The 1,153,433-nt window shown below is 38.9% G+C and overlaps 11 protein-coding genes, 2 non-coding genes and 4 pseudogenes across 22 annotated transcripts; 8 read left to right on the forward strand and 9 right to left on the reverse strand.

Annotated features, from left to right (window-relative positions):
* Positions 1–4,265: 4,265 nt before the first annotated feature.
* Positions 4,266–24,044, reverse strand: ETNPPL (ethanolamine-phosphate phospho-lyase). Its single transcript, XM_020905839.2, has 13 exons — positions 23,850–24,044; positions 21,087–21,205; positions 20,662–20,821; positions 18,422–18,496; positions 14,449–14,539; positions 13,282–13,398; positions 11,568–11,650; positions 10,551–10,776; positions 9,487–9,641; positions 8,778–8,867; positions 8,424–8,554; positions 7,079–7,146; positions 4,266–5,660 (listed from the first exon to the last, which is right to left on the reverse strand). Exons 1-13 carry the CDS (start codon positions 23,903–23,905, stop codon positions 5,538–5,540), a joined length of 1,494 nt encoding a protein of 497 aa, XP_020761498.1. The 5' UTR covers positions 23,906–24,044; the 3' UTR covers positions 4,266–5,537.
* Positions 24,045–32,212: 8,168 nt separating this feature from the next.
* On the reverse strand, positions 32,213–32,308 carry LOC139030302 (U6 spliceosomal RNA; annotated as a pseudogene).
* An 18,071-nt stretch (positions 32,309–50,379) lies between these two features.
* Positions 50,380–50,514, reverse strand: LOC139030308 (small nucleolar RNA SNORA70). The gene has a single exon (XR_011482608.1). It is a non-coding gene; the product is annotated as a small nucleolar RNA SNORA70 (small nucleolar RNA).
* Positions 50,515–52,939: 2,425 nt separating this feature from the next.
* On the reverse strand, positions 52,940–556,455 carry COL25A1 (collagen type XXV alpha 1 chain). The gene is made up of 37 exons (XM_070452267.1): positions 554,842–556,455; positions 553,682–553,751; positions 296,762–296,806; positions 294,598–294,605; positions 263,485–263,502; positions 226,690–226,716; positions 226,518–226,544; positions 185,185–185,244; positions 183,521–183,628; positions 181,983–182,018; positions 165,735–165,761; positions 163,669–163,713; positions 141,482–141,535; positions 139,553–139,579; positions 136,863–136,907; positions 129,678–129,710; positions 129,217–129,252; positions 124,424–124,468; positions 110,679–110,741; positions 105,364–105,432; positions 102,762–102,806; positions 101,737–101,814; positions 96,014–96,037; positions 95,339–95,383; positions 91,248–91,292; positions 88,997–89,077; positions 88,091–88,153; positions 87,401–87,451; positions 84,972–84,998; positions 80,461–80,541; positions 77,782–77,817; positions 75,601–75,654; positions 70,822–70,875; positions 68,389–68,442; positions 64,325–64,402; positions 62,483–62,521; positions 52,940–58,102 (listed from the first exon to the last, which is right to left on the reverse strand). Exons 1-37 carry the CDS (start codon positions 555,136–555,138, stop codon positions 58,100–58,102), a joined length of 1,998 nt encoding a protein of 665 aa, XP_070308368.1. The 5' UTR covers positions 555,139–556,455; the 3' UTR covers positions 52,940–58,099.
* On the forward strand, positions 530,987–531,217 carry LOC139030182 (small ribosomal subunit protein eS1-like; annotated as a pseudogene).
* Positions 556,456–613,181: 56,726 nt separating the features above from the next.
* Positions 613,182–613,254, forward strand: TRNAG-UCC (transfer RNA glycine (anticodon UCC)). Its single transcript has one exon. It is a non-coding gene; the product is annotated as a tRNA-Gly (tRNA).
* A 35,231-nt stretch (positions 613,255–648,485) lies between these two features.
* On the reverse strand, positions 648,486–652,762 carry LOC110133777 (elongin-C pseudogene; annotated as a pseudogene).
* Positions 652,763–655,135: 2,373 nt separating this feature from the next.
* On the forward strand, positions 655,136–732,487 carry SEC24B (SEC24 homolog B, COPII coat complex component). Of its 4 annotated transcripts, none has more exons than XM_020887907.2 (24): positions 655,136–655,279; positions 669,287–670,030; positions 679,419–679,592; positions 687,864–687,968; positions 701,007–701,087; positions 703,864–704,081; positions 710,640–710,824; positions 713,749–713,851; positions 715,528–715,654; positions 716,571–716,680; positions 717,510–717,622; positions 720,388–720,506; positions 720,863–720,918; positions 721,162–721,368; positions 723,326–723,449; positions 723,882–724,040; positions 724,535–724,708; positions 725,301–725,411; positions 726,052–726,227; positions 726,842–726,979; positions 727,932–728,036; positions 728,796–728,888; positions 731,246–731,349; positions 731,590–732,487. In XM_020887907.2, exons 1-24 carry the CDS (start codon positions 655,153–655,155, stop codon positions 731,702–731,704), a joined length of 3,768 nt encoding a protein of 1,255 aa, XP_020743566.2. In that variant the 5' UTR covers positions 655,136–655,152; the 3' UTR covers positions 731,705–732,487. The 4 variants fall into 4 exon arrangements, with proteins under 4 accessions (XP_020743566.2, XP_020743567.2, XP_020743569.2 ...); XM_020887908.2 differs by having other exon boundaries at positions 710,643–710,824; XM_020887910.2 differs by lacking the exon at positions 687,864–687,968.
* A 3,201-nt stretch (positions 732,488–735,688) lies between these two features.
* Positions 735,689–840,335, forward strand: MCUB (mitochondrial calcium uniporter dominant negative subunit beta). 2 transcript variants are annotated; one of them, XM_070452268.1, is made up of 8 exons: positions 735,689–735,766; positions 819,422–819,497; positions 820,018–820,188; positions 824,048–824,152; positions 833,601–833,761; positions 835,903–836,106; positions 836,693–836,809; positions 838,173–840,335. In XM_070452268.1, the coding sequence occupies exons 1-8, from the start codon at positions 735,737–735,739 to the stop codon at positions 838,248–838,250; spliced, it is 942 nt and encodes a 313-aa protein (XP_070308369.1). In that variant the 5' UTR covers positions 735,689–735,736; the 3' UTR covers positions 838,251–840,335. The 2 variants fall into 2 exon arrangements, with proteins under 2 accessions (XP_070308369.1, XP_020743571.2); XM_020887912.2 differs by lacking the exon at positions 735,689–735,766 and adding an exon at positions 745,612–746,392.
* A 918-nt stretch (positions 840,336–841,253) lies between these two features.
* Positions 841,254–859,721, reverse strand: CASP6 (caspase 6). 2 transcript variants are annotated; one of them, XM_020887914.2, is made up of 7 exons: positions 859,226–859,598; positions 848,702–848,744; positions 848,028–848,174; positions 847,529–847,605; positions 845,299–845,474; positions 842,541–842,700; positions 841,254–841,830 (listed from the first exon to the last, which is right to left on the reverse strand). In XM_020887914.2, exons 1-7 carry the CDS (start codon positions 859,263–859,265, stop codon positions 841,592–841,594), a joined length of 882 nt encoding a protein of 293 aa, XP_020743573.1. In that variant the 5' UTR covers positions 859,266–859,598; the 3' UTR covers positions 841,254–841,591. The 2 variants fall into 2 exon arrangements, with proteins under 2 accessions (XP_020743573.1, XP_070308370.1); XM_070452269.1 differs by lacking the exon at positions 848,702–848,744 and having other exon boundaries at positions 859,226–859,721.
* A 3,094-nt stretch (positions 859,722–862,815) lies between these two features.
* On the reverse strand, positions 862,816–876,015 carry PLA2G12A (phospholipase A2 group XIIA). Of its 2 annotated transcripts, none has more exons than XM_020887915.2 (4): positions 875,601–876,009; positions 869,236–869,312; positions 868,091–868,256; positions 862,816–865,801 (listed from the first exon to the last, which is right to left on the reverse strand). In XM_020887915.2, exons 1-4 carry the CDS (start codon positions 875,794–875,796, stop codon positions 865,683–865,685), a joined length of 558 nt encoding a protein of 185 aa, XP_020743574.1. In that variant the 5' UTR covers positions 875,797–876,009; the 3' UTR covers positions 862,816–865,682. The 2 variants fall into 2 exon arrangements, with proteins under 2 accessions (XP_020743574.1, XP_070308372.1); XM_070452271.1 differs by lacking the exon at positions 862,816–865,801 and adding an exon at positions 866,220–866,384 and having other exon boundaries at positions 875,601–876,015.
* An 11,421-nt stretch (positions 876,016–887,436) lies between these two features.
* Positions 887,437–934,018, reverse strand: CFI (complement factor I). 2 transcript variants are annotated; one of them, XM_070452272.1, is made up of 15 exons: positions 933,905–934,018; positions 925,571–925,615; positions 918,559–918,618; positions 915,351–915,630; positions 913,363–913,516; positions 910,347–910,513; positions 909,385–909,498; positions 909,130–909,240; positions 904,489–904,512; positions 901,895–901,930; positions 899,943–900,046; positions 899,669–899,772; positions 895,716–895,993; positions 889,988–890,092; positions 887,437–887,853 (listed from the first exon to the last, which is right to left on the reverse strand). In XM_070452272.1, the coding sequence occupies exons 1-15, from the start codon at positions 933,959–933,961 to the stop codon at positions 887,636–887,638; spliced, it is 1,857 nt and encodes a 618-aa protein (XP_070308373.1). In that variant the 5' UTR covers positions 933,962–934,018; the 3' UTR covers positions 887,437–887,635. The 2 variants fall into 2 exon arrangements, with proteins under 2 accessions (XP_070308373.1, XP_070308374.1); XM_070452273.1 differs by lacking the exon at positions 918,559–918,618.
* A 14,161-nt stretch (positions 934,019–948,179) lies between these two features.
* Positions 948,180–955,559, forward strand: GAR1 (GAR1 ribonucleoprotein). 2 transcript variants are annotated; one of them, XM_020887916.2, is made up of 7 exons: positions 948,180–948,476; positions 948,734–948,947; positions 950,163–950,317; positions 950,773–950,832; positions 951,051–951,189; positions 954,810–954,875; positions 955,238–955,559. In XM_020887916.2, the coding sequence occupies exons 2-7, from the start codon at positions 948,746–948,748 to the stop codon at positions 955,249–955,251; spliced, it is 636 nt and encodes a 211-aa protein (XP_020743575.2). In that variant the 5' UTR covers positions 948,180–948,476; positions 948,734–948,745; the 3' UTR covers positions 955,252–955,559. The 2 variants fall into 2 exon arrangements, with proteins under 2 accessions (XP_020743575.2, XP_020743577.2); XM_020887918.2 differs by lacking the exon at positions 948,180–948,476 and adding an exon at positions 948,528–948,623.
* A 102-nt stretch (positions 955,560–955,661) lies between these two features.
* Positions 955,662–976,715, forward strand: RRH (retinal pigment epithelium-derived rhodopsin homolog). 2 transcript variants are annotated; one of them, XM_020887919.2, is made up of 7 exons: positions 955,662–961,388; positions 966,560–966,750; positions 968,768–968,867; positions 969,400–969,553; positions 970,455–970,623; positions 972,674–972,852; positions 974,322–976,715. In XM_020887919.2, exons 1-7 carry the CDS (start codon positions 961,259–961,261, stop codon positions 974,434–974,436), a joined length of 1,038 nt encoding a protein of 345 aa, XP_020743578.2. In that variant the 5' UTR covers positions 955,662–961,258; the 3' UTR covers positions 974,437–976,715. The 2 variants fall into 2 exon arrangements, with proteins under 2 accessions (XP_020743578.2, XP_070308375.1); XM_070452274.1 differs by lacking the exon at positions 955,662–961,388 and adding an exon at positions 961,438–962,836.
* Positions 976,716–982,252: 5,537 nt separating this feature from the next.
* Positions 982,253–1,002,916, forward strand: LRIT3 (leucine rich repeat, Ig-like and transmembrane domains 3). Its single transcript, XM_020887920.2, has 4 exons — positions 982,253–985,282; positions 996,738–997,043; positions 997,952–1,001,086; positions 1,002,664–1,002,916. The coding sequence occupies exons 1-3, from the start codon at positions 984,835–984,837 to the stop codon at positions 999,058–999,060; spliced, it is 1,863 nt and encodes a 620-aa protein (XP_020743579.2). The 5' UTR covers positions 982,253–984,834; the 3' UTR covers positions 999,061–1,001,086; positions 1,002,664–1,002,916.
* Positions 1,002,917–1,022,508: 19,592 nt separating this feature from the next.
* On the reverse strand, positions 1,022,509–1,022,887 carry LOC110133772 (small ribosomal subunit protein eS26 pseudogene; annotated as a pseudogene).
* A 6,979-nt stretch (positions 1,022,888–1,029,866) lies between these two features.
* Positions 1,029,867–1,126,343, forward strand: EGF (epidermal growth factor). The gene is given in 35 exon segments (XM_070452276.1): positions 1,029,867–1,030,320; positions 1,030,322–1,030,419; positions 1,050,696–1,050,830; positions 1,050,833–1,050,891; positions 1,052,896–1,053,077; positions 1,053,488–1,053,715; positions 1,056,203–1,056,405; positions 1,067,291–1,067,414; positions 1,068,457–1,068,539; positions 1,068,542–1,068,580; positions 1,076,363–1,076,493; positions 1,077,458–1,077,596; positions 1,078,690–1,078,783; positions 1,078,923–1,078,968; positions 1,082,372–1,082,494; positions 1,082,496–1,082,521; positions 1,089,155–1,089,218; positions 1,089,221–1,089,261; positions 1,090,462–1,090,681; positions 1,093,808–1,093,811; positions 1,094,885–1,095,052; positions 1,095,755–1,095,889; positions 1,095,892–1,095,918; positions 1,099,156–1,099,231; positions 1,099,233–1,099,273; positions 1,106,428–1,106,544; positions 1,107,558–1,107,683; positions 1,109,661–1,109,702; positions 1,109,705–1,109,782; positions 1,111,108–1,111,252; positions 1,116,162–1,116,258; positions 1,116,260–1,116,320; positions 1,119,251–1,119,396; positions 1,122,963–1,123,068; positions 1,125,043–1,126,343. Coding segments are annotated over 35 exon segments (3,672 nt in total). The 5' UTR covers positions 1,029,867–1,030,294; the 3' UTR covers positions 1,125,285–1,126,343.
* The last annotated feature ends 27,090 nt before the right edge of the window (positions 1,126,344–1,153,433 follow it).

Here is a 1,153,433-nt window from a genome sequence, read left to right on the forward strand (position 1 = left end):
ATTTTCCAGGCAAGAATACTGGAGAGAGTTACCATTTCCTCCTCCAGGGGATCTTCCTGACCCAGGGACGGAGCCTGTGTCTCCTGCTTTGCAGGTGGATTCTTTACCACTGAGCCACGGGGGAAGCCCTTTGCGTTGATCAGGAAGAGGATAAAAACCCCAGGCAATGTTGCATATGTGTTTTCTATGTATTTTAATATGTTTATTTATTTTTGGCTGTGCTGAGTCTTCACTGCTGCTCGAAGTTTCCTCTAGTTGTGGCGGGCAGGGGCTGCCCTTCCTTGCAGCGGCTTCTCTCGTTGCAGAGGAGGGCTCTAGGGCACGCAGGCTGCATTAATTGCAGAGCACGGGCTCAGAGTTGCAGCTCCCAGGGGCCAGAGCACAGGCTCAACAGTTGTGGCACGTGGACTCTGTTGCTCCACCGCATGTGGGATCTTTCCTGACTGGGGATCGAACCCAATGTCTCCTGCATTGGCTCACAAATTCTTTACAACTGAGCCACCAGGGGAGTCCTGCATGTTGGCTCTTAATGAGTATGGGTTTAGTCTGCTAGAATTTTGTTTAGGATTTTTGCATACACACACACACACACACACACACACTATATATATATAGAATAGATTATTCTATATGTAATCTATATATATATAAAATAATGGATTATGACCAAATTGGGTTAATTTCAGTTTAGTTTCACATTTGAAAATTAATCTATATATATCACCTATGTAACTTTTTTTTTTTTGGCCAAAAATGTTTAACCTGAGTTTAATCATGAGGAATATTATATAAATTCAAACTGAGAGACATTCTTCTAAATGTCTAACTGGTTGAAGTATTCTAGGTGAAAAGAGACTAAACAGAAGTGATAACTAAATGCTTTGAAGACTCTTTGATAGAATTCTGAATTTGGGGGACTTCTCTGATGGTCTAGTAGTGAAGACTCTGTGCTTCCACCACAGGCGGAGGGGATTTGATCCCTGGTTGGGGAACTAAGATCCCACATCTTGTGTGCTGCACATCTCAGTCAAAAAGAATTCTGAATTTAAAAAAAAAAAGCTACAAAGGACATTATTGACATAATTAAATATGTGAATATCAATTATATATTAAATATATTAATAATATTAATATATTAAATAAACTAATATTAAATGCCCCTAATGTAGTAATTGATTTGTAGCAGAATGCCCTTGTTTTGGGGAAAGATAAAGTGAAATATTCAGGATAATTGCCTTGATGCCAGCAATTAAATTCCCAACGGCCCAAATGGCTTAGTCAAAAAGTACATGTATAGGTACACAGATAGGAAAGTAGATGGAGCAAAATATGAACAACTGATGGATCCAAGTGAAGGCTACATGAAACATATGAAACTTCCTGAAAGTTTAAAATTTTTCAAAATAAAAACTTGGGGAAAATGTATAGAAAAAATTAAAATATAATAACAATAATATAACAAAACAAATGGCTATTGATGTGAAGGAAATTAACAATGAAATCCAACTGATAATATAAAGTGGTTTTAAGAAAATACATAGTTATCCTTCAATTAAAAAAATTAACTAATTAAAAAAATACATAGTAAAAGTAGTTCCTTAAAGATAGGACTGGATAAAGTTGCAGGATATAAAATTAACACACAGAAATCTCTTGCATTCCTATACACTAACAATGAGAAAACAGAAAGAGAAATTAAGTAAACAATACCATTCACCATTGCAACAAAAAGAATAAAATACTTAGGAGTATATCTACCTAAAGAAACAAAAGACGTATACATAGAAAACTATAAAACACTGATGAAAGAAATCAAAGAGGACACAAACAGATGGACAAATATACCATGTTCATGGATTGGAAGAATCAATATTGTCAAAATGGCTATACTACCCAAAGCAATCTATAGATTCAATGCAATCCCTATCAAACTACCAACGGTATTTTTCACAGAACTAGAACAAATAATTTCACAATTTGTATGGAAATACAAAAAACCTCGAATAGCTAAAGTAATCCTGAGAAAGAAGAATGGAACTGGAGGAATCAACCTGCCTGACTTCAGACTATACTACAAAGCCACAGTCATCAAGACAGTATGGTACTGGCACAAAGACAGAAATATAGATCAATGGAACAGAATAGAAAGCACGAACCTATGGTCACCTTATCTTCGACAAAGGAAGCAAGGATATACAATGGAAAAAAGATAACCTCTTTAACAAGTGGTGCTGGGAAAACTGGTCAACCACCCGTAAAAGAATGAAACTAGAACACTTTCTAACACCATACACAAAAATAAACTCAAAATGGATTAAAGATCTAAATGTAAGACCAGAAACTATCAAACTCCTAGAGGAGAACATAGGCAAAACACTCTCCGACATAAATCACAGCAGGATCCTCTATGACCCACATCCCAGAATTTTAGAAATAAAAGCAAAAATAAACAAATGGGACCTAATGAAACTTAAAAGCTTTTGCACAACAAAAGAAACTATAAGCAAGGTGAAAAGACAGCCCTCAGATTGGGAGAAAATAATAGCAAACGAAGCAACAGACAAAGGATTAATCTCAAAAATATACAAGCAACTCCTCCAGCTCAACTCCAGAAAAATAAATGACCCAATCCAAAAATGGGCCAAAGAACTCAACAGACATTTCTCCAAGGAAGACATACAGATGGCTAACAAACACATGAAAAGATGCTCAACATCACTCATTATCAGAGAAATGCAAATCAAAACCACAATGAGCTACCATTACACGCCAGTCAGGATGGCTGCTATCCAAAAGTCTACAAGCAATAAATGCTGGAGAGGGTGTGGAGAAAAGGGAACCCTCTTACACTGTTGGTGGGAATGCAAATTAGTACAGCCACTATGGAAAACAGTGTGGAGGTTTCTTAAAAAGCTGGAAATAGAACTGCCATATGACCCAGCAATCCCACTTCTGGGCATACACACCAAGGAAACCAGATCTGAAAGAGACACGTGCACCCCAATGTTCATCGCAGCACTGTTTATAATAGCCAGGACATGGAAGCAACCCAGATGCCCATCAGCAGACGAATGGATGAGGAAGCTGTGGTACATATACACCATGGAATATTACTCAGCCATTAAAAAGAATTCATTTGAATCAGTTCTAATGAGATGGATGAAACCGGAGCCCATTATACAGAGCGAAGTAAGCCAGAAAGATAAAGACCATTACAGTATACTAACACATATATATGGAATTTAGAAAGATGGTAACGATAACCCTATATGCAAAACAGAAAAAGAGGCTCAGATGTATAGAACAGACTTGTGGACTCTGGGAGAAGGCGAGGGTGGGATGTTTCAAGAGAACAGCATTGAAACATGTATATTATCTAGGGTGAAACAGATCACCAGCCCAGGTTGGGTGCATGAGACAAGTGCTCGGGCCTGTGACTGGACTTTCTGATGAGCAATTAGTAAGAAGGGATCATCCTGTATAAAGAGAGGCAGCTGATCTGCTGGAAGCCTCAGTAAGACACGTTTGCTCAAGATGGTGGGGGATAAACCCTATGAAGAATCAGGGGTCTATCACTTCAGCAAAGCACAAGATGGTCCTGTGACAGGCACACTCAGTGCTGGCCTTGAAAAGCAGTGGCAAGGGAAAATCTTCCCAGTGCTAGACCTTTGAAAGGCGCACCTGGTCTTCCATGGTGTGTGGAGAAAGAAAAGCGAGCATATATATGAAATCCTGAGCAGTGGGGAGTGGGTGCATGGCTGGTCAGGAGCCTGAAAGAGTTAGAAAGTTTGTGGCAAAAGGAGGTGTTGGGAAGAGGCATGTGAATGACTATATGGAATACATAGCACAGGTTAAGATCTGTATCACATGTTCACGTCCACCACAAAGCATCCACTAACAGAAGAAGGCGCTAAGCCACCAAGGAGACAGGACGACTTGGCCGGCTGGCAGCAGCCGCTGTGACTTTAGCCACCACCCCCCCAATAGGCACAGCGGCACGTGGGCAGGGTGGCCACGGTGGCGGAGACGGGAACGGTTCATTTCAAGGAGACAAGCGCTTTCTCACACAAGGAGCGCCCCCAGGAGTGCTGACCTGTGCTGTAAAAGGTCTGACTGTCTTGGAATTAACCTCGGTTTCGTAGAAGCAAACCACAGAGACCTTCAGGCTCTCTCCTCTCCACCTGGGGATCAATCTCAGGGCAATCCAGCTCAGACCCATAGTCAACTATACATTTAGGAGACAAAACTATTTTAACAACAAGACCTTGCATTTTCACAGCATTTTATTATGGTGAACTCATAAAGGAAGCTTTTTGCATTTAATTTCCCCCCCAACATCTTTCTCAGCTATCATGAAACAGCCATAGCCAAATTATTTAACTCATCTTTATACAACAAAAACCAACAAAAACCAATGCACAGGGAATTCTCTGGTGGTCCAGTGGTTAGTACGCTGTGTTTTCACTACCACGCTACCAGGGCCCAAGTTCAATTCCTGGGTGGGCAATTAAGATCCCGCAAGCCATGAGGCACAGTACATGAGGTCCCCAAAACGAACAACGCTTCCCCCCAGAAAACCCAACACACAAAGCTTAGTAACTGTTAGGAGGGCAATTGAGAAATAATGAGAAGTCAAGGCTAAAAGTCAAATTTCTTCCAGGTCAGTACTCACACAAGCCTCCAAGTCTCATGGCACCTGCACATTTAAGGAAGAGATTCTTGAAGTTATCTCTGTGTGTCAGGGTGTGTGCATAGATGATAAGACAGATGAGAAGAGGATTGCTTGAAAAGTCAATTTCTCATCTAGCAGGTAAGTGACTTGCCAAGATGACAGTCTGATTAGCCACAGCCGAGGTGAATGTAGTGCTTTGGATACTGCTCCAGCTCCATGCTTAGGAGTGTTTCTGGGTCTACTTCTTGTCTGGCCTCTGCACCTGTGCCCTCATCCCCAGAGGATCACAATTAACCTCGTTCCCCAACAGGAGTCCAGATTATTCATTCCCTTCTTCAGAGTTGCTATGTGATTTTCCCCCAAATGGCTTTGCTTTTACCACCAATGCTACGATTCTCCGAGAAAGAACACCACATACTTCTCTAGTCAACATTTTTTTTTCATGTCATCTTTTATTATAGCCATAAATATTTATAAATTAAATCACTAAAGAATTCAATATTTTAAGGGACTAAGTCTCCAAAGTTCAGGAACCTACTGTACTTTCCTCTGTCATGTCAAAGATGAAAATATGAGAAGTAAAACTGTCAACTTCATAAATATTTCATTTGAAGCTTAAACTGAGTAGCATAAACAAAGTACTTGCAGAAATCTCAAGTAAGGAATTAATAGGCTAAATGCTGAACTAATAGTCTTGACACAGTTTGATTATCATTTGGATTAATCTTATGACTCATCAACTTTATTTATACCTCTGAGTAAATGCGAACACTTCTTTCAGAAGGTACAACAGAGCTTTAACAGAAGGGACACCTGCATTCATTCTCTATAACTCCGGACATTTATCTTGTAAAATGCTCATCTCTCATGTCCTGAACCTCTTGCTGAGCAGTGAATCTGTGCACAATCCATTTCTCTTTCGGCTGGGATTTTCTCTGGGGTCCAGGCTGCTGTCTCTGAGCAATTCTGACTGTGCTTCCTTGGGCATCTGTAAGACAAGCGCACAAACTCGAGGGCAGCCCAGTGCTAACGCACCCAGCCTCCAGCCTCCAGCCTCCGCAGGGCTGAGTCAATAGGAACCGGGCATGTGGAACACAAAAACACAGCCCAACACAGCCCAACACTGGAATGCTGTGTTAGGGAGCTGTTCTTCCTCAACCCTGATGACTACCTTCCATAGACACCGGAGATGTGATGGCAACCTAAAACTTGGGAGTCCAAGCCAAACTCAGAAAGCTGTGCTAACTTTGCTAACTCCACAGAGGCATTTCTGGTGGGGGAACTCTTGTTTTTGAGTCCCTTTTCAATAAGCTCCTTTTCAATGCTTATATGCTTCCCAGGTGGCGCTAGTGGTAAAGAATCCGCCAGCCGATGAAGGAGACAAAGAGACACTGGTTCAATTTCTGGGTTGGTAAGATCCCCTGGAGGAGGCCATGCAATCCACTAGTGTTCTTGCCAGAAGAACTCGATGGACAGAGGAGCCTGGCGGACTGCAGTCCATGGGGTCGCAAAGAGTTGGACACGACTGAGGGTCTGAGCACTTTCCAATACTTGCTCGGCCCAGACAGCCGTGATTCTGCCCCAGACTCTCTATGCGACTCTCACACAGCAGAGAGGGACTGATGCCTAGCATTGGTTTGTGGTGCACCAAGAGACAGAAGCACCCTGTTAGCCAGTCACTTGCTCTCATTCAAAGGGCGTCGTGGTTTTCACTCACGGAAAGGACTTTTCTGACTACACTGGGTGTGTACCGAGAGTTCCTTTATGCGTCAAGGTCATAAACAAATAACAAATTATGCAACAGAGCCTCCCAAGTTCTTGTCTTTCTGCTTCCCGACCCGGGGAGCCCTTTCTTGCAGCCTGGGGAGCTTGGGGAGAGAATGGGGAAGCCCGCTGCTGGCAGCACATCAAATGCAGAAACTAGGCCACTCAGCACCAGATGGTTCCCAGGCCCTGCTGCCATTCGAAGCTTCTACTTTAATTCACCCGAGGATGGAACTCTGGCATTTTGAAGTCACACTGCCAAAGCTTTTGTTGATTAAGAAGTGGGATGTGGGACTTCAAAGCAGTGTCAAACCTCACTCAGAAAAACAGGAAGGAGCTCAGGACATTTGCTATCCTCTCTCTATATATTTTGAAGGCCCTCTCTGCAAGCCTGAGGGTTATTATTATTTTCAGCATGGGAATGACCCTGTAAAAATGGTTCTTTGCTTTTATAGATGTCAAGTGGAATGACACTTGCCTTGGAATTTAATTGTGCACTCAGAATTGCAGCAGTAAGCCAACTCTAGCAAAGGTGGGTTTATTCTAAAGGTCATTGTATGATTTTAAAACATTCACATTCCTTTTTCTTAAATTTCTCCAATTTTAAACTTTTCCCTTAAATATTACGCAAGTGACTTTTACCTTGGTTTTGCAAGGAGTATTCTTAGAGATCACACTGTCAGTTTCAGTTCCAATGGCTTCTTCTAAACCTTCATCAAGGAAGATACAGTAGATAAGATGGAAAAAAAAACATAAAACATAAAGAAAACATAAACATAAAACATTAAAAAAATCCTTAAGAAAAACAAAAAGTCCATTTTGGTAACTATAGGGATACTCTTACTAGAGAAAAATAGAGAGGTCCATGTGTTTTAAAACAGCTCCTCTTCAACTTTTTTTGCAGCATTTCACCATTACGCGTGGCACTCGGCCTGCATTAGCTCTGCCTCATTCACGTTGTTAAAAGGATTGTCCAGCCCCACAGCTAAAAATGTTGAGGCTCTGAGCTGAATTTTAAGCAATAGTGACATTTGTCCCAACCTGTACTCTGTTCCACCTGGCCTTCAAGGGACCAGAGGAAACAGGTATGTGAGGACTGCTGGCCAGGTTTGGGCATCTCTTAGTCCAAAGACAGTGACCATATTACAAATAACTTGGGGCTAACTCTCAACTTTCCAATATTAATGATTTATTTTGTATACTGCACTGTCCTGGCTTATCAGCCTTATCCCAACCCCAAGAGGCTGAGAGGGAGCAGAGAAGTAAAATCTTAAAAATATAACTAAAAGCTCCAACATTTGACAGTACTTCATGTTTTTCAGTATGGCTTTACACAGCTCCTTACTTAGCTAATCTCAATTTATGAAAAATAAATTAACCTAATTATTTAATGTGTATGCTCAGGCACTCAATCTTGTCCAACTCTTTGTGATCCCATGGACGGTAGCCCACCAGGCTCCTCTGTCCATGGGGATTCTCCAGGCAAGAATACTGGAGTAATTGCCATTTCCTAATTCAGGGCATCTTCCCAACCCAGGGATTGAACCCACATCTCTCGGGTCTCCCACATTGGCAGGTGGATTCTTAACCACTAGCACCACCGGGGAAGCCCAACCTCATTATTTAATAGGGGTCAACAAAAGATTAATTCCTATGACAGGCTATAATTCTGAATGATGAACAAATCCTCAAAAATGGAATTGCAATAAGTGAAGCACAAAGTCAAATGAGTCAGGGTGTAGCAAATAACTGTTCACCTATAGCCTATACGTTTTATTAGCAACATTTCAAGCATTTTCAGACTCTTATGCTGCAGCATCTGTGGTTTGTGCAATTATTTTTTAAAAGTGAAAGTAAATGATAATGTAAATTTATTTACAGTCATTTCCACCCTCCTTCACTTCTACCATGGACAGCAAGATGCACTATAATGTATGACCAGGATGGAGGTGTGGGGGGCATCTTATTTAAAGATCTGTGGACAGACCTGTTAGAATACCATCAAGCTGTTCCACCATAAACTTGGCATCTTCCTCAGTGAAGCACATAGGTGGTTTTATTTTAAGCACGTTTCTATGAGGTCCGTCGGCACTGAGAAGCACTCGCTTTTCTTTCATCCTAATTAGTGCAGGAAATACATGTGAGTGCATACAAGCAATAACTAAGATGATTTCAGAATGATATGAACAGACAGCAATTTAGCATATGCATGTAAGAAGTCACGTTTGTAATTGCATGAGTCTTAAACTTTCCTTATTTAGGGAGAAGAGAGAAAGTAAAAACATTCAAGTGGGTGGACATCTTTTAAGCTGAGATACCAAACAGGTGAGAGGTGGTTTACTTGTAGATGACGTGCTGAGCTTCTGCTGTGGCGGGGGTCCTTTGCTGATGGTCCTTCACTAAGTCAATCCCAATAAAAAGGCCAACGCCCCTGAGGGAGACAGAAAGGAAATCTGACATACACTCTATCAAGCACCACATTGTCACAAAAAATTAACACAGTCGTCAAACTTCAGTTTGATTTGAGGCTGAATGTGAGTCTCTTTAGAGGTAGTTGTAACTAGTTCTGATTAATCCATGATACCAATCCAGGGTCCACAGGACTCCTTAGTTTCTGAAGTTAGTTTTTGTAATCCAGTTTTTTTTTCTCACCACATAATTGCAAAAAAAAAAAAAAAGGCTTAAAAACAACCTTATACTATTTAGTTTCATATGACATCAATGATGATAAATACATATATGAAAAATAGTGATTTTCTTAGATGTCATTTAAATTTTTTTTAATAGATCATATAGAGTTACTTTAAGTTTCTTCTTTTCATCATCTAGCTGTTGAAATTATCCTGGCTTAATTTTTTTTTTTTTTAAAGTGTAAGTCAGGAAAGATATATACCCAAAAGTTAATAGTGATACATCTGGTTCTGAATGAAAAAAGTTTTTTCAGTGTTTTCTAGATTTGATTTTGTGTAATTTATTTTAAATTTATAAGATAAAATATAACCAATATTCATTTGGACATATGGATAACTACAATTTCTTGATAAATATACCTGATATCTCCTATCAAAGTGTGTTTAGTCTTCTGCTTATTCAGTAACTCAGTAAGATAATTCCCTACTCTTGTGGCATTTCCTTGAAGGTCTTCATTTTTTATTACATCCAGGACGGCCAAACCAACAGCAGAAGATACTGGATTTCCTCCATACTGCAGAAAAAAAATAAATGAGAAAACAGACTAGTTGAATTCATGCTGTTGCTTCACCTATGAGAAATTTGGCTAATATTTAAGTAAAGATATAATTTCAATAAAATTTTCCCTTGTGATATTAGCTTTTTAAGTTTAGAATATAGTGTGATTCTATTCATTTAGGATTGAGAATACAATTCTAAATTATATATATGCTACGTAACTGGTATGAAGGACTACTGGGGAATCTATAAATTCATCCAAACCAAACACAGATATTGTGTTGGGAATTAAGGATTTCAGAGTGTGGTTTAGTTACAGGGATGTGAATTGCAGCACTTGAATATACGTGTGAAAAAAAAGCCAAAAAATGACATTTTCTCCAAGTAATTTGTGTTCCTGGATTTTGATTCTGACTTTTAGCTGCAACAAGTCTTATTACACATATTGCACAAACTATAACAGTCTTTCCAAACCTGAGAATCTTACAACTTTTGGGGGCAAAATCAAGGAAGTAAAATTTCCCAAAGATAGAAATTTAATTAGTATCTCCTATGACAGCCATATAATATTTATAGTATTGAATCATCTATACACTTCAGACATGTTTTGGGAATTTAAATGTGATACAAAACAAAAAAAGATCATATCATCTATTAATGAAATATCATAACCTCTAGAGTTTACCAGGGCAGACATCTATCACTGAAACAATCAATAGGAACACTTTAGGAAAGGGAAAGATACAAGAAAAAATACAAGGAGGATTGTGCCAAACAGAATGAAATATGGTTAGATCAAAGTCTGGCTTTCGTTCTGGGGTCATTATCTGGCAACAGTGAGATTTATTCTTTATTATATTGGAAAGAAATGTAAGAACAGCAGTATTTTTCCCTCTTAGCATTAAAGTGATAGGTCAAAATTTACCGTGTTGAAATACTCCATCCCAGAGGCACTGAAGGCTTCTGCAATTTCTTCGGTTGTTACCACGCATGCCATTGGGTGCCCATTGCCCATTGGTTTTCCCATTGTGACTATGTCTGGAACGAAGTCTTCACCAAACATTTGGAAACTCCAGAAATGTTTCCCAACTCGGCCAAAGCCTACTTGAACTTCATCAGCTATAAACACACCTCCTGCTCCACGGACATATCTGAAAAGCAAAAGAGCAGCATGATGCCTTCAGGTCACTGAAAGCCCCCATATCCTCCCTTCAAGATACGGATTATTGAGGACTTCAAAAGAATGGTGTTAACCTGAAGTCTGTAATCTTTGCTAAAAACATTTCAGTGCTCAAATCCCCAATGACATCTATGGGATGTCATTGACTTTGAAATATAATCACGTCATTTCCAGATAAGATATAGTCTATGTTGTTTGGGTGTGTGCTGCTTAAAGTAAGCTCTACTGCAGTATTTTAAGTGGCAAGAGAAAAAAGTGAACAAAAAGTAACATTAGCAGAGTTAATCTTATCAGTAAACCTTGGACACCAATCAATCAGAGAGGATGCCAGGTGGGTAAAGTGGGGCATAGCCCTCAAGGACCCCCGGCTAGACTGTGTGCAAACCCTTTATTAGCTGGGATCTTGGAAGGTGAGGAGTTCCAGGAGTCCTGGGAGGCAGGCACTCCCAAGTAGCTATTTACCAGCTCGTCCCTGGTGGCTCAGCAGTAAAGAATCTGCTTGCCAGTGGAGGAGACTTGAGTTCAATCCCTGGGTTGGGAAGATCCCCTAGAGAAGGAAATGACAACCCACTCCAGGATTCTTGTCTGGGAAATCCCATGGACAGAGGAGCTTGGTGGGCTACAGTTGGTCGCAAAAAAAGTCTGACATGACTCAGCTACTAAACATCAATGGGAAGTACTTCCATACTTCGCCAACAACCAGATGACCCTGCGGAACTGTCATGGTTCCTTCAGTCTGACCAAAGATGCCCAAGTACATACTCTGCCACTTTCTGGAAGTAGCCTGCTGGAGGAATTATTTGTCCGCCACAACTCTGCATGGATTCAGCAATAAAGGCAGCAATCTATACAAGAGAAGATGGGGTCAAAGTCCATTCGGTCCCCCTCCCATACCCCCTAAAAAAAGAGGACTTCTTATAGAGCGACTGATTTAAACATGGTTGAGAATGGACCCCTGGCAAGAGGCAAATTGGCTATTTGATTAAAAAGAAAAGATGTTCACGCTGGAAAAGCAAGTGATCTGAAGCATTAGTTTCTGAAATTTTAGGTTTCTTATGAAACTACCACTAGAAATGGTGGAAAAGGTGCTTTCCATCTCTCCATAATTAATTTAAATGCAGGATTTGCATTAGGATCAACTGAGTAAGACTGATATCTTGATCAGTCTTTGATATGAGCCTCTACAAAATTACGCAGGTTCCAAACATATCACTGTAATTCCTATTTACTCAACTTGTTGAATTAGGACTGCCTGAGTCTGGAATTTGCACCAGGAAGGTGAGAAGGTGACTTGTGGTCACAGACCTTAGTGACTGTGCTCTCTTTCTGGTTCTTGCCCTGAACCAGGCTTACAACTTAACCAACGTAGGCAATTCACAATAAAACTGCAAAGGAAATGTTCTAGAGGCTAAGAAAGGAGAAGAAAAAAATCACTAAATTAAGAGAAAGCATGGAAATAGTATGAGATAAGAAGTTAAGCCATCAACTATACTTCAATTAAAAACAAACAAGGGAACCAAGTCATTAAGATAAAAATACTTGAATGGGAAAACACAAAGGTTTCATTTTTCTCTCAATTAAGAAGTTTTAAAAATTGCCATAAATCAATTTAAAGGCAAAACATATGTCAAATCACATTAAAACTCCATGTAAGTAACCCCTGCAGTGGTTGAGAATTTAACATTAAGCTGAAGGTGGAAGACAGTAGGGTGAAGACTGAGAAAATGAAAGCTCTTCCTACTCAGTAGGATTCTGGTTTGTTTTAGAAGTGCAGACCCAGGATGTCCTTGGCAGTCCAGTGGTTGGGACTTCCAATACAGGGAGTGAGGGTTCGATCCCCAGGGAGGGAGCTAAGATTCCACACGCTTTTCAGCCAAACAAAACAAAATAAAACACCAAAACATGAAACAGAAGAAATAGTGTAATAAATTCAATGAATATTTTTTTTAAAAAGGTGCAGAAACAGACTGGAAGAGCCTTTTCCTGCCTGGTCTTACCCAGGCTCAGCACCTTCAGGAAAGCTGAACCAATTCTAAGGAAAGCCAAGGCTCCCAAGGTCCAGGAGCCTGCATTGATCCTGAGGCCCTGGGGCTCCCCTGCCTCTTCCCCTCCGTTCACCTTCTGTCAGCCCCTCATGTTACTCTCATTTGGAATGTTCTGTCCATGGGCTATCACCTTTCTTAATTCTCTCCTCCTAACCCTTTGCGCCAGAGTCTGCATCCCACTGGGAAGGTTAGAACTAGACCACCAGTTCTGAAACAGGTACAGTAATTACATTTCCAGGATAAATAAAAATAGTCTTAGAGGCATGACTATAATAATGCATTTTTTGATATATGAACTAAGTGAAAATATAACTGGAGAAGAACAGAAAGGATTTGCTGTCTAATCCTTTCCCACCTCTCTAGTGTATCATGATGATTTCAATCTATTTTATGAAAGATGTTAACGTGTTTCCAAAGCTGTAAATACAAACCTTCCTTCCGCTGTTATGAGCTTCGTCAATAATTTTCTTCACTTCATCTGCATAAGCACTGGCTGGGTCTTCATGGTCTTCTCTGTATTTTCCTCTATAAGTATCTGGAGCTGGTGCCTGAAAACATCAAGAGATAACAGTTTCTCATGATTTTTGTCCTGGACAAATGAGCTTTTAAGAAAGGGTATTTCCCCACAAGAGCATAATAGAAAGGTGACCTATGGATTTACGTGACTCTAGGTTCTTCTGCTCTTTTTCCTTAACATTTCTGAATTCTGTGACACTTGAAATCCTTGCATTGTGAACAGGAGCTTGGATTTACTTCTAGGCTTCTTGGAAGTCAAAATTGCATCCCTGATCACATAAGGGGTGAATTCAAACAACAAATGTGATTATGTTATTTGAAAATCTCAATGAATGGAAACTGTATTAACTATTCTATGTCAAAAATAGGGACCTCCCTGGTGGTCCAGTGTTTAAGACTCTGAGCTTCCAAAGCAGGCGGTGTGGGTTCGATCTCTGGTAGGGGAACTAAGATCCCATGTGCTGTCTGGTGAGGGCAAGAAATATTTTTAAAAAAGAAGAAGGAAATAAACTAGTACTTACCAACTATATAGCAAATTGTAATCATTCAGAAAGCCAGAGTATTTTAGCAGTACTTTCAGATCTTAAAATTTTGAAAGAATGTATTCATGACTCTCTTAAAAAATGTCCACTGATCCTTAATTAAGCCAAATGAGTTTTACTGCTTCAACAACTTGGTTTCTTTATTTTCTTTTATTTAACATTTATTTGACTTAATAAATTTACCTAATAATTAAGCATAGAGTAATTTTAAGACAGTCATACACACCTGATACAACTTTGAGTTTCAAGTCGGCTTCAGTGACAGAAAAAGTAATTGAAGATCCAGGGGCAAGAAAAATAAAGTAAGAGCTGTGAATAACAGCTGTCACTACCACTATACTGATTTGTATGGTACTTATCAATGGATTTTAACACACATCTTGTCATTAACTAGCTCTTTGACTTTTAGCAAGTCATATAGCAGCTCTATATCTTAGTTTCCTTTCTCATGGTTTCATTTCAATGCAAAGATTGGTCTGGATTATCACTGGGCACTCTTCCAGTAGTAACATTCTGATTCTTGAATTCCAAGATACTTACCACATGCACAAATTCTTTCTTGACATCTTTGCCCTTTTGAAATTTATATGGACTGATCTCAATTAAAGATGATAGGTGACCATGGTAAGCACTGAAACAAAAAGAAATGGTAACCAACATCATTCAAAAAAGGATGCTCTTCCAGGATATGAAAAATAGTATTGCGTATCATCCAGGGAGAATCTCAACACTGGTGCCAGATTTAACTACATGGAATCCAATTTTTCATAGTAGGACCAGCCATTAATTTGTCCAGCTTTCCTGATTCAGGCAATAAAACACATACAAAGCCAAGTATGTATCCTTGCAGGCAGTTTTCAGCCAGAAAAAACTCAATTTCTTTGGATTGTATTAGCTCTGCTAAATTAGATTAAGTGTAAAATATTATTTTCTAAAGTTTCATGAGAAATATCAGATGTATGTATTCTTTAAATGTATTTTATAGTTATATTCTAGTAAATTTTAAAAACAAATTTATATTATAAAATGGGCTGTATTTCTGTTTAGGATGGTTTCTAAAGGATGCCCAATAGCACATCTTGAACAAATGCAAGCTGGTAAGGAATAGGAGGTTTTTTCAAAAAGAACTAAGGATGAGAGGTGATCAACCTTAGTTCTTCCTAAGGTTATGAAATTCCTTTCTTTCACTTAAAATACAGGTGGCTATGATATTCCCCTTAATGTTTTTTGCTTCCCAGATATATATAATCAGGAGGCTGGAAATTGTAAGGGCTTCCCAGGTGGTGCTAGTGGTAAAGAATCTGCCTGTTAATGTGGGAGATGTAAGAGACAGGGGTTTGATCCCTGGGTTGGGAAGATCCCCTGGAGGAGGAAATGGGAACCCACTCCAGTATTCTTGTCTGGAGAAGCCCCATGACTAAGTGTCTGAGCACATGCACACACACAGTAGATCAAATGCTGATATCTCTCTTTCTGTACCAGCACATAACAGGCTCTGTCTCTCTCTGGAAATTATAAAAGGCCTATGAATAGATAAAGCAAAGAAGGAGTACTTCCTCTACCATAGATTAAAACATCCTACAAAGCAATAGCAATGAAATTAGCATGGTATTGGAATAAGAACAAAGTTAAAATGACTGGGACAGAAGCAAGCTCAGCCATTCGTAAATGGTAACACAGTGGCCTCTAGATGGAGTTAATTGAGTGAGGAGCAGTTACAGACATGGTAGAAGAAAATGAAGAGCATCTTTGTGATCTGAGGGATGGTGATGGGTATGTATAAGGGTAAAGACTTTAACAAAACTTAGAAAACCAAACCACAGGATGAAAATGCAAACTATTTGATTCAATCAAAATTTTTTTGGTAGATGGATGCCATGGACAAAGTTAAGAGGCAGGTTTTAGATTGGAAAAAAATATTTGTAATGTCTCAAATAAAAGAGGCTAACTTCCAAAATGGTCTGTTTGCATATAAGAATCACTTGGGAAACTTGGTTTCCTGGACTCTACCTCTAGAGACTCTCTTTAACTGGTCTGGGATGGGGCCTGGGCATTGGCACTCTAAAAAGAACATTTCCCCACTGCAGTATTCGTGCCCAGAGAACCCCATGGACCAAAGGGCCTGGGGGTCTATGATCTATGTGGTTACAACTTAGCGACTACACCACAACAACCATAACAACAAACCCACAATCAGGCAGATTATGATTCAGGGAAATACCTTTTCATGAAAATGTGGCATAAAATGGAGAATGAAGATACCTAGCAACGTGGAATGTAGAGTTTTGTAAGAAATTAAAATGTGAGTATAGAATAATAGGTGTTAATATTCAAACAATAAAGTCCATGGCTAAAGGAAAAAAAAATAAAAAGAACATTTCCTCAGGTATTTCTAAAACACAGTCTAGGCTGAGATCCTCTCATCCAGTCTACGCATGCAAGCACAAAAACAAGGATGGGAATCTCAACAGAAAAACTGGGTAAAGAATATAAGCAGACAATTCTCAGAAAAAAAGTGAGTCAGTCGCTTAGTTGTGTCTGACTCTTTGCAACCCCATGGACTGTAGCCCGCCAGGCTCCTCTGTCCAGGGGATTCTCCAGGCAAGAATACTGGAGTGGGTTGCCATTTCTTTCTCCAAGGGATCTTCCTAATCCAGGGATAGAACCTGGGCCTCCCTCATTGCAGGCATATTCTTTACCATCTGAGCCACCAGTGAAGCTAATTCTCAGAAAGCAGTCACAAATGTATAATAAGTATATGAAGAGAAACTCAATCTCATAATTAGAAAATTGCAAATAAAAACAACATTGATATTATTTTATACTTATTAGACCAGCAACTATTAAAGGAAAACAAGGCACAGTACTCTAAGGTTTTGCCCAGGATATGGGGAAATGGAACATTTCATGCACTGGGTAGAGAGTTTCAACCACTCTGGAGACCGACCTGGCAGCATGTAGTCAAATCAATAATGTTTACAGCACTCCTATGGCCTAGCAATCCTGTTTCTGGGTGCTTATTCCTAAGCGATCTTCAGAAAGGTCCACAAAGGCACATGTCTGAGGGTGCTTACTGCAGTGCTGCCTGTGGTAACTGGGCATAGTGTCCATTCTGTGATAGGCAGCTTCATGCCTGCTCTCCCCAAAGATGCCCACGTTCTAATCCTCAGAACCTGAGAATATGCTACATGGCAAAGGGAACCTTGCAAATGTGATTAAGCATCCTGAAATGGAGTGGTAATCCTGGAGGGTCCAACGTTATTACAAGAGTCTTTAAAAGTGAAAGAAGGCGGCAGGGGGATGGTGGTCAGAGAAAGGGATGTGACGGAAGCAGAGGCTGGAGTGATGGCATGACTGGCTCTGAGGGTGAATGAAGGGACCCAAAGCCAAGGAAGGCAGGCAGCCTCTAGAAGCTGGAGGCAAAGCAACACATTTTCCCCTAGGGTCTCTAGGATTGCAGCCCTATTGCCACCTAACCTTTAGCCCAGTGAAGCCCAGTTTGGACATCCAACCTCCAGAACTATAAGAGAATAAATTCATGTTGCTTAAACCACTATGTTTGTGATAATTTGCTACAGTAACAATAGAGAATGAATACATCAACCAGCACACAAAACAAGACAAGCCTATAGATGGGCAAGAAATAAGGTGCATGTTCAGTTCAACCTTCTGTGTGTGAGATTAGTGGGGTGGGGAGGCAGAAACAATTTTAAAAAATCTCAGTTAAACTAGAAGTTGTCAAATTTCTTCTTCAAATTGTAATGAATTTAGGATTTATCTGGTGGTACAGTGGGTAAGACTTCTGCTCCCAATGAAGGGCTGGGTTTGATTTCTGGTGGGGGAACTAAGATCCTGCATGCTGTACAATGTGGCAAAAAAAAACAACTTTTTTTTTTTTTTTGAACTTGGCTGCTTGTAGTCATTAAAATTTGCTCTAAATCACACTCTTTTAAATTAATTACAGTGGATAATCACATTGCAGTGGCTCAATAAATAGTTAATGTGTGAAAGTAAATTCTAATTCATACAAAGGCCATGAGACCATGACTACAGGACCCAAAAGAGCCTCCAGGTGCTTGGAAAGAATTAAGTGTTCTCTAGGCCTGAGTTGGCCTTGAAATCTTAAACATAATAAAAAAAAAATCCTTGTGGCATCCATCCAGCCTCCTCTGTACATACTTCTGGTATCAGTGTAGATAGGATCAATGTGTTTTCATCTCTGAAGGACTTTCCTGCTGAGAAGTTTCGTGTCTAAGACTTACTGGAAACATGTATATTATCAAGTGTGAAACAGATCTCCAGTCCTGGTTTGATGAATGAGACAAGTGCTCAGGGCTGGTGCTCTAGGACGACCCAGAGGGATGGGATGGGGAGGGAGGTGGGAAGGGTTTTAGGATGGGGAACATATGTAAATCCATGGCTGATTCATATCAATGTATGGCCAAAACCACTACAATATTGTAAAGTAATTAGCTTCCAACTAATATAAATAAATGAAAAAAAAAAGACTTACTGGTCAAGAGTGATCACATCTTGGTGGCCTCTGAACTGCCGAGCCAGGCGTAAGGCTAAGTCATTGGCTTCCGATCTATTAAGACAGCAGAGAGAAAGGAACAATGTGACAATGTGTTTTAAAACAATGTGTTTTAAGCTCTTTTAAAATCTTTTGAAATCTATTTTCAAAGTTGAGGATTTCAACTACAGAGAACTGTATAAATAAATAAGTTGAGGTCCTCTCTTTCCCCTCAGTCTTGCCCAACCAGCCATCTCACGTCATCCTCCTAAGTTCCCCAGATGTCTTCAAAAAAGAATGAGACGCACGAGGAAACTCAGCACAAATTAAGGATATTCTGCTTGTTTCAAACTCTGGCCCAGTTCAGCCACATCATAGGTGACTAACTTTGAGGAGCCCAAGAAACCTGTATTAAATGTGATCTCAGTGGGAGGAATCGGAGTCTAAGGTCCCACTAACTGGCGGGCCACTGAACTGTGTTGTGCTGACCTAATACTTGATTAGTTTCTTATCTGTAAAATGAAGATTAGGGCTTCCCTGGTGGTTCAATGGTAAAGAATCCTCCTGCCAATGAAAGAGACAGGGGTTCAACCCCTGGCCTGGGAAGATCCCACATGCTAAAGAGCAGCTAAGCCCATGGGCCAGTACTACTGAGCCCACTTGCTGAAACTACTGAAGTCTGGGTACCGAGAGCTCATGCTGTGCAACAGGAGAAGCCACTACAATGAGAAGCCTGCATACCACAACTAGAGAGTAGCCCCTGCTCGCTTCAACTAGAGAAAAGTCCAAGCGGCAACGAAGGCCCAGCACAGCCAAAAATAAATAGATCAATAGATAAACGAGACTTTAAAAAATGAAGATCGTAATCCTTCTATCTGGTGTAGAGAGTCTAGATATACTACTCAGACACAGGTGGAAAAGTAATCATTTGTGGAATGTTTATAATGTGCCAAGTATTATATTGTTTTACTTATATTGATCCTCATAACTACTCTTCAAGGCAAGTATTGTCATCTTTTTATGGATGAAGCCTCAGAGAGGTTAAGTAACAAGAATAAGTTCTCACAGCTAAGAGGTAGAGCCAGTGTTGACTGAAGCCTGTTTAACTTCAAGATTATTCTTTGTATTAATGCTATTCCAGGCTCTGTCACGTCCAGTCTTTGGTGACACTGCTCTTTAGGACTAATCATTCTTTGACAGCATAGGATTCTTTGGAAGGGAAAGTCGAATACTGTACCATTTAATTCGCTGAAGGCAAGAATGCTTTAAGACAACAAATTAGATCCTAAAATGCCTTAATTCTTTACAAAGAAAAAAAAAAAGAACAAATTTCTGCTTATAAATTGGGTTTTAAAATACCTCATTGAAAAAAGAAGTGTGGAATTCCCCTGGCTGTCCAATGGTTAGGGCTCCGAGTTTCTACTGCAGGGGGCTGGGTTCAATCCCTGGTGGGGAACTAAGATTCCACAAGCCTCAGGCATGGCCAAAAAGAAGAAAAGGAATCACAGACTTTCTTATAGTTCTAGTATATATGTACATGTATATCATTTTAAAAATAAGAGTTTGTGCTGTATAGACAGCTTTCCTCCCAATAGGCGAGCTTTTCACCTGTCTTTAAACATGTACTTACTTTCAAAAGCATACTTTTTTTTTTTTTGCTGCACTTCCCAGCTTGTGGGATCTTAGTTCCCTGACCAGGAATCAAACCCAGGCTCTCTGAAGTGGAAGCTTGAAGTCCTAACCACCGGGCTGCCAGGGAGTTCCCCCCAAAACTTTTTAATGTCTGCATAATTTTCAACAGAATGGGACATAACCATTTGAATTTACGGAATTTAAAAGTTGTGACATATCTTTTCACTTGAATTTATCCCTCCCTCCTTTGTGTTTGTGCTGGGGAAATGTTCAGGGATCCCTACTGGGGCAGCTTTCCCATCTTTCCCCAAAGTAGCGTGGTAGTGAAAAGTCTTGAGTGACACGCACATGTTCATCATGAGACTGCGATTACAGGCTGCATCAAGAGCCTTAGAACACAATGTCAGGTATCTTATCTACAAGGAGCTGGTGGGCCCAAGTGAAAGAACCAGGAGGTCAGGTCCCCCACCAAGGTCAATAGTAAGAGTCTCAGGAAGCCTGTTTACATATTACTACTCCACCAGCAATAAAAAAAAGAAAAGATGAGTGAGAGAGGAAACAAAGAGATTCATGGGAATGCGGATAGCTGGAAAAACCTTGACACCTACCCTGAATTTGTAAAATAGCAAACAGAGAGTCTGTCCGGCAGGGTTGCTGAGAGGCGCTTGGCATATTCAACAATGTTGTCGTGGAGGAATCGAGAATTTGTATTTAGTAGTTCCATCTGTTTCTGGGCAGCTTTGACCACTTCTGGGTGGCAGTGTCCCACTAAAATTTAGGAGACAAAAGTCCTCAAAATGAGTTACAATTCGAAATGCCTGGGAAGTGAGGCAGATTCTGAATCAAAAAAAAAAGAAAAGTTGATCCTGTTCCTCTCCCACATTTTGTTCTAGCTTTTCCCAGCCTAGGACTAAGGGCCCTGTTCAGCCGAGGAACTGCGGCCACTGCAAATCCTGGGGCAAATATTAATGGTGCCAAGGCTGCCTTAATCCATAAACGTATCCTTCAAGGCACAACAAAGACAACACATTACCATGGGCAACGTTGTTGATGCAATCCAAGTACTGGTCGCCTTTCTCGTCAAACATGTACTGCCGCTGCGCTCGCACTATTTTGATGGGATCCGCAGCAAAGAAAACTTTGCATGAAGGCCTAGAAGTAAGGAAAGGAAACACTTTGGTCTGGTAGGACTGCTCAGCATTTGCCCTTCTCAATCAAGGTCACGATGAGTGGAAAATTACAATTACATAAAAGAAAGGGAAAACACAACCTAGGTGACATACTGTTTTTTTCATTTCACATTAGCCTGGAAACTTTGACCTTGATCCTCCATCCATGACACTGCTCACATTTCTTATGCTTGTTATATTAAATTTGCCACGATCTGACAATGCTACTTACAGGTACATGGATCAACTCTGACAGCTCTAATTACACAAACCAATAACTAATTTTCCTTTAGGAAATTTTGTTCAACTAGGGGAAAAAAAAATCAATTTTTTGAGTCTTCCTATATATTAAAAACTGATAGCTATAACAAATATTATCTCATTTAATCCTTCCAACAATATAATAGGAGTTATTATCATTCTCACTTTTATAGGTGAGAAAACAGGCACAGAAAAATTAAGAAGCTTGGTTCAAGCCAATAAAAGAGAAAACCAGAATTTGAAAGTAGATTTTTGTCTTGATTGTAACTAGATTTACCACGGTGACCATTTTGAAATGCTTGGAAATATTGAATCATTATGTTGCATAGTAGGAATTAACATAGTGTTGTAGGTGAATTATACTTCAAAAATAAACTCATAGAAAAAAAGAGGTTACACTTCTTGGGAAGAGCTGGGAGGCAGGGAAATCAGATGAATATAGTCAAAAGGTGCAAACTCCCAGTTATAAGGTAAATAAGTACTATGGATATAATTCATATGTACAACATGATAAGGGCATCCTACCTTTTAACATGATTAATTATAACACTGCTGTATGTTTTATATGAAAGTTGTTAAGAAAGCAAATCCTAGGGTATCTTCTATTTCTTAAATTTTGTATTAATGGAATGATGGATGTTCACCAAACTTAACTGTGATAGTCATTTCATGATGTAAGTCAAATAGTTATGCTGCAAAACTCAAACTTAATACAGTGCTGTATGTCAATTACATACCAATAAAATTGGAAGAAAAAAAAGAAGACTGTCTTATGCCATTGCCCAAAATAGAGCTTGTTTGTCATGTAATCTCTCCCTCAAACCTACTTGTAAAGCTACTACAAATAACTTAGTGTTAAATAGTGTGCAAGAGATTTTACAGATCATTTTCATGTCTTTTAACTGGTTCCTGTTCTACAGCAAATGGATTTTCCATTCTTAAACAGTATGATCCAATTATTATTCTAACTCTTAAACCCACTCTTTCGAGTCTAATAAAATGTCATCCCTATTTATGGTTATTTGGATGGCTGTCTGGAGTACAAGTTTTAGCAACATGAAAACATTACAAACGTTTCTGATCTTGGATCCATGGATGTTTAGAAACTAAACAAAATATATTATTATTATTTACATTTATTTATTTATTTTATTTTTGACACGCCATGAGGAAATGTGCGATCCTAGTTCCCCAACCAGGGATTGAACCCAAGCTCCCTGCATTTGAAGCAAGGAGTCCTAATTACTGGACCACCAGAAAAGCTCCCAAAATATAGTTTTATTTGGGTGGCTTTGCGTACACAGAAAACATGTTCCCAGGTGCATTGGAGGTAGTTTAGAGGGAAAATAGTTACATATTATATTGATACACAATAGTTTAGAAAGTACTGTAATTATTGTGAATAAGTAATGAAATGTTAAAAATGCCTAAAATTAAGTCATCAGCTAAAATGAAACTAATAATGAGAATTTCTTCTTGGTTCAAATTCAGTTGTTAAGTTTATTAACTACAAGTTAAAATCCAGAAAAATTCTTCCTTATGAATGTGGGCTGAAAACTGTGGACTTGACCTTGCCTCTTTGTTAATGTACTTCCCACCTTGCCACTCAGATTTTCATAGAAGAGGAATTTAATGTGACAGAGATCACAAGGTAACTTGACACTCTACTAGGACTAGAGCCCAGGTCTGACTTCAGTATGGGTCCTGTACACTCACTCACCAAGTTGTTTATACTATTGATGTGAGCAAAACGAAAATAGACCCGAGAGAACCCTGCATCTTTACGTTGTAGTGCGGGCACATCTGGGGAGACCAAGGTGAGTAAGGGCATCTTACCCTTTAAAAAAGTGTCTACGATTCCCGCCCCCCGCCCCGCCCCGGACTCCACTGGCTAGATTAACCTTTTACTTCTTAACCAAGCGTGCAAGAAGGAAGAGTTCGCTTTCAACAAAAGTTGTCAGAATGAGTTTTCATAGCCATCGTCAAAAATATTTCAGAGTTCACAGTTAATGGAAAACCTTCGAGTAGGTGGGAGTGGAGGAGAACTGCCCTTCTCCCTTCCAGAGCCCATCCCTGGAACGGTGTTCTTCAGTGGCTATCGACCCCCACGGTCAAGGCCCCCAGCCGGCCCGCAGCCCTCATCCTCTCCGCGGGCTGCAGAGCGCGGGGATCACCCGGGACCCCCTGCAAGGGAGCCCCCTCGGGCGCGGCGGGGCGCTCGGGGCGCGCGGCGGCGCGTGCACGCAGGTGCGGCGGGCCAGGGGCAGGTCCCGCTCCCCGCGGGACCCCAGCTAGCCGGCTGCCTGCGCTGGTGACCTGGCGATTCCCACTCTCTGCGCCTCCCGTCTGGGCTGGGGAGCCCTTACCCGATGTGCCTTCTCCTCAGCGCCAGCGTCTCTTGCTTGCTGTACAGTTCGCACATGGTGGCGGGGTGCCGGGCGCCCCCAGGGTCTCCCCTCTCTAGCCCCTGCGCCCGCGTCCGGAGCCCGCGGGCTGCCCCCGCGGCGGCCCTGCCCGGTTTCCCCGCGTTGGATCCCCTGGTCCCGGGCGTCGGAGGTCGCGGTCGGTGTCAGCCAGTAGGGTCATCTCCCTTTTAAGCCTTGCCCCCGCCTTTGCCCTTCGCCAAGCCCCACCCTCCTCCGCCCCTCCTCCGCCGGGTGCCCGCCTGGCGAGAGCCTGCGCTCGCCACTCAGTCGCCACCCCCACCCGCCCCCGCTCTTGCCCCGGGGTAACTCGCTCCCTTCCTGCCCTGCTGCCCGCTTCCCCTTCCCACTCTTGTTACTTCTTCTAACTCGCCTTTTATTTTTCTAAGTTTGCCTTGCCATGGCCTTTCCTCCTCCTCTGCCCATGAATTCCGTCCTTCCCACTCTCTTTTTAAAATATTTATTTATTTATTTGGCTGCACTGGGTCTTAGTTGTGGCATGCACGATCTGGGCCGGTTGCATTGAGAGCAGGGAGTCTTAGCCACTGGACCACCAGGGAAGACCTCCTCTCTTTTTTTTCCTTTCTTCTCTTTCTTCCCTCCCTTCTTCTTTGCTTTCTCCCTTTATTTGTACGCATTCAAAGATAGGCACTCTCTGGAGATAACAGGACTTTTGTCTCCATTCTCCTTTTGAGCAAGTTCCAATACCAATATCTGCTTAACAAGAGTAACAAGTCACCCGCCCAAAGGATAAATCACAGGAACTCAGCCTGTTATTTGTTGGGAGGGATAAACTATACCCCTGTTTCAAACACCTGCCTTAGAGATAATTGCACTTGTAGTTTCTCTGAAATGGTACAGATTATAAAACATTCACTTGATTTATCGGGTTCAGTTATAACAACCCTGAGGTAAGCCTGAGAGTTACCACCTTATTTAACATATGGGAACAGTTATTACAGGTCTACCTGATGGTGAACCTGAATTCATTCCTAGGTTTCTTGACTTCCTTTAGGATTCTCTTCTCTCACTGATCAAATTTAAAGTTAAATATGTGGACAGAAGGAAACCTAATTAACTATAACATTAAACCATAAACTATTTGAAGAAGTAGAGATCATCTGATTTATCCCCTGTGTTTTGTAGATAAGGACACCTAGGTACAGGAAAGGTAAAGTCTGATTATTCAAGGTCACACAACTGCTTAGCCATAGAGTTTAGATGAGATCATTTCATTCTTTGTGTTTCGAAAGACAGCAGAGAAAGCATATTTTACCAGTAAGAACATGCTTGATAAATGTTTGTAACCGACCTTTCTCTTGAATAAAGTTATTAATTAATATTAATGTCCTGCAGGATTAGTAGAGTTATTTCATTGCCTAAGATAGGTTGAGAAACGGAGTTCTATGCGGAAAAACGTGTTAAGAATTCTAGGTGTTATCAATGAAGGGGAGAAGACACTTAGGAAACTTGCAAGAAATCCCAGTCATGTCATCTTGGTCTTGTTCCACTCTTGACAGATATTGCCATGTGTACATCTACTCTTAAACCAGCTGGTGAAGCCACATACAGGCATGCTCCCTCCATAAACCTCCAGTTATTTCCAGTGCTTTAACGTATGTTCTTTAAATAAACAATCAAGGTCTTGAGTTCTTTTTTATTATTTATTTTGGCTGCCCTGCTGTAATGTGGGGGTCTTAGTTCCCCAACCAGGGATTAAACGCATGCACCCTGCAGTGGAAGCTTGGAGTCTTAACCACTGGACAGCCAAGGAAGTCCCTAGGGTCTTGGGTTCTTGAACTAGTTCTTGCATAAACTAGCTGGGTTTCTTGACCTCTTGGAGACCAAATTTCTTTAAAATGTTCAAATTTTGTATTAAAGGAAAAAACCCTCAATCATTCTTTAACAAAAAGCATTACAAGGAGGGCTAAAAAGAGATCATGATTGTGAAATATATGTTGGGATTAATTGTTAAGGTCTCAATGCTCTTGTATTCTTCGTTTTTTATTTTCTGTTTTTTTTTTAACCAGAACTTTCAGCAGGGTTGGCTACTCCTTTCTTCTTGAAACTCTTAATTTTTTGATTTCTTAACATGACCACATATTCCTGATTTTCTTCTCTTGCTCAACATTCTCAACATTTAAATGTTGGTATCTCTGGGGATAGGGTCCTAGGCTTCCTCTTTGCTCTGCACTCTTTCCTCAGGTAATCCAGAAATGATTCCCTTGGATTTAGAAATCATTAAATACCAAAATTACATCTTCACTCAGGTTTCTCTCAGTCCCAGATTCTCATCTCCTCTTTCTTTCTTCCTTCCTGCCTCTCTCTCTTTCTCGTTCTTTTACCACTGAGTCCCATCCACTTCCTTTCTTGACATCTCCATTGTGAGTTCTCTTAGATACCTCTGACCAACTTGTCTGGACCAAGATGAATCCAAGATGGAAACTTTGAACCCATCCCCGAAACTATGGCCTCCAATAAACCCCCCATCACTAAGCATTTGTTCATTCATCTGCGATATATCAAATACTCTCTATGTGCCACTGAATGTTTGGCACAGAGAAACAGTGAACTAGACTGAACATTTCTGCCTTCTGTGCCTCCTAGCCTCCTAGTGCAGATTGGCAGTGTCCGTCCAGTACAGAGCCACTAACCACAGGCGATTATTAAGGACTTGAACTGTGGCTAGTCTAACTTGAGATGTGTTGTTAGTGTAAAAGACACACCATAGTTTGAAGACTCAATATAAAAAGAATAGTAAAATCTCTCCTTATTTCTGATTTTGTTTGCTTATTGAAATAATATTTTGGATTTATGGGATTAAGTAAAATGTATCATGAAAATATGTAGTGGTTAAGACTCAGTACTTCCATCACAGGGGACATGGGTTCAATCCGAGGTTGGGGAATTAAGATCCTGCATGGTGCATGGACATATATATATATATATATATATATAATTTAAATTAAATATATATAATTTCACATCTTTTTAATGTGACTATTAGCAAATTAAAAATTTTAAATTACCTATGTGCTTTGCATTACTTTTATTTTTTTGATTTTTTAAAAATTGAAGTATAGTTGATTTACAATACTGTTATTTTCAGTTGTACAGAAAAGTGATTCAGTGATATGTATGTATATGCTTTATATATAAATATATTCTTTTTGGGATTCTTTTCCGTTACAGGTTATTACAAAATATTGACTGTAGTTCCCTGTTTCCCAGTTGGTCCTTGCTGGTTATCTATTTTACATATATGCTGTTGTTGCCAAGTCATGTCCGACTCTTTGCCACCCCATGGACTGGAGCCCATCAGGCTCCTCTGTCCATGGAATTTCCAGGCAAGAATACTGGAGTGGGTTGCCATTTCCTTCTCCAAATTTATACATACAATAATGTATATATGTTAATCCCAAACTCCTAATTTATCCCTCTTCTCCCTTTTCCCTTTGATAACCATAATTTTTTTTTTTCTGTCTGTGGGCCTGCCTCTTTCTGTTTTGTATACAAGTTCCTTTGTATCTTTTTAACATATAAGCAACATCACATGATATTTGTCTTTCTCTCTCTGGCTCACTTCACTCAGTATGATAATCTCTAGGTCCATCCATGTTGCTGCAGATGGCATTATTTCATTCTTTTTATGGCTGAGTTATATTCCATTGTATATATGTACTGCACCTTCTTTATCCATTCATTGATCAGGGGACATTGAGGTGCTTCCTTGTCTTGATTATTGTAAACAGTGCTGCTCTAAGCATTGGAGTGCATATATCTCTTTATGGTATATGCCCTGGAGTGGGATTGCTGGATAATGCATTACTTTTCACCTGGACAGTGTTATTCTTCCTGGACTCAGTAAGAAAGTAAACAAATCAAAAAGATAATGGCTTAAGAAGCTTTAATTGTGGTAAATGCTCTGAAGGAAATAAACTGAAGGAAATGATCCTAAGCCAGAAGACTAGGAGTCCTGGATAATCTTATCTTTTTCTCAACTCTGCCCTCCTGTCGAGTTATTTTTAGGTCCTGCTGCCTCCACTTTAAAATATAGCTTTACTGGAAATAGAACTGCCATATGACCCAGCAATCCCACTTCTGGGCATACACACCAAGGAAACCAGATCTGAAAGAGACACGTGCACCCCAATGTTCATCGCAGCACTGTTTATAATAGCCAGGACATGGAAGCAACCCAGATGCCCATCAGCAGATGAATGGATGAGGAAGCTGTGGTACATATACACCATGGAATATTACTCAGCCATTAAAAAGAATTCATTTTAATCAGTTCTAATGAGATGGATGAAACTGGAGCCCATTATACAGAGCGAAGTAAGCCAGAAAGATAAAGACCATTACAGTATACTAACACATATATATGGACTTTAGAAAGATGGTAACGATAACCCTATATGCAAAACAGAAAAAGAGACTCAGATGTATAGAACAGACTTGTGGACTCTGGGAGAAGGCGAGGGTGGGATGTTTCAAGAGAACAGCATTGAAACATGTATATTATCTAGGGTGAAACAGATCACCAGCCCAGGTTGGGTGCATGAGACAAGTGATCGGGCCTGGTGCACTGGAAAGACCCAGAGGAATCTGGTGGAGAGGGAGGTGGGAGGGGGGACCAGGATGGGGAATACATGTAAATCCATGGCTAATTCATTTCAATGTATGACAAAAACTACTGTAATGATGTAAAGTAATTAGCCTCCATCTAATAAAAATAAATGGAAAATAAATAAATAAATAAATAAAAATAAAATTAAAAAAAATAAATAAAATATAGCTTTAAATCTATGTGCTATCACCCGATCTACTACCAACCTGTGTAAGCCTTCTGCGTTTTGCCAACACTCTGTAAATACACTCTATTAACTCATTTCCTTGCTTCCCCTTCCAACCCTATGCAGTGTCCCTTCCCTCCTTAAAACCCATCAGTGACTTCCAGCTTTCTTCTCCAGGCTCATTCTCCATCCCACCCCTACCACCCAGCACACACACACCACACATATCTCCCTTGTCTTTAAACACTTCATGTACTATATTTGTTTCAGTTTCAGTTTATATTCCATAGTCAGCCTCAGAGGTGTCATTCTTGACTATTCTGTTTCAAATAGTTCTTAATGAATATAAAAAACTAATGTCTCTCCTGCTCCTCTGCCTTAATTCCCTCTTTGTTGGGTTTTTATTTGTTGGGTCTTTATCTTTATCTTTTTATTCATCAATGTACCCCAGCTCTAATCCAACCCTTGGCGTATGGTGGTAGCGGTTTAGTTGCTAAGTAGTGTCCAATTCTTTCGACCCCAAGGACTGTAGCCTGCTAGGTTCCTCTGTCTCTGGGATTCTCCAGGCACGAATACTGGAATGGGTTGCCTTTTCCTTCTCCAGGGGATATTCCCAACCCAAGAATCAAACGGGTCTCCTGCATTGCAGGCAGATTCTTTACCAACTGAGCTTTGAGGGTGTATGGCAGACTGATAAATATTTGTTGACATATTGAAAGGAAAACCCATTTAAAGACTTACTAATCTTGTTTTGAAAATGAAAGTTCTTACCATCATTTAGCTCTTGGCTGTTGACTGCCAGCTTACCTCTTAACCATTTTTTTTAGGCAAGAAATAATTAGACTCATTATCTTTAAAGGGAAAGCAAGTTAACATAAAACATCATTTCCCCAAATTGTTTAATTTATTTCACACTGTGGGATATATAATATTAACTAAGTACCACAAATGGTCGTTAAATAAAAGACAGACACATAATAGCACCAAAACAAAGATGAATAAAGTCAACAGATTGCCCTATGCATTACTTTGTCAAATAAGAGAGGTATTTTTGATATATTTTCTCTTGTGCTTCTCCATCCTAGGACTGTTTGGTTAGGGGTGGGTACAGAAGTGCCTTCCTCCCCACAGCTTGAGGTTCACTCAGCTTGGGTCCTGACCCTATTGATTGGCTCACCCTGCTGAGTGGGTTCTGACCTGAACATCACTCATTTCTTGACCATCTAGGCCTCATCAAACAAACCACACTGATACATACATGGCTGAAAGGAGAAGGCACAGCCCACACGAGTTTGGGACGTAAAGAATTCCACTCAGTAGTTTGCTGAGAAGCGTTTGGACAGCAGGTTTTAATGTTTTGGTCAGTGAGAAATATGCAAAGGTGAGTGCAGTGTATGTCCCCAGCAAGAGGTTCTCCAGCTGTTGCCAGACCCAAGTTTTTGTGTCTGATGCACAGCGAGGCCAAACAAACTGAAATGTCAGAGTTAGGAACAGAGAAAGATTTACAGCAGAGCCAAACAAGGAGAATGGCTCCTCAAAAACCTTGAAGTCGCTGATGCTTTTCAGGGAAGGGTTTTTAATAGACAAAATTTGGGGTTACTGCTGCAGGGTATGTGGCTTTCTAATGACTGGTTAGTGGTGAGGTAATAGGAGTCTTATGCTCAGACTGAAGTTACCATCTTCCACCAAGGGGAGGAAGAGGTTTAGTTCTTGCAGAAGAACTCAGAAATATATTGTTATGGATATTCCCTGAGAAGGAATCAGGACCCTAACCCACTGGGTTTCTTGACTTCTTCTTGTTCAGTCGCCAAGTCATGTCTGACTCTCTGCGATCCCATGGACTGCAGCACGCCAGGTTTCTCTGTCCTTCACCTTCTCCTGGAGTCTGCTCAGTCTCCTGTCCATTGAGTCAGTGATGCTATCCAACCATGACATCCTCTGTCGCCCCCTTCTCCTCTTGCCCTTAACGTTTCCCAGCATCAGGGTTTTTTTACCCAATGAGTTGGCTCTTCGCATCAGGTGGCCAAAGTATTGGAGCTTCAGCTTCAGCATCAGTCCTTCCAGTGAATATTCAGGGTTGATTTCCTTTAGGATGGACTGGTTTGATCTCCTTGCTTGACTGCTCCTCCCCTGTTTCTGCATTCCTTTCCTCCCCTGATTAGCACCTGTTTAATCTGCTCTTTGGAACTCAGGGAAGGTCAAGGAGGCTGAATGAACTCTATTTCCTACAAACAAGAAATGGGAGGGAGGGCCAGCATATTAAAAGGATTTGTACTTGGGGGGCCCCCCCACAGAGTCCTGCTTGGTCTCAAGATGAGGACACAGACATACACATATACAGAGGGAAAACCATGGTAAGACACAGGGAGAAGATGACCATCTGCAAGCCAAGGAGCAAGGCCTCCGAAGAAACCAACCCTGTCGACAGCTTGATCTTAGACTTCCAGCCTACAGAATTGTGAGAAAAGTAAATTTCTGTTGTCTCGGTATAAGCTTTCCTGGTGGCCCAGTGGTAAAGAATCTGCCTGCAAGGCAGGAGTCTTGAGTTCGACCCCTGGTTTGGGAAGATCCCCTGGAGAAGGAAATGGCAACCCACTCCAGTATTCTTGCCTGGAGAATTCCATAGACAGTGGAGCCTGGTGGGCTACAGTCAATGGGGTTGCAAAGAGTTGGACACAACTGAGCGACTAGACAGCAACAACAACCATGCCATTCTATTGCAGGAGAATGGGACATGAAAGAATGGTCACATTCCAGGTTGTGGGCAAATCCCTGGGACAGGCCACTAAGTGAGGGTTCTTGGCTTCATGCAGGAAAGAATTCACGCGTGAGCCACAGTAAAGGGAAAGTGAGTTTATCTAAACCCACATCATATAGGCAAAATGTAGTCTGTGTCAGATGCTGAAGATGAAGCTCTGATACTTTGGCCACCTGGTGTGAAGAGCCGACTTATTGGAAAAGACCCTGATGCTGGGAAAGACTGGGGGCGCAGGGAGGGGGTGACTGCAGAGAATGAGGTGGTTGGATGGCATCTCTCACTCAATGGACATGAGTTTGAGCAAACTCAGGGAGAGAGTGAAGGACCGGGAAGCCTGGCGTGCTGGAGTCCACAGGGTGGGAAAGAATTGGACTTGTCTTAGGGACTGAACAACAGTCTGTTTCAGAAGGTGAGAGTGGCCCCAGGGGATGGGGTGGTTTAGTTTTTACGGGTTGGGTAATTTTATATGCTAACAAAAAGAGGAATATTTGTTATGCAAACTATTTTGTTATGCTAATAGTTATGCTAACTAGTGTGAAGAAACGGCAGGAAATCTCCAAGAATTGGGCCACCACCCACTCTTTGACCTTTTATGGTCAGTCTGGGAACTGTCATGGCACCTGTGGGTGAGTCTTTCAGCAGATGCTAATATTACAGTGAGAGTACAGTGAAATTCAAGGTCTACTGGAAGTGGAATCGTCTGCCATCTTGGGCCTAATTGGTTGTAACCAGTTTTTTTTCCCCCCCTTAATAAAAATATGGAATGTTTCATTCATTCATCCTTGCTCAGGGACCATACTTATCTTCTCTGTATCATTCCAGTTTCAGTATATGTGCTGCCAAAGTGAGTGTTTTTTTTCCTTTGAAGTAATCATATGATTTTTATTATTTGATTTATTAACAGTGGCAGATTACACTGATAGTTTTCCAATAGTGGCCCATCCTTGAATCCTTTTTTCCCTTTTTAACTTTTATTTCATGTTGGCGTATAGCTGATGAATAATGCTGCCGTAGTTTCAGGTGCACGGGAAGTGGCTCAGCTATACCTATATACACGTGTGTGTCCATTCTCCCCCAAACACTCTTCCCTTTCAAGTTACTACATGATACTGAGCAGAGTTCCCTGTGGTGAGCACATTTTGTTACCAGTTTTTGTGGTATCCTCAGAGGCTATTTTAAAGGTTCTGCCCTTGGGACTTGCCTCATAGTCCATTGGTTAAGACACTGTGCTTCCAATGGGGGCATGGGTTCAGTCCCTAGTTGGGGAAGTTCTGCATGCAGTGCTTAGTCAAATAAATAAATAAATAATGGGGGACTTCCTTGGTGGTCCAGGGGTTAGGACTCCACCCTTCCAATGCAGGGGCCGTGAGTTTGATCCGTGGTTGAGGAACGAAGATTCCACATGCCTGGTGGCACAACAACAAAAAGTCCTCCCCCCACCCCCCCACCCCCGCCTTGCCTCTTGTCTCAATTCAGTCTGTGGTAGTTTGTTATTACAGCCTGAACAAAGTAGTATACCATAATCATTTTGTTTTTCATGTGCAAAAACTGAAGGGTGAAGAGATTAAGTAACTTCTCCAATTAATAACTGAAAGGACTTAACTTTGGTAGACTGATTCGTAAACTTTTCCTTCTACCGACTGTGCTATGCTCTCTGTGTAGATAAACTGATAGAGGATAACTGGATAGAGTGCAAAAAATTCCTTCTTACTCCACCTGGATCATATGCAACTAAGACAATATTGGAAAGCATTTTCCAAGGACGTAATCCATGTAAGGTCTTGATGTTTTCCTCTGTAGGAGCTGGTAGAGGTTGGGGGCAAGTAAAACGTCCCCAGGTCAGCAGCTGATGGTCAGGGGAGGTGGGCTGAGTTCTGCAGGATGTTAATAGAACGAAGATAGAGCTAGACTCTAGCTCCATCTATTGTTCTACAATCCTGCTGTTCCTGGTAGTTTTTGCAGAAGTACCTCCTTTTTTTTGCCTCTCTTGACAGCTGTACGTAAATTAATACTACAAGAAACAAACAAACAAAAAAAACCAAGACTTTCCTGGTGGTACAATGGATAGGAATCCCCCTCCTGCCAATGCAGGGGACATGGGTTCAATCCCTGGTCCTAGAAGATTCCACATGCCACAGAGCAACTGAGCCCTTGAGCCGCTACTACTGAGCCTGTGTGCCACAGCTACTGAAGCCCAAGCTCCTAGGTCTTGTTCTCCACCACTAAAGAAGCCACTGCAATGAGAAGCCCGTGCCCCGTAACTAGAGACTAGCCCCTGCTCTCTGCAAGCAGAGAAAGCCCGCGTGCAGCAGCTAAGATCCAGCACAACTAACAATAAAACAGATACATTATTTAAGAAAAAACCCAAATCAAAAATAAAAAGGCTCATATGTGAAGAAACACACCTAAAAACCACAAATGTAGGTAAGCTAAACGTCGGGTCTGTGTTACAGCGGAAGTGCGAAGGAGGGAAGGCATTCTGTGAACTGCGGGCTCTCTCCTGCGCCCTCTGCTGGTTGAGGTCATGAAAGGCACCATCTCTAGAAACTGAACTGTTTTGCAGGGGAAAGGAAGGTCTATTTCTCAGTGTACACTGCAGGGTAACGTGGGACAAGTTTGTCTACTGAAAGGAACTCCTCAGGAAGTTTGTTTAAAGTACAGAATCCCAAACCTCACCCGGTTGCAGTATGGGACTCTGGGAACCTGTATTTTTAATGAACGTCACAGATTCTTATCAGGCAAGTGTGAGGAACATTTCAGTAAGAGAGAGGCTAGAGCCACAGGGCCATTTCAACATAGCTGTTATTCCTAGTCTGAGATCGCATCATCTCTTGCCTGAATTATACCAGCAGCCTCTTAATTACCGCTCCAGGTTTCCTCATGGGTCCCTTCCAGTGCCTCATCCTCAGAGCAGCCAGAGAGACACATTCAGCACGAGAGCTGGGTCATTCCACGTCCCTGCTTCATGATTTCACATTCATCTTCGGAACACAATCCACAGTCCCAAGCAAGGGCTGCCTTCCCCGTGTCCCACAGCCTTGCTTCTTGCTTGTTCCCTCTTTTCAGCTCACCTCCAGGCGCAGTGGCCCTGCTTGGAGCTGCTCTCATGATGCCCACCCTACCCTCATCTCTGCACACTGCACTCAGACAACAGCTTCAACCATGCTCAATCCTGCTGTCTTCAACCTCCATCACCCTTGCTGCTCCCCACTTAGGAAGCCAATGCGGCTGCAGGTCAGCCTATCTTTGTCCAGTATTTTCACAGCATCTCATCCTTTCCCTTTGGAGCACTTGTTATGATTGTGATTAATAAATGAGCTGTGTTTAAAGACTAATTTTTCCTCTCAAGAATTAAAGGCCCATGGGCCCGAGACAGGGTCTGACCTTTCCCCACTGCATCCCTAGTGTTTTGTCCACAGCCTGGCATATAGTAGGTACTCAAAAATATTCTAGGAATAAATGTAAATTTAGGGACTTCCCACTGGCATGCTGCAACTACTGAGGCCCATGTGCCCATGAACCGCAGTGAGGAGTGACCCCTGCTTGTCACAGTTAGAGAAAGCCCACATGCAACAACGAAGACCCAGTGCATCCAAAAATAAATTTTAAAAAAAGTACACAGGGGAGATGGGAGATGGGAGTGCCAGGGGCCCCAAGCCAGCCACCAGCATGCAGCTTCCCAGAAACTGGCAGGCCTTAGGAGCCAAGTGGCTGCCAAAGACTTGGTCAACGAGATTCCTTTCTTCCCCACTTGCTGCTGGGATTGAGGGATATTGAGATGCAGGCCAGGGCAGCCAAGGTTATGTAATATATATGTTTTATTTTTTAAAAGGGCAGTAAATTGGTGTCTAGTTTGGAACTATAAACTTAAAAAAAAATATGCTGAGGTTTTCTTGACGTTCAGCTTTGGTTGCCTTGAAATTCCTCCCCAGCCCAGGTTCACCTGATGGGAAGATTCGTGGTGGGTCATGCCTCCTCTGGGAGGGAGAGCTACTGTGACGAGGAAAATGCCTGAGGAGCTTTCTGGATATGAGACTGTAGGCGTCAGGGAGGGTCTTGTGTCAGAGGGGTCATGAGACTGAACTGCGCTGTCTGGGAAAGTGGAGGGGTTCTTGTTCCGGAGATTTGGGGTTCAAGGCGAAGAGAGCAGGGGGATGGAGAGAGAGAGGAGGGTCATCAGCGGAAGCTGAGGCTCGGGTGTAGGAGAAAAAAGTCAAGGAAACAGTTTTTAAAGAGCAGGGTTGTCTAGTACACACACCGTGGGGACTGCTGTGGAAATCAAGGGACTGGGGTTGAATTCCATCATGGGGTCCACAGTGGAGAGTGGGAACCAGGACTCAGCACACGGTGGAAACTGGAAGCAGAGCTGGCCAGGAGAAAACAACACTTCGACTCTTCCTGGGACTTCTCCCAACATGTACAAAAGACTTCATAGACACTGTTTCCTAGATTTCAAGGGGGCAGGGGAGACCCCAGCTGACATCTGGTTTGCGTCTGCGGAGAGTTCCTTTCCCAGACCTGTCGCTCATCTTCATCTCTGGCATCTCTTTTCCTTTTAGGGAAACCATGGCAGAAGGAACAGGAGTTTTGGAGACAGACTGACCTGAATTTGAGCTCTGTTTCAACTGCTTAACCCATTTGAGCCACGATTTTGTGAGCTGTAAAAAGCATCTCCCAGGACAGGATTATGAGTAGGCTTAAATTAAATGACATATCACACATACATGGGTTAAGAGTTTAGGTCTTGGAGTCAGATTGCTTGATACAAATCCTGGCTTTGCTGTTTGCTGGCTGTCTAATTTTTGGGTAAGTGATTCAATTTCCTTTTATGAAGAATAAGGCAAAAATTAGGTTGTTGGGAAGATCAAAAGAGATAAAACAGTAAAGCAGTTAGAATTATGCCTGGCATTACAGCTAATGTTTAATGAGTGTTAGCCATTACTGCTGTTGTTACTATTATTACATATGTACGATGTCTGGTTTTGATAGGACATTAATTAATGACTTCTGCCCTTTAATTTGTAGGAATACAAGACCCGAGAATTCCCATGTTACAGACATCTCATTTTCCCAGAGGAATTAACTAAACGAGAATCAATTGATCACATACATCAGTTATGAAGGTTCACAGAAGCTTTAATCATTTCTTTCCTCACTTTATCCTTCATAAAGATCTGTCGCTAAGGGGTTTAAGATGCTATTGATACAGAAGTATTTTTATTTGGAAAAAAATGATGCTGTCAGTTTTAAGAAATATACCCCATGTTTTTCTTTGCTCTTCAACAAATCTTATAATTTAAATCTCCAGGCCTTATGCTCTCCCCTTGGAGAGTCTGCTCTGCCTTTGATGCCCTTTGACTTTCTTACATTTAAATTCCTGCTATTGGGATTTCCCTGGTGATCAGTGGTTATGGAACGCAGGAGACATGGGTTCAATCCCTGGTCGGGGAACTAAGGTCACACGTGTTGCAGAGTACCTAAGCTCACACGGTGCAGTTACTGAGCCTGTGTGTTCCGGGGCCCACGTGCCACAACCTGAGAGTCTGTGTACCCCAACGAAAGATCCTGCCTGATGCTAAGATCCCGAGTGCCGCAACTAAGACCTGTCACAGCCAGATAAATAAATATTAAAAAAAAATCCTATTATTGCTTTAGGTTGATTGTTATCAGCTTCCTTTATTTTAAATATAATTTTATTTATTTAGGGCTGTGCTGGGTCTTCCCTGGTGCTCAAGGGCTTTCTCTGGTTGCAGAGAGTGCGGGCTACTCTTCGTCGCAGACTCTAGAGCATGCGGATTTCAGTAGTTGTGGCACACGGGCTTAGCTGTTCCACGGCACGTGGAATCTTCCTGGACCGGGGACTGAATCCGTGTCCTCAGCATTGGCAGGCAGATTCTTATCCACTGCGCCACCTGGGAAGTCCAGTTGTTACTAAAACTGCAACATTCACAGGCCAAGATTGTGAGAGCCGGTCTCCAGTTTTATTCATTTGATTGTTTCTGGCTGTGCTGGGTCTCTGTTGCTGTGTGGGCTTTTCCCTGGTTGCGGTGAGCAGGGCTCCTTTCCCGAGCAGTGTGAGGGCTTCTCGTGGCTCTGGCTTCTCCTGTGGAGCACAGGCTCCAGGGCTCTCGGGCTTCGGTGACTGAGCTGTGTGGGCTCCGTCGTTGGGGTTCCTGAGCTTAGCTGCCCCACGGCATGTGGGATGTTCCTGGACCAGGGATTGAACCTGTGGCTCCTGCATTGGCAGGCAGACTCTTTACCACTGAGCCACCAGGAAAGCCCTGTGACGGCCGTTCTAAATAAAGGGTTTTTACAAGCGAGCCTTCCAGGCCCTGTCGCTGTGGAGCCGCACTCTTAAGTGCCCTGGTTGTGGTGGTCCCTCCTGGGGTAAGCATAACTAGGTGGGCAGAGGGCCTGAGTTCAGGGCCTGGCTCTGAGCTTGGGTGTGTGATCTTGGCCAAAACGTGATCTTACATTTTCTCTTCTTCAGCTTCCTCAGGTAAAGTAAGATAAGCTGATGCTGGAGGGAGGGAGAGGAAATAGAGATCTGTATAGTCCTGAGATGTGGTTAATGCCCTACAAGTGTCGGTTCTTGCAGTTAATGGCTAGGATACTTTAGTAAATTATTTCGGGCACCAAACCAGACTCTTTCCCACCCCTGGCTCAGGAAGTCATGAGACCTAGCAGTGCTGGAAGCCAGGAAAGGCTCCCAGTTGGTGGTTAGTCTTATTCCCCAGCCCTGAAAAGGGACCGTCCTACTCTATGTCGCTGTCTTAATTTTGTATAAAATGGGTCTGAGCCTCCCTCCTCATTACCTGCAGTGCAGAGACCTTCTCAGACCAGTGTACTTTCTCCTGCCTGGGGTGGGATTCAGTCCTCTCTCCTGTGGCGGACTTACAGCTAGGTCATTTCACTTTCCCCAACTGATTTTTATAGATTCTATAAGATTCTGATGATAAAATCAATGTGAAATTATTTTTAAATTGGAAAATGTTAGAAAAATACATTATCTTATAATAAGTTGGTAATAATGCTGATAGTAATAAATACCCAGGCTTATCTGAGCTTGTTTTTGCTTGTAGTTCATAATGCTGGTGCTCTAAGGCATATAATTCCCTTCCTTTTGCAACAGTGGTCACACTGAGCAAGGTTCTATATCAAAGAAAGTTTGTGAAATACGTGTTAGTCAATTTTTCTGATTATTAGCCACAGTATATGATTTGAAGCAGGAAGACAGAGATTTTAGGGGGGATAATTATGTGGTATTAAACTATCCATGTGTTTTAAATTTGGATAACCTTGAAGAGTGTGAAAGGGGTTTATTTTCAGGCATTATGTTATAGATAGTTGATTTCAAGCTCCGAAGTGAGTGAAAATTTCTTTATTTCCAAATGTCTGTTCTTTTTTGGAACACTCGATCTGCTTTCTCATTTGCAGCTCAGTGAGCGGCTAGTCATTAGAAGAGATTGTGGGAGAAAGTCCATGCTGTTCTCCTCAGTCTAGCTGCACTTTTTACTGGAATGTTTATGAGTCTGAGCAGGACTACCAGTCTCCATGTTTGGTGGGAAACCCCATTTCAAATTCCTCTAACCTCGAGGGTCATCACTGCCCAAAGTCACCCCTTGTTTCAGGGACAAGCCCCAGGACAGGCTTCTGTTCTGCCTGTACAGTGTCCATCAGTAATGTGAGTTTTTCTACACTTCCTTGTATGAAAGATTTTTATATAAAAGGTCCATACACAGATACAAACTCATCTGCCAATGAGGCAGAACCTCTGTTCCTCTCCAGTCAGAATGTCTTCATTTGCTAAGAAAAATCTGATTCAGGGCTTGAAAATCATGACCATAAAGATTGAAGGCAGGAGGAGAAGGGGCCGACAGAGGATGAGATGGTTGGATGGCATCACTGACTCAATGGGCTTGAGTTTGAGCAAGCTCCGGGAGATGGTGAAGGACGGGGAGGCCTGGCGTGCTGCAGTCCACGGGGTCGCAAAGAGTTGGACATGACTGAGCGACTGAACTGAACTGAATATGAAAGCACCTTTCTTCTGTTTAAGAACCATGAGTTCAAGAACTATTTAACATTTCTCTTGATTTCCCCCACAACATTTTCTTCGTGTTACCATTATTGAATTTATTGTATGAGCCCAGGGCTTTCCAGTGGTTGATGGTGTCTGTGTAGACTGCACATACCTTGAGGACAAGAACTTCCCTTTGCTCATATTTGGGAGCTTTATATGTGTTGCGTGCTGAAGTGTTTTTGACTGGAATAAAGTGTGGGGTTGGGGAAGGTAGCTTGAGAAATACTGAAAGACAGCCACTAGACAACTTTCACTTTTTGAACAATCAAATGATTTTATATTAGTTACAATTTCAGAAATTGCTATCAAATCAGTCATGGTAATTTTATAAAAGACAAGGTTATTGGTTATTATTTTTAAAAGCACATTTTTCATCTGATTTTTAAAAATCAAGAATTTATTAGTGGGAAGACCCTACATTCCATGAGGCAACTAAGCTAATGTGTCACAACTACCCAGCCTGGGATCCAGAGCCCGTGATCCAGAACAAGGGACGTCACCCCACGGGAAGCCCGAACGCTGCAACTGGAGAATAGTCTGCATGCGGCAGTGAAGACCCAGTGAAGCCAGAGATAAATCATAAATAAAACAAAACAAGAAAAGAATTTATGAGCACTAAGGCAAGGTTTTTTCCTGCCAGTTTTCAAGTAGGTGGGCCTTTCTAGGGCAAATAATTTATAGTTATAGGCAAATTATTTATAGTTTATTTATTTTAACTGATCTTTGCCAGTTAGCCCTCAGATTGCTGAGTTTTATCAAATACACATCTGTCCTTAGGTTTGCTGGGAAAGCCTGCTAATGGTATATGTAAGTTTTGTTCTAATCCTTGCAGTATTGGGATTGGGAACTTATAGAAACGTGTAGTTTGTTTTGAGACTGTTCTCTTAAAAATAAGACCTTATTTCAAATAAATGAAAGAAATTTGGGGTCACTAATATAACCAGAAACTGGTAGCTATAACTCTTTATTGAATGTGAGCTTTTAAGGAGACTGGGTCCAGGGGCATACAGTTTTTCTGGGCATTCAGGGTCTGCCCCCTAATGGTGAGATACACTATTTAAGAAGCCTTTACCCCTCAGAATTCTGTGATGGGAAGACAGAAAACCTTTTTAGCAAGTAGTGTGATTCCTAATTCTGGTTCTGGTCTTAGAAAGAAGGGGATGATCACCCTTCCAGTTCCCTGTTGTTAGAAGCATACATTTGGAGTGTTTTAGGGTTTGTAGCTTCCTTCCTTGAATCCAGCCATAATTCTTTCCAGCATTCTTGAAATGCAGAGTGAGAAATGAAGGTGGTTTTGCCAAAATGTCCCTTTGTTCCACACTGTGTACCCTGAACACACCTCTAACTTTAAATTGACTACAAGACTATTAGTTTTAGCCTCGTGGTGAGCGTGGAGAATCAGCTTCGTTTCAGATTCTGGCTCTGCTATTTTCTAGTTGTGTGAGCTTGGAGGAAATCACTTAAGATGTCTTTCAGTTTCGTAACGTGTAAACTGAGACCAATAGTTTCTATTGTCGGTCCCTGGTGGTCCAGGGGATAAGAATCTTCTTGCCAATGCAGGAGACACGGGTTCTATCTCTGGTCCGGGAACTAAGCCCCGCTGCGCTGTGACCACTAAAGCCCTCTCACCCTAGAATCTCTGTTCTTCAACAGGAGAAGCCACAGCAGTAAGTCTGTGTACCACAACTAGAGAGTAGCCCCTGTTTGCCACAACTAGAGAAAGCCCAGAATGCAAAGTCAAGCAGTGAAGACCCAGCACAGCCAAAAATAAATAAATAAAATTTTAAAAATCATACGAAATCCCAGGGTGATATGAATGAGATAATGTTTGTGATAACTTAGCATGCTGGTATGCAGTGAACACTCATGAAATGACAGCTATTACTATTATCTCTGTACTTGTAGAATCCCTTTGTGTCTTATTTTTACAGACCTCGATAGCAACTTCTGTGACTATTTGTTGAGCTGAACTGATGGAGTAGAGTTTGGTCACAGTGCCCATGTGATATTGAGCTAAGAATCCAGTTAGTTTTTGGATGGGTTGACAGATCCCTTAGATTCAAGCTGTTGGCCTCAAAGGACCTCGAACAAGAGTGTTTTCTTGGTTTGTTGTGAACCTATTGCTAGTGTTAGAAAATAGCTCAAGTGCTTGTGAGTGAGGGGCATGGACTCTGCAGAGGAAACATCATTAGAGTCACTTACTGACCTCTTGCTAAGCTTCAGTGCTGGCTGGCTTTTAGATAAAATGCAAATGTCCTTAAGAGAACACAAGAGTGCACTAAACTGCTATATGATAGAAGAGTTTATGAGTTAACCTTTATTGAGTATCAGTAAAATTTTGCACTATTAACTTAAACAGGAAGACTATTTTATGAAAGTTTCAGTACCCTAAGCTTGGTGTTAATCTCTTTGTGTTTGTTACTATTACAGTACATCGTGTAGTGCCAGCCTTGGAACACAAAAGTTCAGAATGTTCTGGCATGTGGAACTGCTCAAGAAAGACACTGGAATTCTAGCTTGTCCAGCTTGGATTAGACTGTGCAAACCACACTGGTGAAAATGTACCAGAATGCCTCTAACTCCAGTGGTTCTTAATGCAGCTGTCTTTTGACTGTCTCTCCTCTTATTGTGCATTCCTGAGGAGTCCCATATATTTCTCCTGTCAATAATAAACTATCTTTAGTGGTGACATTCATTATTTTTGAACTCAAGTTGTAGAGGAAAACTACAGTGTTATTTACAATAGTCAAGATATGGAGGGGCTTCCCTGGTGGCTCAGTGGTAGGAAACACAGGTTTGATCCCTGATCTGGAAAGATCCCACAGGCCTGGAGTAACTAAGCCCTTCCACTACAACTCTTAAGCCTGGGCTTTGGACCCTGGGAACCACAACTACTGAGCCCATGTGCCCTAGAGCTCATACTCTGAAACAGGAGAAGCTGCTGGAGTGAGAGGCCCCTGCACCACCAGAGAGCAGCCCCCGCTCGATGCAACTAGAGAAAAGCCTGTGCAGCAGCGAAGACCCAGCACAGCCGCAAATAAATAAATACAGTTTTAAGAAAAGGTCTGGAAACACTCTAAGTGTCTATCAACAGATGAATGAATAAAGAAGATGTGATATATATAAGAAAGAAAAATATTGTGTGATCTCACTTATATGTGGACTCTAAAGTTGAACTTATTAAAGTAGAGAGTAGAATGGTAGTTTCGAGGGGCTAAAGAGGAGGCAAAATGGGTGCAAAAAGTCCAAAGTTTCAGTTATGTAAGATGAATAAATTCTGGAGGTCTAATGTACAGTTTCATGTAGAGTCTAATGATTATAGTTAATAATTCTGTATTCTCATCATGCACACACACCAATGGTAACCATGTAAGGTGATGAATATGATAATTAGCTTGATTTTGGAAGTCATTTCACAATGTATACATATATCAAAACATCATATTATATATTTTAAATATATACAATTTTTATTTGTCAATTATATTTCAATAAAGCTGGGTTGAGGGGAGAAGAAAACTACTTATCTGTCTCATTAGCTCGCCTATCAGAGTTGGTGCTTAGGTTATACAGATGCTTTTGTGACAGTAAGCTCATCACTGAAATGCAAGAGAAAGCATTTAGCTTTTAACAATGAATATAGATTGGAACCTTTAATCACTGTAATCTTTCCACTAAGATAATAGATATGCAAGGCTTCTGCTCTGGAGAGAGTAATAGCTAGTGCTTACTGAGTACTGACCCTGGGCCAGGCTCTGACTTAAGGCAGTGTACGTATTAAGTCACTTGTCTAGTCTAGAGTTAGTCGCTCAGTCACATCCGACTCTTTGCGACTCCAGAGACTGTAGCCCGCCAGTCTTCTCTGCCCATGGAATTCTCCAGGCAATTCTCCAGTATTGGAGAGGGTTGCCATGCCCTCCTGCAGGGGATCTTCCCAACCCAGGGATCTAACCCAGGTCTTTTTACACTGCAGGCAGATTCTTTACCTTCTGAGTCACCAGGTAAGCCTGTGTTAACTCACTACCTCGAGGGAGTGAAATGATTCCCATTTTACATACTAGAAAACTGAATCCCACTGAAATGAGATAAATCGCCATGGTAAGGAGTCAAACCGGGATTCAAATACAGGCCTTTTGACTCCAGCAACTGAGTTCTTAAACACGAAATGACTTGCTTTTTGAATGCCAAGAAAGACTTCAAACATCAATTAAAAACCTAGAAATAATTTACTCCTAATATTACCCCCTGAAAAGAAACTCAGAAGAAAATGATGAGACTTTAGAATAGATTATTTCCTGCCCCCAAACATCTCATGGGAATACATGTCAAAAAGGCTTTTGGAACATTGTGTGTTTTGCGGGTTTTATTTCTTGGTGTAAAACAGTGTTCTAGAAGTTAGGAGATTCCAGTTCTATGGTCTGCTAGGAAAAGCTGTGTCATCTGGGCCAGTCTTCCTCTTTGAATCCTTTTCTCACACAAAATATTAACATACTGTTATTCATCTTGTATGTCGTGAGAATCAGATGTAATTGATATGACAATGATTTAAGTATGCAAAATGCTATGTAAATTTAAAGTGATACTATTGTTGTTTACTGTCACTAGTCACGTATGGAAGCGTGTCATTTCAGGGTGCAAGAAGTGGTAGCGGCAGCAGTTACCTCCGAGAGGGCAGAGAGATGGAACTGTTCAGCGGTGAGACTTTCCAGAGCTGCGATGTTTGTCTTGCATTAAGATACTCATGTGGTCACTTATTTCTGGATAACCAGTGATCCAACTTCTCTGAGTCTCAGCTTTTTTATTTGTAAAAGAGACAGAATAATATTTACTTCTCAGCATTATGAGGATTCAATGTGGCAGTATGTAAAATAGCAGCCTGTCACATGCTCTTTCAGGAAATCCTCAAATAGCTTAATATTTTGAAGACAAATAGAAGTCAATAAATATTTAAGTATTACCATATTGAGAAGAGTTTCAAGTATCTTTACTAGTATAGCATTAGAAATGTATGAGATATAGATAGCATCTTTATTTTACAAAAAATATTGGTGCTATAACTACTTAAAACTTTTAGCAAATGACAATACTACAAAATCTGATAATTTGTAGTTCCTTTAAATTTATTTATATACATAATCAAATAATTCAAATAATCAGTGAATAATGGCAGGGTTGTGAGCAGAATAATGACCCCCCCCCAAAGATGTCTGTGTCCTAAATCTCTGGAAAATATGAATATGTTATGCTATACACCAAAGGAGAATTAAGATGCAGAAAAATTAAGTTTGCTAATCAGCTGACTTTACAATAGGGTGAATCCTAGATTATACGGGTAGATGCCTGTAATCAAAAGATCCTTCAAAGAGGAAGAGGGAGGCAGAGAAAGAAGAACCAGAGAGATGGCAGCCTCAAGAGTTGGCCTGCTGTTGGCTTTAAGGACACAGGAAGGATGCCATGAGCCAAGGGCTGCGGACAGCCAGTAGAAGCTGGGCAATCCAAGGATACGTCTTTCTCTTCCTCTGGAGCCACCAACAAGGGATGCTGACCTGCTAACACCGTGGCTTTATCACAGTGAGACCCATTGTGGGTTCCAAACTATGGAACTGTAAGATAATACATTTGTGTTGTTTCAATCCACTAAATTTTGCTAATTTATTACAGCAGCCAGAGACAAGGAACACAGGCAGTTTTGTTTCTTTCTTTCTAATACTTTTGCTTCACTAGTTTTTTCCTGATTGCATTGACTGAGACTTTCAATACAATGTTTAATAGCAGTCAGTCAGTCAGTCAGTCAGTCAGTCCAGTCGCTCAGTCGTGTCCAACTCTTTGTGGCCCCATGAATCGCAGCACACCAGGCTTCCCTGTCCATCACCAACTCCCGGAGCTTACCCAAACTCATGTCCATCAAGTCGGTGATGCCATCCAGCCATCTCATCCTCTATTGTCCCCTTCTCCTCCTGCCCCCAACCCCTCCCAGCATCAGGGTGTTTTCCAGTGAGTCAACTCTTTGCATGAGGTGGCCAAAGTATTGGAGTTTCAGCTTCAGCATCAGTCCTTCCAATGAACACCCAGGACTGATCTCCTTCAGGATGGACTGGTTGGATCTCCTTGCAGTCCAAGGGACTCTCAAGAGTCTTCTCAAACACCACAGTTCAAAAGCATCAATTCTTTGGTGCTCAGCTTTCTTCACTGTCCAACTCTCATATCCATACATGACCACTGGAAATGCCATAGCCTTGACTAGACGGACCTTTGTTGGCAAAGTAATGTCTTTGCTTTTTAATATGCTATCTAGGTTGGTCATAACTTTCCTTCCAAGGAGTAAGAATCTTTTAATTTCATGGCTGCACTCACCATCTGCAGTGATTTTGGAGCCCAAAAAAATAAAGTCTGACACTGTTTCCACTGTTTCTACATCTATTTCCCATGAAATGATGGGACCAGATGCAATGATTTTAGTTTTCTGCATGTTGAGCTTTAAGGTAAATTTTTCACTCTCCTCTTTCACTTTCATCAAGAGGCTTTTTAGTTCCTCTTCACTTTCTGCCATAAGGGTGATGTCATCTGCATATCTGAATTTATTGAAATTTCTCCTGGCAATCCTGATTCCAGCTTGTGCTTCATCCAACTCAGCATTTTTCATGATATACTCTGCATATAAGTTAAATATGCAGGGTGACAATATACAGCCTTGACGTACTCCTTTTCCTATTTGGAACCAGTCTGTTGTTCCATGTCCAGTTCTAACTGTTGCTTCCTGACCTGCATATAGGTTTCTCAAGAGGCAGGTCAGGTGGTCTGGTATTCCCATCTCTTTCAGAATTTTCCACAGTTTATTGTGATCCACACAGTCAAAGGCTTTGGCATAGTCAATAAAGCAGAAATAGCAGTAGTGATATTAAATATCCTTTTCTTGTTTTTGATTTTAAAGGAAATGTTTTTAACATTTTGCTATTAAGAAACATGTTTGTAGATTGTGGTGGTTCTTTTTTTTTTTTTGGTCACTGGGCATGGCTTACAGGATCTTAATTCCCCAACCAGGGATCGAACCTGGGTCCCTTCTAGTGAAGGTGCAGAGGCCTAACCATTGGACTGCCAGGCAATTCCCAAGAAAGTGTTCCTGTTTTGTTTTTTTTTTTAAAGAAATATGTAGACTTCCATGGTTGTCCAGTGGTTAAGACTCTGCCCTTCCAATGCAGGGAGTGCAGTTTCCATCCTTGGTTGAGGAACTGAGATCCTATTAACTGTGTGCCATGGCCAAAAAAAAAAGTAAAAAAGAAAGATATTTGCTCTAGGTTTCTAATATAGTCATCCCTATATCATGTTAAGGAAACTCAATTCTTTTCATTTTTTATCAGGAATAGCTATTGAATTTTATCAAAAACTATATTTCAGTCTCCCCATTCTTTTGTTATGTATTTCCTCTCCCTCCCTCTTTTTTGGTATCAAGAGCATAACATAATTAGATTTTTTTCCCCTATCTTATATTTTTGGGAGGGGTGATGAGTCAGGGAGGAAAGTACTCTTTTAAAATCAATGAGTCCTTTGGCCCTTAAAGTAGAAAAGGTATCTTTACTGTTGTGGAACTCTCTGTAGATCACTGCTAAAATGGTTAGATGAATTAAAAAAGAGAAGTGAGAGCTAATTATGACAGTATATTGTGGATAGTAAATTATGGACAGTAAATTTAAAGCAGCCAATAGTGCAAAATACGTCACTGAAAGCTTTAAAGATAAATTCTCTCATCCAACATTTTAAACCAATTTTTCCTTTATCCCTTGCATTTGTTTATGTTTGTTTTTACTGATATTTTATGAAAGGGAGGCTGAACAGGAAACTCCACAGTTATTCAACACCATGTGGCTCAGATAGTTGATATTTTGTTTATCTACCCATCATTTCAGCCACAGATGGAGTCAACAGCTCTTTCTTCCACAGTCTGACAACATCAATGTGCCTATCTGTTCAGTCTGTGACTTGATATACAGGTTCAATATAAACGTGGCTCACCTGCTTTTTTTGTTCTCATATTGCAACCTCCCCTTCCACTTGTAAGTACAAACTCATAAATTAGATAGAAACGTTTGTGTCTGGTTGGCTGCCTATTATGTGCTCTGCTGAAACACATTTTCCACATGGGACTTTATTACTCTTAGATCTTGTCATTGCCTTGAATGATAGATTTGAGTCGACACTCAAATGAAGTTCCAATTCAAGCGAATCCCGGTACATTTTAGAGTAGAGATGTGAGCGAGGATCGAGGATAGCAATGAAGATGAAAAGGTGGAATGGAAAAGCATGCCAAAGAATGAGGTGTTATGGACGAGGACAGCTTTGAATAGAGTCGCTTCTTGGAGCAGCCCCTGTGATAGAAATACTGACTGAGCTACAAGACAAGACACGAGGCATGCGGACTGCCTGCATGTCTGAGCCGTGGCAGGTGTTGATTTAGATCAAATACTATTGTAGAGCAGCATTTTCCAAACTGTTCACTGGAGACTGTATCCTTTATCCTTTTCATGGACATTACAGTACATATTCTTATATTTAATTTTTTTTGTGTGTGTGTGGAATACCCATTACTAGTTCACAGGATATTTCTAGAGAACACAACTTGGTCCAAAAGAAATAAGGAATAGGTCCCTTAAGTCCTTTTTGCTTTCACTATTTGACGTTGATATTGATTCGATATTGATGTAAGAGAACAGAAAAGAACAGGCCTATAGAGCTATGTTATCATGTCCGAGTTAATGGAATGATCATGCAATTTTTGGCAAGATTGTATTCTCACTATTTCATAGTTTCACACTCAGTTGCTCATAATATCCTTGGATGGTTTGTTCTGTATCCCTTTGGGTTATTGCTTTCTCCCACTTATTTATTCAACAGATATTTATTGAGTGCCAACTCCCTCCCAGGCATTGTGCTGGATATTGAGGACTAATGAGTAAACAACACAGACTCTGTGGAACAGTACCATGAGAGTACTGTGAGAAATCAAACCCAAAATGCAAAGGAAGCACAGAGGGAAGAATGTGTAAATTGAGACACGAAGGGTAGATAAGAGTTGGGGAGCTGAAGTGGGGTTTTAGGTGAAGAAGGGATGAAAAAGTGACAGACCGGGGCTCTGGAAGTGACAGAGAAGAGCTTGGTTGAAGAACTGAAACATAAGGGCAGGTTGTAAAACTACAGGAGAGAGAATGATGAGAGGTAAGGCCAGAGAATTTTTTTAAAAAAGTTTACTTACTGTTTATTAATTGACTATAAAAGGATATAGATGAAGAGCCAGGTGGAAGAGATGCATAGGAAAAGGTATGTGGGAAGGGCATAGAGCTTCCATGCCCTTTTAGGGTCCAGCAGTCTCCCCAAACCTCCATGCATTCACCAACCTAGAGGCTCTCTGAACCCCATACTATTAGAATTTTATGGTGGTTCATCAAAGACATTAACTCCATTTCCGGCCCGTCTCATTTCTTGTAAGAATGGGGGTTAGACCTGAAAATTCCAAGGTGTCTAATCATGATTTGGTCTTTCTGATGATCAGTCCCCATCCAGGAGCCCACCCAGAGTCACCTCATTGAACAGAAACATTTCTATCACCCAGGAAAGATGGGTGCTTTATCCATTATGTGCATTAATAAAATAGGCAAGTCTGAGTGAGATTGTTGTTTTTGTAACTTTTGTCTCTCATCTATTCATTTAAAAATATTTACGGAAAATCTATAAAAATTGGGTTCATCTTCAGTACACCATCTAGTAGAGGAGAGAGATAAACATGTAATTATCAACAACTTGATAAGTGTTTCAGCAATGACAAATAAAAGTAATTATTGGAGCATAGAAGATGGAGAATTTAAAGTTGGCAGGAAGGAGTGTTTAGGATGTTGACACATGGATTGGGTCTTGAACGAGCAAGAATTCTTTGACAGAAAAGTAGGATTTACTGGTGGGTATGCTTAAGGACAGGGAGGCCTGGCGTGCTGCGATTCATGGGGTCACAAAGAGTCGGACACGACTGAGCAACTGAACTGACTGATGTTTAAGGATGCTGCGAGGGGTTGGGGGCAGGAGGAGAAGGGGACGACAGAGGATGAGATGGCTGGATGGCATCACCGACTCGATGGACATGGGTTTGGGTCAACTCCGGGAGTTGGTGATGGACAGGGAGGCCTGGCGTGCTGTGATTCATGGGGTCACAAAGAGTCGGACACGACTGAGCGACTGAACTGAACTGAACTGATGCTTAAGGAGGGGGCTTCCCAGGTGGTTCATCGGTAAAGAATCTGCCTGCCAATGCAGGAGACACAGGAGGTGTGGGTTCAATCCCTGGGTCAGGAAGAGCCTCTGGAGTAGGAAATGGCAACCCACTCCAATATTGTTGCCTGGAAAATTCCATGGACAGAGGCACTTGGCAGGCTGCAGTCCATGGGGTCACAAAGAGCCGGACATGACTGAGCGCACAACAAAAACTCTGAGTAAGGAAGGGACGGCACCTGGGCTCTCCTGCCTGCGGAGACTGTCATCGGTCCAGGGGTCGTGATTAGGGATGTATCTGGCCTGTAGCCGTCTGCTTATCTGCCACCATGTTTTCAAATTCACCCACGTGAAACTCAGTAAATCCCCATTTCTTGGAGATGTGGATCTTTTGGTAGCCAGGGAACTTGAACTTGGTTCTGCAGAGGGCCTCAACCACGCGCTCCTTGTTCTGCAGCTTAATGTGGATGGACATAATGTTTTGGTTAATGGCTACTGTGCCCTGGGGCTTTCCAAAGGCACCACGCATACCTGTCTGGAGCCTAGACTGGAGATAGCATGCCGACTATAAATGTCCACCAGAAGGGTTGTCTCCAAGGTCCCTTAGGGCAGCCCATGCAGGCCACTGGCTGCGTACACCACCAAGGAGGCTGCTGTTTGTGACTATTGCACAGTGGGCCCCCATGGAGAAAAGAGGAAGGTCAGCTTACCTGGCTGCAAAAAATTAAAAAAAGAGCAAGAATTCTTCAGATGGATGGTGAGGATGGGATGGAGACTGTTTTCAGGCCTAGGAAGCAGGCAAAGGGATCCTCATATAGTTTAACATGGGGTGAGGGTTGCTGACCAGCAGGAAATGATGCTAGGTAGAGTGGGATCACAAAGGGCTTGGTACTTTATCTCCAAGTAAATATCTGCATGATAATGGGGGGGCCACAGAGGATTTTAAGCAAGGGAATGGTGTGGGTAGTTTTCTAAATCACTGTTTTCGTTGATGGTTTTGGCACATGCACTTGATGTATAATGAAGAATATTACAAAAATCTGCTGTTATGTTCATTGTAGTTGTGCCCTAAACAATAGCACCCTCCATGAGAAATCTCACATAAGGTATTTCTTGTCAATCAGCTTTGATTCTTCTGAGAAAGTAGTATTTTCCCTTTACAGATGATGTAAATATATTATTGACATACTTCTTTTTTTTTTGTTATGGACACCAGGAAGCTCACAGTCACACAGTTTTAACTCATATCTTTTCATTACAACTTCCTTTGTGACCTCGAACTTTGTTTAAGTCTGGTTTCCTTGGTTATTTTTAAATGTATTTATTTAATTTCTTTATAAGTGTTTGTTTAATTTACTTCAAATTCTATAGGAAATGAAATAGAAAGATAAATTCATAAATAAGACATGGCCATATTTCCTTTCTTTAAGTCTATCATCACTCTCAGAGTGACATGGAATATGAGGTGGAGGGGAGTTGGTTATTAGAGGCAGGGAGGCCATTTAGAAGGTTCTTCTAAAAGTCCCCCCAAAAGAACCGGGGGGAGTCTAGACTGGATTTAATGGTAACGGGGATGAGGAAAAAGGAGGTGGATCTCGGAAGATATTAGGGAGATAGAATTGAAGGGATTTGGTAATGAGATGCTGCCTGTGCACAGCAGTGGGTGGGTAATGAGAGGCAGGTGGTATCTAGAAGGATTCTGACGCTTCCATCATGTTTGCTTAGATGGCAGGTAGGGGACAGTACATTCACTATGCTATGGAAGCTTGGAAGAGAATCAGGTGTGAAGATGTGCGTGGCCTGTGGGACATCCAGGTAGACTTGTCTGTAATAGTTGGTTTGGAAGTCAGAAGAAAATCTGCATTGCTGACAATAACTTGATCTTTGCAGGAGTAAATGAGCTTTCCTGGAGAAAAAAATATGGTGGAGAAGAGAAAAAGAAGCATGGAGGTCAGAATCCTGAGGATTATTATTTACTGGTCAGGTAGAGGGGAAAGATCTGGCAAAAGAAAATGAGAAAGAAAAGCAGGAAATACACTGTTGGTGGGAATGTAAACTGGTGCAACCACTATGGAGAGCAGTATGGAGGTTCCTCAGAAAACTAAAAACAGCTACCATGTGATTCAGGAAGCCCACCCCTGGGCATGTGTCTGCTTAGTTGCTCAGTTGTGTCCGATTCTCTGTGACCCCATGGACTGTAGCCCACCAGGCTCTTCTGTCCATGGGGATTCTCCAGGCAAGAATACTGGAGCGGACTGCCATGCCCTCATCCAGGGGGTCTTCCCAACCCAGGGATCAAACCAGGGTCTCCCACATTGCAGGTGGATGTTTTTACCATTTGAGCCACCAGGGAAGCCCCCACACAAAATTATAATTCAAAAAGATACATGCAACACTAGGTTCATAGCAGCACTATTCATAAAAACCAAGACATAGAAGCAACCTAAATGTCCATTGGCAGGTGATATAGAGCTTGTGGTATATATACATATAATGGATATAGAGCATAAGTAGCAGAATATCACTCAGTCATAAAAAAGAATGAAAAAATGCCATTGGCAGTGACATTGGATGACCTAGAGATTATCAGCCTAAGCAAAGTAAGTCAGGAAAAGACAATGTCATATGATATCACTTATATGTGGAATTTAAAATATGACACAAATGAAGATAATGATGAAACAGACTCACAGACACAGAGAATGGACTTGTGGTTTCCAAGGGGGAGGGGATGGGGAAAAGAAGGATTGGCAGTTTGGGATTAGCAGATGCAAACTATTACTTATAGAATGGATAAACAACAATGTCCTACTGTATAGCACAAAGAATTATATTCAATATCCTGTAATAAACCATAATGGAAAAGGTACTACATTCTAATCCCTGATTTGATGTGGTACAGATAAGAGTCAACTGAATATAAGGGAGTTTAATTCAAGATGGATAATTCTGGAAGAAAAGGGAATTTGGAGGAGAAGCTCAGTATAGTTTTCACTATCTAATTAACAGAAAGTATGTCTTTTTTTCTTGGTAGAAAATCACTGTAGCCAAGCACTAAGTTGAATGGTAGTGTTACAATACTGTAGAAAAGTAGAATAAAATTCTTCATGGACTGTGTTTAAATCAGAGAAGACAGACCAAGGTGTTCGTGAACATCAATAAAGCTTTATAACAATACAATTCATGACCATGTTTGGATTAATATTGTAATAATTACACACTTTTTACATTATGAAAATAAGTCATAAATAGTGTAAAAATAATTATGAAGATCAACTTCTCACAAACTAGGAACCCTGAAAACAAGTTAAAAAAGCAAATAAAAACAAATTAGAAACTGAACACAAGGCAGTTATCTCCAGGCTGCAAATCAAAAACCATTTGTGTCTTTTGATTCAGTAATCTCAGCTGGAGAAATGATAGTGAAATGAAACAAGAAATCAAACAGGGAGAATTCAATCTTTCAATTATTTACACTATCAAGAAAAACAGGTTTGTGCCATATTTACAGTGGTAAGACACAACACATTCTTAGAATAATCAATTATATGAGACTGGCCCACAAAACATTAAGAAAAATATGCAGTGTAATGCTTGCCAAAATATTTTTTTTTTTGCATTTTCTCTCATTTTGTATTTATGTGATTTTTTTTTTGGCAATATAAAAATAGCTGCACATAGAGATGAACTTTAAAATGTAAAAAATACAAATAAAAATATATTTTCTAAAGGAAAATCAGATACATACATCTTTTAAAAATGTTATTAAATTGCATGAAACATTTACAACAGTATAAAGAATATTCACATAAATGTCAATAATATGTAAGACATTCTTTTGTGAATCCAATTTATTAATATTTCTGATATATATGAGAATATCCACTGCATTTTGAGAAATGTTGGTACTTTGTTATCAGTAAATCAAATGTAATAGGTCAGGTTGAAAAAGTCTTCTTATTCCCCAAAGGACAATTTTGTCAATAAGCAGCATGGGGTAACTTCTGCATTTAAATACATTAAAAAATGAGAAATGCCATTAAAATATTTCAGTATTGAATTAGCAAAAACAAAATCCACTTAAAATTTAAGTTGTAAGGGTATATCTGCTATGGCATATAGTATATCCAGCTGATATGAAGCTATTTCAACAAAAATGGAAAAGATTAGGGATTGAAGGTCTTTATATTCTAAAATAACTTAGCAGAATCATAACTGGTCAAGTATGTTAATTCCACTAGGAATGAATTGTTTTAACAGCCAGAATCACAGGTGACTGTTCTTAGTCATTATTTTTGAGAATATAAGGTTAAATTGTTGTAGTCCTGACTTTTTAGAGATAGCAAGGTTTTTGTTTGTTTTGGTAAAAAATTTTAAAGTTTATTTTTGGTAATAGTAACTATTAATATAAACTCATTATCAAGAAGTAGAGAAAAACAAGATTTCAAATATCAATATCTGCATGTTCCTATGATCATTTATTAGGAGACATAAAAATATCACCCACCTTAAGCATTGTTTATTTCTGGGCAAGATTATATATAATGGTAAAAAAAAAAAAAGAATGAAATATTGTGTTAACTTTTTATGCTACAATAGAAACATTAAAAATAAAACTTTGGAAAATTAAGCATGTTTTCTAAGTGATAAAGATATGATGCCAGTTAATTTTTCCATTAATTTGATCATGCTGATTTGATCATTTCCAAACTAGCAGAGAGGTGTATATATATATGTTGTAGACAAAGCATATATAGATTGAACTACTGGGTGAATCGGAGTTCTTACTGTCCCATCAGAACATCATGCACAGGGTTTAAGAACAGATAATTTTTGGTAGAAATTAAAGATATTCTCATGTTTTCTATGAAATCAAATAAGAAAGAAAAACCTTTCATGACTGCTTTTCATAATGAAAACGAAAACTAGAAGAAAAATTTCAGCATATTTATGTGTCAGGTACTCTATGAATGTATGCAGACTTGTCTAATGTTGGTTCTGTCACTCGATCAAATTATATAAGCTAAAAGATGAAAGTTGATAAAGGCATATGGTACATGAAATGAACATTAAATAAGAGGATCCACAATCCAAATAAACACGCATCATCTAAGGGTACGCTGTTTTGTTTTCTTTTACATTAAGAAAGACTGGTCATTGAACCATAATTATAGTAAATCCATAAACTTTAAAGTTAAAATCACACACTAACAGTTTAGGAATGCTATTAAACAGAGAAATGAAATTATCCATAGTAGAATTGCATTTTCCATCAAGAAAAAGAAATACATTAGCACCAACATAAATGGAAAACAACTTAAAAGCTAAAACACATACCAATTTGACATTCTTTAAAGATGCTTATCAGAAATAGAACCTGATCTTGACTTATTTCCAATGTGTCTTTCATGTATTTTTTCTTAATCTTCTATCCAATGAAAAATTAAAAGAAAGAAAACTTAAAGAAAGACATGTATCTGCCAACACATATATCAGCGGACACATTCATGAGTTCATTAGGCAATTACTTGAGGATTTTCTACGTTGATAACAAAATGGATGATTTAAAATATTTTAATAACAAAAGCTGACCATTATGCATGGTGGTTAAGACCTAGTAATTCCATGGAACAAAGAGGAGGACCACAGTCCTTTGGTTTTCCCCAAAGAAATAAATATATTGAAAGTTTACAGCTTCCTTTAATCATGGAATAAAAATCAATTTTGTCAAATCAGTTATGGAGCAAAACCTCAATTTACATATAGGATAGAACAGTATTCTAAAGGGCTGTGTTTAAAAAATGTATATATTTTTTGTACGTGAAATGTTTATCTTTTGATGTTGAGGTATTCTCTTTTGAAGCTGTGCAAGTTTTAAGTAGTGATCCATCTCGATTCCTCTTTCTGCTAGAGGAGTAGAAAGAAAGATAGATAGGAAGAAATATAGCCACCAGATTTTTCTCAAGACACTACTGTTTGTTTTCCTGAAGAGATTGTAGCTTTACCCGCTTTAGTTCATTTTTCCAAACCATTTAAGACAAATTTTTTCAGACATTGAAAAAACACCATATCCTAGCCAGCTCATACAAGAGATGGGTAGAAAATGCCCTCTTCTGTTTGAAAAAAAGCTAAATTGGTTTCGGAGTGTGGAATGTTACTAGAAATGTTACCAACTTGATTGATAGATTCGTTCAAACATTTTTCAATTCTCCAAAACGTAATCAAAACAAAAAGAAGGCATTTTGTTAACTGAGCATTTGGTTAAATAATTTGAAAGAGATCATAAGGATCTTAGGATCCCTGTCTTACAATCATATCCTAACTGTTGTCACCAGAAGCCAATGGTGAGGTAATTTCCCCTCTGCTGGTGAAAACCTATACATGAAACCAGAAAATTTCCAACAAAATGGCCTGAAATGAGAAATTATATTGTCCAATGGGTTGAAAGAGTGACTGTTCATTGATGATGTTCCTCCTAATGTAACCCTTCCACTAGAACAAGTCATTTCAAAACACGCTAGCAACTCTTTACTGTGCAAAGAAATGCTCAGTCTAATACAGTTAGGTAACTTTTGAGCAAGTAGTTGAAAAAATACTCTTAATGGCAACTATATTTCACAGCTTTCTGAGATCTCAGATTTGGTCTGTGCATAAGACAAACATTTAGAAATATAAAAAAGATAAAAGAAATCTAAATATAGATACAACTTAGATCTCAACAGAACTACAAGAAATAGAAATGAGTTAATACTATCAAATGTGACCAAATCTTGACTTTATCTTAACTGATAATCACTATGTATGTTATATTCATCCTACAAAAAAAGTCAAAAAGTCCTGAAAAATGGCTTAACTTTGATGCTTTACAACGATTGAACTGAAAGTGGAGCTTCTTTTATATTCTACTCAATTATTTAGAACAAGAGAGAAGTTAGCAAAAGCTCATCTGGACCATTGGTATACCAAGTTGCAAGGCTTTGAAGGAAAAAAAAAAAAAAAACAATTGTTCAAAATAAATGTGACAAAGGCTGAAAAAGAAAAGTTTCCTGAATATTCCTGGGACTAAAAGAGAAAAGTATTAAAAAGAATGGAAAATATCTGTTTCTAGAAGTTTGTAGAAAATGTTCAGCATGGATTGGATCTTGGATGGGAGGGAAGCTCACATCAGCTTCTGTAGGTAATGCAGGGTGAACTCCCCTACATCTTCAGGAAAGGTTGTCTCATCCACCCCTTTCCTGGGATTTGTTATTTCTTCAGCAACCCAAGCTTTGGTGAGATGTACACACATGTTTTTTCTTCAGGAACAGGGACTGCCATTACAAGAACCTCCTACCCCAAAGAAGTGCTGTATGCTTCTGTCATTTTCCAAATGCACCCATTTTAACACTTGCTGGAATTTGGTTTATTTAAAAAATAAAAGTCCACTATTCTGGGTGCCTGCCTTTTTGTAAACCTCTTTTCTACTTGGTCACACGAGAGACAGCGCAGGAGGCTGAACCAATCCTCTCTCCTTGTCTTCACTGCCAAGGGGAGCCCAAGGAAAACTGGTGTCAGCAGCCAGCTCAGCCCCTGGACGTTTTAACCAAGGAGGCCACGTGAGCCCACAATACTGGAAGCTGAAGATCCGTAGTTGGGACCGCAGCGCCCGTAAAATACAAGACCATTTGTGTGTGTGCTCTCCGCCACCTTATCACTTTTTGGCAATAAGCCACGGTGTAACCCCCTTGAGATGACAAAAGAAATAAAAGCTCCGTTGTGATCAAATGACTCATCACGCGGCATGCTAGCATCTGAAGGTGCACAGCAAGCAGGCTTGGCACACGATCATGCTTTCTTAGTCAGTTTCAATGGGTGGTGTGGGTATGAACAGCAAAGGTGAGCAGGGCTGTGATGACGAACTCTAAAATCAGTCAGTATGGTATGTTTTCATAGCTTTGAGTTCATATTTGGTCACAATTTCATGTAAACTATCTCATGGCGCTTTTTGCCCATGCAATTAACAAGCCCAAGGTAAGAAAATAGCAAGAACAATCAATTCCTATCACTGGGTCCATATAAATACATATCTTCGCATAAGATAAAGAGATACTGATCTATATTTTCTGCAGGCTTCTTACTGGTTTCACATCTTGCCCGATTTTAGATGTAAGGGAAGAAAAGATGGATATGTGTACTATAGCAAACAGGAAGAAGCAGCTACATGTAAACATATCTCAGACTTGTACAATCTGCAATCCAATTTCAACTATAAATATAAAAAGTGGACCATTATATACACAACGTCATGCTCGGAAGGTTAGATTCATCACTGCAGGAAAACAACAAAAAAGAGAAATATAGAGAATTAGTAGTTTAGGATAAAAACTCAATTGGCTTTTACTTTAAGAAAACTGGTAGAACCCTGAATAGAAGTTTTTTTTTTTTTTTTAAATCAATGAGTCAATTGATATGTCATATACATTACTTCTCTAAAACTCATCAAACATTTTATCCTAGGTTCAACCCACATTTTTATTTTGCTACTGAGAAGTCTGTGGGAAGTGTTTGTCTCAGTAACTATTCTGGGAAAGCAGAAAATTAGAATTTTATCACAGACACACCATAATTAAAATATATGTTCTAGGTATGGCTTATGTAATCATCTCCAAGCATTAAAACACAAGTGCAATGACACTGCTTCTTTCACTGACACTCAACTATAATAGTCTACTGTCCTTGGGTTCTTATCTCCTCTTTCCGGCCCTGCCCTGCTGTGAAGAGTGTGCAGGACCGACCTCTGTTGTCAAGCCTTCAAGCTGTATGACAGGTTCTATTGTGATCTCAAGATCTAGAAAAGTCCAGTTCCTCGTTCTGGGCAGCCATGATTACTAAGGTTGCCCTGGAGCTGAAGTTTTAAGTCTGAGAGAACAGAAGAACAAAAGTCTTTGAGGTATAACTTATAGAGCAGATCTTGGTGACATGCTTGACTTTCTCTCAAAGAAAAATGAGTGAGAAAAGTAGAATGTCCAGAGAAGGACAATGATAAAGATCTCTCATCTCCCCATCACAATGGTGGCTCATCCTCAGAGTCATCTTTCATTTCACTAATTAAAAATATTTGCTTTTTTCTCTCCAGTAAAAATAGACGCTATATTAAGTATGCTTAAGAGGCTGGGTCCTCTGTGATCCTTAGCAATGAAGTTCACTTAGTGTTCCTCACATCATGCTAAGGTCAGAGAATGTGTACAGGAAATATTATTCTTTTTTCCACACTCCCACTCATCTCAAATTTCAAACAAATACATTTTTTGAGAAACCAATGTTTTGTAAATAGTTTCCAGAATTTTAAAGATTCTTTTTTCCCACCAGATTTTAAAACTTAATTTAAAAAATCTGTCTTACTTTAGGAAGATTCTATTGCAAGCCTGCACTATCTGAAAAAACAAAATTTCACGAAACATTTAAAACTGTGAAGGCTACAGGTATTTTTCCTATTAAGTGGTTTTTAATCTCTGGATAAGGACAGATGATAACTTAAATAGCTTTTCAGGATTTTCTGAACCATGAGTTCTGCCTTTTACTCACTGTATGAATTACAATGTGAATTGATACATCATTATTCTCCAAATACAGATAACTGAACTATATCTATATCTAACTATAACTGAACTAGAAAGAAAAGTAATTTAAATAAAGATCAAACAGTTTTACATGAAAAAAATTATTATTGAGAGTAGCATGAAAACAATAGGACTTGTTCATTAATCACAGTGCTTTCTACTGTGGTTACAATCTGAATTTTCAGTCAAACATTTATCACTGTGCTCTCAAGACTGTGTGTGCCTGCTCAGTCATATCTGACACTTTGTGACCCCACGGACTGTAGCCTACCAGGCTCCTCTGCCTGGGATTTTCCAGGCAAGAATACTGGAGCAGGTTGCCATTTCCTGATCCAGGAGATCTTCCCAACTCAGGGTTTGGACTTGCATCACTCTAGAGACTACTAAACTTAATATTCAAAAAAGTGGTCCACTAAAACAGGACTAAGTAATCTACCGGCCTTCTTTTAATAATATCACTTAAAAACTAATTTGATTTGACCAACAGCATATTTGAGATGGCTAAGTTGACCACAGGAGAAATTTTAGAACATTTCACTTTTCTAATTTTTTTTTAACTGAAGTATTGTTGGTTTACAATTTGTGCCAACTTCTGCTGTAGAGCAAAGTGACTCACTTTTACCCACGCATGCACTTTAAAAAAATATCCTTTTCCATTACGGCTTATCCCAGGAGATTGGATATAGTTCTTGTGTTACATAGTAGGACCTTGCTTATCCATTCTAAATTTAATAGTTTGCCTCTATCAACCCCGTCTAATTGTTTCCTTTCTCTCTTTTTGGTGCGTGCAGGAAGATGTTGGGAGAGGATGATTGCAATGGTTTGCATTTGACTGGGTTGGGGAATGTAGTAAGCAATATTGAAGCTTTATCACTGAGTTATTCTCTTTTTTACCATTTAAAAATTTTATTGAAGTCTAAATGATTTAAATGTGTATATTCTTTATATAAAGAAAGGCTAGATTTAGGAGAGCCTTAATCTTATATAGGGCATAGTATATATTCTGTGGAAAAATAAGTACCTAAAAGGGAAATTTCTGATTTTCTGAGCAACTCACATTAGCTCATATTACTAGATTTGGCCATTTTATGAACCAACAAGATGATGAATCCTTTGCTTGTTGCCATTATTTTTATGCCTCACAAAAGGGACATGGTTTCGAAGTGGCTGAAAATGACATGAACCCCAGTTCTGAGTAGAGTCAGAGGCTGAATAAGATAGGCCTTTCACATCTCCCTCCATGTAAAGTGTTCGGATGACTGGATTAAAAAATCATGACAGGATCAGATTACAGGGCCAAGGTTAAAGAGCAGATGGTAATTCCAGCTCAGGATGGTATTAAAAATTCTGAAAACAGGGGTTATGAAAGGATAGTGAAAGGATAGTTTTCTCAGGTGAAGAAGACTGATCATCTTCCCAAGAACCAGTTGACCTCTGATGTGACGGAGCTAATGGTCTGACAGGCTGAAAGTGGAGTATGGGAAGCTACTGAATAAATGACGCTACTGGGAGAGAAGGCTTTTCTTTCCCTGGCCAAGGGGGTGTGAAAGTATTAAGCAAGAGAGTGAGTGTCACAGGATCTCCTCACCAACAGAGTTGATGAGATGAGAGGTGAATAAGAGTCCTGTCTCTCCACGTCTCTCTGCCGTCCTACAGTTTTGCCTGTGAAGCCTGCCTGTCAAAAATGTCTGATAAACGATAAACAACAGGTCCTACAGTATAGCACAGGGAACTATATTCAATATTTTGCAATACACCACAGTGGGAAAGAATATGAAAAAGAATGTGTATGTGTATATCTGAATCAATGCAATACAGAAGGAAAGAACACAATAGTATACACTAAATTAACTATACTTCAATAAATTTTTTAAAAAAATGCCTGAATAAGCCGCACGTGTTAGAGGAAAAAATTCAGAATGACGAAAGAGCGTGCACACTTCCCTCAGCTCATTTTCACCTCAGTGGAATCCCTTTAACCTTAGGTAGCACACACAGTGCCTTATGCTGAGGTTTGCACCGACACAGTGTAAAGGTTTCGTATTCTCTGGACGGCACAGCACACCGATCTCTTCCCTCCTTCAAGTTCTGCCACTGCTTTCCACTGTCTGCTTCTAGCTCTGTTACACACTAGCTCTGTGCCCTTGGAAGTGTTAACCTTCCTGAATTTCATCTCCTTCATCAGCGTCATTGAGGCTAATAACACCCTGTGGTGTGTGCCCAGCTGTATCACCAAGCTCCTCTGTCCATGGGGTTTCCCAGCAAGAATCCTGGAGTCGGGTGCCATTTCCTCCCCCAGGGGATCTTCCTGACCCCAGGATCGAACCTGCATCTCCTGCCAATATTGGCAGGCGGATTCTTTCCCCCTGAGTCACATGGAAAGCCCAGTGATACCCTATAGGATTATGATGAGGATTAAATAAAGTGATGTCACCTATATGAAAGGGCTTATCACACAGCCTTTGTACACAGGTTCTCTATGAGGAATAAGTTCCCTTCTCTACTGAATACACACACAGTGACTATGGGTGGCCAGATGTAGAGTCTAGAGCAAACTGCTATCATAAAGTACATCCACTTAAATATAACCATACTCTCCTAAATAAATCAAGGCATCTTTGAATAAAAAATCATTCTTACATTTTCTGCTTTCTCAGCTTTGTGACTAATATTGATTGACAGGGTTCTACCATGTATTTGCATATTTTATCTAAGTAACTGAGTGTAAATAGAAAAGGAATCACAATTAAGAACAATTTTAAACAGTATGAGGAAAAGAATTTTGACACAAGCAAACCATTGTCAAGATGCACTGCCCCTTTCCATCCTGAAGAAAAGATTAAATGTGGAGAGGTACAAATTACAGCGTTTGCTAGGTACTATTTGCACTCATCCATTTAGAAATAAATCAGCAGTAAACACCATCAGAAGGTACTCCAGAGATGGAATATTTTCCTTTTTAATACCCATACACATTTCAGGAATGTCAAATTAAAAAAAAAAAAATAATCTGTTCTAAATGGAAAGGGCTAGGCCAGGTGAAGAGAAAGGGAGAGTGATTCTTTTAGAAATAACTCTGTAATGCCTACCTTTTGCCAACAGCCAGGCATGGGTAATCCATCTGGCCCCTATTTCAAAAAGAAGAATAAAAATTCCTCAGCTTCCACAAAAGTGATCATACTTCATAATTAATAAGCTCAGAGGCTTAAAAATGGATTTATAGCTGTTAGGTGGCTTTAGTCATAGGCATCTTTTATCCACCCCCAATAGACTACCCAACACTAGTTAAAATGAAGAAAATTCAAATGTTTTCCAAAGTGAGTACACATTTTACAAATAAATAAAATGTAAAAATATTCATCCTTAATGTTGAACAATGATTTGTAAAACTTAGTGGTTTACTTAGTTATATCTTTAGATAATAAATCTGTATTATTTCTCTTAATTTCATTAAGATGCATTTTATAATTATCTTTATTCAATAAATGAAAATAACTTCTCTTCCTGGTCACTATGTTTTACAGCTAAATGCATGATAATGATGAGTAATCAGTGATGAACCATTTCTATCTGAAGTTTATAGCTCTTCACATGGAGTATTTTTCAACTTTTCTAGATTGAAAGCAGAAAAAGTAGAACATTAAATTGATTGGATTAAAAGATAAGTATTGTCTATATCTTTACAGCAAAATGTTATCCAAAGTCTTTGTCAGTTTTTTAATTGAAATTCTTCAGAAGCCAATTAACAAGTAATAAACAAAAGATTCTTATATGTTGCAAAATTTATTTTCACTTAAGGTATAAGCACTCTTCAGATACAAATGATATAAATAAGATAAGAACTGACATACTATGAAGCATGCTTGTGTTTTCTCCCAGCAAAATGATTGTAAAATATTATTTATTGTCAATATCAAGCAAACAAAATAAAAGACTAGGCACATCATATTGAAATCTACTAACTGCAATTACGGACTGAATAAAAATTTCTTCTATTATGCAATCTCTTAAAAGACTTGAGAAGCATAAATTTATCTTAAAAGAATCATGCTTAGTACTTAAGAATAATATAAGAACATGCAGACCAAATATAACCATCAACACAATAATAAAATGTTTCTTTACACCTCAGAAAGTCAGAATATACTTTCTTTTTAATTGCTAAAAAAAAAAAAAAAAAAAAAAACACCTTAAAATGACTTTATATTTGGGAAAAAATTGGTAATGCCAGATTGGTACAAGGAGAAGGATCACCCAGTAGAATTTTAGATTTTAGTGTAAGAAGGATTTTGAGTTCATGCCAAATGGAGGTAGGGAAGATCTTTCTACTTTAGGAAAGTGAGTTTCAAAAGGAGAGGCCATTAAATTGAAAAGGTTATGTGACAAAGAAGAGGGTATGGGCTACAGACTATTACCACCTTTAGAAGCTTCAAGAAGTTTGGTTTTCGTCTCTATGGTCTCTTAACAACATTCCCTCGAACTGGTTAAATCTTGACCACAGAAGCTTAACTCTGTAGGTTTGGCCTTATTTACAGCCTGACAGAAATTTAGTGGAAGTGGCAAAAATGCCTTTATTTCTTTTAAAGAAAAAAAGCTAACTTTAAGGGAAAAACCCGAAGTTAAAGCCTAGCTGTATCTTTACTTTTTTTAATGTCCTTTTAATGTCATCTTGAAATAGTTACTGGATAAATGGACATTCCCCAGAACACAGACATGGCGGCCATGTCAGCTGTGAGAACCCTGCCAGGAGGTTAGTTTGCAGTCACTGACTGAAACGCGTGCATGCCCTCTTCACCCTGCAGAGTCACTGAAGGAGCGATTCATGCACATGCACGTGGTGTGTCTGGAAGTGCCACTTTACACTGAGAGGGATGAATACGTAATAAACAAAGGAATGGCATGCAGGGTGGTAGGAAAGAGAAATACTGTACCAATTGGCAAGGGGCATCCAGCCCATCCAGGCCAGGCTGGCCTGGCTCCCCTTTTTCCCCCTTAACGCCACGGAATCCCTGTTTGTAAAGATTAACTCATAACGTTACTGAACAGAAGAAATCACTTGAGCACAAATTCTGCTAAAGAAATAACCACCATAACAAAAGACTGGGAGAGGAGCAACTCTGAAGGGAAAGGTAACAGCCAGCGAGGCTGGACAAAAGAAAACAGGGCTTGATGTGGTCCTACAAGCAGGGCTTGTCTGGGCACCTGGACCTGCTCTGGGGAGCGGGAGGGAGGAGTCCTGGTTCCTCCTCTGATCCTGCGTTCACGCCCTGGATGCACATCAATCCTTTATTGCTGAGAAACCCAAGAAGAGCTGGTGGCCAGAGGCAAGGGGTGGCATACCCCAGGACAACCTGAGGGATCTTAAGAGTCTATGTTAAAAGACCCCAACCAGGAGAGTGGATACATGTATGTGTATGGGTGGGTCCCTTTGCTGTCCACCTCAAAGTATCACAGCATTGGTGATCAGCTCTGCTCCCATAACAAAATCAAATGCTTTTTGTCTTTTGAAAATAGACCCAAGTCAGAACTACGCTGGTACGGCCCCTCCAGCTTGCTCCTCTCCCAGCTCAGCCTCCAGATGGGACACCTGGAGACGGCTGCACAGGTCAGACATACCAACGGGCACGGTGCATCTAATCCAGGAGCACCCTGTTCTCCTTTCTCCCCTTTAGGCCCCTTTTTGCCTTTCTTTCCCTTTTCCCCCTGTGGATACAAGGGTTTAAATAAAAGACAGTTTTTATTTGGGGTGGGGGGAAGTAATGGTGATTCAAAAGATGGTTTAGCCAATGGAAGTCTGGAAGGGCATTTACCACCATTTTCTGGTTTAGATAAGGCATGACATTATGAAAAAAACAGACTTTCAGCGTGGCGATGGATTCTGGGGAGTGAAATACAAGATTTCATTAAAAAGACTCAACAAGATGAAAGAACTTAAAAGCTGACACATCAGAAAGGAGGATCAGGGATGACTTAGACCCAATGCCAGGGTCCTTGTGAATGAGGTGTTCCCGCCACCGCTCCGGTGAAGATGGCAGATATCAACCGTACTGAAGTCAGCCAGTGGCAGGGGAAGTTGAGAGGAAGAATGGAGACTTTCACGGCCAATTTTCAGTACCTGCCAACTTTTTTTCCCCCTAATCCTATCAGAGATGAAAGCTACATGAGCCAGAGGAAAAGGAAAAAATATTAACAGCTTGTATCTTTTTGAAATGTATCCAACTTTCTGACATCATTTTTTGTAGTTCTCATTTAAACATAGTGTGTTAAAAAGATACTTCTCTTTCTTTTAAGATTCTTTTTAAGGAAACTAAAAACAAATACTTCCCTTATTGAGTCAGGTAAATAAATTTTAAAAGTGCTAAGATTTCTTAGCAATGTCAGTTGGAGAAACTTATTTATAAACCAAGAGATGTTTTTTAATTCATGCTTATTGATGTCATGCCAGGTATTCACAATGGTAAATGGGTTTCCAGCTTACTCACAAGGTAACAAAAGCAAAGAAAAAAAGTTCTGTTCTAGAGGGGAAAAGCGGTTTGGATTCAGTTGAGCTAACACTAAAAATGAGGTAGGCAGGATAATTACATACTGGGAATTTAGCCATGGGAATTAGTATTTAGGAATCAAGGTAAAGGTTGTGGAAGTCTGCATGGATCATAGGGATGGAGGAATTAAGGAAAGGAGGCAAAAGGAGGAGAAGGAAGGAATGTACCTCAGCTGTTTCACATTAACATAAATATCTCTGCATATTTATAGACAAGAAGCTGGTGCAGTGCAGAATACAAAATACTATGCAATACATATTTAAATGAGTGTATTCATTCTGCAATCAGGATGACAGATACAATAAATCTGAATAATTTCAGAAGCAAAACAGCATCAATATTCAAACACATAAACATAACAGATATAGATGAGATATGCATTCAAATTAATGCATTCATTCTGACTGTGTGAGTGAAACTCCACATTGATCTCCTGTGTGCCAAAAAGATTGCATCAGAAGGCTCAGAATCAAAACCAGTTGGGTTTCTCTAAAATCGGGAAAAGAGAAATTCTGTGTGGTTTAGTTGATCACGATCAAAAACAAAGACTTGAGATGCCAGGGTGAAATGAAATGAAAGCAGGTGTGAAAGGAAGTACAATGGGAGGAGCTTGGGGAGTAAACTGCTCATTCATGCAAGATGAATCAACACACTTCTTCAGCAAATAACATCAGTTCTGTGACATACAATTGATTTAGACTTATTTGGGAGGCAGTGGACTCCTCTTCACATAGGTGTGACTGACACCACCTGTGCTGGGTGTTATTAATTTAGGACTCCACTCCTTCTTTGATTGGTTAATCAACTCAGATTAATCATTCAGTGAAAAAGCGTTGTCATATGAATGCTGACTTTAACAGGCTCAGGGGATCGTTTTCAACAATATTTTAGTGAACCTCAAGCTTTATGGAAAACAGATACTATTGTAGAGAATAATGTGTCAGTGTTATTATTAATCAGCATAGTTTTGCAACTATGTCTTTGTGGGTATTAATATATAAGGGCTCTTGCTAATTTTTATGTCCCATGTCAAACAATGATATACATAAAGTGCTCACATTTGGATCTAATTTCCTAAGTATAAAACTTCTAATAATGGAACCTGAAGTACAGAAATACTTTTGTATTGAGTGATTAACATTATTCTGAGGATTAAATTTGTAGCTTTAGGTTTTCACAAGTTATAATACTGGTAATCTCTTCTTTGTTTAAAAGATCATTACAATGAATATCTTCATAATGCTAACATTATTTTGAGTGGATGAAGTTTTAGACTCATAAAATCTGTTGGGTAAGTATAAAATAAATGCCTGTAATCTTGAAGGCACACACACACACACACCTTGGGCCCAAAGCTTTTATCTCAAAACATGTGTATTTTATAGTTACAATTTACAGTTCAGAATAAAAGAACTTTTTTATGCCTCAGTTTCCTTGCCTATGAAATGGGGACAATGATAACACCAGCCTTAGGGGGTTGTTATGAAGATTAAAAGACTCTCATATGTAAAGCTCTAGGAAAAACATAAAGACACATCAATAAATGTGATGATATTGACAATGATGATGGTGATGTTTTATATAACCACTCACATGAGCTTTCCTAGCAGTGGGAAGCTAAGTACTGTTTATATTAGCTAAGTATTGTTTATATTGTGTGTATATATATATATAAGATTATATATATATATACATACATATATATACATACATACATACATACACACACATATATATATATATATATATATATATAAAACTATTCTTCAAAGAAGAAAAAGTGGTTTAAAATAGCCATAATCCAAACTTTTCTTCTAGACATAAAACCATTTTGCCTGGTATTGGCTCCTTATTTATCTTGAGACAGAACCTAAAAACCAATCTCATAAAATACACTAATATCTTCATTTAAAACGTCTGCAGTGTTTGAAGGTAACAAGTCCTGGTCTCTGTGTAAGGGTCTTAGAAACAATGCTTGTCTTCCATTTTCCAATTAAAAAAATCAAGATAAAGGACATATCCTGTCTCTACTGGGAATGTTGTGGAGATAAATGAGGTGCTGGCTTTATATGCTTAGGTGAGCTCTGCCAGAAGACTGTTGCAGATTTGTGCTATTTAATATTATTGATGTAATAGATGCCTGCCCCTCTCATTTTTTACACCTCCTGGAAACTTCAGTTTTTCAACTAATTGGTGTCAGGTAGTCCAAAAATTGTAGCCTGGTTTTCTGGGGATTATAATTCTTTTCTTCTACACTGACAGTGCCCTTATTTCTTTCAGTGTAGCCTTCTTTATTCCTCTGTAGAGACCTGGTTCATTAGATCAGACATCAGTGTGTTTTTGGAGCACAGGATGGAGAAAGATGAGATGTATGAAAGAATCACACAGCATGAGCAGCAAAGCAGACAGAAGCAGAAAAATCAAACAGGCACATGCTAGGTGGGAGAGGTCACCTTTTCCCCCTTTTCTCCCAGGTCACCCTTCTCGCCTCGTGGACCAGGGAAACCCTACAGGATAAAAAGCAAACCAAAAAGATCTATTGATGTAACTGTGGCAAAACCATATTGAAAGAAACAAGATTTCATGTTTCCAAATGCAAATATAAAGACACATGGCATGGCCCCAAATCTCAAAACTTAGATGGGTAAAGTAGTACTTGGAAATAACAGCTTCCTAACATCTCAAGTATCTATAAACAAAGGGTTTCTTGCTGCTTCTCCAAAGAAATGCATAGTGGAGAGAATATTAGACGCTAGTTTGAATCCTGGCAAGCTCTTGGATTTGTGTGGCTGTGGGCAAATCACTCACCGCAGCATTTTAGTCCTTTGATCATAAAATGAGGTTAATGTTACTACACAACTGCCAATGTGAGCATTAAACTCGAAGATGTATATAAGGTACCAGAATGATGTCTGTACATAACAGGTGTCTGATACACACTTACTACGATCACTTTTGCTACTGCTATTGTTCACATAATACAGGATGAGCAGTAGACATTTTAAGAGGGATTGACTTTAACATTATTTTTAGAGAATTATGTTACTATAAGACATATAGAGACTTTAATGCTAAAAAGAAAAATACTGTATAAAAGCTTTGAAAATAAACATACCATTTCCCTAAGAGTAGCACATAAAAAATGTTTCAATTTTATGCATATTTTAAAATAAGTGGTTCAGCCACAGATGTTGAGTGTGTCTAATTTGGGAAAGTATTTTGTATATCAACTGTCAGTTATTAATTTTGTACCAAAATAATTATGGTCTTTGCCTCCATGTCTATCTCATGCAGACACGTGGTAGATTTCATATTGCCGTCTACATGCACAGCAATATATGCTGTATGTGTAACTATGTGCATAGAAAAAAATTAGAACTATTCTTGCTGTGATTGATGATGGAGACCATCAGCATCTATTATAATGGGAAGATGTTTATTGCATGTTTTACTTACATCAAGACCAGGCTCTCCATCTTTTCCCTGCCAAAGAACCATAGTAGCTACATTAGTGTTCCTAAGTTTCATGAATAGGTTATTGTTCTATTTAAGGCTGCCTGGACATGCAACACTAGTATTAAAACAACTAATTCAGAAAAGTGAAAAAATCCTGTATTGATTAGTAATGCAAATTTCTTTCACTAAATCAAGTGAAGTGATTGTTAATGTTGCAGTTAAGGGTTATGAACATGTTTTATTATGTATCAGGTTAAATAGTGTGATATTTTGCTGAAGTCTAATTGTTGGTATCCAATTTATTTATCTAGGAGTAAGTCAAAAGCAAAAATACTGTTTAGTTGATTTAAAAACACACAAGCACTTGTAGAATATGCAAATCGAAACTACTTTACTTTGACAGCTTAATAAATTATAAGTGAGCAAAGAATGTGAGAACTGTTAAATACAGTTTTAATTTGTCTAGATGTGCACCTTGTCTATAAATATTGAGGGTGTGAAGCTCACAATTTAAAAACTGTTTGTAGATGAATGGTCCCCTATCCATTCACCCCTGTGGAGCAGATTTTCAGGGCAATGACTAGGGTCACAGAATGGATCCACCCAAGAGTTGCTGAGAAGATGCTTGATTCCATCATTTAGATTTTGAAATCTATTTCAAAATCGGCATCTCTTTTAGCACTCAAATAATCATGGCTGACGCTTTTATTTCAGTTTATAAAACCTAGAATGTGCAAGTTGTGTGAAAGCGACACAGGGGTTAGAAACCTTGAGATGACAGTAAGTATATGCTTCTACTGAAGTCCTATCTTACCCCACTGCATCATTCACAATTACCCTAAAAAGGATATTCTGAAGCAGACCCCAGGCTCTCAATGTGAAGTGGGGGTGATTGAGAATTTTCAGAAGATAGAACACTATCAACATTGCTGTTTTGAAGATCATTTGTCATCACAGTGATTTAGAAAGGTCAGAAACAGCAACATAATTGTAAATATCAATTTAGAAACAACTTTGATTAGCAAGAACAGTTTTTGTAAGTTATCTATGAGAATGGATAAAGTCTAAAGAGGGTTGTTTTAAATAAAGCTTCCACACCCACTTCTGGTACAATGACCTCCCAAGAGAGGGCCAGTTATGGGTCCAGTCAGATGGCCCCAGATCCTGCTTTCAGCTTAGCCCTGTCCATCTCATGGACAGCCTCTGATCCTCTCAGTCTTGTGAAGCGCGTGGATGAGTGTACCTGAGTGTGAGGATACGGCACAAATATGACCTATCTCTGAAACACACGGTTACACTGGTGTTGAAGGGAATTAGTGGATTGCACTTTGCTCCTCTAATGGGATTAGCCTGCCCATGAGGGAGAGTTAACTGCGCCAATAACAGATCGTCTACACATGCTGGGGGAAACCACGAGACACAGAACTCACGGGCAGACCGTACGGCCCTCGGGGTCCCGGCTCTCCCATAGCTCCTTTTTCACCCTGGAATAAAAGATGAGAGTTCCAATCATACACAAATGTCTATATTCATACACTTGCTCTAATGCCTTGTGTCCAGAGCCTCTATGTGAATCATCATTCTATCAAAACTCTAAAAAGACAAGCTCTTCTGGGTCGCTGCCAGTGATACAGCAAAAGAAAGTATTAGTGCATTTTACAGAATCACCTTTGAAAGGGCTGTAGGTCAGACTGACGCCGTCCAGCTGTGCAAAAAGACTTGGCTGTCTAGTGTGCTGTGCTTGGCTTTCTTTGGCATTCATGTGAAATGTTTATTCATTACTAATTATTTTAAGTTACTACTCTTTCAAAAATGTAAGGATAAAATGTTTTTTTTTCCTCCTATCAAATGTCTCATCTTTAGCAAGCCTTTCCTCCTTGACTCCCCTCCCCTCCATCCTACTTAAATTGAGTTGTATTTTACTTGAGGGTGCTCATATACTGGGAGATATACCCATGTAATAAATTGTCTATTCTTTGCTGAGTCCCTCCTTAGAATATGTACATCAGAGTATCCGGATCCTGGCTTTGTTCCCTACTGCATGCCCACAGCTTACAATAGTGTCTGGCACATCAGTAAATATCTGTAGAATTAATGAATCAAGTCAAATCAATACAGTCATCCACGTTTTGCTTCCTTTATGAAAAAGAGGGTTTAAAAACTTTTATGCCTTCTCCTCAATGCTTGATAATGTAGGAATTTACTGCCTTCATTGCTCTCTCCATGTACCTATTTAAGGAGAATAGTTTGCCTTGGCTTAGACAATAATCTGAATGCTTATAAAAAATAAGTGCAATTGGAGGTGGTCCCAGGAATATGATATAATTGTGATAATAAAGAAATAAATATTCTGCATTTCAAGTAGTATTTTCTTCTACTGCCATCTCCAAAGTTTGACTGTCAATGCCTAGTATGAAAACTTCAGGAGGAACGGTGATGTTTACATGAAGGCCAAACAGAAAATGTTACCTTCTTTTATCACCACCCTTAAAGGAGGTTTAAAGGTGCTAAATCTTTTTCAAGGGTAAAATGACAAATTCAGCTGATAACTGCGCATACAGATCCAAGGATTATTCTGTGTTTCTCTACACTCTAGATTCCATGGGGGCAAATTTCAAGTCACTAACAATCTCCTTTAAATTTAGGAGTTGTTGGTGCTAATTAACACGGTCGCTTAGAGGCACACATAGTATCAGGAGATTACTGGGAATAAACACAATAAAATCTTGTTGAACTTTTACTGATTATTACTGAAAGAACAGGAGTTGCATTCAGTGAAGTAGCCAGGCTTTGAAGTGAAACAGATTTAAATGTGGATGCCAGTTCTGGCACTTACTGGTCCTGTGGCCTTGAGTAACTTTCTTAACCTTTCTGTGTCTGTTTCATCGGCTGTAAAATCAGAAGAAGACGTATTCTGCAGTACTTTTTCTAAAGATTAAATGTTATTATAAAATATGAAATTATATTTTGCCAAATACTATGTCCATAAATAGGAACTATCATTGTTATTGGACAGTTAGAGGTCTTGTTTTTAATGAAAAGGGCTTGGCAACCCAAAGAGTACTTATTTAAAATAAGTGCTGCCATCTGGCAGTGTTATTTATGATTTTTTTACAAGGTAGTGGTGCTGGTGGTGACAATGTGTGTGTGTGTGTGTGTGTGTGGAGCAGGAGGTGGGGATTTAGAAGGAGAATCCACATAACTTGGAGTCTGTCTAATTTGAAAAAACTCAGTGGATTAGAGTAGATCTAGTTTGAAATATCTCCATAGATTATTAAGATATACCTAGTCCCTCCTTCCTCCTCTGATGAAATACCTCAGCTTTATTGTTTTTAAGATTAATACACTGTGACTGATTTGAATGAAGCTGTCATGAAGCATTTGTCTATAGAAAACTCCTTTTATAGAACTGCTCATCCCAAATAATTACTTTAAGCTAGTAATGACAATTGCATCTCCCTCGCCAGTGACTGTTCCAGAAATGGACATATGACCCAACTCTGGTCAATGAGGTGTCGGGGGAAGTCGCTGGGAAGCTTGGGTAGAGGTTTCCTTGATGCTAAGGAGGATAACGGAGAAGAGGGTCCGTATGTTTGTTCTTTGCTGATGCCTCTCCAGAGGGGAGGTTTGGAACCACTGTAAACAGCTTGCCTGTGGGTCAAAAGGCAAAGCCAGCTCATGGAAAGGGCACAGAAGCAAAGACTAGACTTCCTCCTTCGGATATTTTGCTACACAAAACTATCAATTTCTTTACTGTTTAAAGCCATTTTGAGTTGGGATTCTGTCACTTAGAACCAAAAGCATCCTAATGGTCCTAGTTTGAAAACTTATAGGAATGAAATATTAACACATGGTTTTGAATGTGCCACTTCTTTTCCTGGATTCATTCATTCCGAAAGAATGCTGAACCTCTCAAATGTAACACATTTTACAGAGTTTCTAAGTAGTTACAAGGCCAAGATGAAGAAATCAGCTGAAGGCAGGACCATCAGGTGCTCTGAGGAGCTGTACACTGCGGGTTGCGTGTACTCACACTGCTGGTCACGTGTACTCACACTGCGGGTCGCGTGTACTCACACTGCGGGTCGCGTGTACTCACACTGCGGGTCACGTGTACTCACACTGCGGGTCGCGTGTACTCACACTGCGGGTCACGTGTACTCATACTGCTAGTCATGAGTACTAACACTGCTAGTCATGTATTTGACAATTCTCAAACAATACTGTCTATCAAACGCCTCGTTTCTTTTAGGCTGGTCTCGTTTCATTCAGGATTATTAATTTGCCTGTCTACACTGAGGGGTTAATCTAGAATAGGCCCCCTTTCTTGATTCCTGCCTCTTTAAAATTTGAAACTTTTTCAAGAGAGTCCAGATGGCACCTCAACCAATTAACTTTGAAAATCACACTCCAGTGTAGCACTCAGGGTGAGGGACACTTGGAGAGGGCTGCTATCTGATCCAGTTACGATAGTTAACACGCCGAGTAAATATAAGCATAATACTTTACACTGCACACCATTTGACTTAAACTATGCCTGCACAAATTCTTAGTCATTTCATTTGCTCCCCTGGTGCATTCCACTCCAGCGCTGAGACCTGATACTCTTGTGACACTGCAGAGCTCTCGGAAGTAACAGCTGATTTACCAAACGGTAAACCCTCTTGAGTCCCAGGGCCTTCTGCCAATAGACTACTTGAAATTTGGTGCTCCATTTTTAGTCCACGTGCTGGATCTCTTGATACAATGCTTTAATGCATCAGCAGCGTGAGACTCTTGGCTTTTAAATATTTCTAAGTAAGATGATCTTCATAAGTCATTGGTTTGAACTTAGGAATAAGATAGTGATAATCAGGTTCATATGATTTCTTCCTTTAGGAGTCACTTCTTTCTAGAAGCATTCTTGAGTAATGCCAGCTTTCCTCATCGCTGAATGCACAGTCTGCACTATTTGTATTCATTTTGACATCATTATCAAGTTATTCCTTGCAGATATTTTTTCCCCTCTACAATTAGATTATAAACTCTTTTAGATCATAGAATATAGCTGATTCTTTTACTGTACTGAGTAAATATATAGTGTATTAATAAAAGGTTATAGGATCATGAATCAATTATAATGGTATTATGCAATTCACTAGAACAATTAGCAAAACAGACTTCACAAATGGGGGGAGAGCATTTCCATTTCACACTAGAGTACACTGTGTTTTGTATATTGTAATGTGATAAATATTTACTAAGTGAATTCACTTTATAGGACATGATATTATGGGATTGGAATGTATGCCAAAGAAATCTCTATATGGCTCTCTGCTTTAAAGCAAATTACCCCAGAATGATGAAACTCTCATCTAGTTTTAGAAGACCACAAACATGCACAGTAAATCATCCCAACATTTTGAAGACTTCACTATTAGGATACTTTCTTTATATCCACCCTGGATGGTGGGGAAATTGATGACACAGTTCTACTCAGACACAAAAAAAACCTAAGTTTTTCAAGGTGAGGAAAATAAAAAGAGGGAGAAAAACAGAAAAAAAAAAAAGGGAGAGAAGTTCCAGAAAGATAACTAGCTGCTGATGCTTTAGTACATTTCTTTTTTGTGTCAGATATTTATCTTCTACTCTGACTGTCTTTTTCCCCACAAAGATATAGAGAGGTTGTAAAAGGTTTTTGTTTTATAAAGCACTAAAATTATTTCCTTATGTTAAAGAAAGGCTATTCTTTTGCTTAAAATAAAAGAAGCATGTGTAATGTGCAGAGAATACTTAGGTTTTGTAATTTCCTTTTAAAAAGGGCTATAACTTATTCTGAATGAATACAGGAGCTTTATATAAAAGATTATCAACCAGATTATATAGTTCCAGAAATTTTAGCCCCATTGACTTCAACTTTCTGGATAAAGGCCAAATGAAAATATCTTCCGTATGGGTTAAGAAGCAATGGTCTGAGCTGTTTATTTTAGATACGAAAATACATGCATTGTTTTTGGCTTTTTTTTTATTAAAGCAGTCATATTCTAGTACTCTGTCATTATCCCCATGTGAGGACTCTGAGTAGAACTTAAGATGGTATCTATTTCCGTTTACTATTAGATGGTCTTTTATTTCTTCTGGGAAATGAACGTGTCAGATCAGCTAAAAAGGAAAAGCCACACTTTGTGTTTTCTTTAGACCACGGCTCTATAACCTCAGGAGTGACTTACTCTTTCTCCTTTGGGACCTGCAGGGCCATGGGGTCCCATAGGGCCATCTGAACCCTAAAAAAAGATAAAATAAGAAGATATGAGACATATCCCAAGGGCTGTAAGAAATGAAGTTATAATTTACCCTGGACTTTTCCTGGGTGAATAAAGCCTTAGAAAATAAGACAACACATCTCCTTTCAAACTGCTTTGTTCTTGATTCTTTCAGGCCAGTAGTTTTCAAGAAACTCATGCAAAAGGAATGATTTATATAACTGCATATTTCAATGAAAGGCACACACACAGGACTGTGCATCAACTTTAATTATCTATTTCCTCCCTGGCTAAATGGAACATCTTCACTTTGCCCCTAAAACCATCTGAAGAAAAATGTAATTGTTCTTGCTTCACATCACCTCTTCTTCACATCCATTCTCTGGCCCCACAGTTACCCCCCACTCCTCTTGGCCACAAATGCTCTGAAGTCTTGTCTTCAGCTGCTTAAGAGGCTCGAACAGTTATACAAGTAAAAAAAAAATGAAATAAATGAGAACAGTGTTTTAACTGTTCAAACTTTCTTCAGCTCTGTTGCAAGGAGCAGGGGGCTTAGAAGGAAGGAATTCCTCTCATGGGTTCTGCTGCACTGGCTCAGGTCTGTGGGCTTGCAAGGCACAAAGCAGGCAGCCAGGTGATGTAATGGCATAACTGCCCTCTGGCCTTTTGATTCAGGACTAGGATTTTTGTGGCCGACTAGGTGATATTTGAATGAACAAAAGAACACAGAGGTCCAGTGAAAATAATAACGTCCTGAAACAGGTTTTTAGAATTGAAGAGCTTGGGAATTCCCTGGTGGTCCAGTGGTTAGGACTTCGCTATTCCATTGCAGGGGCCATTGGTTCTGGCCCTAGTCAGGAAATCTCAATGATCCTGCAGCTGTGTGGTGTGGCAAAAATATAAAATAAAATAAAAATAAGTAAATAAAATGAGGAGTTTGGAATTCCCTTTTGAGGCTTAAAAATGTAGTAAGGGGCTTCCCTGGTGGCTCAGTGGTAAAGATTTCACCTGCCAATGCAGAAGACATGGGTTCAATCCCTGGGTTGGGAAGACCCCCCACATGCCGCGGAGCAGCTAAGCCCTTGCATCGCAACTATTGAGCCTGCGCCCCAGAGGCCAGGGGCCTTAACTACTGAGCTGATGTGCCGCAACTACTGAAGCCCAGGCACCCTGGAGCCCGTGCGCAGGGGCAAGACAAGCCTCTGCAATCAGAAGACAGAGCTCTGCAACCAGAGAGCAGCCCCCACTCCCTGCCACTAGAGAAAAGCCTGGGCAGCAGCAAAGACCCAGCACAGCCGAAAATAAAAATAAAATAAATAAAATTATTTAAAAATATCTCGCAAGGACCTCAGATGTATTTGTTCATTTTCAGGAAGACTATATGCTTAGATTTGCAATGAATTTGCTATGGCATTTACAAACATAGGAACTATTCCAGCACAATTTTTAAAACAGTATTCTTATTTCTCTTTTACTCTTCTTGTTTATAATATTAGAGACTTGTGACATGAAATAATTCAGGGTTTTAAACTCATTCTAGTGTTGCTGGATTATCATCAAGTTTGATCTCTTTCTTACTGCCTGAACTCCAAGCTCATCTTCAGAAAACTTCTAAATATTGAAGACCTGAAGCTGAACTTTAAGAGAGGGAGCTCTGAAGAACCATAGAAAAGAGACAAAATGACAGAAGACAGATGAATCATTTTGATGAACAGAGATCTGAAAGTTAGTTTCAAGGAAGAAGTTACATTTCTAATACAGACTTGAACATAAAAGAGGAAAGCAAGTTAAAATGATTTCACGTGATTTTGACCCCTTCTAAGGACCTCTCACATGGAATTGCAGGATGTGTTCATTGGTTATGAAAAAAATCTGTCTGGGATTGTAAGACAATGAAGTCAATCAGACTGATCATTCTTCCCGTGTTGCAAGTTATCCGGACCTGAACCCAGGCATCAGAAGATGTTCTGGAGTGTAGGCTGTGTATCCTATGCCCTCTCTGTTTCTCCCTTTCTTTGCCACTCTCTTTGTCCACCTTCTCCTTCCGCTCCAGTCCCGTGGACTCCTCATCATGTGATGGGAGTCTGTCCTAAAGCATAACATTCACAGCCACAAAGCATGTTGGAGCAAGTTGAGGTGTTGACTCACCCGGGCTCCTGGCTTTCCGTCTAAGCCAGATGCTCCCTGTGTGTAGCAGGGTTGGTGGGTGTGACACAAATGACAAGAACAGAGATTAGTATGAGGTACTGATGAACAAATGTAACACTTCAAACAACATAATACGCAGTCACAGGGTTCTGAGATGAAAATCACATTGCTACAAATTGTTAGTGAAAAAAAAAAAACACGTGACAATAAACACCCCACCGATGATGACATTTTAATGACATTTCCATTCAGCAAATTCTTATTTGGAAATCAAGTGAATGAGGTTTATAAAGTGGGCTTTGACATAGTTACCAGTAACAGTCTGGGTAGCTAATTTCCATATGAAATTAAATTTTCTAAAGACTGTGCTATTCACAATATATTTCTTTAGGTTCTGGAAAAAAGATAATAGCCAGTCTCTTAGGTAAGGGCTCATTATAATAATCAAGTTAGAATTTCAGAGAAGAAAAGAGCTCTAGTTTTACTTGTTAAAATAGCATTTATGAAAAACAAATGCAGAATTTTAACATGTCAGAGTGACTCGGATTTTACACAAACAGCAATTGTTTCTGCGTTGTTCTTACTGTGTTTACATTAGTCACCACTAGAGGGACTTCTAGGAATGGGAAAAGGCAGAAAAATTTCTTAAGTCCAGACAAAAAATAACTGCCTCAAACATTGTTCCTCATCTCACTACAAATAATCAAGCATCAGAGTCTGAGTGGGAAATGCTTTAAAAATCTAATGCTGTGTTCAGGCAATGCATGCTTTTGTTTCCTTCATCTCTAGGCTATGTATAACGTATGACCAAAAGATGACATTTTCAATGCTTGTTTCAAGAGTAAGCACAATTACTCTTTAAATATGGCTTTTGTATCTCAAAACTCAAATGTTTATTTATAGGCTTTGAAAATGTTGGTTTGATCAAGGAGTATTTAAGAAAGACAATGCACTAGTTCTATAAATTCTCTTGGCAAGGTTGCAGAACTGTTTCCCCATTTTATGCTTCAGATGTAGTTAATAATACAAAATGGAAGGGAAAAAATCTATTCCAGCTGCAAACTCTACCAATGATGCTACATCATACATTTGAGGGGTACTTTTAGTTTTTTATTTTACAATTCCTTCTGTACAATCCTATTGTGAGTCAGATTATAACTGCAAAATTTAATTTAGCTAGAAATGATTAAAATTTTAAAAAATATGTGTGTTATTGTTTGTTTAGAGCTAGAAGATGTAGAGCTTTTGGCTAAATGTTGCATAAAAATGGTCCACCATCCTAGATTTGAAATTAGGGCAAACTTCAAAGAAATCAGATTGAGGGTTTAGGTAAAATAGAAATCCAAAGTTTCACTTTGCCTTTTTGATACTTTCTTCAGAGCCACCACTATTATAGCATTTAAAAATAAATAGGGGGATGATAAATAACATTATATTAATTATATATATATTATATATTATATTAATATTTACCTGGAATGGGAATTCCTGACTCACAGTTGTTATAGAGGTTTTGGATTTCACACTTGTGGCATGATTTAATTGGTGTGAGTTAGCCTATATTCTAATGTAAGACTTACATCATTCATTCAATTAATGAATGCATATTAAGCATCTACTATATGCCCGAAATTATGTAAGGCATTGACTATCAAGAGGAATACTTTAGTACTTAGAATACAGTACCTGTGGAAAAAGTAAAATAAGTAGTCACCAATTTTTTCTGCATAAAATATGTATATGAAATATTTTCTATTACCATTTTTATGTCATATTTTAATAATGTAATCTATAATGTCCTCTACTGACTTTATCTGCATTCACTGAATAGGATGAATATTAAAAAGCCTGAAACTAAAGCTCACATTTAGGAATTCCCTGGCAGTTCAATTATTAGGACTCTGCGTGTCCACTGCAGGGGGGACAGTTCAATCCCTAGTCAGGAAGCTAAGATCCTATATGCCACACAGTGTGGCCCCCCAAACAAAAAACCCTCATATTTAATGATCATTTAACAATATCTTTTTAGTCACTGCAGAAAGAAGGCTAGCATAAAGTGCATGAAAGATGCAATCTTTCCATTCAAAATAAAAATCTCTAAATGGCTGCAAAATACTTCTTCCATACTGTTCATAATTGCCACAAGAACCTCATAAGAGGGCATTTCCAACACAAACGACACACAACATTTAGACCACGAGATGACTGATTAACGTAAGGAGCCACAGCACTGAACTCACGCCTTCAACAATGGCCGATTGCATACCTGCCACCGACAAGGGGCTGTGCTTTCTAGTATTGAAGAAGAAAAAGTAAAAATTGAGGGAGGATCTTACACTACACTAAACTCTAAAGGCATTTGGGAAGAATTACGAAACAATCCATATAATATTTTTTTTAAGGGGAGGGTGACGGGGTAAGAATTCTCAGCTGTAAAAGAGGAAGGCTGGCACGGATGTAATTGAACACTGATGGTGTTGTTTGTTATGGGGTCTTTCTCTGACATATGAGCAGACATCAGAGGAAATAAGACTGGGCTGAGCTCTGCTTGAACACAATATGTTTTCTAATTAGAGAAATCTCAACTGTGTGATAGTCACCGAGTAAACCAGAGTTGTTACTTAGGGTAGAAAGAATAGTCTGAGATTTGCACTGAAATGGAAAGTTTTCTTTACTTACTGGAAGACCAAGGGGTCCTCTGTCACCCTTTTGACCTGCTTCACCCTTCAATCCTTTAACACCATTTAACCCTGGTTCACCCTAAATGCAAAAGCAAATGCCAATTTTGGTTGCTATCATGGGTGTTTCAACTGTGAGAGAAGAGAGCCAGTCTCTGACATGGTTGCAGATTCCAGTTTTAGGGAACAGCAGAGTCAGGCTAGATTTGTCTTGCACCAGTTCAAAACAAATTTTGAAAATGCAAAAAGTTGACAAGCTGGAATTAAATAATTTTCTAGGAAGCAAAGCTCCTTAGAAAATGTGCTCCTTATGACCAAAAAAGTATATGGCTGAGCTCCAGTATTTTCGGTTTTAGTTCAAGGAAATTGGTGTTACGCTACATTGTTCTGACCAAGCAAATCAAAACAGTCAGAGTGGAGGATGTGCAAGGATGTTCAGCAGGAAAGAGCCACTCTGCTGGAATAGAAAACTGGAATATGCAGGACAGTGTTATAAACGAATATTTTAAGCCTTTAAGCATTTTGTCCAGGGGAATGTGATAAATGTAGCGGCCAATGTTTGAAGTAATGCCATTTGGTGACTCCTCATTCATGGACATTGCCAAGTCAGGTCCCTGTGAGGATTAATCGATAGGATAGACAGCAAAGAGCCAACCCTGGAAGAGAATGTGAAGATCACAGAACTTTATTGGTTTTACTAGCCATGCACCTGCCCAATGGTAGAATAAAGGAGGTTTGAAGTTAACTTAATGTGACGTTATAAAAGTCATGAAAAGTGATAAATTCTCAACTCTTGTTTTCAAAAATCTAAAAATGCAATACACTATTTTCTATCAGCAGCAGCATGTTAGAAATAGAACGGTGACTCGTCCACTTTTCACCTTTTAAGTATAGATACTAATTTCATCAATAAGATCTTGAAAGATTTGAGGAAGAAAGACAGTTTCATTTTCAAATGCCTTACGCAATCTTGAGTGGTGGGGTTGGGAGAGGGGAGAGATTATGCCTGCATGGCAGGAAGGATTATTAACCTGGGCAGTATTTCTCCCCTATTTGCCTGAAGATGAAAGTCAGTGCAGTGTTTGGTAAAGAGTCCAGGGCCTCACCTAGGCCACAGCAACACAGGAACGATATTGTTAATATCCCCCAGGTGATTCTCCTCATCAGGAAATTCTAGGGAACAGTGAGCCAGACTCATCCATGGAACCGTGCTCTGTATTTGAACTTTCAAAATAATATACACACTGGCATGATCTAGTGGATTTAGGCAGTTCTGAGACATGAAGTCTGCAATACTGCCACTATAGGAAATCCAAACGTGCTATGGTTAGTGAAGTATGATCCTGTTACTGTCACACAGCTAGAGTCAATGTGAGATTAAAGCCAAGGCTCAGCAATCAACTTCCGTTAACTGATTTAAACTCGAGATTCATGGCTTTGCATGTGTGTGGACTTTGATTTAGCAAGTGATCTTGAGATGCCAAGGGCAGCCTTTGCAAGCTATGAATTTCTTTGGTGAGGAATCACTCATTGATAGCAGTGAGCATTAATTGAGAAGTTAGCATATTGTTCAGTCGCTCAGTCATGTTTGACTCTATGTGACCCCATGGACTGCAGCATGCCAGGCTTCCCTGTCCTTCACTATCCCCCAGAGTTTGCTCAGATTCATGTTGGTTGAGTCGGTGATGCCATCTAACCATCTCGTCCTCTGTCAACCCTTTCTCCCCTTGCCCTCAATCTTTCCCAGCATCAGGGTCTTTCCCAGTGGGTCAACTCTTTGCATCACATGGCCAAACTATTGGAGCTTCAGCTTCATCAGTCCTTTCAATGAATATTCAGGGCTGATTTCCTTTTGGATTGACTGGTTTGATCTCCTTGCAGTCCAAGGGACTCTCAAGAGTCTTCTCCAGCACCACAATTTGAAAGCATAAATTCTTTGGTGTTCAGTCTTTTTTATGGTCTAACCCTCACATCCGTACATGATTACTGGGAAAACCATATCTTTGACTATTTGGACTTCTGTCAGCAAAGTGATGTCTCTCCTTTTTAATGTACTGTCTACGTTTGTCATAGCTTTCCTTCCAAGGAGCAAAAGTCTTTGAATGTTATGGCTGTAGTCACTGTCTGCAGTGATTTTGGAGCCCAAGAAAATAAAATCTGTCACTGCTTCCACTTTTTCCACTTTTATTTGCCATGAAGTGATGAGACCGGATGTCATGATTTTAGTTTTCTGAATGGTGAGTTTCAAGCCAGCTTTTTCACTCTCCTATTTCACCCTCATCAAGAGGCTCTTTAGTTCCTCTTCACTTTCTGCCATTAGAATTGTATCATCTGCATATCTGAGGTTCTTGATATTTCTCCTGGCAATCTTGATTCCAGCTTGTGATTTATCTAACCTGGCATTTTGCATAATATACTCTGCATGTAAGTTAAGTAACATACAGGCTTGTCATACTCCTTTCCCAATTTGGGGGCAAAAATTTCAAATTTCAACTCTGAACCTAAATTATGGTCCCAGATCTTTCATATACTTACTGTAATTTAGGGAAAATAACCTAAATCTCCTGAGCCTATAGTTTAATATTTACAAAATCAAGGGGTTAGCACAGGTAATCTATGTGGGGCTTTCTACTTTTTATTTCTCTGAAATCTATGATTTAAGTAACAATTGAAGTTAAGTGTAAGCAAAGTAAATCACTGCATTGTAAATATAAAAAGGATCTTGGGCATCTATTAATTTAATGGTGATGGGGTAACTGAATCACTCATAGAATTAAAAATGATCTTGGTGGCTTTAGCCTGAGTCATTACAATTAATCTGGTCCTTAGCAGTACCTTAAAATCCAAAGAGAAGCCAAGAGAAGGAAATAGTATTTAGTCCAGTGTGGGAAGAGAGGTCCAAGGAAGTTAGATAATATTAAGACCACAAAGCTGATAGATAAGCTCTCTCTTTTGACCCCTACAACAGCGCCCTTATCTTAAACTATAATTCATGCCACTGAGACACTGTCACTCATTGGCCTTACCAGAAGGAAAAGTATTCTAAGAAGAATAAAGAGGCATGAACTTTTCCCTTTCTTGGCTGAGTCACCTGCTTTACCTTGAAAAGGGAACTCAGGTTTCTGGAGTCAGACCAATCACTGTACCGCCCCCAAAGCTGGGTGGGCCAGAGGGAGTTCTCAGAAGAGAGAGTGGGAGGCCTATGGGCTTTTCGACTCTTAGTACCAATGTTGCATTTATGTGTTCCCCCAACCCATCTCCACTAAATGCATTAACACTACTGAGGAGCTGTCAAGAGTTGTGAATCTTCTCTCAAGCAGCCTTGCATGCCTGCATGTATGCTAAATCGCTTCAGTCATGTCCAACTCTTGGTGGCCCTAATGGACTATAGCCCGCCAGGCTCCTCTGTCCACAGGCTTCTCCAGGCAAGAATACTGGAGTGGGTTGCCATTCTCTTCTCCAGGGGATCTTCCCGACCCAGGGATTGAACCCAGGTCTCCTGCATTGCAGGTGGATTCTGTACTGTCTGAGCCACCAGCAAAGCCCCCAAGCAGCCTTGAGGACTAGCTAAATTTTTCTGTTCAGAACAAAGCATCAAAACAGAAGATTGCCAGAACAGCTGACATTTAGTGGGTGTTTATCAACAGCTGCACCAGACCTTCTGCTAAGTGTTCTATAATCTTACCTCATCCAATCATCACAACACCCTGAGGCAAGTTAACTCCTCGAGTAAAGGAAGGATTAGAGAGGGGAAATAATCTGCCCAAGGGACACATGCCCTGTCAGTGACAAAGCTGAGATTAGAACATGGGTCCTTATCACAGACACTCGCAGGAAGGAGTCTGTCTCATATTAATCCTCCAAGGTGTCTTCTTGGTCTACACAAAGGCAAAGAACACATCTTCATCCATCTTCACAATTTGAACTGCACTAATTCTGACAAGGAAGGGCTATCCTCCATTGTCCTCTTGTTAGTTCAAATGTGGAATACATGTATGTGATGTAATCTTCTTCTCAGTATAGCACATTCTACCTCATTCTACACTAGTGACCTACAGGGAAATACAAAAGTAAGATGCTGGACAATCAAAGCATTTAGATGCAGTACTGCTATATGAAAAACAAGATGTATCAACCAATAACATCTGAATATATAACTAGAGACATTATACTAGGAAAGAGCATCTGGACTAGTCTCAGAAACTCATCAGATTCACTTTTTTTTTCTTTTGGAATGTTGCTTTTGAGTATAATATTGTGATTAGTAACTTAAGAAATTGACATAGTGACAAGGAAAAAGGCAAAGTGAGGACTAATTAATCTCCAGGTGATATCACTTAAATTTGTGGTAAGTCTTTCCTCGTGAAATTTAAACATCTGGATACTTAAAGGCTTAAAGATTATCAACATTACTTGACAAATAAATAAGACAGGACAGGCATGCATCCGTCATGCTTCTCCATGATTAACAATGAAATAGAAATCAAACAAACAAGGGATTTGTTGGATTACCTTTGGTCCAGGAAGTCCATGGGGTCCCTGAAAATGGAAAACACAGCTTTTTAATTAAGAATTGAATCACTGTTTCTCAGCAGAAGTGACTATTATATGTAGTAACAAAAGAGATGTAAAACAAGAATCTTGTTTGATCTACAGCTAGAGGCAGGCCAGTGGGTATTAACACTCAGTGAAAGTTCCTTCCAGCTCTTGGATGGCTCTGTAATAGGAAATTCATTAATAGCAATTCTTTCTGCTGAGCATCTCTGACAGGGAGAGGGGAATCTGCCAGGGTTACAAGGGAGGGAAAAAAAAAAAAAACAACACAGAAAAAAGTGTTTGTGAACCCGTACTACTTATATTTCTCAAATTCCCATTAAAAAAAAATCTAGGTGGACTATGTGAGCTACATTATGAATTTATATGAAGTAGAGGTCAACCTTAAAAGACAGAAATTTGCTAAAAATAAGTTTGGAACTCTAAGTACCAGTAGAGGAGATCTTTTCAGTTATTAACTCCTCTAACCCCAAGCTTTTGAAAAATCTAGAGGAGGAAGAAAGTGAGGAGACGACAGTCAAGTCTGGAACCCTGTTGGATCATTTCTTTAATTTAAGGCTAAGAAAAGGATTCCAGGAGAGGAGTGCTAAACATTATTATTTAGAATGCATTTATTTTTACAGAGATGAATTATTCAAGGCTCAAATGTAATAACTGTTTACCAATGGAAGTCATAACATATCCATGAGTCAGGGCTTTTCCCATTTATTGTGTGGAAAATCTAAATATAGAGACTAATTAGCTAAGCTAAATTAACTAAATAAAGGTTACTGTGGATTGCATTAAATTTCTAGTCATTTAAATGAACAATTTGGAGATAGGAGTATTTAAATACTTGTCAGCAAAATCACACAAGAGGAAAAAGTTTTGTTTTTTTTTTAAATCAAGCAATAGATAGATTTGTTATACATGTCTACTTTGGAATAACACTTTCCCTTTGAATAAGTTGTGGATAAACATTTTCAGGAAGTGGTCATTTTATCAAGTATTATTTCATTTTAGAAGTGGTTTTAAATTCCTTTAAACTAATTAATTTTGTAATATGAATGGATATAGCATTTTAAATTTAATTTTCTAACAAAGGGGTGGGAGTACAGAAAAGCCAAAAGTATGCCATTTTCTTGATTCTTAAGGAAATGTTTAGTTTTTAAAAAATATGGTTAATTATAACTGTTCTGTGGTATGAAATAGAAACCCAGTAGATGAGTGGGATCTGGTGCTATGCTCTGTGGTTTAGACCATTCCAATGAAGCTCTTTCTTGGAGCACAACTGGAGGCAAGAGTGACTGACCTACTGTTTAATCTCTGGGATCGAAGACATATGGTTTATTGAGACACCTTTGAGACGAATGTGACCTAAGAGGCTGCCTGACTTGCTCCCCAACCTGTCCCAGTCAAAAGCACTTGAAGCACTCTGCCTTCTAGTTCCAGCCTTCATACAGTGGTCATTAGGTAGACATTTGGAGAATTATGCTGGTTTAACGACTACCTTCTTCACCGAACATGAATTCTACGAGGACATAGTCATTTCTCCACTGGTCACTGAAAGATGTCTGCAGTGAACACTGTATTTGCCAAAGTATGTAAAAGGGAAAAGAAAAAGATCCAACAATATATTACCATGTCATGTGTACAAGTGAATTCTGTTATCATATTGTTTTATAAACGTTCTTAATGGATGTTTCATTAAAGTGTCACAACCCTCAAAGTTGGTTAGAAACATGGAATTCCCTGGTGGTCCAGTGGTTGGGACTCTGAGCTCTCACTACTGAGGACCCAGGTTGAGTTCTTGGTCAGAGAATGAAAATCTCGAAAGTCACGCAGGGCTCAGACCCCTCTCTCCCACTGAAGTTTGTTAAAAAACATTCATTAATAGCTACAATTATTAATCTTCTTGTATTAAAGGCCTAGAACAGTGACTGGTTAAAATGATTTTTCAGTGTTCATACTATGTGAAAGTGAAGTGGTAGTTGGTCCGTCATGTCCAACTCTTTGCGACCCTACAGACTATAGCTGCCAGGATCCTCTGTCCATGTAATTCTCTAGGCAAGAATACTGGAGATCCCTTCTCCAGGGGATCTCCTGATCCAAGGATCGAATGGGGGTCTCCCACATTGCAGATTCTTTATGGTGTTAGTCACCAGAGGGGTACAGTAAACTTGCCGAACCCATTTCTTCAAATCTCCTATCACAAAACTACCCTATTGCTTTCCAACATATATGTTTGGGAGAGTGAAAGACAACGCTGTAAAATCAGAAAAGCACCTCCTATTTTCTGCCTGGGAAGCACCAGATACAAGCTGGCTGCTTTGAGGGATGAGTTCATGTTTTCTCTGGAGGTATGCTCTTAAACAAATGATTCCATTTTGGAGAGAAGGGAAACTTACCATGGGGCCTGGTGGGCCATGGGGACCTGGTGGGCCTGGTGGGCCTATGACCTGCATGTCAGGAAAATAAACATGGATTTGGTCACTTCATTTAGATAAGGCAGTTAGGCTTGAGTCTCAAGCTAGGGTTCTGCTAAGGCCATTAATGGTTGCAGACGAGGGATACTGGAAGAAGTAATGTGCTTGATTCTCTACATTTGGAAATTCATTTGTGAGAGAAAAAAAAAACCCTAAAAAAAAAATAGTTGTTCTACAAAAGCCAGAATAAATCAAAAGCACATTAAAAGAAAAGGAAGCAACTGATTAGCAAGAAATGCTATAATGCTACAACCACGATCAAACTCTCAAATATTTCACTAAGCAACAACAGGGGCTCTGGAGAAAAAAAACAAGAAAAAACATAGGTTCTACATTCACAGAGCTCGACCCACAAGCATCGTGGGAAAACCATTGATTTTCTCCTCAGGATTAGACAGTCCTCTGAAAAACTGCTTCTAACTCAGACCTCTGAGACACTTTTGTCTCTTCCTGTACGAGGCTGACAGATATTTCTTCTATAGTTTGACAGACCAAGAGGATCATCGTCTTGATACTGTTGATAAGCCATCTGGCATGGGCTGAAGTTGGTGAATAATTGGCCCATTTCAGGGTTTTTTGGGAACCATGAACGTTGAACCACCACGGACTTACGGAAGGGCCCTGTGGACCTGGCAATCCTGAGTCTCCTTTTTCTCCTTTCATTCCATTGGCACCCTACAAATAACCATTAAGAGTGGAGCTGGTCAAGTTACTTGCAAAGTATAAGGAACGGCTGAATTTTCTCCCCAAATCCATCATCCTCTTGAAATTTTTATAATATCATGCACATGATATATAAGACAAGGATTTATCTTCTTGCATTTTAGTTTCAAGCTAAGTAGCAAAGGATTAGCTAGGATTGTGGATGATTTGTGAAATAAACTATAAGGTAAATAAAAACTAAGTTATGCTTGATGGGTTATATTATACATTGCTAAATATGTCCTATTATAACTATTATATTTTAATGGTGGTGCTGACTTTAAATAGTAGTCTTTTAGTTTTAACTGACATTTATGCATTTCCTTGTTTTAAAAAAATGATCTAGGGCAGTGAGGTTTTCTATATTTTTTTCCTATATTTTTCTAAATTTACCTCTCCAAATTCTCAGTAAAAATTATGGGGAAAGCCATAAAAACATCCCCATAATACTGCACACATAAAGAGAATACTTTCAATTGTAATTTGTTTTTAATTATTCTGTATTTTTTGGTTTTAAAATTATGATTTATTTAAAAATGATCAGTTACACCTTATGTTAATGACCAACACTATTTTACTATCTTCTAGTGAAAATAATTCAAGAAAACATAAAGGTTTATTTTGTAATTCATTTGGTTAGATGCTTTAAAACTTCTTCCAGTGCCTTAGTTGTAGTTATTAACCAAAAATACTTCAAATATTTAAAAATAAAAGCATTATATAAATCATTGGATGAGGCTGCAGCTAATAATACAACTATTTTCTGATTATTTAATATATCTCAATATGAACACATCTTTAAAAGTATAAACATACCGGTAGTCCAGGAAGTCCAATTCCTCCTTTTTCACCTGGCATACCTGGGTCCCCCATGTCTCCCTTTGAGCCTTTGAGTCCCTACAAATGACATGATTTGCACTTAAGAATCATACTGACCATTGATGGTGACATAGTAGGGAAAATAGAATTCCAGGTCAATTTTGTCAACAAATGGATCCTATGCTGAGATGACTATGATTTTCATTTTTAGGTAGAGTTATCTCTTATAGCAACCTTCTACATTAATCACTACAATCTCCACTTGTAATGGAAGAGATTAAATTCTATTACTTAGGCCATTTAAGTATGAAAAGCATAAGCGTAAGTGTTGATGTCACTTCTTCTGATTCCACATTTTTACCTGGTAGCTAATTCTATGTCATCAGTTCTGAAAACAACTTAATGGATTTAATGCATAACAGAACAGTACACATTTTGAACCAGGACCTAGTGTTACAGTAACAAAGGTACAAATAAATTTCTCCCATCTCCATTCATTATACATTCCCTACCCTTTCTTAAGTGTAGGCAGAAGTTCCTGTCACCAGTTTTCAATGGTTAAGTCTACAGACTGGGAGGTCATTCATTACACACTCATGTTCAATTAATGCTTAGAAATACTGCCACTTTGTATTCTCATTTTGTTCTCATGACATCTCTATGAGGTCATCCAGGATGTGATTTTTATTCTTGTTTTACAGTAAGGAAATAGATATATGTGGATTCTGAAGGCAAACATAGGAATTTTGCAATACTAATACTGAAATTAATGTACATCATTAAGCATTTTCACCCAAGGAGGCTTACCACACTATGACCAGATGGCCCACTCTTCAGTAGAGATGATCATAGCTATTTTAGTTATGATTATAGTGCTTCCGGGTTGCAGTAACCTGTTCAACTTTCCTGTACTAAAAACTACTTAAGGACAGGAAGGTTCTTTTCTTGTTAGTTACATCTATTTCATAGCACCTACTTCAGAGTCATCTATTAGGAGGACGGGTGGGTACCTAAATAGATAGATGGATCTCAAAGCTAATCAGATCCTGGTTGGTTTTAGGAATCTAGTAATAGCAGCAGGATAGCCAACCCAATGGACCTAGTATAAAAGATTTTGTAAAGCCTATAGAAAAAAATTCAGCTATTGTATGTGTAGGGATGTCTATGTAGTATGTTATAATGTATATCAAATTATTTATAATGATTAACTGGGGAAAAACCACTGGGTTTTTAAATGCTAATGTGATCTCTGATGGATACAGCAGATCATCTAAAGTCTTTTTTTAGCTACCACATGTTAACTTAGTGTGACATTATATGATTTCAATATACAACTCCGATATTAAAATAACTCTTCTCTTAATTTACTGATCTAATACAAACTTCTGAGGAGTTTATTCCACAAGCTGTATAAATAATGTCCTTGGTTTCTTATGATCTTGATTTTAGTCATTTCTTGGGTAAATTATGGAAGCCCAGGAAACATCAGATATCTTGAAACTAATTCTTGTGATTAGACTCTCTGAATATTGGATATTGTCTACATTCGCCTGGTCAGATTCATTTCTTTCAGGGGTGAGCAAACCATGGCGCAGGGCCAAATTCAGCTCAGGAATTGTTTTTGTACAGGCCGGATGTTTAAAATAAATTTTAAAAATTTGATAGAGAATGTATATGGTCTGTAAAGCCTAAAACATTTGCTCTCTGGTCCTTCACAGAGAATGTTTGCCAATCTCTGTGTTAGGGGGAAACCCTCAGAGATACTGTTCATATTCTACAAAGCTACAAGTGTCCTGCTTGTTTCTGTCTTTTCTAATGATCTAGAAAATTAGCTGTAATCTTTATTTGGGAAAATAAAACAATATCGAAATAACATGTGTAAGCAATATCTAGTTTTGTAGAAACTATGGTCACAGATTTAAATCTTAATTTGTATTCACTGATAAGAATTAGATAATTCTTACTAAATTGGTAATGATCTTACAAGTCTAATAAAAATTCATGGATATGTCATTGGTAGACTGATCAGAGTTATTAAGACAAATCTAAGGTATCCTATAACCGGTATGTCTCTACAAAGAAAAGCAATGTCTACTTTAAAACTAATTGCTTTTTAAAGCTAATGTAGTCTCTAGAACAGAAGGTAAAAAAAAAAGAGAATATTATATATCAACAGTGTCTTCAAACCTATAATAAAAGGTAATTAATAATGATGCTTTAAATGACAGTATATAGCTTGGAAAATTACCTGCTCTCCATCAACTCCTGGGACTCCCGGGGATCCTGGCTCTCCCTGTTAAGATAAAAATTAATGGCTAGCTTCTTATTTATTATTGGTAGCATACTACACTAAAAATGATGCAAAAAAATGATGCTAGTTGGTAACAGTACAATTTACCTTTCAGCAAATGCATCCTAACTTGAATATGTTATTACATCATACCACATCATTACACAAAGTGAAATAACATTTTTTTACTATTATGTATAATAATATTTATCCATAGCTAATTAAGATCCAGCATTTAAAAAAAAATTTTATACCCTCATGTGAGATTCAGGCTAAAAAAATTGCTATCATTTGATGGCAGAGCATATCCTATAGCAACAACCTATATGCCTCAATTAGTTAATTTTTTTCTCCTTAAACAATCTGTATAATGTCTCTTATTTTCAAATTTGAGAAAAGAGCAAAAACATAGCAGTTAACTTAAGAAAAAATAACATGCAAGGGCACATACATTTATAATATTTTACCTGGCATTGTTTGAACAGTGAATACAAATTCATAATGATTGTGAATGTGCTATTTCCAGATAAGCCTCATTGAAGGACATAATAAATCAGATAATATCTTAATCTGAATAAAATTACTTTGGGATCAATTCAATTTCCTATACTATGCTAGGAATGAACTAAAGTTACTATTCATAGTATGATTTATTAGAACCCTTGACAAACCTCAGATATATGAATTTATTTTTCTTAACTGAAGATGTTCCATTAAAAACAAATTTAAACAATGTGCTAGAGATTTACTCAAACAACAAATGTCCAGTCACCTTTCAATCAGAAACATACTGAACAACCAAATTCTTTGAAAATACAAGATATTATATCAATGGGTCATTTAGGTGGATCTCATTATAAATATCTCTGATTTCCACACCATGGAAACTTTGTAAAACCAGTTCTTCGGAGTGAGTGAATGGCTTGCCTCACAGACAGATTTCCAAGGGAGTTGACTTGAGGCTGTTTTTCTAGAAAGGCTTGTTTGGTGATGTTATAAACCACAATATTGAAATGGTTAGAGCTTCTTTCCCTGGTAAAAACTTTAAGAGCTGTTTGGCCATAGTGTGAAATTTGATCCTTCCAAATGTTAAAGGAAGGCATGACAAACAAATGAAAAAAGAAAAAAACTTTTTTTTTTCCTTTAAATTCTAGATTCCCTGCTCTTTGTGGCAGTGGCAAAGTTTATTCTGCCACAATCAAGTCTGCTGAGGTTGGATGCAACTGGTTAAGCCCTAGTTTCATGCAATCTGAATATCTGTCAGCACTCTGGGTTGGATAATGGTTGCTACACTTTTCCTTTCAAAATGTGACTCACAAATGTTTAAAAGAAAAATACAATTCATGAATTATTTATCCTTCACCCACCAAATGTAGTTTGTAAAGTAATTTGATGTATAGGTCTTCCCAGGTGGCGCTAGTGGTAAAGAACCCACCTGCCAATGCAGGAGACATAGAGATTCCCTGGGTTGGGAAGATCCCCTGGAGGTGGGCATGGCAACCCACTCCAGTATTCTTGCCTGGAGAATCCCATGAACAGAGGAACCAGGCGGGCCACAGTCCACAGGGTTGCAGAGAGTCAGACACTACTGAAGCAACTTAGCTTGCACATTTGATATATAAGAAGTCAAACAGCCCTTGTTTGATAAAGAAAGGAGAAATACTAATTGACTTGGTTCACATTCAGTCTGAGGCTCTGAGTCCTGAGCCGGAATGAGTTTTATATTTGACTCACACTGCATTTGCTGACTCCAGGTCATAGGCACATCTCACTCCAATTATCCCAGCTTTCTCAAGGGGAACTCATGGAAAGCATCAAAGACTGTATCAGCTAACCCAGGATCCCAATTACAAGATCATTGTCAGGTCTATGAGGTGGGCCAGAGTGCCAGCAAGGTGGGAAGGGTAGCAGGTAAGAGGTAAAGGCGGATGACTAACCCCATCCCCACCCCACTTGTCTAGACATTCATTTGACAATTTCTGTTGCCTTTCACTTTCAGTTCAAAGTCATTCTTGACCCCAAGGCAGAGAGCACACTTCCTATATGCTTCTTACCCCAGGCACTTACTCTATTTACTAATAACTGTGCCTTTACTTTCCTTTCTCCATCTTTGAACTGAGAGCTCCTTGTTGAAACCCCTTATCATATCCTCCTATCTTTACTAGGTATTAGTACTTATCATGGAATAGAGGTCCACCAATTAATTATTGATTGATATGATTAATAAATCAATAGTTGAATTATAAAGCACAGGGGATGTACATTTTAACAACATAGATTTCTTGACTAGGTAGTCCTTCTTGCCTCTTTTGGGTCAAGTCCTTTTGGGCTTCAGCAGGCCTCAGCTATAAAGAAGAGTCAAGTCTCAAGTTTTTTGAAGTTTGTACAGAATAAGGCACACATTTAGCATTGAGGACACTTTTGCTTCTGGAGACTTAGTCAAGTGAGGGGATAAAGCAAAAACTCAGACCTTGGTTGACTCTACAAAGAGAAAAAAGGAATCTGCAGATTTTCTTTTAGATTTTCTAGTCTAGCTCACCAAGATATTAAAGAACAGGGATCCAACGACTTTTGCATAGCACATCAAATACTGCAATGGGACTACAGTTCATTAATTTATTTTATCAAAGAAGAGATAGACTATTTTAATTTAATGACACAAACTACTCTGTATGTCATGATTGTCATCATCTCTTTAAGGAACCTCTAGATGCACATACTATTTAAGTTCTATTTCTTTAAAAAATCTTTCTTGTCTCTAAAATAACTGAAATAATCTATATTACAAAAATTACAATCTATACTATTAATATTTTAAATAAATTATGTAATTTAAACCAGAAAGTTTAATTTTTTGTGTGTGTAAATTTAGTGAATTATGTTAAATGTTCAAATCTAGAAAAAAAATAAAGAATAGGGATCCAGGCAAACTTGTTTACCAGGAACATAGGCTGTATATTATTGGGTCATTTTTTTGTGTTATATCTCTTAGGGACCAGAATGTGGTGGAGAAATAAAAAGTAAAAAATCCCCAAACTTACATTAATGTTATACATGAAATCTGTTTGAAATTAGAGTCTATGTTCTAAATATATCCCACATAGGCAAGGATCTTAGTAATATTTTACTCCGTGTTCCTTTTTCTAATAGAAAAGTAATTGTTTCTATGTGCTAGCTTTCTGTTTTTAAGTATCTTGAAAGAGAAAAGTACAAAAACTGATGTGTGCATTTGTGTGTGTGTGATAGATTTTGCAAATAAACTGCCTTAAGAGGCACAAACAAAAGATGGATTTTGACACCACTTGAATCACCTACAAAAAACCCAATGACAAAGTCATATTTCAACATATGTAGTTCAGTCCTGAAAAGACAGAATTGCTGGCCATGTGTTAACTGATTGAGCATGGTTGAATAAGCTTTAGTTTGGAGAGGAAAAGCTAATGCTATTAACAAATTTTTGATATAATCAAGTAATTTTGTTCCTTCTGTTTATAGTTGGTATGTTTTATTAGATGAAGTTTAGATGGCAGAACAATTGAATATATATACAGTATACAGTGTTGTAAACATGACTGAAAATGGTTTCTAAAATAATCATTTGTGAATGTGTCATGCTGAAGCTTTTCTTGTTCTTTTTATTACAAAAGAATTGAAGATAAAGATCTTTTTTAATGTCAGAGCAAATCTTCCTTCAATCCTTCTCTATTTAAACATTTGCCTTTTTTCCATATACCACATTAGGTATTTCTCTACACTTACCATTTCTGTAAAACTTATTTCTCTTTTGCTTAATACTCTGTTTTTCTGAGTGTTCTCCTTCTAAATTTAATGCCATTTCTATTTATTTCACGTCTTTCCTAATTTTTATTTTTTTCTGATTCCTCTTCCTTCAGTCCAGAACTCAGTTTCTATTTTCACCTCTCTTAAGCAATATTGCTGATCTCAGCTCCTCCAGTATTTCGTAAGACTGATTTTCAAAGACACATATATTTAATATGGATTCTCTGCACCATATGTAGTAAATGGAAACAAATAAAACAAAGAATAACCTTTGGCCCTTGCAGTCCTTGAGGTCCAGGTGGTCCAGGGGGACCCTAAATCCAGAAAAGACAAAGTTTTAAAAGATAGCAACTATCTGTATTAAAATGTATGCTTTAAATAATAAGCACATGATACACTTCCCTAATTTCTATCATAATCACATATCCTCCAGTATTGATTTGAAAAGAGGAAACATTTCACTGGTTAGAGAATTATAAAAACTACCTACATATATGCAAAAAAAACCCCCACAAAACCCACCATATTTGGGTTAAAATAATGCTCTCAAGCTGATTTGTAAAACAATATAAAATCATTGCTGCCCTGTTCCACATTCATCTTTCAGGGTTGAATTAACATCCTAATGTTTCCTCTGTTTCTAGAAACACTTCTCCCACCCGCCACAAATGCTTTAATTTTCCAAACACTAAAGAACAAAGCTGTATTATTGAGATAAGGCCAAAGACTTTTAAGAAAAATAGCAATAAATTTTTTCTTGACTTTTTTTTTAACTAAGCAGACAAAGTGATTCAACTGGGGCAAATGTTGTAAGAGGTTATTGACATAAGAAAACATATTAACTATCAGATAAAAACAGTGGCTACATTAGTACCATTATGACCGGCATGCATCAACATTGAATACAAAGTCACAAACCACAGAAATCATGCAATAGGAGTTACCGTGACTGTTAACGTGGTAATCCTCTGTTGGGAAAATGTATTGATAAAGACAGTTACCTAATTGTGTGCCAAAGTACAGTAATACATTTCCGAAATAAGCAACTTTTGGATTATGTTTTGGTAAGAACTGACAAGAAACTGAGAACATATCCTATTTTTGAACGAATATCATAGATTGTAAAGGTTCTTTTTACAAATTATTTTTAGAATTTTATTTAAAACCCTGTGGATAAAGGAGAAAGAAAATGTCAAAATTTTAATTCACTTGACTTAAATTATGAAGTAAAATAGTATGCACCTGTGGTTTGTCAGCATAACTGTGAGCTAAGAAACTTTGCTATTCATAAAAGCTCTATTTCTAGGGCACCTTGATTAGAGAAAATGAAATATCTAACTGTATAAGTCATGCTTTTGTCTTTTAGATTGTATCTTGTTTGTTGCATTATAATTAGCTTAAGTGTGTGTGTGTGTGTTTGTGACATGACTAAGATAGGAACTGACATGGGATTCACCTTGTTTCTGAAAGCAAAGGGCTTGACTACTGGGTCAAAATATGTTCTCTCAAAGTGTGAATCTCTAAAACAGCCAATTCCTAATCCACAAAATGTTTTTGCATTAAGATTTTCTAGTCTAAGTGTTATACAAAAACTTCTGTAAGGCCTTTTCTTCTTTTCTTTTTTGATGATTTAAAAAAGCTTTTTTTCTTAAGAATTCTTTATTTTTGACTGAGCTTGGTCTCCATTGTGGTGCACAGGCTCTCCCTAGTTGCAGCAACCAGAGGCTACTTGCTAGTTGAGGCTTCTCACTGCGGAGGCTTCTCTCGTTGCGGAGCACGGACAGTATTAGTGATGCTCGGGTTTAGCTGCCCCCGAAGCCCTGTGCCACTTTTACGGGATTTTAGAGGGGAGAACATTTTCTATTAGGAGCTCTGGTCCTAGAAAAAAACACTGTCCAATTACATGTGAACTTGTGAATATCAGTCAGAATATCCATCCCTTTGTCTTCCACTACTCCATCAGTTCAGTTCAGTTAAGTGGCTCAGTTGTGTCCGACTCTTTGTGACCCATGGACTGCACCATGCCAGGCTTCCCTGTCCATCACCAACCGTTACTCCATTCCATGATCTAATTCAAGGTGCTGTTTTTATTGTGTTGTAAAAAATAATTTTAACATTATCCATCTATCTCACTTCAGACACTTGAGTTTTTAGTGATATAGTGTCATCATTTCTTAGAAACAATGTATTTATGGACATGTAGAGATGGTTCAAGTTTGTATTCTATGGTAAAATCAGTCATAGTCATTACAGCTTCAGAGAGAACAGGGTAGGAAAAAACAACCCAGCGCTTTTAAGGTAAAAGGCAAAATGGCCACAAACTGGGGGCAAGGTTATAAAAAAATCAAGGTCCAGATTTTTATACCATCATATATATGTAACATAAGATACCACTTATTTTATACTTAAAGGATTCACCTGGAGCAAGAGTTTAGTTTATGGTTATGGGAAAGCTACTTCTCAGCTCCTGTATATAGATGAGTCATTTTTTAAAGGCTATTAGAAAATTACTGAGCAGAAATAATTTACTTGCCATAGCCTTCCAACTAAAAATTCTTTCTTTTTTTTTTTAAACTAGAAAGTGAATCCCGAAAAGCTTAGAAAGGGGGGTAGTTTAAAATTTGAACTCTCAGAAGTTTTCCAATCTGTGCCATATATGCTTCATTTTCCACCTAAATGCAAAACTAGTTTGTCTTCTTTTTAAATTTAAGGATAACAACATGTTTTATAATGAATTGCATAAATGAAAGAATATTATTATTGGAAACTGAACTATTGAACAGATGGGGCTTAAATGACTTTGTTAAATAACTATATCTGTGAGACCTAAAAATCATACAGGGTAGTTTCCACTCAGTTAACAGAAGAACAAATGACAGGAAACTAAGCTAACTTCTCAAAAACATAATTTTTACTGCCATCCTGAAGAACCAGTATGTAGACACTCAAGGACTTCGCAAATATGTTGGCTCACTTTGGATTTCTTGTATGTGGTTCCTCTAAGTTAACACGACATAAACTCAGCAGGGCTCTCTGCTGAACTTCAGTAATGATTTGAAAACCAGAATTTTGGGTAGTGATGGAGAAAGTCATGTCATTCTCTACTGAGCTGCGATGTGAAATGGAAGGCATGAGATAGAAAAGCTGTAAATTGGTTGAAAGCTAGCAAGATGCTGGGTGATTTATTCTCTGAGATGCTAATGTGAATCTCTTTAGGATTAATGGTTATTTTCTTTCAAGTCTTATAATGAAGCAAGCTTAAAATCACCTCTGATTTACCCTAGAGAACAGGTTCAGTTTATATGGTGTTGAGAAATTTTAAAAGCTTGAGTTAGAGCTTTTAAGAGCTTTTAAATGAAAAGGTTTTGCTGCTAATTGTGGAAACATAATCACCTTAAAAAAAATAAATGACTTATGACAAATGTCCATGTAAATACAGGCATACCTTGGAGATATTGTGGGTTAGGGTTTCAGACCACCGAAATAAAGTGAATATTGCAATAAAGCAAGTCATACAAATTTTTGATTTACCAGTGTAAGTAAAAGTTATGTTTAAACTGTAATGTGGTCTATTAAGTGTGCAATAGCATTATGTCTAAAGAACAATATACATACCCTAATTGAAAAATACTTTATAGCTCAAGGATATATTGTACAATAACCAATATTTTATAATAACTATAACCTTTGAAAATGACAAATCAGTATATTGCTCACCTGTAACTTATGTAACATTGTACATTAACTATACTTTAATAAAAATACTTTAACACTAAAAAATGCTAACTATCATCTGAATGTTCAGAGAGTCATAATCTTTTTGCAACCGTAACATCAAAGATCACTGATCACAAGGAGTTCCCTGGTGGTCCAGTGGGCTGGGGTTTGATCCTTGGTCAGGGAACTAAGATCCTGCAAGCCACGTGGTGGGCCAGGGAAAAAAAAATCACAGATCACCATAACAAATATAATCAAAATCAACAAATTTGCAATATTGTGAGAATTACCAAAATGTGGCAGAAAAACATGTAGTGAGTAAATGCTACTGGAAAAAAGGAGCCAATAGACTTGCTTGGCACAGGGTTGCCATAAACTTTCAATTTGTAAAAAAAAAAAAGAAAAAGTGCAGTATCTTCAAATTGCATTCAAGTGAAGCACAATAAAAGGAGGTATGCCTGTAACAATTTTCAATAGAGGTAACAATAAACAGTCCTAAATATTCATTGAAAAGACTGATGCTAAAGTTGAAGCTCCAATACTTTGTCCACCTGATGTGAAGAACTGACTCATTGGAAAAGACCCTGATGCTGGGAAAGATTGAAGGCAAGAGAAGAATGGGGCAACACAGGATGAGAGGGTTGGATGGCATCACTGACTCGATGGCCATGAGTTTGAGAAAGCTCCATGAGTTGGTGATGGACAGGAAAGCCTGGTGTGCTGCAGTCCATGGGGTCACAAAGAGTCGGACACGACTGAGAGACTGAACTGACTGACTGAGGATTGAGATATAAACTGAACTAGTTGGTTGTGATGGATACTGACTGGCTTACAGTCATATAGAACTCAAGGTGAAAAAAGAAAGTGAGTGCACATCTCTTCTTTCATATTAAGATGTAGGTATTAGATTTTTTTAAAAAGTACAGTGTATTCAGGCACATCAACAAAGTATATTCAGCTCCTAAAAAAAAAAAAACTCTACGCATAATATAGATTTTATGGATCTCAAAAAAGATCCATTTAGAAACATTTTTATTTTATAGATCAGATCAATGAAATAGAGACATTTTGCGATTTCCCCAAAGGGACACACCCAGTTAATAACAGAGGGCAAATCAAAGCAGATTTTGGTTTTAGACTAAGGGTAGTCTGCTTCATGCCAAGCTCTGTTCATGGAAAGGCTTTAAAACTCTTCCACAATTTTTCCATAAAATGGCCATGGTCAAAAATATTGGAGCATATCTTGGAAGATAAGAGAATGGATACCTCTTAAAGGTAGTTAAAATAGTTGTGGTGCCACTGGAAGCAGTTCAAGGGAAACTGACAATATTGTTCAGAAAGTTGAAAATGAGTCCTTACATTTTATAAGTAAGAACTCTTGACAACATAGTAGGTAACCAAAACTTCCTGTTCTTTTCTTTCTTTATACACGCAGATAGCAACTTCTGGGGAACAGGGGGCAATTTTAGAAAGCAGGTTCTAGAACTTGACAGGAGCCCAGAATCTACTGCTTGAGTTTAATCCACTTGTGGTGAGAAACACCACAAGCTGTTGACTGAACACACTGCCCAAGGGATGTTTCTCCAAGCAGTAAGCATGCTTTTCTTTGTGCTTTACCAGAAGAAGAAAAAGAAATGAAAAATAGGCTTAGCTGAAGATAGCTTCTGTAAAAACTATGTAATAAATGCTTTACTGGTTAAAAATGACAGTTGTAACAAAGGACACATAAAAGTGTAGTAGATCTACCATAATTTGATAATGCTAGTGAAATCATATAGATGGGAAAAAATTCAAGCAAGTACAAAATGGAAAATATTTAAAACAGCTAATTTGACTTTCAAGCAGAGAAATAGATTGTGCTTATGAACTAAGTATAATCACTAATTCAACCAATAACTTTATTTAATATTTACATCCCTAGACCTGGGTTGGACACATTGTGGGAGTCAAAATAACCACACAACAAGGTTTCCATCAACAAGTAATTTACAATTTGGTAAGAGGCAGGACTAAAGTAAATTAGGGGATTTTGGAGAAGAGTTAAATGTTAAACTACTGGGTCCTGACTGCTAATATTTCAAAGGATTCAGAGGAGGAACTCGTCTGGGTGGCAGCAGCGAACAGTTGAAGGGGATTTAGATGGATGAATGAAAGGAAAAAGAGAACCAGGAAAAGAGCGATTTTTATAGATATGATAACTATGTTGTGGAGAAATAAAAACATCTGTATAGAAAAGACAGGGTTATAGGGCCTTAAACATCAGATGGAGACGCTTAGACTTGATAGAGTAGGCAAGGGGTCACTGAGGGTTCTGAACAAACTGGGGTCACCAAAATAGTGATAATTTAGGAAAATCAGAAGAGTAACCCTCTTGACTACCATCTATGTGTTTTTACTTGATGAAAGAAAAAGAACTGCAAAGTAGCAGTATTAAGAAGCAACCATAGGGGACTCATGTGCCAGGCACGTTTCCAAGTATTTAGTCATCTACTTCTCACAACAACCCTATTTATGTTTTGAGGCAGATACTATTATTGTCCTCATTTCATGGAGAACTAAATAACTTGCTCTAGCTCATGCACTTAATAAGCAAGAGACCTGAACCCAGGCAGCTCCAACTCCAGAGCCACAGGGCTCTTAATGGTTTTGCTAAGTTCACTTTTCAAGAAAGGAGACAAAGATAGACAAAACCAATATAAGTTAAACCAGGTAAAACTAAATATGTCTGGTGGTATAAGAAAAATAAAAAGGAAGGATTGAAAAACACTAGGAAATAAAGAGGATAAACTGGGCCAAGGAGAAGAAGCTGGGTTCAAGAGATGAGGGAGAAGGTGTGCTTTGAGTGGTAGAACCCTCTGAGATCTGAGGCAGGTGGAAGGTGATGTTTCCATACATTACACGGGTCTCATCGGTGTCCCTGTCTGTGTCAGGATGGGGAGCAGTCACTTGCCTGCAAGGCTTCGTGGAGGTTGCCATTGTAGTCTATGATTTCGGTGGCTCCTGGATCTCCCTTCTGACCAGGTGGACCCTATGTAAAAATAAACCAAGAGAACATTAGGCTAGGATGGAGAAGGGACTGTGGCAGAAACAGGAATAGTAACACGCATGCTCTCTCTGACCATCAATTCTCGATTGAGGCCCAAATACATGTTAAAATAAATAAATCATGTTCAAAGTTTGTCCTTATTTCAAAGCAGGCAAACTACTTCTATGGTATATTAAAGATATTAAATCAGATAAAAAAGAAAAAAGATTCAATATCAAAAACTGCTCCCTGAAAATTATTATATGTAGGCTAATCTGATTTGACTGATAGAATTTTGCTGGCTTTATCTATATTTATTAAAGCAACCCCTGACATCTTTCTCATCCACACCACAAAGACTGCTTCCTAATTCTTTAAGAAGATAGAACATTATACTATAGGAAACGCTTGCTTTTCCAACAGGAATAGAACTCCATTAAAATTGAATCAAACAGGGAATAAATACATGTGCATATATATATTTTAATATATATATATGGAGGGAATAAATATTTTTAAGATGTCTACCCTACTCAGTAGCTCTGCCACTGAATTTCCATTAGTTATGTCCTAATTCTTTGTGTTTTAAAAAGGTTCTGAAAATTTGGATGATTTCTTTCTTTATAATTGAGTTAATTGAAAAGTGGAAAGTTCTATTGTTAGATGGCTGTGGGTTTGCTACTGGTCATTTAGCAGAGGGAAAGTAGACAGAGTTCTTTACAACTTCTTGCGGAGCTTATCTCATGTGTCCAAATTTACAAACTCAGTGCTCCTAGTGACTACAATAAAAAATAGGGAGAAAGGGAGGGGTAGCAGGAATAATCACAGTAGTCTACCTGCTGTGCTATTATTGGGTATTAGTAATCCAAGTGCCTTGTGAAAAGCCACATAGACACACACTTCAAATCTAGACTTGTTGGAGGCTGAAGCTGTAGATGAGACACACTCACCCTTGGTCCCAGGGCTCCAGAGTCCCCTTTGTCTCCACGATCGCCCTTTCCCCAGTGAAAAGAGAAAAAGAACCTTGTTAGTTAGTAGTGAGGCCAACAGTCCCCAAATATCTCAAATCCAAGGATTTGATATCCAAGTATTTAATCCAAGGATTTAAATCCAAGTATTTACTGTCATTCAGTGCCATCTTTAATATGAACTTTTGAAATGTCAAATAGCAACATGAAATACAATAACCCCTGACATGGCAAACGCTTCTTTAAGATGCCCCTTAAAGTGAATTAAATTTCCCCCTTCAGATGGCAGAGTATCTTGAAACAGCAATACATACAGTACTAATTGTTTACTAGGGACCTTCAAAGGCAAAGCAAGTGGCTTCTAAGACACCTAAAGTTAAGCTTTAATCTCTAGATTGAGCCATGTTCTTGCTTTTATGTGAAGAGATTTGGTGCAAGGGGGAAAAGAGCCAACCAGTTAATGGGTTATCTGTTCTCTAAGAAGAAAAAGTGTGGATAATCAGGACAAGGAAGAGAGAGAGATCAACCAGGAGCCCAGTGTTGGGAGATTTAGGAGGGAAAGGTCCCCCGTGGGTCTCCCTCTGATGATAAGTATCTAAGGAAAACTTGTCTACTTAGGAAGTGCTGAAGAGGGCAGCAGCCTGATAGACTAGGGTGGCTAGGCTGAAGGTCAAGAGCTGGGCAAACCTAGCTCTCTCTCTTTTTTCCAGTGTACTAAGAAAAGTCTTTAAATGTCCATTTATAGTGTTTTTGCCACCTCACCCCTACCCCTGGACAGACACCAGGAATCACCTAAGCCTCAAATTGCAGAATACATCACTAAGAACACTTCAGAAAGTCTCGGAAATCTCAACAGAAAATTTGGAGGAGATATTTGAACCTGTGTAGAACTGAGGGTTCTTTGAAATAGCCTAAAATTTACAGAGCTCTTTTACTAAACAGGATTCAAAGCATTTTTCTGTATCTTTCTACATATCCTTATAAACTGGAATAAGGACCAGTGAAGATAAGCAGTAAAAAGGATTATGATTTTTTTCTATCCACAATATGCTAGTAACACTGACCATAATAATTAAATTTGCTTGAATGGAGAATTATATCTGTTTTCTGCTTTCCCCATTTCCCATGCTACTCATTAATAATAATATGATTCTGCTAATAGTATACAGATTATTTGATAAAGGAGAGAATTTCCATTGGTGGTGAAATTTTAATGCAATGAAGGGAGTCAACTGACTTAAAAGCAAACTATATTTGAACATTTATCACAAAGATAGCCAGGAGATAAAAAATAATATTATATTGCACATAATGTAAACTAAGTAAAGTACTTAATTTTTTCCAAACAAGCTATATTTATGAAACAGGAAGTACATTTTCTCTTAAAGAATGGTCTGAAGCACAGGAACACAAAAACAAGATGAAACAAACCAACTGTCCTGAGATATCATCATAAGGATGAAATTACGGCAATCCCAGTGTACGAAAGAGTTCAATCCAAAATATGACTTTCCTGCGGAAAAGGCAAGAAGCACAGCTCTTGGTGGCCTCATGTTATGTTAAAATGGTTACCCGGTTACTGACCTTTGACCCTTTTGGGCCTCTAGTTCCTGATTCACCTTGTTTCCCCTATTATAGAAGAATATGAAGATGGAAAAGAGAAAATGATAGAGGGAGATAAGAATAGAAAAAAGAAATTAGCAGTGACTCAGAATAATGAAGAAAAATGGAAACACTTTATTTTAACTGCCTTAATTCTATATAAAGTAAACTGTTGCAACACTGAACATAAGTATTATCAGCACACCATTAGTTCACCCCTGGTCTCTTCACCAACCTTCATGTCATCATAATTCTAAAGACTGACCACCCATTGGTGGATGGGAAGAGTTCTCTAGATAATTCTCAGTAGTCTCAAAAGTGTTTGCTTATAAATTTCTTTTCATCAAAGAGGAGGTCATTTCCCAATGTCTCTAGGATGGGTTATTAAAATAAAGTGTTACCACATAGTTTGCAGGAAGTTTAGAGGAATAGATTGAATAGTCAAATAAACCCTTAGTTCTCATATTTTCAAGGTGTTACACACCATCAAGTTACCATGGAAACTAACACAGTCTGGACCCATATTTCCCTCAGTAGGTTTTTGTTTGCTTGTTTATTTTTGTTTTACATATATATTTTTAAATGCAGGGATTTTTTTGTTTTTGGCCATGTCTCTCAGCCTGTGGGATCTTAGCTCCCTGACTAGGGGTTGAACCTGTGCCCTCTGCAGAGTCCTAATCACTGGACTCAGTAGGTTTCAATATGCCTAGAGTGGTAATGTGTTAATGTGATAGTCCCTCCCCATTGACATTTGGATGTGTTATTAAATTTATTGACTGAATAGAACAGAGTAAACTGGAAAAGTTGAACTGTAAAACCCCTTTTAGAAAATAACAAATTGGTATGCATTTCAATGAATTATTTGTGATTTGGGGTTGTTTTGATACCCCTTGAATAATTTTATTTTACTTGCATGTTCTAAAAGTAAGTGGTATACATTTCCAAACTGAGAATGTTGTTTTCCAGTGTGAGAATAACTGACCTTTGGTCCAGGGGCTCCAGGCTCCCCTCGGTCCCCTCGTCCAGGAGGCCCTGCCTCCCCACGTTCGCCCTGCCGCAAATCACAAAATAAGTAAATGGTGACCCATCTTCCCCCAACTGGTCCCTGTAGATCAATGAGTGAGGTGAATAAAACCAAAAAGTAGAAAGTTACTATTTATTTACTACATACTTAGCACTGTATTTTTTTGGAGACCCCCAAAATAAAGTCTGACACTGTTTCCACTGTTTCCCCATCTATTTCCCATGAAGTGATGGGACCAGATGCCATGATCTTAGTTTTCTAAATGTTGAGCTTTAAGCCAACTTTTTCACTCTCCTCTTTCACTTTCATCAAGAGGCTTTTTAGTTCCTCTTCACTTTCTACCATAAGGGTGGTGTCATCTGCATATCTGAGGTTATTGATATTTCTCCTGGCAATCTTGATTCCAGCTTGTGCTTCTTCCAGCCCAGCGTTTCTCATGATGTACTCTTCATATAACTTAAATAAGCAGGTGACAATATACAACCTTGACGTACTCCTTTTCCTATTTGGAACCAGTCTGTTGTTCCATGTCCAGTTCTAACTGTTGCTTACTGACCTGCATATAGGTTTCTCAAGAGGCAGGTCAGGTGGTCTGGTATTCCCATCTCTTGAAGAATTTTCCACAGTTTATTGTGATCCACACAGTCAAAGGCTTTGGCGTAGTCAATAAAGCAGAAATAGATGTTTTTCTGGTACTCTTTTGCTTTTTCAATGATCCAGCAGATGTTGGCAATTTGATCTCTGGTTCCTCGGCCTTTTCGAAAACCAGCTTGAAATTTGGAAGTTCACGGTTCACATATTGCTGAAGCCTGGCTTGGAGAATTTTGAGCATTACTTTACTAGTGTGTGAGATGAGTGCAATTGTGCGGTAGTTTGAGCATTCTTTGGCATTGCCTTTCTTAGGGATTGGAATGAAAACTGACCTTTTCCAGTCCTGTGGCCACTGCTGAGTTTTCCAAATTTTTGGGGCTCCAAAATCACTACAGATGGTGATTGCAGCCATGAAATTAAAAGACGCTTACTCCTTGGAAGGAAAGTTATGACCAACCTAGATAGCATTTTAAAAAGCAGAGACATTACTTTGCCAACAAAGGTCCATCTAGTCAAGGCTATGGTTTTTCCAGTGGTCATGTATGGATGTGAGAGTTGGACTGTGGAGAAAGCTGAGTGCTGAAGAATTGATGCTTTTGAACTGTGGTGTTGGAGAAGACCCTTGAGAGTCCCTTGGACTGCAAGGAGATCCAACCAGTCCATCCTAAAGGAGATCAGTACTGGGTGTTCATCAGAAGGACTGATGCTGAAGCTGAAACTCCAATACTTTGGCCACCTCATGCGAAGTGCTGACTCATTGGAAAAGACCCTGATGCTGGGAGGGGTTGGGGCCAGGAGGAGAAGGGGACGACAGAGGATGGGATGGCTGGATGGCATCACCGACTCGACGGACACGAGTTTGAGTAAACTCCGGGAGTTTGTGATGGACAGGGAGGCCTGGCGTGCTGCGATTGATGGGGTTGCAAAGAGTCGGACATGACTGAACGACTGAACTGAACTGAACTAGCATTGTATTAACCTCAACATGGACCATCTCATTTAAAAATCAAAACAACTATATAGTGCTTGCATTTTCGTCCACATTTTTACAGACGAGGAAATGGTTTGGTAGATGCCTGTCAGACACCTACGTTGGTAAATACAAAGACCTTTAAAGGGAATTGATAAGGGCCATCATTAAGCCTCGCCATAGGCACTAACATAGTCTTCATTCAGCAGTGACTTTTTAAGATCTACTAGGAAGAAGCATGGCAAAATGACTAAGCACCAGGTTTTGTAATTTGACATTCTCTGCTTTAATCCTGGCTCTGTTACTTACCAGGTCTGCGTTTTGGGGGAAATTAGTTAAGTTCTGAAAGCCTCAGTTTCCCCTACAAACTGGAGAAAATTATAGTACTGGTTTCACAACTTAAAATAAAAAGTCCTTGTCACAGAACGAGACATTTAGGTATTACAGTTTTTGCTATATTTATAGAGCTGGGATGGATGATCATGGTCACCGCCCTCAGGGGCCAGTGCTCCAGTAAGATAACAGCCACATGAACAAAATAGTTTAGAGTTAAGGAATAATGTAAAGTCATATGTGAGAGAAGAAGAAACTCCACAGGGTTTTCAACCGGACTGACTTCTTTTGGCTGAGACCTGGGTCAAGTCCTGAAGGATGGGTAGGGTACATTTTACAATTATTGCTATGACTGTGCTTTTGATGAGTGCACACAACACTTTACATGCATTATCCTATTGAGTTCTCAAGACAAATGAGAAAGGTGTTAGTATCCACAGTCTACAGATGAGGAAACTGAAGCTCAGAAAGGTTAAGTAATTTTCCCAAAGCCTTTAATATGGGAGAGCTGTAATTTAGAATGGATTGTACTCAATCTTCAATTTTTGCATAGATGTTTTGGTGTGTAAATATTTTACACACCTCTGGTCATTTTCTTAGGATAAATTCCTAGTGGGGAAATGTCTGTGTCAAAAATAAAAACATTTTAAAATGTTGCCAAATCACGCTCTAGGAAGATGGTTATGTTTCACTGTCTGAACACAGAGTTGAGAGTATTTGGCTTCCTATGTGATGGGTAGAATTTCAATAATCAAACAAGTTTTGACTTCTGGTGATGGCATGTTTACAGATGAGGGATGCACCCTCCTCACTAAAGGATGGATTCATCTTGGAAAGGAAAAGAAAATAGGGTTGGATCTGTTCTGGGTGATGGAGGGCTTTGAATCCCAAGATCTTTATCTGTATCATGCCCCCTTTGGGAAGACTTTGTGGTTTTGCAGGGGAGGTGGGATAGATTAGGGCCAGGACTATGGAAGACTCAGTAAATTTCTCAGTATGAACCAAAAGGAAGTAGGAAAATGGAGAGGCTGGAAGAAGAACAAGGGACTTGACTGGATGTAGGAGATGGAAAAGATGCTCCAGAAGGAATTTTCCAGGGATTAGAAACTGAAGTGCTTCAACTGGTATATAGAATTTACATATATAAATGCTTGGTTATCTGCCTAATATATTACAGATGAATTCTAAAATGGTAACTATAATCTTATTTTAGGGAAGAGCAAAAATCTTAGAAAATCATTTCTCTATAGTATATAAAGTCTATATATGTTTACCTAGATTCACTTATTAACATCATGCCCTTAATTAATTGCTTATTATTCTCTGGAATTACATGGAATTACATGTTTTTTTTTCCTTGCATCCCTTTCTCACACATATTGCAGTGTAAGCTTCAACAGAAACTATTTTTGTTGCATTTAATCTCCATTCTCAAATAGTAGAAAAATGTCTGGCAAAAAATGTGTTGAATTAATGAATAAACAATATTATTCAAAGTTTTCTAAATTATTCATGATAAAGTCCTATTTCTTTAGACTGATGTAGTTTTCTTGCAGGCACTGATACAGATGCTAAGAATACAGCAGCACATAAAACAGGTTTTTAGATACCATTATACATCTTCTTCATTATGCTCTCTCTTCACTGTGTTGGGGATAAAATATGCACTGTTAGTTTTTTTTAAAATCTGAATTTATTGGTACAAATCCAGGCTCTCTACACAACTGGAAAAAGACTAGTATTTGGCTGAAAGAGATTTTTAAATAATCATGATTTTTCCATTATGATACCAATTTCATGTTAGGCAATTTAGCCAAAAATTAACTTCAAAATATTCTTAAATGAATTTCTTATTCACATCCTTTCTTGTGGAACTATAAAGCAATTACAGTACAGTCTTTACTTTTATTGGGAGTGCAAAGTAATATTTGTTATAAAAGTATGGGATCTGTAGAATCAGCCCAGGTTCTTCATGAACAGTAATTAATGTTGACTTTATAGCTCTCCATCTGGAATTTTTTTGACTATGGAACAGTTTAAAACAAATGAACAAAAGAAAGGATATTTAGGGATGAAGTCTACTCTCCAGGGGTCTGTCTGTGTTTCTTCTATTTTTCCTTGTTTTGCAAACAAAATGCCACAAACACTTAGAGATCACATTCACGCCTGGTCCTCTCTGGCAGTGAGCAAGTTTCCCACTTCTTTGCACTCATCCACAAAGCCACCTCTTCTCTGCCTGACTCTGAGGCTGCAAGCCGTACAACAGTTCTGCCGTGAGCACCGGATGCCCGTTATCCTCTTGATCTAGCTCTCTTTATGCCAGAAAGTGCATTTTGTGTGTAAATCTGTTCAGGCTAAAGCAGGCAGTCCTCATATTTTGTTAATAAACTTGTCAGCTCATTATGTGAAGAAGAACTTGCTGAGAAAAGAGCAATTCTGCGTAAATTCGATCGATTTCAGTCTCCCCTAGGCCACGCATAGTTTCCATTTACTAGGGTTAGAGTTATTTTCTCTTGACCAGCGGAAATGAGGACTCCTCTGTCAGAGCAGACCAGGAACATATTTCTTGAGCTCTTGGAAATCATCCTGGCTTATTTCTGGTGAAAGGAATACACACTGAGGCGAAGACTGCTATGGTTTAAAAATAAAAGAATGTAGTTTGATCTAATTTTGCTCTTTCTTTGATTCATGAGTCTGTCATGAATAAAGTTCCATCCTCAGAACGGTACCTTTTTATGTCTTTCCGGGTAGATAAAAAGGGAACCATGGCTCTGACTGTATCCACAGCAACATAATTTTTTATATGGCGGCATACAGATTTTGCTTTCAGGGCCCTCTCTTGGGTTGCCATGTGGAAGATCACAAGATGGTTTTCATTACAGAATTTTTCTGCAGACGTTTTTCAGGATGGATCCTTTCAGGATGAAGCACTAGGAATCTATATGACATCAGTACTTGCCTTTGAAATCTAGGGAGTGATGGGGGAATAGTAATAATGTTTGATTTGTAAGTATGTCTTAAAATGGGTACTGAGGAGCTGGAGTTAATGAGGTCTACCTCTCCTTCTCAGAATTGCCTCACTTTTCCATACAGCCAGAAGACTAACAGCACCACATCAATTTAGGTGCAACTGGGGGACAACTGGAACAACGAATGTATTCCACCATCCTGTTGCCTTGCCTAAGGCTTTCTGGAATTAATTTCCTAGTACTCTAATTTTAATAATATGCTATTTCTATTGGAAGTGTTGGGAATGGGTGCAAAGCTGATTTAGTTCTCTATTAGGCAAAACTATCTGGTCACCTGAGTAACAAAATGGACTAAAAATATGTCACAAAAATTTTTCAGAAAGAAAGGAAGGGGAAAACACTCCACTTACCTTTATTCCTGGTAAGCCTGGTAAGCCTGGTTCTCCTTGAGGACCAATGAAACCTGGTTCTCCCTTTTAAAAAAAAGTGGACAGACGAGATCACCACATGTTTGACAGTAAATATGTGAACTATTGTTCGTCCCCGGTGGCTCAGCTGATAAAGAATCTGCCTGCAATGTGGGAGACCTGGGTTCGATCCCTGGGTTCTATCCCTGGGTTGGGAAGATCCCCTGGAGAAAGGAACGGCTACCCACTCTACTATTCTGGCCTGGAGAATTTCATGGACTGCATAGTCCATGGGGTCGCAGAGTCAGACAAGACTGAGCGACTCCACTGGGATTTTACTTCTTTGATTGTACATAGCTTTTGCTGAGATCCAGAAACTAACTATAAAATTAATTAGAATTGGTTTTGATCAGTGACAACACTTTGAGCAAAACTTTGGAGAAGCTCTGAAAAGTAAAAGTGACAAAGAAACCAGATAAATGTCTTCACAATTTTCTTTCTCATCTATTGTCTTGTGCTTCTTATCATTTGCCAAATCAGGTCCATTATGTTGGGGTGGATGTGGTAAGCAGCCTCTAAGATGGGCCTCAATGATACCACTTGCTGGTATTCAATTCCCTTGCAAAATCCTTCTGCTTGAGTGTGCACAGGATTTACTGACTCATATCTAATGAGCAGAATATGAAAGAAGCAATAGGATATCATTTCTGAGACTAAGTTATAAAAAGACTGTAGCTTCCGTCTTGAGGGCTCTTTCCTGTTCTCTCTCACTTGAGTCAATTTACTTTGGAGAAAACAAGCTGCCATGCTGTGAGTAGCCTTACGGCCAGGTCCCCAAGGTGAGGACCAAGGTCGGCCAATGGCCATATGTGTGAACTTGGGAGCAGGTACTCCATCCCATTAGAGTCTTCAGATGAGATCACAGCCCTGGCTGACAGCTGGATTGCATCTTCCTGGGAGACACTGAGCTAGAGGCACCCAGTTGAGCTACACTCAGATGCTTATTCCTCCAAAAATGTAAGCTGACTGTAGTGTTAAGTCACAGCAGTTTGGGACACTTGTATGGTAGGCAGCAATGCATGACTGATTCAGTGGGTGTGGCTGAATCAGTGTTAAGAGATTCAAGAATGTTCAGCATAAAAAGCAAAAAAAAAAAAATCTCTCCTTGCCACACCTCCAAAATCTCTTCTCTATTACCTGGAGGAAACCCAGGTGTGGTATAATAAAAAAATATATTTGGCCTTGTTCCTAGTTTCTAAAATCTTTGGAATTTCCTGAATAGTAAGAGTAATAGTCCCTTGGACTGCAAGGAGATCAAATCAGTCAATCCTAAAGGAAATCAGTCCTGAATATTTATTGGAAGAACTGATGCTGAAGCTGAAGCTCCAATACTTTGGCCACCTGATGTGAAGAACCGACTCGAAAAAACCCTGATGCTGGGAAAGATTGAGGGCAGGAGGAGAAGGAGGACAGAGGATGAGATGGTTGGATGGCATCACCAATTTGATGGACATGAGTTTGAACAAGCTCCGGGAGATGGTGATGAACAGGGAAGCCTGGGGTGCAGCAGTCATGGGGTTGAAAAGAGTGGGACACGACTGAGTGGCTGAACTGAAGAGTATATAGGAGCATCTTATGTTATTCACAACAAGCTCCTTTTAAAAATACCTGTTGCTAATGGGGTGACTGTTGTGGGCCCCTAGAGAGCTTAGGATCAGGCTGTGATAAGAAGGTTGGAACTCTCAACCTCTCCCCTCCTCTTACCATCTCCAGAGGGGGGAGAGGGCTGGAGACTGAGTTAACTCACCAGTGGCCAAGGCTTTAATCAATCATGCCAATGTAACACAGCCTCCATAAGATGACCTAGGCAATGGGGACTGGAGAGCTTCTGCGCTGGTGAACATATCCATGTGCTAGCAGGATGGCACAACCCAACTCCACAGGGACACAGGCTCCTGCACTCAGGACCCTTTTAACTTCACCCTCTGTATCTCTTCATTCGGCTGTTCACTCTCACCTTTTATCCTATACTGCAATGGTAAGTATGCATTTTCCTGAGTTTTGTAAGTTATTGTAGCAAATTATCGAACTTGAATAGGGGTGGGAGCGAGTGGCTGTGAGTACCCTGGAATTTGTAACCAAGTCAGATGGAAGTGCAGGTAAGGAGGGCGTGAGGTGGGTGTTACTTGGACCAGGATCTGAAGTAAGGGCAGTCTTGTGGGACTGAACCCTTAAACCTATGGAATCTGATGCTAACTCTGAGCAGAGACTGTCACAATAGGACCTGAATTGGTGTCAGAGAATCAGAGCTGGAGAACCAGTGTTGGAAAAACACCATATGTTTGGCACCAGTAAACACCCGAGACTAGTGCTCACATATAAACTGTAAAGCTTTATTTTCTTCTTAACAACATGAGCTCAAATGTAAAATTCTAACTTCTTGAAATCTGTAATGATGTTTTAAAGCAAAACAAAACAAAAACATAATGACTCTGTTCCCATATTTCCTGGGATTTGTTTGCTTATTTGTCTTTCCCCACTGGATTATTTCTGCTAATGTTGTTTGATAAATTTGATTTTCTTTTAAAGTAGCTATATTGCAACATTTGTTTTCTTAGCGCTGAGCAAAAAGATGCAGAGAGGATGTTTTATATGAAGTGTTAGAATGCCATCAAATATTTTTGAAATACTGAGTTTTTAAAAAATATATGCCATATAAAACCTTGGTATTGGGTAGGGAACAAAAGGATATCAGTACTGCAAAATGTATCACATTGCTGAATAACTCAAATGGATTTATTTCTGGCTCTGATGCTCATGGTACTAGTTTAAGGAAAAAAATGTAGGGGAACTAATGCTCTAGGTTTATTGTTTGTGAAATTTCTATAACTCTATTCTACCTGTCTCCATACCCTTACACATAATGGAGAGGAAAAGCTGAACAAACAACCTTGGATGGATCTCGTGATGGCCTAAAATGAAAATCAACTATATTCAGAAAAATCGTGACAACCATTCTACTTCTTGTAAAAAACGTTTAACTTACTTGAAACAACAACAAAAAAAGTTAGGAAACATTTATTTACATGTAAGATATTTCTCTCAATAAAATGATATACACAAGTACAAAAATTTTCCCTTTCCACCCTCAAGAAAAAAGGCTGTATTAAAGTCAATGTATATTATTAGTAACCACTTTCTGTCATGAAAATATAATGCAAGTTAACAGGTGGAAAGTTTAAAGGTAAACAAGACTCATATATCTTCAAGTGGAAATAAAGATTTCACTGCTAGCAAAGCAAATGGAAGCGCCATTGAAGCATACTAATAAAAGAGAAGAGAAAAGAGTAAATGCTGCAAAAATGTTTTTCTTATTCAGGCAAGTGTTTAGTTTATAAAAAGACAAAGCATGCAATTTCATAATTCACAAATAAACAAGGCTTTGCGATCTCAGTGGCTGAAGTGTTTTTTCTTCCTTTTTAAAAACAGAACCTAAGTTCTCCTGAGTAAAATAGATAGAAATTTCCTTCAAGAAGAATGTTCAGGGTGAGAATTTTTATTTCAAGATATAAAATTAGCAAAGGACTGGACTCTCAACAATTTTAGCACTATTAATACTGGCTAGTATTAAAGACTTTGAGTATGATTAGTTATACTTTTTCATGCCACTCTAAGAAAGCATCCACTATCTCAATATATTCATTTCTTCCTTCAATTTACTCAAGGGAAACAATAGCATACTTAACTTTAGGACCACAGTTTTATGATTGTTTAACTCTAGAACTCTCAATTACTTTAGAGACATTGTGTCCATCTAGTCTATATGTTGGCAGGATGGGGAGGAAATAATCATTGGTCCCTTTCCTGTCTCAGGCTTGAAAGAATTATTGAAGTAAATAAGGCATAAATAAGTCTACTCATGGTCTTAAGCTGGTTGGGCTGCTTCTTACTTTCCTAGACTTATACCCGAGGTCTCAGAGTGCCTATTCACTTACCCTTACTGGTGTACAGAGTAGGATAGTTTCATTGACATGGTTTCAGATTTCACACTACACCTAACCTTTGAGTTGAAACTACCACTTGTAGAGTTTGGGGTAGTATTAAAAAAGAATATCCATTAGCCTCCAACTAATAAAAATAAATGGAAAAAAAAAAGAACATCCATGCTTTTATAGAAAGGTTATTAAAATAATCTTCCTTTGTCCATGTACATATCTATACGAGACTGGTTTCCCTTCATGTGCTTCAACCAAGACAAATCGCAGCAGAATGAAAGCTGAAGCAGATAAGAGAATCAAGCTGCCTTTGATTAAGCCAAATGTTGAAGAGATTTGGAAAAAACAAAATAAAAAGATGATAATGTCACTATTCCTGCTAATTTTTTGTTTGTTTTGTAAAACTCAGCTGTATTTCATAAAATGTTATTTAATTAACATATAATGACCTGTTTAAATTTCTCTATTTTAATTTCTAATACAGACACATCAATAGATATAAACAAAAACTCTTGAAAACTTAATTTTTGGGTGTGTAAAAGGGTTTTGAAGTTAAATCTTTGAGAACTGTTGGTACAAAGGTACAGAATTGAGTTAAAGCTTGACTTTGCAAGCTGGAATCCTGAGGTGCCAAATAATGTAAGATTGTGGTGTCATTTGGGGGTGGCTTAGTCAAGACATATTAGGTAATGTGAGCAAAGCAATCAGCACCAACTCTAGAACAAAGTAAGTGAGTGATAAATGTTATTGTTGCTCTTATCTCACAGGCTTAAAAATTGCCAGCTACCATTATTATTATTAATATTAGTAGTATTATTACAACATCTCCATAGCTAGTTAGTAATATACACAGTGACTTCTTGATTCTTTACAACCTGTATGGGGTTATATTCAGTACTTCTTCAACTCCCTTCAAGAAGTAACCCTAAATTTTCTCATGTGACTATGCAATCATTTTATGAGTCAATATCCATCTGCCAGAACATTTATGATTGAAAAGTCAAACACATGTAAGGTAGAGAAATGACAGGTTTACTAAGAATGAGTTTTCTTCCTATAAGAAAAGAAAAGGATAAAATGGTCATACCTGTTAAATTTCCCTAAATAATATAATCCTTAAAAAAAAATCTTGCCTCTGCAAGGATTGATATAGAGTTTAAAGGTCCTAGACGCTCCTAAAATGTCTAGCAGAAAGTTTATGACAACCTATGACTCTATAAATATTTGATGCGAATAAAAAAATAAGCAACTGGTTATTCTACTCTAGCTATAATTCTAGTTATCCAGGAAAAGGAAGGAGACTGAGTCAAAGGAAGGTAGGAGAAAGCAGCTAAAATATGACTCAAACACAAAATGCTTTTGCAAAACCATCTTTGAAGTAAATCAGATTACACAAAAATGAGTTTTCATAACTTTTCAGGACAACATGCAGGAGAAGTAACTATTTCTATTGAACTGTATGATGATTCATAGAGCTGTTTTCACATATCTAATCTCATATAATCAACAGGAAATAGAATATTGCTAAATTAAAAGTTATTCACACAGATTGCCTGAATAGACAAAGTGTGGGAGAGATGCAATAGAGGAAATTGGCACCATAATGGAATTAAGCTCCTATCATACTTTTAATTAAGAAACAATTACATCCAGAGTTTTTTCCCTTTACTTTTCTACAAGGCAATTACCTGAATTAGAAAACCCAATTATAATTTCAGTGGGCCACTGTTGGAATAACATGAAAACATGAGGCAGTGATCCTTTGAAAAGGGCAGATGTTGGCTGTCCTTATCAGAGAAATGTGGATTTATACAGGGAAACAGCAACTAAAATAGCTCTACCATTCAAGTGAAAACAGTAAAATATGACCTTTTCTGAAACAATATTAATCTTTTCAGTTTATGATGTTAATGCTTTTTTAAAAAAAGCTTTTTTTTTTTTTTTTTAAAAAAGCACTAACAACCAAAAAATGTATAAGAAAATGAGGGAAAGTCAGAGGCATCAAACACTGGTTTGTTATGAACACCAGGACATCAATGAATAGCATAGGAATAAGTTAAGAGCATGATTATTTCAGAGCCACTTTAATCTGCTTTACTCATATATATATATATATATATATACACACACATATATATCTCATTTATATATATACATATATATATATTAAAATTTCCTTCATCTCTCTACCTATTCACTCACTATCTCAAGTGTGATAACATTTTAGGTTTTTACTTTTGTTATTATTGAGAATAAGATTACAAAGTAAAACAGAGCTCCATTCATATTGGAGTTGTTGATTTCATTGGAAGTGAATCAAAAGAGTGAAGGCAATCAACTAGTGGTGAGAAAGATGCAGGAAGAGAAGAGGGGAAGAATGCAGAGGAACAAGCATCTTAAAATGTTCTGTTCCTCTACCATGTCCATAACGATTAAACCCAGGATAATCTGCTGTTTTTGTTATTGCTTTGTCTTCACTGGTCCTGGCAATGTCCAATGAGATCTACCCTCTTGGCAAACAGAAAAATATAAACAATGTAATAGCTAACTCTTAAAATAAATACAGAGCTGTGATTAAACCAAAGCCTGGAAATAAAAAAAAATACAACACTATTAATCAGAACCCTTAATACAATCCAACCTTTTAATTGCTAAAACACAAGTAATAGCTGGCCACCAAATTCTGCTACCAAACCACATGCCTGTCAGTGATCAAATGGTTGTCAGAGAAACAGAAATAGCTACATACATGGTATTGGAAATGGCATTAATGCAGCATCAAATTTCAAATGAAACAAAACTGGTTTAACTTTCCTGTCTTATCTTAGATGTTGATTTTTAGTTGTTTCATGAGTTTTGTCCTTTGTTTCACCTTAACATCATTTAATTAGCTCACTACCAATGAGTTTGAAAACTAGGTCTCAATACCAATATGGTAACACATCTTCCTGTGTTGAGCTGGTAGAAAAGGTGAATAATGGGGTGACTGTGGTTTTGGCAAGTAAACTGGGATTTGGGCTGGGCAGAATAAATGCTATTAATTTGGGATACAGCACAATGGGTAGGTCTAGAAATAAACTGGGAGCATTAGTAGCAGCAAACAGATCTCTCTGAAAATCTGACACAGGCTGCTAATTTGAATGAGAACTTTAAACAGCGGGAGTACTTTTAAGATGCAGAACCAAATCTATGAAGAATAACTACAGCTGAAATCAAAGGTGTACTTATACATAACCAAATTTGGAGGGCCTCGGGATCTCACACTGAGCTTTCTAATTGTAGCTAACCCTTTCAGCAGCCACAGCGCTGATCTTGTAATATAAAGCTCAATGAGCATATGTCATAGTAACTAATATGGGCTATATTTGAAAAATTATCTTCTCTTTGTATCCAACAAAATGTTCCCCTGTTGACTGGTGTCAATATTAGAATTCCTATCTCTGTTTTCTTCTATAAATTGGCAGTATGTACAGAGAAATAAAGTAAAGCAAAAGATAATTAAGTTATGGGAAGGTGGGATCTATTCACTCCGCAAGATAAAAGAAGATGATGCAAAGATAAGATTTCTGACTGAAGCCACTTTGATCAACTCATTCACCATCACTTTAAAAAAATTTAAACAATCTATTGAGATAGCCTAAGTTCCATGTATTCTGGCTAAAAAGTCCTGAAAAACAAAACAAAAAACCCCTAAACAAAGCAAACAAAAATTGTTACCAACTAAGAAGGCAACAAAATCTGGCTTTATTACAAAAAGGTAAGAAAAAGCTAGGAAGTCCCTTAAAAACATGATCTTTCTGAAATCTAACAATTTACCATTAAGTCATTAAGTCCTGGAATTCCATAATAAAATCTTGACCGATTTTTCTTCAAACTCACATTTGATACATGGCAAGAAAGTAGGGTCAGTGGGTAAAGAATCTGCCTGCAATGCAGGAGACACAGGAGACACCGGTTTGATTCCTGGGTCGGGAAGATCCCCTGGAGGAGGGCATGGCAACCCACTCCAGTATTCTTGCCTGGAAAATCCCGTGGACAGAGGAGCCTTGTGGGCTGCAGTCGAAAGGGTCACAAGGAGTCAGATACGACTGATGACTAAGCATAGCACGTGTACATATACATGTGATAGAGAGTATTTTTACCCTTCAAATGACTATTCGGGACAGTTCATTTAATACCTTTTTTTGGTCAAATACAAAAAGGGTGTCCTCCATATAGGTGAGAAGAGTAAAAAATATGTTGATGGAATTACTAGTCAAGGTAAGAATGTAGAGACAGCTTCATTCATACAGAAATGGTTCAGCAGTTGTTTCCCTATAAACTTCTAGAACCTACCATCTGTTAAATGGAATGGTGGCCAGAAAGTCCTAACTGATTAGTTCTTGCCCATAGAGAATTCTCTGGTTTTTCATTTATTACCATTTGTTTTATTTTTATGTCATCATCAATTAAGGAGTAAAAGATATTATTTTTTTAACCTGTCTAACATACCAGCTTAAACCAAGTCACGCTTTCCATGATATTTATCACCCCGAACACATCCAATTTTCATTGCCCAAAAAATAGTACAACAGGGTTTGGAAAATATGTACTGATTTGCCTGGGTGCTAACTGCATCACCAATAATTTTGATTAATGTGTCTTGACACTGAATGCATTAACCATACAATATTCTTCTAGCTTAAAGGCTAATTAGAATTCAAGTCAGCATGATACCTACTTTTGAGGATAACAGCAAGAACATTTGTTGTAATAAGAACCTTCAGGAAGTCAGTTTTGGTAATGATTGATTTGTAAAACTATTGAGGGGGGAAAAAAAGAATGAGAAAGTGAAATCTGTCCCCAAAACACTTACTTCCCTGAAGGATCATATTTGAGTACAAATTAAACATTTTGGTGGCTATGATGGAAATGAAATACAATAGCAAGTTTATTCAAAACCCAGAAAACATAACTTTCCTTTTTTTTAAAAAACATAACTTTCTGATATTGTTTTTTCTTAATGGGATTGCAACATGAAAGCGTACTTGTGTTTATTTGAGGTTTCATTATGGCTGTGAAAAACTCTCTGATTTCTGGTTGTATGAGTTTCCTAATTGAATTCTTAAACTACTTAACTGCTCAGACACACTTTGTGCAAGCAGGAAATAATAATAAGTAACAACACCACAATGTTATCCTTTCAACCAGTATTTATTCCTTTTCTTTTAGGAATTCATTACATATATACTATGTTACTTTCAAGAACTTTGTTCTTTTGTTTTTAAAATGTGATTTGGTATTTCTGAGGAAGGAACATCATCTCCAGTGGATTTAGAAGATAAGTTTCTATAGGTTAGTGAGCACTTCTTTTAATCCTAAGAATGACAAAGCAACATTTCTGCTACCAGTAAAAGTTAGTCCATATATGATTTACTGTCAAGGATGATTTTACATAACGAGTTAGTTACTGTCTCCCAATCCTCAAGTTCTTGATCTGAATGTCAGATTTTCACTAATGTGGAAGCCAGAACAAAAATATCAAGCTTTGAGGGAAAACACTGTAAAAATTTCTTTGCCACCTAAATGATTTGTTTCTCTGATTTGTTGTAATTTTTATTATATTATGTCTCCCTACTGCATTCCTTTTATTGTACCAGCTATATTTTTTTCTGAATTTACTTCCTGAATATGATGAGATAAACTGGTAGTCAATGTTGAAAGGAGAAAAGCAAGCATTGAAAATCCATATCTGTAAAAAATGTCTGGGGTTAGGCAACGCTATGAATGGGGCCTAGAGTATTTCATTATTACAGGTCAGGTTTTCCTTTTGCTTTTCCTGTGAATAGTGTTGGGAAGGAGAACTTAACACCATGTCTTATGCCCAGAATGCTGTGCTCCTTTATTCTTTGTTCTTGGAATGTTCTTAGGGAAAAAGATGAATGGTATAATGTAAGAAAGTAGGTTATCTTCTGCTCTTAAAGGTAACAGTCAACCATCACTACAGAGGAGTTTTCAGTTACATCTATGAACCTGTAGGGTATAAATGGCCTTATGATCTCTAGGTTGAAATGACTCACAGGAGGAAAGACTCTATAGAACAGGTGCATAAACAACGTTTCCAATATTCTGAGCTGCTCCAAGAGAAAGAAATAACAATGGCTAAAATTTATATCTAATTTACTATACGTTTGGCACTATTTTAGGAGCTGCACATATATTAATTCACTTAATCCTCACAACAACCCCTTGAGTTATATACAATAATAATTTCCATTTTATAAGGAAATCCAGTACACAGAGATTAGGTAACTTGCCCAGTATCATGCTACAGCTTCACAAACTAGTGAGGGGTAGAACCAGCATCTACCTGGTTCAGATCTAACTGGCAGTCTGGTTCTAAAGTCAAGGCTCTTGATCACTGCCCATCGTGACTTAATGACTAGGGTAACATAACCATGAAAAGGGTAAATAATGTTTCAAAATGTATGGAAAGGAAAAAAAATGTTTAAAAATAGGAACTTTGAAATCTTCCCCATTTAAGTGATATTGGAAAAGCTGGTCACAATAAGCTTTACCCATGAAAAATGTATTTAAAGGTTTGTTTATAAAAAATAATATTCTAAGCTCAATTCTTAATCCAGAAGACCGATGTTTGCATGGTACATTGTGCATAATTTAATTTTCCCAGTTGAACATCTTAACACTCTATGAACCATGAATGCATGAAATAGGAATTCCAAATGTCTTCCACATGGTGAGTGCACTTTCCAATACTTGTGCAGGAAGCTTGAGAGTAGTTTGAAATTAAACGATGACTGTTCTTAGTGACTTTTATGTATGCCAAAGGTATTAGCACTTTTCTCTGAGTGGGACTCTGAGGTGATAGATAGATGAGTCTGCTGTCTGTACTTAGGCACTTTGCTCACTTCCTGAGAGCCGTGTGCAAAGGCATGTGAATGCTCATTAAGTTTCCAACCATTCCCGGAGAGCAACAGGTGGCAATCAAAGCTTCCCTGGTATGTCATGGCTGGTTTCCTCAATGTCTTGGAAATAATGGATGGCATTTGCATGCTCTCTGGAGTACCAGCAGATAAGGAGATGAATAGCAACAGGAAGTACTTCCAAAGGGTAAACAAAAACACAGGTCTAGGAAGGTTACGACTAATGCTCTCGCTCCCACGCATTCTAAATCCATATATGATGGTTTCATCTTCTAAATATTATTACTCATTAACTGTGAAATCAAGGTTAACTGTCCTGTGGTTAGCTACCTAGTAGAAGCAAGAGATATGAAAGGAATAAAGAATATCCCAAGTTAATGAAGCTATATCATAAATTTATAAACTTTTAACTCTACATTTAAAAATATCCAATGACTACTACTGACTATGATGTGTTTTTAAATTGTCTCGTTTACAAAGTTACTCATTTATATTGAGCACGTACTACACTATAAGGCAAGCATATCACTCACATTCTGAACAAGAGAAGATAGAGCTATTAATCCAAAAATAGAACCGGTGATTTAAATTGAATACTGGCAAGTTACCCAACAGCCAACAGTTACCCACTTGATAATTACCTAGAAAAGTATCTCTAGTGAATGATAGAAAGGTTTTTGTCAATCAATAGCTTCTTTTCACCATAGTCACCAGTCAGCTTAGAAAAACAATAGAAAATGTCAGCTATAAGATTTCAACAAAATTTGTCTGGCAACTTCCCATGACCCTAGGAATAAAAACATTAACTAGAGGTGGCAGATCACCATCTTTCCCAATTTGAAAAAGCTAAAAACCTTTGGACTGGTCCACTGATGACTAGGGAAATGCACTGGTATATTTTTCATGATGGAGGACAGAAATCAAAGGTAATGAGAAAAAAATAGTAGCTTTGTTTGTTTGTTTTGGAGGAAAAACCCAATACCTTCACCCTTATGTACTCTCTCTCAACAAGAAAGCTCATGCTCAGGAGAAAGGACAGCAGGATTTCCACACAGCACTGAGATTCCTGGCACGTGACTGATGGTGGCAGAGCCCAGCTGACCTACAAGCAAGTACTGCAGGAAATCCTGTCCTGGTCTTTCCAAATACTCCTCCTTTTAAATATACCCCTCCCCCTCTTATTTAAAATGCTACCAGGCTTTTTTAAATTAGTGCTGAATACAATTTTCTTAAATTTGTTTAAAAAAATCTATGATTTTCCAAATATTAGTAAAAAGTTTTTTTGTTTTTGTTTTTTTAACATGTGGGATTCCTAAAGATGTGTAATGTGGTATTACTAATCCCATATTTACAGTATGAGATCACATACAATTTATTAAGTTATTTTTGCTAAATATCAAAAGATAAGGAAATTATTTCAACTCTTTAGTAAACTATTGTCATAGAGTGTTCTTATCAATGGAGAAGACAAAAGACTAAAATATACATTAAAAGGACCTATCCGAACATCTATGATACTAATCTGGAAACATCAAACAAAAAGCAGAACCAAAATTTCTGAGTGCCAACCTGGAATTCATAGCTTTCATATCTGTTAATTATAACAAATATCCTCATAAAATACTACATATTATATCATATGATGTCTGGGAACTCAGTAATTTATTTATTCTAAAATCATATGATGCATGTAAGACATTTCAAATACAATCTTCATAAAGCAGTATATACAACTCTTTTACTGAAATTAGGAACTTTAATTTTAGAATCATCTAAAGCACTCTTGAGATTAATTTAAAATCCTATAAGATAAGAACGATATAAAGAAAAATCTACTTGCATTCTGTTATCATATCAAACAGTTAGAATTTAAAAAGAACCTTAAAATAAGAAGCTGATTTTAAGGGAGTGACTACTTTTAAGACTTGTCAGTTGCCACATGAAAAATTTTAAACAAAAAACCCATTTCTTAACATCTTTAGATGATGTAAAAATGTGTAAAACAATGTTTTCGAACTAAGCTTTAGGCAGTTATTTAAAAAGACACATACAAATTTTATGGGAATAGTATATGGGTCAATAAAACTTAGTAATATGATTTGTAGTTTGCAGTGAGAACTATTGACAGGAAGTGGAAGAACAGAACACTTTGGAGGGATTAATATAATGGGTGAATCACAAAAACAGCTGCCTGGATGTTAGATTTACAGGGATGTTAAGACTCTAATTCTGGTCAAAATCTGATAGGATTTTAAGAGTAAAATTTAAATGTGAAGGGAGACATTCTAGACTCGAAAGAACTCCTATGACTTCAAATGAAATGATTTTTACATTTATTTAAGGGGCATAGTAGGTTATAAGTGGAACATATAGCCAAATAGCCATGACAAACTCAGAAATACCTGCGCTTCATTTTCTTTTTTAATTGAAGTATAGTTGATTTACAATGTTGTCTTAGTTTCAGGTATACAGCAAAGTGATTCAGTTAATATATATATAAAATAAAATATTGAGTATTGCTTCCTGTGTTACATAGTAGGATTTGTTGGTTATCCGTTGTACATGCAGTAGTGTGTGTCTATTAATCCCAAACTCCTAATCTATCCCCTCTTCGTTTTCCCCTTTGGTAACTATAAATTTGTTTTCTGTCTGTAATTCTATTTCTGCTACTTGTGTTTTGTTTTTAACTAAAAAATTTTATTGGTTGAAATGGCTGGTGAGTATTTAAAGAACAGCAGTATACTTTTAGCTTTCTTTCTTTTTTTTTTTTCATTTTTGTGACTCCCGCAATTACATTTCTACGAAGCCAAGACTGTCAGTGCGTATTTACCTTTATCCCCGGAAGTCCAGGAAGCCCAGGAAGCCCTGGTTCACCCTACATAGATAGGAAAATCACACAGCATTATAGAACAGTATCACTCAAGCATAGTATCTGAGAAAAACATGGCAAATGCTCCCAGTCGAATTCTTGCCATAGGTATATACATATATATATATATCTAATATATATACTGTCTAGCTTCAAGACATTTGGTGAGATTATACAGTTCAGTCAACTCTTGATTCAGGGATGGGTTGACCCTTATGCAGGTTTTTCAGGAGTTTCCCTTTCCCTGTCAGTTCCTTGCTCATTGTCATTGCTACCAGAAGGTGAGAGAGAGAAAAGGAGAAGGAACCCCTATGGTTTATTGCTGTCTGGTAAATGACTTGCTGCGGAAGCTGAGGCCATCAGCTGAAGTGAGGATCACTTGCATTTGAACAATGCACCCTACTCCAGAGGTCTCTTACCTCAGATAATCAAGAGTTGGCTGTATGAACACATGGTCACATCAAAACAATACACATGAAAAGTCTTCCTCACTTAAAAGTATAACAGAATTTCTTTTCCATTCCTGAATGATAAGAAGATAGATGCATGGTTAGGATTATCCTGAACTCCAGCCCATGTAGCTGACAATTGTTGAGTTGGGGTGGTCCTGCTTAGTCACTGGGAGCTAATAGTTCCATGCAGCTGTTTCTGAATACAGGTTTGAGATTAAGCGGTGCATTTTGGGTGAGCATACTGGAGTCAAGCTAAATCTCCTGATTTTCACACGACTGTCTACATTATTTTAAGCACAAAGTATAGCGACAGGAAGTTCTATTGCTTAGAAAATCTCCTGAATTCCACTAAAAAAGCATAACAAAATTGCTAGAGAAAATGAAAGCCCATCCCGTATTGGGCTGAGGTGACCAAATATTGTGGAAATAACATTTGAAGGTAAAAGGGTCACACTGTTTCAGGATTGCAAGCCAGTGCTATGACAGCTATACCAAAAGAGACAGAAGCATCCAACTCCTTCTACTTTAAATGCTTGAACAATCCTTATTCCAAGGAAAGTCTACTAACAGCAACCAGACATTTAATCTTGAATATTATTACCTTCAAACAATGGAGAACTATAATTTGCTCTGGTATGATCACAAAATGACTTCAGATACTGTTTATATGAGGCTGTATGGTTAGACACAGAAAGAACAATGACTTTCCTAAGTTTAGGTCAAAGGTGCTTCAGGAATGCAAAAGAAAAGCTATTCTTTTTGAAACTACATGAATGAAAGTTTGCCTTGTGAACAAAAGAGTAAGAAGAGATTGAGCCAGAGAAGAAAGAATAATTATTAAGAATTTGACATTCCATTCAAAGAATACTTAGGCAAGTAGATTAAACTTTACACAGATACAACATTATACCTTTGATTTTCTTTTTTCTTTCCCTTTTCCCCCCTCAATAAATAGCTTTAGAAAGGTCTAGTAAAATGATCTTATCCATATTTCACTGAAGATTCTCTTTTACGAAAAAAAGGATAAGACCCTTGAAAATACAGTAAGCTGCAGTATAATAAGCAACCAATAAAAATAAGCATCTTGCTGACAAGTCGATAGTTTTGTTTTTTTTTAGAAAAGCCCTGCCCCCAAACTCAAGACATCCTATTTAAGACCTGTGGAAACATATGGGTTGTAACACTGTTTCTCTAAAAGCTTTCTCACTAAACTCTTCCCTCCCACCAAAATAAAAAGATCAATGACTAAAGTGAGATATTTACATACACATGCATACACAGACACACACCCATGTTTCTCACAATGAGAAAGATGTATAAGACATTATGGAATATTTTATAATATAGATTGAATACTTACAGAGTTTGAGTATTTAGCTGTTCCTTTCATCATATGCATATGTATGTAGGTATACAGGTTATAAATGTACTATTTAATGAACAAATATTTCAGTAATTCATATTTCATAGTCTTGGATTTTTATAAATTTGACCTTTCCAAATTTGTGTTTACTTAAAAGTTCACATTATAAAATATAAAACATTTAATTTGACCCTCGAGAAACATCTCAACACTTTTAGGAAGATGTTTCTTCTTATATAAATTCTCTATCTTTATACCATGAAGGTTTATCTTTTAATTAAGAGACAGTTTTTCAGTTAATGTCTCCATTCTTGCCTATTTCTTAACTAAGAGCTTCTCTGAGCTGAGTTCTTGGGCATGTACAGCCCAAAGTCAGGTCTGGGTCATAACTAAGAATTGGTTTGTTATTCCACTCAAAGACTACTTGTCCAAGTAGATTATACTTTATACTGATACATTATACTTCTGGTTTTCTTTTTCTCTCCCTTTCATTCTTTATTCTCCATTATTGGAAACCTAGTCTACTGTTAAAGTCAGTTCTCTGCTTTCACCCCATGTCCCTGTCACAATGCCCAGTGTTTTCAGATATACTTCTACTGTGCTGGTCCCTTTCAACAGAGCAACAAGCATTTTCACTCCTTTAAAACTAAAAAAATGTATATTTCAAAAAAATGTGGAGAAGTTAGGTAGGCAGTAGGCTCACCACCTTACCATCAATGCCATCTCATGTGGAGAAGTTAGGAAGGAAAAAAATCATAGGATGAAACACAATGCCTATTTCATAAATCTACACACTCACCTTATAAATATAATCACCCTAACTCACATATCAATCACAGACTCTCCTGTTGAGTTTATAAAAGAAAAAAACAAACAAACTGAAATCATTCCTCCATTATGAACGTTACTAAAAAACAAATTTTCATACTGCCAAATACCAGAAAGTGGAGAACTAATCAACGCACTTCAATTCTGTCAGGATATCCTCTACTTTCTGAAAACATCCCTAATGCCGAAGCTTAAATATCAAAGAACCCACAACACAGTTCTACAGTGGTGAGACAAATGTTGTTGAAGATTCCTTGAATGGCTTCTGTCCTCAGTTCTGTTTGTCATGTTCCAATCTAAGCAACCAGCAAACACGGGAACACTCTACTTTTAAATCAATGTTGGAGTAAGTATTGCCAAATCCAGATATTAAACAAAGGAAGTCATAAATATTGTGGGAAACTGATATTGCATCAAAGGGTAGAATCTAGCCTAAATATTAATGAAAAAGATACCGCTCATTTCAGGGCACATTTTCATTCAGATGAGTTGTAATATTCGTTCACATATTCATTCACACACATATTCATTCAGAGATAATCTAATTCTCTCAATATAATTTAAAACAGGTTTTAAATGAAATGCAAAGAAAAGCCAATGTTTCCATAAGTAAACCTACAAACTTCCAAAAATGAATCTAAAATGTATTTTTAAGTAATTATAATAAGGCACTCTTTCATTAACTAACTGAAAATCAATTTGGATCTTCTACTCTGAAAATAGTGAAACCTATATGAAATTATAGCAAATTTGTTTTGTGTTTTAAAAAGACATACCAGTTTTGCAGATATTTCTTTTACTTTATCACAGATTTGGAGAGCAGTTTAAATTTAGCCTTCAATTTTTTAAGACTAAGGAATTTAAAATCAGTTCATTAGAGAAAATCAGATGCTGTCTCACACCAAAACAAGTCATGGATCTCTGTGACATCACTAATTTCTAATTTCTTACATAAAGAATCAGTGGGAAATTTTAGGCATTGAACAGAAAAATTTGCAGCATTCTGGGCTCTTCAGAAAAGTCTCAACTTTACCTAAAACTAGGCTTAATGAATTATTTCTCTCAGATTCTTAATTTCAAGAGAAAAATCTATTTTTAAATTAGGGAAACTTTAAAAGATATGAAAGACCTTCTCAAAAAATACTTTAATCCTAAGTGTTTAAACAAAGCAATGATTCTCTCAATAACTTCAAGAATGTGGGAATAGTTTTTAATGTTATGTTTTAAGATTTCAAACTACTACAATGGGATTTATTCTTTCTATTTATACTAATGAGGTATATTCTATGTCTCTATTCATGTTTTTTCTCTATAACATCAGTTACTGCTAGACAAAGGCAGAGTCATGATCTTAGGAGATTTAACCTAGTGTGGAATTCACATTTACTTGTTAGCTACATCTGTTATCTAAAATCTGCACTGGGCATTAATATCCAGATGCTTAGATGATAAACTACTAACAGTTGTTTCCAGCTTCAGACTCAAATGAGAATAAACATATTCACTGCATGTCCTCTAATTTATCACTAAAGTAAAGCACAAATGATAAAAAAAATTAATGTATGTAACTACAGATTGGTTAAAGTGGTTTGGCTAGTGTCTACAACTAAAATTTAGTTCATGAACAAATCTCTTTGTACAACGTAACATTGATTGCTTAGGTAGATATTATTCACATAAAAAACTATCAGCTGGGACGTATTTGAAATGAGAGGAAGGGAATATAATCTTAAAAGAACTGTCCATCATCCCCTACTGAGACAGTTTAGTAAGTATTCATTTCTTCTTGTGAAAGATAGAAACATGCAGAGTATCTTTAAACATGCAAGATAAATTGTTGGCATTCCAACCCAGATGATCCTTGTTAGTCTTAAACAGTTCAGTACATGCAGACTTTAGTTCATAAAACTTCCTTTCACATGTACAGAATGTGTTTGTATTTTTGCTATGGTCAGCATCAACACTTTTAAAATGAAAAACAATAACACTGCATACAAAGCATGAAAACAGCATCATTTTCAATAATTGTTCTCATATTACACAGTGGATAGTAGACATGGTAAAATGGTGAATATAAAAGTACTAAAACCACACTAGAATAGGGATATTACCTTTTGCCCTGGACGACCAGATTCTCCGGGTTCTCCCTGGCCAAAGAAAACCAAAGATGGAAAAGGCAGTCTTAAAAGAACTCTCCAGAACCCTTAGACCCCTGGACACTTTCAGCCTCCCTGATGGATGACACACGCATTTCATTCACTCTATTACTTTATATATTACTCGACATAGGAACCTTTTTTTTTTTTCCTGCTTTGACTATGTCTAAAGCTTACATACAAATCCACATTTCCATTAAAACCAATCAGAAAGGGAAGAGGAGTGAAAACCTCTCGTTTAAGCCTTTATTAGACTTCCAACAGATACTCCCTGTTGTGTTTGGAAGCCAATTATTGCAGGAGAATAGAAACAGAGTTAGAACCATCCAAATTGGTAAAAGAGAAGAGAAAGAAGAGACATACAAAAGTCAAATCTGTAACTCTTGGGGTACAAACACTTGCAAGCATATAGTTACCTTAATTCCTGCAGCAGATGATCCAGGGTCACCCTAAAATGAAACCCAGGAGAGATTATTCTACAAGCTGTGAGAAGAGGAAACACACAAACACACAGCCTTTATTGACAGGAGCGCCCAAGGGAAAGTGCCATGACTAATGGGTCGAACTCTGCTCCATAAGAATTTGTATCCATATGGCTGTGAAGATGTCAATAATTTCCAAGATCAACAATATACTTTCTAAAACTACTTTGAATGCAAAATACATGAGGACTACATTCCTTGAAATAAATAGAAATATATGAATATGAATCTCTTCCCTTGATAGAGTGCTACAGTTATATTCTAAAGCAACACATTAGCCGATCTGGAATTTTCGTTTTCTCCATTTCTGGAATTTATTAATGTCACGGGCTATCATTTGCTAGGAGTTCCCTAACTCTTTCGGTCTTTAGAAAGTCAGGGTTCAACAGATGAAGTCAAAGGGTTAATGATGTTGAGCTGGAAAAAGCCACGTAGCTGCTCAGTGTGCTTCCCTCGTGAAGCACACCACAGTTAGGACCAGCACGTTTTTTCTAGCCCTACACTTATTTCATTGTGACACGGTCCCCGGAAAGTTACAGGATGATGGATGACTTGTGGGTGACAGGGACACAGAAGATCTGAGAGAAACTCTTGAGATAGAATCTGGTTTCCTAAAAGGCATTGTATTCCATCTGGATTTCATGGAGGGTGGCTACATTCCTAAGGCAAATCTGCTCTCCATGGGAAGATTGACACCACTGGGAGAGAATTCAGGAGGTGCTTGGGAGGTTGCTTATTTCTGAGGTGATGCCAGGCAAAGGCTTAAGATTTCCAAGCTCCTCCTGAACACGCTACAAGGACAACAAAAGGGAGAAAATGTAGATGATGACTGTCAAGAAAACAGAAACAGCCACAAGGAGAAAGACACCTACTGGGGTCTCCTCGGCTGTTCTCTACGTGAAAGTGCTCACAGAATCCAGGGTCTACCTCCTGGTTCTAGAGCTGCGCATCCATCCCTTCTAGAGAAGAGGTAAACGTCAGGCCTCCGGACACGAGGCACCTGCTCCCTCCCTCAACCGCTGTCTTCTTTTCCCACGGCTGGCAGCTTGCCTGTTCAGGTCTTAAGTGACTTCACCTCAACTCCTCACCGACCAACCTAGACACCCGCCCCTCATATGCACATCTCACTCCGCAGCATCTCTGCATGTCCTGCACGCTCACTGCCTATAGATTATGCATGTATGTTTTCTGCCGAGTCTTTCTTTGTCCCTCCATTAGATGATCAGCCACATGTGGGCAGGCTCAGTACCTATTTTTATTCAGTGTCTAAATAAAGTGCACTGGATACATATAGAGTGAATGAATGAACACATCTCAGAAAGAATGTTTTCCAGCAGGTCAATAGTCAGGAATCAAAATGGAAAACACAAAAACCTTGAGGAAGAAAGAAAAGAGCTTAGGAAGGAGAAGGAAATAATAAATTAGCTTATTTGAGGAAATATATGAGTTTCTTTGACATTTGTAGTTCCTATTACTCAAGGAAAAATTAAAACATGACAAAACATACAGAACAGGAGCCCAAACACTGTCTTACTGTAAAATGATACTGGTGTCTTTTCCCCAACATTAACACTGAATTGAGCTCTGAATGGGAGGTGAAATAAATGTGGTTAATAAAATAGTATTTATTTCTATTTCTACTAAAACAAAATCTGAGAGCCATCAACACCAGTGAGTCAGGGCCATAATAGTTTGCACAATAAGACCTTTGCAGTCATAAAAGCAAGTTTGACTTTCCTAAGTCCCTTTTTTCGTCTCATTTCTACCTCACAACACTCCCAAGAGATAGGACAGATATTCCAGTCTCGATAGATGAGGATATTGAAGCAACTTGAGGCTAAGTGAATTTTGGACTTCTTAAATGCTATTGCCATGTGCTTTTTTTTATTAGAATAAGAGAAGAATTACTGGTTTATCTCATTTTGACAACAAGGCATAATGGTTGTAGTAAACTTGTAAATAAAAGGAAGTTGCTTGTATTAACTGTAGATAAAAACTTTTTCATTCCAATGTTTTAATAGAAAGTGAAAGTGAAAGCCCCTCAGCCGTGTCCGACTCTTTGCGACTCCATGGACTATATAGTCCATAGAATTTTCCAGGCCAGAACACTGGAGTGGGTAGCCTTTCCCTTCTCCAGGGGATCTTCCCAACCCAGGGATGGAACCCAGGTCTCCAGCATTGAAGGCAGAACGTGACTGGATAATCCACTAATGAGAATAAGGGCTAGATTTAGTTCTCAGAGAAAGAGAATGTGAAGAAAAGGTCAGTTTCCTGGAAGGCTGATTTATTTACGGACATTGGAGTAGTTTTGTTTGATGGACAACTATAAGTGATATTTCAATTTTCTTTTCAAAAATTAGCACTGTGAAATCTCAAGGAGTTTTTATAACTTTTAGAAAGTGGCAAGGCAACTGCTGGAAGACATTTCTAAGTTAAACACTTTAAAGGATGATGCTGTAAGTAGTGAAAATAAAAGTGTTTATAATCCTCTTTCCCTAAAAGTAAAAATGAACATGGGATTAAAGTAGGAAAAACACCCAACTGTGTCTCTCTAAGTATACTCTTAGCTTCATAAATCCGTTGGTTTTGAAATGAAAGGGTAAATCTACACAGTAAATCATAAAACAAAATATACTTTTAGAAGATACTTGAGGTAAACGAATTTGATTTTGCTATTGATCATTACAAGACCCTGATGGAAAAGACCTTGATGCTGGGAAAGATTGAAGGCAAAAGGAAAAGGGGCTGGAAGAGGATGAGATGGTTAGATAGCATCACTGTCTCAGTGGACATGAATCTGAGCAAACTCGGGAGACAGGGGAGCCTGGCGTGTTACAGTCCATGGAGTCACAGTTGGACACTACCTAGGGACTGAAGAACAACAAATCAATCATTCAAGTATAGAAAGTTTCTGTTTTGGGTTGTGATTATTTTTAAACACAACATTTGATATGTAGATAAATGAAGTGAATGTGGGGACATTTCTGTCACTCATTAATTCATTCAATAAGTATTTATGGAGCATTGGTTTTGTGCCAGCCATATTCTAGATACAGGGATACTAGGAGAGAGGGAGACAATGTTTCAAACCCTGTCCTTGTTCTGTGCTTACAATACAGTTGCCCCTCCACATCCCTGGGTTCTGCATCTGTGGATTCACCCAATCTCAGATCAAAAATATTTTGGGAAAAAAAAATTATGGGAAATTCCATAAAGCAAAACTTGAATTCCTGGATCCCTGGCAACTATTTACATAGTTTTAGGTATTATAAGTGATCTAGAGATGCTTTTTACAACACAGTTGACCTTTGAACAACGAGTTTAAATTGCAAAGGTCCATTTGTATGTGGATTTTTTTTTTCAAAAACATCTACAGTAAATATTGTAGTACCACATGATCTGCAGTTGGTTGAATTTGGCAGATGAAGAACCACAATATGGAGGAATGGGGATATGAAGGAACCACATAGAAGGAGGGCCTTTTATAAATTATATCCTAATTTTCAAACGTGGCAGTCTCAGTACCCCTAAGGCCCACATTGTTAAAGGGTCAACTGAATATGGGAGGAAGTTCATTGATTATAGGAAAATTCTACCCCACTTTATATAAGGGACATCCTAGGATTTTGATATCTTTGAGGATCCTGGAATCAATCTCCTGGGATACCGATGGACTGTGGTAATCACTGGTATATATATACAGAACCTGCCTGCCAATGCAGGAGACCCAGGAGATGCAGGTTTGATCCCTGTTTGGAAGATCCCCTGGCGGAGGGCATACCACCCCACTTCAGTATTCTTGCCTGGAGAATCCCATGGACAGAAGAGTCTGGTGGGCTACAGTCCATAGGGTTGTAAACAGTCAGAGATGACTGAAGTGACTTAAATGCACCAACATTTACTTTCAAGTGTGGGAATAAAAGATAAGAAATCCATCTCTACGTTAGTCAGTGAGGTTAACACTCCAAGAGCAGAACCTAACCTTCCCACAGTAACTCCATGTATGATTAAAATCAGTCATTGGCAGGTCATTCTTAAGTCCAGAGCGCATCATAGCTGCTGGCCACAGAGAAAACCCAGTCCAGAGGGTTTTAACAGTCCCACAGCATTTCCAGATGACCAGTCTGGAAAGGTTTAGATTGCTTTACCATCCAAAGGCACAGAGTTGGATCAAAGGGAAAAAAAATCCTATTAAAGTGAATCAGCCGATGACGTAATTTACTGCATCAATGGCAGAAAAGAAGCATTTTTTTATTTTACATCTCAAACTTGGTAAATGATGAATGAGCTTCACATACTGAACCCAAAGGCTGTGAGAAGAGTGTTTCTAACATGCTGGAAACAAATTATACGACAGAAGCAGGAAATGTTTAAAAAACACATCAAAAATTACATTCCAATTACAGCATTCTTGGGAATGAATGCTACAGGTCAGATTACATATTATATGCTACATATTCCTATTTACAACCCTCTGTTTAGACTCATTGAAAGTTTATAGAAATGATTTCCATTTTAACTGAAGCATTTCTTATACCTAATTTCAGTTGACTAATAAAACTTTTTGATAAAAAAGAAAAATAACCAATCTAGTTGATTTCCATTTCCATGTGGTAAGAAAGCTAACATTTATTGAGAGTTTACTATGTATGAGTCAGTATGGTAAATGATTTGCATTAACATAAAAAATAAGAATAGGATTCTTTTGAGATGAATTTAGCCTTTACAAAGTAAAAAAGTTGCTTTAGTATTACAATGTTAAACTTTAAAAATGTGTGATTAAAGAAATAATTATTGGCCTACATTCAAAATATGAAGCTCTAAAAATACATCTTCTAAAGCTTAAACCTCTCTACATATATCCACATAGGCATAGCTCAGACTTGGCATAGATTGTTTTCACTTGAAGAAACTGCTTTCTGTTTAGAAGATTTCCTTTCTTTAAGCAGAGGTTGGCAACTATGGCCTGAGGGCCAAATGCAGCTGGCCACCTGTTTTTGTGTGGCTCAAGAGCTAAGAATGGTTTTTGCATTTTTAATGGTTAAAAAAAGTCAAAAGAATAATATTTTGTGACATGTGAAAAGCACATGAAATTAAAATTTCAGTGTCCAGAAATAAAGTTTTATTGGAACAGAGCCACTCTCATCAGTATACATGTTGTCTACAATTGCTCTCATGCCACGATGAGAGAGTTGAGTAGTTGTAACAGACACCATATGGCCCACAAAAACTAAAGGATTCATTTTCTGGCCCTTCACAGGGCAAGTTTGCTGACCGCTGCTTTGAAGCAAAACAAGAAAGTCAAATGTAATATCCATGTTTATATATCTGGGGTTTGAAATTTTTACTTCAAAAAGTCATAGAGGTATATCATTGACCTCATTAGTATTAAAACCTACTCATCTTGTGGTGGATTGCAGTGTGATACTTGAATCTGACAGATAATAAAATGGGTTATAGCAGTGGTTCTCAACGTGGGATAATTTTGTTCCCCAGGGGACAATTGGCAAGCTCCGGAGACAAGGTTGGTTGTCACAACTTGGGAATGCTATCGGCATCTAGTAGGAGAGGCTAGGAACGATGCTAGACATCCAACATTTACCCCATGGAGGATTATCCAGCCCTGAATGTCAGTAGTGCTGAGGTTAAGAAATCCTAGTCTGCAAGAAACTGAGAGTCTATCTTAACAACTAGACTGTGTGTGTGTTCAGTTGCGTCCGACTCTTTGCAATGCCATGGACTGTAGCCCACCAGATTCTTCTGCCCATGGAATTTCCCAGGCAAGAATATGGAGCAGGTTGCCATTTCCTACTCAAGAGGAACTTCCCAACCCAGGGATCAAACCCGTGTCTCCTGCGTCTCCTGCTTTGGCAGGCAGGTTCTTCACCACTGAGCCATCTGGTGCCAGGGAACTTCTAGACTACCCCTTGAATACAAACACAATTGCTACTCAGTGACACTATCATTAATCTATCCCTACCACCCATGCCATATTTATATTAATATTTATAAGAATAAGAAAGACAAATTTCTCTTTATTTTATGGGTATGGTTTTATGACTAACAATTATCCATCTGTACAGTAATAATTTTCAAATTAGACCCATTCTTATTCTCAACTACAAGCCTAAATGAATTGTTCTTTGTTTCATCAATTAGCCTGATTTAAATTAAATCTGACTATTCCATTTTCATCTGGGCTTTCCAGGTGGTGTTTATGGTAAAGAACCCGCCTGCCAATGCAGGAGATGCAAGAGATTTGGGTTTGATCCCTGGGTTGGGAAGATGCCTGGAGTAGGAAATGGCAACCTGCTCTAGTATTTTTGCCTGGGAAATCCCATGGACAGAGGAGCATGGTCAGCTACAGTTCTTGAGGTCACAGAGTCAGACACGACAGAGTGACTGAGCACACATGTTCCACAATTCTTAACATATACCACAAATGAAGTGAAAATTTCCTTTCTATGTCAGAGATGTCTGTGAAGTAAGAAGCCAAGCAAAAGCTGTGATGGTCTGCGGAAAAAAACCACGAGGTAGGAAGATGAACCAAAGATCACTGCAATGCAAATGCTAGTCACGGTTTCAAATTTTTAAAAAAGGACAATATGAAAGTTGACAAAATATTTGGATTTAATACATTTTAAGTCAAGGCAAATTTTCAAGACTGCATTAGAGGCTCTAATCAAGGGACACTAACTTCTATCAAACTCTTACATCTCATCCCAGTCCTGCAATCTTCTGTCCTAAAACTGGGACAAATGGAATCACTTTAGAAACTCTCTTTTTACATCTCTGTGTATAAAGGGAGTGCTCCATTTACACATAAAGAGTGCAGTGTTTTTGTCTTCAGTCATATTACTAGAAACCCAACTACACATTTTCTAGAATTTTTGAAGTACCGTTTTACTTTTAAAATATTTAAATTTGTAGCTAGGAAGTTGTAGAATAATCACCTCTTATCAATTAAATATTTAAATGCTTTCTAATCTCGTAAAATTATCTCTGATCTTGTCATATTAAGCTATGATCTCTCAACTTCCTCAAAATCTCCCATTTCATGTACATGAAATAATATTCTTGCTCATATGCATGCTCTCATGTTTTTTAAAAACACTGTACCTTTTCGCCTGTGTCACCTTTGGGGCCATTCTCTCCAGCATCTCCCTAAGGGGGGAGAAAAGAAATATATGAAAACATAGTGATGATACTCAGCAATGAGCACTTTTCCTTATTTTAAGTTTCCTTTCAGAGGCACTATATATTAATAGCTGTTCTAAATGTTCAACAGAGCTAATGTACCTTACTTGACCAACTGCCTGATATCAACCCGTCCAAATAAACATTAGTACAATGAAGATGACTGAATAGTTTTAAACTACCCCATGATATTAACAGAAAGTAATTTCTCTGACTTTTAATAGCATATTCTGGCACTTAGAGCTGCTTTAACCCTTTCTGTTTTCTCTGCTCAAAGAGTCACTCTAACAAAGACTTTCTCCTGATTCCCTCCATATGCTTTCTGCTTTACCCCTTCTGTCTCCTTTGTTCCATTCCTGATTCCTGGACTCCTGCCCTCTCCTTTCTCTTCCATCTGTATAAATTCTGCTCTGTCTTCGAGCCCATCTCAAATCTCTAGGCTCTCAAAGTGCATGACACAGCCCTCAAAACTGTGCAGTGAATATTAACTTACCTAGGCATACATGTTTTGCACTGAGAAATAAGTGCTTTAATAAAGTAAATAAATAAAAATTTTACCTTATTAGAAAGTCTTCAAAAATCACAGCAAAATAATCTGAGGAGTTTATGCTTCCTTTGTTAGTTTTGAGAGCTCCTATGCCTATTTTGTCACTGATATCTCCTTTCTACCCACAAAGCAATGCAGTAGAAAACAAGTCATTTGTGTATTATCCATGTTTTGTGTCCTAAATTCTGAATTTTTTAAGTCATACAGCAAGTTCTAGTGGAAACATCAGACTTAGGAGCCAGAGACCTAGCCCAGCTCTAGTACCTACTGAGCAAGCGAAAACCTATTTGCATCAAATTTCTCATGTGCAACATAAGGACAAGAATATTTTATGGGGTTATAAGAAATAATTCCTGTGTCTAAGGCAACTAGGGCCATATCTGACACAACATAAGCTGTTAATGGTGGCCATTAGCAATAACAATGCATTATTGTTCTTGTATTCCATAAGAATACCCTTCTGTCTCCCATGGGAGGTCCCGTTTCTATCATTTAACATTTTCCATAAAACAAGAGAGGAGTTGTTGATAATAATTTCCCTGAGAGAAGGAGGGGTGTTAAAAGAGGGAGATTTTAACTTTTTCTCTTCAGTTTCTCTTCCCGTTTCAAATAAGCACGAGGCTAACATGCTTGGGAACTCTTTCATGGAGACGGGTACACCACAGCGCCCGGGGGTCTGAGTCACTTTATCCCATGAGCCCCTGGAACCGTGCTGACACTGTTGCTTTCCCCTCCTTACTTTCTACACAAAAGAGTCATCTGATGACTAATTAATTTCACATTAATTACCATGAACTGGTTGGATGCCAAATAAATATACTGGTCATCAGTTATGAAGGACTTTTGATAGGCAGCCAATTAGCATGCTGTAAAATATTGCTTGGAAATCCCTTTGTTAAAAAACAAAACAAATAAAACAAACTTTCTTATTAGGAAAACTGGTTCAGACTGGTCAGGAGGCAAAGGGTTTGACTGAGAAGAGCCACCCTTCTGCTTTGCTCACCTTCTGTTTAAATCAATGTCTTTTGTTTTTGTTTTACAGTGGTCAAAAATACAGTTAAATTCACAAAGCTCGCTGGATCTGTAGATGTATTTCTTTTGGGATTAGTGGTGATGATACTGATTTTTCAGAAAGGTCATATCACTTATGAAGAGCATTATGTGATATCTTGGTAACTGCCTACACAGACAACCCATGTTTAAACACTGGCAAAGTATATAGCATGAGAACATTCCCCAAAGTGGGAAGAAGGATGTCTGTCTGAGAGAAATTTAACATACACACTCTGCTTCTCCTTTTGCTTCTCTTTTTAGTTTTTTATGGGAATTCTTTGTGGGACAACTTTCAGTATATTTGCTGCAGGTAAACATCTGTATCCCTTTAACCTAGTGACCTAAGAAGTAATAGAGGTATAGATGCATAGAACAGTACTGGAATGGCATCAGCAAATAGGCAGAACAGAAATTTTGCAGGCCTAGAGGTTTTTGAAAGACATTTTAAAGCCTGACATAGATTGTTTAAATTTGCTCATTTCTCATCCATTTCTTTAAATCCTTTTACCCAAACTTCTGAACATACATAAGAATTACACTACTTTCTCCTTCCATTAATTAGCAGTTTGAAAGAAACAGTGGCCAGTATATCTATCCACATCTATATCTAGGCATAGCTTGTTTATTGTGCTTTGCTTTATTGCACTTCAAAGACACTGCATTTTTTACAAATTGAAGATTTGTGGCAACCATGTGTCAGGCAAGACAAAAGGCACCATTATTCTAACAGCATCACTTTCCAATTAAGATATGCATACTGTTTTTGAGTTATAATGCTATTGAACTCTTAGAGGATTACAGTATAGCATAACTTACATGCTCTGAGAAACCAAAAATTCATGTGATTCATTTTATTGCAATATACATTTTATCACAGTGATGTGGAATGCAACCTGCAATATCGCCAAGATATACTTGTATACCCGTACTTATCTATCCATCTACATATAAACACAGTTTAGTTTGGTCCTTCTTGAGGGGAGGAGATTAAAAACAGGCAGAATCATCTCACCTTTAATCCTTGTTCTCCAGGTTCTCCCTGCACAAAAGAACAAAGTGAGTGACACATTAAATTATAAAACACCTAATTAAGCAACATTAAACAAAATCAAATACTGAGCATACTAGTTAAATTACATGCGATATTTATTTTGCCAATATACAGTTGCTTTCTAAAATCAAATGCTGAATTTCCTGGAAAATTGAATATGGATATCAATAGCAAATATCACCTTAATTCTTTTCTTTTGAGGACTAAAGAGAGATATTTAAGATCAGAAAAGCCTGGCTTTTAGGGCACTAAGGGGAGCAATGTTGAGGCAACTCTGAGATTATGACATCTTATTTCGACCAGACTCTAACTCAGTAAGGTGAGCTAGCATGTCCGTCCGTGAAATCTTTCATTCAAAGCACCCGCTGGTGCATGGATTATTTCTGGGGTCTGGAGTGTAGTTCACCAGAATATCTTGCCCTGACATGACTAAGGCCTGAACTTGGACCCTTTCACAATGTCATGAATGCTCTTCAATCTGTTGTTAATTACTGTGTTCTAAATCAGTTGTACTTTAGGAGTCATTAGTTTTTTCAGAAAAAATACTAGATTGAGGCAGAATCTAAGTGAGTTTAGGAGAGATGTCTTTATGCAAAAATGATTATCATGGCAGTATAAAGACTAAAACGCAAAATTGTGTGCTGAAAAGAATCTCATTGTCATTTTACCCAGGAAGAGACAGGGGACAGAATCAGAGAGTAAATCGACAGCAAATCACACACATTACGGTAATACCCTTCTTAAGAAAAGCTTGAGAAGGTATTGCAATAAGGTCACACTGCTTTAAAAATTATTTTTAAGGTGGTTATTGCATTTTAAAAAAATCCTAATGTACTCTTGAAGTCAGTTTGAAGGCAGCACTCTTTTCACTCCCTTAAACTCGGCCGGACCCTTTGGCTTTTTGGATTTCTGGTTACCTTTCACTGCTTAACAGCCATCCTGATGGTTGCTAGGCAACAGAAGAAGAGTACTGAGAACAAGCATTAAGCATTAGCTCCTATCATTTGACTTTTTAGCACGGAGCTAGAGAGGGAAGAAGACAGGAAAATGGCTGTAGTCCCAGAAGGAATATTTTCTTTCCTCTCCTGCAGGACAAAGGACAGGTCTATAAATTTTAGGTCTGTTCTAGGCGCCTGTCGATAGCAATGTGATCTGTAAAATCAGCTGACGGGCATCTGTGGGTATGGATACACAGCAGCACAGCTGATGGGATTAGACATTAGTTCTGTACTTCAAGGGATGGTCACTCATCAAAGGATTTGGGATTTGTCTGCCTATCTGGTTTAAACTAAACTGTCACCAATCTTTTTATATTTAACAGATTCATTTGTTCTTCAGAAACAAAGGAAATTTGGAATCACCCCTCAAATCTCCATTACATTTTTTCCCTATTTAGTAATGTAGACTACATCCATTTTTAAATTTCAAACATGCTACATTATGCTTTTCATTTGATTAACTTGTTGGGTTATGTAAGTTCTAGAGGTGGCCAAATCTTGAGGAAAAGTCACAGTGGCACTGTAAACATTTTCTTTAGTATGTCTTATAAAAATTATGTAAACGTTGGTAGTGTGGACATGACCTATGTTTTAATACACTCATCAAATGGTAAAATGATAATAGTCATATTTGAAATACAGGTTTTCTCATGTTAAGTATCCCAGAAGTCAAAGTTTAGACAATCATATCCTACACTCTGTGTTTTTAATGTAATGAGAATCATGAACACCATTTATTCTTTAGTCACAATGTTTTATACTATAACATATTTTACTATTGACAAAAGATTCCATCCAAGTAAAACCAGTGGGATATAAAAAATTGTAACAGCTTAAAATCTCATGAAAAATCATGCCTCAAATGATTCTGCTTGGTTTTCTTTGTACCAACCTTTAGCCCTGGTATTCCATTCTGTCCTACTGCTCCAGGTAACCCGGGTTCACCCTCAAAATTAAAAAAAAAAAAAAGATACTACTAAGTAAAACACACAAAATCAACACATTATACAGACTGTTAGCGGATATAACCAACCATCCAATAATACTCGAGAGGTACATAGTATGTTAAACTAGTTATACAAGTTAGCTTGTTTGGGCCAAACTTTTATGTGCTATGGACTAGGGATACAAGAGCGCTAATTTTCTTGCATTCAGTCTTTTCTTCACTAAGAAAGCAAAAGCAAATTACCAGGGGAAATGAATATCTAGCATGGTGCTAGGTACACCAAGTAAGTATTTGATGAATGAGTAAAAGACGTCTGAAAATTTAATAAGACTTGATGGAGAATTTTCAAGTGATTTCTCAGCTCAGGAAAACAGAGACTAAATCATTGTATTTATTAGAATTAAGGAAAATGAGCATCTCCAAACCTAAATCTTGAAGCATACATGCATCTGCTGTTGCTGCTACTAAGTTGCGTCAGTCGTGTCTGACTCTGTGCGACCCCATAGACGGCAGCCCACCAAGCTGCTCTGTCCCTGGGATTCTCCAGGCAAGACTACTGGAGTGTGTTGCCGTTTCCATCTCCAGTGCATGAAAGTGAAAAGTGAAAGTGAAGTCGCTCAGTCGTGTCTGACTCTTTGCGACTCCATGGACTGCAGCCCACCAGGTCCTTCTGTCCATGGGATTTTCCAGGCAAGAGTACTGGAGTGGGCTGCCATGTCCTCCTCCATACACTCATCTACTTAATTCATTTAGACATATCTGACACAAGAATAAAAATGGCTTTGATTTCTCTTCCCAGTTTCACTGTAAAGATGATAAAAATAAACATTCAGGGTTGCAGTTTTCATTGTCATATTGAGTGACAGGTATCTGAGAAAATGATAATGGCTACTAGCTAGAAAGATTACACATTTCAGAAAGATAATGAGGTATCTCAGTCTTTCGAGACTCTGAACCAACAATTGTTTTCCAAAGAGGAAAAGGAAAAATCTTTTCAAGTGTTCAGAAGCAAAGAAAAAATATTCTGTATGATGACTGCAGTTAACAATACTCTATGGTATATTTTAAAGCTGTTAAGAGAGTAGGTCTTAAAAGCTCTCATCACAAGGAAAAAAAATGTAACTATGTGAGATGATGGATGTTAACCAAACTTATTGTGGTAATCATTACACAACATATACACAACATATCAAATCATTATGGTATACACTTAAAACTAATTCAATGTCATATGTCAATTGTAACTCAATAAAACTGGGAGAAGACAGAAAGCAGTGTGGCTTTTGTTATTTCCATGAAGCTTAAACTTACAGCAACTAGAATTTCATTTAAAAACATTCCCAAGTCATTTATTACATGCTTCAACTACTGGGCAAGTTTCTTTCCACTGAGGGTTAAAAAGTTGCTCCTTAGTTGATTTTTTTTTTTTTAAGTTGACTATTTTTTAGAGCAGTTTTAGGTTCATAGCAAATTTAGTTGATTTTTTAAGCTGCCTGACTTAGGACTTTTCTGATAGCTTAGTTGGTAAAGAACCCGCCTGCAATGCAGGAGACCCTGGTTAAATACCTGGGTCAGGAAGATCCCCTGGAGGAGGGATAGGCTACCCGCTCCAGTATACTTAGGCTTCCCTGTGGCTCAGCTGGTAGAGAATCTGCCTGCAATGCGGGACACCTGGCTTTGATCCCTGGGTTGGGAAGATCCCCTGGAGAAGGGAAAGGCTACCCACTTGAGTATTCTGGCCTGGAGAATTCCATGGACTGTATGGTCCATGCGGTCACAAAGAGTCAAGACACGACTGAATGACTTTCACTTTCACTTCTAAGCTGCCTGAAGGGCAGAAATTGTGACATTTTAATATCTGTGCTGTTACCTTCAAAAACACATAACTTAGTAAAATGGTAACATTTTTTAAGTGCCAGGAATTTTACATTCATTAACTCACTTCAGTTCAGTTCAGTTCAGTTCAGTCACTCAGTCGTGTCTGACTCTTTGCGACCCCATGAATCACAGCACGCCAGGCCTCCTGTCCATCACCAACTCCTGGAGTTTACCCAAACTCATGTCCATCGAGTTGGTGATGCCATCCAGCCACCTCATCCTCTGCCGTCCCCTTCTCCTCCTGCCCCCAATCCCTCCCAGCATCAGGGTCTTTTCCAATGAGTCAACTCTTCGCATGAGGTGGCCAATGTACTGGAGTTTCAGCTTCAGCATCAGTCCTTCCAATGAACACCAGGACTGATCTCCTTTAGGATGGACTGGTTGGATCTCCTTGCAGTCCAAGGGACTCTCAAGAGTCTTCTCCAACACCACAGTTCAAAAGCATCAATTCTTCGGCGCTCAGCTTTCTTCACAGTCCAACTCTCACATTCTCACAAATTTCTATGAGATAAGTACTATCTTTATTTCTCTTTAATAGATGAAGAAACTAAGGCACAGAAAGGTAAAGTAATTTTCCCAGATTTACACAACTCTGCCTTAAGAGGTGTGCTCTTAATACAATTATGCATTGGTGAATGAATGCATCTAGAAATTGGGAGGGCTGGTGATGAATATTTCTATCCTCATTATCATTTGGTTATTAAATGACCTCCAGAATGTATACAAATCTGGACTAAATGTAACTTATTTAAAGATGATTTTGTACACCGACCAGATAAACCAGGCAATGTGAAGCTTATAGTGTCTTTCTAAAAGGGCAAAAAATGTTTTACGATTATACTGGGTTATTGTACTGTAACTGCTAAAATCTTAACTCATAGAAGAAATTCTGCTTCCTCTATAAAGTTACGCTGCAATCATTTGCATTTTCCTTGATAAAATGGCAAAAATATTGACTTAGAATAACGATGGCCATTATAAGAAAATTTTGATATGCCCTTTGTACATAACCAAGGGTAAGTATAGAAGATCCCCTAGAGGAGGAGATGGCAACTTGCTTCAGTATTCTTGCCTGGAAAATTCCATGGACAGAGGAGTCTGGCAGATCACAGTCCATGGGGTCACAAAGAGTCAGACACAACTGAGTGAGCACACACAAGGGTAGAAGTCCATCGGAAATTGAATACACCCCTAAAGAGGACTCTCATTTACCATGTAACCATAAAAAGAGCTATGGAGTCTGCTTCTTCAAAGAACCTACAACAGGATGCACTAATATCATAACTCATGGTTTAATGCAAACAAGAAATGCTGCCAGGGAACAATACAAACTCTGTTTAGACTTTCAAAGAATAACTATGGTAGCCAGAATTATTATTTTTTTAAATGGTTAAGCCCCTGGAACCAGACGAAATACATGCTGAGATTTTGAAGCAAGGGAGACAAACGCTGCTTAGGTATCTGCATAACATCCTTCTTAAAATATGAACATCGAGGGACTAAAACTTGATCCTTTTTTCCCTTTGATTTTATGTTTTGTTAAAATAATCTTTTAACGTAAAAGGAAACAAAACATTGCATCCATAATCCCATCACTCTATAACTGTTTTCATTTTGTCCTGTTTCCTTCTAGCCTCTTAAATTTATGCTTACATATTTCAAGCAATCATAAGCTTATTACATAGTTTGACGTGCTGATTTTTTATTATTTTATAGTGCATGTTTGGTTTTACACAGTATTTGTGTCTTATAAATTGTTTATCATCTATCAAAAACAGGTCTGATCATTTGTTTAATCTGCCCCAAACTGTTGAATACTTAACGTTGTTTCCAATTTTTGCTATTAAAGATAAATTAAACATCTATGTAAATATTTCTAAGTTGCTTTCCAAACAGGATCTGAGCTTTATCTGCTTTTCCAGGCACCCGCTCTGTTACTTTTTCCCAACTTCATCAGCACTGTATGTCATAATTTTAATTACTTTTGTGGCTATTTTAATGAGTACAAATAAGAACTTCCTGAAGTTCAATTCTACATTTATCCCTTGTAAGGTTAAATAGGTATCCAGCAAGATTTTAAAGCTAACAAGTGAATAAGGCTGTTTCCTGAATGAAGCAAGGCAAGACAAAAAGAAGGAAAAGTGACTCATAGCATCTTACCTTTCTAAAAAGTTATAATAAAAATACACTCAAATTCAGATTAGGAGGTTATGAAACATTCTATTATTGTTCAAATTTAGTTTCCCAAGTTGTGGTAAAGTAATGTTACAGATGAAACATTGTAGAACTTTGAGTACCAAGGCCAAGCGGTGTGATTCTGGAAGTCATCAATTCATCCAGTTAACATTTAGTGAAGATTTACTACATGTTTTACCCTGAGCAGAGTGTTTCCTGGGATATAAGGATGAAATAGACATGACAGGTGCCTGTGCCCAGAGAGCTTATTTTTGAGTGAGAAAAGAGACCTCTACATAAATAACTTAAAAGGATATCTAAATGAGATGGAACTTTTTTCTTTGAGCAAGGTTTTTCTCATAAAGAGGCACAATGAATAGAAATCAAAGGAAAGTCCTAATGAAGAATAAAGCATACATCATATAGTGTATTGGTATGTTCTAGCATATGAGGACAGAATATTATTAATCTCATGGGGTCTCCTCAAATAGTTACAGTTATATTACTTGACTGTTTTACATAATACAGAAAAAAAAGGACATATACAGAGAAATCTATCAGAAAAGTATAGACCAAATAAATAGAAATTAGGTTTTATGTGTATGTGTGTGTGTGTGCATGTGGAGAAATATGTTCATGTTTATTGGATAATCTATTCATCTGTTTCTGAATGCATCTCATATTCACAAGTACTAAGGACATTATAAAGATAGTAATAAACAAAAATAGCAGCTAACATCTTAACTACAGGCAGATTGATGGATTTTTCTTTATTATACTTAAAATTCCCAGTGCATTACTCCCAAATGACAATTTGTGCATTTAAGCTAAAAATAAGTTGAACTGACTTTTGAGAAGGATGACACTACTTTCTTTCTTTTTAAACCAGACACTCTAACATCACTCAAGGCTTTTACAATTATTTCAGGTACAGCTATTCAGGGACAATTTGAAAGAATATTTGAAGGTAGAAAGGAATGTAGTTTCCTTACAAAACTGAGTGCTAAAGAGAAACAGGTCATTTAGCAGTAATACTGCTGCCTGTCACTTCAATCACAATTGGAATTTAAAATGAGTTATAGCTTTAAGTTTTTAGCACAGTATAATTTTACATTCACCTTGTCAATATATATTCGTTTCCTTTAAGCACTACATTTTCAGAAAGAGCTCATCTAAACAGAAGACGAGAGTAACTGCAATTGCCCCCGTTATCCTTAGGTTCGTTTTCTTTAGTTTCAGTTGTTTAGTCACTAAGTCGTGTCCAACTCTTTGCAACCCCATGGACTGCAGCCTTCCAGGCTCCCCTGCCCATGGGATTTTTCAAGCAAGAATACTGGAGTGGATTGTCATTTCCTTCTTCAAGGGATCTTCCTGACCCAGGGATTGAACCCATGTCTCTTATGCCTGCATTTGCAGGCGGGTTCTTTACCACCGAGCTACCCAAGGTCTCAGTTATCCATGGTCAACTAAGGTCTGAAAATATCAAAAGGAAAATTCTAGAAACAAACAGTAAGTTCTAAACTGGGTGCTGTTCAGGTAGCATGCTAAACTCTGATGTCAGCTGCTCCATCCCACCCAGGACATCAATGATCCCTTTGTCCAACATATCCTGCCGGCTAGTCACTTAGTAGCCAGGCTAGGTGATCAGATCGACTGTCAGGGCGTCACAGTGCTTGTGTTCGAGTAATCCTTACTCTACTTAATATTCGCTCTGCCGTGCCCAACTCTTTGCAACCCCATGGACTGTAGTCTGACAGTCTCCTCTGCCCATAGATTTTCCAGGCAAGAATTCTGGAGAGGGTAGCCATCCCCTTCTCCAGAGGATCTTCCTGACCCAGGGACTGATCCTGGGTTTCCCACATTGCAGGCAGATTCTTACTCTCTGAGCTACAAGGAAAGCCCATTTTACTTAATAATGGCCACAAAAGTGAGCAGTTCAAATAGTCTCTTGTACCTAATTTCTACATTAAACTTCATCACAGGCATGCAAATATAGGGCAAAAACTAGTATACGCAGCACTGAGTGCCCTCCTCCGTTTCCGGCATCCACTTGGGTCTTGGAACACACTCCTTGCAGAGAAGGAGGCGAGGCTGCTGCACAGAAGATGCCCCGGCAGCAAATGAAATGAGCGATATTGAGCAAAACACAGTGTCAGTCTTAAGGTTGTTCTCCCACCTCTGGAGTTGGTGTGGTTGGTGCATATGTGGAATAAAGACTAAAATTGGACAGCATTGGTCACTGATACCTCTTTAAAACACTGGATGGACTGGGTCTTTCCTCCTGACAGTGACAGTTCACAGAAGGATCTCAGTGGCCACTGGATTTTCCTCTCCTGCAGGCAGTCATGGTGGGCAGGGGGGCAACCTTTTGCGAGGCTTCAGGGCTTGAGAAGCTTTGGCAGCTATTGGGTAGATAACCCTTGGTAGAGGAGGATTCTCTGAAGGCAGTGAAGTGCCCACGGGGACTTCCAGCTAGAACTATCTGGGAAAGAGCCAGGAAAATGGGGTTTCTGTTCTCCATTCCTATTTATTCTCTTTCTCTAGAGGTTTCCCTGATGGTTCAGTGGTAAAGAATCTGCCTGCAATGCAAGAGGTGCATGAGATGTGGGTTGATCCTTGGGTTGGAAAGAGTCCCCGGGGGAGGAAATGGCAACCCACTTCAGTATTCTTGCTTGGAAAAAATTCCATGGAGAGGGGAGCTGGGAGCGCATGGAGTGGCAAAGAGTTGGGCATGACTAAGTAGGCAAGTAATTCAGTTTAGTTTAGTCTTCCACACTAGTCTTTAATGAAAGTGAGAATGAACACAAACTTGGGTGAACATAGGAGGTAGAAAATGACCAACATATTTTATCTTGAAATTTCTAGAAATGTATCATTTTACCACACAAAAATAAAAGACTCCTACCCCTAACTTTAAAGTGTCATTCATGCTCTAAATAAATCCTTTACAGAAACTTTAAAAAATGTGGCTACTAGAAAATTCACATTTACATTTATGGCTTATATTTGGAGTTTGTTTTATGTTTCTATCAAACAGCATTGGTTTAAACTATAAAAACCTGTAATTATTATAAGGCATGATAAACAAAATGCCTTTAAAAGCAGAGAATGAGCACATCCGTATTCAAGCAAGTCAATGTACAGCGAGACTTCAGAATGGAGATGCCCACTGTGGTGTTAAACTCCATCACCGGACTCTGCCAAGGTGGGTAGTGTGTGAGGGGTCGAGAGCAGAGGGCGGATCCGAAGCAGAGGCTGCCTGCCAAGGGGCTGGGAGAGCCACAGCCAGGGCGGGGGTAGAGACTGACTAGCAAACTCCTAAGCCACCTCCTTGCCACCCACCCACCTCCAACAGTCTCCGAAAAACAAGGCAAGCTTATAAATTCCGTCCCTTCATTCTTGCCAAGGCTGTCCCATCGCACTCAGAGTGAGGGTCCCAGCCAAGGTCTGGCTCCGCTGTTTCTCCGACCTCCCCTTCTGCCACCCCAGCCACACTGAACTCTCTGTTCCCAGATACTAAGCAGGAGCCGCCCAGGGTCTTTGCATTTGGGCTTCTCTCCTGTGGCCCATCTTCCCTCTGATATCCAGGGATTGAGTCTCACCTCCTTATCCTTGGGACAACTGTCCTCTTATTACAGGGGTTGTCCAGAATTCCAGCCCCGCCCCCACCACTCCCGATGTCCACCTTTATCTGACTTTGCTTCCTCTATTACACTAATTACTACCTAAGATAAATTTTTTTTTCTTTTCTGTTTCCCCCACTAGAATTGCCAGATTTGGGAAATAAAAATATAAGATACCCAGTTAAATTTTAATTCTGGATAAACAACAAAGAGAAGAGTTTTTAATTAAATGTATCTTAAATATCGAATAGACATAAACATGAAAAATGATGGGCTGTTTATATGAAATTCAAATTTGGTTGGGCATTTTATATTTTATCTGGTGCCCTGATTTCCCACCCCCTCTCCAGCACCAGAATATGAACTTGGTTTCTCTTGCTTACTCCTCTTTCCACATTGCCTAGGAACTGTACCTTACACATAATAATTGTTCAGTACATCTACATTGGAGGAATGAATGAATATAGGAGAAGCAAATAACATATATTAAGTTGATATGGAAATGTGAAGCCCGTACAGGCCTGGTGAGAGCTAGAGACAGCAAATCTTCTCTGCTGGGAAACTGGAAAAGACCAATAACTCTGGTGCAAGAGACAGCTCTTTGTCTCAGCTTTGGCAAAAGGTAGCCGTGGGAAAAGAGACGGGGACCCAGGAAGAAGATGGCAGAGACACTGACCCAGCAGTCACACGTCCACGTTCAGCAGGTCAGCCTAAAATAGAAGTGAAAAATAGAGGGATAGCCTGGGGTCAGTGAAGGCGGGAGGAGTCCCCTGAAAGTCAGGATGCTGAGAATGAGCAGAACGTCCACGGCTGCCAAGGAAAAGCACTGAGCCAGGACTCTGTCAGAGGGAGAGTGGTTGCCTGGAGGACGGGAGGCTCCAACAGTTGTGCCTGTGAGTATGGGGGCCCAGTCATTATAAATGTTTCCACCTATTCGGTTATCACCCCTCTTTCATCTGCTCCTTCTGTCACCCCGTGTGCCTCAGTGAAGGGTGAGGAGCAGCTGGGACAATGCCAGTTGTGTAATTTATCATGTCATCTCAAGTTCCTCCAAGACCCTTTCAGAACCTATGTGTGTTATCATTTACCTTATGGACTCACTCTAACATCTGCTTTTCCCTAAGCAGAAGCACTCACAGAATAGGACAACATATACATATATGGTGGTGGTTTAGTTGCTAAGTCGTGTCTGACTCTTTGCAACCCCATGGACTGTAGCCCACCAGGCTCCTCTGTCCACGGGATTCTCCAGGCAAGGATACTGGAGTGGGGTGCCATTTCCTTCTCCAGGGGATCTTCCTGATCCAGGAATTGAACCCCGTCTCCCACATTACAGGTGGATTCTTTACCAACTGAGCTACCAGGGAAGCACATTCTGTCAAATGTTTTTTATGCATAAATTGATATGATCATATGGTTTTCCTTTTTTAATCTGCTGATGTGGAAAATTGCATTGATTGACTCTCTAATACTAAACTAAGCCTGAATTCCTGGTATAAAGGCCATCTGGTTATGATTAGCTACTGTTTTTACATAAAATTGTTGCTAGGTATCTACAGGGGATTGATTCCAGGACTCCCAGGGATACCAAAATCCGGAGATGCTCAAGTTCCATGTAGTCAGTCCTCTGTATCTGAGGGTTCCACATTGGCAGAGTTAACCAACTGCACATAAAAACTATTATTAGATTTGATTTGCTAACATTTTGCTTAGAAATTTTGCATCTATGATCATGAAAGATATAGATTCACAGTACTTTGGGGGGGAGGGGCGGGTAATGTCTTGTCTACTTTTTAAATAATAACAATGCTGACCTTACAGAGAAATGCTGACAAATAACATTTTGCCTACAAGATTATTATCACTAGTTGAGTTTATGCTAAGTTGTTTTATTCTTGTTTGACTCTTTGCAACCCTATGAACTGTAGCCTCCAGGCTCCTCTGTCCATAGGATTCTCCAGGCGTGAATACTGGATTGGGTTGCCATGTCTTCCTCCAAGGGATCTTCCTGACCCAGGGATTGAACCTCTCTTAAGTGTCCTGCATTGGCAGGTGGGTTCTTTTCCACTAGCACCACCTATTGATTTCAGACAAAGTAGGTTTCAAAGCAAAGATCATTACCAGGAATATGGAAGATCACTTCATAATGACAATGGGGTCAGCTCATCAAGAGGACATAGAAATTCTAAATTTTGATGTATCTAATAATAGAGCTTCAAAATATGTAAACAAAAATTGATAGAACTGCAAAGAGAAACAGACAAATCCACAATTATGGCTGGAGATTTCAATACCCCTCATTCAGTAATTAATAGAGCAAGTTAAATATAAAATCAATAGGACTCAGTCAACTTGAACGATATTACCATTGATAATATGGGGGATCTTATTTATTATTATCTTATATGGGGGATCTTATTTCTCTGACCATGGATCAAACCTATGCCCCCTGCAGCGAGGAAGCACAGAGTCTTAACCACTGGACGGCAGGGGAAGTCCCAAGGGCGATGTTTTAGTCGAAAGCAGCCAAGCGAGCCATTCTTGATAGATGAAGAAACACACTCAGAGAGGGAAAGTACATTTTTCAGAAACAAAATGCTGCAAAGAGGCAGATGTGAGATTAGAACCCAGGTCTTCCAATTCCCTATCTTGTGTTCCTTCTATTTGAATAACTTGTGTCTAAAGAATTCATTCGTATTTATTGGGTTTCTTTTGTCTTTAATGATTGTATAAAATAAGAAAGTGGCTTATTAGGAAGCCTCCAATCTAATCTTAAATTTTCTACTTCTGGTCATGGGACACAGAGCAAATTTCTTGAGTTTCCATGGGGTTTAGCTTTTATTCTATGCAGTGTTTAGGGGCAGATTAAATGCTTACCCTCTCTCAGGTTTAAAGAATTAAGATTTAGTTGTTCTTTTATTATTATTAGTTGTTTTGTTGGACTAAAGATGTTGGTGGTGGCTCCGTGTTCCTCAGACATCTAATTAAACTTGCTTCAAGTCCCAATTTCAACCACTATGCAAGCCCAGGACCTGCTCTTGGGCCCTGTGCTCAAGTTCTTGCATCTGTGTCTTCTCTGTTTTGCTCCAGACCAGTGGTTCTTCACCAGCTGCCTCAGGAAATTCCCTCTTCTCAGGCCTTTTGTGAGGGGGGATTGAATAGCTGGTGATCTGAAAGCTGTGCCATCACAAAGCACTCAGACTTTGCTCATTTCGCTGCCTTCCCTTCTCTTCCGCTTCCACCTCACCTTCCTCTTTCCTTCCTTCCCACCTTCCTCAGCCATACTGGGAATTCAGCTTCACGCCCTCTTATGTGGAGCAATTCAGTAGTTTGTAGCTCCTACTTGCATACTCAGCACCTAATGCTTCTTTTGTTTGTTTTCCGGAGGCAGAGGCTTTGTTACTCATGGAAGAGAAACAGAAAACTCTGACCTGTTGGGTTTGGTCATACATCATGGAACTGACATCCCTGTAGGAGAGTGTTGTCTCATTTATCCAATCAGCAAACTCCCTCCCTAAAATTAAAATCTCTTTGTCCTCCTTGGTAATATGAATAACAGTAGAAAAGTAGATGGTTCTATCAGTCAGAAACAATGAAAATATCTTATTTCAGATAATCTACTGAAATGGGTTTAACTGCTTGACATAATACTTAACCTAAACCTAATAACCAAACATTCATTATATTCTGAAAAAGTACAAATATCTAAAAATGTAAATAAGAAAACTTGATAGTTGTCTTATTGTCAATAATACTACAGTAAGGACTATTTCAGAAATAAGTTTGTGGTTAACACTTTTTATTCTAGTTTTTGTACTGCTAATGCAGACAGAAATGTACAAAATATAATTTGAACAAAAAAATTCAAATGCAAAGGTATAGCTAAGAATTTAGGGGTCACAGAAAACAGTTAAATTGAGTTTATTTGGGTGAAATTTACACAAAGGAGAAGAATGATCTGCCTTGAGCATACCCCTAAAAGGTCTAGGGAGAAGTAGACACGGATGACCACCTCCATCCCAATCCTGCCTGCTAACATCCTTCCTCCCGTCTCTTCCAGTTCTCTTATTCTTCAGGAAGAGTCTTGGGAGTCGCGTATGGACACCACGGCCCGCAAGCTCTGCCCACAGCTCCCCACCCTTAGCTGCTCCAGGCCACTCACAAGTATATGGGGGCACACGCCAGCTGGTGGTTGACCCTTGGGAAAATGGACCCGAGGAAGAGGCCACTACAGACGACGGAAGCAGACTCAGCACAGAGAAGGCAGAACTCTAGGCCCTGTGGACTCCCCACCCTGCGGTGGGGGACACACCATTAGAGGGACAAAGGAGAGCAAGGAGGAACGCTGCCTGGGTCTAAGGAAAACACTGTCCAGTGTTCCCTCTTAAGTAACTTATAAAAGGTATAACAGTTGCCAAAACCCAGCCTGGGAGCATGGTGTCACAGTGTGGGGTGGGGTTCTCCTTTCTGTGTATGAGAGAAATTGTTCTCTGTGAGTACTCTGATGGAGAAAAACAGATTAAGAACAATGTCTTATGTTTCAGGAAGACAAAATATCAAAATGGATGAAGAGGGTAGTGATGCGGAGGAGTTTGTTAGGGCTGGGATAAGTCAGAAACAACACACTTGCTCAGCTTGGGCGTCTTACAGGAATCTCTCCTAAGTTAGATAATTAGTGTTTACTGCAACTTTCCACATGACTGGGGTTGCTAGAAAAGGAACTGCAGCGGTAATAGCTAATCAGCATTTGGCATTCCCCTAGCTGGGAAATGAGGAGGAGGAGGGGACCTATGTGTATCCAATAATAAGGAAACTCAAAAGTGGTGTTGGATGTTTGGGGAAAGACACTCACTCTCTGGATGTAGATAGGAAAGAATGAAGCCCCAGGAATGATTAGCAGCTGCCTTTGAAGCAGGAGAGAGGGAGTTAGGGTGACAGCAGCAATATGAAAGACAGACTGACAAAATGGAAGAAATGGGTTCTTAGTGATGAAGCTTAGGTGTCAAGGCTGAAGGCTGCCTTAGTGCTGGACTTCCACATTGTGAACTGAAAGTCGCTCAGTCATGTCCGACTCTTTGTGACCCCATGGACTGTATAGTCCATGGGATTCCTCAGGCCAGAATACTGGAGTGGGTAGCCTTTCTCTTCTCCAGGGGATCTTCCCAACCCAGGGATCAAACCCAGGTCTCTCGCATTGCAGGCGGATTCTATACCAGCTGAGCCACAGGGAAGCCCAAAAAAACTGGAGTGGGCAGCCTATCCCTCCTCCAGGGGATCTTCCTGACCCAGGAATCAAACTGAGGTCTCCTGCATTGCAGGCGGATTCTTTACCAACTGAGCTATGAGGGGAGCCCTGGAATTCCACGTTACAGACCAATAAATACCTTTATTTTAAAAACTGGCTCTGTTAAGTATTCTATGACTTGCCATATAACATGCCTTTGATAATATACCCACTTTTAAAGTTCAAAATCCCAGCTAATTTCTTCTTTTCTAAGTATAATTCCTAATAGTAAGTCGATGTATTATTCTTTTCACTCGGGAAAAGATGTGCTTAAGTATTCATGGAAATGATAAATGGTTATGTCTAATGGGAAAAATTAGACATAATTTTCAAAAAAGATCAGTGAAGAGTAGTAGAAAGAGACAACAGCTCTTACAAACATTCACTTACATACTCTGGAGGTTTCTGAGTCGTGGAGTTCCTAACGCTCCCAATTCAAAGTAGAAAATAGTTGTTTCTTATTTAATAGTGTTTTAAATTAAACAGTTACATTCATTGCTTCTTTTATTTTGTCCAATTAAACTTTGCAGTAAACATGACAATCCTCATTTGACAAATGAGGAAACTAAATTCAGAGAAGGAAAGTAACTTGTCTAAGTATACAAATACTGAACAACAGACCTGGGATTCCCTGAATTTAAAATCTATATTCTTGACAGCTGTTAGCAGACTGACTGACTTTGAAGTCGAAATCTACTACAAACACCTTGGTGACCATAGGCAACATATCCTTTCTGTGCCGTGGTTTCCTCATTAATGCAGTGAAGATAATAATAGTATCCACTTCACGGGATTGCTGTGAGGAGTAAGTGGGGTAAACTTAGGAAGAACTTGAACACATTAAGTGCTGAACACATTAGTAAGTATTACACACTGCAGTCCTCTATCCTCTGTGTTGGGCAGAGAAGACACAGAAGGTCCAGAAGGAAATTTGATCTCTTCTAAATTAACCCCACTGAGGCTGCTTCATGGTTCCTCTGTGGCTCGGACGGCAAAGAATCTGCTTGCAATGTGGGAGACCCAGATTCGAGCCCTAGGTCAGGAAGACTGCCTGGAGAAGGGAAAAGCCACCCACTCCAGTATTCTTGTCTGGAGAATCCCATGGACAGAGAAGCCCGTGTGGGCTACACTCCACAGGGTTGCAAAGAGTTGGACACAACTGAGCTACTAGCACACACACGCGCGCACACACACACACACACACACACACACATGCTGTTTCACATTTGGATATGGTTCCTATCCCCTTGGCAATGTGGCCTGGTATGGGACAGGTGTGTGTGTGTGTGTGTGTGTGTGTGTGTGTAAGCTCGGTCATGTCCGACTCTTTGCAGTCCCGTGGACTGTAGCCTACCAGGCTCCTTGGTCCATGGGATTCTCCAGGCAAGAATACTGGAGTGGGTTACCATTTCCTCTTCCAGGGGATCATCCTGACCCAGAGGACAAACTCACATCTCAGTGTCTCCTGCATTGGCAGGCAGATTTTTTATCGCTGAGCCACTTGGGAGCTAGGTAAAAATTAAGCTACTATAATTGTCAAAATAAGTTATTTCATTGAAGCCTTATTTTTAATGCAAACCTCAAAATCAAGAGTGTCATTCAGAGATCAGATCTAATGATAAAACAACAGGGTTTGTGATTTATATCAACTAACTATTTTAGTGGTAAGAAATTTGCAAAAAAAAAAAAAGTAGCCTAGGTCCTATAGTGGTTAATAATATGGTGTTTTAGAAAAAAATTCTAAGACCAAGGTTGTCTAACTTGATCTAGAAGTATTGCAATGTGGTTATATTTTCCCTTCCCTTTGCCAACTGCGGTTCACTATTTAAGCTGCACCTAAAGTTGCCTATTCAGAGAAGCATTCCTTGCCTTTTTGCACCAGGACAGGCTGCCCTGTGCCTCTCAGCTGCAGTACTTAACAGTATTGTCATTTAACAGATTTTTAGTGTAACTGTTTATATCATGTCCCTATCCCCCTCTTGGCTGAAATTTCATGAGGGCAGAGACTGCTTTAATGTCAGTGCTCAGATGTGCCTTGCACTTACTAGTAAGGACTGAAAAAAGATTTGTTGAATGGAAGATAGAAGAAACTGGCAAATAATCAACGAATACATTTAACATAAGTTTTTTTTCCCCCAAATCATCAGGTTATATACGTAATTTAATTAGATTTAATAAATAATATTTTGGTTATCCTATCTATAAAATACAGTATTTAAAATGGAATATAAGTGGACTTGAAGTCATAATTCAGTCCAAGATATTTGCCTTCTTGTTGCTTGATTTCGCAACATCCTGTGATCAGCTTTCCTTCCTCTCATACCCAGTCCTATTGGATTTCCCCAACAATCCCATTTCCTCAACTATTTATTCTTATCTATCCCAATATCTTCATTTAGTAGGATGGTAACGAGTATTAAAATTTATAGCAACATGCCTAAATGAAGTCAAGGGAAAGTGTATTTTTTTTTTAAATTACCATCATTTTTAAAATTTCAAATCAGGAAGCATTACTTCCTTCAACCAACTTTTTATTCCCTTCTAAAGGAACTTAAATTTAATTATATAAAGGATAGAAATATCTTTTGTTTCACTCAATAGGTAAAATTAAGTGAAAAGTTTCTTTAAGAGTAAGTTTACATATAAAAATGCCTCTGAGTATTTGCATAGAACTCAGAGATGATGTAATTTTACTATATGAAATATTCTGCAGATGAATGGCCCATAGGCAGATGAAAAGATGCTCAACATCACTAATCATCAGGGAAATACAAATCAAAACCACAAGGAGATATCTCACGGTACCTGTCAGAACAGCTATCATCAAAAAGTCACAAAATAACAAATGCTGGTGAGGATGTGGAGAAAAAGGAATCTTGTGCACTATTGGTGAGACTGTAAATTGGTATAGCCACTATGGAAAACAGGATGGAGGATCCTCAAAAATTTAAAAATAGAACTACCACATGATCTAGGAATTCCACTTCAGGGAATATATCCAAAGGAAATGAAAACGCTTAAGAAAACACTTAAGAAGACACCTACATCCCATGTTCACAGCAAAATTATTTCAATAGCCAAAACACGGAAACAAGCGTAGGGTCCATTGACGCTGAGTGGATAAATAAGTTATGGTGTAGGTAAATATACAATGGAAGATTATTTAGCTGTAATAAGCAAGGAAACCCTGCCATTTGTGACAACGTGGATGAACCTTGAGGGCGTTATGCTAAGTGAAGTAAGTCAGACAGAGAAAGATGAAAAGATGATCTCACCTTTATGTGGAATCTAAAAAAAAAACAGAAAAACAACAAAAAAACCAAACTCATAGAATGAGATAAGATCTGCAGTTCTCAGAGGTTGGGGTTGGAGGTTTTGGGGAAGGAGGAATTGAAGGAAGGTGACACATCTGGGAAAGGTGACCTTCACCAAAGGTACAAACTTCCAATTTATAAGATACTGGAGATGCAAGGCACAAGACGATGACTATAGTCACCACTGTTGTACGATGTATATGAAAGTTGTTAAGAGAGTAATCCTGAGTTATCACTCTAAGGAGAAACTTTTTTTTCCGTTTCTTTTTATTGTAGCTACATGAGATGATGGATGTAAACTAAATTTATTGTGGTAATCATTTCATTATATATGGAAGTCAAACCTTTATGCTGTATACCTTATCTCAATAAAACTAGGAAAAAGAGAAATATCCTATAATAGGAAAGCAATGATGCAGCTTCAAGAAGAAAGCAAGCATCCTATTTTCATAGTTATCAGAGAAAACCCACAATCTGTATTATTAGAACTATAATGTACACAGTCACCAACTTTCAAAGATAGAAAAACTAATAAAAATAATTTAATTCTCCACTTTAACCAGCAAAGTATTAAACTGCTGTAACACACTTTCCCCAAGCTATTAATTAATCTGGAATAAAAAAATCAGTCACTTTATTTACACTATATATCTTTTCTTAGAGTGTAAAATTGGAAAGTTATAAATACATTGGGTAATAGATCACTGGGTAAATTTAAGCTAACTAGATAGGAAATAAACAGAACTATAATATATCCAAATCCTTCAGGAATTTAACTCAGACATTTTAATGATAAAGTCAAGGCTGCAAAAGAGAAGAGTTTTATTTAGTGGTTGCAGAAAATGAATCAGGAATAAAAAAGTATTGAGTTCATTGTATGCAGCTTACTGTATAGACTTGAATAAACAGCTTGACCTTTGAAAGTCTGAGGGCTTCCATTTATCTGCTCTCTAAATATACTTACAATAAAAATGTCATTAGAAGTATGCTGTGAGGATTAATGTCAGTGAAAAACTGTGAGACTCATGGATAAGAGATGAAAAGGAACTCTAAATACCATAGTCATAAACTAATTAAATTTTAATGTTACTTAAAAAAATCACATAGTTATCTGGGATAGATTCATGGATGATACATTAACATCAATATTTTATTTATATTGTATTTAAAGTTTTAGATATAATAAACCCTAGCAAGCATTTGAAAAATACATGAAACAAGATCATCCAATACTTATCTTTTGCTTTGGAAACAATCCCTATGATTCTGGGTCCTCAGAAAAATTCTAGCCTGCTTAGACAAAATAATTTGTTCCTAATCCTGAAACTCTTTAATGTTAATTTTATGGTAACAGAGATAAGGATGTGAACTAAGGGTTGCACAAAGTAGACCTGCAATGTTCCCTCATTATCCCTAGTTCTCTTCTCCTGTGGCATTTGCACAGTGCTGGGCACTGCTTGCTATTCAAATACGTTGTTATTATGATGATTTATTTCTAATGTGAGAACGTGGAAACAGTAGAAAAATTCAGGGTTCTAATAACATGTTAAGAGTTGAGATTTTTAAAGTTCTGAGATATACATATGTGTGTATATATATATGTGTGTGTGTGTGTGTGTGTGTGTGTGTGTGTGTATACATACAAAAAAATACAACCAGCCATTTATTGTGTCGAGCATTATTTAGTCTAAAAAAAATTTTACCACAAAATTATTTTGAAGCCCACTTTCAATATATCTGAGAAGCAGAGTTTAGTTGACAAACATTCAGTTATATGGGCTTCCCAGGTGGCACAGTGGTAAAGAAGTTGTCTGCCAATGCTGGAGATGCTGGAGATGCAAGAGGTGCAGGTTCAATCCCTGGGTCTGGAAGATCCCCTGGAGTAGGAAATGGCAACCCACTCCAGTATTCTTGCCTGCAAAACTCCATGGGCAGAGAGCCTGGTAGGGTTATAGTCTATGTGGTCACACAGAGTTGAGCACGATTGAGCATGCACACATGCAGTTACGTATCTTTACATGTATGTATTATGTGCCTGAGTGTGTGTGTTTGTGTGTGTGTGAGAGAGAGAGGGGGAATGAACCCAATAGCATAAATAAAATTTTTATAATATATTTTAACCAACAAGATCTATTTGTGAGAATTACAAAAGTTTCTGTGCTAAATAAATTAGCCAGAGGCAAAGAAGGCAACATTTATTTCTTTTTAGGTAAGACCTAGCATTAAATTTTCCCTAACTATTTTGGCTATTGGAAACAAGTTCAAATTATGGAAACAACTGCTTTTAGAATTGGGAACAGAGCATGGAAAAGAGACACCTGTGACTTTTTGTGGATGCACAGTATGTCTTAGAGACTTAGATATAAATTAGAACAGCACCTTCTCTCACTCTATAATGAAGCCACCCTGAGCCCATATAGGAAGAAGTTTCACAGGCTGCACATGAGGCAGAAGAGCGCAGAGTGTCTGACTCCAGACAGCACTCCTACAGGAACCCACACCGGTGAGTGAGCTTTCAAAGCAGCGTGAGAAATGTCTTTCTCCTTTCTATGGTACTTGTATTCCCACTATTGGGAATGGGTGCATTACGACTGGAGACATAGCAGGTAGCAGAGAAGTATTTTACCTTCCTGTGTGAGTTTACACCTTCATCTTTTTCCTGGCTTCTTGTCCTGTTAGAGGGTAAGCCTAGGGCTCATTTGTTGAAATTCTTCAAGTGTTATACTATTAATACTACAGACAGTTGATAATATTTATTGAGCACCTATTACATTATGTTCACTTTAGACATATAAGGTAGTTAATATTGCAAAGTCTATATTAATATTTTGCACTGGAGCCTTAGAAACATTAAGTAACTCACACAAAGGAGGAGAAAGACTTGACGCCTCCTCTCTCAGACTGCAGAGACCACATACTACAGTCTCCCACTTTTCACAGAAGGGTGTTTAGTAGCCCTTGATGGATTATTAGGCTAGAAGGGGCTAAACTGGAGTTTAATGCCATGGTACTGCTTCTGTAAGTCTGTTTTCCTAATATGATCTGAAGAATTGGAGGACCATTACTAAAATAAGAAATACTCAGATTAACAATCGAGTTGCCAAAACTGAAAGGAAAATAATGTAAAAAAAAAAAATCACCATCAAGCTACTGGCCAAAATCAATCACCTCAATCTGAATGGATGGAAAATATTTTAGTGGAAGACAAGTAAAGTATTTGCTCAATATAGTCATTTTCTTTCTCTCTTATAATAGAGAAGTTTCTAAAAATTTTCTAGTTATTTGCCATGTTTCTGATAGCTTAGAAATAATATCCTTTCTTGAAGGATATCCTTGGAGGATATCCAGTACTTGAAAATGATCTAGGCATCAAAAGTACTTCTCTGGGAAAAAATGAAATTGTATCATGCAAAGAAGATATTTTCTCTGAAGCTTAAGAACATCAAGGTGCTTAAAAAATTATTAATGTGATTCCAGGCTCTCCTTCTAGAAACATAAATTTTAGAGAACCAAGGCAAAGTTCATAGTTTTAAGTGTAAAATATCAGTATTACTCTATTTTCCACTCTGTTTTTACTGTCAAATGTCCTGTTACTTCAGTGATGTAGAGTTAGGTTTTTTTGTATTTTATTGTCCTAAAGATGATATAGCAAATATTACAGGTGTTAGATAATAGCTATCATTAAAAGAAATTCTATAAACAAAGTTTTAGTTAAGTTATATGAATTTTAAAAAAATCTTGAACTACATTTTGCTGATACCTTTTCATAAAAGTATGAAATCATTTAGCTTTCCTAGATTTTACAGAAAACCCTTTAAAATGCCACAAAGATGTATAACAAAATATAAAACTACAAATATTAGCTATTTCCTTGAAATATAATTTAAACTTGATGACTAGGACAAGAAAATGTCACATTCCTTTCTCTTGCTAAGGAAATTGCATACTTCTTTTGGAAAAAGAAAGAATATGCAGTCTTCATAAGCATATATATGACAGTTTTAAACTTGTGGACTTGTTTTGTTTCAGGGTAAAGTTTTCTATAAATTTTCATGATTATCTCAAAGTTGAAAAAGAAACAAAGAAGTAAAAGCAAAACATTAGCCTTATGTGTACAAATATTAAAAACAACATTTACGTTATATCTATATTTTGTCCTTTCTAAATATTATCCTGTTATGTAATTTTCAAATTCATCATAGAATGAATGCTGCTGCTGCTAAGTTGCTTCAGTCGTGTCCAACTCTGTGCGACCCCATAGACGGCAGCTCACCAGGTTTCCCCGTCCCTGGGACTCTCCAGGCAAGAACACTAGAGTGGGTTGCCATTTCCTTCTCCAATGCATGAAAGTGAAAAGTGAAAGTGAGGTCCCTCAGTCGTGTCTGATTCTTCGTGACCCCATGGACTGCAGCCCACCAGGCTCCTCCGTCCATGGGATTGACCAGGCAAGAGTACTGGAGTGGGGTGCCATTGCCTTCTCCACATAGAATGAATATGCTCTCAAATTTTTACTTCTGTTTCCCTCCATGATCTACAATATTCTAAATGGAATATTAATCCTCTGTCTTTATCAGGATCTGTGAAGCAAACAGGTATGCATTTTACTAAGGGGAAAACAGGGCAGTAACACAGGCATTGAACTGCTGATGAGTGCCCAGTGCTGGATTTATGGACCACAGGCTGCCGTAAGATTTAGTTAAGAACATTAATTTTACTTGGGAATCAAGGAATTCTGGAAACAGAGAGTCTCTTACAACAGAGGTCAATCAAATATCCAGGATTCACTAAAATGAGCTGAAGAAAAAGTTTAATAGCAATATCAGACATGGACATAAGGGCGTTATGCCTATTTCCTCATTTAATCCTCACAGTAACCTTATGAGGTAGGAATTGTTTGTCTCCTTTTTAAAGATGAAGAAATTGAGGCCAGAGGATTCAAGGACTCTGTCAAAATTTACAGTCTCTGAGCTGAAGATCCAGGTTCTTAGCCACTTCGTAGGTTTTAGATTGTTATTGTCTATGTCTCATTGGAGAAAAAAGATGGACGAGCTAGAGGAGGTCAGGAGGAGGTCTATTCTGTCCATAAGGGCTGGGCCCTTTATGATTTCAATTCAGAATGCCTGGATTTCAAGTCCTCTGGGAAGACAAGGAGGGTCGCAGGATCGCAAAGGGCCAGCTCAGAAGTTCTGAGGGAGACAGGAAAGTCCCTGGCTCAGCTCTCCGGCCCCTGGCAGACTGGCCGGCAGTGACTTTGGTAATTGCTTTGTCTCACTGGCAAGTATGTTGCAGGAAAAAGTGCACACAGGCAATAGATATGTCTGTTTAGAGCTGTGGGTTGTTTTCTTTTACTTTTTTTTCCCCTTCATTATTAATAGTACAATAAAAGCATGCTACCAGAGCTTAGCAAATCTATTTAATTCTTAATTTTGCTTAGCTGTAAAAAAAGCTTGCATGTGAATTCATGATTCCAATAGCATCTCTTTGTAGGAATAACTTTCGTTAATGCAAGAAATAATACATATTAGTCTGCCATAACAAGAATAAACCAGAGTGCACTTTATCACAATCAATGTTAAGTACTATATTTTTCCTACTCCAAATATATTTATGAGAAAGATACCACTGTATCTCATATATATCAAATAAAATAAAAAATTGTCTAAGAGTTTTTCGCTATTTAATGCATTCATTTAAAAATTAAAATAATTTGATCATTTGCAACATAATTTTCCTACATTTCAAAAGTATATATAAAATTTTTATAAGCATATAAACTTATTACCAACATTACTGATTAGAACAACTTTGTGATTTAATCCTCCCCAAATGATCAAAAGCAGTATATTCTATGGAACTCACTTTTTGTCCATTCATCCCCGGAATTCCAGGTACTCCAACAGAACCCTAAGGAGACGTATGATTAAAATAAGTTGACATCATAAGCACAAAATAATTCAATTCTAAATTTATGTCATATTAATTATGTCAGTTACAACTTTATCTTACTAAAACATATCTGACAGGCTATGTTTTTCAGATCTCATCCACTGTGCTCTAACACACAATAATGTAAACAGACTCATCAAGCTTTTCCAGAAGCCATGAAAATCTCACCATGTTTGTAAATATTTACTTAACCCTAATAAGATTTTAAAGAATTTCACATCATAAATTGAGATCCAAAGCTATCAGAAGGCCTCATGGCTCCAAATTTGGGTGCTTTTGAGAATTAAATAGGCTTAGTTTCATCTCAAAAAAAGGTTAGCTGTACCAGTAACTCTTGAATTTCATGAAATTAAATACCATAAAATAAAAGGTAATTAAAATAACAACCACTATTAGGAACCCATGTTGTAAAGTGAAATTTGTTGTATTTGAAGCATTTCCCTCAGACTCAGGGAGTATGTTTAAACCATGTGAGGGTGAATATATCTTCCAAAGTGGACTAGGCAGGATGCCGCAAATGGTGTGCATAGACTAGGAACGATACCAGTTCTATACTTTGAATATTATGTCGTCTGTGTGTGTATGCACATACACTTGGATGTGTGCATACATGAGCACTGGGGTGATGAGAATGACTGGGCATCAGAAAAGAAAAGTAGTCACTACCTGAGAAAGTCTGACATTTAACTAGATACAGAAACAGTAACAAATGTTTTCAAATAGTGATGTCATTTTCCTCCACACACCTTCTGGTGAGGCTCTGGAGAAATAATTTTTCAAATAGAATGTGCTTATTTTTTGTTTAGCACTATAAAACAGATTTTTCTTAGTAGATATGTGATATTAAAATTTTTAAAGAATAATGGAAAAGATTAAAATAGTAATTAGAAATCTAAAACTTCTCTAAAAAATAAAGTCTATTAAAAATATAGTCATTTCATGCAAAAAAAAATTGAGATGGCAAGTTTCTTAGTCTTTCTTGGTGATTGTATTGAGTGGGTCATTAAAGGACTTCCCAAAGCCTGAGGCAGTAATTTTATCCTGGTAGCATGTGGATTAGGGTAGCTTTACAATTTCACACCATACTTAATAGAGACATTATTGCGAAGGACAAAGTGTTCCTATACACAAGTAGTCTCACTACACACTGGCTTTTACTTGGTTTGTGGGATCATCTTTCAACAGATGCCACATGCACAAGCTTGGAGGATAAACGTCTCTATCTTTGATGGATTCCAAAGATAAAGAATAATCACTTTTCCACCTGTTGTAATGCAATTATTATTATTATTATTATTTTTGGTTTTCTGCAGGTTAAATATCCTTTTATGTCCTCCTTGTAGCATGGGAGGTGGATGGGGAGTGGGAGTTTAGTGATGTTTTGTTTGCAAAGGGCTATCTACCTGCTATTGATGCATTTACTACTGTAGAATTGAGGTAATTTTAGAAGTGTTAGACTCTCTTCTCCAAAATGCAAAGGGTCAAGTCTGATGGCTCTGGATAATGTTGAAATAACAATTGGGGAGCCATTTTTTTGGGTTGCTTCAGCAAAGGGAGATACTAGTGGGCCACTTGAATATAGCCACCAAGCAACAAATACATTCTTTGTTCTAGTTTGTTTAATGGTCCTTTGACAATCATATATTTGTGCAAGACCATGCATTTAATTTGCAATGTCTTATGACCCTTCAGATTCTAAGTTTTGTCACGATGTTTTACTAGCACTGGAATTAAAAACTCAATAACCTACAAATTTGGCAGACAGCTTAAAAAAAGTCTGCTCTGGATTTATTGGACTTTCTATAATGGAGTCAATTAGAAATCTAATGGCTCACATTATATGATTGTATTTTAAGAAAGCAGAATGCACAAACCAGACTACTTTGGTATGGCTCACAGTAGCTAATTCCGTTCCCTTCTCAGGCCAGTCATTAGGCGATGGGGATATAATTACTTTCACAATATTGTTTATACTCTACCTTTTGTCCTGGAGGCCCCAGAGGACCCTAAAAAAGAAAAACAATTCAATTAACATAATATTGCAACCATTTTAAACTTAAATGACCGATTAAAGTTGTCCTATTCTATAAGGTTCTCTTTGCTGAAATATGCCGATGTTGTGTACATCAAGGAAAATGAGAATTTTTGGTTGGAAATACACAATGGGTCTTTTCTTCTCTCTTGCTCTCTTTTGAAAAATGTTATGCAGTAAGATCCTGATTTTTGCTTTTAAAAAAAGAATCACAACATTGTAAATCAACTATAAATTAATTTATAAAAGTAACCTTTGCCCTTCCAGCACATCTGTTTCTTCAAATACCTGCAAATCCATCACTTCACTCTCATTTAAAAGGCTGGAGATGTTGCTTCTAGAAGCACTAAAAATGCAATGCAGTTCCCAGCCCACCGACTTGTTCTATGACTTCTGCATCTGCAAAACTTCAGGAAGCAGATTTGCAAAGAAAATCATTGAATGGCATTATGAAGAAACATTTTTTGTTCTGTTCTTCCTCTTATGAAATCTGGCCAATCGACCTGCACAAAAACTTGTTTCCAAGCTAGGGGATGCCAAAGTCAATTGTGGCAACTAGTGTGCACCACAAAAGGGAACAAAAGATGCTGTCAGCTGTTGCATAAACTATGACACTGGGGTGGGAGGAAGGGGGGGAGAAGAAATATAATATTTAGGAAGATGAATGGGAATATTTACATTTAAAATGGAAATGTGGCAGTTCTGAGATTTAGAGTTCTTTGACCGCCAAGTCAATGTTCGGGATCTGTTGGCTTTATTTAGAGCAAGGCATTCTTTGAGATGGTAGAAAAGAGCACAATGAGAGCTATAATTCTGACTACTGAGGTCTATTTTTAAATGAAAATATTAAGCACTTTTCTTCCAATTCTTTCAAAAATGCTTTTAACGTCAGTGTATTTTAACAAAGTTACAGATCCTCCATCATTCCATGTATTAATAAAAAGCCCTTTATTCCGTTACACTTAATGGCTAACTTATTTTCAATGTGTGACATTTCAGTTAATCAGCATCTTACATTTGGACTCTAACATAAAGCAAGAGAATGGTAACTAGAGGGAGAATTGGTCATGCATAATTTTTTAATTAAAAATACACAATGTTTAAGAACATTCAGAGACTCTGTTCCTCGTAAATTATTTTGCAATCCTCAGGAAGACTAACAATTTCCTCATATAATAAGGCTTAGGTTATTGAAAGTGCACTGTGCAATATCACCTTTATATATTCCTTTTTAAAAAAATGTAGGATGTAGCTTTATTGACTCAGAATAGAGGCAAGGAGATGGAATGTTCAGACATATGAAAAATTAATACCGGCCTACCAGCTTAGGAACTGAAAGAAAGTGAAATTTTTTTCTTTTTCCCTTTTTATTATAAAAAGTTTAAAGCATGATAAAGGGTAGGAAAAGTAATATAATCTACACCTATGTATTCATCACTTACATGTTACACTTATATGTAACAATGAACATTTTGCCATATATCTTCCTTTTTTGATTTACTCAACCAACCATTTTCTTAATGAACTTGTTATCTCATATATCCACATGGTCTGACTTTCTCTTCACTTATCTTACTCCTTCAATTTAAAATTCTCTGTTTTAGATTTTGCAGAGAAAACGAAGTCTCTAGGAATAAATTTCCCAACATCATGTCTCTCATCAACTCAGATCCATGTGGCTCTCCTTACTATATCAGTGGGGAAAGATGCTCTCCTCCCACAGGGCAGAGGCATCCATAGACTCTGGGATCCATCCTTGCCTCCATCCTCAGGGATCTTTCTCAATCAATTATCTCTGTAACCATATCAGAGCCTCCTGCTCTGCATGGGTTCCTTCCGCTTAGCACAGAAACATGTGTAATCATTTCCTCACTTGGGTAAATTGTTTGGGAAGTGAATGTTAATGCTAAGTAAAGGCAGAATCTGGAAGTTGCAGTGATAGGAGATTTGAGAGTGAAGAAAAGACTTGGGTTTCATCATTGTCTAGGATTCCATTTCTCCAAGTGTCTCCAGAGTATTTCACTTGTTAAAATGTTGATGTTGAAAAGGAAATCATATAACAAAAAGTACATTAATTCAATGTTTAGACTGAGAATGTATATGTTCAATTCAAAAAGGTTTGTTTCCCCTTTTAAACCTAACTGCCACTTGAAAGAATACTGTTCATTAAATTGGACATTTGGTACATTGACATATAACCCTGGAAAGGAAATTTTCAGATGAAAATAAGAGCAAATTTTAAATCAGATGTTTTAACTAGATATGAACATATCTGGTATTTTCTAATTTTGTCTTTGTTGCATGATCACAGTAAGTCAGAGATTTAGAAAAACTGCTCACAGCTCTGAAATCTGTGAAATCTTACTAGTTGCATATTTTAATACAATACTTAATAAAAGTCAAAGGAGGTTATAAAAATCATGTTTTCTCACTGTTAGAAAACTACTGCCATTTGTGCTAAACTCCAAAAGTAAAAGCGGTTTTAAGATGTAGCATTAATTTTGAATTGTAAATAAATATCTTATAGATTTTCATAACTATGCTGCCAAGGATATATCCTCAGCTACCAAAAGTATGCATATACTCCTGTGATCGTGCTGGCAGGAAAAATGGTTGCAAGCCAAAGATAGTGTCATTTATTATTAGAAGGGAACTAGGAAAAAGCAGTGTTGAATATAAGACACAGACATGCATTCAAGTAAGTACAGACACACACACACACACCCAGGTAGCTATTTTGATCAGTATTTTGCATACGTATATATTTTTTGAGTATGCACCATTATATATCTGTGGCACTGTGGTTATTAAATTTAAGCTTACCAATCAATGAAAGCTTCATTGATCAAAAATTGACTTTGAAATTAGGGTATATTGCTACCAGTTGGTTAAGATGCCTGCATCTGAGTAGTTTTGTGGCCTCTGGTATAAATACAAATTTATAAAACAGTGAGCAAATGCCATAGAACCACTGACTGACTAATCTACTTTTTCGTAAACTTACTTATATTCTTAGCCTGAATAATGACTTGGATGAAGACTCATAAATTTATTATTCACCAGTCAAGCTAGTGTTTCCTATTATTCCTAAAATTAAAACTGTTCTCATATTCTAAGGTTTCTAAAATAAATCCATTATCGTCATCCCATGTCTTAAAAGCTTGAATCAAATAGTTTTCAAAACTGAGTCAATCTTTTAGTTCATTTTTATCAATCAATGAGTTGTTCCTTTCTTAAGTATTTTCTTGGCGGGCACTTTTATGTTTGCATTTACTTTGTAAACAATCAATTAATATGAGAATAATCTAGTCTCTTTTATTTTCTGTTATCATTTCTTTACCCTTATCTAAAGACTGAAAATTGTGTAACATTCAGAATCTTAATATGATAAATTATATTTAAGTTCAATTCTAGAAGTGTTAAACTATATCCTAAAATATACTCACTTTGACATAAGCTTTTGGTCAGAATGTATGAGCTTTTTTCACTAAAGGATCTTGCATAGTGAACATAACTATTCAAAACATAAGAATCAAATGAGCCACTGAAAACTTCTAAGTGTGGAGTAATAGCATCACTCATCTGCATATAAATGTTGGCACCTAAGTTTTCATGTTCCTTCAGAAAAGACTATAGAGAGTGATGACAAGTTAAGCGAAAAGTTATAAACAAGCAAATTATACAGTGCACTGATTCTCTTTCCTTTTCCCGCCCCACTAGATTCCATTTTTAAAGATTATATATAAAATATTATGTGTAAAAATGGCAGTCAAGTAAGTTAAAGGAATACTGTGGTTTCCATTTAGTGATTGCCTTTACCAAATGGTGGGTTAGTCGGGCTTCAGGGTGATCTTTTACTCCTCCAGATACTTAACCTGAAAACATTCTCCAGTTCACCCTCTTCTTCAGCAGCATTGCTCTGCTCTTGTTCAACCCTCATCTCTCTTAGCTAAGCTAATGTCACACCCAGCTAAAAGCCACCGTGCAGTTAGTCTTCTTCAACCCTTTCTGCATAGTGATGCCTGAGGGGCCTTTCTTAAAAGGCTTTCAGGTTCATACCTTTCCTCAGTTGAAAAAGCCATGCTTTCTCATCTCTACACCTCTGCTCTCTGGCTGTCTGTTCCTTTAATGGCCTTTTTCTCTCCGGTCTTCCCTCCTCCACCCATTACATAATTCAGAACTCAGGGCCGCCCCTCTCAGGGCTAGGTCCCCTTCTTTTGTTTTCCAAAGTACCCTTATGACTGCACTTCTTCCCAGAATTTACCAACAGAGCTGTGATTGTTGGGTTACTTCTTTCTTTACTCTAAACATCTCTTATCACGCAAATAGTTGGCATAGTAAATGCTCAGTTCTTTTGGGTTCATTCATGAATTCATCCACTTAGCAGTTTTTTAAATACCCATTGTCAGGCAATGCTCTAGGCCCTGGGGATACAGTAGTGAACAAACTAAAAGAAAATGCAAGCCCTCTTGGGCTTCATAGTCTTGTTAATGGAGAAAGATAGCAAAAAATAAAATAAAATAAACTAGTAAAATATAAAGTTGTGTCAGGTGGTAAGCGTTACAGCAAATTGGGGGTTTGGAACTGGGAGAAGTATATGTGGTGACACTTTAAATTGGGGATTTGATGAGGGCCTGGGGATAGAGTGACACTTGGATAGAACTCTAGAAGAGGCCAGCAGGACAGTCATGCTCGTAGAAGGAGCAAGAATATTCCAGGCAAGGGATGAGGAAGTGCAAAGGTCAAGAGGTAGGCACATGCTCAGAGCGTTCAAAGAACACCAAGGAGGCAGTAGGTGGGTGGTAGAAGACAGGGCTGTGGAGAGGGAAGGGAGCTCGCATGTGTATGGCCTACAGGTGATTGTCAGCAAAATGGTGCTTACTCATCACTTCTTGGCATATAGATGGAGAAATAATGGAAACAGTGAAGGCTTTAATTTCTTGGGCTCCAAAATCTCTGCAGATGGTGACTACAGCCATGAAATTAAAAGACGCTTGCCACTTGGAAAAAAAGCTATGATCAACCTGGACAGCATATTAAAAAGTAGAGATATTACTTTGCCAACAAAGGTCCATCTAGTCAAGACTATGTTTTTTTCAGTAATCATGTATGGATGTGAGAGTTGGACCATAAAGAGCTGAGTGCCAAAGAATTGATGCTTCTGAACTGTGGTGTTGGAGAAGACTCTTGAGAGTCCCCTGGACTGCAAGGAGGTCAAACCAGTCAACCCTAAAGGAAATCAGTCCTGAATATTCATTGGAAGGATGGATGCTGAAGCTGAAGCTCCACTACTTTGGCCACCTGATGCAAAGAATTGACTCATTGGAAAAAACCCTGATGCTGGCAAAGATTGAAGGCTAAAGGAGAAGGGGGTGACAGAGGATGAGACGGTTGGATGGCATCACCAACTCGATGGACATGAGTTTGAGCAAGCTCTGGGAGTTGGTGATGGGCAGGGAAGCCTGGTGTGCTGCAGTCCATGGGGTCACAAAGAATTGGACATAACTGAGCAACTGAAGTGAACTGAGTTTGATAAAAATTATAGGAATGAATAATGAATACATGGAGTAAACCAAGTTTCCCCTTATATCTTAGACAACAGTAGCTCAAGATAAGAATGACAACACAGACTCAGAGAATGAACTTACGGTTGCCAGGGTGAAGGGACAGTTAGGGAGTCTGGGATGGACATGTACACACTAATATGTTTAAAGTGGTAACTAACAAGGGCTCACTGTACAGCATGTGGGACTCTGCTCCGTGTTATGTGGCAGCCTGGATGGGTGGGTGGCTTGGGGGAGAATGGATACGTTGTACATGTACAGCTGAGTCCCCCTCACCTGAAACTATCCCAGCATTGTTAATTGGCTCTACCCCAATACAAAATAAAAAGCTTAAAATAAAAAGAACATAAAAACAAACAACAGAAAAAAAATAACAATGACAAGATTTTTCACTCTTGTTCACCCAAGTCGTTCTAATGCTACAAGCCTAATTTCATAACCTCTAGATTACCTCTAAGTGCAAGAGTGAGTGAAGTGATTCAATCCATAGTTTCTACATTAAAACCGCAAAGCGAAGATCATTTTGACTACGTGGTCTCATTTGCTCAGAGACTGTCATGGATGTGAATGTAGGTCTAAGGTCTCTAATGCACTTCAGAAAGCCATCATGCAAAGAATAGGTAGAATTATCAACTCATGGTAATCTTCAAAGCAGGCAGTTAAGAAATGGATATTTCTATAGCTATTATGCATTGGCTGTACTTTCCAGCTTGTAAAAATATCATTTTTTTAATTAAAAAGTCTTTTGTTTGAAAGACCATGGAACAGAAAAGAATTAATGAATTTTTCTGACACTACTGATGCTAGCACAAATTTGATTGAGGTACTAATTACTTAAACAGGATGTGGAGTTTCTAAACGATGTGCTTTAGGATGCCTCTTGGGAGGTGTTTTAAGGCAACTTCTGGTTGCCTGCTATTAGGAAACGATGTTCTGTGTGAGCAGGGGGCGGACATAGTTCCTGTTCTGTCCCTGATGGCTAATGGTAAAACTGAAGCTCTGAGACCTGCTGGTCATTCCTGGATGGAAGAATATACAACCAGCTTCTGTAATAAAAAACAAAGGGAACAGAAGAGAGCTGGCCCATCTGTGAAGGAGAGAATAAAAGCCCCAATCTATTAAGCCACTTAAAATTCTTTCCTTTTTAGGTTAAGAATTGTTCCATGATTTAATAAAAGTTAGGCAGAATGAAGAAAATACTTTTTAAAGTCTGTTTCTATGGGAAAAGTGATAACATATAATCTAACTTATTGGAGTCATAAAATGTTAATATCAGACTTTCTCAAGAGTTTGGTGCAATAGACTTTAATTATAGCTATTAACCTGTGAAAGCTATTAACCTGGTCACAAGATCAGAAAATACAAAAAATTGGTTATAAAGAGTAAGAGGAAATTTGAAATAAATAATAGAAGCTTGTCTTACTTAAGAAGGATTCATTTAAGATGTACTTTTATAACATTCCGTGTTCCGCTTGGATGTCTGATGAGAGAGGGTCAAGAAACATAAAGTCTAGCCACTAGTGTATGGGAGTCTGGAGTATAATTCAAGTGATGTTTTACAAGATTCAGATTTCATGGCTTAAGTGTGTGGAAATGCCAAACTAGGAACTTCGGGGAAATGTTTAGAATATAACATGTGCTGCTACGTTTTCAGTACAGAAGCCAATAATTCAGATGAACCAGGTAAGAAGGAACACAGCATAAACAAAAAAAGAGCGGGACTGAGCTGAGCTGAGAGAGCCTCATTTTTGTTTTGAGTCCTCCATGGATTCTCTCTTCAGTCACACTGAGCCATCCATACACGAAGACTTCATGTAAAGGTCTTCATCATTCTTTGAGGCTCAGCAACCTTCACTCACTTCCACTGTGAACCTTCTCCAGTTCACCCAGACAGAGCAAGTTTTTGTCCTCCATGTTTCGCAAGCACATTTTAACTGGCTGAATTTTAATATATTTGCATATTTATAAAATCTACTTGACTAGCAGGCAAATTCTTCAGGTCATATATTTTACATCCTCAGCACCTAGGTCAGTTCCTAGCAAATAAATCATTATTGACTGCATTGAAACAATGAATTAGTAAATATGAAAATTATTAAATTCCATTTACCAAACTTCCTCCACTGTTTTACAACTCTTAACTATCTTCCTTTTTATTACTGGAAAGAGCTCAGTGGTTTTTTTTTTTTTTAATAGATGGCTGTCTAAAACTTTTAGTCAAATTAAAAAAGCAAAAATCTTCCAGTATATATAAACAATATCTTGAAATAAAAATGGTTGCCTTACAGTAGTACTTAATAGAATCAAAACACTAGGGTGATTCATCCATCATTATCCATTTAGAAAATGCATGGACAAGCTCCAATACTTTGGCCAACTGATGTGAAGAACTGACTCATTAGAAAAGACTCTGATGTTGGGAAAGATTGAAGTCAGGAGTGGAAGGGGACGACAGAGGATGAGATGGTTGGATGGCATCACCGACGCTATGGACATGAGTTTGAGCAAGCTCCGGGAGTTGGTTATGGACAGTAAAGCCTGGTGTGCTGCAGTCCATAGGGTCACAAAGAGTTGGACATGACTGAGCAACTGAATTGAACTGAAGCTCTTCTTATGGGAAGTTAGACATCATTCTATTTTTCTCCTTAAAGTCCTCAGTTTTGAGGCAGTTGTTTCTGTCCAAGTATCTGGGATTTTTTCATTTCAATAATATCACTCCATAATTTCTATTATTTGAAGAAGTTTCTCTAAAATAGATCTCCTTTAGAGCCTATCTATAAGATGACATGTTACTATATTTTAATTCATGAATATTTGATGAAAAAAGTTTTAAATGCAGTAATTAATTTTTTAAAAGAATAAATTCTTTTTGACTTCTCTATCTCATGTGCTGACTTTTGGGGAAAAATATTAAACCCAGATGATTCATTTGTTGGTGTTTCTCAAACTATTGAAGCTCCAACCTCTTTAAGGGATGTCTCTTAACACTCAGGAAATTAAAGAAGCTATACATTTTTCTTACCACTTGATGAAACCAGGACCCAAGACTAAAAATTGAACATTAACTATGGCTAATAGATTTAAGACAGATCTAGGTATTTGAGAATCTGTACTCTGATTAGATCCCCAAACAGAGACTCTATCACCTCCCACCAGATATCCAGGGCCGAAATTAACTCACTTTATCCTTTCTAAATATTTAATAAATTGTTTCTCAGTGCTACATCCAAAATGGAAATGATCTGGAAAGAAAGAAAAATTAACAGGCTTCCTCTGCCCTCTGTGATTAAGCATACTTCCCTAGTGTACCATAAAGGCAGCAAATTTATAGTTTATGAAGGCCTATCACCCGATACTATGCTCAGGAAAAAATATTTCTAAGGAGTAATGTGTAAGTGCTTTTCCCATGTTAAATCAACAATGCTAAAAAAACACTAATTGTTAAAATTTAAATATCCCACAACCAGCAGAAGGAAGACTTAAATTTAGGACCCTAATATATACTCGTCTACTGTTCAGATCTGTTTTCTATCTAGACCAGTCCTGTCCAACAGAACTTTCTGGAATAATAGAAATAGTCTCTATTGCTCAACCCAGTATGGTAGCTAGTAACCACATGTGGTACCTGAACACTTGACATGTGGCTAGTACAACTGTTAGGAACTGAACTTTAAATTTAATTTTGTTTAATTGCAGTTTAAATGGCCACATGTGGCTAGTGGCTACTATATTAGAAAGTGTAGATCTAGCAGATCTAGGGTGTAAAATGCATAAGACTGCAATCAAGTGAACTGGATTCGACCCTGGTTCTGCCATGGACTACTCTGTGAGCTTGATCATGTTATTATTCATTCTGATGCTGTTTCTTTATCTTTAAAGTGATTAACTAGATGATTCCTAAGATTTCTTCTAAATTATTTATGCTCTACTTAAAAAATTCTTATGGAGTGTGATTAAAAGTTGCAAGTTATTATTTCACTGTCCTCATGAAAATCAGTCTTTTAGTTACACAATGCCTATTCATGAACATACATATTTCAAATTATCTATAATACAAGAATGAATACACAATGATGCAGAAAAAAAGTAGTTTTGTAGTTGTATTTATCCTGCCTAATCCTACTCCTGGTGTGCTATGACACTGGATAAAAGAAAAATCTAAACAGGATTTCCTTGCATTGGTACTTGATTTATTGATTCATCAATTCACATTATTCAGTCACTCAGTTTATTGAATACACTAAGCTCCAAATACAATTAATATTATATGTGATGTGATAAACGTGGAGGAGGGGAGAAGACAGTTTCTAACTTAGCTTAGAGGAATGTGAATATCTTTGTGTGTGTGTGAAGTTTTCTCAAAGGAAGTGACCCACCAAAGCAGAAGTCTATTTTTTTAAGAGTCCATTCAGACACACGGCCGTGATACTGCCCTTACCCTGGGCAAGAAGGCTCTTGCATGGGGCCCACGCTTTAGAGATCTCTTTCCTGGCTGCACTCCCCTCCTTTGGCAGGCCGCTCCTTGACCTTAGACTGTGCTCTGCGTACCTGTGACCCTGGAATTCTCCCCCCCCGATGACTGCAGCTCACTTCATGGACTGCGAGTTGCCTTCGTCCCAGGTCTGTTCTGAGAGTGAGCCATACCACCGGTGTGCACTGTAACAATGGGGCAAAGACGTGGGTATTTTGAAGCACGTGGGTGGAGTTTGACCCTGTGAGCATTCCGAATATCTACATGTGAGAGCTGGAGTCTCATAGAGATTTGGATATTAGGTACATGTGAGGGAGCAAGGGGGGCAGGCCTTGGCCCATTCAGAAAACCAAGTATTACCAACTCTAGAAAAAAACATCGTAAGTCAGAAGAGTTCTGTTGGTGTGGCATTTACATGTATTTCATGGGCAGTTAAATTAACTGAAGATAATAATGCATTAGAATGGTTGCTAAGGCATCCCAGCAGGCAGTGTGCATAACTGAAGTAACACAGTTTTACAAAAAAAAAAAAAAAAATTTCACTGCTAAATCTAATAACTAAATACCCTAAGATGACTTAGGTCATTTTGGTTATTTGTGATTTGAAGGCTTGTTTGTTCCACCAGGGGCTTCCCTGGTGGCTCAGATGGTAAAGAATCTGCCTGCAATGTGGGAGACCCCAGTTTGATCCCTGGGTTGGGAAGATCCCCTGGAGAAGGGAAAGACTACCCACTCTAGTATTCTTGCCTGGGGAACTCCATAGACAGAGGAACTTGGTGGGCTACAGTCCATAGGGTCGCAAAGAGATGGACATGACTGGGTGCCTATCACTTTCACACTTTCACTTACTACACCAGATTAAAATCATGAAGGGAAGCCTGCTGCTGGCTCTGATGTCTATCATCCTGCAGATTAATAAAGCTGAGAGAGCAAAGTACAATTAAGTAATATGATATGTTTTATCAAATCTGTGGGATAGCAGTACATTATAACTAAATATGTTTAAAGTAAATCTTCACATATTGGTTGATTCAATTTTATCTTAAATGAAGCAGAAGCAATTATTTATGCTTATGTTATTAGCTACTATGAAATGCATTGTATTCACTTGACCCAAATGTACTAAACATGTTTGCAGACAAATCCAAAATAAACTAAAAAATATCTATAAATTTTTGGATACAATACAAGTTTCACTTTAAGAAACAATAACAGAAAAAAAATTTCTGAGTTTTAAACTCTCATACACCACCAGGGCCCAATGAATGACACTGTAAGTACTCTTATAATTCAGAAAGAGATGAATGGATACATTATGGAGTTTGCGTTTACGTAGGGAGAGAGAGAGGAAGAAAAAGTTCAGTGTAGGAAAAGGGATGTGGTCTAGGAAACCTTGGTTATAGATACTTTGGATGAAAAAATAATTTCCAAGTACTTCCCTGGTGGCCCAATGGCTAAGACTCTGACCTCCCAATGCAGGGGTCTCAGGTTTGATTCCTGGTCAGGGAACTAGATCCCACATGTTGCAACTAAGAGTTTACATGCTGAAACTAAGACCCAGTGCAGCCAAATAAATAAATATTTTTAAAAAATGAAAATTTCCAGGAAACTGGGACAAGTTGGCACATTGAATATACATCATTTATCTTTTATGTTATTGAGAACTTCTACTTTTGCTAAAGAAAGAAACTGTAAGAATATCAAAAGGAAAGACACTTTCAAAAATACTATTTTAATACTATTCAAAGTTCTAGAGAACTGAAAAATAAAGATAACTTGTCCTGGGGTTCAGAAATTTAGCATTTCCAGCTGTGGTCAGTTCTTGGTTTGATTCTTGAGTCTAGTTTTACAAGCCAGAGTGATTTTCTCCTTATTTAAATGGGGTCCAGTTTAAAGATTCTGCCTTTTAAAATCTCCTCCAGAACTTCTCAGAAAACCCAAATGCCTTGTTTATGGAATAGACACACAGCAGGGCTAAATAAATGTGGAACTGCTTGACAGGCAGGACTTCTCTTTTATTTTATCGGAGTTGCTGTTAATCTTCAGATGATTATTTTTGCAATATAAAATATATAGCCTGGATTACAAAAATGAATTCCCCACCTGACACACTCATAAACAGTTTTATAAGAGCTAATTTTAGATCATTCCTAGTTTTTTTCCATTTCATCATTAGAGATACTTACACTTTTAAGAAATTCTATAGTGCCTCTCAAGATCCTCATGTAAGCAAACACTCTCCCATGATAGAACCCAACAGATGTAGTGGGTTTAGCATACTATGGAAAAGATGGGAGCAGTGGCATTTATTATCTTCCCTTGGTTGAACTGGTGGTGTGTTATGAAAAGCTGATGATGTAAGAAGATGTGATGCATAAGAGGAGGCCAAAAACAATGACAGCAACAAGTAAGACAAAAGGAATAAGGGGCATTATCAATCTCAGTATTTGACACACTCTAATTGATAGCTATAATCACACTATTGTTAGCCCTTAGGGCGCATCGAGTGGGCTTTCTGCAAGCAAAGTTATGGCATCTGACATTTTTGTCTTAACAGCAATTCTTCTCACTTATGCAAGTCTTTGTTCCATAAAGCATTTTCATATTTTTTATTATTTCACTTGCTTCTTACCATATCCCAGTGAGAGGAGTAAAATAGAAATCATTGCCTATATTTTATGGATCAGTAAAAATGGTCACAGACTACAGTCATACACTCTTTAAGTTGTTCTGAGGTCAGAATTACTGGCATGATGTACTTTTCTTTCTACCAGACTTTGAGTCAAAACACACCCACTGCTCCCCATCCCCTACATGTAATATTTGAAGGAAAAAGAAAATTTCTAAGGAAATTTTTCTCCTCATGAAAGCTGCTATTATATTTCTAGTATCTCTTCTTTGAGATAGGTTAAAATAACCAAGTGCTATTTAACTTAACAAACATAAATAGCGATTTCTTTAAAAATAGAAATATTTCTCTTTAAGCAAATAATATATAAAAATTTGGTTTTCTGGGAAGAGGAATTAGGGGATTATGTTCCTTTACAAAAAGACTCTGAATAGGATTGCCTTAAATAGCAAAATTTCCCAGTACATTTAAGCTATGTTGATTTATGAAAATCTGATTCATATAGAACTTTACAGGAATACATCTGTTATATAAATCCATGCTCACCTGTAATTTACTCTAGAGGGAACAATTGAGTGATAATAATAATAACATACTCATACAATTCTTCATTATATATTTTAAAGTGCTTTCTCCTAATTTATTGCATTTGTCTTTGGCAACCTTATAAGGGAGGTAGAGAGGGTATTATTATTATCCTTTCTTTACAGATGAAAAATTGAGAGGTTAAGTGACTTGCCCAGGGTCAGACAGACTATTCATTCATTTACTGCTATTTGAGTGATGTAGTTTTAACAGTGAAGTCAAGGAAGTAAGGTTCTTCCTCTTAATTTTTTTTTTTTTTTTGGTAACCAGCTGTGAAGGCTATTAAAATAGAGGTGGATGATCTCACAAATATAAAGCTGGATGAAAGAATCCAGACACAAAAGTTACATATTGTAGGATTCTATTACTGTAAAATTCAAATGCAGGCAAAATTAATCTATGTTGGCAGAAGGCAGAAGAGGGGGATGGTGAGGGAAGCAGGGCAGAGTTTCTAGGATATGAGACATTCTATTTCTTGATCTGGTTTGTGGTTAGACAGTTATGTACACTGTGAAGATTCATTGAGATGTATACTTATCTACTTTTAAAAATATATATTATACAAGTTTTCTTTAAAAGAAGAATTTTACATTGTTAAGAACTGTGCAATGCACTTTATAAGATCACTATATTATACACATCCTTCAAACATTTGTGATTTCAACTGAATTTCTTAGCTGCATTTTTAAAAATGAGAGTATGGACTAAGTCTGAAGAGTTTAAAGAGAAAAAAAAGTTGAGAAAAAATATCCCAGGATCACCTTTATCTGAAAAGTAGCTATATGAAATGGGAAACTGGGGCAAATTAAGACAATGATATAATTCATTTAGGACTAGATGGGACATTTATACTTAATGACATTAAGCTAGGAAGAGTAGGGAATTGGGATTAAGTTGTTCTTCCCAAAGTGTATCATAGAGCACATATATGAATTTAGAGAAGATAAGATTATAATTTTAAAAACAGCCATTTTTATTTTAGAACTTTATATATTACAGTGCTGCTTTGGACACTGGGGTACAAAACCATTTATCACTGGCAATTATAAAAATCTGAGTTGACTCTGCATACCTGGGCTCCTGAGAATCCCAAGTAACCTTGGATGTAAGAGTGTATGGGAGTAAAATGTTTTGACCATTATCCATTATAAAAATTACAGGTGCGTTCAAATGCTTAAAGATTTCCAAAGATCCTACACCTTCTGTGATCCTATAATCCCGAGAGCTAATGCTGCACTTGTATGCAAAGTTACCACAGATGGCAGATGTTTTGTTTAATTTTCACATACGCTCTTTTGCTGTTGCTTTTCTTTCATTTTACTTGTTTTTAAAAAGGAATCCACAATGGCACCCTCTGCCTGATCATCCACATCAAATATCTATCTTGACACTATAGGTCAGGAACAGAGAATTTCCAGGCAGTGGGTCAGGTGTGGTCCCAGGATGCTTCCACTTCATCAGTGACGTTCTGAAGACAGCTCCACGACGGCTAGGACTACAGCTTGCTGAGTGTCTTCCCAGGAGGGCTGCTAAAGGCATCCTGTGCAGGGAGAAGCCTTTGACCTTTAGCCTATGCACACATTTGTTTTAATTACTGGCCAACTAGTGTGTTTCTGTGCATTCACTACAACCCAGCTAACTATTTTTTTTTTAATACATTTTACATCCTGAACACCTGCAGGCTGCATGCCACACATCGCGTGGAATGGACATGATCAAGTTGATTGTCATCACTGCATCCAGGGCGAGTGTGAGACATTGTCGTCCTCTGGAATTTGGGTTATTAGTCCATAACCCTGTGTTCCCCAATATTGCTTATGTCACAAAGTAGATCAGAAAGGTGACTCCAGAGAGAGACAGGCAGGAAGAGACAGGAAGAGGCAAGTTGAAGGAATTCTACTCTTTGGGGCTCAGCAAGCTGCCCCAAATTCTTTATCTCTGGCAAAGGATAAACAAACCTGAGAAGCTGGGACCCACGTGTCTATAGGCAAGTCCAAGAGGAATCATTTCATGATCTTTTTTAATGTCATAAATTAGGAAGGCACCACTGTTTCTGGGTGGAAGCACAAATGATATTCACACCATAACTGCTGATGTTTTAACCATTAACTCTACTGTTTTATTACCAATTTGCAGGGTCAAAAAGGCACAACTGCTTTCTCCCTTCAACAAAAGAAAACCCCCTTGAATCACTGTGGGAGGTTTACTCTACTAATTCATGGAAAGTCACACCTGGTTCTTTTGACGTCTCATTTCTGTTTAACAGGCGTGTCCCTGAATTTCATCTTTCTTATAGAAGTCTTCCTCAGTGTTCTTTGTCACTTGCTTCACCTGGAATCTCCCTCTTTTTTTCCTCCTGTATCAGTTTTGCAGATGTGTTTTCATGCTATCCTTACCATGTGATGAACAGAGTCTATCACTTTTTTTGCTTGTTTATTTTAAAGGAGTTCAGGGCTTCCCCAATGACTCAGTGGGGAAAGATTCCGCCTGCAATGCAGGAGACACAGGAGATGCAAGTTTGATTCCTGGGTCAGGAAGATCTCCTGGAGGAGGAAATGGCAACCCACTGCAGTATTGCTTCCTGAGAAATACCATGGACAGAGGAGCCTGGTGGGTTACAGTCCATGGGGTTGCAAACAGTCAAACATAACTAAGCATGCGTGTGCATGCATGCGTGTGCGTGCATGTGCGCACACACACACACACACACACACATTTACCATTTTAAAAAATTGAAGTATAGTTATCTTACGATGCTTTGTTAGCTTCAGGTGTATAGCAAAGTGGTTCAGTTATCATCAGTGTTTTAGCTTTTACTAATTCTCACTTCTTTTTGTTATAGGTTACACAATAGATACATTTGTTACACACAGTATTGACCACAGCTTTGAGTAACTTGTCTTTCCATTCTTTTCAACACAGAAAAAGATAAATTCAGATACTTGCCATCAAGCCTTGTTCTCCTGGTTTCCCTGGTTCACCCTTAAAAAAGAATAATGATAATTTTATTGATGCCGTAAACAGTACAAACCAATTTCAATCTTTTTTTTTTCTTTTTCACAATATCCACTGGGGATTGAGAATGTAAATATATACTTCTCAGGCTAAAGAGAGGAATGCAAACATAATGAAATATAAAGGGTACTGATGTTCTTTCTTCAAATGCATTTGTAAACATTTTAAGATTTAATATGATGACTCTGTGTTACTTACTGCAGAAATTTAAGAACTATGCCAAGAAGGTTTTCTAAATAAAACTAGTAGGAGTGATTATATTGTAAAGCAGCTAAGGCTTTCTCTATCTTTGGGGTTTCATCCTGAGAAAAAGTGAGACCTTAGAAGACAGTTTTAAGATGAAACCTCTACCTCTGATGGTCCAGTGAAAGCAGTCCTAACAACCAGAAAATTATGCTGAGAGTCAACTTCATTCATAAATTTACTGCAGCTTTTGGAGCGGAGGTTGTCTCAGAAAAGGTTTAAGGTACCCTATATTCTTTAAAGAAAAGAGTCACTTAACACATACATAAATATGTGAATATAAAAATTAAATATGCCAAACATTAATGACTATGGCAGACTTTTTTCTTTTTTGGTTACTTTTATTTTCAAATTTTTCTACTTTGTGGATTAATATTTTATTATTACCTTTGTACTGTGAAAACACTAATGAAAATAAGTTAAAGTAATATATTAAATAAATAATTTAATTCAGCAATAAACCTGAACTTCTGGTCCAAAAGTCATAAGTGTACAAATTTTTGACCTTTTCCATGTATTTCTTTAAATCGCTGACTTGCCTCTACAAAACTAAATCATTTATCTGATGTCTTGTGTTACTTTATTATTGACATTTCACCAATCTAAGTAACTAAGTACTTAGTAAATTAGTACTTAGATCAAAGTGTTGAGATGGCTAAGTCATTTCTATTCATAAGCTTCACATACAAAGGACAAATGATATTCAGATTGTAAATGCTGTTGTTTTAACCATTAATTTCACTGTTTTATTAGCGATTACTTGCAAGGGATTAAATATTAGGATAATTTACCTCTTTTACTTTCTGTAAATTGCATAGGACTTTATTGTCTCTGTTTTGGTCCTTTGGGAAATGTTACCAATCTCCCATCTAGTTTTTCATGCCAGTCTTCCATTTAAACCAAAGGTTGTGAGGTCCTCTATGGCACTCAGGACACATGTGATCAGGCATCTCTACCCGCAGGTTTCTTCAGGCTTACCTGAACACCAGATCAGTCGCTGTTTCCAGGCCTCTCCTGTGGTTTGCATGGGTGCCCGGTGGGTTGAGTGGAGAGCAGACTCCTGTGGGCAGTCTCCTCTGACCGGTGACTTTCCTATCATTCCAGTTCCCTCAGCCCACTCCACTCATCTGACCTCCACCACCCCATCGGCCCAACTCCATCCCAATTCTCAGCGCTTCAAAGGAAACAAAACCAGTGAGAACAACTGAACCAAAAAAGCAACTCACGGGCACGCCTGGCATTCCGCGGGGGCCATCCTTCCCTGTGTCCCCAGGCGGCCCTCTTGGGCCCGGGGGGCCTGGCGGGCCTGGCGGCCCAGCCTGACCTTGGTCACCCTGTAGTAGAGGAGGGGACAGACCAACAATAACTGTGAGCGATAAAGACCCAGGTCTCCTTTTCAACACTTGAAATTTGTATTGTCTAATCCCCGTTTATACTATAAAAAGAACCCGAACAACCAGGAACCTAAAGCCTGAAGGCAATTTGCCTGCCAGCAGGAAGCAAATAAATATTCATGCTGGGTGAGCTGAGTAGACACTGTTTGAAATCAAAGCTCGGAACCGGCACTCTCAGCTCTTGGAAGGAGTGTGCATGTTATTATAACAGAGCTGGCAGAAAACTTCTGCATAACTTTATCCATGACAATGCTGCATCGGTTATATTCACCTTGCTTAATAAAATGGTTGCATTTATAATCGGACAAATATCTACTTTTTCATAACTTACAAAATTAGACATACAAGGCTCTAGTCATGCTGAGAAATAATTTATACATTACCAAAGCTAGAGAGCTTAGAAACGGGATCTGTCGCTGGATATAATTTTTAAGCTGTTTTCCTTTTTCTTCATTTAAGAAAAAATTAGATAGGCTTTCTATACCTTTTGCTTTGGGTATTTTCATATACATTTCAAACAAATGCAGCTCATGAAACATAATTTCGCTTTAGTATATTTTAAAATAAATACCCACCACCCACACCCCATCCATGAAAGATAAATGGTTAAGCAACCGTATACAGAGTAAAAATCGAATCTAAAGGAGAAATCCAACTTGAGCAAGAATAAGCACTACCTTAATCAGGCGGCGTTTAATGAGCTGCTGATCAGCAGAGAGAAACCCATGATTGATTTTAGGAAACACCATCTGATCAGTCAGGTGAGGTCAAAGGTTGGAGTTCAGAGGTGAGAGAGTTGAAGAATAGGCATCAGAAGACCCCAAGAAAGAAATAAAGATACACACATTAGACTTATAATAACCATCCAGCAAAACAGAACTGGTACTTGTGTCTGACATCAGACTCTCTGGCTCTTCTTGAAAGAACCGTAACCCTGAAATGGGATGGTGAAACCAGATTTTTAGTTAGAAATGAATCTTCATTTTTTTGCTGTGGGTGTTGGGTCTTTTTAAACATTGTACATAGAGAGGCGGGTAACCTCGAGTCACCTGTACTCTGAGCAGAAAGTCCAGAGACAAAGCGCCAGTTCAATTTTCGTCAGATTCATCAACCAGCATAATGTGGCATGAACGCAACTGTCATGTTATTGATGCCCAAAGTCCAGAGCATTTAGGATTATCTGATGTACTGAAAACTATCACAGAGCATGGTGATGCTGATAGTCTGATGTCAATCAGACTACCAAGGCATGGCACAGCCTATGAGAGCTTGCCTGCCTTTCTTCGACTTCAGTATCCTCCCCTCTTTCAGGCTCAAGGTTCCCCTTTTTAATATGCATTTGGTCCCGCTGATGGAGGTGAGGTCCTGGATGCCCAATGACCTGCTGTGTGGGATGAAAGGCGTGACTGGACTCGGCAAGCCAGTTGAGCGGTTCTTGCTCACTCTTATGCTGGTTGCAGGCTCTGACTGAGCAGGCATGGGTGCCAACCACAAACCTTGACGGTGAGGATCTGGTTACTGTGCAGAGCAGCAACTGTGGGGAAGCCTGGCAGACCCTATGGACAGGGCACAGCACCAAAACAACACGACACAAAACGTCACACAGACATTCCACCGGTGGACGGACAGAACAAGCACGCACCTAAAGCCACCCCATCCCGGCTCTAAGTCTTGCCTTATTTGACACACCCTGGACAAAATCAGATATGTGAGGTCCCCAAGCCAAGCATTCCTTCAAGGGAATGGTCGACTAGAGAACTCAGGTCCACTGGGATTTCACGTATATCCTCAAGATTTCTGGACTCTTACATATAAAATGTTAGTACAGAATGGAGATAACTATAGACTCTGTTATGAACACAACACTGTAATTTCCTTCTACTGGAATTCTGTTTACAACTCAGGATGTACATGTATTAAATCTTTTTTTTGGACAACAGTGAACAGAATTTTGCAGTCAGATCAGACGTATTCCTCCGAATAACTGCAGTATGCCTCGCAGAATATAGTCTTACCACCCACATATCAAAATTTCTCTCTCCGATCATATGATGACTCTCAGGTCTTTCCTGTCTCAGGAATTCCTGCAGAGGTGGTGGATGGAAATCTGTCTCTTATAACATGCAGATTTCATGTCAGGGGGATTTATGGTCACACTCTGCAGTAATCGCTTCTGTCACGTAACTTTTCCAAGAGAACTTGACAGTTCACACACCCCCCTGAAGCAGAAAAGTGGTTTTGAATTCCTTAACAGAGGAGAAGGAGGGAGAGATGTTTTAAAGGGCCTGAACTTTACTTAGCTTGTACTAATTTGTCCTCACAGGCTTTATCAATTGGGTAGGTCTGAGAGAGAAATTTTGCCTGTGTTCTATTTCTTTTTCAATGACATATGATACCAGAGGCTTGAATTCCAAATTTTTTTCCCACGCAGAATCCGTTTACTATACAAAAAGTGAACAACAACCACGACAATATATGGCCTTGAGTGCCTGCAAGATTCCTTCCTGTGTTTACTCCTCACTCTTCCCACTACCCACCCAAATCTATTTTAAGGATATTTTTGGAAAAAGCCAGAAATTTTCTAGTTTTTAAATTTTATTAGTTTTGGTATATTTTCTCCCCTATTTCCCCTTATTAGGAATCTTTTTTTCTTATGAGAGCCAATGAAATTATGTTTGTAGTCTGAGACAGCTCTTCAGCCCTAATGCCTTTGGTTCTCCTTCTTTAAGAGCTGGGACTTCTGAGGAAGCAAAGTCGAGGCCATCTTATCGCTTTTGCCAAATCCTTTCCGATAAGGCTATTAGGTGGCTGGGTAGTTTCAAGGTGACCCGTAGCCTCTTTTTCTTCTCCTCAAGTAAAAGTCCTTTAAACATAGACTCTCCACAAATTCAGCAATGCTACAAGTTGGAAAACAGATGTGTACAATTTGCCTTTGTTTTACTATGGAATATGAGTTTAAAATGTTATTAGATGGTTACATGCCAGCATCTTTCCATCTGTGACTCATTAGCCCTATATTACACAGTCAGAATTTTATATATAAACCTCATATTTATGTAACAAAGAACAAAAACAGATACAAACAAGAAGTCTATGAGGGATCGGAACCTTGATTAGTGGCGATAAATCATAGTGTCACTTGAAACGGGATTATTTAACAAAAATAATTTAAAATTAAAAAACCTTTTTAACAGCACACATGGTAGATCTTACAAATGTTTTGAAATTTGCATGTATAAATAAGTCACTTTTTTTTACTCATATCTGAGCATGACCAGCTTGCTGTTTGATCTTATTTTCTAAATGCTTACCAAAAAGCATTAAATTTTAGAACTTAGTTTGGTTTCCAGTTGCCATTAAGATCTAAAGAGAGAAGTGGATAGGTGATTCCTATCTCAGACAGACCCTTTTTCTCAAACAGAACATCTCTGTTTGAGGAAGCTGATTTATATTCCTCAATCATCTTAATTGTGGACATGCTGCCAATTAGGTGCTTAGAACAACATTTAAAAGATTTCATTAGCAAGCTAGCCAAAAGGACTTCAGGAGCTTACATGCAGTGAAGTAGAAAGGAAACAGGTGGACAATTCTCATGAATTCTAACAAAAAACTCACGGCCTGGGCTACAATATCGTAGACTCCATGCTTTTCAAACTGGGATAATGCTTAAAAAGAGCATGATGAGAGTGTCCTGTGGAGAGCTTAAAGATAATAATAAATGTGGTGCCTCATCCTTGAGAGTAAATTTTAATGAATAGTAATTTTTTTTTTTTTTTGGTTGTGGAGCTCGCAGGATCTTAGTTCCCTGACCAGGGATTGAACCCGTGCCTCCTGCAGTGGAACTATGGAGTCCCAACCACTGGGTTGCCAGGGAATCCCAATGGGAAGTAACTTGAAACATTTTTAAATAAAGCAAATGCTGACATAATTTGGGGTAAAATATAAACCTGGCACAAAACTTAAAAAAATGTTACCATTGGATAGTGGTAGAGAAACTGACCTTACGGGGGATACCCCCAGGTCACACACACACCCTGGGCTGACCCTGCTTCCTGCAGGAGGTCTTTGGAGGGCGAGTCTGAAATCACTGGTGCTGAGCGCTTGTCTGCACATCCAGGCTTTGTGTGACCAGAACTGTGAGGCCGCCCTCGCTGTTCACACAGAGAGGGCACTTTAGCATTACACACGCCGTTCTTCCACAGGATCATTAGTTACAGTTCTTTCTAAATAAATGGAATGGACATATTTCACTTGGGTTTGCATCTCAGAAAATTTGCCTGGTACACAGATGGTTTGAGTGGGTGTGAAAAAAAAAAAATCTGTCTCCAGAAAAACATAGAGAAAGAGCCCAGGAATCAGCTGAAATACTGAAATAATTTGTATTCATTTTCACTCCCAAAGATTTTGAGTGCTTAAGAGATTGGACATACAAGAGTATAAAACTACTTTTTATAACCCATTTTCCTGGGCATAAAGACTTAGACAACTTCATGAATCTTCCTCACATTCTGTGAAGAAGGTAACCAACCAGGACTAGGGTTCGGATTCCATTACAGGAGGAACTCTCTCCCCCTTCATTGCCTTCTAGAAGGAAAGATGCTGGTCTGCCCCAGAGGGATGGAGGACAAATACATAATTCATAAGAAATGTTGCTAACTACTTGGAAGCCATTAAATATAAGACGCTATTGTCGTTTTTATTGCGTACTCAGTAATGATGAGTGTTATATGATTACATTATAGTGAGAAAATTTTGTGTTTTGTCAAAAGTATGCAATAAGGCAATGATAGAGCCAGAAACTTAATCTAGGAATTCTGATTCAGACTTTGTCATCATGAAATTTACATGTTTATAATTTCTCTCTACTGGTTTTATAGTTTAAACACCAGAAAGCTGAAAAACTGACTAACATACAGCAATATTTAAGAAGCATTTACTGAGTGCCTTCTGCATAGTCTTCACTGTGCTAGACCCTGGAGATTACATGGTGAGTAAGACCCCAAGCTCACTAGGTTTAATGTGTGGTGGGGAAATAGGGAAAAATAAGTGGGCAGTAAAAGATAAGACGTGATAACCATTATGATGGAGAAATGGAGAGACTGCAAAGGAAATAAAATGTGCGCCTAACACTCAGTTGGCGGAGTCATGGAAGACTCCCCAGTCTGGTGAATGAGGCATCAGGGGTTGGCAGAGCCATAATAAAATCAAAGATAGGATGATCATTTGGGAAAATGTTACAGGCTTCCCTGGTGGCTCCAATGGGTAAAGAATCCACCTGCAATTCAGGAAACCTGGATTTGATCTCTGGGTTGGGAAGATCCTCTAGAGAAGAGAATGGCAACCTACTCCAGTATTCTTGCCTGGAGAATCCTATGGACAGAGGAGCCTGGCCGGCTACAGTCCACAGGGTCGCAAAGAGTCGGACATGACTGAGTGACTAGGTATGTACAGTAGTCTAGTTGAGGGACTATGTTCTAGAACTAGAGGAGGACAAATTCATAGTTTCATGTGATTTATGGAGGTAAGATTCACAAAACTTGTAGCTTCACTGAGAACATGCAGGAGATAGAGAAGCAGCCCTATGTCGCTACCTTGAGCAACAGGAGGATGGTAGAGGGAATACTAGAAGGAAGCAGGCAATTGGTTTTGAACGATGAATTCAGTTAGATGGCTTAATTTGAGGTGTTTGTGGACAGCCAAGCGGCAGCAGTTGGATATGCATATAAAATAGTCAGGAGAGAGGTAGGAATTCCAAGTCACGGAGCTATGTGAAGTTGCTTAGGGAGGTGGTAGAGAGAATAGATCTAAGAAGGAACCCTTGGAAAGACTTCAGTTCAAGGGAGGAAAAGGCAACTGCAAATAGAATTAATAAAAAGTGGTTGTAGAAACAGGAAGAATAGGAACTCTTCTAACAAAAATTCTAAACAGGCAGATGACTCAAAATGGTAGACACATATACTTGACTTCAGTTTACTGCATCATTAATTGTACTGAATACATGCACATAAATGACCCACAGCAAGAACAGGCTAACAATGGACAATATCACTAATGATGAATGCTCAGTAATAAGCACAAGGGAGTGTCTGTGAGGTTGTAGATGTCTGGAGGAAAATATTAACAATTATGTTAATTATAAAGGTGGTCAAGGGGGCCTCATAGCAAATATTTAGGAACAGATGATAAATGTTATACTGAAAAATGAGAAAACCTGAGTATCTCCATAATGTAAATAGTATCATAATTGTTTATCCAAAGCATATCATGCATTGCAGCATAACCATTATAATGGGTATGTGTGCAGCATAAATAAAGACAAATATTCCTATAAGTTGATAAAATGATTTCTAGCTAAGAGAGACCAGATGGGGAAATATTATAATAGAGTGCAAAAATATTTAGGTAAAGGAATTACTTTAGTTTAACAGCAGGAACTCTTAGAAGGCTAAATAAGGGAAAAATTAAAAGAAAGAAATTTGCTGGTAAATCATTCCATATTGTTGTACATGGTATAATCTGTCTGAATAAAAAATTAGCTGTATGAGGCTAAATAGCTACAAGAATTCTTTGAACAACCAAATAAAATGAGCATCAGAGCCTGTGAAAATCAGTATTTATAGCTGGCTGAAAAAGACTGTCTTATGATAATTATGCAAAGAACTAGCTTTCTGTAGTTAAATCAAATATTTGGCTCAGAATGTTAATATTTGTTTTTTATAGGTACTCTAAGTTCCATGCTATTGTGTTCTATCATAAATGTTAACCTTAGTTACTCCAGGAATTATCTTTTCATATGTAAATAATAAATGTGAGTTTATAAATTATTTAGAAGAGAATAATGCAATCTCTACATTGACAAAGTCATGTCATTAAGTATTATAGCTACTGAAATGTCAAGTAGGCAAAGACAAACTGCAAAGGATCTTGTAACTAGCAGAAAGAGGGTGGATAAATGTCAACACTGGAGGGTGTAAAGGATGAGAAAAACACCTGAACTATACATACTGAGACAGTATTTCCTTGGTACATATGATCTGAGACAGGGCTTTGGGAGGTGTTGTGTTTACTAAGGACATACAAATAAGAAATACCAACAAAAGACCAGACCCTCATGAAAACAGGTAGGATTCCTAAAGAATGACTGCCTGAGCCTGAGGAAATCAGAGCTGCATAGATGAGAAGAAAACAAAATAGCCTCACATAATATGGGAAATAGTGCAAAGTTAAAATTATGTCAATTTTTAAATAAATATTTTGCTATCATTGGATGATAGCATCATTACCTCAATGAACATGAATTCGAGCAAACTCCGGGAGATACTGAAGAACAGGAGAGTCTGGTATACAGAGTCGGACACGCCTTAGCGACTGAACAATAACAAAGTCATTGGGTCAATCCTGTACAGGGGTTTCTTAATAATAATGAGACAATAAATAAGGATAATGATGGTAATGATAGTGGTCAACACTCATATGATACTATGTGCCAGCCATTAGTTCTAAGAGCTTTATCAATTCAGGATCTTAGTTCCCCAATCTAACTTGTGCTCCCAGCAATGGAAGCATAGAGTCTTAACCAATGGACCACCAGGGAATTTCAATGTTAGCTCTTTTAATCCTCAGAACAACCATCTGACTGATGAGGAATTGGAGGTTCAGACAGGCTATGTGTTTTGCCCAACTAGCAATAAGTAGCAGAGCCAAGATTCACACACTGGCCATCTGCCCCAGAATCTACCCTCTAAGCCACCATACTTTCCATAAACTCTTCACAGTGTCTGAATTTTGTTCCCATCTATTCATTCATTTATTCAAGAAGAATTTATACTATTACAAGAATTTATGCTTACTATAAAAAGGCAATATTTGGGTATTGAGATTAGAAAGCCTTATCCCAGGCTTCATGGAGCTTAGAGTATAATGAAGAAAGGTAGACATTAAACAGGCAATTATAAATGTGGTTGGGGTCTCTTTTCACATACATGTTTATGCTCTTTTTCTCTTATATTCCTGCATTTCTTTTAATCCCTCAATAAAGCTTTTGGTTGGCCATCTGCTGCTGCATCAGGAGAGGTACAAGGAGAGAGTGGAAAACAAAACCTGTTTGCCAACATTGCTAGAAACCAAAAATATCCAGGAAGATACTCCCCAAACTGGAAGAGAGGAAGGAGAACTGTGGTCCCCAAGAGCAGAGGGGGCCTAAGGTTGGCTTTCCCACAGCACTTCCAACAAGGCAGTAATACCGTAAAGAAGAAATGGCTATGTGACATGCCTAGATGCACAGGCCCGTGGGAAGCCCTGCAAAAGATTTCTGTGTCTGAAATGTGGCACAGGGACAACAGAGTCCCCCATGATGCCCTGGTGATGCAGTGACAGACGGTGTCCGAAGGCCATGCAGTTTAGCTGGCTCATGCTGCCTTCTCAGCAGCAGACTGTGTGGACCGACGGTGGAAGACCAGGTGCCTCTCAATTCCCATCCCTAGGCTTTTTGCTGCTATAAGACCCTAGAACAACTGTGAATTGGTCCAAAAAGAGGAACAAAAGTGTAAAAATCCCAAGAAGACTGATCTTGATTGTTTTGTTGGCACAGGCAAATGGAGGTTTATTTTTTTTTTCCATTTATTTTTTTAGTTGGAGGCTAATTACTTTACAATATTGTAGTGGTTTTTGTCATACATTGACATGAATCAGCCATGGATTTACATGTATTCCCCATCCCAATCCCCCCTCCCACCTCCCTCTCCACCCGATCCCTCTGGGTCTTCCCAGTGCACCAGGCCCGAACATTTGTCTCATGCATCCAACCTGGGCTGGTGATCTGTTTCACCCTAGATAATATACATGTTTCGATGCTGTTCTCTCGAAACATTCCACCCTCGCCTTCTCCCACAGAGTCCAAAAGTCTGTTCTGTACATCTGTTGTCTCTTTTTCTGTTTTGCATATAGGGTTGTTGTTACCATCTTTCTAAATTCCATATATATGCATTAGTATACTGTATTGGTCTTTATCTTTCTGGCTTACTTCACTCTGTATAATGGGCTCCAGTTTCATCCATCTCCTTAGAACTAATTCAAATGAGTTCTTTTTAATGGCTGAGTAATATTCCATGGTGTATATGTACCACAGCTTCCTCATCCATTCATTTGCTGATGGGCATCTAAGTTGCTTCCATGTCCTGGCTATTATAAACAGTGCTGTGATGAACATTGGGGTGCACGTGTCTCTTTCAGATCTGGTTTCCTCGGTGGGTATGCCCAGAAGTGGGATTGCTGGGTCATATGGCAGTTCTATTTCCAGTTTTTTAAGAAATCTCCACACTGTTCTCCATAGCAGCTGTACTAGTTTGCATTCCCACCAACAGTGTAAGAGGGTTCTCTTTTCTCCACACCCTCTCCAGCATTTATTGCTTGTAGACTTTTGGATAGCAGCCATCCTGACTGGCATGTAATGGTACCTCATTGTGGTTTTGATTTGCATTTCTCTGATAATGAGTGACGTTGAGCATCTTTTCATATGTTTGTTAGCCATCTGCATGTCTTCTTTGGAGAAATGTCTGTTTAGTTCTTTGGCCCATTTTTTGATTGGGTCATTTATTTTTCTGGAATTGAGCTTCAGGAGTTGCTTGTATATTTTTGAGATTAATCCTTTGTCTGTTGCATCGTTTGCTATTACTTTCTCCCATTCTGAGGGCTGTCTTTTCACCTTGCTTATAGTTTCCTTTGTTGTGCAAAAGCTTTTAAGTTTCATTAGGTCCCATTTGTTTATTTTTGCTTTTATTTCCAATACTCTGGGAGGTGGGTCATAGGGGATCCTGCTGTGATTTATGTCAGAGAGTGTTTTGCCTATGTTCTCCTCTAGGAGTTTTATAGTTTCTGGTCTTACATTTAGATCTTTAATCCATTTTGAGTTTATTTTTGGGTATGGTGTTAGAAAGTGTTCTAGTTTCATTCTTTTACAAGTGGTTGACCAGTTTTCCCAGCACCACTTGTTAAAGAGGTTGTCTTTTTTCCATTGTATATCCTTGCCTCCTTTGTCGAAGATAAGGTGTCCATAGGTTCGTGGATTTATCTCTGGGCTTTCTATTCTGTTCCATTGATCTCTATTTCTGTCTTTGTGCCAATACCATACTGTCTTGATAACTGTGGCTTTGTAGTATAGTCTGAAGTCAAGCAGGTTGATTCCTCCAGTTCCATTCTTCTTTCTCAAGATCACTTTGGCTATTTGAGGTTTTTTGTACTTCCATACAAATTGAGAAATTATTTGTTCTAGTTCTGTGAAAAATACTGTTGGTAGCTTGATAGGGATTACATTGAATCTATAGATTGCTTTGGGTAGTATAGCCATTTTGATAAAATTGATTCTTCCAATCTATGAACACGGTATAGTTCTCCATCTGTCTGTGTCCTCTTTGATTTCTTCCATCAGTGTTTTATAGTTTTCTATGTATAGGTCTTTTGTTTCTTTAGGTAGATATAATTCAAAAAAGTTGAAATCATTCCAGTCATCTTTTCTGACCACAGTGCAGTAAGATTAGATCTCAATTACAGGAAAAAAATTATTAAAAATTCAAACATATGGAGGCAAAATAACATGCTTCTGAATAACCAACAAATCATAGAAGAAATCAAAAAAGAAATCAAAATATGCATAGAAATGAATGAAAATGAAAACACAACAACCCAAAACCTATGGGATACTGTAAATGCAGTGCTAAGGGGAAGGTTCATAGCATTACAGGCTTACCTCAAGAAACAAGAAAAAAGTTAAATAAATAACCTAACTCTACACCTAAAGCAACTAGAGAAGGAAGAAATGAAGAACCCCAGGGCTAGTAGAAGGAAAGAAATCTTAAAAATTAGGGCAGAAATAAATGCAAAAGAAACTAAAGAGACCATAGCAAAAGTCAACAAAGCTAAAAGCTGGTTTTTTGAAAAAATAAACAAAATTGACAAACCATTAGCAAGACTCATTAAGAAACAAAGGGAGAAGAACCAAATTAACAAAATTAGAAATGAAAATGGAGAGATCACGACAGAGAACACTGAAATACAAAGGATCATAAGAGACTACTACCAGCAGCTCTATGCCAATAAAATGGACAACTTGGAAGAAATGGACAAGTTCTTAGAAAAGTATAACTTTCCAAAACTGAACCAGAAAGAAATAGAATATCTTAACAGACCCATCACAAGCATGGAAATCGAAACTGTAATCAGAAATCTTCCAGCAAACAAAAGCCCAGGACCAGATGGCTTCACAGCTGAATTCTACCAAAAATTTAGAGAAGAGCTAACACCTATCTTACTCAAACTCTTCCAGAAAATTGCAGAAGAAGGTAAACTTCCAAACTCATTCTATGAGGCCACCATCACCCTAATTCCAAAACCAGACAAAGATGCCACAAAAAAAGAAAACTACAGGCCAATATCACTGATGAACATAGATGCAAAAATCCTTAACAAAATTCTAGCAAACAGAATCCAACAACATATTAAAAAAATCATACATCATGACCAAGTGGGCTTTATCCCAGGAATGCAAGGATTCTTTAATACCCACAAATCAATCAATGTAATACACCACATTAACAAATTGAAAGATAACAACCATATGATTATCTCAATAGATGCAGAAAAAGCCTTTGACAGAATTCAACATCCTTTTGTGATTAAAATTCTCCAGAAAGCAGGAATAGAAGGAACATACCTCAACATAATAAAAGCTATATATGACAAACCCACAGCAAGCATTACCCTCAGTGGTGAAAAATTGAAAGCATTTCCCCTGAAATCAGGAACAAGACAAGGGTGCCCACTCTCACCATTATTATTCAACACAGTTTTGGAAGTTTTGGCCACAGCAATCAGAGAAGTAAAAGGAATCCAGATAGAAAAAGAAGAAATGAAACTCTTGATGTTTGCAGATGACATGATCCTCTACATAGAAAACCCTAAAGACTCTACCAGAAAATTACTAGAGCTAATCAACGAATATAGTGAAGTTGCAGGATATAAAATTAACATAAGAAATCCCTTGCATTCCTATACACTAACAATGAGAAAACAGAAAGAGAAATTAAGGAAACAATACCATTCACCACTGCAACAAAAAGAATAAAATACTTAGGAGTATATCTACCCAAATGGAGGTTTAGATTCAGAAATCAAGTTGTTATAGAAAATGGAATCATATTTCTCGCTCATTGAGAGTTTGGATTGAGAATCACACCCCCGAAGTGAATATAATGACTGTTGGCAAAACAAAAGCCACGAGAATCCACAGAAAGGGGACCGAAACCGAGGTGAGAAGGTCAGGGAGGACTTCCTAGGGAAGCGATGTTTAAGGTGAGACCTGCAGAACCAAGTACCCTGTGGTCACTCTCCAAGGGCTCTGACCCTCTCCTTCTTCACAGTATCATCAGGATGAACATTGGAGCCAGACAGAAAGCATATTTTTCTTTTCCAAAGAAATGCTGAATCTACAGTTGGATTACAAAGATTAGGTAATGTTCTAGGCATTCCCTTGAGACCTAGACCTTGTTCTCCACTTGGGGAAGGTTAGGATAAGGGGAATAGCAATGACCATAGGGTGTGGGATTGCTAGGGGAAGTCAGATTGATAAACTGAAAGAGATTAACTGAAATGTCCATTCCTTCATCTAACAAACAATATGTAAAATATAGTGACATAAGCTGTCGGGGCTTAAATCTAGTGGGGAGGAGAGGTTATCACATGCTTATCAATTCAAATAGAAAATATACTGAATTATTGCTGATTGCTTTGGCTACCTGATGCAAAGAGCCAACTCACTGGAAAAGACTCTGATGCTGTGAAAGATTGAGGGCAGGAGGAGAAGGGGGTAACAGAGGATGAGACAGTTTGATGTAATCACTAACAAAATGGAGATGAGTTTGAGCTCTGGGAGATAGTGAAGGACAGGGAAGCCTGGCACGCTGCAGCCCATGGGGCTGCAAAGAGTCGGACTTGACATGACTGAGTGATTGAATAACAACAAAAGTGCTGATTAGAGGAGCAAGCAGTATGCTTTCTAAGCATGTTCTGACTTGGGGATGGAGTGGTGCTTGCGTAAAGTTGGGATTTGAGATGGGCAAAGAAGAATGAAAAGGAAAAGGTATTCGAGGAGGTGGGTGTGGACTTGGGGCCTCTGGAAGAAGGCACTCAGGTCTGAAGTATAGTGAGCAAAAAGGTAGAAGGTATACTTGGAAACTGCTGGTGAGTTGCGTTTAGATGGGGTGAAGCATACAGTTTTTAGGAAAAAAACCTAGAAAAGCTGATATGGTATAGAAGTGGGAGGTCTTCAAAGAAGCATTAAAGGGGGACATGGTGGGAAACCATGAAGGTGTTTATACAGTGAAGATGCCATGCCATATATGCATTTGAGGAGGACATGCTAAGTCACTTCAGTCATGTCTGACTCTGTGACCCCATGGACTGCAATCTTCCAGACTTTGTCAATGGGCTTCTCCAGGCAAAAATACTGGAGTGGATTGCCATTTCCTTCTCCAGGGGATCTTCCTGACCCGGGGATGGAACCCATGTCTCTTATGTCTCCTGCATTGGCAGGTGAGTTCTTTACCACCAGCGCCACCTGGGAAGCCAACCCTGGCCAAATTACAAAAAACAGATTAAGAATTAAGTTGTAGTCCATGATCCTTTCTCTGCAATTCCAAAATCCAAGGTTCCTGAAAGCAAAAGGTTTCTTAAGTTTAGCTAAAGATTCTTTGTAGCAAACTCATTTGGTGACAAGAACTTATTTGAGCAGATGTGAGGCTATGTTTGGTCACTAATAATCCTACTTAGCATGAACATGCATGTGCTTCACTACAGAAACTGATGGCTTGATCACACGTGCCTCAGGCCTTGCTAATGGTGTCAGACAATACGTGGTGGATGAAAAATAATGACTTTCTAGTGCCTAAAAGCTCTAAATTCTGAAACACATTTGACTCTGAGGGTTTCAAGAAAGGACTGTAAGTTTGTTCCCAAGTTGATGACAAAGATACTTTGAGCAGAATTAAAGATTGTAGGAAGAGTAGTAAGTTGTGAAGTTAAGGCAATGCATTTAGTTTTGAACAGTACAACTTGTTAATATAGGCTAGATTGGCAAATGTCCTATTTAAATACATGGTAATCTGAATTATATATTATAATTAATACAAGTTTACAGTTATTAGAAATAAATTTTCCTTTATGATTGCAGTTTTATATATTAATCAGGACTAGCCTGATCATTTGTTACCTAGTGTCTTTTAACAAATTGCTTTAATGAATAATGAATGAATAAATAGCCTCATTATGGTTAGCATACATGTTTTGCAAGTAAATGCAAAAACAGACCAGAAAAAAATTTTGATCTGTTAGGAAATTTTTTAAAAAATCCAGAGATTTTGTTTAAAGTGTTAATCATGGGAAGACCGAGAGGGATCGGGTGGAGAGGGAGGTGGGAGGGGGGACTGGGATGGGGAATACATGTAAATCCATGGCTAATTCATTTCAATGTATGACAAAAACTACTGTAATGATGTAAAGTAATTAGCCTCCAACTAATAAAAATAAATGGAAAAAAAAATAAATAAAATAAAGTGTTAATCAGATTACAAAGCAGTACATAATAATTTGCTTAACAACCTCCCCCCTTTAAAAAAGGAAACCATGCTAAAGCAAGGTTTAATTCAACCATCTGATTTGCATGAAATTTGCAATTGAAATACAAATTATGAATTATTTAATAAAAGACTAATAATCTTTTAATTCTCCAGGAATCTTCCCTCAAAGATAGTACAGTATCACAATAATGTACAATACAATAATGTGCTGCACGATGGACAGGGAGGCCTGGCGTGCTGCGGTTCATGGGGTCACAAAGAGTCAGACACGACTGAGTGAACTGACTGACTGATACTTCTACAGGGCTTCCCTTGTGGCTCAGATAGTAAAGCGTCTGCCTACAATGCGGGAGACCTGGGTTCGATCCCTGGGTTGGGAAGATCCTCTGAGGAAGGAAATGGCAATCCACTCCAGTACTCTTGCCTGGAAAATCCCATGGATGGAGGAGCCCAGTAGGCTACAGTCCATGGGGTCGCAAAGAGTCAGACACGACTGAGCGACTTCACTTCACTTCCTATACTTCTATAAAACCAAGTGTGCTTTTCACTTGTAGTTGCCAGGTCAAGGGCTTACCTCATATTGAATATGCCCTATCCACTTTCTGGAAGGAAACAGTCTATATTTGGGAGAGGAGGCACAGTAGGATTAGGAAAGAGCAGTGCCAGGCAAGTAGGGGGTTCATTTGCTGATGGTACACTGAAAGGAAAATCAGCATTTGTCCTGTAAGAAAAACTCAACCTTTTTGCATTCTTCATTGTGGGAGAAAAGCAGAAAGAAGTGTCCTGTCATTCCCTAGAGACTCCGTTTATCGTCTGACTTAGCGGGTGTTTGCTAAACGTCCTTTGTATGATATTAGATTGGCTGGACTCTAAAATTCCTTGGGCATGCTTCCTGGATGGCAGAGTCTTTTCTTCTTTCTGCCGATGGGGCAGGTGGCTGGAAGCTTGCCTATAAAAGAGCTGGCGAGCGTCCCATAGGGCTCAGTTATACTGAGAGGACAGTCATCCTCGTATTTCCCAATCCAGCTCTGAAGTTCACCCTCTTGCATAAATAAATGTGATCCCACAGCCAACACCTGATAGCCCCCTGGGATGATGGAACTCTTCAAAACTGACCTTATCAACAAAAGATCATGGAGTACTTGGAAGAGTTCACCAGGGAAAACTGTTACTTGGAGTAATACCACTCTAGGTACGTTCTTCTACTATTTAAAACTGGTCCTGTTCTCCCTTTAGTCCACATCCTAAATTTTAGTGTGTTCCCAGTCTGTTCAACTACTCAAAACGAAAATAGTCTGTGTCTTGAAAGCATCCTTTAAATTTGCAAGTTTCCATATGGACCTCAAGTACTGGATGCAACTTAGGACATTTGAATGCCCTACACAGAATATTAATCAAGGAATTGAGAAAGGAATAGGTCAAGGCTGTATATTGTCACCCTGCTTATTTAACTTATATCCAATGGCCACAATGGGAGAAGCAATATTTATATTTGATGCTATCTGTTGCACATGGGGTAAATGCAAATGGCTATAAGTACCAGGCAGATAACATAAATAAGCGAGCAAGTTTAAGGCAAGAGGAAGTGGGGAGACTTGGCTGAATAGGAGTCAAGCTGAGACTAAAAGGAAATGAGGAGGACTCAATTGATTTTGCCTCAGGGGAAGGTCTACATAGTGCTGCTATATCTTTACATGCTTCAGGAGAGGCCAGAAATCTCAGGTGTTGTTTGTGTGGTTTTGTGTGTGTGTGTGTGTGTGTGTGTAATGAATGCTTCATATTTCAAACATTTGCTACCAATTCAAAGGCCATGCCAAAGAATGTTCAAACTACCATGCAACTGTGCTCATTTCACACACTAGCAAGGTAATGTTCAAAATCTTTCAAGTTAGGCTTCAATAGTATGTGAACCAAGAACTTCCAGATGTACAAGCTGGATTTAGAAAAAGCATAGGAACCAGAGATCAAACTGCCAACATCCATTGAATCATAGAAAAAGCAAAGAAATTCCAGAAAAACATCTACTTCTGCTTCACTTACTACGCAAAAGCCTTTGACTGTGTGGATCACAATAAACGGTGGAAAATTCTTAAGGACATGGGAGTACCAAACCACCTTACCTGCCTCCTGAGAAATCTGTGTGCAGGTAAAGAAGCAACAGTTAGAACTGAGCATGGGACAGCAGACTGGTTCAAAATTGAGAAAGGAATATATCAAGGCTGTATATTGTCACCCTGCTTATTTTAACGTATCCAGAGTACATCATGGGAAATGCTGGGCTGGATGAATCACAAGCTGGGATCAAGGTTGCTAGGAGAAATATCAACAACCTTGGATATGCAGAGGATACCAGTCTAATGGCTGAAAGCAAAGAGGAACTAAAGAGCCTCTTGATGAGAGTGAAAGAGGAGAGTGAAAAAGCTGGCCTAAAACTCAACATTCAAAAAACGAAGATCATGGCATTTGGTCCCATCACTTCATGACAAATAGATGGAGAAACAATGGAAACAGTGAAAGACATAATTTTCTTGGGCTCCAAAATTACTGCAGATGGTGACTGCAGCCCCCAAATTAATAGATGCTTGCTCCTTGGAAAAAAAGCTATGACAAAACTAGACAGCATATTGAAAAGCAGAGATACCACTTGGTTGACAAAGGTCTGTATAGTCAAAGCTATTGGTTTTTCCAGTAGTCATGTATGGATGTGAAAGTTGGACCATAAAGAAGGCCGAGTGCTGAAGAATTGATGCTTTTGAACTATGGTGCTGGAGAAGACTCTTGAGAGTCCCTTGGACTGGAAAGAGATTAAACCAGTCAATTCTAAAGGAAATCAACCCTGAATATTCCTTTGAAGGATAAAGCTGAAGCTGAAGCTCCAATACTTTGGCCACTTGATGCAGAGTTGACTCACTGGAAAAGATTGAGGGCAGAGGATAAGGGCAGAGGACGAGATGGTTATATGCTATCACCGACTCAGTGGAGATGAATTTGAGTGAACTCTGGGAGATAGTGGAGGGCAGAGGAGCTTGGCATGTTGCAGTCCATGGGGTCACAAAGAGTCAGACACAACTTAGTGACTGAAAAACAACAACAATAATCAATTCAAATTTACTTTAAAACACTTTATAGCCCAAACAAAAATATATTTGAGAGGTGATTTGGGCCACAGGGAACCAGCTAAAGGTCTTTCATCTAAGCTTCTGAATGATGAAACATTCATGAAACAAGGCAAGTGTGTGAGGGCTTTGCTTCAGAAAGGAAGTGATTTGGTTAATCTCTTGCAGGAACTTTATTTATAACATTTGTGGCATGAAGAAAGGGCTACAGGTTCTCACTGTAACAACTACATTCTGCAATCCAGACCACTGGTTCTTATATTGTAAAACATTCAGAATATGACTGTTATCCAGGACTTCCAGGAAAAAGAAGAAAACAAGGTATAATTCCTTTCTGGAAACCAAGTGCTGCTCCCTACAGTGATGGATCCAGTTGGGAGGAGTTCCATGATTTAAGCTCCTCATGAAAGAGGCTGCTGTAATCTAGGTGAGAGCTATGGTTTCTCTGGGAATCTCAGAATGGAATTCCCTGACTTCTGTGAAATTAAGTCCAAACTTTATAATGATATGGCTATAGAAATCATAATATGAACTTTCTACTTTTTAGTTTTCATTTCCTGGCTATGTTGGTGATGTTATTTCATGAAGTTCTATACATTTTAAATACTAAGTTGTAACATACTATGATGCTTATTATATCTACTTTTAAAAGTCATATTTATGTGCAGGTGTAACTGAATTAAGTACATTGATAATATTCAAAGTCTTTTTTTTAACCTCAAATTTCCTTTTATACCTTCAAGTTTCAAATGTTTAGATGATAATAAGCCAGTCAAAAATGTTAAAAATAAAGATTAACTTGTCTTTGAAAGGCACTGAAAATGAGAGCTCAAAATAAGCTGTAGTTGCAATTTCTTATGGGGGCAATTTTCTCTTTATTTAGAAGTACTTGATATGCCATGTATCAAAGGAATTTGCCATATGTAACAGGAGCAAGTTTTTTTTCCTCCCTATGATTATAGGAATTAATTCAAAGTGTAATATTGTCTTTTAATTTAATAAGCATTAAATGAAATATTTGCCTTATTTGTGGGCTTCCCTGGTGGCTTAGATGTTAAATAACCTGAGTGCAACGTAGGAGACCTGAGTTTGGCCCCTGGGTCAGGAAGACCCACTGGAAAAGGAAATGGCAACCCACTCCAGTATTCTTGTCTGGAGAATTCCCTGGACAGAGGAGCTTGGTGGGCTATACAGTCCACGGTTCGCAAAAGGTCAGACACAACTGAGCCACTAACACTTTCACTCCTTGCCTTATTTACTGGTAAATAACAATAAAAAGAATGAATGGTGAATAACTGTATTCTGTATATGAAATGAGGGAATTATACATAAGTAAAATGGAGGACAAATATTTCTCTGTTGTCTTTAAAGATAAGATTTAATAGCTCAGTTTCCAAAATAAAAACATATTTCATAGGGCTTATTTTTAACTCAATGCATTTCCAATTCCAGTACCCATAAAGAACAAAGTTTACATTTCAAAAACCAAATGGCATCTGGTATACTCAGATAAGTAACCAGTTCTACCACCTCATCAGCTGCAACTTTTATGATTACCATATGTGGCTAAAAAATTACAGATATATGCCTATCATATTATTGAAACTGAATTACTTATTTACACATAAGGCACTGTCAGTTTTTCTCCTTGAGTGCTGTGGAATATTAACAATTATGGTCACAAAGTAAAAAAGAATAATTTACCATTTTCCAGTTCTGGGATGAAGCTTCATAACATTACCAACAGTTGAGATGAAGCTTCATAAACATTTACCCATTTGTACAATTGTCCATGCTTCTTGACTTGTGAAATGTTGGGAAAATTATTAAATATTGGGAAAATGGCGTGAAACAAACATGAATAAAAAAAAATAATTTTCAAAGGCATTGCTAGAGTCAACTTCTGTACAAGAGATCATCAACCAATTTGTGAACTATTAGGCTCTTCATTTCCCTTCTGGGCTTCCCTGATGGCTCAGATGGTGAAGAATCTGCCTGCAGTGCAGAAGACCTGGGTTCCATCTCTGGGTTGGGAAGATCTTTAGCAGAAGGGAATGGCTACCCACTTCTTGCCTGGAGAATTCCATGGACAGAGGATCCTGGTGGGTTACAGCCTATGGAGTCCATGAAGAGTCGGACATGACTGAATGACTAACACTTTTTTTCATCTCCCTTCCACTCTTCAAATCTTTGTTGGATTTCCTTTATAATGACTGTCTTACTAGATGGAAGGGACAGGAAAAAAAAAGAAGTGAAAGTCAAACTAAGGATTAATAGAGAAGAGTGGCATGGAATAGTGAAGGTCAGGAGCACTAAGGGCCCACACGATCTGGGGGAAAATAATAAGGGTAAGAAGAGCATTTACCATTAGAATTGGAACCAGAAGAAAAATACAAGAATGGGCTTTTTTCTGGGCCTTTGGTCAACTGAGAGTAAATTGTTAATAATGAAATCAACAGCATCACTTTCCTATTTAGCTTCTAATTCTGTCAAACAGAAAAAAATACAGATATTTGTATTAAAAATGATAAATACTGGTAGTATAAAATGCTACGAAAAGTAAAGAAACTATAAATGAAAACTTTGGGAACCTAAATGACAAAATGACTTTTAAAATACTGAGCATTTGACAAAACAATTATCAAGCCATTCAGATTATTTTTCAGGAAGTATAGAAAGTAAGAGCAGTAACAACAGAAAACAAGGAAGATGGTAAATCCTGCAAAATATAGATAGATTGGTAGAATTTATTGACTTAAGACTAGAATAGATTATTATAAGGATTGTTGGTAAAAATCTGGAAAAGAAGTTCAGTTTAAAAACATGATCTTTTCTGCCCTTCTAGAAAAAGGTTATTAGGTGGAGGTATATGTATAGATGGATTACAGCAAGAGGTATGTTATATTATTCTCATGTATTAATTGAGAAATATGAACTAAAAGCAAACCAACAAGCAGATTTATAACTGGCTGAACACTTTACCTTGGTAACAAAGCTGAACTCATCCCACAGTTCTTGTTTTCAGTCTTTACTCCATTCAATAGTTATATCATGGATTAGGTGAGTCTTCTTAAAATTTAGATCTAGGAATGATTTCTCTCTCTGTGTATCTGTCTCTATAGGCTTCCCTGGTGGCTCAGATGGTAAAGAATCTGCCTGCAATGCAGGAGATGCAAGAGATGCAGGTTCTATCTCTGGGTTGGGAAGATCCCTGGAAAAGAGAATGGCTCCAGTATTCTTGCCTGGAGAATTCCATGGACAGAGGAGCCTGTTGGGCTACAGTTTGTGGGGTCACAAAGAGTTGGACACGACTGACAGACTAACACTTTCACTTTTGGGGTGTTCCCTGGTGGTTCAGATGGTAAAGAATCTGCCTGCAATGCAGGAGATCTGGGCTCAATCCCTAGGCTGGGAAGATCCCCTGAAGAAGGGAATATCTCAAATTTCCAGAAAATGGAACCACAGAGAGATGTAATATTTGCTGGATGGCAGAGTCAGACTTTAAGAGAGGATCTCAGCAGGATGGAATATAAAACAATGTGGGGGTAAAAGTAAAGAATTGTGTTTGGGTCCAATAAACAAGCCATATTGATACACAGTGGAGGAGTTAAGGGCTAATAGCAGTGGAAAAAAAACTGACTTTAGAATTTAAGCTGATAATAAATGTATGTATTCATCAATACATGATATGATTGCCAATGTGTTTTAAAGCTAATTGAATTCCAGGCATACTAATATAAACAGAGGTATAAGCAAGTAGGTTCTACCCAGCTTAGGCCAGGTTACATCTGAATTAATGTGTTTAATTTTGGAGTGTTACCTTTAACGGCAGACAGAAGCACATACAGAGAACAACCAGGAGAGAAACGTATAAAGGTGTCATGTGAGGAATGGATGAAGGAACTGGGATGTTGGAACAGAAGAAGGTGATCTGGGAAAAGAAGGCTGTTTTGAATCGGCTCAGAACTGCCTGGGGCGCATCACAGGGAGGAGTCGGGCTGATGCGCTCTTCTTGTTGAGAGAAGCACATCTAAACCAACAGGGCTTTAGGAGTCATTGCAACCCTGAACTTCATTCGGTGTTTCTATAAAATCCCTGATGGTTGTCACGTGGAAAAAACTAGTTTAGAAGGCAGGATGAAAACTAAATGATAGGAAGCAGAGAATAGCCGATGTTAATCCAAAAGAAGGAACAATAAATATTTGTTGAATGAATGAATGATTAAGTTACATTGTAATATTTAGAACTGTCTAGAATTAGAACAGTCTGCTTCTCAAGAGAGTGAGTTCCTTGCCACTAAAGGTGTTTGAACAAAACTCAGGAATCATGAGCTTAGGGTACCCTATGTGAATTTTTAGTCAGTTGATTGGCAGTGAAATAAGTTTATTTTGCAGTTATAAGAGAAAATTTAATAGAGCAGCAAGTGAATTTCTCTTACTCATATTATCTGCCCTCTCACCACTCTTTTAGAACAAGACAATCAAGATTTACCTGGAAATCCTTTCTGACATTACTAAAATATAAAAGTCAGTTTTTAGTTTCTATACTATCCAGCAGTTAAACATACTATAAGAAAAAATGTTTCAAATGCATGAAACTCTTTTTCATAAAGGGAAGTATGATCTACTTTATAGGATCCTCTTCATGCCATCTTTTTAAAGTCATTTTAACCACACCCTCAGATTCTGTATTTGTTATACTCAGAGAAATCAGGTTTCAATTTATTTTTACATCAAGGAGAATATAGAGAAAAGATAGTCAAATAATAATGACTCGAATTAGCTCTGTATCTTAGGATTTGTCAGTATAGCTACAGAGAGCAATTGCAAACAATTTATTAACTTATTTTTTATTGGTGCTCCATAAAGGCAATTTATTCAGAAATGTTTATAAGGGGAGATTTTTCCATTAATCTAACTAAACAACCAGAACAACAAAAATCCAGAAGAAATATACAATGCCTTAAAATATGGATGTCTCTAGAAGTATACTGACTAATAAAAAGGAAATTATTTGGGTCCAATAAAAACATATGGAACTAAACTTACATTATGATTTTAAATATCTGTGAACTTTAGCTACAATATACTATTATCTTAAGTAATATATCTTAAGTAATAAACCTACACACTATATACTGATAAGAAAAACCTAGAGGAAATTCTGTAATTAGAGGCTGCATTTTTCCATCAAAGGAATGACTTTGAAGAGCAAGCCTTCAATGTCTATACTGTTTCTAATTTTAAATATATATAATTAAAGGACTAAAATATATCTTTTACTATTATTGCATGTCATTTAATTACTATTCTATATATAAAGGGGTAGCTTAATAAAAATTCTGTTATTTACAATTTATATTTCAACAAAATTTTGAAAGATAGCATAAATTATATTTCCATCTTGGTATAAAACTATCAACTTGAACTATTCCTAATTTAGACTTTTGAACAGACTTGGTATATTAATTAAAAAATTCTTTAATACCATAGGTTGACAATTACCAATGTAAGAAGAACTCTATGTAATTTAAAAACAAATTACATGTAAATTAAATCAAAGGCAATCATGTATTCTTATTCCTAGAAGACAGATGATTTGTCATTGGATGTTTTGTCACCTGTGTCTATTTTGACGGGATTGAAACTGTCTCTTACGTCTCCTGTAGGTTCGATCCCTGCGTCAGGAAGATCCCCTAGAGGAGGGTAAGGCAGCCCTCTCTGGTATTCTGCCTGGCAAATCCTCATGGACAGAGGAGCCAGGCGGTCTGCAGTCCATCGGGTCACAAAGTTGGACACGACTGAAGCGACTTAGCACACACGCACGACATTATAATATCAGAAGCAAAATCATCTTCATCTCTAATTTGAGTATTACAAACTCCGGTGCCAACAGGGGCTATGCATACATGTAAATAACTGAAGTGAGCAGAATGCATGCCCTATCTAAAGCAGAGAGATTCCATCCAGCTTCAGCCAACTGATATTATAAAAGAATATGTACCCAGTGGTGTCAGATTCTCTAATTTTCCAAGAGGAGTTTTAAAATAAGATTTTGTGTGAAACTGCCCAACAGTAAAATATTAGCAAGTAATTTGAGTAAGCCAAATAAAATGTATCTACTATTGGAATCTGTACATAGTTTGTAGCTTCTAATCTGTCTCATGAGAATTATTGATTCAAAATAAAACATAGAGGGAAGATGGTACAAAATAATATAGCACATTTCAAAAACAAGGAAAAAAAAAGACATTGCACTCCTCTCCACCACTACAACCAAAGCGGTTACTCTCCACCCTAAAAGGAAATCCCATATAAGCTGTGACAATTTCTCAAATTACAACCTTATTGGCATGTGCCATTTCATTTGACACATTCTGAAAATCTTGAGTTATTATAAAAGTTACTTTTAAAAATTCTAGGTAGATACCATGACTCAAACTCTGCATTCTTCTCTGAAACATTTTAATAGAACTATAGGATCCCAAGTGGAAGTAATACCAAAGAGTAGGATAGAGTTACAGCATTAATGTTCAACATTGTACTGGTGACATAGAAAGCTTTTTCTATGTCAATTTTGTTTGACTTTTCTGCCTCAGAGTGTAAAATGAAAGATGAAGTTGTAAATCTCTGCATTAATTTTCTGAACAGATCCAAAATGTCCAAATATTCCTTTCTTCCTGTTATTCCTCAAAGTTCATTTCCTTTTACAATATTATTGACTAATTATGAATGACTACAAAACAAAAGGTTGTAAGGCTGAAAAGTAACTTTGTACTGAGCAAAAAAGGCAACAAAAATGGCTTTATAAAGTTGTACTCTAGAATTTCCCAACACTGAAAATTCTTTAGAAACTTTGCTTTGTCAAAGTAGAAGTAATTTATATTTATCTATACCAAAAAATAAAAGTGGTGTATGTAAGGGATGAAGTTTTTAATTTAAACATAGCAGTTATCTAGTTGGTGGATAAGAAATAACAATATAAAGGTAAAATATATTTCTTATTATTGTTTTAATTACCAAAATTATTGCAATTGTCATATAGACTATAAATCCTTTAAACAAGACATAATATCAAAGAAATGTAAATAATTAATAAAAAAGGCTAATTTGTAGGTAGGGGCTTTTTGCCATATGATGTATCATGCTGTGCTTAGTCACTAAGTTGTGTCCAACTCTTTCTGATCCCATGGATGGTAGCCTGCCAGTCTACTCTGTCTGTGGGATTTCCCTGGCAAGAATACAGGAGTGGGTTGCAATTTCCTTCTCCAGGGGATCTTTCCAACCCAGGGATCGAGCCCGGGTCTCCTGCATTGCAGGCAGATTCTTTACCATCTGAGCCACCAGGGAAGCCCATGATGTATCATATGTCATGCTCATCATCAGTCATGCTGATTAAGACAAAATAGCTTCCGATTTTCAAAACATCTGATAAAACTATATTAATGATTTACAATCTTTCCAATGTTTACCTTCTCAAAGAACAGCTCTTCAGGTTAAAATAAATTAAAAGTAAGGAAGAGCCAAGACTGAAAAATTAAAAGGTGCTTCCATAACTTATGTTAAATGCAAGGAACATGTTAGAATCCATTCTAGAAAATTCTGATGTCCTCAACCATTAAGAAATATAAAGAAATAAGGTAGCTAAGAAACAGCCTGAAGAACTAAGGACAGAGGTTAGTAATGTACAGAAGACGGTGATCAAAACCAGCCCCAAGAAAAAGAAATGCAAAAAGGCAAAATGGCTATCTGAGGAGGCCTTACAAACAGCTGAGAAAAAGAAGAGAAATAAAGGCAAAGGACAAAAGGAACGATATACCCATCTGAATGCAGAGTTCCAAAGAATAGCAAAGAGACACAAGAAAGCCTTCCTAAGTGAACAATGCAAAGAAATAAAGGAAAACAATAGAATGGGAAAGACTAGAGATCTCTTCAAGAAAATTGGAGATACCAAGGGAACATGTCATGCAAAGATGGGCTCAATAAAGGACAGAAATGGTAGGGACCCAACAGAAGCAGAAGATATTAAGAAGAGATGGCAAGAATACACAGGAAAACTGTACAAACAAGATCTTCATGACCCAGATAACCATGATGGTGTGATCACTCTCCTAGAGCCAGACATCCTAGAATGTGAAGTCAAGTGGGCCTTAGGAAGCATCACTACGAACAAAGTTAGTGGAGGTGATGGAATTCCAGTTGAGCTATTTCAAATCCTAAAAGATGATGCTGTGAAAGTGCTGCACCCAATATACCAGCAAATTTGGAAAACTCAGCAGTGGCTACAGGACTGGAAAGGTCAGTTTTCATTCCAGTCCCAAAGAAAGGCAATGCCAAAGAATGTTCACATTACCACACAATTGCACTCATCTCTCACGCTAACAAAGTAATGCTCAAAATTCTCCAATCCAGGCTTCAACAGTATGTGAATTGAGAACTTCCAGATGTTTGAGCTGGATTCAGAAAAGGCAGAGGAACCAGAGATCAAATAGCCAACATCTGTTGGATCATATAAAAAGGAAGAGAATTCCAGAAAAACTTCTACTTCTGCTTCATTAACTATGCTAAAGTCTTTGTGTGGATCATAACAAACTGTGGGAAATTCTTAAAGAGATGGGAATACCAGACCACCTTACCTGCCTCCTGAGATCACTGTATGCAGGTCAGGAAGTAACAGTTAGAACTGGACATGGAAGAATGGACTGGTTCCAAATTAGGAAAGGAGTACATCAAGACTGTATATTGTCACCCTGCTTATTTAACTTACATGCTGAGTACATCATGTGAAATGCCAGGCTGAATGAAGCACAAGCTGGAATCAAGATTGCTGGGAGAAATATCAATAACCTCAGATATGCAGATGACACCACGATTATGGCAGAAAGCAAAGAGGAACTGAAGAGTCTCTTGATGAAAGTGAGAAAGGAGAGTGAAAAAGCTGACTTAAAACTCAACATTCAAAAAACAAAGATCATGGCTTCTGGTCCCATCACTTCATGGCAAATAGATGGGGAAACAGTGAAAACAGTGACAGACTTTATTTTCTTGGGCTCCAAAATCACTGCAGATGGTGACTGCAGCCATAAAATTAAAAGATGTTTGCTCCTTGAAAGAAAAGTTATGACCAACCTAGACAGCATATTAAAGAGCAGAGACATTACTTTGCTAACAAAGGCCCGTATAGTCAAGGCTATGGTTTTTCCAGTAGTCACGTAAGGATGTAGGAGTTGAACCATAAAGAAAGCTAAGCACCAAAGAATTGATGCTTTTGAACTGAGGTGTTGGAGAAGACTCTTGAGAGTCCTTTGGACTGCAGTGAGATCCAATCAGTCAATCCTAGAGGAAATCAATCCTGAATATTCATTGGGAGGACTAATAATGAAGCTGAAGCTCCAATACTTTAGCCACCCTGATGTGAAGAGCCGACTCATTAGAATAGACCCTGATGCTAGGGAAGACTGAAGGCAAGAGGAGAAGGGGACGACAGAGGACGAGATGGTTGGATGGGGTCACTGACTCAATGGGCATGAGTTTGAGCAAACTCCTGGAGATGGTCAAGGAATGGGAAGCCTATAAATCCATGGCTGATTCATGTCAATGTATGGCAAAAACCACTACAATACTGTAAAGTAATTAGCCTCCAACTAATAAAAATAAATAGAAAAAAAAAAAAAAGGAGTGGGAAGCCTGGCATGCTGCAGTCTATGGGGTTGCAAAGAGTCGGATATGATTGAGCTACTGAACAACTACAACAAAGAAATAGCAACGGAGTTCTGAATTAGATCTCGAACGTTCCTCTGATATTCAAGTCAAGGAAAGTCTTTGTTCCTCAGAGATGATCATGATAAGCTCAGTCAGTAGGCCACTGCAGAGTCAGAGCCATGTTGATGTGATTGCCAAGGACTGTCACTGTGATCTTTCCATCTAACTTTGCAAAGGAACATTGAGAACGGTCTTCCTTGTAGGCTAAGACATGCACAAAGAAAAATTAAGCATGAAATTATTAAAGTTATTTTATAATCTCTTTAGATCATTCTAAAATGCCACACTGAACACAAAAATGCCGTTTTAAAAAGCAGTTAAGGAAGAAATATCATTTACTTCCAAAAGAACTTAACTATTTGCTTTCAATATTTACCTGCCTTTTCTTAATAGGAATCAGAATATGAACAAGCATGGGTTGGTTCACATTTCTATGTGTTTATAACTTGTATATATGAATAATAATCTATGCTTATGGAGAACTCTTTTCATTAAGACAGTATAGGCAGTGTAATTGTAAGTAAATATCCACATACATATATGTGTATATATCTATCTCTATAAGTAGAATACTTCCTATTAGTGAGAATGATATCCGTCTTAACACCTACATACAGAATAACAGGTATTATAATATTTTAAGCCATTGTTGCACAAAAGCAAGTGTTTGATTTGAGAATCCACTTGTACACCTTGGAATAAACAAAATACCACAACACATGTAACGTGTTTTAGAAGATTCTCTGGCGTGTTCTGTGTCTGGGCGCAGCGCCTCAGTCACATCCTTTATTCCACACTTCCTACTTCACCCGTGGAAGACTCTTCCTTCAGCCATCCTGGAAATGTCACATGCTGATGGTCTCCTTTTATGATGCAGTCAAGAGCTGGGTGCAATCTTTCAAAGCTGGGCCACAATTTTAATAATCTAGATAAACAGATTGACTCAGTTTCTAAAAATAAACTGATGAAAGACCCAAGCAGTCACACTATTTTTAAAAACCACTGAATGTATTCTTAATTAAAAATCTGGTGGTGTCTCTGGGTAGCTTTTTTTCTCACCTGCCAATAAACTCGGAATGTTCAGGCTGACATGTCCTTTTGAAGACATGGTGAATGAGGCAGGAATTACCACCTGTTTCCCCTTTGTACTTCCTAGGGTTATAGTTAGTTCCTGTTATTTCACATCACATCACACAGGCTTCAAGCCAGAAGAGCAGTGACTTTCTGCCATGCCGATTTCTCTTAGTTACTCACCACCATTTCCCTATCTTAATTCTAATGAATTCCTTTAGGACTGGAGTTAACTATACTTCCTGTCCTGGAAAGACAATCTGACGCTCCTAGTTCTTTGATATTTTAATGCCATATCAGAGGATATGGATGCCACCTTATTCATCACTTAGACTTCTTCATTAACAGATTTATTCTAAACTTACAAGGTCATAAAGTATGACAAGAAGGTCCAGAAGTTTTCATGGTAGGTGAAATATAAAAACAATAGTGTGGCATTAATTATTATTTTTTATATGTAAGTCATTTAAAAGTTTACTTGTGATAATAAAAATAATAGTGGTCAACAAAGGTTCATCTGAATACCAACATTTTTCAAATAAAATTTAACCGACTTCTAAGGAAGGACAATCAAATCTTCCTGACTCCCTCCAGTCACTTTAGAATTGTATGTGAAGTAGGACCTTACAACTGACATCTTTTTCCTACAAAGCCAGTCTTGTTTGCCACTTGTGATTTACAGTCTGTGTCTGCTACTAGGAGCTGTGGACACATTAGTGGAGGTTTGCTTATGAAAGAATGCTGCTGTCTGGCATTGAATGACTTTCCAGAGACCCCTCTCATTCAGACCTACAGGAGCTCTTCTCCCTGAGCATGATCTGTCAATAAATAAGCCATTTTCCCACCCATTCTGAAGGGATGAGTCAAAAATATAGTCTTTCATTCTAGTCCCTTCTGCAAATCCTGATGCACCATTAAAAATCTGCTGTTTCATAATTTCATGATTTCTATTTGGTTAATTCACCTCATTAACATTTTGTTGCAACTATAATTTTGCATTTAGGAGTGAAAGAAAAAGAAAGGTGGTAATTGTGTTGGATTTTGTTTTTGTAAATTGCTGTACTTCCTATTTGCAATATGCCCATTATTTATAGATATTACCAACTGTAGTATGTTAGGTTTCTTTTTTTGTCCATTTCAAATACAGATTTTATTTACCTAAAGGCTTACTTTATCTTTCTTATATAATACTGAAAGTCATCAACCCCAAATCTATCTTTCCTCCACATTTTACTATATGCTTCAGTGGCTGACATTAATGCAAATCATAGCTACATATTATATGGATTAATAAATCTAATTAATTAACTAATCACTTGAATTCTTGTGAATTCAGGTGAAAACTATCTTGCTTAAATATAAGACAAGAGAATAAAATCAACTGTCTAGCTTCGCATTTCAGAAAAGATCAATTTTCTATCAAGGAATTCTTTAAATTATTTAAAAAATATTTCACAGAAAGCAGCACTTGCAAAATTCCAACAAAAGAAGTATAAATGGAATAATATTAAATATATATATACATCTAAAATCTTTCATCCCACTCATTTTCAAGAAAAATATGAAATGAAGCATATTAGCCTGAAGAGACTATAATGTATAATTCAAGATATATAAATCACAAAAAAGTAAAATAACTTAAAAAAAAAGGATATTGCATTTGATATAAGCAATGAGTACAAGTGTAGACAAATGAAATCTTTCCCTTACTTCATAAAACATAATGAGTAGCTATTTTAGTATGAAGGTCACTGCATTAAAAAAGACTAAAAGGAAATCCAACAGTTATTTAAACCAGCTGGCATTATTCTCCAGAATTCCTTGTCAAAGGATATACTTAGGAATGAATTTGGTTTTAATACATGTATGGTCTTTGATAATTCTACTGTCAATTATTAATTAAAGCCCTTAATTTTCAGTGAAGGACTCAAACCTCAGACTGTTTCAACTACTCTGTGTGTGTGTGTGTATTGTTTAAATACAAGAGTTTTGTGAAATGTTCACTTTTACTTCCAAATAGTTTGTATAAAAGCTTATCCCACTGGATGACTGTATGTACTATACTTCACATTAAACAAAAATATCAAGACTTAAAGTGATGTAAAATAGAGTCTCTTCCTCAACATCTCATAACACCTCTCTTTCTTCTCCTTAATGGGCGCAGCTATAAAATCAATAACTGAGGTGTAATTTGCAACACTGAATTCCAAGGGAAATATTGTCTACTTATCAATAATTGTTTGTAAAGATAATTTATTCCTTAAATTAACCCACATTAGGACAAATTTACAAATGCTCCTGGGCTCTTAGTGGTTTGAAGTATGACAGAATACTTAAAAAAGAACTCTGATTATAAAACATAACAAGACCGTTTGCAAATTTTAATGAGCTTGCAGTTTCCATGCCAACTTCTCCTGAATCTGGAAATCATTAAAATAATTTTCTCACAATTTATTTCTTTCCATTGTGTTATATCCATTCCCTTTTCACAGGCAATACATTCAGTACCAAATGAGTAGTGTATTCATTAGGGCTAAAGAGAAAGGCAAGGGTTAAGTAAATAAGAACATCAAATTAATATCCAGGCCTAAATGCTTTAGCAGAGCCAAAGAATCTGTTTAATCATTCAAGTCAACAAAGGTTAAGATAATAAAATAAACTTCTAAATGCTTTCCTTTTCTGGAACTTAATCTGTCTTGCTGAAGATGTTTTTAAGATGCTATCAGTTTTTCATAGTCCCAGCTGTTATGAAAATTTATTTGAATACACTGGGAAGAGAAAAGAATTTGATGAAAATAGTTAGGCAGTGCTCCTGGGTGGCTTATTGAAACTGTGAGGGCTCAGGACTCATTTAAAACCAGCTGTTGGCTGATGATATTGAGACCAATAACCACTAAATCTTTTTTTTTATCAGGTCTTTGTGTTATTTGGCAAGGGGATGGTAGCCAACTGATTAGAAGATTAATTTGTAGCCAAAAGATCACTTCATCATGTCTGTTCATTTTACTGCCTAAGTTTGACTAACAAATGTACCACAATTTCAGAACAACATAATACCCTAATTTAAAAAGACAGTATGAAACATTAAAATAGTTTCACTTATTTTTAAGGCTGTTTTTAAGTCACGAAGACAGAGAAATGAAATTTGAGTCATTAACATCAAAGCCCAGGGCTGTGGTTCATGATGAGGGCAGAAGTCCGCATGACCCGGGCAAAAGTCCTTTTTTGATAATGAAGGAGAGAGAGGTCGGTAGTAACAGTGGGTACAGACAACAAAGTGGAAATGCTGAAAAGTTTCGAGTCTTTTACACTTGACATTCAGGTTCAGCTTCTAATCTAGAAGTATAACTCAACCTCTTTTACAGAGAAGTTTTGCAACAAAATACCTGGTAGAACATGTAAGCACAGCATTACGAACTACAGAAAACACTTCATTGATTTGGCTATCCTGAAGAAAAAAAAATCACTAACAGCAAATACACCAGGGTCTTGCTATTATACAATTTCCAAATTGGTGCCCCTGAGCTGAGAAGTGAAATCGTATCACAACAAGCTAATTGGATATTCTGACGTGCTTTGGATGGAAGTCAGCATTGCCCTGCCTCTCTAAGCTCCATGACGAGAGGTTCCAGGGTTTACTAAGTGGCACTCAGCCATACCTTTGTTTTCTGGAGGGTTGACAGTGCATGAATTGTAAAGACTGTGACTATCATGATTGCAAAGAAAAAAGACGTACTTATTTTCATTTGCGCTCCTCAACTTTTTCAAGCTGATTCATAGAGAAATGGATCCTAAAGTTGAAAAAGGTCCTAGAAGTGATCTGGAGAGAGCCTAGCAATATGGAAAGAGGGCAGAACTTGATTTTCATGTTTGAGTTCCAGCATTGTCTTTTGGTAGATGTGTGTGCAAGAACTAGAATCAGTCACTTAACCTGTGTGAGCAAATCTACATCAGAAAAAAAAAAATGATCATATTAAAATCGGTGCTACTGGGACTTCTCTGGCAGTCCAATGGTTGGGACTTTGTCTCCCAGTGCAGGGGGTGCAGGTTCAATCCTTGGTCGGGGAGCTGGGATCCCACATGTCTTGAGGCCAGAAAGTCAGGGCATAGAACAGAAGCAATGTTGTAACAGGTTCAATGGGAACTTTGAAGGTGACCCACATCAAAGAAAAAAACAAAAAACAAAAAAATTTGTGCTACTAACTCAACTTTGAGAATAAATGATGGAGTACATGGAAAATGCAGTTTGTGAGTAGGTAAAATTAGTCGCTCAGCCATGTCTGACTCTTGAGACCCCATGGACTGCAGCCCACCAGGCTCACAGGTAAGAATACTAGAGTGGGTTGCCATTTCCTTCTCCAGGGGCTCTTTCCACCCAGAGATAGAACCTGCATCTCCTGTATCAGCAGGTGACTCTTTGCCGCTGAGTCACCAGGGAAGCCCCCAGAATTGTCGAAATACATGTCTTCATAGAGTGGCCGGCATATTTTAAGAACTCAATAAATAAATAATCAAGTTTTGGATATTTTGGTAACCCCAACTTTTTCATATTGAGGTTGATGGTCATACCATCCACTTGATTGATAGGGAATAGCATGATCCACTAGGAGACACACAAACCAGAGGTCGAGAGAGTTGGGTTTGAATCCCACTTCTGTCACTTACAAATTGTGTGAACTGGACACGTTACTCTACCCTAGATTCTTCATGTGAAACTTTAGGAGAATAATCAGCTATGACCTGTTGAGGGCTTATTACAGATTCTTCATACATTATTTTATTTAATCCATCTCATAACCATGAAGACAGATAGTGGCAGAATTAGAACTGATCCCTATCCAGCCTGACCCCAGCCCATGTGGATATAATCATCTCTCTCTATTGCATTCACTTTCCCTATTTTTCTTTGCTGATAATGTACTTTGCTGAACTGTAGTAAGGCTTAGAGATGATATGTATAACTTACCTAGAAAGATGTTCTGCAAGTTGTACAACTCTAAGTGATGAGCAATTATAACTGTTTCATGAGGTATTATTTCTCAGTCCAACTTTCGTTCGGCTTAGGAAACCCCCTACGACTCCCTTATGGTGGGTTTCCAATTTCTACTTGAACACAAAGTAAAGGCTTAGCCTCAACAGTCTGTAACACAGACCCCTGAGGATGAAATGAAGAAGCCTGTGTGTGAATACGGTAACTGACAGCATGGAAAAGCACCCTCCTGACCACACAGCCTAAAGGCCTAACTGCTGCAGTGCAATGTTTGACTGCAAAAACAAAGATTAATAGCAAATCTGTAATGACATCTCCCCAAGAATGAAGGAGGGAAGTGCGGTTCCAATGTCAGGATGCATTCATCTGTGGAAGTCTAACTCTCAGCTTCTTATAGAAGAAAACCAAATGATATCTATGGCTGTTATATTATACCTACAACTGTAGGCTTGAAATTGGTTCAGGGTATACTGACAGAAAGCTCATGCCAAAAAGGCTAGTCAGTTCTTCTGCATTAAATCATATGCCATCAACAGCATTCAAAGATAGTCATCTTTCCTACCATTTACTTTTAACTTCTTGCAATCTGACTTTCACTCTCACCACTGAACAAAATGCACCTCCTTACTACCCCAGGACTCCAGAACACCAAGTCCAAAAGCTTTTTTTTTTTAATTTATTTTTTCATTGAAGGTAATTGCTTTACAGAATTTTGTTATTTTCTGCTAAATATCAACATGAATCAACCACAGGTATACATATGTCCCCTCCCTCTGAATCTCCAGCCCACCTCCCTCCCCATCCTACCCCTCTAGATTGTTACAGGGCTTCTGGTTTTTGTTTTTTTTTTTTAAATAGCTCTCATCCCTGTGGCTTTATTATTATTATTATTATTATTACAGTCTGTTGGCCACCTGCACTTTTTTCTTTTTTTAAATCAGTTCGGCCTTATTGTTCAAACATTGCAGTGTCCTGGTTCTTCCTTTGAATGCTCACTGTTTCCTGAGTCTCCTTTTCATCCCACTCACTCAATGTGGATATTTCTAAAGTGGTTCTATCTTTCTTCTGTCACTCTTCATTTTTCTACTCCTATGGTTTCAATTGTTACTTTGTGACAGTTTTGCTATGTAACTGTTCTTTCCAGTTGCGACATCACTTCAGAATTCTAGTCTCATATTTCCAACTGTTTGCTACTCCAATGGAGTAATTCATCAAGATCTCAAATTCAACATAACTAAGATTCAGCTTATCATTTATTCCCCTGACTCTCTTCTGGCCTATTTTATCAAGGAATCAAGCTGGAAACCTCAGCTCTATCTTTATCTTCATCACCTTCAGCTCCAACATCCAGTTAGCTAGAAGACTGCTATTAAATTTTCATCTCAATATTTTTAATTTTACTCCCTGATTACTTCTCTCCTTCTTTTTTAGAAAACTCAACATGGTCACAACTTTACCCATGATCACCAATTTTGGATGTAAATCCAGTGTGGGTCAAAATTTTCTCTCACTTTCTGCTTTAAGACTTTACTTTTGTCAAATTCTTCTCTACTAGTAACAATCCTGGTTTTCCCTTTCTGTCTGCCCAGGTTTATGCTTGGTGCTTGTGGCAGACACTATTGATGAGATGATGCAACTTTCCTTTTGAATTCCACTGCAAACATAGAGCTCTCTCCCATATTCTGGTCCCTCTTTTGGAATTTCTGCCTTGGCTCACCAACTTAGCCACACTCCACTGCTCATTCTGATACTGAGCTTTCTGCTCAGTGTGGTCCTGTGCTTTCCAATCATACCTGATGTTCCAGACTAAGCCAGTCCATGCCCTTGACTCAATTCTCCACTGAGGACTGGACATTATCCTTATAGCCCAGACTTCTGTGACCTTGTCCAGATGACTGACATCATTTCCTGGTCTACTTGGTCTCTTTCCTTTCAATCTTTTCCAATTCCTTTCCATACTGGATACTATTACCATATAGATTTTCATAAGAAATATTTGGTAATGATACTAAATAGTCTAGTGGTAATATACAATCAATGTTATACTCAAAAATCTTCAATGGTTCCTTATTGCCCACCACACAAGACATTAAAAATGTTCTATAATGTAACTCTAATAAAGGTTTTGCAAACTTATATGGGTACAATTTTTCTATATTTAACTTATTTCCTTGGCAAATGGAATTTTTTTTTTTCCTAAAGTGAATCCTGTCATTTCCTCCTTGTGTAATATTATTTGGACTATTTCTTCTTCCTGGAAAGTTTAATGTCTTTCTCTTCATCTAATCTTTTAATGATTACCCATTTATCAAGTCCTAGTTCAAATGCCATCTTTTCTATAGTCTCCAGCGATTATTTAAAATGAAAGATGCTCCACTTATCTAGCATGGTTTAGTATAGCTATTCAAGGCATATAATCTACAACCACACAGTTTTCTTATTCAGGCACCCATGAGATCACCAGCTCCTTGAAGGCAGTAATGATGAAATAATATTTTCTTTTAACATTCAACAAATATTCATTTAGTTCTTATTGTCCTAAGTGATGGAGGTATGAACAAATCCTTATTCTTATGGAGTTTTTGTTTTAAAGAAGGGCAAGGACTGATGCTAAAGCTGAAGCTCCAATACCTTGGTCACTTGATGCAAAGAGCTGACTCATTGGAAAAGACCCTGATGCTGGGAAGGATTGAGGGCAGGAGGAAAAGAGGACAATAGAGGATGAGATGAGGATGGCAGCATTGATTCAATGGACATGAGTTTGAGAAAACTGTGGGAATGAAGGACAGGGAAGTCTGGTGTGTTACAGTCCACAGGGTCACAATGAGTCAGACAGAACTGAGTGACTGAACAGCAGCAATGTTTTGCAGATGCCTTTCCTTAAAAAGAAGAAAGTAAATAAATAAACAAAATAGGATAATCTCAGATTTATTGAGTAGCTGGGAAGTTCTCCCCAAGGAGATATTTGAGAGAAAATCTCAATGATAAGAAAAACCCAATCACGAGAAGACCACTAAAGAACAAATGGAAAGTCATCAAGTTGAGAGTGTGTTGTGTTTAAAGAATATGTGGAGGACAAAGTGGATGGAGCATAGTGGGTGGAGATCAAGACCAGTCCAAGATGAGGTTATAGAGTAGGCAAGGGCAAGAGCAAAAAGGAGCCAAAGCAAAAGTAACACCCAGTTGTAGATGTGACTGGTGATAGAAGTAAAGTCCAATGTTGTAAAGAGCAATACTGCATAGGAACCTGGAATGTTAAGTCCATGAATCAAGGCAATTTGGAAGTGGTCCAACAGGAGATGGCAAGAGTGAACATCGACATTTTAGGAATCAGTGAGCTAAAATGGACTGGAATGGGAGAATTTAACTCAGATGACCATTATATCTACTACTGTGGGCAAGAATCTCAGGAGAAATGAGGTAGCCATCATAATCAACAAAAGAGTCAAATGCAATACTTGGATGCAATCTCAAAAATGACAGAACCATTTCTGCTCATTTCCAAGGCAAACCATTTAATATCATGGTAATCCAAGTCTATGCCCCGACCAGTAACACTGAAGAAGCTGAAGTTGAATGGTTCTATGAAGACTAACAAGACCTTCTAGACCTAAAAACCAAAAAAGATGTCCTTTTCATTATAGGTGACTGGAATGCAAAAGTAGGAAGTCAAGAAATACCTGGAGTATGGAGAAGGCAATGGCAACCCACTCCTGTATTCTTGCCTGGGAAATCCATGGACAGAGGGACCTGGCAGGCTACAGTCCATGAGGTCACAAAGAGTCAGACACAACTGAGTGACTAACACATACACAGGATGATTAAAGGCACCAGGTTCTTCAATATATTCAATATATTCAATATATTCGTGTGGACGATAAATTCAATGGCCATCCTAACTTATAATGACTTGGTCCCTTACTTACTTAATAAAAACATCTTCTTTAAAAAAAAAAAATACCTGGAGTAACAGGCAAATTTGGCCTTGGAGCACAGAATGAAGTAGGGCAAAGGCTAGTAGAGTTTTGCTAAGAGAATGCACTGGTCATAGCAAACACCCTCTTCCAACAACACAAGAGAAGACTCTACACATGGACTCACCATATGGTTAATATCAAAATCAGATTGATTATATGCTTTGCAACCAAAGATGGAGAAGATCTATACAGTCAGCAAAAACAATACGGGGAGCTGACTGTGGCTCAGATCACGAACTCCTTACTGCCAAATTCAGACTTAAATTGAAGAAAATAGGGAAAACCACTAGATTTTTCAGGTATGAGCTAAATCAAATCCCTTATGGTTATACACTGGAAGTGAGAAAGAGATTTAAGGGACTAGATAGGATAGACAGTGCCTGATGAACTATGGATGGAGGTTTGTCACATTGTACAGGAGGGAGGGATCAAGACAACCCCCAAGGAAAAGAAATGCAAAAGGCAAAATGGCTGTCTGAGGAGGGCTTACAAATAGCTGTGAATAGAAGAGAAGCGAAAAGCAAAAGAGAAAAATAAAGATATACCTATTTGAATGCAGAGTTCCAAAGAATAGCAGGAGAGATAAGAAAGCATTCCTGAATGATCAGTGCAAAGAAATAGAGAAAAACAATAGAATGGGAAAGACTAGAGATCTCTTCAAGAAAATTAGAGATACCAAGGGAACATTTCATGCAAAGATGGGCTCAATAAAGGACAGAAATTGTATGGACCTAACAGAAGCAGAAGATATTAAGAAGAGGTGGCAAGACTACACAGAAGAACTGTACAAAAAAAATCTTCTTGACCCAGATAAGCACAATGGTGTGATCACTCACCTAGAGCCAGACATCCTGGAATGTGAAGGCAAGTGGGCCTAAGGAAACATCACTACAAACAGAGCTAGTGGAGGTGATGGAATTCCAGTTGAGCTATTTCAAATCCTGAAAGATGATGCTGTGAAAGTGCTACACTCAATATGCCAGCAAATTTGGAAAACTCAGCAGCGGTCACAGGACTGGAAAAGGACAGTTTTCACTCCAATCCCAAAGAAAGGCAATGCCAAAGAATGCTCAAACTACCACACAATTGCACTCATCTCATACGATAGCAAAGAAATGCTCAAAATTCTCCACATCCACCTTCAACAGTACATGAACCGTGAACCTCCAGATGTTCAAGGTGGTTTTAGAAAAGGCAGAGGAACCAGAGATCAAATTGTCAACATCTGCTGGATCATTGAAAAAGCAACAGAGTTCCAGAGAAACATGTACTACTGTTTTATTGACCATGCCAAAGCCTCTGACTGTGTGGATCATAACAAACTGTGGAAAATTCTGAGAGAGATGGGAATACCAGACCACCTGACCTGCCTCCTGAGAAATGTGTATGCAGGTCAAGATGCAACAGTTAGAACCGGACATGGAACAAAGACTGGTTCCAAATAGGAAAAGGAGTTCGTCAAGGCTATATATTGCCACCCTGCTTATTTAACTTATATGAAGAGTACATCATGAGAAATCGTGGTCTGGAAGAAGCACAAGCTGGACTCAAGATTGCAGGGAGAAATATCAATAACCTCAGATATGCAGATAACACCACACTTATGGCAGAAAGTGATGAAGAACTAAAGAGCCTCTTGATGAAAGTGAAAGAGGAGAGTGAAAAAGTTGGCTTAAAGCTCAGCATTCAGAAAACAAAGATCATGGCATCTGGTCCCATCACTTCATGGCAAGTAGATGGGGAAACAGTGGAAACAGACACAGACTTTATTTTTGGGGGCTCCAAAATCACTGCAGATGGTTACTGCAGCCATAAAATTAAAAGATGCTTGCTCCTTGGAAGAAAAGTTATGACCAAACTAGACATGTTAAAAAGCAGAGATATTACTTTATCAACAAAGGTCCATCTAGTCAAAGCTATGGTTTTTCCAGTAGTCATGTATGGATGTGAGTTGGACTATAAAGAAAGCTGAGCACCAAAGAATTGATGCTTTTGAACTGTGGTGTTGGAGAAGCCTCTTGAGAGTCCCTTGGACTGCATGAGATCCAACCAGTCCATACTAAAGGAGATCAGTCCGGGGTGTTCACTGGAAGGACTGATGTTGAAGCTGAAACTCCAATACTTTGGCCACCTGATGCAAAAAGCTGACTCATTGGAAAAGACCCTGATGCTGGGAAAGATTGAGGGCAGGAGGAAAAGGGGACGACAGAGGATGAGATGGTTGGATGGCATCACTGACTCAATGGACATGAGTTTGAGTAAACTTCCACGAGTTGGTGATGGACAGGGAGGCCTGGCGTGCTGCAGTCCATGGGATCGCAATGAGTTGGACACAAATGAATGACTGAACTGAAGTGAACTGAAGGGCAAGATCTTGAAGGTCCATGGAGGCCAAGCAAAGTGGTTTGGATTTCATTCTATGTTTTAAAACAAGGAGTAACACAACTTAATTTAAAGCATAAAATGGTTCAGGTTACTGTTTAGGAAATGTATTGTGCAGGGTAAGAGAAGAAACAAAATCATTTGGAATACTAGAGTGGTGATCAAGAACTGAGAATAGGCTGAGATGAGAATAGGCTGAATTTGCTGATATTAGAAGAGAGAGAAGTGGATACCTTTGTAGTCTCTCTAGTGTTAAGCATGGTACTTTGGACATAGTAGACACTCAATATATATTGATAAATAAGTGTCTAAGTATTTCAAGATAGTTCTACTTTCTTAATATCTATTTCATCTTCAAATTTTTCCTTCTTTGATTCACATATTATGACCTATTATACTCCTGTCTGGCATTTGGGGAGTCAAGAAAATAAAAAGAGGACTTCACTTTCAGGAAAATAGCATACATCCCAATGGAAAGTCAGTTAACAAAGAATTAAATAATGGAAGATCATAGAGTTAATTATGGAAAGAAATAAATTACTTGGAATGACATTTGCTCAAAATTCAAAATTCTATGATAGGATGAAAGTGGACTGCTACTGCAAAATCACTTCAGTCGTGTCCAACTCTGTGCGACCCCATCCCTGGGATTCTCCAGGCAAGAACACTGGAGTGGGTTGCCATTTCCTTTTCCAATGCATAAAAGTGAAAAGTGAAAGTGAAGTCGCTCAGCCATGTCTGACTCTTCGCAACCCCATGGACTGCAGCCTACCAGGCTCCTCCGTCCACGGGATTTTCCAGGCAAGAGTACTGGAGGAAGGAGTATTTAAATACAAAGATCTACATTTTAAAAAAGAGAGCCTCTGTCAGCATCAGCTGGAATAGTGTGTGCTCATAGAGAATATGGGAAATGTTGGTTTTCATTACAATTAAAGACATTTCCAGTTCTAACTAACTTTTGATTTTTCTGGAAATGTAAAATCTTCATTTTGCCATATTGATAAGTGAATTTTCTAATAAGTAGCTGGCATTACTTATATTATAAATCTAAGATTGCTGAATGGGTCCTGCCTTGTTTCTAAATTAGGAATCTGAGAAAAGCCAGGCAATTCCATAAGTTCTCATGTGCACATTCCCATATAATTCCCAGGACATTTAAATTTTTATCCATAAAGATTCATCTTGCATCATGAATTCAATCGAAATTGTTTCAACCCAAAGCAAAATCCAGATGCAAATGGGATCAATTTTTGCCACTTTCCAGCTAAAATGCTAAGTGGCCCCCGAACTGTGTGAAACTTGGCCCCAGTCAGTGTGAAAACTGGCTGAAATCTGTATGAAAGGCAGTCTGGGTTCGTCAAAGTAGTTCATGAACTTTGGCCACACTTGCAAGGAAGCTGGTCCAAGTCTTAGTTTGCAATGCAACATGAAACCAGGTGAATTTCACATGGTTTCGGGTTTCATCCTGAAAATTTGGCTTCGCTTTATAATCAATCATCACGTTTTGGAACGATGAAAGCCAACACACCTTTTTGAAAATGAGGACTGTGCACTCTGATGACAGCCAAGCTGTGAACCACCCTCTCACGTCCTTTGCCAAAAGATTTCTTAGAATAGAAACAGTTCCTCTCTTACCTGGACAGGGCAAGTTGAGTGATTTTGATATTGCATGTAGAAAGAAATGATACTCAGTGTATGGGGACATGCCACGAGAAATAACTGCCACATACAGAGCAAGTGGTTACATTCTAATCATTGAAGGTTATGAGAATTTTATTCCATTCACATCCATGCCACTCATGATGTTTAATCCTTGACCATTAAGAGGAACTTTCAACTGGACATCAGACAGAAAAACTGCCATGAGAAACAGAATGCTCTGAAGCATAGTCATTATTTCTACATGACGAAATGGCAGAAAAATAGAAAGTAAATCATACCATAATTTTCATCTAGGTTACTAAACAGGAGGAGTAAGACTACAAACTTTTCAAGTTTTCATTGACTGCATCTTTCATGATGCTGCAGTGTAAGTGAATTCCATAATTAATGTCACAGAGTGAATTTTACAAAAAAATCTACACAGTGTCTGTTTTCAACCTGAAAGTTTTAAAAGTGCTTTTCCTCTGTAAAAAAATGACTCTCTTCAACCAAATACTTGCGTTTGTGCATAGTGACATGAGAAAATTGAGAGGTATGTCTGCACAGAGCCACTACATCATTGGAACAGTATGTCTGAACATTTGGGTAATAAGGCGCAGATGTGAGGCAAAGGACTTGGCACTACCAAGGTAAAAACAAAGCATTCACCACTGCGTTATGATGGGTTAAAAAGCCACATTGGAGACAAATAAAAGAAGGCCCCTCCTCCATGGAATGCTACATGATATTATACCTTTTATCTGTTTAAAATTCTATAAAGAATAAGAAATTCAAATAACTATTTTTCAAACTTATGAACAAAATATATAAAATGCATTAATATTTTCATCTATAATACAACATATTTATGCAATGGCACATAAAGTTTAACTGCAAAAAAAGCAAACTCAATAGGAATCCACATGGCCTCTATGTTACAAAACAATGCATACTAATCTGAAGGACCCAATAGCCAATGGAACGGTGGTTGTTGTTGACTTTTAGTTGTGATTCTGGCCCTTAATCAGAAGGGATCATTAATATTGTAGAGTGTCCTATTTACAGGCATCAAGTTAAGATAATGCAACAAGATATAAACATTAGTTATAATTAAGGCTATTTCAGTTATAAGTGATATGGTATTTTTGTTAGCCATTACTAAACCACATGACACAGCATAGTTATGGATCCAGGACTACTTTAATTCAATGAATTTGGAACTAAAAGCTAATTTTCTGCCCAGGAAAGGAAGAGAACAACTTACCCGAGGTCCCTGATCACCCTGTTCTCCCTGTAGAGCAGGAAAATGAGAAGATAGATAGTTTTTAGAATAAAGTCTGTAGATGATGTTCATTAAAAAGATCTAAATGTAACATAGTATAAGTCAGGCCAGTATGGATTCTCACTAAATTTGTTTCTGCTATATATTTTCTTACCTTGTCACCTTTTGGACCAGGAGGGCCCTGAAATAAGGAAAAAACAAAGAGAAAAAAAATCTTTAAATAAATTTTAAAATATAGCTTGAATAGATCACCTAGGGTTAGTCACAAGATTCATGCAAAGGACACAGATTTGTATCTGCCAATGAGGTCTCTCAAGGAATTTTAGGTTCTAAATTATATATAATTATATATATAATATATGTAACTATAAATATATAATTTATATAGCTATAATATATATAATTATATATATAACTATAAATATATAATTATATAACTATAATTATAATATGATTAGAATGAAAAAATGGTATTATATATATATAAACAGGAAAGCATACATGCCTTAAGTATATAGAATGCTGAGTAAATTTTCACAGGGTAAACATATCTAATGCACATAGAATGTAGCTAAAGAAACCCCAAAGCTCCTGTTGCGATGTTTCCTTGTTACTTCTCACCACCAATAGTAATCACTATTCTGAGCTTTGATAGAACAGTTTGCCTGTTTTTGTACTCTATATAGTGTATTCATATAAATGGAATCATCCATTCAGTGTTTTAGCCTCTTTTGCTTAGCATGTGTGAAATGCATGCAAAATTTTGTGTGTAGTTGTAGATCATTCTCACTACTTTATAATATCACTCTGTGTGAATAAACTATTTTTTATTTATTTGTCCTACTATTGACATCCATTTGTTTCCAGAAGTTTTTAGGTCTTGGTTATTACAAATATGCTGCTATAAACGTCCTAGTGTATGCCTTTTGCTGAAAAACTATGCATTTCTATTGGGTGTATATCTAGGAGTGGAATTTTTACATTACAGAGAATACATATGTTCAGGTTATTAGTTAGTAGATACTATTAAATAGTTTTCCAATATGGCTCTAACAATTATACTTCCATCAGCAATATATGAGAATTTTCAGTTCCCCTATATCATCACCAATACTTGGTATTTTTCATCTTTTTCATTTTAGACATTCTGGTGGGAGGTGTAGTAATTTTACATAGTGTTTTAATTTTTGTATTTATCCAGTGATTAAGCTGAATTCTTTAGTAAATGTATTGGCCATTTAGTATCTTTGTATCTTCTTCCATACAGTATTTGTTCATACCAATTTCTATTGAGTTGTCCTATTATTTGCTAGAGTTCATTATATATTATATATTGGATAGATTAGATAGATAAGAGCTCTTTACATATCTGAATATGAGTCTTTTGTCAGAAAAGAATATATTTATTACAAATATATTCTCCCACACTGCATATTGAGTTTACATTCTCTTAAAGGAGTTTGTGATGAATAGAAGCTCTTAAACTCAATTTAACATTTTTTCTGTTTACAGTTATCTCTTTTAGTGTTTCACTTAAGAAATTTTTGCCTCTTCCAAGGTCGTTTATATGATGTGAGGTCAAAGTCAAGATGGTTTTCTCCCCCATATGGCTGTCAAATTAACCAAAAAACATTCACTGAAAAATGCCTCCTTTCCCCATCAAAGTACAGTGTTATCTTTGTCATAAGTCAGATGATGGGTGGGTCTTCTGGGTATTTTTATTTTGTTGGACAGTGGTCTATTATTCAGCCACACTGAGATTTTTTTTTTTTAACCTTTGAACAAAAATACTAGCAGGAAACATGAATTCTAGAGGCATAGATTTTTTTTTTCCTAGCTCTCAAGTTGTAAGAGCTAAAGATGCAGAGAGCCGATCATTGGAAAAGACCCTGATGCTGGGAAAGATTTAGGACAGGAGGAGAAGGGGATGACAAAGGATTAGATGGTTGGATACCATCACCGACTCAATGGACATGAAGTCTGAGCAAGCTTTAGGAGACAGTGAAGGACAAGGAAGCCTGGTGTGCTGCAGTCCATGGGGTTGCAAAGCATCGAACAGGACTGAGCGACTGAACAAAAACAAAGATGAAGTCATGTCTCAGGACTCAGCCTACCAGAGGAGGTGGAGCATTTCAGCTACCTTCAATCTCTCACCGTCCTCTTTAGCAGGGCTGGGAGACAAACACAAGTTAAGACGGGGGTAAAGCCAAAGTCCTAGCAAAGTGTCCCTAGGTGGGAATGTAAGAATGCTCTACCTACCAAAAGATATACTGCTAAACACGAGTTACAGAGGAGCTGTGGTACTGGAGAAGACTCTTGAGAGTCCCTTGGACCGCAAGGAGATCCAACCAGTCCATCCTAAAGGAGATCAGTCCTGGGTGTTCATTGGAAGGACTGATGCTGAAGCTGAAACTCCAATACTTTGGCCACCTGATGCGAAGAGCTGACTCATTGGAAAAGACCCTGATGCTGGGAAAGATTGAGGGCAGGAGGAGAAGGTGACAACAGAGGATGAGATGGTTGGATGGCATTACCGACTCAATGGACATGGGTTTGGGTGGACTCTGGGAGTTGGTGATGGACAGGGAGGCCTGGCGTGCTGCGGTTCATGGGGTCGCAAAGAGTCGGACACAACTGAGCGACTGAACTGAACTGAACTGTGTCAAATACCCACTCTGCAGCACTTCTGGTAACAGCTGTAAGGTTAGCATGACATTAACAAGAACATCATGTCTTCTATTTTGTACATTTTGCCATCAACAAAGGACTTCCACATGTTACAACATTTACTCTTCTCCCAATCTAATGAGGAAAGTATCATGATATCCCTGTTACAGATTCCAGGAATAAAACTTGAAGATTATCAAGGTTAGGTCTCTTGTAAGTGAGGTGGCCAGGACTGTAAGCTAGTCTTGTGTGACTTTAAAAGCAGTGGATTAGGGTGCTAAGTGTTGGGATGCAGCTCTAGAACTCGATTGTGAGAAAACCTAATGGGTGCCTGCTTTCACTAGTTGCTGTCTTGAATGCCTCCCAATTGCCTTTCATAGTGTCAAGGACAGCAGCCTCAAGATCTCAAGTTCAAAATGTGGAAAAGAGGAATTTTAGAGCATCTGGGAGAGTGAGATGGGCTAAGATAATGGAAGCAACTTGACAAACCCTTTTCTTTCTTATGCCCTGATAATTTTGCCATTAAAATGGGAACCTAAGAAAAGTATGTTTCTTAACATTTTTCTTAATATTTTCAGTGAATCAGGTAGCATGTAATGAGAACAGTTTGTCTGGTATCTTTTAAAATTAAGTTTAAGAAATATATTGGTCATTCTTGACACACACAGAATGCTCACTAATGCTCTACAAGTAGGATTTTGTTTTTGGTGGAGCAGAGGAAACCCAAAGAAAAGAATAAGAGGATACCTAGCATCAAATTTTAGAATTACAATGGAATTTCTGGTCTTATTTGATGAAGTAGCATGTTGTTTAACTAACTGGTTTTTTATATACATTCAGTGAATGCCTATAAAGTGTTTGGTGATGTTCTAAACACTGGTGGAGGAGATAGTGGGACACGCTGATTTAGAAAAGCTAAACAGACTCTTCTGGAAAAGCTAAATAGCCTATTGCCAAAGTCAAACACTTCTCTATATACTGGTATTAAGAAAAACGACCCCTAAAACAGCCAGCTACTGTAAGGTCACTTACAATCACTGCGAACTCGTCTCAGTCTCTCCCTCCCACTGCCACCAAAAGATTCTTTAAAATTTAGTTTTCTTTCGTGTGCAAGATTTCAGAGGCCAAGCTTCTCATTGTTTCCACCCCCCCAAATTCACTTTGTTAGCTTATATGGCAGGTCTGAGGTCAAAGCTTTCATGAAATTATTTTACAGTGGGCAACAGAGATGACTCTTTTCCCCAAAGTCCAATTACTAATGCCAAAGCCACATGTGTCCACTAGAGTCCTTTAGACAACTTGCCGTGAGCAGGGATGCTTAATTCATGAACACATGAAAATTTGCATTCACAATTGAGCAATAAATACTGCTGCTTCAAAAGGGAGTGTTTCTGAGCAGACAGAATGGCGTCCTGGCACCTGCCAGCTCAAGACAGAGCTGAAGCAGAGGTCAGCCTCCATCCACAGCTGCGGTAGCTGCTCTGGACACTCCAGACCCCATTTGTGCTCCTGGGATTAACGCAGGTGTTTTCTTCTGCTCTGAATGAAATCCCACCCTTCTTTCTAAACTGGATCCTTTACACTGCAAATATGAGTTAAATGTGCAGAAAAACGTGAGCTACCTTAGCAACATAGGTAGTATTTCAAAGTTTTGTAGCCATGATCCTTTTAAATTAAAATATTAGAATTGAAAGAATGGTTACTCTGATTATTAACTTTTAAAATTAAAGCTGGGTCATGATTTAAGTTTTGTGTTTTGTTTTGTTTTTGTCTTTAGAGCAAAACAAAACAAAATCCTATGGTGTAAACTAAAGGATAGGCAGCAATACAAATCAATGAATTATTTGAATCAGACGATTTTATAATGGCTTTTTGCTGCTCCCACCTACACTGAGCTAACAATCTAATATTTAGTGGACAAATATATTGTCCAGGTATCAGTATCAATGGCTGGTGGTAACTACTTGAAGGTAAAAGCTTGTTGATAAAACAAGGTTGAAGTCAATGGGAAGGAAATATGGTAAAATTACTCATCATAAATAGGTGAATAGAGTCACAGCTTTATATGAGGCTTTTTTTAGGATTCCTGTCCTTCTGATCTTGTCTACTATGTTGAAGTCAGATTTTTAATAATGTTTATTTTAATAAATAAATAGAAATATTTGAAATAATCTTTATAAGTAGTTTTACATAATTAGCTCTAATTACATAAATTTGAAGGAGCTAACAAAATCTTTATTATTAGTGTTGTTACCTAATAGCTGGTACATTTCTTTTAGAGCATTGTTAGTGTTCTTAACTTACCACCAACTATTTATAAATTTCAGTGGCAAATTTCAAATTAGTTCATATTCAAATGACTTCAAATACAGAACTTAGAGCAACAAACCTATTTGTAACAAGACTTTAATGTGGGCCTATAATAATTTTATTCTCTTAAATTCTATTTCTATCCAAACAACTAAGGTTTCAGCTCTTCTATCACAGTCTATTATCTACGTCAATTAAATGACAAAACCAAACTAAAAGCACAAGAATAAGAGGCACAATAAATGAAATTCAGGAATATATGAATTTCAATCTACATAAAACTAATCCAAATATATCTGGAAAAGACAGATATATTCACAGGGGTTGAATGGCCTAATAAAGGCTTTTCACTCACAAGAACTGTAAATTTTGTCTACTTTGAACTGACAATAGCTAAAGAGGGAATGATTTTTATGAGATGGCAGGCATGAAAAAAAAAAAAAATAAATTCTGCTAGAGGTATAAAAATGGAAAAGGAGCAAACCCTGGAAATTCTTGGCAGCCAGAACTGCTGAAATAAGAATGATGGAGTAAGAATCACAGAAAAGTGTAAATCATTTGTATTTTTGATATAAAACAATCCTTTTTCTGATGAATCTTTGCATTACTGCAGAATTGGGAGGACAAACAATTTCATTTTCTAAGCATTTATGGCCAACTGTAGTGGTTCAGATGGTAAAGAATCTTCCCGCAATGCAGACCTGGGTTCAATCCCTGGGTTGGTAAGATCCCCTGGAGGAGGACATGACTATGCATTCCAGCATTCTTGCTTGGAGAATTCCATGGACAGAGGAGCCTAGTGGGGCTACAGCAGGGGGTCGTAAAGAGTCAGACATGGCTGAGCGACTAACACTTTCACCTTTCACTTTCACTTTTTCATCAGTCAGGCAATGTGCTCTGAGTCTAGACTTGTAAATATAATTATAACTAGTAAAATAGATGCTGTGTTGTCAGAGTACAGAAAGGAATTAAGGTAGGAGAGCTGGAATTTAAAAGATGATATTGGAATTGGCTCTGGAAAGTTGGCTGGGATAAGGGAGCCTGGGGCGGGTGGTGGGGGGAGTGGGGCTGTTCAGGCAGAAGGGATGAACATGCAGATGTGTGAGAGGCTATCTGGCCATCAGAGATAGATGAGGAGTTCAGAGTGGTAAGTACATTTGTGGTGTGGGGAGTAGAGATAGGGAATAGCAGGAAAGAGATTTGGGAAAACTGGTTAACAATACCCAGGTCCCTGGGCTGATTCGGTCATCAATTTAACAAGAGAATGGCAAGATCAAGTATGCTTCATGGAACTTTGATGAGAGCATGGCATGCTTTTCTTCTTAGGAAGTTGTTGCCTTGGTCCAAGAGAGACACGGCAAAGATCTGAATTAAAATTATGACAATGAGGACACAGGGAAAGTTCTAGATTTAGGAGACATTTCTGAGGTAGAATTAACAAGCCCAGTTAACTCTTTGGACTTGGGGGCCACTGACAGATCATCATAGTTGAAGAAGTCCTACCCATTTGAAGTTTGAAATTTAGTGCATTTGAAGAAAAGCACTGACCTAAGCTGGATTAGGGCTTCCTGGGTGGCTCAGATGGTAAGAAATTTGCCTGCAATGTGGGAGACCCAGGTTCGATCCTTAGATTGGGAAGATCCCCTGGAGAACGAAAGGCTACCCACTCCAGTATTCTTGCCTGGAAAATTCCAAAGACAGAGAAGCCTGTTGAGCTATAGTCCAAGTGGTTGTAAAGAGCTGGACATGACTGAGTAGTTAAAACTTTCACTTTTCAAGCTGGTTCAACCCTGATAAACACAGCAGCTCCAGAGTCAAGTGAACTATATAAAGTGTAAAATCTTGTTTTAGGGATGTATTTCAAATCCAAAGAGAGTGTTGGCAGATTTGGCTGACCTAATCAAAAATAGCTGAGAGAGAGAGAGAGAGAGTTCTCTACCATACCACTGGGTAAAAAGAATACAGATGATATATGGTAGTCATACTGTGCTGCCACCATACCGAAACCATCCTTCTTCTAGGCTAACTTAAAAAGTATATTTCCCATAAACTGAACATGGAATTACTATATTTTAAAAGCCATCATTTCTGTAGTCTTTTAAGGATAAAGAAGACAGAGTCTGCTGCACGGCCATTCTCTGCAAGCACAACACAACCTCAGTGGCCACTGCATGGTTGATGTCTGTGTACTCAGGCACCCTTGAAAACATTTCTTGATCAATATCCACAGTCTCTCAGGGATGAAGGAAACATGAAGTATCCGGTGTTCTCTTGTTCAAGTAGGAAGGAAGCTCATTTCTATTCATTGCAAGATTTCCATTTTCTCCCTGACTATATCATTCACTTGGTCCATTGTACCAATGAGATAAGGTACTCAAATCCATATAGGCATGAAGAAACTGAATTTGGGACCATGGTTCTCAGCATGCATCTGAAACTATACAAAATCATACTGCAGATATCATTAACAATGATAAAATCTACCATTTACCTGAAAAATAGGGACCCTAGCTATTTGCATGTGGATAAATCTACCTTGCTTATGAATAAAGTACACTTCGCATAGGTTTACCTCTAACTAAAATGTGAACATGAGTTCTTCCAAGGATATACCTCAACCTTGAACTAATATGTATATATCATCTTCTGCTTTACCACCATAATATATTTTTAGGAACATTTCTTTAGCAAATCACCAATTATTTTTGGTTCACAGAATTCCAACTTTGCAAATAACTTCAGCTAATAATGTGCAAACATAAAGCTTTTTGTGGAAAACCTGATGTGAAAATGTAGGAGCTCCTATGTATAAGTATAGATCAGTGTATGGTTGTATGTGTGCTTATGTATAATTTCTTTTTAAATGTTTCAGAAAAAAGTAAAAAAGAAAAAGAAAATAAGTATAATTTGGGGGAATTATTTTTAAATAAAATACATAAAATAAATTATCTTTGTGATTAAAAGCTCAAGGTTTAGAGTCAAACAGATCCAGACTCAAATCCTGGTTGTCATCACCTGTGTGAACTTGCAGATTAAATACTCTCTTTGAGCCTCAGTTTCTTCATCTGAAGAATGGGGTAAGCAATGCTTACTGTTTGCTTAAATAAAACATTGTCCATGAAGGAACTTGCAGAATACCTGATCTACTAATGGTAATAATTATGATTCACACACTCAACATTAAAAACATTTTAACCATTCTAAACATAAAAGTAAATTTCTTTTTCAGATACTTGACCTGAGGATGAAGAAAGTAAACATATTGATTTCCTAAAACCAATAAGCAATGCAGTGAGAAATGTATTAGGTAGAAGGTTGAAAATATTTGAAGAATATGCAGGTTTAATATAGTTTACTTCAATGTTCAGGAATTATCACCAAATACAAAACAAAACACTTAATTGTCATTTTAACCACATTACTTTAATGACTAAATAAGATCAAACTTTAGGCCCTAGGACTACCTAGTCATCTTAGTATACAGTAGGTGCTCAATCAACTCTTGTGAATTGAACACACAGACAGATAAGAATGCCTCAAAACACTCTGTGTTCAAAGAAACAACATACAAAAGAATTATCCAAGAAGCAGATTCAATGTTTCTGCAGAAGAACTGTGTTTATTATAGTGTCGAACTCTGCTAAGCCAGGGAAGGGAGTTATAGCTATAAACAGATTTATAGCTTCAGACTTTACACCTTTCATTTTGCATTGAAGATTAAAAGAGATGAAGCAGAAAAAGGGGATCAGTATATACAGAAATTTAAAATATCAAAACCAGCTCCCCTTATTAAGAAACTAATCTTTAACAGCTCTTATTTTCTGGGCCTTTTCTGTAGTAAGATTGTCACTGTAAGTTCTTTTGTGATGTCAGCTTGAGCCTTGAACGAGGGACTATATGTACCCATGATCAGTTTTAAATCATGAGTAGCTGCCATAAGGAAACAATTAGTGAGGTCTAGCACTAAAAGAAAATTTAGAAAAACCAAACATTAAAAAAAGGACTCTCAAAAGCAAGGTTGATGTAGCTCAATGGAGTTAAGGGCTTATAAAACAGCAGGAACCAGGGAAGCTCACTCTGGCTTTCTTTCCTAACACAATACAAATTAAATACAGTCAAATTACTGCTCCTGCCAATCAAAACCAAGAGGTCCCTTCTTTCTAGAATCATCCCTTACATCCAAATATTGTAAGAGATTGTCAAAACTTTTTTTGTTTAACTTAGCTTTTTTTTTTTTAAACTCATTTTTAAGAGGTCAAATAAAATGAACTCCATGGTGAAAGACTTGGAATCCTAAACATTGCTTTTGCCGAAAGAAACTGTCAACTTGCTCTCTAAATGCCCACAGTAGCCCCTGTGATTTTACAGCTAAAGGTGTAAACTACCTTCAATACTCTCAGTGTCCTCAATATAACTAAAATGTACTCAGAAGTAGATCCATCTTTAAACCTTGTGTTTAATTTACAATAGTCTATTTTTGCATGGTTCCTAATATACTGTCTCCAAATCATTTTGCCTAGGCTATTTAAGAAATACTGGTTTGAAGGTCACTTTGATTCTTTGCTCCACTTGTAGTATCTCACAGAGCAATATTGATTTTGTGAAGGGCACCTAAACAGAACCCAGGGATGGGAGTATCATGTTCCCTTTGAGTCTAAGGAGATTCAGAGATGGGATGGAAAAAAGAACTGTCAGATGAGGCTGGGAGAGCCTAAATGTGGTTCCTCTATGATCCCTGAACTTCCTATATAAATCAGAAGCCCAATCTCCCTCATTCTCAGCTGATGACTAAATAGAGCAAAAACATTTAATGGAAACTTCTGCAACTACCATGCTCTCCGTCTCCATATTTCCCTGTATCTTCACCTCCTCTCTCCTGGGTGTGAAGGTAATATTGTATTTATTCCCTCCACCCTCATGCTGCTCTTCACTGTTGCTCTCACTTGTCTTTTCAGCCATTACCATTAATTTCCAAAATATACAAACAGTTCATACAACTCAACAACAAATGCAAACAACCCAAAGATGGGTATAAGTCCTAAAGAGGCATTTCCCCAAAGATACATTAATACAAATTATACAAATTAATTATACAAATTAACACAAAGATACAATAAATACAAATTGCCAATAGGCACATGAAAAGATGTTCAACATCACTAATTATTGGAGAAATGCAAATCAAAACTATAGTAAGGTATCACCTCACACTGGCCAAAATGGCCATCATTAAAAACTACAAATAACAAATGCCAGAGAGGATGTGGAGAAAAGGGAACCTTCCTATACTGTCGGTGTGAATCTAACTTGGGGCAGTCACTATGGAGAATAGTATGGAGGTTCTTCAGAAAACTAGAAACAGAATTACCATATGATCCAGCAATCCCACTACCGAGCATATACTTGGACAAAATCATAATTGAAAAAGATACATGCACTCCTATCTTCATTGCAGCACTATTCACAATAGCCAAGGCCTGGAAACAACCAAGATGTTCATCAACAGAGGAATGGATAAAGAAGATGTTACATATATACAATGGAATACTACTCAGCTATAAAAAAGAACAAATTAATGCCATTTGCAGCCAAATGAATGCAACCAGAGATTGTCATACTGAGTGAAGTAAGTCAGAAAGACAAATACCACATGATATCACTTATATGTAGAATATAAAATATGACCCAAGTGAACTTATCTATGAAACAATCACAGATACAAAGCACAGGCTGGTGGCTCCAAAGGGGAGAGGACTGAGGGATAAGTGGGGTTAGAGATTCAAGCTATTACACACAGAATGGACAAACAACAAGGTCCTACTGAATAGCCCAGAGAACTATGTCGGTATCCTATGAAAAACCATAATGGAAAAGAATATTTAAAAACAATTGTGTGTGTTTACATATATGTATATATATATAACTGAATCATTTTGCTGTATAGCTGAATTAATACAATATTGTAACTCAACTATACTTCAATAAAAAATAAAAATAAAAAAATAAAATGTAAAAACCCATTATAGTTCCCTTGGATTCTTCTCCTCGGTCTTCAAACACATTTCTGCCCCCCTTCTCCTAAAGTCAAAGGGAAGAAAAGTTGCCTTTGCCCTCTATTTCACCATTCTACGGTCCTAACTTCATACCATCTCCATCAAACTTCCCTAAATAATAGACTGGTCATAGAAAGAAAGGAAATTGAATTTGAGGGAAGAGAAAGGAGGTCGCAGAGTATAAGTCATATTTTTACATTCTGGCCTTGGGAAAAATAAAGTAACATGAGTTGAAATACATATTGGCCTTGAGGGCATTTCTTTCCATCAGAAAGAAGAAAGCTGAGCTATGGGAAGGGAAACTGCTGAGCCAGTCATTGGAGGCCTGGAAATGAGTTACCCTGGGCTAAACCAAAACTAAATAAACCAGAGCTTTAAGAAGGAGGGTTGACAAAGCCCATAAATGTCAAGATTGCCCACATTTGTATCTAAACCTTTTGTCTTTTCATTTTACTTCCTTCATCAGCTATCAAATATACTGTTTGGCTTTAAGTATTACCTGACTTATGTCCTAAATTCTTTTCCAAGCTGCAATCCTGCATTCGCAACTGCTCACCAGATGTCTAAGCCAAGATATGCCATCATCAGCTCAACATTCCCAAACCAAACTTCTCAGTTTCCACTGCAAGCCAGTCATGACTTCTGACTTACCTGTTTTTGTTGAACACATTGCTACTCTGCAAGCCTAAAAACTCAAGTGTTATGTCTGATTCAGTAAATGGACTCTATTAATAAGTTCTATATTCATTCTCCCCCAAATCCTTTGAGTCTAGCTTTACATTTCCTTGTTCCATGAAAACAAGAATTTAGTCTGTAAGCATCTTTAGACTTCCTTTATTCTACTTCACCCTACATTCTTTTGTCAGGCTCTGTTTTCTAAGGCACATTTCTGAACATATCATTTCTCAGCTCAAAAAACATCCAGGGCTCATTTGTAATCCACAATGAAAAAGCTGTTACAGGCAATGGGCCTCCAAGGATGCAAAAGCTATTAGGTGACAGGTTGTGGAAAGCAGGCCAATACCACTGGCCTGTCAATCAACCAAACATTTTATGCCTCTTGACATGATGAAGTAAGAAGTATATTATGCCTTTATAAGAGACTCTTCCTGAAAATCAAACCAGAACCTAATCAACCCTCTAAATAGAACTTACAGAAGATATTTAAAAGAAATACAGAAGGTAAGAGAATAAGTCAAACAGCACCATAAGAAAATCAGATCAATCCAGAATGTGGGGCATTATATGTATAGGACAAACATTCTGGAAAAATTGATGACGTGAACAAATAAAATGAGAAGAAAGGCAACTGTAGAATAAAAGAGATTGAAGAGCTATAGCAATTAAATTCCAAGTGTGGGTTTTGGATCTTGATTCAAACCATCTATAAAGGGATGTTTTTGAGACAACTGAGGTAGTTTGAATACGAACTGGGTATGATGACATTTAAATAATTATTATTTTTATTAGAGTCAATAATGAAATGATGGTTATGTTACAGAAAGGTTATCAATTAGAGATTAATATTTCAGCATTTATACATGTAGTGATATGATATCCAGGTTTTAGTTTTAAATACACCATCAGAAAACAAAAAATAAATGAGAGGGAGAGATTCATGAAACAAGATTAGCCTTGGATAATTCTTTTTTTAAATTTCTTTTTTTATTGAAGGATAATTGCTTTACAGATTTTTTTTTGTTTTATGTCAAACCTCAACATGAATCAGCCATAGGTATACATATATCCCCTCCCTTTTGAACGTCCCTCCCATCTCCCGCCTCATCCCACCCCTCTAGGTTGATGCAGAGCCCCTGTTTGAGTTTCCTGAGACATACAGCAAATTCCCATTGGCTATCTATTTTACACATGGTAATGTGAGTTTCCATGTTACTCTTTCCATACATCTCACCCTCCCCTCTCCTCTCCCCATGTCCATAAATCTATTCTCTATGTCTGTTTCTCCACTGCTGCCCTGTAAATAAATTCTTCAGTACCATTTTTCTAGACTCTGCACATATGTGTTAGAATATGATATTTATGTTTCTCTTTCTGACTCACTTCACTCTGTATAATAGGTTCTAGGTTCATCCACCTCATTAGAACTGACTCAAATGTGTTCCTTTTATGGCTGAGTAATATTCCATTGTGTATATGTACCACAACTTCTTTATCCATTCATCTGTCGATGGACATCTAGGTTGCTTCCATGTTCTAGCTATTGTAAATAGTGCTGCAATGAACAATGGGATACATGTATCTTTTTCAGTTTTGGTTTCCTCAGGGTATATGCGTAGGAGTGGGATTGCTAGGTCATATATGGTTTTAATCCTACTTTTTTTAAAGGAATCTCCATACTGTCTTCCATAGTGGGTGTATCAATTTACACTCCCACCAACAGTGCAAGAGTGTTCCCTTTTCTCCACACCCTCTCCAGCATTTACTGTTTGTAAACTTTTTGATGATGGCCATTCTGACTGGTGTGAGGTGATACCTCACTGTAGTTTTGATTTGCATTTCTCTAATAACTAGTGATGTTGAGCATCTTCTCATGTGTTTGTTAGCCATCTGTATGTCTTCTTTGGAGAATCTGTTTAAGTTTTTTTCCCACTTTTTGATTGGGTTGTTTGTTTTTCTGGCATTGAGTTGTATGAGCTGCTTGTATATTTTGGAAATTAATCCTTTGTCAGTTGTTTCATTTGCTATTATTTTCTCCCATTCTGAAGGTTTTCTTTTCACCTTGCTTATAGTTTCCTTTGCTGTGCAAAAGCTTTTAAGTTTAATCAGGTCCCACTTGTTTACTTTTGTTTTTATTTCTGTTACTCTAGGAAGTGTGTCATAGAGGATCTTGCTTTGATTTCTGTCAACGAGTGTTCTGCTTATGTTTTCCTCTAAGAGTTTTACAGTTTCTGGTCTGTTTAGATCTTTAATCCATTTTGAGTTTATCTTTGTGTATAGTGTTAGGAAGTCTTCTAATTTCATTCTTTTACACGTAGCTGTTCAGTTTTCCCAGCACCATTTATTGAAGAGACTGTCTTTGCCCCACTGAATACTCTTGCCTCCTTTGTCAAAAATAAGGTACCCATAGGCACATGGGTTTATTCTGGACTATCTTGTTCCGTGGTCTATATTTCTGTTTTTGTGCCAGGACCATACTGTCCTGATGATTATAGCTTTGTAGTATAGTCTGAAGTCAGGAAGGTTGATTCCTCCACCTCCATTCTTCTTTCTCAGCATTGTTTTGGCTATTTGGGGTCTTTTGTGTTTCATATGAATTGTGAAATTTTTTGTTCTAGTTCTGTGAAAAATGCCATTGGTAATTTGATAGGGGTCACACTGAATCTGTAGATTGCATTTGGTAGTATAGTCATTCTCACAATATTGATTCTTCCCACCCAGGAACATAGAATCTCTCTCCATCTGTTTATGTCATCTTTGATTTCTTTCATTAGTGTCTTATAATTTTCTGTGTACAGTTCTTTTGTCTCCTTAGGTAATTTTAGTCCTATTTAATTTTTTTTGTTGCAATGGTGAATGGGATTGGTGCCTTAATTTCTCTTTCTGATTATTCTTTGTTAATATATAGAAATGCAAGTGATTTCTGTGTATTGGTTTTGTATTCGGCAATTTTGCTAAGTTCACTGATTAGCTCTAGTAATTTTCTGATACTATCTTTAGAGTTTTCTATGTACAGTATCATGTCATCTGCAAACAGTGAGAGCTTTACTTTTTCTTTTCTGATCTGGATTCCTTTTATTTCTTTTTCTTTTCTGATTGCTTTAGCTAGGGCTTCCAGGACTATGTTGAATAATAGTGGTGAAAGTGGACATCCTTGTCTTGTTCCTGATCTTAGGGGGAATGCTTTCAGGTTTTCAGTATTGAGAATAATGTTTGCTGTAGGCTTATCTCATATGGCCTTTCCTATATTGAGGTAGGTTCCTTCTAAGTTCATTTTTTGAAGAATTTTAATCATAAATTGGTGCTGAATTTTGTCAAAGACTTTTTCTGCATCTATTGAGATTATCGTGATTTTTATCTTTCAATTTGTTAGTATGGTATATCACATTGATTTATTTGCATATATTGAAGAATTCTTGCATTCCTGGAATAAACCCAACTTGATAATGGTGTATGAGCTTTTTGACATATTGCTGAATTCTGTTTATAAAATTTTTCTGAGGATTTTTGCATCTATGTTCATCAGTGATATTGACCTGTAGTTTTCTTTTTGTGTGTTGTCTTTGTCTGGTTTTCGTATCGGGTGGCCTTGTAGAGTGAGTCTGGAAGTGTTTCTTCCTCTGCAATTTTTTGAAAGAGTTTTAGAAGGATAGGCATTAGCTCTTCTCTAAATGGTTGATAGAATTCTCCCATGAAGCTATCTGGTCCTGGGCTTTTTTTTTTTTTTTTTTTTGGTGGGGGGAAATTTTTTATCACAGCTTCAATTTCAGTGCTTGTAATTGGGTTGTTCATAATTTCTATTTCTTCCTGGTTCAGTCTTGGAAGATTGAACTTTTCTAAGAATCTGTCCATTTCTTTCTTTATCCATTTTATTGCCATATAGTTGTTCATAATAGTTTCTTATAATCCTTTCTATTTCAGCATTATCTGTTGTAGCCTCTCCTTTCTCATTTCTAGTTTTGTTCATCTGATTCTTCTCTCTCTTTTTCTTGATGATTTTGGCTAAAGGTTTGTCAATTTTGCTTACCTTCTCAAAGAACCAGCTTTTAGTCTTATTAATCTTTACAATTGTTTCTTTCATTTCTTTTTCATTTATTTCTGCTTGGATCTTTATGATTTCTTTCCTTCTACTAATTTTAGGTGTTTTTTTTTGTTGTTGTTGCTGTTGTTGTTCTTTTTCCAGTTGTTTTAGGTATAAAGTTAGGCTGTCTATTCTATGTTTTTCTTGTTTCTTGAGGTAGGATTGTATTGCTATAAACTTACCTCTTAGAACTGCTTTTGTTGCATCCCATAGGTTTGGAGCTGTGTTTTCATTGCCATTTGTTTCTAGAAATTTTTTTATTTCCCTTTTGATTTCTTCAGTAACCTGTTGGTTACTTAGAAATGTGTTGTTTAATCTCCATGTGTTTGTGTTTCTTACAGTTTGTTTTCCTTGTAATTGATATCTAGTCTCATAGCATTGTGGCTGGAGAAGATGCTTGATACGATTTCAATTTTCTTAAATTTACTGAGGTTTGATTTGTGACCTAAGATGTGTTCTATCCTGGAAAATGTTCCATGTGCACTTGATGTATTCTTCTGCATTTGGATGGAATGTCCTGAAGATACCAATGAGATCCACCTCATCTAATGTATCATTTAATACTGTTTCCTTATTAATTTTCTGTTTTGATGATCTGTCCATTGGTGTGAGCGGGGTGTTAAAGTCTCCTACTATTATCGTGGTACTGTCAATTTCTCCATTTATGTCTGTAAGTGTTTGTCTTATGTATTGAGGTGTTCCTACGTTGGGTGCATAGATATCTACAATTGTTATGTCTTCCTCTTGGCTTGATTCCTTGATCATTATGTAGTGTCCTTCCTTATCTCTTGTAGTCTTCTTCATTTAAGGTCTATTTTGTCTTATGTGAGGATTGCTACTCCAGCTTTCTTTTGCTTCCCATTTGCTTGGAATATATTTTTCCATCCCCTCACTTTCAGTCTATATGTGTCTTTAAGTATGAAGTGGGTTTATTGTAGACAGCATATATATGGGTCTTGTTTTTGTGTCCATTCAGCCAGTCTGTGTCTTTTGGTTGGAGCATTTAAACCATTGTACATTTAAAGTAATTATTGATATATATGTTCCTATTGTCATTTTCTTAATTGTTTGGGGTTGATTTTGTAGATCTTTTTTCTTCTCTTGTATTTCTTGACTATATAAGTCCCTTTAACATTTGTTGTAAAGCTAGTTTGGTGGTACTGAATTCTCTTAACTTTTGCTTGTCTGAAAAGCTTTTTATTTCTCCATCAATTTTGAATGAGATCCTTGCTGTGTACTGTAATCTTGGTTGTAGATTTTTCCCTTTCAGTACTTTAAATATACCCTGTCATTCCTTTCTGGCCTGCAGAGTTTCTACTGGAAGATCAGCTGTTAAGTGTATGGGGCTTCCCTTGTATGTTACTTGTTGCTTCTCCCTTGCTGTTTTTAATATTCTTTCTTTGTGTTTAGTCTTTGTTAGTTTGATTAGTATGTGTCTTGGCTTGTTTCTCCTTGGGTTTATCCTGTATGGGACTCTTTCTGCCTCTTGGACTGATTGACTATTTCCTTTTCCATGTTGGAGAAAATTTCAACCATAATCTCTTCAAAAATTTTCTCACACCATTTCTTTTTCTCTTCTTCTTCTGGGATCGCTATAATTTGAATGTTGATGTGTTTGATATTGTCCCAGAGGTCTCTGAGACTATCCTCAGTTATTTTCATCCTTTTTACTTTATTCTGCTCTTCAGAAGTTATTTCCACCATTTTATCTTCCAGCTCATTGATTCATTCTTCTGCTTCAGATATTCTGCTATTGATTCCTTCTAAAGTATTTTTAATTTCAGTAATGGTGTTGTTTGTCTCTATATGTATATTCCTTAATTCTTCTAGGTCTTTGTTAATTGATTCTTGCATTTTCTTCATTTTGTTTTCAAGGTTTTTGATCATCTTTACTATCATTATTCTGAATTCTTTTCCAGGTAGTTTGCCTACTTCCTCTTCATTTATTTGGACATCTGTGTTTCTAGTTTGTTCCTTCATTTGTGTAGTATTTCGCTGCCTTTTCATTATTTGTTTTTAACTTATTGTGTTTGAGGTCTCCTTTTCCCAGGCTTCAAGGTTGAATTCTTTCTTCCTTTTGGTTTCTGCCCTCCTAAAGCTGGCTACCCCACCGCCAAGGAGCGGCTGCTGTGCGGGCGCAGGAGGGCTGAGAGGAGCTACTCCACGTTCAAGGTCAGGAGGGGTGGCCGTGAGAAGATATCCCTCGTCCAAGGTAAGGAGCAGTGGCTGGGCTTTGCTGGAGCACCCATGAAGAGATACCCCACGTCTAAGGTAAGAGAAACCCAAGTAAGATGGTAGGTGTTGCGAGAGGGCATCAGAGGGCAGACACACTAAAACCATAATCACAGAAAACTAGCCAATCCGATCACAGGACCACAGCCTTGTCTAACTCAGTGAAGCTAAGCCATGCCGTGTGGGGCCACCCAAGACAGACGGGTCATGGTGGAGAGGTCTGACAGAATGTGGTCCACTGGAGAAGGGAATGGCAAACCACTTCAGTATTGCCTTGAGAACCCCATGAACAGTATGAGAAAGCAAAATAATAGGATACTGAAAGAGGAACTCCCCAGGTCGGGAGGTGCCCAATATGCTACTGGAGATCAGTGGAGAAATAACTCCAGAAAGAATGAAGGGATGGAGCCAAAGCAAAAACAATATCTAGTTGTGGATGGGACTGGCGATACAAGCACGGTCCGATGCTGTAAGAGCAATATTGCATAGGATCCTGGAATGTTAGGTCCATGAATCAAGGCAAATTGGAGAAAGTGGTGGTTTTGAACTGTGGTGTTGGAGAAGACTCTTGAGAGCCCCTTGGACCGCAAGGAGATCCAACCAGTCCATCCTAAAGGAGATCAGTCCTGGGTGTTCATTGGAAGGACTGATGCTGAAGCTGAAACTCCAATACTTTGGCCACCTCATGCGAACAGTTGACTCGTTGGGAAAGACCCTGATGCTGGGAGGAATTAGCGGCAGGAGGAGAAGGGGACGACAGAAGATGAGATGGCTGGATGGCATCACCGACTCGATGGGCATGAGTTTGAGCAAACTCTGGGAGTTTGTGATGGACAGGGAGGCCTGGCGTGCTGCAATTCATGGGGCCGCAAAGAGTCAGACACAACTGAGTGACTGAACTGAACTGAACTGAAGGCTGGTCCAATAGTTTGTGTAAGCTTTGTATAGGGTGAGATTTGTGCTGAGTTTTTGTTTGTTTGTTTGTTTGTTTGATTTTCCTCTGATGGGCAAGGCTGAGTGAGGTGATAATCCTGTCTCCTAATGACTGGGTTTGTATTTTTCTTCTGTTTGTTGTTTAGACGAGGTGTCCTGCACAGGGGGCTACTGGTGGTTGGATGTTGCCAGGTCTTGTATTCAAGTGGTTTCCTTTGTGTGAGTTCTCACTATTTGATACCCCCTAGGATTTAGACTTAGATAATTCTTGAAGCTGGGTGATGGGCCTTGGGCAGTTTATGTTTGAGAATTCCCCAAAGAAGTAGTTTGAATATGATTGAGAATTCCTTTTAAATATGTTTGAGCATTCCCCAAAGAAGTAGTTACATAATTAAAATTCATTTGAGATGACCCTTCTGATGCCTACCAAATAAAGTGTTAACTCTGTGCCCAAAGTTCTCTATTATCTGCTGCTAACTTTCCTTTTTCCCCTCATCCCTCATTCTACCCCTGCCTCCATTTCCATAAGAATTCTCCCCACCAGTCAGCCTTGAATACCAGCTGTGGTCAGAATGCCCCTCACTCTCCTCACTTTCTGTATCTTTGCTTATGCCATTCTTTCTGCTGAATAAACACCATCCATTTTCATTTTGCTTGGAATAACTACAACACATCTTTCTTGAAACCTCTTACCTGGCAACCTTCATGGCAAATAGATGGAGAAACAGTGAAAACAATGACAGACTTTATTTTGGGGGGCTCCAAAATCACTGCAGATGGTGACTGCAGCCATGAAATTAAAAGATGCTTACTCCTTGGGAGAAAAGTTATGACCAACATAGACATCATATTAAAAAGCAGAGACATTACTTTGCCAACAAAGGTCCATCTAGTCAAAGTTATGGTTTTTCCAGTAGTCATGTATGGATGTGAGAGTTGGACTATAAAGGAATCTAAGTGCTGAAGAGTTGATGTTTTTGAACTGTGGTGTTGGAGAAGACTCTTGAGAGTCCCTTGGACTGCAAGGAGATCCAACCAGTCCATACTAAAGGAAATTAATCCTGAATATTCATTGGAAGGACTGATGTTGAAGCTGAAACTCCAATACTTTGGTCACCTGATGCAAATAACTGAACTCATTTGAAAAGACCCTGATGCTGGGAAAGATTGAGGGCAGGAGGAGAAGGGGACGACAGAGGATGAGATGGTTGGATGGCATAACCAACTCAATGGACATAAGTTCGAATAAACTCTGGGAGTCGGTGATGGACAGGGAGGCCTGGTGTGCTGCAGTCCATGGGGTTGCAAAGAGTCAGACTTGACTGAGCAACTGAACTGAACTGAACTGAACTGGCAACCTCAGCTATGGAGCTACTTGGGGGATAACACAGTAGGAATTTGACGGACTTCCCTGGTAGTCCAGTGTTTAAGACTCCCTGATTCCAATGCAGGGAGCCTGGGTTTGATCCCTGGTCAGAGAACTAGATCCTGCATGCTGCAACTGAAGACCCTGCTGCTACTGCTGCTAAGTCGCTTCAGTCGTGTCTGACCCTGCATGCTGAAACAAAGATCAAAGATCCCATGTGCTGCAACTAAGACCCAGTGCAACCAAACCAAACTTTAAAAAAAAAAAGAAAAAACACAGTAGGAATTTGAGTTTCTAAAAGAAATATTAGTCCTTGCAGTAAAAGTCCCATTTCTGCCTCCTCTATGATTCCACTATCATTATTGTTGGTCATTGATGGCTCATCTTGACCGTCTTTTGGATATGCTCTTTCCTTATTTTTGAACTCCTAAAGTACTTGTAACTTTTTTTTTATAAAAGTTAGCTCATGCTAGCTAGGTATAAGATGTATGCCCCCCACTAAACTACCAAGACCCTTGAGGGCTGGAGGAGAGGTATATGTAACAGAGGGAAACATGACAAACACTGACTTTGGAGGGTTTTATATATCCCAGCACATAACCTTTGGCAGGTCACTTAATCTCTCTGAGTCTCAGTTTCCACATCTGTAAGATGGAACAAACAATAGTTATCTTATATGGGAATAATGGGAAGTGACCAAAAGAATATATGGTCTTCTGTAAACAGTATTTCCCTTCCCCTACTCTCTTAATGGGCATTTCAGGTGGCACAGTGGTAAAGAATTGCCTGCCAGGACATAAAATTAACACACAGAAATCCCTTGCATTCCTATACACTAACAATGAGAAAACAGAAAGAGAAATTAAAGAAACAATACCATTCACCATTGCAACAAAAAGAGTAAAATACTTAGGAGCATATCTACCTAAAGAAGCAAAAGACCTATATATAGAAAACTATAAAATCCTGATGAAAGAAATCAAAGAGGACACAAATAGATGGAGAAATATACCATGTTCATGGATTGGAAGAATCAATATTATGAAAATGATTATACTACCCAAAGCAATCTATAGATTCAATGCAATCTCTATTGAGCTACCAATGGTATTTTTCACAGAACTAGAACAAATAATTTCACAATTTGTATGGAAATACAAAAAAACCTCAAATAGCCAAAGCAATCTTGAGAAAGAAGAATGGAACTGGAGGAATCAACCTGCCTGACTTCAGACTATACTACAAAGCCACAGTCATCAAGACAGTATGGCACTGGCACAAAGAGAGAAATATAGATCAATGGAACATAATAGAAAGCCCAGAGACAAATCCACGAACCTATGGACACATTATCTTCGACAAAGGAGACAAGGATATACAATGGAAAAAAAGACAACCTCTTTAACAAGTGGTGCTGGGAAAACTGGTCAACCACTTGTAAAAGAATGAAACTAGAACACTTTCTAACACCATACACAAAAATAAACTCAAAATGGATTAAAGATCTAAATATAAGACCAGAAACTATAAAACTCCTAGAGGAGAAGAACATAGGCAAAACACTCTCTGACATAAATCACAGCAGGATCCTCTATGACCCACCTCCCAGAATATTGGAAATAAAAGCAAAAATAAACAAATGGGACCTAATGAAACTTAAAAGCTTTTGCACAACAAAGGAAACTATAAGCAAGGTGAAAAGACAGCCCTCAGATTGGGAGAAAATAATAGCAAACAAAGAAACAGACAAAGGATTAATCTCAAAAACATACAAGCAACTCCTGAAGCTCAATTCCAGAAAAAATAAATGACCCAATCAAAAAATGGGCCAAAGATCTAAACAGACATTTCTCCAAAGAAGACATACAGATGGCTAACAAACACATGAAAAGATGCTCAACATCACTCATCATCAGAGAAATGCAAATCAAAACCACAATGAGGTACCAGTACATGCCAGTCAGAGTGGCTGCTATCCAAAAGTCTACAAGCAATAAATGCTGGAGAGGGTGTGGAGAAAAGGGAACCCTCTTACACTGTTGGTGGGAATGCAAACTAGTACAGCCACTATGGAGAACAGTGTGGAGATTTCTTAAAAAACTGGAAATAGAACTGCCATATGACCCAGCAATCCCACTTCTGGGCATACACACCGAGGAAACCAGATCTGAAAGAGACACGTGCACCCCAGTGTTCATCACAGCACTGTTTATAATAGCCAGGACATGGAAGCAACCTAGATGCCCATCAGCAGACGAATGGATAAGGAAGCTGTGGTACATATACACCATGGAATATTACTCAGCCATTAAAAAGAATTCATTTGAATCAGTTCTAAGGAGATGGATGAAACTGGAGCCCATTATACAGAGTGAAGTAAGCCAGAAAGATAAAGACCAATACAGTATACTAACACATACATATGGAATTTAGAAAGATGGTAACGATAACCCTGTATGCAAAACAGAAAAAGAGACACAGATGTACAGAACAGACTTTTGGACTCTGTGGGAGAAGGCGAGGGTTGGATGTTCTGAGATAACAGCATTGAAACAAGTATACTATCAAGGGTGAAACAGACCACCAGCCCAAGTTGGATGCATGAGACAAGTGCTCAGGGCTGGTGCACTGGGAAGACCCAGAGGGATGGGATGGGGAGGGAGGCGGGAGGGGGGATGGATATGGGGAACACATGTAAACCTATGGCTAATTCATGTCAATGTATGGCAAAAACCACTACAATATTGTAATTAGCCTCCAACTAATAAAAATAAATGGGGAAAAAAAAAAAACCGAATCTCCTGCCAATGCAGGAGAGCCAAGAGAGGCACATTTGATAGTGGGTCGGGAAGATTCCCTGGAGAAGGAAATGGCACCCCACTCTAGTATTCTTCCCTGGAAAATTCAATGGACAGAGGAGGTTGGCAGGTTACAGTCCATGGGGTTGCAAAGAGTCGGACATGACTGAGCACACACACACGCGCCTATCTTACTAATTCAAATGTGTTGTCTCATCCCTTATGTGCAGTAAGTATCCAATAAATATATTAGCAGATGTCCTGCAATGAAAATTTCTAACAAGACATCAGGGCCAAAATTAATATTCTTTTAATACTCTGCTGACAATCAAAAAGTCACAGATCTATATGTTCAATGTGCTCTCAATGAATGCTTATGAGGATATATTTGACTTTTGCTAGAAACTATGCCTTTCAAGGTCACTACCATTTCTCATTTGTAGACTCATGACTCTAGTTCAGATGAGCTAAAACTAACAGTAAAAGGAACAAACAACTTCACACAGTCTCTTGAAGATAAAATGAACTCTATTCAATGAAAGATTTTTTTTCTCACATCTCAACATGGGTAGATATTTTTAGCTCCTTTCTCCCTCCTGCCTGTGACTCCAAATTTTAGAAAGAGTTTATTCTATTTTCACTCTCCCTACATTTTCAATACTGAGTCACTCCTAAAACCATGGCATTACTGCTTTGAAAAACCACAGATGAATAAAGTTACTAACTGACCTCCTAATTGTAAACCTGGTAACAAAGTTCACATGGCTGAATTCTTCAGTTTCTTGGCAAAGTTTTCTGGGACTTCCACTGTCTGATGGGGCTTCCCTTTCCTCGTCCTCTTCTGTACTTCTGAGCTAACCCTCCCCCACACCCCTGCCTTCTTCTCCTCCCCTCTATACACAGTCCCTGAGCATCTCACTCATTTCCATAGTTTCAGCTACTGATTGTCTATCTCCTTTACACCCAGCAATGGCTTTTCTCCAGGATGATGCCTATTGCCCACCACAGATTTCCTTTTTTTTTTCCCAATAATTTTATTTATTTGTGGGCTTCACAGGTGGCACTAGTGGTAAAGAGCCGGCCTCCCAATGCAGGAGACATAAGAGACTCAGGTTCCATCTCTGAGTTGGGAAGATGCCCTGGAGGAGGAAGTGGTGACCCACTCCAATATTCTTGCCTGGAGAATCCCATGGTCTTCATTGCTGTGTGGGCTTTTCCCCAGGTGTGGCAAGAAGGGGAGCCTCTCTAGTTGCAGTGTGCAGGCTTTTCATTGCAAGGGTTTCCATTGTTTCACAGCATGGGCGCTAGGGTGTGAGGGTTTCAGTAGTTGCCGCACATGGTTCAGTAGTTGGAGCACATGGGTTCAGTAGTTGGAGCACATGGGTTCAGTAGTTGCAACTCCTGGGCTCTAGCACAGGCTCAATAGTTGTGACACACAGCTGAGCTGCTCTGAGGCACATAGGATCTTCTCAGATCAGGGACAGAACCCATGTCTCCTGCGTTGGCAGGCAGATTCTTTACCACTGAGCCACCAGAGAAGCCTCGCACATTTCCTCCTGGATGCACTCTTCTCATCTCAGACCCTGATACCCCCAGTAAGACTCCAACAGTTTTCCTCAGTGTACTCCCCATGCACTTCATTCAGAGTCCTGATGACTCAAGTTGAGATTTGCATTAATTCGATAAAGAGGCTTTCCTCGCGGCAGGTTTGGCCCCCACCACCCTGGCAAATGAAACATGAGCTGGGCAGCCTTGTGCAGTGCACAACTTGGACAAATGTCAGCTGTGGCCCTGGTGTTTACTGCAAGGAGTAACATTTCTTTCAGGAACTCAAAACCTCACTAGGCTTATTTACTTTCACAAGTAGGACCATAGCTCAGGTTGCCAGGTAAGAGGTTGCAAAGAATCTGTGCCATAACTATTCTAAGCAAAATGCTAATTGGTGATATTTACTCAACACTATCAACTGAGGATGTATCGCCATTGATTTATTTTTAATTCCATGTATTTTTTTATAAAAATGATATTTGCTGAATGTGAATTACTGTGATAGATTCGCCTGATCTAAGATCTTAAATAATTAATACTGAATAAATTGATCACTTGAAAAAACTAAACCTGAAATGTAAAGGTTCACATTAGCTTAGCAAGGTAATGGAATCTTCTTCAGTCATTGTTTAAACTAGGTTTAAATGTGGTCCAGTAAAAAGAAAGAAGATAAGATGCTTCTTGAGTTATTTTTCTACCTACTATCTTACAACATTCTTCCATTTTAATCTCTACACAATTCACAATTTATATTTTGTTTAAAAATGTGATATCAATTGAAATATGACTGGAGATACATAGAAAATAAATTTAGCTATTAAGAATTCTCATAGGATATCAAAATTATCAAAGAAATTCATGAAGACATGAGAAATTATATATGCATGTATAATAAACTTGAGAACATTTATAAAATTCATAAAGTTTGAAACACTTCAAGCTAAATTAGTTTTAATTCACTAAGAACAATATTTCTTTTAAAAGTTTTTTAAAGTTTTTATTTAATTTACAATATTATATTAGTTTCAGGTATACAGCATATCAATTTGATGTTTATGGATTATTGTTATTGTTGTTTAGGCACTAAGTTGCGTCTGACTCTTTGCGACCCCGTGGACTGTAGCCCACCAGGCTCCTCCATCCATGGGATTTTCCAGGCAAGGATACTGGAGTGGGCTGCCATTTCCTTCTCCAGGGGATCTTCCTGACCCAGGGATCGAACCCGGGTCTCCTGCATTGGCAGGCAGATTCTTTATCACTGAGCCACCAGGGAAGCCCTACTCTCCTTAAAATTGCTACAAAATAATGGCAATAGAGAAATAAATAAGCCACCCAGCAACCAAGCTGAGACACACATGTACTGGTGAGTTGAGCTCCCAGCGGGGACTCTCCACATGTCTTCTGAGCTCTTCCCATGTGGCTGTTTGCTCTCTAGCCTGACCCAGAAATTCCAGCTGCCTTAACCTACTCCAAGGTCAGAGACCACTCGGCTTAGGTGCTCCCTCCTGTGCTGCAGCTGAGACATCCTCTCCAGGCAGGATGCTCAAGCAATCATAAGGTTCACCTTGTTTGTCTTCCTTTTCTGTGCTGCCTGTTGTCCACGCCTTAAAACTATTATTTTACGTATCTTTGCTAGTGATTTAGTTGTCTAGGAGGAGGCTAAATCAGGACCCAGTCGTTTCATCGTGAACAGGAGCAGAAGTCTTACAGTGCGTTGCAAACTAAGTCTACACGGTAGACTCAGGGCTCCAATATCTACAGGGAAAGCTGTCCCACATTTTTTCATTTCAAAACATTTGTGGTCACTGGGGTCTCTTTCTTTTTCAAATGAATTGTAGAACTAGCTTGCTAAATTCTCTTAAAAAGCCCTCTTGGGTCTTGGACTGGGACTGAATTAAATTTATACAGCAATATGAGATATAACTAATATCTGTACATTTTATATACCTTGCCCTTGTTTGGGGTAAGTTAATATTATAAAATACTATGAAGAATGGTATTTCTAACTAAAGCTTTTTGATATCTTTAGAAAGAATTAGATATACAAATGTGCACATAAATGTTTATTTCAGATAGAGAATCTATACAATAAGTATACGTCTAACAGTGATAATCATTTTTCATGAATTACTTAAGATTAAACTACTATCCTAAACCTCTACCTTTGGAGGCCATTATTCTACTGGATATATATCCGTCATAAGAAGTATCAAGGGTAACATATCTCCCTGGCTCTGTCTCAGTGTGAATGCTTATATAAGAAGGTATGTATGAAGGTGTCTGTGTGTGTGTTAGTCACTCAGGCAAGCTCGAGTCTGAGACTTCATGGACTGTAGCCCACCAGGCTCCTCTGTCCATGGAATTCTCTACGCAAGAATACTGGAGTGGGTTGCCATTCCCTTCTCCAGGAGATCTTCCTGACCCAGGGATTGAACCTGGGTCTCCTGCATTGCAGAAAGATTCTTTTTTTTTTTCCTTTTTAAAAATTAATTTATTTTAATCAGAGGCTAATTACTTTACAATATTATGGTGGTTTTTGCCAGACGCTGCATGAATCAGCCACGGGTGCACATGTGTCCCTCATCCTGAACCCCCTCCCACCGCCCTCCCCACCCCAAGCCTCTGGGTTGTCCCAGGGCACTGGTTTGAGTGCCCTGCTTCATGCACTGAACTTGCCCTGGTCATCTATTTTACGTATGGTAATATATGCGTTTCAATGCTACTCTCTCAAATCATCCCACCCTCACCTTCTCCCACACAGTCCAAAAGTCTGTTCTTTACATCTGTGTCTCTTTGGCTGTCTTGCGCATAGTGTCATCATTACCATCTTTCTAAATTCCATATATATGTGTTAATATACTGTACTGGTGTTTCTCTTTCTGACTTAACTTCACTCAGCATAATAGGCTCCAGTTTCATCTACCTCATTAGATCTGACTGAAATGCACTCTTTTTTATGGCTGAGTAATATGCCATTGTGTATATGTACCACAACCTCCTTATCCATTCATCTGTGCATGGACATCTAGGTTGCTTCCATGTCCTAGCTATTGTAAAACAGTGCTACAATGAACACTGGGTTACACGTGCCTCTTTCAATTCTGATTTCCTCAGTGTGTATGCCCAGCACTGGGATTGCTGGGTTGAATGGCCATTCTATTTCCAGTGTTTTAAGGAATCTCCACACTGTTTTAGTGACTGTACTAGTTTGCATAGTAAGAGGGTTCCCGTTTCTCCACACATTCTCCAGCATTTATTGTTTGTAGACTTTTTGATGGCAGTGCAGGCAGATTCTTTACTGTCTGAGCCACCCAGGAAGCCCATGAAGGTGTTTAAATTTAATAATAATACTCATGAAAGTGTTTAGATTTAATAATAACATTTATGTGTGCCTACTCCAGTATTCTTGTCTGGAGAAAGATTTGTCCCACGGACAAAGGAGCCTGGTGGGCTACAGTCCATTGGGTTGCAGAGAGTCAGACACAACTGAGCAACTAACACACACACACACACACACACACACACACACACACACTCTGTTTTAAGTGTTTCATCAAATCGTGTATTAAGTCAAACCAATCACCCTTGTATTACATTGGAAAACTTGAGGAAAAAAAAATAACTTGGCCAAAGTCATGCAGCTGGTAAGTGGTAGACCAAGGTGTAAACCCAGGTGTCTTCCCATGGAGCCCATCCCCCAACCTATTCAATGTATTCCATGTGCTGCTTTTAAAATGGGACTGTTAAAGCTGAAATTTGCAGTTCTTTTAGCCACATCATCATCAAGTGAATATAAAATTAGTTTTAAATCTAAATTGTTAAATAAATACATTTATTCAACAAAACTTTATTGTACATTTTCTGTATATCAACATTGTATTAAAAATTGAGATGCAAAAATGAGTAAGTTTGGAAAATGATAACAGTTTCTACATATGCAAATCTGTGTTGGATTAATTATTTGTGAAATATTATGTGTTATTCACCTTTATGCAGGTAGAATTAAAAGAAATATGTTCAGTAGAAAACAAAACACAAAGTTGGCAGTAAATTTCCTTCAACTAATTTAAGTAGGAAAGAATCCAAAGGTAACATTAAACTTTGAGGTAATGTTACCTCAATTCAACACACAAATGACCATGCAAAAATAAAGAAATATAGTTATAGTAAAATAAATAAGCTGTTGTATTGTGTGTACTCTTAATGGTATAAGCTATTTGGAGTACAATGGGTTCTTTCATGTCATGTTAACCATTTACTTAATAAAACACCTGAAAAGTCTTAATCTTAAGACTTCTATAATCATTCTCTTTATCACAGAATCACCACATAACGTGCAGATAATGGGGCATGATAATACTTTATCAGGTCTAACATGGTTTATTCAGAATAGGATATGTCACTAATTTGACAGTTGTATAGTGAGTAAAAGACTCTCTGTACGCACTAAAAGACTTTCCGTACACATGTACACACACATATGCATACATACATGCAGGCACAGACGCATGCATTTCAGATTTCTTGGAGAATGTATACGTCCTCCCCCTGCCCCCAAGTCAGACTATATGGGTCTGACTAAGGCTGGACTAAAACACAAACATGAAATATAGGAATTGCTAGAGTGTTAGGTTAGAAGGAGCTTAAAGTATAATTAAAAACATATGAGCAAAAAGTTAAATACTGTCCCCAAAGATAGTACTTTTTTTTTTTTTCCAGGAATAATTCCTTACAAGGCACATGCAGCTTTATTTTTGTAAAGCTTAGTAAAATGTTGTGAAATGGCAATGACAATGTCAAAGCAAAAAAAAAAAATAAATAAATAAAAGGGGCAAAAGGCAAAAGGCAAAGTGACATCTTCCATTTCTTTTCAAGCGCATCTGAACCAGTACAAACGGAAGGCACACGCCTCCATGTGCAGTTGTCTAACGGTATTTGCTTGTGGTTTTTCCTCTTGCATTTTTTTCTCAGTGAGTAATACAGAATTAAACCATGCACGCAGCTTTAGTCTTCCAAATTCCTAAGGGAACTGTATCTACTTTATGTTCACATGCAACTCCAAAGGGAAGTTATAAGAAGGACTTTATAATTCTACAAAGTTTATGAAAAGAAATGCCCTTGTCATAGAAGGGGTACCTTTCATTAATATAATTATATATTTCATTAATATAATGATTCCACTGTTTCATTATCCTCTACTGATTATGCTGATGGAGTTATTCAGGGTGAAGAAAAGGTCAATATATTTTATAAAGTGTGCAAGATAGAATCCTGAGAAGGTTTTTGTTTTTAGAGAAACAACTAGTTCCTACAATTTGTATTCATTGTTATTAATGGGAGGATATTATTGCTTAATATTGCAACCACCATGAACTACTTTCTATAACTGTCCTGATTGTTAAAAATTAAATCCAGGCTTTGAACCCTACAAATAAATGGCTACAAAATATAATTACACATCATAAGTATAGCCCTGGGCTAGTGTTATTTGTTTATTTTCACCAAAAATTAAATATCAACATGAATAAATGACTATAATGAAAGGAAAAAAAGGCATCCAAACCCTCCCAACCACGTGTATGTTAGATATTAACAATAATAAATGTTCAGAAAGATCTCAGAGCTTAGAAACCTCAAACCAGTTTTACATGGTACAATTGATAACAGATGGTATTACTGCCTGGTGCATTTAGAATTATGAAAAGCGATAGTTTTCTCTCCTTTTCAGCTTCCTTTTCCTTAAGCTCTTGTATATACCATTTGTGACTCAATAAGATTTGTTGAACTTCTACTACATACAAGGAACCGAGTTAGATGTTATAGAGGACACTAAAGACTGAAGAAAGCATAGATTCCACTCTTGAGAATCATAAAAGCTAGCAATAAAGAAAGAAAAGATGTTTATAAATGACTATGATAAAATAGAAAGAGGAAAAGGGAGGGAGGGAATTAACGTATACTGAGTGCCTGGCATGTAGTAGACACTGTGTTAAAAGTTGATGTTTGGCAGAAACCAACAAAATTCTGTAAAGCAGTTATCCTTCAATTAAAAATAAATACATTAAAAAAAGCAAGAAGTTATATACGTGTTATCTTATTTTAACTCTCACACCCTCCATTGAGATAAGATTTCATCATCTCTGCTTTACAGATGGGGGAAATGAGACTCTCTCCCAAGATCACAGAGCTTGTAAGTGGTAGAGCTAGGATTTGACTTACGATCTGTCTGGATTCACTGTCTATAGTCTCTCTGTTTTAAACATAAAGTAATATAAAAAGTTGTACAGGATAAAATGCTGTGTGGAATCAGCAAAAGGGAGAAATTACAATAAGCTAGGGGAAGTAACAACATCTTGATGGAAGAAGGAACATGTAAGTATGAAGGGTTATCCTATTTGGATGTGCAGAAACAGTGTATCTAGGCACTGAGAGAGAAGTACTTCTGGAGAAAATCCTGGTTAAGAAAAGACTTAAGAAAAGACTTGAAGAGAAAAGAATGAATGGTTTGATTCAGTTTGGATGAAGCATCATGCCCAGGAAGAAAATTAATTAAGAATCAGTGGGATAGGGGCGTCCCTGGTGGCTCAGTGGTAAAGAATCCACCTGCCAACGCAGGAGACATAGGTTTAATCCCTGATCCAGGAAGATCCCACATGCTATGGAGCAACTAAGCCTGTGCACAACTGCTGAGCCTGTGCTCTAGAGGCTAGGGGTCACAACTACCGAGCCCATGCACCCCAGAGCCCGTTCTCCCAACAAGAAGAGCCACTGAAGTGGAAAGCCCGTGCACCGCAGCTAGAGAGGAGTCACCGCTCAGCGCAACTCGAGAAGAGCAATGAAGACCCAGCACAGCCAACATAAATAAATAAATAAAATTATTATTATTTTTTTAAATCAGTAGGATATAGTGCTGGAAAAACAGGTCAAGTCAAAGAAATTGAATGTCAGGCAAGGAACTAGATTTTACCGCAGTCTAAATGGTAATCATACTGAGATTCAAAGTTTGTGAGTCGGAAGAATGACATAATAAGAACCATGATAGAAAAACTTTGTCTGGAAAACATATATAAGTTGATACTGGTTGATGCTACACTTAATTCCCACTTGATGACTCCACTACAGGGATAGGAAAACCTAAATGTCCACTTTTTGGACTCAGCTCGTTTGCAGCAGTGACAGGCCAGGCAACAGGCATGTCTGCACAGTGCGCAGAATGGCAAGAGGGATTCAGGGTCAAGAGAAATAGAAATGGAGAGTCTTGTCAAGCAGGCAGTGAGCTCGAGGCATTGACCTGTTCAGTCAGCCATCAGCAAGGCTGCGGAGAGTATACACACCATGACTCTTAACACCCAGGGTATGTGGGGGCTAAGTTGCTTCCATCATATCTGACTCTTTGCAACTCTATGGACTGTAGCCCACCAGGCTCCCTGTCCATGGGATTCTCCAGGCAAGAATATTGGAGTGGGTTGCCATTTCCAACCCAGGGTTCAAACCCATATCTCCTTCCTCTTCTGTACTGCAGGTGGATTCTTTACCGCTGAGCCACCAGGGCAACCCAGCAGTGGAGAGGAAAGGAAAAGGAGGACCTTGGATGAAGATGGTAATGGAAAAACAGTGTAGACACGTGGAACTGGGAAAGGACTCAAGTCATCAGAATGGGGTGCCTGGATCTGGGCAGAATTCCATTATTAAGACTAAGGCATGGCACGAAGACCACACTTAGAGCAATGGCATTGATGTTGGTTCACCTGTGTGTGTAGGAAAAAGGCTTTCTCAAATGCCTCATGTCAAAGTCCCAACAGAACCTGGGGATTAACCAGATGTTATATAAGCACAGAGTAGGATGGTGGGTCTGCAGAACTGACAGCACTTTGACACTATGCTGCTGCTGCTAAGTCACTTCAGTCATGTCCGACTCTTAGCGACCCCATGGACTGCAGCCCACCAGGCTCCTCCGTCCATGGGATTTTCCAGGCAAGAGCACTGGAGTGGGGTGCCATTGCCTTCTCTGTTTGACACTTTACTTGACTACTATTATTAAAAGAACTATCAAAGGAACAGAGACTGTCTTGTTCACTACAACTTCACATCCTTGTACCTAATAGAGGCAAAATAGACATGAGTTATTGAACTGAATTATGTTAATATGGATTAATAAAAAACATCAGGGTGACTTTCATTTCAACAGATTAACTTTGCGCCACCCCTGAATAACTCCCATCATGTCTAGTCTGAAATACAAATGTTCATCTGTCTGTTTTCTCATTTCTTCCCCTTCTTTCTTCCTTCACTTTCTGTTGTCACTTTTTTTTCTTTTTCTACCCAATTGTTTTTTTCAAGTCCTGTGACTATTTACACTAACTCATCCCTTTTTCTCTCCAAGAATTTGATTTCCTCTGATTCAGTGGATTCACAGCAATATCCTCTCCATCCATTCCTCTTTTCCCATTGTAACCACAGCTGCTAGAACTGCCTTTTTTTTTTTTTTTCTAATATCCTTTCACCATCTCATTTCCCTTGTCAAGAACCATTTTCTCACCCATTTAGGTAAATGCATAGATTCACCTCTCTTCCCTCAGGCCTATTTTCATATTCAATTTCATACTGTCATAACAGAGTTCACTGCTATTTAGCTTTCTAGTCTTTGCAATCTTTTAACAATCTAAGTCCATCCGAGCCATTTTCAATTTTAGGAAGATGATCAGAACTCCCTGATGATAAGATATTTTCCCTTTTTACCACTGGTCTGCAAAATAAAACTCTATTAATCTGGAAGTTCTTACTCAATAAGTGTGATATCAAAGAAAGAGTACTGAGTTTTTCTAAGAGTTTTACGTCATACAGCAATGTGAATAAGATGATGTGGCAGTGTTGAATCTCTGCAAGAAAATACTAATTGACATAAACATTTGCATATGAGTAACAAGCAGTTAATAATCATCTAGTACTAAGTGAAAACTTCATTAATAATTCTCTAATTCAAAATCTGAAATTGCAAGTTTCTTTTGAAAAATACTATAATGATGTAGGAATAAGAAGTAGGTCAGACCTTTCCTTGGGGACATAGCAACAAAACTCTTTTGCCTATGGTGTAGAAAGACAATGTGGGGGTATCTCTTGGCTTCTTAAAGTGCCGTGATACACTTTCAACTTTCAGCTACCCTGATCCATCCATAGATGTTCCTGGTTCGGACTGTTCTTGGCTTCCTGTGCTGGTTTATCATCCTTCATCTGCTCATTCACTGTGGCTGTGCATTCAAAATTTGTTATGACCATGTTCTTTTTTCCCCATGCTCTTCTTTTATAGTTATCCTCTTTAATGTCTCATTATGCTTTTCATGCTGTCTTTTTGTCCAGTTTTCTAAGTTCTTATAGCCCTATCTGAGTTTTCCACTCTGTTTCGTCTACAGGACACTCGCACTTGAAAGTTGTAGCAGATGTAGATGCCTCTCTCCAAGACTGTGCTAGAATACAGGTCCCATATGTTGTTACGGCTTCCCGCATTCCTTGAACAGCTGGAGTGTGTTATACCTTCTAGGGTAGGCCAGAAGTGCCAGGGAGTTAACACCCAGGTACAACTCTCACCAATGAAGAAGGGGAAATTAGTGATTAAATGCATCAGTTTTCCTGCCCTGCAGTAGGGCAATTCTAAGGCAAGCTCTGCACTGTTTCTCATAGGCTCTCATAGGTTCTGTGTGTATAAGTTCTCATAGGTTCTCATAGGTTCACAGACACAGATACATATATAGATAAGGATATATACAGAATGTGTGTATGTGCTCAGTCTTTGCGATCCCAAGGACTGTAGCCCACTAAGCTCTTCTGTCCATGGAATTTTTCAGGCACAATTACTGGGGTGGGTTGCCAGTTTCTACTCCAGGGGGATCCTCCCGACTCAGGGATTAAACCTGCATCTCTAGCATCTTCTGCATTGACAGACAAATTCTTTACCACTGCACCACCTGGGAAACCCAGTTTATATACAGTTTATATGCATATATATATATATATATATATATATATATATGCAGTTTATATACAGAATAAGAAGAGATCAAAAATATATATCTCTTAGATCTAGATCTAGGATAATATTACTTTCAGGGCTGTTGTAAGCATTAAATAAAATAAAGCATGCAAAGCAAATTTTACTTTGTTTTCATCTCATTATAATGTAGCAGTTTCAAATTTAGGGAAGAAACTATGACTTTCTTTCATGGGTTTTTTCCCTCCAGTAATTAGCTTGAGATTTAGAACATAAGAGTGAAAATTAAAAACAAAATAATGCCATTTGCAGCAACACAGATGGACCCAGAGGTTGTAATACTGAGTGAAATAAGACAGACATAGAAAGACAAACGTCATATAATGTCACTTACATGTGGGATCTAAAAAAGAAGGGTAAAAATGAACTTATTTACAAAACAGGAGTCACAGACATGGAAAACAAACTTATGTTTACCAAGGGGTAAAGGACGGAGGGATAAACTGGGAGGCTGGAACTGACATATACATTATGTTGCTCAGTCACTCAGTCATGTCCAACTCTGCAACCCCAGGACTGCAGTCTGCCAGGCTTCCCTGTCCTTCACCATCTCCCAGAGTTTGCTCAAACCCATGCCCATTGAGTCGATGATGCCATTCAACCATCTCATCCTCTGTTGCCCCCTTGTCCTGTCCTCAATCTTTCCTAACATCACAGTCTTTTCCAATGAGTCAGCTCCTTGCATCAAGTGGCCAAAGTACTGGAGCTTCAGCATCAGTCCTTTCAATGAATATTCAGGGTTGATTTCCTTTAGGATGGACTGGTTTGATCTCAGATCAAGGGCATACTACTGTACTACATAATACTATCTATAAAACATATAACTAATAAGGATCTAGCATATAGCACTGGGAACCCTGCTCAGTACACTGTCATGGTATATGTGGGAATATAATCTAAAAAAGAGTGGATATGTGTATATGTACAACTGACTCACTTTGTTGTACACCTGAAACTAACACGATATTGTAAATCAACTAAACTCCAATAAATATTTTTAACTCCAATAAATATTTATTAAAAATAAATATTTTTAATATTTATAATTTTAAATTATAAGCAATGAGAGTATTCATTATTGTGAATAATGAGTGAATATAAATGAATTACTTCTCAAGCTATTTCTCATGAATAGTGTGAAAAGGAATATTCTACTGGGGGGGGTTGTTTGTTTTGTTAGATATCCTTATATTCAGAGCTCATAAAATATAAATATATTATCATGGTCTAGTAGGAGAATCAGCACATAATAGACAGTTTGTGGCATTGGCTACACTTATTTAGGAAAAAATCTAGGACAGAAATAGTATTCAGCATATCGAGGGGAAAGAGACGAAAAGGGGACTCAATAAATAACTATTTTATTTACAGGTATTATGGTGTTAGAGGTAAAACATTAATAATGGCATTTCCTTCTCTCTGATTTCCTACTAACTATAATAATTGCTAATATTGAGGGTTTTTTATTGACTGTTCATTTCTGACAACTCTCTTCTGTGTGTTTCATCTTTATACACATTCCTCCCCTTCCTAATATTTCCTCATTTTCTTCACAATGATTTAGGGCTCAAAAGATTGTCTGTTGACTGCATTCACGATGATAAGTCATGTCTTCAGCAGTTAGTTTATACTGAAAATATAGGAAGGGGAGGGAGTTAATATATATTTAATTATGGCTTATTTGCACAGCTGTATGGCAGAAACCAATACAACATTAAAGTAATTTTCCTCCAATTAAAAATAAGCTTTTAGAAAAGATTGAAAAAAGGAAATGTAGAACAAATTAAATATGTATCTATAATAAATCAAAATTAGTTGATAGAAAAAAAAAATTAGTTGATAGGATGGCAATCTAAATAATCAGTCTGTGGGGATTGACGACAACGTATTAGCAATGATGACTCAGTTCCTAATGCCAATGAGTTCCTACCGCACATCTACTGCTAAGTCATTTTATCTTACATTAAGGCCCTGTGGCACTGTCTCAGAGCTATTAAAGAGTCTTGCTTTGTACATAGTACATTGTTAAACTTGCCATCTGGCCCAAGAGCTGATAGGACTCACTCGATCCTGAAGAGGCCCCAGAGATTTACTCCTGGGAAATATCTGGTCTACTGTGTGGTGTCATGATTACTGGCTCATAGCTTTTTTATGTGCTTTGAAAAGAACTGCAAATCCTCTAGGCTGGAAAAATCCTAAACTGAAATTAACTTGTGAGAAGAAAAAGGGTTCACTTACCTGAGGACCGGGCTGACCCTGAAATTGAAAAGGAGAAAGAAAGGAAAACAGTTACAAAATTGCTTCCTAAGTGAGTATTTTCAGTATCAAAACTTAAACTAGTTCTGAACATGTTTTCAAAATATTTCTGAAAATAATAATACCTAACTACTGACAATTCCACTTTGTGTTTTAATAAAGTTATTTCTTAATATTTTTACTCTATGCTAGTTATCAAAAATTTTGATGTTATGATATGTTATATGTAACTCCAAAATGACTCAAGAGTTTTACTATGCTCTGGAATTAAAATGGAGAAAGAAAAGGCAAAGGGTGAAATACATCTCACATGATAATAATGAATGGGTTACATAAAGGGAGGATCTTTGAGCACATTATTATTATGAGTTACATATTCAGAGATGGCACAGAGAAAAGAGAAAAGAGGCAGCTGTTTAATTTTAGAATTCACCAACTCTTTACATTTCTCATTGTTTCAATAATATTTTAAGTCTGTTAAAAAATAAACATCTATCTTTTACTCTGGATAATCCAAACTAAGGGCATTTTAAAAGAATATGAGAGGTCTTTGGCTCAATTAAAGTGCATCATAACTCCTCATACAAACAAGATTATGTAACCTCTGGTCAATCAGATTTATTTTGAATGTCACTTTCTTGTTGTTTAAACTAATAAAAATTTTAAAACAGCATAATTGCAAGTGTTTCTTACTAAAGGAAAATCACCTGTGAATAAAAGTATTGATTACACATCACCTTCCTCAAATCTCCAATTGGATTTTGCATAGATGAGATGAAAGAAAAAGTTCACACTGAATTAGGGAATCTTAAAAAGTAAATTATGTATAATCTCATGATATCACCTGTATGCCACTGAGTATTACACAAAAAAGCAAGAAGCTAATACAACTGCCAGAGAAGACTCTTTCTTTCTCTTTCAGCTTCTCTCCAGACTTGGAATTTCTCTAGGTACATGTTCGTTGACTGACTGGTAATAGAACAGATCCAAGAGCTCTGTCTGAATTTTATCTAATCAGACCAGGAAGGGCAGTTATACCAGCTACTATGGATATAACTCACCCCACCCCGGACTCTTCAGTGATGCAGATGGATAAGAGAAAACCATTCACTCATTCCTTACAGTCCCAAGCCTATTTGGATGTATTATGCCATTTATTATAACTGTCCCGAATTTTATAAATGAAAAAACAGACTCACAGAAAAGTGAAGTCGCTCAGTCGCATCCGACTCTTTGTGACCCCATGGACTGTAGGCCACCAGGCTCCTTCATCCATGGAATTTTCTAGGCAAGAGTACTGGAGTGGGTTGCCATTCCCTTCTCCAGGGGATCTTCCTGACCCAGGGATTGAACCCGAGTTTCCCACATTGCAGGCAGATGCTTTACCGTCTGACCCACCAGGAGATCACTGAGACTCATAGAAATAAGCCAAAAATCACACAGCCTATAGGCAAAAAGGGAAAACTTTAAATCCAAACTGATTCCAAAGCTCAAACATTTTGCCTTTCACTCTGGAAGTTTAAACTCTAAGCTGTATGCAGACTTAACTGAGATCAGCATGGTCCCAGAGCACTCTTAACTTGAGTGGACACTAACCCTCCCAGGTACTCCCAGGCTGCGACCGCTCGAATCTCTGCTTCCAGATGAAGACCGAGGGCCAGAGGGCACCCAGCCTCTGAACTGATACCTGTACAGAAACCAGGTCAGCAAAGGTTCGTGAGGGTAGCAAACAGCTCTAACATCAGCTCTAAACATGGAGAACCTGTAAGTACAGGGCTGTTCATCTACATGTAAATGTGGATCTTCCAGATCCACATAATGGATGAAATCACAGTGCGTGCTCACTGGCTCTTGCATTACCAGTCTTTCTCTGGATGCTTTACGCTTTCAACCTTTCCGAACTTTTAACCTAATGCACAGTCTGAAATGTGACTATGAACCTTTTATAGAACCCCAGAATAAATTACCTCTCTTATGTGTTTTTTTTTTGTAAAGATTAAAATGTAGACATCTCTAAAATCAGAAAGAATTTCTTCAAAGGAATATATTTTAGTATCATTGCTGAGATTTTTTTATTCCTATGGTTGTTTTACAAATTACAGGGTTTTCTAGTCTATCAAAACTAGCATTTCTGCCATTACATTTAACAAATGACTTTTAGCACAATGTTTGTATAAACTGCACAAATATACATTGCATTATGAATTTTTTATCAGTGATAATGAGAACAAATAGTAAATGATGGTAAAGATAAGAAGTGGACTTTTATATAGGCGATGGAACATATACAGCACCAGGGAACTCAGATTACCCTAACGTCAGATATGAATGTGAGGTGTGTGTACATGTATATGTGCAGGGTGGGGAATGTGAAAAAGAGAGATGGAAGTGCATTGACACAGAGGATTCCCAGAAAAACAATGCAAACTAAACGGCAAATTTGGCAACCTCCTTAAAACATGGCTTACACAATGTACGTCTTACAAATCATACACAAGATTCCAGGACTGCCTACACCAAGTCTCCTACTCAATGTGATGTCACAAGCTATCCACTGGGAGACACCTAGAATGCCAGGTGTCTCCTAGGGAACACCTGTAAGAAAGCAGTCTAGCAGCTGGTATGTGGCAATCAGGGTAGTAAAGCCATCTGGCTAAGTGAGCGAAGTGATGGAGGAGAGGCTCCCACCCCGTGGAGAGCAGGGCATAGAGAACAGACAGGAGCCCGAGAAGAGCATCTCAGAAATGCCTTGGGGACCCAAGACGCTATGTGACGAAGACTCCTTCACAGACAAATCATCCAAAGACGTATCTCAGAATTTCCTTGCTGCCCCTGAGTAATTCACTGAGTAGGACAAGTGTCTTCATATACTAGCCATCATTTTCAAGTCTATTCTAACTTACAGGTAGTGAATACTATTAGCAATCAAAAGTGAAAGGGAATTTCTTTTGGTTTTCTAAAATGCACTCTGAGGAGTTAAAAATTATGATGAAGGCTAGCAAATAAAACTTTTAAGTTGAATCTTTAAAAACGACTGAAAAGGACCTTTTCCTCCCCCAATCCAATCATCAAAATGTTTCTATAAATAAAAACCCAAAGAGTACAATCTAGCATAATCAAGAGCTATGCCAAGAGAAGTAGTTAAGTCACAGAAATACTTAAGTTCAGGCCAGACATGTAAAGATGGAGAATGGAGTTGCTGATTTACTGTACGTCAACAGCTCAGTACAATGCCCTCAAGGCAGCGAAGGCACCAGCGTGAAGAAAAAGAAACAGCAGGAAAGGCTGACTTGAAAACGTGGTAATCAGAACAGCATGGTGGAAAACAATCAGCCAGTAGCTGATGCTTGACAGAAAAGTGTTCAAAGCAAGTTAAAAGTTTCGTGAGGCGAGTAAACCAAGATGGAACATGATAAATGAGAAGACGTATCACTGGAGTATGTATTGTTACTTTAGGCAAATCAAAGAGCAGTATTAACCAGTTTTTGCCAGGCTGTTATCACAACTATGGTTGCCAGAAAGTACTAACACTCTTTTCTAAATCAACCAAGTCACTTAGATTTTTGACTGAGGCAATTAGTTTCACCACATGATACTTTTTTATGGCTGGCAATTCTGTGTCATTCTTCTTCAGATGGGACAAATGCCATTTTTCCATTAGCTGCTGCTAAGTCACTTCAGTCGTGTCCGACTCTGTGCGACCCCACAGACGGCAGCCCACCAGGCTCCCCTTTCCCTGGTAAGAATACTGGACTGGGTCGCCATTTCCTTCTTCAATGCATTATGCATGCCAAGTCGCTTCAGTCGTGTCTGACTCTGTGCGACCCCATGGACAGCAGCCCTCCAGGCTCCACTGTCCACAGGATTCTCCAGGCAAGAATACTGGAGTAGGTTGCCATTTCCTTCTCCTTTCCATTAGCACATGCACAAAAAGGTACACAAAATTTGTACTTTCACATACCATCTTATTTTGAAATACTGATTAGGATATCAGACCTACAAACATTTTACAGTGATAAGTTTTAAACAAAATTACTTTCAGTTACAAAAACTTGAGGATGATTGTTCATGAGCCTCTAAAAGGTGTTCCCTCTGCTTCAAGGTAATTAGAAAGCACTTAACTTAGAATCTCAGCATTAAGAAACCTAAGCTTGACTATCACTGTTAGTGTACTCAGATTCAGTTTATTTCACTGTCTTGAACTGAAAAAAAAAAACAAAAAAACCTTAAAATAATCATTTCTGGCCTTTTGCACTTTCAAACCTTTACAGTCTAAAAAGATCATTTGAAGATGATCATCATAACTTCATTACCTCTTTCAAATCCACATATTCAGATGTCAAGTTTATTTTTCTTTTCAGGAGAAAAGAGCAGAGGAAGCAAGCATGCAGGTGAAGCTTCAGACTGTTTCATTTGGCAACAGGATTATTCTGGTGGCAGCGGTTCTGAGGACCAACTGGAATCCTATCAGAGGAACTATCAGACTTCCCAGGTGGCCCTAGTGGTTAAGAACCTGCCTGCCAGTGCAGGCAGACCTAAGAGACGCGAATTCAATATCTGGGTCGGGAAGATCCCCTGGAGCTGGGCACGGCAACCCACGCCCGTATTCTTGCCTGGAGTATACCATGGACAGAGGAGCCTGGCAGGCTGCAGTCCACAGGGTCGCATAGAGTCGGACACGACTGAAGCGACTGCATGCACACGTGTGCACTCATGTAGAACCATCTCAGTGGGATCCCTTAACCTTTCCTGAGTCGCAGTTTGACCTAAAGTCTGTGCCAGTAAGCAGAACATGTGTACTCTACATTTGTAGCACCAGGAAGCAGGAATCTTGCTCATCCTGTGACTCTCTTCACATTTAATCCCTGACACCCCAGTGCCCAAGTTACAAGGTGCTTTGGAAACAATCACTGAATTGCTGAAAGGTGAGAATATTTTGACTGGTCCTCAAATTGGTTACAGTACTTTTAGAGAACCATTAGAAAGTCGGCTATCCTTACATTTCAAAGTTGTATTTTCAAAATATAACTTAATCTCTTGGTTTCTGCTCATGCAAATAAACATATTTATGTTGAAGAGGAAGTCTCCTCCCTCACTGGAATCTTCTTCAGATGCCAGAGATGGAGCTAAGGCAGAAGCCTGCAAGGCTGTCAGGGGAAGTTTAGACATCTACCTACGTGCCTTAGGACAAAAAGCATGATACTGATATCTTGAAGAAAAATCACTCCCTAGTTTGAGTAAGCCTTTGCATCTAATTAATGTGAGAATATTATATCAAATGACTTTGCAAATTATAAAATGCTACACCATTGTAGCATGGCAATTCAAACTAGGCTATAAAACCAGCACCAACAATTTATTGGACTAGTTCAAATATAGATAGAAAGCATCTATTAATTTTAAAAACAAATTAACATGGGAATGATGAACTACAGAGAAAAACAATTGAAGAAATAAAGCAATAGAGATTATGTGCATTAAGAAATGGCTTTGCAAAGACTGCCTAATCTCTCAGTGTCTGTAAGCTACTCATGCTTCCAAGGACTCTTACATGCTTGGCTGACAAACATTATTCATAATTTATACTGCCTGTTGTGTTACCCTGCAGGATAGATATTAATAATTCTTAGTCACAGTCACATAGTATTACTTAGATAAGAGTATTTCAATTTAAGCTTTTCTTTTGAAAAATACTTAATCTTCCATGGTTTTAATTCCGGGAAGGAAAAGTCATATTCTACGCAAGAGGAAAATAAATGGCTATAGTCTCAAGCCTGGTGGATATGTCTGTCTTGTTCATTTGAAAGAGAAAAGAGAGAAAGTGAGAGTGAACATGGAGATGGTTTTATTGGGTTCAGTGTAAAGGAAACAAAAATTCACTCACAACTTGGAAGATTTCTTCCATGATGTTTACCTTTTATAAATAAGTAACATGATTTATTTAAAGATTTACTCATACTTAAGCAGATTAAGTCCCTCCCACAATAATTTTTAAACATTATTATTTTTCTAACACCATGCTATGTTTATCTTATAATTAAATGGTCATAGTGGAAGCATAAGTAAAGAATTTTATCAGGTGCATTTTTGTCATTAAAAGTTTCACATACAGAGCATAAGAAAGATAAGGATTCTATTTATGAATTAATTTACAATATTTAAATGTGTTGAATGCTTAATATTCCACCGAGGTTGATTCAGATTTTTGCTACTATAAACAGTGTCTACTTATTTCTATACAAATATTTAACTATATATGATTATTTCTTAGGACTTCCCAGGAGGTGCTGGTGGTAAAGAACCTGCGGCAGTGCATTAGACATAAGAGATGAGGGTTCCATCCCTGGGTGGGGAAGTTCCCCTGGAGGAGGGCATGGCAAACCACTCCAGTATTCTTGCCTGGAGAATCCCATGGATAGAGGAGCTGGGTTGGCTACAGTCCATAGGCTCCACAAAGAGACGGACATGTCTGAAGCGACTTAACATGCACACTGTTACTTCCTTGCGATACAATAACGATAATGCAGTGTTATTCCAATTATACAATTTATATATTTATTTATTCATGTTGCATTATATAAAATGCAGATTATATCTTTTTCTGGGGTATAATTCTACATGTATATACATATATGTATTTATTCAGACATATATTTGTAAATATATCTATATGAAGAAAGAGGGAAGGAAATAAAGAAAGAGAAAATGAAGGAAACAAGGAAGAAGGGAGGGAGGAGAAGGCAGGAAGGGAGAGAGGAAGGAAGAGAGAAAAAATATATGAAAATGGTAGTTATTTCTTGGTGGTGAAATTATGAGTAACTATTTCTATCCTGAGAGTTTTCTGTACTTCCCAACATTTTTCTAGCCCCATGTCTTGATCATAAAAATATTTAGTATGATACCTAATTAACTACAGAAATTTGTAAACACAACCAGATTTTTTCCATAGTATATTCACTCACTCAAAGATCTAGGTCAATGATTTGAGTTCCATTTTCCAACTTTTTCAATTCAGGGTGTTTTTAATTACTTGGAAGAATTTGAAAAATTCTTAAAACTATTCTTTAAAATTCAATAAGCAAGGGTTTTTAATTCACCTTCTATGTAAGCCCCACCTCATTTCTAGGAATGGAGCTGTCATAGACACAGGGGCAGGAGAGTTCTAGAGTCAAGAACCAGCTATAGAAGGCCATGGTTCACGTAGACTGGAGATCCCTGCTCAGTTGAGTTGGTTGGGAAACTGCAATTTTGCAGACCAAAATATTTGGGCTTGGGGATTTAGCTGTATTATTTTATAAAGCCATTTAAAGGATATGTGATTTTGGATATAAATATGCATCAAACTTCTAAAACAAACTCCAAGTTTTTTCACCAACTGGCATGGAATCTGGAAGGTGTAAATAAATGACAAGTTTACAAACATACGTTTAATAGGATACAATAAACACATAGAATATATGTGAGTAGAGACACCTGCTCAGCTTCCACTGTTTTGAAAATACATGCTTTTTAAAGAATACAAAAGCAATTTTTACTGCCTAACAAATTTTTCTTAAATTGTATACAATGAATAATTTGGCTTCTTCCAATTTTATTACATCTTTAAAAGTGTGCTATTTTGATTGTGCCAGATAATATGAGAAGCCAATTTGTAAACATCTCTCAGTCTGATTAAATTTATGTAAATGCCCAATTTTCTAAATATTGTGCAAAAAACAGACTTCCTGCTCTCTGCAGCTGCCTTACATGTTTGCGTTAATAAATGAATTAAAGCAGAGTCAACTAATTGATAATACATGAGTCACATAATGCTTTTTGCTCCAGTGAGACAGAGCCCTAAAAATGAAAACTTATTTCAAAATTCAGGCAGAGAGGCTCTGCAAGCCCAGAAGCTTGTGTACTTTAGGGACCAAGGTGTTTGGGGCTGTATTATAACAGCTATAACTTACTGACTCCCACAAGACACCAAGAGCTCCACGAATGACATTTCCATTACAATAAGCCTACAAGTTAGGGGTCATTTCCATCATTTGTAGTTGAACAAACCAAGTTTCAGAGAGGCTGGGTAACATTCCCAGTCACACAACTTCAAAAAAGCTACGACAAACCTAGAGCGTATTCAAAAGCAGAGACACCACTTTACTGACAAAGGTCCATACAGTCAAAACTATGGTTTTTCCAGTAGTCATATACGAATGTGAGAGTTGGACTATACAGAAGGCTGAGCACTGAAGAAATGATGCTTTTGAACTGTGGTGCTAGAGAAGACTCTTGAGAATCCCTTGGACTGCAAGGAGATCAAACCAGTCAATCCTAAAGAAAATCAACCCTGAATTTTCACTGGAAGGACTGGTGGTGAAGCTGAGTTCCAATACTTTGGCCACCTGATGTGAAGATCTGACTTACTGGAAAAAACCCTGATACTGGAAATGATTGAGGGCAAGAGGAGAAGAGGGCAACAGAGGAGAAGATGGCTGGATGGCATCACTGACTCAATAGATATGAGTTTAGCAAACTGTAGGAGACAGCGAAGGACAGGAAAGCCTGGTGTGGCCACAGGATCGCAAAAGTGTCAGACACAACTGAGCGATTGAACATCAATCCAGAGGGAGCAAGTAGCAGTCATTCTTAACTCTGCTTTGAACTGGATAAAAGATATAGCTGCTCTAGCTAGACATGTCCACACACCAAACACTTAATATTCTGCACACACGAAACACACACCTTAAGTACATCCATGGATTCGCTAGCAAATCTTTCATCCCAGGTTAAGAATCCTTGGGTAGACAAAAATAAACATTTTATGGGGAAGAGAATAACAGAGTCCCCAGGAGGTAACTGAAGAGGAAGAGAATGAAAAACAATACCAACAAACATGAGTTTGATAAAGCCAACGTTGGAGAGAATTTCAAAAAGAGAATTAAATGGAGATTGCAAAGAGTCCATTGCATTTAGCCCATAGGAAGTAAGAATATGAAATGTAATTGAGCAGCGAGGTGAGAAAGTTAAGACAAGGATAAGCTCCAGAAGTGGCAAACAGGTGTCATCCCAAGTAGCAACTCTGGTTGTGAATGGCCACCTGGAATAATGTGTTAAGAGAAGACTTTGAGGCTGGGTTATAGGCTTTGAAAATGGCCCTGGAATTAATCAGCAATGTCTATAAAAGGCAAAAAGTGGAAAGCATGTGTACCAACTCTTCACCAATCTCAGTCGACAATTCTTTTGAGTGGTTGTGTATAAAGGGAAGAAAAGAAACAGGATAGATGCTAAAAGGGCTGTAGATTAGAAGTTTTTTCTTTATTTGTTTTTGCAGTAGAAGGACGGATCTGACAATGTTTGCAAACTGACAGAAAACTCTTAGCTGAGAGGAAAGAAAAGGCTTTTTAGAGCACAATCAATATATCAATATAAAAGAACACAAAAAGAGGTGGTGTCAGAGAATCAGGGCAAGAAGAGACATCACTCTGTCTGAGAAGAGGAGAAAGGAAGTGAGGCTAGACACAAATAATACATTTGGGTGTACAGTGGCAGAAAATGGAGGTGTGCTAAGCCCTAAATCTCAAAGCACTCTGAGGTAGAAGTTTTCTGGGTGTGGGATAAAAGGTGGGGAAACTGTGGATGATAGCTCATTTATTCAATCAATCAATACTTGTTAAGCCACTCCTGTGTGTTAGGCATTTTTCAAGTACTACGAATATAGTAAATATGAGAAATAAAGCCTATGCCAACGAAGACTCAGCTGCTTGTAGGGGGAGACAGACTGTAGAAGAATGTTTATAAATAATCCACCCAGTAGTGATAATGGTTGAGAAGAAAAATATATGAGAATAGGGAGGACAGAGTAGAAGGGCCCTGTTGTATGGGGTCATCATGGAAGGAACAGAGGCAGAGGGAAATGAGCAAGAGGAGTGCCCGCTAAGGAGATAGGATCTTCCAGTCCAGGGTCTGGATGCAAGGGAGCGATAGGAAACAGGCAGGGATGCAGTTATAGAGGTGGAAGAGCCAGGCCATGTAGAACTTTGCATGTTATGATAAGAACTTGGCTTTTAATTGGGGTGAGATAGAAAGCCACTGAGAGCAGGTTTTGTAAAGAGAAGTGACATAACCTGAATTATATTTGAAAGGGATTGCATTTACTGTGGGGAAAAGAGTGTAAGGAGGCAAGAGCATAAGCATGGAAGGAAGTTACAATCCAAGTGAAAGGTAAGTGATAGGATGGGCCAGGAGAGCAGTGGAGGAGACAAAATGATTAGCTACTGCATATACTGTGAAATAGCCATCATAGGCAACAAAAGAGCCTGAAATGCAGTACTTGGATGCAATCTCAAAAATGAAAGAACCATTTCTGTTAGTTTTCAAAGCAAACCATTCAATATCACAGTAATCCAAGTCTAGGCCCCGACCAGTAATGCTGAAGAAACTGAAGCTGAATGGCTCTATGAAGAACTACAAGAGATTCTAGAACTAAAAACCAAAAAAGATGTCCTTTTCATTATAGGGCACTGGAATGCAAAAGTAGGAAGTCAAGAAATACCTGGAGTAACATGCAAATTTGACCTTGGAGTACAGAACGAAGCAGGGCAAAGGAAAATAGAGTTTTGCCAAAAGAACGCACTGATCATAGCAAACACCCTCTTCCAATAACACAAGAGAGGACTCTACACATGGACATTACCAGAGGGTCAATACTGAAATCAGATTGATTATAAACTTTGCAGACAAAGATGGAGAAGCTTAAACAGTCAGCAAAAATAAGACTGGGAGCTGACTGTGGCTCAGATCATGAACTCCTTATTGCCAAATTCAGACTTAAAGTAGGGAAGAAAGTATGGAAAACCACTAGACTGTTCAGGTATGACCTAAATCAAATCCCTTATGACTATGCAGTGGAAGTGAGAAATAGATTTAAGGGATCTGATAGAGAGCCTGATGAACTATGGACAGAAGTTCGTGACATTGTACAGGAGACAGGGATCAAGACCAACCCCTGGAAAAGAAATGCAAAAAGGCAAAATGGTTGTCTGAGGAGGCCTTACAAATAGCTGTGAAAAGAAGAGAAGCAAAAGGCAAAGGAGAAAGGGAAAGATATTCCCATCTGAATGCAGAGTTCCAAAGAATAGCCAGAAGAGATAAGAAAGCCTTCCTCAGTGATCAATGCAAAGAAATAGAGGAAAACAACAGAATGGGAAAGACTAGAGATCTCTTCAAGAAAATTAGAGATATCAAGGGAACATTTCACACAAAGATGGGTTCGATAAAGGACAGAGATGGTATGGACCTAACAGAAGCAGAAGATATTAAGAAGAGGTGGCAAGAATACACAGAAGAAATGTACAAAAAAGATCTTCATGACCCAGATAATCACGATGGTGTGATCACTCACCTAGAGCTAGACATCCTGGAATGTGAAGTCACATGGGTCTTAGAAAGCATCGCTATGAACAAAGCTAATGGATGTGATGGAATTCCAGTTGAGCTATTTCAAATCCTGAAAGATGATGCTGTGAAAGTGCTGCACTCAATATGCCAGCAAATTTGGAAAACTCAGCAGTGGCCACAGGACTGGAAAAAGGCAGTTTTCATTCCAATTCCTAAGAAAGGCAATCCCAAAGAATGCTCAAACTACCACACAATTGCACTCATCGCACATGCTAGTAAAGTAATGCTCAAAATTCTCCAAGCCAGGCTTCAGCAATAGGTGAACCAGGAACTTCCAGATGTTCAAGCTCGTTTTAGAAAAGGCAGAGGAACCAGAGATCAAATTGCCAATATCCACTGGATCATCAAAAAAGCAAGAGAGTTGCAGAAAAAAATCTATTTCTGCTTCACTGACTACACCAAAGCCTTCAACCATGTGGATCACAATAAACTGGAAAATTCTGAAAGAGATGGGAATACTAGACCACCTGACCTGCCTGTTGAGAAACCTGTATACAGGTCAGGAAGCAACAGTTAGAACTGGACATGGAACAACAGACTGGTTCCAAATAGGAAAAGGAGTACGTCAAGGCTGTATATTGTCACCCTGCTTATTTAACTTATATGCAGAGTACATCATGAGAAACGCTGGGCTGGAAGAAGCACAAGCTGGAATCAAGATTTCAGGGAGAAATATCAATAACCTCAGATATGCAGATGACACCACCCTTATGGCAGAAAATGAAGAACTAAAAAGCCTCTTGATGAAAATGAAAGAGAAGAGTGAAAAAGTTGGCTTAAAGCTTAACACTCAGAAAACTAAGATCATGGCATCTGGTCTCATCACTTCATGGGAAATAGATGGGGAGACAGTGGAAACAGTGTCAGACTTTATTTTTTTTTGGGCTCCAAAATCACTGCAGATGGTGATTGCAGCCAAGAAATTAAAAGACGCTTACTCCTTGGAAGGAAAGTTATGACCAACCTAGATAACATGTTAAAAAGCAGAGACATTACTTTGCCAACAAAAGTCCGTCTAGTCAAAGGTATGGTTATTCCAGTAGTCATGTATGAATGTGACAGTTGGTCTATAAAGAAAGTTGAGCAGCAAAGAATTGACAGTTTTGAACTGTGGTGTTGGAGAAGACTCTTGAGAGTCCCTTGGACTGCCTGGAAATCCAACCAGTCCATCCTAAAGGAAATCAATCCTGAATATTCATTGGAAGGACTGATGCTGAAACTGAAACTCCAATACTTTGGCCACCTCATGGAAAGAACTGACTCATTTGAAAAGACCCTGATGCTGGGATGGATTGAAGGCAGGAGGAGAAGGGGATGACAGAGGATGAGATGGTTGGATGGCATCACCGACTCAATGGACATGAGTTTGAGTAAACTCCAGGAGCTGGCAATGGACCAGGAGGCTTGGTGTGCTACAGTCCATGGGGTCGCCAAGAGTTGGATGTGAATGAATGAACTGAACTGAATATTGTGAAGAAAGTGATATAAGATTTGTAGATAGATTGAATTCAAGGTGTGAAAAAAAAGGCATCAGGAATGACTCCAATATTTGCCTGGGGCAACTAAAGGAATGGCGATGTCATTTACTGTTGTGGAGAAGACTAAAGAGGAGCAGGGTTGGAGAATTTGGTTTTGGCCATGTGGTTTGGGATATCTGTGAAACAGCCATGTAGGGATCTTGAGTAGATAGTTAGATATACAAGTCCAGAGTTTAAAGGAGAAGTCTAGGCTACAGATACGAATCTGGGAACTTTTGACATATAGATCATATTAAGACCATGAGATTACATGCAATATCCTAGCAAGTGAATGTAAATAAGGAAGAATAAAGGTCCAAGGACTGAGCCTTCAAGCACAACATTTAGAGACCAAGAAGAAGCCAAAGAACTAGCCAGGCTGAGGAGTGGCCAGTGAGATTGGAAGAGCACCTTGAAAGAGAGATACCCACCAAAGAGATAAGCAATAAAAGTGTTTCAACAAGAAGAGAGCAACAAGCTCTGTTAAATATGGTCTAGTAACATTTGAACAGAACCCTGATCCCTGAATTTGTCATAGTGAAGGTAATCAGTGACCCTAACAAGAAGGATTCAGTGGAGTGGTAGATATTAACATCTTGTTAGCATCAAGAGATAGTTTTCATGGACAACTCTTCCTAGGAGTTTTGCTGTGAAGGGCAGTGGAAGCAAAATGCAACAGTGTCCAGAGAAAGATATGGGGTCAAGGAAATTTTTTTCCCCTAAGATGGATGATATTATGGCTTCATTTGTATTAACAGAATTATTTAATAGAGAGGAAAAATTGATGATATAGAAGAGAAACAACAACTGAAGAGCAATGATCTTGAGCAAGGCAGAGGGGATTGGTTCAACTGCACAAGGAAGGAACAGTTCATTTCTTGTAGCAGGAGGAAAGGAGGGTACAGATCTGAGTAAACTATCATATTTGGTGGTGGGAGTGCATAGAATTCTATTCTGATGGTTTCTGTTTTCTCAGAGAAACAACAAACAATACTTTCAACAACATTAAGTGTGAAGGAGATGCTAGAGAACTGAGCAAGGAAACAATCTGAAACAGCTAAGAAAGTTGGACATGGTTTGCAGACGTGGACAGCACTGTGCATCCTCAGGATTAGTGGCTATGAGTTTAAAATGAGACCTGTTAGCAGGGTCGTTTTCCTCCATCTACCTTCAGCTGGGCAGGTGCAGGCGCAGAGTGGAGGGTGACTTAAATTTAAGTAGGTTTGTGGTCTCCCCAGGGCAAGACAGAGGGAAAGAGGGAGTTAGAGGTGTATACATACAAGAGCAGGAGTATAATGATCGAACAAGACATCTAATCTGTTCAGGAGGAAAGTGAGGATACAAGAGGGCCACAGAACAGTGTTTTCCATTTCTTTGTCAGATGAATTTTTTATTCTTTCCACATTACATTTGTGATATACCCAGCAGACTATCTTCATAAGTTCAATTAGTGGAATGTCTGCTGTGATCTTAATCTATCATTATAGTTTTTAACCGGTGATGTTTTAACAGCTTTTAAAACCATACTTCTAACTTTATTTTAGTTATGTTCCTACCTCCTTAGGCTTAATTGCAGGAATACAGTTTCAATAACATGTACTATAACAATAATAAAAATAATATTATCTGTATTCAATAGAGACTCAAAAGTTATTAGAAGTATAGAGCAATTATGCAAAGTATGTTGCCTAGTGAGTGGACACTCAGTCGTATCTGACTCGTTGAGACCCCATGGACTGTAACCCGCCAGGCCCCTCCGTCCATAGGATTTCCCAGGCAAGAATAGTGAAGTGAGTTGCCATTTCCTCCTCCAGGGGATCTTCCTGATCCAGGGATCGAACCGCCATTTCCTGTGTCTCCTACAGTGCAGGCAGATTCTTTACCCCTTGAACCATCGGGGAAGACCGTATGTTGCCTAAAAGGCTATGGATTGCCTATAATTCGCCTTTCCAGACATTGTTCATGATAAGCTACCACAGAATTCCATGAATCACCATTTCCTACATTTTCTGTAACAAGGCCAAAGAAACTTTACCAATCAAGTCACAAAACTTTAAGGATTACAGTGGCTATGTAAACAAAGTGCTGCTGAAATGCCAGAGGAAGAAATAGGGCACTTGGAGGACTCAGGCAGTCCCAGCAGGATCTGACCCAGCTTCAAAACTTCAATTTTGCTCCACCAAAGGTAATGACATCTCATCTTGGCCAAATCCAGGCTCAGGTAGACGTGGGAGTCAAGCCCTTGGCCCAGCCGCTGGAGGGGTCCATGGCCCGTGTGTGCATGCGTGTGGGTTCAGTCGTGTCCGACTCTCTGTGAGTCCATGGATTCTGGCCCTCCAGGGTCCTCCGTCCATGGAACTTTTCAGGCAAGAATATTGGAGTGGGTGCCATTTCCTCCAGGAGAATCTTCCTGACCCGGGTAACGAACCTGCGTCTTCTGGGTCTCCTGCATTGCAGGCGGATTCTTTACCGACTGAACGACCTGGGAAGCCATGGGACCTCCCTCCTACTGCCTCAGGCTCCTGACCTCCTCAGAGACTCTTGTTCCTGCTATCCACCCAGTCTGGCTGCCCTCCTATCCACTGCATTTGCTGAAATCCCATCCAGGCTTTTAGAGCTTTCATTTCTTTCAAAGATATGCCGCTCCTCTCACAGCAGATAGGAACTTTATTTCTTCTGAAGAGCCACAGATCATTTCCTCAATTATTTTATGACATTATATTCTGCCTTAAACTATGGCTCTTGGTACCTTACTTCTATTAAAGGCATGCTCTTTGAACGGCTAACACTTATGGTGCTGCTCCAGTTAGACAGCACTGTGCCTTTTATTTTGTGAGCATTAATAGGTACCATTGTTAGCCCCATTAGACAGCTGTGGAAACTGAGACAGACAGAGTGAGTGACTTGCCCAAGATCACACAGCTAGAAAGTGGGAGTACTGAAATATAAATTCAGGTCTTTCAGAGTCCAGAACCTAAATTTTTAGCTATTATTCTAAACTCCATCCTGGACAGTAGAAGGCATATAATATTTGATTTTAAAAGTTTATCTTTATATGAATTTTTATTCAGTCAATCAATCCACTAAATGCCAAGCACTATGGTAGTGTTAGAGGAACAGGGAAAATAAGGCACAGACCCTTCAGTGGGGGAATTTGCAGTTACAAGTGACATAGAGAAATTTGTACATTGTCAGATTTCCATGTTTTATTGGATTTTTTTCTTCCCAAGCAACTGGAAGACCTTTTGACATAGGTTTAAATTGTGGAAACTAGTTAATACTCTCTTCTTGCTGTGACCAAAATGATTGAAAAATAAGCTATCTTAATTTATTTTAATAGATACCATTATGAAGTTAATAATATTGGGACTAAATTAGAGATTGTAACATCATCAAGAGTACACTGAATACATTTCAGTTCTCCTATAACATAAATGTTCTCAGTTGAGACTGGGACTGTAACTTAGCATTTTTAGAGCCACTGGCTAAATTACCTCTATTGATGAAGCTTAGCAGGTTCTTTCTGAATGATTCTAAATAGGCACTGAGGGCTAAAAGATAGTCTTCCCTGGGCTGTGGCCACAGCATGCCAGGAGCCTCCTGGGGAGAGAATAAAGCTCGAGTTCCCATGCATGAATGATTCTATGTCCTGCCGGGAGCATGCTGACTGGCCAGCCTTGAAATTGTATAAATGAAAGGAAGTAGGCGCAGGTAGAGGCTTGTATTAATAATTGGTGTGCATGAAGCAAATTAGGCTAACCCACCAGGTCCTTCCGAAAGGGGTGGAGGGGCGGTACAAGCCTCCAGAAATAAAGTCTGCTAAAGCCATCTCTTCAAAGCTTTTGACAAACTGCAAACCTTAGCCATTTATTTCTTTTTCCCATGGCAAGGGGAGTTCGGGGAGAAGTTTTAGTCCACGCACACCCACATGCACACACACCGTATAGGTGTATGAAGCAGGAACTAGGACATGAGAGTTATGCAGCACTGTCCTTATTCACAAAGGAAGTCGAGGGACCTGGTTCTGCCATTAAGTCGAGGTAGGATTTTTCAGCGATGTCAGAGGCCAGGTGTGGGGCAGTTCTGGGTTCCTTGAGCTCCTGCATCTATTCCCACAGGCACCATCGGTACTACAGTGGAATCTGGCCTCCTTATTTGTACAGTCACGTTGTGACTGCAGGCAGGCACAGTGAAGGGCAGTCCCCATCAGAAGAGAGAGCTCAAGTATTTCAACCAAACCTTGATTCATTTTCAAGTTTATGAAGGAAACAATATGTTTGAAACCGCTTTCCTTTATGATCCTAGATAATAGAATTTTCACCTGTTTTCTGTATAGACATCTCCCAGGTCTCTAAATTCTTTTCAGCATCACCCTTTCATGAAGAGCCCATAGTAGTTAAGGATAATGAGAAATATCAAACCTAACAATGTGGTGGAATCACGTTTTCTTCTAACCCTTGTAGGAAAAGAAAATAAGTTGTTTTTGCAGCAATATCTTTTGCAACAGACATACATCTCATTCAGTCTTATGTCATTCTGTAATAAATGTTTATCCTTTCATTTGCATAATAATTAACTTTGTCTAAATAAGATTTGAATCCAAAAACCAAAAAAAAAAAAAAAAAGTTTATAAATAATGTCAATAATTCAAATTCTTCAATAGCAAATAGATTCTCAAGCTTTCTCTTAACCCTATTTTTCACTTAAGATAAAAACAAGCAATTAGAGATCAACAAAATTTTGAGGTTTAATTCAGGTCATTAGAAACCAATATTATTTAAAAGTAGGAAATATTTCCTTCATGGTGCTATTCTATCTTAACCACACAAATATTTTTAAAATGTCCATGTAAAAAAAACTTATGGCTGATTGAAACTGAAAGGCATTTTTACCTAAAAGTCCTTGCTTCTTTTAAGAAACCAAAACCTCCATGTGCAGAAATAGAATGCACATGGCTACTTCATCTTGAACAGCACTCAAGAAACACATTTGATGTTGGTTTGTGTCATTATGATAAGAACACAATGAACTGTGAGAAGGGTCATTTCTGGATAATTAGTTGGCTATAGATCAACAAGAGATGGATCTTTGTAACAGATGTGACATAAGGACTTTGATGAACTGCACTTCTCAAAATAAGGAGATTTTAAAAGACATCCTCTTAGAAATAAATTACTCTAGATAGAAAATACTGTATGCCACTATTCATAAGCCCATTTTCGTCACTGCAGAATAGTTCTATGTCAGTGTGACAATGTCTTTCTTTGTGTTTGGGATCCACTTTTAGTTAATTAATTTAAAAAGGGAAAACTTGAACTCTATCTCTGAGGTTCTCATCAACTCAAATTCTAAATATAGTATTTTATGCACTCTGAAACTTTCCTTAATTTGAAGATAAAAATCTCAGGAGAAGATCCCTTTCTTAAAAATTTTTTCTACTTAACAGAAAAGTTAAGAGTCAATACTTTGGTCAATTGCTACAGATGAACTATTTCTAAATTTGTTAGAAGTTAAAAGCCAATAAATGCCAAATATTGGAACTTTAATATTTCATTATGGAGGTTTTAGTATCCCATTACATATACATTTGGATGTTAGATGAGGAGCTAGTTTTACATAAGCACACACATTCATTTACTCGGCTTTATATGATGCCCTTATTAAATAAAACCAAACATTTAACTAGCTTTGGTTATAGTTTAAAAGTAAGAAGTTTGAAGATCTGCAATTTAGGATGCTAGTTAGAAACCATTCTTGATATGCTAAGGTATTTATTCAATAAAAGGATAGCCAGCACAAAGTGAGACAAAGTGGGAACAAATACACAACAAAAGAGATGTCATTTCCTAAGAGACTTACAATAATTATTTTAATAGTAAGCCACCTGTGGCAGCTACCATTAACAAGCAAAGGAGGAAACATTTCACACCTGAAATGATGCTGACTTCTCACCCCAAACAAGAAACACTCTAATATAAACCATGCCCTTTGACTGCTATCAGAACTCTTCCCCAAAGAAATTTTTATATTGTCTGTGGAGTGTAATCTACTACAATATAATAAAGATATTATAAATCACTGAAAATACTAAAGTAGGTCCCATTTTTGTAATCATTGTACTTTATGGCAATAGATTCAGTTCCTACTACTACAGAGAGAAGATTCAGGTCAATTTCCAGAAATAATTTACATAAATGAAAACTTTCTATTTAATTTACTTTAAACAGAACACAAACTTAGAAAATGATACAGGTGCTCTATATTATAGCTTTTAGAAAGTATCAGAAGTTACAGAAATGAATAGGAATGAAAGAAATTGCCTTGTCTTTAATGCTACTTTTTAATGATAAAATAAAAACTTCTCACTATGATAAATGGGAGGAGTTTCCCAATCTAAATTCATTTGCCTTGTGGTTTTGAATAAATATATGCATATAGGAAATTTCATATTATAGGAAATATATAATTTCTGTAGAGAGTTTCTTATGAATTATGATATTTGGTACAAGGTCAAGCAATTTTTCATTTTGTTCAAAATGTTCCAACGATCTGAAATCGCCATCCATTTGTTTATGCCCTTCAAAGTCTCTCCTCCTAAACACCATGAACATTACCAAACTAAAGCTAAAATAAGGAATTTTTTTCTCCTCTAAACATGGGAGCTAATGCCTATGGGAAAATAGCATTCTTAACAAAAAAAGCCCAGGGGATCCAGTCAGGCGGAGGAATAAATCCTCATCTTTCACACAACTTTCAAACTGGTAAACAATACAAGAATTCAAAAATAGTTTCTTTTCAGGTCACACCATATAAGGTACAAAGTAAGTTTGTATGAAATGGTGATGCTATATCAACTTTCCAGACATGAAGATCCAATGATTAGAGGCTTAACTTTAATATGCAAAGCGGAGGGTTGGATGGAGATGTTGGGGGGGGGGGGGGCATCTGGATAAATAATCCTGCACAACTGGAAGTGGGAATTTAGGTCATTTCCTATGTGAGGACATAGAGGACATACTGGATAATGGTCAGACTACCTGAAGGGAAACCACAAGCTGATTAGTTCCACTCCAAGGGATGGTTTTTAAAAACCAGTTCTTATTCTTTACCATTGATTAGAAGTCTAAATGAAAGGCTACATATGGTGAAAGATATATCCATCCAGCCATTACAACAGAAGCGCGATAAATTATCCAGAGTGCCTGCAGAGAACCCTCTAATCCACTCTTTCGATTTTCAGTCTCGCCTACGAATAAGTCTGAAACTGTATGCCAATTGGTTGTTAATAATGCACTCTGGGAGGGAGCAAGTTGAAACTGTTCCCCAAACTGCAAATCAAGAGACAAAGCATGTGCGTCTACTACCGTGGAATGAAACGATATATCAGAACAAAAGATGGTGTCTGCACTACAGGATGAAAGTATGCTTTTACGTGTCCTCTAAAATCCATGACTCTGGGCAGCAAAGCTCTCGAGCACTTATATTTCTACTCCCAGAAGAGTATGCTAACATAGATGTAGCTAACGGAAGCCTCCAAAAGGAAGCTTGTGATATGAAATTTAAAATAATTGTTTTAAATTTGTAGTTTCCAGATTGGGTTTCTGCTGCGCCTGCCAAACATTCTTCCTTTTCTGTGGGTTAGCTACACAAATATGGATCTCATTTGTTTATTGATAGGAAGACGTGGTGACTCAGCCTCTTTGTAAAGACACATCAGTTTTCCTATTTCTACTCTCCTTCCACAGCACACTGTAAAATGGGACCAGTCCGAAGCTGGGGGAAAGGGAGAGCACCGCGGGGCTGGGGCTAGGAAGAGCAAGCCCCTCGCCTCTCTGGTTGGTCTGCACCCAGGCTTCTCCCCGGGGGCTCCTGGCTCCTGCTCACTTCAGGCCCAGGCCAGCTCAGGCAGCTCCATTCCTGTCCTTTTCTCAGTCTGGATGTGGGCTCCAATCAGACTTCAGCGTCATCTTCCCCAATCTGCTCTTCTTTAGTTTCTGTCCTGTGGTCTGCACTATTATTCTCCAGAACAAAGCCTGAGAATCACCCCTACTTCTCTTTCCTCCTCATCCCTTCACCTAGTCAGACATCTTGCCATTTCTACCTCATCAATATACCCTGAATCTATCCCCTTCTCTACATCTCTCCAGGCCCTTTTATTTTTCATCTGAATAATTGCAACTCTATCTTAACTCTCTCTCTCCCCATTTGTCTTCCTCCCATCCTTTAGCAAGAGTGATCTTTCTAAAATGACTGTCTGATCATGCTACCCAACTTCTTAAATCCTTCAGATTCTATCCTTTTAGGATAATTACTTAGCACAGCATGCAAGCTGCTTTCTGTTTACTTCCTCATCTTCTCCTTGACCTTTACATTTCAACCTTATTTAATATGCAGTTTCCCCAAATGCCTTTCCTTCTTGTATCGCAAGAAAGGCTTTGAACATGCAACCTCCATGAAAACCCTGCTGCTGCTGCTGCTAAGTCACTTCAGTCGTGTCCGACTCTGTGCAACCCCATAGACAGCAGTCCACCAGGCTCCCCTGTCCCTGGGATTCTCCAGACAAGAACACTGGAGTGGGTTGCCATTTCCTTCTCCAATGCATGAAAGTGAAAAGTGAAAGTGAAGTCGCTCAGTCTTGTCCAACTCTTAGCGACCCCATGGACTGTAGCCCACCAGGCTCCTCCGTCCATGGGATTGTCCAGGCAAGAATACTGGAGTGGGTTGCCATTGCCTTCTTTGGAAAATACTGCATTATTTATTAATAAGATTTTTCATATTGACAACACTGTGACTTAGATTTAGAGGCATCCTGATCTCTTCCCCACCCAGATTTGGATGATTTACCCCTCTATGATTCTCTCATTGTACCTCGACATATCCTGAGCATATTTTTCACATAATATTGCTATGTTTTTGTTTTGTTTTGTTACCACTAGACTCTAAGATCTTTGAAGGCAGTGGGTATGTTTACTTGCTATTGTATCCCCATCATATACAGCAGAGAGCATGGCAAACATTAGGTACGCAAAATGAGTTTGATGAATGAATCGGTGAATGAATGGACACTAAATTTTCAATAACTTTATGAACTAATTATTAATAACCCTTTAAAGCCCCTCTTGCCTCTATATCCCATGATTCCATCCTTTATTCATTTCTTATCTCACAGAAATAATTTCTATTAACACATTCTGCAGAAATACAAGCATGTGACATATATATGTATTTTTGAGACTGAAAACATTAATGCATAAAGAAATAAGAAAAAGTTTTATTTTACTCAACCCTAAGTAAATCTTAGGGTTAAATCTTAGGATCTTCCCTGTAGCTCAGACGGTAAAGAATCTGCCTGCAATGGAGGAGCCCGGGGTTTGATCCCTGGATCGGGAGGATCATCTGGAGAAGGGAATGGTAATCCACTTCAGTATTCTTGCCTGGACAATCCCATTGACAGAGGAGCCTGGCGGGCTACAGTTCACGGGATCGCAAAGAGTCCGACACGACTGAGCGACTAACACTACTACACTAAGGACATCTTGGGAAAGTATGAGGGCTGTGAAGATAAAAAGTGCCTCAAAAAGAATCATTCATAATGACTTCAAAAAAAAGCCCCATAAGAACATTTAGGTAACCGGGGGTACTTTAGATTCCAAGGTTTGATGTCTTTTTAATTCCACCAAAACAAGAACCAAAGTTTATTTCATAACTAAAGGAGGGAATTCTTTCTGTGTTATAGTTTAGGACTCAATTCACATCAAACAAGCCACTTAGTAAACTTGGGCCAAATGTAGGTCAGTATCACAGTATATGATCAGAGATTAGGCAGGAGCCACTCTTTGTATAAGAAGAAATCACAGCATTTTATGCAGCCAGTTTGGAAGAATGGAGACATTGAGGTCTTCTCTGCATTAATATGCTGCCAAAGAGTACTAAATGCTTAGCCATTCATAATGAAATAATAATGTAGTCTTAAGTCACCCATTTGACCGTGTTCAAAATATCATATATGAATGCATATATGTGGAATCTACAAAAATGGCATCTTATTGACGATCTTACTTGCAAAACAGTAATAGAGACACAGACATAGAGAACAAACGTAGGGACACCAAGGGGAGGAGAGAGAGAGTGGGATGAACGAGGAGATTGGGATGGCCATACATACACTACTGAAACTATGATAAAATAGATAACTAATGAAAACCTACTGCAGATCTCAGGGAAACCTACGCAGTGCTCTGTGGTGACCTATGGGAAGGAAATCCAAAAAAGAGGGAATATATGCATACATACAGCTCACTTACTTGGCTATACAGTAGAAACGAATACAACATTGTAAAGCAACTATACTCTCATAGAAATTAATTTTTTTAAATGTTCATTCAAAAATGTGTCCAAGCTGCTTCTCTCACAGCACTTTATTTTAGAGTGGCTTTCTTGACTATGGCTAGTTATTGCCTCATAAACCCATAGAAGTCAGATAATTACTTCCTGTAATTTGTTCTATTCATCATTACTGGTCTGTATAAACAGACAGCCTTAGGAATTTAGCCACGCAACTAAGTATTTGGATAAGACAGTCAAATAGGAAGAAGTGACATGCGACCCCATTTGTTTGTAGACTGGATATTAGAAAAAATATGCAGGTGCCCAATCAGCAACTAAAAGCAAAGACTTCAAAGCTGAATGGTTCACTTTTAAGAGTTCTGCTGCCTTGTGCCACCTCTTTCTTGTTTTCATTTTTTATTTTTTAGCCTAAAAAGAAACACTCTTCTAGCTCTTCATTATTTCATCCTCCAAGAATCTTTGGAAGAGAAAAGATTCATCCCTAAACACTCACGCTTTTGTTTTAATTTGGGCTTCCCAGGTGGTGGTGGTGGTAAAGGCTTGCCTGTCAATGCAGGAGAAGAGACTCAGGTTCGGTCCTGGGTTGGGAAGATCCCCTGGAGGAGGGCACGGCAACCGACTCCAGTATCCTTGCCTGGAGAATCCCACGGACAGGGGAGCCTGGCGGGTTATGGTCCACAGAGTTGCAAAGAGTCAGACACGACTGAAGTGACTTAGCATAGCAGCATGTTTCCCACCACAAGAATGGCAGTTGCTCACTCTTAAAACCTTATAAAAGTGACTTTAAAAGTATATCATTTTCTCATAGAAGCACTGTAAACATTAAACTTGGATGTGAAACAGTCGGGAATATCAAACAAGATAGATAACAGAACAGTTCCTAGTTGAGAAGGTCACCTTGGATCTACTACAAAGTAATAAAGTTGGTCAGTGGGATGGGAAACAGTAAGAAGAAAGGCTGGGCTTTCCTGGTATCTCACCAGTAAAGAATCTGCCTGCCAATGAAGAAGACACAGGTTCAATCCTTGGGTTGGGAAGATTCCCCGGAGAAGGAAATGGCAACCCATTCCAGTATTCTTGGCTCTGGGAAATCCCATGGGCAGAGGAGCCTGATGGGCTGTAGTCCATGGGGTCACAAAGAGCTGGACACGACTAAGCAACTAAACAACAACGATGCTTTCAAATCATGGTGTTGGAGAAGACTCTTTAGAGTCCCTTGGACTTCAAGGAGACCAAATCAGTCAATTCTAAAGGAAATCAACCCTGAATGTTAATTGGGAGCACTGATGTTAAAGCTGACGCCCCAATACTTTGGCCACCTGAGGTGATGGAAAAGGTCCCCATGTTAGGAGGCAGTGAAGGCAACAGGCGAAGGGGATGGCAGAGGATGCGATGGCTGAATAGCATCACTGACTCAATGGACATGAATTTGAACAAACTTTGGGAGATAGTGGAGGACAGAGGAGTCTGGCGTGCTGCAGTCCTTGTGGTCGCAAAGAGTGAGACAGGACTTAGCGATTGAATAGCAACAGGGAGAAGAAAGAGGAGAAAGAGAAAACCATAACAGTGTCAGTTGGTGCTTGAAGATTCTGTAAGTGCTTAGAGATAATAAGTCTTCATGATCAATGACAGTATGAAGTAACTTGGGGAAGCTGGGGATCCTAACATGGTGTTCATACCCCGTTTTTACAAACCACACCCTAAACTGTTATTTTGCTCTTTTTAAAAAAAAATATATATTTTCTCTTTCCTGTTTCTGTTCAAAGTTTCTGGTGATAATAGTTTTGAGAAAATTTTTCTTTCTAAAATTTTTACAAAGACAGAGATGACATTATTCCCCAAGTGATGTACCTATCTATATACATCTTTCTGGACATTTCTGGTTCTTTCAGTTTCTTCAGGAATTATTTCCAGACAAGGCAGCAGAGACTGGCTATTCACCAACTTTGTTTAGCTTTTTGTCTGGGCCCACAGCTATATTTCTCTTGCTCCCTTGCAGTTAGGTGTGAAAATGTGACTTGACACTTGCCAAAGAAATGTGGTCAGAAATGATATAAACCATAAAATCTTGTACTTCTAGTGCTGGCCAAGAAAATCCTCCCACCTGATCATCCAATCTCTTTCTTTATTTCTCTTATCCAATGACTTCATGCCTATGTGCAGGGTAACATGAGAACACACATGTGAAAGATGGTAGAGTCTTTGTGAGTCTAGATTCCTGCAAGAAGCCATGCTCTTTATCATGAGTAAGAAATCAATGTCTATTGTGGTAAGCCACTAACATCTCCGAGTTTGTCTGTTAAAGCTGCTAAAGTTATTCTAAAACAGATGGTATCCAGAAATAGACCAAAAGAAAGAATAATCTTGCAAAAACATATTGTCAATATTTTTATATGCATTTTTCTCCTCCTTCTCCTCCTCCTCTTTCTCTTTTTACTTTAACGCCTTTATTTATCTCAGTTTTGGGATTTCTTTATCTATTATCTCTGCTCCTTCCAGAATTTCAAAGTTCTGCTTAAGTTCGTTCGGCACTACGTCTATGTAAACAATATCAGAGGAAGCACTGAAACAAATTGCCACTGAACTCATGTTCCCTCTTCAAACATGGCAGCTTGAACCACTCAAAACAGAAGACATGAAAAACACTGGGGAAATCTATTATATGTAGAATTACAGTTGTGTCTCTTTTTCTACCTTTTGTTCCAGGAGACAAGGTCCGAAAATGAACTACCCATCTGTGATAGCCTATGGTCATTCTATTATAACTCTGTTTTCTACTAAAACTATATTTTTCCATTAAAAAATTAATTCTCCAGGTTTGATTTGATTGCTTATCTGGTTTGTTACGGTGACTACATCTGAATTTACCAAGACATCCCGGTATTTTGTAGGGATATTGTTCCTACAAAATAAGTGCTTTGCTTCCCTCCAACACTAGTGGCATCTTATTATTACAGAAAAAGTAACAGCAACCACACAGTCAAAAGCACACTATTTGAGCCCAAATAGAAATAAAAATACTTTGATAGTTAATCAAGAACACAGCAAAAGCAATTAAAGGAACATTTGCTGAAAAACTCCATTACAATTTTATATTAAGTTTTCTCAACTCAAGAGCCAAAGTTCATGTCTTCACTAATTTACTTCTGTTAGATGAGAATTAGATGATTTATAAGTGTGTTTTGAGTCAAGAGCAGTATGAAAGATCACATAACAAGATGTAAGATCTACAGGTAGCTAAGAAAAGCTTAAAATGAAACTTAGATAATAGAAGGTAGGATAAGATAAAACAAAGAAGATACTTGCAAAGAAGGTAGTAACACTTAAAGTTTACTTGCTAAAAACAACCTGTAGAAATATGGGGGTGAGGGGATGTGGGCTTTGAAGAGAAATAAACCTGGGTTCAAATTCTGCTTCTGCTTCTTACTAGATGTCTGTCCTTGGACTAGATATACTTGACATGCTTTACCCTCTGTTTCCTCCTCCATAAAATGGGTGGGTATAAGTGACACATATTAGGCAGTTATTATAAATTGTAGTTATGGATGTATCTGGGAAAAATTTACTGTTGACCTAAAAGTCACATTGGTTTCTTTCCAATGTGAAGTAAAGATATCAGAGTTTCTCATCTAAAAGTTCTACAGAGATTTCTTTTCCTAATTCATCTACCACATTGGCAGAAATAGCATCGTAAGCTTAACTTGGCTAAAGTTTGCTTCATTCATCTGTCAACAAGATTCCGGGCTTCAAATCAATTGTTGACAATTGTTGAAGGTGGACAGAACAGGCTGCACCCTGGTGTTGTATTTCACACCTCGGAGGGTTCTACTCTACTAACAATAACATCATATCTTTGCCAGTCAGGCACAATTATAGCACTCGATAGACTGATACAAATAAAAAAGCCAGTTAAAACAGATCTCCTGACTCTGTTCTGGCCACCATTATAGGACTTGTTTGATTCTGTTACATGTGAAGCAGAATGGCACCTCCTCTGGGGACAAAAGGACAGAGAGAGGGCATCTCCCACTGACTCTAAAAAGGTCAAAACCAGCGCACAATTTGCTACACTTATTATATTCTGTACATTTTGATCATACTCTTTACTTCTTATTGAAACATAAATGTGTTTTTGAGATATCCAAAATAGAAGGTATAATTTCATGCCATCTGGAATCAGGTAACACAGTGGTCAGGCAAATCATTCTAGCAAATACATTTGTAAAATCCAAGCTAGGTACTCCAAGTACTTGCATGGATTTCTTTAGAGCAGTGTTTTAACACATATTACTTTTATAAGAAAGAAAATAGAAAAAAAGCACCCGATATTCTCATAAAAATAAATTATATACATTATCATAAAATCATTCCATTGCAGCTGTTTATAGCAAAGATTCCTGTGGTAGCAACATCTTTTTGTCAAAATGGATAAGGCTGAGTAAAAAGCTGAACAACTTCCTAAAGAGTATATCGACATGTGGAATCTATTTCAAGTTTTATTTTAAGTTTTAAATTATAAATGATCTCATTATGCAAGATACAGAAACTGACAGAAGTAACACTCCAGCCACAAATAATTCTACTGTGATATTGCCAAGTTTTCCAAATATATCAAATAAAGATGTTAATGTAAGGTTTCTAAATTAAATTTTATTATCAAGTGTTTTTCCCTCCTCAATCTTATTTGAGAGTATTACTGCAGGAGGGTGATAAAAAAGGTGACTCTCAGTGACAAAAGAGATCTATCTGCTATTGTCTGTTGGGGAAAACCAATCTTCCATTTATTTGTTTGTTTTGATGAGGGCCCCAATGCTGTCTTTTGCACCAGTGATCACATATAACAAAGTGAATGACAAGAAAATATACATCAGGACACAAAGTTACACTTCAGTCTTTCTGTACATGTGAAATTACAGGACCACAGAAGTTCACTGTTAGACGGAAGTTGGAAGGATTTATTGGATACTTGGTACAGATTCTATGACATGAATTGTTCGTCAGAAACAAGGTTATTTGATTTTTCAGACTACCTTTGTGTGTTACATTTAATTTACAGAGTGGAGGTATGGCAATTATCATTGAAATTGCTGCATAAACCTTGGTATTTTATCCATTTTGCATTTGTTGAGATAAATATTTGTGTTAAACACAATTAGGGAAATAAATAAAATTTTTTAAAAATAAAATTACAGAAACTTTAAAATTTCACTTTATCAAAAAGAAATGGAAGGAAAAATACACATAAAATTAAAATGCAAAAAATAGGAGGAGTATGGTCACTGCAAGTTCCAATTGTCAATAATTGGATACTGCACCTAAAAAAATATAAAACTGATCATTCTGTTTAATCATAATAACGTCACTGTTCATCCATTTTCATTCACATGCAAGAAATATAATAGAAATATTTTACAAAGCCACCTAAAGCAAAATTTGATAAAAAGCAAATACTTCTTAAAAAATCATATATGGGAGTTTGGAGACTTGAGGATTTCACCCATAAGGGCTCTAGGAGTATGGGGTCCCAAGTACTTACTACAGTATAAGTACTGTACTTGCTTCTACAGTAAGACTCCATCCTATTAGGAAAGGTAGCACAATGAATATACATTTTTTTCTCTTTTTCATAAGCAATGGTTTTTTTAATCTTAAATGTAAGCAACTTGAACTAGTTTTTAGTCAGCATAAGAACTCACAATTATACCTTATTTCTTTGATTTGATGCAATTTGCTAAACACATTATAGACATTATAAGTTCTTTAAAATGCAGCTGAGAAGCCATATTATTAATGCATGTTATGTTGATTAGCCATTTTACATTTTTATCATGCTTTTATTACATGTAATTATTTATATCAAGAAATATGATTTGGTATTGAAATATGATTTGGTATTATGTTGTATCCCTAAAACTAATAATATTGCAAATTAACTATACTTCAATAAAAAAAGAATTATGATTTGATCATAGCCTGCCAAAGCTATGCAACAATGACCCATGTTATAATATACTCATGATTTTGAGGAAGAAAGATAATGTGGTAAGCAGAAAGTATTTAGAATCGGACATATCTAACTGAATTCAAACTTTGCAAATCCTCTTTAGCGTGCCTGCTAAGTCACTTCACTCGTGTCCTACTCTTTGCGACTCCATGGACTGTAGGCCACCAGGCTCCTCTTACATGGGATTCTCCAGGCAAGAACACTGGAGTGGATTGCCACGCCCTCCTCCAGGGAATCTTCCCCACCCAGGGATCCAACTTGCATCTCTTATGGTTTGTGTGTTGGCCGGCAGGTTCTTTACCACCAGACCCACCTGGGAGGCCCAGTTGATAATTAACCTCTATGAGCCTGAGTTTCTTTATTGAAAAATGGTAATATTTAGGGATATTAATGATAATGGGAATGATGACATCAGAGACAAAATAAATGTTATGTAAAGTGCCTAGAATGTTGCCTGCCATATACAGGGGCTTAAAACACACTAGTCCTCTTTTTAAATATATAATTTAAAAAAGTAAAATCAATTGAAATCTTTTAGAGTGGAAAGCCTGCACTGATAGAAAGCCCCCCAAAAAGCAGGAGCCACATGGCTGTCTAAATTTGTGAAGGACCAAAGAGGAAATTCTAGCTTCCTGAATGTCATTGTAAGGCAGAGATGAAATAGAACTACCTCTGGCCTACCTAATACATACATCCACAAAAAGAAGCCTTGAACACTCTATTCTGGATGTAATCTCCAAGGTCTCCTTTGAGTGGTAGTGGTTTGTTTCTAGTTTAAAAGACAGAGGTTTAAATATGAAGCCAAAGACCTGGGGTATGCCATCTGCCTAGCATTAAGCAAGAGCTGAAAGTCAGTTACAGAAAAAAAAAAGTCATTTCTAAGATGATTTATGTTCCATCCTTGAACATGGCAGGAAGACTGCAAAAGATATTTGGAAGCCAATGCTTCCTCTGAATCAAGTAAACGAGTATATGCTAAGCCCCTCTCCCTGGACCAAGCTGGCCTGTTAGGGAAGCTGCCAACGCAGTCTGTGAACCCTGGAGCACGCTGGCTGCTCGGGATGAGAAAACAACTCAAGGCCAATGATCACTGCTACCGTAAACGTCCAGCACTGGGGTCAGACGACAGAAATCCAGGATATTACTCAAAAACACATCTAGCTCAAAGCTGACAAGATAATCTGTTCCTGTGAGTGCAAAGCAGACTGGAATGCTGCGGCTATGCCCTTACTCAAGGAAAGAAACAAGAAAGTGCAACTCCCCAGGGCCCCAGCTCAAGCTCTTTATGCAGGCAAAACTCCAAAGGACTTCAAAGGCAGTGTTGCCTATGGCGTGAGCCTGGACCAAGCACTCTGGGGGTATCACTTCCGTGATCATGTTGCCATCTACATTTCGTGTACTGGCAAATGTAAATATTTCAGATACAGGCTTAAATGAATGAAAGAAGTGTGAAAGAGCTTGGGGGTTTGCTCGCAGAGAAACCTCAGGATTCCAGGAAAAACATTTAATATCAGGAGATTCATAAGCTATTCCAAAATTGCCAAGAGAATATTGGTTTGTGATTATATTAAAAATAAAGTTTTTTTTTAATTGACACATACTGCACTCTAACACATCATATGATCACAAAATATTAAACTTAAAAAAATAATTTCCCAAAGTTAAATACTAAAGGTCAGCAACATTTTTCTAATTGACATGCAGACTATACTTGGATATTTTAGCAAAGTTTTAACATACGTGGTCCTGATTAACGCAGAAGAGCCAAAATTCAGCAAATATACTTACAGGAGGACCTATGGTTGGAGGAGAGTGGAGAGAATAAGAAAAAGAGGAGAAGTAAATTAGTGAATATGCCAAATAGTAAGATGAAATAAAACATTAGAGATCATCATAATCATCAACATAATCCAAGAGACACAGAAGTCACTTAAAAATGCAGTGATTCTCAGTCATTTTTTGATCATGGACCTATAAGACCACATCAGAAAAATACATTTACATCTATGTACACACAAAATTTTAAGTAAAATTTCAAGGAATATTCAGATTCCCTGAGGCCTGTTTATGAATTACTGAGAGGTTCATGTATTTTAAGCAAACATTGTGCAATTTATATATCCAAAACTTAGATAATATGAATCAGGAGAGTCTTTAGTCTTCATGATTGACCAATTGTAAACAATTGATGGACAATTTTCTTGAGTTTGGTAAAAATGGCTAAATCAGAAATGTACCATTATTTTTTTTAAGAATATTTACCATTCAGTAGTATTTTCAGTCTATAAAAGACTAAGTCCTGATGTTTATATGTTTCTTTAAAACTGTGTATTTTCATCAAAATACAGGCAAAGTCTAAGAAAATTTCAATATTTCACACACCATATGCTCAATTAAAGCACCAGTTCTCAGGAGTCAGAAAGTTGGGAACTGATTTTTATATTTTCTGTAAAATTGCCTAAGTACAACTTTTCACTCCCCCCACCCCAATCATCTTTCTTTCTTTTGACACAAAGATCAATTCAATGATTATTTGGGTCCACCAATGTTTTATCATTTTTTTCCTTCAAAACAAATTTATAAAGCATCCTCTTATTACAAACCTTCGCAATTCATGAAGGAGATATCTATATAGCTTTCCAATTATTTAGAGTGAATGAGGTTTAAAGATAACTTTTGATAATTTCTTTAAAGGAATTAAGCAGATACTTTTTCTTTTTCTTTTTTCATTTATTTTTATTAGGTTGGAGGCTAATTACTTTACAATATTGTAGTGGGTTTTGCCATACATTGACATGAATCAGCCATGGATCGGGATGGGGAATACATGTAAATCCAAGCAGATGCTTTTTCATAAAACCTTTTTACTTTGACAGAATTTTTCCAAGAGGGAGCAGATGAGACAAAAACCCAGTCTGCTGTCTTATCTTTCTGAATGTGTTAGTATTTCCACCATTTTAACCCTGAGTGGCTTGTTTTTAATGCTAATAAATACTTGTAGGTAGAAAATACTGAAAAATAACATTTCTTACTAAAATCATACCTTTAATTACCTTCCTCTTATCTTTCAAGAAAGAACTGATACCCTGTTAAGACTTCACATTTACATTTACATTTTTGAAGTCTTAGACTTTATAAAAGTATTAGTAATACTGTAACTGAACACACTCATTTGAATAACTTGGTTTCAAAAAATAGTTTTTATTTGATTTTGCATATAGGGATTTGGCCTGGAAGCAAAAAAAAAAAAAAAAGAAAGAAAGAAAGAAAGAAAAATACTGAAAAGGGTATCAGGACAATTGGTTGTGCTTCAAATTCTGCTCATTAAAAAAACTGCATGGGCTTTGCTAAACCACCTGATCGCTCTGGGCCACCATTTCCTCAACTAGAAAATGAAAACTCTGGATTGATTACTAAGGCTCCTGTCATCACTAAAATGCTATGGCTATACAAGAGGAATAAAAATTCTCAAGTTTTGAAAAGAATGAGAGTTGAAGCATGACAAAACTTTACCAGTTGGATAAAATAATAATAGTCTTTCCAAGACATACACCCTGGTGTCCCAAGGCGGATGTTTCTGCAGAGAACTTGCCCTGACTAACCACCTGTGTAGATGGAGAGCAGGTGATGCAGCCACACTATGTGCAGCTAAGAAATTCCCCGCTGTACACTGAAAGGGCAGATTTAACCTGACACAGTAAACAAGCCAAAATAGGGTGCCAGGGGCTATTAAACTGAAATTAATAACATTTTGCAAACTTCTCCTTCCTACAGCTTGATGGAAATAAGATTAAAAAAAAGAATTCTAGATGTAGCAGAGAAGATTTAAACACCACACACACACGCATGGACACAACACCCAACAAAACAATATAATCACTAATTAGGAGGAACAGATGTGGGAACCTAATCAGGATATGAATGACACAGGGCAGCTGAAAGAGAGACTTACCAGATTCTCCTCTTCGGCCCCTCTTACCTCGTTTCCCTGGAGGACCTGAAAGACAAAGAACAAGTTTTGGAATTCTTTATTCCAAAACGGCTAGTAAAGGATTTCTATATATTTTATCACTATTTTAACTAACATGAAAAGGACTAGAAATTTGTAAAGGCTAATTTTGTCTCTGGTATTCCAGCATAACTATTTAGCTTCATTTAACTATAAAAGCTGTCCTAGATCTCTAACCAGTGACGTGTTACTTAGAAACACTAAAGATTCAGAATTTTTGTTCATCTTGCCTAGATATCATCAGTAAGAAAGTGTTTGTAAGAAAATTGGTGGTGTTGAGATTTCATGTCTCTTAGGAAACTTCTTTTCTGAAGATTTCAGTATATTAATAATTAAAAGCACTAAGTAAAAGTGATTACAGTTTCTCTTCAGTCACACTCATCAGACTTCTTTTGAAAATATTTAGTTGGCAGTTAGTTAAATGTATGTACTAGTAATGTAAACAATTTTTACAAATATTTCTATTTTATTAAACATTATTATTTTATTTTGTTTATTATTAAATGTGAATTTTTATATATCAGAATTTCTCTAATAACCTACTTACTTAAAATCAGAATGCTTTTAATTAGAAAGCATTTAAGGAGTAACTATTGGTCTCATTTTTCTAAGGGGCTAGCTCATTATTGTCATTCAATAAGTGTTTAGTCTATATGATGATCTCATTTTAAAAGTGGAGAAAAACTTTTTTTCAGTGAGTTGCCTATGAAGACCACCAAGCTAGTAAGTGTCAGACTTGCACATGTTTCTAGACATTCCTGGATTTCAAGCCCATTATTCTCAATTATATAATTTCTGCCCTCATTTCCTTGGTTAGGAACAGCTCCCACTGAATTATGATCCCGGCAGATAGAAGAGAATAATCAGCTCACAATGAGAATTGAGATAGTATTATATTTGCTGGGAGAAAGAAGCCAAGGAAAATACAGAACTGCCCGGTTTTGAAGAACAAGTGGCAAAGATGGCTCGATGACTTCTAAACTCTAAGTTCAAGGCACAAAAGCACAGGCCTTATTCTTACTGTAATCTTGAACCACTGACTTCCACGCAGAGACACCATCACAGGAAATAAAGACATCAGTGGGCCAGATTAATTTCCCAGCAAGCCCTTAGACAGAGTAAGTCTGGCCATCTGTGTTTTCTAAAAGGTTTAAAAACCAATCAAACAATAAAATCATTGAAAATATTAGGAGAAGCAGAGTTCAAAACTGTCATTTGAAATTTCAGATTTCTTTCTGTATTCTGGTCAAAGAGAGATTTTCATCAGACTCAAGCTGTCTTTGGCCAGATGGGGAGCATAAGGAAAAATACAGAAATAGGTAAATAAACCCAGGGAATCCTAATAGGTATGAAAAATATACATTTATATGCACTCAAAAACACACATATTCATATATATATTGACAAATTCTGATATATAATATACAATGTCCTTTGGATTAGGAATCAGAATTTTTATATTACAAAATTACTTTAAGTAAGAAATGTTTAGAAACTACCTGATACTTATGTTGTCTGTGATCTGCATAGTTAGGATTATAGGTCCTCATGTATTAGATGTATACTTGCTCTGAAGAAGCAAAGAAGTTGAAAAGATTAAAATAACATGCATGAAAAATTCATTAGTAGTATGTTGTAAAGATGGCACTTGTTTATGCTCTGATTTGTTCCTTCTACTCTAAACATAGTCAATTATAAAAAGCAGAAAACATTTAGAAGTATTTGTATCTGAAAAAGACAGGCATGAAATAGACCAGAAATGCAAAGTGGAGAGCAGAGATAAAGCATGAACCTGCCTGGCCCTAGTTCTACGGGTAGAAATGGTACCCATGGGTTCTATCCCTGAAGATGTAAATGCTCAAAATTTCTCTCATCAGAGCCAGACTCACTTTTTGAAGCTGGGGGCTTATAAATACTGAAGAGAAGCTGAAAAAAACCTAGATCTCTGGAATATAGATGTAATCTCTCAATCAGAAAATGAAGTAAGCCTCTGTTGGTTTGATGCCTAATTCTGTGATATTCCCAACAGAAATCTGGGACAGTAGTCCTGAAATGCCATTTTAAGACAAATCTGGTCTAGAAAGCTGGGAGGTCAGGTAAAGGCAAACATAAAATGATTAGGTAAGAAAGGGTGAATACAGAGAAAAGAAAGGCAGACACACATACAGAGAAAACTATATACCCACAGATACACTCAAAACCTCCTACTTACAAAGAGTATAGAAATCAAAGTTCCAAAACATAAGAAATCTAATGCTAAGAAAGGTGGCACTCAATAATAAGATCAAGGATTTGTTTCAGGTAAAATTAATTAATTTTAAGAAAGCATCAGATAAAGATTTGTATGTTAATTGTGCTTTAAGAGATAAATGAAATAACATCCATTAAAGAGCAAGGGATTTTAAACATAAACAAGGAAAAAAGAAACAAGTGGATTTGAAAGAAAATCCTTTAGAAACCTTGAAAACGGTCATTGAAATTAAAAAAAAAAGATAAGTCTATTAAATGCTAGTCTGGATATGGTTGAGGAAGGAATAGATTTGGAAGATGTAGAATGCGGCCCAGAGACCAATCCAGTATCTATCTATGTATTTAACTATCCACTGTGGTCTGAATGTAAGTGTATCATGCAAATTCACAGGTTGAGATTCTAACCCCCAAAGATGGTGATATTAGGAGTGAGGTCTTTTGGAGGTGTTTAAATCATGAAGCTGGAGCCCTCATGAATGGAACTTATAAAAAGACCCCACAGAGATCCCTAGTCCCTTCCACTATGTGAGGACACAGTGAAAAGTCACCAGCTATGAACCAGGAAAAGGTTCCTCATCCGAAGGTGACCATGCTGGCACCTTGATCTTAGACATCCCAGCCTCCAAAACATGAGAAATAAATTTCTGTTGTTTATAAGCTACCCATCTGTGGTATTTTATGACAGTAGCCCAAACAGAATAAGACTCTGTCATCTATCTATCTAGCTAGCTATCTACTTACCTATCTATCCATCCATTCATCCATCCATCTATTGCTGTTGCTGTTGTTTAGTCACTAAGTCTTGTCTGACTCTTTCATGACCCCATGGACTGTAGCCTGCCAGGCTCCTCTGTCCATGGCATTTCCCAGGCAAGAATACTAGAGTGGATTGCCATTTCCTTCTCCAGAAGAATCTTCCTGATCCAGGGATCAAACCCGTGTCTCCTGCATTGGCAGGCAGGTTCTTTACCATTGACTCACCAGGGAAGCCTCATCTATCTATGCTAAGAGGAAAAATTTTACTTATAAGAGAACTCAAAAGAAGTGACAGGGAAGCCTTTGTTTAAGAGATAATATTTGAGACTATTCCAGAATTGAAAACAGGAGATCTAAGATAGAACTTATACTCAAGTGTCAAGTAAAATAAATCACACAAACACAAAGGAGAAACTTAGAAATATTCTAGGATAAAGAAAAAAATGTTAAGAACTACCAGAGAGAAGATTACCATGGAAGATACTAAAACTGACTGCTGTCTTATCCATAACAAAGGTGCCAGAAGGGCCTAGACCTGATTTTTATGAAAAGTTTTGGAGCCTATAGTTATATCTGTTTATTGGAATTACTTTATCACTTTCTTCTTAAATATTCCTTTTAAATATTAATAGTAGAATTTATAAAGTAAAAACAATAGATTATATAAATGTCTGATAATAATTTGAAACAAACTTTAAAAAATATTTTTAAAATATCAGACTATAAAAGAATGATCAAAGAAGCAATATATTTGAAGAAATCAAGTAACAAAGTTAAGAGGACTCCTTGGCAGTCCAGTGGTTAGGACTCAGTGTTTCCATAGTCGTGGGCCTGGGTTCTATCCTGGGTGGAGAGCTAAGATATCACAATCCATGTCAGGAAAAAAAAGAACATGTTTGCCTCAAATACTTAATTTGAATTCTTACAGAAATGAACCAAATACTGTGGGAAAGTTGTTTATTATTTTGAGAGCTGAGAAAAAAATAAAGTCTAAGGAAACTGAAAAGATACTTGGTAGTATAGATACCTATTGACTATGACAAGGTTTTCCAAAGAGTTTCATAATATTTGAGAGAAAAAAATGAAGCTAAACTAAGTTATGAGAAATGAGAATCTAAACCCTATTGGATTTACAAAGAAAATACTAGATTTGAGAAGAGCATGTTATAATCGCTATAAGAAACAGAAGACTGGAATGAGCACTATACTGATCTTGTGAACTAATAAATTATACAAAACACACAGTGACACATAAAGATCTTGCGTGCAAAGAAAATAAACAGAAGTTTTTAAGAAATCTACTGTCCAGATAATTTGATGTCACTTTTGAATTTAAAGCAAAATTAATTAAAAATGATATGCATGGAATGAATCTGACAATGGACAGCTGGCAGATTACCAGAGTGAAAAAATTAGAAAAGATAAATGATAGATGCTTCCCAGACCAGACCGATGTTAACAATAGTTAACATTAGTTGAAAAAGATAATGACCATTCCTATTCCAAACTGAGTGATGAAGTGTCAGCCAGGCATGAGCTGTAAGAACAAATTTAGAAACTGGAACCTGACTCTTATTTACTGAATTTAGCTAGATCCTTGCAGCACAAATTCTGAGTGAATTTTCTCAGTAGAAAAACATGACTCTACAAAAGAAACTGGTTCAAGAACATGAATGAGAAGAGGAAAAGCAGAAGCTATCAGCAACAGAGGAAGTAAAAACCTACAAACAGACAATTCATGGAATAAAGAATAAATTATAGAAAACAGAGGGAGGTGATAAAACCAGACTGCTCTTCATAGTAAGAAAATCCATGGCAACTGATACTGTTCATGCTTCAGAAAGAGTTTTTGCTTGAAAGATGGTATGAAGACTGTCAGCCTGAGACAGAAATCAGTAAAAATGAGCCATAATCACAATGTTTTACAGACCAGTGTTGACAACTTCAACTGCAGATACATCAAGGTCATCAAATCACATCATAGCAAGGTGTCTTAAGCCAACCCAGTTCTTTGGCCCACAACTAATATTGTTGGAACTCTCTACTCCTCAGTAATGATGTACCTACCTGTGATAAGGCTATTCTCAAAGGTTAGAGATGTATCTAGAAATAAACATATGCCTGTATATGGGTTTTCCAATAGTCTTTGAGGGTGGGTAGTTATTACAGGTATCTAGAATACCATTTTCTGGTTTATCAGATAAATTAACAAACCCTGTCAATTCTCTTATGACTTGGGTTGTTTATTCTTCTCCACTCCTAGTAGTATTTTAAGAATCTCAAAAAGATACCTGTACTCCCACATTTATTGCAACATTTTCCACAATAGTCAAGATATGGAAACAAATGTCTACTGACAGATGAATGATGGATAAAGAAAATGTGTTGTATATATCATACACACACACACACACACACACACACACACACACATATGCAATGGAAAATTAAAGAAGGAAATTCTGGCATTTGCGGCAACCTGGATAGATCTGAAGTATATAATGCTAAGTGAATTAAGCCAGAAACAGAAAAACAAACACTGTAGAATCTCATTTATGTGTAGAATCAAAAACAGTCAAACTCATAGAAGCAGAGAGTAGTGGCTGTGGCCAGGGGATAGAGAAAAGGAGAGATTATGGTTAAGGAGTATAAAGTTTTAATTATGCCAGATAAATAAATTCTGGAGATCTACCATACAACACAGTGCCTATAGCTAATAATTCATTGCTAAAATTTGCTAAGAGGGTACATCTTATGTTATATCCTTACCACAAAATAATAATAATAATAATGGTGAAGGGTATGGGAGATGATGGATTGTCTATGCCTTTATGATGGTGATGGTTTCCCAGATGTATACCTATTCCAAGCTCATGAACTTCTTCACATTATATGTACAGCTTTTTACATATCACTTATACTTCAGTAAAAGTTCTTTCTTTAAAAAAAGAAACAAGGCGAAGGCTCATGCTTTTGGTGAATGTGCTTAGGTCTATTGTCATCAAAAGCTGAGGATGGGGAGAATAGTAGTCATCTCATTATAAAAATGACCCAATGGTCACTAATGGCCTGAGTCATTAGGGAATTAATTCTTGACTAAATTTCCATGCAGGTGGGTAATACATGCACAAACTAATGGCTCAATAAATACTACCTCCCTCTTTTGCTTTATTTGTATTCTCTTTTTATATTTAATCATAAAGTGATCATAATATACTTGAATATTTGATAAGAAATATTTGATTATATGTGTGAATGAAATTGTGACAGATTAACATTTCCTTCCATATGTGGTAGGTATATTGTCAAAGTGGCAATTTAGTACAATAAAAAGAATATGAAACAGAGTTAAAAGACATAGGTTTTCAGTAATGTGTAAATTGAGCTAACTTCCTATTAACCTCTTTGATTTTGGTGTGCCAAAAAAATTTGGTAAATGGCATTAACTTCACTATGTTTATATGATTATCTTGAGGGTGAAAACTAAATGGCTTTCTACATTATGTTAACTATCTCCTTTATTTTTCATTATTGCAGCAAAACTTATAAGCTATTTCTGTGCTAATATTGTCACACTGTCTATAAAAATAGCAAGACTTCTAAACAATTCTGCCTATTTAATAAAAACCTAAAACTTCTTAGAAGAAGTTTTATCTCTAGAAACATGGAGATTCTTTAAGGACATCAGAGAAAGTACCATGAAGTACTTCACGGCTGTCCCTTGATATCCACAGGGGAATCAGTTCCAGGACCCCCCGGGATACCAAAGTCTTCAAATGCTCAATGTCTTACGTGAAACAGTGTAGCGTTTGCATATAACCCATGCACATTCTCCTGCATAATGTAAATCATCTCTAGATCACTTTCAGTACATAATAAATACAATTAAAGGCTATGTAAATAGTCACTGGTGTGCACCAACTTCAAGTTCTGCTTTGGGGAACTTTCTAGAAATTTTTTCCCTCATCTTTTCCATCCACAGTTGGTTGAATCCACAGAACCCAGACACAAAGGGCCAACTCTACCCTTATCCATAATTCTGAAGACAAAAAAAATAGAAATGTAAGGCAAAGGAAAGAGCAGGCGCCAGGGCTTGTGGGTAAGCAGGCAAAGATTGAGTAAGAAGCAATTAGCAGATGGAGAAGCCCTAGGGGCAGATAAATGCTGGGGTAAGGAGGCCTAGAGAAGAATCAGTGCAAAGCTAGGATGCCCCTCCATCCCAGTCAGTCCCAGGAATTGGCCTCCAACAGCTGCAAATGCCCCCAGGGAGGGAGGAACCTGTCCAGGCACAGAAGAGACTGCAGATCATCCTTTCTGCATGGTCCATCCTCCCCCATCATCCAGCTACTTTCAGAAGTCTACACTAGGTTTACCTTCAGATCTTCCGGATCAGCCTCATAAGGGGGCACAGTTGAATTTCAGGACTTCCCCAAAGTCTTCTCACCTGCTCACTTGTTTAATGCTTGAGATTTTTTCAACATAGACCAAAGCTCTGCATTCCACAATTAGAAGTAAAGGCTTAAACAGCAAATGCCTAGTAGAAGTGGAATATTAGCTAAAATGTATTTTCTCCATACTTGTAGAATGTCTGTCCTAAAATAACCCCAGGAGGTGATTCAGCCCAAAAGTTTTCACCCTGTGCTTCATACTGACTACCAGAGTAGCTCCAATTTGCATATTAACCTGCAACCATTTGCAGTGAAAGCTTGTTGGCTAAATGGGTTTATAAATCAGAATCCTGCAAACGAAAATGAAGCCCAAGAGAGGTAGGTGAAAGCAACCTGCAGAAGGTCCCACACAGCTTCCTAATGGCAAACTCTGCGCTCTTTGACTCACCACATCGTGTCTCCTTTTTGAACTCACACTGCATTCGAGTTCCTGAGAGACGGGACACAACCAGGGCAAACGTTCCAAGCTGCTTCATTTGACCAATGCAAGTGTTAGTCGCTCAGCCGTGTCGGACTCTTTGCGACCCCATGGACTGTAGCTCGCCAGGCTCCTCTGTCCATGGAATTCTTCAGACAAGAATACCAGAGTGGATCGCCATACCTTTCTCCAGAGGATCTGTCCGACCCAGATCGAACCTAGTTCTTCTGTATTGCAGGCAGATTCTTAACCATTTGAGCTACCAGGGAAGACACACATCTGATCAAGAGCCTGCTTCATATTCTTATAACAGGGCTACTTAGGCAGATGTGTTATTACATGTTACTGCCTCACGAGACTGTGGGCTCTGGAGGGTTGGGATTCCCTTGTACATCCTTACATCTACAGCAACTGGCACAACACTTATCCAACTTGACAAACCTTTAAAGAAATTCAGCCCAAGGGCTACTTGATTCATGCCAATGCTATTTCACACCACATTAATTTTTCAAAGAAATAATTTTTCTTATTCAGGAGATTTACTTCCCAAAGTATTTTAAATCAGCCTGTACTTCACTGTACATAACACAGGCTTGTTCACTTTAAATATATTTATGCGTGTTTTTATTACAAATTTCCTCGTTTCTTATTTCTGTGGAATGTCAGCTTATAAAAGAAAGTTAATCATAATAAATAATAGGTAATAATTTAGGTTTACAATAGCCAAGCTCCATAACTCTCACTACAGAGTATTTTCTAGATATACAGTATTTATTTTAAAAGCAATACATTTAATTGAAAAGTTGTAGAAGTATTTCCTCTGTTTTTAAACAACACAGGAGACACACTATCAAATGTTTCAGGGATTCTATTCTTACAAGTTATCAGAGTAATAAAAAAATGAATAGATTCTTAGCAAAACTAGTTCATTGGTATTTTAGTTATAAACAGTAAGTATGAAGTTGCAAAATTTTAATTTCATACCCTTACCAGGCCAAATCACAATTTTAATAGACTGTGGTGGTGGTTTAGTCACTGTCGTATCCAACTCTTCGAGATCCCCATGGACTGTAGCTCACCAGACTCCTCTGTCCATGGGATTTCTCAGGCAAGAATACTGGAGTGGGTTGCCATTTCCTTCTCCAGGATATCCTCCTGACTCGGGGATAGAATCGGAGTCTCCTACTTGGCAGGCAGATTCTTTACCCCTGAGCCGCCTGGGAAGCCCTTTAATGGACTATGAGTATCTAAAATGTATTAGCACCCTAAGATTAGTTAGTAAGGTTGTTTTGCCAAAATTTATAGGGGATTTAAACAAATCAAATAAAAACACCAAATCTTTAATTTTGTGAATATTCCTTTCATAAACATACTTACTTTCTAGCTTTCATACCAAGAACTTTTTGTCAATTCCAAGCGAAACTTATGAAATAGAAAGTGTATGGCAAAAATGTCTCCAATTAATGAGGATAAAACTGTATGACACATGGAAGGTACAAAAAGAGAAAAATGGCTAGTAGGTTTCAGTACATTAATAGTGTACACATTCGGCCACCTAAAGACAACTGGGTGAATATGTATGTGTGCACTGGTTTAAATGTAAAATGCAATAGGTGCACACCTTGTTTTATTCTGCTTCATTTTGTTCTTCCCAAATACTATGTCTTTTGTTTTGTTTTTACAAATTAAAGGTTTTTCGCAACCCTGTGTCCAGAAAGTCTATCAGAGTTATTTCTTTTCAAAAACATTTGCTCACTTCGTGTCTCTGTGTCACATTTTGGCAATTCTTATAACATTCATACTTTTTCATCATTATTATTATGTTTCCTATGGTGCTCTGTGATCAGTGATTTTTGATGTTACTACTGTGGCTCATTTTTTGAAGGCTCATATAATGGTTATCAGCTTTTAGCAATAAAATATTTTAAAATTAAAGTATACACTTTTTAAAAGCATAATGCTATTGCACCCTTAATAGACTACAGTACAATATAAACACTACTTTTATATGCACTGGGAAGCCAACAAATTTGTGTGACTGGCTTTATGTGATATTCGCTTTATTCTGGTGGTCTGGAACTGAACCTATAATATCTCTGCGATATGCCTGTACTTCTTTGGGGCAGTAGTCAAAACTGAATAGCTGCTAGTTTAGAAGAAAATGGGCCAGTTACTCCAGAATATACTGCTCACTAGAGGAGCCCTTAAGTAGTAAGGCATAGCTTTCTGGCACAGTCCAGTCTTAAATAAAGGAAAATTTTAACAATTGTAATTAAATAAATTTAATTACAAATAAAATAAATTTAACTTAAATTAACTTATTTACTTTAAACAAGTCAATATGACTTACATCAGAATTGTGGTGAATCTAATTCTTGACATTATTTGATCATCAGGATTGTTTTTAAAGTGGCTGAGTTTCTACTCCTTGTGGAGATAGACCAATGGCCTTCTGAAACTTCTCCTTGTTCCCAGTTATCTCACTGTAAGTTCAGTTCTTGCTTAGACTAGGCTTAAATGAAGCATTTCATGTTTACCCAAGAATTAACTGATATTTATAAATTTTATAAGGAGAAATGAGCATATTTATGAGATAAATGGAAACTCTCACAAGAACATACTAGAAAACTACTGCACATAAATAGATTTCTAAATCTAGTACAATGAAATGTTTTCTGAGCTTTGTGTAGATGCTTTGTTTCCAGAAGCAGAATTCTAGCAATTGAGGAGCTATCCTTATTGCTGTTTTCAATATTTAAATAATAAATATAGTAGAATATTGAATAGAAACTGTTCAAGACTACAAATAACCGGTGTTGCAGTTCATTGACTTTAATGAGGTCTGATGTGGCACAGTTGTTATTTCTATCATTCTCCCACACATAAAGTGTTTCATTATTATGGTACTAGAATGTTTTACCCCGTGATCCGACAGGGGATTTGTCATGACAGCTTTTCAAAAAATCTCTACTTGCAGGGGAGAGGGGCTGTAAGATGTCAGAGAATAGAGGTTGGGAAATAGGAAAGATGGGTTTCTTTGTGAGATTATATGCTACATAATGAATGCCTGTTACCTATACAACATCATATATTAACATGAAAAAAAAGTTCACTTCCCAAGCTTGCAAAAAAATTTAAATGAGGTCTCTAGATTCCATATTTGTAATGGAATGTGGGGTAGTAAACAGATCTTTTAAAGATTAAGGGACCAAGGGTTGAATATAGCTTGTCATACACTCAATGAATTAAATAACAGTAATTCTTAACTTATCAAAGATTGAAACAATCTTCCTTATGGGAAATGGAAAAAAGAAAGTGGGCTAATGGAAACTGGGACTTGTTTTCACTGATGACTTTGCAATTGCATAAACTTTTGCCAAATAGCAATGGATAATGAATATCGTAGCAGCACATACACCAATGCTGCTGCTGCTGCTGCTAAGTCGCTTCAGTCGTGTCCGACTCTGTGCGACCCCATAGACGGCAGCCCACCAGGCTCCCCCGTCCCTGGGAGTCTCCAGGCAAGAACACTGGAGTGGGCTGCCATTGCCTTCTCCAATGCATGAATGTGAAAACTGAAAGTGAAGTCGCTCAGTCGTGTCCGACTCTTAGCGACCCCAGGGACTGCAGCCCACCAGGCTCCCCCGTCCAGGGGATTTTCCAGGCAAGAGCACTGGAGTGGGGTGCCATCGCCTTCTCCAACATACACCAATACACACATGTAAATGGCCCACAAGTCTTTAAGCTAATGCTAAATTAATTATCCATGCCTTTGCCAAAATCAGTTATAATAGGAAAAGTAATCATAACAGAACTGGCTTAACTCTGATAATTAGTGATAGAGAATGAGTAAACAAAAAGTCAAGATGAAGCCAGCAAGGCAGGAATAGGAGCACACCATAGGAAAAGGGCAACACTGGGGTCTGGACCTGATGAAACAAGCGTCAAGTCACAGAGCACTAGAGCAAGGAGAACAGGAAAGAGAGAATAAGAGCCTGTCCCTGGAAGTCAGCAAACATGATGACCACATGGTGCCATGGGAAAAGAAATCCACAAAATACTTGAACACAATAAAAAGGGAAATGATGATGGTTCATATTTATGAGTGTTCATCACCCATCTGGCACTGACCATGCATTGTAAGCACTGATCATGTATTGTTCCATTTATTTATACTAATTGTATGATCACAATGCAATTTTGGAAGGCGAGGATACAGAGGGACTAAGTGAATTGCATAACGTCACATATCTAATAAGTGGCAGGTTAGGAATTTATACCCAGAGAGTCTGACTCCCAAATTGTGAATTCTAAAACTAAAAGATGGGCTCGTTTACCAAGTACAATACAGATCCCTCTTTTTTTCTGATACAAACAGAGAGTTGCTGTTAAGGAAAACAGGAGCTTTAAATAAACTCAGAAAGAACAAGTTCATGAGTATTCTCAGTATTTCAGAAAGCCTGTGTTTACAGTCTCAGTTTATAGGCTTATTTTTTGGCTTCTTATTTTAAATGTAAAATAGTCATGAGAAATCACTGGCCAAAAACTGATAACCTTTTATTTTATAAAACTAAAAAGGAACTGTTCTCTCTCCACACACTGAAAACATTTATAGTTAACCTATTGGGGTGTGATAGCACATATTTATGTATATGCTCAGTTAATATACCCTTACACAATGCACGCAATTTTTAAAAAAATTATTGATGGTAAGAACACTTAGCACGAAATCCATCTTTTTAACAAAATTTTAAATGTATCATACAATACTGTTAACTATAGCATGCACATCAGTTTTAACAAGTATTTTACATGTAAGTATTTGGAATGAGATAAATAAGAAAAATATTGATTTTATAAAAATAAGGGATAGTGTCTGTCTTATTCACTATTTTGTTCTCAGAACCTGGACATAATTAAATGTTAGTTAAATGGATGACTGTGTTTTTTATTTATTTATTTTTTGACTGTGTTTTTTAAAAGATGAAATAACAATAGCATTTTTGTAACATTTCTTCTGGTTAAAAACAGCACAGTACAATTAAAAAAAAAAATAAACCTGTTATAAATAAAACAACAGGCCCAAAGTGGAGTTACTTATGCTAGACCTCACATCACTGAATCAAGACTTGGTTACAGTTTTGGTCTCTCCCAGAAATGAATTCCTTAACCAATCGATCAGGAATAGCTTGATTAGCACCAGTTAGGTTCTGCCTGATACACCCCTGTCATTTGCTAAAGGAAAGTAAGCCTGCAAAACCAAACCACATTTTGCCTAGTATAACTCACTTAATCCTTCTCCCTTCTGCCTATAAAGGTTTCCATTTTGTGCAGTTCCTCAGAGCCCCTTTCTATCTACTAGATGAGATGTTGCCCAATTTACAAATTATTGAATAAAGCCAATAAAGCTCTTTGAAATGTACTAGGTTGGATTTTGTTTTTTAACAAGCCATAGAGACATATGTTTGAACTAGACTCTGCCACATACTAGTTGTGTGACTTTAGACAGATTAGCCTTTTACATCCTGCTTCTTTATCTACAAAACATAGAGAATATCTACCTCAGATGTTTTGGGTTTTTGCTCTTCAGCTCTGAATTCTTATTGATCTCTCTCAAATCTATCTGCATATAAGTGCTGGGGTGATTATTTTAATACATTTTAATTGTGCAATTCTCCTGATCAATAAGCTTCCATATATGTGGAGGAAAATATACTGGCCCAAAAGATAAGGTTTTCCCGCCAGTGAAACTGAGTAAGACCCTGCAGGGCCTTCCTGGCTACAAAAGCCCTTCTGTGGTCCACACTTCTCACTTGCAGAAAAAAGACTTTAGTCTCCTAGCCCTTTCCTGAGTTCCAAAGAACACACCCAGTTAGTAATTAGGGAAATAGGGAATGAAGAAAAAAAGGAAAAGCAAACAGTTCAGTGATAAAACAGTCTTGAGTTCCTTCTCAAGGGATATACATAACAATCTGACATGTATCTTTGAGTTGCTCTGTAGAAACCAAGACCCCCTACCCCGTGGAAGATGGTGGCAGCACAAGCACTAGACCCCAGACTGGTTGGAACCAAGTTGATGATAAAGATTCCCAAAGCATCACCCTGATACCTCACCACCCACCAACCAGAAGAAAGTCCACAAGCTACAACTCTCATGCAAAATGTTCTTTAAAAACCTTCCCTAAGGGTATACCCATGGTCGATTCATGTTGATATATGGCAGAAACCAACACAATATTGTAAAGCAATTATCCTCCAATTAAAAATAATAAATTTTTTAAACCTGCAAAAAACAAAAGAAAGAAGGAGGAAAAGAAAACACTCGGAGATTATATTCAAACATAAAAAAGAAAAAAGGTCCAGAGTCTAGGTCTTTTGAGCATGAACTGCCCATTCTCCTTGCTTGGCGGTCTGCAATAAATGCTATACTTTCCTTCACCGCCACCCAGTGTCAGTAGAGCAGCTTTGCTGAGTGGTGAGTGAGTGAATTCAAGTTTCTGTTTGGTAACACTGGGAAAACCTAACCCCACTATTACTCAACCCACGTCTCCACCCTATGTAAGAGTCTCTTTTGCCTAGACCCTGGTTTTTCATCATTCCTGTTATCCTCTTAAACTTTTTTCCCTATCATATATTTTGGTCGGCCCATTGCTCTCCTCCAATCTTTTTTCCCAATACGCTGCTCAGTTGCTCAGTCGTATCATGAACTGTAGCCCACCAGGCTCCTCTGTCCATTGAATTTTCCAGGCAAGAATACTGGAATGCGTTGCCACTCATGTCTCTTATGTCTCTGGCATTGACAGGTGGATTCTTTAGAACAGGCCCCTCAGGCACAGTCATGAATTTATTCTGTTGTGATATAAATTCTGCCTTCTTACAACATCACCATCATAATCATTTTAACAGAGTTGTTAAGTAAACACACACAATTCTTTTTATCATTATTCTTGGTTTCCTAAATAACAATAGGAATGGCATTTCATACTTCATACCATAGTTTAAGGAGAAACTGCCATTTGCCTATACAAGGAATTAACGTACTCAATGCTATGAGGTATTTGAAATGTCATGCATATGAAATGTACTCTACAGAATGTCCAATTACCTTGTTAAACTAACTGAGAACAAAATGCAGTGCAGGTTAGGATAATGATTGGCCTCTCATAGAAATGCTAATATAGGTGATCTTCACCAGAAAATCAAGTCCCACTTGGCCTTTAAAAAAGATACTTGAAATCTCCCAACCACCCCATAGAGTTTCATTGCCTCCTTCAAAATAAACAGAGTTGTTTCCTTACAGTTAAATCTCAGATTCATCCTGACAGGCAAATTCCCTAGAATACAAAAACATTATGAACAGATGATTATGTACAAAACGTTTCCCCATATGATTTCATAATAATTCTGGCACTTTAATGCTGCTATTTCCATCACATGGCAAGCAAACATTTTCCAATCTGTGGAAGGGCCAGTCCAAGACATACGATTTTAACTTTGGAAAGCTGAGTTTCTTTTCTATGCTGTACATGAACCAAAATAAATTTTTTTAAAAAAATAGCAAGTCTTTTATCTTGGTACACACACACTCTTACAGCCTTAAATAACAAAGAAAACATATACCAAAATTGTATTGGCTTTCTACTTGACATCCTTTGTTCTAATCAAGATAGAACCCTCAAGGCACACCAAGGTTTGGATGTGTGTCAGAGGCCAGTAAGTAATATGTTTAAGACCAACTACAAATGCCAGTTATCCTTGACAGACTTATGAGAGAGCCCTGATAAAGTAGACCAGGAACTTAGGAACTAACTATCAAGGGAGAAAGTTCAAGAGTTACAACTTTAGGTTTTAAAGAAGAGGGTAATTTCAAAGTAAAATTTGAGTTCTTTTATTTTGCAACTTGCTCTCACAAGAGTTTTTCATAAAATAGAACAATTTTAAAATATGGCATTTTATAATGAAACCAGGTAACATTAGAGGGGAAACCTTCAAGGAAAAGACCGACTGCAGTGAATATAGAAGGAAGCATCATGCTCAGAATGGAATTGGTACTATAAAACCTGTTTTATGCTCTTTAGTAAAATGACTCACATTTTTAACATGCCAGTAAATGAGTACATTGGGTGTCTTTCAAAACAGAAAAGAAGGTATCCTGAATAAGACAACTGTACACAATGATTTAAATGAATTTCTTACACAAAGAGCTTTATGTAAAATCTTCAATAGCATAAATTTTCATTTACAGTGGTTCTCTATATCTATATCTATATCTATATATATAGATATAGATGTGAACAAAAATGAGGATATTATGATTTTAATCAGTTTTGTCATTTATATTCCATCTACATGCATATTTGTGAAAATGTATGACTTGATCAGGTCATACATCATTAATCATTCTCCATATTCAGTCTCTTTATTACACAATCATCATTAAGAAATTCATAAGTTCTACCAGGAAGCTTTGAAGTTAGTTGTTAATATTCAAGGTATAAAAGGAATTCTATAAATAAAATAAATCCCTTAGATACTTGATTGAGTTTGAGTTTGATTGAATATCTCTGAATATCTCCTGCTGAGATAAAAGTGGGCATTATCTAAAACAGTTGCTGACTTTTAAAATACTTGAACTCAAAGAATAGGCAAGAATGCCTCATGTTATTAGCAGCATGTATGTATGGATTCTTCCTGAAAAGATCTTGTGATCTTGTTACACATACAAGGCCTAAAACAAAAACAAGACAATAAGAATGAGAGAGTAATATTAGCCAGCATATAATACTGTGTTGTATTGTACATGGCATTGTTATAACACAAAAGCTCAGAGAAGAGAATTGAGAGATGCTTTTCAAAGAGATGAAACTTTAGCTTGATTTAAAAGAGGAGTCAAAAAAATGACAAGGCAGGATATTAGAGAAAGACATGAATTAATACAGCTAACCATGTGCACTGAAGCTAACCATGAGACCACCTTCATGGGAATATGAATTTTTGTTTGAAACGAGGTTGGATAAGTAAGGTGAGTCTAGAATACGGAAACTCTCAAATGACTGGAGAAGAAGTTAGGAAATTCTCCAACAGATAATAGGAAGTCATTATAGATTGAATAACAAGATAATGACATGAAGAAAGTGGTACATACTTCGGGGAAACTAACGCGGCAGGAGTTATCAAAGTCAATTTTGAATCTCTCATAAAAGTTATAGAGTATAGTGGCAATAAAGACAAAAATAAGATATGAAAGTAATTTGATAAGAAAAATCAAACAAGGAGACTTAACTAGATACCAGATACCAGATACCAGATACTAGATACTAGTAGGAAACATTGAAAGTCAAAACTGGCTCTTAGGATCTAAGCCTTATAGAATAAAAACCTGATGGTACTATTTACATATGCTGGATAGATAAAACAAAATGTCCTTTTATTATTAACACAGTAATCAAATGTCAGTCTTGTGCCTTAGACACAGTATCAGAACCCTGACATGTTAATATGAAAGAGATTCTCTGCAGAGTCTGTATTTTTTTCTTTTAAGATGTAACACATATGCCTTTACAATTGAAGGTGCAAGCCTCCAAACTTGGAGAACATTGCTCTTGTATTTAGACATCGATAGCATTCAAGGTCACCTTCAGAGACATAATTACAAAATTCCACCCAAGCAAAATAGGTAATTATTTGATGATGATATTACACAATCTATAACAAGTCACAAAACAGAGCCCAAACATATTAGGGTTATTTGTATCTTTCTATTGGTTTCATTTAGAATCTTTGAAATCATTTCCAATATTTCTACTCACATAAAGTGAATTAATTCAGGATTTCCATCAGCAATTATTGATTTGAATTATCACTGAAATAAGCATATAGCAGGATAAGTGGTTTGAGAACCAGAGACCGCTTCTGCTCTGTTGTCATGAAGTTTTGCAGAATCTTAGACTTTTTATTCTGACACCAAAACATTGTACTAAAGCACCTTTCAGCAATATGCTTCTCTAGGAAACAAAATAATTTATTTCCTAATATCCACTCTCAAAAGTAGCAACTCTAGGTCCAACAAAGTAAAGACAAGAATGCCAGTCAACTGATTCCACATCAAATAGGCAGGCATACCATTAAGCAGGTATCCTAACAGCTGCCATCTTTTTCTGCCTTGAGGTGGTAGAAGGTAGAGATAGAGTGAGACAGTAATTAGCCTCCAACTAATAAAAATAAATGGGAAAAAATAAATAAATAAATAAATAAAAACAAAAACTTTCAAATGAAATGCAAGGGAGGTCAGCCAGGGCCCACGATTCTTTGGTTCTTCAGAACTGTGGCAAGAACAAGGCAGTGGTAATGAATGAGAGCAACGTGGTCTGTTTCTTTCAGGCTCATCTAACCCCTAGGACTGATGGCTGCAGCTGAGAAATTCCACAGGGATTGTGGAGGGGAAGTGCCCAGGGCATGATGTAGGCACACAAATCCCCCTGGAGTCCTAGCCATTCTGCCTGAGTACACACAATCATGAAGCACAGTTGTTTGATCTTGCTACACACTCTGGCTCCCTCATGAAGAAATATTCGGAAGTAAGACCATGTCCATTCAATTGGATCACAAGTTGTAATAAATCAACGGCCAGTCTTTGTTCAGCTTTGTGAATTACAATCTAACCAGATGAGTTCTACATTCCAGAATAAAGTAGAAACCCATCTTCTGCAGTTACCTGACAGAAACACTTTGCTGTGATGTAAAACGTTGATGCAGTAACCCAAATAACGCCAAAAGACTTGTAAATACCTCTTTTTGTATTTTATAGATGTGAGTATGTGTGTTTAAAGAATAAGTTTCTTTTCAACTTTATTTCTTACTTTTTTCTTTTTTCTTTCTTAGTTTTGGATGAAGACCAAAAATATTAATTTAGAAGAACACATACAAAGATAACTACTGAATAGCTATATTTTTACTTAAAGACTATCACCAGTTTGGTCACTAGCTTATATTTCCTGAGCCAACATTGACAAGGCCTTCTTTATGATGACAGATTAAAGTATTCACTGTATGGCAAGGTTTTTCATTTCATGGCAGCAACCAATGATGAAATGCAATATGGTCAGATTAAAGGTAGTAACATAGCTACCCTTTTGTAATAGTAATATCTTTGGTGAACCCACACATGCTATCAGTCATTTAAATCCAGAACCTCAAGCTGAGCAGAATCCCATCAAAGTATTTACATGGCCCACCTGCCCTAGGGTGATACATACATCATTTGAAACAAAGCTTAGTGACAGCTGCAGAAATGTACTCAATGAATCTAAAATAGACAGCAATCTAGAATAATCGTGCTGGCACTATCTGAACATTCATATTTAAATGAATTGTAACATTCCAAATCCAGAGCTGTTTTGCAGCTGGTATACATAAGCCCTACCTCACTGGTAGTTAGCCAGTTTTGAAGTCATCCCCACCCATCAACTCCCTGCCAAGTACCTCTCCTCTTAATACCCTGGCCATCCTGGTTCCTTGTTGGAAGCCTCCAGGATCTCCATGCAAAAAAAAAAAAAAAAAGACCTAGCCCAGCAGGATATCTCTCAAACTCTGTTCCAGAATGAATGCTGGTGTTTATTCTGATTCAAAGATAGATGGCAAAATGAGAAGGGGGCAGCAGAGGATGAGGTGGTTAGATAGCATCACCAGCTCAAGGGACATGAATCTGAGCAAACTCTGGGAGATAGTGGAGGACAGAGGAGCCTGGTGTGCTGCAGTCTATGGGGTCTCAAAGCATCAGACACAACTAACAACTGAACAATAACACAACAACAACTATTCTGATTCATGGTGCCTGAACCACACTGTTGATTGATATTTTGAATATCATCTTGCCTACCTCCTTCACCTTTATAGCACCTATTAAAGTTGTACTGTGATTATTCCTATAAAAGTTGCATCCACCTTTCTCAAGTACTTGAGGACAAGTACTCAAGACTGATTCATCTTTGAGCTTTAGTGCCTAAGAGAATGATTCTGTATTAATAGATGTTTGGTGAATCTATGAATGAACAAACTACAAAAGCAAAAAAATATATTTCATCATGTCACTTTAAGAGTATAACATTTATGGATAATGTATTCTCATACTTACACAGTATTTGTGACTGCTTGCAAGGATTTTCCTTTAGACACTATGACCTTCAAATTTTCTTTGACTTTCATGTAGAGAGGTAATAATAATGAACTGAAAATCCCAAGAGAGAAACCTTTTGAGTTAGTTGTGCTTTTTATGTTATTCCTGCAACTTTCCAGGAGGTCTGATAAGGTTTATAAGAGATATCCAATAAATACAAAAACATGAAAAAAATTAAAAACCTCTTTTATCTGACTCAACATAGAAATCATTTTTAGAGCTGGCATTTTTCAGATCTCCATACTTTTTCATTCCCGAGTGACTCCATCATGCCCTCAGCAACCCCTTTTCCGTGCTTTAATGGGTAGCTCATCATCTAAAATCAGTGTAACTCTTTGACCTTCAGGGGGAAAGTACTGAAAAAATATTTTTATCTTCACAACACTCTAAAACACAAGTCACAGAATGTTTTTAATGCCTTGGTGCCAGATGAGAACCCACATTTTGATTCATCACAATGGGGAACATTTAGAATATCAGGGCACACAGTGGGAAAAAAAAAATCTCTTCATAAAGAATATATTCTATAACTCCTGCTGAACAATTTTTGTTTTCTTTTCCAGGGAGTAGTTTATGTGCTATGTTTAGGCCACACATGAAAGTAATATATCCCTCATGAGACTGCCTTTGGCTTATGCTGATTTTTTGAGGCCAAGATTATGGTAATGATTTCAGGCAGAAAGAAGCAAAAATGAATAGAAGGAAAAGATGGAAGACAAGGGATTAGAGAGGTGAAAAAAATTTCCCAGTCTACTTCTATGTAATTAAAGATTGTCTTAGGACACTGAGAGGAGAGTCTGATCGCAAATAAAACCAAGACACTGGGATAATTCTTCAAGTAAACACCACCGTGTATTCTCTAGCCTGATGCACCAAGGAAAGATCAGAGTCCAACGATAACCTAAAACTGGAAACCTGTCTTTTAAGTGTAGGTGCTTGTATGAAATACCCAGAAGTCTCCTGGGACACGTGCCATGGCTTTCAGAGGCTCCTCCAAGGCCAGCTGCACATATCTTCAGCAGCTTGGACACTGGCCAGGGCAGTAAGCCCTGTGCTGGACTTGGGAAACTAATCCCCTCCATTATTGCTTTTTCACAGGTGAGACACCTGCCCTTTTCCTTCGTCAAGGTCTTCCTAATGGCACATTAAAGGCTCCCCACACTCAACACCGCATCTATATCATTATACTTGAAGGAAAAGATGAATTCTATGAAGAAACACTAGCAATGGGTAAATAGGATATTTAGTCTAGGGCCTAGTGCCCATGCAACAGATTTATCCTTTTTGACAGTCAGACCAAATGGAAGGGAGGTAGGAAGGGAGGAGGAAGGAAGAGAGAACTCAGTGCAAATCACAACACGTGCACTTTAAGGGTGCTATGAAACATGAAATACTCCTATCTATCTCTGGCTCAACTTTCTGGGGGAGAAACAAGAGAACTGGAATTGCTTAGGAGATATGGAAGCCTCTAGCGTCTAACAATTTGAAAACTCATTGTATTTATTCATTTCTAAAATAGGCATAATGTTGCATACCTTAAATAGCTAATTTTTTAAAGATGCAATTTTTAAAAAATGAAAGCAAGATAACTATATAACAGGCAATTTAGAAATTTTTCTTTTTTTTATTTTAATTTTTTGTTGTTGGCCATGCCACAAGGCATGGAGGATCTTAGCTCCCCAAGCAAGGATCAAATCCATATTCCCTGCACTAGATGCACGGTCTTAATCACCAAACCTCCAGAGAAGTCCCCAGTTTAGAAAGTTTTAAAAAACAATTTAAAATAACTCTCAAGTCCCCAACAGAACTACTGTTTTACTACAGTATATCTCCATGTCTATATATTTGATATGCTTGTTTCACATACATAGAATTTTTAATTCTTTAATTTCTTCCTTTTTAAACTTAATCTCACATAATAAGCATTTCCCATATTTTATCAGTCTTCATAATCATTATCTTTAATCATGTTTGTTAGGTAAATTTTTCCTTTTACAGTAATCTTTGATCCTGTCAAACATTTTGGTTGCCCACACATATTGTCTATTATTAACAACAAATCATGATGAACCTATTTGTGCATATGGTTAGTGATGACTTGAATGTTTGTGTCCTAAAAATTCATATGTTGAAATCCTAACCTGCAAGGTGATGGTATTTGGGAGGTAGTGCCTTCATGAATAGGACCAGTGCCTTTATAAAAGAGGCTCCACAGAGACCCCTTACCCCTTTCACCCTGTGGGGATGGCAAGACATTTGCAATCTGCATTTGGAGGGAAGGCCTTTGCCAGAACCCACCAATGCTAATGCTGTGTCCTTGGACTACCAGTCTCCATAATTGTGAAAGATAAATTTCAGTTGTTTATAAGCTACTCAATCTATGGTGTTTTGTTACAGCAACCTGGATAGACAATGACAAGCTGGGTTGTTGTTTTTTTTTTTTCCTTCATAGGAATTATTTCCTTGGGAAGTAGTCTCAGAAATACAACCACTGAGCTAAGAAGTCAGAGATCCTTCTTGTGGAAATTGACTAGAAATATATGATACTTGAGGTCTTCATATCTGTGCCAGCACTATATAATGCCATTAATCTTGAAATTTCTAAGTTAATAGATGAAAGATGCTATTTTGAATTAACTAACATTTCTTTCTTTACTAATTGGGGTAAACACTTTTTATTTACTAGTTGTAAATCTCATTGATAAACTCAGTTTACATCTTTTGTACGGGTGAATTTGGAGAGAGAGTGAAACAATGAGAATCCCTTGTGTTAATTTCAAAATAGGTATTTGAGGTCACTATTGTCACTGAAGTATTTTTTCCAGTCTAAAGCATAACTCATATTACAAGGATCCCAGATTTTGGAACTTTGTTCTTCCAGCAACTATAAGATCAATATGGATCTCTCACATCTAGTGGTTGATAGTGATTTTATCATTCCTCTCCTTCCTGAAGTCTGTAATATAGATTCACCCACATTCTCAGCTTGCAAACCCCTCTACAAGTTTTCCCTTTTCTTTCCAAAGCCTTCTGATTACTCTGAAATGACATAACCATGACCGCCACAGGTTCCCAACCTCACCAAGATGTCTTATTTCTCAACAGTAAGTGTTGCAATCAGTGCTACAGTTGCCAAGCTATTCCTTGCCCAGATGTGCTAAATAACTGACATAACTCTATAGGGGGCCCACATAGAAGTTTACACTCCTCCACACCACCTGACTCCAACTCCCAACAAGAGCTGCCCAAAGTTTACTATACAATGTAGGGTTTAATGGTTTATTCTCCTTCTCCACTGTGTTCTGGGCTGAGGCCGATACCTGTAATCTGGTTTAACAGCTTGGGGCTTTTCTCTGAGGACAGATTTACCATTATTCCCGGTGTTTCCAGATGGGATCACTCTACCGTTATACACACAATCTGGGCTATCTCAGAGAATCTCTGATAAATTCCGTTTGTGTGTGTGTGTGTGTGCGTGCACGCACGCACGTGTGTGGGTGGGTGTCAGACGGCAGAAAGTCGGGAGTGGTTTAGGAAGAGAAACCAAGACCTGGACCTCTCACCTCAGAATAAACAAACCGTATATACTTTCTGAACTCCTGAACATAATTTCTGCTGCCAATTTTCTTTGTTTTTAATTTTTAAAAAAAATATTGGAGTTAACAATGTTGTGTTACTTTCAGGTGTATGGCAAAGTAATTCAGTTATACAAATACATACATCTATTCTTTTTCAAATTCTTTTCCCATGTAGCTTGTTACATAATATTTAGCAGAGTTCCCCATGTTACACAGCAGGTCCGTATTGGTTATCCATTTTAAATATAGCAATATGGACATGCCAAGCCGAAACTCCCAATCTATTCCTCCCACCATCCTTCCCCTTGGTAACCATAAGTTCATTCTCTAACTCTGTGAGTCTGTCCCTGCTTTGTAAATAAGTTCATTTGTATAATTTCTTCTTAGATTTTGCACAGAAGTGATTTCACGCAGTATTTGTCTTTGTCTGACTTCTCTCACTCAGGATGACAATCTCCAGGCTCAGCCGTGTTGCTGTAAATCATCTTCTATCAACAACTCTCTAGGGTTTGGAAATGAGCCTAGAGATAACCTCCATGAAGTGCATCAAGAGACTATTGAAACCAATCAGACCAAAGATTGTGTAATGACAAAACCCACTTTCATCCTTTGGGCAGGCTCCTCCACCTACTGTGTATTTGCTCTAAAAGAATAACACAGTTGCAGCAGATCTTCTTTAGGAAGTATTCCTTGGAATTTTAGCTTCAAACATAGCATTTCATTGTTAATGCTAGCTACTTATGGTTTAGCTATGCATCACAGCAAAATATTGCAGCTTTACCTGTTTCTGGGGTCTACTGATAATCAACTTTCTTTTATTTATTCTAGCATTCTTTACTTTATATAATTTAAGATGCTGTCATATCTTTCTTGGTTTTTTCCATCAAGGCTGAAAACACTCAATTCTTTAATATCTTCTAATAGATCATATCTTCAAGCCCCTTTTATTTTGCTGTTTACCCTTGGATCCTACTAATTTTATTTTTTTTACTGTTGTTTCCATGACACAATAGCCACAATTAAGAACAGTGGTTAACATACAAAAAGAAAAACAAAACAATGCCCTTCTGCTGAGACACTAATCATTTGACTCACATAAAAAGATGTAATAGATTATTCAATCAGAGTCAATAGTCAGTATTTACATAGCACTTTGAACTAGTTGAAAAATGAGTCAGAAGGGCTCCAGAGACTATGACCAACTCTAGCCACCATACCCCATATCCCTGCTTCATACACACAGTATTACTGTTTTTTTGCTTCAAAGGAGAAACAACTACTCTTGAAATTTTCTATTGCTATCATATAGCAAAACATAAAACATGCATGTACCAAAGGACACAAAATATTAAACTGGGTTAGCTAGTGTATAAAATTCAAAGTGTCCTCTCAAGCTAGTTAAACTGCATCCAAATCTAATTTACAGGCAGATGGATTCCTGATGATGTGACTTATGAGAGTAATGAAATTAACATAAGATTCAAAGGGAGCTCTGTGTATTATTCTCATTAATTATGAGGGTATGATTAAATGATTTATACCACAATAGTGCCTTCATTTAGGCATTCAGTGGAATATTATAGTTGAAGAAAATCACAGCTCTTTCATTTAAGAAAACCATGTTTGTTTTATTTTTATAAATTTTTATAAAATTACTAGAGTGACATTGACACTACTAAGGCCCTAGTAAAATACAAAGTTCTTTCTTAATAAGACTGAACGGGGTATGCACATCACTAAAATACTGGTGATCCCAACTCATACTTATCTACCCAAGAAATTTTCTACCCACAATAGCTCCCCTCAGAAAACACTCAAGTAAGGTGAGCATTTTACTATATGTATCCCTAGCAAAAAAACAAAAAAGGCAAAAAAGTCAAGGAAAATGTAATTTCCCACCCAAATAGTGATTGATTTTCTCAGTAACAGATACAGATAGAGCCTGTAAAGGCTGGTAACATTCCTCAGATGGCAACATCATCTTACAGTTTTATGATGGGAAAATAATTGTCAATATCAATTTAAAACCCAGAAAACACCAACATTTACTGACTTTTAGTGTCTATGATGGCGGTCCTAATAACCAGAACAGAATATCATTATTAATCTTATTATTTTGTTCTTTGAAATTTAATTTTCAAGTGATTTATAAACACTTTCTATCCTATTGCTATTAAATAATAAATTAGTAGATTAGTCATCTATATATACATTAAAATGGGAAATATTTTAGATGTACATCCTAGATGCACATATAGTTAGGTGTACATACTAACAAATAAGGAAGAATTTTAAGTTATTCCATAAATTTTGGAGTAAAGTCAAGACATGACCAGAATCATGTTTGAAGGGGAAAACAGTCATAAGAGCTAATATTTTGTGATCTGAAAAAGAATGAAAAAATTGACAAAAGATAAAAATCTCATTTTGTATGCATTAGATTTTCTCCATAAAATTGTGGGAGAGTATACATACTTTTATATTTTATATTTTCCCTCAAAAATTTTCATTAACATTGAAAAGTAAATATATATATATTTTATATTAACACTGAAAATATATATAGCCCAAAGGAAAAATAGCTAACACAATCTGTAATAAAAATATATTAAGAATTTTAATGTGTTTACATTTTTAATCTATTTACATTTTCTGTGTATATTTTACCTTCCACCTAATCCACTTAGATTCAGGCAAATCACCAATCTGTATAATTTATGTGTTCACTTGAAAGTTCATTTAAATGTACACATCATGTGCTTCCTGGGGTTCTGAATGACAATGTAAAACCTGAAGGTTTAAACATTCACAATGTTTATGAAATGCTATATTCTTAGCATTTAGCAGAATTTCCCAAATGGAAGAGTCAAGTATACATGATTTTTCAGGTGTTTTAAACCATGTAACTAATACCTGCTTTATACTTCACAGTAAAATTATAACTTTCTCTTTAAGTAGAACTTAGTCTCTTGTCCCACTCACTGTCCACCTTTATTGACCTTAGTAATTATTCATTTATTAATCAATGACCATTTATTGAGTGCTTATTATGTGCCTAACCTTGGTGTTCTAGAGACTCCTAATTGAGAAAGTGACCAAAAGTTTGCATATCATTCCTAATGAGAATATCTATTACATTAGTAAGTAGGGCTGAGCTTCCTGGTGAGTCAGTGGTAAAGAATCTACCTGCCAGTGTAGGGGAGGCATCTGGGTCGGGAAGATCCCCTGGAGAAGGAAATGGCAACCCACTCCAGTATTCTTGCCTGGGAAACCCTATAGACAGAGGAGCTTGATGGGCTATAGTCCATGGGGTCGCAAAATAGTCAGACACAACTAAGCGACTGAACAACAACAATTAAGTAGAGTCAGAGGATCCCGCAATGATGCTAATGCTCTGTTTAAAGTAAATCATGAGCTAAGCTAATTGCCACATACTAAGTGAACAGTTTGATAAGTGAACAAGGGCTAAATGAAAATGGAAAACCAAAATCAGGAAGCATTAAAATCATGTAAAGGAAAAACTTTAAACCAATAAATTTTTAGAACAGAAATGTAGTAAAGATGTAGCAAAAGATGGTGGAATAGCTACATACCACAATATTTCAGCACAAGGCCAAGTCGCTGCTCCAGAGAACATAGGACAGACTGTCAGTTTGTGTAATTTCTTTCCAGATTTATAATTTCATAATTCCATTAAAAACAAAGCCAGCCTCCCACTTCTTCCTTCTTCTCCACCGGCCACCAGGGGACAAAGGAAGCAACACCCTTAAACAGCTCAGCTAACGCCGCCACTGCATCTAACAGTCACAGGGCCTAAAGGCAGCCTGTGGGGCCATATTAGTATTAGACCCCACTGAACACCAGCCTCAAGAACTCCAGCCCCAGAACAAGGAGCAGCCATTGATACATGATGTCAACTGTCTGAAGGGTAAGAATAAAACCATTCCAAACTGGAAACCAACAAAAAGGCATACTCCCCTCAAGCATTTTCAAACTAGATCATAATCAATGGTGTTGAAAGTGGTACTGAGATCAAGTGTGGAAGGATAAGACTGGAGGAGAAAGCAAAGTCTGCCATGGAAGGAAGTAATTTGTTGCTCTGACAAGGGTAGTCTCCCCGACATTGTGGTAGGTGACTGAAATCTTCACATTTAGAGTAGTCTGGTAGATATACATTCCACTCTTTGGCTGTCACCCATAGAGGGTCATTCTGGATCACCCATAGAGGAAGGGCATGGTTTGGTTGTGGCACATGGTGGTGAGCTGCTTTCTTGTCTTTTGCTCTTGGCTGATCCTGGAATATCAGCATTTCCAGGGTCTGTCCAGAGAGCCTCTTAATTAGTCTGTTTCTTAAGCTTTTTGCTATGTTTGAGTTTCTTGATTAAATTAATTTTTCTAAACCCTCCAGAACTCAAAGAAACATTGGAATAATATCATGCATGATTCATTTCCTAGAACATGCTGGAAGTTTTTGTTTTAACTTTAAAACAAGAATCAATGGTTGTAGTACTATTTAAAAGTAGCTTGATATTTATGATTCTCCTTTGGAGGGTTGCTGCTGCTGCTGCTGCTGCTAAGTCGATTCAGTCGTGTCCAACTCTGTGCGACCCCATAGACGGCAGCCCCCCAGGCTCCCCCGTCCCTGGGATTCTCCAGACAAGAACACTGGAGTGGGTTGCCATTTCCTTCTCCAATGCATGAAAGTGAAAAGTGAAAGTGAAGTCGCTCAGTCGTGTCCAACTCTTAGCGACCCCATGGACTGCAGCCCACCAGGCTCCTCCGTCTATGGGATATTCCAGGTGAGAGTACTGGAGTGGGGTGCCCTTGCCTTCTCCATTGGAGGGTTATTACAGTCTAATTAAATTAATTGTACTACTTTGAGGCATTTAAGCATAATTTAAGCAATTTTTGAGATTATCTACTCCTCATATATTGCCAGACACTCTCAAATCTGTATTTTTCTTTAACTGAATAAAATGAAAGACATGAAGCATTTGCATCATCAGAACTGTTAAGCAGGCTTTTGTAAAAAACCCAAAAAAAATAATGCTTTTAAAAAGTATTTATCATAAAGCTGCTTTTCAATGCTTTCTAGCGTCAGATTAAAAATATACATTTATTGAAACAGATCAAGATTCAAGTGGATTCTGGCAAAAAAAAAAGGCACCATTTAATCATAACCCCATTCAAATATGTAAGTAGGGCTTATAACATGTAGAAGAATTATTTCTAGGTGAAATGCTAAAATTTATAGAGGGAAAAACTTCACTAGCAGAATCACAAGGCAGGAGTGCAGTGTGGACTGTGTTGTGATGGGAGTGGGAACATCGCAGCGTGTCTGCAACTCAGCATCACAGGCCACCTTGTGTGGAGCCCCATGCTGACATCCTGGGGGGTGTTCTTCCTGTGGGCCCTTGTCTTAAAGTCCGGCACCTCGCTGGTGTGTCCAACAGCTGCAGCTGGCTCCCAAGAACGGTTCCGAAGGTGAGGGTTGGCGGAAACTCAGCCCATAGAACTTGTGAAACTTGATTTTTGTTTCTCCTACTGCATGGTGCACCAAATGCAAAAGGCAAAAAGAAAAACATGCATGTTTTCACTGGCAAGCTTACAGAGCTTCGTGGTCAGAGGGATCTTACAATTTCTGCTGATGTTCTTGGAAACAGATTGATGATCTAGGTTACTGCGCCTTTTTTTTTTTTCCAGGAGGCAAATGAAAGAATGGTGTTAAATAAGACAGATCACTCTGAAATATAGTTTCATAATAATCTTGAGCCTCAGACTGAACTAAAGCAAAACCTCACAATCTCTTAGATGGATTTTCTTCTACCTAAGATTTTCATTTGTTTTCATTTTTTCTTGATGTCTAGACAGATTCTCCTGCTAGTCAGTTGAATGCTTTCATTGTTCTATTGGGGAATATTCCCCATTATTCACTATTAATCCACTTGAACTGTATAGGATTGTATTTAATATACACTAACTTTATAATAATTTAAGCAATCCTTTTGAATTGACTAATACATTCATTCAACAACAGCAAAAATGTTGGCGCTTTCTGGGCTAGAAACAGTGCTAAACTGATAGGGGGTGAAAAGCTGAAAAATAACACATCCTCTTATCTACAGGAGGACATCAGTATGTAAGGAGAGACACACAAACAATTAATACCATGAAATTATGATAAAAGTCATAAACCTTCCTTGGTGGCTCAGCTGGTAAAGAATCTGCCTGCAATGCAGAACCTGGGTTCTATCCCTGGGTTGGAAAGATCCCCTGGAGAAGGGAATGGCTACCCACTCCAGTATTCTGGCCTGGAGAATTCCATGGACTGTATAGTTCTTGGGGTCACAAAGAGTCAGACACGACCGAGCAACTTTTACTTTCACAAGCTATAAAAATTCAAGTTCAGAAAGCTAAAATTTTTCCACAACAAAAGAAGCTAATTCTATCTTACTGTGGTGGTGGCTGAGAAAAGTCTGTCTTTCCACTGCAAAAAATAAGAAGACAAAGATTTTTATTTACTCAGAGCATTTTCCTCATTTTGGAGCTGACACACCAATTTTTGTGTCACAGGCTTCCAGTCTTCCTGAAAAAGTTTTATTTTACATTTCCAAGAGTTGAAGTGAGTCAAAGCTAGTAGTTCTGAAATCACTTCAAATCTACTGAAATAACTAAAGTTGACAGTAGCAATGTGGAATAGGAATCAATGATATGGAATTCAAACTCAGATCACGAAAGGGATAGAAATGGGAAGTGACTCAAATGACTTGCTTTCCAGTCAGAATAAAGCTGTTTATATTCACGGAAGGTGCCTGCCTGCTTTACTCAAGAAAATCGGACTGTGCCAAGTTCGATTTGCACATAACCATCACAAAATTGTGTTGTCATCACCACTACCATCACCACCACCATATATAACAACCAACACATTTTCAGCACAAGCCACTCCAAAAGGCACTGTCCTATTACAAACATTAACTCACTTGATCCTCATCTTAACTTTATATGATAGATACTATTATCCCCATTTTACAGATCAGAAAATGGAGGCATAGGGAAGTTAAGTAACTTCTTCAGCACTTAGTAAGTAGCAGAGCTGGGAAATGAACCCTGGCAGTCTGGCTGCATAGTGTTAGCTATTAACCACTATACTAAACTGTTTCCTTGGAGATTTTTTTGAGTATAGTAAAATAAATACACTAATATAGTTTTTAACCTAAGAGATTTAATCCTAATAGGAAAAAAAAATGTATGTTTATACACAAGAAGCAAGGAATAAATTACCTCCAGGACTCCATAAGTCTATGATACTCTTATACAAATGTATCACACTGAAAAAAAAAAAGATTAATTCTTCCCCCAAAAGTTCCTTTATATTTCTCACCTAATTAAACACAATTTGGGGAATTAATTTTAAATATGTTATTCATTAAACTTACCTTAAAGACAGTGATGAGCAGTCATATTTTTTATGTAACTATCAAAAGATGTTAAACCCAGAGTTCCAGTGAGTAGCAGATGGGATTCCTACATGTTTTATGTTCTTTGGACATCTCATACTCAAACTCCCTCCTATTTATTACTATTCTTTCACAACAGTACTATTAAATTAAATCTCTCAAATTTTATGAATATTTCCTAAATATATCCCTCCCTTCTCATTCTCAATGAAAGTGTCCTCTTTTTAGCTTTTATCTCTCACATGAATTATTGAAATAAACTCCCTTAAATTATTGAGTTATTATTATATGCTATAAATTGTGATAGAAGCATAATATATTAATCTCACTTGTTCCTCATAAAAGTTCTGAACAGAGTTGTAGTATCCACATTGAACAGGTAAGGAAAAGTTTCAGAGAGATTAAGTCACTTGCCTAAGTGACTTAAGTCACACTACTGTTAAGTGATACAGCTGGGAGAATTCGAGACCATTTTGTGTATGTTTCACATTTTTCCCAAGATTCCATCCATTTTATGGGCAACTCCTCTGCCTCACACATATGAATGATTAAGACCTGCTTGATGCATAATAGGAAAAATGTAAAAAGCCCTTTCAGTCTACTATTCCGTAATGACTTAGCTTTCAATACTCTATTACCCACTGTAATTTTTTGCTTCATATCAAATAAGTGTGCTTTGGATCATCTCTTCAGAAAAAAGAAAGGAAAATTTTGAGTAAATGTCCTTAGATCTGAAAGATAGAAATTAATTCCATTTTTTAAATTTTTTACTGTTAAAAATTTTTAGTATTAGTGATGAATCTATAAATATCTACATGTACTGTATTTTCAGGATTGATATTTTAAACAAAACAATATTGTTTCCTTAAGAAATAATCCCTCCCAGAATGTTATTGGATGAGAAATACAATACGATGAGAGAAGGAAATCTATAAAAATGGTAGTATATAAAACAAATTTTATAAAACAGCCATTTCCTAAAATAAAACTTTCTAGAGGAGAGATTTGGCTTAAAAAATCTGATATTGTAATGAAAATTTAATAAGACTTCCAAACAAAGAAGCATTCATCTGTTTCAGGACTTTTTGAGAAACAAATCCAAGTATTTGCCTAAGAAATCTAGCCTAAATTTTCTGATATTGTTAACTGTAAAATAAAAAATAAAAAAATATATATATTTATTTGACTTCCTGATATACATTTATTTGATTAATTAATGCTTCTGAAAGTCAAAAAAGTGATTGTGACAAGCTAAAAAGTGAAAAACAACTTCTCAAGGGAAGTATAGCAATTTGCATTACTCCATATATTCCAGACTGCTCTATTTCTTAATTACATATTCATTATGACCAAAACATAGCAATGCCAATAGTTATACTAAATTAAAATAGTTTTATGCAGTACTTTTAAGAATAGGCAGGTTTCTATAATGAGCTTCCAGAAAGATACAGAATAAAAGGACCAAAAAAAAAAAAAAAACCCTACCTTTCATCTCCCCAGTTTTTAAAGTCGGTTTCCCTTCCATCTTTTCTCTTTTCCCTCTCATCTATTCTTTTAAATTCAGCAATAGAAAAACAACTTAAATTGAAGGGAGAAAAATTACATGTATTCTTTTCTAAGAGGCAAGAACAATCCACCTACCCATATTTCAAGACTTAAGTGTCATAAAATTTCCAAAACTTGTTCCTAATGACCCTGCCCACAAGTAGAACAGAGTTCCCTTGTTTTGTGCCCTCTGAAATCATGTATATTGTCTTAGAGGCAACAACACATTACTGCATTAATTTGCTTAATCTGTTTCCACTAGAGGATTAGAAGTTTCTTGAGGGTAAAGGACATATTTTCTTCATCTTTGATTCCTTGGCACCTGGTACAGATTTTGGAAAGGACTTAATTAACTAATATTTGTTGAAAGAATAAAAGATATGAAAGAAAAAAAGGAATACAGAATGCAGAGTTCCAAAGAATAGCAAGCAGACATAAGAAAGCCTTTCTCTGTGATCAGTGCAAAGAAATAGAGAAAAACAATAGAATGAGAAAGACTAGAGATTTCTTCAAGAAAATTAGACATACCAAGGGAACATTTCATGCAAACATGGCCTCAATAAAAGACATAAATGGTAGGGACCTAACAGAAGCAGAAGATATTAAGAAGAGGAAGAAACAATACACAGAAGAACTATACAAAAAGATCTTCATGACCCAGATAACCATGATGGTGTGATCACTCACCTAGAACCAGACATCCTGGAATGTGAAGTCAAATGGGCCTTAGGAAGCGTCCCTATGAACAAAGATAGTGGAGGTGATGGAATTCCAGTTGAGCTATTTCAAATCCTGAAAGATGATGCTGTGAAAGTGCTATACTCAATATGCCAGCAAAATTTGGAAAATTCAACAGTGGCCACAGGACTGGAAAAGGTCAGTTTTCATTCCAGTCCCAAAGAAAGGCAATGCTAAAGATACGCTCAAACTACTGCACAATTGCACTCATCTCACATGCTAGTAAAGTAAAGCTCAAAATTCTCCAAGCCAGGCTTCAACAGTACGTGAACCACAAACTTTCAGATGTTCAAGCTGGATTTAGAAAAGGCAGAGGAACCAGAGATCAAATTGCCAACATCTGTTGGATCATAAAAAAACCAAGAGAATTCCAGAAAAACAATCTACTTCTGCTTTATTGACTATGCCAAAGACTTAGACTGTGTGGATCACAATAAACTCTGGAAAATTCTGAAAGAGATAGGAATACCAGACCACCTGACCTGCCTCCTGAGAAATCTGTATGCAGGTCAAGAAGCAACAGTTAGAACTGGACATGGAACAACAGACTGGTTGCAAATCAGGAAAGGAGTACTTCAAGGCTTTACATTGTCACCCTGAATGTTTTACTTATATGCAGAGTACATCATGAGAAATGCTGGACTGGATGAAGCACAAGCTGGAATCAGGATTGCCAGGAGAAATATCAATAACCTCAGATATGCAGATGACACCACCCTTATGGCAGAAAGTGAAGCCCTAAAGAGTCTCTTGATGAAAGTGAAAGAGGAGAGTGAAAAAGTTGGCTTAAAGCTCAACATTCAGAAAACAAAGATCATGGCATCCAGTCCCATCACTTCATGACAAATAGATGGGGAGACAATGGAAACAGTGACAGACTTTATTTTGGGGGGCTCCAAAATCACTGTAGATGGTGACTGCAGCCATGAAATTAAAAGACTCTTACTCCTTGAAAGACAAATTATGACCAACCTAGACAGCATATTAAAAAGCAGAGACATTACTTAGCCAACAAAGGTCTGTCTAGTCAAAGCTATGGTTTTTCCAGTGGTCATGTTTGGATGTGAGAGTTGGCCTGTAAAGAAAGCTGAGTGCCAAAGAACTGATGCTTTTTTTTTCCCATTTATTTTTATTAGTTGGAGGCTAATTACTTTACAATATTGTAGTGGTTTTTGTCATGCAATGACATGAATCAGCCATGGATTTACATGTATTGATGCTTTTGAACTGTGGTGTTGGAGAAGACTCTTGAGAGTCCCTTGGAAAGCAAAGAGATCCAACCAGATCATCCTAAAGGAAATCAGTCCTGAATATTCATTGAAAGGACTGATGCTAAAGCTCAAACTCCAATACTTTGGCCACCTGATGCGAAGAACTGACTCATTTGAAAAGACCCTGATGCTGGGATGGATTGAAGGCAGGAGGAGAAGGGGATGACAGAGAATGAGACGGTTAGATGGCATCACCGACTCAATGGACATGAGTTTGAGTAAGCTCCGGGAGTTGGTGATGGACAGGGAGGCCTGACGTGCTGCAGTCCATGGGGTCGCAAAGAGATGGACAGGACTGAGTGACTTAACTGAAATGAACTGATGCTTTTCCCTAATTAAGTCCACAGTAGTAATTATTTGCAAAGTTGAAATTTAAAAACCAAAACTATAATGAAGGAAACTGCTTAAAATTACCTCTTAAAAATCAGCAATAAAAAGTATCAAAAAATCTATTTTCCACTGAAAATTCTGAAGATATGATCATTTTTGGTGACTGAGATGATGAAACATGTTTATTTTCACATCACATACTTAATCTCTCTAACACTACAGGGGAGCCTAAACTACTTTTTACATTATATTGAATTTCTTGAGAATTTATTCTGGTATGATATTATGTAAGCAAAACCATATCAAGAACCACATACCAGATTTTTATGCCCAGGGTTCAAGCTCATGTTCCATTATGTCCTGTGGGCCCAGTATGACTTATTTATAATGTAATACCAATCTCTCTGTATAAATCAGTGGTTTTCACATCTGAGCACTATCTAATTCATCTCTAGATTGTTTTATTTCATTTCATTTTGTTTTCTGGGACATATGCTTATCGCTCCTCTGTTTTCTCAAATAGTGATCCTAATTAACATTTTTATATATGCCTATCCTTTCTTTCATTTTGATTTTTATCATACAATTCCAAAAGAGCTCTCTCAATATTCACCAATAACTTTCCAAATGGAATGACCTTTTTCTTTTTTCAGTCCCTGTCCTTAGACTTCACAGTGGCATTTGAAGCATTTGATCATTCTCCTTTGGCTTCTGGGGCATCAGTTATTCTCTTCTCATTCCACTTCTGACCTTTGCTTCTCAGGCACCCTTAATATCTGTGTGCCTGTTCTCTACATTTCGGTTCTTCCTTGTCTCACTGCCTTCTCTGTACCTTCTCTCATCTTCTGTATCTTGGGCTCTGTCACCTCGTTTAAAGTGCCAGCCTTAGGACCCATACAAGATATAAGCCTGCATTCCTAATAGTCTTATGAGTCTATATAGATAACTTTCAAATTTCTCAAACACAAAATTTTCAAAACATAACTTATCTTCCCCTCAGATGTACTCCTTGGGTTTCATTTCTCTTAAGTGTCATACTTTCCTTCAGGTTCTCACCTTACAAGCTTTGACTACTTGCTTTCTTTCTTGCCCATTCTGCAATATATCTTGCATCAATTATTTCTTCTGATTCCACTTGTTTTGCCTCAATTTAGGTCTTCAATTCTGTCTACCCAGATAATGATAAAATTCTGAGCCTAGTGATGATAAATGATATGATAAATGATATGATAAATGATAATGATAAAATTCTGAGCGGCCTAGCTCCCGCTCTCCAACGTAATAAGCATATTGCTCTTAATCCTCCTTGCGGACACCTCTGGCTACATACTTCCACTGCACAAAATGCCATCAGGGGAGAGAATGCAAAAACTTCAGTCTAGCATTCAGAATTCTCTGCAACATCTACCACTTCTCCAATCTTATCTTCCTCTGTTCCCTCCAGGTATTCAGCATTTCAGCAGAACCAACTTACTAATCCTTCTTAGTGCATGCTCCAGGTGAATATGTTCCTCTTTGCACAGCTAGCACCAGGGACATCGCCTAGCACGTAAAAACGCTCAATACAAAATTGTTAGGAAAATAAATGAGAACACAGAAGAGTTTCCAACCCTAAAAGTAGTCCCGGTATATTTTGAAAGGATAAAGTAGAAGCTACCATAATGTTTGTTAAATGCAGAGAGTAGAGGAAGCTGAAAGGGTAATAGATGGGGAAGCTACTAAGGAAGCTCCAGGAGGACCCTCCCCTAAAAATATTATTAACTCTGTTGGAAAGCACATGAGTTTTCTAGACTTTAAGTAAAAGGGCAAATGATAACTTGCTAACGAAGCTCCCAGTACTACACATTTTTTTAAGAAGAAATTCTGCTCTTGCTGTTCTTTATTTACTTAAAAATGGGTGTGACCTATCAGAGTCACTTGTCAAGGACTGAACAGTTGCAGCATAACAAATTTGAACCTTTCACTACGAGTAATGCGTAATTAACATACTAGCCGAAGGATACTGAATGTTCAACTCAGCAACATTCGGGTACCAAAAGGAAAATAAAGAGTTTTACTTGGTAAATTAAGACATATGTTGTATGTTTGACTCTCAACATCCAAAAAACTGAAGGAATAGATGCCAATTTGCCTAATAATGATGATAAAGTTGAAGAACGAGAGGGGGGAGGGAAATTAGCCTTTAAATGACTATATTCCAGGTAACACCTCTCCTATCTATGCTTTGAGATATGTTTTGTGATGGAATCTTTGTAATAGGATTTGAACCATATAACATTGAAAATATTAAAAAATAAATAGAGGAGCTGTGTGGGCTCTTCTCTAGTTAAATAGCAATCTTGATTCTGTTTTTTACGTTTAAAAATAGAGCTCTTAATATTTCTAAAAAAGAAAGCACTGTTATATCTTGCCCTATGCTTGACCATTGGAATTATTTCTGGACTACTAATAATGATTCATCACCCACACCTGACTATTTTAGTTAACTCTTTTAAGAAGAGTCCCCTCTAACTCATTAGGAACCTAGGAAAACTCATTTTCAAAACATCAGAATCCGTTAGCTAACACGTTTGTGTTAGTTGAAAGTTTCTTGAAAGTACCCAAAGAATTACTGTGATTAGTCACTCAGTCCTGTTTGACTCTTTGCAACCATGTGGACTGCAGCCTGCCAGGCTTCTCTGCCATGGGGATTTCCCAGGCAAGAATACTGGAGCGAGTTGCCCTTTCCTTCTCCAGGGGATCTTCCCAACCCAGGTTTCCCACACAGGCTTACTGTCTCAACCAAAGTACTGCAAATATGGAGAATCCAATCAGTGATTTAGCCACATGATTAAGGTCAACAATAGTCATAAATCCTGTAGAGAGTAGCTACTTTTGATATGATGTGATGAAAATGGTACTTTATCTCTGTGGTCTTCCTCCCCAAAATCCATAGCCCCAATCTAATTATTAAAAACATCTGAAATATCCCAACTGAAAGACAGTCTACAAAATACCTGATGAGTAAGTAATCTTCAAAACAGTCAAGGTCGTTAAAAACAAGGAAAGTCTGAGAAAATGTCAAACTTAAAAGGAGTCTAAAGAAAGAGCATGATGACTAAATGTGATGTGGTATCACAGATGAGATCTGCAATAGGAAAATGACATTAGGTAAGAAGTAAAGAAATGTGAGTAATACGTGGACTTCAGTTAATATTACTGTTGTCAATGTTGTACATTAATTGTAATGAATGAACCGTGCTAATGTAAGATGTTACTAATAGAGAAAATTGTGAAGCAGAGGTGGGGTGTATGGAAACTCTCTGAACTATAAGTTAATTGTTTGTAAATCTAAAATCATTCTAAAAATATTCATTCCCCCCAAAATAAAACCTATTAATTTAAAAGTGTCACACCAAGTTCACTGATCAGACCTTTGACACAGGGGGGCTATATGGCATGGTTCACCTGGGAGAGGTGGTGGGGAGACAGGGCAAGAAAAGGGGCTGGCAGATAGTGAACAACAGGACACCTGCTATCACCTAGCTGGTGGGGAAATGTGGCTATGAGTATGATGAGGGATGATGATGGACCTGCCTAACAATCACTCAGAGGGCGGGCAGGGTGTTCCAGGGAGCTAGTAGAGACACGACGTTCAAGTAATCCAAGACCCGTGGCTTAATCCCAGCCTTTAGTGATGCTACTGTTAGTACTCATTTTGGCATCATTTCTTATTTTAGTAAAAAAGAAAACCCAAAACTCTTTGAGAGAAATAGCATAGATAGGATGACTAAGGTCAACATCAACAGTCGTCAATTATGTAGACAGCAAATACCCTAGGTTTCATAAAGTCTTTCAACTGGACAGAGCAAATAAGAGGTTCAGCACCAATAACACAAATTCAACCATACTCCTCATCCCCTATCCTTCCCTCCTAACACCAAAATGGCAACAAAACCACCTAACCTACTCCCTGAAGTCTCACAACCTTCTCTGAAGTGATCCATGCAGCACACTTTCCTGAAGATACAAGTGGAGTCTAACTCATCTGCGCACACGAAATAGACTCTTCTACAACATGCAAGGTCCCTGTTTCACACTGGGTGGCTCCCTGCTCTTTCTGACCATTTCAGGTTTAAGATCATTTAATCTGTTACTTGAGAAACCTGTATGCAGGTCAGGAAGCAACAGTTAGAACTGGACATGGAACAACAGACTGGTTTCAAATAGGGAAAGGAGTACATCAAAGCTGTATATTGTCACTGGGCTTATTTAACTTTTATGCAGAGTACATCATGAGAAACACTGGGCTGGAGGAAGCACAAGCTGGAATCAAGATTGCTGGGAGAATTATCAATAACCTCAGGTATGCAGATGGCACCACCCTTATGGCAGAGAGTGAAGAGGAACTGAAAAGCCTCTTGATGAAAGTGAAAGAGGAGTGTGAAAAAGTTGGCTTAAAGCTTAACATTTAGAAAACTAAGATCATGGCATCTGGTCCCATCACCTCATAGGAAATAGATGGGGAGACAGAGGAAACAGTGGCTGACTTTATTTTGGGGGGCTCCAAAATCACTGCAGATGGTGACTGCAGCCATGAAATTAAAAGACACTTACTCCTTGGAAGGAAAATGATGACCAATCTAGATAGCATATTAAAAAGCAGAGACATTACTTTGCCAACAAAGGTCCATTTGGTCAAGGCTATGGTTTTTCCAGTGGTCATGTTTGGATGTGAGAGTTGGACTGTGAAGAAAGCTGAGCACTGAAAAATTGATGTTTTTGAACTGTGGTGTTGGAGAAGACTCTTGAGAGTCCCTTGGACTGCAAGGAGATCCAAATAGTCCATCCTGAAGGAGATCTTGGGTGTTCATTGGAAGGACTGATGCTGAAGCTGAAACTCTAGTACTTTGGCCACCTCATGCGAAAAGTTGACTCACTGGAAAAGACCCTGATGCTGGGAGGGACTGGGGGCAGGAGGAGAAGAGGACAACAGAGGATGAGATGGCTGGATGGCATCACCGACTCGATGGGCATGAGTTTGAGTAAACTCCAGAGTTGGTGATGGACAGGGAGGCCTGGCGTGCTGCGGTTCATGGGGTCGCAAAGAGTCGGACACGACTGAGCAACTGAACTAGTCTGTTACTGACTGAGCTGGTGGCTATACCTCTAGGAATATATGTTACTTTTATTCTGCCTTCTTTATTCTAAAAAGCTCTCTTATTAAATACTGATACTCGATCATGAACATTAGAATTTATATTCCTCAAAAATTTATTGCCTCCTTCATACTATGTCTTACCTGTATTTTTTCTTGAATAATTAGAATTCCCATAATAGTTATATATTGGGTCAAATAGCTGTAGTGTACTCAGATATACACTGTTCTCTGATTATTATTTAAGTCTTATTCTATATACTATTCATATCATTATATTTTAAAAATAACACACAACTTGACTGGCATCCAAAAAGTTAGTACAGGAGTTATTTAATACTCTGAAGTTTCTGGGAGGTAATGAATAGACTCTTAAGTTTCTTTTCTTAATTGAAAATACTTTTATAAGAAACTTATTTAAATTTGAAATAATATTAAAAAAATAATCAACATGCATGAAAAGGCATAGTTTATGCTGCATCTTAGTATTAGATAAGTGCTTTGCAAGCTTTAATCTTACCAATTTTTCCTGATACTTGAGGATGTTCATTTACACAGCTCAAGGCCTGTCTCAGTTGAGTTTAATTTTTGAAAAGTATCTTACACAGTGTTCTGCACAAGTGTTCACCAAAACACTATTCTGCAGATACAAAGAGAAGATGATTTATAAACCAGAGGAAAAACCTTCAAAAAAATTTTAATCTTAGATACTATACTAATCATAAAAATACCTATTCAAAAGGAATATGGGACAATGAGATACATCATGCAATTTAGGTAAAATATCAGAGGTATTTTATGTAATCCACAATTATCAAAGTTAGTGCTAGTATCTGTGATTCTATTTTATAAATTTTGTAACCTCGTCATTCTCTAAGTTGCAAAAACAAGAAATATGTATGCAACATTAAAAATATTTTTTCTCTAATCTGCTGATATATAAAAGTTAAGTTGAAAGTCACAAATGAGAGTGAAATGAAAACAAAAGTAAACTGAAGACTTTCTCAGCTTCCTGAGTCTACATTTCTAATATCTAATATCAGTAGATGACAAAAATAATTCTGAATTTAAGAACTGGAGTAATTGTGGCTTTACAATGAGGGACAGGCATAAAGGCACAGGCACGGCTTAAGGTTCTGGTGCCAGCCGTGGCCAAATAGAACTGAGGTTCAAGTCAGGGATTCTGAGATCTCGGCCAACACAAGTTGCAAAAACCAGTTCAAACGTTAAAAGTTCACATGAAACCATAAATTCTTAAATCTTTCTAGTAGTAAGAGGACTAAGTTGTTTTCAATTCATAAATAAAAGAAAATTCCTAGCCTGCTAATAAATATTTCACCATGAATATGTTCATAATGGAGAAATTATTAAACCAGACCAAAGTTTACTTTTCCAATTTTATTGATCCAAAAATACGACATTCAAACTACATAAATGAGAAAGCTTTGTATTGTCAAGTTCTGTTGCGAAGATCAAGATGAAAGTCATCAATAGTAAATAATTTTGCTATTTCATGAAAACACCACTATTTTTAGTAAATTTTGTAATAGCTTATATTTATTGTTTGTAATGTTCCAGGTACTATGCTAAGTTCCATGCTCATTACCTACAAAGGTTACAAAACATATGCCAATTCAGTCTTCCCTACCCACTAGAAACAGAAGTAAAGATGAATCCAATGATAAGAAAGTCTTAAGGTACATTTTAAGAGAATTATTCAATTTTTAAAGTACCTTATTTTAACTTGCTATAATCCCACAAATTAGGACCAAGTATCTTTTCCCTATACTATAGATGGGTAACTACTTCTAGATAAATTCCTCACTAGAACCTAGGATTGGATCCAGGACTAGAATCCAATTCTCTATTATCTAAATTGCACTAAAGGCATTAAAATTAAATCTACTATAAACGCAGTATGCATGCGTGCGTGCTAAGTCACTTTAGTTCTGTCCAACTCTTTGCGACCCTATGGACTGTAGCCCACAAGGCTGCTTTGTCCATGGGATTCTCCAGGCAAGAACACTGGAGTGGGTTGCCATGCCCTCCTGCAGGGGATCTTCCTGACTCTAAGATCAAACCAGTATCTCTCAAGACTCTCGCATTGGCAGATGGGTTCTTTACCAGTAATGTCAGCGGGGACATTTTTTTTTTAAAGGTTTTTTTTTTTAAAGTTCTCAGAATATTCAAGGTATAGATTTGAGATATTTGTTCTTTCATGAACTTAGTGGGTACCACTATTATCATAAGCATAATAAATGTACTAAACTGGTTGACTATCTGTCTGTCTGCCCCATAAATCTGTAAACTTCTAGACAGCAGGGACTTTGTTCCATTCAACTTGGTCTCATGAAACTTAACAATTCTTTATCAATAAAAAGTTTGAGAGGACTAAAAAGAGAGCTGTGCCTTACACCTGAAGAAGACAGCTGGATAAGCACAATGGGAAACTCAGAAAAAGCAGTTCAAGAAATCCAGAACAAAGGGAGACATAAACTACTTCCAGGAAAACTAACACAGGGCAATCAAACTGGAGACATAAAATTTACAAATAAAGGGTCATGTAATCATCCTGACAGTAATGATCAGGTCATTACTAAGAGAGAGAGAAAAACAAACTGACCCCCACCTTCCCCATGAGAAAACTCAATAATAAAAGATAAGAGAGTCATGCCTATAAAAAACCCAGGAAATAAGTGTTCTTCCAATGAAACAACCGCAATCCATTTTGAGCAGGTCAGTTTTAATTCTGATCATCAGTTTATTCATTAGAATGTCTACCTCACAGAATGTAGGGAAGGTACATGGCATCACCTCTTATTAATAAATCTTAGGTTCTCTTCTTTTCTACAAAGTGGAGAATTCAAAAGTGCTTAGAAGTAATTTCTCATATGTAATTGTACTGATTTTATTTACTCTGTTCTTCCATTAAAAATGCAAAGGTAAACTTCACCTCCTTTCTTGTATGAGTGATCATAAACAATGAGGTCAGATCTGCTTGAGACATTTAGCACAGTTATACCTACTATGTGACTTATTTGAATATATTTTACAATTATAATTGCTGAATAGGTAATATTTTCTATAGATTCAATTGAACTAACAAAAATATGAAGCACTATATTCTGCATGAAGTTTCAGTTTACAAAATTCATTATATATAAATATAAAATGCTTTTATCTCAGAATAAAGTTACTCTTAAAGCAAATTTCTTTTTCTCTAGAATTTAAGTTCAGATTAGTACATTTGAGCTACAAAAGTATAAGGAGCTGATTATTCTACATAATCCCTTCTGTAACAAGCCTTTGATATTTTTTATCTATGAAAGTCTAATCTGAGTCTTTATCTTCCAGTGTTTCCTTGTTAACAGGTTTCTTTATTTTTCTTCTACACTCTATCTTCACATAATAATTTTTTTCCTTTGGCAAATGACTTTGCATCTTAAACACAGAGGAAGATATCTATCATCGGTCATTTCATTACATTTATCAAAAATTCAAGAAGCTGTTAGGAAACCCTGAATGTGTTTTCAGAAAGTAAATTAAAAATGTATAGTTCTAGAATTTATAGCAACCAGAAATAAACAAATTGCTTCCAAGTGCTGAAATGTAGTTATGTTATGTCTAAATGTCTTATTAAAGATAATATAAGTAAGTGTTATTTTTTAAAAAACAAAACATTCTTTACTCCTTAGGTTTCATATATTAGTACTTACTCTTGGTCAGAACGCCAAGAAGAACATATCCATTTTAAATTCCACTTGAAAGTTTATTTTCTGAATTAACATCACTGAGAACTGTACTGAGTCAGATGACATGATGTAACAATGAAGGAAACTGTCTTTTGGACTCAGCCTTAGGGATTGACATTTTTTAAAGATGAATGCATATCACCAAATTGAAGTCAAGGTTGCTAATAATTACAGCCGGGATTGAACACAGAGATAATTTTTGTGAAAAAGATCTGGGGAAAGTCTTCTCTTCAGCAAAGCTTGTATTTTTTATGTACAGGAATAGATTCTAAATTTGCTGAGTTTCTTCTCTTTCCCCCTCTGTAAAGGGCAAAATATTAATACAAATTTGGCAACAGCCCCTAGAAGACAAAGTATTATATAAATAGTTGAATAGGAAGTTGGTGAAAGCTGTTTTGAAATGCTTCAGGGTAAAGTTGGATCCATCTAAGGGCTTCTGTAATCTGACCTACAGTCTTTCTTCTTGTTCTTAGTATTTATTTACTTACTTGGCTGTACCAGGTCTTGGTTGTCACTCGAGGGATTGTCCATCTTCCTTGCAACATGCAGCATCTGTAGTAGTTTCATGGGAGCTCTTAATCGTGGCATGTGGGATCTAGTTCCCCTACTAGGGATTGAACCCAGGCTCCTGAATTGGGAGCTTGGAGGCTTAGCCACTGGACCACCAAGGAAGAACCTGGACCACAGGCTTAATTTCTACTTTGTTTGCTTCGATTCTCCTTCCTGTAAACTCTTAACTACAGGTAGATTCATTTCCCTACTCTTTTAAAAGACTTTCACTTTTTCTATTATTTTGCTCATGAATACTCTCCTTTTTGTTCCTTCAAATCCCATCACTCTTTAAAATGCAACTCAAACGTATTTCACTAAGGAAGTCTTCCTCAGTGCAAAGTACACTCTAGAGCCATTATCTAAACAATTCTCACGCGTTTCTGAGTTGTCCAATATTTTTGCTTAAAAGTTATTTTCATTTGAAGTGTCTTTGTGTGTGTGCCCATCCTATACTTTAAAACATATCCACAATACTTAACAGAGTTCACAGTAGAGTGCTCAAGAGCATGTATCACTTCCTGAGAGCTCTTTTAGAAGTCAGCCAAAGCATTTCCAGGACAATTCTCCCCTTTCCTGCATAATGGCTCATATGTCTGACTAATAACTCTTTGGGTGAAAAAAAGCCCTGTGCAATACTGTTGTCCTTAACACTAGACTCACAGGGAATCCATTTTAATCTGAAATAGGCCAGGACACATCACCACTTATTTTGAAGAGTCTGCCTGCTCTGCATGAACACACAAGTGCAGGACCAAGATTTCCAAGATTCATTGAGATGTGAGCCCAAGCTGTAGACCTCAGATTAGAACCACGCTGAAAGAGCTGCAGAGTCTTAAAACATTTATGACATGTTGGTCAGAGGCAATGGATGACAGCCCAAGGAAACAGTAATGCGATACTGAGCTTTTCACCTTAAGGTGACTGGTTAAAACTCAGCTTGGGATCAGGAAAAATTTATGGCCCTCTAATGCAATAAAGAAAGCTATTTGTGACCCAGGGCAAGTGACCATAAGACAAGAGCCACGACCACTGGTCCACAGTGAGATCTGAGACCAAGGCATGCAGCCCGAAGAGAAGTTAAAACATATATTTATATGTTTTAAGCACACAAGCTTGCAAACAAATACCCACACACACACTGAGGGGAATAAATACTGCTTTCAGCATAGAATAGGGGCTTCCCAGGTATTTCAGTGGTAAAGAATCCACCTGCCAAAGCAGGAGACTCTGGTTCAATCCCTGGGTCAGGAAATCCCCTGGAGGAGGGCATGGCAACCCTCTCCAGTATTCTTGCCTGGAGAATCCCATGGACAGAGGAGCCTAGGAGGCTACAGTTCATAGGGTCATAGAATCAGACATAACCGAGCGCACCCGCACAAGATTTATTCCCTTACCCTCTTACTCTTTTAGAAGTTACCTTGAATTTTAAGGTATTAAATCATGGGCAAAATGAAACTTCAAAAACTTGTTTCCCTTGAAAGTGAAAATGTTACTCACTCATTTATATCCAACCCATATTTTGCGACCCCATGAACTATAGCCCAGCGGGCTCCTCTGTTTATGGAATTCTCCAGGCAAGAATACTGAAGTGGGTTGCCATTTCCTTCTCCAGAAGATCTTCCTGATCCTGGGATCAAACCCAGGTCTCCTGCATTGCAGGCAGACTCTTTACCATCTAGGACACCAGGGAATGTCAAGTAAAAAAAACCATATATATATGAATTTCTAACTTCATAGGTAAATAATAGCTTCCCTGGAGGCTTAGATGGTAAAGAATTTGCCTGCAATGCAGCAGACCTGGGTTTGATCCCTGGGTAGGGCAGATCTCCAGGAGAAGGAAAAGGAAACCCACTCCAGTATTCTTGCCTGGAGAATTCCATGGACAGAAGAACCTGACAGGCTATAGTCCTTGAGGTCACAAAGAGTAGGACACAAGTGAGTGACTAACACTTTCTTTCATTTCAGATAAATAACAATGTTTACAAAACATGCTAGTTTCTCCTACATGCATAGCATTTTTTACTAATCCCCAAGATTTCTTGGAGATTCCTAAGTTGTAATGAAAGAGCATATATCTTGGCATGAGAAGATTTAGCTTGAGTCTCCGCCCAGCTGAAGTTGGAGAACCTTGAGGACCCCAGACTGCTTATCTACAGAACAGAGATAACAATCAACTATGATCTCAAGAGGTTCAGAAAGTTGAAGGTTAAATTAAAACACATTAATAGAAAAAAAATTTAACTCTGACTACCACTTTGCAAACTAATACAAAACCATAGTCACTTTTTTGTCTTTACTGATGAAAGTTACACCAAACACTGGTCAAATTTACTACTCTGGGTCTGAACAAAGCAAGAAACCTTGGACTTAGCTGATCTTCTAAGCACATGCAGAGCTTGGATTTTAAATTAAAAGGGGACTATTGGACACAACTTTAATAACGCTTTGAAAAAGACAAACTGAAACTAAAAATCACAACCCCATACCCTCCATTAGTGTAAAATGGACTTTTCAGCCCTTTTGTGGATTACAACTAAAAATTCTCTGGCATATTAATTAATTTAATCCCTCTTCTTAAAAAGTACATACAGCCAGACATACACATACACAAATACATAGTTGTTTCCTAAGAGTCACGTTCTAAGAAAAATTGCCAGAACTAACAACTTGTTAAATAATATCTGAGGCAAAGCATATTGGGACCAAAAATATTAATATTGCATGTTTTTGCATCAATTAGTCATGTAATCTGGATGATAATATTTTGGTTATTTCAAAATTATCATCAAAAGACTTTAGCTTTTTCTGAGTCCATTGTAAATTTTAACTGATTTCTTTTAGTATTTCTCACTGAAAAAGTGTTTTTAACTTTTTAAGGGAATTTAGTTGGAAAACATCCATGACAAATCAAAGAAGCCATAAGTTTAAAAGCCCAGTTCTTTAATATTATGTGTTTATTCAAATTCAGCACACTGCTTTGAAGTGCTTCAATAAATGTTTGTTGAATAAATGAAAAGATAAATGAATGAAGTAATTTGCCTTGCAGAGTTTTCTAAATCTTTCTCCTTTTGTATAATATCCTTCTAGTGGGGGTCAGTGAGCTCTTCCTTTCTTCATTGACAGTTGCATAAAAATACAAAGGAAATCCATCCAAGTCACAGGCACATGTTGGATAAGAGATAATATCTAAGGTTGACTAGTCAAACAAGTCCTCATTCAGATCCTGCCAGAAGAACTGAGGTTTCATAAAGCAAACTCTTGAATTTAATTTTCCTCATTTCCATTACATTTGCTTGGCACAGACACTGAAACTCCATCAGAAGAGAACCATTAAATACATCACCATAATCCTCTTGAATATTCAAGTTCACTTTATGCCATGATTTTTTTTTAAACTTTCCTTCCTTTAAAAAAAAAAGTTTTAAAAATGATTCCTCAAAAATACTGTGTGGCTTTATATTTATTAAGTTAGGAATTTCGATTCTTTTACTTGTCACTGTGACTTTCTTTTGGACTTAGTTTGATTCATATTCATACCTAGTACTTGACATAAGGTTCTTATGTTTGGTAGTTGACTGTCAACTTAATCAAATCATTTACATCACACAGCATTAAGATACTGCATTTTGGCACTACACTTCATGCCACATGTCTGAAAACTTTAGGATTTCAGACATTCATCAGTGGAAATGTGGACTGTTGATGATTAGTTTGAAAATCCTCCCCTGGAAGTCAAAATAAGCCTTCTTTTAAGTCATCTGATGAGTAAAAAAGACTATAGTTGAAAACAGGTTTTTCAACAACTACAGAAGGTAAAGCAAAGACTTCTAATGATTAGGCAAGAACAAGTAGCCTAAATATATGCCAGTCTTGCTTTTGAATGACCAGCTCACCTTTCTTGCCTATTTTGTCCAGATTTTTAAAAGAAAATCATTTGCTTTATTCTCAGCCCATATAATCAGCCATTGTTTGAAGTTCATATGGAAAAACATTGTCCCAAATAAAACAGTTTTTAGCTTGAATATTTTTGCAACACCTGGAAATTTCAAGTAGCTGTAACAAACGGTTATTCAAACATTCAAAGTGATGAATTAAAATTTTTGATATTCAGCAAATCCTAATTCTTTAAATGATAATGAATAAATATATACTAACACTACACTAACTCAGAAATGACTCCATGACTCAGTTGTAAAGAATCCATCTGCCAATGCAGGAGACCTGGGTTCAATTCCTGGGTCAGGAAAATCCCCTAGAGAAGGAAATGACAAACCATTCCAGTACTCTTGCCTGAGAAATCCCATGGACAAAGAAGCTTGGCGGGCTACAGTCCATGGGGCCGGATACAACTTAGTGACTAAACAACAACACACACTGATAATTCATTCCATTTCACGACTATCAAAATGCCAACTAAGTACTTTCTAAAGACTCAGCATCCATTAGAACAAAATGAATGAATAATGGATACAACAATGCTGTATATTGTCATCCTGCTTATTCAACTTCTATGCGGAGCACATCAGGCAGAAGTCTGGGCTGGGTGAATCACAAGCTGGAATCAAGATTGCCAGGAAAAATATAAAAAACCTCAAATATGCAGATGATACCACTCTAACGGCAGAAAGTGAAGAGGAACTCAAAAGCTTCTTGAGGAGGGAAAAAGAGGAGAGTGAAAAACCTGGCTTAAAACTCAACATAACAAAACTAAGATAGTGGCATCCAGTCCCATCACTTCATGGCAAATAGAAGGGGAAAAAGTGGAAACAGTGACAGATTTTATTTTCCTGGGTTCCAAAATCACTGCAGAAGGTGATCACAGCCCTGAAATTAAAAGACTCTTGCTCCTGGGAAGGAAAACTATGTCAAACCTAGACAGCATATTAAAAAGTAGAGATATCACTTTGCTGACAAACATCCATATAGTCAAAACTATGGCTTTTCCAGGAGTCAAGTATAGATGTGAGAGTTGAACCATAATGAAGACTGAGACTGAAGAATTGATGCTTTCAAACTGTGGTGCTGGAGAAGACTCTTGAGAGTCCCTTGGACAGCAAGAAGATCAAACCAGTCGAAAGGACGTCAACCTAGAATATTCATTGGAAAGACTAATGCTGAAGCTCCAATGCTTTGGCCACCTGATACAAAGAGATAACTCATTGAGGAAAAGACCTCAATGCTGCAGTCCACGAGGTGGCAAAGAGTCAGACATGATTTAGTGATTGAAAAACAACTAAAGACCCAGCTTCCATTAGAACAAAACATTAGAACAAAATGAATGATGCATTTTTCTTTTAAAAATACACTAGTGGGTTTTATTAAAACCCAGAAAGTGTGAAATCTGGCAGCTGAATCATGCTTTCTGGAACAAAAGAAACTCATCCCATTATTCTTCATTGGAACAGGGCATAACAATGCAAGACCAAAATGCCAGGAAACAGATATAGACTGTGGATTCTCTCTGACTTATCTTCTCAAGAGCATACTACTGGACTGCAGCACATGTGCAGCCAATATGTCCAGGCCCAAAGGCTTCATACCAAGAGATCATACAGAGACAATGCATGAGCAGCTCATGCTTCTCTTGGGGAAGCTTGAAGGATCCTAAGCCAAAGCTCCCCAGACTGTGAAAATCAGCTGCTCTTCTGAAAAGCCTTTGAAGTAAGTTTCTGAATAAGACAACAGCAAAATGAACCAAGATGGGGTTGGAGGCCAGGGTATTTGTAAAACAAGGCCTAGCTGGACTTAATAAGGTGACTTTCATACTTACCTAAGGCTTTTATCTAGAAAATGCAAATGGAAATCAAGTTATCATATTATTCTTGGCAACTCCTGATGGGCATGTCCACATGCACAGAACTAATCACATGAAGACTGCAATAGAGAAAGGTAGACATAGCTCTTTGCCTTGCAGTTACTGTTTAGTCACTAAGTCGTATCTGACTCTTTTGTGACCCCATGGACTGTAGTCCACCAGACTCCTCTGTCGGTGGGATGTCCCAGGCAAGAATACTGGAGTGAGTTTCCATTTCCTTCTCCAGGGGACCTTCCCAACCCAGGGATTGAACCCACAGCTCCTGCATTGCAAGCAAATGCTTTACCTCTGAGCCACCAGAGAAGTGTAGTTCTTTGTATACCCAAAGATTTACATTTATCCAGAAGTTGAAGATGAATTCATTAACTGAGCAAAGATTTAGGGAATGAAAAATGGAGTAAAAGTGTTTGGAATTGGAATGAAGAGTTAGACAGCTATAGAAAACAGCTGATTGGTGACACGAGAACAAATAGACACTGTCATTATCATGTAACATTTAATGCACAGCAAAATAGAGTATTAAAAAAAAATTGCCTTATTATTTTCTCAGCAGAGAATAGTTTGTTCTTCAAGCCCACTATTAAGATACCTGCTTTATTTTTGTTATTCTTATTAAGTTCTGCTGCTGCTGCTGCTAAGTCGCTTCAGTCGTGTCCGACTCTGTGCGACCCCATAGACGGCAGCCCACCAGGCTCCCCCGTCCCTGGGATTCTCCAGGCAAGGATACTGGAGTGGGTTGCCGTTTCCTTCACCAATGCAGGGAAAGTGAAAAGTGAAAGTGAAGTCGCTCAGTCGTGTCCGACTCTTAGCGACCCCATGGACTGCAGCCAACCAGGCTCCTCCATCCATGGGATTTTCCAGGCTAGAGTACTGGAGTGGGGTGCCATTGCCTTCTCTGATTATTAAGTTCTATATATTTATAATTCCATTTGCCAACTAGTTAACCAAGTTCAGCTACTCCTATTTTTAATTTTATATAAACACACCAACCAAAAAGCATGCCTGTCACAGAATGTCACTCGACAGCACAGCTCCCAGCCAAGAGCTCTTTCCACTATCTGATTGTGGCAGAAGAGGCTGACTGGTGAACCCCGATCACTGAAAGTATATTATCTCATATAAACAACAAACTTCACTTCTTAAAATGTAAATAACACTCATTTGGATGATGGAAGAATAACATTTACCAGGCACAGAAAGTATATCAATTTTGTAGAAAAAAATAAAAATTTCGTAGAAGTCTCTGCTTCAGTAAACTCCTTCCATTGCTCTCTGAATGCACATACATGGAGGCCCTTCCATTGTTCTAGACAGCATTTTGAGCTCCTTTATTTATACCATATACTTCCTGAAAATTCTCGATTTATGGTGTGCTATGGCGTGCTATTTTTCTTTAAGCAGAAAAAGAAGTGTTAAGTTGCTTAAGGTGATACCTAGTTTCTAAGACCCAAGCTGTCCTGCAGATAAGCAACTATGAGCCAGAGGAAGGCCCCAGGTAATCTGATGCAGAACCTGATGGTTGAGCAAAGATGTTCTAAAATACAGGGAGACTGGGGACAAAGAGAATATATCTCTGGACAAGTGCATGTTTCTGCTTGTGATACCAGCACTTGCTTCAAAGGAGAAGCCCCATAATCCATGTGCAGGTATAACATTTTTTTATAAGATGATCAAGGAAACTGTCCTATTTAGGTAAGTAAAGATTTTTCTGTGTGGTAGAGGCAATTTAAGTATAATTCAAACATCTTTGATATTATGAACCATTTTCATTTTCTGAGTAATAATTAAAACTCTTATTCTCAAAAAAAAAAAACAAAACAAAACTTTGATCTTTGATTGTTAAGGTTTTCATCACTCTTTTTTATTTACATTTGCTTTCTTTACAAATTTAAATATCTGTACTGTCTGTGTCAGGTAATTTCAACTCAAAATAAGAAATATAACTCATCAAGAAGTTAAAAACCAAAAGGACATATACTTCCCAAGCTACTTTAAGAATAGGACATTTATATAATCACTGTTAATCACAAAATTTGAGAGACTAGAAAACCATATGAAGTAATGTAGAGGTCATATTAACTACTGATTAAAAGTATAGAGTTTGGAATCATACTGTCTTGATTCATTTCTGGCTCTGGTACTTATTAGTTTTGTGATATTGGATAGGTTACTCAACCTGTGAAAACTCAGTCTCCTTATCTGTAAAATGGGTACTTTAACATAAACTACTTCAAAGCATGTGGTCCTTGTAAAGCATTCAGGGCATACAGGACTCACAACACATGCAGGAGGAATGTTAACTATTATTATTTCACACAATTTTCTATGTATCTATATATCTTTAAAAGATGCTCTCCTTTAAGAGATTTTATATACAGTAATAAAAATATAGTCAAGTCAAAACTTCTAAACTGAATCTTTTGCAGACTTGTATAGAAAGAGAATATTGCTTTTTTGGGAAAGAAAGATTTCACAATAAATATGGAACTATTAATAGAAATCTATGTTAACATAAAGATTGTGTTAAGCTGACTTGGAAAAGCCAAAATTAATCCAATATCCATCTGAAGTATTTGAATTTCTAGATAAGAGGAAAACATATTTAATGTTATATATAGCTTTTTTTATATAAAAGAGAAGATATGTCAAAAATATAGCATTCTATTTTTACCAAAAGTTCTGTTTAACTTCCATTAAAGTGATGCTTTGGCTATATTATGAATAGAATATTTATATATAATGTTGCAAACAAATGTTGAGAAAAAATTCAAGAAATTATGAGAACATAAAAGAAACATTCAAGATAATAAAGGAATCTTTAGAGGGGGAGGCAGAAATACAGAATATATAAGCACATCTATGAGGGCAAAAACTATTTACAACAAAATTTAAGTTTAAATTAGATTTAAATTATATTCAGTCACCTTAAAGTTGATTAGGAAACTTTAAAACAGTATTGCAAGATGAGGATGCCTGCTTATTGCCCCTCTAGCATTTCTAAAACAAAAGAATGAAAATGTTTATAAAAAATCTCCTTAATACCTTTACCATCAAGTTTATCTTCTCCAGAGAAAAATGTTAACCTCTAATAATTACAGCTAGTCATAAATTTCCACACAAATAACTCTGAGAAAGTGTGTTTCAGAGCGTGCAGAGTTTCAGATGTGACACTGAAAAAGGATGTCACATGCTATATACTGTATAGGTATTTCTGGTCTCTGAATTCTAGAATCAGCATTGCAGGAAAGTTAAAGTGACTACTTCAGAGGAGCTTTAAATGAAAATCTAAGTGGACTATAAGGGGACTGGGAGACAATTCATAATCTCCTTTTCAAAGTATGATGAGACTGTGTTGTTTACATCATGAAATTCCTCTGGACAATTTGAAAATACTTCAAAGTAAAATCCAAAAAGAGTCAGAAAAACCATAAATATTCAATGTATTTTGTCAAACCCTATGAGTCTTACCCACAATCATGAAAGGTAGAGGCTGAGGAGGAACGCACAGGTAAAGTCAAACTCAATGATTAACAAAGTGAATAAAAATGCAGTAAGCAGAAGTTTGCTAAAAAAAAAAAAAAAAGCTAAAGTAAATAGTTTTTGATGCTCCAAGCCTAAGTTTAACTGACCTATTGAAAGACAAAGTTGAAAAGAAATTGTTTGTAAAAGAATAACGTGATTCGGGGTGGGGGTAGGGTGGGGCATAAGCTTTAAAATAGAGATTGAAGATACACAAAAATGTAAAAAGTATACAAAGGGAGAAAAAATCTTTCTCAAGGTAACAATCAGTCATTTTGTTTGCGGAAGTTAATACAACTCTCCTGCTTTCCTAGACTCATCAATCTGTTTTCTCCAAAAACAAGTCTAGGTGTTTCTTAAATTCACCTATGCTCTCCTCCAATTGCCTTTCCCAGTAATTTATTCCATACGTTTATCATCTCGTCCATGACATACTCTCCCCATCATGGAAAGCAGACAAAGGCTACTCTTCAGGCTGACATCTGGCTCTTTCACAAAGCTGAGACCCTTTCAATGCTTTTCTTAGGTTTCCCTTTCACACACTCTGAACTGACTGAGCTACTGAAATGTTCTTCCTTATCCCCTGTGAAAACTCAAAACTCACAACCAAGAGTTCAGCGAACTTCATTCTATAAATAAATAACCCATTACACATATCCAGGCTATCATTTTTATAAAAAAAAAGCTTAAAGAGTAACATTAAATGCTCTGCATTTTTATTTTTGTGACATTTTGTTCCCTTTGGGAATTAATATCTTTACAAGAAGCATTTTCCATCATACAGAGTTGCAGCATGATTATCATGTTTGCCCTATAGAAATCTATCAGTCACATTTAATTATTCTAACTCCATTTATTTCAAATAAGTTCAAATATGTATGAAACTTCCAACTTTAAATGCATGCATGCACATATATTTATATTTAAGTGTAACATACAAAACCATAAATGTATAAAAACCACTTACACAGGTGGAGAAACATGTATTTAATTATCTTGTGTTTTTTTTCTTAAACTTTGTACAGACATAGAGAACAAACTTACGGTTGCCAAAGGGGAAAGGGAGAGGGAGAGGAGCAAATAGGAGCTTGGGATCAGCAGACACAAACTACTAAATATAAAATAGATAAATAACAAGTTTCTACGGGATAGCTTGGGAAACTGGAATCAATACCCTATAATAAACCATGATGGAAAAGAATATGAAAAAGAATATATATATTCCTGAATCACTTTGCTGTGCACCAGAAACTAACACAAGTTGTAAATCAACCATACATCATTAAAAAATAAAATCTATTTTGTCTAATGTTAAAATAGCCACTCCAACTTTCTTTAATTTCTACTGAATTTCTGAAAACATATACGGTTGAGTCTTGCGATTTATCCAAAATAATACTACTGCCTTTTAATTGGGGAGGTGTTTAGACCATTTATACTTAATGTAATTATCATTATGCTTAGGTTTAAAATCTATCCTTTTGCAAAGTAAATACTTACAGGTCACATAAACACTGAACTCTCACAGTGGCTTGGTAATAGCACTACCACTCAAGGAAAAAAAAAATGTTCTTTAACACAAAAAACTTTAAGAACCACAGACACAAACTAATGTTCTGAAACTTTCATTCTTGTCCCCAGAGAGTGCTACAAAGAGATCTAATTTCATTAACTTCAATCAACTATGTAAAATACATAAGAGACCATTATCAAATTATTTGTTTTCATAGCAACTTCATTCTATTTCTTAGCACCCAGTTATACTTTTTAAGTGATGGTTTCACAATCAAATCTGCATGACAAAGTGTTAACTACAGACAAATTCAGCAGGACTTTCAAACTACATTCCTTTCAGCAGCATTACCAAATACTTTTATTTTCTGCCTTACATTATGCACTCAAAGTCTGTGCTAGTCAACAGTTCCATTATTAAAATAAAAATTAATTTATCATCTATGTTTTAGGATCACATCTAAAGTCATGCAATCAAGCCTATAAAGTACTAATATATTATTTGCATCCATTGCCATGTATCTACTTTCTTTAAAGTAGCAAACAAATTTCAAAGTAACAGTTCTTTCAAAAACCAAAAAACCCAGAATGTTGATATTAAAATACCACTTGCCATGGAAAGGAGCGAGAATTCCTTGGAGAAATGTCTAAGTTCAGGCCTGGGATAGCAAATAATCAATAGGAACCTGTAGTATTTTGTCAAGTTATCAAGACCACCAGAGTTTTGTGAAAGGGCTCAGAAGCCAATTTGGATAAAAGATGGGGCAATTTAAGTACTAATAAAGATAATAACTACAAAGTATTAACACATTAAGTTCATGAGTTTTTAATGATATTAAAACACAGAGGCAGACATTGGTCAGTTTGGGCAGATGCTAGGAAACCAATTCATTATTCTGAACAGTGATAAATGAAGGGAAAGAATTAGGTATGACTCCCTCCTTTTCTATAGAAATTGTATCTCAGAGTAACTCGAATAGATGATGATAAGAAGTTTCTCTTTCAAAAATATTTCAACTAATAAGTGAAAAAGGAATACTAAATTAGAAAATCACTTTTTTTTTTTTTGCATTCCTTAATGCATAGACAGTTCCAATGAGTGTTCATCTAAGTCAGATTAGAGAGAACAAAAATTAGATATTATTTTTCTTCCAGCAGAAGCCCCAAATCCCTATTGTGGTAGTTTTGCCAAAACATAAACTTAAGTCTGATTAAGCCTCAAACTCTACCAATTTGAAGGAAATACTGGGAACAGAGGGACACATTAAAAGACACCTTTGGGAATGCAATAACAAAATCCAGACTGTGGGAAACTACAGGACAATTACCTAACTTCTTCACCAACAGTAATGAAGAAAATGAGATAGAAGGCAACCCACAGATGAAAAAAAATTTATGAGACATATCAACCAATTTTGAAAAGTTTGGATTCTGATTCAAACAAGAGAAACACTAAAAGTTTATATAAAATCAAGGAAATGAAAATACTTGTGAATCTTTGGCGATATTCAGTAATTATTGCTAAGTATTAGGTGTGATAACAGGATTGCGATCACAACCAAGAGTCCTAAACTCTTAGAGATAAATAATGAAATATCTGCATATAAAAGAATATTTTATTTTGAAACTTTTCAAAACAATCTTAGCATTGGGAGGAAAAGATAGGAATACAGACCATATATGGATCATTATTCAGGCTGGTTGAGGAAAAATTAATTTCATTAAGCTAGTCTCTATGCTTTTGCATTTGTTTGTAATTATCTGTGAACAAAAAAATATATTAAGAAACTCTGGTCATTTTATTCAAACTAAATGACAAAGAAATTGGAGAAACACATAAATAATTTTATATTTGATAATCTCATACTGCATAACAAAAAGAAAAATGGAGAGATATGAAAAGATGAAATGAAGAACTATGAAAATGTCTCCAACTACTTGGAAATAGGCCATTTTCCTTCTTTTAAAGAGTGTAAAATACCCTAGGAAGAGTTCTGGTGCTTGTCCTGAAGGCTGCTTTTCTCAAGGAAACAGACGGTAAAGATATTAAATAAAACTCCAAAACTTCTTCAGCAAACTTTAATGTACCAAGCAGCAGCTTTTCGTTTTAAATACACTTCAGTTTCCCCCATAAAATCTATCAATTATATTTCCATTTATTGAATATGGTTCATTCTAGAAGAAACTTCTAGAAAAATATTTCTGTCAAAACGATCTTACTCTATAACAATCCTAAGTACCACTTTTATTCAGGAATATATTATTATATATTATAATTATTATATATTATTTCCTTGGAGAAGGCAAATGGCAACCCACTCCAGTGTTCTTGCCTGGAGAATCCCAGGGACGGGGGAGCCTGGTGGGCTGCCGTCTACGGGGTCGCACAGAGTCGGACACGACTGAAGTGACTTAGCAGCAGCAGCAGCATATTATTTTCTAGGATGTCAGACATGATCCCCAGATGCATTTAATGAACGAACTGTTGGGGCCTTCTACATTTTAGTGTGAGTGATACTGCGCATACAGTCAAGATGAGAACGCAGGGAAAGGGGCAATCTTAATCTCTTTACTAAAAGAAAACAAATTTTAAAGACAACATGAGTTATATAACATTGTCTATCTTCTCTGTCTCCCCAGTTCCATTCCAGAATATCCTGTTACAGATTATTGTTACAGTGACCTATGACATATTTTTTAAATCTTGAGAAAGATGAGCAGTGATTTTCTACTTCAAGTCTTCATGGCTCATCTTTTGCACAAACTACACCTACTTAAAACAAAACATTGACATTTATATTTATTTTGTGAGTGCAAGGGTGTTTTCTTTACTTTAAAATTTGCCCTCCCCAAAACGAGATCTACAAAATTCTGAAACTATATATTTTATGAGAGGCTGGCCAAAAAGACTGACATGCTTTTTCATCACAGCTACTTTATAGTATTATTCATGACACATGAATACCTTGAAGAAGCATTCAGCTATTTCAGAAGCCATAGAAAATGAATAAATAAAATTCCTACACAGGAAGAATACAAATAAAAGCATTTGTCCCTATGTCTTATCAACAATGGACAGAATATATTAAAGAATAGAAATTAAAGTTCTCATTCAAATGGAGCAATATTTCATTTTGCATGTATAATTCTATGCATGTATAATTCTCGATATCCTTTCAGAATGTAATAAGTGCTCCAATAAAAGGTTTCTTAACTTAGTTTAGCTTTTATAAAATCTAATGATAGATACAGTACTTACCATAAGTCCCAATGAAACAATTTAGACAAAAAGTGATATTAAAGAAAATGAGGCTGTTACTAAAAACACTTTTCCCCCACCTCCACGAAATTCCCAGGGAAAGATTTTTTTCCTAGGTTTCTTATCTTAATGAGGTCTCCAAGAGGTATTTTCCGCAAAGTTTATTATTTACAGATTTCACCCCCATTTCATCCTCAAAGATGACCAGACATTTTAATGTTTAGACCTCAACATAACAGTTCAGAAGTGGGTAATATGTATTATAGTTCCCCTTGAGCTAATATAAAATTTTTCATCTATTTTCATCAGGAGAAGACAACTAACCAATATAGCAAGACAACATTTTTCACTGTTGACAAGAGAAACATGGAAATGTCTGGAGTGGGGAAGAGGAAAACAGGGGAGATTAAAGTCAGTTTCCCTCTCCCCCTCCCCACCTTCAACATGCAACTTCACCCAAAATAAACAGAGAGCAATACCATCCCCTATACAGAGAATACTGCTGACACTTCTAAAGTCACAGTAACAAGTATCAGAAACGGATGGGCTTTACCCAAAACCGGGTCACCAGTATGACTACTAATGACTTCTCAAAACAAAGACATACTTTAAAATAAATCCAAACTCTTTGTTCTTTTTCTCATTGTGTGTGTCTCATGGGTACACAGCATACCTTTGAGTAGAGAAAGGGATTGATGGATAACATTTTTTCTTTAAATTCCTTTAACTTTGAATTCCATGTGATCAACTCGTCGCATCCTTTTGTTTTTAAAATACAAACCTAAAAAGTATCAGCATAAATGTTCAACAAACCTTATAAGCCTATTTATGTACATGTCCAAGTTACATGAAATCTATATCTTGTGTGAGAATACAGATAATTATTTAGAGCATTTGGTAGGAAACATTTTTAAAAATTTTACCCTTTAGGTTAAAAAAAATGCCTATTTTTGTCCTTGGACATAGAAATGAAATATTGTGTTTAGTTTATATTTATTTCTGTGCAGACTCTGAAACATGAAATATATACATATGCATACATTTATAAACATTAAAATATATGCATGTGAAAGTGAAAGTCACTCAGTCATGTCTGACTCTTTGCAACCCCATGGACTATACAGACCATGGAATTCTCCAGGCCAGAATACTGGAGTATTCTGTTCCCTTCTCCAGGGATCATCCCAACCCAAGGATCAAACCCAGATCTCCCACATTGCAGGTGGATTCTTTACCAGCTAAGCCACCAGCGAAGCCCAAGAATACTGGAGTGGGGAGCCTATGCCTTCTCCAGGGGATCTTCCCAACCCAGGAATCGAACCAGGGTCTCCTGCATGGCAGGCAGATTTTTTACCAGCTGAGCTACCAAGGAAGCCAAATATATGCAAAGAGTATTTAAAAATTCGAATAATTATTTCTGATGTAGGTACACCTTGAATAACATGAGAAGATTCAGAGAGACTGAGTGTGTGCTATAGAGTCAAAGAACAAATAATTGCTGGGAAGAGCTTTTCTTTTAAAGTTCTGCATTAAGTCCTCATCATTCAGGGTAGAAGAAAGTAGTAGCCATGGATCACCGGAAGTGTCCAAGATCACCATCTACTCACGTCTTCTGTATTTCTTGTCCTTCCGGCCACACCACATTGTCTCCCTTAAGGCATGGGTCCCCAACCCCGGGGCCACAGACCTCTACCCATCTGTGGCCTGTTAGCAACTGGGCCTCAGAGCAGAAGGTGAGTGGTAAGCAAGCAAAGCTTCATCTGTATTTATAGTCACTCCCCATCCCTCGCATTACCACCTGAGCTCAGGAAAACAAGTTCAAGGCTCCCACTGATTCTGTATTATGGTAAGCTGTATAATTATTTCATTCTCTATCACAATGTAACAATGATAGAAATAAAGTGCACAATAAATGTAATGCTCTTGAGCCATCCCCAAACTATCCCCCTTGCCCCTCCCCCATCCACAGAACTGTCTTCCATGAAACCAGTCCCTTGTGCAAACAGGTTGTTGTGGACTGCTGTTTTAAGGTACAAATTTAAGGAAATCCCTGGTTCTGTCATTCAGTCGTGAGCAAGTGCTACTGAGAATGCTGAGGACACCCACCACAAAGGACAAGGGAGCTGCGAACGCTGTTTCAGAAGCATTCGAGAGATTCGAGTGAGCACCCACTCCATGGCTCCCCTTCTCTATTCTTGCCAACCTAAAGCTACTTGTTACTTGCTGTCTATTGACCAAAAACTATCAGTACCACCCTACTTTGGACCTTTCTGTTATATTATAAATAACTCTCCATTAGTCCTCTATCCTCCACTAAGATGATGTCAAGTAAAACAGTAAAAGAGCTTCCATTGTCCTTTCTTCCGACATTACCTTACCTTACCCAATGGCCGTGTTTCCTAACACTCTTGAATCACAAGGCTGGAGGAACCAGGTACATCTAAAAAGGGACCACATCGCTGATTTGAAATCAGTTGGTATTTATCCAGGAAGCCTTATTACTTCCTGGATAAATTCTCTATCATGTTTATCATGTTTATGTCTTTGCAATCACTTTGAAATTTCTTTACTCTTGTTTTCCATAATCCCATTTTTTGATTTACAGACTCACTCCACTTTTTCTCACTGTCCTTGGAATGTTAATGTTTTCCAAAATTCATATCCTTTACACTCTTCTCTGTTAGCTCTTTTTCTTTTAGGAGTTTACCTACCTCTATGGCTCAATCTAAATATTTATACCTCTCAAGTATGTAGCTTTAAGTCACATATCACTCCTAATCTCTAGGTAAATACTACCAGTTTCACATGGGCAAAGTCTCCAAATGCTTTATTTACAATTTGCACAAAACTGAATTTTTCAGGTTATTCCTTCAGTCCTCCCCATTCCTAGCCTCAAACTCATGCTTTACACTCCCTCAGTTTATCCTGTTCCTATTTATCCTCTAATTTCAATCAAGAGTAACGGCATCACTACCTACCAAGAAATTGGAGATTTAGCCTGGACTCTTAGAGTCACCACATCTAATAGGTTTTCAACATCTATAGAGACTAGATAACAGATATACATTTCCCTTCCCCCTTTCCATATCTACTACCACTGTTTCAGCTTGGCCCTTCGTCTGCTCTTGTCTGCACTATTGCAACTGCATCCCACCTGGTCTCCATGACTTCAGTTACAACCCCATTTCCCTGAAAGGTATTTCCAAATCAGCTCCAGAGTGATCTTTCTAAAATTTTAAGCAGGTAACATTTAGCCTTCAAGAATTCCTCATGGATAGGACCAGTTCAAAATGTCTACATGGCATACTAGGCCCTTCGCTATCTTTTCATGGTCATTGCTTCATATTTTTATTCAGCTTCTCCTTGTACATCTACACAGAGAATCTTTATTCAGCCACAATTGTGTTCCTAAATGTACTATGGTATATTTTTACAACTACTATTCATTCTATGTGGAGTCTCTTTCCTTCCACTTCTCTGCATACAGCAGGAATTAACTGCTTTACGCTTATGCTTTCTGGTTCAGTAACAAGCCAGTATGTGCCCTCTGTCTTGGTTTTGGAATCCTACCCCTGGAACTTCCCTGATGGACACTGGTGGGTACCATCCAGTGCTTCCGGTCTAGATTTGGCCTTGGCCAATGGGTAATGGCTAGATCACCTGGCAAATCCTTTTTATTCTTTAAGCCTCAGCCCAAGCATCATACTCCTTTGTGAAGCTATCCCTGATCTTCCCCTGATCTTCTTGGACTTTAAATACGTTCCATTACACAGCTTTCGTAATGTTGTAGACAAGTGCTTGCTTTTCTCCTTCATTAGTTTATCAGCTCTTTAAAGGAAGAATGTAGTATTTATTTTAAATCAATGATACCAAATAATGTCAGGAATATAGTAGATGTTTAATGCTTAACACATAATGATTGAAAATATATATTTTTCAATGTCATTTTTCTACAGTGAATATTACCCTAAGACTAAAGAAATTCATGCATGTATACACTGGAAGAATCTCATATTTAGTCTTTGAGACTGAGGTTATGGTTTCCCCAGATTTCTATGTATTCTCTCTAGTTTCTGTTTGTCTGTTTCTGTCTTAACTCACTTTAACTTAATCTTTTTTTTGTTTGCACTAAATAAATATTTACTGAGTAAAGAAACAGTAAATAAATGAATTGATTTAGTAGTATAAATGAAATCACATCACTATATTTCCATCTTCTTATAAATAAATATGGGCAATAATCTTTGTTGGATGTTATAGAAGATCCTCCAGATATTTAAATGAAGTCTGAGACTCCTTCTCATTCTGTAGTGATTTACTTCTTCTCATGGGAAGTAGATGGGATTAATGATAATGACTGCTGTCTACTCTTCTTAAGATACATTAAGGTATCATATATATATCCTTTTAAGATACATATATCCTTTACAGGCTAAAGCTGATCTATCCATAGTAAATATGGTGAATTGTGGAGTAGAAATCTCCTTCACCCCAAATTCCTGTTCGAAAAATATGCTTCTTTGATCTTTCAGTTCAGTCACTCAGTCGTGTCCGACTCTTTGAGATCCCATGGACTGCAGCATGCCAGGCTTCCCTGTCCACCAGCAACTCTCGGAGCTTACTCAAACTCATTTCTATCAAGTCAGTGATGCCATTCAACCATCTCATCCTCTGTTGTCCCCTTCACCTTCTGTCTTCAATCTTTTCCAGCATCAGGGTCTTCTCCAATGAGTCAATTTTTCGCATCAGGTGGCCAGTGTATTGGAGTTTCAGCTTGAGCGTCAGTCCTTCCAATGAATATTCAGGACTGATTTCCTTTGGGATGAACTGGTTGGATCTCCTTGCAGTCCAAGGGACTCTCAAGAGTCTTCTCCAACATCACACTTTACTCAACTTTGCTCTTTAGAATATGTGATTATTACAAAAGATTAGAGAAAACTGCTTTAGAATCTAGTATTAAACTTTTCATAGTCTGTGGTTAAGAGCATAGGCTAAGAAGCAGCAGCCTGCTTGGGTTTGGACTTCAGCCCACACCTTGTTAGTATACACGAGATGTTGTTGGCCACCTCTCCAGCAACCATAGTCCCCTGCCCACTAATCTTCCTTGCTAACAAAACCCCATTTTGTTCACTTTCCTCTGAGGGTCTATTATAATTTCTATTTCACTGGAGGTAAAATAGAAGGCAAAGGTGAAAAGGCTAAAAGACAGGAACTTAAAGAGGAACTCCCCAGGTTGGTAGGTGCCCAAATGCTACTGGAGATCAGTGGAGAAATAACTCCAGAAAGAATGAAGGGATGGAGCCAAAGCAAAAACAACACCCAGTTGTGGATGTGACTGGTGATAGAAGCAAGGTCCAATGCTGCAAGGAGCAAAACTGCACGTGAATCTGGAATGTTAGGTTCATGAATCAAGGCAAATTGGAAGTGGTCAACCAGGAGATGGCAAGAGTGAACATTGATTTTCTAGGAATCAGTGAACTAAAATGGACTGGAATGGGTGAATTTAACTCAGATGAACATTATATCTACTACTGTGGGCAGGAATCCCTTAGAAGAAATGGAGTAGCCAGCATAGTCAACAAAAGAGTCCAAAATGCAGTACTTGATGCAATCTCAAAAATGACAGAATGATCTCTGTTCGTTTCCAAGGCAAACCATTCAATATCATGGTAATCCAAGTCTATGCCCCGACCAGTAACACTGAAGAAGCTGAAGTTGAATGGTTCTATGAAGACCTAAAGACCTTTTAGAACTAACACCCAAAAAAGATGTCCTTTTCATTATAGGGGACTAGAATGCAAAAATAGGAAGTCAAGAAACACCTGGAGTAACAGGCAAATTTGGCCTTGGAGTACAGAATGAAGAAGGGCAAAGGCTAAAAGAGTTTTGCCAAGAGAATGCGCTGGTCATAGCACACACCCTCCTCCAACAACACAAGAGAAGACTCTACATATGGACATCACCAGATGGTCAACACTGAAATCAGTCTGATTATATTCTTTGCAGCCAAAGATGGAGAAGCTCTATACAGTCAGCAAAAACAAGACCAGGAGATGACTGTGGCTCAGATCATGAGCTCCTTATTGCAAAATTCAGACTTAAATTGAAGAAATTGGGGAAAACCACCAGACCATTCAGGCATGACCTAAATCAAATCCCTTATGATTATACAGTGGAAGTGAGAAATAGATTTAAGGGACTAGATCTGATACACAGAATGCCTGATGAACTATGAACGGAGGTCCGTGACATTGTACAGGAGACAGGGAGTAAGACCATCCCCAAGGAAAAGAAATTCTAAAAAGCAAAATGGCTGTCTGAGGAGGCCTTACAAATAGCTGTGAAAAGAAAAGAAGCAAAAAGTAAAGGAGAAAAGGAAAGATATTCCCATTTGAATGCAGAGTTCCAAAGAATAGCCAAGAGAGATAAGAAAGCCTTCCTCACCGATCAATGCAAAGAAATAGAGGAAAACAATACAATGGGAAAGACTAGAGATCTCTTCAAGAAAATTAGAGATACCAAGGGAACATTTCATGCAAAAATGGGTTCGATAAAGGACCGAAATGGTATGGACCTAGCAGAAGCAGAAGATATTAAGAAGAGGTGGCAAGAATACACAGAAGAACTGTACAAAAAGTATCTTCACAACCCAGATAATCACGATGATGTGATCACTCACCTAGAGCCAGACATCCTAGAATGTGAAGTCAAATGGGCCTTAGGAAGCATCACTAGGAACAAAGCTAGTGGAGGTGATGGAACTCCAGTTGAGCTATTTCAAATCCTGAAAGATGATGCTGTTAAAGTGCTGCACTCAATATGCCAGCAAATTTGGAAAACTCAACAGTGGCCACAGGACTGGAAAGGGGCAGTTTTCATTCCAATGCCTAAGAAAGGCAATGCCAAAGAATTTTCATTACCGCAAAATTGCACTCATCTCACACGCTAGCAAAGAAATGCTCAAAATTTTCCAAGCCAGGCTTCAGCAATATGAGAACCATGAAATTACAGATGTTCAAGTTGGTTTTAGAAAAGGTAGAGGAAACAGAGATCAAATTGCCAACATCCTCTGGATCATCAAAAAAGCAAGCAAGAGAATTCCAGAAAAACATCTATTTCTGCTTTATTGACTATGCGACTGTGTGGATCACAATAAACTGTGGAAAATTCTGAAAGAGATGGGAATACCAGACCACCTGACCTGCCTCCTGAGAAACCTGTATGCAGGTCAGGAAGCAACAGTTAGGACTGGATATGGAATAACAGACTGATTCCAAATAGGAAAAGGAGTACGTCAAGGCTGTATATTGTCACTCTGCTTATTATGCAGAGTACATCATAAGAAAGGCTGGGCCAGATGAAGCACAAGCTGAAATCAAGATTGCCGGGAGAAATATCAATAACCTCAGATATGCAGATGATACCACCCTTATGGCAGAAAATGAAGAAGAACTAAAGAGCCTCTTGATGAATGTGAAAGAGGAGAGTGAAATGTTGGTTTAAAGCTCAACATTCAGACAACTAAGATCATGGCATCTGATCCCATCACTTCATGGCAAATAGATAGGGAAACAGTGGAAACAGTGGCTGACTTTATTTTTCTGGGCTCCAAAATCACTGCAGATGGTGATTGCACCCATGAAATTAAAAGATGCTTACTCCTTGGAAGGAAAGTTATGACCAACCTAGATAGCATATTAAAAAGCAGAGACGTTACTTTGCCAACAAAGGTCCATCTAGTCAAGGCTATGGTTTTTCCAGTGGTCATGTTTGGATGTGACAGTTGGACTATAACGAAGGCTGAGCACTGAAGAATTGATGCTTTTGAACAGTGGTGTTGGAGAAGACTCTTGACAGTCCCTTGGACTGCAAGGAAATCCAACCAGTCCATCCTAAAGGAGATCAGTCCTGGGTGTTCATTGCGGGGACTGATGTTGAAGCTGAAACTCCAATACTTTGGGCACTTCATGCAAAGAGCTGACTCATTTGAAAAGACCCTGATACTGGGAAAGATTGAGGGCACGAGGAGAAGGGGACAACAGAGGATGAGATGGCTGGATGGCATCACTGACTCTATGAACATGGGTTTGGGAGGACTCCGGGAGTAGGTGATGGACAGGGAGACCTGGCGTGCTGTGGTTCATGGGGTCGCAAAGAGTCAGACACGACTGAGCAACTGAACTGAACTGGGGTGAATCTTTCCTGGGATAGGCCAATTCTGTGGGAATTGTCTCCTTTCTTGGGTGATTGGTTTAAACTTGAGCATATAATGTGATTCCAGCCAATGATATGACAGTACAAGACTGCCTATAGAATATCTGGGAAGGTACTCCTCTTTCTTAAAAAGAGAGCTGAGAAAAATGCTTCTTCCTTTTTCTTTCTGTCTGGTGACAAAGTTTTCTGCCTATGATGTCTGAAAATACAGTAGCCATCTTAAAGGGTAGCTAGACAGGACAATTTGCTAAGGACAGTAAAGTAGAAAGATGTGGAGAAAACAGGTCTCTGATGATGTCACTGACTTAACCCTGAAGTAGCTCTAACTCTGGACTGATAGTTAGGTCAGATAGTAAATGTTCCTACTGTTTTATTTTCTCCTCTTGTCATCAAAAGCATATTAACTGAAATACTGTCTGGCCTTGGGAAATTTTCTTAACTTCTCTCTACTTCATTTTCCTCTTTTAGAGAAAGCAAATAAGTCAATTAATCCTCATAAGATTCTTGTGACAATTAAATAAAATGATATATGTAAAACACTGGTGAAAGTTCCTATTTACAAAAATTAAATAAGTGCTCAATAAATGATCATTATTTTTGCCATTCTTACTATTAATGAATTTAATTAAGAAACTCTTCCCTGATGCCTTCAAAGGTTATCTAAACAGTTGAATAAATGATAAAATCCAACATTTCTATTTTGCTATGCTATTAAAAAAGCAAATTTTTTCTCCAATATCTCTTCTCAGTCTATATTAAAATTTTAAGTAAAGTGAATATACAAATATTTCCTTATTAAAAAATTCTCAAAAAATAAAAATTAGAGTAGTTCCAAAGAAAGTAAATTTTACATTTGATAAAGCATGAAAAATTGATATCATTACAGAGCACAGAAAAATGAGGAAGCACATGATATAAACTACTCTATCACATTCCCACAAAGGTTTTTTTTATTCTCTATGTAGTGTTATTCCTATTCTTATCCCAGATATCTTAGAGATGGAATCTTGCCAAGAATGCAAAAGTCTGTTGAACTCTGTAGTAGTTTTACAAAATTGGCAAATGTCCACAAAGACTTCAAGAAGGACCACCAAATTCAGCTGAGCTTTGAACTAAAGATCCCTATACAGCCAAGTTAAAATCTGATTGATAAGGGGGAAACCAAAGAACTGAAACAGCAGTGGTGGCATAAGAGCACTTACTCAATTTCTTTGATAAGTGAAGAATAGGAAAGGCTTCTACACAGGAGAGACAAAAAACAACCGTTTTAGCAGCACTGGGGCAAATGTGAGTAATCTTCTCTTCTGATGTATTTCCCTGATCTCTTAGGGAAAAAAAAGTCTCTCAACAGCACAGGAAGAAAACTGCTTCTTTAACCCCCTGATGACAGAAACAAATTGTTTTGCAGCTCTGGGAAGAGATTTGTCACAAATGTGCAAACCAGATCCTGTATCCTGGATGCTGTGCAGAGACATAATATCATATTTTTAGAGAATTCCAAAGTGATCCCTTAATATCACAAGAGATTGTTTTCTAAAGCAAAGCTCTATCTTGACGGCTTAACATGTATGGATTTTTGAGTGTGTGATAGCAAATGTAACTTTTAGTTTAAGTGTTGTTATTAATTTTCTGTAATTCTCAAAGAGTCCAGGGGACTTTATTTTTATAGCAGTATAGTTTCTGAAAATGCTCACTGTGGTTGTTTAATGGACATGTTTAAGGCCAAATATATTTAAAACTGAATAGCTACTTATGCTAAGTTGGGGAATATAAGGGCATGATGACTGAGCTAACCATTCTATGAATCAGTCCTTTAATACTATTTCCATACATAAAGATCTTCTTCCAGGAACCTTTCATGAGCACTTTCTATGCATCAAAATAAATACAACATGCATAGTGCAAAAAGGAGGAGCTCTAAATAATTGATAGACTTAAAATACAGATTCTAGCTCTGCCATTTAGCAGATATGAAATTGAAAAAATTACTTAGCGTTTCTTAGTGTCTAGGTCCTTGATTATAAAATGAGGACAATAAAAAAGCCAATCTTAAAGGGTCATCATAAGCATTAAATGAGAAAATATACTAATCTAGAAGATCTACCAATCACAGATGATCAATAATTGTCAATGTCCATCTCTCACACACATACAGTAAGAACAATAATGATAATAGCTCCAGGATAAGGTCCAAATATTTTAAGAAATAAAAAGTCTTCTCTATAGAATACGTGGATGACTTAGTGGATTGGTGAGCTTCACATACATCATCCAGGTACAATAGAAAAACCAGAATGAATACTTTGATAAGTACCCACAAGCAATATTTCCTTCAGTTCATTAAATATTAACTGGTCATCTACTATGTGCTGACAATACAGACATAAGTGGCATAAGAGCCCTAAGATCATCGGGCTCTCCAATTAGGAGAGAGATTTATAAAGCTATAACCATGTAAAGGCAGATAATTTTGTGAAAGTATAACTGCAGGATTGATATTCTATCCAGGCTTGAAGGAGAGGGCAGAATTGAAAAGCTTTCCAAAGGATATGATATCCGAGCTGAGTTTTGAAGGATAAGGAGTTATGCAGGTGTAGAAGGTGATGGAGAGTGGGGCTGAGAGGTGGAATGTGACTTCTAGACTAAGGGAACAGTGTGTGGAAGTCATGAAAACATAAGAAACCAGTTTATATCGTGGGAATTCAAAGTGCTTCAGTAAGTCTGGAGCATAAGATTCAAACACATTTACGAAGAATAGCAATGTGAAGCAGAGTAATTTCATTTTTGGCAGGTAGTAGAGTGTGAGGTTGCCAAAGATAGGTATTTGGGTCTTTTCTTTATGCAAGGCATGGTAGCACTGGTAGCATATAAGTGGCAATCTGAGTGCTAAAATTGCTCTTGAATTTAAATGTGTTAGTACTACATCTTCAAGACCACCCAATTTTTTGGTCTTCTGAAGGAAGGAATGATTATATATTTAAGGCATAAGAAAACTGCCAGACAGTAAAGAACAACTTCAGTTGTTCAGCTGAATCAAACTTCAATCAAGTTAGACAGCTAGACCAGTAATTCTTAGAACACTAAGAAGTTATTAAAAATTTGTGACTATAGCTAGCCAATGAAATACCTGTAAGATGGAAACAAAATGCATCCATCCAAAAATCAAATTCCCACATTTAAATAAGATTCAAAATAAGGTATAACATTTCTGTAGTGCTTAGAATCATAAAATGATACATCAGAAGTTTTCTTTAAAATTATCCAGTAGATTTTAAGTGGCAACTGAAATACCTACACCCTGACTTCCGGGGGATTGGCTTGAACAGAAACAAAATGGATCTCTTTATTTTTCTCCTTTCCATGTCCAAAGATTATTGTAAGTGACATGTTAGCTAAGAATTTGAGTTGGCATGAGCTACAGGAAAGTATAACTTTTAAGACCATGTCAAGACAGCTAGGGAGCAGTCATCAATTGGCAGGTAACCCATAAGCCTGGTAATGGACTATTACTTATGTTAATGGACTATTCCTTATGTAATATTGACCTCTGAGTATGAAATGGTAGTAGAATGGTTACAGGCATAGGAATCTGCAAGTTAGGTTATATTTAGGAAAATATATTTAGCTAGTATGAATCTCTACTGTTCTTTAACAAAAATTACTTTTATATTTGTCTGTGTGTAGATGTGTATGGGCACATGAGTGTGTTTGATCCTATAGTTGGCCACTCTGCAATCATAAAAATGAAGGCAAGCAATAGTTTGTATGATCAGGGAGACTTCAAAAGGATATAGAATTAATGTAGAAAAGCCCACCCAGACGGTTCTGCTGGAGCTTTGCCACTTCACATAGCTTTCTTTTTCCATGCTAAACAGTATTTCAGACTGTGGGAACTGCTGTAGGATTCATGCTCTCAAAGACTCTCTTGTGTAGGAAGAAAGATAAATCCTAAGGACATCAAACTCTATGGGGTGGGATTGGGTAGAGGCAGACAGAAAGTCAAAAGGTAGGTTTATGAAGAGTTCTGTCAAAAGCCAAACAGTGGGTTTCAAGTCACGGAGCAAAACTAGAAAATGAAGTGTGCAGGGTTTAATATTTTTAGTTTTTTACATTTGAACTAGATGGACAGTCATAACATCAATTTTATATCTATTTTTCTTTCTGTTATACTTTCCGTCATTCATTTTCATTCCTTGAGTAATGTTGATGAAAACTGTAGAAAGGAGTATGGAGATGTGATGGGGGTTCCAGTGGGGAGAAGGGTGAGATATTAGGCAATTAAAAGAATTGTAGCTTTTCTTACAAAACCTGTCTCCTGAAGCTAGGGTAGAACAGATGCATCAAAGAGTCAGAAGTTCCAGGATTCCAGCTCCTGATGCATCAATGTGAGAAGCAGCACCAGCAGTGCTTAGATCTGTGAAAGGAGCATGAGATCTAGAGAAGTTGCTGCCAAGATGATGTCTCAACAGTACACAAGAAACCCTCTCTGCTTAATATGTATCTTACAGAAGGTGACCTTTGACCATATGATTGAAGTTGGGACAAATTCCAGTTACATATTTCAATTGTAGATTCACTGTCCAGACTTACAACAGTGGAGATGCCACATTTTAGGACAGATGAGTAAAAAGCAAAATGAAACAGAATCTCAACTGTAAAAAGGGATCACAAAAAAATTTATGACAGTGTAGACACATATCTAGTCATTCATTTGGTCATTCATTTGAGAGGACTGAGAACCAACTACATGGGACGCACTATGATAACTACATTGAGGGGATGTATAAAGTTGACCTAGACATAAACAGTGCTTTCAAGGAACAGAAGTAACTTTAAGTTTCCAGTCCCACATATAAAGAAGCTTAAAAGTTACCATTCTTTCCTAACAACAGGTAACAAAGCTTTAAACAAACTGAAAAATCAACAACTCTTTAAAGATCTTTCAGAGAAGTTAGGTGACGTGGCACACAGCAAGCCCAAATTAGAGGGAAAGACTGGCAGAAAAAGAGAATCACAACTTTCACAACTTGAAAGCAGAAACCCACAAGCAAAAACCACCACCAGAACTAGGGCCAGGGTAGGGAAATCTAAAATATCATTGATGAATTGCTGGAGGCTCAGTGCAAACAAGTTTGAGAGTTAAAAATTCCACAAGGTCTTAATTACAAGGACACCCACATACTTCTGTTTTAACTCTAGGAGTTCAAACATGTCCTCACAGGAATACTGAAGAAAAATCCTCTCAAAGTTCTGGAACCATTCTGAAATACGGAAGAAGTATTCTGTTCTTCTTTAAAAGGCCCACCCTCGGGAGAAACAATTTGACCACTGCAAAACCTGCTGGGGTTATAGCAGAACCTAACTAACACAGAGGGAGGAAAACACCATTCTGTCCCACCTAAGAGGAGAAAAAAAACAATAAGCACTGCTGAAATTGACAGTCCATGATCAGAGGCTCACTAAAGACTAAGATCTAATCATAGAACTATAGACATTTCCTCTCTCCCAGCACTCTCTATCACATTACTAAACACCTAAATACCACATTCTTCTTTTCTAATACACCATGTCCATTTTCCAACAAAAAAGCATAAGACATACTGAAAGGTTAAAATATATATATAAACAGTTTGAAGACAATAAACAAGCACTAGAGTCAGAAATGGCAGAGATGTTGCCATTATCAGACCAGGGTTTTTCTTTCTCCTTTTAAACTATGACTAACATGCTAAAGACATTAATGGAAAAGGACACAACATGAAAGAACAGATATAATAGAAAATGTCAGCAGAGAGACGAAAATTCTAAGAATCAAAAAGAAATGCTAGAGATCAAAATCACTATAACAGAAATGATGAATGCCTTTGATGGGCTGGCTCATTAGTAGATTGGACATGACGAGGAAAAAAATCTCTGAACTTAAGAATATGACAATAGAAATTTCCAAAACTAAAAAATAAATCAAGAAAAGACTTTTTAAAAAGAACAAAATATTCAAGAACTATGTGACAATTGTAAGAAGTGTACCATATGCCTAATGAGAATACTAGAAGGAAAAGAAAGAGAAAAAGGAAAGAGGCAATATTTAAAATAATGTGCTTAGTCGCAACTCTTTTGCGACCCCATGGAATGTAGCCCACCAGGCTCAGTATTGTTTTCCAGGCAAGATACTGAAGTAGGTTGCCATTTTCTACTCAAGGTTATCTTCCCTGCCTAGGGACTGAACTCCTGTCTCTTGCATTTCCTGCACTGGCAGGTGAGCTCTACCACTGTGTCACCTGGGAAGCCCATTTAGCTCAGTTCAGTTGCTCAGTCGTGTCCGACTCTTTGCGACCCCATCAATCACAGCACACCAGGCCTACCTATCCATCACCAACTCCAGGAGTTTACTCAAACTCATGTCCATTGAGTCGGTGATGCCATCCAGCCATCTCATCCTCTGTCGTCCCCTCCTCCTGCCCCCAATCCCTCCCAGCATCAGGGTCTTTTCTAATGAGTCAACTCTTCACATGAGGTGGCCAAAGTACTGGAGTTTCAGCTTCAACATCAGTCCTTCCAATGAACACCCAGGACTGATCTCCTTCAGGATGGACTGGTTGGATCTCCTTGCAGTCCAAGGGACTCTCAAGAGTCTTCTCCAACACCACAGTTCAAAAGCACCAATGTTTCAGCCCTCAGCTTTCTTCACAGTCCAACTCTCACATCCATACATGACCACTGGAAAAACCATAGCCTTGAGTAGACGGATCTTTTTTGGCAAAGTAATGTCTCTGCTTTTCAACATGCTATCCAGGTTGGTCATAACTTTCCTTCCAAGGAGTAAGCATCTTTTAATTTCATGGCTGCACTCACCATCTGCAGTGATTCTGGAGCCCAAAAAAATAGTCTGACACTGTTTCCACTGTTTCTCCATCTATTTCCCATGAAGAATTTCCTCAAGTTAATGTCAGACATCAAACCACAGGTCCAGGAAGCTCAGAGAACATCAAACAATAATTGGGGGGGGAGGGGAGGACACTTTTTTTTTTTTAATATCATCTTCAAATTTCAGAAAATCACAGATTTCCTTTTTTTTTTTTAATCTTGAAAAAGTCAAAGGGTGGGAGTGAGGAAAACACCATACCTATTGAGGAGCAATGATAAGAATTACATTCAACTTCTTAAAAAACACTTTAAATACTTAAAGTGCTGAAAATTCTGTACCCTTTGAAACTATGCTTTAAAAATGAAACCACTAACTTAGAATTCTATACTCTGTGAAACTATCCTTCAAAAGTGATGAAGAAATAAAGACTATTTTAGAAAAAGAAATTGAGGAAATTTGTTGGCAGTAGACTATTCATGCAAGAAATGATAAAACAACTTCCACATAGAAAAGAAAAATGAAATAGTTCAGAAACTGGGATCTACATAAAAAAGGGAGCATCAGAGAAGGAATAAGTGCAGGTAAAATAAAAACTTTTATTTTTCTTCTGCTTAACTGATCTAGCAGCTAACAGCTTGTTTAAATTAATAATGACAATAATATATTCAATTATGTACAAGTACATACAAATGTACATTATATATACTTATGTATTTAACTTATATCAGAGTACATCATGAGAAATGCTGGGCTGGAAGAAGCACAAGCTGGAATCAAGATTACTGGGAGAAATATCAATAACCTCAGATATGCAGATGACACCACCCTTACGGCAGAGAGTGAAGAGGAACTGAAAAGCCTCTTGATGAAAGTGAAAGAGAAGAGTGAAAAAGTTGGCTTAAAGCTTAACATTCAGAAAACTAAGATCATGGCATCTGGTCCCATCACCTCATGACAAATAGATGGGGAGACAGTGGAAACAGTGGCTGACTTTATTTTTGGGGGCTCCAAAATCACTGCAGATGGTGAGTGCAGCCATGAAATTAAAAGATGTTTACTCCTTGGAAGGAAAGCTATGACCAACCTAGACAGCATATTAAAAAGCAGAGACATTACTTTGCCAACAAAGGTCCATCTAGTGAAGGCTATGGTTTTTCCAGTGGTCATGTATGGATGTGAGAGTTGGACTATGAAGAAAGCTGAGGGCTGAAACATTGATGCTTTTGAACAGTGGTGTTAGAGAAGACTCTTGAGAGTCCCTTGGACTGCAAGGAGATCCAACCAGTCCATCCTAAAGGAGATCAGTCCTGGGTGTTCATTGGAAGGACTGATGCTGAAGCTGAAACTCCAGTACTTTGGCCACCTCATGTGAAGAGTTGACTCATTAGAAAAGACCCTGATGCTGGGAAGGATTGGGGGCAGGAGGAGAAGGGGACGACAGAGGATGAGATGGCTGGATGGCATCACCAACTTGATGGGCATGAGTTTGAGTAAACTCCGGGAGTTTGTGATGGACAGGGAGGCCTGGCTTGCTGCGATTCATGGGGTCGCAGAGTCGGACATGACTGAGAGACTGAACTGAACTGAACTGATGCTTTGAATTGAATGACAACAAAGAGACAAGGTATGAAAGAAAGGAATTAAGATTATTTTGTAAACATAAGATATTTGCACTATCCATGATGTGGTATAGTGTTCTTTGAAAGACGACTAAGATAAGTTGCAAATGTATATTGTGAACTCTAGGGGGACCATCAAAGAAAAGTGAAAAGAGAAGTGTAACTGATATGTTAAGAAAAAACAGAAAATAGAATCATATAAAAAGCTCAATTCAAACATAAAGAGCAGAAAAATTACAGAAGACAAAAATAAGAACAAAAACAAGGGCAACAAAATAAAAAACAGTAATAAATATGGTAGATGTGAATCCAGCTATATCAGTACCCAATTTAAATTTCAATGATATAATCACACCAATGATCATATTATAAAACAAGGCTCAACTGTACATTATCTATAAGAAGCCCACTTTTAATAAAAAGACACATAAATTAAAAGTAAATGAATGAAGAAATAGATCTAGATCTAGACATACCTTGTTAATGCTAATCAAAAGAAAGCTGGAATACCTATATTAATATCAGACAGAGCAGACTCCAGAGCAAGGAAAGTTATCAGGGACAAGGAGGGGCATTACACAATTATAAAGGGCAAATACTCCAATAAGACATAACAACCCTTGGGTGTAGGCACCTAACAAAAAAGTATCAAATCACATGAGGCAAAAACTGATATTGCAACAAGGAGAAATAGATGAATCTACTATGGTAATTGGAACATCAACTCCCCTCTATCAGAAATGATCAGTAAGGATGTAGTTGAATTTAACAGAGCCATCAATCAGCTTAATAACAATTGATATCTATGGATGTCTACTTTATCCAACAATAGCACATTGTGTAGCTCATCGCTACTCATATTCATTACACTCAAGATATGAAGTAAGTTATCTGCAGTGAATACTGCGGACCCTCTAAGGCTGTGCAAGAGGAATCAAATATTCTTATACTTAAGCCCACTATTTAGAGGCTGTAAGACTTCTTCTCAAAGATTCCAATGATATTTATTTGACACCTTTCACGTGCAGAGCAGATTATAATGACTGACGTGTGGGGAGTTTAATTTTTCTCTGTTAACAAAAACTTTAATAAGGAAGTCTCCCCTTCTCAAAAAATAATCAGGAGCTAGAAAAATAAGAAACCAATGTTAATGATGCCAGATTTACTGCCCCAAACCACAAACTTTTTGGTTTAATTTAAATCTAGAGATCTCTGCTTAACACAGCAAAATCATATCATTCCATTAATTGTGTCCTTCTAAACGAAAACTCATTTTTCATTATTTTCACAATCTGATCAATAAAACCAATAAATATGTTCCTAGCTTATAGTAATAACATTTGTTGAATGGATGAGTAAATGATTAAGATACAATGATTAAATTATGGCAAAACCAGGGCTTGGGTAAATCAATAAGTACATGGAAATATAGTTAAGTATATTGAACTTCTCCCTAACAAAATATGTATGTAGTAATATGTTTATTTGGGGGCCAAAGGTTAAGAAATAAGGCATCTCACAATTACAAAGAAAAAACACTCTATTGATACTGAAATTGAAAACTGAAATTATTTCCACATTTGTGTAAAGAACCATAATATATTCATAATTATTTTAAAGTATTTGATGGGACCAGCTGTTGTTCTTGGACCTGGGCCTGGGCCCTAAAGCCACCGTGGATTACTTCTGTCTCCCTAGGATTTCAACTTCATCTTGAGATTCTGCATCTCCTGATGGTTCCTCATGGCCTCTGACACACAAATGCAAACAAACAGCAAGGTAAGTTTATACAAGTTGAGGGACAGATACATAAAATCTTTGTGCTGTTTCAATCCACTCTCCCGAGGCCCAGAATGTGCACTGATGACCTCACATTAAAAGTTCAGAGTATATTTGATTCATGAAGAAACAGAAATTCACAAAATGCAAGTCTAGACACACAAGAGGTAAAATACTACATTCTCTGATCATCTTTATCACAGTATTCCAGATGTCAACATGAACTTTAAACATATCAAATTAGCATTTTACTTTGTGCAAGATGGTGTGGTTTTTTTGCAGTCTCTGCTCCCTATTTAATCAGTGTTTAATTTAATACAGTTAAGACAGTTATTCAGCTTCTACTCCCACTCCCATAGCCCATGTATTTCTCAGAATTTTATCCTGACTTAAATTGAAGGTTTTAATTAACATCCTAAAATGTAATGGTAAATTATACCATGTAATTATGTGGGCAAAGTACTCAGTGGAGGCTAGACATTATTAGCTATAATTATTCTCTAAAATAAAAAGTCTAAAATTATGATTTTGTGAAACTTTCCATTCTGGCTACAATCTTTCCTTAATGATACACAAATTTTTTATTTTTCTGTTCTACAAACAATTTTTAAGGGAATATCACATAAACTCACAAAGATAAATGTGAAAAGAGAAACTGTAAAAATTGAAATGTTTTCTTTATTTTCCTTCCAGAGTTTAATCTTTTACTGCTAGTGGAAAATGAATAGTTGCTATACTTTTTTTTTTTAAAGGTGTATTAATAGTTGAAAACCAATAAAGTTTTCCTTCTATGGCAAACACTCAACAATATCTGAATTATTCTAATTTCTAAAGAGAAACAATTGTATCCAAAAATCAAACAAGCAAAACACAGATTTAAATACCCAAATAGTTCAGTTCTACTAATTCATTATCTATTTTGGATAGAGAAACATTCTCTATTCTCTTCTTTGGATAGAGCAAAAGCTTAAAAATACTTATTTTATTCTCCCTTTATTATAACTGAGAATTTCTCAATAAATACATTAACTATGTTTGATACTTGGCTGAGTGTCCTAAAACTGTGAAGTAGCCTATTTGTTTATCATGTTTGCTTAATACTTACAGAATTTTTTAAAACAAAGAAAACCCTCATTTTTCCCCTTAGAATAACAACATCAACAAATCAAGGAGAGGATTCTGACATGGAATTCTACCTAACAGACCTCTACTCTGCAATTGAACCAATGTCAACAGATAGGATACTGGTCCCTTAGAGCTATCTAAGAGATGTTTAAGCTTTTGTACTCAGTCGCTAAGTCATGTCTAACTTTTTGTGACCCCATGGACTATAGGCTACCAGGCTCCTCGGTCAATGGGATTTCCCAGGCAAGAATACTGGAGTGGGTTGCCATTTCCTTCTCCCAGGGATCTTCCTGACTCAGGGATCAAAACCTGCCTCTCCTGCCTGCATCTCCTGCATTGGCAAGAGGATTCTTTACCACTTTAGCTACCTGGGAAGCTGTTAAACATCAGCTTTTAATCCTACATGAACGTGTGGAAGAAAGTCAGGTAGCAGATTGCTTTCCCTTAGGGAAAAAAATCATGATGATATGACATTACTAATGGTTACAAGGATTTTTTTCAAGGCAATTTGCTATAATCTAGGTAGTCCACACAATACACAGATTTATCCCCAGTGAAAGAGAACTCCCTACCTTGGTGAGCTGACAAGATGAAAATTGCAACTGATAGTAGATATAAACATAGAAAGAATGGCTAACGGAACATGATTTCAATATCAGATAAAAACAACTTTTGCCATTTTTCTGGTAAGGTTATTAGGAAAGCAGTATTTTGTGACTTTAGAACTACTGTAGACAACAGAACATTGCCTGCTATCAAGTCATATGCCACTGCAGCAGCTCCTGGATGGTTTGCCTGGAGAGGAATACAAGATGGAGAAAAAGAGGATACTGGCCCTAGATAGTTGAGTATCAAAGGAATAATTTCAATAGTCCAGACTCTTACATCTTCCCAAACATAGAAAGGCACTAAAATCATTTACTTGAGATGTCTGCTTTTTGTGGTTAGCAGTAATTTTTTTATGTTTGTCTGTGTCTTTTTTTCCTTCCCAGCATAAACTCCTATATATTCTGGCTCCTCGCTTACCTCTTTGGAAAAGTCCCTCAAAGCTATCTGAGAAGCTTTATCCCAGGTTGTAGTCCTCAGTAAGGTTCCTGAATAAAACATAATTCTCAAATTTTAGGTTGTGATTTTTTTTTTTCCTTCAGTCAATGCTGCCTGTTAATGGTTCCTTTTTTGAAGAAAGCAAAACGGTGGGAAGAGAGATACAGAGTAATTTCAGTTCCTATTCCAACACCAAGTCTTGTTCTCATTCATCAAGCTCTATAATTAACTTCTATGTACTTTGTTGTGCTGTAGCCTTCTTCTTCTTAAGGAAGAAAGTGTGTATGTGGGAAAGTTTCATCATTTTGCTAATTTAAATGAAAAGAAGATTTAAAAGTCTAGAATTTTTTCATACATCTCGTGATAAAAAAGTAGAGTACACAAATGAAAAACACACTTTCTTAATAAATATTGAAGTTCTTTCTTTTTTTTTCCCAGGGAGAATCTTTATTTTTTTTTTTTTTACATTTTTAAAATAAATTTATTCATTTTAATTGAGGCTAATTACTTTACAATATTGCAGTGGTTTTGCCATACATTGCCTTGAAGCAGCCTATAGATCTTGAGAAGTATAAACTGAAATTCTTTCTAAAACAAGACAAACTAACTCATTAGAAACCAATTTACTTCATTTTGTATGTACTTTTAAATCAAGGCTTTTAGGAATCAGAACATTTGCAAGTGGTGAAATTCACATCTTAAATTTATTTCTGGAAACCGGAAGGTAGAACAATATTTCCTAACCTGACATGCTCTGATTTGAGAATAGAATTCAAGCATATGTCATTATCATATCACCATGTCCTGTACTAAGAATAAAAATAAAACATAATAATGAAATTTGATAGTAATATAAACACAGATTAGTGCACATTTTAATGATATTCCAAAATATAGCAAATCTTCTTGTTTCAAGGACAAAGGAACTAAATTATACCAGATATCTGTTACAGTCTAACACAAAGTCTATTGCATTTATTCCAAATATTAGATAAGGGGTGACCTGATAGCTTTCACTTTAAAAGCAATGGGATTCTAGAACTTCCCTGGAGGTGCAGTGGTTAAGAATCTGCCTTGCACAGGAATAAGAGACATGGGCCTAGAGAACAGACTTGAGGACACAGTTGGGAAAGGAGAGGATGAGATGAATTGAGAGAGTAGCATTGAAATATATACATTATACATTATAATAGATAGCTAGTGGGAAGTTGCTTTATAACACAAGGAGCTCCACCCAGTGCTCTGTGACAACCTAGAGGGGTGAGATGGGGTGGAGGCTGGGAAACAGGTTCAACAGGGAGGGGACATATATATACTTATAGCTGAGTCACGATGTACCAACACAACAGTGTAAAGCAATTATCCTCCAATTTAAAAAAAAAAAAGAAGATTATCTTAAAAAAAAGAATCCACCTCAATACTGGGGACGTGGATTTGACCCCTGGTCAGGGAACTCAGTCTGTGAGCTGCAACTGCTGAGCCCACGCACCACAACTAGAGAGTCGGCTCCGCAACAATGCTGCATGATGCAACTAAGACCCGATACAGACAAATATGTCAGTGTATGGCAAAAACCACTAGAGTATTGTAAAGTAATTAGCCTCCAACTAATAAAAATAAATGAAAAAAAAGAATAAAAAATAAATAATAAAAATAAATAAAAGCTATAGGATTATGTTTCATAGGATACTTCCCTCCTCAATTTACATTCTCACTTTCAGAACTCATGTTTTCATTCATTAAAGAATTAGATAAGTGTGATAAGAGAAAGGGAGGAAAAGCTTCAAAATATTGAATAAGAATCACTCATGACCAGGCAGAACATTACATTGGAACAGCATATTCTATCCTAGCCATAAAACATTCTACAGTGCTTTGACCCATTTGAGTATTAGGACCAGTCCTTCATTCCTAAGTATGTGCTGCTTGAATCAAACATTTATAAGGTGTAATGGAACCTCAACATGGCTGAGTTACAGTTAGTCCATTATGCTTTCTAGTACCCAAAGAGAGGATGAGTTATTGATGCAGAAATAAGCTCTAGTTGAAATGGTATGCTAAAGTAGGAAAGTCATTGATTTTGGATCCAGATGTATGAGGCATGGAAACACAGCTCTATCATTTATTAGTTGAGTGATCTCAGGTAAGTTACTCTTTAAACCTTAGATTCCTCATCGGTTAAAAGGGAAAAAAAAAAAGGACAGTAAAACCAATCTTGGAGGGCTGGTATGAGGATTAACTGAACTAAACACCACTTAGTAAACAGCCAATGTTAGTTCCTTTTGAGATATGGTTTGTCTATGTTATGTACCTATATACAACACATATCTAGTTAGCAAAGAAATATTCTTGATGGATATTCCTGTGATGATGGAGTGGTGGCCATCAACATTTGAGTGGGGAACAGTGCATATTGATCCGTACACACCCCAAATGTAAACACAATACCTTGACACCTGTATGAACAAAGGCAACACTCATCCTGTATGTTAGTAGTGAAGGACAGGGAAGCCTGGCGTGCTACAGTCCATGGTGTTACAAAGAGTCAGACATAACTGAGTGACTGAACAACAACAACCAAACTTTGTACAAAAGAAACTTAAATAGAATTGAAATAGTCAAAAACAATGAGAAATGACAAATTTACTCTCTGAAGCCTCCTCTGGGCTTCCCCAGTGGCTCAGCAATGAGGAATCTGCCTGCAATGCAGGAGACGTTGGTTCGATCCCTGGGTGAGGAAGATCCTCTGGAGGAGGGCATGACAACACACTCCAGTAATTCTTGCCTGGAGAATCTCATGGACAGAGGAACCTGGCAGGCTATAGTTCATAGGGCCGCAAAGAGTTGGACATGACTGAAGCAACATAGCATGCATGCAAGCATGCTTCCTCTAGTATCTGAAGAGATGCTATATTCAGTTCTATAGCTACTGAGCCCCCACCTCTCCAAGGAATATTTCAGCCAATAAATCATGGTAGGGATTTGACTTTGCAGTCAGCTCCATACCAAAGTGTGTTTGGCTTTTCTGTGCCTGAAAACGCCTGAATAGATATCTAGGGTTAAGAGTTTAGCCTTGGCCAGGGAACACCCACTATAGCTTGAGAGTTAACCTGGCCCTAAGCAATGAGCATGATGAAGCTGTTATCCTGCAGTGCATCCCAGAGTAGGGCAGGGACTGCCTTTATGCTAGAGTAGGATTAAAACAACAACCCATGGCACACAGGAAGAAACCTCACAATGGGGCTTTTGGGGGACTGTCTGCTGTCTAATCTCCAAAGACTCATGTAGAGAATCAGAAAAGTTAATACCCAGGTTCTTCTCCAGTTCATCTGCCTGGAATTAGTACTCATGGGTTTAAGAAGTTTAAGCCCATGGGAAGAAGCACATTGTATGATAACTAATGTGAAACTGATAAGGACAGCAAAGGATCCCCAAACTAGAGAGAGTATAAAGCAGATTCCAAGGCCAAGGGAGCTTGGATCATCACCACCATCCACCTCCAAAACTCTTTTCATCTTGTAAAACTGAAACTCTGTACCCATTAAACAATAACTTCCCTTTCCCTTATTTAGTTGTACATACCTTATTTTGTCAAATAATTTCTAACATTTTTGTATAATTCTCACTCAAATCCCATTTGCTGTGCTCAAATATAACAAACCTTATAAAATAACTTCTCATTTTATTCAAAACTAAAGTGATAACACAAAAATGTTTAGACAGGGCAATGTACCACTAACATAGATGAAATATGAGTTAAATGGTGATTATATGATATGATAACACTGAAACCCGGGCCAAGCTGGGGTTTGATTTGTGAAATTTGTCCCATTCCTTTGACAGACGTCAAATGTTATCTTCTCACCTACATCATGTGACAACATTTCTGCTAATAAACCACCCCATATTTCCATTCCTGCTAGATTGTCACAAGTTATGGGAGATTATATAGAGTTAGCCAAGTTTACTTAGCCTTTCAGGGAAAGTCTCTAAATTATCCTTATCTCTTACAAAGACAAAGCTGTTTAAGGATAAAAACCATGGAGTCCTGAGATAACAGGAAATTTCTTGGCTTCACAAAGCAATTATTTATTAAACCCATATTTCCATAGAACATACACATTTATCAATAAAATCCCTCTGCATCATAGAGAGTAAGACAGGCCATCATGATGAGGATGATTAAGGTTAAAAACAGGAGTATTTAAGTCTTAATTTTGTTTCAGCCTAGTGTTAATTTATACAATGTTATGAAGCTCTGTGCACTATAATATGTGCTAAAAGGTCAACAAAAGACACACAATATCCCTGCTTTAAAATACTTAAAATCTACTTGAGAAAACAGAATATATACATAAAAAAAGGTAAACAATAATAAAAGATAGTCTATAGATGGATATCAAAATAAATGGCACCAAAAAAAAAAAAAATACAAGAATTCGAGTCAAAAAGATAGTAACACGGGATGGAGTAACTGTTCAAGTATGATTTCCAGGAAGTGGAAAGTGTGCTGAATCCTGAAAGAAAAGATTATTTTTTAGGTAAAAAGATGAAAGAGAAGCAAATAAGAACATAAGCTTGAGAAAAATCACAGATACAAGAAATAAAATGTTGGGTTAAAGCACACAAATTAAGGAGAATCAGGCTTTCTTTGGTGGTCTTAACTTAGAGGAAACATGGGGGAAAGCACTTGTAGTTTCAATGGCGTTAATATGTGGGTAAAGTGAAAGGACTTTAAAAATGAATTGAAATATTTGGACTTTATCCTGTATACCAGTGGTCATCAAATATTTTTGAACATATACCCCTTTCTATTTGAAACTGCATTTATAACGTATTTATATTTATTTATAATGTATTTATATTTATTTATAAATTATACTAGTCAGCCACTAGTTTATAACTCATATATAAAAATAGAGATTTTTAAAGAACAATATAAAAAAAGAAAAATAATTTTAAATACCTTGCTCATCACAATAGTTCCATACCATCACTACTTAATATCTCAAGGCACAGTAGCTACTGGGGATGCATTGCAGCATAACAGTAGTAAATGAAAGCTCTTAATTCACTTGATCTTAGCCCAAAGGCTGAGAAGAGATGAAAGTTCATATTTCTAAAAAGCTTTTGGCTTGCTTCAGATTTTTTTGGCAATAGTATCAGATTAGACAATTACATTTAACCTTATAAGACAAAGAGCTCTTAAGAGGAGATATAGAAGTTTAGTACAGCAAAGGATTCCCAAAGGACAGCAAGGGATTCCCAAACTGGAGAGAGTATAAAATGGCTGTGCCATTTTTGAAGACTTAGAATGGAAAAAAAAAAAGAATGAGGAAATCTCAGTAATGTTTTTGTCGATTGTTTGTTGAAAAGATATTTTGGATACACTGGGTTAAATAAAATATATTATTAAAATTAGTTTCACCTGTTTATTTTTACTTTATTAAATGTAACTATGAGAAAATTTTAAATTGTGCAAGTGGATAGCACTGTATTTTTATTGTACTGTTCTAGATACCAAAGTGACTGAAACATGAAAGATGACTGAAAGCAAGATTATTCTGAATAAAGTTTTAAATATACTGTTGCATTCACTACCTGATTTAATCAGATTATCATTTCTAGGCCATATATTTTGCTTTGTTAATATCATATTTCATTAATATTCAGTGACAATATACAAGCAAAAAAGATGAGGGGAGTCTGAGATGTACAGGGAGTTGAAAGATACAACCAACCAAGACAGTAAAATCCTTCATCTTATCCATCGTGACCCAGATATAACCTGTATTTGGGAGATGAAGAGTGGGGTGCTCATGGAAAAGCAAGACAGCACATACAGGGCAAATCCATCGCAGAAGCCAGCCCTCCTCAACTCCACCTTCATCAGGAACCCAGCCAGTACACATGCATACTGACAGTGTAAGACCAGGTATGCTGTAGAACCTGATGACAAGCATGGGCCACTGCTGGACCATGTCAGCACACTTGTCAATGACATCATTGAAAGGAGGACAGCGGGGCAGAGGGTGCCTCCAGCTCTTCCCCAGTACCCAGCTGCCATGGAGCCAGACAGGGAGGAGCACTAGCCTTTGAAACAGATAAAGGTCACTAAGTAAGTTCATTAGAACTAGACTTGGAGACCCATGGTGCTGAAAAGTGTCAGTGAAGTTTTAAGATTAAAAATATTAGATCTGAAAAAGAAAAAAGAATGGGGGTAGAGGAACAGGGTAAGGGCTTCCCTGGTAACTCAACTGGTAAAGAATCCACCTGCAATGCAGGAGACCCTGGTTTGATTCCTGGGTTGGGAAGATCCCCCGGAGAAGGGATAGGCTACCCACTCCAGTATTCTTGGGCCTCTCTGATGGCTCAGCTGGTAAAGAACCCACTTGCAATGCAGGAGACCCAGGTTTGATTCCTGGGTAGGGAAGATCCCCTGGAGAAGGAAACAGCTACCCGTTCCAGTATTCTGGTCTGGAGAATTCCATAGACTGTACAGTCCATGGGGTCACAAAGAGTTGGACACGACTGAATGACTTTCACTTTCAGAGGAGTGGTTAGTTCCCAAATGCATCAATAAATAGTGGGAGTGAGACAAACAATGGTTGGTGCTCATTCAAACAGCAGTAAATCAGGGAGGAAAAGCCAACAGATTTTAATTAAAGTCTCTCTCTATATAGTTTTAGTTTCTTATTGAAATTCTGCTCCCAGATTCTCAAGAAAATTTTCAATAAGGCTACTTCCAACACCCTTTGAAGAGCTAATTTTTTGGAATCTAATACTGCTAGATAGGCTAATGATTGGTAGGTAAAGGGTAAGGGTCTTATCTCAGACTTGCAGTTACCCACTCTCATTCCCCGACCCAACCAGGGATGGAACCTTGATCCTGGCAGTGGAAGAGCTGAGTCCTAACCACTGGACTGGCAGGCAGTTCCCACTTTCATCCTTGACAATACGTTAAAAAGTTTTAATTTAAATAAAACTACAAAAAGTTTAGTAATTTGATTCAATAACCACATTTTGAATAAATTAAATTACAATTTAATTTAATCATAGAATTAATTTTTTTTTAAGTAAAAGAAGAAATTTTGACCAGTTATTAGGAAAACTTATTGAGCCAAAATAAAGGTTTTGATATATTGGAGTGTGCTTTGGGGAGTTATGCATTATCCTCTGAAAATAAGGAATTAATGGTACAGGTGTTTTTGTTTTTGTTTTCCATTTTTAGGAGACATAAGGGTGGAAATGATAATTTTCAAGTTCTCTTCTAACAACATAATTCTTTAAATCTTCCAGAATCTACCATTATTTGTGGAAATATATAAACAGCCCATTTGTGGAAATATATTCTATTTTCATTTTCCAAATGAAAACACTAAATAGTAGTATTTAGGCCATAAGGATTGATTCATGGTGATATGTAGTGCCATAAAAAGTAGTAGTATTCATGTTACATGTTCATTTACATTTTTCCTAATGAAATACTTGATTTGTGAACCTGACATTTTCCTCCTGAAAATGACTATATTCATTATGGTTTAGAAAGACAACTATTAATAAACAGCCCATTTATAATATTAGTTAGTAAAGCATTCACTACCACTAGACTAGAGCTATAGACCTTTTTTATACACTCCTAGTTTCAAAGATAAGACATAATTCCTCTCTTTCTTGACATGATATATAGTAAGAAATATCTGTAGTGAAACTAATTATACAATTTCAATTTGTCCAAGTATTAGAGAAATAACATATTCTGCAATAAATATGATATTAAAGAAACGCTTAGTGTTGTGGGCCAAGTAACAGAAGTTAAAATTTAACTGAAACACTAGATCCTATTTTATTTATTTATTTTTTGCTTTTCTTTCTTTTTTTTTTTTTAAATTTATTTTTATTAGTTGGAGGCTAACCACTTTACAATATTGTAGTGGCTTTTGTCATACATTGACATGAATCAGCCATGGATTTACATGTATTCCCCATCCCGATTCCCCCTCCCACCTCCCTCTCTACTCGATCCCTCTGGGTCGTCCCCATGCACCAGACCCGGGCACTTGTCTCATGCATCCAACCTGGGCTGGTGATCTCTTTCACCATAGATAATATACATGTTTCGATGCTGTTCTCTCGAAACATCCCACCCTCGCCTTCTCCCACAGAATCCAAAAGTCTGTTCTATTCATCTGTGTCTCTTTTTCTGTTTTGCATATAGGGTTATTGTTACCATCTTTCTAAATTCCATATATATGTGTTAGTATGCTGTAATGTTCTTTATCTTTCTGGCTTACTTCACTCTGTATAATGGGCTCCAGTTTCATCCATCTCATTAGAACTGATTCAAATGAATTCTTTTTAATGGCTGAGTAATATTCCATGGTGTATATGTACCACAGCTTCCTTATCCATTCGTCTGCTGATGGGCATCTAGGTTGCTTCCATGTCCTGGCTATTATAAACAGTGCTGCAATGAACATTGGGGTGCATGTATCTCTTTCAGATCTGGTTTCCTCGGTGTGTATGCCCAGAAGTGGTATTGCTGGGTCATACGGAAGTTCTATTTCCAGTTTTTTAAGAAATCTCCACACTGTTCTCCATAGCAGCTGTACCAGTTTGCATTCCCACCAACAGTGTAAGAGGGTTCCCTTTTCTCCACACCCTCTCCAGCAATTATTGCTTGTAGACACCACTCTGTCTGGTGTGTACTGGTACCTCATTGTGGTTTTGATTTGCATTTCTCTGATAATGAGTGATGTTGAGCATCTTTTCATGTGTTTGTTAGCCATCTGTATGTCTTCTTTGGAGAAATGTCTGTTTAGTTCTTTGGCCCATTTTGTGATTGGGTCATTTATTTTTCTGGAATTGAGCTGCAGGAGTTGCTTGTATATTTTTAAGATTAATCCTTTGTCTGTTGCTTCGTTTGCTATTATTTTCTCCCAATCTGAGGGCTGTCTTTTCACCTTGTTTATCATTTCCTTTGTTATGCAAAAGCTTTTAAGTTTCACTAGGTCCCATTTGTTTATTTTTGCTTTTATTTCCAATATTCTGGGAGGTGGGTCATAGAGGATCCTGCTGTGATTTATGTCGGAGAGGGTTTTGCCTATGTTCTCCTCTAGAAGTTTTATAGTTTCTGGCCTTACATTTAGATCTTTAATCCATTTTGAGTTTATTTTTGTGTATGGTGTTAGAAAGTGTTCTAGTTTCATTCTTTTACAAGTGGTTGACCAGTTTTCCCAGCACCACTTATTAAAGAGGTTGTCTTTTTTCCATTGTATATCCTTGTCTCCTTTGTCGAAGATAAGGTGTCCATAGGTTCATGGATTTATCTCTGGGCTTTCTATTCTGTTCCATTGATCTATATTTCTGTCTTTGTGCCAGTACCATACTGTCTTGATGACTGTGGCTTTGTAGTAGAGTCTGAAGTCAGGTAGGTTGATTCCTCCAGTTCCATTCTTCTTTCTCAAGATTACTTTGGCTATTCGAGGTTTCTTGTATTTCCATACAAATTGAGAAATTATTTGTTCTAGTTCTGTGAAAAATACCGTCGGTAGCTTAATAGGGATTGCATTGAATCTATAGATTGCTTTGGGTAGAATAGCCATTTTGACAAAATTGATTCTTCCAATCCATGAACACGGTATGTTTCTCCATCTGTTTGTGTCCTCTTTGATTTCTTTCATCAGTGTTTTATAGTTTTCTATGTATAGGTCTTTTGTTTCTTTAGGTAGATATACTCCTAAGTATTTTATTCTTTTTGTTACAATGATGAATGTTATTGTTTCCTTAATTTCTCTGTTTTCTCATTGTTAGTGTATAGGAATGCAAGGGATTTCTGTGTGTTAATTTTATATCCTGCAACTTTACTATATTCGTTGATTAGCTCTAGTAATTTTCTGGTAGAGTCTTTAGGGTTTTCTATGTAGAGGATCATGTCATCTGCAAACAGAGAGAGTTTCACTTCTTTTCCTATCTGGATTCCTTTTACTTCTTTTTCTGCTCTGATTGCTGTGGCCAAAACTTCCAAAACTATGTTGAGTAGTAGTGGTGAGAGTGGGCACCCTTGTCTTGTTCCTGATTTTAGGGGAAATGCTTTCAATTTTTCACCACTGAGGGTAATGCTTGCTGTGGGTTTGTCATATATAGCTTTTATTATGTTGAGGTATATTCATTCTATTCCTGCTTTCTGGAGAGTTTTAATCATAAATGGGTGTTGAATTTTGTCAAAGGCTTTTTCTGCATCTATTGAGATAATCATATGGTTGTTATCTTTCAATTTGTTAATGTGGTGTATTACATTGATTGATTTGCAGATATTAAAGAATCCTTGCATTCCTGGGATAAAGCCCACTTGGTCATGGTGTCTGATTTTTTTAATATGTTGTTGGATTCTGTTTGCTAGAATTTTGTTAAGGATTTTTGCATCTATGTTCATCAGTGATATTGGCCTGTAGTTTTCTTTTTTTGTGGCATCTTTGTCTGGTTTTGGAATTAGGGTGATGGTGGCCTCATAGAATGAGTTTGGAAGTTTAACTTCTGCAATTTTCTGGAAGAGTTTGAGTAAGATAGGTGTTAGCTCTTCTCTAAATTTTTGGTAGAATTCAGCTGTGAAGCTATCTGGTCCTGGGCTTTTGTTTGCTGGAAGATTTCTGATTACAGTTTCGATTTCCTTGCTCGTGATGGGTCTGTTAAGATCTTTTTTTTCCTGGTTCAGTTTTGGAAAGTTATACTTTTCTAAGAATTTGTCCATTTCTTCCAAGTTGTCCATTTTATTAGCATAGAGCTGCTGGTAGTAGTCTCTTATGATCCTTTGTATTTCATTGTTGTCTGTTTTGTAGATCCTATTTTAATATTATTTTCTACTATTGTCCAATACTAAAGGCCATGGTTTTTCCAGTGGTCATGTATGGATGTGAGAGTTGGACTGTGAAGAAAGCTGAGTGCTGAAAAATTGATGCTTTTGAACAGTGGTGTTGGAGAAGACTCTTGAGAGTCCCTTGGACTGCAAGGAGATCCAACCAGTCCATCCTAAAGGAGATCAGTCCTGGGTGTTCATTGGAAGGACTGATGCTGAAGCTGAAACTCTAGTACTCTGGCCACCTCATGCAAAGGGTTGACTCATTGGAAAAGACCCTGATGCTGGGAGGGATTGGGGGCAGGAGAAGGGGACGACAGAGGATGAGATGGCTGTATGGCATCACCGACTCGATGGACATGAGTTTGAGAAAACTCTGGGAGTTGGTGATGGACAGGGAGGCCTGGCATGCTGCAATTCATGGGGTCGCAAAGAGTCGGACATGACTGAGCGACTGAACTGAACTGATGGTTTATTTGTGATTTATAGGTTTTTTCATAACTCTACCTAATAAATTTTTGCCCAGGAGGAAATGTTGGAGGAAGAAATATCCAAAGTATAAATTTAAAAAACACTTATCAGAGACTCATTTATTCATCAAGAAAAAGTCTAACTTGTTTAATGTTTATCAAAATGTTCATGTAACTATCAATAGCTATTATATCAACCCATATTAGCAAAATAATGCAAGAAAAATGGGGGGGGCAGGGATTTTTTAACTTTTATAAAAAATTTTCACTACAGTAATCTGTGTACAGAGTGATGACTGTCACACAGTAGGTATGCAATAAAAATGTTTAAGTGAAAGAATGGATAAACTGCTTAAATCTATTAGTTCACCTTTTTCTTCCACAAACATTTATAAACATAAAAAAAACCATATGCACATTAGAGACAAAGATGAATGAGATATAGTCCTCAACGTCAAAATATTCTCAGTAAATGAAAAGAATATAAAAACACATAATAACAGTAAACATGTGCACGTGCAATTATTTCAATTTTCACAAAATTCTACGTGCACATGTAGAACACCGAGAACATACTGATCTGGGGAGGACTGTGGGGTAAGGGATGGGCGTCAGGAAACGCTTCTTGGAAGAAGAGAATATTGAATAATGGACAACCGTCAGTCAAATAAAAAACAAAGAAAAATAATACCTCAGACAGAGGAAGGGGATAGTCAGAAAGGATGAGCTCCATGGAGCTGTGAACTAAACAAAAGGCAGAGAACTGGGAAGGAAGACAGAGGCCAGACTATAGAACTTATTTTTTAACCTTTACGTATGAGTAATGGTGAACCTTTAAAAGTCTCAAGTGGAGATAGTAGGTTTTTATATTAGATAATTGCTCAGGTAATTATGTAAAAGATAGATTAGACTGAAGGTGAAACAATATTCCAGTCATCAAGGAGAGAACTGATAAGGGCTTCAACTATATCAGAAGCATCTACTAGCTAGGGAGCATCTGATTCTCACAGCAGTTAGGAAAGCAATTCTCAATCTCTGAAGGCTATAAGAACCATGTAGAGGCTTGTTTCAGACTACCCATGGCCCCTCCACTCTGTCTAAGGATTTCCCCTAAGGAGTGCACCCCTATTTCCAATTAAGAATCACTGACATTGTGACCAATTATTAATGACATCTATAAGTCTATCATAGCTCTCAGGTGTTTAGAGGAGAAAAAGGTTGAAAACCATATGTTTAGAAGGTATTAATAAAATCACCTGGACTTAGTAATTAAATCATTGCTTGGGAGAGTGGACAATAAAATCTAGAATCATTGTGTGAACCGGATGCATATGACAGAGCCATCAACTGAGATGCACAAGAGGGTACAAAGAAGAAACAAGTTTCAGAGTCTGAAGTGCTTGCAGAACATTTTGGTAAAAAGGTTAAAAGTGAAAGAAAAATGAAGTTGCTCAGCTGTGTCCAACTCTTCGCAACCCCATGGACTGTAGCCCACCAGGCTCCTCCATCCATGAAATTTTCCAGGCAAGAGTAATGGAGTGGGTTGCCATTTTCTTCTTCGGGATATCTTCCTGACCCAAGGATCAAACTCTGGTCTCCTGCATTGCAGGCAGATGCTTTACCATCTGAGCCACCAGGGAAGCCCCAAAAAGGTTAACAGAGGGAAATAAAAGTCTGAGGCCTGGGGAAGAAGTTTGAGCTGGAAACTCGAAGTCATCATGATATAAATGACAGATAAAATACAAGTAAAGGAATTTCTTGTAGACCAAGAAGAACTGGAGGGTCCAAATAGAACCTGCAAAACCCTCCTTAGGGAGTGGCAAAATAGGGGCTCCAGAAGACAGCTGAGAAGAAACAGCAAGAGGGAAAAAAAAAGTGAGAAAGAAAAAGGAATAGAAGAAAGAGGAGAACCACCACTGCCACCAGGAGAGTCCTATTCTGAAACCTCCAAGTGAGAAGAGTTTCAAAAAGGAGGTAGTGATCAAGAGGGCAATGCAGTAGAAAAGTTCTACTAGATAAATGCCGGGGACTGACTGACTGCTTTGGGCAGTAAGTCAGTATCGTAAGCTTTGCCAGAAGAAATTCCATGAAGGCTCGGAGATAGGAGACAGGTTATATGGGACTGAGGAGTTGGAATTGTGGAAATGACTAAGACACAAAGAGTCTACTCTTTGAAGAAGTTAAAATACATTATTTCTCTCCGCTCTGCTTCATTTTTGAGTTTACTCACTAAAAAGGATTTGTTCTCATTTTTTTTAACTGAAAAGAAATGCATAATCACATAAAGTTGCCCCTACTGTGAAGCCAGAAAATACAAACTATTATGTCCACATTTTCAATGCAAAAATGTTAAAACCACTTATGACTCCACCTAGCCTGAAAGTAAATATGCTCAAACTAAATTCTTTTTGATTCTTGGCATTGCCTGCTATCAACTTTGAAAAAAAGTGAGGACAGTTTAAGTCAAAACAAGGACTGGTTTCTGCCAAACAATTGAAGCTTTGCTTAAATAGAGCTTAAACAGAGGTTTTTTCTTTTTTTTCCCTTACTCTTACTCTCTTAACTCCAAACTCAATCTGTAGCATAGTTATAAAACTGAGAGGAGAAAATAGAGAACATTATATAAAATAGAAATTGGTTTTTTTAAAGCAACAAACTTGGGATGTAGGTCAATAAAATGTATTCAGAGGATGTTACACGTAGTGGCTCCATATTTATGGCACTATAAGCTTGTTGGAATTCTGTATTCAGAGGGTATATCTTTCCTTATCTCCTTTGCCTTTTGCTTCTCTTCTTTTCTCAGCTATTTGTAAGGCCTCCTCAGACAACCATTTTGCCTTTTTGCATTTCTTTTTCATTGGAAAAGATCCTGATGCTGGGAAAGATTGAGGGCAGGAGGGGAAGGTGGCAACAGAAGATGAGATGGTTGAATAGCATCATTGACTCAATGGACATGCATTTGAGCAAACTCCAGAGACAGTGAAGGGCAGGTTAGCCTGGTGTGCTGAAGTCCAAAATCCACGGAATCACAAAGAGCCAGACACGACTGAGCAACTGAACAACAACAAGACCAAAATAAGCTTGTTGATCACACTGACCATATCTTATGGTATTCATTCAGCTATTCATTCAACAAATATTAATAAGTATCTAGTATTGTGCCAGGCAGAAGCCCTAGTGTTAAGGATATAGCTTACGGTTGGTAGAAAAGGCACACTATTAAAAAAGCAATAATCTTAAATCTGACACGTGGTAAAATTGAAGAAGGAACGAGAGCTTTTAGTAAATTGAGGGGACTGGGGAAACAGTGAGGAAATGCTTCCTGAGGAAGGGAACTTGAGCTGGAATCTACGGGACATGTGTGAGTTAGCCAAGCGAAGCGGGAAAAGTCTGCAAGCAAGCGACAGCATGGAGCATTTCAGGAGCTGAAGGAAGTTTGACTTGGCTGGAGTCTAGTGTGAATGGAAACCTGGCAAGGCATGAAACTGGAGAGTTGGGTAGTTAGGGTCCAGATGATGTCAGCCACGTGTGGTAGGCGGCCTCTGAGAAAGCCACAGGGATCCCTGGCTTGTGAAGCCTTTAGTTCTGGAGTGTGGGCTGAATTATTGCCTCACTCCTAATTAATAGCTTACAGGCATAGTTCAAAGATACTGCATGTTCGGTTCCAGAACACCTCAATAAAGCAAATATGCAATAAAGCAAGTCACACAAAATTTTGGTTTCTCAACATATGTAAAGGTTATGTTTATACTACACTGTAGTGCATTACGTGTGCAAGAGCATTACATCTAAAAAAACAACGTACATATCTTTACTTAAAAATACTTTATTTCTTAAAAAAAAAAACCACTAACCATCACCTGAGCTTTCAGTGAGTTGTAATCTTGCTGCCGGTGGGGGGTTTGAAATATTGTGAGAATTACTAAAATATGACCCAGAGACACAAAGTGAGCAAATGTTATTGGGAAAATGACATTGATAGACTTGCTTGTTGCAGGGTTGCCATAAACGTTCAATTTGTAAAAAAATAAAAGATCTTGAAACAATACAATGAGATATGCCTGTACAGCAAAAGGGATGGGCTGTCACTTCCACGATTAGGTTATTCAGACTACGGCTTCTGGAGTAGGTGTCGCCTCTCCTCATTCATCTCTCACTCTGGGAAAAGCCAAGTGACATGTCATGAGGCAGTCCTTTGGAGCCCACATGTCCTCTGAGGTTCACATGAGTAAGCCTGGAAGCAAATTCTTTCCAAGTTGTACCTTGAGATGACTGCAGTTCTGGCTGACACCTTAACTGCAGCTTTGTGAGAGACCATGAAGTTAGCACTATATATGTGTGTGTGCTCAGTCATTAAGTCACAACTGACTCTCTGTGACACCATGGACTTGTAGCGCGCCAGGCTCCTCTGTCCATGGAATTTCCCAGGCAAGAATACTGGAGCGGGTTACATCATCTTCTCCAAGGTATCTTCCCAACCCAGGGATTGAATTCCATGTCTCCTGCGTTGGCAGGTGGATTCCTTACTGCTGAGACACCAGGAAGTCAGTACTACCCACTCCTTAACACCTGACCCAGAGAAACTGTGAGATAATAAATGTGTGTTGTTTCCAGCCACTATGTTTTGGAGTAGTTCGCTAATACAGCAGAAGATAGCTAATATACTATGTTTAAAAATTGGGTTGAGCATTAACCTAATGGAATGAGAATATGTTAAAGGATTTTAAGCAGGAGAAAATACTAAATATATCTCTACTTGCAATTTTAGATATTCTATAAAACTGCCACAATAATCCTGAAAAAATAACCCAGATTCGTCCAGCAAAATAAACATTTAAACAAATACCAATTTCTTTTTTTTTTTTGTCAAAGTGATGTTTATTAATATTAAACTTTTTTGAGGCAAAAAATGAGCATTGCATGTTATACAAACAAAAAGACTTTGGTGCATTTTATGTGTTCTTATATTAGATTGCTATACATTGTAAGGGATTTTTACAGATTCTTAGAATAGGATCTCCTTTGTATGGAAGATGGGGGGAGAGGGCGGGAGAGAAAATGTATTGATACAAGAATAGGTCAAGTATGTCTTTGGCTGACCAAGGAGAACAATGTAAATTCCTTACTTCACTTATAAGTCCTGACTCTGTTATTCAGAAGCACTTGGGAGCTACTGATAATCTGCTCAGTGGAGGGGAGGGGCAGTTCCCAATAAACAAATAACAATTTCTGCTACAAAATTCTAAAGTTCAATATCCTGTGTAAAACTTCCACCTCACTAATCACATTAATCAGTCAACAATCAAGCTGATCAATTTCTTAAAACTCCTCCTTCTGGTTCACTGCTTTGATTTAGGCCTCTATCATCTCCAGTCTAGACCACTGACTTATGTGCATGCTCATCACTCAGTCGTGTCTGACTCTTGGCGACCCCATGGACTATAGCCCGCCAGGCTCCTCTGTCCATGGAATTTTCCAGGCAAGAATACTGGAGTGGGTTGCCATTGCCTACTCCAGGGGATCTTCCTGACCCAGGGACTGAACTCAAGTCTCCTGCACCTCCTGCATTGACAGGCAGATCCTTTACCACTGAGCCACTTAGGAAGCTCCAAGGCAATGACCTATTTATTTCCCCACCGAGAGTCCGTTGCCTTCCAACCAATTCTCAGACTGTTAACCCCCAAAAAAGGTAGTCTAAAGGAATTACAAAAGGGAAGTCTAATCACATTATATGCCATCAGATTATGGGGAGAAAGTTGATCTGCTCTGCCAGTCATACACACATATTAATGACACGGTGCCTGCCTCCTCTGCATCATCAGCTCCCAAATCACAACTTGTTACACTACTCCAAATTCAATGGGCTCTCAAAATAATCTGTAGAGTGCTTAGTATAACTTTTCATCAAAGGAAAAGAGTTGAACCCCTTAATCAAGAAATTTGTCCTCTGTGCATCTCAAAGATGGAGCATTTTCAATTGCTTTCACAACTTCCAAATATAAGTTCCAATTTAGAAAAATTTTATAAAACACTGGAAAGAAAAAAAAAAGCAATTTCATTCTGTTTGACCAGTGAAGACAAACTCGTTAGGAAAGAAGTTTCAGACGCACATCTCATCAGAAAACTATTCCATTTAACAGCTTGACACCTCAGTGTAGCTCTTCACAACATAGGATAAGTCCCTGACCCACTCAGGGAGACACAATTCTATAAGAATTCAGAAACACGGCAAGATTAGTACCTGAGGAACCATTAGCATTTCCAAAAGCATTATATGAATTGTTCCTGTGTGAGACATTTAATTGTAAAAAGGAAACTGGTAATTAATTCACAGTCATTTCAACTGCATGATTGTTTCAAGTAACATTGATGTCATAAAATCCTTTAGCCAAGTAACAAACTATTAAGAGAGGATAGAAAATTCCAATAATCAAGAAGGATAGGTCTCTTTCTCCTTTAAAATCCAACAATATTAAAATTTAAAATCCAAGCAATAAAAGTAAACAGAAGTGTTCAACTAAAATCTTAGTTGTTATTTATCTAAATGATGTGGCCATCTTCTGAAGATTAATGAAAAATTACACATAATCATTTATTCTTAAAATTGCATTCATTGAGCAAAACTCAAATCTTTTTCATCATTCCTTTTATAACTTCTGACAAGGTCAAATATTGAAGTTCAGAGGTACCATCAAAGTAGAAAATGAAAAAATTCTTTTTAACCACTATGATATACTTTCAAATATGAAATAATCCTTCATTCTAGAGTAATGCTAATTAGTCTATGAGGTAATTCTGCATATTGAAACCCATTTTTTAAAAAAGTTTGTGTGTAAGTCAAAATTAATGTCAAAAAAGCTTCTGTAACTTATTAAGTAAACAATCAAATTATTCATTAACATTCAGAAATATTAGCATTAAAAGGAAATGTTCAACTTGCTATAAGGTCAGTTTAGAATGACTCTGAAGAAATCTTTAGAGGTTTTTTTTTTTTTTAGTTCTAATCAGGATTAGAATAACTATGATGAAGAAGTTAAGATAACTAACTGTTAGGTAAACATATATTTTCTAACATTTTTGAGAAACTGTCATTAAGTAATATCACCCCTATAAATACTACATAGCAAGAAAAATCCATTTATGTCTTCTTTGCAATTTACACTTCACTTAGATGGTTCAGAATCATAAAAGCATCTATGAAGAGAGATTTAAAAATCATTATATGACAATGTTTGTTTAATAGAAAGTGATGGCTTAAATGCTACAATATGTTTCTTGAATATCTTCACATTAAATAGTAATTGAACAAAAAGCCCCCTGGTTCTCCTCAAGGGCAAGTCCCACAAAGCTCCTCATTATTGGAATTTCCAACTTGGAAGCCAAACTAAATAACAAGGAGTAATTTGCCAATTAGAACTTCCTGCTCTTTTCTCTTTATTCCTTAAACACCATTCAGGGGCTGAACCGGTCAAACACTTTTAGCTTCAAAACAGCAACTGAAAGGATTTAATTTGTGTCTCTCCAAGGTGAAGCTGTCAAGAGGCAGCCGTGATGCAGTCCATGTCCCACGCAGCAATTTCCCTTCAGGACAGAGAAGCAGGTTTCCACTCTTACAGAATACGGAGTTTCCTTTTCTCATTTCCCATTATTTCATTTCAATTAATGACCTCCAAATTTTATACTTGTATAACTACTGGGCTTGAGAAACTTGAGGCAATGCGTCTCTGGAACCTGCTAATGTCTTCAGACCAAACCTGTGTTTATACCGGAAATAAAGAACTTCACAGGGGCCTGACATGGACTGGAATGAGGACCATGAAAACTGTGTTAAATCCCAAACTGTGTGGGATTTAAGGATCACATTATTCTCTTATTAGTGTAGGTCATGGCAAGAGAAGGAGTAAAATAACTTAGAAATCCTTCACAACATTTGCATGTCTTCGCAGTATTTGCATTTCTCATCTGCATTTTCTTAATTTTAATCCCAGTCGACATCCCAGCTTGTTATTCAGTTTTAAATGCCCCATGATGAACAGAATTTAGATGCAGACTTCTAAATTGCAAACATACTTCAGATTAACACTATATCATGAAATCTGGTCCTCTTTTTCTACCTAAGGAGTCCTGACTTGAGCTCAAGGCTTCTCCATCATAGACTCGCTAGCACTAGAAAAAGAGGTTTCACTTTCCTCACTCTGAGCCTGCACACGACCCCAAGGGACTGCTCACTCCTCTGAACCCTGGGCCAGGAAAATCAGTTCAGGAGAAACTACTTCTCAAATGTCTACTTGCAGAAAACATTGATATTTGTAATCAGGGTGTTTCCCCCCTCCCCTTTATACTACTTTGGATCTGTACTGATAATCAACTGGACATACAGTAGAGTATTTCTATTTGTATATCTAAAACTCAGTCTTAAAATGAGAATGTGTTACCTCTATTAATGAACTGCTTCCAAGATTACCCAGGTTAAGAGAAGTTATTTTTATCATAGTAGACAGCAGACGGTCAAGATCTCTGAGCTAAGATATGACAAACATTCTCTTCATGGCCAAACTTAAGTCAGGCTCCTCCGATCTCTTTTTCAACTAGTCCTCAACTTCTGGGCTTCCATGTTCTTCTCTGTATTGTCCAATATTAGTGAAAATCTTGCTAAGTTGGTTTAACCAGAAGCCCCCATCCTCTATGATCACCAACAATATCTGATTGACCAGGTGATGTATGATCACTCAGGCCCACTTTCAGCAAGAATCCTGTTAGTTCACTGTAGCCAGAACTAGTCTTAAGCCTGAGGTTTCCTCTTAGTAATTTTCATCTGCTGATCCCCAGCCTGCTCTTCGGCTACAAGTCCCCACTTTTCCTTGTTGTATTTGGAGTTGACTCCAATTTCTCTCCCCACCGCCCACACTGCAAAACTCCATCACAGTGGTTCTTACACCTGTCCTAAAAGTCCCCTGGAAAAAATTTGCCTTACTGTTCTTTCACAGTATCGTGAATGATTTTTTTCTTTAGCAGAGGCCAGGACAGATTAATCCTTTTTAAACTAATTGTTAGGACAAATTTCCTCACTTCCTACTCGGTTTTAAAAGGATCTAGGCAGTGTAAATTAAAGTGAAAATAAATACTGTAGAGATAAGGTATCAGGAAATATAAAGAACTTGAACTTCATACAGTGTCTTCCCATCATTGTACTACTATGGGAAAGTTTCAGTTCAAAAAAACTAGATCAACAGAAATTTATAGTCACAGAATTTAGAACTTAAGGAAATCTTAATGATTAATTAATTAATGATAATTTAATTCTTAACCTAAGCCACACAATTTTCCAGATAAAGAATTAAACTTACAGAAATAAGACCTAATAACAATATTTTAAAATTATAACAGAGGTTGCTTTTACTTATACATATTTTGCAATCAATTTTAAGTATCACTTAACATGGGAAAGAGTAGCCTATTCTTACCTTCATAAAAGAACTTCAAAATTCATTTATTCAAAGGAAATAAATTCCTTTGAATTTATTCTAGGATCTTGCCTAGATCTACCATCTAGGTAGATTCTACCATCTTGCCACGTGCCCAAATTAGAAAAAAATGAAACTTTCACTGATGCCTGTTCATCTATCACCACTCAGATGTGTCCTGAGTCTGCAACTTGGTCTCCTTCTCTTCACAGGATATCATCACATATTTCCCTGTGTCAGTCTTGCTCGGTTCCAAGGCATCCTCCATACCGTTGTAATAATTATTTCTCATCCACAGTTTTGTCTTGCCATTCTCTCCCTCTTCAAGTTCTGGTGGTGGCTTATCACCCTCCTCCGCCCCAACCATGGCATGGTAGCCAATGACTTTTTACACTCTTGCTTTCATTTCTGACCAGTTCCTCTGCAGTCCTTCCTCCACTCACATTTTAGGGTGCAGCTGCATCCGCCTTCAACCTTTCACAAATATTCACACCTCTGTGACTTAACTTCTGCTTCTCACTCTTTTGGAGTCTTCTTCCCACACACTTCTATTCTCTCCTTTCTCTATCTTGCTTATTTTCATATATCTTCTCTTTGAAGTCTTTCTCCAAAAACACCAGATTTCCCTGGCAGCTTGAAGGGTAAAGAATCTGCCTGCAGTGCAGGAGACCTGGGTTCGATCCCTGGATCAGGAAGATATAACGGAGAAGGGAACAGCAACCCACTCCAGGATTCTTGTTTGGAGAATCCCATGGGTAGAAGAGCCTGGCAGGCTATACAATCCATGGGGTCACAAAGAGTCAGACATGACTGAGAGACTTTCACTTTCCAAAAACACACAATATATCAATTGATTACTCCCCCACAACAGTTTCTTACCACAGCACATTTATTTGTATTATTATATCCATGTCTTTGAAATAAATTCAATCTCAACTTTCACATACACTCCAAAATTGAGAGCTGCCTATTTTTGAAGCCCTGTTTTCCTTACCACACAGTGCTTGTATACAGGGGTGGGGGGGGGGGGGGGAGTGAAAGTATCAGTCACTCAGTCATGTCCAACTCAACTCTTTGCAACCCCATGAACTGTAGTCCACCAGGCTCCTCTGTCCATGGAATTCACCAGGCAAGAATATTGGAGTGGGTTGCCATTCCCTTCTCCAGGGGATGTTCAGGACCCAGGGGTCGAAACCCGGTCTCTCACATTGCAGACAGATTCTTTACCATTTGAGTCACCACGGAAGGCTGGTATACAGAAAGAAAGTATCCTGTAAATGTGGAATAGAATCACTTTGGCAATGAATCCAAATTGTCAATTGTCAATGGTCAAGAGTCATTTCAAAATGATTTCCTATTGGATCACTTGCCATCATTAAAGACAGTTGAAAATTATTGAATAATTTAATATATATTAAATTTCAGCAATCAAGTAATGAAATATATGGAAGGCTACACTACTCTTAGATGTTCACTGATTAATATTAATTGAACCTATTGAAGTACATGTCAGTGCTATGCCCTGAGGTGATTTTAAATAGCATTAATAAAATATAATCTCTGCCCATGGGAATTTAGAATCTAAAAATATGACACTGGCAACATATACAGTTCTGACTATAAGCCATAAGAATAACATATGTCACTGAGGTTGGGAGTTGCTAAATATAAATGAGTCTACAAAACACAGAAGAGCAGACATCAATACGGACATTGAATTGAGATCATTGGGAAATACTTGGCTCAGAACTATATATTTTATTTACAGCTTCTTTCTTAAATAGTTAGGATTTTTAAAAATGGATGTAATATATATATTAATGAAAAATGATGTGAAGCATATAATAGCTGGCTGCTCTATGGGATTAGATGGATGATAGTGTGGAAATACACAAATGATCAAGAGGCCATTTCTGGTTTTCACACTTAATGAATGTTTCTGGATTGACTGTTCCTGAGAATAATTTTATATGAATGCCTAATGAACACGTAATGTAAATACACACAGTCTCTAATTTACCTAAGCTACTTCCCAAAATTGGTTATTATTACTTTGAGATAAAGAAAGTAAAGCCATACAGAGGCCATTGCAATATTATGAATGATCACACTTTGATCTATTTTTTCTGTGATTTTTCTAAAAGTTGTCTAGCCCCACTGTGATTCTTAAAATGAGAAACTATTAGGCTTCTTAAGTTTCTAAGGTCTTTGGCTGTTCTCTCCTGTCTAGTTAATCAAGTAATACCTCCTAAGGGTACTTAGGAGATGAGTAAAAACTGGTCATAATTTCTAAACTGTCAAGAAAATGGGAATTTATACTTTGGCTAAACCCCAGGGATGTTACATAGCAAGCAGTTCTATTTCAGTCTAGGGGGTAAGAAAGAAAAGGAGAAATATAGAGATGTGGTGAAAAGTTTCTTACAGCTATCCAATTTATTTTAACAGCATGTTTCTAAAATAATTATCATTAATAGAATCAACAGTTATGTAAGACAGGAAAATTGCATCCAGAGTGAAAGTGAGAGAAACAACTGCTCTATGAGAATTAAACTTGACACTGGGATCTTTATGTCTAGTGACAAATTTCAATGCTGAAATATATTATATGTACATTTAGATTCTTCATTATTCTGCTATCTGAATAGTTTTAGATCTGAAGATGATCTAAACATCAAAATGTCACTGAACTTGTGAAACTGTTTACCTTTTTGAAAAAACTGAAGTATAATTGACTTACAATAGGATACTAGTTTCAGGTGTATAACATAGTGATTCAATACTTTTATACATTACAAATGATCATCACAATAAGGCTAGTTAAAATGTGTCACCACATGAAGTTATTATGATATTATTGACTAAATTTTCTATGCTGTATATTACATCCCCATGACTTATTTACTTTATAACTCTAAGTTTGTACCTCTCAATCCCCTTTACCCATTTTTCTTTCCTCTCCACTCTGGCAACTACCAAGTTGCTCTCTGTATCTATGAGTCTATTTCTGCTTTGTTACTTTTTATATTTGTTCTGTTTTTCAGATTTCACATGTAAGTGAAATCATGCAACTGTTTACCCTTAATATTAAATTCCTTGACTGAAGCTTTGAAATTGCAAATTAAGTTCTTTATTCATTTATAAATTTAATAGTTCCAATTGAATCAGCTTTGCAAATGCAGGGAAAACAATTATTAGATATCAAACCCTGTATTCCTGACTTCTCTTTTGGTTGGTTGAAAATTAATTAGGTATGATCTGCAAAGAGACAAATTTCAAACCTTTTAAAAAGGCTCTTAACTTGGCATAAGCAATTTCTAAGAATGCCACAGATATTATTATTTAGCATTTAGTAAAAAAAATATTGTTTTTACAACATTGTAAATGTACATAATACCACTGAATTATATGTATGAAAGTGATTAACTTTTTCTTATGTAAATTTCACCCCAGTAAAAGAAATGTGAATGTTAATAGAGGTAATTTCTATCCCACTGAGATTTACCTACAAATTAACAAATGTCCTAATGAATGATGTCTCCTTAAATGCAAAGAACCTTCTAGAATTACTGACGATTTCACGTCTCTTCTAGGACACACTAGACTTAGCTGGCATTCACTTCATCAACTCTCCCATAATAATATAACTGACACTAACTACTGAGTAATCATGGGAAAGTATTTTATATCCTTTAGAGTTTTAGCATTACTGTTTTACTAAAATTTGCGTGTGGAGTAGTAATTTACGTAAGATAGATATAAATTTTTTCCCTCTACTAAACTGATTTTTTAAAAATTCTTAATTGTCCTGAAAAAAAGAAATGAGTGACATCAAAAATTCTTTAATTAGAATCAGTTGGTTTCAAGAAGTCCTCCAGGTTATCCCTAGGATCCTAGAAATAATTGGAAATAAAATTTCACACTCTTGAAATACACAAACTATCATTATCTGACTGACCTTTCACTTACTCCAAAGTTGGTTCATCTCTCATTGATTCTTAGAAATAGAACCTTTTGTTTCAAAAGATGCTCTGGCTATATGACTAATCTTTTTATCTGATATAATTATATCAAGCAATATAAACTAAGACTAAAGAAATTGTTGTTGTTGTTCAGCTACCTAGTCATGTCCTACTCTTTGTGACCCCATGGACTGCAGCATGTCAGGCCTCCCTATCTCTCACCATCTCCCAGAGTTTGCCCAAGTTCATGTTCATTGCATTGGTGATGCCATCCAGTCATCTCATCCTCTGATGTCCTCTTCTCCTTCTGTCCTCAATCTTTCCCAGTATCAGGGACTTTTCCAATGAGTTGTCTGTTCATATCAGATGACCAAAATACTGGAGCTTCAGCATCAGTCCTTCCAGTGAATATTCAGGGTTGATCTCCCTTAGGATTGACTGGTTTGATCTCCTTGTTGGCCAAGGGACTTTTAGGAGTATTCGCCAGCACCATAGTTTGAAGGCATCAATTCTTTGGCATTCTGCCTTTTTTATGGTCCAACTCTCAAAACCATACAGATCACTGGGAAGACCATAGCCTTGACTATACAGACCTTTGTCAACAGAGAAATGTCTCTGCTTTTCAACACACTGGCTAGGTTATTATCCTGCATATAATGTGAATTTGGCCAACATAAAAAAGTAATTATTACACTGAACTGTCCATGCTGAAAATTCTAAAACTTCTAGACTAGTTGCTAAACTTCTACTTAATTGGAAGCTTAACTCAGTTCAGATCAGTCACTCAGTCCTGTCCAACTCTTTGCGACCCCATGGACTTCAGCACGCCAGGCTTTCCTGTCCATCATCAACTCTCGGAGCCCACCCAAACTCATGTCCATCGAGTTGGTGATGCCATCCAACCATCTCATCCTCTGTTGTCCCCTTCTCCTCCTGCCTTCACTCTTTCCCAGCATCAGGGTCTTTTCCAATGAGTCAGTTCTTCACATCAGTTGGCCAAAGTATTGGAGTTTCAGCTTCAGCATCAGTCCTTCCAATGAATATTCAGGACTGATTTCCTTTAGGATGGACTGGTTGGATCTCCTTGCAGTCCAAGGGACTCTCAAGAGTATTCTCCAACACCACAGTTCAAAAACATCAATACTTCAGTGCTCTCCTTTCTTTATAGTCCAACTCTCACATCCATTCATGACTACTGGAGAAACCATAGCTTTGACTAGATGGACTTTACTTTATTTGTAAAATAATAAAGTAAATCCTTTGTCAGCAAAGTAATGTCTCTGCTTTTTAATATGCTGTCTAGGTTGGTCATAGCTTTCCTTCCAGGGAGCAAGCGTCTTTTAATTTCATGGCTGCAGTCACCATCTGCAGTGATTTTGGAGCCCAAGAAAATAAAGTCTCTCCAAGTGCTCGGGGCTGGTGCACTCGGATGACCCAGAGGGATGGGATGGGGAGGGAGGTGGAAGGGGAGTTCAGGATGGGGAACACATGTAGATCCATGGCTGATTCATGTCAATGTATGGCAAAAACCACTACAATATTGTAGAGTAATTAGCCTCCAACTAATAAAAATAAATGGAAAAAAGAAAATAAAGTCTATCACTGTTTCCATTGTTTCTCCTTCTATTTGCTATGAAGTGATGATACTGGATGTCATGATCTTAGCTTTTTGAATGTTGAGTTTTAAGCCAGCTTTTTTACTCTCCTCTTTTGCTTTCCATGAAAGGGGATGCTTGACTTGATCTAGCCAAATATTCCCTAATGGTGTTCTTAGATGAAGCATAAATGTTTAGAAGAACTGCAGTTTCAAGTTTACCAATTCTCTATATGAACAGGTAATTTCAAGAGAAAGCATGTCTTTTTAATCAAAAGATTTTTTTGATTTTTAATTAAAAGTGACAAATTAAAATCCCAAAGTGTGTAAAGTGAAGCAAAACATACAGGAAGTTTCTCTTTTAATTTAATTTCCCTATTCTTGAGATTTCGATCATGAAATCTAAGTGTTTTCTAACACTTAGAGACTGTCTTTCTTTAGTGGACATGAAGCAGGGCCTGGCAAATACATTATTAACGAGTAAAGAGGAAAAAGATGATCCTATTATACTTTCTCCATATACTTAGACCTTTCAGACTACAAAGGAAGCTCTCATATTAGTCAAAGTATATAAAGCAAGGCAGGAATGGCCAATAAACACATGAAAAGATGCTCTACATTGCTCATTATTAGAGAAATATAAATCAAAACCACAATGAGCTATCACTTCACACCCATCAGAATGGCCATCACCAAAAAATCTATAAACAATAAATGCTGGAGAGGATGTGGAGAAAAGGGAAGCCTCTGCATTCTTGCTGTGAATGCAAACTGATACAGTCATTATGGAGAACAGTATGGAAATTCCTTAACAATCTAGGAATAAATCTACCATATGACCCAGCAATCCCACTACTAGGCCATATACCCTGAGAAAACCACACTTCTAAAAGACACATGTACCCCAAAGTTCATTGCAACACTATTTACAATAGCCAAGACGTGGGAGCAACCTGGATGCCCACTGACAGATGAATGGATAAAGATGCAGTACATATATACAATGGGCTGTTCCTCAGGTATTAAAAGGAGTGCAGTAGAGTCAGTGATAGAGAGGTGGACAAATCCAGAGCCTGTTATACAGAGTGAAGTAAGTCAGAAAGAGAAAACAAATATCACATATTAACGTCTATATATGGAATCTAGAAAAATGATACTGATGAACCTATTTGCCAGAAAGGAATGGAGATACAGATGTAGAGAATGACTTGTGGACAGAGCGGGGGAAGGAGAGAGTGAGATGAATTGAGAGAGTAAAATTGACATATATACACCACTCTGTGTAAAACAGATAGCTAGTGGGAAGTTGTCCTATAACTCAGGGAGCCCAGCGTGGCGCTCTGTGATGACCTAGAGGGGTGGGATGGGAGAGGGGAGGGAGACTCAAGAGGGAGGGTATATGTGTACAAAATTTTGACTGATTCGTGTTGTTGTAAAGCACACTGTAAAACAATTTTCCTCCAGTTAAAAAATAAATTTAAAAAAGAATATACTAAAATGATAAATTACTATTTACAAAAATAAAACAAGGCAGGAAAGATGTTCATGTTAAGTATATTCATAATATTAAATTTTCCCTTTAAAAAAAAAACTATAAATGGAAAAAAAAAACCATTTATTTATAGGCTGCTTCATCACTGCACAGGCTTTCACTAGTTGTGAGCGGAGGCTAGGATACACAGGCTTCTCACTGTGGGGGCCTCTTGTTACAGAGCAAGGGCTCTCGGGTCTGCAGGCTTCAGTAGTTGGGACACATGGGCTTAGCTGCTCTGAGGCACATGGGATCTTCCCAGACCAGGGATCAAACCGATTTCCCCTGCATTGCAAGATGAACTCCCAACAACTGGACCAGCAGGAGGCCCCAAATTTTCCCATTTTAAGCAATTCTGGTCAAGGGAGCATAAAACTAACCAAACTTCACAGTATTTAAAGATAGGAATCACTTGGCACTCTTATCTCCACTTTTCAGAAACAATACCTCTCCTTCTTCTGTAAGAACATGACAGAACCAAAGAAAGAGAAACAGACTTAAGTTGTCTGACCTCCACTGTTATCCCTCAGGCTGTTGGGGAAAAGCAACACACACCTCGGTCTTCAATTTATCCCTTCTATTTTCACAGTCATAAATTACTCCTCAGGCTTTAAAACAACAGGATTCTAAAAGGATACTGTAAGGTACTTAAATTCTAGTACCTGAACTTAGATATATGAGGCAATTAAAAATCTTTATAAAAACTTCCTGTTTCAAAATTACCCAAAATGGAATCCTAGAAAATCTGTGTGCCAAAATGCAACAGAAGGTTAACATGAATGCACTAAAGTCTTGGTCCCTAATTGAAAAATCTATGAATCTTTAGCAGGTGTCTTCAGTTCTATCCTGTCTGTGCTAAACAATTAATTTTGGTTGTGATAATGCTGAATGTTATTACCACCTAATCTATCATGCATTATCTTCATCATCAGACCAACAGAACAGTCTAAGTGTTCAAAGTTTTGTTTCATTCAATCAAGCAGAATGAATTTTCCTAAGAGATTAATACATCCAAAAGGCTGATTAAGCCAGTCACCCTTACGTCAGTATGCTAGATAACCATACATAAACAAGAAAACTTGCAAATGCTTTTGAACAAACTGAACCACGGCAAACAAAAGGCAAAAGCAAAGAGAACAAAGCATAAATAAAGTGCTTAAGGAAACACGATGGTTTTGGCACTGCTCCAGAAGAAAAACAAAAAATGTCTATTAGGTACACAGTCAGAGTGGGGCCATTTGTCAAAAGCCTGTAGGAACAAACGCTAAGTGGCTGTCTTACATATCTCAAGAGGGGGAACTGAGCTGATGCTGTCAACTGCCAATGCTGGAGTTCCAGTCTCAGGAGCTCTAATTTGACCCTCCTGAGCAAGAATCCCAATTAGAAACACATAAAGGAAGCCTTTGAGACATGGTGCTTTGGGACAAGTCTGACCCACTGTGTCAATGTCAACTGAAACAAAAGAACGAAAGGAACTTTCCCAAGTGCGTTGTCTGTTCTAGATAAAAGCTAAGGATCTTTGAGACCCAGTTTTGAAGTCGGCCTCCCTGGACGAGAATGAGGACAACTAACACACTGAAAGCTGGCTTGCTTTTTTATTTCCATGTCTACTGGTACGCTAAATTAAAAAAGCAGAAGAACCAAAGCAAGTTGTATGTCATATTCTAGCAAAATTAGCTAGTTAAAAATGTTTAATTCTAAATGGTCAAGAAGCAAGCTCCGAAGAGTATTCATCTGTAAGTGATTTTATATCTGGCTTTCCATCTAAATCTGCCACTCCTGACTATTCCTTTTGGAATTGCCTCAAATCTATACTACATTGGTGCTACCTCAACTACAAAGCAAACTGATGTGTAGAGATACAAAATCTAGGGCCTGTTTGGGGATTTAAGTGGATAAGGGCTGTGGGGAAAAAAAGAATAGTTTAGGATTTCAACTGTAAATCACACAGAAACAAGAAAAGAGCACAAACAAAACAAATATTCACTCTATTTCCTCCAGTTCTTATTATCAGTGAACCACAGATCAAGGGTTCTTACTCTCACTTCAGCAAGTCTTTGATCCTCTTAAGATTACAAGCAAAAAGTTTCACATGAGTACTTTTTTCTGTGTATGGCTAGATTCTCAAAGGAGTCTGCAATCCAATAAGTCAGGAACCACTGCTGTAAATCTATGTGATTTTGCATGTGAATTCTAGCTACCCAGAATAACATCTGGAGACCTTTTTCATTTTCAACCTAAGCTTGACGAAAGCAAAGGCATCTAGCAGACAAGTATATAAGATCTAGTGCAAGATCCTACACTTAAATTCAAGTTTTCAACTGATAGTCAATTGCCTTACATATAGCTCCTGAATTTGAAGAAACTGAGATGAAAGTTCACAAAATGAATTTTGACTCAACAAAAATTACTGGGATTCTAGAAAGCTATGTCTTCAAGATCAAGTCTCAATTGAAAAACATGAGTTAAGACAACTAAAATCCAAAGAGCATACTCCAGTAAGATCATAACCATTTTCAATTAACTCGCCTTAGGAAACTCTCCTTGGCAGATGACCTCCAGAGTACAGTGCAGAGTCAAGTGGTTCCATAATTTAGTCCACAAAATAACTTCTGGTGTTTCCTGTGGGGCTTCCCCAATACATTTACCTGTACTATTTCATAACTCCTCAAGGGAACCTTGAAGACAGTATGTACAATGTGTTTTAGCTCCTTAAAGAAAGACGGCAATAAATTCAAAAGCATTTCAATACTCTTGCTTCTGATATATATGCTTAGCTATAACCAACTGAAGCAAAATAAAACCACTGCTGCAACTTTATTTCATATTTATTTTAAAATCACAATCTTGTAAGAATTTTGAAGGCTATTGGTAACAAGACAACCATGTAGTGTATAAAAAATACATCTTTTGCAAGTACAGCTGCTTGTTCCTGCCCAGGAGGAGCAGTCGCTGACTGCTGTTGGCACTGAGAAGCCAGCCTGTTGGCTCTGAGCACACAGGCCCACAGCCATGGCCATAGAGCGGCGTGGAGTGCCGTGCTATGCCCGACACCAAAGCGCACACGGGATCAAAGGCATGCACATAACTGGCATGCCAGCATCTACAGCCTAAAGCCTCTGAATACTCCTATATAAAATTACATGGATGTTGACAAACCACCTGTTGGACTAAAGAAAAAAATAAATGGTGCATCACTTTTCCCTATATGCTCCTATAAAATTTGTTCTTTGATTTATTTTTCAATGCAAATACTCTATTTTAAATGTATTGCAGTATCTAGCCTATGGAAAGTCATGACAATTTAAAATAAGAAAGAAAAGAAAACAGAAAAATAGTTTTCAGTTTCAGCTTATCAAAATGCTCTAAAGCTGGCAGGGTTAGGTGGAGGAGAGGCAGGGGAATTATCCTTGATATTTACCAATCTGCATGCCTTCCTATTGTTGGAAATCTTTTAAAGTTAATGAAAAGAAACAGATAAGGCATTTTTTTCAGTGACACTTCTAACTCTCCCCACTAAAAGTTTCTAGGAATGCTATCAAGAAGCTGCATTATGCTATTCTGTATAGTCTTTTATTCAAAACATGTAGAATATACAGCACAATGGAAATAAGGCAAGGTAGAAACAAACACAAAACCCATCAAACAAGATGTTTATTCAATCATTAAATTCCTATTTAAGTAAGCATAATATTCTAGTAGCAAATCTGGGCTCTAGATAAAAAGAAGAATGAGTCATGGCCCTACCATTAAAGTTATCTGTAAAGGAGACAGAGAGATGGACAATTGCTGGAATTAAATATAATCAGTGGATTCATAGAGGTATGTACATAGTATTGTGCTTCAGTGATTTATGGAAGGTTTTACAGGTTTTAAAATTTTTCAGAATTTTAAAGAGAATACCTTAAGTGTTAAAGATTTAACATGATTTTTTAATAGGTAGTATCATCACCTGGTTCAAAATTCAAAAGAAACAAATGGCTATACCATGGAAAACTTTCCTTGCCACACCTAGTTGCTCTCCCTATAAACATCCAATATTAACATGAGAGTTTCTTATAACACCAAATTCTGTTCCTCTGCTTGTAAAGACTTTGGCTATACTCATAAGTTTATAATAACACTCTCATAAGTCTATTGCATTTTATTACATATTGATGTAATATAAATTTAATTATATGATTAAAAGCAATCCTGTAGTTGCAATCATTAACTAGATGGGAGGAAACCTGTTCAGAATGAGATAAATGGATATCACATCATCACAATGTACACTTTTAAACATCTTACAATTTTATTTGTTGACTATACCTCAACAGAGCTGAAAGAGAAAAAAGCAACTCTAGTAAATGGAAAAACCCATATAAACAGACTCTCAATGTTACAAAATATCAAGTAAAAATATTTATCATATGCTAAAATTTCTTATAGCATTCCAAAATAGAAATAATGAACAGAAACAAACTAAAGGAAAATATGATACATTCTACATGAAAAAAGAAAATGGCAGGAATGTTGTGAAAGTATTCTCTAGCATAACAGGCTTTACTCAGTCATTAAAAAGAATGAAATAATGCATCCAGCAACATGGATGGACCCAGAGATTGTCATGCTGAGTGAAGTGAGTCAGACAGAGAAAGACAAATATCGAATGATATTGCTTATATGTGGAATCTAAGAAGAAATGACACAGATGAACTTATTCACAAAACAGAAACAGACTCACAGACTACAGAGAATGACCTTGTGGGGAAAGGATGGGGAAAGGGATAAATAGGGAGTTTGAGATTAATTTCTACACACTGGTTTATTTAAAAATGGATAACTAACAAGGACCTACTGTATAGCACAGGAAATGCTCCTCAATATTATGTAACAATCTAAAAGAGAAGAGAATTTGAAAAAGAATAGATATATATATATATGCAAAAAAATAAGTAAGTAAATAAAACAAAGAACAAATAGCTATGAAAAAAATAAAGACACTGTCACAAGTTCAGTAGAATATACTACTCAATGGTCTCTTACTACAATCTAAATGTCTCTAATGCTAATAGTAGTGGTTTTGGTGACAGTTTTTCAAGGAAATAAAAATATAATTTATGAGAGAGTTGTCACCTTTCTTCATAACGAAGACATCATGAGAACACTGAAGCATGATGGAGAACCATCTGCTCCTACCTCTCTCTCCATCAGCACCATCCTCCTCTGCTGGGTCCGTCCCCCCACTGCACAAACTCCCCACAGGCTTTCTTCCAAAATCACAGTGGCCAGCAGTTAAGTAACTGGACGGTAAGAAGCAGGATGTGCAGCACACAACAGGTGACTAAAAAAGAATGAGCTATGGAAAGCATTCATTGTGAGGAAAAGGATCAAAAGAAGACCTCAATCTTGGGTTCTCCAAACTCACAAGACAGGTTTCAGGGTTTGGGGTTGGAATGGCTGCAGGTCTGGTGTATTATCAACATTGGGAATCAGTGTGGCATTTTGAAAGTGAGGAGTAGAATCCGTAGGAACAGAAGAAATATTGGTAGGCTAACTGAGAAGGTCAAAAGTATGAAAGGCTGTTCTCTATGTCTGCTTCTCCACTGCTGCCCTGCAAATAAATTCTTCAGTACCATCCTTCTAGATTCTGTATATATGCCTTAGTAGACAATATTTATCTTTCTTTTTCTGACTTACTTCACTCTATATAATAGGCTCTAGGTTCATACACCTTGACAAGATTTATGGACACAGGGAGAGGGGAGGAGAGGGTAAGATGTATGCAAAGAGTAACATGGAAACTTCCATTCCCATATGTAAAATAGATAGCAAATGGGAATTTGCAGTATGACTCAGGAAACTCTAACACGGGCTCTGTATCAACCTAGATGGGTGGGATGGGGATGGAGATGGGAGGGAGGTTCAAGAGGGAGGAGACATATGTATACCTATGGCTGATTCATGTTGAGGTTTAACAGAAAAACAACAAAATTCTGTAAAGCAATTATCCTTCAATTAAAAAAATAAATAAATTTTTTCAAAAATAAATTAATTAAAACAAAACAAAAAGTATGAAAGGAAGGCATTAGAAACAAATAGAATAATCTACATAAAAAACAAGGCAATCAGAACAAAGAGATTAGTAGCACAATAGGAAATAAAATTGATTACCAAAGAATAAACAGAAAATAAAGTAAGTACTGAATACCACACACTTTTGAAGAGGTCAGAGGGTAAAATAACAAAAAATTATAACTGACTAAACCAATGTCTCTTAGAATATATAAATAAAAAAACCAAAAGGCATCATGCTTAGGTAGGAATAGTATAATAAAATTATGACTACAGTTTAAACACAAGGGCCAAGATCCATGTTGCTTTTTCCAAATTATGTTCTAGTATATAAATTTACATTTTTTTCTTAACTTAGAGTCAAGATGTACCCATGAATAAGTAAATGTCTAAGTAAAAATATAATTCCATTACTCATATAAGAGCTCCCTGAAAACTGAGCATATGTAAAAAGTTGAAGAGAAGAAAATAACAGCTCTTTGGTTCATTTTTAGAGATGTTGAATTAGTAATGTGAAGTTAAACAAAAATTTTATTATGTTTATAAATAGAGTAAACTGTTAGAAAATAAAACTGCCTTGGAAATTGGCCATAATTAACCCAAAGTAATAAATATTATCATCAGTTTGTTACTCAGTTTTAAGGATGTAGAATCCAAACCAAATTTAAATTAAAGGCAAAGAAAAGCTGAGGAGACTTTCACTTATTTTATGTTTTCATCACTAAGTTTGCTTTGTTTCAATTGATCGTAGATAAGCAGCCACCACCTAAAGGCTCTCTTGTGACCAGGCTCTGTCCATCTGCACAATTTAACACATTTGCTCTAATTACTGCAAGAGTGGCTTATTGTTGCTCCAACAGACAGCCAGGGAGCCAGAGGTCAGCAGGAAGAGCTCTGTGACCCAACAACTGACCCCAAGGCATTGCCAGTGACCTGTTGGCCTAACCTGTAAGTGAGGAAAGAACTAAAAATTCTCATTAGGATTCACTGTTTTTCAAATTAAAAAAATAAAGTTTTAAAATAAAGGTAACCCCAAATCCTTTTAACATCCTACATACTAAATAATTGAATTATTTCCCTTCATTATAATAAATCATTTCATAAATTTGTATACTGTTAGACTCTGGATATTTTATGCAATCAATACAAGAAATACTTATAATACTTTACATATTTCAACTCCTTTATATGGATTTCAACATGTTCTAATTCAGTGATTCTCAACCAGGGCGATTCTGCCCCCAGTGGCATTTGATAAATTCTGAAAATATTGATTCTCATGAGTGGAGGGTGGTACTGGCTTCCAGTGGGTAAAGACCACAGAATCCTGCTGAACATTTTATCATGCAAAGGACAAGCCCTTCAAAACAAAGAATGTCAAGAGAGTCTACCTTGTTCTCAAAGATTGAAAATCACATTAGTTCTTTTAACTTGATTTGCTTTATGATGTAATAGATCAATTCTTCTTTTCTTTATCTCAAACTATCTACATCAAGTAATATTATATCATACCTATAAAAGAATACCTGGATTGACTGTTTAAGCCTCCTGAACCCTTGACACTGAGTCTGAGTTGTGAGGGAAGGGATAAGATGATTTACATTTATACCGAGACCCTGTTGCTTTTCCAGCACTCTAAATTTTTAAACCCAAATATTATCTTCATTTTACATAAAAAAGTGTTTCTTTTCCACACTTATATTCCAGAATGTATGGTCTATTTCCTTACACAATTCAGAAAATATATATTACTCCAGTACTACATTAATATTTTAGAGTTATACTGAGGTTAGAAAAGATGTTGCAGTTCATTTATAAGACTCAGTTTTAGATGTGAAAAGTCAGATAAGATCACAGAACCAGTCAGTGACATAACGAGGGATCTTATGTGAACTAACATAAAGTATGAAGAAGTGGTTCACATCCAACCTCAGGCAATGGGCACTACGTACTGAACCTCTCTCTACATAGCCCTGAATCTCCTAAGTGGTATCTGCCAGTCATTCCAACACTTATGCCCAAGGCTCTGCATGTGGGGCCAGGAAAGCAATGCTGCATAAAGAACTCTGAAAGGGACTTAAGAATGTGTTTAAGATACTATAGAAATCAGTTCAAATTTAACATAAGGCAGCTGACATAAATACAGGCAACTGAAGATATAACATGGGGAAAGCATATCAGGAAAGGCTTCCTATAGCAGGTGAGCTTTTAACCAGATTTTGAAGGATGAACAGGAGAAAAATTAATTGGGAAAAATGGAGGGCATTTTTCATTCAAGTACGGATACAAGTAAAAACCCCAAAATAAAATTAGCAAGTCAAACGTGGAGGACTGCAAATAGTTTCCAGTTTCTGGATCAGGAAGACCATGTTGGAGAGGAATCCAAGATGAATTTGTTGAAGTTAGCAAGGCAATGGAGAGAGGGGAGCAAAATGGTAAAAGCCTCCGAACACCAAGGTGTATGGATTCTCAGGGCACCTGCAATGACTATACGTCACCCTGCTTTCCTTCCTACATGACTTACTACTCCATCAAATTATCACATTGATTGTTTTACCTGACTTTTCTCAGTCTCCCTAACTACAGTGTAAGTTCAATACACTAAGAGTTTAGATTGCAGTCAGGAATGTCTAGAGTCAAGGAGATCACTTTAATATGAACTGGGCTAATATGACAGTTATGGAAACCAGAATGGGTGTGGCTAAAAAGAATGAGATGCAAGAACCCCAGTTTACTGCACTCAGTTTACACGCCCTCATCCTTTCCTCCTACTCCCCTCCCCCAGTCTGAACATCGCTTTGGGGCCTCAGAGTCTCAGCAGTCCTGATTCCTGAGGTCCTGCAGACAGCGGCTGCCACAGCAGATGCACTGGCTCAGATGCAGTGGCCCTGGGAAGCCCTGCCTGACAGAGACGAGCAGGACCAGAATCATGGGCAACTAAATGGTACAACCTGAAGGGCTGAGAGTTAGTACCCCTCTCTCTTGGGGAGGGAACTTTACCTAATTTTAACAGGAGGAAGCCTGTGGATAAGTTCTCTCTTCCACGTCCTCAGAGACTACTCTGACAGGCAGTAGCTCCTATGTCCTCTCCGATGATGTCATATGAAAATCGGCAATCTTCAGGGAGCTTGTGTGAAGCTGTGGCCCGGTTGGAAACGCACTCCTTGTACCTTCCACCCTCCCTGCCTTGCTCTACTTTTCTCCTCAGTCCCCAATAAAGTGCCAACGAGTAAACTTCTTAGACTCTGCTTCCTTGGCATCCCAGGCTAAGACAAAAGTTACCCTATCTGGTAAGTGAAATACAACCCAAGCACTTAGCTGCACTGATTTCCAGCCTGTTTGAGTAAATCCGGCAAGGTGTAGAGGTATGTAAAAGGTTAAACTGGTGGCATCAACTTTAAGCTGCCAGTTCATCAGCCCCAAATTGTTTCCACCAGACACTGTGGTCTTCGCTGCAGCCATGTAGCAATCAATACTTCAGAGAGCACTGTTCATGTGACTAGAGGATATGCAAGATAGGGTATGAAAGAATTGAGGGTGAGAGAGAGGTGGGCTAGAAACACGCCGAAGGGAAGCAGTGGGAAAACTGAAGCAGACTAATTGCAGAAGATCAACCATTTCCCCAAAGCAGGAAATTCTGCTGTGAGTGTTGCATGGCAGCCTTTGGAAGCCTAAGCAGCATAAATGGCTAAAGGTGTTTTTTGATGAATAGGCTTTACTTCCTTGGCAGGTAACCCAAGTCTGACTTTGGGAACAGGAACACCTGGAAGCCAGCTCAGCTCTTGAACTGCTCCAAATTCCTCATATCGGGTTCATTATGCGAAGCCACCTGTGTCTCTGCTCATCAAATCCTACCAGTTTCTGGTTCTGATCTGTTGCAATACACCAAAGAGTCATTTCTAATTATAAAAGTAAAACAAATAATTCAGGGGGATTTCCTGACCCCTTCAGCTTAGAACCAATGTAAAACTGGTCTATGTTGATGATCACAGAACTGCAAATTGCTTCAACACTTTTGCTAAGTAATTACCTAGCCCAAGTTGTAAAACCTAAGTAATGTGGATGTACGAGTGGTATGGTCAGTCTTAATTAGTGAAAATTATGAATTGCAAAATGTTTCTTCAGGAAATGCTTGTGGAAGAGAATTCTGTGTATTCACCAAACTGTTTCCTTTTGTGCTTGGGCACATAATGCAATGTGAACGGAAATCATATGGACCACTCTTAGCCCTACTGTTAGTCGCCAATCCTTTCCAATTCTTTGCTACCCCGTGGACTGTAGCCTGTCAGGCTCCTCTGTCCATGGAATTCTCCAAGCAAGAATACTAGAGTGGGTTGCCATTCCCTTCTCCAGGGGACCTTCCCATCCTGGGATCGAACCTGCCTCTCCTGCTTTGCAGGCAAGATTCTTTACCGTTGAGCCACCAGCTAAGTCCTTTTAGCCCTGGCTTATGCAAAAAGCCCTCTATGCAAATCATCCAAGATTTTCCTCTTAGCCACTGTGGAAGACAAGGCCTTGAATGGATGTTAGCACAGAGATACAATGAAAGGATCCTGGGACACTGAATGAATGCAAGAGCAGAGACAATCCTTCCATCTCACACCTCCACACTGCCCCCACACACTGGAGTGGACCTGAGCAAGAAACACACATTTTTATACTAAGAGACTGGATTTAGGGAGAATTGCTAGTTAAAATAGTGTGTCTCCCCTGACTATTTCAAGATAATTTTAATTTCGTAATCCAGACTAAGTTACAGCATTCATTTAATCATTTACTTAACAAGGGTTACTCTTCTTATTCATTCAACAGGTCTATGGGAATCACATGTTAATGAATAATCATGCTGATCAACTTCTCTAAATCTGTTAGTGTCTGTTAGTCACTGAGTTGTGTTCAACTTTTTTTGACTTTTTGTCCATGGAATTCTCCAGGCAAGAATACTAGAGTAGGAAGCCATTCTCTTCTCCAGGGGATCTTCCTGACGCAGGATCAAATCTGGATCTCCTGCATTGCAAGCGAATTCTTTACCATTTGAGGCACCAGGGAAACCCAATTCTCTCACACGTGGAAGCTTTTTGTTCTCTTAAATATTTGAAGCATTTCCACAACTTGGTTTATGATATTATCAATATGAACTTTCAGCCCAGGTTCTATCTGAATAATCACAATTAAGCCTACTTTGATATATGACTATCTTCTTGCTGTTTTAATAATTCCTTTCTTACCAAGTCTGATTGGATGGCTTGGAGAAATGTGATCCCTGAACTCTTATTTAGGTTCCAGACCTGAACTCAGAGAGGCATCTTTCAAATGTATTACCTCCAACATACAATGACAGCCAACTAACACCATAGAACTAGATTCTCTAAGTTAACAAAATAAGAATTCAAGTAGATAAATTAGCTCAAGTTTAGGCTTTAACTTCAATAGTTAATAAATTTTAAAATGGCAATTTTTTAAATATTTAAATAAAGTTCATAACTTTCAAGCAGAATATGTAGAGTGGTCACAAAGTCCCTGTGCATTAGGTTGAGTCAGAAAAAACTTCTCAACTCTAACGATACCAAGGACCCCATATCAGATATCAGTGTCATCTCTAATAATTTTCAACCATCAACAGAAAAAAGAAAACCAAGAAAAATGGATATAAATTAAAATTAGTACATACATATTCATTTTAAAGGTTTTTAAAGGGAATTTGGGGCTTCCCAGGTGGTAGAGTGGTAAAGAATCCACCTGCTAATGCAGGAGACATCAGAGACATAGGTTCAACCCCTGGGTCCGGAAGATCCCCTGGAGGAGGAAATGGCAACCCACTCCAGTATTTTCACCTGGAAAATTCCAAGGACAAAGGAGCCTGGCGGGCAACAGTCCATGGGGTTGCAAAGAGTTGGACATGACTGAGCATGCACACACCACAAAGGCCATTTTAGACATTCTACATTATTAAAAAATAAAAATAAAGGTTAATAGTCATGCTGGTGTACCTGGTAGGAAATTACAATTCATATCAAGCATGTGCTATTTCAGTATTATTGCGTGCTAAGTCACTTCAGTCATGTCTGACTCTGAGATCCTATGGACTGAAGCCTGCGAGGCTCTGCAGTCAGTGAGATTCTCCAGGCAAGAATACTGGGAGAACAGCATCGAAACATGTATATTATCTATAGTGAAACAGATCACCAGCCCAGGCTGGATGCATGAGACAAGTGCTCGGGCCTGGTGCACTGGGAAGATCCAAAGGAACTGGGTGGAGAGGGAGGTGGGAGGGGGATCGGGATGGGGAATACATGTAAGTCCATGGCTGATTCATGTCAATGTATGACAAAACCCACCTCAATATTGTAAAGTAATTAGCCTCCAACTAATAAAAATAAATGGAAAAAAAAAAGAAATCTTCTAAGCGATTTGGCATCATGATGATAATAAGAATAATCACAATGTATTGTTGAAATTGTGATGGAAGGAATTAAAGAAGCTAAGCCCTTTTAGCCTCAAAAAAAAAAAAAAAAAGAAAGAAAGAGAAAAGAATACTGGGGTGGGTTTCCATGCCCTCCTCCAGGGGATCTCTGACCCAGGGATCGAACCCGTGTCCCTTATATCTCCTGCATTTGCCAATAGTTTCTTTACCATTAGTGCCACCTGAATGTAATGTAAATTTGTTAATATAGGATTTATTTTTAGGATAAGGCTTGTACATAAACAGGTGTTCAAATAAATGTTTCCTGGGACCAAAGCATCTTCAGCATCTGAAAGCACCTGGAATTTCAACATTAAAAAATTCTGATTTCTTGAGCCCTTGCTTTAAAAAGATGACATTAAGTTTAGATTTCCATTTTTATTTTTTAAAAACCATGGAAAATGAATAAAATTAGTTCAAATTTTCTATTTAATAAGAGTGATGCCCATAGTACTTGAATTTCAAATCAGTGCAGTTCAAATCAATGTGAGTTATCTACGAGTATGTGAAAGTATGTGTATTTTTCGTTACAACGTATAAGATGAGCTAAAGGTATTCAGTGGCATAGTCCAGAGCCCCCACTGATCAACAAATGGATTTCATTTGCCGTGTCTGTTAGATCAATTATCCCAATCTCCTTCCTTCCATGACTGCTCATACTTTAAAAACCTTACAGCTTCTCTTTTAAATACAGCTGGGACTCATTAGCTTCTTTCTGCCAATCTAACTATCATTCTGTCACTTTTCCTTCTTTCTCTTTATGTCCTCAATCAAATAAGTGTCATTTTCCTGCTTTCATTTTGGCTGGAAATTCAACTGAATCTGCTTTCCAACAAATCTGGTGTATAAAATTCCAATCTTCCCTATTACTTTTGGCTCACAAATAAAAACAATGAAGCCAACTTCTTGTGGTGCTCTGACTCTGCTGTTTATTTGGGTTCTGCATTCAGAGTTGGAACAGGTGCCATTTTTTCCTGGGGCCTAAACATCAAAATATTTGTGAAATGGGCTTTGCACTCTGCTGATCTGTATCAAGTCGGTTACAGTGAAGCATATTTCCAATGAAAAGATTTCCTGGAGCTGTGAAAAGAACACAAGTCTTATTAAGATTCTGATTGTTGCACTATGCCATTGCTTTTGTCTTTGGAAATTAGTGCCAAATAATGCACTCACTAATATAAACCAAATACGTAAATTATAGTCTTTTTTCAAGATTTCAATTATATAGCTTTTTTCAAGAACTCTGAATTCCTTTCTTTTTTATTGCTGAGTGATATTAGAATCTTTACTGAATTCGATATATCTTGACAGTTTTCATTCTAGTTAGGATTGGGAAATCTGCAAGAAGAAATTTATTTACAGGCAGTGGAAAAGAATCATGTAAATAATGTGCCACTGAAATTGGAACATGAATTTTAATCAAATTTCTAGAAAATGGAATGCTCAATGAAGCCTTTGTTAGGAATTTTTTAACAAGTATGCTCTTCTTCAATCTCATGAAATGGAAGGAAAATGGAAACTTTGTCCTTTAGACAAAAGTTTGTAAGAGGGAACAAAAACCCTATAGGAATTTCTATAACATCTTAAGTAGATTTAAATAATCCCTGAAATTGAACCAGAAGTCCATTTTATAAAACTCATCTTTCTCTCTCAAGAGTCCCATTCAAGATAACATGTGTGCAAATCCTAGGCAATATATGGCTGCAAGGTGAGGCAAGGGACACATCAGGAATTGAGCCAAGTTCTTCCTGAGTTATGCCCCATAACTCCTCTATATTTTCTATCACTAATTCCACCTATGTAGCACAAAGTAAAGTCTTTTGCCCACAGCTTATTCAATGGATGAAGAACAAGTTTGAGAACATTCAAGAAAAACAAATATTCATTGTTTCAGGGACTGCTCTTGAAATGTATCATCATCATGTTTTTAGCATTTTAAGAAAAGGGTCAGTATAATTACATTTGTAACAATGATTAAAGTGGTGAGATTTTGTCTCGTCTTCTACTTTCTGAGACTAGCTTCCCTTTGTCTCTCTCTTCCTCCAAGCTTCCCTCTCTCTTTCTTTTGAGACATACTTAATGTGCATTAGCTCAGGGCCAGGCACCCCATTGACAGCATGGATATATAAGCTCTTGGTCTAGTGGAAAAGACCACCACTGAAAAAGCAAAAGAACCAAAGATATTCTGGAGCAAATAACAGAAGGAGCTATCTATAGTCACAAAACTTATAAACAATTTTGGATAGATAGAGGTGGAAGGTTGATGGATTCCTGATTTCTAGAACTAGAGAAACAATTTAGTAAAAACTGTTCATCTTGCCCTCCATTCATATATTAATATACCCTTAAATTCTTACACCAATAAATTTGGGCAGAGAGAACATGGGTAAAAGCAACTAGTTGAACCTTTAGATTGCCATTTCTGAGGATCCTAAGAAAGAAAGATGAACTAAGAATCGAGCATCCAACTCTCCTATAATGGCCCATTAGCTCTTCTGAAGGAGGCTTTGCACCTTCTTGAAAAATTAAATGAATCATGACAGTCCCTTGACCAGGACTATTTTCAAGGTGAAGTGAAATTTAAGCAATATCTCTCTGAACTCTTCCTACACATTCTTGCTTTCTTTTCTGGCTTTAAAATGCTGAAGATATTAAGTGAATTTACTACAGAACTCTCACCATCACAGATGCAAGAAATACTACCAAATAAATAATGAAGATCAAAAGCAAGTACCAGCAAGAGAGGGGAAGTTTTTGCTAGATCACTTTGCAAATGCAATGTAGTTTTCTTGCTTTGCAGTTTCTCTGTGAGTTAAATTTCTTTAACTTACAAATAGGAAGAGATAATTATTATATCATTCCAATGCATTCTACCACATGCATCTCACACAAACATGCATATAAACAATGCTCAGTCATAAGATTCACAAATTTGTATTATTATTATCACTATTATTTATAGTATGTCCTTTGCTAAACTCAAAATGTACCTATGAAGTTCCAGTTCCTGTTGACATATATGACTCTCAGGAGCTGTTATATATCATATTAACGTTTCCTCGCAGGGGATGCTATTTCAAGGCTGTGCCAAAAATTTAATCTGGAACCAGACGAAACTAAACCAAGCTATGATTCAAACTACGCCAAAATTTGACTCAGAAAGTATTACAAGCTTTTAAGACAAATGAAATATTAACCATAGGAGAGAGAATCAAATATTTCTAAATTAAATTTCCTTGCATCTCTTTAGAAACTCATGATAAGAATTCATCAAACGGTTCCAAGTTTGCCCTTCTTCATCCCCATGTCCAGGGGCTCAGCCCCTCTCACCTGCGCTATTGCATGTGTCTTGGGCTACTCTTCCCAAATTCTCCCTGCTCACACCATTCTGAAAATCATCTGGCCAAAAATCTAATAATGTCTTTAAAATCCTCTACATGCCCCCCACTCTCTCCAGGATACATTTTCGTTCCCTTTACATGGCCTAAATGTCCTTATTCAAGCTCATTCCCACGGTACCTCTCCAGCCTCCGCTACTATTGCACTCCACTCACTGGCTGTGTCCAGCTACACGCGAAACCTCACATCTGTCTGTGTGGGCTCTTCAGTAAATCTTGTCCTGTACATACTACTTCGCTTAAATTTTCTTTCCCTCTGTTCTCAGCCTTGTCTAATTTAGCCAGGAATGATTAGCAACACTGTCACAGGAATCTTGTTCACCTCTGTTATGACACTCACTCATATCTGTCTATATTTTCTTGCTGTATAAGACCATGTCTCAATTACCTTAGTGTGTGTACATATACATCTATAGCTATCTATCTATCACCTACCTGATGCTTAATATAAGCACTCAATGACAGCTAAATAAACAAATTTTCTAAATGCATATTTAGCCTGAGTTGGATCATTTTGGTTAGGTTGATCAGATTCCACCCAGTTCTAGGGATTTTGATGAAGACTAAATAGTCCAAATTAATATATGTTAACAACTTATTTCTATCCTAATATAATGAAACATAGCTTTCCGTTATCTAATTTGTTTGGATTTATATTTAAAAGCTTATCTAAAGTCAAATGAATATTTTTTCCTCCCAAAATGGCAAGGAACAAAAGAGAAAGACTAAAACACTTTATATTTTCATATCACAGAGCATGTCTCCTGGTAGTATATTGTTACACTGATACTGTCAAATTAGCCCCAAGAGTTCCAGAATTCAATATTTTCAACTCCATAATTTATTTTTAAAAACAATGTAATTTCATATATTCATTTATATAAAAGTGTATTACATAATACATGAATTAACCTCCATTTTAATTGTACAAATCAATGAAATAATTTGTAAAATAAAGGATTTGGTGTTTCCAGCTATGAACATTAGTTCAAAGGAAAATAAATGTCACAGAACTAATCTGAACAGAGAAGGTACTCCATAGCATTTTCTAAATCAATACTTTATTTTCCATTGGGAAAAAATGCAAGTAAGGAGGAAATTAAACAATGTCTTATATTTTTTTCTGACATTTTATTCATTAGGGAGGAGAAACAATTCCTTAATAAGAAAGATGAAAATCAGAGATAAAATTTACTTACATGCTAAAAACATATTGTTCTTGAAATAGGAAATCCATAGCAGGTCCTTCTAAAAATACTCTTGATAAGCAGTTTTCAAAAGCTCTTTTGTTTAGTTCAAGTGGAGAAATGAATTTACTATAGTTCAATGCAGGCTATGCAATTCACACCTTTTCTTAGGTCTTTCAATGCCCATAACCAGTGAGAGCTTTTGCTGTTGCCAAAGGCTGAGGTAAGGGGGTATGGGGTGATGTTGGCAAAAAGGTACAAAGTTTTGGTTGTGAAAATGAATAATTTCTGGAACTCTAATGTATAGGCTGGTGACAACAGTAAACAATACTGTATTGTTTACTTGTAATTTGCTAAGAGGATAGATCTTAAAATTAAACCTTTTCAACACACACACAAGTATGCAGAGGTAATGAAAATAAAGAGTTTCTCCTCAAGGGATCAGAACCTGACAAAATAGCTCCAGGCATTTGAAGGCCTAATTTGTTCTGCAGGGTGACCTGAACCACCAGTGCTGGAAGCCTGAGACAATGCAAGGACTAAGCCATTTGCTTATTGCTCACTGAGAACATTTCCTGGTACTTAAACCTCCTTTTGTTTTCTCCCTGTACTCACTGTTCAGCAAATATTTATTCTGTGAGGCATGTGCTAAGGGATGGAGATTAAAAACCGTAAACAACATAGTTACAGTCTTTGCCATCATTAAGTTTATAGTCTAGCAGGGGAAACATATTTCAGGAAGAAAATACAATCAAATGTGATAGAATAGAATAGAGGAAGAATAAAAAGATACTTGGCAAGGACAGAATCCCAAGGGGTGGCAGGAGGGAATAGAAAGGCATCCCTGAGGTCATAATGCCCAAGTTGGGACCTGAAGATGAATTTGGCTGATTTTAGCCTTCCTACAAATCCATGTCCTGACCACAGTCGGATCCTGCTTGCCTCCTGTGGGTCTAAGTGTCCTGCCTGCAAGACCATAATCCATCTTGATTATAATCCATCTTGATTATACCACTTCGCCACAAGCCATTTCAATTCTCCAACTAATGACTGGACTCCTTTTGGTACTATTAGAACACTAAAATTCAGAATCCCTCTTTGAGACCAACATTTAAAAGCTTTTTTAAAATGCAATTCAGTTAAGTAAACAGCATCCTACAATCTCTAAGGCTGAGAGTAGCGCTGTAATCTCTTGTGGGCCTTTAAATCAGTCACCCTCCCCTTCTGTCAAGCACTCACTATACCTACGCTAAATGGGAAAATAAATCAAACTTACATCATGGAAAAGATCATGGTGGGATAAACACTAAACATCATTGACTAGTCAACTATAAATATAAGATACCATGAAAATACTCAAAATAAAATATCATACTTAAGCACTTACGATGCCTTAGAGTAAATGAACATTCTAAATAGTAGCTTTCAATCTAGAAGAGCTTGATCCTTAAGAAGGTACTGCCAGGAGATACTGGAGTTCTTAAAATTGAACATGGTAAAAACCAGGCAGTGAGATGTGAGAAAATGTTTGATAAAATAAATGTCCTTCATTTAGAGTCTTATGTATCTGATACAAAACAGGGAATATTATTTTAAGTGTATCAATAAATTGCATTAAAGAAATATATAATTTTACTGTATTGAAGGACATGCAAAGTTATATTTTTTTTTAGTATGAAATCTACAGTGATTGTTTCTCTCTGAACCTGTTTTATGAGACAACGGCAAGCCTGAACTGGCAAAAATACTAGTGTAAAAAAAATCAATTATAGATCTTCCTCAACATATGATGATGAGGTCACGTCCTGATAAAACCATGTTAAATTGAAAATATCGGAAGTGCAATCACCTAAGAGATTATAGCTTAGACGCATTATAGCTTAGCGTCACCTACCTTAAACATGCTCAGAACATTTACAGTTGGGAAAAATAATCTAACACAATGCCTATTCTATAATCAAGTGTGAATCCTGTACTGGTAGCAAAAATGAAAACGGTTGTGTGGGGATAGAATGATTCTACATTTATCAAAAGTTTACCCTATTGATTACACGCCTGATTGGGAGCTGCAGCTTCTGCCACTGCCCGACATCTCAAGAGAGTATCATACTGCACATCACCAGACCAGAAAAAGATGTCAAAATTCAAAAGTCCAGTTTCTACGGAATGTCCCTTGCCTTTGCACCATCATAAAGTTGAAAAATTGTAAGTTGAACCATGATTAAGTCAGGGATCATCTCTATAAAAATTCTCATAGAGTAAGAACTCTGTTACAAAAGCAACAAAACAATAATTACAGTCTGTTTAAAATCAATCATTCATAAACTCAAAAGATAATTGTCAGATATAATTCTCACATATACTGAATATGCTATATTGTCAAATTTAAAAGCTAAGTGTTGAGAGAGGTGCTAGAACTTGTAAAACATAAACCTTAGCCCACCTTCTCAGTCCTGTCCATAGACTCCAAGTAAAAATTGATCACCCCTAAATCCTTGATGTCTATGAGAAATGAATATAATTCTGTGCCTAAAAATATTAAAACCCTGTGAATCACAAGTCACAAGTGAGGCCTAAGGACTAAAGTTAAGACCCAATATTATGTGCTCTCTTGACATTTGGTAAAACTGGGGGGGCCTCAAATGGCCTAAGCGCCTCTCCCATCTTGCTCCCACAGGTCCTCTAGCCAAACAACCCTTATTGTCTAGGCGACTGGGTACAGTTCTCGCTAATCCTGAGCAGTGAACTTCAGTTCCTTGTCAATTGGTAGAATTTTTCAAGCAAGCCAATTGCATCCTCCCATGAGAACCAGGGCCACCCCACCCTCTTTATACTCGGAAGCCTGCCTCTCACAGCCTTTGGTTTTGCAAACCCTGTGTGACCCTGCATGACATGCGGTGTCCTCCTCCCCCAGCTATGAGAACATGTGTGACCAGTAAACTGCTGTCCATCTCATCTGTCCAATGTCAGGTGCTGTGAGCTCAGGCATCCCTATAACTCTTGGGCAGGAATCCTTCCTCCACCAGTAGAGTGAAAAGAAGGCAATTAAAATAGCAACTTTATTGGTTGTTCTAAAGCAAAACCACAGACTTGCCTTTTTTTATACATACAAATCATCATTTTAGTTGCATGTTAAGCTTTATTACCAAAAAAGGATATGGAAACTTCCATAGGCTTCTACTCAGGGTCAAGGTCATGAAAAATGACATTAGGTTTCTAGTACTACAAAACATATGGTTTGTGCCATTTCCAAAGCTTGTTTTTGCACAGCTAACATATTTTATTTGAAAGTTGGGATCCTGAGAATGAATCTTTACCACTCATTGATTATTCCATAAAGTAACCATTATTAGGCTTCCCTGGTGGCTCAGATGTAGCCAGCCTGAAATGCAGGAGACCCGAGTTTGATCCCTGAGTCAGGAAGATCCCCTGGAGAAGGAAATGGCAAGCCACTCCAGTATTCTTGCCTGGAAAATCCCAAGAACAGAGGAACCTGGCAGCTACAGTCCATGGAGTCACAAAGAGTCGGACACAACTGAGCAACTAACACACACAGTCATTATTAACTAACTTTCATTTATACTGGTGATAGGTTAGGGAAATCTTGTCTAATTGAGGCACAAGATTGGTGAATATACATTACTCCAATAAAGTTACTCATACAAAATACACAATTGTGATTGTATCTTAAAAACATAATTTTTTTTTTCTCTTCATACATTTTAAGATTAAATACTTCCCTGCTGGTACATAAAGTCAATCTACCCAAGTATTCAAAAATTTTACTTATTTATTTATCCCAAGATATTTACAAAACAAAAAGTCAATCTGAGAATAAAGTGCTTCAACATCTATTGAATTTGTAGTCATTCAACAGGTAGATCTAAAACTACACAAAATACCAAAGCAGAGCTAAAAATTCAGATCAAATACTGTCTAATGAAGACCTACAGACGTACACGTGTGCTGAGTTGCTTTAGCTGTGTCCAACTCTTCTGTGACCCTATGGACTACAGCCTGTCAGGTTCCTCTATCTGTGGGATTCTCCAGGCAAGAATTCTGGGGTGGGTTGTCATGCCCTCCTCCAGGGGATCTTCCCAACTTGGGGACCGAACACACCTCTCTTAGGTCTCCTGCACTGTCAGGCAGGTTCTTTACCACTAGCACCACCTGGGAAGGATTTGCATCTACTAAGTTTTTCAGTTCAGTTCAGTAGCTCAGTTGTGTCCGACTCTTTGTGACCCCATAGACTGCAGCACGCCAGGCTTCCCTGTCCATCACCAACTCCCGCAGCTTATTCAAACTACATCTTTATAGAGGGCCCATGGTACCAGCATTTTCTCACTTTAAATTATTTTTAAACTACATTTCATGACCTACCAAATGTCTTTTCCAATAAGCATCAATCTCTATATTAAAAATGTTGTTTGACAGAACTGCATTAGAGAATAATATAATGGATGATGAACATTTGAAAGGTTCTACTACTTGTTATACAACCATTCATCTATTCAACACTTAGCAAACACATACCAGGGCCACCCACTGTAGCTACAAAGATAAAATACACAGCCTCTTTCCCCAAGGAATTGACAGAGCATCTAGAGAGGGGACTTGACTCATCAGAATAGAGGGTCCATTAATGATAGAGAAAACATTAATGTTGTTTCTCTCAGAGACTAAAAAGGGTCAGTAAACACAGGTTGCAATAGGGAAAAAAAGTTAAAAATGAGAAAGTTCCTATAAACAGAGGGTTGAGTGAATTAAGGCAGCATGAAAATGGCACAGTGGGTTGAATTATGTCCCCCTCCCTGAAAAAGATATGTCTAAATCCTAACCCCAGTGTCCATGAATGAGACTTGTTTGGAAAAGGGGGTTTTGCAGCTATAATTAAAGAAGGGTCTTGAGATCATCCTGTATTAACCAGGTGGGCTCTAAACTCAATGACAAATGTCCTCGTGGTAAGAGGAGAAGACAGAGAGGAGGAGAAACACAGAGAAAGCCACGTGAAGACAGAGGCAGAGATTTGAGTTATGCTGCCATAAGCCAAGAGATGCCTGGAAATGCTGGAAAAGAAAAGGTAGGATTTCCCCCCAGAGTTCAGAGGAAGAATGGCCCTGCAGACATCTCGATTTTAGACTGCTGGCCTCCAGAACCACAAGAGAATAAATTTCTGTTTTCAGCTACCAAGTTGGTGGTAGTTTGTTACAACAGCCGTAAGAAATTAACACAGGTTGAGTATCTGTATATTGATTTCCTGTCTGGGGACAAATAGCACAAACAAATACACAAACAAAATCAAGTTTCCAAATTGGGAAATAACATTCTCCCGTACAATGACAAGAGATGGAAGGGAGAGAGGCCTGTATCGGCCTGAATTAGGAGCCCCCATCTGTCACTGCATCACTGTGTCACTTGGCCACATTCCTCTCAGGGTTTCAGTCTCATTGCCTATAGAGTGAGATGGAGGAAGAAAAGTTTAAAGGTAAAGATATACAGTGTAAACAAAACTTGAACAACAGCCTAGAGAACCACCCACCCATCCTAGCGCTTGTGCGTTGCTGGTAGAAATCTAAACTCAAAAACAAAACAGAGGATCCAGGGACCAAAATGAGAATCCAAAACTTTATTCCCACAGGTTTCTTCCTAGGACTTGCCCCCATCTCCAGACCCTATTCCTTCATTTTTTTAAACTGAACCTTTTAGGCCAAATGGAGTGGGTACCATCTGCTATCAATACAGCCGGCACTCTTCCCAGCCAAGATGAGTCCCAGGCCAAGTTTATCTTGTGAGTTAACAGGAGGTGACAAGGCTGGCAGGACACGAATTCTCCCTGCATGATTGATTCAGCCTGGCTGACTAGCTCCATGCTAATGAGGATGTGCCAGAGTTCACAACAAAAACATTTTTGAATAATTTAAAACTTTAGAGCCCGACTTGCCACATCATGTGACTCACTGTGTAATTACGGCCCGAGTTAAATCTGCTTCTGTGGGTGCCTCTATAGCAAACATCAGTGACTACAAGCTGCCCGCTATCAAAATTAACTACATAAATAATGCAAAAGAGCAGAGATATGTTAAGCTTGTGAGGAAGACAGCATAGGTAACACTGACCTAAGCTGTCACAACCTGCTACTTCATGAAGAACTGAGTAGTGTTTTGAACGTAGTACTCTAAAATGGATCAGTGACTTAAACACAAGCAAAATATCTATTTTCATCTCATATAGTAGGCTTAATATAGACTGATCTTACAATTTCTGGGGAATTGACTTTAATTTATTGCTCTAATTCAGTTATCTACTTGAGTAAGTTTCTTTTTACTATTTTGATTGATATTCCCTCCTTTATACATCCCCAAGCCAGTGATTCAAATACAATATAACAAATTCAAATATCTGAAACATTCCTGAAAAGAGGGAATTGTCAAGCACCTTTCTTCTGAGGAAAAGAAACTCCAAAACGTTCTTAACTATGTTAGGTCAGAGTTTATTAACTATGGACCCACAAGGTATTTTTTAAAAACATGGCCCGTTAGCCTAAACATGAAATTAAGGGGAAAATAACAATAATTAGGGGACTTTGCTGGTGGCTCAGTGGTAAAGAATCTGCCTGCCAATGCAGAAGATGTGGGTTCAATCCCTGGCTTGGGAAGATCCCCTGGAGAAGGAAATGGCAATCTATTCCAGTACTCTTGCCTGGTAAGTCCCATGGACAGAGGAGGCTGGCTGGCTATGGTCCATGGGGTGGCAAAAGAGTCAGACGTGACTTAGCAAGTGAACAACAACAGACAACAACTAGAACGCTCCATTTAGATGGAGCATTGTATTGTAGAAAGAGCCCTTAAACTAAATGTGAAGCCAATCAATTTAGACTGACACTTCACCTTGCATTTGTTGGCTATGGTGTGCCTGTGACAAACTAATCTAAGTTTCAGTTTCTTCATCTGAAAAATAGATTTCATAATACCTAGCCAACATTTGAGCTTCAAATCTAACGGAAGAGTTCACAGTTTTTCTGTAACAACAGGCCTTAAATAGGACAGTAAGATATCACGCAAGCAGGCAACATCAAGGAATATACTCATGGGAGCAATATCAGACTTCCATTTTTAAACATAGGGGGAAACAATGGTCTAAAAATGTTTTTCCAAGCTTCGCCTGTCACCGAGGACAAGCCTTCGGGAAATTATACCCTCACTTCCTAATCTGAAGGCACAGCAAATCATCTGCCACTAATGGCAGGAAGACCAAGGTGACAGTCACCACCTGTGTCCCACTCTATGAAATCGACATCTCTGAGATTCCTCTGAGCTGGCACACCACGCATGTCCTCTTCTGAGTCGCCGGCAGCCTTCCAAGCAACCTGCCCGGACCAGCCTCACCTCCCCCCACCCCGCACCTGGCACAGCAACTGTTTGAGCAGCTCCCGCAAGGGCTGAGGATTTCAAAGCCTGCCCATCCGGCTCTGCATGTCCACCCCGTCCCGTGACCCCAGTCATCCGAGACCCCAGATATGCATTCCTGATCCCAAACATTTGCTCCTCACTTCAATTTCTCTGAATTTCAGAAACCAGACTCCCTGTCAGAAACCTGGCAGGCTAGGGAAGAGAAAGGTAGTGTCCACGTGAGTATTTAGTCTCAATGTGTTTCACAAATCTCTTGATTTCAGACAACCAGTCACAGAAGCACTTAACCAACACCTGTCACTGATTACTTCCTGGGTTATAAACCTATATATACTTTTTCAGATCATCTGCAAAACCAAGTTTGAAGATTTTATGTTGTGTTTTTGTTAGTGCAGTCTTCTCTAGAATTTGAACTCTTGGAGATGTACTAGAAAAGTTTATCAGGACGCTGCTTTATTTTTAAATAGAGGATTGGAGAGTACTGCATATGTTTCTTATTATTTAATCAACAATTAAAACTTAATAACAAAATGCTTCACATCTGAAATCAATTGGGATTTTCTATGAGCAATGACTGTAAAATCAGGCCATTATGAAGAGATTTGCATACTTTAATTATTGTGTTCCAAGGCTTTTGTCAAACAGATGCTGCAATGCAGTAAGCACCATGCGGTTTTGGTAAAAAGTGAACTTTCTGCTCTTAGAATATGTTGTTAAAAGGATAAGTACATTAAGACAGGAATATGCTTGGTTAGAGTGACGTCTTCACTTTAGTGCAAATGTTTAATATCTTGCTCTCAAATTTTATTTAGAGAATGGGAAATTTAGGAAGACTAAAATGTTGGCAAATTGCTTGTAGATCTCAAGTTAATTAGTAAATATATGCAAATGAACATAATATAAGATCTTTGGCAACACTGCAAAAGTGGCTTCAAAACTCAAAGCTAAATTCTGAAATAAATTTGATTTTGAAGCCCAGATAATGAGTCAAACAGATGTGTTCAGTCTTTTAATACCCCAGCTCTGATGACCAGATATAAAGAAAAACCAGGATAGTGAAATTTAACCATATATTTTTTTCACACATTTAAATTACAGGGAGAAAGTATGCTGAGCAAGTTATTTAACTTCTTTTTGTTTCAGTTTTCTTATCGTATAATGGGGCTAATAGTACTTTCTGCATAGGATTATTATAATTACATGAATTAATACATGAAAAGTACTTACAACAGCCTGGCACAGATGGCGATGGTGATGATTATCTACAGGACTTTCAGAATTCAGAAATATTTTCTAAAACCTCTTATATCAAGAAGGTCTCCACTAAGAAATTTGTAAAGCACACTTCAAATTTGTATTTTTGAAATTTAAAAGCCCTTTGAAATAATGTCATAAGGGCTGAAATTCTAGAAAATAAAATCAGTTATTACAAATTACTTACATTTTCAAAGAAAGAAATTGGTTATTTTTTTAGAATTTGTAAAATACACTACTATAATAATACTTTGATACACATTTATAACATTTCTAGAGTTTTCTGTTTTCAGAAGGGAAAAGAATTGAACATATAATATCCTAATTCCTAACACTAATGTCATCTATGCAGTGAAGGTCCTCGGAAGTTCTGTACCAAAGGAAGACAGTTCTATACAACAGGAAGCACTTGAAGCAGTCTTGGAAATAAATCCTTAAAATCTTTTCACCAGCTCACCAAGTTTTTGCTAGTCCCTCCTACTTTATATTAATCCTCTGATTCTTGAATATGGTATGTGTTTGAGGGTGTCGGTGAGGGACAGAATCTCTATGAGAATGACAAAAATTATGGACCTTCTCCCCAAAAGGTTCACATACATGAATGATTTTACATTCAATTTCAGGGGCTTCACAGACCAGAGTTCCATCCAGAAAACTCCCTACTTCGAATGGTGACTACTTGATTTGAAATTAAATAAATTTAATATTAATAATTCATAAAACTTACCCAAATGAAGATCAAATTAATTAAAAGAAATTTAATTTCTATGGGAAAAGATTATATTATTACCTATATTAAAGATATTACTCTTTTGAAAATAGAGACCAATTGCTAATTGTCCAAATAGGATACAATATATTCCTTCAAAGTAGTTTGTTATTATTTTAAATTATTTGTATAAAGCACAGAGCAGGGGATATGGGCAGAGGGTAGGTTTCATTCAATATCAAGTAAAAGTAATCCAAAAGGGTGAGCTATGGCATGATTATATTGATCCCAACAGCTATATATAATAATGTTTGAATAAGACAGACAACAGTTTAAAAAAAAATCAATATAACTATTTGAAAGTAAAACATTTGATAAACAAGGTAAAAGTTCGGGCAATGTTTCTGGTTCACAGGTGCTATGGCATTTCCCAACTGTTCGACAGAGTGTCATAAAGCACTAAGGATGCCCAGGTAAGAGCTGAAAACAAAATTCATTTAGATAGCTCTACACACAATTCATAAAAACGCTCCTATTAAACAAAGCTTAGAGACTTATACAGCTTAGAGGCTATAGAGACTTTAAGTTCCCTCACTGTATGAGCAAGGAACTGAAATGACACACACCATAAGACCCCTGGAATTAGAGGCAGACTCAGAACCTGGGGCCTACCACAGCAGGTGTTAGGATAAACTGTAAACTTGCAGCCTGAGAACTTTTGTACTATAATATAGAAAAGGTTTCCTATTAGCCCTTCAAGCTTCAAGCTGCTTTTCTGAGAACAACAGAGGTCACAACATGAAAAAAGAAAAAGAAAAAGTGGAACCAGCCTAACTTTATCAGAATCCTTTTTGTTCCCACTTCACTGTTCATTATACTGCAACATTTTTACCTGGTGTCAGGAATATTTAAAACAAGGGCTGACCGAGTTACTTTCATTATATGCAACTATTAAATCTAGCAAGTTAAAAAAGAATGAAATAATGCCATTTGCAGCAACACAGGTAGACCGAGAGATTGTCATACGGAGTGAAGTAAGTCAGACAGAGAAAAAGAAATATCGCTTACATACGGAATCTTAAAAAATTTTACAAACAAACTTATTTACAAACCAGAAACAGACTCACAGACTTAAGGAACAAACTTATAGTTACCTGGTATAGGGAGACATAGTTAGGGAGTTAGGGATTGATACGTACACACTGCTATATTTAAATAACCAAATAGAAAAAAAAAACTATCATATATTAATCTTATAGGACCATTAACCTAAGTGATAGGGTGACTGAGAGAAGCCCCTCTCCCCTCCCATACCTATTATCATATTTCAGGATACCTTAAAATAAACTGAAATAAAACAACCAGATTGTTCACCAATCCCCAGCATCCTGATTGTACAATGTCAAGTCCTTTGCTCCTATACCCACCTGCCACAAATTCAGAAAGGAGAAAAAGAGAAGAGAATGTAAAGCAAGAGTGAGGCAGAAAAACTGATGATGAAGTTTATACTCATACCAAATGGTGAACAAAAATCAAGTTCATAGGTTTCCATTCATCAACCGCATCTCAAGTCCCAGAAGCAAAGAACAGACATTTGTTTGGTAACTGGTGGGAAAAAATGCAAAAACTTTAATTTCATTTTACAAACACCACTTTTCTGTGCTTTTTTCTTTCTTTTTCTCCTACCCTCAAACGATTTCAAATATAAAAGGTCATTTTAAGGACAACTCAGAGATACAGCAAGCACACTTTTCATCTGTACACTGATCAACTATATGATGCATTTCAGGTTCTCTAGAGCATCTCAAAAACATTTGAAACTCTAAGGTGAAAAAATGCTGTGCACTTTAAAGCATTCTTTGTCTTTAGAAATAAATGCTGAACTTAAAAGCACAAAATTTCAAGGCAGGCACAACACACAGGCCGGTATGTACATTTCCCTTGCTGGATTTTAAGAAGACAGCTAGAATATTCAGAATGGCATTGTGATTTACAGTGTCCAAGCCTAAATGGTAAAGACTAAATTGATTTTTAAACTTAAAGTATTCATGAAGCCTATATTACTAATACCTTTAAAACACACAGCCGCTTTTAAAAAATGACTGAGCTCCTCCTTTAAAGGTTCTTTCACAAGTTTCCTTTGAAGCTCCCTTCATGAAAATGCTGCTGTCAACAATTCCTCAGTTTGGAGAATACAATGTTGTTATTGTCTTGCCTTCAGAGCTAGGGAAAGTATATATTAGTCTTTCTGGCTCTAGGTTTCCATGACTGAGCAAGCATATGGCTTTGTTCCAGATTGAAGTTTTCAAGGAATTTTGCTTACAAGGAAGTGCTAAACCCCACATTTTAATTAATATTCATATTTACTTTGTTGCTAAATGAAGCTACAGATTCTATTGGCATGGATTAACTCTCACTCCCATAAACCCAAACCCTCTAGAGAATTCTACTCTGGGAAGAGAGTAAGATGCATTAACACTCCATTAATATCTTCCTTGGAAACATTCTTCTTAACATTTATCTCTTCATCATTTCCTGAATCTGTAATGAAATGCTTGTGCTGGCATCTAACAAAAGGATCATGTCCAGAGCCTAATGAAGTGTTAGACACCAAGGTAAAAAGGAAGTCTGCTGCACTGGCTTAGAGTGACTGGATACACAATGGTACTTTCTAGGCTATATTTAGCTCCAAAGTCATCATCAGTAGCCCTAAGACATAAAGGAACAACCTGAAAGAACTTCAAGTTCCAGGGCTGCCTGAACAGACCAATCAGAGTTCTATTTTCTAAGTCATAAGCCAGACACTGAGGTAACCGCCATTTGTACATCCTTTCCTAAAGTGAGAGACTTCCTGAAAATGACATTCTATAATCACAGAATCTTAAAGCAGAAGAAGTCTCTAGCGTCCTGGAGCAGCTTCCTGTCCTCTTCTTGAAACCCTACAATATTCCTGCCAAGTGGTCCTTGTTCAGTTTTGATAAGGAACTCACCACCTCAGAGGAAACTCACCCCTTATTCAAACACCTCAGACTGTTCCGCAGTTCTTTCTTTAGTTGAAATTAAACCTTTCTTCCACAAAAGTTCATCACTTGGTCCTGATTCTGCCCTCTGGGGTCCCCAGAAGAAGGTGAGTCAGTGATAACGCTTCACTGGTATAAAACGATTTAAAAATTCAAAGATTTGTAGAGAAAAAGTGTAGAGAAACAGTCAAGAATCTTAAGGCCAAAGAAAATAATTTTAAAGCCATTTTTTAAGGTATATATAGCTTTGCTTCTTCCCTAACTACACACATAATTATAGCTTTACTTCTCCTAAGATTATTCATATCATAAAATAGCTTAAAGACTAGGGAATATTTGCTTACAATAGTTTTTCTTGGATAAGGCAAATTGAGTCCTTGCTCTATACTAAACCTATGAGGTAATAACAATGATCATTTTCATATATTGAGCACTTAACCACATCAACAGCACTGTGCGAAATGCATTCTACAGTAATCGTGAAGCGTTATCACTCCCATTTTACACATGAGAAAACCAAGACTCAGAAAGATTAAATAATCATCCATGGTCATATAGGTACTAAATAAAGGAGCCACAAGATCAAATCCAGATGTGTCCCATACAAGATCTAAGTTTCCTCCCTCTTGCTTATGATTCAGATAAAATTAAATGTGTTCCCTGCTACGATTAGGAAACACTACAGTTTTGTCATGCATTGAGTATTTGCATCCCCCCCCTTAGAATTCATATGAACCCCCTAACCCCCAGTGTGGCTGTATTTGGGGCTAGGGCCTCTAAGGCTAATTAAGGTAAAATGAGATCTTTAGGGTGGGGCCCTAATCTAATAGTATCAGTGTCCTTATAAGAAAAAGACATCAGAGAACTCATTCTCTCTCTGTTGTCATGTGATAATACAGCAAGAAGGTCATCATCTTTGAGTCAGGAAGAAAGTTCTCAGCAGAAACCAACCCCACCAGACCTTGATCTGAGACTTCTAGACTCTATAATGGTGAGAAAATCAATTGCTGTTGTTTAAGCCACCCAGACTATAGTATTTTGTTACGGCAGCTGAAGCAAACTAAGGTAGTTTGCTCTTTCTGCTATTTGTCATAATCTACTAAATATCTGAGAGAAGAACAGCAATGAGGCATCTTTCTCACCAGAACTTTCGTTATTTTCCCAACCTTCAAGCGACTGTGACCTGGTGGAATGAAAGTGAACCACACTGAAGTCTCTTTCCCATGGCCCAATTGTTGACCGTGTCATTTCAGAGAAATCAGTTCTTTGTGATTCAGTCTTCTTAGTAAACTGAAAGACCTCAGTTCTAACACTCCATCATCTTATATGTCTGAATCAAACTTTTTAAAAATATCTATTCATTTATTGCATGCTTCTTTCACTGTCCTCTTTTCTTAGATATTTCTTACATCTTTGGATTTTTAAAGTAAAAAAACTGAAGAAATACTTGGGAGAACTATAAATGGTAGAAATGTTCAGGGGGGAAAAGGACCTTTGGTTTTAAAGTTAGTTTTGTTTGCGAATGCATGCCATACCTCATCTTTTATATTATTGCATGATGCCTACCAAAACAACCCAAAACATTTTTTAAAGCATCCCAAGAATGTTCTAGTAGATTCAGGAATTCTTGAAAATGAAAAACAAAAAAACAAACAAACTCACCAAAGACATTGAAGGCCCCTCTGGGGTAGCCCTTTCAAATGGTCCTCTCCAGAAGGGTAGCTCATTCCACTGTATGTCAAATGCCACATGGTTGCTACACCCAGGAGACAATAAAATGTAGACTTCTCCACCTGGGGATAATTCTGAGTCCCTCTAAACAAACATGGGAAGGAGAAGCATTTACATAATATGTGCCTTCCAGATGTAAATCATCTGTTCCCAGGAGCTGATTTGATTAGAGAATCTTTCTGAAAAGATCCAAGCCATGAATTTAACATTACTGTATGATTTGCTCTCTTTCATGGCCAAAACCTAGACTCAAAACTGTGTTTATCCATCTCACAAATTCAAACTATCGATGGTCTATGGAAAGTGGTATGAGAAAATAAAGAATCATCAGCCAATGCAATTTTTTCATTCTTATAACAGAAAACTCTTATGAGTATGATACTGGGAAATCACTGGTGTTATTTCTATATACCAAAGAAGGCAAAGTTATAAAAAATACTTTCAAAATCCTTGGAAGAAAAGAGAAACAACAGGAGGAGATGATTGTGCTAGAGTAGTGCCCTTTCCAATATTAACACACAGTGGACTTCCCTGGTGGGGCATGTACGCTCGGCCACTCAGTCGTGTATGACTCTGCGACCCCATGGACTGTAGCCCACCAGGCTCTTCTGTCCATGGGATCTCCCAGACAAGAATATTGACGTAGGTAGCCATTTCATTCTCCAGGTGGTGCAGTGGATAGGAACCCACCTGCCAACACAGAGGACATGGATTCAAACTCTGGTCCAGGAAGATTTCATATGCCACAGAGCAGCTAAGCCCAAATGCCACACCACTGAAACGAAGCTCCAGAGCCCACAAGCCACAACTACTGAGCCTGTGTGCCACAACTCCTGAAGCCCATGCCTCCAAGAGCCTGTGTTCCACAAGAGAAGCCGCACACACCACAAGGAAGAGAAGACCCCACTTACGCAACTAGAGAAAGCACTTACAAAATGATGAAGACCCAATGCAGACATAAATAAATAAAACAGTTTTAATTACATATAAAGTTCTGTGTTTGTGTTTCTGTGTATTATAGATGTACCTAGATGACAGTCAACAAACTTTTCCATCCTTCTTCTCAAACACTTCTCCAGGTTTCTTTACTTAGATTAATGAAATTAATTAGAAATTAACTAGAAATTCATTAGACTAATGAAATTCAAAAAAAATCCTGAATTTGGGATTTTAGGAGAAAAAATTTAGAATGCTCTTCTATTTTTTTTTTTTTTAAATCATGCTGCAAAGCCCATGACCTCAGCAATGAAAGTGCAGAGTCCTAACCACTGGACCACCAGGAAATTCCCTAGAATGCTACCTCTGACACTTAACCAGCTATAACACTTAGGGCAAGTTACTTGACTTCTTCATACCTCAGTTTCCTCATCTGTAAGACTCTGAGGAGAATACTTACGTCATAGAGTTAATGGGAGAATTAAATGAGCTAATAAATACAAATGTTCAAAACAGTACGTGGCACATTATAAGAGCTACAGTAGTTAGCATTATGAATTCATACCTTGACATCATGGCATAGCTTCAACATGAAGCTACTGTATAATTCCATATAATTACGTTTTTTTCTACTCTCTGTGATTAGCAGCTTCATTTGATTACAATGACATAATGCGGCAAACCCAAGTGCAATGGCAAAATGTGATCATTTTGCTAAAATAAGCTGTACTGTTTGCACGAACTACAGAGATATGCCATCTTCTCTCTCATACTAGAGCAAGTAAAGAACGCTAACTGGAGAAGAATGGTTTAAGGATTAAAAACATCTTTTTCTCCTTCTTCCTACTTAAAATTGTATTCCATTAAGCAGCCCCTGAAGCAGTCTTTTCCAACTTCATAATAAAGTTTCCAACTTTATAAGTATGAAGATAGCCTCTCAACATGAGAAAAGTCACATTATAAAAAAACGAGAGTAACGGGAGACCTACGAATCTAGAATAACATGCCACTAATGACAAAGCCAATGAGACAAATCAGGAAATTACAATCGATAGGTAGTAAGCGCAGTGTCAACGCTAATGTGGGCCTACAGAGCCCATGTTCCTCCCCTACCATTTCTTCTCTGGTTCACAAACACAAACGTGACCACAAACAAAACTGACCAGCTATTCTTTTTCCTGCTTGCTTCTCAAGCCAGCTGCCCTATCCTGTTCTCTCCTCACTAACAGAAACCAAGCTAGAAATAATTGGGCATCGAGATTGGGAACAACTGGTAATACATGTCTCTAAACACAATCCCTCCATGTAAGTTTCTCATGATTCCATTTGTTCCCAGTGTCAGGGAAAATGTGCAGTGAGGGGGAAACACAAGAGAAACCACCATTTCAGCCCAGCTGAGCTGTACAAGATGAAAGTCAGTCAGACAGGAAACACTGGGTAAGATGTATGAATCAAACTTCTAGGGCACTGTAGAACTTAAGAGTGGGATTTCACTCAAGTGGTCCAAGGATGAGGCCAACGTAACTCACTGGCCATCATCAATCATAGGCTGATCTCTCATCTCAAGGCTGCATAAAGAAAAATCCAACACATAACCTAAGTAGACAGGTACTACAAACACAGTAAAGAGACATCTAAACATATTTATGGTAGGAAATTTTCCATAGGATGCAAGATGGCATGCCTTCCATGAAAAAGGAGAAGTTCAGAAGAGAATGGGCTATGGTTAAAAGATCAAAGGATGAACTAAAGAGTCATAATAGTAAATGAAGAGTGTGTGTGTGTGTGTGTGTGTGTGTGTGTGTGCGCGTGTGTGCACACATGTGTATGTAGACAGAAAACAACAGGTTATTTAGTTAATGAGAATCATACACAATTTTTATCCTTTTTTTCCATTAACATTCAAATGCTTTTCCCACATCAATAAATTCTCTTTTAAAACAGATTTTTTAAAAGATGCATATTACACCATGTATGTATTCTATCATGTATGATTCTCTTGAATTGGATATTTAACTTTTTTATTTTCTAATTTTTTTAATTTATTTATTTTAATTGGAGGCTAATTACAATTTTAAAGCATAACAAGCATCCCTTGTACTTATAATTTTCATAAGACCTTTGATAACTTCTTTACAATAACTTCCCACAAGTAAGATTGCTGGATCAATGGATTCTTTTTTCCTTTGTAAGCTTCTTGACATATATCAATAACTTGGTTTCAAGAAGTTTATTAAAGTTTGCTCTGCTGTAAGCAAGCTTTGTGATTATCCCTTAAGCAAATCTACTTCAGCATTGTATCTACTGTTTAATCTCAAAATTTTATATTTAAAAAGTATTATGTTGGTTAAAATTTTTACTGATTAGGTTTAGTACTTGTCCTGAATTTGTCTATTTGTCACCTTCCATCAATTGCTTGCAATTACCTCTGTTAGCTTCTCTCTTACAGTACTGTGAAAATATAGAAAAAGATATATGTGTGTGTGTGTATATATATATATATATAAAATATATATTGGTCTCTGCCTCCAGGCCATAGCACACACCCCTAAAGTCTCTGTGATATCCTAAGTGATAAGAGTATAGAAGCAACTTTTGTTCTCATATTTGGTGTTTGACCCCAGTTCCTGACACAGGGCTCCTGAAACACTTTCAATTTCCTGGTTAATAGGAGTGTGTTTGTTCCAAAGAGGCAACTCTGGGTGGGCTCCAGGATGGGAGCTTGTCACCACAAAGAACAAGACATGATTAGGAGTTTGGAATTTTCACCCTCGCCCCCATTCTCTTGAGAAAGGAGGACTGAAAATGGAGTTAATGATTGCTCATGCCTAAAGGAGGAAGCCTCCATAAACATTTTAATCACACAGGGTTCAGAAAGATTCCAGAATGGTAAATCCAGATACCAGAAAGGTAATGCACTCCGACTCCAGGACTGAAGCTGTGCTTGGGACCCTCCCAGACCTCACCCTACGTACCTCTTCACCTGGCCGTTCATCTGCATCCTTAACCCTGCATGTGTGCGTGCTCAGTCACTCAGTCATGTCCAACTCTTTGCAACCCCATGGACTGTAGCCCACCAGGCTCCTCTGTCCATGGCATTCTCCAGGCAAGAATACTGGAGTGAGTTGCCATACCCTCCTCCAGGGACTCTTCCCGACCCAGGGATCAAACCCACGTCTCCCGCACCTCCTGCATTGCAGGTGGATTCTTTATCCAATGAGCCACTTGGGAAGCCCATCCTTTATCATATCCTTTAATCAACTGGTAAACATAAGTAAGTGTTTCTCTGAGTTTTGCGAACTGCTCCAGCAAATTAATCAAACCTAAGGAAGGGGTCATGGGAACCTCAGAAGTAACAAGTGATCAGAAGCACTGAAGCACAGGCGACAACCTGGACTCGTGACTGGCCTCTGAAGTGGGGGACAGTTTCAGGAGACTGAGTCCTCAGCCTCAGGTGGATACTGGCAGAATTACGTTGCAGGAAAATCAGCTGGTGTTGCAGAGAATTACTTGGTGGTTTGAGGAAAAGCTCCTGACATTTGGTGACCAGAAGTGTCAGAAGTGAACTGTTTTGTGTGATAATGAAAGAGACACACAGGAGAGAAGGGCTGCAGGTTCTTTCAAACAGGTGTGGACATTTTTCTCAGTTGAAAGAGCTTTTTTCATTAAGCTTATAAACCTCAATACCAGGGGTCGGTTTCTTCCTCCACCAAATATTTGTCCTTTGCCTTTCATTTCATTTGTGGTATTTAAAAAATAAGTGATGTTTCAAAATTTCATGTTTAAAAAACAATCTAACAAGGCAGGGATAAAATAAATTGAGCAGAAAGGCAATAAAGAGCAAAATTTACACTTCATAAAATACAACCAGTGATGTGAAGGGAAAACTTCAGATGTTCTCTATTAATGCAAATGAAAACAAACAAAAAAAATGAGAGCGAAGATGACATGTTTGTAGACAAAAAAATGGAGAGACAGCCAATTATTTTGGTATTTTACTAAATCAATTGGAACAGAAACAATAATAAAAGACAAATCAAAGAAAAACTTCTTAGACTGAAACAAACCACAGGTATTCAAACGAATGGACTCATCATGTTTCTAGCAAAATCTATGGGGGAAAAAACCAATGCTAAGAAACATATTGACAAATATTTTAATCATAAAAGTAAGGAAAATGTCCACTAAGCATTCAAATAGAGAAGGAAGTAAGGCAGCAAGGAAGGGAGGAAGAAAGATACATATTCACAGAAGAAATACATATCCACACCCTTGTAATCTAGTCAGTCCCAATGTGGAGCTCACCTAATTCTGCACCATAAGCAATGCACTCTGGCAGATGCATGTGAGAGACTGAAGTTGTCAGCAGAACAGTAGGTTGGTCAGTGTCTTAGGGAAAGCCATGTGTGATATTAACAAACTTAATGAGTGGATACGATGGAAATATTTTTTTTTAAATGGATCTTGAAATTATCTGATCAGCTGACTCAATTTCTTCTTGCAGAAAATATGAAAGAGATGGATATAATAGGAATTGATTAGTTATTTTGTAGAGCCTATACATTCTAAACACTGCCATTTCATGACTGTTTCATAATCTGTATCTTTTTTTATTATTCCATAGATTTTAATGCTAACTAATAAAATCAGGCACACACATCAAACCTAACATTTAGAGCTGCTGAAAGGCATCTTTCATGCACTGCGACACATAAGGAAGCAAAATGGTGATCCAAAATAAGACTTGGAGCATAGCCTTAATTTATGAGTTCAGAAATTACTTTATATCTGCTGCATAAAGCATATCACCCTTCTGGGCTAGAATAGTGTTATTTTTAAGAGAAGATGGCAAATTGCTTTAGCATTTTCCCGCAAGGTTACTAATACATACCAGATCGTTATCCCAAAGAAGAAAGTTTGCAGGAATAATATACAAAAAGCAGTATTTTAAATAAGCCACAAGCCATGCTTCTTGGTTTTGTTTACATTGATTCCACACACTAGGAAAACAGTTGGTTTCATAGTAAATTCAGTGATGAAGTAAATTATGCATTTGCCCATCAGGTTGGGGAAAATATCACATTCTTGTAGGAAGCCGAGAAGGCCCACGCTAAAGGGAGAAGAGAATTTGTGCTATTTGAGCAGGGTGACAAATTCAAACAGCTGAGGCCATGAACCCCAAACTCTCATTTTCATACCCTTGCGTGCCTTAGAGATTTGGTACTTGTCACCCACAAGAAAGGGGCACACAAAATACAGAAAGCTCAGCAGCTGCTCAGAAAGATCGAGGGCTTAGTAGGCTGCTTGCATTTAGCCACGTTACTGAAAGCCACTCCCTGGGACCAACCACCTTTGGCTTTGAGGTCTCCCCTGCACTCCACAAGGAATGCATTCTGCCTTAAGAGTATCCACTACATTTTGGGTTAACAGATCCAATATCTACCATCCAAACAAAAGGGGGGGATATTACAGCTTGAATCATTTATTGAGTGTTGATAGCAATAAGAACTATGAAAAGCACTTACACATGCAGCAATATTCTGACTTCTAAAACATCATGCCCCAAATTGCTGAATCTCTGAATAAGATAGCACACTCAGCATCTGAGAGCCCTCTAAGAGTGAGTTTCTATTTCACTGACTGTGGAAAGCACTGGAGGAGACACAAGATTCAGTCTCTGCTCTAAAGGAATTTACACCCTGGTACCAAAGAGAAGCATCCTATAAATCACTACGATCAAAGGAGAAGTGGCAACTTTTCTAAGAAAAAAAAAAAAAATGAAGTGCAACAGGAACAGTGCTGAGGGAGAAATCAATTCCAAAAAGAGTGACAGTAAGAGCTATATAAGTTAAGTAACCATTTAAGCTGATTCTTAAAGTTGGATTAGAACTAGAGAGGGACAGCCTAGGGAAACACAGAATCTGCCTGGGAGGCAGCAGTCAGTAATTTTACTCAACTAGAACAGAGGGTATGTTGAGGAACTGTAGCACCCAATCCTGGAAAGGCAGACGTGGCCATGTGGGGGATGACCAAGTATTTCAGGCCATCAGACATCAGTCAGAGCTGGTCAGAGAAACAGCAATGCCAACAAAGTGAGGATGAGAGCTCTGCAGGCCCCCAGCAGAGGGAAGGGTGGTGCTGGTGAGGTTTGGACCCAGCACCATCCAAAAATGAAGAAGTGGGATGAGAGGTGAAAAGCGGATGGATAGCACCCACCCTCTCTCAGCAAGAAAAGCTGAGAAAAGCAGATGGATAGCACTCACCCTCTCTCAGCAAGTCCTGAGACAAGCTGGTTAAGTCAGCCACAGGCAGAGGAGAGGACAGAAGATTTAAGTCAAGTTTGAGATTAAAGTTCTGACCTGGATTGAATTTTCAATCAATGAAAATGACCAGAAAATTATATCATTTAAGATATCATTAAGAAATGGAAAGAGAGAATTCAACTGAAAATTAAAGGCAGTGACTGGAAACATTTCCAAAGTTTCATGGTGGGACTCCTATAAAGTTGTGACTCTTCAATAAACTAGTTGTTCATGCAAATCTTTGTATGCCAAGCACTGTGTTTTATGCATCTGTTTATTTCAGGAAGCCTACATAGTGTTGAGAACAGAAATGGTTAATCCTTTAAATGCAAAATGAAAAAAGGCCCAAGGATTAGTTAGTTTTCAGCTACCACTATAGAGAGGCAAAGGATGAGACACCTTAAGAAAAAATGTGTCATCTGTGTTGAAAACCCTCCTGAAGTAAAACAGCCCCTTATTAGCTTAATGTTTGGGTTCACAAAGTGAAACTGAAATTCCATCCTGAAATCTCTAGAAGTGATTCCTGGATATTTTGCCAATGAACTCTTTATATAGGCCATTTTGGAAACATTTAGTATATGCTACAAAGAGTCCTTAAACAAAACATAAATTCTTTTTTTTAAAAAAAGGAAAAAAGCTTAGGATTAGGAACTTGATCCTCAGTAAGCAGAAGCAGAAGTGGGCTCAGTCTGGAATATGGCAGATAAGAGAGGAGGTAGAAGCCAAGGAACTGGAACCAGCTCATGAAATATACATAATCCCTTCAAGAAATTTGACAGTGGAAAGAAGAGAGATGGTATGGTAGCTTTAAGAAGTCAAATCAAAGTTTTAGGATATAATCAACTTGATCCTTTTATACATCAAGAGGAAGAAACCACTGAAGAGGGAGAGAGGAATCAAGATATTAATTGATAAAACTAATCTTAACTAATACCTTTCTCTTTCCTTAAAAATTAGACCATCTTTTGTCAAACAAGCAATTTCCTTTAAGCACTAACTGTTGAAGTATTTCAACTATATCCAGTTAATTATCAGGCTCAATGACAAGATCTCAGACATTTGAGCAAGGCAGGATAAGTCTGTTAGCTCAAAAAGATATGATAAGTAAGTAAATACTTTTTAAAAGATATCTGCACCCCCACATCCACTGAAGCATTATTCACAATAGCCAAGATATGGAAACGACCTGGGTATCCACCAGTCGAATAAAGAAAATGTGGGGTGTGTATTCAATACAATGGAGTATTATTTAGCCATAAAAAGAAGGAAATTCTGCCATTTGAGACCACATGGATGCTTCTTGAAAGCACCTTATGCTAAGTGAAATAAGTCATCAGAGAAAGACAAATATTCTATGGTCTCACTTATGTAGTGAATCTTTAAAAACAAACAAACATAAATCCAGAGAGCAGACTGCTAGTTCCAAGAAGCAGAGTGCAGGTGAAATGGGTGAAGATCGTCAAAAAGTACAAACTCTCCATTGTAAATAATTCCTGGGGATATAATGTAGAGCATGGTGAGTATAGTTAACAAAACTGTACTGTGCATTTGAAAGATGCTAAGACAGTAGATCTTATTAGCCTTAATCACAAGAAAAAAAATTGCAACAATGTGTGATAATGGATGTTAACTAAATTTATTTGTTATCTATCCATATAATTATGTTGTATGCCTAAAACTAACAAAATGGTATGTGTCAGTTATATCTCAGTTAAAAAAATCAATGAGTCTGTTATCCTAACTGATCCTGGGAGAAGCCTAGCTTTAAAGTTCACTAATTCATTGAACTAATGTATGCCTTGCTTTCATGCCAACAACTATTCTAGATCCTGGGCATAATATAACAAATAAAGAAGATGTCATTACTCTGGGCTTCCCTGATAGCTCAGTTGGTAAAGAATCCACCTGCAATGCAGGAGACCCAGGTTCAATTCCTGGGTCGGGAAGATCTGCTGGAGAAGGGATAGGCTACCCACTCCAATATTCTTGGGCTTCCCTTGTGGCTTAGCTGATAAAGAATCCACCTGCAATGTGGGAGATCTGGGTTCGATCCCTGGGTTGGGAAGAACTCCTGAAGAAGGGAAAGGCTACTCACTCCAATATTCTGGCCTGGAGAATTCCATTGTCTATATAGTCCATGGGGTCGCAAAGAGTCAGACACGACTGAGTGACTTTTTCTCTTTTTTCTCATCATTACTCCATAGGGCATAATAGAGGCAGGAGAAAAGCGTATAATTAGGCAACTATATATTTAATCAAGCAATAGACAAAGATTATTACTTTGTAAACTTCTTCCTTTGATTCCTTCTATTTGAATGTTCTGTTCTTAGCAAGAGTATGAGAAAAAGCAATAACCCTTATGGTAAGCTGTGTTAATGGCCTCAGTTCTTTACCACTCCCTACAACCAGGTACTTTGGAATTCCTCCAGTAGAGAGGATGAAAATATTTCTCTGCTTCTTGACTTTGAATTTATCCATGTACCAAGCTTTGACCAATAGAACACTAATGGATATAATGTGACACCTCCCCTTTAAAACACTGATCTGCACATGTATGATTGAGCTTGCCCTCTTATACTTCCACTGCTGCTGCAAGAAAAGCAAGGCAGGTGTAGCCCTCTGTCCCAAGAGGAGAAAGAGACACGTGGAGCAGAGCCAGTTGCCCTAGATGAGCCCAGTCTAGATCTGCCGACCTCCACAGACATAAGCACTTAATAAATGCTTTTTGTTTTATGTCATTGAGATAGTGTGGTTGCTTGTTACATGGCATTATTGTAACAATAAGTAGCTGGTACAACTTTATATATATTTATCTTAATAGATCCTAACTCTCTGTTCATCTGACAGAATAAAATGAGTACTAAACAAACAGAAAAAACATAAAGTAGGATGTGCCTGGACACATAATGAGGTGCTCCAATCTCAACAGTGAGAACTAAAATCCAATAATATGAGTTGCATAAATGAAAGAACCAACTAGAATATCAGTTCACTTCTCATTACCAGACTTCTTATCCTAACCAAAGTGAAGTTCACGACTCAGCCCTAAGACCTTGCTAAAATTTACCATTTGCTAGTCTGTCATATTGGACAGATCATGACATACAGAAGCCAAGGAAAACAAATGAAATTCTTGTTTCACTGGGTCCCACATGCTGTGATGTTTTCAAACCCACATGCATCCACCAAGAAGCATTCAGAATGTTTGATTCTGAAAATGAATCCATAACAAGAATAGAGTACAGAACAAAAATCAACTCAACAAGTCACCCCATATGTTTTTCATTTTCTGGTATTCTAAAAAGGAAGTCAATGTGGTACGGCATACTTGGCTCCCAACTTAGAGATTTCCAGCTATTCTTTTAAATTTCATATTTACAGAGAGCCCTTTTTTACCCTCTGTCCTGTCTCTGAAAGAGCAGCAACAGTGAAGGAAGTAATCCACCGAGGAGTAAATGTGGTATCTTTCCTGGTGTAATTGGTTTGGACTCATGCTCCATGTCTAATACAAAGATGTTCTCTGTGTATTGCACACAGGTTGCTGGGACTCGCTCAAGAGAAGATAATATACCTTCATTACAGGGAGATGAAACCTCTGGCAAAGCACTACTGCAGTGCTGAAAGGAAACTCAATCAGACAGCCTTCTTTCCTCTTTAAACCCAAAGCAATATTTAATGACATGGACACAATCTGGTTACTTATTTAAATTCAGTTATCTAAACAATAAGAGAGAGAAATCTCTCTCATATTTAGGAATGTGTTAACATATATGTGTGTGTATATATATATAATATATACCAACATATATGTGCATATATATTATATATACTATATGTATATGTGTGTATACATATACATACATATGTATATGTTAAATGTTTTTGCCCTAATACAGTTGTAATCCTAGACACAAATCATGCATCCTCACTTGCATCTCTACCAGGATTCTATAAAATGAGTACGACAGTACTCTCCACTTTAAATCTTTCAGAAGAAGGTGTTTTTTTAAATTTGTCCTCAGAAATATAGAGCCTATAATTTATAAAAATTTACTGCAGCTCACAGATAAAGTGCAGCTATTACCAAGCATTCTTCTGTGTGCGAGGAACTAAAAATAGACAACTGTACTTCATCTTATAAATCTTATACCTCAAAACCACTACCTCTGAAGTGGTAGTGAATTTAACAAGAAAGCTATGGTGCTCCTGCAAGGCACAGAAAATCAATCAACCACTGAGACATTTTGATTATCAGTATGTAAATACTGATAGGTGCCATAGTTATTTTACAGAGATTCATCTTTAACCCAGTTATCATGCAATGTTAAAACACAAACTTTTAGATAAATAATATGGCTATTACTTATTACTTATGGTCCATTTAAAATCTATTAACCTACGTAAAAAATCTATTAATCTATGTAAATCCTACAAACACATATATTTAGTCAAACTATATGCTCAAACATAAATAAAGTCATGTGACAATATTTTTAAATTTCACATTAAAATCTATAAGCACTCATGCATGCTCAGTCGTGTCCAACTCTTTGCAACACATGGACTGTAGCCTGCCAGGTTCCTCTGTCCATGGGATTTCCCAGGCAAGAATATTGGAGTGGGGTGCCATTTCCTACTCCAGGGCATCTTCGCGACCCAAAGATTGAGCCCACGTTTCCTGCATTGGCAGGCAGATTCTTTACCAGCTGCACCACCTCAGAAGTACTCATAGGAAACACCTGAATTCAAAAGCCTATATCTTATCTTCATGAAAATAATATCATTCAGGCTGTTTCTAAACCTCAATTCCACTTAAAATTCCAGACCAACATCTTAAAAAAAAAAAAATTCCAGGCCAACATCTTAATCAAAATCCTTGAAATCAACTAAAAAGTTCCGAGACTTTATACCTGACAAAATGCTGAGTATTATTACAGATTTAAGGTGACTGGTTCAGCAGATGAATAAGTTCCTTATCCTGTCAAAATATTTTATATTCCATTAGATTAAATAATTAACATGTATCAGTGGAAGTGCACATGAATTTGAACAAATTCCAGGAGATAGTGGATTACAGAGAAGCCTGGCAAGCTTCAGTTCATCGGGTTGCAAAGAGTCGGGCATGACTTAGCCACCGAACAACAACAGCAAATCAGTGGAAGGCCACTCTAGTACAAGCTAAAATTATTCATGATGCACATGAAACTATATGTTCCCAGTGGTTATATCCAAGCAATATGTTTTCTCATTAATAAAAATGTATTTCAGGGCTTCCCTGGGGGCTCAACAGTAAAGAATCCACCTCCCAGTGCAGGAGAATGGGCTTGTTCCCTGATCAGAGACGATTCCCACACACCATGGAGCAACTGATCCTGTGTATCACAACTACTGAGCCTGTGCTCTAGGGCCCGGGAGCCACAGCTACTGAAGCCCGCATTTCTAGAGCCCACGCTCTGTAACAAGAGAAGCCACTGCAATGAGAAGCCCAGACACTACAAGTAGAGAGGAGTCCCCACTCACCACCACTAGAGAAAAGCCCGAGCAGAAATGAAGACCCAGCACAGTCAAAAATAAATAAATAGGTAACATTACTTTTAAAAATCTATTTTAAACAAGCCCTGATCCTTGATAACAAAAATATTTTTGATTTTTCTTCTTGGATTGTATATGTCTTAGAATTAATGTTTCCTTGTACTTTTACACTGTTTGCTTTTACTTTGAACCTCTTCCATTTTGTCTTACTCCAGTTGTTTAAAAAATGAGTGTGGTGTCTAGTCAGCGCTTACCTCTTTTGTAGATTCTTTAAACCAACACAACCCGGGTCAAAAGCCCCTTTTTGGAAATAACTAACACTCTCTTCTCAGCTTCCTAAAGAGTAAAGTCTATCTTTTTTAACCACATCAGATTCTACCTATGCACCCAAACATACACACCAAACTTACATGTAGCTTTAACGCTATGCACTCAATCAGGAGAAAAACAATGGCTAAAGCACATTGCATTTTACCTCTCTGGCAGGCTTCTAGACATCTGATTTCACTCCTTTTATGTTCCAAAGGAACTTTATTAGTACTGTATACAGAGTCTCCTTTTACTCTCTTAAATTCACTGATAGCCAGGTAAAACTCACTCAATAATCACGTCCTACAGAGACACTCTTGTAAGACTGTACAGGATATCAAGGAAATGGATGTCACCCAACAGTAAAAGCACCAAGATTGCATCCTATGCTGGCCCTGGAGCCTTTTTAACAGACACAGCAAAGTATTGCAGATAGGTCTGTTTGAACTGTGATGAGAAAATGTTTCAAAATCCACAAAATTACCACACCTGCCATGCACATACTTAAAATCGTTTACAATCTAAATCCTTATTAATGCCATAAATGTCTAAGATGCTTCTCTGAAGACTTCTAATAAGTACATTTGTGAAGAAGCTGTCAGATTCATGAGATGATGCAGAAACTTGAAACTAGGATAATGAAGTATAATTTTTGTTTGAACACTAAACACTTCCCTGTACAGCATTTATAAGTTGCAACTGGGAACTGAATCTACACTGAACCAAACATGCACCATCACTTATACAAAGGAAATGTATCCTGTTGGGATAATAGGAAATGTTTTAAACTGCAACTGTACAGTTAGAGGGAACTAAACTATTAGCCTGAGAATTCGGTCAGATCTTTGTTTCACCTTCTATTGTCCTCCTTTATAGAACTTGACACTATTTCAAGGAATTATCTAGAATTCTAAAGAATGAAAAGGGTATTTAGTCAACAAGTTCTAAGAAAAAAATGTTAATTTTATTTACCAAAGTTCATTATTTCACATTTAAAAGTGATAACTGGTAAAATCCAATGTATTCCTTTTATGTTTCTGTCATCATAGCATATACTTCTGGGACAGAGCTCTGAAAATGACACTGTAACTGTAAATGAGCTCTAATTCCAATCATATTTTCCCCTTAGGAGCAAAGCTGTAGTACAGGATTATTTTCCTGAAGAAAAGTGTACTGCTCAACTCTTTATAGAAATGATCATAAAGTACTCCAGGTAAATATATTCCTTATGGTGCTCATTAGGACTGTTTGCAAATACTCTGGTTTGCAAATACTCTGCTCTCCTTCCTGGCAAGTATTAAATTAAGATTGTACCTCCCATCCCTGGGGAGAGAGCACAGCAATGCGACTTGATTTGGTGAATGAACTGTGAGGGCAAGTGACCAAAAGTCACTTATACCTGAAAGCTTAAAAAGTCAGTGTTTAATTTATCACGTTTCTCTTTTCCTGTACCAGAGTGACTAGCAATCCTCATAAAAAGAGCTGTTCTATTACTCTGGATCCTAGAGTAAGAATGAACTGCAGCAAAATCCCCAGCTGACCTGTTACATGATATACATGGAGTGTCAGCAAGAAATACACCTTAGTTCTTTTAAGCCACTGAGACTTTGGGATTGTGGATTATTGAAGAACAGCCTCACCTAAACTAAGTGATATACACCTTCATATATTAAAGCTTTCTAAAAGACATCTAAATCATTCAGTAACCGATCACTTAAATGTTGGCTTATTTTGAGGCAGCAATATGTTAAATGGCAACCTCATTGGTCTAAGATTCCCTTTTCATCTCGAATCTTCACTCTATCTCTCCAGTGTCTCCTTTGACACAGCAATCAGACATGCTAAAACCTTACTGTTGATGAGATACCTCCTTCAATCTTGCTATGCCTTTGAGTTAACTTCTCTCTTCTTTTCACTGTCAACATTTCTGAAAGCATAGTCTACAATCACTGCTTCCATTTTCTGTTTTATCTTATGCAGTCTAACTGCATACTTTAACTTATACTTTAAGGGGAAAAGTTTTACCAGTGAACTTACAATTATCAAATACGTGGCTCTTTGTTTGGCTCCCATCTTTCCAAATTTTTTTTCATATTCATTGTTGATTACAATCCTTGATCCTTGCAATTCCTCCTTTTACTTCTGTGATATTATATCATTTGGTTTTCCATTTGGGTCTCCATTTTGGTTCTCCATCTTCTCTATCTCTTTTGTTGATTCTCTTCTATCTGTCTATGTATAAGTATTCCTGAGTGTCCATTTCAAATCTTTCATCTTTTTCCCATTCCCCTACTTAACAATATCATACACTTATACAGCTTCAACTGTCACTAATACATAGACAATTTCCAAAATTCTGTCTTCAACTTATTTTCTGCTTATTCAGTTACTTATATACCTCTTTCCAGCCATAATACTAGAACCACAAAAATAAACATTCTTTAATATCTTTTGAAATACTTTATTTTTGAATATCTATTTCTCCTCTTTTCTTTTCCATCTCTTGTCTTTTCCTTCTCAACAAATCTCAACTGTTTAGAGTGATCTTCAGTCATGTCCTTTTACTCACCAATCACCATCAATTTCTAAATCCTATCTATATTAAGAAAAATTTATCACAAGACTACTATGAAAAAAAGGCTACATTTTCTGTTGGGGATTACTTGGTTTAGTAATTTATCATAAAGAACACAGTAAATAAACATTATAGAGAAACTGAATCCTATTATGTTTAAAAATAACTATATGCCACAAGCAAGTAAGATTTATTCCAGCTGTGCAAGACTGGTTCAATATTCAAAAATCAATTAATGTAATCCACCATATCAACAGGCTAAAGGAAGAAAATCCCTATGATCATATCAACAGATGCAGAAAAAAGTACTTGGTAAAATCCAATGCCCATTCATTATAAAAGTTCCCAGAAAACTAACAGAAGAGGAGAACTTCCTCAACCTGACAAAGAACATCTACTAAAAACAAACTTACATCATACCTAATGCTGAGAAACTAGAAGCTTTGTCTCTAATACGAGGTCAACACAAGGATGCCCACTCTGACTACTCCCATTAAACATCATATTGAAAGTTCCAGCTAATGCAACAAGACAAGAAAAGGATATTAAAAGTATACAGAGTGAGAAGAAATAAATAAAACTATTTTTTCCATAGATGGAAAATTGTTAATGTATAAAATCCCAAAGAACTTGGAAAAAGAAAAAGAAACCTCCTGGAACTAATAAGCAATTATAGCAAGACTGCAGGATACAAAGTTAATAAACAGACACAATTGCTTTCCTATGTACCAACAATAAACAATTGGAATTTTAAATTTAAAACAAATACCATTTAACTTACCAAAAGAAAAAATAAAACAGGTATAAATCTAATAAAATATGTAAAGATCCATATAGGAAAAACTATAAAACTCAAATGAAAGAAATCAACAAAATTAATGAAGAGATATACCACAATCATGGATAAGAAGACTCAATATTGTTAGAATGTCAGTTCTTCCTAACTTGATCCACAGACTCATTGCAATACCAATCAAGATCCCAGCAAGTTCTTTTGTGGATACTGACAAACTGGTTTTAAAATTTAAATGGAAAGGCAATAGACTCAGAATAGCCAACACAATGTTGGAGAAGAACAAAGTTGGAGAACTGACACTGCCAACTTCAAGACTTATTACAAAGCTACAGTAATCAAGACAGTGTGGTATTGGCAATGTATATATACAAATAGATAAATGAAACAGAATAGACATCCCAGAAATAAATTCACACAAATATAAGCAATTGATCCTTGAAAGAGGAGCAAAGGCAATATAATGTGGAGCAGATACTTTTCTCAACAAACGGGGCTAGTACAACTGGACATCCACATACAAAAGCAGAATCTAAACACAGACCCTGTACCTTTCACAAAAATTAACTCAAAATGGATTGCAGACCTAAATGTAAAAAGTAAAACCACAAAATTCCTAGAAGATAACATTTGAGAAAACTATGTGACTTTAGATTTGGCAATGACCTTTCAGATACAATACCAAAACCACAGTACATGAAAGAAAAAAACTGATAAATTGGACTTCATTTGATCTTCAAAAGACATTGTTAAAAGAATGAAAAGACAGTCACAGACTGGGAGAAAACATTTGCAAAACACATTACCTATCTATCTGTCTCCCTATCTATCTATCCATCCATCTGTATCTGTATCTTTATATGTGTGCAGACAGATAGATATATAGGTATATATCTAAACATATATTTCTTATATATCTATATTTTTATAGATTATATATATGTATATGGAGACTGAGAGAGATAGAGGGAGATGAGAGAGAATGAATGAGATGAATAGTGGCAATAGAGGGATAGAAATAATCAAAGAAATAATACTCTCTCCCCCTAAAATCCTAGAACAAAGGAAATCATAGATCGAAAAGTGCTTTCTGTGAGTATTCATCTTACTGACTGAAAATAGTCACACAAAAGTGTATCACACTAAAATTTCAGACAATTGTAGATAAACAAAAGCTTCATAAAATACAGAGAGAAAAATAGGACACATATAAAGGACAGAATCAGTAAGGCACTAGAGTTCTCTAATATAATAATGGTAACTAGAAGACAGATGGAGCTATGCTTTCAATTTTTTGAGCTAAAATGATTTCCAACTTAGAATTCTTCACTAGCTAAATACAAAATACAGACATCTTTAGAAATAAAAGGCCTGAAAAATTTACTTCCCATATACCCTTTCTCGGGAATTAATGGCTGATACAGTCCACTCAACAGAGAGATTTACCCAAGAATGAGAATATGGAATCAAGGGAGGAGGAAGAGGAAGCAAAAGAAATTCATAGGATGCTGCTGGACAATGCTTCTCAGGTCTAGAGAACACCAGTCTAGAAGGGAAGAAGACTGGGAACTCTAAGAAGAATGTCACCAAGAAAACAAACAAAAAGAGCCCTATAGGTTGTCTGAGGTTTTTCTTTGTGTTTTGTTTTCTTGGGTTGTTTTTTTTTTTTTTTTTTTTTTTTTTAACCATAGTGAGATGAATTTAATCGCTTTGGCAATGTTTTAAGGTGAAGTGAATGGTGAGATGAAGATAGAAAGATGAAGAAGTAAACAAAAACAAAGCAATGTTTAATTCTAAAAGCAAATATAATCATAAAACACTTCATGGCTCATCTCTGATCAATTTCTACATAATCATAATACAATCACCACTGAACAGTGATTGAGGCACAAATAATAAAACAGCTCTTGAAAGGGGGGATACCTCTGTATACTGAGGGCATATGTAGTTGCAGGCAGAGTACAATAAAATAATCTTTAAAAGCTAGATGTCAATTTTAAAAATGCATGCTTTTTACTTTAAAAAGACTTCAAAATAGTCCCACAAGCACTTTATTTAGAAATAGAGAATTAAGTAACAGAAACAACGGCTAAACAGTTTCAAGTGTTTGCTTCTGTGGAACAGAAATTAAGGGTAGAAAGACTGTGGGGCAGAGAAATGTTTTTTATCATCAGCCTTTAGATTTCTTAAACTATCTGCCTATATTAGTGCAATTTAAAAATTTAAAGAAAAGTATTCGATCCCAAAGGATCCCAAAATAGGTGGATCATTCCCAAATGGACTTCAGCAAAGGTTGATATTTGCATTATAAGTTAACATAATAATTCTGAAAGATTCTGTACCAAAGAGTGAGAGACATATCACAACCAGAAAGCTTTTTTCCTTCACATCGTAGGAAAAGTTTGGAAAAATAGCCTAATACACTGCTATTAAGACCAAAAAAGCAAAAAACAGCAAAAGCAATTAACAAAACAAACAACTATCACAAGCAGTAGAATATTTAGAAAATAATATAAATATTGCACTAAGGTCATATGGGGCTTCCCTGCTGGCTTAGTGGTAAAGAATCTGCCTGCAAGGCAGGAGACACGGAAGAGAAGGGTTCGATCTCTGGGTTGGGAAGATCTCTTGGAGAAGGAAATGGCAACCCACTCCAGTATTCTTGCCATGGACAAGAGGAGCCTGGTAAGCTACAGTTCTTAGGGTCACAAAGAGTCAGACATGACTGAAGCAACTGAGCAAGGTTATATGAACAATTATGAAATTTAATGAAACTGAAACCAAAGAGAACTTTTGTTTATAGAAAGACTTATAGACACAATACAGCTACTTCTTTGATATCAAACAGAAATAGATGATATTTTCATAAATGTAATCCATTAAATAAGGATATTTTCTAAAATCTTTCAAAAAAAACATTTTAAAAAGTTGTTGCAATACTTATGAGACCAAAGAAGAAAAATATATACCTTTACCCCTAAAAACTAATCTTTAGTATTCTGGTCAAATGGCTCCTTACCCTTTCTTGTAGCTAAACGGTATTTCTAATTCTACCATGACTGACAAATTTGATTTTGTAATATAGAGCTGATAAATAAGTAAATTCTTAGTATTTGTTCCAACTTCACTATCTTAATATGTGTGTTGAGAGTAGGGAGGAGGAGTGTTAAGGAATTTTTTACCAAACTATGGTTACTCCAATGCAAAGTACTATGGAACATGGCAAAAGTAATGAAATTTATATTCGCCCTTTTAATATAAAAAATACACAGTTCATTATCTTAATGATTTAACTATGTCACAAGCCTCAATTGAGTTAAGGAAATCTATCAGATGATAGATATATTCATATATTCATCAGCAATGTTGTCTAAAAAGCACATTTTTATTTTATTGTTTAGTTGCTAAGTCAGGTCCAACTCTTGCAACCCCATGCACTGTAGCCTGCCAGGCTCCTCTGTCCATGGGATTATCCAGGCAAGAATACTAGAGTGGGTTGCCATTTCCTGCTCCAGGGGATCTTCCCACCCAGGGATTGAACCCGCAGCTCCTGCGGCATCTAATGCATTACAGGCAGTTCTTTACCACTAAGCCACCAGGGAAGCCCCAGAAAGCCACTGGATAGCATTTAACACTAAAACAACCATAGAATTGATACATCTCAAAATAGATTAAAATTTTGCCCCATATATTTCTGTGCTGGAGACTGCTGGGTTTTCCTCAATATGCTTTCTCCCCTTCTTGACTTAATATCAGCCCTTCACATTTTAGCTGCGCATATGGCTGCCTAGCTAAAGACTTTATGTCCCAGGCTCTTCTGAAGTTAAATGTGTTCATAGAACTCAGTTTTGACCAATGGATAGTGGATCTCTCTCTCAAAGTTGCTCAGTTGTGTCCAACTCCTCGCGACCCCATGTACTGTAGTCCACCCGGCTCCTCTGTCCATGGAGTTCTCCTGGCAAGAATATCAGAGTGAGTAGCCATTCCCTTCTCCAGGGGATTATCCCAACCCAGGCATCGAACCAGGGTCTCCCATATTATGGGCAGATTCTTTACCAATTGAACCACAAGGGAAGCCAAGTGGATAAACACTGATACATAGGACTCTGATTGGTACAGTCTCTTCTTCAACCTTCAAACCCCCAGAGATTGGAATATTGACATGGTAAAGAAAATAAGGATCATCTCAGACCATAAAATGAAACACTGGATATAAAAGACAGGAGGATCCTAGATTCCTGATACTGTCAAGCTGCCAGACCACCCTGGCCACTTACCCAGACTTACAAAAGAGGATGAAAATTTCTATCCTGGTTGTCGATATATTTTTAGATTGTCTCTTGCCTTAGAAAACCTTGTATCCTATCTAATAAAGTTCCCCCTAACACTTTCCTCAAGTATACTTCAGGGATTCTTGACAATATACTTAATTTACCAAACACCTTTTTTTTCCAAAAGAGTCCAATTCACTTCCCATAATTTTACATCATTTTTTTCTTCACAGCATCTCTGATGTAATATGGTAACAATGCTTTAAATCTGGCTCAACCCCCAGACTCTGTGACCAAGGTGTTCGTGTCAGGCTGCTTTCTCCTCTGGAAAATAACATCTGGTTCTGTTTCGTTACTGCTAGACAAGTTACATTTCCAGTTTCTAAGGACCAAGAAAAAGATTATTTTAACCCATTTTCCAGACAAGTTTGTTTTCATTCATAACCCGTTCAATTCACCAAAAATAGACAATATACAAGGTTATTTAATAGACAGCAACTTATGGCTTTCCCCTAAAGTTATCATATGGCACAAAATGGTTAACACCTTTCTACTGTACACAACTCGCCCATAATAAATAGCTTCCTCACATAATAAAGAGTATTTTCATCTATTTGGAAAGAAAAACACTACAAAACATAAACATTCTGTGACTCTCTGGTTTCTCTGGACACCCCATTTCTCTCTCCGTAAGAGTGGATAATTATACCTGCCACAGACTATTTCATGCTGATGTTATGAAGATAAATGAGATAACCTATATATGAAAGCATTTTGTGCTCTTAGGAAGAATAAATGCACCTAAATCCAAGATGGTATAATTCTTCATAATGTTTTCCAGGGACTTTCTGAATAGCTTCAGAGAGGTCATTACCCACAACAAACTTTTGGCACCAAAGAACTACCTTTCTAAAAAAAGATTTCATTTCTGCACCTGACAACAGTTTTCCATTAATTGGGGGTAAGTCCAGATGCTGTTCTGTTTGGTCATCTCCACTGCTCTAAAAGGATCCAGATTTCGCACTTTAATTTCTTGCACCAATGAAATGAACAAAAAGCCTTCTAAATCACAGGAGTTTCAGTTGACAGGTTAACAGTGAGACCCATTTCAATCAACTTCAAATGCAAAGCAGATTTGGCAAGAACCAAGGAGGGGATGGGGGCAGGAAAGCCCCAGTGGCAGTCTGACAACTCCCTCATGTCTCCCGTCTGCTGTAATACATCAGCGGCCCCCGAGGACCCATGCCATCAGCTGAGCTGGGCCTCAGACCCACCAAATGGGGTTCTTTCCCTCGAAATTCCTCAGGTGTGTGTAAAAATCTGCTTTCGGTACCTAATTTCTGCGGAGAACTTAGAAATAAAATTTACGATTGCAAACCAAAAAAAGCCAGAATTTTACCAATACAACCCATAAATTACACCCCTTAACCTGAAATCCAACACATTATAGAGACCTTCAGGCGAGGGTTCACTGACCGACTTTGCTTTTCGGTGAAGGGCCCTGCGTTTCTGCGCGCCCCACGCGGCTTTAGGAAGTTGCCAAACAAAGAAGTCGGCAGTGAGCATGCCGGCTGCCTCGGGACCGCACTGTGTACATGCGATACGGCTGACTCAAGGCATCCCGGGTCAGATCATCAATTAGCTCTGGGGGGCTGGAGAGGGAAAGCCGGACATCTTGGCAGTCTTCCTGGAGCCTGGTTATAGTGATGTAAGGTAACAGCGGAGTCTGAGTGAATCGCCAGAGGATCACTCGGGGTCCTCGGCGCAGTTCTGTTCTCACTCGTGATGGCTTGTCCCTGAGGCTTCTTTCGCTGACAAAACACGTAGGATACAGCTCAGGTGCCGAATGGCACTTTTCATGGAAATGTCTCAGAACACTACTTTTCTAGTTAGTGCATGGTTTTTCCTTAGGCAAATGTTAGCGAGAAAACAGCGGTTTATTTGTTTGAATAATGCAGAAGAAAAGAGAAAAAAACAGGCTATCTATTGTTTTGAAATAAGCACTAAACATTGCCCTATAATGTAAGAAATGTTTCTAACTTTATTTACATCAAGTTAGTGATTACTATCGGAGAAGGCAAGGGCAACCCACTCCAGTGTTCTTGCCTGGAAAATCCCATGGGCTGCAGTCCATGGAGTCGCACAGAGTTGGACATGACAGAAGCGACTCAACAGCAGCAGCAGTAATTACTATAGGGTCGCAGAAAGTCGGATACGACTGAAGCAACTTAGCACCCACAGTGATTACTAGGGATTCCCACCTGGTGTTAGTGGTAAAGAACCCGCCTGCCAATGCTGGAGCCGCAGGAGATGTGGGTTTGATCCCTGGGTTGGGAAGATCCCCTGGAGGAGGGTTGGTAACCCACTCCAGTATTCTTGCCTGGAGACCCCCCCTTGGACAGAGGAGCCTGGCAGGAGCCCATGGGGTCGCACAGAGTCGGACACGACTGAACGACTAAACACGCATGCATGCACAGTGATTACTAACCATTTTCATTATTGTCCATTGAAGAGAATCTTCAGCATGTTGAAAAAGCTTAGAAACAAATGGGAATATTTATTTGACAATTCATGCAAATAGACCTGGAGCGTTATGTTTTGCAGAGCAATCTAACCTACACAGAGCTTCCAGGAACAGTAGTAGGCACACTCCATTAAAGAATAGCTTTCCTGGGATTTCCCTGATGGTCCAGCAGTTAAGAATCCACCTTGCAATGCAAGAGATGTGGGTTCAATCCCTCGTCAGGGAACTAAGACCCCACATGCTGTGGGGCAGCTGAGCCTGAACACTACAACCAGAGAGTCCATGTGCTACAAAAAAGATCCTGCATGATGCAGTGGGCCGCACCTAAGCACCTAAGATCCAACGAAGCCAAAAATAAATAAATAATTTTTTAAACAGCTTTCCAACATGACATCATGACACCTGTTGCTAAGACATTCTGAAGCTTCTTCCACCATCACCGAAGGGCCTTGTCTAGTCTTTCTCAAGTGGGCACACTGTAATCACCTCTTTTCCCAGGGATCATAAACTAGGTGCCTTGTGGCTTAAAAGAGAATTATAGAGACACACATGTGTACCCTTCCCATATGTCCTTGGTCAATTAGAGTTTAACATGCAATAATATGAAAATCATATGACTGGAAGAGCTAAAATATAAGCATTGAATAGCAACTCTGAAGCCAACCCTTCCATATACCATGATGCATCAGTCTAGGAAAAACTGCTTTGACTGGAGCTTTTAGGCTGATGTTTATGCTTCTGAACACAGGCAACCCAGTAAACCAAAAATAATAATCACTTAGCACACTCTGTTCTTGTGGACTACCTGCATTCATTCAAGAAACACCTACCAAGGCCTCTCTCTTTGTAGCAGACACTGGTCCTCACCCTAAAGATAGCTGCAGACTCTACCTCACTTGGCCCAGCAGACATTGTAGATCCCTGCAGGCAAAAGTTTTTTTCCAAGAAAAAAAAAAATTAGTCAATAAGAAAAACTGACATTTTAGGTCTCATTCAGGTGGTTTAAAAACAAGAATTTTTCTCAGAAGGTATCAGCACAGTGATTTTAGTTAGTTTTTTTTTAATCCAATCTACTGTTCTATAGACTATTTATTTTATTGACGACCCTACAAAGACTCATCTTAGGAAGGAAAATGTTAACTCAAATATTTTTGCTTCCATTTTGGAGAGCAGCAGGCACAAATACATCATGAGTCTGCATACTTTCCTTTAATGTTCCACATTTCCTGAATACTAACCTGGGGGTGTGATGAACCATCTCACGGAATACAAGGTGCCCTGAGCATGACCATTTCCTTCTCCATCCTCTGGCTTCTCACTTAAGCACACAGACATAAACCAGACTATTTCTTAACAGTTTTCTACTTCCTGCTCTTACCGCTGCCCTAAGAAAGTAAGTAGTGTATAATTTTAACTGAATGAAAGTTAATTTATTATTATATTATTGATCATATTCAGTGAATATGTCTTCCATTTTTATGATCAAAAATGTTAAATATGGCATTTTTTTGCAAATCTTCTTTCTCCAGATATCTGTGGTGAAAGCAAGATGACTTCTAAATATTTCAAGTAAATTTAACGACCTCAGTGAGAGTTCTATGCAAGAAAGGATGGCCAGAAAACAATGTGTGTAAATTTCTCCACACATACTGGGAATAAGCTAGTATCTATTTCTGTTTCCAAAAGCAGGTGAAGTTAAGCACATAATAATAGTGAATGGTAAAGACTTTATTTTGATTATACCAAACAGCTGATAGGAGATTAAATGAGAGATCCTGATTTGACTGGATGACCCAGTGAACTCCTTCAGACATAAAATCTCATCCTAATCAATAAAACTATTTTACTCAATAAAGGCAACATTAAAATGTAGGAAAAATCAGAGAAGACTAACTGATAAGCTCTTTCTTTCCAGATAGGTAGCAGTAGATTTTCACATCTGGAAAGAAAGAGCTTATCAGTTAATCTTTTCTGTTTTATTTTACATTTAATGCTGCCTTTACTTTTATTGAGTAAAATACTCTTATTTATTTGGATGAGATTTTAAAATTTTGGGCTTCCCAGGTGGTGACAATGGTAAAGAACCAGCCTGCCAATGAAGGAGACATGAGACTCAGGTTCTATCCCTGGATCAGGAAGGTTCCCTGGAGGAGGGCATGGCAACCCACTCCAGTACTGTTGCCTGAAAAATCCCAGGGACAGAGGAGCCTGGTGGGCTATAGTCCACAGGGTCACAAAGAGTCGAACATGACTGAAGTGAATGAGCATGCAGCAATAAATTTTAATGTCTTTGGGGAAAATAATTCATTTACAAATCCATAAAATACAACAGAAAAGGGCATCAGTAATAACATTAATAAATTTCCTTTGCTTTCTTTCAACAATGTTTGGTTAGGAAAACACAATCATTATCTTTGCAATACAAACTATAAGCATTTCTATATAATTATCTGTCTCACTAAAAATATTATATGACGTTGCTACTATTTATTAATACTAAACCTTCAACAGAAACACTTGCTTTTAAGAATAACTATCAAAATATAATATTTGTGCTTCATTATATATTAATTTTGCTATATTTTGGTGATGAACCAATTTCAGGAAGGGAAAAGAGAGGGAGTAAGAGGAAGGACTGATGCTGAAGCTGAAACTCCAATACTTTGGCCACCTCATGTGAAGAGCTGACTCATTGGAAAAGACCCTGATGCTAGGAGGCATTGGGAGCAGGAGGAGAAGGGGTCGACAGAGGATGAGATGGTTGGATGGCATTACCAACTCGATGGACATGGGTTTGAGTAAACTCCGGGAGTTGGTGATGAACAGGGAGGCCTGGCGTGCTGCGATTCATGGGGGTCACAAAGAGTCAGACACAACTGAGTGACTGAACTGAACTGAGGGAGCTGAAGATAAAGAAGAGAAGCCTCAAAAAAATCACCTGAAAAGTTGAAAGGCCTCTAACAGCATCATCATCAAAACAAAACGCAAGTCACATAATATGGTTTTTAGAAAACTCCATTTTATATTAAATAATTATAATACTTTTACTGAAATTTTCAGTTTTAATAAAAAAGGTATAGAATCTCTGAGTGCCTCTATTCTCTCCACAAGGAGATCTTTCTTTACTTAAAAATTTTAAATTCACTTCCATTCCAAAAGAGCTCATAATCTAACCACATTCATTCTTTTAGGTTTCTGCTCACCCTATGAAACACTGCACAGTGCAATCTAGCTGCAAGATAACATATGTGACATAGCAGCCTAACTCAACAGATAAAATCACAACATGACCTAATTTAGTCTCCCACTGTCTTCAGAATTTACACAGTGGGTCAACTCCCTTGCCATGGCTGGAAACTCATACAATCATGACATTTTTGATAACTCCTAGGTAATAAAAATGCCTATATTTTCTTTAAGTTGGAAAATATCTCAATCGGATCATCTATAAAGCCAGTCTGATGTTATTACTAAGACTGCCATTATCACTCCCCAGTCCAGCAATTTCACCTACCCCTAGGCAAAGCTGGGCTTCGCTGGTGGCTCAGAGGGTAAAGAATCTGCCTGCAATGCGGGAAACCCAGGTTCGATTCCTGGGTCAAGAAAAATCCCCTGGAGAAGGGAATGGCAACCCACTCCAGTGTTCTTGCCTGGAGAATTCCATGGACAGAGGAGCCTGGAGAGCTACAGTCCATGAGGTTGCAAAGAATCAGACATGACTGAATGACTAACACAGACAAAGCTTACCTGTGACCTGGGAGGCATCTAGCTCGTCTCCTATCCTGCTCACCAGCTCCTTATTCTGACCCTTCCAGAACTGGGTGGGGAATGGATGATCATAATTTTGGAGACAGAAGAGGTATGGGCAACAGAACATTCTTATTTAACTGTTGTTGCTATAAACTGGCATCCTACTCTATTAACCTGAAAGATTTTTAAAGTTTTTCTTTTGTAGGATGACTATAGGGTTTTTCAGAGACACCTCCATTGCCGGGGGTCCCTGACACTGCCAACTACATTTCTAATCTAGCTGGGTTTTTTTTTTTTTTTTTTCTTTTTTTACTTCTTTCCAATGCTTGAGGAATCCAAGGATCCAACAAGAGCTGGTACCTGCCGTTGTCTGTCTGTGCTCAGTGGCTTCAATTGTGTTCAATTTTTTGAAGCTCCATGGACTGCAGCCCACCAGGTTCCTCTGCCCAAGGAATTTTCGAGGCAAGAATACTGGAGGGGAGTGCCATTTCCTACTCCACTCCAGTGGAGTTGGTTGGGATCTTCCCAATGCAGGGATCGAACCCACATCTCTTGAATCTCCTGCATTGGCAGGCAGATTCTTTACCACTAGCGTGGATTCTTCACCACTAGCATAACCATGTTGAATGACATTAGTACTATTTCACAGTGACATGCAGTCTGACACGAAGAATGCTGCAGGAGAAAGAATATGGTCTCTCATATCCAAAAGACCTGAGTTTTTAATTCCAGACCCTCTCTTCCTGACAATTTGCCCTTAAAGAGATTAACTAACCTCTCTGAGCCTCAGTTTCCTTGTCTATAAAAAACACATATTTTAATGTTCTTAGTGAGATTCTCTAATCATGACTCACGTGTGTGCGCATGTTAGTCACTCAGTTGTGTCCAACTCTGCGACCCCACAGACTATAGCCCACCAGGCTTCTCTGTCCGTGGAATTCTCCAGGCAAGAATACTGGAGTGGGTTGCCATTTCCTTCTCCAGACTCATGACTCATAGGAGGGCATTAATAATTGGAAGACCAATCAATAGAATAAAGAAGAATGTGTTCTGATTATCTACTGCTACATAACAAACTACTTATAAACAGTGACTTAAAAGAATGATTTGCTCTTTTCTCGTATCATCCCTGGAAGCTTGACTGGGTGGTCCTCTAACATGGTTACAGATGACGGCTGGGACAAGAGTCATCAGACGGCATGAGTGGGCTGGACACCCAGGATGGCACACTCCCCTGGCTTTCAGCTGGCGTGGCAGCAGGGGCACTTCACTGTCCATCTGGCTCAGCTTCTCACAAGGAGGCCAAGTTCTAAAAGGGAACACTCCAAGAGACAACATTCTAAAAGGCCTCGGGGGAGGCGGCATGCCTTCACAGAACTTCAGACCTCGTACAACCTAACTGCTGCCACATTCTACTGGTCAACAGAACACCAAGGCCAGCCCAGATTAAAGAGGAGGGGAATTAGATCCCCTTTCCTAAGATGAAGAATGAAACACTCATATCAAGAGAGAAGGAGCTATTTCCAGACTATGTGCCAAAAATGAATAGAGAATAAGGTGGAAAGCCAAAGAAAGAGAAAAAAACAGTACTCTAGGGTTCCCTACAATGAGGTGCACAAACCCAGGCACATGAGGATAATACACTATAAGTTCTTAATATTTTTTTTTACTTTTTTAATTTCTATTTTTTTTGTAAAGGAAATAAAATATTAGTAGTCTGATATATAAACAGTACATACTCAAAAATTTTCATTAACAGAGATGGAGGCAAGGAACCATCTGTCCTCTTCTGCAGGAACAATAAAATATAACATTCTTCACCATATATAGAAGAAAATAGAAGAAACTTTTTTACACGTAATTATAGAGATGCATAATAGAAAATATTTTGAGACCACTGACAAAGGATGGATTATTTCTGCCTAGAAATGATGGTGACTTCAAGTTTACTCTAGGAGATTCATGTGTTGTTACATACCTAGAAAGAGAAAAATATGCTAAAAAGGTAGAGTGGATTTCTAGAATGCTAATTGTCAGATCATGATATCTGTTGACCTGATTCCATTGTTTTGGGATGTGACTGACAGATTCTAATCTAAGATTACAGAAGTGGCCAAGGGCCTATATTTTTACAGAAACAGTGATAATCTTCCCTACTCACTATAAGGAATATGATGATAGATTACTTGACACTCCTTCCACCAAGAGGTGAGGGTTATATTCACTCCCTGTAAATCTGAGTGGGTTCTGTGACCAGTAGAATTTAGCACAAGAGACAGCGAGCCAGTTTCCAGACCCATGTCTTGATATGCTGGCATCCTCTATTTCCCATCTTTTGGAATACTGCTCTGGGAATCCAGCTGCCATGCTGTTGAGGAAGCCCAAACATCCCAATAAGGAGGCCCACGGGAAAGGACCTGAGAACCCTAGTTGACAGCCCCAGGTAAACTCCAGCCAACCGTCAGCACCAACTTGCGGGCCATGTGATGAGTCATCTTTGAAACGGGTTCTGAAGCCCTGTTTGAACTACCTCGTTGATTCCACGTCAAACAAAGACAAACTCAGTCCTAACTGCATAACTGTGAGCAAATTAAATGACTGTTGCTATTTTGGAGGTGGCTTAGTCCACAAAAATAGATAACCAGAACAATGTCCTAACCTTAGCTGTCCCAAGTGTAAGCTTGCTTTAATAATGCCTTTGTTTCTCAATAAATTAAAAAGAATGAGTTTCATCTAACATGAGAACTCATCATCTTATTTTATGACAAATAACACAACAGCTGGCAACCCACTCTAGTATTCTTGCCTGGGAAATCCCATGGCCAGAGGGGCCCGGTGGGTCATGGTCCATAGGGTCGCCAAGAGTTGGACACATCTTAGAAACTAAACAACAAATGGAACAGAACTATGCTATAACAATGGCACAGACAGGGTTGTGTGCTCTACCCAACATCCTTCATGCATGAAAGTAACCCTACTGTCACACATGAGAAACTGGTGTCTCAAAGTGATGACAGATTAGCCTCAAACCATTCCACCATTTTGCTTGAATTCTCTGTGCCATCAGTGACACCCATATGGTGAGATTGCTGATCTGTGATTAAAGGGACAATGTGTGACCAGGAAAGAGAATAAAACTTCAGGTTCAGAGGGAATCAATTTGTTTCTTTAGCCTCACAAATGGTGCATTTTAACCAACCTATCCCAAGCAAAAAAAAAAAATACATTAAAAATGTCATAATATCAATTTACACTATTTCATACAATAGAATTAAAATGAAATTCCAATATAGTAAACCCAAAATTTCTAGAAGAAATATAGATAGCATGATTCCCTGACTTAGAGTTAATAACACATATATTTAGTATATAGGAAACTGGGAGTGGCCCAGAAATCAATACACATTGTTTGTGTATAAAACCACTAAGGTCAAGAAAAGTCCTAGATTATCAACTTTGTTAGAAAAACCAATAAGCAGTAGTTTCACAATTATTAAAATGTATATATTTTATTTCCTAACAACAGTCTCAGCTTGGATATAATAAAAATCTGTGAAACAAGTTATATATTGGAGGAGGGCCAAGTGGAGAGAATAAAAAAAAGTATCAAGTTGAGATAAAACACACCACAAAAGGGAGGCAAGGACACATCTACCCTTGGCTTCAGTAAAGCTGGAGAGCATCAGAACCAGTGATGCAATTGAGTCAGAGACGCCAGACAGGACACGTACTGAGCGCTCACTGAAGGCCATAGCTGCCCTGGGATCTTAGCACAACTGGCATAACCCTGGTGAGGAAGATCTTGGCGGGTTCTATTCCGGTTTAATCTGGTTTTCAGGTCAGTAACAGATGTATTCCATAATTTTTGTTTTAACATGATATACAAGAAAATCTACATGTACAATCTGCCTGTGTGTCTGGAGACTTTTCCTTTAGCTTGATGCATTACCTTTTGATGAACATTTAGCTCAGCAAATTTTATTTCTGTACACTAAGGAATTTTATAGTTCTAAAAGAGCTTTTAAATCCTCTGGCAGAGATTCATTCATCTTAGTAAAACAATAGCTGGCAGATATATACAGTCTACAGGAAATCAGGGTAACAACTTGGGTCATTTTTTTTAGGTAAGCTACTCAACAAATTTTGATTTGTCCTCTACAAAACGAAGATTTGTTTTCTTAAATGAAAGTACATGGTTTCTTTTGGTTTTATATTCTAAAAGTCAATAAACAAATCGTCAAATAAAATTTGGTCTCTACCAGCTTTCGTATTTCACAGCTGGGCTATGCAGCTCATAACAATATTTTCCACTATAATATTTCTGTAAAAATAACCCAAAACTTTAAACCAAGGAAAACAACATAGTTTATTTGAGGTCAGCCATCAGCACTCATACCAAAAATCTTCTTACTCCCTAAAATCTTGATACATGGCCTTTAATCAATAAGCTATGAATATTTAAGAGATATCATTTCAACAACTAATGAATTACATTCCATTTTTTTGCTTCGAGATCAGCAGGAAACACATTAGTAAAGTCAGATTCAAATTGACTCTTCCTCATACACCAATCAGCTGCTGGTTCTTTGTTATCCGAGAATGATTTCCACATTACATCAGGATTTAAGGGGCAGCCCTATAACATACAGTTCCAGGAGGGCAGAAGCTGCCTTTTTTTGCTTATAATTTTGCATCTCCTACACCTGGCAGAGCTCTGGGCACACAGGAAACATAACATTGGTTAGCTGAATGAATATAGCAAGAGACATTCCTCAAAGCCATTTTTCCTACCTTATAAAAATCAAATTTGTATTATCTATATTTGACTACTTGTCTAACTTAAGTAATTATTTCTAGGAGGATGTTTTTGCTATATTACATGAATGAGTCAGCACATTGGCTACTGATCACCAACAACAAGTTCAGATGTATTCATTTAGCAGAGCAGATAGCTGGCTCTGATTATTCTGTCTGAAGTGTAGCTGCCGTGCACACACCATGCCTATCATCCCCACATTTCTTGATATTCTTTCATGCCTAATTTATCTTCATGAAGTAAAAGTGTTAGTCAATCAGTTGTGTCCAACTCTTTGCAACCCCATGGACTGTAGCCACCAGGCTCCTCTGCCCATGGAATTTTCCAGGCAAGAACACTGGAGTGGGTTGCCATTCCTTCTCCAGGGGATCTTCCTGACCCAGGGATTGGACTTGGATCTCCTGCATTGCAGGTAGATTCTTTACCATCTGAGGCACTTATCTTTGTAAGTAATTATGAAAAATGTTTTTTTATTTTTAATGGCTAGATTGTCAACTTCTAATAGAATGTAAGTACGGGCTGTCACAGCACGTTTAATTTTGTTTGTTGGATGGATGGATGGATCAATGAAACAAACAAGATTCAAAGATAAAATAAACTGAATGGACTTTCATAGAAGTGCTTAGGAAATTAAAGATAATATATAAGTTGAATTGTGCCCTTCCAAAAGAGATGTTCGAGTCCTAATCACTTATACCTGTGAATGCAATCTTACTTGGGAATGGGGGATTTGTCAACCAAGTGAAGATGAAGTCATACTAAATTAGAATGAGCCCTAATCCAATATGACTACTGTCCTTATGAAAAGGAAAGAAGAAACACTGATACAGACAGAGGGATGACATCCATGTAAAGACAGAGGCATTGACTGGGTGATGCTGCCATATACCAGAGAACACCTAGGGCTCAAAGCTGAAAGAGGCAAGGAAGGATCCTTCCCTAGAAGCTTCGGTGGGGAGCATGACCCTGCCAGCATCTTGGTTTCTGATTTCCAGCCTAAAGAATTGTGAGAAAATAGGTTTCTGTTGCTTTAGGTCCACAGTTTGTAGTGCTTTGTTAAGAAACTAATACAACCACACATATTAAAGAGAAGTAGAAGATACTAAAGACAAACTTTGCCTACCTAAGGCACCTGCCTTTATACTGATCCAAAGCAACTAAGAAAATCTGTACTAGAAGTTTTATTTAAAAGGTAAATTTTGAGAGAAACAGGTGAATTATTCTTTTTAAAAATTAGTTATTTTTTCTTGATTTTCTAAGTGAATCTCTTAGTTTAAAATATCTAATTTTTAAGGAAGGGAGGTAGGAGAGAGATTCAAGAGGGAGGGGACATATGTACATCTATGGTTAATTCATGTTGACATATGACAGAAATCAAACCAATATTGTAAAGCTATCATCACTCAACTAAAAAAACAAATATAAAAAATCTAACTTTTACTGTGTTTGCCTAACAAATGCTTTATGTAGGGTTCCCAAGATCTTAAGAAAAAGTCTAAAGTCAAAGTTCAGCTTCTTAATGAGTCAATATTTTACTTCAGATGACAAAGTGTAACTTTTCAGACTGCAGCTATCTAATTAATGCTACTTGTATTATTTTGGTAATTTCACTATATTTGCTATTATGAATGTTTCAAAGACGAGACCACTAACTTGGAGATACTTTGTATTTCATTAAACTTCTTTTCAATTAAATCACTAAAATGCTCTTCCCAGCCTAATAAATTTAAAGATCATTTTTCAAATTACTTAGCTGGTAAAAATATTTGGTCTCTACTTTCAATCTTTTAAAAAGCTAAAATATAAATTTAAACAGGTAAATCAGGAGGTGGTTAGCTTTATAAAAACTTTTTATATTATCATTTTACAATGGTAATCCGATTGGTAAACTTGACTTGTGTATTTTAAATTATTCTCTTTGTAAACATTTAATTTGCAATTTTCAGGAATATCACTACTGTATGTAATATGGTAAAAACATGAAATGGACACTTGGTGCAAGCCAGTCTCTTAGTCATTACCAGACCCATTATGCAGATAGGAGAGACAACATGAGCTCATGAAGAGAAAATCAAGACTGAATCAAAGGGTCTTCCCTGGTGGTCCAGTGGCTAAGACTCTAGGCTCCCAATGCAAGGGGCTCAGGTTCAATCATTGGTCAGGGAACTAGATCCCACATGCCTCAACTAAAGATCCTGCATGCTATAACTAAGACCCAGAGTGGCCAAATAAATAATTTTAAAGGAAAAAAAAAAGACTGAATGAGAGACTAGGGAACTAGGTTTTTGGGTTCATTTAGCCCTAGCTGATGAGGTCCTTGAATTTACTTTTATCATCAGCTTCATCAAATCCATTAAGGAAGTTTGGAGAAATGAATTTTAATCAGTTGAGTAAAATCCCAAATAATCAAACAGTATCAAGATATTGCTACCAAAGACAGCACAAATTTTATTATATTTTTCATTAAAGATTCTGAGAGGAAAAAAGTTAACTTACCTTCACATTCCAGTTTCACTTTTTCCAAGTCCAGACAAAATCTGAACACCTGATGAATTTTGCCCACTGCACTAGCACGTCATTGCATGAGGGGTTAAGGGGTTAAGTTAGGGGTTTGTAGGGGTTAAGTTAGAGTTTGTAATTAACATTATGGTCTTAGTAAGCCTAAAAGACACATGGGAAAGGGTGAGAGGCTGTGAGACTGCAAAGGTGATATCTAAATTTTGGCAACTGAGTTAATCAAATAGACGCATGTGGCTTATTTTGTAGCTTGTGCAGGACCCAGACAAGACAATGTTTCATAAAAAGGAAACTCTGGGAAATAATAATAAATGTGCAATTTGAGTGTACTGAGGTTTACAGAAAGGGCACTGAATGATTTCTTTATGTAAGTTTTACTTCTGTTTTGGAAATTATACTAGATTTTTAAGTAAATTTCTTCTGAGAGCTCTGAAACTTCTCCCAATCGCTCTAATTTTGTTAATGTTAGAATTATTCCGTATGACCCTTTAGTTACACAATATTATCTTTTTGACTACTAAAGATATCTGTTAGGAGCTTCCCTTAGTAGTTCAGATGGTAAAAAAAAATCTGCCTGTAATGCAGGAGACCCAAGTTTGATCCCTGAGTCGGGAAGATCCCCAGGAGGAGGAAATGGCAACCCACTCCAGTATTCTTGCCTGGAGAATTCCATGGGCAGAGGAGCCTGGTGGGCTACAGTCCACAGGGTTGCAAAGAGTCAGACACAACTGAGCGACTAAAACACACACACACACAAACACACACACACATACACACACATCAACAAAGGAATTGAAGGACTAGAAATATAATAGAGGTATAATTCAAATTCTTTCTTTTGGTAGACACAGGCAACTTCCATTCAAATTATTTTTCCTCTGAGTATAAGGAACATCTCAGTAGAAAGTTAATTTAGTAAAACATTGCAAGGAAGACAAAGGTCAGTTGACTTATAGAAATAAAAGAAAATTAGTTTCAGCTGAGACAAAAAATTTGGTGTACCAATAACAAAGAAACTGCCAATGAAAATGATTTATCAATTGGATGAAAGGAAAGGAGACTTTATTATAAAGTATCTTTAAGAAAAATCATACTCAGTTTTCCATTTAACTGGAACAAATTAGATAAAGTCTAGAATTTAAAAAGGATGTGGGACTTACATTTATAGTCAACTGATTTTTGACACAGGAACCAAGACCATTTAATACAGAAAAGACCACCTTTTCAATAAATGGTGCTGGGACAACTGGATGTCCATGAGCAAAATAATGAAGTTTAACCTTTACCTTGCATCAGACACAAAAATTAATTCAAAATGACTCATATGATTAAATGTAATAGCTAATAACTTAAAAACTCTAGAAAAAAAAAGAAGCAAATCTTCATGACTTTAGACTAGGCATTTTTTTAAATTTGATATCAAAAGAAAAAATGGATTAATTAGACATCAAAATAAAACACCTGTGATTTCAAGAATATCATAAAAAAATGAAAAGACAATCCAGAGAATGGGAGAAAATATTTGTAAATCAAGCATTTGATAAGAGACGTATCCAGAATAAAGAACTTCTAAAACTCAATAATAAAAGACAAATTTTACCAAAAAGACAATTTAAAAATGAGCAAATAATTTGCATAGACATTTCTCCAAAGACATTATACAAATAGCCAGTAAGTACACAAAAAGATGCTCACTACTAAAAGAACTCTGTTTTCTTCCAAGCAATATAATCACCATTGATGTGGCGTTCTCTCTTGGGCTTGGAACGAGGCTTTCTTGCTATACTTTCAACCATGATTGAAAATTGAAAAAAAAAAAAAAAATCTGGCATGGCTTGTACATAAAATGATTGTAACAATCAGTCCTCTTTACATTTCTTTGAAATGAGATTTAGATTTTATTTGGCCATATTTTAAGGCTAATTCCATTAATTTCTTTGACTATCTGACCATTAGCCCTGTATTTTGTTGAGACATAAAACAAATATCATAATATAACTAATATTTAGCACTTAGACACATTTGACCTTTTTTGTGGACTAGATGATTAAACCTCGAAAACCACCTTAACAGATACAATTAATATCCTAATATTAATCCTGAAGCTTTGAAATGTATACTGCAATGGGTCTCAAAGATGTCAATTCAGTTATAGGTAGGATTTGACAAGCCAGGAACTGAGTCACGTGAGAGTCACATGTAATCTGTCTACACTCCCACAGCCCAGGTGATCTGGCTCCACAGACTATGCCTTTATGTACTATTCTATACTCATGTCTTCTTTTTGGAGGGATGTGTTTATCCCAAAGTTGACTTACTCATATAGATGATTGACAGTAGTATCATATATACAGTAAAATTATTTCTCAGTTGCCAATAATGATGAAAATAACATTCACCTTTAGGATAAATCCTATAATATGGGTTGTACTGTTTGACAAGATACAATTTGGAGGCTCCACAAGACTTTGTAGACTAGGAAACATGATTTATTATTGTACTACAGTGGAAAGTGTTACTAAATACTAAAGTTCTGTAGAATCAATTGCTAGTATTTTTTTTGTTTCTGGCTTTTGAACTAAACTTACACTTTATGGCAGCTAAGGGCCTTCATGTTATCCAAACGCTGGATAATCTAAATGTTATCCAAACTCAAGACAATCCAGTCTCTGTGTAGATTTTGCTTCCACCCGTTTCAAATTTTGATATAATTTGTCATTCTGCCATGTCCTTGTTCAAATTATGCAATCTGTGTTTTCTCAGCTCTTAGGCCAGAAACCATGTAAGTCTCCTAACTTCAGGAAAATGTTGGATACATATTCTTACCCATTGAAATGCTTTTGAACTTTTATTGGTTTGAAACTAATATGAAGTGTGAAAGTGAAAGTGTTAGTCACTAAGTCCTGTCCAACTCTCTGCTATCATGGACTGCAGCCTGCCGGGCTCTTCTGTTCATGGAATTCTGCAGTAAAGAATACTGGAATGGGTTACCATTCCCTTCTCCAGGGGATCTTCCCGATCCAGGGATCGAACCAGGGTCCCCATATTAGAGGCAGATTCTTTACCATCTGAGCCACCAGGGATGACCCAAACCTAACACACACACACACACACACACACACACACACACACATATATTATATATATTACTGATATCTATATATTTATATATATATAAGTGATATATATCTCACTAATTTTCATCTTCTTCACTTAAAAAAAAATTACCCTTTAAATAAATATTCAGAATACGTACACCCTGAATTCATCTAGCAAAAATGACCAAATGAGTACCATCTCATGGGAGCTAATGAGATTATACTGATCTCTACAATTTAAATCTAAAATAGATTTAAGACCAAAGTGATCATCAAAAAAAACAAAGAAAAAGCTTTAAAAATGAGACCAAAATGATCATGTTCCTCCTTCATAACATCCTCTACCTAATAGGTTCATAGCTAGAATACGTCCACAAGGCTCTTGATGCCTCACTAGACTTCTGTAATCTAATGGATCTCAACTATGTCAACCCAGCTATTGGTGGAATTTACTAGCCAGTTATAAATTCAAGAAATTAGTCAGGAATAAACAAATTTAAATTTGTATAACTGAATCAATATAAACTTTTCCTGGTAAGTTGTCTAGTTGGAATCATGCAAGTAGAAAAGTAAGCTAGTCCAGTTTATTTATAGAATTACCAAATCACAATAAGATAGAACTAGAAGATATTGTACAGATAATCCATAAATGTATTGTTTTATAGGTGATAAAGTTGGGGCCACAAAGAACTTTGATTTACACATGACTAGATTTCTGGGTTCTTTTATTTCTAACCTAGTGTATTATCCAGTTTCCCACTTGTCAGAAGTGTGCATTTCAAGGCAGTTACTATAAATGGTCACTGAAATATTGAGGTTTTATGTTTTGGGGTTTGCAAGGTACAAGAAAGACTGAAAACAAACAATTTAAGTCTTTTAATTACCAGGTTTTAACCTCACTCTCCATTCCATGTTACTTGACTCCATCCTACTCTCCTTCCCAAGACCCTTAAGCTCCTGCACCATCGCTTTGTGCCATTCCCCCCATAAGGAAACCTAAACCTAGGTATAAGGTTTAATTACTCTTTTTACCTCTCCCATGCCAGGCTTTCATTTTCACCAATTCCTGTCTATTATTCTCAGTGAGCTTGGGAGAATCATTGTACATCTTAGTGTAAACAGCCTCTCATGACTTTGTAGAGTTTACTGTAGCGTAGCTTAGCCTGAAGAAAAAGGCTAACACTTCCTTGATGTCTAAGCTATAGCTATAATTTTCACTTCTACCTTGAGATCACCTACCACATGACATTATAAAGTTACAAAATATCAATTTACCCTCCAATAAATCAGCTTCTTTTGAAATCCTGTTTTGAAAAGTCATATTAAAATAAAAATGGCTGTATGTTTATTGTTTCTATACTATTTTAATCCCTTGAAAAACAAGTCATATTTATTTGTATCTGTGCTCATTAATGCAATGGAAAATCTGTACGTATTATTTGTTTTCTAATTAGAAAGCAGGCTAGAAGGTGCCATATGTCATTTACTGCCTTACTTCTAATCTAATAAAGCAGTAATCAGTCAATTGAGTCTTTGTATATTCTAAAAGAGAAAAATTCATCAAAATCATACTATGAGAAGATGTCTATTTCCTGGAATACATTTAGTATGATGTCAGCGACTTGAACTGTAGTTCTTTTATTGGTTCATTATATTTTATTTTAAAGATTAACTGATCTTGCTTTTCAGTGAACCCATATTTCTGAACCTAAAGGTTCCTTGAGATTAAGCAGACATGTAGTTCACTTTAGGTACTTGTGGTTTATCTCAAATGATGAGATACTCAGAAGTAAGTCTACATCACAGATGTTTATGAACAAAAGCAACTCAAACTTGAGGACACAAAGACTATCCAAAAAGTTTTTCATCAAGCACCCTGTGGTTACCCCAATGAAATACAGAGAATTTTAATGTTATTTTTTAATGAAGATCTGAAAATTGAATACACTGCATGTTTTAAATATGGTAATAATATTTTTACTATCATATCCATAGCACTGTCTATAATGAGTAGAATTTTTTCATAGTACATAGAAATGTGTTTTGCTATTAAGATCAAATCAAACCTAACAGGAATAATGTCACTAAGATTAAAATAATAGAAAAAAACTCAAAAGTACATTATTAAAATCTAAATTTGGGAAACTAAATTCAAATTTCTTTAAGAACATGGAAATCATTTTCTTTTAGTAACCAAACATAATATGATTTATTTCCAATAATATTGTTATTTCACTTTTCAGAATCACATTATTTATGAGGTTTCTACATTTATAATTTCTCTGAAAAAATATAAAATCAACAAGTATCTTACTAGTATATATAAATATTTTTCCAGAAAATTTTATAGTTGACATACAGAACTAAGACTTAACAATGCACAAACTAAATATGAGGGTAGGTCTTTAGATCCAAAATTCCTAGGAAACAAGAGTTTCCCAACCTAGCACAGTGTCTTATCCACATCAAGGGCTAAATAATTTGGAGTGAATTATTGATAAAACCCTATAGGGGAAAAAAAGCCCATATTACTCTTTGTGTGAATAAAATATTCACTGAAAACTGAGGCAGTTTCAAATTTTCTCGAGTTTGTTTAATTTCCATTAAGTCAGAGTAGAATGAAAATTTGTTAATTTCTCTGATGAGTTCTGAAAGCCTCAACCCATAGCAATCACAGAAAACTACTAAATTTCTTTGAAATAGTAATGGATGAAACCCCAGGTAATGTTTTCAAGAATTTGCAGAAATATATCTGAATCCAGCAGGTTTCTGCTGTCCTTAAAACAACATTGTGTAAATGCTTCATTTCTGGTACCCTCAAACACATATTCATATCTGTTACAACAAGAAATTGGGTTTAAAAAGCAATTGAGATATAAATACAAAATAATTCTTTTAAAAAACTTGTATTATGTTATTATGTTAAGCAATGGTGCTTTTGAATATCAGATTGAGAGAACTACAATACCGTTAACAGTCAGGAGACTCAACGCATACCTTCTGTGTAAGGGGATCCACCCAAGGTTACTACACACCTGGCTGTCTTGGCCTTCCTTTCACGTAGGTCAACCTACTACATGCATGAACTCATGATCACATCTGAAATGTAAAGGCTTTATCATTCAATAACTATCTTAATATTCCTTTTATGTCAGTCTTCTTCAGTGATATAAATTTTAAAGATCTGTTTGCCAATAAAACCCTCATAAGGGCATGGTCATGGGTCAGTGTTGCTGTGTTATAACTCCTAAAAGAGGTGGCAGGAGGATAAAGTGAGTGCAAACTCAGCATACAAGCATAAAAGCATCAAGAAACTAATAAAATTTTAAAATAAAATTACATAAATCATATTTATGAAATTATATTTGTTATCATGTATTTTCATTCAAGCACAGTGTTCCAAAAAAACTCTTTATTCTTCAACCTCAAGTCTAATACTTCTCAACATTTAAAACAATCATATTTTTTTTAAAAGTTGATTTTCAGAGAAACTTGGTAAACTAAAAATTCAACTTTATAAGCTCTGGGCCTTACTAAGTACTTATTAGGGCTTATTTCTCAAAAATTAATATTAAGCTATTTAATGATCAACCTAAATAATTACTACACAAGTTAATATGTTAACTTATAAATTCCATCTATCTTTAGATTAATGCTAAACGTAGAATGTAGAAGCCTTACTTCACACACCTAGTCAACTATTTCCTCAGTGACCCAAGAGAGTTTTAAAAGGTCATATTGTCTTTGCAGCTATAAACCAGACATGTTCCCAAAGGAAGCTGTCGGTCCTGGGCTTAGGATGAAGTAAATCTACATTGCTGAATGGAAAAGCTGCACTGTTGCCTTTTGGTTTTTGTTTTGCCGTGTTCTAAATAATTCCCTAAACAGATTCTCTACAAATCCACTTTATTGTTTCAATAACTCTGTCTTCTATACATCTAGAGAGAAATGTGATTAGTTTCATTAATTACATAAAAATGATTAGCACTAAGAAACTAATTAAAAAATGAATGGTTGCATGTATATGAGCATGTAGGTACATGTACGATGTATTCCGAGGACTAAACGGCACCACAGAAGCTGATCCTCTGGCCTTCAGTTGATATTACACATAAACCAACTCAAATAGACTAAGGATTGGTTCTCAGAATGAAATTTCAGTATTTTTTCCTAAATATGCTCTAAGTCCATACGTGATCAGGAAGTGCTTCTTTATTTCCAGGCTAAGTCTCCTCATGCTATACTTTTTAATTTTATGTCATCTATAGAAATAAAATATAGAAATGCTGCTGCTGCTGCTAAGTCACTTCAGTCGCATCCGACTCTGTGAGACCCCATAGACGGCAGCCCACCAGGTTCCTCTGTCCCTGGGATTCTCCAGACAAGAACACTAGAGTGGGTTGCCATTTCCTTCTCCAAAGCATGAAAGTGAAAAATGAAAGTGAAGTCGCTCACTCGTGGCCAACTCAGCGACCCCATGGACTGCAGCCCACCAGGCTCCGCCGTCCATGGGATTTTCCAAGCAAGAGTACTGGACCGGGCAAATATAGAAATAATTTAAATTAAAATGTAAATTTATGCTGTTATAGATATTTGCACTTTTCTAATCTGTATCAGCCTATTAATCAGGCCACCATAGCAGACCTTATCCAAAAATAAACATTACTATCTTAATATATCTATTGCAACCAAGCAGGTCTCAATCTTATTCTTAAATTTTCCCATAGAAATCTGGGGTACATTTTTACATGAAAAAATTGGACATTATTATTACAAGTTCACCTGAAAAACTGTATTAATGATGATTCTGTATCCTAAATACTGATTTAAAAACCCTGAATTCCCAAAGTTTAGGCCTAGGGGGAATCAGTTGGTGAGAGTTTCTAATAGCTAGAAGCACCAAAACAAAGTCAGCAAAGGGTTCTGAGAGAAAGGGAGTGGGGCTCATCTCTGCCATCCCCACCCTGATCTTAATTAATAGGGAAATCAAGCTGTATCTTTATTTGAGTAAAGATGATTCTCTTCCTAAAACATTATAAGCTCCTTAGTAGACTCAAAACTCCATGGAACTCAGGAAACTTCATCTTATCTACTGTACCTATTAGTTAAATCTTATTAATCAGTCTATTAAGAATTTTCCACAGTTTGTTGTGATCCACACAGTCAAAGGCTTTGGCATAGTCAATAAAGCAGAAATAGATGTTTTTCTGGAACTCTCTGGCTTTTTTGATGATCCAACGGATGTTGGCAATTTGACCTCTGGTGCCTCTGCCTTTTCTAAATCCAGCTTAAACATCTGAAGTTCATGGTTCATGTACTGTTGAAGCCTGGCTTGGAGAATTTTGAGCATTACTTTGCTAGCATGTGAGATGAGTGCAATTGTGCAGCAGTTTGAGCATTCTTTGGCATTGGCTTTCTTTGGGATTAGAAAGAAAACTGACCTTTTCCAGTTCTGGGGCCACTGCTGAGTTTTCCAAATTTGCTGGCATATTGAGTGCAGCAATTTCACAGCATCATCTTTTAGGATTTGAAATAGCTCAACTGGAATTCCATCACCTCCACTAACTTTGTTTATAGTGATGCTTCCTAAGGACCACTTGACTTCACATTCCAGGATATCTGGCTCTAGGTGAGTGATCACAGCATTGTGGTTGTCTGGATTATTAAGCTCTTTTTTCTTTTTGTATAGTTCTTCTGTGTATTCTTGCCACCTCTTCTTAATATCTTCTGCTTCTGTTAGGTTCATGCCATTTCTGTCCTTTATTGTGCCCATCTCTGCATGATATGTTCCCTTGGTATCTCTAATTTTCTTGAAGAGATATCTAGTCTTTCCCATTCTACTGTTTTCCTCTGTTTCTTTGCATTGATCACTGAGGAAGGCTTTCTTATGTCTGCTTGCTATTCTTTGGAACTCTGCATTCAAATGGGTATATCTTTTTTTTCCCGTTGCCTTTCAATTCTCTTCTTTTCACAGCTATTTGTAAGGCCTCCTCAGACAACCATTTTGCCCTTTTGCATTTCTTTTTCGTGGGGATGGTCTTGGTCACTGCCTCCTATAAATGTCACAAACCTCCACCCACAGTTCTTCAGACTCACTGCCTATCAGATCTAATTCCTTGAATCTATTCGTCACTTCCACTGTATAATCGTATATTGTCACCCTGCTTATTTAACTTACATGCAGAGTACATCATGTGAAACGCTGGGCTGGATGAAGCACAAACTGGAACCAACATTGCCAGAAGAAATATCAATAACCTCAGATATGCAGATGATACCACCCTTATGGCAGAAAGCAAAGAAGAACTAAAGAGCCTCTTGATGTAAGTGAAAAAGGAGAGTGAAAAAGTTGGCTTAAAACTCAACATTCAGAAAACTAAGATCATGGCATCTGGTCCCATCACTTCATGGCAAATAGATGGGAAAACAATGGAAATAGTGACAGACTTTATGTTTTGGGGCTCCAAAATCACTTCAGATGATGATTGCAGCCATGAAATTAAAAGACGCTTGCTCCTTGGAAGAAAAGCGATGACCAATCTAAACAGCATGTTAAAAAGCAGAGACATTTTTTTTTTTTTTAATTTGAAAACAGATTTTATCACCAGGGATAAAAGAAAAAAGTATGATATCAACTTTATGTTAGCCACTTGAAATCACCTTTAATCCAGAACCTATGTCTTACGCTCATGTCAGGCACAATTTAAAAACATCTACCTTTATCTAGAAATAAGCAGAACTTATTTGCAAAATACGTAAGAATATTGTCTCATTTTTTTCTGGCTAAAGAGAAATTATGTCATTTCTTCCATTTATTAAAAATAATCACTCAACTCCACTTTCCACATCTACAGTTGCCCTATTTCTCTGCTCCTTTTTCTTTTTCTTCCATTTATTTTTATTAGTTGGAGGCTAATTACTTTACATCATTACAGTAGTTTTTGTCATACATTGAAATGAATTAGCCATGGATTTACATGTATTCCCCATCCCAATCCCCCCTCCCACCTCCCTCTCCACCCGATCCCTCAGGGTCTTCCCAGTGCACCAGGCCCTAGCACTTGTCGTATTTGTTTGTGAATAAATATTATACACACATGCATATGTTAAGGGTCCCTGCAGAAGCATACTGAATGATAAAATAGTTATTTGAAAAGAATGTAGGGAGTTTGGGGGCTTGGTGGGCAAGATGGTAAATGAAATTTTACTCTTAGTGAGAACTAAGGTTATGCTTTTTGTATCAGGAGGAATTTTGTCAATGTGATAAGAACAAATTATTAATTCCCCAAACCAGAAAAAAAAAAAAGCAGAGACATTACTTTGCCAACAAAGGTCCATCTAGTCAAAGCTTTGGTTTTTCCAGTAGTCATGCATGGATGTGAGAGTTGGGCTACAAAGAAAGCTGAGCACCAAAGAATTGATGCTTTTGAACTGTGGTGTTGGAGAAGACTCTTGAGAGTCCCTTGGACTACAAGAATGTCTAACCAGTCCATCCTAAAGGAGATCAGTCCTGAATATTCATTGGAAGGGCTGATGCTGAAGCTGAAACTCCAATACTGTGGCCACCTGATGTGAAGAACTGACTCATTGGAAAAGACTCTGATGCTGGGAAAGATTGAAGGTGGGAGAAGAGGATGACACAGGATGAGTTGGCTGGATGGCATCACTGACTCAATGGACATGAGTTTGAGTAAACTCTGCGAGTTGGTGTGGATGGGGAAGCCTGGCGTGCTGCAATCGATGGGGTTGCAAAGTGTGGGACACAACTGAGTGACTGAACTGATCTGAACTGAACTGAATCAGGCTATTGCTTAACAAAATGTAACCAGTAGGCTCAGTAAAGGTATTAAATAATAATGTCCTCCACATTATTACTAAATAATGCATTTTACAGTCAAGCATATCATATAAACTAGCTTATGTCTCGTGTTGAATATAAGATGTTTATATCAATGAGGATATATGAGTATAAATATTAAAAGGAAATATACCTATATCTACTAATTTTGAAATATACATCTCAGAACTCACATCATACTCTTCCAAGTAAGCACCTTAAGATGTTATCTTGATATTTTGTTGTTCTAAACAGATTCTGAACTCCTGTTTTGGTATTTTTAATATCCTCAGCATTTTCTTTTAAAAGTACACATGACATTTAGAAATAGTCACAGTTATTCTGAGCCAGGACTTATGATAACCTGATGAACCTGATGGATTATGTCATTTGTATTTAAAAAGAAAGGAGAAGGTGAAAAAAGTGATCAGACTACTTTGGGAAGTTACCAATCAGGTTCTGAAAAAATCTGAAATACCAATAAAAAAAAGTCACTGGAATTACCCACATGGGGAAAACATGTATGGAGGACCTATATGTGAGGTCCCTTGAGTGCATGCACAAAAGTAGTAAGACCCCATACTTGTAAGTTCGACATACAGCTTCAAATATCATCTCACCTTAGAGTTCATCTCTATTTTCACATATTAGGTGTACTTGATTTAGGCTATATCTGTACTCCTTGGAGATTTTTTTAAAAACCAAATCTATTTTTGGCAAAGAATGTAAATCACTTGGCTAAATAATATATAATACTCTGGTTTCCTACCAACTCAGTAGAAGAGTAGTGTACCCAACATGTTTGGCTAAAAAATATAGGTACATGAGCAACACTCCCAGAAAATCTGATTTAATCAATCTGGAGTGGGTCCCTAGGGAATTGGCAAACTTCATAATCCCCCAGCTAATCACAAGGCAGGTGACCTTGGACTCACACTTTGAAGAACCCAGCAGTCAGATCTCAAGAAGGTGAGACTTTCTAATTATATGACCATTTATCAGTAGGTATCTGACAATTACTTCCAAAATAACCCACAAAGAACTGTTAAAAGATAAACTGAGGCATATTAAAATTTTTAAGAGTTTATTTGAACAAAACCAAATTTGAATTGAGCAACACTGGAAGTGATTGGGAACATTCCACCAACTGGAGCTCAGGAGACACTTACAGAGAAAAGGCAGAAGTAAAGCAAGGAAGTCATCGACTGGCTTCAGCTTAAAGCCTAGTGGGCTGTTTGTGATGGGCTCTTCTTAGGTTTTTATTTCATAAACTTGAGGCATTTATGGGCTTAGATTTTGGTTTGCTTTCATAGGCTGCCCATGGCATCAGGTTCCTTGTTTTAATTAATTTAACAATTTTTCTGTTTTCAGAAAAATTGTCCACAGAAAAAACAGCAGAGATTTATGCCAAGCACCAATCCCTAAATAACCATGCGAATATGTTCAGTATTAATCAAGCCACATCTCCTATCCAAGTCAGCTCAATTCAGTTGCTCAGTCATGTCCGACTCTTTGTGACCCCATGGACCATAGCACGTCAGGCCTCCCTGTTCATCACCAACTCCCAGAGTTTATTCAAACTCATGTCCATTGAGTCAGTGATGCCATCCAACCATCTCATCCTCTGTCATCCCCTTCTCCTCCCACCTTCAATCTTTCCCAGCATCAGGGTCTTTTCAAATAAGTCAGCTCTTCGCATCAGGTGGCCAAAGTTTTGGAGTTTCAGCTTCAACATCAGTCTTTCCAATGAACATTCAGGACTGATCTCCTTTAGGATGGACTGGTTGGACATCCTTGCAGTCCAAGGGACTCTCAAGAGTCTTCTCCAACACCACAGTTCAAAAGTATCAGTTCTTCAGTGCTCAGCTTCCTTTATAGTCCAACTCTCACATCCATAAATGACTACTGGAAAAAACCATAGCCTTGACTAGATGGACCTTTGTTGGCAAAGTAACATCTCTGCTTTTTAATATGCTGTCTAGGTTGGTCATAACTTTTCTCCCAAGGAGTAAGTGTCTTTTAATTTCATGGTTGAAGTCACCATTTGCAGCAAAGCACCATTCAATTGCTACATAACATACTAATATGTTCAATAGTGTTTAAGACTTATCTCCTATCAATACAAAGGGAAAAATCTAAAGACCTCTCTCCTTTCTTGGGCCATCAAAATGAATTCTACCAAGGCTTTTCCTACAATGTGAAAACCTGCTACAGCATTCTAAAGATCCCTTCTTAACCAGAGAGCAACTACAGTAGGAACATCATCCCCCCCCTTTTTTTTAATTAATTAATTTATTTTAATTGGAGGCTAATTACTTTACAATATTGTAGTGGTTTTTGCCCTACATTGACATGAATTAGCCATGGGTGTACATGAGAACATCATCCCTTAATGCACAGGGTCCACTAAAGTTTGCCGCATTGCAATTCCTAATAGTTCAGTGACTGAGTAAACTGTAAGGGAGACTTTTTCTATCTCTCTGTTTATGAACAGCTTATCTTGCAGTTACTTGCATTATTCTTTAAACAAAATTTCTTTTAAAAGCCCAACTGCATAACTAACTAAAATGTCATTTTTGTACAATTATATGATAAATTACAGTATATGTCTAAAGAAGCAGTAAAATTTGAAAGCGAGAATGAACAAAATTGTACAAGAGTAATGCTAATACCTTAAGAGAAATCCCAGGAGAATCATCTGGCAAAAGCATAAAATAGCTTTATGTTGTGGGGTTGCCCCCGCCTTCCCTAAGAAAAATTGATTTCAAAATAACAACATTTGAAAAATCTTCCTAACAATTTTGGAGCTATTTTGTTGTGACTCTAACTGTAGTCTACTCTTTTTACTTACAGTAATTAAGTTTTATAAAGTCACCACACATGTTAAATTAGCAAATTCTGAACCACTGTTCTTAATGGAAATAGGAAGTTAGGTTCCTGTGAGCCTTCGATTCACATCATTTTTGTCAACTGCTCTATATATAACCTATTTTATGAGTGTTTCCATTTTAAAATATCTTTTTAATAGATATTTTTGATTCACTAATGTTGAACACACAGGCAACAGCACTCAAGATTAAACAATACTTGTCTAATACATAATTTGTCCAAAAGCACATCATGGCCTTATGGCATTATGCTTAGAAACACTAGATAGCACTAGCACTATACCTGAGGCCATATGGAACGGTGAAACAACCAACAGAAAACACAAAAATACCCCCCCAAATATGGTACTAAATAGACTGCAAAAAAAAAAAAAAAAAAGGATTTGCTGTTCAATAGTTGAATCAAGAAGGGCAATCATCACCTTGTTGACCTCAGGTGGACATGTGAGCTTTAGGCAACTCAGGTTTTTCATCACTCTATGCATGCCCATGAATAACTGCAAAAGTGCTGCAGGAACTGACTTGAGGGTCACAAATGAAGTTTTCAAGTAGGTAAATTGTAAATATGGAATCTATGAATAATAAGGATCTACTATACTTTCACTATCAAGGTGAAAGTCTTTATCTTAGGTCTGATACACACACAGAGCAATTTTCCTAAAATCCTTTTCCAGTGATATAATATTGTAATGAAATATATTATTGCACCATAAGTGATGCTATTTGTAACATTTTCAATGATTTATCTTTCCTGCCTCAGGACAATCAACAGCTGTGACATTTAATTAAAAGTTTCTGAAATATTTTAATTACAGATATGTGTTTAACACTGTTTAAGGACCCAGAAGTTGCCAGAAAGTTTACCACCTATATGTTAATAACCACAGACATACTGTTTCAACTATCAAAAGGGGGAGCACTTTGGCCAACTCAAAGGTTCTATTTCAAAAGCACTTAATTAAAAAAAAATGTAAAAGATGGAAAAAGTACATTCAAACAGATTACTTAAATTGGTGGCACAGAAAACAAATGCAGGTTAAGTGACATAGAAACAGAAATAGATTTCTACTACCAAAAATATAAACTCGAAAGTGCTGATAAAAATTAGAAGTTAAACAATAAAATTATTCATGGTCAGTGAAGGTTACTCAATGTATAACTACTGCTTTGACATATGGATTGCATTTCAGTCTTCAAAAACTACTGAATAGTTATAGTCAAGACCCATGTTACATGACAAACTCATCTATTCTTCTTGGAATTCTACAGTTTAAAAGTTCCAAGATAGAGCTATTATTTCATTCAACATCCTCATTTTACACATAAGACTTTAGTGACTACAAGTTCAGCTTAAGCCAATGTCAAGCTGCATCACATTCTTGTTTGTGATGTGTGATATTATATATCAAAGAGGGCAAAATTTCACAGTGAAATCCAGGAAAGACAACTGCAAGGAGACAGTGGTTCTTTTTACAAGACATGAGGTGTGTGGTCAGGGATATGATAAAAGAAGTCTATTTGGATGGGTACTGTGACTTGGCTTGCTTTATTTTTTTATACTATGAATTCTATCCTTATGATTAAAACTAAATGGCATTTTCTAAGCAGGTTTATTCGTGTTTACTGAAATAGATGTTTCTCTATGGCTGAGTGACAACAGGACAGAAGAAAAAGCATGCCTTGCAATTCACAGACCTGGTTTAAACCTCAGCTCTCCCAGTTACTGCATGTAATTAGGCAAGTGAGAAACTTACTGAGATTGTTTCCTCGAGTGCAAAATAAGGAAATTAGATCCTTACATAAAATGGTTGTGTTGTGAAAACTACACAGGCTAAAGCATAAATACCATCTCACATAGAATTTATATATAATTACTCAACACATGATAGTTCTTTGGCATAGGATAATTTCAAAGAATTCTGAAGTCATCACTTCGATATCTTGGGTTAACCAGATGTTAGTAAAAATCCCAATATGATTGCTATTGATTTCAGAAGTCACCCAGTTCTATACACAATCAATTTGTAGAGTAAGTGGATAAAAAGAGAGAAATGTACCTTCAACTCATAAGTACAAGCACCAGGACTTTGATAATAAGCCACACCATAAGCAAGAGAACATATCAGAATCCATTGCTGACAATTTTTCTCTACCGGTCTCTGACACAAAATACTCAGAATTCATCACACTGATTGATTTTCTAACAAGGCACTGAGAAAAAAAAATGAAACAGTTAATTATTACTATTTCAGTCAATAAAACTGCAAGATGACTTTAGATATTGGATCAGAATATGTTGGTGCTAAGCAACACTCCTGTAATTTTGGCTGAAATTCTGACTCACTTTTTATATATATAGAATGAATAAAACTTTTGTCTTCAACAAAAACACTTTCGGACTGAATTATCCTAATAGTTGTGTCATTGTTTTAATGCATTGTGAACCTATCAAGAAAGATATCAAGAACCTTAGTCCATAATAATTCCCTAATGTAAGCCTGCATTATTCTTTAGCATGAAAAAAGCCCATTCAATTATTCTGCAGTTACTTTCCTAGCATTTTTTTTTTCCTAAGTGATATACATAGGTAACCTCTGTGACAAATCACGTAATCTGGTCTAGACCAGAGAACAATACATTATAAATCAGTGTCTCATTTTGCTATAATTGCCTCCTCAAAATAGCTGTAGCAGGATCAATGTCTCAGATTCTGTTTTATTATACATGCATTCTTAAAAGCATCAATGACAAAACTCTAACTGACTAAGGCAGAAGAGCAGCTGGTTCCATGGCTCCATGAAAAGAATGTTCCGAAAACAGTTGAAGAATGTTTGATGCACTTCACAAAGATTCTGTTCTAAAATTTCAAAGCCGCATTAAAAAGTGATAATTGCTATCTGCAGTGGAAAAGAGGAAGTCCAAAATGTTGGAATTAGACCAAACATTAGCAACAGCTATCTTTGGATACTTAATGAATTTTGCCTTCTTCCTTTCTGTCAAATACGGCTTTACCCTACATATTACAAATTGAACGACTTGGGGCTGGTTTTATTTTTTTAAGGGAGTCACAACTCCTTAACGCTAATCAGCTGTATACGCATTCCAATTCACTTAGCAAGACAGAGGAATGTGCTGCCTAATGAAAATATAATCACTCTCATAATTAAGTATAATAAATATATTCTCTATGATTTTGTTTTGAGGCTGCTAAACCATATTCTCTTTCTCTTGTTCGTTCTTTGTTCCTCCATGTTAATTACACCGGATTTCCTTCTATAGTACCCTGGCTGCCAGATTCATTCTATTTCAACTAGTACGAAACTATCTCATCTCATGAACATCAGGAAACAGAGAATATTAAAAGATAGTTCGTAGATATTTTTCTTTTCCTGACTATTGGAAGAAATAATATTTAAGGCCATTTGTCAAAGGGAGCTCATTGAATGAGCATTGAACAAACACTGGAAGAAATAAGTGAAACATTCATAATATAAGCTATGTGCATGATCTTTAGTAATGTGATTCATATTTTTGAGATTCAATGTATTCATCATGTAGGAGACAGGTAATGACTATAATAACACTGATCCACTTCACAAAGATAATAAATGGGCCATCTGACACTACTCTATAGAACACGAAGCTCCATTACTCATGCTGCAGTGTTCTGCAGTGGGTAATTATCAGCTTCTAGGGGCCAAAGAACAAAATGTACCATACTTAATACCACTTAATAGGTACAATCCTGTTACCATTCTCCAGCTACTAAATCATTTCATGCTCTAAAGGTCATAGTTATTGCTTCCAAACATAGTAGTGATCCCCAGCTTGAATAATAGAAATTCAATAGAATATTTCTCAGTTTCAAATATTTTCTGATTTCCTACTACTCCTACCTACTACCTACCTACTCCTTACAAACTTTTTCTCAGTGTTCATTACGTTGCCCCACACTGTCTCTTGAAGCAACCTCATTCAAACTTCACTGCATTACAGAAAATTTAAAAAGTGAATAGAAGCTTATACAGATAAATTTGAAAATTAATCTTAATGTGACTAAAGTAAATATTCTTCCCACAACAAACTGCATCTTTGCATAAACAAAGATGAAGGCAAGAACAAAAAGCCAAGCCGTGGGCAAGAATTTTCAATCATTGTCTCCAGTCTTCCATTTGTGAGCTGTTTCTATCCTTCAAGACTGTGCCTTCCCTTTATTGGTTATTCTCCAGAAGTTAACTCTGCTAGCCATGTGACTGGCTCTCTAACACTCATTCCAACTCCAAATGTTTAAACTGAGCCAACTATGATCATGTCCTTCACCCTGCCAGCAATTAACATTAGTTTCAGGGAAGAGGCAGTCTATGCTGATTTGGTTAGCTCAAAGAAGCTAGTCCCCTCCCCCACCCTCCCACCCCAAGGAATGTGCTGTATCAGTTGTTGCTGGCCACCATCTTCGATCGTGAGAGAAACTTGTCCCAAAATAGAGACTTACTGTATTGATTTAAAGAAATCTCTGCTCAGTCATCAGCTAACAATTAAGCTAACTGAGCAGAGATTTCAGTGGCAGCATCTGACAAAGAGCACAGACCTCACCAAGCTGATTCAGTAAAATCATGAAACAAACAACAAGGAATAGGTGAAGCTCAATCTATGCCATACACTGTGCAATTAGGTCTTTTGTCACCTTGTGTAGTATAGATTTTGCAGTAGAGTTCAGGTGAATGGTCCTATATATCAGGGATATTTATTACTTATCTATGGCAAAGTTATGTCTAAGTATATAACCTGCTAACTGGCACAAATTCGGCAGTTAGCTCTAGGTATAGCCTTTTCTGTGTACTTAAATATCTAACACTGATTTCTTGTATACTGATTATACTTTGTAGTTATTTCATTTATAGTTTTCATAAAATTGCTTGAAGATAAAACTTTATAGCCTATTGTAAAATAATAACAGGTCAAAAAAAACACAAAGCTACAAAAATTTGGGATATAAAACCTTGGAGAAATTTTGCCAACCATTTCTTCACTCTTGCAATATCATTTAAATAAGTTCCAATATGTATTTAAAAATCTAATTTATAAAACCTTGTTGTATAAAAATTTTTCAAGACTGCATCTGTTGAATAAAACAAGATACACTTAAGAAACTAAGATAAATTTGTATACATAAGAGCCATTTTGAATTTTCTTATTTGCCAGGCATCAGAAGCAATAGAACCTAGCAGAGAATATTAGTCCTGAATTGGAGGAAATCCAAAGCCATTCCCCAAACACCTGTAACTTCTCCAGTTCATTTTTTTTTAAATTAATTAACTTATTTTAATTGGAGGCTAATTACTTTACAATATTGTAGTGGTTTTTGCCATACATTGACATGAATCAGCCATGGGTGTACATGTGTCCCGCATCCTGAACCCCCCACCCACCTCCCTCCCCATCCCATCCCTCTGGGTTGTCTCTCCAGTTCATTCTTAAAAGCTCTCATAAAATTTATGGGTACAACCATAAATGGCCACTTCCCCCATTCAGTACTTCAGGAAATGAATAAATAATGGTTAATAAATAAGCCTGGCACAAAATGTAGTTGATTGTTAAATATTGCTTATATTGAAAAAGCTATCCTAATCCAAGAAAGGTGTTTTGACTCTGAATCTCCTCTGAATCACTATTTTCTAGAAATACATTGTTACTTATTATTTTACACTTTAAGACTATCTTGTTTGTTTTGAGAACATTTTTGATTTAATATTTCTCTCTAATGATTTACATTTTCTAAATAACAATTTATAGACCATGTTAAAAGCTAGACATATTATATATTAGTCTTTTTATTATCTTTGTTCCTCAACAGGAATTTATATAGAAGATAATCAGACAACAGTGAGCTCTTTTTTGCTTCTCAAAAAATTTTTCTAAAATATTAAAGGAAAAATTTCTAGAATTTTTATATAGTTATAAAGTTTATAGTTTACATATTGTTATATAGTTTTAAATTATGTATAATGATGTATAATGATCACTAAAAATGAAGGAATGGCTTCAAAGTGTTAGAAACATGTAATATGAAAGTTTATAAAGAAATATTTTGACTAGCAGCTACACTACCAATTGGTCAGTTGAACATGCTAAAAAGCTAAGTGACTGATCTGAGTCAGTTATGCACAAGAGATGTAATTTACAACAGGCCCTATTTTATTACAATGTTAGATATTATCCCAGCATTCAAGTAGCAGTACTTTGTTCTCTTTTGTGGATAACCAGAAAGGAAATATAAAAATATCTCCAATGTAATCTACACATTACAAAAAATAAGTGCTGAGAAATGACTGCTCAAATAAATGGCACAACCAGAAAAATGAAAAGCAAGAGTAGTTCATCTGTCAGTGGAGATGAATGAAACATCTCATGCCCGAGGCATTTTGAAAAATTCTCTTTCAGAATTCAACATATTTGGGGAGAAATTGGGTTTCAACCAGATGGAACTCTTCAAATGCAAAGTTTACAAGGGTATAAACCTTCAACTGAAGCAGTAAAAAGAGAAATAAAAATTATATGAGTAAACAAGGGAGTTACCCTAAGGATTATTTAAAGCCAAGATTGGAGAATTTCCACTCTTATTAATGCACAGAATGTACGTTGGTAAAGGAATGGTTTAATGGCAATCTTTGAACCAACTATTCTGGAATCCATTCCATGATTGCTAAAAGAAGATATGACAGCATTAAACTTTCAGGATCATACTTCTCAATAATATCCAACTAAAATCTACCATCTTTCAAAGGCCATTACGAGGACCACCATCTACCAGAGACGTATTTCCAACCCTATCCTCCACCTTGGTCCAAGCAATTTTCTCCAATAATCTTTCAGGTCCACATAGAAGTCCATATACATCTTTCCGGCAGTACACTTACTAGAGTACTGCCTTGTATCGTCAAAGGCACAGTAGTGTCAGTTATGAACAGACTCACAATATACTTGAGTTCAAACCCTGCGACTCTCACTTGAGCTAGAGGTTTAATCTCTCTATGGTTCAGTTTACTGAGCTGTAAAATAGGGAGGATAATGATATTAGGACCTTATAAGGTCAATGTAAGAGTTAAATAAGATAATACACTTGGGTGCCTAGGAGCTTAGCAGTCCATTAAGTTCAACCACTGCTACTGAAGTGTGATCACTTGTACATCTTCTCCCATATAAAATTATAAATCTTTTCTGAAAAGTATAAATCTTTTACAACTAAAAAAATTACAAATCTTTTTAATTCCATGAAAGCACTTAATTGGTTTTCCTAATATCAATTTATTGTGTTACTTTGAATGAAGGTTAATTCTTCCAGAACACTACACAACGCCTCCCACATTTATCTGTTGAGTAACTGTTCACTTCCTTAGTATTCACCCACTAGTGTCTCAGTTAAATACAAAGACAAACGAAAGGAAGAATTTTCTGCACCTCAGGGTGTCCGTCTGCTGGTTTGCTATTAATATATAAATTTAAAGGATTAAACTAGACAATCTCTAAGGTGTCTTTCAATCTTCACATTCTAGAAACCTGTAATATCCATTAGAGCCAAATCATTCTTGTTCTCTATTGAAGCTACTCCTTTTTAGCTTTGCGAGCATCCTTTATCTCCCCACTTGAATGTCCTCTTTCTTTCCAAAATATCATCTATATAAGGTTTATATTTTCTAGACTGCCACATTTCTTTATTTTCACCTTCTTTGTCTGGTCCCTAAAATAACAGACACCTTGTTTTAATCACCAAGATCTATTGCTAAAAATTGTATTAAGTCATATATATACATATATACACCAAAGAGTGTGGTCTTATTTTCTAGATGGTTTCTGAACACCCTGTCATTAAATCACCTGTTAGCTACTTAATGGGAGATATTTAGAGGAAGCAGGTCATGAGATATCACAAATCTATGAAATGTTTACCTTTACCTCGCAGAAAACATTTGGCCTGAGAAATAAACACCACCAGTTTTGGCCTTGGCACTCCTTTAGTCCTCAAGTCCTTCTGAGTTTACAGATGGTCTTAATTAAAAACAAGTAGTTCCTAATTTATAGCACAGGAAACATTTAGAATTTGTTGTTGAAGTAGAGTTAGTGGAACCTAGTAACCCCAATCTTACCCCCAGAAAACTACCACCGTGACCTTAATTCATTGTAAAGATTCCTGATGTGTTCATAAGTCTTTTTTATTACACATATAATACACTTCCATTGCACTTTAAAAAAACTGACATAAAGACACCATATCAAGTCTTGACTTTTTTCCACCTGTGTCCTTAAGTTGTGTCAAGCATGTAAGTGTTGCTGAATACAAAGACCAAGAGTCCTGGGTCTGGAATATTCATGGCTGATGGGCTTCATCTTTCACAGAGCCCACATTCTCTAACTGTGACATCAGTGTCCTGAGCCTTTATAAAGTGGAATACAGCTTGCTTTGCACATGCTTGAGTGCTTGTCATCCCAGCTTTTCCTACAAAAACTCCAAGAGTCTCTGTGTTTCACAGCCACGTTTCCTCAGCTTTATATCATTTGTGTAACAAGTCATTTTCCACCACCAATTTTTCTAATAGTCTATTCTGCTTGAAAGTCTTCAGCCTGATTTTTTACAGGCAAACCCTAATCTTGGAATAATGAATGTTCTTAACCCATATGCACTCCATTTCACTCCCTGTAATAAACACACACACCAACACACAATCTGTCAAAGTTTGTCAAGAGGTGGAGGGGTGGGGTTGAAGGTCAAATTAAGAATGGTAGCTTTATGGTCTGGGAGACTAGCCAATATTAGTGTTCATAAGATGGAGCTTGCGCTAGACAGGGTTTGTGGTATAAACCCAGTAGACCAGAAGTCATATACTATATTTGAATTATTCTTCTTTGTTACTTAAAACACACATTCTATGTAAAAGTTACCTTGATATTGACATTATTTGCATTTAGACACTCACACTTTAATAATAACAGGTGTAAGTAACTGGCATTTTTATTTCATGAAAACTTTCATCACTGTTTTACTCCCACAGTTTGAGAAATTCTTTACACAAATGATTATTCATTGCTAACTTAGCAAACCTATTTGTATTTCTTTCATTAAACTAAAAGAAGCTTCCTCTAAGTTGTTTTTTATATCTCTAAAAACTTTAACTTTTCAATATTAACCAGCCTACTTAAAATATCACTTCAACTAATAGTTATATTCATAAACTAAATAAAATTTGGCAGTGTAGGAGGGGGAGGAAAATAGGAGTAGATGGAGTGTCACCTTAATATTAGGGCTTCATCTCTTTTTGATCCCATGAGTCTTCATGCCATCAACACACATGGAAAAAATTGTGCTGTGAACTTGGAAGGAAAAGGTTTAGGAACCAACTCTGTCTCTTGGATGAAAGGGGTCTCTGGGTGCAGCTGGAATGCTGCCAAAAGCTTGCAGGACCAGATAGTTGCTCTTTATTCTAAAAGGAACAGTTTTTTAAAAGCTGTACCCAATTTGTAGGGTCCAAATTCAACTCTACTAAAGTGGAGAAGAGCCACAAAGATGATTAAAGGGTTGGAAAGTAATATCTATGGGGAAAGATTAAAGGAACAGAGATTACTGCGCCTGCTGAAGGGAAGACTGGCGGATGATTTAATAACATTCTTAAGGTATTTGATCAGTTATTCCAGTGGCCAGCTGTTCTCTATTGACAATGAGGACAGAACCAAAGGAAATAACCTTAAATTCCAACATGAAGGACTTAGATGAGATCAAGACAGATCTCTCAGAGAGCCGGGTTGTTTAATAATGGGATGGACTATCACCTCTAAAAGTCTTCATGTCTGACACAGATGACCCTCTCTGGAATTGGGAGTTGTGGTGCTAATGGAAAGTCAGGAGGATAATCCTGTCCCATCTGTATCTATAAATCTCTGATTTTGAGTCAGATTCTCTTAAGTCTATTTTAATACACATGAATTGTGTAAAAAAATTACTGGAGGCAGTGAAGTTAAAAGTCAAAGTCAAAAGAGCTCTGGAAGATAAAACTTCTTTTCTACATAAAGGGTTCTTAGAACTTGCCCAAAGCCCCAGACTACAGTAGACATCCTTTCTTGACTTTACAATCATGATAAAACACTATCCTCTTTACCTATCCTGAAATAGGCAGAAGGATATAAGAAGAAACGAAACAGAAGCAAATTTGTTTCATCATAAAAATAGCCCAAACATAGACACTGAACTCCCTAAGTCAAGGTAAATTACGCATGTGCAATGGAAAAAGCATGGTGTCTATACTATGGGTTATTCTTTTTTCCAGATCTTAGTATCCATTGAAATATTAGGAAAAGCAGGATAGTAATATCTGTAAAGTTCACAGAATTATCAGAAAAAGTGCTGTGTTACCTTGTAGGCCTTCCAATGATTATATTTTTCACTTAAATGTACTCACAAGATCCCACTGTTTTCTTTCTGTTGAAGTGATTTGCAATAATTTTAGGGGACTTTACAAAGTGAATAAAAAGGAATTGAAGCATCTGCAATTCAAGGCATTTAAGCTTTAATTCACAGATGGCAGCCCTGAGAATAATTACCAGGGCCTAGTCATTTTCTGCTACACTGCACATGAAAGGCATGCTATCACTATTTTTTAAAAGATATCTTGAGATGCTACATTTTTAGAATTGTTATAATTCCCCACTTGAGTGATTCAATAACTGCATTACTTGCTATATGGTCCCCAAAAGAGTTTACATAACTAAACATATACAATTATATGCACTCAAAATGAAGTGTCTTGGACAGTGGGTTGCTTTCCAGAATATTTGATAAGGGGAAATGAAACAAATGTTTTAAAATTGGCTTCCTAGGAATTCTTAAGCCTATGATAATATATTATCCAGAAATGTGTGGACCTTGAGAAAAATTTTTGTGTCTTGATCTGTCCATTTTATATCTTTATGTTTTATAATCTCTTTTCAAATAGCTGTAAACTCAAAATCATTTCATAACCTAGACAGTTTAAGTGATCTGATTTTTAAAACTAAACCTCAAAGTTTCTCAATATGGCACTAATATTTAAACACACAAAACAAAATTTTAAAGTTTGGCTAATTGTCATAAAAGTTGAACAGTTTTATGAAGACCTACAAGACTTTCTAGAACTAACACCCAAAAAAGATGTCCTTTTCATTATAGGGGACTAGAATGCAAAAGTAGGAAGTCAAGACATACCTGGAGTAACAGGCAAATTTGGCCTAGGAGTAAAGAATGAAGCAGGACAAAGGCTAATAGAGTTTTGCCAAGAGAACGCACTGGTCATAGCAAACACCCTCTTCCAACAACACAAGAGAAGACTCCACACATGGACATCACCAGATGGTTGACACCAAAATCAGATTGATTATATTCTTTGCAGCCAAAGATGGAGAAGCTCTATACAGTCAACAAAAACAAGACCGGGAGCTAACTTTGGGTCATATCAGGAACTCCTTATTGCCAAATTCAGACCTAAATTGAAGAAAGTGGAGAAAACCACTAGACCATTCAGGTATGATATGGTCTAGTGGTCTATGATATCAAATCCATTATGACTATACAGTGGAAGTGAGAAATAGATTTAAGGGACTAGATCTGAAAGACAGAGAGCCTGATGAACTATGGACAGAGGTTAGTGACATTGCACAGGAGACAGGAATCAAGACCATCCACAAGAAAAAGAAATGCAAAAAAGCAAAATGGCTATTTGAGGGGGCCTTACAAATAGCTGTGAAAAGAAGAGAATCCAAAAGCAAAGGAGAAAAGGAAAGATATAACCATTTGAATGCAGAGTTCCAAAGAATAACAAGGAGAGACAAGAAAGCCTTCCTCATCTGCAAATCAATCAATGTAATACACCACATTAACAAATTGAAAGATAACAACCATATGATTATCTCAATAGATGCAGAAAAAGCCTTTGACAAAATTCAACATCCATTTATGATTAAAACTCTCCAGAAAGCAGGAGTAGAAGGAACATACCTCAACATAATAAAAGCTATATATAAGAAACCCACAGTAAGCATGACTCTCAATGGTGAAAAATTGAAAGCATTTCCCCTAAAATCAGGAACAAGACAAGGGTGCCCACTCTCACCACTACTATTCAACATAGTTTTGGAAGCTTTGGCCACAGCAATCAGAGCAGAAAAAGAAGTAAAAGGAATCCAGATAGGAAAAGAAGAAGTGAAACTCTCTCTGTTTGCAGATGACATGATCCTCTACATAGAAAACCCTAAAGACTCTACAAGAAAATTACTAGAGCTAATCAATGAATATAGTAAAGTTGCAGGATATAAAATTAACACACAGAAATCCCTTGCATTCCTATACACTAACAATGAGAAAACAGAAAGAGAAATTAAGGAAACAATACCATTCACCATTGCAACAAAAAGAATAAAATACTTAGGAGTACATCTACCTAAAGAAACAAAAGACCTATACATAGAAAACTATAAAACACTGATGAAAGAAATCAAAGAGGACACAAACAGATGGAGAAACATACCATGCTCACGGATTGGAAGAATCAATATTGTCAAAATGGCTATTCTACCCAAAGCAATCTATAGATTCAATGCAATCCCTATCAAGGTACCAATGGTATTTTTCACATAACTAGAACAAATAATTTCACAATTTGTATGGAAATACAAAAAACCTTGAATAGCCAAAGCAATCTTGAGAAAGAAGAATGGAACTGGAGGAATCAACCTGCCTGACTTCAGACTCTACTACAAAGCCACAGTCATCAAGAGAGTATGGTACTGGCACAAAGACAGAAATATAGATCAATGGAACATAATAGAAAGCCCAGAGATAAATCCACAAACCTATGGACACCTTATCTTCGACAAAGGAGGCAAGGATATACAATGAAAAAAAGACAACCTCTTTAACAAGTGGTGCTGGGAAAACTGGTCAACCACTTGTAAAAGAATGAAACTAGAACACTTTCTAACACCATACCCAAAAATAAACTCAAAATGGATTAAAGATCTAAATGTAAGACCAGAAACTATAAAACTCCTAGAGGAGAAGAACATAGGCAAAACACTCTCCGACATAAATCACAGCAGGATCCTCTATGACCCACCTCCCAGAATATTGGAAATAAAAGCAAAAATAAACAAATGGGACCTAATGAAACCTAAAAGCTTTTCAACAACAAAGGAAACGATAAGCAAGGTGAAAAGATAGCCCTCAGATTGGGAGAAAATAATAGCAAATGAAGCAACAGACAAAGGATTAATCTCAAAAACATATAAGCAACTCCTACAGCTCAATTCCAGAAAAATAAATGACCCAATCACAAAATGGGCCAAAGAACTAAACAGACATTTCTCCAAAGAAGACATACAGATGGCTAACAAACACATGAAAAGATGCTCAACATCACTCATTATCAGAGAAATGCAAATCAAAACCACAATAAGGTACCATTACACGCCAGTCAGGATGGCTACTATCCAAAAGTCTACAAGCAATAAATGCTGGAGAGGGTGTGGAGAAAAGGGAACCCTCTTACACTGTTGGTGGGAATGCAAACTAATACAGCCACTATGGAGAACAGTGTGGAGATTTCTTAAAAAACTGGAAATAGAACTGCCATATGACCCAGCAATACCACTTCTGGGTATACCCACCGAGGAAACCAGATCTGAAAGAGACACATGCACCCCAGTGTTCATCACAGCACTGTTTATGATAGCCAGGACATGGAAGCAACCTAGATGCCCATCAGCAGACGAATGGATAAGGAAGCTGTGGTACATATACACCATGGAATATTACTCAGCCATTAAAAAGAATTCATTTGAATCAGTTCTAAGGAGATGGATGAAACTGAAGCCCATTATACAGAGTGATGTAAGCCAGAAAGATAAAGACCAATACAGTATACTAACGCATATATATGGAATTTAGAAAGATGGTAACAATAACCCTATATGCAAGACAGAAAAAGAGACACAGATGTACAGAACAGACTTTTGGATTCTGTGGGAGAAGGCGAGGGTGGGATGTTTCGAGAGAACAGCATCAAAACATGTATATTATCAAGGGTGAAACAGATCACCAGCCCAGGTTGGATGCATAAGACAAGTGCTCGGGGCTGGTGCACTGGGAAGACCCAGAGGGATTGGGTGGAGAGGGAGGTGAGAGGGGGGATCGGGATGGGGAATACATGTAACTCCATGGGTGATTCATGTCAATGTATGGCAAAAACCACTACAATACTGTGAAGTAATTAGCCTCCAACTAATAAAGATAAATGGAAAAAAATAAATTAATTAAATTAAATTAAATTAAAAAAGAAAGTCTTCTTCAGTGATCAACACAAAGAAATAGAGGAAAACAATAGAATGGGAAAGACTAGAGATCTCTTCAAGAAAATTAGAGATACCAAGGGAAGATTTCACGCAAAGATGGGTTTGATAAAGGAGAGAAATGGTATGGATCTAACAGAAGTAGAAGATATTAAGAAGAGGTGGCAAGAATACACAGAAAAACTGAACAAAAAAGATCTTCATGACCCAGATAATCACCATGGTGTGATCACTCACCTAGAGCCAGACATCCCGGAATGTGAAGTCAAGTGGGCCTTAGAAAGCATCACTATGAACAAAACTAGTGGAGCTGATGGAATTCCAGTTGAGCTATTTCAAATCCTGAAAGATGACACTGTGAAAGTGCTGCACTCAATATGCCAGCAAATTTGGAAAACTCAGCAGTGGCCACAGAACTGGGAAAGGTCCGTTTTCATTCCAACCCCTAAGAAAGGCAACCCCAAAGAACGCTCAAACTACTGCACAATTGCACTCATCTCACACTCTAGTAAAGTAATGCTCAAAATTCTCCAAGCCAGGCTTCAGCAATATGTGAACCATGAACTTCCAGATGTTCAAGCTGGTTTTAGAAAAGGCAGAGGAATCAGAGATCAAATTGCCAACATCCGCTGGATCATCGAAAAAGCAAGAGAGATCCAGAAAAACATCTATTTCTGCTTTATTGACTATGCTAAAGCCTTTGAGTGCGTGGATCACAATAAACTGTGGAAAATTCTGAAAGAGATGGGAATACCAGACCACCTGGCCTGCCTCTTGAGAAACCTGTATGCAGGTCAGGAAGCAACAGTTAGAACTGGGCATGAAACAACAGACTGGTTCCAAATAGGAAAAGGAGTACATCAAGGCTGTATATTGTCACCCTGTTTATTTAACTTATATGCAGGGTACATCATGAGAAACACTGGGCTGGAGGAAGCACAAGCTGGAATCAGGATTGCTGGGAGAAATATCAATAACCTCAGATATTCAGATAACACCACCCTTATGGCAAAAAGTGAAGAAGAACTAAAGAGCCTCTTGATGAAAGTGAAAGAGGAGAGTGAAAAAGTTGGCTTAAAGCTCAACATTCAGAAAACTAAGATCATGGCATCTGGTCCCATCACTTCATGGCAAATAGATGGGGAAACAGTGGAAACAGTGGCTGACTTTATTTTTCTGGGCTCCAAAATCACTGCAGATGGTTATTGCACCCATGAAATTAAAAGACGCTTACTGCTTGGAAGGAAAGTGATGACCAACCTAGACAGCATATTAAAAAGCAGAGACGTTACTTTGCCAACAAAGGTCCGTCTAGTCAAGGCTATGGTTTTTCCAGTGGTCATGTTTGGATGTGAGAGCTGGACTATAAGGAAGGCTGAGCACTGAAGAATTGATGCTTTTGAACTGTGATGTTGGAGGAGACTCTTGAGAGTCCCTTAGACTGCAAGGAGATCCAACCAGTCCATCCTAAAGGAGATCAGTCCTGAATATTCATTGGAAGGACTGATGCTGAAGCTGAAACTCCAGTACTTTGGCCACCTCATGTGAAGAGTTGACTCATTGGAAAAGACCCTGATACTGGGAGGGATTGGGGGCAGGAGGAGAAGGGAACGACAGAGGATGAGATGGTTGGATGGCATCACCGACTCGATGGACATGGGTTTGGGTGGACTCCAGGAGTTGGTGATGGACAGGGAGGCCTGGCGTACTGCGGTTCATGGGGTCGCAAAGAGTCGGACACGACTGAGCGACTGAACTGAACTGAACTGTCATATCTTAGGAGGAGGTTAGATAACCATATTACTTATCTTACTTTTGAGAGTGAAGGGGGTTCTATTAATAATTAAAGCAGAATAGCAGGCAAAAACCAGAATTGTCCTAGGGAAACTAGGAAATAGGGACACCTGTCTCCTAGACCAACATGATCCTGTTTGTTATAAGCAAAGACAGAAGCCTGAAAGGTCTCCAGGTACTTGGCACTCTGGCTTGGGACTGGTATACAGGACATAATTAACTGGTATGAAGGTGTGGAAAGAAAGCTTATTTTGAAGGTCAAAGCATCTATTGAAGTGTTACTCCAGAAAAGTGAAATTCTGAAATAACAGAGATGTTCTACCATATGTAGAGAGCACAGTGATGGGCAAAGAAAACGCAGAAAAAAACTCAAGACAGGAAGAAATACAATCAGCAAATAGCAGGTTTGATTGGAATTCAAGAGGTGGATCCATTCATCCAGTCTGTGCAGATATTAAATGAACACGGACTAGATTAACCCTGACTGAGGGACTATAGCACAGTGGTGACTACAAAGGCAGAGCATTGGGCAAAAACACAGCAGACAATAAATAACAAAAGTGCAGCACAAAGTAAGGATTAAATCTTAAAGAAAAATATAAAGAAGGCTTATGTAAAGAACTATGTCCAAGAAGGAAAGAGGGAATGCAGAGACTGGGCCTTACCTACTGGTTTGGGGTTTTTTGTTTGTTTGTTTGTTTGTTTGTTTGTTTTAATAGGTGATCCTCTAGTTGTGTTTTATTAAGTAATAAAAAATATTATTCTAAAAACAGCATAAGTAATACACAAAATGAACACACTAACAACAATAAAAGGATCCAAAGTGTCTGGAAATCATTTTTTAAGTAGAAAGATAGACATTACCTCGGAGGGATATTTCAAATTCCATAAGTCTGCTCAAAAGCAGCATTATAAACAGGACAATTATACTGATCAATGTTCAAATTTTCCTTATGATATTGCATATAAAATCACATATTTTATTATAAAACTAAGGCAGGAGGAGAAGGTGATGGCAGAGGATGAGATGGTTGGATGGCATCACCGACTCAATGGACATGAGTTTGAGTAAACTCATGAGTTGGCGATGGACAGGGAGGCCTGGCGTGCTGCAGTCCACAGGGTCGCAAAGAGTCGGACAGGACTAAGCGACTGAACTGAACTGAACTGAACTGAAGCACATGATAAACCTTTATAGTCAGCATTACAGGAGAGCCAGGGAGCTACTAGTTCCAACAGCAAGCAAGTCATACAGTTAAAGCTTTAGAGACAAAATCAGTCAGTTCCATCAGTGAAATTTTGATCATTAGATATTAGAACAATGTAAGAAAAGTACACAGAGTTCTAATTGGTGATGAGTGAGTTCCCCATCTTCCCCGGTGGCTCAGTGGTAAAGTATCCACCTACAACACAGGAGATGCACAAGACACTGGGTTGATCCCTGGGTCAGAAAGATCCCCTGGAGAAGGAAATGGCAACCCACTCCAGTGTTCATGCCTGGAGAATCCCATGGACAGAGAAGCCTCGTGGGCTACAGTCCACAGGATGGCAAAGAGTCAGACACAACTGAAGCAATTTGGCACTCACGCACACATGAGTTCTTCATCATAACTCAAGGCATTCATTTTCTCAGAAGCGATTTGAGATCATACTGTATAAACTTTCTTAACATTTATTACAATTAGTGTATCTTTATATTTGTATCTTTACAGCCAAATCAAAATATATCTGAATAAACACTCAACAAATCTTAAAATTTTATAAATATTTTAGGGTTAAATTGCACTCTAATTTAATTCTTTTGTAGAGTTGCCTCCACTGAGCTCATTTTTCTCCACATATGAATCTATCCTCTTTTTCCTCTTCATTCCTCCCACCTCCCTCATTAAGCATCTTCATTTATATATGTATTCATTTTATAAACTTGTTAAGTTATCAAGGAAGAGGTCTCTGTTCTGGGGCTTGTGAGGGAACCAAAGATGAAACCACATGAGTTTTACCTTTAAGAAGCTTATATGAAAAAATCCACATAAATAAAGTGGAATAAAAATATTATAATCACTGTAATCAAGAAGAAACAAAAACAAAAAGAAAACCTAGATAAATGAATAAACCAAATAAACACATACATACAGAGAACAGAGTCGTGATTACCAAAGGGAAGAGAGAGGAAGGGTGAAATGGGTGAAGGGGGTCAACTGCGTGATGCCACATGAGAGCTAAGCTTTTGGTAGTCAACACTGCAGTGTGTACAGAAGCTAGAACACAATGCTGCACAAACCAAAGTTATAAAATGTTACAAACCAATGTTACCTCAATTTAAAATTTTTAAGAAACAGAATAGGTGCCCTAAAGTTTCAGATGTTTGTCTGAAACATCAACCCAGCTCTCTGGTGGACAGCTGATTAGGGAGGGGTATGGGAAACAGCCACCAAGCAGCTGCACCATTTTTCAGGGATAAAGCCTGATGGTTAATGAAGATGAATGTAGGGCAAGTAAGCAGTTAAAGCCCTTGATAAGTGCAGAAGCATTGCTTAAGTCGGCACCTGGGCAGAAATTTTCCAATTACTTTTCTGACAGCATTCTTATAAGGAAGACAGCTAGTGGCATGCAATTAACCTTCTGGTTCATGCACTTATTCAGCAGCAATTACTGAATGCCCATTCGATGCTGGAAATGGTAGTAAGAACTAGATGTCTTAACCACTTTAACTAATTCATAGGCTTCCCTGGTGGCTCAGTGGTTAAAAAAAAAAAAAAAAAAAAAATCTGCCTGCCAATACAGGAGATGCAAAAGCTGTCAATTCAATCCCTGGGTGGGGAAGATCCCCTGGAGAAGGAAATGGTAACTCACTCCAGTATTCTTGCCTGGAAAATCACATTGACAGAGGAGCCTTGTGGGCTACAGTTCATGAGGTCACAAAAGAGTCAGACATGACTTAGTGACTAAACAATAAACTAATTCATATACATAGTGGAAAATGTTCAGGAATACCTTCCTTATGTTCAAATCCAGTCTTGCCTTTAAGAGCCCAGCTCAAATGCCAGCTCCTCTAGAAAGGTTTTCTCAAGTCTCCCAGGCCAAAGTAACAGCTCTTTTCTCTAAATTCTCACAGCATTTTGTTTGGATCTTTTTGATGGGACATGATATTATCCCCCCATTATAATTATTTCTTCATATCACCTCTTAATAGACTTCTGGCTTTTCCCTAGTGGCTCAGATGGTAAAGAATTTGTCTGCAGTACGGGAGACCTGGGTTTGATCCCCAGGTTGGGAAGATCTCCTGGAGAAGGGAATGGCAACCCACTCCAGTATTCTTGCCTGGAAATTCCCATGGACAGAGGAGCCTGGCAGGCTACAGTCCACAGGGTCCCAAAGAGTTGAAAACAGCTGAGCAACTAACACACAACAGACTACAAGTAACTTGAAGCCAAGAGTCATATCATCTTAACATTCTCATCATCTTCTTAGTCCTCAGGGCATAAGGTAGCTCCTTGCAAAATGAATTAAACTACCTTCTGTCCACCCTGGTCCAAAACAAATTACTATATATCTGGGGGGAAAAAACATTATCTTATTCCCTATAGTCAAGAGGAATAAACAAAGATTTTATATACGTATGTGTGTGTGTGTGTGTGTGTGTGTGTGTATACACATGCAACACAGTAATAACCATAGTTTTAATGCCAATGATTACTGAGTCTATCACATTTTCAAGATTAAACTTAACCTGTGCATCTACTAAAGAAAGTGTTTATTTAAAAAAATTACCTGTAAAGCAATTATTCTCCCATTAAAAATAAATTTAAAATGATAAAAAAAATTATCAAAGTAAATATGCATGACCTACTTAAACTTCCATGAACTGCTTTTAAGTACTTTAGAACATTAATTACACTTAAGTTTTTTAGGCTCATTAAAGCATGCCCAATAAGATTTCTACTGCTCTCTATGCACACATTAGCTAGTAAGAAAATTGGGTTACTGTGTGTACTTGAAATATTTTAAATTTATGCTTACTTAGAAATAACCTGTAATTCATATAGTTTGCTAATTCAGGCACATTTCCTTCAATGCCCTAATTAGTGAGAGAAAGCTTAAAATTTTGGAAATATACTGAAACACTTATGGGTTACACCAAGTAAATGGAAAGTGGGAATTAAAACCCACTTTCTTTCTTGAGAATTCACTTGCAATGCTGGAGACCTGGGTTCGATCCCTGGGTTGGGAAGATACCCTGGAGAAGGGAAAGGCTAGCCACTTCAGTTTTCTGGCCTGGAGAATTTCATGGACTGAATAGTCCATGGGGTTGCAAAGAGTTGGACATGACTGAGCGACTTTCACTTCACTTCTTTCCTGAGAAGCTATATATGGTATAATGGAAAGAATAATGGGTTAGAAGTTTTAGAGACCTGGATTCTACAAGGTGTTATGTGTACATGTGTGTATATTTATATTATACATGTGAATATGTGTGTGCATGTATACACACATACCCACACACATATATATAATGTTACATTATGTTGAATATATGTCCCCCTCATTTTCACCAACCATGGATTATAAGCTATACAGAAATGATGTTGTACTCATCTTTCTATCCCCTAAAATGTCTGTATAAGTGCCTTGTGCATGGTAGTTAGTAAATAAATTTTTATTAAATTGAGCTGAATTTAAAGAAATTCCTTTAATAAGCTTGCCTGTTACTACATTTTGATCAATATGCTTGAAAATGAGACACACTGCTCAGCAGTGAGATTTTTCCAACTTCTGACAGGGCTTCCAAATCAATAGATAAATTCACTGAAATAAATTCTGGATGTCTTTTGAGAATAAAGAAAACATAAAAAAAGAAAATTAACATTTCTTGAGCTTTACCATGCACCAAGCACTGTGCTAGGTATTTATGCAGAATTCTTTTCATTTCAAAAAGCTAATGCAAATATAAAGCTAACAAAAATCTCATTTGTTAGGGATGCCTTGGTATCACTGGGCAAAGAAAATGCTATCTTTTTTCTACAAAGTGAAATCTGGCAGTTGAACTAATAGGAAAAAAAAACGTATCCTGTTTGAGTGGGGAAAATACCTCTTCTCAATGAAAATTTTTACTTAATGGGAGCACTCTGTTACTTGGAGCAGAAAAACAAACAAAAAAAAATACAACTTCTGATACTTTTCAAGAATTCTGAGCTTAGCCATAAAGAAAAATTATTTTGCTCATAAATAGTATTCTTGTAACATCTGAATTCATACATTTCAAAAGTAATTTCATCATATACTACAATTTAATTTAAAAATAAAACTTAAATCATCAAACCAAAAAAGTGCCATATTGCTAAAACAAACCCAGACTCTACTGAAGTTGAAAATTTGGTGCAAAGCTCACAGGCCTTGTGGTTTGGGTGATTTCCAAATTTATTTTAATTCGTTGCTCCAGAGCCATGGTTCTGCCCAAGGCGCTGTGCCTCTGAACGGGAAACAGGGTGAATATTTGTGGTTGGGAAGGCCATCCAGAGAATTCCTGTGTGCTTCCCCACCTCTCCCCTCAACTATACTCCCTCCCAAATGAAAACTACTGCTTGCTCATTCATTCAAATAATCTTTATTAATATGTTCTAGACTATTTCTTAAAAACCTTTATACCTTTTTTCTGGTTTTCCCCTAAACGAATAAAGCAGAAGTGAGAAGCTGATGAAAAATCAAAACAGCAACATCATATAAATTCCTCTCATTAAAATCATGGATAACTTCAAACTATTGAACTTTCTGGCAATCTCAAATATATTAAACTCACAATGAATACTGCATCTGTTATATACTCTAACTAGACTTTTTTTGCTTTGAGTTTTGAATATATGCATTCTGCCCTTGTATCTTTACTTAGTTAAAATGGGTATTATACAGATTTCAAATGACAGTCCAGAAGCCATAACTGGGCTTTAGAACAGAGCAAATCAAGTCCCCACACTGTCTGCTCATCAATGTTAATCTCACCTCCTCTCACAGGAATCTGAAGCCTTTTGGAAAAGAGCTACATAGAGAAACTACATAGAGATGGGAACATGTTAGTCATCGCCCTATGTGTATGACGTATATGCAGAGTACATCATGCAAAATGCCGGTCTGGATGAGGCACAAGCTGGAATCAAGATTGCCGGGAGGAGTATCAATAACCTCAGATACACAGATGACACCACCCTTATGGCAAAAAGTAAAGAGGAACTAAAGAGCCTCTTGATGAAAGTGAAAGAGGAGAGTGAAAAAGCTGGCTTAAAACTCAACTTTCAAAAAACTAAGATCATGGTATCTGGTCCCATCACTTCATGGCAAATAGATGGGGAAACAATGGAAACAGTGAGAGACTATTTTCTTGGGCTCCAAAATCACTGCAGATGGTGACTGCAGCCATGAAATTAAAAGATGCTTGCTTGCTCCTTGGAAGAAAAGCTATGACCAACCTAGACAACATATTAAAAAGCAGACATTACTTTACTGACAAAGGTCTGTCTAGTCAAAGCTATGGTTTTTCCAGTAGTCATGTATGGATGTGAGAGTTGGACTATAAAGAAAGCAGAGCACCGAACTAATGCTTTTGAACTATGGTGCTGGAGAAGACTCTTGAGAGTCCCTTGGACTGCAAAGAGATCAAACCAGTCAATCCTAAAGGATATCAGTCCTGAATACTCATTGGAAGGACTGATGCTGAAACTCCAATACTTTGGCCACCTGTGGCAAAGAACTAACTCCTTGGAAAAGACCCTGATGCTGGGAAAGATTGAAGGCGGGAGGAGAAGGGGACGACAGTGGGAGATCGTTGGATGGTATCACCAACTCGATGGACATGAGTTTGAACAAGCTCTGGGAGTTGGTGACGGACAGGGAAGCCTGGCATGCTGCAGTCCATGGGGTCGCAAAGAGTCGGACATGACTGAGTGGCAAAACTGAACTGTCCTGTGTGCGCGTGCACGTGTGCGTCGGTGTATGTATGTGTGTTGGTATTGATTTAACTTAAGCAGGAATGCAAAAGAGTTTACCACATTGTTTGAAAGTGGCCTTCTGGTACTACATTTCTAATTTTCTATAATTTTCAAAATAAAATCAAATTTGATCAACAGCTAAACTGTAAGAGTTCTTTTCTCATTCAGAAAATGTGTAACAGTCATTAATAAATTAATTTTTACGTATCAATTTCACCTTGGGTGAATGTGTACAACTGCAACTATCTTGACCACAAGCGACTTTTGAAACATCCTCGCAAACTGGACTTCAGGTCCTCCAGTGGGTGTCAGTGCACAAAGTACCAAAGTGAATACTTGAGGATAGCTGAATTTTTGTGATCTCAGAAGTCTATAAATACTCCCTAAATTTTTTTCCAATTTCTCAGAAGCCTCATTTCTAGACCAGTGTTTGTTTGAAATAATGTTAATGCCTATAGGGCTTTTGTGGCAGAGTGGCAAGAATACTGGGAATTAAGAGACCTAAGTTTGACTTCTGACTTACCACTTACCACTGTCATTACTGGGCATCATAGCCAAGTTCCATTCAATCTCTAAACCTCAGTTTCTTCCTCTCTAAAGCAATGGATGTATACTAGATCATAACTAAAACCTCTTTACAGTCTATGCTCTGAGATTATTTTTAATATTTTACCCTTGAGATCAGTTCAGTTGAGTTCAGTCTCTCAGTCGTGCCTGACTCTTTGCGACCCCATGGACTGCAGCATGCAGGCCTCCCTGTCCATCACCAACTCCAGGAGTTTACTCAAACTCATGTCCATCAAGTCGGTGATGCCATCCAACCATCTCATCCTCTGTGGTCCCCTTCTCCTCCCGCCTTCAATCTTTCCCAGCATCAGGGTCTTTTCCAATGAGTCACTTCTTCACAGCAGGTGGCCAAAACATTGGAGTTTCAGCTTCAGCCTCAGTCCTTCCAATGAATATTCAGGACTGATTTCCTTTAGGATGGACTGGTTGGATCTCCTTTCAGTCCAAGGGACTCTCAAGAGTCTCCTCCAACACCACAGTTCAAAAGCATCAATTCTTCAGTGCTCTGCTTTCTTTATAGTCCAACTCTCACATCCATACATGACTACTGGAAAAACCATAGCTCTGACTAGATGGACGACTGGAGTTCAAAAAGTTACCTGATTCAGAGAAGAGTCACTTGTGGGTTATTTTCAAATTCTTAATAAGAACTTGCCTAATTTGATCTCAGGGCTTCCCTGGTGGCTCAACAGCAAAGAATTCACCTGCTATACAGAAGATGCAGGAGATTCAGGTTCGATCCCTGAGTTGAAAAATCCCCTGGAAGATGGCATGGAAACCCACTCCAGTATTCTTGCTATTCCCATGGACAGAGAAGCCTGGTGGGCTACAGTCCATGGGGTTGCAAAGAGATGGAAACAACTGAAGACTGAAGTAACTGAGCACTCTTGTAAGTTGAACTCATTGACTAGTTTCCCAGTATCAAATATTATTGTCTCACCCACCTGCAAAGATAGTGCTTCCTATTAATCTATGTGAGTCAGCATCTTACTGAGATCCATACTCTTCACAACAGCATTTTCAACCAAATGAAATTCCCATTCTAACTGCTAGTTCTATAAAAGATCAATCATCGTATCATTCGTAACATCTGTAGAAATAAAATTTCTAGATATGTAAGAGCTGTGGAAATTTTTATATTTCATATATCATGTTCCCACAGCTTGTCTTCAGACTGCACTTAATCCGATCTGAAGATAAATTTTCACCCCCAGTCTGAAATGCAATTTCACATGAAACCAGTTTATTATTCCATCTCTTTGCAGTTCATATCTTATATTTTTAGAGTATTATTCCATGTTTAAAACAGAAAGACAATCACTGTGCTATTAATCCATGAATGATGATAATCTATAGCTTAACATCTGGCAAGCAAAAGAAAATCACAACTACTCCTCCAAAGGTAGGGAGACCCTCCATCAGAGAAACTTGAACTGAAGGAAAATATATGAATAGGAGTAAGAGGAACAAAAGGAGCAAATAGAAGGGAACATGCCTGGTGGTCCAGTGGTTAAGATTCTGTGCTTCCCATGTAGGGAGTGTGGGTTCCATCCCTGGTTGGGGAACATGCCCAGAGCCATGAAAAAAATTTTTTTTGAAAAAAAATTTTTTTTGAAAATTTTTTTGAAAAAAAAAAAATTTCTTTTAAGGAGAAAATAAATGCAGTAAGGAACTAGTGTGTTTTGAGCCTTTTCCCTGGACTCATTTAGCACTTATAATAACTGCATAAGGCAGGTATCCTTCCCATTTATAATTGAGCAAGTTAAGATCAAAGGCGTTGTTATTCCACAGCTAATAATGTGTAGTTGGGACTCGGGCCCAGCTCTGCCTCCCTTCATGAAGCTACACTGCCTCTGGATTAAAGGTAACTGGACACCACATACACTCTACCATGAAGTGGACACATGAAAGAAAAAGAAATGTTTCAGATTGAGGCTTTGAAGACTGCACTAGAGGATAAAACTCCGAAGGAGGAATTAGGTAAGAGGAGAACCAAGATTTAACCAGTCACCAGTATAAAGAAGGAAAAAGAATTTAAAAAGAAGGTTAGTTGAAATGTTAAGCATTTGGAAGTTGGTTAAACATGAGGACAGACTACCTTCTAATGAGATCACCATTAGCCTAAGTCAAACAGCTGCAAGTCATCACTGACGCCTCCGTCTCCCTTACCAAGTAGTAACGAAGCCCAGTTGAATCCTCCTTTCTGGCACTTCCTTCCCATTCTTCCTGCTCCCTTCCAATCTCAGGCCCTTATAGTTTCACAGCTGAAAATTGCAGCACCTTGGTCTCCTGCCTTCCAGACTGTGTCATTTACACTTTTGAGCTTAATCTCCCTAAAAGACTGTCTGACCATATTACTCTTTGGTATAGAAATCAGAATGGTCTTCTATTAACCACACAACATTCATCCTGATAGTCTTTTCCATTACCCATATGCACTTTAAATTTAACTGCTCCCTATTACACTGTACATCTTAAACTCGTATGTCAATTACATCTCAATAGAAGTGGAAAAAAACTTTAAATTTTAAGAGTTGTAAAAATAAATAAATATATAAACTATTCCCCAATATAACCCGAGTCAACCTTATGAGCTCTGTGACCATTATACTAGCCGTTGGACTTACTGCAAGTATATCTGTGCCTCAGTTTATCATTGATGAAATAGGAATAAATAATAATACTTGCCTCATAATTATTTTGAGAATAAAATGAATTTAATGCATGTAAAACCCTTGAAACAGTGGCTGTACTGCTCAATAAGTGCTCAATAAACATTAACAATCATTATTATCATTTTAAATTATTGATTTTTTTACCTTTACAGTCAAATATTATACAACACCACAACATAAATATTATTAAAGTAATGAAAATAACAGCAATGGAGACACCAAAATTTGAACATGTATAATCTGGCCCTAGAGTTATGCTTTAACCATTAAGCTACAATGCCGTGAAGAAATGATCAGATAAAATATACCTCCAAGCATGTGTTCTTGCCATTTCCTCTATCTGAAGGATCCTCAAATTATCAAATTCTTAAATATAATCATTAAAATCCAGTCAAATTAAGACCCTTTTCAAGACACCTTCTCTGAGCTTTCTAGTCAAAAGTTATGATTTACCAATTTTGAATTCTACTTAATTTGAATGTTTATCTTAATTTTTGTGACGCACTGATTCATTGTTACAGAAATTTTAAATTATAACATCCTATATTTTCATATTACTTGAAAGTCTGTAAGTCACTTTTAAATATATGAACTCCTTATGTTCTATTTCCCTGGCTAAGGTCTTTGAGGGCAGCGATTGAAACTTATACTTCTGAGTCACTTCTGCATTCCCTAGTATGAGACCTTATATAGAGGAGATAGATCCCTGAAGACAGCTGGGTGGAGGTCAGTGGTTACCTACAAAAGAAGGTCTTTCAAATGATTTTGAACAATCCCCAAAGGACTGCAGTAGGGTTACCAAAATCATCAATTCAAATATTAGACATATTTCTATTTATACTGCCAAGTATTTACATTCATATAAACAACTCTTGGGTACACACGCAGAAAGCCACCGTCTAATTCCGTTTTCTTATAGCTATCTCTGGCATCCTTCTCCATTTAACCCCATTAAAGTCATGCTAGTTGTAAAACAACAAAAAAAGCAAAACAGAAAGAGACACAAGTGATACAACCAGAGGTTGCCTTATCATTCATACATGCTTACACTGTAAGGAAAATCTTGAAAATGAATAAAGATTTGGTGTGTGATTAACAAGAGGTGAATGAACTCTTTCTGAAATTATTACATGAGACACAGAATTTATGATTCCAAGTGCAACTGCATCAGGTACAAAGCGAGAAGAGGTGAGAAAACTCTCTTTCATTTAACCCAGTTCCTTTTACAAAGACTCCTTCACTGCCAACATCAACATTTTGAAAATGTTTTCTTTGGACTGATGGATATCATACTCTAAACTCTTGGAAATACCTTTTTATTCAGTGAGTATGGGGCAACAGAGAACAAGAGAAGAGATATTTTCATAATAAGCTGATTCCTTAATTTGAAGAAAGATACACCACAAAGTGAAGAGGGAAAATAGTCAATCCTATTTAAAGAGTTAAAACAGAGAAGGAAAAAAGTTTTTGAAATTTAAACAGAAAGTAAATATTTCTACTTATACAGATAACCAATGGTGCTTAGAACACATCTTATTATTGTTTAGTCAGTAAGTCATGTCCAATTCCTTGTGACCCTATAGACTGTAGCCCACCAGGCTCCTCTGTCCATGGGATTTCCCAGCAAGAATATTGGAGCAAGTTGCCATTTCCTTCTCCAGGGGACCTTCCCGACCCAGGGATCAAACCTGGTCTCCTGCATTGGCAAGTGGATTTTTTTTTAACCACTGAGTCATCAAGGAAGCCCCTTGAACATATCTTACCTCCATCAAAAAGTCTTACCTAGAAGCTATCCTATTTTCTTCTGTCAGATTATAAGAAAAAATGTATATGAAATAGGTAGAAGTATTATAGAAGTCATGGAATATCTTTACCATGTAAGTATTTACCAGGTAAGTATTAAGAAGATTTTTAATAACATGGAAAATGTTTACTGAATAATATTAAGTGAAAAACAGAACAAAATATCTATAGCATTTGATCTCAATTATGTAAAAACATATGTAACTTTTTTTTTTAAAGAAAACATGTTAAGACATTAACAGCCACTGCCTTTGTTTGGTAGAACTATCTTTTCAATGAGTTCTCACATTCTACATTATCCCCAACAAGCCTATATAGTGAAGGTACCATATACCTTCATACATGGGGTGGAGAGGAAACCAACACTGCAAGAAAAAGATTTTCAAAATTTAGTTCCAGTAGAAAGTGCTTACCAAATTCATTTCCATATCTAAATGTAATCTGTAAATTTATAAATAATGATACAAACTATTGTTACAATTATTATCATTTTAAAAATAAAGCAACCAAAGGAGATTTCCTATGAAAACTGGGAGGTAATAAGAACCATTAAAATGTTTAGCAGCCTTATTCCGAAGTATAATATTTCAACATATGTTTAACTTCTTAAAGTCAAAAAGAACACTCCTCAAAGCCAACATCATTTCATGTTTATTATACATTTCTATACCACTGTTCAAGACACGGGGTACCTCCCAAGACTATTTAATTTAGTTCATAACTGAGATACAACGACATGAAATAAACAATGCAAGAAGATAAACTATTCAAGGCTACATCAGAGGTCAATATATTAATACAATGGTAGAGTCTGAGGAAGAAACCATGCAGGTAGGGTCTGTCAGAAGTGCTTCATTCGGGAGGTGGGAAAGGGGGAATAAGCAGTGTTCATTAAAGTGTACAGGATCTGAGGACCACATGTGATTTAACCATTGGGCATGCATACAAGCTCAGTCACGTCCGACTCTTTGCAAACCCCTGGACTGTACTCCACCAGGCTCCTCTGTCCATGGGATTCCCCAAGCAAGAATACTGGAGTGGGTTGCCATTTCCTCCTCCAGGAGATCTTCATGACCCAGGGATCGCACATGCATCTCCTGCATTGCAGGTAGATTCTTTACTATTGAGCTACCTGGGAAGAGTTAACAGTACTATACTATATATTTGAAAGTTGCTATGAGAATAGATCTTAAGAGTTCTCATCACAAGAAAAGAAATTTTTAAAATAGCGCTCCTCACAGTATACAATTTAGTGCTAGACATATTATAAATGCTAAGTAAATATTCCTTGAATGGAAATCAGCTTTTACATATAAAGAAATTAACTGTGTTCCCCTCTAACAGGTGACTTTGCCCACTTGAGCATCTCTGAAGCATCTATCAAGGTGCTCTTATAGCAAATCATCACTGATGTAATAATAATGTTTTATTTTAATGTACAGTAATTTTATTTTATATTTTAAAATATAGTAATTTTAAAATGCCCTTGGCCTATATTATTTCCCTTTTGTTCTCTATAACAAGGAACTTTTGATTCATGTAAGGTTTTTAAGGTCAGCCTAATCTGGATTTCTGGCAGGTACATTTTCAGAGCACTTCCCCCATTTTCCCATACATTTCCCTACTCTACTCTTAAATGCATAGCGTAATGCAAGCTCTAAAACTACCCCATCCTAGCCATAACTTATTGAAAAAAATTATAGCATATAATACAGCATCATTCTATATATCTAAACCACTGTGGGCCAGAAAGAGCCATTCTTCTTAGTTCATTAGCAAAAGTTTCTTTTTTTAAAAGTGTCATCCAATTTGCAAAGTGCATATTCCTGCCTTCAGCATTTATTTGTCAAAAGGGTCATAATTAAGCTCAATCTGGAAAAAATGCTGAGAAAGATATATTTATTTTTAGGTTCTTTATGCACAGTAGCATTTTATTAGAAGGAATGATTTTCGGGCAATTTGTCCATCAAAATTTTTCAGATTAAGGGCAATACTTTTTTTAGTCACAAACTATGAAATCCTTTACAATATATCATGCAGAGATTTGCTGGAGACGTATTTCAGAAGAACACAATAATCAGTCTTAAAAGTAGTAATCCTTTCACTGTATTCATTACTAACCAGTTTTTGATGACACTGGCTTATGACATAAAGGATGGCATACTGAAGTTCAAATACTGGCAATAAGTGGGAGGGAGTTTCAAGAGGGAGGGGACACATATATACCTATGGCTGATTCATGTTGATGTTTGGCAGAAACCAACACAATTCTGTAAAGCAATTATCCTTCAATTAAAAAATAAATAAGTTTTTTAAAGTACTAGCAATAATAATTAAAAGGTTAGAAAATAAGATACAATATGAAAGAAAGAGGAAAAAAGAAACCTCATGTATTGGAGGAAAACAGAAAAACTTGGTAGTAACATAAGTAGGTATATAAAGCTCTTAGTTTCACCTAAGAAAGATAAGAAATGAGTTTATATTACAGCAAAAGAAGTTAGTTATTAGAAAGACACGTCTAATTTGAGGTTTGGGGGTTCCTACAATCCATTACTGTAAAAAGTTACAGACTCTGTTTCAACAGAAATTGTTATGAGGTTGATGGATAGACTGATAATCTGAACACTGGTTAAAACAAAGTCCTCTCTGCCTCTGGAAGTTTATACTATTTTCCTGCCTCATTCTCCATCACTGAGCCATGTGTGTTCTCCCACTTACATTTTCTAAATGTTCTTTCGTGCTGCCTTGAGAATGTACTTTGCATAGTAATGTAAGAGCTACTATGCGCTGTGCCGCGCTTAGTCGCTCAGTCCTGCCCGACTCTTTGTGACCCCATGGACTGTAGCCCACCAAGCTCCTCTGTCCACGGGATTCTCCAGGCAAGAATACTGGAGCGGGCTGCCATGCCCTCCTCCAGGGGATCTTCCCAACCCAGAGATCAAACCCAGGCCTCCCACCTTGCAGGTGGAGTCTTCACTATCTAAGCCACCAGAGAAGTCCAAGAATACTGGAGAGTAACCTATCTTTTCTTCAGGGGATCCTCCTGACCCAGGAATCAAACCCGGGTCTCCTGCATTGCAAGTGGATTCTTTACGAGCTGAGCTATCAGGGAAGCCCAAGAGCTACTACACTCTACACCCCCACCCCCCCCAAAAAAAAGCATACCTGAATCATTCATACATTAAATAAATATTTGCTAAGTGTCCTCCATGGGCTATGAGAAACTCTTGAACTTTGGGCACACAACGCTGGGGGGAAAAGGTCCCTTCCTACATGTATTTTAGAGTCAAACCGTCTAACAGGATATTATATAAAAGGATTACAAGTGCAGAAAAAAATTTTAAGGACTGCATTCTACGGAATCCAGACCAAAGAACATAAGCAGGAGAACTTAAGCTCCAGGAAGCGAAGAAGGTTTAAGCAGGAACTGAAGGCTGAGGAGGGCGAAGAGTCCTGTGACGTCATGGGTGAAGGTCCAGAGGTTGAACACACAATATGGGAGAACAGAGACAGTGCAATATGGTTCAAGGACAGCCAGAAGGGTGAGAGATGAGGATGCAAGGCTGACGGAGGCTCCATTAACGGCCCACCCTGTTCAGATATTTGGAGTCGTTTCAAGAATCACCAGATTCCATTTTAGAAAGATCAGTCTGGCTACAGTGTGGAAAACAGACTGGAAGAAAGCAATAACGAAGTACCGGAGATAGGGCAGTAGGCTGTTACCCTCACCCAAGGAAAGATATGGGTGGGCAGGACGAGAGTCACAGCAGAAGGAGCAGAGAACAGACAGATCTGAGACGTTTGGCAGGACAGACATGACCCAGTGAATGAAAAATTACAAAGAGTGCAGGGGAAGTCAAGAATAGTTCTCAAGTGGTTGGTTTGGACAATGAGCACCATTCACTGAGAAAGGTGCAAAGGGAGGAGCAAATTTGATTTTTATTTATTTATTATTTATTAGGGAATAATAAATTCAGTTCAATCTGCTTTGAGTTTTGAGCTGCCTGACCAGAGATCAGGCTGATCAAGTCCCTCTATGGAGATTTCAAATGAAATCCAACAATGCATGGTTTCCGCCTCTGATGTTGAGAAATTAATTAATTGTACTATATTTTAAAGAGACCAACAGCACTTTTGTTGAAGGAAGTAAATGTTTTCCAACTTAGAAACACAGTCTTGCTAAAAGACAGGTTAATAGGCACACTATAATTTCTAGTTAATCTACTTATAATGTCTTTTTTCAATAAAGAAAATTGAAAACAAGTCCAGGCTCAAGTCCATGAATCACACTCTTGTTCAGGCATTTCTGACATTTCCAATTTTAACCATGTCACTAAGATGGAAAAATTCATGATTTAGTAAGCTGAGCAGCACTGACTGATCATCCAGTATTTAATTAGAAAATCCTCAGGTTTTCAGGGCAAATCATGAGCTATGTCGGTTCAACTCTCTTATTCAAATCTATTAACCTATCTATTAAAATTTGAGAACTGAGACACTGCAAAATATTCAGCATGGGCTAAAACTCTGGACAAAAGATCACATCTGCAAAAAAACACTAGCTGAAAGTCAAAGGAGCAGTTTAAACAGCACCACTTTCTTTAAATAAACTATGCTTTCTCTTTAGTATTTTTGATCAATTAACAGTGATATTTTAATATGTTTTCATTAAGATGACATAATTAAGGCAATAGATACCTATTTTAACATGTACTTTTTGATGTAATAACAGTATATACTACAAATAATTTGAACTACACAAGGAATTAAAGATAATAACAGCAGAATGTGAATGAATGTCAGGATTATTCTCCATAACAGCCATTGTTGTGGCCCCATGCTATATACCATCAGACTTTTTAAAATTTTACTTTCAGAATAACTAACCTGCTTTTTCTAATAATCTACATACTAAATGGTTATTAAAAACAGGCAACATTAAGAAGATAAGTATTCAGAAAATCAACCTAAAAAAATTAAAGCATTACATGATGTATCAAAATTTTACTGGTATCAGTTCAGTTCAGTTCAGTCGCTCAGTCGTGTCAGACTCTTTGCAACCCCATGAATTGCAGCAAGCCAGGCGACTCTGTCCATCACAAACTGACGGAGTTTACTCAAACTCATGCCCATCGAGTTGGTGATGCCATCCAGCCATCTCATCCTCTGTTGTCCCCTTCTCCCCCTGCCCCCAATCCCTCCCAGCATCAGGGTCTTTTCCAATGAGTCAACTCTTCACATTAGGTGGCCAAAGTACTAGAGTTTCAGCTTCAGCATCAGTCCTTCCAATGAACACCCAGGACTGATCTCCCTTAGGATGGACTGGTTGGATCTCCATGCAGTCCAAGGGACTCTCAAGAGTCTCCTCCAACACCATAGCTCAAAAGCATCAATTTTTTGGCACTCAGCTTTCCTCACAGTCCAACTCTCACATCCATACATGACCACTGGAAAAACCATAGCCTTGACCAGACAGACCTTTATTGGCAAAGTAATGTCTCTGCTTTTTAATATGCTATCTAGGTTGGTCATAACTTTCCTTCCAAGGAGTAAGAGTCTTTTAATTTCATGGATGCAATCACCATCTGCAATGATTTTGGAGCCCCCAAAAATAAAAGTCTGATACTGTTTCCACTGTCTCCCCATCTATTTCCCATGAAGTGATGGGACCAGATGCCATGATCTTAGTTTTCTGAATGTTGAGCTTTAAGCCAACTTTTTCACTCTCCTCTTTCACTTTCATCAAGAGGCTTTTTAGTTCCTCTTCACTCTCTGCCATAAGGGTGGTGTCATCTGCATATCTGAGGTTATTGATCTTTCTCCCGGCAATCTTGACTCCAGCTTGTGCTTCTTCCAGCCAGACTTCAGCAATACATGAACCGTGAACTTCCAGATATTCAAGCTGGTTTTAGAAAAGGCAAACGAACCAGAGACCAAATTGCCAACATCTGCTGGATCATCGAAAAAGCAAGAGAGTTCCAGAAAAACATCTATTTCTGCTTCACTGACTATACCAAAGCCTTCAACCATGTGGATCACAATAAACTGGAAAATTCTGAAAGAGATGGGAATACTAGACCACCTGACCTGCCTCTTGAGAAACCTGTATACAGGTCAGGAAGCAACAGTTAGAACTGGACATGGAACAACAGACTGGTTTCAAATAGGAAAAGGAGTACGTCAAGGCTGTATATTGTCACCCTGCTTATTTAACTTATATGCAGAGTACATCATGAGAAACGCTGGGCTGGAAGAAGTACAAGCTGGAATCAAGATTGCCAGAAGAAATATCAATAACCTCAGATGTGCAGATGACACCACCCTTATGGCAGACAGTGAAGACGAACTAAAAAGCCTCTTTACTGATATACTTGTTTTCAAAGCACAGAAACTACACAGGAACCATATCAGTGAATACAGCCCTTTTTCTGCATTCTTTTCACATTAACATAAGATGGAGACTCATGCTGGAGAAGACTCTTGAGAGTCCTTTGGACGGCAAGGAGATCCAACCAGACAATCCTAGAGGAAACCAACCCTGAATACTCATTGGAAGGATTGATGCTGAAGCTGAAACTCCAAAACTGTGGCCACCTGATGCGAAGAGCTGACTCATTGGAAAAGACCCTGATGCTGGGAAAGATTGAAGGCAGGAGGAGAAGAGGATGACAGAGCATGGCATGGTTGGATGGAATCACCGACTCAATGGACATGAGTTTGAGCAAACTCCAGGAGATGGTGAGGGACAGGGAGGCCGGGCATGCTACCGTCCATGGGGTCACAACTGAGCAACTACAACAACAACACATTAACATAATGCTTTTCAACAGTCCTCTTTCTCCCAGGTGCTTTTTTATTCCCTGTGCATCCTTCCTGCTACTAACAGTACCTCCAAATATTTACTTTGCTCAAGTTTTCTGCTTTTAATAGTCTCTTATAGTAATAGGTACACATGCTTGCCTGTTGAGTCACTTCAGTCATGTCCGACTCTGCAACCCCATGGACTGTAGCCCACCAGGCTCCTCTGTCCACGGGATTCTCCAGGCAAGAAGACTGGAGTGGGTTGCCATGCCCTCCTCCAGGGGACCTTCCCGATACAGGGATTGAACCCAGGTCTCCTGTGGCTCCTGAACTGCAGGTGGATTCTTTACTGCTGAGCCACCAGGAAAGCTCCCAGTAGGTGTAATAGTTAAGAGGTATAAACCTGGACTCCAGAATAAGACAGAACTAAGCTCCAGGAGTTGGTGATGGACAGGGAAGCCTGGCGTGCTGCAGTCCCTGGGGTCGCAGAGTCGGACACGACTGAGTAACTGAACTGAACTGAACCTCCATTTGAGAAAGCACGTGATATGTGAAAGTTATTTAGCCTCCAGGGGGCTCATTTATCCCATCTATAAAATTGGGCTAACAGGTTATTGTAAGGATTAACTGAGATATTATGTGAAAAAGACTTAATGCTTGATATGTGGTATAAAGCGTATCAGCTACTAGTTTTATTATTTTCTGGAAGGCTATGGAAGAGCAGCTGAGGAAGTGACAAGCTACACTTATTCTCTAGAAATAAAGAGGTAAAGATAAATGACCTTCAGAAACATGCATAAAAAAATGGGATATTTCAAAGAAAGAATGCTAATAACAAGCTTATGCTTTAAGCATTACATCCAGTATCCTAAAAACTCCCCATTCACCTCAAAATATACTTTATAGATTGCTTTTGTTGTTGGCACTAAATTTGTCAACATAAGGAAGCCAGGAAAGAATATATTGATAATCTAGCGTGAAAAAAATAATAATAATAATCTAGGGCGAACCTCCAAAACTAAATGGGTGCCTCCTGACCAGTCAGCATGACCTCCTCAGTCCACAATGTTTACACCCATTTCCTAGTATATACTACCTAAAAAGATATTCTTGGGAATTCCCTTGCAGTCCAGTGGTTAGAACTTGGTGCTTTCATTGCCATGGGCCCAGTGGAGTGCCCCCCTCTCCAAAAGAGGTATTCTCTGAGGAAAGACAAATAAATAAATGAGTTTTCACTGTAGAAGACAGGGTAAAGATTATTCTTAGCCACAGGAAAAGTGACATAAAAATGTAGACACAAATCTTTTTCTGTACAGTTGAATTACATGTTTGCTCAAGTGAAAAACAAGTAGCAATTTTGGTTATAAACCGAACCCATGACTTTTATTGTGTCAGCCTTTTGGGAATTCTTTGAGAACCTTCACTATTGTACTTCAAGCTTATTCTGCATTATGTCTTAATTAGATTAAACTACATCACTTGAATCTGAGATCATCCTAAATCACATGATGGAAAAGCTAATGAACCCAAATGCTGAGCTACAACTCTTAAAATCAGATGGGAAACATCTACAGAGTTTTTGATGGGTTTGTAAAAACTGTCCTTTTAGTCACCTTTCCAAATACACTATCAGAAACCTCCATTTATCTAGCCCTAATGGTAGCAAATACAAGCCCAAGCTCTCACTCCTATGACTGACAAAATAAGAGGGCTTAATACATCAGGTTAAATCCCATATTTACCCATTATTTGAATAAAAGTTTTCCAAACCTATAATACACAAAAATTCTTTTCACATTCAAAACATTAAATGTTCTTTACTATTCAACTGTATCTATAAGGATCTAAAAATGAAAAAAAAAATCAAAGAAACTAGGAAATAAGCCAATTTTTAAAAAATATTCAATGTCCCTGATCAAGTTAAACAAAATCCCATTGTCAGTTTTCAGCATAATAGTCAAACAAAAAAATTTCACACTTCATATTTTTTTTAATTTAGTCAGTACAGCTTTGTATATGTCCTTTATGAATAACATAGTACAAAACTATCTAAAAGACCTTTAATCAAATTAGACTTTATCTGAGGTTTGGATTTAGCTCATATTGTCTTATCTTATTTATGACACCCATTCATCAAGATTATTTTGTTAGTATGGAAAAATTGTGCATTGTAAGACATTATCTGGGAGAAAGGTATCTAAAACTTTAAAATGCCGAATTTAAGTTACCATAAAATCTGGACTATAAGTAAATCATTACACTGACTGAAACTGACAAGTGCTCGGGCCTGGTGCACTGGGAAGACCCAGAGGGATCGGGTGGAGAGGGAGGTGGGAGGGGGGACTGGGATGGGGAATACATGTAAATCCAGGGCTAATTCATATCAATGTATAACAAAAACTACTGTAATGATGTAAAGTAATTAGCCTCCAACTAATAAAAATTAAAAAAAAAAAAACGTGTGAATATCTGCAGTGTATTATAAAGACAACACTGTTTTAACAAAGCTCAATTATTTTCACCACAGGTAACAGCATATGCATGAAAAGATTGGAGTGACCAAAGGATGTCTGTCTGCAGTTATTTGAACTTTTTTTCCCATTGTTTTTTCTTTTCAAGGAACTGTTACAACTAGGGTAGGTACCTATGCACATTTAATCACAATGTTTGTATATACTTTATGTTGCAAATTACTGTTTTTGTGGGGTCATAAGTGGTGACTACTGTCCTAATAAAGCATATGGAACACATATGAAACAAAAAAGTCACAGTGATAGTTACTCAATAGTATCTGACTCTTTGCGACCCCATGGACTGCAGTCCGCCAGGCTCCTCCGTTCATCGAATTCTCCAGACAAGAATGCTGGAGTGGGTAGCCATTCCCTTCTCCAGGGGATCTTCCTGACCCAGGGATCGAACCTGGGTCTCCTGCACTGTAGGCAGATTCTTTACCGTCTGAGCCACGAAGGAATACTTACATGCATAAACCACCTCTGGAAAGATTATGCAAGAAATAGGCTACTATGGTTTCTTCTGGAGAAAAGAGCAGTTTAAGAAAAAATACTTCTTTTAGCTTTATATTCTTGTACAATGAACCTGTGTAACTCCTTCAAAAATAACAAACTATTCTGAAATGAAATAAGAGGAGCCAAAGGCATGCACAAATTTAATACTGTTTATGTTTATGTAACAGAAAAAGATTAAAAGTCAGTCATGATAACCTAGTATGTATGAACCAGAAAATGTATTTGCTAAATGGGACTACTTCCACTGCTCGGGAGGGCAAATCCATACATCCAGGCCTCAGCACAAGGCTGGCCTCAGAGCGTGAGTTGGCTTAACAGAAGGTACCCAGTCTCTGAAATCTGAGGCACCCCTCATTAAGGAGACCATCTCCTCTTGGTTCCCTCTGTCGGGCGAGTGTATGCTCCTCAGTTTTTGTCTCGTCACAACAAAGATTTGGAGTGACGGACATTAAAGCCCCCTAGCGTGTCACAGTTCTCGAGTCTTGGACAGACTGTGTTATAGTTCTCAGGTCTCAAACAGACCGTGTTATAGCTCTCAGGTCTCAAACAGACCATGTTATAACTCTTAGACAAATCAGTGTTACAGCTCTATTTTATTTAGAAGATAGCAGAAAAGTCCATCTTCGAGGTGTGAGGGCACCTTGATCCAAAGACATGAAGAGAAGAGTGCCCCAGCATGTGGGGGTTGGTGTGGGGGAGACAACGAAAGAGACAAGAGCACATGAGCACACACATGCATCAGGGAGAGAGAGAGCCCTTTGGCTCCTCTTTTTATATGTTTTTTTCTTCCCTCTGGGCCTGCCCTATACAAACTGGGCTTAGGCAGGAGTGCTGTTCTACCTGAAGCCCTCACTCCGGTCCTTGGACCTTCCTTTGTTCTATTTTCGCAGGCTTTTCCCTTCCTTGTCTTTTAGCCACTGCCATTTTGGACTCCTGTTTTCTATTCTAACTACCTAACACCTCCTTCATGGTGACTCACCATGTTGCCCCTTCACCATCCACATATATCGATAGAGAATTAAGGGGTAGGACCCTCTCCTGGAACCTTCCCCTAGACGATGCAGTCCAGCCCTGCTCCATGAAAGCTCAGGCATTTAGAGCTACTTCTCCAACTCTTCCCAGTTGGTGCAGTGGTAAAGATTCCACATGCCAATGCAGGAGACATAGGTTCAGTCCCTGAGTTGGAAAGATCCCCTGGCATAGGAAATAGCAACCAGCTCCAATATTCTGCCTGGAAAATTCCATGAACAGAGGAGCCTGGCAGGCTACAGACCACGGAGTATCCAAAGAGTTGAACATGACTGAGAACACACACACACACTCCACTCTTGACCTTTTTCTCAGTCTTCCCTGTTTAGTATTTATACTACACAACACCAATGGTATATGTGAGCAGGCCCTTCTTGCACAAAATTACATTAGTTGATTTACTTGGTAAATATTCACCAAGACTCTGCCATGTGTCAGGCTATGTGTTAGGCATTGAAAATTTTATGGAATGTAATTCTTTCAATAAAAACTAGAATTTAAAGGCCAGAGGCATCTACGACTTAGCCGCCACAAGTATTATATTCCATTTGTTTAATACCTTCTTGTGTGACAACATGATGTTAGATGCCTACTATACATTGTTCCTAATTCTTAATGGATGTTAACATATCTATTTTATGAATGCGAAAGCTGAGGTTGGATGGATTTCAGTCACGTGCCCAAGGTCAAATAGTTGGTAAGTGGCTAAGTCAGCATCAGAGCCACTTCTATCTGGTTCCAAAGCCAAAGCTCCACTCACTGGCTACACCACTGCTGCCTCAGTGAAAAATAATCAACTTTCTTGTTTGCATTAATTTAGAATATAGTGCCATTTTCTTTTCCATTTATTATTTTTACACAAAAACACTTAAATGCAAAATTCCTAGTAACATAGAAAAGCAGAAGCTAAAATGTAAATTTAATGAAGGCAAATAAAATAATGTTGGCTGTTAAAAAAAGCTGGGAGAGAAAATGCCAAATTTTATAGTGCACTACATTCTACAAAATAGAACCCAACTGAAATTGACATCACTTCCTCTGGCCTTCTTTACCCTTTGGCCTTAAATAAGTGGCTATTAAAGAGAATAGTCTTTCTTTTGCTAAAATAAATTAAGTGAATATAGCTCCTTCATTTGTGTGATGAAATACCCCCAGGAGGCCAACTATGTCAACTTCTACCTTATCTTCACAGTCATGTGAAAATCCCATCTACCATCTTGGATTTGGTCTTTAGAGGCCTAGATTTTCAAAGACTCTGTAATTCATTATATTAAATATTATTGAATACCAGTTACATGTTATGAACTGTGCAAAAGAGAAATTTGACCAGAACCTTTCCAGGGAATTCTTTATGTAAAAAACTTCAACCCTGGACACCATAGTTATTTTTCATACTGATGAGTTCCTTTTTACTTCAAATTTTAAGATGGGACTTAGAACCTGGGGAGAAAGCATATAATTTTTATAGTGTTCATGCTAAACTTTTTCAAAGAATCAGCAGGGAGGTGGGGGGAGCGGTAACTAAATCCTTTCAAAATTCTATCAATGTTTTCATTGTAAAGACTTCTTTCCTGGAAGTCTTCACTCAGCATGCAGGGCATTTTTGTAAATTTTTGAAAAGTTGGGTTAAGAATCAAGAAGCCTCTTTCCAATTGTATGCAATGAAATCATGGAGTTTTTCTTAAATGTGTGAAACAGTGTGCAAATGAAACACCACTTCCTATATGCCATTATTAAAATATATCACATTCTTCCTCTCCTTACATGGCCAAATTTTAAGCAAGTATATACTTTGCAAATCATTTAATCCAGCTCCATAATTTAAAGGATATAGAAACTAATGAGAGCATTATCTAGGATTAGCCAAAGAATCTTTTTTGTAACATGAGTTCATTGATATTTGTGTTACCTAACTCTTAAAAAAACTCTTTGAAAGTAGAGATTCTCCATCAAATGCTCTCTAAGTATACACTATGAGGGAGGCACTGTGTAGGCTAGACAGGCCCCCAAATAAATAACTGAGATGTGCAGAAGTATTACTATGAGAGCAATCTATCGAAATCCTCAATAGAGGTTCTAACTATGCCTGGAAGACTTGGGGGGAGGCATGTCATCTGGACTGACATTTGAGCAGGTTTTGAAACATAAGCAGGCAGAGATGAATAGAGAACATTGCAGGCAAAAATAAGAAAGCAAAGACACAAAGTAGAAGCCAGCATATCTGAGGGAATGACAGACCATAAGCACTGTGTCAAGTGGGATTCATCCTAAAAGCAATGGGGAGGGCTCTCCTGGTGGCTCAGCAGTAAAGAGTCTGCCTGCCAATGCTGGAGACACAGGTTCAATCCCTGACCTGAGAAGATCCCAAGGGCTTGGAGCAACTATGACCGTGCGCCACATCTATTGAGTCTGTGCTCCAAAGCCTGGGAGTCACGGCTACCAAAGTCCATGTGTCCTAGAGCCTGTGCTCCAAAAAGGAGAGTGGCCTCCCCACTCACTGAAACTAGAGAAAAACATCTGAGTGGCAAGGAAGGCCTGGCACAACCAAAAATAAAGTAAGATTATTTTTAAAAGCATGGTGAGTGAATGGAGATATTTAAGCATGACATAAGATTTGCATTTTAGAAATGTCCTCATATGGCCTTGTGAAGAACCACCAGAGGCAGAGAAGATGTAAAGGCTTGGGTAATATCTGAACTAAGTTCCAGACAGAGAAGATCATGAGACATTAGATGCCACACATTGGATTACTTCCTTTGTAACCCCACCCAGCTCACCAAAATACTCCAATCTTCCCAGAGTCTCAATTAATACAAGAAAAAATATAATTGTAATTGTCTGAATTACTAAGTCAGTAATTTGGAAGTCACTGAGTCACCAAGTTGGAAGACAACAAAAAATAATGAGATTTTTAAACACTAAACATGAGTTGATTGTGTAAGAAATATATCCCCAGATTTTTACTAAACTAAATGCTAATAATTGAAATTTCAAATTTACCTCAAATTTGCCAAGTACCACAAAGAATCTTATATAGTCTTGTGGAAGAACCAAACTGGCACTGAACTACATCAGCAAATTGGGCTGGTAAATAATCATTAACATACAGAAAGTGAATGTAACTTTTGCATTTCTTGCTTGCCAGAAGATAATAACACAAGTTCTCAAAATAATGTGCTTTCATATGATCATTACCTCTGAGTAGATGTAATTAGTTGATTGAAAGCAATTATGTTTGACCCAATGGTTTCCAATATTATCAAAGGTACTAATGGCCACCTTTCTTGGTATGTCAGCAATCCTATTTTAAGGAAATTATTACTCTGTGCATAAGCAGAAGACCCATCCTAGTAATCAGAAAAAGAAAAAGTTGACACCTCCAACTTGGGCAAGTGGCAATACCTCTGGGTCTTGGCTCTCTTCTGTGCAAATTGTGATGATAATGCCTGTCATACCTGCTGTCCAGGTTGCTATAGAGATCAAATGAGTATAGAAACAAAGAATTTTTAAAGGACATTTCTTCTTTACATGGCAAAACCCAGGATTACCTAACACAGAGACCCAAATCCTCTTTCCTCCATATAGCATATAAAATCAGTACCACTAACCTTAAAAATCAATCATGTATCATGTGATGCTTCTTTGTATTTATACAACACGATCACCAATTTTTCAAAGTATATTTTATTTTCCTGTCAATCAGATGTTTTATTTTTTCAATTTGAAAAAAAGCTGACAATCAAAACTCAATTCAAAATCTGCTTTTCTGATTCTTTAATTAAAAAATAATTCTCTATGTAAAGATTATTTTCATATCAAATTTCCAATTTTGGATATAACAAAAAGAGATGAAAAGAAAAATACACAATTTAATAAGATTCTAATCAATTAAACTGATATTACTCTTTTTAGCTTCAGACTGGTTTACAGAGGGAGAAGTCATTTCCACAGATTAACTGACAACTATAGAAAGCAGATTATCTTTCATTTAGTGAATTTATATAAAATTATTTCATCTAATATTTTATATTAATATTGTTGAATATTTGGGAAATATGCCAAGCCCTAAGGAACAGAAGCAATCACATGAAAATGCTAGAAATTATCTTTCCAATTAATTTCTATTAAAACAAATAGTCTAAGAATTCAAAGAAATAAACAAAACTATTTCTTTGTAAAGCTAAATTAAGTATGTAAGACACTTGAAGGTATAAATGGAAAATCCATATTCTACGTATAACTGAAAAATTATGACTAAAGTCAGCAATTAAAATTGGTATAACGGATATTTAAGTAACTTGGTAGAGTACATATGGTTATGATACTTAAAATTGTCTAGAAATAATATACTGTGTATCTTATATAAAACACAGATGATTAACTTTCTCTATGAAAATTTTCAGCATGCGTTAACACAATAAAAGCCATTGATTATATTTTACCACAAATAATTGAGACCCAGAGTTATTGATTGTTGAACTTTCCTTGGACTGTGTTTAAAATATGTTAGCTTTTACACGGAAGGTCCATGTATACACAATGACCCTCTTTATGGAGCCAGTGTTTCACTAAATCCCTTTTTGTCACTCTACGAAAGGGCAAGCTTAGCCAACCAACAAAACAGCTGAAAAGAACAGTAGCAACGAGTAAATGTCCCCCCGCTGGGTCTATAAAAAGTGTCCGTCCCCATCATGAGGAAGGCGGGCATGTAACATGGTTAGGAGCAAGGACTGGGGCTATTGTGCATTGTGCATGATCTCAAGTAGAGAAAACCATCTGTCCTTTCGCCTGAGAAAGGAGCCCTGTGAGCCTCTTCTCAGGGACATTTACAGCATCCGTCAACCCTAACACTGCACAGGCTTTGAACTGATGTCTGTCTGTCACAAAAGTTCATCACTGACCACTCTCCCCCAGAGGTTTCATGGGGTTTAGGCTGAGGTGACCAACCTCGACCTAACAAAAAGATTAGTGTGTCTGGACACAAAGCAAGAGAGAGATATGAGGGACCCTCTTTGTAATATCCTGCCACACAGAACAGAAAACAGTGGATGCAGTCAACTACAGAATATGCAGGGGCGCCGGAGGGAGAAGAAAAGAGGATTTTGGAAAGGGACTCTGCCTTCCCTTGGAAACAAGTGCTCTTTACCGCCAACAGGCATTTTCCCGAAGAGTTGTAATAATTCTCTTTATATAAGAAACATTAACAGAAAAGACAATTTCATTCAACCTCAGGCAAAATGAAGAATAGAGTGCAATGTTAGGTTTCTCTCTGTAAAGTTTTATTTTAGAAGGCAATCACTGGTAGAGCTATAGAATTATAACAGGCCACCCTGCTGCCAAAGCGGTAAACGCCTTCCTGCAAAACCTCTGACAGGAAGACATGTGAGGGCTCTGTTCCTCTCAGCCTCCCTCCTCTGGGCTAACTCCTATACACTCTCCAGTGTTAAACTCAAAGACAGTCTCTTCTCTAGTCCTCCCTGGCTCACTCTTCTCTGCATACACTGCTCTCACAGAGTTGACAACATTTAACTATGCTTATTACATGTGTCTCTTTTTACTAGATGATAAGCTCTCAAGGATAAAGGGGCTTCCCTGGTAACTCAGCTGGTAAAGAATCCTCCTGCAAAGCAGGAGACCCAGGTTCGATTCCTGGGTCAGGAAGATCCCCTGGAGAAGGGATAGGCTCCCCACTCCAGTATTCCTGGGCTTCCCTGGTGGCTCAGCTGGTAAAGAATCTGCCTGCAATGCAGGAGACCTGGGTTCAATCCCTGGGTTGGGACGATCTCCTGAAGAAGAGAAAAGCTACCCACTCCAATATTCCAGCCTGGAGAAATCCATGGACTGTATAGTCCCTGGGGTCCCAAAGAGCTGGACATGACTGAGCAAATTTCACTTTCATTTTTCAAGGATAAAGATTATGTCATATTATCGCATATACCTAAGACAGTGCTTGACACATAGTAGGCAATTAATAACCATCTGCACTGTCATTCTTGAAATCTCCCCATGATGGACAGCCCACCACAGCAAAAGGAAGCTACTTTTTAAAAATTGAAATGTAGTTGATTTACAATGTTGTGTTAGAAAGGAAGCCATTTTTAAACAACCACGTTGTTGGCAGTGGGGTAGGTACCAAGATTTACTCCCTGTTAACTTCTTCCCAGATCCAAGTTCTGCCCTGCAGTTCACAGCAGACATGGCCCACCACACATCCGACAACAGCCACCCTGCTTCCTTAACATCACTACCACCATCTCTAGCTCTTGTCTTTTTCAAGCTAAGTGTTCCTATTTTCTTCTGCTGTTTTTCCTTTAAGATAAATTTCAGATGTTAAAAAATATATTTTTTGATGTTTTTCATCCTCATTGCCTTTCATCCCTCTAGAATTGCTCTCGTTTGTCAGTATTTTCTTCAAAACTAAACAAAATACTACATGCATGGTTCAGTCTGTGCATCACACAGGAGAACTGCTACCTACTTGTCCCAGGCACAAGTTACAAATGCAGCCTTATATGTTCCTATTCACCTTCTCCTTCCACCTGTGCTTCTAAAAGGGATGATTGAAAACTTCAGTGGGATTAGCACCTCTGTTTTCTCCATGACAATATATTTTACCAACCAGACAGGAGACGCCTGTGTAAAGTCCATCATCATTCACACATTTGTACTAATTTAAAACTTTTCTAAAAAGCCCCAAATGATGAGCAGTTGCTTCGAGTAATTAGTCTGATTGAAAGACAAGAGCCAGGTGTAGGGCAAGAGAGGGAGGAAGGAAAATCTTACTGATTTCCCCAGTTTTGAAAGAGAATTTCTTCTCAAAGTATGTAGCAACTGATTTGGATTTTTCCTGTAATAAATATCAGAACAACATCCCAAGAAAATCTGGCTTCCTACACTTCAATAACAAATAAGAGTCTTTATTGAAAATATTAACACATAGTTCATACACAAATTTCACTCAGTAGTAAATATCAATACCTTGGAAGTCTTTCACAGAACTTAGATCATTTCCACATATCTGATTCTACTTCTGCAGTTCAATATTAGAGTTTTTCGGGCCCAATTAATATATCTTATCATTAGGTTATACCACAACTTGCATGTGAATATTTTCTCAACTCAATATGTGCTGTTATTTTAATGAACTTGAGCTGAATTAGCATATCAATCCAGGCCACCTCTCTGCAAACACAATAATAGAACTTGATCTATTCAATTTCAAACCCATTATAGTCTACTAGTCAGACAGCATGCAACTATGGAGCTTTATAAATGTAAAATGATTATATCTTCTGTCTAGCATTCATATATCATATATGTTAAAATAGTATACTGAAATAAATATTTGGCAGCTTCATCAAAGAAAAAGGCTGGATGCCTTAAATTTTTTTTATTTAGTCCTATAATTTCTTGGGAAATGTTTTTTATGTTCTATGAAAGTTATTTTATAGAACTGAATGACCATTTATCAGTTCTTACAGAATTCTAAAGAACTAAATATACTATCATACATATAAGAAATGCATTTCTTATGAAAATTTACAATATGCTACACTGAGTACCTAGGTCTGGCTAATTATGAGAAACTGCCTTCCCTTAATGAGGTAGTTAAAATAAGAATATTTTCCCCAAGGACTACTTTTCAGTTTCAATTCTGTTTATGAAGAATTTGGTGACTTGGACAAGGGGTTCACCTCCCTTGAAGAACTCTCAACAAATGATTTTTTTTAAGAAAGTAAACTAATCCTCCAATTTGTTACAACTGGTTTAATGTTTAAGTTTAAAATCTTTTTAAACTACAGTTATGAGATTTTCATAGTCAAGGACCAAGGAATTCAATTGATTTAGTGTTTAACCATTAAGAAGGTAATTTTGTGATTTAAATATATATATATATATATATCTCATAATTAAAAGCAAACTATGAGTTCTTGAAAAGTTAAAAAAAAAGTGTGTAGAAGCAAATAATCTAATATAAAATATATTTTTAAAAACATATTTTCTAAAGAACAGACCACTTATGAAAATCCTACAATTAAGGGCTCAGATATGAATAGTCAAGTCTAATAAAGAAATCCCAATCTAATTGGGATTGATGTGGCACTGAAAGATGAGGCAGGGTCTACCAGCTAGCAAACGGTCTACATCATCTTATGAGGAAGCTACTTTTCATAGAGCCCTTCCACAAACTGATCTACACCCCACTGCTTCAGAGCAAGCATGTTCTCACAGAAGCCTTCAGAACACAGCCAATGCAAAAACACTTCCCTCTTTGGTGATGGTCCTTTTAACAACAGCCTGAATAATCACACTGAGATTCAAGCATTTGTACTGACCGTAAACTATTGTCTTTCACACAAATAAATGCTCACTCTCTGGGTCTGCTTTAGGACCAAAGAAAACACACAAATATTAAACACTTCAACAGGCCTGAACGAAGAAGACGAAAATATGAGCAAATTTTAAGTATTCTCTTCTCTTTACCAAAGTGCATTATTCTATGTTGAAAAGATATTTTAAGATGAAAGACAACCCAAATGTTTATCCATTGACAGTCTTGTTTCAATTATACATCCATTCAGTGGAATTCTATTTAGCTGTTAAAGCAACAAAGGATGAGACAGTATTGCCTATAAAATATTCTTGCCAGAAATGCTTAACCTGAATCTTATCAATTTTAAAGGAAACACAACTTTTTGGCTCCTCAAGCAGCACCATGGCAATTGGCAAAAACAAAAGCCTTGTGGAAGGCAGAAAAAAGGGAGCCAAGAAGAAAATGGTTGATCTATTTTCTAAAAAAGATTGGTAGGACATGAAAGCACTAGCTATGAGAACTGTGGAAAACACTAGTCACAAGAACTCAAGAAACCAAAATTAACCTGATGGCCTCAAGGGTCATGTTTTTTAAATAAGCCTTGCTGATCTGCAGAATGATAATTGCATTTAGAAAATTCAAGATAATTACTGAGGATGTTCAGAGAAAAAAACTGCATGACTAACTTCTGTGGTATGGATCTTACTTATAAAAAAATGTACTCTATGATCAAAAAAACAGCAGATCATGATTGAAGCTCATGTTGATGTCAAGGCTAGTGGTGGTTATTTACTTCATCTGTTCTGTGCTGGCTTTACTAAAAATCTCAATAATCAGAGTCAGAAGACCTCTGACACCAAACACAGTAGAAAGACCTACTGAAAAAACCTACAACTTTTCAAGATATTGCTTAATTTTTCTTTTGTGATTAAGAATGCAAACCAGTAACTATAGATTATAAGGTTGCTATGAATTGACTTTCTGTCATGACCTGAAAATTGCTGTCTTGAACAAATCCCTGACATCAGCTTGCTATATTTTTAGAATTTTTCTCTTTCCAAAAACAGGAAAAAAAACCTAGGTTCCAAATAAATGCAGTATTTTTTAAAGTTGGAGGTATGGGAAGAACAGTTATTTTGACATTTTAGATTGCTTTTTAATCAAACAGTAGAAATTCTAACTTTGCAAGGAAGGACTAGCACTCCATATCTCAAGCCACCTTTAGAATGTTTAATTGGCCTGAGCATCCATTCTGGAAGGCGCATGGATATGAGTTGACTGTGACCTAAAGGGACACCTTGGTCCCTTAGGTCACAACTAACAATTTACTCAAAGCATACTTTTATATGCAAGTACAACAGCATTCAACGGGAAAGGCCACTTCCAAGGTCTTAATGGTTATTAATCTGTTTTCCCCCAAAATACTGGTTTAACAGATTATGCCCAGCTAGTTAATAAGGAGCGACGCTAAAGTAAAGGGGCTTCCCTGGTGGCTTGGTGGTAAAGAATCCGCCTGCAGTGTCAGAGTCAGGAGATGTGGGTTAGATCCCAGGGGGAGGAAGATCCCTTGGAGAAGGAAATGGCAACCCACTCCAGTATTCTTGCTTGGAGAATCCCAGGAAGAGAGGAGCCTGGTGGGCTATAGTCCATGGGATCACAAAAGGGTTGGAAATAAGTTAGGGACTAAACAAAAACAACTAAAGTAAAGAGAGTAATAGAAGGTGTTTTTTCTTTTTAAGACTATAGCTCTATTTTGCAGTAATATAAGCCTATTTCCTAGTCACTCTAGTAACTTTATTCCTTGAACACACTTCCCTTCCCTGAAAACCTCTAGAACACGGGCTGTTCTTTCTGTTACAGTCAAATGCAATTCCATTAATATAATCATATATTCTCACTGAATTTTCAGAACATGTCAATATGCCATCCTGCAGGCAACAGAAAACCAACCTAATGGGAAACCGATGAGTCACACTGTTAAATTATGTTTTTGCTTCAAGTACATTTTTGAAACTAGTTCACCTCTCCATGAAATCCTGTTTTTATATGAAGAATAAATAAGCAATTCTTCAAATATTCCAAAAATACAGTAGAACGTTGATAGGTTTCTGGCTGCATTTTAAATCCATCTTTCCAATGAATAAAAGCAACAGAAATCAAAGTTTCTGCAAAGCCTCAGGACAAAACTTTAAGAACAGTCAAGTGCTTCAGAAATGATTATTATAATCAGAATACTGGCTTCCCTGGTGGCTCAGTGGTAAAGAACTTGCCTGCCAATGCAGGAGACATAGGAGACATGGGTTTGATCCCTGGGTGGGGAAGATCCCCTAGAGGAGGTGATGGCGACCCACTCCAGTATTCATGCATGGAGAATCCAATGGACAGAGGAGCCTGGCAGGTTACAGTCCATAAAATTGCTGAGTCAGAGACAACTGAAGTGACTTAGCACGCACTCACTCTTTTGTACTTATGAAACTACAATATCTTCCCATTTATAGCACAAAAACTAAACTAGAGCTAAAGGGTGAAAAAATGAACAGACTTTGAAAGGAATTATGAGGAAATTTCACTTAACTATAGAATCAAGAAGAATTTTTAAGTATTTTAAAATACCATTTCCTAATTCCTTTTACTATGGTTGTATTACCACCCCATTTCAAGAGTTCCCTACTATGCTAGAGAGGGTGCCAAGAGAACAACACTTTTATTCACTTTCTATGTAATTCGTATGCATTATGGGATGTAGAAACATTCATAATATTTGAATTACCGATTCTACTTATAGGTAATATAGGCAATCAACACAAAGGTATAAAGATATAAGATTATTCACTGTGAAGTTATTTTTTATAACTTAAAAATAATCAAAAGGCATAAAAAGAGAAAAATTGTTAATGGGGAAAGGGAGCAACATAAAGGTAGGGGAATAAGATACAAACTACTAGCTGTAAATAAGCTACAAGAATATATTATACAACATGGAGAATATAGCCAATATTTTATAACAACCACAAATGGACTATAATTTTAAAAATTGTGACTCACTATACTGTACACCTATAACCCATAAATACTATGTAGTAGAGCAGTAAGTCGCTCAGTCGTGTCCAACTCGTTGCAATTCCATGGACTCCAGGCTCCTCTATCCATGGGGATTCTCCAGGCAAGAATACTGGAGTGAGTTGCCATGCCCTCCTCCAGGACATCTTCCCAACCCAGGGATTGAACCCAGGTCTCCTACATTGCAAGTGGATTCTTTACCTGAGCCACCACGGCTATACTTAGAAAGAAAAATTTTTTAAGTTATCAGAATGCTTTTATGTGGCTCTTACACTCCAACCTGAAGACAGAACACCCTAGTTTAATGAGAGCATTTATCAACCCAAGAACAGGTGACTCTTAGACATATAATTTTATCTAAACAGAAAAGTGTTCCATGACTATAAATGTTTAAAACATGATACATTATATTCCCCATTTTGGAGAGTCACAATACACATATCCTACAGTAAATAAACCTGCTTATATCTGTTTAACTCAATGCATCTCTAATTTGTCTTGAAACTTGTTTGCTAACATGAAGAGGAAATGGTGTTCTGGGGAACACAGCTGGACACATTGAGATAAACAAAAGACAGGACAAGAGTACATGGATCACTCTTATAAAGACAATTCCTAAGGTGCTCATAAACAGATGAATGGTAAGCAAAAGGGAAAGACTACTAGAAAGCCATTTGGTTCCCTCCTGAGCTCTCTTAAGCTTGCGCATTTCATCATAGAATCAGAAGAAAATCATGTTGGTCAGTTCATCAGATTTCTAGATCATATGAAGTCAAGAAGAGTTGGAAATGTATTGAAAGACTCACAATCCCAACAAGTCCTGAAAGGCTGGGATTTGGGTCTATAAAAAGAGATGAAAATCTAGTGAATACAATATAAAGTCTTGATTTGCCTACCTACTCCCCCAAAAAACCAAAACTGCAAAATCAAGAGTGAGAAAGACAGGCCTTAACAGAAGCATATGTGAAAAATACTTAGGGGTTTTCATCAATATTAAACTCAGTGTCAGTTAATAGAATTATGGAACCAGAAAGAAAATTACTGTCATATTAGGCTGCATTTGTAGTAGAGTATATAAAACTAGGGAAGTTTTCTTCTCTTCCCTCCTCATAGATGACCACCAGGCATCTGTGGCTTTATTCAAACCAATGTGCAACATTTTAAGAAAGAAGCAGACACCCTGAAAAGTCTCAATAAGTCAATGGCATTTTAGAACAAAACTCTCAATAAGAAATTAGAGTAAATGATTTCATATATTTGAAGAGTTGTCACAAGACCAAGGTATTTGAATTCTTTTTTATGATGCAGGGAGGGATGGTGTACAGAATCAAATGGTGAATGCTCATAAGATGAATTTTAACCTAACAAACAGAAGAAGCTTTGTAATAAACCAGCCCAAAGATTGAACAGTCTATTCAAGAGATAATAATGAGTTATGATCATTTAGTCAAAATGTCACTGAGGGAATTCAAAGAATCAGGTACAATGTTAAGTCTGGATAGCCTTTAAAGATCTTCACAACACTGAGATTCTAAAATACTATCAAAGACAGCATTACCATTTGGAGACATTATCAAGAACAACATAATACATTCTATATGGAATCAGGGATACCATGCCAATGGGTACTGGATGCTGACTCGGGAAATCCAATTTTCACTTTTCAGGATTTAGGAATCTTATCATTAAAACAGTCATTATTAAAATTTAAATTATATAACCTTACAATGAGATAAATTATATGGAAAACAAAACTAGTCAACACCCAAACTAATCGCTTCCTAATGTCACTTTGTTAGCTTTCAACTGACTGGTGGATATTCACATCTTGAAAATCTATAAATGCTATAAATTAGGGCTTTTTTTTAGAGTGGTTGTTAAATATTTAACATCAGTAATACCTATAATCAGTGAGTATTTGTTAAGCTGCCACAGGTACAGCTTCAGGCTGTGTAGAATAAAAGTACAAATCAAAGCAATCTTCCTTCAGGAAACAGGAAAAGAACTAGGAAGCAATATCTAAACTTTTAAAAGTGATCTGTCTGGCTAACAAACACATGAAAAGATGCTCAACATCACTCATTATCAGAGAAATGCAAATCAAAACCACAATGAGGTACCATTACACGCCAGTCAGAGTGGCTGCTATCCAAAAGTCTACAAGCAATAAATGCTGGAGAGGGTGTGGAGAAAAGGGAACCCTCTTACACTGTTGGTGGGAATGCAAACTAGTACAGCCGCTATGGAGAACAGTGTGGAGATTTCTTAAAAAACTGGAAATAAAACTGCCATATGACACAGCAATCCCACTTCTGGGCATACACACTGAGGAAACCAGATCTGAAAGAGACACATGCACCCCAATGTTCATCGCAGCACTGTTTATAATAGCCAGGACATGGAAGCAACCTAGATGCCCATCAGCAGACGAATGGATGAGGAAGCTGTGGTACATATACACCATGGAATATTACTCAGCCATTAAAAAGAATTCATTTGAATCAGTTCTAATGAGATGGATGAAACTGGAGCCCATTATACAGAGTGAAGTAAGCCAGAAAGATAAAGACCATTACAGTATACTAACACACATATATGGAATTTAGAAAGATGGTAACGATAACCCTATATGCAAAACAGAAAAAGAGACTCAGATGTATAGAACAGACTTGTGGACTCTGGGAGAAGGCGAGGGTGGGATGTTTCGAGAGAACAGCATCGAAACATGTATATTATCTAGGGTGAAACAGATCACCAGCCCAGGTTGGGTGCATGAGACAAGTGCTCGGGCCTGGTGCACTGGGAAGACCCAGAGGGATCGGGTAGAGAGGGAGGTGGGAGGGGGAATCGGGATGGAGAATACATGTAACTCCATGGCTGATTCATGTCAATGTATGGCAAATACCACTACAATACTGTAAAGTGATTAGCCTCCAACTAATAAAAACAAATGGAAAAAGTAAATAAATAAAAGTGATCTGTCTTCTTATTGTATACACTGTGGTATGTTTATACAACAGATTACTCTATAGCCTTGAAAAAGAATGATGTAAATCAGTTGTATTGGGAAGATACACAACAAACAAGTAACATCAGACTCCTCTAGGGGGAGACACTGTGTGTCATACAAATGTTTGTTGTCATATGTATGTATGAGTTTAATAATAATAACAATGCTATAATCAAACACAAAGAAGGAGGTCAACCTGGGGCTATACCTTCTCTTTTTTACTACAAGAGGGAGAGAAGAGAGCGACCTTGACAAAAGCAGCAGAAGCAGAGACAAAACGCTCAAAGCTCAGAGGGTGCTGCACTGGCCGCCTCCAGATGAGGGGATGACACTGTTAATACGTCCTGACTGTTCTGACCACATTCCATCTCCTATTTTTCTAGAGGAGCCTGCTGTGGAGCTGATACTCCTGCCTTCCTTACTCACTGGGCATCCAGATAGCTCAGTGGTAAAGAATCCACCTGCAATGCATGAGTCGCAGGAGCTGTGGGTTTGATCCCTGGGTCAGGAAGATCCCCTGGAGGAGGAGAAACCAACCCACTCCAGTAGTCTTGCCTGGAGAATCCCATGAACAGAGGAGCCTGGCAGGCTACAGTCCGTGGAGTTGCACAGAACTGGATATGACCAAGCATACAATCACATCCTGAAATCACTGACAGTGATTTCGACCCCTGGGGAACATCCAGCAATGTTGAAACATTTTTTGTATTCTAGAAACAGAGGGCAACTAGCATCTAAGGAGGAGAGCCCAGGGATGCTGCTAAATGTTCTACAGGGCACAGGACCACCCCCACTACGAAGAGTCATCCAGCCCACAACCTCAACAGTGACAAAGTTCAGAATCACTGAACTCCTATTTACTTAAGGCCACCTGAATGGACTCTGTTCTTTAAAAGCCAAGAGAGTCTAGCCAAGTCCCAGAGATTCTGCCCTCACTATAAAACATGGCCATAGAGTCTGAACTGACTTTTAAGAAAGCCTGCTGCTGCTGCTAAGTCACTTCAGTCGTGTCCGACTCTGTGCGACCCCATAGACGGCAGCCCACCAGGCTCCCCCATCCCTGGGATTCTCCAGGCAAGAACACTGAAGTGGGTTGCCATTTCCTTCTCCAATGAATGAAAGTGAAAAGTGAAAGTGAAGATGCTCAATCATGTCTGACTCTTAGCGACCCCATGGACTGCAGCCTACCAGGCTCCTCTGTCCAGGGGATTTTCCAGGCAAGAGTACTGGAGTGGGGTGCTGTTGCAACTTCTCCAAGAAAGCCTGCAGGTCTCCGTAAAAATAACTGCCAATGGAAAACATCCTGCGGAGGGGTTAAAAACGTTACACTTGACCTAACAACTAACTCACAGAGATCATTTATCCTGAGAAAAATCACCTGATTGGCATGTAACCAGCATTTCTCCAAAGTGTCACAACACTCAGAGAACTTTTCCATTTTCTAGAAAAAGTTTTTTAAAACTCCAAGTAGCTTCTTTAATAACATGTTGCTATTTTTGAACTCATGAAAAGTAAATGAACTGGAATTATGAGTTCAAATACCAATTATCATTGTAGTTTTAAACCCATTAAAATTAGATACAGTTGGCTACAGGCTATATTTTTCTAGCTTTTACTCCCCTTGTAGTCCAGTCTGCATATCTGACTCCACTGTTCCCTTGTAAGAGTTTAGCAGCCTACTTATTTCTTTAAATAGTAAGGCATATGGCACAGGGCCTCATTCATAGTAAATGGCAATATATATTTTATTAATTGAATAAAAAGACATTTAAAGACTACTGTACACAGGATCCCTTAGTCTTTGTCAGAGCTGGTTGGAGTTAGGTAATACCAGAGGTCAGTTACTACCTACAATATAGAAATTTTATATACTAATATACAAAATATTTAATATTTATAATTAACTCTCTCCTCTATCTAGTAATAGATAGACTGACTCCCAGAACATAAACTGCTTCTGAAGAAGGTAAACATTTCCCTACCAACAAAGCTGACCAATCACCATGTAGTTCAATGTGTCACCACCCAGCCCCTATTCTAACATATTTCTTCCAAGAGTATATGGGAGGGTCATTTTATAGCATCAGTCATTCTTCTGCCAAAATTTCAGTGGGCTTAGTCAAAAGGTGGAAGCAGCTGAAGCAGGCAGGAGCAGAGAAGGGTATCTATACCCCTGGGCAGCTGAGGGCTGAGCTCTTTGAGATGCTGGTAAGTGAACACTGTCCATAGGTATCAGGAGAAGGGGAGGAAGATCAAACAAGACAGACAACAGGAGAAGTAACTGGCCAAGAACAGGAAATAAATCTTAGAAAGTCAAAGTGTTAGTCACTCAGTCATATCCGCCTCTTGGCGACCCCATGGACGTTGTCCAGCAGGCTGCTCTGTCCATGGAATTTCCCAGGCTAGAATACTGGAGTGGGCTGCCATTTCTTACTCCAGGGGATCTTCCTGACCCAGGGATCGAACCCAGGTCTCTCCCACTGCAGGCAGATTCTTCACCACCTGAGCCACCAAGGAAGCACAGTATGGACTAAAGACAACTATCTGAAGTGGAAACACATGAATGAATATGAAGGGAAATGGTTGGAGTGCCCAGTGAAAAGCCAAACTAGTAAATAAGATAACTGAAGTCAAAGCCAGGATGTCCAAAATAGCAGCACAGAACCCCAGAGCCAGCCACATGCTCACACCAAGCAAATGTGGTCTGTATAGAAATAATCGCCTGGGCATCGTATCCCAAAACACAAGAGCAAGGTCAGCAATTCCTCCCTTGACATTAGTAGAACTAGTCACTGATACCCACATACAGGAAGCTGAGTCTTCCAAAGTGGTTTCTCCCTCAAACAAATTTTCAGTGTTACCATTTTAAAGGCCACTTAGGTCCATGATACTAGTAATACAGGCATAGTAATCAACACTGCCACCATGGGTCTACCAAATATAGCATTTAAAGTCAAACTGAAAGGAACTGTCCTTTACATAATTTTAGCAACAATAAGAAAACTGAGTACCACACAACCCATAGGATAAGAATAAGGATAAAGACAGAAAATAAACAACCATTACTACACTGAAGTGTAAAAAAAAAAATTTTTTTTTAACCTAAAAGAATTTTTTCCTGTGAAGTTGCTTTCATGCAATGTGGGGGAAAACATATGCTCCAACAGAAAACTATGCATAATCTAGAGTACATCTTTCCCATTTACCCGATTCTTTGGAAGCTATTGTAGAACACTGTAAGTTGCAGATAACTAATAACAAAGTCACATAACTAGACACATGGGTGGACCTGGAGACTGTCATGCAGAGTGAAGTAAATTCAGAAAAACAGATACCATATATTAAAGCATATATGTGGAATCTAGAAAAATGGTACAGATGTATAGAGGCACAGACACAGAGAGCAAATACACAGACACTAAGGACGGGGAAGGAGGCGTGGGTGAGATGGGAGATTAGGACTGACGTGTACACTACTCTGTATAAAATAAAAATTAATAAGAACCTATTGTACAGCTCAGGGAATTCTACTTAATGCTCTGTGCTAAATGGAAAGGAAATCCAAAACAGAGGGGAATTTTTGTACACATACAACTGATCCACTTAGCTGTAAAGCAGAAACTAACACAACACTGTAAAACAACTAAACACCAATTTAAAAAACTTAGTACATTAAAAAAATGAACTGTGGTCTATAGACATGCAAATTCTGAGTGCAACTGATTTACCCCCCTACTGAGGAAAAGTCCGGTTTTCCCTCCCTTTATATGTTGGCTTCAATATTCTAGATCTATAAATGTATCTGTCTTTAAATTCTCCTTTGAACTGTTTATCACATCTTACCAGTTACTTCTTTATTGATTCAAGTAAGATCCTTAACACATGTTCATTGATTTTACCTTTTTTGGAAAATTATCTTTTAACAGTAACTTTGGGGAAGCAGTTACTTTCTGAAATTTGAGAGAATACTGACATTTACCAGTGATGTTTTCTTGGTTATGTTGCTGGATTTAATCACAAGTATAATATTGCCCAGGAAAAGCCTAGAAGTTTGGGGACCCGAGGATGACAAAGCCTCTGAATGGTCAATTTAGAGGCATACTACAAGCCAGATAAAGTGACATCCATAGAATAGAGGCAAAATAGAGTTTATATTCATGCTAGAGAAGGAGAAGAGAGGACGGAGAGGAAAGAGGCTGGACTAGAATGGGAGCTTTTATTTGAGAGCATAGAAGATGCTCTATTTTTGCAGTTTCACAGACACACGGCTACATCCCAAAGATAACCTTGTCCATTCTATTTGCCAACAACAGCTCACTTTAGGGCAATGCTTGTTCATGGATAGCCTGATAGAGAATCACATCTGTCTCTGGGTATGTTTGCTGTGTTCATTCTTGGTTTTTAGGAGTTCAACGAACATTATTAATCTCACCACATCCTATAACTGCAAAAGCAGTGTGAACATTCAAAATGCTACTGGTATAGGACTACAGTTAAACAAAAATGGAGACTTCAAGAAATTGAAAAGGAAGAGAAAAATGAAGTATGATAAGCATATCTAGGAGATAAATGTGATCAATTACAAAATTCCTCTAGTCTGGGATTTCTTCTTGAAGATTGAGACTGAAAGCAAAGGTTTCCCACTCAAAGAGCGGAAGTACATTCTGAGCCTAACGTGTCATGGGCTCACACATAAAAAATAGAAAGTATACCTCAGACGTCTCAACTCAAGGATAGTTTTTGCCTTAACTTTTGGGGGTCTCCCTGGTGGCTTAGTGGTAAAGAATCTGCCTGCCAATTCAGGAGACACATATTTGATCCCTAATCTGTGAAGATCCCACATGCCATGGGGCAACTCAACCCGTGGACCACAACTATTGAGCCTTTGCCCCACAACAAAAGAAGCCACTTCAATGAGAAGCCCGTTCACCACCAGCAGAGTAACCCCTGCTCACCAACACTAGAGAAAAGCCAGTGCAGCAACCAAGACCCAGCACAGCCATAAATAAATAGATTAAAAAAATTTTTTTTGTTTTTTTAAAATTAACATTTTAACATTCTAAAACTGGCATTAGTAACATAAATTTTACTACCAACACATAGCATTCCTTATACAGAACTTGATTGCAGAACCAAAGCAATATCCAGGAACATATCCTCAGAAATAGTGGAAATCTAGAACACTAACTATGCACAGAAGGAAACTCTACAAGAACATAAAGGCCCTAGTTCCTTTATGCGTGTAACTTTTCCATGCTAGAGTTCGTCTTTTACTAAAAACTTCCAGATGCATAACATGTAGAGTAATACTAAGCCACGCTGTCAAGCTCGCTGCTTAAACTCCTGGGAAGTTGTCAGTATATCTTTACCGTTTTGACAGTAAATTCAGGGAATACAGTTTGTTTGGTTAGACTTCTCTTTTACAGCTCACAGTAGCTTTGGCGGGCATAAAGGGTCTTTCCAGCCATTAGTACTAGGTCAGCCTATCTTTGCTGCTCTGTCTTCTCTCAAAAGGCAAAACAACTACAAAGTCATTTAGAAAAGAGAAGTCATTTTTCTCTTCCAGACTTCCTGAAAGCCCATAGTGTATTAAGGAGAAAATAAACTGCTCACCAAAGTTCAGTAACATGTACAGTTGTCATTCTGCTATCTGCCCAGTAAGACAATCAAGGCATTGCACTTGACCAAACTACTGTCCACCGCTAGCTACTCAATACAGTAAACGTCACTGCAGGTGAGGCTGGATGCTCATCTCAGTGGGAGGAAGAGTTTAGTCTTTCAAACTTATTTTTGCAGTATTTGCTACAGAATGCTTGTACCCAGATTTACACTTTCTTCCTGAAAGGTATTACATATATCCCTTCAGCATTGGCTAAAATGTTTTTAATTCCTATCATTATTTAAACACAGATGTGCAATTCACATATTCACATTACCCTGTCGATTTAAATTTTAATACATAAACGTCATCAGTTTAAGACAATAAGAATCAGATCAAAAAGAAAGTCTCAAAGATCTTTAAAGTATCTATAATAAAAACTTTTCCACAATATAAATTTTCTATAAATAATATAATTTGGGGATAGTTATCTTTTGTATACTACTTTGCAAATCAAGTATTCACTATTAGTTTAGAAAATCAACTGCTTTAAATACATATATAAAAGAGGCAATGGACTGCTGTAACTTGGTGAGGAAGCTTCATAGACATATCCAAAATTACAGAATAAGTAAAAATACATAGGAAGAAATATGAAAACACACAGAGACACACACACACACAAAACTGTCACAGAAAAACAACAATACTGTGACTGGGAAGCTTAAAAAAATAGGTGACTTTAAGAAAAGGGATGAGATGATTTCCTGACACATAGTCCCACGCTCAGTTACACAACGTACTTTTACAGCTTTCCAGCACTAATTCTACTGTTACATCTCCTTTGCTAGACTACTAAAACTATTAAAGGACAATATTATATTAATAGTCCTTTCTGGATTCCATTCATTTTAATATACAATCTTGTTTCCATCCTTCCTTGTAATGTTTCTAGTCACAGAATTTTGGAGAGGGTTTATGTATTGACAGACACATAGTGTCTCTAGACACAGGAGCCGGGATCACACTGGGGCTTGGACTTTGAGTAATCTATTAAAATATCCAAAAGATTTCCAAGATTCTCTGGAGTTCCTCAGAGGCCGCTATGGGGTGCGAGATGGGCAGTGGAAAAAAGGTCATATAAGGTTTTGGCCTCTGTCTCCTGTGACCTCCAAGGTTAACCGCGGTTTGTGTGGCTAACATTATATACAATTTTATATACTGGATTTCCTCATAATATTTCATTTTTTTCTAAAGTTTCAGGCTCTTTGAGAAATGCTGGAAAACCCCTGAACCACTTGACCTCTAAGATTTGTATTAGCTTTAATATGCTTTGGCCCCGAAAATCCTCAGAGAAAATGTTTAAATGCACAGGAATAAGGATAATTAGTGTATGTAGAGATAAACCACAAAAAAAGTTCTCAACCAAATCAAGTTGACAGATCTTCATTATGATCATTATGAACTTTTATAGCTAACTTTCTATAGAGAACTCTACAATAAGCCCCAGAGATACACAGATACAAACCAGAAACCCAGCCATGGAGCTTATAAATGAGATTGGTAGAAATGGACTCCCAACCCACTCCCACAGGAAGTCAACTGCAATTACTCTGTGAAACCACATAGTAATTAGCACCAGGATCTGCCCCTGAGAGACATGTGGCCCTTGATACACTTAAGTCATTTGACACCCAACCAGGTTGATAACCATCCTCAGAAAGGCATCTATTTAAAATGTCCATTCAAACTTTGTATGCTCTGACATTGAGCCCTAATTTTTTCAGTACAAAAATGATTTTTAGTATTCCAAAGTTCACTGTCAAAGCCCTAGAATTTGCCAGCAATTCTAGTATGATTTGCAGGTCAAAAGGTTGGTTTTTGTCCATGGTTCATGGAAATGTGTTATCTTATGCTCATGTCATGCACATTTTAAAAATGCCAGCTAGATTTTGGAGACTTTAAGTCACAAATCAGTCCTGGGTGTTCACTGAAAGGACTGATGTTGAAGCTGAAACTCCAATACTTTGGCCACCTGATGCAAAGAGCTGACTCATTTTGAAAAGACCCTGATGCTGGGCAAGATTGAGGGCAGGTGGAGAAGGGGACGACAGAGGATGAGATGGTTGGATGACATCACCGACTCAATGGACATGATTTTGGGAGGACTCCGGGAGTTGGTGACGGACAGGGAGGCCTGGTGTGCTGCAGTCCATGGGGTTGCAAAGAGTTGGACATGACTGAGCAATTAAACTGAACTGAAGACATAAAATTGGAGCTTCACAATTCCTAGAAAGGTAATACAAACAACTTACCTTTAATAACTGTCAGAACTGACCTAAAGATACAGAAATGTTGAGAAAGAACTGTGTCAAAGTTCCGGGCACATTTGACTTTAGTATCTAAAGGATCAAAAATAATACCACCACTCTGGCCCTGTAATTGACTGGATGGAGAGACTCTTATAAGATTTTTCTCTCCCATTAGCAGCTACAAGAGTAAAAGAGGATGTTGGAGACAGAGAGAATCGCTCTTACTCTCTTAACCATTGTCCAGATTTATAATAGGAACTCTAAAGTACCAAGTTTGCTACATGATGGTAAAGAGATATGATTCCAAGAGATTACATGATATGGGTGGCTTTTTTCTCTCTCTTCTCACTCTCCTTACATCTGAAATATTTGAGAAAAGAAAAATACATTTTACCTTTGCCACAACCAGACCTATTTCTGCTGCTGCTGCTGCTGCTAAGTCGCTTCAGTCGTGTCCAACTCTGTGTGATCCCACAGACAGCAGCCCTGCAGGCTCCTCTGTCCCTGGGATTCTCCAGGCAAGAATACTGGTGTGGACCTATTTCTAGTTAGACATAGTCTGACTATATTACCATAATGCACAAGCTAGGGCTGGCTATAATTCATCCACTTAGCCTAAATGTGAAAACTATATTTAAATATGTGCTGATTACATTTAAAATATAAGAATAAAAACTTTGTGTACATAATCCAGAAGCCTAGAGCTCCTAAAATCAAAATTGTTATTGTTGTTGTTTAGGAACTAAGTAGTATCCAACTCTTCTGCAACTCCATGGATGCAGCCCACCAGGCTCCTTTATCTGTGGGAATTCCCAGGAAAGAATACTGGAGTGGGGTGCCATTTCCTTCTCCAGGGATCTTCCTGACCCAGGAATCGAATGCTCAGATTCTTTACCACTCAGTCACCTGGGAAGAAGCTCAAAATCAAAATTATGATTATCCAAATGAACACATAGCTTTTTGGCATTTCTGGCAAATCAGACAAACCAATCAGACTAAGAGGAGTATGACAAAAATTAAGAACACATTCCAACTAACATAGTATGTGATGACTGAAGTTGAAATGGAGCCTCCAAATGAAATTATGTCAAAAGCATGATAGCAATTCCAAACAATTCTTGATTCTGAGAAAGTGCAAAATAGAAGCAGAAAATCTTCAACTGATAAGTTCAATTACATTTAGCTCATTTATTCTAGTTATTGGAATACCAGCCTCAAGTTCATATAAGTGAATTTATCTACTAAATAACTAAATTTTTGACTAATACAAAAGTGCAATTTACTAGGTTATTTTAAATATATTAAAGCTGATAAGACAGCCTAGTCTTCAAATATAGATGGAAGAGATGACTTGATCCTTCCATTAAACTTTTTTCTTTCTTTTTTTTTTAATTAGACAAAGCATTTATTTAAAAAATCCATGGGTTGTTGGCAGAAAAATGGGAAAAGAAAACAAAGATCTAATGGGATAAATAGCAAAACAACAAAGTGATAGATTTAAACGTCATCATTATTAATAATTATACTGAATCCATTAAACTTTTCCATAGCAAACAATTTGACAGGTAGAGGTCTACTAGGAAATTAAGTGAGAAGCAGGTGACAGAACAGTCCCACTGGTTTGGCTCAGCTTCTCCTCCTAGTGGTCACAAAGGGGAGGTGCCTGCCATCTGGTGGCATTTCTTCAAGGAATCCTGTTATTTAAACAACACGGAATATTCCTATGAAGAAATATATGATACCAGTGAAAAGTGCTCAGTTTTAATCCACAAGTGAATTTCCAATTACTTCTGCCTCCCACTTAAAGCATCTCCTCCTTTTTAAAAGTTGGCCATATAAAACATTTTTAAATTGCAAGGTTGCTGAACACAATCCAAATGAAACAGTAACCATGCATGTCTAAACCATATTCGGGTGTGCCGCAATCATTTTTAACACAATTCTTTAAAAAAGTGTTAAAGATCATGGTGCATTAAACCACTGCATGGAACTTGACCTGTACTGGCAAACCAGCGAGGATGGGAATGATTCTGGGTTTAGCAGTCACATACTGGGCTACTGCGTCAGCCCAGACTGACTCATAACATGGTTTTCATATTCTCAGCTCCCAGCAAACCACGAAGTAGCCTTTATAAAGTGGTCCATCCTCAGTTGCTCCGTCATGTCCAACTCTTTCTGACCCTACAGATTGTAGCCTGCCAGGCTCCTCTGTCCATGGAATTTTCCAGGCAAGAATACTGGAGTGGGTTGCCATTTCCTACTCCATTATAAAGTGGAAGGAGGAACGAAAAACACTTTTTCATAACAGGTTTTAGATGGTACCCACTCAAGATAACATAGATTGATGTCATTTTGATGAGTGTCTAGTGAGGCTCCCCCTGCAGAAGACAGTGCCCCTTGAACTGGAAAAGAGTCCTGATTCTGGCATGTTCCCCACTAGCCCTCCAGTCACCTAATCTTGTCAATGAAAGGATGCCCTCCTTCTCGACCCCTAAACCTAATCTTGACACTCAAACATGCCAGGTAGTTGACTTTGAACACTTGCAAACCATCAGAAGCACAGAAGTTATTAAGGTCCTGAGAGGCTACTTGTTGTACCTACACATTCTTCCGCTGAGCTGGAAACAACAAATCCCTGCACAGAATGTATACCCTTCCCTTAAATAACTCCCTTAAAAAAACAGAATTACTAAAGTAAGAAAGAGAAAAGAGTATTTGAAGGATTTGCTTCTCAGTGACTTTTAGACAAGAGAAACAGAAGAGATGCTGCTTCAACAGGCAATTTGTCCTCCGTTCTTCAGGTGACAGGGCATTTTGTCAGCTGTCACTGCTGGACCAACTGAAAGTGTTACACTCAAACTGCTGTTCTCATTAGGACTGAAACCATTTAACATGAAGGCTTGGAGGCACTCAGATGTCACATTGTATTGTTTAGCCTGAGTAGAGGAGGGGAATGCCTGCTAGTCTCATTTAAATAACATTCATGGCATTTTAATTTGCAAAGAAGCAAACCGCTTCTGACTATTCTTTGCCTAACATAATTGAAAATCTATACATTATTATGTCCTTACTTGATTCACTCTTTCCATTCATTTTGTAGCCGGTAAAGAAAACTATACAGCATAAGTGAAAAACCATGTTAGTAGGAAACACAATTTTATATGATAAAGTAGATTTATGTTAGCAAGGTAATTTAAAGGACTTTTCATAAGATGGGAAAGGATGCACACCCTTAAAGTTACAGTTAACATTTTCCACCCCAAATCGAGAAGTTGCCACAAAAGAAGTCACCAGAGATTGTAGCATTCATATTTCTGAATCAGAGGTATTTCTACTTACTGACATTTAATATGACTTTGTATCCAACCATTTTCGTAGACCTGAAGGGTGTGGAAGGACCTCAGAAATTACGGGATAAACCTTTTTTATTTTACCGACATTTAATATAACTTTGTATCCAACCATTTTCGTAGACTTGAAGGGTATGGAAGGACCTCAGAAATTACGGGATAAACCTTTTTTATTTCTGGCTAGCCTCACTAAGTAGATGACTAGATGTGCTACACTACTTCATCATAACCTGTGAACGCAGAGGGGCCAGATTCAGTGGAACTTTTCAGTACCACCAGTAAGGACGTTTCAACTCTTATTCAGCCAAAATCTCACTGTTTTCCAAAGAAATGTAGAAAAACAGATCACCATGCTATCTACCACAGCCTTTTATACACTAAAGCCACTTTCTGTTTCAGTTGGATATCAGTGTAAACCAGCTATCTGTGTACCTTCATCTGGCCATAAATTCTTGGAAAGACAAAAGCCAGGTGTATCTTTATCCACTGCTAAAGTTCTTACTTATAATCAGAAGCCAGATTTTCTCATTTTATGATTTTCATGAAAGTCTAGCATGAAAGTCTCTTTCCACACGAAAAGGAAAGAAAATCCATAGTATTAACAGTATGGATGAAATTTTGGTCATGTGCTCCAAAGCGCACTGTACTTTCTCTGGGCTGTACTTGTCAGGCTGGTGAATTCATGTCATTTTAAAATGTCTGTCATCCTCATTGAAATGTAACTGCCATGAGGGCAGATACCAAGTCTGCCTTGATCATCAGCCTTTTCCCTGAGTCAAGATATTCAGCACACAACAGGCTCTTCGTACCTGGAGAACTGACAAATGCCCTTCGAAATCATTCTAGTCCAACACTGCTATCTGGGAGATATGAAAATAGAGTCTGTAAAAGTCATTCTTGAAAGTGATTTCCCTGAGATTGTATAACACATTAATGGCAAAACCAGGGTTAGAACTCTGGGTTCTTTTTTTTTTCCAACTATATTTTATCAAAATTTTGTTATAAGAGAAAATCAATATACCTTATTCAAAAATAAGATTTAAGAATAACCTAAATATACTCAATCCTAAAGGAAATCAACCCTGAATATTCATTGGAATGATTGATGCTGAAGCTGAAGCTCCAATACTTTGGCCACCTGATGAAAAGAGCTGACTCTGGAAAAGACACTGATGCTGGGAAAGATATAATGCAGGAGGAGAAGGGGATGACAGAGAATGAGATGATTGGATGGCATCACTGACTCAACGGACATGAGTTTGAGCAAGCTCTGGGAGATGGTGAAGAACAGGGAAGCCTGGTGTGCTGTAGTCCATGGGGTCACAAAGAGTCGGACATGACTGAGCAACTGAACAACTCCTTAGGGCTTCCCCAAAGTTCTCTCACTTGCCAAACATAATAGCTTCATTTTTTGTTGAACTAATTTACAGATCTACAGCCCATGACCCCAGTGACAAATAAGCAACCCCTTGATCAGGACAGGCTCTCTATCTGAATACAGCAGGGTCTATCATGAAAGCAATCCTACTGGTAGATCCTGATTGCTCCTCCAGAAATGCTGTCATGGAAGAAAGTTCACTATCAGCCATCACCATTAGAACTCTGGATTCTCTATTGCCCATTCACGTTCTCTGCCCATTTCGCCACAGAGGTTCTTTTATCTAAGCCTCTGGGCAGGCAACACAAGTGATGAGTGAGGTACAGAAACCTTTGTTATCTAAACACCATTTGTTTATCTGCCTGGTTCCCAGTGTTCTTTATACGTAGGAACATAGACGCCTTCCCATAAACATGCCTGATCTGTACATACTTTATGTAGGACTCTAAGAACAAAACCCCAAATGGAATTCTACATCCATAGGAAAGAGCCGATTTATTCTCTATGAGGGTCAAGCTTTACAGAGGCCAATCCACAGAAGTCAGCTGAATTTCCATGGTTCAGCTACCACTAAATCAAATATTCTGCTAAACAGAACTCTAATTTGTATGGTTTTTAACTTTTTATTCTGAGGTTTCTTTAAAGCAACTATTCAAAAAATAGACCTTCTCCTGGGCACCTGAAGAAAGTAAATGTGAATTTTGGGGAATGATGAAGTGATCTAAAATTGGGTTGTTGTGATGGCGTCCCAGCTCCATAAATTGTTTTTAACTTTTTAAATCATATTCTTAAATACTATAAAGTATACTTCAATAAAGCTGTTAAAAAAAATAAGCACGAAAATTAGTCAAAGTACTTCTTTTAGTAAACATCTGGTATCAAAACTGCAAAGACATTCTTTATTCCCATATTCTTTTAAGCCATGGTTCTATCTACTACAATCATGATTTACCTACAAGGTCAAAAGCTTTTCCTAGAATTTTGGTAAAAATAATTTAGTAGACTAATGTAGTATCTGTAACATCTTCACTGATGCAGCACCAAGAGATACTGACTCATTTGATTATCTGCATAAATGGCCTACAGATATGTTTGCTTAATTAAGCACAATGTTCTCACCCAAAACCTGTCATTAACTAACCATGGGGTTTTGAGTAAGTTATACATCTTCAGATCTCAGTTTTCCCACCTATATCACGTGTCCCCATGGACCAGATCAGAGTCAAGTAACACACAACATATTAAAAAAACAGTAACTGATATCATCTAATGAATAGCCACTAATATGCCAGCATTTAGGTAAACTATCAACTTATGAGGAAAGTAATATTAGTCACTTTTTTTTACAGATGGAAACTGGAACACAGGGAGGTTCATTAGTCTGACCAAGGTAATACAGTTATTTAGTAGCAGACCTAGGGTTCCAATCCAGAACCATTCAGCTCCAAAACCTATACGCATCCTCAATTCCTCATTAGACTTTATATTTGACTCAGTCAGATGTGGGCATGAATCCTGACCTTGCCTTTACCATGTTAAGTTAGTCACCTTCTCTGAGTCCAGTTTCTCCACCTGTAAAATGAGATTACTAATATTTAACTCTTAGGGTTGTTGTGAAGATTAAATGCAAGAATGCTTCCCTACAATGAAAAACTGTTTGACAATAGTTGATTATCAAATAAACCCTCCCACAAAATTTCCTTCTTCTGTTAAAAAAAAAAAGAAAAGCTTTTAATAGAGATGCAGACATAGAGAAGGGCCTTGTGGACATGGGGCTGGAAATGGGGGGAGTTTGGGAGGAGACGGTGGGATGAACAGTGAGAGTAGTATTGACATATATACACCACCAGGTACAAAACGGAGAGCTGGTAGGAAGCCGCTGAGCACACAGGAGCCCAGCTTGGTGCTGTGATGACCCAGGGGGGTGCGATGAGGGAGCTGGTGGGAAAAAGGCTCCAGAAGGAGGATCTATAGGTAGACATATAGCTGGCTCACGTACAGCAGAAACTAACACACATTGTAAAGCAGTTATACTCCAATTTAAAGCGGAAAAAAAGCTTTCAATTCTATGATTGTTTGTAGCCTACCTAGATAAACCTCACTGGTATTGAATTCTACCAAAAAGTGGACACAAATAACACAGCAGCCCTTTGCTATCAGTCCTTGGCTCTGTGATGGAGACTGTCAACAAGAGTGTCAACTTCAAGGGGTGGGCATCTCTCCACAGGAACTGAGCTGAGGTCACAGACTTGTCTCACTCTGCCCTGCAAACAGATGTCTGGGTGACAACTCTTAGTCACTGCAAACAAAGGCGAAAGCCAAACCAGGTGGGAAGTGCTGTATCTCCTTTCTAATCCTCTTGGCCAGCCCATTCCCTAAAACAATACCTTGTTGACCATCACTCAAAATAGCTGGTTTTCCCCAGGATACTATTTTCAACAAATTGCCTTTATTTTGATGATGTTTAATTCTTCCACAAGCAGAAGTCAGTGTTTTCTATAACAGTGATTTGTCAGCAAGAAACCTGTCTAATTCTGTGTATTGGAATATGCACCTTTAAAAGTTTACCTCTAAAGGAACCTGGTGAAAACTGGTGTAATGTGGAGCTCTAGTGGTGGCAAGAAAGTAAAGCAGCCCTCCTGAGAGCCAACAGAAATGCCAAGGAAATCACTTACTTACTTGTTATTATGGTGAGATGGCCATTTATTGTTAAATTAGCTTTAGAAGAAAAACGGTTCCAAATGATCATCCAAGATAATCTCAGGTAAACTCTAAATGTAATGACTTTCTTCCAGATTGCAAATTAGACCTCAACAACCAACTCACATCAAACATCATGAAGCAGTTAAAACCCCTAAAAAACAGAACTCGGGGCTTTGGCTGTCACTTTTCTACTTTTTACCAAGTTCACTGAGAATCTCATTAATTAAATACTAAGTATTTTTCACACAACTAGAGAGAATATTCTCTACAGAAAATGATGCATCTGAGTGGTATGATCAGTGAAGTCCTGTACCAACTGTCTTGGGAATTTAAATAATCCCTACAGGCTGATGAGGTTGTTGTGCGCTAATTCCTGCACTAGAAAAGTGCCTTCCTTGAATTTCTGACTTCTGAGATCTTTCTCAGCTTTAAACAACTAAGAATGAAACATACAATGTAAACATTAATTCTTTGTTTTCCTATTACCTAATTTATATGCCTACTCAATTGAAAGGGCTTCATTTTCCAAAAATACAGCTCCATTATGGTCGACAATATAGCAAAACATAAACAGTGAAAATTTTATGACATACAATCAGGAGTTGACATTTGAAATTTCTAAACATGGTACCTGGTTTAGCTGTGCCAAAACAAATTATCATGAGGCAAAAACCTCAGAATGTGAAAAAAATATAGGAACTAGTCTTTCCATACAGTGTAAGTAACTAAGTATCATATTCCTGAACATGAAAGAAAATGTAAGCGACTTACTTTCCTATACATGATGATAAAAGAAACTAATATGCTCAGAAATATGTTAACAACATTTATCTGAAACAAAAATCTCAAGACTGATGGGAGGTTTTCATGACTTCTTTCAGCTGAAGCCACTAGATACTTTCCAATGGACATATTCCAAAGGCTTCTAAATTGTAGGTCTACAGAAGTCTGACCACCAAGCCTCAGAGGTCTGCGAAGGAAGATTTAATGATTACCCAGAGATTTTGATTCATTGATGTCTTTCTCCTCCATCCTCTACTAATATAGAAGGAGGTCATTAATATAGTTCCCTAGAGCCACACAGAAAAATGGTAAAAATGTAACAGCCTCTTCTGAAAAATCATTGAGAACAGAGTAGTTTGTACGGAGAAGCTCAAGATAAAAAACTAATTTCTTTTCAGTCCTCATTGCTATAGGATAGGAGAGAGAACCTTTCTTATAGAAAATAAAAGCAGGCAAAGAAGTGAAGGTGGTTTGCTAACACAATTGTCCGTCAAAGGGAACAAACAGAAATCTGTATTAATGCACTATCAGTCAGTAAGGAATTCAAGTTTAATATGTTCTGCAATCCTTCTCACTATAGATAACAAAAGCAGGTAAAACCAAAGAATAATTTTCAATCTGGGAAACTACGAACTTTGTCTTTGGACATCATCTTGCAGGTATTTTCTTTGATGAAGATCTCTATCTTCTTTGCTTTCCCTTAGCAGACCTTGGTATGCTGCTTAAAATAATATTTGTGGCTTTATCTGCCATTCTTTTACCCAGGCATGTTGATTTTATTAAAGTAAGTTGGGTCTGCATTCTTTCTTTACTATTATTACAGGTAGACTTGACAGACATAGGACCTTTGTTTTAAAATGCTCTGCTATGGAGGAAACCTTGTGAAATAAGTTCCATTTTACCTGCCGGGCAATTGCATTCTGAAGGCGCTTCTCTCGCGATTCTTATTTTAGCCATATGTTCATAGGACTTCTGGAGGAAAAGAAGAGGTATTAACAATCATCAGTAGCATTGTAGAGAAATGGATTCTTTAGGGACTGTCTGCCTATATACCTGATTTACCAGCCTGCATAACTAACGTTTACATATGTACTTGGACTCTAGTCAAAAGGTAACAGTACCCAAGCCCTAAAGAAAAGAAAACAACCATTGAGATGGTATCTAGACTGTAGGACTTGCATAACATCATTCTTCATTCTTCAACTACCATCACCCTCCCTCTCAGCTCAGGCATATGCAGTCATTGTATAGAATCAGTATCAACATGCTGCAGTTTTAGGTAAGCTAAGAGTTTTTAAACAACCAATATTTTATACACAAATGTCAACTACTTATCATGCTGTGCTGCCACTACTGCCAAACAACCTCTCTGTTGGAAGAGCAAGTCCCAGAAAATCCCCTAACTGTAGTCTAAAGCACTCCTGGTTTTGATGAACATAACACAGATTCCTTTCAACTCTCAACTCCAAAGGCTCTGCATTCACCAACACCGGTGGCACTGCATCCTTTACAAAAAATAAATAAACAAGGCGACTATTTTTTCCTTTTTAAACATTTAACACAAAAACATTCAATGTGTGAAGTAATAAAATCACATGTAGCTATTTCATTTTTAAGAGTGGTTTCCATCCGTATCGCTATGTTAATAACATAAATGACCCTAACCTTCTTATACTGTATGAAGAATCTAACAGATGTTGTCTCTGCAAGGAATATTCTCCACAACATTAGGAAAGGTCCACACACAGCTTCAGAAACTAAAAAGAGCTAAAATACCAGCCTAGGAGCCATTCTAGCCACCTTTCTCCCTTTTAGACTTCCATATGTGTTTAGCATGCAAACATTAAGAAGAGTAAGGGGAGATGATACAGAGAGGGTGGTATGAGAGGATGTGCATATACAAATATATGCTACAGTAAGCAGAGATGGTGGCCTAACATATATGTGTACACAGGCCATGCCACATCTGCACATAGTAAGGTAGAGGTTGGTCATTCTGTAAGGTTACAGAATCGCGACTGTAAGATGTTATCCACGTACAAAACACCCCAGCCTTTCACACCTGAGCCAGAAGTCGCTCCACTTTCTCTTGCACCATAGCTTTGAGCTGATCCACACAATCAGGCAGCAGACGGATGGAAGGGTCTCCTTTGGCAGACTCGAGGGCAGCGATCCTCGCCTGGAGGTCGTTGGTTTTCACGCCCAGGTACAGACAAGACATCACGGCCACCACAGACAGGAGGGTGGCCAGGGCTGCGCACAGGGACACGGGGCGGGCACAAGGCTGCCCGGCTGGGCTCCGGTCCTCTGAGCCCGGCTCCCGGCCCCCTCCTTTCACCGCTTGCTTCTTCACCAGCATCGTGGCGGGGTCGGCTGTCTTGGCTTCGCCTCCCACCCTCTAGCACTTCCAAAAATCTTAAAAGAAAAAGGATGATTCCTGCAAAGTTCCGTCCCGATGGCTGCACAACTAGTTGGCGGAGTCGGAGCCGGAGCGCAAGGATGGATCAGCGCCGAGAACCGCAGACCTGGACCATCCTCCGCTTTCTTCTCCCCTCCCAGCTGCGAGGGAAAAGCACCCTCAGTCCGCGGACCGGTGGCGATAAGGTAAAATCCAGAGTGAAACCCACCCCCCGGTGTCCCTCCTGCCCCCTCCGAGGACCGGGACCCCCTCCGGAAAGAGCGGCCGCGCGGGGTCCCGGGGACAGCGGCAGAGGCGCTGCGAGGGGCCACCGCTGACCCTTGCCACAGAGCACCGGACCTGTTGCGCCTCTGTTAGTTTGCCTCGTTTCTACCTATTCGGTGTTTTATCTCCGTTTCCCACCTAGATTCAGTTCCAGGCAAAAAGGCTGAGACAGACCGCGAGAGCGCAGTGCAAAAAGGGTGGCCAAGTGGGGAAGAGCAGAGAGGAGAAAGAAATACCCAAGGAGAAAACGCTAGTCGCGAGGCCCCAGTCGCGGCCGCCCGAAGTATCTCCGCAGCCCGGCGTGTGCGAGCCTTAAATACCCTTCGGGATGCTCGTGTGTGAGTGCGCGCGCGCTCCGATGAGCGGCGTCCCTCCCCCGACCCACTCCCGGCGAGCGGCCTGCAGCCCGCGGCTCCCGCGGCAGCGCGCCCCCCTTGCCGAGGCAGGCAGAAGCCCGCCTTATTAGCATAATATATTCACCTTCGCCCAGCCCGTGGGCGGGGCCTGGGAGAGCCCCGGAGGGGCGAGCCGCTGGGCCGGGAGCTGAGCCGGAGGTCTTTTATTAGCATAATAGATGCAAATAACTGGAACTGCCAAGGCGATTGGAGAGCAGCTTGGCGAACCCTCCCTCTTTCTCCGAGTAACTTCAGCGTCCCCCAAGGCCAGTTCGCCCCGCCTGGGCTGGGGGCCGAAGCAGGGTCGGCAGTTGGGGGATGGCGATCCTGGCTTGTTCTGACTCGGCGCGGTGCCCCCTCTTTATCCCGGTTAAATGTGGAGAAATGGCCTCCAGGAGGGAAGAGGGGGAAGCAGAAAGCTCTAGCGCTCTAGGTCTTCACTCGGAAGCAGTGGCGGGAGCTCCGGCGATCCCGTCTTGGTGCAGAGCCTTTTTCCCTCCTCCCTCACCTTCCCACATGCCTGGAGGCCAAGTGTCTGGCTGACGCCTGAAGTACGTTTCCCCACTTCCCTTCTCTTCCCACGGCCGCATTGCCGTCTCCGACTAGGGAGGTTTTCTCTCCCCTCCCCCAGTTTCCTTCTGTCTTGATGGGGTTGAGTCTCTCCGCCCCGAGTTCCTAATCTGTACTAGGGTGCTAATGCATTTTCCTGATTCCCTGTTTTGTGGGACCAAAGAAGGGAGTGTTGAGGTACACACATTTCTCAGAATTTCGGAAAGGACTGAAGAATGAGGTCAACTTTTCCTTTTACCTGTCTCCTCCTGCTGATCCCTCTGGATCAAATTACAAGTTCTCCAGGGGGCTTTTTGAAAGTAGGTAACAAGTAGCAGTCTATATCTAATCGACTTCAAAGCAAAAAACAATTCTACCTCTTACTCCAAACAGTTGCTTCTTATCTCCTCCCCACGAGAAATACAATATCATGTTTTTCATATCCTTCTTAATCAAGCTTAATCGGCAAGTTGTTGCTCACTCATGTAAACAATCGACAAAATAGTAAACTGATATGTTATAAATGTAAACAGGGTATTGCTAGATACAGTGGCTTCCCAGGTGGCTCAGTGGTAGAGAATCTGCCTGCCAATGCAGGAGTTAAAAGTTCCATCCCTGGGTGGGGAAGATCCCTTGGAAAAGGAAATGGCAACACACTCCGGTATTTTTGCCTGGGAAATCCCATGGACAGAGGAGCCTGGTGGGTTACAGTCCATGGGGTTGCAGAGTTCGACAGGACTGAATGACTGAATTACAACATTACTAGGCATAAAACAGGGTAGAGATCTTTCAACAACATTGCTGATGGAGGACACAACTTTGAAAAAATTAGGGTATAAAACACAAATCAGGAAAACAATGAATTCTGCTGTAACATCAAAAGCCTAATTCCTTACATTTGTATTACACAATAGATTACACAGTAGTTCTCACAGAGGGGCTCCAGACTTGAAACATCAGTATCTTCTGAGATCTTATGCAAAATTCAAATTCTAGGCCTTCACCCACCATCTAGAGCTTCTCAGGTGGTGCTAGTGGTAAAGAACCTGCCTGCAGTGCAGGAGATCTAAGAGATATGGGTTTGATCCCTGGATGGGGAAGAGCCTCTGGAGGAGAAAATGGCAACCCACTCCAGTATTTTTGCTTGGAGAATCCCATGGACAGGAGGAGCTTGGCAGGCTACAGTCCATGGGGTCTCAAGGAGTTGAACACACCTGAAGGGACTTTTCGTGCACCCAACATCTACTGACTCAGAAACTACTATTATTAGTAATAATCAGAAACACTGCAATCTGTATTTTAACACGTCTTCCTAATGATTTTGAGGCACACTAAAGTTTGAGACCACTGGAGTAACAATTTGCAAAATATTTTCAAATACACTTTTTCATTTAAATCTCATAATCATGTGTGCAAGGAAGAAATTATTGGCTCCATTTTAGATATAAGGAAACAATTTTCAAGTCACATTTAGCTTTGACTAAACATGCTTCTGTATTCTTGCTTTGAGAACCCCATGAACAGTATGAAAAGGCAAAAAGATAGGACACTGAAAGATGAACTCCCCAGGTCAGTAGGTGCCCAATATGCTAGCGGACATCTGAGGAGAAATAACTCCAAAAAGAATGAAGAGACAGATCCAAGCAAAACCAGCACCCAGTTGTGGATGTGACTGGTGACAGACGTAAAGTCTGATGCTGTATTGCATAGGAACCTGGAGTGTTAGGTCCGTGAATCAAGGCAAATTGGAAGTGGTCAAACAGGAGATGGCAAGAGTGAACATCAACATTTTAGGAATCAGAGAAGTAAAATGGACTGAAATGGGTGAATTTAACTCAGATGACCATTATATCTACTACCGTGGCCAGGAATCCCTTAGAAGAAATGGAGTAGCCATCATAGTCCACAAAAGAGTCCAAAATACAGTACTTGGATGCAAGCTCAAAAACAATTGAATGATCTCTGTTTATTTCCAAGGCAAACCATTCAATATCACAGTAATCCAAGTCTATGCCCCGACTTGTAATGCTGAAGAAGATGAAGTTGAACGGGTCTATGAAGACCTACAAGACCTTCTAGAACTAACACCCAAAAATATGTCCTTTTCATTATAGGGGACTGGAATGGAAAAGTAGGAAGTCAAGAAATACCTGAAGTAACAGGCAAATTTGGCCTTGGAGTACAGAATGAAGCAGGGCAAAGGCTAATAGAGTTTTGCCAAGAGAATGCACTGGTCATAGCAAACACCCTCTTCCAACAATACAAGAGATGACTCTACACATGGAACATCACTAGATGGTCAATACTGAAATCAGATTGATTATGTTCTTTGCAGCCAAAGATGGAGAAGCTCTACACAGTCAGCAAAAACAAGACCAGGAGCTGACTATGGCTCAGATCATGGACTCCTTATTGCCAAATTCAGACTTAAATTGAAGAAAGCAGGGAAAACCACCAGACCATTCAGGTTATGACCTAAATAAAATCTCTTACGATTATACAGTAGAAGTGACAAATAGATTCAAGGGATTAGATCTGATGGATAGAATCCCTGAACAACTATGGACAGAGGTTCCTGACATTGTACAGGAGGCAGGGAGCAAGACCATCCCCAAGATAAAGAAATGCAAAAAGGCAAAATGGTTGTCTGAAGAGACCTTACAAATAGCTCTGAGAAAGAAGTGAAAGGCAAAGGAGAAAAGGGAAAATACACCCATTTGAATGCAGAGTTCCAAAGAATAGTAAGAAGAGATAAGAAAGCCTTCCTCAGTGATAAGTGCAAAGAAATAGAGGAAAACAATAGAATGGGAAAGACTAGAGATATCTTCAAGAAAATTAAAGATACCAAGGGAAAATTTCATGCAAAGATAGGCTCAATAAAGGGCAGAAATGATATGGACCTAACAGAAGCAGAAGATATTAAGAAGAGGTGGCAAGAATACACAGAAGAATTGTACAAAAAAAGATCTTCATGACCCAGATAACCACGATGGTGTGATCATTCACCTAGAGCCAGACATCCTGGAATGTGCAGTCATGTGGGCTGTAGGAAGCATCACTATGAACAAAGCTAGTGGAGGTGATGGAATTCTAGTTGAGCTATTTCAAATCCTAAAAGTTGATGCTGTGAAAGTGCTGCACCCAAAATGTCAGCAAATTTGGAAAACTGAGCAGTGGCCACAGGACTGGAAAAGGGCAGTTTTCATTCTAATCCCAAAGAAAGGCAATGCCAAAGAATCCTCAAACTACTGCACAATTGCACTCATCTCACACACTAGCAGAATAATACTCAAAATTCTCCAAGCTAGGCTTCAACAGTACATGAACTGAAAACTTCCACATGTTCAAGCTGGATTTAGAAAAGGCAGAGAAACCAGAGATCAAATTGCCAATGTTCACTGAATCAACAAAAAAACGAGAGAGTCCCAGAAAACATCTACTTATGCTTTATTGACTATGCCAAATCCTTTGAGTGTGTGGATCACAATAAACTGTGGAAAATCTTTCAAGAGATGGGAATACCAGACCACCTGACCTGCCTCCTGAGAAATGTGTATGCAGGTCAGGAAGCAACAGTTAGAACTGGATATGGAACAACAGACTGGTTCCAAATTGGGATAGGAGTACGTCAAGGCTGTATATTGTCACCTGTTTATTTAACTTATATGCAGAGTACATCTTGAGAAATCCTGAACTGGATGAAGCACAAGCTGGAATCAAGATTGCCAGAAGAAATATCAATAACCTCAGATATGCGATGACACCACCCTTATAGCAGAAAGCAAAGAACTAAAGAGCCTCTTGATGAAAGTGAAAGAGGAGAGTGGAAAAAGTTGGCTTAAAACTCAACATTCAGAAAACTAAGATCATGGCATCTGGTCCCATCACTTCATGGCAAATAGATGGGGGAACAATGGAAATAGTGAAAGACTTCATTTTCTTGGGCTCCAAAATCACTGCAGATAGTGACTGCAGCCATGAAATTAAAAGACGCTTTCTCCTTGGAAGAAAAGTTATGAACAACCTAGACAGCATATTAAAAAGCAGAGACATTACTTTGGCAACAAAGGTCTGTCTAGTCAAGCCTATAGTTTTTCCAGTGGTCATGTATGGATGTGAGAGTTGAACTATAAAGAAAACTGAGCCCCAAAGAATGGATGCTTTTGAACTGTGGTGTTGGAGAAGACTCTTGAGAGTCCCTTGGACAGCAAGGAGACCCAACCAGTCCATCCTAAAGGAAATCAGTCCTGAATATTCTTTGGAAGAATTGATGCTGAAGCTGAAAGCCCAATACTTTGGCCACCTGATGTGAAGAACTGACTCACTTGAAAAGACCCTGATGCTGGGAAAAATTGAACGCAGGGGGAGAAGGGGACAACAGAGGATGATATGGTTGGATAGCATCACCGACTCAATGGACATGAGTTTGAGTAAACTCCGGGAGTTGGTGATGGACAGGGAAGCCTGGTGTGCTGCAGTCCATGGGGTCACAAAGAGTCGGACACGACTGAGCTACTGAATTGAACTGAACTGAAACATATTTCCAAAAATAGTTCCCAAGGCATGTGTACAAATTTTTTAACATGTCAACTCTTGCAGATTTCCCAGTTACCTCTCTTACCATTCCTTAAGCTTCTTTGCAGACTTTTGCTCTCCCTATTCTCTAAATGTCAGTGCACTCTATCTTGTGCCATCTTCTCTTCTAACTCAGTACACTGTCTCCAGTCTTACCGTCAGTTACTGCCTTTACACTGATGAGTGGTAAATCCATATTACAAGCTCAAACCTCTCTCCTGAGCCATATAGCCATTTCCACTTGGATGTCCTAAGCAATTACAACTTGACCTGCATCTTCCCTCCAAACCCTGCTCTTCCTCCTTTATTCAGTGAATGGAGCCGCCATTCATCCAGCATCCCCATGCCAAAATACACAGTAAATAACCCGTGACTTCTCCCAGGTCCTCCTCTCCCTATCCACCTAAATTCCTTCAATACTGTCTATTGTCCCAAGGGTGGAAACCCTGTCTTATATGTCAACACCTGATGTCTGTCATCTTACCTTCCTCTTTGTTCATCTTTCCCCTCACACTCTCCATGCCAGTTTCTCTAATGAAGGTATAGAAACAAAAAGAATATGAGGGACTTTTCTTTGGGGCAAGGCACCATGCTGTTAACATTTAAATAGAAAAGCCATTTTCTGTGCTGATGGAGGCTGACATTAGGTCACACATTTAATTAGGGCGATGTAATGTTCTTATACTATCCTTTGTGGAAATTGGCCATGAGAAGGTATATTAACAATTCTTAAATGAACCAACAAGGACCTATTGTATAGCACAAGGAACTCTGTTCCATGTTATGTGGCAGCCTGGATCTGAGGGAAGCTTAGAGGAGAATGGATACATGTACATGTATTGCTGAGTCCATTTGCTGTCCACTTGAAACACAACTTTGTTAATCAGCTGTACTTTAATATAAAATAAAAAGTTGGACGAAGAATTCTCACAGGCTCTCAGAACTGCCAGTTCTCAGTGGAAAGGAAGAGCTGGAATTCTGTGGATTTGGAATCTTTATCCAGAGGATCAGTTTTACTTTATTTCTTTGATAGGCATTGTATGCCAGAAATGTACCAATCATTAGCGCTAGGATTTCAAAACCTTGATTTCTCTGCATCAAGCACAGAGAATGTGTAGATCAAGAAAACTCTGGGCGTTTGAACCCCTGTTGTTCTGTTTGTTTTGGTTCCTGTATGAAGAAGGATTCAAAACAGTAAAAATAGCACTAAAAATGGTAGAGTCTAGCTAACCCCAGTTTATCGATTAGATATTATCAATGGCAGCTGGTTGGTGATTGGAAGAATAATGGATTTCCAAAGATGTCTATATTTCTAATCTTCCAAACCTGTAATGAGAAATGTTACCTTCCTTGACAAAATGGATTGCAGGTGTGAGAAGTTAAGGACCTTGAGATGCGGAGATTTTCTTTGATTATGTGGGTGGGCCCAATGTAACTGCAAGGGTCCTTATAAGAGGGAAACAAGATTTCAGAGTAGGAGGAGATGCAGAGGTCAGGGTGATAGCTTTGAAGTTGGAAGTCAAAGCCAAAGTCTATGGGAAATTTCTAGACACTGAAGAAGTCAAGGAAGTGTCCGGAAGGAATATGGCTTTGCCAGTTCTTTGATTTTAGGACTTTTTATTATCAGAAATATAATTAATGTTTGTGTTGTTTAATTTACTGTTTGTGGTAATCCACTGCAATAGATAATCTGTTATAAATGAACAGATTCAGGGTCACAAGAAATCAGTCTTTATCTGTGACAGCTTTATAAGTGGTATTGTAAACAGCAGAATGCCAAGCAGGCCCACAGTAACAATCTCTTTAAATCCATTCTTGTTTTACTGACACACCCACTGGGAAAAAAATTGGAAAACTATGTCTTCTCCTATCTCATTCAAAATTAGGATGCCATCTATTAAGGCATATTAAGCAGCAAAACATGTTCTATTTCTTTGATGCCTGCCATTGGTACAACTCAAAAAGAATCAACTAGTCAAGCTATTCAATCACTCTCATCTCTCCTCCTTCTAATGCTAGCCTAGCCAGCATCCTGACCCAGGAAACAGCATTTCTGCTACAATTTCTGTTACCAATATTCAGGCCCCAGAAAAAAGAAATAAACAAAGACTTCTGACAGAGAGACACGGTAGGAAGTTAAAGTAAGAAAATAAGATGAATGGAAGAAAAACAAGATAAAGAGAAAAATTGAAGATAGAAGGAAAAGATTTAATGTCGTTAAATATGTTCATTTTAAAAAAAGGTGGGGGGAGGACATAATCCATTCCCATAGGCTTCAAGAGGCTTATCAATAGAGGATATATAGCAGAGAGGTAAATTAACACACAGTCCAAATTTTGATGTCTTACATGTATTTAGAAAGATTCTCTGACCAAAATAAGGCATTGAATAATTATATTATGCTATTTTTAGATATTATTACATGAGAGAAAAATATTTCAGCTTCTTTAGAAAATATCTTTTTTTTAGCACTATTAATTTTTGAGGTTAATTTGTCATCCAAAATCCCATTTCTCTCTGCAGAGTCAGTTTTATGTGGTTTGCTGTTTTGTTTTTGTTTGTTTTGTCTGTCTTTAGAGAGGTGAACTTTTTCTTAAACTTTAAATTATGTGGGATTATAATCTCACTTTGGAGAAGGAAATGGCAACCCACTCCAGTATTCTTGCCTAGAGAATCCTGTGGACAGAGGAGCCTGGTGGGCTGCCGTCTATGGGGTCGCAGAGTCAGACATGACTGAAGCGACTTAGCATGCATGCATGCATGCGTAACCTCACTTAATGGATTTTCCCCAAAATTTGCCAGTTATATTGCTAATTCTAATAAGAAGCAACATTTCATTGAACTTACCAAATCGACCAACTTTTTGTTATAATGCTAAGTAGACAAAACATGTTTGTAGTATCGATTCAGATCAGGGTTACAAGCCCAGACTCCAAGGCTGGACAGCCTAAGCCCATATGCAGCTGTAGCATCTGATAGCTGTGTAATTTGGGGTAAACTGCTTAACTTTCCTGTGCCTCAGTTTTCTCATCAGTTGGTTCTCAATTTCCAAAGTTGAGTGGTCTCAGCATTGCACGCTTAAATCACCTGGACCGCCTGGAGCCTGAGCCTTACTGTCGTTTGCACTTCTTGGCTCCAGTACATGCTCCCTCCCGGCTTCTTCCTCTCCACTTAGCTTCTTTGTATCGTCTTTCTGTGTTTCCCTGGTTGCTCAGTAGTAAAGAATCCACCTGCCCACGCAAGAGACACAGGCTCAATCCTTGAATTGTGAAGACCCCCGGGAGAAGGAAATGCAACCCACCCCAGAATTCTTGCCTGGGAAGTCCCATGGACAGAGGAGCTGGGTGGGCTACAGTCCATGGGGTTACAAAAGACCTGGCCATGTCTTAGGGACTAAACAACAACAAAAGTGGTTCTTTGACATGGTCTGTCCAGCAGGGTAGCTAGCTAGGCTTCTTCTCAAACAGCAGTGTCCTTTCTACCACATTTTAGTGGTTAAGACAAGTCACATAGCTAGCATTATTTCTAGTGGGAGTTGGGGGGTTGGGGTGGGGACTAGACAAGGGCATGAATACTGGAGGCAGGGTTCACCGAGGGCCATCAATATAATCACAAGAAAAGTATAGACACTAGAGATATGAGGGGCAATGAAAAGATGCTGAGATGAGTGGATTATAAATTCCAATGGAAGATTTACTAGAATTAGTCTATTCAAACCAGTGAGATGGAAAATTACAAGGTGGCACCTGAGGAGTGGAGTATTTGATATAAGGCATGTTATACAGTGATTGGTGATGGCAATGTCTGGGCAGTGTTTCTCAATCCTGGTGTCACATTGGAAATAATGATGCTCAGGTCATATCCCAGGAGGTTTTGATGTAATTATGCTGGAGAAGGACTGTCATTGATATCATTTAAAAACTCCCTAGCCAATTCTAATTAAGAACTAATTCTGATTCTAATTGAGGACTACTGATCTAGAATATGACCTTGGAGGCAAATGGCTGAGGTAAGCTGTACAACAAGATTATTAGGTTAAATAAAATACAGAAACACCAAGATATTTGAACAATCATCTGCATGGGCCTTGAAATCATTTTTTTTTTAATTTGAAAGGAATAGTGATAGAGAATGGTGAGCTGAGGGTTAAAATATTCAAAGAAAGAAAATGAGAAACTCCTCATTTCCATTTTGTGGAAGATGGATGTTGACACTGACATAAATGGGGAAATATGTCCCCTCAAATTTATTAATACATAAAAAGTTTACAGTTTTAGAAAAATAATATATAGTATCACTTAAACAATTGAAAATTTACATACAAAAGAATAAAACGGGATCCTCCTTCATACTGTATTATAAAAGTTAGCCCAAAATAATGAAAGACTTAAATATATAAAGCCCTTGGAAGAACCAGAGAGGAATAAACCTTCATGATTTTGGCTTGGATAGTGATTTCTTAGATACACTAAGCAATTGCACAAACAACAAAAGAAACAACAGGTAAACTGGGCTTCATCAAAATTTAAAACTTTTGTGTTTCAATGATCAAAATGTGAAAGTCAATCCACAAAATGGTAGAAAATATTTGCAAATAGTATATCTGATGAGGAACTTGAATTTAGAAAATACAAAAACTCTTACACCTCAATAATAAAAAGAAAACCTGATTTTTAAACAGGCAAAAAAAACCCTCAATAGACATTTTTCCAAGAGGGTACACGAATAGGCAATAAATACATTACATGAAAACATACAACATCATTAACCATCAGGGAAACATGAATTAAAACTGCACCAAGATTATCACTTCACACTCACTAGGATAGCTATAATAAAAAGACCAATAATAACAAGTGTTATCAAAGATGTGGAGAAATTGGAACTTTCATTCACTGCTAGTGGAAATGCAAAATAGTACAGACTTTGGAAGACATAGAGTCAACATATAACCCAGCAATTCTACTCTTAGGTATATCTGCAGAAGAAATGAAAACATATGTCTACAGAAAAACTTGTATGGAACTAGAACTATATCCCACATGACACAACTAAGAGTTCACATGCCACAACTAAAAAAAATTTTTTAAGTTAAAAAAACTTTTTTAATAAATTAAGCCATCGAAAGAAAAGATGCCAACTATTGTTTCCAAATTCAAAGGCAATCTGAGTATTTAAAACTTGGTTATGTTTTGGTAGTTTCTTAAAAAGTTATAGAATTATCATAGAACACAATAATTCTACTCTTAAGTATATACTGAAGAAAAATGAAAACATCTAGCCACACAGAAACTTGTACATGACTGTTTACTACTTATTTATAATAGCCAAAAAGGAGAAGCAACCCAAATGTTCATTAACTGATGAAAGGATAAGTCATGATGTGTGCATGATTTATGCATAATGTACCATAAAATATTATTCAGCCATGAAAAGAAACAAAGTAGATAGATGCTATAACTTGGATGAACCTCAAAAACATTAGGCTAAGTGAAAGAAACCAAATACCAAAGGTCACATATTGTATGACTCCTTTTATATGATATGTCCAGATTAGGCACATAAAGACCAAAAGCAGATTAATAGTAACCAGGAGATGAGGGGGGAGGGGAAAATGGGCAGTGATCAGTAATAGACATAGAGGTTTTCCTCCAGGGTGATGAAATAGTTTTAGAACTAGAAAGTGGTGGTGGTCACACAACAGTGTGAATAAACTAAATGACACTAAATTGCATACTTTTAAATGGCTAATTGTGTTGTGAATTTTACCTCAATTTTTAAAAACAGAAAAAAACTTGGTTATTAAATCACTTTTCATTAAATCAAGTATTCAACAAAATGCAAACATTAAAATCATCAAACCAGGGGTGGGGGGTGCTATCTGACCCAGCACAGTACCCATTAGCAGCCGCTCCTCGTATCCCTTCAACACCCCCACTAACCCCAGGGCAAGCAGCTATCAATATTGTGTCTCTATGGATTTGCCTTTTCTGAACATTTTATATAAATGAAATCATACAATATGTGAAAAAAAAATAAAATAAAAAATAAAATCATCAAGATTTAGCATCTCATTCATAAACCTATCTACCACAGACACGTATAAAAATTGAAAGACAATATTACAGTTAGAATTTATAGCTAAATAGAAAAAAAATTAACAAATTTTTTCAACTCTCCCAACAGGACATGTTTGACATGTTGTTCCAACACCCCTAAATAATCATTAAAAGTGCTTGTTTGTGAAAAGCAATCATTTTCCTCAAGCATGCTGACATCGCAAAGAATATTTGAGGTCTCACTTTTTGAGATGTTGTTTACTATAATGAACATGGGATGTGTAGCTCACTGCTAATATGATAGACATGTTCTTACTCTTGCCTGATAGACATGTGTTTACATAAATTCCTTGAAGTTAGTATTAGATGAAAATCATTGCAAATGAATAGAGTGTGGCATCAGGAGGGGTCTGGCAGTAGACTATAGGCAAAAATCCAGGTAAGTTATGTATTTTAATCACTTCATTTAGTTTTTCAGGCCACCCATTATATAGTCATCTATTACACATCTTGCACCTGAATAGGAAATTTCTCTGACTGGGGTCTCCAGGTCTTACACCAAGACTGATGTAAGGTACAGTTTTATCAACGAGTTGGCGGCTCTTCATGTTATCATAGCAACAAGTCCAATTCAGGAAACCTTATACAATCTCAGCTTCACAAAGTTCCTAGAATGATTGATTGTTTCTTTTCAGTAACCTTTTTTTCAACTAAGTAACCTTTTTTCCAAACACTTTTTTAATGACAATAGATGGTGAATTTATACAAATTGCAAGTTAAAATACAATGAATACTAAACTTATCTAGAGAACAATTAGAAAAGCATCATTTACAAAAGTAAATCTAATTCAAGTGGCTAAAGAACTCAAGCCCCATATTTTGATAATTATTGATATGTGAGTCTCCAAGGTCTCCATCTTTTTTCCAATTCTACCCCAGCTATGGGTCTCTTCCTCCTTCCCTCTGTCCCCTTCTATTCAGTCTGACGGCCCCCATGAAGAACAAAAGATAAATCTGTTCACCAGTGTGTGCTCTTATACTCCCTCTGTGTTCTCAGAGCAATTCCCCATTATTTTGTTCAACTTTTGATGTTCTTACATGCGTAGCTGCTCAGTCGCCCCTGACTCTTTGCGACCCTATGGACTATAGCCCTCTAGGCTGCTTTGTCCTCGAGATTCTCCAGACAAGAATACTGGAATGAGTTGCCATTTCCTCCTCCATGGGATCTTCCTGACACAGGGATCATATCCGTGTCTCCTGAATTGGCAGGCAGATTCTTTACCGCTGAGCTCTAGGGGAAGCCCCTTGATGTTCTTAATAAGATGTTTTCTATATGTTTTAAGGTATTTTAGTTTATTTCACAAAAAAAAATTTGGACTGAATCATCAACTATCACTGAAAGTGGAAATCCCAAAGTGGCTTTCACATACTTGTTTTTTGGCAAATTATGTTTCAGCAAATGGACCCCACAAGGAGTTTTTGATTTCTCCAAACTAGTTTTGTGCTTGCATTAACAAACACTTGTCAAGCCAACACTGAGTGTTGCTCTATTTAAAGCTCTATAGAAAACCACAGAGAAGATAGGAAACTGGAAAAGATGCAAGTTGTGCCATCCAAAGAATGTATCATCTTGAGGGGACATCAGACATGTGTGTAAATAATAAGAGTGAAGGAGGAAGGCGAAGTACAGAGAACGAACTAAGTCTGGAAGGAACAAGCCTCAGGATTACAAACTGGAACCGAAACGTCATGTTCTGCGAGGACTATAAATCAAAAGTCTCAGAATGGTAGGCCACAGACTGAATACAGCCCACAATCATGTTTGGTTTGGCCCACACGGCATTTTAAAAATAGGAGATTTCCCATTAAAAAAAAAAAATCTGGATTTCCATCTTCTGAAAACTCAGAAGATCTGGCAACTGTTTTCATTGCCAACTGGCAGCCATCAGCTGGGGCTAAGTAGACGCCGCGTCCCCGGAGAAGGATTAATTTTTCCTGCTGGCCACGTTTCCCATCACTCCCCCACCATCACCCTTCACACCCTGCATGTTCACTTTCTCAATCTAATGAAAAACGCCCCATAAAGGCAGCTTTCAGCCCTTCTCCTTGCCATGAGTGAATTGTTAGACCCTCAAATCCACACCCGCTACCCAGATACACGCACACACATTTTAACCCTTTTCTCTATGAGCACATTTTCTCTATGAAAAATCTAGACAATAAGGCCTCACCACCTCTGCCGTCAGTCATTTAAATAAATGTCCCTTCTGTAGATCTATGAGCTTATGCTCTCTGGGTATTGATCCTGTACCCACAGAGATGAAGAAAGGGCGTATTTCAAGATCCACCACTCCTTGCTCTCCCCTTAAGAGAAAGACAGCAGGCTCTCTTTGTCAAGGACGACTGGGGAAAGAAGAGACTGCAGCTCTCACACTGAAGGATGATCAAAGGGAAGCAGAGGCTGCCTGTGGGGGTGGGGAGCATTGAAGGCCAGCCAGAGAGGGGGGGTGGGGGTCACTCTAAGGGGCTGCATTCAAAGTGCATAGGAGCCATACTGTGCTGCGTCTTTGCCAAGGATGAGTCAACCTTTCCTGAGAGAGATCTCCCACCACCTCCCTCGCCTTCTGGTGCCTTCCTGTGGATGTGATCCAGCTCTCGTGGTTGAAAACCAGGGACTTAGCGGGGTGGTGGGGATGGCCTTCTCTTTTTGGTAAGGGCTGAGTTAAGAAAGACTTACAGGTATATTCACTGAGATTTCAAAGCATTTTTATGTCTGATGGCTAAATATAGTTGACAGGATAAAACTGAATACAGGTTGAAGATAAGACTAACCTGGCCTTGAACCCTGGCTCTGCCCTTTATCACTGTACACCTTTTCCTCTAAGTTTCAGGATAATTGTGAGAATTAAACAAGACAGTATAGATGTAAAATGGTAAGGACAAGGTCTCATATACAACAAGTACTCAGTAATTGTTAGTTTTTATTATTGCTTCACTTTTCCTGGAATCCATAAATCAGTTGTTGTTGTTCAGTTTCTAAGTAGGGTCTGACTCTTTGCAACCCTATGGACTGCAGCACGCCAGCCTTCCTTGTTCTTCTCTATCTTCTGGAGTTTGCGCAACTCATGTCCACTGAATGGATGATGCCATCCAACCATCTCTCAGCCATAAATCAGTGGAAATTTTATTTGGGGTCTTTGCCAGTCTTAATTATAACTTTGCATCAAAAAAAGACTGGGAATGAAATGAGTAAATAAAATCTGGCTTACTGGGACTTCCCTGGTGGTCCAGTGGTTGGCACCCCCCTTGCAATGCAGAGAACATGGGTTTGATCCCTGGTCAGAGAACTAAGATCCCACATGCTCTGGAGCCTGTCTGCCACAACAGAAGATTCCACATGCCACAACTAAGACCTGATGCAGCCTAATTAATTAATTTTTAAATACCTGATTTGCTTGTTAAACCATGTTTTACATGTAGAAGTCAGAGCATAGTTTGAAAAACAGAAGGACATTTACAAGTATAGGGCATGACTGCATGATAACTGATTTATAAGTAAAATGAAGTCATGTCATTTTGTTTTCCAGCCTTCTATATAAACCTTACAAAGTTGCCCAGGCCTCATGCATGGGCAAGAGAACTTTAAACCCACTCATGGTTTTGCAGGCCATTCACTCCAAACTACCATGTGATACTCTGTTTATACATCAACAGTTTGCTTTTTCAACTCTGCATTTCATCCTGTCTTCTAGTCTTCTTTGTCCCTGTTCTTTTGAAAACTATATCTGTGACTATTCTGACTTAAGCTTGAATCTCCTCAGACTTTCTGAATATTAACGGTGAGTCTGTATTATTATTTATCATGACCTCAGGTTTTATCAAAATACTCATTATATTCCCTTAAGTGATCATAGACTGAATGCACTGACCACAACACTCTCTCAATTTTTCTTCCCCTTTGAAGCTCCATCACCCTTCTTCCCTAAAGTTCTTCCCTTAGAGCTTGAGTTCCCAAGCTTCCATGGGGCCTATACTTATTTGAGGATGAAAGTAAATTTTTTACTGAAGGTTAACATGCATCCAAAAATAGAAAACTGCACAAATCAGAAGCGTCCGGCTCCATAAATGCTCACTGAGTGAATCCTGCTGGGTAACCTGTGCCCAGATTCAGAAACAGGCACGACTCCCTCTGCCATTCCACAAAGAACTGCAGCCTGCTTCTTTTCAACTTTCTATAAATGGATTCAAACAGTACAGACTTGTCTTCCCCTGACTTCTTTGCTCAATGCTATGTTTCTGAGATTCCACACAGTATCCATATTTATTTCTGTTACTGTATGCATTGGGTTGGCCAAAAAGTTAGTTCAAGTAACATCTTAGGGAAAAACTCTAACTTTTTGGCCAACCCAGTATTTCGTTGCTTGACTATAACACAATTTATTTATCCATATTACAACTGATGGATATTTAGGTTGGATCCAATTTTGGGCTATTACAAATAGTGTTTCTATAACTTGCTTGAGTCTTTAGGTAAATATCTATACATTTCCGCTGTGTGTGTACCTAGAAGATGATTGGTTCATATGTTTTGCAAATGCTCGACACTAAGAAATACTGCCACACCATTTTTCAAAGTGGGCACAACAACTGCCACTCCCACCAGCTATGTAGAGAGTTCCAGTTGCTCTACACACTCCCCAACACTTGGTATTACAAAGTCCCTTTTTAAAAACATTTATTTTATTTGTCTATTTGGCTGTACTGGGTCTTAGTTGTAATGTTTAGCAGTATTCGAACTCTTAGCTGCTGCATGTGGGATCTAGTTCCCTGACTAGGGGTGGAACTCAGGCTCACTGCATTGGGAGAATGTAATCTTAGCCACTGGTCCACCAGGGAAGTCCTGCAGAGCCCTTTTTAATTCTTTTTAATAAGTGCAATTTTCAGTTTCCCGTCCCACCCTCTATGCCAGCCCTCCCAGTAGCCTTATCTTAGCAGCATCACTATAGTAATTAGTATTTACATTAAAACTAAATTCACCCTTCTAATTTTGGTACTACTGTATATGCACTGTCAGTGAAGAAATCACATGGCATATCATATAGTCTTCTTAGGCTTCCCATAGTTATTAATAATTTTCCTAACTTAGAGCTGGCTGATTAAACAGTACACAGTATGTACATCTGATGCTAGTGCAGTTGAATATGCAAATTTTATAAACCTTTTGTTTCAAAAATATTGCTGTATAGGTCTTCAAATCTATAGAACCCTCTAAAATTATTAAAAATTAAAGTGGATGGGAAGGAGATAGCAATATTAGAGACATACTGCTTTACAATAAGTATGACTTCAGTACCATAATACTAGAGATACAGAGTAAAGGATTAAAGCTTAATGCAAATTCATGATATCAAGTCCCTCTAAGATGTGCTTCTTATTAAACTAAACCAAAAGAGAATTCACTCACATTCTTCTTCCTAAATGTAGTTCCTTTTACTAGAAAAAAAGGTCGCGTCAGTACTTACGCATTCAACTTCTGTCTAAAGCATTTCTGTGCTAAACCCAACTTTTTCCAAAAGCAGAGGAGAGATAAGACACTTCAAAGAAAACACTTCAAGCAAGACATTTTTTATTTCCAAATCCACTTTCCTCTTTATTTATTCATCATTACTTAAATATTTGAGAACCTATTTAATACACATAGAATCATGAGCACTAAAGTAAAAGATTACAACATGCCTGGTTTCAAATAATGCATGGCTTATAAGACATAAGTAGTAAATACTCATAAAGAAAACTTTTATTTGTAACCATTAACTTTTTTCTATGAAGAAAAACATCCTTAGTTTTCTATCTCTTCTGGATAAAGAACTTTATTGTTCATTTGAACTACAGCAAAGTAATCACAAGCTTTCTTCCAGAAACAATTTCTCCCTTGATTATAAGATTTCCGTCTACTAGTTTATGTACCATTATGCATTTTCTTAAAAATTTGGTTTGATTATGCTCCATTTTACAAGTAAGCAAAGAGCAGAGTTTTGTCTCTGTGTAAATGAATCTATCTCTCTGTCTCTCTCTCTCTCTCACCCCCTCTCTCTTCCTCTCTTTCTTTCTCTCTCTTCTTTCTGACTGTGAAAGCTAGGAAAAATGGACAATAGTTTGAATTCCTTACATGACTTCTAATTTGAATACAAATTATAAATATTTCACAAGGGATCAGTTTTACCATTTAGAGCACAAAATATATCCCTTAACTTTAGGCAATGATTTTGAGAGCTAAATTTAGGCTTATTTCCATTTGTGATTTTTATGACTTCTGTCTTAAGTGAAAGAAAAATGCATTATTCCATTAATTAAAATTAAACACCTTTCGTGCAGATATCTGTAAGTCTATTAGACTCCTGAACTATCATCTGTGGTTTTTAACTGACTTTTCCTAGACTTCATTTAACTACATATACACAAGTCCCTCTGTTCTCCCTGTGAGTCATGCAGTTGGGTCTATTAACACTAATGGAATTTATATGTATGCACGCTGAGGGAGAATAAGCCCTTTAAACACCTTTTTAATGGAACGGTTTTGTTTCTTTCCGTTTCTCTTCACACTCCTCTGTTTGGACTTTCTCTTACCAGTGTGTGCTTCCAAATTAATCTAGTTCTGATTTCTTTTTCAGCTCTTCAACTTGGTTCTTTATTGAACTCCAGTGTTCAAAGTAGGACTTGACTTCCCCTCTTTTATTGATCATGCCTGGAAAAAGCAGCATGACGAAATCATTACTACTGTATTAGATTTTCTGGTTTCAGAGTGAAATTCAGATGTTGCTTTCATTCCACTCCTGTAGTTTCCAGCAAAAGTATTTTACCCACAGACTATTTTTTATCCTCCCAAAGACTTAACTAGCCAGAAGTCAATTAAGATAATGAATATTTACCCAGGAGGCTAAAGATTTTTCCACCTTAACCTGAAAAATAAGCATGTTTTCAGACTTTTCCACTTTATAATGTTTTTATTTGTTTACACTTTAGGAAGTTTTTTTTTTTCATTTTTTTTAAGTACCTATGACATAGGACTTCATCAACATGTTCAAAATGTAGAACAGTAAAGTATCAGGAAAATAAATGGTGCCACAGGAGCTATAAATCCACAGGAAGCAGAACTACACCTCCAATGCATATACTAACAAGCATATTTTTGTTTAGCTCTTAGAAATGCATTATTCTTTATTGTTCTTATAATAGTTTTATCAACAGAGCTAGCTAGCTTTGTTTTCCTTTCTCATTTGTAAAGTGAGGGACTGGATAAGACCATTCTAACTAAGCACTTAACAGAGTCCCAGACATACAGCATTTATTTGACTCACATGAAATTGCCATTTTGGTAGATCAAACATAGTTGAGTAAGTGTTGGAAAATATCTAATGAAAACATCTGTTTAAAAAAGAGTGAATGAATGAATGAAGTTTCTTTCAAGTCTAGAACTTAATCTTTACTCTACTTTCAAAAACTAAAAATACAGAGTAATTATTCTAAGGTGGTAAAAATGTTTGAGAAGGAAATGGCAACCCTCTCCAGTGTTCTTGCCTGGGAAATCGCACCGGCGGGGGAACCTGGCAGCCTACAGTTCCAAGAGTCACAGAGTCGGACATGACTGAGCAACTGAGCTTGCAAACATGCACGCATATAGTAAAAAAATAATTTAGAAAAACTTTTAATTTCATATTGAACCTATCCAAGATTTACTCTTTGAAGAAGTCCAAGTTGGAAGATGATAAGTTAGAGTAGAAAAGGAGAACCCAGCCCCTGTCTAAGTGATCTTGGTTTGACTTCCCAATATTCCTTCCTTTATCTGATTCCTCACTAATTTCCAACCACTTTCTTCTCACAGTCGACTGGCACTTTAGGTAGTATGGCCAGAATGGAATAAGAAAATTAGCATTCAAGTGCCTAAGTTTTCCTGCTGTAAGCCTCAGTGAAGCCTCATTATTTTGACATTAAATTTTCCATGAATGCATTAAAATAATTTTCACTATATTACAATGATATAAAAAGTGTAAGAGAGTAATAGAGTTCATGAAAACTGTGACTTTGTATTCACTGACTTTCAAGGTTGGAAAACTTTAACTCTGCAAAAATGCATCTACAGAATTTTTCATTAATATATTCTCCATTATGTCTAATTTATTATGGAAATATATCTTTTCTCCAATAATTAATCAGATCAAATAGTTTGGGGCACATTCTGAAGCTGTGATGTCTGGAATCCTTGCATACGAAAGTGAGCATTATGCACGAAATATGGTACTTAGTACTTACTTAATCAAGAAAGATTTTAAGCTAGTCTTGAAGTTGGAGGAGGGACATAATGAAATAATGGCATTTAACATTAGCACTCTGATGACTCAAGACAGAAAGGAGCCCAGAAGTGGGGACCAGAGCAGAAGCAAAATAATTCAAAAGGGGAGAAATAAAATAGGTAATTTTCAAAAAGGAAAGCCTTCAATGGACCCATGTCTAAGAAACTCTCTGTTGGTGAAAAGTGGCAACCCCACCCCAGTCTGCAGAGAGTCCTCTGGGGGTGAAAACATACAGCAACCCCATGATTACAATGCACTTAAATTCCAGCTGGAGTTCCAAGGTGCTGGCCATTGGCAGCCTCCTCCTACATAAGAGGTGCTTCCAGACCATTGCTCTAACTTGCTCAATCAAAAACCATTTTTCTGTGAGTCCCACAGCATCTTTTGGTAATCATTTTCTTAAGAGAACAAGCAAAGCATATTGTGATTCTGCTAAGTATGGTAAGTCTCTTCAGTCGTGTCCAACTCTTCGTGACCCCATGGACTGTAGCCCACCAGGCTCCTCTGTCCATGGAATTCTCCAGGCAAGAATACTGGAGTGGGTTGCATTTCCTTCTCCAGAGGATCTTTCCAACCCAGGGATCAAACCTGTGTCCCTTTTGTCTCCTGCATTGGCAGACATGTTCTTTACCACTATCATCACATGCAAATTGCGATTAGGAGTATGAACTCCTAAGTTATATCTGAGTTTTAACCCCAACTTCTCCACTTACTGGGTGTGTGACCTTGTCAAATTACTTTTACTTCTTTGGCTCTCAAGTTCCTCATCTGCAAAATGAGAGAAACAATAGTACCTATCTCATAGAGTTGCTATGAGTATTAAGTGATTTATCACATGAAAAAGAACTGTGCCAGGCATGTAATAAGTACAGTGTAAATGCCGGCTGTTGTTAAACAGGCTGAACTAAGCTGGGTCTCTCTCTCTCTTCCTCTGTCACTCTCATATACATATACAAACACACACATACTCACAGTCCCTTTAAATCTTATTTAAGAACTAGCTTCTTCCTATACTTTGAATGAAATCATGAATTGGTCCTATAACTTTTCCATCCTTTTCTTCATGACTCCAATCTCTCTCTGTCCCGAGAGGTTATATTTGAATAGTTAAGATATCCAGTTATGTGAAATCATCAACATCTCCAACTTTTATCTATCAGTTTTTCTATCTATCAAATGTTCCTCTATCAGTTCAAAACCCTTTAGACCTAGAAGGCTTTGTGTGGCGGACAGAGTGGGAGAGAATGATAAGTGGGAGAGAATAAGCTTTTATTCTCCCTCCTAATTCCGCCTCCTTCTATTCCAGCATCCTGTCAGCATCCTTGACCTTCCCATGGTCTGCACCAGGGAAGAAGGTATTATGGGAAAGTGCACAGTGATGGTTATTATGGTAGCTGGTGCCATTGTGATCTAACACTGGAACACTCTGAGCCTGACTGGCTGTTGATTAGAGCTGGAACTTTCTCTGGCAGAGTGGTTTTTGAAGTTTCCTCAGAAGTCTACATTTTTTTAAAGGAAGGGGCCTTTTTCTCTGCTGGTCACAAATAACTCCAACTCTAATCTTCAGAGCATTTGGCAGTACACTCCAAATTCTCTCTGTTGGGATTCCATAACCCTCCAGGCAGTCCTCTTGGCAAGATGATTTTAAGTTGGCTCTAGGCTGAGTCTATTCCTCTGTCCCCAATCCTGATGGTTTTCCTTGCTCCAAAGGAAGACTCCTGTATCCTTTTCTTGCAGGTAGTGAAAGTACACGGCTCTCTTATAGTCTTCTCAGTGGTGTGTCGGTATCAGCACATATGCATTGTCAACTCCAGCGGACGTGTCAGGCTTCCAGAAGGGCTCCCTTCTCTCACGTAGCTGACAGTGTGAATGTGTACCACCCAAACATACCCGCGCCCCTCTCCCATGGGAGAACTGGCTACTCATACCACAATTCTCTCCCCCCAGATCCTTTACTTAGAGCTTCTTTGAGCTCATCATGTAGCATGTCCTGAAGGCAGAATTCAGGACCTACCTCTGTGCCTGACTGCATGATTGGAAGTTCCCTATCTTATATGCGTCACACTTGTTTTTAACAACTGCTCACCTCCAAGCCACTCTCCACATTCTCTGAGGTCTTTGACTGCTATATCAGTCTTCTTCTACATCCAGATGTCTCTTTCAGTAGAGGGATTTAAATTATGTGAATTTAATTATACATGCTTGTGGAGTGAAGGGTGGGGATCCTGAGAATATAAATAATTTAAACAATGCTTGCAGTTCTATGACTGTTCCTCTCAATGAATATATAGCCCTGTGAAAACTTGAGCTACAATAAGATCTGCTATTCCTTAGGACATATTCTGTTCCTGACACTCTCTTATACTATGAGCACCTCACCTTTCTGATCATGAGTCTATGATCTAAGTTACATCTTTTTCATACAATGGCCCCTAAATATAAGTCAACTATTGAATATGGTTCTTAATGAAGAAACACTGATCTTTTCTAAAAATGGAGAGAAAACTTAAAACTAGCTTGTGTTTTAAAAAAGAGTTGTTGCTGTTGTTCAGACACTAAGTCCTGTCTGACTCTTCAAGATCCCAAGGGCTACCGCACACCAGGCTCCTCTGTCCTCCACTGTCTCCTGGAGTTTGCTCAAATTCATCATGTCCATTGACTGTGATGCTATCTAAAAAAAAAAAAAAAATCCATATATATTTTTTTTCTATGTCTGTGTCTCTATTTCTGCTTTGCAAATAAGACCATCTACATATACCATTTTTCTAGATTCCACATAGATGCATTAACATGAGATATTTGTTTTTCTGACTGGGATTGATATGTGTACACTATTGATACTATATATAAAATAGATAATGAATGAGAACATACTGCATAACACCGAGAGCTCTACTTAATGCACCTGAATAGAAAGGAAGTCCGAAGGGGAAGGGACATGTATATTATATGTGGCTGATTCATTCTGCTGTACAGTAGAAACGAATACAACATGGTAAAGCAACTATACTCCAATAAAAATTAATTTTAAGAAGAGAGAGAGAGAACACAAGAAGGTTGACTAGCTCATCCTGATTTGCTCAGGCCTTTCCTGGTTTTAGCGCTAAAAGTCCCACATTCTGGGACCCAGCCCCGCCCCCCCCGCCCCCACCCCAGTCTCAGACAAACAAGAATGGTTGATCACTCTACCAGAAGAGTTTGGGCATTAAAAGGTTTAGAGATGCTTATCAGAGAAGAGTGTGAGGCTGTGTCTGAGCACATGGAAGACCTAGTTCCAGCCAACTCTCCTCCACATCACCCTCTCTGTTTTTGCCTTGGGTACGTGACACAGTGGTAAAGAATCCGCCTGCCAATGCAGGAGACCCGGGTTCAGTCCCTGGGTTGGGAAGATCCTCTGGAGCATGAAATTTCAGCCCACTCCACTATTATTGCCTGGAAAATTCCATGGAGAGAGAAGCCTGGCGGGCTACAGTCCATACAGTTGCAAAGAGTCAGATATGACTGAACACACACACACACACCAGAAAGAAAACTAAGCCTCAACTGAGTCTTGACTTAAGCCAAAGGACTAGAAAACTATGTTACTAATATTTTATGCAAAGTTATTTTTAAGGGATCTCTAGAACTTTTCAATGTATGTTTCTCAGACTCCTTTACACCACAAGGAGGAAAAGGAAATGAACCACAGATAGCAGCAGGGTCTACCCTTAGCCACACAATAATTATGAGGAAGATCTAGGGTTTCCTGTTCTGGGCCTGGCCTATGGAACCATTTTGTCTTAGTAAGTTACTTAACCCCATCTGGGCCTCAGTTCTGTTTTGTTTTCAAATAAACTTTTAAAAAAAGATATCATCTATTTTCTAGTCAACTCATAGAGTGTTTTCCCCAGGATCAATTTTTGGCTACCTTCAATGTACGTATTTTGTTCCATTAAGTCTTTAAAAAGAGGATGGGATAATCCTTTTGATGGGGAGGAAAATTTCTAGATGATCTAGATGAACACAGAGGGTTAATAACACAGAAGATGAAATTACAAAAACCAACATGGATTTTTATGAAAATAAAGGTCAACGGGTAGTTAATCCAGAGAAGTAGCTGGTAGACTAACGTGGCTGAAAGTGGGTTTTCATACTGTTTGGACTTCTGTCAAGTTACTCAACTGACGTAAGACTTCTTGTGAAGTACATTAACTATGAGTTGTCTTTATCTAGCCGTGTAGTATTAAATATTAGAAAAGTTCCATAATGGACAGTGTGAATTAGAGGCATGATGAGTGGATATGATCTCTGGAAAAAAGAAGGTGGAGCAAGACTGTGAACCCCATCTTGCTGTTATAATTATAAGCTAATTAAACTCTTATAATTACAAGTTAACCAAACTCTTAATCAATTATGTAGTTTCTTCTTCAAAATTAAAAAATGGGTGTTGCCACTCACCAGCATTAAACTTCAGAATCAGCAGGCCTAGGTTTGAACTCCAGCTCCCCCATTTTCTAACTTAGGAGACCTGAGCAAGACCACTCAACCTTAATTTCCTTACTGGTAAAAATCAGGAACTAATACCTACATCAAAATATTATTTATGTGTTCAAATGATGTAGCCTATGTGTAGTAAATACTGTACTGCCAAGCCTACAGTAAATTCTCAATAAGTAGCAGCATTATATACACTCTCTTTGCTCTTCAATAGACAGAAACTCTTAGCTAACAAGTGTACCAAGATAGAATTCTTTCAGGAAGTATTTTACTGCTTTGAAAAGTGTATTAGGTGAGTTTCATTTCAATTATAAGAATATTAATATTCAATCCTTGTACCTTTTAGTGTCATCAGAATGTGATGAGAAGGAAAAAAAAAACAGTTTCTTTTAGAAGTTTCTAATAGCAGGTATCTGAAAACCAGCTCAGAACATCTTCTACAGAACTCTGGCCAAGGAGCATAATTTTGTCACTTAGGCCTAGGGTGATATTTAGTGATTAGAAATCTAAAATAGAATGTCTTGACACATATGTGTATTCACTTGTCCATTCAGTTATTATTTACTGAGTATTCACTATGGCCCAAACCCTGTCTTAGATGCTGGGAATTGAGCTCCGAAGAACACAGGAATGAGTCCTGCCCTGCAGTCTGCGGGGTAGGGGGGGAAAGAAAAGCAAAACAATTACACAAACAACTGTACACTGCAAGAAGTGTTGCTCACACCGGGACACATGTGATTCAGTCTCAGCGCTGTTGCAAAGAATGTAGTCCAGGAACTAACAGGTAATTCCAACAGGGAAGAGATACTTATCCTCAGCAACACTTCCACAGATTCCCTTCTCTTGTCACTTGACTCATTCCTTGGAGTCACAAAACATTGCAGCCCCCAGCCTGAGGCCACATCGGTCCTTTATTTCTACTCTGTTCCCCATTTCTCACCTCCTTGGTGTCTTCTCCACTCCCCTTTCCCCCCACCCCATACAAAAGTTTCCCTGGAAGTTGTAAAAGTGGAAGAAGCAAACTAACTCACTCTTTAGCAGCTGAGAGGGAAAAGGCCAGGATCACCCTGTGATAGAAATTTTTATTTCTACACAGAAGGAAAGCTACAGTTGTTTCATGGAAGGGTTCAACAGGAGCCCTAACTGGCCTGGTTTTAAAATGGAGACAGTTCCCTGGGAAGATAACATTGAAGTTGAGACTAGAAAGGGAATGGATTAGGCGAGAGAAGGAAGAAAATCAGACACTGTGAGTGAGAGAGAAAGCACGTGGTGTTGGAGGGGGAAGGAGACGTTTAGGTAACAATGCAGGTCTGTGCAGAGCAGAGAGATTCGAGAGATAAGGCTAGTCAGGCAGGGAGGGGCCTGGTCATACAGGGTTTTTATCCCCAAAGCAACAGGAAGTCACGCACGAGTATTTATTTCATTGTTTAAGTTTATTTATTTATTGAGGGCTGTGCTGTACCTTCGCTGCCGAGCGGGCTTTTCTCTAGCTGCTGCATGCAGAGGCTACCCCCTGGTTGCAGGGCTTGGGCTTCTCATTGTGGTGGCCTCTCTTGTTGTGGAGCACAGGCTCTGGAGCGCACGGGCTTCAGTAGTTGAGGCATGTGGGCTCAGTAGCTGTGATTGCTGGGCTCTAGAGCATGGGCTCAATAGCTGTGACACACAGGCTTCGTTGCCCCTCAGCGTGTGGGATCTTCCCAGACCGGGGATCGAACCTGGGTCTCCTCTAGTGGCAGACAAATTCTTTACTACTGAGCCACCAGGGAAGTCCTATGTCATTTTTATGAATATAAATATTCTTTATATTTTTAGATCAAATTTTGTTATTATTTTTGGTAAATACTAATCTTTTACCAGGGCTTCTGGTAAAGAAGATAGTAAAGAATTTGCTTGCAGTGCAGGAGACCCAGGTTTGATTCCTGAGACAGCAAGATCCCCTGGAGAAGGGGATGACTACCCACTCCAGTATTCTTTCCTGGAGAGTTCCATGGACAGAGGAGCCTGGCAGGGAGCTGCAAAAAGTCAGACATAACTGATTAACACACACGCATTCTTTTTTAAAGCCAAGATCTTTTATGATCTTTTACTCTGAACCGTTCTTATTCACTGCATAACATTCACCAGAGGTTTTTATTTTGGAATGAGCGTGATCGACATCCATTCTGTTTGTCTCACTCACTATTCTTTAGGAGGAGAAAAGATCACATGGGGAAAATAAATGTATCCTCCATCTATCCGAACTTATCACAATTTGTATTGCTATAGACTCTGTGCTAAAACAAACACTTCAACTAAGGTTGTTCCAAGAAATACAGCATAACTGTAGCTCGACATGTAGCTCTCCTTGACTATATTGTGAAATCCAGAATGGGCTCGTGTCATAGGTTAGTTTGTAAGCATTCAGATCCACCAGTTGTGGGCTTCTCATTGTGGGGGCTTCTCTTGGCTCGGTGATAAAGAATCCCCCTGCCAATGCAGGAGACACGGGTTCCATCCCTGAGCCGGGAGATCCCACGTGCCACAAAGAAGCTAAGCCCTTCCACCGCAGCTACTGAACCTGTGCTGTCCAGCCAGGAGCCACAACTTCGGAGCCCACGTGCCGCAGCTGCTGAAGCTGGGTACCCCAGAGCCCATGCTCCAGTGAGAAGCCGCTGCAGTGAGAAGCCCATGCACCACAGCCAGCGAATAGCCACCGCTTGCTGCAGCTAGAGAGAAGCCCGCGCGGCGACAAAGACCCAGGACAGCTGATATAAATACATTATTATTTTTAAAAAATTGCCATTTTTTGTCTTCCTCTAGGCTTGTCAGAAAGATTCCTTTTCTCTGTTCACAGTGAATGCTTGTGTTCAGCAGGAAAGAAACCAGTCTCTCGTGCTATTCTTTTCCTAAACACCTGGTTGTTCAGTTTTAACAAGGTGACTGGTTTCCACCATAACTCAGCTATTTTTTCCACTTGGCCGGGCTCCCCTGGACCTTACAGTAAAAAATCTATGTAACATTAGCTTTCCTGCTAACACTGTGCGGGGTTTCTCGCCTACATCATGTCACTAATGGGTGATTCTATGAGTAACGCAAATGGGGATTCCTCCCTCTGCTCTTCCTCTTGCATTTCTATTCAATACATTGTGATGCAATATGGGTCAGGTCTTTTTGGTTCTGTGTTCTATCACAACCTGTGTTTCACTGATTTCTAAGAACCAGTAGAGTCTTGCTTCTGCTACTGGCTCCTTTCCTACTTTATTGTGTATTTGAAGAAACCATAAAGTGAAAGACTTTTCCAACTTCTCTTATTTATAGGATTAGAATAATGGATACCATTTACCTTTCAGACCGAAGTTCTGTCAAATATAACTAACTGGGAGGAGATGAGTTTGTATTTGCAGTCGCCCTTCCAAAGGCTATAGAAAATGCAAGGGAGGCATGATCTCCATGTTGAATCACCGGGTTTCATATTTTATGTGCAGCAGCAAAGAGTCTGCCTTGTCTCTACTGAAATCGTTCCCAGTTTGAGAGCAGATGGGCCATAAACACCAGGTAAATAATTACTGGCTTTAACCATACTTAATTAAATGGAGAATTTAGAAGTTAACCACAATGTCTTCCTGCCTGGCCATGGAGGGAACAATATTATAGACTTCGAGGTTTGAAAGAAAAGTATTGTCCCAGACCCAGGTAAAGGGGCCCTTGTCTCGAGCTTCGAGCTGATGAGCACTCCTCTCTGGCTCCCCTCCAGCTCCACTGGTGCAGGGGAGTGGGACATGCCCCTCAGAGCCTGAGTTTTCCCTCTGGACCACTTTCTGAATTCTAGGACCATAGAACTCCCAGCTTAAACAGTCCCCAACCTGCTTCCAAAATTCCTAGTTCTAAGATGACCAAGGGGTAGCTATAGGCAAGCAGACAGAGCCTAGACATGCGAGTTGGGGCATTAATACATGTGCACATGGGTTTCCCAGATAGTGCTAGTGGTAAAGGATCTGCCTGCCAATTCAGGAGACACATGAGATGCGGGTTTGATCCCTGCATCAGGAAGATCCCTTGGAGGAGGACATGGCAACCTATGCCAGTATTCTTGCCTGGAAAGTTCCATGAGGAGAGGAGCCTGGCAGGCTACAGTCCATGGGATCACAAAGAGTCGGTCATGACTGAGCGACTAAATACACAAGTGCACATGGAGACCCAGTTGTATGGAACAGAGTCAGTAACGGCAGAGGAATAAGACTGACTTCTTCCATGTGTCCCTGCTCTGGTAGGCAAGTCCAGGTTAGAAGAAAGAACATTTGCTAGCTTGATTTATAGCTGATAAATTTGTGGATATAGGATAGGTGGACCTTATTTATTTTCTTACCCCAAACCTCACAAATGTGAGAGGTAGGTTTTTAGAAGGGCATGATTGAATTCAGAGAAATCACTGGCTAATGATAAATTGGGAAACTTTATATCCTTTTCTAAACCCAAATCACTAAGACTGTAATACAAAAGACGGGAGAGAGGGTCCGGGGAATAAAGCTCCACCATTTAGATCAAACAGTAGGTTCAATCTCTTAAGTTGTGCTCTTTGTTCATAAAGCTTGGGGAGCCAGATAGAACATTCTTCTCTCTGCCACAAGAATTCCATCTGCAGAACAGTGGCTCCCGGCCTGCCAGCTGCTCTTCACTCCCCTGTCGTAAGAATGCAGCTGAGGTTGAAAACTTGTCACCAAGTTGGAGCCAATATCCACCTGTCCCTCTTGTCAGTCTCATTCTGCAGTCTTCCCGGGATTTAAAAACTGGAGCCATAAAAATGGGATTTGCCTTGACTCTTTCTAGAACAGCCACACACCATACACGCATGCATTATATATCCCAGGATGACGGTGTCTCTTTAAAATTGTGATATTTAAATAAAATAACAGCTGTGCATGACTATGAACAGCTATTACATGTATTTCATAGGAATTGTTTTCTTATTTAAATCTTTGGTTGTGGATGTTGTTTTTTTCTGGTTTTTAAAGTATTTCTTTATTAATCTTAAAATTCATTTCTTGTTGTATTTTTTGTTAGTTTGGGGTATTATTGTTTTAAGTAAAGCCCCCCAAAAGAATGCTGAAAGAAGAGAGATATTCACAGTTATAATTTATATAAACATCCTATCAGTAAATTAAGTCCACTTCTCTAAAAAGTAAATATATAATTATATATGTCATGAGCATAAGTTTTTCCCCTGTAGCATGAAAGTATTTTTGTATAGTGTTATTTGATCAGTTGTGTACAACTCTTTGTGACTACATGGACTGTAGCCCACCAGTTTCCTCTGTCCATGAAATTTTCCAGGCAAGAATACTGGATTGGATAGCCATTCCTTTCTCCAGGGGATCTTCCCAACCCAGGGATTGAACCCAGGTCTCCTGCATTGCAGGCAGATTCTTTACCATCTGTGCCACCAGGGAAGCCCACTTTTATATAATAGGCATATTAACATACTATTTTTGTGGTTCTTTTTAATTTCTTAATTTAACACACTATTGTTTTAACAGCTCATATATTTTGAAAATATATGATGCCTTAGGGGATTCTGCTTCAATGTTTAAATTATATTTTAAAACATGTTTATCTTTTCATCAGATCATTCATAAATGGAAATGGTTATGACATGACATTTAAAAATAAACTATAAGGAAGAAAAGTAGTATATAAAGATATTTTGCATAATCTCGAAACTCTGGTCTAAAATCAGAGGCAAAGTTTCTTCAGGGTCTAAAAAGTGTCACTGGTGAGTGGAGAGTCCCCCTGGCCCCAGCTGTAGATCCACACGCAGGACCCAGTGCAGCAGAGCAGGGTGATGGGAGCTCCAGTCAGGTTACTACTGGGGTACAGTGAGCAAGTCATTCATACATCCTCAATAATTCCCTGGTTTCATGGCTGTCCCTGCTGCAAAAAAATTGCTGTTGTGTGTGTGTGTTTTAAGATAGCTTTGCAAAACCTGTGATCTGCTCAACCCTTTCAATGAAGAATTCAAGAAGAGGAGAGAGAGAAAGCTGACTTCTACACCTCTCAGCACTACGTGGCTGTTATTTTGGAACCAGAAGGGGGTCATGAGTTAGGTGTTGTGTATGGTAAGTCTATTCATTTTGATTGTACAGATATGGATTTCCAAAAGGACATCTTTTTCACATCTCTTAACAGTGCTCAAGCCACATACACTAAGACCACTGGAATCACTAAAATGCAAGAGAACATGGGAATTCCCTGGTGATCCAGTGGTTAATACTCCATGTTTTTATTGTGTAGGGCCCTGGAAGGCATGGGTTCAATTCCTGATTGGGGAACAAAGATTCCACAAGCTGCATGGCATGGCCAAAAAAAGAGAGGAGAACAAGAGCCGGTAGACTGTTATTATTGTTTAGTCACTCAGTCATGTCCAACTCTTTCGTGACCCTATGGGCTATAGCCTTCCAGGCTCCTCTGTCCATGGAATTTCCCAGCAAGAATACTGGAGTGGGTTGCCATTTCTTTCTCCAGGGGTTCTTCCTGACCCAGGGATTGAACCCTTGTCTCCTGCATTGGCAGATGGATTCTATACCACTGAGCCACCTGGGAAGCCCCCAGTAGGCAGACTAGAGCAAGATATATCACATCTACCAACACAGAATTACTATGGTAGAATCATGGAGAGCAGATACTTAGAGCACAGTCACTCATTCTCTCCTTCAGGTCAAATATTTAAAGATGGCATCCGATTGAGAGATTTGGGGTGAGCGCAAGAGAATGAATGAAACATGATATTGATCCAATTTGGATATACACTGATCTTTGAAAATCTTTCTTAATAATTTTTCAAAGAGAAAACATGTATTTCTCTATTTGAGAGGTTGAAAGTGGGTATATCTCTGAGAAAACATACTGGGTACTTACAGAACCTCTGAACATATACTTTTTGTTCTGCTGACACTGAGGTCATAAAGTAATAAAGGAAAGGGATTGCAGTCATTGATTCCATGTGGCTCAGCTATTACTGGAACAGAGCTTATCAGTAAGAAATGGGCTAGGAAAGTCACTTCTCAGTTCTCAATATTTCAATCAGGGAAAGTGACGCAAATGTCACAATCACATTTTTCTAACTCCCTGATTTGTTTTTCTTTGTGCATACCACTGTTGCCTTTGGAAAGCAAGTAGCAACTGGAAGCCAGCTGCTGAGGGTTGGTCCGTTCAGCCCGTTCACTTACTTCACACTCCTCGTTGCCTCTCACTTTACTGTCATCTTCACCTTTAATGCCATCAAGTTCCAACATACACCAGGGAGCCAGGAAGAGCTTTGTAGTAAAGCTAAGGTTTAATAAAACCTCAAACCTGTTCAATCCCTTCCTAAATCAGAACATGTTACTCCATCTGGCAAGGACATAGCCTTTTAAATGATCAACTGTACCCAGCTTCAGTGTGAGCCTTTAGCACTAAGCATGTTAAATAGTAATAACTTCAACATTAGCTCACCATAACCTCTGTGTATGTTCAAATACTACTGACTACTAAAATTTCACCACACATGTACTCTTCTACCGCCTCTCCTACACTGAAAGCTCATTCAAATTTAAGTCTCAGCAGCCCTGGAACATGTTTATTTATAGGAGTATTTTCCAGTTTGGGTGGAGAGCCAATTTACACACTTGCAATCATTTCAATAAATAAATAGACTGTATCCTTCCTATCATAGTCTTCAGTGTGAGTCTATTAAATACAACAAGACTATTTTATTAATATTGACCATGTCACATGTGTATGCATGTGTACATTGATAGTGACCTAGATGTAGATGCAAAGAGCTGCCATTCATCAAATGCTTACTGCTGCTACTGCTAAGTCACTTCAGTCGTGTCCGACTCTGTGCGACCCCATAGACGGCAGCCCACCAGGCTCCCCTGTCCCTGGGATTCTCCAGGCAAGGACACTGGAGTGGGTTGCCATTTCCTTTTCCAATGCATGAAAGTGAAAAGTGAAAGTGAAGTCGCTCAGTCATGTCCGATTCTTAGCAACCTCATGGACCGCAGCCTACCAGGCTCCTCCGTCCATGGGATTTCCCAGGCAAGAGTATTGGAGTGGAGTGCCATTGTCTTCTCTGCAAATGCTTACCACATGTCAGCAATGTGTGAATCACTTACTTCATTTATTTAACAAGTATTTGTTGACCACTTCTGATGTGTCTAGCACTTGGGTTAGTACTAACTAGGTGGGAACTCAACAGACAAAGTCCTAGTCCTCATGAAGCTTATAGTCCAGCAGAGAAGACAGGCATCTAAGGAAAACATCATAGCAAGGCATCTAAGAGAGGATCTGCCTCCATGATAAAGTAGCCTTTCTGCTGAGACCTGAAGGACAGTTCAACAGATGAAAAGTCGGGGCAGAATGGTCCTGTCAGAGGAAAGAGTATGTGAGGAAGAAAAAAGAACTCAAAAGGAAGGAGAGAGATAACTGATGATGTTGGAGGAAGGGTTTTTTAAAGCAAACTGAGACACCTAGACTTTCCCCTGAAGGCAGTGGGAAGAAGTCTAGAGACTTTAAACAGACTGATGGTGACACGATCAAATTGGCGTTTCCTAGAGATACTCTTGCCTCGGTATGGAGCAAAGGTTAGAGATTGAGGGATTATTTAGAAGCCACTGCAAGTACCCACTCCAGCATTCTTGCCTGGAGAATCCCAGGGACAGAGGAGCCTGGTGGGCTGCCGTCTATGGGGTCGCACAGAGTCGGACACGACTGAAGTGACTTAGCAGCAGCAGCAGCAAGTACACAGGTTGGAGATAAAGATGATCTGGACTAAGGTGCAAAAGTGGAAAGGAGCAAGGGGAATGTGTTCAAAAAATTGATGTGTTAGTTTCATCAAGACCTGGGAATAAATTGAACTGTGGGAAGGTAGGGGAGACCTGTAGGGGAGAGAGGAATCAAGGTCTCAACAATTGTCTAATGGGTGTAACTGTGCTAAAGAGTCAAACCAGATACTCCACACAGAACACAGCCAATGTGTTCTTTAATGTTGTGCCTCAACTATCTTAGTTTTCCATTTGGAAGACAGATACTCCTAGGTCCCTACAATGAGGAAGACTCAAAGCATTTTTTAATTGATTAGCAAGTGCTATCTTCATTCCACTCATGAAGAAAAAACATATTTTATAAAAAAATGATTATTTCTACTTCTCTCCTTAGACTCATCAGAAGCTTTTCATAAGGATATAAACAGAAATTAAGACAAAACTTCCAAAGGAGTATATTTTTCTAACATTATATCTCATCATTAAAATTGTCTTGTTGTCTTCTCAGGTACTCTATATTCTAATGTTAGTTTTAATTATTGTCAGGTATCACAGAAATAAGTGGTTTTGAGAATCCAATAAGCAGACTCTTAAAAAGTATTTAGTTGCTTAGTGATCATGCTTACAGTATCATAAAAGCTAAAGCTGGTGAGAAACCAACAGAACTCATTTCAAAAACCAGAAAAAATCTATCCCAACAACTTCCTGTAAGCTTCTAAAACTTGAAAATTAACCCTACGAGAACAGTAAGGGATTGTTAAGGGAAAGATTGGAAGTAACCCCACAGAGCACATTTATCAATAGGATAAAGTGCCATTCCTTCTGACTGTAGGTAGAGGTTCCTATAGGTCAGATGTGGGAGTGGAGAAAATAAAGTGAAAGAGTGACAGCTGGGACACTGATAACTCCATCTTTTCCAAAAATATACACAAAGTCATTGTTAAGATGGCTTACTGATGTCTGTTGCCTATTCCAGTGGTTCCATTATAAGAATCAACTTATGTGTGAGAATTCCCTAGAATAGAGTTCAAATCTCTGCTTACATGATAGGGAAAGATGTAGGTGGAGTGGGACATCTGGTGAATGCTTTTTCTTATTCTACAAATAATTTCCTCCAAATAATGCAATGCTGATTCTTCCATCACTTACAGAATGAAAACAAGAAAGAATTAAAATTTAGGACAATGTCACCCAAATGACACACACACAGGAAAAACAAACCAAGTCAAGTGATTGAAGTCTTGTTCTGAAATGGCAATATATAAAAATAGATTCTCTGAGAAACTGAAAAGTTGGGCAAAGATGGATATCATTCACAGCTGACCATGAAGAATATGGAATTCACAAGTTGAACTATCTGGCAGAAATGCACACAGATACACAAGGCTATACTCTCTGCTTGCCCTAGAACACTACAGAAGTGCTTTACTTTTTAACAAAAGCATTTAACTCTTTGTTCTCATGTTACTATTTTACGAATGTGAAAATGTATTAGTTTGAACCAACTCACAGAAGACTGTCTCTGATGGCTTTTCTGTACATAGAGAAGAGCTGGTGTCAGAGGAGCAGCGTCAAAAGAACAGAAATCACCATCCTAATCAACAGGGATGAAAGAGGTCAGTAAACCTGCTTTCCTCAGGGAAACCACAAAACCTCTATCTGTTCCCTGGGGAAAAAAAAATGATATGGAGATCTTTCCCAGGATGAGTACTTTAAGTCACAACCTACTATAATACAAGCTTCCTAAATATTATTAACATTGATGAGTGAATTCACCAAGGGCTCATTATAACTAGTGCTAGCAGAAAAGGTCACATTATCATCTATATCAACAGGAGAATGAGAGGAGTGGGGAGAGGAAAAGAGAGGAAGGAGGAGGGAGAAAGGAGATGGAAGGAAGAAAGACAATAGAAAGAAGGGAGGGATGACAGAGTGGGGAAAGAAGAAAAAGAACAAAAAATAAAAATCCACAAAAGGGTAAGTAATCTATCAGTTCAGCTCAGTTCAATCACTCAGTCGTGTCCGACTCTTTGCGACCCCTTGGACTGCAGCACACCAGGCCTCCCTGTCTATTACCAACTCACGGAGTTTACTCAGACTCATGTCCATTGAGTCAGTGATGCCATCCAACCATCTCATCCTCTGTCATCCCCTTCTCCTCCTGCCTTCAACCTTTCCCAGCAGCACAGTCTTTTCAAATGAGTTAGCTCTTTGCATCAGGTGGCCAAAATATTGGAGTTTCAACTTCAACATCAGGCCCTCCAATGAACATTCTGGACTGATTCCCTCCAGGATGGACTGGTTGGATCTCTTGCAGTCCAAGGGACTCTCAAGAGTCTTCTCTAATACCACAGTTCAAAAGCATCAATTCTTCAGCGCACAGCTTTCTTTATAGTACAACTCTCACATCCATATATGACTACTGGAAAAACCATAGCCTTGGCTAGATGGACCATTATCGGCAAAGTAATGTCTCTGCTTTTTAATATGCTGTCTAGGTTGGTCATAACTTTTCTTCCAAGGAGTAAGCATCTTTTTATTTCATGGCTGTAATCACCATCTGCAGTGATTTTGGAGCCCAAAAAATAAAGTCTGACACTGTTTCCACTGTTTCTCCATCTATTTTCCATGAAGTGATGGGACCAGGTGCCATGATCTTAGTTTTCTGAATGTTGAGTTTTAAGCCAACTTTTTCACTCTCCTCTTTCACTTTCATCAAGAGGCTCTTTAGCTCTTCTTCACTTTCTGCCATAAGGGTGGTGTCATCTGCATATCTGAGGTTATTGACATTTCTCCCAGCAATCTTGATTCCAGCTTGTGCTTCATCCAGCCCAGTGTTTCTCATGATGTACTCTGCATATAAGTTAAATAAGCATGGTGACAATATACAGCCTTAACATACTCCTTTTCCTATTTGGAACCAGTCTGTTGTTCCATGTCCAGTTGCTTCCTAACCTGCATACAGATTTCTTAAGAGGCAGGTCAGGAGGTCTGGTATTCCCATCTCTTTCATAATTTTCCACAGTTTATTGTGATCCACATAGTCAAAGACTTTGGCATAGTCAATAAAGCAGAAATAGATGTTTTTCTGGAACTCTCTTGCTTTTTCAATGATCCAGTGGATGTTGGCAATTTGATCTCTGGTTCCTCTGCCTTTTCTAAAACCAGCTTGAACATCTGGAAGTTCACGGTTCACGTATTGTTGAAGCCTGGCTTGGAGAATTTTAAGCATTACTTTGCTAGCATGTGAGATGAGTGCAATTGTACAGTAGTTTGAGCATTCTTTGGGATTGCCTTTCTTTAGGATTAGAATGAAAACGGACCTTTTCCAGTCCTGTGGCCACTGCTGAGTTTTCCAAATTTGCTGGCATACTGAGTGCAGCACTTTCATAGTGTCAACTTTTAGGATTTGAAATAGCTCAACTGGAATTCCATCACATCCACTAGCCTTGTTCATAGTGATGCTTCCTAAGGCACACTTGACTTCACATTCCAGGATGTCTGGCTCTAGGTGAGTGATCACACCATCGTGATTATCTGGATCGTGAAGATCTTTTTTGTACAGTTCTTCTGTGTATTGTTGCCACCTCTTCTTAATATCTTCTGCTTCTGTTAGGTCCATATCATTTCTGTCATTTATTGAGCCCATCTTTGCATGAAACATTTCCTTGGTATCTCTAATTTTCTTGAAGAGATCTCTAGTCTTTCCCATTCTATTGTTTTCCTCTATTTCTTTGCACTTATCACTGAGGAAAGCTTTCTTATCTCTCCTTGCTATTCTTTGGAACTTTGCATTCAAATGGGTATATCTTCCTTTTCCTCCTTTGCTTTTGGCTTCTCTTCTTTTCAGAGCTATTTGTAAGGCCTCCTCAGACAGCCATTTTGCTTTTTGCATTTCTTTATGTTGGGGATGGTCTTACTCCCTGTCTCCTGTACCATGTCACTAACCTCTGTCCACAGTTCATCAGGCACTCTGTCTATCAGATCTAGTCCCTTAAATGTATTTCTCACTTTCACTGTATAATCATTAGAGATTTGATTTAAGTCATACCTGAATGGTCTAGTGGTTTTCCCTACTTTCTTCAATTTAAGTCTAAATTTGGCAATAGGGAGTTCATAATCTGAGCCACAGTCAGCTCCTGGTCTTGTTTTTGCTGACTGTATAGAGCTTCTCCATCTTTGGCTGCAAAGAATATAATCAATCTGATTTCGGTGTTGGCCATCTGGTGATGTCCATGTGTAGAGTCTTCTCTTGTGTTGTTTGAAGAGGGTGTTTGCTATGACCAGTGCATTCTCTTGACAGAACTCTGTTAGCCTTTGCCCTGCTTCATTCTGTACTCCAAGGCCAAATTTGCCTATTACTCCAGGTGTTTCTTGACTTCCTACTTTTGCATTCCAGTCCCCTATAATGAAAAGGACATCTTTTGGGGTGTTAATTCTAAAGGGTCTTGTAGGTCTTCATAGAACCATTCAACTTCAGCTTCTTCAGCATTACTGGTCGGGGCATAGACTTGGATTATTGTGATATTAAATGGTTTGCCTTGGAAATGAACAGAGATCATTCTGTCATTTTTCAGACTGCATCCAAGTACTGCATTTCGGACTCTTCTGTTGACTATGGTGACTACTCCATTTCTTCTAAGGAATTCTTGCCGACAGTTGTAGATATAATGGTCATCTGAGTTAAACTCACCCATTCCAGTCCATTTTAGTTCACTGATTCCTGAAATGTCGACATTCACTCTTGTCATCTCCTGTTTGACCACTTTCAATTTGCCTTGATTCATGGACCTAACGTTCCAGGTTCCTATGCAATATTGCTCTTTACAGCATCGTTCCTTGCTTCCATCACCAGTCACATCCACAACTGGGTGTTGTTTTTGCTTTGGCTCTGTCTCTTCATTCTTTCTGGAGTTATTTCTCCACTGATCTCCAGTAGCATATTGGGCACCTCCCGACCTGGAGAGTTTCTCTTTCAGTGTCCTACCTTTTTGCATTTTCATACTGTTCATGGGGTTCTCAAGGCAGGAATACTGATCACAATCTAACCAATCTAATCACTTGGACCACAGCCTTGTCTAAGTCAATGAAACTATGAGCCATGCCTGTAGGGCCGCCCTAGACGGACAGGCCATGGTGGAGAGTTCTGACAAAATGTGGTCCACTGGAGAAGTAATCTATAAGAGAGTGAAAGCAAATCACCTTAGTTCCTATAAGACCAAAATTTACTTTTAAAGTTTCCCCAATAGTAATAGCAAAATCTTACATGGTACTTACTTGACGCCAGGCTCTGTTCTAAAGTTTACACATAAATGAACTCACAGATACAATTAATATGTCCATTAGACAAATGAGATTACTGAAATACAATAAGGTAAGTAACTCACCTAGAATTGCTGAACAGTGGAATCGGGATTTAAACCTAGGCAGTTATGTTTCTAGGTCCTTTTTACTATGTCCTTAATCTTTATTCTAAGCTTCCAGGAAACAGAGCTACTCCAAGTGTCGGTCCATGGAATATTTGCCACTTATCCACAATGAGGTGAAGCACTTGCATAGAGTGTAAGGACTAGGTCACTAAATACCATCCAGTTCAGCTGACTTTTTTTGTTTCAGTCGGTTTCCTGGATGAAAAAAAAGCAGTGCACCTAATTTATGGACTCAATCAAGCTGTTAATCTCACCTCTAGCCAGTAACGAACAGTTCATGGATGAGTGACAGTTTGGAAATTACCCTTTGAGTAGCACAATTCTAGAAGATTTCCTTCTCTGGATGCAGAAGAGGGAAGGGTAGATATTTTTGAGCAACATAGCCATATTTAGCTTTGTCCAGTGCTTTTTGATCCCGACAACAACCCTTTGAGGTGAGTGGTGATCAACAAGCTGAAGCAGAGACTCAGGAGCTATTGAAATGTCTAAGGTCCATCTCACAATTACTAAGGGGAACAGTCAGGGTTAGAACTCAGATCTGACCAGGACCCATGCCAGGCGGGACTAACAATAAGGAAGAGAGCAGGTCCAGGACTCTGGAAATTGGTGAAGTAGGAAAATTTGGGGGTTGGTTCTCTAAGTTTCCCATTCTTGCTTCAACAGCATCCTTCCACGCCTCTCTTACCCGTTCACCCTCCAGAGATGTCCTCTTTTGACACGTGTAGTCACGTGTAGTCAGAAATGTCTCCTTGAGTTCCTCTCAAATTAAGCTAGATGATTTGTTTCATCAAGCTCCTTCCTGCCTGAGCAATGATGAGTTTTCCTGTAAGTCTGATTAACATGTGCCTGATTACAAATAAGGGCAAAGAACCATGAGATGTGAGTTTAATCCCACTGCATTCACATTGGGAACAGAATTTTACATTTAGGAAATAACAATGCTTCCTCCTATCCATCTCCAAGGCGCCTTCGGCATAGAGGTTGCTTCTCTTTCCTGGGCTGGTGAAGCTGTGTCATGCTGTCCCACCCTCACACTGCCTTGGGCGCCTAAGGAAGCCAGCAGGTAAAGGGCAGGGGAATCACAAAATGCACAAGTTAGAAAGGCAACCTTTTACCTGAAGAATCTTATTCCAGAGAGTTGGTCATCCAAGTCTGCATAAACTTTCGTGATAAAGAAAGACTCACTTTGAACAGTTGAACATTAATTAATGTTCTGTATTAACTAATTAATTAATGTTCTGTCTTAATTAATGAACTGTATTAATTCAGTACAGCTCCAATGGTTACAAAGGTCTTTCTTAACATTAGGCTAAAATCTGCTTTTCTGTATTGTTTCCATTGCAAGCTTTAGTTCTGTCCTTCTACAGCAACATAAAGATTTCACCCTTCCACCTCAACCCTTCACACACTGGAAAAAGTCAGGTCCTCAGAAATGTTCTCTTTTCTGAGGAAAAGACTAGCTCCTTCAGCCTTCTGTCCAACGGCATGGTTTCTGGAATCCAGTCACTCTGCTTTAGATACACTCTGGCTCTAATGAGTGGTTAAAAATATGGATTCTGAAGTCAATTGCTTGAGTTTGAATCCTGGTTCTACCAGCTCTTAATTGTGTGATTGGGGCAATTGGCTTAATCTTTCTATGTCCGTTTTTAATTTTCATTGACAAAACAGGCTCATACTTTATCACGCTGCTGTAAATAGGAGGTATAATCATGTATATAAAGCATATAGTAAGTGCTCCAAATTTTCAGTCTTACCATTACTCCAGATCACAACAGAACAACACATTCCCTGGGATAAAGGGAGGAAAGGAGGAAGGAAGGGAGGGGAAAAGAGAGAAGGGGGAGGGGGAGAGACTATTTTCTACCTTTTTTGTGACCAGGAGTCCATGCTACTGTTCAGGCCAATAAGATAAAAGCAGAAGTTTTGAATCCCTGATATTTATGTATGGAAAACACGTTTCTCTTCATCACTTCTTCAGGCATGCAAATGGATGTGATGCGGAGGCCATGAGATGGCTAATATCAGGAGGAAAGCCACATGTCAAGGAGGGTAAAGAGCAAAGCTGGAGGAGCCTGGTATGTCATAGTGTGGAGCTGCAACTCCAGCCCTGAATGCCTGCCTCCAGACTTCTTGCTACCCGAAGACCACAAACCCTTTTTTGGGCTAAGTCACTAATGCAGACTTCCTGTTCTGTGCAGCAGAAGTTATACACAAATAAGTGGACAGAACCTGGCAAGCTGCCAGCCACTGCAGCAGCCCTAGGAACCTGCTACTCTCTCTGTCTCTCCCCCTTTCCAATTGCTACATGGTCTGTTTCTCGTGTTGTTTTTTTTTTCTGGTGAACATTTATTTATTTATATTATTTGCTCTAACTACCTGCTTCCTAATCTAATAACTATATCTATTCTCTAAGCCAAACCTGCTACTCACTAGTCATTTCTACTCTCGTAACTTCAGTTTACCTACAATCCGCCATGACCTTTCCAGCACATCTTTATATCATAAATTTCAGCTTTCAGTTCCCATGCTAATATTCTTATCCTCCATGATTCCAAGTGCTGGAAAGAAAGAGTACAATTGTCTTGTTTTGTTTAGGCCACAGGCCAAGATACTGATTGGCCACCTGTGGGTCTGGTGTCCAACTCCAACCCAGCCAGCTATGGTTTGGAGGGTGGATCAGTTTAGGAATATGTAGGATACCGGCCCTCAAAGATGCTTCTCGGCAAGGACTACGGGAAGTCTGGGATGGCAAGCAATAGGATGAACCTTTGATCTCATTCAGAAATCTCAGTCACTTCTGCAGGCCAAATACAATTAAAGTCTCATTTGTAGTTATTCAAATTTCAGAAAATACAACCTAATAAACTACGGCTGGGAAATTCCAGGGCTTGAGTCCTAATCCCAGTCTTTCTATTAACGCATTATGTGAAAGTTTGAAGATCTCTTTGTGCCTTACTTTCTTCATCTGTAGAAATAGGGAGCTCATATCTATTATCTCTCAAGGTTGCAGAGAAGAACAATAAAATTGATTTGCAAAGTGTTTTATTGCCATAAAGTGCTATGTTGAAAATGTCCTGTATTTAAATAGCCTGATTTGTTGCAGTGGGTGATAAAGAGAGCTATTTTTAAAATACATTTTAAATAAATACATGCTTAATCTCAGTTTTCTTTCTGTTGGTTACTTTTCTGAAAGTCATTAAAATCAAGGAAGAATGGTTTGAGATGCTAATTAAATGCTTTAATCACACTAATTTTTTTCCTAGCCAAAAGATAAAATTCCAGCCCTATAGCTTTATTTTCTTCCTTCAGATTTTATTCACCAAACATGTTGGTACAGCTATGTCTTAAGTTATATACTTAAGTGTGTAGAATTAAAATTAATGGTAGACAGACAGAGAAAACAAACCTGTGGTTACCAAACGGGAAAGCAGAGAAGGGATAAATGAGGATTTGGGGATTAACATATACACACTATTATATATAAAATGGATGGACAACAGGGGCTTGTTGTGTAGCACAAGGAGCTATACTCAAAATTTTGAAATAACCTATAAGGGAAAAAAAATCTCAAAAAGAATAGATCGATAGATGTATAATTGAATCACTTTGCTGTACATCTGAAACTAACACAACATTGTATATCAACTATGCTTCAATTTTTTAAAAAAATCAGTGGGTAGAGGCAATACTCTTGAGAGTTGACTGTGCTGATCTCTTCCCAACTCCACATCTCTTCTCAGCTCCATTTTCAGAGATGTCATGTTGACACCTTGAAATTGGCCATAGTGGGAATATTTACATGACAGAAATTAGTAAATCCTGTAAATGATGTCTTTCCTTTTCCTTTTCCAGAGAGCCAGTGGTTAAACATTTCCTAGCACACCACTGGAATTGATGTACTTAGAACGAAACACACACGCAGATACAAATACACATCACTGTCATCAACAGCACCACCAAAATAGGCCTGATAAGCATCAAACAGGGAGATTAGTTTTTCAAAGGCTATAGTGTTTCTTCTTTTAAAAACATTTTCAGAGACATCTGTAGGAACACTCTGAATACTTGCTGCAAGTGGATCCAGATGGTTTCTTAACCTACAGCGATAACTTCCAAACACTAACACGCCATCAAGATCAACCAGAGGGCTTATGAGAAACTGCTGAGTGTCAACTCTTAAGATTCTGATTCAGTAGCTCTGGGATGGACCCTACAATTTACATTTTTAACAAGTTCCCAAATGATGTTGATGCTATTGGGTTAAAAATACATGCAGTAGTATAAAACACAAGCATAAACAGGAAGATTAGAGAATGGCATTGATAACTATGGGTTGGTCCAGTGCAAATTTAGTAAAACATACATAATGAGGGTAATGTGTTTGGAGACTATGAAGGAAGCCAGTTCAGGATGCTGAATACCCAAGAAATGTCCTTTTTTCTAGGCCTGTTCACAGTAATTGAGGTTATTAGCATTTGCTAGCGACAGACCTAAAATGTCGTGAATTTGGAGTCAGGGTTCTCTCCATACCAGAAGATCACTTTGTTTCATTGGGCCTCAGTTTCCTTACCAGTTAAAACTGAGAATTTTTTTTCAGTATTTTTATTTTTTTATTTTTTCCATTTATTTTTATTAGTTGGAGGCCAATTACTTTACAATATTGTAGTGGTTTTTGCCATACATTGACATGAATCAGCCATGGATTTATATGTGTTCCCCATCCTGATCCCCCCTCCCGCCTCCCTCTCCATCCCATCCCTCTGGATCTTCCCAGTGCACCAGCCCTGAGCACTTACCTCATGCATCCAACCTGGGCTGGTGAAAAACTGAGAATTTAATTCCATGTTCAAATTTCTGTGTCAATCAGCTTTAAAATGAAAAAGAATTCATCACAATTTCCTTAATGAGTGAAGGACTGTTGTAAAATCATAATCATAACAATACAACAGGAAATAAGAAAACAGGATCTTGTTCCCCAAAGATATAGACAAACAGGGCCTAGAGCAAAGCAAATCGATTATATTTTTTGCAGCCGAAGATGGAAAAGCTCTATACATGCAGTAAAAGCAACACTGGGGGCTGACTGTGGCTCAGATCATGAACTCCTTATTGACAAATTCAGACTTAAATTGAAGAAAGTAGGGGAAACCACTAGACCATTCAGGTGTGATCTAAATCAAATCCCTTATGATTATACATAAGTGGAAGTGACAAATAGATTCAAGGGATTAGATCTGATAGACAGAGTGCCTGAAGAACTATGGATGGAGGTACGTGGCATTGTACAGGAGGCAGTGATCAAGACCATCCCTAAGAAAAAGAAATGCAAAAAGGCAAAATGGTTGTCTGAGAAGACCTTACAAATAGCTGAGAAAAGAAGAGAAGCTAAAGGCAAAGGAGGAAAGGGAAGATACACTAATAGCAAGGAGAGATAAGAAAGCCTTCCTCAGTGATCAATGCAAAGAAATAGAGGAAAGCAACAGAATGGGAAAGACTAGAAATCACTTCAAGAAAATTAGAAATACCAAGGGAAAATTTCATGCAAAGATGGGCACAATAAAGGACAGAAAGAGTATGGACCCAACAGAAATAGAAGATACTAAGAGGTAGCAAGAATACACGGAAGAACTATACAAGAGATCTTCATGACCCAGATAACCACGACAGTGTGATCACTCACCTAGAGCCAGATATCCCGGAATCTGAATTCAAGTGGGCCTTAGGAAGCATCACTATGAACAAAGCTAGTGGAGGTGATGGAATTCCAGCTGAGTTATTTCAAATCCTAAGAGATGATGCTGTGAAAGTGCTGCATTCAATATGCCAGCAAATTTGGAAAACACAGCAGTGGCCACAGGACTGGAAAATGTCAGCTTATTTTTCATTCCAATCCCAAAGAAAGGCAATGCCAAACAATGTTCAAACTACCACACAATTGCAGTCATCTCACATGCTAGCAAAGTAATGCTTAAAATTCTCCTGAATATTCACTGGAAGGACTGATGCTGAAGCTGAAACTCCAATACTTTTGCCACCTGATGTGAAGAGCTGACTCATTGGAAAAGACCCTGATGCTGGGAAAGATTGAAGGCGGGAGGAGAAGGGGATGACAGAGGATGACATGGTTGGATGGCACCACCGACTCAACGGACATGAGTTTGAGTAAGCTCCGGGAGTTGGTGATGGACAGGGAAGGCTGGCATGTTATAGTCTATGGGGTCGCAAGGAGTCGGACACAACTGAGCGACTTAACTGAACAGCAAAGCCAGCTTTCAGAGACACGTGGAGTCTGGAAACAAGGTGGTCCTTTAGAATCCAATGCAGCTTTTACAAGTCAGTTACCTTGCTACCATCTCATCAGCAGGTTTGTGGTATGTCCATTCTAGAGTCCCAGCATTACCATGACTTTGCCAATCTCTGTCTCTGCTTAACTCTATCTTAACTTCATCTTCCACTGTCACACGGGCATGACTCTCTCCCTTCTGTGGCTTTTGCATTTCTGTGTGACACCCATTATGTACCTCCTAGCTTTGCCCACCATTTCCTCCTTACCATCTCTATAAGCATTGCTTTCAGAGACTAGTAAAGGATTGAATTTAGATCTGCTTTGTTCACAGCTTTACACAATGCCTAGAGTAGTAGTAGTTGGCACATTTTAGAGTCTCAATAAATATTTTTTTAAAGACTGAGTAAATGAATGAATGGCTACCTAATTTAGGCCAATTCATATACTGGCCCACTGCTAGTCTATCTATATCTGTAGCCAAGGAGGTTGCATGGTATAGAACACGACCAATTATGTGTAAAAAAGGTGAAAATCTTTTCTCAGCAGGAGTCTGTGGAGTGGCCCTCAGAACATGACTCTTCATCTCTGGACATTGACCTACAGAAGTTCCTTACCCTGTCTGGCTCCAGCAAAGGAAAGAAAAACTGGATTGGTTAAGGGGTATTGGGGGATTGCCAGCAGTTAATATAATTACCCTTCCCAATTTTCTAGGATCACCTAAATGCTTCCACCAATTAATCACTCTGTAGAACTCTGCGGGCCAAATCTCAGAGTTGTCCCACTGGGAGAGCAAAAACTGGGGTATTTATGCACATATTCCCATCAGTTATGATGGGATTTGGGGGTGAGGGGGAAGGAGGCATCAGTTCTCTGGCATATCCAGCCCACCAACACTACCACAGAAATTCTTTAGGCCATTAGAATTCAGCCATCGGAGTTACTATAGTGATAAGGCAGAGAAGAAATGAGCCAGCCACTGACAGTGGTCGTTACAGACTCTCTCCCACCTTACAGTCATGACTGAGAATTTCACTGCCCTCAGAATACCAGAATTCCATCAGTAAGCATAATTCTCTTTTGTTCTTTAATTCTCTAACCCTTAACAGCTATATCCAGCAACAGTTCCATAATTCACAATCCCCTTCCGCCAGAAACTATAGTAGAAGGATAGCTACCAACTGTCCATACTCCACTACAAATTCCAAAAACAGAAAATAGAAGTCATTACAGTAATTGCCATACACTAATGCAATTTTCTGCTGACTTGCTCTCCACCCAAACTCCCCCGACCCTCACCCTCATACACCATAAGCTCGTTGAGATAAAGACCTCTTTGTTACTCATTCTTAAATCTCCTAAAAGTGTATTGGGCAGGTAGCTGGCACTCAAATGTTCCTTCAATGAATTAACTAAATTGACAAGCTTAGTTTAGATCCATGGCATCACAAAGTTTAGCCTCAGAATCCTCCACATACTATTCTTGCCCTTTAGTTCCAATACAGCATGTTCACTGCATGATTGGAACTGACTACTTTGCCCAATTCAGTCATCATTTCTGATACTTGAGAACATTGCTACTTCTCTATCAAAGCTGTGCTGTATACTTTATGAATTAGGAGCTATGAAACTGTGGTGCTACACTTACCACTTTTAGAGGAGAGGAAAATTACTAAAAAGACTTCTATTTCCTGAACACCCACTAGTGACACTGCGAGTGCCCTTGGCACCGGCGTAGCACCTCTGTTACTAAAGACACCCAGTACTCTATAAGCAAGAGAGCTTCTTTCGTTCTGTCTTTTATGTTTACAGTGCTCTGTTTGTGTTCTCTCTGGTTCTCATTCAATCATAAACGCCCCAAGAATTTATGACTTAAAGTGTGTCTTCTGCTTCTTTTGTAGAGTGCACATAAACATTAACAAACCTTGACTGATGGATTGAATTGCCCTGTAAGTAGGTGGAACAACCCTAAGCAAGTATTAATAGCTAGAGTTTCTTCAGACCTGAAAGTAGTCAGTGTCTAAAACAGGCTGCTCTGACCACATCAGTGCTCAGAAATGACTAAACATTTCATTCCGGCAGCCACTGAGTTTTTTTTTTTTTTAAGTCATCTCTGAAAGTCAGTACTATACATATTGTGACTTTAATCTTTCATTTTTATGACCCACTGGTATATAATCAACAGTAACCAACAGATGACATAAGAGTATTCATTCTCAAGGTAGGCATCCAGCTGGAAAATATAACTGATTTTTGTTAGTATCTAAGTGAGGTTTCAGTGGAGACTTCTGCACTCAAGTTCCTGGAATACCAATCTCTGCTTCTCAGGCCTTCTTTTGGTTCCTCTGAGTAAAAGCAAAAGCGATGTGTGGAGCAGAATAAAAATTAGGCACTTCAACTATATAAGAATAACTCCTGCTCTGTGATCCCATAGGGTCAGGAGCTAGGTGGAACGATGCAATTTTCAGCAGCTCTGTTTGGTCCCTGCAGCCTGTCATGCGTTCCAGCTGGGCCCTGATGGGCAGCCGTCACTGTTTCCTATGTGACAGGCAGCTGTTCCCTCCCAGCTCTCCCCTCGTTCTTCCACCTAGAGCCCCAGCCCCATGTGACAGCAGGCACTTCCAGAGACGGCCGCCTAATGTGAGCAGTGGTCTTTGAAAGGAAATCAATATCAGACCAGGGCTGATCATCGGAGGGTCTCCCAAGGGACAGATTAAAAAAAGCTGGCAGAGAAGAAAATTGGCTACTCTGTAAGACTACAAGAAAGAAAGCTTACTATGAAAGTGTTAGCTGTTTAGTCGTGTCCAACTCTGCGACCCCGCCAGGCTCCCCTGTCCATGGAATTCTCCAGGAGAGAATACTGGAGTGTCTTGCTCTTCCCTTCTCCAAAAAGCTTCCTCTATGCCACCAAAACTCTACTAGTGCTTTTTATCATATTTGATAGTCTAGTTTCAGCTGTCCCTTCACCTGCGGGGCTCTTTTTGAAACAGAGATGCCAGGAGAGAGAAGCTCGGGGCAGCTCAGAGCTGCCTGCCCCAGCACAAAAGTCACACCTGGGGACTGAGACACTGTTGTGTCTAGCGCGTGCCTGCCACCTGGAAAATGTCCAGTCCCCAGTATCCGGTTCAGCCTTCTCATCACCGCATTTTTATTGAATATTTTTAACATTGTTTACAGAAATAAATTGAGGTGGCCTGAAATAAAGTACACAAACACACGTGTGTTTGTATGTTGTATATTCTTTAGTAGCCTGTGTATATATGTTTATGCACCATTAGAGTAAAGAATAAAAATTAATGCCAATGCAGGGGACACGGGTTTGACCTCTGGTCTGGGAAGATTCCACACGCCATGCCACAACTACTGAAGCCCAAGTAACGCAATTCCTGAGCCTCTGTGCTACAGCTACTGAAGTCTGGAGTCTGTGCTCCACAAGAGACGCCTCTGCAATGAGAAGACCCCACACAACACAGCGGCTCCACAACTCACTACAGCTAGAGACAGCCCACATGCAGCAGGGAAGACCCACAGCAGCCAAAAATTAATGAACCATTGTAAATTTATGAAATAAAAGACTGCCTTTCTTTCTATAGATACAGATTTTCTAACAGAGTATTCTGGTTTCCTTTTATTTTTATATTCTGTGCCTGGAAGACAATGATAAAAATGAAGCGGAAAGGATTGTGAAACTAAAACTACAAAAATTCACCTCTTTCGTTAGAATGACTTATTTTATCATTTTGAATGATAAAAGGGCCTGGTTGGCTAAATGTCAGACTATAGACAGAATGCTTGGACCTGCCATCTCCCCTGTTCCTTCCAAATTAGCTGTTTTATAATCTTCACATGCTAGGGAAATGGCTTTTAAAATGTTTCTCCAAGAAAATTGTCAGATTCAAAAGTACTGATTCATACAGATAATTGGTAATACTCGGTGTCTGTTCTGTTCAAACAGAAAGATAAGAGTGGGAAGGAGCACCTCTGTGGACTAGAAAGGATAGAAATCCATTCAGGAGGCCAGCGAGTCTGTGTCAGCTTTAAATTTGCAATACCGTCATCATATTGTTGAGTTGCCATTTCCATTATAGGTCCCATTTTCAGACCTTTGTAATTCACACCTAATGACATTACCAACTTAAACAGGAAGGAAATATTCATATGAAAGACTGTGACATTTATTTGACCAATTTGCTTTAGAGATGAGAAAACTAACAGAAAAACAAAAAGCACAGAAATACTTTAAAATTTCAAAAAATCTCTTCTGTGTCTAGTTTCTTTAACTTACTATGGACTCTTGGGTCTTTTTTTTTTTTTTTTCACCGACCCTCACAGTATTAGCTCCCCACCAGGGATTGAACTCTGGGTCAAGGTAGTGAAAGTGTCAAGTCTGAATCACTCTACAGTCTGAATTCCTGGGTCACCTTTTCAATTAAATAAGGAATTCTGAAATACAGCAATGGTCACGCAAAGGAAACAGAAAAAGCCCTAGCATAAGGGACCCCCCTCAAAACATTTTTGTGCTGGAGAAACCTGGTGAAAATTAAAATCTGGAGTAGCTTTGAAGAATGAAAGAAGTTGTGGGGTTTTTTTTTAATGGAGGAGTGTAATACTGTTGCTAACTGCTAACCCCAAACCTGGGGCAAAGCAAGTTTAAAGAATAATTGTACGGACTGTTTATGACAGTCTTAAATTATTTTTAGCACCAGCTGGTAGGATCAGCTTCCACACCCTCTAGTGATGCTCCTTAATACCTACTCAGGGCACAGCACTTGGGCAATTACCCAGCTGAAATAATCACAATTGAGACCTTCCACCATGAGACACATTTCCGTCATCCTTAAGAGTAAGTACTTACAGCACCAGAGAGTCAGATAATCAGTATTATCTCTTCCATTACACAGATGAGGAATAAGCTCATACTGCCAGTATCGTCTGCTACAGACTTTGAAACTCCATTTGGCTAATTAGAGTTCATGCTCTTCCCACTAAGGGCTTCCCCGGGTGGCTCGGTGGTAAAGAATCCGCCTGCAATACAGGAGCCGCAGGAGACTCAGGTTCAACCCCTGGGGTGGGAAGATCCCCTGGAGGAGAAAATGGCAACCTACTCCAGTATTCTTGCCTGGGAAACCCCATGGACAGAGGAGCCCGGCAGGTTACAGTCCATGGGATAGCAAAGAGACAGACCCAACTGAACACACATGCGCACTCTTCCCACTGCACTAGTCTGACTTTCTACCATTTCTCCCTGGTGAGGGGAAAGCTCTGCATACAATTTTTGTCACTAACAAGAAGAATGGATCTGCATTCCTCTGGAGTACTTTGTTCTTAAATTAGAACAATTAATGGAGAAACTCTGTTTTCTTAAGATCAATAACTAAAATATAAAGTTTACACATCAGAAATTAACGTATCAAAACAGTTGTTCATTTGGCTATGGAAACATTTCTAGTGGCAGAATGAATGTCTTGAGATACAAAATAGCTGCCAATTTTAGTAATGCTTTTTAAGTGGTAGCCCTTAAAATGAGAAATTTCCTGGTAAAGCTTCATTTGTTTAATAAAGAGATGCATACATTGAAAACTGGGTTACCACCAAATCACAAATGGGATTCAAGACGACAATTACAGTGAAGCATAATTTCGATCACTTGGGGCAGAATGAAAAAGAAAGCGCACTGGGCAAAGGAATCAGGATGATGTGGGATCTGATCTTGGCTTTCCACTGACTACCATAGTCAAATTTCTTAAGCTCAGTGAATCTGAAGTTCTTGTTCTATAAAACATACTAAATAATATCTAGCTCCAATGAGCTATAAATTTCTATGATATATTCAACATAGCCACTTGCTATTTAGAAGTTTTGGTTAGAGACCACCTCTGAACAGTATTATTTGAAAAAATGATTTGAAGGATTCATCACTGATACTTTGATGACATCCACATGTTCCAGCGTTTTCCAATAATGCTGCATTGTCTGGTTTAAATCGATGAGCACTCTCTCCCGGGTAGTCTCTCTAGAGCTACCTATAAGGTAGAATGGAAACCACTTCAGAGATAATGAACAGACTGTCAAGGCTATCTGTGAAGACCCTGTCACTGCTCTCTTTCTCTCCATTCCCCACATACTCACAAGTTTAATTGAAGAACATTCTATAAAACACCTGGCTTATATTCTCCAAAAGTAACAAGACTGATGAAAAAGAAAGGTTGATGAAACTGTTGCAGATTAAAGGAGAGTAAAGAGATTTAACAATTAAATAACGGTATATGCACCCTGATTGGATGCTAGACTAGGGGAAAAGGATACTATTGACTTAACTGCTAAAATTTGAACAGGGACTATAGATTAGATAATAAAATCGATAATAAATTTTCTGAGTTTGTGACTGCAGTTTCAATTATGTAAGAGAATTCTTTGTGCTTAGCAAAACACACTTAAGTATTTAAGGATAAAGAGGCATAATACCTCTAACATACTCTCAGATGGTTCAGAGGAAAAAATACAAATATATTTTTATACATATATAATATATAGAGTGCATATATCTATACAGACATATGTATCTATAAAGACATATATGTGTTATATGTACGTATGTATGTAGGTATAGAGAATAGTATGAAAACAAATGGCAGACTTCCCTGGTGGTCCAGTGGTTAAGAGTCCACGTGTCAATGCAGGGAACAAGGGTTTGATCCCTACTCTGGGAAGATCTCAAATGCCACGGGGCAACTGATCCCCTGTGCCACAATTACTAAGCCTGCACATGCAACTACTGAAGGCCTCACACTCTGGAGTCATGCTCCGCAACAAGATAAGCCACCGCGATGAGAAGCCCACACACAACTAGAAAGTAAGGCATTAGTCCTTCAGTTGTGCCCAACTCTTTGCAACCCCATGGACTGTAACCCAGCAGGCTCCTCTGTCCACAAGCTTTCCAGGCAAGAATACAGGAATGGGTTCCCATTCTCTTCTCCAGGGAACATTCCCAACCCAGGAATCTTCTGTATTGTAGGTAGATTCTTTACTGTCTGAACCATTCAAAAAAATAAAATAATTAGCCTCACTTAAAATTTTATTGCTTTCTCTAGTTGTTGCCCTTAAGACCCAGCACAGCCAAAAATAAATAAATATATAATATTTAAAATAAGATGAATTTTTTAAATGGAACATATACAAATAGCAAATCATTCTGAAAACTAGTACAATGTTGTATATCAATTATACTTCAATTAAAAAAAGAAGAGAGAAAATTTTAAAGAAATGGGACAAAATATAAACCACTGGTAAATCCGAACAATCGGCATTTGATAGTTCCTCGTACTATTCTTGTAACTTTTCTGTAAGTTTGAAATTATTTTAAAACAAAGTTACCTTCCCCCAAAAAATGCTCAGAACAAACATTTTATAAAATATGCTCTTAACTACTTTATGAGTAAAGATCTATTTTTTCATATACCAAACCAAGGCATCATCCAACACATATCCTGTCTTCAGTGAGTGATATCTGTCAACCCTGTCAAGGATTCCATGAGCAATTAAAATCACAAAACAAATCTGAGTTGGGGTTCTGTTACACAGCCAGAGAAGCCTGACTATTAACCTTATTATGATATTATCACCTTCATCCCTATGATAAGATACCAATACTTCTGCCCTAAAATCCTATCATGTAAATGTGATCAAAGTAGAGTAACAGAACAGTTGGGCTTCCCTGGCCGTCCAGTGGTTGAGACTCCATGCTTCTAATGGAGGGGGTGTAGTTTTGATTCCTGTTTGGGGAACTAGGATTCTGCATGCCAAAAGGACAAATAAAGAAATAAAATAATAAGCTGTCAAAGCAGCGAATTAATGTCCTGTAATTAAAAAAAAAAAAAGGTAGAGTAGGGCTTCCCTGGTGGCTCAGTGGTAAAGAAAGAACCCGCCTGCCAACGCAGGAGAGACTGGTTCAATCCCTGGGCAGGGAGGATCCCGCATGCCACAAAGCAACTCAGCCCATGTGCCACAGCTGCTGAACCTGTGTGCTGCAACTCCTGAAGCCAGAAAGCTCTAGAGCCTGCGCTTTGCAACCAGAGAAGGCGCCACAGTGAGAACCCACGCACCAACAGAGTATCTGAGGCTCACTGCAGCTAGATAAAAGCCCATGCAGCAATTAAGACCCAACACAGCCAGAAATAAATAAATGAATAAAATTCTTTAATGTAGAGTAACAAATAATGTCTGTATTTCCCTCCATAGTAGGATATTGCTTTACTTATTTTTAAATTGAGGCCACTTTTTAAATTTCCTCAAATATTTTCTTGACTTATCCACTGCAGCATATATCATTGAAAAACTAAAACTCATTGGACTTAGTAAAGCATTCTCCATCTATTTTGTGGATAATTTTATGAAAAAAGTATTCAAAGATTTCTATATCTAGAAAGGACCTTACATTTTTTTAAAAAGAAATGTGTTTGCTAGGTACAGATGTTACACTAACTTAAAAATGTCTGGTGGTTAAAAAAAAAAAATGAAAAGGAAGTTAAATACAATTTAGCTTGGAAAAACAACCCAAATAATTTATTTTGGAGAGCAGGAAATAAAGACATTCATTTCTCAATCCTGAAAACTCAGCAGTGTTTTGATCCTTAAATAAGATGGATAATTTAATGTGTAGCTAAGTTGAAAAAAATGAAAAAGAAAAAATCAATATATATAATATTGAGATATATATTATGATCAATATATAATACATTTTATAGACAACTGACTTAAAAAAAATTCCCCAGAACCCATTTTTTACATTTCTCATGAGATTTTGGAATTTATACTGCAAAAGCATAAAGGGAATATATGTGAGTTAGGACATCATCAAATCAATGATATAGGAATGCAGGTCATGGGGTGACTCCATCACCAGTTTTTTCAAACCCCACATTGCCTATTTAACTGTGAAAACTCTCGTGTTCAGGCTCATTTTTCCTTCCTGGAGTAATATTTCAAGTCATTTATACAGGATATTTTAGTATAAGATATACCTTAAAAGGAGCTTCTCTGGTGACTCAGTGATAATGCAGGAGACGCGGAAGACAGAGGTTCAATCCTTGGGTCAAGAAGTTCCTCTCGAGAAGGAAATGGAAATCCACTCCAGTATTCTCGCCTGGAAAGTTCCATGGACAGAGGAACCTGGCAGACTACAGTCTATGAGGCCGCAAAGAGTTGGACATGACTGAACACACACACATACACAGCTATTCAGTTAGCCTCTCTGCACCTCCGTTTTCACATTACTAAAGCTTGAATATTAATAATACCTGATTGATAAAGTTGTAATAAGGATTAAATGAAATAAGCTTAGTAAAACACTTAGAAAGTAATTGAATATAGAATGGATAAACAACAAAGTCTTACTGTAAAGCACAAGAACTATATTCAATATCCTGCAATAAACCATAATGGAAAAGATATGAAAAAGATTATGTATATATATATATACATATATATATATGAATGAGTCACTTTGCTATACAGTAGAAATTAACAAAACATTGTAAATCAACTATACATCAATAAAATTTTTTTAAAAAGAAAGTAATTGAAATCACATGTCTCACAGAGAAATTTGTACACCCATGTTCACAATAGCCAAAAATGTAGAAGCAATTCAAGTGGCTATGAACAGAAGATTGGATACATAAAATATGATATATACATGGAGTGGTGTATTATTCAGTCTTAAAAAGGAAGGAGAGGAGAAGGACTTCCCTGGTGGTTAAGACTCCGAGCTTCCACCACTGCCGAGAACACAGGTTCCATCTCTGGTTGGGGAAGTAAAATCTCACCTGACCACAGCATGGCAAAAAAAAAAAAAGGAAGGAAGGAAGGAAGGAGATTCTCACTCATGCTACAGTGAACGAAAGAACCTTGAGGACATTCTGCTAAATGAAATCAGACACTGCCTGATTTCACTCTCTGAAGTATCAAGAGTCCTCAGACTCAGAGAAACAAAGTAGAATGATGTTGCCAGGGGCTGGGGGGAGGGATTAGTGGGTGGCTATTATTTAATGGGTATAGAGTTTCAGTTTTGTGAGATGAAAAAGTTGTAGGGATCAGTTGCACAACAATGTGCATGCGCTTAGCACTTTTGAACCATACACTTAAAAAGTTTATGATGGTAAATTTTGTTATACATATTTCACCACAATTCTTTGCTGGAAAAAAAGTAGAAAATAAAAAAATTTTAATGTAAGATTTTATTTTACCTTAAACAAAAAACACTTGGAAAGTGCGTGGTATACAGAGTTTCAAGAGAAAAGGACTGCTATTATCTTTATGTTCCTCTTTTCAAAATTTTCTGATTGAGGACCAGGCTCATTTGTATGTTCTGCAATCCCGAATTGTTATTTAGTCAATAAAGGAACAATTCTCTGGGGTCAAATGGAAACAAACAATTGACTTTCTTCTAGGGTTGTTGGGGGTGGGGGAGCCCTGGGTGGGGACAAGCTCTGTGAGGAAGGAAGTGCCTGGAATCGGATATCCTAGCGGGGATCAGAAGCACAAGTGGTGAGCCTCTGTGGCAGAACATTGAAGGCTGGCGGCCAACCAGTTAGCTGTTCATGTAAATGAAGGAGAGCTACTTCAGCTCCTGGTCCTTGCTCCAGCAGAGGGTCACTGCAAACTCTCTACAGGCCATAAAAGGAGACTAAGAGGTGGTCAGCTCAAGCCCGAGGAGAATAAATAATATCCATCCGACCGATGGCATTTGAACCTCCCGTCAACTGCTCTGACAGCAGGGGACCTGAGGGATGCTGAGTGATATAAAAGGACACAAAGTCGAAAGAGCAGCATAAAGTAATCTAATCACCAGGGAAGGGGCTATAAATTTCCAATACCTTGGAGTAAGCTTAACAAGAAATATGCTTGCCGGCATAAAGACACACACACAATTTTACTGGGGAATATGAAAGTAGTGGTAAATGTATGGAGTAAAACGTGTTCTCAGATGAGAAAAATTAATGTTGCAAAATCTCAAATCTCCAACATTTCATTTATAAATTTAATGTAATTAGATTTAAATGTGCAAGTCCAGAACTATGCAGCAAAAGAATAAAGAATGGATATAAAACTCTTAAGCAAAAATAACTAGACAATATGTTTCCAGCCTGATACTAGACAGACAGTTTAAATGAAGCAAACCCTAAATTCTGTGCTACATCCAAGAATTTAGAATTAGTGAAGCACTTTGGTGCTCAGTACAGAACAAGTAGGTTTTTAATGAATGGCCACTTAAAAATTGTGTTAACTATGGGAAAATATAATTAGATTCTTTACCCTATACCATATACTAACCTATATTTGCATTTTTCCATAGTTTGAATCATATATTGTGAAAATGAAATCAATGTATTACATAGTTAAAAAAGCAGAAAAGATTTTTTTAAAAGAACTTAAATGATTGCTATAACTTTGAAATAGTCTTCAAACTCATTGTAATTTAGAACATGAAAAATTAAAATAATGAGATATGAGTGTAACTCATAAAATTGGAATTTAGAAAATGACTGCACAAATGCCAATGAGAGTTCAAGAAAAGGGGCCTATCCATTCACTGCAGGTGAGAATGGAAATTGGTATAATCTTTCAAAGGGCAATTTGGCAATATTCTTCCAAAATGTTGAAAAAAAATATTCAGACCTTTTCCACCCAGCTATTACCTCCAGAATACAATAAGAAATAATGAGGATGTCAATATCTAGAAATATCATGAACTATGTAAACTGAAAATATGAAATAAGTTTTTACTGCAAAACACCAAGAAATGGATTAAAAATGAACTTACTTTTTTAAATGTTGGAGGGGGAAATAAAATAAATATGTTTATGAGCTAAAATTTTGGCAGTCCCAGAGGGTTTTATTAATATCAACAAAAGAGGGGGTCTTGTAGTGTAGGAAATATATTCAAATAATCCAAAGTTCAAGTCTTATAAAAGAGACATAGGGAAAAGACTTATTTCCAAATATTTCTTCAAACCACTCCCCAGAAGCAAATCTGCACTTGTACAGACTTATGTGTATTGTGGCAAAAGGTATTTGTAGACTGATTTTTAATCCATATGGCAGCACACTATAACACACTGTTCTGTACCTCTTTCTTTTCACTTCAGATAAATAAGGTATTCTCATTTCAACATATAAAGAGCTTTCTCATTCTTTGTTTATCAATACACAGTACTCCATTCAACAGTTGAACTATAATAATGTAACCAATCTCCTATGCACAGGCATTTAGACTTTTACCAGTCTTTAACAACAAATAAAAATTTAATTAATAACATTTAAGGTAGGTCATTTTGGACTTACACAAGTATAACTGTAGGAAAAATTCCAAGTGGAATGACTACACGGAAGGATACAGCAGTTAAATACATATTATCAAAGTATCCTTCTTACATGTTAGAGCAGTCCATACACTTACTGTCTATGCAGAAGACTGCTTGCTTCCCCAAACTCATGTCAACATAGTGTTGTATGAAATTGGTGGCTATCTGCCCAGTTAGGAATGCAAAAACAGTGTCAGTTTTTTCAGTGAGGTTGAGTATCGTCTCTGTTTAAGGTCCAATATATTTTCTTTTTCATGAACTGCTCATATCATTTACTCACTTTTCAACTGTGTTTTCTTGTTTTCTAGTTGATTTGGTGCAGGTTTTATATTAAGGAAATTAGCCCTTTTTTATGATTTTAAAGTATTCTTTTAATTTTCATTTGTCTTCTGATTCTTTCAACAACTTTCTTGAGATAGAATTGACTTACAATTCTATTTAAAGTGTACTACTTGGAACTTCCCTGGTGGTCCAGTGGTTAAGACTTTGTACTTCCAATGCAAGGGGCATGGGTTTGATCCCTGATCAGGGAACTAAGATTGAATATGCTGTGTGACCCAAAAAATACAAACTTAGAAAAGCAAAGTGTACAAGTTGAAAAGTTTTGAACACATTTATTGAGCTACAGTTGACATGTAATAAAGTGTACACATTAAAATGTAGAGTTTAATAAAATTTTACCTATTTTCAGCAGTAAAGAATCTGCCTTTGAATGCAGGAGATGAAGGTACTGTCTTTGGGTCAGGAAGATCTCCTGGGGAAGGAAATGGCAATCCACTCCAGTATTCTTGCCTGAAGAATCCCATGGACAGAGGAGACTGGTGGGTTATGGTCCATGGGGTCACAAAGAATGGGACACGACTGGGCATGCACAAACCACCACCATGCACTTAGGAAATTATCACCACAATCAAGACAATGATCTATAATCCCTCTCTCTTGCTCCTCTCAGCCTCCCATTCTATCCCTCAGACAACAACAGATCTGCTCTCTGCCCTTGTGGATTGGTTTGCATTTTCCATAGTTTTATGTAAACGGTAACGTCCAGTACATAGTCTTTTTCTTGCCCGCTGCTGCTGCTAAGTCGCTTCAGTCGTGTCCGACTCTGTGCGACCTCATAGACAGCAGCCCACCAGGCTCCCCCATTCCTGGGATTCTCCAGGCAAGAACACTGGAGTGGGTTGCCATTTCCTCCTCCAATGCATGAAAGTGAAAAGTGAAAGTGAAGATGCTCAGTCGTGTCCAACTCTTAGCGATCCCATGGACTGCAGCCTACCAGGCTCCTCCATCCACGGGATTCTCCCGGCAAGAGAACTGGAGTGGGTTACCATTGTCTTCTCCATTTTCTTGCCTAGCTTCTTTCATTCTGCATGAGATTCATCTCTGTTATATGTGTCAATAGTTAATTTTTTTATTGCTGAGTAGTATTTCACAATCATCCCCAAATCATCCCAGATGATTTACAAATGGTTTCAGAAAAGATGCATAGAAAGAATATGAAAAAGTAAATGGAGCAAAATGTAAACAATTGATGAAACTGGGCAAAGAATAGATGAGAGTTCATTGAATCATTTTTTAAAAAGGAAAAAAAGCTTTACTGAGATCAAATTCACACACTGTATAACTTACCCTTTTAAAGCATACAATTCAACATTTTTTAGATAATTCCGTGGAGGTCCAGTGGTTAGGTCTTTGCAATTTCACAGGCTCCAAGAATTAGAACAAGGGCATATTTGGGAGGGTCATCATTTAACACAGCACAGTGTCTATTCACTGCCCATTTTTAAATTGTTATTTGTCTTTTTACTATTGAGTTTTGTTCTTTATATTATATATTATAGAATTAAATGTTATAATACATTCTGAATATAAATCTCTTATCAGATACATGTTTTGCATATATTTTCTACCATTCCATTGTTCTCTTTCCACTTTCTTGGTGGTATCTTTTTTTTTCTTTTTTTTTTTCATTTATTTTTATTAGTTGGAGGCTAATTACTTTACAATATTGTAGTGGGTTTTGTCATACATTGACATGACTCAGCCATGGAGTTACATGTATTCCCCATCCTGATCCCCCCTCCCACCTCCCTCTCTGCCTGATCCCTCTGGGTCTTCCCAGTGCACCAGGCCCGAGCACTTGTCTCATGCATCCAATCTGGGCTGGTGATCTGTTTCACCCTAGATAATATACATGTTTCAATGCTGTTCTCTCGAAACATCCCACCCTCGCCTTCTCCCACAGAGTCCAAAAGTCTGTTCTGTACATCTGTGTCTCTTTTTCTGTTTTGCATATAGGGTTATCATTACCATCTTTCTAAATCCCATATATATGTGTTAGTATGCTGTAATGTTCTTTATCTTTCTGGTTACTTCACTCTGTATAATGGGCTCCAGTTTCATCCATCTCCTTAGAACTGTTTCAAATGAATTCTTTTTAATGGCTGAGTAATATTCCATGGTATATATGTACCATAACTTCCTTATCCATTCGTCTGCTGATGGGCATCTAGGTTGCTTCCATGTCCTGGCTATTATAAGCAGTGCTGTGATGAACATTGGGGTCCATGTGTCTCTTTCAGATCTGGTTTCCTCGGTGTGTATGCCCAGGCGCGGGATTGCTGAGTCATATGGCAGTTATATTTCCAGTTTTTTAAGGAATCTCCACACTGTTTTCCATAGCGGCTGTACTAGTTTGCATTCCCACCAACAGTGTAAGAGGGTTCCCTTTTCTCCACACCTTCTCCAGCATTTATTGCTTGTAGACTTTTGGATAGCAGCCATCCTGACTGGCGTGTAATGGTACCTCATTGTGGTTTTGATTTGCATTTCTCTGATAATGAGTGATGTTGAGCATCTTTTCATATGTTTGTTAGCCATCTATATGTCTTCTTTGGAGAAATGTCTGTTTAGATCTTTGGCCCAGTTTTTGATTGGGTCATTTATTTTTCTGGAATTGAGCTGCAGGAGTTGCTTGTATATTTTTGAGATTAATCCTTTGTCTGTTTCTTCGTTTGCTATTATTTTCTCCCAATCTGAGGGCTATCTTTTCACCTTGCTTATAGTTCCCTTTGTTGTGCAAAAACTTTTAAGTTTCATTGCATCCCATTTGTTTATTTTTGCTTTTATTTCCAATATTCTGGGAGACGGGTCATCGAGGATCCTGCTGTGATTTATGTCGGAGAGTGTTTTGCCTATGTTCTCCTCTAGGAGTTTTGTAGTTTCTGGTCTTACATTTAGATCTTTCATCAAATTTTGAGTTTATTTTTGTGTATGGTGTTCAAAAGTGTTCTAGTTTCATTCTTTTACAAGTGGTTGACCAGTTTTCCCAGCACCACTTGTTAAAGAGGTTGTCTTTTTTCCATTGTATCTCCTTGCCTTCTTTGTCGAAGATAAGGTGTCCACAGGTTCGTGGATTTATCCCTGGGCTTTCTATTCTGTTCCATTGATCTATATTTCTGTCTTTGTGCCAGTATCTTGGTGGTATCTTTTGAAGCACAAAAGTTTTAAATTTTAATAAAGTTCAATTTACCCACAGTTTCTTTTGTTGTTTGTGTGCTATTTCACCTAAGGCCATGAAAATTAATTCCTACGTTTTCTTCTAAAAGTTTCATCATTTTAGCTCTTACATTTCAGTATTCCATTCTTAGTTACCTTTTATTTTTATTGATAGTGAGAGACAAAAGGCCAATTTTTATTCTTTTCCATGCAGATATACCTAGTTGCACTAACAACATTTGTTGAAAATACTGTTCTTTTCCCACTGAATGGTCTTGGTAACCGTGGCAAAAATCACATGACCATAAAAGTAAGGGTTTATTTCTGGACCCTCAATTCTATTTCACTAATATACATATCTACCCTTATGTCAGTACCATACCATCTTTATTACTGTCACCTCACGATAAGTTTTGAAATCAGGAAATATGAGTCCTCCAACACTGTTTCTCTTTTCCAGATTGCCTTGGATATTCAGGTTACCTTTCCATATGATTTGAAGATCAGCTTGTCAACTTTTGCAAAAAAAAAAAGCTAGGAGTCTCACTGGAATTGTCATAAATCTGTATGAATTTAAGAACAATTTGGGAAATAATGCCATCTTAAAAATGTTGCCTTCCAACCCATGAACATAGGAGGTGTTTCTGTTTACTTAAATCTTCTTTCTTTCAACAACATTTAGCAGTTTTCAGTATACATGACTTGCACTTCTTCCGTTAAAAGTATATTTAAGGATTTTATTCTTTTTCATGCTATCATAATTGAAACTATTTCCTTAGTATCATTTTTCAAAATATTTATTTCTAGGATATAGAAATATAATTGATTTCTGTGGGTTGGTCTTATATCCTGAAATTATTTATTTAAGTATAGTAATTTAATTATAATTACATACTTACACTTAAAAATGTTCCTTGCCTCTTGAAATTCCTGGTAACTCTTGGCATTCCTCAACATGTAGCCACATTCTTCTAGTCCCTACCTCCATCTTCACATTTCTTTCCCCTCTGTGTCTGTCTTCTCCTCTGTGGGTCTTTTACAAGGATGCATCACTTGATTTCGGTTCTATATGGCTAATTCAGAATGATCTCATCACAACATCTTTAAGTCTACAAAATCTTTTTCCAAATAAAGTATCAGTCATAGATTCTGAGGATAAAAAGTAAACATATCTTTTGTGGGGCCACCTTTCAGCCCCCTACAAGTATCAAGTGATAGTGTTAAGTAAGCAGTGAGTAATATGAAATTTGGAGTCATCATTTTATAGATGTTTTTAAAGCCATGGAGCTGAATGGCATAACCTAGGAAGAACAAAAAATATCTAAGCACCAAAGTTTGGGGCCCTACATAACTTAAACATCAGAAAAAGGGTAAGAGCTCAACAAAGAAACAGGGAAATACATGCTCTATGAGGACAGAAAGCTGTCTGTTTTGTTCCTTGATTATTTGCCATTATCTTAAACAGTGCCTGCCATTTGGAAAACACTTCAAAAAAAACTCCAAACACTCCAAAGTATTGCTTTTGACTGGGTGGCCAGCGAGGTAAGGAAAAAAACAAAAACATGCTAATACAGTACCCCAGAATTCCAGTGAGAAAGCTGGGTTTTCATGGAGAGGTATTTCCAGCTGTGGAGCTCCTCGTGCAGGCATCCTTGTCTCTGCCGGCCGCCCTGCTTCCCGAGGGTCCACTGCAGTCTGCGCAGGTCTTGGGAAGCAAGTAGGTGACCGCAGCCTCAGAACAGCATGAAGAGCCAACTGTTTGTACAACTGAACAGTGGCCCCTGTAGCTGAGTGGGCCTCTTGCTCTGCACCATATATACATGCTTCTGGAGGCCGATCTGTTACTGGGCAAAGAGCAGTTTCCCTGCATGGACATCCATCCCTGCGTGAAGGGTGGCCCACATTTATGCCAGGGGCTAGCCCATCTCCAAAACCCTGGTGGCGTATTACCAGAAATACATGGATGGGGCTTCAAGGAGGAAATCAAAGACATACTCATCTGGCAGGACGACATACTCTCTGCTAGTAGCTGATCCCTTCTCTGCAAACCCAAAAAGGTCAGAGGCCTCAGTACACACAGTGGCTACCAAAAGTCTTTTTATCTTTTCTTTTTTATTTTTTGGCTGTGCCACTCCCACCAGGGATCATACCCATGTTCCCTGCAGTAGAAGCATGGAGTCCCAACCACTGGACCAGGAAATTCCCAGCTACCAGAAGTCCCAGGGAGAAATCAACCACGAGGAAGAGAGTTCACCTTTATATTAAACAAAGGTTGTGGGATTTTTAAGATTTAAAGAAAATAGGGTCGGGGGTGGGGGGTGCTTTTCCAGGTGAAGGTAATATAAATACACACATCTAACTTTCTCCCTCCCAAAAGGCCTTGAAAGTATGATAAGTGAGTTTTGTTCTAAACATACACGTGTGGGGAAAGCAGTAGAGGAAAAAACAGCAACAAGATTTTGAGAGTTAGAAAGCAGATGGATGTGCGATAACTGAGTTAGCACCCCCAAGAGACTCAAATCCCAAGTTGGCTGCAAGGAAAGTTCAAAATCAACATAATTTGCACCACAGCCTCAAAAAGATCAGAAATTAGCAATGTTAAGAAAAATCTGAAATGGAGTGTGAAGGAGCATTCCTAAATAAGGAGGTGGAGGTAAAAGCTGTTTGAGAAACAGTAAAAATCTCAGGTCACTTACTCCAGCCTAGGAAAATGAGCAGGGATGCCATGAGAGCAGATGGCTAGTGAATGCAGACACCTCTAGCTTTCTTCCCCAACACAACTCCCAGCATGCTGGCAGTCAGACATTTACCTTCCAGAAAAGAAACTGAAACTCCTTTCCACAGACTCTGACCTAAGATCAAGACCTAAAGGCACTGACCTCAGAGTTTCCCCTATACATGACCCACCCAGATTCCTATTCAGTGAAATTCACAGTTGAAAAGTCCTTCCCACAGGCTCAGTGTGAATCAGTTTTTAGTCTCACACTTTCTTGATTATGCCCTGGAGAAGGAAACGGCAACCCACTCCAGTATTCTTGCCTGGAGAACTCCATGGACAGAGGAGCCTGGTGTGCTACAGTCCATGGGGTCGCAAAGAGTTGGACACGACTGAGCGACTAACACTTCTTGATTATGAGCAGAGAGCCAAGAGATGACAAGCCCAAAGAAGAACATCTCTGCCACAGAAAATGGAAATCAATGTAAGTAAAGAGTGACTTCCCTGGTTGTCCAGTGGCGAAGACGTCACCCTCCCAATGCAGGAGCCCAAGTTCGATCCCAGGTCGGGAAAATATCCCACATGCCACAGGGCACGGTCAGAAAAAAAGTAAAGAGGAAAAAAAGGCAACTATGGAGGAGAGAAAAACTCGATCCAACATGGTCAGCTGTGAATTGATAACTGTGGGAGCAGAAAGATAGTAGGTAAGGATTCATTTGTGCTCATTGTAGAGATTAACATTTTCTGTAATGTGGAGTTTTTTTTTAAAGGAATGGTAGGGAAGATTTGGATTTCTCAGCAGTACTGGAAACAAAAAGACATGAAGCAATGCCTTCAAAATTTCTAATAATTGAAAATTATTTCCAAACTAGAATTCTATAATTAAACAAACTATAAATCAAGTGCACAAGAAGTGCCCGAATAGATGGATTGACCTTAATGAATCAATGGCAGTCCACTCATTCTACTAGGAAGTAAGACCGAATATTTAGGTATACACTCAGGTAGGTTGGTGCATTTGATAATGGAAATAAGTGCCAGTTCTCTTCTGATATCTTTACTTTGAGGAGTTCATAGCCCAGTGGGACATTTGGATACATAAACAGATAGTGTTTATATGTACTAAAATAAAATAGCTAAGTTCTGTTACACAGCTATGTAGTCTTATGGGACCCCAGCCTTTTGGCTCAGGTAAAGCTTTATGGGGTAGGTGATACCTGAGATGAGTCTTAAGGAATGAATAGTGGTTACCCAGAGAAGAAGGAAGGGAAAAGCATTCAAACTAGAAAGATTGTCATTAACAAAGGCACAAAGGAATAAAACATCATAGTGTGTATAGAATATAGTACATCAAGCACAAGAAAGTATGCAGTAAATACTTTGTGGCATTAAATCACTTGGTATTTTCATGGACTTGGCATATCTAGTGTGACTGGAGGCTAAAGATAAAACCACAAAGTATTCTGCAACTGTCTGTTATCCAAGTGTTGGGTTTATCATTATGAAACAGCGTAGTCAAGAAACAAGCTGCTGAAATCTGTATTCTGAATGAGGTGTGAAGGAGCTGGAAAATAAGAAACAACCAAGCTTGTAAGTTCTTTAGCATCTTAAATTCTCCTATGGATGGATGGCAGCGCTCACTTTTCAGAATATTCTGATTGATTCACGTGTCAAAAATTATTTTTGAACTATGATTGTATTTAACCTTGGCTAATATTGCATATGCCTAATATAGCAGTGTTTATCTTTACTGATTCTTTTGCTAGTCCAATCTAAAAAAATGTTTAAGTATCCACTTGTACAGACATTTTATATAAAAGAGTTCTTGGGGTGTTTGCAGCCTGGAGGGAGAGGCAGATGCTAAAGAAATTATGCACAATTAAATATACAAATGATATTTTTACATGGCACATGGCTCCTGCCATATGACACAACCAGAATGTTCAAATATTTCAATACCAATCAGGTCAGCTTCAATCTTAAAAATATTCTTAAGTACGATAGTAATTTTTAGTGCATATTATCAAGGGCTGGGATAGGGAGGAAAAAAAATTGGGTCTTTATATGTGCTCATTTTTAATGAAAATACTAACTACTATTTACCTATTCATGTGAAACTCTATATAGTTTTATTCAAGCTGAGTCCAGGTCTATTGGATAGACTTTGAATACTATTAAAATGAAAGAATATACTGCAGGGAAAGTATAACAACATATAGACCCATTTTCTTTTAAGTTTGAAAAAAGGAGTCTTTGATTCAAATGGAGCTTCTGTTTGATTAATTAATGGGTCACCATAACCAAACAATTGTAAGTCACAATTTAACTGAAAACCAGAAGGATAAAAATAGTGGAGACTAAACATATAATATCCTTCTTTCTTCATCATTGCCTTTGGAAGGTGTGTCTTTCCTGAACTATGAATCACTGCCCAGACCTTGCAAATTTGTTCCATGTGAGAGAAGTACCAGAGCAGCACCAATACTCTCATTGTGGGCCTCCCTGCCCAGGAGCGAAAAGGTGCACAGTCCACAGCTTGGATAACTCTCCTTCCCCATAGCATGGAAACTACTGTGAAAAGAAAAATAGTTCAAGTAGTTTCAAACTTAACCTTTCTATGACAACTGTAGTGACTATACTAATAATAGCATGGCAGCCCACTCCAGTATTCTTGCCTGGAGAATCCCCCGGACAGAGGAGCCTGGCAAGCTGCAGTCAATAGTGTTGCACAGAGTCGGACATGACTGAAGCAACTAAGCATGCATGCATACTAATATTTAATAGAAGGAAGATCTTATTGCCTCTTAGCCTTCTTCAACTCGTCTGGAGCATTGTCCTAACGAGCCACACCATAGGACTTCCCTGGTGGTACAGTGGATAAGAATCCACGTGCCAGTGCAGGGGGACACAGGTTTGATCCCTGGTCAGTGAAGATTACTCATGCAGTGGAGCAACTAAAGAAAGCCCACAAGCCACAACTACTAAGCCTGTGTGCTGCAAGCCAGAGCCCCCTAGAGCCTGTGCTCCACAACAAGAGACGCCCCCACAATGAGAAGCCGGGGCACCACAAGTAGCAAGCCCTCACTCACCACAACTAGAGCAAAGCCCACTCAGCAACGAAGATATAGCACAGCCAAAAACAAGTACACAAATTATATATACATAAAACGAGCCACATCATACAACTTCCAACAGCTAATCATAGAAGGTAAATGAAAGTGCAGGTCATTAAACGTACAGTTTACACTTGATGTTTTGGCAACTGTTACTGCTCGATAGGAAATGGGACCTTCCCTGGTGGCTCAGGCAGTAAAGTGTCTGCCTACAATGCGGGAGCCCTGGGTTCCATCCCTGGGTCGGGAAGATCTCCTGGAGAAGGAAATGCCAACCCACTCCAGTATTCTTGCCTGGAAAATCCCATGGACAGAGGAACCCCGTGAGCTATAGTCCATGGGGTCACAAAGAGTCAGACACAACTGAGCAACTTCACTTTTCAGGGCTTCCCTGGTGGCTCAGGTGGGAAAGAACGCGCCTGCAACACAGGAGACCTGGGTTCGATCCCTGGGATGGGAAGATCCCGTGGAGGAGGGCATGTCAACTGACTCCAGGATTGTTGCCTAGAGAATCCCCATGGACAAAGGAGCCTGGTAAACTAGTCCATGGGGTCGCAAAGAGTCAGACATGATTGAGCGACTTTCACTCACTGCTCTATAAGCCTAGAAATAAAATGACTACGTCTTGAGTTTTGAACCAGAACCAGAATTGAGGTTTTCTTTCTTTCCAGACTTAGTTTGACTGCCACAGAATTTCACTAGATTTTCAGATTAATAATCATTATATTAACAAAATGCTTTTCAACATTGTTAAAAGTATAGTGTTGTCTATAGTGTATGCATGTTCCTTATTTATGATTTTTTGCATTCCCTATAATTTTTATTTTATAGATTCCTTTTAGTTATTTTAGCAAAAAATAAAAACTAAGTTTATTTAAATTAAGAAAATGAAATTATTCTTTTTTAGCTATTCTCCTGACATTTTACTATCTGTATATGAAACAAATGTTTCAAATGACAACGTCTTCAGAATTACATAAAAATAAGTTAGGTACCATTTATTCTCTTGTCTTCCCAACAGTACTTGCTTAAACAATCATGATAACCAACTTGTGGGTGGAATTATTATTTGTATTTCTTTAAGCTCTCCTGGCTAATTCAGTGTACAACAGCAACACCTACTGGACATTTTTGTACTTCTCAGCTAAGAAACATCTCTACCTTTCAAAGTAAGAAATTGCTAAGGGATGCAATTTATATGGATACTACTGATGATTTTATATCTCAACATTGCTCTAGTGAGCAAATGTGTGAATGTATAGAGTTCACCTGACATAAACAATGATAATCTCACAATTTTTGAGTATTTAAAGATAAAAGAGAAGTATGTAAAATGTATGAAGGTACACATATAATCTGTGCTTCAAATTTAATATGCCATATTGATTATTTCCTAGAACTGACTTTACAGGAGAAGCAAAGCCAATGCCTGAATTGTTGGTAGTAAAAATCTCACTCACATTCCTGTATATCTGTAGAAAGATGCTTAACAGAGCTAATTAATGCTGCTGTGATAAAACCTAGGCACAAAGGAGAAAATAATGTATGCTGTCCCAGGAGTTGATATGTAAATACAGTTAACAAGGGGAAAAGCTACGTTAATACCAACATTCTCATTTTCTCTTGCCTCAGTAAAGTTGGATTTGTCAGAATTCAATTAAAATCAGCATGGAAGGGAGGATTTTACACATTCATGGAGAAACATGAATACCTGCCATCCAAATGCAATATAATAATATTGTTCTAATACTCTCACCACTTTTCTCCCCAGAATAATTGAACCTCACTAGGTGCACACAGCTCCCCTACTATTTTAGATCACTCAGAAAGCCTAGCTGTGTGAAAGCAGCAGCACATTTCTGGTTCCACACTTTGGGGACTTCATTCAGCTTGTTCCTAGAATCAGACACGCTGGAAAGATTCTGGACTTAGATTCTGGGGCAGAGTGTGAGGACACAAAATGGAGTCCTTTGCAAGAGGCAAAGAACAGTGGCACTCCTAGAGCACTCATCATGTAATCACTCATTTAATTAATCAGATATTTCTCAGTTAAATTCTATATCCACAAAGCACTGATTTTGGGTACTATGGACTGGATAGAGGGGTCTGTCTGCAAGTCAAAGCCAGTGTGAAGCCTGTTTTTGCACAACCTGTGAGCTAGAAATGAATTTTGCATTTTCAAAGGTTATAGAAAAAGAAATAGAAAAAGAAAATGTATTGGGAAAAACTCACTTTTTCCCCTCCTGTGCGTCTCCTTCACTCTCATACTCTACCAGACTCATAGCACTTCTGACACCAGATATGGGTGTTTTCCCCCCACCAGGCAATTCGTTGACACCAGCCGATTATCCTACAATTTAACTCAATTCTGACACTGCCTACTTGGAGACAGCATCTCATTCCACAGATTAAGGGCTCAGTTCCATGTGACTGCCCCTCCCTTCAGATGGACCCCAAGTTACCCAGAACCTCTGTCCAAGTTGTTGATAAATCAGGGGTTCTCATAACCCTCCCCTGGAGTTTTTTACTTTCCTAGAGTAGATCACAGAACTCAGGAAACACTTTAGTTTACCAGTATTGAAGGATATGATAAAGGATACAGAGAAATATCAAGTCCTAGGCGGGGTCTGGGAGGGACCCGAGCTCAGAAGCTTCTGTGTCCTTGCAGTTGAAGTGCATCTGCAGTTGAAGTGCATCAACCTCCCAGTGTGTGGATGTGTTCACCAATCTGAAAGCTATTGTAACGCCATATGATTGGGATTTTGTGGCGGTTTCCTCATCTAGGCATGATCAAATATTAATTCTATGTCTAGCCCCTCTCCTCTCTCTCTGGAGAAGGAGAGGTTGTGAGCTGAAAATTCTAAGATTCTTATCATGGCTTGGCCTTTCTGGTGACCAGTCCCCATCCAAGAATCATCCAGGAATCCACCTAGAATCCTCTCTTTAGAGGGACTTCCCTGGCAGTCCAGTGGTAAGCCTGTGCTCCCAATGCAGAGGGCACTAGTTTGATGTCTGGTCAAGGAACTAAGATTTCACATGCAATAGGGCACAGTTTAAAAATAATTAAGTAATTAATTTTTTAAAAAGAGAGAGAATCACCTCATTAGAACAAAATACACTTCCAACACCAGAAGATTATAAGGTTTTCAGGAGCCCTGTGTGAACAACTGGGGTCAAAGACTAAATATTAAAAGATGTTTCTAGTGTTCTTGGGAAATTGCAAGAGTTTTAGTTGTTTTATGATGAGAAGTAGTAGCAGAAACCTATATATATATTCACTATTATTTATTTATTGTTTGTATATATTCACTATATTATATAAATATATAGATTCACTATTGTTTAACAATGTGTGACAGAGATATATGTTGGTTGCAAAGCCTAAAATACTGACTTTCTGAGCTTTTACAGAAAAAAATCTCTTGATGCCTTCTACATAGAGAGATTTAACTCTCATAAAGTCAGAGTCTAGAAAGGAAAAAATAACAATAATAAACACAATAACATAATTCTTTGATCTTTTACTATCTCTCAAGTACTGAATTAAGTGTATTACATTCATTATCTCATTTAACCTTCATCAGCAAACCTATGAGATAGTTATGATTACTGTCAGCTTACCAATGAAGAAGTCAGGACTGAAACTGTTTAATTAGAAAGATCATAGAGACGACCAGACCTGGGGATTACAATCTAGGCTGTCTGGCCCACAGCAAGTAGTCCCTCAGTTCAGATACACAAAGAAGAGTGATGAAAGGGGGGGATTTTCCTCGCAGTCCAGCGGGTAAGTCTCCTCGCTTCCACTGCAGGGGACACGGGATTGATCCCTGGGCTAGGAAGATCCCACATGCTGTAACTAAACCCTGAGTGCCACAGCTACTGAAGCCTGCATGCCTAGAGCTGGTGTACCCCAACAAGAGGGGCCACCACAATGAGAAGGAAGCCTGCTGCAACTAGAGAGCAGGCCCTGCTCGCTGCAACTAGAGAAAGCCCATACGCGGCAGCAAAGGTCCAGAGTAGCCAAAAATAAAAAAATATTTAAAAATTTAAACTTAAAAAAAAAAATGACAACAGGTAAATGGGTACCTAAATAAACACAAAAACACAGCACACTGTGGGAAAACAGAGGTGGCAGCGAACACTTAAAGAGGGGGTGTTCAGGGAAGATTACGGAGACAAGGAAATTAGGTCTTGCTCTTACCGAGACAAGGCCTTCACCTGAACTCCTTCCCAAGTCACAAAGCAATGTCAGAGGGAACGCCAATGGCCTGGCAACCACAAGCCCTGCTGACTTCCACAGGCCCCTCAGGCTAAATTTGCCTTTTCATGACATCCTTCCTCAAACTAATTTCTGCCCAGCCTCATGCCAACACATACACACACACACACACACACACACACACACACACACCAGTTTTACTGTTTTACTGACTAAAGATCTCAGTTTTAGACTTAAAGAACAGACTTGTGGTTTTCAAGGGGGAGAGGGAGTAGGGGAAGGTTTGACTGGGAGTTTGGGATTAGCAGATCCCAACTATTACATATAGAAAGGGCTTCCCTCATAGCTCAGTTGGGAAAGAATCTGCCTGCAATGCAGGAGACCCTGGTTCGATTCCTGGGTCGGGAAGATCTGCCGGAGAAGGGATAGGCTACCCACTCCAGTATTCTTGGGTTCCCCATGTGGCTCAGCTGGTAAAGAATCTGCCTGCCATGCAGAAGACCTAGGTTCTATCCCTGGGTTGGGAAGATCCCCTGGAGAAGTGAAAGGCTACCCAATATTCTGGCCTGCAGAATTCCATGGACTGTATAATCCATGGGGTTGCAAAGAGTGGGACACGACTGAGTGACTTGTACTCACTCACTCATATATAGAATGGATAAACAACAAGGTCCTACTGTATTGCACAAAGAACTGTATTTAGTATCCTGTGATAAACCATAATGGAAAACAGTATGAAAAAGAATGTATATATATATGCATAACTGAGTCATTTTGGTGTACAGCAGAATTTAACACAAATTAACAAACTAACTATACTTTCATAAAATACATTTTTAAAAAACAAAATAATCATAATAAAGGTCCTGGTTTTGGTCCTCTTGATATAGTCATTATTTGATATTCATTTTAATGGAATTTTATCTGAATTAAACTTCAGTGTTTTGGAGCTGAATGGGGAAGTGGAAGGAACAGTGCTCACACAGTGTGATTTGCCAGGTCCACAGTCCACAGGAACTGTCTTCCAAATGGGTGGTGACATTTGTACACGGATCTACAGCTCACAGTTTGTGACATGCTGGCCTTGGTTTGGTAGATCTGTCAATTCAGTCACTTAAAAACTTGAGTGGCCATTCAGGAAGGAAAATAAGAGAGAGAAAAATTCAGTCTCTGCCCTACAGCCTCTTCAATAAACAGTGCTGGGAAAACTGAACAACTACATGTAAAAGAACGAAATCAGAACACTTCCAAACACCACACAAAGATAAACTCAAAATGGATTAAAGACCTAAACGTAAGACCAGAAATTGTAAAACTCCTAGAGGAAAACATAGGCAGAACATTCGATGACATAAATCAAAGTAAGATCTTCTATGACCCACCTCCTAGAGTAATGGAAATAAAAAAAAGTAAACAAGTGGGGCCTAATTAAATTTAAAAGCTTTTGCATAACAAAGGAAACTATAAGCAAGGTAAAAAGACAACCCTCAGAATGGGAGAAAATAATAGCAAATAAAACAACTGACAAACGATTAATTTCCAAAATATACAAGCAGTTCATACAACTCAATACCAGAAAAACAAACAGCCCAATCAAAAAGTGGGAAAAAGACCTAAACAGACATTTCTCCAAAGAAGACATACAGATGGCTAACAAACACATGAAAAGATGCTCAATATTGCTCATTATTAGAGAAATGCAAATCAAAACTACGATGAGATATCACCTCACACCGGTCAGAATGGCCATCATCAAAAAGTCTACAAACAATAAATGCTGGAGAGGGTGTGGAGAAAAGGGAACACTCTTGCACTGTTGGTGGGAATGCAAATTGATACAGCCACTATGGAAGACAGTATGGAGATTCCTTAAAAAACTAGGAATAAAACCACCATGCTGCTGCTGCTGCTAAGTCACGTCAGTCGTGTCCAACTCTGTGTGACCCCATAGACGGCAGCCCACCAGGCTCCCGTCCCTGGGATTCTCCAGGCAAGAATATTGGAGTGGGCTGCCCTTTCCTTCTCCATATGACCCAGCAATTATATGCCCTGAGGAAACCAAAATTGAAAGAGATCACATGTATCCCATAGTTCATTGCAGCACTATTTACAATAGCTAGAACATGGAAGCAACCTAGATGCCCATCGACAGATGAATGGATAAAGAAGTTGTGGTATATATACACAGTGGAATATTACTCAGCCATAAAAAGGAACACATTTGAGTCAGTTTTAATGAGGTGGATGAACCTAGAACCTATTATACAGAGTGAAGTGAGTTAGAAAGATAAATACCATATTTTAACACATAAATATGGAATCTAGAAAAATGGTACTGAAGAATTTATTTACAGGGCAACAGTGGAGAAACAGACATAGAGAATAGATTTATGGACATGGGGAGAGGGGAGGAGAGGGTGAGCTGTATGGAGAGAGTAACACAGAAACTCACATCACCATATGAAAAATAGATAGCCAATGGGAATTTGCTGTATGGCTCAGGAAACTCAAACAGGAGCTCTGTATCAACCTAGAGGGGTGGGATGAGGAGAGAGAGATGGGAGGCAGTTTCGAAAGGGAGGGGATATATGTATACCTTTGGCTGATGCTTATTTATGTTTGACAGAAAACAGTAAAATTCTATAAAGCAATTATCATTCAATAAAAAATAAATGAATTTTTTAAAATTCTGTAATACAAAAAATAAAAAGAGGTAATAGAAAATTCAGTCTCTGCCCCAAAGAAGCTAAGAGCTTGCTAGGTAAATGAACTATACACACCCAATGAATATGTGTGCATGCTCAGTCGTGTCCAAGTCTTTGTGACCCCCTGGATTGCAGCCTGACAGGCTCCTCTGTCCGTGAAACTTTCCAGGCAAGAATACTGGAGTGGTTCCCGTTTCCTACTCCATAGCATCTTCCCGACTGAGGAATTGAACCTTCTTCTCCTGCATAGGCAGGCAAATTCTTTACCGCTGAGCAACGTGGGAATCCCTATTTGAATACAGAACGTTTTAATATAAATGCAGGTTAATATCATCAGTTGGGCTTCTCCAGTGGCTCAGACGGTAAGGAATCTGCCTGAAGTGGAGGAGACCTGGGTTCAATCCCTGGGTCAAGAAGATCCCCTGGAGAAGGGAATGGCAACCCACTCTGATATTCTTGCCTGGAGAATTCCATGGACAGAGGAGCCTGGCAGGCTCCAGTCCATGGGATCGCAAAGAGTCAGACATGACTGGGCAACTAACACACACATCATCATCAAATTCTATTTCTTTGACACAGTGGAAGAACAAATATTTTTTGAAGATCTGAATAATATGAACAACTGCGTTACTCACTCTCACTCTCCCTTTCCATATCTAACTTGCTTTACTACAATCATCTTGAATAGAAAACTTCCTTGTAAATATACTCCTCACTACCACCATTGCTAAGGTATATCTGGACCTGACTGGAGCAAAGTTGTCTCCAAGGTCAGGATATGGTTTGGTAAATCTGGAGGATTAAGCCAAGCATAGAAGGACATTGCTACCCCAAGATGGTCTGTGGATTCTTAAGGACAAAGGAGAAAGAAGAAAAGGTGGCTGAGAGAAAAAACAAATTTAAACATTAAGCTGAAAGCGGATGGGTGAGGACTCAAGCCCCAGGGAGGCAGCAACATGGAAATCCAAGAGGTGAGAGAAAGCCGTGTGGGCGGGGTGGAGCTGGTGAGCCAGGCCTGTGAGCAGCAGATCCTCAAACGTTTGCACAGTGGAGTCTGGCCTCGGTGCCCGGGTGAGGGGAACCCCTTAAAGGTGGTGCCCGACTGGACCACCACAGTCTGCTGACCACAAGTGCATTGGTGGCCATTATAGGACAATAGTACTAACAAAGCTGAATACATACAAACCGAAAGGATGGCAAACAGTGAAAGAGCAAATAGAATCCAATAGGGTGCATCAGGTCTGTTCTATTCGGGGCGAGTTTTGACTTAGATTTTGAAGCTCCTGTTCCAGGCCTTCTTTGCTATTGTTGACTCATCTGGTCCAAATTCCAAGAGCAAGTAATGGCCTCCTCTCCTTTGCCCGATCGTGCCTTTGAATCCCAGGTCTCTGTGCCCTGGATGCATGAAGCATCACTGAGCCCCCATGAAGGATTCCAGTGAAGGAACCAAGTAGGGTTGTTAGAGGAGTGACACTGGGGCCCTGTAGCTAATCACTGGACACTGCTTATTTCACTTTGTGGGTTTACAATGCAGCAGCTGTGCTTCAGTTTCTCCTGTAAAGCTAGCTGCAGAGAAATATCATGAATTAAATCAGACCAAAAAAAAGACCACAAATTACTTTACCAGTTACCCTCAAGTTGACAGTCTATAGATTACAGCTGAATCTTAAAGTGTTTTGCTGGTCAACTGCACTTTTCTATAGCTCTTAAGTGTCTTGGCAACCCACTCCAGTACTCTTGCCTGGAAAATCCCATGGACAGAGGAGCATGGTAGGCTATAGTCCATGGAGTCGCAAAGAGTAGGACACCACTGAGCGACTTCACTTTCACTTAAGTGTCTAAGGGAAGACCTAAAGCAGGTGATGTTTTCGATTCAGATCCAGAATTTAAAACTTATGTCATAGAATGTAAGCCTACCGACAGTTTTATAGAATTTCTGTTAAGCTTTTTGGGGATTTGGGCTGTATGCTGTCATCCTTCCTTTTAAAGGAAGACATTTTTTGATGATGGTATTTCCCATATATATCCTTCCTATTGTCAGCTGCACCCACCCTGTGTTATTTATAAACTGCTGTCAAACTTTCAAAACGTTTCTGCCTCATAGCACCCTGAACTTGATTCCTTCTCCTCTCTCTCTCACAAGGGATGGAGAAACAGATGATCACAACACTTTCAGAGGACCTTGGTAGGTCTGTGTGATCTAGGAGAGCTTGTGGGGAGAAAGGAGGAATTGGAGAGTAGAGCAACTGAAACCATTCTTGGCAAAACAGCTTTGCACGGGAATCAGACCATCTGTGTGAAATCTTGGTGCCAGCCTATAAGAAGAGTGGGCAGGTGGTAGAGACACTCAGGGTGGCTCACTGAGGAGAGTGACTGTTCCTGTAGACTGGGGCAGCAAGAGTTTGTCCTGCCTTTTCGAAATGCTGCCAAGAGACTTTTTTGTCAATGAATGTGCCCTTGGACCCCTGAAAGGGACAAACAAATTTACACATATGCCTTCAGGTGAAAAGAATTAAGAAAAAGATTTCCTCTCCCCTGTACCTAGGAGAGATCTTCCCCCAAGTCTCAGTGGTAAAGAATCTGCCTGCGATGCAGGAGACTCAGGTTGGATTCCTGGGTGCGGAAGATCCCTGGAGAAGGGCATGGCAACCCACTCCAGTGTTCTTTTCTGGAGATTGCCCATGGACAGAGGAGCCTGGTGGGCTACAGTCCTCAGGGTCACAAAGAGTTGAACACAACTGAAGTGACTTAGCACGCGCACACACATGTACCTGGGAGATCGGGGTTCTAGTTCTCATTATATTGACAACTAGTTGTGTGGCCCAGAATAAAATCATTTAGCATCTACAACTTCTAGCTATGTTTTGTGAATAAAGGGAAGATCTGAGTAAATAATCTCCCTTGGCCTAACATCTCCTGGGCCTACGATCCATTATGTGTCTGGTAGCCTCAATAGGAGCCAAAGTCTGGTGCAGCATTTCCTCTAACACATTTGTTGTCTAGTCCTGTCTACAACTGGGCCAAGTCCCGTAGTTTGTGGGATTAACACGAGGCACAAAATAACTGTGTGTCATCAGAAACAGAGAGTTTGGAAAGGACATTTCACCTAAAAAAATTAAATATCACTGCTTAAAAATAATAAAAGGCTATAGAAAGAAAATATCAACGCCATCACAAATCAACATCTGAGGAACAGCTCTAGAAAACATCTGGAAAATAGCATTGCATTAACAAACCACAAAATAAAATGTTTGATTTCCCAGTCTCTGATGTTACTAACTGCAAAAGCAGTTAAAAGGCCTTATGAGGAATAATATCTTGGCAGTAGATGAACAGCAAGAAACCCAGCTGTTTGCACTTGCTGTGTAACAAGTGCCAATGTACATAGTGTAATCCACACAGTCTGCTGAGGATCAGACAGCCAACCACACGATGTGATGGAGTCCTGAGGGGTGGAAGTGATCAGGCCGTGGGGACTAAGGACCGGGCGTTGGCCTCTTTTTACTACAACAGCCCACTTTCAGGCAACTTCCTTGTGAAATGTCATTTCTTGCTATATTTTCATTCATTTGCTTTTACTAGAAATTTATATCACGGCCGGGAAAGAACTTCTATTTTCAGACAAGGGTCCCCTCTAAAGCATAACAGATGTTGGAAACATTGTGAGACTGGTCAAAAAAGAAAAGGAGGGACTTCCCTGGTGGTTCACTTCCTATGATGGTGGTACACTCCCTATGCAGGGGCACAGGTTCGATCCCTGGTCAAGGAACTAAGATCCCACATGCTTCATGGCCTTAAAAAAAAAAGAAAGAAAGAAAGAAAGAAAAAGAAAAGGACGCATGGTGGCACAGTGGATAAGAAGCTGTCTGCCAGTGCAGGGGACAAAGGTTGGAACTCTGGTCTGGGAAGATTCCACATGTCACAGGGCAACTAGGCCCATGCACAACTACTGAGCTTGTGCTCTAGAGCCCATGAGCTATAATTCCTGAAGCCTAGGTGCCCAGAGTCCATTCTCTGCAACAAGAGAAACCACCACAAAGAGAAGCCCTTGTACCTCAATGAAGAGTAGCCCCCGCTAGCCATAACTAGAGAAAAGCCTGTGCAAAGCAACTAACACCCAGCGCAACAAAAATACAAAGATAAATAATTTTTTAAAAAAGAATATTTACAAGGTGGAGGGGATATCAGCAAGTACTCTATCAGTGGAAGACAGAAAAGGAAGGGCCCTTAGGTGAGTAGATGTGAAGAGAGAGAAGCTGATAAACAGGTGAAAGCAAGATCATATGAATCCTTCAACTGCCTCCCCTCAAAGGACTAGAGGATCCTATTCATTCTGCTATTGAGATATTGAAACAGACTAATGTAAACTTGCAAGACAAAGGGAAAGGGAGGGAGTATTTCAGACATCTGGACAATGTGTTTATTTGCAGAGCTTCTTAGGCACTCCTTGAAATCAGCAATTCTGTGGAATTTAAAGCCAAAGCCTGGTCAACTTTGCAATCAATCATTCAATGATTAGTTGTTAAGATTCTTCAGTATGTTTGAGGAAAGCTTCAAGTTACGGGTGGAGTGAGGAAAATTCAGTTCAGTTCAGTCACTCAATAGAGTCCAACACTGCAGCATGCCAAGCTTCCTTGTGCATCACCAACTCCTGAAGCTTGCTCAAACTCATGTCCATCAAGCCAGTAGTGCCATCATATTTCAGGATATATACTCTTTAAATATTCTTTTCCATTATGGTTTATTATAGGATATTGAATATAGTTCTCTGAGCAGTACAGTAGGACTTGTTGTTTAGCTTTTTCATTTTCTTAACAATGTCTATCAGAGAAGTCCTTAACTTTAATGAAGTCAAACCATTTAATTCTTCTTTTTTGTTGTGGTTTGTGCTATTTGCAATCATTCCCAACTCCTCTCTCAGCCTCATTCCATCACCCAAGTTCCAATCAGGAGACAAAAACTGTGTCAGTTATTTAAAGAGAAAAGTTTAATATAAATGTTAGTTAAGTATTAAAATGTAGGGATCTACTAAGGGAGATGGGCTTCTCTGGTGGCTCAGAGAGCAATGCATCTGCCTGCAATGCAGGAGACCCAGGTTCAATCCCTGGGTTGGGAAGATCCACTGGAGAAGGGCATGGCAACTCATTCCAGAATTCTTGCCTGGAGAATTCCCTGGACAAAGGAGCCTGGTTGGCTATAATGCATGGGGTTGCAAAGAGAGCGAGCAACACACACACACACACACACACACACACAAATGAAGATATAAGAGGATTCTAAGGGCACAGAAATAGCAACTGCAGATAGCAGCTACCATGTTTAAAGTCAATGGAAAGTGAGCAAGAAAGGAAATTTCAAAATTTAGAGGCCTCCGCCCTAGGCTGAGAGGCGTTCCTCAAGGAGATATGTGGCTGCTGCAGGAATCCTGGTGGCAATGGAACTGCTAGAAGGCATGAGCCGCAGCAGCCCCACCACCGGGTGACGGAGAATGTGATGGAGGGCACAGACATGAGCTGATCCACAGCACTCACTGATCACAGCTCAGGGCTCAGCATATGGACTTCTTAGTTAAAACACTCCTGGCAGGGGAGTGAGTAAAGAGAAGGAAAAGAAACTCAGGACCAAGAAGACTGAGAAGGAGCCTGACAGGTAAAAGGAAAAGATATGACAGAGGGTATTATGCTAAGGGAAATTAGTCAGACAGAGAAAGACAACTCCTCTATGATACCACTTATACATGGAATCTTAAAAAATACAACAAACTCATGAATATAGCAACTAGGAAACAGATTCACTTCATGGATATAGAGAACAAACTAGTGGTTACCAGGGGAGATGGGGGAGAGGGAGGGGCATGATAAGGGTAGGGATTAAAAGTACAAACTATTGTTTACAAAATAAATAAACTACAAGGATATATTGTATGACATAGAGAATATAGCCAATATTTTATTAAAAAACTATAAACAGAGTGAAGCCTTTAATAATTGCGAATCACTATGTTGTATGCTTAGAACTTCTATGATACTGTGCATCAATCATAGCTCAAAAAAAAAAAATTACACTTAAAAAACACCAGACAGATAAGAAGAAAAACAGAAATGTGGAAAGTAACAGAATCTGAAAATTACTATCTAATGCTGCTCAGAGGACTGTTTCAATACCAGCATTCTGTATTTGCAAGTTTCCTCTATGAAATCTTCTAACCCATCTTCATCTAATCCTACTTAACCTTTAAACTTTTCAGTATCAATTTAGATATCTCCTCTCTGGGTGCCTTCTCAGATCTGCCCCTTAAACACATGGTTTGGTGTTCCTTTGGTTGCCAAATACATTTACATTTATCTTGTAGGGTCTTGTGACACATCTACACCTAGTCCACCAGATGGCGATGGAAGCCCACCATCAGTTTAAGCCATAGCAGAAGAAAATCAAGACAAGCGGTCATGGAGAAGCTGCTTTTTAAAATCTTTTTTAAACTTAAATAGAGGAAGGCTGTTGCATTTTAGAGCCTCAAATAATGTTTTTTTTTTTTAAGTCCAACTATAAAAGAGAACTTTTTAAAAGATTCGTTAGTGGCAAAGTATTTTTGGTAATCTAACTAGAGGATGAGATGGCTGGATGGTATCACTGACTCAATGAATCGTGAGTTTGAGCAAACTCCTGGAGATGGTGAAGTTTAGGGAAGCCTGGCATGCTGCAATTCATGGGGTCACAAAGAGTTGGACACGACTTACCTACTGAGCAGCAACAACAACCAGATTATGTTTTCTGGTAATTAAAAAAAAGGAAACAAAATGGTACTGAACATCATCACTGCCTGGGTAAAATTTGCTAAGATACATTTTTTTAAGTTCTCAGTAACCTGCTCATTGAAGTGTCTAGTCTTGAGGAGGAGTAGAAAATGGCTTTTTTCTCTACATGCTTGTAATCTCTTATATTTTTCTCACTCAACTAAGGCACAGAAGAGAAAATCCTCTTGATGGACATCACCAGCTACTGGAAACTGGGTCAGCTAACTTTGCACTGGAATCCTGGACTCTTCCAGGCAACCATCTCTTCTTCCTCTATGACTGTCCTCATTTCTCATCCCACCCACTGAATTACTGGGATAATTGTGAGCTTGAGGGGAGTTTCTTAAGCATTTTGACTTTCAGAGTTCTTCTCCTTAGAATTATGTTTTAAAAGTCTACTATTTTGTGGAAATAACATTTAATAAACCTAGAACAATGCCTGGTGCTTCGTAGGTGCTCAAGAAATAGCAACAATTATTATTTTTGCCTCCAACTTCTACTCTGTTTTGAAAGTGAACATGTGACTTATGAAAGTCAAGTGATTTGCATCTAGTTCTCATCACTTGTGCCTCATGATCTTGCAACAGAATTATGACTTTGTCTATAGTTTTTGTGTGCAGATAAACCATCAAAATTTACACATTTCATGTTGGCAAAGAACTCAAGAAATTGTGTATTTGCAGCCATTACAATTTTTGGTTTCTTTAGCCTGGTAGGCCAATTACAACGTAAAACACACACAGAGGGGTGGTCCTAAGATGGTGAAGGAATAGGATGGGGAGACCACTTTCTCCCCCACAAATTCATCAAAAGGTCATTTGAATGTTGAGCAACTTTCACAAAACAACTTCTGAACTCTGACAGAGACACAAGGCACCCAGAAAGGCAGCCCACTCTCTTCAAAAGAAGGTAGGACAAAATATAAAAGACAAAAAGAGAGAAAAAAAGAGTTAGGGATGGAGACCTGTCCCAGGGAGGAAGTTGTGAAGGAGGAAAAGTTTCCAAACACCAGGAAACCCTCTCACCTGCGGGTCTGTGGGAGTTTTGGAAGCTCAGAGGGCAACATAACTGGGAGGGAAAAAAACAAAAACCCACAGAATATGCGCCTAACTGCAACTCCCAGCGGAGAAGTAGCCCAGACACTCGCGTCTGCAGCCAGCAAGCAGGGGCTGAACAGGGAGGCGCGGGCTGCATTGCTTAGGGTAAGGACTGAGCCTGAATGCCCCGAGGACAATCTGAGGGAGCTAACAGTGAGATAGCAACCCAAACTGTGGGATAGCCAGAGAGAGAGAAAAAAAGAGACAGAACTTTCCCATGAAAAGCTCTAACCTAAGGCACAGCCTGGCCCGCACACAGAACAAAGGATTATTGTTTGAAGAGCGAATATCAAAGGAGAGCTAGCCAGCTGTTGACCTGCCCATCCCCCCACCGGAGGCAGAGAGGCAGGTGGGCTACAGCCAAAGCTGGAAGGCAAGGGACAATCTCAGCCCCAGAGATGGCATCCTCTACCAAACTGCAAGCAGGCTCCCAGTTGCTAACCAAGTCTTCCTGGGATCCTGGACGGTTGACATCTGCCAGGAGGGTCGCAGCCAGAGATCAGCTCCCCAGAGGAGACACACGGCACACCTGAGACAGTGCTCTCACGGCGCACCAGGGGAACCGAGTGGCTGGGATGGGGGAGGCGATAAAATGCACTGCCCCCCAGGACAGTGTGCGCGCCAAGCACCTGGTCACCTGAGCTGCTCGGACCTGGGAAGGCACAAAACGCATGCCCCATCAAGTCTGTGCCTTTGTGGAGTACCTGAGAACCTGAACCTGAGCAGCTTAGACCCGGGAAGTACAGGAAACCCGGGGCCCGCTTTGGACAGTTCCCCAGCAACCCAGAGCCTGAACAGTGTAGACTGGGGAAGCACACATGCTGTGAGCTGCAGCAAACACAATGTGGTCCATATGCTGCGAGCGCTCCCCACACAGGCCAGTGACATTTGTTTGCAGTGTCCGTCCCGCCCCACAGCACAACTGAACAAGTGAGCCTAAATAAGTGACCACCTCCCCCACCCCCACCCCCTTGTGTCAGGGCGGAAATTAGACACTGAAGAGACTTGCAAACAGAGGAAGCCAAAATAAACAAAGAAGAGGGAACTGCTCTGGAAATGACAGGTGCAACAGATTAAACAGTAGTTAGCATTGACTAAGCATTGGAAGGGGCCTATAGACCTTGAGAAGAAGTATAAGCTGGAACAAGGAACTATCTGAAACTGAACTGACCCCACAGTGCCCTCAACAGCTCCAGAGAAATTCCTAGATATATTTTTACTATTATCATTTAAAAAATTTTTTAAGTTCTTTATTACTCCTTAATTTTCATTTTTATAATCTACTATTACCTTGCAAAACAAAAAGACCCTATTTTTAAAGCAAATTTCATATATATATTTTTTATAATTTTTGTGATTGATTTTGTTTTGTATTTTAAATAGTGTATTTTTCAGAGTTAAGCTCTACTCTAGATTTTTAATCTTTGCTTTTTTGGTATTTTTTTTTTGTTATCAATTTTGTGCCTTTAAGAATCTAATCTTCAGTACCCATTTTTGCTTAGGGGTATGATTACTGGCTTGATTGCTCTCTCCCCTTTTGACTCTCTTTTTCTCCCCCAGATCACTCCTATCTCCTCCCTCCCCCTCTCTTCTCTAAATCCTGAGAATCTATCTGGGTGTTCTAGGCTGTGGAGAACACTTAGGGAACTGATCACTGGCTAAATTGGTCTCTCCCCTTTTGACTCCCCCTTTTCTCCTCCTGGCCACCTCTATTCCCCTCCTCCCTCTTCTCTTCTCTATGTAACTCTGTGAACCTCTCTGGGTGTTCCAGACTGTGGAGAATCTTTTCACCATAACCTAGATGTTTTATCATCTGTGCTGTGTGGATGGAGAAGCCTTGAGGCTACTGTAAGAATAAGACTGAAAGCCAGAGGCAGGAGGCTTAAATCCAAAACTTGAGAACACCAGAAAACTCCTGACTCCAGAGAACATTAATCAATAAGAGCTCATCCAAAATCCTCCATACCTACACTGAAACCATGCTCCACCCAAGAGCCAACAAGTTCCAGAGCAAGACATGCCATGCTAATTCTCCAGCAACGTAGGAACACAGCCGTGAGCATTAAAATACAGGCTGCCAAAAGTCACACCAAACCCATAGACACCTCAAAACTCACTATTGGACATTTCACTGCACTCCAGAGAGAAGAGATCCAGCTCCACCCATGAGAACACCGACACAAGCGTCCTTGACCAGGAAACCTTGACAAGCCACTCGTCCAACCCCACCCACAGGGAGCAGGCTCCACAATAAAAAGAAACCACAAACTTCCAGTGTACAGAAAGGCCACCCCAAACACAGCAATCTAAACAAAATGAAAAGGCAGAGAAATATTCAGCAGGTAAAGGAACATGATAAATGCCCACCAAACCAAACAAAAGAGGAGGAGATAGGGAGTTTACCTGAAAAAGAATTCAGAATAATGATAGTAAAGATGATCCAAAATCTTGAAAACAAAATGGAGTTACAGATAAATAACCTAGAGACAAGGATTGAGAAGATGCAAGAAAAGCTTAACAAGGACCTAGAAGAAATAAAAAAGAGTCAATCAATAATGAATAATGCAATAAATGAGATCAAAAGCACTCTGGAGGGAACCAACAGTGGACTAACTGAGGCAGAAGATAGGATAAGTGGGGTGGAAGATAGAATGGTGGAAATAAATGAAGCAGAGAGGAAAAAAGAAAAAAGAATTAAAAGAAATGAGGACAACCTCAGAGACCTCTGGGACAATGTTAAATACCCCAACATTCGAATCATAGGAGAAAAAGAAAAATCATCCCAGAAGACAGAAAGAAAGGCCATGAGAAAATACTTGAGGAGATAATAGTTGAAAACTTCCCTAAAATGGGGAAGGAAATAGCCACCCAAGTCCAAGAAACCAGAGAGTCCCAAACAGGATAAACCCAAGGCGAAACACCCCAAGACACATATTAATCAAATTAACAAAGATCAAACACAAAGAGAAAATATTAAAAGCAGCAAGGGAAAAGCAACAAATAACACACAAGGGGATTCCCATAAGGATAGCAGTTGATCTTTCAATAGAAACTTCAGACCAGAAGGGAATGGCAGGACATACTTAAAGTGATGAAAGAGAAAAACCTACAACCCAGATTACTATACCCAGTAAAGATCTCATTCAGATATGAAGGAGAAATCAAACACTTTACAGACAAGCAAAAGCTGACAGAATTCAGCACCACCACACCAGCTCTTTAACAAATGCTAAAGGATTGTCTCTAGACAGGAAACACAGAAAAGGTTTAAAACTCAAACCCCAAAAAACAAAGTACATGGCAATGGGATCACTCTTATCAATAATTACCTTAAATGTAAATGGGTTGAATGCCCCAACCAAAAGACAAAGACTCGCTGGATGGATAGAAAAACAAGACCCCTATATATGCTGTCTACAAGAGAACCACCTCAAAACAAGGGACACATACAGACTGAAAGTGAAGGGCTGGAAAAAGAAATTTCATGCAAATGGAGATCAAAAGAAAGCAGGAGTAGCAATACTCACATCAGATAAAATAGACTTTGAAATAAAGGCCACGAAAAGAGACACAGAAGGACACTACATAATGATCAAAGGATCAATCCAAGAAGGAGATATAACAATTATAAATATATATGCACCCAACATAGGAGCACTGCAATATGTAAGGCAGATGCTAGCAAGTATGAAAGGGGAAATTAACACAATAATAGTGGTAGACTTTAACTCCCACACCTATGGATAGATCAACTAAACAGAAAATTAGCAAGGAAACACAAACTTTAAATGATGCAATGGACCAGTCAGGCCTAATTGATATCTATAAGACATTTCACCCCAAAACAATGAATTTCACCTTTTTCTCAAGTGCACACGGAATATTCTCCAGGATAGATCACATCCTGGGCCATAAATCTAGCCTTGGTAAATTGAAAAAAATGGAAATCATTTCAAGCATCTTTTCTGATCATAATGTGGTAAGATTAGTTGTCAACTACAGGAAAAAAACTATTAAAAAGACAAATATATGGAGGCTAAACAACACGCTTCTGAATAACCAACAAATCACATAAGAAATCAACATATGCATAGAAACGAATGAAAAGGAAAACACAGCAACCCAAAACCTATGGGATTCAGTAAAAGCAGTGCTAAGGGGAAGGTTCATAGCAATACAAGCTTACCTCAAGAAACAAGAAAAAAATCAAATAAATAACCTAACTACACCTAAAGCAACTAGAAAAAGAAGAAATGAAGAATCCCAGGGTTAGTAGAAGGAAAGAAATCATAAAAATTAGGGCAGAAAAGGAAAAAGAAACAAACAAGACTATAGAAAAAAATCAACAAAATCCAAAAGCTGGTTCTTTGAGAAGATAAATGAAATAGACAAACCATTAGCCAGACTCATCAAGAAAAAAAGGGAGAAGAATCAAATCAGCAAAATTGGAAATGAAAATGGAGAAATCACAACAGACAACACAGAAATACAAAGGATCATAAGAGACTACTATCAGCAACTATATGCCAATAAAATGGACAACTTGGAAGAAATGGACAAATTCTTAGAAAAGTATAACCTTCCAAAACTGAACCAGAAAGAAATAGAAAATCTTAACAGGCCCATCACAAGCACAGAAATAGAAACTGTAATAAAAAAATCTTCCAACAAACAAAAGCCCAGGACCAGATGGCTTCACAGGTGAATTCTAACAAAAAAATTTAGAGAAGAGCTAACACCTATCCTACTCAAACTCTTCAGAAAATTGCAGAGGAAGGTAAACTGCCAAACTCATTCTATGAGGTCACCATCACCCTAATACCAAAACCAGACAAAGATGCCACAAAAAAAGAAAACTGCAGGCCAATATCACTGATGAATATTGATGCAGAAATCCTCAACAAAATTCTAGCAAACAGAATCCAGCAACATATTAAAAAGATCATACATTATGACCAAGTAGGCTTTATCCCAGGGATGGAAGGATTCTTCAATATTCACAAATCAATCAATGTGATACACCATATTAACAAATTGAAAGATAAAAACCATATAATTATCTCAATAGATGCAGAGAAAGCCTTTGACAAAATTCAACATCCATTTATGAGAAAAACCCTCCAGAAAGTAGGCATAGAAGGAACATACCTCAACATAATAAAAGCCATATATGATAAACACACAGCAAACATTACCTTCAATGGTGAAAAATTGAAAGCATTTCCCCTCAAAGTCAGGAACAAGACAAGGGTGCCCACTCTCATCACTGCTATTCAACATAGTTTTTAAAGTTTTAGCCACAGCAATCAGAGGGGAAAAAAAAGGAATAAAAGGAATCCAGAGTGGAAAAGAAGAAGGAAAACTCTCATTGTTTGCAAATGACATGATCCTCTACATAGAAAACCCTAAAGACACCACCAGAAAATTACTAGAGCTAATCAATGAATATAGTAAAGTTGCAGGACATAAAATTAACACTGAGAAATCCCTTGCATTCCTACACACTAACAATGAGAAAACAGAAAGAGAAATTAAGGAAACAATTCCATTCACCATTGCAAAGAAAAGAATAAAATACTTAGGAATATATCTATCTAAAGAAACAAAAGACCTATATATAGAAAATTATAAAACACTGATGAGAAAATCAAGGATGACACAAATAGATGGAGAAATATACCATGTTCATGGATTGGAAGAATCAATGTGGTGAAAATGTGTATACTACCAAAGCAATCTATAGATTCAATGCAATCCCTGTTAAGCTACCAATGGTATTTTTTCAGAGGATTAGAACAAATAATTTCACAATTTGTATGGAAATACAAAAAACCTCTAATAGCCAAAGCAATCTTGAGAAAGAAGAATGGAACTGGAAGAAGCAATCTGCTTGACTTCAGACTATAGTACAAAGCTACAGTCATCAAGACAGTATGGTATTGGCACAAAGACAGAAATATATATCAATGGAACAAAATAGAAAGCCCAGAGATAAATCCATGCACTTATGGACACCTTATCTTTGACAAAGGAGGCAAGAATATACACTGGGGAAAAGACAATCTCTTTAACAAGTGGTGCTGGGAAAACTGGTCAACCACTTGTAAAAGAATGAAACTAGAACACTTTTTAACACCATACACAAAAATAAACTCAAAATGGATTAAAGATCTGAATGTAAGACCAGAAACTATAAAACTCCTAGAGAAAAACATAGGCAAAACACTCTCTGACATAAATCACAGCAGGATCCTCTATGACCCACCTCCCAGAGTAATGGAAATAAAAGAAAAAATAAACAAATGGGACCTAATTAAATTTAAAGCTTTTGCACAATGAAGGAAACTATAAGCAAGGTGAAAAGACAGCCTTCAGAATGGGATAAAATAATAGCAAATGAAGCAACTGACAAAGAATTAATCTCAAAAATATACAGGCAGCTCATGCAGCTCAATTCCAGAAAACTAAATGACCCAATCAAAAAATGGGCCAAAGAACTAAACAGACATTTCTCCAAAGAAGACATACAGATGGCTATCAAACACATGAAAAGATGCTCAACATTACTCATTATCAGAGAAATGCAAATCAAAACCTCAGTGAGGTACCATTACATGCCAGTCAGAATGGCTACTATCAAAAAGTTACAAACAATAAATGCTGGAGAGAGTGTGGAGAAAAGAGAACCCTCTTACACTGTTGGTGGGAATGCACACTAGTAAAGCAACTATGGAGAACAGTGTGGAGATTCCTTAAGAAACTAGAAATAAAACTGCCATATGACCCAGCAATCCTACTGCTGGGCATACACACTGAGGAAACCAGAATTGAAAGAGACATGTGTACCCCAATGTTCATCCCAGCACTGTTTACAATAGCCAGGACATGGCAGCAACTTAAATGCCCATCTGCAGATGAATGGATAAGAAAGCTGTGGTACATATACACAATGGAGTATTATTCAGCTATTAAAAAGAATCAGTTCTAATGAGGTGGATGAAACTGGAGCCTATTATACAAAGTGAAGTAAATCAGAAAGAAAAACACCAATACAGTATACTAATGCATATATGTGGAATTTAGAAAGATGGTAATGATGACCCTATGTGTAAGACAGCAAAAGAGACACAGATGTAAAGAGCAGACTTTTGGACTCTGTGGGAGAAGGCGAGGGTGGGATGATTTGAGAGAATAGCATTGAAACACGTATATTGCCATGTGTGAAATGGATTGCCAGTCCAGGTTCAATGCATGAGACAGGGCACTCAGGGCTGGTGCACTGGGATGACCCTGAGTGATGAGATGGAGAGGGAGGTGGGAGGGGGGTTCATGTGATGGACATATGTACACCCATGGCTGATTCATGTCAATGTATGGCAAAAACCACTACAATATGGTAAAGTAATTAGTTTCCAATTAAAATAAATTAATTTACAAAAAATAAAAATAAAACATACAGAGAGAAGAAATGTTACCTCAGCCCAGAGTGTGTCTCAAAGCACATATTTTCTAAACTTTAGTTGAGGGGGGAGAAACTAATAGACATCAGGACTGCAAATTTTCCCACTAGTAGTTACGGAGAAAGTATATGGATTAGATTATATGCTTCAGCCATGCAATGTATAGCTCCACTACAGTTTCACAGAAAACAAAGAACTTTTTTTTTTCTTTCTTGTCTGGAATAGTAGACAGGAAAGGCCCACTTTACTCATATATCAAACCCCCACCCCCACCCCCAGATCCAGGAAATAAGAACAATGAGGACTGGAAATTCTTTTTGGATTAAGCTTGTTCAGTCTACAACTGGGTACCATGTGATCTGGTGTTTGTGAGGCGTCTCATTCAAAGGTAATGGGACTAATTTTGTAAATAATAAAGATCATTAGTATTGTAAGTGTCCTTAAAGGAAACTTACTTACAAAATTAGTTCTATTATCTTTGAATGAGATGCCTCACAGACACCGGATCACATGGCCCAGTTGCAGACTGAAGAAACTTAATCCAAAAAGGATTTAGACATTTCCTTAAAGAAGTATGGTAGCTTCCCTTGTAGCTCAGTCAGTAAAGAAACCACCTGCAGTGCGGGAAACCTGGATTCGATTCCTGGGTCAGGAAGATCACCAGGAGAAGGAAATGGCAACCCATGCCAGTATTCCTGCCTGGGAAACACCATGGTCAGAGGAGCCTGGCAGGCTACAGTCCTTGGGGGTTGAGGCGGGGCAGTCACAAGAGTCCATCACGACTTAGCGACTAAACCATCACCATAGAGATGTATTAATACCGAGGCCTTTTGCTGAAAAAGCAAAAAGGAAAGCCTCCTACAACATTATCTCTTCTCTCTCTGAAGCTTTTTACAAGCTCCTTACTCGTGACAGCTAAAACCTCCTCCTGCTCTTTTTTTTTTTTAATGTTTATTTTTTATTCTTTTATCTGACTGTGCAGGTCTCAGATGTGGCATGTGGGATCTAATTCCCTGACTAGGGATGGAAGTGAGGCCCTCTGCATTGGGACTGCGGAGTCTTAGCCACTGGACCACCAAGGAAGTCCCTCCTCCTGCTCTTTCAACCCCGGAGTCCCTCAGAGTTTTGCTTCTACTTTGTTCATTACCTTTTCCTACCTTTTCCCTACACGGTGTAAAAGTGAGAAGTCATGGGGTGAGGTGTGCCTGGGCTCCATCCACATCAAGGAGACGACTGGAAGCTTTTCGCTATTCTTCTCTTCTTGGTAAAAAGCATGTGGCATCCCTTAGAATATACAGTCTCTTTTCCTGAGTGTTTGTCTACATTCCCTACTTTGTTATAGTTAAAAGGAGAAAATCTCCTGGGAGAAATTCTTGTTCAAAATAAACCCTTCTTGTACCAAGTTTCCCGTAACTTGAGCCCTATAACATCATATGTTTGCTAGAGTGTGATAAGGACTATTTTAGCCTATTACATACCAACTGTCTTTAGGAATCTCCTTGATTTCTACTTTTCATTAGTGAAGAAGAAGGCTGTTATAAGAAGAAAAAAAAAAAAAAACCTTTTTGAAAGAGATGAAGAGATGGTGAACCAAGGAAGTAAAGAAACTCTCCTTCAATATAATTTAGAGAAAAGGAAGGACCCCACAGGTAGGACATTGTTTAGTCTGCTAGAGTTGCCATAACAAAATACCACAGACTGGTTGACTTAAAACAATAAAAATTTATTTTCTCATAGTCCTGGAGGCTAGCTGTCCACGGTCAGTGTTCAGCAGGGTTGACTGGCTTGCAGATGGTGCCTTTTCCCTGTGTCCTTACATTGTCCTTCCTCTTCTCATAAGGACACCAGCCATAATGGATTAGGACCCATCTGTATGACCTCATTTTGCCTTAATTACCTCTTTAAAGGCCCTATCTCCAACTACAGTCACATTCTGAGTTATTAGGGGTTAGAACTTCAATATTTGAATTATGAAAACTGAAAGTCGCTTAGTCATGTCCAACTCTTTGCAACCCCATGGACTATACCATCCATGGACTCCGCCAGGCCAGAATACTGGAGTGGGTAACCTTTCCCTTCTCCAGGGCATCTTCCCAACCCAAGGATTGAAGCCAGGTCTCCCACATTGCAGGCGTATGCTTTACCAACTGAGGTATCAGGGAAGCCCTTTTTGAATTATGAGGGAACACAATTCAGCCCATAACAGGTTTAAACTTTTCTAGAATTATACTTGGATATGACTTTGAAGACTTTAAGGATATTAATAAAAGTTTTTTAATTACTGAAAATATCAAAGTAAATGAAATCCAAATGACAAATAGAATGATAGACTATGGAATCTGGAATTGGGTGCAAGTTGCTGAACTTTGTCCCAATGTGGAGATGCCTTCAACCCTGCCAATTCTTGAACATTTTTAATAAGGCAAGCTTTTTAGACATCTTGCCATCATAATATTTTTTTTAAGTATGTCCTCTCTGAATAGAGATGAAATTTTTGAAGTTTCATACCAATTTGAATTTTTTTTATCTGGCATTTTCTGAATAGTGAATTGTCTCACACAACTGATTCTTTTTCAGCTAAGTGAAGTTTATCCTTTAAAGTGGTTTAAAAATTTTTAACTAATTTTCTTTAATAAAGAAACTCCTTATAGTTCAACTTAGATAGTTTCATTTTTTTAAAAAATCAGCTTTCTGGAGCAACAGTATATGAATTTTGCCTGCTTCCAGCAGATGGCACTGAAGATTGTACAAAGTAATTTTCTTCTGGGGTAGAGTTTTCCAGCTCCTTCATGTCAGAGCAGAGCTGGAAAATAAGAGTATTTCACTTGATAAGTAAACAGGGTTTTGCAGCCAAAGGAGACTAGCAGCTGGATCACCTAAAGGCCCCTCTGATTCTGATTTCTTGCTTCTACATTCACATGTTGAAGCTGTAACCACCACCACCCCTCATGTGACTGTTTTGGAAATAGGGCCTTTGAGGAGGTGACTAAGGTTAAATGAGGTCAGAAGTTTGAAACCCTGATCTGATAGAACTGGTGCCCTTATAAGAAGAGACATAAGAGAGATAGCTCTCCCCACACCATGAGAAAACACAGTGAGAAGGTGGAGCCCTGCAAGCTAGGAAGAGAGCTCTCACTAGAACCCTGATCTCAGACTTCCAGCTGCCAGAAGTGTGAGACAATAAATTTCTGTTGTTTAAGCCAGTCAGGCTATGGTACTTTGTTATGGTGGCCTGTGCTAATACAGTATTTTTCTAGGACAAACAATACCCAGCCAGAGGAAAAGTAATTGGCGAAATGGAAACATCGCTGAATGGATGGCAAGATGATTAATGTCAACATCAAGCACATTAACCCATTAGGAGGTGGTTCGGTTTTGTTTTGTTTTTTTTTTAACATTGCAAAGGAAACTTTAGAGTCAATGAAAATACAGTACTTTGGATTGACCAAAATGCACAATGCACGTGAAACGAAAGTCATATAGTTTACTTGTTGACCATGTGGTTACTGTTCAAAAAGTCCCAGCTTCTAAAGCTGTACTTAGTAATCTTCCAAAATTTTAAATAAAGTTCTTAAATTGTAGCAATAAACAAAAAGATAAGATACACTTAAACAATACTGAGATTTATCAAAAGATGCTTAAGAAATTTCAACTCTCAAGTCTGAATTATAAAAATCAATATTTTGGTTAAATTATAAATTTGTTTATAATGCAATTACTTGCAATGATATGCAACTGTATAACCCTAATAATGATAACAACTGCTATAAAATCAGAATAGGTTTTTTGAAAAATACTAAAAACATAAAAATATATAACCCCATTAATTACCTATAGAACATGTTCAATTTATGCCTAAATTTCAGCATTTACTGTATCACCACAGATCTAATTAAAAAAATCACATCTAACAGTAAGGCAAAACCACCTAAGAATGGCATATTTGTTCATGTCTCAATTTGTGAAAATGCCCTTAATTTGTTGATGTTGGTCAAACAAATTTCAACTCTGCTATGCAAAGGAACAGAAGATAATCTGCTTTGCAATGAGTTTAAAGTTCAACTGCACACAGGCAACATTCTACAGATGAAAAAAAAAAATGCTAACTGAACTATAGGTATTAAATACTGAAAAAAGTTAAGTTTATTATAATTTATTTTAGTTAACAGTCTAGGAAGTTCCCAGCTATCAGCAGTTCCATGGCAATTTCAGGTGTAATTGGGAACTCAGGAATCTCCACGGAATGAAACTTGTATGTGAGATACATGCATACTTATGGTAGCACATGTGAAGAGATCTCTCTAAAATTGACTTTATTAATTTCGTTCTCAGCAAACTGACCTGGACCACTCAACATGGCTTTAATTGTTCCTGATGTTAGCTCGTGTTCTTTTTTTACAATAAATTCATGACCATCAGAATTGGAGAAGGAAATGGCAACCCACTCCAGTGTTCTTGCCTGGAGAATCTCAGGGATGGTGGAGCCTGGTGGGCTGCCATCTATGGGGTCGCACAGAGTCGGACACGACTGAAGCGACTTAGCAGCAGCAGCAGCATGACCATCAGAAGATACCGATTTGACATACACGGCATCAGGGCCCTCACGACCACCATAGGTTTTCTCTTTGCCATCCGTTAGATTCTTATGAAATTCTACTTTGCATCCAGAAGAACATCAGTAGTTGTTTGCCATTCCCACAGTCCACAGTCACCACACCTGGTCCCCAAACCTACACCACAGCTCCCTACCTGCCTGCCATCATGGGTTCTGGGGAAGTTGGAGGAATCATTTCTGCTGGGACACTGGTGTGTCAGTATCTTAAAAAAGTACTACTGGTGTAGAAAGCCATGGATGTGCCAGACCCATTTAAATCTATACTTCAACATGTTATTGTTGTTCAGTTGCTCAGTTGTCTCTGACTCTTTGTGACCCCATGGACTACAGCATGCCAGGCTTCCCTGTTCTTCACCCAGAGCTTGCTCAAACTCATGTCCATTGAGTTTGTTATGCCATCCAACCATTTTATCCTCTGTCGTCCCCTTCTCCTCCTGCCTTCAGTCTTTCCCAGCATCAGGGTCTTTTCTAATGAGTCAGCTCTTTGCATCAGGTGGCCGAAGTATTGGAGCTTCAGCTTCAGCATCAGTCTTTCCAATGAATATTCAGGATTGATTTCCTTTAGGATTGACTGGTTTGATCTTCTTGCAGTCCAAGGGACTCTCAAGAGTCTTCTCCAACACCACAGTTCAAAAGCAGTTCAACACCACAGTTCAACACCACAATTCATCAATTCTTTGGTGCTCAGTCTTCTTTATAGTCCAACTCTTACACCCAAACATGACTACTGGAAAAACCATAGCTTTGACTAGACGGACCTTTGTCAGCAAAGTAACACCTCTGTTTTTTAATATGCTGTCTAGGTTTGTCATAGCTTTTCTTCCAAAGAGCAAGCATCTTTTAATTTCATGGCTGCAGTCACCATCTGCAGTGATTTTGGAGCCCAAGAAAATAAAGCCTGACACTGTTTCCACTGTTTCCCCATCTATTTGCCATGAAGTGATGTGGCCAGCTGCTATGATCTTCGTTTTTTAATGTTGAGTTTGAAGCCAGCTTTTTCACTCTCTTCTTTCATCCACGTGAGTAGGTGGGAATACACAGTAGCTGCTAAAAGACTCCTTTGGAGGGCATTCCTTTCCTCAGTGGACTTTGAAATGTAAATGAAAAGATGCCTTTGGAACCTTGCTGCTCAAAGAGTGGTTGTGGACCACAAGCATCAGCATCTCCTGGGAGCTGGCCAGAAATTCAGAACCTCAGGCATTCCCAAATCTACCAAATCAGAATTTGCATTTTAACACAATCTTCAAGTGATTCATAGGCACATTGTAGTTTGAGATGCACCACTTTACATCTTGTATCAACAGAAAAGAGATGAGGAAGCCTGGTTCTAAAACTTCAAAGAAACACTTTTCTGTGTGGTGGAAATACATTTGTGACCTAAGAGAGTTCATCCAGGATTTGTATTGGGACTTTTGAAGAAAGGAGCTTTGGGAACCTAACCTGTTCATATGTGAAAGTTTCTAAGATTCTAAATATGGGTTGTATATCCCTATTTTCTGAAACAGAGAATAGAGTATAATTTAGATTTCTTAGTAGTTGAGATGGAGAAGGCAATGGCACCCCACTTCAGTACTCTTGCCTGGAAAATCCCATGGATGGAGGAGCCTGGTGGGCTGCAGTCCATGGGGTCACTAAGAGTCAGACACGACTCATCTACTTCACTTTCACTTTTCACTTTCATGCACTGGAGAAGGAAATGGCAATCCGCTCCAGTGTTCTTGCCTGGAGAATCCCAGGGACGGGGGAGCCTGGTGGGCTGCCGTCTATGGGGTCACACAGAGTTGGGCATGACTGAAGCAACTTAGCAGCAGCAGCAGCAGTAGTTGAGAGGCAAAGTTATGAATATCTGTATATAAAAGAGTGATATTCTAAAGAGTTTTCAAGTTATATAGTAGATGCTCAGTAAATGACAGTCTGCTCTATTCAATTAGCTTCAGAATACTAGCTTAGAAATTCTCAGAAGGTAGAGAACTGTGGGCTATGTTTATCATATTCTCAGTGGAATATATAAGGTTGTTCAATTGAACTAATTGCCTCAGGCTGCTATGTATTTTCACTTATACCTTTTCCCCAATTTTCTTGTCTCTCCTGTATTTATTCCACCAACCAATGGTGTTGCTGCTGCCACTGTGCCTATATCCACAGTGTTTCCTTCCTCTGCCCCATGATTTAGTCTTTCTAACCTGCTGTGGGCTGGGTGAGTGGAGAGCCACAGAAATTACCGTATAAATAAAATAACAGCCAAATATTCTAAATGAGAGCTTGAGAGGATTTTCTGTAAGTGCACTTTTTGCACACAGGCTATGTGGTCATTATTGGCCTAATAGTCCCACCCTTTTATTCATTTTTTTATCTTTTAGGATCTTAGTTGTCTTAGATATTTCAGACTTCAATGCTAGTTAAATGACATCAACATAGGTGATCAACTGATATGAACAACAGTGAAATTATTTCTTCCTGCCATAAGATGAATCTTGGAACTCAACTTAGGATGCTCTAAGAAAAAGAAGAAATGAAGATACACAGGGAACATGAGAAAAAAATAAAAGTAAGTTTAAAGAAAAAGAAAAATCAAAGAAATCCATATAAAAGAAAGTCAGTAGTGACATATGTAAAAGATATGTATGTACACACACACACACACACACACACACACACACACATATATATATATATATGGGGACAGGTTACATCCTATTAATCTTTGTATTCCCAATACCTGGCTTATTAAAAATGCAATAAACGTGTAAACAGATCAGAATAAGGAGAAGAAAAAAGAAAACTGTGTCTTCATATTGGTAGAGGGACTCCTAATAGGGAATGCCACTAAAAGAGGGAAGGTGTTCTACAAAGGTCAAATGTGATTTAAAAACTAGAGGGGGTAAAAAAGCTGTGAAAGACGGAAGCCAGACACAACAGAGAAGGAACTGGATTAGCATTTTTTTGATATAAAAGTAGGTGTTCAGTTGCTCAAGCCTCCCACAACTTCTCTTACAGAGAATATGAGTCCCGAATTGGGGGTGACAAATAGTGGCACATGTCAGAATTTGACATTCAGCAAAAATGTCCCTCCTGCACCAGTGGCAGAGCTCACTTTCAATAACAGCATTTTTTCCTTTTGGACACAGACCTGGTCTCAGCATTGCCCATCAAAATAAGCAGGATTGACACTACCATATTGGGCACTCTGGCACTGTAATCACACACCTACAAAATATCACTTTCAACGATTGGCAAAAAATTGGAGAAATGCGCTGAAGAAAAGAACTATTATCCCCCAATGTAAAAAAAGAATGGAACCAATTCAGCTTCATTTTGCTATTCAAAGCAGTGGTTCTCAAATTTTCCAGTACATCAGAATTACCGGGAGAGCTTGCTTTTGGGTCCCATCTCCAGAGTTCAGTAGGTCTGGGGTGGGACCTGAGAATTTGCATTTCAAACACTTTAAGATTCACCATTCAAAAGAATACTGGAACAAATTCTAAATATGTAAAACTGAAAATCTTTTGACAAGCAAAATAGTATGTTGTAATTAGCATAGCTTTATGAGGAAAAATGTAAATTAACCAACTATAGCTTGTAGTGAATACAGCAAAGATTTTGATGCTAAATAGACTCTGGTTTAAGCTCTGGATCTGCTATTTACAGATTCATGATTTTTACCAAGATTACTTAAACTTTATATAAGCCTTAGTTTCCTCTGGTAAAATGGGGATAAGAAAAATATCCCATAGAATTACTGTGAGGATTAAATGGGGGTGGGGTGGGGTGGGGAATATATCTAAAGAGACTAGCACAGTACCTGGTACATAGTAAGCATTCATTCAGTCTTTCATCCTTTTCCTCTTCTTGGCTGACAGCAGTCATGGGTCTTGAAGCAGTAGAGTGAAATAACATATTTTTCATAAAGACTGTAGAATCTGTCATGCAAAAAGACTCATAAAAATGCGAGAAAATATTACGATGAATTAGTGGACAAGTGTAAGCAGCTTAGGTGATAAAGATTGCAGGGAAGTCCAGTGGTTAAGACTCTGCTCCCAAAGCAAGGGACATGGGTTCGATTTCTAGTTGGGGAACTGAGATTCCCCATGGTTGGCCAAAAGAAGAAAAAAAAAAAAGATTGTGGGGAAGAAGTATTAAAACATAGCGTTCTCGTCCTCCTCTTAGAAGAGTCTCCCCTAAAGAGACAAGGTTCAACTTCATCCCCTATACCTGTGATTAAAATGGGCTTCTTACACCCAAGAGGATACATTCCAGGGGCAGAAAGCCAACTGCCTAATTATTCCCTTAACGGGCTTTTTTTTCCTGAGCCACTTTTCAAAGGACTCCCAGGAAGTGTTGAAAACTGTTATTGTATAATCTTCTTGATGAAGCAAGGTGTGACCTTTTGCTCACACAGAGGCTTAGGTTTTTGTGGAAAAGCTGCTAATGCTGTGGAAAAGCAGTTGCTCATTTTGTGTAGATGAAATATAACGTATTGTTGAAAATCCTAAAACTCCAAAGTACAAATTATTACAAAACACAACTGTTAATTGTATATTTGATGATATACAAATACATTATTTTTAATGATTTTAGGTATAACAGTACTGTGATTATGTTATGCATTTAAGATACATGTTTAATGCTTACCTATAAAATAGTATGTCTGAGATTTGTTTCAAAATAATCTCAGGAGAGTAGAGGTTGGTGCCAGTATAGATGAAACAAGATTATCCCGAATTGACAAATGTTGACTAGTTGATGAGTGTATGATAGCCCATTATACTATTTTCTCTTACATTGTATTTCTTTTATTATCTACCTAAAATGTTAAAAATTCAAGTAGTTTTTACCAATGTGATACTGTTTTCTAGGACAGGATCGTCTTATATGTGTAATTTTCTCTAAAGATTCTGAAAATTTACATTTAACAAGTTCATAGGCTTTAAACCTAAGAATCTGACAACATATCTTCCACATGCAGGAACTAGTATATTTTAGCATTCGGTACTGTTTGGGTCCTTTATTAGTGTAAATGTATAAAATGGAAAGGAAAAATTAACCAGAATTGTGGAAATAATAAACATAAATTCCAAAAAGAAAACCTACAAATCCAACTACTGAAATCCTATTTGTGATTCATCTGGTGCATTAAAGCACCAAGTATCATTAATTCATGGCAATAATTAAAAGGGGAACTTTGCATTATTCTACAACTCACTTTATGGTCGGTATAATCATTCAGTAATTAGAAATATCATCTTGCTGGATTCCATTCGGAATTCGATGTTTTTGAACAATTTCATTTCCAACACAGAGTAAGTGTGGCAAAACGACAGAATAAGATGGCAAAACGACTTGGGTAATGTAGTCCAGGGCTTGCTTGCCAGTTAGCATGCTGGGACATGCCAGAGATTCAAAGATTTCCCTCACGAGGACACACGAAGCTGAGTTCTTGCTTTGGGTGTTACAGCTTCTCTTCAGAATACCAGCAGGATGAGCCAACCCTTGGCAAAAATCTCGAGGAGGTGAAGTTTGTCTTTCAGTTTCCCTTACTCCATCTTCCCCTCTGCTCTTCCCAGTATGTAAGTCAGTGCAAAAAGTTCTCCGTTCTGACTGAGATTCTGTGTTTATCATAGAGAAATGTTTTATAATTGCCGAAGGGCAGGGCGCTTGGATGCCTATTTCCTTCAGAATTTAATATTAAGGGGGAAAACACCTCAAGATTAGAAAAACAAAGACAAACCCCGGGTTCCTCTTCGGAGGAAGGGTGAGTAGGGTCAGTCCGGCCAGACGGAGCCCTGGGCCCCGGATATCACCCCCCACGCAGCTCTCGAACTCCCTCCCCACCGCCGCCCCGCGCCCCTACGACCCAGGTCCACCACTCTCGCCCCGGGAGGCCGCCGCCCCGCGCCCCGCCTCCGGCCTGGGTGCGTCGGGCTCCGCCTGCAGGGGGCGCTGCGGCGAGCGCAGCCCGTGCCTGAGGGGAACTACGCGGGGGTGGGAGTCCCGCGGCTCCGCGCTCGGGGCGGCGGCGGGGCAGGGTCCCGGTGCCCGCGGCGGCCCAGCTGGGCTGCGCAGTGGGGCGTGAGCATTCCAGCCGCGGTCCCGGGTGACTCCGTCGGTGACGCCGGCCGCGTTCTTTCCTCTTCCTCTCGCCTCTCCGGCCCCGCCTTCCCTTTTCCTCCGCCCACCCTGCCGAAGCCGAACCGCCGCCGCCAGCAGCGCCGTCATGTCGGCCCCCGCCGGGTCCCCTCATCCGGCCGCCAGCGCCCGGATCCCGCCCAAGCTTGGCGGAGCCGCCGCCTCAGGAGCCGCCGCGCCGGCAGGCCCGGGCCCGGGGCCGCACCAGCAGAACGGTGAGGAGGGCGGCCGGGTCGGAGCGCGGGGCCTAGTTGCCGGCGGGGCAGCCTGCGCGGCGCGATCCGGCGGGGAGGGCCGGCGGGCGGCGGGAGTTGGGGGGCTGCTGGGCTGGGTGCGGGGGGCGCACGGCGGGAGCCTGACGGGGTCGGGGAGAGGGGGGGGACGGATGCCCCGGCGCGGGCCGACCCGGGGCATCGCGGGCTCGGGCTGCTTCCACTGGAGTGTGGCCCCAGGCCCTAAACCGCCGGGGCGAGTTGGGGCGTAGAAAAAGGGCAGCCCAGAGACCACGTGAATCGCGGTTATCCAGCCCCGGGCGCGGGCGAGGTGCCCCGAGCGACCCCTGTCGCGTAGAGACCCGGGGCCGCAGAGTGCGTGGTCCTTCGAAGGCTGCTTGTAGCCATGGAGCTGAGGAGGGTTGTGCCCTCCCTGTCTCGGGGAAAATTGCTCTGATTTTTGAGGCCCGGCGAGCACGCTGCCTGGAAGGAAACTTCAGTTAGTGCTCAAGTTTGTAGACAAAGGGTGTAAATAGGCAACACGAGTGTAACTGTAACCCTGACCCAGTTCGGCCTTCGAGATCTGTCGTTGCTGCTGCGGCCGCTACTCGAGCGTCTGGAACTGGCTGGTCGTGTTTGAAAAGGAGCAGATGTCAAACGGATTTAAACGAATACTTTCAGATCTGGGTGTCCCCCGCCTCTCCCCCGTCCCCCAGCTTCACTTTCAGAAACAAAAACGTGCCAGAGTTGGCCCTGTTTGGGGCAAGGCCTTCATACCGGCAGCAGGCATTGCAACGTGAAGGCCGCTTTCAGACTAAGGTCGTGGGGATTCGGGACGTAGCAGTCTCCGCTGAAAAATGATGCTCGTAGAATATCCATTCCCTCAGTTTGGATGGGGCCCGGGGAGAGGGACCCTCTCTGTATAAACGGTAATATTTCCGATGAGGACGCTCGAAGCTAATTGACTGAATACTTTACAAGAATATGTCTGGTTCTCTGTTTGTATAAGAGAACAAAGTCTGGTGGTACTCTTCAAATGATTGTTGGACTGACCTGTTTTACCCAGTCTGCTAGTGAAAACTTACTGGACTTTATAAATCAGTTCAGCGAACATTTAATTTTTATAGCTGATGCTGTTCACGCTTGCAGTTTATCGTTTATCCTGAGAACCAGAAGTTGAGTTTTTTTTTTTTTTTTGTAAGTCAAACGTGATGGCTTAGTCTTCATAATCCTTTGGATCAGCCATAGTTGTCAATGTTACCTGCAGTACTTTTTCTGGTCATTGTTTACTGTATGGGTTTTGAATGTAAACAGTGTAGTAGGTTTTGTTGTTCTGCCCTGAACAAACATGAAGATATTATTTTTGAGCAGTTTTTGTTCTTGTAAACTTAGCATAAATTCTCGTTTTTGTTTAGTTTTTGAAATAGCTTTCTGTATGGAAGAACTGAAAGAAGAGATCCCCAGTCTTTCAGAATATTGTAAATCCATGTTTAATAGTGATCCAAGGATTGTGTCTTTTCTTGATTTTCTGATTATGCATTATTGTTATAGTGTACAATTTTTAAGGTGACAAATATTTGCCTTAGTCTTACAAATTTTGTGAATACTCAAGGAGTGACAGGATATCAGTTGTAATCAAGATGTTAAATATGTAAAAAATCAGTTAATACGTTTAGAAGCCAGATATAAATGATGCTTGCTTTCTACTGTTTATAATCATTACTTTCCTTTGATATAATTCATTTCAGCATTTGTTGCATGCTTGCAGTTGGGGACTCGAGATTAGCCTAGTAGATAAAACAAAATCCCTGCCTTTCTCCTAAATTGACATATATTTTGGTGACATTCAAGTTGGTTTTGACCTTGAGGAATTTGACAGGTAGAGGTAGGAGGGGAGGGCTGTTGCAGGGGCATGAACCAAAGTTGAAAAATTTACGAACCAAGAAGCAAAAAGAGTGCCAGGTGAGAGGGAAAACCCAAGGGATTAAAGCTGAAAAGAATACTTAAAAGGGGCCAGATTACAGAAAGGTCTTGAGTGTTAAGGAATTTGGAAATTAAGATAAAGAACTAGAGTTAATTTTTGTTTGTTTTTGTGAAAATAAGTGGCTTAAGTAGATAAATAACAAGATCAAATCTGTTTTTGTTTTGCTTGTTAATCTCAGAGAAAAGTAACTTTTGCTTTTGGAATCCATAGATAACGGTTAAGCAATCATTTGGGTTTGTGATTGATTCTTCGGTCCTGCATAAACTAGTTTGCCTTTTTATATCTCTGTGGAATTCCAGGCGTGATGAAAAAGAAATAGATCAGAAGTATGAGTTTGAAACATCACAGAAGACAGTTGTAAAACTGGAGTGGTACCTACCAATCACTTACTTTAGTGTTTATCAAACATTTTTAAAAACAGATTTCTTTTCCCAGAGGAATTTGTAGAGCCCTGCTACAGACATCTGAAAAAAGCAGAGCTGTTGTGGTTAAAATAGAGGTGGAGGTCCAGGTGTTTTTGGAGTACAGCCTATAAGACACCTAGTTCGATTCCCTAATTAAACAGATGAAATCAAGATCCAGAAAGTTTTGGATGGGTGTTTTTCACCAATTCCTGTATAATCTTCTTGAGGGTGATTGGCTGTATCCTGTTTACTGCTGTTTACTCAGTATTTTCGAGGCCTAGAACAAGTTATAGTTTCATTTGTTAAATGAAGTCTAATACAGTTTTTCTAGTTTCAAGTCCAGATCTCTTTCTATTAACAGACTCTAAGAAGTCTCTTATTGGAAACTTTGACTTTGGAAAGGGTTGGGAGGCAGAAGCCCAGACTTCATTAATATTTTTCTTTGTTTTCTGTGTTTAACTTTTAACATACTTTCCCCACTTATTCCTCCACCACCAGCCCCCCCCACCCCACCCCCCCGCGCCCCCCCGCCACTTATTTGAAGTTACTATTTGACTTCTTTGAGTTTGTGAATTATTTCTTTTTGAACTTTCTTCCTTGGAGTTACATTTCTCTACTTCAGTTTTTCACTGAGCAGCATATGGGCAGTTTAGAATCATTGTATTTTCGTAGAAAGTATTAGTTGAATATTTTTCAGCTTACACTTTGCCTTTTAAGAGTCCTTCCAAAACAGAGTCCTCAAACAAGGAAAGACTGAGTGAATAATATCCTGGTAATTACGGCATAACCCCATTGTTGTTGTTTAGTTGCTAAGTCATGTCTAATTCTTTTTGGGTCTGTGGACTGTAGCCTGCCAAGCTCCTCCATCCATGGGATTCTGAAGGCAAGAATACTGGAGTGGGTTGCCATTTCCTTCTCGAGGGACTCTTCCCAACCAAGGGATTTCACCCATATCTCCTGCATTGGCAGGCAGATTCTTTACTTTGAGCCACCAGGCAACCTGGCATAACTCCATAATTTCTCCCAGTTGACTTAAATTGAAAGAGGTATTTTAGAAGTGGTTTTTTGTTTGTTTGTTTGTTTTGGTGGGGGGCACTCAGATTTATCAGTAAAACTCTGCTTTCTGATTCTTCTTTTAGGAAGTAAATGGTGCTCGTTTTCAAATGAAAATGTGTTTTCTTCCTACCATGTGCCTTTCCCAAGAAGATACTATCGGCAGTTTTATCATTTTATTGTCCATAATGCAAGAAAGATGAGATAGTAATGGGAATTATCAGACTTCATTACTTTATTATTAGACTTCATTACATAAACTGGAGTAGGAAATGGCACCCCACTCCAGTGTTCTTGCCTGGAGAATCCCAAGGACAGGGGAGCCTGGTGGGCTGCTGTCTATGGGGTTGCACAGAGTCAGACACGACTGAAGCAACTTAGCAACAGCAGCAGCATTACATAAACATACCTTTCACTCAGGAATACTATCTGGTGGGTTGTAGGAAACGGTTCAACTTTGAGAGCACATGCAAAATTTAAAATCATACAAGTGTACATACAGATACTAGTGTATCTGAAGTAAGTCCTTTTTGATCAGAGCAGTGTCTTTGTCTCAAGTTTCTAGTCTTCCTTTATAGCCAACCAGAAGCATCTGGTCCTCTCTTGAAGACAGTGCCATGGTATACTATAACTTTCTGCATACATAATTTCCTCCTAAACTGGTTAATAGATGTCTCAAGGATCTTATAAAATATATACACAAGTGTCTGTTGTCTGGATTGTTTTTACTTTTTGTTGTTGTGTTGTTTTAGTTATTTTTATTGTATTTTCATTCCCACCCCACACCTCCCCCTCAATTTCTGAGATAATATGTGTAATAATTTTTGTAGATCACATTCATTGCCACTGATCCCGGTATTTCAGCTAACTTCCATCTTTCTGATTGATCTGTAAACCCTGAAGTATTATATGCTAAAGACGTTGAAATAGAAGGGATTTTGAGTCAATCTTCAATGGACTTTCCTAGAAATGAGAGCATCTTCAGAGTTAGCACTGCGTGTTAGAGCAGATCTTGTATTCAGCCCTGAGGAAGCTGCTATTATTTCCAGTAGGTTAAGCATACTCAGAATTGCCAGAAAGTGTAGGCTAGTGAAAAAAGGTATAGGTTCTGTTACAGCCCAGGGTTTTGTGGAGAAAATTACTTAACATCTCTGGGCTTCAGAGGATAATAATACCTTCTTCTTAGAGTTGTTGAGAAGATTACATTAAATGAGGTGCTGTTTTTTAAAGTACCTGGTGTTTAGTAAAATGAGATGCTTTGCAAATGAGGGCCTCCTTCATTTCATTTCCTTCAAAACACCAGGATATAAATTCTTCAGGCAGCAGAGACCATGTGAGTTTTCCTCCTCATGTTCCCAGTGGCAGCATGCGATAGGCACTCGATGGAGTACGTGAACTTGGCTACTAATTTTCTCACACTGTCCAGCCCTCTCCGCAAAGAATCTGCTCTTGGAAGGCTTCCTCCGATAGGCCACTATCTCAGCTAGCTGGTCTGCCAGAAGAGGGGTTTTAAGTTTTCTACGATTGTGTGCCGAATGCTGCCAGGAAAAGGATTTGAGGAAAAGGGAGGTAAAATAGGGAAGCAAGAGGGAGTAGTAAAATGCCTTGCCTAGACCGTAGCCAAGTCCTAACTCGCTTGTTTTTTCCTAGTGTTTCTGAGAAATAGGTATTGTGAAATGGGTTTGGAACCTTCACTGACTGGCATCTTTACTACTTCCGAACTGTGTGAAATTGTATGAATTAATAACCTTTCACGTCCTTGTTTGTTTGTAAAGTGATGATAGTGATACTTCACAGGATTTTATGAGAATTACATAAGATTATGGATAGAAAAGCATAGTACGTGGCATGTAGTAGGTTTTCAACCAATATTGGTTTTCTTTTGGCCCCTTTACTCTTAGCAGTCATTATGATGGTATCCAAGAGGACAACTGATGGAGTGGCAGGGATAATCTATACTTAGTGCAGTGAGAGTTCATCTAAATGGTTCCATAGGCTCTGTCTGCCAGCCGTGACTGGAACAGTTACCTTTGTAGCTGTTAGCCTTCCATCAGGAAGAATAATCCAGGGTAATCAGATCTCATTCAGACTCCCCATTTTTTAAATCACTAGGGTTATAATTGCAGACTTTTTAGAGCTGTATGTGTCTGTATACATTTTATGCTCATTAAAAATGTATTTTAGCAATATTAGTGATACTTTATATTCAAAATATTTAGTAATTAGTACTTAACGTACTGACCACTGAGTAGATCCCAGCCTTGACACTGGCGCAGAACTGTGTCAGACTGTAATGTGCCTGGATTATTCCTTCAGTTGCTGGATCATGAGTGGGTCTGGGGCAAGGGACCAGCATGGTGGGATGTAACAGGGAAACAGGGTCAGGACTGTGACTGTTCACCAACTGGCTCAGCAATGTTTTAATAAAGATGATTGTTAAGCTACATACAGGCTGAATATTGAATTATTTCTTGATAGTTCAGCAATGAATGAAATAAATTTTTAGTAATGTAATTACTTTTCCAAATTAGTATGAATTGTATTTCAGTAGGACAGAGGTGCTTAGAGTTTGCTGACCTTGATGTTCTTTTGAAGATAATGAAAACTTTTTAATCTGCCTTTTTTAAAAAGTTGAAATTCTGGAATTCCTGGCAGTCCAGTGGTTAGTACCCTGCACTTCCTCTGCAGGGGATGCAGGTTCTATCTCTGGTTGGGAAACTAAGATCCTGCATGTTGTGTGGCCTGACCAAAAAATAGAAAATGAGAATAAATTTTTTAAAAATGTTGACATTTTTTAAATTTCAGGAATTTGATTCAGGAATTCAATTTTTCCTGAATTAATTCAGTCTTTTCAATTCAGGAAAGGACTAATGAAGCAAACATTTTTATATTCAAAATTTTACTTCTCTATGGAATGAGGGGAATGAGGAAACATTTAAGAGCCTATGATTTTTTTCATATAGTGACTAGATGTTCCATAAAATGCTTGCTGTATAAATTTTGATTTTCATATTGAGTTTGCATGAAGCAGGACTAGAATCAGTTTTCCTTTGGTGAGAATCTGATCTCAGGAAGGAAATTATGTCACTGAGGCAAATCTATCCTTTGGGTAGATTTTGTGATAATTTTCTCTCAATAAGGATAGCAAGGGTGCTTATAGAAAATCAGAGGCTGTATCTCACTTATGTATGATAATATCAGTCAGGCTAACCATCTAAAACCTTTGCAGCTGTGATTAGAGCTGGGGAGGTTATCCTGGATCTGGGTGGGCCTGATATACTTGCAACCATCCTTATTGGAAACTGGAGGAGTCAGCGTACAGAGAAAGTAACAAGACCACAGGAGCAGAGGTTAGAATGATGTACTTTGAAGATGGAGGGAAGGGGCTATAAGCCAAGGAATGCAGGTGACTGATAGAAGCTGAACAAGGTAAGGAAATGGATTCTCTCAGGCTTCAGAAAGAACCAGCTTTGCCCATGACACCTTAACATTAGCCCAATGAAACTGATTTTGGACTTCTGACTTCCAAACTGTAAAGTAATAAATTTGTACTATTTTAAGCCACTAAATTTGTAGTAATTTATTACATTTGTACTGGGAAACTCATACATCTAGTAAGAAGGAAAAAAAGCGGCAATGTCAAAACACTTTAGATGCAATTAAATGCAGTAGATTTTTACTTTCCTTTTGTTTCGAGTGGTCTTATACTTGAACTACTAAAGAATAAAAAGTGTAGAATGGCAGAGAAAAAAATATTCAGACTTGTAATTTGTTCTGGTAGTAGAGTATAAGTATTAAGTTTTGAATTCTTTCTTTTTAAATGTCATGTGCATGCATGCATACTGTCGCTTAGTCGTGTCTGACTCTTTGGGACCTCTTGGACCATAGCCCACCAGCCTCCTCTGTCCATGATGTTTCCCAGGCAAGAATACTAGAGTGGGTTGCCATTTCCTTCTCCAGGGGACCTTCCCAACCCAGATATTGAACCTGCATCTCTTAAGTCTCCTGCATTGGCAGGCGGATCCTTTACCACTGAGCCACTAGGGAAGCCCTTAAATATCATGTAGTTGTTGATAACTGTGATGAGATAAATGCCTGATACAGAAATATTTGATGATTATTTACTGCACTTTTTTTTTTCTTCAAAATACAGCAGTGGAATCCATGAGCCAGTCACTATCCTAAGCCTTAAGGATATGACAGAGCCGAGAGCAAAGTAGGCCCAGGTTTTTGACTTATAGAGTTAGTTACAGTTCCACGTGGAAAGCACTGTCACAGAGGTCCGATATACAACATTAAGCGGGCATCGACTTGTAGAATTGCAGAATGTTTTCTAGAGGAAGAGCTGAGAGCTGAAGGATGAGTAAGAGTTGGTCAGGTGAAGCGGGTAGAAGGGGACCTCGAAGGTTCCGGGTAGAAGGAAGAGCCTGTGTGAACAGTTGGAAGTGAACAAGCATGACTTGATAACTGTCTGTGCTAAGAGTGAGTGTATGTGGAATAGAGATTTTCAGCCTTTTCACTCATGGCTACTTCAGTGGTGAAGTTTTTGGTGACATTCTTGAAGGAGTTAAACTTAGAACACATGTATTTTAAAACAGCAAGTTCCAGGAAAACTATATGAACGTGATCCTCTTCAGAAGTCTTTATGAGGCAACTTAATATTCTGCCCTAGCAACCCCTGTGATGGCCTTTTGACACAAAGCTCTAGCCTGCAGCCTCACCTGATGTGGTGCTGTGGCTCCTTTGCTTTTCTCGTGGCAAGTTACACTTCTTTACCAGCTCGGCATTCTGTGTCACTTCATCACAACACTCGGCGTTCCTAGTTGTAGCAGAGCTGTTAATACATTTTATTGATCAGAGTGTGGCAAACTCATGTGAGGACTTGCAGTATATTAAGGTATACCTTTAGGAAATCACTGTGAAAAGGAGGAGTGGTGAGCGGTGAGTGGTCGAGGTTTCCCCAGTGGCTCAGTGGTAAAGGATCTGCCTGCCGATGCAGGAGACACGAGTTCGATCCCTGGGTGGGGAAGAGCCCCTGGAGAAGGAAATGGCAACCCCCTCCAGTGTTCTTACCTGGGGGACCCCATGGGCAGAGGAGCCTGGTGCGCTGCAGACCATGGGGTCAGAGTCGGACACAGCGTAGCACTGAACACAGGCGCACACACAAGCAGGGCAGGGGTCAGAGCATAAAAAGGCTTTGCGTTGGTTTTCTCTCTGCTGCGGTAACAGATGACCACAGACTGCAGCTTAAAACAGCATCGATCCATCTTCTGCAGATTGGAAGTCGAACTGGGCTAAAATCGAGGTGTCATGAGGGCTGCGTTCCCTTCCAGGGGCTCTAGGAGAGAACCCATTTCTTTGCCTTTTCCAGCTTCCAGAGGCTGTGCCCATTCCTTGGCTCTTGGCCACTCTTTCCATCTTCAGAGCCAGCAACATTGCCTCTCTCAGAGGAGTCTTCTGTAGTCACGGCTCCTTCTGAGTCTCTTCTTTCTCCTTCTTCCCCTTTTAAGGACACTCGTGATTATGTAGCGCTTACCTGGATTATATATTCCCTCTTCGAAGGTCCACTGGCTAACAGCCCTAATGCTATCTCTAATGTTACCACCCCTCTGCCATGTAACCTAGCATTTTCACTGGTTCTAGGGATTAGGACGTGGACATGGGGTGAGGGAGGGATTATCCTGTCTCCCACTATCTTACAGACCATATTAGAGAATTTGAATTATTCTTAATGGCAAGAGAAACTATTAGAAAGCTTTAAACAAGGAACTAACAATCTGCTATTCTTCTTCAAAGTTTTTTTTTTTTTGCTATTTTAGTACCTTGCCTTTCCTTAGAAATTTTAGAATCATCTTGTTGGTATCTATTTTTAAAAAAAAGCCTTCATGTGTTTTTGTTGGGATTGTATTGAATCTAAAGATCAAAATTAAGATAATTTACATCTTAATGTCAAGCTTTCCTGTCCACAAAGATGGTATATCATTCCATTTACTTAAGTCCTTGATTTCTTTCATCAGTGTTTTCTAGTTTTCTACATATAGATTCTTCACATATTTCATTAGATTTGTATTTTTAGTACTACTTTTGGTGTGTGCTGTTGAAAATAGTATTTTGGCTTTAGAATCTGAATCCTGAATTTTTAAAAATAGTAATTGCTATTCTAGTTGCTATTACTACATAATAAATTACAACAAAATTTAGGGGTTAAACAACCATTATGCTCATAGATTGTGTTGAGCTAAGAATTTGAACAGGGCACGCAAAGATGGCTTTTCTCTGCTCTAGAATGCCTAGGGCCAGAGCTGGGAAGATGCAAAGGTGATTTTGATGGCTGGAGATTAGGATGATCTTGAAGGCTCATTTATTCACACATCTGGCACTTAGACTAGAATATATCAGACTTGTACTTCAAACCAGAGTGCCTAGCAGTGACCACTCTGTGTGGTTTGGCATCCTCAGACCATGGCAACTGTGGAGTAAATGGGCTTCTTATGGAGTTGCTTAGGGATCCACATGCAAATAATCCCATCAAACAATACAGATGCTCAATTGTCTATGACTGAGTCTGGGAATTCACACAGCTTTGCTTCTGCCATTCGTTATTGGTGGAAGCTGTTATAAGCCTGCTTAAATTCAGGAGGAGTAGACAGATCCTACCCTTTAATCAGCAGAGTGTCAAAGAGTTTGCCGACCGTGTTTTAAAACTGCCACCGTTGCTGAGGCAATTATCGGGAATATAAGTAAATGAAAATGCTAATACTAGTAAAATTCCCATAATTTACAGAGTCTCTTTAAAAAAAAAAAAGAATGGGTGCATTTGTGATCTTTGCCAGACTCATTTTTTAGTTTATACAGAAGAAATATAACTTTAATATTCGTATATACCCTGGGCTTCCCTGTTGGCTCAGATGGTAAAGAATCTGCCTGCATTGTAAGAAACCCAGGTTCGATCCCTGGGTCGGGATGATCCCCTGGTAATGACAGTCCCCTCCAGGATTCTTGCCTGGAGAATCCCATGGACAGAGGAGCCTGGCGGGCTACAGTCAGAGTCCAGTCAAAGAGTCAGACACAACTGAGAAACTACACATTCACTATTAATATACCCCAAGAAAAAGTTAAGGATTATCTAATACATTTTAAAGTTGAAGAAAATGCACACCTTGTTAGGTCACAGTAAGACAAAATTTTTAAAATTATTTTCTTGTCCTAGCATTTTCTTTCAGTTTAAACTGATCTTTAATTTTTTTGTGTGCAGGTTTTTAAAAATTTATTTTAAACATTCAAAAAATTATTTTACTTTCAAAAGAGTTAATTCACATATTATTTTGGTTAAATTATACTACAATTTTGGGGGAGGGTACTCTTGGATCATTTAGATTTTGATAAGGAATGGTATGCATGGACATATAATTAGCTGTTCTTACCTTTGCACCCTCTCTCCAAAGTAAGTACCTTCCTTTTCCTTGATGGATTGAAAAGTAAGTAGACTTTTTTGGGTGGGTAATTTACTTCTGATAAATTTTGCCAGTTCCAACATCCCTATTATTTTTAGAAGAATGGCATTTGAGTAGCTTGGACAAGATGATGGTTCTTGTCCTGTTTACAGAGATCATTTAGCATATATAAGCCAAATCAGATCATAGAGTGAGTAGATATTTAAACAGATTTATCTAATCTCTTGATTAATAAATGTGTACATTGTTGGGGCTATAATGAAGAGTGGCAAAACCATTTTTTAAGATTATTTTAGTAAGAGGAGAACATTTTACACTTTTTTTTAAGGCATGTTAATGAAAGATTTGTATTAAGACTTGTTTCCTTTTAAGTAAATAAATTCTTTTAAATAAACTATGATCATATGAAATATCCTATAAGAAAAGTAAATTATATACCTAGTAAAATAGTGTTAGGTGAGTTTTGGTTCCTTGTATACTTGAAATTACAGAAGTGTGGACATTATTTTTTGTTTACAGCTTGATTGAGTTATCTTTGAAGAATGTATTTAAATGACTAAATACTAAAGATTATTTAGTAGAAATTGAAAATAGAATAAGGAAATTATTCATGTATCTTTTATAAATACATATTTTCTATTTTATACATTATTATGGCAAGGAATACAGTGACACCTTTTGTGTCAGTGAACTTGAAGCAGCTTGAAATTTATATACATATATCTGTGTGTGTGTATACATATATATGTACATATATATATATGATTATCCTTTCATTTGGGCTTCCCTGCTGGCTCAGACAGTAAAAAATCCACCTGCAATGTGGGAGACCTGGGAGACCCTGGATTGGGAAGATCCCCTGAAAAAGGGAACAGTTGCCCACTCCAGTATTCTTGCCTGGAGAATCCCATGGAAAGAGGAGACTGGCGGGCTACAGTCCATGGGGTTGCAAAGAGTTAGACTTGACCAAGTGACTTTTACCTTCACTTTTCATTTGAGGTAAGGTACAGATACCTATTTCATTCCAAAAGACAAGCAAATTAGATTCTAGGATAATTCAAGTTTGCCCTTGGAACCAAAACTAGAATTCCGTTGTTTGAGATAATTGACCTTCTGGGCTGAAGAAAGCTAGTAGGATTTTAGTGTAGCAGCCAGCAGATACTTGTTTAAAAGCATGGACTTGAGCCAGGTTATCTAAGTCAAATCCCAGCCCTATTACTTTCTAAGTATGTGACTTTATTAACTTAAATTTTGTTTTATTTATCTTATTATAAAGTAGTTATAATGATACTCTTTATTTCAGGTGGTTATGAGGAGGAATAAAGGCCTGAATATATGTAAAACATTAGAACAGTGAGTGGCACAAAGTGTAATGTTTAGGCTATTAATAAAATTAATATTAAGTTATGGTAACTTTAATGATACTGATAAAATAAATACATTCTATAGTGATCAAAGATAAATGTAAAAATGAAAGTATTAAAAGCACTAGAGGAAAACATGGGTAGTTTTATAATATTGGAGTAGGGGAGGCTCTATGAAGTATGAATTAAAATTTTATCAAGCATGAAAGATTTTACTACATGATAGTTGAGAAACTATAGCAAGAGACTACGTGAACAAAGTTAAGTAACCTGAAGCAAATACAGGCAGCACAGAATAATATGGTTAAATTGCTTAATGTATGTGAATATTTATAAATTATTAAGGGACACACAATCCTGTGGGGAAAGGGTAGGTAACAAAGATACCCAAGTGGCTAAGAAACATTTGTAAGGATTCTCAGCATCACTCAAAGTTTAGTACTTCAAGCTAAAATGTTTCTCTTATTAGATAGGCAGAGATTAAAATGGTACTCAGTGTTGGGAAGATGAGGCATTCTGAAGCATCATCGATGAGAGGTATAAATTGATAGACATTTTTGGAGATATTTGGCAATAATGGTTAATTTTAATTGCCCCTAAACCCTTTGAACCTCCAGTTTCAATTCTAGGAACTTATCCTGCAGATTCATCACAGAGGTTGACCTCATAAATTAGTTCACTCCCTGGAATAAATATTCATCATGGGGATTTGGTAAATAATGTTATGTTTCTACAATGAAATATTATTAGATTCTTTTAGAAGAATAATAAAGACTTATATATGCTAACACAGAAGGATATCCTTGCCGAACTGTAGTATGGTCTTTGTGGTTAAGTATATATATATGTTTATATGTATATTACATATATTGTACATATCGGTATCCAGTATTGTACATATAGGTATCCAAAGAATACACAAGAAACCATTAACTAAACTACATCTGGGAAGTAGGATTTCAGCTACCAGGGAAAGAAGGGGACTTGTACTTTTCACTTTATGTTCTTCATTGTTTGAATTTTTTTGATAGTAGGTATATTGTTAGTTTTATAATTAAAAAAGGGGTGGGCAGTAAGAAAGGTTTGAACTTCGTCTGTGGTAGGTATATTGTTATCTGTTACTTCATGACAAAATAGCCTAAAATTTACCAGCTTAAAACAAGGAGTACTAATCTCATACTTCCTGAGGGACATGAAGCAGTCTAGCTGGGAAATTCTGGATTAGGGTCTCAAACATGAGATTGTAGTCAGGCTGTCAGCAGGGGCTCTGGTTATCTTTAAGACTCTATTACTTGGTGTGAAGAGTCTGCTTCCAGACTCTCTCTTGAGGTTGTGGGCAGACCTCAGTTTCTCTCTGGTCGTTGGTCGTGAGAATGCGATTCCTCACCGAATGGGTTTCTCCAGAGAGCTCTTCACAGCTTGGCAGCTTTGATCTTCCACACTGAGAGATCTAAGAGTGCCAGTGCCTGAGACAGGACAAGTCTTGGGAGTGATATCATTACCTCTGCTGTACGCTGCTGGTCACACAGTCCAATCCTGGTGTACTGTGCGAGGGTATGAGTACCGGAGCGTGGAGGCGGCTGGGCGCCATCGTGGAGCCTGACTTCCACGGCAGGTCTGTTAGAGTATAACTTCTGGTAGCAGTTTGGGATTATGAAGAAGTAAATTAGGGCAACATTTAGATGGGAACTGTGCTTGAAAATTAGTTGCCTTCTTACTAATAACTGTCAATACTTGCTTTTCTTTTTCAGGTCCAGCACAGAATCAAATGCAAGTTCCATCTGAGTATGGATTGCCGCCTCAAAACTATATTGTTCCCTCAGGACATTACTCTCAAGGACCTGGGAAAATGACCTCGTTGCCATTGGATAGCCAGAGTGGTGATTACTACTCTGGTCTCTATACGGTACCAACCCCGAATGCGGCGACTCCTAACACAGCCAGCCAGCAGCCGGGAGCTCCGCAGATGTATGGCAGGGCTCCTCCCGCCCCTCACGCTGTGGGGTCCGCTCCGGGATCTTTCCAAGGTGCCTCGTCCTCCGCATCGCATTTGCATACGAGTGCCTCCCAGCCGTTCTCCTCTTTTGTGAATCATTACAACAGCCCACCCATGTACTCTGCCAGTTCTTCTGTAGCTTCTCAGGGATTTCCCTCTACTTGTGGTCACTGTGATTTGTCAACTGTTTCTAATGCTGCGTATCCTAATATTTCATATCCCTCTCTACCTGCTGGTGATCCATACGGGCAACAAATGTATACCTCACAGAATGCTCCAACTGTCAGGCCAATTAGAGATAATTCATTTTCTGGTCAAAATACAGCTGTCAGCCATCCGTCACCGCTTCCACCTCCACCATCACAACAGTACCACCAGCAGCAGAGTCTTTCAGGATTCAGTGCTTTCTCGTGGTCAGCTCCGGGCCTTCCATCAACCCAAGACAATCTGATTCGAAACCACACCTCCCTGGCTACAGCCAGCAGCCCAACAAATACTGGTAGGTTGAAGGAAAAGTCCACCAAAGCATGGTTGAAAGTCAGTGCATTTCCAGTCTGTTTTTATTGCATGAAGGTTAAAAATGATATTGCCCATTAGAAAAATCAGCAAGTTGCCTACTTTTGCTATTTATTTGCTTTTATTTACTGTAAAATTTTGCAGTATCTCCTTGAACCTGTCCCCTTCATTTGTTCACAGTTAGCCACCTTACTGTCTGCCTTGTATAGGGTGGTTCCTTGCCACGATTAGGATCTCAGTTGGTGTTTGCTGATAGGTTTTCTTGCCTCTGCAGTAGTTGTCTTTAATGTGAGTTCGGAATAGGGCACAGTGGAAAACTCCATTTGAGGATATGTTTTGTTAGCTGTGGCTCAGAGGTTAAAGCATCTGCCTGCAATGTGGGATCCCTGGGTCGGGAAGATTCCCTGGAGAAGGAAGTGGCAACCCACTCCAGTATTCTTGCCTGGAGAATCCCATGGATGGAGGAGCCTGGTGGGCTGCTACAGTCCACGGGGTCGCAGAGTCGGACACAATTGAGCGACTTCACTTTGTTAGCTGCTTCTTTCTTTTTTATATTAGTTCAACTTTGGGACAGTTATTCTTCCAGCCATAGCCCCGTTCTCTGTAGAAAAAATTATGGTCTGAAATACCAAACTGGTTAGGTGAACCCTTATTTGCAACTTTCACAGAAGATGTATTTCCTATGCATTAAAGCTGATGTTTTCTCAGCCCCAGATAGATAAGTTGAATGAAGGACAGTGAAGATGGAGAAAGATACATGAAGAATACCCTTGTAATTAGTTTTTCTCACCTTCCTAGACCAAGATATGATTAAATTTATTTGTTTAAAAGTTATGTACACAAGCTATATATGTAGTTTATTTAGTGTGGGGTTTGCATAAAATTTACTCACTTTAATTCATCTTGTCACTTTGACCTTAACAAAATCTGCTCTTGAACCGAATGAAACAGTATGTAAAGAATGAGTATTGGAAATCTGTGATAGTTTTATGAATGATGTCTCTAGATTGTATATCAGAGTTTAGATAGCCATATGTCAAGGATGTTGTAGAAAAGTATCCTTCCCTGGACAGTTAGATTATTTAAAGTTAGACCTTTAGAATATTAGATCTGAACTATACATTTCAGATCGCCTATTCTTTCAGTGATATGTTATTTAGAAACGCCTTGGGTTACAAGCAACTAATAGTGGTTTAAACAGAAAAGGTGTTTATTTTCCTCACATAGCAAGGAGTCAAGAAGTCTAGGCAGATGCAGATCCAGATGTCCTCATTGTCTTTTGTCTCTTTCCACTCTGCCATCCTTAGTATGTTGGTTTATAGAAACAAGATAACTTACATACCTGTCAAAATTAAAAGCAGAAAGAAGGGAGAGGAAAGACGATGGGTTTGTGGCACTGACAGACTTCATTTTCCATGTCATTTGCCATTGCTGCTTTAAAAGACCATGTCTAATTTAAGGGAAGGCCAGGAAATAAATAGTTCGCTTTGGAGCCTCCATGGTAGAGACAGGCCTGAAATAGGGGGTTAGCATTGACTGGGTCTTAGGTGAGTCAGCTTGAAGTATCCGTCACAATTCCCAAATCTGGGTCTGCACCAGAATCCCTTGCAGAGAATCCCTCAAACCCAGCTGACTGAGCTAGAATAGAATAATCTCCAGGGTAGCCTTGGGAATCTGAATTTCTGACTGGCTCTCAGTGACGTCTGGTAACAAATCCAGGCTCTAGGGCTATCCCTGTGGTTTACAGACTAGGAAAGCCTGTAGTCCTGAATACTAGGAACAGTCCTGAAGCTGTTTCTTCTGACTCTCAGTCTGCCTGTCTCAGAACCAGGGCTCTCTGTCCCGTAGAAATCCTGCTTGCTTTCTCCTTTCAGCAAGCCTTTTACAGATCAGCTTATCTAAGGTCCCCCTGACCTAAGGATTTTATGAGTTTCGTGACAAAAAAGAAGAAAGTCAGGCAATTCCTATCTTATTTCTCAGATGGGAATAGGACCGGACAGAATGAATTTATATTAAGATGTAGGACTGGAAAATGTTGGGGCCATTTGGCCTATGAGTAGAATACCTATTGGCAAGGGCCTACTATTCAAAAAAATATTGAATAAAGAGTAAGGATAATTACAAAATTACCTTCTATTTGAATGACTAGTAATTAGTCCATTAGGCAAAGAGAAGGGAGTGTATTTCCATTGTTTTAATTGTAATACTATATTGTGAAAGCCATAATAAATATAATTTGGGAAGTTAATGTTAAAGAAGTGGGTGTTTCCCTCCTTAGATTGGTAAATGACTTTTTAATTGTAGTTCAGAAATTGACAAATTAAATATATCTCAGGTTAATATGGCCTATTGCTTGTCATCATTTCAAAAGAGATAAAGAGATTATTTTTATTTTATTTTTTTTTTTTTTATTTTTTTTTTTTAGTGTTTATTTAGCCAAAACAGGGTTTTTATTTAATGCAGTATGGCAGTTGTGCATATAAGAGATTATTTTTAAAACTTACTTTAAAATTCAATATTACAGAAGTTCCTAAACTTCCTCAGTTGATGTTTCTCAATACTTTTTTCCAGTGCTCCACACTGCACTGTAGTAATAGTTCATAAGGTTTTCTGACAGATGTTACCGTTTTTCTCTTGGAAAATTTAAAACATCCCTTGGAACTGTGAGTTTGTTGCAAGGGCAACTTGGGTGCCTAAGTACAAGGTTTGGGAGCGATAGGTATGTTGCTTGTAATTTTCTAGAAAGACAAGCAGTTTAATTGCTTAGGGCACTTTTAAATTATATTGTCAAAGTAAGAATCTTACATTTTAAGCATGGTTTTGTATGAAAACCAATCTTGGAGTAATGGATAAGAATGATTGCATTTTATTATTTGATTATATTAGTTTCATTTTCAGGTAATATAGTTAAACTTCAGCAATTCATGAAGGGTTGAGATTCAAAAGCATAGCCCGAGTTAAGTGATTATCAAAAATACAGTGATTGATACATGCTGTTACTTTTAGGCAGTTGAGTTCATATTCAGAAATGTGGAATAAAAGAGACATTTAAACATTATCTCATTTGTCTCTTTAATTTTAGAAAAGCACATTAATATAATTTAGCACTAGAATTTCAGATTATTTTTGTTAAAAACATAGTGATGTATGTTTTGAGTGCTATGTTTAGTTCATTTAGGGTGCAATTTTGGCTAGTGTTTAAAAGGTATCATTAGGCCATTAAAATTTTTTTTAACTGTCGTTATAGGTAAATTTCTCAAGGTTCAGAAGCTCTTTCCTAGTTTGAGGTGAAATTGGTTGAGTAATACAAGTTCAAGAAGGATCACATCTTGCTGGCATATTGTAAAATAGTACTATCTGATTAATGCTATTTTACCAAGTACAATTTTATCTTTTTTAAAAAGAAGCATTTAAAAATCTACTCATAAAAATAATAATAATAAACATTGATAAAATCCTTGTGTAAAAATCTACAACTTACAACATGATACTAAGGTATAATCACTGATGTGTTAATATATGTCTGTCATCTTGAGGTGATGATGTGCCTGAGGAAAAGCAAAATAGATACTAGGAGGTGACTACCTGGATAAAGAAATCAAGTTAGAAATAAGTTAGAGAAAACTACATTGAAGGCACAAATATTACAGTTAAGAGATTATTTTCAGCTTCGGGAACTTGTGTTGAGATTGCAGAGTTGTGAGATAATAATAATTTTGCTCCCTCATACTCCTTCAGTTTTTCATAGGCACTCTTGAACCTTATCTTTTCTTACCTTTGTACCTTCCACTTGAAGATTTTCTATATTTGCTCCTTTAAGCCCAGAAGATGAAATGTCCATCTTTATGACCACTTCCTTCAAAACTTGGTTTTATTGGTTATTTTTTTTTTGGTGTCTTTTCTGGTGTCTCAGTTTCCCAGTTTCTGCTGGGCCGTGGCATTGGGAAGGTGAGAGGAAAGGACGAAGTGAAGGAAAAACATAAGCTTAGTTCTATCTGTAATCAGCGACCATCAGAAATTTTTAAGCACAGTGGTGACACTGTCAAATTTGTGTTTTAGATGTTTCTCTGTGAGCAGTGTGGTGGGTGAACTGGAAGAGGAAGAACTTGGAGACAAGAAGACTAACTAGGAAGGAATTAACTACAACTATCTAGATGAAGGATGATAACATAGGTTGGGATTCGTTTAGACAAAAGACAGGTGGCAAGAGATGATTTCAAGAATTGGTTGATAGGTTTATGAAGGAAAAGGAATAATAGAAGTTGACTTAAATTTTCTAGTTTGAACAGCTTGAATGGGTAATAGTGTTATTAGTTGAGAATTTAATCTCCCTAGTTCCAACAGAGTTGTATGTACACTCACTGAGGAGCTAAGAACTAACAAGGGAACTACCTTAATGCCAACAAATAAATAGATAAACAGTTTATTTCTGAATTGTGTTCTGTCGCTAAATATACCATATTTCATTTGTCACTTTCTCTTTATGAAAGGGGTCGTTTTGTTGGGGTTTTTTCTGGCATTTTTTTTGGTGGTCTTTAATATTTGTGGAACTTGTCTCCATATATTTGACAGATATTTGAAAGCCAACTATGTGACAGGCATTTATTTTAGTGCTGGGAGATAAAATAGCAAATAAAAAGACTTGATGCCTTACCTCATGAAATTGTAATCTTCTTAGGAAGGCAAACATTATCCAAATAAAGGCAAATAAATGTAAAATTGCTATTGTCATTTAAGTATCATGAGGCAGAGATTTATGGTGCTTGGTGAAGAGTATTCTAGGTACATCTGGCCTGTTAGTCGTGGAACTTAGGAAAGTTTTCCTTCATATTTGATATGTGAGCTGCAATCTGAAGAATGAATTTTCCATGTATAAGATAAATCACAGATAAAACAAGTATCTAAATGCAAAAAGGCAAAACTTCAAAACTTTTCAGAGAAAATACGGAAGAACCTTCAGGTAGGTAATAATTTCTTAAGGATACTACACACAATGTTAGCTAGCCATAAAGAATAAGCATGATGAGCTTTACTAATTTCTAATTAAGAACTTTATTTGCCATTAACTAGGAGAAAAAAATTATAGTATTTTATCCAAAATTACACAGATAACACAGATCAATAAGGAAAAGAAAAATACACAACCAAGAAAAAAACACAAACAGGCATTTCACAAATGAAAATATACTCGGTCTCATTAATAATCAGGGAAAAGCAGCTTAGAATGGGAAAACTCCTTATACCTAGTGTCAAGATGATGAAACTTTGAAGGACTGACCATACCAGGGCATGGCAAGGATGCAGAATTTTAAAAAAAAATCTTAGACACTGTCGGAGGATCTGTTGGTCCAGTATTTTAGGGAAATTGGGCATTAGTGGAATTGAAGGTAACCATGCTCTGGAACACGGCAAAAAAAAATCTTAGACACTGTCGGAGGATCTGTTGGTCCAGTATTTTAGGGAAATTGGGCATTAGTGGAATTGAAGGTAACCATGCTCTGGAACACGGCTGCCCCACTTCTGTGTACTCTGGAGAAGTGTTCTTCTCAGACTTTGTGCATATGAGTTACCCAGGGTCCTGTTAAAATGCAGGTCTTGATTCACCACGGCTAGTGTGGCCCGGCTTAAGGATTTTATCAAGTTTCTGACTAAGGTGTTGCTACCCTGTGGAGTACACTTTGAATAAGGAGGCCCTAGAACACCACTTCCTGTTTTAGATGTGTAGTGCTAGTAGGAAATGACATTTTGGGGATTCTGAACTAAAGAGACGAGTCTGTTCCCTTGGCCGAAGAGCTCACTTCGCACAGGCTACCCCTGGGGCCAAGGGCATTCTCAGTCCTTGCTGCAGCTTCGCACTTCTGAGCCGCGGCACACGCGCTGAGGAGCGCTGCCCCGGAGAAGCTGCACATGTGCGCCAGGGACGGGTCCGTGAGCATTCCTGTAGTACCGCATGTGAAAAGGAAAAGGCAGAACCCCGGTGTCCGCTTGTAGTTGAAGGGAGACGTAATGTATATCCTTCCAGTGGACTGCGGAGTAGAACTGCACTCGTTAACACAAATGAATCCTGGAAGTCTACCATAGGATTCATGGAAGAATATATGTGGTATGCTGTTGTGATAAAGTTAAAAAAATAAGCAGAAATAATGTTTAGAGACACTTATTTGTGTGGTAAACTATTTAATAACAAAAGTAAGGGGATAGTGAACACAATCAGGAGAGAGGCAAGGGAATGCCTTCTGTGAGGAGTGCACCAAGAGCGTCAGCACTATTGGAAATGCTTTCTTTTCACAGTTGGATGCTGAGTTCCTGGGTGTTTCTTTTATTATGATTTTATAACTACATACACATATGTAAGGCATAGACTTACTTGTATCAATTATTTTATTAAAGAAAAAAGTCTGTTACATCTAAAGGGGATTACGTGAAATTCCCTTTAATGGAAGAGAGCACAGCAAGTTCGAGGGACTGAAAGACTGAAGCTAGAGAAGAAGCACGGACCAGGAGGAGGCTGGGATCCTGCAGGGCCTGGGTGACCCCCTTAAGTTTTCAGGATAACGTGTTTCGTCTTCACCCTTAAGGACTGGCAGAACAGTGAAGGACTGTAACCAGGATGATGCCATGTATCAGGCTGGAGACCGGAGAACACAGAGGGCCCTGTGCACACCTGAACTGCTTCTCTTTGGCTTGGTGCTTGGAATTTTTTTTCTGAAAAATTGCTTGTGGAACCTTCTAAAGGCCTAGGGTGATGGAATCATTCTCCAGGGAGGATTTACATTTCCTTCTGCCAGTTTCCTCCAAGAACTACCAGCTTGTGGTCACATTTATCCCAGTCTAAGGCCCTAGATGTAGTGGACTGTGTAGATGCTCTGAATCAAAGCTGCTGGCTTTTGTAAGGCTTGGTTTCCTGATTTATCCTGGTCCTGAGGTTATAACCCTTCAGATATTATCCTAAAAGTGAAGGTATGGGGTGCCGTATCAGGCGCCCTGTCTTGGGTGTACTGTGGGAGATGTCTTATTTTTCACACTCTGCAGGGCCACCAAGAATAGCAGATCTGGTTTGCAACAGATATCCACAGGGTGAAAGCAGCTCTGAGTGTTGGGCTTATTTCTCTTGAGTTTTCAGTTTCTTATAGATTTTCCCCCATAGATTAGTTTATGTCATGTTAGATTTTTGATGATTTTAAGAAAATCTTTTTAAATATAGTTTTTAAAGTTATCTTCCTAAGAAGATTTAGTCCTAATTACCTAGATCGTCATTACCAGAGGCAGAAATATTTTCTATCTTTTTATACAGTGTCTTTTAGTTTCTCATGTGAGCAAAGGTAAAATTAGTATATTTACTGTTTTCCATACCCCTTTTCTTTCCTCTATCACTGAATTTTAGGTGATCATATCTTTCTTAATTTTTACCTTGTACTGTTAGATATGCTCATCACTCTTGTTACTTTGACATTTTGAATGATTTTATCCGTTATCTAATAAACCAGCATTATGTTTTATTTTTCACAGTCCTGTGGGTTGGTTGGGCAGTTCCTCTGCTTGTTTTCCTGGACTTCTGTGACTTCATTTGGCTTGACAGTCGGCTGGGCTGAAAGATCCTAGGGCTTCACTCACCTGTGTAGCTGTTGGTGCCCACTGTTCACTTGAGTACTTAGGTTTTTCTCCACATTGACCAGATCTGCTTCCTTACATTACGGGGTCAGGGCAGTGTTTTCAAGAGCAGAAAGGTATAAGCTTCAGTGCCTCTCAAAACTTGAGGTCTTGAGCTTGTACACCATTACTTTTGCCACATTCTGCTGGTGAAAGCCAGTCGAAAGTTTAACCTCAGTTCAGGGAGTGGGAAAATAGACTCCCACTTCTTAATGAGAGGAACTGAAAAATATTGTTGACTGTGTTTTTGGTCTCTCACAGTGACATTTGTCCTTACTGAAAATTATGTGGCAGTCAGTGTACTTAGACCACAGTCCACCTTCTTTCCCCGTTCCTCATATTTGTATCATTTGTGCACTATTAGGAAATGTATCACATTTTGTTCTGTTACTATATATAGTTACATTTGTTTCAGTCTTAGACCTGAGTTTGTTCATGTATATATACACATATCATGCATATAATACACATACGTACCTGTCTGTATGTGTGCATATACTGTTGTGTAAGTTTAAGATGTGCCGCATAATGATATACAAATTTATTGCAAAATGACTACCATAGTAGGGTTAGTCACCTCTCATAATTGCCTTTTTTGTGTATTTGGTGAGAACATTTAAGATATACTGTCGTAATAACTTTCAAGTATATTATAACAGTATTTCTAAGTATAGTCGCCGTACTGTACATTAGCGCTCCAGAACCTACTCCTAACTGAGAGTTTGTACCCTTTGACCAGTATCTCCCTATTTTCCTCATCTCCCTGCTTCTGGGAACCAAAACTTTCTGTGTTTGGCTTTTTTAGATTCCATATGTAAATTAGACCATACACTATTTTTCTGACTTAACCTCAATTAGCATAATAACCTCAGGGTCCATTCCTGTTGTCACATGGCAGCATTTCCTACATTTGTATGGTTGAATGATATTCCAGTGTATGTGTGTGTGTTTTCTTTATTACCACATTTTCTGTATCCATTCATGCACTGTATGTGTGTATACACACACACACACACACACACATGTATAAATGCATACACATCATACCTCCATGTATATATATCTAGATCCACCACATTCTTAAAGTCCATTCCTCCACCAGTGAACACCTAGGTTGTCATCATAGGTTTTTCCATTATCTCTTGGTTGGCTGAAAATGATCTTGCAGGTCAGGCAATTTGAGCTGTCACAGAGACTAAATATGAATCACATGCACTTTGTTCTAGAAGTCCAACCTAATGTTAACCATAGTAGCTACCTGTGAGACAGGGCATCTGACTAGAGACAGCAAATGAGACGTGGCAGTTTACAAAACAAAATGGGATCTGAGCTAGTACTGGAAACATTGGTATCATTCAAAAATCACATTACTGTTGAAGCAAACTACATCTATCCTCTGAGGTACGACTGCATAGTGCAATAATTCAGATTAATAATAGTGATCTTCAGTAAAAATCATTGGGGTTCATTTTGTTTAAGAAGGTTTGGAAGCTTGTGAAATGTTTTAGGAAAATTGCTGTTAAAGGTTATTAAAACATTTAGTAAGTTTTTCGTTTTTTGGAAAATCATTTCTTTGGACCCATTATTTCCTAGATACAGACATACTAGATAAATGTGATGCTGCTGAAGTTTCTACAAGAACTTCAGATAAACTGTGTTTTGTTGGTATTTTAATGTATTTCAAGCTTATTGCTGTGGATGAAACAGTTTCTTGTCTTCAGTTGCAGATTCCTTGTCCTGTTCTGTAATGCAAAATGTTCAGCCTCCTAAATCCAGCCCAGTCGTATCCACTGTTGTGTCAGGAGCCTCGACAGCTAGAATGCCTCCTGCTGCAAATCATCCAGTGGAGCCTGTGGCCTCGGTTACACAGCCGTCAGAGCTATTACAGCAGAAAGGTATTTGAGAAATCTGTTATACTAGGTATAGTACATACATACACATACGTACATGCTAATTCAAATAACTGATTTTAAAAAGTCAAACTGAATAACCATAATTTATAGAAAATATGAAAATAATTTATAGTTTCTATTCAGACGATTATGTTTTAATATTTTCCAGCCTCTGTTTATGATTTTATATATGTTGTAGAATTTTGTTAAATCTGTTATATATAATTGTGGTCAGTTTGCATAATGTTTTGTATTCAGCTTTTACATTTATTAAATTATGCAGTTCTCCACATATGTCTGTACAGTTTTGTAGTCATGATGACTAATTCATTGTGTTAGTATATTATAATTTACTAATCATCCCTCTATTATGGACCATTTCATTTCTTTTTTTTTTTTAAGATTATTATTATTTCTTCTAGGATGAAACACCCAAGATTTCCTTATTTAGTGAATTTACATATCCTCTTTGATGACTTCTTTGCTTGTCATTATAATTAATAGAAAGTAACTTTTGACCCAGTTTTGAGCATGAGAGGATGAAAATGAAATTGTAAGCCACACTCTTACCTTGTTGACAAACAATATGGTTTATTTGTCTGCTCTTTTAATGGTTTGCATGTGTTAAGTGACAGGTGTTCTTTTAACCCTGTTTCCCCACAATGCCTTTTCTTTTGGCGGTATTCTTGATTTGTTTTCTATCTGGCTAAAATTCCAAATCTGTTGAGGTTTCAGGTTAATATACTGTATTTCTCATTTGATGAGAGAGAACTGTTTCTCGGGTTATGTGCTTTGTGTTCCCATTATAATCATTAGTAATGTTTTAGGCACTGTATCACTATGTAATGCCAACCCCTCTCCTTGAGTCTGAAGAACCCTTTTTTGTTTGAAACTTGGAAAAAGCAACATAAATCCTTTGACTTGTCTCAGTGCTCTTATCTGCTAAGTGTTCCTGTGGTTTCTATCATTTGATTGGATTGTACATTATAGATTTTCTTACTCTTTTTTTTTTTTTTTAAAAAGAGAAACCAACTGCAGCACCAAAGGGCATCCATTGATTCCCAACAAGGCAGTAGGTGTTTTAGGAATAGAATCTAGTTATTACAGCATTTACCTTCAAAGTGAGGGACTATTAGGAGAGTTTTACTTATCGTGAGTAGAAGAAATTTAAGGGTAGGTAGGAGCCCTAACTAAATGAGTGGTGTGTTTCCTAACCATTGATGGCCGCCTTCCAGATATTACATATCTTGCTTGTTTTGGCCCTTTACATTGCCCCCCCCCAATTTATTTTAATTCCCTTATCAATTCTACTAGGTAGACATCCTGGTTTTACAGATGAGAAAAGTGACACTCAACAGCAGTTAGGTAACTTGCTCAAGATTATAAGTTACGGAGTAGTTGAATGAAAGATCTTTACCTCTCACCTTTCTATCTTGTGCCGTGTCTATGAGGCTGAATTATTGTTTTTGTCAGCTGTTAAGCGCTTATCTTACCCAAGATAACACTCCTTGAATAAGTAACAGAAAAGATAATACTGGAGACATTTCAATTGCAGCTCTTATTGTTCTGTTTTCTGAAGTAGAAGATTGGGTACTGAGTGGTCTCTTTGCCTTTGGATTGGTTTGGAATTTACACACAGGTCTGTGTGGGTTCTCTCACCAGGTGTGTTGGGCACATAGTCGTTTATGGGGCTGATACTTCTGCAGTTGTGCAGGCCACAGCTGTGTACAGTATGCTATGGGTCTGATATGACTTCTGAAATATTGATACTTGAAAGAGATTAGTCTTTTTCTCCTGTGAATGAAAAATGTTGCCTGCTATAGAGCAAAGAATAGGGCAGCCACCGAGGCACTGTAGCTGCCCGCCAGCAGTCAGCCCTGAGGGAACTCAGGACAGAGGCCCTAAAGCCCTCCAATCACCCCGCAGCGGTGCGCCTGAGGGAGCTGGAATGGGCAAGAGCTGAACGTTGGCCTCCAGAGCGGTGGTGCATATCACATGAGTGATTTCAGTGCGTCTTCCCATATGTAGAAAAGTGCTGCATCCATTAACTGGTTTTCTTTAATTAAGATCTTTTGATGTTCAGCTGCCTGGTCTTTGTCCCCCAAACCTCTGTATATCCTGGCTCTTCCCTTACCCCTTCGGAACAGCCCCTCAGAGCTATCTGAGATACTGGCCTCCAGGCTTGAAGTCCTCAGAAAGTCCGCCAAATAAAACATAGTTCTCAACCTTTAGGTTGTGTTTTTCCAGTGTTTCAGAGATACCCTTTCTTAGTTATTCTCACAGCATTTTGTACTGGTTTTTAGAGGAGAGACTTCAAATTTTTGCTTGCATACCTCCTAAATTTTTTTTTGAAGCAAACTAGAACTACTTGAACATTTTTAGATCGACATCTAAAATTTTTCACCAGAAGTTTAAATACTTGCAGTTACATAATTTTCAGTGTACTGCATATATTGATTGACTTTTAAAACAAAGATGTGTTTTTCGTTGTATCCACTGGGATGAAGTCTGTCATCCTTTAAAAAAAATAGTGAAATGAGCCCTTCTTTAACATTTAGAAAGTTTACATTTTTCCTTTTTCTTCTTAATATCATATTTCCTCTCTTGAATGTAGTAAAAATATATACTTAAGCTAGAAACTTTTTAACACTCGATCATGCTTCTCTGCTACTGTGTGTGTGTGTGTATATGTATATGTATATATATATATATAAATTGAAGTTTTAAAATTTGTGTTATTGTCTATACCCACAGGTGTCTAAGCTTTAACACTTTTTCTTCTTGGTTATTCTATCAATACAGTTATTTTGAGTTTCTAGTTGGTGAAAACAATAAACATTATGAATTTTGGTGTTTTTTAAATAGAAAGTACCTTTTCATTGGAAATACATCTTTCATTGAGGTTAATGGCTTTCCCTCCTCCCCACCATAGCTTTCTGTACCTGGGTTGCATATGGTTCATTATTAAAATAAGATAAATTTTAGAAAAATTTCATTTATAATTATTTTTGTACAGATAATTACTGAGAAAATTTTGTTCATGTAGGGTAGATGGGAATGGTATTGGAAGGATTTTATTAAAGCAATATTGTTCTTTTATGTTTTTTAACCTTCTGAGTTTATTTTCCAGGTTGTAGATAGCTGGTAACATTATTATTTCATGTAGCAGTTTATGGGATCACACAGAGTCAGACATGACTGAAGTGACTTAGCAGCAGCAGCAGCAGCAGTTTACAATTTAAAAATACCTTTAGGTTTTATTATCTCACTTGATCATCACCTGAAGCAGACAAACCATATATTTCTTTTATATAAGAGAGAAGTTGAGGTTTAGAGGGGTGTGTGTTTTACTGAGTGAGCAGTTATTCAAAATACTGTAAATTTCATTATACTATTGCCAATATAATATCACATACTTTTATCTCACAGGTAGTAGTATCTCCACATAACCTAATTGGCAAAGGCAGTCCTCATTTTCAAACCAGTGAGACACATTTTATTCTTTGTCAAAAAGTCTGGTTTAATTTTTAATCCAGTGAAATGTGTTCCTAAAGTTTCAGGAGGTATCATAAACTCCACTGAGAAATAAATTTCATCTTATATTTCATAAGCCAAAATTACTAAAAGCTGTCAAGTTTAAATGTCAAAGTTATTCTTTTTTATAGTGAGTTATAAAAACTAGACAGTGAATCAATATGCTGTTTCTCATTGCCAAATTTGAAACAAAGCATTGTAATATGTACCTGATATTAGGCTATTTGTGAAGCAAGGATTGTCTTAAAAAGCATTGTATTCCTGTGGTAAAAGACACGCATACTGTAGTTGCTCCAGTCACGTCCAGCTTGCTGCCCCATGGACTGGAATCTGCCAGGCTCCTCTGTCCATAGGATTCTCCAGCCAAGAATGCTGCAGTAGGTTGCCGTTCCCTTCTCCAGGAGATCTGCAGGCAGATTCTTTATCTTCTGAGCCACCAGGGAAGCCCCAAATATATGCATAGTGGTTATCAAACTCTGTTATTTGACTTGTTTTTAGTATTTAAATAGGAATCATGCATAAGAATTAGAAATAATTCCATTAATTTCATCAAGCATAGTAAAAATTTGTACATATACAAATATATATACAGTATGTATATATATTTCATATACAAATATATATACACTATATATTTTTATTATTTTATATATATATATATACACACACACCACTAAGTACTAGTAGGTTTATTGTTGTTGTTTAGTTGCCAAGGTGTGCACGACTCTTTTGTGACTCCATGGACTTGTAGCTCGCCAGTTTCCTCTGTCCCTGGGATTTCCGAGGGAAGAATACTGGAGTGAGTTGCCATTTCCTCCTCCAGGGGTTCTTCCCGAAGACCCAGGGATAGAACCCATGTCTCCTGCATTGGTGGGCAGATTTTTTACCACTGAGCCACCTGAAAAGCCCAGCTAATAGGTTTACCCACTACTAAATTTTTTGTTGTTGGTTTTAAAAGAAGGTAGAAAGAAGTAAATACTGTATAAAATAGAAGGAGATATAAAGTGGTTATAAGTATTATAAATATTTTATGATAAAATGGGTTATAAAGTACTTTATTGAGTATCTCATAGACTTTGAGAGAAATACAGTGTATGTTGAAAAAGACTGGTAGTCCTAGAAAATATTCTACTTGTTTTTGAAGGAACTGGCATTACTCAAAATATTGCTCTGGTTGGTGGAAGGTTCTTTTTCTAATGACTTGCCCTAGGGATAAGTATTAAGAATAGTTGAAAATAATTGTTTTCATTTAAATATACACAAAAACATGTTTTGAAGTTCAATAGTAATTATAGCAAAACTTGTGTAGGATTTACTGTATTTCAGGTTCCATTCTAAGATTTTAAATATATTAATTCATTTAATCCTCCCAGCAACCCTTTGAGGTAGTCATTGCCCCATCTTACAGATGATATAAATGAAGAACAGAGAGGTTAGTAATTTGCCCAAAGATACACAGCTAGTAAGTGGTATTTCCTGGAATTGAACTCAGAGACTCCATTTTATCCATAATGTCCTGCTGCTTGTCTGTTTAATATTTCTTACTGTTTTTGCTTTGTTCTCATTGAATTCTGAAAAGCAGTGGCTTCTTTGATAGTAGTGGTTGGGGCCTGCATACATGCAGAATCATTAAATAAATCATTACTCCCACTACCCTACTTTTCAATATTTCTGAATTAATAAAGCCAACCCTGTTTCTGATATGTTTAATTTTTAAGTGAAGCATGTATGGCGAGGTAAATGAAAGTCTGTGGATTTAAGGTGCCTTGATTAATCATTTAAAGGAGGAGGAAACTTTCCTACATTAAAATTTAGGATAAGTTAAGGGAATGTGTTTCCTTTGTAAGTTGAGAAAAAGTCTGTTCTTAACACAGGTACTTTCTTAGATAGATTAAGTATAGGGAAGAAAATACTGTGGAAAGTGATTCCCATAAAACCATTCTTTTGTGGGAACCCTTGCAAAGTCTTCTAGTGTATGTACTTAGAAGACTAGATTAGAAAAGGTAACAGTTGCTCAAATGTCTGAGCTCTTGAATTTAAAAAAGCTAGCCTCCCCAAAGGATTTGTTTTCTCTTTAGACTGGTTTTATTTATTCCCAGTGTAACTGTATCTAGGGAACAGTAAAGATGCCTTTTATTAAGCAACTCCAACTCTCTGAAGAGAGTCCTTTAATGATAGGTAGTTTAAAGAGGATGTCTTTTTTAAAATATTGGTGACCTGTTAGTAACAGGTTTTTTTTTTTTTTTTTTTTTTTTAGTAACAGGTTCTTTATCATGTCATTCAGTCTGTGAAATAATGTTCTGCCTCTTGGTTTCCTAGATTTATGCCTTGAAGCTCTGACAGAATGAACTAGGAATGTGGCTTTGCTTCCTTGTTTGGTGGTGGTTGAGGTGGGAGGCACCCCGTGTACATTTCTACAGTGTACTGTATACAGTCTGAGCAGGGCATTTACATATGGATTGTTTCTGTGGAACTCTTACCATTCTTCTGTGAATTAAGCAGATTGTTATATTCTTGTGCCATTAGTATTCCTAGACTTTTAACAGAGTTTACTTAAAGGAGCTTAACAGAGTTTACTTAAAGGAGCAAAGAAAAGTTAAATTCAGAGCAGATTGAGTCATAATTGGGAAAGAGCTTAAGTATTGATGCATTCATCTCTAGCACTTCTCAAAAAAGATTGCATCTTTTTAGAACAGTAAAATTAAGTATGTTGTGTGACATTCAGGTAATATAGTATGTTGACAACCATTGAATGATCTAAAATGATATTATAATAAATAATATTACTCTGTTACCTCTTATTTTTAGGTTTGTTCCAGTGCATTAACCCAGTGCATTGCTCTATAAAAAAAATTTTTTTTTTTGCTTCCAATTCAGCATTGGATATTTTTCCAGTAATACATGAAATCTGTTTTTATTCAATAAATCTGGAAAAAGAGGAAAACATTTATCTTAGAACACGTATAAGTTTGCCCTATGCTTTGACTCCTTCGATTAGATATAAAATCAACAGTCTACACAGTCATGAAGAGAAAGGATTTTCTTCCAGTTTTTTGGCCTCTCTTAGCTTAGCACAGTAGATGGAAATTTCTTGTTTTCTTCTTTCTCTTGTTTCTTATTATATACATACACATACGTGTACTTTTTAAAGTGCAGTGCTAATTGGTGTTTTGAGAAAGTATTTCATTTTTAAAGAAGTCCTTAAATTGAACAATTTTTCTATAAAATATTTTTACTGTTAACATGTCTAAATATAAACTTCTTAGTGTATTTAGCCTAAAGTCTAATATTAGTCAAATTTTCATTTTAACTAGGCTTTTATTAGAGGAACTTGCCACTCTGAATTTGGTCTTTCAAGGTATCAAGTTAATTTTTTGTGTTGCCTGAACTTACTTTGCACTGATTTTTACTTTTTCAGGTGAATTTGTGATAACTGCCATTTTATCTGTATTTAAAACGTATTTCAGCAAAGCTAGCAGATTTGTCAATGACATCTTTAGTCATAAGTATCAAAGCTTTACTCATATACAGTTTAACTTTTGCTGTCTTCTAAGTTTAGACTTTACTTCATTAAAATTTTTTTCTTATTATACACATGAGTTATGTTTCTCCATGCTAATTAAGAAGGTCACCTGAAAAAAAAAACAAAACAAGAGCATGAGAGGACTACCACATGATTTTTTAGTGAGGCAGGGCATCACTGCACTTCTGATACTGTGAAATGTTCTTGAAAATCCACGTTATGTTTCTGGATTCTTTTTTTTTTTCTTTTTCAACTTGAGCTCCAAGATTTTTCTTAGTAAGGATGTTTATTCTTATTTATGAAGAGTATGTATTTTTAAGTGTGTATATGTTTTTTTTTTTAAATTTTCCCTCTTAAAAATTTTGTGTATCTGAGTTTTTTTGTCCTGATTTTGCTAGAGTAATTAAATAATAAAAATATGCAGCCAACTTTTTTGTTTTAAAGGGAGGTATTCTACAGTTACCAGCTGTGCCTTTTGCACAGGCTGCCTTCTCTTGCTGTATCTCACACTGCAGACCAGTCTCCTTCCTTAATTCAGACTCACACATAGGCAGTAGGCTGATGCTGAGATTATTTGCTGTCTCTGAAAATTCGCTTTAATTGTCTTGTAGGGCCACAGTGAATAAGCACCCCCCTCTTTTTTTTTTTTTTTTTCTTTTGAACATCTACTCTGAGCAGAAAACTGTGCTAGATACAGTTCTTTTCTTTAACTGTCATTCTTTTTCCGTTATGAGAACTGAGTTACCGTCAGGGTGGCATTAGCAGAAGGAAGGTACCAAGTATTTGTATGTGTGTTGTATGCTATACAAATTCATTTCAGTGGAAACGATCGCTGTTCACCAAGAATACATGGTCTCAAAGGAAGTATACCACAAGGGCCCCAAGGTCAAAGAAGGTAAACATGTGTAGAGCTCAGTAAAATGTTCAGAGAATATCAGTAGAGTTTCCTAAATATTATCGATGTCAGACATGGTTCTTTTTTTTTTTCTTTTTTTTTTACACTTAAACCAGTTCATTTTAAAGCTGCTTTTACTAAACTGCTTCGCAGAGATTTCTAACAGTTTCAGTTTTGGTTATAAATTAGCTAACATTAATATGCATGCTGGGGTGTTCTTTGGAATGTCAGAGTTGTTTCTCACTTTTGATGCAATGTCAAAGTTGTATTTCTCATCCTTCCTGTTGGTTTGACTCTCGTGTTTGTGCTCTCCACTTTGCAGGCATGCAGTATGGTGGATATGCTAATAGCCCAGCTAGCTTCGCAGCAGCTCCCTTGTCATCAGCTTCCGATGATGAGGAAGAGGAGGAGGAGGATGAGGAAGCAGGTCTGCTTCAGCTGCGCCCCAGCTCTTGAACTTCCCTCTCACGTTGTCTCTTTATGTCCGTAGTCTCACTCGCCCCTAAACCGGTGTGTCTTTGCAGATTTAGCTCGGTAGATTGGTTTGGGTTACAGAAGGTGGGGGTCACTGGCCGTGTTTTGCTTGTCTGTTCTGTGTTTCCTTTTTTGGACATCGTTGCCATTTTGTAAGTAACAATGCATTTTTCATGATGATAGAGTGCTTTCTTCTTTCAGAAATTTATTTCCTCTCATGCCACATGCTAAAGAATGAGTCCTGACTGATGCTTTTGGCTGATGATTGCTGTAGCACCCTTTTAGGAATGTTTTATTTTCTGCTTTGCATGCCACTTTGGGATAATCAAATGAATGAATCATGTGGGTTTTATAAAACTGATGTAAAAATTGGAAAGCGTTTCTCTGAGGTCTTTCTTTGTGGCCCATCTTGTCATATTTTGAAGACCCCAAAATTGTAGTTGTTTTCCTACTTCCTGAAGTAGAAGTTTACATCTTGCTAGTTGAAGAAATTGTGCATGTGATGATGTGTTGCAGCCTGTTTAGTATCTTTTTCTGCCTTTGATCAGTATAACTGCTGAATTTTAAGTAGTTCAGTTCCCCTGTTAATTCTAATATTTTAAGACTGAATCAATAAGTGCTGATCTTTCAAATTACACATGACCACGATTCTGTTATCTTTATAACTGAGTGGAAGGATTTGCTCTGTAAACAGTCTGTTTAAATAGAGCTTTCTGTTTCCTTTGCATTTTTTAAGCATTCAAATCCTTATGCATGATTTGTGGGGGCAGGGTGAAAGTAAAGGGTTCCAGAAGGATGGTATTTTTTTCTTCCCTTAAAATCCAGATACCCATTTATCTTTGTGAATTTTTGGTAGCTTTTCATTTTACATAATTTCAATCTTACAGGAGAGTGGAAGAAACTACCATATATACTTTACCAAAATAAACCATTTTTGCCTCATCCTCTCTATATACATTTTTCCTGTGTCATTTGAATGTAAGGTGGAGATACCATGAACCTTTACCTCTAAATATTTCAATGTGTATTTCCTGACTGTATTTCCTGACTTATATAGCACAAACATAATATAGTTATCAGGAAATCAGTCACTGTTACCTTAATATCTGTTACACAGTCCGTAGTCAAATCTTAACAGTTGTCTCAATAAAATCTCTTATAGCTGTTTCCATGTCCTAGGATCCAATCCAGGGTCATGTGTTGAATTCAGTCACCATTTATTTAGACTTCTTCAACCTACAACAGTCCCTTAACCTTTCTTTATTTTTTCTTGACTTTGACACTTTTGGTTAAATGGAAATCACACATTTTTGGCAAGATTACCACTGAAGTAATGTGTTCTGTCAAGAGGCACATGATGTTGATTTGTTCCCATATTGATGATGTTAACTTTGATGACTTGATTAAGAGGGTGTCTGCCAGATTTCTCAACTGTAAAGTTACTTCTCTTTTCCCTTGAAATTAATAAGTAATTTGTGGGGAAGTTCTTTGATACTATTATAAATATCCTGTTCTTTATTAAACTAGCATACAGTAGTTTGAACATTCTTTGGAGATTTTCTAGTTCTAACATTCCTTCTTTGTGTTCAGGTTTCACTGTGAAGAAGAGCTTTCTCTTCTCCCTTATTGATTTCTTTGGGTTTATAATGACTCGTGGATTCTTGTTTTATTCAGTGGGTAATAATCCATTACTGTCATTAGTTATTCTAATAGCAATTTGTCCTCAACCTGGCCAGCGGCAGCTCCTTCAAGCTGTCTTTTAAAAATGTTCTCATGAATCTTTAAGCACTTATTTTAAGTCTGTTAAGTCCTCACTCAGATGTTCCTAGCTCATCTTGTGTTTGGGCTGCTGCAGCCTGGGATGGACCATTTGCTTCAGTCCTGGTACCTGTAGTGGAGAAGGGCATTTTAGGAACCAAGATCTTAACGTATGGATGGCCCTTGCTGCAGATGGGCCACTGCTCCCAGGCCCTGGTATTCTAATGATTTAATGCCTGTGTTATTCAGATCCTACATATGTCTCAGTTTTTAATCTTATGATCCTAATTTTACACAGTTCAAAAGTGCGTTACTTTGTGTAATGTTGTCAGCCTAAATTTCCCGTTTTTGTTCTGCTGAACAATTAGGTGCATTGGTTGAAAATCCCATTTCCTTAGATGAAAAAGAAAAAAATCAGAAAATCAAAAAGATTTAGCATTTATGGCTTTTCTTCTGTCACCTTACATTATTTAACTAAAGCTGTGGGGTTTTTTTGTATCATTTCTTCTAGATTCAAAACCTGATTTTGTCACTTACTAACTTTGTGACCTTAGACAAGTTTCTTAAACTCATTGAGTCTCAATTTACTCATCTTGTCAGTGGAGAATAATAGTAACAACTACACATGGTTGTTTTGAGGATTGAAGGTGTTCTCTGTCAAGAGCTTAGAACAGTGTCTGGCAAATGCTAAAATCTCTCTAAAAATTAGTTGTCATTAACAACATTGAGCACATGTTCTTAGTTTATTCTTCCCTATAATCCTGCAATGTAGAGATAATTGGCTCCATTTTGCAGATGAGTTGATTGAGATCTGAACAAAGCATTAGCCTCAAACTAGGTCTCTGTCTGCAGAGAGGTGTGAACAGTGTAGTCTTCATCTCCTCGCAAGACCATGAAGCCCTGAAGTAGAGGGGACTAAAGAGCACGTGGCAGTGGTCACCATGGTGTTACTTAAGTATTGTCTTCCTCCTCTGCCATTTTATTATGCAGCAAAATAATAAGGGATTCTCTTGTGGCTCAGCTGGTAAAAAATCTGCCTGCAATGCAGGAGACCTGGGTTTGATCCCTGGTTGGGAAGATCCCCTAGAGAAGGGAAAGGCTACCCACTCCAGTATTCTGGCCTGAAGAATTCCATGGACTCTATAATCTGTGGGGGTCGCAAAGAGTCAGACACGGCTGAGCGACTTTCACTATTCACACTAAAATAAAATAAGACTGTACTATGATCATTTTTCCTAGGATCCTGGTGTTATCTCCTTATGGTTTGTAAATATATATCCTGTTTTTGTTGGTTGCAAATTAAAGGGACATTCTGAGTGAGGGAGAAGAAAAAATAGAAAGGAAATTTAGCTTCAAAATGATTTTTTAAAAGTCCGGGTCAGTTACAGTAGTTTTTCCATATGTAAAATGGTGAAAGAGAGTGCCTCAAATTGATGTGGAGGTTACATATAAGTAGCTCTGTGAAGTAGAGAATTTGGAGTGGTCTATTTATTAAGCATTTCAATGGTGTTTTTTTCCCTGTAATCATTAGATTCTTGTGTGTTTAGTTCTTGTGAAGTTATGCTCCAATTTCAGAAAAATTTGTTAAGCAGTAGTAAAATGTCAATTAGCAGGAAATCATAATATTAATATTATTTATGCTGTGCTGTGTGTGCTTGGTCAGTCAGTCATGTCTGACTCTTTGCGACCCCATGGACAGTAGCCCCCCAGGCCCCTCTGTCCACGGAGATTCTCCAGGCAAGAATACAGGAGGGGTTGCCATGTCCTCCTCCAGGGGATCTTCCCAGCGCAGGGATCCAGCCCAGGTCTCCCGCACTGGAGGCAGATTCCTTACTGCCTGATCCACCAGGGAAGCCCATATATATTCCTCACAGTTACAGTTAGAGTAACTCTCCACTTACTTTAGCTTTTCATTTATTAAAGCTTATGGTTTGCTTGACAGTGTCTCTGGGAGTCAAGTACAGGGATATTTCTTTAAAGCTTTCTTTTTTTTTTTTTTTTTTAAGCTTTCAGATTAAAAGAAAATTTTGATTTCAGTTCTGATTTTACATTAAACCATCTAATTATATCTTTAAAATTACATGCTACAAGTAGGTTTCCTTTTTCAAGTTTCCTTATTAAATGCATACTTGGAAACTGAAATAGAATTTTGTACTGGAGACAACCTTATGTTTTGTTGGAAGCTTGTGAAAGTTCAGAATTGTTAGAGAATAAACTTAAATTTAAAGAAAGCAGAGAGCAAGCTACTCATAATGGTTATATCTTAAATTCTTCACTAAGTTTATTCAGTTACAGATATTCTGTCCTTCAGTTGTTAGTGCTAGAGTGGGCCTTTCATGGACAAATACCGTCACACCTGTACTGGTAAGGAATACTAACTTGAAAATGGGAGTGAAAGGTAATCAGTGAAATAAAATTGAGAAGTGAGATAAAGTGAAAGGGGGGAGTAAAAAGCCAAAGACCAGTGCCAGCCCTAGTGCCTGGAAGACACTATTGTCTAACATTCTGTCACCTGCTCCCCACATGCCCAGTCGCCTTTCCTCTAGGGAATTTTCAGGTTGGGAAGAGGCCGGAGGACAAGAGGAAGTTCTCTCCCATAATGTGACAGCATGATGCTATATTTTGTAAATAATGTTAGAAGAAAAAACTTTATGTTTTAAAATGAGTTTTAAGGTGCTAGTCAGTTTTTACTTGACTTTCACACAGACTAATAGTAATTATTCAGTGCCAGGCACTCCCTCAGAGAAAATATGTTTTTGGTTGACTTGGTTATTTTAAAAGGTAGTGCTGTATTTTGACATAGAACAAGTTAAGTCAACTCTTATAAAGAACAGGACAGTATTGGCCTTATTTCTAACTTCCAAAGAAAATTCCTTTTTTTTTTTTTCAATAGTTCAAGTGTATCATGCATTATTACTAACTATAATCATTATGTGCTATACATTAGATTCCCAGGTCCCTAGAACTTTTATAACTGGAAGATTTTCTTCTTTGATCAACATCTTCCTTTTTCCTCCACCACCCTAACACCCATTGCCAAAGAAAATCCCTAAAACGGTTCAGTCTGACTTTCTGTCTTTTTAATAATCTCATTTATTTTTGGCTGTGCTGGGTCTTCACTGCTGCACAGGCCTTTTCTCTAGTTGCAGGGGGGGCTGCTCTCCAGTTGCTGTGCACAGGCTTGTTGCGGTGGCTCCTTTTGTGGATCCCCGGTTCAGCAGTTGCAGCACAGGGCTCGGTAGTTGCCACTCATGAGCTCTAGAGCACGGGCTCAGTCGTTGCGGCACACGGGCTTAGTTGTTCTCCAGCATATGGGATCTTCCCGGACCAGGGATTGAACCCATTTCTCTTGCATTGGCAGGCAGATTCTTTCACCACTGAGGGAAGCCCCAATCTATCTTTCTCTCTAACTGATGTACTACTATTTGGTTGTTTTTAAAAGTAAGTATCTTCCAACTAAATTCAGTACATATTTAGTATATTTTTTAAATTTTAGAAATTGAGCACATGTACTGGGTCTCTGAAGGATGTAAAAAGATATCAGTGCCATTAAGAACAATATTAGTAAAAAAAAAAAGAACAATATTAGTTTGAGGGTCTTCAGTATTCATTGAAAACAAAATATTGTCATGTGTTTGCAGGTGGTACCTATTACCTGAGCATTGAGTTTGCAAGTATCTGTATATGTGATTGCTGTCACTGGAAACTCCAACTTCCTGTACTGTGAGAGGGCAGAATATTAAAGCCATAACAAAAGGAGATTTGGTGCCAGTGTCCAGAGCTACAATTCAAGGGCACATTCAGGTGGAAATAGTGATAGCATGGTAATTGGATATCTAGGCTAGCCACAACACTAATTAACTGAAATACTAAAGATTTGCGAATGCTTATTTTTTCCAGCTTCTCATAAATGTATGATATTTAATCAATAATATGGATTATGAGTTTTGTAAATGCCTATGAAATAACTGGGATAATCTGTCAGTTCAGTTGACAGTCATGTCTGACTCTTTGCGACCCCATGGACTGCAGCATGCAAGGCTGCCCTGTCCATCACCTACTCCTGGAGCTTGCTCAGACTCAGGTCCATCGAGATGGTGATGCCATCCAACCATCTCATCTTCTGTCATCCCTATCTACTCTTGCCTTCAGCTTTTCCCAGCATCAGGGTCTTTTCTAAGGGGTCAGTTCTTCACATCAGATGGCCAAAGTATTGGAGTTTCAGCTTCAGCATCAGTCCTTCCAGTGAATATTCTGGACTGATTTCCTTTAGGATTGACTGGTCTGATCTTCTTGCAGTCCAAGGGACTCTCAAGAGTCTTCTTTAAAACCACAGGTCAAAAGCATCAATTCTTCAGTGCTCAGTTTTCTTTATAGTTCAACTCACATCCATGCATGACTACTGGAGAAACCATAGCTTTGACTAGATGGACCTTTGTTAGCAAAGTAATGTCTGCTTTCTTAGGTTATCTAGGTTGCTGTCTAGGTTGGTCATAGCTTTTCTTCAAAGGAGCAAGCATCTTTTAATTTCATGTCTGTAGTCACCATCTGCAGTGTTTTTGGAGCCCCAAAAAATAAAGTCTGTCACTGTTTCCACTGTTTCCCCATCTATTTGCCATGAATTGATGGGACCAGATGCCATGATCTTAGTTTTCTGAATGTTGAGTTTTAAGCCAACTTTTTGACTCTTCTCTTTCACTTTCATTAAGAGGCTCTTTATTTCTTTGCATTCTTCCGTAAGGGTGGTGTCATCTGCATATCTGAGATTATTGATATTTCTCCCGGCAATCTTGATTCCAGCTTGTGCTTCATCCAGCCTGGCATTTCGCATAATGTACTCTGCATATAAGTTAAATAAGCAGGGTGACAATACACAGCCTTAACAGACTTCTTTCCTGATTTGGAACCAATCTGTTGTTCCATGTCCAGTTCTAATTGTTGCTTCCTGACCTGCATACAGATTTCTCAGGAGGCAGGTAAGGTGGTCTGGTATTCTCATCTCTTGAAGAATATTCCACATTTTGTTGTCATGCACACAGTCAAAAGCTTTGGTATAGTCAATAAAGCAGAAGTAGATGATTTTCTGGAACTCGTTGCTATTTTGATTATCCAGCGGATGTTGGCAATTTGATCTCTGGTTCCTCTGCCTTTTCTAAATCCAGCTTGAACATCTCGAAGTTTTCGTGTTCGTGTACTATGAAAGCCTGACTTGGAGAATTTTGAGTATTACTTTGCTAGCGTGCAAGATTAGTGAAATTGTACAATAATTTGAACATTCTTTGGCATTGCCATTCTTTGGGACTGGAATGAAAACTGACCTTTTCCAGTCCCGTGGCCACTGCTGAGTTTTCCAAATTTGCTGGCATATTGAGTGCAGCACTTTCACAGCATCATCTTTTAGGATTTGAAATAGCTCAACTGAAATTCAATCACTTCCACTAGCTTTGTTTGTAGTTATGCTTCCCAAGGACCACTTGACTTCTCATTCTGGGATGTCTGACTCTAGGTGAGTGATTACACCGTCATGGTTATCTGGGTCATGAAGATCTTTTTGTATAGTTACTCTGTATTTTTGCCACCTCTTCTTAATATCTTCTCCTTCTGTTAGGCTGATACCATTTCTGTCCTTCATTGTGCCCATTTTTGCATGAAATGTTCCCTTGGTGTGTCTGATTTTCTTGAGGAGGTCTCTAGTCTTTCCCATTCTGTTGCTTTCCTCTATTTCTTTGCATTGATCACTGAGGAAGGCTTTCTTATGTCTGCTTGCTATTCTTTGGAACTCTGCATACAAATGGGTGTATCTTTCCTTTTCTCCTTTGCCTTTAGCTTCTCTTCTTTTCTCAGCTATTTGCAAGGCCTCACCAGACAACCATTTTGCCTTTTTGAATTTCTTTTTCTTAGGGATGGTCTTGATCACTGACTCCTGTACAATGTCACGAGCCTCTGCCCAAAGTTCTTCAGGGACTCTATCAGATCTAATCTCTTGAATCTATTTGTCACTTCCATTGCCTAATCATAAGGGATTTGATTTAGGTCATACCTGAATTTGGTTTAGTGGTTTTCCCTACTTTCTTCAGTTTAAGTCTGAATTTTGCAATAAGGAGTTCATGATCTGAGCCCTAGTCAGCTCCTGTTCTTGTTTTTGCTGACTGTAGAGAGCTTATCCATCTTCGGCTGCAAAGAATATAATCAATCTGATTTTGGTCTTGACTGAACTAGGATAATAAAAACCAGTTATTTTATTATTTCTCTGAAAAATGTTTGAGTTCTGAACAACCAATTTGTAAACAGATTAACAACGCTCCACATGTGAGCTTGATTGAAAACCCAAGAAGCTCACAGTCTGATTTGGAATATAGAATGAAATTACAGTCAGTCCTTTGTTAATTGTGGTGCTTTATAGGAATACATAGGAGAATCTAGAACCGGATGTAGGGTGGAGATGACCGGGAGGGTTCTGAAGGGCAGAAAGGGGAACCTGAACTGAATCTGAAAGAACTTGAAATTGAGCGGGTGAGGGACCTCTGGAGAGGCAGAGACACTTTTTTGAAACAAAGCAAGAAGAAGCGTGAGAGATAGTGGCATATTTGGGGAACTTTAATGAGTTTGGACCTATCGTTTGCAGAGGGCAAGTGGTAAAATTTGGAATGAAGGTGAGTAGGCTGGATAAGGTCTTTAAGAACCTCACATTTCCTAGTAAGGAGTTTGGGTTTTATCTTTAAGGTAGTGAGAGGTCACTGAAGGAGTTTACCTTGGAAAATAACATAACCAAACTTGTATTTTAGAAATGCAAATTGATTTTGCATTAACAGAAGAAATTGATTAGCACTAGCAGCTTTTGAAATAAGGAATAAGCTGGTGAGAAATAAGAGTAAGGTAGCAGAAAATTGGAGGAGGGAAGCATATTAGAGTATTCCTGAAAGAACCATTTTTACAAATCAAAAGAAACTTGGTTAGCAGTGATAAATGTTAAGTTTGGTTGAAGCTTGAGAATAAATGCTTGGCTTTATCAATCAGGAGGTTTTGTCTTGTTCTTTCTTTTCCTCTCTTTTGTAGCGGTTTTAGGATAGGAAGAGGGAAGAGAAAAGATGAAGAATGTTTTCTCAGTCTTTGGCTAGTAACTATTTAGTTTATATCTGTTATAGCTCTTTAATCTTAACATTACCCCTGTGGAGTTATAAAATCTGTTGTTACAAATAATAAATCACTCAGAAATGTTAGGAGTCTTGTCCATTTTCTCTTGGGCTTCACTTATAGCTCAGTTGGTAAAGAATCTGCCCACAGTGCAAGAGACCTGGGTTCGACTCCTGGGTTGGGAAGATCCCCTGGAGAAGGAAATGGCAACCCACTCCAGTATTCCTGCATAGAAAATCCCATGGACAGAAGAGCTGGCAGGCTACTGTCCATGGGGTCTCAAGAGCTGGACACAACTTAGCAACTCAACCACCACCACCCATTTTCTCTCAACTGCTAAGTGGTAGAGATGGAATTTGGCTTATACTTTTTCTGTGTTTTATACATGTTATGAGGAAATGCAATTTCAAATTGCCTCATTAATTTCAAGTTGAAAAATATTAACAAGTGCAGTTGACTTTTTTGACCCAAGGAGAGAAAATGGCTTAAGTCTTGTTTAGAAGGCTGTAGTGTACTGTGGTTGGTTTTCCCCCAGCGTCACAGATTCTGAGCTGTTTACTTGACCTTACTTCTGATTCAGCTCCTGCTCTTTTCCATCTTCTCGTCTTCTCTCAGCGTGTGACATAGAGCCAGTAAAGGAACGAGGAAAAATGTTCCCTGAGTGTTACATCCATTTGATCTCAGAATATTTCTTATCAGTAGCTGTAGTGTGAAGTGACTGAGGCAGACTGGACCTAACGTTTAAGAGTGGCAACAAGTGCCAGAGCTTCTCATTCAGCTAAAAGTAGTTTGGATGCAGAAAGCAGTATTTTCCTTGGTATCATGGTTGCAAATACAGCATTAGTAGCGCAGCTGCCTCTGTGCACCGTGGGATGATGGGGCAGCGTGCTGCGATCACTCAGCCAGCACAGGGATGATCATAGTAGAGCTTGGAAAGCGCAGGGATTGGTCCCAGCCCCACTTCTCCGTAGTGGCCATGAGCTTGCTTTCTATGTCTGTGAGTCTGTTTGTATTTCGTATGTAAATTCATGTGTATTATTTTTTAGATTCTCTCTATAAGTGATATCATACAGTATTTGTCTTTGTCTGTCTGACTTCACCAACTACAGTTTTCTCTAGGTCCATCCATGTTGTTGGGAATGGTGATATTTTATTCTGTTTTTAATGGCTGCACAGTACTCTGTTACATATATTTATATATCACACCTCCTTAAGCCAGTTGTCTATTGATGGGCACTTGGGTTGTTTGTATGTCTTGGCTATTGTAAATAATACTTCTGTGAACATTGGGGTGCAGGTGTCTTTTCAAATGAGAGTTTTTGTTTTTCTCTGGGTGTATACCCCCAGCAGTAGGATCGCTGGATCATGTGATAGCTTTGTTAGTACTTTTTAAAGGAAACCCCTTACTGGTTTCCATAGTGGTTGTACCAGTTTACTTTCCCATCAACAGCGAATGAAGGTTCTCTTCTCCACACCCTTCGCAGCATTTCTTATTTGTAGAGTTTTTGATGATGGCCAGTCTGGTCAGTGTGAGGTGACACCTCGTTGTAGTTTTGATTGGCATTTCTCTAATTAGTAATGTTGAGCATCTTTTCATGTGCTTATTGGCCATTTGTTTATCTTTTTTTTGTAATAAATGTCTGTTTAGATCCTTTGCTCATTTTAATTTGGTTATTTGTCTTTTTATTGTTGAGTCATAAAGAGTTCTGTAAATATTTTGGATATTAGCCAAAGTCGCTCAGTGTCTGATTCTGTGACACTATGGACTGTAGCCTGCCTTGTTCCTCTGTCCGTGGAATCCTCCAGGCCAGGATGCTGAAGTGGATAGCAGTTTCCTTCTCCAGGGGATCTTCCCAACCCAGGGATCAAACCCAGGTCTCCTGTGTTGCACGGTGAATTCTTTACCATCTGAGCCACCGGGGAAGCCCAAGAATACTGGAGTGGGCAGCCTATCCCTTTTCCAGGGGATCTTCCTGACCCAGGAATTGAACTGGGGTCTCCTGCATTGCAGGAGGATTCTTTAACAACTGAGCCACTAGGGAAGCCCAAGTTTGGATATTAGACCTTTATTAATTAGATATATGATTTGATATTCTCTCATTCTGGGGTTATCTCTTAACTTTCTTGATAATATATTTGGAACACAAGTTTTTAACTTGATGAAGTCCATTATATCTATTTTCTTTCTTTTGTTGTTTGTGCCGTTGATGTCATATCTAAAAATCTGTTGCTTAATCCAAGGTCGTGAAGATTTACTCCCATATTTTAAGAGTTTTAGCAGTTATGTCTATGATAATTAATTTGAGTATAAGGTGTAAGAAAGGGATCTAACTTCAGTCTTCATTTTTTCATATCCTCCTCCTCTCAGCCCTTGGCACCCACCAGTCTACTTTCTACTTCTATAGGTTTACCTATTCTGGGTATTTCATATAAATCATACATGTGACCTTTTGTGTCTGGCTTCTTTCACTTAACATGTTTTCAAGGGTCGTTCATATTGTAGCCTGTATCAGTACTTAATTCCTTCCTATTGCTGAATAACATCCCATTGTTCAGATATACTACATATAGTCCATTTTGTTTATCCATTCATCTCCTGGTGAATATTTGGGTTTTGGTATATTGTTTTTTAGTCCTATTACTTCAAGACTTTTGACCTTATATATCAGCATGCTTCTTTAGATATAAATTGACAGATACAAGGAACAAAAAGGAAGCGCCCATACCTCTCACTCTTAATTAAAAGTAATGACAAAAATATGCAACAGTTTTCTATTTACCACCAAGAAAGTACTTTGTATTAGTGTCTTTCGCCTGTTATTTATTTTATAGCCTTCATGTTTTGTAAGTTGCTTAATATCCACTGCCTCATTTAAGCATCACAAGAACATTAAAAAGCACATATAAGGCATTTAAAAAATTGTTCTTGTTTTTCAGGAGAGAGTATTATTGATGATTGTCACTTACCCAAAGTTGTGTAGCACTTAAGTGGCAGAGTCTAATGTAACTATAATCTTTTGCCTCTAAATCATGTTCTTTACTAATAACAAAATGTTCCTACACAAAGAATTTTAGCTATTATGCCCTGAGTCAGTACACTGAATTCTTGTAGTTAACCTAAATTATTCAATGAAAGATACTGTGCATACTTATTCTTTTTATATCACAATTGAAAATTAACCTAAAATATAGTTTTAACCCCAGTTATAATATTGGTATTAAGATCTAGGAATCATCTCTGTAACTCAGAATTTTGTCTTCTGGTGAAAAAGCCAATACAAGAGAGGGGCCATGTGCGTTTTCAGTTTCATTCAGTGGTGTGTGCTTTAGATCTTCCTGTGTCAACTATAGGCTTTCAGTGAAGTGTTGGTTGAGTGAATAAATGAGAGGAGTTATATTGTATCCTACTATCTGTGTGACATTACTAAATTTTATCATAAATTGCCACTGAACATTCCAATTAATCTTACAAGTTTTGAAATGAACACAGTAATAAAAGTTTTTATAGTCTAACACATATTTAATAGAGTACCACTTATTGTTGTTCTTATTAAAATAGCAGATATCATTTAATCTTAATTGAACAAATGAATAAGCCAAGACATACAAAAGCTTAGTAACATGCTAGGTGGCAACCTAAGCCAGAGATTCCTCTTATGCATGTTTCATATAGCTATGCTGAGTTATAGAAGTCATTAAAATTTAATTTTCTTAAAATAGCCTGGTATTGATAAGAGGTATTTAATAGCTTTTGATTTGGTAGAGCCTGTCTTTGAGGTGTGATTATATTAACATTTCTGTCATTCTAAATTGATATTTGTGTTTTACTACTTCTAAATTATATCCTTAAGATGCCTTCATGTGTGTCTGATTAAATTTTATTCTACTTATCAGTTCCGTATTCTTCCCACTTTCATCCCCTGTTCTTATCAGAAATTTATATATGGCTTTTTAAATGTCATTAAACATCAGCTATCTCATGTTTTTAGGATCAGGAATTTTCCTAGATCAGTAAAATATCTTTTTTCAAAATTGCCAAAGGCTGCTTTAAGATACATGGTCATTTTAAACTTAGCAGATATTTTGATTCTTCTTTTAGGTGTTGACAGCTCTTCTACGACAAGCAGTGCTTCTCCAATGCCCAACAGTTATGATGCTCTAGAAGGAGGCAGCTATCCAGGTAATTTGTTTTGTGCATAGCTGAAGTTTATTTGAAAAGTTACTGACCATCAATTACTTTCAAACATGAACACTTACTGTACATAATTAGCAGGCTATATTTTTAACAGAGAAAGGAAACATTTTCCTGTTATTTTCAGCCTTAATTTCATGGTGTAATTGTCATGTAACAGCTATGGATGCTGTCTCTGGGAGGCCTAAGGAAATTTAGTATTTGATTTTTGTTACCATGCTCTTTATCCTTTTCCTCTTTCTAGAAGACTTAATACTGAATAATTTTTCTCTTCTTTCCCTTCTTTTTTATGCTTATAACTCCTTAAATTTATATTTCTGTTCTCATGCTTAGGTCCTTGAATTTCTTCCAACTAGCCTCTGAGTATAAATAGTCTTTGATACTTTACTCCCCCTATGGTTCCTGCCTGCCTCCACCAGTAAACCAATTTGGGGGTAGGTTTTGGAGCCATTACTTTTAACCATATCTGGAAATAACTTTGGTCATCATGTAGGAGCAGGAGTGGTGGATAGTGTTAAAAAATCTACAAATTTGACTTCTATAATGGATAGGTGTTTCATTCTAGCATCTTGTACTGTTATTTTCCTTTTTTGCCTGTCTCCTAACACCAACAGCCTGACAACCACACCTGATCTTCTGCCTTTTCTTTTTAATTATTCCAAACTTTAGGACTAACAAAACAACTTCTTGTGCTCTTCTCTTTCTTATCACATTGGTAATTATCCAGGATGAAGCTTAATTGTTGGAATGTGCTGGGCTTCACACACTGTCTTGCTATCACTGTCGTATGAATCAGTAGAAAACTTCAGTCTTCTCAGCTTAATATAGAGTTCCCTTTTAATATTTCAAGAATACTTAAATGAGCTACTCAGTCTTTTGTGGTTAAGGATTTTTTTCCCCTAGGGATCTGTGGATCTGTGTGTGTGTGTATGGGTGAGAAGTTATGGACCATTCCAAAAGCAATCCCCATTATCAGAATATTCTAGAAGAGTCACTTCATTCACTAAAAGATGAAACTATAACTGTAGTATTTCATGAGCATCAGGTTAACCCGAAGTAAAACATCCAATGTAGTGGAGTTAAAACATGGTGGACTTGGAGTTAGACCTTGCTGTGTTTGTCTGTATTCCTTTAATCACCGGATCTTAATCTTGTTATGGACTATGCCTTGACAGGGAGTGAATGACCCTGGGCAAGTTTTCTAGCTATTTGTACTACACCAAAATTAAGGAAAGATGAGAATCTGTCAGAGTAAGATTAAATGAAGTTAAGTCTGTATGTCAGATACTAGCTAGATCTTAGGGACTGTAGAGATGTATGAAATATTGTCCCTTTCCTAAACAAGAGGAAAAGCTTTGGACCCTCGTATTTAGGACTCCTGTTCTTCATTTCTTAAGCTGATGACTCTTGCTATGTTAAGAGACCTTTCTATTAATACTTCTGTTCCCATCACCGTCAGGAGAGACAAGCAGGAAATCTGAGGAAATGACATGATGTTGATGCTTTTGTCCTTTTAAGAATGTCCAGGAAGGTCTCTTCAAAAATGTGAGCTAATAGAGTCAGTAGAAGGATGGGATTCCTTAATAAACTTTGAAAAAATAAATTTATTAAAGTCAGATGCTTTTAAGAATTTTTTTTGCAGAATCTGATTGCTAGTGAAGAATATAATTTTTATATGAAAAATAAACTAAAATACATATATTTTATTTTTAAAAAACCTTTTTATTTAGTTTTGGAGTATAGCTGCTTAGCAATGTTGTGACAGTTTCAGGTGAACGAGGAAGGGACTCGGCCATATATATACATGTGCCCATTTTCCCCCAACTCCCGTCTTGTCCAGGCTGTCACATGACATCAAACAGAGTTCCATGTGCTGTTCAATAGGTCCTTTTAAATATAGCAGTGTAAAATGCACATTTTAAAAGTAAGACTAACAGTATAACAAAATGTTAATAATGGTTTTGTGTGGCAGAGTAATAGGCTTTCTTTTGTTGATATTATTCTTGTATGTGATAATTAAATTTTCTACAGTTATTTTCCCCCTACAGTATTCATCACGTTTTAGTTTCTGTTTTAAATGAAGGAAAAGCATTCATTCATTAAATTTTATTTGGCCTCTACTGTATACCAGACATTGTTTTAGGAGCTGGACACTTTTCTAGACACTGTCTTTCATAGTTTCACAGTTTTGCCTCTGAAAATAAAGCAGGTTTCTGGGGGATTATGGAAATAGGCCACTTCTTCCATGGGCCTTTTTTTTTTTTTTTAAAATAAATGTCAAGGTCAGATAAAAAGGCAAGTTGGAGAAGAGAGTAATTGACACTTTTTTATTGCTTTGCTTTGTTTTCTGCTTCTTGGCCCCATTTCTGCTGAGAGAATAAAGAGAAAAAATAACTTTTCATATACATAAATATAAACTTATATGCTATATTGTATTTATTATATACATTTAGTATGTTATCTGTTAGGAATATCAACTGCAGTATGTGTCAGTGAAATGATACAAGGTGGAGTTTTCCTGTAATATATTTGTTAAAAAAAAAATAAAGACAGAGTAGGAACATGTGAAACAAGATTAGCAAAATATTTAAAGCTAAGTAATGGATATATGGATTTATTGTTTTGTTCCATTTTGTATGCATTCACAATTTCTCATAAGGAAAAGTTTTAATAAGAGGAAAGAAAGTGCCATAAGTTGCGGCTCACCCAGGTGTCCTTGTGGAGCACCGCTTTTCAGTGACCACCATGACTTTCCCTTTGTTAGATGTGCTTTCCTCATCAGCAAGTAGTCCTGTTCCTGACCCCGCTCCCGGCCCCGCTCCAGCGCCAGCCCCAGCGGCTCCTCAGCCTTCAAAACTGCCCAAGCCGTTTGGGTATGGCTATCCGACTCTTCAGCCTGGCTATCAGAACGCCACAGCACCGCTTAATTCTGGAGGACCACCCAGTAGCCCAGTGTATTCTGGATTCCAACAGTATGCTCAAGTATGTATTTAGTCATATAAAGTTATACAAAAATTGTGAAACTTAGCAATTCTGACCATTCCCTGGTGATTCAAATGTATCGTAGGTGCTAATGTAGATAAGCCTAGATTAAACATGCACAGACTTTGATTCCGGTTTGTGTGTGTATGTTTATGTGTGTGTGTACTTGTACTTTTATTTTTCAGAGTCTCTAATGTGCAGATATTTATTTTATGATCAGGAAATTAAATGTTATTTTGAAGTTTGTATTACTAAGCTGGCTTTCTCAAAAACTGACATGGTATAAATGTAGTTTGGGATTTTGGTTTCAGCGCTTAACTTGAAGAAGTCTCTGACATGTAGCTAAAATTGGTAAAAGCCTCAACAAATGCTCATTAATACATTTGTTCATTATTTTTGACTTGACCTTTCATGGAGTTACCTCTTAAATACCATAGCAATTTATTAAAAGGACAATGAGTATTTTGCATTTATACTTGTTGAGAAAAAGTAAAATATAAGGAAACAGTTTAAATGAAAAAGCATTCTACTTACAATAAAAAACTGCTCTTAGTAGGCTCACTTTACAGAGATTTCATCTTATGGTGAACTGATGAAAATTAGAGAAGAAAAAAAAAACATTTCTTCCTGGAATTTAACTTTAGAAGTGAAGCACAGAAGGAAGAAGGAAACTGGGGAAGGCGCTGGAGAAATACGGCTGGTTAGTTCAGGCTGCCCTGCCTTCCGTTGTGTTAGGTTTTCTTTGGGGCTGTGTTGGTCCAAATGGAACTCCACTATTTCAGGATAAGTGAGCAATAATGACTTAAGCAGATAGCTAGGTTGTGCTTTAAATTCTTCTCTGTCTACTTAAAAAAAGATTATAGATTTTAATCTAATATTAACATTAACAAGCTAATTTTAACAGAAGCCATTTATTTTTCAAGTCCTTGTTAGAATAGGAATATTTTACTTTAAATAGCTTTCTGTAGTAAAATTGAAAAGTGAAAGTGAAAGTCGCTCAGTCATGTCCGACTCTTTGCGACCCCATGGTCTATACAGTCCATGGGATTCTCCAGGCCAGAATACTGGAGTGGGTGGCCTTTCCCTTCTCCAGGGGATCTTCCAAACCCAGGGATCGAACCCAGGTCTCCTGCATTGCAGGCGGTTTCTTTACCAGCTGAGCCACAAGGAGTAAAATTGAAATGACTCTAAGTATTGTATCTAGTATAACCCAGTGGGAGGGCCCTGAAATCTTAAGGGTTTTCTTGGTATTCATTTATTTGAGATGACCTTTACTAAGTAGTGGGAAACCCCAGTGGTTGCCCTTTGAGGAAGAAAAAAAGCTTAAAATTAGTTTTTCAGAGTTGAAAAACAGAAAAAGTTGATGTTTTAAAAAGAAGGGAATTCCCTCAGTCCAGTGTTTAAGACTTGGTGCTTTCACTGCCTTGGACTCATGTTCACTTTCACTGGTTGGGAAACTAAGATCCCACAAGCCATATAGTATGGCCAAAAAAAAAAAAAACCCTAAAAATTAAAAAATAAATAATTTTAAAAGAAAAATTAGAAAAATATTTTAGGGCTTCCCTGGTGGTTCAGTGGTTAGGAATCTCCCTTGCAATGCAAGGGTCACCAGTTCAGTCCCTTGTCCAGGAAGATCCTGTATGCCAAGCAGCAGCTAAGCCCGTACTCTGCAGCTACTGAACCTGGGCACTGAGAGCCTGTGCTCCGAACAGGAGACGCCCCCACAGCGAGAGGCCCCTGTGCCACGACTGCAGAGTAGCCTGCTCACCACAGCTAGAGAAAGCCCGTGTGCAACAGCAGAGACCCACCACAGCCAAAAAAAATGTTTAAATCTTTAAAAAAATATATTTTAGTGAATATGTAAAAAAAAACAGATACAGAAACTGTATGGCTTTTTTTTTTTTAATTAAAAAGCGGTGCATGATCAGTTGTAGGAAAATGTAGATGAGCAGAAAAGAAGAAAATATCAGCCAGTATTTCCACCATCAAGATATAAACAGTAACACTTGGAGCTTGTCCTTACAGGTTTCTTGCTATATGCATCTACGAGAGAAAGCCTAAAAAAAAGAGCTGGGCATCTAAATGACTTATTTACACAAACAAGTTGATAAATATGAGCATTGTTTTACATTTTTTAAAAAATCCTTGAACAGCATGAGAGGGAACCTTTCCATATTATTTCATACCTTTCATCTAATAGCTACGTAATGTTTTATAATCGCCCAGCCTACTGCTATTGGTCATAACTGAGCATCAGAATCAACATGTACAAGTGTGCACAAACCTTTGTGCATTTGTCTCATTATTAACTTAGATGAAATTTCTTCAGGTAAAATTAGTCAATCACAGGTGCTCATACCAGACTTTAGAATTTCTCTCTGCTTATTCATTCAGTGAAAACTGAGTTTCTACTATGTGACAGCCCTACTCTAGGCACTGAGGCTACACGAGGAAGCCAAGTGCCCAAAACAGAGTTCCCTCTCTCAAGAAACTTGGTGGGAAGGCCAGATCAATAGGACAATAAGTAAATCCACAAATTAACAAGCTGATTTCAAACAATTACAAATGCTGTGAAACAAGATGAGTTGAAAAAATTGCAGGGCTTGGGTATGTAGAGTAAACAGGAAAGCCCTCATTGTAGAAGTTTTGTTTAGTTAATATTTGAATGACAGGAGAAGTCAGACAAGGATAAATATGGGGGTAGAGAATTTGGGGCCGAGGAAACATATATACAGAAACGTAAGGCAGAGGCAACTTTAATGTGTTTCAGAACTGAAGTCCCTGTGTGGCTATAGCCCAGCTGGCAAAGGGAAGAGTAATAGTAATGTAATCAGAGAGTTTGGGAAAGACCATAGTCAGAAACTTGAGTTTTACACCAAGTGCAAAGGAAAGACATAGGAGGTTTTATGGAATGGAATGAAATCTGGTTTATGTATTTAGAGAATCACTTGGCTACTAAGTGAAGAACGGATTAGGGATGGGAGTATTTGAAAAGATAAAAATGGAAACAGGGAGACAGATGGAAGCTTTGCATCATCCCCGAAATAGATGATTATGCTTTGTTCTAAGGTGGTATTGGCAGAGGTAGTGAAAAGTGGATGGATAAGGGATATCTTTTGACTTACTGATGAATTGGATGTGGTGGGTGAGAGAAAGGAAGCATTAAGGATAACTCTTAGGTTTTTGGCAGGACAGCTGGATAGAGGGTAGTGTATTTATTTAGATGGAAGACAGAGGATTAGTTCTGGGAATGGGAATCAAGTTGGCCATATTAATTTAAAATGCCCAATAGACATCCAAGTGGAGATGTCTAGCAGACGGTAGTTTTTGGTACTTAGATATGAAGAAATAATGTACCAATTTATATTCCTAGCAAAAGTTTCTATGACTGCCCACTCTTCAGTATGCCAAGAATTATTTTTTTATAAGCACAAATGTTTTACTATTTTCATAATTATTAGTTATTTGTGTTTCTTTACTGAAATCCTTGTTCATATTCTTTCACCATTCTGTTCAGGTCCTTCTGGTTTGTAAAAGCTGTCTGTAATAAGTACATTAACCTTTTTTTTATCTAATTTATATTATAGTTTCCCCCCCCAACTTGACATTTGTTTTCAGTTTTTATGTTTTTTTAATACATTAGAGAAATGTTTATATAGTCATAATTTCTTTTGTTTTTGCCTTTGTTTCCTTTAAAAGTCTTTTCAATCTTAAGATTAGGAAAAATTCCCTCTGTATTTTTTTAGTTCTTTGCTGACTTGACTTTTGCATCTATTAAGGTTTTATTTTGGAATATAAATATAAATCTCATTCCCTCTCCAAAATAGTTCTAATTTAACTGAAATTAAATAATCTATTCTTTCTCATTGATTAAATATTCCACCCTTATTTTCTATCCTAAATTCTTAAATTTAAATTCTAAATTGTTATCCTAAATTTGGGTCTGTTTGGGGTTTTCTGTTATACACTGGAAACTCAGAGAATCCCTTTTATTATGCAGTGTTTTTTTTTCCTTTTGCTTAGTTTCAGCAGCTTCAATTACTATCAACAATTTGCTCTACTTGTTTTACCTATCCCCAACATGCACGTGTGTACGTACGTACGTACACACACACACACACACACACACACACACACACACACACACACACACACACACCCTTTTCTTGCTGAGGGTGTTAAAGCTAATCCTGGGCAGGGCAAAGCAGGGAGATGAAAAAGATAATTTCTTGCAAACCGTAATACCAGTGTTAGAGCCAATAAAATTAACAATAATTTCTGAATGTCGTTTAAAATTCAGTTGGTATTCAGAGTTGCCTGGTAGTTTCCAGGTTGCAATTCTGTAGTTGGTTTGTTCAAATCAAGACTCACTAATTAAACAAGACTCACTAATTGTATTAGCATATTTCTCTTAATTCTCTTATTAACTCTAACACAAAACTCTGCCCCTATTTTTTGTGCCTTTGATCTTTTGAAAAAAACTATAGACTGTCCCACATTCTGAATTTGACTGATGGCTTCTTGTGGTATCATTTGACTTATTCCTCTGTTCCATTTTCTGTGGACTAGAAATTAGATCCAATGGCTTGATTAAATTCAGTATATTACTTCATTTATGTATTTCGTAAGCCAAAATATATATTTTGGTTCTATGTACAACATAATAATACCTGGTTGTCTCACTTTAGTGGTGCTAAGATAGATTAGTGGGTTCATTTGGTGACAGCCTGATCTTTTCATTATGAAGTTCCTCATTAAGCTTTCACTCATCTCTTGGTATCTGTTTATCATCTATTCCAGATGACCATTACATGTATCATTTATTCCCATATGGGTTGTACAATAGTGATTTTCTTGACTTTATCATTCTGTACTGATTAGCTGGAATTCCTCAGTATGTTCATATAATGGAATGTTTGATAACTATATAAAAGAATGTGGAGAATCTCTATATACAGATGTAGTTATTGCTAGCACTCCTTTTTAAGTGAAAAGGTCACATTTAGAGCAGTGTATATATATATATATATATATTAGTTTATATTGTATTATTAAGTAGAGACAATGGAAGATAAGACCAAAAGCTAATAGTTGGCTTAGGGAGAGGGATCAAGAGTGAAACAAGATATTTCTGAATTATTATAAAGTTTTGACGTTAAAACTACATAAATTTTATTCAAAAAAAACATAAAATGAATAAAAGATAGAAAGCAATCCTTGAAAATTAAAATCAAACAAAAAGAAGTGAAGCAGTTTATCAAGTTGAATACATGCGGATATAGAAAAAAGTATTGTTTTAACAAATCTTAAAAATCAGTATTTTGTATGTTCTGAATGGAAAATAATCTAAGGACAAAAGAACTACAAAGAAATATTTAAATAACCTTACACTTACAATAATATTAGTGTTATATTGGAACTATCTTAGGATATTGTAGGATGAAACAAATAAGTAAGGCTGTTACCGGAGCTTCCCAGGTGGCTCAATGATAAAGAATCCACCTGTCGACACAGAAGATGGAGTTCAATCCCTGGGTTGGGAATTTCCTGTGAAGGAGGAAATGGCAACTCATTCCAGTATTCTTGTCTGGAATATTCCAAGACAGAGGAGCCTGGCAGGCTGCTGTCCATGGAGATGCGAAGAGTTGGACTTGACTGAGCACATATGCATAAGGCTGTTACCATTAGAATTCAAGATTTTCAGCAAAAGAGTGATATAGGCATAAAATCAAAAAAGTTAAAATGCCATTACCTAAATTTGAATTGAAAATGTCAGCGTGAACTCATTATTTTTTTTTTCTTCTTCTTTGATTTCTGTCTCTGTTGTAGAAGTCTGAAAGTAATAACAGCACAATAACAATGTTATCTAAATTATGGTCTCTAGATACCATCCCAATTTAAAAGGAACCAAGAATCTTTTTTTGATAAACGGCTAATTTCAGTTCTGAAGGAGGAGTGATACGGAATGTCGTGTCAGAAAACAAAGAAACTAACAGAGTCAAGGGTTCATATCAAAAGGACACTGGAATCGGCTGTAAGGGGCTGTCACTGGCAAAATATTGGGTAGTGTGGGCATCAAAGTGAATAGTAACTACAATTCATTAAGTCACTTTGAGTTAATAAGAGCCATGACTTCATAATAATTTAAGAATATAAAAGGAAACAAAAGCTAAGCAAGCAGAACTCATAGAACATCATTGTCATTCCTATGGCAGGAACATATTCTGTAAATTGAAAAACTTTAAGCATTTATCCTGACTTTCCAGTATGAAAGATATTCAGGGAAACCAAATTCTTGATGTTGAAAAGCATTGTCGAAATTTTGTTGTTTAGTCTAACCATTCACATAAGGTTTAAACTTTTTCAGTGTTTTCGCTTTGAGTTTTTTTAAGAGTGCTTTAAACTGAGCTGCCCTATTAGGTTTTTCTACTGTTACAGAGCTAGATTCAAACTTTATCTTCTTGTTTTCCTGTATGTTAATTTCCTGTACATAGTCTAATAAATTGTATTCGTGTTTGATACATTGTTCTTTTGTTTCGTTTCAAATTGCTCTTTCAGCAGTATCCTGGTATGAACCAGCTGTCCTCCAGTCTGGGAGGATTGAGTCTTCAGAGTTCTTCACAGCCAGAAAGCTTGAGACCCATCAATCTTACTCAGGAGAGGAATATTTTACCCATGACTCCTGTTTGGGCTCCTGTACCCAACTTGAATTTAGACCTCAAAAAATTAAACTGTAGCCCAGAGTAAGTATTTATAATCTTTAGTAAGTAAAACCTTGTCAAAAACATTGCATGACTTTGAAACATAGTAAAAATACTATGGTATTAATTTCCTTGATTGGAAGTTTTGTTAATGTGAACGAACGCTTGTAATTTAGTTTGTGTAGAAATTCTGGATGTAAAATTTAGTTTAAGTCATTGGCTCCTGTCCTCTTTGTTGCTATCGAGTCTCATTCCTTGTCTCATTCCCTATTATCTAATGCTAGGAAAAGTTTTTTCTATTTTAGTGAAGGGTTTTAGAAACCCAAATCTAACTATATTTTTCTTAAATTTCTTTCTCCTCACTTTTCACCAGTAGTAACTTCTGATGCCTTTTAAATTAGGTGAAATCTTAATTTAATGCAATTCAATCTCTGCTTGAAAAGGATAGAGATTAGATAAGTAGTTTTTTTCTAAATTTTCTCTTCCCACTTAGTGTTGAATGAGAAGGCCCTTGCCCCAACGTGTATTTATCCATTTATTTAGCCTGTATATTGATCTGGATTTTCTTTATTGAGCATTTCCTCACCTCACAGAGAAGTTTAGCTGGCAGCCTCCATCTGATGGCCACAGGCCACTGGTGTATGCTGAGCTGTCACTTCACAGTGCCTGCAAACCGAAAGTTCTCTGTTACTGCCTGCTCTCTGTTTTTCTGTTTCCTAAGTGTAGAATGTTTCTCTGTACCCAGACGTCTTCCTGCTTCTGGAATCTCCTCATAAACTCTGATTCACAGACAACACTGTCTTCCTTGCATTAGAATTAGTGTTCTTTAGAGGCAACATATGTATATGTATTTTTAAGGCAGTAGTTTTCCAGCTTAAAAAAAAAAGCTAACAAGTTCCTCTGTTAACCAAAGTCAGGAAACAGAAAATGGGGGTGCTTTGAGGGGTCCACCTCTTCTACCACACCCTACACTAGCCCTCAATCACTGTCTAAGGCAGTGCCAAAATCATTTCTATAAAAATGTATAATCATTGATTCCAGATTGAAAGTAGATGCCCAAACTACATGTAAGTTGCTATCGGGTCAATAAGTATGTGAATTATGGCCTTGTACTATGAATGGTTAGACACCCCCCCCCACCCAAGTAGGTAAATATGGTATATGTTTATGTGTAAGAGATCACATAGATAGGGAATAGTTCTCTGTTTCTACTCAATTATGTGCATAATACATAAAATACCTCTTACCTAAATAGCAGAGCAGAGTAGTAGGCTTTAGAGCATAGATTGAGAGTTTGACAGACCTAGGTACTTATCATGATTCCACTGATAAGTAGCCATGAAGCTGTGCCAATTACTCAATGTCTCAAATCTGTGTTGTCAACTGTAAAACAGAAATAGTAATTGTGTCTGCATATTAAGATTAATCATTCAGTATTTCAGTCAGTTCAGTTGAGTTGCTAGGTCGTGTCCGACTCTTTGCGACCCCCAGGACTGCAGCATGACAGGCTTCCCTGTCCATCACCAACTCCTGGAGCTTGCTCAAACTCAATGTCCACTGTGTCAGTGATGCCATCCAACCATCTCACCCTCTGTCGTTCCCTTCTCCCGCCTTCAATCTTTCACAGCATCACGATCTTTTCAAATGAGTCAGTTCTTCGCATCAGGTGGCTAAAGTAGTGGAGTTTTAGCTTTAGCATCAGTCCTTCCAGTGAATATTCAGGAGGATTTCCTCTAGGATGGACTGGTTGGATCTCCTTGCAGTCCAAGGGACTCTCAGGAGTCTTCTCCAACACCACAGTTCAAAAGCATCAATTCTTCAGCGCTCAGCTTTCTTTGTAGTCCAACTCTCACATCCATACATGACCACTGGAATTGAATGCTTTCTGAATTAGGTGTCAGACACTGTTTCTAGGTGCTGGGAATGAAGCAGTAAACCAAACAAAGTTCTCAGTCTCATGTAACCTGTATCCTGTTAGGGAAGATGCACTGTGAGTAATCAAAGCAATGAATAACTATGAAGTAGGGAGTAGTAAGGATTGAGGTTGATTATTTTCAATTGAGGAGTCAGGATAGGTTTTCCCAAGGAGTTAACATTTGAATAGAGATCTGAATGAAATGAGAGAGCAAAATGTGACTCTGGAAAGAGGGTGCCAAGCTGCATGAACAGCAGATGCAGTGGTCCTGAAGCAGAAGGCAACCTGGTGTGTTCAGGGAGTTCACTAGTGTGGAGCCAGCCCGTGTCTGGATTATCTCTGCATGCTGTCAGCCAGGCTGCTTAGACGTCCCGGCACCGCCTCCGGCACCTCTGCCTGTGTGTCTGGCTGCTTCTATGTCGGTTCTGTGTCTGTCGCTCTTGGGTTGTGAGCACTTGGTCTGTGAGAGGAATGGTGCTAGGGCGACACAACGAACCAAAGGTTGCTGATGGAGAAGATGAAGTACACAACCAAAGCAGATCAGACTAACTGATGCCCTGGAAGCATTCGTAGGCCTCAGAGCACAGAGGAAGAAGCCTTTCCTTCTGACTTGTGATCAGGGGTGAGGGTGGTTTCACAGGAAGCTAGAACTTTGATGAGTCTCATAGAAAAAGGAGGAGTTCAGGAGTTCAGTAGGTAAAGAATGCACAGTTGAGCAAAAACAGCATTCTTAAGATGGAAAGGTACCGTTTCACTCATGTTTTATGCTCCCTCCTGTTCATGCCCTGATAGTCGTACTAGAGTTTCTGTGTTTTCCTAAGTGTGTTGTACTTTTTCACCATGAAAATGTTGAGTCCTTAATTTGGATCTTTTGACATATAAATTGCATATGTACCTGTTAAATCATCAGGACCCTCATAGTTATAGTTATGTAGTATGTCCAGTGATTTTCACATATCCTCTTAAATGTCTGGCTGTCTATAACTGTCCACATCAGTATTAATATTTTTCCTGATAGCTGACATAGTCCATGTTGTTTCTGTCTTTACAGCTCATTTCGGTGTACTTTAACAAATATTCCACAGACACAGGCGTTACTGAATAAAGCTAAGCTTCCTTTAGGATTGTTGTTACATCCCTTCAGAGACCTAACGGTAAGGTAACATATTTTAAGATATTTGTGGGTATTGACCTCTGTACTTACGTGCAAGATGTTTAGATTGTAGATTTTCTCAGAACTTTTTTCATTTTGTTTTATTGAAGGTAGAATTAATTATTTCTGTCAGTTTTGATACAACAAACGTTTTCTGTCACCTGCTGACAGGAGCAAAAACGTAAAGGCAGATAATTGCAGTGCAGGATAACTAATACCTGTAACTAATCAGAATCTATGAAGTAGTTAGGTAATGAATACAGTACTGGAAGGGGTTTCCTCTGGGTACAGTAGCAGATGTTTTCTACAAGCAATGAGATCTGAGCTGGATTTGGAAAGATTGGTAGTTTTAGCGGTACTGTCAAATGGCCACAGGTGACAGATAAACATTATGAGTTCTTTTTTAAACATAAAGGAAACACCACTAATGATGCACAGTTATGGAGGAAAACCATATGATTGTTCCCAGCTGTATTAATCAGATAACCTTTGTAATAATAAAGTCTAAATTCTTCAAGCCTATTGAATTAAAGCATTATTTTTTAACATTTCCATAGTCTATTTGATTTAATACCTACCATGCTGGATTTTTATACATATTTCTGGTATTTCATGCAATATATTATATTTAAACTAAAATTTCTAAACTTCAGAAAAAACATTTAATCAGATACATTTTATTTATACTTTATAAGTTGTATTTCACCCTCATACTTCTTTATAACTGTGGTTTTTTTATCCTTTCATTGCTATTGAGTTTCTTTTGCTCTCATTCAACCAAAAAACATTTTTTGATCACCTGTCATGCTGAGTGCTGAGGATACAAAGGTCATTAAGCTTCCTTGTGGAGTTTTCTTTCCTCAAGTGAATAGAAAATAAAATAATTATAATAGGTGATAATACCTTTATTATATTCATTCAGTAAGTACTATTTGACCACCTGTAATAAAATTGCAACCTTTATCTCTAAACCACAATGGGTAGCTTCCCATATACATAGGTGAAAATTTTTGTCTGAATATGTATTCCATATATGATAGCTTCCAGAAGTGTATACACTAAATTGGCAGCAGTGACTTCTTGGGAATGTAGAATTCTGGGTAATTTTTAATTTCCTCATTTTCAGTTAAATATATTTCCTGACTTTTTCACAAATAACATGTAGTTACTTATGTGTAAAGTTCCTGTCCCACACTAAGCCTTGAGAGATGCTCTGTCTTTAAGGCACATTGTCCTTGGTTTCTGGTGGCCGTGGTCCCCTCCCAGGCTGTGTGGTTGCCTGACAAGCAGGGCCTTGGAGTCTGGTACCAGGCGCAGTCAGGCAGCAGAGACAGAGGCGTCTTATACAGTAAGAGTCTCTCACCCTTGCTTCTTATCAGTTTAGCTGATAAGCTGAGGTTATTATATTATCTTGGCCAACCAGACTTTTCTTGTCTGCCAGTAACTTTCATTACATTTGACTTGGCTTTATTTTAGTGTTATTTTACAGTTTATGACAGAAAGGGGAGAAACTTGGTAGCTGCTTATGTCGATCATTGCACCACTGGAATTTATTAAAATGCTTTAGTTTCAAAACACAAATGTGTTTTCTGTTCTGTATAGGGAGCAGAGCAGTATGTGGTCCATTTTTCCTCTGGGGTGTTTTTTCTGCTACAACATCTTTATTCTCTTTGCTAGCAATTACCAGTGATAACATCCAATACCATTGTGAGGTGCCGATCTTGTCGAACATATATCAACCCTTTTGTATCCTTCATTGATCAACGTAGATGGAAATGCAATTTGTGCTATAGAGTTAATGATGGTGAGTTTCACATTCTTTTAAAATATTTATTTCATTTATTTGTCTGTGCCAGGTCTTAGCTGAGGATGTATAGTTGTGGCATGCGGGATCTTTAGTTAACAGCAGGTGAGCTCTAGATCTCGGACTAGGGATCCAACCTGGGCCATTGGCATTGGGAGCAGAGTCTTAGCCACTGGACCACCAGCAAAGTCCCTCAGATTCTTAAAATAATGTGTCCTATGTTATTTTAGACATTTTGACATTGTTGCTATCATCTGGTCTCTCCTCACTGTTTATAAACTTTCATGACACTTTTAATGAAGAGAATACAGGCTAGGGACACTTCATTTTTGGCTGGCCAAGGGGATAATTGATAATGCGGAGATTGACAGGGAGGAGAGAAGGTAAAAGAATTCATAAATTATTTTTGAAGAAGTGAAGTGAAGGAGTGCAGGTCAGACAGATGAGAGCATGCACACTAATCATGCTTGGCCCTGACAAGTGTAGATTGTCTTCTTTTTGTACATTTGGTTCATTCAACTCAGTGTAGATCTCTGCCTGTATGTGTGGATGCATGCGTGCATATGTATCTGCTGTCCCCTTTAAGGACATTTCTTAGATCCTCTTACTATGATTGCTTTCAAATCTGTGTTTCTGATTTCTTTCCCATGTCATGTGACATAATAAATAGGACACAAGCCTACGAAGCAAAGCTACTTGTGTCCTGGTTTTTTCATCTGATTTCAGAAAATAAGTTTTCTTGTCCTCCTGATTTATTTTTTAAAGAAGGTTTAGGGGATTAGTTTCTACCATTAGATCTTCACAAAGCTATTATAAACTTCTTAAATATTAATGATAGAAGTGTTTATTTCTAGGCATATATATGTATTTAGAAATTGTGCTACTAAATTTGTACTGGATTCCTAATCTTATCTAGTTCCTGAAGAATTTATGTATAATCCCCTTACCCGATCCTATGGAGAGCCTCATAAACGGCCAGAAGTTCAGAATTCAACAGTGGAGTTCATTGCTTCTTCAGATTATATGGTAACTATTCAGTGTTAAAATTAGTCTTGGAGTGCAATTGTATTGGTCATTTGGTAATTTACTCTTAAGTGAATTCTTGTCTAATTTTTTAAATTGTCCATAGTATGATTTCTTTGAAATAGTGCTGAAAGCATGTACTTAACAAATAGATAACTCTTTGTATCTTTGTAAAGATTACTTGGTCTCCTAGAAGAATGCAGTTACATCCCTAAGAAACATTGGTAATGTTTCCTAATAAATACTATCATCTACAATTTGTTGCCATTTTGATTTCATTACTTGCATGGAATGAATATAAGTATTCTTTTTACCGTTTAGTATTTAAGATCCTTCAGTAGAAAATCTCATATTTTTGTCAAAAATTGCTTTTAAGAACTTGCTTTACACCTAGCACTTAACCCTTGGGATTCAACTGCCATCAGGTGACCCAATGGTACTAATGATTGTCGGGTTTAAAAATATAAATGTTTAAAGTAAAATATGTTTAGGAGTAAGGAAGGGGTTAAAGATTAATATATAATAATAAATATGCTTAATTTTCCTTGGAAAAATATCTCAGCCATCACTCCATCAGGAAGACATTTAGCCTGTCTGTTTAATCATTACTGTGTAATTACTGCCTAATCATGCTTAATCCATGACCAAATTTAAAGGAAAAAAAATCAAAGGAATATCATTTTCATTACCTAAGATCTTATAAAACATTGATTCTATTTGTGTAGATATATGTATATATATTTTACAATCAGTAAATATCCAGTACTAGTTGCGATATAAAAAGAATGACTTATACCTACTGAATATGTTACATTATTTCTATTCCTTTCAGCTCCGTCCACCTCAACCCGCAGTTTACTTGTTTGTTTTAGATGTGTCTCATAATGCAGTAGAAGCTGGATATTTGACAATTTTGTGCCAGGCACTTTTAGAAAATCTAGACAAGTAAGAATTTTTTTTTACTCAGTGTGTGTGTGTGTGTGTATGTGTATAAGTGTATAAAATGTGAAGCGTGTATATAAGCAATTTATGGGGTTGGGTTTTATTAAGTTTGATTTCATTTATCACTAAAAGAGTACATTGTATCTACTTTAGAATAAAGATCTGCTATGTATATTATTTTGATTTATAACTTTATATCTGAATGTTAAAACCATAATAGTTTTAATACTTAGGAATTTAGATTTTATCTAACTATCCCCCTTGACTTAGAAAGTCTGAGCACTTAGATCCAGAAAACTCAACCTCGCCAGGGTATCAAGGATCTGGATGAGAGAAATCGAGCTGTAATTAATGCCTGAGCAAGAAGTTTTTCATAAGATAGTTTCAGATGTGCTAATGAGAAAATGAGCCAGATAAAGGGAGAGGAAATTGATACTGTGCTGAATATTTCAAGAAGCCAGAAACTGAACTGGCATATTAGTAAGAAGCTTTATGGTGAAAGTGGAAACAAAGTATAGGATAAGGTGATTATACTTGGCTCTAATTCCTGCCTGTCTACCTACCAGTATTAGGCATGAAGGAGACCCTTAACTAAACTCAAAAAGTGGATGTTCCAGATCTCTAGGAAACAAAGTTGTTTGTGCATTTCTTTTTCTACTCCAACACCCATAAGAAATATGGCTAAGGTTGTTAGTAAGAGTAGCTTCCTACTGCAGTGGGTTCTTGATTTGTGTAGAGGTGTAGGGGTGAATATGTATATTGAATATATTAATTGAATTGAATTCTATATATATATTCAATATATATTGAAATATATTTCAATATTCAAAATACATGAATATTTTGTCAGAAATACTCAGTGATTCCAAAAGGTTCTTCTCTTCCATCTTCCATTTGAGTTTGAGAATCCTTATTCTGTTGAGTGCTAGCTCTAGATGCTATAATTGTGTATCACTGATTTTGGCCTGTGAATAAACTGATAACATTGAGACATTCAGGATTAAAAACATTCAGAGATATTAAATGATTTGCTTTAAGTTTCTGTTAGTAACTTAGTGATTTCATATTTTTGTTCTTGATTGAAGCATTTGCCCTTTTTAAGTTACAAGTGCTTAATTCAGACATGACTTTAGCAGTGAGTAGCAAAGGAAGACACTCTGCAAAGAAATAGCTGTTAAGACTGAAGAGTTAGCTTGCTGGAAAGGTATTTGATGATATAGCACTAGAAATAGGAGCCAGTGCAATGCAAGAGGCCAGGGTTCAATCCCCAGGTCGGGAAGATCCCCTGGAGAAAGAAATGGCAGCCCACTCCAGTATTCTTGCCTGGAGAATTCTATGGACAGAGGAGCCTGGTGAATGTAGTTCATGGGGTTGCAAAGAGTCAGACACAACTGAGACAAACACATTCACTTTTCACTTTCAACAGAGATGAGTGACTATTTGCAAATTAAATGGTCTATGGAAAGCCAAAAAGATAATATTGGGAATGAAAAATAGTTTTTAAAAACGTATATGTTTGATTAAAATGGAAATTAAAAGTATCAGGAAAGTAAAAATGTAAAGGTGATAGGATAGCAATAAGATATTACCATGCTTTTGGAAAAGGCTGTGTTTTGGAAAGGGCTGTGTATGTAACTTTGAGAAAGGAAATTCGATGCTGGAGCAGTTCTGGCTCAGCTTTGTATTTTGGCCTAGAGTTACGTAGTCTCCGTTGCGATTGATAACAAATGACTCTAGTAAGCAGTGACCTTAGAAATCTCAAAGAAGTAAAGAAATTAGTCTGTAGAAACAAGATAAATCTTGACCAGTATTGCTAAGCTAAACACCTGCATAACTTCTTGTTTTCTGTTCTCTGAAATGCCTTTTTAAAAAATTGGAATATAATTGCTTTACAGTGTTGTGTTGGTTTCTGCTTTACAATGTCATGAATCAGCCTCTAAGTAGCCTGATTGATCCTTCCTAATAATAATAGTGCTTCTTGCTTTGATGCACACTGTTTTGGCATCCTGTAATATTAAAAAATATCTTTAAAGACATTGCTAAAAAGAAAAAAAATAAAGACATTGCTAAAACAATAAATTATGTAAAAAATTGTAATAAATTACATTTAAAAATTATAGCAGTTAACATGATGGTACTTAGAAATATATTGATACTTTTGTAAGGCAGGGCATCTATTTTATTATTAATAAGGATAGCTTGACAGGCTTTTTTTTGACAGGCTTTTAAATGGTTATTTATTCTTTGCTGTATTATTGACTTGAATACTGACAGAAAATTTGAATACTTGAATACTCACAGAAAAATTTTAAAACAATGATAATAGATTAAATGTCTTGATGTTTCTGAATGTGGTTTTTATTTAAAATTTTACATGTTAAAATCTTTTCTTGAAAAGTACTCCTTTTCTCCTTAAAATACTTAAACAATATACATGATTTTTATAATACTAAAACTGAAAATATGAGCAATTTTTACTTAAAGAGTTTGTTTCAGAGGAAAGTTAGCAAAAAATCTTTGTTTTTTAAGCATATCATTTTAAGTTTTGATTTATTATTTGAAGATAGTTCTGTTATCAGAGGCATGAAATCTATAAACATGTCTGGTTTCATCTGAAAATGAAATGTTTTATACTTACTCTTTTCTGATATGCATTGGTTTAGATAGGGGTAACTGTCCTCTATAAAAAAAAAAAACAAACAGTATTTTTTGAAAATAGGATATGTCACTTAGCAGTTTGAATTTAAAATTATAATTTTTATCTTTAGGCTCCCTGGAGATTCACGAACAAGAATAGGATTCGTGACCTTTGATAGCACTATTCATTTCTACAATTTACAAGAAGGATTATCACAGCCTCAAATGTTGATTGTATCTGATATAGATGGTAAGCAGTGAATAAAACAAACCTCTATTAATAAGACAGAATTTTGGAATTAAGAGTCCTTTATTTTACAATACATCTTGTCATAATGCTGTACAGATAATTTAGCTCATTAGATATTTGTTTTAAAAGAATTGCTTTCCTGGAAAGTACTTGAATCAAAGTTTTTCACACCTGTGTATGTGTACTTACACATGCTCACACACACACACATGTATGATGTGTGCAGAGGATATATATTAAAGAGCAATATTGTGCATACCCTTTACATGTATGGACTTAAAAAACTAAGATATTTTAAATTCGAAATTCTTTTGAGTTTATTTATATTTTGGTTAAAATATATGTTTTCCCTATAGATGTTTTTCTACCTACTCCGGATAGCTTACTTGTGAATCTATATGAAAGTAAAGAGGTGAGATTGACTTTTTTTTTTAAGTATTAAAGTATTTCTGTTACTTCAACTGATTGTAATGTTCAACATGTGTTTACTTGGTATATATTAACATTGCAGTAAACATTGTAGGTAGCATATCTGTTGACTGCTCACTTTACAGTCCTCCAAAATGTAGTGGCATATACTGTACTCTGGAATATTTTAAAGAAGAATATTGCCCTTCCTTCTCAGTAATTCCACTTTTAATCTTTGTTTTCCCAGCTTATAAAAGACTTATTGAATGCATTACCAAATATGTTCACCAATACAAGAGAAACACACAGTGCCCTGGGTCCTGCTCTCCAGGCTGCCTTTAAATTAATGTCTCCAACAGGTGGCCGTGTGTCTGTATTTCAGACACAGTTACCTTCCTTGGGGGCAGGACTTCTGCAGTCCAGAGAAGATCCTAATCAGAGATCAAGCACAAAGGTATATTAGTTCCTCTCTCATATTCAAGATCATGGTTTCTACCTCTGTTGACTTGTTTAATTATTTGTTAGTCTATTTTTCTAATTCTTTGACAGTTAAAAAAATACAAACCGGTAAGAGAATTTAATTTAAATTACCATTTTGTTGTTGTGTTGCAGTGTGTTCTTTTTAATACTTTGTTTTATGAGTCATAGAAATTTAGAAATTATCTACTCTAACCCATTTTTTACAGATGAGGAAACAGATTAAACAGTCTTGCCAAAAGTTAAATAAATATTTAATGGTAAAGATGTGACTTAGATTTTCTTACTCTAGTGCTCTTTTCTATTTCACAATTGATAAAACTTACTAAATCTGAGATATAATTTAATCTGCACATATTAATAAATTTTTAATGAAGGTAATGCAAATCACTGTATAAAACTTGGAACATAGAAACATATAGATGATCAGCTATCTCATTGTCAAGATAATAGTAGTTAAATAAATACAAGTAAGCGTAATTGGGCATCATACATGTATACTATATTTTTTAATTAACTTTTTTCACTGAAGTGAGCATTCACTCATAGTGAGCATTTTCAGAAGTCCCTAAAAATTCTCCTTAAAAAAGGCTTTTTAGTAAATATGAAAAACATGATTTCGTTAATTGCCTTCTTGCTGTTTAAGAGTGAAATGAGGCTGAATGTTCCTAGGGTTTTACAGTGAAGATTTGGTCAGGGTATTTTAACCCCAATTTCAAATACTTGTTTTTGTTCTGTAAATAAGTTTTGTCTGACCTCAACTTATATATATGAAAATGCCATTGCATCTAGTTATGAGTATGAATTAAACAGTTTTAATAGTGTTGTAAATCTTTAGCCATATATTATTTTTCCCTAAGATAAATTTCTAGAAGTGAAATTATTGGATCAATGAGTATAAACTGTATTTAAAATTATTATTTTATTTTACTTATTGGGATTTCTAATCAACCTGTACTCTTAAGGACTCTGATTACTTTTTTATTCTTTACCAATTTGCTAAAGAATTGCACTGTGTTTTACTTTTGAATAGCACTGTATTTTATTTTTTATGAAATTGTGCTTTTAAATTGCTTTTGAGAAAGAAGCTAATTTCAAAATAAACTGGGGACAAGTATATTTTTTATATTTATATTTTTTATTATATTATTTATATTTATATTTTTTAACTCATCAACAAGTACAGCTAACATTATCCAGTGCATTGATCCATCGTAATCCATTATGGATTACTGAATAAAACCAAAGTGTTTACTGATTTCTTTGATACAGTTTTGGGTTTTTTGTTCTCATTTAACTTTTAGAAGTATTGTCTATCTGCCTGAGACTCAAGAATTTAAGTGTCTGTTCTAAGCTCACATAATAATCATACACTATAATTGAAACATTTTGTTGTGCAATGTAGTGAAATAATTAAGAACTTGGAGCCTGGCTTTTGCATTCTTAACTCTTCTCTATTGCCACCTCCTCAGCTCAAGTGTCCTCCTACCAACAGGAAAAACTTTGCTTATGCTGTTAGTCTCTCGTGTTATTTTGGAACAGTATACATGTAATAATTGGTAACAGCACTCATTCTGGAGCCAGACTGCTTGGCTACTCCAGCATCTACCACTCAGTAACTATGTAATTAGTTGAGTTACGTAGTCATTTGTTTGCCTCAGTTCCCTCATCTGTAAAATGTTGGTAACTCTGTGAAATATATATTATTATGAGGATTAAATAATTTAATTATATGACATCTATGCTGCCCTATATGTGCTTTTATAAATGTTAGTGATTATTCTCATAGGAAATCTATGCCAACTACCTAGACATAAAAAGAAATCCTTAGTTTGATAGGGGAACAGAGGATATTCTCTTCCTTACTGTAACAGATAGAAATATATGCATAATTCAAGGTTTTCTAGCTCTTACTTTATGACCTGTTGACTTAGGTTGTACACCATCTTGGCCCTGCAACTGATTTTTATAAGAAACTCGCTTTAGATTGCTCAGGGCAGCAGACTGCAGTGGATCTGTTCCTTTTAAGTTCACAGTATTCTGATCTCGCTTCTCTAGGTAAGGAGATACCTTTGTATTTATCTGTTTTTACATAAACATTTTTAGCATATAATTAAATGTAAATTCTTTACTAAGAGTTCTCAGTTGTTTGGGGAGAAAGACATGTGAATTAGATAATGTCTATGAAATTACCACTAAACTTAAAAAAAAAAAAAACCCCTACCCTATACAAATATAAAATGCTAATCTGGGTTGTTGTTTTTCTTTAAATACAATTCTTTTACCATTCTGCTCAACAGTAAACTTAATATATATTATGTTTTATAAATATTTCTTTCTCAGACTTATATATTATCCTCATTTTTGACCACTGTAGGTTTTTTTTTCATTATAACTTAGATTTCTTCATAATACAGAATCTGCACTGCTGTTGGACAAGTAAAATGTTATCATTTCAGTAGCTAATACTTTTCCTTTTTCTCTCTAAAGCTTGCATGTCCAAGTATTCTGCAGGGTGCATCTATTATTATCCATCTTTCCACTATACTCACAATCCTTCACAAGCAGAAAAGTTACAAAAAGATCTAAAACGGTATCTCACAAGAAAAATTGGATTTGAAGCTGTTATGAGAATAAGGTGTACTAAAGGTATGAAATTATAAAAGTTATGCTTTATATTATATACTTTCTTCAAAATTAATAAGCATTCATATGTTGACAACCTGTGACCACCTTTCATCATAAAAAAGATTTTCTACTTGATCCAACTAGCTGTACTGTTTTAAATATTGTTATTAAATAATCATTGTTCAGTTTTTTTATGTAATTTGAATAAGTGGCAGAGGTAATGCTTTGCCTTATTAGGAGAAAGTCAAGAGAAAGCCCATATTGGAAGTGATTTCAGATGAATTTGAGGAATAGGGAGGATCTTAAGTGAAAATTGTCTAATTAATGATCTTTACCTTCCTCATCATTCAAACAATCTTCAGTTTCGGTTATCTCTGTTTTATGTGAAAAGTACTGCTCCCCAGTTATCCTTTTGATTCAAAATCAGAGATATTTTTAATTTAAAAAGTAGCTTTAACCTGATATAAGGAGACTAGTGCTACTTCACCTTTGATAACAAGTTTTCTGCTCCCTAGGTCTTTCCATGCACACTTTCCATGGGAATTTCTTTGTCCGTTCCACTGATTTGCTGTCCCTCGCCAACATCAACCCCGATGCTGGGTTTGCGGTGCAGCTCTCCATCGAAGAGGGCCTGACAGATGCCTCCCTAGCGTGCTTCCAGACGGCCCTGTTATACACGTCTAGCAAAGGTAACGGTAGCGGAGGCGACGTGCAGCCTGCCCCGTGGTTCTCGCCTCCTTTCATCTGCCGGGAGACTGGGAGAGTGAACACCAAAGGGAAGTAACGGAATTGGTGTTCATCCAATATACGTTCCGCTCACTCATTTTTGAATCTTCAATGAGTACCTTTTTTGACTTGTGGAAGACTTGGACCCCCAGAATCATATTAGCATAATAACTCAAACTAAATCTGTCTGGGTTATCCTGAGCATCATTTCTTTATCCATAACATGAGAAATTCTCCATGGCACTTAAGGTCTATCTGGTCTGTTTTCTGACATTATACCATGTAACATATAATTTAGAATGAGTACTGCTAAGATTAAAAACCAGAACCTAGTGTTCAGAATATAGTGTATGTTCATAGTCTATGTTCAGGTTTAGAGAATGTTTAATTTTCTTTAAAACATGTTCATTGTAAAACTTCTTTTTTGCCATTTCAAAATCCTGTTGGTAATTTAATACCATTAAATAATAACTTGAATAATATTTTGACCTATTTGCTTTCTTTATTTCTTGGCCTAATGTATTTTGCAATGACATGGATTAATCCTTTGCTTAGGTGAGCGGAGAATTAGAGTGCACACTCTTTGCTTGCCAGTGGTCAGTTCACTAGCAGATGTGTATGCAGGAGTGGATGTACAAGCTGCCATCTGTCTCCTGGCAAACATGGGTAAGTAAAAAAGTGAAGCAACAAGTGAAATGTATTTTTCTATACTAAAAACTGAAGCCTGGGCATTGTTTTACCCTAGAAATTCCTCATTTAAGAAGTATTTATATTTTACATTTTCATTTACAACAGTGTGAATTGAGCTGTTCTCATTCTTATGAATTCTTTAGTTTAAAAATCATGTCTGGGATTCATAATCATTAATAACTGGCAGCATCTCAAGTGTTTTTCAAATGGTGACTGCCTGAACAAACTGGTACATCCATATGATGGAATACAACTTGGCAATGAAAAGGAATGAACTGTTGATATGTGAACAGATGTGGATGACTCAAAGGCATTATGCTAAGTGAAAGAAGCGAAACTCAAAAGGCTACATACAAATGATTCATTCATTCAACATTCTGCAAAAGTGAAAATTATAAGAATGAAGAATAGTTCACTGATTATCAGGGTTGGTGGAAGGAGGAGGATTTTTACTACAAAGGGGCAGCCACACTCAAGGGAACAACTGAAATGTATTTTTCTAACCTAAAAATGAAATTTCTGTTTGTTTCTTTAAGTATTGCATGTAAATTTTATCTCTTACAGTATTCACTGGCATCTGATGGTTAAAAACTTTTTCATTTTCGTTGCTTTATAGCTGTGGATCGATCAATTTCCTCAAGCCTATCGGATGCAAGAGATGCCTTAGTGAACGCTGTGGTGGATTCATTATCTGCATACGGCTCAACTGTCTCAAATTTACAGCACTCGGGGTTGATAGCACCCAGCTCCCTCAAGTTGTTTCCTCTCTATGTTTTGGCCCTTCTCAAACAGGTAGCTCTCTGTACACTGTTAGATTTTATAAAGTCTTATGAAATTTTCAATGTATAGGTTTCCAAACCTAGTTTTTCTGGTGGGCGGTAGGGAATTAAATACTTGATTAGACAGTTGTAGCTTAGCATTGGAGGAGTTTTAAACAGGAAGAGGTGAATGGAAAATGAAGGTATACAAATCCATGATGACTCTCATGAAACTATGCTCTCACTCTAACATGTGGGAGCGGCGTGAATAATGGTGTGTGTATAGCACACTCTCAGTATGTGCTCCTGGAAAGAGACTCTAAGGACAGAGCCTGCTGTTCATTGGACGTCTTCCCAAGTCTCTGGCACCATAACACGTGTTGTATATACATCATCGCATTTAATCCTTACAGCTCCCTAGAGGTTTTATTTTCTCCTTTTTTCTTATGATGTCAGTCAGTATACCTTTGAGAAGCTAAGTAACTTGCTCACATATCTACCAATTAAATTGTTAGTGTTGAAAACTGAATCCAGGCCTATCTGGTGTGAAGGCTGTGCTTTTCCCATGGCTGATGGTATATATCTGTTTTAATATTTGTCCACCATATTTATGTTTTACTGAAAAATGTGTATTGTTTCTCCATGTAGAAAGCGTTTAGAACCGGCACAAGCACACGCCTGGATGATCGTGTATATGCCATGTGTCAGATAAAGTGTCAGCCACTTGTTCATCTAATGAAAATGATTCATCCCAACCTGTACAGGATAGACAGATTGACAGATGAGGTATGATTTTTTTTTTATTGTGTTTGAAATTTTTTAATTTAAATTTATTTGGGTGTCTTGAGTCTGCATCTAAGATAGTATTGTATTGTTAACAATTTCTTCCATCTGTTTTTCCCCTGCGACAATAATACATTAAATACAGATGTTAACTATGGATTGATTGGACAACAGGACTATTAGATAGTATCATGGTTATGGCATTTTCAAAAATAGTTTCATATGGGAAGTGATTCACTTTGTGGATTTGATTATTTACTGCAAAGCAGCATTATAGAAGGACATTTCTGTTTGTATTTTGAAGATATTGACAGTTTCTGATGTGATCAGAGTGCAACTTTGACTATATTATTGTAAAACTAATCTGGTATCCAACAGTATTTTTAATATGCCAATATGTAATGTCTTTTTTCCTACTCTTTGGAATCAAAAAGTCCTTTGTAGCAGATATTGCAGTTGTACTTTTAGTATATCCTGAACCCAGAAGGGAAGGGAATGGGCAGATCTTTTTACCTAGTCAAGTTTTTATGTTTTAAATTTGAATACCTTTGAGCATCTTTTAATTTAAATACATTTGAGAGTCTTGATTCTACAGCCAAGGTGGTGTATATTACCAATACAGTTCATCCTGGAGCAGCATGAGGGTTATGAGCACCACCCCTGTGCAATTGAAAGGCCATGTATAACTTCATGGTCAGTCCTCTGTATCCTCTATTCGGTGCCCATGGATTCAACCAACTGCAGATCATGTAGTTCTGTAGTATATATTGAGAAAAACTGCATATAGGTGGACCTACGGAGTTCACACTCATGTTGTTCAAAGGTCACCTGTAGTTTTTACATATTACAAAATTATAAAGTATCATTTTTCAGTATCAGAGCTGGTGGCCGTTAGCTTCCAGCCTGGGATAGTAGTTATGTAAGGTCACTCACATTCTATCTTTTTTCTTTTCAGGGTGCAATACACGTTAATGACAGGGTTGTACCTCAGCCGCCTCTTCAGAAACTGTCCGCAGAGAAACTGACACGAGAAGGTGCTTTCCTCATGGACTGTGGCTCTGTAAGTCCCTTTAGTGACAGAGCTTAACAACTGCAGCTGGCAAAGGAGAAGCATGTAGAGGGTCCAGCTCTGTACCACAGATCGGGCAATGAAAGGTGGCCTGGGAACTCAGGGGCAATAAATTGGAACTGGCACAGGAGATCAATTTATTTAACAGGAGTAAAGAGATAAACTCCTTACTTCAAGGAATTTTTTGTCTACAATCATAAAATTCTAAGGGACCTCAAGAATTTTTGTAGTTCAACTTGATCTGTTGTCTGAAATGCCATTAATAATTAGGATTTCAGGGGATGTCATTGGACAGGGTGGTGGTGAAGGGTGTCAGAATAGGCAGGGTGGCTTCGTTAATGATACCTTGTGAGTAGGAAGAGAATTCTAATAACCACAAAACGGGGTGGGGAGTGGTAGGGCGCAGGGGACATTGGTTAAAGTACAGAGGCAGTGATTGAAATAATGGAAATAGTGGGTAGGAAATGTAATAATATATCTTGGTTGAAGCATTGGGGGAAAAGTAAGGAAAATGGTAAAATATATTTTATGAGAAGCTTGAAATTTCAGCAGAGAAGATATGAGCCACTCTGGATTCCTGAATGCAGATTCCAAATATGCAGGTTACAGGCCTCCTTTTTTACTTTCGTGTTTATTCCTACTTGATTCGAGCTAGTGTACTTTGCCTCTTTTATGCTTGATGATTTTGAGAAAATGAGCCGTAATGGGGTTCCAATTAGGGAGTTTTACTGTGATTTGTTTTGTTTTTAGATTTTTTACATTTGGATTGGAAAGAGCTGTGACAGTAACTTTATAGAGGATGTGCTTGGGTATCCTGATTTTGCATCAATACCACAGAAAATGGTCAGTGGATTTATACAGCTTTAACTTTTTACGTACTTACTTGTTTAATGTTTTTTTTTTGAGATATAATGCACATAAGAGTCACCATTTTACTAATTTTAAAATGTACAATGCATTTGTTTTTAGTATATTCACAGTGTTTACAACCATTTCCAGTATATAATTTCAGAGCATTTACATCACCTCAAAAAGAAACCTGTATCTCCCAATTCTTCCTGTTTTCCCTGGGCAACCACTAACCTACTTTATATCTTTGTGGATTTGCCTTTTCTAGACAATTCATATATATGGAATCACACAATGCAAGGCCTTTTTGAGTTTGACGACTTCTCACCATGATTTCAACATCCATGTTTTAATGTGTATCAGTAATTCATCCTTTTTTATGACTAAATAACAGTCCATTGTATGAATAGATCACATTTTGTGTATCCAGTCATCTCTTCTTGGACATTTAGGTTATCTCTACTCTGGTGCTATTGTGAAGTGTTTCTGTCAACAATTTGTGTACAAATGTTTGTGTGAACACGTTTTCAGGTTCTCTTGGATCTGTAACTGGAGTAGAATTGCTGGGTCATACGGTAAACTTTTTGAGCAACTCCAGACTATTTTCCAACAACTACTCTAAATTATTTTGCTGATAATAAACATAATTTTTTCAGTAAGCCTGTACTGTATGTATGTTGATACCAAAGAAATATGATTCTGAAAGCAGTTCTCTATGCTACTTAATGGAAAAGGCCTACCTTATTCTTGGATATTGTAAATATGTCCTTTCTCCTAAAATTAATATAAGTCAATGTAATTCTTAACCACATTCACTATTTATTTTTTAAAATTTGCCACATTAATCCAGAGTTTATTTCTAAGACTCAGCAAAGAAGAAAAATGAGAAAATGATTTGAACAGGTAATTCATAGGTGGAAGATATAGTAGTGGCCATATGAATCAATGTTCAGCTTCATTTATAATTAGGAAAAGAAAATAAACTATTAATAACAGTATAGTATTTCTTTCATTTATCAGATTTTGCCCCCTGGTAAAAAATTTTTCAATTTGATAATAGGCAATAATGCAGAGGGAATAGGTCAGCAGGCCTATTGATTGGACTGTATACATTTACATAGTCTTTAGGAGAACCATTTGACAATACCTGTTGAAATTAAAAACGCACAGCGTATGACATAGTAAATTATTTACTCCTAAGAATGTATCCTATAGATATACTCATAGAAGTATTCATATGTACACATATACTTAAGAGGATATCGTGCTTATATGCTAAGTCACTTAAGTCATGTCCAGCTCTTTGCGACCTTTGGACTGTAGCCCAAGCTCCTCTGTCCATGGGATTATCCAGGCAAGAATACAGGAGTGCATTGCCGTGCCCTTCTCCAGGGGGATCTTCCCGACCCAGGGACTGAACCCACATCTCCTGTGGCTCTTACATTGCTGGTGGATTCTTTATCACTGAGCCGCCAGGGAAGCCCAAGGAAAATCTACGAATCTATTAAAAAGAATACAATCTGAAAAAGAAAACAATGTGTATAATATCCATTTGTATTTTCAAAAAATGTGTTTCTATATATAATAGTGACTATATTATATATATTTAGAAAATATATGAAAGAATGTACATAAAAATATGTTTTTCTTGTACTTTTAAAATATTGATATAAATTTAAATATAATTAACCCAAACTTTTCTGTTTAAATTTTTGTATACTGTGTACTTTGGAAAAAACTCATTGTACACATGGAAGAATACCCTGTTTCTGCATTGCAGGTGGCTTCCTTACCGTCTGAGCTGCCAGGGAAGCCCTCAGATGCACACACACACACATGTAAAAGAGTAGACTCTTTAGGGCTTTTAAAAAACAGTCTTGCGTATGGTTTTTAAAACAGTCACACTGTTCTTTTAAAATTTCTTGCCCTTAAATATTAAGGACAAAGGAAACATAAAATTCTGTAAGAATGTCTGTTATGAGAATACTGTATCATTGTTTATAAGTGAAACTGAAGCTTAATTATAGGCCCCCAACTTGAATATTTCCTTTGGAAGAAACAAAAAGTATAACACAGTATGAGTAACATACTAATTGTGTATGTTTTATTGACTTTTCTGGAAAAACTATAATATTCAGGTAAAATATCAGTGGCATACTTATCATTAAATATGTCTTATTAGTCAGAAAAACAGATTTATCAACAGTGTAATAAAGTTCTTGTGTTTGGTTGCTGCTGTTGGGGCTGAAATCGAGTGCTGGCGTTTGGTGGTAGTCGTGATTATGATTGAGTTCTAATACTGCCTAAGTCTATGAGAAAGAAAATGACTTCCTAATTGCATTTTTTACCAGACACATCTTCCAGAGCTAGACACACTTTCATCAGAGAGAGCCAGATCCTTTATAACTTGGCTTAGAGACAGCAGACCATTAAGCCCAGTTCTTCACGTGGTAAAGTAAGTACTTCTGTAACTTAATTATGAAATTGTCTTATCCTGTCCAATCCATGTGAAATTGTTTGTCTTCAAATCAAATTTTAAGTAATAATATCAAAATACATTGTAGTGGTAGAAGGCTGTTACTTGATTAACATCCCCTATCCTTTTTTGTAAAAGTCCCCATGTATTTTTTTTAATGTATAAGTATTCTTTTTAATAATATGCATTTTTAGATAAATATCCCTTTTTCTTTTTCAGAGATGAGAGTCCTGCCAAAACAGAATTTTTTCAACATTTGATTGAAGACCGGACAGAAGCTGCCTTCTCTTACTATGAATTTTTGCTTCATGTTCAGCAGCAGATTTGTAAGTGAAGTGAAATAAAATTGAATAAGAAGAAAGAGATCTATAACCTAGGTAAAGCATTAATCTGTCAGAGAAGCACAAGAAATTTGAAATGAAGGCACTTGTTACAAGAGGCAGTGCATAGCGTAGCACCTCGTCTGAGGCTTTGGCAAAAGGTAAAGAGGAAGAAGGAACTTCACAGATTTTCTTCACTCTGAGTTTGATGCTGATGACGCTGTTTCACCAAGTATATGTTGAATTGGTTTCCACACATTTCCAGAGTGCCGCAGTACAGTTCTCTGTTCATTGCAAGCTGGCAAACTTCTGTAGCTATGTGGGAGGATATGCCAATGAAAAGTTAGATAGATTCCTTTTTCTTATAATTAATATAACACTTCTGGACTTGAACTCTGACAGGAGATGCCAAAAGGCAGTCGTACCATGTTTTTTGTTTATATGAATTACTTTTTAACAAGGAATGATTCATATTCATTAAATGAATTCAATATTTTCCCTGTAAAAACAATAGAGTTTCAGTACATGAACTATAGAAAAAATATATATATATAATGTACATAAATGTTACATTTGTAAAGAAAATGTAAAAATGTAACTAAAGAATATGAATTGCTAAAATTGTGTTGCATTGTTGGATGACAACTCTTTTTGTCGCAGTTAGAGAATGAGGTTGACTAATGCATATTATGAATTGAGTCCACAAAAGAAACACAAAACTCTTTGTAATTCTGTTAAATCTTTTATGTGGATTTATTTATGATCAGCCTACTAATTAAAAATATTTTGCTTGACAATATGGCTTGGTATTTCGTGTGTTTATGGTTGGGGAGAATTGGTGGTATTCTTACATCTAGGATGTATTGGATTTACTGCTCAAGGAAATGCAGTGATACTGTATTTCAACCAGTAATATATGTGAATATGTTTTCATTAATTTGTGAACATTACCAAGTACTTATTCTGTTTGTATTTGGAAAACAAACCCTACTTTCAAAATATATATGACTGTTGACTAATCATAAGCTTAATTTGTCTTTCTTGGTTAAATTAGGCTTTTTTTTTTTTCTTGCACATTCATAGCAAAATTTTTATAACATGTGACTATCCTAATTAATTGACTTTTAAGATTACCATCTGGAACTTTGAGAGTAATCTGATTCTGATTTTTAAAAATCTCGTTTATTAACATTTATTTACTATAAAAACTGTTAATGATCCATTAGGTTGTAGAATAAAATTTTATTATAAACACTATAAAAGTCCTACTGATGAACTTTGGAAGGGAAAAGGTTCTTGATGTGTGTGATGAGTGGTTTTGCACTTGTTGGATCTCTTTTCTTTGGATAAAAATAAAAGTAGTCTCTTACATTCCCTGCTGGAAATGAGAGGTTAAATGACTCACCCTAAATGACATTACTAATTAGTGACAGAGCTGATAGTAGAAGTCAAATGTTCTACCCACCCGCCACCTACTCCCAGCCCAGCCCACCCCAGCACTGTATGTGTCCCTGCGCCCTGCGGCCTGCAGCAGGAGGGAATCTTACTGAATTAGGAGGAGCTGCAGTGTTCCCAGGGCAGCTATATACTGTAATTGTATAATGCGAAGTATCATGTTTCTAAATATTTTTGTCTTTGGATAGTTTGTTCCTCATTTAATAGGTATTTATTAGCACTTAATACTTGCTAGATATTGGTCTATCTCAAAACACAGAAAACCCCGATTTCATAGTGCTTACACTCCTGAGTGAGTGTGTGGAGGACTGGGGAAAAGACAGCATGTTTGTATGTCAGGTGTGGGAAATGCAAGAAAAATAAGGCAGAAAAAAGTATCAAGAATGCTGGTTTTGACAGTAACTAGGGAAGGCCCTTCTGAAAAGGTGACCATTGAAGAGAGCCATGTGGCTGTCTGGAAGGAGAGGCATCCAGGGGGTGAATCTTTAAGTAAATGTGAAAGTTAGCTTTTGGTCACTCTGGTTTTCCCTATTAAATAATAGAAGCACTTAGAGTTACCAGTTGAGAAAGGGTAAAGGGTGTTAGAATCCCAAGAAATAGTCGCCTAGGAAGAGTAAGAGATGGACTGACCAGTGGCTTGAAGTAGCGTTGTCAGGCAGCATGAACGTAAACCAGTTAGCATGCCTCTTCCTTCTAGCCGGATTTCCTGCCTGGTGGAAAATTGGATTTAAATTAGAGCAGAAGAGCAGGGGAACTGTGTATGCATACAAGGAAGCTACTCTGTCATTCCAGTGGAAGGGATGCACACCGAGCGATAGAGAAGGGCTTAGTAGTCTGAAGGTCCTGTTGAGGTCAGAGAGCTGTCAGAGTGTGGAGACCAGAGGGAATGAACTGGAAAGACAGGAAGTGGCAGTCAGGATATGGGATGCTTGAAATTGAGATTTGGGGAAGTTTAATCTAGATGTCTACAAATGTGTGGAGAGATGCTTACTTGGGGTTTGAGATCAACAAGAGCCACATTGAAAAGCCTTGTTCTCTAAAGGCAGCCTACCTTCAGTTAGAGAATGGAGATTGACATCAGTGGGAACAGTGTGAGGAGGTTGATCTTAATGGGCTGTAGATAGATTATCTATCATCCTCACTGTATCCTATGGGACAAGTCTCTGGCCCTTTGTTTTCTGAGGTGGGGAGTGATGAGAGAAAGAGGCATGCTCACCAGGAGTTCTCTGAACCCCTTTTCAACTAACTGAAACTGTCATTAAAGTGAACAGTTTAGGGGTATCCCAGGTAATGTGAAAATCTGCTAATCTGCTATTAGAGTCATTGTTTAATAGGAACATACAATTTGATTTATAGTTGACGCACTACCCTTAAGGAATATATCCTAGCACAAATCGAGTGCATTGATGGAAAAAGAATTCTATTGTTCGTTTATACATTAATGTATTTTTGTGTGCTAAAAACTATTTGACAGCTGTTTATAGATATGAATCTGTTATAGTCAACCTGGGAGGCTATGAAATGCATATATCATTAATAGCAAAGTGTTAAGAAAACCATGATTTCTTTGTTCAAAGTAACTTGAAGACACTGAAAATACTTTTAAAGGCCAAAAAAGATGAAAATTAATGAGATTGAAAGCAACACTGCAGATATTATTTAGGTGGAATCTCTTAATTACTGAAGACAGTTTAAAACAAAAATAAAGCACTTAATCTTTGGCACATGAAACAAAGATCTCCTGAAAAATAAAAATGATACTTCATGAATCACTCATTTCTTATCTCTAAATTCAGAGATGGGATCTGTGTCAACCAGAAAACTGGGCATCCTCCTCCTCTGCCTTCTTAGGATACCTCCGAGAGGCAGAGAAGTGAGCCGTGATTAGGGGACACAGAGGCTCTTAACCCATTGCCTTCTCATGCATCTTGGGCTGAGCCAAAAATGAAAGCCCTAACTTTAGTTCCCATTAGTTAACAAGGCACAGTTTTGTAGATTTTCATTTCAATTTTGGGGCCAAAAAGCATTGCTTACCAACAACCCACCAAATGAGTTTGCTGAAGATTGCTAAATTTGTAGTCAAGTGAAAATCAGTTTTTATTAGAGATTAATCGACACTTTACTTCTGTTCTCCTAAGAAACCTGGTTCCTGGGCAAGTTTGTAATTTTGCAAAAACTCCCCAAAGTGCACATATACAGATTCTGGGTTGCAACCTCCTCAGAAGCTTCTTGGGTAAAATCTGGAACATGCCCCCACATGTGCAGAGGACAAGGAGAGGCCAAAGAAAGAGGTGGCCGCTCCAGACGGGTGGGTGGCAGGTTTCATAAACAAAGGAATTACACGGCTTGTCTTGGGTGTCCATCGTCATGTATCCTCAAGACCACATTTCTATTTTCAAGGCTAGATCCTTGGAGCAGCTTCTGGCAGTAGGGAAGGCAAGCAGAATGCAGAATCCAAGGATAGGGGAGTTAGTGGGTGTGAGAGTTTCCAGCTTGTGGGTCAATGGCCTGGCAGACAGTTGGCAGAAACTGCCCTGCAGTCAGTGACGGGCCAGCTTTTATGACGGTGTCATCGCCGCTCAGAGGTGCTCATGGCTGTTATGGCTGTTTCTGCTTTTCAGGTATGTAATGTTTTAGCTTATTAGCCAACTCAGTTCAGTTTTGATATCAGCATTATGCTAGTTTTGTTAAATGAATTGGATTAGCTTCCCATCTGTTTTGAGGTTTTGGAATCATTTGTAAAGAAGTTAGCTAAAGTCTAGGTATGTAAGATAGGTATTACTTATTCTGGAACTTTTGGTTGAACTTGCTCAGTAATTTCTGGGCTTGGGGCGTTTTTCCAGGTATATTATTAATCACTGTTACCATCTATGACCGTTGATCTCTTCAGGTTCTCTTTGTTGAGCCAAGTTTAGTTTTTAGTTTTAACTTGATTGATACAAGCAATTATTTGGGGCTAGTTTTTATATCCTTTCTGTTGTGTTTATGTATTCCTTCTTTGTCTTAATCATTCTTGCTTCAGGTTTGTCAGACTTGGTGCCTTTAAAAAAAGAAACAACTTTTGGTTTTATTGACTGACTATTTCTGAGAGAGGTTGCTTTAGAACAAACAGGAAGTTTGATTCATTTTCTGATTTTACCTTTATCATTTTCTTCCCACTACATCCTATAGGTTTATTTTTGCTGCTGTTTTTATAGCTTCTTAGGTTGTGAGCTTACTTTCAGACTTTCCTGTTTTCTAATGCATTTAAGACTATACATTTTCCTGAATAATGAAGGTTTTCATTGCTGTATAGTTTAAAAATAGCTCTCAACTTCTACTTATTTTCACTTAATCTATGAATATTTATAACTTTGTTATTCAAATTCCAGTGGTAATGATGCTTTATCTTTTCATTAATTTCTAATTTCATAAACAGAGCTTATATGTTTGCAAGTTAAAAAAAATTTTTTTTGAGATTTCCTCTGAGGCCTCAATTATGATCATTACGTTGTGAATCTTCCATATGAGTTTGAAAATAATATGTATTCTTATTGGGCACAAAGTTCTTTGTGATGCTAACTGTTAAAAATGAAAGCCAAAGCCTTGGGCCTGCAGGCAGAATAGGGAAGAGGAATTTTCTTCTCAGGTCACTACTAGAATTCACGCAGTGTGGAGGCCTCCAAGGGGAGGGGATCTAGTCTCAAGGATCTGACAGTCTGCCAGTCCGCGCTGCAAGCCGGTGCTGCTAGCATCTGCAGAGGATGTGGTGAAGTTGCTCCGTTCAGAGGATTTTACAAAACCAGGTGACATAAATACAAAACTTTCTGTGGAAATAAACTTTCCTTCCACCTTGACCAAAGCTAACTCCTTTGCCAGTGGCTGGCAAGCAGTCCCATCAATAGATAATCCAGTATTATTATTGGTCAACTTATCTGTGAAGAACTGAGTTTTCAAATGGCAGTTTGAGGACGTAAGTGAATAATATCTGCAAAGACAGATTGTATGAAAGTCAGTGGATGAAATTTGGGTACTGCCTTCATTAGAAGTTAAAGCATAAAGTGGATGTTCACATCTTCATTCAGCGTGTGACACCAGGCTAAAAGTAGGATGAGGCAACTGAAGCACTTGTCTAGGGCACCAAATACATCACAAAATACAGCCATTGAGACAACATTTTAATGTAATATTTTTAAAAATCAAAATTAATGGGAAAAGTCCACAAACAGAATAGCAAAATGTTAAATAAAGAAAGGATTTGACTCTGCAATTGATTCACCTCACACACTGATCCCAGCTACAGCTATGAGAAGGTCGGTGGTTAAGTGATGTCAGAAGACAGGCTATGTAAGATCAAGGTTATCTTGGGGTCTTGGAGTGGAAAACATGGTGTCATAGTTACACAGTTCTAGACTTGAATTCTTAGTCACTCAGTCATGTCCGACTCTTGGCGACCCTATGGACTGTAGCCCGCCAGGCTTCTCTGCCCATGGGGATTCTCCAGGCAAGCATACGGGAGTGGGTTGCCATGCCCTTCTCCAGGGGATCTTCCCAAACCAGGGATCAAATCCAGGTCTTCTGCATTGCAGGCGGATTCTTTACCAGCTGAGCCACAAGGGAAGCCTGAATTCTGACTCTATGACTTTAAATAAGTTGCTTAACCTATTAGCTAGTTTCTTCGCCTGTAATGGGTATCTAATAACACGAATCCCATAAGGTTTTTATAATGACTAAACAAGGTAACAGAATACTTATGCCTGACCCACAGAGGCAGATCCAAGTTTTGTGGAGCCTGAGGTTATATAATTTGGGAGAACTTCTTTAAGAAAAATACTAAAAAATTAGGAATGCAAAGTTGGCATGGTAAATACTTAGTTTAGTTCAGTTCAGTTCAGTCACTCAGTCATGTCCAGCTCTTTGCGACCCCATGAGTTGCAGCACGCCAGGCCTCCCTGTCGATCACCAACTCCCGGAGGTCACCCAAACTCATGTCCATTGAGTCTGTGATGCCGTCCAGCCATCTCATCCTCTGTCACCCCTTCTCCTCCTGCCCCTAATCCTTTCCAGCATTAGGGTCTTTTCCAATGAGTCAACTCTTCACATGAAGTGGCCAAAGTATTGGAGTTTCAGCTTCAGCATCAGTCCTTCCAATGAACACCCAGGACTGATCTCCTTTAGGATGGACTGGTTGGATCTCCTTGCAGTCCAAGGGACTCTCAAGAGTCTTCTCCAACACCACAGTTCAAAAGCATCAATTCTTAGGCACTCAGCTTTCTTCACCATCCAACTCTCACATCCATACATGACTACTGGAAAAACCACAGCCTTGACTAGACAGACCTTTGTTGGCAAAGTAATGTCTCTACTTTTTAATATGCTATCCAGATTGGTCATAACTTTCCTTCCAAGGAGTAAGCGTCTTTTAATTTCATGGCTGTAATCACCATCTGCAGTGATTTTGGAGCCCAGAAAAATAAAGTCTGACACTGTTTCCACTGTTTCCCCATCTATTTGCCATGAAGTGGTGGGACCAGATGCCATGATCTTAGTTTTCTGAATGTTGAGCTTTAAGCCAACTTTTTCACTCTCCTCTTTCACTTTCATCAAGAGGCTTTTTAGTTCCTCTTCACTCTCTGCCATAAGGGTGGTGTCATCTGCATATCTGAGGTTATTGATATTTCTCCTGGCAATCTTGATTCCAGCTTGTGGTTCTTCCAGCCCAGCGTTTCTCATGATGTACTCTGCATATAAGTTAAATAAGCAGGATGACAATATACAGCCTTGACGTACTCCTTTTCTTATTTGGAACCAGTCTGTTGTTCCATGTCCAATTCTAACCGTTGTTTCCTGACCTGCATATAGGTTTCTCAAGATGCAGGTAAGGTGGTCTGGTATTCCCATCTCTTTCAGAATTTTCCACAGTTTATTGTGATCCACACAGTCAAAGGCTTTGGCATAGTCAATAAAGCAGAAATATATGTTTTTCTGGAACTCTCTTGCTTTTTCGATGATCCAGCAGATGTTGGCAATTTGATCTCTGGTTGCTCTGCCTTTTCTAAAACCAGCTTGAACATCTGGGAGTTCACGGTTCACGTATTGCTGAAGCCTGGCTTGGAGAATTTTGAGCATTATTTTACTAGTGTGTTAGATGAGTGCAATTGTGTGGTAGTTCAAGCATTCTTTGGCATTGCCTTTCTTTGGGATTGGAATGAAAACTGGCCTTTTCCAGTCCTGTGGCCACTGCTGAGTTTTCCAAATTTGCTGGCATATTGAGTGCAGCACTTTCACAGTATCATCTTTCAGGATTTGAAATAGCTCAACTAGAATTCCATCACCTCCACTAGCTTTGTCCATAGTGATGCTTTCTAAGGCCCACTTGACTTCACATTCCAGGATGTCTGGCTCTAGGTGAGTGATCACACCATCATGATTATCTGGGTCATGAAGATCTTTTTTGTACAGTTCTTCTGTGTATTCTTGCTGCCTCTTCTTAATGTCTTCTGCTTCTGTTAGGTCCATACCATTCTGTCCTTTATTGTGCCCGTCTTTGCATGAAATGTTCCCTTGGTATCTCTAATTTTCTTGAAGAGATCTCTAGTCTTTCCCATTCTGTTGTTTTCCTCTATTTCTTTGCATTGATCACTGAGGAAGGCTTTTTTAACTCTCCTTGCTATTCTTTGGAACTCTTCATTCAGATGGGAATATCTTTCCTTTTCTCCTTTGCTTTTCACTTCTCTTCTTTTCACAGCTATTTGTAAGGCCTCCTCAGACAGCCATTTTGTTTTTTTGCATTTCTTTTCCATGGGGATGGTCTTAATCCCTGTCTCCTGTAACAATGTCACAAACCTCCATCCATCGTTCATCAGGCACTCTGTCTATCAGATCTAGTCCCTTAAATCTATTCCTCACTTCCACTGTGTAATCATAAGGGGTTGGGGCGGCAGCCTAGGGGAGCTACCCCACGTCCAAGGGGCGGCAGTTGTGCGGGTGCAGGAGGGCCGAGAGGAGCTACTCCACATTCAAGGTCAGGAGGGGCGGCCGTGAGGAGATACCCCTCATCCAAGGTAAGGGAAGCCCAAGTAAGACGGTAGGTGTTGCGAGAGGGCATCAGACGGCAGACACACTAAAACCATTATCACAGAAAACTAGCCAATCTGATCACAGGACCACAGCTTGTCTAACTCAATGAAACTAAGCCATGCCATGTGGGGCCACCCAAGACGGTCGGGTCATGGTGGAGAGGTCTGACAGAATGTGGTCCACTGGAGAAGGGAATGGCAAACCACTTCAGTATTCTTGCCTTGAGAACCCCATGAACAGTATGAGAAGGCAAAATGATAGGATACTGAAAGAGGAACTCCCCAGGTCAGTAGGTGCCCAATATGCTACTGGAGATAAGTGGAGAAATAACTCCAGAAAGAATGACGGGATGAAGCCAAAGCAAAAACAACACCCAGTTGTGGATGTGACTGGTGATAGAAGCAAGGTCCGATGCTATAAAGAGCAATATTGCTTAGGAACCTGGAATGTTAGATCCATGAATCAAGGCAAATTGGAAGTGGTCAAACAGGAGATGTCAAGAGTGAACATCAACATTCTAGGAATCAGCAAACTGAGATGGACTGGAATGGGTGAATTTAGCTCAGATGACCATTATATCTACTACTGTGGGCAGGAATCCCTTCGAAGAAATGGAGTAGCCATCATGGTCAACAAAAGAGTCCAAAATGCAGTACTTGGATGCAGTTTCCAAAATGACAGAATGATCTCTGTTTGTTTCCAAGGCAAACTATTCAATATCACAGTAATCCAAGCCTATGCCCCAACCAGTAACACTGAAGAACCTGAAGTTGAACGGTTCTATGAAGACCTATAAGACCTTTCAGACTTAGCACCCAAAAAAGACATCCTTTTCATTATAGGGGACTGGAATGCAAAAATAGGAAGTCAAGAAACACCTGCAGTAACAGGCAAATTTGGCCTTGGAGTATGGAATGAAGCAGGGCAAAGGCTAATAGAGTTTTGCCAAGAGAACACACTGGTCGTAGCAAACACCCTCTTCCAACAACACAAGAGAAGACTCTACACATGGACATCACCAGATGGTCAACACCGAAGTCAGATTATATTCTTTGCAGCCAAAGATGGGGAAGCTCTATACAGTCAGCAAAAACAAGACCGGGAGCTGACTGTGGCTCAGATCATGAACTCCTTATTGCCAAATTCTGACTTAAACTGAAGAAGTAGGGATAACCACTACACCATTCAGGTATGACCTAAATGAATACTTAAGAGTGAGAAAATCAGTGATATATAACAAACTTTTTAAAAGCACAACCCCCACCACAATAAATTTTTAAAAATTAGTTGCCACTCACATCACTGTTAATACCCTTTTTTCCCATGACAGTTTTTTGTCTATGTTTCCTATAATTGCCTTTTCCTACAGCAATAATTTTGTAATATTTTCTATAGAGAGAATAGAAAAGATCAACTTCTCTAGCATGCTGTTTTGTCTTACATCATTTTAGTTTAGAAAACTGTCTCTGAACTTTATAACTCAGCACTGATAATGTCATGTCAATTCTTAAAGTGTTTTTCATATGTGAGCTGTAATATTCGAAGAATATTCCACAGGCTGGTGTCTGGGCATTCATTTCGCATGTTGCTTCTTTTTACTGGCCACACAGTAACTAGTAACTTGGGGAGCCAGCAAAGTGAGAGCTCTGGACACTGCAGATAGATAGGCTCCAAGGCTGCCCTATCCTCACAGTGGGTCGTGGGCACAACACAATTCACCATGTGCAGGAATCTTGGTGATACTGAATAATTACTCACAGCTAGTTCATTAACATTACTGACACTTTACAACCTCTTCGCATCTGAATCTTAGTTTGCCCTTTTCAGGAAAAAAAAAAAAAAAAAAAAACACCTTAAACAGCTTTATTGCTATCATTTACATATCACAAATTTCACTCAAAAGTGTACAGATGATTATTAGCAAATTTAAAGACTTACACAATAACCACAATCCAACTTAGGTCACTTTCAGCACCCCAAAAATATTCCTCATGCTCATTTATTTGCCTCACTCCTAATTATACCTTCAGCTCCAGGGAACTACTAATCTACTTTTCATCTCCATGAATTTTCCCTTTCCGGACATCTTAGATAAATAGAATCACCTTGGTGGCTTTAAAGGTCCTTCCTGTACCTGTCTTACCCATCGTTAGTTCTGCGGTCTCTGGTCCTCACCCTCCAGCACTTGCAGGGCACTTCCTTCTCTGAATATTGTTATCCATAGCACCCAAACCTTTCCTCCATGGCGTCTGTCTTAAGTTATTGCAATTTATCTTCCTGCCCTTTAGCAGTTTCATCTGTTCCTGGCTGATTGAGTGTCTAATTTAAAGCAGGTCTTGTGCAAGGCACTCTGATGCAGCACCTGCCCCTGCATTTGTAATCTAGCTGGAGAGCCAGATATGAGCATAACTAAATAGTGTGACAAGTTCTACAAACTACGCAGGTGCTAAGTGCTATGGGGTGGTTTGGAGTAATAGCATGTTTTGAGGACTTAAAAGCTAGTCGCTCAGTTGTGTCCAACTCTCTGCGACCCCATGGACTGCAGCCCGCCAGGCTCCTCTGTCCATGGGATTCTCCAGGCAAGAACACTGGAGTGGGTAGCCATTGCCCTCTCCAAGGGATCTTCTCAACCCAGGGATTAAACCCACCTCTCTTGTGTCTCCTGAATTGCAGGTGGATTTCTTTACCACTGAGCCACCAGGGGACCCCCCTTTTGAGGACTTAGGTGTCAGCAAACTTGATTTAGCTTAAACTTCAGGGGTCCTCACTTGCATAAGCCCTTCCCAAGTCCCCCCGTGGGGGGCAAGCCCTAGTGATGCATTCGCTTGGTGATATGTTTCTTAATATTTGTAAAATATTTTAACTGGAATCAGTTAAGACCACTGTCACTTTCCTATCCAATCACCCTTCTGTCATATGTTCCCTTGAGTCAGGTGGCTGAGTGGCCATGGCCATTTTCAAAATTCAACAAAACCTGAGTTGGAAATACATTTAGTTTGGGTTTAGTGGGATAATTGTGTGGCTCATCATCATTTCCAAATACTATTAAATATCATTAGCTATACCCTTGTAGGAATGACTTCCAAGAATACTATCCCCTACTGTTGTGACAAAAGTGCAGGATAAGAGATTGCATTGAATTATGAATGTTCCCTGCAGTGCCAAATGACCATTGTTATGTGGCTAGTAAAAAAGAAATGATGCTTAGAATCAATGGACTCAGAAGCTAGTCTGTGAACTATACTTCCACCTGTTATAGCTCAGGTATGAAAAACACTTCATTGAAACTTTTCCAAATTTATGAACAATAATAAGAATGTTCGTGACATTGCCAATAGCGAATTGTAATGCTTAAAGACTTTTCTAAACTATTAATGATATGTAAAAAGAAATTAATGTGCTAGAGAGAAGACAATTATCTTTTCTATTTTCTCCAGAGAAAATATTACAAAATTGTTGTCCCATAAAAAGGCAACTGAAGGGATATGGCCCCAAAAAACCTGTAGAAAAAAAGAGTATTACAGTGATATAGCAGCAGAGTCTGTGCTCAAAATGAACATTTTCTCCTCTTCTCCATTTCCCTCCAAATAAAATTCTCCTTTTTTTGTTCCTCCCCATCCCCAGCTCTACTGAGGTATAATTAACTGACAAATAAAAAGTGTGTATATTTTAACTTGAACAAAGTGATGGTTTGATATCTGTATACATTGTGAATAATAACCACAATCAAATTGATTAACATATTCATCACCTCATAAAGTTACTTTTTTTTTGGTGTGGTTAGTCCAGTTAAGAACTACTCTTAGCAAATTTCAAGTACTACTAACTATAGTCACCGCACTGTACGTTAGATCATCAGAACTTATTCATATTATAACTGAAAGTAATTTTTTATCAACATCTCCCCATTTTCCCCATCTTCCAGTCCCTGGAAACTACTGTTCTACTCTGGTTCTGTGGATTTAACTTTTTTAGGTTCCATATATTACTGAGATCATATAGCATTTGTCTTTCTCTGACATTTCATTTAGCATAATGTTCTCTCCATTTATCTATACTGTCCATATGGCAGGATTTCCTTCTATTTTATTGGTGACTAATATCCCATTATGAATATATATATATATGTCATCTATATATAATTTTCTTTGTCCGGTCATGCCTTGGACCCATTGAATTGTTTCTATATCTAGGCTACTGGAGAAAAGGGAACCCTTGTACACTGCTGGTGGGAATGTAAATTGGCACAGCCATTATGGAAATCAGTACGAGTTTCTTCAAAAAATGAAAATAGAATTACCACAAATCCAGCAATCCCATTACTAGATAAATATCCAAAAGAAATGAAATAAGTATCTCAAAAACATATCTGCACTTGCTCGTTTATTGCAACATTATTCACAGTAGGCAAACTAAATCTCTCAATGGGAGTACTAGCAAATACTAGTAAATTTCCTTCTAGGACTCAGGTAAAGTAAACTACTTCCCATTCGGACTTATTGTTTAATGTGTCACTTTCAGTGAAGAGCAATGGTATTTTGAAACGCAGATGCTCATTAACACATTTAAATAAGCCTTAAGCAGTGATGCAGTTTTTGCTATCATAGAAACTTACATTTTTTTTTTTCAATAAAGAAAGGATATAGTCATCAGGTGAGATTTGCCACTTGTTGCATTGTTTGCGAACTAATTCATTAACTCAAGCCTCTTGAAGATTTAGCAAATAAAAATGGGGCATGCCCAGTTAAATCCGAATTACAGATAAGTAATAAATAATTTAGTATAAGTATGTCCGAAATATTCTAGAAGAAAAGAATGTGTGACCCACACAATATTTGGGCCATACTTATACTAAAAAAGGGCTTCCCTGACAGCTCAATTGGTAAAGAATCCCCCTGCAATGCAGGAAACCCGGATTTGATTCCTGGGTCGGGAATATATGCTGGAGAAGGGATAGACTACCCACTCCAGTATTCCTGGGCTTCCCTGTGGCTCAGTAGTTAAAGAATCCGCCTGCAATGCCGGAAGACTTGGGTTCGATCCTTGGATTGGGAAGAGCCCCTGGAGAAGGGAAAGGCTACCCACTCCAGTATACTGGCCTGGAGGATTCCATGGACTGTATAGTCCATGGGGTCCCAAAGAGTTGGACACCACTGAGTGAATTTCACTATACTAAAAAAAATTATGTTGTTTATCTGAGAATCATATTTAACTGGGCATCCCGTGTTTGTCTAGCAACTCCGTGGTAAGGAAGCTATGTGAAAGTTGGGCTAGGCTTCTTTTAGATGGTTTGTGGTTTTTACAAACAAAATGTCTCCAAGTCAAACACTGAGATCTCCCAATCACCGGGGAGACTAAGAACTTTCACCTCCTTCAGTTAAACCCGTGCTTCAAAGAAGAAGCCACTTCGGCTGTGGGAAAGACTGTCCCAAAGAGCTCTGGGTGGGTCACCATCTTAGTGAACCGCAAACCTCTGGGGCCTGGGACGACCACAACCTTAAGCCAACTGAGAGGTGGCGGCTCGGTGGACCTGCTCTCTCCCTCCTCTCTGCTCAGTCCAGGAGGGAAAGAAACTTCCAGAGAGCCCCCGCCTCTCCCCGGATGGCCGTGGCTCTTCTCCGCTCGCCCCATGCCTCCCCGCCCCGCGGGCTGGAGTGGAGCAGACGGCCCCTAGGGCACCGAGGACCCAGATTTACTCGCGAGTTTTGAAATCAGCCGGCAAGGTACACGGGGGCCGGCCGCCTCCATTCCAGAAAGGGCTTCCGCGGCAAGGAGGCCGGCCCAGCATCCGCGCTGCTGCTAGAAACCCGAGATGCGGAGGGCGGCTGCCTGGCGTTTTATTTCCACCCCGCCCTCCCGCGCTCACCCGCTGTTCAAATTTTGGTCGGAGGAGAGAAAACAGCCCCGCGCCGGGGTGCGCGCGAAGACGAGCCGAGGGGAGACGGACACACCCTCCAGTCCGCCCTCCCCGCGCTGAGCGGCGCCAGGAGGCGGGGGCCCGGCGAGGCTGCGCCCACGGAGAACGCCGGCACCCCGCGGCGAGGCGCCGACGACGGCCGGTTGACTGGAGCGGGAGCGCCGCGCCCGGCGGGATGATGCTCCGGAGGGGCCCCTGGCCCTGGCGCGCGCGGCTGCTGCCGACCCCCGGAACCCAAGGCCGGGCGCCTCCGCGGCCACCGATGCCCCAGGTAAGCCCGAGCCCGGGGCGAGGGAGGCGACCGGAAAACTTTGCGTGGGGCAACTTCGGCGGGCGCGAAAGCCCAGCGGAGGGACATGCCCTGCGTTTTGCTGGACCGTCCGCCCGGCTCCTCGCGCGGGAGGACCCCCCCCCGCCCCCCCCGGCAAGTGGTCGCCCGGCCTCGGACGCGGACCGGGTGTCCGCAATCGGAGTCACCCCCGGAGCCCGGGGAAGGGAAAGCCGGGGCGGCGGGGACGTGCGCCGGCGCATCACCTCGGTGAAGTTGGGGTGCAGGGGCCGTGAGGCTGCGGCCCGGGGCGTGGGGGCGGCACAAATCCCCCGGGAGGCAGTGTGTCCGCGTCCAGACCGCTGTCTGAAGTAAGTTTTCAGAGCCGTTCTGCTGGCGGCCCGATCATCGGTGCCGAAGGGGGCTAAGGAAACGGTAGGGCGGCTGGAGTGCTGCCCCGAGTGAGCGCTGTGGTGGGAAAGCCAAATGCCCGTCCTGGAAACCGCCAGCACCTCCCTTTCGAAGAGGGAAGAAAAACTCGCGTTTTGTTCCGAGACTCGAGAGACGGGTGAATCATGAGTGTGTGCTGGTGAGTAACAAATGGCCTGACACGCTTGTATGTGGTCTGTGTGGAACCGTCGCTCGGAGGAGGAGGAGGGGGAGTGGATGTGCCCTCAAAGAGGCGAGGAAGACGGGGGGACAGTGCAGATAGTAACTGGGGTTGCGGCGCAGCCGGACAGCAGGTCAGGTGCCCTAACTCAGAGCCTGATGAGGAAAGACAGACTTTTTAAATCGAGCCTTCCAGGTGTGTGCGGTTGGGGAGCGCGTGGTTTGAGTTTGAGTTCCTTCCTAACACCGCCTCCCCACCTCATAAATCAGTTTCATATTGCTAACGAGAAAAAGATGTGTTTTTTTTCCTTGAGTTGTGCTCAGTAAAAGAAAAGCGGCGAGTGATGCCGTTACCATTTTCTTGTCACTTTCACTTCCTGTTCATTTTTTCCTTTTTTCTTTTCCTCTCCAAGTCTCTCAGGGCTTGGAATGATGGAAAAAAATCTTTAAATGCATTTTAAAATGCCTTCCCTGAAAGTTTGAAAGAGAATGAGGAAGGACATTTTGTTCCTTATAACTAGGAAAGGGGCAAACTTCTTTTTTTGAGGGGGGGGGTTGGGAAACTTCTTAAGACGTGAAATGGTAGACTTAATTGGAGAGAGGCTTTTTTTTTTATTTTGTGAAATTTGTGTCTTAGTATAAATGTTGTACTTTACAGGCAAAATATACCAAACAGTAAACAACCCAATACAAGGACCGCCCCTCCTTCTCTATATACCATTTAAATGTAAATGACTGAGTCAGTTTTCTGTTAAATCTATTTAACATTTTGAATAGAATGTTTATGGGTCCTCAGACTGGCTGCTCTTTCTCAGATTGTCAACTCTAAGCTCTTTTCTCCATGTTTCCCACCTGATGCTATCCAGGGAGTGCCATTGAATGCCCCAGCGGGAATTGGGTGCTCTTTTAAAGAGGTCGAAAATGTTACTGTGGGGCTTACTTGGCTTAATTACAGGAGAACTCTGGTTATCACGTTGCCTCTATGTAATCATCTGAAGAAGCCTTATGTTTGACTGTTACTAATTTGCAGATTTTTAAGTCTTCACTGTGCTGTTAAGTCAATTTGCTGAACTTTAGAAAGGGAAATACTTCCATCGTTTTACTTATCTAATTGAAGACCCCCAAAGAATAAGACACGTTTGAATGTGCTTCTTTATATGCTGTTTGAAATTGTACCATAAAGAAGCTGACAAATATCCTGACTGCCTCAGAGTTTTAGTTAAGGCTGCTAAACTGTTTTCTGTAAATCAAATTAACTGATTGTGAAGGACATCTTTCATTCTAAGATCTCACTGTTTTGTGATTGCCTCATTTGATATGAAAAGTGCTGTGACTAAAGACAAGTATTATTTCTCTTTATATTTTGCTGTAAACATTCAAATCCCTAGAGCCTCTGAAAGTAGCAGGGAAAAAAAAGTAATGTATATGACCTGACAGCTCATAAAATCCTAGCTTGCAAGGACTTGTCATTAACAGTATCTCAAGTAAGCATTCCCAATTATATCTGGCCTTTTCTGAAAGTATGAATGTGCCTTACAGGAGCATTTGGTGATTTTGAAAAATAGACAGTTTATACGTTTCACATGGTAGGTAAGTAATTGCCAGTATTTTGGGGGTAGAAAGAAAGTTTGTCAACATGGGTACGTTTAGTATAACTGAATTGCTTTTAAAAGGACACATTTAGTCTGAGGCATAAGAGAACCAGAGCACGTGGTGTTGCCTTTGGCTACGGCATGGCCTAGCGTCCACAGTCATTTTCGGGGGTGGGGGGAAGTGGGAGGGGGGTCCCACATCTCTGCTTGTCTCCTGTGCTGTGGCTGAGTGGTTGGTGGGGGAGTCCACAGCTCCTGCTGGCTTTTCTGTTTTCAAGGACACAGCTTCGAGTGATCATGATGCTTAATGAGTTAATCACTAAACAGAAAGCTCCAGCCTTATTGTGCCTTCCTTAATTTGGGTCTTCTGTTACTTAGCTGAAGAGACTCCCTGAGGTGATTTCAAGCCACTGGCACTGTATGTGGGTCTCTACATAAGCTATGTTTAAAATTTTTAAAAATTCAAGTGTACTTTGCAGAGAAGTTAAGTATTGCCTGTGCTTTTCTTTTCCCCCCTAACCCCTAGAAACAGAGCATAAACATGTTTCAACTCAGTTGTGTCCAACTCTTTGTAGACCCCATGGACTGTAGCCCGCTAGGCTCCTCTGTCCATGGAATTCTCCAGGCAAGAATACTGGAGTGGGTAGCCATTCCCTTCTCCAGGGAATCTTCCCGATCCAGGGATCAAACCCTGGTCTGCTGTATTGCAGGCAGATTCTTTACCATCTGAGGCACCAGGGAAGCCTTTAATGCCACCACCAAATATCAGTTTAGAAGTTGTTTTCATCTTTAATAAACGTGTCATTCTTGTTTGATACTTTCCTGTGATTCTCTGTCATGTGTTTGTAATTAGCAAGTTGTAGTCTATAATCCTGATTTCAGAGCTGTCTCCCTATGATTGTACTTATACTGTAGAGAAGACATGGATGCTTTGGTCTCAGAGTAATTCTAGACCATTTTGTCTATTAAATGTTAAACATTACCACTTTCCCAGCGCTTAGGTATTAGGGCTGGGTTTTATTATTTTATTTTTATTTTACTGTTTATTTCAAGTTAACAGGGTTCTGTTTTACAGCAAGATCTCAGTTGGAAAATAATTTTGTAGCTTGACAGATAAATATTCAATATTTGTTGAATGTGGCACCTATGAAACTGCAGTAAAAAACCAGAGGCTAAATATTGGTTGATCAGTAGCTGTGTAAATGAAATGTATTTACTTCATAGAATAAAAATGAGCAGCTAATTTCGTTGGTGTTAGGCAAATGGAATGTTTGATGGTCAACCCGGCCCTGCTACCACTTAGCTCCTGAACTTAGCCAAGTCATTCAGCCTACTTGAGCCTGTTTTACTCCCTTTTCAAAACAAGATTTGTTTAACTGGTCTAAAAAGCCTTTTTCATCTCTAAAATTGCCATTTTATTATTTTTACCACGGGTTGTAAATACACTGTTGAATAAAATATTGTCAGTGTCAGAATGTCTTAGTGGTTGAAAATCCTCTTTTATGATCTTAGGCAGTCAGTAAAGTGGCAGTTTTAACTAATGATTTTAATAACTGTTTTCCCCTTTAAAAAGAAACTGGAATTTATTTGACATGGGGTGAACATGGCATAGTTGTATTAGGAATTATGATTTGTCATGTTCTAATATTTAATTCTGTCATTGCTAATGATTTAATCTGTGAAATGTTGTTTTTCAAGAGAATCTAGCTTTAGAACCCTAAAACCATTATATAATAGACATCTTGGCCTCACCTACAGGCTATAAACCAATAGATATTAATAATAAAATAGCATCATCTTAGCTGTATCTGAGAAGTATCTGATTTTTGATCCCGTTTAGCTTACCACAGTATTAATTTTCCTGGTTTTTAAAACAAATGTCAGCTCTTTTTTCTGAGCTATGTGTTTAGACTGCATGGTGTGGGATCCACCACCCAAATGTTTTACTGAACTTTCTTCACTGGCATACCTTTTAAGAAACAGTACTATAAAACGTGGTGGTCAGTTAAGAGGTGCCTTTTACAAGGACCTATGGAAGATACTACTGTCTAGTTTTAGTCTTAGAATTGAGTTTCCCCCGAGCTGATTTGGGTTTATTATGCAGACAGTGGAGTATACAGCCGGGGTGTTCACTCTATGCTCTGGCTGCCAGAAAGCCTTGAGTCAGATTTTCAACCCACCTTCTAACAAATGTGAAAGATCTTATGACATGCCTTGTATTTATTTACCATACTCATTTACTATACTCAGAGAGGTTTCATCATCTCTGCCTTCATTTTTCCCTCCATTCATATCTTCACCCATTTTTCTGTAATTATCTTTTAATGGGGAAAGTGGTACATAAAGAAGACTTTATTAAGTTTAAAAAATCAGCTCTTTGGTGTTTGAACAAATATGTTCAAAGGCTTCCCCCACAGCTCAGCGGATGAAGAATCCACCTGCTTGCAGGAGACATAGACAATCCCTGGATTTGATCCCACAGGTTCAACCCCTAGGATGGGAAGATTCCCCTGGGGGAGAAAATGGCAATCCACTCCAGTATTCTTGCCTGGGAAATCCCATGGACAGAGAAGCCTGGTGGGCTACAGTCCAAAGGGTCGCAAAGAGTCAGACACAACTGAGCAACTAGGCACAGCACAGTTTATGACAGAAGCGTGGCAAATCAGTCTGCTGTGCAGTGTCCTGGGTGCTTCACCCATAGAAAGTTCACCACACATACTGATTGTATTGTATTAAGATACCTTAAGAATCGACTTTTGATGCCATGGTGCTCTTTTTTGTTTTGAAATGTAATTGACAAGTGTGATTGTCTCTTAAAGGCAATGGTACTGAGGTTGTTGACTTTCGTCTCACCTTTTTGCTCCATACTACCTGTCCTAAATCTTCCTAGCTCCTTCTTACCTCCACTAGCCTCACCTGGATACAAAATAAAGTTTGGGTCAACTCTTTATGCTGAGTTTCCTATTTAACTCATAAATGATGCTATTTGGTTTTATATCATTTTTACCTTAGTTTACAGGACCAGAAAACATGCAGTCCAGGCATTTGTTCAGCAGCTTTTTGGGGGACAATCAGAGCTTGATCTAGGATTCATCAGCACGATGCTGATGAGAAGTGATGTGTGAAACTTGCACTGTCAACAGAGTCCATTGAAAAGACTTCTCTGAATAGATTTGAGGGCAGAAATAAGGAACATTGAAAAGAGAGGCAAGAAATGGAGCAAGAGTTGAAATTGCTGCAGCCTGTGCACAGAATCAGGAAGTGCCGTGAAACACTGAACCTCTTATCGAGAAACTGACAGATGCACAGTTTTATTGTGGCAAACTTAGGGGCGGAAAAAGTCTTCAAGATTGACAAGGGTCACACCGTGCGTCTGGCTTCTACCCAAGGTTCTTATTACCTGATTGAGTAGGATGTTTTGGTTTATAAAACTGCTTTGGACACAGGTGGTAATCCTAGTATATTTAACTCCACTGGGAACTCTCAATTATTTTGTTGTTGTAGGAGTGTTTTTATACTGAATGTGCTGCTTAAATTACATTTCTGAGACTGAAGGATGAATTCACTTATCTTAAAGCTCTTACGTATATGACAGTAAAAATAAATGCACTGAGCCTGATTGGAGGAAAGAAGAAGTTATAAATTTTCTTGACAAACTCTTGTTACTTTTCTGACTGTGTGTTTACTTGTGTGTGTGTGTGTGTGTATATGTGTGTGTTCATGTGTGGCTGTCTGTTTGTGTCAAGTATTTTGTTTTGGTATGAGTTTCACTAGTAGCTCAGTTCAGTTGCTTAGTCATGTCCGACTCTGCGACCCCGTGGACCGCAGCACTCCAGGCCTCCCTGTCCATCACCAGCTCCTGAGGTTTACTCAGTTTCATGTCCATTGAGTCGGTGATGCCAGCCAACCATCTCATCCTCTGTCATTCCCTTCTCCTCCTGCCTTTAATCTTTCCTAGCATCAGAGTCGTTTCCAATGGTGGCCAAAGTATTGCTGTTTCAGCTTCAGTATCAATCCGTCCAGTGAATATTCAGGACTGATTTTTTTAGGATGGACTGGTTGGATCTCCTTGCAGTCCAAGGGACTCTCAAGAGTCTTCTCCAAAACCACAGTTCAAAAGCATCAGTTCTTCAGTGCTCAGCTTTCTTTATAATCCAACTCTCACATTCATACATGACTACTGGAAAAACCATAGCTTTGACTAGATGGACCTTTGTTGGCAAGGTAATGTGTCTGCTTTTTAATATGCCGTCTAGGTTGGTCATAACTTTTCTTCCAAGGAGCAAGCATCTTTTAATTTCATGGCTGCAGTCACCATCTGCAGTGATTTTGGAGCCCCCAAAAATAAAGACAGCCAGTGTTTCCATTGTTTCCCCATCTGTTTGCCATGAAGTGATGGGACCAGATGCCATGATCTTAGTTTTCTGAGTGTTGAGCTTTAAGCCAACTTTTTCACTCTCCTCAAGAGGCTCTTTAGTTCTTCTTCACTTTCTGCCATAAGGGAATCTGCAGAAAATCTGCAGTCATCTGCATATCTAAGGTTATTGATATTTTTCCCAGCAGTCTTGATTCCAGCTTGTGCTTCATCCAGCCCAGCATTTCTCATGATGTAGTCTGCAAATAAGTTAAACAAGCAGGGTGACAATATACAGCCTTGACATACTCCTTTCCCAATTTGGAACCAGTATGTTGTTCCATGTCCAATTCTAACTGTTGCTCCCTGACCTGCATACAGATTTCTCAGGAGGCAAGTAAGGTGGTCTGGTATTCTCATCCATTTAAGAATTTTCCACAGTTTGTTGTGATCCACACAGTCAAGGGCTTTGGCATAGTCAATAAAGCAGAAGTAGATGTTTTTCTGGAACTCTCTTGCTTTTTTGATGATCCAGCAGATGTTGGCAATTTGATCTTGGATTCCTCTGCCTTTTTGAAATCCAGCTTGAACACTAGTGGATGAATGGGATATTTGAAGAGGGGATTTTTAAAAGCTGTTGATGAAAAACTGCTTTTTCAGCCAGTAATGTAGCTGAAATACAAGTGTGCATTTTTATTAGAGAGACTGACAGTAATGTGACCATAAACCTGAAATTTTGTTTTAGAAAATGTGTGCAAACAGAACAGCATAATGCTGGCTGTCTAAGCCCTTGCTAGAGGATATTTGTTGTGACGTTTTATAGTCTATAAGTTCATTTCTGTAACTCTGCTTTGGGAATGTTTCAGAGAATGTACCATGTAGCAGTTTTCATTTTTTCAGGAGAATGTATGGTTTATTTTGACCTTGCAAATGTGGTTTTGTGGGTTTGTTGTTAGTGAAACCAAGGTAAGCAAGCTTTGTACATAGGCTACAGTTGACCCAGAAATCATGTGTTTTCATCCCTCCAGGCCCACTTTCTACTGCATGCTCTGCGAGGCCCACATCAGCCACAGCGACTCATACCTCTTCTTGGGGCTTGTCCCTGGTGGCCTTTATGATGTTCCACTGGCAATGTTGCCCCCGATCACTCTCCCTTTCACCTTTTGAAGTCTCATCCTCCACGGCTGAGTTCCAGTACCCACCCACCCTGCCCCAGTGTTTATGCAGTCTCTGTAGGTCTCTGCCAGCAGAATTAATTACACTTCCTTTTCACTCCCACGGTACCTGCAGTACTGGAGAAGGGAATGGCAAACCACTTCAGTGTTCTTGCCTTGAGAACACCATGAACAGTATGAAAAGGCTTCACTCTAACCTGTATTAGCATTAGTTGGGTTCATATGATTTTCCCATGTGGATTCTCTCAGCCCTTTGTGATCAGAACTGTTTCTCCTTATCTCTGGCTTCTGCCCTGTCACAGTAGGTACATAATAAATGCTTATTGGGTAGAGGAATGAAGGGCTGAATGATAAAGAACTAAATATTATATAGGTTACCTTCATGGTGCATTCTCTTCAGACCTGACCTTCTCAATATCCTCTTCCCCACTGACTCCAGCCAGGGAGACACCTAAAGTGTTCTTACCTACCTCTTGTGATTTGAGCCTTGAATGTTGAAGGTTGTTTTAAGGTTAATCAAAATAATCTTCATATATCATATTTATATTAAAGCTGTGGTATTCAAGTAGATTTTGGTTCATTGTTTTGTTTCAGATATGCTTTCACGTTAGGCTTTTTAAAGGACTTAAGTCAACATGATTTAATGAAACATAAATTTTGTCAGGACAGCCTGGCGTGTGTTTTCTTGGCTGTTCGGTAAGTGTGGTGGTGATTTTGGGTGATTCCTTACATGTGGGGAAGGCAGTGCTTTTCTCTCATGAGAATGTTCATAAATGGAATTCCTAGCACATTAGATCATATTGGTTTTTGTTTCGTGACGTGCTGTTTTGTGATTGCCCAAAAGTATTAGTGTTGGTACTAAAAATTTTGGAGAAGAAAATAGCCGTCCACTCAAGTATTCTTGCCTGGAAAATTTTCCACGGACAGAGGAAGCTGGAGGACTACAGTCCGTGGGGTCACAAAGAGTACAGCCACGGCTGAGCACATCGGCACTAAAACCTTAATCATTAAAAGGTCAATAATTTAGAGTGATAATCCTCTTAAAATCCATTATAAAATGGGAGTTGTGATGGTTCATGCTATGTCTGAAAGCTTGCAGAAAAGATCCTTAAAAATTACATGCAAGACAACGTACCTATACATGAAAGAGATCCATGTTTATTCACCATTTGGCTCATGAGAATCAAATATCAGAGACAGTAAATACTGCAAGAATTCAGAGAAGAAACAGCATTAGAAATTGGAGATGAAAAGAGGTGAGATTTCAATTAAGCTCTGAGAGCAAAGGGTGAGGAAGAGACTAGCAGACACATCTAGAGTAGGAATTAAGGGTATAAGCACAGTGGAACTGGAGGTCTAGTAGGCCCTCTGATCAGGTGGCAGGAAGCTTTCTCTGTGAAGTATGGTTCTTGATTTGACTTGGATTAGAGTTTTAGGTGCCATGTTAAAACCTTGTAGAAATTATGTTTATTAAATTAAACTCTGTATCACAGACTGATACCCTGTAGTTGGACATTGATTCCCAGGGTGTTAATAGATGATACCGAAAAAACAGATTGCCTGTTCTTTTAAGTCTGAAGAATTCTGGGCTCAGCCCTGCCAAGTTAGATGTGTTCCTTCGCTGCACACCTTTGCTGTCGGGTAGCAGAACGATCTGAGAGTGGGAGGGAGGTTGATCACAGACTTCTGTCACTCCACAGCATTCCTAATAGCTTCTCCCAGAAGAGTGGTCTATAGGACACAATTTGGGGAACACTGCACTAAAAAATTAGATTTGGGATGGATGATGTTGGAAAAAACAGGTGAAATCCTCCTATTTCCTAGTCTGTTTCTCTGGCATCACTAGTCTTGGTACTCTGACTGTAGTGTATTGGACCATTCCGAGATGCTATATTCTTCAGCCTTCTTTGCAGCTAGCACATGACTAAATTCTGGATAGCCCACATGGCATAAATGTGTAATTTCTGGTTCACATCCTTAATTAGGAAACTGATTTCTGTTCTGTCTTCTTTGTTTTCTCCCTCCCATGGGCTGGAATGTAGATGAGAAAGGGATGGGCCAGCTGGACCCTGTGGGGGCATATAACCCTCTCAATGATGGTGGAGCAACTAGATAGAAGGAACCTGGATCCCTGGCTGGCATTAATGTCCTCTTACCCTCAGCTGCCTACCTACCAGAAAAGGAAACATTTCTGGAGCTCCATGTGCTTTTCTGTCTCTTCCTTACAACAGCTTAGTTTGTGCCTTATCTTGTCCGGTGGAAGAGCAGCCCAGCTGGAAGTCTCTGAATGGTGAGATTAAAGCAGAAGAGCAAGAAAGATGGGGAGACGAGCCCAAGACATTGTGAGGCCGATGCTGTTGGAGGCTCTCAGAAAGCAGTACTACAAATGCCCAAAGCATTGTTACCAGTGGTTGAAACCTGAAGTTGAAAAACAGTATATGGATGGAATATGTTTTATAGACTGTAACAGTTTATCTGTGCTGCCTTTATCCACTATGCACCCGCTCTATTCCTGGTTAAAAGTCTTACTTTGGCTTCATCATTTGCATAAAACCTGTCTTGATTACTAGATGGAAATCACCTTTCCTTCTTTTTTTGAAATTGAGATATATTTGATCTACTACATTACATTCGTTTTAGGTGTATAACGTAATATGATATTTGTATATATTACGAAGAGATCATCACAATAAGTCCAGTTAACATCCATCACCGTGGTGGTGGTGGTTTAGTTGCTAAGTCGTGTCCTACTCTTGCGACCCCATGGACTGTAGCCCACCAGGCTCCTCTGTCCATGAGATTTTTCAGGCAGGAGTACTGGAGTGAGTTGCCATTTCCTTCTCCAGGGGATCTTCCCGACCTAGGAATTGAACCCAGGTCTCCTGCATTGCAGGGAGATTGTTTACTGACTGAGCTACAAGGAAAACCCATCCGTCATCATGCATAGTTACAAATTTTTCTTCACATGATGAGAATTTTTAGGACTTACTGTTAACAACTTTCAAATATACAATGCAGCATTGTTAACTGTAGTCACCATGCTATGGGGGCTTCCCTCACATGCCCAGGACTTATTTATTATATATCCAGAAGTTTGTACCTTTTGGTCTCCTTCATTCATTTCACCCACCCCTCAAATAGCAGTATTTCCTTCTTTTTTATGGCCAAATAATATTCCAGTGCACCATCATTGTCCATTCATCCGTTGATGGACAGTAAGCTTATTTCCGGGTCTTGGCTATTGTAAATAATGCTGCAGTGAACATAGAAGTGTAGATATCTTTTCTAATTAGTGTTTTCAAATTGCTGGATCCTATGGTAGTTCTATTTCTAATTTTTTGAGGGCCCATCATACTGTTTTCCATAGTGACTGCGCCAATTTTTGTTCCCACTGACAGTGCACAAGGGTTCCCTTTTCCTTACATCCTCACCAGTACTTATTTCTTGTCTTTTTGAGTGGAGCCAATCTCATAGATGGGGCTTCCCTGGTGACAAAGTGATAAAGGATCCCCCTGCCAATGCAGGAGACTCAAGAGATGCAGGTTGAATCCCTGGGTCGGGAAGATCCTCTGGTGTAGGAAATGGCAACCTATTCCAGCATTCTTGCCTAAAAAATTCCAGAAACCTGGCAGGCTACAGTCCATGGGATCACAAAGAGTTGAACATGATTGAGCATGCCTGCATGCAGGTATCGTTCTAACAGGTTGAGGTGATTCTTCACTGTAGTTTTGATTTCCGTTTCTCTAATGGTTAGTGATGTTGAGCACCTTTTAATGTACATATTGGCCATCTGTATATCTTCTTTGGGAAAATGTATATGCAGCTCCTCTGCCTATTTTTTCCCCTGTCTTTTCCTCCTGTGTCTGCTAGTTGACTTATTGTACTGCTCATTTGATGCTTGGACACTCTCTTACATTAGGGCTTTTTGTGTATGTATCTTACCAGCATCTCTGCCTCCACCCATGAGTATTCATTTTCTCTGTACACTAGCAACTCCTGAAGAGTAAGTAACATATCTTTTATATTCTTGGTACCATATATATACATATATATGTTTATCTTTGGTTTTCTTATTCTGCTAGTTCAGGTGCTTGCAGTGGTGCTAAATGAATGAGGTATAAGAAGATAGCCGCCGTTGTCTTTATGAGAAATGATGTTGGTCTGTACCAGGCATTGGTAAGCTTTTAAAGGTCCAGATGGTAAGCACTGTAGTCTTTGCAGCCTGTGATGTCACAGCTGCTCAGTGCTGCTGTGTAATAGGGCATGGCTATGTTCCTGTCAACTTTGTTTACAGAAATGGCAATAGGCCAGATTTGGCCCATAGACCATCATTTGCCAGTCCCTAATCTGTAGACTCCATTTTTGGCAGTAGTCATAGGGATGCTATTCTAGGAGATGAATCTGGATTTAGCAACCCAGTATATGTATAATGGGATGAGACCAGTGACTTCATTAATAAGAAACAATCACAAAGTCCTGGTCACTGTACATGGAGCTAAAATAACAGGAACTGGTGGAATGGAGAAACACGAGGAAGAATATGAAAATGTGTAGGAATTCCAGCAGTTTTCAGTGATTAGGCTTATACCTAACCATGAAGTCATGATGTCTGGCACTTGAGAGCAGGAAAAGAATCCGTGGCTGGGACTAAGATGATGAGCTGCCGTCTGAAGTCAGGGGCAGAATCAGTGTCCTGGGGTGAGTCCTCATTCCTTCGGGAGATGTGGCGTGATGGGTGAGAAGTGAAGATGTGGCTGAGTGATGTTCAGAGGCAGTGCTCTGGCCCAGGCTTTATTCCAGTAGGTTGTTTCCCTTTGGGATTGTTAAACCATGGGTGCCATTTGTCTTTCATCTGAACCCAGCGTTAGAGTTTGCAGTCGTTATGTACGTTTTCCCTCACTTTTCCTTTCCCAAACTTTTAAAATTTTTTTTAAGAATTTTCTATTACCTAAGCTGTGCTGCTGAAACAAAAGACCCCAACAGTGCATGAACTTCAGTATGCTTTTAAGTCACTCTTCCCTCTCTCAGGAAGTGCCTCTGAGGTAAGCTTTTCAGGTCAGCAGTGACTCTGCTCCACGTAGTTGTCCAGGGACCCTAAGCCGACCAGTACCCCTGCTGCCTTCAGAATGTGGCTCCCAAACTCAAAAGAGCGTGGAGGGACTTTTCAAGGTGTTACAGGCTGGGCCTGGCAATGTCACCTAATGCTTGCGCTCATGTTCCAGTGAATATTTCATTGAAAAGGTCAGATGCCACCCTGAGCTGCCAGGGGGGCTGAGAGAGGTGCTGGCTGGGAGCCACATTCCAGCGAACACATGAAAACTGTGGAAAAGGGAGGTAGAATTTTAGTGGACGTTTCACTTTTCGGCTGCAGTCCGCCTTGGCCAAAAACAGGACAGTTTTGCTTTTTGTGGGCACTGAGTTGTCAAAGCTCTGTTGTGCCTTGTTTGTATGGTATTCCTCAGCAGTAGATATTTTCAGGGGAACTTTATTTCCCCCTGGAAAACTTAAAAAGGAATTGGTGGAAATGGAGCATTTTTAATTTGGGTTAGAGCAGGAACATTTGACACCTGCTCGGCTACATTATACCTGCCCTCGGGGCTGCAACTTAATAGGAAAGGGTGTGGCCTCACTTATACTTGTTAAACTAAGGAAGAGAGAGAAGTAAATTCTAATGGTTCAGTTAGGATTTGAGGCCAAGTTTGTGCAATGACACATGATAAGGAAAAGAGGTAGAGAAGATGCTGACCATGTAAGTCTCGGAGAAGGACTTACTGTGGAGGAATTATGGTCATAGATAAAGGAGCTGCAGTGAAAGTTATGCAAGTATCGTGCATATCTATTTAGTGGCATTTTGTAGGTAGCCTATTATAATATGGTCTAAAACAGGGAAATCTTAAGTAAATGCGTGTGTGTGTGTGTTAGTCATTCAGTCGTGTCCAACTCTTTGCGACCTCATGGACTATAACCCACTAGGCTCCTCTGTCCATGGAATTCTTCAGGCAAGAATACTGGAGTGGGTTGCCATTTCCTTCTCCAGGGGATCTTCCTGACCCAAGGAGTGAACCTGGGTCTCCCACATTGTGGGCAGACTCTTTACTGACCGGGCCACTAGGGAAATAGATGCTTAGGATGGTTGAAAGATGGCAGCGGAGTCAGAGTAAAATGTATCTTAGTATACAACACAATGGCTTCCCAGGTGGCTCAGTGGTAAAGAATTGGCCTGCCAAGTCAGGGATGGAGGTTCGATCCCTGGGTCAGGAAGACGCCCTAGAGGAGGGCATGGCAACCTGCTCTTGTATTCTTGCCTGGAGAATCCCAGGGACAGAGGAGCCTGGAGGGACTGCAGTCCATGGGGTCACAGAGTCTGACACAACTTAGCGACTAAACAACAACAACAACATAACACTGAGGCTCATCTACCATAGTTCAGGGCATATTCAAAAAGAGTTATTCCTGGGACCTCGTATAATGTCTCCTCACCACATTATTTACTTAATCACATCTTTGTAGTCACAGACTTTTAAATTTTAATTTGTCAGGCTTTACCACTATGGAAAGTAAAGTGTTGGCCGCTTAGTCGTGCCTGCCTCTTTGCGACCCCGTGGACTGTCGCCCTCGGGGCTCCTCTGTTCATGGGATTCTCCAGGCAGTAATACTGCAGTGGGTTGCCATTTCCTTCTCCAGGGAATCTCCCTGACCCAGGGATCGAACCCAGGTCTTCTGCAGTGGCAGGCAGTTTCTTTACCATCTGAGCACCAGCGACCAGATAGCACTATTGATCAGCCTTAAATGCATAACTTTGACTTTGGAATATTAGAAATGTTTTCTTTTCTCATTGCTTTTCATGCATTTCAACATAGTTATTGCTTTATATAATGAAAGGCTAGATTTTCATAGATTCCTATACATTTTTTGAACTTGGACACTATATTGTCCATGAAACAGTAAATGAGACTTCAGTGAACGAGTTGTTCAGAGGGCTAGTTTGGGAGCCAAATAATTGATGCCTTTGAACTGTGGTGTTAGAGAAGACCCTAGAGAGTCCCTTGGACTGAAAGGAGATCAAACCAGTCAATCCTAAAGGAAGTCAACCATGAATTTTCATTAGAAGGACTGATGATGAAGCTGAAGCTCCAATACTTTGGCCACCATTGGAAAAGACCCTGATGCTAGGAAAGATTGAAGGCAGGAGGAGAAGGGGATGACAGAGGATGAGATGGTTAATGACATCACCAACTCAATGGAGATGGTGAAGGACAGGGAAGCCTGATGTGCTGTAGTCCATGGGGTTGCAAAGAGTCCGACACGACTGAGTGACTGAACAACAAAAATATTTGGTAATATATGTAACATATATATATAATTGGAAATATATCACCAAAATGAACACTTACTGTATTATGAACTGTGGCTGGGCCTGGTCTGGCCATATCTGAACATAATAGATCATCCTAGGTTGTGTGGAATTATCTTTTACTGGAGGCCTATTCTTATTCCATACTGCAGCAGTATTTTTAATCTGGGCTGTTGCTTTAAGAGGGCTTCCCTGGTATCTCAGATGGGAAAGAACCTGCCTGCAATGCAGGAGACTTGGTTTCGATCCCTGAGTCGGGAAGAGCCCCTGGAGGAGGGCATGGCAACCCACTCCAGTGTTCTTGTCTGGAGAATCCCATGGACAGAGAGCCTAGCGGGCTGCGATCCACAGGGTTGCAGAGTTGGACATGACTGAGTGACCAAGCACAGCACACGGCACGTTGCTGTAAGAATAGTAAGGGAAGACAGTTTAGCAGTGCTAGAGGAAAGCAGTCCCTCTCGATGGGGGGGAGGAAGCATAAGATCAGTAAATCCTGCTTGATAGTAGTTGTGTGCAGAGATCTAGGCATTTCAGTTGACCCACAAGCCACCTTTGAACACTGAATTTCCAGAATGCTAGTGTGGCTCCTAACTCATTGAAGGGAGATGCAGAGTGTTAATCACAAGCAATAGTCCTGTTACACTGCACCAGGCTGTCAGATCATATGAGGAATTATGTTTTGTTACTGGGGCAGGGCTTTGGAAGGGATGCTGCTAAGCTGGTGGAAGGAAGGTGCATCCAGAAGGCAGTTAAGATGATAAAGATTTATATCAGAGATGATTAAAGGGACTGGATGTGTTTAATCTGGTGAAAAGAAGGCAGAGCAGAAGCAAAATCTTTGTTTTCAAACATCTGAGAAGGTATGTGAAAGATTTGTCATTCTGTGTTGCTTCAGAACAAGGAAATCACTCCTAAGATTGGGCAGAAAGGGTGGGCAGGGTTCAGCTTAGTTTAAGAAATCATATATATTCTGCCTGTTCACCAGTGCATACACTGCTTTTAATTGAAGTATACTTGATTTACAATCTTATGTTAGTTTGAGATGATTTGGTATTTTTATATACTCCATTCAAAGTTATTATCAAGTGTTGGGAATATGAAATATATTCCCTGTACTGTACTTTACATCTTTGTATCTTATTTTAGACCTATTAGTTTATACCTCTCAATCCCCTTCACTTATCTCGCCCCTCCCTTCACCCCTCACCACTGGTAACCATTAGTTTGTTCTCCATATCTGTGACCTGTTTTTGTCATATTCATTGTTTTAGTTTTCAGACTCCACATATAAGTGAAAAGGTACAGTATTTGTTTTCTCTGACTCACTTCACTAAGCATAATACTTGCCAGGTCCATCCATTTTGTTACAAATGGAAAGTTTTCATTCTTTTTTATGGCTGAGTAATACTCTTACATATTTATGTGTTACATCTTCTTCACCCATTCATCTGCTGATATACACTTAGGTTGCTTCCATATCTTAGCAATTGTAAATAATGCTGCTGTGAACATTGGCTTGCATATGTTTTCAAACTAGTTTTCAAATTTTCTTCTGATTTATACCAGGAAGTGAAATTGCTAGAGTATGTGATAGCTCTGCTTTTAAAGAACGCAGGTTCGTGTTCACAGAGCAGTGGAAGAGGGTGAATCTGGAGCTTATAGGCCGTGAGTGTCTAACCGTCACAGGAGGGTGAGGCAACACCTGTGCAGTTCTTGGAGGCGCAGCTGCACTCATCGGTCAGGCCAAGGTGCGATGGGAGACGGGCCAGCCTGGTTGGCGCGGGTAAAGGAGTGGTCGCTTTGATTACAGTGCGATAGCCTAGACCAGGAATCAGGCAACTCGACTGCTTTAGGAACACAGAGTACAATCCAAATGGGAGCAGGTAAGGTAGAGAGATTTTAAAAAAAAGTATGAGACCTGTAAGTGCAGGAGGAAGTTAGACTGAGTAGATAGGATGGCAAGAGCTGAACGATGGAGAAGCCGAGAAGTAGGCTGAAGCGCGGGGGTGGCTAAAACCTGAGTGCGGTCCGAGTCAAAATGGGAGGCCAGCTGAGGTGAGCTCTGAGCTTCCTCTCATAGCTGCTGCTCTGTGAAGTCTCTCAGGTCCAAGCCTCTGATATTCATCGCAGAGTCAGAGGCTGCTGTAGCCTGAGGATTGATAAACCCAAACATTTAGCTAAATACTGGTCCACTGCTCTACATCCCCTGCTGACCACTCCTGCCACCTGCCTCCCACCAAGAAGCAGCTTTGGATTGCTTATAGTGTATTACCTACTTAGTTGAGGTGGTTTGTGTTTTGACTTTTTATGTAAATGATATTAATCTTTCTGTGAAGGCTTGGGTTTAGAATGTTTGCTGTGAGGTTTTGCTGGAAGTGACCCAGGTGTGCTGTTCATTGCTGGTGTCCATTGAAGCTTTAAGCACAGATGCTCTTTTAACAGGCTATAACACTTTTTCACATATGAAATTCACTTTATAATGAATCCAGGCAGTTTCATTTAATTAGTTATTCTACTTAGTGGGATTGTGCCTCCATTTAATTAGCGAAGTCTGAATTTGTGGCAGTGACTAAGCTTTGTAATCAACAGTTGTTTTGATGCCTGCAGTTATGTGGAAACATCCAAGTGTAACCTCTCTTGCAGAATAATTATATTACCTGAATGTATCTTTGGAACAGAATTAGGATAAAATATGTTATTATTTGTAATTATCCTGCTTACTGTAAGCTATTAGATCTTAGAAAAGGTTTCATAGGCACAGCAGTGATTGTTAAAACTACCACTGTTATATTTTAGCATAGTAATGGTCTTGGTTTTGAAATTTTAGGAACCACTTTTGTGGTCTCAGCTTGTCATCTTGCTTTCTCTAGAAATTTCCTTGCTCTTAAATACATGGTTATAACAGAATTGGTCATCTCAGTAGAACATGGCTTTCATTCAGTTGGTCATCTGACTGAGGAAATTGGATTGAATATAGGATTGCCATCTCTGCTGGCTGCTCCTTTGAATAGTGGAGTTACACACTTGGAGCTGCTCGGAATGATCATTTTCTATCACGTGTACTTGGAAGCAGTGCAGATCATTTTGTAGTGATAAAGCAGAATGACACTGACATGCAGAGAAAAGGAGAAATGAAACGTAGATCAAGAGGACTTCCTAATCTCAATATGACACTCCAGTCCCTAGTTCTAGTCCATTCCCAAGGCTCAGCTGAATCCTTAATTTAGGTTACATGAGAGACTGCAGCCATGAAATTAAAAGACGTTTGCTCCTGGAAGAAAAGCTGTGACCAACCTAGACAGCATATTAAAAAGCAGAGACATTACTTTGCCAACAAAGGTCCATCTAGTCAAGGCTATGGCATTTCCATTAGTCCTGCATGGATGTGAGAGTTGTACTATAAAGAAGGCTGAGCATAGAAGAATTGTTGATGTTAAAATGTGGTGTTGGTGAAGACTCTTGAGAGTCCCTTGGACTGCAAGTAGACCAAACTAGTCCATCCTAAAGGAAATCAGTCCTGAATATTCATTGGAAGGATTGTTGCTGAAGCTGAAACTCCAGTATTTTGGCCACCTGACTCAAAGAACTGACTCACTGGAAATGACCCTGATGCTGGGAAAGACTGAAGGTAGGAGGAGAAGGGGATGACAGAGGATGAAATGGTTGGATGGCATTACTGACTCAGTGGACATGAGTTTGAGCAAGCTTTGGGGAGTTGGTGATAGACAGGGAGGCCTGGCGTGCTGCAGTCCATGGGGTTGCAAAGAATTGGACGCAACTGGGTGAGTGAACTGAATAAATGTATGAAAAATAGTAAGTGTAGAAGTGTTAGTCACTCACTCATGTCCAACTCTTTGGAATCCCATAGACTGTAGCCCGCCAGGCTCCTCTATACATGGAAATCTCCAGGCAAGAGTACTGGAGTGGATTGCCTTTCCCTTCTCCATTGCATTTTTCAGACCCAGGGATCGAACCCAGGTCTCCTGTGTTGCAAGCATATTCTTTACCATCTAAGCTTCCAGAGAAGACCAGAAAATGATAGTCAAAAAGTACAAAGGCAACAAGTAGCAGAGAAAAACAGATACTGAAAGCGTAAAACATGTCATGATGCAGGAACTCTTCTGTAATGTTAGCGTGCGAAGTGATTGTATAATTTAGTCCCAACAGGACACGGATGGCTCAGTTAGATAAGGGTAATTAAAGGAGGGCTTATACATAGAGGGCTGTCCACAGCATTTGGGGTACAGGGGAACTGCGAGGGCTGGTGCAGTAATCCTGGGATGGTGGTGGTGGAGGTTGGGGTGAGGTGGACCCAAGGCCTCCTCAAGGGGAGTTCAGTTCAGTCGCTCAGTCGTGTCCGACTCTTTGCGACCCCATGAACCACAGCATGCCAGGCCTCCCTGTCCATCACCAACTCCCCGAGTTCACTCAAACTCATGTCCATCAAGTCGGTGATGCCATCCAGCCATCTCATCCTCTGTCATCCCCTTCTTCTTCTGATTTTGAAATTTTAGGGCCACTGCTGTACATCCCTTGCTGACATCCCTCCCAGCATCAGGGTCTTTTCCAATGAGTCAGCTCTCCTCATGAGGTGGCCAAAGTACTGGAGTTTCAGCTTCATCAGTCCTTCCAATGAACACCCAGGACTGATCTCCTTCAGGATTGACTGGTTGGATCTCCTTGCAGTCCAGGGGACTCTCAAGAGTCTTCTCCAACACCACAGTTCAAAAGCATCAATTCTTCGGCGCTCAGCTTTCTTCACCGTCCAACTCTCACATCCATACATGACCACTGGAAAAACCATAGCCTTGACTAGATGGACCTTTGTTGGCAAAGTAATGTTTCTGCTTTTTAATATGCTATCTAGGTTGGTCATAACTTTCCTTCCAAGGAGTAAGCGTCTTTTAATTTCATGGCTGCCGTCTGCAGTGATTTTGGAGCCCCCAAAAATACAGTCTAACACTGTTTCCACTGTTTCCCCATCTATTTGCCATGAAGTGGTGGGACCAGATGCCATGATCTTAGTTTTCTGAATGTTGAGCTTTAAGCCAACTTTTTCACTCTCCTCTTTCACTTTCATCAAGAGGCTTTTTAGTTCCTCTTCACTCTCTGCCATAAGGGTGGTGTCATCTGCATATCTGAGGTTATTGATATTTCTCCTGGCAATCTTGATTTCAGCTTGTGGTTCTTCCAGCCCAGCGTTTCTCATGATGTACTCTGCATATAAGTTAAATAAGCAGGGTGACAATAAGGGGAGTAGTGGCCCTGAATTGAAGGGCCCAGCCAGATAGTCACTCAGAAATTATTTTTTTATTGGACCGTTAAGTATTAACAGTCATTAAAACTGAAATTGCAAAATTCTCAGTCTTACTGGTCCAGCTTAAGACTTCCTGTGTTTTATTAATTCATTGTTAATGATGTAGCTGGCTTCCCTGGTGGTTCAGTTGGTAAAGAATCCGCCTGCAATGCAGGAGACCCATTTTGACCCCTGGATCGAGAAGATACCCTGGAGAAGGGCATGGCAACCCACTCCAGTATTCTTGCCTGGAGAATTCCATGGACAGAGAAGCCTGCAATCTATAGTTCATGGGGTTGAAAAGAGTCAGACAGGACTGAGCGACTAACACTTTCATTCTAAGTCAAACCTTTAGGTATTATTTCCCTCTTTGACACTAGGGGCCATTGAAGTCAGCACTGCTTTTTTTTGTTTGATGCAGCCTGTCCATGATGCTGACTCAGACAGGGCAGGGGCAGGGCACTGGTGTCGGCTCTCTCCCTGCCTCATCTCACAGACGTTCATCCAAGTCCTATGGGATGGTGCCCAGATTACCCGCCATTCATCGCCTAAGAAAGCAACAAAGCTGCAAACCTGGCCTGGCCCTGCCCAGGATTAGAAATTCACAGCGTGGGGGTTGATTTCTGTTTTGCTTCAATAGCATACTTTGTTCGATTGATTAAATTTCACATTTGATTAAACTTCACATTTACATAGACCTCACATTTAAATAAAAGCAGGGCTACCATGTAGAGTTGTGTAGGCTCTGTATTATTCAAGGGCAGACGTCTGTATGATGACATTTTATCATAGACATTGTGGTGTCAGTTATGATGCTTTTCTGATAAGTGGTCATAAATGTATCTGAGGAACGGGAAGTGACTTTTAAATTAATTCATAGGTAACTATGGGTCAGTGCAGAACTTTTTGCCACTGCCACATAGAAAAGACTTATGTATTATTGTTATTCAGTCACTCAGTTGTGTCCGACTCTTTGCAACCCCATGGATTGCAGCACGCCAGGCTTCCCTGGCCTTCACCATCTCCCGGAGCTTGCTCAAACTCATGTCCATAGAGTCGGTGATGGTATCCAACCATCTTATCCTCTGTCGTCCTGTTCTTCTCCTGCCTTCAGTCTTTCCCAGCATCAGGGTCTTTTCTGTGTATTATGTTCAACTTTAAATTTATCCAGAGGTTGAGTCAAAACAAAAATATTTGAAGTCTGACTGAAAATGACAATTAGATGGAAGGAGAAATAACCAAATCCCTGTAATAGAACAAAAAACTTTCGAAAATTACTTTTACAACAGCCTTGAAACAAAAGTTTATGGAACTCAGAGTATTCTCTTAAAAGCGTTCTAGGTTTCAATAAGAAACAGTGACTAAATGACTAAATCATAAAACCGTGTTTTAAGTGTTCCATCATTATTGAGATCATAACATTTTTCGAAGACCTTGTTATTGTTGTTTAGTCATTAAGTTGTGTCCTACTCTTGTGTGACCCCAAGGACTATAGCCTACAAGGTTCCTCTGTCCATGGGAGTTCCCAGGCAAGAATACTGGAGTGGGTAGCCATTTCCTTCTCCCAGGGGATCTTCCCAAGCCAGGTGTCAAACCCGAGTCTCCTGCATTGCAGTCAGATTGTTTGTCACTGAACCACCAGAGAAACCCCTTTTTAAGACCTGGGCACATATAAAAACACACATAAGTCTATGCTGGAAGCTTTATAAATAAATTAATTTCAGAAGTATTTCTTTTTCTTCTCAGACATTGTAAGTAGTCATTTTTCTGCCTTTGTTGTACTGGAAAAATTATCACAGTTGAATTGAAAACTTGTTAGCTATTTCAATTAATATATTTGAAATAGTTAGAAACATAATCCTAAATGGTTAATAGCTATAATATGGTCTAAAATCAGAAACTTTAAATAGCTACATCCAGTATCTAAGGGACAGATATGAAAAGGCTCTTTTGTCATGTAAGAGGTTAGTTGTTTGTTTGTTTTTTTTAAGTTTATCAGTAATCTTCAGTTTATATTCATAGATGCCAAACCACAATTTTCACCTTAATGTCCCAGCTGAAGGGCCAGGTAGAATTGTGACTGAACTGGCAAGAACACATCTTACAGAATATGTCACCTGTTTCTCATAGGCATAGAAATAACTTTCAAGTACCTAGAGCTTCAGTAAGCGTTTTCCTCCCTGCTGCAAACATGGGTGCCATGCTGGATACCTTACGTTTCACCCCCCCACTTGCTTTAGTTGAAAGCAGTGAAGAGAACCCTTCAGTTGAGGCATCTTGGGCAAAGTTATACAAATAACCTTCGTTTCAGTTACCTTCATTCCTATTCTGGGATATGGAAATTGAGATGTAGACAGACTTTCTTTTATAGAATTGTCTTTTCAGTGGTCTTAAGATTAATCCCTGGGCAAATGTTAATCACTTTTCTCAAGGTATTTTTCTTTCTTTCAGTTCTGCTGATCAGTAGGTTTTATGAAGGCGGGGATCAAGTCCATTCATATCCCCAGGGCCTGGAATAGTACCTAGCACATTTATAGGTGCTCAGTGCACTTGGCGCTAATTTCATATGCTGGCAAGGTTATGCTCAAAATCCCTCAAGCTAGGCTTCAGCAGTATGTGAACTGAGAACTTCCAGACGTACAAGCTGGCTTTCAAAGAGGCAGAGGAACTAGAGATCAAATTGCCAACATTCATTGGATGATAGAGAAAGCAAGGAAATTTCAGAGAAACATCTGTTTTGTTGACTATGCTAAAGCCTTTGACTGGGTGGATCACAACAAACTGGAATGTTCAAGAGACCACCTTACTTGTCTCCTGAGAAACCTGTATGCGGGTCAAGAAGCAACAGTTAGAACCAGACATGGAACAACTGACTGGTTCCAAATTGGAAAGGAGTATGACAAGGCTGTATATTGTCACCCTGCTTATTTAACTTCCATGCAGAGTACATCATGTGAAATGCCAGGCTGGATGAATCACAAGCTGTAATCAAGATTGCTGGGAAAATATCAACAACCTCAAATATATAGATGATACCACTCTAATGGCTGAAAATGAAAAGGAACTAAAGACCCTCTTGATGAAAGTGAAAAAGCTGGCTTGAAACTCAACATTTAAAAAAACTAAAATTATGTCATTTGGTCCCATCATTTCATGGCAAATAAGAGGGGAAAAACACTGAAGCAGTGAGATTTTCTTTTCTTAGGCTCTAAAATCACTGTGGGCAGTGATTGCAGCCATGAAATGAAAAGATGCTTGCTCCTTGGAAGGAAAGCTATGACAAACCCAGTCAGTGTATTAAAAAGCAGAGACATCACTTTGCCAACAAAGGTCCATATAGTCAAGGCTATGGTTTTTCCAGTGGTCATGTATGGATGTGAAAATTGGACCATAAAGAAGGCTGAGTGCTGAAAATCGATGCTTTTAAACTGTGGTGCTGGTGAAGACTCTTGAGAGCCCCTTGGACAGCAAGGAGAAAAAATTAGTCAATCCTAAGGGGAATCAACCCTGAATGTTCCTTGAAAAGACTGATGCTGAAGCTAAGGCTTCAATACTTTGGTCACCTGATGTGAAGAGCTAACTCATTGGAAAAGACCCTGATGCTAGGAAAGATTGAGGGCAGAAAAAGAGATGGTCGGATAGCATCGCAGACTCAATAGACATGGATTTGAATAAACTCTGGGAGATAGTGGAGGATAGAGGAGCCTGCTGAGCCACAGCCTGTGGGTTCACAGAGTCAGATATGACTTAGCAACTGAATAACAGCAACAATATATGTTACTTTCCTGTCTGACTTTTGTCTATCTGCCTGATCATGTAGGAATCCTACTATTTCTTAGACACAGAGCTGCGTTATCATAAGAATGCTAGGAATATTTTATGTTTCTTCACTCTAGTTGATAAGGGTGCAAAAGAATTACCATTGACAGTTTATTTGGTGGTGAGCTCCCTACATTTTTTCTTTTCTTTTCTTTTTTTTTTTTTTAACTAGGAAGACATTCACCTCAACAGACACATTCTTATCAGTTATCTTTTTGTTTTTGTCATTTTGCAGGGAGGGAATATCCTTTTTTTAAAATAGTTTTTTAACTTGAAGCATAGTTGATTCACAGTATTGTGCCAGTCTGCTATACAGCAAATATTCAGTTATACCCATATACACGTTATTTTTTACATTCTTTTCCATTATGGTTCAATCACAGGATGTTGAATGTAGTTCCCTGTGCTATACGTGATGACCTTTTTGTTTATCCATTCTAAGTGTCGTAATAATCTGTCCCTACCAACCCCAGATTCCCAGTCCATCCCTCTCCCTCCGCACATCCCCCTTGGCGACCATAAATCTGTTCTCTATGTTTGTGAGTCTGTTTCTCTTTTGTAGACAGGTTCATTTGTGCCATATTTTGGATTCCGCATAAAAGTGATAGCATATGGTATTTTTTTTTCTCTTTCTGGCTTATTTCACTTAGTATGATGATCTCTATCTGCATCCATTTTGCTGTAAATGGCATTATTTCATTTTTTTACGGCTGAGGAATATGCCACTGTATGTATGTACCACTTTATCCGTTCATCTGCTGATGGACATTTAGGCTGCTTCCATGTCTTGCTTATTGTGAATAGTACCAGTATGAGCATAGAGGTGCATGTATATTTTTGAATTATAGTTCTGTCCAGGTATATTCCCACGAGTGGGATTTTGGATCATATGGTAATTCTATTTTTCGTTTTCTGTGGAACTTCCATACTGTTTCCCATAGTGCCTGCACCAGCTTACCTTCCCACCAACAGTGTAGGAGGGTTCAAGGAAGGAATATTCTTAATTTTTTTTTTCTACTAGAAGGCTGCTAGAATTATGCTAAGAGTAATATCATAAGTCTGTTTTCTCTTTGCTCTTAGAGTAAGTTAGTAACCTTCTGATCCCCAGTTTCTCCATCTTTGGATATGGGTATGAATACAGGTATGTTTGGAAGTATCTTGCAAACAGTAAACTGCTTGCAATGTTGTCATTGGTCTGTACCTGACTTCCTTTTGCTTTTGTTTGCTTATAGTTTGCATCCTTTCTAATCTAGTTTTTAAATATTGTTTGATTAGAATAGTGAAAAGTACATCTAATGTGGTTTCATCTTATCTACCTGTTCTATGAGATTTTAAAATTGAATTTCTTGGAAAGGCTGTTAAAAAAAGGGTAAACAAAAAAAACAATTTTTAAAATTTAGTTTTCATTTTTATTGTGTTTGTATGTGCAGTCATTAGGAGTCAGAGAGTTATACAAGTTGTTGTGAAAAACATTACTTCCTAAAAGCAGACACTTAGTGTTTTTAACTGATAAGTTTCATTTACCATCATAGCTGTGAAATTGTTCACAAATGCTTGTATTGCTCTCCTTGGATATTTCAGTTTGAGGCATTTTCTGTTGACTTCCATGGAAGATGAGAATTCAGCTGTCCTCACTCCTACCCTGTACTTCTGTCTCCCATTCTTTCTATACAATTATACTCGTAGCTCGGTGTTCAAGGCTTCCTTTTCCTTTTCTGTCCAAGATTTGTCTTATCTGAAGTTAACAGGTGCTGGTCTAAATGCATGTGTGCACACACACTTGCACTGAATTTTCTTCCTACTCCTCAGTAATTCAGTCTCAGACCTCCCTTTGGTTGGATGAATCTCCTCTCAGTACGTGGACACTCATTAGAGATGCTTCCAGTTGTACCTTCCTGAGGAGCTCTTTCTGAGGCTTCTGCCTACTGCTGCCCTCCTGATCTTCCCTTGCTGTCTTCCTCTTGCATGTTGGATCCTGACCCCTGGAGAGCTTTCTTGGTTTGTTCAGTCATTTGGTGGAGCAGCTCTTCCAGTGGATTTGTACATATGTGAATGATAAATGTTTTAAAGACTTTACGTTCAGTAGTTTGCTTGCATTGGCTGTGTGTTAAACTCTGGATCCAGAGCACTTTCCTTGGAATTTTGGAGGCATTTCTCTATTATATTTTAGCTTCCAGTGTTAAATCCAGTGTCATTCTGCTTCTTGGTTCTTAGTATGCAATCTTTTTCTTTTTTTTTTTAATCTTTGGAAACTTATGGGGCCTTTTCTTTGCCCTAAAAGAAATTTGATGTTCAGAAATTTCATAAAAATGGTCCTGTGGCAGATAGCTTCATCACTGTGCTGTTAACTGTTCATTTCAGTTCAGTTCAGCTGCTCAGTCATGTCTGACTATTTGTGACCCGATGGACTGCAGAACCCAAGACTTCCCTGTCCATCACCAACTCCTGGAGTTTGTTCAGACTCACGTCCATCAAGTTGGTGATGCCATCCAACCATGTCATTCTCTGTCGTCCCCTTCTTCTCCTGCCTTCAATCTTTCCCAGCTTTAGGGTCTTTTCTAATGAGTCTGTTCTTTGCATCAGGTGGCCAAAGCATTGGAGCTTCAGCATCAGTCCTTCCAATGAATATTCAGGACTGATTTCCTTTAGGGTTGACTGATTTGATCTCTTTGCAGCCCAAGGGACTCTCCTGAGTCTTCTCCAGGGGACTTCCCTGGTGGTCCAATGGTTAAGACTTGGTGCTTCCAATGCAGGGGGTGTGGGTTTGATCCCTGGTCAGGGAACTAGGATCCCACATGCCCGGAGGCCAAAAAATAAAAGAAAAAATTAGAAGAAAAAAAGAGTCTTTTCCAACACCATAGCTCAAAAGTATCAATTGTTAGGCCCTTTGAATCTGGAAATTGTGTCCTTGAGCTCAGGAAATTTTTTAATTGGTAGGTTCTCAGATTCTGAGTGCAGCTTCTGTTTGTAGTGCAGCAACATGTTCTAGGTTGTATTTTTGTTGCTATAACCTTGGACTTAGCTTTTTCTACAAAGAATCCAGGTTTCTTTTGGTTCAGTTCAGTTCAGTCGTGTCTGACTCTTTGCAACCCCATGGACTGCAGCACACTAGGCCTCCCTGTCCATCACCAACTCCTGGACGTTACCCAAACTCATGTTCATTGAGTCGGTGATGCCATCCAACCATCTCATCCTCTGTCGTCCTCTTCTCCCACCTTCAGTCTTTCTCAGCATCAGGGTCTTTTCAAATGAGTCAGCTCTCCTCATGAGGTGGCCAAAGTATTGGAGTTTCAGCTTCAACATCAGACCTTCCAGTGAACACCCAGGACTGATCTCCTTTAGGATGGGCTGGTTGGATCTCCTTGCAGTCCAAGGGACTCTCAAGAGTCTTCTCCAACACCACAGATCAAAAACATCAATTATTCGCCACTCAGCTTAACTTTATAGTCCAACTCTCACATCCATACATGACCACTGGAAAAATCATAGCCTTGACTAGATGGAACTTTGTTGGCAAAGTAATGTCTCTGCTTTTTAATATGCTGTCCAGGTTGGTCATAACTTTCCTTCCAAGGAGTAAGCATCTTTTAATTTCATGGCTGCCATCACCATCTGCAGTGATTTTGGAGCCCCCAAAATAAAGTCTGACACTGTTTCCCCATCTATTACCCATGAAGTGATGGAACCGGATGCCATGATCTTAGTTTTCTGAATGTTGAGCTTTAAGCCAACGTTTTCACTCTCCTCCTTCACTTTCATCAAGAGGCTTTTTAGTTCTTCACTTTCTTCCATAAGGGTGGTGTCATCTGCATATCTGAGGTTATTGATATTTCTCACGGCAATCTTGATTCCAGTTTGTGCTTCTTCCAGCCCAGCGGTTCTCATGATGTACTCTGCATATAAGCTAAATAAGCAGGGTGACCATACACAGCCTTGACGTGCTCCTTTTCCTGTTTGGAACCAGTCTGCTGGTCTGTGTCTTGGTGGCTGATGGTAATTTAAGCACCAAGATCTGGTGGCTGTGTGTCTTCCTTGCTGCCAATTGAAGACCAAGCTAGTGAGAAAAATAATAAGTGAGTGTATGTATATTATTCCTGTATATTTTATAAGTGTATGTTATATAACACACAACACACACACACACACACACACACACACACATATATATATATATATATATACCGTGAGTTCATATTTGATACCAACAATTGCAGTCAAACACCAGAAGTTGCATATTTAACAATGAGAAAACTTTCTGCCTCATTTCAATTTATTTAATCATTTGTTCAAGCCTTGAATACACATAAAAATAGAAGTTTTAAAATAGGCATTCTGTGCCGCTGCTTAGAAAATCTAATCCCTAGAGTTCAGTATCTGTATATGGTTCTTTTTTAGGTAAAATTTACATCCAGTAAAATACACACATCTTCTGTGCACAGCTTATGAGTTTTGACAGGGCACGGATCTGTGTAACCTGTCCCTCTATAAAGCTGAGAATGTTTTCATCACAGCTGAAAGTTCCCTTAGACTTTTTCCTCTATTAGTCATGAGAAGAATATAAAAGCAGTAATGTCCATATGGAGATACTGGAAGTAAGAGCCAGAAGAAAATAAGGTATGTCCTGTGTTATAAATTCAGTCCATTTTGGACACATAACTTGGGAGTCTCCACTCATTATTTAATATTTTCTCTGTTATTTCCAGACAAGAGACTGACGTTTCCTTCAATGCTGAAAAGTGTCAGTCTCGCTTCAGTGCCAGAGCATGTGGCTCTGTATGTGTGTGCAAGTATAAATACATCTTATTTCAGGTTGATCAGTATTTTCCTACATAATTAAGAAAAATTGGTACTTTCCCTAAAGATTGGGGTAATGTGCAGGGAGTCACTAGAGTGAAGAGCCACATTGAAATCCAGCCTTTTGTTGAAAAAAACTTGAGGAGAAAAGTACCAAACTCTCTTAATTTCCAGTTTTCTCATGAAGTTGGGCCAAGCAACTATTGGAACTTAAATAGTCATCTGCTGCAGGCATCTTGTCTTTCAAGTACATGTAAGGCAGAGACTGAATGGTTATTTAGGGTCACTTCTGATGGCACCCCACTCCAGTAATCTTACCTGGAAAATCCCACGGATGGAGGAGCCTGGCAGGTACAGTCCATGGGGTTACCAAGAGGCAGACACGACTGAGCAACTTCGCTTTCACTTCGCTGGGCTTTCTGAGAAGTAAGTGTGTCCCATTCCTTCCTGTGTTCTCATGTAATAATAATCAGGTAGAGCGTCCAAAGTATGAAATGATGGCTTTTAGTAGACTTTATTTAGAACACCAAGGTGAATCTTCTTATTCAGAATCTTGGAAAAGACTTATTGTGAGCAGACCCTGTAATTGAGAGAACTTGGTTCAGATTGTCCGTATATTATACACTTAAATCTCCTACTTTGCATCTAGTCATAAAGTGAGCTAATGATAGCACAGTAGCAGTTTTAACCATTTTGAATTTTTCTGTAATTTGTCGTCTTCAGTAAATACATTTTCTGGATCATTTAGTCCAGTTACTCCTGGCATCTTACCAGAGAGATGCAGTTAGGGAGGCAGAACTTAAGTCTGCCTCGTCCTCCCTGGCGTTGCCTGTCTGCCTTTCGAGCGGTGTGATCAGTGAAGGGCTGATGGCAGCCCTCCCGAAGTCCTTGTCAGCTTGTTCCCAGACGCAGTTACCGGCCGAGTGTTGCTTGTCTCACTGGAGAAGAACAGCCTGAGGCAAGAGATGTAGCCTTCTTCCATTTTCATTTGATGACACCTGCTGCCACTTCTAAATTCAGCAGATTGCTGAGAATTTCTGCAACAGGGCACTTAACATGGCATGCAGCCTGTGTGAATTTTGGGCACTCAGTAAATATCTGCCTAAAAATCACTTCATGGATTCTTTGCCGGTTGTGTAAGTATGGTTCTGTTGTGAGGGTGACAGTGGGGACCAGTCTGTGTGTGTTCTTCAGGAATGTCACAGCAGTTGACCTGCCAGCCTACTTGCCTGAGATTTCTCAGCTTTCCAGGAGAACCGTGAGGGGCCCCATGGGGTGTATCGTCAGGTTACCAGACTCTGGCATTAAAAAGAGGGAGGGAAGGGCAGCCCTCTCACTAGGCCCTGGAGAGAATGCCTCACAAAGACGGCAGCTCGGCCTGCAGTGCGGATGGAAGGGGGCGACCAGAAGGGTCCCAAGCTGGGACAGAGAAACACTGGGGAGACCTGCTAGTGCAGTGACTGTGGACCAGGGTCTTCCGGAGTGAGCTTAAACCTCAGGAACACTGGGTCAGCTTCTCTTTTACTTACAGTCTGGGGCCTTGATTTTTCATATTGGCTGTGAGGCTTGACTTAAAAGAAAAGAATTTGTCTGAGAACTTAAAGCTAAGACTTCTTTCATTGAAGTCCTTTTAAAGTACATACATGCAGTTGTCTTTCCATAGTCAAATGGTGAATTTTGTTTTGTTCTCTAAATTGGCATCAAAAGAAATAAATTGTGAATGTATTTCAACATACCAATTTATGTTCAGCTGTTCAGAATATAGTCAACCAGCTATTCTATGTTAGCCAAATGTTGTGTCAGAATAAATAGGGTGGACATTTATCATCTCTGAAGAGTGCTTAAATTTTAACTTTTGGATAAAAAGGATTGAATATCCTTGAAATTTAATATATTAAAAAAATATCCAATCAGCTATCACTTCATTTGGAGGAAAAAAGGTGAAAGTGGAGAAGGTAGAAGGTATTCTTAACAGGGCTTCTCAGGTGGCTCAGACGGTAAAGAATCTGCCTGCAATGCAGCAGATACTTGGGTGTTTCATTTGCAGAAAAAAAGGTGAAAGTGGAAAATGTAGAAGGTATTCCTGATGCTGGATATTTAATTAAGCTCTGTGGTTCAAGATTAGAATTGGATATCATGGCTTACAGTGGAATTTGAAGCCTTACTTAATTAAGTGCTGAGCTTTGCTGGGATTGAATGTCATGTCAAGTGAAACCTGTAATGCGTCATTTTCATTGAGGACCCCCTCCCAGAGTTGTGTGATTCTCACGGACCTCACTGTGTATCTTGTATGACAGAAAAAGTCTCAGAAACTATGGCCAACACCAGAACTACTGGAAACAGCTTTTCAGTCTTTACTCCTTTTATTGATCTTAAGTAGTTTTAGCCCCAAAGTCTTTGTTTACAGTATCTGAAGTCTTTATTATACAGCACTGTTGAGGCAAAGGAGAAGGGGAAAGATACCCAACTTAATGCAGAGTTACAGAGAATAGCAAGGAGAGATAAGAAAGCCTTAAGTGAATAATGCAAAGAAATGAAGGAAAACAATAGAATGGAAAAGACTAGAGATCTCTTTTAAGAAAATTTGAGATAACAAGGAAACATTTCATGCAAAGATAGGCACAATAAAGGACAAAAATGGAAAGGACCTGACAGAAGCAGAAGAGGTTAAGAAAAGGTGGCAGGAATACACAGAACTGTACAGAAAAGCTCTTAATGACCCGGATAACCACAGTGGGGGGTCACTCACCTAGAACCAGACATCTTGGAGTGTGAAGTCAAGTGGGCCTTAGGACGCTTACTACCAACAAAGCTAGTGGAGGTGATGGAATTCCAGGTGAGCTATTTCAAATCCTAAAAGATAATGCTGTGAAACTGCTGCACTCAATATGCCAGCAAATTTGGAAAACTCAGCAGTGGCCACAGGACTGGAAAAGGTCAGTTTTCATTCTAATTCAAAGAAAGGCAATGCCAAAGAATGTTCAAACTATTGCACAATTGCACTGATTTCACATGCTAGCAAGATTATGCTCAAAATCCTTCAAGATAGGCTTCAGCAGTATGTGAACTGAGAGCTTCCAGATGTACAAGCTGGATTTCAAAAAGGTGGAAGAACCAGAGATCAAATTGCCAACATATGCTGGATCATTGAAAAAAACAAGAGAATTCCAGAAAAACATCTACTTCTGCTTCATTGACTATGCTAAAGCCTTTGACTGTGTGGATCACAACAAACTGTGGAATATTCTTCAAGAAGTGGGAATACCAGACCACTTTACCTGCCTCCTGAGAAATCTGTATGCAGGACAAGAAACAACAGTTAGAGCTGGGCATGGAACAACGGAATGATTCAAAATTGGGAAAGGAGTACATCAAGGCTGTATATTGTCACCCTGCTTGTTTAACTTACATGCAGAGTACCTTTTGCAAAATGCTGGGTTGGATGAAGCAGAAGCTGGAATCAAGATTGCTGGAGAAATATCCACAATCCCAGATAGGCAGATGATAGATACATTTTAATGGCAGAAAGTGAAGAGGAACTAAAGAGCCTCTTGATGAAGGTGAAAGAGGAGAGTGAAAAAGCTGGCTTACAACTCAGCATTAAAAAAATGAAGATCATGGCATCCAGTCCCATCACTTCATGGCAAATGGATGGGGAAAAAGTGGAAACTGTCAGATTTCATTTTCTTGGGCTTCAAAATCAATGTAGATGGTGACTGCAACCACAAAATTAAAAGACACTTGGTCATTGGAAGAATAGCTATAGCAAACCTAGACAGTGTATTAAAAAGCAGAGACATTACTTACTTTGCCAACAAAGGTCCATATAGTCAAAGCTATAGTTTTGCCAGTAGTCATATATGGATGTATGAGTTGAACCATAAGGAAGACTGAGTGCCAAAGAATTGATGCTTTTGAACTGTGGTATTGGAGAAGATTCTCGAGAGTCCCTTGGACTGCAAGGAAATCAAACCAATAAATACTAAAGGAAATCAAACCAATCAATACTAAAGGAAATCAAACCAATGAATCCTAAAGGAAATCCACTCTGAATATTCATTGGAAAGACTGTTGCTGAAGCCGAAGCTCCACTATTTTGGCCAGCTGATGGGACGAGCCAACTCCTTGGAAAAGACCCCAGTGCTGGGAAAGAGTGAGGGCAGGAGGAGAAGGGGGCAAAAGAGGATGAGATGGTTGGATGGCATCACCAATTCGATGGATATGAGTTTGTGCAAACTCCGGGAAATACAGAAGGACAGGAAAGCTTGGCATGCTGCAGTCCGTGGTGTCACAAAGAGTCAGACATGACTTAGTGACTGAACAACAAGTTGAGGAAAGACTGTCTAGAAGGTCCTTGGAGGTGACTCTGCCTTAGAATGTTCTTCTTTGCAGAATCCTGTGAGTGGTCTCAAGTTTTCAAAAACCTTGGTTTTATCCGTTCCCTGGACTGGTCCAGAGCCAGTAAGAAGTGAGCTGTACTGTGCTCTTATTAAAGCCATGGAACATGACTTGGTAGTTAGAAATGTTGTATGTCAGATGTGGGACAGTGTAGTATTGAGGTACCTTGGAGGTACCAGCTAATCAAGAGGTTGCTCTTTGGACAGAGGCTTAAGGGATGTATTGTCCAGGTTGTGATGAACAATTCATTTCCACTGTAGGAAATGCACATTTTTAATGATTAAATAGCAAGTGTACTTTATCGTGATTCAGGAGACCTGGGTTCCTCTCGGCCTTAGTGCCATCTTCTGAGGAACTTCTGCACCTTGAGAGTGAAGTGGAGAAAGAAGTGAATGTGCAAGCTGAAGAGCAAAAGAAGAAAGACGAGGCCCAAGTAAACCTGTGCACCCACGGAAGCCACAGGAGCAGAAACAAGGGGAGCCAGAGGCCAGGGACACTCGTACAAATTGTTGGACTGCATTCCTGCTGTTTAGAACTTGCCTCAGTGGACCTCGGACACCTGTGGCCATTGTGATAGCCTCAGGCGCCTTTGAGAGACCCACCTTGCTCTTTCAGAATGGTCCCATTTGGTCCTTGGCCCTGGACCTCTGACATTCTGGACTAGTTCTCAGTTACGGCTGACCTTGGGCGTGTGCATGCTCAGTCGTGTCCGACTCATTGTGACCCCACGAACTGTAGCCTGCCAGACTCCTCTGTCCATGGGCCCTCCAGGGGAGAATATCAGCGTAATCTGCCATTTCGTATTTCAGGGAATCTTCCTGACCCAGGGATCAATCCTGCATCTTCTTCCTTGGCAGGTGGGTTCTTTACCACTGAACCCCCAGGGAAGCCCACCTGTATGACTTTAGCAGTCCTGTTACCTTTGGGTGCCCTTGTCTTAGAAAGAAGGGGTGGAATTCAGAGTCCTGGAATCTGAGCCTTCGCAGTTCAGATGCAGCATTTGCCTTGCCTTATTGGAGCTTGATGCTTGTAATAAATTCCAGCTCTCATCCAGATGCCAAGAGTAGCCTACATTTCCCTCCTTCTACTCTTTTGGTGCTTATTGTAATAAAATGGTTGACTCATAGATTAAAAGCTGTTTTAAATATCAGTCCAGCACAGTCATCCATCTGATGCTTGGGGAAGCCCACACTGACTTCAGAGCAATCAGCTCTTTGGGTCTGAAACATTGCACTAGATGCTTAGACTTCCCTGGGGCCCTCCCAGCTAGTGGTTAGAGTAGGTCTGAGAGGGGGCTGGAAAAATCCTGATTCCTGAACTTAGCTTGGAGAACAGGGTCTACTTACACTGGGATAGAATTGAGACCCATGGCCCTTCCATGGGGAATCTTGGGGGTTTGAGACATATTTTTATTGTATCTTTTAATTCCATGATCCTATATGATGCTCTTACCTCTGAGGAGGCTTTTTCTGTGAGATTTAATCTAAAATATATTGAGGGAATCTCTTTTGCTTCCTAGTGGATATTCCTTTTCTAACTTGCTTGCTTGCTCTTAGGTTTGTTAATCTGGACTGTTAAGAACTGTAGAAGGTTTAAGACACTAGCTTACTGGTGTAGTTATGTGATTGGTGTGTGTGTACACACACACTGTGGGAAGATGGGGCATCCGGGTCAGAAAAGAGTTCTTTGCTGACATAACCAGATCCACAATCAGAGTACCATTGCATTGTTGGTCCCCCATAACTAGACCCACAGGCAGCACATGAGAGCTTGTGGAATTTCTCTAAGTAGGTGGCAGGTTTCACCCCACTGATTTGAGACGGAGAACACTATATTTTCTTCATTTAGAGGCAGTTCCTCCCATCCCCTCCTCACCCTAAAGGAAAATCTTTGCTCCTTTGAGACAGATGAAAGGGTCCTGGGTTCTGACTCTAAACTTTTATTAATAGAATGTGAATGTATCTTTGTGAGGGCAGGTTAAGCATTCCTGTCTGCACATTCTTATGACCAGGAGATGTCTCCAAGTCCTCGGCTTCTGTAAGAACCTAGAGAGATAGCAGTAGCTGTCTGGAGATAGCTCTCCAGTCTCCCTGGCAGTTTGGGAGCTCAGCCAGTGGGCCTAGTCTGGAATGTCACTGTTTGGCTTCTTGTAAAGATAAGAGAAGTTTTATCATCCCTTTCAGAAGAGAGCAATTAACTAGACTGATCGCTATAGATCGAATCCTCAGGGTATGTGAAAAGTAAAATGCTTCTAAGGATGAAAGCAAGCATTCATTATCTTTATATTGTGTATATTTCTGTGTCTCAGGGAGCTGGGGCCTTTTACAAGAGCACTGAGAAATCCAGGGATATTTTATTTCCCCACGTCCACCAATGATGCTTACATGATTCTGGCATTCCTTTTTTGCTTTTTAAATAGTAACTTAAAAGAGAAGTAAAAAGAGTAATTCAGTTGCTTCTGTATCATATGAGTGGAGATTTCTGGAAATTAGGGCCAAATCTCCCTGTGATTCAAATAGAATCCATAGTCTAGGCATGCATTTCTTTTTCTCTGGAAAAAGGGCGGATATTTGAAGGCTATTTCTTTTTATTGGTTTTGCTCATGCTGGTGAAAATGAAGCAGATGGCAAACTGGGGCATTTTAAATTCCACGGCTAGCTAAAACTATAAGGAAATAAAGCCCTCTGATTATGCTACATTGATCAAGTGATTAAAATGAAAAGACTCATTGTGTGACAGAAGTCTCATCTTCCATACTAGACTTACAATGTGAAAATTTTAGAATAAAATTACTGTCATTTAAAAGAGACTGCTTGTTAATTTGTCTCATTAATTTTGTTGGTCTCATGGTATCTTAGCATTTCAGACTGCCATAACAAAATACCACTGACTGGGCGGTCTAAACAACAGTCATTTATTTCTCACAGTCCTCGAGGCTGGAAGTCCAAGATCAAGGTGCTGAAAGATTTGGTTCCAGGTGAGAACCCTCTTCTTGGCTAGCTGACGGCTGCCTTCTCACAGCGCAGAGAGAGAAAGTTCTCGTGTCTCTTCCTCTTTGAAGGGCACTGGTCCCATTGTGGGGGCTCCACCCTCAAAATTTCATCTAAACCTAAAGAAAAGAAAAAGTGAAGTCGCTTAGTCGTGTCCGACTCTTTGCGACCCCATGGACTGTAGCCTACCAGGCTCCTCTGTCCGTAGGATTTTCCAGGCAGGAGTACTGGAGTGGGTTGCCATTGCCTTCTCCAGGGGATCTTCCTGACCCAGGGATTGAACCCGGGTCTCCCACACTGTAGGCAGACGCTTTTACCATCTGAGCTACCAGGGAGGATCATCTAAACCTAATTACTTCCCAAAGTACCACTGCCTTTAGGGTTAGGGCCTCAACATACGAATCTGGGGGCGGGGGGTGGGGAACACAACTAATTTATAACAAAATTTGAGAGTGACTTGCAGTAAAAAAATGGCAGGTTCAACAAATACATAATGGTTTCCTTCCTGTAACTCTAAGAAAGGAAGAATACGGGAATAAAAAAAGATACAAACCTACAAGGATAAAGAAATGAAGCAACAAAATACTGGAGCCAGAAAGAGGGATTAAAAAAATAAGAAGCCTGTATTAGTTGTCTGTCATTATATAGCAAAATATGTCAAAAGTTAGTGGCTTAAAGGAACACACTTTTATCTGTGGGTCAGGAGTCCAGGCACGTGTCAGGGTCTCTCAGGCCGAAGTCAGGTGTCTGCTGGAGCCGAGTCACCTTGAGGCTTCCAAGCTCACCCCCTGGCTGTTGGCAGAGTTCAGTTCCTCACAGGGGAATGGGCTGCAGGCTTCATGTCTCGCTGTCTCTCGGCAAGAGGTCAGCCTCAGCTCCTTGCCCTGTGGCCTCTCGCAGGGACCTTCATCAAAGTGTGCAGGCTAAGAGTGCAGCAGACAGAGTCACCGTCTTTTGAAACCTAATCATGGAAGTAACTAGCTCAGTCAGTAAAGAATCTGCCTGCAATGCAGGAGACCTGGGTTTGATTCCTGGGTCGGGAAGATCCCCTGGAGAAGGAAATGGCAACCCACTCCAGTCTTCTTGCCTGGAAAAATCCCATGGACAGAGGAGCCTGGTAGGTTCCCAGTCCATGGGGTTGCAAGAGTTGGACATGACTTAGTGACTAAACCACCACCACTTTTGCTGTGTTGCATTCATTAGAAGCACATCACTGGGTCCTTCTCACACTCAAGAGGAAGGGATTATGCAGGGCAGGGGATGCCCAGGAATGGGATCTCAGAAGGTTGTCTTTGTTTTTTTAATTGAAATATTTATTGATATATTTGCAGATTCACAGGTAGTTGTTAAGAAATCATACAGAGAGATCTGGTGTGCACTTCACCCCTTCTCCCCGAAGGTATCATCTTGTAAAAGTAGTATAATAGCACAGCCAGGATGTCGTTATTGTTTAGTCACTCTGGCGTGTCCATGTCCGACTCTTTGTGACTCCATGGACTGCAGCACACCAGGCTTCCCTGTCCTTCACCAACTCCTGGCGCATAGTCAAACTCATGTCCAAGTCGGTGATGCCATCCAACCATCTCGTCCTCTGTCATCCCCTTCTCCCTTCAATCTTTCCCAGCATCAGACTCTTCCCATGAGTCAGCTCTTTGTATCAGGTGGCCAAAGTATTGGAGCTTCAGCATCAGTCCTTCCAGTGAATATTCAGGACTCATTTCCTTTAGGATTGACTGGTTTGATCTCCTTGCAGTCCAAGGGACTCTCAAGTCTTGTTATATCTTAACAATGATATAATCTACCAGTCTTACTCACATTTCCCCATTTTCCTTGTCCTCATTTGTGTGTTTCGTTCTATACAGGTTTATGCGGTTTTGTTTCACATGGAGGTTTGTACGTTCTCCCCCACTGGGTGGGATTCCTCATGTTGGAGAACCATATTGAAAACCGTGTACCACTGTCCACCTGATTTCACATCCTTCCAACGTGCAAACATAACTTCACCTCCAACCAAAGCCCCAGAAGTGTCATCCCAGCATCAGTTCAGAGTCCAGAATCGTGTGGTCTGGATCAGGCCCAGGCCTTTAAGAACAGCTCCATGAGCACAGTGCCTCTCCCTCCGCAGACCCATGAAGCTAAAGAGACAGGTCATTGGCCCCAACTTTTGTTGCTGAGCCGATGACATCTCGCTGGCGTGAAGCAGCTGCTGGACCTGGACCTGCTCCATCTCCCCCTGGGTCCTCCTTAGTGTCTCTGGCCCGCAGGCCAGTCGTGTGTGTTTCCCCCTCTGTGGCAGGGCCCCGGCTTCTGCAGAGAACCCTTGTCACCGAGGTTAGAGGCAGCAGGGAGCAGATTTGAGAATGATACAGATTTCACAGGCTCCAGGTTGTGCTGTGGTTTTTGGTTTTTCTCTCCCCAACTTTGTCTCCATCTTCCTTGACTGCCTGCCTGCTCTGTGGATCTTTGGTATTCTCCAGGCCAGAAGACTGGAGTAGGTAGCTTTTCCCTTCTCCAGGGTATCTTCCCAACCAGGGATCAAACCCAGGTCTCCCACATGCAGGCGGATTCTTTAGCAGCTGAGCCACCAGGGAAGCCCTGACAACCTTATAGAAACCGCTTAACCAGCTCCCACAGTTGCACAAGGTCACATCTCTGTAACAAGCCTCGTGCGGTCATGCGCATGCACACACACACACACACACACACACACACACACACAGTGGTTTGCTTCTTTAGTTGAACCCCGACTGATAGTCATTCCAGAAAGCTTATTATTAGGCTGTGGTGGGGAAGGCAGCCCTCAACCAGACTTAAGTCAATGCTGCAGCCTCCTGTGTTCCAGATGGAGAATCCTGGGAGATATTTAAAGTGCTTCTCGTGGGTACTGGCAGAATCCATCCCCTGTTGTCTCTAGCAGTGACTTCAGTAATGCTCATAGACTCAGCATTTCTTCCTTCCCTGTCTCATGCCTCCCCTCTCTCACTCCTGCTTCATAGGATCCCCTCCAGAATAAATTAATGCATCCACATCCTTGTCATAGGCTCTGCTTCAGAGAAACCCAAATTCTCATATAGTAATTAACTTTTTTGGTTACTATGTTTCTTATTAAATTATTGCATTTTTACCTAACCAAATGGCAAGTGAGGAAACAGCCTAGCAACAAATTAAAATTAGCAAAGATACAGAAACACTAGGCCAATGTCAAGTAGGAACTACAGAAGTAAAATAATCATATGGCCTGACTGAGGGTATGATTTTTCTAGTAAATGTCATTAGTCTTTAAATAGTTGAATTGTCTAAAATGTACTTATTTTTTTCCCATGGGGTCTTTCTTGTTTCTGACTTACATGCAGCAAAGAATATTATCAATTGAATAAGTTTCTTTAAGGATGTGCTTACTAACCTCCCCAAACCGGTGTCTGATATACCAGCCATCCCAGTATATGGGATGGCTATATATCTCTTTCTGTGTTGTGCTGATCTTCCTGAAATTAACAAGAGCTTTTAGGTTATCAGTGGAGTTTACCCATAATTGTGTTTTGGGGTCATGTTGCTTCTGCCTGAGAGCTTACAACAATCATAATAACAGGGTAATGGTGATGATGTTGGACTGACTGAGTGCTCAGGTACTTTACACACCTGCTCAGCTTTAATGCTCATGCAAACCCCGAGAGGTAGCACTGTGGTCCCCACTTGTAGGTGAGCACACTTGAGATTCAGAGAAGTTAATGCACCCAGATCACAGAGCTACTGAGTGACAGGTTAGATGCCCACCTCTGTCTGCCTGTCTTAGCTCTGCCATTAAATACCTCATCCTTTCTTATCAGATTGACATGATGTCCCTGAGGACAGTGTTAGAGGCACTGTCTCCTCCACTTTTCATGCACAGGCCCTGTAAATGCCAGGCAGATGCCTTGACAGCCTCTAACCCTAAGGTCAGCTTGAATTCTGGAACGCCATAACAGAGTTTACAGTCACTCCTAGCTCACCAGCCTCAGTGACAGGATAGGAGTGAGGCCTGCCCTTATCTCTTACAGATTTCTTTCTTATCACACATTGTGGGCAGGAAACAGTTCATCACTGGAAGTACTAATTATAAGCTATTGCATCACGATTACCTTCCTTCTAACCTTATTATTCAAAGTTATATCATAGGGGGATTTTAGTTGGTCCTATTCACTGATATAATTTATTGTACCCATGCCCTAAAGAGCTACTTATGAAGAAACTCCAAATCACTTATTTGATGTAAAAGAGAATGAGGTTAAGAAAAAGGAGTGTTTTTTGAGAGCTTCCTCCAGTGCCAGGTATTGTAATCTCACACACGCACACAGTAATGTTCTGCTTTCATCATAACTGGTTCTGTGCACCAGCGATTTGATGGCAATACTTGTATATTTTTTCTCTTTATTATTGATAAAAAGATAGGGAGTTGAGTAAGAATAAAGAGCAATTAACCAAAAATCAGGCCTTTGTACAGGTGCATAGCATAGTAAGTTTAGCTTATTTCTTCTATTTGATTGTAATAACAATGTTCTTTAGAATATTTCTGGTCACGTTTGAACTACATATGCTTTTAAAGTTGGTTTCAAAACTTTAGTATGGGATACTTAGTATGGAAATAGTGGCTGACTTTATTTTTCTGGGCTCCAAAATCACTGCAGATGGTGATTGCAGCCATGAAATTAAAAGGTGCTTACTCCTTGGAAGGAAAGTTATGACCAACCTAGGCAGCATATTAAAAAGCAGAGGCATTACTTTGCCAACAAAGGTCCGTCTAGTCAAGGCTATAGTTTTTCCAGTAATCATGTATGGATGTGAGGGTTGGCCTATAAAGAAAGCTGAGCGCCAAAGAATTGATGCTTTTGAACTGTGCTGTTGGAGAAGACTCTTGAGAGTCCATTGGACTGCAAGGAGATCCAACCAGTCCATCCCAAAGGAGATCAGTCCTGGGTGTTCATTGGAAGGACTGATGCTGAGGCTGAAATGCCAATACTTTGACCACCGCATGAGAAGAGTTGATTCATTGGAAAAGCTCCTGATGCTGGGAGGGATTGGGGGCAGGAGGAGAAGGGGACGACAGAGGACGAGATGGTTGGATGGCATCACCGACTCAATGGACATGAGTATGAGTAAACTCGGGAGTTGGTGATGGACAGGGAGGCCTGGCGTGCTGTGGTTCGTGGGGTCACAAAGAGTCAGACATGACTGAGTGACTGAACTGAACTGGGATACTTTTCATATAAACAGAATACCATACTTCCCATTGTATGGTGATATAATAAATATTTTTAAACAAGCAAAAAACGTAAAGAACATTTTTTATGTTAATCAGTTCAGTCAGTCATGTCCAACTCTTTTTGACCCCATGGACTGCAGCATGGCAGGCCTCCCTGTCGATCACCAACTCCCGGAGTCCACCCAAACCCATGTCCATCGAGTTGGTGATGCCATCCAACCATCTCATCCTCTGTTGTCCCCTTCTCCTCCTGCCCCCAATCCCTCCCAGCACCAAGGTCTTTCCAAATGAGTCAGCTCTTCACATCAGGTGGCCAAAGTATTGGCGTTTCAGCTTCAGCATCAGTCCTTCCAATGAACACTCAGAACTGATCTCCTTTAGGATGGACTTGTTGGATCTCCTTGCAGTCCAAGGGACTCTTAAGAGTCTTCTCCAACACCACAGTTCAAAAGTGTCATTTCTTCTGTGCTCAGCTTTCTTTACAGTCCAACTCTCACATCCATACATGAATACTGGAAAAACCATAGCTTTGATTAGATGCATCTTTGTCAGCAAGGTAATGTCTCTGCTTTTTAATATGCTGACTAGGTTGGTCATAACTTTTCTTCCAAGAAGCAAGTGTCTTTTAATTTCATGGCTGCAGGCACTATCTGCAGTGATTTTGGAGCCCCCCAAAATAAAGTCTATCGCTGTTTCCACTGTTTCCCCATCTATTTGCCATGAAGTAATGGGACCGGATGCCGTGATCTTCATTTTTTGAATGTTAAGTTTTAAGCCAGCTTTTTCACTCTCCTCAAGAGGCTCTTTAGTTCTTCTTCACTTTGTTCCATAAGGGTGGTGTCATCTGCATATCTGAGGTTATTGATATTTCTCCCAGCAGTCTTTATTCCAGCTTTTATTTCATCCAGTCCAGCATTTCAATGATGTATTCTGCATATAAGTTAAATAAGCAGGATGACAATATACAACCTTGACATACTCCTTTCCCAATTTGGAACCAGTTCATTGTTCCATGTCTGGTTCTAACTGTTGCTTCTTGACCTGCATACAGATTTCTCAGGAGGCAGGTAAGGTGATCTGATATTCCCATCTCTTTAAGAATTTTCTGCAAAGGCTTTGGCACAGTCAGTAAAGCAAAAGTAGGTGTTTTTCTGGAATTCTCTTGCTTTTTCAATGATCCAGTGAATGTTGGCAATTTGATCTCTGATTCCTCTGCCTTTTCTAAATCCAGCTTGGACATCTGGAAGTTCTCAGTTAACATACTGTTCAAGCCTCGCTTGGGGAATTTTGAGCATTACTTTGCTAGTGTGTGAGATGAGTGCAATTGTGCAGTAGTTTGAACATTCTTTGGGATTGCCTTTCTTAGGGATTGGAATGAAAACTGACCTTTTCCAGTCCTGTGGCCACTGCTGAGTTTTCCAAATTTGCTGGCATATTGAGTGCAGCACTTTCACAGCATTATCTTTTAGGATTTGTAATAGCTCAACTGGAATTCCATCACCTCCACTAGCTTTTTTCGTAGTGATGCTTCCTAAGGCCCACTTGACTTCTCATTCCAGGATGTCTGGCTCTAGTGTGAGTGATCACACCATCAATTATATTAATAACATGTATTTATGATGCTTGATAAATTCACAGACCCTCTTCCTCTGTGCTTTTAAGCACCTTCAGGTGGTAAAGAGGCAACTTGATCCCCACTTACAGGTGGTGAGACTGAGGCTAAGAGAGACTAGATAACTTGCCCAAAAGCCACAGTGTTGACATCTTCTAGCTGTAAGCTAGAGTAAACCTGACCAGTTTGGTGAATTTTTTTCTTTGATTTTCCATAACTATTAATAGACTGGATTGGTTGGAAAGAAAGAATGGGTTGAAGAGGAAAGATTGAGACTAGAAAGAGTGTTGACTCTAAATTATACAGTGTTGACTCTAAATTATACAGTCAAAGGCTCAGAGTCTGGGTGGTACAAAGAGTCTGTATACTGCTTCCTGTTTATCCTACATGTTTGAGGGAAGTCGGTGATTACTCCAGTTGTTTCTAACATGCCCTGCAGAGATGTTGCACCAGAGGTGGAGTGAAGGCTGTCTTAACTCTGTGGAATGCTCGGAAGACAAAGTGTGTGATTCTGAGCATTGAATTATAACACCCCAAGAGAATGGAACACAGCATTCTACGCTAGCTGCACACAGAAGAAATGAAACAAATTTTATCCATCAAGATTTTATAGAAAATACTCTAATAAAATAAGGGACAGAGTACACAAAATAGAGCAGTATCATTTTATACTTGTTTCTGCTTAATGCCAAGTCACAGAATTACAAGGTCACCACCAGAATTATTACCCAACAATAATTAAACACAGTGAAGTGGCTTTGGTGTACTTGCGTCTCTGTAGTTGATCCATAGAAAACATGAACATAGTGTGTGGATTTTGTGGCACTATTAATAGACATATATGTTTCTGAATTACAGAAGGAATATGTGCTTATTGTAAACAAAGGATTATTCTCCATGTTCCCTCTTCCTTCCCACACCCAGTGATTAACATGTAATAATAAATGTTTGTTTATTTTAAAACAAAAAGATGGGATAAGGAATATAAAAGCTAGTGTTTCTGAAACTTGGGATGAAATGTGTAAAATAACGAAGTTATTTATTGGCAAAAAGATTTGAATGGATGGAAACTAAAAAAGTTAAAACCTACTAGGAAAGATCTTAAAGGAACTTTAGGATTCTAGAAAGTAATTGTGTGACTTCAGGGCTGTTTTATTTTTAACAGAAATGGCAGTATGATTTAAGAGTGAGGACAATCTGAGGCATTTAAAAAACCAGTTATTTCATTTTGTTAAAGCATGCTCCAATTACTTCAAGTTTTTGCCATGTATGTGTCTCTGTGGATGAACTCAGAGCACTCTAACCCATCACAGACTTTATCACACAGCATTACAACTGTGTATTTACTCATCTGTCTCACAGTGTTTAAGGATTATATTTTGCTTACCAGTTTATTTCCAGGGTCTGGTAAACCTTATATAGCAAATATAATCACTCATTAAATGGTTTGGGATGAAGGGGAAGGAAGGAGGATGCAGGATAAAAGCACCTCGTCATTCTGAATAGAATACAGTTTTTCCAGTGGGAGTAGTCAGAAATAGCTTCCCGTAGATTATCTGCCCTAGTTATTTCCTTCATGGTCTTTTCAGAATGCACTGGTCCTCAGTGTTACAGCTCAGAAGGGATTGAGTCTTTATCTCTTCTGTTGTCATTTCAATTACAAACGCGTGTCCTAGATTAGGGCTCATGTTAGCCAGTGTCCTACCTTCTGAGGTAGCATCCCAAATGTAATATAGTTAGATGTCTGAGACTCTGCCAGTACTGCCTTGTCAGCCCTGATTTCTCTTAGCACTGAATCCTTTCTACTTCACTAACTTTACAATTCTCCCCTACCCAAATGCCTTCTAGAAATTTCTTACAGAAAATAAATAAAACTTGAAGATTTTTCTAGCAGAGAAAACTTACAATAAAAAATTTTTTATTGCAGTTTCCTTATCCTTTTAAAAAGAAGCTATGTTGAAGAAGAGTACAAAGGCTTTTTAAAGAAGAGATTTAGTTAACATTCAGAAATTTAATATTCAGAATCATGGCTCTAGTACATAAGTGATATCATATCAATTGCCACATGAATAATTATAATTCTGAATACTCAGATTTATGATAAGTCCTTTTAAATCCAGGAAATTTTAAAAATAATAATATTAAAGACACTGTGGCCTGGTGACCTTGAAGTCAGACGAGCCTGCATGTGAATGAACTTGGACCTTATGACTTGGGCCCTGCAAGCTACTTAATCCTTGGAGTCCTGTTAGGGAAACAGAAAGAACACCTGCCTTGTGAGATTTAGTTGAATATTGAATCATGTTAACACAGACAGGTGCTGCTATTAATATATAGATTTTCAGCACATGGTAGCTCCTTTCTCAACAGTAATGTTAGAGCAGTACGGCATATTTGTATTGTTCTTAAAGAAATCTGTTGAAAGAACATTTTAGTAGCTTCTGGAAGGAATAGCTGGATAGATACTTGTCTTCTGGAGGGAGGGGAACCAGAGCAAGTCCGTGAACTTCGCAGCAGGGAGTCATCTGTCTCTCCAGGGCTCCCCCCTAAGATGTTTCAGCCACCTGGGTCACTTCCTGCCTGTTCAGATTTTCACATTCCCAGGAGATGGAGGCCCGACTCAGGTCTCACAGCCCTGCTCAGCTCAGAAGGCCAGAGAGTCTGGCCGCTGGGAGTCACTCCAGGCGGGACAGCTGCCTTGCTGTGTCTTCTCTATGTAACATCTGAAGTATTTTTGAGCTTCTTCCATTTTAATTTATAAAACTTAAGCTCCTGAGGTAAGAAGCCAAACTGTGTATGTATTTGTCTACTCGTTTATTCTTTTAACAGACTTGTGTGTGTGTGCTTACTATATGCCAGTGCCTGTGCCTGACTTAACAAATGACTAAGGATTTATTTCTGACTAGCCTAAGACATACGGTTAGCGGCAGTCTGATTGTTTTGCAGTTTACTTCAGATACACAATCAGAGTAACTTTGAAATTTGATCACCAGTAGGCACCCAGTATAATCTGTTCTTCACTTCCCCCCACCATCCGTCCATTGCAGTTTCCTTGTGAAAACACTGCATCTCTTTTTTTTTTTAGGAAATGATGGTTTTATTTATTGACATTCATGTTTTCTGAATTTATTTGTAGTATTAATTATTGTAATTATTTATGATTTTTCACAAGGACAGAATTTCAAAGATGATGGTAATATAGAAATCATCTTGTCCCATTCCATCTTTTTCAGATGAATAAATTGTGGCCCAAAGTGGTTAGGTGGCTTGTCAAAGTCATTCATTTTGTCCTACAGTCAGGGTTGGTGCCAGAGAAGGCAATGGCAACCCACTCCAGTGTTTGTGCCTGGAGAATCCCAGGGATGGGGGAGCCTGGTGGTGTGCCATCTATGGGGTTGCACAGAGTCGGACACGACTGAAGTGACTTAGCAGCAGCGGCAGGATTGGTGCTCCAACTGTTGCTCATTTCAGTCCAATCCATTTCAGAAATGCAGTATTTCCTCCATGTGTGAAAATTTTCAAATAGTTTGGGATAAAGATATGTGGGACAGAAATGAGAGACTTTTAAAACAGGAAGGTATAGCAGATGCTGAATTTCTCTGGGAAAATGCTTATATTGTACCTACCTATTATCATTAAATGGTCACTAATATCTGATATTTTCTTTAAGAAATCATGACTGCAATGTGTAAGTGACGTATGTTACTTACCAGTCAAATGCATAGTTACCAGTTCAGCTCTTTGGACTTAATTATGCTCACAAGGCAGTGTTTGAGTGCTTCGCCTAATTTTTTTTCATTTTGTGGACTAGGGTTTGGGTTTCAAAGAAACAGCCAAAATTTTCAAAGGGTGGATGCTGTTTTTTACAGCTTTTGGAAGTTATAGCTAGGTTTTAAGATGAAGTTAAATGGGGGCTGGCAGAAATGTTAGGAATTAATTGTTAATTATTTGTGTTTCTAAGAAGAATTCTATTTTGAGGACACCTGGACAGCAGTCATACTTGCAGGACTGAACTGAATAAGTTGAGGTATATTTGCTGTGTTTTATTATATTATGATTAAAACAGGCTCCTTTTTTCAACCATCACACAACAAATTGTTTGTGGATATTTGTTAACCAGTGAAGCATAGAGATAAGAAAAGGAAAACTCATGGGGATTAATGTGTGAAAAAGAACACTAGTATCACGTGTTAGAGTAATGGATAAATGATCCCGTTATACACTTTTGCTAGGGATATCAGTTTTTTTTTAAATTTCTAATAAAAATTAACATAGCTCAAGATGCACCACAACTTTCAATTCTTCTGATCATTATTATCATTATTTCTAAAGTTAGGCTTTTGAAATTTAAAAAAATGTCCTCAAAAGATACTAATTTTATCCCCAAGTAGGTCTTAATCCTTCCAGTTTTTCTGTGACCATTGGAAGATGGCCTGTGTTTACTGGCATGTATCTGGAAGCATTTTGGAAGGAATGACAAAAGAAGTTTAATTTGTCATTGAAATATTTAGAGTAACCAAAAAAGTCTATAGGTATTGATTTGGAAGGAATGACAAAAGAAGTTTAATTTGTCATTGAAATATTTAGAGTAACCAAAAAAGTCTATAGGTATTGAGGAAGAATTAAATTAATCTCAGTAACTATTTCAGTATAAGGTGACATGCTGCATGATTTAGGAGAATCAAAGGGCTCGGGCTTTGCCTTCTCAAATGGAACCCATTAAGTGATTTAGGAAGTGAATAGCTTTTGATGAGGTTCAGGACACATGACCCCAAAAATATGGCTCCTTGACAAGAGAACACAAGAGTCAAGGTCCCTGTTCTCTTGAACTCTTCGTGGTGATAGGCCAGTGAAAAGTGAATCCGTAACTGGTTTGATTGCAGGTCAAGAGAAGAGCTAGGAAGAAATTAAAGCAAGGAGAGATGAGAGCCAAGGAGTCCTGCAGGAGGGGTGGCCTTGGACAGGTGCTAGGACGTCCACTGGGGGCAGCGTTTGAGTGAGAGCTGAGTGATGGGGGTCAGTGATGCACAGACTCCATGGAGGGGTATTCCAGGCAGAGGGCGGGGGGGCATGTGCAAAGTCACGGGGCAAGAATGAAATTGACGAATTTCAGGAACAGAGAGGAAGCCTGTGTGCCTGGAGAGCCTAGAGGGAAGAGAAGAGGTCAGAGGCCAGACAGGGGAACACTTCAGATTTATTCTAAGCGCACTTGGTGGGCTACTGAGCTTTTAGCAAGGGTGTGACAAGATTTAATTTATGCTTTTCAGTTCAGTTCAGTTCAGTTGCTCAGTCGTGTCCGACCCTTTGTGACCCCATGAATTGCAGCACGCCAGGCCTCCCTGTCCATCACAAACTCCCGGAGTTTACTCAAACTCATGTCCATCGAGTCGATGATGCCATCCAGCCATCTCATCCTCTGTCATCCCCTTCTCCTGCCCCCAATCCCTCCCAGCATCAGGGTCTTTTCCAATGAGTCAACTCTTCACATGAGGTGGCCAACGTACTAGAGTTTCAGTTTCAACATCAGTCCTTCCAATGAACACCCAGGACTGATCTCCTTTAGGATGGACTGGTTGGATCTCCTTGCAGTCCAAGGGACTCTCAAGAGTCTTCTCCAACACCACAGTGCAAAATCATCAATTCTTCAGCGCTCAGCTTTCTTCACAGTCCAACTCTCACATTCATAGCTTTTAGAAGATCATTTTGGCTCTTGTATAGAGAACAGATTGAAGAGGGCAAGAGTAGCCACGGAGATGTGCTGGTGGCTTGGAAAAGGTCAACACCAGTGGAAAAAGGGAAGAATTTGATCAGCTTTAGAGTTTGTTTGGAACTCGGACAGAGGGCACTTGCTGAGGGATTGTATGTGCGAAAAGAAAGGGCAGTGAAGAAGGGCTTCTTGAATGTTGGATAGCTGAGTGGGTGGTAGTAGCATTTATTGAGATGGGAGGAGTCAGCAGGGGCCGATGTGGGAGAAAGAATCAATTATCCCCTTCTCCTAAATTGGGGTTTTCTTGAGGGAGACGATGAGGACTAGAAGGTTAAGACCCTGAGCCTGGGTCCTGTGGACAGGACCAGGAGTCGAATTCAAACAGCCCTGCTCCTATCTTTACACCCTTGTTTGGCTTCACGGCTAGAATTTTAAGGATAGAGTCAAAGAGGGGAGGGCATTTAGGACAGAGGGAACCGTGGCCACAAAGTGTGAAGCCTTGGAGCAGCAATTTGGGACTTGTCACTGGAGAAGACTTCTTCGTGGGTCCTGGTTGGTTAGGGTCTCAGAGAAACCTAGATCTAATTTCCTTCTTAATCTCCCTCAGTTAAAATCTAGTCCATCCTCTTGAGAACTTTTAAGACCTGAAGCTAGAGTATTTGTCCAGGCTGGATGGTTTACTCAAAATTTGATTTGGGAAACATGGCTTCTTTTTTTCTTTGTCTTTCTTTTTTATTTTATCGGGTTAAAAAAGAACCCTCTAAAGGTTTTCTTCTGAAAGGTTATTTTTAGCTACAAAAGTTGTCCTCTTTTCTCCCTGAATTATATGAACTGTCTTCCTTGGACTCTTCTGTTACATGAACTGACTTGTTATTTGAATAGTTACTTTCACAGATTTCGGAGCATTTAGAATTCCTTTTAATTCTTTATGCAGTAGTTTGCTCTCTCCCTTCATCTTCTCTGCCTAAATATTCAATCTCTGGGTGAGGTCGGTGGCATCGCAGATGTGACCAAGCTAGCATATTTTGCCATACAGGAAATTCTTTCAGAGGAAGCAAGCAATAAATAATTTCTGCTCAGGAAACAACTGAGTACACATCCAGCCTCTATAATTCTGTTTAGTGTAGAATTTACCACCACACCATACACAGACAGTTGACCTGTGACTTTCTGATGATAAAGAACATATTTCTAATTTATGAGTATTACTCAGTCTCTTATGCTTTAGGACTTAGGAATTTGCTTTTCAGCTATCACACTTCCTCTCTCCCCTCCCCCAACATTGGATAGCTAGATAGGAATGTGATACTCCTTCAATTCACTTGAAGTCTTTTTAATTCTGAAAATAAGTTTCATAATAGAATGAGCTTGAGAGCCTTTGGCTTATTTACTAAATATAGTGATAAGTATTGAATCTCACAACATATGCTTATGCTTTTCCTTTAAAAAAGGGGGTGGGGGCAAAGTGGGTGAGAAAAAAGAAAAAGTATGGTGGCAGCTGCGCGTGCCTGCTCGGTCTCTGACCCCACGGACCGTAGCCCACCAGGCTCTGTCCATGGGATTCTCCAGGCAAGTATACTGGAGTGGTTGCCATGCCCTCCTCCAGGGGATCTTCTGACCCAGGGACGGAACCCACGCCTCCTGTGTCTCCCGCGTTGGCAGGCGGTTCTTGCCCACTGAGCCATTTGAGAAGCTGCTGACACTTGGTGACAGTTAATAGTTTGTTATCCATCAACTTCCAGTCTCCACTTCTTCGCTTTGTGATCTTGGAACTGGACCTGTACACCTTTCCCTCTTGCTGGCCGGCGCATTGTCGGCAGAGGGACTAGAGCGACCCTGCGAGCTGTATGACCATGCCACCCAGCATGGCTCTTCTGCTGTCTGTGCATCTCATGCTCCACCAGTGCCTGCTCACCTACACCCTGCTTACATGACTGACCCCCTTACACACTTGCCGCAGGCCCCAGCGAGTGACCCGTCTTATCAAAGGGGTGCTGGATGCCCCACTGCTAGTCTCCCTGGTAACTGATGAGCCGGCCGGATGCCAGTTCCCTGCCACTGGAAGGGTGGAGTCCTGACCGCTGGGCAGCCAGGGAATTCTCTGCACGTAATTGTTTTTAAGTGTACTCAGTGATGCTTACTAAGTTAAGTGTTGACAAGAAGACAGTCTTGCAAACCCAGCTCTTTATTTAGAAATTCAATTAATGAAATAATGTACAATTAACACACAATTACATATAAACAGCAGCTTCTAAAAATACTTAATTTAGATGGAATTAAGCACAGTAAAAATGCTATCTCCTACAGGACAGTTCCAGGGTGGTCCAGTCCCTGGGCTGTGGTCTTCCTTTCTTATGTGTCTATTTTCTACATTCTTCCTGTGTAGTAATAGATTTGGACGTACAAGGGTTTCACAATTTAAAAAAAAAATTTTGAAATGACGTATCTATTTATTAATTATACCCTTGAACAGGTCCTGGAAGAAGGTTTGGGATTTGCCCAAGGGAACATAGCTAGAGTGAGTCAGTGAGAGAACCAACAGGAAAAAAGCCCTAGGGAGCTGATGCCTCTACATGAATTTCCTGTTTCACCATGCTCTGACCCCTTGATAGATTAATTTCTGAGAGAATTCTTTTTCTTTTCCGTTCTTTCCAAGTCTTTTAACCTTATATTGTATGTACATAAACTCTTAACTGCCTCTTGCTACATTCAAAATGCAGGAAATGGAAGTCTAATGATCTTTTACTGAAATAACAACTTGCTGTTGTTAAAAATGATGCTGTTTTGACCTATCATAGAGCAAAACTAAACTTGAGTCTATTGTATTAAATACTTTATTTCCTCTTTTCGGCATTGAACGCGTCAGTTCTCTGCTCTGCACGCCTCGCTGTGCGAGTGCCTGCCTCTGCTGACCCTCCACTAAGCACCTTCCCCTAGGCCTTTCTTCCCTTACACGTCTGCCTGTCTTGCACTTGTAATCTACCCCGTGCCCCTTAGCAATTGATTACACACTTTTTTTTTCCTTCTGAGGTTCCGTTGTCTTCATAGCCAGAGGGCTGGTTGCTTGAGGGCGAAGTGTTCGGTCCCTACTGTGGTCCTAAACTCATGTACATTCTGTCCTTACGTGTTGGGCTAATTATCTATTGGTTTGCATATTATGGTTTCACTGAATCACGTTAAAAATAAGCATTTCTTCTATATTTAATTCGAAAGAGCTCAACTGGAATTCCATCACCTCTGGTAGCTTTGTTTGTAGTGATGCTTCCTAAGGCCCGCTTGACTTCACATTCCAGGATGTCTGGCTCTAGGTGAGTGATCACACCATTGTGATTATGTGGGTCGTGAAGATCTTTTTTTGTATAGTTCTGTGTATTCTTGCCACCTCTTAATATCTTCTGCTTCTGTTATGTCCATACTATTTCTGTCCTTTATTGAGCCCATCTTTGCATGAAAATTTCCCTTGGTATCTCTAATTTTCTTAAACAGACCTCTAGTCTTTCCCATTCTATTGTTTTCCTCTATTTCTTTGCAGTGATCGCTGCGGAAGGCTTTCTTATCTCCTTGCTATTCTTTGGAACTCTGCATTCAATTGGGTATATCTCTCCTTTTCTCTTTTGCCTTTCACTTCTCTTCTTTTCATAGCTGTTTGTAAGGCCTCCTCAGACAACCATTTTGCCTTTTTGCATTTCTTTTTCTTGGGGATGGTCTTGATCACTGCCTCCTGTACAGTGTCATGATCCTCTGTCCATAGTTCTTCAGGCTCTCTGTCTATCAGATCTAATCCCTTGAATCTATTTTTCACTTACACTGTATAGTCATAAGGGATTTGATTTAGGTCATACCTGAATGGTCTGGTGGTTTTCCCCACTTTCTTCAATTAAAGTCTGAATTTGGCAATAAGGAGTTCATGATCTGAGCCACAGTCAGCTCCCGGTCTTGTTTTTGCTGACTGTATGGAGCTTCTCCATCTTTGGCTGCAAAGAATATAATCAGTCTGATTTTGGTGTTGGCCATCTGGTGATGTCCATGTGTAGAGTCTTCTCTTGTGTTGTTGGAAGAGGGTGTTTACTATGACCAGTGTGTTCTCTTGGCAAAACTCTATTAGCCTTTGCCCTTCTTCATTCTGTACTCCAAAGCCAAATTTGCCTGCTACTCAAGGTGTTTTTTGACTTCCTACTTTTACATTCCAGTCCTCTATAATGAAAAGGACATCTTTTTGGGGTGTTAAGTCTAAAAGGTCTTGTAGGTCTTCATAGAACCATTCAACTTCAGCTTCTTCAGCGTTACAGGTCGGGGTATAGACTTGGATTACTGTGATATTGAATGGTTTGCCTTGGAAATGAACAGAGATCATTCTTTTGTTTTTAAGATTGCATCCAAGTACTGCATTTCAGACTCTTTTGTTGACTGTGATGGCTCCTCCATTTCTTCGAAGGGATTCCTGCCCACAGTAGTAGATATAATGTTCATCCGAGTTAAATTCACTCATTCCAGTCCATCTTAGTTAGCTGATTCCTAAAATGTTGACATTCATTCTTGCCATTTCCTATTTGACATTTCTAATTTGCCTTAATTCATGGACCTAACATTCCAGGTTCCTATGCAATACTGCTCTTTACAGCATCAGACCTTGCTTCCATCACCAGTCACATCCACAACTGGGTGTTGTGTTTGTTTTGGCTCTGTCTCTTCATTCTTTCTGGAGTTATTTCTCCACTTATCTCTGGTAGCATATTGGGTGCCTACCAGCCTGGGGAGTTGATCTTTCAGTGTCCTATCTTTTTGCCTTTTTATACTATTCATGGTGGTTTTTCAAATCCTAAAAGATGATGCTGTTAAAGTGCTGCACTCAATATGCCAGCAAATTTGGAAGACTCAGCAGTGGCCACAGGACTGGAAAAGGGCAGTTTTCATTCCAATCCCTAAGAAAGGCAATGCCAAAGAATGCTCAAACTATCGCACAATTGCACTCATCTCACATGCTAGCAAAGTAACGCTCAAAATTCTCCAAGCCAGGCTTCAGTAATACGTGAACTGTGAACTTCCAGATGTTCAAGTTCGTTTTAGAAAAGGCAGAGCAACCAGAGATCAAATTGCTAACATCTGCTGGATCATCGAAAAAGCAAGAGAGTTCCAGAAAAACATCTATTTCTGCTTTATTGATTATGCCAAAGCCTTTGACTGTGTAGATCACAATAAACTGTGGAAAATTCTGAAAGAGATGGGAATACCAGACCACCTTACCTGCCTTCTGAGAAATCTGTATGCAGGACAGGAAGCAACAGTTAGAACTGGACATGGAACAACAGACTGGTTCCAAATAGGAAAAGGAGTATGTCAAGGCTGTATATTATCACCCTGCTTATTTAGCTTATATGCAGAGTACATCATGAGAAACGCTGGGCTAGCTGAAGCACAAGCTGGAATCAAGATTGCTGGGAAAAATATCAGTAACCTCAGATATGCAGATGACACCACCCTTATGGCAGAAAGTGAAGAACTAAAAAGCCTCTTGATGAAAGTGAAAGAGGAGAGTGAAAAAGTTGGCTTAAAGCTCAACAATCATAAAACTAAGATCATGGCATCCGATCCCATCACTTCATGGCAGATAGATGGGGAAACGGTGCTAACAGTGGCTGACTTTATTTTTTCATCTCCAAAAATCACTGCAGATGGTGACTGCAGCCATGAAATTAAGAAACTTACTCCTTGGAAGAAAAGTTATGACAAACCTAGACAACATATTAAAAAGCAGAGACATTACTTTGCCAACGAAGGTCCATCTAGTCAAGGCTATGGCTTTTCCTATGGTAATGTATGGATGTGAGAGTTGGACTGTGAAGAAAGCTGAGTGCCAAAGAATTGATGCTTTTGAACTGTGGTGTTGGAGAAGACTCTTGAGAGTCCCTTGGACTGCAAGGAGATCCAACCAGTCCATCCTAAAGGAAAGCAGTCCTGGGTGTTCATTGGGAGAACTGATGTTGAAGCTGAAACTCCAATACTTTGGCCACCTGAAGTGAAGAACTGACTTATTTGAAAAGACCCTGATGCTGGGAAAGATTGAAGGCAGGAGGAGAAGGGGACGACAGAGGATGAGATGGTTGGATGGCATCACCTACTCAATGGAGATGAGTTTGGGTGGACTCCGGGAGTTGGTGATGGACAGGAAGGCCTGCCGTGCTGTGGTCCATGGCGTCACAAAGAGTCGGGCACGACTGAGTGACTAAACTGAACTGAGCTATATTTAATTTGATCTTTGTGTCAGTTTCCTTTCAGTTTTCTTTATTTCCTAAAATAAATTACTGGATGCCAGTAGACCTAAAAGAGCATGTTGCCATAAGATTTGTTCTGCCATATAGTTATTTCCAGGGGTGACTTACTGAGTGGTGATGGTATTTTTAGTTGCTTTTTATTTTTTATTCCCTTTGAGTCTTCTGTCATTGCCAAATTCTGTTTCAGCACCATCTTGATAGGTGTCAGGGTGTGGTGGCAAAGTGAATGTCAGGCCCTGAGGCTGAGACTACAAACTGATGACTATGAGACTGTGATGGAGGCAGTAAGATGTGGTTAGAAAGGAGTAGAGCTTTAAGGGGCAGACAGAAGATAGAAATATATCCGTTGTGTTTTAGGAAGGAATCCAAAATGAGATATATAATTACAAATTCATAACATTAGAAATGACAGATGCAAAGACATACCTTTTAAAGTTTAAGTCATCCTGGTTTTAAGCTAATGTCTTTTGTTTTGCTTTATTAGAATAGAACCTGATATTTTACAAGAAATTTTTTTAAAAACCTGTAAGTAAGCCTGCAGTGGGATAGATTGAAAGTGTTTTGTGTGTTAGTTTGCAGAACTTGAGTGGAGTTGCCAACTGTGCTACTCCGGGGGGCCCTCAGCCTTGTATCACCTCAGACATCCAGGCATCAAAGCCAGGAAGACAACTTGATTAGCTCCATCTAGTTAAGCCTTTCATATCTTGATTCTCTTCGTTTGAGATAATTCTGGATAGTAATTAGCTTAGATAAGGAGCAAACAATTGGTAAATATTCTTATCTGAAAGGCATCTCCTGTAGAAATTTTTTCTTCCTATGTGATTTCTTTCTCTGAGCTCTATTATACTTTATTTGTTCTCCCCATTATACTTCCTCTCATTATCCCTGTATTAAATCTATTATTGTAAAGAATTATAAATGTCATTTCAAGAGTCTAATTCAGATTTAGCTGATAATCTTGAAGAATAACATGCATATAGGAAATGCATTGTACCTAAGTTTAATGCATTTTCAGAGTGAACATACCTATGTTATTAAAACCCAGATAAATAAAGAGAATATTATCAACACCCTAGAAATCCCTTATACTCCCTTTTAGTCACTGCCTAAATCCTGAAGTATTGGCCTGTTTTTGAAATTTATAAAAATGGAATCTTGGAGCATGTACTCTTTTGTACCATTTTGCTTAGCATATGTGTGAGATTCATTCATGTTGATTGCTACAATATTCCTCCTTTGATGAATACCTCCTTTTTTCATAATACCAATGAAGATTTCTATAGTTTTCAGTGTTTGTTTATTATAGAGAGTGCTTTTATGAATGTTCTTATATTTGTCTTTTGAGCACATATGCAATTATTTCTCTTGTTTTATATCTAGGAGTAGATTGCTGGGTCATTAAGTATGTATGTATTTGGAGATATTGCCAGTTTTCAAAGTTGTAGATTACACAACCAACCAGCAGTGTTTGAGAATTCCAGTTTGAACACAGATTTAGTCTCAGATTCCTGGCTTGGGAATCTGATCAACCCAGCTTGGAACAGATGTCTGTTCCATTGTGATGAAGGGGCTGGGGCTCACATAATACAGACCTGATTTGGGGGCGTCCATCATTACTACATTTGAAGTGGAACTAGAGGCAGTTTTTAGAACATGGAAAATTGTATGATCTAGGTTGATATCCTGAAACGTTTTATCATGTATGTAACTTAGATGCACAAAGAGAGGCTCTGAACTGGACATACATACTGCTTTGAGTCATCAGGAAAACTGTAGTTGAAGCCATGTGGCTACATGAAACTAGTGACTAGTTCCACTAGCACATAATGGAACTCTGGGAAACACTGACATTTAAAGGGTGACAAGGATGAGGAGTCTCTAAAGAAGGCTGACTGAGAAGACGTGATCAGAGATCCAAGGGAATAGGATCTCATAGAAGCCAGAAGAGACAATGTTTCGAGGACAAGTGTAATCAAGAGTGCTTGAGTATCAAGTGATCAAGTATGATGATTGCTCCTCTGAAGTCTGTGACTAAGAAGCTTTCATTTGTTTTAGAGATAAGGAGAGCAGTGGCCTTCGGAAAGTAGTTTCAGTGAAACGATAGAACAGGAGCCAGATTGCAGTAGGTAAAGAATGAGTGAAAGCTAAGGAAATAAGGACAAACCTCGACAGCATATTAAAAAGCAGAGACATTACTTTGCTGACAAAGGTCCATCTAGTAAAAGCTATGTTCTTTCCAGTGGTCATGTATGGATGTGAGAATTGGACTATAAAGAAAGCTGAGTGCAGAAGAATTGATGCTTTTGAACTGTGGTGTTGGAGAAGACTCTTGAGAGTCCCTTGGACTGCAAGGAGATCCAATCAGCCTATGCTAAAGGAAATCAGTCCTGAATATTCATCGGAAGGACTGATGCTGAAGCTCCAATACTTTGGCCACCTGATGCAAAGAACTGACTCATTGGAAAAGATCCTGATGCTAGATGTAAGGCAGGAGGAGAAGGGGGTGACAGAGAACAAGATGGTTGGATGGCATCACCACCTCAATGGACTTGAGTTTGAGCAAGCTCCCGGAGTTGGTGATGGACAGGGAGGCCTGGTGTGCTGCAGTCCACGGGGTCGCAAAGAGTCAGACACAGCTGAGCAACTGAACTGAACTGAAGGAAGTTAAGACAGCATATGTGACCCACCCTTTGAAGTCAGTTAACTAAGAACAGGGTAGAGATGGAAGGAAGATAGCCAGGAGGTAGGAGATGTTGGAGTGGGCTTACTTGCTGATGGGAAAGATCTGATTGGGAAAATATTCAGAAAAGTGAGGTCTCTGTTATAGCAGGAAGGGATGGGATCCTGGGCTCAGGGGAAATGTGTTAGCCTTAGTGGGAACAGAAAAGGACTTCATCTCTGTGACAGTAAGAAAGTGGGGAAGGATGGCTGGATTAGTACAGAAGTTTGAAAGAGTCTGGTCACTCAGCACATAGCAGATGCTCAGTAAATATTTGTTGACTTTTGTTGAGTGGAAGACTTCGTATTTTCAGGCATAAATGCTGCAGTTGCATTTGTCAGTTCCCCACACACCCAGATCTCCGGCGACAGAGATATGCCTCTTAGTTTCTGTCACTCAGCGGAGCAGTCACTCCCACATTCCCACAGCAGAGTGGGTCAGAGCTTGGAACTCTGCTTGCTAAAGAAATCCAGATGTCTCCTTTATACAGCGCCCATGTGTTTCCCGTTACGGAACTGCCTGCTTTGTCATGCAATGATCTTCAAGTACTTCTCCAATATGTAAAGTTGTGACTAGAAACATATGCGCTGATTTAAATAAATACATATGTACATATTCATTCTAATATGTATAGATATTATGTGTATTCATATATAAATATACATGTTGCTGCTACTGCTAAGTTGCTTCAGTCGTGTCCGACTCTCTGCGACCCCATAGACAGCAGCCCACCAGGCTCCTCTGTCCCTGGGATTCTTCAGGCAAGAACACTGGAGTGAGTTGACATTTCCTTCTCCAATGCATGCATGCATGCTAAATCGCTTCAGTCGTGTCCAACTCTGTGTGACCCCATGGACAGCAGCCCACCAGGCTCCTCTATCCCTGGGATTCTCCAGGCAAGAGTACTGGAGTGGGTTGCTATTTCCTTCTCCAATAAATACACATAAATGTACATAAATATACATATATGTATAACACATACTAGACCAGACCAAACACTATCTAAAGAAATATCTTTAGTTTGGGAAAATACACAATAATTACATTGACTTGGTAAAATATTATGACTGCATTTTTGGAGCTGTTTTTTGACCCTGAGCCATGTTATTTTGAATGTCTTTTAAAGGTGGTAAGAACTCACCATTTGATAGTTTTGAACAGCCAAATGTTAGGAACCAAGTCTGTTGCTTTTTCTTATCCAGCTTCTGTCTTAAATCTTTTTAAAGTAAATCACACGATCTAATGATATCTGTGGGATACAATCAAGCAGTCCCTGAAAGAAGCAGTAATAATGGAGTTTACACTTGTGGATGTGGGAAGGGCAAAGGTAAAGAGCACATTGTTGTTGAAAGCCTGCTACTGAGACTAGTGTCACAGGGAGTGCTTTTGTAGCGAAGTAATTAAGGTCCTCCTAGAAAGGCTTCTATTTGGAAGTACTCTGATTTTATTTGCTTTTCTCTATCAATGTATCACTGTTGCCTTTCAACTAAGAAATTTAAATAAACTGCTGCTCTCCGATTTATATTCGTTATACAAATCAGGCTAGTTCCTGCTACTGACTATTATACATCAATATCTCTTCTTCACTTCACATGGAAAAGTTGTTTCCTTTTCAAATGAGGTTGACTTCTTTTTAGGCCATATTTTCTACTTCTTGATACTTGTCATTTTCTTAATATATTTAGAATATAAGGTTGGAGCACAAAAAGCTGCTATTGCTACTTTAAAGGGATGAAAACTGAATTTTTTTTAAACTTAAGTTTTTTTCCTTCAGTTGCACTCCCTGACTTATTTTTAGTGAAATGGCGTGTAGCGGAGTTATGGTGATATACTCTCTACTAGACTTTAACACTGAAAATACTTGGCCACTGTTAACATCCAAGAGAAGCAATCGTATTCAAATTTGACTGTGTAGGTCAGTTTATTTTATGAATAGCTGATGCTGTCCTGGAAACGTGAGGCCCTGACTGGGTTAGTAACTGACAGACTCCTCAAGGTGGGTCATAGATGGGATGTAAATTGAAAGAAGCAGCTGATTTTGTGTGACTCAATTTTCAAATAATTAAACTCTGCGTGTGTGGTGGGCTTGTGTAAGATTTTCAGAATGATCTTAAATAATATCCTGCTAAGAAATGGTTGCTGTAGGATAGGTATGATAGTTTCTCTTTTAAGCTTTATTGACATATGTCAGAAGAATAACGATAGAGTTCCTAAGTAAGAACTTGTAAAGGGAACATGAGTTTTTGTGCTTTTTAAAAAAAATTTTGTGATTAAAAACTTTTTAATTCCTTAAGTAACCATAGCTTCCCAGTGGTGTGCAAAAAAGATTTTTTTAATGTTTGACTTCTTGTTAATAGGTCACTTCTCTACATAAATGGCAATATTGGTGTTTGACTAAGCCTATTACTTTTAGCATTGTTTTACTTTGAAACAATCACCAACTGTAGAAAAGTTATACAGACACTTTGGATCTGAACTAATTTGAGAATAAGTTGTTGACATAATGCCGTTCTCTCTCGAATGCAAGAACATTCTCCAACTTAACGAAGAATGACCATCAAAATCAGAAAACTAACCTTCAGTTCAGTCGCTCAGTCGTGTCCAACTCTTGGCGACCCCATGAATCACAGCACGCCAGGCCTCCCTGTCCATCACCAACTCCCGGAGTTTACTCAAACCCATGTCCATCGAGTTGGTGATGCCATCCAGCCATCTCATCCTCTGTCGTCCCCTTCTCCTCCTGCCTCCAGTCCCTCCCAGCGTCAGGGTCTTTTCCAGTGAGTCAGCTCTTCGGATCAGGTGGCCAAAGTACTGGAGTTTCAGCTTCAGTATCAGTCCTTCCAATGAACACCCAGGACCGATCTCCTTTAGAATGGACTGGTTGGACCTCCTTGCAGACCAAAGGACTCTCAAGAGTCTTCTCCAACACCACAGTTCAAAAGCATCAATTCTTCTGCGCTCAGCTTTCTTCACAGTCCAACTCTCACATCCATATATGACCACTGGAAAACTAACCTTACCACTATCTAATTCTTAGACCCCATGCAAATTTTGCCAGTTTTTCCAGTAATTGGGAACTTTTCTGTTGTGAAAAGTTCAGAATCACAGTTGAGTTTAGTTATTTCCAGTCTGAAATAGTATCACATTTTTTCCCTCGAGTTGTGATGGTTTTGACTCTTTTGGAGATTACAGTTATTCTGTAGGCTGTCTCTGTTTGGGTTTGTCTGTTGCTTCCTTCCAGTTTGACTCAGATTATACATCTTCGTCAGGAATATCACAGAAATATTACATGTGTTCTGTCTCACAGCATGACATCAGTTTGCCCCGTGACTGATAATGTGCATCTTGGTCGCTTAATTGAGGTCAGACTTCTCTTTTTTGCAGTTACTATTTTTCCTTTGGTATTAAGGCGTTTGTTTGGAGGCATATTAAAACTATGTAAGTATCTTGTTCTTTATCATTTGTTTACTTCATTATATCAGAGTGGGCTCATAGTTTCCTTTTCAGTGGATTGTAATCTGTTACTATCATTTAATGCCTAGATCATTCCAGATTTGATCATTGAGACTCCTTTCAAGCTGACTGATGCATCCTTTTAATATGTCTCCCATCATTCATTGAGCACTTCCTTGCTTTCCAAGCTCATCTTGTCCTTTTCATGCCCAGCCCTGGAATTAGCCATTTCTCCAAGGAGCTCTGATTCCTTTTGGATAAGAATGGTACTTAGAAGCCAAGATCTTGATGCTATATGTTTTCATTATTGAGAGTGGTACTGTCCCTTTCAAAAAAATATTGTATATATTTTTATTTATAGAAAATATATAAAACTTAAATCTTTTACATTTATATATACATACACATTCAATCTTTTTTGAAGTTCTATATGTATTTTTTTGGTTTTATTTATATTTTTAGATGTTAAAAACCATGAATTCACACCAATACTTCCAAATTCATTCCAGTACTATGGGGTTTATTCCAGTTTTTCCCTTTCCGTGGCGTAGCTCCCTTCTTTGACAGAGTACATCTGACTTCCGTTATTCTTGATAGTAATATATTTCCTCACTTGGTCAGTTTTCTGGTATGTGACAGCCTTTCCCTGCCTGCATGCCTTCCTCACTGGATTTGGGCTCCAGCGTCTTGTTCTGAGCCTGCTTCCCATGCAGATGCCCTCTTGGCCCATTCAGGCTCTGCTGCCCCACACCAAGCCCCCTCACTGTGTGGACACCCTCGTCGGCATGCTCGGGCTCCAGCACCCCCATGCCAGCTGCCCCTCTGGGTGGGTGCCCTCCAGCCACACTTGGATTCAGACTCCCAGCCTCGGGCCCCTCCTCTCCCCATGAGAACCCTTCTCAGAAGGAATCTTTAAATGAGTCCCAAGCATAAAACTGAAATTAGACCTCTGTCTGACATACTTTGGGGAAACTGTGGAATCCCAGAAGCAGAAAGATGAAAGAAAATCTTTCAGAAAATCTTAAATTTATAGAAGATGTGTTTATAGAGGTCAGAAGGCAAAGGAATATCTTCAAAGTTCTGAGAGGAAGTAACCATCTGGAATTTCATATCTAGTAAACTATCCTTTTCAACAGCATTAAGTTTGAGAGATTAAAAGATTCTTATTGAAAGTTCTCAGGAAGCATGAAATTGAACACAGAAGTGAACAGCATGTAAGAAGAAATGGAGAGCAAAATAGTTGGAAACTTACAGGTGAATCCAGGAAACAACCACTGTAGAAAACAACACAAGATGCCATTTTAGTCAGTGAAAGTCGCTCAGTCGTGTCCGACTCTTTGTGACCCCATGGACTATACAGTCCATGGAATTCTCTAGGCCAGAATGCTGGAGTGGGTAGCCTTTCCCTTCTCCAGGGGATCTTCCCAACCCAGGGATTGAACCCAGGTCTATTTGGGGGGGGTCTAAAAAATAAGGTCAAAATAATTTGTTTTTATTTGTGATTGGTACTAAGATCCTGTTGTTCAGCCATAGGAGAGAGAAATTTACATTCTAAGGCAAGTAAGAATGTCAGAATGAAAAGGACAAACACTAAAAGGACATAGAGGAAAAAAAACCCAGATACTTCCAAACTAACAGAGAATGATAACAGGGTCTAAAGGAACAGTTAGATTATTAGAAGATAAGAAAAAAGAAGGACGCAAAAGACAATCACTATAAGCAGAAAGCACAAAATAATATGACAGATATCCAAATTTATCTGATATAGCAACAAATATAAACAGATTAAATTCAACAGGAAAATGACAGAAATTAAATTTATAACATAGACGAAGGGTTTACTACTCAACGTGGGCTCTCAGTGAAAGCACTGATCAAAGCTCTAGTGAGCAAAATTTAACATGAAAGGAATAAGGATGCAGAAGAAATGTTGAACAAGGAAATGAGTAAAAGACCAACATAGAAAAGAATGGAACTCAATAATTTTAAACCGTACTTTATGTACCACCTACGGTGCAGTTTTGTGGAATGTGTGAAGCAAGCAGATGAACTCCTTGGTTATATAACTGTTTTGCTTTGAAGCTCATCCTTGGGTTCATTAGTTTTCTACCTGTGGTGCATCATGATTTTCTGAAGAACCTCACACTGAGTTTCAGGCTTTCATGATTTCTTTTTTGCTTCCCTGGATAAAAGCAAAAATCAAACTGCTATATAGCAACTCTCTTTTGAGGAACTCTTCTAACTTGTCTCTAGATTTATATTTTAAATCTGGCCAACAAAAATTGCATTTTGTAGCACACACTAGGCATTTATCTTAATTAATGTCCCAGTCTCTTTCACATGCTACATGAATAATCACTGTTAAATAAATTTTTCTTTTTGATCTGGGCAGACTAAGAAGAGTAGTTAATACATAGCGAGATTGAAACAGAAAAGATACAGGAGTAATGCATACAGTACTTGGTTCATAACCAATAATATTTTCACCTATTGACTGTAGAGTCTCAGCCAGGCCCCATTTATATCCCTGTAAACACTTGGCATTTAACCAGTCATCCTTTGTTTCCTGGACTGACCTTAGCAGGACCCCTGAAATTATATTCTTGTGTATGTCTTTACGTGTATTTCTTCCTTTCTCTCTGCTTCCCTTCTTCTCCTTTCCTTCCTCTCCTTCTTTCCTTCCTTTCTCCTTCTTTCCTTCTTTCTTCCTTTAACAAGGAAATGGCTTTTGAGAGCAAAATTCTAAACAAGGATTACAACCCAGAGAGAACATACTAAACAAGGATTACAACCCAGAGAGAACATACTAGACTAATTTGCTTGTCCCACTCTAGTCTGTTGCAAAACATATCAAAACATTAGAATATATTGGCGGAGAAATAAATTACAATTAATAAATTGGTTTCAACATTATTGTGTGAATGCAATTAAGGTTTGTTTGTAATAGAAGTAGCAAATGTTTTATTCTCTGGTTCAGTTCACTTACACCTGGGAGCCTTCTGTACATGAGTTTCAATAGTGTGGAGCTGGTATTAACAGTTGTTTCTGTCTTCCCAGGACCCCTTCTTTACTCTTCATCTGCAAGCAGAACCCACTGCTCCGCACAGATGTGGGCACAGCAGGTGCTAACCTGAGCCAGGATCCCTTTTCCCACAGGATGAGAGTGCAGTGAAGCAGTTTAAAAGGGCGGAGGGGTTCCTAACAGCTTGACGGGGCTCACTCATTAGCTGTGTGACTTTAGACAGATTACTTAATCTCCGCATGTTCCAATACTCTGATAATTAAAATCTGAGAAATAACTTGCACGTGGATGTTTTTAGCAGCTTTATTCATAATTGCCAAAACTTGAAGCATTCAATTAAGTTAATCAGTAGATAAATTGTGATACATCCAGACAAAAGGATATTAAAGCATTAAAAAGAAATGAGTAATATAGACAATAATATTGTGTTAGCAAGTTCAATGATTATAGGAAACTAGATCTTAATTAGTCCTACCACAAGAAAGAAATAGTTATGAGATATGATAGAGCTGCTAACTCTCGCTACAGTGGCAGTTATATTGCAATATATAAATGCACCAAATCAACATCTGAACACCTTAAATTTACAGAATGTTATATGTGAAACATATTTCAATAAAAAATTGAAAAGAACAGAGAAATGAGTTATCAAGCTATGAAAGGACATTGAACCATCTTAAATGTGTATTACTAAGTGAAAGAAGCCAATCTGAAAAGGGCTACATACCATATAATTCCAACTATATGACATTCTGAAAAAGGCAAAACTCTGGAGACAGTAAAAGGATCTTTGGTGGCCAGGGGTTAGAGAGGAGTGAGTGTGAGAGGCAGTGATTGAGGGGGAGTTTAAAAAAAGCTTTGCCATGTGTAAGGTGGAGAATGTCTGAGGAGGGGCTGGCCTTTGTAAGGGATGATCACTGGACTGCAGCAGGAGGGAGGATGCAATGGTGGACTCAGATGAAGTTCTGTGGGCTTTACAGAGGGAACATGAGCGTGTTCAGGGTAAGAGTTGACATGCAGGGTGGGTACACCAGGCAGGGCTTCCTAGGCAGGATGGAATAAGTGTGAAGACAAGGAAGCTTGAACAGTGTTCCTTCCTTGAGAAATACCCTCGGCATATCTGAAATAGAGGGTTGGGAGGTGGGTGGTGCTGGTATTGGTAAGGGGAGGTGGGAGAAGCTGATGAGAATCAGCTCGTGGAAAGTATACTTTGGAATGATTTCCCTTTGCAACAGAGAACAAATAGAGGTTTTTAAATCTTGAGTTAGTTTGACTTTATGTAATTTTAAAATTAGAGATCTTAACCTGGAATGGATTGGTGGAAGAGACTGGTTCGAAAGTCATAACAGTGATCTATGGGAGATGGTGAGGATCTGAACTAGGGCAGTGGAAGTGGAAATGGAGAGGGGAGGATGGATCTGGGGGTGCTATGAAGAAGTAGAACCAGTACGCCTTAGTGACCATTCAGTTGTAACTACTGGTCTACCAAGTGACTTTATGGACTATTAACTCTTTGAAGTAACGCTCAGGCCTCTAGTTCTGATGACTGGTAATTAGTGGTGTGAGTCCATCAAGGAGAAGATCAGGTCCATGGAGGAAGAAGAAAGAGCTCAGTTGAGGATACTGAGCTTGTGGTACCTGTGGGCTGTCTTGGTGAATATGTCTGGTGAGCCTGTCTGGGGATGAGCCTCCAGAGGGAAACTTCTCATTCCAGGGATGCCCAACTGGGTCTGTCATTATTTGATTCTTAACTTCATGCAGGTTTGCTTGTTTGGATTCAGATTAATAATTTCATGGTTATAGTGAGTAAAACAACATGAAAAAAATAAAATATTACTCCCAAAGTTTGATAATATATCAGGATCCTAAAACTATTACTACTTTATGATTCAGTCATTCTACAGCCTACCCTAAAGGAAAATATCCTAACATAGATTTACCTGCAAAGATGTTTTGAATCAGTTTAGTTGTAATGGTGAAAACAAAATACAATATATATAGAAAATAAACTAGAAAGTCTGTGTGTGTGTGCTAAGTTGCTTCAGTATTGTCTGACACTTTGTGACCCTGTGGACTGTAGCTCACTAGGCTCCTCTGTCCATGGGATTTTCCATGCAAGAATACTGGAGTGGGTTGCCATGTCTTCCTCCAGGGGGTCTTCCTGACCCAGGAATCAAACCTATGTCTCTTATGTCTCCTGCATTGGTAGGTAGGTTCTTTATGACTAGCGCCATCTGAGAAGTGAGACTCTAGATAATGACCTTATTGGTGACTTTTTTCCCTTCTTTTTGAGAGTCTGTGATTTATAGATTTTCTAAAATGAGCATGCATTAAACTCTCTGACATGGAAAAAAGTTTGTAGAATGTATAAAATGTCCAACAATAGGTAAATAGTAAATTCTGTTATACCTGTTATATATGTGGTTATGGAGCTATTTATTTTGTTTATGAAAAATTTTTAATGAATAAAATGCTTATAAAACACTAATGATTAGCACTATGATTATATAAAGATCTATACCCCTGGAAAGGCTGGCATAAGCTAGGGGTGGTGGGATTGTGGATGTTCATTTTCTCTGTTTGCAAGTTTCCATGATGATTTTTATTGTATTTCATCTTTTTTTTTTTTTTTAATTTTCTGATTTCTGTAGGCTTTTTGCTTCTTTCTTCTACTTTTCTTGAAAAAGTTTGTTCGTTTTTCCTTTTCTACCACTGCAGAAACTACAGATTGTGTATGAATGGTTTCCTTTAAGTGTTTAACATACTCAGTTATAACTTCCCTAACACAGTCGTGGTTTCTCACTATTTTTGCCCTTCTTCTGATGTGATGAGGATCTTCACATGTTCTAAGAATCCACCAAAGATAGCATGCCAAATCTTGTTTAGCTTTCCACTCATTTTAACACACACACACAAAAATGGTTTAAAATTTCTTACAGTAAGTAGTTTATTTATTAACATATTTTATAGCTTTGGTTCTGTATTAGTTTCTTGGGGATTCCATAATAGAGTTCCTCAGATTTTAAACAACAGATTCATTTTCTCACAATTCTGAAAACCAGAATTCCAAGGTAGGGTTGGTTTCTTCGGAGGCTTTTCTCCTTGGCCTGCAAACAGCCACCTTCTCTGTGTCCCCACAGGTCTTCCTCCACGTGTGCATGTCTGTGTCCAAATCTCTTCTTATAAGGACACCAGTGATGCTGGATCAGGGTCCACACTCATGACCTCATTTTAACTTAATGACCTCTTTAAGATACAGTCATATTCTGAGGTCCTGGGGGGTTAAGACTTCAACATATGTGTCTGGTGGGGAAGGGAGGACACATTTCAGTCCATAACCATATTCTCCTGCCTGGGTTTAGTTCTCTTCTCTCTAGGAAGTTCTTTAGTAAAGATATGTGGGAAAGAAACTATGTACATCTCCGTACATCTGAAAATCCCTTCACTTCCTTCAACCTTAAGTCATGTTCCTAAATATAATGTTTTAGGTTGATAGTTATTTTCCCTTAGCACCGTGAGAATCCTTATACATCCATTTATTGAGTATTTATTGAGTCCCTATACTGAGTCAGGCACACTACTATTCCTGGTGCTGGGAATACACTAGTGAACAGGGAGTATTCAACTCTAGAGGGAGGAAGAAGCGTTTGTGCAGTTGTGTGAACATAAGTTTTCATTTCTCTTGGGTATACTGCTAGGACTGGGAATGCCTGGGTCACATGAAAGTGCGTGTTCAATCTTATAAGAAACTGCTGAAAGTTTTCCAGAATGGTTGTACCAAAGCGGACGACAGAGGATGAGATGGTTGGATGGCATCACCGACTCAATGGACATGAGTTTGAGTCAACTCCGGGAGTTGGTGATGGACAGGGAGGCCTGGCATGCTGTAGTCCATGGAGTTGCAAAGAGTCGGACATGACTGAGCAACTGAACTGAACTGAACTGTACCATTTTACGTTCAGTGTATGAGACTGGTTGCTTTTTAAAATTTCTATTTCATTCTGTTTTGTACCTGGGTGAAGTATTGTCTAATTCACTAATTCTCTTTTCTGTTGACTTTTATCTAGTCTAGAATTTATCTAGTTCATTAAACTGTGTTTTTTACATGTATATAGATTTTTTTTCCATTTCTAGAAATCTTAGTTGATCCAACTTACTAATTTTTGTTTTAGTTCTACAAGTTTAATATCATAATTTCTTATTGGTTTTCTGGAAGCTAATTCTCCTGTTTATCTCTTTGAAGACTCTATAATTTGTGTTAAAGTCAGTTTTGGATGACTCTCTTTACTTTCCCTAAATGGAATTAATCTTCTTAATATATTTGGTTCCTTCTTAGCATTTAATTTCTCATATAGTAAAATTCTGGGTTACAGACTCTTAAGTAGAAGTTTATTGTTCATTCTGTTCTCACTCCTTTCTGACTAGTGATTTTATATTGCCTCCAACTAGGCTTTTGTAGCCAGAGCTCAGAAATGGTTCTTAAATTGCCACTTTAAGGTCCCTGACCAGGTTGCAGTGATACTGGATGTATCACAGATTAGGTCATCAGATCACTGGGAATCTTGACTCAATCTTATCATGGGGCTACTTTAGTCTTTCCTACCCCCAAAGAGTCAAACTCTCAGTTACTTCTGTTCTGGACTATTAAAAGATAATTTTGGGGAAAAGATAAAAATAGGACTCTCATACAGTTATAAGAATGAATATGCATTAAAAAATTTACTCTTATGATATGAAGGAACCAGGCACATGTTTTATCCACTTAATAGGAAAAGTCAAAACATCACAGATTTATATGGAGGAAAGAATGTTAAGATGAACTGCAGGTAGAGATAAAACTGGTGTTTGGGATGGGGTGGGGAACTCAATTAGATTACTACCAGATTGAACAAAATTTGTATACCTACCAATTACCTACAGTTTACAGATAGTTCTAAGATGGCTTCCAACCAGCAAACAGGGTTGGAATGTAATATCTTGAAAAAGTGGGCTGTACACTCTCCACAGTAGCCAAGGCATGGAAACAACATAAATGTCCATTTACAGACAAGTGGATAAAGATGTGGTACATGTATGCAATGGAATGCTACTCAGACATTTCTCCAAAGACATACAGATGGCCACGAGGCGTATGAAAAGGTGCTCAACATTGCTAATTATTAGAGAAATGCAAATCAAAACTACAATGAGATATCCCCTATTACCAGTCAGAATGGCCATCATCAAAAAAGCTGCAAACAGTAAATGCTGGAGAGGGTGTGCAGAAAAGTCCCTCCTACAGTGTTGGTGGGAATGTAAGTTGGTGCATCCACTATGGAGAACAGTATGGAGGTTACTCAGAAGACTAAAAATAGAATTACCATATGATCCAGCAATCCCACTTCTGGGAATATATCCAGACAAAACTATAATTCAAAAAGATACATGCCCTGTGTTCACAGCAGCAGTATTCACAATAGCCAAGACATAGAAACAACCTAAATGTCCATTAATGGATGAATGGATAAAGAAGACATGTTATAACTATATAATGGAAAATTCTCAGCCACAAAAAGAACGAAATAATGCCATTTGCAGCAACATGGGTGCACCTAGAGATTACCATACTAAGCAAGCCAGAAGGAGAAAGACAAATACCATGTGATATCATATGTAGAATCTAAAATATGACACAAATGAACCCATCTACAAAACAAAGTTCCCAGGTCGCGCTAGTGGTAAAGAAGCCGCCTGCTAATTGCAGGAGATATAAGAGACGTGGGTTCAGTCCCTGGGTCAGGAAGACCCCCTGGAGGAGGAAATGGCAACCCATTCCAGTGTTCTTGCCTGGGAAATTGTAGGGGCAGAGGAGTCTGGCAGACTATAGCCCGCAGGGTCCCAAAGAGTCATACACGACTGAAGCAACTTAGCACATGAGACAGGCTCACAGACACAGAGGACAGACTGGTGGTTGGTTGCCAGTCGGGGGAGGGGGGTGGGGGGGAATGGAGTGGGAGGCTGGGGTTAGCAGATGTAAGCTTCTATGTACAGAACAGATAGACAACAAGGTCCTACTGTATAGCATGGAGAATAGTATTCAATATCCTGTGTCAAACTACCATGAAAAAGCGTATGAAAAAGAATATATAATGTATATCCTATGTACATGTGTTATATATATAACTGATCACTTTGCTGCACAGCAGAAATTATCACATTGTAAATCAGCTGTACTTCAATAAAAATATATTGATTGAAAAAAGAGATAAAATCATTAATACTCCCTCCCCAAGGAAAGTGTGGTATAAACAGTGCATCATTTTCCATTGAAACCCTTTTCCTGCAGAATAGAGAACCTTAGTGGACTCCCTACTTGCTTTTCTTGCTTATCACATTGTTTTGCTCTTGGTGTTGCTACAAGGGGAAACGTGGATTCTTTTTTAACATGGAGCAGAGCTGTTGCTTAAGTATTAATTTATACTGTCTTGAGTGGGAATTACATCTTGTTTTACTTAATAATAAAGATTAAAGATACATAATCTAAAATATGTTAAAGCTCTCAAAGCAATCTGATCTTGTTAATTGGCCCAACATATGATCATTATACATTTCCTTCCCACTAACACCTGCCTACCTTTACTTTGAAGCTCAAAAAGAGCTTTCTCATGTTAGTGCAGTTTTCCTTTTCTAACTAAAGCCCTGGCTCTTTCTCTTTTCTTTTTTTCTACTAGCAAACTTGCCCTTCTCTTTGTCTTACAACCCATTTCTTCCTGAAACTTCCTCTGCCTGTCAGAGATCATGGCAGTTAGTGTATCTTGAAGCTGGGATTCCAGCCATCACACTCAACCATCATGACCCTGCAGAAGGACGTAGAGCTGGGCATGGAGGGAATGACAGGGTCTGCTAGGCAGAAGTGGATAAAGAAGGCGTTTCAGTACGTCAGTGGCACACAGCTCATCCGGCTGGGGCCCAGGTTCCTGCTGGAAGAGAATAAGTGATGGAGCTGTGGGGTGGGGGTGGGGGGGGGGCACGGGGCCTGCACTGCCCAGGGGAGGCTCACAGACTCCACCTGACCCTTGCTCGATACTTTGTGTTGTTTAACCCTTATATTGACGCCACAAGACCCACAAGATACCACAAGACCCACAAGATACGGGTATCCACCTAAGGTTTCAGAGAACAGCAGCACAGTCCTATGACTTACCTGTGATCTCCTGCCAGCAAGTGGCTAAACTGAGTTTAGAATACCAGTCTTTTCAACTATGGGGTCACTGTGCTTTCTATCAGTACTTTATATAAGCTGTTGAAGTCTGTGGGGTTTTAAGTAAAGTGATTAGAATTGTATTTAGGAAAAAGATGCGATGAAAGAGAAGCCTGAGTCTTCTTTTGACCCGATACTGAATATCATTTGAAGGCAGTAGCCCTTGTCCAGCACTAAAATTCGGATTTCAAAATGATTCTGTGCTGACATTTGGAAGTAGTGACCCGAGAGCCACAGAGGGTCTGTTAGAACCCAGCCACTCTGAAGTATGGTCTTCACACCTATAACTTGAGTATAACCCTGGGGCTTATTAAAAATGCAAATTCTCATACCCCTGCCTCAGACTTACTAGATCAAAAATCTCTGGGAGTGGAGTCCAGGAAGCTGTGCTTTTAACAAGCCCTGTTTATTTAGCAAAGGACAATATTATGGTGTCCAGCTGATTATCAGGTATACAGAAGCTTGAGAAAGCTTTGATCGTTTTCCCTGGGCACTTTACCTGCTTTCAGCAATTCCTGGTTGTCTAATGACTGCCTCTAAAATGATTTCTTCAATAGTAGTACAGAAACTTCATTAACACATTAAACAGTAGGTACTTTATGAGCAATGTATCGTCATTGGCATCTAGGAACCTGACTCATAAACTGTCTTTAGCACTAAATTTAACTCTAGCATAAAATTTAACTTGCGTGTGAAGGTGGCAGTATATGGGAAAATATTTGGGAGGCTATACACCAAACCACTGTGAAAGAAAGTTATTCATGACGCTTGTTAAGGAATTCGAGGTAGACTTTATTCAGGGGGACTGCCATGGTGGGGTTTTGATGTAGGGAAGAGAGATTGGGCTCACTTCTGAATACAACAGGGAAAAGTGGGGATTTGTATCCAAGGAGCAGAGTTGGGCACATGGGGGTTGCGGAGGGGCAGGAGGTAGTGGATGGGAAATTACCAAGAGGATAGGGTAATTTTTTGCTAACCTAACCTGGCAGGATTCTTGTTGAAGACAGACTGGGGTGATCAGATAATACCTGGGGAGTGGTGGAGGACGAGGAATTTGATCAGATACTGAAGGTTGTGTGTGTGTTGGGGGAGGGGGTGGCTAAGCTAACTTGACAACATTCTTGCTTAACTGGACTCCTAGAGGACATGCACAGGTTGGGATTAGTCAGGCTTAGAGGATCCCAACTAAAGTTTGGTCCAGGAGCGAGTCTTTGTCACCTCTGCTGTGATTATCTTTGGGGAAAGTCGGGGCCCTGTGAAGAGGTAAGGGGAGGGGCTTTAACTTTTACCACGTACATTTAAAAAACATTTTATAGGAGGGTGGTTGCTACCTTCCCCTACCCTTTATATTATTCTTATACATGGATAATCATTTATATCATTACAGGTTTTGTGTGTGAAACTATGCAGAAGCCTAAAATTCTATCAATCAAATCTTTATAGTACACTGGTGCCATCTGATGGTAAGCTTTCTTATCACTTCTTTGATTTGCCCAGCTAATTTATTTTCATCCTTCTAAATTAAGTGAGAAATGTGAGTTTTGAACAAAACAGACTTTTCTTGTATCACCCCTTCCACTCTTCCCCCATCAGAGTTCAGTTTCTCCCTTCTCTGCTCCCATAAGATCTCTGATGTCTTTTGGCAAACTCCCATCCCAGTTATCAAAGGAGTTAGAGATGATTTGGAAGTAATTTCTGCCCTCAGTAAATTTTGACCTGAGAAGACCCTAAGCAAATAATTATAACAAAGTGTGGTACACACTTAATAAAATGTTAACGGTGGGGGGAATATGTTAACTAGTATAATGAAGGCACTATAAGAGTGATACAGATTGTTACAGGAATTCAGAGGGTTATGAATTCCACATTTAGGTATTCCTTCTAGAATTTTTGTTGTTCATAATGTTTAATGATAATTTAGAAGTTATTTTTAAAAGTAAATTTTATCCATCCTCTATTATCAACTTTTTTTTTTCTTAACAGAAATCACAGTTAATTATAAACATGGCCTTCCCTTGATAACACTTACTTTGCCATCCAGAAAAGAGCGCTGTCAATTTGTAGTCAAGCCAATGTTATCAACAGTTGGTTCATTCCTTCAGGACCTACAAAATGAAGATAAAGGTATCAGAACAGCTGCTGTCTTCACAGCAGGTATATATATATATATATATATTTCCAACTTTTTTTTCTCTTCTTTTGAAACTTTGTTTTGTTTCTTTACTTTCTAGAAAACTATTATATAATAAATGGTTGGTCTTTACTGAGTCCTTCATTTTTGAACATGAGTAGTATTAAAAGAATGAACTCTAATGGAGAAGAAAGAAATGGAATAAGTTTAATTCATGCTTTGGTTATTTATTTCATTAAACTTAGCCCCCAAATTTTTCTCTGAGAAATTTTAATGATGTAGTAATTAGCATCTAGTTTTCTATAAGAAACGTGAATAATTAGAAAATGAAATGCAGGCTCCATGATTGAAATAGACAGTGGATAATACACAAATAGTTCATTGATCTTTGTTATAAAGCAGTTATGGTCAAGTGTTTTTTGATTAATTAATTCTTGGGAAACTAGTTTGATACCAGCAGAGGTAGTTAATCAGATAGACTTTTAAATAAATCTAGGATATAGCTTTTATATTTGTATGATCTGAGGACATAAAAGCAGGCCCTACTGCCCCTAAAAGAGAATAAAGAATTCTTTACCCCAGTCCAGTATACCAGGCTACTATAAATATAAACAGATGAATAAATTTGCACTGTTATTTTATCATAGTATTACATTCTTAGAATGTAATATTATTTAAAAGTTAATGATTACTATTACAGTTTTGGAAAGGAAATTAACATTCTTCTTCCCTGTCCAAGTTCAGAACCAATTAAGGGATAGATATAAAAGTTGGAAGAGTAGAGATTAAAGAACTTATTTACTGAACAAACTTTGAGCACCTAACAGATGTTGACCTGAAACAAACAGACTGCCAGATATTTCTCCAGCAAAGGTGGGTTTATTGCAGATAGTGGAAAACTGTAGTTCAGTGTCTGCAGCCGCTCACACGAGCCACGTGTGAGGACTTGCAGGACGAGGAAAGGAGGGTGCTTCTGTAGAAGGAAAGGAAGTGGGGAGGACAGTAGCAGACAAAGGGCCCCTGGCTTTCCATTGGCTGGGTCCTTGCTGGGAAAGAAGAGGAGCGCCTCTTCCTGCCGGGCTGTGCTGCCCTCACAGGTGTGAGAGCGCCCCCTTCTGGTCTCCAGACTCTATTTAATTGAGGTTCCCGTGTGTTAATCCTTTTTTACACTAACACATGCCAGGCCTTGTTCTAGATGCTAGAGACCGCAAAGAACAATAGAGATTGAACTCCTGTTCTTATGGAACTAACATTTTACAAGGAGAAAGAAACAAAATAAATTGAATACTTAATTTATAAATTATATAAATTTTAAATTTATGTATTAGATAATAAGTTACAGTGAAAAAGCGGAGTGGTGGGGACGTGGGAGTGTGTGTGTTTGGGGGAGGTGCTCACTAAGGTCACATTTGAGTGAAGACCTGGAAGAGATAGGACAGGGATGGGAGAAGAGCTTTCCAGACAGAGCCCCTCAGGTGGGAGCTAACCCCACTGGCAGCCATAAAGGGAGGGAGTGGATCCAGGTAGGAGGGGTGGGGCAGACTAGGGAAAGCCTCCATGTAGGTTGCTGGAAGCACTTTGGATTCAACTGGAAGGGGAGTTTCTTCCTGGTAAAACCAAGGTCAGGAAGTGAGGATTTAGCCCTGTGGGCACAATGACCTAATACTTCATCCTTGACATATTCCTGCCAGCCACGGAAGAGCAAAGCCCCTGGGGCTTCCCTATGGGCAAGGCCTGCCTTCCTCAGAACAGGCAGAATTCAGAAGGGCACCACACACAGTGCTCCCCTGAAGTCTGGAGTGTGCGCCAGAGAAACACCAGAATTCTTAGAGTAAAGAAGCTCTTTGGACTGAGTTCTTGGGGTTCATATCAGTACTTGCCCAAGAACAGGTGAAAAATTCATCACTGTATCATGAGCTCCTTAAAAGTGTTTCATATCCGTCTCTAGCTGATCCTGTATTAGTATAAAGGAGAATGTAGTACTTCAATTGAGAAATCATACTCAGCTGATTTCTTCTTATTATAATATTTTAAGGAGCAGGTTTGAAGTCATTTAAATGTAAATTTTTAAATGACACTTGCAAATCAGATAAAACGGATTTGGTGTGTTGCTGATTTTTTTTTTTTTTAAGAGTTTCTGTGGGTGGAATTTGCCAGCATTTAATTTGGGCTTGAAAAGAGTGTTCTAAGCTTGTCACAGTTTTGCCCATAACGTGGGCTGAGTTATTTGGCAATTCCTGGGAAGATGATCTCACCACAGCTGATGAACAGGAACCCAAACAGCCAAATTCTAGGAACAGACCCAGGTGCAGACTTGACTTGCTGCCTTCTGGAACAAAAGAACTGCTGAGAACCAGACAGGAGGCAGGCATCTGGGTTCCTCCTTATTTTACTAGCAGTGTTACTGTTACCATGCATATTAATGTAGCTGAAACCTCTCTGGTTGAATGCAGCCAAGCAAATGCCAGGCCAGGCGAAAATATACGTCTTGGACTTTATATCAGGTAATTATGTGTAGACTATTCTGAAAGAATAATGATAGAGAAACCCCTCCCAAGATGTTTTTTTGCTTATTATTCAGTGAGTTTGAATCTTAACCCCTGGGTTACATTAAACTTCAAAAATATAACAATAGCTAGGCTACATAGGAAGCTGTGCCAAGCACACTGACTTTTAAATTTTCCTAGATTTTTTTTTTCTGAAATGTTCCTAGGATATTTGAAATCACTATTAGAATCTCTCCTGCCTCTCTCCACCTCTTTAAAACATACCACATAAATGCATGTTTACTCCTGAAACAATTTTGCCTCTTTTCCTCTTTCCTAAGCTAGAAAGGGAGGGAGCCCTGTGTGGTGGTGGTTTGAGGTGGTTTAAACAATACAAATCACTCACCTTTAGTAATTAGAAATAAAGGAAAAGTGTTAGTCACTCAGTCGCGTCTGACTGTGACCCCGTGGACTGTAGCCCACTAAGGCTCCTCTGTCCATAGGATTCTCCAAGCAAGAATACTGGAGTGGGTTGCATTTCCTTCTCCAGGGGATCTTCCCAACCCAGGGATTGAACCTGGGTCTCCCTCACTGCAGGCAGATTCTTTACTGTCTAAGCCACCAGGGAAAGTGAAAGTTGCTCAGTGGTGTCCTACTCTTTGCGACCCCATGGACTGTATAGTCTGTGGAATTCTCCAGGCCAAAATACTGGAGTGGGTAGCCTTTCCCTTCTCCCAGGGGTCTCCCCAACCAAGGGATCAAACCCATGTCTCCCACATTTGCAGGTGGATTCTTTACCAGTTAAGCCACAAAGAAGTTTGAAAAAACTAAGAGAAAGGTGGGCTTTTAAAAGATGTTACTACCTGTGTTCCTCCACCACGAAGTCAGGGGTTTGGCTATAAGCCACAGAGATGGACACTGGCTGAGCTGAGGAGTGTGTCAGCAGGCTTTCTGACTGAAACTGACAGAAAACCAAGCTCAGAAGAGGACAGGAGCCGCAGAAGGCCGTGGGTGAAGAAGCTAGCCTGGGAATGGTTGACGGGCTTTGCTGCTGCCACCCCGTCCCCCAGCCTCCACCTCCACCGTTCCTGCCTCCCACCTCGGAATCTGTACGTGACTGTCTGTAGGAACAGTCTCACCAGGAACATCAGTCTGAACCCCAGCCCTGCTGACAGAGGGTGGGCGATGGGGTGTCTGCTTGTTCATCTTGGTCCAGTGTAATGGGCAGTATTGGGAGGATTACTCCCAGTGGGAACAGTATTGGGTATTGGGGAGCTTCTGCCCACCCAAAAAGGCAAATGTACACTACTGTATTATAAAAACCTGGATTAGTGTTTTTCCATATGTTGAAAAATGGTTATTATTCTAAAACAAGGACATATTTTTGCATTTTCAGATGGCACTGAAATTGCAGCTTCAACCTTGATGGAAATTTTGCTAATGAGTGATTTTAAACTTGTTATTGATAAAATAACATATGATGTACAGTGCCCTAAGAAAGGTAAGAAGCACAGCTATGAACTATCTTAACATTTCCCTGTTGCTATGGGCCCTTTTCAGGGAGCAGGCTTATCCTGAGAATCTTTTTAATTAACTTAATGACCAAGAAGGCTTTGGAGAACCAATATTTAAGCTTTTCTAGCAAGGGTAGAAATGATCGGTTGAAGTTGGGTGTCAGGTCTTAATGTAGTCTCACATACTCTTTTTACACTTTTAAGACTTCTTTCTAGGATCTTGAATGCTTAATTTGACATTATTGAGTTAAGAAGAAGTTGACCTGAAAATCATGAATTCAAGTGTATACTCTTGCACAGTTTTTAAGACTTTTTTTTAAAGTAGGCTTTACTTTATTTTTTAAAGGGCAGTTTCAAGTTCATAGCAAGATTGAGGATATGGTACAGAAGCCCTGTATACTAATGTACCCACCGCGCCCCAGACTCCCCTACTGTAAAAACCAGAATGGAACATTTGTTTTTAGTCATGAACCTACATTGAAACATCATTATCACTCCAGGTCCACACTTTTCATTATGGTTTGCTCTTGGTATTGTATATTTTCTTGGGTTTTTAAGGCTTTATTTTATTACTGAACTGTAGTTGATTTACAGTGTTTCAGAGTTCCACAAAATGACTCAGTTATGTGTGTGTGTGTATGAATGAGATTCTTTTCCATGATAGATTATTACAGGATATTAAGTGTAGTTCCCTGTGCTATACAGTACTTGCTATTTGTTTTATTGTTGTTTTCCGATCTTTTTACTGTCTCCATAGTTTTGCCTTTCCAGACTGTTGTATAGTTGAAATGGTACAACAGGTAGCTTTTTTCCAGACTGGCTTCTTTCACTGAGTAGTATACATTTAAGTTTTCTTGTCTTTTCATGGCTTTACAGTTCATTTCTTCTGAGCGCTATTATTCCATTGCCTAGGTGTATCATAGGTTATGTATCTGTTCACCTACTGAGGGATATCTTGGAGGTTTCCAAGTCTTGATCATTACAAATAAAATGGCTATAAATGTGTATGCAGGTTTGTATGTGGACATACTTTCTCAGTTTGTTTGGTTAAATGCCAGGGAGCATGACTGCCCACATAAGGCAGGTATGTCGTTGTGTAAGGAACTGGTAGACTCTCTTCCTCACGAGCTGCACCATTGTGTGTTCCCAGCAGCAGTGAATCAGAGTGGCTGCTGCTCCACATCTTTGCCAGAGTTTAGTGTTGCCAGTGTCTTGGATTTTGGCCTTTCTTAAAGGTGTGAAGTAGCAGCAGTCCACTGTTTGTCTGCGCTTTCCTGATAACATACTTCACATGTTTACTTGCTGTCTGTATGCCTTGTTTGGTGTGGTGTCTGCTCAAGCCTCTGACCCGCTGTTTAAGCATGCTGTTGAGTAAGGTTTCTTTGTGTGTCTTGGGCAACAGTCCGCTATCAGATCTCTGTTGTGCAGATGTTTCTCCCACTGTTTCTCACGTGCTCGTCATTGTCTTTTGAGGAGGAGAGGTTTTGTTTAATGAAGCTGAGTTTATCAGTTATCTCTTAGGTGGACTCTGCTTTGGGTGTTGGATCTAAAAAGTCATTGCTAAACCTGTTCTTGCATGTTGCCTTACCATATTAGTCACATCTGTCTTAATTTCCTGGTCTCATAATTCCAAAATCCCTACCATATCAGATTCTGATGCTTGCCTTGTTTCTTTAGATGGTTTTTTCCTTGCCTTTTACCTGCTTTGTGATTTTTTGCTGAAAGCTGGACATGATATTACTGAAAATAGAAGCTGAAGCAAGTAGGTCTCTCTTGTGAGGTGCTGTGTGAGTCTGACCAGGAGTTCAGCTGCTTGCTATAGCTCTAGGTGTCAGGGGCTTCGATTTCTTCTCGTGTCTCTGTTTTTCTCTCCCCTGTTGTGTTCAAGTTTCTCCAGAAATTCTTACTTAAGTAGAGTCTGTGTCATGGACAGAACTGGAGCCCTGTTGATGTAATGCTAAGGTATTGGGGAGGAGAAGCAGTCTGTAATCTTCTGATTAATCTCAGGGTTTTTACTGGGCCAGGATTACTGTGCTGTGACCTTCAGAAGAGTTTATCTTTTTTTTTCTCTTTCCAATATGAGACAGGAAGGTTAGAGGGGCCTGGAGTTGGCTAACTGCCCTTCCTCCAGGCCAAATTAGGCTCTGGGAGAGCACAGTGACTCCTTGAACAGCACAGGTTAGAACTGCGTGGGTCCACTCACACGCAGATGTGTTTCAGTGAGCACTGCAGTACTGCGTGGTCCACAGTTGGCTGAGTCCACAGAATCGTGGATACTGAGGGCCAGCTATGAAGTTATATGCGCAGTTTTGACTGCGTGGGGAGTCGGTACTCCTAACCCCCACGTTATTTGAGGGTCAACTGGTTATTTCCTAGGTATAGAGAAAGTAATGCTCAGGGCTACTTGAGAATGGTTAATTTTCTGCTCTGTCTGCTAGAAGCAGATCTCTGACCTCCACTGTGAGAACCTGATGGGACTGTTGGAGATAAAACTCATGAATGTGAGTGTGTTTATTTCTCAAACTAGTCAGCACTGAACCTCCATCATTTCAACAGTTGTAGTTTAGTGTTCTTGCCTGTATTGGCTCCAGAGGATTCTGCTCTCAGTTAAACTATGATTGTGGACTGCTGAGGGTAGGATGAATAGTGAGTCTATGCCTTAATAAACAGATGATGAGACAAGTAAATCAACATGTAAGGTAGGGCCCATGTTTATAATTATAACGCCAGGTTCTGACTGGTAAATATGGGAGGGCTGCTGTAGTTGAAAAATCATTATATTGCAGCCAAATTCTGGCAAGAATCATCAACAGGTGCCAAGGGAATGGAGAGGGGTGGAGGAGGTGACTTAGATAAAATAAAAAAGTGAAGAATCACAAAAACAATTGGAAAACAAGTAATAAAATGGCAATAAGTGCATACTTATCAATAATTACTTTAAATGTCAATGGACTGACTGCTCCAATCAAAAGACATAGGGCAGCTGATTGGATTAAAAAAGATAAGAATCTTTTGTATGTGGCCTACAAGAGACTCACTTCAGAGCTAAAGACACATACAGATTGAAAGTAAGGGATGGAAAAAGATATTTCATGCAAATGGAAAATGAGTGAAAGACCTCAGTAGACATTTTTCCAAAGAAGACATACAGATGGCCAATAGGCACATGAAAAGATGCTCAACATGACTAATTATTAGAGAAATGCAGATCAAACAATGCAATATCACTTTACACCTGTCAAGACAGACTGTCATCAAAAAGTCTACAGATAACAAATGTTGGCAAGGATGTGGAGAAAAGGGAACCAACCATTGTGCACTGTTGGTAGGAGTGTAAATCAGGGCAGGCATTTGGAAAACAGTGTGGAGGTTCCTTAAAAAGCTAAAAATAGGACTAGCACCTAGCATTCAGTTGAGTTCAGTCGCTCAGTCGTGTCCGACTCTTTGCAACCCCATGAATTACAGCACGCCAGGCCTCCCTGTCCATCACCAACTCCCGGAATTTACTCAAACTCGTGCCCATCAGTCGGTGATGCCATCCAGCTATCTCATCCTCTGTCACCCTCTTCTCCTCCTGCCCCCAATCCCTCCCAGCATCAGGGTCTTTTCCAATGAGTCAGCTCTTCACATGAGGTGGCCAAAGTACTGGAGTTTCAGCTTCAGCATCAGTCCTTCCAGTGAACACCCAGGACTGATTTCCTTTAGAATGGACCAGTTGGATCTCTTTGCAGTCCAAGGGACTCTCAAGAGTCTTCTCCAACACCACAGTTCAAAAGCATCAATTTTTCGGTGCTAAGCTTTCTTCACAGTCCAACTCTCACATCCACACATGACCACTGGAAAAACCATAGCCTTGACCAGATGGACCTTTGTTGGCAAAGTAATGTCTCTGCTTTTTAATATGCTATCTAGGTTGGTCATAACTTTCCTTCCAAGGAGTAAGCGTCTTTTAATTTCATGGCTGCAATCACCATCTGCAGTGATTTTGGAGCCCCAAAAATAAAGTCTGACACTGTTTCCACTGTCTCCCCATCTATCTGCCATGAAGTGATGGGATCAGATGCCATGATCTTAGTTTTATGAATGTTGAGCTTTAAGCCAACTTTTTCACTCTCCTCCTTCACTTTCTTTTTTTTTTTTTCCCATTTATTTTTATTAGTTGGAGGCTAATTACTTTACATCATTGCAGTGGTTTTTGTCATACATTGAAATGAATTAGCCATGGATTTACATGTATTCCCCATCCCGGTCCCCCCTCCCACCTCCCTCTCCACCCCATCCCTCTGGGTCTTCCCAGTGCACCAGGCCCGAGCACTTGTCTCATGCACCCAACCTGGGCTGGTGATCTGTTTCACCCTAGATAATATACATGTTTCAATGCTGTTCTCTTGAAACATCCCACCCTCGCCTTCTCCCAGAGTCCACAAGTCTGTTCTATACATCTGAGTCTCTTTTTCTGTTTTGCATATAGGGTTATCGTTACCATCTTTCTAAATTCCATATATATGTGTTAGTATACTGTAATGGTCTTTATCTTTCTGGCTTACTTCGCTCTGTATAATGGGCTCCAGTTTCATCCATCTCATTAGAACTGATTCAAATGAATTCTTTTTAATGGCTGAGTAATATTCCATGGTGTATATGTACCACAGCTTCCTCATCCATTTGTCTGCTGATGGGCATCTGGGTTGCTTCCATGTCCTGGCTATTATAAACAGTGCTGCGATGAACATTGGGGTGCACGTGTCTCTTTCAGATCTGGTTTCCTTGGTGTGTATGCCCAGAAGTGGGATTGCTGGGTCATATGGCAGTTCTATTTCCAGCTTTTTAAGAAATCTCCACACTGTTTTCCATAGTGGCTGTACTAATTTGCATTCCCACCAACAGTGTAAGAGGGTTCCCTTTTCTCCACACCCTCTCCAGCATTTATTGCTTGTAGACTTTTGGATAGCAGCCATCCTAACTGGAGTGTAATGGTACCTCATTGTGGTTTTGATTTGCATTTCTCTGATAATGAGTGATGTTGAGCATCTTTTCATGTGTTTGTTAGCCATCTGTATGTCTTCCTTGGAGAAATGTCTGTTGAGTTCTTTGGCCCATTTTTGGATTGGGTCATTTATTTTTCTGGAGTTGAGCTGGAGGAGTTGCTTGTATATTTTTGAGATTAATCCTTTGTCTGTTGCTTCGTTTGCTATTATTTTCTCCCAATCTGAGGGCTGTCTTTTCACCTTGCTTATAGTTTCCTTTGTTGTGCAAAAGCTTTTAAGTTTCATTAGGTCCCATTTGTTTATTTTTGCTTTTATTTCTAAAATTCTGGGATGTGGGTCATAGAGGATCCTGCTGTGATTTATGTCGGAGAGTGTTTTGCCTATTTTCTCCTCTAGGAGTTTGATAGTTTCTGGTTTTACATTTAGATCTTTAATCCATTTTGAGTTTATTTTTGTGTATGGTGTTAGAAAGTGTTCTAGTTTCATTCTTTTACAGGTGGTTGACCAGTTTTCCCAGCACCACTTGTTAAAGAGGTTGTCTTTTTTCCATTGTATATCCTTGCCTCCTTTGTCGAAGATAAGGTGACCATAGGTTCGTGGATTTATCTCTGGGCTTTCTATTCTGTTCCATTGATCTATATTTCTGTCTTTGTGCCAGTACCATACTGTCTTGATGACTGTGGCTTTGTAGTATAGTCTGAAGTCAGGCATATTGATTCCTCCAGTTCCATTCTTCTTTCTCAGGATTACTTTGGCTATTCGAGGTTTTTTGTATTTCCATACAAATTGTGAAATTATTTGTTCTAGTTCTGTGAAAAATACTGTTGGTAGTTTGATAGGGATTGCATTGAATCTATAGATTGCTTTGGGTAGTATAGCCATTTTGACAATATTGATTCTTCCAATCCATGAACACGGTATATTTCTCCATTTGTTTGTGTCCTCTTTGATTTCTTTCATCAGTTCCTCCTTCACTTTCATCAAGAGGCTTTTTAGTTCCTCTTCACTTTCTGCCATAAGGGTGGTGTCATCTGCATATCTGAGGTTATTGATATTTCTCCTGGCAATCTTGATTCCAGCTTGTGCATCTTCCAGCCCAGCGTTTCTCATGATGTACTCTGCATGTAAGTTAAATAAGCAGGGTGACAATATACAGCCTTGACGAACTCCTTTTCCTATTTGAAACCAGTCTGTTGTTCCATGCCCAGTTCTAACTGTTGCTTCCTGACCTGCATATAGGTTTCTCAAGATGCAGGTAAGGTGGTCTGGTATTCCCATCTCTTTCAGAATTTTCCACAGTTTATTGTGATCCACACAGTCGAAGGCTTTCGCGTAGTCAATAAAGCAGAAATAGATAGATGTTTTTCTGGAACTCTCTTGCTTTTTTTTGATGATCCTGCAGATATTGGCAATTTGATCTCTGGTTCCTCGGCCTTTTCTAAAACAAGCTTGAACATCTGGGAGTTCACGGTTCATGTATTGCTGAAGCCTGGCTTGGAGAATTTTGAGCATTACTTTACTAGTGTGTGAGATGAGTTCAATTGTGCGGTAGTTTGAGCATTCTTTGGCATTGCCTTTCTTAGGGATTGGAATGAAAACTGACCTTTTCCAGTCCTGTGGCCATTGATGAGTTTTCCAAATTTGCTGGCATATTGAGTGCAGCACTTTAACAGCATCATCTTTCAGGATTTGAAATAGCTCAACTGGAATTCCATCACATCCACTAGCTTTGTTCGTAGTGATGCTTTCTAAGGCCCACTTGACTTTACATTCCAGGATGTCTGGCTCTAGGTGAGTGATCACACCATTGTGATTATCTGGGTTGTTAAGATATTTTTTGTACAGTTCTTCTATGTATTCTTGCCACCTCTTTTTAATATCTTCTGCTTCTGCTAGGTCCATACCATTTCGGTCCTTTATCGAACCCATCTTTGCCTGAAATGTTCCCTTGGTATCTCTAATTTTCTTGAACAGATCTCTAGTCTTTCCCATTCCGTTGTTTTCCTCTATTTCTTTGCATTGATCGCTGAGGCTTTCTTATCTCTCCTGGCTATTCTTTGGAACTCTGCATTCAAATGGGAATATCTTTCCTTTTCTCCTTTGCTTTTCACTTCTTTTCACAGCTATTTGTAAGGCCTCCTCAGACAACCATTTTGCCTTTTTGCATTTCTTTTCCTTGGTCTTGATCCCTGTCTCCTGTACAATGTCACGAACCTCTGTCCATAGTTCATTAGGCACTCTGTCTATCAGATCTAGTCCCTTAAATCTATTTCTCACTTCCACTGTGTAGTCATAAGGGATTTGATTTAGGTCATACCTGAATGGTCTAGTGGGTTTCCCTACTTTCTTCAGTTTAAGTCTGAATTTGGCAATAAGGAGTTTATGATCTGAGCCACAGTCAGCTCCTGGTCTTGTTTTGCTGACTTTATAGAGCTTCTCTATCTTTGGCTGCAAAGAATATAATCAATCTGATTTCGGTGTTGACCATCTGGTGATGTCCATGTGTAGAGTCTTCTCTTGTGTTGTTGGAAGAGGGTGTTTGCTATGACCAGTGCATTCTCTTGGCAAAACTCTGTTAGCCTTTGCCCTCATTCATTCTGTACTCCAAGGCCAAATGTGTCTGTCACTCCAGGTGTTTCTTGACTTCCTACTTTTGCATTCCAGTCCCCTATAATGAAAAGGACATCTTTTTTGGGTGTTAGTTCTAAAAGGTCCTGTAGGTCTTCATAGAACCATTCAACTTCAGCTTCTTCAGCATTACTGGTTGGGGCATAGGCTTGGATTACTGTGATGTTGAATGGTTTGCCTTTGAAACGAACATAGATCATTCTGTTGTTTTTGAGCTTGCATTCAAGTACTGCATTTAGGAGTCTCTTGTTGACCATGATGGCTACTCCATTTCTTTTAAGGGATTCCTGCCCATAGTAGTAGATATAATGGTCATCTGAGTTAAATTCACCCATATGCCCCAGCAATTCCACTCCGGGTATGTATATGGAAAAAAATGAAAGCACTAACTGGAAAAGATACATGCGCCCCAGTGTTCATAGTAGTACTGATTACAATAGCCAAGTTATGGAAGCATCCCAAGTGTTCACCAACAGATGTGTGTGTATATATAGGAATATTGCTGTATATACTCAGACCTCAGTAGACATTTTGGAATGTCTACTCAGCCATAAAAAAGAATGAATATTGCTCAGCCATAAAAAAAAAAAACGAAATTCCGCCATCTGCTGCAACATGAATGGACCTAGAGAGTATTATGCTGAATCAGACAAAGACACATACTATATGATGTCACTTATATGTGAAATCTAAATACTAAAGCAGATTATATACATATATATATATATATATAGCAAAACAGAAGCAGACTCACAGACAGGGAAAACAAATGAGTGGTGACTAGTGAGGGAGAAAGAAAAGGCGAGAGGCAAGATAGGGGAGGGGATTAGGACATACAAACTACGTGTATAAAGTAAGCAAGAATACAGCACAGAACATCATAGCCATTATTTTCTAATAATGTTTAATGGAGTATAATATGTAAAAATACAGAATCACCATGCTGTACACCTGAAACTGATAGAATATCATGTCAACTATGTATATGTCGGTAAAAAAAAATAAGGAAATGCTGACAAATATGGGAGTAAGTCATAAGGACACAGGAGCCAGCTGAAGGGCCTCCCGCTAACCATATCTGGTACAGTGTGAACATCACTGGCTCCCATGTCCTTGTGACTTGCTTGCCCCTTTTTAAACATTTTCTTTCTTTCTCATGTAACTAGATGATTCAGGCTGATCTTATACTCCAGCACCGATACCAGCCTTTTCTCTAAAGATACCTCCAAGAAAAATATTTCTAAAAATTCTAAAAAGAAAAAATTTAAATAATTAAAAAAATCAGAAACTGTGATTCCCTTTAGATCTATATCTTATTGAAAATAACTTGTACTTGAATTGCTTTTCAAATGTATAATTGTACTGTTGTTTACATGTTTGTACACCAGCTTCCCTCCCCAGTGGACCCTAAAATGATTTTGGATAGAGAGTTGAGGGTTAAGAAGGATCTTAGGTTAACACAGATATAAAAGTGAACCTGTAAACTGATGTGTTACAAACTCAGGTGAGGTATTTACCTGGGTTCTGGTAGATGGATACTCTTTTTTCCTGTATTACTCTTCCTCTTTTTTAAAAAAAGAGACAGTTCTGGTCATATTATAAAAGAAAAAAAGAAACAGTGAATTTTAAACCTACTGTCTGGTCATTATCATTCAGAAAGAAATGAATGGAATCACCTGAGACAGGAATAAAGGCCGATATCAGATGCCCTCCAAGGAGTGGGGAGCGCCCAGGCAGCCAGCCATGGGACTCAGATTTGGTTCCCTGTGGAAAAGACGTGGTGACTGCCTCACGTTTCCTTTGTGTTGTCTTTTCTCAGAAAAAGTGAGCAGCGAGCAGGCTACTGAGATGGAAAACATGAAATCGTTGGTTTACAGACTGTTCACCGCCTTGCATTTAGAAGAGTTTCAGAAGAAGAGAGAGCACCATCTGCTGGAGAAAATTGACCACCTGAAGGGACAGCTGCAGCCCCTCGAGCAGGTTTGGAAGCATCTCGTTCGAGTCTGTTCGTAAATAATCATCATTTAGTCACAAAGTCATGTCTGACTCTTTAGCGACCCAATGGACTGTAGCCTGCCAGCCTCCTCTGCCCATGAGATGTTAATACCCAATGTTGGTATAACTGCTCCATGTGAGCGTTTTTCTGAAGCTTCACATAGGTTTATTTTCTCCTTTAATCCTCGCAGTGAACCTGTGCATTCGGTATTATCAGCCTCATCCTTTGCATGAGGAAACTAAGGCAGCAAAGGTACATAGCTAATATGTGGAGGAGAGCTTGAACTCTGGCAGTCTGACTCCGGGCTGCCATCTTAAACTCTGTTGTGCGTTCTCTCTGTGGATGGGCCAGTGCCTCAGGAACTGAGTGTAAGATTAACTGCAATGCACTAGCTGGAGCACTACCATTGTTTATTTTTTTAAGACAATAGGCCCTCCACTCCCACTCTGCTCAACTGCTCAACTGAATTGCAACTGGAAAATTAGCAGTGGCTTCCTAACATCTGAAGTTAATCAGTGGCGGAAGAAAAAAAACCCACAAACTTTTCTAGGGAGGAGGGGCAGGAGTCTGTTTCAAGGGAAAAATGCATTTTTTAAAATCTCTGTTCCTATTTGTGATTTTTAAAAATGGGTAGGTATATGTGTATCTTTGTGTATGAATAAAGAGTTTCTGGAGGTAGGAAAAATGTTTTATTGAAGTATATTGATTTACAGTATCATGTTAATCTCTGTTGTACAGCCAAGTGATTCAGTAGTATATATGTGTGTGTGTGTATATATATATATATACACACATTCTTTTTTATATTCTTTTCTATTATAGTTTGTCACAGGACATAGAACTATGAAGGGATAGGCTACCCACTCTGGTATTCTTGGGCTTCCCTTATGGCTCAGCTGGTAAAAAACCCGCCTGCAGTGCGGGAGACCTGGGTTCAAGCCCTGGGTTGGGAAGATCTCCTGGAGAAGGGAAAGGCTACCCACTCCAGTGTTCTGGGCTGGAGAATTCCATGGACTATATAGTCCATGGGGTTGCAGAGAGTCAGACATGATTGAGAGACTTTCACAGGATACTGAATATAGTTCCCTGTTCTATACAGGGAAACTTTTGATGGTAATTAGCTCTAAGGATATTTAGGGGATGCCAGAGAGAGGGACTTTGTTTTTGGATTGTGTACCCACATTTTTGGGCTTCCCTGGTAGTTCAGACGGTAGAGAATCTGCCTGCAACGTGGAGGACCTGGGTTTGATCCGTGGGTTGGGAAGATACCCTGGAGGGAAGGCTATGGCAACCTACTGCAGTATTCTTGCCTGGAGAATCCCCATGGACAGAGGAGCCTGGAAGGCTCCAGTCCATGGGGTCGCAGAGTCGGACACGACTGATAACTAAGCACACCCACATTTTCATTTTTTCTTTCCTTTTTAAAGAGTTGGTAATACATTTCACTTGTGTTAAGATTCAAAAATCTAAAAAAATGGCAAATGGAAAGTTTTCTTCCTACTGTCCTCCCAGTACCATATCCCTGAACCGTGAATCATTCCAGACTTTATCTGTGTACAAACAAATGTAAAATGTAAATATATGATTTTGTTCCCTTCTCCAGTAAAGAGTATATGCTGTTGTACACTAGTCTCACCTTTTTTCACTGACAGTATATCCAGGAAAGATTTCCATATTGTACCTAGAGAGCCTTCTCACTAAAGCTGCATGATAGCTTGATGAAAAATTGATAGCTTTTGGTGTTTTACCCTTCAGAATGAACCTATAATGAATCGTGTGTGTGCAAGTATTACCTGTAGGATACACAGAAGTGAAATTGCCGGGTCAAAGAAAGTAGACATAATTTTAGTTAGGTTTTAGAAGATGACTTTGAGTTTTTCATTGTATACCCTTCTGTACTAAATTTTTTCCATGACCAGGTATTAACATTATTATTTAAAAAATGGTTGACTAATGAATTGATTTGGAAATAGGTGATCACTCATGAACGTACATGTTTCATAAATTGATTTTTCACAAATCTTACCTCTTTAATGCAGATATGTATTACTTTCACTCCTTCTGGTTTTTTTTTTTTTTTTCAAGTTGGTGCACTGTAAACAACAGTCATTTGATTTTTGCTCAGATGAAAGCTAGAATTGAAGCTCGCTCAGAAGCCAAGATCAGTGGACTCCTGTGGGCTGGATTAGCGATGCTGTCCGTTCAGGGCGGAGCAATGGCCTGGCTCACCTGGTGGGTGTACTCCTGGGATATCATGGAACCAGTCACATACTTCATCACGTTTGCAAATTCCATGGTCTTTTTTGCATACTTTATAGTCACTCGACAGGTAAGTAGTTTGTTTAGAAAATGGTTTAAGTTATAATGTCTTTTGTAAATAATTCCTCATTCAAATCAAGTAATGAGCAAAAAAAACCTTCTTTCTTACTGAATGACTGCTACCTGGGTTCTTATCAGCTGTTAAATTTTGTTGTTTTTCCAGAGGATGGAGATTTATATTAGCACAGAGAAAGTGTGTATAACCTCTAGAGAAATATAGTGCAACTTAAACTCCTCCTTTGAGATACACACATCAAATTTGTATACTCTGTGCCCTGTTTATAATTCAAACCACCCAGTAACTTTAGCTTTGTCTTGTTTTGCCAAAAATGTCCATTTTCCATTTCCTCTTTTCTATCCCTGCATGTGTGATTTCTCTTCCCTGCTTGCTTGCTTTTGAAAGAAACAGCTGATCTCAAGTGAGACTAAATGTTTCACTTGCATTGCCTTATGCTGGCTGTGATGGCTACAAATATGGCAAATATTTTACTGATGTGCCTTCCTTTGCTTTGTTGTTGCTAAGACAAGTGTCTTGCTTGCTGAGGTATTATGTTCATTTAAAGCATGTTCTGTTTTGCTTTGCCTTTTTTTTTTAGGATTACACTTACTCAGCTGTAAAAAGTAGGCAGTTTCTTCACTTCTTCCATAAGAGATCAAAGCAGCAGCATTTTGATGTGGTACAGTACAACAAGCTAAAAGATGACCTTGCCAAGGTACCTCATTGCAAATGTGACATCTTACAGCTGGTCTTATCTGGGAGCCAGAATTGAGGGTCAGGGAAGCACAGTCAGTGGCTCACCCACACAGGTTAAATCTTGGTCCTACATAGGCTTCTCTGTATTTTTGGTTTGTTTAGTGAGACAGCTGACGTGTTGACATGTCCTATACTAATTTCCTAGTTTTTCTTCTTGTCGTCTGTATTCTACATGGGGATAGCTTTAAACGTAAATAGGAAAAGTCTTAAATGACTCTGAGATAATAAAATAATAGTTTTCAGTAGAAATCTAAGTGAAGATGTGTTTTTAAAGAAAGAAGTCCCATATCAAGCTCAATTGCAAATTCTGAACCCATTAAGAACATAAAAGACTTCTAAGAATGTAAGCATTCTGATAAAACAATTTTAAACTTTCTAAATGCTTTCCAGGTTTCTTCTCTGTAAAAACAGAATCAATATGGCATTCCTCCTTTCATCTTTTCCTTCTTTCAGATGAAAAAACAGAGGTGTATACCCCATTGGAAAGTGGGGAAACCAGGGTATGAAGCCGAAAGTTTGGCTCTGGAGCACTTCCATATAATCTGATTCCTAGGCAGCTGTTATCTCTGGCCTCTCAGCAGACCCATTAGCTTTTTAAATTTTTCTTAGTAATTTTATAAGAAAGTTTTGGTAAAAATGTCTTCTACTGTTCAATACATGATCATTTAATAGCCAGTGATCATCACATCTTCTGTTACCTGTACCTTTTAAACTACCCATCCCTCAAATTTAAAAAAAAGGAAAGATTTAACAGGAATTCACAGTCCAAAAATTAGAGATAAAGAGGCTTTAAAAATACATTTACATTCCATATAATCATTACTTAGGAAAAATGTAAAGATGCTTTTTGGGGTACTTACATTTAAATGATCTAATCCAAGAAGGCTAAAGAATGTTCTCCTAACTAGTTTCTAGCACTGGGCATTGAAGATTTTTTTTTTTTTTTTTAAGGTAATAAAGTTGAGAAAAAGGGGAAGCTAATAGGTCAGACTAATGTTTTTTTTGTTGTTGCTATTGTTTTTCATGAGCTAGAAAAACCACTGCAAAGGGGAACATGAACATAATAAGAACTATAAGGAAATGCTATAAACTCATATTTTATATACTATATATACTGTAAACTATAGCATAAACCATATACTATAAATTCATCTTTTACAAAAGAATCCACATAAATTGAAATATTGTAGGCAGTTGCCACTTGTAGTTTAGATCTATGTGTTGCCCTCAGGAGATGTTAAAGTTATAAAATTCCTTGGAACAGTGATCTGATATGCTCGTGGTTCTCTCTGATCAGTGCCTCCTCCTCTTCCCTTGGACAGGCTACCGAAGCCCTGAGACATGTGCGCCGCTCTCTCTATTTGCGGATGCAAGTAGAGGAACTGGATGAAAAAAAGTAATCTTACATTTTTAATGTCAGTGAATTTTTCCATGATGTGTTTATTTTGCAACTGGAACTTTTTGATTCCCATAGTTCATTTGCATTTGACTGTTTCAATCTCGTTAGTAAAAAAAAAATGCTTGCAAAACACAGCTATTCTTTGATGTTCTCATTTGAGATTTTCAATTTGTGGATTTTCATGGCTTGTTGAGGTTTACTGCTGGAAGGATCTGGGCTGCATCCATCAGAATCAAACCTGCTGCTGTTACCGTTCAGCATTGAAGCAGCTTTGTCAGCCTGTCCCGTGTCCCTTCCCTTGCGGACGCGGAACGGTCAGTGTGCTTGGGTTCCCTTTCTTAGGCTTCATTTAAAATCATCTGGTCATTAATTTCTTATTAATTCACAGTAGCTGGAAGGTTTTTATCATTCGATAGAGTTAAAATTATTATAAAATGTCTTTTGAAATGTTTCATCTTAATATTTACTTAGTTACTATTTATCATTTGTTGTCAAGTATTGTTCTAGGCACTCTGCATATAATTATTTGTAATCCTGTCATCCTATGAGGTTGCTGTTTTTAATCCCAATAAGGAAGCTAAGGTTTAGCGTGGTTAGTTTGCCCAAGTGTACATAGCTAGTGTACCTACTCAGAGCAGACCATAAATCTTTATAAATGTACAACTAATGGTGCTTAATCCATTACCTAGGATGTCACTTTATCAGTGATTGACTATGGGACAGAAAGGGTACTGATGATACCCTGATACTGAGATTTGCTTTAAAAAAAAAGAACACTGTTTTAAGGGTATACCTTCCAGTCAAATCAGATTCAAACTTCAAACACCTTAATTAGAGCAACACCCAGTGATCCAGGTGCTAGTCTGTATCAGTATCTCTGACACCTGGGGAGTATGGATTGGCAGTATGTTAAGTGTTTTACTAACACGCTAAGAACATGCACTTACGACAAGCACTTAGGCAGGACATGTGCTGCCTTTGAGGAACCTGGTTCCCAGGAAGGGACAAGCCCACCATCAATACAATGAAAGTTAAGAGAAACCAGTTGGGCAAGGTGGGTCTTACCTCTCGGGAGTGCCGTTTGCTGTACTGAGTTCACTGATGCTTCCATCCCCGGCACCAGCAGGAATGCCTGGCCCCAATGACATACCCGAGAGCGCCAGGTGTCGGTGGGGTTTTCAGGTACAGAGCTAGGAGAAGGCTGGGAACAGGGAAGAGAAAGGACGGCTTCTGAATTCTCAAACAGTCTAAAGGAAAACCTGGGAAGAGGGGTAGACTAGAGGTTGGCAAACTAATTTTTGTAAATAAAATTTTATTGGAACACAAGTATTAACACTGATGCACTGTCTGTGGCTGTTCCCACAATATAGCATCACGGTTTGATTGCAGCGGACAGCGTGGGCTGCAAAGCCCAACACAGCTCATCTCTGGCTCTGTACAGAAAAATTTTACTTATCTCTGAAAGAGGATGTGAAAGACAGTTATCAAAGAATACTTCTGTGTCTTTAGGGCTTCAGAAAGTTTGTCATGTGAAAAATGAATGAATTCTTAGTAAAGATAGCTCCCTTTGACTAGTGTCATCCCACTTTACAAAGTAAAATAGACTTTACATTTAAAGTAGAGTTTAATTCTTCAGAGAAGGAGCTGCACGTAGGTCACACTGTACTTTTTTGTGACAGGTGAAACTGATTTTTGAGCACCGGGGATGAGAGCTCAGTGATCAGAGGCGGGACATTCTGACCTTTTTTAGTACTTAAACTGTAGTTTCTCAAATGGGAGATGTCATATATGTTAAAACATTGTTGATCAGAGAGATCATTTATTAACACACCAAGTATGATCTTTCTACTCAAGTTCCAAGTTAAACAGACTGAAACCAAAACTAAAGGATTCCAAAGAAATTGCATGTTAATTTTATTATGAAAGGGTTGTGTTATCCTGAGACAACTATTATAAACAAAATTCAGCTGTGTCCCTGTTGTTTCCACAGCTCAAATTTGATGGCATTTTGGTGCCCAGATACATTGGTACCAGTGTCACTGCATCTGAACAAGAGGATTTTATTCAAATAAACCCTCAGACTGATCACTGAAGGGAAAAAAAAAATGTGTGTGTATGCATGTGGTGGGTGGCAGGGGTTGAGGTTTTTAGTAACATCAGTAACTTCTCTTAGGTAACCAGAGCTATATAATCTTTGCCTAGAGGGCTGGACCTGTGCTCGCTGGATGAGCTGAGGAGAGTTTCTATAGTCATTCACCTGGCAAGGGGAGTCATGGAGACAGCAGCACCTGAGGGTCAGGGGTTAAAGGAGAGGTAAACTGTTCAACTGACAGTGAAACCCCTGTCATGACTACAGGAAAAGGTTTAAATGCCCCACTGACCTTGGCATATAGTTGGCACATGTTTTGAACTATACCTGAAACAGCACAAACTACTGCTGAACTAGCAGGTCCCAAGTTTGTTATCAAAACCCAGACTTTTAACCATCTTCAGCCTCTGGCAGCATATTACTCAAATTTTACATATCATATTAGTTAAGAGCTGAATCTTAAAAGTAATATCTGGGACTTCCCAGGCAGTCCAGTAGTTAAGACTCTGCACTTCCACTGGGGGCATGGGTTCAGTCCCTCATCTGGGAACTAAGATCCCACATGCTACACAGCACTGCCAAGAAAAAAAAAAAAGCAACATTTCTTATTCCATAAACATGATGATGGTCTGTGAGTGGGACCACCAGACAGTGTTTAGTAACTTACCATGCAAGACACTGACAGGATCGAGCTTTGCAAGTCTGTGACCCCTACTGACTGAGGATCAACTGCTTATGTTTCTTCTTCAAAATGCCGTATCATAGTTCTTGAAGACTTTTTTTAGAGAGTTAGTCTTACACAAAAAAGTGGTAATTCACATGTAGGTTAATTTTTATGACCAAGTAAATGATACAAGTAAGAATGTAAATTAGAAAAACTTAATTAAAAAATTTCAAATATTAAAGGAAAACAAGTTCTTAGATTTCAAAACCCCCTAAAGCCATTATAAAGTTTTATTTTAAAAAAGTCACAAAATACAAGTTAAATCAGTCAGATATTGAGTAAACTTACAATTTAGTACAAAAGTCTAGTATTACAAATGCTTGTGGATTTTCATCTATAGGAATTCCCTGAGGATTTCATTTCCCCATATATCAAAACCCCTTCACCATGTCCAATATGAACTATTTTAAGTTATTAAAGCTTAAAACATTTAAAACTGCTGAACCATTTAAATTGCTTCAACCAAGTGATACTCCTTTATATGAAAAGAGAAAATCTATTTTGAATACATAAAATAAAATAGCACCTATCATTTAGATTTTGGAGAGAAGTGCAGCTTTTTAGTTAGCATTGAGGCAAAGCAGGGAACCTGCTTCTTTCCAATCGCACTTGGGTCTCTGCAGAAGTCCACTCGGCGCTGAGAAACCTTCCTGTTCACCAGGGTGAGGAGTTCTGTGAACTCCAAAGAGGAGCCGAATTTTCCCAGCATCTCACACAAATCTTGAATATACCATGAACCATTCACAGTTTCCCGATGAGAATAGTAACCTAAAAAAGACAGGAGAAGCCACTGAAGTTTCCAGGTTACCTACTGTGACAGAAAATCACTTCTCAAGTCTGAGTTCTCAAAAATCATTGGGCAAGACTAAGATGTGTCCATGATACAGTTTAAAATTTTTTCTCTGCTGACTATTCTCATGTGGAAAAAAAGATTAATTCCACACAGTTCTATAAAAATGGTGTTGATGCTATGTAATTTTCTCCACTTCCTAAAAATTCCCAAGCTAGTAGTAAACTAGGCAATGATTTTTGAGATCGGTGATTAGAAAAAAGAAAAACATAAGATTATTTACTACATTAGAGAACAACTGTCATCAAAATATTTTTTAGGGACTCCCCTGGTGGTCCAGTGGTTTAGGTGCCACACTTAAAATTTTTTTTTTCAACAATGTTTTCCACAAGTGTTAACCGTAAAAGCAGTATCACCATCACCAACTGACACATTCTGCTGCTAAGCTATTCAATATAATTAGTCTTAGAGCTTTATTTAACATGTAATAGTTTTCAGGAAGGATTTTTCTATAAGGTACTTTATAGTTTTAAATATCACTCTGATCAAGATGTCCATTAAGCTTGTGAGCTTCACGACCAGATCACAAGTCCCATTAGAAAGACCTCACCTAAATCAAGGCAAGATGAAACATACAGAAACTTAGCCAAGAAAGCCCATTATACATTTGTATTAAACACCCACAGACCTTCTGCCACAGAGTAGCACATGAGGAAGTCGGCTCCAGCAGGAAGTGTGTAAACCGAGGCCGCGTCCACCTGGGTTAGGTTGGCATCCAGCATGTCTGTCCCGTGATCAACTGCATCCAGAGGGATGACGGGCACGTCGTGCTGGCTGCCCCGACACGCCTACGGGAGGAGGAGGAAGATCCCCTCCTTGAGTTACCTGTTCTCCCCTGTGTCTCACGTTCACAGTGAATGTTCAGTACGCCTTTACAGCAACACCAACAGAATCCACGGTACAGGCATTTCAGAAACAATGCATTCAGCTTTACAGCAGGCCAAAGCTGACAGTGCTTTTTTTCCTGCTTAGGCTTTCTCATAGCTGATGTTTTAAAAAACTGGCATCCTCAATCCTCAACTAGACACCAAATTATGTTGATCTAAAGGTACACTGTAGAGGGGAAAATATCTGTGGTTTCAAAGTTTCTTATGCATTACGCACACCACAGCACCAAGAGCCACCCCTTCTTTTAGAAAGCTATAGTACGTCCCTAAGTGTATCTATTTAATCAGGTAATATATTCCCAGATTGGGTTTTCCTTGCCAAGCTGCAAGGGTCAAAATGACACCACCTGACCTGAGAGCCATTACCGGTGTGCCTCCTGCTTCTGCTCCCTCTTTAAAGCGAGGGCTCAGATCCTTACTAATTCTGACTCATACAGAGGCTAAATAACATTCAATGACTGTTACGGGCTTTTTGGCCCCACTCCATTTAATTATTTTTTGGCAGGGTCCTTCTCCCTGGGAATTTGGTCTTCTTTCAGTCAACAGGTCCCAGCCCCATTTATATATTGAGGGCTTCAATATAAAACAAATAACCTCCAATATTTCAGATGTAACTGTATATGGTGACATGGTCTTTAAAGAGGTAATTAGGGTAAAATGAGGCCTATTGGTGGGCCCTAATCCACTATGACTGGTGTCCTTGTAATGTCAAAATCACGGATAATGACAAACAATATTTAAAAAGTGTGAAATATAAAATTACCCAAATGTGACAGAGACACAAGGTGAGCAAATGCTGTTGGAAAAATGGCATCAACACGGGGTTGCCGCAAACGTTCGGTTTGTCTTAAAAAAGCGAAAGTGTAAGAATAGGCAAAGCACAATAAAGGGAGGTACGCCTGTACGCCGTTCTGGCAGCCCTGGTAAACTTAGTTCAGTGCTCTAACAAGACTGCTACCGTATTATAAACGTGTCCATCAATTCTGAAATGGCTGAAGAATTATCAGCTTTAAAAGAAACATTCTCATGGATTTCAGAGTTACCAGTAAACAGAAGATTCCTGATACCCTATTTTTACAGGGAGATTTTAATCTTATTTTGTATTATCAGGCTTATCGTCAGACCTTTTCTACTGTCTCCCTAAATGGAATGTAGAGCATGTGGAACTCAATGCCAGCGCTTGTCAAATCACCTGTGGTAAGCCTTTACTGGCTGGGGCTGTGCCATTTCCCAGGCACTGTTCAAAGCGTTTTTCACCTTAGGCCAGGTCATCTTATCCTCCCAATCACCCTATGAGGCAGTGCTCCTGTGATGAAGAATCTGATGCACAGAGAAATAAAATAACTTGGCAAAACATTTTCCTTGATTTAGTCCCTGACAGTGCTGGCCACTCCCCCTTTTCCATGAACAATCACCTATCATTCTTATGATTTTCTCCTACTTTTCTGAGCCATCCTCCTCATCATCTTCCCTCTGCCCATTCCTCACCAGTACCCCTCAGTTCTGCTCTACGCTTGTTTTTGGTGGTACCACGCAGCTTGTGGGGTCTTAGATTCCCAACCAGGGACTGAAGCCGGAGCCCTGGCAGTCACGTGTGCTGTCAATGGACCACAAGGGAATTCCCTCTCTACGTGCCGTTTTCAGGGTGTACTTAACACGGAGAAGCTCACCTACTCCCATGCCTCCCAGTACTATCTATCCGCTCATTACTGCCCATTCTCTAACCAGGCCGCCTCTCAGTTACCATCCATCCCCTTGTTACTCCCAACTAACTTCTCTAGCCTAGGCTCCTGTCTCAAGTTTCGACCTCTATTTTCAACATGTCTCACAGACGCCCCAGTGTGTCTGTGAGACATGAAACCAGGGAGTCATCCTTGACTTCTTTTTAAGTAGCCCCCTACTCCCTCTCTCAAGGAATGGCAGGGTGTGAGATGCGGCTGTGTACTTCGTGCAGCCGGGCAACATCAGGAATTCCCATTTTTTTCCAGAAATCCTTCCTGAGGTACCAAAGGGGATGTTATTCAGGCACCTCCAAATATTTTATTCTTAGCCACATCTTGGCCTAAGGGAAAATGTGAAAGGACTAGAAGTCTAGCTGGGACTAAAAGTCTTCATGCCCACATTCTCCTCACCAGCTGGCACGTTCTCCAGCCCCAAAACTAAACCTGGTCTGAACAGGTGGTGCCCTCACCACACTGGTCCATCAGCAGGCACTTTCTCCAGAGGCCCTACCTTGACATTGGGCTGGGCCAGGGAGTCATTTCCAAGTAATATTTGTTATTTTGAGTCATTTGCAAGTAATAAAGATACTGAGTATCTTTATGTTAAGAAAGAACTACCACAAACAGCTCAAGCTGCAACTCTGATTGGCTAGGATTCAAAAAGGGCCTTTTCTGATTACTGGAGAAAGTTAACTTCCAAAATCAGCTTTAGTTCTTTCTAATCACATGTACAGAACCATGGCCTTTATAATTAAGACTATAACAGAATCAGTCTTACCTGAATGATAAATATCTTGGGTTTTCCAACCAAGCTCTGACACTTGTCTCCTTTGAACAAGCCTGTTAACGTCTGAATTTCAATTTTGGCATCATACGCATAGATGTGGTTGCCTTCACCGTGACTCAGGAAAACACACAAAAAGCAATCAGCATCTACGTGGCTGGCAGTTGACGCTAAAAAGGACCCCAAAAGTTATTTAGAAATGAAAATAAGGTACTTACTATCTACATATAAAATTTTAATTTACTAATACTAAAGTTTCACATAATTGAGGGGAAATTTATTATAAAATGTCTAATGAAACCACTTATTTAATTAAGCAATACTGTATCTGACTTTTAAACACCCAAATTATTACAGTTCAAAGTTTGAACAGGTTTTTGTTAGCTTTTTTAAAACACAGAAGAATGACATGGAAAACCTAAAGGTATTATTATGGGGAACCCTGAAAGTTTCTTTGAATCAGCAGAGACCTTCTTAGAGCAGACTGGAAAGACGCAGAAACTGCCCCATAACACTTCCTTAAGTGTCGCTGAGCTGATAAGGAAGGCAGCACCGTCACTATTTCGTCTACAGCGCTTGGAGCTTCCCAGAGTGTCAAGACACGAGGCTGATGCCCTCCAAAGCTGAGCAGCAAGCAAAGTAGGAAAGTTGGTGAGCTGCCAGTTATTATTTACAGCAGCACAAATTATTTACAGATTAAAGAAGAACCCTGGTATAAGGGTTCTCAAAAAATTAAAAACAGAGCTACTGCCATAGCCGACATTTCCACTTCTGGATATTTATCCAAAGACAACAAAAACACTAGCTTGTAAAGATATATGAACCCTTGTATTCTCTGCAGCATTATTACAACAGCCAAGATACAGAAACAACCCAAGTGTCCATTACTGGATGAATGGATAAAGAAAGTGTGGTCTGTACATATACAATAGATTAGCATTCAGTCACTAAAAAAAGGAAAATTTGCAATTTGCAACAACACGGATGAACCCCGAGGGCATTATGCTAAGTGACCCAAGTCAGAGCAGGACGTGATCATGTCACTGCATGTGGGAACTAAAAACCCAGCGAGCCAGCAAGCAGAACCAAATTCAGAGGTGCAGAGAACAGACTGCTGGCAGCTGGGGCAGGGAGAGGAGAAGCGTGAGGCAAAATGGTGAAGGGGTCAAAGGGTGTAAACTCGCAGTTACAAAATAATAAGTCCTGAGGATGTTAATGTGCAGCATGATGACTACAGTTAGCAGTACTGTACTGCATATTTGAAAGCTGCTAAGAGAGTAAACCTTAAAAGTCACTAGAAAAGATTTGATAACTGTGAATGGTGATGGTAACTAGACTTCTGGTGGCAATCGTTCCCCAGTGTACACAAATGCAACGCCATGGCCTGCAGCACACCAGGCTCCACTGTATGTCAGTTACATCTCAATTTAAAAAAAAGTTCTGAAGAAAGTTTAATGATGTAATTGTTGTAATAGTCCATTGACAAATTACTTAAGAACCCATGACATGTGGTGATTATTATACACATTAGGTTGTTAATTTACCTACTGCATGCTGCTGCTGCTGCTAAGTCGCTTCAGTCACGTCCGACTCTGTGCGACCCCACAGACAGCAGCCCACCAGGCTCCCCGTCCCTGGGATTCTCCAAGCAAGAACACTGGAGTGGGTTGTCGTTTCCTTCTCCAATGCATGCATGCGTGCTAAGTCGCTTCAGCCGTGTCCAACTCTGCGACTACGGATAGCAGCCCACCAGGCTCCTCTGTCTATGGGATTCTCTAGGCAAGAATACTGGAGTGGGTTGCCATTTCCTTCTCCAACCTACTGCATAGTGATGTAGAAATTAAGAGATAATGTATGTAAATCCGCAGTATTTTGAAGTCAGTAAAAAACTTGGGTATGGAAGGAGTCAGTTAAAAAATGACTGCCCAGCGTCTGTAGTATTTGCATCTTAGGCTTTTAATTGCCAAATGAAAAGATCATTACATTCATTTTCAGAGTAACAGATTGTAGTGGTATATAAACTTGGTAGGCATAATACTTTGCAAAGGTCTCTAAATCTGCTGAGTAATGTATAATCAGAGAGGCATAAGCAAAACCTATAACCCATGCTAAATTAATTGATAAGCCTTTTTACAACAGTTAATTATTTGGACCTGTCTTCATACAAGGATAATTAAAAACTACTCAGTCCCATCAAAGGAAGATGAGTAGGAAAACTACTTACCCTCGTGAATTTTGAGCAATAGTTCTTCTGCTCTAAGATCATCAAAACATTTTACTTCAAATCCTAGATCTGAAAACCTGGAGATTAAATTGGATACTAGCTTATGAGCTATTCAAAACTGTCATATACTCCAAATTATTTGAGGAATCTGTACACATTTCTATGACATATAAATTGACTTTTCTTTAGGGAGAAAGAAAAATCAAATATTGACAATGATGGTTTTCCTCAATTACCCATGGCAGGAAAGGATTTACTCATGATAACTGATTTAAGTTAGAATACTGCCATCTACTATGCAGATATATTTATAAGAATGCAAAGACTGCTGACATTTAATAGAACAGGATTAAGGGGAAAATTCAGGCAAGTTCTTAAGGGAGGCTGGGCCCAAGTGAGGTTCATCCTCAAATACTCTTGCTCTGTTATTTCTACAGTGCGGACAAGTAGTTATCACTTAAATATCTGACCATCTGGATGTTAAATAAAACAATACTACCTGCGTCTAAGATTTTCTCTGTCGGCACTGGTGCCCCGCCTCTCTGGCAGGGTTAAGTGCCAGAAGAACCTCTCATGATTGAAGATTAATGCAATTCCTCTCCTCTTGTGGTCCATTTTGTACTTTTCAGCCGGATCAAACATTTCTCTGTTTAGAAAAAGTTTAAAAAAATCACATTAAATAGTAAGCTCCTCCAAGCCCAAGGTCAACACGCAGAATAGACAGAGGTCTGCTGCTTCCTCCTGCACCAGGCCGACAGGCCACGGCCATGCCCTGGGCAGGCCTCCCAGCCACACTGGTCAGGAAAGCCCTGAAACATCTCTGTACCAACCGGTAAACGGCAGCCATCCTGAGCAAACCGCTCCCCCCCCCCCCCCCGCCCCAGTTTCTTTGCTTGGGTGTCTTTCCCCCAGGGCTCCAGGAACCGGGGGCCAAAGACGATGGTCTGGCCCAGGCCAAGGCCGTCCCAACTATTCCATATCTTGAGCCTCAGTCTAGGTCCCTTCAGAACCAGGGGCAACAACCAACCCACATACCTACAAGCCAACCCTCCAGATGCTAAAACCTGGCATTCTCCACTCTGCTTTTCAGCGCCCATGTCCCTTTCTTTGATTTCTGTAGGCTGATGACGACCACTAAAGGAAAAGACCTCTGAGTAAACAGAACATTATTACCTCCTAGGGAAGGCATCTATTTCAGTCATGTTTTGTTCTTCACCTATTAAAAGAAAGTAGGGTCTTGTTAATATACTTTTTGATTTATGGTCATAAAACACATTAGGAACTCCCAGCTGCCTTGATTCCTATCCGCTAAGCTCCTTCTGTCTCGGTTGGTTTAAAAGTCAAAGGATGTGAGAATGGGTAAGGGAGAAGGAAGGGGAAGTGCTGTTAATAATAAATGAACTGTACGTGCCACAACTAGAGAAGCCTGCACACCGCTACAGAAAGCCCAAGCACTGCAAGGAAGACCCAGCGCAGCCAAAATAAATAAACGAACCGTAAACACACAGCTCAGTCCTTTCTCACCTCCAACTCTTACATGCAAAATAAAAAAAGATCATAAACAGAAATGGAAAAACTCTACTCAAATTCATCTGCTGCACACTATGCCAAAAGTAACAAACACAGCTCTGTGATCGTGAAGCTCAAATGAAATATGAAATTGCTTTATTTTGCATAAAATGTTTTTTGCAAATATTCTCTGAAACAGAGAAGGAGTGAAGTCAAGCAAGAGAACTGAACACAGTGTGGTGGACACTCGATTACCCTACTGCCTGGAAGCGGCAGACGTTTTGGTGGAGGAAGGGAAGGGCAAAGACTCAGATTCTGACCTGCATGACACATGCGCTTGTTATGATCCTATAATGAGGACCCTCTTCTCCCAACCCAAGATCAGACTTCCCCACCCACAAGACAACCTCTCACTGAATCCCTCTCCTCCCAGGAACAGTGCTGTGCATCAGAGCCTCTGCAGTGACAGAATTCCCTACCCCAGCTGTCTCTGGGGGCAGCCACTGGCCACATGTGCTTTTGAGCCCTTGAACTTTGGCAACTGAGGAACTCAAATTTTAATTAACTTCAACTAATTTAAATTTATATAACATGTGTGGCCAGTGGCTTCTCTACTGGACAGCAGCAGTGAGTCTAACATCTTCTATCAGAAGAGTCCATATGCTCATGAGTCTGCTTTTGCCTGATAAACAGCTTGAGAGGGGACAGAAGGTGATGACTATACAAATACTAATAATGTAGCAAGATGCCCCTTTCAGTTGAGGTCTTTGAAGGAAGGAGGACAGACCCTAGGGGTAAACTCCTACTCATCATCTCCCTGCCAAGAGGGCAGTGTTCCCCTCACTCCTTGGAGTCTCTCCCTCACGCCTGATGGTTCTAACCTCATGTCTCCTCACTGACAAAAGTCCACCTAGGGAGAGAGGATGAGGAGAGGGAGAATTCAACTCCAGGGCCCTTTACCAGTCACTCTCAGCCTGCTCCTCCTGGACTGCATCCAGCATTCAAACCAGCCAAGACCCCAGAGAGGCATCACCCTTGTTCCAATAGGCCCCAATCAGTTTTCCTTAACCTTCTGCATCAATCCCTGGCCTGGGTGATAAAATGCAGATTCCTGGTACCTAACCCAGATTTACAGAATCAGAATCCTGGGAGATGTGACAAGGTGATTTTTACTCACACCAAAGATTAGGAGTCAGAAGCAGCCTCTCTAATGCATCCTCCCCAGCCTCCCGAGGCTTCCATGCTACCCTCATCCTGCTCTGAGGCGGATCCTGCGTATTCCACACCGTGTTGTACTGCGGACGCTTCCTACCAAGCTCTCCTCTATCAAGGGACATCCCTACCATGCAGCTGCTTACTGGGGGGTCTCCTATTTCACACAGTGCTCTGCTGAGACACGACCTACTCCACACCATGTTCGAGAAGGGGCCCTGCCCACCCCACACTGCTCTACAAAGGGTACGTGGCACCTGGTACCCCGTCCCACCAGGAGGCTTCTACTCCACACACCGACCCTGGGGACTATTAATACTTCCTGCTGGACACACTACCAGAGACACTCCACACGCGTTTCTACTAGAACTCTTCCTACCCCTGCGCGTGATGCTGGGGAGACTTCCGACCACACACAGCTCTCTGCAGGGACACCTCCTCCTCCAGAACTCCTATCCAGAATGCTTCCTACGTCACACGCTGGTCTACTGGAAACCTCCTCCTCCACACACTGCTGTCCTGCCGGGACGCTCCCTACTCCACACACGGCTGAACAGCCGACGCTTCCTGATCACACTCACTCCACTCGGGATGCTGCCCCCGTGAACACACAGCTCTGGGGGGCACTTCCGATTCCACCCTCTGCTGGGCCCAGGACACCTGCTCCTACACAGCCTGTTCTACCAGGATTACTTCCGACACCACACGCTCTTCTCCCCGGGACACTTACAATCTGCTGTACCCAGAATGCCTCCTAGTCCAGACGATGATGTGCTGGGCCGCTTCCCAGCTCACACACTGCAGAAGGGAATGCAGCCAAGGCCACACCCAGCTCTCCTTCAGGAACTCTGCATCCACACACGGTCTACCCTGGGGACCTCGTCCACACACTGACCTACCAAGGTCACCCGGTGCCACCTCTGCCCTGCTGCGTCCGGGACACACCCTACTCCACACACTACTTTGCCAGGTTACTTCCCATCACACTGCTGCGGTCTGGATACAACCTCTCGTTCCTCTACAAAGACTCTGCCCAGAGTTCTCCCCACGCCACACACTGCTCTGTGGACGGATATTTCCTTCCCTGCACACTCTGCACCAGCGACTTCCTCCTCCACGCGGCGCTCGCCCGAGGAGACACCCTCCCTCCTTCTGCCACACGCTGCCAGAAACGTCCTGCTCCACACACCCCCCTGCAAGCGGTGTCTCCTGCTCCACGCTCTGCTCTGTGCCTGGGACCTTCCTGCCCCAGTGATCTCCGTGGTTACCTACTTCCCACACAGCTCTAGGTGACATACTTCTTACCACCACGGTGCTCCAGCCAGGGTCGTTCCTTCACTGTTCCTCAGGCCTCTTTACCTGGAGATCTCCTCCTAAACAGTGCTATACAAGGGAGCCTTCCCTACTGCACTCACCCAGGCTACTCCCCACCCCAGACACTTCCACTGAATATACGTCCTACTCTTCCCACACCACACACCGCCACGCCCAGAATACATCCTGCTCCACACACTGCTGTACCAGGGAGAATTTCCTGCTCCACACTGCTCCACGGGGACATTTCCTACCAAGACTCCCCACTGCTCAGGGATGCCACCCTTCTGAACACGAAACTCTTCAAGGCTGACTTCCCACTCTGCATACTGAGCTACCCCCAAATCCCACCGAGCCCATAAACTCCTCCACACAGTGATACAGTGGGATACTGTCTCATCCACACACTGCTCCCCTGGGACACTGCCCACTCCACACAGTGCTTTGCTCGGGCTACTTCCTGGCCACACACTGTCCTAACGGGGATTCCTCCCAGCCAGCAGACTGCCCTCCCAGAAGACCTCATTCCTCACATTGTCTACTGGGGTTCCTTCCGGCTCCCCACGCTGCTCTACTAAGCAATGTGCAGCGTTTCCTCTCCTTCCATTTTCAAAAGCATTCCATGATCTACCTTTATTTTTCTTACCTCCTTTTAATACCCTTACGTTCTTATCACTAAAACAATTACATAATAAAGAAATAGAATCACTCAAACTAAACACATTAAATCTATATCTAAAATTCAGTCTCACCTCAAGAAACAAGAAAAATCTCAAACTGATCTCACACTTAAAGCAACTAGAGAAAGAACATCAATAACAACAACAAAAACACCAAAGTTTAGTAGAAGGAATGAATCATAAAGATGAGAGCAGAAATAAATGAAATAGAAATGAAGAAAACAATAGCAAAAATCAATAAAACTAAAAGTTGGTTCTTTGAGAAGATAAAATTGGTAAGTCTTTAGCCAGAATCATTAAGAAAAAAACGGAGAGGATTCAAATCAACAAATTCAGAAATGAAAAAGGAGAAATGAACAACTAATACTGCAGAAATACAAAGCATCATAAGAGACTATTATAAGCAACTATATGATAATAAAATAGACGACCTGGAAGAAATGGACAAATTCTTGGAAAGGTACAACTTTTCAAGACTGGACTGAGAAGAATTAGAAAATATAAACAGACCAATCACAAGTAAGGAAATTGAAATTGTAATTAAATATCTTTCAACAAACAAAAGGCCAGGACCAGACGGCTTCACAGGCAAATTCTGTCAAACATTTAGAAAAGAGATAATACCTGTCTTTCTCAAACTCTTCCCAAAAATTGCAGAGGAAGGAGCACTCCCAAACTCATTCTACAAGGCCACCATCACCCTGATACCAAAACCAGACAAATAAATTACAAAAAAAAATTACAGAACAATACCACTGATAACAAAGACACAAAATCCTCAATAAAATCCTTGCAAACAGAATGCAGCAACATGTTAAAATACTCATACACTGTGATCAAGTGGGATTTATCCCAGGGGTGTAAGGATTCTTCAATATACTCAAATCAATGTGATACACTGTATTAAATTAAATAAAAACCATATGATCATCTCAATAGATGCATAAAAGGTTTTTGACAAAATTTAACAGCCATGTATGATAAAAACTCTCCAGAAAGTGGGCATAAAGGGGATCTACCTCAATATAATAATGGCCATATACAATAGTCCCACGGCAAACATCATTCTTAATGGTGAAAAACTGAAAGCATTTCCTCTAAGATCAGTAATGAGATAAGGATGTTCACTCTCACTATTATTATTTAGCATGGCTTCGGAAGTTGGTGGCTTAGACAGTAAAGAATCTGCCTGCAATGCAGGAGACCCAAATTCAATCCCTGGGTTGGGAAGATTCCCCTGGAGAAGGGAAAAAAATAAACAAATGGGACCTAATTAAACTCGAAAGCTTTTGCACAGCAAAGGAAACCATAAACAAGTTGAAGAGACAACTCTCAGAATGGGAGAAAATAACTGCAAATGAAGCAACAGATAAAGGCTTCATCTCCAAAACATACAAACAATTCATGCAGCTCAATATAAAAAACAAAAAACAGGGATTTTGCCAGTGGTCCAGTGGCTAAGACTCCAAGCTCCCAATGCAGGAGGCTGGGGTACAATCCCTGGTCAGGGAACTAGATCCCACAAGCCACAGCTAAGAGTTCGATTGCACAACTAAAGATCCTACATGCTGCAACAAAGATCGAAGATCCCGTGTGCTGCAACTAAGACCCAGCCCAACCAAACAAATAAGTAAATGTTAAAAAATATAAACAACCCAATCAAAAAATGGGAGGAAGACCTAAATAGACATTTCTCCAAAGAAGACATACAGATGGCCAACAAACCCATGAAAAGATGCTCAACATTGCTAATTATTATAGAAAGGCAAATTAAAACTCCAACGAGGTATCACCACATACCAGTCAGAATGGACATCATCAAAAAATCTACAAACAATAAATGCTGGAGAGGATGTGGAGAAAAGGGAACCCTCAAAAAAAAAAGAAAAAGAAAAGGGAACCCTCTTGCACTGTTGGGAATGTAAATTGCTGTGGCCATTATGGAGAACGGTATGGAGATTCCTTTAAAAAAGTAGGAATAAAACTACCACATGACCCAGCACTCTCCCAGCACTACTGGGCATATACCCTGAGGAAACCAGAACTGAAACAGACACATGTACCCCAATGTTCACGGCAGGGCTATTTACAAGAAAGGCATGGAAGCAACCGAAGTGTCCACCAACAGGTGAATGGACACAGACGATGTGGCACAAATACACAATGGAGTATTACTCAGACATAAAAAGGAACAAAATTAGGTCATTTGTAGAGATCTGGATGGACACATAGTCTTTCCTACAGAGTCAAGTAAATCAGAAAGAGAAAAACAAATATCGTATATTAAGGCAGGTATGTGGAAATCTAGAAAAATGGCGAATGAACCTAGTTCCAGGAGAGGAAAAGAGAGGCAGCTGTAGAGAATGGACACGTGGACACAGTGGGAGAAGGCGAGGGTGGGATGAACTGGAAGATTATGATTGACATATATACGCTATGATATGTAAAACAGATAGCGTAGTGGGAGCCTGCCATTATAGCAAGAACTCAGCTCATTGCTGTGTAATGAAGGACCTAGATGGATGGCATAGAGCAGGTGGGTGGTGGGAAGGAGGCCCATGAAGGACGGTCTACATGTATACATATAGCTGATTCACATCTCTGAACAGCAGAAACTAACACACATTGTAAAGGAATTACACTCCAATTAAAAAAAAAATGTTTATCTGAAAGCCAATCACTTCCTTCACCCTCCAAGAACCTGCACGGGCTGGAGAGCACTGAGTCTCCTCTGAGACCCCCAGAGGAGCTGAGACCCAGCAGCTCACCTCCCCCAGCTTCTGCACCTTGTCGGTAGTGAGCCTAAGGCAGCCTGAAGCGTCCCTGCCCACCGGCTGGTCACCAAACTAACTCAAGTCCCTGAGAGTGAAAGCACTAGAGATGTACACTCTATTGGATCCCTAAGGTTTCCTTTTCACAGTCTGAGGAAGGAGCCTCACAGTTCTCCTGGGCTGATGTAATTTACACTGTGCATTTGAGTCATCTCAAATATTGCTGTCAGCTTATAGACTTAGGGAAGACAGCTAGTATTAAGTAGTTCAAGATTAACTTGTTTAAAATGACATTCAGTTTCAGAGTTAACAGGACCATCTTAATGAGGCTTTTTTTTTTTGTCACTGTTAACACAATAGACATAGAAAGAAACTGGGCTCTGAAAACTTAATTCTGAACCTCACAGGCTCTAACCTTCACTCTGCTATAAACAGGCGCCCTGTATCCTACATCAACACTGATCTGGTCCAGCTGCCAGTCTGTTCTAGCAGTTTGCTGAATCGGAACAGAAAGTTACGGAGACAGAGATTAGAACGGAAGTTCCAAAACTTCCTCGGAGCTGATCAATTTTACCCAGCTTCAGAGAACATGCATTATTGAGGCAGGAGACAGTTGGACTCTAGAACAGACATTTACAACTGGCCCTTTGACACGGGGCGGGGGAGGAAAAGATAGGCTCCAGGCCAGACACTCCCAGCCCTCTGCTTACATATCCTAAGGCAAGAGACAGATGGGCTTTGGGCTAGGTATTTATGACCAGACTGCTGTCTACATTTCAAGATCTGCTCTTGGATATAAAAACAGCAGGAATACAGTGGATAACCAGACCTTATGGGTTATCCACTGGGTACCTTATGGCAGGAACAGAGAGTGGCTAAACTCTGTTAGAAGATCAAGAGGTCATACATTTCCCATTCTTAGGGCAAAGGAGACACTGCTGCTGCTAAGTCGCTTCAGTCGTGTCCGACTCTGTGCGACCCCATAGATGGTAGCCCACCAGGCTCCTCCGTCCCTGGGATTCTCCAGGCAAGAATACTGGAGTGGGTTGCCATTTCCTTCTCCAATGCGTGAAAGTGAAAGTGAAGTCGCTCAGTCGTGTCGGACTCTTAGCAACCCCATGGACTACAGCCTACCAGGCTCCTCCTTCCATGGGATTTTCCAGGCAAGAGCACTGGAGTGGGGTGCCATCGCCTTCTCCGAAAGGAGACACTACATATGTGCAAAGGCTTCAAGGGGCCAAAAAAGGCAGGGATGTCAGACCACAGTAAGTCTTGCTACTCCCCCCACCATATGCCTCTGTGAGTGATGAAATCCATCTTGACTGAGGGGTGCAGGCACACCCAGGGGAGGGTCCTGAGACAAACTGACTGAGGGGTGGAGAGTAGGAGCAGGTAGGGGTGTCAAAACAAGACAACGGGCCAAAGGTGAACGAAGAGCAGGAGTGAAAGTCTCCCAGTGGAGTCCGACTCTGCGACCCCGTGGACTGTAGCCCACCCGGCTCCTCTGTCCACGGGATTCTCCAGGCAACAATACTGGAATGGGTTGCCACGCCCTTGTCCAGGGGATCTTCCCAACCCAGGGATCAAACCCTCATTGCAGGCAGCTTCTTTACCGTCTTAACCACCAGCACTGTCCTAATAAATGACTTAACCACCTCGCAAAGTCGGACACGACTGAGAGACTGAACGAAGCGTCTTTTTACTGTGTCCTCATCAGAGAGGACACGCCCACACCCCTTCTCTGCAGTGTGCATCTCTGGCTTGCTTCTATCTTAACAGTCACTCTGTGTTCGCTCCCATTTGTCGCTGTGCTATGTCTCTAATAATAAACTTTGTACCTGCATTTACAGTTTTTGCCTCCATGAAAAATGCATTTTTCCCTAGGGGCAAGAGTCAGGGAAAAACAGGTTTGAGCCTCTAGCCCTTACTGGTCTGGAAGCTAGGATTCCTGGTTTTCATCAAGGCTACCCAGATTCACTTCCTGGGCAGGGAATTACAATCTCACCTCACGCCACAGCTCACTGCTGCCTCTCCGAGATCATTATGATCCTGCCACAGTCATTTTAAATTGTAGGTGCCCAACAGACCAGCTTTCAGGAAGGGTGCACAGTATCATTATACTGCATAATGTGAAGAGCCAGCTCACTGGAAAAGACCCTGATGCTGGGAAAGACTGAGGGCAGGAGGAGAAGGAGAAGACAGAGGGTGAGACGGTTGGATGGCATCACTGACTCAAAGGACATGAGTTTGAGCAAGCTCCAGGAGATGGTGAAGGACAGGGAAGCCTGGGATGCTGCAGTCCATGGGGTAGCAAAGAGTCGGACATGACTTAGCGACTGAATGGCATACTGCATGAATACAAATAAACTGGTTTTGTTGACGTGGAGAAAATAAATCTTAGTGAGGGAGATACTCTATATACGATTTATAAGTTCCTTTTCATCTGCAATTATTCTCAGAAATGGGGCAACCAGACTCTTGACCTCTCCTCCCTTCTCCTTCTCTGATTTATGCTGTTTTCCTCTCCATCATAATGTAACCATCTCTTTGCTCAAACCAGTTTTTTACAAAACCAATCAATCATACTTTTTCCTCCACACCTTAACCTGAGAACGCCTCCAGTTACCATTTGTTGATGGCTTGGCACATGAAATAACTATCTCACTCTGCTCCACAGGCCCTTTGAGACAGAGAAAGTGCAAGGGGCTTATCTAAGGTCGGTGCCTTGGAGTTGGTACCGAAAGGCCCGGTTCTGCCTGCAGATTGCAAAGTCCGTGCACTCCCGTGGTTTAACATGGTAAAACCACTCCCACCAGGGAGAGACCAGAAACCTTTCTAAACCAAGTGCTCACTTCTCCAAACCTCTTCAGTATCTAATGTCGTCATCTTCATTCACTGCAGTATCTGTGACAATCTACCCATATTCCTTATCAAGGACTGGTTTAATAATCCTACCTTCAGTGACTCGTGTCAGGCCTGGAATACACAGGAAAAGGAGCAATGTGGACAAAGAAAGGGGAGCAAGTCGGGAGAGGAAGGAAACCATTACAGGAATGGCAGGGGATGTGCAGTGACTAGCAGTGCCTCAAGCATCCAGCCCTCCTTCCCCAACCCCTCCCCCCGGGTTCCAAGAGGGAAATGGTTGCAGGACCTCGTCAGGGTAACCCCACTTCCTGAACAACCGTGGTGACTTTTACAACGTGCCTCTGCGACGAGGCTTGTTTTATGTAGCAAAGAACAAAAAGCTCTGGAATAAAGGCACTCTGTGGACTGACCGCCGGGCGAGTCAAACCACTCTCCACCTTCCTCCCCCCAGCCCCACCCTTTTAAAAACTATGGCCAGGCTCAGAGTTTCTAAACCTTATCGGTAATGTAATTATAAGTGACAGGGAAGAACATCCTAAAGCCTGTGTTTAGAAGCTGATTCTTTTGTAGAGAAAAGTTGTTCGTTGTTTTAGTCGCTGTGTCCGACTCTTTGAGACCCCATGGACCTTAGCCGGCCAGGCTCCTCTGTCCGTGGGATTCTCCAGGCAAGAATACTGGGGTGGGTCGCCATGCCCTCCTCCAGGGGATCTGCTCGACCCAGGGATCGAATTCAGGTCTCCTGCTTTAGCAGGCGGATTCTTTACCGTCTGAGCCACCAGGGAACCCCCCAGAGAAAAGTTACCGTGGCCTTAAGTTAAACTCACAAATAACCGCAGGTTTCCCAGATGCAGGAGAACCATGCGGGGCTGTGCAGATGCCAAGGCCTGACTTTCGTCTCCAGTTTCCGTGCTGGCAAGCCCGGGGCTTCTCTCTGCCCGGCCACCCCCGCGGGCTGCTCACGCTCCACTGTTACTACAGGCAACCACTTATTTTTACGTAGAAGGGAAAAAAATAAGGCCCAACAAGACCCAAAAGTTAACTTTTCTTATGACCAGGCGCAGTTAAAGTTCAAATTGCCACGACAGCTAGGAAGAGATCAGTGCCCGGAGGACAAAAGCGGCAGGGGCATTCCCCAGCGCCCAGCGCCCAGCGCCGCCACCAGAGACCGCAAGGAGGCGGCGGCGAGGCCCCGGAGTTGTTTTTCCTGAGCCCAGAAGCTCCGCTGCGCCCACCCGACCTGAGCGCTTCCCTCCAAGACCCTCAACTTCTCCCGGCCGCCGAGCAAAGCCGGGGCAACCCGCGTCCCCACTCGCGCCCGCGCGCCCCGCTCGGCACCCGCCACCTACCCGCACCGCGAGCCGGGCGGAGCGCAGGCTCGGAGCTCATCGCAGCGGAGAGCGTGGCACCGACGCCCGGGCGGCCTCCGCTTCCTGAAGCCGGGCCGCTGCCCCCGCCCCTTCCTCCGCCCCCGCCGCCCTGGCTCCCGCCCTTCCCGCGGTGGAGGCGGGCTCGGGGGGTCGGGGATGCCCTTGACTTCGCTCGGGGTTCGCAGCGGCCGGAGCGCCCTGGCACGGCAGAGGACGCGGTCTCGCCCGCCTGGCGCCTGGGGAGCCGAAGCCGGCCTTCGGGAGATGTCAGCAGCGACTCCGAAGACAAGCCGCGGTCCTGGGGTGGGAGGCTGCAGGCAACTACAGACCGCCTGCGGCGAGCCCCGGGTCGCTCGAGCTCCGCCCCAGTCTCTGCTCCTCGCGCAGCTCAAAGGTGCGCGCTGCCGCGTTTCCCCCTTTTCCCAGTGCCGGTGACTTGTTCGGAGGACTTTAAAAGCGCTCTTTGTATAGCGGATCCGGGACTAAGTAAACTGGAGGCAACTCCAGAATTTCCAAGTCTGACTTTCATATGTAGTGTTAATTCTGGAAAGGAATCATGCAGAAAGTCGGAGACCCGATTTTGGGCTCTGTGGATTATGACTTTTACTGAGCATGCTTGCTGCATTTAATTGAGCTCCTCTTCGGGTGGCTGGTTATTGTGTAAATTTGCTTCAACGAGTAACTCCTGACATTGGAAGAAAACGTGGCTTCATCTTTTCCAACTTCTCGTGGTCTCGTCATTTAAAAAGTAACCAATAGCAGACAGGGGGAAATGTGTTAAGACACGACTTCCAATATATTAGCCTAAGAGATCCGATTTCTATAAATGGGATTTCCCAGGTGGCGCTCAGTCGGTAAAGAATCTGCCTGCAGTGCAGGAGACCTGGGTTCGATCCCTGGGTCGGGAAGATCCCTTGGAGAAGGGAAAAGCAACCCACTTTAGTATTCTTGTCTGGAAAATCCCATGAACAGAGGAGCTTGGCAGGCTACAGTCCATGCACTCGCAAGAGTCCGTCCGACACGACTTAGTGACTAAACCAACACCACAGGAGGCGCTAGTGGTAAATAACTGGCTGCCAATGCTGGAGATGCCAGAGACAAGGTTCAATCTCTGGGTCAGGAAGATCCCCTGGAGGAGGTCAGGCAACCCACTCCAGTATTCCTGCCTGGAGAATCCCATGACCAGAGGAGCCTGGCGGGCTACGGTCCATAGGGTCCCCAAAAGTCAGACATGACTGAAGCAACTTAGCATTCATGCTTCTATAAATATCACTTTTTTATATGAGAGAGAAAAACAAAATCTAACTTCCTACATGTGCTGTGGTTCAAAAAAGCACACAGAATATGAAATCAAAGGATTTTATTCACCCCATGCCATTTACTGTTCTTTTTATTGTAGGCATAAAATATTTCTGAAATCACTTTGTTCTAGTGCAGTGAAGACATGGAATGTCAGTATCTCCCTCATAAGCTGGTTGAGACAATTGAGTTAAATTACTGTATTCAGAACAGTGCCTGGCTTGTGAAAAGCTCAGTAAATTTTTATTGCCACCATCTTAAGCATATTGAAAGCAGACTTGGCCTTCTTTTGGTTTGACCATTACCAGGAAGTTGCATAGGATATAAGAGGTACTCAATAAATATTTACCCACTGAATGAAATTCATAATCTCAGCATTTGTGCTCTGGACCTTACCCAGTTTGAATGAGTTAGCTGACCACCAGAGCTTCCTGTTCTTCTGCCTACTGTTCATGGTCTCCTCTACTTGAGCCCTAAAAATACTCCTTATACTGAAGTGAAACTCCAGTTGGCTAACCTTCCATGTACCTGAAAGGAACAGATGAAAGGAATTAAATTCCCCCCAGATGTTTGTTATCTCAGAATGCTGTATTGCCTTTATAGCATATGGGGTGATATGTTTTAAAGATTTATTTACCTTAGGAAATATAAGTATAAAGTATTAGGATAGCCATTTCAAAATTACAAGTGCTAAATTTTAGCCTTTTAAAGCAATAGCTATCCCCTCACCCTGACCCCATGAAAAAGGGTGTCTGTGATTGGGAAATAGGCTGCCAAGGTTCTAATCCTTGCTCTATCATTTATTGGCTGCGAGGCTTTGGACAATTAAGGCAGTTTAACCACTCCCAGCTTCAGATTCTTCTCTTTAAAATGGGGACCAAATTAATTCAATAGTTGAGACAGAAACTGCCAAACTCCTAGAATAGTACCCAGCCCATAGTAAGCTTTCAGTGTTATTTTTAGCTACTGAAGATTATCTAGACAGTTCTCAAACTGTGGCCTCTGAACCAGCAGTATCCACATCATCTAGGAACGTACTAGAAATGCAAACTCTTGGGACCTACACAGTTAGACATAATGGATGAGAAACTGCAGGTGGGGTCCAGGAATATATTTTAACAAGTCCTCCAGTGACTCTGCAGCATGCTCTCATTTGAGACACAGACGGATTAGAATTCTACTGAGCAATCTCTTCCTTCTCAAAGAAGGAAAAAAAGAACTCATAGCAAATCCATATTAAATTAAGATATACTAAAGACCAAAAGTTACCTGACAGCATGGCTTGATTCTTGCCATTATAAATAGTCACTTTTATGGAATTTACTGAAACTGAAGCTCTTAGTAAACTGTAACCTATCCAAGGAATGAAAAAATATATCAGCTAAATTCAGAGATAATTCTAAAACTTAAAATGTGGCCTTTCTTGTTTGTGTTTACCCCCACTAAACCTTGTTTTTTTCCTATACAAATCATAGAAATACCAAATTTTTATAATTCTGATACCTATAATTGAGAGCCAGCAAAGAGAAACATTGTTAAGTGTCAGCAAGGAGACTGAAGGATGTTTTGGAAACCAAATTAAGCCTGAGACCAAACCAAAGCATAACATCACTGCAGCCTGCATGCAAAGATGACACTGTCAGTCTAGTTTTAGTTATTTTGATTGGTAACTATTCATTTAGTCCTTTTTCATATACTGGTTGAGCCAATTCTCTGAGGAAAAACGGCAAACTAAGAGGGCCATTTCAAACATTAGAGCCAGGCGTTCTACAAGACTTGACTACATTGCGGGTAGTGTCTGTGAGCTGTGACCAATGCAACATTATCTACGTGGAAGGATCCTTAGCTAATTGGTTTCATTCTACTCCCCAAAGTTAATAAAGCCAGTCTACTAAAAAGAGTTGTTTTTACAGAAACACTCCATTATCTTCACTTTGTTAGATGTTATTCCTGTTTTGTACATAAAATAATGACCATTTTGACCTGATAATCTTGCACTTCTACCCATACTGACAGAAATAGCACTTTTTCACTTTAGGGAGAAGTAGTTTTAAGCTAACAAAGCAACCTTTTAATTAGTACTACTAGTCTATTCTGGGGGGTCACTGAAGAAAGCCTGCTTAAGAAGATGGGTTTAATTTGCTTTTGCCCTTGTATTTTAATTGTCTTCATTGCAACTTCTTTGTACCTCGGTTTCTCCACCTATGAAATGAGTACAGCCATATCTGTCCCTGGAAGCGGTGAGTCAAAAGACTTTAAAAAGACAGGCATTGTTTGAAGGCAATATAGTTTTATTATTTTAAAATATCAATATATGTCTTGCAAAGAGCCACAAAAGCTAGTTTTTTGGCATGTGATTTTGTTTTTTCATTAATGTATTCTGTAGATAAGGAAAATACCATCCTTAAAACTTAAATATATGTCCTGTTGTATAGAATTCAAGTGAAGACAGCTTAATATATATACACATAAGTAATTACAGATATGTCCATGTACATGGGTTAGTATACATATATTTCCTAGCTCTGTTTGGTGGGAGGGTCTCAAAGCAATGACACCCCAGTAGAAACAAGCTATCCACTTTCCAGATCTTGGTTTCTAAGTGCCATTGGACACCATACTTCAATCAAAGTAACCTTTGAAAAGATGCTGATTCTAGGTCTGGGCCGGGGAATACAGAAGATGAGCCTGAAGCAACTTTCCTACTTTCTGGCCAGAAAGTATGGAGATGCGCAAAAGTTAAAAGGAGGGTGAAGGTCAAAGACATACAGAGTCAACCTGACATAATTCCCAACAGCCAAGCTGGAAGGATTTGTATATATTACCCACAGTACAAAAGAAATAAGCATGAATCCATACTGATAAAAATAACTGAATAATAAGTGAGTGAGGGGGAGATTAACAAGAATTTCAAGTAGTATATCTAGATATAATCCCCTATCAAAATGTGGAATGTAATCTTGCCCATCCCCCACCTACCACAGTCAGGACTTGGTGACTGGTTTCCAAAGAACAGAAGCACAGGAAGGGAGAAACAGTAACTTTAGAGTGGAGAAAACTAACAGATACTACCTTAACCAAATGCCTAGAGTTAACCTAATGAGCTGGTAACAATCAACTACCAATATGATTTGATGAGAAGAACTGGTCAACTCTTGGTTTTCTTCCTAAAAATCTATAACCCTAGTCCAAACACAAGGAAAGACTAACCCAACTTGAGGGGCATTCTACAGGACACCTGACCAGTACTTCTCAAAACTGTCAAGGTTATGAAAAACAAGGAAAGACAGAGGAACCATCACAGACTAGAGGCTAATCAGACCTGATGACTAACTGAAGTATGGTGTCCTAGAGTGGGTCCTGGAAAAGAAAAATGCCACTAGTGGGAAAACTAGTGCAAGTCAAATAAAGTCTACAGTTGCATTAATAGAACCAACCAATATTGGCTCCTTAGTTAACATTAGGGATAAAGCGTGTATGAGAAGCCTCTATACTATCTTTGCAACTTTTTGATAAATCTAAAATTATTCCTAGGCAAGTTTTTAAAAATCTGAACATAAAAGCTACTTCTACTGATATCTGTACATTTATGATAATGAATTAAATATTTTACAAAGACATTCCGACTCTGTCCTCTTGAGAAAGCCAAGGTTGCCAAGAAAAGCCATGAATCTATTGTAAGTTTAAAGCTACCTGGTCAAACATTGCTGACTGGAGTTTGCTTACTTAGCCCTGAGGGACACACTTGCTTTGTTTAATAGACGACATCTGTTAGCAGAAGAGTGCCATCATCTCAGTTGGGGAAGCCATCAAGTTCTCAGCAATGACATATATTCAAAGTTCGGAAATGTGATCCTTTTTCCAAAACCTATTTTAGTTCTTCTCAGTTCTGCCTGTAATGATTTTAAAAGAACCATTTCTCCTGGTATTGTCTTTCTCCGACTTTCCAAGTGGTTTATCTTAATAACTTTGGCCATAGGTTACCCAGAAGACAGACACAGCTTGGGCTAGAGAAAGTCAACAGCCAGTGGTAAGCAAAGAATGGTAGAGGGACACAGCTGAGCTTTCCAAGGGCTGAAGAGACTTTCAGAGGCAGCTAACGTTCTGGGATTTGCTCTTAAATATGAGTTAATAATTTTCAGCATAAACTGAGCTCTATAAAAGACAGTTTCTTGTATCTTGTTTTTCCATCTTTTTTGATTCCACAGTTAAAGACTTAAAAAAAACAAACCCAACAATATCAAGAACAATTTTGTTAAGGCCACTATTAGTAAAAGGTTTATGGTCTTTTAAAAATATCCCCAAATCTATTATGAAGAGCAAGTACTAAGGAGTAAATACCAAAGCATAATAGATTATATTGCTCTGATGTATGTTAAACGACTCGTCATTTTGTCTTACTGAATCCATCCTTCTCCAACAGACAAAGATTATAGCAAAATATGGCATTTGTCATGAGTGGTTCATAAAATGGGAATGGCTATGCTACACTTCTGAATTTTGTTCATGTCATCTTGTAGGCACATTATATTAATACCTAGATATCCTAGTTTTGCTTCCTAAGAGGTCCCAGCAGATGGTTCCAATTTTACAAGAGAAACAGACATGCCCCTGTCCTTGTATCTAGTCCCATCATTCATAGAAATCTGGCTTATTCGTTATGTTTCAGTGGGTTATGGAAAAACTGTATATTATGTGTTAATTAAAAGAGCAAAAATAAAAGATCTTTCTGGGCATATATGTATATTTTAAATTTTACAGAAAACAAACATACTTCTAAGTGAAAACTTCACCATATTTCCAAATAAGATAATGTTGAACATACCTTATCATGAATTTCACATTTGACCTTATTTTTTGGTAAATACAGTTGTGAAAATTGAGTCATACTCTTTCTTTTAAAGATTCTCCCCTTAACATGCACCGCTTTCTGTGACTGGTTGAGACAACGTGGCACACTAAGGCAGCAACGTCTGGGAAGATAACCTGCATTTGTTTTAGTTTTAATGTCAAAGTAAGTTCTTAAAATAATCCTGTCACAAAAATAAGGCAACTCTAGGCTGTAAAAACGTTAGCTCTTTGTCAAAGGTTACGTTCTTCTGTCATCATCTGTTGTCACCATTTGTCAGCATCTTCTTCAAAGATCGGTTTTTTCTTCATAGCGACACGTACATGCGGCTCGCTGGCTGTCCAAGTACGGCTTACAGCCTAAGTGTATGACGCTGTCAAATAAGAGTTCCACGGTGGTTTCACAGGCTGCAAAGAAAGAAAGTGCCATCACTGCTGGGCAACTGCAAAGCATCACTCACTCTTCACATGTATTACATGCTTCAGCCCAGTGTCAGGCACAGCCTTGGTGGGCACTTAAACCTATTTTAGGTGAACGTCTTCTCAAGCTCTCGCAAACTAGTCACATAAACATACATACACAGATTTTCCATTTCAGTCTCTTCACCTGTATGTTTTCTTTGCATGCAACTATTCAACCCAACTTTTTGCACCAGACAGTGAGTCTCTCTCAGTAGCACTGATAAGCTCATCGCTGTTAATTTCCCTTGCATCTGAAAAATACCATTCACAGAGATGCCTGATAACACTCTTCAGTTTGCACTTTAAGGGGTGACTTTTAGGTGCAGAAAAAAATGAAGGTTAAAAATGAAGAAACCTCAAAACATTTAATGATAAGTCAATAGCTTTTAATGGTCACACATTTCAGATGCTTAAAAGTAAATGGACCTCAGTCTCTCTCTTTGACCAATATCCAAATTTGGCTTGGGAGGGGAGACACAGGAATTGAAGGTGTTTCTCCTCTGGTGGGGATTCTTAATTTTTTGAAAGACTGTAAGAGAAGACAATAGATTTAACTTTTCTTATTCTAAGAAACCTAGAATACCCAGGTAAGATGATCTGTTTTTTTTAACTTTTTAAAAAAAATTTTCTTGGCTGCACTAGGTCTTCATTTTTGTGCACCGGCCTTCTCTAGTTTCAGGGGGTGGGGGCTATGCTTTGGTGTGGTGCATGGGCTTTTCTCACTGCACTGACTTCTCCTGTAGCCCAGAATGGGCTCTAGGGCAAGTGGGCTTCCGTAGTTGTGGCTCACGGGCTCTTGAGCGCAGGCTCCAGCTGTGGCACATGGGCTTCGCTGCTCCATGGCGTGTGGGATCTTTCCTGACCAGGGACCAAACCTGTGTCACCTGCAATGGCAGCCGGATTCTAATCCACCGCACCACCAGGAAAGTCCCCAAGATTATTTTAATATATTATACTTACAGAGACGTGGCACAGAATGATTTTTAGTTATTTAGTTATTCAAATACTTCTAGTTTCCAACATTCAGGTTAAGAAAGAAATTTTCATTACAAATTCTTGGCTTTTTCAAAGTTTCCAAAAGACTGCGCCATTAAGGAATACAACTAACTGCAGAAGTGTAAAGGTTATGATTATTAAATAGGAGATTGCAAGGAAATTGGTTTCATCATTTAACATTCCTTAGGTCAGAAAGCAGAAATGACATGTTATCTGTGCTTCAGCTGGACTAGTTTACCTTAGCCAAAAGCATTTAAAGGGATTCAGAGAGGGTGAGTTCAAGCTTCACTTGGAAGAGATTTCCTCCTTCTTATTACTTCCTAGTTATTATTAATACTAGGATTTCAAAATCCAAGACACCTATGAGTCTTGGGGAATACTGAAATAGACAGATGTATGTAACTTGGGACAAGTTACTTCTTTCTGAACCTCAGTTTCCTTCCTTTAGAAAGGAAGGAATGCCAACTAGTACTTTGGGTTTCTGTGAACATCAATGAAAACATGTCTCAAGTATCTAGCACAGTATCTTATGGAAAGTGCTTAAAAATGGCAGTTTCCTTTCCTGCCTCTTCTTACTGCCTTTCCTCTTGTTATTTCAGTGTATGGTATATTCTTTGGCTTGTCAGTGAAAAAAAAAATCTTGTTAACTACTGGTATTTGTAGAGCAATGTGTATTTCTGCAAATAGCTCATCTTACCCTTAGGACAACTCTATAAGATGGGTATTATCATTCTCATTCTATAAATGAGGATGCTGAAACACCGAGTCATCTTTGCTGACTCTGCAATAACCATCACCATGAATATGACTACATGCTGAGCCCCGTGAGTCCACTGAGCAAACCACTGAGCCTGCGGGTGGTTTTGAGGACCTTCCCAACACAGACACATATAAAGAGACAGAGTTAAGATGCAAATCTTTGGGACTTCCTACTCCAAATCCACTGTGCTATACTGGGAACTTCACTGGGTCCAGAGTTTCAAACTTCAGGCTCTGGATAATTAGGACTATACATAGGGCACAAGATCTTGGATGAATTCTTCACTGCCTCACACCCTCCTCCCAAGGTTTCCTACCACTTCTTGCTTCTGTGACTGTAAATCATTTTAGATGACAAAATCATCTCAGGAAATTGATAGGACTATGTCACAACAGATAAGGTAATACAGAGTGAGAGATTTCTGTCAGTGAATCTTATGCTCACACACACTCACCCCCATCACATGAAATCAGACTTACCCTGCACGTGCTGAGCCAGCCCCAGTGTTTTCTGCACATCTCGGCAGATCTTGGACAGGCAAGACTGAAACGCCTCATCACAGTCGTTTTTGCTTTTGCCGCAGGTCTCATAGCACCGGTCGTGTTGGTTGCAGCACTTTGTCAGGGAAGGGATGCCGATGTTAAGCTGAAAGCGACATTTGGATGGATTATTGTTGATGAAATTCAACCTTTCTCTGAAGTAGTGCATTCAAAGAGACTTAGAAAATAAAAGACAATACTGTTGTATAGATAATTTTCAAAATTTGTTTCTGCCTCCAAATGTTTTTCAGGTTAAATCTCTCTCCATTACTCTCACTTGCACCCCCATGTTACTGCGTCCTCTCCCTAGAAACCATGCCCCAAACCTCCCTATTCTGCCGTGTTAGAGTATTTGCAGTCTTCTGCTGGTAGCAAACACAATTTCCAAGACATAAAACATAGTTTTAAAAACAAAAAGATAAGCTAAGAACTTTTAGAAGATTTTTGCAGGGGCTACACAAGTATGATTTTTGGCTATTCCAAAGTATTTTGTGCCTCCTCCCTCAATACAATGTCAGTGTTAGTCACTCAGTTGTATCTGACTCTTTGTGACCCCACAGACTGTAGCTCGTCAGGCTCCACTGTCCATGGGATTCTCCAGGCAAGAACACCAGTGGGTAGCCATGCCCTCCTCCCGGGGATCTTCTGACCCAGAGATAAAACCTGGGTCTCCTGCATTGCAGGCAGATCCTCAGTACAATGTCCTTTTTATGAAATGTCACTGACAACGTCTAAGCTCCTACAACTGAATTTTTTTTTTTTTGGTTTTTATGTTTAATCTTTAAGAGTTGACCAATTCCCTAAAGATGTGATTATTCCTTTGAATTGATAGTTATCTTCAACTATTTTAAATAATTTTATATGCAAAACCTTTGTGTCCAGGAATCACTTTCATAAAACACTTTCTTCCCATAATACTGGCTCAGATTCAGCCTCCCTTATGACATCTACAGAATTAGAAAAAACAAAACGTGACTTTTACATTATTTGGTTTCATTAGAACTTACTGTGTTTTAGCTATAAAAGATCAAGAGCGTTACAAAGACTACCAGTCATAAAACTTACAAATAAAAAATAATATTTACATGAACACCAAACAGTGGGGAGCCACATCCATTCGGTGGGGAGGGTTTATATCCATAACGTGGGAAAGGCTTAGATCCTATAAAATACAAATGTTATAAAAATTAATTTTCAAATATGTTAGAAAATATACATAGTTTACAATATGCTGGACTAGTCTTGGAAATATTTACTGTTTGATGCTGACATAAGTGAATATGTGTTTATTTGGATGAGCATTAAAAATGCTGATTTGTCTACCAAATTATTTTTACTTCTCAAGCAAAATATGTACAAATGTATACATGTACACATAGATGGCAGTTCATAAAGTGTTCTGACAGTTTATTTGTAATCCTACACCATACACACATACAAATCCTTATTCTGGACATCTATTTCAGAGCTTTCAGGCCAGACTGGGTCCACATGTATGAAACATAAATCCAACCTGTTTTCCTGCACATTCTAATGCTTCTATTTTTAGGTTAAAATCTACAGGGCAAGAACTGTGTCTTACCAACCTCAGTCACTGTTCCACTGCACACAAACCTCCATAACTACTGTGTGTGTGTTAGGTGCTCAGTCGTCTGGGATTCTTTGTGACCCAATAGACTGTAGCCTGCCAGGCTCCTCTGTTCATGGGATTTCCGAGGCAAGAATACTGGAGTGGCTTGCCATTTCCTCCTCCAGGGGATCTTCCCAACCCAGGGACAGAACTGGCCTCTCCTAAATTGCAGGCCGATTCTTTACCACTGAGAAACAACCTGAATTGTCTATCAACAGATGAATGGATAAAGATGTGGTACATAAATACAATGGTATATTCCTCAGCCATAAAAAAGAATGAAATAATGCCATTTTCAGCAACATGGATGGACCTAGAGATTATTATACTAAGTGAAGTAAGACAGAGAAAGATATATCACTTATATCTGAAATATAAAAGAATGGTACAAATCAATCTATTCACAAAACAGAAATACTTACAGACTTAGAAAACAAACTTATGGTTACCAAATGGAAAAGGTGTGGGGGAGGGATATACTAGGTGGTTGGGATTAACATATACATACTACTATATATAAAATAATCAACCCACACCTATGGTACAACACAGGGAACTCCACTCAATATTGTGTACTAATCTATATGGGAAAAGAATCTGAAAAAGAGTAGATATATGTACCTGTATAACTAAACATGAATGTGAGAGCTGGACCATAAAGAAGGCTGAGCACCGAAGAACTGACACTTTCAAACTGTGGTGCTAGAGAAGACTTGAGAGTCCCTTGGACTGCAAGGAGATCCAACCAGTCCATCCTAAAGGAGATCAGTCCTGAATATTCACTGGAAGGACTGGTGCTGAAGTTGAAGCTCCAATACTTTGGTCACCTGATGTGAAGAGCTGACTCATTGGAAAAGACCCTGATGCTAGAATAGACTGAAGGCGGGAGGAGAAGGGGACGACAGAGGATGAGATGGTTGGATGGCATCACTGACTCAATGCACATGAGTTCAAGGAAAATCAGGGAGACAGTGATGGACAGAGAAGCCCTCATACTGCAGTTCATGGGGTCACAAAGAGCCAGACACAACCTAGCGACTGAACAACAACAGTAACTAAATCACTTTGCTATACACCTGAAACTAACACAGCGCTGTAAAGCAACTGTACTCAAATATAAAAATTTTTTTAAAATGTAATAAATAAAAGTTTGAAAAAAAGGTTAATTTGATATGGACACCAAGATTACAACGGTATTAATACTATTTTAAATGTTGTTATAAATGGTATTATAAGCTGCTGAATGTTAAAAGTACTTAGCATTTCTACTGGGTGCCAGTCTTTACTAACTGCTATGAATTAAACTGTGTCTCCCCGCACCCAAATTTATATGCTGAAGCCCTAACTACCAATGCATTTGGTGACAGGTTCGTTGAGAGGTAATTATGTTTGGATGAGGTCACAAGGGTAGGGCCCTCATGACGGGATTGGCACCCTTTTAGGAAGAGGCCCCGCAGAACTTGCTTTCCTTGCACTCCCCACCCCACCATGCATGGTCTGCAAGCCAGGAAAAGGGCCCTCACTATAGAGAAGGGTTGGCTCAACCTTGATCTCAGACTTTTTAGCCTTCAGAACTGTAAAAAATAATCTCCTGCTGTCTACATCACCCAGTCTGTGGTATTTCATTATATCAACCTGAGCAGACTAATACACAGTACAAGCAAAAACTCAACAGCAGAAGAAACATGAGAATCAAACCAAAAATCCATAATGTGTTGTGGTCACTGTCTCCTAAAATACATGAGCAGAAATTACAAATTATAATTTCTCGGCATTTTTGTACAGAAAGCTAAGGGGAAAATGGGCTATGAATAAGAGTTTTAAAAACAAACCCAACCCACTTCGCACAACTACACACAAACACTATTCACTGATCTCATTTTTTAACTCAACTACTGCTCTTAATCTTGACGCTTTACATTTTATCATCTGTATGGGCAGCTGAAATCTAAAGATCCACCTGGACCAAGACAATGATAGTTCTTTTCTACATATTTTTCTTAATTTGGTTTAAATATTTTCAACAGACCAATGTCTTTCACCTGAAAGACACCGAAGCAGATGAGAGACAAAAGGGGAAAGCTATTGGGTCTCAGAAAGCTCTTACTACTGCGTTTTGTGAGCACAGTACAGAACTCCAACCTGTTTTCTCAAACACTTGAGAGTTTAAATTTCTGATTATTAATCTTCAAAAAGCCCTAATGCCATTTTTTTCCCCCTAGTACACTCACTCTCCTATTTTCTTCAATCTCCAATACTTCCTGGGGAAACGGCAACCCACCACAGTATTCTTCCTAGGAAAATCCTATGGACAGAGGAGCCTGGTGGCCTACAGTCCATGGGGTTGAAAAAGAAATCAGACATCACTGACCGACTAAACAACAACCAACATTCTCATCCCCACCTTCTCACTCAGTGGATTACCTCTATTCCTACTTTACCGAGAAAACCAAGGAATGAGAAGAGAACTTGCACATTACCCCAACCGGTATCTGTGCACATATCCTACACCTTTGTTGCAATTAATAGAGATATGCCATCACTGCTCCTGGCCAATCTATTTATGTACTAGAACTCACTCCTCAGAGTTCTTTCCACAGAGCAAAGATAAATAAATGCAACAAATCTATGCCCTTTAATTCAACACCTCTTCCGCCAGTAAGTCTTTTTTTTTTTTGAAGGCTCCCTTGACTTCTTTATCGCTGCTGCTAAGTCGCTTCAGTCGTGTCCGACTCTGTGCGACCCCACAGACAGCAGCCCACCAGGCTCCCCAATCCCTGGGATTCTCCAGGCAAGAACACTGGAGTGGGTTGCCATTTCCTTCTACACATGCATGCATGCTAAGTCGCTTCAGTCGTGTCCGACTCTGTGCGACCCCACAGACAACAGCCCACCAGGCTCCCCTCTCCCTGGGATTCTCCAGGCAAGAACACTGGAGTGGGTTGCCATTTCCTTCTACACATGCATGCATGCTAAGTCGCTTCAGTCGTGTCCGACTCTGTGCGACCCCACAGACAGCAGCCCACCAGGCTCCCCCATCCCTGGGATTCTCCAGGCAAGAACACTGGAGTGGGTTGCCATTTCCTCCTACACATGCATGCATGCTAAGTCGCTTCAGTCGTGTCCGACTCTGTGCGACCCCACGGACAGCAGCCCAGCAGGCTCCTCTGTCCCTGGGATTCTCCAGGCAAGGACACTGGAGTGGGTTGCCACGTCCTCTGCTGCTACACCCCTTAATTACCATGCTCCTCTAGTTTTGAGATCTGTCTGTTTCTATTTGGTTCTGATAAGGTCACTCACACTTCAATATATAGGAAAGGTTGAAACACTGTTCCAGAAGACTTCTCGAGTAACAGGAATTAAAGAACAATTTTCACTATGTAAGGATCATTAATTTGGTGATTTGGAACCTATGAGTCCTATGAGCAGCACTTCTAAATACTTAGTAAGTACAGTACTTACTAAGACAAAAAGATTTTCACTGAAACATACCATTTCCTAAATTCTCAAGTTCATTTGTGTTTTTTAGACTGGAAACTTTGCTCTAGACAGTAAATTTAGTGAGGATGTGGAAGAGGTTTAAGTAATTGGGAAGATTAAAACAATATTTTTAATAAGAATAGTATCCATGGATCCTAGAGATGGTCACACTGAGTGAAGTTAAGTCAGACAGATAAGGAGAATTAGACACCCCTTATATGTGAAATCTAAAAAGAAATTATACAAATGAACTTGTTTACAAAACAAACAGATTCACAGACTTAGAGAACAACATATGGTTGCTGGGGGAAAGGGTAGGGTGAAGGAACAGTTAGGGAGTTTGGGATGGTCATATACACATTGCTATGTTTAAAATGTCTAACCAACAAGGTCCTACTGTACAGCGTGGGGAACTCTGCTCGATGTTATGTGGCAGCCAGGATGGGAGGGCTTTGGGGGGGAATGGATACAACTACATGTACGGCTGAGTCCTTTTACTGTCACTATGGCAACACTGTGAATCGGCTATACTCCAATACACAAGTTAAAAGAAAAAGAATAGCATCCATTTAACTTCAGAGATATTTCAAATGTAATAAACTCTAGAACCCTTGACTCACAATCAATTTATGAAGACTGATCCTTCCAACTTTTCCTATCTCAGTAAATGGCAGCTACATCCTTTCTTTGGCTCAGGCCAAAACCTACAGAGTCACCCTTGCCTGGCCCTTCAATTCTGGTGCCTTACGCGTGTTGTTCTCTCTGCCTGGATTGTTCTTTCCCTAGCTCTTCACAGCGTCACCTTCACCGTTTCAGACTTCTAAAGTAGGATCTCATCAGTGAGGCCGGCCCTGAACCTGTTTAAAAGAGTAAACTAACCGCCTCCCAGCACCACCACTGTTGGCTCCTTGCTGTAGTGTTCTGGAAGTTCTGGCCCACTTCAGACCTCCACACACCACAGACCTGGCTTATTTCACTTAGTCTTTAGTTCACTGTCTCTCTGCACCAGAATGTAAGCTCCAAGGACAGGGATTCTGTCAGTTTTATTTCACATGTTCCCCCCATTTTCCCGTTGGTTTTGTTCACTGCCAAACCTCCAGTTGGTGGAACACCTAACACAAATCAGGCACTCAAATATTTGTTTAATGAATGGGGATGACTAAGTCAAACGGTGACGTCTGTCTCCAGAAAAGCAACCATTTAATCTTCAAGCTACTCTCTTATTCCTCCTAACAAGCTGTAAGAGGAGAAAACACCTTTCCTGATCGAACACTGGTAGTAGCATTCAGGCATACATTTAAGAAGGAATGATATTTAGCAGTTCATAGCATACAACATATAATTCATTCTTTACCTCCATTAACAGAAAACCAGAAATTATGACTACATGTTAATCATGCTTTCACGTGACAGAGTCCCTTTAAATTCACCTATGTATAGTTCAGTTTTACCACTAAAGTCACCAAGTCGCCTTTTACTTTGAGCTGCCAAACATGAAATTAACTAGGCCCCACACTTGTCCACATATATGGGAAACATGGTCTCCCAATTACTCTTAGCATTCTGAATTTCAAAAAGGAAGCCCAAATACCTCATCTGAACTATTATAGCATTTAGGCATTCAAAAAAGTCAAGGGCTTCAAATGAAAGATCTCTGCCTGAAAAACCAAGTTAGCACCAACAATAACACCAAACAAGTTCTCAGATTCAAACAGAATTCAAGTTTAAAAATATGAAAAAGTAAATCAAAAGAATAATATTAATAGCAACCAACAATGAGAAGGCAGGTCACTGACATCTAAGGAAAGAATATTCCCGTCAAGTATTGATAGAATCGTTCTGGAAGAGTCAATCAGAACTCTTTCTCAACAATAAAGTACACCAAAGTCTGTACAAAGGTCGCAATTTATTTTCTGTAGCTTTAAAACTTAAACCAATTCTTGAAAAAGTTATCATAAAACAGCATGACTTGAAAATTCTCCGTATGTTTTGCATAGTCAGCTAATTTAAAGGCCCTAAAATCAGTGTGTTTCACTCCATCCCTATGAAACGCATGTCACTAAGTTCTTAGGCAATCGTCACCATGCAATTGCAAAAAAAAAAAAAAAAATGTAATTCAGCAGCAATGAAATAGAATGCAGAGTACTCTCAGGCGACCTCTCACAGTCTAAAAGCAGTGGTGTGAACTTGTCAGCAGGTTGCTCAATCACAAGAACGGCAAGATCCTAGCGGTGCTTACGTTTTTCCAGGGCCAGAAGGACACCGACAAGGTTCGCCGGGCATCTCACACGTCCACGACCCCAGTCCCCCCAACAGCCCCGAAAGCATGGGCCCCCTCACCGTCACTGCACTTGTACTGGCAAAGCCCGTCCTCGCCTCCCAGGAGGTCCAAGGCGGCGTTCAGGTACATGTCAATCTTGTGAACGCCGTTCCGGATCGTCTTCAGGGTGGCCCGCCAGTCGGTGGTCTGGGCTTGCTCCTGGCACCTCCCAGCGGTGGTCAGGAATAGGACGAGGAGGACGGCGAGCGGGGCCATCCGCGCAGCGCCAGGCCGCGCCCGGCCCACCCCACGGAGACCTCAGGGCGCCCTAAGCAGCGGCGCGGGTCGGGGGCTAGGCAGCGGCGGCCGGCTCCATGCCCACGCCCCCAGCCGGCCGGGGAGGCGGGGCTCGCCGCGCGCAATGAGCTCTCCAGCCGGGAGACCGTGCCGCGGCAGAGACGCCGGGCGATGCGCACGCGCGGGCGCGGGCCGGCCGCTGCGCTGTGCGCCTGCGCGGAGCGTGGTGCGTCAGAGGCGGGGGGCAGGTGGGAGCGCAGCGTGGCCCCGGCTGCCTCGCGGCTCACGTGGTGCTGCGGAGGCAGTACCACCTGGTGCTCGTTAGTACTACCTTAGGGGTTAGTTATACTAACTAAATACCACGCCGGCCCCCATATCCCAGACAGGCTGATTAAGTTCATCCCGGCGTCAGTGGGCATTGTTATATTTTGAAAGCTCTTCGGGTATTGAAGGGTGTAGCGAGGTGGTCACCCCCGTGACGTCCTCTGACTTGGGGGCGTGCAGCCCGGCCATCCCGAGCCGAGCGACAAGCTATTCAGGGTGTAGACAACGTCGGAGAAACAAGCCCCCGGAGTCCCTTGCAGAGAGCGTTGAGAAAGGACCAGCTGAATCTGGGGCTTGAAACCGTGATTCTGCGTGATACGTGGAATGAGAGTTCAGATTCGCACCTCCCGGCCTCGGGTTCTCACCGGTCTTCTTGGACTGCGGTGGCTGCGGTTGGGGGATAGGTACTGGAACATGTTAACCCAGGCCCTGGTGGTGCCTGCTGACAAATGTAGATGCTGGTTGAGAAATTTTAGAAGAAAATGGTTTGACAATAAAAACATGAGTTTTCTTCCGTAATAGGGAAGAAGCCATACTGTAAACTTGAAAGCATTAAAAAAAAAAAAAAAAAAAGGCACAGTTTTCCTACTGAAGATGATATGTGGTAGCTTCATGGCTCCAGTGACGTTTCCCTGTATTTTTAATCCCAGCGCAGTACAGAATCCTGAAATAACAATTGGAGTAGTTTTTACCAGAGCCATAAATAACTAGTTATTTTAGTATCCTGGCAGTTTCCAAGAATTTTACAATAAGATCCAGGGTAATACTGCAAGTGTTGAGAATGGATGTGTCCTTTCTATAAGAATTACACCAATAATTCTAGTTTGGCGTTATTGTGTTTGTTAAGCTTCGTGAGTTTATAATAAATGTGCAATGCACAGCTCATAAGAATTGTATGCGTGTCTTTATTTAGAGCTTACTCTGTGCCAGGCACTTCACGACTAGCTCTTACACTCAAAACAACACTTTTCAGGAATACAGCCTTTGGACAAATTAGAAACAGATAGGGGCGTCTCTCCCGGACTGACCTATGAGCCTAACCCATGAGCCTAACCCCAGGCTAGGTTACTGGGAAGCAGCCAGGCTTAAGTCTGCCTTCAGATGCTCAGCCAGGAACCTCAGGGTTGTGATCCTTCCTCCACAGTGGAGGAAGAGGAGAAATGTGCTTGAGGGATATTATCCTTTTTATAGTAAAGGAGTTGAAGTGCCTACAGAGAAGTCATGTGATAGGATCCAGTCAAATCAAGGCCTCTTTCACACCAGTTGCGGAATGAGAGCACAGAGTTCTAACCACTGGACCTGCAGCAAATTCCCAAGACCTTTTTCTGCCATCACAAGATTCCAATGATTTTTTTTTCCCCTTAATTTTTGGACAGCACATTTCAACAGCAGGGAAAAGGAAACATAGAGTTTTTGTTTTTTTTTATCTGCTTTCTGGAGCTTTGGCTTTCTCATCTCTAAAATGTGGATGTTATCCTACAGTACCTCTGAGGTCCCACCTAGCTCCCTTGACCAGGCTTGGTTCTTTCAGAGAAACTCTGTGGTATGGGCAGAGAAGGCAATGGCACCCCACTCCAGTACTCTTGCCTGGAAAATCCCATGGACGGAGGAGCCTGGTGGGCTGCAGTCCATGGTGTCGCTAAGAGTCAGGCACGGCTGGGAGGCTTCACTTTCACTTTTCACTTTCATGCATTGGAGAAGGAAATGGCAACCCACTCCAGTGTTCTTGCCTGGAGAATCCCAGGGACAGAGGAGCCTAGTGGGCTGCCGTCTATGGGGTCGCACAGAGTCGGACACGACTGAAGTGACTTAGCAGCAGCAGCAGCAGCAGCTGTGGTATGGGAATAAGTCTTCACAAAGAAAAGACAAAATATAGCAATATTACCTGGTTCCAGCACTGTTATAAATGAGCCAAGTCTCTCCTTTATACCTTTTCTGTATACATATTCATGGTTCAGTTCAGTTGCTCAGTTGTGTCTGACTCATTGCAACCCCATGAATCACAGCACGCCAGGCCTCCCTGTCCATCGCCAATTCCCAGAGTCCACCCAAACCCATGTCCATCGAGTTGGTGATGCCATCCAGCCATCTCATCCTCTGTCATCCGTATTCCTGGTAATCTCACCTAATTTCTTATACTCTAAATGCAACCTCAGGTTTCCCAAGTGGCTCAAAGAATCCACCCACCAATGCAGGAGACATGGGTTCAATCTCTGGGTTGGGAAGATCCCTTGGAGAAGGAAATGGCAAGGTATTCTTGCCTGGGAAATCCCATGGACAAAGAAACCTGGTGGGCTACAGTCCATGAGGTTGCAAAAGACACGACTTGGCAACTAAACAAGAGCAAATACAGCTCCAGCTCTTCGAATTCAGATTTTGTCCTCTTTGTCTGAGCTTTCCTTAGGGGTTAAATCCTCAAATTCCATTTTCTAGGGCTGATAGAGATCTTCTCTTTTTTTCTCAAATAAATCTTCTTTTCTACTATGTACTTCATGTAAATCACTGCCATCTTCCCAGAAAACAAGACTCTTAAGTTTTATTTTCACTTTCTCTTCATAGTCAATCATTAGATACTTGTTCTGCTGTAGTGATTCCAAGATTTACTTTTTCCTCTCAATTCCTGCTATCAGATACCAGAGTATGGCATTGATCACCTGATCAGCTACATAATCAGGGCTGATCATGCAAGGCCCAGCACAAAGTAAAAATCCAGGTCTCCTTGTTCAAAAATTATTAAGAATTTCAGGGTGTTAATGGGAGATATAGTCTGGAACCCTTCTGAGTCCAGGGCCTTGTGCAAACACACAGAATGCTTTCTCATGAAGCCAGGCCTGACTGATAATATCATATAACTCCTAGGTGACCCACTTCCATCTTTTTTTCTAACTAGTTAGCATAGAATGTTTGAAAAGAGCCTCCTTTACAGCTTCAGTTCAGTTCAGTTCGACTCAGATGCTCAGTCGCATCTGACTCTTTTTGACCCCATGAAACGCAGCATGCCAAGCCTCCCCGTCCATCACCAACTCCTGGAGTTTACTCAAACTCATGTCCATTGAGTTGGTGATGCCATCCAACCATCTATCTCATCCTCTGACGTCCCCATTCTCCTCCTGCCCTCAATCTTTCCCAGCATCAGGGTCTTTTCAAATGAGTCAGCTCTTTGCATCAGCTAGCCAAAGTATTGGAGTTTCAGCTTCAACATCAGTCCTTTCAATGAACACCCAGGACTGATCTCCTTTATGATGGACTGGTTGGATCTCCTTGCAGTCCAAGGGACTCTCAAGAGTCTTCTCCAACAGCACAGTTCAAAAGCATCAATTCTTCAGCGCTCAGCTTTCTTTATAGTCCAACTCTCACATCCATACATGACCACTGGAAAAACCACAGCCTTGACTAGGTGGACCTTTGTTGGCAAAGTAATGTCTCTGCTTTTTAATATGCTGTCTAGGTTGGTCCTAACTTTCCTTCCAAGGAGTAAGCATCTTTTAATTCCATGGCTGCAATCACCATCTGCAGTGATTTTGGAGCCCCCCAAAATAAAGTCAGCCACTATTTCCACTGTTTCCCCATCTACTTGCCATGAAGTGATGGGACCGGATGCCATGATCTTAGTTTTCTAAATGTTGAGCTGTAAGCCAACTTTTTCACTCTCTCTTTCAATTCAAAAGACTCTTTAGTTTTTCACTTTCTGCCATAAAGATGGTGTTGTCTGCATATCTGAGGTTATTGATGTTTCTCCCGGCAATCTTGATTCCAGCTTGTGCTTCCTCCAGCCCAACGATTCTCATGATGTACTCTGCATATAAGTTAAATAAGCAAGGTGACAATATACAGACTTGACGTACCCCTTTTCCTATTTGGAACCAGTCTGTTGTTCCATGTCCAGTTCTAACTGTTGCTCCCTGGCCTGCATACAGGTTTCTCAGGAGGCAGGTAAGGTGGTCTGGTATTCCCATCTCTTTCAGAATTTCCACAGTTTATTGTGAACTGCATAGTCAAAGGCTTTGGCATAGTCAATAAAGCAGAAATAGATGTTTTTCTGGAACTCTATTGCTTTTTTGATGATCCAGCAGATGTCAGCAATTTGATGTCTGGTTCCTCTGCCTTTTCTAAAACCAGGTTGAACATCTGGAAGTTCACGGTTCACGTATTGCTGAAGCCTGGCTTGGAGAATTTTGAGCATTACTTTAATAGTGTGTGAGATGAGAACAATTGTGCAGTAGTTTGAGCATTCTTTGGGATTGCCTTTCTTTGGGATTGGAATGAAAACTGCCCTTTTCCAGTCCTGTGGCCCCTGCTGAGTTTTCCAAATTTGCTGGCATACTGAGTGCAACACTTTCACAGCATCATCTTTCAGGATTTGAAATAGCTCAACTGGAATTCCATCACCTCCACTAGCTTTGTTTGAAGTGATGCTTCCTAAGACCCACTTGACTTCACATTCCAGGATGTCTGGCTCTAGGTGAGCGATCACACCATTGTGACTATCTGGGTTGTGAAGATCTTTTTTGTACAGTTCTTCTGTGTATTCTTACCACCTCTTCTTAATATCTTCTGCTTCTGTTAGGTCCATACCATTTCTGTCCTTTATAGAATACTTTCACCTAATCAGGAAAGCCTGTATTTATTGTGACAGACACTATTGGTTGCAAACCCATGGCTTCCAGATCTTTCCTGCTAGCAAATGACTAGCTTTATCTATATACACTTTGTCTGTGGATTGGGCAGGAGCTGAAGCCAGGAAGCCAGTTATGACATAATGAACTAGGTAGGATATTATTATGGCTCGGCCCAAGGAGGAAGAAGTGGAAATATGAAAAGTGGTCACATTCTAGGTATAACTTGATGGTAGAGCCAACAGGATTTATTGATGGATTGACTATGGTAAAAAGGGAAAGAGAAAACTCAAGGATGACATTGAAGTTTTGGCTTAAACAGTTGGAAGAATGGAGAGTTCTCACCGACTAAAATGGGGAGGATTCCAGAAGTAAAAGATTTCAGGGAAAAATTAGAAAATTGTTTTCATACATATTATGTTTAAGAAGAGTATTCTGAGTTCACAGTTCAAAATGGGATAAGAGTTGGAACTAAATTTGGAAATTGTCAGCATAGAAATGGCTTTTAAAGCCATAGAACTAGATGAGATCCTCTAAAAAGTGAATGCACAAAGAGAAGCAGAACAAGGTCTAAGATGTTGGAGATCAAGTAACTAGGAATAAGTAGAAGAGACTAGGAAGAAACAGCCAAGTGCAGCAGGAGAGTACTCCAATCCAGTGTATCTAAAAAAGATAGAACCATCGGTTCAACTGGTGTGGAGGAAGATGAAGACAGAATATTGATCATGGGATTTAATAACATGGAAGTTATTGGTGAATTTTAGGAGCACCTCTGTGGGATACTAGGGTCAAAACACAGTTGTAGTCTAAGGAAGAAAAGATTGGAAGAGGAACTAGGGAAACCAATTGTGAAAACTATCAAAGCTAATTCTGAAAATATAAAACATTCTATTTTTGTGCTGATTCTTGTCTGAATGATTAAATGCCTTGAGATGAGAACTTCTGGGCAGCTGCAACTATGCCATTTTTTATAGCGAGCTTCCCAGTACAGTTATAAGTAAGATCAGTCAGATACCCTTCTAAAACCCCCTTATGGTCTCTTCACTGGACATAGACATCATGGTAAAAGATGGTATTAATGAAATAAGAATGCAAAATGTATTGGGTTTAATGTAACATATTAACTCAGAATGCTTGGAAACTAGAGTATTATGCAATCCTTTGTCTTGTGTGAAATAAAACAAAATGAATGAAATGCTAATAATCATGGGAAGTTTCTGTTTTTAGTCTTTTCCAGTGTCTCATTAAATGGCCTCAGCAGTGTTATCATGATAAAAATAAATGCCATGTAGTGAAACAATTACAGTCATAATGATCAGTTTTTGCCCAATGCGAAAGCTGGAAGTTTAGTTTCTAAAAGAGGCTCAAATTAAGGGGGAATAAGTGCTAGATGGGGCTTCCCTGATGGCTCAGATGGTAAAAAATCTGCCTGCAATGCAGAAGACCTGGGTTTGATCCCTGGGTCAGGAAGATCCCCTGGAGAAGGGAATGGCAATCCACTCCAGTCTTCTTGCCTGGAGAATTCCATGGACAGAGGAGCCTGGAGGGCTACAGTCCATGGGGTTGCAAAGAATTGGACACGACTGAGCAAGGAGATCCAACCAGTCCATCCTAAAGGAGATCAGTCCTGAATGTTCATTAGAAGGACTGATGTTGAAGGTGAAACTCCAATACTTTTGCCACCTGATGTGAAGAGCTGACTCATTGGAAAAAAGACCCTGATGCTGGGAAAGATTGAGGGCAGGAGGAGAAGGGGACGACAGAGGATGAGATGGTTGGATGGCATCACTGACTCAGTGGACATGAGTTTAGGTAGACTCCGGGAGTTGGTGATGGACAGGGAGGCCTGGCATGCTGCAGTCCATGGGGTCACAAAGAGTTGGACACGACTGAGTGACTGAACTGAACTGAACTGAGCAACTAACACTTTCTCTTTCAAGTGCTAGGTTCTAGCCTCTGCCTTAAAAAAATTAATGGTTTGATAGCTTTCAAGCTGGAAATGAAGTGAAGGGCAAGAAATGGTTGCATCAGATCTGTGAACAAGGTCTGCTTCCATAATCTTAATATGTTGAAGGTAATGGCTCTTTGCTTGGGAAGGTCTACCATCAGAACTTTGGGCTTCTGTAACAAAATACCATAGACTGGGTGACTTACAAACAACAAAGTTTTATTTCTCATAGTTGTGGAGGCTGGAAGTTCAAGATCAGGGTGCCAGAATGGTGGGGTTCTGGAGAAGGCCTTCTCAGGGTCGTGGACTGCTGACTTTCCACCATGTCCTGACATGGTAGAAGAGGTGTGGGACCTCTGGGGTCTCTTTTATAAGGATACTAATCTCATTCGAGAGGATTCCAACCTCATGACCTAGACACCTCTGAAAGATCCCATTTCCTGATACCATCACACTGGGTATTAGAATTTCAACATATAAATATGGAGGATCAACCTGAAACAGTAAAATAGCCAGTTATTTTCCCAATAAAACAGGTTTATTCTAGAGCAGCAAAGAATTACAATTCAAGACATGCAATTATGGTGAACCACATTCAAGCCCATATGCAAACAAAGGAAAGGAAACTCTTTTATAGAGGATATTGGGAAGTTGGGAGGGACCTGTTATAAATGAAAAGGCCATTGGAGAAAACGCTGAGCTTGATGTATACTGGCTTTCCGCTGGCCAATTTGTGACACTCTCTCATTGACTGAGCTGTTACCGGACAAGAAGAAAATGTTTTCTCCTTTTGTTGGTGGTAGTAAAGTAGTGGTGTCACTTCCTGCTGGAAATGCAGAGTAGTTTCTCCTTGTTGGGATCTGTACCGTTGATTGATATATAGAGGGCATATGCATGAGAGCTTCCCTGTCTGATTGCCCAACTGCGTGTTAGTGAGGCTTCCCTTTATTAATTTTCACAGTGGGGCATGAATTTTCAGACCGTAGCAATCAGGGAGAGAGATTTTCAAGTGACCTTTGTGGCTAGGATGTATGATTACTTGGCACACAAGGAGGAAGCACTGGAGAAGATGGAAAGGAATCCACTTAAGTGAAATTGCAGGTTTTAGACCATCCGGATAAATTCAGGTGTGTGATTTCTCTCAGTAGGGTTTCTGGCTACTTTCAAACCTCTGATTGATTTTGAACTTTTTATTTCCTACTTTATATTTTTCTACTATTTATCTTTGCCGAACTCCCATAGACAGCACAGCTTCAAAATATTCCTAACTAAGCCTTCTTCTATTCCTCTCTTCCCTTTATTTCTGCAATCAGTGGCAACACCGATCACCTCATTATCCAAGAGAAAACCTGGGAATCACCCTAGACTACTATCCCTCTCCCTAGTGCCATAAGTCTTCTGTGCCCAGATATCATCTGTTTTGCTCCTTAACACATCTAGAATTAATTCCATTCTCTTTATAAGGGCCCTGCTTTGGTTTCTCCTTCACCAGTCATCATTTTTCATTTTTCATTCTTCTGCAATGCCTCCAGCACGAACTTTCCAAAGTCTTTCATTGGAGCCAACTCTTTGACGCGAGGCCCTCCCTGCGTGGCCTTTTCTTCGTCTCCAGCTCCTCAGCTGCACCCTGGGCTCCAGTCATGCTGAACTGCTCTCCATCCCTTTGGTGCTGAGTTTGGTTCCTCAAGTCACAGGGCTTTTGTGTTCGTATCTGCCTGGAAAGTTCTTCCATAATTCAGATTAAGCTCATCTCTGGGGAAGTCTTCTTTGACTCTTAAGGCTGGTTTATGATTCTCCGATGAGGTTTCTTACCATTGTACTTGGCAAGTGCAGCTTTGTAATTTATTTTCCCATCTGCCTTGTAAGCTGGTGAGTTCTGAGCCAAGGTTAAATGTGGTGATAGCAGAGTTCCACATTTAGTGACCTCTGTTTGTTGACCATGTTCACGGAAGATCATGCTAACTCACAGAAGCAGTGATGGCAAAGGGTCAATCAGTACCGTCCAATGCCCAGCCTCTGCAGTAGGAGCTAGGCGTAGAGCCTGGGACCCAAGCTAGTGGCAGTTGGATTCTCCGACGAGCAGTCCTACAGTAGTCTTTGTTGCCTCCAACTTTCTGGCTTTTTTGGAGATTCTGTGAACTGCACAATATATTTGAATAAATCTTTCTTTTTTTTTTTTTTTTCCATTTAAGCAATACTATTGGCTTCTGTGGTGTGCAACCAGGAACCCTCACGCAAACCTCTAAACTGGGAAAGCCCTCAAGTTAGGTCATCCCACTCCTGCAGTTCCCAGTCTCTACCGCACGGGGTCACTATGGAGAAGCCTGCTCCTCTCTCTTGCCCAAATCCGGCCCACTTCTGTGAGGTCTCCGATCACTGTGCAGGCTGGTCCATTGAGTTGCCAGGGTGCTGCTCCTTCCTGGGTCAGCTGAGGGTGCCCATATGCGGAGTTTCCCAGCTTGTAGGCCTTGGTACTCTTCTCTTTTTGCTCATAAACAGACACCTGCTAAAGGGGCATGTGCTCCAAGTTGGCTGAGCTGTTGTCAGCCAGGGAGAAAATCCTTCTTCCCTCTGCTCGTGGTAGTAAAGTACTGGTGTCACTTCCTGCTGGAAATGCAAAGTAGCCTCTTCCTGTCGGGATCTGTACTACTGATTGATATATGGAATGGTATGTGCGTGAGGGCTTCACCTTCTGATCCACAAAACGGTGGACGCACCACAAATTCTTTGACACCCCTCCTGTAAAGAGATGGGTTATGTTTCTTTCCCTTGAGTCTGGTCCGGTCTTTGTGATGGAAGTGAAGCTAAGCTGAGCTAAACTTTCTAGGCCAGGTTTAGAAAGCCAGTTCAGGTTCTGCAGGTTCTCTTGGGACAGTTGTCAACTGCTATGTAAGAAGTCTGGTGACCCCAAGTCACCTCGTTGAGAGCTCATGTGGAAAGACCACATAGAGAGAGATGCCTGAGAATCCTAGCTGCTGAGTCTCCCAGCCCAGCAACCAGAAACCAGCCATGAGTGAAGAAGGCTTTGAGATTATCCTTGTCCCAGCCCCGTGTGATGGCAGCTTTATGAGAGGATGGAGGAGATACCTAGCCAGTCCAGTCAGTCCCCAGATGCAGGAGCAAAATCATAAACAATTGTCAGGTAATCACTGCTTTGGGGGCCTTTCTTTCACAGGTATAAGTAACCAGATGCTCTCTTGCAGTCAATGACAAAAGGAATTAAAATGGGCAGCGAAGGAGGGAAGGAGGCATTACTGCTTCATGGGGCAGTTTCAGTTTGAGAAGACAAGAGATTCTGGAGATGGCTTGCATAAAAATGTGAATGTGCTTAATGCCACTGAACTGCACAGTTCAAAATGGTTAAAATGGTAAACAAACAAACAAAAACCTTTAAGTTTATTTTACTAAAATTTTTAAAAGGAAAAAAAATCTGAGCAATAACTGATTTTGGAATAAATGTAGAAATGGATATTCATATTATTAAAACAACTGGAACCTACCCACAACTGGTTCTGGCTCTCAGGTTTTAAGGGTTAATATTTATGTGAAAAAATACACCTCTGTCTTCAGGATGTTGATAGCTGCCCTGAAAAAAAAAATAATAGTAAAAGCAGCGAGCACTGTTCATGAACAAAGTGCTAGGGATGCTGATAAGAAGAAGACAAAGTCTCCTGTGTCTTGCAGTGTAGTGGGGGCTGGGGGGTGGTGGGTGGGTGGGCGTTTGGGGGAAGGGGGAGACAAGTGAAAACAGAATGTGTTGGGTGATGACAAGTGCTCTGGTGAGATTAAAGCAGGCTCATGTGATAGAAAGCAACTGCATGCCCACTGTACATTGAGGCCACAGGGGATTTACTAAGGTGGGAAGAACAGGTTTAAGAATAGGGGTAGAGTTTGGGGTTGGCCTTTCTTTGAAAATGCTATCAGGCGTCCAGGAGACATGTTAAGTGCTCAGTGAGATGCATAGTCCAGACTTCTAGCAAAGGTCAGGGCTGGAGATATGGATTTGTGTGGTGCTAGACTGTGGTGGGATTTAAGGAGGACTTGTGAAGTAAGAAACTAAAAGTTTTCAGGAACTTTGAATACTTAAAGAAACAGAAAAAAATGGGACAAGAGCTGCGAGGTCCATTATTTTCTTGTGATAGGTATTATGGCAACCGTTTTACTTTAATCAGTTCAGTTCAGTCGCTCAGTTAATATGTAGCTTCATTTTCTCAAAATTCCAGTTTCCTTTTTGAAAGTGGGAAATGGGACACAAAAAAGATAGTAAATTGCCCAGGGCCAAGCCATGAGCAGGTGGTAGAGCTGGGGTTTGAACCGGGCTTATGGGAATCCAATGTCCTTCCAGCTGCTAAACCTTAGTACACTGAATACAACACCCCCAGGCTTCCCTGGTGGTCCAGTGGTTAATAATCCGCCTTGCAATGCAAGGGACACCGGTTCAATCCCTAGTCCAGGCAGACCCCACATGCTTCGGAGTAGCTAAGCCTGTGGGCTGCAACTACTGAAGCCCTTGCGCCCAGAGCGTGTGCTCCGCAACAAGGTGAGAAGCTACCGCGATGAGAAGTCAGGGCTCCGCAGTGAAGAGCAGCCCCACTCGTGGCGACTAAAGTCCACATGCGGCAACAAAGACCCACAGTCAAAAATAAATACATAAATCCTAGAAAAAACATACAGCACTCCTGAATGAACAGATTATCCAGGTCTTTTATAAATAAAACAAAATAAAACATGTATGCTTGACTGAAATATTTATTTGAGAATTATACAGCAAAATTCCAAAATGGCATAAACTTTGTAGAGACCTTTAAAAAATGTCCCATCAAACCGCCTCTATTGTTTTCCTTGAAGAAGTACTAATTATTCAGTATCATTTCAATTAAAATGGAGCTCCTGAGAGAAAAAGAGTAGGAAGAAGAGCGAGATCATAGTTTTATACATTGTGCTGAGAAATAAGAGCCCTTCCTACATGAAGACTAATCCAGTCAAAATAATTGGCCACTTTGGTGTAAACGCCTGGGAACTCTGGGTTTCCGCAGTTTTCACCCCAACTCACAACACCCCAGACGTAAGTCACGTTGTTGACATCCTGACAGACTAAGGGGCCTCCAGAGTCCCCTTTACAGGCATCAATAGAACCATCATCTGTACCTGAGGAAGACAAGGGACAAAGAAAATCACACATTTACTTCCATTGTCAAGGCTGTTCTCCCACCAATGCCTGTACTGACACAGGCTTTCTTTTTTTTTTTTTCAAGTTTTTTGTATGTATTGTTTGAACGTGCTGTGTGGCATGTTCGATCTTAGTTCCCTGACCAGGGATTGAACTCCCATCCCCTGCACTGGAAGCGTGGAGTCTTAACAATTGGACCTTCAGGAAAGTCCCAAACACTGACTTTCTTACACTTTCCTAACAGGCAATAACGATGGGCTCCCTTACAGAGCAGGCCCAAAGAGTTGTGGAAGTGCAGGTTGGGAAATACTGTGCCTCTTATTAAAACTCATTCTCCAAGTTTAGCAAGTACGCTCCCGTTTCCTCTACTTTGTGGAAGCATATTTCATAATGAGATAGCAGTCTCAAAGTAGCATCAATGGCTGAGTGGAAAAATAATAGCAGTACCTAGTACTCACTGAGTTCTTAATATGTATTAATTGTTCACTCTTTTAACCCTCATGACAACCCTATGAGGGACAGATCATTAGTATCCCTATTTTAAGATGAGATAAGGCACAGAGACATTAGTGAACTTGTCTAGGGTCAAGGAAATGAACTTGAACCCAGGTAGCCAGACTTCAGAGCTTATCCTCTTAACTGTGCAACTGTGCCTGGGTAGATTTTGTGCTGTTCTCTCCTTTTGTACTCTGTAATCCTTAGCTCCGTTTTGAGATGGTCGGGTGGGGGGAGGCACATGGAATGGTCTGTTCACTTTTTTCTCACTCTTGTGACTTTCCAAGATTTTAAATCGCTGTATCCAAGAAGTTGGGGCTTCCCTGATGCCTCAGCAATAAAGAATCCGCCTGCAGTGCAGGAGACGCAGGAGACTCGGGTTTGATTCCTGGGTTGGGAGGATCCCCTGGAGGAAGGCACGGCAACCAACTCCAGTATTCTTGTCTGGAGAATTCCATGGACAGAGGAGCCTGGCAGGCTACGGTCCAAAATGTCACAAAGAGTTGAATGCAACTGAGCACACAGATACATCCAAGCAGTTACAGGATGTCAATAACTCTGCCTTTTTCTGTAATCCACTATTTGCAAGTGATTGCAGTCAAGTGTCCTAAATGCCCTGCCATGGCTGGCACCCCGCCTTTGGGTCGCCACCAGAAGTAGGAACTGATGTAGTTATGTTGGGTGGTAGCACTAGCATTCCCGTGATTTTGAAGGCGGGAGGGACAGGGATCCTGAGAAGCCAAAGGGATTCCTAACGGGGGAGAACTGACTTCTAACTGGACATTTTGAAATGAGATAGTTTGGATTTTTACTTAGAAGTCTAGGCTTTGATCCCGAATATACCATTGCTTGTCTGTAAGACTTTGCTGTGTGGTTGTTTAGTCGCTAAGTTGTGTCTGACTCTTTGTGACCCCCCATGGACTGTAGCCTGCCAGGCTCCTCTGCCCATGGGATTTCCCAAGCAAGAATACTGGAATAGATTGTCATTTCCTTCTCTAGGAGATCTTCCTGACCCAGGGATCAAACCCGCGTCTCCTGTGTCTCCTGCATTGCAGGTGGATTCTTTACCACTGAGCGACCAGGGAAGCCCCTATACAACTTGGGGCAACTCACATTACTGCTCCGCATCTCACTTTTCTCATCTCTTAAGATCACCAGTGTTGCAGGTGAGGAAACTTGCTCAAGGTCACAAAGTAATAATTGGTGAGAACTGGAATGTAAACCCAGGCAGTCTGGTTCCAGAGTCTGTGCTCTTAATCACCTTGTTAGACTGCTGTATAATGGCTTAAGGAAGATTTTTCCTTTGGGTATTAGGTTGCGGGAACTTGAGCTAAGGGAAAGGGACTGAAAGAGTCTGATAATGCAACAGCCAGTGGTGATTTAGTTGCTAAGGGTGTCCAACTCTTGGTGACTGTAGCCTGCCAGGCTCCTCTGGCCAAGGAATTTTCCAGGCAAGAATACTGGAGTGCGTTGCCATTTCCTTCTCCAGGGGATCTTTACAGCCAGAGGCCAAAGGAAAAGGTTGGAGGCCCAGAACAAAGCGGTGACTCAGTGGGGAGGACAAAGGTGTTTGGTAGAGGCTATGGAGACATCTCCCAGAGGCCACTTTGTGCTTACCTGCACACTCCATTTCTTTTTCAAAGTAGCGACCTGGGTAGAACTTTGAGCAGTTGTTTATTAGATGAACTTCACCCCACATAAGTGAATATACTTTTTGGTTACCTAAACAAAGTGAAAAAACAAAGAGGCATTTAGAAGTTACAAATGAGGAATCTAAGTATTCACTTTCATAATTCAGTAAACCATTTGGAACATATAAGAATATATATATTCTTTAAGACATATGTAAACTTTTCGGGAGAACTCACTAGCAAATTTAGTCATACACTGCTCGTATCCCATTTCTGTAATTGTCTTTCTAAAAATAGTCAAGAAGCCTTATTGAATATCTGGCCTGGGTACTGTGAGATGGGCTTCCTGGTGGCTCAGTCGGTGAAGAATTTGCCTGTGGTGCAGGAGACCAGGGTTCGATCCCTGAGTTGGGACGATCCCCTGGAGAAGGAAATGGCAACCCACTCCAGTATTCTTGCCTGGAGAATCCCACGGACAGAGGAATTTGTAGGGCTATATGGTCCAGGGGCTCACAAAGAGTTGGACATGACTTTGTGACTAAGAGACAGTACACCGTGAAAAGAATGGGATAGACTCCTTCTGATCACTGAGTCTAGTGGTGAGGTGGGGTGGGGGTGGGTGGTGATTAGAAATCTGTGATTGGGGTCTTCTCACATAAATAGTTCCAGTCTTCTTATAGTCCCTTCTTTGCTTGAAAGTCCTTGTTAGAGTGAAAACAACTTTTAAATATAAAAACTTAAAATGAAAATACACATGAAATGGTTGGTATCTACGAGTTTTTGTGTCTGTGAGGAACTCGATCTCCTAAATGATTTGAAAGTGACTGAAAGAGGCTTTAGGATTTCCCTTTAAGTCACAGATTTGGGATTTGAACTTGGTCCAAGGAAAGAGAAGGACCAGGTACTCTTGCTGATTGACAGGCCGGGGAAGATGAGAAAGACCTAAGAACACAGGTTCATATACCTCAGGTATAAGGAGTGAATTTTTGTCCCATCTCCTCTCTCCCTTTTTCCCACCTTACAGCAATTTTTATGTGCTCCAGGAGGGCAGGGGCTGGGCCTGATTCATTCACTGCTGCACCTAGCCTCATGCTAGTACCAAGTAGTTACTTAATAAATATTTATGTAATTAATGCATGAACTCAGTAATTCCATTATACACTAAACATTTTATGCCAAATGACTTGGCTCTTCAATTAATCTACAAATCTCTGTTTCTACCTGGGAACCAAGATGTCTGGTTTATTCTGAAAGGACACCCTCACAGATTCTACCCAGGGTGTTGTGGTCCCACCCAGGGTGTTGTGGGCTAATATTCTTTTCTTCTGGGAAACAGAGGGAGAAACGAATGCTTTCTAATACATTCTTCCAACCAGTATGGCGAATCAGGAAGGAGTTTCTTTTTTCTCCTTCAAGTCATACCTCATATTAGTCTTTGTTTTTTCTTTTTTAATATTTATTTTTATTTATTTGGCTGGGCCTCCCTGGTGGTTCAGTGGTAAAGAATCTACCTGCAGTGCAGGAGGCCTGGGTTTGGCCCCTGGGTTGGGAAGATCCCCTGGAGAAGGAAATGGCAACCCACTCCAATATTCTTGCCTGGGAAATCCCATGTGGGGGTCACAAAGTTGGGCATGACTTAGCGACTAAACAAAATAATTTATTTGGCTATGCTGGGAAGTCCCTCAAGTTAATCTTAAGATGACTGCCTTCTTCAGGATAAGAGCGTTCCAAAAATTGGCAATTTATTATTTCCCCTAACAGGATAAGCCTTCCAAAACTGGGAACTCTTGTACCACACGACTGATTTCTGAGCCTCAGAGACTGTTTCGTTCCCTCAACTCTTGTGTTGTACGCTCCTGGAAGCCTCCCTCACGGCCTGCTGTCTGCTGGTGGCAATTATGTCTGATGGCGCCTCTGCGCCGTAAGTCCCTGGAGGGCTGACCTTTGTCATTCCACTTTGTAGCCTTAGCGCCTCTTGTTTGTTGGCTATGGTTTTCATCAGTGAGATTCTAGCACTTTAGCATTACTATCTTGCACTCACAGTGAGGGCTCAATACATGTGATGATTAATAAATAAGCCAATGGCCAATGTGTAAGAACAAATCTACTAGCTTATAGAAAATACGTACATCAAGAATACAATCAGCAGATTTCAAGGTGTGGGAATTCTAAAATAAGAGTGACCCAGATTTATTTAAAATAAATACATTTTAAATAAAAGAAAGACGTAACTGTTCTAGATCAAAGAGGTTTAAGAAAAATAGCCGCTGAATGCAATGTGTAGACTTTGGAGCCCAGTGGAAATAATCTGTAAAAATGTTTCGTAAATGATTAAGGCATGTTCAACACAACTGGTTATTGGATGATATTGTGGAATCATTTTTATTAGGCAATGCCAAAGAATGCTCAAACTACCACACAATTGCATTCATCTCACACGCTAGCAAAGTAATGCTCAAAATTCTCCAAGCTAGGCTTCAACGGTATGTGAACCGTGAACTTCCAGATGTTTAAGCTGGTTTTAGAAAAGGCAGAGGAACCAGAGATCAAATTGCCAACATCTGTTGGATCATCGTAAAAGCAAGAGAGTTCCAGAAAAACGTCTATTTCTGCTTCATTGACTATGCCAAAGCCTTTGACTGTGTGGATCACAATAAACTGTGGAAAATTCTGAAATAGATGGGAATACCAGACCACCTGACCTGCCTCTTAAGAAATCTGTATGCAGGTCAGGAAGCAACAGTTAGCACTGGACATGGAACAACAGACTGGTTCCAAATAGGAAAAGGAGTACGTCAAGGCTGTATATTGTCACCCTGCTTATTTAACTTATATGCAGAGTACATCATGAGAAACGATGGGCTGGAGGAAGCACAAGCTGGAATCAAGATTTCCAGGAGAATATCAATAACCTCAGATATGCAGATGACACCACCCTTATGGCAGAAAGTGAAGAAGAACTAAACAGCCTCTTGATGAAAGTGAAAGAGGAGAGTGAAAAAGTTGGCTTAAAGCTCCACATACAGGAAACAAAGATCATGGCATCCGATCCCATCACTTCATGGCTAATAGATGGAGAAACAGTAGAAATGGTGGCAGACTTTATTTCTTTGGGCTCCAAAATCACTGCAGATGGTGACTGCAGCCATGAAATAAAAAGACACTCCTTGGAGGAAAAGTTAATGACCAACCTAGACAGCATATTAAAAAGCAGAGACATTACTTTGCCAACAAAGGTCCATCTAGTTAAGGTTATGGTTTTTCCAGTAGTCACATATGGATGTGAGAGTTGGACTGTAAAGTAAGCTGAGCGCCGAAGAACTGATGCTTTTGAACTGTGGTGTTGGAGAAGACTCTTGAGAGTCCCTTGGACTGCAAGGAGATCCAACCAGTCCATCCTAAAGGAGATCAGTCCTGCGTGTTCATTGGAAGGACTGATGCTGAAGCTGAAACTCCAATACTTTGGGCACCTGATGTGAAGAACTACTCGTTTGAAAAGATCCTGATGCTGGGAAGGATTGAAGGGGGAAGGAGAAGGGGATGACAGAGGATGAGGTGGTGGATGGCATCACTGACTCAATGGACATGCGTTTGGGTAAACTCCAGGAGTTGGTGATGGACAGGGATGCCTGGCGTGCTGCAGTCCATGGGATTGCAAACAGCTGGACACGACTGAGTGACTGAACTGAACTGAACTGGTTGGTTTTGTTTTTTCAAGTTTTTGCCTGGTAAAGATGGCGTATTTGTGGGTGAAATTACATGGCGTCTAGGATTTGATTTGATATCCTCCAGGGGAAAAAAAATAAATTCACTGTGGGGGAATATGTTGATAATCTCCTGTTGTCATTCAGATCCTTTCTCCACCCTTCAATGCTCTGGCCCCTACCCTGAGAGCTGGAGCTGGAGGGACTGCCTCAACAAGAGTAAGCTCGCCCCTGGTTTCCAGCTGCTTTCCAACAAAGGACTCCAGCAGAAGGAAAAGGAGGGAAGGTGAGAGGATAATGAGATTGGGACTGGCTATAACCTTCAACCCGAGGTCATTGCTTCTGGCAAGGTAGCATGCTGTGTCCAACACCTCTCTCCTTCTGGTAGCTTCTTCACCTTACACCTTCAGAGCTAGGAAAGGTCTCAGTTCTGGGACTGTTTGACCTGGATTCCTGCACAGCTCCTGTGGTTCCCCAACCTCCCACCCACTTTGTTATTAACTCCTTTATAAATAAACTTCCCTAATTATCCTATTGTGATTGTGATTGATTCAGGGAGCTAAAATAAGAATGGGAGAATGTTGGTAACTGAAAACTGCATGGTGAAAGCAGGTTTATTATACTTTTATCTCTACTTTTGTGATCACATATAAATATACATAATAAAAGTTTTTAAAAAAGAAAACAGGGAATTCCCTTGTGGTTCAGTCCTTAGGACTTTCACTGCTGAGGGCTCAGGTTCAACCCCTGGTCGGGACATTAAAGATCTGGTAAGCCATGCAGTGCAGCCAAAATAAAATAAAATGTTGGTATTTAAAAAAAAAAAAAACAAATAAAAGAACATAATACTCTCTGAATAAATTAATTACTAATAAAATTTTAGCATTTTGTCAGTTTTGAGTATTCAAACATACCACAAATTCAGGTTCATTTATATGCATATTTTATACTTTTCTCATGGCTTAGCTGGTAAAGAATCTGCCTGCAATGTGGGAGACCTGGGTTCAGTCCCTGGGTTGGGAAGATCCCCTGGAGAAGGGAACAGCTACCCACTCCAGTATTCTGGCCTGGAGAATTCTGTGGACTGTATAGTCCATGGGGTCGCAAAGAGTTGAACACAACTGAGCAACTTTCACTTTATACTTTTCAATATGGCAATTATAAAGAGTGTGTTGCAATAGGAGTCTATTAGGCAAATGCAGTGAAGCTATTTACAAAGAAAGTTAAGGGATCAAAAGGAAGCTAAATTTCTAGGCTGACTTCAAGATGAGGGGACAAGTACTGTCTAAATTAATTCTAATCTATCTCTAATTTATTAGGTCTTCCTAATGATTTGCCCCTAAGCAAAGTATATCTTTTATTCATGTGAATGTTCACCTCAAGTTATCTTAGAAGCACAAAGGATAGCTTCTTTATGTTATCTTTCTCTTTGTGGGATGTTGGGCTGTGAGTCAGGAGAACAGGGGAGGGCAGAAGAAGAAGGGGAAAGGCTGTGGGGTCACTGACTCGGCATATACTGTGACAATACCTTTGAAAAACATTTTATCTTTCATTCATATCATTCCAACCAATCCAAAAAGTCCAGGCTATATCCCCCTGTCACTCTGTTTTTCTCTTGGTGAATGGTTACCCCTCAATGGATGTTTCACTATTGCAGAGTATAGGTATCCTCGAAACTCTGGGTCAGGATCAATTACATAATTTGCAGGACCAAATTATTTAACTTTAAAAATTAAAAATGTGAGGTGGGGCCCCTGCAAAAATGATTGAGAATTTCATGATGGTGACAGCAGGTTAGTACAGCAACCACAAGGCCCTTCGGTGCCCAGAGCTCGGGGTGCTGGGCAACCACGCAGGTCCTCTGCCCGTGAGGCGGCCCTGGCCGGACGCTCACTTTTCTGGATCTGATGCACTGTTTCTCTCCGAACACTGGGAGATTAGCTCCTCTGCATTTCTCTTCCTATTCATTTTTCAATCCCTGCATTCTGATGAACAAACTGTAAAACATACCTTTTTCTCGACCCCAGCCAGAAATGATGCACTTATCGTTAGGCTGAAATAGATATGGAGACCATGGGACGCAGGCAGGGATGGATTTACTCAACACACATTCTTTTTGATTTGGGCGTTTTTTCATTTCAATCAAAGCTATGTCATTTTGGTAGGTAGTTCCATTGTAATTCTCATGGATAATAATTTGATTCACGAATTGAACAACTATCTCACTGTCAGGTTTTAACCAGTCTGTAAATGATGTCCATAATTGGTAACGATGAATTCTGCTGACTCTGTAACAGACAGGAAAGGGGGGAAATATATTGAGTTGGGGGGTGGGGAAGCAAGTATAAATTGGACTTCTGATGCTTCATCTTTAAGTTCTCCCCGTTTAAGGAGCTTTTTCATTTTCCCAGATTTTTTTAAATCCTTGCTGCCATGAAGCATTGCAATGAAATTTTCTTAGGACAGAATTAAAGTCAGTGGATCAGTGTAGAAAGGAATAGTTCATCTACCTGCTAAATATTAGGGACATAAAGGTCTCACTACTTACCAGAGATGCCAACAGTAGAATGAGTTGGCTGCCTCTGACGTAAGAGCATGGGAATTGAGGGTATTTAAGCAGAAAGCAGACAGCATCTAGCCAGTAATGTGCTTGAGGAAGTGGGGAGTCAGCGCACAGGATCCCAGAGGTTCCCAAGGTGAAGACCTGGGAACCACCACTGTAACGTTTAAAACTGACTTCATCCTAACTTTGCATTGTATTTATTTGCTCAAGAACCTTTACTGGGTCTTATTTGTCTACAGAGAGATACTTGTGTTGAGTATTTGGAACACAGTAGCTGTTTTAAAATTTGGTCAAAATGGTGAATGGGCTAAATATTGCCTGTCCTCATGCCTCACTCCATTTTCTTACCAATTTTCACCTTGTGGTTTCCAGCAAATTTGGCATCTACTATTACTTTCTCGGGCTTCCCAGGTAGCTCAGCTGGTAAAGAATCTGCCTGCAATGCAGGAGACCCTGGTTCGATTCCTGGGTCAGGAAGTTTGCCTGGAGAAGGGATAGGCTACACACTCCAGTATTCTTGGGGTTCCCTGGCAGCTCAGACAGTAAAGACTTCGCCTGCAATACAGGAGACCAGGGTTTGATCCCTGGGTTGTGAAGAGCCCCTGGAGAAGGGCATGGCCACTTTAGTATTCTTGCCTGGAGAATCCCTATGGACAGAGGAGCCTGGTGGGCCACAGACCATGGGGTCAAAGAGTCAGACAGGACTGAATGGCTAAGCACAGCACAGCTTACATCACTTTCTCAGGGAAACAGCTTACCATTAAACAGTGGTGTCCTAGGAGCTAATGAGGTGTTCAGGATGTTTTTATTTACACTCAATGTTCTAAGAATTAATAAGAACAGCATTCTTACTAATTTTGGTTATATTTCAGGATGAGAGGTCCTAAATATCGTTCAAAGGTTAACTGTTCATCCATTCAATTTACTTAATAAATGTTTAATGTGCCGAGTGAATGTAGGTAAGCCAATTAGGAAGCAGATGGTAAAATCCAGGAGAGAGGTGGGAGCATGGTAATAGTGGAGATAAGCAGAAACTTTGAGAATTAAATAACTGGCAATTAAAAACATCATCTGGAAGAAACTGTGGTACATATGTACAATGGAATATTACTCAGCCATAAAAGGAAACACATTTGAGTGAGGTGGATGAACCTACAGCCTGTTAGACAGAGTGAAGTAAGTCAGAAAGAGAAAAACAAATACTGTATATTAACACATATATGTGGAATCTAGAAAAATGGTACTGATGAACTTGTTTGCAGGGCAGGAATAGAGACTCAGGCATAGAGAACAGACTTAGGACACAATAGGGGAAGGAGATGGTGGGATGAACTGAGAGAGTAGCAGTGAAATACATACACTAGCATGTTAAACAGGGAGCCAGTGGGAAGTTGCTGTATCGCGCAGGGAACTCATCCCGGTGCTCTGTGACAACCTAGAAGGGCGGGATGGAGGGGGAGGCGGGAGGGAAGCTCAAGACGGAGGGGACACATGTGTACCTATGGCTGGCTCATGTTGATGTATGGCGGAAACCAACATGACATTGTAAAGCAATTATCCTCCAATTAAAAATTAAAAAAAAAATTTAAATGACATCTGGAGCTGGTGATATACAGCTGAGCTGTGTGGTAGGGTTGAGGGAATGCAATGCGATCAGTTCTAGATTTTGGCCTTGTGTAGCTGGATGGATGGTGTTGCCATCTGCTGATTAGGGATCATTAGGTCAGGACAACATTTGGGGGAAGGGGCAAATCATGAGTTAAGTCTTATTATTATTTTTTATATTTAATTTGTTGGACGCAGTGTGGGGCAAGTGGGATCTTAGTTCCCCGACCAGGGATCGAACTGGTGTCCCCCGGCACTGGAAGTATGGAGTCTTAACCACTGGATCTCTAGGGAAGTCTCAGAGCTCAGCCTTAGACCTTTTGAATTTGATGCACTAATACTTCTGATACAGCCAAGATAGTGTGCTGTAGGGTCAGGGTTGGAGAAGTCTAGGCTGGAGGTACCACTGTGTCAGCATATGGCAGTATTTTAAAGTGCAGATAACTTTAGAAAGAAGAAGTCATGGACTTCCTTGGTGGTCCAGTGGTTAATGCTCTGTGCTCCCAATACAGGGAGCCTGGGTTCAATCCCTGGTCAGGGAACTAGTTCCCATGTGCCACAACTAAGAACTCACATACTACAACTACAAGACCCAGTGCAGCCAAATAAATAAATAAATAAGATATTTAAAAAAAAAAAAAAAGAAAGAAAGCAGTCAGAAGAGAAGAGGAAGCCAGGATACACATCGAGGAACTTCAGCATTTCACTTGAGCCATAATGCTCAGTCACTGGAAGGGGAAGCTGCAAAGAAGGCAGAGAAGGTGTGATCAGAGAGGCAGGTAGAAAACCAGAAGAGTGTTGTGTTACAGAAGCCAAGAGAAAAGGGTCGTTCAGAAAGAAGAAATGAGATTTGGTCCTTTGCTCCAATCCATGAGGATTTTTATGGGTGTCATTCAACAGATTTCTTGACCCTCTAAAGTTTGGGTCACCTGCAGATTTTCTAAACAGGCCTTCCTCTAAGTTACTGTCAGATATGCTGAACTTGGTTTTACCCTGGCTCTGCTACAGATTGGGCTTCCCAGGTGGTGCTGTGGGGAAGAACCTGCCCGCCAGTGCAGGAGATACTAGACACGGGGGTTCGATCCCTGAGCCGGGAAGATCCCATAGGGTAGGAAATGGTAACCCACCCCAGTATTCTTGCCTGGAGAACCATGGTCAGAGGAGCCTGGCGGGCTACAGTCAGGTAGCTACAGTTATGGGGTCGAAAATAGTTGGACAGGACTGAAGCAACTTAGCACACACGCAAGCACTGCTACAGACTTGTAGTGCTGTTTTAGCCAAGGTATCTGACTTCTGGTTTCAGTCTGCCCATCTAGAAAATGAGAGGAATAATATTTGCCTCTAGAGAATGTTAAGAATGTTAAAATAACCTCTATGAAAGCTCTGAGCATGGTATCCGGTCTGTAAGAGGTACTCCATAAATGGTGTTTCATTCATTCTAAAGGTCAGAACTGAGGCCAGAATTCTGAACTCTGTCCTCCAGGCTGACCTTGACCCATGCAAATGAGCCAAGTGAAACAGCTTGTACCTGCAGGTTCGATCGCCCTGCTAGCTGAGGTCAACAACTTGGTCTGTGGGGAACCTAGTGGGTTCTGAGGAACTGGCCTCTGGCCTCTGGCCTCCTGATCATGAACATCAGAGAGGGTGTTTAGCAGACAATAGAGTGGAACTTAGTGATTTTTCTTACATAGGTTTTTATTTATCATTTTACTTTATCACAACCTCTGTTACCTAATTTCATTGTTTCGGAAATCAGGAATCTACTGGAGAGGGTTGCTTTTTTTTTTTTTTTTACCTGACACAATGTGCAGCAGTCAGAATCCAGCAGCCACCGATGTAAATTCCTCCACAGTGGATTTTGTCATCTTCCTTGATTGCCACCTGCCATGGGAAGTCTCCCTGGAAAGATATTCATGTGGTCACGGCCATCCTGCCGGACAGGTGGCTTGAAGATTTCCATTGCAAGGTTCTCAATCTCTAATAATTTCCACCCCTCCCCCCGACTTTTTTTTTCCCCCAACTTGGGTGGCTCCTGGGAAATGACATTATAACTTTTTGTGTGGGTTTACCATTTTTGCTGGCTTGCCTCCTACGACTCGCTTCCTTCTAATGTGCATGCTGTTTTTAACGCCACAGGATAGTTTAGGCAAAAGTGACTTTGCAAATTTTCTTTCTTTAAGAAAAGAAGAGATTGTATCATTATGATTTTTGAAACCATTACCTTCTGAGCAAACTTCTTGATTATCTATGCCACAAAAACAGCAGAGTCACAACAAATATGAAGCAGGCCAGTTTCATTAGTAAGCTATGTTGGATGCTATTCACCTTGCTTAAAAATTCTGGCTTAACATTAAAAATTAAGCTTAAAATTGGCCTGATTCTCTGACGTTCTACCTAAAGGTGGACTCATGGCAGAAGGAGATTGCCTGAGGGGTTATACATTGACCAGTCTTTGGCAGACAAGAGAAGCCACACGCCCAGACATTACTACTGTGACAGTTCACGATGGGGTGACACCTCTGGATGAGGTTCACCAACAGAACTCCAGAGTCTCACTTTCATAGTTTTTACTTTCTAGAGACTGTTTATGTGGGACTCTTCAGTAATATTAATACTAACATTAATGATGTTAATGTTGAGTTCTTTCTGTGTGTCAGATCCTATACTAAATACTTTGTATATAGCTTGTATCACTTAATCATCATATTAACACTGAGAGGTACCATGCCAGGAGCCCCTGGACAATCCAGGATCAGTAGGCTGGGAGGGAGCTGTGTTTTTAGCCGCTTAACATGTGATGGTGTTTCCTTCCTCGGTGAGCACTCAGACATAGCACACTTGTCACTGGGAGGCATGCTAGAGTCAGGCTTAAGACATGAATTTGCAAGGGAATTCATGACAAAGGAAGAAAGTAAAAGTATAAGATGCTCTTCTTATAATCTCGCTCTATTTTATCATGTCATGAAAATTTTTGTAAACTTGCTTCTTAGTCCCAAATGAGAAATGAAAATTAATATGACTGTCAATTACTTTGAGCACATAAGAAAGAGGTAGGTCCTCAAGGGAGAGAAGTTGTGAACAAATGTGGATAAAAGATTTTGGGGGAGTCTCATCCAGCCTAAGAACTGGGTTAGGGGAAAAGTGTGATGATAAATTTTAAATTTCTGCTTGTACCTTTAAAAAGGGAGACCCCCATCTATTGAGGACTGTCAAATCAGCTTGGATTGAACCTGAAAATTAATTTATTACCCTGAGTAGAAAATAAAGGGCCTCTGTTGGAAATCCCTCTGACTGATTTGAGTTCTAAATCTTCCACTCATTGCCTGATTTTTTAAAAATTGCTGATGAACTCTGGAGCCTGGCAATCAGAAGAGAGTCTTACATGAGCTTCAGTTTTCAATCCTCCTAAAATAGGGAGATATTTCACTCCCAATTTGTATTTGAGCTTGTTACTAACCTAAGGTCACACAGCTAACAAATAACTAAGTCAGGACTTAATACGTCAGCTTGACTCAAAAATTCCTATCAGTTACTGTCTTCCCAGGAGCTTAATACTTTATTTAAATTTGGTTCTCAGTGTAAACTTGGTCAAAAAACAGATCTTCACAGACTTCCTGTTACCATGGTTTAAAATATTGCAAAAGAATCTATTATTCTTGTACTTAAAATGTGTGTCCTGGGTCACACATGAAATCTGGTTGGCTTTGACAAAACTGACCTGATAAAGCTCATAGCAAATAGAAAAACTGTATGTAGAATTAGACTATTTTTTTCATTTCAAAATAAGCCATCTATATTAACCCATTTAAAAAGTAGTTCTCAAGAAGTATTTAAGCTTGTTTTTCTTAAAAATTATAAGAAAAGTAGTAATGGTTTTTTGTATTTAAATTGAAATCAAAAGAAATTTGTACTTAAATCAATTATATTGCATATATGCATATATACTAACATACACGCACATGATATTAAAAGGCAAATTTGACCAGTGAAGCACTAGTAAAAAAGAATAATGTTAACTTACCTGCATCCATATCAGCAGTCAACATTTCTGCTTCTTCTAGAATCAAACAAAAGTTCTAATGTTTAAGTTATGTTTATAGTAGAAATTAAATCACTAAAATCATTTAAACTTTGATAATAATTTTCTGCCTAAATTTTGTCCTACCTTTAAAAAGGACAATACAAAATCATCTTATTTCCTTTCTGTAGGTAGGTAACTGTGAAGGCTCAAGACACTGACCAAAAGAGTCTTGAGCTGACATTAAAAAGGGTCTTCATATTTTGTATATAATAAGGTATCTCTTAACAGGGGTCATGCAATATTTCATCAGTTTCAGTATCCAGCAGGATATTATTAGTCATCTGGGATGCAGAAGTCAGAAGTTAAACAAAAACAAGAACAGATTTGCTCTTCTTTTTCTTTCTTAGATTTCGGTTTGAAGTTATACAGGATGATTCCATCTTCACTCTGCTGTCCTAAAACATTTCAGTTGTGAACAGAATCATGATTTCTTTGACCTGAGCATCCAAAGGTGAATTCCACAATAGGTTGCTCTGTTTTGGATGAGGTTGCAGCCCAGAGAGGCAGCAGCAGTCCTGTGTATTATTACTGCATTTCCCAAATTTTTGGGAGGGGAAGACTTACATGTATCTGTTACACTACACCCCTAGGTTATTTTCCGCTCAGAGCTTTCACAAAGCAGTAACATAAACCAAAGAGAAGACTTCATATTAAACGCTCAACAAAGGGCGATGGGGAAAGTCCAGCATAGCTGAGATATACTGGATACTACAAGACGAGCAGAAAGCTCCAAAGCACAGATCATAAGAAAAACAATCAATGACTTTGATTAAATAAAGATTTAAAAATTTAAAGATTAAAGACTTCTATTCAACAAGGCTCACTATGGCCAAAGTTAATAGGTGGGTGACAGAATGGAAGAAGGTATTTGCTGTCTAAAATGGAAAATGGACTAATATCTAGAATGCTAGAAGAAAGAAGGCTGTGGCCTCAATATGAAATGAGGCAAAAGATGGGAATTGGCAAAAGGATAGACGAAAAGGAAGAGGAAACTCAAAGGGCTAGTATGCATGTGAAAAGAAACCCAGAATCATTGAACAAAAGTTCAAATGAATAAGCAATGCCCTATCACTTGAGCGTATGAGACCAGCAAAATCAGAAAGCTGGATGGTACTCAACGTTAGCGGTGCGGAGGTGCCCCTTGGGGGGTGTTGGTGGAGGTGAGCAGCTCAGCCACAGAACGTGCAGGCACTAGTTTGTCAAATGCCTCTAACAATTTCTGGCCCAGCTCGATGCCTCAGAGAACTCTCCCACACATCCTTAAGGAGAGGGTATTCATCGTTGCACGTGAGTGTGGGCTGAGAGTCCAGTACCGAGCAGGTAGAGAGTAACTTGTGGAAGATGAACACCACATTGTGTTTTATTGTGTGGCAGTTAGAAGCCACAGATTAGACAGAAACATCACAACGTGGACAGGTCTTAAAAATGTAATGCTTTGTGAAAAGATGGAGAGGAAACAGAGGATGCACAACACTGTGCTGTGTGAATTACAAACGTACCCTCACAAGATAGTAACCAACCCTGGATGTACGAACAAAAAGACACCCATGTTAAATCACATCACAGTGGTTGCTGTGGGGAATGAGCGGGTCTAAGGTACAGCAGTAATGGAGAACCAATGAAGCGAGAGAGGGACCTTGCCTGAACCAGAGATGACTGTGTGCAGGTCAGGAGTGTCACTAACTCATCGCTTTGCACCTGAAGTCTGAAACTAGAAAGGAAGGAAGGGCAAGAGGAAGCGAAGGGGGAAAGGAGTTAAGAAGAGGAAATGAACAAACAAATACCAAAATGAAACAAAAGGGACAGCAGCAGCCTTGGAGGGCAAAATGACAAGAGGGAGGGAATACAAAGAAACAGTTGAAATTAGCCATTTAGGACAAGGATGATCTTCAGTATGTAAATGTTACTCAGGAATCCTGAGAAATCCTGAGGCAGATCAAAAGCTTCTGGTGGTCATTTTCGATGAATAACGAAGAAAAGGATGACTCTAAAGAGTTGGAAGATTTGGGGATGTCTGTTACAAAAGTAAATAAGAAAGTACCTAAGGTGAAAAGATGTTATCTTTCCTCTGGTGATAGTTTCTTCAGCAGTTTCCCTGGTTTTGAGGAGAAAGGACAGGAAGAGAAGGATATTTGGCAGAGGTGCAATGTGCAGAGAAGGCGCTTGGCAGGCTGTGAGCAGGGAGTGTGGGAAGGAAAGTTTACCCCACTGCGGGATAAGGCCTCTGTGTCTAAGCGAACGGTGAAACTGGTCATATATATCATCCTCGGTTAACGATTACCTTCAAATATAACAATATAACATAAAAGCAGTGCTTTGTTTTGTTTCAATTCTGCAAAATCCCAAGACTTTAATAAAATTTTTACTTTGAGCTACAAGTCAAGGACATGAAAAAAAAAACAAACAAAAAATTTACCACAGCAAAGCATCATTTTTACTTGAAAAAAAAACACAACATACCATTTCAAGCTAGGACCCCTTATTCTTCTTTTCAATTCTATAATATAAATTTTCTATGATAAAAGTATATTTACCTTTAATTTCAAGATGTCGAGTTCCTAAAAACAAAAGGAAAAAACTCACTGTAGTAAAGAGATCATTTTCACTTGAATTAAATGTACACTAATCATTAATTTTCAGTACAGTATAACAACTTAACATTTATTAACAACTTAACATTTATAAAAAGATAAAAGGGACCCATAGTATGCCACTTTTTGTAGCAAATACTTTGAATTTTAATAGTGCCTAACAAATGTTTCCTCTTATATTTAAACACACACCAATTTTACCACAGCAAGGAAATCATTTTCACTTGAGTTTAAAAGAGATTTATATGTTAGATATATTTGAATACATACCTAACAGCAGATTTATTATATAGTTAGACAAAAATTTATTTACTCTTTTCTAACTCATGTTAGGAAAATGTTTATAAAGGATAAATGAAATTAAGATCTATTCCAAACCTCCCTTGGCTTAGTGATTCTGATCTGTTCTCTGAAAGGAGAAATCAATGAATATATTAATATATTATTTCACACCTCTGCTCTCACTTGCTCTTTCTTAGAGAGGGAAAAATTAGGATCATTATTGAAATGCAAATCAGAGGTCACTCTAAAGACAGATAAACTGAAGTAGCAACAGCTGACTAAATGTATTTTTGATATGGATTCAAGAAGTTAATACTAAAGGGAAGCTTTAGGTTGCACTTACTCCCTTGCAGTAGGATTTTTTTTTTTTATGATAAACTAACAAATTCTGAGGAGGAGGGGAGGAAGGAAGAGGGGAAAGAAGAGGAGAAAATAGATAAGAAACCCCAAATATTATACTGAAACAGTGAAATCAAACTGTCGAGCTTCAGAGAGAGACAAATACTATATGGTTTCATTTGTATATGGCAGCTGAAAAATCAAAATCCATAGAAAAAGGGATGGGGTTTGTGACTACAAGAGGCAGGGGTTGGGGAGTGGGGAATTGGGTGAAGGTGGGGAACAGCTGGGTGAAGGAGGTACAAAAGGTGCAAACTTGCAGTTATCAGATAAATAAAGGACATCTCTGGTGGTACAATGTATGGGAACCCGCCCCAGTGCAGGGGACGCAGGTTTGATCCCTGGTCCAGGAAGATCCCACATGCCCAGGAGCAACTAAGCCCGTGAGCCACACTGCTGAGCCTGTGAGCAGGGGAACTGCAGCTACTGAAGCCGATGCACCCGGGAGCCTTGCTCTGCAACAAGAAGCCCCCGCAATGAGAAGCCCGGGTACTGCAGGGAAGAGTAGGCCTCGCACGCTGCAACTGGAGAAAGCCTGTGCCCAGCAACAAAGGCCCAGCACAGCCAAAATTAAGATAAAAAAATAAATAATTTTTAAAAAGATAAATAAGCACTGGGGGTGGACTGCAAAGAATGGTGATCATAATCACTATGGTATATTTAAAAGCTGCTTAGAGAGTAAATCCTGAAAGTTCTCATTACCAGGGGAAAAAATTGTAGCTACATTAGGTGATGGATGTTAACTAAACTTACTATGGTAATGATTTTGCAATATACATATCAAGCTCACCTTAAACTTACATTGTTGTATGTCAAGTATATCTCAATAAAACTGAGGATGGTAATGTCTTCCTCCCTGAAAAAAATTTTCAAATTTCTTTCTTTCCTTTCTTCACTAAGGACTTAACTACAGTTAACCAACATGAAAGTAGTTTGCTCAACTGCTTTATAACCTTGAAAAGAAATGACATGATTTGAAATCCTAAAACCTTAGGAACTGATATCAATGGAAAATTAAGCAAAATTTCATCAAAGTCAAATATTAATAGTTGGCATATCAAGTAATTATACATAAAATAACTAATATCAATGAACTTATCCATACATATCTCCAGCATTTACTTAATGCTTATGTAAAGGCATTTTACCGGGGGCATTTGGAATGTAAAAATAGGTAGACTCTGTTTTAAAGGCATGTACTGTTGAAAAGGGAAGGTAAGGCGCGTATAAAGCACTACAATAAACCATTAACAGTAATGCAGGGGTGTCCTGACACAGACACGACCACTTCACAAGAGGCTGCTGTGTCACTTCCCAGCTTGTGTTCTGTGACATCATGTCAATGGCTTGAGATCATCCGTGGTGGGAACCATTTAGACCACAGAAATGAGCAAAAGCTACAAATCAGGGAGTCCTTCTCCCTCTTCAAAGCCCACTGTTAAACATTTACCAGCACACCACCGATTCGCTCTGTGTGAGTAAGGTCGATGCAAGGACCCACACACACTCCTCCAGCAGCCTTCCCAATCTTTGAGGAAGGGAGCTCCATCCTTTCCGTTCTCAGGCCAAAATCCCTGCAGTCATCATTGACTGCTCATTTGTTCTCACACTCCCATCCAATCTATAAGTGAATCATATCCAACCATTCCATCCTAAAGGAGATCAGTCCAGGGTGTTCATTGGAAGGACTGATGTTGAAGCTGAAACTCCAATACTTTGGCCACCTGATGCAAAGAGCTGACTCATTTGAAAAGACCCTAATGCTGGGAAAGATTGCGGGCAGGAGGAGAAGGGGACGTCAGAGGATGAGATGATTGGATGGCATCACTGACTCAATGGACGTGGGTTTGGGTGGACTCCGGGAGTTGGTGATGGACAAGGAGGCCTGGCGTGCTGTGGTTCATGAGGTTGCAAAGAGTCGGACATGACTGAGCAACTGAACTAAACAGAACTGATGACTGCTTCTCATCATTTCCATTCCTACCAGCTTATCTTAGTCACTGTCATCTTCCTGGGATTGCTCAGTAGCTTCATTACTGCTTCTCCCTCACCCTCATACAGCCTACTCCCCACGCAGCAGCCAGAGTAATCTTGATTTAAAATGTAAATCAAGATCATGCTGTTCCTCTGCTTAGAGTCCCCATTTCATTCCTTAACAGACGTCCTTAGATCTGCCCTGATCACCCCAGCCAAGCACCTCTCCAACCTCTCCTATTGCCTGATTTTTTTTTTTTTAATTTATTTATTTGGCTGCCCTGGGTCTCAGTTGCAGCACATGGGAGCTTTTAGTTGTGGCATGTGAACTCTTAGTTGGGGCATGTGGGGTCTAGTTCCCTGACCAGGAATTGAACCTGGGACCCTTGCATTGGGACCGTGGAGTCTTAGCCACTGGACCCCAGGGAAGTCCCCTCCTGCTTGTCTCTTAATCTCTCACTCTGCACAGCTGGAACTCCTGCCACATGAGCCTCCTTGATGACTGTCCCTCAAACATACTGGAATGTTCCTATCTTAGCAGAACCACACTGGTTGTTGCCTCTGCCTAGAACACTCTTCCGCAGACTTCTGTATGGCTGGATCATCATTTCCTTCAGTTCTTTACCTAAAAATAAAAGTGAGTGAGCCTTCCCAAGCCACCTTATCTAAACTTCCAGAATTTTTCTCCCCCTTTTATATCTTCCTTTCCTGCTTTTTTAAAAAAAGTACTTACTATTTTACTAGATATTTTTACTTATTTTTCTTTATTGTTTCTCTTCCTCCACTAGAATATAAGATGTATGAAGGTGCAGGTATTTTGAAATGTCATTCACAGTGGTAATCCCAGTGTCTTAGAATAGGAACCAGCACACACAGTAAGAACTCAATAAGTATCCATTGGGTAGATGAATAAATATATTAACTTAGGAAGATTTTTCCTCCAGAATGCATTAATGGGAGCATGAAGTTAGTCTGGGTGGGATGCATTAGGTTCAGTTCAGTTCAGTTCAGTCGCTCAGTCATGTCTAACTTTTTGCAACCCCATGGACTGCAGCATGCATTAGGTACCTAGTAGATATTCACCACCTTTGGAGGTTTTCCAATGAGCACTAAAAAACAAAGAGCACCTGCTCACTGCTTTGAAATTTAGTAAGCAAAAGGAAGGAATTAAATATCACTTTGCCTTTCAATAATGAACTGCATTTCATGGAAACAAAATAGTTCTTATCTACAAGATTCCAGTTAATAAATGCAGAAGAAATGTTGAATTAGAAATTGCTATTTTTTAAAAGAAGAGAGGAGGGATAAATTAGGAGTTTGGGATTAATAAACACAGACACAGACATACACACACCCCCCCAACACACAATGGATAACCAACAAAGACCTACTGTATAGCACAAGGAACGATATTTAATATATTGTAATAAACTCTAAGGGAAAGGAATCTGGAAGAGAATATGTGTGTGTGTGTATATATATATATATATATATATATATATATATATATATATGAATATATATCACTATGAAGTGAAGTGTTAGTCGCTCAGTCGTGTCCAACTCTTTGCGACCCCATTGATTATAGCCTGCCAGGCTCTTCTGTCCATGGAATTTTCCAGGCCAGAATACTGGAGTGGGTAGCTGTTCCCTTCTCCAGCGGATCTTCCCAACCCAGGGATTGAACATTGCAGGTTCAATTCTTTACCACTGGAGCTATCAGGGAAGCCCACACCTAAAACTAACACAATATTGTAAGTTGACTATACTTCAGTAAAATCTTTAGAAAAAGAAATTGCCATTTTACAGGCCCTATTGACAAATTGGATCTAGGCAATAATTACAAAGCCTGCTAAAACCCCTGGATCAAATAATAATAAAATAATAATAATAATAATAATAAAACACAACCACAAAATTTTAAATTACCTTCACAACCAACTTCGTCTTCTCCTGTAATACAGTCCAGCTCACCATTGCACTTATACTGCTTTGGAATACAAACACCCGATTTACAGAGAAAACCTTCACCTTGGCAGTCTGTGCAAACACAAATAGAAGAGGGGATGAAAATTTTTTTTCATTCTTAAAATGCAATGAGATGGGATCTTAAATCAATGGGAAAGTTGCTTCTGTTTTCTAGAAGAAAGCACTTGGGGGTTTAAAGGCTGGGTTCATCTCTACCTTTACAGCACATCTCATCACTGTTGTCTACACAATCATTGACCCCATCACAGGCCTTCTTCTGAGGAATGCGTTTCCCATTCACACATTGAAAGGAGTCCTTTTCTGGAGGAGCTGTAAAATAGAATTGTCTCTGTGAAATTTATTTATGAGGTTGTGGATGACATCTTTATCACTTGTTTGGAATAATGGGGGCATGAAGATAAAGTCAAGCACAAATAAAAAGTGATATAAAATGCATGAGTGGTAGCATTAACACAATCTATTAATAGGGAAAATAAATGCCAAAGCTGGTTTATGGAGGTCCTTTGATAAACTCTGAAAGCCAGCATTTATTGTGGAGGTTTCTTCTGAGACTGGGGCAGGGGATCTGGGAATCCGGAGCCCTTGCTGACACTGGTGAACACTGGTGCCCATCCACTCCTTCATGCTGACCCAGCCCCACCCGAGGCTTACCTGGGCAGTGCCATTTACATTTTGATGGCTCTCTTTTTTCAGCATCAAATCAAAAGATTTGATCTTTAACACTATATATATATAGCTAAAATATTCGAACATCAGGATGAAGGAGGAAAGTGGCAGTGATTGTCTCAAGCATAGATGTGACCACTTAACCATTTTAAAGGAATATGTAATTGGCTGGACTCCTCAAAGGAGATGCTGAGTTTCCTCTAATATTTACTTGTGTTTGCTACATCAATTTTAATCCATATGTTCCAAGAATCAAAGTGGAATCAAACAACCTTACTTCCCATGTAGGAACCAGGATAGAAGTAATATTTGAATGGGAGAAAGGTACAATAGCAGAAAAGCACCAATTTGGGCTCTAAAACCCAAAATGTGATTTTGTCATTGTGTGTGACTGGAAACAGGGTATCTGTAATTTGTTTGTTTACTACAGACTTGGTGTGAAATAAACAATCTCTAAGGAAGGGAAAATATTGGGCAAGTACTCCACTAACCTGCACTCTCTGTGTAACACGCCATGCCAGCCAATCCCTTCAAAATGTTGATTACTCCCTTAGTGAAAGTACATTCAGCCAAACTGGTCTCTAATCCTCGACAATGCACGTGCAGACATTCAGCAGAATTTAGATCAGGATCTCTTCTATGAGTATCAAGAGCACCTCTGCAAATCAAATAAATGAAACGTCAAAGTAGAATAATTAGTGCTTTGTGCTTATAATTCTACTGTAGGAGGTGAGGGACTAATTTCCTTTTATTTTCTATGTGTGGGTGATAGGTTAGGCAAGATGCTTACATTCTCTGAGCTTCCACATCTTCCCCAGTAACAAGGAATATAACTCCCTCGCTGAGTTTTGTAAAGATAAACAAAAACAATCAATTTAAACTGACTGGAAAAGTTCAAAATACAACAAGCAACCAAAAATATTGGTTTCTCCTCCTCTGTTTCTTGTTAAGAAGAAATGTCTCTTTGATCAAACATTCCTGATTTCTTTCCAACCTGAGGTGTGTCATCCTTGGCCTCTCTACTGGTTCACTCCTCTTTTCTCCAGAAAAGGGAGAAGATTAATTTGATTAGGGAATCTTGGAAATAAAAAGCAGGCCAGGTCAACCCTGCTCTTCCATTCTCACCCTGCCCCATGCTGAGTCTTACCTGTTTGGCCCCACGGTTACCCGGGATCAGGGAGGTTGAGTTAGTTTAATTCTAACAGTTGGCTTAATTCTCTACTTTTATACTAAGCTACGGCCTCAATTCAGTCTTAACAGTGTTAAGTGGCATTTTGACATTTATATGCCATTGCTTGGACTTCTCATTTTGTTCAGAATTTGTGTAGCTAAGAGGCTACCTCAATGACCCAATATCCTAGAGATGGTGAGTTACAGTGAGCTTCCAGAACATTCAATTGCTCTCTGCTTTTCTCTAGAAGTTAATGGGGGAAATGGGTTAAAAATAAAAGGTTCAGCAAAGATGCACAAGGCAAATGTAAGCAAAAAATTAAGCTGTAATGGCAATATAAATATCTGATAAATTACAATGAAAGGGAAAAAGAGAGCAATTAAAGGGAACAAAGAAGTTCAGATCCATAATGAAGATATAGTAGTTATGAAACTGTGCCAAACTGAGTCGAAATATGAGAACAAATGGGAGTCATTTGGGGCAGTCTGACAGGTGAATTATCTGAGAAACCTCTCAATGTATGACTATCTGAAACAACTAGATAAATGCCCTCAATGAGCTCTTAAGGAATTAAGGGAAATACCCACTGGCTAAATAGAGAAGTCTGTTCATGAATTTATACAAAGTATGATAAGAACAAAATACTGGGAGATCAAAGAGTGAGAGAGTTTGCCGTTAGGTTGAATCATAGGTTGTAGGTCACAAACTGTCAAAAATAAGAACTACCTCATGACTCAATTTAACGATAAGAGACTCTCACTAATGAGCTACTAGCAAATGTGGTTTAGGAAGAAGAAAATTGAATGAAAAATGAAGAAGTGAGATGCAAGAAGAAACAACAAACCAAGAAGTTGGCAAACATGAAGTCCATCTGAATAACCACTGACTCAACAGCAGTACTGATAATTGCTTATTACATGATGATAGCAATTAACTTCAGGAATACATACAAATAAGGTGGAACAAAACATTGAAAAGTTGATATGGTAATGACATTCTTTGTATTATTTCTGAAGAGGGCAAGAACTTCATAAGTTAAGGATTCATGATATAAACATGAAAATAATCATTAATGGAATAGAAATAGGATGTATGTAATTTTCAAACCAAGTAGAGGAAGAAAAAGAAGATTAAGAAAACAACAACAGCTTTATTAATCCAACAAAATTTTTAAAAGGAAGAAATAAGAGGATATGAAAAGGGTAAATAATAAGCCCCAAATAAGACAGGAAAATCAACAATGTGAATAATCACAATAATGTAAATGGACTAACTCTTCAGTTATCATCATATTGTGTTTAAAAAAAAAAAACGGTATGTGCTATTTATAAGGGACACACTCAAAGATAAAGACCCTGAAAACTTATAAATAAATAAATGGGAAAATATTTGAATAAAGCAATTGACATGCTTTTTTATTCTAACGCATCCATTATGTAGAACCCTGCATATGAAGCATTTGAAATATACACAGTACAAAGGAAGTCTCAAAAAATATTTAAACAATTGTCCTCATGTGGAGAAATTCTCTCTCCACAACACAATTAAATAGGAAATTTATAACAAAAAGTTAACCAAAAGCAAACTAATATATTCATTAGGAAAGTAAAAAAGAAACTTCTAAATTATGTTTGAGTCAAGGGGGAATTATACTGAAAATTAGAAAATATTTTGAACTGAACAATAAATGGAATACTCACCTGTAAAGGCATGCAGATGAAGCGTTAACTGGAGGGAAATTTGTACCTTAAATGCTTACATTAGAAAGTGAGAAAAACTGAAAATTGAGAAGCTAAGCATTTAGCACAGAATTAGAAAAAGTACAATAGGGAAAAGCAAAGAGAGAGAGAGAGAGAGAGAGAGAGCCAAAGATAACAGCAAACATTAATGAAAACAAAGAAACAAGAGAAAATTTACAAATATAAAAGCGAAAGACAATCAAATAGACAAATCTTTGCAAGGTTGATGAGAAAAAATCAGAAAGAAAGAGTATACAAACAACATTAGGTACGAAGGAATGGACATAATCATAGATGAAGAGAGACAGTTATGCACCCAACAGTATGGATGCAAATGTAGAGTATGCAACTCTACGGAGCAGCAAAGGATTTGCATCCAGAGACCTGAGCAAACGTACAGCCTGTGTGCTCAGCAGTGTTCTAAGTACCAGTCAAGCATAAACACATTTCATCCTCATGACTACACTGTGAGGCAGGTAGTTATTATTCTCAGGTTACATTTGAGGAAGTTGAGGCATGGAAAGACAGGGTAATCTAAAGACAAACAGTTGGAAGGATAAAATCAGCCCTGGGAAATTTCAGTGGGCAAGCACTCACAGTGGAAATCCAAGGTCAAGGCAGGCCACGTTGGCCTGAGTAATGCTCCAGCTGTCTCCACACACAAACATTTTTCTATCTTGGTCTGCAAGTTTTACTGCAACAACTCCTTCTGAATCTCGTTTTCCATTTGACAAGGAAACACTAAATTGCCCTAAAATTTAAAAAGATTTTTTTTTAGAGAATTAGCAATAGTCAGGCATTCATTTTTTATCCTCTTGATTAAAAGCCTCTAAAGAAATAAAATGCATAATTTTCAATTAACTTTGAACACTATGAAGATGCTAACAAATAATGGTAAGCAATTATTTTGTGAGTTTATTATGTATCAGTGGCTGGGATACCCAGTTGTAAAAAAAAAATCATAAAATCCTCACGTTAATTTTATGAAGACTAGGGTGATATTTATTCCCGTTTTTACACATGAGGAACCTACATTTACCCAGTTTTATACATGAGATTAAGTGGCTTGCTCAAGGTGTGAAGCCAGGAATCAGTACTTGCTGTATTGATCTGACTCCAAAATCCATGCTCTTAAAAGTAAGCCAAACAAGTAAAGGAAATGTAAGAAAGGTTTATGTATTCTCACATACTTAAGGCACTGCATGCCTGAAAGAGGACGGAAGTCTGACACTGACAGAATAATCTGCACTACCACTTTCCTTCTCTCCAACAGGTAAGGGAGCTGGACTCGGGGATCTCCCTTCCTTCCGTCCACAGTACCCCGGCATCTTAACTCAGCAACGCAAAAATATTTAGGTTACTGTGTTCCGGTGCATGCCATGGTATCTTTAAAAAGAATGTTTCAAGCATTCTTCTGTAAATTCATGAAATGCCTGTGATAATTCATATCCAAAGACAACGAGCTTGAAACTTGCTGTCATAGTTCAAATTTCATGAGCACTTCTTGTTCACTCTTCACAGAGCTTCAGGGACATTGCTTAAGTTTCACAAGAGTCTGATGAGTTAGGAACTACTGTTGCTAACATTTTATAGATGCGGAAACCGCAGTCTAGAGAGGCCGCACAGCTTGGCAGTAATGGAGGGGGTGCTTGGAGGGGCTTGCAATGAAACTGACTGACAGTGAGACCCTTAATCGTATTTTTTTTGGTTGCGTGGGTCTTCATTGCCCCACATGGGCTTCTCATTGCGGGGACTTCCCTTGTCGGGGTACACAGACTGTACGGTGAGTGGGCTTCAGGAGTTGTGGCTCCCCGGCTCTAGAGCACAGGCTTGGTGGTTGTGGTGCATGGCCTTAGCTGCTCCAAGGCATGTGGGGTCTTCCTGGACCAGGGATTGAACCCATGTCTCCTGTATTGGCAGGCCGATTCTTTACCAATGAGCCACCAGGGCAGCCCAAGAGTCTTTTCATCTTAATCACTCCACTAGTTCACATATTAGGGTCCCAGCCTCCTCCCTACATCAGGCACCTGGGTGAAGTCTTGACTTGTCTGTCTCTCTGATCTGGTGTGTTGTCATTTGTTAGGGTAGAGTATGTCCCCAGCCAGCAGTGGCCTGAGCTAAACCCCGGATCAAGGCTGATGAGGCTGGGGCTAGGGAGAGGGGTAGGGGTTGGTGGGATGGAAACTGGAATAAATGATTGGGGTTGGGGATCCAAAGATGTTCTATTTAAGAACCAATCTCATGTAAAGCATTTCCGCCTGGGTTCTAAAGCAACTCAACAGCTCTGGGAATAATCCCTTTAGCCAAGCAGAAGTGAGAAAAGGGATGGTTCTGACGGGCTGGGCAGCAGAGACTGGCATAGGCTGAGGGGGTGGGAAGGACCAGCATCGGGGTCACATGCTCTAGATTCAATGGCTGGCTGTATACTGATGATTCCTAATTTCTTTATTATCATCCCAATTACTACTGAGGACCTAGAGAAGAATTTTGAGTTGTCATTGTAACATTTCGAAGGAAAAGTATTTCCTAATAGAAAATATAGTAGACAATTTTCTTCTTAATATAGTAAATTAGGCTTTTCCTACCTTCACCCGTGCATGCTCCACTTTTTAAAAACTTTGCCTCAGGACGAAAGCATTCAAAACTCTTCTGCTGACAGTAAGTTGGGTAGCTTTTCCCATTAGTTGAACACACCCTGGTACCATTCTTTGGGCACTGATAAGGAAGTTTACAAAGACACGTCCCATCGACGCATTTCTGCCATGGTTGGCAGAAGACCTTTTCGCAGGAGAGATGTGTGTATTTTGCAGTTAAGCATTTTTTATCCACGAAATCTTTTTGAGATGTGCCTGGTGTTGAAGCGGGCTATAAAGCACAAAATAAACATTAACTTAGCAACAAGCTAAAATCTTTTTAAAGATGAATACCTGAAGGAAAGAAACCAAACAGACTCACCTACTCCACAGCATTGATGAGGGTGATGTGGTCTGGTGGTTTTTAGACTCAAACAACCCTGGCTTTCAGTCCTAACTTGGGCACTTACAGTTAAATGGTCTTGAGCAAGCTACCTACCCTCACGAAACATGAGCTTTCTCATCTGTAAAATGGGGATATTATCTCCTCTCTTACAAGGTTATTGCAAGGATTAGAAATAAGATGTGTATAATGGTTGGCAGGTACTAGGCATGAAATGAGTGGGAGCTGTAATTATTCAAAAGCCAACATAAAATTCTGCCTTTGAAGAAATCAGTGTATTTCATCAGTCACCTTCAGTCACCTTAGGAGTAGCAAATTTGGTGCTGATTATAGTCTCATGGAATGAACTGATGAATGAAGTTGATTAATTCTATTAATAAATGCAAAACCATTTGCCAAACTCCTACTTTGTGCAAAATCCTGGTAAAATGAACATGACATTGGCCCTTTCAAGGGTTTGACATCGGCTCTTTCAAGGGTTTGACATCTAAACAATAAGATAGAAATACACATAATAACTAGGGTAAGTGATGTAACAGTCATACAAACAAGATGCAGTACTCTTGGAGATCCAGAGTGGGAAAGAATACATCTTTCCAGGGTTTGCTTTTTTTTTTTTTTGTCACTCCATGAAGCATCGGGGATCTTAGTTTCCCAACTAGGGATCAAACTCTTGACCATTGCAGTGGGAACGCAGAATCTTAACCACTGAGCCACCAGGAAAGTCCCTCCAGGTGCATTTTAAAAGGCCTCATGGAGGAAAGTCAGGTGTTAGCAGAGGGTTGGTGCTAGCAAGACACAGAGAGGGTGGTGCACATCAGTCCCTCCTGATGGGCCCCAGGTTTGTGTGTGCTTCAACTGGGGTGGTCACTGGTTAGGAAACCCTGCCAAGGAGTATACCAACCGGAAGAGGGACAGGCAAGCCCATCTCTGGTAGACATGAGCCAAGGTAGACATGCTCAAGCTCCCTGGTAGACATGGGCCAAAGATGCCATCAGGACTGTGTTCTGGGTCCCTGGCCTGACTAGGAGGCTTGGGAACATCTCCAAGAAGAGCTGATGTCTGGATTGAGTTCTGAGAGCGCTCAGGAGGAGTCTACTGGCAGGGTGTGGTGGGTACACACTCCAGGCAGAACTGTGAAACCCTGACAGTAAAAACAGTGCATTTCAGGCTGAGGGGTAGAGTAAGAGGGTGGTGGGGGATAAGGCAGCAGGTCCTGAGGGAGCCCCTGGGAGACTTTTTTGCATTTCCTCAAATTTGCATTGGAGGAAGATCTTTCTGGAGATCAGATCAGACAGATAGGCAGGAGGCCAATCAGACCTGTGGGGGAATTCCCTGGCAGTCCAGTGGTTAAGACTCCATGCTTCCATTGCAGGGGCCCCTGTTCCATCCCTGGTTGGGAAACTAAGATCCCACATGTGTTCAGTGCTGCTAAAAAAGGAAAAAAAAAAAAAAGATCTGCAGCAATCCAGAGGAAACACAGTGAAAGCTGGAAATAGTTCAATTGGGTCAAAAGCCAGTTGTGGAAAGTCAATGCTCTCTCTCTCTCTCTCTCTGTGCCCCAGGCATCCCTGTGAAGGATGGGCATCCTTTTATCTGGTCTCCCCAGCCTCCGGCCATGAGTCCCCACCCCACCCCCAACCCCCACTCTGGCTCATTGCCCTCCAGCGACAGTAAAGGCAAGCTGGGGCAGAGACAACTCAAACAATCTTTAAGGGATTCACAATCTTTGTGATGAAGACAAAAATCAGTCACATAAAGACCACATAAAACTTTGCAAAAGTTGTGAAAGTCATTCTATCTGACGTGATTTTTAGTAAACTTTATCAAATAACCAGGAAATCTGACAAATTTGTCATTAAATACACCAATTTTTGATACACTGGTCTAGAATAAAATCTACTAGTTAATACTTTCCATGTGCCTTTTTTGGTAACACTTATTAGAGTTGAACTTTGTATTATTTAGCTCCTGTACCTTCCACTGATAAGATTTAAGTGCCCTGATAGCTGGGACAGTCACCCTTTTAGGGACAATCACCTTTCTACTGAAAAAGCAATATTTTAATTGGGTGAAAAATTTTCTTTTTTTCCCCAATTTATCCCTCTCTGAGGTGTCATTTTCCCCTGAGCTTTGGACTGAAACTTGGGCAAGTGTCATCGACTTTTCAGTCATTCTTAGAGCAAAAACAAAAAATTAAAAGACTCTTGGTCCCAGGAAGAGTCATATATTGAAGGAGGAAACAGACAGAACAGGCTCCATCTTGAAAGCAGGACTCCATCTTGGGCCGGACTATGGACTGAGCTATATGCCCAGTATCTATGGAAACAACATACCAACTGGAAAACCAGACCCCCCAGAGGGAAGAGCCCCAGGGCTTGTACCTAGACCCTAGACTCTCCATCGCCTAAAAGAGAATACCCTAATTATCTGTGTAACCAAATGGAATCATAAATTCTATTATGCTTATTGGGGTATGACCACAGGCCTGTTGATAATTGCCCACTGTTAACTACCCAGGCTTAAGGCATATGAATCATGGGTTAACTTTGATTGTATCTTTCTTTTCCTTTGTTCAGACTAGTTTCAGGGAATTTGGGGAGGTAGGTTTGGGCACATACATTTAGGGTATATAAGGTTTTCACAAAAACTGGTCGGGGTCCTTGGCTAAGAGGAGACTCTGCCTTGGGCCCACTGGTGTAATAAACTGCACTCCACTATCTGCATTGTCCTTCTGAGTGAGTTTGTTTCCCGGAACGCGTGGCTACAACAATATAACAGCAAGTGTCCATTCTGAGTAATTATATAGACTCTGACCTTCACTTCAGAAGAAGCTTCTTTCTCCCCTCTCAGACTTGCTTCAGGGGCATGGTGGGTCTGGAATGCATTGAATGAAAGGTGAAACACAAAACAGACCAACAACCAAAAAGACCCCCCAAAAATAAACTGAAATAACCCCACAAACAACTCTGAGGAGAATTTTACACTTTAGGAGCTGAGGATGTGGAATAAGCAGAAGATATTTTGCTTTTCAGCCAGAGAGATGTTGCTCATGCGTCTAATTTTGCAGAGAGCTTCAGAAGAGGAAGCTGAAAAAAGGCCACTGAATTTGATGAACAGAGATGACTGGGATCCTTGAAGCAGAAGTTTTAGCTGAATGTCAGAGGCAGAAACCAGACCTTGTGAGCTGGGGCCAGAGTGGGCAGTGAAGAAATGGAAACAGAAGCATGGGTAAACTCTGTTGATTGGTCCTGTACGCAGACATGGGAGACTAAACACAGACTTTACAGAAACTTCTGCCTCCTCTCCAAATTTCATTAAAATGAGAGTAATAGAATTTTTTTAAAAGGCATAATCAATAAGGCCAATGAGAATGGGGGAGAGGATTATAGACTTGGGATATTATTGAAAGGTTGGAAGCTGGAAAGCAGATGGGCTGGTGGTGATAGGTTTAGCACACGAGAGAGAAATGAAATCCAAACCTAATGAAGGAAGTCCATAAGAATAAAGCAAATTAACCCCCAGAGAGCCCAAGAAAAGCCTAGCAACTGGGCCACCTACTGTTTTCTAAAGAAGATGGAGTGGCTAAAAAAACCAAAGGATTAGTTAAAAGAATGGCTGTATGAATATGTTTTTATGGAATCTGGTATAAACAGCAGAAGAAACAATAAATATTTGAAAGTTGTTGTCTCTAGTTGAGAGAATCAAGGGTGAGGAGGTGTGTGTGATAGAGATGTTTTATGTTATGTGTGTCTGTGTTAGTCGCTCAGTTGTGTCCGACCCTTTGTGACCCCAAGGACTGTAGCCCCCCAGGCTCCTCTGTCCACGGGATTCTCCAGGCAAGAATACTAGAGTGGGTTGCTATTTCTTTCTCCAGAGGTTCTTCCTGACCCAGGGATTGAACCTGGGTCTCCTGCATTGCAGGCAGATTCTTTACCATCTGAGCCACCAGGGAAGTCCATCTAAGCCCAACCAATGGTTAAATAAATTATTAAATATTTTAATATCACCATGATTTTAAGCCACATGGTATTATTTGCCTTTGTAATTGTATATAGAGTTAATTTAGTAAAAAAAACAGCTAAATGAAAAAGAAGGTCATCATGCTTTCAGTACAGAAAACATTAAGGTTAAGCTTTGAAGGGAAAAAAATGGAAAGATAGTATCATAAAGGGACACAGTAAAGAGATTTTTGTTGTTAGGACAGGAGAGATTTCATCATGAGTAAAGGGTAAGATGAGTAATCCAACGGAATGGGAAAGATCGAAGCTTTAGGAGAGAAAGGGCAAAATTGTTGGAATCAGGTTGAGGATGGGATGGGAGAAGGTATATCCAGAGCATGGGGAGAAGATTGCCTTTGAAATTAAGCAGTTTTCTATTTCTACAATTTCTTATTGTAAGTAGAATCACTTTTATGATAATATTACCATTTAAAATTTAAAGTTGATGGTAATGGCAAATACCAACACTGTGGCTGCTGACAATAGCAATAATCAAAGGAAAGTTAGGAAATTATTGTGGGGTGATGGCTGAAAACAGTAAAAGTAAGGCTTTCTTATTCACTGTGTAAAACCTGATGGCAAAAAGTTTTAACTCTAAAGGAACCGGGTAAGTCACAGTTGTCCATGGATCCTCAACCTCTAGAGCAGTAGGCTGATGATCTTAGAGGACATTATTAAAGGGGTTTGTACATGCATTTTTATACCAGTGTTTGCTGTAGACAGAATATAAACTATTCCTCATACATTCACGTGTATTTATCTTTCCAGTGTGTTTGGAAGCTGTTAAAATTAATAAGAAGCAAACTTATTTAAATTATCACTGAAATTATATTGATTGTGTAACTTCCTTCCTTCTACAATAACAGATACTAAAATTACAGCTACTATTCTGCTTGGAGTTGATGGTGAAAGGTAGAGGGGTAGATCTAAGTATTTTCTTAGGATTTGTTTTTGTGGTAAACATAATACTATTTACTAAAATCTTATTTAACTCTTACTTCCAAGCAAAAGGTGAGACTGCATTTCCTTCTTGTGGCTGGATGTGGTGGTGACTTGCTTTGGCACAGAAATGTGAGCTGAAGTAACATGTATTGGTTTCAGGCAGAAACATTTAATTTCCAGTGCTCAACAACGCTACTTACTTCTGCTCTGCTATGGTGATCAGGGGAACATATGTTTCAGAGGCACCATAGAATCAAACAAGCTCAGAAGGCTGGGCCAACACATGGAGGATGTGTTCACTGGAGAGTCACCCAGACCCATAGTCTTTGCATGAGAAAAAATTAACTTTTCTGAAGCCAAGCCACTAAGATTTGAGGATTGGTTCTTATTGCAGCAGGAGAAAAACTCAACTATTTCTTCACATTAAAAATGAATATAATATGAACATTGCAAAAGAGACCAAACCCACATTTGTAACTTTTTACTAGAGCAAAAATTCACAAACTAGTTTTCAACTTCCTTTAGACTTCAACATTGTTTGGACAGTTTTGTCTTTAACTTGGACCAATTGTAGATTGTTACAGGCTTCCTGGGATTTAGCATTCCTATTTTCTCTACCAAAGTTTTCTTTGGAAGCACCTCAACTCTCCTTTTCGTTGGCATATTAGTCTTTCCTGTCATCCTTATTTTAACTTCCTTAAAGCCCTAGATAGAACTAGATCCTTCCTCATTTTCCCCACACACCCCCTAGTTGGGATTTCAAATTCTGTATTATGCTGATCTTATTCTTTTCAAAGTTGCTTGAAGGTAAAGAGTTCTCATAGCCACTGGACACCTGCTTTTCAGAGGAATGTCCTAGGATTGTTCATACATAGAAAACAGCAAAAGTATTGTTCTTTTCAAATTGATAATGTGAGTAAAAAGCTTCTCTTTACCATCAGTGGTTTTTTGGTTTTGTATTTGGGGTTTTGTTTTGCTTCCTTGTTTGTTTTTCCTTGAAGCTTTGAAGGGAATTAATCTTGGAAGAGAAGCAGAAATTTTGGTTTAAAAAAAATCAGAACTGCTATAATGCTTTTTGCAGCAGTTTATTTCCTTGACTATTTGAAGCTATTGGGAAGAATAGCTAGGTCCTAACCCTGGGTCGGGAAGATCTGGGCACCCCACTGCAGTATTCTTGCCTGGAGAATCCCATGGACAGAGGAGCCTGGTGGGCTCCAGTCCACGGGGTCGCCAAGAGTCGGATACGACTGAGCGACAGCACTTTCACTTTCTTTCTTATTGCAGCATAGCCAAAACTGACTGATACAGATAGCCATCTAGATATAGTCTTTATAATCCAAAACTTTGAGAACCACTTGTCTATGGAGATTGGGACAAACTGAATCATTTGTGTGTAAGCTATGTGTGAGTTGATGGAGTATGCTAAAGAAGTTTTCCCCCCATTTTTGTTGAGCCTGGAATTAGAAGCTGAAAAAGAAGAGTACCAAATACATGAAAAGTACTCCTAGTTGTAACCTGGGACTGTCTGCATCACTCATGTGAGGTGTGTCATCTTGCAAATGCAGATTCTTGGATCCAAGCAATAGACCTCCTGAATCAGAGTTTCTGAGGAAGATCTTGGAATCTGTACTGTAAACTAGCTCCATAAAGATTCTTATACTCCCCAAGGATGGAGAGCCACTCCTATTGTCCAATAATTTTCAAAGTGGATTACATAAACCCTGGGGATATGAAGATAACCCAGAGGGTAAAATAACTTGGTATGTTTTATTGAAAAAGTAGAAAGAAAGAAATGAACCTTCACTAATATTTGAATATGGATTGGTTCTTCACAGCATATTCATTCACTATTTATTGCGAGCCTACTATATGCTGGGCACTGTTCTGGGTCCTGGGGACACAAGAGCCAAAAGTAAATAAAGAATAAACATAGACACTTAGCACTGGTGATCCAGTGGCTAAGACTTTGTGTTCCCAATGCAGGGGGCCCAGGTTCAATCCCAGGACATGTGCGACATCCCACATGTCACAATTAAAGATTCCAAATAAGACCCAGTGCAGACAAATAAATATTTTTTTAAAAGAATAAATATGTAGTATGACATAATGTGACAAATACAAATACACAGTAAGGAAGAGACAGAGTGAAGGGAAGGATTGCTATTTTTGCATATAGGGTTGTCAAGGAAGACTTTGAGGAAAAGTTTACCTTGGAGCAGATGCCTGAAGGTGAGTGAGCAAGCCATGCAGATATCTAGAGGTGAAGTGTCACAGTCAGAGGAAGCAGCCAGAGCAAAAGTTGAGGGGTAGAAGTATATGTGATGTGCTCTTGGACCAGGACGCTGGGTGTGGCTGGAGGGCTGCGAATGGCTGAGGGGAGAACAGGAGGAGATGAGGCCAGAGAATTGGAGGGGTGTGTGATTGATCACATAGGACCTTGTTGGCTACTGAAAAGACTTTGACTTATCCACCGGGGGATACGAGCAAATGATGTTGAGAGGGTAGGCAGATAATGAAGAACTGGTAAAGGAGATAAGAAGACGTGGCCAGTGAAGTAAAAGACAAATAAATAGAAAATGGTGACACAGAGGCAGAGAGAAGGAAGGGATGATTAGCAGTTGTGTGGTACTCCTCCAGTAAGACGGTGATCTTGACAAAGGTTATTTTGGTAGAATGTGGGAACTCAAGCCGGACTGGGTTGGAAAGCCCCAAGAAATAATAGAAAGAGAAATTGAGCATAGCAACTTTTTTGAAGATTAGATGTCAAGAAGCACAGAGAAATGGGGTAATAATTGGAGGACATTATTAACTACACTAAAGTCTTTGACTCTGTGGATCACAGCAAACTGTGGAAAATTCTTAAAGAGATGGGAGCACCAGACCACCTTACCTGGCTCCCGTGAAACCTGTGTGCCAGTCAAGAAGCAACAGTTAGAACTGGACATGGAACAACAGACTAGTTCAAAATTGGGAAAGGAGTCCGTCAAGGCTGTATATTGTCACCCTGCTTATTTAACTTATATGCAGAGTAAATCATGTGAAATGCCAGGCTAGATGAAGCACAAGCTGAAATCAAGATCATCAGGAGAAATATAAATAACCTCAGATATGCAGATGACACCATCCTATGGCAGAAAGTGAAGAGGACTAAAGAGCCTCTTGATGAAGGTAAAAGAGGAGAGTGAAAAAGCTGTCTTAAAACTCAGCATTCAGAAAACTAAGATCATGGCATTTGATCCCATCACTTTATGGTAAAAAGATGGGGAAACAATGGAAACGTGACAGCTGGGCTATTTTCTTGGGCTCCAAAATCACTGAAGATGGTGACTGCAACAATGAAATTAAAGGAGACATGCTCCTTGGAAGAAAACCTATGATAAACCTAGACAGCATATTAAAAAGCAGAGACATTACTATGCCAATAAAAGTCCTTCTCATCAAAGCTATAGTTTTTCCAGTAGTCATGCATGGATGTGAGAGTTGGACCATGAAGAAGGTTGAGCATTGAAGAATTGTTGATTTTGAACTGTAGCGTTGGAGAAGACTCTTGGGAGTCCCTTGGACTGCAAGGAGATCAAACCAGTCAATCCTAAAGGAAATCGGTCCCGAATATTCATTTGAAGGACTGATGTTGAAGCTGAAGCTCCAATACTTTGACCACCTGATGTGAAGAGCTGACTCATAAGAAAAGACCCTGATGATGGGAAAGATTGAAGGCAGGAAGAGAAGGGGACGACAGAGGATGAGATGGTTGGATGGCATCATCAACTCAATGGACGTGAGTTTGAGTAGGCTCCAGGAGATGGTGAAGGACAGGGAAGTCTGGCGTGCTGCAGTCCATGGGGTCACAAAGAGTTGGAAACAACTGAGTGAGTGAACAACAACATGGGGTCAAGAGAAAGTTTCTGTTTTAGGATGGAGAATCATATTCATGTGCTTGATTATGGGACATTATAGATTATAGCATCTAGTTTTAGCCGAAATAATCTTTGCAGATGGACAAGTGATTTAGAGATTCATGTAGTGAAATGATACCAGATTGACAATAATGCCAAAGCACAACATCAATAAACAAGAAAATGGCAGAGTCTACACTTCCAACTACAGTAGAAGCTGTTCATTAGCCACCCCATGGGGTTCAAGACAATAGAAAGCTAATCAGATATGAAAAGAAGCCAACCTCCCCCCAGTCAATAATATTAAAGGGACTGATTGAAATATAGGTTTCCATCTAATATCATTATTGAAACTTTCCCTGTGTTTATTGTGTATGTTGCTCTTTGTAAGGTATCTTTTCCAACTAATATGATATTAAAATCAAACAAAAAATTAAAAAATACTGTGTTTGATGACATTATTTAATTAAAGATTAACAGTAAGATTATTATTAAAATACTTGTTTTTAAAATTTTCTTTTTAAAAGTGTATTTATACAGTAGAGTATATATTATTTATAAATAAATATATTCACATATACTGGGGGCACACACACAAAAATTTTTAGTGATTACTACTATAGCCTAGTTATCTCTAAAGCATGACTCAACTCCTTTAGCTGCTGTTTCTTTTTTTAAGGGAGGATCATTTCTTTGGTATTTGTGATGCTGTAATAATTATCCTGCTGTAAACTTTATCTTTTTATTCTAGGCAGGAGTACAGGTTAGCCTTTTTTTTTAGCCATGGCACGTGGATTGTGGGATCTTAGTTCCTCAACCAGGGATTGACCCTGCACTCTTGGCAGTGAAAGCATGGAGTCCTAACCACTTGACCTCCAGGGAATTTCCCAGTGAAGGCATTTTTAGATGGACAGTTGGTTATTACACAACAAACAAGAAAAAAAAAAACAATCTACTATCCCACCCCGGTATACAGCCATATAGCTTTACCTCTGATTTCTTCACTGCCTTTGATTTTCGTTTTCCAGAATGAGCCTATAAACAAAAGAAAAAAACAAGATCAATTATGACCAAATAGAGCAAAAGTCCACCATTTTCCCTCTGACTGTTTGCTGCAAAAAAAAGTCAAAAATTCCCCTTCTACTGCTAACTAGTTGTGTGATTTTTGGTAAATGACTTTACCTTTATGGTTGCTTCTTCTTCTGTGAAATGTGGAAAATAAAAATAATATCCTCACATAGCTGTTGTGAAGAGCAAGTGCAAAATACATGGGAAGGCAGAAATAAACACTTGAGATCCTGTACAAATGCTAGTGTGATGCTGACTGTGGTAGACTGCTTATGGCCCCAACTCTACTACTATCCATCCTATCCTTTGCTGTTATCTCTTCCTTTGGAGAGGTGAGGTATATTTTCCTACTTCTAGATTCTGGGCCTGGCCAGTGACTTTCTTTAGACAAGGAAGTCAGCATGTGTGACATAAGAGATGCTTGGAGGGTTCTTGTGCAACTGGGTTTGTCCTTCTGTTTCTCTGCCGTAGCTATGGGAAGAAGATGATCAGGCCAGCAATGAAGAATCACTCCAGCTGAGTCCAGCTTTGAGGAGATGATCTCCAGCTAACCTGTAGGTGAGTAAACTAAAGTTATATGCCACTGAGATTTTGTGATGATTGCATTATGATGGCCAACAGGTACAATCATGATTTCCCTGGAAAACACTGAAGAATAAGATGGAAAACTTTCAAAAAGAATAAGCAATATAGACTTTTGTCTTTCTTCCAGAAGTGAATAAATAGCTCATATCCTGAAAGTTAACAATCACATCAGAAACATTTCTGTTGAAAGAGTCTTACACCCTATGTGGCCTCAATTCCTTCTCATCATGGGCTTCACTAGTAATTTTTTCCTCCAATTTTATTTCAGGATCATTTCCATCACTTTTTCCTTGGAGAGTGTAAAACAAAACAAAACAATGGTATAGTTTCTTGGTCTTGTTTTTTTATAATGAATGTAAAATGGATGAAAATTTTTTTCACTTTTAATTGGTATTTTAAAAAATAGAAAACACACAGAAATATTACAAACATGTTCAAAAGCGTGCCTGTAAAAATTATATTTCTGTCCTTCTGTTATCCATTCAACACACTCAAGCACTACCTCAGAGTCAACCACTGAATAATTTCTAGTGAACCTTTCCAGAGATCATCACTGTATATGTGAGCCCACACTACTAATTCTGCACCCCCAACACCAGTATAATTTACAACCAGGAGCCCACAAAGAGCATTTAGATTGTTTCCAATGTTCTGTTATTATGAACAGTGTTGTAATAAATCTCCTCATATAATATACATCATTTCCCCCATATGCTAAGTATATTTGTCAGTACTTACCTGGGAGTAACACTGCTAAATCAAAGAAATGAGCAGTTTTAGTTTTGAAAGACATTGGCTAATTTCTCTGTCTAGTGTGCATGCTCAGTTGCAAACTCTTGTGACCCCATGGACTGTAGCCCGCCAAGCTCCTCTGTTCATGAAGATTTCCAGGCAAGAATATTGGAATGAGTTGTCATTTCTGACTCCAGGAGATCTTCCCCACCCAGGGATGAACCTGGGTCTCCTGCATTGGCAGGTGGATTCTTTACCACTGAACCACCTGGGAAGCCCTTCTGTCTCTAGAAATTGCTCAGATTTGAACTCTTATCATCAATACATCAGTTCAGTTTAATCGCTCAGTCATGTCTAACTCTGCAACCCCATGAACTGCAGCACATCAGGCTTGCCTGTCCTCACCAACTCACAGAGCTTGCTCAAACTCATGTCCATCATCAAGTTGGTGACGCCATCCAACCATCTCATTCTCTGATGCCCCCTTCTCCTCCTGCCTTCCATCTTTGCCAGCAACAGGGTCTTTTCCAATGAGTCACTTCTTCGCATCAAATGGCCAAAGTATTCGAGTTTCAGGTTTGTTGAAACAGTTTCAGCTTCATCATCAGTCTTTCCAATGAATACTCAGGGCTGATTCCTTTTAGGATTGACTGGTTTGATTTCCTTGCAGTCCAAGGGACTTCAAGAGTCTTCTCCAACATACAGTTCAAAAGCATCAATTCTTCGGTGCTCAGCTTTCTTTATGGTCCAACTCTCACATCCTACATGACTACTGGAAAAGCCATAGCTTTGACTAGATGAACCTTTGTTGGGAAAGTCGTGTCTCTGCTTATTAACCTGCTGTCTAGGTTGGTCATAGCTTTTCTTCCAAGGAGCAAGTGTCTTTTTAATTTCATAGCTGCATTCACCATCTGCAGTGATTTTGGAGCCCCCAAAAATGAAGTCTGTCACTGTTTCCACTGTTTCCCCATCTATCTGCCATGAAGTGATGGGACCAGATGCCATGATCTTGGTTTTCTGAATGTTGAGCTTTAAGCCACTTGTTCACTCTCCTCTTTCACTTTCATCAAGAGGCTTTTAGTTCCTCTTCACTTTCTGCCATAAAGGTGGTGTCATCTGCATATCTGAGGTTATTGATATTTCTTCAACCCCATGGACTATACAGTCCATTGTATTCTCCAGGCCAGAATATTGGAGTGGGTAGCCTATCCCTTCTCCAGGGGTCATCCCTTCATCCCTTCATCCAGGGTATATGACAGGGCCTATTTTCCATCTTCTTGACCACAGAACAGAAAACATTAAACATTTTATCCTTGTCAATTAGGCATATAAAAATGTCATCAGAGAATAGTTTTATCTGCATTTCCCTCCCAATGACTGAGGTTGACCACCTTTTTTTTTTAATTAATTAACTAATTTGTGGCTGTACTGGGTCTTCACTGCTGCACACAGGCCCTCTCAAGTTGCTGCAAGTGGAGCCTCCTCCCTAGGCAGTGGCTTTGCTTGTTGCGAAGCACAGGCTCTAAAGTGCACGCGCCCAGCAGTTGTGGTGCACAGGCTTCGTTGCCCCACGGTGTGTGGAATCCTCCCAGGCCAGGGATGGAACTTGTGTCCCCTGCATTGGCAGGAGGATTCTTAGCCACTGGATCACCAGGGACATTCTAGATTCATTGTCGTTTATCAAATTTAAGAAGTTTTTGGTTATTACTTCTTCAAATATTCTGACTCTCTCTTCTTCTGAGATTCCAATTGTGTATATACTAATGGTTTCCCTTTTTATTCTTTTTTCTCTATGCTCCTCAGATTAGATAATTTAATTGACCAATCTTCAGCTTCACTTACTCCTCTGCCTGCTCAAATCTGCTATTAAAACCCTCTAGTGAATTCTTTGTTTTACTTTTCAGTATAATTCCTTTTATAATTGCTATCTTTTCATGGATATTCTCTATTTGTTTCTACATCCTCCTTGGTTTTTTTTTTTTTTTTTTTTTTGGCTATTTGAATATATTTAAGATATTTGACTTAAAGTCTTTGTCTGGTGGCTTCAAACTCTGTCCTTCCTTACAAATAATTTCTCCTGTGAATGGGCCATATTTTCTTGTTTCATTGCATGCTTCATATTCTTTGTTGAAGATTGGATATTTTGAATGTTATAATGTTTTAATTCTTGAAATCAAATTCTTTTTTCTCCTCAGGGTTTGTTTTCCTTGACTCCTGTAGACTTTAGCTGTTTATTAATTTTTCCAAATTGTCTCTATAAAGTTTTTTTGTCATGTGTGGTTTCTGAAGTCTTGGTTCTGTCAAACGAGTGTATGCTCCTAGGTTCTTGGTCTCGTCACAACAAAAATTTGGAATGACGGACATTGAAGCCCCCTCGGCGGGTCACAGCTCTTGGGTCTTGGACAGACCACTGTTATAGCTCTTAAATAAATCAGTGTTACAGCCCAGTGTTACAGCTCTATTTTATTTAGATGATAGAAGGAAAATCCATCTTCGAGGTGTGAGGGCACTTCGATCCAAAGATGGGAAGAGAAGAGCGCCCCATCGTGCAGGAGAGAGAGAGAAGAGGCTTTGGCTCCTCTTTTTATATGTTTTTTTGTTCCTCCCGGGCCTGCCCTATGCAAATTGGGCTTAGGCAGGACACTGTTCTACCTGAAGTCCTCACTCCGGTCCTCGGACCTTCCTTTGTTCTATTTTCACGGGCTTTTCCCTTCCAGGTCTTTTAGCCACCGCCATTTTGGACTCCTTTTCCCTATTCTAACTACCTAACCGTTCCTTTACCTTGCATTTATCTAGGATTTAGACAAAGATTTCCTTCCACACAAGGAACCAGAGAGAGAGAAAGAGAAAGGGAAAGGGACAGGGAGGGGAAAAAAGAGAAAGGAAGGAAGAAGGAAATAAAAGAAAGAAAGGAAGGAAGGAAAGAAAAGAATAAGGAATCCTTGGAATTGAGAACAATAAAAAAACCTCTTCCGAGTTTGCAAATTGGCTCTGCGCTGGGGCACGTCAGTGCTCAGCACTTAACCAGAGTGTTTACAATTCTGTCTTAGCTTTTACTTCATGCTTGCACTGAGCCTGGAGGTGTAGTCTTAGGGTCTTCTTAGGTGTTTTCTGGGCTTCATCTTGCCCTGGGCAAGTGTGTTGCTTTCTAAATTCCCCAGGATATGCAGGGGCTTTTGAATGCCCTAATTTCCAACTGAAACTTTTCCTTCCAAGCTTCAGCACTCTATTGTAGGCCTCAACTGTTATCTTTTGTCTCAAGTGGAGGTAATTGTTTATTTGCTTGCATTTATGTTTTTGAGGAATGCCTGCTGCCTTTCCACTCTGAGTTCCAAGTTAGATGAAACAAAGACAAATTTATTGTTTCAGTCTTTCAAGTAGCCCCTGGATAGGTTAGAACGGACAAACACAAGTTCTTTTTAAATAAAGTCTGCTCTGCTCCATTTAGAACTGGCGACTAGAGTTCCACCCCGGGAATCTAGATTGCTATCTTTAAGACTGCCACTGAGTTGATATCTGGGTGGGGTGAGGGCAAGTAGAAATACTGCAGTTTTCCTACCATTTTTAAGTTGCCTTTTTACTTTATTCGGCATTCACTTGGGTACTTTAGGACTTTGATAACTGGAGTTCAGACAAAGTTGGTTTTGAAAGTTTGCTTGACTTTTCTACTTTTTTTTGGTGGAGGGACAAGTGTTTGGATTTGCCTACTCTGACTTGCTAGCTGACATCACTCTCTGCACTGTGTATTGCCTCTTGTGCATATTCTATTTCCAGATCTCATCATTCTATTGACCATCACCCCAGTTCTTTCCTTCCAAAATACTACCCATATAAGTCAAAGTTTATAATATGCTTTTAGGGTTAAAAAAAATTAAAGGTTTTTGTCGGGGATTATGTCACAGCCAAGCATATCACAGTATTTTACCACATTGACTGAAATATTTGGCTTCCCTATTCATTACTGGGGCTTCCCTGGTGGCTCTGAAGGTAGAGAAGCTGCCTGCAATGCAGGAGACGGTTCGATCCTTGGGTTGGAAAGATCCTGTAGAGAAGGGGATGGCTATGTACTCCAAAATTCTTGCCTGAGTTCCAAGGACAGAGATTCCTGTTCCTTAGTATCCCTTTGTTATTGACACAGCAGCCCACTCCCTCTGCGCTCTTTCTTTCCCACCCTTTCCTAAGTCCCCTTACCTCTTTGTCTGGGTAGGTTCAGTAACACCAGGATTCTCATTTTACTGTTCAGAACAACTTCACTGCCAGCCCACCCCATCATTGACATAGTCCACTTTCAAATCAGTCCATCAAAATGTTTTGATATAAAAAAGGAGTGGGGCTTTTTATCCCCAAGAAGGAAATCTGCTCCCAGCTTTTAAAATGCAAAAGTTTCTCCCAGCTGTACATATTTTATTTCATGTTGAAAATGTAGATACATTTTAAAACTCAGAACGTATTTATGTTGTCTCTATGGTTGTTGCAGCCATGAAATTAAAAGACACTTACTCCTTGGAAGGAATGTTATGACCAACCTAGATAGCATATTAAAAAGCAGAGACATTACTTCGCCAACAAAGGTCCGTCTGGTCAAGGCTATGGTTTTTCCAGTGGTCATGTATGGACGTGAGAGTTGGACTGTGAAGAAAGCTGAGCACTGAAAAATTGATGCTTTTGAACTGTGGTGTTGGAGAAGACTCTTGAGAGTCCCTTGGACTGCATGGAGATCCAACCAGTCCATCCTAAGGGAGATAAGTCCTGGGTGTTCACTGGAAGAACTGATGCTGAAGCTGAAACTCTAACACTTTTGGCCACCTCATGTGAAGAGTTGACTCGTTGGAAAAGACCCTGGTGCTGGGAGGGATTGGGGGCAGGAGGAGAAGGGGACGAGAGAGGATGAGATGGTTGGATGGCATCACCGACTCGATGGGCATGAATTTGAGTAAACTCCGGGAGTTTGTGATGGACAGGGAGGCCTGGTGTGCTGCGATTCATGGGGTCGCAAAGAGTCGGACACGACTGAGCGACTGAACTGAGCTAATGGTTGTTGCTCTTCAGCCGCTAAATCAGGTCTGATTCTTTGTGACCCCATGCACTGTAGCCCACCAGACTCCTCTGTCCATGGGATTTCCCAGGCAAGAATACTGGAGTGAGTTGCCATTTCCTTTTCCAGGTGATCTTCTCAACCCAGGGAAGAACCCAGGTCTCCTGCATTGGCAGGTGGATTCTTTACTGCTGAGCCACCAGGGAAGCCCCTATCTCTATGATAAGCTCCATTTAAAAATGATTATTTCTCAGCAGGTGGCATAAAAAAAATCATTCCATTTCCTTTTATAAAGAAACAATAATAGTATTTTACAAAGTTGTGGTTTCACAAATATGATATTAACTCTTTTCAAAATGTTGTTTCTTAAAGGAATGAAGACAATTTTATGATTGGATGATTATTCAGTAAAAGAAAGAGGCTTTTTTGCTTTGTGTAAGTGAAAACTATTTTCAGTTTTCTTTTTTATTCTGTTTTTGTTCCAGGAACCCAAAATGTGGCTGAAATATCCTTTTTTCAGAAAACAAATTTTTCTTGTTATAATGTAACACACAGTTGTCTGGTATTTAAAAAAGAAAACTGAAGAATGAATAACACAAAATTTTTGAAATCTGAAAATTCATAAATATATAAAACATAAAAATCATGAGTAATCCCATTACTCAGAGATACCAACTGCTATCTGTTTAATATACACCTCTCATGAACTTTTAAACTGCCATTTATATAAACATTTATTAATATATTTGTGTATTTGTGTGTGTATTTTTCTCCTTAACAAAAACAAGATTTTAGTGAGGCATTTTTTTAATTTCAATAAATATAAAAGTACCATTTTAATGTGATAGTTATTTCTGGATGTGCAAGAGTTTAATCTATTTTAATCAATAAGCACTTACTTTATTTCCATTTGGTTTATACTATAAACATTGCATATATAATTTAGAACTTATAAGAAACTTAAGTATTTAATTCTGGTATCTTAGGTAGTTTTCTTTAAACATTTGCTGCTATAAACAGACTTTAACACAAAACAATATTTGGAGTTGTTTGAAAACTCTTTGATCACAAAAGTAGGCAATCATCAGTAAGTCTCTAAAATGTCTTAAACATTCCTAACCTTAACAGCCTACCTTCCAGACTGGCTACAGTCTGCTGTTTTGGCTTTAACTCCTTGAGTTGCCTACAAAGTCTACTCTGATCAAGTGTGTTTAATTCATGGAGAGGAGCCCAGTGTTTTACTGTCTTTCTGGCCATACCACTTGCTATTTTTCAGGCTGAAAATCATTTCCTCTTTCTCTCCACTGATTAGATCTAATCCAGAATTATAGATCTAGCTCAAATCCCACTTGTCCTATAAACCCTTCCCCATCTGCGAGCAGGAAGGGATTTTTCCTCCCATTAAAGTCCCTTGGCAGGCGATATTTGTGCCATTTTTGGGCAATTAAATATATATGTCTTGTAACAGTTACTTCTTATGTTTTCAAATATTTTTCAAATTATGCTTATTGTTTCTTCATTGGTATATTTGTATCATCTTTCTACAAGCTGTACAAAAGGCTACTGAAGGAGGGATCAGTCTTGCCCATCATTATACCTTGCACATAGATAGGGCCTGATAAATGTTTACTGATTTAATAATTCCTATAAATCATAGATCTATTAGTAAAATTCTCATTCAATCCAATCTGTATGCACAGATAATAGCATATGAAAAAAGCAATTTCTTCAAGCTCTTTCATCAAGATATAACATAAAATCTTGGTTACTGACTAAATACTGTCATCGTTGGCAAGTGAACTATGTAATCTTTAAGTCAAAATAATATCCTTGAGATTTTTTCTGTATTTTTACAATATTTGAAATATCTACTTAAAAGTTTGCATAAATATTGGATTGCTTACCTCACAAAAACTTAAGTAGAAGCACAAAAGTAAGAGAATGACATGACCAAGCTTCATGTTGGAGACAATCAGGATCTGTGTCTCTACTGTGGACTCTTCTGCACCCCAGGTATTCTTTTGAAATTTAATTTTTAACCTCTGAAAAAATATTTAAAAAGAGCAGGCCTCCTAAAGAGCTTTGTACTTTTGAACTTGTGGAGAACTTGGCAAAAATCCAGAGTTTTACCGTAAATGAAACCAAAAAAGACCTCAGCAAATAGCTGAGGGAATGTGTTTCCCACAGAGAAAACTGATGCCCCACCTCGATTCTGAACAATGCCTTGTTCTGTTTGCAGAGTAGACAGAAACCACTGAAAGAAATTTCTTACGCTTTGGTAAAACAGAATCATATTTTTCTTTAAGGATGAAGACTAGGAAATGGTAAGGAGTAAAATGTCCATCGTACTGAATGCTATGCTTAACACTAGAAATCCTCACCAAAATGGTTCCTTTATCAATCATGGGTTGTCCTGTGATAAATTCTTTTTCTCTCAGCAGAAATGCTGTCACAGTTCTATTCTCTGGAAGCAGGTGTGAGACAGAGTTTGGGGTGGGAGATACTTATCAGGAATCAGCTCCTGGGAAAGGAAGGGAGCAGAAGCAGGAATGAACAGAAAGAGAAAGCGGGCTGCAATGTGGGTCTGACACAGCCTCGGCCAGTGCGGGGTCGGGGGCGGTGGGGGCTCTGGAGTGATAATGGCGGGTCACAGGGGCCCTGGGTCATGCAGCAATGGCTGGGTCCTGCCTGCCTTGTTCGGTGACCTGGTGACAGTTGCCCAGGAAATGCATGCCCTTGGGTGAGGCAGGTCTTCAGTTGCTGTCAGAGAGAAGTGTCCGCTGACCACGCTCTTCACAGCCAGGCAGCAGAACTTCCTTGAAAGGGGGATCTGGGAAATTCATCTCCTGGCCTTTCAGAGTCTACCATTTGCAGCTTTGAGGTCTGCTTCCCATGGATGTTTCAAGGGTGGGTCCTTCACACTTGCCGTGGGCCTCTTCCTGAGAGACAATTTAGGAGAGGGAGGTTGTGGGGGGGGGGGGGGCGGGGAGGGGTCTGTAGCCCCTGCCCCTGCAGTGATCTCGGGGCCGCAGTTACTCCTCAGCCTCTGCCTCCTTCCTGTCCACTCCAGACCTCCCTCACCCTGAGCCTCCCCATCTGCTGGCCGCAGTGGCTTACCTGGAGCCATGACCCTCAGCCTCTTCCCGGAGTGGCTGAGCCCCTGAGTACCATTCCCTTCTCAGACCATGGCTGCTGTTCCTTCCTGTTTACTGACAGAAGACACCTGAGGAGCTCTCACGGTTCCCCACACGTTCCTCCCCACCCTCGCTGTGTAACAGCAGACTTCCTTCCGCTGAAGTCAGACAGGTTACTTCTGTCAAGACGGTGAGTCCTCCTCTCCCCAGGCAGCTCAATGTGCACCAGGCAGAAGGCATGGCACATAGTTCACTGGGATTCCTGTTTGTGCCCCAGGGGAGCAGTGTGTTTCCTTTGAGAAACAGACCTCAGAGAGCAAAGTGTGGGGACAGGAAGCACAGAGCCTCCAGTTGGTCATCAGAAGTGACGGCAAGTGTGCTCATTCCTGCTTCTGCTTCTTGGGTCGCAGACACAGTGTCGCATGACGGTCCTTCGATTCAATGCGTATACTGCTTCTTGGAGAACAGCACCCAGTCCTCCGATTATTGTCTTAAGTGGCACCTCAGTTCGGCCTTCAGCAGGCTACTCCAATGCTCCATAAGGCTGTCAGCTTCACAGTGGTGCGGTTATATGGTATGACCAGTGAACTGCACGGCCAGAGCTCCACGCTCACATCTCCTTTGCTAGAAGTGGGTTCCCTTATCTAGCAGGATGTTACATGGGATCCCTTGTTGGAGGATGAAATACTCTGTAATCCTTTGACTCATGACCGTGTGGCCCTGCAGGTAGGAAAGGTACCTGTCTTTATGTCTGTTTATTTATGCCTATTGCTGTGAGGATGTACCTCTGGCCTTTTAAAGACTGAAACAAGTGAATGATCAATTTACCACCAAGATGCTAGCTGGTATCCTTGATGAGTTGTGCCATCTTGAGGGCTCGGCCTTGGTCTCTATTGATATCAGATTGGACATTTGTTGATGGCAGTAGCCAAAGAAACCTTCAGGGCCTGTGCTATTATTGGCCATCTCTGTCACCGTAGCCATTTTATCCTTGTTCCCGTTGTGTTAGTACTGAGATGGTTGATGACTGAGACTGGCTGATATCAATTAGCTGAGTCATTTTGTTGACTATTTATTACTTTTCTGTAGTGGATGTTCTCTGGTGGTGTTAACATGCATTACAAAGATTTTTATACTTCATTCCCACTCCTATAGGTATGTCCACAAGTTTCTACTCAGACCTTCTTGTTCTTAATCTTTGAATATCTTTCATTTTAGGAAAGAAGACCATCAGGCAATTACTACTGCCTGTGATTCCATATATAGTCTAACTTTAGGCCTCTTTTTCCCCACACAGAGTGGATAGCCATGTGTACGACCTGAAGCTCTGCCCACTGGGAGGACTTTCTTCCACTGCTATCTTTCAGAACCATTACCAAACACAGCTCTCATTCAGCTGCCGTGTTTGGGGTGTACCTACATACAGAGCCACGCATCTGTGAAGCAAACTCAAACGTTTCTCTCCTCCAGCTGCTCATGCCAGGGTTCCCATAGAGCCACAGGGGTGAGGCTGAGGGACACAGGTGCAGCAGTTTGGATTTGGGGGAAAAGGGAGAAGCCTGGCCACCTGCTCAAGTACTTTGCTGGTGCCCTTTGCTCTGTGCCCCCTGTTCTAGATGTGACAGGCTCACCTTATGTTTTTGCTAGGCCTGTTCAACCTTGTACTTCATGGGTCTGCTAGGACCCAGCCCACAGTGTGCATTTCTCCCACAATGACATATCAGTCATTCCACATTTACCAGTGTTCAGTAGTGTGTAGTTGTTTCTCAAAAAGAATACAATCCTCTGCTGCAGATGGCATGGCCTTGCTCCAGAACCTCAGGGTGCTGTTACTTCCGCTGAGTCTTCCTCAAACAGTCTGCAGTGTTTTTTCCCACTGGTGACACCTCCAACGCCACAGGGTCTTCTGGATTACTGCAGAACTCTTTCCTGCTCTGGGAGCCAAAGCATTATTCTTCAGTGTGAAATATTTGTCCCCCAAATCAAATGTTCCCCAAAAGGAATATCTCCAAAAAGACTGACTAAATTTTATGCTTCCTTCTTTGTGAAATGAAGTACAAGACAAAATAATTTGTCCTTTACATTTGATGTCTTGGAAAAAATCTGAGATGTTTTCTCACAGTTTTACTCATGTGCCACTTGTTGCCTGCTCTCTGGAGCATGTATGTCTTATCAAGGCATTCCACATGCTGGCCATCTCTTGCTTATCTGCTCTGATTAAGGTAATGCCATCAGTGTAATAAAACAATTTAATGTTCTATAGGAAATCTCAGTGATAACCAGATCTCTTCAGACTTTCTTATGGCAGAAGTTGGGAGATAAGACACATGAGAAAATTATAAATGTATACTGTTTTCCATCCCACGTGAATGCAACCTGTTTCTGATATTCTTTTCTGCTTAAAATACTTGCAGTGGTTTCAGTTTTCCTGAAAATATTCTTATTGATATACTTTATAATATTGCTGAAACTAGAATCAAGGTTCTTATCTCTAAAAGAAATTTGATTGAAACAAATATTAAACCTTGGCAGGGGTGGAATTTCTAAGCTTAGAAAGAATAAAAGAAAACAAAGACATTTATATATCCAAATTATATTAAACATTTTATAACAAAAAAGCACTGAAAAGTGAATTAAGCATATAACTCAGGATACTATTTAAAACATAATGCAAAAGAATCAAAATAGTAGAAAGAAACTAATAAAGACATAAGCAATAGTAAATAAACCAGAAAGTAAAAAACCAGTAGACTTGATAAATAACATGAGTCATTCAGAGAAATAATTTTTAAAAAGAGAGAGCAAAACAATTTTAGAGGAAAGCTATTGAAGTGGTCATTTCTAGGGGGCTGCCAACATCCATTGTCCTTAATAATAGGGTCCCAATTTTCTGTGTGGAATTATCTTTCTTCTATTATGAGTTGTTTTTGGTAGGAGAGTAATTCCAGGCACCTGCTTTCCAAATGGAAGTTGAGAAATCCATATCCAGCCTCCTTCCATTCCTTTTTATAGCCCAGGGACTGATCAAAGAGTCTCTGTCTCTGGTGTTTGGGTCTTGAGATAAGTGATAAGAGAACAAAAGAAACAGTTGTGAATTATTTATTGCAGCAGGAGAAGCAGCATACTGGTCAGACTGTTTCAGCTACAGATAAACTTCCTTGGATTCCTCTAGGCCTCGTTAAGTATCTTTAATTCTTAAGCCTAGTTTCTTAGCCATCTGTCAGTACTTGCGAACATCCTATTATTTTCTACTGAATTTTCTTTTACTGAAGTTAGCCAGTGTTGGCTTGGTGGCTTGTCACTTAGAAATTTAGGTGATAAAGTCATGTGCAATTTATCAAATAATCTGAAGATCTGAAAAAAAATTTCAAGGAAAATAGAATTATCAGAGTCGACTTGGGATGAGATAGAAAATTCAAATAAAGTAATAGCTAAGATGAAATGGAAAAATTAAAGATTTTAAACTCCCAACGATACTAAGTTTTGACAACTTTTTAAAGAAAGATCATTCTGTCAATGTACAGCAAAACCACTACAATATTGTAAAGTAATTAGCCTCCAATTAAAATAAATAAATTAAAAAAAGAAAAATCATTCTTTTGTTATTTAAACTTTTTCAGAACATGAAAAAAGATAAAAAGCTCTCTGACTTATTAGCAATACTCTGACATACTTATCCAAAACTGGGTAAGATAAGCCTTTGAAAGAACTCTATAAGCTAATCTTAATTATTAATATACATGCAAAAAGATGGGCATACCAGACCACCTGACCTGCCTCTTAAGAAACCTGTATGCAGGTCAGGAAGCAACAGTTAGAACTGGACATGGAACAACAGACTGGTTCCAAATAAGGCTGTATATTGTCACCCTGCTTATTTAACTTATATGCAGAGTACATCATGAGAAACGCTGGGCTGGAGGAAGCACAAGCTGGAATCAAGATTGCTGGGAGAAATATCAATAACGTCAGATATGCAGATGACACCACCCTTATGGCAGAAAGTGAAGAGGAACTAAAAAGCCTCTTGATGAAAGTGAAAGAGGAGAGTTGGCTTAAAGCTCAACATTCAGAAAACTAAGATCATGGCATCTGGTCCCATTACTTCATGGCAGATAGATGAATACAGTGGAAACAGTGGCTGACTTTACTTTTCTGGCCTCCAAAATCACTGCAGATGGTGATTGCAGCCATGAAATTAAAAGACGCTTACTCCTTGGAAGGAAAGTTATGACCAACCTAGATAGCATATTAAAAAGCAGAGACATTATTTTGTCAGCAAAGGTCCATCTAGTCAAGGCTATGGTTTTTCCAGTGGTCATGTATGGATGTGAGACTTGGACTATCAACAAAGCTGAGCGCCAAAGAATCAATGCTTTTGAACTGTGGTGTTGGAGAAGACTCTTGAGAGTCCCTTGGACTGCAAGGAGATCCAACTAGTCCATCCTAAAGGAGATCAGTCCTGAGTGTTCATTGGAAGGACTGATGCTGAAGCTGAAACTCCAATACTTTGGCCACCTGATGCGAACAGCTGATTCATTTGAAAAGACCCTGATGCTAGGAAAGATTGAGGGCGGGAGAAGAAGGGGATGACAGAGGATGAGATGGTGGGAAGGCATCACCGATTCAATGGACATGGGTTTGGGTAGACTCCAGGAGTTGGTGGACAGGGAGTCCTGGAGTGCTGTGGTTCATGGGGTTGCAAAAAGTCAGACACGACTGAGAGACTGAACTGAACTGAACTGAACTGAATGATCCTAAATAAAATGTTAGCAAACCATATACCATAAACCACAATATAGTAAAAGAATAACATATCATGACCAAGTGTGGACCATTTCAGAAATACGGGGGTGTTCAACATTAAGATCCTATTAGTGTTGTTCAGTCACTATGTCGGGTCAGATTCTTTGCAACCGCATGAACTGCAGCATGCCAGGATTCCCTATCCTTCAATATCTCCTGGAGTTTGCTCAAACTCATGTCCATTGAGCAGTGATGCCAACCAACCATTTTATCCTCTGTTGTCCCTCTTTTCCTCCTGTCTTCAATCTTTCCGAGCCCCAGGGTCTTTTCCAATGAGTTGGGTTTTCGATTCAGGTGGCCAAATTATTGGAGCCTCAGCTTCAGCATCAGTCCTTCCAATGAATATTTAGGACTGATTTCCTTTAGGATTGACTGGTTTGATTTCCTTGCAGTTCAGAGGACTCTCAAGAGTCTTCTTCAGCACCACAATTCAAAAGCATCAATTCTTGGCACTTAGCCTTCTTTAAGGTCCAACTCTCACATCCATACATGACTACTGGAAAAAACACAGGTTTGACTATATGGGCCTTTGTCAGCAAAATGGTGTCTCTGCCTTTTTAATATGTTTTCTAGGTTTGTCATAGCTTTTCTTCCAAGGAGCATGCATTTTTTAATTTCATGGCTGTGGTCACCATCTGCAGTGATTTTGGAGAGCAAGGAAATAAAACCTGCCACTGTTTCCATTTTTCCCCCATCTATTTGCCATGAAGTGATGGGATCGAATACCATGATCTTCATTTTTTGAATGTTGAGTTTTAAGCCAGTTTTTTCACTCGTTTTTACCTTCATCAAGAGGCTCTTTAGTTTCTCTTTGCTTTCTGCCATTAGGATGGTATTATCTGAATATCTGAGGTTGTTGATATTTCTTCTGAGTGTTAATTCAGTATACTAAAATCTTTAATTAATTAAAATAATAGATTAAGAGAATCTATTATTATACCACAAGATATGGAAAAGGTAAATGATATGAATTTAACACCAATTAGAGAGGAAGAGATTAACTGCAATACAACACAGAGGAAGAGATTAACTTCATAGAGAGGAAGAGAGTAACTGCAAGCTGATGGAGCTCCAAAATCACTGCAGATGGTGATTGCAGCCATGAAATTAAAAGACGCTTACTCCTTGGAAGGAAAGTTATGACCAACCTAGACAGCATATTAAAAGGCAGAGACATTACTTTGCCAACAAAGGTCCGTCTAGTCAAGGCTGTGGTTTTTCCAGTGGTCATGTATGAATGTGAGAGTTGGACTATAAAGAAAGCTGAGCACCAAAGAATTGATGCTTTTGAACTGTGTTGTTGGAGAAGACTCTTGAGACTCCTTTCGACTGCAAGGAGATCCAACTAGTCCATCCTAAAGGAGATCAATCCTGAGTGTTCATTGGAAGGACTGATGTTGAAGCTGAAACTCCAATACTTTGGCCACCTGATGCGAAGAGCTGACTCATTTGAAAAGACCCTGATGCTGGGAAAGATTGAGGGCAGGAGGAGAAGGGGACGACAGAGGATGATATGGTTGGATGGCATCACCGACTCAATGGACATGAGTTTGGGTAGGCTCTGAGAGTTGGTGATGGACAGGGAGGCCTGGCATGCTACAGTTTATGGGGTGGCAAAGAGTTGGACATGACTGAGCGACTGAACTGAACTGAACTGAACTGATGTAGGTGGCAATTGTATCCAGAATAAGAGAGACCACAAAGTAAAGACGGTGGGATCTGAGAGAAGTGAGAGGTGATCAGTGAAATAAAGAGCAAAGCAGTCGAGCCAGTACCCCATTCTTCAGAAACTCACCTCAGCATTTTCTCCAGGATAAAGCCTACAAAGATTCTCTGTGGCGCAAGTTGTAACTGAGTGTCCCTGGAGTGAGCACTGGGGTGAGAGAAGCAGAGAACCATTCCTGGTACACACAACTTCCTGGCATTCAGGGAATCTCTGCACTTTAAAAAGTAAGCTATAGATAAGCTTCTGAGACCTCACATCCCACCCCACCTTCTCCTACACAATCATTCACACAGTCCTCTGGAGTCAGAATCAGCACAGCCAGTATATACAGCACAATAAAAAGGAAAAGAAAGACCAATCTCATTTATCACTATAGCTGCAAAAATCCTAAACAAAATACCAACAAACTGAGCAGTCTGTTAATAATAACATTAACACTTACAACTTTTTCTGCACATACACATAAATATGTATGTAAGTAAAAGTGAAGTCGCTCAGTCGTGTCTGACTCTTTTTGGACCCCATGTACTGTAGCCTACCAGGATCCTCGGTTCATGGGATTTTCCAGGCAAGAGTGCTGGAGTGGGTTGCCATTTCCTTCTCCAGGAGATCTTCCCGACCCAGGGATCGAACCCAGGTCTCCTGCATTATAGGCAGATGCTTTACCGTCGGAGCTACCAAGGAAGCCCAAATATGTATATAGGCTCAAGTAAATAAAATATTTATGTTAAATTGTCTTAATTTCAGGGTAGGAGAATTTCAAGTTTAAATTGGACATAGCAGTTCAGCAATTTTTTTTCCTTTTAAAAAATATGTACCTCCTGTCTGTGTCCAACGATAAGACACAGAAGCCATGATAATTCAGAAGCAATAACCACCTCTTAGTGCCAAATTGTGTTCTTTGGGCTTCTTAAAGAAAGGGCTGAGGCAGGAAAAGTGTATGTCAGACAGAGCCATCCAGTGTCAGAGAGTGAGGAAGCCATCAAAAGCTAGTGAGTGGTATTAAGACATAGGACCAAACTTGAAAGTGCTCTCACATGCCAAAGATGAAACAATTTATGCATTAAATAACTTTTATGTACATTTAGGCCTATAAAATGATTAATATTTATTAAAACCAATTTGCACTCTACTAAATTAAATAATTGAAGTTTCCTCTCCTACTCAATTTGCATGAGAATTGATGTCCTATTTTTAAATTACTATAAATCAAGTATTAAACTTAAAAACTATGAATAACTGTTGTACAATGATAACATATAATATTATACAGTAACTCTAATTTGATAAAAATTTAAAAAAAAAGAATTGAGATCCTTTGTGAGGAGGAGGAAACTACACAGAGTAGGCCAATAAGTTGTAGTCTTGGACAAAAATAAACAGATTCATAGAAAAACACCATTTTTTTTCCCATTTATTTTTGTTAGTTGGAGGCTAATTACTTTACATCATTGCAGTGGTTTTTGTCATACATTGAAATGAGTTAGCCATGGATTTACATGTATTCCCCATCCCGGTCCCCCCTCCCACCTCCCTCTCCACCCAATCCCTCTGGGTCTTCCCAGTGCACCAGGCCCGAGCACTTGTCTCATGCACCCAACCTGGGCTGGTGATCTGTTTCACCCTAGATAATATACATGTTTTGATGCTGTTCTCTTGAAACATCCCACTCTCGCCTTCTCCCAAAGTCCACAAGTCTGTTCTATACATCTGAGTCTCTTCTTCTGTTTTGCATATAGGGTTATCGTTACCATCTTTCTAAAGTCCATATATATGTGTTAGTATACTGTAATGGTCTTTATCTTTCTGGCTTACTTCGCCTGTATAATGGGCTTCAGTTTCATCCATCTCATTAGAACTGATTCAAATGAATTCTTTTTAATGGCTGAGTAATATTCCATGGTGTATATGTACCACAGCTTCCTCATAGATTCGTCTGCTGATGGGCATCTGGGTTGCTTCCATGTCCTGGCTATTATAAACAGTGCTGCGATGAACATTGGGGTGCACATGTCTCTTTCAGATCTGGTTTCCTCGGTGTGTATGCCCAGAAGTGGGATTGCTGGGTCATATGGCAGTTCTATTTCCAGCTTTTTAAGAAATCTCCACACTGTTTTCCATAGTGGCTGTACTAATTTGCATTCCCACCAACAGTGTAAGAGGGTTCCCTTTTCTCACACCCTCTCCAGCATTTATTGCTTGTAGACTTTTGGATAGCAGCCATCCTGAGTGGCATGTAATGGTACCTCATTGTGGTTTTGATCTGCATTTCTCTGATAATGAGTAATGTTGAGCATCTTTTCATGTGTTTTTTAGCCATCTGTATGTCTTCCTTGGAGAAATGTCTGTTTAGTTCTTTGGCCCATTTTTTGATTGGGTCATTTATTTTTCTGGAGTTGAGCTGGAGGAGTTGCTTGTATATTTTTGAGATTAATCCTTTGTCTGTTCCTTCGTTTGCTATTATTTTCTCTCAATCTGAGGGCTGTCTTTTCACCTTGCTTATAGTTTCCTTTGTTGTGCAAAAGCTTTTAAGTTTCATTAGGTCCCATTTGTTTATTTTTGACTTTTGTTTCTAATATTCTGGGATGTGGGTCATAGAGGATCCTGCTGTGATTTATGTCGGAGAGTGTTTTGCCTATGTTCTCCTCTAGGAGTTTTATAGTTTCTGGTCTTACATTTAGATCTTTAATCCATTTTGAGTTTATTTTTGTGCATGGAAAAACACCATTCTTTAAACAGCATTGAGTTGCACAGTGTGAACCATGTTAACTGTGCACTTCAAAATGATTAATGTGGTACAGTTTATGTTATGCATATTTTACCATAGTTGGAAAAAAAAGTATTGTTAATTATTATTGGATTCTTATGTCTGCATGTCTATCAGCTTCTGATCATGTAATGTACTGGGATGGAGACTTGTGCTGTGTGCTCAGTTGCTCAGTTGTGTCCAACTCTTTGAGACCCATGGATAATGGCCATCCAGGCTCCTCTGTCCATGGATTTCCCAGACCAGACAACAATACTGGAGTGGGTTGCCATTTCCTTCTCTAGGGCATCTTCCCAACCCAGGGGTTGAAGCCACACCTCTTGCATCTCCTGCATTGGCAGGCAGATTCTTCATCACTGTGTCACCTGGGTATATAAAATTTTTATGCAGGGTTTCCTGAGACAAAAATTAATTCAATGATTCTTTCAGGGTAAAAGGATAGAAAAAGGCTGATCTAACAGATGGGAAATGGAGCTCTTCCAAGAAGGTGGTGATTGCCACTGGCAGAGAAAGAGAAGCAAGGCAATGATGCTGGTCTGATGGGGCTGAAAAACAGTGTAGAGTGCTGGAGGGAAATAAAATTAATTATCCAGAAGGCCTAGTCATGTGGAAATTTTACTTTAGACTTGTTACTAAAGGAAACAGCAAACTGTTTAGGGTCATGAAGATGGCTATGGTATGAGGAAACTTTTATTAAGTTCAGTATGTCATCACATGCATTACAAATGGAAGGAAGAAAAGGATGGAGGCATTTATTTCAACACAACAAAGATGCTCAGAATGTGAGGGTGTTGTAGTTCACTGCAATTATTTCTCAACTTTTGAGTTGTTGTAGATTATATTGGGTGATTTAGGATAGGAATAACAGAGGAGAGTGTGGTTAACAGGAGGCCTGTATTGACAGTATGAATCAACTTTAGATGGAATGAATAGAAATAGATAGCTTTGAATAAAGAGACTGCAACCAAGGTTGGATGGGGATGATGGCAGGAGAGTGCTCAGATGTTGGCGTCCAAAGATTCAGAAACCAAAAGTATGATGCTACCATGAAGACAAACAGGGAATTGGAATGAAGAATAACTTGAAAAGAGGAAGGAGGGAGCCTGGGGGTGGTGATACAGCAAAGGATTGATGGGGTGTGAGAATCTATGGTTTCACTTTGTCCCTCTAACTAATTGGGGAAGTTTCTTCCCTTCTAACAGTTTCTTGCATGTAAAATAAAGGGGTATCATGTAATCTTGAAGGTTCCATAGAAGTTCAATGGTTTCAACACATTGAGTTGGAGATAACAGACACCAAGACTCTTGAGAGTTCCTTGGACTGCAAGGAGATCCAACCAGCCAATCCTAAAGGAAATCTGTCCTGAATATTCATTGGAAGGACTGATGCTGAAGCTGAAACCCCAATACTTTGATCACCTGATTCAAAGAACTGACTCCTTGAAAAAGACCCTGATGATGGAAAAGATGGAAGGCAGGAGGAGAAGGGGATGACAGAGGATGAGATGGATGACATGGTTGAATGGCACCTCATGAGTCTGAGCAAGTTCCAGGAGTTGGTGATGGACAGGGCAGCCTGGCATGCTGCAGTCATTGGGGGTGCAAAGAGTCGGATGCGACTGAGTGACTGAACTGAACTGCAGATAAAACACTGAATGTACACAGAGCAAAATAGAACAGGGCTGTTATGAATAATTCTGCCTCTGTATGATGTATAGAATTTAAAGTGTATTTAGCAAATATGAATAAAAATTTATTCAGAAAAAATTTCTTATTTATAGGATTGCTAGGTGCTTTCTCAAGAAGCTTGTACTTTAGTGTAGGTGACATATTGTGATTCCTAATATACCCACAGTTAAAGTCTATAAAGTTCTTCCAATATGTAAATAACCCCTAAAAAAGATACCAATCCCTACCTTCTTTCAAAAAGGCGGGTGACTGTGCTAAACATCAAGGTAAGGCCTCAGATTATTCAAGTGAAAAAAGATAATTCAAATTTAGCAAATGGAGGGTCGCTAGCCTTGTTTGGGAGATAAGTTTTAGCGGAAGCTGAAGTTAGATATCCAGGACTTAAAAACAGGAGTGGAGAAAGGCTTGTAGTAGAGACTGTCCTGTTGGTGCTCAAAATGTACTTGCAGAGGAACAAACTATTTGGCACAAAAGATAAAAATATTGTCTGGCTTTCCTTCAGACAAGTTTCTTTACTAGCGCGTACACACACACTTTTCCCCCTTGCTTTAGTGAAACCAAATTGCCAACATCCATTGTGTCATCAAAAAAGCAAGAGAGTTTCAGAAAAACATTTACTTCTGCTTTATTGATGATGCCAAAGCCTTTGACTGCGTGGAGCACAACACCCTGTGGCTATTCTTAAAGACATGGGAATACCAGATCACCTGACCTGTCTCCTAAGTAATCTATATGCAAGTCAGGAAGCAACAGTTAGAACTGGACATGGAACAACAGACTGGTTCCAAATTGGGAAAGGAGGACATCAAGGCTGTATATTGTCACCCTGCTTATTTATCTTATATGCAGAGTACATCATGAGAAATGCTGGGCTGGATGAAGCACAAGATGGAATCAAGATTGTCAGGAGAATATCAATAATTTCATACATGCAGATGGCATCACACTTATGGCAGAAAGCAAAGAACTAAAGAGACTTGATGAAAGTGAAACAGGAGAGTGAAAAAGTTGACTTAAAACTCAACTTTCAGAAAACTAAGATCATGGCATCTGATCCCATCACTTCATGGCAAATAGATGGGAAAACCATGGAAACAGTGACAAGACTTTATTTTGGGGGGCTCCCAAATCACTGCAGATGGTGATTGCAGCCATGAAATTAAAAGACGCTTACTCCTTGGAAGAAGAGTTATGACCAACCTACACAGCATATTAAAAAGCAGAGACATTGCCAACAAAGGTTCGTCTAGACAAAGCTATGGTTTTTCCAGCAGTCATATATGGATGTGAGAGTTGGACTACAAGAAAGCTGAGCACCAAAGAATTGAAGCTTTTGAACTGTGTTGTTGGAGAAGACTCTTGAGACTCCTTTGGACTGCAAGGAGATCCAACCAATCCATCCTAAAGGAGATCAGTCCTGAGTGTTCATTGGAAGGACTGATGTTGAAGCTGAAACTCCAATACTTTGGCCACCTGATGTGAAGAGCTGACTCATTTGAAAAGACCCTGATGCTGGGAAAGATTGAAGGCTGGAGGAGAAGGGGACGACAGAGGATGAGATGGTTGGTTGGCATCACCCATTCAATGGACATGGGTTTGAGTAAACTACAGGAGTTGGTGATGGACAGGGAGGCCTGGCGTGCTGCACAGTCCATGGAGTCGCAGAGTCGTACACGGCTGTGCGAATTAACTGAACTTAGTGAAACCATAGGATAAAACGATGGGCACAGTACTGCCCACAATCGTGCGTACTTCAAAGGATCCGGAAGAAACAAACGACTCGGAAGAACTCAGGCAAGCCCTTTCATTGGGTTCCGATGCGAACAGATCCACCTTCCGGCAGAGCGCGGCTCAAATCTCCTCAACAACTGGGCGAGCTGCAACCAACTGTTGAGGAAGAAGACCGCAGCGCAGTCTAACAATAGAGCACAGACCTTCACTCAGCTCCCAACCAGAACTGGCCGGGCCACGGGCAGAGGGGCGGGCCCTGACGCCAGTTGTCGCCAAGGGCAACGCCGCAGAGCGGAACTTCCTGCAACGTCATGCTTCAAAGGACGCCGATATTGTACGTCACTTCCTCTGCTCGCCATAGGCAAGTAAAGCTGATTGTCATAAAGTAACGGTTTATGTTGAGATATTACTGATACTCTTCCAGCACTGAAGGCTCTTTCGGACAGGCTACAGCGTACCTGCTTCCGCAGGTGCCTGGCTTTTTCTAAACCAGTTATTCGAGTTTCTAAGTGATTCCCTCCCCACTTCAGTTTTGTCCCGGTACGGTGGCCGAAGTGGCTCGTGTGAGGCGGAAGTACCGGAGTGTGGGTGTGAGCACCCGGGCCTGAGGTGCACGTGGCGCCGGTGAGCAGCGGGAGGGGGCCAGGCGGTCTGAGAATGTTGGACGTGGAATGCAGCGGAGGGAGGGAGGGAATGCGGCTGAGGCCCTTCCTGCCTGCCGGGGGAGGAGGCTCGTGAGTGGTCGGTCGGCGCTCGCAGGGCTGTCGGCAGGTCACACTCATCTTTCGGGCGAGTCGCGTTATCGTTAGCCGCGTTTTCGGTTTCTGATTGAGGCCCAGAGGCCCCAGTGACTGAACGGCACGCACTGTTTTTCTCACCAGGTAGGAGCGAGCATGTCTTTTCGAGGCGGAGGTCGCGGAGGATTTAATCGAGGTGGCGGCTTCGGTCGCGGCGGCAGCAGCAACAGCCACTTCCGAGGTGGAGGCGGCGGCAATTTCAGAGGCGGCGGCGGCGGCAGAGGAGGATTCGGACGAGGGGGCGGTCGCGGAGGCTTTAACAAAGGCCAAGATCAAGGACCTCCAGAACAAGTAGTTTGTATGTAGACTTCAGAGCTTGACCTACTTGGGCGCGGAGGGTGGGATGGAGTCCGGGGCGGAGGTTGTAGGTCTGTGTTATTAGTAAGTTTGACTAGGAGTCTGGTGCTGAAAGGTAGATGCAGCAGCTGCATTTCTCAGGGGGTTGGTCCTTAGTTGTGGAGTCAAGCCTACGGAGAGGCGGTAAACTGGTTTCTAATTGTGCTGTAGAATGTAAGAAAGCTGAAGTATATCTAAAATGCATTATGGAAATAGAACTAGAGTTTAGGCTGAATGGGAGATATAAATAGGTATTTTATGTCCTTACCCGTACTGTTTCCGTTTTACAGATAAGAAAATTGATTCAGAGTTAAGTTTCTTTGCTAGTGTCATAGTGATGAGTGATAAATAGAGTCTAATATATGAAGAGAAAGTTGGATCAGTATGCAAAATGGTGTAAAGAGGTCAGTGGCTAGAGTCAAAGATCCTGTCCCCTTAACAGTCCATGCATGACACATTGAGAGCATTGCGAAAGTGAAGAAAAAAGGAAGGGTTAGATGGGAGAGAGATTTCAGTGGAAACAAACTTAGAAGATGACTAATACTAGAAATAAAAGGTTCTCGATTTTGAACTTGGGTGATGGGAGTTGAGAGTTGGTTTTATAGGAATATGGTGAGTATTTTAGTTTGGGGTGGATATAAGTTAGATATGAAATTCCAGACTTTCTTGGTGAGGATCAAAGAGTCAGTGAAAAGGTGATAAGTGGGAAGTTTTAAAAGGAGAAGGGGGGGAAAAGGCAGGAGAACAACAGACTGTCTTAGAGTTATGGATGGGGAGAAGGAAGAGAAACAATAGAATGAAGTATAGTATTTAATCAAATAATAATAGTAACTATAATAAAATAACTTAGAGGTTGAGTGGTCTCAATATGCCAGGCACTTTCTAAGCGCTTGACAGTTATTGTTTTACTTAATCCTCACTGTACTAGGTGTTAGGCGAGGGTTTTGTTGTTAGCCCTACATTAAAGATGAAGACACTGAAGAATAGAGAAGGTGAGACCCTTACTGCAGGTCACATAGCTAGTATTTTGTGAAGTTGGTACTAAGCCAGGAAGGCTTTTTTGCCTTTAGACAGATATAGTGAAATCCCAGGCAGCCAAGAGGAAAGCTTCTAGAAGAGGTTGGTCAATATCATTTGAAACTGTTTTATGTTTTAACAATTTTATGTCCTATTTCAGTGTTAGGAGAGTTCCTGCATCCTTGTGAAGATGACATAGTGTGTAAATGTACCACAGATGAAAATAAAGTACCTTATTTCAATGCTCCAGTTTATTTAGAAAACAAAGAACAAATTGGAAAAGTGGATGAAATATTTGGACAGCTTAGAGATTTTGTATCCTTTTTAATTGGAAAATGTAGCAATCCCGTTGAAAGGTCATGACTTGTTTTTTTTTTTTGGAGTTAAGTATTGATTAAACTGAACTTGGTGCTTCATAGAAGTGGATGCAGTATTGCTAAGATCGGACCATAAAGGAGAATCAAGACAGGGGAATCTATTTCCACATAAATTGAAAAGATAGGCCTCTTAAGTGTGCCTTCTTTTTTGGAAGGTTTTAGAAATGATTGTCACTTGGATCAGTGCCACTTCGCTTTCGATATGATGATGCTACTGCAATAGTATGGTGGAACTGGAAGTTTTAAAACAAAAACTTCACTTCTGTTTGGAAACTCATTTCTTACTTTTCGTGAATATTTCTGTATATTCTAATCTTGTTATTTTAAGAATTTCATGTGAATCCAGAAGATTATCGTTCATTGTAATTGCTTATTCCTTAATAAAATTAATAGTATTTTTCAGTTAAATTATCAGAGAACATGAAAGCATCCTCCTTTAAAAAACTACAGAAGGTGAGTCAAGCCGACACCTAGATCCTTGGTTTATAAGTGAATGACCTACCTTAGGGCAGTTTTACTTAAAGGCACTTGAGACTTCTCAGTGTATCACTAGTGAAGTTACAGGGTTGGGATTTGACCCAGACAGTTTTGAGTCTAGTGTGTCGGTTCTTAATGATTCTGTTATGTTACCCCCCAGCTCATCACACTGATTGTTTCTGTTACACTTCCAGTTTTACATAGACCCATATAAGCTGCTGCCGTTGCAGAGGTTTCTACCTCGGCCTCCTGGTGAAAAGGGACCTCCGAGAGGCGGCGGCAGGGGAGGTCAAGGAGGAGGAAGAGGCAGGGGCGGCCGGGGCGGCAGAGGCGGTAAGTCCCCGCGGAGGAACGGTCCTGGAGAGGCTCCGGAGGCGCAGCCTACTCAAAGAGCACAGTGGAATTTTGAATATAAGCCCGCCTCCCTCATGCTTATTTATTTCTTTTAGTGAGGCTCTCTTCAAATCTTGGCAGATCACCATAGTAATTATGCTTATTTTTTATAACATATAGGATTAGCTTAATTGAATTTTACTTTTTTAATTAGTATTTAGCAAAACTTCGTGAAGGTGAGTGATATCTTTATTTTATGGATGAGGAAATGTAAGCTTAGAAATGTTAATTTGTCCTGATCAAACAATTGGTGGCTCAGAAATAAAGCCAGTATCTTCCTGATGTCATGTCAAAGACTATCACCAATAAATTCATTGCTTTGATTTCAGTATGTTGATGTTCTGTATTTCCCCACAGCTTTGGTACATTTATTGTGTAGGCAGCCAGGTGATAAGCCAGGTTGGGGATGAGCTGGGATGCAGCATCTGGGAATGATGTGCTAGGTGGGTGACAGGATGATGGGCAGAGCGAAGTGGTAAGGAAGAGGAGCTGCCAAGTGGGTTACTGTGTTAGGAAAGAGGATTCTGTTTTCACGTTTGCCTCTCAATTTAATGAACAGTTCACTCTGTAAATGTGCCTTTTGGGATCCAGGTAACTTGGAGATAGTCTCTTAAGGGATATGTACATATTTATTTCTTTGGAAGTATCCCTTTGAGAATTTGAATGGAGATCCCCTCATTCCCATTCTATGTTCAGTCTTATATATATAGTTTTAAAAATTCACAACTCTATTTTCTTAAAATCTTAATCTTTTTATATTGTATTTTGGATATATGTGTTTATTTCTTTATTATTTCTCTTTTTATGTTTCATCATTCTTTGCGAAGCTATTCATTAAAATAAGTAAAAGTAGGGACTGCAGTAGGAAGCCAAATGTGTTGGATAATAGAAAAAATAATTTAAAATTTTTAAATTTCGAAGCTCGTCAGCATGTGAACATCAGTGTGTGTGTTTCCAGCTCAGTTAACCTTAAATGTTGTATCCATGGTACTTCCCAAGGTGGTGCTAGTGGTAAAGAATCCACCTGCCAATACAGGAGACATAAGAGACATGGGTTCGATCCCTGGGTTGGGAAGATCCCTTGGAGGCGGGCATGCCAACCCATTACAGTATTCTTGCCTGGAGAATCCGGTAGCCAGAGGGGCCTGATGGGCTACAGTCCATTGGGTCACAAAGAGACGGACATGACTGAAGCAACTTAGCAGGCATGGTAGTACTCCCAGAACCAAACCACCCATGTCTGCTACTTTTTGTTCTTAGGATTAAGAAGCCTTAGTGCAGTTTAAGAAGTGTATACCCTAAGCAAAAGTCGAGGTGCTCAGACGTTTAACAATGGGGCTCAATTGACCTTTAAAGTAACACACTTTTGTAATGTATTAAAACTTGTTTAAAAACTTGTAACCTAGGATTTGACCTTTCTGTTGGTTTGAGAAACTATTACTGTTTCTCCATTTTTATCTTTTAAAAAATTCTGCGAGATAAAATATGTGAATATATGTTAGGTTGGTGCAGAAATAATTGCAGTTTTGCATTGTTGAACTTTGCCCTTTGATATTAGAATACATTCTTAAATAAATATGATTATATTATACCTCATTTTAATGGACATTTCTTGCTTTATATTTTTTGCTAATGACATTAGCAATAAAAATATGAAGATCATGGCATCCGGTTTTATCACTTCATGACAAATAGTTGGGGAAAATGTGGAAACAGTGTCAGATTTCATTTTCTTGGGCTCCAAAATCAGCACAGACGGTGACTGCAGCCACGAAATTAAAAGACACTTGCTCCTTGGAAGGAAAGCTGTGACAAACCTAGAGAGTGTTTGAAAAAGCAGAGATGTTACTTTGCCGACAAAAGTCCGTCTAGTCAAAGCTGTGGTTTTTCCAGTGGTCATGTATGAATGTGAGAGTTGGACCATAAAGAAAGCTGAGTGTCAAAGAACTGGTGCTTTAAATTGCGGTGCTCTTGAGAAGACTCTTGAGAATACTTTAAACTGCAAGAGATGAAATCAGTCAATTCTAAAGGAAATCAGTCCTGAATATTCATTGGAAAAACTGGTGCTGAAGTTGAAGCTCCAGTATTTTGGCCCCCTGATGTGGAGAGCTGACTCATTGGAAAAGACCCTGATGCTGGGAAAGATTGAAGGCAAGAGGAGAAGGGACCACAGAGGATGAAATGGTTGGATGGCATCACTGACTCAATGGACATTTTTGAGAAAACTCTGGGAGATAGTGAAGGACAGGGGAGCCTGGTGTGCTGCATGCAGTTCATGGGGTCACAGAGAGTCAGACACGATGTAGTGATTGAACAACAACAACAATGACGTATTACTTGCTGTTTATTTTATATGTATTTTAGACTATGGAAATGATGTTAGACAAAAAGCAAAATTGAGCAGTTTTCTTATTCGAGTTCAAAATGGGTCATAAAGCAGTGGAGATAACTTGTAACATCAAGAACTCATTTGGCCCAGGAATTGCTAGCGAACGTACAGTGCAGTGGTGGTTCAAGAAGTTTTGCAAAGGAAACGAGAGCCTTGAAGATGAGGAGTGCAGAGGCTGGCCACCGGAAAGTGACTCCAAGCCGTTGAGAACCACGTTAAAGCTGATCCTCTTAAAACTACATGAGAAGTTGCCTAAGAACTTACCATTGACCCTTCTATGGTGGTTTGACATTTGAAGCAAATTGGAAAGGTGAAAAAGGTTGACAAGAGGGTGCCTTATGAGCTGACTGCAAATAAAAAATCATTTCACTGTGTCGTCCTCTCTTATTCTCTGTAACAACAACGAGCCATTTCTTGATTGAATTGTGATGTGCAGCAAAAATTGGATTTTATATGACGCCAGTGATGACCAGCTCAGTGGTTGGACTGAGAAGAGGCTCTAAAATACTTCCCTAAGCCAAACTTGCACCAAAAAAAGGGTCGTGATCACTGTTTGGTGGTCTGCTGCCAGTCTTCTGATCCACTACAGCTTTCTGAATCCTGGTGAAACCATTACATCTGAGAAGTATCCTCAGCAGATTGATGAGATGCACCGAAAACTGCAGTGCCTGCAGCCATATCAATAGAATGGGCCCTATTCTTTCCTGTAACAATACTTGACCTAATGTCAAACAGCCAACGCTTCAGAACTTGAACAAATTGGGCTGTGAAATTTTGCCTCATTTGCTGAATTCATCTGACCTCTTGCCAAATGACTACAACTTCTTCAAGCATCTTGACAAATTTTTGCAGGGAAGAAGTTTCCACAACCAGAAGGATACAGAAAATGCTCTCCAAGGGTTCGTTGAATCCCATGGCATGAGTTTTTATGTTATAGGAATAAACAAATGTATCTCTCGTTGGCAAAAGGGTGTTGGTTGTGATGCTTCCTATTTTGATTAAGGAAGTGCTTGAGCCTAGTTATAATTTAAAATTCAGGGTCTGAAACTGCAGTGATTTTTGTAACAACCTGATACTATTCTTTATAATTGTAAGAAACATATTGATGTTTATAGGCTTACCAAAATGTGATAGGTTACAGTTACTTAATGAATATTTCCTTTATTTTTAGGTGGTTTTAGAGGTGGAAGAGGAGGTGGAGGTTTCAGAGGAGGAAGAGGGGGTGGTGGTTTCAGAGGTGAGTGGGGAAAAAAAAACTTGAAATAACTGAATTTCTAGAAATAGTATTGTCTACTAACTTTTATATCTTTTTGCCAGCAAGTATGTAGAACACCATGGTATTCCTTTTTTTAGCCTAATATACAGTTTCATTTTATATCACTTTTACCTTTGAATTTTTTCACCTGTTTCTGCTTTACTTTGCTGTATTATTAATTTGAAAAGCAAAAAGGTGGTAATATAAATGATAGTTAAATTTGGTAAAGTATGTTTGTTAAACTTTACCAGAACTAATGCTGATTTTAAACTTGAGTTTTGGGTAATAGTGTTATTTAAAGTTCACTTTTCTATGTTTTTAATATTTTCATTTTTTCTTATCAGGAAGAGGACATTAAGTGTAACAGTTGACAGAAACTTCACCAGTTGACTTCTGCATTAACCTCATAATTTACTTCAGTGGATCAGAAACTTGTTTCTTGAACAAATCTTGAAGAACTGGTCATTTTAGAAAAGTGGAGCTAAAATGTCAACGTCATGCAAAAATGAGTGCAGCAGAACAGGCAACTTTGCTTCAAAAGAGTATGAATAAGTGTTTTAACATTTTGTACAATGTTCGGAACTTTGTGGGTGTTTAATAAAGGGACAGCTTTTATTTGGAGCATATTCGAATTTTGTAAATAAAGTGTTTTATTTCTTTAAGTAATTTAGAGCTGTGTTTATTAAACCAGAGTTTAAAGGGACAGCCCAGTAGATTTCAGATAGAAAAAGAGGATGTTTATATATCTAACTGAGCTTTAAAGAAAAACAGGCTAGTAGAGCAGTACTCCCATTATTTATAAATTAACACTCCCTTTAAAATGTTTGCCTTTTGTATTTGAGGACATCAGCACACTTTATCATATTTTTTCCCTTTTGTGTGTTAGGACACAAATCAAAGTAAGACAACTTCTCTAATTGTAACTCATAATTGATTAGAAAGTTTTAGTATCAATTATGAATCTATTAAAGTTGGAACAGCTCTGTTCAGGTTGAGAACTAGAAATTCAAGACATTTCTGAAGAAATATTTAACTTTTTCATTCAACATAGATGGAATGTTGAAAGCTTCACTAAATGTTTTTATTTTCCTTTTTTAAGGGACTCCAGGTTTAAAGTTTTACTGACCATAAATAAATATTTGACCGCTTGCTACATGTTCATATTCTTGGATAGGGACATTACAAATGAAATTGGTTGTGGTCCTCAATGCTGTTATAGTATCAAGATGTTAACAAGTTAGAATACTGTAATATAGGATAATTTCCCCTGCCATTTATTCCCACCCTCCCTCCCTCCCCAACATGGTTCATTCTTAGAAGGAATGAGTTGTTGTGTTATTTCTTCAGTTTTCTAGCATGCTTTACTTAATACTTGGTCAACTCTTGAATGCTTATTTGAGTAGCATATAGTATTGCCTAAGTCAATATTTGGGTTTTCCTTATGCTTTTTGATTAATGGAATTGTAGCAGGATTAATAAATGTGTAAAACATAAGTATATATGATGATCAAATATGTTGAAAATTTTTCACAGAAGCAGTTATGCTGTTACAACTTGGGAAAGGAATCTGTTTGATGTAGAATTCTTGGGTTGAAACTTTCAGTTAGGGCCAGGGTTTTTACTCTTGTTCTGTAAAAGACATAGCAACCACCAAAGTGACTATGGTATTGTCCTAAGGACAAATAATACACAGTTCCTACACTTTTTTTAACATTAAAAAAAAGTCTAAAATGGCTGTGTAGAAGTAGTGTGTAGGTTGTAGACAAACCACTTTTGAGGTTTTCTTCACCTTTTACCTTGGGTGTATCTATTTCAGTCACTCAGTTCAGTTACTCAGTTGTCTCCAGCTCTTTGCGACCCTATGGACTGCAGCACGCCAGGCTTCCCTGTCCATCACCAACTCCTGGAGCTTGCTCAAACTCATGTCTGTAGAGTTGGTGATGCCATCCAACCATCTCATCCTCTGTCGTCCCATTCACCTCCCATCTTCAATCTTTTTCAGCAACAGTGTCTTTTCTAAGGAATCAGTTCTTCACATCAGGTGGCCAGAGTGTTGGAACTTCAGCATCAGTCCTTCCAATGAACAGTCAGGATTGATCTCCTTTAGGATGAACTGGTTGGATCTCCTTGCAGTCCAAGGGACTCTCAAGAGTCTTCTCCAACACCACGGTTCAAAAGCATCAATTCTTTGCCGTTCAACTTTCTTTATAGTTCAATTCTCACATCCATACGTGACTACTGGAAAAACCATAGCTTTGACTAGATGGACCTTTGTTGGCAAAGTCATGTCTCTGCTTTTTAATATGTCCAGATTGGTCATAGCTTTTCTTCCAAGGAGCAAGCATCTTTGAATATCATGGCCGCATTCACCATCTGCAGTGATTTTGGAGCCCAAGAAAGTAAAGTCTCGCTGTTTCCATTGTTTCCCCATCTATTTACCATGAAGTGATGGGATCGGATGCCATGTTCTTAGTTTTTTGAGTGTTAAGTTTTAAGCCAGCTTTTTCACTTCTCCTCTTTCACTTTGTTCAAGAGGCTCTTTAGGTCCTCTCGCTTTCTCTCATAAGGGTGGTATCATCTGCATATCCGAGGTTATTGATATTTCTCCCAGTGATCTTGATTCTGTTTTGTACTTCAGCCTGGCATTTCACATGATGTACTCTGCGTATAAGTTAAATAAGCAGGGTGACAGTATAAAGCCTTGGCATACTCCTTTCCCAGTTTGGAACCAGTCTGTTGTTCCACGTCCGGTCCTAACTGTTGCGTCTTGACGTGCATACAGACTTTGCAGGAGGCAGGTAAGGTGGTCTGGTATTCTGTTTCTTGAAGAATTTTCCACAGTTCATTGTGATCCACACAGTCAAAGGTTTTGGCATACTCAATAAATCAGAAGTAGATGTTTTTTTCTGGAATTTTTTTGCTTTTTCTATGATCCAATGGATGTTGGCAGTTTGATTTCTGGTTCCTCTGCCTTTTCTAAATCCAGCTTGAACATCTGGAAGTTCTCGGTTCATGTACGGTTGAAGCCTGGCTTGGAGAATTTTGAGCATTTGCCAGCATGTGAAACGAGTTGCAGTTGTGCAGTGTTTTGAGCATTTTTTTGGGATTCGAATGAAAACTGACCTTTTCCAGTCCTGTGGCCACTGTTAAGTTTTCCACATTTGCTGGCATATTGAACGCAGCACTTTCACAGCATCATCTTACAGGAATTGAAATAGCTCAGCTGGAATTCCATCACCTCCAGTAACTTTGTTCGTAGTCATGCTTCTTAAGGCCCACTTGACTTCGCATTCCAGGATATCTGGCTCTAGATGAATGATCACACCATCGTGGTTATCTGGACCATTAAGACCTTTTTTATATAGTTCTGTGTATTCTTGCCACCTCTTCTTAATATCTTCTGTTAGGTCCATATCATTTCTGTCCTTTATTGTGCCCATCTTTCCATGAAATGTTCTCTTGGTATCTCTAATTTTCTTGAAGAGCTCCCTAGTCTCCCTTTCTATTGTTTTCCTCTCTTTGCAGTGATCACTGAAGCAGGTTTCCCTATCTCTCCTTACTATTCTTTGGAACTCTGCATTGAGATGGGTATATCTTTCTTTTTCTCTTTTGCCTTTCGCTTCTCTTCTTTTCTCAGCTATTTGTAAGGCCTCCTCAGACAACCTTTTTGCATTTCTTTTTCTTGGGGATGGTTTTGATCACCGCCTCCTATATAATGTCAAGAACCTCCCTTCATAGTTCTTCAGGCACTCTGTCTATGAGATCTAATCCCTTGAATCTATTTGTCACTTCCACTGTATAATTGTAAGGGATTCGATTTAGGTCATGCCTGAATGATCTAGTGATTTTCCCTACTTTCTTCAATTTAAATCTGAATTTTGCAGTAAGGAGTTCATGATCTGAGCCACAGTTAGCTCCCGGTCTTGTTTTTGCTGACTGTATAGAGCTTCTCCATCTTTGGCTGCAGAGAATATAATCAGTCTGATTTCTGTATTGACCATCTGGTGATGTCCATGTGCAGAGTTGTCTCTTGTGTTGTTGGAAGAGGGTGTTTGCTATGACCAGTGCGTTAGGCATTAGCCGTCTTTAAACTTTTATTTCCACATCCTATTTTTTTCCTTTATAGTAGTTCTTCCTGAGTTTCCTTTGGTATATTAGTTTTTTTTTTTTTTTTTTTTTTTGTGGCCTCTCTGAATGGCATGTGGGATCTTAGTTCCCTGACCAGGGATTGAATCTGTACCCCCTGGACTGCTGGGGAAGTTCCTAGGGCATTTGGTTTTGAATCTAGTTCATATGTTTTGGGAACCTAACTGATACATTTTGTATTGTGATATCACTGAGTTCCATTGTAAAAAGATACTTTAGTAGTTATTGATATATTAAATCTTTTGACTTGTTAGCTGAATAACTTTCTGAGTGCTTGCATCATGCTAAAATGTACTTGTTGCCATAGCAATGAAAAGGTTTAGTGGAATACAAGCAATATTACCTGGTATCCCTGAGCATTTGGGAAGAGTTATGAAAGGAGGACTGATTTCAGGCCAGTTAAAGTTTATAAAATTGAAGAATCATGAGCTGTGTCAACTTGACATGCTTATAGTTATATTTCTTAGTATTCTAAGCCTCATCACAATATAGTTTTTCCATGTGACTTATGAAGGAAGCATAAAAAATTATTTAGAATGTACCTATCACACTCATAATCTGTAAAACTTTTATCAATAGCAAATAGTCATCTTTGGAATTATTTTTCTTCAGTTTTTATAAGTAGAGCTAATTATTTCTGGAAAATTTAAATGGGTGGTACAATTAACTAGGCATAATCCTTTACAGAAAAGATAAGGACTATGAACAAAAGCAAACTCAAAACGTTTTGAGTGAATAGTAATTGCAAAAATAAAAAAAAACAAGAAAGAGGACGACTTGAAACCTAATAACCCATAGTTTTTTAAATAGGTCATTTTAGATTAAACGTTCATTGCTTTAGGGTTGTTTGAAAATATTTTGATACTGGAAAACTAATGAGATTCACTTTTCTAGTATGGTGTTCACAGTATCACTATATGTGTCATAAAAATTTGAGTACTAGTAGTTGTAAGATCTGGGACAGATGAACCCACCTGGTTTCAACTTCTTCAGTTTATTCAAGAATATAGCTGAAAATTGAGGCAAAAGGATTATGTTGTGTCCTCTTCCTGTGGGCCATGCTAAGATTATAGAATTAAGTAAGTAAATATAGCCCTCTAGTGGTTCTGTTATATACTTACACTGTTAACTTTGGTGTGTCTATCATTTTTCTAAAAATACTGATTTTTAGGAATTTCACTTTTGAGTAAAATCAGATTTTTATAATATATGGCATAAAAATTACAAACAGAAAATATGGTAGGGATATCTTATTCTAACAATAAATGTTCATATTAGATTATCATCCACTTATGTAACACACTTTTGGAGTTAAGATAATCCAGAATATTAGAAATGCTCTGTAAGTTTATGAGATGGATCATTCACTCTAGATACTTTGCTGGTATATGCTGTGATTATTAACCAGATAACAACTGGTGCATATCAAAATGAAGGGTAAATGAACTGAGGTGGATTATGAAGTAAATCATGCTATATCTGTGCTTTGAAATATATAGTTATTAATAACATAGATTTAGGTTTCTTGACCTGGAATTTATGGTATAGCTTTAGGGGAAAACAAATTGCAGAATTATTTTGTATATATGTAACTCCCCATTTTTTGAAAAGAATGGGGGAAAAAAGTGGAGGAAACCTTAAATAGTTCTATAAATACATATTTCTTTAAGCAAAGAAAAAGAATATACACAAAACTATTATTATCATCAGGAGAGTGAAATTTGGAAGGTTGGAGGGAGATTACTTCTCTATCTCTAATGATTTAAATTGTTGTGAAAAAACAAAAGGAACTGAAATGGAAAACTTGAAAATCAACAGAAAACAGTCACCTTACCCTGTGTAGTTGTAGAGGACTAATGGTGACTCTTAATTTCCAGCAGAAATTAGTTAATTCAGGTTCTGATCTAATTTTCTGAGTTTGTTTATTGTTTAAATGGGATGTGTGCACTTGATAATCTCCTTGGATATAAAGCTGATGCCCAAATTGGTTAAAATGTATGTTGTTTGGTATTTCCCTTTATTTTGCTAGTAAGCTTTTCCCTTCTTCTGGGGATTAAAATCCTTTCTTCTTTAGCCCAGTTAGATTTGTTAAAGGAGATCCTCTATGAAAAGGCCCTTCTTTGAAGTCTTTAAGTGGAAATGGAAATGATTGGTTCTGAAAATTTTTCTCTCACTGGCTTTTGAAACATTTTGTAGATATTGAAAGCTCATTATAAAGGATGTCTCAATATCTTCACTCCAAAATGCTAAGGAATAATTTAGCCAACAGCTCAGACTTGAAAAATGAAAATGGCTCTGTCTTTTCACAGACTGAACACAGCATTGTTGCAGCTTACTTGATTACCGCAGGTATGGATGTTCACTCCATTAATGGTTATTTTGCTTTTGAATGAGTGAAGAAAAGCTGAGGTTTTTAGCATAAGGTAGTAGAAGCAGCATGGGTTCAGAGATACTGTTTCAAGTTCTGTACTGTTGGCCAACCTGGCCAAGTCACTTACCCTTTCTCAGTTGTTGTGCTCATGTGATAAATAAGGATAATACTTGCTCTTCTTCCTGGCTGTAAGGATCAAATAAGAAAAAGTAGGTGAAAGGATAAATGGAAATGTTGTTAATGGTGGTTAATCTAACAAGTTATTTTGAATTTTGATAGTGAGATGGGGCTGAGAAAAGTTTTCTAGAAAACAGTCATCTGTATGTTTGGTTATTATATTGTCAAATGAATTTTTATTGGGGGAGAATGTGCACTGTGGCAAAAATGTATTTTTATGGCATTTACTATTTTCATACATACTTGTTTTGTCATCGGTGGTGGAATCTAGTTCAGATTGAAAGATCCTGGAAAAATTAGTTGTAAAGAGAGCAGACTGTGTTATCATTGAGGACTGAGTTTGACGATTGAGCTCATTTTTGAATGCTGTATTGGAAAAACTGAAATTTGGTTTTCATTTTTTAGTCTCTTTGTAGCAGTGAGCAGGTTCCTTTATCTTTTTGTTCTTCCATTTTCATATCTATAAAATGGGGATAAGAATAAGCTAACAGCTGGGATTGTTGTGAAAAGTAAAACAAAAATGCACAGACATACATAAATGATATATACAGTATATGTTGGGCAAATACTAATGAATTTTAGAAGTAACTTTGTTATTATTTTTTGGATTGACTTATGAAAAATTTCAAGTATATTCAAAAGCAGAGTAAAAGCATAGCAAATTCTGCTATACCCAGTTTATTCTATAAAGAATAAAGTAACTATAAGTTACTATAAGTAACTATAAAGTTACTTAATTTCCCCATTATTCACAATTAGAGTATCACTTCTCTGCTAGAAAGTGTGGTTCCTCAGTTAATTTTCGTAAATTTTAGTACATGCTAATAACTCTTTCATTTGAATACCTCTGTATGATAAGCCCTGGGTGAGTTCTCTTTTCTTTTTTTTCAGTGTTGCAACAAAAAGGAGAAAACAATATGCCACTTAATGAGATAATCTCCTTGTCACAACTACTTAGGAATACTTTGTATACAAACTTTTGGTTTAGTTAGTTTTTGGTAGATGACCAAGAAAAGCTATCTTTTTTAATCTGGTTACAAAAGAAGCATGCAAAGAAAATTTCCGGTTAAGAAAATGTTCTCTCTCGTTCTTATTCCTGTAACAACAACAATAGTAATAGTAGTCTTACTGTGACAATGATGACTCGGCTACTGCTGTTGCCACTACCACTAGTGGGAATACTTGGTGTATACCAAGCACTGCTATAAGCACTTACCTGTACGGAATAATTCATCCTTGAACTAATTCAGTAAGTGAATTCGTTTTATTTTCTCCGTTTATACTGATAGATTTTAAGTAACTTTCCCAACACACACATCTACTAAGTAGCTACACCAATATTGAACTCAGGTTCTTTGGCTCTAGAACCCTCATGTAAAATCACGAGGATCAGTTTTAATGTGTATATGTTGTATTTTTAGCAGGTGAACTGAAGTAAGCATATCTTAACCTCATTATGCTTTTGTTTAAATGTTTGTTGTTCTTTGGGCTCCCAAACCTCAACCTTTAACAAAACTCAATTAAACCAAAACTATGAGGAAAAAAATTTAGTCAAAGCATTTATTTCATTTGCTACTGTTACAAAAAGCCTATTTTTCATTTTGAATTTCATTTTTAATTTAATATTTCTCTTTGGATTTTAGCTGTTACAAACTTTTACCAACTTAAGCTCTCCCTTTTTCCAGTTTATGCTGGGGGTTAGAGGGCATGGTGAATTAAGGATCTGAAATAGATTCATTATGAGTGCATTATAGGATAAAGGGTGAGAGGTAATAGGCTGAGAGGATGACTGCAAAGCAGCTAATGAAGAACCTAAGCTGTGAAGGCAGTAGGGGCCACTAAACGACATGGTCCAACATGCATTTTAGATACATGCTGTAATGGTAGCTAACAGGCCAGGTAGAGGCACCCTAGGTAGGAGGTATGGTAAAGGTTAAGAAGGCTTCTGAGGAAGAAGTAGTGGCAATGGCGATAGAAAGAGCTAGAATTTAGAGTCCGTGGTGGTTGGAGGTGGAGACTGGGGGAGAAGGTGAGGGAGCATCAAAGATGACAACTAGGTTTCATTTTTTGGACCACTGGATAAATGGTGAAGCTATTCATACCTGGAGAAGAACATGTTTGGGGCAGAAATGAAAATCTCTGGGTTTAGTTTGAGAGAAGTCCCATAAAAAGCTGGACACATGGGTTTGAATTTTATGAGATTGATCAGGAAAGTATCAGCATATAGCCTTGACTCTGAAATCACTGAGTGTATGTTGAATGTGTAAAGAAAGAGGTCTAGGACAGAAACTTGGACAATGTATATGTTTAATAAGGTAGAGATGAAGAAAGAAGGACCAGGAAGTAGATTGAGAAGGATCTCCCGAAGAGATTGGAGAAGAGCCACAGAAGCCAAAGGGAAGCTAAGTGAAAGTGTGTTAATCGCTCAGTCGTGTCTGACTGTTTGCAACCCGTGGGCTGTAGCCCACTAGGGTGCTCTGTCAATGGAGTTCTTCAGGCAAGAATACTGGAGTGGGTTGCCATGCCCTTCTCCAGGGAATCTTCCCAACCCAGGAATCAAACCCGTGTCTCCTGTATTGCACGCAGATTCTTTACCTCTGAGCCACCAGGGAAGTCCCTAAGTTAGGTGAACTTAGACCTAACTACTAAATAATCTGTTGTCGACTGATTAGAAAACATGGGTTCCCATGGTCGCCCAGTCAGTAAAGAGTCCGCCTGCAGTGCAGGAGATGTGGGTTTGATCCCTGCGTCAGGAAGATTCCCCTGGGGAAGGGAATGGCTACCCACTCCAGTATTCCTGCCTGGAGAATCCCATGAAGAGAGGAGCTTGGTGAGCTATAGTCCATGGGGTCTCAAAGAGTCAGACATGACTGAGCAACTAACACTTTCACAGCCAGGAAACAGAGCAGAGTGCTTGAGACAGCTGCAGAGAAAATAAAGAAAAGGACTAACCTGTTTACCTCATTCCCCCCATTATATCTAAAACTACCCCATAAGTACAATTACTTTATTCTGGTTGCATACTTGGTAGGCAACAAATTTACTGTGTTTTTATCTGACTTTTGAAAAAATCAACAAATCTGTAACTAACCAGAACGATTCTTCAGTTCACTAAACTTTTTGGAGCTACAATACTGGATGCAAAAATAATGAGCCAAAGAATCATCAAATTGGATACCATTGTGTCTTAGTTATGCTTGCAGAAATAATAGATATTAAGCAATATGAGTTTTAGTTGTTTAAATAAATCTGCTATATGTCACATACTCAACATAGAAGTCATTAGAAGCCTGTAATTTACACAGGAAGAGTAGGAATATATGAGTCGAATAATATAGCATCACATAAGATGAAGTATAATATAGACAAATACTGAAAATTTATTAGTGGTGAGAGGATGCTATGAGGAAGACACGCCTTTGAGGGCAGAATCAGGCTTGAACAGAATTTCGAAGGGTGGGTAGAATTTGGATAGGTAAAGGAGTAGAGTGTTCCAAATGGGAGAAATGAGAGTTGAAATTTACCACATGCCTGGTGTATCTGATAGATAACTAGATGGAGGGCTTATTTGACAAGTGTGAACATTTGCTTGAGAAGGTAAAAACAGTTCGAAGCAGAGACCTGGGTATCAGGCTGAGACATGTGAACTTTTATCCCACAGACATTGGTGAGTAAACTGAGAAGAGTCTTGGTTAATTCTATGTTGTAGCAAGCTTGTTCTGCCAGCAGCATGCAAGAGGAAAAGAAAGAACCTGGAAGATTAGTATAACAATGTTGAATGGAAGTTTTGACCAAGGTGCCAAATATATTAGAAGTTCTTCCTTAGCTGATACCTCTGTGTGTTGGTACTTGGAAATCTTCCCTCTCTCTGGCAATAGCTGGGTCTGCTCACCAGAGTTCTCTTCATGATGGTGAACACCCTCTGTTCCTTTTGTCCTTTACCCCCCGCTTTAGCCCCTTGGAGTCTGGTAATGGCTCTACTCTCTCTCAGTTGTTAGGACCTAGTATGGCTTATATCTGGCTGATGGGAAATTTATTCATCAGATGGGGGTGTTAAGCAGGCTAACATTCACGTCCAGTCTACTCAACGATATTTCTCATTGTAAATTAATACACTGGCATTCAGATTAAGAATTTCAGTCATCAGTCTACCTGAATCCAGCCAATTCTGAGGCACTGACATCCTTGAGTCTCTGGAGCTGCAGGGCTAAGAGTCAGATCCCAAACTGGAAACTTCACTAGGGTGATGTGGCCTGTGAGCTTTCTCAGTGGATCCGAGAGACAGCTTGACTTCCTCTCTAGCTAGCTAAACCTTGTGTGCATTCTTATTTAGGGATGTACATGTACGTGTGTGTGTAATCAGATTTGAGCATGTTACATTTTAAGTAATATTGAAACAGTCATATGATACTGTAGATGCTTAATAAATGTTTAATGGCAGTGAGTTGTATGAAAAGGGATGAGGGACTGGAGTGTATTTCAGGAATAGAAAATGACAGAAGTGCTGTTAGGATAGAATGATAGCTGATGCCTGAGAAACAGTAGAGAAAGAAGAGCCTCCATCTTTAAGAAGGAGGAGAGGAAATTAAGCTGCCAAAGGAGACTATATGGTCACACACACACACACGTATATATATTAATATCTGTATCCTAAAAATCAGCATTGGTGGTATCGTGGGAGTCACTTCAAGGACAGAGTGATCAATAGTGATACCATTAAGGGCTGGCCTTTGGTGCTGGTTTATACAAGTGGCAGATTCTTTGTGTTTTGATTTTTATGTTTCTATTTCACAAGAGGGCTGTGAAAATATTGCAACGAGTTTGAAGAATAGCTGGAGCTCTTCCTGTAAATGAACCAAAACCGATTTGTGAATTTGCTTTGTTTCTGACGGAATTTAAATATTTAATTTCTGTTTTACTTTTGCACATTCAAATTAAGCAAAGTGTGTGATTTTTTTTTTTATGTTCTCAGGTATGATAAGTATTCTCAGCAACTTAATCGTTCTAGGCATCTTCATTAAGTTCAAGGAACTTCGGACACCCACAAATGCAATAATCATCAACCTGGCTGTTACCGATATAGGGGTCAGTAGCATTGGCTACCCCATGTCTGCTGCTTCAGATCTGCATGGAAGCTGGAAATTTGGATATGCAGGATGTCAGGTATCAGAGATCCTTAGAATCAAAGCAAAACGAACTAGATTAAGAATATGTAAGTTTAAGTGTCTTTACAAAATCAAATAGTTTTATGTAGCATAATAGATATGGTTCTCTTATTGAAAACAGCTTCAGGAGCGACTGGGAAATATATTCTTTAATAAGAGAAATGAAAGCAGTAGCCATCATCATATTCTCAAAATTTCCCCAACCTAAAGGAAAAAATTAAACTAGCAAAAAATTAGAAATCAGCTAGAGAAGAAAAGTGAACATTTGCATATCCAAATAAAAACTTGCATATTGCAAATTCCAAAAGAAATACTCTGCTTTCATTTGAAACAATAAATATTTAATGACTATATCATAATGTCTAAGTAATATAGTTAAACTACAAGTTGTTGATTTTTTCCTGTGGTATGGTAAGTTCGTTATGAGAATTGCTGGTAAATATATCTACTATAATTTTTACTGACAAGAAAATAAATTAATATAGTTTGCAGTAATAATGACTTTTGGCCCAGTTTTTTAGAACTGTTTGCTGTTTTAAGCTATATAGCTATAGAGAATAAAATGGAAATGGTAGAGAATAGTGAATACCCATTTATGCATCAATAGGTTTTGTTAAAATCTTGATGTTTCGCAATATGACCTTCAGGTTGTTTGGGGTTTCTTGCTTTTTGTTTTTGGTTGTGCTTCAGGGCTTGTAGGATCTTAGTTCCCCAACCAGGGATGGAACCCAGGCCCTGGCAGTGAAAGTGCAGAGTCTTAACCACTGGACTTCCAGGGAATTCTGTTCCCAATTTTTTAAAATCACAAACAAGGCTTCAGTAAATGTTCTCATACATGTCTCTTTCTGCAGTATATGAGAGTTTCTTTAGATACATTACTAGAAGAGGAATGGTTTGGTTGTGGATAGCACAACTTCAACTTTATCAGGTGTGGCCAAATTATTCTTCAAAATGGTTGTGGCCAAGTAAGAGAACTTCTGTTGCTCCACATTTTCGCCAGTGCTTGGGATGGTCCGACTTTTAAATCTGTAGTGTTAATGATGGATGTAAAATAGTATCTTATGAGTTGCATTTCTTTCAATATTTGGTGTGCTTGTACATCTTATGTCATAGATGCTCTGGTTTCCCCTGTGTGAGCAGCCCTTTTTTCTGTTTGTCTTTTCCCCTTAGTGAATTGTTTGTCTTCTGAATACCAGGCTTTTGTTGGTTATATGTGCTGCTCTTGACTTATGATTTGTTTCTGCCCTCTGTAGAGTATGTATAGAAGTTTTATTTTAAGTCTTAGCTTTTTAAAAAAAGCTTATTTTAATTAATGAAGTCCCAGAATGTTTTCTATAAGTCCCTTTATTAAGCCACTTACAATTTGACAATAGATGCTGTATTTTAGGAGAAGGCAATGGCACCCCACTCCAGTACTCTTGCCTGGAAAATCCCACGGACAAAGGAGCCTGGTGGGCTTCAGTCCATGGGGTCGCTAAGAGTTGGACACCACTGAGCGACTTCACTTTCACTTTTCACTTTCATGCATTGGAGAAGGAAATGGCAACCCACTCCAGTGTTCTTGCCTGGAGAATCCCAGGGATGGGGGAGCCTGGTGGGCTGCCATCTATGGGGTCACACAGTGTCGGACACGACTGAAGTGACTTAGCAGCAGCAGCAGATGTATTTTAACATTAGTAAAATAGAAAATGGGGCTTCCCTGGTGGCTCCATGGTAAAGAATCTGCCTACAGTGCAGGAAACGCAGGTGCGATCCCTGGGTTGTGAAGATTCCCTGGAGGAGGAAATGGAACCTGCTCTAGCACTCTTGCCTGTGAAATCCCATGGACAGAGGAGTCAGGATACAAAGAATTGGACACGATTGAGCAACTGAACACACACACAAAATAGAAAACACTCAATGTATTTATTTACTGTTCAATGTATTTAAAATATATTTTAGCAATGGGATAAACGTATATATGTCTCTTGGGAGGGTGTGTAGAATGGTGGAATCGTTCCAATTTTGATTTTCAGATTTATGCTGGGTTGAATATTTTTTTTGGAATGGCAAGTATTGGATTGCTCACGGTCGTGGCTGTGGATCGATACCTGACCATCTGCCATCCTGATGCAGGTACAGCACTTTTCTCAGCTTTTTCAATGAACCCATTTGCCTAAGTTCTGCTTGTCACACCTTCACTTCAAATGTATTAATAAATGTAATGACTTGGGACATGGTCAGCTTTCTTTCTCTGATAATCCTTGATTGGAAATTTCAGTGGTTTTCTATTATACCTAGAATAAAATTCAAATTTCATAACACGGCCTCCAAGACCCTATGTGTTCTGACCTCTGACTACCTTTGCAGCATATCCTGGGATCTTGTCACTTTGGGGTTCTGATGAAACCCTTTCCCAATTTGGGGTCTTTGCAAATGCTATTTCCTAGTGTTTCTCCCTGCCTCTCCTCTGATTCATCATTTTATCATTCAAGTTTCAGCTTAAATGTTATTTTTTTCCAGAATATGAATTCATAGGTTTTGTGTGAACTAAAGTGCTCTGTAAAGAATCTACTTGGTGATAATTTTGAATAATCAGTTAAAACAAGGTAAAGATGTGAATCACATCATTGGGAAATGATTTAATATTCCATCTATTTGTTAATAGGAAGAAGAATGACCACTAACACTTACGTAAGCATGATTCTGGGGGCCTGGACCAATGGCCTGTTTTGGGCTTTGATGCCTATCATCGGGTGGGCTAGTTATGCCCCAGATCCTACTGGGGCCACCTGTACCATAAACTGGCGGAAAAATGATGTGTAAGAAATGTATATATAGTTTATAATTAAATGCTTCTAATGCAGACACGTTTTCACCATTTCAAATTTAACCTCAGATCTAATGTTTCTCATGTAGAGTGTGGCAAAGGGTTTCCTTGGTTTAGATGATGTGATTCTGCCTAGAGACGAATTGAGAAAGATGAATTATGTTAAATTGCAAGGACAGGGCATCCCTTTGTCTCCCTGCTCTGTTCCCTCCTTTCTATCCTTTGGCAGCAAAGGGAATACAGAGCATCCTTCTGCTAGCCGCACCTTAGAGGTGGGACCTGAGGGGGAAAGGACTGTTGGTGGAGCTAGACAGTGTGCGGTTCTGGAGAAAGCCCAGGCTTTCTTTTCTGGTGATAAAGCATCTTCTGAGAATTACACAGCAGAAGTGCAGTCACTGCAAGGATTGCTTACTCATCAGTGATGCTCGTCTATGTTTACTAAGGAAAAGAAGGTAATTTAGTTCATTAAAGGAAGTGAAAGATTACTCAGAAAAGTAAACAGAAAATTTCTCTCAAACTATATCTAAGTCTAAACATTTTTCTGTACAGAGTAAAAAAATAAGTATTTTAGACTTTACAGGCAAGGCTGTCTCCATTGCAACTATTCAACTCTGCCTGTGGAAGCAGCCATAGACAGTAAGGAAATGAATGTGGTTCCAATAAAATTTTATTTACAAAAATAGGAGACAGGCTGGATTTGCCCACAAGTCATAGTTTGCCAACCCCTAGTCTGAATGAACTAAAAGTCAAATGTACCTCCTAAGCTGTTTACTAATACTAGACGATGCCAATATTACTTCTGGTAATTATTCTGTTTCCCTTCCCCTATTTAATACATGAGATGAGTAGTGATTTAATGTCATGATTTAATTATTTCCTTTTCTTACTTTCAGGTCTTTTGTTTCTTACACCATGATGGTAGTTGTGATAAATTTTATCGTGCCCTTGACAGTGATGTTTTACTGTTATTACCATGTCACTCAATCCATTAAACATCATGGTACTAATAACTGCACTGAGTACTTCAACAGAGATTGGTCAGATCAGGTAGATGTAACAAAGGTAAGGCATTAAAATCCTTAAAAAAGTTTTGTAATCAAGCTTCTACATGGACATGGTTCCTTGGCCCTGTAGTCATCTCTCCCCAACTCCCAGTTCTTATTTTCTGGCTCTTTTTTCTAATGTTGGCCTCCATATTTCTAAACAATATGCTTATCTGCTATTTCAGGTATTTTTGTTTGCTGCTACTTCTTGATTTCCTACTATGGAAAAAGACAGTTTCTCTTATAGCACCATCTTTTCCTTCTCCCCACCAACATCTCTGTCTCATCTTGTCAATAAAATGTTAATATTTGGCTAGATGAAGAGTCAATTTTACATTATTGTGATTATCTAAATTTCATTTATTGCAGATCTCTGTAGGGCTGTATGATTTATATTTCTTTTTTTTTATACAACTGTTCCCCCTTTGGAGTTAACAGTTCATTCCTTTTCTTTTTTTTTTTTCTTGTCTTCTGTCCATCTCTCTCCCCTTCTCTTCTTCTCTCCCCCACTCCTCCCCCTCCACACCCCATCTCTCTGTAGCTTTGTTTCCTGACTGTTCTGTGTGAAAATGAAGTGATTTTGGAAAGTGGAAGCGTTACTCACTCAGTTGTGTCCAACTCTTTGTGACCCTGTGGACTGTAGCCCACCAGCCTCCTCTGTCCATGGAATTCTCCAGGCAAGAATACTGGAGTCGGTAACCATTTCCTTCTCCAGGGTGATCTTCCCAACCCAGGGGCTGAACCTGGGTCTCTTGCGCTGCAGGCAGACGCTTTACAGTGTGAGCCACCGGGGGACCCTGACTGCCCCGTGTGCCTGTCCCTGATCCATCTCTGACCCATCAGAAGCTGCGGTTTCCTCTTAGCATTTGCATAGGCATCGGAGACTAAACTGACTTTACCCTTTTCTTAGTTATCCTCCTGGCACCCCCAGATCTCTTGCTCCAGATTACACTGGCTCCTCTTTAAGATGACTACCTGGAAAGCCAGTGTCCCCACATCTCCTTTATCATAAGCTGAGAATGCCTTTGGCCTATCTCCTGGATCAGATCACCTGTTTTCTGGATTACATGTCTTCCTTTTTGTTTTGTTTTGTTTTTGTTTTTTTGGTTGATTTTCTCACAGTTGGTGGAACACATCCCTTGACAGAGTCCTGAGAATGTTATATGGAAGTAAAATTTTTAAGATTTGGCATGCCTGAAAATGTCTTAATGCTCTTATTCTATTTGATTGATTGTTCACTTGACATAGAATTCAAAGTAGAAAAATTATTTTCAGAGATTTTTGAAAGCATTACTATATAGTCTCTCAGTTTTAGGTGTTGCTGTTGAGGAGACTGACAGTTTACTGGTGGTCTGTGTTCTCTCTGGAAGCTTGTGATTTTCTCTGTGTCTCCAGTTTTCTCTCTGAGATGTGATGCTGATGTGCCTTGGTATAGCTCTTTATTCACCCATGTGCTGGATACTGGGTGAGTGCTTTCAATGTTGAGACTCAGATCTCCCCTTCTGGGAGCTTCCTTGCATTATTTCTCTTGTGAATTTCACTTTCCTTTTTGTTTTCTCTATTCTCTTTTCCTGGAACTCTTTTTATTTGGGTATTTAATCTCCTGGACTTATCTTTTAATTTTCTTAAATATACTCTCCTACATTGTCTCTCTTTGGGGTTTTGTTTGTCTTGGTTTCTACTTTCTGAGAGATTTCCTCAACCATGTCCAGGGCTGAGATTGGGTGAGGAGATGCTCAAGCCCAGGTTGTAAAATTTAAGCAAGCACTGAAAAGCTCAGAAACCCAAAAAAGGTAAATCCAGCTGTATTCTCCTCAGGTCACCAACAGAAAGAGGGCATTCTTTACATTCATGGACTGGTCCACCCATTTCACAAGCTCCAGTTATCATAGCTGACTTTAGGTACATTAGCAGGGTACAGTGAGGGGAAAATTTCAGTGTTTCCTCTGTCTTCAACATCATAAACTTATTCAAGTTCCAATCCAGATAATTTTTCATGCAGTTTTAGATATACTAGCTATTTTGATATTTTAGTTATTGGGCTTGGTGAATACTGATTTCTTTTACAGATGTCTGTGATAATGATACTCATGTTTCTGGTGGCGTGGTCCCCTTATTCCATCGTGTGCTTATGGGCATCTTTTGGTGACCCAAAGAAGATTCCTCCCTCAATGGCCATCATAGCTCCTCTGTTTGCAAAATCTTCTACATTCTACAATCCTTGTATTTATGTGATTGCTAATAAAAAGTAAGTCATGTCTAAAATACTTCTCAACTAAAAAAAGAAAAGTATATACAGAGTAAAGAATGTTAGAAAGGCAATGGATAATGTTCTAAATTTTGGGGGGAGGTAAATGACAGAAACTCACTTCAGATGAAATTAAGAGTTATTTGGTTCATGCAACTGCAGAAGCATTCAGGATCTGAAATGTCTAGGACTCCAGTTCTTGACAGACTCTTCCCACATGGAGGTGAGATGATCATGAGTGATTCAAGACCAAGTTCCACCAGCTAAGCATCCCCAAATGCAAGTTTCATCTTTGATGGCCCTCTGGCAGCAATGACCCTGGAAGGTTGTTAGTGAGCTCAGCTTGGTTCTTATGGTTACCCTATTCAAAATATATGTAATCAATTTTGCAAAGAAAAGAGTGATTCTATTAGTGGAAAGTGGACAAAGCAAGGCTAGTTGGCTTCCCTACATGGGTAGCATAACTGTATATTTACTAGAAGGAAGACATATCATTCAGATGCAAGAGAAAAATTCATTGTTATCATAACAGGCTTCAGGATTGTGTAGTCACCGAGGATAATGGAGAATCTTCCTTTTCCCCTTTTGTTGAGCCTCTGAGCAAGGATTTCTTTCCTGCCTCCTTAGTGCTGCTTTTGTTGTTTAGTCGCTAGGTCGTGTCTGACCCTTTTGCGACTCCATGGGCTATCCATGGGATTTCCAGACCAGAATACTGCAGTGGGTTGCCATTTCCTTCTCCAGGGGATCTTCCTGACCCACGGATTGAACCTGAGGCTCCTGCTGAGTCTCCTGCATTGCAGGCAGTTACCCTTGAGCCTCTGGGTGGGGCAGCTTAGACTACTTCATTTCCTGTAACTGCTTAAAGGTGGATTGAACCAATCTACCTTGCTTAAATATTTGACCAGAAAGTCTCAGTAGATGTGAGTACTGATAATTTGATTATGGATTGCCAGTGCTGCTTCTGTTAAGCTTATATATTTATGAACATGTTTGGGAAAGCAACTTGAGCCACAAGTAGATGAAGAAACATAAAAACTTTTAAGATCAAACAGACCGCATAAGAAGAATAAAGAACACATCTTAAATTTAGAGTCTATTGGTAGTTCTTTTGGAAAGGTCAGGCGTTAAACTGGCCTTTGCTCATTAGAACAAATGTCTGAAATACCAATCTTTAGTTCAAGTAAATGATTCCTTGCAACTGACATTAGAAGTGTCATCTTAGACATAGTTATTGATTTTTAATAAATGTCTTCAATGTTTACAGTCAATGGTGCAAAATTGGTCTTTAATTGTACTGTATACTTTATAATACATTTATAAAGGGTCTCTGTAGGATATGTTAAAGTTGGAAGCAGAAATATATTTGGAGATGCTAATTGGCAGTAGTGGTATCTTAGTCATATTTGAAAGTTCTTTAAACATTCCAAGTCATCATGGGATAATGCCAGATTTTCCCTTTTGTATTATAGGTTTCGAAGGGCGATGCTTGCCATGTTCAAATGCCATACTACCCAAGCAATGCCTGTGACGAGTATTTTACCAATGGATATACCTCAAAACCCACTGACTTCTGGAAAAGTCTGAAATAAGAGGAACTCACACATTTATCAAAACATTTTCTTCTTTTTTTTTTTGTTTGCAGTGGTTTAATTTCATTTTAAATGTGAGCTCATTTCAATCAAATACAGACATAGAATATTGTCTTAATAGATTATAAATTTCTCAAGTGTAGTTTATAGTTCTTCTGTTTGTGCACTGGCTACCATTGGGAATGTTTCACTATTTCCTTATGTGTAAACATATTACTCATCTAGTTTGATGAATAGAGTCACATGAGATTAAGGCCTCTTCTCTTTCTCCTTATTATGGTATGTATTACAGTGTACCAATGACTTGCTGTCTTGCTTGGTTCCTCCACTAGATCAGAAGAAACTGCTATTTTAATTTTCAGTTCAGTTCAGTTCAGTCACTCAGTCATGTCTGACTCTTTGCAGCCCCATGAACTGCAGCACGCCAGGCCTCTCTGTAATTTTAATGTTAGAATAAATTAATAGTAATAATTGTTATTATAAAAAAAGCAAGCGTTCCAGAAAAACATCTATTTCTGTTTTATTGACTATACCAAAGCCTTTGACTATGTGGATCACAATAAACTGGAAAATTCTGAAAGAGATGGGAATACCAGACCACCTGACCTGCCTCTTGAGAAAACTGTATGCAAGTCAGGAAGCAACAGTTAGAGCTGGACATGGAACAACAGACTGGTTCCAAATAGGAAAAGGAGTACGTCAAGGCTGTATATTGTCACCCTGCTTATTTAACTTATATGCAGAGTACATCATGAGAAACACTGGGCTGGAGGAAGCACAAGCTGGAATCAAGATTGTCAGGAGAAATATCAATAACCTCAGATATGCAGCTGCTGCTACTGCTGCTGCTGCTAAGTCACTTCAGTCGTGTCCGACTCTGTGCAACCCCATAGATGGCAGCCCACCAGGCTCCTCCGTCCTTGGGATTTTCCAGCAAGAGTACTGGAGTGGGGTGCCATTGCCTTCATATGCAGATGACACCACCCTTAGGGCAGAAAGCGAAGAACTACTAAAGAGTCTCTTGATGAAAGTGAAAGAGGAGAGTGAAAAAGTTGACTTAAAGCTCAACATTCAGAAAACTAAGATCATGGCATCCAGTCCCATCACTTCATGGCAAATAGATGGGGAAATGGTGGAAACAGTGGCTGACTTAATTTTTTTGGGCTACAAAATCACTGCAGATGGTGATTGCGGCCATGAAATTAAAAGACACTTACTCCTTGGAAGTAAAGTTATGACCAACATAGACTGCATGTTAAAAAGCAGAGACATTACTTTGTCAACAAAGGTCCATCTAGTCAAGGCTATGGTTTTTCCAGTAGTCATGTATGGATGTGAGAGTTGGACTACAAAGAAAGCTGAGCACTGAAGAATTGATGCTTTTGAACTGTGGTATTAGAGAAGACTCTTGAGAGCCCCTTGGACTGCAAGGAGATCTAAGCAGTCCATCCTAAAGGAGATCAGTCCTGGGTGTTCATTGGAAGGACTGATGTTGAAGCTGAAACTCCAATACTTTGGCCACCTGATGTGAAGAGCTGACTCATTTGAAAAGACCCTGATACTGGGAAAGATTGAGGGCAGAAGGAGAAGGGAATGACAGAGGATGAGATGGTTAGATGGCATCACTAACTCAATGGACATGGGTTTGGATGGACTCTGGGAGTTGGTAATGGACAGGGAGGCCTGGCGTGCTGTGATTCATGGGGTCCCAAGGAGTTGGACACAACTGAGCGACTGAACTGAACTGAACTGAATAATAGTTAATTAGCTTCCCTAGTGGCTCAGTGGTAAAGGACGTGCTTGCCAATGCAGGAGTTATGGGTTCAATCCCTGGCTCAGGAAGATCCCCTGGAAAAGGAAATGGCAACTCACTCCAGTATTCTAGGAAACTCCAGAGACACAGTAGTCTTGGGGTATAGTCCATGGGGTCACCAAAGAGTTGGACATGACTTAGCAACTAAAAAGCACAACAGCAAATAATGGTTAATAGTCTTTAATAAATAATTACTAAGTTGTTGGAATTTATTTCCAGCTAGAATGGGAAACTGTCAGCATTTCACAATTTTCAAATTTTAATGCAAGTATTCACTTACCATTTAACAAAAATAATGAATGAATATTAAGCACTATTGTTTTTAAATCATGTCAGTCAATGCCATATATATTTTATGTAACACTATAACCTGTGCATATTAATATGTGTTTTACTTTTTTAATTCCTATTTTTATGTGTATGTATTTCCATATATTTGACATTAGAATTAAGTTTAATCAGAGTGGGTGTTTCTGTATGTTTTCTTCTCTTTTTCCTTTCTTGTTTTGTTGATGAAAATATTAGTCAATAGTCAGTGTAAGAAAGGAATAGGAAATTTTATTCAAGCTAGCCTGAAGATTTTAACCCAAGAGACAGTCTTTCAGGAAGCTCTGAGGACTGTTCCAGAAAGGTGAATGGGGAGGCTGGAATATATGTACAATGAAGAACATATCTTGGTAAAAAGTTACTGCTTTTTCAAGGAATAGGTATCTTAGCTAATGTTTTTAGTTCTCTTTTAAGTATGGAAAGATGCAAGAAACTGGGTTCATAAAATTTTCTCCTTAAAATACATAACCATGTGAGAGTCAGTTCTGCCAGTTTCCCCAGAGCAAAAAGTGCCTCGTCCTGACCTTCACCCTGAATTCCTTTCAGGATGTATTGTAGGTCAATGACTACTGTGGCTAATGACTTGATTCTTGTAGAACTGGATAGTGGGCAACATTGTTTATTTTATAATCCCCTTGTTTGGGTAATAATTTTGACCAAGGTTAGAGAAGGATTTTGTGACTCATTTGTCCCTCAGTGCTAGGAATGCTCATTCCCAGATCAGGCGGGGATTTTGTTGATAGGCCACTTGGTTTGCTGTTCCTGGACTAGGCCCTGTTAACAGCAACCAAAAGCCTCTGCACTACCTGTCTTACCAGTCTGTTATGGTCCAGGAACTGTTCCCTCTTGTTGGTTATCCCCATATATAGACTTCCACTGTTACAATTCTTGATCTTATTACAGAACTATATATTTGGTCAATTGTTTTAAGTTCTCTAGTCATTATTACTTTTATCTGAGGCTCAGTCATACATCTGTTAATGCAGGAAACAGTAATCTGGTAAAACAGACTGAATTCAAATAATATAGCTAGTAACATTAATAAGGTCATAATAAGGTCATAAGCAAGTATTTAGGGCTTCCCTGGCAGCTCAGACGGTAAAGCGTCTGTCTGCAATGCGGGAGACCCGGGTTTGATCCCTGGATCAGGAAGATCCCCTGGAGAAGGAAATGGCAACCCACTCCAGTATCCTTGCCTGGAGAATCCCATGGACGGAGGAGCCTGGTAGGCTATAGTCCACAGGGTCGCAAAGAGTCGGACACGACTGAGCGATTTCACTTTCACTTTCAAGCAAGTATTTAAGCTAAGAATTTCCATTACGCGTGGCCCAGTATATCCCCAGGTCATCTGACCCAGTCTGTTCTGTACTAATTGTGGACCAATAATGGATATTTAAATTGCTGAAACATTCCCAGTGGTTCATCCACAACTCTAAGAATTGTGAATGAACCACTGGGAATACAGTTGTGGATGAACCACTGGGAATATTTTAGTACAAATACTTTTTGTGTGGGGAAGGCAAGGAGAAATTATTCTGAGTGTTTCCTCAGACTAGAATTACTGGATAAAAATATAGAAACAGTATTATTGTTGTGAGCTTGCTCTCTGAAAAGATTGAACTAATTTACATGGCCACTGGCAGTGAATAAATTCACTTTTCCCATTATACCCCTGCTAATAGTGCTGTCCATCCTAAAGGAGATCAGTCCTGGGTGTTTACTGGAAGGACTGATGCTGAAGCTGAAACTCCAATACTTTGGCCACCTCATGCGAAGAGTTGACTCATTGGAAAAGACCCTGATGCTGGGAGGGATTGGGAGCAGGAGGAGAAGGGGACAACAGAGGTTGAGATGGCTGGATGGCATCACCGACTCAATGGACATGAATTTGAGTAAACTCCAGGAGTTGGTGATGGACAGGGAGGCCTGGCATGTTGCGATTAATGGGGTTGCAAAGAGTCAGACACGACTGAGTGACTGAACTGAACTGAACTGAATAGTGCTGTACCAGTTTTTTAAAACTAAAAGCTATATACTTTAGCAAATTCATCTCATTTCACATTTTTTAACGCTAGTGAGGCTGTGTATCTTTGCATATTGTGTTTTCTTATGTATTTATTTTTGTAGGCTGTTTCTTTAGCACCTTTGACTGCAAATAAAGGAAAATCAGGACACTAAACCAAATATATACAACTACCCATATATTTGGATTGGTAAACTGCTATAATCTGCTAATTTATTTCCCCATCCTCTGCCTTTCTCCACTGTAATCAATGTATCAGCTTTATAACTGGAATACTCTTCTTTTAAAAATAAAAATTCCCAACCCCCAAATCTTCAGCTCTAAAAACCTTCAGTCAGTACTTCCCTGGTAGTCCAATGTCCAAGGCTCCTAGCCCCCAGGGCAGGAGGCCTGGGTTTAGTCCCTGGTCAGGGAACTGGGTCCCACATGCCACAACTAGGAGTTTCTGTGCTGCAGCTAAAAAGATCCCACAAGCCACAGCTAAAGATCCTGCATGCCACAACAAAGACTGCAGATCCCAAGTGCTGCAGCTAAGACCCAGCACGGCCAAAAAACTAAACGATAAATACTTTAAACAAAGAATAAAAGTAATTTTTCCTTTTTTTAAAAAAATGCACATATCTTAAACAACAAAAAAATCAGTCATCTGCCAAGTAACTATAAGTCTGTCAGTTGCACCCTCATGACCCTTTTCAACATGGTCCCACAGGGACTTTTCAGCTTTTGGTCTTACTTCCTATGTGTGTGTGTGTGCCGTACATACAATCTGAAATGCTTATATTTCTCTAAGAACTACATGCTCTTTCTTGCTTCCTCCCTTTGTTCCTGCTGTTCCTCTGCTTGCCTCTTTCAGATTTTCCACTTAATACATTGGTGTGCCTCATAGGGGCATCTCAGGTACCACTTGCTCTAGGAAGCCTTTCCCCACCAATACTGTTGGGTCTGGTGATTTCTTGTGCTTCTTCCAAGTGTATTCTGTGCCTCTCTTTATCATGTAATTCCTTTTGTGTAGTGATCATGTCTCATCCATCTTTCTACCCCTCAGTTCAGTTCAGTCACTCAGTCGTGTCCAACTCTTTGCAACCCCATGGACTGCAGCACGCCAGGCCTCCCTGTCCATCACCAACTCCCAGACTTTACTCAAACTCATGTCCATTGAGTCGGTGATGCCATCCAACCGTCTCATCCTCTGTCGTCCCCTTCTCCTCTCACTTTCAATCTTTCCCAGCCTCAGGGTCTTTTCAAATGAGTTGGTTCTTTGCATCAGGTGGCCAGAGTATTGGCATTTCAGCTTCAGTATCTGTCCTTCCAATGAATATTCAGGACTGATTTCCTTTAGGATGGACTGATGGGATCTCCTTGCAGTCCAAGGGACTCTCAAGAGTCTTCTCCACACCACAGTTCAAAAGCATCAATTCTACCCTTACGACTTAGTTTAGTGCTTTGTACTATGTACTATGTACAAAGCACTGAATTCTTTTTTTTTTTTTTCCATTTATTTTCATTGGTTGGAGGCTAATTACTTTACAATATTGTAGTGGTTTTTGCCATACATTGACATGAATCAGCCATGGATTTACATATGTTCCCCATCCTGATCCCCCCTCCCACCTCCCTCTCCATCCCATCCCTCTGGGTCTTCCCAGTGCACCAGCACTGAATTCTTTAAATGCTCAGTAAATACTGAATGAGCAAGTGAATTGTGCAGATTCTGAAACTTTCCAGTATTTTATTTTGAGAAAATTCATTTGATGCTGTTGTTTATGTGTATTATTAGTTTTAAACAGTGTTTTCCATAATCTTATTTTTATGGAATTAATTTTCTTTTAGAAAAGTTTTTTGATTTAAAGATGATGAATAGAACCATGTCAAAAGGAAGTTAAGTGCCTTATATATTTATTACCTGGATCCTTTTTTTTTCACCAGCCTTCACTTTATTTTATTTTTTTAAAATTTATTTTAACTGGAGGCTAATTGCTTTACAATATTGTAGTGTTTTTGCCATACATTGACATGAATCCACCATGGGTATACATGTGTTCCCCATCCTGAACCCCCCCTCCCACCTCCCTCCCCATCCCATCCCTCTGGGTCATCCCAGTGCACCAGCCCCGAGCACCCTGTATCATGCATTGAACCTGGACTGGCTATTCGTTTCACATGTGATAATATACATGCTTCAATGCCATTCTCCTAAGCCATCCCACCCTCACCCTCTCCCACAGAGTCCAAAAGACTGTTCTATACATCTGTGTCTCTTTTGCTGTCTCGAATACAGGGTTATCATTACCATCTTTCTAAATTCCATATATATGTGTTAGTATACTGTATTTGTGTTTTTCTTTCTGGCTTACTTCACTCTGTATAATGGACTCCAGTTTCATCCACCTCATTAGAACTGATTCAAATATTCTTTTTAATAGCTGAGTAATATTCCATGGTGTACATGTACCACAGCTTCCTTATCCATTCATCTGTTGATGGACATCTAGGTTGCTTACATGTCCTGGCTATTATAAACAGTGCTGCGATGAACATTGGGGTACACGTGTCTCTTTCAACTCTGGTTTCCTCAGTGTGTGACCATTCCATTCCATGTTATGGGTATGGAAGTAGTTTTTTAAGTATTTAATTTTTATTTTTGAACAGAGCCTAATATATGCTAGCAGACAGGAGAATTGAGCTTCAGATAAGGTTTGATTGCTCATAACTTGGGAAGTTAGCTTGGAGAAAAATATGTTCTGGAACAAAGATGAAAACCTTCACTGAAAAATAAATGTGTTGGTCGTGGGCCTGCACTGCACAGTGAGGAGCTGGGAGCATCGCAGGTTGCTGTCTTACCAGAGTCTCAGTGCTGCTGTGACGGTGGTGAATTCAAGCATTTTGCCTAAAATATTCTAGGTACTGGACTTATAGTTTGTTTTGGGGGTTAAGCAGAACATGGCAATATTGATTAAATCAATTTTATGTTATGCACTTCTATCTTTAAAGCTAAATTTTATAAAACTGAATGTTATGCATGCTGGTAGAAAGCAAAAAGTAAAATTTATAATGTTTAACACACAAGTAATCTATAGTATTTTCTAACATCTGATAAGATATTGAAGCATTTTGAACATTATGTGTTTCTTCAAGGTATAGTAGCAATACATCTAAGGAAAAGGGATTCAATAGGCATTTCCTGGCAAATTTAGATATGAGAAATTATTGAAATTTTCTTGATACTTGTTTGATTTTTACTTCTCTTAGAATGTGTTACTTTGCTGAAACCAGTTTCAAAGTCTAGGCGGATTGATCCTCTGCAAGCTACACTTGAAGGTTAAGTAACTACAGATCTCAGCTAATCCTGTGTAATCTGCTGTTACTAAATGGCCATTTGTATTCCTGGCGCACCAGTTTCTGAATGCTTAGGATTTGGTTTTTACCTTTTGTCCAAATAACCTCTAAAAGGAGCCATGCATCTCTTTGCAAGTCTGTGCATTGCGCTTAGCTTTTTGGAGAGAGTGAGCTGTTTATGTCCTTCACAGTGCACCTGTGATTATCACGGCAGAAATGATGGCCTGGGATCAAGGTATGCTTCTCTCCTTGCTACTCAGTGTTCTAATGATTCCGAGGAAAAGGACTCAAACCAGATGGCCTTGTTTTGAAAGCAGTTGCCTCTGCTCAGAAATCAGAGAGGAGGCTTAATTTAGATAAGTTTAATGTAATTGTGTTAATCCTGGTTGCCTACTCCATTGTGAGCAGTTTAACTCCTTCAAAGCCCCTCAAATTATTTGAGACTCTCAGACACATTGTGTTACTAAAATATTCATTGTACTTGTATTCACACAGTGAGCCTTGCAGGAGGTCAAACCACTGAGATTTGTGTGGGCAGTTCAATCTGGTTATGGAAAGCAAAAGGGGGCAGGGCTGATCGGAAGGTGTGTGACATGCCCAGATCGTTTGCTTCCAGGGTTTTCCCTTTCATTTTGAGGATTATTTGCTCAATTGAATAGACTTTAAGAAGTAGGAAGGACGATCACATGAGTGAAATTAGAGACGTTTGTAATCAGAATTTTTCATTTTAAGATGTTAGAGTTTGAAAGAAATGGGTCAGCGTTTTGTGTTGGACACTGTGGGACCTTGCAGAAGTTACTTAACCTCTGTGTTTCTTTAATATATGCTTGTGAAGTGAGAACAAGTGTTTGTTTATGATATGCATGAGTCCTTTCAGATAGAAGTTAAATACAAAACAGAACTCTTATTGGCTAAACATAGTAAACTTTTTTTTGAGAGAGAATTTTTAATAACAAAATCAGACTTTTTGCGTGACTCAGTTGAAGTGAACAGTGAGCCTCAAAGTAATTTGTTAAAAGAATCGCTCAATTTATGTCTTACAAATTTATACAAATAATAATTAATACATATTTTTGTATAATTTTTCATGTTATTTTATAAAATTTACTAACTCCTGGTGTCTGAGATATTCACTCAAAGTGGTTAAAGACAGTGAGAAGAATGTAACAATTTAAAACCTACTTGGCAAAAGATATACTGCAGTTAATGACTCAGATCAGACTACCTTGCAGAAAATAGTAACAGAAGTGTTTCCTTCTTCACGGTGGCCCCATTATTGATGCATTTTATAAAAATCATAGCATGTTATGCCTGATAAGAACTCCAGAGATAATCTAGTTTGACCACTGTCATTTTTTGGATAAATAAATCCTATAGACACGAAATGGCTTGTCTGAGATCATAGTGTTGAATTGTTGCAGTGACTGGCTGGCAGTCTGGGTCTTTTAGCTTCCAGTCAAGGCTTTTTGCAATACAATGCACTGGAATGCTGACTTAATGAGAAGCGGGATCATTCTGGTATAAAATACACTGAAATTTGTGATTCAGAATAGAGATGAAGAGGTATGCCTAGAGAATTCCAATGATGCATAGGCACTTCTCCTAAAGAGAGGAGATGAGGCAACCAGCACATTGCTTATGCTGCTTCCTTCTCTTTACATCATGGGCTGGCTTTAAAAATTCACTGATTTAATGTGATGTGTTTTACTGAATGGCTGTTTTATTGTTACTATTTACTACATGTGTAATGTATCATAATTCAGTTGATGCTTTATATTAATCATTTTCAGCAATCTGGTGGAGCTGAATATATAATGGGAGATAAATAGGTCTTTTTTTTCAGGTTTAAATGAATCTAAATTTTCTGATTTTTCATACTTTACACCCACATATGGACAGGCTTGTTTTCCTATGTCTGTTTTTCTACATGCCACAAACAAGATCGTGATGTCATTTGCTCAAGGTCACTTAAATTGTGAGAGGTAAAAAAAAATAAACTTGCAGTTAATTGGTTTATTTCTTAGGCTGAAAGCAATGTAATGGTCACATTGTTAAAACAGAGCTTGATTTTAGTCATCCAATATGAATATTTGCTATTTCTTTCCTCCCTTCCCTCCTTTCTTTCTTCCTTTCTCTTGTGCTCCTCTTCATAAGCATCAATTTATAACTTCAGTAGGGGATTCTTTTAAAATGGGGCATTTCCTAAAGAAGTTTAGAGTGTGCACTTTGGAGCTGGATAGATGTGGGTTTGAAAGGTGGTTGTGTAACCACTAGCTCTGTGACTCTGGCAAGTTACCTGATGTTGATGGGCCTCAGTTATTTTATCTATAAAAATGTGACTGATGATAATAATAGCAAACACCTACTGAGTGCCAAGAAGGTGTAAACTTTTTCATCCATTTCAATTACTCACCATAAGAGTACCATGTGGGAAAATGAGCTGAGACTGGTGAAGTGGCTTTCCATGGCCACAAAGATGATAGAGCTTAGAGTCAAACCAAGACCAGATTGACTCTAGAGCTGGTACCTTTACCTATTCCCTAATATCAGTTCATTGGGCTGTTGTGATGATTAAAAAGGGATGGAATGTGATGTATATTGCACAGGCCTGACACATAAAAAGTTCAGGTTTAGTCACATGAAATTAAGGATATTTGATGGTTTTTAAACTGCAAAAATGGCCATTTCATATGGTTCAACCTAGAAGAAGGTGATGAGGATGACTATTAATGAGCATTCAGCTAGGCTGAATGGATACTTCATGCAAACCAGTAGGGAACGAAAAATTCTATGCATATTTCAAATAAGTATTACTTTTCTCAACTGAACCTCAGAAAACAGATTTCCTTCCATTGCTTTGTGACACTAGGGTGGTGCTATGTAATGACCTTGATATGAATGAGTTACCTACAAACTTTCCCGTGGACACTGTGAAGCTTCGCATAGAAAAGACCGTTGTCCATACGATACCTGCCGAGGCCTTCTACTACCTGGTGGAGCTCCAGTACCTCTGGCTGACTTACAATTCTGTGGCCAGCCTTGACACCAGCAGCTTTTACAACCTAAAGCATCTGCATGAATTGCGCTTGGATGGAAATTCTCTGACTGCTTTCCCTTGGACATCTCTGAGGGACATGCCCGGCCTGAGGACCCTGGATTTGCACAATAACAGAATAGCCAACGTGCCAAACGAGGCAGTCAGGTACCTGAAGAACCTCACCTACTTGGATTTATCAAGCAACAGATTAACCACACTGCCACCAGATTTCCTGGAAAGCTGGTCCCACTTGGTAACAGCATCATCCAGAAGCCTGGACCTTCCACCAAGAAGAATTATTCTCGGTAAGCTCACAGCCTCTGGGCTTTTCTGGTCCAGACGGTTTGCTCTGGGTACCTGCTTCAGTTGTCCACTACTTTTGCATCTATTGAATTTGGTGTTTTACTCTGTACTTGCACTTTTGATGGAAGAGTACCTTATCATTTGACTGAGGTCAGTTTATCGGTCTGCCCTGTATAAGGTATAATGACTCTTTTTGCGACTGTATACGTGCTCACCATGTGTGTATGTGTATGAGTGTGAGTGCATCCATGTTTGTGGACTGAGGGCAGCAAGTGTTTGTGTGTGCGTGTGAGGGGAGGGAAGGAAATTTGCCTCATAGACTGAGAGACAAATGCTGCTCTTAGAGAACCTGGGGAAGAATGACAGAATTCTCATGAGCACATCAGTGCTCCATACTCTGCCACAACTGATCTTTTGTTCTGGTCTCTTTTCAGCCCTTTATCAGGGTCTTCAGGAGTGAGGGAAGGGCATCTGCATCTTTATTTAGTAGCAGTGGTTTAGTCGGTTAGGAAGTATAGCTTCCAGATGTGTGTATGTATGTGAGTCGCTCAGTTGTGTCCAGCTTGTTGTGACCCCATGGACGACCCCACGGACCAGGCTTCTTTGTCCATGGGATTCTCCAGGCAAGAATACTGAGTGTGTATCCATTCCCTTCCCAAGGGATCTTCCCAACCTAGGGTTTGAAGCCAGGTCTCCTGCATTGCAGGCAGATTCTTTGCCATCTGAGCCACCAGGAAAGCCCTGTAGCCTCCATATATTCTTAATTAAAAAACAAACAAATAATCTAAACCCCAGTTATTGTACTGGCCCTATATGGGTCTCCTGATGGATTTAATCTCTTAGTTTAACTGTGATTAATCTTGTGTATTTTGATCCTGAATTTGTTTAGAGTCTATGGATATTTATCTTGGATTCTTAACACATAAACTCCTTCTAGCAAGCCCTTCTCTTCTTTTTGTTTGTCTTCCTACAGTGCTTGCACAGTGCTCTGGTGAATGCCCAGTAAATGTGACTGCCCCGTTGAAGTCAGTGAACTGAGACCCTTCTCAACAGTATCTGTGGGCAGAGAGGCCTTGTCCTGCTTTTGTGTGAGACACAGACCTGAAGCTTTGACAAAGCAATTTAAGTTGCTAAAGTTTTGTTCACCCCATAAGGCTTTTTTGAATTGTACAAGATATGTTCATCATGGCTGCAGAAGAAGTTGTAATTCTCAGAAAAATGAAAGAAATTTTGAGTGTTTGGTCAGTGAAATGACTTATAAGACTTTTGAATGAGAAGCAACTGGATTCCCAGAAATTGTGCCAGAAATTTCTACTGACCAGTATCACTTGCTAAATATTTTCTGAAATAAAGTATAAATGAAAGATAAATTTGATATTTTCTATAGACAGGAAAGTACTATGTATTTTATAATAATTGTAAATGGAGTATAGCCTTTAAAAATTTTGAATCACTATATCGTACACCTATAACATATAGTATCTCAACTACACTTCAATAAAAAGTGTTTTAACTGGAAAAAAAAGAAATACTGTGACAGCACTTAAATGGCTTTAGCATTACTTTTGTTGAGATGTATATGCATTTTGGTGCTTATGAAAGTAAAAATATTTTCTCCATAAGAACCAAATAGAGAAAAAGTCACAAAATTTCTCTTGCACAGCTGTTTCATGTTTTGACCACTATCCTTTAGATATTTTTGTTTATATAATAAGAGAAGCATTTTAGGGTGGGTTAGAGAAAAAAAATTGGTTTAATTTAGCAATAGTTGTGGACTCTTTAAATATTAATATATATACTGTGATAGCCATGCAAAACCATACTGTAGTACTTAATTACTTTATTCTAGTGACTGATTTGATTCTTATGAGTAACACTAATGGCTAGAAATTTTCATAACTTAAAATTCCATAACATTGGAATTTTATTTCACTATGTATTTTTAAAAGTTTCTTTGAATGCAATTCCTGATTCTAATAAAATTACCCAATGGAGATATAGACTAGAAAATAAAATCAAATTACTAAATGGCTATTAATAGCTCTCTAAAGATTAGTTCCTAATAATATGAAGAAATAATTTTATAGAACATTAATATTTTCCTTTTTTCTTTCCTTGCCTTTAGAGTCAGATCCACAAAACATCACTTAGACCAAAGTCAGTGAGGTTATCACCTGTATTTTCTTCTAGAAATTTTATGGTTTGAAGTCTTATATTCAAGTCTTTAATCCATTTTGAGTTAATTTTTGTGTATAGTGTAAGGTAGCGGTCTAGTTTCATTCTTTTTCATGTGGCTGTCCAGCTTTCCCCACACTACTCACTGAAGAGACCGCCCTGTCTCCTGTCCATGTTCTTCCGTCCTTTGTTGTAAATTGTCTGCACCCGTGTGGATTGTTTCCAGGTGCTCAGGTCTGTTCCTTTGATCTGTGTGCCTGTTTTTGTGCTAGTGCTATACTCTTTGATTTTTACAGCTTTGTAGTATAATTTGAAGTCAGGAACCACAATATCTCCAGCTTTTTTCTTTCTCAAGATTGTTCTGGCTATTTGGGATCTTCTGTGGTCCGATACAAACTTTAGAATTATTTGTTGTAGTTCTGTGAACTGTGCCATTGGAATTTTGATTAGATAGCATTGAATATATAGATTGCTTTGGGTAATATAGTTATTTTAAAAATATTAATTCTTTCAACCTATGAGTACAGTATATCATTCCATTTATTTTCATCATCCTCAATTTCTTTCATTAGTGTCTTATAGTTTTTAGTGTACAGATCTTTCATCTTCTTAGTTAAATTTATTTCTAGATATTTTATTCTTTTTGTTGCAGTTATAAATGGGATTGTTTTCTTAATTTTTCTTTCTGATTGCTTGTTGTTAGTGTATAGAAATGCCACAGATTTCTGTATATTGATTTAGTATCATGTGAGTTTATTGAATTCATGGTTCTTTTTTTGGTGATTATTTTTAGTGTTTTCTATATATAGTTTCATGTCATCTGCAAATAGTGACAGTTTTTCTTCTTCCTTTTTAGATACAAGTGCCTTTTCTTTCTTTTCCTTTTTTTTTTTGCCTAAACTTTTTGGCTAGGACTTCCAGTATGCTGCTGCTGCTGAGTCGCTTCAGTCCAGTATAGTGTTGAATAAAAGTGGTGAGACTAGTGCTTGCTTCAGCAGCACATATACTAAAAGTGGTGAGACTAAGCATCCTTCTCTTGTTTCTGGTCTTAGTGGAAAGCTTTCAGCTTTCCATCCTTGAGTATGATGTTAACTGTGAGTTTGTCATATATGACTTTTACTATGTTGAGGTACATTCCCTCTATACCCATTTTGTTGAGAGGTTTTTTTTTTGGATCATAAATGGATGTTGAATTTTGTCAGATGCTTTTTTTGTATCTATTGAGATGATCATGTGTTTCATCCTTAAATTTCTTAAATGATATATTACACTGATTAAATTGTGGATGTTAAACCATCCTTGCATCCTTGGAATAAATCCCACTTGATTATGGTATATGATCCTTTTACTGTATTCTGGGATTTGGTTTGCTAATATTTTATTGAGGAACAGTGCAGATTATTTAAAAACTTACACAAGAATACTTTTAGTATAACATTAAATTTATGTAATTTTAAATAATGCATGATCATGAGTACTTTACAATTTGCAAAGAAAAAGACTAAAAGTTATACTAATTAATTAACTGTTCTCTTTGACATCTTTCTGCTTTTCTGTATTTTCAAAATGTGCTGCAATGATCATGCATTATTTTTTATAATCATAATAATAAGCAACAAAAGATATTTTGAAACATGTCCAGCCATGTGTGACAGCTGACCAAAGCAAAGTCATGACTGCTGCGTAACAAAATGGGGAAAGAAGTGCTACCCCCTGAAAAGAAGACTAGTCCATGTATGCGCATCACACATGGAAAACTCAGTTTTCACATCTGGAAAATGGAGATAACAGGATTTACTCCATCTTGCTAATAGAAATGTAATGAGAATGCAGTTTACATGACAGTCCTTTCGAATATAACTGGACAGTTTCTGAGGCTATGATTTTAGATCAACAACAATCCATAGCAGTTGTGACTGAGATGTGAGTATATTACAAAGAAGGACTTCTCTAGTTTGACTTTTTTGTTAGTTTAACTGTAATGTACCTAAGTCTTCCAATTTAATTGTTAAAACATGGCAGTGACATATGACCCAGCAATCCCACTTCTGGGCATACACACCAAGGAAACCAGATCTGAAAGAGACACGTGCACCCCAATGTTCATCGCAGCACTGTTTATAATAGCCAGGACATGGAAGCAACCCAGATGCCCATCAGCAGACGAATGGATGAGGAAGCTGTGGTACATATACACCATGGAATATTACTCAGCCATTAAAAAGAATTCATTTGAATCAGTTCTAATGAGATGGATGAAACTGGAGCCCATTATACAGAGCAAAGTAAGCCAGAAAGATAAAGACCATTACAGTATACTAACACATATATATGGACTTTAGAAAGATGATAACGATAACCCTATTTGTAAAACAGAAAAAGAGACTCAGATGTATAAAACAGACTTGTGGACTCTGGGAGAAGGCAAGGGTGGGATGTTTCAAAAGAACAGCATTGAAACATGTATATTATTTAGGGTGAAACAGATAACCAACTCAGGTTGGGTACATGAGACAAGTGCTCGGGCCTGGTGCACTGGGAAGACCCAGAGGAATCGGGTGGAGAGGGAGGTGGGAGGGGGGACTGGGATGGGGAATACACGTAAATCCATGGCTAATTCATTTCAATGTATAACAAAAACTACTGTAATGATGTAAAGTAATTAGCCTCAAATTAAAAAAAAAAAAAAAGAAGACTGTAAAAAAAAATAAATAAAATTTCTTTACATTAAAAAAAAAAAAAAAAAAACATGGCAGTGAGAGACAGCTCTAGATTATTTAGAACTCAAGTGCTTAACTGTAGCAATTATATCTTTCCAGGTGCCCTGTAGAATTTACTTTTGTACTATTACAGTGGGATACATTATCTTTTCATTTCATTTTTATCACCCTGTGTTTATTGTTGTTGATGGATTCTATTTATAATAGTAATAGTAGCTAATACCGATGGATGCTTGGCCAGGCCTAGTTCTTATAGTTCATGGATGTAACCTCTTCTAATCTCACATTAACCCCATGATAAGTATAGTTTCATCCCTATTTTATAGATGAAGAAATGAGGCATAGTTAAAACACTTGCCCAGATTCATTTATTCCATAGTGATGGAGGTAGGGTTTGAATACAAACCATTTGGTTGTAGAACCCATGCTCTTCCCCACTGCTTTGTAATGCAAGGTATGTAGTAGTACCAGAGTTATTTTCCTTGTATATATTATTTTACTGATCTATTTAAATTAAATATTTATTTAATAAAAAAGAATTTAGGGAGAGGCTTTTCAGTTACTCCATTTCTCCTCTGTGTGAATAAAAATATCAACCTAATGAAATTGTCCTTTAATGTAGTTATAAAAATGTAAAGTAGTGTCCTGCAAATAAGCATTTAAATTAACTGTGAAACTAGATTGATTTGCAGTACAGGTAAATTTCCATGACCTCTTCCTCAAGAATAAAGAAATATTTACACAGGCAAAGTCTGTAAGGCCTAACACTGTTTATCTTGGAGAAAAACTCTGTAGTAGAAGAGTATAAATTGCTTTTTTGTGTTCTTCTTACTGGAACCTAAAGTTGCTTAGTTGTAAAGGGCTCTTCTATTCAGAATGGCTTCCTTGGTGGCTCAGGAGTAAAGAATCCGCCTGCCTATGCAGGAGATGGTTTTGATTCCTGGGTCAGGAAAATCCCTTGGAGACCCACTCCAGTGTTTTTGCCTGGGAAACCCCAGGGACAGAGGAATCTGGTGGGCTACAGTCTATGCAGTCATAAAAGAGTCAGACACCATTTAGCAACTAAAGAACAAAAAATTCAGAATGGAGTTTGCCAAAGGGCAGTGGTGGCCCTGAGTAGTCCCACAGAATTCTGTAAAATGGCATTAATTTAGTTTGACAAATACTTCTGACTCTCTGTTGGCTTACCTGCTCTTTCCTAGGCAGAGAGGAGACAAATCCGTACAGTTAAGGCTTACTCTTTGCCAGACATTCATCTGAGGACTGCCTGGCAGTATCTCAGCCTCTAGGACAACCCCATGAGGTGGGTCTGTGACTGTCATCACCTTCTTTTTCCAGCTGGTAAAGGGGCAGAGTCAAGTTGCAACTTCACAGTCCATCTCCAGAGACATCACTTTTATTTTTTAAACTTTAAAAAATTTTTTATCTTTAAAAATTTAGTTAAAAATTTTTTTTCGGCTGCACCATATGACTAATGGGATCTCAGTTCCCCTACAGGTGATTGAGCCCAGGCCATGGCAGTGAAAGCTGGCAATCCTAACCACTAGGCAATCAGGGAACTCCTTAAACTATTTTTTAATTTGAGGAATTGAGATATCATATGCATACCGTGAATCTTAAGTGTACAATTTAGCAAATGATGGTAAACCTATACCTGCACAAAACACACAGCCTCATCAAGATGCAGAGTATTTTCATCACCCTGGAAAGTTTCCCTGTGCCCTTTCTCATCAGTCTCCCCCCACCCCAGAGAACTACTACTTTTATTTCTATGACCATAGGTTAATTTTGCCTATTGTAATTTCATTTGAAGTACTCTTGTGGTTGGCTTCTTTCACTCAACATTATGTATTTTATTGAGAGTCAACCATGTCATTGCACATGTTGGTCGTTTCTTAATGCTCAGTCTATTTAATTGTATAAGTATACCAGTTATTCATCTTTTGTCCTTTTGTTGGACAGATGGACTATTTCCAGTTTTTAGCTTTATTATGAATTAAACGGCTATTAACATTTTTGTGCAAAGTTTTTGTGGCTATGTTCTCATTTCTCTTGGATAAATTCCTAGGATTGAAATTGTTAAGTCATAGGATAGCTAGATATATAACTTTTTAAGAAAGAAACTGCCAGTTTTCCAGAGATTGTATTGTTCAAAACTTCCATTAGCACAGTCTGTTTGTTCCACATCCTCAGCAGCACTTGACATTGTCAGTCTTTATTATTTTTGTTATTCTTGGGAGTGGTTATGCCAGGGGAGTGGTAATACATTGTCACTTTAGTTTGCATTTCCCTGATGAGTAATGGTATTGACCATTTACCTTTACTTATTGACCATTGGTATATTTATAATTTTTAATGTTGTTCATCTTTTTATTACTGAGTATAAGTCTTCATTAATTACATGCATTATGACTATTTTCTCAAGTCTGTGACTTGCCTATTGATTTTCTTCATGATGTCTTTTTAAAAAAATTTTCTTCATGATGTCTTTTGTAAGAAAGTTTAAAATTTTGATGATGTCTGATTTATCAGTTTTCCCTTTTATTTTTAGTGATTTCTGTATACCATCTAAGAAATATTTGCATACCTACAGGTCATAGGAAGCCCCCTTGTGGCTCAGATGGTAAAGAGTCTGCATGCAATGCAGGAGACCCAGGTTCGATCCCTGGGTTGGGAAGATCCCCTGGAGAAGGCAGTGGCACCCCACTCCAGTACTCTTGCCTGGAAAATCTCATGGACAGAGGAGCCTGTCAGGTACAGTCCACAGGGTCGCAAAGAGTCAGACACGACAGAGTGACTTCACTTTCAGTTTCACAAGTCACAGAGATAGTCTTTCTTTGTAGTTTTAACTTTTATATTCAGTTTTTAGCTTTATATTCTTAGCCTTTATGCTTATGACTGTGACCTAGCTCAAAACAGTTTTGAGTATAGTGTGAGGTAGGGGTTAAGGTCTATTGGTTCCCAAATAGATGTCCAGTAGTTCTAGCACCAGTTGTTAAAAAGACTTTACTTTACGTTTTGAATTGTTAAGTAAAACTACCTCCCAGAGTTGACTAAGGCATGGTATTGCCTTCAAGAGCTTATAGTCTACAGAATAACTTTTGTACTGGAATTTATTGCTGACCTTTTCATAAAGAATAGCATATCCGACTACTGTGATGCACAAAAAACATTATCCTTTGAGAAATGGGACAAGGCAAAGTTCATTTACCCCATCCAAGAGTAGTTTAAAATTAATTAATGCAAATTGCTGGTTGTGGTCGGTGCTTTGCCAAGGAATGCAGTACAAGTAATAGTTTAACTTTCAGAGCATTCTTGTATCTTTGTCCCCAGAAGAAAAAAAAAAAACACTTGAATGTGTTCAGCTCTAGGTTACTATTATTATTAAGGCTTTAAAAGTTGTACCCTTAACTTTAGATGTTCATAGCATGAATAAATATTTTGTTTTTGAGGGATTTAAAAATAAACACATCGCTTTTAGATGCAATCCTTTGGATTAATTTTTAAGGAATTTTGTTTTACCATTAACATTTTTTTTTTAACAGTTTCAAAGTATAAATGAAACTCTTAATTGTATGGCTGTTGATCTTGCCATGTATAGACTGTTATGCTGCGGACGTTGCTGCTTTAACACTTGTTATTTGTAGATGACAGCACTTACAGCTGCCACCATACTCTAGATGCTTTTAGGTGGCAAAGAGGTAATAAGTGCGTTGTCGTGGAAGAAGCATTAGACTAAGAGGCTCAAACACCTAGGACTTGGGACTCTAAGCTGCTTACAATGTCAAGGCAGTAATTTCTTTGTGCCTTAATGTCTTCTGGTAAGAAATTGGAAGAACCATACTAGCTTCCTGAGGTCAGTATAAGACATATGTACGGTTGTTAAGAATGAGAGCTTTAAGATCAGGATAGTGAAAGTGAAAGTTGCTCAGTCGTGTCCGACTCTTTGCGACCCCATGGACTATGCAGTCCATGGAATTCTCCAAGCCAGAATACTGGAGTGGGTAGCCATACCCTTCTCCAGGGGATTTTCCCGACCCAGGGATCGAACCCAGGTCTCCTGCATTGCAGGCAGATTGTTTACCAGCTGAGCCACCAGGGAAGCCCAGGAATCCTGGAGTGGGGAGCCTATCCCTTCTCCAGGGGATCTTCCTGAACCCGGAATCAAACCGGGGTCTCCTGCATTGCAGGTGGATTCTTTACCAGCTGAGCTACCAGGTCAGCTAAAGCAGGGTAAAATGTAGACCCTTTACAATTTTTGATAAGTGCAGTATTTGTCACATAGGAAGCAACCAATAACTGCTGTTTTGTGTTGTTATTAGTTTAATTTTAACTTTTATTAAAGTATAATTGACTTACAATGTGCTTAATTTCTGCTGTATAGCAAAGTAACTCAGTTATACATGTATCTATTCTTTTCATGGTTTATCACAGGATATTGAATGTAGTTTCCTGTGCTGGACAGTAGTACCTTGTTGTCTATCCATCCTGTATGTAATAGTTTGCATCTGCTAACCCCAAACTCCCAGTCTTTCCCTCCCCTCCTCCACTCCCCCCTGACAACCGTACGTCTGTTCTCTATATCTGCAAGTCTGTTTTTGTTATTATTTTATAAAGAAAAAAATCTGGCATACCAAGTCAAAGTCTTTTGAAAGTATGAGTATTCTACACATATTATATTGTATGACAGAATGAATTTGATATTTATCGACAGCTTGAGTAGAATTTAAATCAGTATTAGAGAACTGATTATAGATTTATGGGACTAAATGTGAGAAGAAGGTTAAGGTAATTCATCCATGAAAGAAAACAAATTTCTAATATAGCAGATAGTAGAAACAGCAAGCTTTACCAAACTGGCAGAGAAATATGAACCACTCACAAAGTGCTGTTATAATAAAAATTGGCATAGATAGAAATCTGAAATTTATGAATGGTTAAGTCTTCCACCATGGTTAGACTTTTTTTAAACTTGCGGTTGTGTTTTTTCTTCTTAAAAATCAATACAAATCCACTCCACAACCACAAATCTCTTTGACATAAATCTTTTCTAACCTTGGGCTTTTTTTTAAGGCTGGTATGGGACATCACTCGTCAGGTCCTTAAGGAGATTTCTGTCTGACTGAATGCTCTGAAGTCACCGTCTTAGATCTTTCTGAGATCCTAGCAACTAATTGTATAGAACCACCCACCTGAATTTGACTTTTGCTCTGAGACCCTTCCTTCACTGGAGAATTTTGGAGAGGGTGGTGTAAGAAGCAGTTTTATTGGGTTTAGCTCCTTTACATTTAAAGATTCTTCCTTTAGCTGTTGTCTCTCCTTTATATTTTACTATGAGCAGCTAGAAGACAGCAGGCAGCAGTTTCAACACCACGTGGAAAAATCCTTAGCTAGAACATTTTTCATTGAGTGCATTTTCTACTTTCCGTGTTTAGCCACCAGTGATAGTGTTGCTAAATTTGCTGCTACTTCATAACAAGGGTGTGCCCTTTTCTCTACTTTCCAATAATATTTTTCTCACTTTTCTTTAAGCTTTCACTGACAGCCTCGTTGAAGGGTACAATACTTTGGCTAACAGTTCTGAAAGCCAAGGCAGATCCTGCAGGTGCTGGCAACTGGAAGCTGTCAGCTAACTGTATTTCCTGCTGCTGAGTCTCTCTTGAAGAGGGATGTGCGCAGTGTGCCTCCATGGCCACCACATGTGACATTCATGCCGAGCCATGTTCTACCACTTTTTTCCAATCTTGTCACCTAACTTTGCCTATGTCTCACTCTATGCTTTTGTTACACAGAAATTGTACTACCGCAAAGTCACACAAAATATTGACATATTTCAGGCTGAGTTAGGTGCCTCTCAGCATCCTAGAATAATATTTATAATAATATAATACTTTCTGGCCCTTTAATCTGTCACCATATTTATGACATTCTGTGATATTTGGATTCAGATCTTGACTTTGACACTAATCAGCTACATGACCTTGGTCAAGTTATTTGGTTTCTCTGTGTCTCAGTTTCTTCATTTTTAAAATGGGGGAAATAATATTCTTTTCATAGAACTGTAGGGATTAAATAAAATACTAGCAGGTAAGTGCTTAGAACAGAGCCTAGTATATATAAATGTTCAGTAACTATTAGCTATGATCATCAAAGGATTCCCAGGTGGCTCAATGGTAAAGAGTCTGCCTGCAATGCAGGAAACTCGGGTTTGATCCCTGGGTCAGGAAGATCCCCTGGAGAAGGAAATGGCAACCCACTCCAGTATTCTTGCCAGGAAAGTCCGATGGACAGAAGCCTGGCAGGCTACAAGTTTGTGGGGTCACAGAGGCGGACACAGCAGAGTACGCACACACACACACACATGATCATTGATGATCTGAACTGACAGGACAGATTGAATTTTGTGGCTGGAGTGCAGGGTAAAACTGACAGAGTGGTGACTCTGACCCCTCAAAGTACTTATGTTTTTAGGGCCAGAATGCAGAAATGCCACCCCACGGGGCTGTGAGTAGATGGATGTCATCAGGAAAAACTATCAACCTTTTCCTCCCTTCTGGTCTAGGTCTGCAGGACAACCCATGGTTCTGTGACTGTCACATTTCCAAAATAATGTCATTGTCAAAAGTCGCTGACCCTGCAATAGTACTTCTTGATCCCATGATGGTGTGTAGTGAACCGGAACGCCTCACAGGGATTTTGTTTCAGCGGGCTGAGCTGGAGCAGTGTCTGAAGCCATCAGTGATGACCTCAGCTACCCAGATCACATCTGCTCTGGGCAGCAATGTCCTGCTGCGGTGTGATGCCACTGGCTACCCCACCCCGCAGCTCACGTGGATCAGACCAGATAGCTCGCCAGTTAATTATACAGGTATCTTCTTAATTCAGGCCTTTGAAATAAGGTGTTTACAAATGTCTGAAACTTAATCTTGTGTTTTTGTATGGTTTGAGATTGGCTGTCTATTTCTAATAAAATATTGCTAAGAGTGTTGAATGGAAAAATTTTGAAAGGTACACTTTACTGATTAGTATTTTCCTCAGTTTGTCTGATTAACCACATAGATGAAATTAGACAATCTGATTTTTTTTTTTTCTTAGATGGAAAACAACATGATTCAGCATCTGGATGGTTGCAGATAGGCCTCTGTCTTTAACTTCCCTCCATCAGAGGAAAATTTTAAAAAAGCAACTCATGGTTTACCAGGTTATCTAAATGAAATATACTGTGAAAGAAAGAAACAGAAATTATGACTCCTCCATGCTAGAAGATGATCCATGATGCCTTCTGACTGTGTGGATAGTTGGCATTTTATTACAATGAAAAAAACATTTTGAGAAATATTGAAGTAATGTCTTGTGATAAATATTTTATAGAATCACAGTGGGTTAAAATTGGAAGGGATGTCTGAGATCACTTTGTCTTATCCCCTTATTTAAAAAACATGGAAACAGAGGTCTAAAAACTGATAGCTTGTCTAGAATCACATGTTATTTAGTGACAAAAGTTTACTAAGGCCAAAATTTCTTAACTCTCAGCCCCATGTATTTTTAAAATACCATTTCCCATACAAACCTCATGTCACCTAGCATGTCCTAGATTTCCATATAAACCATTTGCAGACCCATTACCTGCCTTCAGAGACTTTCAGCGTACCACTTCTCTCTCCGCTTATGTGAGAGGTATGCGTGTAGGACCAGAAATTGTTTACTTTTCAGTTGGCATGTTGCTTGAGTCTTTTCTTTTTTTTCTCACAGAGTATGCATTTCTCTTTATTCCAGTAATTCAGGAATCTCCAGGGGAGGGAGTCAGATGGTCCATAATAAGCTTGACGGGCATTTCTTACATGGATGCTGGGGATTACAAATGTAAGGCCAAAAATTTGGCTGGGATGTCAGAAGCTGTGGTCACCGTGACAGTGGCCGGTGTTGTCACAGCCACCATCTCATCAGATACTTCTGAAAGAAGGACTGGGGATCACCCTGAACAAGAGGTCCAGCCAGGATCTAAACGACCCGCATCTCTGCCTGGTTCATCGTCGTCTCCCTGGCCTCATTCCTCCTCTTCTCCCACTCTTCCTCCTACTTCAGCTTCATCTCCTCCCTCCACTGCTTCCTCCTTCTCGTCTCCTTTCTTCTCCTCCGCTGTTTCTTCAGCTACAACGCCAGGCACTAGAATATCCACAGGCCCCGCCACGGCTAGCCGACAGTCACTCCGCCCAGATGGGAGAAGAAGTGCCAAGGCGGAGATGGGCGGCGGGAAGCTTCCCCCAGCTAGTGCCAGTAGGAGGGAAGAGCTGGCACTGCTGGACCGAGCCCTGCCCATGGAAACGAATGCCACGATAGAAAACCTCCAGGTGGTCAGCGAAACAGAAGGAAGCGTGATTTTGATGTGGGACACTGTTAACACCACCCAGACCCCGGAAGTGACCGTGTTTTATTCCAAATATGGTGAGAAGGACCTGCTGCTGCTTAACGTGAACTCCAGCAGGAACCAAGTCACCATAAATGGCTTGCTGCCTGGTTGGCAGTATATAGCGTGTGTCTGTCCAAAGGGAATGCCTCCCCAGAAAGACCAGTGTATCACCTTTTCTACTGACAGAGCTGAAGAAGAAGGTGATTCTCGAGAGTCTCTCCTGATGGTGGTGAGTGGCGCTGCCTGCGTTGCTGTCTTGCCGTTGATTTTTTTCCTGCTGTACAAAGTTTGCAAACTTCAGTGTAAGCCAGACTCCCTCTGGGAAGATGATTTGGCAAAAGAGACTTATATCCGGTTTGAGACGCTGTCCCCCAGGTCTCAAAGTGTAGGGGAACTGTGGACGCGAAGGCCCAGAGCCGAATCAGAAAAACTGCCACTCTGCTCTAGGTCAAGTGTGGAGTCTCCTGACTATTAAAAGTGAGGGTTCTGGATCGGAGTATTACTGCTAAGGTTCTACAGCTCAGGCACATGTGAGCTCCACAGAATTTCTTTCACAAAATTAAGGATCTAGGGATATAGTTGACCCTCTGTTTGGATGACTTTTGGACGTTTTTCACATCCTTTATGAAAAAAATCACACATGGAGTGCTTTTAAGTGTGTTTAAAAAAAATCATGAGACTTCTGAACTGAAAAGACAAATAATTTTGATTTTTTTTTCTGTAGAAAATGTCCATAGAAATCATTTTTAGGGTAGTGCTAAAGTCAGTTAATAATATATTTTAGGATAATACTTTAGTTCTGAAAAATAAATTCAGGTGAAAATAGTCATAAAAAGTAAACTCTGAATTCTAAAAAGATAGCTTTGGGGGGCAGTGAAGAAAGATCAGTGTAACCAGCTAAGCCTCGCTGTTCATTCTTGTGCAAAGTGCTTTATGGCATCTGCTGTGCACGTTACTGCCATTGCCTGGCAGAGTGGAATAGTGCATAATTTTGCTTTCACTGTGGTTAAATGCAACCCAGTGGACGGGGAGGGCTCCAGCTTTTAGTACCATTATGCACTTTAATATGGTATAGTGGTATGCATATTGAAAGTATGAAAAAATTTTCCCTTGTCCTTAGAAATATGGATACTAGCAAAAATAAGTTAAAAAGAGGATCATGGCAAATAGTAAGACCATTCTGAGAAGATATTAACTGTTGCTTTCTAATACATCTGCTAACAGACTGTATGGGGTCTTTTAAAAAAATGTACTCATTTTAAAACAATCTCTTTAATAGTTTTATATTTATTCTTCTTTTCCCCATCCCTCTTTTCTTCTCTCCCTCCCCCTCCTTACTTTCTTCACTTTGTTTTTCCTTCTGCTTTGTCAGAAAATATTCATGCAGCCCAAGGACCATAGCTAAAGAGTTTGTCTTTTGCCATGTCATATTTTGATTGCCTGGATAAAGGAATGATCTTTGAAAGTCTTTTAGGTCCAAAAAGGATGTCTTAGGATGTTGAAAGAGCAATTTGAACAAGCAAGAGTGGATTCATTTAGTCAAACTCTAGGTTAAAAACATCAGGGAAATTTGATTAGAGTGGGCCACATGATTAGATAGGAAAGGGAATTGATAAATAAAATTTAGTTTTTCTAAAGAAATTTTTTAAACCATACTTACTAAATATTATATTCTCTACATTGAAGATTTTAGAGTATAGAACAGATTTATAAAGGTGTGTTATGAGTCCTGAAATATACTGAGAAGCAAGTTCTAAGAAAATATTATATTTTACATAAGAAACAAATAGGCTTTAATGTAACACATTGTGGAAATCATAATATAAGCAGCCAGAGGATGAAAAACTTCTCATTCCAAATGGCTTTTAATTAAAAAGAAAAAGAGAAATCTACTTTCACCGTAATCTGTATTAGAAGATTAGCATTGGTGGATGTCCTGCTCAGAACTCCCAGACCTCCCCTTCTTATCCTCTTTCCTGTCCTTTGCAACCTGTTTGTCCTTGGTGCTTTCATCACTATGTGCATTGTCTAATGACCTAACAGTTTTAAATTCTGTATTCATTTTTTGGATTTTTTAAAAAATACCTTTTAAAGACAGTTTTGTGTTCAACTTATGTTAGATGATTTATTTTAAATTTAATGACTGCAAAAACGTGCATTTCTTTACTCTAAAGACATCATGGGATTTCACTGCCATATTTAAAAAGTTCAAATAAACAAACTGCCAAAATACTACCACCTTAGAAATAATATAGCTGTGGGAGAATGTTACAGACTGCTGAGCCAAAAGACATCCAAATTGTACAAAGGCAAGCTATTTGTCAAGAAAGATACTTGGATCATCCTGATGAAATGAATTACTGACCGCTCTCATAATTAAAATCAAGTGCAACCTGGACTTAATTTTGCCCAGCAAGGAAAAGCTAATTGGTGGTGGAGAGGGGATTGGAATGGCAGGAGGAAGCACCTTTGTCATCCTCAACTTGGACTTGGCACATGAGGTGAGTCACAAGCAACTTGTTACTCATAGTAAGAGCAAATTGTGACTCATCTAGTTTCTAAAAATACCTAAGTTTGAACATAGGGTTATTCTGATGATATCACTGCTCTTATGTTCTTACAAGTATGTGCTTCCTTGAGTGGGAGGGAAAGGCTGATATTGTAGCAAGCAGCCTGGAATTCCACACAAGCAGCAGTCTATTTTTCACTATCACTATATGCTGGTGGCTCAGATGGTAAAGAGTCTGCCTGCAGATGCAGGAGACTGGGGTTTGATCCCTGGGTCGGGAAGATCCCTTGGAGAAGAGCATGGCAACCCACTCCAGTACTCTTGCCTGGAAAATTCCATGGACAGAGGAGCCTGGCAGACTACAGTCCATGGGGTTGCAAGCAGTCAGATACAACTGAGCAACTGACATATATGCATTGTGAAGAGCAGTCATAAATAATATATAGTAATATATCTGGTAACTAAATATGATTACAATATTTTACTTTCAGACAAAATATATTTGAAGTTGTAAAACTTGGAATACATGATGAGGGTGTGTCACTTGTGAGGCTATCATCAGTGATGTGCTGTGACATAAAAAACTTGAGAACACCAAGCAAATTGTTCATAGTGTCCGGAAAAGCAAACCCTGAAGAGAGTCAGAGAGATGCCTTGGGAAACTTTTGCAAAAAGTTCAAAGAAGAAACTTTTGACCCAGGGACTTGAATCCAAAAAGGGATTATGGCTAACAAAGAGAGATTTTAAACACACACACACACACACACACACACACACACACACACACACACTCCCTTCCCAGGGGATCTTCCAGACCTAGGGTTCGAAGCCAGGTCTCCTGCATCGCAGGCAGATTCTTTACCAACTGAGCTATCAGGGAAGTGCAAGAACGCTGGAGAGGGTTGGCATTTCCTACTCCAGGGAATCTTCCTGACCCGGGGTGGGACCCACATCTCTTGCTGTGGCAGGTGGGTTCTTCACCACTGCACCACCTGGGCTTCCCCAAGTTATGTATGGTTATTGCTGAAAATGGCAGCATTAGGTTACTCTAGTGAAAGGAACAGAGCAAAGAAGGCAAGTGGTCTGTTATCCTCTGCATTAATAGACCATTTCTATAGGATTAGATTTAATTTGGGGTGCCAAATTTAAGTAATTATGAACCTTGATTACAACTATGGGCTATCTATTAGAAAGCAACTAAGATCACCAAGCATTTGGTAACTTTATCATGCGTGAAAGGGGTAAGGATCTGGAGCACAGACTCTGAGGAGACCAGACTAGCTTAGTGCAGCACAAGGTGCTGACTCTTCCCTGGAGGACTGTGTTTAGGACCATCTGCTTGGGTTGTTAAAATGGAGGCTACTAGGTTCTACAAGTAGAAATGTGAATTCAGCAGCCTGGGGTCTTGGGAACTGCACTTTGATACTCAACCCAGGGGAATGACGAAGGTGATGTAATGACTTTGAGAAACACTGTTTTGTGCAATGGATATAGAAGCAATATTGGGATGACAAAGAAGCAGAACTACTCCACATTAAAAACAAACTTTTTTTTTTTTTTTGCTAACAGAATTAGAAAACAGTGGAGTAAGTCATATTGTCATAATATTACTCAGGACTTTCATAGATATTCCAGAAGTCAGGAATGATGAAAGATACCCTAAAGGACACTGTGGACTAAAAAGTTCAATCATTTGGACTGTAGCAGAAAGAAAGGAATATCAATAAAGTTGTATCCTTTGGTTTCAGTGGAAGAGAATGCTAATATTTGTATTAAGTAGTCTCTTTTGTTTAATTATAATAAACTTTATTTCATATGTAAACATCTGAGTCTTAATTTGTTTAAATAGTGGAAAAATTAGGCTACAGACTATTGGGTAGGTTTGTGTTGTCCTCTTTTTATGAAATTAATTTCAACTAAGTGGTTGGATGCAGCAGCAGCAGCAGCTAAGTCGCTTCAGTCGTGTCCGACTCTGTGCGACCCCATAGACAGCAGCCCACCAGGCTCCTCTGTCCCTGGGATTCTCCAGGCAAGAACAATGGACTGGGTTGCCATTTCCTTCTCTAATGCATGAAAGTGGAAAGTGAAAGTGAAGTTGCTCAGTCGTGTCCGACTCAGTGACCCCATGGACCGCAGCCCACCAGGCTCCTCCATCCATGGGATTTTCCAGGCAAGAGGACTGGAGTGGGGTGCCATTGCCTTCTCCGTTCCCCCCACTACTTAACATTTTACTCTCTGATCTATAGGCTTTCCAAGTGGTGCTAGTGGTAAAGAAGCCACCTGCCAATGCAGGAGACAAGAGACACTTGATCCCTGGGTCAGGAAGATCCCCTGGAGAACCCACTGCAGTATTCCTCCTGGAGAATCCCATGCACGGGGGAGCCTGGAGGGCTGCAGTCTGTAGGGTCGCAGAGTCGGACACAACTGAAGCGACTGAGCAAACACACATCTGATCTATAATTCCTAAATGGGGTCCTTTGGCTCTCACCTTCCTTCTCTTTCTTCTCTTGCTCTCCAGGCTTGCAGCAATGGCAAGACATCTTTGGAATTTGATGTTTATTTCTCTTACAAACACTGCGAATTTCATGGTATTCTCTAGCTCCTATTAATGCTAAAAATGTGGTCATATGAAGGGGTTTTGAATTTTTAGTTAAACTAATAGATTCTTTTGAGGGACAAATGCATGGAAACAACAGGATTCAGGTGGCTACCGTTATCCTCCAGATTGCTATCTTGTCTTTTGAGATGCTTTCTTTCAAAATTCTTCTGTACTTTTACCCTTCTTTCTTTGTCCCTAGGAATCACAGAGAATATGATAAGAAACCCAGCATCAGTGGATATCTATGTAATTACTTCAAGAATTTACCTCCTTATATTGTCACAGTGTTAAATACTTTGGAAATTCCTTAAGATAAAAACTAGCACACTTAATAAATGGTATATTAAAATAATGCCAATGATTGGAAAATTGCTGCTTTGCTGTAAGGACTTAACTGTGTTTATAAATTATATTAAATTAATTCATAAAAATATTGGGCTTTTTTTCTGAACAGTTAAGGAATGAGTCATCTGTGTTATAACCTATATCAAGGAAAAGAAAAATTACAGTGACTCTCATCAAACCACTTTGGAGAATGAAATGGCAACCCACTCCAGTGCTCTTGCCTGGAGAATCCCATGGATGGAGGAGCCTGGTGGGTTACAGTCCATGGGGTCGTGAGGAGTCGGAAACAACTGAGCGATTTCACTTTCACTTTTCACTTTCATGCATTGGAGGAGGAAATGGCAACCCACTCCAGTGTTCTTGCCTGGAGAATCCCAGGGACGGGGGAGCCTGGTGGGCTGCTGTCTGTGGGGTCGCACAGAGTCAGACACGACTGAAGTGACTTAGCAGCAGTGGGGGGAAAGATTTAAAGGCATTTTAAAAGATTCTTTAAAGCAACAAAAACAAAATGCATGCCTTCCTTAAAAAACAAGGGAAATTAAGACAAACAAAAAGGCAAGCAAGCCACCAAGTGCAGAAAGATTAAAACCATTACTCTTTAAAGACAACGAAAAACATCCTCAGGGCCTCCAAGCAAAAAAAAAAAAAAAAAATCAAATTAGTTATAAGGTTAAGGAAATTAGGCTGCCATTGGACTTCTAAAAAGCCACATATAAAACAAACTACAGCAGAGCTGTATTTTCAGAAAATTCAAGGAAAGAAGATACAGTCTACTACTATACCATCTTGAATGCGTCCGATCTCATCTGATCTCAAATGCTAAGCAGGGTCAAGCCTGGTTAGTACTTAGACCAGAGAAAATGCAGGCCAAAACTCTTCTATACAGCTATGCTGCCTTTTAAGACTAGGAGAGATAAAAAACTGTTTTCTCTATTTCCTAAGAGGTTTAAACTTTGTGACTTGAAATTTAGTGGTTTAAAGCATTATATTTTGCACATGATTTGGTGGGTGAGGAATTTGGAAAAAGCTCTACTGGTTGGTTCATTTCTGATCCTATGGTGTCAGCTGGGATAGATTGGTTGGATGATACACTTCAAAGATGACTTCTCCAAGCATGTCCGGTGCCTTGGTGGGAATGAGGCGTGGAAGGCTGAGTCCCTTCCCTTCCCTGTGGTTTCAGGGCTCTGCACGTGGTCTGTTGTGGTCAGACTCCTATGTGGTGGTATGTCATATCAATGGTATTTGACATTTCCTAATCACTGATCTGTGATATCAGAATATTGTACATAAAGGCATTCACCAATTTTTATTTTCCTCAATGTTTTTATTAAAAATGAATGTTGAAATTTTTCAGAGGCTTTTTCAGAAAAATGGATGCATTAATATATTTGTATTAATAGATTTTCTAACATTGAATCATCTTTGCATTTCTTTATAAACCCTTCTCATTTTGAGATAATTATAGATTTACATGTAGTTGTAATTGGGGAAGTGTGGGGATATCTCTGTTCAGCCCAGAAAGGGTGAAAATCCAGGGTCCCCAGTTGGTGTTTGCTGGCATGGGGTGGGGGTGGGACCCAGGTTTTTCTGTGATTTTTGTTGGAGGAGGGCACTTATTATCCAGATGATTTCCATCTTGCTAGGTTATGATTTCTAGTTCTTTGGTTAAGAGAGCCGGTTTTTGTTCTTATTGTGTTTGTCTATGCCTATTGAAATTTCTGGATTGCCAGCTTCAGTTCCAAGTGTGGGATACAGAAGGTAAAAAGAAAACCCAGGGAACTCACCATCATGTCATTCCTTGGGTCTTCTCTCCACCTTTCAGTTTTCTTATGTTTGATTTATATATAAAGTCCAGGGTTTTTAATTGTACCGAACAGAAGAAATAAAGATAAGCATGTTTATCCTATCTTTCTAGGAGTGAAGTTTCCCCTCAAATATCTTTTGAATATAGTCCTTTATATATACTCTGTCTAGGGGGAGAAAATGACCCACAAATGAATGTTGAATTCTTTTTTTTTTTTTTCCCTCAGATTTGCTTTTCAGAGTATTAGAGGAGTAGCAATTCTAAAGCTATTTCTTATGAGTTGTAGGAATAAGTAAATGAGTGAATGGGTTCATATTCTTGGACACCAGTATTTTTACTGTGCAGAAAGATACAAATACAGGATAGGGACAGGCAAGAAACAACCTTGTGAGGTGGATTAAAATTTGAAATTGAAGGTATGAACTGATTATTTCACATCTATCTATCAATATCGTCTGTCTGTGTACGTATGTTTTTCCTCTCTTAGCACTGTCTTTTGAACAGTTAGAAGCAATTACACTCCAGTATTAATGAGCACACCCAGCACCAAAGTCTCATTTTCTGATATTATGCCACCCTCAGAGAAACCCACGTTTCCTTGGAGAAATAGCTGATTTCAAGACTGTGATGGGGAAGATGACCTCTTTTTGTGCCGGAATATTAGGATGTACTCAAATGATAGGTCAATAAATCTAGCTTGAAGGCTCTCCTGGCTAAAACTGGAAAAATTTAAGCAAACAGAAATAAAGACAGTGATAGTTTATAAGCCACTGAATAAAATAGAAATCCATGAGTCATTACTGATAGTTTATAGTAGACAGTAGGTAGGTATTAGGTAGATAGATAGATAGGTAGGTAGACAGAGGTGTGAAGTGAAAGCTCTTCCTTATAGCAGAAAGCTGACTGATAAATCAGGAGTCACCATTTTGTAATCATTATGGTAAAGATGGTTTGGGTGAGAATCATCAATGGGTAATAAATCTAGGGGAACTTTTTGAGGAGGATCAGGATATTTTCATGGTCTCTAAATGCCTCCCCACAGCTTGCTCACTGCTGCAATGGGAAAAAATACTTACTATACAGTGGATGAGCAGAATCCTTTGACTGGATAGCAAAATGGATGTCACTGGTGGGAGACACCAGACATAACCTGCCCCTATATCATTTTATGAGAAGGACACAATATCGCTTATGTAGTGTTTCTGGATGGGGATGCAATAGACTGAATCTAATCATGAGAAAATAGCAGATAAACCCCAATTGAAGAACATTCTCAAAAATAATAAGAATTATTCCAGATTAAAGGAGAACAAAGACTGAATAACAACTACATGCAATATATTATCCTGGACTGGATCCTGGACTTTGAAGGGTAAAAGTATGTAGGACATTATTGAGATAATTGATGAAACTGGGATAAGGAAGATTGATTAGGTAAGAGCAATATATTAATATTAAATTCTCTGAATTTAATAGCTATACTAAGGTTATAAAAGAGAAAAAGGTCAATATTTGTGTTCCTTGTTTAGTAACTAAGTCATGTCTGACTCTTTTGGAGACCCCGTGGACTGTAGCCCACCAGTCTCCTCTGTCCATGGGATTTTCCCGGCAAGAATACTAGAGTAGATTGCCTTTACCTTCTCCAGGGGATCTTCTCAACCTAGGAATTGAACTCTGGTCTCCTGCATTGGCAGGCGTATCTTTGCCACTGAACTACCTGGGAAGCCCATTTGTGTTCTTAGGAGATGCCTATATACTATTGAAGAGTAGAGGGGGGTGCTGTGTTATGCTTTGTGCAGCCCAGACCTCAACATTTGTTTGGAGGAAACAAGAGATTGGTAGTGCACACGTGGCAACATGCCAGCAACTGGTGAGTGTGGATACAGGATCTTTTGGAGTTAATTTGCAACCTTTTGTGTGTTTGAAATTGTTTCCAAAAATAAGAAAAATTATTTTTAAAAAAAGGAAAAAAAGAAATACAGGCTAGTTGATCAAAGATTAGAATGAATGAGGAAATAGAAACCCAGCTAAAGCTTCACAGACAGAAATCTGTTATGAAACTGTTTTTTCAGCTTGGCAGAGCTTATGATTATCATCATTTTTCATACATTCACCCTCAACTAGAAAATACACCAGAGCTTAAATGAACGTAGGCGATTAGATCAGGTTCCTAAGCTTAAGGAAAGATGAACATTTAAGGAAAAGTAGTGAAAATTGAGTCTGATATCAGTGCAATTAAGGTGAATCTTCAGATAGAGTTCAATGGTACATATATATTATTAGAATATTACTGCTTTAGGCAGGCATTTTTTAGTATTTGTTTTAATATGATCTTTGCCATATGTTAGGGTCCAAACACAGCAACTGATTCTCTTTCTTCTGGACAAATGGAGTAGTTTCCTTATCCCAAGGGAATACTTACAAATTCAACATGCATTGAATTCTCTTTCCTTAGGACTACTTCACCTCCCTTCCCACGCACCACTGCCAATCCTGATATCTTTTTACTTTTAGCAGAAGCTTATTTCACTTTAGCAATTTGCACATTTGTAAAATTGGACACCTAGGGTTTTAGTGTTCAAAACATTGCTCAAGTGGTGTATCCCAGCTTCTTGACTTCTTTAAATATGCATGTGCATCTGTGTGTTCATACTTATGTGCATACATGAAAGTCTGCTCCTAGATAAACTGGCCCTATGCTACTTTCTTGGAATTCAAATAAAGTTCTTGATGCATGGATACAAGTTTCTTCACTGTGGTCATGTTTTAGAGGTCAGACTCTCAGAAGGAAACAACCATGTCTGTCCATTTGCCAGGCGTTTAATGAGTGTTATGATGACCAACGAAATTCTTCTGGAGAATAGTTTTGTGATTCTGATATCCACTAACGTATTTACTAAGTATGAACTAAATTATTATCTTTTTCTCAATGGCAGTAAACAACATCCTTACAAAGGACGCCTGAGTAGTGGAGTGCTCAGTAGTACTGAGCAGTGGAGGGGTGTGATGTATTATGATGTATGCAGTCTATTCTTCAATATATATTTTAAGAGAGCAAGAGATTAATGATGCACATGTGGCAAAATGTTAACAACTGGTGAATGTGAATAAAGACTATTTGGGTAGTTAGCTCCCTGCCAAGATAATCAAGGTCTCCTTACAGTCCTGTAAATGGCCAAGCATTTCTTTATAATTTCAATTTGAAGTAGTTTTTTCCTCACTGAGATTGAACATCTGTCTATATATTTTGGTTGTCTATGTTTCTTTTATGAATAGCTTATTATTTTGACTTTTACGTTTTTCTAATCTGGATTGGTGGTCTTTGCCTTTTTAATTCGCCCAAGAATAGTTAAATATTGAAGATATTAACTGTTTTATCTGCTAAATGTATATATCAGAAATATTCCTACCTGGCTTTTTATATATGTCTTTTAGCTTTATTTATGGTGTTTTGCATAGAGGTTTGTCACATAGTTAAATCAGTCATATTCACACTTTTTTAAAAATTTCTGGCCTTATTGTGATTAAAAAGCACCCCCCATCCCCAAATTGCATATATATTTTCAAACTGCTCTCCTGCATTTATTATAGCTATATTTTACTTTCAGGTTTTTAAAATTTACTTATTTTTAATTGAAGGATAATTGCTTTACAGTGTTATGTTGGTTTCTGCCAGACATCAACATGAATCAGCCTTAGCTATACACATGCCCCTGTCTTTAACCTCCCTCTCACCACTCGCCCCATCCACCCCTCGAGATGTTGCAGAGCCCCAGTTTGTGTTCCCTGAGTCATAAGCAGATTCCCATTGGCTATCCATTTTACCTATGGTGATGTGTGTTTCCATGTTACCATCTCCATACCTCCTACCCTCTACTTCCTCCCCCCACTTTGAGTTTTTAATTTCTAGGCAATTTTAATGTATGTATGATGTGAAGTAGAGAACAGATACAATACAGATTTTCAGTGAATTAATTTAGTTTTGACTGCAAGGAGATCCAACCAGTCCATCCTAAAGGAAATTAGTCCTGGGTGTTCACTGGAAGGACTGATGTTGAAGCTGAAACTCCAATACTTTGGCCACCTGATGCGAAGAGCTGACTCATTTGAAAAGACCCTGATCCTGGGGAAGATTTTAGGCAGGAGGAGAAGGGGACGACAGAGGATAAGATGGTTAGAAGGCGTCACTGACTTAATGGACATGAGTTTGAGTAAACTCCAGGAGTTGGTGATGGACAGGGAGGCCTGGCGTGCTGCGGTTCATGGGGTCGCAAAGAGTTGGACACGACTGAGCAACTGAACTGAACTGAACTAGTTTTGAAAATTTAAAAATACTCCTTGTAAGTTTATAATAAGAGAATCAGACTATATATGTTTGAAATATAATACATTTATAATAAAACTTAGGAGAAAAAAATATAATTGGAAAACCAAAAAATGCACTTCATCTCTGGTTATCTCTATCCCATGGGACAAGTGTGCAACGTATTTTGCCATTTAGATGAAACACATTTGATACATTTCTAAGCACTGCTGGGGGTAAAGATGCAATGTTTTTTTTCCCTTCAGCAGTGTTCCCAACCTTGAATGTACATGTTTTCCCTGCTTCTTGTTTTTTTTTTCTATTTTCCAAGTTTTATACCATAATCATGTATTACTTCTATAAGGGGATAATAATATTTATTTAAACTAATTAAAAACTCATAATGGACCTATATAAATTTGAATCAGCTGCTTTTAAATGTGCTGCTACCAGATCCCAGCGATTTTTATTTCACTGGACTGGGCCTCCCTATCTGAGATTTTGAAAACTTCCTGGGTAATTTTACAATGCACAGCTGAGGTTGAGACCACTGCCTTAGAGCTGCTTAATAATGCCTAAGTGGTATTATTTGCTAAATACTTAGCTGTGATTTAACTAAAGTTGTGTCTTTTGATTTTAGTTTAAAGCCCTGCATCTCTGGGTTTTAATCAGTTCAGATTACAGCCCAGAAAAACCACTAGGACTTGTTATTGGGTTGAATATAATCTTCATTTACTTCTAGGTGCATTATGTAGACAATGGGTTTAAGAAATTTGAGAGTGATGTGCTAAAAAGTTTTCAGAATAATTTCCCACAAAAGAGAGAATTTAGAAGCTATAAATTTACCTTAGAAGTATAACTGTAGAAGCTCATCTTAGAACTATAACCTTCTACTACTACTTTCTTTTCAGATTCAAAATCAGAGACATTTGTGAGAACTTTGTAAAGTAAAACTTTGACACAGATGTGGTCATTTTTCATTTTCCTTTTTATAAAGTACTATGCTAATTGTGGATTTTAGAGTGCTTTGGGGGGCTTCCCTGGTAGCTCAGTGGTAAAGAATCCATCTGCAATGCAGGAGACACAGCAGATGCAGGTTCGATCCCTGGGTCAGGAAGATCCCCTGGAGAAGGGAATGGCAACCCACTTCACTATTCTTGCTTGCAGAATCCTGTGGACAGAGGAGCCTGAAGGGCTATAGTACATGGGGTTGCAAAGAGTCAGACACAACTGAAGTGATTGAGCACACACGCAGAGTGATTTTTATTTTTTATATTTGTCAAGAAGTTTTTTTATAATGAATACATATTACTTTTATCATTGAAAATATACATGTTATTTTTTAAGTTAAAATTTGCATTTATATCATATGATTGCAACTCTAAAAAAATATTCAGAAAGAATGCATTTGTTATAAGTTGTTGTCTCCAGATGGTTAGGACCTTAGGCAACTAATTTTTTCCTTCTTGCTGTTTTTTTCCTCTTTTCCAAGTTTTCTAGCATAATCGTGTATTACTTCTATAGGGGGAAAGTAATATATAAACTAATTAAAAATTCATAATGGACCTCTCTAAATCAGCCAAATATTTTTAATGACTTTCATTTTGTAAAGCCAATATGGCCATGTAAGTAGTATTCTATTAAAAAGGATTTTATTTTAAACATTTGATTTTCATTCTTCACAACTTAATAATGGCCTCTCACGTGGAGAAAATATATTTTTCCATGTTGATATTTTCATTCAAAGAGGTATAAAAATGAGCTCTTTTGTTGTTTTTTTCTTTGTGTTTGTTATTTCCCTCTAAGCCTTTTCTTCAAAGGAAGAGGGGCTGCTGATATGACTGGCGAAAGTCAGGCATCAGCTAGTCCTGGGCTTCAGCAGCAGCTTCACAAACCTGAGCCCCCCCATCCCTGCTCCTGTACAGCCAACCTTGTGGACTGGCCGGGACCAAACATCTTGCATGGCATCTGGTCTCCTGTGGTGGTCATGTCCAGGCTGGGACAGAAGACGGTCCACTTGTCTGTGCTGTGGGTGCCTGGGTGGCTGCTGAGGTAGCCTGTGGTCTTCCTCTAGCTCATTCTCTTTGTGGATCCAGTTCTTTGTCTGGGTGGCTTCCAAGGCTAGAAGTGGGGAAGCATAAAGTGTCTTTTTGGCTTGAGTCCACTTGGTGTTTGCTAATCCACCTCTGCCAGGGCACCCTGTATGATGAGATTTATTTAGCGTTGAATAGTAAGACTCACTGTTATCTCCATGTGAGACTTCCCAGGTGGCACTAGTGGTAACTTTCTGATGGTTGCTCCTAACTGATGGCAAGTGAAGATAGCTAATGTTTGAAGGAAGAAAAAAAAACACATGATTTTGTTCACATTTTAAATTTTACCTCCAGTCTTATGAGTAAAACATTAGGGTTTGGACTCAATGAAAAAACTACTCATGTATGAAATGTTTAGTATGGTAACAGGACCAAGTCCATATATAAAATTCAGTTTTATCTCTATAAATATAAAAGAGCAACAAACATATATATGCATTAGTATACTGTATTGGTCTTTATCTTTCTGGCTTACCTCACTCCATATAAATGGGCTCCAGTTTCATCCATCTCATTAGAACTGATTCAAATGAATTCTTTTTAGTGGCTGAGTAATATTCCAAAACAGTATCGAAACATGTATATTATCTAGGGTAAAACAGATCACCAGCCCAGGTTGGATGCATGAGACAAGTGCTCGGGGCTGGTGCACTGGGAAGACCCAGAGGGATGGGGTGGGGAGGGAGGCGGGAGGGGGGATTGGGATGGGGAACACATACAAATCCATGGCTGATTCATGTCAATGTATGTCAAAACCCACTACAATATTGTAATTAGCCTCCAACTAATAAAATAAATGAAAAAATAAAAAAATTTTTAAAAGAGCAACAAACAACTAGAAAATAAAATGAAAAATCTATTCATTTTTAAGAGCATTCAAAAACATAATACAAATAAATTTAACAAAAGATTTGTAAAACATTAATCTGAAAAGTCAAAAACATTGATGAGAGAAATTAAAGAAAACCTAAATAAATGGAGAAATATGTAATATTCTTAGATTGGGAGGCTTAATATTGTTAAAACGTCAGTCTGTTCCCAATTGAACTATCTGTGCAGTGAATGTAGATGTAGAGAAAAATAAACTTCAACCTCATATAATATACAAACAATAATAAAAATGAATCACAAACCCCAACATAAAAACTAAAACCCTAAAAGTGCCTAGAAGAAAATAGGAGACTATATTGAGAGCTTGGAGTAGGCAATAATTGATAACACAGACAAAAATATAACCATAAAGGAAAAAATGATGAACTAGACTTCATTAAAAGTAAAATTTTTGCTCATCAAAAGATTCTGTTAATCACTAAGTTGTATCCAACTCTTCTGCGACCCCGTGGATTATAGCCCACCAGGCTCTTCTGTCCATGGGATTCTCCAGGTAAGAATACTGGAGTGGGTTGGGATGTCTAGTTCTTATAACAAAAACCAGATAGTCAGACCATCAAAAAATTTACTGTTAATTAAAGAAAAACAGACACAACTTGGTGACTAAACAACAACAAATAACAACAAATGATCAGCTTGGTGTGTAATCTTCCAAAATTTTTTAAAGTGAGAGATGCTTAACTGTATAATACCATACACAAACACACACTCCTAAAATTGCCTTTTCATTCTTATTTTGGAGAACTTTTCTATATTGCCAGGGATACATTTGCCTCCTTCTTCTTTTTATTGCACTGAATTTTATTATATTTTCAGCTGTTACTTTGCTTTTAATGTTGAACAGAGTAACAGTCTTATGAAATACAGTCGGAGATGTGATTGGGGCCTTATTTTAAAAAGACTTAGCAGATTGGTGACGTAATTGTGTAACACAAGCATAATTGAAGGTATTTGATCTGAGTTATGGAAAGATAAATGTTTTAAGATTAAAAAAAAGATACTGTTAATTAAGAAAATGAACAGATAAGACATGGACTGGGAGCAAATATGTGTAATTCAAAGGTCTGACATACATATTTACATATATGTGATACATAGGTCAGATTTGCATCCAGAATATATGCAAAGAACTTCTACAAATCAATAAAAAATTTAAAATACAATAAAGATGGGCAAAAGATTTAAATAGACATCTCACAAAAGAAGATACATGATCGTCAATTGACTTCTGAAAAGATGGTCAACATCAGGGAAAGGCAAATTAAAATTGCAATGTGGTACTATGTTACACCTACTAAAATGTTTGATATTTAAAAGACTGCCAATACCAAGTGCGCATGAGGCTGTGGAACAACTGGAACTCACATGCATTGCTTATGAGAATATAAAATGGAATAGTCACTTTGGAAACATGTTTGGCACTTCTTATGAAGTTAAACATGTACCTAACCTGTGCCATGCCAGCCACTTCAGCTGTGTCCGATTCTGTGCGACCCCATGGACTGTGGCCCGCCAGGCTCCTCTGCCCATGGGATTCTCCAGGCAAGAATACTGGAGTGGGTTGCCATTCCCTTCTCCAGGGGATCTTCCCAATCCAGGGATCAAACCTCAGTCTCTTACATCACCTGCATTGGCAGGCAGTTTCTTCACCACTAGCACCACCTGGGAAGCCCCAATATAATTACCCTATGAACCAGTAATTAGGTATTAACTGAAAAGAAATGAAAACATTCATTCAGCCAAGCCTGGAAACAATCCAAATGTCCATCAGCAGGAGAATGGATAAACAAATTTTGATCTATCCATACAAAAGAATAGTTCCTGGAGATTAAAAAGAGAAAAGAAAAGAATGAACACACAACAACATGGATGAATACCAAAAGCATTATGATGAACAAAAGTCAGACATAAAAGCAAACCTAAGTTCATGAACAGACAAAACTAACCTGTGATCAAAGAAATCAGAACAATGGTTGTCTGTGGATATGGATGGGATTGACTGGAGGGACCACAAGGGAAATTTTGGCAGTAGCAGAAACATTTTATCTTGGTTGAGGTGTTGGTTTACTGTGTATATATGTTTACCAAAACTCATAAGAGTTAATACTTAAAACCTGTTCAGTTTTTATAAATTTTACTTTATTAAAAATAAAAAGTGAATGCATCTCAGTGGGGAGTCAGTCTGGGTAAACCAAATGAAAGCAATTTTATTTTGTTTCTCTGGTATTTGAAGATTTAAAAATACATCGTTTACTTAGGTATTTTCTCTTCACCATCCATTTCATACATCTTTCCAATTTTAAGTTGTAAACCATGATGATTTTTACACAAATAATTTCTGTCTGAGGGTAAAAAGGAAAGGATCAAAAATATTACTTCACAGTTTAATAAAGATAAGCATTTATATTTATTACATAATTTATATTTATTTATAAAATAAAATATATTGATTATATATAGATAATATAATATATAATTTATATAATGCATATAACATAAAATATTTTTATTTTGTAATACTTATATTTATTTATATAATATTTTGGCTACCTGATGCAAAGAGCTGACTCATTTGAAAAGACCCTGATGCAGGGAAAGATTGAAGGCAGGAGGAGAGGGGAATGACAGAGGATGAGATGGTTGGATGGCATCACTGACTCAATGGACATGGGTTTGGGTGGACTCCAGGAGTTGGTGATGATAGGGAGGCCCGGCATGCTGCAGTCCATGGGATCTCAAAGAGTCGGACACGACTGAGCGACTGAACTGAACTGAATAGATAAAAACAGAGGAAGAGCCGCAAACTATGGTTTGCATTTTCAATAGTTCCCAGAAAGTAGTTTTAATTATGTGAAATTATATGTAATTTATAGCATCTCTAGTAATGTTGTCAAGCCATCAAATGCGATGGTGCTTTCTATAGATTCAGCATAACTGAAGGTCAGGGAAAGATTCTATAGTTGACCCCTCATATCTGTGGATTCCACATCTGCATATTCAACCGATCCTGTATGGAAAATATTTTGAAAAAAAATTTCAGAAAGTTCCAAAAAGCCAAACTTGAACTTGCCTCATGAAGGCAACTGTTTCCATTGTATTAGGTATTATAAGTAATCTAGATATGATTTAAGGTATGGGAGAGCATGTATGTAGGTTATATGCAAACATGATGCCATTTTATATAAGGGACTGGAGCATCCTTGGCTTTTGGTATCTCAGGGGTCCTAGAACCAATCAATCCCTTTCAGATATCTAGGGACGTTAAACCTGTGGGTGATAGAAGAGTTCTTTCCATTAACCTTTGACATTTTTAGAAGTTTAAATACCTGAGAGCAATGAAGGAGGGATTGTTGAAGGAGGGATTGTTGAAGGAGGTCTTCAGGAGGATGTGACCACCAGTTGACCAGAGGCTCCTCAACCCCTCCCCTGCCCTTGGAATGTTATGTTCTGCCCACCATTCTCACAGCTGGAGCCATTTCAAGGACACAGTCTTGAGAGAACAATGTGCTATTTAGATCATTTGGATGGAATATGTGACTGAACTCAGTTAAGGCCTCTACATAAAAATTTAAGATTCTATGGGATAGGTGTGAAGATTTAATCATTTTGTGGACATCCAAGACAAACCTCATAACTAAGTTCCCTTATTAAACCTGCCACCTACCAGTTAAGAGTGGCCTGCCTCTTTCTTTGGCTTCTTCCTGCCCTCCGTGTTCAGAGACCACTTTTCGAGTTTCTCCCAGAGAACTTCCAAGGCTGCAAACCAATAGGCATGCTGAGATTATGTAATTATGCAATCTAAAAGGATATTTCTTTTTTTAATTTAAATTTTGTTGCAGCTTCATAGAATTAGGAATTATATATTGCAGATTGTTAATGCTGTTTTAAAAATAAGTACCCAGTTTTGAACAGCCAACTCATTGGAAAAGACCCTTATGCTGGAAGGATTGAAGGTGAAAGAAGAGGGTGGCAGAGGATGACGTGGTTTGATAGCATCACTGACTCGATGAACATAAACTTGGGCAAACTCCGGGAGATAGTGAGGAGCAGGGAGGCCTGGAGTGCTGCAGTCCATGGGGTTGCAAAAAGTCGGATACAACTGAGCGACTGAACAACAACAATAACAACCCAGTTTCTGGGGGCTCCTTTCTTCCTCTTGGTCAGAGGAACCATTCTAGGTGACTGGAGGCAACTTAGCTGAAAGAAGAAACATGGGTAGGGCTTATCTTTTACTTCTTGTTTACCAAGTACTTTTAAAACTCTGATTTCATTTGTTTGAAGCATGGAACTACTTAACCTGTGCATTAAGCATAGATTTACTTAATTGGATAGTGAGTCCCCTTCTTTAAAAAAAAAATTAATAGGCATTTTCTTAAAAGCAGGTTAAGGTTTATAAAAAAGTTGCAGAGTACAAAGAATGCCCACATATTGCTTTCCCTCCTCTTCCCTCAAGTGCCCCTTATTATTAATACTTTGCATTAATGTGGTCCATTTGCTACAATTAATGAGCCAATATTGATGAATTATTATTATCAACTAAAGCCCACCGTTCACACCTCTTGTTGTACATTCTGTGGGCCGCAGTAAAGGTGTAATGACATGTATCCAATATTATCATATCATACAGAATAGTTTCCCTGCCCTAAAAATCCTTTGTGCTCCCCCTATTCATCGCTCCTTCATCCCAAACCCTGGAAATCACTGATCTTTTTATTATCTCCATGTTGTTTTTGTTCAGTCACTAAGTCATGTCTGACTCTTTGCGACCACATGGACTGCAGCATGCCAAGTTCCCCTGTCCTTCACTATCTCCCAAATTTGCTCAAATTCCTGTCCACTGAGTCAGTGATGCTATCTAACCTTCTCATCCTCTGCTGCCCCTCCTCCTTTTGCCTTCAATCTTTCCCAGCATCAGGGTCTTTTCCAGTGAATTGGCTCTTCACATCAGTTGGCCAAAGTATTGGAGCTTCAGCTTCAGCATCAGTCCTTCCAATGGGTATTCAGGGTTGATTTTCTTTTGGATTGACTGGCTTGAACTTCTTGCAGTTCAGGGGACTCTCAAGAGTCTTCTCCAGCACCACAGTTCGAAAGCATCAGTTCTTTAGTTCTTAGCCTTCTTTATGGTCCAGCTTTCACATCTGTTCATGACTACTGAAAATACCGTATCTTTGACTATACATTTGTTGGCAAAGTAATGTCTCTGCTCTTTAATACACTGTCTAGGTTTGTCATAGCTTTCCTTCCAAGGAGCAAGCATCTTCATGGCTACAGTCTGCAGTGATTTTAAAGCCCAAGGAAATAAAGTCTGTCACTGTTTCCACTGTTTCCATGAAGTGGGGGGGCCAGATGCCATGATCTTAGTTTTTTGAAAGTCGAGTTTTAAGCCAACTTTTTCACTCTCTTCTTTCACCCTCATCAAGAGACTTTTTAGTTCCTCTTCACTTTCTGCCATTAGGATGATATCTGCATATATCAGGTTATTGATATTTCTCCTGGCAATCTTGATTCCAGCTTGTGAGTCATCCAGGGTGGCATTTTGCATAATGTACTCTGCATAGAAGTTAAATAAGCAGAGTGACAATATACAGCTTGGATGTACTCCTTTTCCAATCTTGAACCAATCCATTGTTCCATGTCCAGTTCTAACTGTTGTTTCTTGACCCGCATATAAGTTTCTCAGGAGTCAGGTAGAGTGGTCTGGTATTCCCTTGTCTTTAAGAATTTTCCACAGTTTCTTGTGATCCACACAGTCAAAGACTGTAGTGTAGTCACTGAAACAGAGTAGATGCTTTCCGGGAATTCCCTTGCTTTTTCTATGATCCAATGGATGTTGGCAATTTGATCTCTGGTTCCTCTGTCTTTTCTAAATCCAGCTTGAATATCTGGAAATTCTCAGTTCACATACTGTTGAAGGCTAGCTTGAGGATTTTGAACACAACCTTGCTAGCGTGTGAAATGAGTAAAATTGTATGGTAGTTTGAACCGTCTTTGGCATTGCCCTTCTTTGGGATTGGAATTAAAACTGACCTTTTCCAGTCCTGTGGTCACAGCTGTTTTCCAAATTGCTGGATATTGAGTGCAGCACTTTAGCTGCATCATCTTTTAGGATTTGAAATAGCTCACTGAAATTCCATCACCTCCACTAACTTTGTTCATTGTAATGCTTCCTCAGGCATTGCCTTTTCCAGAATGCCATATAGTTAAATTCATACAGTATTTAGCCTTTCAGATTGGCTTCTTTCACTTAGCAAAAGCCCTAATGCCTTTAGTGGCTTGATGTTCGTTTCATGTTATTCCTGAATGATATTTCATTGTATGCATGTACCACAATTTTTTTTTTACCATGCATCTATTGAAGGTCATCTTCCAAATTTTGGAAATTATGAATAAAGCTGTAGTAAATATAAATTTCAACTCATTTTGGTAAAAACCCAGGAGCACAACTGACCTCCTTTTTCAGCACAATTTTTATATCTGTTATTTATATCTTGATAAATTGTAATTTGCCCCCTCGTATCTCAGTCGGTAAAGAATCCGCCTGCAATAGAGGAGACCCGAGTTTGATTCCTGGGTTTGGAAGATCCCCTGGAGAAGGAAATGGCAACCCACTCCAGTATTCTTGTTTAGAAGATCCCATGGACAAAGGAGCCTGGCAGGCTATAGTCCATGGGGTTGCAAGGATTGGACACGACTTAGCAACTAAACCACTCTTCATAGCTAACTCCTGTGCCTGAGGTCCTAATTTCTTTCCCTTAATACTATTTCAGTTTCTGGCATGTATGTATCATTAAGAATGCAATACATGTCAGTTTTCTTTCTGAAAAATAAGGGAATGTTTTCAAATCTTGTGGGAACTGTCCTGATGCAATTGACCCTTATTAAGAGAAATAGCCTGTGTACTCTTTCTGTGGGTGGATATTTAATAGTCATGCCTAACAAAACACATTGTCTTGTTACTTCTGGTTCTGACAGTCATATACATATTTCTTTTGATGATGTCCTAGCCTGATCATTCTGATCAAAAACACCATCTAATGAGGAGAGAATCATGATTTCAGAATTCATATTCTTCATAAATGTGTAATTTATGAAGGAAAATTCTCAGCCTTTCTGGTATTCAGTGTCCTCACTTGAGAAATGGGGCAATAACGTCCACCTTGCAAGGTGGTGTTGAGGAATGGAAGTGATGTGAATAAAGCACCTGCGCTTCCTCTATGCCTGACACGCTGGAAGCAGTCTGTTGGTGGCAATCATTGATGGCAAGGATTAATAGCAGTTGTGTGTATGGCCAATATATATCCCAGGAGAATGAAATGCTTTGAGCTTCAGTAGGGAAATTTTATCTGAAGAGTTGGAATGATGACTGGCACGCATAAAGATGTCTCTCAGAGCCGTCTTTCACCTATTGATGCCCACTCACATTTTAAAACATTCAGAACTGTTCACTTGTCATTAACATCTAATTCTCTCAGGACATGCCAGCAGAGTTTCCTCTTATCCAGCTGTGTCACCTCAGGATCTATGGACCTAATAAATAAGCCATTATTGACCCTGTCCTGTCCCAGTCCTGTTGTCTGCATGGCCTTCCTCCTTTTCCATGCCTGTCTGAGGCTTTTAGTTACTCCAGGAAACTTTGCTGCATGTTCTGGTCCACAGAATTGGTGAAGTTCCCCTTCTTTCCTGACACCCCCAGAATACTTAGGGACTAGCCATTCATTAGCTCATTACTCATAAACTCTTCCTTTTGTAGTGTTAATCAATCTCAGCAACGTCTTGAACTTAGGGAATATGACTTCCATTTCTTGTATTCCATACAACACCCTATCACATAGAGCTCTTTAATTATCACTGAATTAGTTAATTTGATTCAGTCGCAGAAAGTAAAAGGTGTTAGGCAGCTCAAACCATAAAGCTTATATAGCTTTCTAGGCAACTGTAAAAAGACATTCATTTGTCCAGGAGAGATTCAGTTTTATTTAAAAGGAAGAATGTGGATTTATTAAATATTTCCGGATGTCCTTTCTAGGTGGATTGCTCTGTCTTATGTGTTTGCCATCTGGGCAACCCTTGGCTGTCTGTGGATGAGCTGGGGTTGACCTTTAACATGAGTCACCAGTCTTCACATCTGCTCTATCCATGTTGACTCCATCATCTCCTAAGGAGCTTATGCTCAACATGAATGGCAACACTAGCCCAAGTGCCATGTAATTCGGAAAGCAAGGCTTTTTACAACCAAAAGTAATATGAGAGATTCAAACTCCAAACAGAATGTAGTTGTGGATTATATTTGTGTTCTGTTATTCTCTCCTCCACTAACATGCACTGTCTTCTAAGTTCCTTCTACTGCGGTGTCACCTGTGGCGACAACAATGTGTTTGCTGGATGGAAAGCTTATTAACAAGGTTAGTTACTCTTATGCAGAGTATCTGTAGGATGTTCATTCTGAGTCTTGACTTTGTGAGTCCAGAAAGCAATGGAATATTCCGTGTATCCCCCCCACACAACTCCTGCTGCCCCTGGGGTCTATTTCTCATATAAAAGGTCAGAGCTACCTGGCAGAGGCTAGCTGAAATCAGAAGAATCCTAACTTTCAGAAAAGTGACCTAGTATGTGGGAAATGAGGAGGACATAATTAAATATGAGTAGAAAGACTTGGAGTCGTTCCCATTCTTTATAAGGGGTGTTCACTACTGTGACTGTTATTTTTCTGACTGTTACTTCATCTATGTTTTGACTAGCACTTGGAACGCTACCTCTGGACAACTTAAATGAAAGCTTATTTTACAGCTTGAAGCAAATTGGCAGAAATTTCCATTGTTCATCAAATCTGTTGTAGATGATTTGCCTGAGCCAGATATTTCTGGGTCCTGAGTTCGCTCCTGAAGAAATAACTGCTGTTGTTCCAAGTAGAAAGTGGTCCAGGAAACTTGGAGCTTTTATTTTCTATCACTGATCTGTGAAAAGACAGCCAAATTTGTTTGAGAAGGAATAGCATTTAGCAATGCTGGATTCCCAATGCTTCCCAGATTTTGTGCTTTTTGGGAAGTTAAAATGGAGGAAGTCTTGTTCAGGATTCAGAAGCAGGAGAGCAGGACTCTGACCTGCCTGGACACCTACCTGCATGCACAGCAAGTCAGGTGGTACCTCAGATAAGAGAGGGAGTGGGTCTTGGAAGTACTGAACCCCTGAAGGTCAGGCCAACCCCTGGGGTCTAAGAAGTCTTCTGACTCACAAGGTGAAACAAACAGCATTGTAAAAAGGTTAAGGTAAAATCAGAGCTGCATTTTTGCACACAAATTGATAATGATAACAGACTGTGACCTTTGATCTTGAGTGTTCTATGCCTTTTTGATATATTTTTTTAAGTATAATTTTCATTTTATTGTCTCTTCAGAAAAACCAATATTTCTTCAGTCTTTAAGGACTTGGATTCATACATGGACTTTGGTGGAGGACGTGGAGCAGCACCCGCAGGTCTAAATTGGGGTGGAGTTGTTCTGTTTTTCCAGGCTTCTGGAGAGTGATTACTGACTACCTTGCTGTGAATGGCACAACTCACATGGTAACGTAGTTTCACATACAGCTTGGGAAGCAAGTAGGCATCAAAAACACTTGCTTCAGAAATGTCCCATATTCTGAATGATGAACTTCTTAATGGCCTTATCCTTGGGCACACAGCGGGCACAGTTGGTGCAGTGAATACGCTGCATGAAGCTGTGGCCCTTTTTGGAACCATTGTTCCTCCTTTTCCTGGTCATCTTGGAAGTGCAGAGATAAGATCCCTTTGATTTATTGACATAAATCAAATTCTAATGAGGCCCTTTTGACCTCTAGCTAACTTTGGGATGCTTCAGAGAGCCCCTGTGTGTGTTAGTCACTCAGTCATTTCTGATTCTCTCTCCATGGACTTTAGCTCACCAAGCTCCTCTACCCATGGAATTCTCCAGGCAAGAATACTGGAGTGAGTTGCCATTCCCTTCTCCAGGGGATCTTCCTGACCCAGAGATTGAATCCAGGTCTCCTGCATTGCAGGCAGATTCTTTACCATTTGAGCCAGCAGGGAAGCCCTCAAACAGCCTGTAGAACATCCCAAAGAGAGATATTAAACTAGTTAGGTTCATGGGAAATATTGTTAAATGCTCCTTGGAAGGAAAGCTATGACAGACTTAGTGTATTAAAAAGCAGAGACATTACTTTACCAACAAAGGTACTTATAGTCAAAGCTATGGTCTTTCCAGTAGTCATACACAGATGTGAGTTAGACCATAAAGCTGAGTGTCAAAGAACTGGTGCTTTCAAATTGTGGTGCTGGAGAAGACTCTTGAGAGTCCCTTCAGCTGCAAGAAGATCAACTCAGTCAATTCTAAAGGAAATCAACCTTGCATATTCACTGGAAAGACTGATGTTGAAGCTGAAGCTCCAATACTTTGGCCACCTGATGTGAAGAGCTGACTCATTGGAAAAGACCCTGATGCTGGGAAAGATTGAGGGCAGGAGGAGAAGGGGACCAAATGAGATCAGTGATTCAATGGACACGAATCTGAGCAATCTCGGGGAGATAATGAAGGACAGAGGAGTCTGGTGTGCTTCAGTTCATGGAACTGAAAAGAGTTGGACATGACTTAGTGACTGAATAGTAACAAATTGCCAAATGAGTAATAAATCTTCTCAGGTTATGTTGTATGGAATATGTTATCCATATAGATATTCTAGAAATTATATAGATTTCATAAAGATCTGACATGCCCTGGTAAAACATTATCAATCGTAATTCTAATTGCTGTCTTAAAATGTTTCATGTCACAGCAGTAACCAAGTTACTTTGTCAATTGTGTTGTAATCAGACTTTTTAAAAAATAATTTTAAAAATTTATTTATTTTTGGCTGTACTGTGTCTTTGTTGCTGCTTGGGCTTTTCTCTAGTTGAAGTGATCAGGGGCCACTCTTCACTGCACTGCACAGGCTTCTTTTGCCGTGGAGCACAGAACCAAGGACGCTGAGCTTCAGTGGTTGTGGCCCATGGGCTCAATTGTTGGGCTTCCCCGGCTCTAGAGCACAGGCCCAGTAGTTACGGCACGTGGGCTTGCTCTAAGTTGCTCTAAGGCGTGTGAGATCTTCCTGAATGAAGGATCAAACTCTAAGTCTCCTGCATTGGTGGATGGATTCTTTACCACTGAGCCACCAGGGAAACCTCTGTAATCAGATTTTAAACATGCCTTTTAAAGCCTTTTTTGTCATTATAGAGAGCTATGGGTTTCACTCTGATACCTTTGCAAAAATATTACCTCTTCAAGATTTATAGAAAGGATTTCTTAAGATTAAATTAAAAGTAACTAGATAAGCAAATTTCATTATTAACAGTAAACTGGTATTGGACTGGATTTGGTTTTATCTCTGTGTTAAGAGAAAAAAAAGTTTTCTTATCATGTGGCTTTTGATAACAGAATATATGAATTTCTTTGCCTTTAAGTGATTTATACTTGTTTTTAAAATCTTTTGGTAAATAAATATTAGTTCACAATGATCTGTGAAGTTTGTGACACATATAGATAAAGCTCCTTGTGTGTCTAAAAAAATTAACCTTCATTGTCAGACGTTTGCTTTCCTAATGTCATTAGGACATGGCAAGAGTCTACTACTAAATCAAGGAATTTAAAATGGGTAAACAATAGCTGTAAATCAAACAGCCAGGGCTCTAGGGAATCCAAGACTGCTTGGTTTTTCCTGGTTCACTGACAAACCTCATTTTTTATTTGATGGGATAAAGTCTTCCCTGGCTGCAGGGTTAATGTCCTCACAAAAAATTTCTGTTTCACTGAATAGTAAATTCTAGTTTTGTTAATTGAGATCTATATTGGGAAGACTCACTTCCCAGATAGTTTCTTTCTGTTATGTTTGATTACTAAAAAGTTTAATTAAATTATTCTAAAGCTCACCTCAGTAATCTATCTTTGGATAGAGATTAGCTCCCCTGGTGGCTTAGTTGGTAAAGAATCCACCTGCAATTGAGGAGACCCAGGTTCTATCCCTGGGTTGGCAAGATCCCCTGGAGAAGGAAAAGGCTACCCACTCCAATATTCTTGCCTGGGAAATGCCATAGTCAGAGAAGCCTGGCAGGCTACAGTTCATAGGGTCCCAAGAGTAGGATACAACTTAGTGACTAAACCACCACCACCCCATGAGCTACACCCAGGGATTATAAAATTACATGTATCTATCAATGAACTGTGTGCTAATTAGAGCTTATGGAAAAAATAAGACAAAACAATGTCCTTCGGTTTCTGGAATACCAAGTTTCCAGAAGCTGGAAAGAAGTAAACCAAGAGTAGTCAATTTGTTGAATTATACGCAGTATGCTGTTGTTGTTCAGTTGCTAAGTAGTGTCTGAGTCTTTGCAAGCCCATGAACTGCAGCAGGCCAGGCTTCCCTGCACTTCACTATCTCCTTGAATTTGCTCAAACTCATGACCACTGAGTCGATGATGCCATCCAACCATCTCATCCTCTTTGGCCCTCTTCTCCGTCTGCCCTCAGTCTTTCCCAGCATCAGGGTCTTTTCTGATGAGTTGGCTTTTCACATCAGTTGATCAAAGTATTGGATATTCAGCTTCAACATCAGTCCTTCCAGTGAATATTGAGGGTTTATTTCCTTTGGGATTGACTGGTTTGACATCCTTGCTGTCCAAGGGACTCCCAAGAGTCTTCTCCAGCACCACAATTCAAAAGTGTCAACAGTATATACATGCATGTGTGCTAAGTCACTTCAGTCATGTCCAATTCTGTGCAACTATATGGATTGTAGTCTGCCAGGCTCCTCTGTCCATGGGATCTCCCAGACAAGAATACTGGAGTGGGTTGCCATGCCTTTCTCCAGGAGATCTTCCCTACCCAGGAACTGAACCCATGTCTCACATCTCCTGCCTTGGCAGGCAGGTTCTTTACCACTAGTGCCACCTGGGAAACCCTGTCAACAGTAGGCTTTAAAGGAAAAAAATTTGATTGATATATATACACAGATTCTTGGTGAGTAGCCAATGAATTGGCCACTTGGCTTCCCCTATGGGTAAAGAATGGGGCTTCCCAGGTGGCACGGTGGTGAAGAGTCTGCCTGTCAAGCAAGAGACACAAGAACTTCAGGTTTGATCCCTACATCAGGAAGATCCCTTAGAGAAGGAAATGGCAACCCACTCCAGTATTCTTGCCTGGGAAATCACAAGGAGATAGGAGCCTGGCAGGCTATATAGTCCATGCGGTCGCAAAGAGTCAGAGACTTAGAGTTGGATATGACTTAGTGACTATACAACAACAACTCTTGTGAATAGATTATTCTTTGAAGCCTGCCTATAATGTGGATTGTCATTCACGCCTCAATCTTTAGGGATATGCTACAGTTAAGAGAAAAATATGAAGAGAGGTGTCCCAAATAGGTTTCTTCATATTTTTCTTTTACTTGTAGCCTATCCTTGAAGGCTGAGGTGTGAGTGACAATCCACATTATAGTCAGGCTGCCAAGAATAATCTATCACACGAGTTGTTGTTGTGTTGTTGTTTGGTCACTAAGTTGTGTCCAATTCTAAGTCTTTGAAACATGAGCCAGACCTAGACTCAGGATAATTTTGCCTTCCTAGTAGACAAGGTCTGTCCTTTCTTAACCTAGACTTTCTATGGACAACATTTGTCTGTCTGCTAGATTACACAGCACTGATAAAGATATAGCTCAAGGCCCAGACACAAATATTATTGTGCCGATTTACTTTAACAGTTGTATCCACCTATTGATAGACTGTGACAAGACTACTGAGGAACTGCTATGTGGACCAACTTCTTGCCTTTGGGGAAACTGACCAATCGTTGTGAATGAACTATCTTCCCTAAATCCTGTAAGAATTTTTAAAAATAGCCCCTCGATTAGTATGTATCATAACTGATAATGTAAACACAACTTCTATATATCAATTAGTAACTCCTTTTTCCAGATGTCTAGCACATTTTTTTTTAAAGTTGCTCAGTCGTGTCTGATTCTTTGCGACCGCATGAACTATACAGTCCATGGAATTCTCCAGGCCAGAATACTGGAGTGGGTAGCCTTTCCCTTCTCCAGGGGATCTTCCCAACCCAGGGATCGAACGCAGGTCTCCCACAGGGCAGGCAGATTCTTCACCAGCTGAGCCACAAGGGAAGCCCAAGAATACTGGAGTGGATAGCCTATCCCTGCTCCAGTGGATCTTCCTGATGCAGGAATCAAACTGGGGTCTCCTGCATTTCAGACAGATTCTTTACCAACTGAGCTATCAGGTAAGCCCAAAGGTTGGCCCACTGCTTTGGCCAGGAAATGAACCAGGGTCAACTGCTTGGAAGGCAGCTATGCTCACCACTATACCAGCAACACTGCACAAACACATATCTAACGTATGTTGATTATTTATATTGGAGGGGGATCACTTATTACTTTCCCCCCATGAGAACTTATGTATTATGGACCCAAATATTATTCCCTACTTTGTCTGTTCCTAATATTAGCTTCTTCTTAGAACTGTTATGTAAGATTTTGCAAGGAACCAAAAAGTTAAACATAGATAAACATAATTGTACCTTGATAGAACATTCTGTTGTTACTACCATTGCTGCCAATAAGTTAATGGATGTAGAAGTTGATGAACAAAAGCATACTTCTCATTCATGGTGGCATTTTTTCTTTACTAAATCCCCTACTGCTCAAAAACTGTTTTCTGCATTGTATAATTCATTACTTGTTTCTTTGATCACTTTATTTCTTTTGACTATCTGGAATTGTTATTTGACTTACAGAATTAAGACTGCCCATTTTATTTTGCCTTATTCCTATGTTATTTAACTTAAATAATCCTAAGGCCAGCTGTTACGGAAATTAAAATGGAGGAACTCTTGTTCAGGCTTCAAAGGCAGGAGAGCAGGACTCTGACCTGCCTTGGACCTGCCTGGCCATTGCCTGGATTCCATACCTGCATACATGCATAGCAAGTCAGGCGGAACTTTAGATAATAAGCAAGGGAGTGGATCTCGGAATTCTTGAGTCCCTGAGGGTCTGGCCAACCCCTGGGAACTCAGAAGCTTTGTGATTCACAAAGTGAAATATGTGGCATTATAAAAGTTAAAAAAAAAAAACAGAGCTGCATTTTTACATGCAAACTGATAACGATATCAGATTGCAGCTTGGGATTATAAATGGGGAGTCCCTGAAACTGCAATTTGAAGTCTCACTCATGGGGTGGATGCACCCTGGGGCCTCTTCCCAACTGGAACTCCAGATCACTGTTAATGAGAGACTTCCCAGTGCTGTCTAAGTCTGGATGTTTGTCATCCCAATTTGGTGACGTATGGGCTGTTACTTTTCTCTATTGTTTCTATTTCTCTTCTTTTAATAACTGTATATTGAAATTAAGTCAAATAATCCTCTATTACATATTGAAATTGTATATTTGTGTGTAACAAGTGATTTCTTTTGTTAATGAATCCTTTGAACCTAAAACAAAATAAAAATGTTGGCAAAACATAAACTGGCACTGTGAGCAGGATTCGTGAAGCAAAGTGCTACTCTTTAAAAAGAAAGAGGTTAAGACTATTCAAATTTTTATTCCCAGGTAGGAAGATTTGCCTTACTGCTCGCTAGCTACTGAATAGGGCATATCCACTGGATTGTGTGAGAATTGGGGCCCCAAATTAGAGTGGGCCAAACTGTTAGAAGTTATTGAATGTTTGTAGCTTGTGCCACCTGAGAAAGGATAAGAATGTACTGCACTGGGTTGGAGAGGCTGGATCCTCCTCTCTGCCTACCGTAAAGTAACAAAAGTAAAACTTCCAGCAGAACAGTGCTATTAGCTTGTTTTTTTCCAACACTGCTCTATGATAACAGTCCCCTCCTTTCCCTGCACTCCTGGCCCCTCATGGTGTTTTATTATGGTCCTGCTGCAAGAAAGGGTGACTATGCATACTGTAACTCTTCATCTGGCATCAGGGATTTCTCTTTGATTTGGAAAGAATAATCTTTCAAATTCCGCTATAAAATATATGGGAAGGAGAAAGATAAAGCTCCAGGAATGTGCACTGGTGTTGGCATTCACTCACATAATGAACTGAAGGTCAATTTTCTTTAGTATTGCTCAGATGAATGATCAATTGCTCCAAGTCTGCATTATCAGCAGTGCTGTTCACTACTGATTTATACGACGTGATTTAATGTTGTCTCCATCCTGCCAGATGTTTAAAACATGGCCAATATTCAGCAGGTACCTCCAAGACACCAGAAGCAACTCCACAGCCCCGTCATGGCTCTTCGCCTGGTTTTGCCTGGAATGCTCATGGTGAACAGTCAGCTGTCTCCTTGGCAGTGGTCCCGGCTTTCTGGAGCATGGAATTGCCTACATTTGTATTTGCAAACAGAGGCTCACTCAAGTGTTACTAAAGGAGAGGGGTGGAGCCAAAGAAGCTTTAAAAAGGAAAAGAGAAGTCATTCTACTTTTTTTTTATATTTTATTTTTTTTCTGTCATATTATTTTTTTTCATTTATTTTTATTAGTTGGGGGCTAATTATTTTACAATATTGTAGTGGTTTTTGCCATACATTGACATGAATCAGCCATGGATTTACATGTGCTCCCCATCCTGAACCCCCCTCCCACCTCCCTCCCTATCCCATCCCTCTGGGTCATCCCAGTGCACCAGCCCCGAGCACTTGTCTCATGCATCCAACCTGGACTGGCGAAACCATGTTTGGGGAGGAATCTTATGTCCTTATTTCATCAAGGGTCGTGGTTGGAACTTTCCACCAATTCTTCCCTATTTTCCTTTTCCTAGCCTTGGCCTTGCAACTCTGCCTTGTCACAGTGAAGACAGCGGCAGGCCTCCAGTGCATGCCTGTTCAACTCTGTGAAATGTGTCCTAAGGGTGTCAGGTATTTCTTACCAGCTTCCCCAAAACAAACCTTTCCCCTCAGGCTCCCTCTGGATGCTGTCTTGAGTTGAAGGAGAAGGAGCGAGAAGGCAGCAGCAGAGCAACAGAGGAAAAGATACCTCAGGGCTGCAGGCCCACCTGAGTGGACACACGGAGAGTCAGACGTACCCACCTGGCCCGGGCTGTGCTCAAGCAACGTCAGCTTGTTTTCTATTGAGAGTTCAAGCCATCAACATCATGCTGCATTTCCTTGTCGTTGTGTTGCCAAGTTCTCAAATTTAGTTTTGTTAGCCTCTCAGCCCTGCAGCACTGGAACTGTCCTGAAGGCTCTCCCTCCAGAAATGAGAATTCTACTTGTGCGGGTAAGTAATCTAATCAAAAGGAGTTCACGTGAAACAGATCACCAGCCCAGGTTGGGTGCATGAGACAAGTGCTCGGGCCTGGTGCACTGGGAAGACCCAGAGGGATCGGGTGGAGAGGGAGGTGGGAGGGGGGATTGGGATGGGGAATACATGTAAGTCCATGGCTGATTCATGTCAGTGTATGACAAAACCCACTGCAATGTTGTAAAGTAATTAGCCTCCAACTAATAAAAATAAATGGGAAAAAAAAAAAAAGGAGTTCACGTCTTCCCAGAAACTACCTTCTAATACCTATTTGTTCCATCTTGTATACTTGGCATTTGTTTCCGATTTGTCTTTGGATGTGTATATTTGCTTCCTTTTTGTTTTCAATGCATGGTTATTTCCTTATTGGCTGTTAGGACTATAACATCATATTGGCTGTTAGGACTAACTATAATAATTCAAACTATTCTTCTGTGTGTGAGTGAATAGGTCTCATTTTTAACTAGTTAAACCTCTATCTTGATTCTGACGTGAGGAGTGATTAAATACTTAGTTGATCAGCTTTATATGGGAAATTGGGGAAACAGATGACTTTTTAAAAAATTTTGAAACTGTCTCTAAGCCATAAAGAAAAAAATATCATCCTTTGGATAACTTTGTGTAGGAACTAAGAGGTTGCTAAAAACCAGTGAAAAATGGGGAGGGAATTGGGAACAAATGTGATTCCTTCATTGTGAAAGTTAAGCTACATTTCAAATTAAACCTCCTTGCATTCTCCCCCACAGCTGTTTCTGAAGCTCTGATGCAGCGCCAGTTTTAGTAACAGGTGCATTGTAACTTTGGGAACTGCTAAGAAATGATAATATGCCACAACCCCTCTCATATTAAACGGGTTCTTAATCAAGAGGAAATGGGAATTCTACTGAATGCAAAATAGCAATCCCGAGTAAGAATTTATTTTAATCCTTGGTGGCTCTGCAAACTGTTGCTAAAACAAGGCAGTTATTTCCATTCACTAAAGGGCACAAACTGCCCCGATATTCCTTTCTTGTCATTTTACCCTTTTGAGAAGAGGTCTGGCTCCCCAAAAGAGGTAGATTGAGGGAAACAGTAAATTTTCCAGAAGAGAAAGAGAAGCCTTGGGAAATTAGCACAAACTAATGGGAATAAAGGGAACAGTTCTGAGCCAAACTGCTGACACTGGGCTCCTGTTCTGGCTCTCCTGTAAAGGAAATTATGGGGATGAGGAAGTCAAGGCTCTGTCATCAGGCAGCGCGCACTGGAACAGGTGAGCAGAACCCGAGGGTATGGAAGGAAGGACTGAGTTCTAATTACCTCTGGGTCCCCAGCACCTAGAACATATCCACTGTCATAGTTTATACTCAGTAAATTCTTGCTGAATGAATGAGTATCCCTGACCTGATAATCCACGTCCTAAACAATAAAGGCAAAAAAGGAATGACAGGGACTTTCCTGGAGGTCCAGTGGTTATTCTCTATGCTTCCACTGCAGGGGGCTCAGGTTCCACCCCTAGTCTCGTTGGGGAACTAAAATTCCACATGTTGTGCAGTGCAGCCAAAAAAAAAAAAAAAAGATGACAAAAAGCAAAAATAACCCCATGAGCTGGTGACTCAGCTGTTGGAGGCAGAGCTTTTGAGCATAGTTTTGTCGGGTGGCCTGGACCCTCTTTGGGTTGAAAGAGAGTAATTGGCAAGTGACCATAGCCAGGCATCTGCATGGATGCACAGAGAGAGTGGGAACCAGTCAAGAAGCAGAAACTGAGAGAGAAAAAATAAGATGCAAATGAACTTCTGCACATGGCTTTAGAGTCTCAAGGAACTCACTGCTAACAAGGGAACCTACACCTCATGCTTCTCACTAGTCCCTGCTGGTGGCTCAAAAGTGCCTTCACTGAGGCTGGTTGAAGAAATAAACCTGAAGCCCAGGATAGAGACAATGAGTTAGGAGGACTGTGTCACAAATGGAAGGAACTGAGGTTTTAGATGCAAACATACCTCATTTCAAATCTATGCTGCCTAGTTAATACTGGAGCTCTAGTGGACTATATTCTAATTCCCTGGTAGCTCAGTCAAGCAAAGGATCTGTCTGCAATGCAGGAGACCGCCTGCAGCACAGGTGACTGGGGTTCGATCCCTGGGTCTGGAAGATCCCCTGGAGAAGGAAATGGCAATCCACTGCAGTATTCTTGCCTGGAGAATCCCATGGACAGAGGAGCCTGTGGGCTGCAGTCCATGGGATTGCCAACAGTCAGAAACGACTTAGTGACTAAACCACAACCACATAGTGGAATATTGCTGAAAAATAATAATACCCCTTTCGGAATTGTTGTGGGGATCCCACGGGATAATATGGGAAATGCACTTACCACAGAGTCTGGCAGATTGTGCTTAATAAATATCCTCTTGGCTCCATATCTTGGCTAAATCTCTTGATCAAATCATGTCACAAGATGCCTTATTTGAACACTGCAGTGACATGGCACAGACCCCATGGAGGGTGGAATGTCTGGATGCGACTTTGTGACTCTGACTTTTTGCTCCCTCATTCCTTGCAAATCAAAGGTTTAAAGCATCTACTTGACACTCCATGTCTTGTGTTAGCCAATAACTGCCCAGGTCGCACCCTATGCCCATGCATTTCAGAGGATAGTATTTCTCCTCTCGAAATAAATATGGTGCTGTCATCTATTTTTCCTCTAATTAAATTCTACTTGCCTTATTCCTCACGCTTGGCATTGAGACAGACCACCTGTGGCCAGCCTGACCCAGGAGGAAGAATCCCTTGTGGTCTGATTCAGGTAACTTTATGCCATGTTGTCTTGCATGTGACTATGAGCCTGATAAACCAAGTGATAACACAGACATGGCTTTTCTTTTCATTTCTCCCCTCCCCCATGCCTCCTTCTGCTATTGCTTCTTCTTCTTTTATTTTAATTACTGAGTATTCTGTTAGCTTCTGTTTGGGCTACAGTGCAAAAGGAGCGCAATAAGGAAAAGTGCTGTCAAATGGCTTTTGAACTTTTAAGCCTCTTTTCCTTGGAGGAGAAATAGCAATTGAAGAGGAACTTTTTCTATTTGCTGTCTCTGCCTGCATTATTTATATGAACTTCCCTGGTAAATGGAGTGACGAAGAAGTGCAGGCCAAACCTCAGCACTAGTCAGCCATCTGGGGAGGTCATCTTTAGCAGTAAACAGTGAAATCACTGATTTCAGCATCAGCTAGGGTTTGGTCAACTTCCCGGTCACGTGCAAATCAGAGTAATTCCATGATCAAAATCTGGTTTATTTTTTCAGCTAGAGTTATGCAAAAGCTTTTTAAAAAAAAAAAATCTAACTGCTCAGAAATTACAGGAATGATCTTTTATGCATACCACATGAATAAAACCATCCCCTAAGTCCTCAGTGGTTCCTGGTCTTTGAGTGGGTAGCAGAGCTTAGTGGTAAAGAGCTTCAATTTTGGAGTCTGCCGGCCTGAGTTCAGATCCCAGTTCTGCTGCTTGTGAACTGTGTATCTCATTGTCCTCATTGTAAAATAAAGATGATTACCCCTTCCTCCCAGGACTGTTGTCAGGATTGTGTTAAAGCATTTGTTTTCAATTCTGGCTGCATGTTAAACCACCAACAGGGTTAGCACCAGGTCAATGTGAGTCACAGTCTCCTCTGGTGGTTTTTTTTAATTACCCTCCCTTGGTGCTTCTAACAGACATAATGGGCAGTCTGGGCTCAGGACCGCTCAGTTATCACATAACTGACTGAAGTGCATAAAAACGGTAAAGTGCATAAAATGGAGCCTGGCATGTAATGAGCACCCAATAAGTCTTGTGTGCATGCATGCCAAGTCACTTCAGTTGTGTCCAACTCTTTGCAATCATACGCACTGCAGTCCGCCAGGCTCCTCCGTCCATGGGATTCTCCAGGCAAGAATACTGGAGTGGGTTGCCATGCCCTCCTTTAGGGTATCTTCTTCACCCATGGATCGAACCCGTGTCTCTTGGGTCTCCTGCAATGGTAGGCAGGTTCTTTACCACTAGTGCCACCTAGGAAGCCCCTCGATAAATCTTAGCTTCTATTAATATTTTTATTGTAGTTAATGTTATTTTATTGGTGGTAAGAGTAGTAGTGTTCTCTAAAGCTCCAATACTTTGGCCACCTGATGTGAAGAACCAACTCATTGGTAAAGATCCTGATGCTGGGAAAGATTGAGGGCAGAAGGAAAAGGGGATGACAGAGGATGAGGTGGTTGGATGACATCATCGACTCAATGGACATGAGTTTGAGCAAATTCTGGGAGATAGTGAAGGACAGGGAAGCCTGGCGTGCTGCAATCCACGGGGGTCGCAAAGCATCAGACATGACTGAGCAACTGAACAACAAGTTTATAGATATGACTTAGTTTCTTCTATAATAATTAAATTTCTTTTACACATGGAAAAATGCCATGTTGAAAAACCTGATGATAGTTCTATAACATTACAGTTTGTATTCAAAATAATTTCAACATACATAGCTTGTATTTTTGTGCTCAGAAGAAATGTTTATTAAAAACCCAAAACCAAATCAAACTGGTTTGAGTGAGTGCCCTCGTGGAGCTGCAGCTCCAGCATTTGCCTTTCTGTGACATCAACTGATAAAAAGTTTCACTGAGTGCTAAGTGAGCCTGCTTGTTAGGTTTCTTACCAGTGGTCACTTAAACAGCGGCAAAAACAAGCCACTATGTATTTAAAGCTCTTATGTATTCTTTCCTATGTTTGGAACCAATTTTTTTAAGATCTGTAAAATTGTTGAGGGCGTATAAAGAAACAATGAATTAGTTCTTTAAATGAATTTACATTTTGGGGCTTGTCGTGGGCTGTCCCTTTTATTTGACGTTCAATTTAGAAGTTAGAAGGTGAGAAATATTTGCTTATTTGAGTAGAGCAAGTGCTTCCCATCAAAGCACTGTAATTTGGCTTTAAATTCAAAATCTTCCTTTATCATCTACAGATTTGCCTTCATGAAAATCTAGTGACATATTTCCTTGTATAGTATAAATGGCTGGGGTTTTTTTTTGTTTGTTTGTTTTACCTTCCGTAACCTCCAAACTCCCTTCCACTTTAAAAAAGTTAAAATGTGGACATATGCTCCCAATACACTTTTATTTATCACTTACATTAGTTATATACACTAATATTATGAATATTATGAAGCACGTAACATTTCTAACATTTTTTTTTCCCACAGAATAATGTTACAGTCTCTAAGTGGTACACATCCTACTTGGGAGAGACTGTTTCAGAGAAGTAGTAGAATGATGGAATAAATGTTATATCCTTCTTTATTAGCTCAGCTCCTTTCACTTAAGCATGAAGAGAAAAGCAAAAGGACTGCTAATTATTTTTCAAGTAAAGGGGGGGTTATTTATAGTGAATACCTTTTCTCATAGTGTGTCATTGTAGCAATTAAGATCTCCCCAGTTGGCTAACTTAGCACCCCAGGATCCCTCTTGCATACGGTAGGGTTGCACTGAAATTCTGCCGTAAGGGTCAGAAGAACAGACTACATCCCTAAGAATGGACTGGCATTTCATAAATTCCAAAGCTCTATGGCCTGCGGGGGCCATAGTATCTTAGAATTTTTAAATAAAAACAGTCTCATCTCCAGCCCCTCTCCCCTCCTCTGTCTTGGAGGATTGATGGGCAGGGATGGTGATGTGGAAGGAAAGGTTGTGTCCACTTGGTCCTTCCACTGAATCACTCATGTCTCTGTGGCTTGCTTCCTTCATGTCATTTTTCCACTCCAGCACCTCACGCCCACATCACCCTGCTTCATTTCTTAAAAAGAGCTTTGGGTTGTGAGGGTACAGACTTTAACTGAAGGCTGAGGGCAAGACAAAAAGTCACGGTCACATCCTGATCCAGCACACGAAACAACTAGAACAAAATGGTTTTCATTCTTGTACTTAAAAGTCAAGTCATTGTTTTCTGTGGAAATGACTTAGTTACCGTCATCTCTCTCGAGTGTGACCCTCTTGCCATGTTAGCCACCCCTCTTTCGCTCTCAGTGACCCTTGGTCTACGTCTATTTCTCTTATCTTGGTCTCCTTCATCTGTTTCAGGTGACTTACATCCTTATGCAGAACAATGTAGATATCTTCTTCCCCCAACTCTGCTTTTAAAAAAAAAAAAATCATATCTAGGGCTCTCTTTATAAATAATCATTTTAAAACCTTAAATTACTAAACAGTACGCTGAAGTGTTGTAGTAAAAACAAATCAGGCATTTTTCAGAAGCTCTGGCCACAGATTAAACCAGTCTTTACAATTTTCTTTCCGCAATGGGAGACGGTTAAGTTTGAGACAACAGAGGAGATCTTGCAGGCAGGACCCAGGTGTTGGGAATACCACCGGAAGAGGAGGCCTTTCCTGAACTCTTGGGCTAGGAAGGGGCTGTGAGTTCCGGGGTCGGCGGAGCCCTTTCTCCGGCCTGGTGGACACGTCAGAAATGAGGCCGGGCACTGCCATGGAGGAGACCTCCAGGAGTCTGGTCTTAGCCAGCCATTTTAAGGTGGGTTGCCCTTATTTTCTATTAAACCAGTGTGGTGCGTGTCTGACTGTGACTCCATGGACTGTAGCCCCCCCGGGCCCCTCTATCCATGGGATTTTCCGGGGAAGCACACTAGAGTGGGTTGCCATTTCCTCCTCTAGGGGATATTCCTGACCCAGGGGTTGAACCTGAGTCTCCTGCTTTGCAGGCAGATTCTTTACTCCTGAGCCCTCAGCGAAGTCCCTTTCTATTAGTCACTAGTTTTTAAAGAAGATTTTATGAAAAGTTAGAGATTGATCTCACTTGTACTGAGGAAAACAAGAAAAAGGCTTGTCGCACATTTCAGATGAAATGGTAGAATGAGTGTAGGTAGGAGAGACTGTCTTCCACAAGCGCCGTGGCCCTCAGAGTCGTGGTCGGCGTGTGAGGAGACGGATGAGAGTGCCAGTGGGTGAAGCCGAGAGAGGCAGAGTCTTCCCTAGTCAGTGGTCTACTACTAGGGGAATCAAACAGTTTGGGTTACAAAGCAATTACTACGGCTCCTCTCAAGTTTTATCATTGACTTGTAGGTTCTACTGTGCTAATTTATTTAGATTAACTTTACATATTGTCTCTTAATCCAGACAGTTAAAAAATCAAACATTCCTTAAAAGAAATCTGGATGATAAAAAAAAAAAAAATCAAACATTATACCTCAGATGAAAGGAAACAAAAATTCCTTAACTGGAAAATAAATCTAAAATCAGTCCAACATTCTTAATATTTAGTCACTTTGATTGTAGTGGAGAAAAACTGGAGAAGAAACTAGTAATTTTCCAATATACGTAAATTGCCTCATCTATTTCAGCAGTTATTTTAATGAAGCAGTTTTGTTTGTTCTGAACAAAAAAAGACTCAATAACTAGCCTAAATAGCTAGAAAACTTTTTCAGAATGTCCAGGCCAGTATTAAACAATGTACTTTTCTTCAAGGAATTCCTCAATATTTTTCAAGACACACTCTCAAATTCCATAAAACAGCTTAGTGTTAAGTTTTAGTAATAACTCCAAATTTGAGCAATCCTAGAGCTAGGGAACAAAATGGGAGTTCCATTATGTTATAGTTTCTAATGTTAAAATTAACTTTAAGAAAGAACCAGGAACAAAAATAGCAGCAACAAAAACCTCGACCATCAGAGCATAATTGTCCCCACTGTCTATTTACTTCTTGCCTACAGTCAGTAGTTTCGTCCAGAATGCTAATACTACTCACCATGAAGTCAGTATTACCTGGATATTAGGTGAACCAGGAATGAAGATTTATTTTTTAGAGATTCTTTTTTAACAATAATGTTAATAAATATTGGCTTTGTACACCATCACTCCAGGCATGTCCCCAGCTGTCCCAGTTGTTGGGATCCATGACAAGAAGATGACTGAGATCAGGGCCTGGAAGGATAAGTGATGTTTTTGCCAAGTATAGAAGAAGAAAAAATTACTTTAAATAGAAGGGACCATTATATTTCTTAAAAGGTCTTGCTGTATCAGAAAATATTTCGTTTTATTTTATATGGCCAATGTTACTAGCCTCTGTGGGCAGTTGTAGACTAAAACATACAAATGTATTTTTCTTCAGGAGATCTTTTTCCTTTACATCATCTCTCACAGCTTTCCTTTGATGCTGGAAATTAGTTAATGTGTAGAAATTTCAGTCTTTTTAGCGAAATACGGGGAGGGAATGTCTGTTCTCATCACCTCTTGACCTTTGTAAGCCTGGAGTTTGAATTGGTGTATGCAGCTGTCTTCACTTATCACCTTGATTTTGGGATTCTCCCAAGCCTAGCCATGCTAATGTCACTCAGTGCCTGCATTTTCCAGGATACTTAGTGCCCTGGAGTTTGTGTGAGTGTGCCAGTGATTCATGGTGTGCACTGATTTAACTGCTGAGCCCCGTCCAGTGTAGAATAGAGGAAGGCTTTCAGAGAAACACATTACCTGCTTCCTCACTTCAGAGCTGCCTATCGGTGCTACGGACCAGCTTTGTGTGTAGTAAGTAGATCTCATTCATGAGGTGGTTCTTTTTGTGGATGCCTGGTAGCTAGGATACAGACAGCCCGAACAACCTCAGAGCAGCTGTCTTATTCTTTAGCACCTGGTTTGTCAGTTGAGAAATAGTATTTTATTTCATTCATTTCAATGCTTTTCTGATTAAAATTTCAGAAGCTTGAAGAAGAATCTTTCTTCTTCTATAAACTATCCTTGAATAAACAGATCAAAGATGGAAGATTCTTGAAACTCAACACTGTTATAATATATGACTGTTGACACCAATCCTCTGTATTTTGGGTCCTTCCCTAATGAGGTTTCGAAATATGCCCAGAGGTAGAACCTACTAGGGATCTTTTGGTGTTTCTTTCCTTCCCTCTGAAGCTTACAATTATTCTGTTTACTATAGGAACTTAATTTTTTCTTGGTTTGCAAGGAAATTACAAAGGTTACTATCATTAATGGTAATTTAGCCAGTGTGTGGAAATGTATATCTTTTAAGATTCAACCAACGTTGTTGAGAATTTTAAAGGCGCTAAGTGGATTAAAAGTCTTATTATGCTTTAGAAAACACATTTGAAAAAAATTCTGAAACTTTTATATTTCTTGGCTATTCTAATCATGGCAAAAATTTCATGTAAGAGGGGGAAAAAAAAATAAGGTATGTGAAGAAAACTTTCCATTGTGAGCCTCAGTGCATTCAAAAAGCACCCAACAAGGTTTATGAAAGGATAAGAGGAGATTGTCTTTCAACATCAAGGTGTTATCTTCTGCAACAGAAAGGTAAACAGAAGGACTTTCTGCATAGATATTCCACTTTAATGCAGATTATGTTGACAGATGTGAAATGACCAGGTTTTTTGCTACTAAAGAGACTGGATAAAGTGCCGTTTTCAAACAGAGGATATATTTTCGACAGTGAGTTTTGGTTGGCGCTTTACACAAGTGGATTGATTTTGTCCTGGGAAAAGCTGAAGCGGTTTCAGACAGGTGGTGGTTCCCATGTCCTACTTGCATACCGCTTTGCACTGTGTGAAGGAATCCTCTCATGCCTGGTCAGTGCACCATGCCCGGCAGGTCCTGCTAGGACTCAACTCTTGAAATGGATAAGGTCCAATTATGTAGTTGATATGAGATGCTAATACTTAGCTCACAGGATTGTTGTGAAGACTAAATAAATTTGCATAAGGTGCTTAGAATCTTGCCTGACACCCAGTGTGTTCCCACTAAATATTATCTATTATGCTACCAAACACAGTAAGATAAGGCATATTAGAAACACCTTTGCTTTGTAAGTTTTCTAATATCCATTTCTTCAGATTTTCAACAATTCTTAGAGAAATGTGAAGTTTGTTTCTTGGCATGAACCAGGTCTTAGCAATCATCTTATCCTGGGTGTCCTCTGGTAGAATATGAACAATGGAAGTGGTAACTTAGGAAATACCTACATTCCAACACTTCTTATTTTCTTTTTGTTTCTGTCTGTCTAGAAACACTCAGAATGTATTGCCTATAGGCATATAATTGTTCAACCTTTTGATGTGGGGAATATTGTTGTAAAGGTAGGAGGAGAAGATAATTGTGTTAGTTATAAATAAGACCAATATCAGATTTTTTACCTTTAATAAATTTTTACAGATTTAATCAATCAGTTAATTTTGTAGACTTCTTTGAGAGAGTTGAGCTTTTTTTGTCTTTTGGGGGAGGTTGTTTGTTTTAGGTTATTATTTTATTTTCTTTATCAGAGCTCGTAATGACACATTATTGATTTGGTATTTGACGTTTAGAGAAGCAGAGAGAGAAAACCTTTCACAGAAAATAGGGGTTAAGATGGATAACATCTATTTACAATTTACCACAAGTGTAGGCTTCTTTACAAAAATGCTGTGAACAGGGAAACTATTGAGTTCTGTAAGACAGGCAGGTTAGGAATTGATGTGTTAGATTAGAAAGGATCTTCAAAATCATCTAACTCAACTGCCTCATGTTATACAGATGAGAGGTTCAAATCCAGAGAGATGAGGTAACTCACCAGGATCCTAAGAGAACTAGAAGTCAGGACCCTCAATTCATTGTACAGAATTTACCAAGAACATGCTGCCTCCCACAACTGATTGTTGAAAGCCCACCAATATAATGATTTCATTACTTCTTTCTACTGAAAAGTATTAATAGTGCTAATTTGGCTTAGGGAAAGTTCCTTAGTAGGTTTCTATATTGAAAACACTTGGAAAGTAGGACTATGTCCTCTTATAAATACACCAATTACATCAATGAATTAATTTAAATCAACTCAACAAATATTTATTAAACATCAGTTGTATGTTTGGACTGAGAGTGATGACATCACTGACGATGCCCACTATCCTGAGGGGACAGTGAGGTTCCCAGCTTAGAAGGTGAGGTGCAGGGTAGGCTACAGTTTACCTCATGACTTGTGGATGTTTATCAAAGCTAACTCTTACAAAATCTAACAACTGGCTTAAAAACCCTCCTGCAAAGGAAATAAATGTGGCAGATAATGCTAATAAACCCAAGAGGATAATGAGGGAAGAACAGCACTGACCCCTTATTCCTTGTTGCCTGCATAAGAGATAAAAATGTTTAGATTTGACCAAAAAGAAAGAGAAATTAACAAGAAGGAAGTCTTGGATTTACACTTATTATAGTTATTATTAGTGATAAATCTTGAAACAAGTGAAAATTTGCCTCAAAACATTAGCTAATGAAGCCATCAAGACAAGCAAGATATTTAATAATGAGAATCCAGAAGGTGAAAATTGACTTTTTTATGATTTTCACAATTATGTTCAAAATTACAATATGTAAGAGTACATTTACTAAACTTACTGATAAAATGTTACAAGGTTTCATTGAGGTTCTTGACTTTATAGCAAAAATAGTAAAGTCTCACACTATTAGGAAAATATTTGTTCTTCCTGCTTTCCACTGTGGTAAAACATGCCTAAAATAATACGTAGAAAACCACATAACAACAGATTAAATGTGTTCTTTTGTCAGCAAATACTACTGTAAGCTTCACAGAAAGCATTACTAAAATTTTAAGAAAAATAATACAGTTTGAGTGAAAGCAAAAGTGTTTCTGATATATCTCAGGTTATGGTATTTTCTAGGGACTACTAATGAACATTTACTGAGAACTCACTAAATGTAGGGGAAAATTATAATGAATTGGCATGAATTTATTTAATCTTCATAATAACCCTATGAAGTAAATACTATTATCATTTCCATTTCCAAGATGAAGGAACCTACGCACAGAGAGGTTAAGTAATGAACTGAAAGTCATATTATAGCTAATATATATCTGCTAATATATATAGCTAATAATATCTGGCTATTATAGCTAATAACAGAGCCAGTAAAGATTCAACATGGGTGTTCTGTTTCCAGCGCCAGTGATGTTAGCCACGTTTGTATCACCTATTTCAGCAATGAAATGCACAAACAGCTGAGATACCTTTTCATAAGCCAATAAAAGAAACATGCATCAGAGAAGAAATTTTTTCAGTCATCAATGACTTCTTGACTTCTTTATATATTATGAAAAAAAAATAGTTCACCTGTACCCAGAGACAATACAGCCACTGCATTTAGTGAAGCATCAACAAAAATTCTTGGGTGAGATACTAGTGGACCCTACAGTACAGTCTCCACAGTTTTTCAGGGAAACAGGGCAGCAAAAACACTGAAACTGGAATTGTACAAAGTGCAGTGGGACATCACTGATGTCATTACTCCTATAAAAGCAAGACTAAACTAGATTCTTTATAATACTTTATATTGAATAGGGATTAACCATGAAAATGTTAATATTTGCCCTACATGCTTTCTGCAGAGTATCTGGAAGTAAAGCACTTATGACAACAATCAAATATTACATATTTTTCTTTTTAAAAAGAGACAAATATTTAATTTTTTTTTTTTACCTTTTCTGTGATAAGTTGATGTCACTGGTGTGCTACTCAAAAAATAACTAGAAAAACAGAAATTTATCCCTCCAAGTTAAAGGTGACATTCTAATTGGTGAGAAAGTGACTTGCTGATTGTAGGAAATTTATGATGAAGAAAGTGGTTTGAAAACTGATGTTGGAAATGTTTCTTTTGGTCATGTGATTTGGTTGTTGAATCACTGTCAATATGTCATTTATTAAGACACTCATGTCGGGCATTTTAAAAATTATTCCTGTATGCAGAATTTTCAAACTGTTTTAAAAAACTTCTAAATAAAGAATTTTTGTCCCTTCAATTCCACTTGCTTAAAATATAAAATGCAACACCTGGTTAGTTTATATTTACTAAAGTTACAGGAAGGCAGAAATTTGCTAGTCGAATTCAATAAAATTTGTGAATAGCTGATAGATATAATTTAAAAGGCTTATTTTATGATTTTGTAAATGCAGCCAGTGAAGCATTTTCTTGTATTTGATATAGATATAATTGTGAAATACCTTTTTTGTCTATTACAGTTATCAAAGACTAAATAGCAAAACACAATGAACTTTAAACCAAAATTTTGAATTCCTATATCATATTCACCCTGGAGGAGGGCATGTCAACCCACTCCAGTAATTCTTGCCTGGAGAATCCCCATGGACAGAGGAGCCTGGCGGACTACAGTCCATGGGGTCACAAAGAGTCAGACACAACTGAGTGACTAAGTACATCTCATATTTAATTTTTTCAGTAGATGCAAAAGAATCAGAAAGTGACACATACTCTCAGTTTACAATATGCAAAAAGCCTTTTGGGGCTGTGCAACATCCCCAGTTGGAAATGTCCAGCAAAAAATAGAAAATATAAGGGCAAAACTCAGAGAACAGGTCAAGATAGTGACTTCTGAGTCTTGCTGTGTGTGTGTGTAACATCTGGAAAAATTTCCAATGCTTTAATGTTAAGGGAATGCATTTTAGTCTGGTAGCATCAATCTTTAAATAAAATTGAGCATAGTTTATGCTGATGAGCTGAGGGATAAGCCTGCTTACTTAAGATGAACAATTACCTATAGCATAGGAAACTTCTAACAGTGTTCACTGTTCTTCAAAATGGTATTATTTTTAAAAAATATTTATTTATTTGTTTGGCCTTGCCAGGTCTTAGTTGCGGCACACGGGATCTTCAGTCTTTGCTGCGGCATACAGGATCTTTAGTTGCAGCATGTGGTATCTACTTCTCTGACCGGAGACTGAACCTGGACCCCTTGCATTGCAAGCAGCGTCTTAACCACTGGACCAGCAGGGAAGTCCCCAGAACTGCATTATCATTATTTTTTTTTAAAGTTATACTGAGCTGTGGTATTAGCAGAGTGATAGACACGGAAATTAATGGAACAGACTAGAGAGTCCAGAGATAGACTTACATAAAAATAGTCATTTGATCTTTGACAAAGATGCCAAAGCAATTCAACAGAAAAAGGATAGTCTTTTCAACATGATGTTGAATCTATTAAACATCCACAAGCAAAATAATTAACCTCAACCTAAACTACACAGCTTATACAAAGGTTAACTCAAAATGGATCATAGCTCTAAATTTAAGATGTTAAAGTTTAAAGATTTTAGAAGAAAACAGAAATCTTTATGTCCGGGAATTAAAAGTTCTTAGAAATGACACACCAAAAGCATAATACATACAAAGGAAAAATTTTGTCAAATTATACCTCATCAAAATGAAAACTTCTGCTCTACAAGAGGCAATGTCTAAAGGATGAAAACACATGCCATGTGCTGGAAGAAAACATTTGCAAAGCATGTGTCTGACAGAGGGGGGTTCCCAGGTGGCTTAGTGGTAAAGAATCTGCCTGCCAATGCAGGAGACACAAGAGACTCAGGTTTGATTCCTTAGGCGGGAAGATCCCTTGGAGTAGGAAATGGCAACCAACTCCAGTATTCTTGCCTGGGAAATTCCATGGACAGAGGAATCTGGCAGGCTGAACATGACTGACTGACTGAGCGCACACACACATCTGACAAAGGACTTGTATTCAACATATATTAAAAAAAAACAGCCTTTCAAATGTAATAATAATAAATAATCTAATTAAACATGAGCAAAAGATTTAAAGAGATATATTCACCAAAAGGATATAAGGATGGTAAATAAGTGCATGAAAAGATATTCACCATTGTTAATTGTTTCAGGCTAAATAGGGACCCCAAATATATCTATGTCTTAATTCCTAGAACTTGTGAATGTGACTTGACACAGCAAAAGTGACTTCACAAATGTGATCTTGAGATAGGGCAATTATTCTGGACTTTTAGGTGGATCCCAAATGTACTCACCAGCATCCTTATGAGAGGGAGACCAGAATGTCAGAGGAGAAGGGAGATGATCGAAGCAGAGAGACATTTTAAGATGATACGCCGATGACTTTCAAGATGGAGAAAGGGGCCATGAATGCAGGGATTACATTATATGTGGGTTGCAATATATTATAGAATTATGTATAAAAATATCCAGGTGATATAGAATCCATTGAAAGGACCCACTTTCTGTTTAGTTCCTAGAACATGGATGGATGCAGAGAACCCAGCCTTTTGATGAGATGCCTAGAACATGTGACCCAAAGTGGGTGTCTGGACAGATATGAACTACAAGATGCTGAACAATGAATTCCTGATGAATTCAGTTCAGGATAAGCATGATATTTAAAAGTTAAACTCTGTGATCAGAGAGACATGTCTTTAAAACTCCAGTTGTTATTTATTGGACTTTTAGCAAATTAACAGCTCTAAACTTCAGTTTGTTCTTCTGTAAAATGAAGATGCCCAGAGCACCTACTTCCTACCATTACCCAGTGAAACCAGATAATGCGTTTAATGTGCTACCCCAGAGATAACACTCAAGAGGTTGGCTGTTACTATTATGGTGATAGTCACCACCCACCCTCTTGGACAATCAAAGTGTATGACGGCATAGGAAAGACTGAGCAACTCTGTTGAACAAGTTTAATTTTGTAGAACTTGCTAGCCTCACTTACTGTCTTGAGGACCTGGTAATGAATCCTCTTTAGCTGATAATGAGAAAGTGGTTGAGCGTCAGGGAGGGGCTATTTGTTGCGTCAGGTGATTTTTACCACCGTTTTACCACCATTCAGGGTCTAGCGTGGCAATCTTCGCATTTTTCAGAGCTTTTCTTGCAGAATTAAGATTTTATAACTGAGTAGGACCCGATGGGACCTTCCTGCAACAGACCCTTTCCCCTTCCCCTTTGCTTCAGCTCCTCTCTGAAGTACTTAGATAACAGATTTGATGCACATTTCCTGAGCTGTTTTACAGGTATTAACCCCCCCACCAAATGGAAGTAATTAATTATTTGATGACCATGAGCACGTAGCCCTCCCTACACACACCTATTGGAGCCTAAGGATTGATATTGTTAACCCCTGGGACACTGCCCCGTTACCTTACCAATCAGAGAATTGTGTGTGAGCTGATCTCACAGTCTGGGACACCCCCCCCCTCCACCTTCCATGATAAATGCTTTGCAGAAAGCCATGGGGAGGACAGGGTTTTTGAGCACTAGCTGTTCCAGGCTTTGTATGGCTTCCTACAATGAACACTGTGCTGTCCTTCACCATAACCTGATGTCAGCAGATGGGCCTTACTGCACGCAGGCGAGCAGACCCAGGTTTGGTTTGGTAATAATTTAAGTTCACATCTCTTTTCTCACCTTTCTAGATGTGTTATTATTTTCTAAACAATTTTATTGAAGTATAGCTTATTTTCAGTATTGTGTTAATTTCTGCCATACAACAGTGATTCAGTTATACATATATATTTATCCTCTCTTCCATTATGGTTTATCACAGGATATTGAATATAATTCCCCATGCTCTATAGTATGACCTTGTTGTTTATCCATCCTATATATAATAGTTTGCATCTGCTAATCCTAAACTCCCAATCCTTCCCTCCCCACCCCTCTCCCAGCACCCTGCCTTGACAACTACAAGTGTGTTCTCTGGGTCTGTGAGTCTGCTTCCGTTTTGTAGTTATGTTCATTTGTATTGTATTTTAGATTTCACATATAAGTGATACCACGTGGTATTTCTTTTTCTTTCCTACTTTGCTTACTATGATAATCTCTAGGTCCAACCATATTGCTACAAATGGTATTAGTTCATTCTTTTTATGACTGAGTGTATTCCATTGTATATGTGTGCCACATCTTCTTTATTCATTCATCTGTGAATGGACATTCTGTATCTTGGCTATTGTGAATAGTGCTGCTCTGAGTATATGGGTACATGAGTCTTTCTGAATTATGGTTTTCTCCGCATATATGCCCAGGAGTGGGATTGCAGGATCACATGATGATTTTATGTTTAGTTTTCTGAGGGCACTCCATACTCGTTTGCCATAGTGGCAGCACCAGTTTACATTCCCAATAACAGTGTAGGAGGGCTCCCTTTTTTCTATACTCTCTCCAGCATTTGTTATTTGCAGACTTTTTAATGATGGCCATTCTGACTGGTATGAACTGATCTTTCTCCTTCCTACTTACTTTGCTTTTCTCTAATAATTAGCAATGATGAGCATCTTTTCTTGTGCCTCTTGGCCGTCTGTATTTCTTCTCTGGAGAAATGTCTCTTCAGGTCTTCTGCCCATTTTTCGATTGAGCTGTCTGGGTATTTTTGGTTATTGAGTTGTATGAGCTGTTTGTATTCAATGTATGACTTATGAGCCACCCAGCTTCTCTCTCACCTGTCCTGAGTTTTGACCCTAATGAATAAGTTGAGAAGAAAGCTGTGATTTCCCAAAAAGTAAATGCATATCCTTTTAAGTCCTGTAATTGGAAAAAGATAAGGATAGACTTTTAGAGTGAAATAAAACTTTTGTACTTCATAAAACACAGATAATATTCAAGTCAGCTCCTTGCTGGGAAGAAACAAATCACTCTTATCAGGAGCTTAGGCAGGAGAAGGTAGGAGGCATCAGGCTTTTTTACACCAGACCCATCAGTTTAAATCTACATTCTTTTCTCAGGGTGTCATTGAATCCTGAAGATCCAGAGCTCTATTTTCTCTTTTGTCCTGTGAGACTTTTTCAGTTTGTCTCCAGATTTAGAGCAGGAAACCTGTGATGTTGACGGCAAGTGACCTTGTGGGCCTGAGAAGACGAAGGTGTCTTGCTAATCTGCTTGCCAGTATCCTTAATGTGTTCACTTGGTCCCATGAACTTTCGCCCCCAAGGCCCAAAGTAGACAGTTGATTCCTCCTCTCATTTACCTGGGTGGGGCCACTCTCTCAGATGCAGAGCAGATGAAGGGGTGCTGGTTGTGAAATATTGCCGCCCACCCACCCCCAACCCTTTCAATCAAAACCCCGCTTTTTGTGATTAACCTCTGTGCTATGGAAGCCCCAGATCTTCAATGTGCTCCAAACATCCTGGGCTCCTTTCTAATTCCTGAAGATCCCCTACTAATCCCCAGGTTGAGAAGTCAGAATTTCCGTTTGATTTGCTGGGACCTGTTTGCAGTCTTTGTGTTTGCACTGCTTAGAAGTGATTTTCTATGCATTTTCTTCTCACTGAACTGCACCCAAAATAAACGCTGTAGGCTTTGACATGGGAAAATTTACTTGTTCAGACATGCTCACCCTGCTGACACATCCACAGATTGTACCACGCACCTGTGATATGAGTCCTTGACAGGTCTTAAAAACTGCTAACATATTTATCATTTCCAGCATAGTACAGACTAATGACTATTTCACTAGGACTAGTCTTTTAACTTTCTTTTAAATCATATTATAATTCATTTTTACAATACTCAGCCTAGACTCTGGTTTACATAAAACAATGTTAACAATATAGGGACGGCGTTTGGAGGGGAGCAGAATTAAAATGAGTTACTTGAGTAAAATGAAGATTGTGATGTCGTAACTCATGACAACCCAGAGCGAGGCACGAGAGAGTGCTGGATTGGGAAGATAGTACCTGAGTTCTAAATCTAACTCTGCCACCAACTGTTGGTGGGACTTTGGGAAGCATCGTCGAGTACCTCATCTGAACTAGATCTATGATTTCCAAATTCGGTAGGATAAAAGAATCACCTGGATTATCTATTCAAAAAACAGATTTCTAGTCCTCAGCCCAACCTTACTGAATTGGAATCTCCAGGGAAGTGATCTGCCAAAGACACACAACACCCTGTGTGATTCTTTTGAACAATTTTGGGAAACACTGAGCTAGGTAATGTCTAGGTCTTCTAGTTCCGAGAGCTAGGATAAAATCCTGAATGCTAGAATTCACCCGTGAATGAGAAAAATCTTAGGATAATATTTGTTATATTTAGTATTTTTATAAATATTTTTGAAAAGCTATTAAGGTTAATGCTATGGTTTGTTTTTTATGGATTTCAGTGTTTTTCAGATTTCTTTTTTTCTCTTTAATTCATCAAATGTAATATACGGCCTGTACAGCCCATGTTGTTATACCACGGGTAAATGAGATCAGGATGTGAAAGTTCATTATTATTATTGTTAGTAAAATAACTACCATAGGGTAGAAACTGCTTTTATTAATTTGTTAAGTCTGCTAGTTTCTTTGACTTTGTTCCTATTGGTGAAAATATTAGAATGGAGTCACCCTGGCAGGGCAGTGAGAATATGTTGGAATTCTTTCCTAATCCCCCACTTATCTTTGTGGTTACCTGGTATTGTTATCTAAAGGCAGAGTGGCAGAAGCCTCCCCACCCTCAGTAAGGAAAGATCAAGAAAACGAACCTTTTCTAATCCTGGCTGCAGGGATTGAAATTGTCCCCTGTCTTGGAGCATCACATGCAAGCTCTGTGTGAAGTCAGCTAGAATTTCTTCTGAAATTTCCAGAGAAAGATATCAGATTCCCAAGCAGGTACTGAGTACGTGGGAGTCAGACTGGGTAGATGGTAATCACCTAGAACAGAACAGAGTCTCAGGTGTGGGGTTAGGATACAAGGCAAGGCCTTGTAGAAATCAAGATGTCCAGTGAGGTCCACTACTCAGATTTGGCAAATAAAAATATAGACCACTCAGTTACTTGAGTTTTGAATTTCAGGTAAGCAGGGAACAATTATTAAAGATAAAAGATGTCCCATGCAATATATATGCAATTTGAATTTAATTGGGAGTCCTAAACTGTTTTTTTTTTTTGGGAGTCCTAAATTTTATGTGGCAATGTTAACAGGAACAAACTATTTCAGAGCTTTCATAGACAGCATTTGAGTTTTTCCTGCTTCTACTTAAGACCTCTAGGTTTCACCATGTTCTTCTCTGTCAGTAACCTGGAGGCTCTATTCATAAGGTAAGACTAGAGGGGGGAGAGATCCATTTCCCAAACAGTAATATCTGTAATTTTATTTCTGATTTACATAATTAGATTTGACACTCATACAGACCCTCTGTATAACAGAATACAGTAGGTGGTTTCTTTTTGAACATATAATATTACTAAGCTAGGAAGTGTCTTTCTCTTCAAACAGTTGTTTTTCTTTTCATAAGTTGGCAACGTTCATTTCTTACAATCAATTTGTGGAGATGATTTATAAAATTAATTATGAACATCTACAGGAATTCTTTATCCTCTAAACAATGGTATTTATTTAAAATATAAAATCAGGACTTAAAAATTAATTCTACTTGTGTTATTTGTCATGGGGAAGTATTTTGTCTAAATCAGACAAAAGAGCATGGAAAATATACTGTTTGGTTTCTTCCCATGCAGGTCCTGTGCCCTTCTTAATTTTCTCCCTTGGAAATAGTATCTTTAGGATTGACTTGAAAGGAATGAATTATGAACGATTGGTGGCAGATGCTGGCGTATCAGTGATCATGGATTTTCATTACAGTGAAGTTGTAGTGAAGTTGTCTTTGCAAGACAACTCTTGCAAGAGTCCATTTGAATGGGACAGAGGCAAGAGGTAAAGTAACATTTCCTGTGTCATTTGAGGGATTTTTTTGAACAGGCTGTCAAAAATGATAAAGCAAAATTTGTAACATTCAGATAAATGAAAATTATTACAATGCATCCAGCATATGTAGGTATTTAATCTGCATCTGTGCTATCATATTATTGAACAAGCCCATGCATGTGGCATTGATATTCAGAAGTCCCCAAAAGAGAAAGTGAGGATGTCTATGTAATTTTGGAAAGATGTAAGTGTAATAAGCCAGATCACCATTTTATGGTTAAGACAGATTATTTACACCATTATTTTCTATTCTAGTGGTTCTCAGCTGGAGGCAAGTTTGCCTCCAGGGACCTTTGGCAATGTCTAGAAACATTTTGGTTGTCACAACTAGAATGGGGAGAAGAGAGAATGTGTTAAGGGGCCAGAGGCACTGCCAACCATCCTACAATATATAGGACAGTCCCCCAAACAGAGAATTATCAGGCCCTAAACATCAATTGTGGTGAGGTTGAGAAGCCCTGTTTTATCTGTTTAAAATCTGTCATGGGTTTTTGCACCTGAAATTTAGGAAGAAATTTTTTTTCTTCTCAAGGTGTTTGCATGCTGGAAAAAAATAATAAAGCAGGAGATAGATAGCAATATATTTTGGTTCAAGCACATACAAAAGATCTTTAATCTTTCTTCTTAATTAGTAAAACCCTTAAATGAGTCCCAATAGGAATGTTTCTCCTGGGAAGTGAATTATAGAGAGCAGGTGGCTTCACCTTCAGTATTTATCCCCAACACAAAGTACCTACTGTTTGCTTTTGTGTTTTTGTTTAATTTTTGTTTTTAAACAAAATTTTCACCCTCCTAAAGCCTCAATTAGGTGCTAATTTGTTTTACCACATCTCTAATACTTGCTAATCTCACTTTTAACAAAATGGCTACTCATTATTCTCCAGCCATCCATAGACCAGTTCCAAAATCTTGAGTTTAAGAATCTGGAGGGTTTATTGTCAGAGAAATGGAAAAAAGCATTAGATAGTTGGGAATTTGTGGCAAATCATTAGGAACAGATTGGCCTGAAGCCTAAAATCCACTAGTATTAGTCCCTCCTTTGTTAAAACATTGTTTACAGGAGACAACCTTTAAAAAGCAAATAGTTTACCTGCGTGAATTAATATATTAGCAACTGATTAAATGGATTGGCTAGATTACTTCGTATGAAATGTAGGAATAGCACAGATTCTGGAGACTGATTTCTGCCCAACTCTGTGTTCAGTGACTTCATGTTGGTAGTTGAAAACCAGAGATTGTGGGACTATTTCCACCACGGAAATTTGCTGTGGTGCAAACCAGGGCTTCCTCCTGTCTCTCACCCTCCACCCTGTTAGAGGACTGGTTTACTTGCACAGCATGAAATTAGAAGAGGTTTGATTAAGTTGTTTTTATAATGAGAAAGCATAAAGAAAAGCCCTGCTATGAGGATCCTGGGGTCACAGCCGGAAGGGTGAGGACTTGTAGAAAGAGCAGGACTTGGTGGAGAAGGTGCTAGAAGAAAAGTGGGGGCCCTAATGCGAAATCTACTTCATGACCCTATGCACAAACTCCAAGGCAGTCTTGCTAGCATTTAGCAAAGCTTGAAATTGGATTCAGGCGAGAATCTGGGAAATTCCACTGGCAAATGGAGTTGAATAAACTAACTGTAAGGTAAAATTGAAATTCCGCCATTACTGTAGTTAAAATTATTCACACATTATGACTGACTGCCTAATTTACATAAATAGAGAGTAAATTTTCATTTCAAAACTGTGATATAAATTCTATGCCCAGAAATATTCACATGGGAGAATGAATATTGCTGCATCTGAACAATGGCACAATATCTACAAATAGTTTATCATTTAAATAATTTTGGGAAAGTACAAAAATGACAATTACTTAAAAGAATAAACTTTGTTGTATAAAAATAAAACAATTTTGCTGTGAATGGATAAATACTAATAACAATTTAAAATTTTGATTTTACAGAAAGTATGTGATATAGATAAAAATGTTTCAGGAATGACAATAAATTGGATCAATGAAGAATTTATTTGGTCAAATCAACAAGAAGGAATCATTTCAGTAACTGATATGAAAGGAAACAATTCCTGGGTTCTCGTAAGTGCCTTAAAATATCCTGCAAATATAGTAGTTGATCCAGTAGCAAGGTAAATTCTGTTGGCTTTGGACATTGAAATATATTTCAAAATCTGATGAAAAGTCAAGGAATCATAACATTTTGACTCAAACGGGCCTCCTGATTGAGACAAAGACCCTCTCTTATGATGCACAAACCCCATTTTCAATAGGGCATTTGCCTGGATTTGAACCGAAGCAGGCTCCCTCTACCAATAGCATCTTGACTACCAAGGTTTCCAACTAGAGAAGCAAAATTCTCCTTCTAATTTGAAATCACATGGAATTGCAGTAACAGGGCAATAAATATTTGTTGAATTGAATTTTCATTCAAATAGTCAAACTTGTTCTGTTCAGACCTCTGGGGACTACTGGAACATTGAAAGAGTCAACCATTTAAGTGACCTGACACTCACTGAGGTGTCTCTGTGATATGTTTGCCGTTCATGTTTTGGTCTTCAGAGGTGGCTGGCAGCCTTCACAGAGCAGATCTTGGTGGTGTGGAAGTGGAGCTTCTGTTGGAGACATAAGAGAAAATTGCAGCTGTATCACTGGATGTGCTTGATAAACGGCTCTTTTGGATTCAGTACTATAGAGAAGGAGGTGATCCTCGTATTTCTTCCTGTGATTATGACGGCGGTTCTGTCCTTTTTAGCAAATATCCCCTGCAGTAAGTTTTGCTTTTGGTGTAAAATAAAACACTTGCCATTTGGAGTTTGTGTGATAAATGAATTTTACTTTTGTCAGCTAAACCGATGTAGTGGTTTAGCACAGATTTTGGGGTCCAAAAGACTTGAGTTCAAGTCCCAGATATACTATTTATTAGGTGAGTGACTTAGATAGGTTACATGACTTCTCTCATCTTGCTTCCTTTAATGCGAGTGTTGGAGGATGGAGGGAACAGGAAGTGCCCACTGAATTGAAAAAGTATCTTGAGATTGAAAAAGAAGGCAGGCCACTCCATACAATCAGTGGATCAGTATATTTTTGGGTAACTTACAGGGTGGGATCAGGTGGATAATGATCCGAAAGCATTTGTAGCTGCACTCCATACTGTGAAGGGGCCATTGAGACAAGTTTAGAGTTAACCTAGGGTCTAGGAGTACATACTTGGAAATAGGAAGTGCATTCCTAAGTCAAGAGTCATGAATGAATAACTTAGTCTTGTGGGTGCTGAAAATACAACAGTGAAGGTCCTCATCACGTTTTGGTGACCAATAGAGCATAGAGGCTACTCGATCCTAATGATTATTAAACCATATCTGTTGATTACAAGATGCACTGGAGAAGGAAATGGCAACCCACTCCAATATTCTTGCCTGGGAAATCCCATGGACAGAGGAGCCTGACAGGCTATGGTCCATGGGGTTGCAAAGAGTTGGACATGACTTAGTGACTGAACAACAACAATTAATTACAAAGCCTTTGACAACAGAAGTTATTTGCTGCACAGTACAGTCCTGAGTAGGGTAGGGTCAGTGGAAAGACAGGAGAAACTATACAGGCCTGATATGCTATCAATTATGCTGACAGCCATATAGTGGGGATAGTTTGTTGTTGCCGTTTCTAAGTCATATCCAACTCTTTGAGACCCCATGAGCTATAGTATGCCAGGCTCTTCTGTTCCCATCATCTCCTAGAGTTTGCTCAAATTCATGTTCATTGAGTTGGTGATGCTATCTAACCATCTCATCCTCTACTTCCCCCTTCTCCTTTTGCCTGTACTTTTTGCCAGCATCAGGGTCTTTTCCAATGGGTCAGCTCTTCATATCAGGTGGCCAAAGTATTGGAGCTTCAACATCAGTCCTTCCAGTGAATATTCAGTGTTGATTTCCTTTAGGACTGACTGGTTTAATCTCCTTGCAGTCCAAGGGACTCTCAAGAGTCTTCTCCAGCACCACAGTTTGAAAAGCATCAATTCTTCAGCATTCAGCCTTCTTTATGGTCCAACTCTCATATTTGTACATGACTCCTGGGAAAACCATGGCTTTGACTATACAGACATTTGTGGGCAAAGTAATAGCTTTGCTTTTTAATATGCTGTCTACATTTGTCATACCTTTCCTTCCAAGGATTTTTAATTTCATGGCTGCTGTGACCATCTGCAGTGATTTTGGAGCCCAATAAAATAAAGTCTGTCACTGCCTTCACTTTTTCCCCTTCTATTTGCCACAAAGTGATGAGACCAGAAGCCATAATCTTAGTTCTTTGAATGCTGAGTTTCAAGCCGACTTTTTCTCTCTCATCCTTCACCCTCATTAAGAGGCTCTTTAGTTCCTCTTCACTTTCTGCCTTTAGAGTAGTATCTGTATATCTGAGGTTGTTGATATTTCTCCCAGCAATCTTGATTCTAGCTTGTTATTCATCCAGCCTGGCATTTCTCATGATGTGCTATGCATATAAGTGAAATAGGCAGAGTGACAATATACAGCCTTGTTGTACTCCTTTCCCAATTTTGAACCAATCAATTGTTCTATGTCTGGTTCTATCTGTTGCTTCTTGACCCACATACAGGTTTCACAGGAAACAGGTAAGGTGGTCTGGTACTCCCATCTCTTTAAAAATTTTCCAGTTTGTTGTGATTCACTTAGTCAAAGACTTTACCATAGTCAACGAAGCAGAGGTTTTTCAGTGGGAATAATAGTAGCACCTATTACTTGAGATTATTGTGAAGATTAAGTAAATAAATAAATAAAAATAACAGAGTATTTGGCTTATAGTTTTCACATGCTGGTTAGTTGTTTTTTTTTTAAATTATTATATCCTGTGCTTTGTAAAAATCTATGTTTCATTTGATTTGCTATCTTGCCAGCAACTAATCTAGCTGCCTTTAGTGAGAGCAGAAATTAGGCATGTGAAAGTGACGAAACCAGCAATCCACTCTTATTCTGTGTCTATTTTCTTCTTTATTTAATTTTCACCACAATTACATGCTAAGTAGCAAAAACAAAAATGAGATAATGGATCTGAAGCTAAAAATATGTCCTATTAATTCAGATTATGACTACATAAATACAAATTTAAACTTAATGTTTGTTTCTAACCCTAAATGAGAAACATAGGTGATTAAAATTCAGACCATAAGTTGAAGTGAAACTTTAATAAGTCCAGGAAGAAATATTCTGCCATTCTTTATGCTTTTCTCCTGTTGTTTTAGGCACAGTCTGCTTGCAGTGTCCTTCTTTGGTGATCGTATCTTCTATTCAACATGGAAAAAGAAGACAGTTTGGGTAGCTAACAAGCACACGGGGAAGGATATGGTTAAAATCACCCTCAGCTCATCATCTGTGCCACCCAGTGGAATTAAAGAGGTTCATCCGCTCGTACAGCCCAGGGCAGAGGGTGATGCTTGGGCAACTGGTGAGTCATCTTTGACCTCAAACAGGGTCCGGCACGTAGACCCCACTTATCCACATACTCAAGACAGACATTTAGGAGTCATCCCTGATTTCTCCCACTACCTCACCCCAATTTTCAGCCTACTGCCAAATCCTTTCCATTCTACATTCTAATGCATCTCAAATGTCCACTTCTCTCTTCCACTGCCACCACCATAGTCCAAACAGCCGGCATGTCTTGTCTGGCCTGTTGGAGCAGCCACTTAATCTTTTCATTTTCTCCTCTTGCTTGTAAACAGTAAATCTGATGGGTTAACTCCTCTACTTAAATTCCTTCAAAAGCTTTCCTTTGCAATTAGATTGTAATTTAACATTTAACCAGGCCTATCAATATTTGAGCAACTTGATTTAGCATTCTTTCCTCCTCCCCTCACTGGGCTCTGACACAGAGCTTCTTGTAGTTGCTCAGACATGCCAAGCAAGAGGGCACAGCGGATGGACATGTTAAGGTCAGCGCACCTTTTCCTCTTGCGGCCCATGTTTATCTGCCTTCTGAGCATTTCTACTTGGATTTCTTGAAGTGCTGCAGGCACAGAAGGAATAACTGACCCACTCACTTTCCCTTCCCTTCTGCCCAACTCTTCTCCCTCCAGTGTCTGGTTGGAGACCTCCAGGTGTAGGCCTCGGTGAGTGGCATTTTATCTCCCTATCCCCAGGCACAGGTCCATCCCTGTGAGATCACTCTCCAACTCCTAGCAGTTCCAGCACCTACCGTCTTGTGCCCCTCTCGGCAGCTCTCTGTCCCTGGGGTCCACTTCATCAGTGTCCCTGACTCCCTCTGCCATGCTGCAAGGAGCATCACCCTTCAAAAAGGAGAACCCAATCTTGTCATTCCTGGGTTAAAACACTCAACTGCCAATAATAAAACCAGTTTTTTTTTTAAATTGAACTGGTTCATAGTGGCCCTGTTTGTATCTCAGTTTCCTCTCTTACTATTCATTATAGTCAGGGCTGCAGTCATCCTCAAAGTTTCGATTTTGTCTTACCCTAGGAGGCACGCTTGCTCTCTCCTCCAGCCTTTCAGCATGATTGGGAACACAGTTTCTCTCTCTTTCTCTCTTTTTTTTTTTTTTGGCTGCACAGCTTGCAGGATCTCGGTTGACCAGAGATTGAACCCAGGCTGAGACAGTGCAAGCCGTGAATCCTAATCACTGTTCCCTGGTGGTTCAGACGGTAAAGAATCCGCCTGCAGTGCAGGAGACTAGGTTCAATCCCTGGGTCAGGAAGATCCCCTGGAGCAGGAAATGGCAACCCATTCCAGTGTTCTTGCCTGGAAAATCCCATGGAGAGAGAGCCTGGACGGCTATAGTCCATGGGGGTCACAAAGAGTTGGACATGACTGAGCAATGAACAATTTCTTTCACTTTCTTTCAAGCTACCAGGGAACTCCCTGGGAACACTCTCTCTAATTCACAGCAGTGACTTACTCTTCATCCTATAAGAAATATTAATAGCTCCAATATCTCTTCTTTCAGGAACCCCTTCCCTGACCAGCTCACTGGAGCCTCAGTAGCTCTTTTTAGAAAGTAGCAGATTTCCCATCACAGAGCACTTATCATGGTTTGGTGTAACTGTCTGACTTCCTCAGCTTCCTTAGTCCTGTGAGGACAGAGAATAGAACTCTCCGTTGTATTTCCAGTGCCTAGAGGACATTTAATAAACTGTAGTAGAGGAAAAAAATAATTAAAAAAAACACCTTTTGACACCTTCTCCCCTCAATAATACCATAAGGAACAAGTTCTAAAGATATTTAATATCTGAGTACATGCTGCCTCCCTTACATGTTATAAGCCCTACACCCACCCTTGGCCAGATAGTCTGCAGGGGGCTGCTCCCTTTTGTATGTTATGAATGAATCCCAGTGCTTTAAATCATTTTTCCTGCAACAGGTCTTTGCAGCTCAGCTCTGTGCAGTGCTTGAGTCACTCAGCTGTGTCTGACTCTTTGGACCTCATGGACTGTATAGCCTACCAGGCTGTTCTGTCCACGGGATTCTCCAGGCAAGAACATTGGAGTGGGTTGCCATGCCCTCCTCCAGGGGATCTTCCCTGGAGGGTTCGAATCCAGGTCTCCCTCATTGCAGGCATATTCTTTACCATCTGAGCCACTAAGGAAGCTCTAGTGAGAGTCTTTTTCAATCTTTTAGACTCTTTTGTGCTTCAGAGACTTTTTTTAATTCCTTAGTTAATTGGTCTAGGTTTCAGGGAAAAGATTTGGGCTAGGAATAATAGATTTGGGGATCACATAGGCTTCTGAATAGGAGATAAAATAGAAAATGGCACAGGGTGTAGTGCTCTTAGAAATAATAGTAATAGTCATGACTATAGAATGGATGCAGAATGATCTGCTCTGGGCTATGTTATCTCATTTAATCTTAACCACCCTACAAATCATGTGATATTAGTACCATTTTATAGGTTAAAAGCTGAGGTTCAGCAATGTCACAAATGCTTATTTAAGGTCACACTGGGGTAGACCTGGGGTTTGAACCCAGGCAGACTGACACCATGCTGCCTCTTCAGCTTTTCTCTCACTATTGTCTATAATTTCATCTCTTAGATTTGCCTTACTTGTTTTGGGAAAATCTGTAATTTGGCATATTCTTGTCTATCCATGGCATGCTGGTGGTTAAAAGCTTCAGTTTGCACATATCAGTGGGACCCAAATCTTATTTTTTCTTTTAAAAATGTTTTATAGGAACTCAGAAAATCAATCTCTCTCTCTCCTCTCTCTCTCTCTCTCTCACACACACACAGAGTCTCTCTCTCTCTCTCTTCTCCTCTGTCTCTCTGAAAAGAGACTGACTTAATCTCACATTTTTGCATTTTTGTTGTCATGATTAAACTTACGAGGCAACAGTGCTCTTGTGCCTGCCCTGACATCTGTACAATTACAGCCATTCCTCTGTACCCATGGGGATTTGTTCTAGGATTCTTGCCAATACCAAATCCAAGGCTGCAATAGTCCCTTATATAAAACAGAATAGTACTTGCATGTTACCTAACATCCTTATACTTTAAATTATCTCAAGATTACTTATCATACGTAACACAATGTAAATACTGTGTAAATAGCTGTAAATGCAATGTAAATACTATGCAAACCATTGCAGGTGCAAGGCAAATTCAAATTTTGCTTTTTGAAACTTTATAGAATTTTTTTAAAGAATATTTTCGATCCATGGTTGGTTGAATCTACAGATGTGGAATGCACAAATATGAAAGGCAGATTATATATGAATCTCAGAGCCAGTGTGGAAACTTTGTTTCAAGTTCAACATTTGGGGAATTTGCAACTATAGTTTTGCTGCTCACAGATGTTCTTTTGTAAAAGGCGCAAATAATTCTGCATTCTTCTGTAATTCTTTAAAATGTTGATTCCAGTTTAAAGTTCATAAGAGAATTTCAAGAGCATATTCTTTAGAAAATATAGGACATCTGTCATCAACACTATTTAAAATACTTTGCGTTCATTTCATGCACAGAAATATTGCTGAATGTCATTAATTCTGAGAGGAGAATTGCTTTTGCCTAAAAGTGTACCTGTTTATGAAAGTAGTTAGTGTAGCTAAAGCTGTCCAGACGTAACTCTGATTCATTTTGATTATGTCATTGCTAGGGTTTCTACTATAAAACCTTGGGGTTTTTGTAAAACTTTTAGAAAAGAATCATCCTAGATATAAATATGAGTATTTTTTTTTCATGTAATTTTTCTGAAATGTAAAAATTGTGGTAAAATGCATATAAAATTTATCATCTTAGGCTTTCTTTTTTTTACTGTGCCGTGTGGCAAGCAGGATCTTGGTTCCCTAACCAGGGATTGAACCCATACCCTCTGCAGTGGAGTACAGAGTTTTAACCAGTGGGTCACAAGGGAAGTCCCTCATCTTAACCATTTTTAAGTTAAGATGGCAGTAAGTTCATTTATGGTTTGTGTGTATGTGTATGCAGCCATCACCACCACTCATCTCTGTAAATGTTACCATCTTGTAAAACTGAAACTCTCCACCCGTCAAATAACAACTCCCGGTTTCTGCCTCTTCTCAGTCCCTGGTTCCCACCATTCTACTGTTCTTTCCATTTCAAGGATTTTGTCTCCTCTCTGCCTCCTATAAGTGTAATCATGCAGTATTTCTCTTTTTGTGACTAGTTTATTTTACTCAGCACAATGTCCTGAAGATGCATCTGTTTTGTAGCATGTGTTAGATTATTTTTTTTCCTTTTTAAGCCTGAATAATACCCCATTGCATGTATATATTCCATTTTACTTATCCATTTATCCACTGATGAATAATTGGGTTTCTTCCACCTTTTAGCTATTGGGAATAATGCCACTAAAAATGTGGGTATACAGATTTCTTTTTGAGACCCTACTTTTAATTCTTATGAACATATCATCAGTTGCAAACTATTGGATCACGTGGTAATTCTATTTTCAGTTTTTTGAAGGCACATGACACTACTTTCCACAGTGACTACATCATTTTACATTCCCAGTGACGGAGCCCAGGGTTTCCAGTTTCTCCATATCCTCAACTACACTTGTATTCTCTGGTTTCATGTAGTTTAAATTGGCAATTTGAGTACCCAAATCTGTTGTTTCTTCTAGAAATCTTAGCAAATTATGGATTTCTATATCTTCCTAACATTTATAGATAGCTATAGATATTTTCTTAATGACAAGGATCATATTTACAAAGATTACACACCACTGGGGCAAGAATAGGACTGATTTGAGTGAGGCAAAGCTGGGTTTTTAATGCAAGTTTGCCCTGACACCAAATGGCTGCCATTTGAAATGCCTTTTAAATACTTTGAATAGCTCTTCATCATTTTTCTATCTTTCTTGCTGTTGTCTCTTCTTGGTGGTTTCCGTATGACTTGCCGTGGCCTCTATTTATTCTCTGAGGCTTTCCCCTGCCATTTGTTTGTTGAGGAATCCGGATCTTGTCCCTTAGAATTCCCCACATTCTGGACTTTGCAGATTCTATCCCCATGGTATCATTTAACATGATTGTGTATAAACTGGTACTTTTGGCCTAGAAGCCTGATCAGATTCAGATTTTTTGCAAGAGTACTTTATAAGTGGTCATGCAGGTAGTACTGTGTGCTGCTAGTGACCAGGCCAGAGGGCATGTAGTGACTGGGTCTCCATTCTCCTTGTGATTTTCAAAGATTGGTCAGTGATTTAGGTGTTACCAGCCTGGTCAGTCCGTTGTAGAGTTTCCTCTCAGCCTTTCATATAATGGCTTTACAAGCTATTGATTATCATTGTCTAGAGCCATTTTTTCATTAGCGTGTTGAAGTAATGACATTCTAACTCTATTACTGCTTTATTAGTTGAAGAACTTTTCCAATCAGGTATATGATTCCCCTGAGGAGCATCTTTTATTAAAAAAGGTAAATTAAATGCTTGATTTAATCTTTCCCTTACTCTATCTGTTTTCAGAATAAAGGGTTAGTGTATCCTCCAGAGGTGACCTTTTTATTTATTTATTTTTTGTAAAGCATCTTTATAAATTCAAGGATGTAAAATATATTTGGCATGTTTTTATCCAATGCAGTTATCATTCTCAGACTCTAAATTTCACATTCTAAATTATACCATCTTTCTTTAAGAAGAGTCATGGCATGAGGCATCTAGTGGTGGGAAGAGTGACCAGTAACTAACCCTTAGTGGTCTGCAGTGCTGGGCCGAGGCTGTGTCTGGGCTCAGCAAGAGAGAACTCTGGAGTCATGTAGCCACCCTGCCTTGGGTGGAGAGGACTGAGGCGTGGTGGGGAGGAGATGGGTGGAGGCCTGCACACCATCATCATGTTGTGGGCTGGCCAAGCTCCTCGGAAACAGGTCTAAAATACACAAAGACTGAGTGGGCCTTTGGTTAAGGCTCTTCTGTGAGTGAAAGGCATTTATTTTTTAACTGCTCAAAGACTGCTGATTTGTTTACTTTCTGATTCTTAGGTTTAGATGGATAATGATACCAAGTAGCTAAATTCTGGCTAAGTGATTTTCTACTATAATTAAGAATTGCAATAACACAGAATAACCTCTCTTGTTTCTTCCTCTTTCTTTTCTATTAACAAAAAACTCCTATATTATACTGTTTGGGAGGTTTTTTGAGCAAGGTGAGTGAGCCATTGATTCAGGAAACTCACTAATGAAACAGACAATAAATAAAACAAAAATCATGAACATTTATAGAAAAATATACTATGTACATTTAATTTACATATAGTAAAATATGTAATATTTTATACATATACATATGTAATATACATATAAAAATATAGTATAACATCTGTTAATATGCTAATAACTGATATATATCAGTAAATAATATCACTAATATGAATGTGTTTTTCTATAAAACCCATTGTTCTATACACACACACCTAAGTATACATATATACATGTACACATACACACATGTTATCTGTAGTAAAGAGATGGGGTGTATCACAGAAGACTGGAATTCAAGCCCTGGTCCTACCCCTTATTATCTATATGTGATCCTAAAGATACTATTTCATAATCTGTAAAATGAAGACAATTGCTCTACACAGCTCAAGGACTTGTTATGAAAATAACGTGATAGTATAAATGCTTTATAAAACATTATTCAAATTTTGTAACCATTGGGGTTGCTAAATATTCAGTTACAAGAATGACTCAAGTGAATGGTTTCAAATGGAAGAGACTGGAAAGGCTTTGTTGATGACGTGAACCTGACACTGAATTTGAGGTTGAGAAAAAGGTGTGATCAGTGGAAAGAAGCAGGCTCGGGAATCCCACGTGTGTTGTTTCAGAACTGGGCCAAGGTAAAAATCTATAGTTTGCTTGGCTATAGCAAAGCTCATGAGGGCTTGTGTGCCGGAAAGTTATTGAAGGCGCAGTTGGGGGTGGACATTAAATTCCATGATTAAGGAGCTTTAATTTGATCTCAAAAAGTAATCAGGCTGCACTGCTGAGCTCTGGGAGAGGTGTTATCTGAGGTCAGCAGCAGCATTCTGAGTGCTGGCTTCTACCTAATTTGAGGCTAAAGAACAGCAGAAGATTAAGGAGATTAAGCAAAATACAGCTCTCAATCCTCTGTTTTGCCACTTCCTAAAATGGCTTTTAGGTGTTGAGTGTCTGAATTCAGGTCACATCATTAGCACAGCCATTCAGAGTAGAATAGTGATTGCTTTTCTCCTATGTTCACCACTGAATAATAATGTATATTGTTAATAAGTATCAGTAAAACCATCGGCCTTGTGGTATAGTAAAACGAGTACTGTTTGAGTTCTAACCATCACGCGAGTGTATGCTCCTCGGTTCTTTGTCTCGTCACAGCAAAAATTTGGAGTGACGGACATTGAAGCCCCCTCGGCGGGTCGCAGCTCTCGGAGGACAGACCGTGTTATAGCTCTTAAATAAATCAGTGTTACAGCTTAGCATTACAGCTCTATTTATTTAGATAATAGCAGGAAAATCCATCTTTGAGGCATGAGGGCACGTCGATCCAAAGACGCGACGAGAAGATCGCCCCATCGCGCGGGAGAGAGAGAGAGAGAGAGAGAGAGAGAGACAGGGCTTCGGCTCCTGTTTTTATATGTTTCTCTGTCCCTGGGCCTGTCTTATGTAAACTGGGCCTAGGCAAGAGCATTGTTTGTTTTATCTGAGGGTCTTACTCCGGTCCTCGGACCTTCCTTTGTTCTATTTTTGCGGGCTTTCCCCTTCCAGGTCTTTTAGCCACCGCCATTTTGGACTCTTTTTCCCTATTCTAACTACCTAACATAACTCTGAGGTTGACTGGATATTCAAGGAGAAACCAAAGGGAGATAAGTTGCAGGTTTCACTAGCACCAATTTTTGTGCATGTATTCCAGATGTTTATAGCACCCCTGTGTGGTAAAAGGCACCAGGTTAGGTGCTACTTGGACTGTACATGTGAATGGGATACATGCCATACCTTCAAAAGCTTAGCGATTAATGAAAAAGAGACACATATATGCACATACATATACATATATAATTGTGATGATAATGGCAATGTCAGTGATGATAAGAACACACAGGAGAGCAGGTGAGAGGGAATAGAAAAGTACAAGAAGAAAAGAGAAAAATAACAGTGAATCTAGATGAAAGAGCAATTTCCTGTATCCTAGACACTCACTGTTTTCTTCATAAGTCAGTTTGAATATCCCTTAACGTTTATAAGCAGTAATTAAAGTTTGAGAATGTTTAAAGATGTAAACTTAGAGGAATTTACAACACACATCTGATTATGGTATAGAACCACAATGTTTTTCTCAGTGAGAGATTTCAGGGGCTATCTACTTCAACACTTTTATTTCACAGAAACTGAAGTCAAAGAGATAAAGTGATTGTAAGTAAAAGAACTGAGACAGAACTCAGTTTTCCCAACTCTTAAGTGCAGTAGTCATCTATCATGCTTGGTTTGGAAAGATTTTTATAAAAGATATTTACAGGAAGCATGCTCCCTCAATTTTTTGTTACCTCAAGAAAGTGGTAGCACTTTGGTGCTATTAAAAGGCTGAATCAGACCTTGCTGGATTTTTGTTGATTTTCACTTGTAAATATTATAAAAAGTACAGTTAAAACAATCACATGCTCTTTTTTAGAAATTGAAGTAGGTACATTTTGTCTCCAGTACGTCTTCGAGTTTCTGACTTTAGTCACTTACTTTAAAAACTGGAGTCATTTGGTTCTTAATTGTCTTAATTAAGATGTTGATATGTGAAGCATATAGGAACATGAAGAAAAATGTAACTAAATGTGTAATTGGCATAAAAACTGTGGACAAGAAACAAAAATTTTGGAATCAATATTCAAAACTATTCTGTGTAAATCTTACCTGACTTAGTAGGTGGTATTGCAGTAGAATTAAATAATCATAAATACTGTGCATTTAATTCTATCAAGAGATCTGAGTAAACAAGTTTAAAATAACCAAAGAAATAACACAGATTAGCTAAAAAGAAGTGTCGGTAACTTAGGTGAAAGTGGGGTGTTCCCTTAGAATATTAGGCCAGTGTTTCTTAAAGTGTGCTGTGAAGACTCCTACCATCAGAGTTGTTCTAGATTCTGGTGAAGATGAGCCTTTCCCTTCATTTATCAGGTCAGAATCTCTAGAAGGTGACATGCCCCTCCAAGAGACCTCGATGTACATTAGAAACATTTTCAAGTGGACAAGACTATGTTTTCAACGTGTGATGCTTTGGGCTTCTCAAGTGGCTCAGGGATAAAGAACCTGCCTGTCCATACAGGAGACCTGAGTTCCATCCACGGGTTGGCAAGATCCTCTGGAGAAGGAAATGACAACCCACTCCAGTACTCTTGCCTGAAGAATCCCATGGTCAGAGGAGCCTGGCAGGCTACAGTCTGTGGGGTTGCAAGGAGTTGGACACAGCTTAGTGACATATGCATGTGTGATGGTTTGTTGGTCAAGGAATGTGTTTAGTAACTTGAAGTAGAAGGAAAGGGCAGAGTCAGAGTTAGGTGCCATCATTCTAAATACTAATAGATGAACAGAGACCAGGGAAACAAACCTACACGGAGGACAGCTTAGGCCTCACACTGCCATGCATAGGCTCTCGCTGACTTGTCTCTTTGGCTTGTTTTCTTTCACAGAAGGCTGGGTTTTCAAATGATCCTTTTCATAGGTCCTTGGCTCCTCACATTACTGAGGCTGTCACTGATCTCAGTTATGCCAGGACTCCTGGCCCATGGCCCAAATCCTCTTCCCCTGCTGTCATCTAATACCAGAGCTCTGGCCTCCAAAATACACCTTGAGAGCTGCCCTCAAACTCAAGCTTATCCCATAGTATTTCATAAAGTCATTGCAATTGGCAGGAAAAAAAAAATGAGCAAATTGTGAATAGGGATATATGTGTTGCCAGTTTAGCCCATGACTCTGATAACCAAAGTACCAAGTGGGCCATTTGTTGTTCAGTGTATTTGGCTAATTTAACCCAAGCACCTACCTCACTGAGCAGATTTTACTGCTCACCCTGGGCTATTTCATGAAACAAGAAACTCAGAAATTTGAGGATATGACATATGGCAATGGAATATATTGTCTGAAAGATGCTGTTCTTTACATAATGACCCTAAAAATAGATAGATACATAGATCTGACCTGTAAATATTATACTTAAGAAAATGTGTTCTTAATTTTGTAGCTTTTATGCTTCTTAAACAGATACTTCATTTTCAGCATTTTCAATAAGAAACAGCATCAGAAAAACAAAAAAACATTTGCTTTTTGCCTTGTTTTTTAAAATAAATACATAAATACATATTTTCACAAAAGTAGGTCAAAAAGTTAAAGCTATTAAGTTGTACTTAGTGTTTATAACCCAAGGAATGACATTTCCATTTAATTGTATGTCCTAACCTGAGAACTAGGACTTCCCTGTTTGCTCAGACAGTAAAGAATCTGTCTGCAATGCAGTAGACCGGGGTTCAGTCCTTGGGTCAGGAAGATCCCCTCGAGAAGGGCATGGCAACCCACTCCAGTGTGCTTGCCTGGAGAATTCCATGGACAGAGCAGCCTGGCAGGCTACAGTCCACGGGGTTGCAAAGAGCCAGACATGCCTGAGCTACTAACACTTTCACTTTGTTCATCCTGAGAGCTACTGTAGGAGGAGTACAATTAGAGAAATAAATGAACTTTGGAATGCTGAGTAATCTGGGCTATGGTTTGACCCTAGAGCAGTGCCACCACTGTGAAACAACACTCCTGCTGACGTCGCAGGAAGATTAGAGTTCTTAAGAACCAGGCAGGGATCATGTAGTATCCCTGTCAAAACATACCTCTGCTCCAGATTAACTGTCTCTCTTTTAGATCAGAAACTCTGAAAACTGAAGAAAGGTAACTGCAGCGGCAGCATGTGTGAGCAAGAGCCTATGTCCCAAGTGTGCACGTGAGCAGAGGGATACACTTTAAGCCAGGATGGAAGGAACTGTGAAGGTAATCTGTGGTGAGCAAGTGCAGCTCAGCTTAGCCAGTGGCTGGTCTTCAGTGGGTCATCAAGAGCCTCAATGTGAAACCAAACTCAAATTTTCTCATTCTCCCCCCCAGAAAAGGAATGTTATTCCCCCCCCCCCCCAATTTTAAAGCCTTTGTAGCACTTTCAGTTTTCCTTTTTATCTTCTGTTCCTAGATCAAACACTTTCAGAGGCTACTCAGGGATGAACATAAGGCAGGAATTCTCTGAGTGGACTCCATGGACCTCCGTGGGTTTGGTTTGACGATGTGCAAAATGTGAGTATTGTGAAGTTTTTTAGTTCTCATAAGAGATCCTCAAAGAGTATGTGATTCCCACATCTCATCGTGTAACCATTTGGTCGGAATCTTGAGAGACTGTGCCGGGGCTGGTTATATTAGTCTTTTCCTGTTTTGAGACTCCAGACTCAATGTAATGAACCTAGGGTGAAATGCTATGTGTGTCCCTTCTCGGAGGGCCAGCAAAGTACTGACAAAAAGCATTCGGTGGATGAGACTTTAGGTAAACCTGGGATCTGCCTGTTAATTGTGGCCCCCTGCTTACATGGGACCAGGAGATGACAACCATTGCATAGAACAGTGATCTGGAAGGCTGGGTTTTGGCCAGAGTAAAACTGCTGGGGAATGTTCCCACGTTCAGGTAAAGGGCCCCTGTCAGCATTGAGAGGGCTGAAGAGCAGAGCATGGGCTGTCTTGTCCTTGTCAAGAACTTTCCATGGTCCTTCCTTAAATGGCTATATCTTTTCAGGGGAAATACTGCTACTTTATCCCAAGAGTAATTCTAATATGAAAATCTATATTTGAAAGAATAAACTGTGACAGTTTAAATGGTGGCTTTCAGGATAATTGAACTGACTTTCTTTCACCCCTTGTTAGGGTAGGAAAAACTGTCTTGGTACAGTCAGATAGAGGTGTGAGATAACCTATTTACTGCTGACATGTTAATGATACTACAGTTTATTTTCAAAAATTACCTTCTGACTGTTTTGCTGTTGTCATGGTGTGGATGTCAATGAGTGTGCTTTTCAGAATCATGGCTGCACAGAGGGCTGTGAAAATATCCCTGGATCCTATTACTGCACATGCCCTAGGGGTATGTTCTGCTTCCTGATGGGAAACGGTGTCACCGTAAGTCACAAGTGTTAACTGCTTTATTTCCTCCATTTTCACTGTTTATAATATGGCTATGGTCTGGGTTGGTGGCCTTTGGTCAATAGTATATTTCAGAATTAACTTGGAGTTTTATTTTGGTTTGTTTTTTTAAAACATAAGTGACCAGACACTACTACCTGGTCTGTTAAATCAAAACCTCCATTAAACATGTACTTATATATTTTACTGTTTGTTTATCTATATTTTATTATATTTCATTATATATCACTAAAAGATAAGCATGTTAAAAATATAATCATAGTACACTATTACATCTAAAACACTGTTTTCAAGTTATCTTAAAAAGATTTTTTAAGTAGTTGATTTGTTTGACTAAATATGCAGACAAGTCCCTTGTGTTGTGTTAGGTTGATACCTCTCTCTCTTTTACCCTACAGATTCTTTCTCTTCTTTTTTCCCCCTTGCAAGTATTTACTGAAGAAACTATATTTTTTTTCCTGCAGAATTTCTCATACTCTAGATTTTATTGAACATACTTCTGTGATGTCCCTGTCCTTCTGAACACTTGTAGCTAGATCTGCAGTCTTGATCAGGTTAGACTTGGCAATTTTGACAATAATGCTTCATTGGTATATTTACACTTCCGTCAGGAGACATATAACATCCGGTTGTTTCTCTTTTTCGCATTTGTTCTAAACTCTGGGCAGTTTTACTGAAGAAAAAATATGCACAATTTACTTTGCACTAGTCCATTCTGGCATTCTTCTAGTGATATCAGAATCACCTGGGTCAATAATAGCCAGCGTGCATGTTGCCAACCCTTTTCAGTCAGTCCCCACAAAAGTCCTCCTGCCCAGCATCACTAATGCCAATGGAAAGAGACCTAGTTTGGTTCAGTGGGCTTCCTTGGTGGCTCAGAGGTTAAAAGCTTCTGCTTCCAATGCGGGAGACCTGGGTTCAATCCCTAGGTCAGGATGATCCCCTGGAGAAGGAAATGGCAACTCACTCCAGTATTCTTGCCTGGAGAATCCCATGGACGGAGGAGCCTGGTAGACCCCAATCCATGGGGTTGCAAAGAGTCAGACACCGCTGAGCGACTTCACTATCTATCTAGTTTGGTTCAGCACCAAAGGAAAGCCTTATTTGATCAGAGATTGGAGAAATGTGAGCTCACCTGCATAGTACCGGCTCCCTGAATAGGCAGGGCTGCTTTGTAGGGTTCTCAATAGCAGGGTAGGGGGTAGAGTTTCCATTGGGCCCCCTGGCTGGTGTAGTGCTCCAACTCCAGCTCTCTCTACTGGTCTTAGGGTCTGTGTACATGGCCTGTCTCTACCATGTTGAATTGAGATGTTGAACACAGTGCTTCTGCATGTGGTCCCCTGCAGTCCAGAGAGCTGCAGTGTCAGGCACAGTAGTTCTTCTCTGGGAACCCTAATACCATATGTTGTGCACAAGGCCCCCCTATAGGCAACTGAAAAAAAAAAAAAAAAAGCTCAAAGAAGAGGTTGTGTTTGTGCTCAGTTGCTAAGTCACGCCTGGCTCTTTGCAACCCCATGAACTGTAGTATGCCAGGTTCCTCTGTCCGTGGGATTTTCCAGGCAAGAAAACTGGAGTGCATTGCCACTGCCTTCTCCAGGAGATCTTCCCAACCCAGGGATCGAACCCACATCTCTTGCTTGGCAGGTAGATTCTTTACCACTGTTCCATCTGATAAACCCAAAGAAGAGGTTAGACCTTATTACCTAGATTCTATCTTATCCCTGCCCCCAGCACCTCCAAGGACCCCTGTGGGCTTTGCCAGTGACATACATACTGTAGATTTTCAACATGCTGTTCCCAATTCACTATCATTGCCACTGTAGTGGTGGCCACCAGTTTTGACCAATATGGTGTAGTACTCTATTTCAGATTTCCATTTGTTTTGGGCATTTGGCATTTGTTGGTGAAGATGACTGGTTTCTTCTTACCTTATCTGAACATTTTCAGAGTCTGCTTGTATCTGCAGCACCTACTTTCCACTTTCTATGACAAGTGGGAGCCTAGAACTGATCAACTTCAGGAACTTTTTTGTCTTCTTTTGGATCACTATTTTTCTGCCATAGGTGTGGGACTGCCTCCAAACAAGAGCAGCTGCCACAGTGGCTGGGAGCAAGAAAGAGCCTAGTCATCTTTCAGGGAATGAACACTCATTTCCTGGATCCATTATTTCATCAAGGGATTTGAATAGTGATATCCAGTTCTTATATTTCTTTTAAATTATTAATTATAATACTTTTATAAAGAAAAATGTACTCTCATTAACTATTTGGTTAGTTCAAGTTATGATTCTTTATAGTTAAGGCAGTGTAAGTCTTGAATTTTTTTTTCTTTATTTAGAATAATGGGTTGGTTCTTTAACACCTTTCAAAGGTGGCTGATGGATTTTTTTATTTTATTTTTTATTGAAGTATAGTTGGTTTGCAATATTGTTTAGTTACAGGTATCTAACAAAGTGTTTCTCTTATACACATATATGTATATGGGCTTCCCTTGTGGCTCAGACCGTAAAGAATCCGCTTACAATGTGGGAGACCTGAGTTCGATCCCTGAGTTGGGAAGATCCCCTGGAGGAGGGCATGGCAACCCACTCCAGTATTCTTGCCTGAAAAATCCTATGGACAGAGGAGCCTGGGATCCCAAAGAGTTGGACACGACTGAGTGACTAAGCACATATGTGTATATATCTACATTTTTTTAAAAAAATGCTTTTCTATTATAGTTTCTTGGGCATTGAGATATGAAATACAATTCTCTGTACTTTCTGTTTATCTATTTTATATATGGTGGTGTGTGTCTGTTAATCCCATGTTCCCAGTTTATCCCTACCCACCCTCCCCCTTTGGTAACCCTAAGTTGTTTTCTATGTCTGTGAATCTGTTTCTGTTTTTTAAATAAAATCATTTGTACTATTTTTTAGATTCCATATATAAGTGATATCACATATTTGTCTTTGTCTGAATTACTTAGTATGATAATCTCTAGGTCCATCCATGTTGCTAAAAATTGCATTATTTCATTCTTTTTTATGGCTGAGTAAAGGTCAGTTTTCATTCCAATCCCAAAGAAAGGCAATCCCAAAGAATGCTCAAACTACCACACATTGCACTCATCTCACACACTAGTATAGTAATGCTCAAAATTCTCCAAGCCAGGCTTCAGCAATATGTGAACTGTGAACTTCCAGATGTTCAAGCTGGTTTTAGAAAAGGCAGAGGAACCAGAGATCAAATTGCCAACATCCGCTGGATCATTGAAAAACCAAGAGCGTTCCAGAAAAACATCTATTTATATTTTATTGACTATGCCAAAGCCTTTGACTGTGTGGATCACAACAAACTGTGGAAAATTCTGAAAGAGATGGGAATACCAGACTGCCTGACCTGCCTCTTGAGAAACCTATACGCAGGTCAGAAAGCAACAGTTAGAACTGGACATGAAACAACAGACTGGTTCCAAATAGGAAAAGGAGTACGTCAAGGCTGTATATTGTCACCGTGCTATTTAACTTATATGCAGAGTACATCATGAGAAGCGCTGGGCTGGATGAAGCACAAGCTGGAATCAAGGTTGCCGGGAGAAATATCAATAACCTCAGATATGCAGATGACACCACCCTTATGGCAGAAAGTGAAGAAGAACTAAAAAGCCTCTTGATGAAAGTGAAAGAGGAGAGTGAAAAAGTTGGCTTAAAGCTCAACATTCAGAAAACTAAGATCGTAGCATCTGGTCCCATCACTTCACGGGAAATAGATGGGGAAATAGTGGGAACAGTGGCTGACTTTATTTTTTTGGGCTCCAAGGTCACTGCAGATGGTGATTGCAGCCATGAAATTAAAAGACGCTTACTCCTTGGAAGGAAAGTTATGACCAACCTAGATAGCATATTAAAAAGCAGAGACATTACTTTACCAACAAAGGCCCGTCTGGTCAAGGCTATGGTTTTTCCAGTGGTCATGTATGGATGTGAGAGTTGGACTGTGAAGAAAGCTAAGCACTGAAGAATTGATGCTTTTGAACTGTGGTGTTGGAGAAGACTCTTGAGAGTCCCTTGGACTGCAAGGAGATCTAACCAGTCCATCCTAAAAGAGATCAGTCCTGGGTGTTCATTGGAAGGACTGATGCTGAAGCTGAAACTCCAATGCTTTGGCCACCTGATGCGAAGAGCTGACTCATTGGAAAAGAGCCTGATGCTGGGAGGGGCTGGGGGCAGGAGGAGAAGGGGATGACAGAGGATGAGATGGCTGGATGGCATCACCAACTCGATGGACATGAGTTTGAGTGAACTCTGCAAATTGGTGATGGACAGGGAGGCCTGGTATGCTGTGATTCATGGGGTCACAAAGAGTTGAACATGACTGAGCGACTGAACTGAACTGAATATTCGATTGTATATACACCTCACATCTTCTTTATTCATTCATCTGTTACTGGACACTTAGATTGCTTCCATTTCTCAGTTATTGCAAATAATGCTGCTATGAACATTGGAGTGCATGTATCTTTTTTAATTAGAGCTTTTGGTTTTTCTGGATATACGCCAGTAGTGGAGTTGTTGAATCATATGGTAACTTTACCATCTGAGCCATGCAAAGATGTTGGACAGGACTGAATGACTAAGCACACACACACGGTAACTCTAGTTTTCACTTCTTAAGGAACCTCCTTTGCTGCATCAATTTATATCCTTACCAGCAATGCTTGTTGTCTTTTGGTTTTGTTTATGGTATCCTTTGCTGTGCAAAAGCTTGTAAGTTTAATTAGGCCCAAGTTGTTTATTTTTGTCTTTATTTCTTTTGCCTTAGGAGATTGACCTAAGAAAACATTGATGCAATTTATGTCAGAGAATGTTTTTGCTATGTTCCCTTCTAGGAGTTTTATAATGTCATGTCTTATATTTAAGTCTTTATGTTGTTTTTATCTTTGTGTGTGGTGTGAGGGAGTGTTGTAACTTCACTGATTTGCATGTGAACACCACTTGCTGAAAAAACTGTCTTTTCTCCATTGTACGTTCTTGCTTCCTTTGTGAAAGACTAATTGACCACGGGTATGTGAGTGTATTTCTGGGCTCTATTCTGCACCAGTGATCCATGTCTGTTTTTGTGCTAACACCGTATTGTTTTGATTACTGTAGCTTTGTAGTATTTTGTCTAAAATCTGGAGGGATTATGCCTTCTGCTTTGTTCTTTTCCCTCAGGACTGCTTTTTCATTTCTGGGTCTGCTGTGTTTCCAGATAAATTTTAGGATTATTTGTTCTAGTTCTATGAAAACCACCATGGGTAATTTGATAGAGATCACAGTAAATCTGTATATTATTTTCAGTAGATTGGCCATTTTAGCAATATTGTTAAAATTTTTCCAATCTAAGATCATGGGGTATCTTTCCAATTCCTTGAATCACCTTTGGTCTTCTTTGCTAATGTTTTATAGTTCTCAGCGAACAAGTCTTTCACCTTCTTGCTTAGGTTTGTTCCTACATATTTTTTTTTCCCTGATATAATTATAAATGGTATTGATTTTTTAAACTTTCTTTCTGATATTTCATCATTAGTGTAAACAAATGGAAGAGATTTCTGTATATTAGTCTTGTAACAAATTTATTTATTGGTTCTAATAGTTTTGTGTGGTATCTTTAGGGTTTCCTATATAAAATATCATGCTATCTGCATATATTGACAGTTTTACCTCTATCCTCCTAATTCAGATACCTTTTATTTCTTGTCTGATTGTTGTGGCTAGGACTTCTGATACTGTGTTGACTAGAAGTGGTGAGAGTGGGCATCCTCTTGTTCCATATTTTAATGGGAAGGCTTTCAGCTCTTCACCACTATACTGGCTGTGCTTTGTCATATCTATTGAGATATGTTCCTTCTATATCTACTTTTTGCAAGAGTTTTTATCATGAATGGATATTGAATTTTATCTAATGCTTTGTCTGAGTTATATGATTTTAGTCCTTCTTTTGATGATGTGGTGTATCACATCAATTGATTTGCATATACTAAACCATCCTTGTGACCCTGAAATGAATCCAACTTGATCATGGTGACCAACTTGATCATCCTTTGTGTGTGTTGTGGGATTCAGTTTGCTAATACTTTCTTGAAGAGTTTTGCATCTATATCCATCAAAGATACTGTCCTGTAACTCTTTTTTGGTAGTGTCTTTCTCTGGTTTTGGCATCAGGGTGATAGTGTCTTCGTAGAAGGACTTTGGGAATTTTTTTGTAAGTATCATTATGAACTCCTGAATTGTTAACATTTTTTTATATGTTTCAATCCAATGCAGTTGTTATGCTTACCAATGAGCAAATTGTTTCCTCTTCGGCTGATGGGAGACTCTCCAAATGGATTTCAGATCCCAGCAGTCTTTGATAGTTTTCTCTCACCTGGCAGGACATATTTTCCTGTCTTGTCTTATATGTATTATGTTTTAGACCTAGAATCAGCAGTCTCTCAAGGCTTCCTTTTAACAAGAAATTATTTTAAATAACATAATTCGCTACAAAGTTAGTTATTGTTTTGAGGGCTTTGGGGGCATCAAAATTAGGAAAGCACTTTTTAAAAAGAGAAATATGAGTTTTTATGGATATTCTCAATTCAAGTTTAGGATTACATATTCAAATAACTTCTTATAGGTTTCTTGTTGAATCTACTAACATAGCTAAGTAGACACAAAGGTTTAAAATTATGTGGGAATTCCCTGGTTGTCCAGTGGTAAGGGACTTCGTGCTTCTATTGCCACAGGGCCTGCTTTGGCCCTGGTCTGGCAACTAAGGTCCTAAAAGTCAGTGTAGCCAAAAAAAATACTGCTTCACAGATGATAGAGTGTCATATGTCTTACTGAATGAGGCACAGAATAATGGATGAATGGTAATAAATTTCTTGGAAATTACCCGCCACCTTTGTGATTGTTTATGGAACTCGCCCTTCTAATGCCATATGGTTTACCTGTGAAAAGCTGTACTTAAGTGCATGATGTTAATATGTTACAGAGTTCATTATATGCCAAACAGGACACACATAATCTCACTTGATTTTCCAAACTTCTAGAACTTCTATGGTATATATTTTACATTTTAATGTTTGATTTACTTAGAATTTATGTTGATGTGTGGTATAGTACAGGGATTTAATTTTTGCCCCAAATCATTACTCATTTATTTACCATTTACTGGATGATATTCCATATGCTCAATGACTTAAAATAGCTTTATCACATACTATGTTGTTATCTGTACTTGAGTCTTTTCTAAAATGAACTTTCTATCTGATTCTATTATCATCATGATCTATTTTTACACATTACCAACTGTTTTAATTATTGTACCTTTATGATACATTTTGATATTTATTTACTGCCTCTCATTCTCTTCTTTCATCTAGTGATAGTCACATGATGTTTTTATTTTTCATAGCCATATAATTTGTTTTCTAGGTGAGCTTGAGAATCATTTGCCCAAGTTCTATCTAAAATATTTTGGAATTTTAATGACTAATAACTTAAAAATAATATTTGACAGAAGAGAAACTTGGAGGAAACGAGTCATTTTTCCAAAATCAGAAGTCTTTCATTAATTTGCTTTAGATTTGGGATTTTTTCTTTATTTTTATATCTCCATTACCATAGCAACTCATAAATGTTCAGTCTTTATTTAACTTATTATTTTCAGGAGATCATTTTTTTGTTAGCAACTGATTTTACCAAATTTCCATAAATCTGATTTAACATTAATTTTGACCTTATTTTTCATTCATTAGAGTTAATTTCCTGCCCAAGCAATGTGTCTGAATGCAGTCATGACTGTGTTCTGACATCAGACGGTCCCATACGTTTCTGTCCTAAAGGCTCAGTGCTTGACACAGATGGAAAAACATGCAGTGGTAAGCTTGTTTGCCTCTTGTTTGTTTGAAAACATTTATTTTCTGACTGACACCTAAAAATCAAAACTACTGACAAAGGAAAACAGATTTCCCAACATTATACATTGAAATATCTTTACATAATGGATTAACATATGAATTAACTAAGATTTCTGTTTCTTGTGTTTAGAGAGCATAGTGTAGTAGCTATAAGCCAGAGCTTTGATGCTAGACAGCTCTGAGGCAGTGTTATCAGATACTAGCAGTACTGTTCTGGACTAGTTCTTGCCTTCTTTTGGTCTCCGTTTGCTCATCTGTAGAGGTTAATGATACCTGCTTCTGGATTTGTGGCCAGCATTAAACAAGATGGTGGATATGGAGTGCTTTGCCTGTTGTGTGTACCTAGGACTATCTCCCTACTTTCTTCTTCACAGAAACTTAAGTATGCAGAGCGAAGATTATAACTCAAAGTTAGCAGATGAGTTACGTGTAACTTTTTTTAAACAAAAAGGGCAAAAGAAGTAAAGAGTCCAAAAATGTGAAGGAGGAAAAAATGTGTTAATCAGTATTCTTGCCTGGAGAACCCCATGGACAGTGGAGCCTGGCAGGCTACAGTCTATATAGTTTCAAAGAGTCGGACATGACTGCAGCGACTTGGCATACATGCCAAAAGAATTAGACCAGCTGCCAAACTCATCAAAACATACTACTTATTCCAGCCAGCTACCAGAGTACTTGTTCACAAACTCAGTGATAGATCAAGAAGGCAAGGGTCACTGGGATGTGAAGGTTTAACATTCACAATGTCAGGTTTTAGGGAAATAGAGTACAGTGACATTTTCCTCCTAATCTCTGAAAAATAAACTTGATTGTAACAGTATGAATGACTGTTACAATGGAAATGGTCTTAAAAATCAGTGTATATTTGGTTCACCTCACTATTTAGAGGAAAAATTGGTTATTCTTGAGTGACACAGCATCATTACCAAGGAGTTGCTTTTTGTGGGCTGTTCATCCCCTGATAGCAGTGGATGTAGCCAGCTCTGCACCCCTCTCAGCCCAGTATCCTGGAAATGTGGCTGCCTTCCTGGGTATGACCTACAGCTGGACAAAAAGAGCCGTAGACCTTCAGGTTAGTGCTGTGAACATTCAAAAGTGTGTCTCTGCGAGAAGCTTATGTGAAAAACGCCATTTAGTTTAGAAAGTGTTAAATTGCTCTTGGCTTCTGCTTTTTTTTTTTATTTTTGGAAATTGAAAACAGATCACATAAGTATAAATAACATAAGTTATTATTGCATAAAAAATAATTATGTGTTTGAGAAACATTTTGAAGTTAATTAACATTAAGCAAAGGTTTGCTGTAACATCAAGTATGGCATTGCAGTATATATGAAAGTCATAACCAGAATAAGAACAGTCTTAAAATGCTTTATAGTTAAGAGGCATTTAATAAATATTTGTTGATTGATTTGATTTTCATCTCTCCAGTAAATGTAATAATCATAATACTTTGACAAATCCTGTCCTTTCCATGACAAAATTAAATATGAAGTTGTGTGGTCCAGCTATTTTTTCATCTTCTAATATTACACCCCTCATGTCCTTCAATAGCCTTGGAAATCCTGGATTTATCCCAAATTGACATAATCTCTCCTGAGGGTCATTATGCCTGTAATTTGGGGTAACATAAATGATGAACCTGCAGAGTTTGCCTTACTCAGACTCCAATAGTCTTAACTTCTCAGTTAATATAGCGTAATCTGAGCTCTGAAATTATGAAGGGTCTTGTTATTAACTCACTCAGTGTTACCTCCATTTAAAAAGTGTCCAGTCTAGAGAAGGGAATTTACTTGGACATGAATCAATACAATATGATAATATTAATGTTTCAATATGTGTGAATCAAGGAGATTACAGCATAAGACTTTAATCATTTAGCTGAGATATTTGTTACTTAATACTGTGTGTCTTTCTAGAAGTAATTTGCATTTGAAAAGCAGACACATAGGCAGGGAGGAATCCAGTGATAAAATTCTGACCATATGTCAACTCATGGAAAAGGCAGTCTTTTTGCCTGCCTTAAGGTACCTCAATGCTGGTGGGAAATGAAGAAAACAAGTACTTCAGGAGTTAAGGAAGAGGCGCAATAAATGGGAGGAGTCCGAAGTGCCTTGTGGGTTCCAAGGCTTATTTTAAATGTTGCCATATTCAAATTTGGTTATTAGGACCACCACCGTTTTTGCTGTTTGCCAATTCTCAAGATATTAGATACATGCATTTTGATGGAACAGATTATGGAACCCTGCTCCACCAACAAATAGGAATGGTTTTTGCCCTTGATACATGCATTTTGATGGAACAGATTATGGAACCCTGCTCCACCAACAAATAGGAATGGTTTTTGCCCTTGATACATGCATTTTGATGGAACAGATTATGGAACCCTGCTCCACCAACAAATAGGAATGGTTTTTGCCCTTGATCATGACCCTGTGGAAAATAAGGTATGATTTTGCTACTTGAACAGATGTGGCTGTGTTTTAAGGACAGAATAGAGGATTTTTATCATAAAAGATTACTTGGGCTACTTGAAAATCTGCTACAAAGCTTGGAATGATTAGGCAAAGAAAAATTTAAATGGTCATTGAAAATCACTTGAGAAAATTTGAAGGGTGATTCTGTTACCATAAACTGTGTAGCTCAGTTGGTAAAGGATCTCCCTGCAATGCAGGAGACCCAGGTTTGATTCCTGGGTTGGGAATCTGCCCAGGAGAAGGAACCCAGTCCAGTATTCTTGCCTGGAGAATCCCATGGGCACAGGAGCCTGGCAGGCTATAGTCCATGGGGTCGCAAGAGTCAGACATGACTTGGCAACTAAACAAGCAACCAACCCTGGTCCTTACTATGATTCAGCTTTGGGGATGATTTAAACAGAATCTGAGGTTTAGCTTCCTCTTTGGAGGCGAGAATGGGAAGCTAGCACAGTACCATACACACCAGAGGAGTGCCATAAATAGGTTTTGATTTATTTATGTTTTGGGAGAAGTAGGAGGTTGGGATACAGCATAGTAAGTATGGATTACTAATTTGCATTTAGTACATGGCCTTAAGGGAAGGAGGGCTTTCCTGGCGGCTCAGATGGCAAAGAATCTGCCTTCAATGCAGGAGGTCCAGGTTCTATCCCTGGGTTGGGAAGATCCACTGTAGAAGGGAATGGCTACCCACTCCAGTATTCTTGCCTGGAGAATTCCATGGACAGAGGAGCCTGGCAGGCTACAGTCCATGGGGTCACAAAGAGTCAGATATGATTGAGTCACTAACACACATCAGGGAAGGAATTTGGTGACCTCCTGATTATGAAAATCAAAAACGTAAGTCCTGTAGTCCATGTGTGAATGGCAATCTAGGATGTTATTTACATAATTTCACATGAAATGTTTTTGTATAAACATTAGAATTTCTAAATTATCAACCCAATCAGCTGTTTGGTCTTTAATTTCTTAGTTATCTTTGTGCTAGATTAGAATGTGCTTGAAATGACATGTTATAGTGTTTTTTTGAAAGTTAATCACCCAATAATGATGAAGTTATACAGTTATTAACCTCCCTCCATAATGATTTAGTTATTACTAGATGGTCTTTTGTTCCTAGAATTGTTAAACTTCGTGCTTCTGTTTTTTTCTGATTTAAAGCATTCTAGTAAATGGCCTAAAGAGACAGAGTGAAATAAATTGATTCTGTGTTTAATCGATATGGGTTGGTAGCCAAATATAACTATTTTTGCAAATAGAAGTATTGTGATTTAACACTAGCAAATAATTATTTCTTTTCTATGAACTGAATCTATGTAACTCCATAGAAGAATTATATTAACAGGAAAAAAATTCATAGAATCAGTTCAAGATTCACTTATTACCAAATTATTTTTTTTCCACACAATCAGTAATTTTTACAATGAGGTGAACAAGAAAACCTAAAATGATCTCTAAATCATATGACTTATGCATGTTTTTTCATTTCTTTGGTCAATGATCCCATCTTCTTGCATCTCAAACTGTGGTCCTTGGACCAGTGACCTTAACATGACCTGGAGCTTTTTAGAACTGCAGATTCTCAGGCTCCACCCCTGACCACTGAATCAGAATCTGCATTTTAACAAGATTCCCCAGATGATACATGTACACACTTAAGCTGGTGAATTAGAGCACTAGAATTATTTTTTAATATAAGAAGTACCCATTTTTGAAATGTGGAATAGAACATTTTCTATTTTATCCAGAAAGATGATAGCTCATTATTTAATTATTTTATGAATATTCTCATTATTGATGATGAGTTTATGTACATATATGTACTCACAGTTAATATTATACATATGCTATCATTAAATTGTCAGCCACTCATAGCAATTTTTTATTCTCGTACCTGTTTGATAGTCTGCATACTAAACTGAAAAGGAACTTTGTACTTGCAGGGTATGTTCTGTTGAATGAAATTGATTATTTAAAATGAAATTATATATTGTTAGAGATGAAAGGAACTTTAGCAAATATCTTGTCTGATTTTGTCATTTTCATAGTTGAGAAAATTGAGATTAAATGACTTAAATGAACCATGCACACTCTTATTGGGGATGTAAGTTGGTACAACCACTGTGGAAAACAGTATGGAGAGTTCTCAATAAACTAAAAATAAACCCAGCAATATAACCCAGCAATTCCACTCCTGGGTATATATCAGAAAAAAACAAAAACACTGATTCAAAAAGATATATGCACCCCAATATTCATTGCAGCATTATTTACAATTGCCAAGATATGGAAGCAAATAGGTATCCACCAACAGATGAATGAATAAAGATGTGGTATAAATAAATAAAACAATGTAATACTAATAAGCCATAAAAATGAAAATTTGCCATTTGCAGCAACATGGATGGATATGGAGGGTATGATGCTAAGTAAAATAAGCCAGACAGAGGAAGAAAAATACTATATGATATAACTTATATGTGGAATCTAAAAAAATAAAACAAACTAGTGAAAATAACAAAGAAGAAGCAAGCTCACAGATATAAAACAACAAACTAGTGATTATCACTAGGGAGAGGGAAGCAGGGACGGGCAATATAGGGGAAGGGGATTAAGAGGTTTAAACTATTATGTAGCATGTAAAATAAGCTACAGAATATACTGTACAACATAGGGGATATAGCCAATATTTTATAATAACTATAAGTGGAACATAAACTTTAAAAATGGTGAATCACTATATTATATAGCTGTAACATATAATATCATACATCAGCTATAGTTCAATTTTAAAAATATATAAATAAGTAAAATGATTTAACCAAGGTGATGCAACAAATAAATGCCAAGCAGGGAGATGAAGCTGTGTGCCCTGACTTGCAGTGAAGTGGAGTCCTGTGGATGAAGCAGTGGAAGATAAAGCTCAGCTTACAGCCCCCATTAAACTGCTCATCTTTGTTCCCTTTCAGGCTGTTGAAGCCATTAGAGTTTAAATATGATGGCTTTGTTATCGACCAGTGATCAGAGATGAGCAAATTGCCTGCAATAGAAATATGTGCCAGGCACAAGGCTAAGGATATATATGTGTGTGTGTGTGTGTGTGTGTGTGTGTGTGTGTATAATTAATGCACTTGATAGCATTATTCCCATTTTGCCAGTAAGGAAGCTGAGCTTCTGAGACATTGAGTAATTTGCTTAAGTTTATACACATCTGGGAAGCGGCAGAGAGAGAGTTCAGTTCCAGGTGCGTCTGTCTCCAAAGCCAAGCTCTGAATGATTATACTGTATGATACAAAGATTTACTAATCCTGTTTGTATATATTCCACATTTAGTTTTTAAACAAATCAGACTATATGCCTGTGTTCTTTTCTGTAGATATACTTTGCCCATACAGTCCTGAAGTGGATAGAAAGAGCTAAAATGGATGGTTCCCAGCGAGAAAGACTTCTTGAGGAAGAAGTAGGTTTACCAGAAGGTCTTGCTGTTGACTGGATTGGCTTGTAAACTCAACTGGACAGACAGAGGGTGTGTGTCCTCTTTCGTTAAGTCACATGGGATGGGAGTGGTGGGACATGTAATACAGTTGGCCTCATCCTTCACTTGGAAAACAGGGAGATATTGCTGATCCCCTGACTGGCATCAGAGGAAGATGCCCCCAGTGCTGTCCACAGTCCCTCCCACCTCCCCACCACCAAGCAGGACCTTCCTCCTTTCATCAAGATTGTATCTTTCATTAAGGGTGAATAGAGGACCAAGAAAGCAGCGTGTGTTTTTGCAGTTCAGGCTGTTGACATCAGAAACGCAAAGCCTGTCTGGATACAACCCGCACGCTTTTTCTGAGGCTCTGCTGTGGGTCAGCTGTTACCCAGGTGGCATGGAAAATACCCAGGAGCATGGGGAGCTCCATGTTTCTGGTCAGCGTAGTGTAGCCAGGGAGACAAAGTGCATATACACAGGAAAACTCATGCAAACACTTGGTCTGAATCTCAGTACAAAAAAGGGCGTAAGGCCATGCATAAATAATTGCCAAATGAAGGTGGGTGCTCCCAGAGGGGGCTCTGGAAGGGGCTTCCGCCATCAACTTCCCCTTCATTTTACAGGTTGGGAGGGGATGGAAACTAAAGCTCATAAGGGCTAAGTGATTTATTCAAAGTTGTACAACATTCAAATGACAAGTCTTGCTGGAACCCACATGTTGGCTCTTTTAAATGAGCGTGAAGGAGGGAGCAAGTGCTTCACGCTGGGGTTGTGAGGAAAGTCCTCTTCAGGGGGGAGAGATGGTGTGTTTTCTCTTTGCAGGGAGACAGCAGGACCAGAGAGAAGCTGTGGTGTGTCTGCCCTCTGGGCACACTGCTCTTGGGGCAGCAGGAAGCACTGCTGCACTTGAGTGTGTGTGTGTGTGTCCTGTGTGTGTGTGTGTGTCCTGTGTGTGTCCTGTGTGTGTGTCCATGTGTGTGTGAGTGTGTGTGTGTGTCCTGTGTGTGTCCTGTGTGTGTGTATGTGTGTGTATGTGTGTGTGAGTGTGTGTGTCCATGTGTGTGTGAGTGTGTGTGTGTCCTGTGTGTGTCCTGTGTGTGTGTGTCCATGTGTGTGTGAGTGTGTGTGTATGTGTGTGTGTGTCCTGTGTGTGTGAGTGTGTGTGTGTCCTGTGTGTGTCTGTATGTGTGTGTGTGTCCATGTGTGTGTGTGTCCTGTGTGTGTGTGTGAGTGTGTCCATGTGTGTCCATGTGTGTGTGTGTGTGTCCTGTGTGTGTATGTGTGTGTATGTGTGTGTGTCCATGTGTGTGTATGTGTGTGTGAGTGTGTGTCCTGTGTGTGTGTGTCCCATGTGTGTGTCCATGTGTGTGTGTATGTGTGTGTGTGTGTGAGTGTGTGTGTGTGTGAGTGTGTGTCCATGTGTGTGTGAGTGTGTGTGTGTCCTGTGTGTGTCTGTATGTATGTGTATGTGTGTGTGTCCGTGTGTGTGAGTGTGTGTGTGTGTCCTGTGTGTGTCTGTATGTATGTGTATGTGTGTGTGTCCATGTGTGTGTGAGTGTGTGTGTATGTGTGTGTGTCCATGTGTGTGTGAGCGTGTGTGTATGTGTGTGTGTGTGTCCTGTGTGTGTCTGTATGTGTGTGTGTGTCCATGTGTGTGTATGTGTGTGTGTGTCCTGTGTGTGTATGTGTGTGTATGTGTGTGTGTGTGTGTCCTGTGTGTGTGTGTGTGTGTGTGTGTGTCCTGTGTGTGTGTCAGTGTGTGTGTGCGTGTATCCTGTGTGTGTATGTGTGTGTGTATGTGTGTGTCCTGTGTGTGTGTGTGTGTATATGTGTGTGTGTGTCTGTGTGAGTGTGTGTGTGTGTGTCCTGTGTGTGTGTATGTGTGTGTGTGAGTGTGTGTGTGTGTCCTGTGTGTGTCTGTATGTGTGTGTATGTGTGTGTGTCCTGTGTGTGTGTCCTGTGTGTGTATGTGTGTGTGTGTGTGTGTCCTGTGTGTGTGTATGTGTGTGAGTGTGTGTGTCAGTGTGTGTGTGTGTGCATGTGTCCTGTGTGAGCCCCAGGAACAGTTGGGGTGGGGAGGAGGGAGAGGAAAGAGGTGGCTGCATCTTCTGTTTGCTAATGAGAGCCCACCTCCTGCTTCTGAGTGAGAAACAGCCAATCACAGTACCTCCCGGGAGAGGCTTAGAGACTCTGGGCTCTGGGACACTGTCTCAGAGGATCTTAAAGCTATGGGGCGACCTGGTGGCCAACTCAAACCTCTGGCACCTCTGCAATCACGTTAAAGTAAAAGAGAGAGTGAGCTGGGATTTCACCTCTGAAATCAGGGGTCCCAACGCAAAGGAAGAAGTCCCAGGGAGTGCGTTTAAATGCTTCAGGGCAGGCTTCTATGTCCCAGAAAACCTCTTTTGGCCTGGATAACCCATGGGAAACAAACGGGCTTTTAAAAATGAGCCAGATGTATGATGTGGTGCTCAGTTATGAATAATACAGTATTTCTCTGTCCAGACCAAGTATATTTTAATTAAGTCATTCGTTCATTTATTTGCTTATTCATTTAGCCATATCTTCATCCCATTTCTTTATTCCTTTTGTATTTATTCATTTATTGAATAACTGAAATACACCAGATACTGCACTAAGAGCTTTGTATCCATATTGACACCCCAAAAGGTAAATTTTCATATCCACAGCTTAAAAATTAAAAAAAAAAAAAACGAGAATCAAAGAGGTAAAACAACTTTCCCAAGGTCAAGCAGCCAGCAAATATTGGATCTGGAATTTGAACTCAAGGGCGACCGTTTCCAAAACTTATGTTTTTAATAATCATAGGTATGTGCTGCCTCCAACAACCAGGGTTGATTAAATGTGCTCACCCAGAGTCATATAACAAGTGAAAATCTACTTCAGTTGTAATAGTGATAAAAATCATAATAATGGTCTTCTCTGTTTTGAACCTACTTAAAAGGACATTTAAAATGTTACCTGTGCATAATGATAGAGCTTGTACACTGCTGTTCTCAGAAACGCTGATCAGGACAGCAGATGTCAGCCACTTTTGGACTCTCCAAGGATGCTGGGTCTCCTCACATTTCTCACATTCGCATGGCACCTCTAATTTTACGCGTTTGATTAATAGTGGTGTGGTACCCACTGCCAAGGCGGTGCCTCCAGGAGATAGACAAGCACCACCCTATCCTGGAGTGTCAGACCTCAAATTCCCTAGTTCATTGACTTGAGTAATAACAAGCCCTTCTCAAGTCCTCTTCCCTCTAAAGGCAGCTGCTAAGAGAAAACCTTTAATTTGTCTGGAAATGAGAGGTTTATAGTTTGAAAACCTTGATATTAGCTAGAAATTTGATTTAAATAACTGGGATTCCTGGCTTGTGATATTAGATTATATAGTAACTCTTAACCAAGTAAAAAAAAAAAAAAGCAGAATGGATGCTTATGGTTTATATTGGCTTAGGAGAAGACAGATTCATACTAACATCTAACTGTAGGAAGGAAGGAAGTTGGCAATTCCCCTGGCAACGTTATTATTTAGTGATAAGGGGTCCCGACTCCTAAAGTCAGATCCTTAGTAAAAAGAATCAGGAAGAAAACAAAGTATCCATTTGCTCATCCCTTTGAGGTGACGAAAACCACTATAAGGTAAGAAAATCACTCTTCTAGAGTTCTGGATAGACAGCTTTTGCCCTGGAAACAGGGTGAATTTAGGTCAGTGTCCCCAACCTTTTTGGTACCAAGGACCAGTTTCGTGGAAGACAATTTTTCCATGGACCAGGGGTGGGAGGATGCTTTTGGAATGAGTCAAGTACATTGTATTTATTCTGCACTTTATTTCTGTTACTATTAGATCAGCTCTGCCCCAGATCATCAGGCAGTAGATCCTAAAGGTTAGCGACCTTTGGTTTAGCGGATCCCAGTGGTGGCATTGAGACCAATTAGATAATGACCCTAAAAAGAAAGATGTTCCACACGATTGAGGGTTATGCTTGAACTCATGTGAACCTAAATATTCGTCCTTGCCTTTGCTTTCTCATGACCCACACTGGCGTTCAAGACGTGCTTTCTGGCTAAATCAAGCAGAAGTGTGTTTTGGGTGACCCCCTTGGGGAGCTCTGAGAGCAAATGCCAGCTGCCCTGCCTGAGACAGCTCCAGAGTCAGGAGCTTACATCTGTATCAACTCTCATCCCCCCACTCCCGCTCACAACAGTGAGAATTTAGAGATGATATAACAACGAGATCAGAACTGACAGTTGTATCTCCTCTGGTCACAAGCAAGTGGCTTCAGAATTCCTTGCCTCCTACCAAGGGCACAAGCCCAGTGACAGCTGTGACTGACTGAAGTTGACACATTGAGTTCAAAAATGCCTTCTGCCTAGCAGTACCCTTGCTACAACCCCTTCATCTAGGAATAAAGTGGCACTGCAGTGCAAATAATTTCCAATTATCCACTGCCCCAAGTTGGTAGTTTGCAAAGTGTGCTTGCCCCAGCCCAGGCCCTGAGCCAGTGTTACGTTGTCTCCCTCCTGCATATGGCATGTGAGGAAGAAGAAATCAAGCCCCTTTCCCCTGTCTAGAAAGGGCACTTGAGCTAGCCACCTAGAGAAGACCTCGTTAGTGTTTGTTCTGTAGGACAGGGAGGAGGGAATGGTCCTGCCCTGTATTTCTGGGCAGGTCTGTTGTGCGCACACTGCCTGGAAGAACAAGGGCTAGGCCTTTCCAGATGTTTATTGAATGAAATACAGCTGTACTTTCTAGGTTGCAGTGGGGAAACTGGGCAAGCAGGCCTCACATTGAAGGGAAAGGAGGTTCTTTTTTATCCTCTCTGTTTGTGATCCTGCCTGTTCCCGGGGAGCTGCTGGGGTTCATGGTGCACTCCAAGCCATGGCCCTGAATCTGCCAGTTGCATTCTTTTTGTTTGCTTGTTTTATTTTTAGTTGTAGAATAATTGCTTTACAATGTTGCATTGGTTTCTGCCACAAAGCAGCATGAATCAGCCATACATGTACACATGTCCCCTCCCTCTTGAGACTCCCTCCCACCGCCTACCCCACCCCACCCTTCTAGGTTGTCACGGGGCACCAGGCAGAGCTCCCTCTGCTATATAGAGACATCCCACTAGCTGTCTATTTTACACATGTTAACGATGTTGAAGCTGAAACTCCAATACTTTGGCCACCTGATGCGAAGAGCTGACTCATTGGAAAAGACCCTGATGCTGGGAAAGACTGAGGGCAGGAGGAGAAGGGGACGACAGAGGGTGAGATGGTTGGATGGCATCACCGACTCAATGGACATGGGTTTGGGTGGACTCTGGGAGTTGGTGATGGACAGGGAGGCCTGGCGTGCTGCAGTCCATGGGGTCACAGAGAGTCAGACATGACCGAGCGACTGAACTGAACTGAATTACATGTATTCGTGGCAAAGTCACTGTCTTGATGTGATCCGCCCTCTCCTGCCCCCTCTTTGTCCACAAGCCTGTTCTCTATGTCTGGGTCTCTGTTCTTTCCCTGCATACAGATTCATCAGTACCATCTTTCTAGTTTCCATATATATGCATTAATATACAATATTTGGGCTTCCTTGCTGGCTCAGATGGTAAAGAATCTGCCTGCAGTGCGGGAGACTTGGGTTTGATCCCTGGATTGGAAAGATCCCCTGAAGAAGGGAATGGCAACCCACTCCAGTATTCTTGCCTGGAGAATCCCCATGAGCAGAGGAGCCTGGCGTGCTGCAGTCCATGGGGTCGCAAAGAGTCAGACACAACTGAGTGACTAGGCAGTGTATGATATTTGTTTTTCTCTTTCTGACTTACTTCCCTCTGTGTCAGTTGCATTCTTACACATTCCGTATATGATTCCCTCTTCCTCTCTCTCCTCTCTCCTGCCCTCCCTCCTGGCCCTCTCCCTCCCCCTCACTCTTCTGTGGATCTTTAAGCTCTTTAAGGACAGAGCTGGGGTTTGTATATTACTGTGTCTCCAATGCTTAGGGCAATCCCTGACACACATTAGGTGCTTCGTAAATATTTATATGATAATAAAGACTTGTTTGGCAAATGGAAAAACTTAGAAAATGACAGTTTTCTCCCCAGCCAGATTCCAAAGAGTTGTTATCATTTTTTAATGTGAAGGGTAGCAAATAATATATCGATTCTCCCATTTGTCTTAGAATCACACGGAAGAAAATTAAAGTCAATATACCGCTCCCCTTCCCGTTCTGTGTTGGCTGACTCTGTGGCCCTGAGAGGTCTGCTGTCCAGCTCCCTGTGACCTGTGGCCAGAGGCTGGTGGTTCCTCTGGCCCTTACTGGTGTCAGCAGGAGCTGGGAAGTTGTGAAGAGAAAGGAATGGTGGTATTTATTTACACATCCTGGCTTTAACCCTGTCTGGCCACTGACATAGCCCCTCTTACCTTACCTTTCACTGCGCATTTTAATTACTTGGGTTAAATGTTGAGAAACTAATTAAAACATTGTGTTTAAAAAAAACAAAACAAAACAGACTATGAGCGTGTTGCTCCTGATGTGTGTGAAGATGTATACGTGCCTGTGCACACGTGTGACAGGGTGGTTTAGAATGCCTATTTTGCTCTTCAATAAGCAACAGAGAAAGTCAGTATTTTTGTTTAAAAAGTAAAGTTGGTGTAACAAGTCCCTTTATACTACATGCATTTTAGGAAATCTTTCATTGAAGGGAGTGATTGAAATGCAAAGTATCATGAAATAATCATGAAGGAGGACATGTCTCTCAGCCACGAGGAATTGCTGTTCATCCAAAGGCCAAGTAAGTAATTGTGAAAATTGGGCCCTTTTTGCAGAGATCATAGAACACTTCATGTTTGATGTGGTAGTGTCCAAAATTTGTCTTAAGATCTCAGGTAATCAGTAGAATCAGAAACCAGGAAAACCCATGAGATTTGTTCAAATGTTTGGAAATTATATGGCTAGCATGACTTCCCCCTCCTTTTAATGTCTTTTGATTTACTTGTATAAAATTTTATTGTTTAGAAAACCCTTCATTTTAAGCAAATTCAATTTCTTTTTGAAAGAAATGGGTTGTGATTCATTGATCAATGTGGCATAAGCCCACTACACTGTGCATTCTTTAAAAACTATACTGTTCCCTAAGAGGGTGGTATTTGGATTGCATGGCTTATGAATTCTCTTTAGAAAAATCATGAGTTGCAGTGATAGGTCGAACCTAGATTTAGAGAAGAGGAAAGAGAAATTGTGAAAGATTAGAAGGCTCTAGTTGTTAATTGTGAATTGGTGACAAATCTTGGTTTATGTTTAGAGAATTGAGAGAATAAACAATCCTTCATAGTTAAAAACTGAAGATAAAAACCAACACTATTTTATCTACAATGAGAATGTTATGATGGTCTATGGGAAATAATAAACTGATGGAAAATATATCATTAATTTGGAGCTAGCCATGTGACTAGAACAATGAAAAGATATTGAACTCAAAAAACTCTCAGCACCTGACTCACAGAACTTAAAACTGACCAAGTTAACCAAGTTTATCATATAAAACTGGATAATAGATAAATATGCACTTCCCTTTATGTTGTAACTTTGCATAACCAGTGAATTTTACGTATGTATAGCCAAGGGACAGACTAGCAAGATTCCGTTGTCTTTTGCAGTGTAAAATACTAATAAGAATATGCACTCAAAAACTTTTGATATATTTGTATATTTGTAATGTATAATATACTACATTTTTAAAACCTAATAATTCCTCTTTATCTAATGATCAGAGCTTAAATTCAGCATTTTCTGTCCGAGTTGTTGTACATAGAGAAGATAATTTTTGATTTTGAAAATTATTTGTCCAGCATACAGTGCTGTTTTCTGTATTCCTTGGTGTACCACTTTAGTTTATCCTAAAGCGATTTACATTGATGTTTTTAATAATAAAAGAGTAAAAGAATTTTTTTTCCTTGCAAATTTTACTTGTTATATGTTTTCTTGATTAAAGGAGATTATTCTGGACTGATATGGGAATTAATCCATGAATTGAAAGTTCTTCTCTTCAAGGCAGTATCCGACTGATTATAGCTAGCTTGGATCTGGTGTGGCCCAGTGGAATAGCAATTGATTACTTCACTGACAAGTTGTATTGGTGTGATGCCAAGCAGTCTGTGATAGAAATGTCCAATCTGGATGTTTCAAAATGTCAAAGACTTGCCCAGAAGGAAGTACATAAGGCTTTGATTATATTTTTGCCAGTATGCATGCATGCATGCTAAGTCACTTCAGTTGTATCTGACTCTGCATCCCCATGGACTGTAACCCTCCAGGCTCCTCTGTTCATGGGATTCTCCAGGCAAGAATACTGGAGTGGGTTCCCATGCCCTCCTCCAGGGGATTTTTCTGACCCAGGGATCGAACCTGTGTTTCCTGTGACTTCTGCATTACAGGTGGATTCTTTACCACTGAGCCACCAAGGAAGCCCTGGTAAGGCTTTGAAATGGGTGATTTCTTTAACTTGATTGAGTGTTGATGAGTGTTAACACCCACACACACACTCACATACACTCACCACCCCCATTCCCACACACGTACCTTTAAACACATGGTGAGAAAGGAATAGAAACAAACAGGCTAACAGGTTTCTCCAGGGGCTTATAAACTATGAAGATTATTTTAACATTGGAATATTAGATTAAAAAAACAGTGCTGCATTATCATTTCTCTTTGCCAAGATTTCTTAAAAGCAGAATGAAAATATTAAACACTTTAAAACTTTTTAAAGAACTTCTTCAGTTGTTATCATTTCCTATGTTTTATAAAATGTCATTTTCACAAGTGATAACATTCCCTTTAGCCATTCTGTGCAAAGATTAATAAATTTTCCCTTCTATTATATTTTCAGCTTTTGCATAGGGTGTCATGTATTTTCATAAATAGTTTTGAAACACTGTAGATTATACTGTCTGTTACAAGTACAGATGGTTATGAGATGATGTAACGGTGGGGGATTCATTTTGACAGTATTTGAACTGGACCATGCGGTAAATAAATGCTGATAAAACATTATCATTTGAAATAAGGCTGCAAAATTTGATCTTTGTATGTTAGTCCTACCAGAATACATTAACTGAAATTCATTCGGAATGTACTGGAGAGCCTTTGCATAATTCTTGAGCAGGAACTGTATCTGATAAAATTGGTATATAAAGATAGCCACTTAGGTAACAGTACAAGGGTTGGATTGGAATTTGGAGAGAAAGGAGTGAGTTAGGAGGTTACAACAGTTGTTCAGTCAACAGTTAATAGAAGCCTGAACTAGAACATTGCCATTTAAAAATAGAATGGAGGATTAGAGTATTAAAAAAAAAAAACAATACTGTGAATGAAAAGTAGATTTAGTAACAGATTGGATGTCAGAATAAAGGCCAGGGAGATGTTAAAGATGCTTCAGGAATTTAGAAACTGGTTGGTTGAGAAGGTGAGAAAACATGGTCTCTCTCTTCTAGGAAAAAGCTAACAAAACTAATAATTTGTATAAGGTTTTAATTTTGCCCTTTGATAATGAATTTCTAGATTTGTATTATACATTAAGCAGATCAAGATAAATATAACTTAAAATTCTACCTACTTCCAAGCTTCTTAAAAATGGACATACTTCACATGTATGTAGTCATAGGCTTTATCATCCATGCACCCAACAGATATTTATAGAAGCTTGTAGGAAGTAGAGATACAGTGGAGGGTACAATATGGTTCCTGTGAAGTCACCGATTCTAGTAAGGGGACGCACATTTTTAAAAAATGAATCTCCCAAATAAAAGTAAAACTATAGCTTTGATGTATAAAGGGATTTGAAAATTCCTAACTAGAATGTAAAGACACCATGTTCTAAGCCAAAAAGTATAGCAGATATTTTATAAATAATTTGCATTGCTCTAATCTATGACCAATGCAACTCCCTATTAAATACATTCACAAATACAAATAATTTGGTATGAAAATATCTAAATAACCATTCTCATCATTATAGTGCCACCTGCCGGTAAAAAAATGGTAACATCTCAACGACCAATTCAGGGCTTTTCATTTAAGGATTGAAGGAATTCATTCTTAATTTAACACACAATCGTGGCTCTCCTGTAGACAATAAATATGGGCATGATTATATCTAGTTTGGGGTTTGTGATGAAAAAACTATAGCTAATTCTGACACATACTACAATATAGATAAACCTTGAGGTTGTTTATTTGCTAAGTCGTGTCCATCTCTTGCAACCCCATGGACCATAGCCTGCCAGGCTCCTCTGCCCATGGGATTTTCCAGGCAAGAAGGCTGGAGTGGGTTGCCATTTCCTTGAGGACATTTGGCTAAATGAAATAAGCCAGTTACAAAAGACAAATACTGTATGATTTGACTTAACTTAAGGTATTTATTTAGAGAAGGCACTGACAACCCACTCCAGTGCTCTTGTCTGGAAAATCCCATGGACGGAGGAGCCTGGTGGGCTGCAGTCCATGGGGTCGCGAAGAGTTGGACACGACTGAGGGACCTCACTTTCACTTCTCACTTTCATGCATTGGAGAAGGAAATGGCACCCCACTCCAGTGTTCTTGCCTGGAGAATCCCAGGGACGGGGGAGCATGGTGGGCTGCCGTCTATGGGGTCGCACAGAGTCAGACACGACTGAAGTGACTTAGCAGCAGCAGCAGCAAGGAATTTATTGAATAGGATAGTCACACTTACAGAAACAGAAAGTAACATAGGGTTTGCAAAGGACTGGCCGGGCAGGGACTGAGAAGTTGTCTAATGAGCATAGATCTTCAGTTTTACAAGATAAAAGCAAATTCTGGAAATTGGTTGTTCAGCAATGTGAATGTGTTTTACCCTACAGAAACTGTGGGTTAAGTCTTAGGCTTAGAGGGTAAATTTTGTGTTAGGTATTTTGTTTATCTCAGTAAGCAAAACAAAACAAAAGTTATGTAAAAAGTTCCCTTCCTGCATTAATGGCTTTAATTTGGAGCAAAGGCTAGATATCAAAATGAATCTTAAGGGCCCCCATCAATAATGATGGGCGGAGACTCATTTCACCGGGACAAAGCATTTGAGTTTGCTGCCACTAGAGGGAGACATTCATCCCAGTCCACCAAATCCATTGCTCATTTGCAAAGATGACTGGCTTGGGAAATGTGACTATATGTGCAGTGATAAAAAGCTTCCAAACTTTGGGGTCCTTAGCCTAACCCCTGAGGGGTCCTCAGGCCTCTAACCACCCGAGATAGTATATTAAAACATCTCCCAGCTTACTAAACACTGGAATATTTTATCAGAGCAGTTTCAGTGGCATGGAGAGGTGGGTTTAGTTGAGGTAAGATGGGAAGAGCCCGCTTGCGGGTTGATTAGAGCCATGAATATGGAAGCAGCAGATAATAAATGACTTCCAAAGAACTTGGCTGCAAAGGGTAGGAGAGAGACGAAAAGAAGAGACGTCAAAGGGATGAGGGAATTAAGATAGAAGAGACCTGGAGATATTAATCAGCTAAAGGAAAGAAGCTGGAGAGATGAAGAGAGTGAATAAATGAAAGGGATAATTGACAGAACAAGGTCCTAGAGTAGGAAGGAGGTAGGGGTTTAATGCCTGGAAATGTGCTGGAGATGGGAATTTGAGGAGACTGTTATTCAGTTACCTTAGATTTTAAAAAACTTTTACAAAAACCTGTGAATTTAGTCTACTACTTATTATTGCCATTCAAAAGACAAGGAACCTAAAATTTTTTTTAAAAAGAAAATAAAAATGCCTTATTACTTTATATTACTTTTTGTAAACCATATCTTCCCATTTCAGCTCCAGTTAAGAGTCAAAATACTTCTCACAATATTGCAAAGGGAAAGTTGGCTTCCAATTGGTACTAACTTAGCTTAAGAAGAATGTATTTTCACAGGGTAGGCAGATATATAGTCCCAAGAGCAACTTCTTCTTTATTAAAAGGAGTGCCAGTTCTAAATCACTACTGATCATTATGTAAATCAGGTAAAAAAAATTCTGGAAAAAAAAAAAGACAAGGAACCTATGACTAAGAGGAGGAAAATAACTTACACAGTCAAGTTGTTTAGTCTAAAAATAGTGATAGAATCACTGAACACGGAAATATTCCTGCCCGGGTCTCCTGGGTGGTTTTATGTCAATCACCCACATTCTCTCACTTTCTGAATGCTGAGTGACAAGAGGCTTTGCTAGGACTTCATACCACCAGGCTCCCCTTCTAACAGATTTCCTCATCGCGTGGGTTCTCCTTGATGTAGGTGGCTCATTACATTGCTTAGTAGCTTATTAAAGAATTGATTTAGTGTAGAAATTGGGTATTCTTTGTCCTTTGAAAAATACTTATGATAAAAACAAGATGTCTGTGATGGATTTGACTGCTCCCAGGTCACCCATTTGCTGTGTCTGTGTTTGAGAATCACGTGTGGTTTTCTGATTGGACTATGCCATCGATAACAAGGATGAACAAGAGGACTGGCAAAAATAGTGTATATCGCCGAGGCAGCATGCTGAAGCCCTCATCTCTGGTTGTAGTTCATCCACTGGCAAAACCAGGTACACTGGTCTTTCTTTGGCATCTGCAACTGTTTAAATTGCTTGATGGCAGGGCAGGGAGGTGGGTGTGGCAATTCTCACTGATTTGGGTAGATGTTAAGATTTCCTGAGACTTGAATTTTGTTTAAACTAAGACAATCTAGTAATGAATTTGGGCTTTATTCCTTCAAGCTCATGTTTTCTTCTAATTAGTGTTTACTTACTTGCTCCTTTTCAAAGACTCAGGTTAAAGGCGCAAAGTCCAGGAGCAGCGATGGTGGGGGAGCAGTTTAGAAACCGGCAGTGGAAGCTTCTACCTACATTGGGCCTCTCCCCACCTGCTGAGAATGCCAGTGAGTAAGCTTCAGCCAGCAGTAGGTAAAGCAAAATGGAAAGGCCACTTAGTTTCCATTGTAACTCTTCTTTCTGAATCACCCTTTGTCAGTTTGACTGGATGATGAGTCAGGAAATAGGATTCCTATCTTCCCAAATAGCTTCTCGAACAAAAGTACTGGCTAAATTCAATAAATACTCATAAGGTAATAACTTTCTGAGCTTATCTGAGAACCAGTGGCTCTTTATAGGAACTCTCCTGAAATAGCTCTTGATATAAACTCCACTTAGATACAGTGTCTCTCCCCCAAGCTGTATGCTGCAGTTTGCATCAGCAGCAACCTTTTCATCTGCAAGCCCATCTGTGAATGCACGTCTTCTCCCTGCTAGGAGCAGATCACTGCTTCCATCAAAATGGAGGCTGTGAGCATATTTGCAAAGAGAGGTTTGGAACTGCTCAACGGCTGTGTCGTGCAGGTTTTGTGAAAGCTCCAGATGGAAAAACGTGTCTGGCTGTCTATGGCCATGGATGTTGACAGATAGTGTGGCAAACTGTGCAGCCGAATTATCTCACTTTGGCTCAGGAATATTATTCTATATTGATTCCTGCGCTTGTGCTCATTTTTAATATTTTGTGTTATTAAAAGCTCCCTTACTTTTAGGGATGCCAACTGTCTTTTTTTTTTTCCTCTCTCTCTCTGATGAGTTTGGGCTCCTCATTACAAATTAAATTCAACTGGCCTCCCTTCCCTGATGATTCGGACTGTAGGAGACTCGGATTCAGTCCCTGGGTCTGGAAGATTCCCCAGGAGGAAGGCATGGCAACCCACTCCAGTCTTCTTGCCTGGAGAATCCCATGGACAGAGGAGCCTGGTGGACTATAGTCCATGGGGTCGCAAAGAGTTGGACACACCTGAGTGATTTGAACTTTCACTTTCAACTGTAAAATTAATGAACATAAATAACATACAAAGTCTTCCAATGCTTCAGCCCCCCATTTATGATGTAAGAGACCCAGGTTCGATCTCTGGGTCTACAAGATCCCCTGGAGTAGGAAATGGCACCCCACTCCAATATTCTTGCCTGGGAAATCCCAAGGACAGAGGAGCCTGGTGGGCTACAGTCCATGGGGTCACAAAGAATTGGACACGACTGATCAGGTATGCACACACAGCTTACTCTTGGAAATAAACGCCAGGATTTTACCAACTCAGGGAATGTTCAAAGACATTTTGTCGAGAAATTTTATGGCCTCTATTTTAAAGGCAGTCATATTCAACTCCCCCCCACATGACTGTCTTAATATGAAAAGAAAAGTCCTTTATAACAAATAAATTGAGGATACCAAACAAGTATATCTTGTCAATCCAGACTGATAAGGCTTGTGATCCACATTTTAAAAAACTAAACATGACTTCAAGGAAGAATAGATCTGATATGACATGTAACCAGAGGTTCTAATTTACTTCCCTTGAATGTGCATCTAGACAAGTAAGATGTATTTGGATTCATCTCTTGACAGACATCTAATAAGAGAGAACCTAAATTTTATTTTAGGTGTTTATAAAATTCATATTTATCCAATAAGTGTGATATATGTTAGATGACAGATTGACAGCAAACATTAATTTATCCATGGACCAGAACTGGATATTTTGGATTTTCAGATCTATTAATTGTTGCTTTAGGATAACAATTCTCAATCTTTTTGATTTCACGACCTTTTTATGCTTTTAAAATGTTTGAAAAACTGAAGGTTTTTTTGTGTGGGTTTTATCTGTTAAGATCTATGACATTAGAAATTAAAACTACAAATCTAATATCTATTAAAGTTACAGTAATCTATTTTATGTGAACATGTTTTATGAAAAGGAAATCTCAATTTTTCAAAACAAAAATATGTAGTGAGAAGCATGGCATTGTTTTACATTTATATTTTTAATGTCTGGCTTAATAGAGGGCAGCCAGATTCTCCCATCTGCCTCTCTGTTAAAGCTGTTGCTGTGTTGTTTTGGTTGGAGTCTATGAAGAAAATCTGGCCTCAGACAGACATGGAGCTGGAAAGGGAAAGATTGCTTAATAGCCTTTTCAGATGCCCTTTTGGTGTATCTTCTTTTGATATTATTTCAGAACTAGACAGATGGTAGTTTCTTAGAGCCTGTTGCAATGTTGAATCTGAAGTCCTATCAGTGAACTTCTTGTCCTCTGCTATATTAAAACCCAGTATTCTTTTTTTTTTTATTAGTTGGAGGCTAATTACTTTACAATATTGTAGTGGTTTTTGTCATACATTGACAAGAATCAGCCATGGTTTTACATGTATTCCCCATCCCAGTCCCCCCTCCCACCTCCCTCTCCACCCGATCCCTCTGGGTCTTCCCAGTGCACCAGGTCCGAGCACTTGTCTCATGCATCCAACCTGGGCTGGTGATCTGTTTCACCCTAGATAATATACATGTTTCGATGCTGTTCTCTTGAAACATCCCACCCTCGCCTTCTCCCAGAGTCCACAAGTCTGTTCTATACATCTGTGTCTCTTTTTCTGTTTTGCATATAGGGTTATCGTTACCATCTTTCTAAATTCCATATATATGTGTTAGTATACTGTAATGGTCTTTATCTTTCTGGCTTACTTCACTCTGTATAATGGGCTCCAGTTTCATCCATCTCATTAGAACTGATTCAAATGAATTCTTTTTAATGGCTGAGTAATATTCCATGGTGTACCATGTACATGTACATGTACCACCTTATCCATTCGTCTGCTGATGGGCATCTAGGTTGCTTCCATGTCCTGGCTATTATAAACAGTGCTGCGATGAACACTGGGGTGCACGTGTCTCTTTCAGATCTGGTTTCCTCAGTGTGTATGCCCAGAAGTGGGATTGCTGGGTCATATGGCAGTTCTATTTCCAGCTTTTTAAGAAATCTCCACACTGTTTTCCATAGCGGCTGTACTAATTTGCATTCCCACCAACAGTGTAAGAGGGTTCCCTTTTCTCTACACCCTCTCCAGCATTTATTGCTTGTAGACTTTTGGATAGCAGCCATCCTAACTGGAGTGTAATGGTACCTCACTGTGGTTTTGATTTGCATTTCTCTGATAATGAGTGATGTTGAGCATCTTTTCATGTGTTGTTTTGCCATCTGTATGTCTTCCTTGGAGAAATGTCTGTTTAGTTCTTTGGCCCATTTTTTTTTTTTTTTTGAAATTTGCTTTAAGTATTCTTATTTTTTTTTTCATTTATTTTTATTAGTTGGAGGCTAATTACATCATTACAGTAGTTTTTGTCATACATTGAAATGAATTAGCCATGGATTTACATGTATGCCCCATCCCAGTCCCCCCTCCCACCTCCCTCTCCACCTGATCCCTCTGGGTCTTCCCAGTCCACCAGGCCCGAGCACTTGTCTCATGCACCCAACCTGGGCTGGTGAAAGTGTATATATGAAGGCAGGTTGGGGAGGTCAGTGTGTCCTCAATAATGGCAAACAGTGAGAATGACCTGATTCTGTGCATGAGGATTTTGGTATTCTACTTTTACCATTTATGCCAGTACCTAAGAGTCCTGTCTTTCTTCCTGGCTCTCCCCACCCTCAATCACATGGAGGGAAGCTGAGAGGGTGTGGTGTGGCAGGGAAGGTTTTCTAAGCTAGATCCTGCGAGTTTCTCTGAATCCTCCTACTCTGAGTCTGAACTCATAGCCAACAAGCAGCCATGAATATAAATTAACTCAAACATTTCTTAAATCACAGATGGTAAATTAGCTGTATCTATTGGCCTTCCATAGGTAGTGGAGCAAATCGGAGTAATGGAGTCACACCATTGGACGTCTTAGCCAGCAGCAGAGAGCTTGAAGATAACATGACAGTCTCCACACCTGCTAGTGGCTGAAATCATGGTGTCAGGTATGAATCAGGAGATCTTGGATACAGCTTTGGTTCCAACAGTTTCCTCCTACCCATTCAAAATTCTGAATGACCTCTCCAACTTAATGTTGACTAAATCTATGCAAAGTGAGTGATGCCAGACTTTGGACTCAAACTTTGGTCCTTCTCTTCCCAATGGTTTGCCATATTACATGGCTCATATTAGACTGGACATGAACTTTACTTGATGAGAGTTGAAGAACTTTTTTTTTTTAAAGAAATCTAACTTGGAGGCAAAAGTGAAAAATAGGCCAGAACAGATTTGAGTGGATCCTCATCCATGTCTAGTATTTTTGGTATTTGACCCATTTAGCTTTACTTCCATCATTGTGAAAAGCAGATGGTTCAGTTCAGTTCAGTTGCTCAGTGGAGTCCGACTCTTTGTGACCCCATGAATCACAGCATGCCAGGCCTCCCTGTCCATCACTAACTCTCGGAGTTTACTCAAACTCATGTCCATCGAGTTGGTGATGCCATCCAGCCATCCCATCCTCTGTCATCCCCTTCTCCTCCTGCCCCCAGTCCCTCCCAGCATCAGCGTCTTTTCCAGTGAGTCAACTCTTCGCATGAGGTGGCCAAAGTATTGGAGTTTCAGCTTCAGTCTCAGTCCTTCCAATGAACACCCAGGACTGCTCTCCTTCAGGATGGACTGGTTGGATCTCCTTGCAGTCCAAGGGACTCTCAAGAGTCTTCTCCAACACCACAGTTCAGAAGCATCAATTTTTCGGTGCTCAGCTTTCTTCACAGTCCAACTCTCACATCCACACATGACCACTGGAAAAACCATAGCCTTGACTAGATGGACCTTTGTTGGCAAAGTAATGTCTCTGCTTTTTAATATGCTATCTAGGTTGGTCATAACTTTCCTTCCAAGGAGTAAGCGTCTTTTAATTTCATGGTTGCAATCACCATCTGCAGTGACCTTGGAGCCCAAAAAATAAAGTCTGACACTTTCCACTGTTTCCCCGTCTATTTCCCATGAAGTGATGGGACAAGATGCCATAATCTTAGTTTTCTGAATGTTGAGCTTTAAGCCAACTTTTTCACTCTCCTCTTTCACTTTCATCAAGAGGCTTTTTAGTTCTTCTTCACTTTCTGCTATAAGGGTGATGTCATCTGCATATCTGAGGTTATTGATATTTCTCCCGGCAATCTTGATTCCAGCTTGTGCTTCAACCAGCATAGCTTTCTTTTGATGTACTCTGCATATAAGTTAAATAAGCAGGGTGACAATATACAGCCTTGACGTACTTCTTTTCCTGTTTGGAGCCAGTCTGTTGTTCCATGTCTTGTTCTAACTATTGCTTCCTGACCTGCATACACGTTTCTCAAGAAGCAGGTCAGGTGGTCTGGTGTTCCCATCTCTTTCAGAATTTTCCACAGTTTATTGTGATCCACACAGTCAACAGCTTTGGGATAGTCAATAAAACAGAAATAGATATTCTTCTGGAACTCTTGCTTTTTTGATGATCCATCGGATGTTGGCAATTTGATTTCTGGTTCCTCTGCCTTTTCTAAAACCAGCTTGAACATCTGGAAGTTCACGGTTCATGTATTGCTGAAGCCTGGCTTGGAGAATTTTAAGCATTACTTTAATAGTGTGTGAGATGAGTGCAATGTGCAGTAGTTTGAGCATTCTTTGGGATTGGAATGATAACTGCCCTTTTCCAGTCCTGTGGCCACTGCTGAGTTTTCCAAATTTGCTGGCATATTGAGTGCAGCACTTTCACAGCATCATATTCCAGGATTTGAAATAGCTCAACTAGAATTCTATCACCTCCACTAGCTTTGTTCATAGTGATGCTTCCTACAGCCCACTTGACTTCACATTCCAGGATGTCTGGCTCTAGGTGAGTGATCACACCATTGTGATTATCTGGGTCATGAAGGTCTTTTTTGTACAGTTTTTCTGTGTATTCTTGCCACTCTTCTTAATATCTTCTGCTTTTGTTAGGTCCATACCATTTCTGTCCTTTATCAAGCCCATCTTTGCTTGAAATGTTCCCTTGGTATCTCTAATTTTCTTGAAGAATCTCTAGTCTTTTCCATTCTGTTGTTTTCCTCTATTTCTTTGCATTGATCACTGAGGAAGGCTTTCTTATCTCTCCTGGCTATTCTTTGGAACTCTGCATTCAGATGGGAATATCTTTCCTTTTCTCCTTTGCTTTTCACTTCTCTTCTTTTCACAGCTATTTGTAAGGCCTCGTCAGACAGTCATTTTGCTTTTTTGCATTCCTTTTCCATGGGGATAGTCTTGATCCCTGTCTCCTGTACAGTGTCCCAAACCTCAGTCCATAGTTCATCAGGCACTCTGTCTATCAGATCTAGTCCCTTAAATCTATTTCTCACTTCCACTGTATAACCATAAGGGATTTGATTTAGGTCATACCTGAATGGTCTGGTGGTTTTCTCCACTTTCTTCAATTTGAGTATGAATTTGGCAGTAAGGAGTTCATGATCTGAGCCACAATCAGCTCCCAGTCTTGTTTTTGCTGACTGTATAGAGCTTCTCCTTCTTTGGCTGCAAAGAATATAATCAACCTGATTTTGGTGTCAACCATCTGGTGATGTCCATGTGTAGTCTTCTCTTGTGTTGTTGGAAGAGGGTGTTTGCTATGACCATTGCGTTCTCTCGGCAGAACTCGATTAGCGTTTGCCCTGCTTCATTCTGTACTCCAAGGCCAAAATTGCCTGTTACTCCAGGTGTTTTGACTTCCTACTTTTGCATTCCAGTCCCCTATAATGAAAAGGACTTCTTTTTTTGTTGTTAGTTCCAAAAGTTTTTGTAGGTCTTCATAGAACCGTTCAACTTCAGCTTCTTCACCGTTACAGGTTGGCGCACAGCCTTGGATTACCGTGATATTGAATGGTTTGCCTTGGAAACGAACAGAGATCATTCTGTCCTTTTGAGATTACATCCAAGTACTGCATTTTGGACTCTTTTATTGACTAGGATGGCTACTCCATTTCTTCTAAGGGATTCCTGCCCACAGTAGTAGATATAGTGATCATCTGAGTTAAATTCACCCATTCCAGTCCATTTTAGTTTGCTGATTCATAGAATGTCAACGTTCACTCTTGCCATCTCCTGTTTGACCACTTCCAATTTGCCTTGATTCATGGACCTAACATTCCAGGTTCCAATGCAATATTGCTCTTTACAGCATTGGATCTTGCTTCTATCACCAGTCACATCCACAGTTGGGTATTATTTTTGCTTTGGCTCCATCCCTTCATTCTTTCTGGAGTTATTTCTCCACTGATCTCCAGTAGCATATTGGGCATCTACCAACCTGGGGAGTTCCTCTTTCAGTGTCCTATCATTTTGCCTTTTCATACTGTTCATGGGGTTGTCAAGGCAAGAATACTGAAGTGGCTTGCCATTCCCTTCTCCAGTGGATCACATTCTGTCCGACCTCTCCACCATGACCCAACCGTCTTGGGTGGCCCCACACGGCATGGCTTAGTTTCACTGAGTTAGACAAGACTGTGGTCCTGTGCTCAGATTGGCTAATTTTCTGTGATTATGGTTTTAGTGTGTCTGCCCTCTGATGCCCTCTTGCAACGCCTACCATCTTACTTGGGTTTCTCTTACCTTGGACGTGGGGTCTCTCTTCATGGCTGCTCCAGCAAAGCACAGCCACTGCTCCTTACCTTGGACGAGGGGTATCCTCTCACGGCCGCCCCTCCTGACCTTGGACGTGGGGTTGCTCCTCTCGACCGCCGCCCCTGACCTCGGGCATGGTAGGTTGGTTGCTTCAGCTGCTCCAGGAAGTCCACAAACAACAAATATTAGATTTTATTCTTCTCTATTGTACACTTATCACCAAGATGCTAAAGAACATATTCAATATGTAACAACTTTAGGGAACCTAATTCTTTTATACTCTGTTCACTCATGATGCTAGTGGTTTTCAAACAGGGCTTAGCTCAGCCCTAAAGCTCCTGCAAACCCCACCTCTTCTTCATGCTAGGTCTCTGCCATTCAGTCAGTGCAGCTCTGCTTTGAAACACATTATGTATTTGTATTTCTGAGTAAGTCTTAATTTTAACACAGTATGTGGCTTAAAAATCAATTGGAGAACTCCATATTAGGACCTCATATACACTCAACCACAACCTTTGTGGTTGGCAAACTATAGTTAACAAGGCCCTGGAACCTCTTATCCCTCTTTATAGGAATTTATCAGTGTGATTTTTTATATAATACAAAGAGGTGAATATTTTTAGTAACAATTTTTTACAGAGCTTTAGAGTTTACCAGATCCTTTAAATGTATTCTCTAATTTGACCCTTATCACAGTCTATCATTTTACAGATTTGAAAACTGAAACTAAGCTATATTACTAAGTTAATGACTCGACCAAAACTTTTGAAAATTATGACTGAGTAGTTATCAGTAATTCATGTCAAGAAAAGAAGTACTGGAAACATAGTTATGTTAGGAATATTACTCATCTGGTGACTATTTATTTGCCATATGCTGGTGCTGGTGATAGCATGCTGAGCTAAACGTAGCCCCAGCCTCCAAAGTCACAGTCTGCTACAGAAACAAACATATGATAGGATAAAACAGTATAGATAATAAATATTAGCAGTATAGAGAACCTTCCTCTAAGTTGATAGAAGATATTTTGAAAGCCTAATGTTTGGGGGACTCAAAAACCAAGGTGAATGACAGATGGTAAACTAGGCCACATGGATGGAATGAGTGAGTGACAAAATGGCCAGAGATTTGGAATACACATATAATAGGCTAGGTTTGGCTTCGTACATGGAGACTGTACTTTGCCTCCTGCAGAATGAATGAAATTGTCCTGGTGAATTGCCTCATCTTTCCTTCCCTGGATTATATTCTATTTTGTCTTAACCTGTGAAGTTTTAGTTGTACCTGTGAGAGGTTAAAAGGTCTTACTTATGTTTTGTAGTGAAATTTTCATTTCAAGCAAGTAGTTATAAAAAAAAGAGTTTGAAAACTTTATATTAGATTTTAGGTCAATATGTTTTTATTCCCGAAAGACACATAATGATATGTGGCAAGTAGATCTGTGTACCACATGGCAAAGTGATTCAATCATAGAAAGTCTCATTGTCAAATTTATTAAAATCACAAATGCTTCTAAATTCCTGACTAAAATGTGGAATTCTTAATGTAGCCTGTTGAGCCCTAGAGAAACTAACTTGTATCCACCTCATCAGCCTTAGTTTGTGCCCTTCTATCCCCCCTTTCGACGGCCTTCTTCCATTACATAGGCCTTGCTGTAACATGCAGCTGTTGTTTTCCTGACTTACTGTGTTCTTTCTAACCCCCTCCCCACCAAGTCCTGTGAATCCTTCATATCTCAACATAATATGCTCTTTCTCAGAAAGACTTTCCTAGTCTCCTGACCAGGCAATACGAGAGCTGTTTCAGCCCTCTTGGAACCCAGTATTATTTTTGATTGTGCTCATCACACATATACTTCAGTAATTAATCATGTAAGAAAGCAGAACTCTTGTCTATATCCTCCACCACTGTATTTTTGGCCCTCATGAGGATCTGACACGTAGTAGGCATTTTGGAATGAATGAATTTTGTTAGTTTTACTAGCTGACCACAGAGTCTTTTCTAATGTGATAAGGCTAATTCTGATACAGGCCACCACAATGCTCTTCTCCTTTATCACCCTTATCTAGATATGTATATTTCAAAATTCTCAAAAGTTTTTTTTTTTTAATCACTTTTTCTTCAAATTCTTAAAACAACATGTGAAGTAGACTGGACAGAAACTGTCGTTGTATTTTAGAGAGGAGACACGTGGAGCATAGGCATTCGCTCCTTCTGGAGCCAGTGGGTGGCAAAAAGAACTTTGGCTATGGCCTACCCCCCAACTGCAAACGCATGTTGATTACTTTTCATTGCCTGGGGGATTGCAAGTTATCAAATAATTCCTGAATCATATTCTAATTCCCCTAGTGACTTAAAATGTCTTGGGTAATTGGATGCTGTCCACCATACATTCTGAACAGCCTTGTGATTTGGGAGCTAGTCTTCCAAATAAATGCTGAATCCAATGGATAATTGATTTAGGCTGAACTTATCCATCTCAAAGAGTCACGAGTGACAGGAGGTGACCAAGCAAGCATGAAAGGCATGTGTTCCCACAAAAGAAATCTTTTTGCTCAAATAGCTAAGCAAGTCAAATGTAATTACCCGATGTCTGCATTCACATGGGGCTTGAGTCCTACTTAGATCATTTAACTTTCTTTAATTTATTTGCCACTTTGGAGGGTTTCTTGACCTCTTCTATACTCAGATGAGCAAGTTTACCAGTGAAAAGACAGAAGATAGTTTATATCCTGCTGTGGTATGTCAGATACCCCCAACTACAACAGAGAGGAGGCATTTGGAGAATGATTTCATACATAAGTAGCTAAAGGAAAACAAAAAACAAAAAACTTGCTCATGTTCATGGTTCAACAGGCAACTCTGTTCCCTGGGGCGTTTGCATTTCAATGGAGTATGAAATGAAATGATCCATTTACAGCATTTAGTTTGTATGGTTCATGACTCTGTAAAAGCGCCTAGAGGTTTGCAAGTCACGGCGTAAATCTTGATAGTAAAATGTACATTTTGACATACATGTTCTATTATATATGAAACATAGTTTTAGTAAATTGACAGTAAATCTTTTTATGATCAAATCGCTTTGCTATGTTGATACATAGACCTACTTGCTACATATTATCTTTGGGAGATAAGAATATGTTGACCCCTTCATGATGGTTGGGAATTCTCAAATAAAGCAATACAATTTTAAAAATTTGAGTCCATTTACTCCTAGAAATGTTATAGTTCAAATTTGCAAATTCTTTAAAAAATTATAAATAAGTTCACAGAAGGGTTTTGAACACCACATAATTCTTTAAGACTAAAGATTTGTTGACAGCATGTAAACGGAAACATATGGCTTGTGGATCCTTTGATATAGATACAGATTACAGATCAACATGGTGTTTCTGTTTGGAGGCTAACCTGCCCCAGAACTTGACAAAGGAAGTTCTAGAATGTTCTGTAGAATGCAAAGCATTAAAGTCCATTTTTTTTCCTCTGAGATCTGAAAATAATCTAATAGGGTTCTCTCTGTTTGCAGAAAATGAAGACTGTGATGCCATTGGATGCAGTACACAGGCTGAGTGCATTTCAGAGGGAGAGGTTGTCACATGTCAGTGTTTGAAAGGATTTGCCAGAGATGGAAAACAATGTTGTGGTAAGAGCAAAATCCAAATACACATATCTGGAAAATAGTGAATAAAAAAGATTCTCTCAGATTGTATTGACTCAAAATCTCCAGAAGGATTATGTTATCCTCAGGTGTGAGTAGATTATTTGATATTAGCTAAAAGGTAGTGGATATATGAATAGAAAAATGAAACATAAAGTATATGCTCTAATACACTGAGTTTATATTAGAATTCCATAATATATATAGTTGATATTAAGAAGAAGAGTTTATAATTCACTTTAGAAGCATGAATGCGAGTTCAAGTCAAATTTATAAACTCCCCAATTCCAATAAAAACAAAGGCTTAGATCATAAGTTTTAATTTATTAAATAGATTTTGCTGGATAGGTTTCTTTTTTTAATTTTTAATTTTATTTTGGAGTGTAGCCAGCTGACAATGTTGTGATAGTTCCATAGGCACAGCAGCAGAGAAACTCAGCCGTGCATATATACGTTTCCATTCCCCAAACTCCCCTCCCACCCCGGCTCTATAGGTTTCTCTTTTATTTGACGGCCATTGTAAATGTTCTTATGGTTTGAAACTCTGGCACAAAGTGATTTACTTACACATACTTAGCTAGTCAAACACTGAGAAATCTGTGAAAATTGATACAGAAGTGAACTTTATGTCCACATGCAGGGCTCGCATTATGTTTGCAAACAGTACCTGTCAATGGCTAGATGTGTGTATGTAAGATTATACCATTCTTTCCCACTATGGGCTTCCCTGGGTGGCTCAGACAGTAAAGAATCTGCCTGCAATACAGGAGACCCGGGTTTGATCACCGGGTTGAAAAGATCCCCTGGAGAAGGGAATGGCTACCCACTCCAGTATTCTTGCTTGGAGAATTCCATGGACAGAGGAGCCTGGAAGGCTACAGTCCATGGGCTCACAAACAGTCAGACACAATTGAGCGACTAACGCTTTCACTTTCCTAATATAGTCATTCATACCAGGATCACGTACATATTTCACTAGCTCATCGTTTTGCCCACAGATGTAGATGAATGTGAGATGGGTCTCTCAGTTTGCCCTCCCACATCCTCCAAGTATGTCAATACAGAAGGTGGCTATGTCTGCTGGTGCTCAGAAGGCTACCAGGGAGATGGAATCCACTGTCTGGGTAAGAAAGCTGCGTGTGGAGGGAAGAGAGTGGGGGCAAGCCTTGGAGAATCACTGAACGCTGGGTGTGGTGGTTTGAGAAAAGACAGGATATAACTGCGGTGATACATGTTAAGTCTAAAAGGGGAGTTGTGTGATCTGTTCAAACTGACATATTTCAGTTCTTGGTAAATAGTCAAGTCCGTGCCCTTTGGCCATGACCGCACGACTTGGCGCCTACACTCTGCAGAGGCTGTTTTCCCCTCTGCCTTTCTAATTCTGTCTCTGGAAGTTGAGTGACATCAGTACCTGATCAATACTCCGTACTTTGAGCCATCATGGGGGAAACTACAGCATTTTCTTTGTCATTGAATTTGGCAACTGAACCGTGGTGAACTTCAGAGCTGACATGGGTTTCTTGGAGGTCACTGCTGTGCGTGAAGATTGCATGAAAGGGTTCACTGGCTGGCTCTTGATAAGTTCAAGCCACTGACATTTAAATATAAGCAACGGATGATTAAGACCTCTGTCATAATCACCATCCCCTGCCAAGGTCTGGGTGTGGCTGGTTGGGTTGGGAGTTCACTTACTGGATGTCATTTACCATTCCAGGTGTCACTGTACAAGTGACGACCTGACTTGAAGCCATCCTGGCCCAGTAAAATAGTTATCTCAGGTTTTATGGGGCTTTAAAACGTCTCTTCCAGTGTTTTCTTTTCCTTCTGAAAACATGAAAATCTTTTCACGGTGAGGGGCAGATGCCCTGATAACAAACTGAAATGGCATTGCTTTCTCCCACATGTTGAGGTTAAAGATGAAGTATCGGTCATAACTACCAATTTTCTGGATCTGGTTGATTTAAATCAGACTTTTATCAGATTAGTTTTGTCGAGTCCACAAACATCTATAAATGCTCTTTTAAGCACATATTTGGCTGTCAGTCAGGAAAATGTCACTGCTCTAATTAAACAGGCTCATAGATAATTTAGACAAACAGGCATTATATTTCATTTACTTTGAAGAAAAAGGAAGGTACACTTTCTTGGATGTTTAAAGTCAGTATACTCTGGATTCCCACTCTATTACTCACATACCTCCTTTCATGTAGCGGAGCGTTATGGCCCAGCCTGCCTGATTGGCATGGAGTCCTCAGGCCACATAGAAACGCTGAGCTTGTTCTTGTTCTCTGCACTGTCCCCCACCTTTAGAATATCATCTAAAATCAATGCAGCTGTGATAAGTAGTGAAGAAAGATGTGCATCATTGGAGAACTAAAAATGAATTGGGAGTTTAGAGTAGGTAGAAATACATGTTTGAGGTATTGGGAAGGACTTCATGGAGGAAGTTTTATTTTGGGTGAACCTGGGGGCATGAGTACATTTTATTAGGCATTTGAGTCAGTGGTGCAATGGTGGGAGATGTGGTTGGGGAAGGTCAATGTGGCACTGATGTTTAGGAGAGGAGTAGAGGAGAGATGGGATACGGGGAATGTAGGAAGCCTACTCCTCTCACAGGAATGGAAAATTGAAGAGAGGAAGGACCTAAAGGTTACAGTGGTGATAACTGATAATAGAAAAGATGGGTAGTTGGGAAAGAAAGAGATGATTTCATTTATATCTGTGTTACAAAGGCAAAATGTTTTATTTAATAGGATCTGAACTTGTAAATGTTTACCTAGAGGTAGTGTACCATCTCCAACTTTCCCACGGAGCTATTTGTGCTGGGAAGTTTCCTTTCCTTCCAAAGAGTAGGGAAGCTTCCAGCCTGACATCAGGAGTTTAACTGCATGGGTATGCACCCCAGGGACCCAGTTCATCTCTCTTTCCAACATGGATAATAGAATTTTTGAATCTAAAAATGTACAGGGCTCTGATAACATGTATCATGACACAAATTGAAGATGCTTCTTTTCCAGAATATTGGGTTTTTCAATTACTATATGAGCCTCTGATCTCCTCTGCACCTCACTTTTCTCTTTCCTACTCCTTTTTCCTGGCAGATATTGATGAGTGCTGACTGGGCGTGCACAGCTGTGGGGAAAATGCACCTGCACAAATATGGAGGGAAACTATACTTGCACGTGTGCTGGCAACTTGTCTGAGCCTGGACAGATTTGCCCTGGTAGGTTGGTGTGTGGTTTGGATCCAAGGGGAGGGACTTGATTCCAAAAAAAAAATCTCTACTTAACTGTGTTTTCATTAGAGCTTCGAGAAATCATTTGGTTCAATCAGGCTGGTGAGTTTCCTTTCCTGATTAGATTGATGATGGGGGCGAGAATGAAATGGTCCAAGTTTTCTTAATTTAATAGCATCTGGAATAAATCCTTTTTTATTATTCACAATGCAATGTAGGTGAGAACACAGGTGGTTCTCTTTAACTCTTCAGCTAATGTCCTGACTCGTAATGTTGATTTTGGGGGCCGCTGGGAGAACTTGGCAGGGCTAGACAGGTTGGGGAGGATGTCTGGACTTCTGGCATTTTGAATCACTTTCAAGGATTTTAAAGTATTACTTTAAAAAGTCAGTATTTCTTGAGCTGAATGAGAACTTTTAAAATTGTTAATTATAGTCCATTTCTGCTTCCCGAACCCGCCTGCAAGAGCAGTATCTTCTCACTATCAGCATTCCAGAATGGGGAGGGGTGGTAGGAGGGTGGCGGGGGAGTTGGCTTCATAGACACCAGAAGCCAGAATCAGCTGACTCACTGCCAGCCATTTACCCATCTCAGCTCTGCAAGCAGAAAACATCCTGAAAAAGGAGAATTCAGCACTTGTTTGGGGCTCTGGTTTTTTAGTATATTATTTTCTCAAATAATTTGCTCTTCTTAGAGGTATTGAAAGACTCCTAATATTTATATAGTCAGCTACACACCCTAATGTTTTTCCTTTAAAGAGCAGTGAACCATTCAACAAAAGGGACTTTTCCACTTGGGCATGCCCTCTGTTATGATAACATTTCCTCTCTGTCAAAGTTGCTAGTCCTGTCTTTGAGGGCTCCCCTGAAAGTTAAATTGCTTTTAGAAGCAAGTATCCCGTGGGATAAAATTTTGAGACTCCCAGGGAACTGGAGGTAATGGACTGTATAGTGGTGGGTGGTTTATAAACCATGAAGAGAGATAGTTGTTCAGTGAGACCCTCTTAAGCTAACTTGTTTTACACGGTGTGTTTTTATGGATGACAGATGGCTTTTATAATGAGATCTGTACTCAGGGTTCATGTGGTCTTAGGATTGACCATTCTCTTTCTTGCCTCCAATATACTTTATGTCAAATAGTGCTGAACCTTAAGCAAAATGGCTGACTCCGTAGCAAATTCCATAAAGTCTGGTTAAGAAAGTGAAATTATTGTTCCATGTGACAAATTGTTCACAGAAACTAGTTCCTGATGTTGATATCTGAAAGACTCCAGTCACATCAGAAAGTAAAAGAAATGCCTTTGATTCTTCTAGACTCTACTCCGCCATCTCACCTTGGGAAGAATGGACACAATTTTTTGAAAAATCGTTTCCCTGAATGCTCCCCGAATTATGAAGGGTACTGCCTCAATGGTGGTCTCTGTATATATTTTGGCATTGACACCCTGTTCGCCTGCCAGTAAGTCAAACTGTTTTTCTGCAGAGAGATGATATTGCAGCCCATAACTTTTAGTGAATTCAGAAAATTTATATTGAGGTTTTTCTATAATTAAACTTTTCCATAATGAAAAATATATGTAATTTATATATGTAAATCTGGGCTTTCCACATGGTGCAGAGATAAAGAATCCGCCTGCCAATGCAGGAGATGCAGGAAACTTGGATTCCGTGCCTGGGTCAGGGAAGAGCCTCTGGAAGAGGAAGTAGCAACCCAGTCCAGTATTCTTTCCTGGAGATGGACAGAGGAGCCTCGTGGGCTTACAGTCCAAGGGGTCGCAAGGAGTCTGACATGACTGAGCACACACGCATATATGTAAATCTGTATTTACATATATATATATATATATATATATATATATATATATATATATATAATGTGTGTATTACACTCTTTCTGAATATTTCACACACACCCCAGCTGTCAGTGGTAAATATAAAATTTAAGGAATTGGGTGATTTTCCCTCTAACTTGAATAACTTGATGTTACTACTGGTACAGTCTGGGAATTAAACTGAGAGAATGTCTTAAAACTTTTATTTTATGCCAAATAGATCGGGAGCATCAATGTTCTGTTTCTAAATTTTAAAAAGTGTTACATATAGTCACACTGGGCTTCCACTTCTCTCCCTCTATATCCTAATAGTTGGTATTTACATTTTTGTCGTTAACAACTGATAAATGCAGTCCTGGCTGCCTTTGCTCTGCCTGTGTCCCCATGAGGGTTTTGGTGGGTTGTGTCAACCTGAAGAGGACGTTCAAGGACGCCCCGGAACTTGGAGATGCTCCCACCACACTCGCTCAGGAACCCTGCCCCTCAGCCTTTAGTAAAACCACACCCAGAAGACCTAGTTCTGTATCCAATCTCACTTTCAGTAACTTTTATAATCTGAAGGCAATCTGAGGGAATGGGTAGATACTGAAAAATAAGTAGGTCTCTTCTGGCTGGCCTCCTGACTCAGTGATAATTTTCTCTGTGCCTAATGATGGAGTGAGAGAATACTTTGATCCTCATGAGTAGATGCTATAAGCTTAAAAGCTTTGATTATTAATAATAATTAGTACAAACATAATCTAAATTACTAGAATAAATTATATTGTGTGATGAAGAATATGGTCTTGCATTAGAAATCACGTCATCCTGACAAAAATCATGGAAAATGTTTGTGAATATTAGCAAAAATGACTCAGTCCTAGTAGAAATCTGTTTTCATATTCATATTTCATGCTGTGGTTTTCTAACCTAAGATAAATTTAGTACTTGATGATAATCATTCTTGATTTTGATAATCAGGATCAAATTGTTTTCATCTGTTCATGGCTTTTTATTATTCCCAATAATGAAATTATGAAAACAAGTATCCTAGCAATGCTTTATGTTTCTCTCTGACACTTTAACTTTGGATTATTAAAGGCATTATAAGAAGAAGAAGGGTATTGCAGAATTATGTATTGTAGCTAGCACATTAATTTCACTTGGAACTGATAGCACCAATTCATTAAATGACTTGTGAACTCCTTAGCACACTACTTTTGTTTCTGTCATTAAAACCTGATGAAAATATCATATTCCTCTAGTAATATTTTAAATACTACTTGCTACAAAATGACAAACTGGATCTAACACTTAAATTTAAGCACCTTTAATCAAAAGCAATATTTAAAATATAGCCAGAGTTTCCATTAATCTGGATCATAACTTTGGTTTTGAATTCTATATCTAATAAAAACATGGATTTATCAGATGTCCAACCCTTCTGTCCTTCCGTGCTCCAATGACCTCACCTTGTATTTTTTTAATTCCATAAAAAGAAAACATCTCTAGGGAGTGCTTCCCATTCCAACGCTTATTAGCAATATCTCACAGGCATCATCCTGCACATGTATGCATGAGTGCTACGTTACTTCAGTCATGGTCAACTGTGTGCGACCCCATGGACCATAGCCCACAAGCTCCTCTGTCCATGGGATTCTTCAGGCGAGAATACCAGAATGCTTGCCATGCCTTCCTCCAGGGGCTCTTCCCGACCCAGGGACTGAACCCAGGTCGTCTGCATCTCCTGCATTGGCAGGGGGATTCTCTACCACTAGCGCCACCTGGGAAGCCCAGAGACTGTTCACAATGTTGTGAGCAGGCTAGTAAAGGAGCTTTCTTCCTCCCTTGCTTGGAGGCAATGGAAGCTCCCCTCCCAGATCTAGGAACTCCCAGCTGCCCTGGGGACGCAGAGGATATGAGAACTGGAAGTCTCCACACCCACAGGCCTCCTCAGAGGCCCCTGCTCAGGGGGTTCTCAGAGGACTCCAAACCGCTTGAGCACAGAAGAGGTCCTCATTTATTCTGGTTTGGCTCTGAACCAACCCACAGCCTCTAGGTCTTCTTCAGCCCAAGTTGCCAGAACTATGATGCTGTGAAATGTTTCATGAGAAAAGCATTGAGTGGCCAAGTTTAAGAAATGCTGCATTCACTAGCCTTCAATTCTTGATTCATGATCACCACAACATGTGAAAAAGTCTTGTTGACCTTTGTTTAGTTCAGAACTTGAAATTGTTTGACCATGGAACCAAACTTATTCGGCTAGGAAATTTTCTGTTTAATGTAGGATAAGAATTAATCAAAACCTAAAAAATTAGTGATGTGTGGCCTGCCCTTGTGAAATGCCGGCTGATTGCTCTGGGCCTTATAAGGCTGAAAGGCTTTGATATTACAGCCTGCTAAGCTCTCCAGACCTCTTATCATGTGCTTGACTTATTACTTGAGACTTTACGATCTCTGGGAGGATCGGAGGTGTGCCCTGTTAATATCCACCAGTTTAAAAACGGCTGCTAGGTGATAATAGTAGATGTGTATAGCCAAGGACAGCTAGAATTAAAACAGCATCAGGAAAGCCAGGAATAACTGGATGGTCCTCCGTGGGTCCTATACTCAGATCGTGCACACTCTTGCAGAGTCAGTTCTAGAAGAAGTTTTTCAGAGGCGCATGGAACTTAAAACTCTTTGGATGTGGCCCAATGTAGTAGAAAGAATACAGACTTTGAAATCAGAGAACCATTTGAATCAAAACTGCCATTCACTAGCTGTGTGACCTGGTACAAATTATGTAACTCCTCTGCATCTTACTTTCCTCATCTGTAAAATGGAAATCTACCATTGAGAACAAAACAAAAGTGCCCAGTGTCCAGTTGCCAAGTCGTGTCTGACTCTGCCACTCCGTGGACTGCAGCACACCAGGCTCCCCTGTCCTACACTATCTCCTGGAGTTTGCTCAAATTTATGCCCCTTGAGTCGGTGATGCTATCTAACTATCCCAGTATCAGAAACATAAAGTGTATAATAAAAGCTAGTTTCTTTCCCTTTCTGTCTCTGAAAGTGACTTGCCAAAGCTCCTGTGACTAATTCAAGGTACAGCTAGGACTAGACTTGGGATCTCTTCTGGGGCTTCATCCATGCAGTAGATGCATGATTCATCTAAAGCTTGTCCCTTGCTGCCTCTTCGCATCATGGGGACTGATGTCAGTACTCTGTGTATTCATTCCTTCATCTCCTTCTGGAATAAAATGGGGCCATGGGTATATAGTTAGTGGATCCAGGGCCAAGGGGAAGCAATGCCTAACAAGCGAGCATCACAGAATGTTTAATAGACTATTTTTAAAGTTTATGCTCTTTCAAAGAATAATTAATTTTACTCAAGATCCTGAGAGTTTCTGGAAGCATGCATTCCCAGTAGATGGCAGCATTGCTTCATTTACTTCCACATAAAAGTTCACAGCATGTGTTGGTTGCTGATAGCGTTAGTCACTCTGTCCCGTCTTGTGTCTTGGACTTCTTGAGACCCCATGGACTGTAGCCCGCCAGGCTTCTCTGTCCATGGGATTCCCCAGGCAAGAATACTGGAGTAGGCAGCCATTCCCTTCTTCAAGGCGTCTTCCCAACCCAGGGATCGAACCCAGGTCTCCATTGTAGGCAGACACTTTACCTACTGTCTGAGCACCAGGGAAGCCCCATACGAACAACAATAATCCAGTAACAATTTCACTAATGAACAGCAGGATGTTGGTGATTGCCTCTTTTCCCTGCACTTAAGTTTTTCTCTCTTGAAGAAAGTAAATGCTTCTTGTTACCACTGAGACCTTTTGGATCTATGACTTTTAAGGAAAAAAGTAAGAAAAATGGTTTCCTCTGCTTCCTGTTCAGAGGCTACTCACATTCTTTTACAACCTGGTCTCAAGTAAAAGACTCTGCTTTCAAATTCTTCCTTCCTTTGACTTATATTGATTGCAATCTGGCCAAACATTTGTTTGAAAACTCCCTTTGCTCCTAGGGCAGGGTTGCTTTGTGTTAGTCTTAGAGAGAGGCAGTTGTTCTTTTAACAGAAGTTGATCTTTAATCAGTGTTCTGCAGTGCCTTATAGAGGTGGTACGCAAATAACCGCAAATCAATCCCAGGGCCTGCAGACCAATGGGGAAGTCTATGCTGCATTAACTTGTAAATAAGAGTGCTTTCAACTGACCCGTTTGGCTTCCCTGGTGTCTCAGTGGTAAAGAAACCGCCTGCCAGTGCAGGAGACACGGTTCGATCCTTGGGTCGGGCAGATTCCCTGAAGAAGGAAATGGCAACCCATTCTAGGACTCTTGCCTGGAACATCCCATGGACAGAGGAGCCTGGTGGGCTACAGTCCGTGGGGTTGCAAGAGTGAGACACAGCTGAGTGATGAACACAGCAGCAACTGACTCCTGAATATGGATTTTCCATATTCTTCCCAAAATATGAGGCTGAAGTGTTGAGGCTGAGAGATGACTGGATAGTGAGTACAAAAATAAGAGCGTTTTTGGCCATGGCTCACTGCTGACTTCTGTTTGTGTGTTGTCACAGCTATCCCGTAGGCTATACCGGCAAGCCATGTGAGTACACAGCCTGCGGTGGATGGGATCTGCACCATGTTGGCCGTGGGCCGCAGCGGAGCATCAGCCCGGGGCTGTCTGCGTGTGGTGCTGGCTTTCCTGCTGCTCCTGGGGCTGTGCGGAGCTCACTGCCACAGGTGATTTTGCTTCCACTGGAACTTTCTGCCTCCTTCGAGCTCCTCCCAGGGCCTCTTGCAGATGAGCTTCTTCTACGTACTTATTTCACTTAAAAACTGGAAGAACAGTAAAAAGAAAATAAAACAAAAATGACCCAACGGTTCGCTGCTCTAAAACATCAGTGGTTTTATTGTTCCTTTCCAGTCTTTGTCCACAGACCGATGTAGTTTATTGGGTGGTTATTTAACAGCATGCATTTTTATATTCTACCTTTTTCTTTTAGCATCACAGGCTTCCCCTTACCCCATCCCCAGCCTGCATAACTATAATTTTTCTTAAGTCCTGTCCATTGAGTTGATTTCCCACAAAATATTAACTTCTGTTCAAGAAAATCAGTATCTTTCCTAAATTGGAAGGAAGTTTCTGGTTCTTGGAGTTTGTGTTTTTAATCATTTCCAATTAAAAGCTTAGAACTGTGGAATAATAGTATTTACATATTTATTACAAAAAAAAACAAAAGAAACCAACCCATTACATTGGGCATCACATTGTTTGCTTATTTTCCACTTTCTTAAAAAGTAGGCCAGCGTCATCCACTATCCTCAATATTGAAAAGCATTTTATGCACTATTGTAGCTTGTCTGGCTAATTTAGGGCTTTATAAATGCTTTCTGTTCTTATTGTTATGATTTTCCAAGAACGGTAAGCTTCCCCAAGGAGTCCCACATTCTAAACCCTTTTCTATCTTGAGACACAGGATTCATGGGCAAAAATTTGACATTTTAATTCAGTGATCCGTCAGTAAACTTTGTACTTTTTAGCCTAGTGTTCAATCAATATGTTAGATGTTTGTAGACAGAATACTGAATAATCAGCTGTTCATCTATTAGACAATGTCAAAAGAAAAGCAGATGTTTGGCAAATACTGGTTAAAAAAAAATGGAAGGAAGAAACAAGTCCACATGTACTATAATTATTAAGTTTTTTTTTTTTTTTCTTATTCTGTGGACTATAACATAGTAAGATTCTCTTGGGATCAAATTAAAATTGCCAACTTAAATATTGCCACATCACTGATGTATACCAGTAAATATAACTTCAGCATTGAGTTTGTCAGTTAGGTGTGTTAAGCAATTTTCTTTAAAGAGATAAAATCAGTTATTCCTCCCTTTGTATTAGTCTTACCTGTCTTATTTAGATTAACTGTCCAAACACATTTGTTTTGTGTATCTCTGAAAAGGCTATTTGTGTAACTAAATAATTTTTTAAAGTATGGTAATGTAATTACGTCATGAAACTTGATTTCTTGAAAGGCCTGCTTTGTAAGAAAATCAACAGGAAGTAGTATGCTCCACAAACTATACCTTGAAACTTTGGAACTGTTTATATTAATCATTTCAATTGTTCTCCTTGATGCCTTTGGCTAAAAATAATAACCCACACCATTTCCCAGTGGGTTCCATCTGTTACATGGAGTTCACAGCTCCTGGGATGGGCTTCCAGAGCAGCCCCTATCTTCCTATTGCCCTTCCTCAGATGGGCAGACGGGAAGATCCCCTGGAGAAGGGAAAGGCTCCCCACTCCAGTATTCTGGCCTGGAGAATTGCCTGGACTCTAAAGTCCATGGGGTCGCCAAGAGTTGGACGCGACTGAGCACCTTTCACTTTCAGATGGGCAGACAGGCCTGTGTGGCTGAGGGTTGCACTCCCAAAGGGAACTGAGCTACCATCTGCCTTGAGGTAAATGGGAATCTCGAGGCTGGCTGGAGTCTTCCCCACCACCATTCCTTCATTGCCTTCCCTTAGATGGCTGCTCAGATGTGATGTACCTGTCTCTCTCCCTCTTGAGGGTGGGCTCCGAGGACAGGGCTCCCTGTTAGATCTCCTTTCCTTTTACCCCCTCCCCTAGGGCATGACACCATGCCTAGCATAGACCTGGATGGAGCCTAGGCTTTATATCTGGTGACTGAAAGCAAAACAAAGCAAAGCACAAGAGGAGAGTTATGAGTTGAGTTTTATCTGGAGCAAAATGAAGACTACAGCTCAGGAGAGAGCAGTTCAGATAGCTCTAGAAACTGCTCCAAAGAGGTAGGGGGGAACGTCAGAATATATGTGATTTTGGTGAAGGTGAGGGGAGTACGTGTGATCAAGCACCTATTTTTTGCAGAAGGTTATTGCTAGTCATGAGGAGCAAACATCACCATGAAGAACTTTAGCATTTTTCTAGGTACAAGGAGATGCAAGAATTTTGTTCACAAAATCTTTTCCTGAAAAAATTTTCAACTCTCTGAAGATGTGTCCTGCCAGATTTTCCCAGAGCACAGAGTGCTTCACTGCTGCTCTTCACCCTGAACTCCTTTCAGGGGGTGTTGAAGGTCAGCAGCTTCAGCAGCTTGTGACTTAATCCTTATAGAGGTAGTTGGCACGTGCCAATTTGTAGTTGGCCCATCACTGTGACCCAGCCCCTGGGCTGCCCTTGGTAGCCGTGTGCCTTGGGTACATCACTACTATCTTCCAACCGCAGTGGCTTCAGTTGTAAAATGGAGTTAATGGTGTGTGTGTCACACAATTGCTGTGATAGTGTTTCTAAAATAGGCGCTCCCCTCTCTACAAATTCAAAGTCCATTTAAGCAGAGATTTTGTTGTTTTTCCATTGCTATGTCTCCAGTACTAGGACAAAGCCTAGGATACAGTTAGTCGATATATCCGTGAATGCATGCATGACTTCCCCTGCCTCCCACGCCCTCCTCCTCCCTTCTCACAGTACCTTGGAAATAGTGGAACATAATCTGTAAAATAATGCAGGAAAGAAGGCTTTAAAACCCGAAGTTATGCTCCTAGTTTCCTTAATAATTCTCTTTTCTCATGCATCTTAGGTACCTAAATTTCAGTAACAAAAGTAATTGTCTGACCATCGCTGAATGGGCTAGTGTTTTGTTTTGAGATTGTCTCACACTTTGGCTTTATTGCAGGACTCAGAAGCGGCTATTGAAAAATCCAAAGAATCCTTGTGAAGAACCGAGCGGAGATGTGATCCGTAGCAGGCCTGCAGGTGGCGAGGCTGGGATGCCTTCTCGCCCCCAACCTTGGGTAATGTAACCAAAGTACATGAAGCAAGAAATTGGCTTTATATTAACCCCAGTTCATTTTTCCTCATTCTTTGCTGAGTTGAGAGAGACTGGAACCTATTATAACTTCCAGCTGGTGTTAATATTACCCAACACCACAACAACTGGGAGGTCCTGGGTAGGCAGTGGGGCTGGGGGAACTGTGTCCTAAATTAATCAGACAAGCTAAACTAGTGCCATAATGTAATGGCACAAGATATTTATGGGATCCTTTTCTCTATCATGTACTTTCTTGCTATAACTTAGCTTTTTATGTGTTTGTGAAAAGTCTTTCCCAATTTTTAGGTGATCCCTTTCAGATGGATGTCTTACAAACTGAAGATTATGCTCCTAATTTTCTTAAAACTTCTTTTCTTACACATATTTTCAGTCCTTAAACTTCAGCAGCAAAAGAGTTTGCCAGCTTTAGCAAATAAAAATACAGAACACCTAGTTAACCTCGTACTAATACTGAAAGTTCAATTTTAAATTCAAATATTCCTAGGTATCATGTATTTTGTCTGATAACCCTGTATGTTTTCCAAAAAGCATAGTAACTGCAAAGTTCAAAATGCTTCCTAGATCGTCCTCTTCAGTCACTGATCTTAGAACACTAGAGGGCAGAGATGGGACAAGATCTCTTGCAGTGGTTGGGATTTCCACTTCCAGGATCCTGCCAGAGACACCTTGACTGGTTCAGTGAGTGTGGTTGGTATCATTTGTGGTATGTATTGTGGAAGAAGCTGGATATGGCAGGCCCATGGGGAAGTGAAACCTGTGGGCACATAGAGAAAAGCTTATTAAGGGGGTTTGGAGGGCCAAGGGCATCACTTGGAGTCCTTCCCATATCGCCTCTTCCTGCCTCTACCCCCATATGCATTTCAGAGAATAGCTTTCCTGTGGCTGTGCTTTTGACTGACAAGCAACCGTCTGTCTCTGCCCATTGTAGGCATTGAGTGTGTACTTATTTTTTGGTTGAACTTGAGTACAGAAATGCAATAAGAAATGAGAATTCTGACTTTACTCTTCTACCAATTGGCTAATTTTCAGCAAGTCACTTAACCCCTGTTTCCTCATCAGGACTCCAAGGCATTTGGATTACATGGTCTGTAAGGCCCCTTCTGTTTCTAGTGATTCCCTAAATGTGTGGTTCTGAGTGAACCTAGTTACAGAAATGTCCTCAGATCTTTGAAGCTTCATGACTCATGGAATCCTTAACTACCCTGATTTCATTGTTAGTCTATACGGTACTTCCTTCAGGTTTTAGGTAGCAAGTTTAGTTCATTTTATTTAAATCATAGGAGAGAAGGAAAAATGCAATCTGTGTGTATCTTCTTTTTATTTTTTTTTTTCAAGGAACATGGCTACAATGACAATAGCTGATTTCTTTTTTTTTCCCATTTATTTTTATTAGTTGGAGGCTAATTACTTTACAATATTGTAGTGGTTTTTGCCATACATTGACATGAATCAGCCATGGATTTACATGTATTCCCCATCCCGGTCCCCCCTCCTGCCTCCCTCCCCACCCCATCCCTCTGGGTCTTCCCAGTGCACCAGCCCCGAGCACCTGTCTCATGCCATAGCTCAGCTAAGCAGTTCCTTCGACTTCATCATATCTTCTTATTTAAAAACTCAGAGACACTTGCTGCTGTGAGCAGCGTTCGGACACAGGGCCATGGTGAGAGGCTGACCCCCAGTGGTCAGAACCGTCTTGATACCAACTGCTGCTGCCGGCATCAGTGAGCACGGGAGGGAGCACCTGAAGGAGGAGGAGGAGCAGCAGAAACAAATTTGGTTCCATCAGCTGCCTTCCTCGACCCAGGCCAGAATCCTGGAACCTGTGTTCTTCTAGCAGAGAGACATGTGGCTGGAAAATCTGCAGTGCAGAGGGCTGAAGTCTGGCTTGAGCCAGACAACCGGGTGTCATTTCTGCTTTGGCCCAGCCTCTTCATTCATTAATTTCTCCGCTCTTCCCCAGTAGCATATTGGACACTTCCTGACCTGGGGGGCTCATCTTCTGGTGTCATATCTTTTTGCCTTTCTGCACTGTTAATGGGGTTCTCATGGCAAAAATACTGGAGTGGTTTGCCATTCCTTTCTCCAGTGAGAAAAATGGGCATGTGCCCTTAAACAGTGGGTCATGTATTAATTTTGCATTGTGTTACTGCAGGAGACTACTGATGAGGAGGAGATGGCAAGGATGCCTAGTGTTGTGGAAAATAAGAAGATGAAAATGTGTTCAGGGGATTCACCATTCTCTCAGCAACATTTTTTCCCCCAATCAACCATTCATTATTCTTCCTATACTTTTCTAAAAAAGAAATATGATCAAGGAAACTTTTTTTTCTTTTCTTCACTGCATTTCTGAGTTATGGGCTCATTATGTAGAGGGCCCGTTTCTGAACCAATGGAGCATAATCAACCAGAGACTTAGGGGCATCCTCTCTGCTGGGTTACTGATTGGCAAGGAAGGACTTGACCAAACTGCGTCCTTCATCCTGGGGCATGGGGTAACTTCTTTTCTTTCCTTTTATCTTTGAGCTATTAATACTTTAATCTCTAATCTATCTTCTGTGAAAGTGAAAGTCACTCAGTCGTGTCTGACTCTTTGCAACTCCATTGACAATATGGTCCATGGAATTTTCCAGGCCAGAATACTGGAGTGGGTAGCTATTCCCTTCTCCAAGGGATCTTCCCAACCCAGGGATCAAACCCAGGTCTTCCACATTGCAGGCAGATTCTTTACCATCTGAGCCACCAGGGAAGCCCAAGAATACTGGAGTGGGGAGCCTATCCCTTCTCCAGCGGATCTCCCTGACCCAGGAACTGGGCTGGGGTCTCCTGCATTGCAGGTTGATTCATCTCTTGTGAATGTGAGCCAATTAACTCTGGTCAGCCTGCGTTGCAAGTCCCAATCAAATGTGGACAGTACAAACAATGACATAAATGATAATTCTGTTGACCAAAGAGAAATAATGTTGTTTTCTGGAGCGGTCTTTTAGAATTTTGGTTCCCAAGCTGTTCGAGCATGAGAAGACATTTCATGGATCCCTGAAGAATAGTAGCTGCATTTATGAGTTCTTATTAGTCACTAATGAGCCCAAATTATTCAGACCTTAGTATATTTAGGTGAATTTTATTAACTAAGCACCTACACACATATTTGGAAAGTTGGAGCAGAAACATGTAAGAGGCATTATTGATCTGGTCTATGGGCAACCCTTAGACCTCTTGTAGATTCACGGGTTGCTTATGGGAAAAAGTAGTCCCTAGAGGGATCCATGACCCAAAAGTTGGGATTCCAGAGTTAGAATAGATTCTTCAATAAAGGTATTTAGTAGTGCCTAGTTGCTTTAACAGAGAGTAACATAAGGCTTCTCACTGAAAACTGAACCCTTCACTAGCCAGAGAAACAAAGTTGATAGGGCCTTCCTTTTGGTTTTCCCCTCCTATAGGATGAACATTACAAAGCCATAGACTTTAATGTATGTTGAGATAATTTATGGATTTTGACAGTGTTTTCTCTCTCCCTTTTGTTCTCTGCAGTTCGTGGTTGTAAAGGAATATCAAAACCTCGGGAATGGGAGTCCACCCGAGGCTCTCACGGAAGGCCTGGCAGCGGGTATTGGCCAGTTTTCCCCCCTGGATCCTGGTGAATGAGTATCTTTTTCTGGACCTTGACATTTCCCTGAGGGTGGAAAGTCTCATCTATGCACAGAAGCAATAGTGAAATTGTATAAGCTATGTGAGCAACTGGCTGTATTGGAATGCCATAGAGCTTAGAGAAATATATTTGGACCAGATTCCTGTCTTATGTGAGGCTACCACATTCACTCAAAACTCTGGTCGCAGAGCAGCCTGTGATCCCTTTAAGCAAGCACACAGTGAGTGCCTCCTTATTCTGAATTACACTGGAGTTTGAGGTCATCCTTGGGGTTAGGATCTATACTGGCTGTTGTCAGTATGGTTCCAGCGAAACTGTAAATGACTCCAAGAAAATGTTTCATGTTCTGGAATAAAAGGTTCTTGTGAATTTAACTTGATCTGGGGATTGTCCTAGAGATTGAGGGATCTGGGGATTCTCCTAGGGATTGAGGACTATATAAGTCTTATTAGGGTCTAGCCCTCAGCCAGATGCCTGGCCATCTGTGAAACCCAGTCAGACCCCTGGAAGAAGGGCCATAAAATCAACTCACATTTTTAGGCTGTTGTGGAGTTCAATCTGCTTCAGGTAGAAATGGAGTTAGATATGATTTGACATAATACTTTTACCAAGAGTTGCATTATGATAAGCTTCTTGGGCTTGGGTCTTAGATATATATCATACTCATATTTCCTAACTCACAGGACAAGGTTGAATACACTTTGTATCATAAACCTTTAGAAAGTTCAGAAAAAACTTAGAGACAATGGTTTCTCTGCTCATGAGAGGCACTTCAGCCCCACTTATGTTTTCTGATATTTGCCCTTTATAAATGCACTGATTACCATTCTCTCCTCCTAGAACTTCCTTGTAGAAAGAACACTGGGTTCTTGTTTTGGAAAACTCACTCCAAACCCCCCTCTCATTCATGTTGCCATGAACCCAGATTCAGTGTGACTTTATTTCCTAATTTGAGGAAGGCTCTGGATACTAAAGTATACTTCAGAATTGAACATTAAAACTACAGTCAATATTTTACATATTATACACATATATTAATAACATAGAAACTATATACTATATATAATATTTATTGTAGTTTTAATATGTGTTGTTAAACCTGGATAATGAAAATATTTGGCATTTTCAAAAGTTGCTTAGGGTTTTGTTATTTTTGAAAGTAGTGGAATACCTCCACGTAGTACTTTTTCTTGAGGAGCTAAAAGCAAATAATTTTTTGGTATGAAAGTCATCTTCTTTAGAGGTACGTATAATGTAATTTTGCAAATGGAAGAGTATGGTTAAGCCCAGAAAACACTGAGGACTCAGTTAGCTGAGTATTTTCAGGAATAAGTTGCAGACTCTTTCTTTTTGCTCATTCTGTTGCAGTTTGACCCATTCTGTATAAGCCACTCATATACCTGTCTCCCAATATGAGTCATCACATCCCCAATCATGTCTAGCCAGCTCATAAGTGTTTAATACCTGTTATGAAAGAGCATGTAGAGATTGGAGGTGTGGAGGTAGAGTGGAAAATGAGATAAAAGCTCAAGATTGGCTCTGAACCAGTTCTTTCTCTACTCCTGGAAAACCCATTAAACCACAAGCTAAACTAGCAGTGCCTCCAAAGTTACTTATTCATTGACCTAAACTAGTGCAGGTTAGGGTAGAATACCATGTCAGGGAATAGGAATGCAACTGCATTTAAAACCCGAGCTCTGTTTTCAAGTCATTTATGGGCCAAATGGAAAGAGAGAAAGTTCACAGAGAAAGCTAAATAGCAATGTCAGGTAGCACAGTCCTTTGAATCATCTTAAGTAACCAAAACTATTTTAATTTTTGAAAAATTGGGTTCAGAATGGCTTGAAAATAGGTTTATTTGTATCTCATATTTCAGGTCTACTCTCCAACCACTGTTAGGGTCTTGTTTGCTGGACACTGTAAGTGATGGGAATACCGAAATGTCTTTTTTCTGTTGTATAGCATCCTTGGAACAGTCATCATGGAGAATGGAGCCCCAGATGTATGTGGGCACAGAACAAGGAAGCTGTGTTGCATCATCCAACGATAAAGGCTCTGGTGACCAGGGGATGAAGTGTAGCTTTCATCTTATCTCCGAAAGGGCACGGCCCATTGCTGAGGGGATTGAGAAATCCTGTCCTCTCCCATCAGCTTACCCTTTGTGGCAACAAAGTTCTCCACACCAAATGGAGCTGACTCAGTGAAAACTTAAATTAAAAGTAAGATCATGAGGAATAAACTGTATTGATGGATGGTAATACTTCATTTTAATAGTAGAGGAAAAATACAGATTTTCCATCTATAATCTCTACAACAAATCACCTACTCAGCGTTGAAGGCATATATATATTGCATTTTTGCTTCTTCCTTCAAGTAGTCTTACTGCAGACTTTCAAGTAAAGTAAACTGGAGAATTATTTGGTATCTCATTAGACACCAAAATGGGGAAAATAGTGCTTTATAAATTGTGTTCAAGTGTTCAATAATCAATACAAATTTTTTTCCTGCCCAGAAGAAATCGGGGTTAAGGCAATCAATCATACTGGTTTGGTCAGTTATAATTTCTTTTATTTGGACAGAACATTTAGCTCAATCTTATGAAGTGGCTAGAATATTAAAATTATTGTTATAATACATCATAGTCATTTAACTTATCATTGGCATGGTCCATGATGGTAATTTTGCAGAATGAATTTTGATAAATTAATGAAAAATCTACTAACTTAGAACCTTATTTCTTCAAAATTACATGGTTTATTTTTTCTATTTTAAAATCTTTGAAGGAAAACTTTTAGACCATTACCCAAGAGATTTCTCTGTTTCTGTCATTACTATCATTTTCCCCACAGAATTTTTTCTTCTAATGAAAATGGTAAATTCCCCCTCTGTATGTTTGCACAGAATTTTTACTTATTTTCAAAATATGAGGTTGTAAGCAAATTGCCTGATTTATTTTTATTTTGGACAGCAATCAATTTTTAAATAAAACCAGTGCATAACATAAACATCTTATTGTATACCTGGTTAAGTAATAAATTATAGTTTAAGGGGATGTTAGAGTTAAAGCAAAGTGGTTTGACTAGCTTGCTATTGTTACTTGAAGCAAAACATATTTGAAATCTTTCTCTCTGTTATAAAATTTCACAAGGTATTCCAATTAAAATCATTCTTGGAGCCAAGACATTGTTATTACAAATTACAAAACTTAATACAGTTATCTGTGGATCATTTGGGGCTTTGGATTATTCAATTTATGCATTAACACTAGTCCCTTTGCTTGTCTTTCCTTTCTCTTGAACTCCTTAAACTTTGATTATACCAGAAGTCAGCATGAAAAGCAGTTGAAGCACATCTCAAGTAGATACTTCTTAAAAGTTTTGGTAAAGATTTCGCGGGGCGAGAATAACTTACATTAGTTAGTTACTCAGCATGACCCTTTTCTCTAGTTAATTCAGATTTTTCTGCATTTGGTTTTCCTATGACAGTTGATAATCTGGAGGATCAGAAGACTTGTCATTTATCACTAATGAGTGAATAGACCTCAGAAAAACTATAGTTATAATTCTCCCACTGATGCGAAAATTATATTACCAAGTGTGAATATTTTTTCTCCTTCCAAAAGTGAGCATTTTAAAAACTCTAAGTGTTTAGATTACATTTAAGTGTTTTAGCATCTCTTTTAGGATTCCAGTGATAACCAAAGAGATGACATGAGACTATAATAGCCCATAACATAGCATTTTCTTTGAACTGTTATCTTCAAGCTGGACAGTGACTCTGATACCTCATAAACTGGGAGCTTGTGTCATTGATCCGGCTCTAACACCATCTCCCTGGTCAAAACAGAAAAAAACACGTTGTGTCCTTAGTCAGCAAGTCACCCTGAAGAGTTATTTTCCTTTGTTGAGGCTTCACATCTTTATCAGAAATATCCTCCTTTAAAAATCTATTTTTTAAAAAGGGCATTTTCATCTAAGATATTTGATTTGCACTTTTCCAGACTGAATATTTTTATTTCCTAAATCTTATGCGCCCATGCACAATGCCTGATTGTGATTCTGTTTGACTAAATGTCACCTACTACATTGCTGGGAGAGATTGACGGCAGAGGAGAAGAGGGTGACAGAGCTTGAGATGGTTGGATGACACACCAATTCATTGGACTTGGGAGATGTGAAGGACATCTGGGGGATGGTGAGGGACAGGGAAGCCTAGCATGCTGCAGTCCACAGGGTCACGGAGTTGGACACGACTTGGTGACTGAACATTACCGGCCTACTACACATAACGTGAGCATTCTGCCTTCTTTTCTAGCACCTAATAGAAGGTGTGGTATACTCAATTCTTTTGAAACATATGATTCCAGTTCTTCCTGTTAATCTTGATTTCCAACTATATCCTTTTCATGTAAATAAATGATTATCATGTGATCATTGAAAATGTATTAAAAGCACTAATTAATTTCTACAAAAAAGAAAGATTGGGAGAAAGGGGAACCATCTAGGTAGTTTAAACAGCTGTGACAGGCAAGATTTTGTTCTTGCTATTTAATTTTTCTTTCTTCTTTTTCTAAGTCTTTAAATGAGAAACCCTCTCTGCATTGTTTCATGCTGAACTCTTTTGTTCCATTTGGAACTTGACAGGGTTTCTGTAGCTAGTAGCCATATGCTTACAATAACATGTGTTAGTCACTCAGTTGTGTCTGACTCTTTGTGACCCTATGGACTGTAGCCCGCTAGGCTCCTCAGTCCGTGGGATTCTCGAAGCAAGAATACTGGAGTAGGTTGCCATTTCCTTCTCCAGGGGATCTTCCCGACCCAGAAGTCAAACCTGGGTCTCCTGCATTGCAGGCAGATTCACATACAATAACATAGCTCAGTAGGGAAATAATGTAATGGACATTGCATCTTAATCACTTACCTATTTGAACCAGAGACCTTAGGAAGTACATAAATTACCAAACAGGAAGATTTCCTAACTGGTGATCATTTCCTACTTTTTCTCCTCTACAGTGAATATTTAGCCCTTCTGACATGATTCAATTTCCATTTCTGGTGGGCCAGAAGGAAAAACTATGTGCCCTGCTCAACAATTAAACCTTCAGAGTGCATTCTAAACTAACAATTGTAAATCCCAGACCAATGCCTGAATTATCTGGGTTCTTATTTTTCATTTATACCACTCACCTGCCAAAATAAAGAAGTATAGTAAAACTGTATTTTTCAGAACCCTTAGGGGAGTTCCTTTTGGACACTGAGGCAGGTGCTTGCACCTCAGTTTCTTTAGCTCTAAATGAGGCATCCTTTGCGTGAAGCAAGTTAAAGTAACAGCTACACCAATACAAACTAAGGTGTTCTTTCTACCACTGAGGTTTTGAGGTAATCAAAGCCTATTGCTCTAAACACCAAATATTCTTAAAAAAAAAATTTAGAATAATGGTCTTTCTTTACCACAATATGAAACACATTGAGCACAATTACACATTTTCCTGATGACAAAAGAATTTTGTTACACATGAGGCATAACAAAATAGCATGCTACAATTTTGTGATGATCAGAGCTCCTTTGCCGAATACAAAGGTCCTTAGAACTTGAGTTGAAATACTTTAACCTGTTATCTTTCATTACTTTTATGAATTTTCAGGTTGTCTGCTCTCATGCCTGTATCCACAGATGCTCTTCATCACCTTCCCTTTGCTTCTGTTTTGTAAACTTGATCTTGAGATAACCAAGCAGGTTAACACTGTAAGGAAAGAGTATATGAATATTGAAGGAGAATTTAAGAATATTTCCTGTGTAAAGTATTACTTTCACTTTAGCCCTTAAACTTTTGACATGTTGCATCCTTTTATGTTCTCCTTACTCTTCTCAGCTAAATTCTCAGAGTGCACATTATTGATTCCAGATAGGCGAGGTGATGCTTCTATGTATTTAATGACAATACAAAATGTAGTGGTTACAAAGATGGTCTCTGAAGTCACAGAACCCTGTTTGAATCCCATTGCATCACTTAACTAGCTTTGTTACCGTGTTCAAACTGCTTAATCTCTCTCAACTTCAATTTCCTCATCTGTAGGGGGAAACAGTGACCCCACAAGAGACTGACCCAGATGTGCCTGTGAGAAATAACTCCAGAAAGAATGAAGAGATGGAGCCAAAGCAAAAACAACTCCACTTTGAAACTCCAATACTGTGGCCACCTGATGCGAAGAACTGACTCATTTGAAAAGACCCTGATGCTGGTAAAGATTGAAGGTGGGAGGAGAAGGGGACGACAGAGGATGAGATGGCTGTGAGAGAGTCCTTACCTAGGCAGGTTGATAAGAAGTCTAGGGGTCCCCAAGGAGAGAGGTCTGGAATACTCAAGGAGGAAGAAAGGACAAACTTTTTACTTTTTTTCTCTACATTCCTTAAGATTGAATAACAATAATGTATCCTGCCTGAGGACAGTCTCTGGATTAAACCTCCTGGCTAATTCTGTTATCTTAAAATGTAAATTATGGGAGTAGGTCTGGTGAGGTCTTTGCAACCTCCAGACATTCTTTGGATCATTGGAGAGTATGTAACTCCATTGCTAACACTAGCAAGGGGGTACTCTTCCTACCCACTTCTGATGTCTGTGTCAGAAGCTTTCTCTATCTCCTTTATACTTTAATAAAACTTTATTACACAAAAGCTCTGAGCAATCCAGCCTCGTCTCTGGCCTGGATTGAATTCTTCTCCTCCGGAGGCCAAGAACCCCGGCGTCTTTGCGTGATTCAGCAACAACCTTTCAGTTGGATGGCATCACCGACTCAATGAACATGAGTTTGAGTAAACGCTGGGAGTTGGTGATGGACAGGGGACCTGGTGTGCTGCAGTCCATGGGGTTGCAAAGAGTCGGACTTGACTAGGCGACTGAATTGAACTGAACTGAGAATGGGAAGAATAATGTTACTGTTGTCAGAGGATTGTTGTAATTTTTATGTGAAATAATGTGTGCAGAGCACTTAGCACAATATCTACCAGAAAATCAAATGGTATTATAACTATTATTTTGCTGTTTTCTGAGGCCACTGTTATAATATTAATAGAATCAGTATCAGTTCAGTAGTTGTGTCTGACTCTTTGTGACCCCAAGAACCACAGCACACCAGGCCTCCCTGTCCATCACCAGCTCCCAGAATCCACCCAAACCCACATCCATCGAGTCAGTGATGCCATCCAACCATCTCATCCTCTGTCATCCCCTTCTCCTTCGGCCCTCAATCCCTCCTAGCATCAGGGTCTTTTCAAATGAGTCAGCTCTCCGCATCAAGTGGCCAAAGTATTGGAGTTTCAGCTTCAAAATCAGTCCTTCCAATGAACGCTTAGGACTGATTTCCTCTAGGATGGACTGGTTGGATCTCTTTGCAGTCCAAGGGACTCTCAAGAGTCTTCACTAACACCACAGTTCAAAAGCATCAATTCTTCAGCACTTAGCTTTCTTTATAGTCCAAATCTCACATCCATACATGGCCACTGGAAAAACCAGAGCCTTGACTAGATAGACCTTTGTGGACAAAGTAATGTCTCTGCTTTTTAATATGCTGTCTAGGTTGGTCATAACTTTCCTTCCAAGGAGTAAGCGTCTTTTAATTTCATGGCTGCAGTCACCATAAAACTATAGACATGTTAGCAATTTTTTTAAAAGAAAGTATAAATAACTTTGATAATAAAATATTAAACTTAAGCCAAATGGACTATTGCCTAGGAAAAAAATCAGCTTACCAAACTTTCGAAGGAAGAAATAGTTTTAAACCCACTAAAGAAATTTAAAAAATTAAAGGACTTTCCTGAGAGTCCAGTGTTTAAGAATCCATATTTCCACCACCGAGAGTGTGGATTCCATCTTTGGTTGCAGGACTAAGCTCTCGCACGTCACATTTGGACAGTTTGGTGATTTCTTATAAAACTAAACATACTCTTAACATATGATCCAGCAATCAACTTTTTTGGTATTCACTTAAAGTTGTTGAAAGCTTGTCTCCACACAAAAACCTGCACATGGGTGTTTATAACAGGTTTATTCATAATTTCCAAGTTGATTGGAAGCAATCAAGGTGACCTTCCATAGGTGAATGAATAAACTGTGATAATCCAGATAATGGAATATTATTTAGCACTGAAAAGAAATGAGCTATCAAAACTATGAAAAGGAAGAACCTTAACAAAAAATTCCTAAGTAAAAGAAGGCAGTTGGAAAACGCTACCGATAGATTCCAACTATACAACATTCTGGAAATGCAAAACTATAAAAATCAGTGGTTCCAAGGGTTGAGAGGGAGACATGACTAGGTGGAGCACAGAGGGTTTTTAAAGCAGTGAAAATACTCTATGTGATACTATAATGGGAGATACATGTCATACATTTTCCCAAACTCAAGGAATACACCACCAAGGAGTAAATCTTAAACGTGGGCTTTGGGTGACTATGATGTGTCAATGAAAGTTCGTCAGTTGTAACAGACATACCATTCTGGTGGGGGATGCCAGAACTGGGGGAGGCTATGCATGTGTTGGGGCAAGAGGCCTGTGGGATATCCGTGTACCTTCCTCCCAATTTTGCTGGGAAACCAACACTTCTATAAAACAACAAAAAAAATTATTTTCAAGGGAAACACCGCCTAACTCATTTCATGGGGTTGTTGCTGTTGTTCAGTTGTGAAGTCATGTCTGACTCTTTGTGACCCAGGAACTGTGGCACCAGGGTCCTCTGTCCAGGATTTCCAGTTGAGAATACTGGAGCGGGGTGCCATGCCCTGTTCCAGGGCATCTTCCTGACCCGGAGGTCAAACTTGTGTCTCCTGTTTCCTACATCAACAGGAGGATTCTTTACCACTCGAGCCACCTGGGAAGCCCTGTTATCGGGTTAATATAATCCTTATTTCTAAAGTAGACAAGTAAAGTACAAGAAAGAATGCTTGTAAATCAAACTCATTTATGAGTATAGATGCAAAATGTCTGAACAAAATATTAACTAATGAATTCAGGAATTTAAAGACAGCTTAAAATGACCAAATGGAAATTATATGATAAGTGAAAATTTGGTTAAATATTTAAACCAATAAGCATAACAGTAACAAATTAAAAGAATAATTTAATAAATGTAGATTAAAGAAATGCTATAAAATTAAACAAGATAAATATTAAAAAACTTAAATACAAAAAATAAAATTTTCAAAGCATTCAGAAATTTTAAAAATATACTTTAAAAAGACAGGTAACAGAAGTGATAAAAGTCAGAAGAAAATAGAATAATATATTTAAAGTGTTAAGAGAAAATAAATATATTTGTAGATCCAGCAAAAATATTGGTGAAAAAATGAAGGCAAAAATCAAAACTTTGGATAGCAAAAACAGAAAATTGGACACCAGAAGACATGTACCAGTGGAAGTACTAGTGATTTTTCACAGAAGTAAAATGATACCAGGTCAAATCATGAAAATATAAGAAATGAAGAACAATTAAAAGAACAAATATGTAAGTAAATTTAAATGAATAAAGCCAAAAGTTACCCATGAACAATCTAAGTGGCCATCAATAGATGAATGGATAAAGAAGATGTGGTTTGTTTATATAATGGAATATTATTCAGTCATAAAAAGAACTAAATAATGAATCATGTCATATGCAGCAGCATGGATAGACCTAGAGAATATCACACTAAGTGAAGTAAGTCAGAGAAAGACAAATACCATAAGATATCACTTATATGAGGAATCTAAAATATGACACAAATAAACTTATTTACAAAACAAAAGTTAAAGAGATTAACAAGGAGGACTTGATGTATCAGATATCAGAAATTACATACAAACCAATAGCCATTAAGAAGTGTAGTATCATTGTAGGAATATATTAATAACAATGGACAAATAAAATACAAAATACAGATATTAAAAAACTTGAAAGATGATAGAGTGGGACAGAGTGGCACATCGGTGGGATAAGCATGGAGTATCAGTACGTACACCTGAAAAAAATCAGTTTTCTGTACAGAAAATAATGAAACAAATACCCACTTGACACATTTACAAAAAAAAATCAGTCTAAGGTAGACTGTAAACTTAAATGTGGAAGCAAAGCTATAATGCCTTTACAAACATTTATAGGATCATATTTTAATAACCTCAGGTTAAAGGAAAATCTCTTAAGACCTCAAAAAGAAAAATATCAATAAATTATAATTAAAATTAAGAACTTTTCTGTTCCTCAAAGCACATCATAAAGAGAATAGAAAAGCAAGGTGTAACTTTGAAAAGAAGCTTGAAATTGACAAAGGATGTAAACCTAGAATATATAAGTACTTCCTAAAAGGAACAAGAGGAAACAAAAGCAATAGAAAGAAATACAGGAAAGGGAACGTAGATGTGACCTCAAAACCACTGCACTGAAATGTGTATATTACAATATGTGAAATGGATCACCAGTCCAAGTTCGACGCATGAGACCGGGCACTCAGGGCTGGTGCACTGGATGACCCAGAGGGATGGGATGGGGAGGGAGGTGGGAGGGAGGGTTAGGATGGGGAACACATGTACACCTGTGGCTGATTCATGTGAATGTATGGCAAAACCAATACCATATTGTAAAGTAATTAGCCTCCAATTAAAATAAATTAAAAAAAAAAAACACATGAAGAGATGATTAAGCCCCTTAGTAACCAGGGAAATCAAACCACAAGGAGAGATCATTTCACACTCAACCACTGGGAAATATGTTTAAGTCAGTGTAGTCTAAGTGTTGGCAAGAAGTGTGGAATAACCAGTACTCTCGGCTGGTGGGGTGATAATTGGTATAATCACATTGGCATCACCAAGCAAGTTTGAACATGTTCATATTTTACAACCTAGCAATTCTAATCTGAGATATATATCCTGGAGAAACTCTTACATCAATAACATATCTCAAGGCACATACAGTAGTGTTTATAATGGCAAAAACCAAAACTTGAGCCCGTATAAATATCCATTGACGGTAATGTAAGAAATTACCATATAGGTGTATTACAGAATACTGTTATGTGAAGTACAGATACCCACATGAAAATGGATTAATCTGAAAAACAGTGTTTAAACAGAAAAGAAAACATTAAGTATGAAATAATTCCACTATATAAAGTTATAAGCAGGAAAAGCTAAGCAATATACTATTTGGTGATGTAGGCTTATATGGTAAACTTATAAAGAAAAGCAAGGGAATCATTGGCAAAAAAGTTCTAAAGGGTAGTTGTCTTTGATACCTGAAGAGGAGATCTTCAGTGATGGGCATCCAGGGCTTCTGAGGTCTGGTTGTGTTCCATCTCTAAGTCTCAGTGGTAGGGACATAGGTATTTCTGTTGTTATTATTTCTCTGTAAACTACCCACATATCATATCACACAAAAAGAGAAAAAAAAATGTGTATTTCACAGTTGCCAAAACTGTGAGGGAAAAAAAAAAAAGCAAAACTATTTCAAAAAAGAAATAGTGAAAAGAATACAAAAGAAATTTTCCCTCAATTCTATGGAGTATTTCATGGATTCCAAAGCAGAATTATTCACATTCCTTGCATTTGTCTGGGTTAGGTTTTCTGAACCCTGGATCGGGGAAGCCATAGAGCATGTATGCTGGATTAACATGTTTCTGAACTGGGAATTTTCCTCCACAGTTGGAAGAATGAAGAGAAGCACAGAGTGCTGTTTACCACACACTCTGAACAGTTCTGGCAAATAGAGGGATAAGAAACAAGAATGAGATAACAGATAATGAAGAAAGAAAGGAGGCAACATATAGAAAAATAAGAAATTGGCATTTGGAGTCTCGTAAGAAATTACCTGGCTGGGGATAGTAAAAAATGATGTTTATAAGTATGATGAGAAGAGTCATTCAAATTCTGGTGATACGATTTGCTTCATTCTTCTAACACATCTGACCTTTAGCAATTCATTGCTAAGGCTTTCCCCTTAACTTTTAGTTTTAGATTCTGCCTTTCAATTCCTGATGCAACTTTCTGTGTTTGCTAAATTGCTCAACAGATTTACACAGCATTGCTTATGTTTGATCTGAGCTGGAAATGATAATGAAGCTGTCTGTACTTCCTGCAATCATGAGACAGTTGATAGGGATAATTTTTAAGCAATTAAAATAGAGAGGGAATCAAGATCACAAATGCAAGAAAGCAGAAGCTTCAAGATCCTCTAACAGCTTTTTTAACTCTCTGAAATATTAAAACCCTTGGAACCAACTTTTGTTCCTTTCTCATTCCAAACTCATAGCTTGCTTTCCGTTTCTCTCTTGGACTCCAAGTGACTTTTTATTCCCTCACAATTGTTACCATCTTGTTATTCAAAAACTGTCATAAAGCTCAGCAAAGTTCTCAGACAATAAAGGCAAATAGCCAAGTCTGGACTTCCACGATCACTTAGATCCCTAAAGCAGTCCCTCTTTGTCTGCTCAAGGACAGAAGAGGGAAAAGAGCCTTTAAAATCCTAGCCCTGCAACTGGACCATCTTAGAGATACAACAGACCCTAAAGATCTTCTAGGTTCATGCTCAAAGTAGGATTTTCTCTCCCAAGTCTTGGAAGAGGGTCTCTGGCTTCAGCTTTCAACTAGAGACTTGTGGTCACAGGGAACTTGGTACTCCAAAAGACAGTTTGTTATACCGTCTGAGTTGTAAGAAGATTCTTCCTTATATGAGCTGTTAACTCATCCACTGGGCTGGGTCTGACATCTAGAAAGACCCATTCTTCATTTAATCCTTAAAATATCAGAAAACAGCATCTCCTTTTCAAACCATGTGTCCTGAGAATCTTCCTCTTCTTTCTTTCTTTTTTTGACTTTTATATTCAGAATGGTTTTTTTTTTCCATTTATTTTTATTAGTTGGGGGCTAATTACTTTACAATATTGTAGTGGTTTTTGCCATACATTGACATGAATCAGCCATGGGTTTCAAGAACCAAATACTCCTGCTTTTGTTGACCATTCTGCTATTGATTACATTTCAGACCTTGCCGACATAGTTCAGACTGTGCCTCTTTGGAGGTCTGACTCCTGGATGGCAGCATCCTTTTTGATGTGAGAGGCCCAAATTGAACATGCTCGTGCTAAGTCCACTATAGTTGTGTTCGACTCTTGGTGACCCTATTGACTGTAGCCCACCGGGCTCCTTTGTTCATGGGATTCTCCAGGCAAGAATACTAGAGTGGGTTGCCATGCGCTCCTCCAAGGGATCGTCCCAACCCAGGGATTGAACCTGCATCTCTTATGTCTCCTGCATTGGCGGCAGATTCTTTACCACCAGCACCACCTGCGCATCAAAGCATACTCCAGATGTGGCCCAGACCCTGGGAGAACTAAGTGATTTACTTCCCCTTTTGCACTCAGCTTCCTAAATCTTGTTAGTCCTGATAGCAACTATATCAGATGGGAAACATAAATAATCCGGGATTAGAGACTAGCCCTAAAGAAGTGTTGAATGTAACAATGCCACAGGTTACAGGGCATCCAGCCGACATGTGAGGAGAGAGATATCTGGGTCAGAGGACTGGTCACGAATGTAAGAAGTTAGGCTCTTTCTTAGTCTCTTACCCCGAAGGAGCTCCCATCTCTGCTTCTCTCCTCTGCTCTCCCTCTTAACGTGGCCTCTTCCAGCCTTTTCTGTTTCCTTGTAACTCTGGCTTGCCTGTGCTCGCTCCACTGTACCCTGAAGCCAACCTAACCCAATTTCTACACAGCCTTTCATTTGAAGTGCCGCCCTCCCCAGCACCAGCTCAGTGTCTCTCAGACTGTCACATCCACCTAATCACATAGAGATCTTTAAAATAATGCAAAGAATGGTTCACTCAGTCTAGGGAAAGGAGTGTATATTTTAAAGTTCCCAGCCCAGGTTGGATGCATGAGACAAGTGCTCGGGCCTGGTGCACTGGGAAGACCCAGAGGGATCGGGTGGAGAGGGAGGTGGGAGGGGGGACCAGGATGGGGAATACATGTAAATCCATGGCTAATTCATTTCAATGTATGACAAAAACCACTGCAATGCTGTAAAGTAATTAGCCTCCAACTAATAAAAATAAATGGAAAAAATAAAATAAAAAATAAAGTTCCCAGCTGACACTGATGCTGCTGACCCACAAATCACACTTGGAGAAGCAAAGCAATCGGGATGCAGCTGATCCAGTTTCCCAGTTCCCAGTTCCTGGGAGAGCGAATCTGATTATCCTTTTTTTTTATTTTTGGTTTGTTCACCCTGGGTCATACTGCTCTAATTAGCCACTGGCAGGAGAATAGATGGTCATGATACAGACACAGACACCTTGGTTGGCCCTTTCACCAGGAGCTGTGGGTAGACTAATTCCAAATGCCAGAATGCAATAGTCAACTCGATCCCCAGGTCATTTTCATATAAATGGTTCACTAAGCCAAATTTTACATCTTGCCCTTGTATTATTTTTCTAATGGGCAAGACTGTCATTTTCAACGTAATTGGCATGGTTCTGATTTCCCTTAAACCCTGTCCACATCGCTAAATTAAACCTGCTTTCGATGTGTGGGGCTTACACCTGTCAAGTTAAAATACTCCAAAAAAGAAAAAATTATCAGCTATCTTCTTAAAATAAATGTTCATACTTTAGATTCTATTCTGTCATTTCAGTGAGATTTTGGAAGGAGACAAAGGCTTCCCCTCGCATCAGATATCTTAAAGGAAACCCTTTATGTTGCATTCTTGATCTTTGTACCAGGCCCTGAACTTGATGCAATCTTGAAATTATAATGGTCCCTCCTCAACAGCCTCTCGTGGCCTGCATGGCCCTTCCAGGAGTCTGTGAGTGTGATCTATAAACTGTGCAAATAATATCCAGATGGAAACATTGTCATTCAAAAGGAAAACCTACACCCAATACCCCCACCCACATACCATGCAGAAAGCCGACTTCCCCACTACATTAAAGATACTGGAAACCATGTCAACATTTTACTTTTGCTCCCTAATCTAGATGCTTCCTCCTTGGCAGGGATACTACAGTGCTTCGGTATTCCAATTGGCTCCAGAGATTCTTTAGGCTCTAGTACAAAGGTAGTTTCTAGAGACTGAAGTACTTGAGTGAATGTGCACCGGAGAAGTGATGACGAGAAGGAAAATGAGCAAGTTCTCTGGCACAAGACTGCGGAGGGTGACCACGTGATTCTACCTTGGGGAGCCTAGGATGAAACCTTATAACCGTTCATTTCAAACCTTATAACCATTCTGACAATCTTGGCTTGTCAGAGTTGGTTACTATCATTCATTCAGTTAAAAAACAAACAAATAAAAAAAACTAGTCCTAGAAACAGCATAAGATCCAGTTGGGGTTTGCAAGAGGTCGTCCATAATTCAGCAAATTGGCACATTAATTTAATCAGAAACTTGGCTTCCTTTCCATCTCTTCAATTTTGTCAATTAAGAGGCATAGCCACAATGGATGGATCATTTCTGATGCAAAGAAAATCAAAGTACTCTGGGAGATTTGTTAGACCAAAAAGACACTCACCTGGGACCACCGTAGAGATCAATTTTCAAGCCCGTTAAAAATAAATGGAAGAGTCTCTGTGTGAATCTGTCAGTATCAGTACCACTGCATTATGCATGATCCCAGCTGTGTTCATGGCGTGTCTGTCTATCACGTGGTTTCAATAAGAGTTTTCCATCTTTACCAAATGGGAGACATCAAGACCGAATCCATAGTTTCCTCACTCTGATTTTCTTAGTAGGAATGTCTCTCTTGGTTTTTTTTTTTTTTTTCTTTTTAGCTATCTGCAATTTATCTTTGGCCATAGCTGCAGAGGTTTGTCCTCTTCCCATAGGAGGCAATTTTGAAGGCTTACAGTCTTAATATGCTCTATAATTTTTCTTTTTGTATCACTGTTATTTTTAAAAAATTTCAAATAAACATCATTAGTTTGTCTGAGTTTATCTCATCTAGGTAGTTAATAAGTATAACTTTCATGTAGATATTATAAGAAGAAACATGGATCTGATTCCTACCTTCTATTAGATTATACACAGATATAAAGTACATAGCAATAAGGGTTTCTTCTTTCTTAATAGCAATTAATTTATTCCTTTTAGTGCTAGATAATGTAAAATGGAAGCTTGCATTTGAATTACAGTTCTAATAAACAGTCCTTATTATTGCCTAATTAGAATAATTTTGGCATTTTATAGGCTTTGAGGTTTTGGATTCCATAGCAAGGCACAAGCCTATGTGCTATTATTTTTCCTTCACAAATTTAATCTATGCTAATAGCTATTAAAACTCTTTCAGACTGATGAATATTTATCTTCAGTGCTTTTCTTGATCAAGATAGTAATTGTATGGCTTTGAAAAATAATCATTTTATTTATTCTGCCAAGCTCCAGATCTTCCACTCTAATTTGGTTTATATTAGCTTGCTCTTCTGTTCTGGCTTTCTCAGTGTCTTTTAATGAAGGACTACTGTTTCAACCTTGTGAATGGCAGTCATTCATTTGTCACACAAAAATATTTTAGTCCAAATCAATACTGATTTGGGTTGTTATTGCATTCAAGTATTTGATAGCTGCATACTACAACTTAAAACAGTATCTCAGGCAATGGTGTAAGTGGTGACACTTATAAAACTTACCAAGTTGCATAATGGTTGGCTTTGATTTTTTTTTTCCCATGATGTTTCCATTTGTTTCCTTGCTAAGTTAGAGACATATTTGTGCAGTGAGGAAGACTTCCAAAAGCCAAATCCCTCTCTTTTCCTAAAGAATGACTTTCCTGCAGGAAAATAGAGCTCATTTACAAAATTTTAGTCAGTTGTTCCTTTGTTTCAGAAAAGCTTGGAAAGGAGACAGATTGGAGGAACTGTGTAATTTTCAACATGAAAAGTGGAGACATGGATATGAACCTAAATCATAACTTTCCCACTCAGTTTATAGGCTTAAACAGAGCTGAAAAAAAATGTTCTTTTGCAAATCTAGATGTCAAGAAAAAGCAAATTTCTGCTCCAGCAGTGTTTGCAGGCTCTGAACATGGACTACTAGAAAGAGGTGAAGTGCTTTCAAGTGGTAGCTAGGTGAACTGTTTTAATGGTTAGATATTTACTTTTAATTCAACATTTAATTATGGAAAATTTTGAAATGCAGCCAGTTGTAAAGAATTTTACAGTGAACAGCTGTAAACCCATTTTGATTCTCCACTGTGCTTGCTTCATCACATATCTAAACTTCTAGCCACCCCTTGATGGAGCCATCAATTCATCTTATTTTTAATGCATTGCAGACAATGGAGCATTTCTCCTAAAACCCTTCTATGTGCAGGTTATTAATGAGAGTTCAATACTTGCTTATAGTTTCTTTTTCCTTTCTTGTTTTTTACATTAAAAACTTTTTAAATTTTATATTGGGGTATAGTTGATTTACCATTTTGTATTAGTTTCAGGGGTATAGCAAAATGATTCAGTTATACATATACACATATCTGTTCTTTTTCAGAGTCTCTTCCCATACAGGTCATCACAGAATATTGAGTAGCATTCCCTCTGCTGTATAGTAGGTCCTTGTTGATTATCTATTTAGTTAATTTTTCTGTATTAGTAAAATTTACTGAGTAGACAAAATGATTACATATGGTAACCCAAACTCCTGTAAAAATACAGAATCACTACAGAAAGCTCCCTTTTGCCTGGTCCTGCTTCATCTCGGCCCACCCTCATCTCCAGGGAACCACTGTTCTGATTTTTTCACCATTGATAAGTTTATCTACTCTAGAACCTCAGTTAAATAGGATCATGATATGTACTCTTTTGTGTAAGACTTCTTTCACTCAGCCTAATTTTTTATTCATTCCTATTTTTCTGTGCTCACTGGTACTATATTCCTTTATGTTGCTGAATAGTACTCTATTATGTTAATACACCACAGGTTGCCTCCATTCTCTTGTCTGTTTGCAGTTTTTAACCATTATGAATAAAGCCTCTATGATCATTCTTATGCCAGTCTTTTTGTGGAGATATATTTTTATTTCTCTCAGGTAGGATTCTAATTCTAGGTGTATCTTTTAGTTTTATAAGAAACTGATATTTTTTCTAAAATGGTTGTACCATTTTGTATTTCCAGCAATAATGCATGTGTGGTTTGGCTATCCTCCTGTCAGTATTTTCAATTTTAGCTTTTCTGGGTGGTACCTCATTGTCAGTTGATTTCTCAGGTGCTTATTTGTAATATGTTTTAGGAAATACACTTCACGCTTAATATTATGTTTAATATATTTTATGTTTTGTAGTGCTGGAGAAGACTCTTGAAAATCCCTTGGACAGCAAGGAGATAAAGCCAGTCAATCCTAAGGGAGATCAACTCCAAATACACATTGGAAGGTCTGATGCTGAAACTGAAGCTCCAGTACTTTGGCCACCTGATGTGAACAGCCAACTTATTGAAAAAGACCTTGATATTGGGAAAGACTGAAGGCAAAAGGAGAAGAGAGAGGCAGAAGATGAGATGGTTGGATGGCATCATTGATCCAATGGACATGAACTTGGCTCAACTCCAGGAGATGGGGAGGGGCAGGGAGGCCTGGCGTGCTGAAGTACACGGGGTCACAAAAAATCGGACATGACTCATCAACTGAACAACAACAAAGGAAGACAATTAGAACAACATAATTTCAGGTAAGTCATGCTGGTGTCCAAATAGTGAGTCAATTTAAGATCAAGTTCAGTAAAAACACCAAGTAAATAATAGTTGAGGTGGTGTATGGGTATGGAAAATTTGTGAATGAGTGAAGCTTGAGAAATACTGTTACAGAGGATCTTTTTTCAGACTTCCTCTATTTCCAAGGCTTTTTTTGATTGAGTCAAAAAATCAACATGTAAAGATCTTTAAGAATTTTTGTCACCATTACCCACTGCAGAGTCTTTGAGTTCTGTGATGAATTGAATTCTATGTAAACCTAGGGAGAAAAAGATTTCAGGCATCACTCTTGCCTTTGAAACCATGCTTTAAACAGTCTAGTTGTATAAAATGGCAATAAAAGAAAAGTGTTTTACAAAGGCAAAATAGCAAGGTAGCTATTAATATCCACTGAAGCCAGCCTGCTGGGTTTGCCCCTCAGTTCCACCACTTACTAGTGTGTAAACTTGCAAATTATTAACTTCTCTGTATTTCAGTTTCTCCATCTATAAAATATGGTTGATAATAGTAACAACTTCATTTGACACTGTGAGGAATAAATGAGTAAAAACATGTAAACAGCACATAGTAAGTATCATAAGGGTGAGATACTATTGTTGTAGGAGAATCAGTCAGCCTAAAGAAGGGAAGGATTCCTGTATGCCAAGATTATTCAAATGAGGGATGAGGCAGGGAAGTTAATATCTCTAGAAAGCAGAAAGCTCTGTGCCTTCAGGAAAGGGCAGTATCTTATTTATTGTCAGTCTCCTTTCCCCTTTTTGCTCTTTCTTTAGGTAACAGTGAAGTGAAGTCGCTCAGTCGTGTCCAACTCGTAGTGACCCCATGGGCTGCAGCCTAGCAGGCTCCTCCGTCCATAGGATTTTCCAGGCAAGAGTGCTGGAGTGGGTTGCCGTTTCCTTCTCCAGGGGATCTTCCCGACCCAGGGATCGAACCCAGGTCTCCCTCATTATAGACAGACGCTTTACCGTCTGAGCCACCAGGGACATCACGGCCCCCTTGTGGTCATGCATCCAACCACACTTTGGGGGGCATTTCATGACCATTTTGTCCCACATTGCTGGGAAGGCTCGTTCCCAGTTCTCAAGAAGGTTTTAGTCGTAAGACACTCAAAGTGCTATTACTGGACTAGGTCTTAATAGTCAAAGATCTCTGGACACCTGTCTTCTAGTTATGGTCCAGGAAAGTATTTCCTTTGTTGCATCTTTTCACACCTAGAATTACACTATTACAATCACTGATCATATATCAAGCTATTCATTTGATCGACTGCTTCAAGTCTAGCCATCATTTCTGTTGGAGGCTCAGTCATATACTTGGTAATACAAGAAATAATAATCTTGTGAAACAAGCAAAATACAAATGGTATATTAATAACATTAGTGGAATTAAAAGTAAATATTTTAGCCATGAGCCTCCCACACCAGTTTTTTTTAAACATCATCAAGACTAGGAAATGAATCACTTAAAGCAGAAATCTGATTTTTCATGTGGTTCAAATGTGTTACATTAAAGGATTTATCAGGTATGAAAAATAGCATTCAATTTGAATTATAGAGCAGATATCTCCCTGACATGCTGTAAGGTGTCAAGGACCTTGCAGTTGCCTAGCACTGCATTTCTCATCATAGAGACAGAATTCAATAGGTTAATAGTCCGGTTACGATCACTTAAAGCTTATGAAAGTTGTTATGGCTTAAATATGGTCAATTACATCCTCCAACACCATTGAAGACACACACACACACACACACACACACACACACGCTGCTAAGTGGTAGCCTTTCTTAATTCTCAGCATGGGTAAGGTTTAGCCCATTTCTTGGCCATGTGACCCAGGCCTGGCCAATCAGTATTTCTTATCCCTCACTTGACATTGGCTGGTTCCAGAATGGACACTTGATCTCAATCAGGATAATAAGACTCTCTCCTGGGATTTCTGCTGGGAGTTTGTTGAGAGAGTTTATGGTTTGGTTGGTTGCTAAGTTGTGTCCAATTCTTTGTGACTCACCAGGCTCCTCTGTCCGTGGGATTTCCCAGGCAAGAAGACTGGTGTGGGTTGCCATTTCCTTCTTCAGGGGATCTTCTTGGCACCCCACGCACCCCCCCCCTCCAACCCCGGGACTGAACCCTCACCTGCTGCTTGGCAGGCAGATTCTTTACCACTGAACCAGCAGCAAATTCCCTGAGATAGAGTTCTTCCCTTTGTTTTTGCAGAGATGCTGAGCTGAGAAGACATAATGATGGTGCAGCTGGGAGTCACCCACAGGGGAAAGCCTGCCAGAGACTGGATCCCACAAAGAGAAATGCAGCAATGGGGAAAAACGTCTTCCCCATTAGGGCCCTGACTTTGGCCTTTCCTGGGAACCCAACTTTCTCTCAACTTCTGCTGTTCTTACAAGTCTTCTACCTTTGGGAGAGGAGGGTCCCTGTGAAAAACTGCCAGAGGTTTTTTTCTTTTTTGCTCTCCAACTTTGCTTTAAATTGTTGGTTAATAGATCTGCCAGTCATTTTCTTTTTAAATTCCTCAGGCCTTACTGTTTCCCACATACCCTAAATGCCTAGCTCATTGAACCAGTTAACGCACAGCTCTCCACCTGAATCTCATTGCAGTTCTCCACAGGTTAAAGTCTTAGCAATCATCCTGCCCGAGAACTAGCAGCCTTCCCCAGCTCCCATCAGTGAAGTGAGCCTCCGTTTCAACCGGCCAGGTAGGGAGGCAGAGCGTCCACCCTCGGCATTGCTTCCTAGGGCCAAACGTAACACCGGGTTAGATTCCCCAGAAGGAGCCTGCTTGGGGTTTCCTCTTCTGGTCGTTTGTTGGAAGAAAGCTTTCTAGAGAAGAGGAGAGGAGGCAGAGATAGGGCAGAGCTAGAGACCAGCTTTCTGGTGTGCAAAATCCGGGGCAGGAATTGCCCTGAAGTATTCATCTCTGCCAAGGTGAGAGGACCGCTCTTTTGTTTCACCTTTAGTCAGCAACTGATGGTTGTCTGGCTTTTCGGTCCACAACCCCCTCAGTACACACCCAGAGAGCAGTGGGCAGCTCTCCATTGAGTTGTTATCAGCTGTTGAATTGAATTTCTAGGCCCAGGAAGGAGCCTGCCTGGGGTACTACATCAAACAGATACTTAAATACCTTGTGTGTGTCTGTAAAATCCTCTCTTGCCCAGAAATGCCGTAGGTCCAGCCAACCAATCCCCAAACGCCCAGACGACTCTGGACTTTACTTATTTCCTTGTTCTTTCATCCCAGGTTAACTGTGTGGCCCTGCCAATCATATATTTTCTTTTTCTCTTCCTTTACCAAAATTTTTATTTTTTTTTCTCTGAAAGCATCCCGCCTTCTGACCCATTTTGCAATTCATCAAGTGGAGACGGTGCCCTGACTTTGTTTATGTCACTGAGACTATTTTCCTTGGTTATGTTTTAACACAGTGACTAGGGGCCTGGGTGGGCCAGGTGGTAAAGGCAGCAGGGCACCCATCATTAGAAAACTGTTATCCATTGATGTGATGGATAATATTATGGACAAGGAGTTTGTAGTTTTACAACCAGAAAGTTTCCCAGTTTTATAACTACAAAGTTTCCCTTTAACTGTTGCTGTGAAACTGATGCTAGTTTTTTCCTCCTACTAAAGGCTATATTTTCCTTAATGTTAAACAGTGTCCAAGTGGAACAGTCTTTTAATTTGAATGGGAAAAACAAGTGAATTTATTAAACAGAGTGTTAATAAAAAGGTGTATTGTAATAATTTTTTCTTCCCATTCCCCACAGGTCTCCCGACGAATTCCCCCACACTCCTCTCCTAAGCTTGCCTGTCTGCTGGCTTCTGCGGTAAGAACACTTTTTCTTTTTTTTTTGGTCAGCTATAATCCAAGCAAAGGTTTTCCATTTGATGAATTAATCCCCTGTCTCCTGCTTACAGCTAGCTAAAAAGGATACAGTATCATATTATATATTTACCAAAATACATGCTTCAATATGTGAACCAGAATTAACATTTTGGGTAGATAAATCCATTTTGTCTCAATCATTTCATGGAAACACCTGAGAAATTGCTTTTCTGAAAGCTGCTGGGAAACCTCCAGAGTGATCTATTAAACCAGAAATGTGAATCTATTTATAGTTGACGAGCAAATACGTCTCAGGCATGTTCTCATAGTTTCAAGCTACTCTGACTAGTCCTCACAGCAGAAGAGAAAAAAAAGTACTTTTCTGAAGGTAACTCTAATTTTCTTCCCACATTCGGCATACGTGAAGGAATTTAGGGGAAATTTTGCATTGAGTGAAACCCATTTATAAATTTTTCTTATGAAAATATTATAACAGTTGTAGCAATCATGCGGACAGGAAGTGCTCAATCTTTGTTGAGGAAATGCTCAGTCTTTGTTCAAGTCATTGGTTGTGAGAATTAGAAGTGAGAGCTGCTGAGGTCTGTGGTGAGTGGCTTGAAGAATCCTGTTAAAAAGAGAGACTTACACATTTCAGTGTAAGTTTAAGGCCACAAGTAGATAATGACCTTTCAGGGGAAAAAAAAATCCACCAAAGAAGTGGATTGCTTTGCCTGCCAGGAGACAGAATGTTTTAACAGCTCTCAGGAGAGCAATACTGGCTCAGCAATGGTTTGATTGATCTGCAACTGGATAGGCACTAACTTGAAGAAAGTGTTCTAGAAATATGTGGAAGTTATGGTTTCTCTATTGGACTGCCTTGAAAATTTAACTGTCCCCACAGGTGCTGTATAATCTGTAAAAGTGTAGTGACTCATGAGCTTTTGGTGGTGGGTGATGAAGGGTGATGGTGATATCTTGAAAGAAATCACAGTTCTCTTTTTTTGGTCAGGAATGGCAGCTTGGTTTGATGCATACTAGCCAATATTTATTGAGGGCTCAGGATGTACCAAACACTATCTGAGAACTTAAATGTATTTGCTTATGAGGGATGTACTTTTTAATGTATATTTATTTTTATTTATTTGGCTGCTACAGGTCTTAGTTGTGGTATGTGGGTTCTAGTTCCCTGAGCAGGTATCGAACCTGAGCCCACTGCCTTGGGAGCTCAGAGTCTTAGCCCCCAGACCACCAGGTACTTTCACCACCCAGATAGGTAAGGAAATTGAGACAAAGAGAGGTTAAGCAACGTGCCCATGGTCACACAGTTATTAGTGATAGAGTAAGATTTCAGTCTAGATAGTTTAACTCCAGAGCACATGCTCTTTTTCTATTTTGCTACACAGCCTCCAAAGGCATAACCTTAACCAGGAGGAGGAATTTGTAGGCTTATATCATTCAAATTACTTTGAAGAAAGGCAGTGTCCCAGCAAAAAGTTTGAGTGAACAACTGGATTATTTTCTGGTGAATTCAGTCAACCCTATTTGGCAACCCGTATATTTTGGGAAAATCAGGTTGCGATGATGGATGGCGTCTAAGTTCTCAATTACTGGGTTTTTTCCCCCCACCCATTTCCCTAAATTCTTCATTTCATTGTATCAATTGGGTTTGTACCAACTAAAAAGAACCGGAAGCACGGTGATGTAAAGGAAGTCGCCTGGATCTGACCTTGAGAGTGTTTCTCTTTGCTAATGTGAATTTATCGGATTTTTGAGGGTCAGAGACTTGTGCATAATCAGGGGCCATAGTTCAAAGAGGGGCTTCATGGGAGCCTAGGATGCTTGCTTTCTGGAACAGAGCTCTTTCCACGATGGTGCCCTGTAAACTGAAGAAGCTGAAGAGTAACAGAGCTGGTGATAAGCGTCTGCGGACAGAGGCAGACTCCAGTGGTGAATCTGTCCTGCTGGAAGTCTCCGGGGCCTTTCAGCCAGAGAAAACCATCTGGGGAGGAATGTGTTTGGTTCGGGTTTACTCTCCGGTACAATAGATGCCTGATAATGAGGTGGCTGGGGCTGGTTCTGATGGTGATAAAGACAAGCTGGCAACCAAAATGAGAATAACCCAGATTTATAGCTTGAAAACCTTACCCCAACCCACAGTGTAAAACAAGAGACTATCAGCTGCCAAATACCAAGGGACTCAAGGGATTTGATATCTCCAGAAATTAGACCAATTTCTTCTTCTTATATCTTGAAGAGATCATGTCTTGAAGAGATCATGATACTGTAATCCTACCTTTGACAGTTGTGGAATAATTCAAATGTAATTAATTTAAAGTCACAGGAAAAGTATTCTATCTCTAAAAATTAATTTAAAACATCACAACCCGAAAGACTGTTAGTGTCTCATGTTTCTAAGTATATAAATATTTATTGACTAAATGAATGAGTGTTTGCTCTAGCCAGTACTTTACATCCCTGGCTAATCTTTATTTTTATGTGAAATAAAAATTCAAAATTATGCTCAAAACACCTCTTTTAAGTTGCTTGACTAACATTTAATCAAAGAACTGCCAGTTAGTATTATTTGCATAATAGTTTTTGGACTGCTTCGTACCATTTCCTTAAAGTCTTGAGTAGCTTTTTGTTAATAGTGAGAGAATGCGACTCATGCCTTAAGGTTTACATGCATCTAATATTCTGTGCAATTAAGTTTCTGCTTTTCTATTCAGCTCACCTTGTTAGATGGGGATAAAACTATCTTGTACCAAAATTAATGGGAATATTGCAGAACCAGTGACGAAATGCCCTAAGTGCTTGGATAATCTTACTTGTGTGCCTGGTGATTATTATATTAATTAAAATGTCTTTTGTGAGCAGCACGTAAATGGGTTTTTAGTCTTTGAAATAAGTTGATTTTCAAATTGATAATGTAGTTAAATTCAACTTCATTTTGGAATGTATTTTAGAGTAGAAAAAAATTGGAACTTTCCCCCACTAAGACTAACTGTGACTCCTTAGAGAGATGGTTGATTCTGGGTCTGGGTCAGGAAAACCACAGGTGAGCTTGGGACTTTTTGTTTTGGCCAAAGGAGAGAAAGCTTTCAGAGACTTCTGAGGCTATGCTACAGGGACACAGCAGCAGTCCCAAAGGGCGCTCACTGCCTAAGATGGGACAAGCTGAATAGCCAAAAGAGAATAATGACTACAATTGGTTAAAAAATCTGGAAAATATAAAAAGCCGTGAGATAATAAAGATAATGAAAATAAGAGACTGAAAGGGAAAAAAAATCTCAAAACTCATTTGTCACCTTTGGAAGTCATGGCTGCACCAGACAGATACTCTGAAAATCACTTAAGGATAGAATTAAGAATTTTTCTGACCTTCAGTTTCAATTTTCATAAATTGTATTTTAGAGGCCTGAATTACTTGAGTTGATGGAGAATGATTATTTTTTATTTTCCATTATAGCGTGTTCCAAGATGCTGAATATAATTCCCTGTGCTATACAGGAGGACCTTGATGCTTATTTTATTTGTAGTACTATGTATCTGCTAATCTCAAACTCCTAATTTATCCGTCTTCCCACCCACTTTCCCCTTTGGTAAACATAAGTTTGTTTGCAGTGTCTGTGAGTCTGTTTCCATTTTATAAGTAAGTTCATTTATATCAGTTTTAAGATTCCACATAAGAGTGATATCATAATATTTGTCTTTTTCTGTCTGACTTCCTTCACAAAGTATGATAATCTCTAGGTTCATCCATATTGCTGCAAATGGCATTTTTCATTCTTTTTTTATGGCCAAGTAATATTCCATTTATCTGTATATCTATATACCTCATCTTCTGTATTCATCTATTGATGGATATTTAGGTTGTTTCCATGTCCTGACTGTTGTAAATAGTGCTGCCATAAACATTGGGGTGTATGCATCTTTTCGAATTAGAGTGTTCTCTGGATATATGTCCAGGAGTGGGATTGCCAGATCATATGGCAACTCTATTTTTAGTTTTTTAAGGGGTCTTCATACTGTTTTTCATAGTGGCTTCACTAACCTACTTTCCCACCAACAACAGTGTCAGAAGGTTCCCTTTTCTCCACACACTCTCTAGCATTTGTTATTTGTAGATCTTTTAATGATGGCCATTCTGATTGCTGTGAGGTGATATCTGCTTGTAGTCTTGATTTGCATTTCTCTAATAATTTGTTGATGTTCAGTTGCTCAGTTGTGCCCAACTCTTTGCAACCCATTGGGACTACAGCATGCCAGGCCTCCCTGTCCTTCACCATCTCCCGGAGCGTGGTCAAACTTATGTCCATTGAGTCAGTGATGCCATCAACCATCTTGTCCTCTGTTGTCCCATTCTCCCCCTGCCTTCAGTCTTTCCCAGCATCAGGGTCTTTTCTAATGAGCTGGCTCTTTCCATCATGTGGCCAAAGTATTGGGAGTTTCAACTTTGGTTCTTCCAATGAATATTCAAGATTGATTTTCTTTAGGATTGACTGGTTTGATCTCCTTGCAGTCCAAGGGACTCTCAAGAGTCTTCTCCAACACCACAGTTCAAAAGCATCAATTCTTTGGTGTTCAGCCTTCTTTATGGTTCAACTCTCACATCTATATATGACTACTGGAAAAATCGTAAGTTTGACTATATTGACCTTTGTTGGCAAAGTAATGTCCCTGTTTTTTTAATATGCTGTCTAGTTTGGTCATAGCTTTTCTTCTAAGGAACAAGTATCTTTTAAGTTCATGGCTGCAGTCACCATCTGCACTGATTCTGGAGCTCAAGAAAATAGTCTGTCACTGTTTCCATTGTTTCCCCATCTATTTGCCATGAAGTGATGGGACCAGATGCCATTATCTTCATTTTTTGAATGTTGAGTTTTAAGCCAGCTTTTTCACTATCCTCTTTCACCTTCATCAAGAGGCTTTTCAGTTTCCTTTCACTTTCAGCCATTAGGCTGGTGTCATCTGCATATTGGAAGTTATTGATATCTCATCTGCATATTTGAGATTATCAATATTTTCCCCAGCTATCTTTGATCTTCAAAGCTTGAGCTTCATCCAGTATGGCATTTCACATGATGTACTCTGAATAAAAGTTAAGTAAGCAGGGTAATAATATACAGCCTTGACATACTCCTTTCTCAATTTGAACCAGTCTGTTGCTCCATGTCCGGTTCTAACTGTTGCTTCTTGACCTGAATACATGTTTCTCAGGAAGCAGGTCATGTGGTCTGGTATTCCCATCTCTTAATTTTCCATAGTTTGTTGTGATCCACACAGTCAAAGGCTTTAGTGTAGTCAAGGAAGCAGTAGAGTTTTTCTGAAATTCACTTGCTTTTTCTATGATCAAACGGATTGTTGGCAATTTGATCTCTGGTTCCTCTGCCTTTTATAAATCCAGCTTGAACATCTGGAAGGTCTCGGTTCACACACTGTTGAAGCCTAGCTTGGAGAATTTTGAGCATTACTTGCTAGCATATGAGATGAGTGCAATTGTGTGGTAGTTTGAGCATTCTTTGGCATTGCTTTTCTTTGAAATTGGAATGTAAACTGACCTTTTCCAGTCCTGTGGCCACTGCTTTTCCCAAATTTGTTGGCATGTTGAGTGCAGCACTTTAACAGCATCATCTTTTAAGATTTGAAATAACTCAGCTGGAACTCCATCACCTTCACTAGCTTTGTTCATAGTAATGCTTCCTAAAGCCCACTTGATTTCACACTCCAGGATGTCTGGCTCTAGGTGAATGATCACACCATTGTGCTTATCTGGGTCATTAAGATCTTTTTTGTATAGTTCTTTTGTGTATTCTTGCCACCTCTTCTTGATACCTTCTCCTTCTGTTAGGTCCATATCATTTCTGTCCTTTATTGTGCCCGTCTTTGCATGAGACGTAACCTTGGTATCTTGAATTTTCTTGAAGAGATCTCTAGTCTTTCCCATTCTATTGTTGTCCTCTATTTGAATTGATCAGTTAGGAAGGCTTTCTTATAAGTCCTTGCTATTCTTGGAAACTCTGTGTTCAGGATGGGTATATTTTTCCTTTTCTCCTTTGTCTTTAGCTTCTCTTCTTTTCTCAGCTTTTGTAAGGCCTCCTCAGACAACCATTTTACTTTTTTGCATTTCTTCATCTTGGGGATGGTTTTGATCCCTGCCTCCTATAAAATATCACGAACCTCTGCCTATAGTTTTTCAGGCACTCTGTCCATCAGGTCTAATCCCTTGAATCTATTTGTCACTTCCACTGTATAGTCATAAGGGATTTGATTTAGGTCATACATGAATGGTCTAGTGGTTTTCCCTACTTTCTTCAGTTTCAGTCTGAATTTGGCAATAAGGCATTCATAATCTGAGCCACAGTCAGCTCCTGGTCTTGTTTTTGCTGACTATACAGAGCTTCTCTATCTTTGGCTGCAAAGAATATAATCAAGCTGATTTTGGTATTGACCATCTGGTGATGTCCATATGTAGAGTTGTTCCTTGTGTTGTTGGAAAAGGGTGTTTGCTATGACCAGTTTGTTCTCTTGGCAAAACTGTTAGCCTTTGCCCTGCTTCATTTAGTACTTTAAAACCAAACTCACCTGTTACTCCAGGTATCTCTTGACTTCTTACTTTGCATTCCAATCCCCTATGATGAAAAAGGACATCTTTTTTTGGTGTTAGTTCTAGAAGGTCTTGTAGGTCTTCATAGAATCATTCATCTTCAGCTTCTTTGGCATTAGTGGTTGGGGCATAGACTTGGATTACTGTGATATTGAATGGTTTGCCTTGGAAATGAACAGAGATCATTCTGTCATTTTTGAGAGTGCACCCAATTGCTGCATTTAGACTCTTTTGTTGACTATGAGGGCTACTCCATTTCTTCTAAGGGATTCTTGCCCACAGTACTATATGTAATCGTCATCTGAATTAAATTCACCCATTCCAGTCCATTTTAGCTCACTGATTCCTAGAATGTCTATGTTCACTCTGCCATCTCCTGCTTGACCACTCCCAACTTATCTTGATTCATGGACCTAACTTTCCAAGTTCTTATGCAATATTGTTTTTTACAGCATCAGATTTTATTTCCTTGACCAGACACATCCACAACTGTTCATTGTTTTCGCTTTGGCTCAGCCTCTTCATTACTTCTGGAATTAGTAATGTTGATCATCTTTTCATGTGCCCATTGACCATCCGGATTTTTTTGTTTGTTTTGGACTATTTTTTATTTGTTTATGGCTATTCAGGTCAGGTCTTCTGCCCATTTTCAATTAGACTATTGGGTTTTTTGGTTTTTGGTTTTTTTTTTTGGTTGCTGAGTTGTATGAGTTTTTTGTATACTTTGGAAACTAAGCCCTTGTCACTTACATCATTTTCAAAAGTTTTCTCCCAGCCCACAGGTTGTCATTTCATTTTGCTTATGGTTTCTTTTGCTGTGCAAAAGCTTGTAAGTTTGTTTAGGTCCTATTTGTTTATTTTTGCTTTAATCTCTATTGCCTTGGGAGATTGACCTAAGAAAATAATGGTATGATTTACATCAGAAAATGTTTTGCCTGTGTTCTCTTAGAGTTTTATGGTGTCATGTTTTTAAGCCATTTTGAGTTCACTTTTTTCTATGGTGTGAGGATGTGTCCTAATGTCATTGATTTACATTTTGCTGTTCAGCTTTCCCGGCACCACTTGCTGAAGAAACTGTCTTTTCTCCATAGTATATTCTTACCTCCTTTGTCAAATATTAATTTACTGTAGGTGTGCAGGTTTATTGCTGGGCCCTCTATGCTATTCCATTGGTCCATATATCATTTTTTGTGCCAATACTAAACTGTTTTTATTACT

Source organism: Odocoileus virginianus, chromosome 21, assembly GCF_023699985.2.
Source record: "Odocoileus virginianus isolate 20LAN1187 ecotype Illinois chromosome 21, Ovbor_1.2, whole genome shotgun sequence".
NCBI lineage: Eukaryota > Metazoa > Chordata > Mammalia > Artiodactyla > Cervidae > Odocoileus > Odocoileus virginianus.

Bases quoted from the DNA above. Each gene is read 5' to 3' on its own strand.
- ETNPPL (XM_020905839.2), bottom strand. From the start codon at position 23,905: ATGTGCGAACTGTACAGCAAGCAAGAGACGCTGGCGCTGAGGAGAAGG. The intron at 9,642-10,550 runs GTAAATTTTGAC...TTTTTTCTGCAG, and splicing joins GGATGGAGTATTTCAACACG to TATGGAGGAAATCCAGTATC. The intron at 8,868-9,486 runs GTATATTTATCA...TGTCTCCCTCAG, and splicing joins ACTTTGATAGGAGATATCAG to GGGCGTTGGCCTTTTTATTG.
- COL25A1 (XM_070452267.1), bottom strand. From the start codon at position 555,138: ATGCTGGTGAAGAAGCAAGCGGTGAAAGGAGGGGGCCGGGAGCCGGGC. The intron at 89,078-91,247 runs GTAATTTTCCAA...TGTCATTTGTAG, and splicing joins CAGGAGTTGATGGAGAGCAG to GGACTCAAAGGCTCAAAGGG. The intron at 77,818-80,460 runs GTAAGTAAAGAA...TGCTACACACAG, and splicing joins GAGGACCCCTTGGTCTTCCA to GGAGCATCTGGCTTAGACGG.
- SEC24B (XM_020887907.2), top strand. From the start codon at position 655,153: ATGTCGGCCCCCGCCGGGTCCCCTCATCCGGCCGCCAGCGCCCGGATC. The intron at 715,655-716,570 runs GTGAGTTTCACA...AATCTTATCTAG, and splicing joins GTGCTATAGAGTTAATGATG to TTCCTGAAGAATTTATGTAT. The intron at 724,709-725,300 runs GTAACGGTAGCG...TCCTTTGCTTAG, and splicing joins GTTATACACGTCTAGCAAAG to GTGAGCGGAGAATTAGAGTG.
- MCUB (XM_020887912.2), top strand. From the start codon at position 746,297: ATGATGCTCCGGAGGGGCCCCTGGCCCTGGCGCGCGCGGCTGCTGCCG. The intron at 820,189-824,047 runs GTATATATATAT...TTGCATTTTCAG, and splicing joins AGCTGCTGTCTTCACAGCAG to ATGGCACTGAAATTGCAGCT. The intron at 836,107-836,692 runs GTAAGTAGTTTG...TTTTTTTTTTAG, and splicing joins ACTTTATAGTCACTCGACAG to GATTACACTTACTCAGCTGT.
- CASP6 (XM_020887914.2), bottom strand. From the start codon at position 859,265: ATGAGCTCCGAGCCTGCGCTCCGCCCGGCTCGCGGTGCGG. The intron at 848,745-859,225 runs GTAGGTGGCGGG...TTCTTTTAATAG, and splicing joins CCGCCCGGCTCGCGGTGCGG to GTGAAGAACAAAACATGACT. The intron at 845,475-847,528 runs GTAAGTAGTTTT...GGTCCTTTTTAG, and splicing joins ATTGCTCAAAATTCACGAGG to CGTCAACTGCCAGCCACGTA.
- PLA2G12A (XM_020887915.2), bottom strand. From the start codon at position 875,796: ATGGCCCCGCTCGCCGTCCTCCTCGTCCTATTCCTGACCACCGCTGGG. The intron at 869,313-875,600 runs GTGAGGGGGCCC...TGTATTTTATAG, and splicing joins CCAGTACAAGTGCAGTGACG to GATCTAAGCCTTTCCCACGT. The intron at 865,802-868,090 runs GTAAGTCTGATT...CTTTCTTTGCAG, and splicing joins GCTGGCTCAGCACGTGCAGG to CCTGTGAAACCACCGTGGAA.
- CFI (XM_070452272.1), bottom strand. From the start codon at position 933,961: ATGAAGCTTGGTCATGTCATTCTCTTACTTTTGTGCTTCTACTTAAGT. The intron at 915,631-918,558 runs GTCAGAGTCTAT...TGTGCTTTATAG, and splicing joins AAGCTTCTTCTGAAGTGAAG to CCCGCTTCAACACCAGGCAC. The intron at 890,093-895,715 runs GTATGTTTTACA...CACTTTGTTTAG, and splicing joins TGGCTGGGGTCGAGAAAAAG to GTAACCAAAAAGTATATTCA.
- GAR1 (XM_020887916.2), top strand. From the start codon at position 948,746: ATGTCTTTTCGAGGCGGAGGTCGCGGAGGATTTAATCGAGGTGGCGGC. The intron at 948,948-950,162 runs GTATGTAGACTT...GTCCTATTTCAG, and splicing joins ACCTCCAGAACAAGTAGTTT to TGTTAGGAGAGTTCCTGCAT. The intron at 950,833-951,050 runs GTGAGTCAAGCC...TTACACTTCCAG, and splicing joins CCTTTAAAAAACTACAGAAG to TTTTACATAGACCCATATAA.
- RRH (XM_020887919.2), top strand. From the start codon at position 961,259: ATGTCTCAATATCTTCACTCCAAAATGCTAAGGAATAATTTAGCCAAC. The intron at 968,868-969,399 runs GTACAGCACTTT...ATTTGTTAATAG, and splicing joins CATCTGCCATCCTGATGCAG to GAAGAAGAATGACCACTAAC. The intron at 970,624-972,673 runs GTAAGGCATTAA...TTTCTTTTACAG, and splicing joins ATCAGGTAGATGTAACAAAG to ATGTCTGTGATAATGATACT.
- LRIT3 (XM_020887920.2), top strand. From the start codon at position 984,835: ATGAATGAGTTACCTACAAACTTTCCCGTGGACACTGTGAAGCTTCGC. The intron at 985,283-996,737 runs GTAAGCTCACAG...CTTCTGGTCTAG, and splicing joins ACCAAGAAGAATTATTCTCG to GTCTGCAGGACAACCCATGG. The intron at 997,044-997,951 runs GTATCTTCTTAA...TCTTTATTCCAG, and splicing joins CTCGCCAGTTAATTATACAG to TAATTCAGGAATCTCCAGGG.